The sequence below is a fragment of the Miniopterus schreibersii genome (genome assembly GCF_964146895.1).
Source record: "Miniopterus schreibersii genome assembly, chromosome: 5".
NCBI lineage: Eukaryota > Metazoa > Chordata > Mammalia > Chiroptera > Miniopteridae > Miniopterus > Miniopterus schreibersii.
The window spans coordinates 65,974,988-67,128,420 of NC_138106.1; the positions used below are offsets into that span (position 1 = coordinate 65,974,988).

At 36.9% G+C, this 1,153,433-nt stretch overlaps 4 protein-coding genes and 1 pseudogene across 12 annotated transcripts; 1 reads left to right on the forward strand and 4 right to left on the reverse strand.

The window, feature by feature from the left end:
- The first annotated feature begins 1,853 nt into the window (after window positions 1–1,853).
- On the forward strand, window positions 1,854–27,145 carry RIOX2 (ribosomal oxygenase 2). Its single transcript, XM_081138349.1, has 10 exons — window positions 1,854–1,922; window positions 9,126–9,596; window positions 13,122–13,241; window positions 14,301–14,429; window positions 19,300–19,403; window positions 21,961–22,063; window positions 22,806–22,977; window positions 24,985–25,073; window positions 26,290–26,376; window positions 26,797–27,145. The coding sequence occupies exons 2-10, from the start codon at window positions 9,165–9,167 to the stop codon at window positions 26,953–26,955; spliced, it is 1,395 nt and encodes a 464-aa protein (XP_080994475.1). The 5' UTR covers window positions 1,854–1,922; window positions 9,126–9,164; the 3' UTR covers window positions 26,956–27,145.
- CRYBG3 (crystallin beta-gamma domain containing 3) lies at window positions 27,070–125,502 on the reverse strand. 3 transcript variants are annotated; one of them, XR_013998874.1, is made up of 23 exons: window positions 125,254–125,502; window positions 108,064–108,130; window positions 95,769–96,199; window positions 85,471–91,426; window positions 83,879–83,923; window positions 83,522–83,637; window positions 82,225–82,372; window positions 77,609–77,745; window positions 76,301–76,415; window positions 75,125–75,160; window positions 72,884–73,017; window positions 69,982–70,108; window positions 65,494–65,636; window positions 65,261–65,387; window positions 64,393–64,425; window positions 58,316–58,425; window positions 55,016–55,142; window positions 38,240–38,379; window positions 35,382–35,505; window positions 31,116–31,274; window positions 29,629–29,788; window positions 28,518–28,848; window positions 27,070–27,202 (listed from the first exon to the last, which is right to left on the reverse strand). XR_013998874.1 is itself a non-coding variant. In XM_081138344.1 (22 exons), the coding sequence occupies exons 1-22, from the start codon at window positions 125,400–125,402 to the stop codon at window positions 28,763–28,765; spliced, it is 8,670 nt and encodes a 2,889-aa protein (XP_080994470.1). In that variant the 5' UTR covers window positions 125,403–125,502; the 3' UTR covers window positions 27,070–28,762. The 3 variants fall into 3 exon arrangements, 2 of the variants coding, with proteins under 2 accessions (XP_080994470.1, XP_080994471.1); XM_081138344.1 differs by having other exon boundaries at window positions 27,070–28,848; XM_081138345.1 differs by lacking the exons at window positions 27,070–27,202; window positions 28,518–28,848; window positions 29,629–29,788; window positions 31,116–31,274; window positions 38,240–38,379 and having other exon boundaries at window positions 35,398–35,505.
- Window positions 125,503–145,745: 20,243 nt separating this feature from the next.
- On the reverse strand, window positions 145,746–175,974 carry ARL6 (ARF like GTPase 6). 5 transcript variants are annotated; one of them, XM_081138994.1, is made up of 9 exons: window positions 175,449–175,974; window positions 173,997–174,055; window positions 171,385–171,534; window positions 167,324–167,385; window positions 166,593–166,661; window positions 162,504–162,598; window positions 155,099–155,228; window positions 151,368–151,423; window positions 145,746–146,238 (listed from the first exon to the last, which is right to left on the reverse strand). In XM_081138994.1, exons 3-9 carry the CDS (start codon window positions 171,505–171,507, stop codon window positions 146,213–146,215), a joined length of 561 nt encoding a protein of 186 aa, XP_080995120.1. In that variant the 5' UTR covers window positions 171,508–171,534; window positions 173,997–174,055; window positions 175,449–175,974; the 3' UTR covers window positions 145,746–146,212. The 5 variants fall into 5 exon arrangements, with proteins under 5 accessions (XP_080995120.1, XP_080995118.1, XP_080995119.1 ...); XM_081138992.1 differs by having other exon boundaries at window positions 173,997–174,098; XM_081138993.1 differs by having other exon boundaries at window positions 173,997–174,098; window positions 175,296–175,496.
- A 12,567-nt stretch (window positions 175,975–188,541) lies between these two features.
- EPHA6 (EPH receptor A6) lies at window positions 188,542–951,449 on the reverse strand (the record flags this gene model as incomplete). Of its 2 annotated transcripts, XM_081138997.1 has the most annotated exons (19): window positions 188,542–190,391; window positions 191,442–191,591; window positions 201,150–201,221; window positions 203,439–203,632; window positions 218,011–218,160; window positions 294,781–294,990; window positions 318,260–318,321; window positions 334,332–334,457; window positions 379,957–380,142; window positions 409,229–409,354; window positions 412,655–412,725; window positions 417,895–418,003; window positions 446,385–446,547; window positions 487,130–487,254; window positions 604,881–605,216; window positions 619,164–619,319; window positions 807,825–808,488; window positions 895,937–896,001; window positions 951,068–951,449. In XM_081138997.1, 19 exons carry the CDS (start codon window positions 951,447–951,449, stop codon window positions 190,277–190,279), a joined length of 3,462 nt encoding a protein of 1,153 aa, XP_080995123.1. In that variant the 3' UTR covers window positions 188,542–190,276. The 2 variants fall into 2 exon arrangements, with proteins under 2 accessions (XP_080995123.1, XP_080995124.1); XM_081138998.1 differs by lacking the exons at window positions 188,542–190,391; window positions 191,442–191,591; window positions 201,150–201,221; ... (11 more) ...; window positions 604,881–605,216; window positions 619,164–619,319 and adding an exon at window positions 780,120–780,207.
- Window positions 951,450–994,683: 43,234 nt separating this feature from the next.
- Window positions 994,684–995,869, reverse strand: LOC308557496 (ran-binding protein 3 pseudogene; annotated as a pseudogene). The gene is made up of 2 exons: window positions 995,551–995,869; window positions 994,684–995,392 (listed from the first exon to the last, which is right to left on the reverse strand). The product of its transcript is annotated as a ran-binding protein 3 pseudogene (transcript).
- Window positions 995,870–1,153,433: the final 157,564 nt, after the last annotated feature.

The following is a 1,153,433-nucleotide window of genomic DNA, read 5'->3' on the forward strand; positions in this document are numbered from 1 at the left end:
CTCAGGAAGGTCCCCACCCCTGATCAGGGCACAGTGGTGTGTCCAGTGGCCCGCAGGACTGAGCTATCTACGATACTGTTGTCACGAGGAAGAAATTATAGAAACAAAGTAACTGACTTTTTAACGACTCTTTGGAGAAAATAAATTGGGGACTGGACAGTAGTTTGCTTCTTGTTCTCTGAAATGGAAGACCTTTTAAACTCAATGAACTAAAAGCAAAAGACAAAAAACAAAGTACTGTAAACAGTACATTAGGAATGCCACAGATTCTAGACGCTCCCTGGGCAAAATCATAGACGAGCCTCACTTTCTCTCCCTCTTCCTCTTGCTTACAGACACGACAGGCACTGCCTTTGCCGTTAAAGATGGAATGAACATAACGTCTTGCTTGCCATGCTAAAAAATCTGGATTATGATGAAAATATTGCAGAGAACACACTGAAAGACTATTTTTGCATCAGGGGAACTCCTCTACAAGATGTGTGATTTCCCCTTGCGGAGCTGACTTCAGTGCGTCCTGCTGTCCCGTGAGACACCCTAGGGCCTTTTCTGCATGCTGGCAAATGGTTTTCTGAGCCGACCCTGGAACCTTTCTTTATGACAGACACAGAGCACTGCTTTCCCATGTAAAGGACATGTGTGAGCAGTCACCCTTTTATGAACCCCTGTAACATCAACACGGTTGTATATTATCTTGAGTAGATGTTTTGAGGTGAAAATAAAGAGCAAAGTATATTTCCAATCTATCATGTCAAGTAGATTAGAGGTGGTTTTATTTTTTTCATTTTTATTTTTTGTAGTTTTTTTTTTTTTTCTTAAAGGGCTAATTTAAAAAAATGTATTGATTGTTGACACTCTTACAGATGCCGCCCATTTTAAAAAAGGGGCTAAATTTGATGTGAAGTCTGAGTCTCCCCGACTGGAATCGGACAGGAAGCCTGTGGGCTATAACGGGGGGTAGAAAACAGTGAAAAAGAGCTAACAGTTGCCTGACTCGGTTTGGCTCCAGTTTTGTTTCTGCTGCTTCCTACCTGTGACCTCGTGCAAGTGCCTTAATCTCCGCGGACTCGGTTTCCTCGACGGTAAAAGGGAGGCGCCCACAGGTCGTGGCGAGGAGGCGGCCACCTGCTAGCCCGGCGCCTCGGCGCGGAGCCGGCCCGGGGCTCGCTGTTACTGTTGCTCTGAAACAAGCGCGAGACAAGGGCATAGATACTTTGTTCCCATTTGCACACGTGTCACTGGAGCGCAGGAAACAGCCATAGGTCTCAATGACCTTGACAGTGAAACAGCTTCCCTGGGGGGGGTCCTCGGGTTGTCTAGAGTGAGGAAGGGCACGGGCGGGGCAGGGGTGTCACCGCCCCCCGCCCCCTCCAGCCTCCCCACCCGGAGGAGAGTCGAGGAGAGAGCCTCAGGCCTAAATGACTGGAACGCAGACTGCTTTTGTTCTTTGCTTCTGTAGCCACAGTTAAGGATTTCCGGGGTCCTTCTAAAACCAGGACGCATTGTCTCTCCGGGAGGGAGCGGTGCACACCTCAGCCCACTGAGCATGGACCGAAAGCCCAGAGGAGAGCGGCGGGAGACCCTGGGCCCCCGGCTCCCGAAACTCGGGCGGCTCCCTTCGCTCCGGGCCTCAGTTTCCCCGTCCGTTAAAGGATCAAGGCTGCCCCAGAACACGTTCCCACATTCAGAGCCTCATCCCGCCTCTAACTAAAAAAAAAAAAAAAGCAGCCCATTTATTTCCTTTAACACCCAAGGAAGGACCCGTGGGCGTCAACAGCGAACACCTGAGGGCAGCGGGCGCCGGAAGCACCCACCCGCGGGCCGGGCGTGGCGCGGGAGCCGGAGCCCAGCCGCCCGGAGCCTGCGCGCCGCCCCCGCCCCGCCCCGCCCGCCCCGGGGCCGCGCGCAACAGGCCGCGCCGGGTGAGTGGAGCCGCCGGGCCGCCGCTGGGGGGCCTAGCGCGGGTGAGGGTGCGGGGGGGGTGTGGGGCCCCCTCAGGGCCCCCTCCCCGGGGCTCGGGCCGGGAGCTCCGGGCGGGGGCCGGCGGGCGCGGGCGGCTGCGGGGCCGGGAGCCCGGGGACGCGGCCGCGGGGACCCGCCGGCTGGGCGCGGCGCCGGGAGTCCGCTCGCGGGCGGCGCGGGCGCCACGAGTCGCCCACGTGCTCGCCGGTGGCCCGGAGACGGGGACGAGCGTCGGGAAAGTTTGGGCGGGGAGGGTACGCGGGGCCCTGTCGGGGCGCGGTGCCCGGGAGTCAGGCTCGCGGGCCTTGCCGGCAGGGGACCCGGGGCCGCGGCGCCCCCCTCCCCCCGCGCCCCCCCAGACCTAAAATGACAGCCTCCCCCCTCCTCCCGCCCCCCCGACCTAAAATGACAGCCCCCCCCGCCCCTTCACTTGTCACCGCCTGTTTGCAGAGCAGCCGCCCGGCCGCGGGCCGTCCCACAGGCGAGGGAGCCCGGCGTGCGCTGTTCCGGGCAGCGCCGTCCTGCGAGCCGCAGCGTCTAATTGCTCCCCTAATTAGCTAAAATTCGGCGCCGGGCCTTTGATTGCACTGGGCTCAGGTTTAAGTGGAGGAACCTGATTTACCCGGTTTGTATCACCATCGCTTGGACGGTTTTTGCCTCTCTGGCTTCATCCTTTGGAAACCTCGTGGTTACTAAAGTACATTAATGAGGTACAGTCCATTTTTTCTCTAAGATGGAACCTCTTCCCCCCAAAACAACAACAAACCCCCACTCATCACAGCTCTAGGTCAACAGGAGAAGCAGTTTCCCTCTCTGAGCTGATAGACATTTCTGTGGGCCTTCGCCACCTTGTTACAGGCAGTGTATCGTTTCTGTCAGATAGGGGGGAGGGGTGTGTGTTTAATTGAGCTGTTTGTCATCCTCTCTGTTAGTGGACCTAACATTTATGGAGAGAACAGACTATATTAATGCAGGTTTCTGGGCCCCAGTTACCAGAAGTGCTCACCCAGTAGGCCTGATGTGAGAGGCCCAGAAATGTGCATGTTTACAAGCATTCCGGCGACCCCACTGCCCTGTAAAACACTGCTCTGGAGATTGATTATAAAGACACACCTCCCTCTCCATTGGAAATAGCCACCGATGGCTAAGGTGCCCTTCAGCTCTGATGACACTGTTGGATACCCAAGGGCCAGCTGCCATCAGAAGAATATTCCCCACTGAACAAACCATCTGTTTCCCCCCACCTTTGTTTTCTGTGAGGCTTTTGAGATTTTTCTCTAAAATTATATACAAAAGATGAAAAAGGGAAAAAAAATTCACTTAGCAAACATTTCTTGGGGACCTCCTGTGTGCCACTCCCTCTGCTCGGTTCTGGGTGTGTGCAGATTGCTGTTCCTTCCCCTGAGAAGCTCTGTTACGACTTCTTGTCAGTAGTTTCCCACAGACAAGGTTAGGACACTCAACAATAGGAAGGCTCTGTTTATATTTGTTGGCTGTAGAATGGGTATCAGTATTGGTTTTCCTGTAGAGTTTTAACCCTTGAGAGTTGTTTAGATTAGTTTTCTTTAAAAAGAAAAAAATCTGTGGGTAGTTAGTAAAATATGAACCATGGATCTTTTATTTTGATTTAATCATTTTACATTTTAATGATTATAGTCAACTCACATTGGACAATTGCCTTTTTAAAAAACTTTTCCTAATTGAAATATAATTGACATAGAACATTATATTATTTTCACTGTACAACAGAATGATACAGTTGCTCTTTCAAAGCTTGCTCCCCCGCCCCCTGTAGCTTTATAAAAATATTTCCTCTCATTTCTGCTTGGGTGGTCTGTGAAGTTTCTAGGCAGGCTTGTGTGGGCTGTACTTTTGGACAAAGCATTCTTCTGTTTAATTATCATATTTCTTAGATTCTAAGACTTTTTTTTTTTTTTTTTACTTTTTACTGTTTCTGAAATTGTGATTCATCTTATAATTTTTTGTATGTTCAGTGTGGTATGGAATGTCATCTATTCTCCCCTTCACTTCTCAAAGGCTGTTAAAAAGAATTGTTCTTTTACACTATGAATAGTGTGAGAATCAGAGAAATAGTATATTTTCCCAGTAACTTCTAAGCTAGGTCCCAATGAACTGAGCCTCAAATCATTTCAGTGTGAACATAGAGAAACAATAAATGATGTAACTTTTGGCAGTATAAATAGTGAAATGTATATTCTAACAAAAGCATTTGTTATGCAGTGTTAGGGTTTCTTAGTGATTGTAGATGGAAAAAATGCTTTAAGTGATTATATTTTTGGCTAAAGTATTCTGCACACTTTGTCTAAGCACACTTCCTGAGGAATGTGCTTATACTGTATTCATATATTGTGCTTAAAGAAAAGCCTTTCAATTGCATCTTCCTGCTGCTGACATCCCTTGCAGTTTAAGCTGACTGATTGTGAGGAATGAGAGATGTGTGGCTGAATATGAAACTACTTTTTCATCATAGGGTACTTTTAATGATACAAACCCGTCTGAGCCAATCTAGCTGTTTTCAAAAATTAAATGTGAGCAAAGTGTCGGGGCACCCCCGGGTTCAGTGACTTGCTAAGACGCCCAGCTGATTGATTACAGCAAAAGGAGACCAAGTGCTTAATTGTTACAGCAACTAGTTGTGACAGCTACACAGTTGCCAACCAGGGAAGTTCATTAGACACTCAGTGCTCTGGATTTTTTTTTTTTAAATTGGGGGCTAGTTACCTAAGTACCCTTTTCTTGGAACTACCCAAATCCCAGACTCCTAGAAGGAAAGCAGATGTTGAGTATAAACCACATTGTCTGCACAAACAGTTTAGGCACAGTGAGTCACTCTTAACATTTAAATGATGGTGGGGACACTCCCAAAATCAAAATTCCCTGATGTCAGCCATAATCTGGCCTTTCATACGATGGCAGTACTTTTTGCATATCTGGGTTACTTTGTCTCACTGAAGCATTGATTCTTTGGTTGAGAAATCAAAATAGTTTGGAAAATTTAAAGTGTTTTTTTTCTTCTAAGCTTAAGCCTTTACCCTTACAATGCAAGCTTTTAGTACCTATTTTTAATAGTTTTCCTTCACCATCCTCTATTTCCCCACTGAAAGCACTTGATCTATTTGTGGGTACAAAATTTAGAAGCTAAAATGAGGTCAATAGAGAGTTTTGTATTTTGATAGTTCCACTTCCTACTTTGTTCAGTGTACATTTGGGTTGCATTCTAAAGGATTATTTATAAATCAGTTTTTGCAACATGTAACACATTGTTCCAGGGCTTATTCCTAGGCCAGACCACTAATTGTACTTAGTCCACATTGTAGCTGAAATATAGCTTAGTTATAATGACAAAGGAGCAGAAAACAGTGTTCTTGCAATTCCGATAGCCCAACAAAATAGGAAACCATAACATCTATAAGTTACTGGTCTCTGGGAAAAATTGGTTTTTAGAAGTGCAGGTTTTTATAAACTTTTTTGGGGACAGAGTCTCCTTTAAGAATCTGGTGAAAGCCATGGACCCACCACCTCTTCCCAGAAAAAAAAAAAAAAAAGTTTAAATAGAAGTTTGTAGTTTTAGGAAATTCATATAATTTGAATTACCATTCTTTAACCCCAGGTGAAGGATACCTGCATAATAAGTGTGATTGGGTTGTGGTCTGAGGCAGTTACGAAGTTTGGCAGTGCTTGGGAGTGTTGCTGCTCTTGCTACTCCAGCGTGGTCTGTGGACCAGCAGCAGCACCACTGCCTGGGAGCTTGTTAGACCTGCAGAAGCTCAGCCCTGCCTCAGATCTAATGGCCAGGTGATGTGTGTGCACATTCATGGTGGGAGTGCTGTGTTAGGGGTTAATGCTGTGGATGTTCTTTTTTTTTTTCTTTTTCTTTTTGCTTTTATCAAATGCTTTTTATTATTTTTTTATTTTTAATTTATCTTTATTGCTGAGAGTATTACAGGTGTTCCATTCCCCCCCCCATTGACCCCTCCCACTTCGCTTCCACCCCTTCCCCAGGCCTTCACCCCATTATTGACTGTGTCCATGGGGTATGCACATATGCATATAACTTCTTTGGTTAATCTCTTCCCACCCTCCACCCTCTTTCCCTCTTTCCTCTGAAATATCTCGTCTGTTGCATGCGTCAGTGTCTCTGGATCTATTTATTTCCTCAGATTCTTTTTTCATTAGCTGCTTCTTAAAGAAGACTCTTCAACTTTTCCTGTAGTGCTGGTCTGGTGGTGATGAACTCCTTTAGCTTTTTCTTGTCTGTGAAGCTCTTTATCTGACCTTCAATTCTAAATGATAGCTTTGCTGGGTAGGGCAATCTTGGTTGTAGTTCCATATTTTTCATCACTTTGAATATTTCTTGCCACTCCCTTCTAGCCTGCAAGGTTTCTGTTGAGAAATCAGCTGACAATCATATGGGTGCTCCCTTGTAGGTAACTAATTGCTTTTCTCTTGCCTGCTTTTAAGATTCTCTCTTTGTCTTTAACCATTGGCAGTTTAATTATGATGTGTCTTGCTGTGGGCCTCTTTGGGTTCCTCTTGTTTGAGACCCTCTGTGCTTCCTGGACTTTTAAGTCTCTTTCTTTCCCCAGGTAGGGGAAGTTTTCTGTCATTTTTTCAAATAGATTTTCAATTTCTTGGTCTCTTTCTTCCCCTTCTGGCACCCCAATAATATGAATGTTGGGCCTCTTAAAGTTGTCCCAGAGGCTCCCTATACTATCTTCATATTTCTGGATTCTTTTTTCTTTTTGCTCTTCTGGTTGGGTGTTTTTTGTTTCCTCATGTTCCAAATCGCTGATTTGATTCTCAGCGTGCTCTACTCTACTGTTGTTTCCATGTAAATTATTCTTCATTGCAGTTCATGTAGCCTTCATTTCAAATTGGTACTTTATTATGTTATTGATTTTCTCAGTTATTTCCCTAATAGTCTGCTTAAACATCCTTATAAACAAAATTCTGAACTCAGTGTCTGTTAGCTTGCTTGGATCTATTTCATTTAGTCCCTCTCCTAGAGATTTCTTCTCTTCTTTTTTTGTGACATGTTTCTTTGCCTCCACATTTTGGCTGCTTCCTTCTGTTTGTTTCTATGTATTAGGTAGAGCTGCTATGTCTCCTGGAGTTTGTAGAGTGGCTTTGTGTAGTAGGTGTCCTGTAGGGTCCAGTGGCTCAGCCTCCCCAGTCCCCTGAGCTGGGCCTTCTAGGTGCTCCCCTGGTGGGCTGTGTGCACTGTCCTGCTGTAGTTGAGCCTTGGTTGCTGTTGGGGTCCCTGGGAGGAACTGACCCCCAGGCCAATCAGCTGTGAGGACCAGCTGCAACTACAGCCAAAGAGCTGCTGTGCTGGAGACACCCCTATGGAGCAGGATTTACTTCAGTGGGGCTTTGGTGTTCACCCCTTGAGTGTCACTCGTGGATGTGGCAGGGTTGTAACCCAGTGTGGTGGAGCCTGACCACCAGGTGCACTGTCTCTGGGGCCTCCTGGGAGGTGCAAAGTCAGCCTGTGCCAGTGCCTTGCCCAGGGCCACCCAGCATGAGCTACACAGCAAACTGCAGTTGGCTGCTGCTTGTGCTGGGCTTGGAGGTGCCCAGGAGAGGCCAAGCTATGAGCCAATGCAGGCTGCCGCTAGTGCCAGGCCTGGGGCCGCTTATCAAGCTGTATGGGGCCCGCTGCTGCTTGTTTGGGAGATTTTAGGAAAGTCCTAAGCATGAGGCTGGAGAGGCCACTTGCACAGAAAAGCCCCTGGAAATGGCCTGGATGAGCTGCAGGTGGGAGGGGCGGGGCCTCCGGGAATCACGGGGCGGGGCCAAAGGTGTGAGTCAGGTGCTGGCGACTCAAACATGGCGCCTGCCTGCCGGCTGTGTGCGGGGAGGACTCGCCACAGGAGCCATGGCCTCCGCCAGCCCTTCTGCCCGGGAGGAAGCCGCCCCTCCAGCTCTCGCCTGGATCTCAGGCAGGTTAGTTCCCCCCCGAGTGTCCCAGGTCCTTTCAGGCTGCTGCCCGGCGCTGGGCTCAGAGGGAGCGTCCGAGTGAGTCCGTGCCGGGCCCTTGAGAGGAGCTGCTGGGGCTCCCGCAGCCTCCGCGACCCTCAGGGACAGTCCCCCTGGTTTCACAGCCCAGAGTTGTGGGGACGTCTCTTCCCGGCCCGGAGCCCTGGGCTGGGGGCCTGCTGGGGGCTGGGACCCCTCACTCCTCCGGGAAACCCCCACCGTTGAGATTCCCTCCCGGGTTTCAACCGTGGCACCAGGTGTGGGCCCTCGGCTGCGTCTCTGGGATTCAGCCCCGATCTGCCCGCGTCTGCGCCCCTCCTACGGGTCTCGGTGCTGCTTCAGCTCCCTGCTTGTGGGGCTTCTGTGCCGCCGGGTTTCAGGAGGCCCTGAGGGACGGTGGTTCTGTGTTTTAGTTGTGATTCTGAGGTGGTTGCGGGAGGCGGCGGGTGCAGCTGTGACCAACCTGCCATCTTGTTTCTCTCCAAAAGTTACAGCTTTTTAAAGACTGAGGATATAACCGTCTTTAGCCTTCACTTTTCAGCTTCTAATTAGTTGTTGTTTTTTTAATGGAGGAGAGGTTTCCGATAAAGTGGCACATTTCGGGAATAAGCTGAGATTGGAAATGAGCAGGTTCGAGTGGCTGAGGACGACCTGGAAGCCGGCAGCGTCTTGCTCTGCCACCAGCTGGCACCGCCGGCCGGGCCCTGTTGGCTGCGGGTGGGGCTGGTGCTGTGACGAGGAGCACCTGGCGGTGGGCAGCTGTTAGTGGCTCTTCAGTCAAAGTACATCTCATTAGAGGGGGCCTGGTGCAGACTGAAGCCCAATTAAAAAGGTTTTCAATTTTGCTGTGTCGATGGCCACAGGCTAAAACTGTGACTAGGAACTGCTGAGAGAGTTGAATCGTTTAAGTTGGGATAATTATACTTCCTAATGATGAATTCCACAACGTAGTGCTTGTGCACAAGGAGAACATGCTTTCCTTTAGGTGAGCGTGTGACCTGGCGTTTGAGGCTGAATCATATTTTGGACGAAATGGTGTTGGCGTAGGGCTCTGTCACATCCTGAGGAAAAGGCGCCGACTTAGTCTCCCGAGGGCTCATGGTCACGCGGTTGTGTGAGCGCGATCTGGGAACACCAACACATGTTCTTTGTTCTTTCGGTAGGTTTGCGTTTCCTCACAGCTTTGTCTCGAAGACAGAACCATGCCAAAGAAAGCAAGGCCTGCGGGGACTGGGAAGGAAGAGGGGCCCGCTCCCTGTAAACAGCTGAAGGTGGAGGCAGCTAGGGGGCCCTCCACCTTAAACTTCGACAGCCCCAGTGGTTTCTTTGAAAGCTTCATCTCGCCCATCCAGACGGAGACTTTTTTCAAGGAATTCTGGGAGCAGAAGCCCCTTCTCATTCAGAGAGACGACCCTGCGCTGGCCGCGTATTACCAGTCCCTGTTCAAGCTCTCAGATCTGAAGAGTCTGTGCGGCCGGGGTGTGTACTACGGAAGAGACGTGAACGTCTGCCGCTGTGTCAATGGGAAGAAGAAGGTTTTAAATAAAGATGGCAAAGCACACTTCCTTCAGCTAAGGAAAGATTTTGATCAGAAAAGGGCAACCATTCAGTTCCACCAACCTCAGAGATTTAAGGTAACAGTTTCCCCTCCGTGCAGAACCCTCGAGTGTTTTAAAGTGTTACCATTTGGCCACAAATCAGCTCAGGGATGAACCTGTGGTTTGATGGCGATTTGCCTCCTGCCAGCTTGAGAAGAGGTATCACCTGTTTGGTCTTCAAATCCATCCCAAATTAGACTCTGTTACATTCGGCTACACTGTTACAAAATGTCCAACATTCAGGGTGGACATGGTTAGGTGTCACAGAGCTGCAAAAGCTAAATTATGTTGCTAGTTTATAAAGTTTATTGAAGTAACATTACACCTCCAGGAGCATGTTCTGTGGGCTGGTTTGTGTTTTGGTTCAGGGTAGACATTTCTGTTTGGTTTGTCCCGTCCTTCTCATTTAAGGCATGTAAGGCAGCATCAGGGTGGTCATTTTCTTCTTGAAGTTGCCTCCCTTTACTGCCTGCATCCACCTAGGCGGAGGCTTCAGAGCTATGACCGGATCACATACCAGATGTGTGTTCAAGAAAGAGACTTCACCCGTATGAACAGCAGCCCACCCGTGTGGCAGGAGGGGCTGGGTCCTGCAGCTTCTCCCAGGGTGGAGGATTGCTTCGATTTGCAAGTCTGGCCAGCTTTTTATTTTTTCTTTGCTCACCTACTTAAGCCTTGCATATTCCCCCTTGTTCCAGGTGGCCAAGAAAAAAATTTTTTTATATATGTATATTTATATGTTTATAAATATATATATATATTTTATATATATTTGTATATATAATTTTTTTTTTTGCATTGTGGACTCAGCCCTTTGGCCATGTTTATTAAAACTGGAAGGATGTGCTTTCTCAGTCTAAACTCAGCCCCCAGGCTAGACTAGGACACACCCAGTGTTGAGAGACCTCTAGCTCTAGGAGCTCATCCTGTTCCCCTGGAAGCTGGGTTCTAAGTGTCGTATCGCGAGGAGATGGAATGTGGTGTGTGTGTAAGAACGGGCATGGTACCGTCAGGATGGGAAGAGGCAGGTCGGCCCTGTTTAGTGCGTCTCAGAATGTGCATAGCTTATTCTCGTGAGCCTGGAGGCGAGTTAACCAGGGAGCCATGCTTGTCCCCACCTGCTTTGTGTAATCCATGTGACCATCCTCTGGGGGAGTTTGCCAAATACTCACACGTGTGTTAACTCTTGAACCTTCTAACAGACATCTGAAGTAGGGCAGTCATTGTGGTCTCCGTTTTACCTGTGGAAAAAACCAGTTCACAGGTGTGGCTTTCCCATAGTTACTAAGTAAGGACTTCTGACTCCAAATTTAAGGCATATTCTTACAATACTTTTAAAGATGCTAACTAAAAGGTAGGGCTTTTGTCGTGCTTGTTTAGGCGTAGGCATGGGCTTCCGGTCTGAGCCGCGGCGCTCAGCCTTGATTCTGTGGGTGGGGCGGTGGAGGGAGGAGGTGGCACCCCGCCAGGAGAGCGGCTTCCGCCTCCCCGTGCTCGGTCTGGTGCAGTCCTTGGCATCTCCAGACACAGTTGGGAGTCATGAGTTAAAGGAGAAGACAGATGTGAGGAGCTCCCGTCCCGTCCTAAGTCGGCCTCGGTGAAGCAGTAGCACTCACATACTGCGTTGCGATTTAAATAGGATTAGGGATAAGTTATTTTATGACGTTCCCCACAAGCGTCGGGTGGGAGTCTTCATTTTACAGATCAAGCAGCTGAAGTCACCCAGCTTGTAACTATTACATGGACTGAAATTGACCGACTCCAGGTCGCTCTGTAGTAGGTCACACCTGGCAGATTTAGAAGCTAAAGTTCTAGGAGAGAAGGGAAAATCGTACAGTTGAGAGGGTTTTCGGTAACCGTTAAGGAGAAGAGACATAAAGTCATCAGTGACAGGCCCAGATGCTTCAGGTGGGAGCCGTATGGTCCTGAGGCACCTCTCAGGCCACCGGAGAAGAGAGAAGCCCTGGCTTTCCAGGGTTCCAGTCACCATATAAATGTAATTACAGAGCCAAGGCCCGCTGGCCCCTCCCTGGTGTCCGTGAGACTCTTTGGGAGATCTAACTCTTTGGAGCTGTTCAGATGCCATTAAATTAATCCTCTTGAGTTAGGTAGAAGCTCGAGTCCCGAGAGCCATCAGTACAGTAGCCGGTGGACTTTGTAAAGGCGTCTCCCTCCCGAAGCTCTCTTCACACTGACCCCGTTCTTTCTCACTTGATATTCTTAGTGCTATAGATCCCTTTCCCGTCCCCTGCTAGGACTGACTCCCAAGCTGTGGTCATTGGTTTACTCTGCACATATTTTATATGTTGCAGTGTTTTCTATGTGCCGGTCACTGTACGTTCGTGTGCTTGGAACTGGGCCCTGCAGTGTCCTTCGACTTGTCTTGTGTAAGATAATTCCTAGGGCCGCAGGACAGAGTTGTGGTTAAGGGTACAGGCTCTGGATTTGAATCCTGGCTCCATCATTTACTAGCTGTGTGTTCTCGCCTTGGTTTCTTCATCTGCACCTGGAGATAATGATTATTACCCACCGTGAGAGACAGGGTTGTTGGGACGGTCATGTAATTAATGTAGGTGAGCACTTAGGAACAGTACCCGGCACGCGGGACGCGCTGACGATGTGTGAGTGGCCTAATTCCCACCTCCCCCTTCACACCTGCCTCGGGAAAGTCAGGTTTCTTTCTCTCTCACAGGAAATGTGGCTCCTCTCTGGGCCCCCCGTCTGACTTATACCCTGAAGAGCGGATTAGTGACCGGAGAGGGAGTCTGCTCGGCCCCTTCCCTCCTGCGTCTGTACCCACTTTCCTGTTACGCTTTCTTCTCTCATTGCTTTAAATGTCAGTTTCGTGCAGGGACTTCCCGAACGTCAGTCTCCAGTCGTAACTTCTTGCCAGGGCTTCAGACTGAGACAGCCAGAAGCTCACGTAAAGACACCTCCACGTGGGGTCCTAGCCGCTCAAACTCGCCATTTCTGACGGAGAACTCCTGTTTCCCCTTCAGGAGCTTGTTCTTTAGCCAGTCTTTCCCGGTTTGGTGAGTGGAACTGGGAGCTTACTGACTGTCCCAGTGAAAGACCCGGGAGTACTGCGTCCGTCAGCAGGTGCCGTCGGTGCCCCTCCCCAGTGCACCTCCACTTTCCTGCGCCTCCCTCTCCCCTCCCTCCGCCCTGGTCGTTCCTCGCCTGGGCTGACGCCGTTGTAGCTTCCCGGCTGGTCTCTTGCTTGTCGACAGTCCACTCTGCACACACTAGCCAGAGCGAGCGTTTAATGTAAATCGGACCATGTCATTTCCCCGCTTTCAATCCTGCCCGACTCCAGGTCGCCCGCCGTGCCCGTCCCGGTCAGTGCTCCCGTCTTCTGTGGCCTGGACATTAGAACAGAAGATTCCCGAGGGCAGAGGTGTCGGCTCCCTCACTGCTTATTAGTTCTCAGTGTCGGGACCTTAACAGCTGCAGTAAAGACCTGATGAGCCAACGAGGACACGTGCCACCTCTTACTGCTAATGTATTTTCACCTTCCCTCTTTCTTTCTTTTTCCTTATTATTATTATTATTTTTTTTAAGGATGAACTCTGGAGGATCCAGGAGAAGCTGGAATGCCACTTTGGCTCCTTGGTTGGCTCGAATGTGTACATAACCCCGGCGGGATCGCAGGGCCTGCCGCCCCATTATGATGACGTCGAGGTGAGAGGGGAGGAGTTGGCTGCGAGCCGGGCTCGGGACAGAGGTCAGGGGCCAGTTCAGCTCTCGGGCCAGGTCTCTGTCCACTCTTCCTGTGCGGTCTCTGGAGATCGTGACCTCACCTCAATGCTGGGCCAGAATTACTCCCACCAAACTGGTTTCCTTCCTGCTTCTCGGAGGGGACAGACCGTTTCCAACGGGACTGAGACCAAGAGCCACACGTTCCCGTTGAGTTTATCTACAGAGAAATGTGACTGGCGTTCTCTTTACTTTCACAGTGTATGGTCTTTAATAAGGTGAAGTCACAAAGCAGTCCTTGCATCTGCTTTCGTTTTTCCCTTTCTGTAGCTGCCAGAAATATATAGTTTTTCCGTTTGTGAAAATCTCAGGGCAGCTGGAATGAAGGTCGTGGTTTCCCTGAAGCGCTGGCACCTTGACAGGCGTTGATTTCACTCTCCTGCGGCTGCCAAAAAAGTTAACTCTCTGGCTTAGGTACTTTGTAGTTTTATTTTTGTACCAATACAAGGTGTGAACACACAGTAATTAGTAAAAAAGTCATCACCCCCCCCACCCCCCTTTGAGAGCAATTTGATATCAACACATTTTTTAAAAGTTCTTGGTTCTTTAAAAAAAATATTTTTTAACAGAATATTAAAAAATGTTTGGCTGAATGAAGAATAAAAAACTTGAAGCTTTCCTACCTGCCGAGGATTATATTCAGGATGTTAGACATTCAGTCATACCCGAAGCTCGGCTTTTCCAGAGATTAAGGGCTTTTAGCCGCCTGATAGGAGCTTTAAAGAATGAGAGAGGGTCTGACGTGGGACAGAGAACTCGGCGAGGCTTCGCGACAGTGAAAAGAATGAATCTCCTCCTGGTATCAGGGCTCATGAATGCCTGTTTTTAAAAGTTAAAACCGGTAGTGGAATGAAATGTATCTCTGATCTTTCATTTTATTTTTCATCTGAAACTTGTAATTCGTCTAAGCCCTCGGAGGGCGCATGTTCTGGGAGCACCTGTCTCGTCAGGAAGCGCTCTGACGCTGCTGTGTGGCTCTCGTAGATTTTCATCCTGCAGCTGGAGGGGCAGAAACACTGGCGCCTCTACCACCCCACGGTGCCCCTGGCGCGGGAATACAGCGTGGAGGCGGAGGACAGGATCGGGAGGCCGGCCCACGAGTTCACGCTGAAGGTACGGGACCTCCACTGCGGGCTCCGCTCCGGGGACAGGTTCAGGGTTGAGGTTTAGTGTTCATGTCCTGGTCCCCGTGGGAGTGGGTCCAGGGGCTCGGGGCCGGGTGGCTCACACCAGGCAGCCAGCACCTGCAGCTTCCAAAGGAGACTTGGTAACTTGTAGAAGTGAGCCAAGGAAGCACTAAGTTTATTTTCCAAATAACCTGTCTCCAAATAGAATCCATGTTCAACAGGAATGAATGATGAATTCGGTGTCCTCTGACTTTTCTCGAGTAGAAGTGGAAGGTTTGATCTTGGGCAGCTGTGCGGGATCTCAGCGGTCAGCACGGGGCTGGAGGCTGCTGAGGCAGAGCACAGCCAGGGCCCCCTTAATTGTTTTGTTGGTAAAATTCCAGAATGACCATTTTCCTCCCCATTGTGCATCGACTCTCTCTGCACTCTTCTCTCTCCCCGCTGCATATAGTAACCAGAAGAATAGTAATTATGAAATCCCTTGGGGAATCCTCCTCCTCCAGGAAGCCAGGTGGCTTGATCATGTTCTGGTTCATTGGCATCTTGCTGCTGAGAAAGCCTCTGAGCAGTTAGCCTGGATGGGGTCGTGGACACCAGTCCCCCGTGGGTGAGGTTGTTGAGAAGAAGTCTTAAAGGGATAAAAAAAACCTTCATCATTAAACTTTATACCTTTTCCTACAAAACATAAATTCAGTGTCAATAAGATAATAGTTAATTTGAACCATTTCAAAGATTCTGCCTACCTGATATACTTGCATATAGTTACTGCTTTGTCTTCTCTTGCATCTTGAAGTTATAATTAGTGTCCAGTTCTTGCTCAGTGCCTTGTGGCCCTTTCTTGATTTTAGAATCTTTGCCTGCCTACCAATTACTGGGGGAACGATCTCCCTTTTTAGGGTGGGTGCCTGTAGGAGACTTAAACACAACAATAAAGATGCCTTTCACTCCTTATGCTCTTGGTCAGCAGTCAGCAAACTATGGCCCATAGGTCAAAATATGGCCTGAGGCCTGTTTTCATAAATGAAGTTTATTGGAATACAGCCATACTCATTCCTGAAGTCCAGTCCAGGACTGCGTTCACATTACACCACAGGGTAGACTATATTTACAAATATTTACTATCTGACCCTTTACAGAAAGTTTGGCAAGCCCTGGTCTTGGAGAAGCATGTCTATTGAGGCTCCTTGTTAATTACTTTTAGGCCGAAGACTAAGCCATCCATGGCCTCTGAGGCAGGGCTGAGTTACCCAGACTGATGACCGGCTACTCGCGCTGCCTGAGAGGGCCGGGCCGCACAGTGGTCTTCAAGACAGACGGTGTGGGAATGAGGAGATGGAGCAGTGCCCATTAATCACCCCCGTCCTGGTCACAGTCCATTAGGAGATGCCCTGAATCTCCTGGAAGGAGCAGCACAGCACGTGCTGCAGGGTCGTTCCAGTTGTATGTCTGTTACATGAGAGTCTTTAACCCGTGCAACTCCTCAAATGAGATTTTGCGTAAATGCCCAGTATCTGAAATAGAAAAGCTGACTCGCTCTGGTGGGGGTGGGCATGGGGGCTGCGGGGATCCCTGCTCACCCCTCCCCACTCCAGGGGCCGCCTCTGTGGCACTTCTGCCAGACTCAGGATCTTGGGGTGAACTCGCCCTGTAGTGGGAACTCCAGTGTGGCTTGGGCATCTGATAAACCTGAGTTTGAATCCATCTGCTGACCCTTAGGAGCTGTGTGTCCTTGGGCAGCTTATTTATTTAAATCTGAGTTCCCTTATTAAAACGGAGACCACAGTATTTACATTGTAGGTTGTAGGGATTGAAAAATATTACTTTGATGCCTCCCTTACAGTGAATTCCTTGGAAGAGATGGGTATATGTCAATATATTGCTGCAGATCAGATCACCACAAACCAACACAAACTCAGAGACTTACAACAACGCAAATTTATTACCTTAACGTTCTACAGTTCAGAAGTCAAAAGGGGTTCGCTTGGCTGAAGTCAAGGTACCAGGGGGTGTGCATTCCTTCTGGAGGCCCTAGGGGAGAGTTAGTTCCCGCGCCTTTCCCAGCTCTCGGGGCCGCCTGCTTCCTGGGCTCGGGGCCCCCCCTGCACCTTGGAGGCCAGCAGCTGGCAGCCTTGTCTTTCTCATGCTTCCTGCTCTCTGGTTCTCATTTCCAGCACCTGCTTCCACGGCTAAGAATCCCTGTGATTACATTGGGCCCACCTGTACAATCCAGAATCTCCATCAGCAACCTTGATTCCATTTGCAACCGTCGTTCACATTGCCCATGAAACCTGAATATCCACAGGTGCCAGGATTAGGACACAGACATCTTTGGGGGCCCTTGGTTTCCTCTCCTCTCCTCCTGGGAGCCCCTCCCTGTAGGCTTTCCTTCCCACCATTCCTGCAGAACCCCCCTTCTCAAGGTTACCAGTGACCTGCACGCCGACAAGGACAGTGGTCAGCTCTGAGTCCCCCATCTTAGCCTGCCTGTTGGCAGCATTTGACCCTGGGACACTCGCCTTCTTCACGGTTTCAGGGGTGCACCCTCTCTCTCGGTTCTTTTCCTCCCTTACTGACTGTTGCTAGTCGTTCTGTTTCCTGTTTTTCCCCAGTCAGCCTTCCCACCTCTGCAGGTCAGGGGGCCAGGGCTCATTTCCTGGGCCTCTCTTCTCCATCCACGGCCCCTTTCAAGGATTTAAATACCCTCGACACTCATGTGTCTTAAGCGGTGTGTTAGATCTCTAGTCCGCGTCTCCAAACTCTGGACTTCTGTCCAGCTGCCTACGTACTGTCTCCATCAGAAAGGCAAAAGGTATGGTAAATTTCATGTTCCTCAAATCAAAATCAAGTCCCACCCTGTCCCCCGGCTCCTCCTCTCTGTAAATGTGTCACTACTTTCCCGCCTGTTTAGGACAAAGCCGTTGGACGTGGATTTATACAAAAGCCTCCTATCTGGTGTCCCCTTTGCAGACTTCTCTGACGGAACCACCATAATGATCCTTTTGCGATACAGTATACTTTTTCCCACACCCCCCGTGACTTTGTAATAAACCCAGAGTAAAAGCCAAATCCTTAGAACAGCCTAGAAGGCCCTGTAATCTGGCCCCTTTGCTGCCTGCTCCCCCCCCCCCCCGCCCCCATCATTTCCACCCTCATGTTCTACCTGGAGCCACACTGGCTCCCAGCTGCTCCGCGAACCCGCCAAGCGCGGCCCAGACTCAGGAGCTCGGCCGTTGCTCTTCCCGCCCCAGTCCTTTCTCCGCAGGCGTCAGTGGCTGGCTCACTCATTTCCTACAGTCTCTGCTGAGATGTCCCGCGAGCAGAGCGAGTTCTCACTGACTGTTTGGGATAAAACGGCACCTCTTACCCTAGGCACGCCCGCCCCCGCTTCCATCAGCATCACTCCCTCCCTTCCTCTGCTTATTTGTGTTTGCAGCGTGTTCACCACCACTTGACATTATTTGCTACTTTTTTTTTTTAATCTACCTTCCTCCGCTAGTGCGTCTTCGCTGTGTTTATGATCTCTTCTGATTTCTCAAATGTTTGTCTGCTCTTTGGAATGTACCGCCCGACGGCAGGTCTTTGATTTGCTCAGTGCCTGACACAGGGCCTGGCTGGGGTGGGGGCGGAGGGGAAGTGTTAATCGGATGTTTGTGGATGAATAAATAAATGAACTAATGAAACGTTTGTGTGAGGGCCCCATTCAGAGGGCTGGCCCCGGAACACCCAGCAAGGCTAGCTCTAGGTATGAGGAAAGCATTTATGTACTCGAACTGCCGATTTCCCTGTCAGTTTGGTTCATGGCAAGTAAGCCTCCAAGATAGTTCTTTGAATATGAATAATTGTATATTGTTTCTTGCTTTAAGGCAAATCTTAACATTTAAAAAAACCAGTTTTTTAGATCTGATATTTGAGCTCTTCCTCTAGGGTCCATGCTCTTAACCAGTGAGCCAGACTGCTTCCCGTGGTTGCAGACGGGAGAGAAGCGGCTCTCAGGAGCCCCTCTCCTCTCCTCTGGCAGCTGCTACACGGAGTGTCTTTGGTCTGGGGCATTAGGGAGGAGGCAGCTCGGGGCAGGAGTGACTTGGGGACGGTATTTATGTCCACTGGCGTGAGAGAGAGCCAGGCAGGGTGGAGGCGGCTCACCTTCCCAAGGAAGTGCCTGATCTTTACTTCCGTCTAGTTTTTAGTTTCAGGTGAAGGGTTATATGGTGTTTCATCCTTTGATTGACACATTTCTTGAGGCTGTCCTGTGTGCTGGGTGCTCTGGTAGTCTAGCTTCTGGGAATATAGACGGATATAGACTCTGCCTGGAAGAGCTCACACGTTGTCAGGGCCTGGCGGGTAAAACAGTAGTTATAACACAGCCCCACACCCACCATTCCCCGAGAGCTCTGGATATGGCATCTCTTTTAACCCTCAAGGTAATCCTGTGAGATTTGGAGCTGTTGCCAAATCCGCTTTACAGATAAAGAAACCGGCTTCAGGAGGGTAATTTGCTGTGTGGCTCTAAAGCTCTTACTCTCCAGGCACCACCAAAGGGTGGAGAAGGGAGCAGGGTTTCCAGGCCCCAAGCGTCAATTCCTTGATCCCGAGGTCTGGGCAGCATAGTTTCAGGTAGATCTGGTCTTAGTTTGTGAATAAAGAAAGTGACTTCAGGTACTGAGCACCTCGCCAGGACTGGGGTGACAGTGACAGCCTCACAGACACGGTGAAGCTGAGCCAGCAGGACCCTGCACACTAGCCAGAGGTTTCTAGAAGGGAGACCTGAAACTCAAAGCCACTGTATCTGTCTCCGTAAAACACAGGACTGAGAAGCTATGCTTATTAGCTCTCCCCTTTTGTATGTCTCCCTTCAGCCTGGTGATTTGCTGTACTTTCCCAGAGGGACCATTCACCAAGCGGACACACCGCCCGGGCTGGCCCACTCCACTCACCTGACCATCAGCACCTACCAGAACAGGTGAACACCCTGCCTCCCAGCCTGGCGTCCTGGGACAGCTCCTGGCTGTGGTCACGCAGGAGGACACGAGGGAGTTGGCCTCTACCCTTGCACTTATCCAGGCCTGGGGGGGGGGGGGGGTTCAGGCTCCTTGGCTGACTTCATATTCCCTTAGTGTCCATTGTGCCTTGGCCCACCGGCCCTTCCTCTGGCTCTGTAACCCTGGGAATTTCCCAAGTTCAGGCTCCTGTAGTCCGAAATGGCTTGACACTCAAAGGATGAATCAGAAGGTGGGTCAGAAGGTCAGAGTAGGAGAGGACGGCCCTGGCCCAAGGGACAGCAAGGCTCCTACCTTCAAAGCTGTAACTTGCAAAACAAGTTTGTAAGCATACCTCTGCTTCTGCTTCCTTCTCTGGCATTTCAGTGTGAAATTAACCTGGTGGTTAAGACACTGCAGGAACTAGCTGCAGCCTGGCCCGAGGCGGGGCTTCCTTTAGGAAAAATGCCTGTTTAGTTGCCTTGTAGCGAGGAATGGAAAGTCAACGAGGCCACCTCCTGAGAGGAGCAGAGACCACTGAGGGAGTGGGCTGTAGGAACTGGGAGCAGGGCAGGCCACAGGGAGGCTGGAACCAGAAGTTAATCCTCAATGCAAAGGAGCTCTGGGCCTTGGCAGCCACGTAGTTTGGACGTGAACATCCACGTGTCTTCTGGTGTCCTGAGTACAGCCACTCTCCCGTTCCTGGATTCTCTGGCCTTTTTCACTTCTCTTATTGCCGCCACCAACTGGCTTTCTAGTAATTGGTTTTCTCTCCCTTGTTTTCCTTCCTCAGCTTCTGTTTACTCACAACTTTGGCTCATTATGAGCCAGCATCACTTCTCCACCTCCCTCTGTCCCACTGAACCCATTAGCTTGTGCTTCTGCTAAGTGTCTGACTTGCCATTTCCCAATCCTGAGAATGGGGATCTGGTAGCCTGCCCCTGGGTCCTACCCTCCCCTTCTCTAGTCGGCTGGGGCTGGGGCAGAGCTGTGGATAGCACCATGACCACTGTCTAGGCTGGATGGGTCTGGCAGTGGTGCCCGACTAGAAGGGGGAAAATAACTGAAGGACCACCGCACCCTGGAGGTGGCCCGGTGCTCCTTAGGGCACTGTGGCAGGGTGAGGGCTTGGGGGCCTCTCCCCAACACCCCTTTAGGGTAGCATGTTGGAACATTGGGCCTGTTGGGTGGGACAGCAACAGGTGAGTGGGCTGTTTTACCAAAGTGAGCTCCTTAAGAGGTATTATCCCCAAACTCAGGAAAGGCCCAAGATCCACTCTGACTCTCAGAAAGCACAGAGCTCTGTTTAACTGCAGTTAAACTCCTCCGGGAGCCCAGCCGCATGACTCCCACCTGTGACCCTGCAGAGGAAGAGGTGGTTTTGTGTGGCTGAAAGATCTGCATGTGTCCCCCAGGTTGAAGTTCAATCAAGGATGTGAGGTTGGGGGGCATATTAAGTCGGGGCGGGGGGGGGGGGGCATGGCACCCAGTGGTAGCTGATGTCTTGGGGAAAGTACTCTCATGTGGCTTTTGTTCTTTGCCACTTGCCTGGGAGGGAAGCATAAACATGTTAATTTGCTTACTGAGTGAGAAGCAGAAGTCATACTGTGAATTTCCATTTTGCACATAGATCCGCTGGTGACACAGAAGAAAATTTTAAACAGATAAGAAATGTTTAAAGAGAGCAACCCCTCGGAGTGTGTTTCTCACACTGGCACTTTTAGGGGCGAGCCAATTCTAAATGCCCCTGAGAAAGCAAAGGTCATTGAACACTGACTCGCCTCAGTAAAACCATTGCTAGAGTTTAGCAAGTTGCAAGATCGATTCTTTTGAAATTGGTGTTGATGGGTGTTTTACTGAGGAGTGCCACTCTTGAATGAGGAGAGACGGAAAATGTAACGTGTAACTGCAGATAATTACACAGCCCGGGGATCTTGCTGTTACCTAAATGTATAGCTTTTGGGTTTTGTACATAAAATTTAGTTTTTGGTCCTATAATGATTGTTAAAATTTTCTACAAAGCTCTCCTCGTAGACATTTGTTACAGTTAAAAACATTAAAAAAAATTGGTCCCTTGGCCCGGCTGGGCATGGCTCAGTGGTTGAGCGTCAACTAGGATCCAGGAGATCACAGCTGGATTCCCGGTTGGGGGCTGTTTCTCTCTCTCTCCCCCCCTCTCCCGTCCCCTGAGATCAATAAAGATGTATTTTTTTAAAAAAATCTCTCCCTTAAAGTTTCTACCTTATGACAGTATATGTTTAAATGTCTGCTGTCTTTAAGAGAAATCATGAATAAAGCCTAGCTTCCCACCCCTAACTTCCCTGGGAGAGGCTGGGAGAGGGGAGGGAGGGAACAGCGTGAGTGACCCAGCACTTAGGTTTTTATGCTGAGTCACGTCAAACCGATGAACGCAGGATGCCTGGGCAGAGGGGCTGGAATGCGACGGAAGCTTCTTTTTGTAGCGTTTGGCTTTACTAGAAATCAGTGGTTTCTGTATATTTTGTATGTGTTCACTTTTGTTTTTGGTGGTGTGTGTTCCAGTTCGTGGGGAGATTTCCTTTTGGACACCATCTCGGGGCTTGTGTTTGATGCCGCAAAGGAAGACGTAGCGTTCAGGGCGGGCATCCCCCGGCAGCTACTCCTGGTAAGGGGGAAAGGCAGGCGGGGAAGGAGTGGGACTCGCCGCCGGGCCAGCCACGCCATGGCCGACATCCGAGCGACCCCAGGCTCATTCTTCTCACGCCAGCCATTGTCCCTTCTCCGTGCTGGCCCTGCTGAGCTGGGTGTTTGCAGAACGAACGTAGTGCCGCACGTTCTGTGTGACCCAGAGAACCCACGGAGCTGTGCAGGCAGCCTTCGTGGGAATGTTGGCTGAGGAAATGGCTGCATACATGACGTGGCTGGAACTGTAGGTGCAGCACACGCGAGATTACTCGTTAGGAGGGGCCCAGGGGAGAGCCTGGCTCTGCTGCTTCCCCGGCTTTCTTGTCCATCCCGGTTTTACATTGGAAACAGCACCTCTGTTTGGCTGGATTTGAGAAGATGGGTGAATCAGTGCTGAATTTGGCAAAGGTTGCTCTCACCGTCCTTAGCAGTCACCTTAGGAGAGTGACTTGCTTTCTGAAAGGCAAGAGCCAAGACTTCATTTCCAGGGATCCCCTTCCAGGCAAAATCCTGAAAATGGATCTTTTTTTTCAAATAGTAGGCATCTTAAGATGAACAGTGGTTACAAGGACATAATGAGATACTGTTCTTAGGGGCTCTAGTCTCCCTCAGCTCCTCCCCGGGGGGGCATGGATCTGTGTCTGTACCAGGGACTGCTCTGGGGATGGACCTAGGTGCTGAGTTCTGCTGGAATCTGGGCCAGGACTCCCCTCTGTTTCTAGCAGGTGGAAACCACAACTGCTGCAAGAAGAAGATTGAGTGGCTTTCTGAGGACGCTAGCAGACCGTCTGGAAGGCACCAATAAGCTGCTGTCATCAGACATGAAGAAGGATTTTGTTATGAACAGACTCCCACCTTACTACGTGGGAGACGGAGCAGAGCTTTTGACACCAGGTGGAGCTTGATGTTTTCTTTTGGGTGGTTAGGGGCTAACGTGGGGTATTTGGAGGCTTTCCTGGGTGGACCTCTCTTTGAGCACATGGAAAGTTGAAGCATTTTAGAATGTGGAGCGGGACCCATCTCTAGTGTGTGTGGCTGGGCAGCACATGCTGTACACATGCTTTAGCTTCCTGCATCTCACAAGTCATTTGCAAAGACCTTGCACCCCAGCATAATGGGGAATGAAAGCTCTGTGATTTGGGGTGAGAAATATGTGTATTTATAGGTCCTCTGGTATTCACCATCTTCAGGAGTTTTAAGTCCTTAAACATTGAGATCTCATTGGAATTAACTCAGGGATGGGCAAAATGTTGTCTGTCATCAGCTGGTGAAATATGAATATGCCCAAGGTTGTCACTGACCTTCCCCAAGTCCCAGGTGACTATTTTGTGACAGGTTTAGGCTGCAAATGACCTAACACACATCTGGGTGGCTGGTGATTTTCATGTCCTGTAGCAAAGACCAGCAACACACACTCCTGTGGTCGAAGTCGGGTTTATTGACTGGTTGCAACGTAGAGAACCACACTCTGCTGGGAATTGTGGGCACTCTCAGTAAAGGGGCTTGAGTTGGGCGATGTTCAGGAGGGTATGAAGCAGGGCTTTGCTCTGGGATGAATGCTGTCAGGAAGTAGGGGGATTCTGACTGGGTCTCGTACATCTGACCCAGTAGCAGGACTGAAATGAGGCTGAAGTGACAACTGGTAAAGCAACAGCAGCCTCATTAGCCAGGATAGGGGCCGTCTGGTCACTTGTGCAGTTTGGACGGTGTTCTTTTGCCTGAGTCCTGACATGACCATGCAGTGGTCCTGCTTCTCTCTCCATCTCTCACAGTCAGAGCGGCCTGTGTATTAACTGGTCTCTGTGGAGCCGCCTGCCTGATGTTCTCGAGAGCTGTGGGCCAGGCCGCGCTCAGGCTGTTTTCCTCTGTCTCAGTGGGGTTGAGTGAAAGTATAACTTTTACTTTTAAAAAAGCCTTATTTATCTCCAGTTGAGAACCACTGGAATAAACAATCCCTTCTAACACTGATTCTATTTATATTTTTATTATATCTTTGGGGGAAGTTTAGGAATTTTTATTGTATCTGTTCAAAAGAATAAATGTTTTACCATCACATATATTTTTAAAATCTATTTTTATTGATTTCAGAGAGGAAGAGAGAAGGAGAGAGAAACATCAATGATAAGAGAATCATTGATTGGTTGCCCCCTGCACCCCCCCCTGAAACCCGGGCATGTGTCCCGACTGGGAATTGAACCTCTGTCTCCTGGATCGTACGTTGATGCTCAACCACTGAGCCACATCGGCTGGGCTACCTGCACATATTTTAATTCTAAGTATTAGTTGATGGGTCAGAATATTTTTCTAGTTTTCCTTGTCTTAGCCATTACAGTCAATAAACTATGATCCTGTAAGTCTTTTCTCAAGAAAGATGAGCCTTTAAGGCTGCTTTTTCCAATTTGGAAAAGTATTTTTTTTCCTCCCGTGAGCATTACTATGCGGCTTTTACATGACACTTGCTTGACCTACACACACTGAACAATTTGCCATCGTCACGCAGCTAGTAATAGGTGGGTGGGGTGGTGCAATCTGGATTCAGGTGTCCCTTCTGGAGTCCACGTGTAGACGAAGCAGCAACAGAGGACAGAAACTGGAGACGAGAGCTCTGTGTAGAAGGGCAGGAGCCTGTCTCTATTTCTCTTTAATGTACATATCAACTCCTGTTATCTTACTACATGTCTGTCTTCACTATGAGAGAACGGGCTCCATGAGGATGTAAACTATACGTCAACGTCACTGTAAACGTCAGCGTAAGCAAACACCGGAGTGAGAGGGGCACCCCATGCTTGGATTCACTGCAGATTGTTAGCAAATGTGTTCCTTAAACAGTTGCACCTGCAAACAAGTTGAATCCTGCTGGCTTCCACTTCTGAAAACTGGCTTTGTCTCTGGATTCTCCAGGTGGACAGTTGCCGAGGCTGGACAGCGTCGTGAAGCTGCAGTTTAGAGACCACATCGTCCTCACGGTGATGCCAGATCAGGGGGCATCTGTGAGTATCCAGAGGGGTAGGTTTCCTCCCCTCAGGGCATTTCCACACGGGTCTCAGGTGCCCCTGCCCTTCCCCTGTAGGAATCTCTGTTCTCAAAGCTCAGTGCTGTGGCTTTAGAGCAGCTATTGCCCAGACCTCGCTGTTCCAGATGTCCCTGCCTGGTGGGCACTGAGGGTTCACCCTCATCCCCCAGAGCCCTTTCTCATTCCCTCACGTAGTGGTTAATGCCTGGTCTTTGCACCGTTAGGTTTCAGGCCATGTTGCTCAGCCAACTGTAGACCGTTCACAAGTCTCCCTCCCTCATTCCCTCTCCCATCCTGTACACTGTGCAGATCCATCTTGACATACAGTTTAGTTGATGTTTCTTTAAATCCCTGTTCTGTAGAAAGATATTCTACTTTCCATAACCTGGCCCAGTAGTTCCCCAAACTGGCTGATTGTAGAAGCAGCTGGCCAAGTTTTACATTATAAATTCCTGGGCTGCATTGTCTTGGTCGGAGCCTCTGCATTTGTTAAAGGACCTTTGGAACTGTCCCAGGCCCTATGGCTTCACCCAGTTCTCCCTAATCAGCTTTCTCGGGAGGGCACCCCATGAGTGATTGGAGGTGATGAGAGGAGCATGTCGACGTCTCTATAACTAGACTGCTCCAGCTATTACGGCCAGGCTTGGAGAGGACTGGTTTCTAATATACACAAGACCTCAAAAGTACACACCTTCATTAAAAAAATCGTAGTTACTATGATAACCAATCAGTTTAGAAACATTCTATATGAGGCCCAGGTGTTCGAGCCTCATCTAAGAGGACAGGGAATGACAGGCCCGGGGAGAGAGTGAACTGCACTGTGTAGGAGGGAAGGGAAGTAGAGATCACTTGGGAGGCTACTGTAATTGGAATGAAAGTTTTTATAGATCACATAGCTGGTTTTCATAAATTTAAAATTTTTATATACCTGGAAATGTCAAATTTTGATGCAAGAAAGTACAGGTTTCATTATGTTGCTATATAAATGTTTGTTTTCACTAAATTGTTTCTGAAGATGCTCTAGCAGGTGTACTGTTTTACCTGTTCAATACGATTCTTTAGTCATCAATAAATCTCACTTAAGCACTGAGGCCTTGAGATTTTTCTTGGGGTTGACCTACGTTATTGGAAAACCCTCCTAGTAACGAAGCCCTTGACATTCTGCTGATAACTTACTGCTTTTCTTTTGAAAGGATGAAACTCAGGAAAAGATGGTTTACATCTACCATTCCTTAAAGAACAGGAGAGGCACACACATGATGGGAAACGAGGAAGCTGAGGTTTGTTCCAGACTAAAGCGAGCATTTTCCCCGCGGTTCGGGGGTGGCCGGGAGGAGTCCGTTACCTCTGATTTAGGGGCAATGCGCTCGTCTATGGCTGCCGTGCAGGCGGAGCCCTGCGAGGGGATGACCGGGTCCCACAGTTCTGAGATGGACACTCGCTGGGACATGGAGACTGCAGGGAAGATGGAACGTCCTATGAGGCACTGTTAGGATGCCTTCATGAAGTCTGTGTTTTTGTACGGGAGTGGGTGGTTCTCTAAGTTATGTGAATAGCTGGGCCTTTCTGAAACAAGTTTCGTACTGGTGAGGGTAAGTAGGTATCAAAAATAATGCTTCACGGAGGGGTTGGGAGTTTATATGAAAGTGTCGCTTCAGAGACACCCGTAGTATTCTGTCTGACCAGTCCGTCCTTTTTAGGCTCATGGACTTCGCTTTCCTTTATCTCATGTGGATGCACTGAAGCAAATTTGGGACAGTTCAGCTATTTCTGTCAAGGACCTGAAACTTGCTACAGATGAGGAAAAGGAAAGCCTGGCGTTGTCCCTCTGGACAGAGTGTTTGCTCCAGGTAGTCTAGGCCTTTATACACCCACACAAACATGAGACCTACCTGTTGGCCATATGTACTACTAACAGGTACATGGAAGAAAGAATGACAAATTACTGAGTGTCCTAAAAAGTGACAGAACCATACTTTTGACCAGTTTATTTAATCCAGTGTGGTAGAAAAGGCACAATGACAATAAAGGTATTTAAATTTAAAGTCATTACCTGGCTTTGTCTTTGTTCTTTGGAAGAAACTTCTTTAAAGAGCCTCATTGGCTCTAGAAAAAATTTAAACAATTAACATGAAGAAAAAAAAAATTTAACTTGTTTTTTGTTTTACAATGACAATATACATACCTTTTTGTATACACAAGCCCCCCCCCCCCCCGCTTTAAAATAAAGTTCCCCCTGTAAGTTTCATTAAATAACACGGCCACCTTCATGCGAGGCGCTCGTGTCTGTGGGTGTAGGGAGATTTATAGATGCTGCTTGAGAGATGACAAGAGCCTGAGATTAAAGGAAAAGACCCCCCAATAATATTTACACAGAAAGACTAAGTCTCTATAAAAGTACTCAAAATAGTGGGTCTTTGAGTTTAAACAATTCATTGTTATTTTACATTCTAAAGTGCATATAGGTTGATATTTTTAAAAAATACCATTGGAGAACTTAATCTTTCTATATAAAAATAGAACAGACGTTTTCCTGCTTTTTGGCAAAAGCTGGGGCTTAAAGGGAAGTTGTCTCAGTTGTCAGTTTAAAACCAGCTCAGGAGGAGAAAATGTGGACTGTACAGTTCACGGTGGCAATGATTACTTGGAACCAAGTCCAAGATGGCATCCTACCTGGTTTTGCTTAAAAGAAGCTATTTAAGATGGGAGTAGAAAACTGAGTTTTCTATCATTTCGCAGAAAAATCAATTCCACTTTTACTTAAAGTGGTAAGTACTTAAAGTGGTAAAACTACTACCTGGTTTTAATTTGAACATGTGAAACTTCCCTTTACTTCAGGCAAATAAAAGTCTGACTATATTACATGTAGGTGAAACAATCTTAGTAAACTCTTGAGGGCAGATCAGGCAAAACCCCAGGGTGAGATCTCAGCACTGGGACAGGAAACACTGGTGAGAGTCCTGCGGCCCAGAGGGCGCAAGGATGGTCACAGGGCATGTGCTTTGTTAGTCTGAAGGGCTGAGCAGAGGATGGCCTCAGAAAACGCTCCAGCGTTTGTGCCTTGTTCCAATGAAGCTGAGGCCCCTCCCTGGGGTCAGTGACAAGTATGAATCCTTACGGTGCTTCAGTTCTAAAAGCCTCAATAGAAACTTCGAGGTTTAGCTAATACAGCAGCTTAACAGGTTTATCGGATGTCTTCAAATATTGCTAAAAATTACTAATTTTTGCACAAGTGTGACTGAACTACAGGAATCTATTTTCCTGGGCCTCGCACTCACCCCCATGTCTACGGGGGTTCAAGTAACAACCACAGGAGGACAGCCCCTAAATAATGATGCCAGTGTCCTAAATAATGGCTGTCGGGAACAGGAGTCGTATTTGGCGGACTGGAGAGAACACAGATTTCAGTAAACTTGCTCACCCAAACTGGAGGTCGAGCAGGAAGAGAACCTTCCCCAGAAACCATGCCGTGTTCCTCGCAGGAACACTGAACACCTGGCAACAATATTCTGAGCTGTTCCCGCGGAGAGCGGCGACAGTCTGACCTGGGAGCGTCAGGAAAAAGCGCCTTCTCGGATCCAGGAGCGGGGGCCAGCAGCTGCCTTTCCCAGGGAGGTGAGGGCGCTGCTTCTCCCTTTGCTCTTTCCGGGGATGCTGCCGAGTCCCTCACAGTATTTCAATGTCCCATTTCTGTGTTTCTTCTCCCTCCAGGGGCTGATTTACAACGACATGAGTCTTGTCATAATTTCCTCCTAAAATAGAAGTTCCAAAGAAAAGGTTACTTGTTCTCACGGGTGCTTCAGTGTCCATAAGCCTCTGTTCAGCCTGTCTGGGTGGATCAGTACACGTCATTTACAGAGTGACCCGAAACGGGAAACTGAGTTTAAACAGGCTTAGCTACTGTTCCCCTCCAATGGGACCTGGTCGTGACTCAGGCTGAAAACCTGAGGGGTGATGCACTGCCGGGGTACCCCGCTTACGCAGTCATCGAGTCTGAAGAGCAGGGTGCTCGCTCGAGAGCCCTGGCTGAGTGTCAGGTACTTTGTTTTTGTTTCTACACCACCAGTGGCTGCGACTAACCCAATTAAAGCAACGGCCCTGAACAATATCGGCCCTGACCTTGCTGGATGAAAGAACAAGGTTAAGCACCTACTGCAAGTTTTAACGGCTTTTAAGGACGACAGCAAGTCACGGCAAAAAGTTAGAGGTGCTTCTAAGAAACATGGTATTTTATGGTTTGATGTTCAAATTTAAAATTGATCCCAAACATCATAGGATGAACAAATACAAATTTTACAACTGTACCGATGAACAAAAACCTTAGACGTTGTCCTTAGGCTTTTTCTGTTTGAGCCATACAGCCGGTGGTTTTGTTTTGTTAAAGCAGCATATCTTAACGTTTTTCAAGTATAATTTAAAATGACGTAATACTTCTCTGATACATAAGGGTTTCTTTTACCCAGGAGGAGGAGGAAGTTTAACTTAAAATGGAATCCAGAAACGCGACACACGGGGCTTCATCCGGGGCCCACCTTTCACATCAAGGACAAGCTGGTCGCTGAGATAGGAGCTGATGGTGCCGTCCCGGTTCAGCCTCCACTTCTGCCTGGACTGCCCATGCTCGGTCCACAGGGCCACTCTAGCTCCAGGTGTGTCCCGGCCCCCAATCACGTCGAGACACAAGTCACTGGCCTACAGGGTTAGGAAATACATTGGCAGGACTATGCTGGCTGAAAGCAGTTGAATGGGGTCCCTTTTCTTTTTCAAATTATAAGAGAACATTTATTTGGGAAGCTACAGGGGTAGTAGAAGTGTGCCAGCTGGGCTGTGCAGGCTCAGGGGGCCAGTTACTGAGGCAGACGGAGGGCCCTTGGAGCTTGGGAAAGGCAAAGGCAAAGGCAAGGTGCGGGGGGGGGGGAGTCGAGCGCGTGCTCTGGAGAGGGAGAGCCGAGTCCCGAGTCAGACCCTTTTTCTTTCATGTGAACAAATCAGAATTAGGTGACTATGTCTTATCTAAAAAGAATACTATACAGCATAATTATAATTTTAGTAAGCTTTTAAAAGGTCTTTATGGCTGAGGGGAGGAAATGGTACTGAAATAGAGGTACTTGTTTTTAAGAGGACGCCTACAGCCCTGGCTGAGTTTGCTCAGTGGTTAGAGCACTGGCCTGCGGACCGAAGGGTCCTGGGTTTGAGTCTGGCCAAGGGCATGTACCTCGGCTGCAGGCTCGATGCCTGGCCTCAGTCAGAGCACGTGTAGGAGGCAACCAATCGATGTGTCTCTCTCTCCCCCCCTCCCTCCCTTTCACTCTCTAAAAATAAATGGAAAAAATATTCTTGGGTGAGAATAAATAAAACAACAAAATGTTAAGTAACCCTGTTAGCTTCACTGTATTAGGTTGAGCTCAGTTTTCTTAATGCTTTTCATTTTTGTTGAAACATGAGAAAAAAAGAAGACAATCTATTGGCAACTCAATAAAATACACTTGGGATGTTTTTAAACTTTAATTCTATTCCCCATAGCATAAAACATAATGGAGGGGTCACAGAGAAACAAACCTAAATTTTATTTTCTAGGCTTTCTCCAGTCATGGCTTCTTTCATGGCTTCATTGCACAATTTGAAAATGAAATGATTCCACCCCTAGCAGTCAGGAATCACAGAGACAGCTCATTTCATCTGGGACCTAAAGGAACACCTCACCTTGAAAATCACACTGTCCAATCTGGATTCAGTGACTGTTATCATTGGTTTAAAAAAATAATTGAGACAACCCTTAGTATGTGACCACCTTAGGTTTTACTTTAAAATAGAAGCGGAGTTTTCTAGATCAAAAACTTCTCTAAGTACAGTTCACTTACATGCTTTAGTAACATAAACACCAGTATCCACATAATCATGGAACAGACTGTTTCTAGGAAGTCACATGTTATCAGGCCATTTTATCTGGCAAGATTCTGATTCCTAAAAGAAAAAGCCCCAAACCAAAAAGCAGGGTCTGGAATCAGCAGGCGCTTACCTTGGATTTGAAGAGCCCCCGGCAGTAGTGCCAGACTTGGGTGTTCTTCCCGCTGTAGGGAGAGGTGCACACACAGGTCGCCCGGGTGTCAGCAACACTTCCAGTGACCGTCAGGTACTCGTTCTGGGCCCGGTTCCTGATCCTGATGTACACTGCAGGCTGTGGCGAGGAGAAACCAGCGTTTAGCAAAACCCTGCTGAATCTGGGAATCGGTCCTTCCAGAGGGAAGGCTTGGAGGCAAAGTGAGAGGTGACGGAATTGAGCTTATTTCTATCAGTTTCACTCAGTCCCTTTAGCAAATACGTACAAATTGATATTTTCTATTGACAAGTCCTTAGACCACTGAGCACAAAGCTCCAACTGTAAAATCTCTGCTATACTTTTCTAGAAAATGTCCTTTGGCAGACTGAAGATAATACCTTTGTTCTCGAGAATTCCACGTGGCACAGGGTGGTGAAGAATTAGGGACGTGACAAGTTTAATTCAAGAACTACTGTGCCCTCGCTGTGTTTGGGGAGGCAGGGGAGTAGGCACGAGGGCCGGGTACTCCCCACAAGGATCTAACAGTGGCGTAGTACACTAATGAGACACTCCGTCCTGGTACCACTAAGCTCCAAATGACTGCTAGGGGAGGTCTTAAAGACCAGGCAGCTGAGGCCCTGGAGCTGCGGCGATCCCTCTGTTGACCTTTCCATGCCAAAGGAAGAGACCCTGCATGTTTACTCACTACTTCTTCAAAAACTGAGTAACACAGGACTCCATCCCCTGGACCTGGAATATACGCAGAACGTTTTAAAATAAAATATTCAATCTAGGACTTGCCCTTAAGGATAAGAGCTACTATCAAAAGCTTAGTACATGTCAGGGTGCTAAATGCTTTCGGGACTACTGCACCGTCCGTCAGAATCAATAACCAGAACAGCCCCCTAAGACAGTACAGTTATGACCTGAGTTTTATAAGTAAGGTTATTGACACTGATGTGGAGAAGCAAGGTCTGTGTGCACTGAGCCCTCCGCTGCCACCAGGACGCTCTGAAGCCTGTGCTGAAAAGCACGCAGTGCCCCTAGACACGGAGTGAGACCAGCCCAGAGGCGCCAGAGTGAATTCACTGAGACGATGGAAGGACAGCACACGGCAGAAGCTCCACGCAAGCTGGCCTTTCAGTCCCATGACTTGGCCTCCAGTCTTTATGGGATAAAATACAGGCCACTCAACAGCCCCGGCCTGGGTCGGGTGCTGGCACCCCAGTTAGAACCTCACTAAATACTAACAAATGGTCTGTTATCTACTAAGGGAGGACTTTCGCTGAGACACGTAAGCGCTAGATCAATGCAACAAGGTATCACGGCAAGACCCACAATGGCTGTTCTGCCATTCTGACATTTTCTGATGGAGCAACGTGAGGCCACTGGAACTTTGGTAAACTGCTGCCATGTGTAGCCTTCCTAAGGGAATAAACACTCTGAACACTTAAGCAAACAGACAAATTTTTACCTGGTCATTGAAAGCAGGTGGAAAAGACCCCTCCTTGGCAAAATGTTTTATGTGTTTCAAACTACAACTTCTGCATTCATAATGCAATAGTAATGGATTTAAATTTCTCTAACTCAGCCTGGTCTCTCACTGCAATTACTAATTCTTGAGGCTTCAGTATATCTTTATTACAGTCTCCTTACCTTGTCCATGTAAGAAGACAGGCATGACCTTCACAGAGGACAGAGTCCAATTATGTTAGGAACAAACGTCACTGTTTGTGTCAATTACCTCAAGCAAGGCACTAATTACCCACTTGTACTCGGACTCCTCTGTAATTAGACTGTAAAACACTGATGTGCATTGTAAGTGCCTCAGTGACTTCCCAATTCCCAGCCTTGAAGAGAACTGCATTGTAATTATTCCTACATTTCTAGGTAAGAGCATGAACTAAAGCAGCACCAACAGCCTTACCAACAAGACAGTAAGACCTATGATGCTGCTTAGAAACCCAGAATTCCTTGGCCGGGTTTCAAAGATGTGGCCTAAATAATCCCTGTTAAAATATTTTGAAAATAAATGTTTAACCAGAATAGGAATCAGGTATTTCCAAACACACGATGCAGGAAGAACAACACATATGATGTCAAAAAGCTCCCATGCAGAATCAGAGGCTACTGTTCTAGCTCTAATTCTCAGGACCCTTGAACAATGGGCAGGGACCCTTTTTTCCCAGGAAGGAACCACCTTCAAAAGTGAGGGAAATATTCTCGAGTTTCTAATGACACAGGATTAAACATTACTGTAGAGTCGGTAAAAGCTACATGAAGTCCCACCTCTGCCGTGCCGTTTCCCACGGCTTTCCCATGCGGTTACCCATCACCCCATGTGCCAGGAGGGAGGAATCAGACAGAAGGGAAGGTCGGGAAGCCCTGTACTGCATGCTCTGCCGCGATTCTCTGATTCTCTCTAGGGACACGTGAACACTGCTTTCAAAATAAATGTGTTGCCACAGCAATACGAGCCAGAGGTTGTCTCAAGCTCTTTACATATATTATCTTATTTAATCCTCACAATGATAGTGAGAAGTAAGCAATGTGGTCACTGTCTCACCAGTGAGGAATCTCAGGTGACATAACCAACCCAAAGTCACCGATGACAAGTGGCAGGGCTAGGATCTGAACCACTAGAACAGAGTGGCGAGAGTGAACGTGTGTGTGAGAGAGAAAGAAGGGAGGGGGAAGGGAGGAAAGAGCGAGAGAGGCAGCAAGACCAATGACCCACACGTTTATTTTTTATTCGCTATCATCTACTTAACACTTAACGTTGTCAGACCTGAACATCAGAGCCCCGGCACCGGTATCAACTATGCTAGTGGTGCTCTGTAAACACTGATCTTATTTTGGAGGAAAGGAGGGTGTGGTTACCCAAGAACACAGATTTGGTTCAAATCCTGGTTCTGACACTGGGATGATTCTTGCCAAGTTGCTTTCTCTCTCTGAGCCTTACTTTTCCGTCTAGGAAATGGGAATAACAACTCCTGCCTTAAAGAACTGTTGTTGGAATCAAGTAAGAAAGGATTTGTAAAGGGGTTAAAGAACAAATGGCATATCAGCTGACCACCTGACCCGACAGCCTGGCTCGGTTTCCCACGCTCCCTGAAACCTCCACCTCCCACAAACATCAATACTGCCCTTCCCTAAGCCAGGCACTGCCTGGGACTTTTGATGATCACACACTGTTTTGCATTTTATGTTACTGTTTTGAGTTGTATATTTCACCTCCCAAACGTACGCTCCAATATGGTAGAAATCATGTCCATCCTTAAACCTCCACAGTTCTTTGCATAATGTTGAACATTCATTCATCCATTTTTACTTTCATTCTTTCATTAAATAAGTAGTCCCTGAACTCCTACAATGTACCAGACACTGTTCCAGGCACTAGGGTAGTACAATAAGTGAAATCTGCATAGCCCCTGCCTCCACGGGGCCTGCAACAGAGCGAGAGAGCGCCCACTCTGACCATAACTATATGGTTACAAACCCCATGCAGGGGCTTACAGAAGAACCACGAGGTCTTTAGGATCTGACTTAGGCTGGGAGGGAGGGAGAAAGAGGCATCCTTGAGGACCTGGTGCGCAAGTTGCCTTTAGAGAGATGAGTAAGAAGGAGCCAGGGAACGAGCCAGGGAGAAGCAGACAGAGGCACGGCCTGGGTTAGGAGCTGAGTGGGTCAGTGCTCTGGATGCTGGAGCACGGACGCACCATGGGAGTGAGGAGAACACCGTGGGCGCTGAGACTGGAGAGGCAGCGGGAGCCAGGAGACCCCGCCATGCTGCAGGGTTTGGATCATCCCCTCAGTGCAGTGGAAGCTTCTGAACAGAGGACTGACAAGCAGTACCTGTGCAATAAATACAATTTTAATTGAACTGCCAGGATCCATCCTGAGTAGTATATAAGTGAGGGGAAAATCCAAATACTTGGAGAGTAAAACTAGTGCGGTCTCCGAGTTCATTCTCATTCCTATTGCCACAGATCTTATAATACCTTAATTTCCCACGAAACAGGAACATGGTCACTGAGACTTTGGACTGAAAGCTGAAATCCAACACTGACCGTAGACAGAATTTTATGAATTGCTAAAATCTACACTATTTCTCACCCTAATCCACTCGCCCTGCTACATAAATCGCAGCCTAAATGAAATGGCCATTATTTCAGATGCTGCGGTTTATGACATTTCTACGAGAAAATGGAGCTATTTTGGATAGTATGCTGCCTGTCTCCTTACCTGCTTCATAGGACGGAGGGAACCAATTGTTTTCCATCCACTGAACGCTGTCCAATTTGGGATCTCATTGGGCTCGAGTAGGATTTGTCTTCCCAAGAAATTGGATCCTTCATAAGCTATCCACCTATATGAGAGCAGGAAAGAAAAGAAGGGCTTCAAAACAAAAGGCAGTCCCTAGATTACAACATGTGGGGTTCATTTTTTAACATCTAGCTTTTAAATACTTTTAAGAAAAAAGTACGTAGTTCTATTTTTTAACAGAAAAAGCACGGATGACAAGTAGAAAGCCCACTGGACTGGGGCTCAGAAGATGTGGACTCGTTAGGACTCTGGTTTCTTTACTTCCAAACCAAGGTTCCCTCCAGCTCCAAAATTCCGTCTTCCTTTGAGAATACTATCATTTTTTACATCTTAAATTTCAAAGACAGACCCCTCACTATTACTCAGTTCAAAACACTGGTTTATTCTCCCACTCACAGGCTGATCATCACGTGTCCTTCAGGGCCCCCAAAGTGCCTCTGAGGACAACTTAAAACCATCCACAGAAATCCCACCTCGCTCTCACTTCAGGGCCTGGCTCCTGTGCAAATCCTTCTCAACACCCCGGGGCCTTCAACTCAGGCGAACCTGAGGTGTGTGACTGTGCACAGGGCTTTGAGATGCACGTCAGGAGTCTCGACGTTGCATGAGACAGTCGCGCCCATTCTTCTATGGAGTCACACTGGCTGCTTTTCCACAGCAACGAAAGGTTGAACATTTGTGACAGAGACGACCTACAACCTGAAAAGCCTGCCTGGGCCTTTCCAGAAAAAGTCTGCCATGCCCTGCTTTAGGTGGTTGTCAAGCTGGACAGCTAAGGAAAGGACACAGGGATCACCAAGAGGACTGGAATTATCAACAGGACTTGAAGTCACCTCAAGCAGCACCTTCAGAAAGTACGTGTGGAGGACACGGGTCTGCTTTGCTTGGTTCACACCAAGCACCTGCTCCCCAAACTCAGATCAGCCTCTGCTAAACGATGGATGGAGGACCAGCATGAGACACAGAGGCCCGTCCACTTCTCCTGCTTTGCAGGTGCTTTAAACGGCAGGGAAGTTTCAGTTACATACCTGGGCAAGGTTTTAATAAACTGCTCCTCATTATATATTAACCTAAGCGAGTTGCACAGCTGAAAAGCTGTGAGGGGTGGTGAACTAAAGCACGGCCCTTGTTAGCATCACAGATCATAGATATGGAATAACATGGGGATTAAACAAAACTAAACAAAACCCGCCACCGCGGGTAGCTGGCTGGCTGTGCACTGAGCAGTCTTCTACAAGCCGCCTGCAGCTGAGGAAACCCTTCAGACAGTCTTTACTACTCCCTATTCTCTGCACCAGGCTCTTACAGAAAATCCAGAGCAGTCAGAGCAGTGAGAGCAGGTGGAAAACAAGTAAGAAAGTCAAGGTAAAATGGCACTAGTTTTGTACAGAAGAGTGAAATGAGACGGTGCCAAGTCTTCAGAGATGGGTCAATAAATATCAGTTCTACTTAGGAATGCAAAGAAATAAATGTACAAAAATGCTGTGAAATGTATAAAAATCCAGGGATATGGAATACAGTTCGGAGTTAAGGGTTAAATACACTAGAATATAATATGGGGGTTATTACACTTAGAGCAAATTCATTTACGTTTCATGAACACCAAACTACGTGAAGTGCTTTGCAGAAAAAAACTGAAACTGCTATTACATGTGAGTAATACAAAAACCATTTATTACAACAGTTGACTGAATTTTCAAGTCAATTTATATTCTTGGCTTTCTCTTTCATTATCCGCAGATAGTTAAACATGCAGAGTTGATTATCACACAACTTAAAAGTCATAGGAAATAAAAACAACCCTCTTCATATTAATCACCAAGGGCTGTGTGTGTTCTTTCAGTGGACGTTTGGTTCCCAGCACCAGCCATGCAGGAAGAGGGCAGGCCCCTCATCTGTCAGGCCTTTACCATTCTGTTCCAAATAGAAATGAGGTCCTGGCCAGTTTGGCTCAGTGGTTAGAGCGTCGGCCCGTGGACTGAAGGGTCCCGAGTTTGGCTGGGCCAAAGGCACATACCTCTGTTGCAGGCTCAATCCTCTGCCCTGGTTGGGGTGCATGCGGGTAGCAACCAATTGATGTGTCTCTCACATCAATGTCTCTCTCTCTCTCTCTCTCACCCCCCCCCACTATCTCTGAAAAAGCAATGGAAAAATATCCTTGGGTGAGGGTTAAAAAAATAAATAGATATGCAAAGTTCACACCTAATTCATGCATCCTTAATTTTTTCATTTCTTTTCTTAAGGTGATCTCCCCAGACTGTAAAAGTGCAGGCCCCAGACAGCCTGGGTCCCCCTGACCCGACCCAACCTGAGTGAGCAGCAAGGCTGGCAGACAGGCTCACTCGAACCCAGGTGCTCCCAACACGGAAACAAGCACCTGGAGCAAACAGCCCTAGAGCACATGAGATGTCAAATCAAAACATGGTGAAACACCACTAGTCTCATACATAGTTGCTTGTCTTAAACAGTCAATAGTCTCAACCCAAGTTGCTGATTTGATCAGGTTCCTGTGAGCTCAACTGGTCACAGTCATCTGGTCGACCTGCTCTGCGACACACACTCTGAGCACAGGGTAGCCCTTCTACCCCACAGGGCTCTCTCCCCAGGAGGCATGGGCCACGGTCGTCTCTTAAACAGGAACTACCGGTGTAACACCGAGACAGAGGAGTAAGAGCACTGTCAGATAAAACACCAACAGCAGCGGGGGGATAAAAAGCTACCTTGCAACTCTCCGTTGACAGTGGCGGGACCAGGCCAAGCCCCCCTCCCGTACTTACAGCCCACTTTTCACCCACACGGACTGGGTGTAGAAGTGCAGGTCCTTGTTCAGAACAGAGTTCACAGCCTCTTCTAGGTGTAACTCTCTTCCCTCACAATGCTCCAGAGCAAAAAGGCTGATGGAGGGTTCTTCGAACACCTAGCAGCACAAAAGGGAGGAAGCGTCAGCGTGCGGGGTGACCACGGCCGCCCCCCGACACCCCAGGCAGAGCTCCGGGGACCCTGGCTCCACCGTATTCCCAAATGCATAGTTTTCTGCTCTTCCCTCTAAAGATGTTACAGTCGGGACTGCACTGGAGAGATGAGATTCCACTAATTTTTATTCCTTTAAAAATTAAAATCGGTTTCAGAAAACTAACTTAATTTCATAATAAAAGTGGACACCTGCTTCCAATCACATGTGAGGGCTGGCTATGCTGTGATTCAGACCACATTTTGATCCTGCCAATGCTCTTAGCTGGCAACAGAATGAACACGGATCAGAGTGGCATCCTCGCTTCCCAGGAGCCGCAGGAGCAGCCGCCGAGAACACAGACTTTATGGCTCTGGGCTCTTAGAAACATTCCTAGGGGGAGAAGGAGGCACTTTTAATTTAGCAGTAATAAGCCAGAATGCACAGGAATGGGGGCGAGTTGTGCACTGGAAGCAAGTATTTCCCCAAACCCTTCATGTCAGACAAGAACAGAATCAATATTGCTCTTTTCTGTTCCTCAGTATATGCAAGACACCAGGCCAGGAGGCCAGGAGGCTTTGGGGGGTGAGAAATCAGTGTCTATTTTGTGGTAAATATTTTAAAGTCTCTTGTGAGCCAAAAATGTTTTTCTCTATTTTTTGTGGGTGGAGTCTGTTCAATATTTATTTATTAAGGCAAATTAATTCTTTTGTTTTTCACATTTTTGAGACCTTAGCACAAGTCCTGGCAAGGATGGAGAAAAAGGAGCCCTCGTCCACTGACGGTGAGATTGTAAATTAGTGTATTTCTCAAAAAATTAAAAGCAGACCTGCCATATAATTTAGTAATTCCACTTCTGGGTGTTTATCCAGTGAAAACAAAAACACTAATTGGAAGAGACAATATGTACCCCTTGTTCACTGCAGCATTACTAGTAACAGCCAAGATATGGATGAAGCCTAGATGTCCATCATTAGATGAATGGATAAGGAAGATGTGATCTCTCTCTCTCTCTCACACACACAGGAATATTTGTCAGCAATACAGAGTAATGAAGTCTTGCCATTTCCAACAACATGGATAGACCTGGAGGATATTATGCTAAGTGAAATATATCAGACAGACAACAAATACCATATGTTCCACTTATATGTGGAATATAAAAAACAAAATAAAGCCCGGCTGGGTGTGGCTCAGTTGAGCGTCGACCTAGGATCCAGGAGATCGGGGTTTGATTCCTGGTCAGGGCACATGCCTGGGTTGTGGGCTCGATCCCCAGTCGAGGGTGTGAAGGAGGCAGCTGATCAATGACTCTCTCATCATTGATGTTTCTATCTCTCTCTCTTCCTCTCCTTTCCTCTCTCTGAAATCAATAAAGATACATTAAAAAAATAAAAATAAAGAAACAACAACAAAAAAGAGAAACAGACCCCAGACTGACAGATCTCAGAGGGAAGGCGGGGGTGGGGGAGAGGGTGGGGAGAGATTAACCAAAGAACGTATATGCATAAATGCATAACCCATAGGTACAGACAATGGTGTGGAGAAGGCCTCGGGGTGGGGGTGGATGCCGGGTGGAGGGGATCAATAGGGGAAAAAAGGGGACATCTGTAATATTTTCAACAACAAAGATAAATTAAAAAAAAAGAGAGAAACAGACCCATAGATATAGAGAACTAGCTGATGGTTGCCAAAGGGAAGGGGGAGTGAAGGTGGGACTAAAAAATAAATAGGAAGTTAAGTAAAAAAGAATGAAAAATTGGGTAACAGGCCTGCTCCACATGTGGGCTACGGGCAAACTGGCAGGAAGCCCCCATAGAAAGATGCCAAGGGAGGCTTTATGCCAGCTCTGACGACACTCCCAGTATTCCTTGTTTAAATAGGAAAACCTCTGAGTGGGTAAGGGACCATCCCAGCCAGCTATTTCCCAGTCAGAGATAGGATCCCTTCCTCCTTGGGGGAAAAAAAATAAATTTTGATAAAGAGAAATAAAGGAAATTGACCTGAGGTGTTAACAAAAAATAAAAACAAAGAAGACATCAAGGCACCATCCTTGTGTTCGAGGCATTACTAACTAGTAGCTAAATCAGGACAACTGCACAGGTACTGGAACCTAATTCAGGGTGGGAAAGGGTATGCCCCATGGGAGGACTTGGAGGAAGGCTAGATTATTTTTAGCAGAAAGGAGCAGGAATCAAGGCAGTTTCATGGATGTGGTGGCGTGTGAGCTCCGTCTAGAGGAGGCGATGGATTTGGAGGGGCCAGGAGAAAGTCGAGGGAAGGCGCTCTGTATAAAGGAGGGGAGACAGAAGCTGCCGGGGGGGTGCTGGGGGAACAGCAAGTCGACCCAGTAGCTAGACTACAGAATCCAACAGACACAGTGCCACGTGCTCCCACTGTTGCTCCTGTCCACTGAGCTGCCTGCTTCTCCTCCCACAGCGACAGGGCGGAGACTGTCACTGCAGGGGGGTCCTCGGAGGCTTCAGGACTGGGGACGAGGGCTGGCCTGAGTACCTGCAGCCTGGCACATGAGCAGCACAGCGTGGGCAGCAGCAGGCACTGGGCAAGGTCAGCAAAGGACTGACTCTCACAACGGACCCGCACAAATACCTCCACCGGAGTAAAATGAGTCGCGAAAGCGTTCTTCCTTGCAAAAGTGTAAGGATCAGCAAAGGATCGGGAATGAGTTAAAAGTCCATCCAGAGGGGACCGGCTCTATACAGCTGTAAAAAACGAGGAGATCTTTATGAAAGATCTCTAAGATTTACCCCTCAGAAGCAAATACTAAGTGAGGAATAGCGTACAGCGGAATACTGCCTACGTTACCACGACGAAAGGAAGGGAAATTTAAAGACATGGGCACACACATACAGGGTGGGGCAAGAGTGGGTTTACAGCTGTGACTACACAGCAGTTTATTCCTGTATTATTATTTATTAATCAGTGTTATTTTTCCATGCAAACAACTGTAAACCTACATTTGCCCCACCCTGGATGTGTGTTTGTATATATATTAAAAAGGTTCTTGAAACAACAAATATAAAACTAACCATGACTACCCTTTAGTAGGATAGGATCTGAGAGGGCAAAGGGCACAAGTAGGAGCCAAGTTTCTTACTACATGCCTTTTGGTACTTTTTGAACCAGGAGAATATGTTGTTTATTCAAAAATTTAAATAGGTAATTATGCTTGTGTGTGTGTGTTCCTTCAGGAAGTGTATCTGGCAACAACCTGAGCGAAGGAAAGAGAACGAAGTAAAGGGAGCGGCATAGGGGGGACGCCCCAGGCCAAAGACAGGGAGCCAGGCAGGCGTACCACGGGGCGGGGCGGGGTGGGAGGCTAGGGCCGGTAAGGGTGGCCCGGAAAACCATCACAGGAGCAAAGCGACAGGACAGACAAGGGGAGGGAGGGAGGGAGGGGCGCGGGGAGTGTGAAGGGGGGGCAGGGTGGGACAGCTTCTCATATATGAGGAAACCTGGAGGGCAAATGTGCTTGGGAGCGAGGAACTTGCACTCAGAAGTGGATGTTTTAACACTGAGGTATGGGCTGGATAATCTTAACAGAGCTATTCAGCAAACCCTGGACCTTTTGGCCTGGAGTCCAGGGAAAATTCAGGTGTGGAGACAGTAAGTCTGGGGACTCTCGGGCATGGGTAATAACTGGAGCCAGTTACAGCTGAGAAGATGGAAACGGAAGGACAGGACTGTGCTGATGGACATACGAAGACGGATGCTGATGGAGACAGGCCCGTGGAGCTGACTGAACACAGGACCTAGGCGAGGAAAGTCGAAAGAGAAATCATCGTGGAAGGGGGGAAACTGTAAGTATCAAACACTCCTGCGACACTGAGGAGACTGCGATGAGGCTGTTTGGGTTTGGCAATCAGGAGGCAGCTATACACGGCTGTTTGAGTGGCTTGTCGGAGATGACGGTGGCGTCCAGGTTGCAAGGGCAGAGGAGTGCGGGTGAGACACTGGAGATGGGGTGTGCAGCCTACTTATTAGAAACAGTTTGAGGAGGAGAGGAGTGAGCTAGCGGCCTACAGGCACGCTGGTGAACACTAGGGCGGTGGTCCTGCAACAGAAAGGAGCTGCGTAACGCCAAGGCAGGAGGGATGGATCCGGGGAAGGAGTGAGAGGCCCAATCCATCGTCCAGAACTTCTGATGGGAGTCAGCCCATGAATAAAAGGACAGAGAAAGAGTAGCAAGAAGTTTTCAGGTTTTAAAAGCCAGTAAGGGTCTGAGTCATTTTCTCTTTACATTATTTGGCAGAGGTTACCTGCTGACCAGGGGAGGTCTGAAGTGCTGCCCACAGAACCTTCTGCAGTGATAGAAATGTTGGCAAGCATGCTCTTCCCTACGGAGCTGCTGGCCACACGTGGCCACTGAGCATCTGGCTCCTGTGACCAAGGGACTGAGCTCGTTTTATTAATTCATTCAAATTTAAACAACTACAGGTGGCTAGTGCTAGGGAACTGGATAGTGCAGCGCTAGGGATTAGAGGAGACTGGAAAAGAATGTACTGATCACGGTGAACAGGGAGACAGCAAGCTAAGAGCGAAAAGGTGCCAGGAACACAGATTTCCCTCAATAAATGCCATCAGCCGGGTCAGGGAAGAAATTCAACTCCAGTCACTTAGTGACAGCAGGCAAGATAAGGCACCTCTTCTGCTATCTGCACAATAAAAACTGGAAGCATCCCAACAATTTACAGAATAAATGTACTTCTACGCGCCCAGAACAGCGATGGGTTAGACATGCGGCCAGCAGCAGACTCTCAATCACCCAGAGACTGGTGACTGAAAAGAAACGGACCATCGTTACCAACAGATAAGCTCCAGCTTCACTGCTGAACTCTGTCTACATCTTCAGCCTGCAGCTCTTAAGTAGCCTTCCAGCTACCTCTTCACACGCTTTACTACTTGTTGAGTCGCTAATTTGTGAGGGAGGGCAAGGAGCCTGGACAGGGCTCACAATCAACCATCGGCAACACTGCCTGAGCAGAGTTCGCTGTGGTAAGAGCTACAGACACCTACGTGAAAGGCATTTAATGGCTAATATTTAGTGGTGTAATTGTCTCATTTAAAAAATTTCATTATTGTTATTTTTTTAGCATTTATTTTTAAAATACATTTTTATTGATTTTAGAGAGAGAGGAAGGGAGAGGGAGAGAGACAGAAACATCAATGATGAGAGTCATTAATCAGCTGCCTCTGGCACGCTCCCTACTGGGGATGGAGCCCGAAACCCAGGCTTGTGCCCTGACCATGAATTGAACCGTGACCTTTTGGTGCCTGGGACCATGCTCAATGAACTGAGCCACATGGGCCAGGACTTTGTGTAACTGTTTTAAATCTGAGAGAGGTAAACATGAAATGATGAAGATGTGATTTAAATGCTAAGCATTATTCTAAGAAAAACAGTACCTGTGTGCATTTCCCCTCTTTCCTTTGCAGAATGCCTACACAGACATTTTAAAAAAGGCTGTCATTACCCCTCAAATGCCATCAAATTCATTCCCAACTCAAAGATGGCCTAGCAATTGTACATCTAGAAGTTTATCTTAGGGAAACAATGCAAAGTTTGATGGAGGGGATCACAAAAATGGTTTTAAAATGTCAACGCCGGGAGCTTGAGAAAGAACCACAGAAAATGACTGAGATAATATTTTCATGAGTTTATATAGATCACGAAGGCTGCACGAAGGGACCCAATATATAAAGGAGCAGAGGACATAAACCAATAGCACTGACTGAGGAAAAAACACGACTGACAAAGGCAGACAGATATCAGCAACAACAAATCATCCAGAAGTCCAAGCGCTCAAACCTTTCATCTGAGGACGTCTATTGTTCCCAAGCTTCAGGTCATTCCCTCCCTCCAGGGGTGTGATATATATTGAACTTGACTTAAAATTATTTAAATTGTGTTAAATGGTCTGAATTTATAGGTATACTTAAATTTATAAATACACTTAGTTTATAAATGAACTTAAAGGTTAGGAAGATTATGAGGGTTAATGTAAGTGCTAAAGTGGGCTAGATGGCGGGGGTGGTTAATAGGTAATCATTCAGAAGTAAAGAGTGCTGAAGAACTACTGTAAAATCATATTTTTCTGGCCCTGGGCAGTGTGGCTGAGTTGGGTGGGCATCATCCCATGCAATAAAAGGTCGCAGGTTAGATTCCTGGTCAAGGGCCCATGCCTGGGGTTGCAGGCTCGATCCCCAGTGGGGGGAGTGTGGGAGGCAACCAATCAATGTTCTTTCTCACACTGATGTTTCTCTCTCTCTCTCTCTCCCCCGTCCCTCTCTTTCTAAAAAGCAATAAACTATTCTTTAAAAAAATACCTTACAAGTGTACATCGATAATCTATTAACACTCAATAAAATAATAATCTGCATATTAAAAATATTTTTTAAAAATAGTATTTTTCTGATACATTTTCAAACACCGAAGTAGGAGGAGATATAAACTATTAATAGTCTTTGAAACTGAAGCTGCCACAGTACTCAAAACTATCCAAGGACAATAGACCATCAGAATTTAAGGACAATGTGAGCTCTACAAATCTCTTGGCCTCAGTCTATGCCAACCTAGAAAATAGCCAACCATTCAGAGCCAAAGACCCTTCTCAAGTGTCAGCAGTAACAGGACATTCCTCCTGGGTCAAGTCTAAGTCATGCAAAGAGGATTCAGTTTCTAAAGGGGAGGGTGTGGTTAAGCGAGAAAAATACTTGAGTAAATTTTATAAATGAACTTGCAGTAAGAAAAAAAGGAAAAAACCCATTACTCTACCTCATCTCATAAACTGAACTAAAATTATTTATATATATATATATATCCCCATCCACAATCCCTTACCTATAGCTCTGAAATCCAAAAAACTCCAACACTCCAAATACTTTTCCTAATTCATCTGGCAACAAAACCTGACCTGAGTAAGTAGAAGACTATAATATTTATCCAATTTGTGTAGCTACAAATATATTTTGCTACAGAAGTAGGAATGTGTTTAATTATGGGGTGCTGCCCAGAACCTTTCTGGGAGTGTTTTCTTATATGTCATAATATGAACCATATTATTGTTTAAAATATAAAAAACTCCAACTCCCAAAATACATTCAGACAAGGGACTGCACAACTGTAGTCACTCATTTAATTCACACAGCTTCCCTCAGCATGAGTACCATTATCAGGCCACACAGAGTAAGTGGAAGAGCTGGCATGCGAAACTAGACAGTATGGCCCCAGAGCCTGTGTTCTTAATCCCTATGCTATGGTTCTAACATGTTCTAAGTAACAGTAATTGTGTCATATGGAATATTTCTAATGGGCTGGTGGGCTATTATCTGAAGCACCTGACTTTGTCTTGCTCAGCTGGGCTGTGTGTGTGACCCCTATTGTTACCTACCCCACCAGCTTAACAAGCGTGTCTGCCCCCAAATTTAAAGCTCTGAAACCCTGGGAAAGTACTCTGCTAGAAGGACTACATTTTATCAACACAACTGGATAAAAATTTTAAAATCTAAGTAACTACTAATTTTCGACATTTAAAAACCTACACAGACTTGTATTTTGACACTGTCTAGTTCTCTGAGTTTCAAATCACTGCTTGTATGGAAAAGGTGCTAACAGTAGCTCAGGGTTACATTAATTGGTTAGGTTCTATATATAACATATTATTTTAAAAATATCTAGCAATCAGCCACTAAGAGGAGCCATAACTGTACAGCCGGACAATATCATTTCACCCCTCTTTGCCAAGTGAACTACGGCTGAAAAACGAAGAACAAATGGACTGAGTTCAAGGGAAGTAACCATAATGTATACCTCAAATACCACTCCATTCCAGAGAAATACCAAACTGCGTGCTGGCAAAAAATGTTATTTGGCCTGTTTAAAACGAAATCATATAAACACCTTCAGCCTATCAAATCTTGATGTTGCACAGTAAGTATTAATTGTTGTCTATGAGCTGTTATATTGACTGCTTATCGTGTGCTAAAGGCTTAACATGCAATAGCTCATTTAATCTTCACATTTTATTAGAAGAGCGAGCTGAGGGTTAGAGCTGTCAGAAGAGTGCCCAGGTCACGCGGCTAACAAGTAGTCTGTCACGTTCCCAAACCAAACTCTTGGCGAGCGAACTGTGATCCTCTGCACGGAGCCTCTCTCACTTGCCTTGGAAAACCAGTTTCATTTCGGCTCTGCCTTTCTAACTGGTCATCTTCCTTTCCACCCCTCTTTAGAAAAAAAGTTATAATACACTTCAAAAAGAATGAATAATATATAGACGACCATGTACCCAACACCCAAAAGTAACACATTTAAATTTTACTACAGTTGTATCAAATTGTATAAATAAGTAAAACGTTAACAGTGCAGCTGAATTTTAATTCCCCGCCTCCCTAGAGGTAACCACTATGCTGAAATTGTGAATCCTTCCAGCTCATGTTTTTATACTTTACTAATGGTTACGCATCCTTTGTTTTTAAATTTCACAGAAATGTATCTTACGGTATACATTCATCTTACTGTAACATCCTTTAGCAACACATGTAGCTCACCTGCACTCACTGTAACTGCTGTGGTGCTTTCCTTACAGGGATGCGCTGTGGCTTGCTCCATCCATCACTGCAGTGACAAACATCCTCATCTTTCCTCCCCCCATCACAAGTCACACTCCTCCTACTAGCTGCGAATGAATCATCCCACTTCTCTGCCACTAAATCATACCTTGGTGTTGTCAGATTTTTGAATGTTTGTATCTAAAGTAAGGTAATGCGACCTAATTATCATTTTAATTTGCACTTATATTATCACCAGTGAGGACATTCACCCTCTGAGTGTCCTCAGCCATTTCTTCTCTCTTCTATGAACTGTCTATTCATATCCTCTGTGGAGTTCGGAAATAGGTTTTTCTTTTTTCTCAACTGACTGGGAAAAGCTCTTTTTATATTCTATACACTAAACCTCTGTAGGATGTAAGGGCTGCAAATGTATTCTAGCCTGTAGCTTGCTGTGGTGGCTGAATAATTAATGCGCTCTCTCCTCTACCTGAGCCCCTAAAAATGTCCACATCCTAATCCCTGAAACCTGTGAATGTTACCAGACATGGTCAAAGGGACTTTGCAGAGGTGATTAAAAGTTAAGAATCTTGAGGTAGGGATATTAGTCTGCATTATCCAGATAGGCCTAATATAATCACAAGGGTCCACATAAGAGGCAGGGTCAGAGATAGAAGCCAGAGAGACATTAGAGTGATGCACTTTGAAGATGGAAGGGGGCCATGAGCCAAGGAATGCTGGGGACCTCTAGAAACCAGAAAAGGGCAGGAGAGTCTCCCCCATGGCATCTTCCAGAAGGAATGCAATCCTGCTGACACCTTAATTTTACCCCATTAAGACCCTTTTTAGACTTCTGGCCTCCAGACTGCAAGACAGTTTCTGTTGTTAAACCACTAGGTTTGTGGTAATTTCTTATAGCAGCAATAGGACACTAACACACTTGCCTTTTACTGACTTGTATGTCTGGGGATTAAATCCATCCTACTACAATAGCATTAGGGTAGTTTCCTATGTTTTCTTCTAAGTTTTTGTTTTTCATTTTAGGCTGCCATTAATCCATCTGGAACTTCTTTTTGTGTTTGGAGTAAAGCAAAATTCTAACAACCTTTATCCATGTAAAGGGCCAACTGTCTCAACACCATTTATTTAACAGTCATAACAGCCCCACTGTAATGCTGTTTCTGCCACTTTCCCAATTCTGTTACTTACGTAGGTCGGTTTCTCCTATGCTCTCCCATGCTACTGCTCTGCTTCTCTCTCTGGTATCAGCATCCAGTGTCTTAGTTATTAGGCTGTAGATGAAATATGTTTGGTAGGACACGTGATCTTGCCTGTTGTTCTTCGTATCTCGGCTATTTTGGACCCCTATTTCTTTTCAAATTAATTTTAGGATAAGCTTGTTTTGTTACCCTCTAAAAAAGGAAAAACTTCTGTAAGTGTTTTGCCTGAATTTGTATTACAGTGGTACCTTGGTTTTCAAATGTCTTCGTTGATGAACATTTCGGTTTATGAACACCGTAAACCCGGACATAAATGCTTCAGTTTTTGAACACACCTCGGAAGTCAAACATGCCACATGGCTTCCGCTGAGTGCAAGATCCTGAGGCCTGGCTGTCAGCTGTTGAGTCCTGAGCACCCGCACAACTCAGAGGTGATATTTGGGCTTATTTGGTAACTGTGTGCAATCAATCTGTGCTCATCTCATGAGTACCCTTGCAACCAATTTGTTTTTGTGACTGTGTGCAATCAATCTGTGGTCATGTCATCTCAGGAGCCCTCTGCCAATCACCGCTTGCTGTGAGGAATAGATAAAAGCTTCAAAGCCAAGAGAATCACTAACAGAAAAACAATAGAAGTGAAGAAGGAAATTATTTCTAAACATGAAAGTTGTGTCCGTGTATGTGATCTGGCAACGCAGTCTGGTATGGCCAAGTCTACAATTTGTACCATCTTAAAAAATAAAGAAGCCATTAAAGGAGCCAGTGTTGCAAGAGGTGTTAAAACACAAGACAAAGAACACAGACAACTGAAGAAGTGGAGAAATTGCTTTTCATATGGATAAATGAAAAACAGTTGGCCGGTGACAGCATTTCTGAGAACATGATTTGTGAAAAAGCTTTTCATCTGCATGCTGACCTCATCAAAAATACCCCTGAAACAAGTGCTGAAAAGTGATCTTTTCAAGGCAAGTAGAGGGTGGTTTGAAACGTTTAGGAGAAGTGGCATATGCAGTATAGTGAGACACGGTGAAGCTGCCAGGGCCTACAAAGACACCGCCGACCAATTTGTCTTGGAATTTAAAGATTATGTGGAGGCAGAGGGTTTCCTTCCCCAACAAGTTTTAAGCTGTGATGAGACAGGCCTCTTTTGGAAGAAAATGCCAAAGAGGACCTACATGACAAAGGAGGAGAAATCACGGCCAGGACACAAGCCCATGAAAGACAGGCTGACCCTTTTATTTTGTGGGAATGCAAGTGGGGATTTTAAGTTGAAGCCTTTGCTAGTCTACCATTCCAAGAACCCCAGGGTATTTAAGAAAAACAATGTCATGAAGAGAAAGCTGCATGTGATGTGGAGGGCAAACAGCAAATCTTGGGTAACCAGGCAATTTTTTATTGAGGGGTTTCATGAAGTGTTCGGGCCAAGTGTAAAAAAATACCTCCAAGACAAAAATCTTCCAATGAAGCACCTGCCTGTTATGGATACTGCTCCAGTTCACCCTCCAGCTTGGAGGAGGAGTTGACGGAAGAGCTCAGCTTTATCAATGTAAAGCTTTTGCCCCCCAACACGACTCCACTTATCCGGCCCATAGACCAGCAGGTCATATCTAATTTTAAGAAGCTTGACACCAAAGCACTGTTCCAAAGGTGCTTTGAGATGACCTCGAACACAGAGCTAACCCTCAGAGAGTTCTGGAAGAATCATTTCAACATCCTACTTTGCTTCCATCTCATAGACAAAGCACGGAGGGATGTGCCTCACAGAACAGTGAAGTCAGCATGGAAGAAACTGTGGCCAGAAGCTGTCCCTGCAAGTGTATTAAAGGGTGTTGAACAGGATGCTCCTGCTGCTGAGGATACTGTGTCTCTGGGGCAGTCTATGGGCTTGGAAGTGAGTAGTGATGATGGGGAGGGGTCAGTGGAGGACCACAGGACTGAACTTGCCGCAGGAGACCTTCCAGATGTTCTGACGGAGCAGCAACAGGTGGCAACTGAGGAACTGTCCTCGGAGAAGGAGGGAGGAGAAAGTGTTTGTTTCACTGATCAAAGAAATGTGCGCAAAATGGGTTGAAGTGCAAATTTTTGTTGAAAAATATCACCCTGATAAAGCTGCTGTAAGTCATGCCACTAACACTGCCAATGATAATGCTATGTCTCACTTTAGACCAATTTTAAAATATTGGAAAAAGCAAATGTCAATTGAAAAATTTTTAGTGATGAAAAGATCCAGTGAGTCTGAACCAGGTGTCAGTGCTGTAAAGAACCAAGGGAAGGAATGGCAGGAGAGGGGTCACCTACAGTGATTCTGGGAGAGGACCACAGAACACCTGAGCAACAGCCACCTATTGTGATTCTGGTAGGGGACCCCCCCATCCAAACCATGACTATCATCATTGCAGGTAAGAAAAAATTACATTTTCATTTTTATCATCTATAGTACTGTTTTTGCACTGTGTTTATTTATTATTGCTTTTACAGTACAGTATATTGTGCTTATTGCTTTCACGGTACATCATTTTATGGACCTGTGGTATCATTAGATAGTAAAATTCATGTTAAATTGCTGTTTTACGGGTTGATTTTAAAGGTCTGGGATGGATTAATCCATTTTGCATTACTTTCTATGGGAAATCGCACCTCGGTTTTTGAATGTTTCATAACTCGAACGGTCTTCTGGAACATATTACATTAGAAAACCGAGTTGCCACTGTAATTTGGGGGAAGACTACTTTGAATATTGAATCTTTTCATCTGTAAAAATTTGTATCTCTCCATCTTTTATGTCCTTCAATAATGTTTTTATAATTTTTCCCATATAGGACTTACTTGCCTTGTATTAGATTTAATACTAAGCACCCTATGGTTTAATTGCTATTTATCTTGTACCTTGCAATTTAAAAAAAAATTCATATTAGCCTTAATAAGTTATCTGTAGTAGATACTCGACAGTTTTGTTTCTTTTTACTTTTTTTTGGTACTTTTAATCTTATTAACGTGGCTAGGACTCCAGAATAATGTTCACTAGAAGTGGTAACAGTACAGGCCTTTGTCTTCTGCCTGAATTTAAAGGCTAATGCTTGAAGTGTCTCATTCGGAAGCTGATGTTGGCCTTCATTTTCAAAATATACACAATAGTTAATACTGTTAAGTATATGTGGGCTCGGCGGAAAATTTAATACTAACCAAACCCCTCCAGGCCTGTAAAACCACTGCTTCCTTTCATCCTGTGGCTGACTGGGTCTTCTGTTCACAACCGCGCACCTTGTTCAGTGCTCCTGCACAGAAGGACTGCCAATTCCCACTCTGCTTCTCAACATTTGTGTCATCACTGTCATTATTTCATTTGAAGTTTTTCTACAGCCTCTTGCTACGATGTTTCTTTGGCTGTGCCTGTTTAGAGCTGCCAGGATTGGATTATTACTTCAAAGGAGGCCGGTTTCCATGCCAAGCCACCATGGAGGCACTACAGAAGCAGCGCATGGACTGCTGCTCCCATGGAAACACGACAAAACAGGTTACCCCAAACACTACACCAGGCCAATGCTGAAACATTTTATTTAGGTTTTCCACCCACCTCCAGCTCCTAACCCACGGTTTTAGAGACTATTATATAGCATAACCATTCATTCATTCATTCACTCATTCATTCATTCATTCATTCACTTACTTACTTATTTATTTAATCATCACCCTAAGACATGCTTATTGATTTTTAGAGAGAGGGGAAGGGAGGGAGGTAAGGAGGGAGGGATGGACGGGGAATGGCAGAGGAAGGGGAGGAAGAAAGAGAGAGAAAGAAAAACATCGATGGGTTGCCTCCCATATACACCCTGACCTGGGACCAAACCTGCAACCTGGGCATGTGCCCTGACCGAGAACTGAAATGGTGACCTTTTGGTGCACGGGATGATGTGCCAACCGACTGAGACACCCTGGCCAGGGCTAGCATAACCTTACTGAAAGCTAATCCACCATCTTATTTCCTCAGACGATGTGAGTCCTAAGGCTGGATACATTATTTTTCATTTCCAATAAGAAATTCCCAAATACTTACTTGCAACAAAGCTGGAGGCTGTCAGAGATTTGAAAATACTTGTTCTAACAGTTTATTTACATATAAGTTAACGGAGTCCAAAAAAACTGATTTGCCCAAGGTCACATTAGTAAGAAGCAAAATGATAAACTATGCTCCCAGCTTTTTTCACTGTAAAATGACTGCCAATGGCGCGCCCACGGACCTCGGAATGTCACGTCTGTACAAATGGAAATCAGCCTGGAGCAAAGTGTCACTGCAAACTTACTGATCTTGTACAGAGATAAAATCTTCAGACTCCTTGCTATTATATACCACCATGACACTTAGCATTAAGTCACAGCAAGTCTGGGAATGCTGACTATAGACAGGCAACACCCTCAGAATTCGACGGTTTTAACTTTAATAAAAGCAAAATCAAAGGATCAGCTCATATACGTGTAAAGTCAACTCAACTGGACAGAAACATTCTCTAGAATGAATCCAGAATCCCACTGGACTGTGGCATAGGGAGTGGTGTTAACAAATATAGAGAAACAGGCACATCGATCCCTAACAGAGAACGCGGCAGGAGGAGAGGGGATAGGGAAGGAGTCGGAGCAGCAGGTCAGGCAGAGTGCGCTTAGCATTTTCCAGAGAAAGGTGGCACAGAATCTAGAGAAAGCGAGCAACTGGACCCTGGGGAGTGGGAAAAGTCTCTTTTGCGGAGAATGCTATCCCAGGCAAGCTAATCTCAAGACATCTGCCTCACCCACATCTATGCTCAACAGAAAACCTTCTGATGACTAATTCTGTTTCCACGTTCTTCCAGAGAGGCAGGAAAATGCGCCGGACAGAACCCTCAAGCATTCCAGTCGCCAGAACCCACCTGGTACAAATTACCAGCCGACGTTCTGGTTCACACATCAGTCTCACAGGTGTGATCAGCTCGGGGCTCCAGCGCCTCCAGGGGGGGGCATGGTCCACTCCAAGGAAATGCTACCTGCTGAGGCTGACTCTTAGTCCCCCTGTGGGTCTTTGCTGGGATGCCCAAATTCACCTCATATTCCTTCCATTTCCACACCAGACTTACTGCCCAAACACGTCTTCAACAAGACTTTCCAAAGATTTAAAGCATGCCATGCCAAGGCATTAAGAAAATGAGTGAGCTGTCCTTACACAAACTGAATATACCCTTTAATGAGTTCCTGGAGTGAAAAGGCCGCAGCTCTCGAATCCTTCCCAAGAGGCACCTTCGCCTACCCTGCCTGAGCTCCACTGGGCCAAAACGGGGACGTGCCACCATACAACTTACGCGAAAAACCTCTCTATTTTCACTACTAATTTAAATTATTCATTTTTTGACCTCAGGGATGTAAAAGAATTGCAACTCTTCAGAGAAAAACAGTAATATTCCTCTTTAATTTTGACTCTGTTTCTAAAATTCCCTCCTTGGCAATTTAGTGAGCTTAGCTCACTGAATTAGCAGTCCTATAAAATCCTTTCAAGATGGTACTGTCGTATTAGACCTACATATTTTGCTTTCAGTGTCAATACCAAATAAGTCTCTGTCTGCTGGTTTGACCACTAAAAGTTCCCAAAAAAATTCCTTTCCCAGTGAATGTGGCCTACTTTGCAAAGCCCGTTCAGTTTTGTCAGTAACTGGAAAGAGTGACCAGACCACATTTTTCTCTACAGTTTTCCTCCCACAGACAGGAAGCATCAGGAGCCACTTAGTCTTCCCAAGTTGGTGTCTAAGGGGCCACTGAGAGAGACCAAGGCTTCTATCTTATCCTTGGTAAGACACTATTTTTAGCCTGATACCAAGAATATTCTATCCAGGAATGCCCTGTGAAGTAAGACCACACTGCTTGGTCTGGGATCAATGATCCTGAGTAGGGCCATCATCTCCAAAGCCAGCTCTGGCTGGAAGGTCTGAGGGATTCCTGCTACTATGTACGGCTTTGAGTCACCACACTGGCGATCTCTGCTTTGATCAAATGCTCCCAGGGAATCACCATAACCAGACATTGGGAAAATATCCCAGATCCTCACTACTACTTCCTTTTCATAGGCTCTACCAACTAGGAGCTCAGAATTGACGTCCCAGATGTTTCATGTTTAAAATTCTGAGTAAATATGACAGAAGGGAGAAACCACTTACTCTATAAATGTGGGCCTCCAAGGTGACCTAGATAATTCTGCACAAGCCAGGCAGGAAAGTCCTAGTTTTCCCCCAAACAAGGTTTGAAATCAATACCAGTCATGGGCGAGGCCCTAAAGTAATACTGAGTAGCAGAAAAAGGGTGAGATTTATGTAATAATAAAAAGATCAATTATTTTCATTAAACTATAACAATTATAACCATGATCTAATAGCTAAAACTAATCAAGTGCTCACCATGCACTGGCATTTTACAAGCATCATCTTATTTAATATCCCAGTGTCCTTATAAAGTTATTACCTTCTACAGATGAGGAAACTAAGTAACTTTGTCAATGTCGCCCAAACTGGCTAAAGTACCAAACTGGGTTTAAAAGTCAGGCCTGTATTACCTTAGTTCCTGAGTTTAGCATTCTGCTCAAGAACACAAAAGAACAAAAAACAAAAAAAGAAGGAAAATATTAATGCTACGTTTTGGTTCGACTTCATCAGTAAATCTCAATTTTACAATCCACAATTAAATTGTTCAAATTTTTATACCTGCCCGTGTATCGTTTCTTCCAACTTCACATTCTCATTCATGGTAATTAAACCGGACAAGAAAAGGTCTTATAATTATGCATTCAGCAAAGTACTTACATAGCCAATGGGCTTGAGGGACTTGACTTCAGATGTCGGGCAGCCACAGGAAGTAAGGTCAGCATAGAGGCCTTCTTCTAACACACACTGGTTATTAGAAATGTCCTCTTGGTAATACAGGAGCCAGCTATAAAGACAAGCCGTGGGACATTCCGTCAGACAGAGGCAGCTGGCAGCATCAGCTCATCACTGTGCTGTGGGAACCGGGGCCGGGGTACCACATAGAAGTCGAGATGCTGACCGGCAGCAAATACCCACCACCAGTTTAAAAAACACAGCTACCACTGTCATATATTGAGTGCTCACCATGTGCCAGACATAGGCTAAGTGCTTTACATAGACTTCACTCTGTCCTCAAAACTTCCATGAGATAAAACTATTAAAATATATTTTAATCCTCACCTGGGTATATGATTTTAATGAAAATTACAGAGAGGAAGGGAGAGAGAGAGAAATATCAATGTGAGAGAGAAGCATCGATTGGCTGCCTCCTGTATGCACCCCGACCAGGGATTGAACGTACAACCTAGGTATGTGCCCTCACTGGGAACTGAGCCCTCGACCTTTTGGTGCATGGGAGGATGCTCCAACCAAACCACACTGGCCAGGACATAAAACCATTACTTTTATAGGCAACACAACACAGGCTTGGAAGGTTAGGTGATTTGCCCAAGGTCCCCCCAATTTATCAAATGATAGAGCTGTACTTTGAAAGAAGACATCTGCTTTAAGCTAAAGATATTAACTTCATTTAGTGCCTTCAAGTACAAAACTCTGGGATCAAATTATAGTGATTATTAAGGTCTTAAACACATTAGAAAAGTTTTTATGGGGGGAAAATAAAAACTTGTATCTGTACTTAACGATGAGCTTGCCTTCAGTCTGAGTTAGAAGCTAGACTCCTAAAACCACACAGCAGTATATAAAGTCTGTTACCTGCACATCTGATAGCTAATTAATACTATAAAAAACAAACCCTTTAGAATCTTTGATATTACTTTCAATATAGCGATCATCAAAAATTTGGTTAAGACATGCCCTTTTGAAAAGAAGGAACCCAAGGGATCGATGAATTGGCTGCTACCACTTCAGTTTGGGTGTGTTAAGTCCTAGCTCTATATTTTAAGATCACCAAAACTGTACTTTGGTTAGACCAGGTTAACTTTGGAAAACCACAGAAATGCTCTGTGGCATTATAACTTACTGTCATACCTTCTACGTAATAAGCATTTTATAGCCAACATTTATCAAAGGGTTTCAATGTGTGGGGCATTGAGTTAAGCCCTCCACGTGCATTACGTATTTAGTCTTTATAAGAATCCTTTGAGGTAGGTACTATTACCATCCCTCCTTACAGATAAGGAAACTGAGGTTGAGCGAGATAATCCAATATGTTGCAGGTTACATAGCTGGGAAGTCATGGAACTGGGCTCAAACCCAGATCCTTCAAGCATTCCAGGTACTGAAGCAATCGCCACGGTTCTTATATTGTCTCTTTTAATAAACTGGTTTTTGCATGTTTAAGTGATTTAAAGAAATTAAGAGGAGGATATTTCGTGACAAGTGAGTATTAGATACAATTCAAATTTCAATGTCTATAAACAGAGCTGCACCGGAACACAGCCACGCCCACCCACTGTGCGCTGCCTCTGGCTGCCATGTGCGACAGAGGCAGTGTGGAGAAGCCGGACACAGCCCGCGGGGCTCACAGCTCGAAAAAGTCTGCTGACCCCTGGTAGAGAGGCTAAGGTAGGAAATTCATAGCCGAGTAAATGTTGGCAGAGGGGAGGGTGAGGGGCAGCGTAAGGATAGACTGCAGAATAAATAGGGGAAATGAGACGAGTTGATGGTAAATCCTGGAAGAATCTGAACATCTCACTGGGATTAGAGAATGGCTATGGGATTTTTTTTTCTTCTTTTTAATCTTCACCCGAGGATATCTTTTCCATTGCTTTTCAGAGAGAGTAGAAGGGAGAGAGACAGAAACATCAGTGTGAGAGACACATCGATTGGCTGCCTCCCACACATGCCCGACCCAGGCTGGGGATCGAGCCTGCCACCGAGGTACGTGCCCTTGGCCAGAACTGAACCCGAAATCCTTAAGCCCGCGGGCCCATGCTCTAGCCACTGAGCCAAACCGGCTAGGGCAGCTATGGGACTTAGAGCAGAATAGTAAAAATATTAAGCTGAGTTTTGGGGCAAATAAACAGGCAATAACTGATTTGTGGTAAGCAATGGAAGTAATACAATGCTGGAGTGGGGTTGATTAGGGGATGAAGTTCCACAAATAGAAAATAAGATATCCTAGTCTCTACTGGATCAGGAGAGAAAGGAGAATTGATGAATCCAAGGTATTTTAAAGAATAAAGAGACTTTGATGAGTCATTAGGTAGATATTTGATACACAGAGATGCCACTGAACTGTACACTTAAAATAGTTAAAATAATTTTGTTATGTATATTTTATAAAGTCAATAAACAGAGTATATATGTATACACACATACATGTATAAATACATATATATCAGCAGCCTTGAGACTTATACACCGTTTCACATATTTGTGAAAAAGATCCAGTATGTTGCTGCAGCTGGAAGAACATAGGACTTAATAAAGTATGACCAAGCCATGCTGGGTCTGGTATCTGGTGTGTGATCTTGGGGAAACCCTAACTCTGAACCAGGGATCCTCATCTGTGAAATGGGGATGATAAATACTCTAAACAAAAACAGTTCTTAAAATTGAGGAATGTCTTATCTAAACAAAAACACTAATTTTTTAAAAAGAAACATGTCTTCATTGATTTTGAGAGAGAGAGGAAGTGCGAGGGAGAGAGAGAGAGAAACATGGACGAGAGAGAAACGTCATGGATCGCCTGCCTCCTGCACGCCCCCTACTGGGGACTGAGCCCACAATCTGGGCATGTTCCCCAACCAGGAATCAAACTGGTGACCTCTTGGTTCCTGGGTTGACGCTCAACCGCTGAACCACAGCGGCCAGGCAAAAACCACTAATTTTTTATAGCATTCGATTATGCTACACAATAAACATACAGTAAGAAAAAAAGTCACTCAAATGCATCCAAAGTGGGCTAATCAGCATCCTGTTTCTCTCTGTTACACAATGGCTCATAATATGAGTTGGACAAAGTTAATATAGGCTAATTAGCAGTTAAGCAATGAATAAAAACATTTTTAAAATTTCACTGTGCAAGCAAAAAATAATACAGGTCAAATCTGTAAATTTGAAAGAAATTTAGTTTTAAAACAACAACAGAAAACACTCAATAAGCATACTTACCAGCCCCGAAGAACTTTAAAAGAACATGGAATGAATGAAGTCAAATCAGAAGTTTCTTTTGTAAAATCTACACATTCACCTTGGAACCCTGGTTTACTGAATGCTTTGAGCTAAAAAAACACACCAAAAACACAAAAAGAATATACAAAAATTACACAGAAGACAATTGTTTGACAGCATCACAAAAGCAAACATTTAGTTTCATGTCCTTATAAAAAGTTCAGTGAAATACTAGACTGTTTTGTTATTCAATTAATCCATGTCAAGGGTGACATTTTCCTTAAACTTACATTTCCCCCTCTCATGTTTTCAGAAATGTCATCATTTATTTACCATTTTCATCTATCTCTTGCACAAAATACTGGACGCGGAAGCCCTGAAAACAATTCTACCTATAAGAGTAAATCAGAATCCCTCCTCCACTAAAACATGGTCCTTGTCCATTGTATCAAACAACGATTATCTCCTGCGATGACACTACAGGTATAAAATAATAAGCAATTTAGCGCTAAACACAAAGGAGGCTAGCGTTAGTATGAGGGGTGGTTGGTATGCCTCTTCTCTCTCCAGGTCTTCCTGATCCACTGTTACTAAGAGGGAGGCGGCGAGAAAGTGAGCACGTGCCCAAAGCGAGCGAGAGCTGGCCCTGAGCGCAGAGCAGCAGGTGGTGAAGGTGACGATGGGATTAGTGGAAGGTTTACGGTGAAGGAGGAAAGATGCCTGGGTAATGCACTTCGGTTTACAGGATGCACTTTACTGATAAGAACACCTTAAATGCACATCTTACAATTATATATGACATTTTAATTTTAGTTCTTTTTGCTAAAAAACACTCCCATGAAATCTCAACTATAATTCCCTTTAGACCAGAGATACAGTATCCACAACTCTAGCGACCCTGGATCTATAATAGGTGAGAAAAAAATTAATGAGCCCTGTAAATATTCAATAATCCATCAGAGCCTTGAAATGCCACGGCCCGCAGGTCTACCCTGCATGGACAGGCCTGCGCCGGGCTAAGAACGCATCATAACGAACGATCTGCAGCATGGCCCCCTCTGCTGCTCATGCGGTCATCGTGGAAAACAGGCTTCTTTGAGCAGCGAATATTCACCTCCTTCTTCCCCAGGGCCCTTAGAGGCCGAGGTTCCCTGAGTTCTGAGGAATTCTTTCTTGACTACATCATTCAGCTTTGAGCTTGCTTAGTCTGATATCAAAGATCAGCCAAAACCAGGGAGGTGAGAGGACCAATTTCCCCTGACCAACTGCCGCCTGCACAACACGACTTCCTATTGTGAAACCAGGCTGCATTTGGAGCATTAAAACTCCAAGGGACTCCCTGCCGTAAGGAGGTGACATCCAGCAAGTTTCCCCCATGGTCCTCTTGGTGCACACAGTGGATAGCAATAAAAAGGAAGTCCAAAGTGAGACAGACTCCTGGAAAATTTCCTGTATAAGAACAATTCTACATGTCCAGGGAAACTGCCCCTCAATTTCTTGATAAGAGCATATATTTTGGTTAGTAGTTTTTCAGGCTATATTTTAAAGGCTTAGAAAACATGAGTCTAAAAGTAAATCACATTTAACTTCCAAAAATGTAATTAATTTCTCCTACATGCTGATATTATCTTAATTCACAGTAAGACTTGGAAAAGCCACATGAGAACAGAGATCATGGCTGTTTCACCCACTACTTGTATTTCCAGTTTGTTTTCATATTGTTGAGCTTAAGATTTATACTTCAATATTTCACCATGAAATGTCAAGTCCTGGACAACTGACAAGGCAAGTTGACACGTACAGTAGCCACCTCTACTTTTGTCTGTGTTCATACCCAGAAGCATTAATTAAAATTCACACACACACACACACACACACACACACACACACACTCTGCCATAAAGTATCTTTTTGATTTATGGGTTAAACTATTCTTTACCCAAACTAAAAAAGCAGGGCTGAATGTTCATCTGAGTTTATTTTTACCCCTAAAATGAGATTTAGTTTATTCAAAATTTGAGCAACACCAGAAAAGTAACACTTCACTCCGACTACCTCACAAATGCCTCAGAATAGAATAATTCTCATAATGTTCTGAGGAAGGTCCATACAGAAACCAACACTGCACTTACTAGTTACAACAAACTGTGGTTTCTACTCTTGGTAAAATCAGGTCCTGTGGAATGCTAACTGGATAACTATTTTGGTTTCCTTTCTAGGTTAATGTAGAATAAATGTACAAAAATTAGATAGGTTGCTTAGAACATAAGCAAGTAGATAAATGAAAGATGAGTTTATTTCAAATCACACCCAGCCCTCTGTGCCGTCTGGGCATGGCTCAATTCTTACTGGTCCCCCAAATAGAACTGTATGGAAGCAGAAAAAAAAAAAAAGAGTGCGGGGTAGAAGGGATCTATGGGGGGAAAAAGGGAACATCTGTAATACTCTCAACAATAAAATAAAAAAGATCTACATATAATCCTTCACAAGAACAGGGGGGGAAAAAGAGACTATACCACTGGTTTGCAAGGCAAGGTGCCTTTTCTCATATATTATCTTATTTCTTCTCTAGAACTGTCCTTTGAGGCAGAAATTATCACTGCTTTATGATGAAGATTTGCAGAAATGCTTTTTTACTATATACTTTTCATTTATGATATATATGAATAAATGTAATAGGTCTTTAATTTAATATGAAAAACTAAAAACTCAACAGTTTATTTACCAACCAAACACAGAAGTTATACTCAATTTATCTACAATATCAGAATTTTATTTACTCCAATATTAAGATAATTTCTATGAGAAACATTCTCCCCTGTCTGACTTTCTGCTGCCCTGTGGGCCTCCTTCAAACAAACATGCTGATTGTTAGACAAAGAACAGTCTTGCTTCCAATCTTCCGTTGCATCACACTGCCTCATACTGTAGCATTATCTACTTTTCCCATCACTTACATGTTCTACAATAACTGGACTTCCCTGATTACTCAGGGAATGGTTTTCTTTACTTGGAGAAGTACTTCCTGAGGATTTCTGGCATTTGGATTCTATAAAGATGGTCTGGTCACAGGACCATGAATAAGTGTTTTTCTCTACTGCTCTTGAATCGTAATGACATTTGACTGAAACAGCTGTCTTCCTATCTGCCATCAATGATAACAGTAACCACAAGTATTAAAAGTCTGCAATCACTCTAAAATTCAATGTGGCCGAGTTATGCAATACTAGAAAACATCCAGTTGCTTTTTCTCAGCCAGAATCATGCATAAAATGAAACAGGGGCTCAGTATTTAAAGAAATCCAAACTTCTTATTGTATTTGCAAGTAGGCTTGAAAAAGATTCTAGGAAAGCAAAGTCCTTGATTGGGTCAAAGGGGGAAAGTGGTTAGAATTTCCAGGGAATGGGACCTGAATACAACCTCCTTGAAAACCCAACTCACTGTTATTAGACTTAATTTAATGAAATTTCTGATTTGGACTTGGTGGGGGAGCAGGGTGATGACATTATGAACACAATCCGCATGGTTTGTTTTTTGTTTTGTTTGGGGAAGAAAAAATAAAATGCCACCTGCTGAATATGAAGAACTCTATAATGATCCTTTATATTTTGAGCTGGCAACAGGCTTGGTGATTGAGCTTTAGTCAGAAACAATCTTCTCAATACAAGGAGGTATTGTTCTATGTTCCAAATAAGACACATCTCATCAGGACATGCTTACACATCAGCAATAATATTTTTATTAACATAACTCTCATGATGTATATCAATCTCTATCCACATACATTTTCTGGCTTTTCCTTTCTTAGGATGCTTGAGGTTCCCTGTCAAATCATCAGCATAAAAAACAATTCTCTCTCTGACTTGAACTCCGAGACATAACTTCCTTATTCTGCAGAGAAAACTACTGCTTCACCTGCACACAGCATCTGAATGGTCAGTCTGACTGTCACAGAAACTTATAAAGAGGAAAATGCTTTCTAGCTACTGAACGGAACCAGAGTGCCAGCCAATCCTTTCTGTTTGGGTAAAACAAGCAATGCGCTCTGAAACTTGGGTCCAGTGGAAATAATATGAGCTTTGATACTGGGTAAACTAAGGAGACTTTGTCTGCATGTGACCAAATACCCAGCTACCATCCACCTGTCAGAAATGTTTATTTCACAAGGCAATAGCTGAGCCATAGCCAGGAAAATGAAGGGCTGATTCCACTGGGCGCTCTCCACTGCTTCCTTTTCTCTTCAAGTCAGACTGGAAATACTAAGAAGAAAGCCCTATGAGCAATCTGCCCGAAACAAGGAAGTCCACACAAAGAACAGGGATGTAGGAGGAGGAGACAGAGCTTAAAAGAATGTAACTTCTATCTGCACTTAAAACTCAGAAATGTGCAGTTAGGAATTATCCCTATTTAACTCTTAAGATACGTTGATTCATGTGAAAAGTGCTGTAAGAGTCCACAGCTGGACTTTACAAAGATTCAAAATAAATATCTGGCAGGAAGTGTCTCTAAACACCACAGCTCAATTATATAGGGTGGAGCAAAAGTGGGTTTCTAGCAGTTCGTATGGAAAAAGACATTCAGGTTATGATGATTACAATAGCTTTCTTAACTCTTGTGTTTTCCATACGCACAAATGTAAACCTCCTTTTGCCCCTCCCTGTATTTAGAAAGGAAATGTTCCCAATAGGCCTGAGTTAATCAGAAAATGAAACCTGGAAGCACTGTAAATAGAAACATGGTTAAATTAGGCTGATATGAAATATATAAACACTGACACGAACATGAGAAATATAGAACTCAAAGGAAGAACTCAGCACTATGTAAATTAGCAAATGTCAAATAATTAAAATTAATTAATATATATTTGCTTTTAGACAGAAAACTTTCCAAATTTGTTATTTAAAATGAGAGGAAGCAATTTTTCATTCCCTCTTCCTCCTAAAGTAATACAGCTCCTATCATGAAATATTTTTCTTGATGTAAAATCCTGAAATTGTGGTTCAGTGGCGATACCAGATAATGCCTATTTTGCTACTTGTGTGAAATGACACAAATTCTAAATCTTGCTTTGCTCCTCAATAAATGGGATTAATCCTGACCTCACAGAGTTATCAGAAGCACTAAGCAAGCACTAAATAAGCACAATTTCTTTTCCACCTTTTTCACCCAGCCCTGCAAGCCCCCTCCCCCCTGACAGCTGTCTGTTCTCTGTATCTATGAGTCTATTTCTATTTTGTTTGTTAGTTTATTTTGTTCATTAGATTCCACATGTGAGTGAAATCATGTGGTACTTGTTTTTCCCTCCTGGCTTAAGTCAGTGAAGGTGACTTAAGCAACAAAAACCAAACACTCAAAGACACAGACCACAGTATGGTGACTGCCAGAGGGAAGGGGAGGTGGAGGGAGGTGGAAGAGGGTATGGGGGGGATAAATGGTGATGGAAGGAGACTTGACTTGGGGTGAACACACAATACAATATGCATATGATGTGTTATAGAATTGTACACCTGAAACCTATATAATTTTATGAACCAATGTCACTCCAATAAATTCAACAAAAAGTAAAAAAAAAAAAAAAGGCACAATTTCTAGCCTTCAATGGACAATAAACAAACGTTAGGCTCCAGAGTACTGTCCAAGCCTTCAAACCACTAACACCAGAAATAAAGGAGGCTGCAATTTTACTAGTGCTTTTAAGAAATCTCTGATTTAGGGATTCGGAATACATTTACGTAATAAGCACGCCAAGATGGCCAGTGATTTCTCCATGTGCTGAATAAGAATAAAACATTCAAGAACAGATGGGCAACAGGGAAGAAAGAGTGGCAGAGGTTCAAAATGATCCCAAAGTGGCCAAAGTGGATTCTCTAGCAGAAGAAAACAGGAGGTGGGCCACATCCAGGCCGGAACGACCACTAACGGAGACGGGCTGTCTTCATCTCGTAGGTACCAAGCACAGTGCAGACCGCCCTGACTCGGCCGCAAGTTATCTGAGGGAAAGGATTTGAGAGGAAGGGCATACATGCTATTAGTCAACAATTTAACAATCCCAAGGTAAGGCTATTTTTAAACATACCAAATGTGGAGGCTCATTTATCCCGAGTGGTTCCTGAAAAACAAAACATTTAAAAAAATTGTTAACCATACAATCCTTGTTGTGTTTTTGAAAGTGTTGAAAATATCCTTTGGAAAATGGGGAAAAAAAGTCTAGACAATTTATTAGATTTCTTGAATTGGCCATGACCCTCAAATAACTTACTGAATTATCTTATAATAATTTTGTATTTATTACTAATTCACTTTGAGTAATACTGTAACTGGAAGAAAAATCTGCCCCAATACCTATTATAACAAAAGTGTCTGAACTTCCCACCATCCACTCCCCCGTAACTATCTCACGGGCACCCATACCATCCCGCAGTGTTCATTATTCCACAAGCTTTTGGGGGAATGCCCTTTCTGCTCCACTTCCCTGCCTGGAAAAATTGTTTTTTGTCCCTTCAGATATCACTCAATGTATCCCCGCTGTGGCACAGTCCCCAATTGTCCAGGTTCTGAGGGCTTGCTTTCCCCTGCGCCCCTCCCACTGCCAACACACTTCATTTTTCCCACTAGTCATTCTATAATTAACTGTCCACATGCCTATCTCCTCAAAGACGCCGAGACCCATCAGGGCAGTCTTACTCATGTCTCAGTGAAACAGTACAGTGGCAGAGCAGAGGCACTAAAGAAACGTTGCTCAATGAGCAAACGGACCAGATTACAGAGCCTCTTCATCAGTGTGCTAGTATCACACACAAGCTCTCTATGGAGGCTACAGAACTCCATCTGCTGTTTCATTTTCTCTACATACACGTAGTTCAACAATTCCATTTTGGAGAAGCTGGTTCCACACTCATGCCATTCCGCGCCCCTGGCATTAGTTGCGGTCACACTTAACTCACCAGTTGGACAGGTCGTATTGACATGATTGTGTCATTAGATCCTCCCCAGTCAAAAAAGCATTTGTATTTCCCTTTCTCTAAAACGTACTGCTCTCCACAGAAAAACTTCTGCCCGTAGGCAACCCATCTAGTAGGGGGAAAGGAAAAAGAACAGAAGTGATGTAGAATCGAGCACCCAACAGTTTCAGACACCAAAGAACCTCCCCAGGCTCTGAAGGTAGGAGACAACTTACACTCCACTTTTAACATGAATGGATCTTGTTTCATTGCTGAAGCCCATTTCTTCTAAGTCAGAAATCTCCTGATTTGCAATGTCAATATACTTCCCACTTTCCAGGTCAGACTCAAACAGCGTGATGGAAGATTCTATAAAATTCTAAAAAGAGGAAAGGAAAGTTTAGAAAAATGCATGCGTTTTGTTTTACGGATTGCGAAATCTCTGCACAATTTTCACATACTTGTAGAAACAATTTTAGTAGTTACTATTCCTAACTAGTCTTAGGACAAAAAAAAAAGGCCTCAAGTTGTACTTTAACGAGGAAAACATATAAACAGAACTTAGTCAACTGTTGGTAAATTGCTAGGACTTACAGGCCACCATATGTAATACTACTTGTAAAGGAAACTAAAGTCTCACTTATACCTAAAGAGCAAAAGCTACTTGAAACAAAATGGCCAATGGGCAATGAAGGAGGGGATTTTATGTGTTTAAATGAAATGGAAAAGAATTGTCTGCTTGACAAAAGAAAAAAATATTAAGAATTAAATTGGGAAAAAATGTAAAATATTTTTAGCCAGACGTTTGAAACAAAATTATCAGAAAAACTCTAAGACCCAAAAGGATAAGTCAGCAAAAACACAGATAATTTACAGAAAAATTAAAAATAAGCAAATGTCAAATTTCACTAATAAAAATAATTTCAAAATAACAACGATTGACACAATTTTCATTTTTTAAATTAAGAAGGATTTTAAAATCCAGTTTGGTCAGGGAACACTGTTGGTGGAAATATACACTGGACAGATTTTTTAGATAATAACTTATAAATATATTTAAAAGGCTGAAATTGTCAACATTCTTTGAACCTGTAATTCTTTGTTTCAAGTTGAGTTTCTTAAAGAAACTAAACAGCAGGCAATTTATAAGCAAAGATACATTATTTGTAATAGTAAAGAGCTGTAAACAATGTAAATGTCCAAATGGTGTATCAAGATAAACTTTTAAGCATCTACCACTTGACGGAATAAATATAATTATGATGAGTTAACAAGCTAACAGTGTAAATGTAGAAAATATTCTACATTTACTACTGGTTGGAGCTTTATGTGCATTATTTTCAAAAGAGCAACCACATGAGATTATACTACTATAATTCCCATTTTACAACTAAGAAAACTGAGTAATATATTATACTGAGTAATATACATATATTAATATAACATATATTAATATATGTATATATACACACGTATATAGATATACACACTTATATAAAAACACATCTATATATCTGCCATTTTCCAGATGAAATCAAGACTCTACTAGTGATCTGCCACCTTAAAGTCCCCAGAAATAGACTCCCAACTGAAGTATGATGTTTACAGCCCTGGTGCCACATCAACAAACCTGGTTGTATTGACAATATAAACTTCCATCATCTGAAGTATCTGAAATGCCTTTCTCTCTTGCAACTTGAAAATGCCTAACTAGCTCAAGGCAGTTGGGAACCGGTATCAACAGCCACCAACGAAATCAGGCCCAACCAAAATGGGAAGGACTTTAGCAGCTCTCAATTATACGGACCTCTCCTCTCTCTCTCTCTGGTGACTCTGGAATGTTCCATCTCTGCTTCTACTTCTACCTCCACAACTACCTACTCTCTACTCCTGGTTAGGGTTTTAAAAATGGGGGAGCAAGGGTAAGCTGAAATATACATGGGTCATTCGCTGTTTTATGTTGGAGTCAAATGGGACAAAGACAAAACTAAATAAATACATATATGTGCATGTGTGCTATTTGGGCCCTTTCATTAAAATAACTTGTGCTATGATGTGATGTATTCTACTTGAGCAATGATTTGCACAAATCAATTCTGTGGGTTGTGAGGGAGTGACAGCAGTGAGGAGAGTGAGCTGGGAAGCAGGCTGGAGGGTCAGGCCACAAAGGCGAGCAGAGGAGGAATCCACTGTCACAGGGTCCACAGCCACGTGCAAGTGCTGACAGTGCATGAGTTCACAACTAAATTTACTCACATGGCTTGTATTTGTCCTTCCTGCTCTGTCTCCCATTCCCAGAGACTAGACCAAGGGCCATGGGTTCTCCCAGATGGCATCGCTCTCCTCTTTCCATCTTCTGCTTTTGTTTATTCATGGTTTTTGCCTTACAGCTCTTGCCTTCCATTTTTTTCTAAGTACGCCCTCATTTTTGTTAATGCCGCAAATTTTGTATGCGGCACTAATTAACATGCCAATTTATGCCAATTTTTCCAAATATATTATCATGGACTGTATAGCAAATACTTCCTAATTATTTAACGATAAATATAGTTACAGTATTCATATCTTTTCACGTTTTCTTCTATTGGTAGATTTCAAGCAGTCACATGAGGTTTTGGTTTTTTTGTTTGTTTTAGTCACAGCCATCTTTGGAAGATACCATCACGTTCATTACTAAACACTTCTAGGATCAGCAATGCTTCCGTTTGACTCTCTTTTTTTAAATAAGGAGGGAAAAGAAAACTGGTTGGTATTAGGTGGAAGATGCGTTGAATCATGACCCATAGTTTCCTCAAACAGTGTGGTCAAAATGACCTTTTTTTAAAAAAAGATGAAGGCTCTATCTTGTTTTGTCCTGCTTGCCTTTTAGTGGTCAGGTAAGGACTGGCTAGGAGAGAAAACCTTTGGTCACTGTATATTGTGGACTAAATACCTCAAAGGTTATCTATCCATCGCTCAAGTAACCTCAGGGCCCAGTCTTCAGTGGACTGCCCTGTATATATTTCTCTCAGGTAGAAGTGGTTTCCAGCTTTCTTACTGACAAGGATCATCCATGGGAAAAAACAAAAAAATGCTCCCTGTGCCCTGTGCTTCTTTCCCCATTCTGTCTCTTCCTGTCTGAGCAGGTGAGGGGTTGCAAAAGAGCTGCTGCTCCGACAGACAGAAACCTAAAGGGCCAGAGCATGCAAACCCTGTGCACATTCTAAGTGCACATGGACCCCATAGCCACCCTTCACTTCATTACCATTTCCTTCAAAGAGGGCTTTAACTATCCAGAGAGGTCAGAGGTCATATGGGTAAAGATGATTTTGGAAAGAGACTGCAGCAGTAACTCCTGAATCCGAAGAAAACACGCCCCTCTGAGCATATCAGCATGTACAGAGCTGGTCAGAAATGAGCAACGTCTGAGAAGTCCTGATACCCTACAGAACTCTCCGGCACTTACCTTGTCTTCTCTATGCCTGCACACCTTTCACTGGGGGCCTGTAAAGTCCAGTCCTCTTTTCTCCAGACTTCCTTCCTTCACACCGTGCCATTTCTTCATAGTCACCGAAAAGATCTTTCTAAACCACTAATCTAATCATGCTCACTAGGTCTAAAATCGATCAGTGGTTCATGGTCAAGTCAAGGGAAAAAAAAAATCTGAACTCAATGTGACATGAGGCCCTTCATTATCTGGCTCTGGACACATCTTCCCAAAGTTCTCCCTAACACCCTGACTTAACTGCATTTCCCAAACACACACCCCTTTTACTTAACATGGCAATTTCTCAACCTCAGCGCTATTAACATTTTGGGTTAGATGATTCCTTCTTTGTTGGGGTGGGGGTGGAGACGTTGTCCTGTGAATTGTAGGTGTTTAGCAGGATTCCTGGCTTCTACCCACTCAATGTCAGTAGCATTCCCCACAGCCTCCCAAGTCATGACAATATAAAATCTCTCCAGACACTGCCAATGCCCCCTAGAGGTAAAATCACCCAAGCTGAGAACCACTGGCTTACATCCTTGCCTTGATATATGTTACTCTCTTGCTAAAACAGCACCTACCTTTCCCCTTCACCCTGTCCTAAAGTTCTTCACTGGCTAACCCCTAAACTTGAGATTTTAGCTCAGCTGTCATCTTGACTTCCTCTCACTTCCCATAGGAGTTACTGACCTTTTTCTGAGTACCCTGAGTACTCTGAGCTCAATCCAATCACAGTCAAACAATATCAGACACCGATGTAAGTGTTACTTCCCTACAAGGCTGCCTGCTCTGCGAACGCAGGGGCCGAGTCTCTGGCCACTACATCTCCAGCACCTGGCACAATACGGTTATCAAAGCAGGTGCTCAAAAAACATGGAATCAATAGATGAAAGTAAATGTAAGTGTTCTAGAGTAATCGTGGCAGTTAAGAAAAACAGGTAAGGGTCGGGGGAGGTAAAGAAGGTAAAGGGGGGGATAAACGGTGATGCAAGGAGACTTGACGTGGGGTGGTAGACACACAATATACAGATGATGTATTTTATAGAACTGAACACCTGAAACCTATGTAATCTTATTAACCAATGTCACCCCAATCAATTCAATTTAAAAAACAACAATAGGCAAGTCTCATACGCAGTTCACTTTAGTGCCTTCAGGTTTTAGAAACATTTTATAACCTCATGCTCTATCAGAGGCCATGTTCAGTTTTTACGGAAAGATAAAGAGGGAGAAATTAAGAGTTTGGGAGCTAACTCACAGCTTGTAAGTACCGGAAAGACAAGATGGGGCCACTCAATGCCCCACAGGCACTGCTGTCTTCAAAATCTCCTTCTTCCAGCAGGAATTGCTGGCCTTTAAAATGTTCTTTTGCATAGGCAACCCACCTAGAAATACAGAGGACACCAACTGAGCCATTAATAAAACTGCAGTCAAGAAAGCAAGGGAAAAAATCATGATAAAGCACCTAGTTGCACATCACCATATTTTAAAAAGCAACACATTTTTTTGTTTTGTTACTATTTACAAAGACAAATGGCGCATGCTTTATGGATCAATACTTTTTATAGTTTGGAGGCTTTTCCTGACAAAAGGTTAACTGTTGCAGGATTGCAGCAAAGCAATGCTCATTACATGTCTGTGGTGTGGCCTGATACCACATCGCAAAACGGCTGGAGAACAGTTTGCCAAGTAAAAAATAATGGAAAGCACAAATACGCCACGAGACAAATTACAGACCCACACCGAGATTCAGAGACAGTCATTCTTGTTTTATTGATTGAGCCCTCAGGAATCACAGAATGATTACTATATTAAACATTCACTTAGGGTTTAAGTCAAAGGAGTCTCTCACCAGGTTTCAGATCTAGAACACATTATGGGGGGAGTTAGCAAAGAGAAACCGGGAGATGCGACTGAGCTGGTATGGGCCCTGGTGGCCCCATATATATATAGGGACTTCTGAGGTATTTACGGTGGGAAGTGATGCTCCCACCATCTCACCAGTGGTGATAATGGAAACAGTACGTTTCAGGGACACTGGTTTCCTGACTATAAAACTATCAGTACAGAGCACTGATAAACACCATTAGGCATTAAACTCCTCCATGAAGCTTACATTTTGTGGAGTAACTAGAGTAGCAATGCTACAGTACGCGTCGACCTGCTTAAATCTGCCTTTAGCTGCACTGTGCCGTTAGAGTGGGACCCACTCCCACGTGCACATTCTAAGGACGGCTACTTTGGGCTCCTGGGTTGGGGACTTCTGAGTTCTGGAGTTTGAAAAAATGAAGCCTGGCAAGGCTGCTACCGTTTCTTTCCTTTCTCCACCCCTACTGTAGCTGTGAAGATGTAAAAAGTATTTCCAAGAATTGTTTCCATAGGGTGCAAAATTACAGTCGCCGCTCAGCAATCATGAATCCTCGCTGACTCTGTGTCGTAGGTGTGTGTACAGAAGGGGAAGGGGGCATGTGAGCTGGAATAAACATGTTTTACACATCTCAGTATATTTGTCATGTGTCATGTGTAAAGAAACTAGCATTACTTCATTCTTAAGCTATTATGTGAAAATAAATCTCATAAGAAAACTTTCGAATTCTAAGCTTCCTTTTCTGTAAACGAGGCCACTAGAAACATGCTTTCAAGACATCGGAATGGAAAAAGCACAAAAAGTACAGAGGGCTCAATACTGAAGGACAGGCCAGCCAATCCTTACACCGCGACAGTCTGAAAGTCTTCTGCCCGGTTTTCCTTAATAATCTGATTAAGATTCAATTTATATATCTATCTGGGATAGTAAAAAATAGATGTTATCTCAGGAAAACGAAGAACCATCAATCTCCCTTTCCTGATATTCCTTAAGATGGGAGAGGTGAGGACGAGTCAATGCCACATACAGGTGAACAGCGAACAAAACAGTGAAAACGCAGAACGAACTCAGCCGTTCGTCCTTCCATGGGGACGTCCCATTTTCCTCCTGCAGTTGCCATATAAAAATGAAAGTGTGCATACTGTACTGTAAGCCATAATATTTTCTTGAGAATTTTATAAAACAGTTGTAGAAAAGAACAATGCAAATCACAATCCAGTTAATGGGAAAAACGCTCAGATCCCAGAGGGAAAATATTTAGCAAAGGGTTAACAAGCAGCCTGTGTGTTCACAAATCAGAGGACACTGCAGATGAATACAACACAGTAACTATGTGTTTGCCCAAAACACATGTCCTTCAAGCCCCTAATAAAATTTTAAAATTCAAGAATAAAGAGGTACAAACTAAAATTGAAAGAAAAAACATATTTTAATGAAAATAAGTATAGTTACCAAAACAAAACAAAACATAGAATTCAATGATTACCAAAATGTCAGACCAATTATGGATATGGCCCACCTATCTAGTATATTGCATAATCTCTTATAGTTCCATTTTGGCTGGTATGACCACCACTTGATTTTCTGCCAGACACTGCAAAGTTTAAGTCTCTAAACGAGACTCAAACGATGCTTGAGTGATCTTACAAAAGTCATTTAACTTCTACAAATAAAGATTTTAGTAGCATCTTATGCTAGTGTATCATGAGCAAGTTATATGATGTTAGCACAAGTATCAAGAGGTACCAAGGCCTAAATTAAAAATGAAGTAACATTCCATATAAACCAACATATCAACAGAGAGACTAATGGAATGTTTCTGGAGGGCTTCCAAAAGCAGTTCAGGGCCAGAGAGAGGTTAACCAACATAAAAGATGCTTGACTTTGAAACAGACAACCAGGCTGCTTCTTTAATGAGGGAGGGCTTGCTGTCAGTGTCCTCAGCAGAGAAAGTCAGCTAAGATCAACAGAAGATAGGATTAAAACTAGGGCTCTCATCCATGTTCACAACCTGAGAAGAAATAATTTTGTTTACAATTCTTTTTTCTATACTGTGTTTAGGAATACTAAGTGCTGAAGTTCTGGAAACTGTTTTTGATATTTATTCTACCTCAAAATCCATAATACCAAGAGCTCACAGAAAGCTATTAGTAACTGCTTTTTATTTCCCATATTATCAAAGGAATTTATATCTTCAGACTGAGGCAGGTGGTCTTTGCTCTGCTTAGCACAGTTTTTGTACTGACCTTTAAAAATAGACTACTAAATCAACTACTGAAAATATGACACTCACACTCCACCGATGACACGAATTGATCCGATTCCATGAAAGTCCCCATCATTTTTTAAAAAGTTCGGGACAGAATCGATATGTTCGCTAAACTCTTTGGCCTGTCCATGGAAGTGAGGTTTTTCATAAATAATAACCTGAAAAATATGAAAGAAAATCATTTAACATACTCATATTTCAGGATACACACTGAAGACAATAACATAAATAGGGATTGCTGTTTTTTCATTAAATATATACTTACAACAGAGCACACTGTCTGACAGTCACAAGGCATAAATGAGTCCTTAGCATCATAAAGATATCTTAATTAGTAGCATACTTCTCTCATTTTAATATACTCAGGTCTGATCACACTATTCTGGTTACCCAAATGCTAGGCCATCTCACAGGATAAACTGTCTTATAACTGGTTCTTGAATTATCTTTGTAAGTTTACCCCTGTGGGCAGAATTTAATACAAACCTGCCTTACGTTTACGGAATTTCCCCTAGAAGGAATAAAAAGTCTCTTGAGGTTCTGGGGCATAATAATGAATTATCTATGGATTTGAGAAAACACATGCTATTTCTTATAACATTGCTTCTATGGTTGTTACTATTCAATGAGAGACAAATTCTTGAGTTGAAGTACAAAACTTCCTAAAAATAAAAAGCAATTGAAAAAAATTACAGTATTTTTATTCCACGTTGAGTTAAATTACGGGGGTTGTAAGCGTAGAAGGATATACATTTCCAGCACTTCACTTACTTCAAATTTGGATTGGTACAAGTCTTTCTCTTCTACCACTTGGACGCTCTTCATTCCCAAGGATGAGCTGCCCTTAGTGTGTGGAAGTGGTAACAGAGCTATTCTCTCCATACTCTATTGCCTGGTAACTATTGGTGGCTAATGGCATAATTTGTGTACAACTGGCAACCCATGACCTTGGTGAACAAGGTCCCACGCTTAAACACAATGAACTAGCAAGTAATAGCTCTTTTGTTTTTAAAAACTGATAAAATTATACAGACAAGTAAATATGTAGCACTGCTCCTGCAGTTTCCTGCCTGTTTTCACCAGGTGCTGTACTGGAAGTAATGAAGTTTTATTTGGGTTTAATACAATCTACATATGCTGCACACACACAAACTAAGAAAGAAGCAATAATCCTTTGATGAGTAAGCCATATACTAACCTCTAACAACTTGAAAATTGTGACCATCTATGATAGCCATTCCATTCACACACCTCCAAACCTGTCAAACAGGTTGCAATGTCCGAGGCAGACCCAGCCTGTTGCATCTGAAGTTCTGATTCAGGAAACAAGGAGCCTGAGACAGGAGCAGCTCAGGGTGTGTCACAGCTAATTCTACATTTATTAAGTTCTGGTTTGAAACTCTGGTTACAAGTTAGAATCACCAGGGGAGCTCTGAAAAGTATGACCACACCCCAGACCAAAACAGTATCTGTGTGAGTGGAACCCAGGCATAAGTATTCTTTTAAAAAAAACCCTCAGATATGTGTGATTCTATCACACAGCCAAGATGTATTAGATACACACAGATATTAAGATCCAATTGACTCCATCTATGCAACTGAGAGAACTAATGTTTTGTGATACCACAACTCCATAAATTAGGAAGCCCCAATGTTTTGGAGGAAAGGAGAAAAGTGGCTAATTCACTGCCTCCATCCCTGCCTCCAGAGGTGCTGTCACCTCATTACAGAGGCCTGTTTGTAGCTTTGTTCACTGCACTTTTATTTTCTGATCTCTCTTAGATTTTATAATTCCATTTCTTCCTTTCTTTCCCCAAATGTGCTTAATTGTGGCACCACTACCATTCCCATTTTCATCGTCTCCACCCTTCCCTTCAAATACTCAATATTAAAACCCTGCCTACACCTCCCTCAGCATCACCCCAAAACACCTGCTGGGTGTCTCCACCTGCACGTCCAGCCGCCACCTATACCCCACCCCCCACAAAAATCAAACTTACCACCTTTCACCTGTCAGCACGTGCTCACTGGGTTCGACTGGCTTTTCAGTACGGACCTCGATCTCCGCCTTCTCACCCCACTCCGCATTCACAGCCTGGGCCCCCAGCAACCATTTCGTATAGTCACTTGCCCTCACCCAACACCCATGAGCTGGGCATTGCTAACATATGTTCAGGTAATTGTTTTCTATTTTAACAGTTCAAAATACTTAAAGATTAATACTCAAACTTCTTAGGCTACTACGAAAGTTTGTTCCAAACGTACCTTTAAGTTCATGGGCATTTCCACTTTCAGTCCACCCTTAAGATGACAAGAAATTTTAATGTTAGATATATAAATATTTAAAATATTTGAAAGTAACTACATGACACATATAAGTTATATAAAAATCTGCTTAGTGAAGATTATACACCAATTAAATTTAAGTTGTGGTATATTTAAAATTTTAAGAACAGAACTCTACAATAGTTAAGAGCAAGTCGGACTTCTCTGCATCAATATAGACGGGGCAGGAGATAGTAAAAGATACTTTCCAGATTACAACTACAAGCAAGGAAGCTGAATTTTAGTCCTTAAGCACACGTGAGCAATTGAAGATTTAATCCCACTTCGGAGTACCCAAAAGTAAGAGTGGAGTTGCTAGGTTTAAAAACCTCACTTGGCAGAGCAGATTTCTAAAGCACTTATTACTAAATGTCTTCTCTACAATTACTTGGGCTTTCTACATTAGAGAGGGCACTTCCGCTTCCATGTTCTGTCAATACTTTTGATTACATCTAATGTCTTTGTGAACTCAAAGTTGTAGAGAAAAAAAGTATCTCTCCTCTCACAAAAACCCTAATTCTTTAATCTACTTGTTTCTAATGCTATCCCACATTATGATGTTTCTTAAAATTTCTTAGTTTGTTCTTAATTTTTTAAAAAGGCACAAAACAACCAAGTATGGTTTATCACATAGGTAATATTTAATTAAGTTTTCCCTCAAATAAAATTGTTTGCAAGAAAATAAATGCTGCAGGCACTTATCTTTAAGGAAGCCACCACTGACAGAACTGCCCATTTGTTATTAGTGCTGAGCTTAGCATGCATTATTACAATGGAAGAGTGTAATTTACAAGTGATTTATAATAGGCATCAAAAAAACAAATTCAAAACTTTATTAAATATTCAAAAATTTCACAGACCACCACATACGGAAATTGCATGTAGTGATAAACTTAGCACAAAATAAATTCAGACATTTGTCTTCTGGAAAAAAAGTAAAGTTTTTCACGCAGATATTCTCCACAATATAAACAGAAGAACAATGAATTGGTAGTTGGTTACTTCAGTAGTATTCACAAGCACTTGTCAGGATTGAGGTGCATGAGCAATCATCATAGCTATTCAACTTTGGGTTCATGGTTACCTGGAAAAATGTTTCCTTTTACATTTGCTTACCATCTGAAGTGGGTGCAATGATTTCATTTCTGTTGCAGAAATCTCAAAGAGTCCCTGGTCTTCCTCCAAAACTGTAGCTTGTCCCTTAAAATCAGTATCTGGGTAGGCGAGCCAACTAAATAAGAAAGGAATGGTTGGTTAACATATAATAGGAATACCGTAGTCTGGTTCTGTAAAAGTTAAAGTAAAAAGGGCTACATAAAAACAAAACAAAAACCCACCACAGAATTATGCTAATAAAACACACTCAAAGTGACTTCTCCAAGAAGCACACAATGAGTTGTTATGTCATTAAGTACTTACCTTCAAACACTACCTATCCTATAATAAGTCTATCATGTGTTTTCCAAGTATTAAAATTTTCCAGTGCTTAAAAGGTGCAAGCCCTTTAATTCAAGCAGAATATAAGTGAAGTGCCAACACCATCCCACTATATTTCATTCTTTTTAAAATTGGAGCAATCAGAGGTAGGGATTCTACCAGGCATCTTACAACTTGGACCTACATTTAAAAAATCAGTATCAGTTCTATTGGCTGCCTTCTGAACAGTATATAAGATTTCCAAAAGACTCATCTGGCTTCCACCTAAGCTTGATAATTACAGACACTGCTCATAGATAGGGTTAATTACTGGGTCTGCTCAAGAATTCTAATCTATGGCTGGGGAAGATGAGGAAAGATGTCCTACCATGACCCCCAAATTCTACAGCACCGTTGTCAAAGCAGATGAAAACAGTGAATGAGAAAAGAGGGATCCATTGAACCAGGAATCACAGAATTTGTGATTCTAGCCAATCTGGGACTGACTTAAGACTAAACTCAGACCCATCCCCCTGAAGATACCTTTGGAATCAGAAAGGCCTCGACCGGGACAAGGTCCTCAATTTCCTCATTTATAACAAGTGTTTTTCCATCTGCCTTGCAGGCATAGAGGAGTAATAAACAAAGAGGCACCATGTGCCTGGCACTGCAGAGGTATCCAGTAACTGGTTCAAGCTGCAGAATTTTAGGCCAGGGGCATATTTTTATTTCACAGTCCTAAAACTTAGTGGAGAAAAAGAGATGGGTGCATCTATCAAGAACGATGTGTGAGACTCTGTTTCTGCTCCTGTGAGTCATACATCAAAGACTTAATAGGAGCTAAAGAAAGACAGAATCTGTTTAATCCCTGTGGCAGTCTTTCCTGGGTATCCAAAGTACAAATGAAATTAACACTTCAGAAATACGTGTGTTGCCTATTGAAATGTGAAACACAAAGTTAACTCTGGTGGCCATCAATCACTGTAATAAAGAGAAATGGATACGCACACTCCTGACTTCACAGTAAAAGACATCGATTTGGGGATATTCAGCTCTTCCAAATTAGGAACCGCTCTCTGTATGTAGATGGGACAACATGCTGGGTCAGACTGTGGGCAAAGTTCTATCTCTGGAACACTGCAATCCTGAAAAGAAAAAAAACAAAAAAAAAAGGGGGCTTTGAAATCATCTAAAGAAACACACACAGTCCAGTATTCTCAACACACTGGACATGCAGTTACAATTATTCACATTGTTCAGTTACAGCATAAAGGAAATATTGTTCCTCTATACCAGTTTTTAAAAATAAATTTTTCTTTAAAAAATTTTTTTTTTACATTTTTCAATTACAGTTGGCATTCAATATTATTTTATATTAGTTTCAGGTATAAAGCATAATGGTTAGACATTTTATAAAATTTATGAAATGATCCTCCCAATAAGTCTAGTACCGACCTAGCACCATACACAGTTATTACAGTATTTTCGACTACATTCCGAGCTGTACTTTATATCCCCATGACTATTTTGTAACTACCAGTTTGTACTTCTTTATCCCTTCACTTTTTCTCCCACCGCCCCCAACCCCTCTCCCAGTCTGGAAATCAATACATTTTTCTAAGGATTTATGCTGATAACATGGAAATTATAAATATTATTCACTGAAAAAGTATTACTCCAATATTTTCTGCTTTGTCTTTAAAAGTCTTGTCCCATTAAGCAATGTTCAGAGTTACAAAACTATCTGAGTGCCAAAAGTCTGTAAGCCTTCCTTCTAAGAAGCACAACAGAGGCCACAGGGAGGAAGGGAGTTAAGTAAAAGCTGATCTCATGGGGAACATTAAAAAATAAGTAACACAGAAGCACTATACCCTCAGTGTGTTATCTAACTTACATTTGACAAAAAAGGTAGGCATTAGAGGTGAGGGTAAAGGAAATGTTTTCCTACTCGTGGTATTCCACTTATTTTCTTTAGTACAAGTTGGCTTGAAGAAGAAATGCATGATGAAATTTGACCCTACATTCTATCACACATCTACTGCCACCATGTCCTGACAAACCTTCCTTAAAATTTCACTTGTGTTTCTCTCTTATCTGTTCCCACGGCCAAGGCCCTTCGTCAAGGCCAAGGCTTCGATTATGGGCATATACCACCGGTCAAGTACTGGCCACTCTTTATACAGCTGGGCTCATTAGAACACCACTTTCCTTGTGACCCAAGCACATTAAATTTATATAGGTTTCCCTTTCTACAATATAGCCCCAACCTAGTAATCTGTACTAACTCTCCATGACTCTTGGGTCGTACTGGTCTCCATGCTATCTTCACTCCCCCCACTCGGGCCTCTCTAAGCTTTGTAAATGTTTCCCCCATTGAAGTTAAAGAGATAATTCTCTGTATTCTTACTTATGAAAATCTTCTAGCTAAAAAATGACCTCATCTTTTCTTAGGCAATCAAAACCACAATTATTTTTCCCTTCCTGAAAGTACAGATGTGCCTCTGTCAGAACACACAGTCTACCTCAGTAGTCATGGGTGTTTTGATTCTATGACTTAAGTTTCAGCAGCAGCATCTAGGACACTAGGAAATTCAAATGATTATGGCTTTAATAAAATAGGTATATGTAGTAACAATCAGAGGTGTCATTTATTGGGACTGAACAGTTGTATTTTTTATTACAATCAGTTTTGCAATTTTAAAACTGTTAATTTTCTAATATTTCCCCAAGCTGAGTTCTCTTATTAATCATTTATCAACAATTCTTCCCAATATGTAAAAGCAAGCAAACTGATACAACCTTATTTTCAGAGTTATTTCTAAAATGCGGTAAGAGTAAAAAGCCACTACTTAAAATATTCTTGAAAGTATAAAAATGTATTTTCTTCTAAAGTTTCATTTCAAATGTAGCCAGAGATGTCCAGAATAGCCAGTTACCCGTCAATCTTCAAGGCTCTTTTGTTTGCTGTTAACAATAGGGTTCTAGGAACAGAGCGGCCGCCATACTCACGCTCCCCCAGGGATCGGAGGGGCAGTAAGAGAGCACATAACTAAGTGTCTCACACAAATAAGCTTCCTCTGCATTGTGTTGTACAAACAATGTCTGGGCGGTGTACTTTACAAGGGAAAAAGCTAAGAGGCATTCAAGTCCACCACAACACAGAAGGAAACAGCATAATGGAACAAGTCTGACAATGGCTAGAAAATGGAAAATAAAAATGAGTGCTTAAGCTCTCAACTATCTTTACTAGAGGATCAAATTTTTTTCTCTCCAGTTGACTGAAAAAGATTTCAGTGATAAGTTCCATTTTCTTCATGGTGGCTACTCTCAGAAATAATGTCTTTCGCAAGACTTGTGTAATTCTTGATGGTCCAAGGCAGTAAACACTAGCAACTGAAGGGTGCTTTAGAGTAGCCTAGCAACAACAAACAGTTTACTCTCCGCAAAGGAAAGTTTATATGGCTTCCTCCCAGACTTTTCTAGACGTGATATACTTTACAAGCGTATTCTGGTGAAATCTGCCAGCTTAGATTATTAAAGCAATTAGCTGGAAGGGAGACAAATCTACAGGAGAGAAAAAGGGTGGGAATGAATTACAGTTAAGAAACAAACAAACAGTAAGAAAGTCTACTTGTCTCCACCGCACATAAAATACCTTTGGTCACTGATCTAACAACGGATCTCTCTCTTCTTGGCTCATTAATGAGGGTGCAACCTAAGTAATTTCTGACCATAAGAAAAATGCCATTCCTTAAAAAAAGTTAAATGCATAGTAAACACAGGAATTTGCACGATTTATTTCTTCTGTTTGAGAAAAGAAAGCACCTGACTCAGGATTCACTGCGTTGCTACCCCACCCCCGCTTTTTCTACCGGGGGGCAAAGATGACCCCAGAGTAGAATCTACAGCTGCTGATGGCTGATGGCATCTGCTGTATCTACTCACAGCAAAGTGAAAAACACCCTTGAAAATATTATCTTTCAAGAACATTCAAGTTTTGACTAGTCAGATGAGAACTACTAAAAGATGCTGAAACAAGGTAATTTGGCACAGGCCTCGGGGAATCTGGAATGGCCACCACGAAACTTAAGTAAAGCTACTGACAGCCAGCATTTGACACGGTTGGAGAGAGGAAGCAGTTTGGTGCTTGAGTCTTACTTTGTTAAATATTTAGAACAATGCTAATGCCTTTTCCATTCAACGCTCAATAGTTTTATTTTCCTTCCTCACTGAAAGTTGCTAGCCTGCTCAAGATACATGGGCACTAAGAGGGCAATCTAAACAAGACTCCAAGGACAAACAATGGAAGGGGGAGGGGAATGAAAGCACGCCTTCTTTCCTAGAATATATTTTAAGCAAACGGCAGACGTGCAAATACCCCTTTGCATACCCATTCCCAACAGATTTGTTTTTTGTTTGATTTTATTGTTGTTTAATTATGGGGGTTGGAGGAGGTTGCTGCTTACAACATCTTATTTATCTTTTATCCCTCACCAGGCCTGGCATGGTGCCTGACATTCACAAGGCACGTACAAAACCACGAGTTATTTAAATCTCAGAAGATTCCACCTACAAACTAATTATTCATTTCAAGGATTTCTAGTGATTCAGCCAATGAAGTGAGCACTGTAGAGGAACACTGTCCTCTATGCTGTGCTGCCAATCTCCCTGCAAGTGCCACCAACAGTGCCAGGAACTGCTCCCCCCCCCCCCCCGCCCCGCATTTCCTCTGCTGCCTGACTCCTGCTTATTTTCTCCAGATTCCAATCCCGTGCCACCTCCTCCAGGCAGGTGCCTTTGCTTTGTGTGCCCTTGGGACTTCCAGAGCACTTTTCACATCACATGGTCATGTGACTCAGTTGTCTCTTCCTAGATGTTAAGCAACCTGAAGCCAGAGACCCTATCTCACTTGTATTTCTATTCCCAGTGTCAATCTCAGTACTGGGTCCAAAAGCAGACACCGATATTTGCAGGCATGAGTTTGTTACAGTTTTGCAGGAAGTATTAATTCAAATAAAATACATGCAGACACCCCTTTATGATAAGTTTTTCTGTATGCTATCTACAACTCTTGAGGGTTTAATAACATTGATTCAAATCATTATGATTTTCTGTCTTAAGCATGTAAAAGAAATCCCCATAATTTGAAAAAAATATATGTCCTTGACTGCCATAGGAGTAATTAAACTGACTCGTGCTATGTTACTGCTGAAGGAACTCCTAAGATCCTCTCTCCATCCTTCCGTCTCCTAACACTTCTCTCTCTCTCTCACACACACACAAAGAAACACACAGAATGACACAAAGGAGTAGAAATCTACGCTAGAAAAAGATATATTTAGAAATATCGACTATTTTCCTAAAGATGCCTAATGGTATATTTTTATTACTATCAAATATATATATTACATCATGTACCATTTTATGGTCCAGATTACCAGTAATATTTTAACATTCATTTAATACTTTGTATGTATAATGTGAAAAGATCATTAATATAATAAAGATGAATAAAATTAGCACAAATGACGGCAACCATTTTTAAACATTGCTAGGCCAATGTACAGCTTTACTACATGACAAACAAAACAAAATAAAAAATAGAAGAAAATCAACAGTTCTACCTTTAAGACACGTTTGACAGAACCCAATACAAAGTTTCTTTGTGGATGCTTTCTGTTCTGAAGGGTCCAGTCACGATTTAACACCTTTTCCCCTTCCTCTAACACACATTTTTGACCTTGGAAATGTGGTCTCTCATATAAAATCCAGCTGAGAAAACATAAAAGCATGATCAGTTATAATTAATTTTCTAAGAAATGAGTAATAAAACAAATGATACTTAGTAAGTCATAGACCATCTTATCTATGTGCACTTTAAAATCTGGGTTATTTTCCATTGTCAGCGTATAATCCTATTTTTGAAATATAATATATGCTACTTTAGGTACAAACAGTATTAGAAAAAATAAACTTGGAAATAATGCTTCCTGAATATAATACTCTAATCTAGGCCTATGCCTATATTTATGTATATATGCACTTTACAGATGTCTATACATTTATATTAAAACCAATTGCTTAACAATTCCAAACTCCACTTCTTTAGTTTTCCTGTCACTGGGCAACAGTGAACCTGTATCCCATTTTATTACATGAAGCTAGCACTACACAATGCTTACAGCATGAACACTGACCAGTGGGTAACTGAATTACTGGCCCCAACATATCGATGGGACGTGGTCCATAAGAACAAATGAAGTTCCCCCCATTTTTACACCATACAAAGGATCCTTCATGTTTTGACTATGCCAGCTGCACAAATGACTTTAAGTATGTGGCTTTCACATTCCTGAGCATCCCACAAATTTTGAACTCATTTTCAAAGCCATGCTTCATTCAACTGAAGCCTTCAGTCAAATCTATTCTGCTAATAATGCAGTTATACAATGGTTTTGATTGTTATACTGTATATATTAGGTCCTGCTACTTACTGCTGCTTTAGGCACTAAGAACAGCTATATTTTCTGCCACAGGAAATATAACAATTAAGTTATAAAACACTAATAATGTTTTAAAATATTCTGTCAAAAATGAGAGGAAAGGGAATGCAACTTTAAAAAATACAAAAGCAGCCCGGCCGGTTGTGGCCCAGTGGTTGAGCAACGACCTAGGATCCAGAAGATCAAGGTTCGATTCCTAGTCAGGGCACATGCCTGGGTTGCAGGCTCAATCCCCAGTCTGGGGCGTGCAAGAGGCAGCCGATCGATGACTCATCATTGATGTTTCTCTCTCTCTCTCCCTTCCTCTCTCTGAAATCAATAAAGATATATTTAAAAAAAAAAAATACAAAAGCATTAATGGCAACAAAACATTTAATTTTGGTGGGAAAATGCTATAAAATTTTATGAGATCTCTTACCAGCCCCTTACAACTTTTATCAGTACCCCATTCGGAAAGGGCCATGACGTAGTATCGAGAACACTATGGTAGACCTCTTGTTTATAATTACTTCCATGGAAATCATAGATAACCATCTGCAACATATAGAGAACAGGCACAAAAACTAATTTAAAAAATGCATTTAAAATTGTAAAAAGTCCTAAAATATAGAAAATAAAATATCCTGAATATATAAAAGTAGACATTACTTTAGATGTTAAATCCTTGAGTAAAATAATCCTTTTGTCAGTCAATTCAAAGTACTTACTTAAAACTCCCCAAGCCTAAAAGTAACCGTACTTTTCATATCAGTCTGTGTAAGAAACTTACGCTTACCTTCCCGGGTCTTGGGTTACACCTCAGAGTTTTCCTGTCAACAATCTGAAATAATAAACGTGGGAGAAGTAAGCCTTAAGAAACATCAATGGAAAGATATATCGTTCACTTTCTTGGCCACCATAAACCCAATTTCTCATGTTTACTCAGTGACATTATGTGCGAGGTGTACCTCTAGGTGCTACAAGGAAATAAAGGTAAATGTGAAGGGAAACAACATGCTGTTTCTACCCTCAGGAAGCTTAGAGCTTGGAAGGGGGACACAGCTGAGCGCACTCTTGTGACTCTTCTAAGTGGGGGACTACGTTAAACCCACAGGTAAACATACAAACAAAATGTCGGGTTACGAAAGTTAAGGGAAACGGCACCAGCATGGAGGTGAGGCGATGCCGAGATTCAGAAGAGGCTTGTCTGAGGAAGTGGTATGGAGTCGACCTTGAAAAACAGAACTTCAATGAGTGAAAAAATGTTGCAGCAGAGGAAAGAAGTCCAGGAAGAGAACCATCTTGAGAAAAAGTGCGCTGGTAGGAGACACAGGGTGTGCACCCAGAGCATAAAGGAGGCATCGTTGCACAAACAGAATCTGGGGTCTTGTGATACACGGTGAGGAGGTTCCACTTGATCTGGGAGGCAACAGGGAACCATTAAAGAAACGTTCCTTTAAATCCCATCAATTTTTAAAAATGGCTTTGCCTTGCAAGCTGTTGGTTGGTATATAAGTATTACTATTTGCTCCTAAAGCTGTTCCAGGTAAAGATGCAGGCCTTGGGACCCCTAGAGAATGTTCCATTACCTTGGGAATGCCGCAGAGGAAAGTCCCACATTCAGTGAATATTCTGCATTAGACATTTAAACATTTCTAAGTAGAAGGAAAGTGTAACTGAATTTCAAAACATTTTCCAACTATAATGCTATCAGCTCTTTTTCTTTGAATTGGGCTGTTCACTGCCCTGCTTTGAATGAACAACATGAGTAACTAAAGTGAGAGGAGGTTCTCAAGCAAACATTTAAAATATTTTTAACTATTATGAAATATTTCCACTAGACATGTAAGCTCAACGGTAAGTATCAATTTTCCCAAACAGTCCCTTGAAAAATTTAGAATCTTGTCACTTAATTTAGTTTGAAAACTAAATATAGCCGTGGCCAGTGTGGCTCAGTTGGTTGTAGCATTGTCCCATGCACCAAAGGGTTGTGGGTTCGATTCCTGGTCAGGGCACATGCCTAGGTTGCAGGCTCGATTCCCAGTCAGGGCACACAGGGGAGGTAGCCTATCGATGTTTTTCTCTCTCCTCCCCTAAAAAAATATCGATAATAAAAAAGCATATCCTCTGGTGAGGATTTAAAGAAACACCTAAATATAGTAAAGAACTGGAAAATAACTTGCTTCTCTGCCTTTAAATTTTGAGCAATTTTTTCCTCAATGTAACAATTCAGCTAAAATATATAACTTATGCTACACTTCAACCAAAGAATAAAGTAACCTCTGGAATTTTTAGAAATAATCTTTACACCGCCAAACATTGATTTTCTTAAGTTTCTAGATCATTTTGACCCAAAGCACTACTTCGCTAATCATCAAAATGACTTACCTCTGTGAATGGGCTTAATCTGCCCAAGTTGTCTTGAGCACGGAAGTATTTTGACACTGGGTGCTGCAAAGTCCCACCAAATTGGGCTCCTTTCTCTGAGGGGTGGGTTTTGGAAGTCTGCAAATACTGATGGTAAGCACTCTTTACGGAAGAATGTAGTTTAGAGGTCAGGTCCGACTTTTGTAGAAATGAGGCCTTTTCTGGCCACAGACCAACTTGCAGATGTGGAGTAGCAGGTTCGTTTGCCTTTACAGATGAATTCTTAGAAACTCCAGTCCTTTCCTGGTCATCAGGGTCAAGTGTGACGGGAGGATCTGGAAGCCTGAAGGTAACAGTTTCCCTCCTCCTAGCCCTCAGATTCCCTTTATGCAACACTTCTTCCTCCTCTTCTCCTAACTCCTGCCTATAGTCTTCATCAAAATTCATCTTTAAACGCTCTGACACTGACTGCAGAAGTGATAAGACAGAAGAGGGCTGGTTTGCATTGTCTCTTGATTTGGTGGAGCCATGATGACCAGGTGAGACCTCGTTGGACAGAATGTCCTCCTGAGAGCTGTCATCCTCATAGATGGGTGACAAAGCTAAGGGGTAAATCTTGTACCTTTTGGCCTCCACTGATAAGAACATTTCTGAACTATCGCTATCGAATGTCTCACCTAACTTAGTACTCCTTTCAAAATGATGGACCAGGTCCGTTCTACTCTCAGACCTTTCACAGGAGACAACAGGAATGCCAGGGGGGGTATCAGGAAACAAGAGAGAGTGTGTTGCTCTTACTTTGGCAGTAGCACGCCTGTCGTCACCTTGAAGGGGTTCTTCATATAATATCGTGAAGGATGGATTTTCTCGTTCGTCCTGAGAAACGAAGGCTAGGCTAGAGTCTTCTTTTTCATCGCTATAATCCCCTGGATCTCTTGTTTTGTCAGCTACTGCAGTAACAGATGTCCTTCTGTCTGGCCTTCCTATGGTATCCATGGGTTGAAAATCTGGCATTGCTAAGGCAGGGTAGCCTTCAAAATCCTTACTTAACGTAGGTGATTCATATCCCCTGAAATAGGAAGCAAGTCTATTGTCATGTGCTATCAATCCTTCCTTCATTTCAGTGAGCTCTTCCTCCATTCCTCCAATACTCTCTCCGCCATACTCTTGGGGTGTTTGCTCAGGGTCAAATATGGGAGGGGTAGCCTCTGTCTGTGTAACAAGCAACTCCAGACCTGTCCCACAGGTTTTCCCCACATTTACCACTGCAGGTAACACTTGGTGTTTCCTGACAGCTCCAACAGAACCTTCTGGGGATGTTCTCTCCATTTCTATCAGAGACAGCATGGATACCTTCGCTGCCACGGTCTCTTCAGCATCCCTTCTGCATGCTTTTTCCATTTCTAAAGAGGCAGGGGCTGCCTTCATGGGTGCTTTTCCCACTTCTGACGCAGAAGGTACCATTTCAGTTTTCCTTGTAAGTCCTTCAGCATCCTTTTGGTAAATACCTTCTACTTCTAACGCAGGAGGTGTCACTTCCGCCTTTTCAGGAATTCCCTCCACATCTTTTCGGTAGACAGTTTCCGTTTCTGACACAACTGATGTCACCCCGGTCTTGCCAATATCACCTTCAGCATGCTTTTGGTAACTAGTTTCCATCCCTAACGACACAGACATCCCTTCAGTCTTTCCAGTAATCCCCTCAGGGTCTTTCTGACAGGCATCTTTCAGTTCTGACATAACAGGCATCAAGTCAGTTTTGACAATATCCCTTTCAGTATCCCCCATCGTACACGCCTTTTCCATTCCTAATAGGGCAGGTAATCCCTCCACTTTTTCATGATACCTCTCAGCATCCATTTGGTGTACTTCTTGCATTTTACAACTGTCCGTTGTGGCCTCAGTTTTTGTGACATTCAATTCATCATCCCTTTTCTGCGCTCCTCCCATTTCTGCCATAAGAGGGACTGCCTCATTTTTCATAACATTCAATTCCACATCCTTTGTGTTTGCTTTCCCCAGTTCTAACATGGGAGGGATAAGCTCGATTTTCCCTATGTTTACTTCGGTATCCTTTTTGTGCACTTTCCCTACTTCTGACATTGCAAGGGGTGTGCTTTTATTACTGTGTGCTGCCAAGCCTTTTTCAGACATACACACAAGACTATCAGACCAACTGCTTTTGGATGTCCCGGCTATATGGATGTCATCAATCGCACATGGAGGCCTTTGGACATTTGATACAAGAGTTCGGGTATCCTCTGTCCCAGTTTTGCGATTATCCACACACTCTAGTTCCATTTTCTCTTTAGAGTCCTCTTTGAGAAGTACACGTGTTTCTACCCTATCATCTAACCCTTTATGGGGCAAGTCTTCAGCTACTAAAACAGTATCTGATTCCTGCAAGTTTATACCATCAGACTGTCCAGCTCCACTTCCAGGAAATGGGGTTTTGGGGTAGGAAAAACTTTCTAGTCCTTTAATTGACTCTGTGTCACTAGGCAAGTTACTTACAGAGAAGAGTCTACCTAATACTTTATTTTCACTAATTCCACATGTGCTTTGATTTACTACCTGTTCTGATGCCAAGAACTCCCTTACAGGAGGCTTAACACTATCACTGTTCAGAATTTTTGGAGTATTAGCCTGAAGTTCAGATTCCCAGGTAGTCTCTGTATCTTCAAAAGCATCATTTGTTATATTTTCTTGGGCTGAATTAATAATCTCACTGACTAATTCCCTAACTTGATCTTCTAACAAACAAGATACATTCATTCTATCAGAATCAAAAAGGAGACTCTTCTCACCAGGTGTAGGCGAAACATGGGCCTTTCCTTCCCCTTGGAGTCCTGACATGTTTTCCAAGTCCTGCTCTTCCAAATGCTCTATCAGATGGATCCCTGTCTGTGTCACACCCAATGGGTTTTTCTCAGACGTGTCTTCTTTCAGGGCACCAGGATTCATGATACCGTATCTGGCTAGCTGCTCCTGGCAGGTATCAACTGTGTGTTTGGATTTCAGGTCTTCCCTAACAGAATTAAAAATCTCACCAACCAATGTATCAGCTTTTTTCAGTAAACCACTTCTGAGGGCCCAGAGTTGGTCACATGCTCTCTTCCTTGCTTCTATGTGCTCAGCAGAGGCTTCAGAACTCTGCTGGCTTGAGCTGTTAACTGACGCCGGAGCCCCAGCAACTGCTCCCTTCTCTGCTTCCACAGGCTTGTCAAACTGGGCAGCAGTTGGGGAGTCAAGAGATGCCTCCCCAGTATGATTACCAAAATGTTCCTGAAAAGGGGCCCCTCCTGCACCTATTGAGACAGATGTTTCAAATTCCAAATAGAAGCTAGTAGGGTACAGCGGGTTAGTTAAGGCACCTTCGCGTGTGGCATCTGTAGTAACTTTTAGAGAACCAACACTATTCTGGGGATTTTGTGTACTTGTAACCACGCTGGCTCCTTCAGCCTTACTAGAGGAGGACATGTTATCAATGCCACCATGTAGGAAATGAGTGCTCTCTCTCTCTCTGTGAGGTGAGGCTTTCTTTTCCGATCTCAGTGCACAGGGAACATTATTAAGAAAGCCTGAGTCCTCAGGTGCAAAAGCATTTTCCCCCAAAGTGGTATCAGAACCCAGAAAAGGTGCGTTTACTTTTGTGCTGTCAGTTTCTTGGAATTTGGGGCAAGTATTAGTTAAGCCGAGTTCTGCCACTTCTGAGGAACCTGAAATCTTTTCAGTCCCACAAATATCCGAAGGTTCATAAGTCACACACGTGTTGGCTTTTTCATCATGAACAGGAGGTAGAATCCCAGAAGTGTTGCTTTTGAGGAATGGAGGAGAACCTAACGCTTCTACCTCTGTTTCCTTTTCACCTGCGTATCTGGAGACAGAAGGCAAAACCTCAGCTTGGCCATTCTCTTTAAGCCCAGGATCTGAATATTTCTCTTTAATCTCATTATGATCCCTCAATTGACAACTTGTGTCCTGTTCAGCCTCTGGGCAGGTTAATTCTGATAAAATAGGCTTTGCTGGCACATCTGTACTTTCTAATGGAGAAGAAATCTTATCCTGAGAAATGTCTCCAGACCCCGTTTGGGAAACTGGTATCTTGGAGAAGGCTGTAGCTTTTCCTCCTCCAGAATGTGACCCCACAGGAACGCCGTTCTGACCTTCAACTTCAGCTCTTGATAAAACTTTAGCAATGTTATTAGTTTTAGAGTCCAAGGAAAGAGAACCAGACTTCTCTAGAGTGCTCTTCCTTGCTTTACTGTTTGAAAGCAAGGACTCTGCTTTATTAGGGTCTTGAGATGAAATGGAACTGTGGTCCTCAGGGAGGCTCTCGTACTCGAATCTCAAGTCCACGCCACTCAGGTGCGTGTCACGGGCTTCAAGGTCTAGTGGCACCTGGCATTTTTCACTGTCGGGAAGAACATCCTTGGGTTTGAGAATCACAGATGCATGCTTAAGGTGAAGGCCAGCTGGAGGACCCTTCCCGTCTGCAGCCTCAACGCGATTCACTGCATTTTCCTCATGGCATTTGCTAGGCTCACTGGAAACACCCACAGTGTCCACATCCCCAGGTTGAATGAGCACAGAAGACCCTTCATTCTTCAAAACAGGCATATCCAGCTGGCTCAGCATGCCAATTCCAGAAACAAAGGTAGGAGATGAAGCATTGCAGTTTGATTTTTCACAGTCAAGGGTAAGAGAGGTTTTGGTATCAGGTGAAACTTTGGCTTGTTGAGGACTCTGAGAGTGAGGAAGAGATTCTGAAATGTGATTTCTATGAAGTTCAAAAGTCAGTTCAGGGGTTATTTTGTTTTCTAGGCATGCTACAACTGCTGACTCACTGATACATTTTACAGCAGCAGCAGGGTCCTTCGGATTTGTTCTAAGAATGTGAGGCACTTTGCCATGTGGCCCCAAATCAAGCTTTTTGGCTTCTGTTGCACACAACTGGTGAGTATCTTTGGGTAATGACTCAATTCCATCTTCTGGAGCTTTTGCATGACTTGAAGCTGTGGGTTCACAGACACTTTCTATTTCTTGCCTGATTTCTTTAACAGCCAAATTTTTCTGTGCATCTTGGGCAGACAACCTGTTTCCCTCATTTACAAGTTCTGTGCCTGTCCCAGCATGTCTCTGAAGAGCACCGGTGTGATTGGCAGCCTGCTCTGAGGAGTTATCTATAGTTGGCTTGTCAAAACCCTCACTCTCTGGCGACTGCAAGTCGTCATGCCTAACTGATTTATCTGGTCTTGGCGAATCTGTGCTTTCCTGTTTGGTAGTATCACTTCCATCAGATTTATTAAAAGACAAGTGAGAAACAGCAGGACTCTCAGGCTTGATATGCTCTTCTCTTGGCACCAGGGTCCCATCACTCCTGACAGAGTTGTTTTCTTCTGTTGTGGTCTCTGTAGAAGTCACCCTCTGAGAGTCTGGACTGCAAGGAACTGCGCTGCTGCAGCTTCCTGTAAACACTGAACATACCAGATTTCTGTCAGTCTGAGAAACTGGCACATAACCTAAATGGTGCTGTGAGTCAGAGTCTCCAACAGCAGAGCTGGAGTTAGTCACAGAAGAAGGGGATGACCTATTTCCCTCAGGTCCCCCAAGGCCATTTTCATTTAAGACATCCTCAGAAGAAGCAATATTCAGCACTTCTGGGTTGTTTGTGGGATGGCTTTCTGTGCTGAGACTTATTCTGCTACAAGCAGAGCCTTCTAATGGGTCTCCAAGCATATGTTCTTTCTCAGATATGTCTGTGCTAGATGATGACAAAGATGACAGCATCCCAGCCGCAATCTCACTCCCAGGGCCAATGTGTGTGCTTGTACTAGAGTCAGAGCTTTCATTTCCTCTGTCCAAGAGATTCGCAGTTTCTAACACGGTCTGTTGCTTCAAAAATTTCCTAATTTGTCTGGGGCCTCGATACGTTGCATATGTTACTGAAGGCCTCTCTGGTTTACCATCTGCTGGTCTGTGGGGAAAAATAAAAAACAGAAACAAGCAAAAACAGAGACAGTATGAGGGTATTAGGAAATATAATTAGAAACACTTAACAGTAATCTCAGAAACTGTGGTGAAGAATATCTCATAACCCCGAAGGCTTTTAACTTTTCTATGTAGAGAGAAGCTACAAAGCCAGCAATTTTTTTTCAAATTACAATAAAGCTTTGACAATAGAGATTCTCAACATCGGTATCAACATTTTGAAAATATAAGAATTAAAGGACTTTCTAAAGAATTTCAATCCAACAAAGAAGTAGCTTCCTATATAAATTACACTGGAAGCATGAGTTAATGTATAGAAAACAATCTAAAAAATGTTACCCAACAGGTATACTTCAAGGCTTTATGGATATTATAAAGGGCATCTGCATAGTCAACTATACATAAAAACAATTACAAAGCTGTTTATTATTTTTAATTACGTGAAGATAAAGTCATTTAGCCTGTTCGTAGCTGTGGACCAGCTTTGACAAAAGACTGCTCATTTCGGTACATCTGTTGGAACTTCGGATTCAATTCCAGGTGGCTGTTTCCGCAGATAATTTTAGTCAGGCACCATTGAACCCCAGGGGCCTCTGCTTCTTGCCCACATGGGGGCTTTCCACGCTGATGCCCACCACCAAGCCACAGGAGCGACTGCACCCAGCTCAGAACTGCCCGCTTCACCTCCTCCCACCCTTTTGCCTACAGCTAGTGTAAATACTTTCAGATGGTTCGTATCTTTCCCCTCTTCCCCGTACGTGACATATAGGGTGTCCCCCCAAATGTGTACACCTTTAACAGCTGATAGCTCAGTTGATGTCTCTTTCTTTTCAGATTTAACACACTGGAATTAATCAGTAGTGAAAGGGGCACCCTGTATAAAAATGCTTACAAACTTTGAGAAATGGACATGTCTTTCCTACCTAGCCACGCTGCTGGTGGTTTAGGTTCCATGCCCCAAGACTAGTACCAGTATTCTTTTTTTGTGTGTGCTAGCAATGGCCTAATAAACCTTTCTTTTAAAAAGACTTTCAGCCATGAGAGTTAGTTTCTTTTGTTTTGTTTAACAAATCAAAACCAAAGAAGAAAAAGCACAAACTTTCTACCCAATTCCCATATAACAGCCTCAAAATCGCCACCATTTTAAATTACTTTGGAATCAAAGCCACCTGGAGAGGTGGTTAGAAGACCGCTGAGCCCACTCCCAGACATGCTGAGTCAGCAGGTCTGGATCAGATAATCTGCGTTTCTAATGCGGCTGCTGCTGATCCAGGGACCACATCTTCAATAGCACTGCTTTAGACAATTCTTCATGACTAATGGACCTCAATTCAACCTTTTTTTTTTTTTGCTGTTGGACATTTGTTTCCAATTATACATTCCTATAAATAACGTTTCAGTAAACATCTTTGTACACAACTAGAAATAATCTAATCTACACACTGCCCTAAAACATGTCTTCCACTCCTAACAGTGCATACATACCAGCATCAGCCATCATCAACTTGACTCACACAGAGTATTATCATTTATTATCACTGCTATCAATTTAACGGGAGAAAAGTTATCTATTTAGTTTGCATTTCTTTGATTGCTAGTGAGAATACATTTTTTCCACTTATTTATTAGCAGTTTGTATTTCTTCTATTTGAATGCTTTGTTTATATTGTATGCTCATTTATTCTATTAGTGTCTAAAATGCTTATCAGTTAAAGTGTGATTGGACATTTTTCATATATAATTTTCTCGTTTGCCAATTTAATGTATCATTGGTTATGATACTGCTTGGCATAAGGGAGTTGGAAAATTGGAAGTAACACACTACTGATCTTCCATTTCCTGATACTTTCTGTTGCTATCATGCTTAGAAAATGTTTCCCACCAAAATAAAATAATTCACATTTAGCTACACTTAGTTTTGTGTATTCTTAACACACTATATTCTTAACACACTATTCCATTTTAATTAATTTTAATATAACAATGAGATCAGTAGCTAGCTTTTATTTTTCTCTCCAAATTGTTAACCAATTTCCCCGAGTCCTCCTTCCCACTACAAGAATATGTAATGCCATCACATTCAAGGGTTCAAATCATAAATATACAAAGGACCTATTTCCAGACTGTCTACTCTGTTCTATTTAAATGTATAGCAAATATTACGTCAGTATGACATTGCTTCAACTAATGTAGCCTTATTAGCACATTTAAACATCTGATTGGGCAAGTCCCACTGCATCATCTTTAGGCAGACACAAAGCTATCTGGGTGTCTCAGTTCTCACAACTGTAAGATGGGCCAGTGCCCACCTCTACGCCTGCTACGAGGAATTAACTGAAAGCACGCATATGAAGACACTTTGAAACTACAGAGAACTATACAGTCCTAAGTTGTCACCAAAATCTGACTCTAGTTTTATTGATGACCTCTTAAAATAATAAAAATAATTTTCAGGTAGAGGTTAAATTAAAACCAATAGAACAGATTCTTATTAGCTTTGAATGAGTACTTTGTTACACAAACTGTCTAATGGACTCAACGTTGTTATAAACATTTTTTGGGGTAGAAAATATTCCTTCTGGTGCAAACTGACGCAGCAACTATGGAAAGCAATATGGAGGTTCCTCAAAAATTTAAACTAGAACTACCATATGACCCAGCAATCCCACTTCTGGGTATTTATCCAAAGAAATCCAAAACACTAATTCTAAAAGATATATGCATCCCTATGTTCTTGCCTGCATTATTTATAATAGCCAAGTATGAAAGCAATCTAAGTGTCCACTGACATGACTGGATAAAGAAGAAGTGGTACACATATATACTGGATTTTTTTTTTTTTTTAGAGAGGAAGGAAGAGATCGCGGGGGGAAGAGTGGGAGAGGAGAGGAAAGGGAAAGGGACAAGGACAGGGAGGGGGGAGAGAGAGAGGGTGAGGGGAGAGAGGGACAGGGAGGGATAGGGAGAGGGGGAGAGTGGGGAGAGGAGGGAGAGGGACAGGGAGAAAGGGAGAGGAGGGAGAGGGACAGGGAGAAAGGGAGAGGGGGAGAGGGACAGGGAGAAAGGGGGGGGAGGAGGGGAGAGGGGGAGGGGGGAGGGGGGAGGGGGGAGGGGGAGGGGGGAGGGGGGAGGGGGGGGAGGGGGAGGGAGAAAGAAACATCGATTGTTTGTCTCCCACAGGTGTCCCGACTGGAGATCAAACCTGAAACCTGGGTATGTGCCCTGATCGGGAATCAAACCCACCACCTTTTGGTGCATGGGACGATGCTCCAACCAAGTCACACCAACCAGGGCATATACAGTGGAACATTACTCTTCCATTAAGAAGAATAAGTTCTTACCATTTGCAACAACAGAGATGGACCTAGAGGGTATTATGCTAAGTGAAATAAGACAAATACCATATGATCTTATATGTGGAATCTAAAAAGCAAAACAAACAAAATGGAAACACACTCACAGATACAGAGAATAAACAGATGGTTGCCAGATGGAAGGGGGAGTGGGGGGTTGGGTAAAAGAGATGAAGGAATTAGGGAAGTACAAATTGGCAGGCACAAAATAGTCACAGGCAGGGATGTAAAGTATAGCACAAGGAACATACTCAATAATATTGTGACAACTATGTATGGTGCTAGGTGGGTACTAGACTTACTAGGGGATCACTTTGTAAGTTATACAAATGTCTAACCACTCTGAAGTACACCTGAAACTAATATAATATTGAGTATCAACTGTAATTGAAAAAGAAAGAAAATATTCCTTCTGGCTCATCTCAGTAAAAGAAAAATTAGCGATTGATTGTTAATCAAGCAAAGAACATACGGGTGGTGAAGTGCTCCTAAAATCTGTGCAGATTTCAGTTTATTTAGAGTTGTGGAAAAGGTTCATAAGGTTAGTTTTATGGATAGGGTCAATTTAATTTCTTCTCTTAACCTCTGTAATTATATTCCACAAAGAAAAGATACTGATAGACTATGAATACAAACTATAGGACCATATTTGTTCCTCAAATGAAGGCACTGAACACATTGTGTGTCCTAATACAGGAAAAACTCAGACAACAGAAAATACTCCCCTTCAAGGAAGTCTTAAATTAGAAATAAATCTCGTACCATGACAAAGTCAGCACATAAAAGGTGTTAGTGTCACCCCATAAAATAGCTTAAAAGGCCCTACATTACATGTGGTATATAGAATTATAAAATTTTTAACCTACTAGCAGGAACATCACAGGTTACGTTTTCCAATCCCTTTAACTAACAGAAATAACAATCAAAAGCCAGGTCCAAAACTCAGACTCTGCCGCAAGGAAATCTTAAACTTACTTTATGAAACCACTGGTTTCCTGGTCACTGTCTTGTGCTGTATCCAAAGAAAAGGCACCTGAGAGTTCAGCTGAGTTGGACTCCCGATCTTCTGCCGGAAGCGCCTGGGTTCCCGGGGAGTCCGTGGAAATCTCCCTCTCCTCCCTGACCCCTTCCTCACGATGGCCCCTGGGGCCCTGTAAGTCTTTCTCAGTTTTGTCACGGTCATCTTTGAGAGAAGACTGCTTGGCCTCAGCAAGAGATGATTTCCCGGAGATATTGAATAAGTTACCAAGAAACTGAAAAAAGCTCTCTTTTGGCTGTCGATCGTTTTCTCCTGTTCTGCCATCTGAAGTGGGGCTGGAAAGGTCATTTGACTTTTTGGAATCTTCTGGCGCTGGAAGAGCGATTAGCTTCTCTGCATGGCTCCTTTTGTGCTCACTTTGGGGAGTCTTTGAAAACAAACAGAGAATAACAAGCATCGTCACTAAAAAATAACACAGATTGACTGACAACCTATTGCATGATATACTCTGAGCTAGGCCCTGGGGCATGTTTATGAATAAGACTGATGACTTGTTTCCTTGGGAAGTTCACAATCTACTGAAGGGCAGTGAGCACAACTTTCACAAAGCTACACAGTCAATGCCATGAAGAGAGAGGTACAGCACACCTGGGAAAGCCAGTCCAGATCTGGTGGCGGTGAGAGCAGAGGAGATAGCCTAGGGGGTGCTCCCTGGAGGAAGGGACCCTGGAAGGAGACCTACAAAGTGACTTTGTGATGCGTGTGTGTCTTCTTCCCTCTCCCCTCCTCTTTCTCCCCTCCTTTGTGTTTAGTGAGGTATCAGCTTCTAAGGAGTTTGACATGACTGGAGGTCATGGTACAAAGTGAGAAGAGTGAGGGGTTCAGCATGGGGAGATAAGGAAGGGAGCAGATCCAGGTAAACCTTATGTGAATTTAAATTTAGCCTTTCTTATTACGAAGCGAGTGGACAGTATTTTCAAACACTCGGTACAGCAGACAAGTAACACCTAAATAGACTTTATCATTTCAGTGTTGCGTTAACCCGTGAAGCTGCCCCACTGTGTAAGACTGGTCCTTAGATGAGGAAAGATGGCAACATGGGGCATCGAGGCAGAGGAAAGCTCTTCAGGCTGAAACACAAAGTTCTGCCGTGCACATTAATGCAAACCATGGCAGCACGGGGGATTCCTGCAGATGTCAAATACTTCCCGAGTGCATTTTACCTGCCCGTAACTAGGAACTAGTAAAGCACACGCATTCACGTGTGCTCCGTGTGAGGACAGGTTAAACTGCCGCATCAAAGAGCACGCTGGCGCGGCCCCCTGCTCCCCACAGCTTCATTTGCTTTAGGCCAGCGCGCCAGCTCACCCAGCCTTCCAAACATGCCCGCTCACCCACTTGTAAAAGGAATGCGCGCCTGATGTCTCTGTCAGGTGTCATGCCCACTAGTGCTTATAAAAGGAAAGCTCAAGTGTGACTCAGAAGGAGATCAGGACACCAAGGTAAAAACCACCTTAGGGCACTGCAGGGCTCCACGTGACAAAGTTCTGTAAGAAGCTGATCCTTCAGAAGGCAACAGCATCGTAATTATGTCATTTGTTCACCTCGTTCCATGTTTTAACCCAAATTCAAAACAGTTCAAAGGAGTTTTCCACTAATCACTAATAAAATTTATATGAAAGGCTGAGAAAATGAGAACCCATTAGCCCAGGAAATTAATTTTGAGCAAACTATATTTTAAGTTTGTTCCCACCCTGGGTGTCAGGGTATTTTTGAATAAACAAAAAGCATTTTTCTGTATGTTAGGGCCTTAATATCACTTGTGAGTCTCTACATTTAGAATATCACCAGCCTTCTAGAGTCACTAAAAGTCTTACCTTTTACTGGTTTTGACTGTAACTTGATCCCGCTCCTCTCCATCTCAGCCAGCCAACCTGGTGTCACGATGGGAGCCCACACTATAAATCAGCTGCGCCCTCTCCTCACACAAACTGCACAAATGGACTCTCAGGGTGGCAGCATAAGATACGCTAGGTGACATTGTGAAAATGCTCCTGTGTATGAAAGGTATGCATTTTTTTTGTCCTTTACTCCCTTTACTTGTTATAATTTCCAGTCATAATATTTCTTCCTGTGTCAAATGAACTAATGCTACAACACGAATAGAATCGTGATTTTTTTTTTTCTATAACTAGTATGAATGACTGCTCATCCTGCGTAGCTACTCATCACAACATTGTAAGTACAGGGTAGGGCAAAGGTAGGCTGACACTTGGTCATATAAAAAAATAATACATTAATAAATAACAATACAGGAATAAACTGTGTTTCACGTACTCACAATTGCAAACCTACCTTTGCCGAACTTTGTATTCTTAAAAAGCTTTAGAGACTGACGAAGAGTCACATAAAATTGGGGCAATGGTTTTAAAAGGGAAGAATTATGAGAACAAGGAGATTACATTTTTTGACTATCAAAATCTCAAGATAAATAACTTCTGTTCAAAAATAGTATTTCACTGCCTAAATTACTATTTTTACTTGACAATTCCTTTCAAAGTATAATAGACTATTTTCTAAACTAGTTTTGCTAAACTAATAAAAGCCTTCACATTTAACTTTTTCAGTCATATATATATCTCCCTCCCTCCCTCTCTCTCCCTCTCTCTCTCTCCTTCTCTCTCTCTCACTGGTTTCTCTTTCCCCTCAACTTTTAGCTTGCTTTTCCAGAATTCCTGTATCTTAAGTTTACTGAAGAGCATTTTTTTTCCAATTTCCTTAAATGTCTTAGTTGCTTAGTTTTCCCCCCTAATCATCTTATGAGAAAATTTTATCAATAATTAAAATCCCCTCAACCAGAAAAAAGTATCTAAATTTAGGGGAAAAAAGAAACTAGCAGCAAAAACGCAGCTATTCCAAGTAAACACAATAAATTATTTATGTAATTAAAATTTTGAGTTTAATCTGAAACAGCTGCTCTTTGCCCTCAGCTTAGACAACAATGAAGTTCAGCCTGCCACAAGCCAGGGCCGTGCCGCCTGCCAACAGGGCTGTCTGCCATTGTTCCAACAAGTGAGTGGAATGAAAGCACTAGGGATTCAAGCAAACACTGACAAAACATCGATCCCAGTTGTTCTCAAAGATGTTGGCATCCTGCAAATAAAATATAAAAGCTACTGATGAAGGCATATGTACCTTAGGAACTTAAAATTTCCCCCCTAATTTGATGTGCTGTTAGGGTAGTACCATTTGGTCCAAATTCATCTGTTTTCTTTGCTTATGTCCAATACAGGGAAATACAGGGAAATGTTAGGTACACTGATTAATAAGACAGCTGCAGCTTCACGAGTTTACGGTCTAGTAAGACACTCATCACTGCATCACTGTGTGGGGCTCACGAGAGGCATGTGCACAATGGGAGACACAAGTAACGGGACTGGGGAGAACCACTGCACAGAGGTGGTAACATCTGAGCCTGCTCCTGAGGGGTGAGAAGAGCATTCTAGACACAAAGTTTAGCATGTACAAAGGTAGAGGAGAATGAGGTGTATTTATTATGGCCCGGCGTGGCTGGAGAAGACTGGGGCACAGAGGACAGACTGAGGTTGATAAGATGACTGATGAGAAGTGGAGGGTGAGGGAAAATAGTCACAGATGACTAAGTTTTATAAACTGGGCCACTATTTGAGTAATTAAAAAATGGATATTAGAAATACAACGGGAGGTGAGATTAGGGCCTCTGAGTGTGTGTGTATGTGTGGGGGTTGTTTACAAATTATTTAGATGTCAAATGTTGATTTTTTTTTTTTGGTCCCCTGGTGATGTACAAGCCAGGATATCTAGTAAGCAGTCAGGACACAGTTTAAGAATACAATTGGTGATACACAATGTGTGCAAGGGTAAAAGGGGGACCAGCCAAAGAGCTTTAGGGAAAAAAGATTAAAAGGCAGGCACAAAGAAGAGAAGAAATCCGTGAAGGAGCTGGAGAAGGCCCAAACTGGACCAGCTCACCCTCCAGAATACTAGTCTCCAAAGGCATAAGGTCAACGATTACTTCCAAAAGCAAAGGGGGGTACATGCCAAATGGCACCGTGAGGTCAAGAAAGGTGAGGACTGTCCTGGTCACTGGTCTTCAAAGACATCAGGCACATTCCTGTGGGGGACTGGGCATTCCCTCGCCTCTCTGCTTAGAATGCCCTCCCCCAGAGAGCTGTAGGACTCGCTCCTCCTCACCTCCTCACATCTTTACTTACCTCCTCAGTGGGAGTTTCTCCAGCCACCCTATTTAAAAGGGTAAACCCCTCCACTCTGAAACTGCCTATATCCCTTCTCTGCTTTTTTTCCCCTATTTGTTCTTGCCAGTATCAAACACACACACTCTCTCTCTCACATTATTTAATACCTGTTTCTTCCTCTAGAATGTAAAAGCCACAAGGGTAAAGAATTCTGTCTGCTTCATTCATTGCAGTATCTCTGGCACCTTGAAATGCACCTGACAATAAGAGCCCAAAACGCTCCAAATATTTGTTGGATTAATAAATGAAGGTTTGAAGAGTATAGAGACGCCCCCGGAATGCAGGAGAAACAGTCCTAAGAGCTCAGGAATTTGTGAGCACAGCCCCAAACTCAAGGCGTTCAGCCGTGAGTAAGTAGTAAGGAAACAGAGACAGTCTGCAAATGGAAGGGAACACATTTGAGAGATGTTTTAACTAGAAAAAAAAATGAAAGACGTAAGACGACAGTTTAAGGTCCAAGACAGAAAAAAATGGCTTTTTGTTTCTATTTTGTGGACCAGCGCTACACCTGTTGGAGGGAGTGACTGCTGTGTCAGAGAGAAGGGTGACACGTTCCAGAAAGAAAAGCAGAGATGATGAGATGAAGAGACCAGTGCAATCTCTTAACATCTTTTTTTTTGAATTATGCATATTTTAGTTAAATTTATTGAGGTTGGTTAATAAAATTACAGATTTCAAGCATACAGTTCTGTGACACATCATCTGTATATTGCACTGTGTATCTACTCCTTCTAATAAAGGGAAAGTATTAGCCTGGCAGTTGAAATTTCCTTAATTTTGAGGAAAGTATTTATTACCCATTTATTATTACTAATATTTTGAGTTAGCTATAGTTTAAGTGGTGTTAAACTTTAAAATATAAATCACTATTTACCTTTATCATAATGAATTTGGTTTGTGGTGGGCTAGCTGGTTAACTCCATACAGACTACTGACACATTTGCCTCAACAATATTTTTCAGTAAATGGATTTTACCACTAATGTTAAGGCGCAGAGATGAGCTATTTATCCCCTTAGCATTAAAGTAATTTTGCTTGAAAAATAACATTGTATTTTTATCACAGAATTATTTTTCCACTAATTAATTAGAACGGGCAAGCAGGTTGGCCATCAACTATTTTGCCCCAAGCTGGTCATTGTTTAACATAAGGAAAGTTACCTGCAACTTTTATGTCCTAACACACCAGTGTTGTGATCAGTTCTGAGATGTCACAACTAATTTGTTACTACATTAGTTAAAAAGCTGAAATCTCACTTCTTAAAATATCCTCACTGGAGGATAGTTTTCCATTGCTTTCACATAAAGAGTGGAAGGGTGGGGAGAGGAGAGAGAGAAATGTGAGAGACACATATCAATTGACTGCCTCCCGCACACGCCCCAACTGGGGCTGGGATCAAACCTGCAACACAGGTATGTGCAAACTCACTTTTTAAAAATGCTGTAGAATGGAATCAAGGTTACGTATCTGTGGTGTTACTTTTCATTTTTCATTTCCATGTAACTTCTGATAAAGGGATGGTAGTTATATATAATATGCTAAAGAAGTGCCCTTAACCCCAGGTGACCCAAGACAGTCATCTATCCCATGTGTCAGGGGGGAAAAAAATAGGTAAAAATTGCTGATCTAAACAGGAAAAGTCTGAGCTATACTGTAGCAAAGGGTATGGGCAGGAAAGAAGGGCTGCTGATGAGACTTGGCACAAAGGGGAGGGAAACAAAATTGTAGAATCACTCCCAGATGTGACGATTGGGTAACTTGGGGCACATTTTAGCGGGACAGGGAATTCAGAAAGAAAAGGGAATTAAGGTGAAATACACTGAGTTCAACTTGTTGAGTAAGTCAAATCTCATACCCAGTGACATTCACAGGAAAGGTCAATCAACGAACTGGCTCTATCACCCTAAAGCCCAGGAATGGAAGGACAGATAGGAGCTTTGTCACAGGCGAACATGTCACAGGCAGCAATCAAATCCACCAGGGCAGGTGTGTAAGGTGAGAAGAAAAGGGGACAAAATGACATAATGTAAGGGAAGAGCCACTGCTTCCTGTTGTGGTATAAGGACTTCTCCAATGAAAACACTGGGCGAGAATAAGAAACCCTTTTAATTTGACGAGAGCTCTTTGGAGTCCCCTTTAATGCTCTCAATACCTGTCACTCGTGCAGGCAAATTTACTCATAGAAATCTAGAGTATGTCCGTGACTCCTCACACTGAGTTTCCGTCTGGATAGGGTACACCCATCATACCACAGAGTAGGGCCACTCCAGGCCTGTGATAGGTTGGCGCTGCTGCAAACCAAACAGATACCTTCCAATACATTCAACACCCCAAAATTCCGAGATATCAAGGCACCAGCCACACAACAGGCTGAAGCCCTGGCTGTCCCTTTCATCAATTTTTTAGTAGAATTTCTTTCTGACAAATTTAGTTTATGAATATATCTTATAAATTATGTTAATAAATGGGAAACAGGATGGGATAGAACTGCATCTGAATTCTCCTGCCTCCTAACAGCGGGAGTTTTGTCAAGTGACAATCTGAGATTCACTTTCTTCAACTATAGAGAGAGATAAAAGTTCTGATTAACACTGTAGATACACACACAGATTTCTTTTCTTGTACCAGACACTCTTAAAATGATAGTAAAGGAACTGTTTTAAGTTATAAATACAAAGAGAGGAAGAGAGTAGATATTAGCAGATAAGAGATTTCAGAAAAGATTTAGAGGGCAAAGGCAGACAGAGTCACAGTAATGACCAGAAAAAACTTCCACCCTTGTGTCTACAACAGGGAACTCTGATGATAAGGCAAACAATCCACCTGCAGACAACCTGAAAAAGTGCAGATTTGACGATACTAGAAGTAAAGAGTGTGGTTGAAAACCTCCAAATGAACGTGAGCCTCAGAGATCTTCCCCCATCCCAAGCAGTTAAATGATCCTCCCTACCTTCCACCACCTCTCTCTCCCAACCAAATATATACAGAGAACATCCCTGAAGATACAGAGACTTTTGGGCAGACTGGATTTGAGCTATCAAAGGTCATCTGTATGGAAATGTCTGAAATGCTGACAATCAAGTCTAGAGCTCAAGAGGGATGTCGGTAGAGATTTAAGATCATAAAGATGAAGCAATGAGATTGAAAGCATTACTTTAGAAGATTGACATTGAGGAGGGCTGAGGCTTACAGAAACATCTGCATGAATAGTAATTTAGCCAGAAGAGACTCAGTGAAGGAAATGGAAAGAAACGGCCAGAGGCAGGAGGAGTTGAAACCAGAAAGTACAGTATCATGGAAGCGAAGATAAAAAAAAGAAAATTTCAGAAAAGGAGACAAGACTTAGAAAATCAAGTGTCCCTGCTGATTAAATAAGAATTAAGAAAAGGCCACTGAATATGGTTAGCAAGAAGTCACCAGTTTCCTGGAATGACCTTCACTCATTTAATAACTTACTTGTTGAGTATATATAACATGTGTGCCTGGCACAGTACTAGGCTTCCCATGTCTGAGGGAACTAGGGGAGAGGGAGTAGTCCGATTAGGAAGCGTTAAGAATTAAATAGTGATTAAGACAGACTTTCATAAAAGAAACTTTTGGGTAAAAGGTATGAATAAAGTGAAACAATAGACTGAAAAAAACACACCCAAAAAACCAGAGCAACAAAATGAAAACATAACTGTTTTAAAAATTTTATGAATTGAGAGAAACAGAAACCAGTGAAGATGGAGGGATGGAGTCAAGGCAAGGCCCAAAAGAAGGCAGGAAGTAAGAGCGAATACCACTGGTAGGAGTCTTTAGGGAGCTTAGCCTTGGAAGGGAGAAAGGCATGAATATTCCTCTGCCGTAGGTAGAAGGGAGCAGAGCATTATAACCTGTCCCTCTCTTATGAGTAACAGTAGACACGAATGCGGCAAGAGTCTAAGGTTGCAAGAGAAGATTGTAGACCCCACAGAGAAATAAATGTAGAATGTGAACTACCTGGAAGTTTTGCCAGCTAGATATAAAAAACCTGATTAATATAAAAAATATTCATATTACAGTGGAATAGTAGATGCAAGTGTAAGAAATAGCCCCAGTGTTAGCAAAACAGCAAAATTTGTACAGTCTTGCACTGCTTAACAGTGTTTTGGTCAATAATGGACTGTATATGCGACAGTGGTGCCATAGATCATAATAGAGCTGAAAATTCCTGTCGCCTAGTGACACTGCTGCCCTGCTAACACTGTAGTGCAGCATGTTACTCACGTTTGTGGGGACACTGCTGTTAACAAACCTATTGTGCTGCAGTCATATAAAAGTATAGCACATACAATTATGTACAGTACATAATACTTAAAAATGATAATGACTACATACTGGTTTATGTATTTACTATACTTTTTATTGTTGTTTTAGAGTGTATTCTTTCTTCTTATTTAAAAAAAAGGTTGCTGTAAAAGAGTATGTCATAGCCCTGGCCGAGTAGCTCAGTTGCTTAAAGCATTGTCCTGATATGCCAAGGTTACAGGTTCGATCCCCTGTCAGGGCACATACAAGAAACAGCCAATAATGCATAAATAAGTGGAACAAAAAACTGATCTCTCTCTCTCTCCGCCCCCCTTCCTCTCTCTCGTGAAAATCAATAAATAAAAATTAAAAAAAAAAAGGAGTATGTTGTGTCATGCCAGTAGCAGCCTCATCTGGTGTTTATATCTCCTGACTGCGTCATCTTGGCTTATGCTTATTTAATCTTATGTTTTGTATAGTAACATGCTGTAAAGGTTTGTAGCCTAGGAGCAATAGGCCATGCCACACAGCCTAGGTGTATAGTTGGCTGAACCATCTAGGTCTGTGTAAGTGCACTCTGTGATGTTCACGCCACGACAAAGTTGCCTAAATGACGCATTTCTCACAATGTACCTGTCATTAAGCAGCACATGACTATATAGCATATAAGTGATATTTTAAGAACTAAGAATATAACGATGTCAGAAGATGATATAAAGCTTCTGGTCTCTAGCTGCTTGAAAAATACAATTAATTTCTGCAGCTTAAGCTTATGACCAAACAATCTTCAATATCTTGATTTGGTATCTCAAAGTCAAAAACTCACAAAAAGAAATGTGTAAGAATATTTATTACACATAAGTCTGTTATGTTTCAGACTCAAGGAAAAACGTACACTTTTTTTCTTATCACAGAAGCATTACCACAGAACTCAGGTTAACAAGATGGAAGTATGGCAAGAAACATCTCATTACAGTGGAGTACTACATCTCAGAAAACATTCGATAGAAAGACAACAAATGCATGTTTTATGACACTTGTTAAATGTCAAAACAAATTAAGGGACAGTATGGATAGACCTGGAGAAAATTATGCTAAGCGAAATAAGCCAGGCAGAGAAAGATAAATATCGCATGATCTCACTTACATATGGAATCTAAACACAATAATCTGATGAACAAAACAGATTCAGTGACAAAGAAGCATGGAACAGACTGACGAATCTCAGAGGGAAGGTGGGGGTGGGTGGGTGCGGAGAGATTAAAGAATTTATATGCATATATACATAATCCATGGACACAGACAATAGTGTGGTGGAGGCCTAGGGAGAGGAGTGGGTGCAGGGTGGAAGGGGTCAATGAAGAAAAAAGAAGACCTCTGTAATATTTTGAGTAAAAAAACACACCACACAACAAAAAAATTAAGACTATTTAAAATAAGATCACAAATATCGTTGCTAACATTTTTTACCCCAAAGTATGGGGCTGACTATTGGTATTATTAAAATACATATTTTTGATGCCTGGCAGTAACAGGTCCCTGAAGAAATTCTAACAGTAGTTTCTGGAAGATAAAAAACCAGTTACATGGGCCAAAATGCTCAGGCTACCACAGTGAGAGTTCCATGGTGCCTGTTCTATTATGGGCTAACTAGGCTGCCAGTGTATAAGGAACCTCATAGGCCTCAAATTAGAGAGAAACAGTCTCATCACTGTGAATCATATTTACCTGGGGGCCCAGTTCTCAAACTGAAATTATCCTGGGCACTCAAAGCAAGATATTAAGAATGGATAGACAAGACAGTAATCACGAAGGCCCAGCCACTATATCTGCCTGCCATATATATTTACTGACTCCACAAACATGTGGCTTTTTGGATGAAATCTCTGCAGGTGGAAAGAAGCACCATTGGACATTCAAGTCTGAAGGCCAAGTTTGGAGACTGAAGGTTTTTACAGTGAGATTAGAGCTGAGTAGTACACTATCAGTTACAGGCTGAGGAGAGAAAGAAGCCAAGACCAAGAGGGAAGAACAGGACAAGAACAGGAAGGTTTGGCAAAGGTCAGGGTGGGGATGGAAGCCATGAGGGATTAAGAGATAGAATGGCAAGAGTTGGCAGTCAAAGAAACTCGAAGCCTGAGATCTCGCCAGTAACACTTCCTGTGAAGCAATTCAAGGGCAAGGTCATATGCAGAGCATTAGAAGTGAGAATCTTGAAGTACCACAAATCAAGACATGTAAAATGGAAGGAGAAAGCTACCGTCTGTGCAGTGATAGACCTGCAGGCTGGCTAACAACTGGCTGCAAAAGAGGAGGTGGGAGATGGTATGAAAACTGGGAGTAGGCCCAGCTGGCATGGCTCAGTGGTTGAGCGTTGACCTATGAACCAGGAGGTCATGGTTCGATTCCTGGTCAGGGCATGTGCTGGGTTGTGGGCTTGTTCCCCAGTAGGGGGGTGCAGGAGGGAGCCGATCAATGATTCTCTCATCATTGATATTTCTCTCTCTTTCCCCTCTCCCTTCCTCTCTCTCTAAAATCAATAAAAAACAATTTTAAAAGAACCAAAAAAATTCCCCCAAATCAAAAAAACCCCCAACAAAAACAAACCTGGGAGCAGGATTTTGCAGCCAAATTCACAAAGGAATGAAGAAAGATAAGAGAATCAAGGTAATCCTAATTTTTTCTTTCAGTAAAGTTTTAAAAAAAACCAGATACTGATTTTCTTTCAAAAACTATTTATATTGCCCTGGCCAGGTGGCTCAAAAGGTTGCCGGTTCAATCCCCAGTCAGGGTGCACATGAGAGGCAACCGACCAATGTTTCTCTCTTTCTCTCTCTTCCTCTCTAAAAGCAGTACTAAAGAATGAAAACAGCTTTATCTTGGCCATATTTAATGCATTTGAACCTTACATAGTGTTTAAAAGTGCCCCACGTCAGTAATGAATTCAGATGACTTCCTGGTCCTACTGACCAAGATAAGTTACCCTGAAATATCTGGAAAGTACACACTATGCTTGACTGTCACAAATCAGGTTTAAGGAAAGTAACTGGGACCAAACTCTACAAATGTGGGAGAGCTACCAAAATGTGATCACATACCTGGCTTCACATCACCAAACAACGCAAACACCTCATTTATAGAAAATTCTCATGGGTAAAAAGAAATGTTACAAGGTTTAGTGATTTTCAAGGTTTTTAAACCACACTTGTCAATAACTATCTAGGTAGGCGTATTATAGCTTATACACTTTAGAAGAAAGGGAAGCCAGTTCATATGTGAGCTAACCAAATATATCACATACTAGTGACATGTGAGAACACGTTATTAACTTCTACTCTTAAAAGCACTATTACTTCTCAGCAGCATTTGAGAAAACACAACATAAATCAAAGACCTTCCTACAGAAAGAGGCTCTGGAGGTCATATGATCCAATTTACAGGTTAGAAAACTAAGGCACAAAGAAGTTAACCGCCTCAGCTGAAGGCCACATAGCTGGTTAGTGGCCAAGCGGGGATAAGAACCCCACACTCTTTCAACTCCCTCAGTGCCCTCTCCCCCAATATCTACCCCACCCTAAGATGCAAATGTTTGGTAGAGCTTGGCTGGATTTCCGCATAAGGTGCTCTTTTTAGAACGTAAAATGAGATGAAAGAATCTAAAAAATAAGAATGAGCAGAAATTAAGAAAAATATTTGCTTGATATAAAATATTAATTTAACACTATACCTTTACTGCTTCTGATGAAAGTACATTTTCCTTTTTCTGACTTGTACTCATGGGCTCATTTTCAACACTGAAAGATAAAAACCACAGTTTCTTTTGAAATTAAAAGATAATTACTAAAATCAGACAGCTTTTGTGTTTAAAGCAAACATTGAAAGGTCCTTTATCTGCAATGCTCAAAAGATTCATATACAACGGTTATACTAAGAATATACTGATTAGAATCTTTACACTTGAAAAAAACATTAAAAAATGCTCATCCAGAAAAGGTGAAGGGATAAAGATGTATACATTGCCAATTATAAAAAGTCACGGGAATACAGTCAACAACATTGTAGTAACTATGTATGGTGTCAGTTAGACTTTATTGGGGGATCACTTCGTAAGTTAGAGAAATGTCTAACCAATATCTTGTACACTTGAAAATAATATATTAAATGCCAACTGCAATTGCAAAAATTTTTAAATGCTCATCCAGGCTTCAGAAATTTTTGTGAGTCCATTATGTGTTATCTTTTCTTATGCTGATAACCAGCATCACAGTAATGGGCAACAATGTACAGCTATCACAATCTTGGAAAGTACTAGCACTCTTTGCTTTTATTTATATTAAGGTTATCTAGCCCCAAATGTGTCCCAGATGGCACCCTAAGAATCTGATTTTCCAGATAGTCAATTTTAATTGTCTTGTTTGGAATACTTTCACAGATGCCCTTTCAGATGGCATAATAAACTACTGTGCCTATTAGGCACATAGGCATTTTAGGTCTAAACATTTATATCTCTAAGTTTATATATTATCTTGTTTTCATATTTCCATAACCTGAGAGAAATTAAGTAACACCACTCTCAAGAGTACCATGACTGTCCTGATATGCTGGGAACTGTTTGGCCTTGAGGAATAAGAACAAGTAGGTCAGAGGCTTTGTAAAGCTTGGTCTAGCCCAGCCGGGCGTGGCTCAGCGGCTGAGCGCCCATCCAGGATCCAGGCGGTGGGGGTTCGATTCCCGGTCAGGGCACGTGCCCGGGTTGCGGGCTCGATCCCCGTTTTGGGGCGTGCAGGAGGCAGCCGATCAATGACTTTCTCATCATGGATGTTTCTCTCTCTCTCCCCCCCTCTCCTTTCCTTTCTCTGAAATCAATAAAAGTATATTTAAAAAACAAAACAAAAAACGTGGTCTAGTAGGAAACCTGATACACAAAGTAATAATACAGTTTGGTGCAAGTTACAACTGCTGAGTGAACAAAATGCTACGGAGCACAGAAGAATCAAGGAACAGCTGCCTGCTCAGTAAAGTGCCCAGAGAGGAGGTACAAAGGCAGGGGGTGATACATAATATAGCATTTTTGGGAAATCATATTTTGTTTGTTTTAATATAAAACTGGAGCACAGGGACTTGTGACAGGCTAGAGATGAGGCTGAGACCGAGGTTAGTGGATGCCAGATTATGAAGAACCTGCCTGGCCTGTGACAGAATTTGATCTTTGTCTTACCAGCACTCAGGCAGGGGACAAGCACACAGCTTCAGAGGGGGGTGACAGAATGCGGAAAAACATGCAGAATCACGGGGCCTGGTGGTAGAGGGAATGGAAAGAAGGAGGTGGCAACAGCTCAGATCAGATAAAGGCCACACAAAGCAGATGGGGTGGAAAGGCAGGACACAATTGATGCTACTTAGACTTTCCATCCATAAAATCCAGTTCAATTATGCAGAGTCAGGGAAAAAATGGTAATGATCAAAAAAACAAAGAAAGATAGAAAGATCATGAACACCTGGAAAATACAATGGATTATACTTCATTAAGTCTCATTCTCTATGCAGGGAACAGATGGACTAATAAGATACAGCCCTGCTCTTAAACCTTTTAAACGTGAGAAAAGCAAGCATGTAAACACGATAAATATATGAACTGTGTGTTTAAACACAAGGAAATCCTACAGGAAAAAGCAGAGACCAAAGTAGAAAATAAAATAATATTGCACAATACAGAATTGTAAGCTATATGCGTATCTATAAAATAAGAATGTTTCAAATAGTTCTTTTAAAGTAAGTGGATTCTTATCTTTTTTCCCTATTTTATTTGCCTTACCTTTTGCCACGGTTGTTTGCAATTCAGTTTTTTTTTAAGGTATCTTTACTGATTTCAGGGAGAGAGAGGGAGGGAGAGAGAGAGAGAGATATGAAAGAGTAGTCATCAAGTGATGAGAGAGTCACTGATCGGCTGCCTCCTGCACACCCCTCACTGGGGATCAAGCCCGCAACCTGGGCATGTACCCTGACTGGGAACTGAACCGTGATCTCCTGGATCCTAGGTTGATGCTCAACTGCTGAGCCAAGCCTGGCCAGAACAGCTTTTTTAAAAAAACTAAATGTCAACTGATACTGGTCTACTTAAGCTCAAATAAAAAAGAGATTGGCAAAATACATGCAAAAACAGCATGTTTTAAGAATTCGGGGCATAATTAAGAATAATGCTGACCTTGATATTATAAGTGTATTATCTAACTATGATTGATTTTGAATGACGTACCTAATATCTATTTACACATACAACAAGTGCTTAATTTCACTCTCCTAGTTCCTGCTTCCAGATTCCTGAAATTCTGCTCATCTAGCGTATTTACAGGACTTTTTATAAACTTACCACCTTAGTGAGATTGTAAATGAAATGGTAAAAGTTTCCAATACAAATGCTCTGCAGAAAAGGCAGCTCTGGGACCATAGATGAAGAGAGAACTCAGTCTTCTCAAGTAGCTGTAATTACTTCCATGCTGAGCACACATACCAGTACCAGAAAAAGACTGTTGTAGGTTAGCACATAAGTAACTGTACTGAGCCAACAGTTGAAGAATTTAAAGCCGAAATCACCAAAAGAAATTAATACCTGACACTTCATAAAACTTTCTGAAACTTACATTGTGTTTAAGTTTTGTGAATCTTACTGCTAAACCAAAATTTCAGAATGTGTGGAGTTGTAAAGCAAACAACACATTTGAAAACTCTGGTTTCGCTGTAAAATCACTGTCAATTAGAGCTTTCTTTTCTTTTCCAGATTACACGAGTCCCTTCTAATTCGCCCCTCAGCATGTTTCGGATAGCTCTGCTTCAACCCCACTCTTCCTGTAAATCTGCTCATGACACGGTGCTATTCAAAAGTTCCTTCAGCAAATCTCTATCAGTTGATGAACAAAGTGAAGTCCTTAGCATAGAGATAGTTACTCCTGCCGTGGCTCACAGAAGCCCTTCCCACTCTTAGAATATATCAAGTCACATGCCAGGAAGCCCCTTCCTTCTGCCAGTAGCAACCTGCCCCACCCTGTCCAGCTCTTAACCCTACACAATTCACAATTTAGTTCTACTTCACTTCTTCTGTACTCCCACTACCCTCATACATACGTTTCTGCTCTTTGACACAATGGCTGGTTGTCCATTTTTCTAACTAGAATTTGAACCCGTTAAGTTCAGAAACGATGCTGTTCACATCTCCATCTCAGAGCCTAGCCTTGTCCTGGCATTGTGAAGGCACTCAACTATCACTTATTTAAAAAAAAAAAAAAAAAAAATTGGTATTGAAGAGGTACTCCATTTGTGCCTTGCTTACCTTAATGAGAAAACACTGTTCCATTGGGATACACAGTACTCTTTTTCTTAATTAAGTGTGTGTGTTCTCAACAGGAATAACGTACTTTTCAGTTGAATTAAAAATAAAACACCAGCCCGGCTGGCATGGCTCAGTGGTTGAGCATCGACCCATGAACCAGGAGAACGAGGTTCGATTCCTGGTCAGGGCACATACCCGGTTGCAGGCTCGATCCCCAGTCGGGGGGTGTGCAGGAGGCAGCTGATCAATGATTTTCATCATTGATGTTTCTCCCTCTCCCTCAAATTCTCTGAAATCAATAAAAACATACTTTAAAAAAACACCAAAAAATTAGAATAGAGTAGATAAAGATACTTAAAACAATGCATACTTAATGTCTGCTTGTTAAGAAAATAAGTAACAGAAGAGACTCTAAAGGTTTGGAGTGGTACTCTCAGACTTAAAAATTCGAGGGAAAGAGAAACATATTCAAATCCCAATAATCTCAAAGCATATGAAAGATGACAAGGCATGCCTATTGTTCTCACAATTTAACCCCCTCTGGGGCCTGGGAATATTTCAATAGCAGTATTTTTAGAAAGCAGACATTTTGCTCCACAGCAGGGGGTGAGGGGCAGGACTCGTAACCACACGTAGGCACAAAAAAGTCTATCTTGGGTTTTTAAATAGCTCCATCTTACTTAGCTAACAGAACTTTGGAAGTTAATCTTTTAAAATAACCCAGATAAATATTAAGGTCAAAGTAACACAAAGGCTCCTCATTTTTGAAGCAACCTCATTTAGAACAGAGCTGAAAACCAGGAATCCAACGTACAGCCATTAAGTATCTACCTACTTTATGCCTGACTTAAAATAAACAAACCTCTGGGCCATGAAAAAAGGGGCACATTAGCATTTAGAGTTCAAATAATTTACATAGAGGAGAGCCCCTATCCTGTCACTTAAGATAGCTTATACTATTCGTTTTTATTAAATTCTAACAAGATTCCCAAACCCATAGCAGAGCAGCAGCAGAAAATGGCACTCATTCACTCACTCACTCACCAGGTATGTGCTGCATACTTTTCAGGTGCCAGGCAATGTTCTTGGTGCTAAGGGTGGAGCAGTAAACATACCAGACAAAACCTGTGCCCTCACTTCTTCAGAACCCCTATTTGGGTGCCCCACAGCCACCTGGGCAATTGTTTTTATAAAACAGATTTCTAGGCCCGACTGTCAAGGATGCCAGGAATCTACATTTTCAACCGACTCCCCTTCTCTGGGTTGCTCTGATACAGGTGGCCCTCTGACCACATTTCTGAGAAACAATGGTCCGAGAGCCTTTCTATACTCAGCTAAAACCAACTGGGAGTTGTATAGGGAAGCGAAGGATCTGATCAGAAGGCTCTCCACTAATATCTGAATGTGTTGATGCTTAAAGGGTAGACACCAATTATTTAGAAAACTCACTCCTATGAAACAGTACCCATTTTCCAACACCAACTACTCGTCCCAGCAAAGAGCAACTGCCCTGATGAGCACACTGAGCATCGCAAGTGCAGTGTGGGACCAACAAGAAAAATCCCATCTTTCAGTGCACAACACAGACTGAAGCTCAGGGGTGCTGCTGGGCCTCTCCCAGTCAGTTCCTCATGTGGTAAGAATGTAACTTCCGGGATGGTCAACAGAGACACACAGGAACGGTGCCTAGACTGCGCTCAATGCCGGGTGGGGGCAACGAGGGAGAGTGAAGCTCTTCTTCTCTTCCCTCTCCTGGAACAGCTGCTGGGGACTGCCTCTTACTCTGCCTTTTTCTCTCTCATATTATTACTGTGGCTGCGTCAGAAAAATCTGGAAATGTTAAAGGGCTGAATACAGCTTCTGTAACTGTCTTCCGGAGGTCTGCCTACTTCTCTAGGGACAAGGGAGTCTATGATTCCTGGCCATTTCCAGAAAGGAGGCAATCTCTGGTGCTGCTGACATCACTGGCAGTAATTGTGAGAAGCTCCAAACACAAGGTCACTTAGTAGAAGGTAGTCCTGATTTGGGAAGGCCCTGACACCTGAACAGTCCCCCCAGTCCACTGTCCACAGGGACTGCCCACCACTCCTAGTGGCCTCTGCTGCAAATCTCCCTTCCCTCCTCCCTCTGCATCCCACTCAGCTGCCTGAGATTACCTTCTCACTCTAGACTTTCCCTTCTGCTGCAGAGGTATGGTCTGCAGTAGAGGAACTGGCAGTACTGCTGAAGACAGGCAAAGAGTCAGGGCGAACCTCTCCATCACATCTCCTCCTCCACTGACATAAAACTGCTGGTTCCAGAGGCCGGGCAGGGTCCATGAAGTGGCATATCCCTCTAGGGCACCTTCACCAGGCTTCCCTTCCTGGCATGTTGCTCCTCAACTCAGAGCTCACTCGACACAACTCCTGTGATGAAACCAAGAACCTGTCCTTCCCCTGAAATGCGATCAATTCCTACTTCAGCCCTCCAGGTGACTTTACTTTGAAGGGCCAAATGAAAAAATAATATGGAAGAAGACGGGGTCTTTTACCTACTCACTCCCTTCCCCACTAGTAGTAAATGCTTTGCAAAAACTCAAAACAGACATGTGTCTGTTTTAGGGACAGTCCTTAGGACAGCCCCATAGGAGCACGCATCTTTCTGGATCTGATTTTTCAAAGATATAAATTGAACGGGTCAGACAAGCTCTCTGCCAAATCTAAAATCCCATATGACCTTCAATCATAGGGTAAGTAGAAAAGAAACAGGAAGACTAACCTTGAGGCTTTGTGGTTAGAGACTATGACCAAGAAACCAACTCAGAATCAATATCAATACCAGGGCATTATAACAAAGAGGCAGACATTTTCTTCTGTCCCTTAAAGTTACTGAGGCTACCCCTGGGCCTATCCTCTATTACCTTAGAATCTACCCTCTCAGCCTTCAATTAGGCCTTTAAATACCATATGGACTCTATCTATCCTCACACACTCCCAAAGGGTCTGCTCATGCCTTGAGGTCCAACTATACCACTTTAGGGATTTTTTTCTCAGAAGCACAGCTTTACACAATAGCCTAGCATTCTCCTTGCCCAATGACATACTACAGGTATATCCCGGATGCAAAGGAGTTTTCTGCACTGGCCTGAGCCCCATTCACCATCTCCAACCCTGCTTCTACATGGATAAAGACAGAGTTCCACACTGATGATTTACAAATAGCCATCTGGAAAATTGTCCATTCATAAATGGTGACAGCCAGTGGTAGAGGAGTATGTCTATTTTTTTAAATGACCATTAACAGAATATAAAACAGGTGGTTATAGCACTATTTCTGCGCTTCAAATTAAAAGGTAACTAAAAGCTGCAATCAAACAGCATGTATTTTAGCTCAAACATCTGGCCCTGGAATTTCAGAACTCTTTGGAGGAAAATCCAGAGAAGGGAGGAAAGGTAATAGACCTGATTATGAAGCTCTGCTGCTTTGCAATCTTACACTCTTCTGATAGCCCTTTCACCATAATGTCCGTTGCCCTCCTGTAATTTATGTGTCCTCCTTGAAGCTAATTTACTTCCTGTCCCCCAGCTCACACCCCCAAAACAAGACCCACAATTACAGTTCAATCACAGGCTACAGTGAGAACTGCGGTATGTGTGATGGGTACCTGAGCTGTCTACCTATAGGTGGCATTAGTAACTGCTCTATTCTCCCAAAGTTCTCTACCTCATACCCTTTAGATTCCGAACACTGGTGACCCACCTCACAAGAATCAATACCTTGAATCTCTTGCTGTGATGTAAGTTCAAACAGTATTCCAGCTGCCTTCTAAAATGGGCCCCTTGTCCGGTTGGCGTGGCTCAGCGGTTGAGCACTGACCTACGATCCAGGAGATCGAGGTTCAATTCCCGGTCAGGGCACATGCCTGGACTGGGGGTTTGATCCCCAGTGGGGGGCGTGCAGGAGGCAGCCTATCAATGACTCTCTCATCATTGGTGTTTCTCTCTCTCTCTCTCCCTCTCCCTCTCTGAAATCAATAAAGATATATTTTAAAAAAATAAAATAAGTAAATAAAATAAAATGGGACCCTCATTCACATCCCATTCAACAAACTTTCCTGAGGGAGGGACACTACAGATGAAAGGACAGGAGAGACTGTGCCTTCCCAGAGCTCCCAGAGCCTGACCAAGGCTGACCCCACCTCCAACCTCCAGTTCAAATCCTTTCTTCTCTGTAAATTCTTCCAGACACTGATAAAGCAACAATCTATGTGAGAATGTGCACGCACGTGAGCACCTCCCCCCCCCCCCCCCCCCAAGTGAAACTTTCAAAAAGTAAATACCAGCCCTGGCCTGTGTGGCTCAGTCGTTGGAGTGCCATCCTGTGCACCAAGAGGTCACGGGTTTGATTCCCAGTCAGGGCACATGCCTAGGTTACAGGTTCAATCCCTGGTTGGGGAACATACGGGAGGCAACCAATCAATGTATCTCTCGAATTGATGTCTGTCTCCCTCCCTCCCTCCCTAAATCAGTAATAATAATAAAAAGTAAATACCATCTCCTGTCCTTACCACAGCCTACTTCACCTGGCCCCTGGCTCCCTTCCTCATGTAAACATCCACGCTCCCTTCCATTCTGTTGTCTCTGTCCATTCTTGCATCTGTGCTAACATGATCCTGCCCCAGGACCTTGGAACTGGCTGTTTCTTCTGCCTGGCTCTTTCCTCATATTTGTTCAGGCCCTTGCTCAAACACCATCCAGGTCTTTGCTCAGATGTTACTCAATAGAGGGATCTTCTTCGACCATCTTATCTACTACACATTACTCCAGACACACTATTTCCATCATGTCCCATCCCCTCACCCTGCTTTATTTTACTTCAAAGCACATTACATATTAATTTATATGACTTATTTTCTGCCCTTAGAATACAAACCCTATGTAAGCAGAGACACACTTAACTATTAGAATTAGATTCTGAAAAGTGAGGATGCATCTCAGATTTTTTAAAGGATTCAATTACTATAATTTTTATAATTTGTATGAAAATATATTTTACATATATATATACATATACACACTATATATATATATATACATATACACACTATATATATATATACATATACACACTATTGTAGAAAATTTACAGCATCATTCTTAAATGAAAAAAATTCTAGTTTCAAATCCTGAAGCGACCTTTCACTCCGTAAAAATATGTATACATGTAAACACGCACATAGGAAATGATCTAGAAGAACAGTATTTGTCTATGAGTGGGTAGGATTACCAGTTGTGCTTTTTTTCTTTTTTGATTTTCTTATAATTTCATATCTGTTTTACAAAAGCATATATTACTATAAAAAGACAAAAAATTCAAAGTATTATAGTTGATTTTAAAAAAGCAAATAAAAACAAATTTGTGGGAAAATGCAAGCAATAAATTTAGACCAGACAAATACAAAATACTAACAGAAATATATAATGGCAACTTCTTTTTATCATAATATATATGACACTGCCAGATAAAATCTGTACCTGCCTGCCTAGAATAGAAAAATCAAAAGCGTCACAGTACATTCTCAGCTTTGACCAATATAGCACAGTGCCACCCTCCAGCCAGGGTCCGCTCCCTGGTGCTTTGACAACCAAGACAATAAAAGACTGAGAATTTACATCTCACCTAACCTGTTCCCAGTAATCAAAATGCAAAATTTTCAAATATTTCATTACTTGTTCTAAGAAGTCTGGCAGTTATAAAAAATTATGATCTCCCACTAAGGTAGTGTCTGTGTTTTGTATAAATTTTAATACAAAGAGTAAAGCAGCAATTTCTAACACACATTTGGTAGAAATTCCATGAAACTAGCATTTGTGAGAGCACTCAAATACTGTTTTCATGTCATTTCTGGCACTCCATTTGTGCTACTGGTCACAAAAAACATATAAAAGACACTCTCCTTGCCCTGGCCGGTGTGGCTCAGCAGTTAGAGTGACGACCAGGGCACTGAAGGGTCGAGGGTTTAATTTCCGAGTCAAGAGCACATACCTGGGTTGCAGGCTTGATCCCCGCCTCTGGTCAGGGTGCCTGCCGGAGGCAACCAATTGATGTCTCTCTCTCATCGATGTTTCTCTCTCTCTCCCCACCCCCTTCCACTCTTACACTCTCTCTAAAAACCAATGGAAAACATATCCTCAGGTGAAGATTAACAACGACAAAAAGACACCCTCCTTAAAAGCATGCTGCAACAATGAAACCAAAACTGTATTTTACATAAATCTAAACTTTTGACTTAATCCTGAAATTATAACAATTATTTTGGCTAGATGAGTAAAGGGAAGTGAGAAGAGGTGTAAAATAGCTAAGTCTTCATCTACCATAACCAGAAGTCAATATAAACTGTCTGAAGTTTATAAATCAAGAAAGAATAGTAAAGAACTATTGCCCAGCCAGGCGTGGCTCAGTGGTTAAGCATCGACCTAGGATCTAGGAGATCCGGGTTTGATTCCCGGTCAGGGCACATGCCTGTGTTGCGGGCTGCAGCTGATCAATGACTCTCTCATCATTGATGTTTCTATCGCTCTCTCTCCCTCTCCTTTCCTCTGAAATCAATGAAGATATATTTAAAAAAAAAAAAAAAAAGAATTATTAAGACATACGTACAGCAATACAAGAAACAGCTTTAATGAGATTAAAACAGCTTCTTCTAAGAATAGACTCTCAAGAATAGACCCATGCCTGTTAAATGTTCCACAGCTCCTGCGTGTCACCTTGGAAAGTATTTTAAGAGGGGAAGAAAGATTTGTGAGATGTCGGCCTCCCACAAATCTGAATGAGTGCTTTGGGCCAAAGACCACGCTGCATTGTGGTCACTGCCGGATTTCCAGGGACTAGCAGAGTGCCTGGTACAAGTGGCACTAAATGAATTCTTGGTAAACACTGGTGAGGTTTTCAACCAAATGACCAAAATGAAAAGATTACATAGAAGTAGTAGCCAATGCATTTTCATACTTGACTTTTCTAGTAAAACAAAAGTATTCCTGATCTATAAGGCATATTTCTTTATTTTGTACCCTATGGAGTTTTGGTTGGGATGCTAAAGCTGGAGGAGACCTTAGAAATGAGGGCCACCTCCCTTGCTTTATAACCAAGGAGTCTGAGAGGGCTGATGACCTGCCCACAGCCACACTGCTACTCAAAGCAGATGAAAAGTGATCTCACAAAAAGGAGTGGAGTTGATATTTTTGAGGCTGTCAACTCCACCCAGTTTCATATTATAGACTTATTATAAACCTCACTCATACTTGTAGAAAGTATCAAAATGTCAAATCATTCTGCATTATAAATATTACTTCCACATGTATTTACAGCCTTACTTGTAACTTTTCTCACTTGAATAAATTAATGGAGTTCATTCTTTCTTTGGAGAATTTTTGCCAACTCAGGAACACAAATTCTCCACCCCCCTTTTATACACAAATATTCACTAGGTCTTAAACCATTTTTTTTCTCACATAGGTCATTCATATAATTTTTTAAGTATAAAAAGGTATAAAATAAAGTCTCCCTTATCTTCCTCATTCCTTCACTCATTCTTCCATCTCCTCTAAATAGTTAATGCAACACTAGTAACAGACATTTTTCATACTTTTCTTACATACAAATGGGAGCATATTATACACAATGGTTTGCATCTTGCCTTTTTAAAAACTTTAATGTATCTTGGAGATATTTCCTAATCAGTACATAAAAAGGTTTCTCAGACTTTTTGACAGCTGTGTAATGATATTCCATCACATGGATGTACCAGTTAATCCACTACTGATGGAACTTGACTATTTTTCACCTTTTGATTATTAAAACAACACTGCAATGGCTAAACTTGCATAGGGAACTTTGGGCCTGTGCGAATTGTGTATGTCTGATGGAATTCCTACAGGGGAATTGCTGAGTCAGAGTACATGAATGTGTAGTATTGACAGAACTTATCAAATTTCTCCCCAAAGTGGTATATCAATTTCCACTCCTGCCAGTGGTATATGAGCATCCCCACATCAAACTCTTTGTGCTCATCAAATAGGTGAAATATGGTATCTTGCTATAGTTTCAATTTGTACCTCTACTGAAGGAGACTGACCCTTTCTGTGTTTAAATATAAATTTATAGATTGTATAAATATGTACATTTCATTTTCCTTTCTCTCAATTGCCAGGACTATACATCCAGGCAGATGTCCAGCTGCATGCTATTGTTTTTCATTTTCATTCAAAACCATTTTCTAAGGCCAGCCTTTTTTTATGGGTCTTCCCAAGTTCAGCAGAGGAGGCTGTCACATAATGCTGTAGGCTATGAATTCAGGAAGGAGACTATGACTCCTGACTCTATCACAGGTGCTGTGAGACTTTTGATTAGCTATTGGACTTCTCCAAGATTTAAATTATGTATCTGTAAAATGGAGTAAAGATACTTCTCTCGTAAGGCTGCTCTGAGGATTAAGTGAACATATATACAGGAATGGGCAAAAGTAGGTTTCCAGTTGTTTCTATAGAAAATAATACAATAAATAAATAATAATACAAAAACAAACTCGTGATTCACATACTCACAACTGTAAATCTACTTTTGCCAACCCCTGTATTTAAAGCCCCAAGCATAGAGCTGGGGTCTGATTAGGGCTGAAATAAAGAGTGGTTTAGCTTTTGTCATCACTAATCTGGTCAGAAAAAACCCCCACCTGACTAAAGCAACACTTGTTTCACTGCTTAGGGATACTTCCAATTAAATATGCCCAGGGGTTAGACACTGAGGGATAGTCCTGCTGGAACTGTACCTGGCCATCCACTACTGCCAACTAAATAAATATTGAGTTATTTCTGGTTGCAAAACTTCAATCTGTTTCTCTATCAACATCCAGCTATCTTGTGTAAGGATCTCCACTCCCTTGGAATGCTGATTCCTGAAAGGATGTGCTTTCCTGCCTCCATCTATATGACTTGCTGAGCCTGCAGAGTCCAGGAGGAGCAGGAGGATGGAGGGAAAGCTTCCACTCACCTGCTGGCACAGTTACTATCACATCACCCCCGGAACTGGCTTGGCAAAGGATGCAAATGAAACCATGCTCAGAGAAAAGTTAATAATGTGAGAAGGCATTTTGAAAGCCCAATTAGAGTTCTCATACAATATTTGACAGTCATGAAACAGTAAGTGTGTTCTGAACCAAACAAGTCACCCTCCCCGCCACCCCCCCAAAACATGCCTGGCTTATAATGAGCTCATCTTGAGAAAAGACATGCACATATTTATCTCCATTAACTATGACCTCTTTGAGGACAGTTCTGGTCAGTCATTCCTCTTTGTGTCCCCACTGCTTAGCACCATACTTGACACATAGCAACCACTCAAATTAATGGACCAAAAAGACTCAAAATAAATATGACTTCTTTAACTTTCATTTCATGCTGATCTTCTTTGCAGGAGACAGCTCAGATCATTTTCCTGAGTTTAACTTTACATCAATACAGCTGTGGTGTTTTCTTGCCACCACAGCTGTATTAGCATTTCTGCATATCTGGGCTTCAGTGTAATTCATCAGAATTCTAGTTAGGAAATATTTTATCTTGAGGGAATATTATTTTCCTCTTACTTTACAAAATTTGCTATTACCTTTTTAAATGAAGAAACACCCCCCCCCCCAATGTTATCATTGTTTCAATTCAGTTACAAGTTCTGATTACATAAATTTATTGCAGGCCAATCTGAGGTACATGGGCAACTCTAACACATTTAGTGAACAACTGAGTTAGTTTTCAAGGAATGCCATCAGCGAGAAACAGAATCCTCAAATTAGCCATCTGGCATAAAACCTCCTAAACCCAAAAGAAAGATATTTCACCTGAAAAAAACAAACAAAACACTACAGTTTCAACACTCTAAAACAGTCTATGTTTCTACTCTGCTGCCAAGAGTAGGTTCTGTGCTTTCCATTAACCTGGGAGCTCAAGCTTCCCAGAAAAAACACACCACTGAGGACTTCTAGAATTTTCTAGTCACCTTTAATTACCACAGGCATAAACTGTGGTCCTTCAACACCACACAGGTATCTCCTATTTAACTAAACTAGTTACTGATTATCTTCTATAATGCTTTCAAATAGATGAAAACAGAGTTACCATGAAAATGCAGAGAACAAAGCTCCCTTTCCTCATATACCTGAAGCTGTGGTCGACACTGGTTGGTACCTGAACTTGAGGGCCAACAGATCTCACGCATCGGGGGCACTACTGACCATTTTTATGAGAGTATCTCCTACATAACAAGCCATTAGCCTCCTGGCTTCACCCATTTAACACCCCCAGCTATGGTGACAAGCAAAAATTCTCTGAACTTTAAATTGAGAGGCAAACACTGTATGGAGACACTTTAAGATCCTCCAGGTTTCTAAATGCTCAAGGATGGGGTGTGTACTACCCCTAGCTGAAAACCACTAATAAGTGCTTTAATGCTCCATCATCAAAGAGATTCACTCTTCACCTGACCTAGGTAAAGGAGACACCAGGATAAATATCACACAGCCCCTGTCTTTGAGTCTAGTGATGCTCTTACCTTCTATCAACAGCACTATATTGGTACGCTTAAAGGAACAGCCCAAAGGAATATATCTGAAATGGGCTACATTGTCACCCACCCTTGAGCAAGGCAAAGACAGGTCCAAGTGGCTTAGATATTACTGTGTTTTGAATGCGCTCAGAAGGGTGGTGGGCAGGATGGTGTGAGAAGAGAACCAGAGCCCTGGAGTCCTTTAGAGAAACCTAAGTTCCAGCCACACGCCTGAGCCTTACTCCTCTCAGAATCTGGGGTAAATCACTCTGTTAGAGACCTTTACAATCCAGCTTCAACCCAACTTTCTTACCGCCTCTTTCACTCTGTCCACTAACGTATACAGCCCCCTACAGACTGTAACCACCTGCATGTCCTTGCTCAGCCTAGACCACCTGTTCCCAGTTTATCTTTATCTTCCTGGCCAAATTATCTACCTATAGAAACACCACTAATGCCTTGAAGGTTCCATTAAAAACACCTCCACCATGAAGCCCTCCATGTTCTCCCCTATCACTTCTAATGAGTCTGTTCCTTGTGTGCCATAAACTAGGCTAAACATTACAGCAGTGATTCTCAAACTGGGAGCCACAGAACTCAAATTTCTCAAGTTTCCTATGTAAAACTTCAATTGCAGTTTTCATAGTTATACCGGGGTGGGCAAAAGTAGGTTTATAGTCGTATGCGAAACTGAGCATTCATGCTTGTATTACTATTTACCAATTATTGTATTATTTTCCACATTAACTTTAAACCTACTTTTACAACCTCCGTATAATCTAAAATAAATGAATATAAGCACTTTCTGGATCTGGTCAACCACCCAAGACATAAGTGCTGACAAGCAACTGGACTGCCCACACCTGAATCTGCATATAAAACAGTGTCCATGCCAACAGGCCTCTTTAATTGCTGAAGGTTAATGAGATTATAGCAGCAGCAAGCTCAATACATAAATGATGTGTTCACACCACGTGAAGTGCAAGTAACTTACAGCACACCCTAGAAGCTTTGCATCCCTACCCCGCCAAGCACTGCACTTCTGCTGAATGGGCGGGCCCCTCTGCATCTAAAATCACCCGCACAGAAGGTAAACCTGGCTCCCATTAAGACTAAAAGTTTTTACTGCCTCTTAACGGAAACAGCCAAAATACCCTTTCAGTTTGAAATAAGATCACAGTGACAAATCCCAATTCTGTTTCCAATCTTGTTAACACCAGGGTGTTGTGTTACTAGGACATTTGGTACCTCTAAGCATTTCCATTTGTTTCATTAAACTTTCAATAAAGGCTTTGTTTGTGTTTATATCCTTGAAAAGAAAGATTTAAGTTCATTTAAAAGGTAAAACGCCCACACAAAGGATTATCTGCTATCCCCGTAACATCTGGCAAACTCTAAAAGATGAAGACAGAATTAGTGTTCGTATCAGCAACAATGAAAATTTTCATTGTCAAAAGCCACAGTCCGAGCCTTTCTGGAGCTAATGAGAATAGAGAAGTGGTAAGGAGACCAGAGACTCTTTGGTAGCGTGGTTAGCTCCAGGGACGAGATTAGACTGGAGAAGTGCCCCAAAGCCAAAATTGGGCAGAAGGGCAGGGAGGCCGGGTTTCAGGCCAATTCTGACATGAACCTGAAATCGGCCTGCCTTATCCCTTCCTAACAGGACTCAGGTTTCCCAAGTCCACTTGGGATTCCTTTTACACGCGGCTTCCACATTCCCCAAGATTGTCAGTGGGGTCACAGCCACGGCAGGCACCACAGGCCGGCTGCCCGCACTGGCAGATCTGACATTCTGGCCGAGCCTGGTCAGGCTTCAAAACTATTTTTAACTACTGTGTAACTTTGAATTTTAAGTTCTCCATGAACAGTCAGGGTAACAGGAGCTGAAACTTCCCAGGAGAAACCTACGAATGGAGCAGGCGCTTTCTTGGAAAGATGTGGAATTTTATCAGCAGCTGGTCATAAGGTAAATGTTCCACCAGAAGGGGAACTGGAACCCAGAACCGACCAGAATCGAGTCACCAAACCGCTGCGAATGGAAGCAGCTCAGTCCCAGCTACAGTTCTGTCTCCTCTGAAGCCCTCGAGGGAAGTCTTTAAAACCCGAAGCAAACACAGCTTTCTGGGCCCGTCCTTCTCATCACAGGGGTTAGTCACACACTCTTCCAGCGCAACCTGGGGAGGGAGAAGTGGAAGCCCCTCTCCTCACCGACCCCTGAAACGCGAGGCTGTGTGCGCCTCAGGGCGGAGAAGGGGCTCGCCCGCGGCTAGTTTGTTTTTCCAGGGAGGCGCGTCAAAACCACCGCAACCCCCAAAACAAGCGCGCGCGCGCGCACACACGCGACGACTTTATGGCGGGTGGAGAAAGGAGAAAAGCCAACTGAGGAGGGACCCGGCTTCATTCCCGAAGCCCCGGCAGCTGGAGGCCGGCCTCTGGGATCGGGGGAAGGGACACGTTTCCGAAGAGACACGGGAAGGAAAGGCGGGCGGCAGCGTTGAAAAAGCCCAGGCAGTGGAAACTCAAACGAGCGGCGTTTTTATATTTTCATGGAGTCTTGGGAACTCAGTATCACACTTTTTTTTAAAAATCGTTTTTTGAGAAAACTGAAATAAGCCGGCCAAGTAAGAGCTGCGGGGTGGCGCCCCGAGGCGTCCCCTCGCCTGCCCCGCACGGGCGGCGCTCGGGTCGCGCGCTCCCCGCCCGGCGACCGCTCGGCCGCCTCACAACCGCTCCCGTCCCCGCCGGCGGGACGCGGCTGCCCCGAGCCGGCGAGCGGGGAGCGGGGAGCGGGAGCCGAACCCCGCGGGTGGGGGCGGGAGGAGAGCGGGCTGCGCCCGGCCGCCAGCCGCCAACTTCACAAGCCCAGGAGCGGGGAGAGGTGCGGCCCGGGGGCCGGGAGAGGAGGAAACTTCAGCAGCGGAGAAAGGAGAACAGAAAGCGGCGAGCCCCGGGCAGCCCGGCGCGAGAGGCTGGCAGCGGGCGGTCCGGCGAGGGCCCCGACGTCCCCGAGACTCCCACCTGGCAGCGCCCCGGCCCGGAGCGGGCGGGCGGCTCGTCCCCGGCCTCTCCTCCTCTTCCTCTTCCTTGTCCCGGGAAGGGCTTCGGGGAGCGAAAAACCGGGAGAAGCTGTGCCAGGGGGCGCCGCCCCTCCTCCGGCCGCCGGACATCTCCCCGGCGCGCCTGCCGGTCCCGGGCCGTCGGCGGGGAATGGGCGAGGCGGCGTCGTGCGCCCGGAGCCCGGCCTGGCGCCGCGGGACCCGGCGAGGGCTACACCGACTCGGCGCCGACCGCCGGCGTCGCTCGGTCCATCCCGGGCGGGAGAGGTGCGGGCGCTGCGAGGTCCCGGCGCGCGGCGGCTCCTCGCCCTGCGCCGCGGCTCCGCCCCCCGCCCCGCCGGCCAGCCCCGGGGAGGAGCCAGGGCCGCGGCCCGCCCGGCCCCGCCCCCGCCGCCGTCCCGCCGCCGTCCGCCGGGGCGGGCGGGGTCCGGGCGGCGGGAGACCCGGCCCGGCACGTGCCCCCGCGACGCCGGCCTCCCGGCTTCCGGCCCAGCTGAGTTTCGGCTGCAGCCCGTTGGGCTTCGCGCGCAATTCCGACTTTGTTACAGATCTGTTTTCTGTGCCCCAGTCACTGCACGGAATTTTCAGACTTTTGAAAGAGGTTTATGAACTGAAGTTTGTGAAAGCTCCTGGTAACTGTCCCACCAGAGTGACCCGGGCGGCTCTGCAGCTAAAGCAGCCCCTCCGGGCCTGCAGATGCCGCGACCCCGGGCCGAGCCTCCGAAAAGGAGGTGCCGTCGGGGTCCGCCGGCACCCCGCTGCTCAGCCGGCTGGGCGCGGGGAGCAAGTTCCTCACCCAGACGCGCTCTGAATTTCTCACCGCGTTACGCACCGCCACCACCACGCCAACCCTCTTGCAATAACACGATCTGAAACAAGTGATTCAAACCTGTAAGTGCTGAAACAACACAGTAGTATGGATTTTTTTTTTTTAGGTTTTATTAAAATTTTTATGAGTACCAAAAACTGTACCTAAGTAATATATACAACGTGATGAGTCTGGAGATAAATGTACACCTATGAAACATCACCACAATCCATCCATCACCTCAAAAAGTTTCCTCCTATCCTCTTATTAAAAATTTTTTTATTGGGTTTTTAGAGGAAGGAAGGAAGAAACATCCATGTGAGAGCGAAACATGATCGGCTTCCACCTGCACACCTCGAACCAGGAAAGAGCCCGAAACTGGGCATGTTCCCCGACGGGCAAGCTCGGTGCACAGAAGACATCTGACCAACTGAGCCACACTGGCCAGGGCCCACCCTCTTTCTCTTTCTTATATTTAGTGGTAAGAGCACTTCACATAAGACCTGTGCTCTTGGCATATCTTAAGTATAGGACACAGTGTTGTTAACTCCAGGCACTGTGCTGTGCCTTGGAACTCGGGCTAGGACTTGCACAGCTGAAACTTGGTGCCCTTGAACTAACACCCCCGTTCCCTCTTCCCCCGGCTCTGGCAACCAAGATTCCAACTCTGCTTTTATGAATGTGATTGTTTCAGATTCATCATATAAACGGTATCATGTAGTATGTGTTCTGTGTCGGACTTATTTCACTAATGCAGTTGTATGGATTTTCTTGGTTTTGTATACCCTAGTGGCTAGTAGAGAAAACATTGTGGCCCATTCACCCCAGGTGTTTTGTTTTGGTTTATTTGTTTTAAAGCCAAAGAACCCGTGAAAGGATGTAGAAATCAGAGAAGTGTAATGCCGTGCTTGTTCACTAAAAACCCTATAGAAGTAAATGAGATCAAATGAAATGTCCAAGGCAGTTTTGACTTGGGGAGGGGAAGAAATGTATCTTAGGGTCATCCCACCTCTGGTATTGGAGTGCTGGAGGGGAAGAGTTATGAGTAGATTGACCATCTGCAAGTTCCAGGTCATTTCAGCACCAGCTGGTGGCTGTTGAGCCTCTCTGCCACCCCACAGCTGCCTCCCAGAAGCACTTCAGCGTCTGCTAACTGCAGCAGAGCCCAAAACACTCACCCTAATTTGTTCTGGCTCGATTTGACCCACCAAAGCTAAATCAGCCCAGTTTCCTTCAGGTGGGTTTATCCCAGACTATCCCTCAAGATTATCACTGTGTTCTCTTTTGCAAATCTTTTCTCCTTCTCTGAAAGTCTGAGAAAATAGAGAAAAGCTAGAATAATACACTAGAGTAAGACAAGTTCCCAATTCTCACCTTATTTTTGGGGAGAATATCCATTAAAGGCCCACTTACCAGGAAGCCCAGAGACTAGGAAAGCAAGGAGGGGTATGAAGCCATCTGCTTCTTCCAGCTAGAAGGCCCAGAGAATAATTTATCTCCCCCCCAAAATGTTAAATGACTACCAGATGTGTCTCCCACTTACTGTGACCAAAGCCCTATCCCTACGGCCTATCCAGAAGGGGGATTATTCACAAAGTCTTTCTGGGGATAAAAGTGGGTGGGAGCCAGTAAGATTTATTACTGAATTATGGTTTTACTAATAACATTTCTCTAAGAATAAGAATTTCTCTAAAAAATAGCTCTCAAGGAAAATGCTGTTTAATAGTCACGAGAAGGCATCAGAATCATATATAGAAACGTTCAATAGTGTTGGTGGTGATAATATGAATAGAAATAATGCTAATGGTCATGCTAACGGTTGTCCAGCTAGAATTCCTTGTTTTAAAAATATTTTTATTGATTTTTAGAGAGAGGAAGGGAGAGGGAGAAACATTGATCTGAGAGCACATCATCAACTGGCTGCCTCCTGCACGCCTCCTACCACGGATCAAGCCAGCAATCCCGGCATGTGCCCGACCTGGAATAGAAATGCCACCTTTTGGTGGCCACACGAGGCCCAAATGAACACCAGCCAGGGCTAGAATCCCTTCTATTAATGGACTGTATGCAACCATATGAGATAATGTAAATGTTATTAGAGGCCCCTAAACAGTTGGGCCAAATATAGACCCATGAAATATTTTTTTCCTCAAAAGCAACAAATTCATGAAAGAAACAGTGACTAATCTCCACTCTGTGGTGGAACAAAGTGCTTGAATTGCAATACATAGGAAACTGTCTATGAAAAAATGAGCTTAAAGCCGTAACAGTGACTCCTGAATTTTTGTTTATTTACTTTTCTAATGTTTATCAGTTCCTAGATGTCGTACATCCTTGTATTGTGAACTCATAATAACGCTTCTGAATACTCCGTTCTAAGACTGAATTAGGAAATCTGTAAAGGTGGAGAATGTGAGGATCATAGAGGTGCTAATTTAGCACAGCAGTCTTCATTCACTCTGTTGTTCAGAGATGTTTAGTGAGCACCAACAGAAGCACATCCACTATGAAGCTGATGAAGCTGAAGCTCAAGGCCCCTCACTAGCACAGTCTTTTGCAGTGTGAACTCAAGAATGTGACCACAAGTACATGTTTTTGTGAAATTTACAAAAGTAAATGTAACTGCAGTTGACTAAGACCCCAATCTCTTTCTACCTGGATTTTCCCTCCATCCCACTATCCCTAGAGTCAGTTGGTATTGAAGTTATTGGGGGAATTTTGGGGTAATCTGGGGAATGTGAGTTGGGAATACATTTAGTTTGGATTTGGTGGAATATAGTTATGTGGTTGTAAACTTCTCCAAAGTTATTGCATAAATTCCAACTTATCCATTGTGAAACTCACCAAGCATTCCACCCAAGAGGTAGGACCAGGGGTCCTAGTCAAGGTATAAACATATCCTAAGAGCCCTAACTCTGAAAATATGTGTGTAGTAGAGGTGAAGGGATTTGAAATGTACAATAGCAAAAGGAGACTCGTGGAAAATTATTCCAGGAATCAAAGGACAAAACTGAAAGGGGAAGGACCACTTTTAATTGATGTAACTTCATAATAACAACATGTTCAATAATGCGATGTGTACAATTTTTATAACTGTTAGTGCACCAAACTTTTAAATAAAAATCAGGTAGAACAGAATTTATCAACATTGTTTGTAGGTACAAACCTATGGCAGTACCACAGTGAGTGTGAGTATACAGCGCTACATGTTTACATACCCTTCTATCAATAATACATATGCTCAACAAACTTTAGACTAAATTCTTTCCATTATGTTTAGAAGATATTAAAAACCATTGTCATATGAAAGTCTATCAAAGTGTATACTACCAAAAATATAAGAAAAAAAGTACTATGGAGCTATGCTGAGCAGGTAATGGAAAAAATATTGTTTTTCTAGACTTTGTGATATTTGTAATATTAGTCAACCTTTTAAGATTGGTAATTGCATGATTTATTTTTTCATTCACTTTTGCATCTATTTTTTATTTTATATTTACTTTTCTTCACAGAGGACCCCCATCCCAAATTGTGAAAATATTCAGACCCCACAAAACTTCGATCTATCTCTGAGTGCCAACTGTGTATCAGACACATGCTCATTCTTAGAGATGCAATGATAAGACCAAATGCTTTCTCTCAAGGAGCAGTTTGATTGAGGAAACATGAGCCAAGAGGTTATGACAGGGGAAATCCTTCTAAAGGAATATATAGGCTGGACCCCCAACTTAGTCTAGAAGGTTCCAGGAAGGCTTACTAGAGGAGATAACTGTCAGTAATCTTTCTTTATCTCCATCTTCTGTGAACACCATGACTTCCACAGAAATTCTGCAGTTCTATAGCTTATTCGATCTGTCAGGAAACCTAACCCCATCACACTGTAACTCCCAAAGCACAGGCACTATACACCTCAAAAGTATGAGGAAAGTACTGGAGGTACTGATCCCCGAAGCATTTACACCAGGATTCAAGTGGAGTTTAGAAATGCTAAGCTTTTTGTCCTGAGAAGTCCACCGGAGGGATAAACTTCTGTATATGTCTTAGAGCACAGTATTTACTGTGTGGCAGGTGGCCCAGGAATATTAAGACAGCTGTCAACATCAAGGAAAGCACCAGCCCATGAAAAGCTAGCAGATGGACTGGGACACTTCACTAGCTGCCTCCTAGAATAATAGCTGTTCTCGGCCAATGGCCAATGAGGGGCAATGTCAGGCTGCCCAGGATGCAAAAAGCTATTACTGGATATAAGCGCTCAATTAGGACACTGGGCGGCAGAGTACCCTCCCTTTCCTTTGTATAGCTCAAGTGTTTATTAAGAACCACCGTAGCAAATAAGGGGTGGGGAGGTGGGGAGACGGTCGCATTTCTCAATGTTACATTCTGAATGCTGTGGTTTGTAATGGGAAGATGCCTCAGCCTTGCTGCTTCAATGAGAGCAGATGGTGGGATTTTTGAGTAACTGGTTGGTTATTCAGACCTCTCTGGGATGCATGAAGTTTTATTTTATTTGTCTGGTTTTTACTTCTAGGACATGCGGAGATTGAGATCTTTCAAACACAAATCTTTTAATGCTTAAATGAAGATGTGTTAGTTTGACCTAAATCACTCCTTTCTTCACTTCATATGATGATACTTACAATGAAAAATTAGTTTACGAAAATATATTAACATTAAGAATAATATATTTCTCAAACACTGCAAAATTAGCTAATACCATTATATTCTAAAAACTATAAATAGAAGAAAGATTTCTTTGGCAAACAGATTATAAGATGTATTCCAAAATAGTTATTTGCACCAATTCAAGTTAATGTGTCTTTTGTTTCAGTCAAATGCTATCTAAAATATGAAGTCATGTAGCATATTAACTTTTATTAACGCAGCTTCATAAGCATGACACAGATAATTATGGCTTAGAATAATAATTTAGTATTATATGAGAAACTCAGTTCCCAAAATATTTCATCTAAGTACATAAGCTATGTATTGTGTTGTGTATATCTGACATACAATTTTAAGTAGATCTATTCTTAAATGATCTACTTAATCTATTCTTAATGATCTATTGGAACAATCATTTTATAAATTTCTGAACTGCACTATATCAGTGTTGATTATAAATCTAGGCTTCATGAAACATAAAGCTTTAAGAGTAAAAAGGTAATTGGCTTGTGAATTGACTTTCTTATTTTGAAGTTTTAGAACATTCATGTCCCAGAATGCTGAGTTTCCTTATTATGTACATGTTGTTCCCAGTTCGATTTGTTGCAAACAGTTTAGAAACAAGGCATAGAAGCAGCTGTTCTTGTGAGCAAATGTTTTGATTAGAGAGAGAAAGCAGCTGGAAAAGATACTTGCTGACATATAAGATGAACCGCAGTTTTCACATGGGGCTGCTGCCTAATCTAAAATTGAGATTAGCATTATTTCCCTTACGTGAGTTTTCTTTGTGTAAGAGAAAGTCTACTCACTTTATCATCTGGGCTGAGGTACTGGCTACGGTGCTGAATATAAACTTGACATACTCATCTACAGAAACCTTTCACACTCCAGTACAAAATAATATCACTAAAAACTTTTCAAAAATTTTTATTTTAAAATATTGCTAAATGTAGTAACAAAAAATCCACATGGATCTTATAAAACCAAGTGCTGCTGTGTGTAGGGTAAGTATACAGGACACAATTTTGATTTTTTAGAAATGTAGCAAGTACATTTCTCAGTGACGCCACTTTCATTTGGGAAGCTTTGTAAAAATTCATCAAACTATAATTTAAATGGTTTTGCAAATAATAAAAGCACCCCATATCAAATATTTTCATTAGTCTATACTAGCAACTGAATTCCTTCTTCAACTCTTCAATTTTCATTGGTAAAGATAAAAAGCTACTTAAGAAAAGAGATAAAACAGAAGGCAAGTTAAAATAGGAATATTTTGACTCTAATATCAAAGTAAAAAGAATTCTCATAATTGATTTCATACTGACATCCATTCAGAAGTTTCATTTATTTATATATTCTATCTTCTACTTTTCTTTCTTTCAGTTCTACAAATAAGTACCTCTAGGTAGTCCGTTTCCATTACATGGCATTTGGTCTACTTCTCATTCAGGTAAATGTACTGATATATTACTTTGAATTATCAAGTCTAGAAAACAAACAGTTGTTTTTATGAACCTCACAACTGATATTAACTTTAAGTAAATAAAAAAAAATGATACTTCTGTCTGGTTTGACAGGAACTCCACTTCAAATGATCAGTCATGTACCTCATCAAATGAAGCAGATGGCCACACCACAGTATAGAATTTATCCCTATAAAACCACTGACCACATGCAGCCTGAGGGGAACAAAATGAACTTACTCATTTTGAATTCTGCCATTTTCATTCCAGTTCTTCCTACCACTTAAGGACATTCTGTAGGTATATTTGGTCTTTGTATATTGTGTAAGTAATATACCGGTATAGGTATATTTTGCAAATATAACACAATCTAGCTTAGAAAAAATGTATCTTTAAATAAAATTTAACAAGCAGCTATTGGCAGAACTCTTCCTTCATAGGTCACGAAGGTAGTTAGAGAACTTAAAAATTTACACACTTACTGAAAAGTCTATTAACCCACTACAGTTCAGAAAAACAAAACAAACAAGAAAACCAAACTCATGGAAAATTCTGAAACAAATATCTAGAATCTAAAGATCACTGGCCTAGTGTTTATTCCTCTAAGTGGTAGGTGCTCCAAATTTGATTAGGAATATATATCTGAAAACAAACAAATAATATCCCATTTGCAAGGTTGTTTTACAGCCTCTCTCCCACTTAATATACATTTATTGACTACTTCCACGCCCTGTATTTGGTGATTGGAATACGTTACCATGGGATCATTGACAGATTTCACAAACCACAGCTCCAGAAGCATGGATCAGAAAATTCCACAACCACAACCAGTTAAAACACTGATTGAAACAGGTTTATATTAGGAATATCACACTAGTCAAAAGCAATATCAAGGCCCCGTATGAGTGCATACAACACTGGGCCAACAGTAGATATATAGTATGTTTCTTTCTGATTTGGTGAGGAAATATTGCAGTAAATGGGTGCTATTACATTGTGAATCATCAAATACCACATGTAATACAAAGCTATTCAATGGCTTTGGTATGTTAACGCGAAACTTCAAGTGAACTCTTTGCTACATTCTTTAAAATAATTGCACAAGTAAAAAGTGGATAACAATAATAGTGCATGAAAAATATGCAGGTAGAGAAACTGCTGCTCTGATCCCAAAGCAACCTACATAACCTGTTTAGAGGTGCCAATTACTGACCCAGACAGGTTAGACCAGTAACTCAGGCTGGCAAAGTCTTACTACTCACCAAATGTTTAATTTAGGACCAAAATCAAGTGTATACAAGAATCAAACAGTTTGACAGCTGTGTGACATTCTTATGCAAATTGCCTTTCTCACAGCTAATTACCTTGCATTCACTCTAAAAGCTGTCAGGTTGCTATTATTAGTATTGTAAAATCCAAAAATTCACCTGGTCCATCCTTACCATTAGTGGTTAAGGTGTTTCCTGCCCCCCTAAAAATCGGCAGCAGCACTGTCTTGTCCAATACAGTATTATGTCTACAAAGCTCAAGAATTCCATAATTAAAATTATAAGTATATTCTCACATTTCCCATACTGGGTGCAATTATCAACATATTCAGGCAGTTGACTTTTATAAGAGTGAGACAATTTCAGACTTTCTTTTTGAAAATAAATTGCTCATTTACTGTATTCTATTCTGGTTCTTCTGTAAAATGCCATTTGCTCTACATTATTATTTCATATAAAACTTTTTATCTAAAGAAAATTTTTATTTTGAAGATAAATAAAAATACTTATTGAAAAACTACAATAGTACAAAGAACCTCTTTTATTCCCTGAGCCATTTGAAAGTATGTTGTCAAAATCATGTCCCATCACCCCTAAATACTTTGAAGTATAACTCTTACAAACATGACCAATCTCCTAAAATCCTAAATGACCACAATACAACCCTCAAAATAAAAAATTAATGTTGCTATATCCTACCATCTTATCCTCAGACCCCATTTAGGTTTTGCCAACGGTCTCATTAATGTCCTTTAGAGCAAAGTGATCAGTACAGAATCACCTGTCACACTTTGTCATGTCTCTTTACTCTCCATTCTGGACCAGTTCCTCAGTCTCTTCTTGTCTTTCATGGCTGTTACTTTTTTGTTTTTTTCTTTGTTAATCCTCACCCAAGGATATTTTTTCCATTGATTTTAAGAGAGAGTGGATGGGAGGGAAAGGGGTGTGCGGGGGGGAGAGAAACATGGATGTGAGAGAGAGACACATCAATTGGTTTCCTTCTACACTGAAAGTCTGAGTCTTATTTAAGTTCTATGTAGATTGTTGAAAATTTTGTTTTCGTAGGCATTCAGCCTGGACTCAGGTCAAAAGTTCCAACCAGCCTTGTCGGAGTTGTAGTTTCAATGTAGTTTCTGTTTTCAAAAAACTTTTCAGTTTTATTCACATCTAGCCCACGTGTGTGCCACCCAGTGACCAGTTTTAGATTTGGGTCATAGTTTAAACTGTAATTCAGTTCTCCCCCGGCTGGCATGGCTCAGCGGTTGAGCATGGACCTAGGTTCCAGGAGATCGCAGTTTGATTCCTGGGCAGGGCACATGCCTGGGTTTCGGGCTCGATCCCCAGCAGGGGGCGTGCAGGAGGCAGCGAGCGGATCAACGACTCTCTCGTCATTGATGTTTCTCTCTCTCCCCCTCTCCCTTTCCCTTCTTCTCTCTGAAGTCAATAAAGATATATTTAGAAACAAAACAAAACTGTAATTCAGTTCTCAGTCTGTATGCTATTTACTCTCAGACCCACACTGAGGGTGAAGCTAAGAACCTATAAACGTTAGGGGCTTGCTTCATCGTTCTCCTCCTTCCTCCAATCTTTCCAGTTCTCTCGTTCCCCTTTTTTGATCTTCCATCTAGAAAGCTGCGGCTTTATGTACCCCACTCTGCCACATTACTTCCTGTGAGTATGTCCCCATCTGGGCCAAGCAGTGGGAAGAGAGAGGGAACAAAGGTAAAGAGGATTTCCCACATCCTTTTGGGACCACAGCTCCCCGATTAGAGTGCGGCTCCCCTTCCTCAGAATTCGAGCTGTCTGTGGGCTCACCACTGCTGCTGCTGCGATTGCTGCTGCTGTTGCTGCCCTCAGATTGTCTGGGGGCTGGTGCACAACGAAATGTAGAAAAGAAAATGGAGTCTTTCTTTACCTTTTGCTCATCATTAGGAGACTCTTTGCCCACTCTGAGCTCAAATTAGAGAATTTCTTCTGGAGCTCTTTCTGCACAGATGGCCAATTCTGGGTTTTAAGCAGCCTTAAGCCCAGGTAGAGGGGACACCAAAGGACAAAAAATGGGCAAACTCACTGCTGACCTGGTGGCATGTTAAATTCCTGGTCTTCTTCAATCTGCCTGCTACTTTTTACTTCTCCCAGTCCTCATGTAGCTGGTCCATGCATCCAAATGGCTGGTCTGGGTAGGTTCTGTCGTTGCATTCAGTGGGGGAGACAGGGTGGACTGTGTTTACTCCACTTATCCAGAACCATAACTTCTAAGGTAGCCTTTGATCAACTGGGTACCACTATGCTTACCTGAGGGTGATGTTTATGTGCTTCCTAGGACCTCAGGATGCGCGCAGTGGGGAAGGCTGTGCGCATGCGGGGTTAGGAGTACGTGGGAAATCTTGGTATCTTCTGCCCAGTTTTGCTGTGAACTTAAAGCTGCTCTAAATATAAAGTCTATTTTAAAAGAGAAAAAATAAGTCCTAGGGGATGCTTCTCAAACTTCAGCCTACGCATTTACCGTAAGTGACTCTGATCAAAGTTTGAGAACTGGTGTTGGGATATAGCTCGGTTCCTCAGGAAGCACTGCTGAAGCAGAAGGATTCTGTGCTGTAGCTTTATCGGGGGTAAGGCTGTGGAAAACAATAAAGAAGGTCAAGAGAGAGGTAATATGATGGTATGGAGCTGGCTGCTGCTAAATATGAGTAATTGTTACATTCAGAGGAACCATCCCAGCAGCTATATTCAGTGAGTCTCAAGACTGTCGACGATTGATGGGAAACAGAGAGAGGGAAGAATTTCCTCACTGGCTCTGCCTCCCACTGGCCAGTGGTTCCCTGCTGGGCTATGTGTGAATGGTACTGGTGGGGATGGGGGAGCAGAAATACGAAAGCTCTAAAACAGGAAATGAAAGATGTGGGGCACAATCAAGTCACACCTACATATAGCTGGCCGGCGCCCACAAGGAGTGGCAGCTGAAACAAGAGATGCTGAGCCTGTGATATTCTGAAATGACTCATAAAACATGTCTAAAACAATATTCTGAAAAGTGAAGAAATCTCTCAGATTAGTGGCTAAGTTTGAGGAAACTACAAAGTGCCGTAGCTCTGTTGTTCGCCACGCGTTTCTTTTGGGCACAACTAGGTTCTGGCTGCCTGGTGTTCCCAATGAAATTCTGCAGTCCTCGAGAGCTAAGTCATTCAGAAGTTTCTAGGTGATCTCAACAGAACCATATAAAAGTGCTATCACTCAGCCACTTTGGGCCTACAGAATGGCAACGACATGCGGTTCAACTTAATAGAATATGTTGACTTTCCACAGGGAACCCTAGGAACTAATGATACACCTGTTTAGAAGACTCTTCAGATAGAAATCAGCAGAACAGGATATTAGATGGTGAGTGAATATTCAAGACAAGACTAACTAAGACCACAGTCAAGAAAAGATGAAATGCAGCAGCTTCCTCAATAAAGAATTATAATAAAGACTCAAACATTCTAAACACAACTACTACCCTTGCAAACCAAACTCATGCACACCTCTCTAACATAAACAGTCATGATCTAGAATAATTTTGAGAAAAACTTTTCAGTTTGCAGTTGATTGGAGGACTACTTTAATAGATGCTTATGTACTGATATTAATTTAGGCCTTCTGAAGAACAATTTGAAGGACTAAAGCAAAAAACTTAAAAACGAGTTAGCTGAATAATTTCAAGGTTTTCTTAGAATAAGGCACTTTTAGTATTACAGTTTTTCATTTTGTTCTGAAGTCACCTTAGTATGTAGATACGCTTTCTTAGTTTGCTTCTGGGAGGTAGAATACATAAGTAGATACTTAAATGAACCTAATGAAAATAAGGATGCAATTAAGTTAAGTACAGAGTGCTATATAAACTTTAAAGCTAAATAAGGTTTCTGCAGTGCTAGTAATTCTGATGTTATATATAGTAAAAGGAATTATTATTACAGGCTTTCTAAACACAGTTGCTGCTTTGACGCTACTCCACTGTAGGACAAGCCACATTCACAGAAAGACTAAGACGCTGCCTACTTAGTACAGAGTGGAAGCCTCAGGCTTGTCCTGATTCCTTTTTACAAAGAACTATAGTCTATTCCTTAAGTTTCTTCCCACTTCCTACATAGGCAAGTTCTGTGATGAGTATTGACTATTTCTACTTGTTATATCCAGAGATCTAAGTAGCAGAAAAATACTGCCTCTTGCCTATATAGAGCCAATACCCCATTTTAATCAGCAAACATATCATGAACATTAAAAAAAATAGTCCTGTGTTAGAAATATGTCATATTAGAAAAGACAACTTTTTAAAATCCTCTCCCGAGGATATGTTTTTATTGAGTTTTTTGAGAGAGAAGAAGAGAGAGAGAAAGATTGATGTGAAAGAGAAACATCTATGGGCTGCCTCCTGTATGCACCCTGACCAGAGATCAAACCCACAGCCCAGGGATGTGTCCTGACTGGGAATTGAAACTGCCACCTTTTGGTGAATGGGATGATGCTCCAACCAACTTAGCCATCTAGCCAGGGCAGAAAAGACAACTTTTAACAACAAGATATATGTTGAGGTAAGCTCTCGGAAATCTTTGTTATTCTTGAAAAATCTTGTCTTCCTATGTATAGATGAAATGAAATTATTCACAGTCTGGGGTTTCACAATGTGAAAAGGGATAATTAGTGATATTTTGTGAAACTATAAATTCAACTCACTGAATTAGTGGAAAGTAGTTAAGATACAGTGGTCCCTCAGGTTTCAAATGTCATCCGTTCCGGAAGACCGTTCAGGTTCTGAAACTTTCAAAAACCAAGGGATCCACAGCCGACAGCTGGGCCTCAGGATCTTGCCCTCAGCGGAAGCCGTGTGGCATGTTCAAATTACTTATGGGTTTACGGCGTTCGTAAACCGGAATGTTCGTCAATGGAGACACTCAAAAACTGAGGTACCACTGTACTAAAAATCCAGGATCTCAAAAATGCAGAATAAAGTTCTAAGGAATGGCAAGAGCTGATGAAGAACTGATGCATCACATTTAAGTGACAGACGCCTTTCCTTTCCCTCTCTTTTTCCCCCACAGGCATGCATCTCCTAAGCTCTAAGGGACCCCATGAGACTTGCAACCAAAAGAGCAAGGGGCAGCGGTAGCCTGTCCTGGGCTAATCCCCCTGAACCTGTCTCCAAGGCCCACTTTTCTGGGACTCTCCAGTGGGCTGACAGCAGCCCTGCCTTGGCTCACTTCTTTCCTTACCATAACATTTCTAGGGAGCCAAGGCAGCCCCGCCTAGTCTCTCTCCTGTTGCTTCTTCTACCCTAAGCTCTTCCTTATTGCACTGTCCCCAGCGTTTCTAAATGTACCAGAAAAAAAGTTACAAAAAACCAAACCAAAACAACCAATCCTAAAACATGGTAAGAATAATATACTTGCAAGATATATCTGCTCAAGATGGCCCTGGGAGAAACGTTAGTAATTGCTGGAGTGAAGTGTGAGCTTCTCATTACCTCAGGCTGGTGCATCCTGACACCATCACACACACACTGCGCTGTGCCTGAGTAGACAGAGCGTGAATATGAACTTGGCTTTAACTCCAACTTAATGATTACATTCACCTGGAGTAAGCATAAACCTGTTTTAGTAACATTTTACTATAACATTATGGTATTTCACAAAATATTTGGAAGAACTTCTGAAGTTTTCCGAGAGAGAAAGATTTTTGGGCCTAGTCTTTTATGGGTAGATGCTATTTCTCTAGCTATTGTTTGTTCCTTGTGGTCACCTAACTTAAAATGCATATGAACAAACTGAATGATAAATGTTTTCACATTTTACCATATACATTTCAAGACTATCAACACTAGTCATCATTTACCTCAAAATATTGGTAAAAATCATGAAATCTGAAGCCTTTGCCAGATGCATGGGGATAATCTTTGTGTGATTCATTTAAAAATATTAACACATCTGTTGTTGCAGAACTTGCCCCATCTGTTGCCACCCATTTACAGGAACAGGAGGAAAAAGACTTCAGAAGGCCAAGACAGCAATCCTACTGGGGGGAAAAGAACATGACTTTTAGCCATTTGGATCTTTCATATAATTATTTTTTAAAAAGTGATTTCCACTTGTTATATCCCATTTTAGAGTAGTCTTTAGCTTTTTGAGAAGCCTTTAGAGGTTAAGAATACAGATTCTGGAGCCAGATTGTCTAGACTCAAAATCTGGGGTCCTCTGTTTATATGCAGCATGACTGTAGGGAAGTTATAACTCCTCTTGTCTAACTTTCATCATCTATGATGAGTTGGCAAAATTTTTAGGTAATACACCAGCCAGTAAATAACTTGAGGCTTTGTGGGCTGAATATAGTATCTATTGCTCCTCCCTTTTCTTTTCTTTTTTTAAAAAGAAGGTTTTAGACTTCTGGTCAACATGGAGTAGTAGGTAAATGCGGTACTTGCCTCCTCCTACAATCTCATTAAAATTGCAACTAAACTACAGAACCACCATCATTCAGAATGGCCTGAAGCCTAGCTGAATACAAGTCCTACAACTAGGGAATTAAAGAAGCCACACTGAGACTGGTAGGAGGGGCAGAATGGGTTGGTCCCACACCCACATGGGGGCTAAAAATCAGGAGGGCTATCTCGGCTGTGGAGGTTCCCCGAGGAGCGAGGGGTCTCAGTCCTACACCAGGCCCCGCAGCCCAGGGTTCTAGTTCCAGAAAGAGAAGTCCCATAACTTCTGGTTGTAAAAACTAGTGGGGATTGCAGCTCAGTGAGATGGAGGGCTTCTGGAGTCCCAGGCAGTTCCTCCTAAAGTGTCCACACACAGGCCTACTCTGACTCACTTACTCTGAGATCCAGTGCTAGGGCAGCAGCTTGAAAGGAGCCTGGGACATACGTGGAGGAGCTGAATTGTCTGGTATATGGACAAGAGCTGGGGTGAGGGGGGCAGCTTTTTTCCAGACGAAAGTGCTGGCAGAGGCTATTGTTCCTTTCTGAGCCCCCTGTGCCCCTAAAGCTGGCAAGCAGGCTCCATATCTGAGTCTCCATCAACCTGGCTCCACTACTGGCCCAGCCCTTGTGATTCCCTGAGATCCTGCCCCACCCAACTCCAGGCCCACCCAAGCTGTTTCCAGTGGCTTTTCCATGCAAATAGCCTGTCTTGGCTCACGATTCAGATTTTCCTAAAAATCTCTCAAACAAGCAGCATCTGGCCTCAATGTGCTCTGTACCTCTCGCTAAGTGGCCCCAGGCCTGGCACTACCAGCAGCCGACCTTGGTTCACAGCTTGGCCTCACCTGGGAACCTCCAAGCCTCCAGTGCAAGTAGCAGCCATCTGCAGATTGCTTTATAGGTCATGCCGGGTGCCCCAGGCAGAACACAGGTGGTGGCTGACTTTGGCGTGCACTTCCTGGGAGGCCCCAGAGCCAGTGCACCCAGTGGATAGCTTCAGACCATGTGGAAGCACCACCCAACCATCTCCACAAGTGACACACTCAAGGGGCGGACTTAGCAGGCACCAGAGCCCTGCTAAAGTAAGTCGTGCTCTGTGAGGTGGGCACCTGCACAGTGATTGGTGGTCGCAGCTAGTCCTTGCAGCTGATTGATCTGGGGGTATATACCTCCCATTAACATACCAACAGCAATCAAGGCTCAACTAAAACAAGAGGGTGCACCCAGCCCACATGGGGAGCAGGGTACACCTGTAGTGCTCAGCTTGGGGGATTGGGGAGGCTGTGCCACTGGACCTTACAGAAATTCATCTTGTTTGGGACTCTCTACACTTCCTGGCCCACACCAAGACACATCATAATTAAAATGCAAAAGGTTAAAGACAAAGAGAGAATATTAAAAGCAGCAAGAGAAAAGCCATTAGTTACCTACACGGGAGCTCCTGTAAGACTGTCAGCTGATTTTTTTTTTTTTTTTTTAAATATATGTTTATTGATTTGAGAGAGAGGAGAGGAGAGGGAGAAAGAGAGATAGAAACATCAATGATGAGAGAGTCACTGATCAAGCCCACAACCCGGGCATGTGCCCTGACCGGGAATCGAACCCTGATCGCCTGGATCCTAGGTCGACGCTCAACCGTTGAGCCACGTCCGGCTGGGCTGTCAGCTGATTTCTCAACAGAAACTTTGCAGGCTATAAGGGAATGGCAAGAAATATTCAAAGTGATGAAAAGCAAAGGCCTACAACCAGCAAAACTATCATTTAGAACTGAAGGACATATAAAGAGCTTCCCAGACAAGAAAAAGCTAAAGGAGATCATGACCACCAAATCGGTCTTACACAAAATGTTAAAGGTGTTCTTTAAAAAGATTAAAAATATGAATAATATAATGGCAATACATACAGACCTATCAATGATTGAATCTAAAAAACAAAATAAACAAAAAGCAGAACAGAAACAGACTCATAGATAGAGAACATTTTGGCTTGCCAGATGGGAGGGGTGTTGAGTGAAAAAGGTGAAGGGATTAAGTACAAATTAGCCTGGCTGGGCGTGGCTCAGCAGTTGAGCATCCACCTAGGATCCACGAGATTGAGGTTTGATTCCTGGTCAGGGCATATGCCCGGGTTGCGGGCTCCATCCCCAGCAAGGGGCGTGCAGAAGGCAGCTGATCAATGACAGCTCTCTCATCATTGATGTTTCTCTCTCTCTACCTTTCCCTTCCTCTCTTTCTGAAATCGATATATATATATAAAAAAAAGTAAGTACAAATTATAAGTTACAGAATAGTCATGGTGATGTGAAGCACAGCATAGTAAATATAGTCAATAACATTCTAATAACTATGTATGGTATTAGATGGATACGAGATTTATCGGGATGATCACTTAGTAAGTTATATAATGTCTAACCACTGGGGTGTATACCTGGAACTAATATAATAGTATGTCAGCTGTAACTGAAAAAATGATTTAAATAAAGAAATATTCAAAAGAAAGGCTTTAGAAATGTAAAATAATTATTAGCTCAAGGGATATGTGTTGATATAAGGTCTTGGAAATCTTGCTGACCCTCTATCTGTATAATAGAGATAACAGCATCTACCTCATAAGGTTGTTATGAGGATTAAATAAATTAATACAGACATACCATACCTTGGAGATATTGCGGGTTCAAATCCAGACCATGTAATAAAGTCTCCTGTAATCCTTTCGCTCGTGGAGAGTCTTGCCTTCAATTTGTAAAACATGCAACATCTGTGAAGGGCAATAAAGTGAAGCACAATAAAATGAGGTGTGCCTGTATACAGGGTGGGGCAAAAGGTTTACAGTTGTTTGTATGGAAAGTAATACAATAATTAATAAGTAATACAACAAACTGTTTCGTGTATACTTACAACTACAAGCCCACTCTTGCCCACCCTATGCAGTGCTCATAAAGTGCATGACACAATAGTCAACACTATAAAAATGTTTATTACTCCTGCTATATGTCTAACTAAATTTTATTTTCAAAATACCTGCTATTCCTGTATGACTTCTAGCATTATTCAGCAACTTGAAATATGGAGTATTTAATTTGTCCGTTTTGGTTAATTCTAAATCACCAGAAAACAGTTTAACACTGTATGTTGCCCTGGGCGGTGTGGCTCAGTTGGTGGTTGTCCCGTACACTAGAAGGTGGCGGTTGGATTCCCAGTCAGGGCACATACCGGGTTGGGGACTCCATTCCTGGCTGGGGAATGCGCGGGAGGCAGCTGATCGGTATTTTTCTCTCACATCGATGTTTCTCTTTCTCTCTCTAAAAATCAATTAAAAAACACACCCCAAAATGCTGTATGTTGATGAAGCCTCCAAGAGGGGCATGGAAACGGAGTGATCAGAAGGAAGAGCAATGGTCTTGAGAAAGTCCTTTGCAAACCCTAGCAGAAGCATCCTTAACAAGGAACACTGACTACGAAAATGGAATAAATTGCCCGAAACAGTCAATTAAATACAACCACCATTTTTTACTCATTATAGTATTTCTCTTCAGGCATAGAAATAAACAACTTACTTTAACATCCATTTAATATCACTTTTATCTTTTAAACTAAGAAGGGGGAATAATCAGAAAGCAGAAAATATGCACACAGTTAAAATGCTACAGCATTTTAAATATATCAGAGTTATATGCAGGATGTATTTGTCTTAGCTATGTGCAAGACTAATAATACGATGTGCCAAAAATTCCAAAGGAAAAAAATAACTTGAGCAATGAGGAGACAATTCATAATTTTAGCAGGCAACATATAAATGAAAAAAAATATATATAAGTTAGCCCTTTTGTGATTTACAAAGCACGAGCTGAATATGGCCATATATATTTAAATGCAAAACATACAATAGGGTAAGTTTTGAACACTTTATGAGGTGTTATATTGAAATATAGAGCTTATAAATTAAACTTTGTTACACAGTGATGTCTAAACATGAAAAAACACCTGCTTGAGCTTTATAATGCAATAAATTTTAATTGTATATGTTAAATACAAACACAATAACCTCAGCTTGTACACACTTATATGGCATCCTGTGGCTATTGTTGCCCAACTTGTTTCTACATAATCTTGACATGAAAGTGTAGAGTAAGAATGGATGTTTACAGAATATAAATTAGATTTGGAGATGAAAACAAAAAAAAAGTACTTCTCTTTTGTCTAAACACTTGCATAGGTACGACTTACCGTAGTTTACGGAACACTAATTAACTGAGTATCAACCTAAGAATTATTTTTATCAGTCCTTTATGCCCAGAATTTAAAATCTGAAGTGTTTAAACAGTTAAAACAAGCAAAAGGAAAAAATAATAGTCCCTTATCTCTGACCAACTCCCACCCCATCCTGATCTCCTTCCACAGAGAGAACCTTTGCAATCCTTTTAGCTATTTTTATGGCAGACACCTGTATATTTCTAATATCTGAAATACTCTTGTCTCTCGAATCATCCATTTTAAACAGATAGGTTCTGAATCTCGGCACCACCGTTTATTAGCTGTGACCTTCAGCAAATGACTTAACTTTATAGGTTTTAGTTTTCTTATCTATAAAACATATAATAGAACCTACCACATAAGGCTATTGTGAGGATTAAATGGTACAAAATCACACGTGTGATATAATATCTTGCTCAAAAATAGAGATCATAGAGTGATAACTATTATTATTGTCATTGTTACTGTATGATATGTGAAGACTTCAATTCTCTTAAACACCCCTTTCTGCATCCTCTTGAATCAGTTACAGAGTACTAGTTCTGTTAAGTTACATTGTTTGCCTCGTGCCCTTTTTACATCTGAGTCAACTCAACGAGTCTCGCTTTTTGTCCCTATCAAAAAGCAATTTATGAAGGGCTGGCAAGCTAGCTGAGAGTACTGCAGCACTGGCACATCCTGGGTAACTTCCATTTGCCAAATTCCAAACCACTGGGATTTCAGGACTATGAGAAAGTGGATCACAGAACTTTTACTGTAGTTTTAAAATTATTTTATTCAAGCCTCTGAAACATACCACTACCTATGACACATCTTTATTACTCACCTCTTGCTTCTGTTTCTACTGTTTTCACAGCTAAGGATGTTTAAGATGTTACACATTGAATATTCCAGTTTTTCTTTATATGCAATCTTTTTCGGAATTGACACCATTGCTTTGCACAGGTTTTCCCAGTGATTTGATTTAAAATCAGAGCTTCTATTTAGAGTTCATAATTCTAAGGATCTCTAATTAAGTTGTGAGAATAACACAATCTGCATATGGTGGATACCTGAGATGTCTAAAATTTTAAAGAACATTTATGTAGCAGTTTATGCTCAGAAAAAAAAAGTTTGGTGAGTCAATCTATTTTAACAAAGTACTATAGCAGACTGGAGGGATTTTAAAGGAAGAAACAAGAAGTCAGTTATAATAATTATTGAAGAATCACACATTAATTCATTTTTATAACTCTTAATCTTAAGATAAGGTATTTTCATTCAGCCAGTGAAATAATATTAGATATGATATATTAAAAAATTCTCAAATTCTCCCTCATTAAATTTTAAGTTCTCCAAGGATAAGGAATATGTCTTAATTACTTTTTATTTCACCATTGTGTAGGATGATGCCAGACTAGTACAGGTACAGAGATGCTCAATAAATATTAGCTGGATAAATAACTTCTGCGTAACCTGGTCTCAGATTGGCAAGTGTCTAACAGTAAAACACCAAATACCATATTAACATAGCGTTGTTCTTTCAGCATAAACAAAGCACACTAGTTGGTACATTAGATTTTATGCTTTATTGATGTGACATTTAGTAAAAATCTAATATACATTAATTATCCATGGTCCCTTATATTTAAAGTTCTTTTTCACAAGCACACTGCAGCCATACTATAAACCAACATTTCTGAAGACAATAAAAAATAAAATACATTAAAGATCTAATAATTCATGCTGAGATATTGAGATGGATTTTAAATATTCTCATTACACTCAAGTGTAGATCTTTACCAAGTTGAAAATTCTGGTGAGCCCTTCTGAGGATTTATTTTCATATAATTAATGGCCAGATTAGCATACATGAAGTCCTATATTCTTATAAAGTTTATTCAGTCCATAAATGCAAGCAGATTATAAAGTGTTCTTAAGATGCACTACCATCTTTAAAAATATTTAACATATTCAGTTTGCCTTAAGACATGTTCCTTGAATTGACAATCGTTGAGGTTTCCGAATACTATCTTTTCATGTCTTCACAGCCTGGATCTGATCTGATAAAAAAATAGACAAGAAATTATTGGTCTCTACAGGGAAAAATCTATTTTTTAACATAATCTGAGACAAATCTAGAACAACACAGTAGAAACCTATGCATACACTTTTTATAAAAAAAGCATAATTCATACTATAGTTTTCATTTTTTGTCGAGTCGTATATGCACAGAGTCAGTCAATTAGTTCTATGTGGCTGCATAAAAAATGAGCAGTCCCTGGCCTCATCGCCTTCAGCCTTTGATAGGCAACTACTTCCAACTCCCTTTTAGGCGATTTCCTCTTTATCTCTAAATAGTATACTTTATTACCTGTTGAAATACCAGTTCCTTCCATTTAATATGAGGTTCCAGCTCTCACCTATCCCTATGCTGCTCTCTGCAACCCCATAATGCTTTCAATACTCCCATTGTCGTAACAAAGTAATGTGGTCATCATCAATGACTGTCAGTGCTAGTCACAGCTGAGACAGGTGTATACCCCAGTTACTTCTCCTGTATTCAACTACATTTTGTTTTCCCTGGAGGTAATAATTGTTCCTTACCCCCCAACCCCGCCTCTCTGCTTTTTATGTACTGCTTCAATCCCACTACTCTACACTGGTTAAACCTTTATTATGAAGCACATTACAGAGTCTATCAATTTCATCAGAGCCTTCCAAAACTCTCTAATCTGGACCAGTTATTTTCACAAGAGATCTTTCACTCTCATTCTAGCATCTTCACTGTCATCCAGAGGATTCCTCCCCCACACTCTTGTACTTATTTTCCTGTTTCAGGACCCCTGATTTTTTCTCCTTGGTTTATTTCCTCATTTTCAATGAGTACTCCTCAGTGGCTACCTTAGTAAAAGGTACAGAACATACATTCTTGAGACTTTCTGTGGCTGAAGATGTCTTAATTCTACAGTCACGATACATTGATACAGCCGGAGAACATAATTCCCTAATTTCCTCCTTGGACTGTTCCAGGTACCACCCAATTATGTTACAGCTTCCAAGTGTTGCTGTCGGATGCTATTCTGTATCCTTTACATGAAACCTTTTATTTTCTTCTCATGAAGTTTGTAGACTCTTCCACTGACTTCAGTGTTAACTGTTAATAATGATGTGCTTGCTACGGTTAGAATATTTTTATCCACTGCATTAAGCTCTCAAGAGAACTTTCAACTAAAGACTCATCATTCAGTTCTTGAAAATACTACTTGATGATTTTTCTCCCCTCTATTTTCTGTGCTCTTTCTGAAATTCCTGTTATTTGGATATCAAGCCCCCGAAACATGACCCCTTACTTTCTTTTCTTTCCACTTTTCTAGTCTTTTTTTTGTTCTACTTTCTGAGAGTACCTCTATTTTATCTTCTTTTAATTGGGTTTTTGATTTCTACTATTCTATTTTCCAAGAACTCATCTTTTGGTTCTTTGTTGATACTCTACTAGTTTTTTGAAATGTTTTCCCTAAATAAATTCTACTTCTAACCTACTTTTCCTGTTTATGTTCCATAATTCATAATGTTTTGGTCCTCAAATGCCTGGGGATCCTTTGCAATCTTCTCATATGCATGAGTGAACACTAAAGCTGACTGGAATGTTGATACGCGTGTTAGGCTTGTCAAATGTCGTCCTCATTCTAGTGTCTCTAGCTAAGTCATTCCCTTGGGAATCTCTGGTGTTAATACCACTAGCTCTTTCCTCTTAGGCTGGTATCATTCCTCAAAGATCACTTTCTATCTTGTGCCTACTGCCAGTGTCTTCCGGGAGAAGCAGAAGAGGGTTGTAATATTTGGTATGAAAACTTCCAGTTACTCCTCGTTTACAGTTCAGCACTACCACACACAGTTGTGCCTGCTGTTCTCCAGTCCAGAGAAACTCCCTTTGACTCTCTGCAGAGAATGAACCTTCAATCTTCTTTTGTGTTAAAGATGTAGGGATGCGTCTTCTCTTTTCAGCCCCACCTCTCTTATTTCCAGTTTCCACCAATATGGAGCCTTTGAGGGGCTGTGTAATGTAAATTAGCTTTCCAACTTTCCCCAGTGCTAGCTTAGAATTCAGCTCCCTCTGCTAAGAGAAAAGGCCTTTAAGTCTGTTAGGTCATTCAGCGTTCATCGGATCTGTTAAGTTATTCAACATTCACTGGATGTCCAACTTCTAAAATCTGGTTGCAGTTTTTGTCATTCTCATTCTTTTTGCCCTTAGGGTTAATGTCTTTCAACAGAAGTCCCTCTACTGTTAGTGAGAGTTGAGGGGGATGACAGCGTGTTCAATCCCCTTTCACTGACCACCCATGTGAACAGGTTATGTCTTACATTAAAATCCGAAAGCACTGCCCTTTCCCCTACAGATAAAGTGATAAAATGAGTAAGCTTCCTTAGTCACGTGGGAGGATTTCTTTTTATAAATATCTCACTTCAAAGTTTCAGAGCTAGGAAACAGCTTATACCTTCTCTGCTGGTTTAAAAAAATACTTCAGTCTACTCAAGGATTCTTGTCTTTGGGCTGTGATAAACAGGTAATGACTGGGGATCCTTCCAAAAAAGAATGGAATCATGGCACAAAATGTGTCATTTAACATTTCACCCCAGAAATGTCAGCCTTAAACTTAATAAAATTAAATTGGTCCAAGGACCTTCTTGTTTACCAAGCTAGGCAATTTCAGAATTTTGGAAACAAAATGAAGAGATAAATTCAGAACATCTTTCACCGTTAGATTTACATGAAAACTTCTGGATAGTAAGTTAGTTAAAGGTACAGCAAGTCTCCCATATACTGTTACCTATTTTGTAAAGTAAGTTTTTGCCTCTTTTCAAATCCAGAGAGAGAAGAGTATCACATTGCAAACTGTTTGCTATTGCATAAGAAATAAAAACAAAGGATTTCCTATTCATACTTTTTAATCTATGTACAAAGTTTCATTATTAAATAGAGCAGTTAGATAAAAGGGTGCATTTAATATTTGAGTGTTTTCTTATGCTAGGGATTTTAACACATACACTGTTTCATTTAATCTGTACAACAATTTTGACATTTTATTTTTTAAATTTTACAGATGAAAACAAATATCTTCACAAGAGCTGTTAATTAATAATAAGTAGTGGAATGAATCTGCTAGACTCAAAAGCCCAAGTTCTTTTTAACTACTATTACATGATGCCTACATAAAACTGGGTTACAACTAACTTACCTTGCAGAGAACTGTTGTAACAGTTACATAAAAAAATATGGCAACATAAGGGCACAAAAATATTTTCAATAATGTACTCTCCTTACAAAGACTTGGGAGGTAAGATGCAAAGATAATGAATCAGAAAAGTCAGAGACACAAAAATTAGGTGACAGGACCAGAGCTGGCAAGTGGCATAGTGATGTTGGATTGTTACTGACACCTAGTGGCCTCATTGTTACAAAAGAAAACCAAAAAAAAAAAAAAAAAAAAAAAAAAGGGAAGAGAGAGCTACGCTAGAGCTGTGATGTAAAATTCAGATAACTATATCAACATATTTTTAGTGGTTACTGTGCTCTGAATTACTTTGTTATGAACAATAGTGGGGTTTGATCCATGATATCTTTATTGTGAGCAATAATAAGCACTTGTAAATAAGAATCAAGGCTGAAAATATGCTTTTGGTATCTTCTTTGGAATGTTCCTCTGCAACCAAGGTTTTATGTGGGAATCAGATCCTTAACTTTGCCCACTTCTTTACCACAATCTAAGACACTAAGTTGGTGTATTCACAGCAAATTTCCAGTAGTTATTCTGAGAATCACTAGAGGTTTTCAATTAAGCTTCACTTAATTATAAAATTATAACTAGAATGTTCTTTGTAGTTTATTTTTTAATGTAATTTTTTTTAGCTTATTTCTTTTACTGACTTTTTTAGAGAGAGGGAGAGGGAGGGAAGGCGGGTGGTAGAGGGGGAGGGGGAGGGAGAGAGGGAGAGGGAGAGGGAGAGGGAGGAACATTAATGTGAGAGAGAAACATCGATCCATTGTCTCCCACATGCACCCCAACTAGGGATGGAACCTGCAACTTGGGTATGTGCCCCAACAGGGAATTGATCCCACAACCTTTTGTTGTATGGCACAACACTCCAACCAACTGAGCCACACTGGCCAGGGTGTTCTTTGCAGTTTAATGGTAAATGTTATGATGGCTACAAAAGAGAAAGATTGATAAAAGTCTGTGCAGTTAACTATAATGCCATATTTTACTGATAACACATAAAAAATATGTCAGATGTACATTTGGTACTTTGAACCAAAGAAACATATCATTGTATGGGTAAGCAGGCTACTCTTGCCATACATAAATGTAGTATTTCTTTGGTTCAAAGATCCACCATGACATGCAGAGGAGGAAAAGGAATCACACGCGACTAGAATTAAATGCCAGTGCAGCCCTGGCCAGGAGGCTCTATTTGAGCATCGTCCCACACACCAAAAGGCTGTGGGTTTGATTCCTGGTCAAGGCCCATACCTAGGTTGCGGGCTCAATTCCCAGTATGGTGCACATGGAGGCAGTGGATCGATGTCCTTTTTTTTTCTCTCCCTCCTCTCTAAAAGTCAATAAAGACATATCCTCGGGTGAGGATTAATAACAAAGTAAGCCTGCACCAACCTAGGAGAGCTACGCGGATCAATAACATAGAGCTGCAATATACAAAACACCAACAGAATGCCAGCATTCACAATTCTAAATGAGTGCTAAAGGTTGTGTAAACACGTTATGTGCAAATGAAGATGTATGGAGTAAAGCATTCTTAAAATATGTACCATGCAGACTTATTTTAGTTACTGACAGTAAGGCCTAAAATTTGTCCCAAACTTCAAATGTGCTTCTATTACTAGATTTTGTAGAAATTTACTGCTATAAATTAAAAATATTTCTACAGTTGTCACGTATATTGACTGTAAAAATGCAAATACTTATTTAAATAAATCCTTTAGAAAAATGTAACAGAAGTAAATGGAGTAAGATACTGGATACTTACTGTAGTGTATTTTCTGACAGCAGAAATAAATGGAAACAAGAGGGGGAAAAAGGCAGTGATATAATAAAAATAAAATGTTAAAGAAGGAAAGAAAACGTGAATGAAAAGGAAATACAGGCTGAGGATGGGCTGTGCTCTGATGTACCTTGAAGCCAGTCTACGCCTTCTTGCAGCCCTTCTCCTTTCACGGCATCGCTAGCACTGAAATTAGACCCATGAGAAATGTCCATTTCATTATATCGTAGAACTATAAGGATAAATAACTGCAATTTTCCATATGGCAAATTAATATATTCTAGTAACACATATATGAGCAAAGCTGGTTAAGCACTGAAACTGAATGTACATAAGAAATAAAAGTCTGAGTGTTCCAGAGTAAGACAGGAGAAAATGATCCATAACTTGTATTGACATAATTTGTATTACGTTTGGAAAAGTGTTTCAATAAAACGTTATTTCAGGAATAGTACTCAGACTGACATTACTTTGAGTTATTTTTCCAGTGGTGGAAAAGTTTTATAGAGTCTCCCTTCCTACTTTGCCCAGCCCCACTGACTCAAGAGCAGTTATTTATTAGAAATGCTTGACTTAGGTTGTAATTTAGCCATAGGATGCAGTGACTTTATTTGAAATGGGATTTGATTTCAAATGTTGCGTAAACCTATAGGGTTTAACCTGTAATTATAACTTTGGTAAAACCAGTAGAATAAAAGAAAAATCCCAGAAGATTTCAATAATAGTTATGTACTTTTTGGCTTCAGGAACCTGGATAGATTATTTAACTCTCCTGTCTTCAGTTTTAGCATCTGTAAGAGGGAATGTTACTATTCACCTGACATGGTTATTATGGGAATTAAATATTTGAGATATGTACATAAAACAGGGTGTTTTCATGATCTTACCATTCTCAAGATAGTAACTTAAATCCTTAATGTGATATTTTATAAATAATTATAATTAAGTTATAAACTAAAATAAAATGTAAAGGATTTTTTGAGTACCAATCTTTTCCAAGACACCAACTGATGGTTTCTCATAACATTTTACTGATCTAATAGTCATTGCATAATAGTAATTAGTATACATTATTAGATTTTCTGAATTAGGGTTCCTTTTAGTGCACTGAAGCATGATTTTAAAATGTACTAAATTACCTACAAGAGTTAATTAGATTCTAATCAAACCAGAAATTACTTCTGAGGAATTACTTATTAGATTAAGAATATATTTTAAAATAGGAAGACAAACAAACAGCATGAGGCGAACAATTATTCAAAGCAAACTATAGATTATCCATATCAATAGCAAGACATCAGTTAACTAAAATATTTGTATCAAAAAAGATCAATGTATTGATTTTATCACACACCTACAGTCCCAAACAAGACTACGGTATTGAATAAGCAATAAAATGAGGAAATCCTTTCCCTTTGGTGGAGAAGTCACTGCCCTACTAAAATCCTGCATATTTTCCTACTAATTTCCAACTGTTTGAATTCTACTTTCCTTTCAAATAAATCATAAGACCTGTAACTAAATAAAAGCCAAAGTCTTCACCATGCTCTATGAGGCCCTATGTGACACGGCCCCTGGCTATTCCTCAGGGGTTTCATGTCCTACAAATGCCCCCAGATCACTCTGCTCTGGTCAGCTTGGGTTTCTTGCTCCTCCTGAAATATCCCAGGTCCTTTCTCGCCCAATAGTGTCACTTGCTGGCCTCTTCATCTGGAAGGCTCTTCCTCCAAACCGTGTGTGAACTGCTCTCTGATCTTGATTAGACCTCAGAGAGGGAGTCTCTCTCTCATTGCTTTTTATCTTATTGCCCCACTTTATTTTTCTCCTCCTTCCCAGATGACAGTACATACATCTATTTACCTCTTTTACTATCTGGCTCCCTCACAAGATAGTAAACAAGCAAAAACATATACATATCACGCCAGGGACTGAGTCAGAGGACACACAGGAAGAACAACACTGCAATCAGATCCTGAAAATCAGAGCTAACTATATGTTTAGTACAACAGTAAAAAATAAACCATAAAACTTTTCCTTTAATTTTCCAGACTTTATGTCTCTCTAATCCTTTATCATCCAGTAAGTTTACTTGTGCCTGAGGCAAGAGATGCAACACTTTATCTCTACATTACTGTACGTTACCTTTATCTCTGAAACTGAAAAGGATAAATGTATTTTCAATGTCATACATGCTTTAAAAATAATTGCAAAAAATAAAACAATAAACTTAACAAATGAAGCAGTAATGGAAACTTAGTGAAATGTCCAGTTTGAATTAAGAAGTTTAAAGAAATACTTGGCATTCTTCTATAAGTTATACAGAAAACACAGAAACTGGAAATATAATATTCCACATCTTTATAGCATCAGGATATTACTTTTTCTCTCACTGAAAAATATTTAGATGTCACAACTCAATAATTGTTTTAAATTTCAAGTGCTAGTTATTTCAAGTATAGATTTTTCCATTTGCAAAGTTAACTTCTTCAAAATTAAAAGCAGGACTGCATCTTTTACTAATTAGACCCATTTTTTGAATGTTGTACTTTCTATCAAAGCACTCACAATACTTAATACAATGGAAAAATTTAAAATTATTCTACTTTAGACATTATCAATTTAGGTAGGATTTACCTAAATGATGCAGAGAAAAGCTAAGGTTCCATCTTAAGATATTTCTCTACCCCAAATCCCTCCTCTCTTTACCAACAAAATACCACAGAACCTCAAATTCCAAGTCAAGAATCATTTAGTAAATGCTGACTTTTATTCTGTTCCAAAGTAAGGAGGGTTTTACTTGAGATATGCAGTGTTTCCCTCCTGGGTAGAGGTGCTGGAGGCCTTGAGTACTGAGGAGATTCAAGGGCTTCCTCAGCTCTCTTCCAGGCTATTCCTCTTTCAGCACCAAGGTTAGCTCTCAGAGTTAGTCTCTGAGCTCTATGAACTCCTTGCTTCACACTGTTTCTTCTTCTAGAGGTAGTGGGTTTCTCTGCCTCTGTGTTCAGCCTTTCTCCACAGATACCATCTTATAAAAAGGGAAAATCTAGAGAGAAGGATACCTTGCAGTGGTGGGGAGGTAAGTGGTGGACAGAGGGAGCTTAATGACAGGTAGTGGCAGGCGCTAAAATACTATCTAATAAACAATGTAAAATAATTTCAGACACTACTTATGAGTTCAACTTAATTAGTATGTTCAAGCAAGATTAGTATTTCCATTTATATTTATTCATATAAGCAAATATTTATTGTGAACCTACTAAGTACCATGTACTCCAGGGGTAACAGAGAGAAGAAAGCTGATAAAACCCTAGTTCTCATGGTACTAATGCAATAGTGTAAAAAGACAGACTATAAAACAAAGGGGAAAAAAATGAAGAGGCCTCATGGCAACAGAAAATGCAAAGAAAGGAAAAAAATGAGGCAGGGTAAGGCAGAGTGATACTTTAGAGAATTATCAGGGGAGGTCTCTCTCCTGAGGAAGTGCAACAGCAAGCCAGGAATATTACTTTGCAGAATGATTTAGACAAAGGGAGTAGCAAGTGGAAATGCCCTGAGATGGGATTGTGGTTGGTTGATTCAATGTGTAGAAGGAAATCAATGTGGCTGAAGTTGGGTGAGTGAGTAGGCTGTTTAAATTTATTCTTTTAAAGAGTTGTTTATATTTTTTTATCCCCCCAAATATTTGAAAGGTTTTAATAGTAATAAATTCATGAACACCTGAAATGCCACATTCTATAAAACCAAATCCTTAGCTTACACACCCCCGTGCTAGGTCACTTATAAAATGAGCTTGAAAAAGAAACACTAAAGCTTGGAGATTTTTTCAAAATGATAAAATGAAAAATAAATCTAAAACTTTACCAAATGTGCCATGGCTTATCTTTGATGTTTTCTAAACACAGCAACTGAGACACCTTCACAGATGTCACTGCATCTCTTAAGTCCATTTTGTTTGCAAAGAATAAGATTGGTATTCGGCGGTGCTTAATATCTGAAATAGAAAATAAGGCCATCATCATACTTCCAGCCTTTCAGTCATTTCCCCACAAATCCTTAAAATTGAAATTCACTAAAATTGTTTCCCAATCACTTCTTTCTATACCACAAATGCATAAACTTTTAAAGACACAGACTGTGAGGCATATCTGTGTGATACGAGAATTTAAAAAACACTTCTTCCAAGACTACCTGCCTTCTGGTTGGAGCTTTAACACAAAGGCAGGTGAGGTGGATGTAGGAGTCTCATTAAGCAGTCACTGAGTAGCACCTACAAAGGTGTCAAATATTAGGTTTGTTTCATTTTTATTGTCAACACAAAGGAGGCAAATTTCAAATAGAAGTAGATGAAATGGATCCTGAGTTTAGATTTTAATCACAGTATTATAGGTAACAAGCTAGATATTTTAAGATATTTTTACCTTGTTCCAATGTTGGAAACATTTTCCCCTGTTTTGCATAGATAATTCATTTAAATAGTTCAAAATTCAGAAGACACAGAATGGTATGCAGTAAAAGAATGTCCCTCTCACCTTTGTCCCAGGCCATTCACTTGTCCTCCTTAGAAGAGGCAACCCATAGGCAACCATTATATGAAGTTTTTAGAAATATTTTATGTATTTGTAAATAATTATTATATATGATTCTTTATACAAAGAGTAGAAAACTATTCTCATTTTTTATACCTTGTGCTTTTCACTTAATTTCATATCTTGGAGACTATCCATTATTAGTACATATAGAGTAGTTTCTTCATTATTTTAACTATTGTGGAATATTTTGTCTTTTAGTACTATGTGCCATAATTTATTTAACCAGATGCAAATGACATATATTTATGTTGCTGTCAATATTTACAACTATAAATAACGTTGTGATGAATAAAATGCAGAACTTTTTTAAATGGTCCAGTATGTCTGCTGTATAAATTTGAGAAATGGAATTGCTGGGTCAAAGGATATGTAAATTGCTATTCTGATAGATAGCGATTACCTATCTAACTGCCTTACCTTAAAAACTGTATCAAATCACACTTTAAACAACATTGTATAAGAGTGTTTCCAGTGATACATAAAAAGTACTATGAGAATGTGTTTACTTACCCTGTTCTGAGAAAAGTCAAGAATCTTTCTATACATTCCAAAGATGTTTATAATTCCTTTTGAATGAACAATCTTGGCATATCGTTTTCCCATTTTCTATTAGTTTTTATTTTCTCATTGATTTGTAGAAATGGATTAAGTAGAAAGGAAATAAGACTTGCAGCTATGATATGAAATACAAATAGTTTCCCTTGCCTGCCATTTGCCTTTGACTGCTCATGGTTCATTTTGCAATTCAAAACTTTTTATGGAGTCATAGTCATTGATTTTCTTTCTTTCGTTTTTTTTTTTTTTTTAGGATTCTGGGTTTTGTGTTAATAGTTAGAAAGGCCTCTTCTTGACCCAAAATTATTTTAAAAAATCTCCCACAGTTTCTTCTACTGCTGTAATAGTGTAATTTTTACATTTAAATTAGTCCAGCTGGAATTTATTCTGGAGCAGAGAATGTAAGAATAGATAAAAAAGCAACATAACTAAATGATGTTTATAAGAAACACACTTTGAACACATGAACAAGGTGAAAGTGAAAGGATGGAAATCATGCATGCTGGCATGGCTACACTACTCTATCAGACAAAGTAGCTTTAAAAGATGAAGGGTATTATCAAAGAAAAAGAAAGGCATTAAAAATTATAAAATGGTCAATTAATCTAGAAGACAAAAAACAATTTTAAGTGTGTTTGTATCTAATAAACAAGCTTCTAAACACATAAAGCAAAACTTGACAGTATTAAAGGGGAAATACAAAGAAATCCACAATCATAGATACTTCAACATCCCTCTCTCAGAAACTGTCAGAAGAAACAAAAAATCAGCAAGAATGTGGAAGATAAGAGCAACACTATCAACTGTCATTTATAGAACTTTTCACGCAACAACAGAAAAATACATTCTATTTAATTGTAGGTGGAACACTCACCAAGTTAGACCATATGTGCTGGGCCATGTATTTTGAAGGATGAAATTATACAGGATGTTCTTTGATCAAGTGGAATTAAATTAAAAATCTATAACAAAAAGATACCTATAAAATTCCCCCATAAAAATCTATAACAAAAGATACCTACAATTATTCCCCAATAAATAATATACTACTAAAGATTCCAAGAGTCAAAGGAGAATTCACAAGGTAAGTTAGAAAATACTTTGAACCAGATAATTTAAAAAAAAGTTATCAAAATTTGTGTCATGTAGCTAAATCCTTAGAGAATATATATTGCTTTAAATGCTTATATTAGGAAAGGAAGGTATAAAATGCTTATATTAGAAAAGGTGTAAAATCACTTCCATCTGAAAAAGAGACAATGAAATACAAGGTAAGTAGAGACAGTTCATAATAAATCAAGAGTAGAAAGTAATGACAAAAGAGGAAATTTAAAAAGCCAGTAGTTCTTAGACCAATAAACTTTTTAAAAGACTGAGCAAGAAGAAAGGGAGGAAACATAAATTACCAATATCAGGAAGGAAAGAAGATATATCACATAGATCTTGTAGACATTAAATGGATAATGAGAGGATGTTATAAACAATGTTATGCCAATAAATTTGACAACTTAGATACATTAATAAATTTGGTCATAAATTAGCAAAAGTTACCCAAGAAGAAATATACAACTTTAATGGTCTTACATCATTCAAGGACTGGAATCCATAATTCATGCCCCTCACACCCTCAACACACACATCAAATACTGACACAGATCCCTTCATTGTTATATTCTAACATTTAAGGGAGAAATAACACCAATTCTACACAAATCCAAAAACAAAAAAGAAAAAGAGTATATATACTCTCCAACTCATTTTATGAGGTCTCGATAACACTGATACAAAATCAGATGAGGACATTACAAGGAAGGAAATAAAAAACCCAAACCAGTGACGTCAGCAGCATGTCAACATGAGGGGATCTCCAGATCTCCCCCTGAAGTTATAGGTGGGACAGCTATAACAACAAAGGATTCCCTGCTTAACATACAAATGTGAGACATTGTGCATATACCTAATGGTAACCACACACACACAAAATCTAGGACTGAGATACGTAGCATAAAAAAAGAGGAAACAGAGGGAAAAAAATCATAGAATACTACCAAACTAAAATAACAGACAGACACTAGGGTTAGGGTTAGGGTTAGGAACCAGAAACACATAAAGGTGTAATAGACTATCTTCAATAAATGGTGCCAGGAAAACTGGAAAGCCACATGCAAAAGAATGAAACTGGATTACGGTTTGTCCCTATATACAAAAATTAACTCAAAATGGATCACAGACCTAAATATGACACCCGAAACAATAAGTTACATTGAAGAAAACATAGTTACTAAACTTACAGACCTTGGTCATAGAGAACATTTTATGAACTTGACCCCAAAGGCAAGGGAAGTAAAGGCAAAAATAAATGAATGGGACTATATCAAACTGAAAACCTGCACAGCAAAAGAAACTAACAGAACAAAGAGGCAGCCAACCAGATGGGAGATATTTGCAAACAGTAGCTCCAACAAAGGTTTAATTTCCAAAATATATAAAGAACTCATAAAACTCAATACCAACCAACCAACCCAATCAAAAAGTGGGCAGAGGACCTGAACAGACACCTCTCCCAAGAAGACATATGAATAGCCAACAGATATATGTAAAGATGTTCATCCTCACTAGCAATTAGGGAAATGCAAATCAAAACTATAATGAGATACCACCTCACACCTGTTAGAGTGGCTATTATCAACAAGACAAGCAGTAACAAGTGCTGGAGGGGTTGTGGAGAAAAGGGAACCCTTATTTATTGCTGATGGTAATGTAGACTGGTACAACCACTATGGAAAGCAGTCTGGCAAGTCCTCAAAAAATTAAGAATAGAGCTAACATACGACCCAGTAATCCCTCTCTTGGGCATATACCCGAAAAACTAGAAAACATGTATTCGCAAAGATATATGCACCCCTGTGTTCATTGCCAGCACTATTCACAGTGGCCAAGACATGGGAACAACCAAAGTGTCCTGTGATAGAGGACTGGATACAGAAGATATGGTACAGGTACACGATAGAATACTGCTCAGTCATAAGAAAAGATGAAATACTGCCATTTGTAACAACATGGATGGAACTTGAGAATATTAAGCTAAGTGAAATAAGTCAGTCAGAAAAAGCTAAGGACCATATGATTTCACTCATATGTGGGATATAAAACTGAAACAGCAGTGTGGCGGTTGCCAGAGGAAAGAGGTGGGGGGGTTCTAATATATGGTGACAGGATAAGATATGACTTTGGGGCACACAGTGCTATATACAGATCTTATAACATAGAAACCCACACCTGAAACCTATATGTTCATAGTAACCATTGTCACCTCAATAAATTTAATAAAAAAGAAACAATGGAGGCACAGAGCTTCTAGAAAACAAAAGATAAAATGGCTATAGAAAATCCTATGTCAATGATCACCGTAAATGTAAATGGACTGAACTCACCAATGAAAAGGCACAGAGTAGCTGTTTGAATCAAAAAACAAAACTCAACTACATGCTGCCTTCTGGAGACATGTATCAGCTGCAAGGACACAGACTCAAAGTGAATGGGTGGAAAATGATACTTCAAGCACATGCCATCAAAGGAAAATGGGTGTAGCGGCACTTATATCTGACAAAATAGATTTCAAGATAAAAAAGTAACAAGAGGCAAAGATGGACATTTTATAATGATAAAGAGCACAATACATCAGGAAGACATAACATTTATTAATATATATGCACCCAACCTGAGAGCACCAAAATATATAAAGCAACCACTAACAGAAAGAACTAAAGGGAGAAACCGACAAAAATGAATATATGCACCCCTATGTCCATAGCAGCAAAATTTACAATAGCTAAGATCTGGAAACAGCCCAAGTGCCCATCAGTAGATGAGTGGATAAAAAAGCTGTGGGACATTTACACCATGGAATACTATGCAGCCTCAAAGAAGGATCTTGTATCGTCTGGGACAGTATGGAAGGACCTGGAGAATATTATGCTAAGCGAAATAAGCCAGCCAGAGAAAGACAAACATCACATGATCTCACTTATATGTGGAATCTAAAGAACTTAATAAACTGATGAACAAAACAGATTCAGCAACATGGAAGCATGGATCAGACTGAAGAATCTCAAAGGGAAGGTGGGGGGTGGGTGATGGGGGAGGGGGGTGGGAAGGGAGAGATTAACCAAAGAATTTATATGCACATATGCATAACCCAAGGACATAGACAATGGTGTGGTGAGGGACTGGGGGGGTGGGTGGTGCGGGGTGGAAGGGGTCAATGGGGAGAAGAGGGGACATCTATAACACTGTGAACAATAAAAAAACACAAAAAACCCCACACAAAAAAACACAATTATAGTTGGGGACTTAACACCCCATTGACAGCTATGGCTAGTCATCCAAAAAGAAAACCGGAAGGGAAATATTGACCTTAAATGACACATTAAACCAAATAGGCATAACTGATATTTAGAGAGCTTTTCATCCCAGAACACCAGATTAATCATTCTTCTCTAGTTCACATAGAGCACTCTCAAGGATAGACCATATGCCGGGACACAAGAAATATAAGAAGACTGAAACCATACCAAGCACATTTAAGACCACAGTGCTTTAAAATTGGAAATCAACTGCAAACAGAAAGCGAAAAACACAAGATTAAACAATATGCTACTGAACAGTGAGTAGGTCAATGAACAAATAAAAGATCAAAAGATACAGAGGGCCAAAGAGAATGACAATTCGACATATCAAAATTTTTGGAATACAGCAAAACCAAGGTTCCCATTATGTTTGAAGCTGATTTTGTAGGAACGATTTCATTTCATTGGTGAACATAACAATGCTTTGGAGGAGTGGAAAGAGTAATACAAAAGGAATGCATAATCAAAAATGTATTTCCAACCCAGATAAAAGACCAATAATTTTTTTAAGTGAAAAAGTCATACAAAAAGTAAGGCTGGATAATTTTCTCCAAAAAACATTTAAATAAGCTTGAGGTTGTCTGACAAAAACCACCAAAGATATTGTGGCTAACAGCAAGAATTGTTAGAAAGCCCCAATTATTTGTTTCAATTCTAAACAAATTCAAAAGAAGGATTTTAAAACACTTCTTTTAAAAGACTACCCTTTTCTAGAAGTCCTAGCACAAAGACCACTTAAAATCTTTTTTTCAGGCATGAGTAATGCTAGAAATGCAGAGTTCCACAATACATACTGGAAGATTGTTTGTAGTGTGAAAAAAAATTCCATCAACAGGTAAATAAACTGTGATACACTCACAGAATGGCATATTAGACACCATCAAAAAGGACACTCAAATACATGCATTCTGACTTGAAAGAATTTCCATCATGTAGTACTATTTGAGAATGGAAAGATGCTGAAAAGTGTATAGAATATAATCCTGTTTTAGCAAATAACAATGACAGTCCTCATAGCCACCAACCCTAAACAGGGTGGGACAAAAGTAGGTTTATAGTTGTTCATATGGAAATACAATAATTAGTAATAATATAAGAATAAACTCTTTTTCGAGTACTCACAACTATAAATCTACTTCTGCCTGACCCCAATATATCTTTGATGCCTGTGCGTGTAATATAAATAGTAGATATAGATACATGGTATGGCACATATAAAGGTATGAAAAAAAAAATACCAAATTGTTAATACTGGTATTTTGAAAGAATTTTAAAAGACTTCCCACAATAAATATGTAAGAAATGCTGTGATTACACATACATGCAAAATCATTTTAATGAGTGTTGAGATACATGGATTTTTACTTCTTCTTTCTTTTTTCCTATCCGCATATTTTGCTACTGACACATATTATTTAACTAATCAGGAAAAAGGGCATTTTTATTTTGGGGGAAATAAACATCATAGACCTGAAAAACACTGCAAAAAGCTTTTCAATTTAAAAAATATATGGTGCTATAGGTAAAGATATTATGAGTTATGAATAACATTTAAAATTTTTAACTTAATTTTTTCAGTGTGGCTTCCACTCAATAATAAAAGGTAATTGTATAGTGCAGGCAATATTTTTTGCCAAAACCAAAGAACAAAACATCCTATGTAAACAGACCCCAAAGCACAGATACCACAGACTGACAGGCACACACATATACCTGGATGATTCAGAAGAGTATCAAGTTCTTCTTTGGCCACAACCATTCTTAATCTATCACTACTATCAATGACAAAAATAATGGCTTGTCCATCTCTGCATAATATAAAGAATAACAAAAATTAAAAATAAACTTATACATTTTCCCATCGTTATTATCCATCTGCATGTCCTAACCTTGTATTATCTCTTCATATCCTATGTCCATTTATCATTATAGGCTTTGCTGCTGTTTCTTATTAGTTCATACGAGTGATTAATATATTAACCATTAGTGATAGTTCATGTAAAATAATTTCTTTTCACTTAGATGATAATAGGGTAAATTTAATGACTTGTTATTTTGTAATTTTAAAAAATTACAAAACTACAACCATATTATACAAATATAATCATTATTAATATTTTTGTGTAAATCAATTTTGACATTTTGTGTATTTACAGATGAATATCTACATCTATACAAATGTAACCCTCCTGTTTCATACACTGCCTTTCTGACATGAATGTACATTTCCTTGATCTTTTTCACAGTATAGTTTGAACCACTTTTATATGAAACATTAAAGCTCTACACTAGTGCTTCTCAAATAATTTTTACCATAACCATAGTGAGACATACATTTTACATTAAGATACAATAAACACATAACTACAGTGGTACCTCGGTTTTCGAATGTAATCTGTTCCAGAAGACTGTTCAAGTTCTGAAACATTCGAAAACCGAGGGATGCACAGCTGACAGCTGGGCCTCAGGATCTTGCCCTCAGCGGAAGCCGAGTGGCATGTTCCACTTCCGGGGCGAGTTCGAAAACCGAAGCATTTACTCGCGGGTTTACGGCGTTCATCAACCGAAATGTTCCTCAGTGGAGACATTCAAAAACCGAGGTAGCAGTGTATATGTAAATATATTTGGAATAGGTCCCCTGAAACAATACTTACAAATAGCTTTTATTTTATTCTATTTTATTTTTTTAAGCTGATAGCCACTGAACTAGTTTAAAGATTCACTTACAGATCACAGTGGCACTTCAAAAATCACTGATTCCCTCTGCATCCTTTCTTTGAATAGTTATTAAATATTACACTGCATGGATGTGTTAAGATAAACATCCTCTTAAATACCTTTTTAAAATTTCTTGAAACTTTAAAGATCTGTTCTTAGGAATAAAATTTCTAGGAATATATGTAAAATTTAAAGTTTTAGATCAACATTGATAAATTGTCCTCCAGAAATGCTGTATCAATTTATTCTACTACCAGCATTTTTCCTACCCCTTTGCAGCATGGCTCTTATCATTCTTTTCAATTTTTGCTAATCTAACAGTATATTATTTACTTTGTATTTCATAAATTGCTAATGAAGTTCAATATCTTTTCATATTTTTATTAGACATTTATACTTTTTTGTGAATCACTTATTTCAGTCATAAATTAAGATTTTAAAGTTCAACATCATTAGTAATCACATAAATATAAAAATAAAACTTTTTAATACTACTTTCTCCTATCAATTAAAAAAATAAATGTAGATTGTCACAGTCATATACTACACTAGTGGATATAGAAACTGGTACAACTGGAAATATCTTTCAAGAGCTTTAAATATGCTCAATTACTATGAGATAGTAATTTTATTTCTGTATTTACTCTAAGGAAACATGAAGTGTGACAAAGACTTATGCAGCAAGATGTTAATTGAAGGTTTATAATCTTCAAAAACCAAGAATAGCCTTCCTATCCAAACAGAGAAATGACTGAGCAAATTTTGGCACAGGCATATGAAAAATATTAGGCAGCCATTAGAGTTACAGTCTTCATGTGTTTTTCCTGATTTCCCTTATCATAGAATGTTAACTGAAAAAGTAGGATAATAAACTATGTGTGGTATATAGTTTAGAAGGCTCCTTTCTCAATTATATAAAGTGTACATTATATACTTCTAAAACAATCCTTTAAATCTTTCAGTCTAATAGTTTAAAATGCACTTGTTCTTCAATAATCAGGAAAGTATAGAGATACAAAAAATAAATTTACTATTACTGTAAACTCAATAGTAACCATTTCACCATTTAACCTACAATTTATAATACTTGTGAATTCAGTAACTTCTTCCAAAAAACTTTTGAAGGGAGTTCAAATAAGAAAAAGTCTCCTTGTTTTGGAGTACTATTTTCTATGCATTTTTGCTTTTAGTAAAGTAATTAAAATAAATGTTATTTTTTAAAAAGTAGCTAAATATATTATTATTATTTTAAATATATCTTTATTGACTTCAGACAGAGGAAAGGAGAGGCGGAGAGAGAGAGGTAGAAACATCAATGATGAGAGAGTCATTGATCGAGTCCACAACCTGGGCATGTGCCCTGACCAGGAATCGAACCTTGATCGCATGGATCCTAGGTCGATGCTCAACAGCTGAGCTACGCCTGGCCGGGCTATTTTTATTTTTTAATTTATTCATTTAAAAAATATTTTTACTTATTTTTCAGAGAGAGAGAAAGGGAGATGGAGAGAGAAACATCGATGTGAGAGTGCAACATCAATCAGCTGCCTCCTACATGCCCCTTTCCAGGGATAGAGCCCGCAACCTGGGCCTGTGTCCTGACCGGGAACTGAACTGGCAACTTGTTGGTCCACGGGACAACGCCCAAACAACTGAGCCTCACAGGCCAGGGAAATACATTATTTTTAAAAGGGATTTTTTTTTTTTTTTAAACCACCTAATTGGAGCAGGACTTTAAAAATACTATACTGAAAACTCAGGTTTTCTTTTAAGAAAAACAAAAACCAAAACCCTCACATTTCCTCAGGAAATTTAACATAAGATACCACAACATGTCACTTTCCCTTTTCCAAACTGACACCCAGATCTGAAGCACTCTTTTCTCTCTACCTCAGAGGTGCTCTGGATCAATATATGCTTTAAAAAGGTCTTATATCTAGTAAAATACTCATTGAAAAAAATGTCTGAAAGAAATCTTCTTGGTTCCTATCTGAGAAAGAAAATGTTCATTTCCATATTAACAGGAAAAAATTAGCCTATCAAAACCAAAATCTGATCTGGCAGTCATCATTTCAAGGCAAGAGTTCATAAGGACAAAGGGGCACTTAGTCAAGGTATATCGTTTATAAGTTTCAGATTCTAAAAGTGAGTTACAATGCCTTTAAATGAAGGGGCCCAAGTGAATGAATTCATTTTAACACTGAATGAAAATCTTGAGAGGGTGTAACACATTTAGATCCTAATAACTTGACATGTTAATCTAAAAGTGAGTAGTGAGTGCTTGATTTGCATATGCTGAAAATATCTTTAGAATTGCTTAAAGAACAAATGGATCAACTGTTAAGAGTAGTTATTTTAACAAAGTTTATTCAATAAATATTTACTGACCTTGAAGAAATAATCTGAATGAAAAATAATCGCTACCCTTAATAAGTTCCCAAGACTTTAAGATGTAATACATATGATTACAGAGATGTGAAAGTATTGCGTGAACACTGGGACAGAATAACTTGGCAAAGCAGTGAATTTCACAGAGGAAGTGACTTTTGAGCCAGTCCTTCAAGTATGAATATATTAACCTTAAGCAGCAGAGAAGTAGTGTAGAACAGAGTGTTAAAAACAGAGAGCAGCCTGGCTGGAGTGGCTCAGCTGGTTGGGTGTTGTCCTGTGCACCAAGAGGGTGCTGGTTCGATTCCGGGTCAGGGCACATGCTCAGGTTTCAGGCTCGATCCCTAGTAGAGGGAGTGCAGGAGACAGCCGATGGATGTTACTCTCTCACATCAATGTTTCTCTCTTTTCCCTTCCTCTCTCTCTAAAAAAAAATCAATAAACCATCCTTTAAAAAAAACCACCAAAAACAAAAAAAGAGAACAGCACTTGAAAAGGTCCGAGGTTTAAAAGATTTCATGGATATGAGAAATAATGTGAAATATGACTATAGTTTTTTTAAAATTAGGAAATGTGCTTAAATTATATGAAAAATAAACACTTGCAACCCAGCCCATGTGATCACTTGGATTTCTAATCATTATTTGTTATTACAATATACCCCTCTAGTTAACCAACATTCACAAACATACTTACTTATAATAGTGTTCCCAGAGATTTCTGTACCTTCCTTGACCTGACATGTCAAAAACTGTAAAAGACAAACTGGAAAAAAAACAACACACAAAAAACCATGACTATATTATAAGTTACTAACTTTAAAGTGCAACTTTCACTTAAACTTTTAAATTGCTTTCAATCAAAGAAACCACTCTTGAGCCCTGGGCAGTGTGGTTCTGTTGGCTGGGAGTCACTTTCCATGCTCTGAAAGGTTGCTGATTTGATTCCTGGTCAGGGCACATGCTCGGGTTGTGGGCTTGACCCCCAGTAGGGGGAGTGTGTGTTAGGAGGCAGCCGATTGATGTTAAGCTCCCACATCGATGTTTCTCTCCCCTCCCTCTCTTTTCCTCTCGCTCCAAAAATCAATAAAAAATCTTTTTTAAAAAAGAAACCACTCTTAAATATACAATATTCAACTTGGGTGAATTTTTAAATACAAATGCCGTAAAATAAATTTGTTGAATAGAAATATGATTTTGTAATGAGTAACATAAAAAGAGATGTTTTCTTTGCTAGACTCTAGCATTTGCCTAGAGTCTAAATTCTGAAAAATAACCCAGAGGTAGTGGTACAAATATTTTAACACCTCTGGACTTCTGAAAAAACAAATTACTTTTTCTAAGAGTAGGGGGAATAATTAGGTAGATCTAATACTATCATTTTTTTACCCACAACTTTTTAGTCACAAGTATAATGAATTGAGTTACCTGGATGATTTGAATTTCTCTATGCTGAATCCTATTGTTGGAACTATATCTTGAGATTGAGCCTTTAAGAGAAAAGACAAAGCTTAGAAATTTGCAACGATCAAAGATGAATTTTTTCCTCAGGTTAAAAAAAAACCATCCAGATTTTCCAATTCTAAAATCTGTTACTAAGGAGGTGGCAGGATTAGACAAAATTTTAATTTGTGCAATGGGATCACTGGGGATTTATAGAAGTTTAAGGTTTACTCAACACAGTGTCTGGTCCATAGTAAATACTCAATGAACATTTGCTATCATAATTACTCTCACTAATTTTATTCTTGTCCCCAATTTTCTCCATACTCCCAAGTATAGCTTTTAAAAATCCTCCTTCAGCCCAGCTGGCATGGCTCAGCAACTGAGCATTGACCTATGATCCAGAAGATCTAGGTTCGATTCCCAGTCAGAGCACATGCCAGGGTTGCAGGCTCGACCCTAGTGGGGGGGTGTGCAGGAGAAAACTGATCAATGACTCTCTCTCATTATTGATATTTCTATCTCTTTCTCCCTCTCCTTTCCTCTCTCTGAAATCAATAAAAACATATTAAAAAAATATATATATATAAATTTGTGGAGGAAAATTTAATAAACAAGTTACCAACTGAATATGTAAGATAATTTAAGATTATTTTAAATTCTAAGAATTTAAAATTGGATGATGTGATAGAATGACAGCATTTATGTTGAGAAATGGGAGAAAAAATAGGAATTTTAAAAGAAAGATGTTTATAAAGTGCATCTTTATAAAAAAATCAGCTAAGACCAGATTTTTGAGACGAGTAATCAAGTTAAAATGTACCCTCTCCCCGTATACATCAGTTTAGAAAACAGCAGCAACCTCAATATATAAACAATAAACAAACATTAGGACAGCTTGGTATTAAAAACCAGTTTGCGTCCAGGAAGTATTTACTTATCTAGAAATGGATTTTATACACACACAAAAAATGGGACTACTTTACCATAAAATGAGACTTGCATTTTTTTTGTGTAGATCATTCCTGATAATGTTTCTAATACTAAACTCCGAAGAGGCTCTTCTTCGGTTCAAAGGTAGGGAGGACACAAGTGTTATATTTGTACCTGTGTGACAGAGGTTTTGGGGTCTTTAAGAAGTCCTACTTCAAGTGGCCTCTTGGCTATTATCACCAAGATTTTTTATTTTTTAAAAGTAAAGCAATTTAGTCTGCTCTCAGGACTAGAGGTCAATTGTGCTGTGGAAAAGGATAGTTGCTAGTTCCATAATTCACCAGAGACAACAGAGAGACAGGGATGTTGAAAAGCAATAGAAGATTAAATTAAAAAGCCCCAGTCACTGGCTGTGTACCCAGATTCTCCTGAGGGTTCTCCTTAATATGGTATATGAGGCAGAGTTAGTAGGTCTTCCACAAGACCAGTCCAAAATGGGAATATCAGAATATTTCAAGATGACATATTGAACACACACTGCTTCCTTCCTGTTCTGCCCCAAATCTCTAGAAATGACAGAAGAAATTATGAAAAAAATTGCATAACTAAGTTAAAAAATAAGGTCAGGTGTCTTCAAAGGACCAACATTGTCTAGGGAGAAAGAAGTTCCCATCCATATCAAAGATCATTCCTATGATAATAACCATGTCTTCGGATAGAAATCACTATACTGTTGGGGATGACAGAAGAAGAGATTGTAATTTCTCTTGTGTACTTTGAATGTTATTTCTCCCAATTTGAGTATAGTATGCACTAAAGGGCAGGTGGCTGCGGTGGTGGGGTGGGGAGATGGGGGGTGGAGGGAGGAGTTGGTCCATTTGTGGGCTATTAACTGTGGCGCTGGTTTCAATCATTTTGTACTTATTTGAGACTACTTTAAAAAAATTATTTGAGGCCAGTTGGGTATGGTTCCACTTTTTAACCACACATCCATTGTTCTCTAAATTCAATTCTGGACCTCATCCAGTTAGACAGGATGCTATATCTTCCTCTTAAGGACTGATGAAGAAGTTTCTTGTAATCACCTAGGTCATGAGACAGACTCCCATGTATGTTGGCTCTTTAACCTGTTCTTTTCCTTATTGGGGAAGAATCTATTTTTCCCTGTTTCCATATAGAGAAAACTCCATTAAAATGGCATTCCCAGTTTCTCCATCTTCCCTCTCCCAATTTATTCCTCTCCATGGGAAAAAAATAAAATGACTTATTTGCTCAGTTTGTAAAATGGAACTGAACATCCTTGGTTCTGCCTGCCTGTCTTTCATTTGAGAGCCAGATGCTTATTGCAAGCACGTATTCTCACCTGTTCTTAGCTACTCAGTAAACCTAGAAGAGCTGGATCCTACCCTGAGGAAGAAACCTTGACATTTTGGGAGGCTAAATCTCAATTTAAGAGACTGTTAGCAAGTCCTCTGGCCAGACTTAAACTTTGCTCTCTGAAATCAAGCTTTTCAATAAAGCTAATATATATATTTTTAATCTCTGCCTGAGTTCAGCATGTATATCTCAAATGATTCCCAACTCGGCTGGAGAGCCCCCTTAAAACACCTTTATTACCTTCCAAATCCATTTTCAGTTTCTTATCCCAGCTACCTCAAACTAATTCCCACCTGAAAATACACCACTAGTTAGCTTTTAAATGGCAAACTTATCTATGCAGAAGCAGGGACTGATGACTAGAAGAAAAGTAGTAATGCCATTTTCTTAGTTCCAAAGCAATAGCCAAATAAACAGAAGTAAAACTGAAGTTGTAACAAAACAAAATGGAGAAGTCACTCTGCCCAACCTGAAGCACTGTTTGGAGGCAATGAAGTCTAGCTTTAATTACCATATTTAGGAGCAATATTTCCCACTCTCTAGTCATTAAGTCATTAAGAGTACCAGCTTCCTAATGTTTGCCCTATCTGTGCAGTCCACATTATCTTTTCACTCAACATTTTTCATTAATTGATACTAGTTTGTACCTAAATAAATGTATTTACAATTGTAAATGTTAGTTGTCTACCAAATATCCATTTTCCCTTTCTTCTATACTTACAGGACCCCTATTATTTTTGAAAGCAGTAATATATGCCCTGCTTAAAGGAACCAGCCTTATTTAAGACAGGAGTAGCCAGTGAGAGGAAAGTAAGAGTCACTCGTTGAAGCTTCTGGGTAAGCTCTTCAAAGAAGGCTTATTTAAGACGAAGGCCTACTCTTTTGCCCTGTTTTTCCTCCTCCCTGTGACTTAGAATATAGATATGACAGTTAACCAAACTGACCATGTGGAGACCTTGCGGATGAAAACCAAGCACTAAAAATAGCAGAGCAGAAAGCTGAAGATACTCAGATCCCTCGGGACCATGCTGCTGCCATACCTGCCCTGGAATGCCTCCTCTGGGTTTACTTAGGCAACAGTAAAAACAGCCTCTATTTACTTAGTCCACTGTCATGTGGGTTTTCTTTATATGTAGCAGAACCTAGCTTTAACTATGTGCCTTGTGTTGAATGTGCTAGCTTTATATATTTTTTAGTTATTAAAATAATATACTTTCACTTATTATATGACTTAAAAAGTCATCCTGCTTATTACTACTGATATGCATACCTCACTCTTGGGAAACAGTCTAATTATCCATAGAACCTGTAAAAATGATTTACCTTTCCTTTTGTTTTGCTCCTCTTGTAAAGACAGAGCCAAAAAGAAGACAATGCTACCTAAAAGTAAACTTGGCAATTTTATGAAGTTCTTTTGATGAAAGAAAGACATTTGGAAAAGATTCCAGTTTAAATAATCAAGATTTACCTATATACCTGCCAAAATACAGGGGTTGGCAAAAGTAGGTTTAGAGTTGTGAGTATATAAAACACAGTTTATTATTGTATTACAACTGTAAACCTACTTTTGCCCACTCCTGTATACTGCAAATTATGGCTGACACAACTTTAAGGTACTACAATGTTAACAGGATTTCATAACATGATTACAGGAAGTTATAATGGCAAACAAAATAATTCTGCATATCACATTTCTCTATCAGAAAATACACAAAGCATCTAACAAAGATACTTACATTTGAAGGCTTAAGCTTGTTAATGATTGTTGTTTTGCCACTATTATCCAGCCCAAGGCACAAAACATGAACCTCCTTCTTTTTCAGGCCAAGCAACCCTGAAAGTCTGTCTAGCAATCCCATAGTGTGGTTCAAATATTTACAAACCAGCTGCAAGTCAGAAAAAAAAAAAGAGATATTACTCATAGGCACATTAAGTATGGAAAATATGAGCATGTATATAAAAAAATTTAGTAATATAAAGACACAGTGATGTGAAAACCATGTCTATGTAGCTTGGCATTTAGTAAAGAGAGTATAAGCTGATTACCAGAAAGGAGCCTTAACTGAAATGCAGATTGGCAGCTTATAACCTCTGGCAACACAGAATAATGCCCTTGAAAAACTGTACATTTCTCATTGTAATTGTATATTTAAGAAGAAAACGTGGTTAAATTCAGTATCTAGTGGAGTCTACCATTTGTGATACATGCAAATATCTGCAGCCTTTTCTGGAAATCTGGAACAATGTATGGGCAATGGGGGTCATGTAGAACCTAAGGCTGAAACTTAGAAAGTAGAAGGCAGACCAGAAAAACAGAGGCTGGTGTGGCTCAGTTGTTGGAGCGTCGTCCCGAACACTGAAAGGTGGCATGCTGGATTCCCGGTCATGACACATACCCAGGTTTTGGGTTTGATCCTGGTCAGGGCATGTATGGGAGGCAACTAATCAATGTTTATCTCTCACATCGATGTTCCTCTCTCTCTCTCTCAAAATCAATAAAAAACATATCCTCAAGTGAGGATTTTTAAAAAAAGGAGGAAAAAAAAGAAAAACAGAGAAAAACTGAGATTATGGCTACATCATTTGAGCCACTGGCTAAATCCTTTCCTGAAGCCAGCCCCATTGTTGTATTTTGCAAGAATATGAAGTAATAAACATTAAATTAACTGTTTTTGTTTGTTTGCTTGATTATATCCAGTTTAGGTTGCATTTTCTATCACTAGAAACAAAGAATTCTGATATATTCATCTTAATTTTCCCTTTGTCTTACATACATCTCTGTTAAGTCGCCACAAATTCATTTCGGAAGAAGTTTATGTGTAATATATATACACTTCCACACACACAATTTTTTCAAACCTTAATAAATACCTGTTTTCTTAAACTGTAATGTATCTGAAATAGCCTAAGTATTACTTTTCAAAGAACTTTAACTAGTATACTAGCAAAAAATAAGAATGTAAATACCGATCTGATTTTAATCTAGGTTTTTTTTTAGTTTCTTTATTGTTGAAAATATTACAGATGTCCCCTCTTCATCCCCATTGATCCCCTCCACCCTACATCCATCCTACCCCCAGGCTTTCCCCATACCAATGTCTGTGTCCATGGGTTATGCTTATAAACATATAAGTTCTTCGATTAATCTCTCCCCACCCACTCCTGCCTCCTCAGCTTCCCTCTAGTTTTCTTAAATACTGTAAAAGTTTTTTTAACTCATCCCTGAAGTGTTCATTTGTTTATCAAGTTTTTTTCTTCGGGGAAAAAAATCCTTCCAATGCAAATTAAAAAAAAATCCATCGGAAATCCAAATCAAAGTATTCTGAAGTCAACTAAAACGGCTGATGACATATTGCTCACTATGTGTTAACCTGTTCATATTCTTCTAAGATACTGTCAAATTTAGAAGTTATGCCTCCAAATGAAACTTCCCAAAGGTCCTCCCTTTGGGTCCATCACCTACCAAAACATTATTTCGTGGTAAAATAAGAAGGCTACCCCTTTTGTCAGCTCTCAACGGCTGCTGGAACTGTTACACCAGTAACTACAACACACCTGTGTTCCAAATATTTCCTATTACTCTCTCCACCATCATTTCCTTCCTTCCTTCCTTCCTTCCTTCCTTCCTTCCTTCCTTCCTTCCTTCCTTCCTTCCTTCCTTCCTTCCTTCCTTCCTTCCTTCCTTCTTTCCCTCCCTCCCTCCCTCCCTCCCTCCCTCCCTCCCTCCTCTTTCTTCCCTCCCTCCCTCCCTCCCTCCCTCCCTCCCTCCCTCCCTCCCTCCCTCCCTCCCTCCCTCCCTTTCTTTCTTTTTTAAAATATATCTTTATTGATTTCAGAGAGAGGAAGGGAGAGGGAGAGAGAGAGATAGAAACATCAATGATGAGAGAACCATTGATCGGCTGCAGCCCACAACCCAGGCATGTGCCCTGACTGGGAATCGAACCCTGATTGCCTGTATCCTAGGTCGATGCTCAACCGCTGAGCCACGCCCGGCTGGGCTGCACCATCATTTTCAAAGTTTTCCAAATATTAACCTCGTTTGATTTATTCTCACCTCCATCTAAAGTTCCAGAAGCCTGTCATCTTACAGCTCCTTCAGTATTTTTTATCCCACACCATCCCAGACAAGGCCATACCTTGAAGGACTCGAGGCTGCAGCAACTTAAACAATAAAGGCTTTCTGAAACTACTGCATTTGAAAGGAGCTGCATCATCAGTTTTGCTTAGGACCCTTGGGAGATCATTATGGGTAGAAGTTTCAAAATTGAATTCTAATAATGTGCAGGAAAAAATGGTGCAGTGACCCATCCAAGCATGGTGCCTTAAAACAGAGCCGTAGTTCCCTTACCCAAGGAAAGGGGCTGATGTCAGGTACTTGATTTGTCCCACTTGAACCGATTTTTCCTCCTGTGTTGGAGATTCAAATTTCATTCAATCCATTCCTTTATATCTGTTTAAGGATAAGCATTTGTAGAATCTAATTTAAGCTAGCCTTCTGATATCATAAAACAATTCACACAATTTTAAAAGTAAATTGCTATAAGTCACTTTGTGGTTTATTGTACTAAACATACTGATATAAAGACATATATAGTTTTTCATTTTCCATACAATTTTGAACGGATTTTAAAAAACATGACCACTTCTCACATCATCCCCCTCTGGGCATCTATCTACTATGACGCACCGATTGTCAAAAGCTTGATACTGAATATTCATTTCTCACAGAAACTTGGATTGTGATTTTCCATCCCTTTTTCATGGATTATCAAACACCCAATGTTTGTGACATACAATTTAAAAGAGTAGTCGTTTTACAGATGCAATTACATTTATTGACGTTGCTTTATAAACAACTATCAAATGCTTCTATTTCTTAGTAATTATACATTTCTATAAGTTTACTTTTGCATACATGAAAGAAGAGAGGGAAAAGATAATTCAAGCCACTCAACATTTATTTATCACGTCCTAAGTGGACAGTGGGAGATACAATTAAAGTTTTCTGCAGCTCCCTCCTCCTTCAGCCATCCCTCTCAACCCTGGCTGCACACTGCGATCAACTACTGGGTGAGTATTTCTGAAGATGAGATCAGGGCATCTGTATTTGAAAGAGCTACCAGGTGTTTCTGATGTATGGTCACTACTGGGAACTCTACTGGCTTTCAGAATAAATTCCACACTTTCGCGCACAGCTTTTAAGGCTGTTCACAGTTTGGCTCCAATCTACCTTTCCAGTTTTGTATCTCACTGGTTTCCTCTCTGCACACCAGCTAATCAAATTCTCTTGGCTGTTATCCGAGAAACTGCTTTCTAAAGGGTTACTTGTTGCCAGAAAAGTCCTGAAGAATTAGGATTTTACTCACAGTTAAGAACTTGGAAAGCAAGCCGCAGAGATAGGGGTCGGGCAAAGAAAACACCCCGAGTTGTGCTTTGTAACCTTTAGAAATGTTTCTAGAATGAATTATAGCACACCCTAACTACCCCAAATAGACATTCTCATTCGTCTTTCAGTTTTTGATTGTGAAATTTTAATGACACTTCCCACACACGAAATGAAACCGCCCAAAGTGGTAGGTGCCCCCCACCCCCCGCCACAAATCGCTCCAACCAGTTCAGTGAGTGTCCGGGGGTCCCTGGTACTCACCGCCGAAGTCCGCTTCTTCCTTCCGACCTCTCACACATTAACATTACACAGGGTGGAAAACACGGGAGAGAGCAACCCTAAAACTGACGGGGCGGGAGCGCGGGGAAGGTGGGGGGGCGCCGCCGGCTACAAAAATGGAAGGCGGGGACATACCTGCGCTTTGAGGCTGGGTCTGCGGGCCCAGGCGCCGGCGGGGCGGGCACGGACGCGCTCGCTCGTTTCCGTATCCGGGTGGGAGCTGGCCGGGCGACTCTCGGCCGTTCCCTCTGCCTCCGCGGAAGGCCCGCGGGTCCCGCGCACAGCCGCCCCCACAAGGCGGGCGCCCGGGCGGCCTCGGTCTCCGCCGCGCGTCAGTCAACGGGCTGGCGCCCCGGCGCGTGGCGTTCCCCTGGCAACCGGAGGCCCTTCCGGTCCCGCCGCCACGCTTCCTCCGAGGTGGTGGCGAGTCGGCGCCGAGCTCTTGCTAATCGGATTGAAGAGCTCCCGACAATGCCTCCCGGGGGGTGTTAACGACGGTGGGCGCAGGGCGGCGGGACGAACTGCCCCCTCCCTCCCCCGCGGGGAGCCTCGGTCCCGGCCGAGCGCGATGGGAGTCGTGGGCGCGCGCACAGCCTGTTGGGAAGCGTTCGGCGGGGGCCTTAGCCCCGGGCGCCCCGTTCTCTTTGGACGATCAGCCCCCAGGGGCAGGCTCTCCGGGTGGCGCCCGGAGCTCGGAGGCGGCTCTGCGTCGCTGCCGGGCGCGGGCGCCGCGTGGTGGCCACGGCTGCAGGACACGACTGTGCCCCTGGGGCAAGATGCGCGCGGAGCCGCCCGCTGCCCCGCGCACCGACCCGCTCCTGGGCTCCGAGGTCCCGGCGAAGTCACGCTGCTAATTCGCGTCGATGGGCACAGCGGATGAGCTCTGAGGCGTCGTTCGGTAAAAGCGTCAACACTAAAAAGTAAACGTAAAAAACGCACCAGAAAAGCAGAAGAGTGCCTGTGCCCTGGCTTCCCAGCCGCCTGAGCCGCACGGGCTTCCACGAGGCGCCGCGTCCAGGGCGGGTGCAGCCCCGAGCCCGGCCCGCAGGGCTCGGGAAAGGCGCGGACGGGCCCCGGGCGGACAGCCGGCTTCCTCCCGGGCGTGCAGCTGGGGCCTCCAATTGAAAATACTCTCACACGTTTTCCCCACATTTTTGTTCCGACGCTTTCCAAAGCTGAGACTGCAGATGCAATAAGTTTAAAGAACTAGGATTTATTTTTTTCCTTTTTTTTTGGGGGGGGGGGGGGGACACAACCTTTCAATCTTCCTGCACACGCCAGCCTCCCTCCCAATGCATGGCGTTCATGACTTCGACGTTCTTCAGAGGGTTTCCATTTCTCACTTGCTACCCTAAGTATAGGACTTATTCCCCCTCCCATGACCTAGTGTCGTGTTTACTACCATACCTGCTCCTTGGCTTAGGAATTAATTTGGCCTATTAAATGGAGGGTGAGAAAAGAGACTAGAAGGAATTATACAAAAATAATGACGGGGGGAGGGGAGGGTTATACGTGTATGATTATGGGCTGCGTTTTTTGGTTACTTTTCCAAATTTTCAAATGTGGTTGTTATTTTTACAGTGAAAAAAAGTGGTTCTGGGCTAGTGACTGTTGAAATGCAAAAACTAACACAAAACAAAACCCTGATATAGTTGCATATCCAAAAGAACTGACTTTGAGGAAAGGATAACAAAAGTATATATGTTTGGCACATAGTAGGTGTTCAATAAATAATTTCATCTTCCTTTGTCCTGAAATTTTTATTATATGGATAGGATTTTAAAATGTGGTGGTTCTTTAACTTCTGGCCATGTGTGTCTGGGCATTAGGACTCACTTTGATAAGAGATGGAAGCTAATTTGCTTATAGCCATAATTTGATTTCTTTTTTCCTTAGAGATAGGCAGAAATCTTATGTTTTAGAAAACTTTAGTGGGCAGACTTAATTTTTCCTGCTTGGAGTTGATATATTCTGCCCCTAGGTTGAGTTCTATTTTTGGTTGATACAAAGCATTTGGTGAAAACTAGAAATATAATGGGGAAAATAGATATCTAACTTTTCAGTAAATTTAGGCAGATACATAATTATTTTACCAAAAAATTAGCTAAATAAATAGATGTGTAGTTGATGGGATGGCTTATAATTACTAGAGATGAAACAGTCACAATCTACTCAATAATCTAGAAAATGCCAGTTTTGAAAATGTCAACCTCAATAAATATTTCATATGTTGAATCTGCTGGTTTGGTGCTTTGCAACTGAAACAGCTCTCAAGAGTACACTCAAGGCTCAGCGTAAAAATTGCTCCAACTTGATTTAAGAAGTTAGTTTTCCTCTCTTCATTTTGTTATGAGATTTAGCAGCTACAAAAATGGTATGTGATTTCTGAAGGCTACTTAAGATACCTGTATAAGGGAAGAAAGTTTCAGGTACTTAACTGGAAGTTTAAATCTCATACTGGCTTTTGGAACTGTAGTAGAAGAATTATAAAAGTGGGAGATGATGAATACAGCACTATTCTGATTAATTCATGATACTTTTTATGTATTTTCTTACCAGAAACTTTAAAACTAATATAGGAAATCGTGATTTGTAATTTATTGGAAGGTTTTGGAATGAATGTTGATGGTCTAAAGCTGTTTGAGCAGGTATCTTTTGGTCATCTGCAATTTTTATACAGGTAGTGCCTCTGCACTGAACAATAATTTACTTGAATCTAGCAAAAAACATTTCGCCTATATAAAATCACTACAAAAATTTGTACCAATTATTTATATCAATTTATGTGAATTTGTCTTGACCTTAATGATATTATTTTGAAAAAGTACACCTATGATTTTGTGTCCAGAATTACTAATGTATCTAAAGAGCATCTAGATTTAATAGACATTAAAAAAAATAAATTATATTAAGTATGCATCAATACAGTGAAAAAAGTCACAAATTCAACCACCAGAACTGTAACTTTTATTTGCTAATAGATATTTTAATAAACAGGCTTACTCCATCTGTAAGACCCTGATAATGCCTCTTAGGAAATCATAGAAAAATAAAATACAATAATTAGTAATTTGTACTTTGTACAAAAATCTTATTATGTTGCTCAGCAGGTAGTTTTGCTAAACACCATATTCTTTCAGCAAATAGATGACATATGTAATGCAATACACCACAATCCCTCATTGAGAGCTGAGCATTCTCTAACACTATTAACTTGTAAGCATGCCAGCACATGAAAATTTACATGGAATATCATAATATTACAGTAGATTTTTATAAGATGAAAACAATACCACCTTCAAGTAAGTATGGACTACTTCACTGTTATAGTAAAGTAGATAATAGGTAGGATTGCAGTTCTATTGTTAACACCCTTTTACTGTATTTATCTCTCTACCACATTGTGATACAACCAGAAAAGGGAACATGGGCTGTGTAAGGGACCTGAGTGGAAGGCAAATATAGAAGCTCTAAATAGTGATGTAATACCAAAGAGAAAAAAAATAATACAGTGCTGCACTTTTTTATTCTCACAAACAGATCTTTCCCCCACTTTTTCTAGAGTAGATGGTACAGTGCTAAATCCATAATTAGTAATAAATAACTTTATGACAGGTTACAAAGAGATTTTAAAAATCACATTCATACTTATAGGGAGGAAAAATGTTTTCAGCTGCAGTTTTTTATTAGTCAAATATTGCTCTATGAGGGATTAAATGTCTTAGATGTTACCTAGGTATCTTGTATAAATGTACTATTTAGTATTAATAAACTTTTTAGGATTTGTGCTGTAAAGATTTTTATAACTATTTTGAATACACTGCAGCTGTCGACATCTGCCATTTAATATTTGAAATAGCCATTTAAATATTAAACGTTTAATCAAATACATATTTATATGTACATATATATCTTTATATTTTTGGCTATACTAAAACTGAAAAAAAAAGGAGAGCAGTCTTATTCCATTGTTCACAATCTAATTTTACAATAGATCCAAGGAATAAATATGCACCTATAAATTCCAACACATTGAATTACATATAGCCTATCCAGAAATAAAGCTCCATGCACAATGAGAAGATCACACATCATTCCTATAGATAGGGGGTGCTCATTAACAGGACAGCCATATTGCCCATTTGTTTTTCCTAAATGACAGATGGTATTGGTGTTTTTCATGTCATGTGAAAACAAACAAAAAAGTATTGTTTTAATGAACAATTAGAGCCTGATTGTCTTTTTTTAAAAAAAAATCAGATGGGGGCTCAAACCCTCCAAAATAGTGTTTTAAGAAACTAACAGCTTGAGTATACAATACACATCTTTCAGGATTAAACTAATTTTAATTTTCATAGGCTTTGAATTATAACACAATAGCTACAAAATATTTCTGCCTTTTACTCTGTAATAGACAAAATAAATAACAAAACATGAAAAGGATATATGGCATTGAGAAGTCATCACTTCTCTACATATGAAAAAGAAGACTGTATCAGAGTCCTTGGAAAGCACAGAATTCAGTTTCAGATCTTCCAAATAAGATGTCTCAAACATGTTTAGTAAAAATGGCTTTAAAATACTTTGTACAATAGGTCTTTTTTTTACCATCATGTATAACATACACACAAATATTCATTGATTATGTGTATGTAATACACATGTAAATGTGTGTGCGCGCATATATATATTCATATATATTCATTTTTTCCCTTGCCAAATACACCTTTCTTCTCTAATCTATATTCCCTTCCCATGCCCATATTGAGTTTTATCTCCTTTTGGTAAAATGAAACTACCCACATAGTAACATTCTTACCTTTCTACCACGAATCTATCAAACTACCTGCCTATTACACACACCGCCTTGTAGTTTGATGGGTCTTCTATCAAAAGCTAACTTCCCTACTTATGCAACGAATTCTAAGCCTTCTCCCTGCAAAGGCTTTTTCTAGAATTGTATTCTCTCTTGCATTATCAGTTTTCCCCTTTCTACCAGATCATTCTCATTACTATATAAATATGCTGTAGCCTCCCTTCTCTAAAAACACGTACATGAAACCCAAACCTCTCTCGACTTCACATCTTCCTCCGGCTACTGCCCCATTTCTCTTGCTTTCTTTATGGTAAAACTTTTTGGAAAAGTTGTTCATGATACTGACTCCACCTTCTTTCTGAAAATAATTTTCTTAATCACTTCCACCAGGCTTTGACTTCACCCCTTCACAGAGGTTGCCCTTCTCAAGGTCTTGAATAACATCCATGTTGCCAAATCCAGTGGCCATAGTTTTGTAATAGTCTTGACTTCTTAAAAGCATTTAAGCCAGGTTACCACTTGCGATTGGTTTTTCTCTACTTTACCTCACTTTTCTCAGTGTCCTCTGTCGGTTTCTGATTCTCTGCCTACCTTCTAAACATTGGAATGCCCTAGACCTCAATCAAGGCCTACTTCTCTATCTTACAGCCTCTTCCTAGGTGACTGCAGAACTTTATGTACCACGTTGTACCGATGACTCCTAAACACTGAAGCTAGCCCTGAGTGATCTTGAAACTCATTTAAGACTCTCTACTTGAGAGCTCCATCTGAATGTCTAACAGGCGTCTTGGACTTTATGTGCTACAACCAAACTCTTGATTTTCCCTCCAAACCGGCTTCTCCCGCACTCAGTTTCTTATTCTTGAGATGCAGAATTTATCTTTGATTTTTCTCACGTCTTCATTCTGCATACCCAATCCATTAGCAACCCTGTTTCGAACATGCCCCAAAACCATCCACTTCTCTCCATCTGCTCTACTTGCACTTGAACAAAACCCAGTAGTTGTTTTTTACTTAACTATTGCAGTAGCCTCATAAATGTTCTTTGACCCCAGTTAAATTTTGCCTCTGTCAGTTCATTTACTGTGTACCAAGCACAATGTTCTCTCAAACACTCCAAACTCCTCCCACGCATTAAACTATTCCCTCTGCTTGAAATGCTCTTTCTACATATTTTCTAATGACTGGTTCCTTCATGCTTTTCAGATATCAGTTTAAATGTCACATCCTCAGAGATTTCCTTACCACTTAATATAAAGAAGGCACAGCCATGCTATGTAACATTATTGATCTAACCATCAGCATAACATGTACCACTGTTTCTTTCCAGTATGTCTTTACCACTAGAAGGTCGATTCCATGAGACAAGGGCTTCTGCTTGTCTTGGTCACCCTGCTTTGTCAGTGTTTAGAACAGGACACTGATGTGTGGTTGTGTTCAATAAACATTATTTAACGAATGGACTTATGGATAAATATATATCTAGAATAAAGCAGTATATATGTATGTATACTATTTTTACAATTTAGAAACTATACAATTTTGGACCAGCAAACAGATATGACTTCCTTTAATTTTTTTGTTTGTTATATCTGTTCCACATAGTATAAAGAGCTCTGACGGGACAAATAGTGATTTGTTGTTATTGTTCTTTACAGATACCTATTTCATTTAATAGGAGAGGGATCAAAGTTGTGTGGTGGGAAAGCGAATGTTTTGCTTCCTCAAAGAGGTTTTGGAGAAAATAAGCAGTTTATACAAAAATGGGATGGCTTTTTACTTTTGTTTGAAATATCCCATTTGGTGAAATTTCAAAAATTGATTAAATAGTAAGCAGTGAACACTTACTATAAAAATATATGTTTACTATTTTGAATACTTAAAAACCAATGAAGGATTTCTTTTTGTATTTTCATTCATGAGGAAGTAAAAAGTTTACTTTCTCGAACAGATATTTTGGGATATTTGGCCAATATTCGATAAAAAATAAGTAATTTCAAAAATAATAACTTCTTGCCACTGTGTTATGGTATTTGATGTAAACTTCTTTGAGAATTAGGAAGTTACAAGCATTTTGAGGCTGAATGGAGTTATAAAAAATAAAGCAGCTCTTTTGAAAAGATATTTAAAACAACTGAAAAGTGAAGGCAATCTCTTAGAATATACACATTTAGAGATCATAAGATATAACATAGAGTTAATATACTGGTACCACCTTTTTTAAATATTTAAGACTGTGTAAAACTTATGTAACTGCATAAAGCATAAATCGAGTCTAAAAGACTACCTTTTCAATTCAATTATTTTTATCTGCATATCATATATACTTACTGTTTTACATTTAATAAAGCAGAAGAAAAACCTCTTAATCTTTAATGGGAATGATTTATTAATATGTGGAAAGTGCTTTGACAGTCCAATATTCAATTTATTTTTTTTGGCAAATTCTTTGATTACATATGTCTTAAAATCAAAAGAACTAGTAGTATGGGAATGTTAATAACTGTGCTCATTTGGTCTGTTATTAAAATTAAAAAAAACTTGTATTTTTGATATTTTGCTAATATTCCTTTTTAATTTTATACATCAATATTTTTAAACAAATATTAGTGGACCTATTTGTTTTCGAGAGTCCTATACTTAAAATGCATGTTAGTTGCAAAATTACCAGGAATACGAACATAATTTTCAGTCACTCCTTTCTAATAGTGTTTTTTAAAATGAGGTAATTAATAGTTTTAACACAAACTCCTCTTTGTATTACCTTTTCATTTTTTCCTCAATGTTAATGGAACTTGGTCTGTTTCCATGTTCTGCATTCATGCTCTGAGTCTGATTTTAAAAAATGAGATTGTTCTAGAACGTATGACTAATACTTTAGGAAACATAGACTATTAATTAACAATTATTCCTTCAGAATTCAAAATGAAGTGGTTTAAGTTTGCACTGCATACAAAATGAAGTGTCATTTGTAAAAAATGCCCAAAGAAATTTATATCCTGTAGTTATTCAAATTTTCAGTTACACAATCTAAGATGGGATGTGATTAACAAAATAATTAATAATGTATCTGAAATAAAGCACATATAGTAACATTTAAAATCATTTTCATATTTGTTAGGACTGCTCAGGTATTGTGCCCCCCTCCCTCCCCAAAACCTCCCATTTCCCATTTTGATGTTTTTTTTTCTACTGGAGGCCTAAAAAACTAAAATTATATCAAAACTGCACATTTGTAAAAGGAAAGTTAGATTTTGCATAGTATAGATATTACAATTTTTGTTGCATACATACATATGGCATTGGAAGAAACAATGACAAACATTTATGCACATTAAACCTTATTTTCCAAGCAGTGCAGAAAATTTAAAAAGCCCTAATCATTATTTATTATTATATTGTCCACAAAATTTAGTATTGTGTTAAAGATACTTTTGAAGATATGCAATAATAGCTCTAGATAAAATACCAATGGATTTTCAAACAAGTTAGATTTAACAGTGCTCACATCAATCACATAAACCAAAATGTGGCTCATCCAGCTATAAGTTTGCAAAGGAGAGCCCATTGATTTTGTCATAGAACTTTTAAAGACCAGAATTTTAAGCAAGATTATTTCAAAGACAAAAATGATATGTGACAATAAATAAAGCATGTACAGTCAAAGGAAAACATTATAAATTTAATATTGATACTACTGGGTAAATAATTCTAAAGAGAGCAAAATTACTGCTTTGTATGAAAAATGAGCTAATAGAATTAATTATATTCTGGCTTCTCTCTGACTGAGTGAAGGTGTGTTTAAATGAAAATTTAACAAAAGCAATTTCTGTCTAAATGTGTGCATTTCATTCTACAAATTACTAAATGTGGAAGAGAGACTTTTAATTTATTAAAAAAGCAATAGAAGAGGACATTTTAAATGAGGTAAAAATCTTGAAAGTGTATTGTTTAGTCATTTTTATGATTTAGCACTAGTCACTCCTATCAGGATTTCAGAGTTAAGTGATATTTGGTCTTTCCAGAACAGAGGGAAATTTAGTCTGTTCTCAGGATGCTGATCTATAAATGTGCATGGAGATGCTCATATCAACGTCACTTGTCATGTAAGCTCACATTTAACTCACGAAAACAAGGACGTCTATCTTCAAAGTGAATAATGCCTAAATATAAAATTTGAATTAGATAGATGAAAAATGAAGCTTCTCATGTCCTTGGAGTTTTCTTTATAATGACATATTATTTTGGAATAAAGATAGTGCTCCCTTCAATGAAGGCCAATGAGATGGAGCCTCTGATGCTAACTAAACAGGAATCCTGAAGCAGGGTGTCCTCCTTTTGTTATTTTATAGAACACTTTAAAGCCATAGCTCAGTTGTTCTGATTTGTTATTTGAGTTGATAACTTATTATCTTAACCAAAAGTGAGTTTAAGATGACAAAGACTGTCAGAGGCTACAAATAATGGAGAAACATTGATAAGGACAGAGCTTTACTTGAGAGATTTTTTGCTAATTCTGATACTTTTCTAATTTGCAACTCCCAGGAAATAATCTGTACTTTATTTTCTAATCTAAAGTAGAAATCACGTTTTTACATTACATATAAGAGCTATTTTTCATTCTCATCTGTCAGGTACTTCTTTAAAGGTAGTGGAATTGAAGATTTTTCCTTTTAAGTAAAACAAATAAAAAGTTCTCTTAGAGATTTAATATTCTTGATTAACCAGTGCAGAAATTCAAGCAAGAACCTTCCTTGGTTTTGTTTAGAAAGAACTTTGCTTTCAATGCGAAAGTGCAGAAACATAAGAAAATGCAAGGGACTTGGCATCATCGAGATACACAAAACTTTGTATTTGCCAGATTCTTTTTTTAAAAGATGAAGTGTATTCTTTTATTAGTTCTTTAATACCTATAGTAATTGAAAAGTCTTTTAATATTTTTATTTCATTTTTAAATATAGTAATTTTGAATCAACACTGATGAGCTAAAGGTAGACTTTCAAATCTATTCTAAAATCCTATAAAGGTAAATGCCAATGGAACAAAATCTCTCTCTTTTGAATTAAGAGTAAAGAACCCAAGTCTTTCAATTAAAATGTAAATGTCCTTTTTAATACATGTTATATAAATCCATCATTAATTTGAAATTTGAACTTAATTATTAGTTAGAAATAAGAGAATTCGTTAGAACTACATTTTGATGACCTGTATCTTCTTCTGGATATTTTGACCTTTTTTCCCCAGAAGACATGAATATCATGTCATCTCCTTAAAACAAAAAATAACTTTTTTAATCCTAAGAAATCTTTGAAATACCTAATACTTGTTTTCTTAAGGGAAAAGTAAGAGAAAGATGGGATATTTACTTTTCTGCAATAAAGATTTTTATGTTCCTTTACTTTACCTGGCAATACGTTCAATCTAGTCATGAGTAATCTTCTTTCCCTTGCTAAATGTATCGTGTTGGAAAGAATTTTATGCAACTACTGCAGATTCATACTTACCCTTACATTGACTAAGACCAGTGACTTGGCTTTGGCAAGAGATAACCCCAGAATTGTTTTTGAAAAGTGGCCGATGTTTTCTAATTGGAAGCACCTTTGAGGCAGTGAGTCTACATATGAATTGAAAAGTTTGCCACAGGACTATAAAAATAAATCTGTGACTCCTGAGGAGGCTCCACTGCTAACAGGAGAGACTGTCTTCGAGAACCCAGCAAGCATGCTCCCCTCTGCCAGAGGAAGTGTGGAGTGTTCTGTGAGAATTTAAGGCCCAAATTCTTTCTTTTCATAGGGATTGCTAATCCATTTCACACTGGACAAAGTTTTATTTGTTTACTTAAAATATTTTTCTATGTAAAGAGCTAACCCTAGTGACATGGCAATCGCAGGAAACATAGCAACTCGGCTCTAACCTCTAGGTTTTAAGCTTAAGAATTACTTGAAAGTAAGGACAGTACAGCCAAGCTCATCTTTGCCATAAAATTGTATGCGTTCGGAGACACCTCATTTGCTAAACTGAACTAAATAAAGGTTGCACTGCCTTTACTGAACATGATAAAGTTTAAAAATTTGTTGAAAATGTTGGTTATAAAAATCAAAAGTACAGTGACTTCAGTGTCTGGTGTCCTAATGGGAGAATGCCATCAATTTGACTCAGTAAACTCCTCTACCTTTTGAAGTCTCCATATAACAGGCAATGACATATTTTTTGAATTGAACATGAAGTAATCTCAGTTTCTAACTTAATGGAGTTTGAGGTTGGAAAAGTTAAGGTGATCAAACTAAAAGAAGAGATACATCTAATTCTAATCTTTGTTATATAAAGACCAATGTGAGATGATAATAACAGTTTTTGATTCTTAAAATACTAATTTATTTTAAATTAATAATACATTTTCTTTGCTAAAGCTATAGAAAAGGATTGTCATCATCCATTTGGAAGTTACTCTCCAAAGCACTTAACTTCCAGGTAATGAAAAGCCAGAACTCACACGTTTTGTAACTGCAAATGCTCCCATTTATTGGGTAGGACCCAAAATATTAAAGTATGACATTTGCAACATTCCTCCATCCCTCCACCCTCAGCATCTTTTATGGAGCTCTGTAAGATCTTCTTGGATGTGCTTTGCTACCTTTCTTCTGCTGATAGGGGTAAGGAGTGGCGTGGGAGGAGCTGGGAAACGAAAAGGTGGGATGGAGGAATAGAGAACAGAGGGGACTGAGAAAGGAAGGTTTAGAAAAATAATAAAGGAATAGGAAGAAGATACCAGTATTCCTGAAAAATTTGAGATTTAACTGATTGCTTTACAGAGTAGAAATTTGGTAGGGAAAGAAATAAAAGTGGATTTTTAAGGAAATGAGATTGAGAGATGGATAATGGAATTCGTTCTTCACCACCCTTCAGAAGACTCTCTGTTAAGACTGCTTTTCAAGGATTGGATTTGGATTTGTTTTCCATTCATGGACTGAGACAGGCCTTAAAGCTGTAGCTGGGAGTCTGTTTTATTCATGTGATAGTTGAATAGGTTTTGAAGAGTAGTACAGAGTGAAATAAGAGAAATCATCTTGATTATGGCATGCATAACTTACTTATCAACAGTTATAAGATAACGGCACGAAAGTGCTATAATTCTTGATTCTTGTTAAGCTAAGAGCCTTGCAATTCCTGATTACTTTTTTAATTCGATGATTTACATACCTAGTCTCTCTTCTTGATTGTGCAATATTTAAAATCTTTTTCCAGATATGCCCTATACTATGAGAAAATGAGTTGACGACAGACTGGAAATTGACCACCCAGAAAATAAGATGAAAATGGTTTCTTCAACTGTCTGATTTTCAAAATCCAGAAGGACTCTCAGTAGTATAGATTAGGAAATTTAGAATAATGCATGTACATGAATATATATGCATATTTTAGTTATCAAAGATTATTCCTAAAGGCTTGTGATTTATGGAAGTTACTAATTTTCTTCCTATAATTAAGTTCTATGCTTACGCATATTGAAGTTTTAATTACTGAATATGTGCACTTGTAAGTCTCAAAATATTTCATGTAAAAATTTCAAATGTATTTGATAATTTAACTGTTAATATTCCTGGATATTATATTACCCTTGGGATCATGGAGTCTGTGACTGATAGGCAGTAAAGAAATATATATCTTTATTTTTTAATGTTTCATTTAATATTGCACACATATTTCAACTTTGCTCTGATCATAATGAGGTTCAAAATTACACTCAGGATTATCAAGCTTACAGTTCTGAAAAATGTAAATGTAATTTTAAAGAAATTTTAAAGAGGATTTGGGGTAAGAGACAAAGTGAAAAGACAGTTTATAAAACTAGATAAAGATGTTAGGGAAGAAAAAAGTATAAATTAACTAGATATAGGTCAGAATCAGACTTTTTTAAGAAAAAAATTTCTTAACAGAGAACTTTAATGTGGCAAATACTGAATGCTCATCCCAAAGAAATTTAAAGATTTTATCAAAGTATACAGATGTTGCTGACAGAGTCCTATGGAAGACCATAATTATCCTATCCCTTATTTTTCTAAATACTTTTTATTGTATTATAAAAATAAATATATATGGTTAATAAATTTAATCTGTTTTACATCTGTTATTTATCTGTTATTATTTAATATATATTTGAAGACAGGTAAATATGGATATTTTATATTTCCTCTAAGTGTATTCAGATTTGTGTAAATGTATCAGGCAAACTGCAGACAGTCTGTGAATGATGCGTGACCATGCAGGTGATGGCTGGAAAATGCTGCTAGCTATTTCTGACACACTTACTTAAAAAGTGATGGATTTCCCACTTTTTTCTTTTTCAGCATACTTCAAGGAATTCTTTAAATGCTCTTCCTTTTAGCTCTATACATTTTTTTTTTTTTTTTTAACACGAGAAAAATTAAGCTATGGTAGGCAAAAATCAGGAGCTAAATCAGCAGAAAATAAATATGTGGAAAAGTGTAGTCTAATGGGACAATCTGAAAATAAGAAAAAAAGAAGAAGTGAGTCTCTGTTAATAACAAGAAAGCTACTTTCACCAAAAAATGTGATTTAGGTAGGAATTTGAGAATGTGGGTAGGCACCTTTATGTCTGAGATCAAATAAAAACTGATATATTACATCAGCATCTTTAGACAACCTGGCCTTTTGGTTTTCCTCCCTTAACACATTCTCCCTACTCTTACACCTCGCACAGCAGTCATTTTTTTTAGTTTCACAAGGAACAGCTGATTTTATAATTGAATTTGTTCACTATACAGCACTATTTTGATAAGCTGACTCAGCTTAATTCACTAAAAAATAGATTTGCCTTTTTTGACAGCCTCTGAGAAGATTATGACCACAGCACACCTTAGCTGTGTTCACGTTTTTATATTACTGTACTGTGAAATGAGGTTGACACAAAATTTATATATGTTCCTGTGTTAGATCTGTTTAGGTCCTTTTCGGAGTATACAATGGATACCTGTCTCTTGGAAGGTTTGGGAAACAGCTCAGCATGTTCAGGTAACTTATTTTTTATGAACAAAACAAAAATTCTTAAACTTGCAAAATGCACTAATATCAGTCAGCTAGATGTGTTTATTTCCTTGTGCCACCATTCAACTATTATAAAATTCTGTTTAGATTAAATTAATCTTTTTTACATTAACTCCAACACTATAATCTTAGATCTTTTATTCCAAGCAATTCTACTGAGAATAACTAATTTCATTAGTGCTTTGATAATTACTTCTGAAAACCTGTGAAAAAGAACCGAGGAAATAGTCATGGTTTTATTCTACACTTCACTCTGTGAAGGCCTTTAGAGCAATGGACTCAGCCAAGGCCTTTCTAGGGGCGATCTTTATAAGGTAGTAGAGAGTGTACTATAGTACTATCGTCAGTAAAAAATTAGAGGGGAAAAGCCTCTAAACTACCACCTACTATGAAATATGTAGGACACTATAAAGTTTATTTTAAAAAAATAGACAAACCCAGCCTTAGAAGATTTGAAAGCACAGTATGTTTCTCCCTTTCCCTCCCCGATAACCCCCTTCTCACCATAGTCACACCTGACAAGAATTCACTACATAAAATCATTGCTCATTTCTGTAAATCTAACAACATCAGGCATCAACAGTTAAACCATTATAAAATAAAGTAACAATACGACTCATAGAGTTAAATATAATCATCTAACAAATAAATATGCATGTCAATTTGGAAGCTACTTGATCACAAAGCATGAAAATAAGGTCAACTATTTCTTTCTCATTTACCATCAAACTCTAAATACATCATTAAGGAAGCCACACCTGGGCGAATTCCTCTGTTGAGTCCCTGAACACTTCCCAGATACTGTTATACAAAGTTACACATCCATGCTGAGTGATTTACCGTGTGTAGTGATAATCTGCAGTGGGCCAGGGTTTTATTTGCAGCTTACTCAGAGAGGAGCTATGAAGCATGGTTTTAAAATCCAGGCTGGAAGCATAAACAAGAGGTGTGTGCCCCGTAGTCTGAACAGGAGACTGCAGTTTGTAAAGTGATGTTTGGAGAATCAGAGGAGGGGGTAGTAGAGATAATAGTTTTCATTATAGAAATGCAGAGGCACAAAACACCGGCGCTTGTAGCACTTTCATACATGAAATCCTTTCTCCTGTATGTGCATCATGTGTAAACGTAACGTCTGTATACTGCTGACTATTCGTCTCTGGTGTCCAATGAGTATGACTCCAATTCTTCTAATGTCACTGAGAGAGAGAGGGAGAGAGAGAGAGAGAAAGAGAGAGAAAGAGAGAGAGGGAGAGGGAGAGGGAGAGAGAGGGAATAGAGAGTATGAACATTTAGATCTGCTAAGTATGAGACAGAAGAAATAAACAGATACAGCAAATATGCACCATGTCCGTTTTGCTTTATAAATTTGTCCCCAAATTGCATAACTGGTAAAATGAAAGTTTAAGCAGAGATATAAAGGAACATTAAGAGTTGTTACGTTTTTCTTTTCCCTGGTGCCAGCAAATCCATCAAGTTAACCTCAAATTTAAGGGTACAAGGAAAATTTCAAATTCAGGCACTTATGTAATATTCAGATATGTCATAGGTTTAAAGGTTATATAATTTAGGTAATTATATACATTTTCAACAGTTTTAGCAAAATAGTATGTAGGGTAGAATCTATAATGTCAACTCCATTTGAGTTCTCAGGGTCTTTCAATTATCTGAAAAAGAATGCCATTGTATTATGTCGAACTATATGAAATTGCCATTACTATTTTACAACAATGGCAATTTAACATGGCTCAACCTGCTAGTTTTAGTTTCTAATCTTTTAAGCACATCTTGAGCACTTTTATTGCACCCAGTCAAAGGATAATCTTAGAGACAGTGGGAAAGTGCCTGGTCATAATAATATAGAGAAGGAGCTCTGAGATGTCATGATGATATTGTATTATTACAATTATTACATTTGATGAAGTAATAGGAATTCACTAGGTAAGATTAGCATATGTGATAAATAACTTGCCAAAGGTAAAACTATGTTGATGTAAATCTACGATGTGAACAAAGGTAATATGCATTTTAGAAATCATTATAAAATTTTAAATAGCTACTTGAATTAAATATATTCTTTCAAAGCATAGTAGTTGAAAGTGCTATTTCCAATTGGGAAATGGTGGGGAAAGATGTGGAAATGCCATAGTAGCTTTAGGAAAGGCAGTTTAACTCGTTAATAGAGCATTTGAATTTATAATCCCCTGGGGGGAGCATCTAAACCCAGTGATAGCCCCAGTACCACTTACTCGATGCTCATTCTTGAAATCAGGTCGAAAGATGTAAACCCTGCTGCCATGAAGTTATTCTTATATTGCCCCATTTTTATCGAATCCAGCCAGTCACCCACTGTGACAAACAGAGGATATTCAGGAACTTCCCCAGGGGACTCGGGCATTCTGCAAGGGAAGAAACACCATGGAGGCCACTTAAAGCCAGGTGAAGCAAAGCCAGCCAACCTTCTTTCCCCACTTAGCTCATGTTTCCACGCTCCGCTTAAAAGCAGCCCCGATTTCCTTCAGAGTCATCAGCCACTTTTCCCCGTGGACTCTCACTTGCAATTGTGTGTGTATCTTCTGCTTCTCACCACTCCTGGGTCTTACACTTCATACATCATGAGAAAACTCACATCTTGCTAACTCCTCTTTACCTGTTCTTGCCCATAAAACCGTGTTTTCAAATTTGAGGAACACCCGCAAGGAGAGTAACGAGCCACAGGCTGTTCCCTCTCACCCTTTCCGACCTGCCACCGAATCCAAAGAGCGCTTTTGCCTTTTTCGCATTTGCTATGGTAATTCCTTCTGGTTTTTTAATGGTGAATTCATTGATTGAGCCTCCACTTATTTGTTCTCAAACATTCAACAAGAATTTATTACTTATTAAAAAGTAATTTCTGCTGTCAATTGCACGAAAAAGATGTATATTCATCAAGCATAGGGTAATATAGCCCAAAGCACAGATGTTAGTAAGGCCAACACAAGGCAAAATCAATGCAATGTGGGGTTAACAGGAACAAGGAATCCAGCACTGATGGGTTTTAAAGCAAGTGATACAGAAATCTGTATTTTTCTCAGATCTGACACAAAGGGCATTCCAGTTGGGGATAGTCTTACAGTTTTAATACAAAAAGAATGTAAAGGTATTATTTTGGAAAGGCTAGGAGATGTGTGTGTGTATATACAAAAACACACTATGTATGTAGTGTAGGTATATAAATATACCTATACTATATATGCAAAATAGTTTTATATCAGTTAAAGTGAGAAAAAGAGAATAAAATGGAATTTACTTTAGAAATTATATTAAAAACAACTTGGAATTGTGCATTTAAGCCATTCTGGCAATAAACTATATTCTCTTCCTTACCTAATAACATGAAAATTAATGTTAACTATATTTTGTATGGTTTTAAAAAATACTTGATGGTAGGAGTGCTTTTATAATAATAAGCATGTTATTAGAATTTCAGGGTAATAAATATACGATTTTTAAAATTATTAGGTCTAGAGTCTATGTTACATAATAAAGGAGTAACAGTTTTTTAAATGATTGGTGTTTGAGTCAAATCCGTAATTTCTAAGTAATAAAAAACTTTCCCATTAGAAGCGAGCCACTGAATTATTTTTATTAGAATATTGAAGGCTAACCCAACTTTCATTTACTTTGCTTTTAATTATTTATAAAGTTAAAGAATGAAAGAATCTATAGAGACTTAACCGGAGCCATAGTTTTTAACATTCACATTGGAATATTTCATTATAATGCTTTTACCATTCATATTTGAACTATTTCAGCTTTAACTAGAAACTGATAGTATATGAGCACATACTATTAAACCACGTGAAATAAGAATACTTCCACTGTGAACACAACGGCATTGCCTGCTATGCAACCCTGGTATTGTTCTGTTAAAAATTATAGGAGTGGGAGTTAGGTTCTAAGATCAGTGCATAGGTAAAAATCCAAAGAGAATCTCTAACAATCAAAATTAACCTTACAGATCTTTTAAACTACCCTTAAGTGACCAGGACCTGGGCCTCTGGGAGCACAAAAGTCAAAGATGTTATGCATGGCCGTACAAGTTGCAATGCATGACTCCCGAGGACTCTGAAAGGTGCCTTCGGAATTGTTCAGAACGGAGTCCCTTCTAAAGGCCTAGAATTCATTTATTTGGTTTTTCTTTGATTGCTACATTGACTTATCTTTTCCTAAACTGGGGACTTGTTGAAGGTGGGGATGGGGGTAAAGAGAGAAGATAGGCTAATCCAGGGGCTTTTGCTCTTTATATATAATTGGAATTTACATACACTTGATACACGTATCTTGTGACTAGATTCTAGTCCACATGAGTCTGGTTACGCTTAACCTTTACTTGTGTGCTTTTTACCGCTTCTCAAATCTGTTACCATATTTCCTATTTAGAGGCTAAGCCACATTTCCTTCTCCTGTACTAGAAGCTGCAATGCTATTTGATTGTGGACTGGGTCATTCTAAATATCAGAACAAATCATGTTTTGACCCTAAACAAAGATTTATCATTTCCAAAGATTAAAAAGCTATTATAGCATCTACCACTAAATACTTTAACTGTTGCTATATTTCTTCATTTCCTAGAGGTGTTTATATTAATAAGTATTGTCAAATAAATAAAAATTCATATATAAATACAAAACAGTAAAGGTCTCCATGGAAAACAGAGCGAAACAGGTTTTTAATTGTAGCATTTCTCAGAGTCTTCCCTATTCAAATGTCCATGTGAATACATAAGAGGATTCAGAATAGCTTCTGCATTGTTTTCCTAAATTATCTGACCAGTTTCCATGGAACATACTTTAAGGAACACTGCTGTAGTAATGTCACTGGGTTTAAATATCAAAATGCCTAGGGTACCCTTAGTGCTTACAAACATAAATAAAACACATTTAGAAAATGTATGGCCTGTTTTAAAACAATCTGGCTTTCATGTCTTTTACGTACTTGTCAAAGAAGTTTGTTGAAACTGAACGAAATGAAAAGAATGCATTTCAGCGACTTTCCTTTCATACTCCTGTGCCGTTCCTGAGGCGCAGGCATAGTCAGATGCCTTCCACTCCTCTCTCTCTCGTGCTGCTGCTGGATTAACTCTTGAGTTTTCACAGTTTCATACACTTGGTGAGTGGAAATGTAATTTGCTAATTTTATGTCCTTAGTATAGAAAAGTCATGGAAGGACATTCAGTATACTAAATGACTTAAATGGCCTACTTCTCTGTTGAAAAGCACCCACGATTTGCTCCCAGGATGTTTTAATACCATAATCCCCCTTCTCTCCACACATCTTGAGTAACCTAGTTACGCTCTGGCCTTTATACGGCGGCACTGGCAGTTGATTTAGTAAGGTCAGGGACCCCTCATTGTTCACAGCCACTGTGCAATAACTCTTCTCTCAGCTTCTCTTATAACGAAGTTGAAAAATGCTGCCAGTGTTCTGGCTTTGAGGGCTGGGTACCATCACCCTCACATGAATTCTCGGGAATATTACCTAATAAACAATAAATGCCCTTTCTTATCAACCATGCACAATGATAAATTCAGTCTGCTATTTGCTGAGTACTTAGAAATTTCTGCTCTTTGTGATTAGTGGGAGCTGCCCACCTGAGAAATGTCTTCACAGCAAAATCTGCAGCTCACATTTTAAAAAGCACATATTGTAGGACAAAAGGTCGAGGGTCTACTGCTTTCCTCAGAAAAATGAGGAGGGGGTGGCATTAGGAAATCCCAGGTATACATTACGATCAATTTAGATTAGGGAAAAGGCTGGAGTATAGTTAGAATAGGTGACGATACAGTTTAAGGTGCAATAAATATATACTTTCAATACATCTAAATATGTAAAAAAATATAGTACTGATACAGCCAAAAAGTTTTTATCCTAATGAGCCCTTTGAGTTGACTATAGTACTCATCTTTTCATTTAGAAAGTTCTTAGACAGCTTATCAATAGGTATTGGAACTGCCATTAAAAAGCAAGAAGGTTTCTCAGATAAATGAAACAGGAACAGACCCATAGGTACACTGAACAGACTGATGGTTGTCTGAGGGGAGGGATGTTAGGGGACTGGGTGAAAATGGGGCAGGGATTAAGAAGTACAAATTACTAGTCACAAAATATTCACAGAGATATAAAGTACAGCATAGGGAATATAGTCAGTAATATTGTAATTACTATGTGTGGTGCCAGGTGGGTAGTTGAAATATTGGGGGGAACACCTTGTAAAGCATATGATTGTCTAACCACAATGCTATACACCTGAAACTAATACAAAATAATATTGAATGTAAACTGTAATTGAAAAATAAAGTTTAAAGAAGCAAAGAGGTATTTATTCTCAAAAGTTTTCCATGTTTTATAGCCATCATATAAATGTAATAGTAATAGATCCACTTAAAATGATTTGCAATAGTGCTTGAGAAGCACTATTGCAAGGTAAGATCTTGTTTTAATAGGGAACCATTACATCCATTACATGCTTAAAGGCTTTTCTCCCCTTACTACTCTAATATAACTTCTTTTTTCCTAGCTCTTACATTTATATATGGTTAGCAGAACAGTACAGACAGGGTCCATTCTATCTCATATTTGCTTTATTTCAAATCATAAATATTTTGCCTATTTCAACAGTCTTCATAACTACTATGCAAATGAGTGTATAATGTTCTATATGTTAATGCCTAATAATTATTAATTCCCTGAAATTAGACTTTTAGGTTGCTAACTACATTCTTTTATTATAGATGATTATACAGTTTTAAAGCATGTATCTTTTTTTTCCTTCAATTGAATTACTTTCTTGGGAAAAATCCATAAGAAAGAAAAAAAAGTTGTTTAAGAGTAAGTTAAAAGTCCCTGATGGCAGGAACCATATCTCACATCTTTCTGTTTTCTGTAGGCATTAGCACAATGCTGAAAGTATTACAGGAATTCATTAAATAAATTATGATTTAGACTTGAATGTTCTTTACAAAAAAGTTTGGTCCATGACAGAATGGCTGATTCATATTGAATAATCTATTTTCATTTAATTCCATTAAATGGAAGAGTGCCTATTGATGTAAGGATGAGTCTATTAAAGAATATGCTGTTTACTTAATGTATTCCTTGCATTGTGAAAATGTTTTGCTTATATCTGTCTTTTTAGGTTTCAGAGTGGAGGAAGAGGCAGGTAGTTAAGGTGGAATGAGGTTGCACAGGGTTACGGGACCTAGAACCAGAAAATCAGTATTTACTTTTTTCAATATCAATGCTTTCCACGAGTTTCTCTTCTCATGACTCAGGGACTACACTTCATACTATTTAGTTAATCCATAAAATAATCCCCTAATACACATACTATCTATTTAACTTTTGAAGGAAGAATTTATTTAATCAGATAAAAAACATTGCCCTTTTGGAGGGGGGAGGCTGGGGGACATCTGTAATACTGTCAACAGTAAAATAAAACACACACAACAAAACAAAACAAAACCAAACCACATCGCCTGTCTACAATTAGGCCTAACAGTCAACTTGAACACAAGGTAAATTAATGAAAGAATTTTGACATAAACTTTAAAGGGAATTTTATTCAAAAACGCTGCAAAATGCCATATATCTTGTGACTATTCCATGCTTATGGGCAATATCTTTTCATTCCAAGCAATGTGACTCTCCACAGTGTTAAATGGGAAACATGAATTATTTTTTGTGAGCATTTTCATAAAGTCTTCAGAATTTTTTATTGATATGATTATTTAATTCTTATAAGAAGCCTGATAATTGGCGGAAAGAATGAAGGACTAAAATTCAAAACAAATTTTAAAATTATAGGTGTGTTTGAATATTAGGAGGGGTAGGAAAAGTGCTGTTTAACAAGCTCCCATAACTCTGAGTGTCCAGTGCGTGGTCCCTACAGCTTGAATAATAGATCGCTGAACCTCACGGAGAGCCTACTTGTGTGAGGAAACAGGGGACACAAATAGATTTCGTATTGCATTGCCAACTGCAATTCATTAGCCATGGTTGTCAAAATGTGGTCTTGAGCGGAATACCGAGGCGTCTGGGCTCAGCGGGAAAGTGCTGTGATGATTGGTCATGTCTGCCACAGCAAGGGGAAAAAGCAAAGCACAGATTTGCCAGCACTGGAAAAATTCAATCTACAAGAATGCCTGAGGATGTAATTTTGGAACTATGCTGCTACAGCCATACTTCCCTCATTTCTCTATTTTGTTGTAGTTTCTACTTTCTTTTTTCAAATAATGTTCTTCAAGTGGCTGAGCATCACGAGAGGATCTTGGGGGAATGGACACATGGACTATGAACTTGCTACTTACTCCCACGGACAAGGGCACAGCCTCTCCATCCTTGTACGCATTTGTAGTGGAACATAAAATAATAGCTTGTGCCCCACTACAAATTCTTTTTGGGGTTTTAATACACCTCGTCATGAAGTCTGATTAGTTTGGAGAAAACCTATCTGGAAATATAGAACTGTACCCTCTTTCCTATAATCACATTTTGGAAACAGTGCTGTTTTGTGAAAAATCCTGGCCTTCTGTGTATCCTGTGTAGTGGAAAGAACAAGGGCTGGGCAGTCAGCGCACCTCATTCAAATTCCTGACCTACTCATCCTTTGCTGGGTACCCTGGGGAAAGTCAACCTCTTTGGGTCTTCATTTCCTTGTCGGAGGGACGGAAACAAAATAGTGAGGAATACGTGACCTAACAGATGAAAGTGCCTAGTACAATGATTGGCACATAGTAGGTTCTCAACGAATAATAGTAAAAGTTATTATGGACAATGTATATTAGATTTTGTATCAACATTAGTATTGGTGTTAACGTTAGTATTATTATCTTATGCCAACAGTTCATCTAAATTGAATTTAGAGCTGCGTAGTATTCCATGGTGTAAAAGTCCCACAGCTTTTTTGTCCACTCATCTATTGATGGGCACTTGGGCTGTTTCTCGTACCCTTTGGGACAGTATGGATGGACCTGGAGAATATTATGCTAAGTGAAATAAGTCAGGCAGAGAAAGACAAACATCACATGATCTCACTTATACGTGGAATCTAAAGAACTTAATAAACTGATGCACAGAATAGATTCAATGACATGGAAGCATAGATCAGACTGACGAATGTCAGAGGGATGGAGGAGGACGGGTGGGTGGAGGGGGAGAGAGTAACCAAAGAATTTATGTGCATATATGCACAACCCAAGGACACGGACAATGGTGGGGAGAGGAACTGGGGAGGGGGGTGGGATGGGGTGGAATGCGTCATTGGGGAGAAAAAGGGACATCTGTAATATTTTAAACAAAAACAAAATTAAAAAAAATAAATAAATAAAAAAAATAAAAAATAAAAAAAATAAAAATAAATAAATTAAATTTAGATTTTCTAATGGGTAGAACTTTCACACTTCCTGATTAATACTTAATGTTCTGTCTTCCTTCCACAAAGCTTTGATAATTCCTCAATTCAACATTGGGTTTTGTCTAGCTAGTTACTTCTCTGTCATAAAAAACATGATTAAAAGTGTTTGCTACAGAGGTCAAACAAAACAAGTTCTTCATGAGCTGGAACACAGAGATAACAATTTAGCAAGTGCTGATTATGTATAACCTTGGCAGCACTGAGCAAAGTCTTTTCAAAATGAATGGAAAAAGGTATATCACGTTGTTGAAAGTTATTGCCCTGTGAAGACAGCATTACAGGCACTTTACTAGCTAGATGCAGGGGGGCAGTGCCATTTAGTTTTATAATGTTAACTCTTAGTTCTCGAGAGCAGAAGTTGCGAATTCAGATGCCGGTTTGAATTTTTCTCTACCTTTATGATTCATGTATTTCTGGAAGCCAAGTGCTTAAAAGTTCAACTAGATTTATATACACTAAGAAAAGTGGTGGTTCCAGTTCCAAGAGTTAAAATATTATAAGATCCTTAACTATGGTCCAGTAGGTAGTGAGCATATTCCTAAGGCCTTGGCTTGACTAGAATAGGATTTTTGAGGCAAATGACTCTCAAAGACTGGGTTAACTGCTGTCCATCCCCGGATGTTGTCAAGGAGCCCATAATCTGAAAATTCTCTGACAGTGACAGTCTGGGGATCCGGAGCAGGGGTTGTCAGAAAGTGTTATTTCCTTATTGCACTGCAGCACCGTCCGAAAGGGCACTGGCCAGCTGCCAACACGCACCCAGCAGCCTGCCGTGGGTGGGGAATCAGGGATGGGGTTGACGAGGCTGGAGGATGGATACGTAGGACAATTGGTGGGGCTGGGAAGGCAGGGCTGGGTAAAAAAATACCCATATAGCCATCAATCCACTTCATGCTATTAAACTACTAGACCCCATAACCCTGGACTCTATGGGGTTGAGAGTTGCTACCAAATTGGTCAGGGGAGAGGGCCAGGGGAAAAAATGCCATAGCCAGGCGACTGCTCCTGCTGCCATTCTCCACGTGGCCTTCACCTCGAGCTGGGTGTTTTCTCCAAGGGACCATGTGATAGCTACAACTAATTCTTTGAAAGGAGGTTATAGGGCATTATTGTAGAATAAATTAAAGTGAAAGTAGTTTGAAATTCACACTTAGGAAGGATGACTGCCTATATTATAAAGCTGCTTTTGCAAAATTATTTCTTACAATCAATTTAAGGTTGTATTTATAATAGAGCTACGTTCACTTATATGCCCATATACTTTCTTGAATAGGAGAGAAAGCGCGGAGGGTGGGAACTGCACAGAGCTCTGAACACTCCCCTGGGGGTGTGTCGGGCACAAGAACATCAGCATTGTTTGGAGAGGCTGCTCCAAACAATGAAAGCCTTCTCTGACCCACATTACTTCTACTGGGTGTTCTGTCTTTTGAAAGGAAATATTACAGATATAAAGTCATGAAATTTCCAATACGTTCGTGTAAAATTATTAAGCTGTGGGTCTCCCAGCCTTCTCCATCCCTCCCTGCTGCCTTAATTTCTTCTCTTCTTACTACTCTGTCAAGAGACGGGATAAAAGCTTCTCAGGTGAATTCTTGAGAGAAAGCAATTAAAGTGGAATGAAAACCATGGGGACCTAGAGGATGACAGAGTTATGCCAGGGTAACAGTGTGAGAGAGCCCTGGGAGTTTGGGGATAGCAGAGAAGAGGCGAGTGCAGGAGAGTTTAATAAGAGTCACTGTGGGTTATACACTTACAGGCTCCTTTCCCAGTCTGAGAGCTATATGGGAGGAAATTCTAAACTGTCACATTTCCTTAATCCAGTGTCACTCTGGGACAAACGACTGGGCTTTGGTGCTTGGGGGCTGGAGGGGCAGTGCCACAGTTTTCTAAGCATAAAGCAACCCACTGCTGTCCTTTAATCGACCATGTCGCTTCTCCCTAAACAGCCTCAGTGCTCTGGGATCAGGGACAGGGTGAGTGGGCAGCACTGGAGGTAAGGGGGTGACAGGGGAACCCATTCGGGCTACTGGGAAAACGAGAATGCTGATAAAGGTTCAGGCATAATACCTTTAGAGCTCCGGTTCTTTCCGTTTCTGAAACAAAAGCATGTTAAGGGCGAAGGCAGTGGTGCACATGTTTTTGTCAAGGACAGCCAGTCGGTAAGAAAAACTTCCATTTGGTCTCCCAGAGATCAGACTGGAGGATCGAATCAAACTGCCGACTGTATCGAAAGCACCAGCGTCCTGCCCCGTGTGGCAGTGCCTCGCGGAGCCTGCCACCCACCCGCCTGCACACTGATTCCACACGGCCCACTGAAACCACAGGCCTCTGCCCTCGGGCGTGAGCCCTCGTCTTGACTTTACCTCTTGATCATTTCGACTTTTGGTATTTTCTCATCTTAGATTCTTCATCAGTATTTTTCAAATGTGATGAACATTCATAATCTCGAAAGAGCAGGGAAGAAACGGTTTTATCTGCTTTTCTTCAAAAAGAAGGCTCTTACCTGCCTGCTTGCATAGCCACGGAACAGCTAGAGAGCTCTGCTGGCGGGCACTGGCTGTGGGGTCCGTTGACCCTATACCGTAACAAGAAGCCCAGAGTAAGTGATTTCAGTTGACAGGTGCCAATGTTCTCTTTCATTAATGCAGACTCACTCCACGAGCCCTTTCTGCTAGCTCTTTCTCCTCAATGTTGAAGCATGCCTGACTCTTCCACGAAACATATAAAGACAAAAGCCAAGAAATATTTTCTCTAACTACTTCACTCTCTCTTCAGAGACAGGTTTCTTGAAAAAACAACACCGGACTTGGTGCTTTGTTTTGCTCTTCTCGCTGACCTCAGGTTCACTCCTCCATTGCAATCTGTCTTACAACTTGATTGAAAACTCTCTGGCAAAGGCTGCCCATGGGCACCTGAGCACCTTGCGGGGGTGGGGAGGGGGGGTGGAAGAGGGCATATGGGGGATAAATGGGAAAAAATAAATTCAGTGGCTAGAGTTCACTTTTTATCTTCCTGATGCTTTGTGGGGCCTTGGATATCACACCCCTTGAATCTCCCATTTTGGCTCCTAGGATGCTGCTCCTTCCCTGCTTTCCTCATTACCTGTCTGGCTCTTTCTCAGTGTCCTTTGGGTGCTCTCCTTCAGTTTATTTCTTAAATCTTGGTGTTCTGGAGGGTTGCATTCTTTCCCTCTGCTAATTTGCATTCTTTATATTCTCCATGGTTATATCTTTACCACATTTAAAGCTCCAGCTACAATCTACGTCTCTAGGCCAGATCTTTTCACCTGAGGTTCAACCTACAAATATAACTGCCTATAGGCCATCTCCACCTAGATGCCCCACAGGCATCAAGGCAGCGTGCTCAAAGTGTTCTCATTTCTATTCCAAAAACTTGTCCTTCTTAGTGGTAATAGCATCAACCAGCTTGTCTAAGAAAAGAACTCGACAAATATCCTTGACTCTTTTCTCTCTTCTTCCTGCCATATACTCAATCAATGACGAAGACACATTTGTTTCTCTTGCTTAATAATAAATCCATTTTTTAAAACATCTCCTAATTTTATTCCCACTTCGTAAGTCAGGCCCTGATTTTTTCTAGCTTGTATTGCTGCAATTATATAATTGTCTCTGTTTCCAGGCTCCTTGTTTTTCACTCCCAGGCTACATCACCCCTAGAGTCAGATGCAAATGTGATCGTGCCATTCTCTTGCTGAAAAATCTCCAAAGGTTGCCATGGCTTTTGTGATAAAATCCAGAGGGCCTCCTTCCTCCCACTGCCCCGCTTTACAGCTTCCCGTGCTGGCCTGCCTTAGGGAAGATGGGCTAGAGTGATAGTTTAATCTCTGGCTATTTCATGCTCGGCTTCACTTTAGTAAGGCTGCCAATTAGTGATTTAGAGGTGAACTCTCATGTGCTCTGCTGTGAGCTGAGGCCCCTTTCAAACAGTCCTTGAAGAGCCTCTGGCCTTGCTGTCACTGAAAACCTGCACTGACTTGAACCTGTGACCTAAAGTTAAATATCTGTGTATCCTGTTTGCCATCCCCTGAGCCAGGAAAGTGAGTTTGGGAAAGGCTTTGGTTATTTGTAAGTCCAATTTGGCCTAAAGAGATATATTTTCAACTTAATAATATTTTAAATTTAATAATTTTAGACACAGACGATAGTATTTTTTTCTTCTGCTCTCCCCCTTCTCATAATTGTTTCTCAGAGGTGAGTGGATCTCAGCTCTACTGACTTCTATAAAAATGGGGTATGAGTGCCTTCATTTTCTTGTCATCTGTCTTCCTCTGGTTTTAGGAATGGAAAGTAACAACAGCTGGGTGTGATCATATCAGCAGGAGACATCCTTGCTCCTGGCTGATTCACAAATTGCCCATCTTGCCTGACATTTCAAATAGAGGGACAGAACATACATAAAATGGACAAGAAAATTAAAGGGGCTGCAGGCATGCACATACTCTGCTTATAAAAGTAAGGAAGGATCAGTAAATACAGTAAATACAGAATATGTAAACACCAGAGACCCACACAGGAGAAGTATAAGGGAATTCAGAAAGATTAGATATGGAGGAAAGGGGGATCTGTTTTCTTGTGGGGAAAAAAAAATCAAATTTCTAAAATGTTACTAAGTTCCTTTACAGCTGTTAAGTAAAATATATTTATACACCATTTTCTAAAAGGTTGACAACTAGGTGGCTATCAAGGCAAACTTCCTCCTCTCTGTTCGTCTGTCTACAGCCTGAAAGGAATTACGATTGTCAAGGGGGAAAGATCAACTCTGTGCATCTTACACAAGGATGTCTTCCACCAGGGTGTGAAGGGCACTGGGATTGCGGATCAGTTTGTCAAGGAAGCTGACAATGTCCGTAAATTTCGGTCTGTGATTTCTCTCCTTCTGCCAGCAGTGGAGCATCAGCTGGTGCAGGGACGCTGGACAGCCCATGGGAGCCGGGAGCCTGTAACCTTCTTCGATGGACAGGATGACCTAATGCAAGCACACACAGGTTATTCTCTTACCTTTGGGGACAGGTAAGACACATGCTAAGTTATAACTCCTTTGTATGCAGGAATTATACAAAGGAATTATAACTTGGTGTATAATTCCGAAGCCAAATAAATATTGGTAAGCATGAAAACGACTCGTGAATTCAAACATCCAGACAAGGCTAAATACAAAAGACGTGAACAAAAATTGCAAATATCTCCATAGCATCTTCTGATCCCTCTGAGAGGAAAATATGTCTTTTAAACATGTGGTGTACAGAAGGGAGGTTAAGTTTTAGCACAGTATTGAGAACCAGTTTTTGTGTGGTTTAGCTGGAACTTCTCAAAACCCATTTAATACATCAGAAAGTCAGCCTAAGATTGATGCATTTAGTGCAAACCACGTGTGACAAATGTTTTAAGTGAAATGTGCTTTTGATGAAGCACTGAATTCCTGAATAATTTTTATCCTGTTATAATAAGTCAGTGTGTATTTTTTCTAGTTATCAACAAAAAAGTAAAAAAAAAAAAAGCAAGTGTTAATATTGCTAACAGAACACCCTTTATTATAGCACCACCTGCACGTGTTCCGTAATTAAAAAACACACACATATTATTTTAATTTCTTTAAAAATGGATACTACTTGATATTACTCTAAAATACCTGTAATTTATGCTAGAGGCAGTTTGTAAAAAGGAGTGGTAAAATGCCTTCAGGAGCCGCTTAACTGCTCAGCTTTAGTTTTTTTAGTGATAGGGAATTTCTCATAATCCCATCTGCGTCTCCGTGACCAGAACACTTTAACCTGTCAGGATACCGGCAATTCTCTATTCATTTTATATTCCATTATTGAACAGGATTTTTTCTTACCTGCTTTCTGACTACTTTTGCTACTAACTAGGCTTGGGTTTTAAGACATTTTGCAACACATTTTAGAATAACAGGATGTGTGTAAAAATGCTTGTAACACCTCAAAACTACTGTGGACAGTTTTGAAAAGTATGAAGAAAAATAGGATTTCATTATAGAAAGACTTTAAAAATCCCACTCCAGGAGAGCTCTCTAGTCCATTTACCACAGTTACTTAATTATAAGTGCTTAGAATAAAGTAGATGGCAACTGAGGTTATATTCTGAGAAAAAAATTTAGTTGCCTTTACCGAGTTTCTATCATGTGCTAGATGCTTTGCATAGCTTTCTTCATTTACTGCTTAAATTAACTCAACATGGTGGTTATTATGATCCCCATTCTTAAACAAAAAAGTGCCGATGCAGAGTGGCCATGAAAGCTGCCTGAATTCACACAGTATAGGGGCAGATAGGAATCTGAACTTAGTTCCTTTGAGCTTCCAAACTTTTCCTCTGGCCATTCTGCAGAAATGGTTTTCAGTTTTCGTGATATAACATCTTCCTCCGCAATTTTATATCAACTTACACAATGTTAGGGGTGATTACCATGCTGCCTTTTGTCATAGCATCTGCTAATTAGATTTCAGTGCTTTTATTTGGATCTTAAGTTTAATATTCTGGGCAAATAAAAAAATCATATTTACTTCATAGTTTTCAAACTGTAATATAATCTCTGACTGAGCAGAGTCATTTCTGAATGCTCCCGAGTCTTGCACAAATCTCTATTACTGCATATATTACATTGTATTGTACTTTTTCATCTGCCTTTCCTTTAAGGCTAGATGTACTTGAAAACAGGGATTATTTCTCTACATTTCATTCTCATCACTTATTACAGTGCCTGACACATTAATAAATGTTATTGACTTAACAAAAGTTATAGAAGAAGTTTTTGGATTTTTCTTGAAAGTGGAGCAGATTCTTAGGAAACTTGGAGGCTCAAGGTACCCAAGATGGATTCAAAGCACAAGCATGATAGCAATTAAATTCCTCTCGGAAGGCAATACTAAAATATAGGTGGACCAAGCAGCATTGTCCACGATGACCTCATGATCTCACTCTGTTTTGCCTGGAGAACGAGCCAGGTGAGACTGGGGCCTGCTTTGCTCTAAGGCAGTGAGGCTGGACCCAAACTCAGCTTCCTTTAATTCTAGTGGCTTCTTTCTCCTGTCCAGGGGGGTGACTATCTGCCATTGGCCCTAAGGTCCTTGGCTGCTGGGGAGCTGACTTTCCCAGACAACTGTAAACAGTTGACACCCAAACCCAGACTAGTTGGTGCCAAGCTGGCTGTTGATTCTCTTTTGACAAAGTTGCTCCCGTGCTTGCTTGTCCTGCACGGAGAGAGAATAATGGGAGGGTGTGGTCTCTCTCCAGAAACATTTACCCATAATGTGTTCAGTGTGTGCCTGGTCCCAGGGTGCCTCTCTGTGGGGACAGTGGGAAGATGTGGGGACTCATGGCTTTTCTTCTTGCTGACTATCTGGTTTTTAAGTTCCCTCAGTTTTTTAACTTGTGACCTTGTGAAATTTATCTTGAGCCCTGGTTCATGACAGGTATCAAACATTAAGGGTTCTACCTTATAGGAGAACAGTAATAGCAACGATAACAACAGTGACAATAATAGTAACAGCTAATAATTGAGAGCCCTTGGGGACTTCCAGGTGCCAGTTGTAAATGATTTGCATGTATCAACTCTTAAACGTCACAACAACTCTATGAGTTAGGTACTATTGTTATTCCCATTTTAAAGACAAGGCACTTAAACATCGAGAGGTTTAATTTGCCTGAGATCACACACCTAAAATTTCTGGCTTCCAATGCAGCCAGAGAAGAGACTTAAGCAATATGATTCACAACAATAGTTAAAAGATAAAACATCTTTCTAATGGATTTTTAATTTATTCATCCGAACAGATACATTAGTCACTTAGGTGTGCTATTGAGCATACTATGCATGAAGGTATAACGTAATGAGTAAGAAATATTTCTTACTTTAGGAGCTGTATGATCTAGTGGAGGAGGCTGAGGAGTGTGACTATGTTAAGTACCATGTAGGTCAGGGAGCTATGGGAGCCGGGGGGAGCAGCTGACACAGCCTCGGGAAGGCTGTCAGAGGAGGTGAGCTGAATCTTAAAGGAAATATATAGAAGGCAGCACAGTCAACCAGACGGGAAGAGGCGATGCGAATGAAATGGTCAGGGAATGAAAGCAGATTCGTGCGGCCAGAACAGTCTTCAAAGAAAGAAACGGTGATACTTGAGGCTGGAAGGTTAAGTAAAAATTATATTTCTTGAGATTATTAATGACTCTGCATGCTATAAATAAACTTTCTGCAAAGGGGAAAAGGGCTTTAGCAAGCCAATGACGTTAGCGTTGCCAGTGCACCGCGGCTGCAGTGTGCAGGGTGCCAGAGGGAGGCTTGCACGGATCCCGAGGGAGGCCGGAATGGCCTTGGCGGAGGCTGGCTGTGGTGTACGAGGCCTGGGACCAATATGGCAGGAATACAGGAGTGGCGTGAGATTAGATGCGGCAGTAGAGGGAGGAGACAAGACTGATTTCTAGGCTTTTGGCTTGGTCAACTGGCAAAGACAGAGGACACAGGAGGAGGAGTGATTTGGGAGCTCGAGTGGTGATGAGCTTCCTGATTTCAAGTCAAGTAACATATACTACCTTGGGAGCTTATTGGGTGCTGAGTTCTGGGCTAGGTGTTTTAACATCGCTTAATTTATTAAGGTCTCAAAATCTCTTATTATGTGAGTATGGTTATGCACATGTTATAGGTAAGAAAACTGAAGCTCAAGCTGATGAACAGGTTGGGTTAATATCACATAGCCAGCAAGTCCCTGAAGAACAGACTGGTATTACCATGTTGGTAGCCTCTGAATCATGGCCGTAGTAGAGACCATCTGTTCAAGTCCTGAGCCACGTTCCTGACCCACTCCCCCAGAATCAGATCTTAGGCCCCCTCTTACCCTGCCTGCTCCCACTCTCACCTATCTGCTTGTGACTTCCATCACTGAAGCTCTAGCTCAGCTTCCTCTCCAGATGTCCATATCTATCAGCTATAGGACATACCACTTCAGAAAGTCATCATACGGGTGCCTTAGATTAATTTTGTTCCAAACTAACCCTGTCCCTCCCTTGGGATTTCTGTCCTTTGCAAAAGGTAGCACTCTTCCTCCTAGTAAGCTCAGGGAGTTAATCGGGTCTGCCCTCCTTGATGCTCAAAATTCACTTGTCATGCTGATTCTACCGTATCCATATGTTGTAAATCTGCTCTGTTTTTAAGCTCCACTCTGAATGATTTATTTCTCATTTTGATCACTGCAATAGCCTTGGCCTCCTAACTTGTCTTCCTGTCTCTCCTTTCCCTCCCCCAATCATCTCCCAGGGTACACAAAGCAAGCCCACTGAAGCGAAACTGTGATTGTGTTCTTCTCATGTCTGAAATTCTGCAGTGGCTCACCGTGACCCTGGCTCTGTCTTCACCTCCGACCGTCCCATTTCCCCTTTGGCCTGGCCACCAGAAAACACTGCAGTTCCTCAGCTGGGAGAGCCGAGTGCCCCCCAAAGCAGCCACTGTTCCTTTTATTCATCTCTTCTCATCTTCTAGGACGATGCTTTGTCAAGTGAAAGGATAGAGCTCCAATGGTAATACATATGATTTACAAAAGCCATGTTTTAAGAGGAACTTCAGAAAACCTATATAGTATTTATCTTTGTAAACATTTCTTTCATGAGAAGTTTTACTTTGTAGGTATTTTCTGATTCCTTAATTAAGGACTGACAGGGAGCCGGGAGCATTCGGGTGCTTTGTCTAAAAGACTAATTGAGGTTTGTTGTTTTAGGATACGAAGGGGTGATAATTAACTAGAGAGAATTTTTTAACAGTTTGGTTTTATGACAGTTGTAGGCTGTCATCTTTTGGAGAAGAGTTAAACAAGGTTATACCCTTATTTAAAAATGTAGGAAGAAAATTAAAATGAAGTGAAAAAATGTGAAAATGACTGCAGCGATCATTTCCACGCAGGAATTAGATTAGGTGGAAGGAATTAGATCTGTCAGAAGTTATTATCTAAGACCTGCTGGTTATTCCAAGTAGATCGGACCGGCTCCTTGTCATGGACACTGCAATTTTCAGCAGCTCAGAATCAACATGAGGCTCAGTTGGGGCACAGAGCAGACTGTTCTGCTCTTGCTGAATCTGATGAGTTTTCCAATTGTCTTGGCAGTTTCTGACTCAAAGCAGGCAATGGGCGCTTTTATTAAACCAGGCCAACAAGGAGGAGACAGTCAACAGGAAGACACTGAAACATCCCCGAGCAATACCTTGGACAGGGACTACTTGGGCTGTGCAGGGAATCACTTTTTTAGAAGACTGTTACATATCTCCTCTCTAAATATTTATCATGGGTTTTGGTTAGCTCACCGTGGCCATTGCTCCTCCCTGCCACAGAGTGTTACTTTCAAAGCTGAGCCCTGCTCGGTCCTGGGGATGCCTGCTGACTGTGGAGAACACCAGGTCCAGAAACCTCCACGGCAGGGGGTTTGAAGTCAGGCACACTACTTGGTCATTGCTCTCCAAAGCACATCATCCAGACACAAAGCCTGTGTGGCCAGGCCCTGCAGAGCATCTGCCCCTTGGTACAGAGAGAGCTACAGCCAGCGACCTCTGCTCCACTCCCAATACTCAGACTTTGGGTCCAGGCCATTTGCCTAGAGTCTATCCACTATTCTTCAGGGAATTTTAATCAAAGGAACTCACTGCTCTTCCCTGCCACTGGGTCTTGTTGGAGGCAGCTTATACCTATCTTTCCAGCTCTTCTTAAAACAGAATCTCAAGCAGAAACTTGCCCCTTCAGTCCCAGAAGGAACTCGTGTTTGTTTTTTTTCTCTCAACCAGTTATCCAAAGTAATGGAAGCCCTGGATTCAGTCACCATAGCTCCTGCTCTACTCTAACCCCAGCTCCTGCTTGCCTGCTTGTTGTACCTTGACATGACTAAAACAGGCTGTTCAGGCTCACCCCAGAATAAGAAGTGCTCCTTCAGAGGAGTAAAGTCCTCACTGCACAGGGGAGCCCTCACTTCAAGTACCCTCCCGAATTGGCACCCCATTTAAGTCCTTGTCTTAACCAGTTCCCCGACAGACTTAAAACGAAAAATTGCAGAACTCAGAAGGCTCCAAACTTTACTATAATATACCCTTACCAGTAAAAAGTTCTTGAGCATTCACAGTTGATGCATGTATACTTATTTGCATATTATGTGCAAGAACTACTGTACTAATACAATCACTTATTCGTTTAAATATATTCACTGGGTGCCTGCTGTGCTTCAGGAACTAGAGATACAGCAGAAAACAAATGTTACTCCTGGAGGTGGCCATAAAGATTATCTAGTCCAACCCAGGACAAGTTGATTGTGAAAGTGAGGCATAGAGAAGCGACACGATTTCCCTAGAATTGCATAGTAAGGGATTTAACAGTGATATTGGAAGACAGTGCTAATGAACTCCCAGAAAAAGGAGAAGAGAAGAGAAAATAGCTGCTTCTTTCATGGTGGTTTGGTTTACAGTCCATGTGGCTCCCCATGTAGGACCAGTGACTTCTTGCCCTTGTGGAGCTTACGTTCTAGGGAGAGGGAGACAGACTGTAAACAAAGTAATAAAATGATATAGTATGTAACAGGATAATCAGTGCTTTGGAGGAAAAGGCAAGAAACTAGGATAAGAAATGCTGGGGGTTTGATTTTGAATATATCATATGTATAATAAAACACATTCATTTATAATCATAACAGTCATAATTAGTCATTCTTATTAGACATTCATAAATAGTCATTCTTATAATAGATTGAGACAAATAAACATAAAGAGAAGTTCCATTATTTTCCTGCCCCCGGATTATACTCTTACCACCTGGGGTACATTGTACTACAAATTTAGTGACCACAGCCATCATTATGGAGACTGTAAGTCAACCATGAAAGTCACTGAACTCTTCAAAGTGCCTGAGTTTCATGACCAGTAAGTACAATAGAAGGACTGGGTTAGCTGATCCGTAATATTCCTTTTAACAGGGATATTACACACTATTTATTATTTTATAATCTGCAGAAATAGTTAGCATACTTGTCTCAGCAAAGGAATGATTCAGATTGTTCTTTTCTGAAATAGAGGATGTTCCTGAGTCCCTGTGGAGGCGTCAGGAATGAGATAGGACTTCCATAGAGCAGAGCAGGTGGAGTGAAGATACCAGATAAGACACATTTTTTTTTTTTTTTTAAGGAGAGAAGCCTCTGAGGGAAAAAGTCCAAATGTGTGGTTTTCAACATAGACCACAATCTAAATTGTTGCCTAGAATAGTACAAACCCTGTTGTCTACCCCTTCTTTCCTGGATCTTGCCCAACAGTTTACCCAGCCATTCTGGCCATGTATATTGATGAACTGTAGCCAAGATGACCATTTAGAGAGCAATTCTGTCTACTAACCCTCATTTGGCCACAAAGACTATATCTGGAACCAGAAGAAGCTACTGCAGCCAGGAATAGGCTCCCGACATTAAGCCCATTCTCATTCATTCAGGGTCGCCAATGCCCACAGCACAAGGTTGAACTCTCTCTCCACCCAGAGCTTGGTTGTTGTTTGAGGACCAGGTAGGGGTTAAGCTGGCCACTCATGGTCTTTGAGCGGTTACCAAAATATATTCAAGTGAGACTCTGAAAATCAGAGGATTACAAAAGTTCTAGGGTGGATGGTGGGCGAGGAGCCAAACCCTTGAGGTCTTAAGATCGACAATACAAGACTAAAGGAAAGTAGTAAGTTAAAATCTTTCATGCTGCAGTAAAGAGAGGTGAAATTCTGTTTGGCTTAACATACTGGAAGTCAGCATATCTGTGAAGATCCTGTAATCAGAATTTCTGTTTGGAAGCAGGAACAGCTTAATCAAAACTTTCCCGGCTGCTCCTCTCCAAATACTGGTTATGCCCTAGATGTCCTGTATTTCTTATTTGTTTGGTCAAAGTATAATTTTATGTCTGACTTTCTGCAACCAAGGCGCATTTTGATATAAGGAAAGTAATGTTTTAGACAATAAAAATTCAACTATGTTCTGTTTGAATATTTTATACTTTTACTACAGTTTGGTGAATTTAACTGAGCTATGGGCTTAGTTAAATACGAAATGTTAACATGCTTTATGATTTTAAATGAGGTTAGGAAATTTCAGATAGTTTTGATGAAAGGATCCCTCCATTCTGCAGACTGTGGCATATTTTATTCCTGCGAACAATTCTGAGTCTGCAGAATCTGTTTCAGTGAATAATATGTTTCCAAAGGTCAGTGGTATTGGATGGGACGGAGATGAGAGAAAGGGATGCGCCGGCCTAGGCCACGCCAGGCCTCGCGGGCCGGGCAGCAGGTGCCGGCGACGCAGCCATCCGGCAGTTACTAAGCACAGCCCGCTGCGGGGCCTGGTGCGCATGTGGGTCGGTGGAGAATTAGGAGACCCCGTCCTCACTCTCAAGGGGCCCGGTATGTAGGCGAGGACACGAAGTTCTGGCTTTTATAAGTCTTTCCCCCGCCGCCCAGCAGAGTGTACACTCCTCAAGGGGACACCTCATGCCTTCTACCTTTTTAAAGTAGAGACAAACAACATTGTGTGAATACATCGCTATCTTAAAAAATATATGCCCCCAAAGCATGCATACTATATTATTCGGGGTTCTTTTGATTATAAATGACAGAAACTCAACCCGAGCTAACTTAAGTAAATATAAAAGTTTCCCATGCACGAGGCTAGGAAGGCGGTTTAGCAGTGCTCCATCTCGGGGATCAGGCAGCTTTTCTGTGCTTTTCTGGGCCCGCTGGCCTCATTTTCTCCCGCTGCAAAGGTCTTTGTGCTTGATTCCTCTCTACGCTCCAGAGCTCAGCAGTCGGCTCAACCACCTCAGCAAAGCGAGACCTTCTGTCTGTGAAAATTGATGTACCAATATCAGAGAATTCTGGTTGGCTCTGTTAGGGCCCTGCCCAACCCTGAACCAAATCCATGCCAGGAAATGGATATTATGATTCATCTAGCTGAGTTCATGTACCAGCCTGTGCCCTCAGAGGTGGGGGGAGCTCTGCGATTGGCAATTTCCCCAAAATCAAATGGAGTGAGGGAGGAAGTCCCCAAAGGAAAGCAGTTGTGCTGCTAGAGATATGCTATGCTGTTCTTCTTCAGTATACATCGTTTTCAAGAGCACCTTTATTTACTGCAGTATTACATGGCCCCAGATTATTAGCTTTGTGCATCACTATATTCTAGTGAGGCAGTAGGTATATTGGAAAGATCATGATAGGTTTCGAGGAGGGTTTCTCAACCTCAGAACTATTGATGTGCTGAGTGGAATAATTCTTTGTTGTGAGGGGCTATCCTGTGCATTGCAGGATGTTTAGCAGCACTCTGGCCTCTACCCACTAGATACCAGCTCCCTCCATGTCGTGACAACCAAAGTTATACCCAAGTATTACCCAGTCGGGAATGGGGTACAAAAATCACTCCCAGTTGAGTCACTAGCTTAGAGCTAGAAAGATCTGGGTTCAAATCCCAGCTCTGAAATTTACTGGCGATGTAGTTTAGGCAAGTGGTTTAAGCTTTCTGAGATATTGTCTATAATGGGATTCAAAATCCTCAATTGCAGGATTTGAAAGAATTAGAGATAGTGTATGTAACGCACCTTGTACACAGACGTGTTTAACCGGTGGTAATAATCACAACTTGCTTATTATGAGCCAAGTATTTTAGATTATTAATTCATTTAATCTTCAATATAATTCTCTAAGATAGATACTGTTATTAGCATTATTACTACATGAAAGAACTGAGGCTGTCTAGGAAGTTTAAGGAACTTACCTACAGTTACTAGCTAGTTAATGACAGAACTGAAGTTCACGTCCCCTGCTTACTCCAGAGTACATGCTTTACCCTCTAAGTTACACCATAGAAGCCCAGTTTTCAAAGGCATCTCACACCACATTAGTTCTACATAATGAGATCGAAGCATCTTTAATTCTGTCACAAGAGGAATGTCATTGCTTCCTATTAGCAAAAGAATGTAGATTGACCCACTGTTGTTTGTTGTAGCCCCAAACTATAAATCTTTTCGGCAGTATTTTGGGTCTTGATGTTAAAAATTTATAGAATGTATGGTATTTATTGAATTTCTTAAAAATAGTTAAGCCAGTTGCTTAAAACCAAATTCTAATGATCAAAATATTTAGCCTATTACCAGAAACACGTCACAGGCATATTGAAGGTATTACAACGTCTTGCTGTTTCCTAGCATTCCCCCCCCCCCCTTTTTTTTAAGGTATCGCAGGAGAAAATTTTGTTATTTTCATCCAAGTTCAAAATAATTGCTGTTTACTACGTATGGGGGTACGTTTTAATGCTAGGAGCTACGCGAGCTCCAGAGATGACACCAAGGGCACCGCAGACCTTCCAACACTTATGCTGTGTAATGTGCTTAACAGAAGAAAACGCCAGCGCAGCGGGAGCGGCGCGCAGCATTGAATAACCATCCCGATCCCGCAGAGCTCATCCGCGGGGAGCCAGCGCCCCTAAGGGAGGCGGCCGGGCTCGAACTCGCCATCTCACGCAAGACTGAAGACCTGGGTTTTGCCTTGTTTTTCCCTGACTCGATGATGTTAAAAAAACAAAACCAAACCCACCATTCTCCTCGCGGCGCTTGGAAAGCCCGAAGGCCCGAATGTCACTCAAGCACCTGCTCCTAAGCCGGCTCCCCAAGAAGGGAGCCGCTGGCAGGGGACAGCTCACGGGGGGTCTAGGGAGCATGGCACTGACTCAGCATTTTTGTGCTTTATTTCTCCTTACCTTTCAAAAGCTTTTATATAATAATGAGTTTTGCTTTAATTTGCTTTCAGAACCTTCTCTGAGGAAAACATTTATTAGTTTTTTAGGGTTTTTTTTTTTTTTGGTGATATGGTTGGAAGTAAACTTTTGATCTTATCGGAATGTATTCTCTTTTTCCCCCCAAAATTTAAGAAGGAAGAAAATAACCCTTTGCCACATTTTTTGAATGTCCTCATAATTCTATAACCTTTCTCAATCACAGGTCACTGCTTTGGTCAAGAACGGTGGGGTGTGGAATCCACTTACCTAGAAATGCAGCCTGATTTTGTGACACAGGGTCCAGTCATTTCCAGTTTTTGTCTCTGATTAGATTGTCCTGACTCTAGTATGGAGTGGCCCTTGTGTAATGATCTGTGTAAGACACAGTAAATTGCTAAAGGCCCATCCCCATTATTTCGACTTCCATATTACAGGGGGTGTTTTGCGTTTATTTGAATATGTATTCTACCAAAGCAATTTTCAAAATGGCCTTCTTTTTCTCCGTTTTTCTATAAGCCCGACTACTGGTACACAGGCAATAGCAGCCTTTTAATCAAATCTATACCAGTTACGCTAGCGCAATGCATGCCTGCTACCAAGGCAAGAGTAAGAGGCAATATTGTGAGATGCAATCAGTCCCCATTGTAAATAATTCAAATAGTAAAGTTCCAAGCAGAGGAAACCAATAACCGATATGCTATTACCACAGGGTAATTTTCGAGGAAATTTTTTTATTTATTAAATGACCACAAAGCTGGAAAATGTATACATACCAGCAATGTTTTTATAAAAAATTAATTATACCTTCAGTTTCTGTTTAGGAGAAACACATTCACAGTCCTTTGCTGTTATAATTTTTATTCCATCTTTTGTTCTCCTTGGAACATTTACAAAGAAGGCATTTTAAAGCCCACTTGTCCTTTGTACTCATAAACTGTTTTTGCACAGCTTCTAGGATATTTTTAGTGGGTTTAGGAAATGGATTAGAGGTGCCTAATGTCTTTCTAAAATCAAAATGATGCACCAGTGAAGAAATACTTGGTTTTTTCCCAGTGAGCACTTAAGAAAATGGCCCAGAGTTTTAAGAACATTGTCTTCTTAAAGAGAAAAAAAAAAATGTTTTAAATAAGTAGATTTGGAATGTGTTTTTATATTTCCAAACAGTATAATTTATTGGAGAGGAACTGGCCCAGTAAGGAATATCATGATTCCCCAAATCTTCCCCATCTTGGTTTAACAGGATATACCCTGGCCCTGTCTGGATTTTTTTCTCCCTGCACTTGGAGCTCTCTGGGAAACAGTTCTATCAAAGGAGGCCAAGTTTAGACCTGAAGGTTATAGAACCTTGAGATCCAGAGATGCCACCAAAGGTCCTGCAGATGAAGCCTTCAGTTTAAATGACTCTAGAAACATAGTTTTTTGAGCGGAAATGTACTATCGCAAGCACTGAATCCAGCTCTCTTTTCTTTACTCACAAGGAGACAGAGTTGTTAGTGACAGTTTAGGATTTTGATGCAGTTCAGATGACTCCTTCACCAATGCTCGTCCCACTCCTTATATTCTGAAGCATAGTTAGAGAGAGGGTGTTAGTTATCTCAGTCTCAGGAAGTGTGACTTTAAATGTTAGGAATAAAGATTTTCCAAATGATAAATCATGTCATCAACAACCTTTTAACTTATGAGAGTCCTACACTTCATGATGTTTCCATTTTGTCCACTCATTCAACAAGCTAAAAGGTGGTAACCAATCAGGGACAAACACTCTCCGTTTTATATAGGTCCTTGACATTCTGCTGTGACTTCAAACAATTAGATCTGAGAAGTCTTAAGTGTAGGATTTTTAAGAAAGTCTTTTAGTTCAGTTTTTTTGTTTTAATGTATTGATTGTTGTTTTTTGTTAATCTTCACCTGAGGATATTTTTTCCATTATTATTATTTTTTTTAGAGAGAGAGGGGGAGGGAGGGAGAAACATCGATGTGAGACACATGAATTGGTTGCTTCCCACATGAACCCCATCCAAGGGCCAGGGAACATGCAACCCAGGTATGTGCCCTTGACTGGGAATTGAACCCCTGACCCTTTGGTGCATGGGCCGATGCTCTAACTGCTGAGCACATGAGCCAGGGCTATTTATTGATTTTTACAGACACAGAGAGAAGAAAAAAACAGACATTGATTTGTTGTCCTACCCATTTATGCATTCATTAGTTGCTTGTATGTGCCCTGACCAGGGATTGAACCCACAACCTTGGCACTGGGACAATGCTCTAACTAACTGGGCTTCCTGACCAGGGCCTCAAGAAAGTCTTTCTCTTAAAGTTAAAAAGGAAATCTTAAGTTTCCATGCCATAATTATTTAAAATCACAAATTAGCTTCTGAAAATGTGTTTTCTGTCTGCATATTATATAGAAAGCCACTCTATCCCCTTTTTTCTTTTCTTTTTTAAATGTTTTTATCGATTTCAGAGAGAGGGAGGGAAAGGGAGAGAGAGATAGAAACATTGATGAGAGAGAAGCATTGATCGGTTGCTTCCTGCATGCCCTTTCCTTGGAATTGAGCCCACAACCAGGGCATGTGCCCTGACGGGGACTCAAATGGGCAACCTTTCGGTGCATGGGACGATACCCAACCAACTGAGCCACACGGGCCAGGGCCTGAATAAGTTCTTAACATACTCGGACAACTTGAAGTTGGCATGGAACAATGGGGTCTGAGATGTGGAGGGGTTGCTCAAGCAACTGGCTCGAAAAAAGGAAAGAGATGGGACAGTAGTTGTCCTCTGAGTGTGTTTAGGGATTTTCTATAGTTCCATTATCTTTGTTTTCACCTTTGAACACTTAGAATCTCATTAGAGGTGATTCTCCACTGCCATTGCCTCAGAAACCACTAGATACTTTGAGGAAGGAAGCGAATGGCCTGAGTGTGAGTTCTGAGATAAGGAAGGAGGGGATTAACATATATTTGCAGTTCTGACTCACACCTATTTGCATCGGCAGGGTATTCCTGACTGCTGTCAATCATCCTGGACAGGTCATGAGGTCAAATGTGTTAACCATCCTGTTCTGTAATGGTATTAACCACCACGGTAATTTTCATAGATAAAACAGAATGCACAGAAAGTCATGTACATATCTTAAAAGAATCATAGCTGATGACATATATTGATAATGGAGTGCCTGGAAGCATTCAATCTTTTCCCACTGAGCAATATATAGTCTGAATTACTTTGCTGTTTACAGTGGCACATTAAATTGCCCTAAGGAAGAAATAAAAGGTAAACATTACTCTTTTTCTGTTTCTGTTACTTGCAGGTCTAATGCAGAATAAGCACAGTTATGCTACATTAGAACAATGGGCGTGAAAGTCCCAGATTTAGGATGCGGATCATGTACTCACATGAGAAAGCCCGTCAGCTGGACCCTATGACACCAAGTACAGCTCAGAATGAGAAGTTACTTAGCTTTTTAAACTCAGCCACAGGCCTAACTTGAGTGAGGGCAAAAGGCGTATTTCTCCCTCAATGTTGATGTGTTTACACTAAAAAAATGGCAGTTCAACCATCGGTGGCACTTACATCTTGGTTAGACATCTCCCAATACGGTCTCTCTCCGTAGGACATGACCTCCCACATGACGATGCCGTAGCTCCATGCATCACTCGCCGAGGAGAATTTTCTGTAGGCAATAGCTTCTGGGGCTGTCCACCTTATGGGTATTTTCCCACCCTGGAAAACAAATTGGAGATTTCTCAGCTGGCTTGCAAGCGTATTAAAAATGAAATGGCATTCCAATTAAATATCTTTTGTTAGAAAGACCTAAATACTGCATGATAGTGTTGGCATTTTAAGTAAAAATAAAAAGAAAACCAGAATAATGCTAATATCTCAGAAATATTTTTCCTATAATAGTTATTCAGTGGAAATAGCTTTAATGGGAAATAAGTCACACTTCAGAAATATTTTATTTCATTCATTAGAGAAATTTATTTTCACTTTAGATCCACACAATTAAGCTCACTATCATGCCATTTGAAGAAAGTTCCAGATTATAGGACATTAAAACTAAGTACCATTTGACATTCATTAAACATTATATTGCATGTATTAATAATAATAATAACAATAAGTTCTAACTTAATTGAAGACAAGCGGTTAAATACAGAACTGAGACATTTTCTACCAATTCAATGTTTATCAGAATGTAATTTCCTTTCCCTTTCTTTCATTTTCATCTGCTGTGATTACATTTATTTTAAATTAAAAAAATCCTTTAACATTACACAAGATCACCAGAGAAGGATAATCTTTCCTTATAACACTTTTAGGCCAGTTTATATTTTTGTTCTTCAGCGTTTAAGTTAACATCCGAACATATTAAAGAGATTTAATTGCATGAATTTAGTCTATACTATTCAGGTATTAAAGTCGGCTTTCTGTATTATACTTACTTTTATCAACATTTATTACATTTTATCTCTTGAAACACTCTATAAATCCCCCCCCCTTTTTTTTTTTTTACTATAACGACAAGAATGAAACAATTCATTTGTTTGATTTACAATCTCTGAAATCTTTGCAGCTCTGAACAGCAAGTTGAGCGGCTAGGGCAGCCCTGATGCCACTAGATGGCAGAAGAGAACAGCGAGCGGCTCCCAGGCGGGCCTCAAGCTGCGGAGCCGGCCTCCCCGCCCAGCAAGGGATTTCCAGGCAGAACCCACCGTGAAGAAGCTCCAGCATCACCAGCACTTCCCTCTGATCGCCCTCTGTGCGCATAGTCAGGGTTAGGGGGTGGGAGGAAATAAAGGGGGTATTCTTTGGTCCTTGAGGCATTTAGATCTAACATCTTTAAAGGGAAAGCCATTAATCGGGTCATCTAAACACGACTTATTTAGTAAATCTAAACACTTCTTACTTGAAGAGAAAAAGAGATTCAACCGAAATAGGAACAATTAGGTTTCACCAGGCAAATGAGAGCATTAACAGAACCTCCATTTTAAAGAACTGTAGCAAGGACTTGTTCATAGGAAACTTGGGGAAAATACCTTTAATTCAATCTCTGGATTTTACAGGTCAGTGGACTGAGCCCAGGGTGTAGAGATTTAGAAGTTTAGAGATTCCTTTCCACATTATTAAGCAAATACTCTCTAGTAATGGCATCCTAGTAATATTATGGGACACTGACATAAAGATGTAAATACTCCAGCATGGGAGAAAAGTTGCGCCAAACTTACTTTAATGTTTTAACACTGAGTATCCATAACCATATATCATAGTGTAACAGAAGGGAGTCTGAAACCTGGGGTCTGCTCTCTCTGGGGCAGCACCAAATTAAGACCAAGAAATTAAATTTACCAAGTTGGTGATAGCAGTTTAAGAGGGAGGTGGTGGGGAAGGGATTTGCAAGGGGAGGATTCATTCTTGAACCCAAAGTAGAGTTGCCAGATAAAATATAAGACCCACAGTTAAATTTGAATTTCAGATATATAACAAATACTATTTTTATAAGTATGTCCCATGATGAAATATACCTTTTTTGTGTATGTCCCAAATATTGCATGAAACATATTTGTACTAAATAATATTCACTGTTAATCTGAAATTCAAATTTAACTTGGTGCCCTTTATTTTTATTTACTAAACCTGGCAATCCTAACACAGAGCATTAAAAAAATTCAGGCCCTAGCCGGTTGCCTAGTGGTTAGACTGAAGGGTCCCGGGTTCGATTCCCGGCAAGGGCACGTACCTTGGTTGCAGGCTCGATCCCCAGCTCCAGGCGCATGCAGGAGGCAACCAATTGATGTGTCCCTCTCACATTGATTTTTTTTCTCTCTCTCCCTTCCACTCTCTCTGAAAAGCAATGGAAAAAATATCCTTGGGTGAGGTTTAAAAAAAAATTCAGAAATGGGAACATTGTCAATGATCCAGCAGAACATAGGTAGTGTTCTGAAAAGACTCGTGTGGTCTGTACTTCACGAGGGGACAAGGGCACTCAGGCTTATTTATACACCAGTACTACGGCAGCCTTTGTTTTATTGCATGTTTGTGACTAAAGCGCCTCAGTCCCGTTTGTGGCTTTGCCTTTTGAAGCCACTTAAGTCAGTCTCAGGCTTGTGGAAGCCACACTTCCAGAGAATAAAGGCCAAATCTGTAGATTTGACCTCAGAACAGATGCAAGAGCAGCAGCCTCATCTGGCATTTCTGACTCTGGATCTTTCTTTGTCTGTTCTGGCGAACAATACGTGGGAGTGTGAACTGCTAGTCTGCTGTGCTGATCCTTTGCTAAATCTGTGTGTGCTCCATTAGGACAGGCTAAAAAAACAGAGTTAAAGGTTATTTCATGTGCATTCACTTATAAATGACATCTCATATAAATTATTTACATATAAGTTTATATTTTATATAACTTGATATGACATATAAATGATAACTTCATCACTTTCCTTCTTAAGATTTTATTTTTTTCCTCAAGGGCAAGATACGTTTGATGAATAGCATTGCTACCCTCAAAATCCGTGTGTTGAAGCCCTAATCGCCAACGTGACTGTATTTACAGATAGAGCCCTTGAAGAGGTAATTAAAGTTAAATGAGGGCATAAGCGTGGGCCCTAACCCAGTATGACTGATGAAGACAAAGAGACAACAGAGGTGTGAGGGTTCAGGGAAAGGCCATGTGAGGACACAGCAAGAAGATGGCCAGTTCATCTTTATTCCAAATACTATTCCAGTGTCGCCTTGTAATGGAAAGTGTGAGCTAGAATAAATCTTAAAATGAAGTATGAAAAATTGGCACAGAAGTTTTAATATTGGAGATACAATTCTAATGAACAAAAAAGCATGGTCACGTGGATCTGACAGTTTGCATAAACAGGCATAATTCCGAGTGTATGTGGGATGGAGGTAAGCGTTCAGGTCTTTTTCTAATGGGAAGATACATACTGGATACGGTTTATGTCTAAGTGCAAGATGAGCCAGAAGGGAAGCGGTCACTAAGATTACTGCATGATCTCTATCCACTTCCTCACTTTAGAAGCGCAGAAGCCTTCTTTTTTTAATTGCCTGCGTGGACTTGTGGCCTAATCTCCTCTGCCTATTCTGGCCCATGATCTTGAATCATAGACAGAGGTAATGCACAAAGGTACTTTCTTCTCAAGGCATTAACCGCCAGCTGTTTGTTTCAGGTTTCAGGAATAAACAAACAGTACTTCAGATCTGAAATCACGATCATCGGAACATTACAGCTCGCTTTACCATATGCTTATGAGAAAAATAAAGGTTACCAAAGATGCTGATCAAAAGCCTTCTCGTTTATTAAATACCTCCCTTATACGGTGAGCTTAATTACTTAGGATACGAAGGAGGAACAGGAAGTTAGCAAACTGGATCCCCACTGAAAGAGCTGTTAGCAAACCTTTTTCTGTTTCTCATACTGAGGGCCGTTGTCTAGTAAGTAGGTAATGAGGCTGTAGCAGGAAAAGTGCTGACGAGGGAACCAGGAGCCTTGTACACCTGTAAACCCTGTACCCCCGGAGTGGAGTTATATTATAGGTCTAGGTAACTAACATCTGTGTTTTAGAATCTAATCCTCTAATCTTTAACAGACGACACAATCAACTGAAATATAGTAAGGTTACAGAGGCTTAATGCTGGAACCAGACAGAAAATTCCATGGAGAAACAAGAACACACAAAGGAATCTCTCTTCATTTCTCATTCACTGGAGTTGATGGTTATCTTAAAGGCAATGGGTTTGGATAAACAATGTACCTGCAGACTGTCCTTTTTAAAAAAAATTTCCCCAGTTTATCTCTGTGGTACCCAAATGTCAATGATTATAAGAATTATAGTACAGAAAACACACACACTATGGTTAAAGATTAATTTGAGCAATTTCTAATAATAATTTTGACTAAATAATATTTTTCTTTATGAGCTGTATATTCTGAGAAGAGCTACAACTTGACGATAACTCATTGTGTGAATTTGGGCAAGTCTTAACTCTGAGTCTTATATTTCAGACCTGCAAAATGAGGGGATTTGGATTAATGATCATAAAATGCTAAACTATAATGTTTTAATATTTTCCTACAATATCTCAGCTCCCATGAAACCGTAAGGAGAGAGGCTGTATGAGTTGGTACAAAGACTGTGTGACTAGACAGCCTGATGACAGACAGTAAAGGAGTCAAGCATGCTCTTGTTTTATTTACATCCAGGCCGGTCGTTAATGGTCACAGCGATCATTCTAAGTGGTAAGGAAGAGTGAAAAGCACTCAATTGCCTTTTAAAAAGAAGGCAACAGAATGAACAATATGAAACATATTGGAAAGGTATGGGACAAGGACACTGACTTTTTGTTTTTTAACTCTTAATATGCAACTATTGGTTATTTGGAAAACTCAATTTATGGAGACGTACTGATGCCCTACAAACAAGAGTTAATGTGTTTCATGAAAGGTTACTTTACATTATAATTTATTATCAGTAGGATTATCTGTGGCAGAGGTAGTCCAGTTTTGGAAGCACTGGTAGGGGAATCAGCATTGTGGCATCTTCAGTCTTAATTCAGTATGGTGTCTGGGAAGTCACAGCAAATCACAGAACGATCACAGATAACTCTAAGAGGATATTTTTCACTTTCTTGAGAATTACTGATCTTGAGAAAGAAGACCATCTCTGAGTATTTCTTTTTAGTTTGTATTCCCAATTCAATAAATTATTATATTATAATGCACAACTACATTCTATTGTGTAAGCCTTTTACATCCCCATCAGGTCTCTGAGGGCGTGTACTCTCTTGTTCATTGAGGTTAACTGATCTTGGCCAAGTTTTACCCTTTTCTGAAATATGAGGATAATATTTGTTCTTCTTTGAAGAAAGACTGAGGACCCCGATGGAATAAATTCATTTGTAGTCCAGAAAGCTTCTCACATTTTGGCTTCTAGGTAACATTTATTGAGTGGATTAAATGAGATAGTCCACATGAAGCACCTCTTAGCTGCCAGTATGTGGTAGGTACTAAGAAATGTTTCCTTAAGTTAATGTACTTAAAATTCATCTTTTGGGGGGATCTGCTTGGCTTCCAGCCCAGCCCAATGTCCCAGTTCCCTCATCTGGAGTCACTGAGCCCACCCCTTACAGTGCCCAGGCTCAGCGGTGATCTCAAACAAGGGCTTTTAAGAGCCAGAGGCACCAAATCAACTCTTTTTTTTTAAAAAAAATCCTCACCCAAGGACATGCTTAAAGATGGGAAAGGAGAAAGAGAGAGACACACAGAGAGAGAGAGAGAGAAAGAGAGAGGCAGAGAGGCATCGATGCAAGCGAGAAACATTGATCTGTTGCCTTCTGCATGCACCCCAACTGGGGATTGAACCTGCAGCCCAGATAAGTGCCCTGACCAGTAACTGAACTGGCAAACTTTTGGCGCACAGGACAATGCTCAACCATCGTCTTGTACATGTTTTTTATGTAAGACACTCCGGCTGGCACCAAATCAGTTCTGCTGATGGACAAGCTCTGACTCAGCTCTTATAACTTAGGTCATACCTTGTCCAGTTTGAGGAAATCTGTGTGTCCTGGTCTAGTGGCTTTGGACCCATGCTCCCATTCCTGCCATTGTCCCACCAGTGCCCTTCCAAGACTGAAGGTGTATCTCATTTGTCTTAGTCTTTCATTGGTAGGATTCTGTCATCAGAGAACATTATCTATGGTTGAATGTTGGCAGCCTAATTTCTGCCTACAGCTGGATCTGCCTGATAATGATTCTCTCTGGGTTTCTTGCTGTTTCCCGAGTATTACTCTTTATGGGGTTGTGACACACTAGATAAGTGACAAACCTCCTCCCCTCAAAAGTGCACATGTACACACACACACACACACACACACATAGGCATGCAAGATTTTGCATCAGTATCATGGGATTCACAGATATCACACTGAGGCACTCTTGATGTAAGCATAAGAACCTTTTTTGGCATAGTATTTTAAAAATATGTCATTGGCTCTAATAACCAGTTTTTATAGCATGGTGAGCACTGTATAAATCTATGATAAAAAGCATTGTTTTAGGCCACAAACATATTATTTTCTATAGGACGAAGACTTTCTATCCGTTGTTTCTGTTCCAGTCTTTCATTCCCTATGCCAAGGACCTTCGGGTGCTCGCTAAGGTCTCAGGGTTTTGATTTTATAAATCCAGAGCTTACCAACTGTTTGCCCTTGGGCTGAAATATGCCTGAAATTAGGATTTTTGTGGCTACTTTTTTTTTTTTTTTAGTGGATCTAAATGCCTTTAGACAGGGCGTGGGCTCCCCAGAGTACCAGCACTCCACTCTATCTCACCAAGTCTTTCATTAGACACACTTGACCTACTTCCATTATCCTTCTGGCTCCTTTAGAACGTGGCTATCACCCCCCCACTTTAACCCAACCTCCTGTTCTGATTATGAAACAATTGTCTACTTTTGAAATTTACTTAGATCATATTTTTCATGAAGAGTAGGGACAGAGGAGAAATGACTTCAAACGAACAGGAATTGCTAACTCGCTTTGTCTTCCACTCTCTAAAAAAAAATCTTAACTACGAAAAGACTTTCTCAGTCTCCTCGCCTTACACTATCTACCTAAACTATACTACATTTTTATGCACTCTGTAAACGTATAAACAGCTCTGTGAATGCTAATTTTTTGTTCCTGCAATAAAACAGAGCTTTTAGTGCTATTCAAAGCCTTGAGAATTAGAATCTGAATCCTTTCACCTGCTTCCTCCTAAATTGTCCTGAAAATAATTCATTGTCGTCTGTTTCTCAGCACTCTCTTTCGATGAGAACATAGGTGCTACATCATTAAGTGGATAACACTATTCTGGGGGGACATCTGTTAAATTAGATTTTCTATTCCATCCTATAGAATAGATAAAGCAGGACACAGTGTTGCTGTAATGGGTGAGAATTAAAATGGACATTATTATGAGGATTGCCATTGCATCTGAGTGTAGATACACAAACACCACTGACAGTAAAGGCAGGGCTTTGAAAGTGACCTATCATTTATTATGGTTGTACAACTTTACTGTATGGTAAAGTCTAAAGGGGACAGCTGATGCCAATAGAGTTAAAAATACAATTCCCATTTTTCTCTAGACAGTACCATTCTTCCTTACTTTGTTCCTCCCCAGTTGCTCTTTCTCTTTTTTCCTTTTGATCTTATTCAACAAAAGACTAACTTACCCCTCTATTCCCTCTGCAGTGTACTTTTTTAACTTTATTTTTATTGTTGCCTCCCCAGTGTACTTGAATGAAGTTTTCCTAAGCTTCCCATCTATAGTTGGAAATTAGCACAGAGGTAATAGTTTCATGTACCACATAAATCATAAAAGGGAGTAAAGGATTAATTATTTTGGACCATTAATATTGAGACACTTAATACATTAAATGCTAAATATAATATATAAAATGATAATATAATTCTTCACGTGTATAACCCTTGATTGTTTACACAGCATTTTTATCTGAATGGCCTCAAATTGATGTAAACCACTAAGGAGTGAATATTTTCCTTTCTTATCAGGTTGCCCTGTGATTAAAATACCAATCAAAAGCAGTGATTAATACTTAATACTATTTCTATTCATAGTTGGGTACTATTTATTTTGGGGGGAAACTCAGATCCAGTTATTAGGAAAAGAGACTGCATAAAATGAGGTAGGTTCATATTTACACTAGTATTATTTACAAACCTTGTTTGAAAACAAATATTAGAACAGGACGGAGGAAGTATGTAGGACTCTGGGGCACATTGTGCTGATTCGCACACACCCAGGGGCGCTCACTCTGGAGGGAGAGTGTGCAGTGTGGAGAGAGAAGCTACGTGAGAGCCAAGTGCCTGGCTTGTAATTTCTCTTTGTTCACTAATTTGTTGTGTGATTCTCTGTAAATTGAGGAGTTTGGACAGTGTGATTTTGGGTAAGTCACAGATTCTCTGTAAATGGACAAGTTTGGACTGTGATCTTGCAGTTCATGCAAAGGAATCATATTCTATGATTTGCTACTACACGTAATACCCCAGTAAGTTAAAACAGAGGAAGGAGCCACCGCCCCTTCTGCCTAAGGAAACACACAGAAAGGGTCAGAGCTGGGCTCAGTGGCCTCCCGAGCCATTCTCATGCCCACAGGCACTTTATGTATTAAGTTAGACCCTCCTGCCAGATGCACTCGGCTTTGATTGAATGTGTCTGAGACGCAGGTTGTCTCTTGTGGGTGTCGCATGTGGTGTTGTGATACATCAGTTCAGAGCGGAACTGTGACCTCTAGCTACCCATGGTCAGAAAGGCTAGCTCTGAGTGTAGCCAAGCAGGTGAGACAAGATGACGCAAGGACATCTTTAGAGCGGCCTGCTTGGGACAGCTACTGAGACTGAAGAGCACTCAGCAGAGGAGAGGGGACAGGGTTCCGGCAGAGGGGGGAGGCGCTGCGCTGTAGGAAGGGCAGGGCGCAGGGGCTCATAGCCAAAGGCGGTTAAGAACTTGAGAAAAGTCTGGAAGCACCTGGGGCTGGAAATGCCCAAAGATGTTTAATACAAACAAATCTATTTTAAAGGTGGACTTTGGCTGAGAAAATTATTAAAATGCTAGTATTTCTAAATAGGTTTTAACATTGGGACAAACGGATTAAAGTATGGAGGACAGTTTTCTTATATCCTCCGGGTCTGAGCTAACAAAATTTACAGTCAAACTTCATTCATTCCATTATTCCAACATGGTTGCTGTCTTGTCAACTTTTCCTTTAGCTCCTATTTTGTGCGTGACTCAAGTGATTGCTCCTCCTATGCCTGCCTATGACACCCACTGTCTGCCTCACTCACTGGCACCTGGCATCACATACCTTCTACGTACCACTATTTGTCTTTTTATTTATTTCTCACCTGAGGATATGTTTTCCATTGATTTTTTTTTTTTTTTTTTTTTTTAGAGAGAGTGGAAGGGAGGGGGTAGGGGAAAGAGAGAGAGAGGGAGGGAAGAAGGGAGGGAGAGAGAAACATCTGTGTGAGAGAGACACATCTATGGGTCGCCTCCCACACACGCCCCAAGCAGGGCAGGGGACTGAACGTGCAGCCGACGTACATGCCCTTGACTGGGAATCGAACCCACCATCCTTCAGTGCCCAGGGCGATGCTCTAACCACTGAGCCACACAGCCTGGGGCTATTTGGCTTTTTAAAATGTAGATGAACTGTCTTTCCAGAAAGGAAATAAAACTCTTGGAGGGCTTTCATTCTTTGTGATCCACTTTACAGGATTTAGCATGGTGCTATGATTATAATAGGAATTTGACGGTTATTTGCTGAGGGGATGACTGGATGAGATGAATTAGGCAAATGATGTAAAATGAAAAGCACAGTCTCACTGCGGAAGTGGAATTCAAATGCTGCTTTTAGTTCCTTCTTAGTCATCATTGTGAACTTGGTTAGCGATAAGGAACACAAGAAAGGGCAATTCCCAATCTGAATTTCTGCTGTATAAAGGGCATTTTTGGAGAGGCACCGCAGGTCGCTGGTGGCATTAGATTTTCATTCATTCACTTATTCTCTTTCTGATCAAACATTTTTCTAAACACATCTCATGCCAGGTGCTTGAATCACAAAGACATGCTCCTCATCAGGGAGATCCTGCTACAGTAGAGGGGCTTGGCAGGAAAGAACCAGGGGCAGCCCAGAGGGGAGGGCTTCTGCAGAAGTCTGCGGGGTTCATTCTGTAGGATTCATTCTGCGGGATTCATTCTGCGGGATTCATTGCGGCGAGAAGGAAGGGTCAGCCGCTGGGGTGGTTACGGGCGAGGCCGCGAGGCCTCACAGACAGGTAATGCTGTAGGTGGAGTTTAACAGCAAAGCAGGAGCTTCATGAGTAGTAAGTCAGAGGCCAGGCCATCAGTAAGTCAGAGGCCAGGCCATCCTTTCCGAGAGAACAGAGAGTCCAAAGGCACTGAGGGGTGGGAAAGCATAACATGTCCAGGGAACTGCAAGTTGCCTGAAATTGCTGCCGACTAGAGTCCAAGGAGGACGCCGGTGGCTGCGAAGTGGGCGCCGTCAGCCGTAGCCATGTCACGGGAGGCTTGATTAGTCATTTAGAATGGCAGGCGATAGGATTTCACACTGTCACAGTAAGCTGAAATGTTCCTAGGAAATAGATGTAACGATGTGGGATGCATCAATCACTCTGTCTGTATGCCAAGTTATGCGCAATTGGGTTTGATTTCTTTGTTTGTTTTCACCTTCATTTTGTTGTGGCTTAAAGATCTGCCTCACATGGTAAAAAAAAAAGGGGGTGTAAATTAGCTATTTTTATTTTTTAAGTATAAGAAGATGACAGGGATCCTAAACCTCTCTTTCGACCTTTTGCACTAAATGTCTAATAAAACAAAATTACTTTCTTTCTGGCAGAATCACCTGCAATAAGTGTGTGCAATCATGCATCATACCAAGCAGGTTGAAAGGTCTAATTTTACTTGCATAACATATTCACTGTTTTATAGTAGATTTTCCCAGTGAATAAATTTTGGAAAAGCAATGCTTTTGAAATAGCTCCCAGCTCATTTTGTTCAGGCTTAAGTGTACCGTTTGGGCTCCGAAGCCTTGTTCACTATGGACAGCAGGTGGCTCTGGAGAGTGTCGCTGGAAAGCTGAAAGGCACAACATGACAGAATCCGACATACTTGGCTGCAGGTAGGATGAAGTAAGCACCGATGTCTACCATCTTCAAATGGTATCACAAGCCAATGGCAAAGTTTTAAATAGAAGAGGGCCTATCTTGTCATGAGGCTAGATCTTTTAAGAGATCAACCTGGATGTCTATAAGCCCTTTCCATTTTTATCTTGAAAGCCTTCTGGTTCTTTCTCGTTTCACTCTGTGCTCTTCTCTATCTGTTCTATTTCTGCTGTTTTCCACTATCCTGTTTTCTTTTACTCTGTTCTTGCCAACAACTATTCATTGTGTGTACAGAATACAAGTCCTCTGAGGCAGGAACTTTATTTGCTTGGTTCTTTGCTGTTTTCTCAGAGCTTATAAATGACTCTGGGCGTAAGAGGTACTCAATATTATCTGAAGGAATGTTGGAGATTTAGCATAAGGTCATGAAAGTACTTGTGCTCTAATGGGTGATGGTGACACCTGATAAATGATGAAATGTGACAGGTGCCATGAGAGGGGAGAGTCAGGGAAGGCTCCCAAGAGAAAATGATATCTAGACTTGCACCTTATGGAGGATTGGAGGTTTATGATTAAAGAGATGTGGGAGGGCAGGAGAGCAGGGATGGAGGGAGGAGAGGCTGGCCCAGGCCAGAGAAGAGCAGGTACAAAAGAGAGAGCCTCCGGATTCAGAGGCACTGAGAGAAGCTGAGCGTGGGGGGGAGTGGAGTGTGAGATGGGGAGACATGGAGGCTAGGGAAGTGGGCAGGGAGATGGTGAAGTGCTTCTTAAGGCATTTAGAGAATGTGGATCTTTTCTTGTGGCAATGGAAAGCCACTGAAAGGCTTCAAGCCATGTGGTGATAAAATTAGGGGCTTTGTTTTATTTTTTTAGATCACTTTGGCTGCTTTGTGAATTGCTGATTGGGGGGGGTGTCTAGGGGACTAAGAGAGGGAAGAGGCGAAGCAGGAGAATCTTGCCCTGTCTAGGAATTAGTAACATTATTTAATAGTTCTATCATCGTCACATACGACACCCAATTTTATACATTAAAGCCATCTATTTCAATTCCTCTGATTAGATATTTCCAGATTCCAGAGAAGAATGGAATGACATTTACTCTGCTTAACATATCAAACGGACAGTACAAGTGAATCACGTGAACAAAGTGGAGGGAGGAATATTCAGAAGCCAACTTTGGAAAATTCTCTTCCAAAGGACCACCATGCACTATAGAAGCGTCATCTACATACAGTTTAAATTTATGTATTAGAGAAAAATCCTCTAAGGACCTGCTTATTAGACTAGGGGGATTTCTTATAATATTTAAAATCAATAATGCCATGTTCAAAAAACAATCTACCTTTTACTTTTTCCCATTTAATTCATAATGGTGTTTGTATGCTCTAGTCCATATTAAATTTACAGTTTAAGTAGTTTACATGAAACAGAAGAAGGATGAGTGTCCAACTTTTTGTTCTGTTTTGTTTCACTTTCTCACACATGTGTACTGGGAATAAGAAAGAAAATTCATTCAGAAAGGTGGTTTTTCAGTGTTGTCATTTCTGAAATTCTATAGAACCAAATTTTTTTGTATTTTTTTCCCCATCTGACAACAAATTTTCTCAGGAAAAAGGACTTCACATGGGCTCAATGTTATACCCCAGAGAAATAAACCCAAGGTCAAGGTGCTGAAGCAGTTAGGGTTACCATGAGCTTCGCCTATTATCGAAGCACAAAGAAGACAATTTATTTGATTGTGTTTTTGACATGGTGGTTTTCATCTATCCCCTTGGTCTGATTTTTGTGTTTTGCTTTGTTTTTTAGGTCACTGGTGATTTTAAAGTCGGCATTGGCTAGAAAGCTTTATGTGATGTGTGAGTTGCTATGCTTTCACTTCTGCTTGTCATATTACTGCTCTAAGCAAACATCTTTCACGGCATTAAACTTGTTCTCCTATCTTTCTGGTAAACAAAACTGAACTCAAAACCAGAGCCCTGAGAATTCAGAAAGGAAAAAATAACTACTGTAGAAAAATACTTGAAATGTTAAATCCAATATGTTACTTAAAAAAAAATCCTAATTTGCTGGAAAACTCCTCTCATTTGAGGAAGGCTATGCTCCTATTTTTCATTTGAAACATGAGCTTGGTCATCTCCAATTAGTCTTGGGCAGGCATTTGCTAGCAGTTTACAACCAGAACCATTTAGCCAGGTTTTATATTATTGATGGGCTCGTCCCCAATGGCTTCTTTCTGGAATCTTGAGGAAGTTTCATGTCAGGGTTGTAGTGTATTAGGGGGGCTGTCAGGATGCCTCCCCGGGCTGACTGCTTCCTGCCCAGAGCTGTCCATCTTTCACTTTCATGAGCCCTGAAACGATCCTGCTCTCCCTTCCCCAAGTATCTCTTAAAAAGGAAAGATGAACTTTTATAATTAAGGAAAAAGAGACATCTTCCATTTAGTACAGTGAGTACTCGTGTCATTGATGATAAAATGAGAATGACAGTCCAACTGTATTAAACTTGGGTTTCTTTATTCAGGATAGTTTGAAGAGAAAGTCTTAGATATTTTAATAGTTCACTCTCTTAAATGAAGAATTTTACGATCTAACCTGTGAAAGTACACACTGTGATTCCATCAACCCATGGGATCTGAAGCCAGAATGACTAGCTCACCACGTCCTAAAAGTACAAATGGTGGGGTGACGGTGATAAGGGAAGTAGTACTTAGCTTTCTGTGTCCATAATGACAGAACGATGCTAAAAAAAAATCCAATTACAAAATGGGCAAAAGACCTAAATAGATCCTTCTCCAAAGAGGACATACGGATGGCCAAGAGACATATGAAAAAATTCGCAACATCGCTAATCATCAGAGAGATGCAAATTAAAACCACAATGAGGTATCACTTCACACCTGTCAGAATGGCTCCATCAACAAATCAATAAAGAACAAGTGCTGGCGAGGGTGTGGGGAAAGGGGACCCTAGCACACTGCTGGGGGAATGCAGACTGGGGCAGCCACTGTGGAAAGCAGTATGGGGGTTCCTCAAAAGATTAAAAATAGAGCTGCCTTTTGGCCCAGTGATCCCACTCCTAGGAATGTATCCTAAGAATCCTGAAACACTAATCAGCGCAATTTACAATAGCTAAGATCTGGGAACAGCCCAAGTGCCCATCAGTAGGTGAGTGGATAAAAAAGTTGTGGGTCATTTGCACCATGGAGTACTATGCAGCTGTAAAGAAGAAGGATCTCTTATCCTTTGGGATGATATGGATGGACCTGGAGAGTATTATGCTAAGTGAAATAAGCCAGGCAGCGAAAGACAAATATCACATGATCTCACGTATATGTGGAATCTAATGAACAAAATAAAATGATGAACAAAATAGATCCAGAGACATAGAAGCATGGTACAGCCTGAGGGATCTCAGAGGGCAGGTGGGAGTGGGTGTGTAGGGAGAAGTTAACCAAAGAATTTATATGCACAAATGCATAATCCAAGGACACAGATAATAGTGTGGTGAAGGTCTGGGGCGGGGAGTGGGTGTGGGGTGGAGGGGATCAATGTGGAAAAAAGGGGACATCTGTAATACTTTCAACAATAAAGATAAATTTTAAAAAGGCATTATAATAAGAACTAAAATCTATGTCTAAAAGTTTCTCTCTTTGCTTGATTTATAGGTCAGGGTCCTTATGGTTTAAATTTTGCTGAAACATGCAGCAGCTCCTCCTGGAAACACCATGTTTCTAAAAAAATTCAAAACTCCACACTTTTACCCCCTTTCTAAGCTTTCTAAGTGCTCAACTATTTTGATTAGATTCTTAAGTTTCCAAAAGTATTATGGAATTTAAACATTGTATCCATTCTTGAAAATAAAACTTTCTCATGTTGTCCAATGGGAACTTCCAATAGGTAATAAAAATCCTCATTAGTATTTCCCTTGTACCAAAGCACGTTAGCATTAAAGGAGAAAAAGTTCTTCCTCTACCCTAATACACTGATCTTCACAAAGGTTGAAAGATAATAAAATATCTGATAAAAATGCATAGCTTTGACCCTCAAAATCTGTGTAAGTGAAAGGGGAGTGAATATTTCTGAATGCTAAAATCTGTATTACAGTCATATTTCCAGAGCAGGTTGATTTAAAGAGCTTCACATGACAGTCAAGTTACACTAGCCCTGACAGCACAGCTCGTGGAAAAGACTCAGATGTTTTTATATTTAATTGGAGTGTAAAGGTCGGACTGTCAGAGCAGGATACTCTTGCTGTTGTCAGGAAGGGCTACCTCTGAGAACAACGAATTAGGAATAAAGATACCTGACATTATTTTCAATTTGGCATTCAAGTTATAAATTTGGCAAAATGGCTAGAAGATTTTGCCAAATCTTTTACCTATGATTTAAGGACTTGATTGCATTACACTTGATGGGGGCTGGAAATGAAAAAGGAAAGGAATACAGGTGAATGTGGGTGCCAAATAAATATAAGTTATACTGGGTAACAGTCAAGAGGTAGGTAGTCATTATTGGGCAAATTCAAATAGTAATATTAGATTTACTAAAAACCCCGAAATTATATATACATAAAATCTATAACACACACACACATAAAATGTGTAACTCATGATTGTGAGAAAAATGTTAAAGTAGAAGTATCTTAAAGTAGACTATCAATTATACAACAGATTATAGAATTTTCATATTTGTTGCTAGTCTGAAATATGTATTAAGTATCAGATAAAATAAGTGCTTGATACATTTTGGCTTAAACACTATAGTTAATTGTCAATGTACTTTAATTCAGGAAAGTAAGGAATTAAATGGCTTGTCTGGCTCTTTCATCTGACTCCCTGTCCCACAGTCCTCTGATCTCCCCGGGAAGGGATGCTCAGCCATCACTGGCAAAGTAAGCTCTTTCTCAGGCTCTGGGGCCACTATTACCTCTAGACAGTGGGCCCCTAAAGCTGTAAGACTCAACATTGAATCAGCCTGTGGACATCCCCTTTGTCCATTAGCTCCTGCTTGGTTTTTTGAGAGGAATCTCTGCCCAGTTCTCATACCTGGATGCTCGTCCTATCCCTTACCCAGTACATAGGTCTCATCAGAATAAAGTGACAGATGCTAGAATTCCTGTTCCTACAATCCATGAGCTCTGTCTTGTACTACCATTCATAACCTGCGGCTGGGGGCTCTGGATACCATGCTCTGCTCAGCAACAGGGACACCCTTCTCTTCACCCTCCGACACAACTCACTGCCTCCCGTGATGAGACCTGTGTGGTTTCCTAACATCCCGCAGCTTTCCAGCGCTTTCCCGCTCTTTCCCCGCTGTGCCAGGGCTGCCTTGCCCTGTTCTGCCAATGGGATGCCGTTGCTGAAGACCCGCATCTTTTCAGACTTATATTTCAGGAAATCCACCAGTGTGCTTGGATTATAATATGCAGGACTGAATATTTTATGACATTGAATGAAATGATATATAAAATGTATATTATATATATATGTATTCATATATTATATATGGGTAGTGTGTGTGTAAGTCTGTATTTCTTTTTCCTCTACACGTCTGTAGAACCAAACTAAAACGGAGTCATTTATGCCAGGGACAAAATGGACATGGTCAACTCAGGCACATAAAGGAAACTTAACCTATCCTTCCAGGAATTTACAGCTTTTCTCAGGAATTTGCAGAGCACACCAGTCAGTCACCAAATGCCAAGCCTGTTCACACTGGCTCTGGACTGCCTTGTTCCCCTGACCCAGCTCCCCTGATCTAAATAAGAAAGACCAGCAGGCAATCGGTCAGCTGAAAAGGCCAAAGAAGGTCTGCATTTATCCATAAAAATCCCGAAGTCTCTGAGCAATTTGCAACTCCTTGCTCCTGTAGCCTTGAGTTTCCCGGCTTGCAGGTTGAAAGCCTCATAAAAAAATGCATTTTTTCTACTTCGCTTTACTCAGTGTGTAGAGTTTGGTTTTTGACACCCCTAGATGTTGTCAGACATTAAGGAGATAGTTCTTTCTCAGTGGCCTTGATTTTTGATGCCCTGTTCGGCTGAGATGAAGAAGCTGATTTCTTAACAGTGACACAAATATTAGGGAACATGTTGGCTTCTGTCAGCCTCATGTGCCCCTTGGACCACACTGCCATCCCTGGGGGCTGACCGGGCACTGGCCTTGGGAATGCCAAGCCCACCTCCACTCATTCGGGTCCCTCAGCTGTAGGCTCAGGATTGTGGCTCCCACCTCGTATGGGCGTGAACGATTCATTGAAGAATGTGAAGCTTGGCATCTGATGTGCTCATTGAAGGTGCCAGTTCACTCGGCTTGTGATCACGGGATTCACTCACAATACGGAAGACGCTGGCCAGTGGGAAACGGGAGACAGGGAGGAGTTGCAGAGAGAAATCCTTCCTTCTTTCCATGATTGGCTTCAACGCGTGGTCTCTGTGAGGCCTTCTGGAGGAGTTCTGCATGGCCATGGGCCCGTCTCTCGATCGCTGTGGCTTTTTATGGTCCGTGTGGAGCAGCAGCAGCACCATAATCCACTGTGGTATTTCTAGACATTTCCTTGCCTCCCTTCCACTTTCCCTCATTCTAGCTGCCCTGGTTCTGTACCTCCCAAACAAAGCCTCTTCACTTTAAATTCTTTTCTGAGTCTCTGTTTTCTAGGGAACCTAGGTTAAGACAGTTGCCACAGAATCAACCTTGCTGCCATCCCTTGAAAATTCAGGGTATTTATTCTAGTCTTATGCAAGTTAAGACAAAATGTATCTAGTAAAATGCTTATCTGAACACGTGTTATAGAAAATTGTGGCATAAGGGAAATAGTGGCAGAAAAGAATTAATTTTCACGTTTTTGGGGCATTTCTTTGTGATTTTTGTGAGACAGCTTAGATTCTTCCAGGCCTTGTGTTCTCGCTGAATGAAGCGGTAACTTCTGTGTTGGTCCGCGGAATTGCATATCAGGTTCCTTTCTGTGTGTCCTAGGTTTCTCTGTTTACTATCCCGGGCAGTAAAGTGTGGAGGTTAAGAGCCCAGGCTCTCAGGTCACACTGCTCAGACCTGACTCCTGCCTCTGGTGCTTAGGGGCTTAGTGTCTTTTGGAAAATTTCCTTACTTCTCCGTTACTCAGGTTTCTCATCTATAAAGTGAAGATAATGATAGCACCTATAGCAACATTTTCTGGATTAAAGAAGGGAATGCATCTAAAATGTCTGCAATAGTGCTTTACTCATGTAAGAGTAATTAGTAGTAGTATTTCTTTGCATATTTAGTCTCTGATCTAAACACTCTGCAGAATATACTAATGAGAACAATTTCTGTGATTTCAAAATGGGAAACAACATGCTATACCTGTTATATATACACACTCTGTCTCTACCAAGAGGGATACTTGTGATTTCTCTCTCTTTCTCTTATGTATATATAAATTTTTTATTAATTGATTTGAGACAGAGAGAGAAGCATCAATTTGTTGTTCCACTTATATATTCTTTACCGTCACTAAGAAGGACAGCATTATAGTATTTGTCATTAATTGTGAGTACCTGCAGGGAGCGAGTACACTAGCTCTTCCATGGAGCACCCGGCTCTGTGCTTCTGAAATCAACTCGTCTATATATACCTGGGTGCTCTCTTCTACAGTGACCCATGCTTCCTTTCTGGACTCCACCTTTGCCAGAATTCCCGAGATTTGATCCTATTCTCGCAGCCCGCCGCGGCTCGGCATTTTCCTCCCTGGCCGTGTAACACCAGGTCACTGAAACGTTCTGCGCCCCCTCTGCTCACCTCCAAGCGGAAGACAGAGATTCCTCACAGGCTTATTAACTCATCATGAAGTGCTTATTGCCAGGCACTGAGCTGGTACCTGCGGGCATAAAGGTAAATAACGTGCAGATCCTGTTCTCAGTTTACTTACGGTTAAGGAAAACAGTTGCAGCCATTTTCAGACAACGAAAATGAAGGTCAGAAAAGGCTGGAAAACAGTCCAGGGCAACATGACCGGCGAAAGGGCCAGATCTAAGGTTTTCCATTATGGGGTGCTGCCCTCCGCTTCTCAAAAGTCAATAAAGTGCCAAGAATTGTTTAGAATATATAAAAGTAAAGAGCTTTACACATTAACTTCACTATCTTGCAATCTCATAATTTACTGTTCCCCTTTTTTGAGCACTAGAATTTCCTTTTGCAACTTTTAGAGGCAAAGACAAGTTGAGGTCAGTTTCCCACAAGGAATAGGAGCTTTGTAGGTGACAAAGCAGTTTTACAAACAAACCTTTACGCCAAGAGCTTGTGAGGGGACTTGCTTGTCACTAATATTGCCTCCTTCTTAAGACAATGACTAATTGTCTTTACCAGTAAATAGGTGAATAAAGCAAACACATGCTGGCTATTTGATCTTAAAATTTCATTAATTATTTACTTCACTTGACATGACAATGAAACCGAGACCAGGCCCTCCGGGGCGGGGCGCGGTAGATGGAAGCAGTGAGGGAGAGCTGGCAGGCCTCCCGAGGGGCAGCCAGAGCAATGACTGCCCCGCAGAGCGCCAGTGTCCCCTTGGCTCTTTGAATATGTCACACGCTCTGGAAACTGATCACACGCCTCCAAGCCAAACCGCACACTGACAGGTTGGTGCCAACTTCACTGTGATCTAACCTAAGCGGTGGCCCCCTGGAAGCCCCCTAGAGCAGGCCGCCCTGCCGCAGTTGCACCCGTCAATCAGCTGAAGGGAAAACTCCCCTCATGACCCTGAAATGTTTCTTGGGGTCTGGAACACAGTCATCTTTTAAGGTTTTTACTTCTGAAGAAGAGACTGGTTACCCACTCATTCCTAGAAGCCATACATCTCTGTATCCTTGCCTCTTTGATTGCAGAAAATAATAGCGTTTGTTTTTGTAAAAGAATATTAAAGTAGGGCTCTTTCTGTCTCAATTTTAGCTGAGGCCCAAAAAGGCCAAGGAGAAAAAACCCAATACATAGTAGGTATCCTACGTTCCAGACCTGCCCTACGTTATTCCAAGGCTTGAAAGGGAGATTTAAACACAAAGGAACAAAAACACTGGTTTTGTCACCAGTTGCTCAGTACCCAGATCACTGAGGTAGAAGAGGTTGAGATGGAAATACTTAGTTTTGGAGAGTGTAGTTGTTGGCATCCCTTGTGCCAAATCTAGCGAGGGACCCTGATAGGAACACTGGGAAAATTTTTGTTGGCCATTGGAATTTGGGGGAATACCAGGCACTTGCTTTGAATCCAGGCCAGGAAAAGCTTGAAGGTGAGACATTGGTTGGTTGGTACCTGTTATAATGAGAGAACATGAGTATGTGGTTCTAAACCTGAGTGTAGTATCTGGTGCGAATACTAACCTACAGTTCAGTGCTATAGTTAAAAGCATACACAGTACAGCTATGACCACCAACGCTTGAGTCTTGGCTCTCTCTCATCTCTGGGTCTTGTAACACTGGGTAAATCAATCTCTCTTTGTTTCAGTTTCTTCATCAGTAAAATTAGGATAATAATACCACCCTTCTCTTTTGGGGAAAGTTTAATAAGTCAAAGCATTTAACAATGCTTGGACCATCGTATGCACTCAGTAAAAGTTAGTTATTGTAATAATTATGGTGTTAGTGTCCAGTTGTGCTTTCACTGACAATAGGTAGAGGGTATATTCCCTGTGGATCAGATATGGGCCTTGTGGAATGGGGCCAGTTTAGGTTTTTTTCTTTTCCCAAAGGGACTTTGTTCAAAGTCCCAAAGGTGCCAAAAGAGAGGAGAAAAGATGAAAAACAGAGAGTAACGAAATGATCATAGGCTCTAATAGGCACAGACTCAGTCAGGAAATCTTTAGGAAAAAGACATTTAATGGCTGGGAGTGGGTCCCCAAAGAACCTATGAAAGTATTCTATGAGACAGAGAGTCAGTTTTAACTACCCAGCAAGCTCAGATCATCAATGCCAAATCAAGAGAGTACCAGTCAAGTGAAATCTATCCTGCTGTTTACCTACTTTCTCTCCAGACTCCCTCTGACTATGAATGGGTCAGAGACCTTAGCCAGAAAGCTGTAAGGAAGAAGTACTAGCTTTCGAGATCAAGACAGAACAAGCAGTGCCAGGTAAAACAAAGTTTTTTCTATTTGTAGCCCATGGTGTCTGGCTCTTTTAATCTAACAGTGTGGTGTCAGACATTATTTTGTGGTTTTAAATATAAATAGTTATAAGAAAATCATTCATTCAATTTATCAAGTCTCTTTAGTGCCTAATGTGTGCAAGGTTCGGTTGAAAGGAAGATGCCGTAACAAAAGCGATCAACTTGTGTCCTGAATATATTAGCTGTCACCCAACTACGGTTTCATGATATGTCTGGTTGCTTCAGTGACTTGGAGCATAATGCATACATCATCACAAAGTGTCACCTGTAGACTGTAGATAGATAAGATAACCCATGGTCCTGCAACAGACAGCTTCTTATAAGAAGTTCTCAGGTTTCTTAAAGATAATTAAGTAGAACTAAATCATTGTCAAATGTTTGAATAACGGACAAAGGCCGAATCTTGGTTTAGAGTTAACTATGCACTCTGTCTACAGTAATAGTATTAAAATTGACAGTGCTTTTATAACCTCACCTCGTGGACTCCCCTCCCTTTAACTTGTTTTCACTTTTAAAGGACATTTTAATATACCACTCTACGTGAATGCTGGCACTGGGATATAACCACCCTGATTAATCAACTGAATCTGCTTGTGGTTTTCCATGATGGTGTCATTCTTTGAGTAATATGAAATCAGATACTCTCTCGCTGATGATGTATCTCGCCAAATCACTCTCAGAGTGCTGATAGCATGATGACAATAACATATTAGCATAATTTATCATCACATGTACCTTTGCTCTGGGATGTTTTATTGTAATGTATAATACACTGGCTGTCACTCTGATGATGCATTACAGCAAGACTTCCTCAGGAAAAAACACATTTTGATGGAATACTATTTATATCAGATGGTACTGCCCAGGGATAAACAGTTGAAAAAGTTTAACTTCATTTGCTATAGAATTCCCATGAAGGTCAAAGGCACTACAAATAGTAAAAGATAGTTTGAAGACAAAAGGTATCTGTCTCTCTGATATAGAATAGTTTCTAAAAGTTCAATTTTGGGTTCCGAGTAGGTTAAGGCAGGTTTTTATCCCTAGTAAATATTTAATACCCAAAGCGCTGACACTGTGCGATAGAAGTCTCCGCAGCCTGTGATTGATTCCATCCAATGAAATGACACTCTTACGCAAGATGTGGAGCTTGCTTGGGGCAGAAGTAAGTTGACTTCCAGTGACAGATTATAATACTTTTCCTGAAATTCTGTCCCTTGAGCTACCCCATAGAATATTACATATGAAAAGGACTCATAGATATCATCTATTATAACTAGCCTAGAGAGAACAGGACTTACTCTAGGTCACACAATAGTGAGAGTAGAGTAGGAACATAAACTAGGTTTTTTGGTAACTGTTCCAGGGCTTGATATAAAATAATCAAAGTTAATTGTTGACCATTTGTAAATTAAATAGCTAACATAGGGTACAATGGGGATAATTTGCAGAGTACAAAAGAGTTCTTTATGTTGTCTTTGATGAAGACCTTCATGAAAATCGATGTCTACTCGACTGAGCACAATGACAACCATCCACTAGAAGAAAATGGTGATTATGATAATGATGCTGATGATAACAGCCAACACTTACTGAGCGCATACTGGGCCATTTGAGAGACAGTTTGCTAATATTATTGTATTTTGCCTTTTCAATTTGCCTAAACACTTGCTCTGAGACACAGATTCCAGAAAACAATGGTCTTAAATCCCATACACAATCTTATCAACATCATTTCTCCCTCTATACAAAATCCTTGTTCAACAGTGAAACACACAAAGTTCATATGTCTTTGATGCAATCACTTTCGCTGATAACTGCATCCACGAAATCACCCTAATTATATTCTCTAAATAGTAGAAGCAATTGTTCCTCAGAAGACTAGACATGATTTGTTTTATTTATTCCAGGTTTTTATTAAGAAAATGGTTTCTTTTAAACATGTAGTGGTGCTGCTGATCCAGACATCTGAATTTCTCTGCCAACAATTTATATGCTTCTCCCTGCATGGTTGGTGCTCTTCAGCATTTTCCCTGGCTGCCTGATTTAAATGACGAGGTGCTCACTGGCAGGTCCTCTGAATCTCCTTGTGTCCTGTGCAGGGCAGAGCACTTCCTACGTGCTCAGTCTTCTTTACAAATGTCTGTCTCACTGAACGAGACAGTATTTTCCTCATTTATCTTTATTATCATCAGGCCATCATGAAGCCTTGACAAGGACCACTTACCAACTACACGTCACTCTCTGAGTCAACATCAGAGCTGCAATGTAAGCATTCCAGCTAACCCTAAGGAACGTTAATAAAATTACAGCTTTTAATATCTTAATAGATGCTCATAATGCTCTCCTTGCTTCTAGAGGTCAGGTAACCACTGGTAACGGCAGAGTGCACACAGGCTAATGATCTATTGAGTAATGCTGTTTAATGTGTGACTTTGTGAACAGACTGCCCACATGTATTTTTTTAATTTGAAAAACAACAGGGCAGAAAATTGAGGCCATTGATAACTGAGCCACAGTGATATCAGTATGAATAGAAAAACATAACATTTCAGCAAAGTTTCTCAGCAACTTTCCACTGCTATGAAAAGATGTCACTGTAAATCAAAAGCAAACAGGTCACATGCAGAGACGTTCCAGTGCTTTTTACAAGGCACTGTAAATCACATAAATTATTCAGAATGTGGCAGTGAGGTCCAGTGGATGCCTGAGCTAGCTGAGGACTCAGTACTGAAGGGTCAATTGGTTTAGGAGAATGGCCTTTTTGAGATTTGTGGCATTTCTGGCAACTCTACCATAAAAAGGCTCGAGTCAGGAAAACCTTGTTCTTGAAATGCCCTCCAAACATCCACTTTACAAATTCTGATCAAATACAGATTACTTGCAAAAAGTTTGCTATATATGCCAGAAGTACTTCTTAATAATCTATCACTAAGAGTGTCTTACATAAGGAAAACGGAAGTTAATTATATTCGGTCAGAGAACCTTTGCATAACTGCTAAGAAAAGAAGAGGGAAGACACATGAAAATAATCTATCTTAACAAACTCAGCTGTAGAAAAATAAAAAAGCCCGATGCAATAAGGAAGGTGTTTACTGTGAACTTCAAGTTTTATAGTATAAATTCTCTAACTTTGGAAATAAAGAGGTGAGTCCATTAAAATTGTAGAGGCTGCCAACTATGGAAGCCTCTCTTTATTACTCTTGCTACCAAATAAACTCAGATCCAAGGAAAGGCCATGGTTGCTGGGCAACGCATTGAAACCAGCAACCATTTTTCCAGTTCCATGAATCCTTTCTATGACTGCTCTTCCCTGTTTTTGAGGAAATGATCCCTTCTCTTCACAAAACAAGTTTCTATGGTTAAAAGTTCAAATCAAGAATATCAGAAGGGGCTACAAGTGGATTTCCCCCTTTTTCTGCTCTGAATGTCATGTGGTTTGTGCCCTTCCAAACCTAATCATGTTCATATTGATATTAATGTACAGCTATTGCTTCAGCAGATATTTTTGTGCAAGGGGATAAATAAGTTACTCTATGAATTGGCTCTTAGGGTTACTAAAGTAAGAAATTCAAATACATACTATTTGTTAAACAAGAATTTTATGATTAATATCTAAAGTTCAGAGATATTTTAGTATATGAATATATGTATATTTATAAAATTCAAGAACCTTTCCCTCAATCACAACCATATTATTTACTTTTTGAGGTAATTTACTAGGCTTTCTATGTATAATTCAGGCAAAAAGCAAACAAAGCAACAAAAAGAGAAAGTGGGCTAAGAAGAACTTTCTATTTTGACTTTAAAAACTGAGCCGACTTGCAAGGAATCCCCAATGCCCAAAACATTTTGGAAAAAGAAGAACAAAGTTAGTGGACTCACACTACTGGATTGTAACTAACTACAAAGCTTCAAGAACCAAGACAGTGTGGTACTATCATAAGAATAGACAGAGGACAATGGAATAGCACTGAGTGTCCAAAAATAAATGGTCAAAAATAAATACATATGGTTAATTGATTTTAGACAAAAGGGTCAAAACAATTCAATGAGGGAAAATAGTCTTTCAATAAATGGCATGGAGCAACTGAATATCCACATGTAAAAAATAAAATTAGACATCTATCTTATACCACACACAAATTAACAAAGTCGATGAGAGATCTAAATGTAAGAGCCAAAACTTTAAAACCTTAGAAGAAAACACAGTAGTAAATGGGTAGTAGTAGTGGGTTAGGCAATAACTTCTTAAACATGACTCTAAAAGGACAAGTGATCAAAGAAAAAAATCAACAAAATTGACTTAAAACTTTAAGTTTCAAGTGTCACCATCAAGAAAGTGATAAGACAGCCAAGAGAATGTGAGATAATATTTGTAAATTGCATATCTGATAAGGGACCTGTATCCAGAATATATAAAGGACTTGTAACTCAATAAAAAAAGAACAACTTAATTTTAAAAATAGGCAAAGGATCTGAGTAGACATCATTCCAAAGAAAATAGATAATTGACGAATGAGCACATGAAAAGATGCTTAATATCATTAGTAATTAGGGAAATGCAAGTCAAAGCCATAATGGGATACCACTTCACCCCCACTAGAACAGCTGTAATTAAAAAGACTGACAAATACAATGTTGGCGAGGATGTGTAGAAATTAGAATCTTCATTCACTGATGGTGAAATTGTAAAATGGTGTAGCCACTTCGGAAAACAATTTGGCAGCTTCACAAAAAGTTAAGCACAGAGTTACCATGTCTAAGTCTACCATGACCCAACAATTTCTCTTTTAGGTATATAGCCAAAAGATATGAAAAACTTGTACACAAAAGTTTATAGCAGAATTATCCATAATAGCTCCAATGCAGAAACAACTTGAATGTCCATTCATGATGAATGGATAAACAAAACAGTGGTATATCCATGCAATGGAATATTACTTGGCAATAAAAAGGAGTGAAGAATTGATACATGCTACAACACAGATGAACTTTGAAAACATTATATTTAACAAAAGATGCCAGCCATAAAGACCACAGATTGTATCACTGATACTAAGAATGGAGACAGGATATCATGCCATTTATATAAAATGTCCAAATTGGCAAATATATAGAGATAGAAAGTAGATTCGTGGTTGTCTAAGGTTGTAGAGCAGTGGGAAGGAGCCAAGGAGTAGAGGAGTTTCTTTTATACGTGGTGAAAATGTTCTAAGATTAGATTATAGTGATAGTTGCACAACTCTGTAAATATATGAAAAATTATTGAATTGTACTCCTTAACTGAGCGAGCTTTGTTATTTACAAATTATATATCAATAAAGTTGTTATAAACAAAAGAGCAATACAAAGGCTGGCTCACTCAGCTCCTGGAACAAGGGTCTGAGTTTCCAGCTGCTCAGTTGCAGCCCAGGCTTAGCTGCCAGGAGAGGCCGCACGCTTTCCTGGAGGCTGCACCTTTGCCTGGAGTCTTAGCTATGAAAACTCTGCTCACCTCCTGTGTAGGCCTCATCTCTCAAAGCTGGAATGAAAAAATAAAAGACAATAGCAAGCAAACAAACAAAAATTAGCTCCCAGAAGAAAATGAAATTTTATATATCTAGCCTAGATCAAACATATTTTTCAGCCCATCAACTTAAGGAAGTTGAACATGCATCTTCCTATGACACTGAAAGGACAAATGGTTGGCTGTGCTATATTTCCTGGGACTTGTGACAAGCCGAACAGCACAGATGTTTGAACACACACCATTTGGCCAATCTTTAATACAAATACCAAAGTTTACTATTTATTCTGTGAACTTTCATATGATTTCAGAAGTCCCCATTATCTGCAGATGGTATAATTTGGCAAAAATGCATTTACTTTACATGATAGCGGTTGTTATGAATTTAATGTGTGTAAAACTAAACCAAAGATATTTAAATATTTCAACTATTTCAAGTTATGAAGCATTACAGCAATTAAAAAGGCATGTCAAGGTTCACAGGAAAGGAGGACTTTGAGGAAATAAAGGTAAAACTATATCGAGCATTTAAAACAGTATAATCTATGGTTTACTCAGTGAATAATGATAAATGTAAATATACGGAAAACATTTTAAAATCTTCATTTAGGATAGAAGGTATGGCTCTATTACAGATAAGAGGAGGTTTACTCTTCTACTGAAATAATTATTTCTTTCTTATATTTAGAAGTGGGCTACAGCTCAAGTTAGTTTTTTAAAAAGCTATAATCCAATTTAGAGAAGTGGGTAGAAGTACATGTGACATTTAAAAAGAACTGTATTACTAGGTGGTTTTATATCAATTCCAATGAATTGTGATAGAATCATATGTTTGACCCAAACTGAAGTCATGAAAGATAAATAGAAGTAGAAAACTACATATCAAATAATGGAAGAGCTATACTCCAATAAAGGTAGCTTTTCTTGAAGTACACTGCAATAAATGATTAGAAATCTGCAGTGGCAATTACCACATTCCATTTGGGGAAGCCAGAGAGTGATAACTGATGCTTCTGGTAAACTGTGTCATTTGGTCACGGGTCTCCCTTTCCTCCTGCCCTGGCACTGACCACTGTGAGTGCAGCGCACTTCCCTGCCTCACTGACCTGAGTTTGGCAGAAGACCTGCTTGGCCAGTGTAATGTGAGTGAGGTCACATGTCACATCCAACCAGGGCTTCAATGAGCATGCATTGTTTGGCTGTCACTCCTGCCCTACACCACAAGAAGGACATGCTCCAGAGAGCTGCAGCTCCTGCCACCTGGGTCCCAGAGAACTGTGGAACAGACCTGAACCTCACTGACATTTCAAACAGAGCTGCCACGGCTGACCTGTAGACTCATGAGTGAGAAACAGAGGCTAGGGGAAGACTTGGGGGAGGGCTGCTTATTTTTGCAGCATTACTACAAAAATAGCTCTTTGTTTATTTGTTTGTTTTGTTTCCCCAAGCTTTTTATAATCATACTACAAATATTAATGGTTTCAACAAAATTCTAGCACCTGCTGTAAAAGAAACTATGTGGAAAGGTATATGTACCTCATGCCCAGAAATGAAAATATGGTACAAAATAAATCGGGATCCTTTCTCACAACTTCTCAGTCATATTGAAATAGGGAATATTCTTGTTGTGTTTCATCATATTACAATCTCTGGCAATTTAAAATGAAACAAAACACTTGCTTCCGGTTTGAGCTTCTTGCAAAACACTAGCATTTTTGAATAGACCATTATAGCCACCGCGTCAACAATACAACCACCTGTTCTTCTATACAGAGAACTGAAGATGCAGATTGAGGTAAGACACTTGCCAGTTGTAACACAGCACAGATGTCTTTGTTCTTGAAAAAGATTTAATTGGGAAAGAAAGCAAAATGAGACCTCTGACACTAAGAATGGAGACAGGACATCATGCAAGTAGTTAAAGTTTGGCAAAGTAACTTTCATGAGCAGGGAGGTACTGCAGGGGAAAGGACTTCCATTTGTCCTTCTCATGCACCGTAAGAGACAGAAAGCCTGACACACAAATCATTGCAGGTGAAGTACAAGTCAGGCTTTCTGCCAGATGGCTGTAAACAACTCTCAGAACCCTGAGAGTCAGACACAGAATTTTCCCCACAAAATATGGGAGATATTTTTTTTCTGTGCCACAAGTAAACAATATATCCTAAGCCAGTGAAGGTAGTAAGGTATTTACTAACAGGTGCCAAAGAACACAGAATCCGAGATCGGGGGTTCTCTGATGGTTATGAAGGCTTCTTTTTACCAGAATTCTGAGTGATTTCAGTAAAAACACTTGAAATCTTATCTAGGCATAAAGCTATAGCACCATGTGTCAGTATAAACAAATATGGGCACAAAAGCCCGGAAAGATAGATAGTGCACGTCAGCTGTAAACACATCAGTGAATGAAAGCAAAGGTCTTATGCGTTAGAGAGGATGCTAATAAATTCACAGGTTGAGAGCTGTAATAAACATATCCTGGCAAATTATAGCCTGGTCCTGCCCCTATAAAATCTGGCATATGGGTGGAGTTTGAATTTCAGAAGACTTTCAGTGTATCTCGTTGAATCTTACAGTGCATTTGTGCGTCTCGTTTATGGCTGTGATTGTGACTTCTAATCCCTCCAATTCCTGCCATCTACCAGGAATGCAAGAAATTATTACGAAAGAGAAGATGGTACAAAGGAGAGAAGGAAGGGAAGAAGGAAGGAAAGAAAGAGAAGGACAGGAGGGCAGGCAGGCAATCAATCACTGGCAACGAGTAATTTTAGTTAGATGTTCAATGGATGACCCTTTAATCTCCAGATAATTCCTTCCTCCAGTCAGTGTTGGGTGAGTTCCTCCTCTTAGCTCCCTCGATGAAACTGATGCAACAACACATCATAAACAAATAAATAATAAATAACTATAATCATTTATAATTTCTAAATGTGCTTTAGAAATGTTTGTTGAATGAACAGAATGATTGAGAGCTTAAGCTATATTGCTTATTAAGCTAGAAAATGTGTGGATCTTGTTTGTAGTATTTGTCATAATTTCTCAGCTAGAATGCAATGCTTGGGGGTAGTGCCATTTGCTATTCCAGGGTTTAGGAATTTACCAAATGAATTACATCAAAGGAGGTAACTGTATAGCAGCCAAGCTTGTGGGCTCTGGAGCCTGGCTTTGAATCTTAGCCTCACATTTTATTATTTGTGCAATTTCTGGCTAGTTTATTTTGTGTGTGCTTCAGTTTCCCTATGTGTCAACTAGTGATATTAGTACCTGGAGTAATGATTGGTTGCTTACAAATATCTGTTCTTCTCCTTCCAAGTAAATGAAGAGATGGTTTTTGCCCACTCCTTTGAAGTTAGGCATGGCCATGTGACTTGGTCAATAAAATGTAAGTAGAAATGATGGGTGTCACTTCTAGTCAAAACTTTTAAGAGTCAATGTGCTATTTGTCATTACCTTTCTCCTTGTTACAGTGACTGGAGATATTCCAGATGGAGGAAGCTCTGTCATGCTAAGTATCTAAGTGACAACCATGGAGAGCACAATTTCTAGCTACAGGATATGAAGAGTAAGCCAGAAATAAACCTTTTTTTATTAAGCCCCTACTGTATAACATAGCCCATCCTGCTGATACAGTAGTTTCTTTGATTTGTTGTGAATACATTTAAAGAAGTAAACACGTGCAGCATCCTTAGAAGACATTCAGTGGAAATTTGCTGTCATTCTTATTTTAGGCTGTTGCTGCACTGGAACTGCACACCTATTGGCTATTTTTTGATTGCATAACTTTGCCCACTCCATTTGACAAAAGTTTTATAATACAATTATTTTTATAAAGAGAATACAAAGGGTATTCAGTCTTTCCTCTAGATTGTTGGTCAAAATTTGGTTTTATTAATAGTGGTATAGAAAAGTTGTTTTGAGTTTCATAAGTCTTATGGGTGATGTCATGTAAATTTTTATGATGGTTGCTAAATTTGGGAAAACCTATCAAGTTTCTTTATAGACAAAGTTGCTGTTTGCAGTACTGCTACAGATTTGTGCTCTACAGACCCAGGAATTCTGATAAATTCTGTTTCCTACAATATCCGTTAAAAGTGATAAAAAGGTATGGTGGTTTAAAATAGTATACACTGCACTATTAAATATGTTTTTGACAGGAGAGATGTTTTGATTGAACCTTGATAAAAACTGAATCCTCTACTTATAATTTTACATATTTGATAATTGAAAAAAAATTGAACAGACTAGTTTCTGACTCCCTCCCTTTCAATGCTTGTTTTTCTGTTGCTATTGGCATTCTTTTGGGACTGGGCACAGTAAGGCATGTTCAATCTCGACACTGTCTCTGACCCTGTGCCCTAGTATCATGGGCTCAGCATGGTGAATGAAGGTATATTTCTGGAAACCATTCCTATACCAGGTGGCCTGCAACAAAATCACTATACATGCAAATGACTGAGAAACACATGACTATATCCCACTGAAATAAAATAATGGATCCTCATCTCAACTTTCTGATAGATCAATTCCCCAAATGCTCATGGTCACTCTAACACTGGGAGACATGTCACAGAGGGTCAGTCACTCAGAGTAGAATCAGCAATTTTAACCAATTGCAGTTAAAATTTGCAAATTTTACAATAACAGATGCTCATAGCAACACATTTCTGTAGCTCTCCTTAGGTTCTTACAAGGAACCTCAAAACTTAAGCTTTGTTAACTTCACAGTAAAGTTTTTTTTCCTATTCTTATGGATTAGGTAATAGTTCTCATATTCATTCATTCATTCATTCATCCATCCATTCATTAATTGAAAAGTATTTTCTGAGTACGTAACATGCACTGAAGATATAGATGTGCACATGAGCTAGCACTCATTCTCAGTGAGCACATGTTCTCACAGCGAGGTGGACATGTGTACACACAAGCAATAAACTCAGAGGACAGCAGGTGCTGTTGAACGTCTACCCAATAAACATTCACCCAACGATTTCTTCCTTTTCGGCAGGACTTGAACTCTGTTGGGTGACCCACACCATTCCACATAGTCATGTTCCCTAAACTACCGTCGGTTATTCTCTCCCCTTTGCTGTGACTGATTTAGGAGCTGGCACTGGCCACTGGAATACGAGAAGTCAGCCGAGGGGCTTCTGGAAAGGCTCAGGGAACAATTCCTTTTTCCCTCTGAAAGTGAGCCTGGATGGGACGAGTGGAACTGCTGCAGTTCTCCTGCAGCCAGAAAGGAAGCTCAGCGAAGCACAGCAGGGCAGGGCGGAGACATGGAGAGTTCACAGGCGTTCTGCAGAGCTGGTGAGCAGCGGACTCAATCAGCCTGCCAGTACCCTGTCCCTGGATGACAATGCTTCAGGGAATTTAGAACTCAAAAAGAAAAATTTTAATAAGCTAGAAACCTTCAAATTAAACTGTGACAAGCTATTTTTGCCAGCTCCTCTCCTCTCTGTAAAATTATAAAGTTTCATTTTTCATGACTTTAATTCTGATCCAAATATGAAAAGCAATTGAAAACCTCAGAGGGTGACTTGATTACCCTTTTTATAGTTACTACATCTGCAGTAATGCATTGGGGGTGATGATGCTGTTTATTTTCTATAATTTTCCCCAGTTAAGGCTTATTGCCAGGAGCTATCTTTGTTGAGTGAGTGTTGCTGCATACATCAGAGGACATGTGGGAACGTAAGGCAGACAACTACAGAAAAGGCCTTTTTTTAATACATTGGTCAGGGGAAAAAAATCACCTAATGCAATTAAAGTTGTACATAGTCACAAGAGCACGGCGTCAATAAGGGCTGAGTTATCTAACATTAGGAGACTTTAACTTAATTAAAAATTTTAATTTGAAAGTGTTCAAAGACCTCTTTTTTTACTTAAAGGAGAAACAGGTATTTCTAAAGGTTCCTGACTCAAAAAGGCAGATACATCCAATAAAAATGATATCTTAGAGGAAATGGGAGGGTAGTGGGGGGTAGGAGGGGGAGAGATTAACCAAAGAACTTACATGCGTATATGTGTAACCCATGGACACAGACAATAGTGTGGTGAAGGCCTGGGGCGGGGGGTAGGCCTGGGTGGAAGGGGTCAGTGAGGGGGAAAAAAAGGGGACATTTGTAATACTTTCAACAACAAAGATAAATTAAAAAAAATGATTTTCGGAAAGCACTGTAAAAGGTTTCTATAAATCTTACAAGAATGCACTGAAAATGGAAGGGAAGGTTTTGCTGTTTGTTATTAAAGATGTAGTGAGGTTACAGCCAGCTGCTGACATTTGTTACATTTCAGTTGTAACTAGATGGGTCATCTCTGTGTTTATAAATTCTTACAGTCCAATAGGAGAGAATGCATTTTGTTTTGAACAATTGAGTAGTGACAGATAAGCTGCCCATGGAGTATACAGATGACAGATCAAGAGGAAAATGAGTTCTTAAATAGTTTTTCGGTGTCCTTCACTGGAAAAATAGCCATGGGACACGTGCACTGTGCACAGTGGGCTCCTGAGTTAGAGTTCACGCCGCTGGAAAATGTATTGCTTGAACTAAATGCACCCTCTATTGAGCACAAATGATTCAGCCACAATTTAATAGGCAGATCATTACTTCTGCCAAAGGATTTTCAAGATGAGCAGTGAGGAATCATAGTCTACAATGGAAATTGAGACGTTACTTGCTAAGCATTGTAAAAGTGTATGGCGCACAGGCAGGTACCGTCTGTTCTCTGTGTCAACAAGTACAGGGTCAATAAAAAAGGGCATGCTTCAGGTGGGTTGTAAATACGAACAGTTCCATATACCATATCTTTATTAATCCCTAGGGATGATTTACTTTCCTTGAATGATCTTAATTTTAGCTTTCAATGGTGCTTTGAAAAGTGAACTACTGAGGGATCAGAGTTGAGACATTTCAGCATCATCTCCACTCCTCTGACCTGTTTAAAGTCATGATGGTTTTTATCACATCACTCACCTTCCTCTGACAGACTAGAGTTGTATATGAGGGCTCATTGCCTACCAGGTGATCTGAAAAGTAGTCTACACAAGAAGAAAAGGAATAGACTTAATTAATTTAAATTATTATATTAGATGGGCTGACCATTGATAAGAAACAATTTGGGGGCTTTTCGCTCCTAAGAGTCAGTATGTAATGCTGCTCACATGTCTGTAATCAGTTATTATAAACTTTCAACTGCTTGGCATATAAATACTAAGCCAGGCAGGCTTTAACAAACCTTATTATTACTAGAGGGTAAATGTATTTTTAAAATTACATGTGCAATGCAGTTTTTTTTACAAGTGATTCAAATTATACAGAACTATATAGTATAAAGCATGTTAGCTACTTCCCAACCCTCTCTCAATTAGTAATAACTGTTGAGTTCGGTATCACAGTAACTGTGTTTCAGCACATTTGTCCCCTTCATTTGTAATGTAGCATTTCGTTCAAAACAGATCAGTGTACCAGGTATTTGAGTAGCTGAAAGAACCTTTGCAAGTCACAGATTCATTCATTCAACAACATACACACATTTATATAAATAGCATTATGCTCAAATTTTAAATTTCCAATATGCTTTAAATTTTTCATTTAACAATATGTTTTGGAGGTCTTTCCAAGTCAATGCATGAAAGTCTGCTTCATTACTCCTCATTATTTATTATTCAAATACTGTCTGCATAGTATGTCATAGCATGAGTGTATAATTATTAATTTAAAATTCTTGTATTGGAGGATATTTGTTTTCAGCTTTTTTTCTATCATAAACAATGCTGCTATAAATACCCTGCAATAAGTCTTTGTTTTCATGTGAAAGTAGTTCTTTAGAAGAGAGTCCTAGTTGGCTAAAAGTTGCAAATTGCAATTTTGAGAGACTGCCAAATGCTCTTCAAAACAGGTTTATCAATTTATACTCCCACCAACAGTGTATGAAAGTGCTTATTTCCATTTATCACTGTCAGCTCTGGATATTATAAATCTTTTAAATTCCTGCCAGTCTGATGGTTGAAAATACAGTCTTGTTATTTTAGTTTACATTTTTCTGATTACTAGTGAGGCTGAGCAGCGTTGCCTGTTTACTGTAATTTGTATTTTATCTTGGGTGAATTGATCCTTTGCCCCATATCTTCTATATGGCTATTCACTGTTTCTTATTCATGCATTAACCTAACGTCCTATCATTTTTGTCTTTATCTACTTACCTTTGCCTTTGTTAAGGTAATGATGCTAATTCTGTATATTTTCTTATGCATGTGTGTGGTAGAGCCATTATTTAAAAAGCTTAATGAATTTTCATTACAAAAGTAAAAATATAAAGACCTTTTATTTCACTTTTGTAGAAAGTGCTTTTACAAATAAATAAAATCAGAAATGAAAGAGGCGATATAACAACTGACCCAACAGAAATACAAAGGATTGTAAGAAAATATTATGAGCAACTATATGCCAACAAATTGGACAACACGGGGGAAATGGACAAATTCCTAGAAGCATACAACCTTCCAAAGCTGAATCAAGAAGAGGCAGAAAACCTGAATAGGCCGATAACAACTAATGAAATTGAAGCAGTAATCAAAAAACTCCCAGCAAACGAAAGTCTTGGACCAGATGGATTTACAGGTGAGTTTTACCAAACATTCAAAGAATTAACACCTATTTTATTCAAACTATTCCAGAAAATTCAAGAGGAGGGAAAACGCCCAAACTCTTTTTATGAGGCCAGCATCATCCTAATCCCAAAACCAGATAAAGATACTACAAAGAAAGAAAATTACAGGCCAATATCCCTGATGAACATAGATACTAAAATCCTCACTAAAATACTAGCAAACCAGGTCCAGCAATACATTAAAAAGATCATACATCATGACCAAGTGGGATTTATTCCGGGGATGCAAGGCTGGTACAACATCCGCAAATCAATAAATGTGATACATCACATAAACAAAATGAAGGACAAAAATCACATGATCATATCAATAGATGCAGAAAAAGCATTCGACAAAATCCAGCACCCATTTCTGATAAAAACTCTCAACAAAGTGGGAATAGAGGGATCATACCTCAACATAATAAAGGCCATATATGACAGACCTACAGCCAACATCATACTCAATGGGCAAAAACTAAAACCATTTCCATAAAAAACCGGAACAAGACAGGGATGTCCACTTTCACCACTCTTATTCAACATAGTACTGGAAGTCCTCGCCATAGCCATCAGACAGGAAGAAAACATAAAAGGTATCCAAATTGGAAAGGAGGAAGTAAAACTGTCATTATTTGCAGATGACATGATATTGTACATAGAAAACCCTAAAGACTCCATCAAAGTACTACTAGATTTGATAAACGAATTTAGCAAGGTAGCTGGATATAAAATCAACATCCGGAAATCAATGGCATTCTTATACACCAACAATGAACTTTCAGAGAGAGAAACTAAAAAAGCAATACCATTTACCATTGCAACTAAAAAAATAAGATTCCTAGGAATAAACTTAACCAAGGATGTAAAAGACCTGTACTTGGAAAACTACGTGACACTGAAAAAAGAAAGAGAGGAAGATTTAAACAAGTGGAAGAATATACCATACTCATGGATTGGAAGAATTAATATCATTAAAATGTCCATACTACCCAAAGCAATTTATAAATTTAATGCAATTCCTATTAAAATACCAACAGCATATTTCACAGACTTAGAACAAACATTTTGAAAATTTATATGGAACCAAAAAAGACCCGGAATAGCTTTAGCCATCTTGAGAAAAAAGAACAGAGTGGGAAGGATCACATTACCAGACTTCAAACTGTATTACAAAGCCACTGTAATCAAAACGGCCTGGTATTAGTACAACAACAGGCCTATAGATCAATGGAACAGAACAGAGACCCCAGAAATAGACCCACACCATTATGGTCACTTAATACTTGACAAAGGAGGCAAGAGTATCCAATGGAGTAAAGACAGTCTCTTCAATAAGTGGTGCTGGGAAAATTGGACAGATACATGCAAAAGAATGAAACTAGAGCACTAACTTTCACCATACACAAAAATAAACTCAAAATGGATAAAAGACTTAAATTAAATGTAAGTCACGAAACCATAAAAACCCTGGAAGAAAACATAGGCAGTAAAGTCACAGACATCCCACGTAGTGAACTTTTCACTGATACAACTCCTAGGGCAAGAGAAACAAAAGAAAAAATAAACATATGGGACTACATCAAACTAAAAAGCTTCTGCACAGCAAAAGAAAACAGCCTCAAAATACAAAGGAACCCCACGGTCTGGGAAAACATATTTGCCAAGGATGTATCTGATAAGAGGCTAATTTCCAAAGTGTACAAAGAACTCATAGCACTCAGCAAGAGGAAGACAAACAACCCAATTAAGAAATGGGCAAAGGACTTAAATAGACACTTCTCCAAAGAGGACATACGGATGGCCAAGAGACACATGAGAAAATGCTCGACGTCGCTAATCATCAGAGAGATGCAAATTAAAACCACAATGAGGTATCACTTCACACCTGTCAGAATGGCTGCCATCAACAAATCAACAAACCACAAGTGCTGGCGGGGGTGTGGAGAAAGGGGAACCCTAGTACACTGCTGGTAGGAATGCAGACTGGGGCAGCCACTGTGGAAACAGTATGGAGGTTCCTCAAAAAATCAGAAATGGAGCTACCGTTTGACCCAGTGATTCCACTCCTAGGAATGTATCCTAAGAATCCTGAAACATTCATCAGAAAGAATATATGCACCCCTATGATCATAGCACTGCAATTTACAATAGCTAAGATCTGGAAACAGCCCAAGTGCCCATCAGTAGATGAGTGGATAAAAAAGCTGTGGGACATTCACACCATGGAATACTACGCAGCTGTAAAGAAGAAGAATCTCGTATCCTTTGGGACAGCATGGAGGGGCCTGGAGAATATTATGCTAAGTGAAATAAGCCAGGCAGCGAAAGACAAATATCACATGATCTCGCTTATACGCGGAATCTAAAGAACTTAATAAACTGACGAGCAGAATAGATTCAATCACATGGAAGCATAGATGAGACTGACGAATGTCAGAGGGATGGAGGAGGACGGGTGGGTGGAGGGGGAGACAGTAACCAAAGAATTTATATGCATATATGCACAACCCAAGGACAAGGACAATGGTGGGGAGAGGGACTGGGGAGGGGGATGGGATGGGGTGGAACGGGTCATTGGGGAGAAAAAGGGAAATCTGTAATATTTTAAACAAAAATAAAATTAAAAAAAAGAAAAAAAAGAAAGTGCTTTTAATTTCATGTGTCCTGTGGTGCATTTAAACAACGGAATACTACTCAGCCATAAGAAAAGAAGGAAATCTTACCTTTTGTGACAGCATGGATGGACCTGGAGAGTATTATGCTGAGTGAAATAAACCAGTCAGAGAAAGACAAGTACCATGTGATTTCACTTATATGTGGAGTCTAATAAACAAAGTAGACTAACAGACAAATAGAAATAGACTCGTAGATACAAAGAACAGACTGACAGCTGTCAGAGGGGAGGGGTGTTGGGGAGATGGGTGAGAAAGGTGAAAGGATGAAGCAAAAACTAAATAAACTCATAGCCACAGACAAGAGTATTTCCTTCTGGTGATTACCAAAGGAAAGGGGATGGGGGGAGGTAGGAGAGGGTAAAGGGGGATAAATGGTGATGGAAGGAGACTTGACTTTGGGTGGTGAACACACAATACAATATTCAGATGATGTGTTATAGAATTATACACTTGAAACATATATTATTTTATTAACCAATGTCACCCCAATTAATTCAATAAAAATAAAAACCAAAATAGAATAAAACACTTCAGTGTGCCAAATATTTGGAGACTGATGTATAAACAAACCATGACAATACAGTTAAAGTAATATCTTGGCAACTTTAGGTTGAATGTCTGTATCAGAAATTGAGAAGTTGGGAAACCCAACCACTTTTCACTTTTGTTGTGTGACTCACTAATTTAGCAATACTCAAGTATTTATATTACAAGTAGTACAGATATAAAAATAAATATGCTTTAGACTAGAGAGTCTAACTAGACAGACAGACATGTACACACCTGTAGAGAGATCCCAGGGAATATGGGCTATGGCTGTGTGTATTTACGTGGGACACTTGTGGGCCTGGCCTGCCAGAAGTCTGTTTCCACAAGGGAACTCTCTCAGAAAGGCACACTAAGGGGTTAAGGGAGTGAATATTATGAGCTTGACATGTTACCGAATCCTCGAACATAAAAGAACAGAGGTAAGTCTGAGTATATGTGCCTGTGGCAGTAGTTTCTTGGTCCATTTCCACCACTGGGTTTATAGTTGAGTGTTTTACAGACCTGAGCAGGGAAGGAGAAAGAGGGAGCTGAAAGTCAAAATTGACAGAGATATTTCATTAAAATTCTGGAAGATATCAAAGATACAAGAAATTCCTTAGGAGCTCTGTAATCAGATATAACCCTAAAGAAGTGAAAGTGACTTTTCTAACTATTTCACAACAGAATATCATGTAGTAGAATTTCCCAAATAAGTTCCATTGAAAATAAATTGCCAATGTTAGGCAAGCAAAAGATCGTATGGTCAAATAACTTTGTGTAGGTCACAAAGGGTTAAACAGGTGTCTTAATATTGAGCCTACCAAGAGCTTTTAATAAGTACGTGCTGTGGTGAATCCGTGACAGAGAAACACAGAACTCAAAATAACTTAAAAACACATCCTGTTTGCTGTATTCCAGGGAAGCATTTCTCAAAGAGAGATGCTTTGGCATATTGAGGGGTCCGGTACCTCTATGAACATGCTACAGGATCCCCTCTGTTTATGTTGAAGATAAGATGAAGGTGAAAACCAAAATAGTTGAGGTTATTTACTCCTAGGTGTATTTAAAAGCAAATGATTGACTAGGGACTGATTTAAACATCTAATTATATCCCAGTTAATGAATCTCTCATTAAGCATGTGCCATATTATAGCACATTAATCAGGCATGAGATAGTGTTACTTTTAAATAGCTTCCTACAACCTTGTTTATCATGCTCACCAGTACCACAGGATGTGTTTCACATATTAAGAGCAGTGATTTACTGTTTTATGCACTTTGGGGAACCAATAGACTTTGTCTACTACTACACATAGAGTTCCATGAGTGTGGAACTCTAAGCCCTCCACATTCCAAATTTCCACTGAAATGAGAAAGGGATTGAATAGATTCCAGATTACATGTAATTGCTAACATATTGGAAGTGGTGGGGCAAGAGAAGTAAAAGCCAGGCAAAATTCCTTTTTGAGAGTTGGTAGGTACACAACATATGTTTTAAAAACAATTTAAAGGTAACAACTAGTAGAAAATTTCTAAATCACTAATGAATAATAAATAAGCAGAGTTATTGATTATTATAGGAAAATAAAAAATGATTTGGAAAACTAATATGGCAAAAGTAACACTAAACATATTAGTTACCACAATAAATGGAGATGGTTTAAATTCTTCATTAAAAGATAGAGACTCTTAGATTGTTTCTCATGTATACACATATGTATACATTCACCTACCTGTTATTTATAAGACCTATATCTGAAACAAAATTGACTCACTAAGGATAAATATAAAGAATTTATAAAAAATATTCTGGGTCAACCGAAACAAAAGTGAGATCAAGGTTTGTACTATTCATATAAAAAAGATAAAAAATAATAGTTATAAAATTTTGTATATAAAATAGCCAACACCAAAATATATAAAGCAAAACTATTAGAGTCCTGGACAAAAACACAATCATATGGAAGATTTTACTTCTCTCAGTTTCAATGCTAAGCTTTCAGGGTCAAAGGCTAGTAAAGCAAAAATTAATCACCTTCCTGGGATACTTTACCTACATAGCAGGAGTGAAGGGAGGCCCAAGACAACCCTAGTATTCATAGTTTTACCTCCACAATCTGCTGTGAAAACCACAGGACCAACCTCACTGGCCCTTTACTCCTCCTATGTCATTTACCACAGAAACACCAGTCTCCCTGGCCAACCCTCACTTCATCCATTCTGGTCTTCCACTCTGAAAACCTTCCACTGTGCCCTCTGGGCCTTGTGGTCCATTATCAGTCTCTTCTCTGATGCCTCATCTGTTTCTTGTTAACTAAAAACTGAATTTTGCTTGAGAACACATCATCCTCTGTACAGCTTTCATGTCATGAATGGTTTTTCTAGTCGTAAGTGCCACGTGTCACTGGGCTGGGATAGGTAGTTTCATCACCTTACCTCAAAACGTCCAACTTGCTACCTCAACTCCCAAGACTTTCTACTTACCACCCTCATTTGCTGCAATAATTTATCAATACCCCAAGTCATCCCTCCTCATTTCCTGAAGGTTTTTGCTTCTGGATTACGGTCCCTCACTCAATATTATTCCTTTTTTAATTGTTAATTTTATTTATCCATTGTAATTCAATTCCTGGCCTCTCAGTCCTTTTAATTCCTCTTCTTCACCACCTTGCATCAGTCATTCACTCTTATGATCATATCCTAGACCTCATTGTTATCAAAACTGCACCATAATCTCAATTTCAAGCAGCTCATACTCTAACCACCATACCTTATCTTTCTCATTCCTCTAGTAGCTTATCTTCAATAATCTGTCAAATTCACCAAGTCCAGGAATCCATTGATCCTACTTTTTTCATTTCTCTTAACTCTTTCATGTCCTTATTTTACTACTTAGCTTAAATTTCACAATCATTTTAATAATTCTCTTGAAAGCACTTTGACCCTCTTTTGCTTTGTTACACTTGACAAGAGCCCAACCTTGCTTAAATCCAACCACCTGCCTTGCTCCACACCCACTCCACACATACCATTGACTATGGATGGAGAAAATCATAAAACCCTGTTGACTGGTTTCACTTTAAATTCATGACCACTGAGCCTTTAAGATTGCCCCGCAATCATATTTCATTTTCCTCAGCCCACATTTTCCAATAAAAGTATAATGCAAACCATATGTATAATTTAAAAATTTTCTAGAAGGCATATTAAAAATAGAATAAAAAGATTAAATGAACAGCAATATATTTTACTTAATGTAATATATTTAAATATTATTATTTCAATATATAATCAATATAAAATATAAATGAGTTGTTTTACTTTTTTCATTCTATGAAATCTGGTGTGTATTTGACACATATAGCACCTCTCCATTTGGATGTTAAATGTTCATAGAAAATGCAGGATCTGTATTTAAATTTCAGAAAATTTATGATTGAAACTATAGAGCTAGTTACATACTCAAGCTTTCCCAAATATTCTTAAAAGTTTTCAGAAGAATTGAATAGCATCAATTTTAAAATCAAAATTAAAATAATCAGAATTAAATACAATTAAAAATTAATTTCCTCAGTCACACAAGTCATATGTCAGTGTCCAGTAGATATATGTGGCTAGGGGCTGCCACTTTGGATGGCAAAAACCCTAGAAAATTTAATTTCCTACTCTCCTAGGTGATTATTCCGTACCTTATCCTTTCTTCTTAAACTGCTAACACCTCCTCCCTCACCCTCAATTTCAGCTGATTACGTTTCCAACTTGACTGAGAAAACAACTATCCGAGGAGACCTTCTGCAAACTGGCGAGACCACCTTTAGACTCAAGTAATCTGATTTCTTTCTAGCATTAGAGATAAACAGTTTGCACTCCCATCTAAAGCCAGTCATTCCTCTTGAGCACTACATTCTATTTCCTCTTGTCTACTCAAGGACACAACTTCAGGAAATCCACCCTTTCCCGCAACATCTATTTTTGCTTCTCATAATCATGCAGGCATCTTAAAAAAGGTCTATTGATCTCGATTCCCCTTCTGTGCCCCATTTCTCTGCTTCCCTCTGCAGCAAAACTCCTTGGAAGAGTTATCTGTGCTTCCTGGCTTCAGTGTTTCCACCCTCATTTCCTTTAAACCCACTCCAGTCAAACCTCTGCCCAACCACTTCACTGACACGACTCTTTCAAAGACACCAATGGCCCTCCTTGTTGCTAACCAAATGGCCAGCTCTCAGTGCCCACCTGCCTTGGTAGCTCCCTCCTTGAGCTATTTCTTTCACGTGGTCCCAGGACACCACTTGCTCTTCACTTTTTCTACCCTGTTGAGTATACTCCTCATGCTCTTCTCAACCTCTCAGAGCTGAGCTCTGAGCGCCCCAGGACTCTTATCCTTTCTTGACAATCCCACCCATCCTCACGGTTTTAAATTCCATTTATATGCCAATGACTCCCAAAACTGTATTTCCAGCCTGGACCTCTTTCCTGAACTCCACCCTTATATACGTTTCTGCTCAGCATCTTCACTTGGATATTTAATTGGCACATTAAACTTAACACATCCCAAATCAAGCAATATTCGCCCCCTCTCCAAATGCTCCTCCAGTCATTCTTTCCTTTGAGGTTCCTAGGAAGCCTCAGAACTTTCCTTTATGCCTTTATTTTTTTTCTTATATCCAGTGCAGCAGGAATGCTGTTGGCTTTACCTTAAGAATTTGCCCAGAGCTGGATCCCCTTTAACCACCTCCAATGTTTTTTTTTCACTCTTGCATACATTTTAGAATTTAGAGAAGGCAGTCATTCTTTTGTCTTGTAAGTTAAAAGACTACAGACTGACATCCATTATAACAATAGTCCATTTTTGATGTAAGATTCAATTTATCTATGTAAGCATTCCTGAAGTTCAATTAAAAGATCTGATGGAGAAAATTAGTTTTTGTCCATATAAGGTGTATAAATGCATGTTCAGAGACTACAGAGATTATGTTTCAGATAAGGTCATCATCCTGTCTATCAATCATAAAAGGGATTTCAAGGTTATACTGATGAAGTTAGGTTTTGGTCTTCTAGGGTCTAAAATAAGAGTGATGCTATGTAGAGTCTTTGGATGTCACTTTTTATTGGGTCTTCGTTGCTCTTCCCATCCAACACCTGTGGATTTTGTTTAACAGTGAAACCAGAATTGAAGCAGGTCCCTGATTGCTTTCTGCTGTTCTTATTGTGAATTAAATGAATAGCAGTGCTCTGCTACTTCTTAGTTTGTCTCCTGCAAAGCACAAGCTCCAGCGATGAGATTTTCATCTGATTGGGAGCAAGAATCCCCTGATGACTGTGTATCTTGATACGTCAGAATCTTCCAAGGTTCTAATTGCTCATGTAATCTCACCCTGAATTCCGATGCACACCCTACCTCCGGGCTGAGAATTCCTGATGAAGTGAATAAAAAATGGGTTGTGCCATACCTTTCACATTGACCAGGATGGAACAAGATGAAGGACCACTGGCTTGCCAGCTTGTGGTTTCAGAGATGTGCTTTAGGTGACAGCAGTGAATAACACAGTGCCTGCTTCAGTAAATGGTTTTCCTGTCTCCTTTTAATTGAATCAGTCAGTTATTAGACTCCAATAACCATTTCCTAAAGTGGTTGCAATAAGCCCAAGCCATTGTACTGTACTTTCAAGGACTTGATTCAAACTCAGTAATTAAATTTTCCTGATTCCTCTAAGTCACAAGGGCTACAACACTAGCAGCCACCAGCAGGAGCTGGTCTTGTCTAGAGAAAATTTGTTTTCATTATTTTTTGGGTTGAAATGCAGAATATGGGTCTATTAATTAATAAAATGATTAGTTAACTCATTTTATTGCCTAAAAAAGAAAATTGTTTTGTATAGCAAGAAGTGCCCACATATTCTTAAAAACTGCATGCTCAGTTCAGACAAAACTGAATTGCTGGAAAGAAGTACGTTGCAACTGTTCTTGCCAGAGTGTGTTATGAAGCATTAGTAAATGAGCTGGTGTGAATCAATGTAGCCTTATTAAAATCCTCAGGTGGGTAGTAGAATTGAGACAATATGTGCACTTGGTTGGAAAGGCAGTTCCAGGTACTTAAAAAAGAAACACAGTGCTGCTAATATGCTTCCATTGCCATTCACATAGACGTTATTTCTTGGGCAATGAATCACTACCTAATCATCTAGGTTTTTATTTTCTTGGTATAGTGTTGTGCTTAGCTTTTAGGTTTCTTTCTGCTTTTCTGCATACACATCCTTTTAAGCATAGCTGGCTCTTTCTTAAAAAATGCCATTTTCCTTTAGAATATTTTGAAACAACTTCTGGAAAAGCGTTTATACCCTACTCCTACATAAAGTTATATCACCTAAATCAAGGGTAAAATGCATTCTTGTTAATAGTAGACAAAGCTATAATTTAAAAAATGACTGCAGGAAGCAGGAGGTGCTTTGGTAGAGCAGTCAGACACACATGAGGCTGATGTCAGTTATGATGGCCTAGGCCCGCCCTGCTGGGGTGCGAGTCCTTGGCTTCTCCGTGCAGCCTGAAGTGCTTCAAATCCTGAGCAAAGAGATTCTGAAGAAGATGGACTCGATCAATGGGCCCGGTCTATACATGCCTATGAAACAAGGTTCACTCCGTTCTGGCGTCTTTTCTTGAGAAAGCTTGTTTTGAGGACCCTGAGTTGTAGTAAACCTGTGCTTACATATGGCCTCCAGCCCCAGTCAATAGCCTCAGCCTGGTCCTAACCTGTCTTCCATGAGATCAGGTGGGGCTGCTGGCAAGACATGACAACCCTTGTCTGATAATCACAGAGGAGCTTTCTGCTCTAATAACTGCTAATTTAGCTCATCTGACATCAGTGAAAAGTGAATGGGAATTCGACTCACTCAAAACAATAGTTTTATCTCCTCCCCTGACCTATGTCTGAAATTTGCAGAAATATTCATGCCACTCCCCTTCCTGAGTAACACCAATCATTTCTCTCTTTCTCTTTCTCCCCCTTCTGTCTTTATGTTTTCCTTCTTTCCTTAAGTTTTTTTCACATGAAAATTATTGAAAGGGTATCTCAGAAATGTTTTTTTGCAGACCAAATATATGCAACTCTGACTTTAAAAAAAAGAAACAGAAATTAGTGTTGGGGAAGTGGTGTGAAGATAATTAATCTCCGAAGAGGTTTCTTCATTTAAAAAAAGAATTCTTTTTACGAAGACAGGGTTCTGTTAATAGCCAGTTTCCCTGGGGACTTTGTTTGTGGTTAGATACAGGCATTTGATTTACAGAGACTCTGTACTACACACTCTACTCAGAGGTATGGGGAAGTTTTACCTGGTGAAATTTCCATTTCCTTCTCACTACCCAGATCATTTTCACTTTGGTATATGAATGCATCAAAGCTGAGGTTTCCATAGGAAAAGTCCATTTCAGCAAAATTGGTTTTAAGGAAAAATATATGTAGTTAGGTTTTTTAAAGTAAAGAATGTTCCTGCCTTCACATGACCCTGAGAGTAGGAGCTTATATAAAATGGTAACAATGAGATCAGTCTTACCAGGATTTGAGGAGGTCTTTTTCTACAAGGTCAAAGGTATTTCCCCTCCCTCCCTCCCTCCCTCCCTCCCTCCCTCCCTCCCTCCCTCCCTCCCTCCCTCCCTCCCTCCCATAGAGGACTCCTTCTCCCTTCCTCCTTCCTCCCTCTCCCTTTCTTTTTCTTTCATTCTTTCTCCTTCCTTCTTTTCTGCTTTCTTTTAAAACTAAAGAACAGTAGGCCAGGAACGCAATAGTGTATTTCCACTTTCCTCCAAGCATTTGGCTTTTCCCTCCATGCGACCGTCACTGTTTTCATTGATAGTGCAATTCTTCTTTGCCATCTAAACTTCCCCTAACTACCCCCTAATGTGTAAAAAGAATTACAGTAAATAAATCCCTGTTCCTGAAAGCCAACAAAACCACCTAATTTGCAGGAATAAGAATAGTTTGGAAAAAGGACTGGCCAGACTAAAATACTGTTCAGGGAAGAGATGCGGGGAGAAAAGCATGGGATTTTCATTATAAAGGCAAGAAATATGCAGCAGAAAGTAGCATTCTTTAGAGCTGGAAGTCGGAGTATTATTTGGTAGACCTGCAAAAGCACTTTAGGTGATTTAATAGGTAAGAACCAGAACTTGAAATTGGAATTGAAAAAGACTTATTATATAATTTGGTCCCTTTGGCCAGGAAAGGAACAATACAATTTTGAATCTAAATTTAATTGGGATTTAACTAGATTCTTGGAAGCTTTTCCATTTTTCATGTGGAGAGCACAAAGTGCTCATCCTTTCAGGAACAGTGATGGATGGCACACCCAATAGTGCACAGTGTATCCTAAATCAAGTTCTCAGCAGCCACCATGGGGCGGCCAAAGGTGTTCCAACCGAAATGAGAATCTCAACAGCTTGGTAATGTGCATAGCGAAGGAGGTTAAACCTTTTGGATATAAAATGATCACAATCATAGCTCCTATTTCTACCTTGAAAATTTTTTGGCATTGAAATCTGTGCAAGAATTTCACCTTTTGCCCCAAGTCTCCTGCAACAGTTTCTTAACAATTCCTGCGTGCACAGGGCACTTTCAAACAAAAACACTAAGTGATTTTGGTCCGAGTCTATCCAAAGTCAAAGGCATTTTAAAGTCCTATCTTTCATGCAAACAATACCAAGATTACAGCAAGGAGACTCGATATTAAAGAATAATTAGGCACTGTGTGAATTAAGCATATTATATTTGACTTCCACCAAGGACTCTGCCATGTGCATAATCCATTTATGTTCTCATAAGCCTACACTTTCCAACACATAGTTCTCACATGCGGCTCTGCAATCAAGCAACAACAGACTGAAGCAGGCTTCTTAAGAAGCCATCACAGTGACCAGATAAGAATTCATATCACCTGCTTCTTCCTTGTGACATATAGAGAAGTCCCCATGTTGTCTGTCAATGTTCCCTTTCTTCCCTACCTCACCTGTCCCTTCTGGAATGACAGAATTGAGAGAGGGACAGGCGATGATTGAATCGAATGGCTATTTGTGAACTTGCTCTTAAACCCCATGTCTCCTGGACTCAGCCGGCTTTCTGTTCTCAGGAAGCCATCTGTGATATAGCCAAGGCCAAGTTTAGAATGAATCCCATAAGTGGTATCACTTACACTGTTACAGAGGGAAAAACTGAGACTATGGTGATACACTGAAAAATGTGTGGCCAGTGACTGAGTTGACACCACATAGGGGCCACCCAGGACCCTGAAAGAAACTAATATAGACCTTCTGGAAGATCCTCTATGACAATTTAAACTTAGGTGCCATGCTAGAGGTCCTTTGCCATCCTATAGGGCTTAGAATTGATGAGTGAAACCCTCATTCACGGAAGACCTAGGAATCCCTAGTCAATGAATAGCAACAGTGTAGTGAGAACACTAGAGAATCCTTCACAGTATCTGTTTTGAAGAAAGAAACAGAAGCTTGTGTGTGAGGGAGGTGGTGGTGAGTCATAAGGAGACTCTGGACAGTGAATATATTAGTGTGCGGTGACTATGCCAAATACTAAGAGGTTTTTTTTGTTTTTTTCCCTGTTTAAAGGCATCGTGAATCCCCATGTTGAGTTGTCCTGAAATTACTTGAAAGTGAGTGATACAACCCTGTGTGTTGCATGACCAGACAGTTGCAGGTACGCAAGAACCTGCCCCTGGGTAAGAAAGGTCCTAAAACTTGGTATGCTTATAATCGCATCACATGGCAATAATATCCTAGGAAGTCTGAGAAAACCCCTCGGAAAGAAAGGTGAGGGAAAAGTTGGTGAAGTAGTTAAGTCTTTTTAACCTGGGTACTAGAGATGGCCAAATATTCTACTTTCTACTGTATTTGTGTGGTTGTATCTGAGAAGAAAGAGCTGCCTTTGTCCCCTTTTGTCTAATTTCTTCCCAGTTTTGGCTAAGAATACCAATCAATGGCATTTTCAAAACCTTATGGAAAACAATTTTTTTTACTGCTTAATTACCCAATAATTTAGCTGTCTTTATGGCATTTGACATGGATATTTTTGCAATATGCATTGTAAATTGTAAGGCTAATTATGAAGTATTTTATTTCTCAGTGATTGGGTAAAGTCGGTTGTTTCTGCTTGTTTGATTGGTGGATATTATAGTTAGCTCTTTATTACCTGTAGAAGGGATGATCCTTTTGGGTAGGATATTTATTGCACAGAAAATCCCTCAACCACATTTCAATTTGCCTGGACACTAGGCCTTTCATCAAACTTGCTAACAAGTTGCAACAGATGAGTGATTTGTTCCCCAGAGAAATAGCCAAGAGGCATTAAAGAGAAGGCAGAAGGAACTGAGAGTCTGGATATCCATCAGCTAGTTAATTCACACCTGAATAATTGAGAGTGTGCTTAACATTAAATATTTATGAAGGTTCCACAATGTGCTGAGAAGGAGATGCACCAAGTAAAAATACCAAATAAAACCAACCTGTGCACAGTGTATGCTTACTATGGCTCTTACACTTGACCGGAACACAGAATAGAATGTGTTTTCAAATATAAGTGTGTATGACAATCACGAGGAGGGACGTGTCTGTTAAAATTGCAGATTTCTAGCTGAAGTTTAGAGGTGCTGCTCAGGAATCTCTTTCTAACAGTTTACCCTGGATGATTCTGAATCAGGTGGTCTAGAGACTTCTCTTGAAGAAAATATCCATGTGGGCAGTGGCAGAAAATGTTTATTTCCTAGGAGGCATAAAGAGAAGAAACAGAGATACACCGACATGTGAATGGAAGAAAGAGAAGAAGCCCAAAGGGAAGGCTCATCAGCAGAAAGGAGGGCGTGGGCATAAAGGAAAAAGAAAGAGACAGATAGATAATAAAATAATGGGTCATAAAAGATCTCAGGGTCGAGAGATTTGCTATAACACTATGCCACCTGTAATTTACTAAGTTACTGACAGCTAGTGTATGTTACACTTTGGGTGTGAGCAGGTACTGGGACCTCACAGCTCAGCCACAGCTCACTAGCACTCTAAAAGGAAGTCCGGGCTCCAGGGGGGCTGATGTAACTAATTCAGCTCTATGTACTGCAACAATACCAGAAACTTCAATAATTAGCGTAATGAATGTCAGGAAAAGGAATCCCACTGGTTAAACTGGTGGTGGGTTGTTAGCCAGCATAATGGGTGTTAGACGTAGGGTTTCATTGAAGTTAGTGGCATTCATATGTGGACCGGCTAAAATATTTTAGGGATAACTTCCTCCTCTTGTATAGTCAGGGTAGGGGGATACAGAAAAGCCTATAGCTCCCCTTCACCTGAAGGATGAATTCTGATCTCTCAATAATCCTTAAAATGGTTTGGACAGTGAATCTGAAGATGTCTGATTGCCTGGCCTGTAACGTTACAGAACCTTGGCTTTGGGATGTTATTTAAGTTTCCTTGAATGATATTTTGTCTGGCAATATGTTTAGGCATCTGGAGAGCTGGGACTTCATTGATCTTACAGAACAAATTATAGAAATGTCCTGCACTTGTCTGTTATAAATATTTGCATGGTAACTGTCGATACACAAGGCAGAGTTGTCTTGACTTGCTCTAATTTTAACTTCAAGCAAGTTCCTGAGGGTGTTTGTTCATTCTCAGTCACCTTAAGTGCTTTGCTTCGGAAGCTACCTACTAAAAATACTTTAGAAGTTGTCATGACCCCATAGGCATAGACCAGTTCACAACACAAATGTAAAACGATAACACTTCAGTTGGGAGAGAAATCTGGCGAACCTTCTCTTTGCGATCTTTCTGTTGTGAGAAAATCCAGTTTTTATGCTCTCTCTGTAAGGTTGCTGTATTCACTGTCCTGATCTTTTGGTCCCAAGAAGATATGGGAGGGTGAACAGAGGCTTGAGTGGAAGCGGCTTCCAAAGCCTTTCAGCTTCCGCTGGGTAATTCACTTCTCTAGTCTGCTCCGTGAAAAAGAGCAAATGTGAGAAATGGGACAAGAATTCTGACATTTCAGACACTGGCCACTGAGCTCTCTACTGGCCATGATTTCCATATTATTTCAGATCTTACCCAGGGTGTTCTTTACAAAAGATACATTTATTTGTTCTTGTTTTGATTATCTCAATCCCTCCCTCTCCCTAAGTAATTACTGGTAAAAAAAAGAAAAAAAAGAGAAAAGCTAATCAGAAAGCTCTAGTTGTATGTTCCTAAATTTTCCCTGCTTAAATATTTTGAAGTAATCAGATGCTTTCATCATATCTGCTTAGAAAAGAAGCCATATCAGTTAATACCTTTCACATTTATTTATATATAGGCACTCATATGAAAATGTCTAAAGGTGTTTCATGATAATTTGTTTCTCTACCTGTTACAGTATAAGGGAAACTTTAAATGGGAAAATGGAAATGTACCTACCTATATATATCTATAGCAACATCTTTTCTCAGGTGATATTGTATAAAACAAATTTAGAACATGTAACCCAACACCCTTCTGCGTTGAATAGTAAAAGCACCTATGAATCATTTCAAAATTGCAAAGACTCAAATTCTGGAGCAGCAGATTAATTAAACTATAGACACTGTGAATGTTTAAGAATGCTACTCTAAAATGTCACGCTTTCAATAAAAGTAAGAGATTTAGTTTGGATATTCTCTCACTTTTATAGATCCATGATTTATTAGACAATGTTAACATTCAGAGAAAAGGTAGGAGCTATCTATAAATAACTTTGCATATGTTTGCCACAACTTGCCAGCTAATTATAATTTTGAGATATGATGGTTCTGATTAATAAATAAAAAAGGAAACTTAGTTATGAATGCATGCAATCAAACTTCATATGCAAGCCTAAATAAACTTGGCATTATAAGTCAGAAGAACCCATTAGGGAAACTAATATGATAGTGTCCCAAGGCTACATTGTATGAAAGAAAAAAAAAGTGCTCTCCTGTTTAATGGAAAGAGGTACTTAAGAGAATACTTAAAAGATAAACTAGTTGGAATATTGCATATGACATCAGGGCACACACTGAAGAAACGTGCTCAAGCTGAAAGAGAAAGGGTCATGTTTTCAATTCCTTTCAGTTGAGTTCAAGAAATAATTGTTGGGTAACAAACAAAAACCTCTTCTCCAAGGGCTGTTTCTAGTTCAAGGAAAGATAACCTCTCATTGCTTCTGATCTCAGACATAGGAGACTGTTATGGGTTAAATTGTGTCTGCCTCAAATCCCTATGTTCAAGTTTTAAGCCCCAGGATCTCAGAATAGGAACGTACTTGGAAATAGGGTCATTGCAGGTCTAATTAGTTAAGATGAGATCATACTGGAGTAGGGCGGGCCTCCAACCTAATATAGCTGGTGTCCATATAAAAAGAGGAAATTTGGATACCAAGGCATGTACTCAAGGAGAACACCATGTGAACATTAAGGCAGAAATAGGGATAATGTTTCTACAAGCCAAGGAGCATCAAATATTGCCAGTAAACCACCAGGAGCTAGGAGAGAGGCATGAGACATTTTCCCTCTCTTAGCCCTTCGAAGGACCTACTCTGTCCTTGATCTCGGGCTTCTAGCCTCCAGACCTGTGAGTCAGTAAATTCTGCTGTTTAAGCCACCCAATTTGCGATGCTTTGTTTTGCCAGCCCTATCTAACTAATATAGGGATAGAAATAATAATGAAGACACAGTCTCTATCCTCAAAGTGCCCACAAACAGTTGTTCTAATGTAAAAGTAGAGAATCCTATCAGCAGAGCTTTGTCACTGAAATTGCAACGTTCAGAATCCTGAAAACAGAAACAGATAAAAGGAAAAATGTATGTGACCCAGGGCTGACAAGGTTGAAGATGAAGGGGACAGATGATTCAAGGCATTAAAGCACATTCTTGAAATGGGTGGCCATTGGATCAAGTCTGGGAAGGCAAGTGAGGGGAAACAATGTGGAGAGGGGTGTGTGTGCTGATGAGCTACATCAAGAACAGGAAAACTGGAGAGTGACATTACCAAGGAGGTGACATAAATTGTTCCTGACTTTGCTCCCTCTCACAAGAAGAATAGCTAATAACTATCGAGGAACAAGCACTGCTGAGAGAGTCCTAGAACACAGGGGTGAAGCCGAAGCACTCCCTGTATTGCAGAGATCAAGACAGACTGCATTCAAGGGTAAGAGAAGCAGCTGCATGCTGGCACATTGCTCCTCCCCAAGGCCAGCACAGCACCACTTAGAAAGGTTTCTCCTGAACTTCCTGTGACTCTGGAGGGAAAAAGAACATTGTGGGTCACTCTGTCAGAGCACCATGGAGATTGCAAAGGAATCTGTGGGGCTCAACCACTGGGAATCTGACTGTCACTGAGAAGGGAGGAGGGGCTGGCAAAAACCAGCACACAGAGCTTGGCAGACCAAATTCGTGCTTGTAGTGCCCAGGTAGTAATCCCAACCCATGGATTTGCTCATCTGCACAACCAAGTCAGGCGTTCATTCTGACCAGGGAAATAGACAGGATACAGATCTGCCCAATTCTGATGTTCAAACAAGGAGATCTGCTGGCCCTAAAGCCTGCTTCTCTCAGGCAAGGAGTTGGATCACAGCCCCATCTGCTGTGCAGAGTGTCTTCTGTCCACATCTGACCAGAAGGGCTGGTGACAACTCCTGGAAGCAGTGCGGCCACCAGCACTTGAACTGATAGGGAGGTGGGCAGAGCTGATAGTCCCCAGAGAAAAGCCAGTGGCCCTGTTTGGTCAGGGAACTTGGGTTGTGCTCAGCTTGACTTAAGAAAACAAAGAACATTACTGGCCTTAGAGCTGCTTCTCCTGCTGTGCCGGGCAGGGGATATAATCCATAGCCCTACTCATTGCTGAATACAGTATTCATCTTGTCCAACCAAAGAACCTAACCAGGGAGCATGGAAAGCTGCAATAGCCCTATGCATAGCGGCACTTGCAAAGAGCACAGCCCATGGCTTCTCCTGTCTTTAGAGCAAAACTGGTGGCCTCATCTGACCAGGGAATTCAGTACACACTCTGGCCTGATGTGGGTCACCAAACAATGAGCTGTACAGGCCCTGGGTCCCATCCTGCTGCATTGCCAGGGCAGGGAAGCTAATTCATAGCTCCATCTACTACTGAGTATAATCCAGTCCTGACCAGCTAATAAGCCTGACCAGTGGATCCCGGCAACCCACACAGCCTATCCTATAACCTCACTTGGATAGGTAACCAAGCCAGCAGTCCTATCCAGACTTTCTCAGCAGGTGGCACCCATACCCACACCTGTTTTCAGAGCTCAAATAGTTGCCTAGCCCCCAAAAGACCATAATGGTAGGCCCCACCTGCTCAAGGATATTACCAGCAGTCACACCCAGAAACCCAAACAGAGCTGACTAGTGAAGATGCATCTCTGACAAAGCAAACCTGTAGTTTGGAAGAGGGGCCCAACTACTCAAATGTGGAGATACCAATGTAAGGAATGAAGGATCATGGAAAATCAGGTAAATATGACACCACCAAAGGAAATTAATAAAGTTCCAACAACTGATCCAAAAGAAATGGTGATCTATGAACTGTCAGACAAACAATTTGGAATAATCCTCTTAAGGAATTTTAGTGAACTATAAGAACACAATTATATGACATTATATGACAATTATATGAAATTGTCACAATTATATGACAATTATATGAAATTAGGAAAGGACCGCATGAACAAAACAAGAAGTTTGACAAGGAAATAGAAATCATCAAACAAACATATTCACATTATGTGAATTCCAGAGGAAATGAGAAAGAGAAAGGGACAGAAAGTATATTTAAAGCCATAATGGTTGCAAATTTTATTTAACCATTATTGCTTGAACCTGGGGAGAGAAACCTGGGGAGAGAAATGGACATCCAGATCCATAAAGCCCAAAGGACTCCAAATAGTTTGAACTTGAATAGGGTTACAGTAAGACACATTATAATTAAACTGTCAAAAGTCAAAGACAATATAAACTTTTCAGGCCAGGAGAGAATTGGATGACATATTCAAAATATTGAAAGAAATTAACTGTCAACCAAAAATTCTATACCCAGAGAAGCTCAGAACCAAGAGGAATAAAGACTTTTCTGAACAAACCAAAGCTGATGAGGTTCATACCACCATACCTGCCTTATAAGAAATGCCAAAGGAAACCTTTGAGTGGAAGTAAGAGAATGCGAATTAATATCATAAAAACACCAAAAGGTAGTGTAAATTCCACTGTAAATGGTACATATATAGTTATAATCAGATTATGCAATAGGGTAATAGTGGTGCATAATTCACTTACAATTCTAGTTTAAAAGTGAAAAAATCCAAAAGTAGTAAATATAACCATACTATAATAATCTGTTATTAGTTACACAATATAAAAACATGTAAATTGTAACAGCAATAATCTAAAATGTGAGGGGGAGGAGAAGTAGATTTACAAATTCCATTTCAGTTATCAGTTTAAAATAGGGTGCGTTAAGTTTAAGATATATTATGTAAGTCTCATTGTAATCATAGGGCAAAATCCTGTAGTAATTACACAAAAGAACATGATGGAGAAGTCTAAGCATATTGATACCAAAAGACATCAAAACGCACAAAAAGGTAGCAGGATAAGAAACAATGAACCACTACTCTATAAAACAACTGGAAAACAATGAACAAAATGGCTACAGTAAGTCTTTACCTATCAATAATTACTTTACATGTAAACAGATTAAATTCTCCAGTTGAAAGACATTATTTGGCTGAATAAAAAAAATAAGATCCAACAATATTTCTGCCTGTAAGAGATTCATTTTTGCCTTAAAGACACACTTAAAGACTAAGAGGTGAAGGGATGGAAAAAGACATTTCTAGCAAATGGTAACAAAAAAGACAAAAAAAGTAGAGGTAGCTAGACAGTTCACTCTCCATATCTTCCATGAACAACTGTACACTGATCACCTGGACAACCTAGAAGAAATAAAAAAAAAATCTGAGAAACATACAACTTGTCAAGACTGAATCAAGAAGAAACAGACCAAGTAACTATTAAAGAGATTGAATCAGCAATCAGAAATCTCCCAACAAAATGACCACCAAGGATTGGAAAGGAAGAAGTAAAATTTGTATTTTACTTCTATTTGTATGATTTTATATATAAAAAATTCTAAAGACTCAACATCAAAAATGTTGGATTAAATAAATGAATTCAGTAAAGTTGCAGAATACAAAATTAACATACACTAACAATGAATTTTCTGAAAAAGAAATCCATCAATCCCATTTACAATGGTATCAAAAACAATAAAATGCGTAGAAATAAATTTAACTGAAAAGGTGAAAAATCTCTACTCAAAATTATAAGAAATTGATGAAAGAAATAAAAGATACAAATAAATGGAAAGGTAGCCCATGTTCATGGGTTAGAATTAATATTGTTAAAATGTCAATACTACCAAAAGTCATCTATAGATTCAATGCAATCCCTATCATAATTCCAGTGGAATTTCTTTTTTATAGAAGCAGAAAAAAATATTCTTAAAATTCATATGGAACCATAAAATACCTCAATAGCTAAAGAAAAAGAAAAAAACAAAAAACAGATAGAGAACAAAACAGGGAGCATCACACTTCTTGATTTCAAACTATACTATAAACTTTAGAGTAAAAAGCTTTAGGCATCAAAACAGTATGGTACTGACACACACACAAACAAACAGACCAATGGAACAGAACCAAAAGCCCAGAAATAAACCCAAGCATATATGTTCAACTAATATTTGACAAAAGAGTCAAGCATACTCAATGGAGAAAAGAGAGTTTCTTCAATAAATGGTACTGGGATAACTGGATAGTCACATGTAAAAGAATGAAACTGGACTCCTATCTTACATTAGTCACAAAAATTTAGTCAAAATGGATTAAAAACTTAAATGTAAGACCTGAAACCATGAAGCTCCTAGGAAAAAACATAGGAAGAAAGCTCCTTGACATGGGTCTTGGTAATGATTTTTTTGGATATGACATCTAAAGCACAAGTGACAAAAAATAAATAAGTGGGACTACATCAAAATAAGTATCTTTTGCACAGCAAAATAAACCATCAACAAAGTGAAAAGAAAACCTACAGATTGGGGAAAAATATTTGTAAACCATGCATCTGATAAAAGGTAAATATCCAAAATATAAAAAGAATTCATACAACTCAATAGCAAAAAACCAAATAACCCAATTAAAAAATGGGCAAAGGACTTGAATAGGCATTGCTCCAAAGAAGATACATGAAAGGTCAACAGGTACGTGAAAAGATGCTTAACATCACTAGTCATTAGGGAAATGCCAATTAAAACCAGAATGAGATATCACCTCATACAAGTTAGAATAGCCTTAATAAAAAAGATGAGAGATAACAAATGCCGTCATGGATGTGGAGAAGAGGGAACCCCTGTGCACTGATGGTGGGACTGTAAATTGGTACAGCCACTATAGAAAACAGTATGGAGGATTCTCAAAAAATTAAAACTAGAAATATTATTCAATCTAGCAATTCTACTTCTGGCAATACATACTAAGAAAATGAAAACACTAACTTGAAAAAATATATGCACTCCCATGTTCACAGCAACATTATTTCCAATAGTCAAGACATGAAAACAACCTAAGTGTCCATTAATGGATGAAAGGATAAAAAAGTTGCGATCTATATCATCTCTCTCTCTCTCTCTCTCTCTCTCCTCTATCTCTCTATCTCTAATCTATCTCTATCATCTCTCTATCATCTCTATGTCTATGTCTATTTATCATCTATTATCTATCATCTATCTATCTATCTATCTATCTATCTATCTATCTATCTATCTATCTATCTATCTATCTATCATCTGTCATCTATCTATCTATCATCTATCATCTATCTATCTAATCATCATCCATCTTGGGAGCCTGTGTACTTAAAAATGGTAAAGGGAGCTCGGCCAGGTGTAGCTCAGCGGTAGAGCATTGGTCTAAGATCCAGGAGATCGAGGTTCAATTCACAGTCAAGGCACACAGCCGGGTTGCGGGCTTGATCCCCAGTAGGGGGCCTGCAGGAGGCAGCTGATCAATGACAACTCTCTCATCACTGATGTTTCTATCTCTCTGTCTCCTTTCCTCTCTCTGAAATCAATAAAGACATATTTTTTTAAAAAATGGTAAAGGGAGATGAGAAATTTGGGAAGTACACATGTTTCATCATATGGATACACCACACTTTACCTATTTTCTTGTTGGAGGACATTTAATTCAAGTATATATTTATTCTAGTTTTTAACAGGTGATGCTAAGAGTATGCTATAAAAATAGGCATCTTTAAGCATTCCCTAAAGATTTATTTTATGTTGCACTTTAAGAAATAATATCCCCCATAAAGTTCCCTGAGAAATCAGCTGAAGGGTGAAAGACTGTTTTTTCTGGATTGTTAGAGATGAAGTGAGCTGGGAGATGAGCTAGAACTCCTTTTCACAGAGGGCAGCTTATTTTGATGCCTTAGTTTGGATGCTGTACGTGAGGGCTCTTTGCTGCAGTAGGGGACAGGGCTTGTATCCTGGCCTCCTAAGAGATCCTCATCAAAGAAGAATCCCCTCTCCATTTCCTAAAGTCCTTCCAAACCCTTTTTAACCTTCCATTGCGTACCTCGTTTTATCATTGGTTATTATGTTTTAAAACATGTTTCATCTTTACTGTCTTTTTTTCTCACTTGTTTAATTAATATTTATTTCTTAAACTTTTTTTTTTTTTTTAAAGTGGGCATCAGGAGATATTTGCATAAAAGAACAGGCTGACTATCCAAGCCCAGAGCAAGAGGCCTACTATCTGTTTCTCTCTCCTCATCTCCCTCCCCTCTCTACTCTCTCAGCTCTTAGATTTTGAGATGCTAAAAAGATCTGTTTCCTTTTTGAGTTCCAGATGGTTTCCAGGACCTAAGGAGAAGCTCTGTGGAATGTTTGCTGCCTAAGTCATACATAAACAATGCTTTTGACATTTCGACATACATTATGGGGATAAGTAGTTTTCCATCTGAAGAGCAAGTACTTTTCACAGCTCTGCCAAGGAGCAGTCTCAGAGCAGTGCTGATTTTGTACTGCAGCTCATGCCCTGTGTATACAAAGACTATGAGGACATCAATGAGTGGAAATGGAACTGTGAAAACCTCCAACTTGTTTGTAATTTGTCTAAACCCAAAAGAGAAATTTTAAAGAATGTGATTGGATAGTAGTAATGCTTAAGGAGAATTCCTAAAACGAAAGCAAATCTCAAAACAACTTTAATTGTAGGATTCTTTTACTGAAATGTTAGAATTTACCTTTTAATGGCCTGGTTTAAGAGTAACTAACCAAATTATAACCATCACCACAGAAAACACAACCTAATCTCCTTTCAAGGGAAAATTTTATACTTCCAGTTTTTAGCTCTTAATTAGTTGGTTAATATTATGGCTTAAATATCTGTATCTTCCAAAAACTCATATGTCAGAGCCTTAACCCTCAATGTGATGGTATTCAGAAGTGGGGCCTTTGGGCGGTGACTAGCTGTAGATGAAGTCATGAGGGTGGGGACAATATGATGGGATTCGTGTCCTTATAAGAAAAAAAGAAAAAGGGAGACTAGTCCTTTGTTTCAACCACATAAAGACACAGTGAGAGGGTGGCTGTCTGCAAGCCAGGAAGAGAGCCCTCACCTGGGAACTGAATAATAATAGTCCAACTGATGTTGGACCTCCAGCTTCCAGAACTGTGAGAAATAAACTGCTGTTGTTTAAGCCACAAAGTCTATGGCATTTTGTTATGGCAGCCCAAGCTAAGAATTAGGTTGAAAGAGTTCCCAATAGGGATTTCAGGCTGGATGCCCACAAACCTTATTATACTACTTAAAATTTATAGAATTTGCAGCTTGAAAATCAAAGATTTATGAACTATAAAGTGTCTCAGTAACAGTGCCCCATCCATCATAAGCTCCAATGTTCTATAGAATTTCTTGGGAATTTGAAGCCAGTGGAGGCACACTTGGACTATGTTAATATATTTGTTAAGATGAACATGGGGCTAGAGACACCATCAGGTAAGCTGACCAACATTAGGGAGCACAATCTTAACTATAATTCTTTTCTCTCTGAACTTCCTTTGATAATGTTATACCAAAAAATTTCTTTATCAATATTTTCCATTTACATGAAAAAATGCCGTATGTAGCATGACTCAGAAAGAGGCTGGCAGTGCCATGGCATCACACAAAGAGATCTTATTTCTGGATTTCTAAAGACAGCAGGGAATTTGTATTTTCCACTTTATTATAGGAAGCAACTCATCTTAGAAATACAGTGAAAAAAGCTGCAACTAAGGTGAACTTTGAGCAAATGTACTGATGGAAATGAGAAGATGTAGAAAGGAGTCATAAAAAACTAGACAAAGTCTGATTAAACCAAAACAGATGCTTTGGATACCTTTTTACAAATTTTTACTGAGAAAAAATTGGGATTTAATATTAGGATGCCATTTTCTTGCATGCTGAGTAGACTCATGGTTAATTTAATATATGGTAAAATGTATTTTGTTTTATTTTCATAACATATGTTCATATGTTCAGGCTATTTTAAGTAATCCTTTTGTCATCCCAACAAATCCCAAATTGAAGAATACTCTCCAGATATTGCTGTTACAGATGCCTTTACTGGCAGACACTCTGACAATGACAGCTAAGATTCTGGGCCAGTGCAGGCAAAATCAGGGAGGGAGTACACCTCACAGAATGCTGTGTTAATGGGACATGTTTCTGTCACATTGTGCCACATTCATATTTCATTTTTGTTTATATTCTTGTCTGGTTATCTCTTGTAAACTGTAGCCTACTTAGCTTATCCTCTCTTTTATCTTGCATTGTTCTAGGTAAGTTAAATTCAATCTATGTACAGTGAGGGACAAGGGACTTTATAGTCTGGTCCCAACACCTTTCAAATTCCAAAGTCTAGATCCAGCTGTACTGCATTTCCTGCCAGTGTGAACGGGGACAGTGCTGCAATTTAGGGAGTAGAGGGACAGGAGGAGTTTGTTGTTGTTTTGTTTTTAACTTTCATTAGAAACTGTATTGGCTGAAATGTGACCTAGATTAACCTCAAAAATGCAAAGTTAGAAAAATAGTAAATATTAACAGATAGTAATGTTTTTAAAAATCCAGAAAAACAGTGCAAAATACCAAAGGGAGCATAATGAATGGTATTATATTTTAAGATTGTTATAATCCTCTTTCTGCCAACGTTTTATAACTTTTCAAGGGTAGGAATTTAAAAAAGAGGAATATTTAGAAGAAACAGAATTCAAAAAGTCCTGCTGCGTTCTCGAGACTTCCTTCTATTTCCTCGTTTCAGGGTAAGGAAAATAACCATTTACAAATAGTGTTCCATGTGATCTTACTAGGTGCTAAAACGGCTTATTTTTTATGGGCTATTTCCAGTACTTGAATGAATTGTAATAGTGTTGGTAGGATGGGGAAAATCTCACTTGAACAAATGTGGTCTAAATTCTTTATTTATATAATCTAAAGTATGATCTCTGGCAATGCAGGAAAATAATTCAGAATTATTTTATTAAAAATTAATTCATGTATTACTATCCTCATATCCAAAATAAATTTGGAAAAACATATTCATAAAATAAATACTTTTTTTTTCAAAGTAGTGCCTATAATTGCTATTATTATTTCCGGTAATTTTCCCAATACAACAGAAAACCCACTGGAGTAGTATATTTTCATATTCTTTTCAGATTTAACCATTGACTGCTTCTGTCTTCATTAATTAGGGATTAATCAGGTTGTTGGGTTTTTAATCTTTCCTTTCCCCCCTTATGTATATTAATTAGATATAAGCTACTAAGCCCAAATCTGTAGAATCTCTCATTGTCTTAAATCTTCTCCTAAAATCATGGTTTCCCTCTTGCCCTCTGAGACATCATCATGGTCTCCTAAATATTCTGAAACTCCGAGCTGCACTCATATACAAAAAAACTTAGCACTGGCACTTAAAAATGAAAAATGTCAGTAAAAAGTCTGCATGCTTGATTTTCTTTTTCATTAAGTTTCTCTCTATTTCTATCTTTCACCTGATTTGTTTTAAACACACACTTGCATTCATGTACTTTAACAATTCCTTTTTCTGATTTTCCACTTGATATTTTCACCAAGATTATGTTTCTACTTATACCTTACATCTTAGAGGTAAAAACAATGAGTAAACCTTTTTAAAGTACAATTTTGGAATCCCAATTTAAATGTCAGAAACTTCTCAGTTAAATAATTAGAAAACAGTTTTCTCTGATCCCTCCTCCCTTCTTATGGGAAAACAGTTCAGAGTTACTAAGCTTTAATAAATGACACATAAGTAAAATCCTTGCATGTACATCTTCTATCTCAGTGAACTAAGAAAAACAGTCGCTCTTATTTCCAGAAACCTTTCAAATGTCCTGTCCCATTCATTCACCACAAGGGGGCGAATCTGTACGAACGCATCCTGACCTTTGGTAGCATCATTTGATGATGATTTCATGAAGGTTTTGTTTTGTTTTCTCACGCTTTTATGTCTTTTTTTCTTTTCTTCTCAGCGTCAGTAGTTTTTACAAAGTGATCCTAAGACTACTGTAGTTTCTAATGTTGAATGTGGAGAGTGAATTTCCCTTTAGAACCAGAAGAGATATTCTAGGTCAATACCCTAGAAATGACAATTCTGGCAGTTTCTTCTCTTTCCCATAAAGCAGATTGAAGTTCAAGCAAAATCTAACCATTTCCACGTGTCCTGAAACCCTATCAACTTTAGAGATATTAAATATTCAATGGCATAATCTGTATTTCTACATAATTGTTTTAAGACTGAGATAAAATTCAGCAACTGGGGCAACTAAATGACTTTGTTCTTTGAGACAAGTTGTTTGTATTTTGGCCAGAGGTTATAGTTATATCAGAGTTTAAAGTATTTTCACAAAATTTCACAGGACTTCAATAAGTGCCTGGAGAGGGCATACATTTCTACATCAGTCAATACTGAAGAAAAATTATCATTAGAGATCTCTTTTTTCCTCCAGATATCTTTTTTTAAAAAAAATATGTTTTTATTGATTTCAGAGAGAGGAAGGGAGAGGGAGAGAGAGACATAGAAACATCAATGATGAGAGAGTCATTGATCGGCTGCCTCCTGCACGCCCCCGACTGGGGACTGAGCCCGCACCCCGGGCATGTGCCCTGACCGGGAATCGAACCCTGATCACCTGTATCCCAGGTTGACGCTCAACCGCTGAGCCACGCCAGGCCGGGTGGGATTCTACGTTTTAGATAAATACCTTAGGTGATTCTAAAATGTTCATCTCAATAGCGGCTATAATCCATACCTTAGCTTATCTTAATGGTTGTCACATCATTTTGGTAGAGAGTGAACAGCTTTCATACTAATTCTATTAAAGATATGGAAATTGAGTCACAAGGATTTTAAATTAATGATCCATGTTTATTCACTGAATTATGGCAAAGCTAAGATTAAAATTATAGCTCTAAATTTATAAACCATTGCTTTGTCTACCATATTAATATTATATACAGGGGTGGACAAAAGTAGGTTTACAGTTGTGAGTAAGCGAAACAGAGTTCATTCTTGCTCACTTGGGTAAATAACGTTTTCTCCATTACTTAACAGGTCCATATTCATATTGGGCTGTTGAAATGCCTTGATTACGAAGCTCTGGAGGGTGGGGTGAAAATAAGGACATAGCTGACCCTTTGACTTGTTAGTTATTACTTTATGGAAGAGCACAACTTAGTTGAATTTATGCCTTTCTTTTAGTAGCAATCATTTTAAAAAGCAAATGTATTTGCAACTTAACTAAGAGCCATAGCCAGAAAACTTTTCTAAAAAGGAAGAAATTGTAGCCTTTCTAAAAATATGTGTTATAAACACTTAAATTAAAAATTTTGTCTTCCCTTAAAGAGATTTACTTTTATAGCATACATGAAAAACAAATTTTCAAACTCTGTAAAAGAAGGTAATGATTCAGTTTCTATAAAAAGAAGAGAATTGAGGACCAGAATGTGTTAGGACCTAAATTATGCAATATATAGAAGCAAAAGTAATCTAAAAAACATTATCTTTATGTTTAATTCATTTAGCAGCTGCCTATTTGTGACACTTATTATACACTGATTAAGAGCATGGTTAAACAACTGAGTAATGTGTGTGCTTCATATAATAACGCCCTGTTCTTACTGCACGTCTAAAGAAGCAAAACTAGGTATAGTACAATTTTGTGTGTTCATGTTAATTGGAAGAAGTCATGATTTGAATATATGAATATATCGCTGGGTCATGGACACATTCAGAGCTGTCCTTGCAGAGAGAGAGAGGCCCAAGGGAGGGTTCGGGGAGACCTCTTTGCAGCCGCCTTTCCAGTGCTTTCCTGTAATGAACTATGGCTGCAGTGTTTGCCCTATGAGAACGTGATTGGTAAATCACTAGCATAATCCAACCACAGGAGAACCAGGTGAGAAAATAGAGTAAATGGAGAATGGAGGGAAAAGTATTTTATTTATTTCTTAACAAGGATGCTGGGGAATTTTTATAATGTTTGAAATGCAATTTTATGTCTTTTAAAAGCACAGTTCAAGATTCTGTAGCGCTTTCTCTAGCTTTCCATCTCGGGCTTGGAAAAGTTGATGATGGAAGGGCTTATTAATAGGCCCTGGGGTGGCAACGAGGAATGGGTCCTGAATTTGAAACTCTTTGGGAGACTCTGAGGTTTCTTGGAATATTGCCCAGAATTCCATTTAAAAAATCAGTAATGGTAATGTCCATTTCCTTAATCTCCTTATTTCTCATTTAAAAATAAATGTTGCCCAGTGAAGTGACTCCTAGCCATTTTTTTGATTAGACAAGTCACATTAAGACAATGAAACAAGTTTGTTGTTTAGTCACTGACTAATACCAGGAAGAAGACATTTTAAATCAACTGGTCAGAAAGATATCTCGGAACTTTGACAGGAGCTATTTCTTTCTCTATTTTTGTAACACATAGTGTTTTTATTCTTATCATAAAAGTAAAATATTCATTGCAGAATAACTTAAAAAGTTCGATAAGCAAAAGGAAACAGACATTTTGAGATATGTCTGCATTTGTAATATGTATCACCAAACACTAAGAGATCATTCTCTTTATTTCTGGGTCTTCAAAGACTTTCACCTACTGCTGTCCATAGCCTTCTGCATGGGTGTCAGAGATGAGAGGTAGAAGGAATTTGCGTATGAAAGAAGAAAATTTGCAGGGGGACCTATTGGAAGAGGAGGGGGAGAATTCAATTATGGGACCGACACTTTCCCTTAACATTGTTATTACTGCAATGGTTAATTGACATTGTTTCTGATGTCTTCTCCCAGTTTCTAAGCACTTTTATCTCTATTGTCTAACTGGTTGCTTAATAACATTAAGGAATGCACATTAAATGAATAAATTATAATTACTGCATCCTCAAACTATATAGTTTGCTTATGTAATCTAGTCAGTTTGTATGACTGAGGTGATATTTTACTTAAACTCTTCATTTTGTCATTTTCCTATTTATATTATCTATTAATATGAAGGTTTTTAATTATTTAAAATATATTTTTATTGATTTCAGAGAGAAGGAGAGGGAGAGAGAGAGCTGAAACATCAATGATGAGAGAGTCATTGATCGGCTGCCTCCTGCACGCCCCCAATTGGGGATCGAACCTGCAACCCCGGGCATGTGCCCTGATCAGGAATTGAACCCTGATCTCCTAGATCCTAGGTCGATGTTCAACCGCTAAGCCACGCCCAGCCGAGCTTTGAAGGTTTTTAATATGTTGATTATACATCAAAATGTCTTCAGTTACAAGTCATGGAGTCATACAACACCCAATTATCAAGCAAATAAGACATTTAATTAAATCAAATAACTGGAGTAAATGGTTTCTGTTGACACAGAAGCTCAACAGTTTCATCAGAGAACCAGGCTCTTTGATCTTCCTGCTTGGTGGTCCTCTGCATTGTGTTTGTCGCCTTAGGCTTATTGCCTTAAGATGTCTGTCACAGCTCCAACACTCCGTCCTTCCAAAACTATATCCAAGGAAATAAAGAAAAGAAAGGGCCAGTACTAGGAAGCTCTCCACTCAAGTCTATGTCTAGTAGACCTCAACTAGAAATTTTTCCAGAGTCACCAATCACACCTCCCTTTATATTTAAATGACCAAAGTTTAAAATTTAAGTGGCAAAAGAGAATGGTATAGATGTAACTGGCTTATAGAAGTCATGATTTATTTCTTGGACCTGAGCTCATTACAAATATCTAAATTTAAGGATTTTATTAACAAGGAAGAGGTGACAAGAGAAGTTGGGCAGGCAGCTAACATGGTCTGCAACAAACAGCATAAATAACTAATAACCTTTTCCAATTTACTTGCCATTGATGTAAATCTGTTTACACCAGGAAAACGTTAGTTTTCCATAGAGTTTTCATGCAATTTAGCCTGAATTTATTATCTTTTCCTTTCCAGTTTTTTATTGTCAATGGAAAAAAGCATTCTTTCGACATCAGAGATAAAGCTCACAATTTAGCATTAGTAATGATTTTGTTTCTTCAGGTGATATCTTTGAAATTCTAGGTCCAAAGTCAGTAGCTTTGTGTTCATTGTCTCACTTTGTCTTTTTTCTGTGCAAGTGAGATGGGCCAATGAGCACTGTACTTTCTGCTTGCTGAGCCTCTTCCCAGTACATCCATTTACTCTGGGTTCGTTCTAAAGTCACTGGGGGCAGGAAGAGTAACTGAATTACACAGTGTTGGATGTTGTGAACACAAAACCAAAAGCCCTTGGTGTTTCCAGTGGTTCTTGGTTAATCATCAGGGCGTATGCCAAATGTCCTGAGAATGTGACTGGCATGTGATTATCTATCATCGACTGGCACTTAGGATGTATTTTGGATATTTGTAGGTATTACAATAATATGTACTATGTGATTTTTGTGAACCATTTGTCTTGGATCTTATCTATGCTCTAGGCATCTGTTTTGTGCTCAAAGCATTTGGTAGAATGTGTTCAGAGACTTTAAAACAGAGTTTCCCCCTCTGTGAACATCCGGACTAATTTCCCTGTTTGTTCATACCGGGACTGGTTGTCACAAGTGCTTCAATGTTTGTTTCACTTGCTGCTTTCTATTGCATTTCTTTCATCTCTTTACCAAGCATTAAGGATTATTTTAGACTCACTCATTGGTAGGTTGTGATTAACAGTGATGTCAGAGAAGAAATAAATGTGACTTCAGTGAAAACAATGTTTTTAGTTTCAATCATTCTTTTTCTAACGATTTTATTTTGGTTTAATTATCAGCAATTAAGCTGCCATTAAGTAGTATATTTTTCTAGGTGCTTGGAAGCTTTAAAAAATGTAAAAGATAAATCTCGTGCTCTCCAAAATTTTACACAAATCTAAAGGGATTCATGATTTTTAGAAAAAACAACAAAAAAACAACTACTGGTAAGTCACAAACCAAACCTTCAGTGCTGAATAGAAAGTTAGAGTTTCTCAGTGGTTTCTTGTCTTCAGTGACGCCTCCCCAGGTACAGGCCTTAGGGTCCTTGCTTTAGAACGCATGGCAGAGACACAGGGCTTACATGTACCGACAAAGGGTTTGTTTTTGTACATGCTTTGCATAAATGACAAATGGAGGGGTTCCCAAAGCATGGCTTGTCTTTTTGTTTGTTCACTTTCTTTTTAAAAAGTTATTTATTTATTTTTTATTTAAAAATTATAGTTGATGTACAATATCACATTAATTCAGGTGTACAACCCCGTGATTAGACACTTATATAACTTACGAAATGATCAGATAAATAGAGTACCCACCTGACACCATATACAGTTATTATAATATTATTGACTATAGTCCATAAGCTGTACTCTATAGCCCCACGACTATTCTGTGATTACCAATTTGTACTCCTAAATCCCTTTGCCTTGTCACCCATCCCCTCAGACGCTCTCCCGGCAACTGTCAAAATGTTCCCTGTAGGAGTCTGTTTCCGATTTGCTTGTTTGTTTATTTTGTTTTTTAGATTTCACATATAAGTGAAATCATCTGGCATTTGTCTTTCTCTGACTTTTTTCACTTCGCATAATACCCTCTAGGTCCATCCGTGTTGACGCAGATGGCAAGGCTTCCTTCTTTTTTATGACTGAGTCATATTCCATTGTATACATGCACCACTTCATTATTCACTCATCTATATTCATTCACATAGATAAAGACAAGTAGGTTGCTGTACATTGGCTATTGTAAATAATGCTGCAAAAAATATTTGGATATATATTTCTTTTCGATTTACTGTTTTGGGTTTCTTTTGATAACTACCCAGAAGTGGAGTTGCTGGGTCCTTCTTTGCCTCTTGCTATAGACTCTGTTTTAAAGTCTATTTTGTCCGGTATAAGTATTGCTACCCCAGCTTTTTTCTTTTGCTTTGTTTCCACTTTAATGAAATATCGTTTTCCATTCCGTTGCTTTCAGTCTGTGTGTGTCTTTTGATCTGAAGTGAGCCTCTTGCAGACAGCATATTTGAGGGTCTTGTTTTGTTATCCATTCAATCATCATATGCCTTTTGATTGAACAATTTAATCCACTTGCATTTAAAGTAATTATTGACAGATATGTATTTATTGCCACTTTTTTATCCATATTTTTATTTTTTTATCTTCTTCCCCCCTCCTCCTTCTTACAGAAGACCCTTTAACATTTCATGTTATACTGGTTAGGTGGTGATGAACTCCTTTAGCTTTTTCTTGTCTGGGAAGCTCTTTATCTGACCTTTAATTCTAAATGATAGCTTTGCTGGGTAATCTTAGGTGTAGGTCCTTGCTTTTCATCACTTAGAATATTTTGTGCCACTCCCTTCTGGCCTGCAAGGTTTCTGCTGGGAATTCTGTTGACAGTCTTACGTGAGATCCCTTTTAGGTAACTAACTGCTTTTCTCTGGCTGCTTTTAAGACTCCTCTTTGTCTTTAATCTTTTCCATTTTAATGATGATGTGTCTGGGTGTGGGCCTCTTTGGATTCCTTTTGCTCGGGACTCCCTGTGCCTCCCCAGCGCTGGAGATCAGAGCCAGTGAGTCTGAGTAAGTCTGTGTGTTGGCCCTGTGAGAGGAATGCCTAGGACTCCATGAGCCTCTGTCTCCTAAGCCACAATCCCCGCTGGTTTTACCAGCCAGAAGTTATGGGGACTTGTCCTTACAGCACTGGAACACTGGGCTGGGGGTTTTGATGTGGGGCTGGGACCCCTTGCTCCTTAGCGGAGACCTCTGCCGCTGAGATATCCCTCTCTGTTTTCAACCACCACACATGGGTGAGGGACCAGCCCCGTTCTGTGTCTCTGCCCCTCTAGCAGTCTCGATGTGGCTCCTACTTTATATCCTTTGTTGTAGGATTTCCATTCTGTTAGATTTCAGGTGGTTCAGAATGATGGTTGTTCTGTAGTTTCGTTGTCATTCTGATGTGGTTGTATGGGGTTCCGAGTGCCGTGCTTACTTGGCTTGGCTTCTTCACGGTGTGTATGACTGAGCTCGAGAGTCCTCCCTAGCTTCCAGGTTTCTGATAGAGCTATCCGTTTCTTCAATCCCCTTCTCCTCTGTGCATAGCAGTCTCCATATCTTCTTCATTTGTTTTACTACAGAGAGTTCTGAGGTGATCACAAATCATTGTTTTCTAAGCACTGGAGATGAGTTTTTTTTTCAGGAAATGATTCTTTATATATTAATTTCCTCTGACATTGTGGATTCTCATTTCCCTCTTATGCTCAAGATCTGCCATTGTCAATTCACCCAAGTAGTACATTTCAAAGAAGGTTTGTGCCCGTTTGATACTACCATCCCAAACATCTACCATTAAGATTTTGGGTCCTTTAGCCTGTGATCCAAGCTGGTGTGTATGCTATTTACCTCTTGAACAGTAATTGAAGATGACTCTTGCTTTGCATTTAACACATGCTTTCTCTGGTTTAGTACAAAGCTTTGTTACCCTTTCATCTCTATTGTTGTGAGTTTGTTTTCTGGCCTTTGCACTCAAAGTGTGTAGAGACATTAATTTCTGAGAATATAGCTTTTATACATTAAATCATTAGAATTTCCTTTAAAAAAGTTTATATTGACAGAGATAAATAAAAACTGTCAGTTTTCTTCTCATGAATTAATCCATCAATTACTTGTTGGTTCAAGGGCACTTTTTTCCTTTGAAATTAGGAAACCTAATATTCGCACATCAATCTCTTCCTCTTCAGCTAATTATAATGGTCTATACATTTGACTGACTTTGACTGATAGCTATCATGGTCTCTGTCAAGTGAGAACTGTTTTTTTTTGTTTGTTTTTTTGAGGAATAATTTTGTTGTATTTCCCAAATGGCACAGTCCCTTTCTTAGAGATGAATTTGGTTTGTCTGACCAGTATTTTATTTATTTTTTCATTCTTCCAAAGTTTATATTGAACCTTCCTTTTTATTAAAAAGAAAGTTATTTAAATCTTCACATTACAGTATTCTGATAACATTGCTACTTTTCTCACTTTTTTTTTTTCATTATACTCAGGCTACTGAATTTACATTTGCCAAGAAGAAGCTGTCATTTCCTTTACTTTTTTTAGTGAATTCTGTTTGTGCTATGATATGTAGCTCTTTGGGGGCTAGTAGGTTTCATGGTCCTCTATTTAAGGGTCTGCTCTCCATTTTTAGCTTGGCTAAATCTTAAAAAACAATCGAAGTAAAAATTACTCTTCAGGTTGGGCCTGGTTCACCTAGGGTAGACGTGGTGTAAGCTGCATTTGATGAAATGTTATATGTTAGCACAGTGTCACCTCCACCATCAATGACCCAATGGACAGAGAATCCTATAATATATTCTCTGTTAATAATTTCAAAGAATAAAATTTTATTTTTTAAAATCCAAGAAATTAGAAATATTTCTCAGTATAAGTCCTTTTATTCAGTGAATCTGTTATTATATGATTTTAAATGAAAGCACAATTTTTTCTTACTGTATAACTTTTTACAGTTAATTCTTTTATTTAAAAGAGACAAAAATGAGTGAAACTTCTGAGTATGTTCTATTAGCAGGTTAAGTGTGATCTCTAGGGCAAATCTCAATTATTTATGTTAAGGTACTTAAAGGCAGAATAGTGAATGATCTAAAATAATTTTTTATTGCCTGGCTGGCGTGGCTCAGTAGTTGAGCATCGACCTATGTATGATACAGGAGATCAAGGTTCAATTCCCGGTCAGGGCACATGCCTGGGTTGTGGGCTTGATTCCCCAGTAGGGGTCATGCAGGAGGCAGCTGATCAATGACTCTCATCATTGATGTTTTTTTCTCTCCCCCTCTCACTCCTCTCTCTGAAATCAATAAAGAAATATTTAAATAAAATAAAATAATTTTAATCTCACTTATATTAAAAATATTTATTTTTCAACCTGGGCATGTCTCAAGATTTAAAAATTTATGTCAAAAGTCAAGCCGATTTATAAACACTTGAATTAGGTAAGTGAAGAAGGTTGCTCAGATCTTTCTCCAACTTTAAAATACACATGTAAATATGTTCCCCTCTTGCTGCTCCATTATTTGCTATAATTATCTCCATGTGGAGTATAGGCTGTGCCTTCTTAGACTGATAGGAGATTTGACTTTTCTCATATTTTATGTAGTATAGAGGAGGTTAAGAGTTGGAACTTGGAAGAGGTCTTATGAATGCAAAGTAAAGAGAATTAACATGTTAACAGAATTATGATTACACAGATTATGTGTTGTCAATATGAGGCTCTGTGTTTTAGCTAAGAAAGTACCCGTATGGAATTGTTGTTGTCAAACTAAGAAGCAAAATCTGCCTTTGATAACACAAAATGAACACAATTGAAAGTTAGAGGCAAATCTTGATTTTTAGCAGATATTGTGATAAACTAATTCTTCCATTTTGTTTTGATCTTCAAAATATAAGGAGTTATTCACTACAATTAAAATTCTGAACAGTCGCTGGCATTATGTTTGAAATAAAACTTACCCCTTCAAATGAATAAGTGTGAGCCATACATATCTTTCAGTGTAATTTTTAGGTAAATAAGACCTAATTTTCTTACTTGAGAGCAAAAAAGCTTAACATTTCAACGGAAGTTTAGGACTGGTTACTCAGCAGCAGTCCAATGAGAGAGTCCCTGCTCTGCAGCAGGATATAAAGCAGTTGTCCATGTAAATGTGTAATAAATTCAGAAAAGGAAGAGATTTCTTAGCATCTAAATTATAATCAGATAGGAAACCATGTAATCAAATGAGAACAATCCAAACTCAGCAAATATCATGCAGATTAAGTTGGCCCCGTGCCGCTAATTGTATACGTATCCTTAGCTGTGCTCATCATCAGTCGCCAGCCTCCCCTCACTAGGTGCCCGGTATGCTTTCATCTACATCCTATTTTTGTGAATTTTTTTTTTTTTCTATCTTTAGCCCACAATGCACATTTCTTAGTTTTCATGTTATGGCCAGTTCTTAGGTTCCCTTTGCAAAGGCTCCATGTATTTCAGTACAGGGCTTACCAGGGAAATCTGCTCTTACTGGTGTAGCCACCATGCTGCTTTGGTGTTTGCACATCTGTTGGCTTAACTGTACTTGGTTACTCTTGGTCCTCTCTCTGAATAGTCATTTATCTGCTCTCAAGAATCCCTTTATGACAAAACTCATAGACACAGACAACAGTATGGTGGTTCCCAGAGGGAAGAGGGGTGGGGAGTATATAGGGAAAAGGGGTCAGATATATGGTGATGGAAGACGATTTGATTTTGGGTGGTGGGCACACAATGTAATATACAGATCACGTATCACAGAATTGTCCGCTTCAAACCTAGATAGTCTTATTAACTAATGTCACCCCAATAAATTTAATTAAAAACTTCAAAATAAGGAATCCCTTTATTTTTGGTTATTGGCTTTCCAAGGATTAGGGCCTTAAATACAATTGCTCCATGATAAACTGTGTTATGTCCATGTTGAATGAAGAGGTCTTAGACCTAAAGCAGGGCCTGCAAAACAATCAAGCTGTAGGAAGAAATTCTTTTATGTGTAGTCATAAATCTCACCCTTTTATTTACTTTAGTGTATTTTATAATGTAAATAATACGTTCTTATATATTACATGTATGCATCTTCTAAATAGGGAGCTGATGCACTCATATTAGCAGAGTTTGGCAGGGTAATCTGTTCTGTCACATCTCTTTCTGGTCTGGCCCCTCTGGCTCCAGTGACCATTCTGTTCATCTGACACGTGCTGACTGACCAGTTCAGTACAATAACCAGTGCTGGAATCACACTAGTCACTCCATCTTTCCAGCCTGTCTTTTTTTTTTTTTTAATTTTAGAGGACATTTTTTAAAGCTGGGGACATGAAATAAGAAAGGGCTGGGGAAATGAGCCTAGGCTGGTCTGTTTGGCTCACTAAGAATCAGAGAAAAGGAGGCCTTGGGGACAGGATCAGGGGTTGGCATAGGACGAGCTGCTGCTGCCCCTTGCTCCCTGGTTGCAAGCCTCAGGGGCTCCCTTAGAGTTTAGGAGACACATGCCTGTGGGGAAGAAGTGGGGTGGGGAGAGAGTAAAGGCATGGGCATGTTCCTGGGAGGAAGAGGCACCTCCAGTGTGTCTTTTAGCCAGTTCTTACTGCTCTTTTCTGTGATAAGTGGCTCTCTAAATTGGTGAAGTCATCTTAATGGAAAATGTCCATGTTGCATACTGTTCTAAGGATTACTTTCTTGAAGATTACAAAAAAAATCTTTATCCATGTCTTCCTGATTTTAAAACCCTCCACATTCCTCCCTTTCCTCCTAACCCTTCTTAACACAGATTATAGAACCATTTATAAATAATGAGGAAATAGCAATTATACTTACACAGCAAGAGAAAAAAATCAAAATCATTTAGGATAACAGATATATTCCAAGAAGCATTCTTCAAAAAATGAAGTTATACTTTAAAAAACATGTATCAAGGGAGCTTGCTCTTGAAAGTTATTCCCATATAAATGTTTTTATAAAACAAAGAACCATTTTCAAATAAATGACCTTTCTTCTTCTGTATTTTATTATTCAGGGTTTGCTTGAATTGAGATATATCTTCACTAGGCAGTTTTCTAGCCATCTCATTTTATTTTTAACAGGAAATAAAAGTATTTGGGGCCTAAGTATATTTATATGAAGTCCTGAAAATTTTACACAAAATTTCAGCAGAATGCCAACGCTCAATCTGGCATTATGTTGACTTTGAGACACAGTATTTGTGACCTAAAGCCATATAACCTTTCTGATCTATAGCAGTAATGGTCTAACTGGTCTCCAGGTTACCAGTCCTCCTGTCCGAGTCCCCTCCCTTCCCCTTCCTTTACACTGTTGTCAATAATATCTTCTAAGACATGCATGCACTTTGTTATTTACCTATTTAAATCAATCCATGCCCATTTTTTAGTTGCTATATAAAAACCTCCATATTTCTTGAAGTACCATCCAACTACTCTCACAACCTGGACCCTCCACTGGTCCTCACCCCAATTCCAAACTGTCTACAGTTTCATCAATGGGACCACTCACTTCCTCATATTTCCATATCTCTTTACCTTTCTGTTTCCTCTATCCGGACTTGTCCCCCAACTCTCTGCCTAATGAAATCTTATAATATTTGGTTAAAGTTTTATCTTTTTTGTGAAGTCTTCTCCAGATCTCTGCTTTTTTGGTACTTCGATATTTCTTTTCAGACCTTTAGGACACACTTAATTCAAGGAAGCATCAGTTTGTCCACCTGTCAAAGGGTAAGCTCTTGGAAGCAAGAGCTCTGCCATTTTAAGCAGTGAATGTCCATGTTCATTATAAAGTCAAGTAATCGGCGTATGATATTTTGTACCCCAGGATCCCCTGAGCAGTTAGCTATTTCTGAGATTTTTAAAAATGTGCTTGTTACATTATTTATCATTTAGTTGGTACGTGTTAAATTCAGAGACATTTCTTAATTGAGACATAATTTATAGCTTTTAAGAGGCACTCTTTGGAGTGTTCATATTCTGGTTACTTAATTTGATGTTTAATTCTGTAGTCAGATTTAAATTAAAATAGCACTTGAGGCCTCTCAGCCTTTGGAATCATGTCAGACAGAGAATATGCCTAGAATTTATGTCAAACCTGACCTAATAAAACATACATATACTTGAAGATTTGGGCTACCCTGCTAATTTTATTAGTATCTTAAATTTAGTTATGAGCTTCCTCTTTTAAAAATCAGTTGAAATATTATTTAATAAGGGATTTCAAGTATACCTATAGCAGCACACAGTCAAAGAGTCTAGTAGTTATATCCTATTTATTCTTTATTTCCTATCTTATTCTTTTTGCAGGTAGTATTTGTTGCAGTGTTAGTAAGTATTATGTTTTATATATATATAAATATATATATCTCCAAGGTTGGAGATAATATGCCTAAGAGAAAAATCTTGTATGCATTATTCTATAACTTGAAAAGTTGCTTCAAGTTATACAATTATAAAAATAAAAGAGACAAAAATAAAGTCCTTGAAGAAAAAGAAAATAATCATGACATTTCCAATAAGAAAATGGAGTTGAAAATAATGTTTCTTCTAAAATAAATACTTTATTTTCAGACTTCATAGACTTATTTTTTATGGAGCTTTTTAGGTCAAATTAAAAGATCAATAGATGCTGCTAACTTAGACATCAGACTCTGAGAGATTAATTTATTTTCCTTAGAACTGTATTTCTTTGTTGGAGAAATTAATGAAAATATCATTGATAAATGAATAGAGAGCATTCTACAAAGCAAACACGTAAGGGCATAACCTGTTTCATTCATAATATTAAGCTTGCATCCAATCTGAAGTAATTTTTTACAGTGAAGTTTCAAAAAAAACCTTGGAGAAAATGAAATAAAAGGGAACTAAATAATGGATTTGCCTCTTTTAAAATAACGTGTAAGGTAGAAAAGAGAATAAAACCTCTTGAATAATTTTACTGACTTATTTCTCATTGAAGTTGACTATCAAATGAGTCAACGGTAAGGGTTTTGTTTAAAAGTAACAGAATATGGTATAATTTTACAAATTATTAGCTTTAAAATAGCAGCAGAGAGACTCTGCGACTGAGCTCCTCAAGACAACGGCCACAGCGATCCGCGGCCGACCGGCTGAGGCGCTCAGCGCGCTAACAACGTGTTCTTGAGTTAAGCTTCGATCGCACAACTTACATATGAGAGTCTGGCTCTAAAGTTTTAGTTAATTTTACTCTTGCTCCCATTTCCCCCAAGAATCATTCAAATAAAGGTGTAGAGTGTGCTTATATATCTCTGGAGAAGCCTGGGTTGTTCATTTTTCAGTAGGATCAGATCATTCCACAACATTTGCTGTGAGGACAGAACAGAGCCGTTTCACAGCCACCGGCTCGTCACCGTCTCTGGCTTAACTGATCGCACCATCTTCAGTGTGCACAGCTTCACTGAAAGGAGGTAATTAACGAAGCGTCAAAAATACCTCAGGCAAAGGCAGATTTGCGGGAAGGCATGGGCCTCAAGAACGTGTTAAAATAAAGCTCCAGGACAATGGAAGAAATATAACAGTTAAATATAAGAAGGCTTTGTTTCGTTTTAAATCAGGCACTCACATAGAGTAAATACAGCGGTCCCTCGCGTTTCAAATGTAATCCATTCTGGAGACCATTCGAGTTCTGAAACGTTGGGAAACCGAGGGACCGAAAGCCCACAGCTGGGCCTCAGGGTCTTGCCCTGAGCGGAAGCTGGGCGGCATGTTCCACTTCCGGGGCGAGTTCGAAAACCGAAGCGTTTCCTTCCGGGTTTACCACGTTCCTAACCCGAAATGTTCATCCATGGGGACATTCAAAAACCTGAGGTACCACTGTATTTTTCAACTAAATAATGATGTTAAATTGGGAAAATGACGAACGGGAGCAGAAAATTAGAAAAACAAAACCAGAATTATTCTAATGACATGACAAACAATGAAAGCAAACAAGCTTTACTGGGAAAGAACATGTAAACTTACGGTTGTTGTATACGCGGCTTCTGGATCATCTTCCAGCACCCGGGAGAGACCAAAGTCAGAGACTTTGCACACGAGGTTGCTGTTGACCAGTATGTTCCTAGCTGCGAGGTCCCGATGCACGTAGCCCATGTCAGAGAGGTACTTCATTCCCGACGCGATGCCCCGAAGCATGCCGACCAGCTGGATGACTGTGAAGTGGCCGTCATGTTTCTGAAAGAGAATCACACTGATTTATTTAGTGTAGTGTGTGTGTGTGTGTGTGTGTGTGTGTGTGTGTGTGTGGTAATAGATAAAATCTTTGAACTTATTTTACTGGGTCCGATGAATGTAAGCATCAAGTTGCTGACCACTGACTATGTTTATAACAAAATATAAGTATTTGTTTGACATTAAAGGAAAGAAAAATCTAGCTGGAAGTGATGAAGGATAACAAATAAAAGACAGAAGGGAACCAACCAAATTAAGTTCCGAAAAAATAATTTCAAAAACTTTAAGAGGGAAGTAAAATCAAATAAGGTCATAGCATTGACTATCAAGGAGACAGAATCCACTTTTCACAGCTGTGAGCTCCGAACCAGTCATACAGTTGGGAAGAAGGGCAGCAGAACCGAGGATAGGATGAAAGCTGCGTGATAACTGGAAATATGGTAAAAAAATCACTCAGGAAAAAGAAAAACTGATTGCATAAAGAAGAAACAAGTTTAGGAAAGCTGCAGGAGAAAGAAAAAAACACGCAAAGAGAAAATAACCGGATTTTCCCATCTTTTATTGAATGCAGCAAATTGGAAGTTGTTGGGAATTGACCGAAAACTGGACTCTTTTAGCTCCCAGTTGGAAAGATTAAATGAAATATGAGTAACAAGCCAGGCACAGCACTGCTGTGTAGTAGTCACTCCCTTGGATACTTACTCCTCTCACCTTAATTAAAAAACAACATAGAATTTTTTAAAAAAGAAAAAACATGCAACTGTCATCCATGCAAGATGTGTACACCAATAAGACTAGATACAAATAGTACCCTAGAAATTAGAGAAAATGAAAATAAAAAATATTGTAAGTTTGGAAAATAATGCATATTGTTCTATGTAGTTATTTGGAGATTGTTGTCTTTGATGAAGACATAGAGAAACAAAAAATTCTCAAGTTGGTTTTACACATCAGGTAACATTTATTTATGAATGATATTAAAAATGAATTTCCAGTGAGAAATTATAGGGTCATATTACCTTATACAGTGTGGGAGAAGCATAAATAAGAGTATCTTAAATTTTGCAAAGTTAAGCAGTTTTCATGGATATCTGACTTAAAACTATAGAGCAGCTGAGACATGGCGATGACTTGACCAGACCACAGTGACACAGTCTCCTATGCAACAATGATTCATTGGTCAGTTGAAGAACAGGCTTATACAAATGAAATAAACTTTGTCTTACTATATCAACTTATCTCCCTGACAGCCCTCTGACAGCATCACCCAACTCAAGTGCAGAGTAAGGAAAAGAACCCTCTCTTAAAAGAAATATTCTACGGCGAGAGTACCCATTTGAGCAGGCTCTTCTGTATAATTAATGTATAAAAGATAATCCAGCAAAGAAAATCTTTGGTGTTATTAGCTCTTTATGTTTCCAATCCATCTTCTTAGACAGTGTACTATTAGATGAAATTTGCCTCTTTTATCCTGTGCTCTACATACCTCTCCTCTATTAGGAACCTCAAAGCCTTTGAGTAGAATTGAAAGCATAAATTCTTTTGGCCAAGAAAGGCTTACGCTAAATTTAAAGAGGCCGTTCTTATACCTTTTAGAAAACGAAGCTGCCTGGTGTCACAGTTCTTGTGAATGGAGAATTGCTACATAGTAGGAAACGTTAATGAACCATTTGAAAACTAAGGAATGCCTCAGTTTCCTTATCTGTACAATGAGAATAGAGTAAGTCAGAGCTGTAGTGAGAATCACATACAAACACAGAGCAGCCCCTGACTTAATTTAATAATAGTTACTATTTAATAAAGCCTTGTTGTTATAATTATATGTAGGTTTTGTAATTTTAGTATGAGTCAGACAATTCTCTCACTTTCCTGAAAAACCAATTGGTAACATAAACTCTTATAGCATAAAGAGAAATAGTTATTTAACACCAGGTTGAAATTTAATTTCCTATTTATTCTGAGGGTGGCACACAGCACCAAGTTATTTCTTTTCTTAAACACAACTATTTTAAGAGCAAGTTTAGGTTAACCGCAAAATTAAGAGTGAGGGATTTCTCCCATACTTTCTGCTCACACACATGTATAGCCTCCCCCATTATCAACATCTCTCACTCAGTGGTACATTTATTACAATTGATGAACATACACTGACACATTATAATCACCCAAAGTTGACATTAGGCTTCATTCTTGGTGTTCAACATTCATTCTATGGGTTTGGACAAATGTATGACATGTATCCACAATTATAGCATCATACAGAGTATTTTCACTGCCCTAAAATCTGTTGTGTCCACTCCCAACCCTGGGAACCACTGATGCTTTTTATTGTCTCCATAGTTTTCCCTTTTCTAGAATGTTATATAGTTGGAATTATATAGTATGTAGCCTTTTCAGATTGGCTTCTTTCACCTAGTAATGTGCATTTAAGGTTTTTCTATGTCTCCTCATGGCTTGATTTTTTTTTTTTTTTTTAGTGACGAATCTGAATGATATTCCATTGTCTGAATCTACCACAGATTATCACTCACCTACTGAAGGACATCTTGGTTGCTTCCACATTTGGCAATGATAGATAAAGCTTCTACCAACACCTGTGGTTATAGCATATATATAGCAGTTTATGGCTACAAACTTTTATGTGCATATAAGTTTTCAACTTCTTTGGGTAAACGCCAAAGAGGGCAATAGCTGGATTGTATGGTAAGGGAATGTTTAGGTTTGTGAGAAACTGCCAACCTACCTTCCATTCTGTATTCCCACCAGCAATGAGGGAGAGTTCCTGCTCTTCACATTCTCACCGGCCTTTGGGTCAGAGTTACTGACCTTGGCCATTCTAATAGGTGCATAGTGCTGTCTCATTTTAATTTGCATTTCCCTGATGACACATGATGTGGAGCATCTTTTCATGCACTTATTTGCCATCCATATATCTTATTTTGTGAGGTGTCTGTTAAGGTCTTTGGGGTCCATTTTTTAATCTGGCTGTTTTCTTATTTTGAGTTTTAAGTGTTCTTTGTATAGTTTGGATTACTGTATTTTATCAATGTGTCCTCTGCAAATATTTTCTTCCAGTCTGTGTTCTGTCTCCTCATTTTCTTGACATTGTCTTTTGCAGAGCAGGAGTTTTAAATTTTAATGAAGTCCAGCTTATTAATTCTTCCTTTCTTGGGTTGTGCCTTTGGTGTTTTATCTCAAAAGTCACTGCCATATCCAATGTCATCTAGGTTTTCTCCTACGTTATCTTCTGGAAGTTTTATGATTTTGCCTTTTACATTTAGGCCTGTGATACATTTTGAGTTAATTTTTGTGAAGAGCGTTAAGGCTCTGTGTCTAGACTTTTTTTTTGCATGTGGACGCCTAATTGTTCCAGCACCATTTGTTGAAAAGACAGGTTTTTGCTCCATGGTATTGCATTTGCTCCTTTGCCACAAACCAGTTGACTATGTCTATTACAGGCTCTCTTTTCTGTTCCATCGATCTACTTTCTTTTTCTTGCCAACCTGCTCTGGCTCGGTCTTCCAATACTATGTTGAATAAAAGTGGTGAGAGTAGGTATCCATGCCTTATTCCTAATCTTAGAGGAAAAACTTTCAGCTTGTCACAGTTGAGTATGATATTAGCTGTGGGCTTCTCATCTATGGCCTTTATTATGTTGAATATGTTCCCTCTATACCCACATTGTTGAGAGGTTTTTAAAAATCATAAGTGGATACCGAATTTTGTCAAATGCTTTTTGTGTATCTATTGAGATGATCATATGATTATCATCTCTCGTTTTGTTAATGTGTATCACATGAGTTGATTTGTGGATGTTGAACCACCCTTGCATCCCTAGAATAGCTTCCGCTTGGTCATGCTGTATGATACATTTAATGCACTGTTGAATTTGATTTGCTAATGTCTTGCTGAGGATTTTTGCTTCTATGTTCACCAGGGATATTGGCTTGTGGTTTTCTTTCCTTGTAGGATCCTTGTCTGGCCTTGTTATCTGGCTTTGTAAAATAAGTTTGGGAGTAGTCCCTCTTCTATTTTTTAAGTTATTTTAAAATTGTTTTTACTATTCTCATTACCAATATTTGAAAAGACTTGAATTAACTGCTTTCTTATCAGCAACATAGCAGTCACGGTTCTTATAACAATAAATGGCATCATTATAAAATGAATGTTTAGTGTCTGAAAATAATATAAACCACTTTCTCTATGTTCTTTCATGGGACTATACGATGTAGTATATTTATTTCTAATTCATATCACCACATCTTTTCAGAGGTTCATGAGGTCAAAACTATTTTTATAACAGCACTAAGACATACATCTGCCCTTTTTCACTGTGTTGATATTTTCACTCATATAAAACTCTGTAAGGTAGCCATGGCTGGTGTGGTTCAGTGGTTAGAGCGCCGGCACAGGTATCAAAGGGTCGCAGGCTCTATTCCTGGTCAAGGGCAAGTATCTGGGTTGCAGGTTGTTTCCCTGGCCCTGGTCAGAGAGTGTGTGGGAGGCAACTGATAGATGTTTCTCTCTCTCTCTCTCCCCTCCCCTTCCACTCTCTCTAAAAATCAATGGAAAAATTATCCTCGGTGAGGCTTAACAAAACCAAACCACAAAAACCAAACTCTGTTAGGTGAAACTGCAGAAGCCTAAACATAAATCAAGGCAGTAGCACCAAACCAAACTGTACTAGTATTCCCATATGCTTCTCTGCCACACAAACGAAAAAGGGTAGTTTTATATAAGAATGTAGCTAGTGAAGCAGTAAAACTCATGAGGTTTGCTGAATGTTGGTCCTTGATTACACATGCTCAGGATCAACATCTGTGAGGGATAGAAGAGAACAAGACTGGGCGGCAGGAAGTTCAAGTGCAGAGCATTCGCAACGGCGGCCTGGGCATGGCCCATGAAACGGTCTGGATCTGGGATAACTCTTCAGAGTTGGTCCAAATTGAGGAAAAGGGGCTGGGTCTTACACGCCACATGGATCAATCATTGGAGGCAGGCTGTCTCTGTAAACGTGTCATGGCCTTGGGTGAGGTGGTTTTCTCTAGTCAAGGGCATTTCCCAGAGGGGAGCTGAGCTAAGAACTCAGTTTTAGCTTCTAAAATTCCAGAAGCTAAAGGAATAAGGGAGTTGATCCTGAGACTTGTCCTCAGGAAAGTTCCTTCATGAAAATCTTTAAAGGATCTGCTTCCCGGGGAACACAACCTGTCTTTACACAGATGTAAAAAATCTCTCATCTCTCTATCTATCATCTATCTATCTATCTATCTATCTATCTATCTATCTATCTATCTATCTATCATCTATCTATCTATCTATCTATCATCTATCTATCATCTATCTATCTATCATCTATCATCTATCTATCTATCATCTATCTATCTATCATCTATCTATCTATCATCTATCTATCTATATCTATCTATCTATCTATCTATCTATCTATCTATCTATCTATCTATCTATCTATCATCTATCTATCATCATCATCATCTATCATCTATCTATCATCTATCATCATCTATCTATCATCTATCATCTATCTATCTATCTATCTATCTATCTATCTATCTATCTATCTATCATCTATCTATCTATCTATCTATCTATCTATCTATCATCATCTATCATCTATCATCATCTATCTGTCTATCTATCATCTATATTGTCTATAAAATGTGGCCTTGATGAAAAAGAAGCTCAAAAAATGGTTCTATATATTTTTTGGAAACTCATACCTCAGTTGTTACCACATCATTCTAGGGGAAAATAGCTAACACTCATTAAACACTACAAAGCAGTGAGTTACGAGCTCTTTACAGGTATTGTCTCATTTAATCCTTGCCAACAACTCTGTGATATAAGTGCAGTTATTATCTTCATCTTATAGTCAAACCGAAGGACAACAAGATTTAATAACCTGGTAAAGGGTCAAGTGAGGATTCAGATCCAGGCAATCTAATTCCAGAGCCTCTATTCTTATCAATTGGAGTTGTCTGAAAAAGAGCTGGCCTAAACTTTGCCATAATGACCCAGTCTAGGCTAGCCTGGGAAGTATAATTTGGCTTAATAAAGCACGGAATAAAAGGGCTCTGAGACTACACTATGAAACAAAAAACAAACAGACAAACTGGAACACTCCAGATAAACCGACAAGCGAGGATTTATCTATCTATGCCTGGCTGAGAGGAGCAGCCCCGTTTATTCAAACTTGAGGTATGGCTCGAATCTATTTCTCTACAGAAGATGCAACTCTCTCCTGCAGACAAAATCTATATTCTTTTCACTAGTCCTGTCAGCATAGCCTCCTCAAGTGTGCTTTAGAACACACTGGTTTTCTTGAATATGGTGTGTGGTTAATAAATGGTGACTGAATTAAATAGTCTTTGATACCATCTTGTAGAGCACTGGCTGCTATTGCTGTATTATTCCCATAGTCTTGTACAAAAAAGAGTTGTTTTCTTAAGGCTGGATACGCATTTTCTCCCTTCTAGGCAGCGGTTCTATCACAGCACCCACTGGACTGCCATGCCTTGTGTCAGCACTTGATAAATATTAATTCAAATGGAATTGAATTGTTTATGAGGGGAGGAGAAAAATGTGAGAGCCCCGAGATTTAATATCTTTGGGCTTCCTACTAGAGATTAATCAGAAAGAAACTATGAATATTTTAATGACATAGGGTTATTTTCCCGGGAAGGCAGATTCAAATGAAAGAGAGCGAATGTGGCATATTTACACACTGCATCTCAGAGCTTAGTAGCTAGAATTCGGTTTGTCTTCATTTTTTTTCTTTGCGCTCTCAACCCGACTGCTGAGAAACCTGGAGCTTAACGTCTAAGCGACAGAGAGGGTGAGCCTGACTGGAAGGTGTTTCCTGGAAGCTCTACATTACAACGTCTGCAGAGCGCTCCCAGACCCTGTCTAAGACCCCAGAGCACAACACCCGCCGGATCCGAGCGTGTCACAGTAAGGCAAGCTCCTGACGATGGTTCAAGGCCCTGCCTTCCAGGTTGTCCCCCACGGACACTTCCAGTCTCTCCGCATCCATTCATCTTAGGTTGACCTCAAGTACTTAGCCTGTGCTTTGGGCAGATGTAGGGTTTGAGTGCTATGCTGTTCTCCTGTCATCACACTATTATCTGACAATATTAAAAATACATATATTTTTTCAACATAATAAATATATTTAACAAATGTATTCTACGAAACACAAATATCACCCTGCCCCTCATTTGCTTAAGACCTTTCAATGACAGAATAAAGTACAGTAGTCAATACAAAGTTAAGACCCTTGCTCCTATCACTAGTTTTATAACCTTGTCCTGATTCATTTTTTTGGTGTTTACTTCACCCCTACAACATGTTATTTCATATCTGATGTGCTTTGCTTGTACAGTTCCCTCCTCCAGGAATACTCCTCTAGTCTTTTGTCATCTGAGTTTCCCATGGTAAGTATCATCTCTTCTTGGAGGTCCTTGCTGAATCCCCAAGTCGTTTTTCCCAACAGTACTCTTTGAGCAGCTATACTACAGGCGAGTTATTGCTCTAATTGCTGGAGTCAAAGTGGGAAGCAGAAGAGAAAGGTGCCTGCTCCAGTTGTACTTACATTTAATTGGAGGCAGGGAGACAGAAAACAAAGAGGTAAAAAATAAATGAGATGCTTTTAAATAATGAGGAACTACAAAATATAGAACATGTGTATGAAAGACAGTGACATGTTGGAGCCCGTGACTAGTTTCCAGCATGTACAGATGACTTAAGTCAAAGATGAGTTTGTGCTGAAGAAATGAAAGCCAATGGGGCTGGAGCTTATGGAGAGAGAAGAGGCAGGAGAGGGAGACTGAAGAGTCAGGCAGAGGAAAATCAGGCAGGGTCTTGTAAGCCAAGGTGAAGAGTTTGAAATCTCTAAAAGTAATGAGAAGTTAGACAAGAATTTTAGTTGGAGAATGATATATATACATATACATACAGGGGTGGGCAAAAGTAGGTTTACAGTTCATAGGGAAAAAGACATGTAGGCTATGATTATTACAATAGCTTTAACTCAAAAGAATGTCACAATGGCACAGTGCATTCAGGCATAGTCTCTTAAGTGCTCAAATTGCCTTCATTATTTACACATTCTTGTAGTCTACTTGCTAAATAAATTGTTTCACATACTCACAACTGTAAACCTACTTTTGCTCACATGTGTGTGTGTGTATGACTTGTGTATGGAGAATGGAAGCAGAGAGATCAATTGAAAGCTACTAGACTAACACGGGAGAGAGGAGCTGGTGGCTTAAACCAGGTCTGAGATCTATTTTAGAGGCATAGCCAACAAGACCTGCAATGGATTGGATGGAGGGGGAGATGGGTCAGGAAAGTGGAGAAATAAAGATGGACCAAGTTTCTCTCTTCACTGCTCTCAAAGCATCCTGTCTACACCAACACTGGCTAAAACCATATGTGTGTGCCAGTCTCTCCCACGGTCTTGAACATAATCTCACCTAGGGCAATGAGCGCACCTAGTCTTGTTCGTCTCGGAAATCTCAGGGCCTGGCACCATGCTTGGCACACAGTAGGTACTGGACTGATACTCACTGGATTGAATGGCGCTAAATTTATTTTTCTCTTAGTGCAGGGAAATACTTCAAGCTTTTAGTCAGTAGTAAGATATTCTTGAAGTATTTTCCATGGCAAGTAAGATAAGAGATGCTCTGAGAAAATCATGAGTAAATGAGAAGGATTTGTTACACGTGCAGCCTTCTTCACCTCTAAGGGCAAGACTCTGGTGTGACTGATTTTGACCACCAAATTCTTGTATTTTTGCCGCAGAGTGAGGAAAAGGGGGCTAAGTATGTTACACAGATTTCGGCTGTATTTCTTTCTAGGTCTTCACTGGAGAATCACAGTAATGTTGAGCCCACCAACAGAACAGCCTTACGAAGTATGAAAAGTCTGTGGACCACAATTTAAATCATAGCCTTCAAAGTTTCTGGTTGAAAAATGTGCATTGCTTCTTTGTATCGAGTAAATAATTAGTGTGACTCAGTGTTTTGAAATGTTGAAAATGAGTGATAAACAAAACTATACCTAGTAGATGGTAAGCTGCTATTCTAGAGTAGAATTAATAAAAATCGCACATCATCATTTAACAAACATTTACAGAGAATACAATTCATTATACAGTGTCTTGGTTGCAATAAATAAATGACTTTCCAAAGGTTCCTCACAAATCTGGTGCAATAAACACTAGTGGAAAATGACAATTTATGCTCCAAAATGAAGAATGAAAGTTTGGTTCAGATGTGTGTCAAAAGATTTTTTTAGTTTACTAACCACAAGTTATAAGAAATGGCACCGGCTTTTCAAAACAGAATGACAAAAATAGAAGGGTTATCTGAAGCCTTGTAAAATTACTCCTTCCAAAACGCTGACTTGAGCTATAAAATGGCTATGCAGGAAATGTGACTTACTAAGCGGTTTACAAAAGATCAAGGTATACAAACAGTGGACACTTTTTAAAGCCTCTTGTCTCCTCTAATTTTGTGTTACCAGAGGCCTTTCTGAGAAAACTAGATTTTGTCTGAAATGCAATTGGTTTGTAAGGGACAAAAGATGAGAATCTATGAAAAGCTACAAAAACAGAGAGGAGTTAACTTCTGTGTTCCTTTCGTGCAAAAATATCCTCACCCACACTGTCTGCTTGTTCTCACTTTTTTGTTTTGCCACCTGAAATTCCATTATTAAAATTTTAATTGGGCCAAATTCATAAAATCAAAGGCTATGCGGAGGGGGATATGGTTACTAATAAATGAGGATAGCTTTAGTTTTGCAAGATGAGTAAGCTCTAGAAATCTGTTGTACAACACCTCACCTATATTCAACAATACTGTATTGTACATCTGAAAATTTGTAGAGAGAGTAGATTTTATGTTACATGTTACTACCAGAATAAAATAAAATAAATTACATTTGGGTTTGTAAGTTCATGTAAAAGATGCAAAATAATATGAAGACATTAAAATAGTATTTGTGAATCACACACTAGTATGAATTAGTCTAACCTTATATCCAGCTAAGATCTATGGTAACTAAAGAATGGAAGCTTAGATTAAGGGTGGGTGAGGGTCCAGGTTGCAGGTAATTCTATCAGATGGAGAAAGGCCGAGCCTGGGGATAAGGGATGGGGAGGGTGCCACAAGAGAACACGAAAGGAGTGAATGCCACAGAAAAATGGCCTTTAAAAATTTTGGCTCAAGGAAGTCATGTAGAGCAGAGGAAAACACACCTTTTATTCTCTTTTGAAGATAATTCCTGGCCCCTTTCGTATTGGAAGCTACGTCCTTTACTGTAGTCTGTGTTAAAGAGGCTTTTATAGGTCTGCCTAGGGACTTAAGTAATATTTTTAAAATAAATATTTATAGGAAAATACATTCTGAGTTCTCAACAATTGATTTATAAGTGACTTTGAGGAAAACAGTCCTTGGACGATTACTTGCATAACTTAAGTTTAAAGTTAAAATTCAGTTTTTCTGTTTCTAAATCAGAAAGTTGTCCATGCCATGACTTGAAAATGCTCCTAAATTTGAAAAAGCAATGGCTAAGGTTATTTATGGACTTGAAAAGACCAAATCATTCCTGTTTTAAAATAATCGTGTACAAGTAAGACTCAATCTCTCTCTCTCTCTCTTTTTTTTTTTTTACCAAAGTCTTGGTTCTTGTGGCCTCCCCCATTGAAAATCTTATTATAATTTCCTCTAGAATATTTACTAAGTCCTTCAAGGCTTTTTCTTTTGCAGTGATCATGGATTTGGACTTAAACTTGGCAGAGTTACATTTTCAGTTATAGAAGGGAGATGCCACCAAGAATAAAATCAGAAATTTCAATCATGAGGAAACTAAAAAAATGTCATTACTAATATACTTAAAAAAATCTAGGAAGAAAAGTAGATATGGATTTGTGAATCATGCCAGTTGGATTTCAGAATTGCATTTTAAGAGCTTAAAGTGAATCTGTATACAATATAGCTTTAGCTTGCAAAGCTTACTACTGAATTTTATTTTATTTTGCTTAGATTTGTATGAAGATAATCTACACTAGCTACTATGTGCTGCACTTAAATAAAGCCAGAAAAATATAAATTGTTTCGTGTGGCATTTGGGCCAGGGTGTCACATAGCACCATGGTTATGGTAAATTATAGTTGGAGTGCATCAGTTACCTGCGGAAGTTTTTAAAAAATAGACCTGCTTTGGTCTACATATCTCTTTTCTAAAATCTCTCTAGGATTGTGATTCTGATTGGCAGACATGGCTGAGAACTGTAAGTTTTAAGTCTAATATTTAGTTCTGTAAATTCAAAATCTCTAGTATGGCCATAAGGGGATATAGGACTAACTACAGACGAGTTCAGGAAAATGGAATTTCTCTACATATCACTATAATTACAAATTACACACCAATAAAAATCAATGTAAATCTGTGAAATATGCTGTTGGTATTTTAATAGGGACTGCATTGAATTTATAGATTGCTTTGGGTAGAATGGACATTTTAATGATGTTGATTCTTCCAATCCATGAACACGGTATATTCTTCCACTTGTTTATATCTTCCTCTGCCTCTTTTTGCAACGTTCTGTAGTTTTCCAAGTACAGATCTTTTACCTCCTTGGTTAAGTTTATTCCTAAGTATCTTAAAAAATTTATAGCCATGGCAATCTTGAGAAGGAAGAACAAAGTTGGTGGGATGACAACATCAGATATCAAGTTATACTACAAAGCCACTGTAATCAAAACAGCCTGGTACTAGCACAAGAACAGTCATACAGATCCATGGAATGGAACAGAAATTGACCCAAGCCATTACGCTCAATTAATATTTGACAAAGGAGGGAAGAGCATACAATGGAGTAAAGATAGTCTCTTCAATAAATGGTGTTGGGATAACTGGACAGGTACATGCAAAAAATGAAACTAGACCACCAACTTAGACCATACACAAAAATAAACTCAAAATGGATAAAAGACTTAAATGTAAGACATGAAGCCATAAAAATCCTAGAAGAAAACATAGGCAGCAAAATCTCAGACATCTCTTGTAGCAATATATTTGCTGATACATGTCCTAGGGCAAGAGAAACTAAGGAGAAAATAAACAAATGGGACTACATAAAAATAAAAAGCTTCTGCACAGCAAAAGAGCAAAAGAAACCATTGACAAAACAAAAAGGGATCCCTGAATGGGAGAACATATTTGCCAATTACACATCTGATAAAGGGTTAATATCCAAAATATATAAAGAACTCATATAACTTAACAAAAGGAAGGCAAACAATCCAATAAAAAAATGGGCAAAGGACCTAAATAGGCATGTCTCCAAAGAGGACACACAGATGGCTAACAGACATATGAAAAAATGCTCAACGTCGCTAATCATCAGAGAGATGCAAATTAAAACCACAATGAGGTATCACCTCACCCCTGTCAGAATGGCTCCATCAACGAATCAACAAACGACAAGTGCTGGCGAGGGTGTGGGGAAAGGGGAACCCTAGTGCACTGCTGGTGGGAATGCAGACTGGGGCAGCCACTATGGAAAATAGTATGGAGGTTCCTCAAAAAATTAAAAATTGACCTGCCATTTGACCCAGTGATCCCACTTCTAGGAATATATCCTAAGAATCCTGAAACACTAATCAGAAAGAACTTATGCACCCCTATGTTCATAGCAGCACAATTCACAATAGCTAAGATCTGGAAATAGCCCAAGTGCCCATCAGTGGATAAAAAAGCTGTGGGACATTCACACCATGGAATACTATGCAGCTATAAAGAAGGAGGACCTCTTACCCTTTGGGACAGCATGGATGGAACTGGAGAGTATTATACTAAGCGAAATAAGCCAGGCAGAGAAAGACATGTACCACATGATCTCACTTATATGTGGAATATAATAAACAAAATAAACAGATGAACAAAATAGATCCAGAGACGTAGAAGCATGGACCAGGCTGAGGGATCTCAGAGGGAAGGCAGGGTGGGGGAGTGGGTGGGGAGAGATTAATCAAAGAACTTATATGCTCACATGCATAACCTATGGACACAGACATTGGTATGGGGAAGGCTTGGGTGTGGGGTGGATGTGGGGCGGAGGGGGTCAACAGGGGAAAAAGAGGGACATCTGTAATACTGTCAACAATAAAGATTAAAAAAAAAGAAAAAAAATGAATGTAAAGTCCTGTATACAAAAGGAGAATTAATAAAGAAAATTATAAACTACAATTTCATGGTACCAGGTACTACAAATGATATAATACATTCACAGTACTAAAATGCTTAAAGAGATAAATTCAGGCTATTGAAAGTTGGTGCTATAACTTCTAATTTAAAATGAAAAGTTCAGCCAACCCTATGTTGGGTTCCAAGCACACCTTGCTTTCATATATTTAAATGTGTACTGTCACATTATTTTTAGAATAGTACTTGGCATTAAGCTGGCACAAGCATGATAAATAATAGTCTACATGAAGTTTCACATTTTCTTCTGAAAAATGTGATTAGGGGGAGGTAATTCAACTATAAGTTTTATGTTTTAAAAATAGGTATTGGTGGATAAATGCAACTTCACATTTTTAACTGTTGAATAGAAAGTGAATTTATTGTAGCTTAATTTCACTCTTATGTACCAGCACAAACATAACTCCATACGACACAATTTACAAGAAAAGTGTGCTAATAAAATACAGCTCTCATTATTAATATATAACTAGCATAAGGTAAAATGCCATCTTTACTAGATTTATAATTTGAGTACATAAATATTTAAAAGATCCCTTTAATTTTTTAAATTAATATTTGCTTTTCATTTGTTCAGGGAAACTCTTCAAATGACTCACATTGCTTTTGAAATGATAATATGCAGTTACATGTATTATTTAAATACTCATTCATGAGGTATATCTAGATTTTTTTTAAATTATGAAAATTAAAAGTATTTTTAGCCAGTAGAAAAAAACAGACCAGGAAGTAACAGAAAAACTAATTTAAAACTCTTAGTGACATCTTCTGAAGCATATAATAAAAATGATAACATTATGGAGACCTTCATATATGCCAGACAGTATTCTAGGATTTTTGGGCCTATTAGCCATTTAATACTATAATAATCACAATACCTGTAGGAAGTAGTTATTGCCTATTATTGACCTTATTTTGTGGATAACATTTGCCCTTGAATCTTCTCTTTCACTTATATACTTTATGCAATCCACTGGCAAATCCTATTGGCTCAAATTTCAAAATGCAACGCAGAATCCACCGGTTTCCTTCAAGTCAACTGCAACTATCCTCATCTAAGCCACTGTCATCTTCTTACCTGGATTACTGCAAAAGCCTCCTAATGTCCCTGCACCCAACTGTACCTCACTAAAGTCTATTCTCAACACAGCAACCAGAGCAATCCTTTTAAAATACAGATTATGTTGTGTCTCTTCTCCAAACCCTATAATAGCTTCTTATCTTATCCAGAGAAAACTCAAAGTCACTGCAATAACCTGCAAGGTCCCACTTCAGCAGTTTTACAACATGGTTGCATAATAGACTCAACTGAGAGGGCTTTGAACAAATATTGATGCCCGTATCCCACCCCAAGAGATTCTGATTTAACTCGTCAGGGGTGCAGCCTGGAACTTGGGATTGTTAAACACTCTAAATTAAACGATTATAATGTGCAGCCAAGTGTGAGACCATTTCCCTCCAAGGTCTGAGTCCCTTTCTGCTCCCTTGGACTCTCTGACTTAATCTTCTACCACCCTTCCCCTTAGGTACGCTCCTCTACCCAAAATGACAGGGTGACTACATATTTTATTATGCTAACTGCACAGTGAAAGGATCACTATTAATTATGAAGAGATGATGGGCACGAATCAGCACTGTCCTAGGCAGCAGGCAGACGGTGTTAGAGCATAAGGACTTAGTTTACAGTTCTGTGGGTATCAAATGCTCCCACTCAGGGCCTTGGCCCTTGCTGCTCTAACTCTGGAATCTATCCCCCAGGTGCCCACTCGGCTTGCTCCCTTACCTTTTCCCATCTTAACTCACCTGCTACTTTTCACGAGACCTTCCCTGACCACTAAATTCAATACTGAAACCTACTCTCACGCCCACCTCTATGCCCCTTGGCCTCTACGCCTCTGATGTACCACATATATTTTGCTCAATTCTTTATTTCTACTCCCATTAGATTTTTAATTTTAATTTTGTTCACTTTTGTATTCCAAACTAAAGAACATTGCCTTGTCCACTATATTCTATGAACGTATATTTGTGCAAAAAAAGAAGAATGAATGATTTACCAGTAGTTTGACATCGGGCAAGTTACCTAATTTGCTTTGCTTCAGTTTTCACATTGGTAAAATGGGGATAGTAGTAACACCTACCACGTGCCGCCTTCATAAGCACTGGGTGAGTTAATGCATGGGATTGGAATAATGCCTGACTCATAGAGAACACATAAATGTTATCTCTGTTAGTTAATTAAAGATATTCATCTTCATTTTTACTTTAGTCACAGATTCCTAGGCCCACACCTGGAAACTGTCATCTCTAAAACTGCCTCACTTCAGAAATTTTAAATGTCAGTCTAGTGTGTTAGTAAACTGTTTCTGATTGGTAGCATCTGCCAGTTTCTGTGGTGCAAGTACTCCCATCAAGACCAATTTCAAGCTACTAACAGTTTAACAAACAGCTCCCCAAATTTCCAGCTATTTAATAATCACCTCCTGCAAGCTGGTATGACCTGGCTCTGACAAACCATTGCCAATGTCCCACTTGCTGGCCACAGTCTTCTTTCCCTTCCATCCTCTCACCCTCACACACAACTATCCTTCCTCTTTTACACAATAAAGCCCCCAGCCCCGATTTATCTAGCCTGGATATCGCTAGATAAAGATTCCTTTGCCAGCACCCCAACTCCCCTGTGGGACCCTTGTTTTGCTGTTGTACCTGCTCTATAAACAATACTGTCTACTGTTTCCATTCTGACAGCTGGGGGTTGAGTGTTTCTGCAAAAATCCACAGAGGCATGCCCACCACGACCGGGACACGCTCATGCTCGCCAGCATCAGCTGATGTCAGCACGGCCGGTTAATTAATGTTACTTTCTCCATGACCAAGGGTGAGGTCATATCACTAAAAACCTTGGTAAAGACTTTTAGTTGCCCTTTCTAGGGCCCAGAAAAAAACCTGTTTCCTTGGAGTAGAACCTGCTCGTGATGATCCTGCTTTTTTGTTTCCATTCAGCTACTTTTTTTTTTTTTTTAACTTCAGCAATTACTCTGAACATTCACTTTAAATGAAAGTTTGTCCTCAGACTCCCACACACACACTGTCCTCCTACTTGAGGCAGAAATGAAACATCATCAGCTCTCACTTCTTTCGATTTAATACTTTCTGCTCATACATCTCTCTAGATCCACACAGAGTCCCTTCGGCCTTGGCAGGTGTGTGCAGGCCTCTGCTACTCAAGGTCAATTCTCCACCAGGGTCCTTGGTATGGTACCTTCCATCTCCTGAGATACTTTACCGTACCAATGTATTCTCTTTTGATTCCCTACCCCTCAGGGGATAAATTGTCTGAATTTTTTTCCATCTTAAAAGATTGTTGATTTTTCTTTTATTGTCTACTAGCATCTGATTTCTCTCGCCTTGCTATCTCACCCACTTCTTCCCTAAAAATGGTCTCCACCTACCAGGTCCCATTTATCTTTCACTCTCATTTTGCCTTCTGCAATGTGGCTTCTGTCTGAAATCAACCCATTAAAAGCGCCCTTATTGAGATCACTGAGGTCCCCTTAAGTGCTAAATCCCTTGGATGCTTTTCAGTTTCTGTCTTTCAAAATTTCTACTGCATTTGATACAACTGCTTATTTGCTCCTGCCTGAAATGCTCTATTCTTAGGTGCACTCCTCTCCCTCCTTGCTCCTCTCTGACATCTCATTCTTAGTTACCTTGGGGGATGCCACCCTGCTGCCACCTCAGGTTGACATGCCACAGAGTGAAAACCTTGCTCAACTCCTTTCCTTTTTCCCATTTCTTCCTGGGAAATGTCATGGTTTGGCTTTAATAACTATGTTTATGTTACTGACTCCCAGATCTTTAATTTTAGCAAAGATTTTTCCACTGAATTTCAGAATTATATTTCTAATTGCTGCCTGAACATTTTCGCTGCATGTTCCACAGGCGTCCCAACTGCAACACGACACAGATGAAAGTCATCATCGTCTCCCAGCTCCCAGCCCGTGCTCCCCGTCTGCATCTCCATTTCAGCGCAGCACCAGCTTCCACACGTGCTTTTTGCTCTCAAGCATCCTTTCCCGAGCATGTCCTGAGCTATGGTTTCCTTATGCAATCTGATCTTGTCTGCTTTTGTCTTAATTAATTTCTCCCTTCCTATATTTGTTATTTATGGGTGACACTCATTGTTTGCTCATGTGATTGTGCTTTGTAAATAATGTATGTGTGTCTTTTCTCTCATGTCAAAGGATTTGAGTGGGAGCAGGAGGCTGTAGCATGAACATAATATACCATCTTGAACTAAAAACAGTGGCATTATATTTTTGAATAACTGAATTTTATAATATGATAAACAAATCCACATTCGACGAATGTTATAAAAGGAATACTCTTTTATAGTTGACATATGATATCTCAAAGTTTCAAAATATTTTAGGACTATTTTTATAACTGATTGCTAGTTAACTTTGTTATTAAAATGGAAGTTAAAAGATTTAGGGACAAGCAGTTGTTAGAGAAGTGTCACAAAAGGTGTTTATGAAATACGTATGTATAGAGGAGAAAAACCAACCAGGGATGGTGGTCAACATTATACTTAATTCACACTAGGAATTAAGTGCAATTGGAAAAGTTAGAAAAATCTGCATATCAGTGAGGTCATATTTTCCAGGCAGCCAGCCTGATATTCCACTTAATTTTAAAATGAAAAGCAAACACATGGTGACATCCCCACCCACACCCCTTCACACACATGCACTTGCATGCACGCGCACACACACACAATTGCTCACAAACATGCACATTTATTCATACAATAAATGTCTGCAGGAATGTCCACACGGATCCCAAACAGTGTAAGAATTATGAATCCACTGCAATATCACACACAGACAGTCACCGCCACTGGCCTGGGTTGAAATCTTGTACTTAGTGTTGCTACCACTCCTTTTCAAACAGTGTGGGGGACCAGAGGGAAATCTCTTCTGCCTCCGGCAAGCAGAGGGTGCTACTAGGGAGCCACAGATGCCTTCCCGCTACACAGGGCACTTAGCCAGCTCCTTCTTCTTGTTCACAGAAGCTGCGATGATCACATTCTACAGCAGGAGTTTGAAAAATGACTTCGCTTTTGAGAATGCGTGGGATATATATATTTTATTTCTGCTTGCCATGGGGATTGAGTGTCTGCTATTGACATAAAGTTTATAAAGCACTTTGAGGCTCTGGGATAAAAGAGATGATTACAAAGAAGTATAAGAATATTAAAAAAGGTCAAAAAGAGACTATTTGGCCCTATTTCCCAACTCATTTTTATTTTAATAGAAATTCTATGTGCAGAGAAGACACATAGAAGGGAGATGGCAGTGAACTTATAAGAAGAAGTAGTAAGTAATTTAATAAAAAGGTAGAATTCATGCTGTATGAGAACATGGCATTTTGAGTCAAAGACTTAAGTTTGACTCCTCACAGTCTAACATTTACAACGTGTCAGACATTTTTCTATAAACTTTACAATAATCAACTAATATATCCTTATAACACTTGTATGAGGTAGAGACTGTTAATATTCCTATTTTAGAGATGGGCAAAGAGAGGCACAGAGAAGTTAGTCACTTGCTTAAGTCACAAGGTCACACAGCCAGCAAGTGGCAGAGCCAAGATGAGCTGAGAAATATGTTAAAGTTCTGATAGTGGTAGTAATGGTAGCCACCACCAATTGGAAATATTTACTTTCCCAGACTCTATGATGTCTTACATGGTGCATAAGAGCTGAAAAGTATTAGGTTTTAAATTTTAAATCATGAAATATACCACTCATAAATATGTAGTAGAATGTTTATGAGTAAATATTTCATTTATAACATATTATCTTTTCTTTAGAACATATTCTAATTGATTCATGATTTGGCAGGGTAAAAAGTGTATCTGAAGCTAATATTTCTCTCTTAATTTGCTTGTGGCAGTCATTTGATCCAATTTCCAGTAGCAATTTGAGACTGGGTATGTGCTACATTACTTGCCTTTATATTCAGCTCTAGGATATAGCTGATCCAAACATAAAAACTTCTTCCAAACATCATTATGTAATAATATCTATCTGGTAAAAATGAGTTTTTGAATAAATATAATGAAAGGACATAAGTATATCTGCATTTCAAGTACCACAGACGATCCTGATAAATTATTCTAAAATAATTTGGCCCCTTTATGGGACAAATGAATACAAGATATAAAGTTATTTTATAGCTGAGAATGGCTTCAGAAAAAACAAATAGCTCACGTCCCCACACACCTATGAATTTCATTTTGCGTCATGTGAGGAGTACTGCTCCTTGATAACTTGACGATTTTGCCGAATTCAGCTTCTGGCATTCAATCTGGACATCCAGTCACAGAATAAATGTGTCATCTCTGCTAATACTGAGAGCAGTTGAAAGAATGGGGCATGGAATCAAGAAAGAAATAGATAAAAATGAGATCAAGAGGAAAAGGTGAGGTATACACAGAACGTGTCCAAATAACATGGACAAGTGAAGAAGCCGTGCTTGCGACTGTTTAGTCTCATGAAAATAAAGAAGAAAAATAACAGCGCATTTCAGGTAGCCAAAGCGCAGGAGGTTTACAGGCTAGGAAAGTGGCCATGTCTCTGTACATGGGCGTGCTTTGAAGAACACAGTGACAGTCACATGTAACCTCTGCTGTGGGTGAAAATGTTTCCTCTAGGGATTATATTTTTCATATTCCTTTTTTTTGTTGTTGTTGCTATTAAGGAACATTTTTTGTTGCATATGATGGCGTTTGAAACATTACAGATATTATGAACACACTTTAAAATGTAGCTTCATAGAGCCGTCTCGGCTCCGTTACCCTGTTCCGCTACGGGCACCCCGAACTTGATCAGGCTTCACAGACGCCGCTTTTTACAGATTGAAGTGCGTGGCAACCCTTCGACGAGCGGGTCTATCGGCTCCATTTTCCCAGCAGCATTTGCTCACTTCGTGTCTCTGTGTCACATATTGGTAATTCTTGCAATATTTCAAACATTTTCATTATTATTATATTTCTTATGGTGATCTGTGATCAGTGAGCTTTGATGTCACTACTATAACTGTTTTGGGGTGTCGTGATGAGCAAACTTAACCAATAAATGCTGTGTGTGTTCCCACTGCTCCTTTGACCAGCTGTTCCCCTGTCTCTCTGTCTCTCTCTCTGTCTCTCTCTCTCCTTGGGCCTCCCTATCCCTTTCGACACAAGAATATTAGAATTAGGCCAATCAGTAACCCTCCGATGGCCTCGTCAGTGTTCAAGTGAAAGGAAGAGTCATGCGTCTCTCACTTAAAAGCTAGAAACGATTAGGCTTAGTGAGGAAGGCATGTCAAAGGCAGAGACAGGCGGAAAGCCAGGCCTCTTGTGCCAGTTATACAGGCTGTGAATACAAAGGGAAAGCTCTTGAAGGAAATGAAATGTGCTCCTCCGGTGAACACACCAATAAGGAGAAAGCGAAACGGCCTTACTGCTGACATGGAGACGTGCTAGTGGGCTGGGCGAAAGACCAAAGCAGCCACAGCAGTCCCTTAACCAAAGCCTAACCCCGGGCAAGGCTCTGACTGTCTTCAGTTCTCCGAAGGCTGAGAGAGGCGAGGGAGCCACAGAAGGTAAGTTTGAAGCTAGCAGAGGACGGTTCATGAGGTTTAAGGAAAGAAGCTGTCTCCACAACATGTAAGCGCAGGTGAAGCAGGGAGTACTGAGGCAGCGAGTCTGCAGGTTATGGAGACAATCTAGCCAAGATGCTTAATGAAGGTGCCACACTAGACAACAGATGGCCTTCTACAACTTTCATAGCTAGAGAGAAGCCATGCCTGTCTTCACAGCATCGAAGGACAGGCTGACTCTCTTGTAGGGGCTGATGCGCTGGCCACTTCAAGTTGAAGCCAGCGCTCATTTGCCATGCCACAAACCCTACGGTCCTTAAGACGGTAGATTTAGCATTAATTATGCTAAATCCACCCTGACTGTGCTTTATAAATGGAACAGCAAAGCCTGGAAGAGAGCACATCTGTTTACAACATGGCTTACTGAATATTTTAAGCCCACTGTGGAGACCTGCTGCTCAGAAAAAAAAGATCTCATTTAAAATATTACTGTTCATTGACAATATACAGGATCACCCAAGAGCTCTGATGAAGATGTATAATGAGATTAATGTTGTTTTCATGCCTGCTAACACAACATCCATTCTGTAGTTTGAACCACTCATGGTTCAAAAAGTCATTGTGGGTTTCAAGTCTTATTATTTAAGAAACACATTTCATATGGCTATAGCTGCCATAGCTAGTGATTACTATGATATATATGGGAAAAGTCAATTGAAAACCTTCTGGAAAGGACTCACCATTCCAGGTGCCATTAAGATCACTCATGATTCATGGGAAGACATCGAAATATCAACATTAATAGGGATTCGGAAGAAGTTTATTACAACCCTCGTGGATGACTTTGAGGGGTTCAAGACTTCAGCAGAGACAGTTACTGCAGATGTGGTGGAAACAGCAAGGGAACAGCAAGGGAACTAGAATCAGAAGTGGAGACGGAAGATGTGACTGGATTGCTGGAATCTCATGATAAAACTTTTATAAATGCATGAGGAGTTCCTCTTTATGGATGAGCAAAGAAGGTGGTTTCTTGAGATGGAATCTACTCCAGGTGAAGGTTCTGTGAAGATTGTTGAAATGACAACAAAGGATTTAAAATAGTACATAAACTTAGTTGGTGAAGCAGTGGCAGGGTTTGAGAGGACTGACTCCAGTTTTGAAAGAAGTTCTACTGTGGGTAAAATGCTATCAAACAGCATTGTACGCTACAGAGAAATCATTTGTGAAAGGAAGAGTCAATCGATGTGACAGACTTTATTGCTGTGTTATTTTAAGAAACTGCCACAGTCATCCCAACCTACAGAAACCACCACCCTGACCAGTCAGCAGCCATCAACATCGGGGCAAGTCCTTCTACCAGCAAAAAGATTATGACTCTGAAGGCATGTACATTGTTTTTATAAACATATATTGCCTACTAAATAGACTGCAGTATAGTGTAAACATAACTTTTATATGCACTCAGAAACAAAAAAATTTCGTGTGATTTCCTTTATTGCGATATATGCTTTATTGTGATGATCTGGAACCGAATCCACAATACCTCTGAGGTATGCATATAGATAAAACAAACAATTTTTGTTGTTGTTAATCCTCACATGAGGATATTTTTCCCCCATTGATTTTTAGAGAGAGTAGAAGGGAGGGAGGGAAAGAGAGAAAGAGAGAAACATGAATATGAGAGACACACCGCTTGCTTGCCTCCTGCACACCCCCTGACTGGGGAGGGGATGTACCATGCAGCCCACCTACGTCTCTTTGACCAGGAATGGAACCTGCGATTTTTTTACATACCATACTGTTAAGGAACAGTTACTTTAAAAGAGTACTTAAAATTTTTTTTGTACTAGAACTAATCTCTGCTGTTCTCTTATTTCTTTTCATTTTGCTTTCTGAATAGTTGTCCAAATGAAATTGAGAGGGACAAAGTTGATTAAACCAGTTTTCTGATATCAATTCAATTCATTATTGATCAATATACATCAATTTAAGGGGTTCAGCATTAAGTAGTTAAATGTGATAAAGCAAAATGAATGGCTGTGTGAAGTAACTGAGTTTCATTTAATCTCTTTCTTTATAACATTATTTCAAATATATGTATATTAACATGGCAAGTGAATTTATAAGAGAAATCAATTATATTATTACATGTATATGCCGCCCCCTTAGTAACACTCTAATATATCACAGTATCAGAGAAATGCACCCTAGAGAAAATGCTGCTGTTCTTCACAGAAAAATCCATGAGTCACATGATGCAACAATTAATTGATGATAAATGATTTAAATCTAGAACTCAGAATAGCTTACTTAAATGCCATCAGAAAAAAAATACCTCACCCGCAAAAAGGAGTCTAGGGATCCATTCTCCATATATTCCACCACAATCATAACTGGTCGGCCTGCAAACAGAGCAAGGGAACACACAGGATTAGAGCAATTACAGAAACAGGAGCTGCAGTTAGAGATTTCCAGCTGTGGCAGCTAAATTATTTGTTTTTTATTGATAGGAATTTCACTTTCCAGCGTGCTTCTGTGAAAGTACTCATACTATACATAGATATCTCTCCATTTCTTTATAGCATTATTTCTTTTGAGTTCATAAAAAGAACACAAATTACAAAGGAATTAAGCACTTCCTTTTCTAGAGCCCCGCGATCGCTGGTTTGTTTAGATGATGTTCTTTCTGTCCTGAGCTTTTCCTTAAAAGAAGCTGAAGTCAGGGTTTAAACATTTACTGTAGCTGCTTTGCCAGTAGTGGAACAACTTCCAGACTGGTGCAGTAATTACGGCTGAATCACATCGGACTGAGCATTTCCGAAATATTCCTCAGGCAAAGCAGAAAAGAGAAATTCATAAATTCTCTCTAAGAAATGATACACCATCGGTCATAGTCTGCTTTTAAGGGCTTTTAAGTAGAAAAATGTCAGTAGATTGATGAATGCTACCAAGTTGGTGGGATCTGTAATAATTCTTGATCAACTCTTTATTGGACACAGATTAGATCAACGGAACAATGAAGGCCGCATATGAAACATAAGTAACTCTGATTTCATAGTCTAGTGCAGAAGCTAAAATCAGAAACTGAACATCATTTCTTTTTTATCATATCTATTTGCAATTGTTACAGTTCCTAATACCTCTTTTAGGAAACATATTTGACATAAGTAACTTTGGTTTGTTTCAAAGGAAAGAATCTATTTGTTCTGCTCAATTTCCCAAGTTTAAAAGATAAACTCATTTCAGATGAAGGGAGAATGTTATTTATCTGAAACAAACATGTACGACATATTTCCTTTTTACTTCTATATTTCTTGCTTCTCGTTGGAATTTTTAGCAATTTCATCTGCACTGTGCCCAGAGTCTTTCCTCATGAGTACAAAGATCTGGGAAGAAATTATGTGTACCGATCATGGAAATATTAGGTCTCATGTTGTAATTCATGCCCCTTTTATGAAGTCAAAGGCTTGTGGGTTAGAAAGGGTGACGGTAACAAATTAGTACAATGTCAGCAAATGCTAGATTTTTACAGTTGAATCTATATTTTAAAGAAAGATGTGCTAAAGGTTAAATGTAATAATAAAGTTTCCAATTTATCATGCATAGAATGAGAACCCAAAGAAGACATCCATTTTGTTGGATCTCTATAATGTTCCTTAAAGCCATTAATTTCACCCACATACAGATAAAGAACTTTATCAGAAAATATTGAGGTCAAAGGAACTGTCAGCACTATTGCAGGCAGTGACCCAGAAAATCAGGTTTTAAATCTGAAAGTTTGTTATGAAATCTTTTATTTGGCCATTGGTTTCAAAGAACTCAAGAGATTAGGAGCCTGATGCAAACACTTGGTTAGCAAGGTAGGGAAAAATAAAAGGTCATCTTAATACTTAAATATAAAAATTCTGTGACCAATATTCCAGTTTGATGTATAAAGGAGTATGCATGTTGAGGGAAAATGCTGAGTTACTACAATGACTACCTGGGTTCTTCTGCCCGGAGTCACAACTTTTCAATCTACCTTGACCACTGCTGCTACTGAAACACATTTAATTTTTTAAACATGTTACTTTACAAATATTTATCATCTCCTTAGGAATGTCAGCCTTACTAGAATAGAAAGAGCTTGCCAGCCCTTCACTTACACTGATACATACTATCCATATCCCTGTTACACAGACGAGGAGGTGGAGGGTAGCACGTTGAGCGCCTTGCCCGAGCCGAGCAGCGGGTAAGCGGTGGTGCCAGGCCGCCGCCTCGGAGCCCGCGCCTCCCTCTGGGCCTGGGGCCTCTCGGGCGCTCCTCACAGAGCACAGCTCTGCCCTGAGGCCCTGCTAAGCCCACTCTCCTCGCTCCCAGCCAGCCTTGTCGCTTCCTGAGCCATCACTGTCATTCTCGCCTGCACTTGTTCATTCCTGTCTCTCTCTGCCGTCCCTGTCGGGGGTCCCCTGCCAGGAGAACCCCCAACTCGCTCTCTCCCTACCAAGCTCCCCGGGGGCACAGCTCCCCGAATGGAGAGTGCGCCTGCTCCTTGAGTGTCCCACAGGGACGCCTCCCGCAGTCGCATTCCCATCACACCTTTGTCTGCTTCGTGCCAGGCTGCTGTCCTTCATCCTCCCATAGCTGGCTTGGGGCCCTGGTCCCGGGTCTCAGGGCCGCTCCGTGTGGCCGGGCGGAGCAGGTGCTTCAGGGAAACACGCTGAGTTCCTCAGCAGTTCCATGGGTCCCGAGAGCAGCCTGAGGCCTTTCAGCAAGACCCTGATCTACATGAATACAAAGTACTTTGAAAGTAGTTCTCTCTAATAACTCCTAGGGAGATACTTGATGCAACCCTAAAATTCATCAGTGACCAGTTTAATCTTCTCGTTAAAGATAATAAAGAGTCGGACGGAGACTCCCTAGGTTTCTTACGAATTAGAAGTTTCACACCTGAACTCCCTATCTTTGTATTTTGTCCAATAGCATCAACCAGAGCAGCTGTCATTGAACTAAGGCGCTGTTTTTTAGAACATTGCTGGTGTTTCCCAGTGGTTTTCCATAGGGAAGTTAGATACACTACGAAGGTTGCAAGCAACTTCACAGTTCATGATTACATTTTATAGTCAAGAAAACAGGTAAGTCGAAGGGAAATTAAGGAAGTTACGACAGTACTCTTCAAATTCCTGATTAGGTGAGAGAAGTCATCGGTAGCAGTGCTTCTTGTGTCTTATTTTTTAATATGTAAAAGTTATATATTGCACTATTGCTCTTGGAAAATGTATTTGGAGGTGATTAATCCTCATTTTACATTTTCAAAATATTTCACTTTATTTCCTTTTTTTTTTTTTACAATTTTAACCACTTACTCCAAGTGCCTAGCATCACTGAATTAACTTGATATTTGCATTGTACTGAAATCAATGGACAGACTCCAGATTCTTGAATCAGTCAAGTCTCCAAATCCACAGATCCTTTTTTGAAGCCTCATCAGTTTGATTTAAGAGATTTTCAAAAATATTTCTACAAGTCACACAAAAAGTGAATTTCCTTGGTGTTTCTTCATAAATAGCCCAGAAAAGGTTACAGATATTTTAAACTGCATTGGAACTGAGGTCCTGCAACAAATCACGTATTGATATCTGAACACAGTGGATCGTAAGATCCCATGTCATTTTTTTCTGTTGTGAAGACCAATTGTTTTAATTGGAACTTTTATGAACTATTGACTAATAAATATTTTCAAATTGGCGGCTTCCTAATACTTAAGATGAATTGTAGGTGGTGTTAAGAAACCATGTGATGAAGAGACTATACTTGTGCTATTGTTACAGAAAACAAAAGAAAGGCATTCTTTAAATCTAGGGGAAAATACTTTCCAAGTGAAATATTTTTTTCTTTTTTGCTTCAGTGATGATTTATGAAAGAAGGGGATTATAGAGATTTAACATTTTCATAGAAGTAATGAGTTTGTGCTGAACGTAGTGTTCTGTATCAGTTTGGCAATTTCTAATGTGCAGTCAGTAATGTAAAGAATCAAAACAAAACTCAACAATCCCAAAACTCTATTTCAGATTTAAATCAATTCTAGTTTATTTAACATTATATCATGTCTACATTTTGTCTACCAGATAATAAAATTTGCATTCGTATCTTGGATTGACAGGTTGCCCGTGTTCCCTGCCCCCTGGTTGCAGTTCAGTACTTTTAAAGCCAGTTATTTGATCTATTTCTACCTCCCGTTTCTGCCGTAGAGAGAGAAAATTATAATCTCAGATGGATTTGATAATAAATGAAATGATTTTCTTACTCCTCTAAGGCATTCAAAAGATATATGTGATGTATATTTGAACATTGTAATATATTAGACAATTACTTTTATTCACAAGATAAGTGCTAAAACTGGGAAATTGTTTTCTCTTATACTATTGCCTGGTGATTATCAGATCATGTCCCAAACAAGCCTTATCCTCAGTGAGTTCAGTGCAAACTTTTAATATTTCTCCAGAAGTTTCTTTTCCTCCCATATTCCTGTTTTGATTAAAACATTACCATCCATCTAGTTACCCAAGTTTGAAACCCTATTGTAATATTGAACTTCTCACTTTAGTAAACTCCTGTTAGTCCAGAAGTTAAGTTGTGCTGATTCCATAGAAAATCATCACTGCCCTGATTCTGACATTTTTTGTGTGTGTGCTTAACTTATTGCAAAAATCATTTACTAGTTTTTCTTGCTAATGCTTGTACGACGATTATTTTGAACATTCAGTGATATATCAAATATTATATTTTTGAATGCCTACCTACTATGTATCATTTCTGGTTTCTGGAGAAACATCCTCAATCAATACAAAATCCCTGCTCTCATACAGTGCATGGTGGAAAGAGAGATAAAAATAAGAAAACAGCTTATTTTTAGAGGGTTAATGTCCCACCCTCCTTTAAAGACAGTTTTATTTATTGTATTGTTTGTTGCAGGATCAAAGTCAAGGGCTTGGCAATTAGGTTCCTTCACAATCTCTCCTTTATCTTTGCTTCTAGTGTCATCTTTCATGTCCCCCAGTTCCCCTAACTCCTGTTTTTCCAGTTCTCTAGGTAACTCATGATTCCCTAAGCATGGCTTTATGTGCCGCCTCCTCACCGTCTCCACCTGGTAAGATCACACACTTTAAAAAAAGAGCGCAGCTTCAATACCACCTCCATCACCAATTCTCCCACGAACACTTGCCCATTTGCAAACACTCAACTGTTTACTTTCTCCTTCCTTTACATCTTAACCACACGATTTTATGAAGCTTGTGGCGTGGTGTTAAGGTTAACTAGGTGGGTGTCTGCCTCCCACTCTGAAATGCAGTTGGGGTCGGACTTGGGCCTAATTCTTGGTAAGTTCACTATTGAGCACAAGAACTAGTCCCAAGAGTAGGTACTCAATTATATTCTTTTGAATGAAATGCAGAAGAAACACACACATAAAGGTGTTCTCTAAGGATAATTCTAGACCAAGAAAGAGGTGCTGAAGTAACTGAGTGACAAATGAATATATCCGAAATTATTTGCATTGTAAAATAGGTGGTTTTGGAGAAAAAGCAGAATTAAAATTTCAGCTCTGATACCTATTAGATGCATGATCTGGGCCAGCTCTTTTAGCTCCCTCAGTTTCTGCATCTATAAAATGAAGATACGTATGATTTTCAAAGGCTTAGTGAGAAAGCATGCGGTTAGTGAAGTGTCTGGCAGTAGTTGGCACTCAAAAGTGTTTGTACGTTCACTTTCTTTCCCTTGTGTGCATAATTATCTGCTTCCCTCTTTTTATTATATTTGTTTACTCTGCAGCAAAAGATAGTTTCTAAAAATGGATCATTTCTATGCTGTACCGTAGTATGGTATGGACATGAACTTTCTTTTATATCCTATAGCAAAGTAAAAGTGACTGCTAGTTATATTTTATACGATACAGTAAATCCCAGGTTTTAGCACTGCAATTCTCACGTCCCAGACAAATTGGGGTGGCCGGCCACCTTATTCCTTGTGTGCTCAGCAGAGTGGGGTTAGAAGTTGTGGGATTAGAGTGAGATGGGAAGCTATGGAAGACTTTTTCACTTCGGGCCAGTGAACTTACATAATTATCGTCTCACTGCCTCAGTCTCCCCATTTGTAGGCTATATAGTCCTGCTTTGTATACTGGTAATATTGCATGTTATTACATAATAACATGAGGTGAATTAACACCTCCTTCATTGCCTGAGGTATGAGATGAAATGAAATGGGATGTATTTAAAATACAGGGAATACTTCCTGATACTAAATTGTAAATCACCCAATAGCAGCCTAAAGAATGAATGGATACATGGGAATATTGTTTATATTTCATGACTAGACAGATGTTTATCCTAAACTAGAAAGTTGCTTTCAGAGTTAAAAAGGTTCATTACTAAAAATGACTAAGGTCAATATGTTTAGGAGCTTTCCTGATGCTCTTAAAGGTCATTTTAAATCCCAAAACCTGAAATCAACAGGTTTGAAGTTGCTTTAATGAACAAGATGGTTTCTCCTAGAGTAAAATAATCAAAATGCATATTTTATTACTATAAATAACATAATACATAGTTTTTTAGGAATAGCATTTAGAGGAAGTAGATTCTTATTTCTAACAAGCTATGCTGTACTCCATGTACAGATTTGTTCCTGTAACAACAGGTCTTGTGGTGAATCTGGAATTGATTTAACCTTAGAGCTATTGGAAGCCCCTAAATCTGTATAACTATGTTGACTTGATTCTCTTAATTTATTTTGCTTTTTTAAATTTAGAGGTTATTCCAATGTCCTTGGAGAAATGCTGAAGAATAAATTATTTTATTTGGTGATAAAACAGCTGAGCAGGAATTGAGAGGAGTGATCTGCTTTATGAAAGCGCTAGCGCTTCTTAATCTAGATTTGTTCTAGAGCAAATAGAAGGTGTGAGGGTAAAGAAAAGCAATTTTCCTGCCAGTTCCAGACAGCAGTGGCATACCCTCTGCATCCACTGCTGCAGTAATACTCAGTACTGTCTTTCTTTCTACTGAAAATACCATCTGGGCTAAAGATTTCTTCTTAATTAGAAGTGTCTCACTGACAAAGACAGTCATTGCCAAAGATGACTCCTGTTAGAATGTGTCTTGACTATAAGACACTAACCACACTGCAAAATTCTAAATAACATACGCATTTTAAAAAATGTCTTTCTTGATTTTGTATTACATCTATATTTATAAAAGTAATAAAATGATAATGATAAAATTAAAAACATTTTAAAATTATTTGATTTATGACTTTTTGCTTCCCAATTATTATAGAAGATATAATTGATTTATATGTAATAATCGATAGTTTAATCACCATTAGGTGATAGTGAACAAAACACATCAGAGACTTCTCAGGACTTGAAAAACTATACCATATCTAAGTTCAAAACCAAGTTAAACTTGTGTCAAATAAATAATTTTAGGCTGCCTTTGTTCCTGATTTCTTCCTGTGAAAACCTTTTGTGTAGATAATTTAAAAATAGAAACATTTAAATCAGCATAGGCGTAATAATAACTGACTTTAAAAAACCAAGTTCTTCAATGTGCTAGGCTCGGTTCTAACTCATTTAGTTCTCATACCACCCCGTGGTGAGTATAATTACTAGTTCAATTTAACAGATAAGATTGCCGATGTACTGAGCGTTCAAACAACTTGTCCAGACACACAGTGGGCAGTGGGCAGAGCGGGGGCTTGAACCCAGGCGCTCTGGCTTGAGTCTGAGTGCTTGGCCAACTTGCTATCCCCCAAGTAATGCTTGGGTCTCCATTAGTAATCTGGAGAACATGAAGTATTACCCTACATCTCACTGCCTCAACTTAAAAATGCATCCTGGAAAGGCATTATGGACTGGGCATGGTGCTGCTCCCAGATATGTTTTGTCCTTGGGAAGTTCTAGGATCTTAAAGATCCATAAAACCCTATAGTATTCTCCATAAACAGGAAATATGTGCTAAGGAAATTTGCTTCCCCCATCTCTCAGCATCAGCTTATGATAATGATTTTAAGTTTCCTTTACAAATCAATTTATTTTAAATTTTCTTAATATTTATATATGGATTAAAAGGACAGAATTTACCAGTTGAAATTTCAGTTGTAAAAGGCACACATGAGAACATTCAGAAGTAGTATGTGATATGTTTCTGTAAAACCTCTGGAAAAGACACTAGAAAAACTATTAAAATATCCTAATTTTTAAAAAAAATTAATTTTCAGAGAGAGAGAGAGAAACATCAATCTGTGCATTCATTGGTTGGTTGTTGTATGTGCCCTGATCAGTCTCAAACCCGCAAGCTTGTTGTCCCAGGACACAGCTCTAACCAACTGAGCCACCTGGCCAAGGCCCACATCCTGAATATTTAAGAAGAGTTCTGAAACCTTTGGAGAAAGTAAAAGTATCATCACTTTCCAAAAGTGTTTCAAATGCTCTGTGCTTTTAGCTTCAAAAGTGTCTTATGGCCCTGGCCAGTGCCTCAGTGGTTAGAGCATTGGCCCAGGGACCAAAGGGTCTCGGATTTGATTCCCAGTTAAGGGCACGTACTTTGGTTTCAGGCTGGATCCCTGGCCCCCGTTGGGGTTGGGGCGAGTGTGGGAAGCAACCAACTGATGTGTCTCTCACATCAATGTTTCTCTCTCTCTCTCCCTCTCTCTCTCTCCCTTCCACTCACTCTGAAAAGCAATGGAAAAAATATCTCCCGGTGAGGATTAAAAAAAAAAAGTGTCTTATGGTCCCACGGACACAGACAATAGTGTGGAGAAGGCCTGGGGGTGTGCAGGGGGTGGGGGAGGGGGGTGGTGGTGGAGGGGATCAGTGCAGGAAAAGCAAGGGGGAATTCTGTAATACTTTCAACAATAAAGATAAATTTTTAAAAAAGTGTCTTATAGTTACAGAAATGATAAAATATTCAACTTTTAGGTGTTTTGTATCATTCACTAATCAAAAGAAAATTTAAAAATAAAAAACTCTAGACAGGATATATTGAATGTACATTAACGACAGGGGTTATTTATGGCGAGACTTTAATTATAACGAAGAAAACATTTGTTACATAAATTATATATATGACATAAATTAAACTACTAACCATTTTCCTTTTTTTCCTTCCATGGAAAATGTTATTTTTAAATGTTTTCTGCAACTCTTGAAAGAGGTTTAATTTTTATTTTTTAATTCAATTTTGCTAAATACACTCCCTGTAATACCTCTGTGAACAGAACTATGAAAAGCCAACATTGTGCCACAGGGCAACTTCCACTGTGCTTTGTCCTATAAAGTAAAAGAATGAATGCTGAGATGAGACGCCTTCTGTAGCAGGGCTGGTCTAGCCCCACCTTACGCATGTTCTTAAGTGGCCCAGCGGCTCGCAAGGGCACGAGTGCTGCCCTGTGGGAATCAGTGTGGTTCTCCGAAGGGGAAGAGGCATTGGAGCAGCTGTTTCTTGTCATGTTTCCAATTAAAGTGAAAACCCAATGACACAAAGATTAAACACTGATTCACGTGGAAACCCAGCTAATTTAGCAAGCCGTGTAAAGCTTTTCAGAATATTTTTTTTGTGAGAAAAACATTCTTGGGTGAATCTTTTGAAAGCATTGGTAGTTTCTTTGAATAGGACCAAAATAGATGGCACAATTTATGATAAAGCAAGAAGAACTCTAGGGGATAGGTTATGTTCTCAACTGAGAATTTAAGGAATTATATACATAAGATCCAGATTTTTAAGATTCAAGCTTATTCAAATGATAGTAAGATAAAAGAAGCACTTGTACTAGTAAGAAGGCATAACTAAGGTCAAAGGCTAAAACTATTTAAAGAATCTGAAAATAGAGAAGTAAAAAGAGCTAGAAAACATTGGGAGATCACTCAAAGGCTCTTTTAAGATTTTTCATGTCTTTTTGGCAGTAAAAAAAAAAAAAAAAGAAATTCTCTTTGTAAATGTTCCAGACTTTGATATCAAATGCATCCTGTAGCTCTGTATACTTTTTCTTTTTAATGCACTCTTGGCCTTACATAAAGATGCTGCTTCTCACTATGTCAGTTAAATATAATTTTATATGTAGAACATTGACTTTTTAAGAACTTCAGAGTCTTCAATTATGGATTTCAGGGTTCCAGAAACCTCCTGTTTCTATGCAAACATTTAGAAAAGAGTCATATGACAATAAGAGAAAAGAAGCATTTATGCCAATAAGAAGTCACGGCTGAGGTCAGAGGCCAAACTGCTTAAAGAATCTGGTGATAGAGAACCAAAAAGAACTAGTAAAAATTGGGAGGTTACTCAAAGACTCTTTTAAGATTTTTCATGTCTTTTTTCATATCCATTTTCTCAGGGGAAGAGTCTATGTTATTTTTGGCCAAGAAAGAAAGCATAATCCGTAAGGAATCTGACTTCATGACCTGTACTCCAACATCAGGGCCATCTGTCCAGAGGAGTGCTTAAACTCATAAAACTCTGCAATACAATTTTTATGAACTGAATGTTATTTGAAGGTTCAAATTATACCTTCAATTCTGTAGATGTTCCCATCCTGATTTTTCTTACTCCAAGTGGTATCTTCAAGTTGTCTTAAGTCATTTTCTAACCTTTGTATTTCTCCTCAAGTAAGGCAAAGAACCAAAGGATGCTGTATAATCTTTCTGGACTATAAACTCACTGACTTTAAGCCATAGAGATTGAGTGCAACCTTGACACGACCTGGCTAGCCCCTCTTGTGCTGGTTTTAGAAGCTATCAATATACCCTCCGATGTGTTCTTAAATGACTGTCTAACCTGTAACTAACAGTGTTGCAAATATTTTAAAGGGGTGGCTTATGGGTGTATGACTAAATACACTCCTGTCACCTTCCTTGTGCTTCTGTTGGCTGGTGTGTTCTCTTTGTCAGCATCGGTGGCCCTCTCTTCTCTAGTCTCTGCTGAGTCCTGAAATAGAACAATCTTGGTCTCCTGCCCAGTCCTGCCCCAGGTCCCCAATCTAGTTTCTAGTCATTGCAGTTCTTCAGGGTTTCCTTCTGAAGCCTGTGGCTGCACAAACTTTCGAAAAGGAGAGTTCTCTAGGGGATAAGTGGCCGGTGGGTACTGAAGGACCTATTGGGTCTTGACACCACACAAATGACAAGGAATTAGGAAATCAGGAGTTAGGAATCCAGATGAAGGTATTTCTTTTTACCACAGTTTACATTTTGAGTCACTTACTGAGGATTTTACTTTGCAAGTTTAATCCAGTTTTCCTATTCCTTTTACAGTTAGCTTCTGCTTTAAGTAGGTACATGCAAACACTCACTCATTCACATTCACCTCATTCGGGCAATTGGCAACATTCTCAACTGCAGAAATGTGCAAAACATATACCTTTCAATCAAAGAAGATTGTGTTCCCCCTGAAGATTTCTTACTAAAAAAAGTAAACCACTGTCTCTTATCTTTTATGTATATTTATTGGAACAACATTTTGTCAAAGATAAAATAGGTAAATTGTCATAAATACTACAAAAAATATAAAAAGAATAACCCTCCTCAGCAGAGCTACAGTCACCAGAAATTGTCTTGTCAAAAGTGACTAATTTTGAAATGTCAAATTGTGAACCCAACACAAGGTTACTTTCTCTAGAATGCCTGAACATATGAAGAAATAAAATGGTTTGCCTCGATTTTTCTGTACTTGATTGTATTTAAAAGGTATACACTTTTCCACTGTTGATTTCCCTCGACATACCGAGTCCATGCCAATTTTCCTTAACTCATTGTACATTCCTCCGAAGTCTGCCACCTAGTCTTACATATTCGTGTGACTGCTTTTCTGCATCGAAACCTGATAATACCACAGTCACGAGATCCTAGATTCTCTGCAGCTCCAACCCTATTTGTCATTCCCAGCTTATTTCTAACATCTAAATGATATGCCTTCCGAATAAAAACTTTTCCTTGACTCAAGAAGAACGCATGCAATACTTGCTCTGACTCCACAGAGATGGGATTTCACATGAACTGTAAAAAAGGAAGTATTGCTAATCGTTGTTAATGGACTTTGAAGGCATTTTAGTACTGGCTCAGCACTGGGGACCTTTGCTGTAGAAATGGATTAGGATGGATTAGGATGGATCTGCTACTGGTTTATAGCGAAGTGGACTGCGGACTCCCTTCCTAAGGCTGCCAGGCAGGGCACAGGGATGATGGTATGAGAGGGTCTGGCTATTCGAGTTGACGGCTCATCCAAATCTCTTTCCAAAGGGTAAAGAAAGAAATGATACTAAACTTCGTTATTAATGATGACAATCTCGTTTTTGAGCCCCACGTGTTCACATTCCTGCTGTGATTTGATTCAGAGGCACAGGAGTCAATGAGGGGAAGACAACCACTGGCTCCATCCTGCTGCATCTCAGGTGCTGACAGTCACCTAACACGTCGTGCAACGAGAAGCAGCTCCGGGAAAAACGTCAAAAGGGGAGTCATATGTATCGCCCTGTATTTAGAGCACAGGCAGGCAGACTGACGTGGTGTTTCCTCAGTAACTAGAGTCTCCAAGATTAACCACAAAGGAAGCCTTAGGGAGACCTTCGACATGGACTTTCTTTTTCCAGCATCTATCCATTTCTAAATCCCACATGCGGCGTGTTTTCATCATTTCCTCTTTCATAGGCTTCACTTACAATCGGCAAAGCTTGTTAGTTTAAGGCATACATTTTGGTTTGGCCTAGAATCTAATCTATCTATATATATGTATGAGTTACTTCATTAGTGAAAAACATTATTTTCCAGTCTCCTGCAAGTGACAGACAACTGACAGAAAAATGCAAGCTAGAATTGTGTTGATCCAAATCCTACTCAACCTGGGGTATTATTTTCTAAGTAATCATCAGATAATAAATACTCCTTTACATTTTATAAGTAAGTTTTGTTTTTAAGACACATAGTGATATTTGGATTTTACATAAATTTAAGATACCACTTGATGTCAGACGGTTATTGTGAAGTAACAGAGAAAACCAAATCCGTGAAACCTCCATGTTACTCCATTATTGTCACTGCATAGTTTTATTTCTCTATGACTTCATTACCATGCTTTCATTTATGTATGTTAAGCACGTGAAACCCTCAATAATATAAAAGGCTCTGGTAGAGGCAGTCTGTCATAAGGTGAGCTACTAGTCTAAGACCCTGTGTAAAATGTTCTATCCCACTTCCAAGTACTCTTTGACTACCGAATTAAATTTAAAAAAATAACTAGATATAGCAAAGAGAGCAAGCTTATTATCATTTTAGAGTACATGCCCAATAACATGTTTGGAATAGGCACATCCATTCTTTTCAAGGAGTGGAATTTGAATAGGAAGGAACACAATGGGAAAGGCTTTGATATTAAAGAATATAAATTCGGTTATGTCATTCTAACTCCTTTCTTTCCCCATCTCCTTGTCTTCTCTCCTCTCTTCTCCCCTCTCTTCCTACCTTCGCTCTCCTCTCTTTTTCTCTCCTGTGATTTTCATACTTCATTGGGTGACTACTATATGGAAGACACTGCATTAAATATATGAATATACTTGCTATTCAACTTTCAGCCAGTTACTTCCTGGTGTTTGAAACTAAGATTAATAAACCTTTACTAGACCTTTCTAGAAATGAGAAAGTTTATAAACAGCCATCCCTTGGTATACACACTGGATTAATTCTAGTCCCCCCCCAGCCAGGATACCAAAATCCAAGGATGCTCAAGTCCCTGATATAAAATGGGTTGCATTTGTATCTAACCTATATATACCACATGGGCTACAGCAGGCTAGGCCTGCACATAACTTCATTTGCACGAATTCAGCATAGTGGTTGGTGTGTGACAAATTCAAGTTTTGCTTTTTGGAACTTTCTGAGATTTTTTTTCTTGAATACTTTCCATCTGTGGTTAGTTGAATTCATGGATGGGAAACCCTTGGATATAGAGGGGCAAATGTAAACAACGTAGATAACTGACAATTGTTACATAAATACTAATTTCAGACTTGTCTGCTTTCTGGGTCTCATGATTCAATAATTCTATTATTGAAGTTAATGTAAAAATAAGTTAAGTGCTGTAAAATAGCGCTCCTTGGTAGCACAGTGTGACATGAATGCAAAGAAACGAGTTTATAGAAGACATGTATCTCATTTAAATCTGATTAACATAAGTGACTGAGAAACTTAATTGGCATCATCATCAGGACAGGTTTTGTGATTCTTTGAAGGACACAGCAAGTCTTCACGGACCCTCAAAGTGCTGTCAATTGGTAGAAAGCAAATTAATTACTGCCCAGAGGACATCAACCCTTGGCCAACCTTTTACAGTGCCATGGTTTAGGTCAAGGGAGGAACTGCTCCCTGCCCGCATAGGGACTTCAAGGGTCATCAGTTCAGCTATTGTGTGGCAAAGAGATACTTTAGTTTTTTTTTGTTTTTTTTTTTAAATGAAACAATAAAAACTAATGATAGCAGCTTCATTCTTCTTTACACAAAATTATAATGAAAATTCTTGGGAAATAAGCTATAGTTAAATGGAAGAGGAAGGAAATTACCTTGGAAATCACAGCAGCCACTGCTGGAAAGTAGCAGAGACAGTGTACAAGGATCACTTATCAGAGTTACAGAAGCTAGGAGAAGTGAGTTGAGCAAATTTGTTTGAGGGAACAGAAACAAGTTTAGATCTATAAACTTTTTATGAAGCAATTTTGTTACACCTGATTTATATTTAAGTCATGAAAAACTGAACTGAGTTTTCTCTCCTATGAAAGCTAGAGGCAAATTTGGCTTAAAGCCTAAAAGAACAGAAATGCTAGATCGTTCTCTTAGGCTCCTCTCTGGAAAGTTGGTTCTGTGTATGTGCTACAGAAACCTCGTCTTGCTTCTGTCATCCTCACTGGCTATACAAGGGTTATTTATTTACTTTTCATCAGTGATGTTGGATAATTTAAGTCACTACTGAACTTTGTTATGTCATTTCTGCCAAACATACCTATATCCACCAAGAGCTGTCATTGAGTTAAGAATTAAGCCATTAAAATACAAATTATTACTTCATCTCCTAATTCCAATCACTGAGATACTAAGAATATTTATGAAAGTTACATTTCTATATTTGCAACAACAACAAGAACATTCCTGTGCAACTGATAGCCTTTTTGTTTTTAGGGAGAGAAAAAGGTGGCACGCTCATCAGAACTAAAATGCTAATTTTGAATTCACATAATTTTTTTGGTTCTTACTCTATCAGTATGGCATTTCTGGTCACAAAGTATCCAACCACATCAGTAAATATCCAGTGATAAAACCAAAAGACATCAGAGCATGTTTATAGCTTGTTAGTCTTTGTATGTTTTAATTAAGTAGGCAAGTGTAATTAAAAGGCAAAAGAAAAATGGCAATATAATAATCTTGGGCTTTGTTGGTATAATTTTGCTAAGAAATGCAAGAAATATGCATGTTGGGATTTTGTTTTTGTTGGATTTCCCAGTCTTTTAAAATGTTCCCAGTATATTGCTGGCTGGGCCAGCCTCTTGAATACATATGGTCATCATCATAATTTGTAGCATAATTATTAATTATGATAAAAAGACAAGAATTATGATTAAAAAACTCCAAGAATCAACATCCTAATGCTATTTTGTTAAGACACATATAAAATATAAAGGTGGATTGCATCCTTCAGGAACAAGGGAAGAAGGCAGCTGGATATTTTACAAAATGACAGAGGAAACACAGTTTGCGATTATAATAATGGATAATCCACACTAAACTTTGATTTACTAAACTTTAAAACTGCATTTTAAAATGTTCAATATCCAATAGTTTGTTTCTCTCATTGATAGAATATGGCTTTGATCAGCTTGTTATTTGTAGGCAGAAGTGCACATTAATTTTCTTTCTCAAAAATTTCAATTTTGTTAACTTTCTGGCTTTTCCTCAAATTGTTTTTCTTTAGTGAAATGGAATTTTAGTTAAATCTCTATAAACTCACCAGGTATGGAATTACTTTTTCTGTTAATAACAGTCAGTATTTAATTCTCTTTTCTAGCCTATTCCAAATGGCAAAGCAGAGTAAGTCCATCCTTGTTTTATTCTAGAGTTACACATTTGGGAGCTGAAGCTGTAGTTTTTATTTACGTAAAAATTTCCCCTAAAGAAGAGGCGGCACTCTGCTAACTGGGCGCTCCGGTTACAGCCCTCCCTTCCGCTTCCTTTATACCATTTTCCCAGCATTGGGTATCATAAATGTGGTTCGTGCATTTATGATAGTCACTTGCATTTCTTTCAACAATGTTCTTTAGAAATACTTATTTTTGTATGGTGGACCTATCAAGTGTGACCACAGTCCTACTGTTGCATATGGCGACAGAAAATTTCACCTGAAATACCTACCAGCAGGAATCCTGGGGGGCAGCGATCCTCCCCCTGGCACTGGATTCGGAGCCTGGATGCTACTTAAAAACCCTGCCCTCAGGAAGCTGGGGCAGAACGTCTCCATCCCAATGGCCGGGAAGGATCCTTTTAAGAGATTAAAAAATTGACATTAATCAAAGTCTTCTTTGTGGAAAAGTTGTTGATCATTTAAGTGGAATAAAACCTATAATCAACAAAGACATCAAACCATACGAGGAAGCTATGAAATTCAAAGGAATGGAAAATATTCTTATTCATAAATTTAAAAAATCAACCTAGTTCTTTAAAAAGAAAACTACTTTAACTAGTTACAATTAAGAAGTGTTTAGAAGCATCAGAATGCTAAGATAAAGTCTCCAAACCTACATTTGACAAAGGGGATATAAATGCATGGTATTGACATTGTCTGTTTGCAGAATTCATGTCCACGTGATTTACAGACATGCAGAAATAGTCACAATAGTGTCTGAGGTCTGTGCTGCACCAGAAGGAACAGTGCTTTACTTCAGGTTTGTTAGAATCAGTGTTTCAAATGAGGAAAACTTTTGTACTTTACAGTAATTACACGTTTTTGAAAGAGTGGGAAGAAAAACAACATATACCACTCTTAATATGCTACACTTTTCTATTTCAGACAAGACATCAGAGTTTGCAAAGGTAGAACCCATATGCTTTTCCATTTATAAGAAGGCAATTATGAAGAGAAAAAAAGGTCAACTACTTGGAAATTTACCCATAAAATTATATAATGAATCATAGAATAAAGGAATGTCAGAGCAAAGTAGGACTTTAGAGATCATCTGGTCAAAAAATTCTCATCTTATAGACCAGCAAATTGAGGCCTGTTGTAGAGAGGAAGTGCTATCAGGTCACTGACAGACTCCCAGGACACAAAGTTTCCACTATAGTGGAACTATATTTATTTCCACGATAAATAAGGAGCCACTTCCTGTTTGGGAGATTGCTCTGGTCTGAATATGAATGAGAAACCCTGCACTTTGGAATCGTAGAGGGCTTATTATTTTGGTGTTTCAGTGACCTTAAAGCTGCTAAAGTCATTTGGAATAAAATTTAATATATATGCAGTACCAGTGCATGGGGAGCACTGGTAAGATATGGTATATCTAAGTTTAAATCAAAATAATACCCTAAACACCAGTTACCCTGGTTGTTGTGAGAAATGCATCTCATTTGGGCCTACGAAACACCACCAGGTCCAGCAGTTTTCATATGTAGAGACCTACGATCTCTCCTCCCACACTCAGATTTAGCAAGTCCTTTGTTTTTAAGAGCCTTCACTCTGTTTCTTGACACACATTTTTCACCTAAAATAAGTTAAAATTTGAGGCTTCTTTGAACTTTGACCAATATTAAAGGGACCTAATATACCATGCTCTGTATATCTTGCTTCTATGAAGAAACTTGTTACTAAAAAAAGGCTAGCGTTTCTTAGATATTTTTAGGAAAGAGCAAAGTTACCAAGTATGTTTTAATGGGTGAGTACTATGCACTGTACACTGGGTTAAAGAAACCACTGAAAACCCGGCTGGGCGTGGCTCAGTGCTTGAGCACCGACCTAGGATCCAGGAGATCGCGGTTTGGTTCCCGGTCAGGGCACAGGCCCGGGTTGCGGGCTCGATCCCCAGTCGGGGGTGAGTAGGAGGCAGCTGATCAATGACTCTCTCATCACTGATGTTTCAACTCTTTCTCTCCCTTCCTCTCTCTGAAATCAAGAAAAGATATATTTCTTTAAAAAAAGAAACCACTGAAAGAAAATCATGTGCTGTGAATAAACTGGTTTTGGGGTTGATTTCACTGGGTTTTTAGTAAAATTGTACAGCAGGGCTGGAGCCCCTTGAACGTTAAGAGGTGCGGCCAAGGTGCCAAGCAGCAGGCAAGAAATTGCTCCGGGTTAACTTTCCACCAATAGGGAAACGAATTTCTCCTTTGTTACTGATGGGATATTTATCACTGAGCACAAAGTTAATACGTGTCCATGTGCAACGCTTCGTCACTGTCTGGGAAAATGCTCATAATGAAGGAACTTCACTGAGCACCAGGTGGAGATAATTGTATCACACATTTATACAGCGTCCTTATTTAAAGTCACAAAAGAAATGGTGATTTTACAACAGGGAGAATAATTACAGGAAATCCAGGTTTTATTAGAGGCTGTGAAAAGCAAAAATAATCCAATTTTAGCTGATTATGGATTTATTGAAGCCAAGTAATAGGAAGCCTGGTTAAAAATACTAAATCACAAAGAAAAAGAATAATATAATCATGCACAGGAAACCAAAAGGGATATAAATGTAATTATCTTAAAGGAAATTTGGAGAAAAACAAAAGCATGGAGAGCAGGGACTCTAAATAATGCTAATATGCTTCACATTTAGAGATTTTTTAAATCTGAGTTTTTGCTATTTTTGCCAACATTATTCTAAACTGTTAACTTAGAAAAGATTTCCATTATTTTAACTCCTTGAAAGAAACTAAATACAAATATAATGCTATTGCTATGATTACATTGCTGACTTGTTTTTTTTTAGTTGTGACAGCCTGTCATATTTAATAGCAGCTTTCATTTTCAGAAAAAAACTCGCTGCATCATTCATAATAGTTTTGCTATGTTTCTTTACTATGGGTTAAAAGATCTTTCATTCATTGTGGCCTATCTTCCTTAAGGAACTGTCACTTTTTAAAAAATATCTAAAACAAACAAACAAAGAAACAGAAAGACTAGTGCACATGAGTACATATTCAGTTGAGATATCATGTTATGTGATAATAATGCCTTATCATTTTTCTCAAGGTCAGTCATGTCAATAGAGATTGTATGAAACACTACAGCGCCGAGTTTTCACAATTCAGTCAGGAAAACTGAAATTATTCTTTGTTATAATTCCCTTATCTCTTATTCCACAAGAAATTAAGTTCATGAACCTTTTCAGACTGGATATGAAATAATTTGAGTCTGGTTTGCCCTATTGCTTAAGTTGCTGACTCTCTTTGGTTTTTTTCTTAAGTAATTATACTGTAGCTGAAGAATATACAATGTCTAATATCTATAGCAGGAGAAATGTAAATTTTCATGAGTATTTTGTTTTTAGTTACATTCAGTAGAGTAATTGTTTGCTAATATAAATTAGATTTTTATGTGATGAGAGTATTCCTTTAGCCATTACAAGCTTGAAATATAAGATGTGTCACTTAACAAATTTTTCTAAATCTCAAATACTTGAGTTTCCAGTTTGCTACTGATTCTGAGTTGGTGGGTTAAAGAGAGACCAGAATGTGACATTAATTGCATTGTTTTTAATATAGAGTTCCCAGATAACTGGGTATCCTGAATTTTTATTTGCTAAATCTGGCAATCCTACTATGATAAAATTTCAAAGTTACAGATATCAGATGGACAACAGACACTATTAACTAGTGGTGTAAGGTAAGTTGATGCAAGTCACTGGCTGCATGGGTCAGTGATTTGTCTGTCTTTCATTAGCTCAGTGGCTCTCATGCCCCTTCGGGAGCATTACAGATTGTGAGTGGGGAAAGATATTACTGCTGTTCAGTGGGTAAGGGTCAGGATGGATGCTAAAGGCATTGCAAAAAGTGGTATACCACTTGCACAAAGGAGAATTCTCTCTCAAAATGCTAGTAGCACCTACTGAGAAACATTGTACAAGAGTAAAGAATATATTAAAAAAAATTGCTAGTCAATAGGTCATATCAAGAGACCACCATGTGAAAAAAGCAGAAATTGATATGGGCCGTCCTCTCACATCTGGCTTGACCAATTAGTGGAGGATATTGATTACTTAGATTACCTGAAAATAATCTGGCCTGTAACCAGTTTTCAAAGAATTATAATAAAATATATTTAACACTTAAACTTAATGAAACAAAATTCCATTTTAAATTTGATATTGCAGCAATCTCCCTGAAATAACTTTACACTGGAAATTAGATATTAAGGATTTGTGTAAAGAAGACAAACTGTGACCTTGTGCCTCAATTTCCTCATCTATAAAATGAAAATAACAACTGACCCTACCGCATGGGACTCTTTGTGAGAATTAAATGAAAGTAAAAGATCATAAGTATAAGATAATATTATTAAATAGTGGTAATTTAAAAAACTCCACCTATTTAGGTGAAAAATTGAGATAAAGATTGATCAGATTTTCTAATGCAGAACTATCCCCCTCGTGTAAGCACACAAATCCCTAACAGAAGAAATCCCTTCTTTGAAGATGCCATATCAATAATTTAATTATGATGCAAAAAAGTTTAATAAGAGCAATATCCCTATAATATGAACTTTCAAGATATGACTCTTTCCTGTTGTTCCCATTAGGTTGTATTTTTGCAGATACTCATTTTGATCTACATGAGGACACAGAATACACAGGCTTAATTAAAGACAAACAATTTAGAATTGAAAACTTAAAATACATGCACACATGTATATTAAATAAATTATAATACTCATAATACTTCCGTGGAGGGTGTGCAAAATTTTTACTGTTAGAGGTGTGTGATCAAAGAATATTGTAGACCATGTGCTTAAACAATAAAATGGTGAGAAAGATGCCAAAGTATTCATGAAGTAAATTTATTTCAAGGGCTTGAACATTTAGGACAGAGCCTTGATTTCGTCTGACACAAGGCAGTGATTCTAGAAGACCATGTTGTTCCTTATGTAGTGGATATAATTAGAAAATTTGTAATAAAGGCCCAAGCAAGCACATAAAATATGGAAATTCCATGTCTTCAACTCCTATAATGAGTTCTTTGTCAACTACAATATGAAGTGCGAGGATGATCTAGTCTGATCTAAAAAGAGATCACAAAAAGTAATTGTGAACAGTATTAAAAAATATGGATTTACACTAATATCATAACTAACCAGGCCCTACATATGTAGCATTTCATGCATATTATGCCTGTGTGTGGTGTATATATTATTTGAAGTCAAGTATTGAAACAAACTGAACTTACAATCAGACACTATATTAATACATTTTGCACTAATACATAAAACTAATATTCAAAATATTTTAATTTAATTACTTGTATTTTATATTTGTGTTTTATAATAAGTACAAAAATATAGTACAGTAAGACAGAAGATATATATGACATAAAAAATTAGTATTTATATAGTAGAGAGTTTGGCTCAAAATGTTTACTATGGGGGCATGGCCAAAAATTTGAAAAGCTGAGAATTGAGCACGTATGCATTCAGTGGGGAGATCCTTTCTTCATTCTTAAGTATCCACATTGAGTTCTGTAACTGGTACATAGTAGCCACTCCATAACTGTGTGGTTTAGGTTAATAGTGGTACTTCTGAGCTACAGTATGAGTAACTTCAAAGTTCAATGAAAACAGTCTGTTAAACCAAATGCTATGCCAAGGGCTGTTTCCCCCCAGGAATGTTCATTTCTGAACCTTCAAAGATTTTCTACCTTTCCATCTCTTTCTCTACCAGTTGATCTATCTACCTATTAATTTCACTTGTCCTTTCTTTGTCAGACTGTGTGTTTCCCTCCATTCCTGTGTATCTCATGTTTTCTCTCCTTGGTGTCTCTCTCTTCTATATTTGTTCCTCCACTGAGGGAAGAAAACCATAATCCCATTATATTTGTTTGAGCATATGCTTCCTAGTTTTCTATGCTGGCGGATGAAGCCTCAGACTCTAACAGCTACATCACCAGAGAGGAAGACCAACAACAGTAAGAAGAGCCATTTTCATGTAAGGCATTGGGAGAATGCACGTTTTACTCCATGGAGACCTCCCTTTGGGCCTCTTGACATAATAGCCTGGCAGTCTAGGAGAAACTAAGCCACTCCTGCCCCATTGTGGTAGATGAGGTGGGCCAGCTGGAAGCCTAACATGGTCTCTTCTAACTTGGTCAGAACATGCCCAGAGTAGGGTTTCAATAAATGCAAGTTGAATAAGTGAGTAAATAAATGATTAAATGAAAGGTGCCAAATTGCTCCTTAACCAAGTATTTCAGTAGGATCTAAGGAAGTGCTCTGCGTGTTCAAATGCTTCCTAGACCAATAGCCACTTTCTAATGACTAGAAGACAGCTAATTTTCTATTAGGCTTGGAATGTGAAAGAGACTATTCTACTCATGAATAACTCATTTATCCTTTTAGTCATTCATGGACATTTTCATTTATTCAGTAAATATTTATTAAGCACCTATTTTTTTTAACCTGGTCCCACGATATGCATTTCCAGTACAAAAATAGGAAATCAAACAATTTTTGATACGACACTATCATTTTCAGGAAATGATTCTAACCAGTCTAAGCCAAAGATGCAGTTACATAATTTTGTTCATTTCCTAAATTCTTATAAATTAAAATATGCCTACAATTAAATTAGTATTTTCCTCCTTAACTACCGGCACAGCTAATCTCAAGGCACATTCTTCAAGCACCAAACACAAAGAAAGATCATGGTACCATCACTGTTTTGATTTTGATTTTTTTTTGATCCTTCAGGTCACTGCAATATGAATTTTATAGATTTCTTATCCTGTTGTTGTTCAGTAGGTTGTAATAAAAGTATTGAAGTAAAAAGAACAGTTTCATGGATACATTTTATGAGTTATTTCTCAGTGCTAAAAAGAAATTTTCAGCTTTGCCTGAGTTATTTTTAAACTTGTAGAGGCATAATAAAATTATGGTTGTTCTAAATTATTTTTTAAAACCAGAGCATTAACAAAGAGAATTAAAATATTTTGAAACTGATTAAGAATAAAACATTTATCGAAAAATATATTTGAATTTATATTTAAAATAGAGGCTCTTTGACATTTTTAAAGCAACTATTTCAAATGTCTGAGTTTCCTCACCTGTGAAATGATGAACTTGGACTAGAACTTCCCTAAATTTCCTTTTAGCTCTAGAATTTTTTTTACACATAATTTTTATTTCATTTGCTGCATTGAATTCAACCTCTATTTCTCCCAGTGTGGGCTATGTCCAGTGGTCTTACCTATCTTTAGATTCAGTGGGACTTGGAATCTTAACTACCAAAAAAAGTGTCCTGAGAAAATTGGCAATCTGCTAATACATCCATCAGGGTTAACAGTGAAAATGCCTGGGCTTAAGGCCAGGCAGAACTTTGAATTCAGACTCTACCATCCACTGGCTCATTAATCTTGGATAATTTATTTACCTATTCTGACACTCAGTTTTTTATTTAAAAAATGGAGTTACTACTATACATATCACATATTATTGTGGATCATATAGGAAGCGTGTTATCAGTGGCTGACAGTAGTGTTCAATAAGTGAGGAATAAATATTGCCCCTCCTTCCCCATCTTAACTTTCTAAACTTGACCTACCATTTCATGCCTCCAAGCCTCCATGATATTTCTCCTGCCTGGAAGGCCCTCTGGTCTCTGGCCTCTGTCTAAACATGCCCGGCATACCTGGGAGAACTTGCTATTCCCTCCTCTGTGCTCCTGGATAATCTTAGCAGCTATAATAACGGTAGAACACTATCATAGGTAGTGTATATTTATTTACAATTTTGTGATACCAAACTCAAAAACCTGTAGGGGCCCATCAGGTGCAATAAATAAGTACATCAGATTGGTGACAAAGGCATTAAGTCAAACTAAAGGATAAATGTTCTGACTAAGGACAATGAATTCAAATGTTTTAAAAGAACAGTGTAGAAATAAAATACAACACCTCTTAGCTGACCTCAGCCTGTGGGCTGCCAGCTGGTGACTTCTGGCTCACACGCGTGTCTTCCCCACTAGGTTGTGATCCCTTACAAGCAGAGATGAGCGACGCACGTCTTCTCTACACAGCTATCCCAGTAAATATCAATGTAATATTTACTGAGTTGAATTAAAATTATCTTCATATGAATAGTTAAAAGGCAGTTTGACTTTAGACTGAGTTTTTGCAGAGTTAGAACATAACAACCATGTATATTTTAATAATATAAATACCCTATTCTCAAAACTGTATAATTATAAAGTTCAATGAGATTTACGACTTTCTACTTTAAATGCTTATAAAGAGCCAGTTTAGGAACCAGGGACAGACTAAAATTCTAAAATTTCTGAAATTCTAGACTTTTTTTTTTATGTAAGAAGCGGTACAGGTGTGAACTAAACTTGAAAAGCATGCCATCCCAACTAAGCCACCACACAGCGCCTTGGTCAGTGGATTCCTACCCAGCCTCTTCTTTCTGAGGCCAGACTTTTAAGCCATATGTTCCATAAAAAATGCTTTTACACCTCAGGTGCCAAGGAGTCAGCTAAGGAGCTGTTAAGCGGCATTTATCAATGTGTTTCTGAGCTCGATCTATTCAGCTCCACAGCCAAAGTGTGCTATTTATTTAATATTTATGAACCGTGGGTTTATCCATCACATTATTTAAGGGAGGTTTGTTCCTTCAGCTCACTTGAGGAGGTGGGCATGAGACAGTCTGCCCCTGATCGTTTGTGATCTGGCAAGGCTGCCCATGGACCAGTCCGGCCATTTGTTGCCAGCGTGGCTACTGCTGTCAGGTACATCGCATCGCTGCTGCCTCTTATACAAAGTATGAAAGAGAATGTTCTGGATTTAGTTTCATTTCCAGATACTGACAACAACCTTGGCAGGGCCACAGACAAACAAATGTGTTAATGCATACCAAGCATTTTTCATTTAAGGCTAAGATATTTCAATTGCTTTCCAAGTTCTGTTCGCTTTTTCAGGTCAGAATGGTACTCATTTGGCATCCATGTGGTAGAGACTAGATGGCAGGATAATCTGGTTTAGTAATTACCAGTTTGAAATTTGATTGGTCTTGAAAATAATTTGGGAACATAATTAGTCTTGAAAATAACCGAGAGTAGCAAACAGAGAACAAAACTAATCAAGACCCTAGTGACTTCACCTCAGTTCTGACACCATAAATGTATGACTGGGGTGGCACCATGATGGCAGCGGTGGCAAACACACCCCCATTCTTCCCGGTACCACTTCTTGCTTGAGGGAGGTGTGTGAGATTTCCTTCCATGTCCCCGCCTGTAACCACGCATGCTGGAAACAGTTAAGGGGACACCTCCCTGAGTCCTTCTTGTTCAGATCAGGCCACTCCTCAGTTAAACATTTTCAAAATCTCCCGCACTGCTGAGCACAAACCCAAGGTATAAGAATGATTTCAAAATTTTTCACTTTTACTCCAAACATAATAGAATATTCACTGTTATTCGAATGTGTCGTTCCTCCTTTCCAGCCCAAAGTGAGAATGGCTCGCCTGAGCCCGGCCCACTCTAAGTGCCCGCCAAGTGCCACCCTGCCAGGGGCCTTCCGTCCTGCCGCTCCCGGGATGATCTTGCCTCACCCGCGCTTCCTCAGCGGGCGGCGGGGCTGCCAGCGGCGGCTCACGGGCGCTGGAGTCAGCGGGATCCTGCTTCAAACTCTGCTAAACCCAAGTGTCCTGAATGACTGTGTACAAGTCACTTCACCTCCCTGAGCCTCAGTTTCCATTTGGTAACGTGGCAATAGTCTGTTCTGAGTACAAAGATTCAAGACAGTGTTTAGATAATAAACACTGGCAGAAAGTCACTACCAACCTTACTTGGCTCCTCCTCCTGCACTTATAACACACTTCCCTTGTAGTATAATTCTGTTCTTGACAAGTCGTGTAGTAAGTTCCTTGACAAGTTTCTCATTTTTATATTTCCAACAGACCTTGGCATGGTAGGTTGCTTATGGGGGTCAAATGTGAAGGTAACTTTTAAAAACAGGAACTGTAAAGCCTGTCTGTGCCTTCCTTACTCATGACAACGTTATTGATGGTTCTGATAGCAGCTTCTGAGGTGAAATGACAAGGTTCATGCAACTGGTTTAGCAAGTTAGTCAAAATATCATTAGAGTCATAATACTGGGGCATAAAAAGCTACTCTCACTAGCTCATGTTCTTTAACAGATAGATGAACACTAACAGCCAGACACAAGACCTCCGCACATATCCTCTCCATTTTTTTTCGGTTTTGCATCATTTACATATTTAAGAAGATCTTGAGGGCAGAGCAATCTGAACCATTTAAGTCCAAGGGGAAAGGGAGGCACAGAATAGAGGTGATATTCTGTGAGGGGAGCACTAACTCAGAATTAATTCTCTGTGGGTTCACTCTCCTAGATATGATCCAGCAAATCCAGCCTTGGCCTAAAGCAGCAACTGTCAACTAGTGTGCTGCAAGAATTTTTAAAACATGCAATACCTGACTATTTAGTAAGGGGCACTGACGTCTTTTCCCTTAGATGGTCAGAAAAAAATGACAACAGCCAACACAACAATAGTTGTCTGATGTGAATGAATCAAAATTATACTTATTTTTGGTCAGGTCAGCAAAAAATATATTTTTTGGTGTGCTGCAGAATTTTAGTAATTAGTTTATGTGCTATGAGATGAAAAAGGTTGAAAATTGCTGGCCTAAAGCAAACTAATAACAGTGTGTTGGGCTCTATTTTCAAGTAAAATCGTAAGTGTGTAATGGGCTTGAAAAGAGTCAGGCATTATCCAGTTTACTGTTTCTTTTAATTTTTTATTGAAGCTATTACTTTCTTTTTTAAGCTTGATACCCTTCAGGCCTATATTAGTTTAACTTTCTGGTGTTAATCTGAGGTAACACTCATTCCTGATAATAAGGGAGAAAATGGAAACAGACTCTAAGAAGCCTGATTTTATTGCTCTTGAGCGACATGAACTGGGCCTGTGGAGAATATGTGAAATAATACCTCCATTGACAACCTTCTGGCCCCTTGCTGAGCCACCACTTCACTACTGTTTACCATTAGCTGCCTGGCAGGCCATTAGACGGGGTTCAAAACAGGACCCAAGTACCTCCTGTTCCATGAAAATTGTGGAAGGAAACTCATGGATTTTACAAAGAGAAAAAGGGAGCTAGCAGGTGTTATTCACTGTTGAAAACGCTATTAATGTATTCTTCAGAGCTAGTTCTAAGACAATTTTGGGCTCTTGTATCGTTAGATTACTGGTTCACTTAACATACATGCTTTTTATTACATTTTAAGTATTGGCTTGGATGTAAATTTGGGTAGTTTGCTAAAATGTTCTGCTAGTGGTGGTGAATGATTATAGATTCTTGGATGTAGTGACAGTGTAAGAGAAACAGCAGCTCCTGACATGACATATGTGGAGGGGAAAACATTTGGAAGCAGTCTGAGTGCATTTTATTTCTGCGTGGGCTCTTTGGGCACCCAGCCACTTTCAAAGCATTATTTAACAAATGAATGCACCACAGAAAAGTATTTTATGCTCCGGATGTTAGTTTTCAGAAGAGGAACCCATAAATGTCTGGAGTTAATATCTATGAGAAGAACAGAGTTGCATTAAAATTAAAAGAACATTTATATTTGCACGTGAAAAATAACTTACATTGAAATTTATTGCTATCTAAGCACACTCATCTCTGTAGATGTTTACTAGTTTAAGAGAAAGATGCCTGTTTATTGACATATATATATATATATATTAAAGAATAGTTTTTGATTTTTAGAGAGACAAGAAGGGAGAGGGAGAGAGAAACATCGATGTGAGAGCAGAACATAGAACGGTTGCCTCCTGCATGCCCCGTACCAAGGATAAGCCCACAAGTCGGGCATGTGCCCTGACTGGGAACTGAACTGGCAACCTTTAGGTGCACCAGATGACTCCCAAACAACTGAGCCACACTGGCCAGTGTTGTTTATTGATATTTTTAAGGGGCCAAATAATTTTACTATATGGTGGTGAATTTACCACCAAAATTTTACAGTTTCAGAGTTTAGGGAGCAATAATGCACTTTTGCCTATATTTGATTTATAAAAAATCCAAACAAAATAGTTCTCTCTTTTATCCTTTAAATACTGGCATGTGTGCTCTTAAATGGAGCAGATCATTGTGCAGTCTTCTTGTCTGAGGCTGTGGGTAAGTACTGTGTCATGTGAATCACCCTTTAGCATCAACGAGGTTGGGCCAGTGGAGAACTGAGGTGACGAAACTACTCCCTGGAAGAAAGCTATTCACCCATGTGAGGCACATTTAGTGTGCTGGATGAGGTAATTTACTAAATGGCACCCGGGTGCCCTGGAAAACTTAATTCACTTCAGCTGAATGAGCAGTTGGATCAAACGCAATCACTGAGAGTGACCCATTCATACTCAAAGGCATATGGATCTCAAATTGGATGTTCTTTAATTGTGTGTATATAACTCCAAGGTAGCCTGGGTACAGGGTTGGAAAAATATCAACGAGCATGGCCTAATTAGAAAACCCTATTTAAACTTCAAATCACATTTTCACAGCACTGAATGGCAGGGACCTAAGGAAATGAAGTATCTTCAAGAAAGGAAAAAACAAGTCACAATATCCTTGCTTAACTGTAATCACGAACTATGAGTCTGGAGAGAGTCCCAGAAAGTTTGCGTTCAGGCATAGACGTAGCCATAATCTAGCTAACTTTATTTATAGAAAAGAAGTGCTGGCAAAGATAAATACTGGATAGTGGAATAGCTTGTCAAGAAATAAACAATAAAGATGAGACAAAAGTTTTTTTTTTTATGGTAAATGACATATATAGATCAAAGAAAAGTGGTTGCATAAAGATAAATTTGTGGGTTGATATGTGTATGTGTGGGTGTGTTTATGAAGTATTGATTTACCAAACTTTTAGCACGATTTCATATAATAAATGTATAAATGCATAAGGCTTTTTCAAACATTCAGTCTTGAAGGAAACACATTATTTTCCTGAGATTTTTTTCTTTGACTTATAATGTGTATTTTATGAAAAAACTTAAGCATAATCGCCATTATCTGAAAATATCCCATTTGAAACAGCGTTTGGAGACTAACATGCTTACAGCACATGCTGGGTATCCTAAAGGAACAACCTCAGTTCATACTTGGTGATGTAGGAAGGTCCTAAATCTCTAGTCACGATCTGACCTCATGGTGGCAGAGACTGACAGTGGCCCATAAATATCTCTTCCCTTCTTCCACTTTCAGAAGCCCTGACTTTGAGTGGGCACATGCTGGCCAGAATGAAGACTATATTCTCTGGCTTTCTTATGCTTCCAGATGAAGCTATGGGATTAAGTTCTGACCAATGAGTATAAGGGGAAATGTCCCTAAATGGAGGAAGTATGACCATGTCTACCCTTTCCCCCTTCTGAAGCACGAGGCATTTAGAATTCTTTCTCACAATCACCCTCCTATCCCAAGAGGTGGTGTCCTATGCATTCTACATAGTAATATTTTTCTTAGTCATCTCCTTTCCCTCTTCACTGCAATTGTGCAACCTTATTTAAGTCCACTATTACTTTCTACTCTGGATTATTGCCATATCTTTATTTTTCAGTTACAGTTGGCCCTCAATATTATATTAGTTTCAGGTGCACAGCATAGTGGTTAGACATTCTTATATAACTTACAAAGTGATCCCCCGGTAAGTCTAGTACTCACCTGGCACCCTACATAGTTATTACAATATTATTGACTATATTCTCTATGCTGTACTTTACATCCCAGGGCCTACTTTGTAACTACCAGTTTGTACTTCTCAATCCCTTCGTCTTTCTCACCCAGCCCCTAATCCTCCCCGCCCCCCCCAAATGATAACTTTTTCTCTAAACAGAATGCCATCACTTTAACTGACTTCCTTACCTCCAGTTTAACTTCTCTCCAATACCCTGGTATTCAGCTGGCAGAAGGCTATTACCAAGATGTGAATGCATTTACGTGATTTCCCTTTATAAGCCCTTTCAATGGCTCCCCACGGATTTGAGAATAACGCTTACAATTTAAATTATGCTGTAATATAAAAATATATTCTTATTAAAATTTGAACAATTTAGAACAATGAAAGTTCTCTTTCATCATTCATCGAATCCCAGCCCCTTACTTCTATCGTTTTGACGTGTGTCTTCTCAGATGTTTTTGTATGCCATGTAAGTTTATATATATATATAGATAGTTTTGTTTAGTAAATATTTAAAATAAATGAGATTATACAATATATCTTTTTCTGAACTTACTTTTTCATGTTTAAACTTGAATTGCATCATAATACTCACTCTGCAAATACATCACTTATCTAACCATTTTCTTCCTGTGACAATTTAGGGTACTGTGTATATACCTAGTTACACAGTTATAGAGCTTCACATTTAAACAATACGTTCATTTTGAAATAGGATAGACTTCCACATAGTCCACCAGAAGTCTGCGTCAATTTATGCTCCTACCAATAGTGAAGGACAAGTATGTTCTTATTTCCCTCTCCCCTCCCCAGCACTGATATCAATTGCTTCAATTTTTACTAGTTATATAAGTAAAAAGTAATTTAATTTTTGTTTTAATTTGTATATTACTGGATATTAGTGAAATTGAATATATTTTCTGATTTTTACCTACCATCATATATATATATTTTTTTTTTGCAAACTGGCTGTCCATACTTTTTGCCCCATTTTATATCATGGGATTTAAAAAAAAAAAGATCTGTAGGAATTTATCATATAATTTCCATATTAATCCTTTGTTAATGAATAGTACTGTTTTTCTATTAGTTACTTTTCAACTTGTCAATCTCTCTGGCCACATCTACCAAAATTGGTTTAATACATCTCTTGCTCCCAGAAAAAGAAAAGGCTTGTAGGTTTGTAAACCTGTTAACCTGTTTCACACTTCCGTAGCATCGTTTTACATGCTGTTTGTGCTAATAATATATCCTTTCCTCATCTTTATAACCAAGTTGATTGACTCCTACCTATTCTTCAAGACTCTGCTTAAGTGTTACTTCCTTTAGAGGATTTTCTTTTATTCCCAATCTTGTTTATATAGATCCACCATGCTCACTCGAAACCTCCTTCTCTAGTCTGTCACATATCATTGTGCCCAGGTATTAATCCTCTACTCTTCTGTCACTTCTGCTGGACATACATACTCCTTGGGAGTAGAGACTGAGCCTTATTTGTATTAGCATCCTATTAGCTGCTCAATATATGTTTGTTATTTGAATGACTCTATCAGTTCAACCTTTACTATAGATTATTAAAAGCATTCCTCTATTGGGTAACGAAATATGGATTTCTCCAAGAGGAATGCATAATTCTTTCTCAAAGTAATTAAATAAATGCTTTCTTCTAAGTTGCTTAAATTAAGATGGGTAAAAGTGGCTTGGAACACAATACATGATAGGTTAATAAATAAAATGAAAGAAAAATATCATGGCTATTTTTCAGGCAAGGCATCTTAGAATTGAGAAGAGCCTAAACATCTGGAGATTCTTTTACTATTTTATTTGCATTTCTGTGACTATGCTCTGTGTGTCAGTTATATTTATTGCTAGGCTTTCCTAATTAATACAAAATCAACACAAAATTTGCCTTTATGCCACTTCCATTTATTAGTCTGAACAGCTGCATGTGACAACACAAATGATACCTATAGAGACCTATTATTTTTGCTTCCATTTTTTCCTTATATTTTTGACTGTGGAATATACAGTGTGGGTAGTATCTTGATCTATCAGACACTTTGTTTTAAAATCTCACCATCCTGGTTACCCTACTTTTGGAAGAAAAATCCTTTGTCAATTATCTTCAAAATGTGTCATCTGGAACTGATCACCAGATGTAGACTATAAAAGGAGTCTTTCACCCCTTAAAAAAGGTCCTTTTTTTACATCAGTGGAACCTAAGATGTAGTTGGTTTTTTTATAATAGCGACATCACACTGCTATCTATTATTGAACCTGTGGTCAACTGAAATCCATTAGTGTTTTTCAGATGACCAGTATCGCAGCCTTACTCTACTTAATATAAGAAAAAAGCACACTGTTTTATATTTATTCCTTTAAGTTTCTCTTGCTTGTTTTGGGCCTTGGAAGGCATACTGAATTCCTTGTACGCAAGTAAGAAAAAGATTAAGAATCTCATTGGTACTCTCTACTTTTTAAATAGTGCAACAATTTCCAAAACAAGTCCTTGAGAGGCACAGTTATTCAACATAGACACAGTTGTTACTGAAAAGTTGCAGTAAGAAATGTCAGACAGAGAAAGACAAATACCATATGATTTCACTTATATGTAGAATCTAAAAAACCAACCAACCAACCAACCAACCAACCAACCAACCAACCAACCAACCAAAACAGAAAAAAACTCATAGATACAGAGAACATTTTGATGGTTGCCCAGGGGATGGGGGTTGGAGGGATGGGTGAAAAAGAGGAAGGGATTAAGATGTGCAAATTGCCAATTATAAAAACAGTAACTGGGATGTAGAGTACAGCATAGGGAATACAGTCAATAATATCATAATAACTATGTATGGTGTCAGATGGGTACTAGACTTATGGGGTGATCACTTTGTAAGTTACATAAATGTTTAATAACTATGTTGTACACACCTGAAACAAATATAATATTGTATGTCAACTGTAATTGAAAAATAAAAAAAATATTAAAAAATAGTTATTATTATTTATTAAGAAACTCAACCTTTCTCACCTTATAATTAAGCTGGCAGTATCATACACATAGTGGTGCAATATAACCTATATGGATTTTCTTATGAAGATGGAGACACAAGGTAGATTTCACCTAACATAAAGGAACATGAGCTTTGGAGTCAGACAGCCATGGATCGCATCCTGACTTTGCTGCCTACAAACTGGGTGATATTGAACAGCTTACTTAACATCTTTGCAAGAATCTCCTTATTTGTGAAATAGGAAAAATAATAATTAGTTCTGTAGTGTTTATTAGGATTGGTAAAACTAGATTTGAAAAATGTATTGCATAGTATCTGGCACATAGTAGGCCTACAACAGGCAAATGAGAAAGATATCACATCAGGAAAACTTGTCTCTTCTGAGCCAGCTATACAACATCACATAAGAATCCAAAAATAAAAAATATCTCATACATAAGACTTAAAGCCTGGGAACCAGAAGGCTAAGGACTATGTGAAGTATCCTTTATTATGATTATATTCTGTTACCTGGCTAAGGTCTTCTATTACCATGGCTGCCATATAACCCAATAAGCATGTTAAAATAGCAACATAAAACAAAATCAAAAAACAGAAAAAAGGAGCAACTAAGGAATTAGTGTTTAAGGTGACACAGTCATTAATCAGGACCATATAGATTTCTGGTCCAAGAAAGTTTCTCCTTTAGATAAATTGCCAAGATTAAAAAGGGTAGCTTGCATATAAGTATGCATAAAATGCTGACTGAGGGGAAATGTAAAACTGGGTCAAAATAACCTTACAGTTTTAGGAACAGAAAGTGGCAGTAGGGATACGAGGAAAACTACTAGTGTGCTATACATGGCAATGGTGGTTCTGACTCCAGAGCTTGTTTGCAAGCACGTTGCATTGACCTTCTACATTTTACGTTGACCTTGATGCTTATAAATACTGCCAGGGCTTGGAAATTAGTCTTCTGTGAACTGAGAATTCACTTCTTTGTAGGTTCTTAATGTTCGATCTTAATAAAGAGATATTTGAATATCAAATTCATTAGGGAATCAGAATAACAGAAAATTGGGGTTTAACGTGTGTCTGTTGTGTGGTGTAAAATAGAGAAAAAGGTTTTATCATGAGTTTCAAGGTTGACTTTCTTTAGGTCTTAAGGAAATAAGATTTATGACTTACATGTAACTTTTGTCCTTTGAAGGTTATATCATTAATAAAATAATAAGGAAAAAATGGCATTTGAGATGATAATGCAATAGCCAGGTCACTGAGAGGGTGACTTTTGTAAAAGTACGAGAATTCAGCTTCCAAGTCACCTTCGGAATCTATCAATTAGCACTTATATTTTGGAGAAATTACCCGATATATGCAATGGTTTCAAGGGAAGGTTTTTCTCAGGTTAGAACTTTTTTTAAAAAAGGAGTGTTTTTCTTATAAATTTTCTTTGTGTCAACCCCTAAAATCCCATTTCTACCATCTTACCTCTGGCCCTTACCATCCTTAATTTTGACTACGGCAATAATTGGTCCCTGTGCTGCTACTCTTTCCCTGTTAGGATTTATTGAGTTCCCAGGCCACCCTGGCAGCAATATTTTATAACAAGTGAGGTTGCTGTCCCCAACTGACAACTTTTTACTATGATACGTTTATGTTGGTGACAATCTGTCCTGGGCTCTGCCTGCCCAACTTTGTCCATCCCAGACTCTATCCCTGAGTTTAGGCTTTTGGGTTCAAACTTTTTCCCCCCTGGCTCTATGTCAACTATTTTAGCCTGACTTTCCTCTTGCTGATCCTTCTGCTCTTAACAGAATCTGAAGATGGTTTCTCTGCTGCCATATCCTGGCTTCTAGACTCTACAATCGCTAGTGGAAGGAGATTGTTTCCTTGAGGTGGGGCCTGACTGCAACCTCTAGCTTATTCCAGCAATTTTGTACGCTCTCCCCTTCCGGAAGAACTGCCATCTTTGTATTCTTCAAAACTTCTTAATCTTCACAAACTTTCAGACCTTAAAATCTTTCTATTACATTTTGGGTAGGGTTAAAATATCATGGTTTAGCATTGAAGGCTTTCCGTAGGATGGTCTAATGGTTTATACCCTGATTCCTCCCCATGTAAACCTAACGCGTAAGGCAGGTGAGGCAGGCCCACCTCAAGGAACAGGGATGCTCTTCTCTTGTACTTTTACTGGTGCTGCTTCGCCCACCGGGAGCACTCTCCATGTCACCCCCTTTCCTGGTCCTGTCCCACGTATCCTTTAGCTCCCAATTCATGGCTTTTTTTCTCTATAAAGTTTTCCTAACCAATCACATCTATGGATCCCTCACATTTATATTTGTATCACACATTTATTTTATTATACTTAATTTTTTATTCTACTTATGGACTTAAACCATAAAACTGCTGTTGGCAGCTGGGGTAAGATAAAAATTGGTAGTGCAGTCCAGTAACACTGCCAATAAATTCTGCACATTAAAGGGATTTTTTTTTTCCGTGTCTAATTCCACAGGGCTTTTTGACTCAACAAAAGCCTTGATGACTTATATCATTCCTTTCTGGTCCTGCATCCCAGCACAGAGAAAGAGAAAAGCCATTAGGGAGTAAAGACTGATCACAGCAAACATTTGCTCAACAAGCACCAGGAAAGAAAGAACTTTGTTATTTTCAATGAATGGGTGTATTTATGTGTGTATATTGGGAAGTGCTGAGAGCTACAGAAACCCTGTTTATAATAATTTAAGAGTTTTCAATATACACAGACAGAAAAAAAATAGAATTCTTTCCAATTAAAAGTCTTGCCTCTGATCTTATGTCACTAAAAGATTTTTAAATAAAATTAAGTATAACATTTACTATATTACTATTTAATCTTCATAATACATATATTCAGTTAATATTCCTAACAACCCATTGAAGAGCTATTACATCCCAAGTTTTTCAGAGAAATGAAGTAACTTGCCCCAAGTCAATAAGTGACCAAGGAGAGAATCCAATCAACTTGACTCTAGAGTCTGTGCTTTTAACTATTGCCAATGTCTACAGCATCAAGCATTTATTTACTCAAGTGAAATACTTCATTGGGAAACTGCTGGGCTCATTCAATATTTACTCTTATGTTTGTTCATCCATTTATGGCTTTATTTTCTTATTTTGTTCATTAGTTTAGCAGACATTTACTGATCACTTATTATGTGCTATATGTTGAGATACATCATGGAGAATCCCTGTCCTCATGAAGTACTTGGGGACACAAAGGTGTATAAAATAATATGGGCAACACTGTGTTTCAGGTGCTATGCAAGATATGTGAGTAGGAAATAAAAGGAATAAAAATAAAAATGAATAATATAATATATTTGAGCAGGGACAAAAAGAAAGGCACAATTCTATATGGAGGAGGGAAGCCTTGATTTGAATCTAAAGAGGAAAAGAGTTTGCCACTGGGGAAGGGGAAGGGGAAGGGGAAGGGGAAGGGGAAGGGGAAGGGGAAGGGGAAGGGGAAGAAGGGGAAGGAAGCTTTCCCTGCAGAAGGAGCTGCCCTGGGGAGCCTGCTGCGCTCTGGGGCTTTATTTTACATGGTTGAATAGAAACTGCGGAAGCGCAGCGATGAGCAAAAACGAACCCAGAGAGGAGCCAAGTGCCAGATCAATGGGGGCTTGAACATTCTGCCAAACAATTTAGATTCTCTCCATCAATCTGTGGGAAAACTTGAAGGTTTTTAAACAGCAGAGTGGTTTATTGTTTTGCATTTTATAAAGATCACTCCTGCAGCAGTGGTAGGATGAATTGGAGGAAGGCAAAAATGTTGGCAGGGACACAAGTTATATGATTCTCTTTAATTCAGGAAAAAGTGATGAGAGATTTAAATCAGTCTGTAATGGAGATGAAAGTGGGAGGCAGAAATGAGAATGAAGAAGGCAGACATGAGAGAGCTTGGTTCCTGGTTAGATGCGAAGTGTCGGAAGAGACATGGAGTAATAACTCCTGAGTTTATGCTGGGGGAGAAGCATATTTGGGGGAAATGTCTGGTTTCCATTTTGGACATACTCTGTTTGTGCTGTGCATTTGATATCTAAATGGAGGAGAGCAACCAGCCCCTGCATATTTGGAGCTCCCAAGAGTGATGTTGGGCTGTAACTATGAATTTGGTAATCCATGAGTGGTCATTGATGCCTTCAGTAAATAGAGAAGAGAGTTGAAGGACAAACATTGGGCTCCACCAAAACTGAAGGCCAGAGGAAAAGTAGGACATAAAAAACAGAGAAAATAGCCAGTCAGAGGAACAGGAGGAGAGCTGGGAGAGAAAGGTATGGAGTTCGACAAGAGAGACTTTCTAGACAGGAGCAGGCAAAAGCAGCAAGCATTATAAAGAGATACAATGAGATGACCAATATGAATCCAACAGTTGTTGAATATCCTAATTTTTGAAATATCAGTAGACTTAAAATATGTAATACAGTATTTAAAAAAAAATTAAAATATTTCCAAATTTAACTCTCCATGGCTGATTCCAGTTTGGCTGTTAGTTTCCTAGAGATGCTATAATAAAGTACCACAAACTGGGTGGCTTAAAACAACAGAAATTTACTCTCTGGTAGCTCTGGGTGCTGGAAGCCTGAACTCAGGGTCCTGGCAGTGTTGATTGCTCCTGTGAGCTCTGAGGGAGAATCTGGGTCCATGCCTCTCTCTCAGCCTCTAGAGGCTAAGGTGGTGCTCTGGCAATAGCTGGTGCTCCTTGAATTGCCCCTATCTCACTCTGACCTCTGCTTCCATCTTCATATGGCTGTTTTCTCCCTATGAGTCTCTGTTGTCACATGGCATTCTCCTCCCTGTGTGTCTCTCTTCTTATGACACCAGGCTTATTAAATTAAGGCCCAACCTACTCCATTGTGACTCCATCTTAACTAATTGCATCTGTGACCACTCTATTTCCAAATAAGGTCACATTCTGAGGTACTGGGGGTGGGGGGTGGACATCAATGTATCTTTTTGGGGGATGCAATTTAACCCACACACTGGACACTTACACACGTCATATTAAGTATTCATAGCACTATGTGATAAAAGTATGATTAGTCCCATTTTATAGATAACATTGCTGGGTTTCTGCTATTGTCTTCTGTGTGAAAGAAGTCCTCTGAAGTTGTGTAATAAAGCAGGCCTGGATTTATTTTTCAAACATAAGCCTTCACTTACCAAGTTCCTTTTTTTTAAATCCTCACCTGAGGATATGTTTTTATTGATTTTTAGAGAGAGGGGAAGGGGAAGAGAGAGAGAGAAACATCAATGTGAGAGAAATATTGGTCTGTTGCCATCCCAGCTGGGGACTGAAACCACACCTAGGTATATGCTCTGACCGTGAATCAAACCCACAACCTTTTGGCGCATGGGATGATGCTCCAGCCAACTAAGAACCCAGCCAGGGCCCAAGTTCTTTTTCCTTCATCAAATCATTCATAGAATTACACTGATAAATATACTTTGGTCAAACAATTAGATCTCCCTGCCTCCATTCCCAATGCTCCTTCTACAACACTACAATTAAATGTGCCAGATGTGGTGTCATCTTAAGAAAAAAACATGAACCCAACTGAAAATAGTGGACATCTCCTGCTTTTGCTTATCTGCAATCCATTTTCCTTCAGTCTTAGAAGAGCACATTCATTTTCCTTAAAAACCACCTTTCCCTTCTCTCATTTCATGTGGTTTCTGTTTGGTAGTTGTGGGGACTAAATCTACCCCTATAGCCCTGTCGAGCTCCAGAGGTGAGCCTATGGCATGTAAGGCTAGTGAAGCTCAATTCCAAGCCTCTGTTAAAACTATTAGGGAATAAAGGCTATTACTCATTGGAATTGAAGTAGGTAGTGGGGGCTCATCTCAAGATATATGGGCTGCCATATAGTAAGAGCTCACTCTGAGAGTGAGGCCATTACAGAATAAAGAAAGCATAGCCAAGAGACTTACTCCCCACCTCCCTTTTATAAAATCTTAGATCCACCCATACTGGCAGGTAAATATCCTGGATTTCTAGTTACAAAGGTCAATACATTCTCTTTGGATTAATTAAGATAATGTGATTTGGATATCTATAACTGCTCACCAAAGATGCCCTGACAAATACATTTTGCAAATAAACCTGGATAATCAATGTAATAAATTTACTTCAAGTAATCATGTTCAAAATTGGATTTCAAAACAATGCTCCTAGCTTTAGTGATATTAAGTGTATGATCTTTAGCAGAATCATTTTTTTATAGTCTCCAGTTTCTTATTGAAACTGAGGGCAAGATTAGGACTTCTGGCTAAGATGTCAGCATAAGTAAACATGATACTCCCTCTTCTCACAACCTCATCAAAATGACAACTAAATTACAGAACCACCATCATTCAGAACCACCTGATATCTAGCTGAATGGAAGTCCTATAACTTTGGGGTTAAAGAAGAAGCCACACTGATACTGGTAGGAGGGGTGGAGACTCAGAATGGGCTGGTACCACAGCCTTGTGTGGCAGATAAAAACTCGGGAGGGATTTCTTGGCTGTGGAGGTCCCTCCTGAGGAGCAAGGGGTTCCAGCCCCACCTCAGGTCCTCCAGCCCAGGATTCCAGTGCCAGAAAAAGAAGTCCCCATAACTTCTGGCTGTAAAAACCAGTGGGGATTGTGGCTGAGTGAGATGGAGTCAGAGTCCTAGGCAGTTCCTCTTAAAGGGCCCCAAGTCCTCTTAAAGGACTTGCTGGGACTCACTCCCCACTCTGAGCTCCAGTGCAGGGGCCGCAGCTTGAAAGGCACCAGAGACATAGGGGAGAAACTTGTTTGGCATCAGGGAGAGAATTGGAGGGGCAGCTTTCTCCCAGAGAGAAGTGCTGGCAGAGGCCACTGTTCCTTTGATGAGCCCTCCCCCCACAGAGCTGGCAGGTGGGTGCCATATCTGAGACTCCATTAACCTGGCTCACACGGTTTGCTCTGCCCTGGTGATTCCCTGAGGCCCTGCCTCACCCATTTGGGCCCACTCAAGCTGTTTCCAGTGCCTTTTCCATATAAACAGCTTGTCTTGGCTCATGCTTCAGATTTTCTTAAATTTGCCCAAGCAAGCAGCATCTGGACTCAGCAAGCCCTGTACCTTCACTAAGTGGCCCCAGGCCTGGCACTAGTGGCAGCCAGCCTTGGTTCACAGCTTGGTCCCTCCTAGGCACCTCCAAGCCCAGCACAAGTGGCATTTATCTGCAGATCACTTTGTAGCTTATGCCAGGTGGCCATGGACAGAACAGAGGAGGTGGCTGACGTTGGACTACACCTCCTGGGAGGCCCACAGCCAGCACATCCAGTGGACAGCTTCAGACCACATTGAAGGACCACCACCCAACCACCTCCACACTCTATGGGTGGACTCAGTGGGCACCAGAGCCCCTCTGAAGTAAGTCCTGCTCTGTGGCATGGGCCCTGCACAGCTGATTCTACATGGTAGTCCGTGGTTAGTGGTTACAGTCAGTTCTTGCAGCTGACTGGCCTGAGGGTAAATCTCTCCCACTGAGGTGCCAACAGCAATCAAGGCTCAACTACGAGAGAAGGGTGTACACAGTCCACATGGGCGGGGAGGGGGCACATCTCAAGTACTCAACTTGGGTGATCAGGAGGCTGTGCCACTGGACCCTACAGGACACCTACTACATAAGGCCACTGTACCAAGCCTGGGAGACATATCAGCTCTACCTAATTAGAAACAAACACAGGGAGGCTGCTCCCAAAATGAGGAGGCAAAGAAACATGGTCCAAATAAAAGAACAGAACAAAACTCCATTAAAACAACTAAACAAATTGGAGACAAGCAATCTACTAGATATAGAATTCAAAACACTGGTCATAAGGGTGCTCAATGAACTTAGTAAGACCAACAGCATAAAAAAAGAACCAGTCAGAAATGAAGGATACACTAATTAAAATGAAGAATAATTTACAGGGACTCAACAGTAGAGTAGATGAAGCAGAGAATCAAATTATCGATTTGGACTATAAGGGAGAAAAAAACAGTAAGAACAGCAAAAATAAAAAAGAATCCAAAAAATGAGGAAAGTGTAAGGACCGTCTGTGACAACTTCAAGTGTACCAACATTTGCTCATAGGTATTATGGAAGGAGGAGAGAGAGCAAGACATTGAAAATCTATTTGAGCAAATAATGACAGAAAACTTCCCTAACTTGGTGAATGAAATAGACATATAAGTCCATGAAACACATTCCCAAACAAGATGAACACACCAAGACACATTATAATTAAAATGCAAAAGGTTAAAGGCAAAGAAAAAAATCTTAAAAGCAGCAAGAGAAAAGCAGCGAGTTACCTACAAGGGAGCTCCTGATACAAGACTCAGCTGATATCTCAACAGAAACCTTGCAGGCCAGAAGGGAGTAGCAAGAAATATTCAAAGAGTTGAAAAGCAAGAACGTACAACCAATATTACTCTGCCCAGGAAAGCTATCATGTGGAATCCAAGGATAGATAAAGAGCTCCCCAGACAAGAAAAAGGTAAAGGAGTTCATCACCACCAGACCAATGTTACATGAAATTTAAAGGGTCTTCTGTAAGAAGGAGGAGGGGATCAAAAATATGAGCAATAAAATGGCAATAAATACATATCTATCAATAATGGAATCTAAAAAACAAAATAAACAGAATCATATACACAGAAAACGTTCTGACAGTTGCCAGATGGGAGGGGTGCTGGGGGATGGGTAAAAAAGGTGAAGGGATGAAGAAGTACAAATTGATTGTTTCAGAACAGTCGTGGGGATATAAAGTACAGCATAGGGAATATAGCCAATAATATTCTCCTAACTATGTATGGTGCCAGGTGGGTGTGAGATTTATTGGGATGATCACTTATTAAGGTATGTAATGTCTCATCCCTGGAATGTACAGCTGAAACTAATATAATAATGTATGTCAACTGTACTTGAAAATAAAAAAATGATTATAAAAAAGAAATTGAGGGGGTTTGATAGGTTTAGTATAGGACACTCTTCCAGTATATACTTTGTAAATTCCATAAGGACTCTTCCTTTCTTTATGAGGTCTTCCAGTGGCAAGAACTTGAAAGTTTAAAAATTTTAATAAATATGTGGGGATATATGTACTTGTATTCATAATTTATGAATTATGATATTTTATTTCATCAATATCTAATCTAGTCAAGTATATTCTGATATATAGTTACACAGAGCTTACTGACTGATTTGTTGGAGGCATAATTTAGAAAGAAGAATTTAAAAACTTTCCCTTTAGAATTTGTAAATCATACACATAGTTATTCCAACAGAGAATTCTCTCTCTTCAAAAGCTGTAATTATAGATTATAATGATCATCTGCAATAACAAGACTCATAATATTACTACAAATGCACAATTACTCAATTATTTTCCTTAAGCTCATTCCCTTGAATATTTTTAATGTGCTTTATGGGTTGTGGCATCTGGTTAATACAGAGAGCTTCAAGGGGCTATTCTTGACTGCTGACTCCTTTTGATATTTATTCAATTGATTTTTTTATGTGCATGTGAAATGACGTCTAATTTTTTAAAATGAATTTTGGCAGGAGACCCCTTAGGCTCACTTCTGGTCTTTATTACTCTCTGTAAACGACTGCTCCCTTGGCATATGGACTGGATATTGTAAATATCATCTCTGTGCTGATGAGAGTCACCTCTATCCTCACTTCTACCTTCTTTTCTGACATTGGGAATGATATTTTTCAGGTTTTTTTGTGCCTCTAAGGTGCTGTATATGCCAGACATTTACTTGGAACATGCCTAAGCTTTCATTCTCTTATGACCTCTGATTATGTGCAATTGCTCTTGAAGGGTATAATAGCTGCCGACAACTTTTTCAGATTTGACATTAGCCTCAGAGATCTTTGCACATTTAATAGTAAATCTCTATATTGATCAATCCAACAAAACGTTACTATTCTCTTCTTCCTTTTTTTCCTTGTACACCATCCATTATGTATGAATTATTTACCTTTTGGGAAAAGAAAATGTTGGATGGCGATTTTTGTCATGACCTATGTATCATGGTTTTTAATACTCAATATGATTTGCAATTTTTATCTATTCACTCTTTCTTTAAATGTCAACCATGCAGGGTCCTGGGCCTGGAGGTGCTGAGAACAATTTGAAAAGAACACACAATGCAATATACAGATGATGTATTATAGAATTGTACACTTGAAATCTTTATAATTTTATTAACCAATGTCACCCCATTAAATTTAATAAAATAAAAAAAGTTTGCTTTTATTGTAGCTGAACCAATCCTATGGCCCAAGTTTATGAAATGCTATTTTTAATGTATGTTGTGGTTACAGTAATACATAGTGCACACCATCTAAAGTCAGCAATTTTGCCAATGCATTTTAATTTTTGGTGAGAAAAAATTAAGTATAATATTTTACATTATAATATAGTAATATAATATTATCATTATTTTTAGCACAATGCAGTTAAAATATAAATACTTTAAAATGGTATTAAACAAGTACCAAAACATTTACCAGTTCTTATAACCCTCTTGCTCCTCAGAGGTAACTATGTTTTATATATTTTTTATTTGTTCTTTTAAGGATTACAGTAATTATAAGTAATATGCTTTTACTAGTTTTCTTGATTTATCTTATTTAAACAAAATCAATGACTTCCTAGGAAGATATTGACTTCCTGAGTTTTGTTAGTTACTGCTAGTTGTTTTTAGTTTTTCCCCTAATTAACTCAATGCTTTTAGATATCACTTAAATTTCTATTATTAATTGTTTCATCAATATTTCACTATGTATGTGAGATGAAAAATTTCATGTCCCTACATTAGCCTCCATCTTCTGAATTGTCAGCTATACAATTACTTTTAAGTTTGCATAATCTTGTAACTATAACTATTAATATGATTTTGTTTCATTCTTTGCATATAGATTGATTCTAAACATTTCATACAAATAAATAAGCTTTATAATAGTGTGCTTACATAAATATTATTCTTAGCAAAGTCCACTATTGCGATTCATTTGTAGAGAAGGAAGTACAATTCTATCGCTAAGCGTGTACTTTGAAGGAGATTGTTGCAGACCTCAAGGTTAAATTAAATTAAAGCTTAATTGTTAAACTCTATTTATTGGATAGATCATTCCACGTTTCAGTTTGCTTCATATATGAACCAGGGAACTTTCTTATGAATACATGTACTTTTTCTGATGTTTTTAGATAAATTTTGCTTCTGCACTTGCATTTCTATAATTAATTTGACACCAAAACAGCTAAAGTGATGGTTTTAAAATATAAACTTGTTATCTTGTTATGAATGCTATAGTCTCAGTCTTTTCTCTTCTTCAAAAAGAAGTTTCTCAATGGGTATTTTCTCAAATGATAATGGCTAGCTGCTGAAAAATGAATGATATGCTCATCATATCACCATGATCAAAGCTGTTCAACAGTATTTTCAGTGATGATGAAAATATTCCAAATCTGTGCTGTCCAATCTAGAGCCACTAGCTAAATGTGGCTACTGAGCACTGGAAATGTGGCTTGTGTGACCAAGGGAACAAATTTTACAATTTATTTATAGTTAATTTAAATTTAAATGCTAGAAGGCACGTGACTAGTAGCTAGTCACTTGTGACTAAGATACTCTAATGCCACAATCACACTGTTGCACAAAACCCATACCATTCTTACATTTAAAGATATTTTTTTGGCGATTTAGGACTACTCTTCTAATGTAGTGTAATTGTTCTCAAGGCATTCTGCGTAGCTATCCTCATGGGATTTCTTTCTTTGTGTTCATGTGCCACTATTTTTTGGAATCCAACTCTATTTCATGTGTTGTTGTTTTTTTAAAATTTCAATTATGATTTCAGAACAAGAGAGTCTCTTATTCCTTGCATGTCTAAACAATTCTCTGCTTTGGATCCTCACACCAGATAATTTGCTGGATTATCTTTTTCAGTGGCAGCTTGTCTTTATTTTATAAATGCAACATCTTTTCCACTCTCTCTGAGAACATTAAATAGACTATTTAGAAAAAGGTTCTCTCCTGTTTCCTGAATAATTTTTATGGTCACCATTTGCACTTTCACCTATTGTTGCTTCTCTTTTGAACCCCTGGTTTTTCTCAAATTCTGGCACACCTGGCTGTTCCTCCGAGAAAGCTGACGAAGCTGTCACCCGGCAGGTTTAGGCCCAGGACGCACTAATCAACACTGAGCAGACCAGGCTGCCACGCCTGGCCCCATGCAAACGTCAGGAAGCTTTACTCGGGGTGGCAGCACCCACATTGGGAGCTCTGCTGCTCTTCAGCTACCTTGCTTTCCTTCTTTAGAAAGCCTGTCTCCCGTGGCCCGGGGGTGTATGCTACCACTTCCAGAGGCTCTGAATACGAGGCAATGTGGAAACAGGGTGTGGTAGATAGAGCAACAGAGGTTTGGTAGAATTTCTGCAGTCGCCCTGATTTCTGAGTGCCTTCCCATCTCCACTCTCTTTGCCAACTCAGCACCTCTTTGTTCTTAAAAATGGCTCCTGACATATTTTCCTGGGGATTTTTTGAGCTGTATACCCCACCTTTCTGATTCATGTACCTATTCAAAACTATTCTCTTGTTCCATTTCCACATGTTCATCAAAATCTTTAAAAATCCTTCCCATTAGTCTTGATTCGTTAAGATTTATCCCGCTTTGTGCATTGTTATCATTTCAGTGGAATTTTGAGAGCAATGTAAAAAGTTAACTCCAGTTTTCTTCTTGCTCTTATTAATGGTTATGTGTATTGTGTAATACTGGAGATACTGGTGATACTGGTTATATGTATTGTGAAGTGTTAGTGATATTAATAGTTTGTTTTATTTTACTTGATATGGAATAATCTATTTTGTGAACCTTCTATACTGTTTACTCAGAAGCCCTGAAAGTCTACCATTAGAGGAATAATAGGTTGGGATGTGAGTACTCAATTAAGGAGGTGGGGAATTGGGATTTAGATTGGTTGGTTTGCATATAAAAGACCCACTTGCAGGTGAGTCCTCTACTAGCTCTAGGAATTGGCTAGCCCTGTGGGGGTGGGAGGTAGTGGAAGGTGGGAGAGGTAGTCTTTCCAGACTTAGCAAGGCCCAGGTGTCAAAACATCAGAAAAATACATAATTAATTATGTACTTTAAATAATAATTAATGTCAAATAATAATTTATTATTCTATTCAGTTAACATGATCATCAAGACAAGAACTATAATTCCCAGCCTCTCTTGCAGCTGTTCTCAGCACAACTTTCACTGAGGATTAAATTTCCATCTTAGTTTAGGCCACCATATTCTAGCTTTCAGTTACTCATAGTCAAACCTAATCCTAAATAACATAATTGCTAATTAAGAAACAAATTACAACTAACTTGGATAGCATGATTCCAGTTAACAATATACAGACTGGCACAGATTTAGATGAATTTATATACATTTAATTCAGGGGTTAACTCTAGGGCATGGGACTGGGTGGCAGAATGACAGTCACATTTTACATTTAACAATACTTTTTAAATCATAAATTTTATGATTTATTTTCACTTTATAGTTTTGGTTTTGTTCAAATATAAATATAAAAAGAAAAAAGTCTATCTATTAATTTTCTTAACTCCTTTATAAGTAGCTATTGAAAGAAAACATAAATTGTAGTTAATGAACAGCTCAATCATAGCTACACTAAGTTATTGCTGTTAACAATATATATATCTCTTTTCCTAAAATATCTGACTTTCTTTCCAGTTTGTTCTTTTATTATTCACCCTGAAAATTTTATTGTGTATATTATTGTCATATGTAGATTACACATACAAACATAGTTATGTTTGTAACTATCAAAAACAAAAACTAAAACAAAAACAAAAATCAAACAAATTACTTTCTGAGAAAATTTAAAAAAAAACCTGTTTGGTGGCCATCAACTACTTCTTTGTTGTTTTTCATTTTGGGGAATGCCCCTTGCTGATTCCAAGCTGTCCTTGTCAGTCTTGCCTTCCAGAGTGGATTGGTATGAGGTATAGTCTGGCTAGACCATCCCATTCACTGTGATACAATTACGTCAAAGATGGGCATGTGGCCCTACTAGGGACAACCTAGTCATCACGTCTGCATCAAACCATTTTCCCAACAAGCGGAAAGAATCTGCCTAAAAAGGAAGCTAAAGAGAGCATGCAGAGAAAAGTAGAGGCCTTTTTTTTTTTTTAGCAGGGGGAGGGGATGATTTTACAGTCATTTAAGCCCCTGCATCTTGCTCTTCTTGGATTACTATTGGACATTTCAGGTATGTGACCCAATAAATTACTTTTGTTTTTCCTTAAATTAGAATGACTTGGGTTTATGTCACTAGTTAATTTATTATTTTATTTGGTAAAATGTTTCCCTCAATTGTTTCAAGGGTTCAGTTACAAAAAAAATATGCATACACATAAGATTCTACTTGTTAGTTGGCCAATGCACCTAAAATTGAGTTTATTAGAAATGAAACCTCATAGGTAGAAACATATGAAATTCCTAATATTCAACAAGTTTTGACCTACAAAAGTGGCAATTTAATAAGGATGTTCAAGCTAATATAAAGAAAAGTGTCATTTTAGGGTATAATCAAAATTCCAACACAATGTTTATTTACTATAGGAAACACAGACAACATGCAAAAGTACAAAGATAAAAACAAAGAAAATTATTCCAAAGCTCTAACCCAAAGATAAACACTATTAAAAAATAATATTCTTGGTGTATTCTCTCCCAAATAAAAAACTTGGTTTAGAAAATAATTTTATTGAACTAAAAAACTATTGTTATTTGGAAGAATCCATTTAATTAAAAAATCCACTTTGCTTTCCAATAAACTTGCTTTGTAAAATTTAACTTACTTTAAAAAAATGTCTTGCTTTAAGTTTTCTTTAAGGTTTATTTCATTAACTAATTTGCAAACAGCCTAATTCACCTAAACTCGAAGGACTTCACTATATAATTCTTAACATATGTAGTGTTTGATAATTCCATTATTTAGTACATAATCCCAATTCCCAAGTATTTAGATTAACTATATATTCGACTTATAAATAATTATAATAAGGTAAGAATCCTCTCATACCCAATTTGGGGTGCTGTAACAATATATTACAGAAACACATAGTCCTGTTCCAGTTTACATTTTATTTTAAAATTTAAACTTCAGCCCTGGCTGCTTTGGCTCAGCGGTTGGAGCATCAGCCTGTGGACTGAAGGGTCCTGGGTTGGATTCTGACCAAGGGCAGGTACCTCAGTTGCAGCCTTGATCCCCCCAGCCCTGGTCGGGGTGCGTGCAGGAGGCAACCAATGGACGAGTCTCACATCGATATTTCTCTTTCTCTCTCTCTCTCTGTCTCTCTCTCTTCCCCCACCCCTTCCACTGCTCTGAAAAGCAATGGAAAAAATATCCTCAGGTAAGGGTTAAAAACAAACAAAAAATCAAAAACAAAAATGTAATATTTTAATATTTTATTTTTAATAGTTGGTAATGTGTCAAAATAAAGGCATGAGTAAAACTGGAAATTTCAGAAATGCTAGGATGGTAGTGTTTTTATGATATCACTGTTAAAATGGTTTATTCTTTTATAAAGCAACCTGTTAAGTGCTTACTCCTGAATATGCTGGAACTTTCCTCAGTGCAGAAGAGCCTGAGCCTCCATGATTTCACAGAACTATATATCCAAGGGGAGAAGAAAACAGAACAAAGGTGTACGGAGGGCTGCTTTGGATGTAGGCAGGGTGTTCACTGTTCAGAAGCCAGTCTCACGAGGATGTTTGAGGTCAGGGCAGTAAGTGAGGACACACGGGAGCCCTGGGGCAGCTCCGAGTGTGGTGTGTTGAAGACACATGGTGGTTTGGTCTGGAGCATGGTGGGTCAGGAGGGGAAAGGAGTAGAAGATAACATCTGAGAAGGAAATAGGATCCAGATCATTAACCACCTTGTAGGCCAAAGTAAAGACTGAATTTTTTTCTCTCCCCTAAGTGCAATTTTTACAACAATCACCCTAGCTAAGTGTGAAGAAAGGGTTGTGCGAGTATAAAAGTAGAGAGAGCAGTTTATGAGGCAATTGGATTTGTTTTCAAAGAATTCAAGGTATTAGAGGGTCACAAAGTAGACTTCAACAGGTTCTCTAATGTGTTCTTTTAACTGTATTTAGCATGTCCATTGTGAGCAAAGTTTTGTAGGACAAGGTTCAGTTTGGGGAAGACAAAGGCTATGAGACATTAAGAAAACACACAAAAAGAAGCGACAGCTTTTTAAAATCAGAGCATACTGAATTTATACCTTGATAATCGTTATTTTATTATGTCTACATCAATGAAGAGGTATTTTGGGACAAAATTTAGAAACTACTAAACTAGTATTTATTACACTACCTACCTCTAATGCTACATGCTGAGATTAATGTTTGAAGTGTGTTTATTTTGTCTTTACATGATTGACTTGTCAAGACTCTAAACTGTAGTGTGGCTTTTCTCATAATGTCTCTAAATAATATAGTATCTTTTAAAAAGTGTTTTGTTTTTTTCCTATTGTGACAGAGACATATTTAACAAGCAAAATATACCCCTCATTCTATTAAATTTACAACTAGGTTCTTCATAAACCACTGAAGGGATTCAAGTTTGACTTAGAAAGGGGTTTGTCCATTCATTCCTACCGGCTTCCCTAACAATCCTTTTTCCTTTCAGTCTTCTGGTCCAGCTCTCAATTTCTTAATTAGTAAGAAGGCACGCCCTATAATTAGACTGAAGGGTGGGTCTCCTTAGCAACTAAGAACTTCCCTGTAGCTAAAACTGGGAAATATACCTAAGGACTGGTACCAGTATTTTAGTTATAGGAACAGTTTCCTTTGCTTCATCTTATAAAAAAATAGCAATTTTAAACTTTACATGCTGTACGATGAAAACTTTCCTCATTTGATAACAAGTCTCCCATATTTTCCTCTTGGAGGTAGTTAGTGGGAGTATGTTTTAAGTCCGTCACCAATTGACTCCATGGCCATTCTGGTAGGAAAACGTAAACATGAGAGTTGACATAAGGGAAATCTTTGTTTTAGTTTTAATTTTAATGAATTTATTTAGCTAACATGTAAGAAGTAATTTTATTAATTATAAATTCTTTTTAACAAAGAACTAGTTTCTCCATTTTGGGGAAGAAACTAAGAAATCCCATTAGGCTCACCCCGTTTCTTCCCCATAGCTCCCCTCCCCCCCAAGTTTCAACAGCAGCCTTCAGTGTACTTCCTATCCTGAACTGTTTTCCCCAGGGAATATCCTTGAGCTTCCTAAAATAAAATATAATTTATATGAAAGAAATTAAATCACAGAAAGTAACTAATGGAAGGCCTTTTTTTAATACTTTCGTTTCAATGTAATAAAATACTCTAGGGATTCAGTATATGAAATAGTGACAACGTCACAGAGGTCCCATAGCTTTTTGCATTTGTGGGTTGCTGTACCAGTCCCAATAGCATGTCCCATAGAATATATGGCCATACCAAAGTGAAAACTGAGCTTCTTTCAAGAGAATCATGCCATTAATGTTTAGGGGAAAGGTCAATGCATTATTTTCAGGGCTAAGAATCCTGAAACAACCATTGCATCTGAAAGAAAGAAAATCACTGATGTCTTGGTTGACATTTGTGATGAGTGGAAAAATGAATAAAATCCACTCCCAGTAATTGATGTAACATAATACAAATGTCAGTAAATTCACATCATGCGGCTGCTGTATCTCAATCGCCAGAGGATGAAGGTGTGTGTACTTTTATTTATCAGGCCTACAAAACACAATAATATATTTCTTTATCCGTTTCAAAGCTGGGATTTGGTGCATAACACGAGATACGGATGAGGTAATGTGGGGGTATATATGGAGATGAGTTAGCTGTGGTCCTATTTTCTTTTTCTTTACGTATGTTTTTATTAATTTTAAAGAGAGAAAAAGAGGGAGGGGGAGAGAGAGAGAGAGAAATGTGGATCGGCTGCCTCCTGCACGCCCCCGATTGGGGATCGAGCCTGCAACCCGGGCATGTGCCCTGATAGGGAATCGAACCCGTGACCTCTGAGTGCATGCGACCCACTCAACCGATTGAGTCACCCCAGCCAGGGCCAGTGGTGGTGCTGTTTTCAAGTTGATTCTTATCTATAACAGAAAAAGAGACGTACGTACCTAAATAATTATAATGTGATGTAGACAGTTAAAATTTCAGAGGGAAAAGAACAGCTAACTACGGTTGTTCTTCCGAGGAAGGAGAAACGGCAAAAGTGCAGAGAAACACGATTATGAGAAAGCTGCCAATTTCATATGACTGTCACTGACTTAAGAGAATGTTCATGTTTAGAGCTGAGCTTGAAGTCCTTGAAAATGAGGTCCTTTCTTTACTTCATTCCCTTCCCCTTTTCCTTCCTTTTGTTGCCATTTTCCTTTATACATATGAACATACGCTCAATACATGCTCAGCACCACGCTAGGTACCACAATGAATAAAATAAACAGTTCTCAACAGATGATAACCTCGCCAAACTCCCACAGCAATATAATGCAAGATATCCTTCTCGATTTAAAAGCGAATAGATTTAAATATATTGGGACTGGGGAGATTAAGGGAACAGTGAGGTGAAGCTAGAGCAGAAGAGAAAATTAATCTAAGATTAAGTGGAGAAAATGGGGTGACCAGCCCGCTGAATTTAGCCCTTTATGATCAGAAAATTAAGAACCATCATAAAACAAATGAAACTGTTCCAGAGAGATTCTGGCTGCCCTGAGTCCATGAGCGCAGCTTTGGTAACTAAATGAAAAACCGAGGCACCAAGTGGATAGGGAAAGCCTGTCTCCTTACTTCGCTTAGTGTAGGACTCAGCAAAATTGTCCTCATATAAATGCATAAGTGACAGGATAGTTTTTGTTCTATTGATGGGCAGTGGCTGGGCTGGAGGAGTCTCCACAAGGGCTATGGCAGGCAGTGGGTAGGGGAGAGGGGACCCCAACAGGGGTAGAAGACAGTTTAGATGCTGCATTGCTTCAGCTCACACACTGGTGGGACTGTCCTGGGAAAAAACAGGGGCACTGAAAAGGGGTGCTGAGGTCCTAATGTTATGGGGTAAGGACTACGAAAACAGCGGGCTTTTGCACCATGTACAGTAATCATAGCACAACAGGTTAAGTGCAATATCGGTATCTAACCCAGTAGAGGGATTAAGAAAGACTGTTTCATATAAACTCAGTCACCCCTTATGAGTGGAGTTAAGGGTGATGGGGAAAGGGGAGAGGGAGGGTTTTCCAAGAACAGTGCCACATATGATCCAATATGTGAAGTGAGAAGCAGTCTGGCATGTTTGGGGAAATTACTAATGATTCACAGTTAGTAGAATATAAGCCAGAAGAGGAGGCAGAAGGTATGCTGTGAGCATATGGAACCTCGAGCTTCTCTATTCAGCAGCATGAATTTCGTTCTGTTGGTGAAGGAAAGCCACCGATGGATTTTAAACAAAGATGGGAACTTAAAAATGAGGACACCCCTCCCCAGTTTTATATTAATAAACAATTCAATAAATGGTGGTAAAATGATCTATATGCAAAAAATAAAAATGAACCTTGGACCATACCTCATAATTCATGTAAAAATTAGCTCAAACTGGATCATCGATCTATAGGTAAAGTATAAAACTATAATAGTTCTAGAGGACAGTAGAAGAGAAAATCTTTGTGACCTTGGGTTAAGGAAACAGTTTTTGGATGCCACACCAAGAAGCACCATCCATAAAAGGAAAGTATCTATAGATCACATTTCTGACAAAGAATCGTATCCAGAAAATATATTTTAAAAACTTTTCAAACTTAACATTGAGGAAAAAAACCTAATAAAAGAAAAATGGATGAAAATCTGAAGACACGTTTCACCAAAGAAGAAATATGGATAGTAAATAAGCATATGAAAAGATAGTCAAAATCAACACACATTAGGGAAATGCAAGTTAAAATAATGAGATTCCAGTATAAATTCACTGGAATGGCTGACATATTTTTAAAATGACAATATCAGGTACAGATGACGTAGAGCAAATGCAGCTCTCACAATCACTAGTGGGAACGCAAGACTATACATCCAGTTTAAAAAACAGTTTGGCAGTTTCTTACAGAAACATACATTTACCATATGATCCAGACATCCCACAGCTAGGCAATTACGCAAGATAAATGCAAATGTATGTTCATGCCAAAACCTAACATGAATAGAGGTTTTATTAAAGCAATCACTTTTATTAATCACAGTAATAAAACCTTCATAGAGGTTTTATTAATAATCATCCAAATTGAAAACAACCCTGATGTCCTTCAACGACTGAATGCAGAACCAAACTGTGGGGCATCCCTACAAAGGACTACTACTCAACAATAACAAACATGCACGAATCTCAAGTTGTTCCGTTAAGGGTAACAGGCTACACTCAAAAGGCTGCGCATTGTATAAGTCCATCCATAGAATATTCTGAAATATAGCTCTTCCTTAAAGAAGTACTCTGATTAATAAATATAGAAAAAGGTGAACAGAATGATCGCCGTTAGAATATAATAGTAATAATTGTTACAGGCAAGGTCTGTTATGAATAAAATTAGCAGTTAAAATTTGAGGACAAACAGGATATTTGCATAGTCAACCCCAAAATATATATTAAATACAAAAGGGGAAGAGTAACTTTACAATGGAGTAATCTAGCAGGAATAAGGCGTGTGGCCATCATGTTCCCCCTGATGGAATGCACTGAGGAGAAACACACCTTTTCTGATATTCCTGCCCAAAATGCATGACCACAAATCAAATCGTGGAAAAACAAAAGACACACCTCAAAAGAGGGACATTCTACAAAATAACTGACTAGTATTCTTGAAAAGTGTCAAGGTCATGAAAGACAAGGAAAGAGTGAAGAATTTTCCCAGATTGGAGGATACTAAGGAGATGTGATAACTGAATGGAAGGTGGGACCCTAGACAGGACTGTTGGACACAAAAAAGGTATTAGTGGAAAAGTAGGCATGGCACCGCACTGACGTTTAGTTCTTGGCTTTCATAATAGTCCTTCGGTTATGTAAAATACTGATGTCAAGGAAGAATGAGTGAAATTTACATGGGAACTATATTATTTCCACTACTTTCCTCTAAGTCTGAAATTATATCAAAATGAAAATTTAAGAACAGTCACAGTAACATATTCTAACAGCAATAAAATAAATATTAAAATATTAATCATGGGATAAATAAGGAGCTTGCTGTATTTCCATTCATTAGTTTTACGGGTTCTTTCTATTAGAAATCCATGCACAAGGGCAGCGATGGGGGGGACAGTCATTTTCAGTGATTATGACTTCTGCTGTCTTTATCCAAGCCTAATAAGACCACCAGGAACCAGGATTAAAGTTCCTGATAGTGGCTAAGTGATTGCTTTACCTTGCAGCCTGGCAGGATAGCTCTCATTCTGACCGAATAGATACAGATTCATGTCTATAATATAAGATTCTCTATTGCTCCTCTCAAATTCAGAGCCATCAAACTCTTTACCAGAATGAATTGCACCATGAACGATTTGGAAGGAATTTTTATTTTTGACAATGAGTAAGATTTCACCCTCTAGATGGCTCTATTCAGTTTTAGAGTTATTAAAAGGCAATATTGTGTGTGCATAAAATTGTAACTATATTCCCCTTTCTCTCCTAGTTTTTACAGTTGACAGTGTTATCTTCACACCGAACAGCTTGTTACTAGAATTTTTTAACCTGCTACTTATTACTCTCTACCCAATAATTATCAGGCCTGTTTAAGGAATGGAGAGAATCACAGGAAGAAGATAGTAGGAAGATCTAGGGAGGTGATTAGACTGAATGACCTTGAGAAACCCAGATACCTAAACACTGAGGGGACAAGAATAAATTCTTCCTGACTACAGAGTGTGTTCCCTCTTGTAAAGAGAGAAGCACACTGGCAGAAAGAAAATAAGCTGGTGATCCCAATTAGCCGGTGTTACTTGAACCGAGTGTGATACACGGGGCCAACCAGACTATGTCATCCTGTGACCGTGTGTTAGTCACGCTTTGCTCACTTTTCATTTATCAATATGTATACAATTAAAATGCCCAGTGGCAAATGCTTTGTCATAAATATCCCGAGAATCCACTGAGACTCTAGAAATTGCACAAGAGTAATTCATCACTATTTTCAGTAACAGGAAATTAGTAAATAGCAAGGATGGCAGGAAGAGAGGGAGAATATACAAGATCATGACGCCTTCTCTTTGCACTGCGTCTCATCCTTCCTCTTCCCTTGGGCTGAATCTCTTCTCAATCTCATGCTATTGCTCTTTCCCTCATTTATCAACAGTGCTTTGCGGGGTGGCAACTTCTGCCACGATCTCCAGGTTCTCTTGGGTTCTCAGAGATGCTCACAATCTTTCTAACCTTTCCCCATCAGTTTTCTTTCACACTTTTATCAGGAGCTACCCCAAGCCCCCACCCATCATCTCAGCAAACGCTCTGGTCTCTGACATCACTGGTGAAAGGGAAGCTGGTGCGTCCAGAGGCAGCGAGGCCTTCTAGGTACCAGCAGCCTTTTCGTAGCATAGTTATCTACGGTGCATTTTCTTCCAGCTCTGCAAGGATTTTGAATAGGGAGAGACAAAGGAGAGAAGTGAGTGTAAGTTCCGAGGTGATTTTGATTTAGTATGAATGCAATCTAGAATTCAAGAGAATAAAACCAGAGGAGGTAGACGCAGGCACCCAACTCCTGAGGGCGGACGTTCTAGCTTTCTTACTCGGTGCCAAACGCCTAATGCTTCCAAAGGCGCCTGGCACAGAGCAGTTAGGGACGTAAGAGGTAAGACTTGAACTAATGAATAACTTAAAGAATGCTAAGCATTTGGAACTTAAGTAAGAAGTCAACCCGATCTAATTTGTTTTTTAAACCCATCTGCCTGGCTGCAGTGTGCACACGCCTCACTGGCTCTGCGGTCCACGCAGCCTGGCCTCCGTCCTGCACTGTATGGGCTGCAGGAACCAGGTGCCTCTCAGTCCTTACCCTACTTGGCTTCTCAGGTCATTTTATTCTATTGACCTGTCCCTCGTTCTCAGAAATCTGCTCTCTCTCTCTCAGGTTGTGCCGTCTGTCGTTTTCTGTCTGCCTGCTGCTGCTGAAGTTACTTCTCAACCTTCAGGGTAGCCCGTCCTCCCTACGGCTTCAGCTGCCCAGCGGTTCTCATCTGTGGAGCTTTCCTCAGTTTGTGCCTGCAGCCCAGATGGCCACCCGGGCTCCAGAGGCTTCCTGAAGTCTTAAATGTCCCGGGTGCATCCAACTTATCATGTCCAATTCAGAATTCATCATTTCCCCTCCAAATCTGTTATTTCTCCGGAATTTCCTCTCCATTTCCCTACTTATGTAAACCAGAAACTTGGAAGTCATCTAACTATCCCCATAAACGGTCACTAAAGTCTCTCAGTCTAACCTCAAATATCTCTTAAATATACTCCCTCTTTATATCTTAATCCGTTTCATCATTAATATTTTTCACTTGGGTTACCACACTACCTTCCTTACTGCTTTTTGCTGCCTCTAGTTTTTTCTCTCAGCATGTACTCTGTCCTGTTATCACCTTGCTTCAGCTGTTCTGGGTGCTCCCCTAACACGCCAGCTTCTTTCTCAGCACCAGGGTTTAGACCTTGTTGCCTCTGCCGGGAGCTCTCCCAGCCAAGCTTGGCGCGGCTCACGCCTCCACTTCGCTTAGGTTTTTCTCCTCTCTACCTAAGATAATACATCTACACGGGGTGGGGCAAAAGTAGGTTTACAGTTGTAATAGAAATCCATAATACAATAATTAATAAATAATAATACAAGAATAAACTCTGTTTCACATACTCACAACTATAAACCTACTTTTGCCCACCCCGTATTTACATTTCTTTTTTTCTCTCCAGTAGGTAGCAGCTCTGTCTTTTTTATTACTTAATTACAAGTGACTAGAAGAGTGGGCAGCCAATAAACATTCGCCGAGTGAATAAATGAATAAATTAATGAATAATTGTATCCAAAGTAGCACAAGCCGCACCATACTGGGAAGTACTGGCCTACTAACTTAGGTTCCCAGTGGACTGTCTGCAACAAATGAGCTTCTCGAGAACACTGGGGTCTTCTTTTCTGTGTCTATCTCTAGGTTTTAATCGGCGACAGTATCTAACACCTGGCGGTGCTCAGTAACTGTTACTTGGAAAAGCGAACAAAAGAAAACTCTTAACCTACCTTAACTAGCAGGGTAGCTGAGTTCCACAAGAAAGCAACCATCTAATTTCTCCCATCACAATCTGTTTTGCAGCATATTTTACCCCCTGCAATGTATAGTCTTTATATTCAAACCTTGATAAAGCTTAGAGAAACATTTTATCTAACCTTTTCTACGTTATGAATTGTTAGAATAAAAACTTCACTGAAGACACCTTTTGTTCCTTCCTGAACCTCTCCGTCTTATTCTTAGACCACTGATAGGAACCTGAAGTTAAGTTGGAGGTGGGGTGATGTTATCAATGGCACAAATTTTTCTCACTAACATCTTGATTCTCTTCTTTGGCAAAAGGAATGAAATACAAAAATATTAGAGCTACATTTGGTCTTTATTGTTTTCTAGTCCAATCTGCAATTTTCAATCCTTTGTGCGGAAGGAAAAACTGAGGCCTAAAGGTGCTGAGTGACTTGTCCAGTCCTTGTGGCTGATAGCAGGATGTTACAACCAGGTGGGGAGGCGGGCGTCACATTGGTGGGGGAATGTGTTACTTGACAAATAGAGTGCAATTTTGGGACCAGAGAGGCTGTTCTTGTGCCTTTAATGTACATAGTATTTAACTGGTGTGAACTGACTCCCTGACTTTGATTCCACATGACATCAAAATTGTCTGTAAAGGACCCATGAAGTTTTGGGATATTTTAAAAGGGTTTGAGCAGGCCTAGCACTTTCTGTTACACTTTCTGTATTATCCCACGGAGTCTTTAGGAATGTTCCATGATGAAAAGATGTTATGTTTCGCAATTTGTTTGCTATCCTGATTGGCTTCTGTTCCTTCTTAATGGATTTACAATTTATTTGAGTCAGTATATCTACATTTAGTGGTGACCTACTTAACTGGGATTTAGGAACATCATTACCTCTCCTTTCGGTTCTTCCATCATCATTTCAAACTGCATGGCCCCGTCTCCTGGAGTGAGGTGTCTGAACGGTATTTCTTAATGTAACCACAATTCTTATATTTTTAGAGAAGGTTAGCACTTTCTCTTTTGGCTATGTAGTTCATGAGACCGGTGTATACATTACCTGTTACAAATTGCTGCTATCCATGCTACTAATGACTATAAGTCTGTTCTCTAACTGATGGTTTCTATTTGTTCTTGGAGAAAAAGTATGTGCTAAGCATAAAGTTTAGCTCGATTAATCTCTTTTTAATCTCTTTTTATATCAGTTGTATCTTAACAGGTTAATGAAATTGAGATGTGTATCAAATAAATAGGTTTAACTTTTATCAGATACACTTTTTATATAATACAGTTTTTATTCATTTAACTTTCAGATTTAAAATAAAAGTATTTACATGCACACATGTGAAAGAGTAAAAGTGTTCCTAAGAACTTTGTAACATGTGTCTCTCAGAGATAAAACCTAACAATAAGATGAAACATATGCATATTAAGAACTTATAAAAGGATCTGATGAAGATTTTGATCCATAATTTTGCATTAATTTCAACAGAGAGTCTGTGCACTAATTTCTCAGAACCCCAGGACACTCTACTCACATGACCGTATCAACCTATATTACATGTTTGTCTTTGCCAGTATTACCTTCTATGCAATATGGCAGTGCTTAGGGAGCATTAATTGCTAGCTATCTCTTAGCTACTTATGGGCAATCTTGGAATAATTACCATGTATTTATGGGAATGAGGCATTCATTTATTTATTGCCTTTCTCCTAAAAATCCCATAGCACTGGAGTCAAGAAGATAATAGTATAAATTGCCCACTTCTCTCTACGGGAATTACTCCTTTCGCTATCTCCACCACCCATCGCAGCAGCACCACAACACTCTTACAAGGGGCTCGGCCTTCATATCAAAACTATAATGGTTATTGCCATTGCCACTCAAAGCATATTGAATCTATCCTTTCTCAATGATCCTTTCTTTTATCCCTTCAACCTTCTCTTTTTCTTTTTCTTGAAGTGAAACAAGGACCTTGACTTTGGGACCATATAAATTTGACTGCATTGAAGTTGCTGGTCCCGTTTTTAGACAAGACTGTTAGAGATGTAAAGTAATCACTGTGTTGGCGTTTAGATGTTTATGTGAGATAAACTGAGTATTTTACACTGGCAGACAAGTGCCATAGACTATCTTATTAAACCCATTCAGTTGATTTAGAATAAATAATTCCTACTACTTCATAGGGATAATAAATCTTTTTCCTATTCATATACTTTCATGTTTTTATAACATGTAAATAAAACACACAGGAATATATGAATAAGTCACATAATGTGATTTATCAAAAGGGAGAAAATAAATTTCTGATACTTTTCAGCCTGTGAATTTATTGTTGGACACTTATTTCCAGATATTTCATGCATAAATACACATAAGAGGAATTCAATATCATACTTAAATTGTTATTTTAAATGTTTTGCAAAGATTCATAACCCAACTTTAAATTTATCTTTCTCCTTCCAGAGAGATGTAAAACAAAAGGAATAACTTGAAATGCTCATGTTGTAATAATAACAAGGAAGTCAGAAACTATAAAAGAAGTGATCAACATGTTATTTCTTCTCTTTCAGATTATAATCTTTTCTAAGTATTGTGGCATAGCTAAATTGTCCCAAATTTTACATTTTAGAGGTCATTTATTTTACTCATCTAAATATTTTCCTTATTTAAAAAAGTAATATGTTTAAAAAGTAATACCAGATTATTATTTATTTAATTCAGATAAGATGATTAAAGTGTAAAACTATAATTTATTCACTGTGATACAGCAAAAACAAACAATAAACAAAAAAACCATGGGTTTTAGAGTCTGACAGACCTCAGTTTGAACACTAGTCACGCTACTTACTGGGAGTTAGGGGTCCTTGGGAAGGTTACTTAGACTGTCTGAGATTCAGTGGGTACTGATACTCAGAAGAGTTGCTGTGAGAATGAAATGGCAACCTCTACGTGTCAGGTGCCTGCACAGAGCACCAATAATGGTTACCACTTAATGTGGCTTACTGTGAGCCACACACTGTGCTAAACGTTTTACACATTTACAAATGGAATCGTGAGAAGCATTCCTATGGAGCAGAAGTTACTTTGGCCCTACTTTAGAGATGTGGAAGTAAAAGATAGAGGTGTTAGATAATGTACCCTAATCTGCGCCAGCTGAGTGGTGAGAGCAGCGTTCTAACCAGGGTCCATCTCTTTGGTTAGCTATGGTTGTGTAAAAAACTACTCAGAATTCTGTGGCTTTAAACAATAACCATTTTATTATCTCTCATGATTTTATGGGTAGGCTGAACTGAGTGGGGTGATTCTTTGCTCCCACAAGATGTCAACTGCAGCTGCAGCATGTGGTGGTGGTGGAGGGGAGGGGTGCAATGTCTGAGATGGTTCATCACAGGGTGGCATTCAGTGCTGACCAACTGCTGGGAGCTCAGCTAGAGCTGCCAAATGGAGAGCCTCAGTATCCCCCTCTTTGCAGTACTGTTTGTATCCTCTCCATATGGATTGGCTTTGCTTAGCATTGAACCCTGGGTCATAGGAAGGAGTTCTGAAAGAGGAAAAGCTCCAACGTGCAGACATGCGAGATGCTCTCAATGGTACCATTGCTAGTCATTGGCCAAGGCTAGGCACATGGACAATCCGAGTCAGTCTGGGAGGGAACACCGCAGGGCATGAATACTGGAAGGCCCACTGAGGCTACTAAAGGAGCAGCCCACTGCAACAGCTGTCATCAAAGGCACTCTTCTGAGGCCTCCAAACTATCTCAGCTGTCAGGAATCTTCTGCTCTCCCTAGGGCAGCATGTTGGGCGATGCCTTGTGAGAAGAACTTGACTTTCAGACATAGTCAATTATAGAGTTAGAAACTTTTTACACTTTTCTGCTTCCAAGTATGACATAAAATTAAAATTTTATATAAATGATTTTCAAGGAAATTTCAGTTTTATAAAAGAACAGTGCCTCTCAAAGATTTAAATTGTTTTTATCCATTTTTTAAAATGCCATTCTGTATTGGGTTTTCTATATTATAATTCATTAGTGAATAAAATAAGGAGAAACACACTTAGGCTTTATGCGCTGTCAGCATTCAAATAAAAGTGACTATATACCCATCTACTTCTTAGAAATGTGATTAATTGTGGATTTTTAAGAAACTTCTTTTCAAAGGCATGGCTTTTATCCCAGTATTTCTATTGAAAACAGGATTTTTATTTCAGAAATTGTAACTCTATTTTCATTTTATATAAATTAAAATAATTTAGTCCTAATGGTATTTATGTAGATGGGTTCCACACAGAACTTTCTGTTTAAATGTTTTATTTCAGATAAAGCATTTCCTATTTGTATATGCAATTTATTTCCAAACGGAAGTATTTTACCTCAGTGACCCAAAATATTTAAACTGTTTCTTCTAGTAATACTGAAATTTAGACAGTTTTAGAAAAAGTGAATAGCTTATAGAAATCAGAGAAAAAAATATAACCCTTTCCTCTTGATTCATTACTTCAAGTTAAATTAGCAAATGATTTACAGGTAATAAATGCCATTTCAAAGCTCTTTGGTGACCAGTGCAAACTCTGATACTGTCATAATATCAAGACTCTGCAGGCGATATCAGATGATATTGGAATAAAATTATCCCCTTAATGGCTGCAGTATTACTATTAAGCTTTTTAAAAACATAAATAAAAAGAACTGAGATAAATATATAAAAGCAGTAATGAAGGAAATCAGTACTTACTTTTTGTGACAACTCCTTCTAGTCGAATGATATTTGGGTGGTCAAACTGACCCATGATACTAGCTTCTCTGAGAAAATCTCTTCTTTGCCGATCCATGTGGCCACCTTTCAAAGTTTTGATGGCAACTGGAATCTCTCTCTTCCCTGGTGTCTTCAAACGCCCACTACAGACTTCTCCAAATTCTCCTTAAAATATGAACAAAAGTATTTATTTGTTTAAACAGAATACTTACATTCCAGAAGAACTGAGTCGTCATGTAGTCCCAACTTTCTGTTTTTTAATGTAATGACTCTCAAGTGTGTTGTTTCCACATGGATATTTCTTTCTTAAAATATTAAGTCTGTAATGACAGTGTGCTTGGTCAGCATCATTTATAATGAATAGCAGAATGCATTTTCATATGTTGTGCCACGGGAACTACCATTGATAGATATCCCCTGATCTGCTGAGAAATTATGAATAGCTCAATGGGCGATGCTAATGTAATTCTATGGAAAAGCAATCACTGCATAACATTTCCTGTTCCTGTTCTCAATACTGATATATGGGTCAAATGTTTGCTCTATTCCGGAATTCATCAGGCATACGTAGTTGAATTGATCCCACAGGCCATATGCCTGGGCTTCACTGCCATTAGAAATCAATGCTAGGGTCAATTTGTTCATAGGGTCAATATGAACATATTGAAAAAACCATACTAAACTCAACTATAATAAGTCATTACACAGGGTAAATTATAAGTCACATGTTTGTAATACAAATACAGTAAGTTCAGCAATGGCTCCATTGGACAGGTTAAATAATAGCCAAATACTTATCATGAATTTATTACATATATATCCAGTGCTAGGGTGCTGTGAATTTCAAAGAAGTATAAAACTTGGTCTCTGCTCTCAGGAGTTTATAATCTAGTAGGAGAATCTGATAAACATAAATGAAACAATTTAAGAATATAAGAACTGATCCCTGAAAATGCTATATTATATAAGAATGGTGAGAGCTGGAAGACTTCCCAGGAGAGGTGGAAGTTTTGCTGGACCTTGAATGATGAGGATGATTTGGAATTTCAAGAAAAGCAGCTACACTGCAGACAGGGGTTATGAAGGGAGTGAGGGAAATGACGTCAAAGATTTAAAGATTCGAAGTAGTAAAAAGAAATTATGTGGACATAAAGGATATAAGGCTGACTAGAAGAGTTATTGTGGAAAAGACTGAGGCTTTCTCAGCACAACACAATAAATTCAATAAAGCTTGAAATTTAAGACAATTTATCCTGGGCAGATTACCTGCATTTACTTAAAAGCATGATGCTTGACCCCCAAATTATTCATATATAAAGTGATGATAATAATAAAACCTTCCATAATTCTATAATGTCCCTTCCCTATAAAGATATTGGAAAGATCAATAGTGGTAATACATGTGAAAGTGCTTATCAACTGTAAAGTGCTATACATGTGCTTTATGTTATACAAGTCTTTGGAAGGGTGCAAGGGATGAACATTAACACATCTTCAGTTGACTTGCTAGCAGGCAGATCTGACCAATAGTCTGATGCAATGTAAGCTGAAGTGTAGAAGATCAAATTAAATTTTTGCAGTACTATCAATTCCAATTATCCAAATTTCCCTGGACCATTTCACGGAAGTCAACTAAAGGTTGGCTATACATGAAAATTAACTTTTAGTGTAGTTGTATATATATAATATATATATAATATATATATAATCCTCATCTGAGGATATGTTTATTGATTTTAGGGGGGGGAGAGAGAGAGAGAGAGAGAGACATCAACTGGCTGCCTCCTGAATGTGCCCCAACAGGGATCATTAAGCATAAAAAAAAAAGCTAGGAAGGAAACAGGACAATGCTTTGCTTACCAAATTATGTATAAACACACCCATCAATAAATGGTGTTAGAAAAATTGGACAGATACATGCAAAAAAATGAAACTGGATCACCAACTTACATCATACACAAAAGTAAATTAAAAATGGATAAAAGACTTAAATGTAAGGCATGAAACCATAAAAATCCTAGAGGAAAGCATAGGCAATAAAATCTCAGACATCTGTCATAGCAATATGTTTGCTGATACATCTCCTAGGGCAAGAGAAACTTAGGAGAAAATAAACAAATGGAACTGCATCAAAATAAAAAGCTTCTACACAGCAAAAGAAACCATCAACAAAACGAAAAGGGAGCCCACTGTATGGGAGAACATATTTGCCAATGACACATCGGATAAAGGGTTAATATCCAAAATATATAAGGAACTCATACAACTTAACAAAAGGAAGACAAATAATCCAATTAAAAAATGGGCAAAGGACCTAAATAGACACTTCTCCAAAGAGGACACACAGATGGCTAAGAGACATATGAAAAAATGCTCAATGTTGCTAATCACCAGAGAGATGCAAATTAAAACCACAATGAGGTATCATCTCACCCCTGTCAGAATGGCTCCATCAACAAGTCAACAAACTACAGGTGCTGGCGAGGGTGTGGGGAAAGGGGCTCCCTAGTGCACCGCTGGTGGGAATGCAGACTGGGGCAGCCACTGTGGAAACAGTATGGAGGTTCCTCAAAGATTAAAAATTGACCTGCCATTTGACCCAGTGATCCCACTTCTAGGAATATATCCTAAGGAACCCCAAACACCAATCACAAAGAACTTATGCACCCCTATGTTCATAGCAGCGCAATTCACAATAGCTAAGATCTGGAAACAGCCCAAGTGCCATCAGTAGATGAGTGGATAAAAAGCTGTGGCACATTTACACCATGGAGAACTATGCAGTTGTAAAGAAGAAGGACCTTTTAGCCTTTGGCACAGCATGGAGGGAACTGGAGAGTATTATGCTAAGTGAAATGAGCCAGTCGGAGAAGGACAAGTACCACATGATCTCACTTATATGTGGAATATAATAAACAAAATAAACTGATGAACAAAGTGGATCCATAGACATAGAAGCTTGGAACAAACTGAGGGATCTCAGAGGGAAGGTGGGGAGGGGGGTGTGGGTGGGGAGAGATTAATCAAAGAACTTACATATTTATGGGCATGGCCCATGGACGTGGACATTGGTATGGGGAGAGCCTGGGGGTGGGATGGATGTGGAGTGGAGGGGATCAGTGGGGTTAAAAGGGGGACATCTGTAATGGTCTCAACAATAAAGATAAAGAAACATTGAAAAAATAAAGAAAAAAAGAAATAGCAGTCTAACAAGAGAGTTTATTCTATATATATTAAACAAACAAGCAAACAAAAAACACTGACTAGATAGAATGTGTCCCTAAGTTCAGTGCATATGATATTGGTGTTTTACAAATTTTGCATCATTTAACATCAAAACCAGAATAATCTTTTTTAACTTAATGGTACTTTCAATCTGTTATGGGTTAAATGTTCTTACGTTCAAAGGAAAAGAAGCCTTGGTGTTTCAGTTTTGTTTTGTTTTTAATCTTCACTCAAGGATATTTTTTATAGATTTTATGGGGCGGGGGGAGGGAAACATCGATGTGGGCGAAAAATGTCGATTGGTTGCCTCCTGCACTTGCCCTGACTGGAGATCAAACTCGAAACCTTTTTGGTGTATGAGACTATACTCAACCAACTGAGCCACCTGGCTGGTCTTGCAGCTTTATTTGTAATAATGTTTTCAATTTTTAAAAGATTTTCTCTTGGGCATAAAAAATGGCAATTGATATAAATTTTCAAAATTTTCTATTAAGCCTCTGAACCTTGAGAGAAAAGAAATGTGCATATGTTGAAGTTAATGTCCAATACATCCAGGTTTACTAAGATACTTGAAATTTCTTCTGAGATCACTCTGGTTTGTTGTAATAAATATCTAGAACAAAACAAATATTTTTCTACTCTTTTTCTTTTATATTGCCTTAATAAATCTGTTAGTACATATAAAGATTCAGCAGTATTTTAAAACTCTTCACCTGCTAGGACCCCATAATCCAATTGATTTTCTGATAACATTTCATAGTAATTCAAATAAACTGTTAAGTATAGTGAAATAAATAGAGAGCTCTGTTGGTATTTCATCAAGACAGGCAGAGTGGTAATTTTCTTTGGTTTTCTGTTGTCTGAAATTCATGTATCTTATTAACACCAGGCAGGTGATTTCTTTATGTCAAGCTTTTCATGATCAAGTTGTTATCACATTTATTTCAGTGACGCTAAGTCTGGCTGCCCCAATTAAAGATCTGAGACTTGTAGTGCATTCTTAAGGCAAAGTCCAAAAAATTCAATCATAGAATGCATTAAAAGCCCCTATCCGGTATAGGCCTGGAAGTATCAGACATATCAGGCAGAGAGGAAAAAATATTTTAGATTAAATGTATACTTTCAGATGGTGTCAAAGACTGATCCATTATATGACTGTGCTGTAGCAAGAGGGGAGCCCTGTATATTACCATAAGATAATTCCTCAATAAGGTCAGTTAACATTTACATATACTGGTTAGTTTATCACTGACTATAGGAATGTGGTGTTAACTTTTTTTTTCTTTCTAATACCTTGCCACCATCACTATTAACAAAGGTAAAGCGCTTATAGAGTGCCTATCATGAATGAGGTCTAAAAACTAAATATATATATTTAATCTCAACAACACATCTTTGAGGTAGGTAACATTATTATCCCCACTTCACAGATGAGGAAACTGAGGCATATGAGCTAAGTAACTTGTTCACAGTGCCATGACTAGAAAGTGGTAGAGCTGTAATTTGAACCCCGACAGTCTGGCTCCACAGTTCTGGCTTATAACCACCATTCTCTGCTGTCTGAGATGTTTATCATTGTTCCTATTTTCGTGTTTTAGTATGGTAAATTTCCAACTGGTAACAACGGTGTCTTTAAACCAACTACCCTGTAGCGTTCAAACATGTCAACTGCATATGCACAGGTGGATGGAATGATAAAACCATATATTAAAAACCTTTCACGATAAAATAAAAATGGAGACCTAGCTCGAATATGTTGGATATTAGACAGTCTGGGGGGAAAAATAACTACAGTCTATCTAGTTTCAAGTGAGCAAAGAAAATTATATCTAGGATAATTGACCTTCTGCCACTGACAGCCCATTCACTGGCCGCCAACCCCGTCTATCTCCCTGGATGGTGGTAAAACGTTTCTGGACAAGCAATCCCATCGTATAATATGTAGAGTCATATTAAAATATCAACTAGCATTGGATTTTCCACATAAAGCCTATATAATCAAACTAAAAGTGTGGGAGGCCGGTGGAGGCAGTGAGGGACAGTCGTCTTGGAGGAACTGTCACATCATGGTCCTCTGGAGGCTTTCCACAATATTCCTCCCCGTGTTCCAAAATTCTGCTTTTCCGCCACCTCCAGCCCCTTGAGAGTCCCCGACGCAAAGAGCCTGGCTCTTGATGGCTGTTTTAAACATGCCTGCCAGGCGCCGTGAGGAGTCTCCTTTCTTCAGGCGGTTGCCCTCCTGCACAGGTTCCCTTCTCTCTCCCTCGTCTCCACCCTCCTTAGCGCTCTATGTGGATGGCTTCTTATTAGCAGCAAAGGCTAAGATGTGAGGTCTCACCTTCAGCGAACTTTCTCTGATCAGCCCATCTGATTTCTCTCTCACTACCACCAGGTCCTTCCAAACGAGAAAGAAAAAATAGCAGCTCTACGGTCAGACGCTGGCCGAGCTCTCCCACCAGACATCGGACCAACCTTGGCAAGGTGACTCGGAGACCACGATAAAATGAGACCACTGCCCAAGCACAAAGGCAAGGCCACAGTGCCCCAAATACGAAACGCCCCCTCCTCTCTTGGCTAAAATAAACCACTGCTCCCTCTTACCAATGATAACCTCCCTCACCCTTGGTTTTGTGCCCCCTTCTTCTAGGTATGATTAGTTAAGATACCGTGGTTAAAGTCTAAAATTCAGGGCCAGTATTCTGTGCCGCTTTCATATCTGGGGGAACCGAGAGGGCCTCAAATGGCCTCACCACAGCTTCCCCTCCCCGCTCTGCTCCCACAGGGAAGGTCCTCTGCCAGGCCAGCCTCCTGGCCCAAGGGGTCAGGCACAGCTCCTCCTTTTCCCGAGGAGCACGTTCCACTTTCCTGCCGGCCTGGGCAGTGACTCAAGCAAGCCAATCGCATGCTCCCAGGGGACAAGGGCTGCCTCACCCCTTGGTGAGCTGCCTTCCCCAGCTCCTGGTGCTCACTCGGTTCCCCAGCGCAACCCCTGTGCGCCCTGTGTGGGGGCGTGTGGTGTCCCCCTCGCCCTCGCTGCCAGGATACGCAGTTAACAAATATCTGTCCGTCTCCCCTGTCTAATGTAGGGTGCTGGGCACTCATCCACCCCATAGCCCTAAGGTGAGAATCCCTCCCTTAACCACAGGGTGCGCAGGAGGCACTGAAAACAGATTCGCAGTCGCAGAACTGCCTCCGCTTTCTAACGGCATTTAATGAGGAGCAGACCCCTCCCAAAGCACCCAGCCAAGGCCCAGATCCTGTAACAGCTTTCATCTAGACCCTCTTACTGACACACCATCACTCCCCATTCTGTGGGACTTCCTGGCTGGACCCAACTGTTTTAACTACAGTGTGTTCCCGGGATCTTTGGCTTGAGAGTGTGAGCATAACATACAGGGTGGGGCAAAAGTAGGTTTACAATTGTCTCCACTTTCGAATACCTGCAATAATAATTAATACAACTGTGGTGAGTATGCGAAGCAGAGTTTATTCTTGTCTCGTTACTTTTGCTTTTTAGCACTTGGACCATTTGAAATTATCTTTGAAATTCATTTACTCACTTATTAATTATCGATCCATTTCAACACCTCCTCTGACCCTGTCCTGTTAACCACAATCTAAGTCAGCGATTTTCAATCTGCGTGCAGCAAGAAATTTTAAAACACGCAATACCTGATTGTTTAGTCAGGGGCACTGGCCTCTTTTCCCTTAGATTGTCAAATAAAAAAATGACAACAGACAGCACAACAACAGCCGCCCATCCAGTGTGAATGAATAAAAATTTTTATTTTGTCAGGTTGGCAAAAAGTATATTTTTTGGTGTGCTGCAGAATTTTAGCAATTTACATGTGCCGTGAGATGAGAAAAGTTGAAAATCGTTGATCTAAGCCATTAGGCATGGGCCTTGAGGATCTTTATTTTATGTTGTAGCCACAGTGCCTAATACACAAAAACAACTGTTTAACATCTGTTGTATGAATGAAAGGAATGAGTGAGGGGGAAAACCAACAACCCTAAACCTGAAGTTGGGATATCCGAGAGCAGAGGTACAGGTTGGGGAGTTTTCCAACATGCCAACTTGTTTTTATTTGCAGTCTCACTTGCTTTCCTTTCCTCGTGAGCAGTTAGGAGATGCGTCAACATCTTCCATATTCAGTTTTTTTTTTAAAAAAAGTTAACTATGCACAACCTGCTTTCCTTCCTGGGTGTAAAGGCAACAAGAAAAAAAATTTAAGTATCAAGCAAAGAAAAAGTTAAAAAACAAGAGACAAAGGTGAAAAACTTAAGACTTTTAATTCAGTGCTAGAGGGATGTATTTGTCTTTTGAGGTCTTAAGGTAAATTCCATTACCATTAAGGTGATCAGGAGGGTCACCCACCCCGATTTTATTCTCTGTCTGTCATTCAAGGATGAAATACCAGAATCCTTATGACTAATTCTGTCTGATTTCTTCCTAATACACAGCATACCTTCCACGAATGAAAGAGGACAGTGTTTTTCAGAGCACTTACAATCTCACATCTTTTGAAATGATATTTGAATGCTTCTGATTGAACTTCACAGAAAGATTCAACACGGTGCGAGATTTCTAATGTTTAACAGGGCTTGTCAGGAGGAAAAACAGACTAAGGCCTGAGAGAGGACAGGTTCTTAGAGGTCAGGGCTTCTAATTCTGGCTTCACCACTGTTTAGTTTTGTGGCATTAGAGGAAGTCACAGTACTTTTCCCTGCTTTGGTATCATCATGGGTGGGTTAAATACCTACCACCCATCTATTTCTTAAGAGATAAAGATTAATGTATAAATATTTGCAAAGCTTTTTGAGTCTTAGAGAAGTTTCATGTAACCACTGAGTCATTTAAAAATATCCTGATACCAGAGGATATGTTTAATATGTAATTTATACTTTATTTCTAGTTTCTTAAAGTCTAGGATAGGAAGCAGGATTTCTTTAAGAGCTGACAATGAGTTTTTTAACATCCGTATGAAGAGATGGGTAAGGATTTCTTCAATGAGTGAGTTAAGTAACATATTAGTCACATTTTCCCCATTAAACAGCCATTCCAAACATTAAACAGCCTCTTCTTTTTTGGGGAGCAAGTTTTTACTCTCTTCTGCTAGAACATGTTCCCATATGCAAGACTGTCCTCAAGGAGTTAAATTTCCCTCTATATCTTATATCACAAAGTCCAGTATATTACTTCCTTATTGAATAGTCTTATTTGTAATATTTTGACTTTTCAAAACTCACTGGTACTTCTACCTCTAGAACATTTTTAAAATTCAGAGTATCAGCCTCTACCAGATGGCCTCTCAGACCACCTGCTCTCTTGCCTCAAGGCATATTGAAAGAGCTCCTCTTTAGACTAAAAAATATTTGCATTTCAAAATTCTGCTTGATGCTCTGTCAAAATTGATTTTCTTCTCTGCCATCAGAAGAATCACATTAGAAATAAAATCTAATTAAAAAATCTCTCTGACCCAGGGAAACTTACTCAATGTCTTTGCATCTCAGTTTCCTTGCCTATAAAACATAATTATCAGTTTTGCAGAGATACAGGAAGAAAAGTACCTAGCCCTGCCTCTGACAGCTCCTATTACTGTTACAGGAACTTCTACTTGCTCTTGGTCAATGCCCCTGTGCTCCCCTCACCTTCCACCCCCTATCCCCCAAATGACTCCTAGGACGAGTTCAATCATCTGCCAGTCTCTCCTCCCACAATCAGGCCATTGAGCATTCTGTACCGGATAACAGTGTTACTAGAAATATATGGTTCTTTGCTCAGCTATATTCCCTTTTCAGTATACATACTATCTTGGGGTAATGTCTTTCACTACCACCAACTACTTAACTGTCTTTAGGCTCTTAAGTTCCAAATCTACACACAAAGTTCAAACTTGTCTCTTAAACTCCAGACTTACCACCTTCTGTACTAGTTGGCTTGGATTGCTGTGAAAAAATACCATTGACTGGGTGCCTTAAACAAGGGAAATTTAATTGCTCACAGTTCTGGAGGCTGGGAAGTTCAAGATCAAGGTGCCAGCTGATTCAGTTCCTGGTGAGAGCTCTCCTCCTGGCTTGAAGACAGCCACCTTCTCACTGTGTCCTCACACAGCCTTTCCTTGGTCAGGGAGGGAGAGAGAGGCCTCCCCTCCTCTTCATATAAAGACACTCATCCTATCAGGCTAGGACTCCGTACTTATGACCTCATTTTGCTTTAATTAAAACCCAAAGGCCCTATTTCCAAATATACTCACATTGGGGGTTAAAGTTGTTACATGTGAATTTTGTGGGGAGGGGCACAATTCAGTCCATCGAATCTCTTAAAACCCACTTTCCCATCTCCATTCCTTAATTCATTTAGTAGCTTTGGTTGGTTGAATATTGACTCTCTAAAGATGTCCACATTCTAATGCACAAAATCTGTGAATATTACAACTTATATGGGCATATCTTGGAGATATTGCCAGTTCGGGTCCAAACTACTGTAATAAAGCAAGTATCACAATAAAGCAAGTTGCAATCTTTTTGCTAGTGGGGGCGTCTTGCCTTCAGTTTTTAAAAACACACAACACCTGTGAAGTGCAATAAAGTGAAATGCAATAAAATGAGGTGTGCCTGTACAGCAAAGGGACTTTTTAGATGTATTGAGTTAATGATCTTGACATATGAGTGCCATGGATGATCCAGGTGGGCCCAATGAAATTACAAGGTTCTTATAAAAGGGAGGCAAGACAGCCAGAGAAGGCAATGGGATGATGGCAACGCAGGTAGGAGAGAGAGAGAGATTTGAATATGGTAAAGGGAACATAAGCCAAGGAACGCAGGCAGCCTTTAGAAGCTGGAAAATTCAAAGGAAAGAGAACCTTCCTGGAAGTGCCCAGAATGAATCCGTACTGTCAACACCCTGACTTTAACTCACTGAGACTGAGCTTGGCCTTCTGACTTCCAGAACTGTAAAACAACTCATTTGTTGTGTGTGTGTGTTTTAAAGCCGCTAATTTGTAATAGTACACAACGGCTCTTAACACAGGGCTTGGGACAGGGTGAGTTCTGAAACATTAGTTTCCACTATAGGCTGGGTGATGTTCTCCTTTTAAGTGTAAATTCTTACTACCCTCCAGTGTGCCTCTTCACAGTGTTCTATGAACAGCACTTCTCCTATTAGTTGAGAGTTTCTGTTCATTTATCTCTTCCACTACATTGTGAAAATTTTGAGCACAGGAATTTTGTCTCAGTTTTAATCCTGTGCCTATCACAGTGAACACCACGGGTAACTAACATTTACCGAATGCATGGCTGGGCAGAATTCCTCATGATAGACAGCTTTCATCAGCATTTAACTCTCTATGTGAAAATATCCAGTAAACATTTTCCAAGTGTTATTTGAGAGGGCAACCATGGGAGAATATCATTTACCCAGTATGTGTGAATTCCTGCAGTAGCACAAATAAAACATTTGGGAATTCAGTCAGGCAATAAAAATGATCAGCATTCGAAGAGGAGGGCTTGTGTTTAGACAAGCATGACTAAGAGAAGCTTAGTGGACTGTCAGCTGTAGTGGTCATAATGTTTTCAAAAATGAAAGAAAAAGCATCTTTCTGAAAATACATAGATAGGTACATAATTATTTTGATGAAAAAAGCAAATGAGTGTCAAGAATTACTATTAAAGATGATATTATACAAATCTTTAATAGCAATAAAGACTCTCTATAATTTTAATATACTAAAGGTTTATAAATAAAATTATAATATTAGATCATTTTATCTTAAAGAAAATATGCACAGAAAATCACTACCAACTCTTTAAATTAAACCATAATTCAGAACTGTAGGCGCTTTAATTTGATTTTATATAGTCTCCAAGGATAATAACAGGCAGATGTTCTAATAAAATCAACATTAAACACTTTGCTTTCATGTTAAAGTACTATTTCCATTAACGTAAACATTGTTTTAGGTAAAATTTTATTCAGTTAATTTTGTCTTTCAGAAGACATTCATCATATGTTATCTTTTTAAAAAATTTATGCATTATTTTATTTATCCAAAAATATTGTTTTTCACTGAGTCCTAGATTGCAATATAAACCATTATTATATGTATTCCTAGGAAGAAAATACTGCTGCCAATGAAACTGTGGATGCTGTCAATTATAAAAAGTAACCTAAATTCAGTGATATTAAAATAAGAAAATTTACTACAGCAAAACTTGAAAAAAAGAGAAGAAATCACTCATAGGCTAAATAACTGGAATACAACCTCATTTGGTGTCTATCTTTCTAATCTAGTTCCTAAGCATAAAGTTTATATTTTTTATTCATAAAATTGTAATCATACTACATAGTATTTTTCTGTATGTACTTAAGACCCTTTTATATTCACTTACTATTAAGGCATATGCAGTTTCCATGCTCTTACATATAACATCATTTATTTGAATAAATCCCTTTTTATTTAGTTATATTAATATATTTTTTATTGATTTTTAGAGAGAGAGGAAGGGAGAGGGCAAGAGAGAAACATGAGAGAGAGAAACATCAATCAGCTGCCTCCTGCACACCCTCTACTGGGGATCAAACCCACGACCTGGGCATGTGCCCCGACCCAGAATTGAACTGGTGACCTCATGGTGCTCGGGACTACACTCAACCAACTGAGCCACACCAGCCAGGGATAACAAATCCTTTTTTTAAAGAGCTTTGAAATCAATACCATTTCTTTATTATTTTTTTAAAAAGCTTTTACCATCAAATATCACATGAGTTATTACTCTAAGCATTATAGAGCAACATTTTTACAATTTAAAATTTGTTATGGTTTCACTCCACTGCACTAGCTGAACAATTTGAAACAAAGCTGAAAGAAGTGATCAAACAATTTTTGTTCAATGATACATTGAACCTAAAAAAAAAGCCCAGTGCTTATTTCCTTAATCCAATGTACTATTGTTCAGCAATATATAAGAATGAAATCTTCCCATTTGTGACAACATGGATGGACCTAGAGGGTACTATGTCAAGTAAAATAAGTCAGAAGAAGACAAATATTGAATAATCTCACTTATATGTGGAATCTAAAAACCCCAAAATAAATGAATAAAGTAAACAAAAACAGAAACAGACCCATAGATGTAGAGAACAAGCGGATGGCTGCCAAAGGGAGGGGTGGGGTGAGCAGTAAAAGACTAAAAAACCAGAAACACAAGAAAAGTACTGTTATGTATATGGAGGGGGAGGGAAGAGTAGTGTTTACTCACTGACTAGTAATTTGACTTCTAACATGTCTCTTTCCCTTGTTTTTTTACATTCTACATGTGGTAAAAAAATTTTTAAATATAAATTAAAAAACAACCTTTAATTTTTGTTTTCTATTTTACTGGCTTTAATATTTTATTTACTCTTTCCCTCCTTGTACATTATTTGTGATTATTCTGTTTATTCTATTTCTCTTTTTAAAAAATAAGTTGGATGCTTAACTCACTAATTTTTAGCAGGTCTTTGTTTCTAAAGTAGGGAATTTAAGACCATATATTCACCTATAAAGTACTGCACCAGCTGTACCTCATAAGTTTTAAGATGTAGTTTTATCATTATGATTTAGTTCTAGGGATTTTCTAGTTTACATTAAAAGAACCCATGAGTTATTTATTCACATTAAAAATAATCCATGGGTTAAGCAGTATAAAGGTTCCTCAAAAAATTAAAAATGGAACTGCCTTATGACCCAGTGATTCTAATTCTGAGTATATTTCCAAAGAAACCCAAAACACTAATTTAAAGAACATATGCACCTGTGTGTTCACTGCAGCATTATTTACGGTAGCTAAGATTTGGACGCAACCCAAGCGCCCATCAGTAGATGAGTAGATTAAAAAGCATGGCATTTTTAAAAACTCAGTAGGCCAATGGAAGACAGCAACGAAGAAAAATGCATTTGTAATAATGTGAATATATATCCTATAACTCTGAAATTGAGATTAATAAACAGTAGGATTTTCAGGAACTTTTAAAAAGCATTTTGTGCAGGCATATAAAACTACAAGGAGAGCAGAGAGAGATGCTAAATATTTTTTGTTGTCGTTTTTTTTTTTAAATAATTGGAGGTCAGATGATTGTTTGGGTTTCACTGAAGAGAAAGTTATGAATCAGGGAAAATATGACAGTGTTCATGTTCATGTTAGTGGAAGAAATGAAAGCTGCATGTCAGTTGTCATGGATGCTATGTTTCTTTTTGATTAGAAAAGAATAACAGTAAAAAAAAATCCACAACTGAAGAGTCAAATATATTGCATTTAGTCCAGAAATACAGAGAAATTAGAAAACTGGTATTTCCACACACTAGCTGATATTTTGAGATAAAAACAGATCAGACTATTTCCTGACCCAGCACCCACTTTTGCTTTATTTAATGCAAAGTAAGCAAAGTAAAATATTTTGAATAATATGGATTAGTAATTGATTTAGTTCATCTAGGAAGATACATAGGAAACAATTCTTGTAGTTTTATTTCATATTGTGAAAAATGACATGGAAAGGGTTTGTGGTTAAAAATAAGGGAGAGAGTCAGAAATCAATACATATTAGAAGATATTAGAAGAGTATATTCATTTTTGAGGATCTCCTGGGCTTGTCTCATTTTGTAGACCATTGAAGACATAGTAGCCCTGGCTTTGGTTAAAGGTGGTAGCATAACCTTTTTTCACTCTCTGAGGCCCTCTAATAATAAAAAGGAAAACATTAGGTGTAAACCCTTAAGGACAAAGGACGAGAGATGGGACTTCAGCGGATGACAGTTCAGCACATTTTTTAAAGGTGGTGACTGGGGAGTTTAATGGGTGTAGTTGGGCATAAAAAGGGAGAGAAGAGGTTACTTTTGTTGAAAGGAGAGAAATTCATGAGCTGAAAACATCAATGGACTCCTGGCTTAGATGCACCCATTATAGCAAAGGGCAGAAGTGAGACATGGGCCCCTAAAAGAGCAAGAGTACAGTTTAAAAGTTTCACAAGAAAGAGTTGACTAGTAATTCCTATAAAATATCAGAAGATTCTTATCTAGAAAGAAAATATATGTTCCCAGGGAAAATTCACAACCCATACTGATATTTGACTATCTCCAATAAAACAGACCCTCACCACCCAAAGTGATGCTGATGCAGACATTCCCACATTCTCACTCAGAGCCTCCAGTCAGTGCCTCACGTGTGAATATGAATGAAAAGCCAAGGACCATCAGGCACGTGAGAAGAATCCCCAATAGGAAAGAGGGGCAAAAGAAATAAAACAGAAAGAGGGAAACTAAAATAAACAGCAATGCTGTGTGACAAGATAGTTAATCTATCAAGAAAAATCTGGATGCTAAAAGAAATAAAGAATAAGAAAATTAGAGAGCTATCTGAAAACTAAAATGATAGCAGAAAACAATAATCAATAAAAGTCTTGGAACATATGTAGATATAGTTGAGGAAATCTGCTATGAAATAAAACAAATCTGCATTTACAAAGAACAAACCCAAACAACATATATATGAGTTTAATGTTGAAGATGGTGAAAACTCAATCCAGGGGGTTCCATAAGCAACTAATAGGAATCCCAGAGAGGGTAAAAAGAACTCAGGTGAAGAAAACTACACAGAAATAATACTAAAGATTTTCAAAGAGCAAATATTTCCAGAGTGAGGAAGAGCAAACATTTCCAGATTGAAAAAGCCTCTGTGTGTGCAGCACATTAACATGCAATTCCAGGGTAGAATCCTCCAGGTATTTCACTGGTGAGCAGGAGTGCTGTCTGTTAAAAGACAGTAGAGTACTACCTTTAAAATTCAGAGGCAAAAATATTTTTAACTTACAATTCTAGGCCCTATTTATTTTATTTATTAAAAAGACATTTTCAGATATAAAAGAATCCAGAAAATTACTCTGTGAACTTTCCACTCTTAGTAAGAAAGTCAGTAGAGAATTTGTTCCAACAAAATGAAAATGGTATCGAGAGAGAGGGAGATCATAGGATACAGGAAATAATGGCTTCAAATTAGTTAAGTGACCAGGAGAGAGGATGAGCCCCGTGCACCAGTCCACATGGCAGCAGGGGAGCAGAGCCCAGAAAGCAGCTGCCCACGTGGCCGTCTGGATGTACTGAAGCAGCCAGAGCAGGGCTGGCAAGCTTTTTCTGCCAAGGGCCAGATAATAAATATTTTAGGTTTGTGGAAAATTCCGACTGTGTTGCAACAATTAATCTAGCAGTTTCTGCACAAGAGCAGCTACAGACTATAAGTAGACAAATGGGTATGGACGTGTCCCAATAAAATAGGTAATTTGATCTGTGGGCCATAGTTTGCCAAACGCTGCTCTAGAAAAACTCAGCCATGAATTTCCAGCAATATTACCAATAGGACATCAGAAGAGCAAACTCATTAAGGAGAAGGTGACATCACTGAAAAGGACCTATCCAATTCACCAGTCAGGTCAAGAAAGGCTAAGCCTTTCTCTTTCCCTAGCTTGGCAAAAAATGATGCCTACCCTTCTAGAAGCTCCCGTATTAGAAATCTTAGCAGAAACAGTAGAAATATTTTTACAAACATCAGTATAGCACTTTGAAAATAAGCTGTTTTTACATTTCCAATTTGATTGTAAGTATAAAAAATGTCTATACTTGTTGGAATAATATATAGAGACCTAAGTATAATATTTAAGGATATAAAGGTAACAGCAGTTACAAAGGTAACAGCTATACTGAGAGGAGAGGTGGGTATTATTGGAGAGCTAAATTTTTATCTGTGATAACAGGAAGTCAATAGATAATGTCTAATGTTGAAATGGATATGGAAGTAACCGTTGAAATTTGAAAAGAAAATCAGTTAAAAAGTATTGTCACAAATGAATAGGACTCAGCGTTAGATGAGGAGTCGAGGGGAGAGTGGTAGGCTTGTGCCTTCCATTACAAGCCCTTCTATTTTAAAAATTTTCGCTAGGTGCAAGTCACTCTGATTTTAAAAATTAAAATTTTTAAAAGGCGGAAGAAATAAAGAAGTATTTATAACCGTGGCAGAAATCTGGCATTCTCTTTTTGACCAGTGCTTTTGTGGAACGTGCTATTAAACTAGAGTAAAAGGTGCCTGCCCTGCTCTCCCAGGCTACAGGCATTTGCTCCATCAATCAACAAGTGAACCTTAACAGGCTAATACATCAAATGTAAGACAACACTACATTTATTCTTTCTTTAAATTTACTTTAAAAAAAATAAAATTTAACTCTTTTCCCTTACCTCTTCATTTTTCTGTGCTGAACCAGGTATTGGATTCTGCAGTAACTGGACCACTCCCTACCCAACAAGGAGCTGAGCAAACCTGAACTTCGCTTACATCTTTGTGGAGCAAGGCAAATTCACTTCTCACTTTTCTCTTACTGTCCTGGTCATGCATATGTCGAAAATGAGCACTGTATTTTGTGGATATGCTTCTCTTGGGGCATGACTCTACTCTGCAACTAATCTCTTTATAATGTCTGTTATTTCTTGTCTTCATAGGAAGTATAGATAATGGGGTAAAAAGATATTATGAAACGTATCAAGAACACAGTGATTTTCACCCTTTTGTAGAGGTCATTGCCATAACATCTAAATGTACTTAGGACTGAAAACTCTGTAAAATTGAGGATTCTGATTATATTCACAAGCAAAAGACAAAAACAATGACAAAATAGCCAGATTTCCATTCTTGGCTTGAAAGCTACTGGATTTTCCCACATAGACCGCAACATGTCATTCCCCTAAATATTCCCAAGTTCTTTATCTCAGTCATTCTGGTCAGAAACTGAGACTTGTTTGTATGCCTTGGTCTCATGAATCCCTACATCTTACTGGTTTCTCTACTGCCAGTCATTGCTTATGGCACTCCTTCCTCCACAAGACAGCAGAGTGATCATTTTAATCACAAATCTATGTAATTCTCCTAACATTCTTCAGTTACTCTTCAATCCCTTCAGGATTAAGCCACCTCCTAGGCTGCCCTTCCTCGATCCCTCAATTTAACGCTATTCTCCTAGTGGCCGATGTGTCCTTATGCCTCTATCACGACCCTTAACCTTGGGGATGTACAAGGTGAAATACTAGCTCACTTCCCTCACCTTAATTTTACACTAGGCTATAAGTCTTTTAAAGACAAAAGTCATTTAATGAATGAATATGTAGTCTCATTATTTTTATAAACTATGAATTCTATATCCATTTACATGCTGAGTGTTGTTTAAAGGGCTGAGGGTGCCACAGAGACTGTGAGAAACAAAGAAGACAGATGGTAAGAAAAATGAACAGAACAAATATATTTCCGTTGGTTATAACTGATGCAGAGAAAAAATAGGGTAAGGGGGGCAAGGAGTGTGAGAGGAAGGTTGCTACTCTCCTGATTTTGATAAGGTAACATCATCCTAGAGGTTGGAGGAAGTGGGGGGGTAAGAAAGGAGCCATGGTGCTACTGAAGCTAAGAGCCATGGTGTTACTGAAGCTCTGCATTCAGCTGGAGCATCGGGTACAAACGTCTTGAGATGGGAGCGCATGAGGCATGTTTGAAGAATAACAAGGAAGCCATTGTTTCCAAAGAGCAGTGAGCAAGGGAGAGGTTGTGCGAGATGAAGCTGAAGAGGTAGCTAGGTAGGTGGACAGGCTTTTACTTTGGATGAGTCATGAAGTGATCAGAGGGTTTTGAACATAGAGGGATACACTCTGGTTTACATTTCAGGAAATCTTCTCGTGCTTCGGGTGGAGAGTGTATCACAGAGGCACAAAGGTGGGAGAAAGGAGGCCAGGAGAGATGTTGATGGCTAGGGCAGAGTTGTAGCTGTGAAGTGGTAAAAATTGGTTGGATGCTGGGATGTATTTTGAAGGCAGAGCTGACAGGATTTGCTGCTGGACTGATGTGGCATATAAGAACATGTGAACCATGCTTCCGATGATGGGAATTTAAAATCTCACCCTAAAGAATGACCTCATGACAACAGTCAATGTCCAAATTAATGTTGGTCTGCTAAGGCACTTGGATTTTTTGTGGATCAATACACTTAGAGTTAGGTAGTGACAATCCACTCTATTACAAATCACTGAAACAGATCAGCAACTAGGATGTAGTCTTTACATCATAAAGCTGGGGAATGACTAAAAGATAGACTGACGAATGGCCAGAATGAAAGCAAGAAGAAACGCAGCCAGATTCACCTAAAATAGGTGGAGACCATGGTAAGGAAAGATGGTTTAAGAAATAGCAATTGCACAAGTGCCAGAAGAAGATACTTTTATGTATAAAGAATAAATTCACAAATATAAAAGGTTATTTGTAATAAAGTATTAATTTGTAATAAAGTATACAAATAAAGGTCATTTGTAATAAAGATTATGGCTCTGAACTCAGACTACTCGGGTTGAATTTGGCTTTACAAGCTAATCAGCATTTTAATAAGTGATAATAATAATAATTATTTATTATTATTAGTCACTTTGACCAAGTACTTTAACCTATGTCTTAGTTTCCTTGGCTAGAAAATGAACATATGTGATTCTTTTATTTAATTAAATTTATTTAAATTTTTAATTAATTAATTAATTAATTAATTAATTAATTTAGAGAGAGAGAGATTTGTTGTTCCACTTATTTATGCATTCATTGGTTGATTCTTATATGGGCCCTGACCAGGGATTGAACCCACAACCTTGGCATATGGGGATGATGCTCTAACCAACAGAGCTACCCGGCTAGGGCTGGACATATGTGATTCTTGTGATTCTTAGTGTTCTGAGGACTGAAAGAGACAACACATCTAAAGATTATATCAAGCATGGAAACAATAACTCTTGCCTACTTTTAAAATCAAAGACAGACTGCCTTTCCTGATAGGATGAAGCAAAAGAGGGAATCATAGAAAAGATTCTTGTAGGAACAGAAGTTTCCATTCAACAAGGAACTGCATTAGACCACATGGAAAGTCCATGTGCTTCAAGCTCTACACAATCCTTACATAACACACCTTCCCACCTGTGAGTATATTTACTTCACCATGAAAGCCACAAATGAGAAGCTATAAAAGATCATAAGTACTTGCCTTGCTACTGTTTCCATCTTTCAAAAGAATCAACAGAAACTGTTATTTGGACCTAATTCTGAAAAAAGACCTATGAAGTGTAAGGGGGTGGAAACTTGGGGGAAAAAATGACCATCTTCATTTAATGATACCTAACAGCCTAGGAAAAAAGTCCCGGCCATAATTTATATTAAACTTTAGGGTGCTGGTTTAAAAAAAGGTACATGGGTTGAGTACAATTTCATGATCAGAGATTCTATAGATAAGGGATAGGCGTCTATAAAATACAAATGAACAAACGAGACACACAAACAAAAACTCATAGACACAGACAACAGTGCAGTGGCTACCAGAGGGAAAGGGGGGGGGAGGTAGCAAAGGGTAGAGGGGGTCAAATATATGGTGACAAAAAGAGATTTGACTTTGGCTCATAAAAACAGAATGCAATATTCAGATGATGTATTATTGAATTGTATACTTGAAACCTATATAATTTTATTAACCAATGTCACCCCAATACATTTAATTTAAAAAGTGAGATCATAAAAAAATAGATTTTAAACAATGCAAACATAATTATTCCAATGAAGGAGAAAATGAAAGAGTGTTCTAAATAAATGCCGTACAGAGAGCTCTGAGCTCAGTTATGATAAAGACACATAACTGACTTGCAAGGCAGAATAACTCAGGGATGATTCAGATGATAACTGTACTGGCTGATCTAATTGAGATGGAGAAGGAAATGGAAAGTTTGAGAAAATTCACCTATAGAAACTTGATAAAATTTTTATTAAATGGGAATATGAGAAAATATTTGAATAGCTAGATATAGAATATATATATGGTTTATATAGATATATAGTTTGGGTGTATAAATAAAATATAGCCTTGTACTTAGCAAAATAAAGTCAATTGGACAAGTAAAGAAATAGGCCTGGCTTAATAGCAACTCATCTGAGAAAGACCACGCTAGATAAACTGGTGTATTCTCTATGCCAACAGTGTGTGGCAGCCGTTCAAAAAGCAAATGCAAACCCAGGCTGCATTAATTGAGGCACAGCAGGAAAGGTGCTAGCCTTGTGTTTTCTGCATTGATTAGAACAGATTTGGAATATTGGGTTCAATTCTGAAAAGACTTAGAGAAAACCTCTAGTTTTCCAGAGGAATGTTATCAGAATGATGAAGTATCCAGAAATCATGTCAGATGAAAATGGTTGAAAGGTTTAGCAATTTAGACTTGAAAAGAAAGATTTATGAGGTTCACATGTTGTCTTCAAATATTGAAGGGTCATGGTGTAGTGTAGAAGAAGGATTGGGTTTGCTCTGTATAAGTTCAATTTCGCAGAACAAGCACTAGTGGGTAGTGGTATAAGGTTATATCCAGTGTTACATGGAAGCACATTTTTGCTCGCAAAGATTCTCAATTTACTGGAACTGTTCTCAAGGGAATGGGCTGCCTGGTAAGGTAGTGAACATTTTCACTGGTGGTGTTCTGATAAAGGCTGGATGGTCAGTTACACCTACTTTATCTCATTTGCTTCTCACAACAACCATGAAGTGGGAAAAGTATTTAATTTTAATTTTAATTTTAATTACTTGCCTAGTAAAAGCAAAATTCATTCTTCTTTTCTTTAATTATTTTAAAGTTTGCATGTCATTAAAAACTAAAAATTCCCCAAACTAAAAAGACACTAAACATTACTAATAGCCAAGAAGCAAAGCTAGAGCTATATTCACATAAAGAAAAAGGAAAAGCCTAGACTTTGAAGAAAAATTAGATATAAAAAACAGCCAGTGTCATGGAACTATAAAATCTCCTGAAATTGTCCAAAATTCCTTTCCACAATCTCCACACCTCTTATTTTACCACTTCTCTCTTCCTCTGTCTAAACTGTGTTTTCCTCATCTTGGCATCCCTTAGCTTTCAAATGACATTTCTATGATGCAATCGGATCACCTAGTGTGCAGTGATCTCTAGAGCTCTAGATTCTCTAAATTTCAATAACAATTTATATGTATGCTTTGTTCACTTATAATGCTTCTTCCTTCTACCTGTCTTTCTATCTCCTTTCTACTTCTTTTTTGAACCTTATATATTATACTTTCCTTAGCTTCTGTCTTGAGCCTGAGCCCCTTTACTTGTACACCATGTAGTATGTAACGCAAGGCAGATTACCTAGTAGTTGTTAAATAAGCAAAACATGAATGTTATTCATTAGAAGTGCAAAGCAAAAATGAATTTAGAGACAAAATTGCAAATAAATTAATACTCTGTTATCCAGAGCAGGCTTGAAAAGTAATGATTCAATTTGTTTTTTACAAAAGAAAGTTGTAAAATATGACCACAAATTCCTCCCATCTTTGTATATGTGCTCCTGGGCTTTGTTGCTCCTCTCATCAAGGGGCAGAAGCTATTTCTCCACCTTGTTAGATCTGATTGGCCTTGAGACTTCTTTGAACAAGATAAAATATCAGAATTACATCATAGGAGTTCAGAGCCAAGGCTTAAAGAGGCTATACAACTCTTTCTCCCATCTGCTTAGAACAGTGCCTTGAGACTGCCATGTCTAGCCTGTTGGAGAAGAGGAAAGATGGAGCAGAGATGAGTTATCCTTGATCAGACTCCGCCCCCCACCCCCTGGCCTAGACCAACCACCTCACAGCAACACTGTTCAGTTGAGCCACCATTCACAGGAGTGACCCCAGGTGAGACTGGAAGACAAAACTCAAAGCTCCAGCTGAGCCTAGCCCAAATTGTTGACCCACAGAATTATAAGTAAAGAAAATGATTATTATTTGAAGCCATTTAGTTTTGGGATGATTGGTTATATAGCAATGGATAAGCCAAAATGGCTACAAAGACAAAAGCCATTAGTTAAATAAATAGACAATTAGACTGAGAACACAAGTGCCACCTGGGAGCAATCAACTAATTACCTCATGCTAGACTAACTATAATATGAGATACTCAGATCATATAATCAGATTTATGGACTTAATTCACATCTTACTGTTCACCAGTGTAGAATGCACATGGCCTCTCAGGCACCATTAATGAGTGTGTGGTATTATTAAATAATCATAGAGCATAAACAACCTTTTACTTCTTTACAAAAGAGAAATTCAGAATTGTATACAGTTTTTATCTTATCCCCCAAATTTTGTTTTAAATAAGAGCCTACCATCTTTATTATATTCATATTAACCTTAAAACTCCAAATGAACTCAAATTTAGAAAATTACTATATGTGGTAGGCAGACTTCTAAGATGGCCTGCAATGGTCCCTGCATCTTTGCATTCATGCCATTGTGTGACCGCCTCCTCTTCAGTGCAGTCTGAACTTAATATTCTTACAGCCAATAGAATATGGAAAAGGTGATGTGATGTCACTTTCATGATTAGATTACAACAGATTATGATTTCAATCTTGCTAGCAGACACTCTTGCTGGATTTAATGAAATAAGCTACCATGTTAGAGAGGCCCATGTGACAAGAATCTGAGTGTTCTCCAGCCAACCAGCAGTGAGGAATTAAGACATTCACTACAACAACCTCAATGAACTATATCGTGACAGCAGCCATATAAATGAGCTTGGAAGTAGATTCTTGCCTAATTGAGCCTTCAGATGAGAACTCAGCCCTCCAGCCCTCACTGACACCTTAATTGCAATCTTGTGAGGAACCCTGCAGGAGCTAAACCATGCCTGAATTTCTGACCCACAGAAACTGAGATAGTAAATGTTCTTGCTTTTAAGTTTAAGGCTAATTTGTTATGTAGCAAGAGGTGACTAATATACTATAGTAATGTAAGGAATAAAAATTCCTTACATTGTTGCTGTTGGTATGTGGATCTTTTCCCCCCTCTTTTGACTGTTAGCCTTAAGAGGATGTATCATTATTTTTCTTTCTATATAAGCTATATCCAGTCTTCCCCTAACTCCTTGGAGTACTTTTTTGAAAATAAGTATCCTTTATTACACCAACTATTTTAGCAATACACAAATTAAAGAAAAAGGCCAAAGGAAAATTTTTGAAAAATTAATGTTTTTTGTAAATTGGAAATTTTCTGTAAGAGTTCAAAAAACTCTTCAAGATTATCTTGCCTGCTATAAAAACTCAATACAAAATAAACTCTCAATGTAATCTTTTCTGTAGGATTCTATATTTCACTATGTAAATGTAAGGTATACAATAAGTTCTATAATTTGAGTTTAATTTATCAAGCAAATTATTAATATAAACTACTATAATTCACATCTGTCCTCTATAAATTTATTCTTCTAGCTTAGTTATATTTTGTACATATTATGCATTTGATTTTATATTACTTTAATTTTGTTGTACTTTAACTTACACTCCATATTGTTTTTTTGTTGATAACCATATATTTATTTCTTTCTTAAACAAGTATTATAACTGACAAAATTGAAACTTCATTTTAATCAGTAATTTTAAACTAGCTCTGAAAAACATAGATATCATTCCTAAATTACTCATCAATATGTGCCATTGCCAATTCTTGCATTAATTATGCAAGATAACTATTATTATTATGAATTAATTATAAAATGAGCAAATCAAATTTCTGAAAGATTACAAAATTTGTGAAGGTCAGAGAGTGAATGAGTACCAAGACTGTGATACAAGTTGGGGTCTGTCTGACTTCAGTCTGTGTCTTTTTAATTTGTATCCATGGGGAATGGATAAAGCCCATCTTTCATTACATCATTTAATTTAGAAACCTGTGAAATTCTGCGGTGAAAGGCAGAAAGATCTTGCCAGAATCTGTTGTTGATGTTATTGTTAGTCTATTAATAGGACAAAAGAGTTTCTAAGAATAGAAAATAAAATTAATCTGGCCTCTACCATAAATCCTTTAAGTTGCAAGACAAAGAGAAAACCTGCATCTGATAAAATCATCTCATCTAAATATAGAGGAAATGATCCATAAACACAATTTTCTTCTTGTAAAAAGTAAATTGTGAAACCACATCTGGCATACTGCCTACATTTCTTATTGTCATATTGTATAAAAATACTGCTACAGATGAGGAACACAAATAATAAAGAGAATAAGAGAGTTTTAAAAATAACTTAAAAATAATAGATTCTAGAGCAGAGATAAGAGGCTGGCTGGGGGATGACAGGGGAAGTAGGAGAGGTACACAAAGTAAATAGTTTGCCTTATATACCATAACGGGCAACTATGACCTCAAACAAGATGACAATACCAGAACCAAATATTAGGCTGAATAAATCACTGGTTTGACACTCACTTTTATACCCTTTCTGTTGTCCTTTTGACTTTCTGTTACCTGCAGATGACTGCTGAGAAACGAACAGTTAAAACTTCCAGGGCTATTCTAGGGAGAGAAAAAATACGGTGACACTAAGCTAGGAGGAGATAAGGCTGATAGTGGAGGCAATAATGAGTTTTGTATAGATAAAGGGATAGAATGAATGACGGGGAGATTTTATGCATTTCCACCGAGACTAGGGAAAGAGGGAAGGTCAAAAATAAGAAGGGTGCCCTATGGGCTTAGAGACACAAAAATGATTTTTTCAATGGAATAATGTTTCCAAATTACAGATACTCTGCTGGTAGGTTTTTCTTATAATGGTCTAAGTTCAGGACTGCCCTGAAAAAGGGACAGCCTTTCAATGACCTTTTCCAGCTCAGGATTAAAATTCAGTTTACCAGTTTCCTCATTATCTCAAGATATGTATAAAATAATAATTCTACCCTAATCTGAATTGGCTCTTTTAGCTTGGGAATTTCTGTTTTTTAGTCCTCTGGCCACAGTATTTCATTTTATGATACAAAAAGTCAAAGGAGATAAATGATCTGGTTAGTCTCCTATGCAACAGGGCTGCTCACTTCATTCAAATGGAAATGTGCATTTTCATGGAAATTCAGGCCTGTATTGATGAGCAAAGATAATCTGCCACTATTAAATAGAGTAGCGATATACAAAAAAAGAAAAAAAGTATCCTAGAAAACTCATTTTAAAAAACAATAAAATTTATAGTGAAAGATAAAAAACTTTAAGAATACATATGTATATAGCCTAGATATAGGACAAATTAAATTTTCTAAGGATTTGCCGCATAATATTTGGATAGTTATAAAGTTGAGAATCCCAGGACAGAGACTGTGTGTGGAAGACAGGTTGAGCACACATGTCTTTGATGAGCATAATGACTCAATATGAAAAAAATAATTGGCACAGTGCCTCTTATAAGTAGACATTGGCCAACTAATAAACATTTTCAGTGGACATGGTAATAAGTGTTATGGGTTAGGTGTGCTATAATTTTTCATGCTCTTTCCTTTCTTAAAATTTTAATGTGGTTTCTTTTGGGTTCATTTTTTAATAAGTCGTTTAAGGAATATTTAATAAACACACATTGCATCTCCCAACTAGAAACCTGGAAAACATTCTCACCTATTTCTTTGTTAAAAATCATGCAGGTCTTGCAGATTTTCCCTCAGCAATGAATTGTGAGTCTATTGCTACTCTCATTGCCTTTATCAGACCTGACTATCTTTTACCTAACAGTTATTAAGACCTGGTATCTTGTTTCGTTCTCCCATGTCCCCCACTCTACCCCACCTCTGCCCAGCTCCTATACAGCCACTTAAGTCCCTTAATTTACACTTCCCAGGGGAATACCTAACACCTACAGATGATGATGAAATGGAGTCTAAGAAGACACAATCGAATAGGTGGGGGGAAATAATAAAGGATATGAGACAACTTGAGGAAAGTATTTACAGTAAAAAATTGGGCAAATAACCAGTTGTGCAACTATGTCATAGATGTTACATAACTCTATTAATTTAGTTTGACTGAACAATGCTTTTCCACACTGCTGCTGTAGGAAAAGTTCACACATTCATGAACTTTTTTTCACATGCAATTAGAGTTTTAGAAACGCAACTTAATACATTTAAAAAAAATTGTTTTTAATCCTCATTGAGGATATAATATGTTTTGTTTATTTTTTAGAGAGAGAGGAAGGGGAAGAGAGAGAGAGAGGAACATCAATGTGAGAGGTGAGAGAGAAACATTGATCGGTTGCTTCTGGTATGCTTCCAGAGCAGGGATCGAACCTTCAACCTGGGTATGTGCCCTGCTCAGAAATCAAACCCTCAACCTTTTGGTGTACAGGATGATGCTTCCATCAACTGAGCCACTTGACCAGTATGACCTAATGAATTTAATTAACGGAGTAGTACTGGTCAGGAGCACAAAGAGGAAAGTTATAACAATTTTGTTTCATAAAACATTTTTACTTTTATGATTTTCCTGAAGATGAACAGTAAAAGGGTGCCTATCATATTATCTGAAAGTTGAAATAGTCAAAGATGAATAAATATAAAAAGGAGACACTGATGTAGGATTGACTACATGGTTTAGATGTTGTCTTTGGCAAATGAGAGGAATCCCATTATAATTTACCAGAGTTTAGATGAAGCAGGGGAACTACGATATTAAAACAGTCCCATTAATACTTATTGTTTACTTTGGTAGTGTCTGTTACACATTTTTTTCAGGGGAAAATCTATATTTGATCTGGAAAAACCCTGAATCTGAAGTAAAATTTAATTTCTTTGTTTACACTTTAGATATTTGATTTTATCTTTTAATATGATTTCAGACAGTGGTGTTTAATTTCTGCACAGAGGGCTATGAGAGAAGATGCTCTGCTGTACCTATGAGAGTATGGAACACTGCAGCATAAAAGAACATGTCAGAGAAGAAAGCCAGACACGGTGTGACGGAGTTATTCGACTTCATTTCTTCCTCTCTTCTTCTGCTATCTCAAGAAAACGAACCACCAAACTAAATGAATATAATGCAATTACTCTTTTCAATTATGCCTTTATTGCCTATTGATGTTCTTTATGCTCAGTAGAAATGGACAGAGACTCTGGCTACATTCCAGGCTCTTAATCTTTCTGATTTGACAGCCTCTTTTTGACTGCAAGCACTAGGATTAAATGTACAGGACCCTTGTGTCAGCTTTCGGAGGGAGACCTGGCTATATAAGAGATGAGATGATCCACTGTGCATAGGGAATCAAGTGACACAAGGGACTCTCTACACTTGTCCCTGGAATTCTTGAGACTGTGCTAGTTCTTTGTGTACCTGGGAAACAGAGTCAGTTCAATGGGAGTCGTCATGCAGAGCCTTGAGCTTAGAAGGGCCCTGCCATTTATTTAATGCTCTTGTTGCTATCTTAAGATTCTTAACCACTTTAAAAAAATTTTTTTAAATTCTCACCTGAGGATATTTTTTCCATTGCTTTTCAGAGACAGTGAGAGAGAGAGAAACTTCGAATGTGAGAAGACACATCAATTGGTTGCCTTCCACACGTGGCCATGGGGCCTGAGATTGAGTCTGCCATCGAGGTATGTGTCCTTGCCTAGTATCGAACCCAGGAACCTTTAGTCCTCAGACTGATGCTCTAACCACTGAGCAAAGCTGGCTAGGGCTTAAAATTCTTAATCACTTTTTTTTTTTTTTTTTATTGATTTCAGAGAGAGGAAGAGAGAGATAGAAACCTCAATGATAAGTGTCATTGATTGGTTGCCTCCTGCACTTCCCCTACTGGGGATCCAGCCTGCAACCCGGGCATGTGCCTTGACTGGGATTTGAACTGTGACCTCTGGTTCATGGGTCAGTGATCAACCACTGGGCCACACTGGCCAGGCATTAATCACTTTTTAACAAGGAACTCTACATTTTCATTTTGCACTGGTCCCAGCTAATTATTTAGGTGGTCCTTCAGGTGAAGAAAAGCTTTGAAAGGCATAAGGAATAATTTTGGCCTTTGCATAGCTATGCTACCTGGCTGGAATGACCACGCTTTGCTATATTCTGCTCTGTCCAAAGTATTGCACAGATATCCAGCATCTAGAGGAGACCAATACCCTCCTTCAGGATCCAGTTTCTCCTCCCTCTTTAGTAATTAATTCCTTCTCCCCCCTTTAGCTGCATGCATGGTTGCTGGTCACAGATTATATTTCCAAACTCTCTTGCACTTAAGTGTGTCCACATTACTGTATTTGGACCATTAAGATGTGAACAGACATATTTGCAATTTCCAGGTAATTGCCTTAAAAATAAAGCCAAAGAGACAACTCTTTCCATCTTTTCACAGGCTGGAAGAGAGGTGCTAGTGAGCCAGCTTTGACCATTCAGAGATGATACATACACTAGGGGAAGGCAGAGCAAAGAACAGAAGGAACTCGGGTCCTTTCAAGATCTGAATGAAAGCTCCTGGGCCAGCATGGATTATTCACCTTGTGTCAAGGACTTCAAAGAGGAATGAATAATCTGGGGTCTCTTTATTACATTGACTTAGCCTGTGCTCTAAGTAATGTACAGAATAAATTCTTGAAAGCTGATTCACAATAAATTTGTACTTATCCAGAATAGCTTAATAATATAGTGGTCTGAGTGTTTGAAAATTCTACATAGGGAAAATTACTTACATTAAAATAATGTATAACTATATTGATCCTAATTTTACCCTTAATGATTCTCAGAACGCTTCTGGATCTTGCAGAGCCTCAAGGTCATCAATATTAGTAGTAATTATAGTATATGTCTATAGATGTTGGGGTTTGAGTAAATCTATAATAACCTGTGACAAACTCCTGAAGTTACATTTTTAAAAATAAATTCCCGAATTACTCTAGTTTTATTGTAATTTATCTCCATACTGAAGGAAGAGTACAGATGTTAAAAGTAACTTTTCTGAATTTTCTCATTGTTTGGAAACTGAATTAAGGCGCTTAAAATACTTAAAAAAAAAATAACAACTTTAATTCTCATTTCTTAAAAATTTTCAATGACTAAAACTGCTAAGATTTAAAATATTATATTGATAAACCAGTTAAACTATTAGGGAATTATATCTTCAAAAGTGTAGACTTTATGTTTACCTGCCCCAATGACTCTCTCAATGCGAATTCTTGAGGGATCAATCTCCTTGGCAAATTCATGGACTGCTAGGGATGGATCTTCATATGTATCTGGATCTATGTAAGTTTTAATTCCTGGGAAGCGTACTGAAACAGAATAAAAGAGTGTTTTAGTTTAAAAGATATTTTTAGTAATTACACATCTTGTGAATATTTAAAATGAGGAGTCACTTATTGAAATATTCATTCTTGTTAATTACTTAAATTTCTTTTTCTCTTTCTGCCCCTCCCCCCCATCCTCCCCCACTCCATGAAAGCTTTGAGTACTTAGAATAAAAATTTTATTGGCTGCTAATGTAAAATGACCTGGTGGTTTAATAGAAAGTGAGCTGACAGGTTCCAGAAAGCACATTTTTAATTATATTTCTGTAAAATGTTTAATCAGCTCACTTACCACTGACAACCCATACCTTTCACATCTGATCCAGCTCAGGGCACGGGGGAAATGAGGCATGAGCCTTCTCCCACCCACCTCTTGTCCCCCAAACAAGCAAGCCTGTTGTGTCCATCCTAGACTCTTTGTACTCTAAGGCACTGGATTTTCCTGAACTTATGCCCCAGTCCTGGGGTCTCCCCGCTTCCAGATACTCTTAGGCAGTAAAGAACAGACCCCAAGGCACAGTGTCAGAAGATGACAACCAATAATAGCCCTTTTCTGTGTTCCTGTAGTTGCTTCCATGGCCAGAAAGCACATGATCCTGAAAAGGACCCCCTGTCAATCGGGAGGGAAGGATAGGAATCCCAGGCACAGATCTGGTCACTGGCTACTTTTCTGGTGGGGACGGAGTGCTCACTGCCCACAGGCAGTTAAGACAGGGATGGTTGGGAAAACTTGAATATGTCATTACATATACATCTGCAACTTCTTCAGTGTCAGCAGAGATCACAGACTGCCTGTGGTTACTCCTCCGTTTTGCTCCTTGGGCTGTTTTCCATGTTAGATTTCTAGCTCCTGGAGGAGAGGAGATCCTCTCTTATACATCTCTGTATACTTCCAAATACCTTAGGTATGGTTTTATAGGTAATAAGCACACAGCAAAATGTTTGGCCTTTGCATAGATATAATATTGAATATAAATTATTATTGAATATGAATTAGTAGGGATGAAATGATCTATGGAAATTTGTGGGATAGTGGATGATACTTGGTTTTGTGGCTTAGATTTTGAAAGCCATGCAACACATAAGTGTCGTCTAGGTCTCCTTAGAAACATGCTCTTTCAAGAAAAAATCTCAGAAGTAAGCAAACAGATAATTAAGTGAGTTTAGAAAAGGTAATGAAATGAACGTTGTTAGCAATAATTTGCTTCATGAGTTCTTCCATGCCTGCTGATTTCTTTTATTCCTTTTTTGCCTGCTGTCTTCTAGTACTGGATGTGCACCCATGAGACATTTAGTACTTCTCAAAACAGCAGTAGTGAAGCGTATTTCTAGGTATACTTAGACCTGACAATATTCTGAAATGCTATGCTTTAAAAAAAAAATTATTGATTTTTTTTTTTAGAGAGAGGAAAGGGGGAGAACAAGGGAGGGGGGGAGAGATAGAGAGAGGAGCATTGATCAGTTGCCTTCTGGATGCACCCCTGCCAGGGATCCAACCTGCAACCTGGGTGTGTGACCTGCCCAGGAGTCAAACCCGCTACCGTTTGGGGTACGGAATGATGCTCCAACCAACTGAGCTGTATACCCGCCAGGGCTACTATGCTTTTCTTGATTTCCCAAAGTTCAGGTGGGAGAAAAGGAGAATGGATAATCTGTATTTCTTATATATCCTGAATGACAGTTTTGTAATTTAGTAGGAGCTCTGACTTCAGTTTGAATACTATAAACTCAAGTTCAGTGGCTTCTACTAGATGGCCAGTGGTATCGGACTGATACTGCTTTCGGCACAGAAAGCAGGTATTATTTATTAACAAATACGTGTTTTAACGATTCAACTATTCGATTATTCAAGATGATACATATTTCTAAGGAATAAACTGATTAGTTAATATCACGTTTTTCTCGTACATACAATATATGTCGTATGGGGAAAAAACTCAATTTAGTACTGATTTTAATTGGTTACTCATTTAACTTATCTCTGGTCTTTTAAAACATTGGTTTATCTTTCTTCTGCCTCCTTGGCTAACTCGGGTTATTTTCGCTGTTTCTTGCTGGGCCCATCTGGTTTAGTTTATGCTAAACTGCTAGTTGGAAAACAGATAATAAATACCTCAGGAACATTTCTTTCTTCTGCATTTCAGTTCTAAAGGCCCCCCAGTGAATCTTAAGGTTGCTCAGCATAAGTTATCTGTCCAGGTGTTTGGATCCATGTTTCTGCATCTGTTTAAAGCGTTTCCAGCTCGTTCCATGCCTGGTATCGGCTGTCTCAGCTCTCCCTTCCCTGCCAGGGCAGGGAGCCTCAAACTTATTGTACAAAAGAACAACCTGGGAGAGCTTGCTGAAAATGCATGTCTTGGCCCTACCTTGGACCTTCTGAATCAGAATTTAGGTGAGTGAGAGTGGAATATTGCAATGCACATGGTCCTTAGACCACTCAGAGAAATCATGTGAGCCTTAGAAATAGCCCTAAATCATCCCTCTAGTTTGTAATTTCCTCACTTAAATCCCTTCCCTCCCCTGGATGGTGACATAGTTTTAAAAGTCCCTTATTCATTTGGCTCAATTTGAAGTAGAAGATGAGCTTAAATAGTTAAACAACTCGCCTCACATATTATCTCTACACTGCGGTTAATTAGAGAACATCCCTTTCTTGTTAATTCAGTGTCTCACTACAGAGGAACTGCCTTGACAAAGTAGTTTGCCATTTGGAGATGGAGGTGAAGTAGGCGTTGGGGAGGAGAGGGTGGCAACTATCAAACCAACTATAGTGGTAATTACAGCTTGCTTGGGAAGAGATCCTTCAAATGGATATAACCTTGTAGTCAGCTCAAGGATTTCATACATATTCTCAGAGTAACGGAGCTGATTTTCTTCTTTAGTGTTAATAAACTGTACATTGATTTGTTGTATGTTTAAATGACAGTTCTTACGAGAAGGAATAAGGATTCCATAATATTTCTGTGGCCACTGCTCCACTACATAAAACCAACTCACACATTGGAGACATTTTGAGTGGTAAATAGCTAGATATAATCAGTCTTCTTTTTAGCATATTCGGCCTGTCTTGCTTTTCAGCAAGCAGAATTAGAAAAACAGCAATATCATCTAATGAGAAGCAGGTGCACTTCCAACCAACAAACCTGGAAACCAGATGAAAAGTTTTAATGCTGAAAGGTTGGAAGTAAATTTTTTGGCTTTCTTAACTCACCGATCCAGGTTTACAAGGAACTCTTGAATTGCTGGAACAGCACAAAACAATGGAAGAGAGTCTCCACTACTTACAGTGCCCATTCTGTAGGTGGTTTCTTCTCTTCTCTTCTGACTTCATTTTCGCCTTAATGTACCACTGGCACCTTTAAAAAAAAGTAAACAGAATCTAATTTTTCAAATTATGCTAGATGAGAACCAAAGCCAATTAAAATACACACCACTCATGGGCAAAGTCCTTACCATAAAGACCACTTTTAAGAACATCTTTATAACATGTTAAAATACTCTACAGAAAGTTTTTTGTATGCATCAAAATCAGCCCCAGATAAGAAAATAACACTCTCAAGTGGGCTGATTGATCCAAATGATAGGAATCTTAGAAAAATATTTTATAATCAGCAATAACTATCATGTCCTTCCTTATATGACTTCTAATAGCTAGAGTTAGTGCAACAAATGAAAAGTCAAATGAAAAAATGGTTTTGAGTCAGAATCTCAGAAATGTAGACAACTATCTTCTGCTAAATGGTATGATTTTTTTTTAACGTCAGAAATTTGGTAGCAGCATGTCTGTTCTCTCTCGGGATAATCATGCTCTGAAGAACAGAAGCAGGTGTTTATCTCCCATGACTTCTTCAACATGAATAAATTCATCAACAGCCATATGATCTGACAGTTCATCAAGTTGCTAATTCTAAATGGTTAAACAGAATACATCTGTGGCACACAATTTGTTCTTTAAGTATGAATTTTGCTTCAAATCCCATGGCAAATTCAGTATTTATTCAGAAATGTCTTACAGTTTTCATAGAAGAATCTCCAACGAATGCTTCTCTACCAAAGTGCTTAAGAGAGATTTCAAAATGAGTTATTTCTATCTTATGCAATTGAAATTGTTTTCCCCAGCATGTAGAATGTTAAAGCAATTTCTGATGTCATATAAATTGGCAAGCATGAAAATGGAACGCTAAAAATAATTTAGTACACATTTTTTCTTTATCATTAAATTCTCTTTTTAAGTAGTATTCAAATTCTGCTTCAGGAAAAGATAGCATTTCAGTCCTTCTCGCAAGTTTATTAGGCCAAACATATGTAACCTACAATGACTGTAATGTCTTCTTTTAAGTTTGTCCTATTATGTGTTAAGGTGATACTTTCTTTTCTTTAATTTTTTTTATTTTAAAAAATTTTCAATTACAGTTTACATTCAATATTATTTTGTATTAGTTTCAGTTGTACAGCATAGTGGTTAGCCAACCATATACTTTCCCCGATATTTCCAGTAACCAAAAGGCACGGTAGTTATTACAATATTAATGGCTATATTTCCTATGTGTACTTACATTCCCATGACTGTGTGGTAATTTCCAATCTATACTTCTCAATCCCTTCATCTCTGCACCCAGCCCCCAAGTCCCCCTCCCCTCTGGCAACCATCAGTCTGTTCTCTGTATCCAGGAGTCTGCTTCTGTTTTGTTTGTTGATTTATATTCTTTAGATTCCACATGTAAGAGAAATCATGTGGTATTTATTTTTCTCTGACTGACTTATTTCACTTATCATAACCCCTAGGTTCATCCATGCTTTCTCAAATGGTAAGATTTCTATCTTTTTAATGGTCAAGTAGTATTCTATTACCTAAGTGTATCACAGCTTTTGATGGGCACTTGGCTCGCCTTCATAGCTTGGCTATTGTAAATAACGCGGCAATGAACATAGGGGTGCATGTATCCTTTCAAATCAGTGTTTTGGGTTCCTTTAGATATATCCCCAGAAGTGGAATCACTGGGTCAAACAGAGTTCCATTTTTAATTTTTTGAGGAATCTCCATACTGTTTCCACAGTGGCTGCCCCAGTCTGCATTCCCACCAACAGTGCACAAGGGTTCCCTTTCTCCACACCCTCACCAGCACTTGTTTGTTGATTTACTGATGATAGTCAATCTGACAGGTGTGAGGTGATAATCTCATTGGGGTTTTAATTTGCATTTTTCTGATGATTAGCAACTTCGAGCGTCTTTTCATCTCTTGGCCATCTTTATGTCCTCTTTGGAAAAGTGTCTATTTAGGTCCTTTGCCCATTTTTTAATTGGATTGTTTTTGGTATTGAGTTGCATGAATGCTTTATAAATTTTGGATATTAGCCCTTCATCAGTTGTATCATTGGTGAATGTGTTCTCCCATTCAGTGGGTTGTCTTTTCATTTTGCTTAATGCTTCTTTTGCTGTCCGATTTTTTCATTTTTTCTTTCGTTTCCCTTGCCTGGGGCGATATATCAGAAAAAATATTGCTATGAGAAATGTCTGAGATTTTACTCCTTACGTTTTATTCTAGGATTTTTATGGTATTGAGTCTTGCACTTAAATCTTTAATCCATTTTGAGTTTATTCTTATATATGATTTAAGAAGGTGGTCTTTCATTTTTTTGCATGTATCTGTCCAATTTTCCCAACACCATTTATTCAATAGACTGTCTTTACCCCATCATAGGTTTTTGCCTCCTTTGTCATATAACAATTGACCATATACACATAGGTTTATTTCTGGGCTCTCTATTCTGTCCCACTGTTCTATAAGTCTGCTTTCATGCCAAGGAAATACTTTCTGATATTTTAATGAAATGCTTTTCTACATGGGTATTTGCTGTTTATATCATTGTATATGTGCTATTTATATCATTTGCAGAAATACTGTATTCTATGAGAAAATAAGGACTTAACCTCTGTTCTACAAATACATACGAATTTAACTTAAGAATTACATCCAAGTTTGCCATATATGGAATTACTATTAAAAAGGTCATTTAAATCAATTTCCATTATGAAATTAGAGTCATTTCTTTTTAAATTGGGGAAAAATGACATTGCTGTTTAAATAAAATTATACTTAAGAAAGTACCCCAAGCTTCTCCAAAAAAACTTTCAACTAAAAAAATAGTCTTTCTGAATCAAATGAACCATCACATATAAATTATTATAATCTAGTTAACATAATATAACTTATATAGTTGGAATTAAGATCGCCTTGTAGGACTTCATGGAACTTTAATAGTTAAATAATCTTTCTAGGCTCCAAACTGATTATCTTTAAGTTACGTGCAACTCATGATAGAGTAGTATCAAGATATCAATGCCGCCAAATTCAAATGCATGGGCAGGGCGTATGTTATAAATGGCAATGAAAATATAGCAGTGTTTATTCTTCTACTTAACATTTTTCTAATAAAGTTTACTAAACATGTAGCTACCCCCAAAATGTTGGCATTTTAATTTTTTTAACCCAACCAAATTGTCACAGTGACTTTACATGCACTAAAATGCTTTCATTCTCTTCTTTCCTTCCTTTTTCCAGACTTGCCACATTAACCTCTGGCATCTTTTTTTCCTGTCCTAGGCATTGTTGTCTTCCAATCCCTCTTCTTGCAAAAAAGTACTAGATAGGATCAGGGGGAAAAAAAATCTTACCTTTTTTTTTTTTTTTTTAAAGCAAACAAACTCAGATCTCCACCAGGATGTGGAGGGTTTTGTTTTTTCTTTAAATAGCCAGTTGTCCTCTGCTAGTCATTAAGAATTTTGTAGGTCATGTTTGGTATTTGTAGGCTATAGTATTGAATATTTTGTTTTCTACCTAATAGTTGGTTGGTTTAGAGACACCAAACTTTGTTTTCTGCCCACTATAAAAGACGATTGTATTAAAGCTGATGATGGCGAGAGGTTGTCAGAGGTTAGTTAGCTCTAGTGTTAAGGGAGAGAGAAACAGGAGAGTGATGGCCAACAATATCTGATGGTGGTGCCATGGCATGCCCAAACTAGTACTTTTTATTGGGTGAGTTTATCATTATTTCCTGCTTTCTTTCATATGTATATAATTTTTCTTATTGTTGTTAGCATTCTCCTATCAGCTAATCAGCCCCCAAAGCAGGAGATTACAAGACACTGTTAATTATAAGAGTAATACTATGCCTGTTTATACACATTAAATTTTTAAGTAAACATAGGGTAAATGTGCCCCTTTTACAGTTAATTTCCTAAAGAAGTCACCATTTCAATTTAACCACCTTGGAATATTAATGTGTTTCTTTGTTCCTTGATAAATTCTGTAAAAGTAGGTTTGTGACAATTAAATCAGATACACTCTTAACAGGTAGCAGTTATATTTTGTCAGGAACCTACACTGGATAAGTGCCTTCTAAGTACTGTCAGTTTATAGATCTGAAACTTTCATTTGCTGTCAAAAGTATAGATAACAATTTTTCACATATGCATATCCTCTGTCATTTTCAATAAATTTCCATAAATTATGTATATAAGTAGAGTTTTAAAAATGAGTAACACAGGGGTTGTTTCTAGTTCACTGAAATACTGGCCGTGAAAGGAGTTATTTGTTATTTTGGCTCATTATTAAATATTGGGGTTTTCCAGTAGAGATGGTGTACTTTAGCTGGAGTCAGCATGGACATGTACGATTGGACTGAAATTCTTATTGTAGTTTTAAATCATTGGCAGTTTTCAGGATGAGTGTGTTTCAGACTATTAGGAAATTCTCCAGGTATTCCTAGAAGGAATGAAAATATGATGATCTGAAGATATTCACAATTTCTGACAAAAATCTGGGCTAATATCAAGGGTTCAATAAGGAGTAACACTTATTCTTTTAAATACTTTCATACATATTATCTTCACTCACATTTCTGTATTGTCAGTACCTAGCAGCAGTACAGAGATGTGAATGAAGATCGTATACATGAAATCTAAGGTTTAGATAGGTGAAGTTAGTCAGCTAGTCAGGATTCAGATCTGGGTCTTCTGCTATGTTAAATGTATTGTTACTTTAAATTTTCATCCATATTGCTCTAAAGTTAGGAAATATTGGATTTATAAAACCAATTCATATAATTCCAATATAGATTCCTTCAATATTTAATGGATTAAAAATGACATATTTCTGTAACTAAGTTTATAAAGAACTTTCATATAAATTGTTCAATTTCTCTGATAAATTTTCTCTAAACCCTTTATGGTATAATTTGTAGTGAAGGGAAAACTCAGAATTAACTTATTAAGTAGAACTTCATCATTCACAGCTTTCAAAGTGTTTCTATCACCTCTCTGGCTGCCTCACATTCCGAGGCCTGTGGATACAGAGAACTAGCCATGGTCTCCTCCCACAACGTCCCCTCTCGGAGCAGAATGGACCCGATCCCTTTTTCTCTCGGGTGGGCTTTGTTACGCTTAAAAGCATTTGAATACGCAGTGTAGTGTTAAAAAACCGTTATTCGCAAATCTTGGGAATACCCTGGTAGATGCCAGTTACCTGCCGGTGATTAAGAAGAACAGAGTGAGAATGACCAGGAGAGTGAATCCCCCAACGGCCGCGGTGGCTATCACGAGAATCTGGCCCTGCTCCACCGCCATGTCGGAAGCTGAAACAGACACAAGGCGAACATTTCCTGGGGACATTTCATTACCAAAATTACTTCACAACTGGTGTATGCTAGAAAATGTGCTAATGGATGCCAAACCCCCATCATATTTGCCCTTTATTGGGCACACAGGCTGCAAACCCCAAAGAAGGGCTGAAGATTAAGGTCATAACCCACAGCCTACCCCTTTCTTCTTTTTTACAAAAACACTAATAAAGTAGAGGGATTCTTAATACCACACCTCTTTTTTTTTTTTTTAATGTTTTTATTGAGTTTAGAGAGGGAGGAAGGGAGAGGGAGAGAGAAACGTCCTGGATGGGCTGCCTCCTGCAGCCCCCTACTGGGGACCCGGCCTGGCCCTGAGCAAGCACTGAGCCCGGGGCTTCTCGGTGCCTGGGCGGTGCTCAAGCGACGCGGCCTCTCGGCCAGGGCACTGCACCGCCTAAGATTGAGTATGTGCTGCAAAATCAAATCAGCAGATGGGCTAAAGTGTTTTGTTTCTATAAGCGCTAATTTATTTCCTTAAACACTTTGCCAACAAACCGGGCTTCACACACTGTTTGGTTGTCTTTTTCTACAAGGTGGAAAAACTATTGTATAATTCATTTTAAGAATGACCATCTTATATACATGAAACCTATATAATATTATTAACTAATGTCACCCCAATAAATTTAATTTAAAAAGTGAAGGAGAAATATTTTTCTCAGATTAAAAAAAAAATGACTTTTTATATTTAGTAGTGCTTAATTCAAGTTTAAAGTTATAAATTCACAGCACAAGGGTATAAATAGTTGGTACTCAGATATCTGGCAGTAATTAAGAAAATGATATTTAAAAGCTTCCTTTACTGATGAAAAGACTAGATAACATAAGGCAACAACATATTACCTGTCTCTGACAAAATCATTTCTTAAAACTGCATGGGCTGCCTTTTAGAAACCTTTAAAAATATATTAGTTCAATTAGTTCATTAGCACTTCTCCTTTGTACTACTGAAATTTTAATTGGATATAATTTTTATGGGATAGGATACGGGCAACTGCTTAATAACAGTGATAAGAAAACTGAAGCCCAGAGAAGTTAAAGAACTTGCCCAAGCTCACATATGATTACCACCAGAATTCAGGCTTCTAGATAATTGTTTCATTTTTCCTTCCTATGCTATAACTCACAATAATAATTCAGTTAATTATCAATATTCCAAAATATTAAATCAATCAGTCCTTTTAATATCCTTTAACTTGAATAAAGCTTGATTTTTATTTTGATCACTATAAAAATCCACTAATCTAATCAGTTATAAGTAGCAAATTGAATCGAAGAAAGAATATATTTGACAAGCAAACTACTTAATTCTCTACCATATTAATTTATTAAACTTGAGTACTTTAAGGCTTCAACAGAAAAGCTCTCTGAGAATCAAGTACGCAGTATATCACATGCAAATTTATATCCCAAGAACAATTAACAGAACAACTTCCTCATAAAAATGGCATCTCTACTAGAGAATATCTGAACCTTAAATGTTGTTATTGAGTCAGTAAAAAACCAGTTACAGCACTTAAGATTCCTCTTAAGAAACCTATATGTAAATAAAAACAATAGTCATTTATGTTTAGTTTTCAGTAAGAAATGTATTAAACGTTGGAATTAGATTTTAGTCACTATGATTTAATCAAGATATTTTCAGGCAATTTATTTGAATATTGAGTTTTCAATCTGTACAGAGACAAGTGAAATGGTTGCATCTTATCCAGTATATAATGTATGAAAGATTTTTATTAGGTTCTGACTGAATTTCCTAATCTTCAAACTAGCATTGATATCATGGGAATTAATGTATGCTTTAAAAGGTCACATTTTCTTATTAAAAATTATTGAATAACAATTGTAAGAAACAGATATCATAGAAAACAACATTAACCTTTTGAAGATAAAATGGCATTTAAAAAGAAAACATTATTTACTTATCAACTGCTGTATTTGTAAAATACGTAATATAGTTCAAGAGTTTTAAACCTGGAGCATATATTTTCATGGAGCCAGATAGCAAGTAATTTATTGAGACCATGTATTCAAAGTTCAGATGGAGGAGATTATGTAATTGGGTGCCTTTTGAAAATCATATTGCCTCTTATGAAAAATCGTGTTGTTTTATTTAAATAATAGTTTGGTAAACTGCCCATTTTACTAATATATCTTCTTTTCTACTCTTGTGATTACATATTTATGAACTTTGCTTTAATTAAAATTTTTATTAGGTAACAGAATATAAAGTTGTGACAAGGAAAAGTGCATAGTCCTATCTAATTTCTTAACCCTCTGCACTAGGAATCCTAAATCCTAATCTCCTTTGTAGAGAATAACATATATATGTAAATGTCATTTGAAAATTTGAGTGTATGATGTGATGCACTAATATACTGGGAGTAAAAAGCTATAAATGATAGGCTGAGATGATCATGAAAACATTATCATCATCATCAACAGCCACTATTTATTTAATAGCAAACTATCCTCTAGCACTATGCTTAGTGCTTCAAATCCATTATCCAATTTATCTGCACAATCGTCTTAATGGGTAGGTTCTATTATCGATCCTGGTTTAAGTGGTTATGTATATTACTTGCCTAAGGTCATACTTCCTGTATACAGGAAAGCCGGCATCCCAACCATGCTTCGTCAGGCTCCCAGCCCATACTATTGACAGTATGTTATAGGGGCCATTTTCACTAACACAACAATTGGCTAGATCCAGCTCTTTTGTATGTCCCAGAACAATCATAGCCTTGCTTGACCTTGATTTTATGCCTGTGAAATGAGATTGTTGAATTAAATATCCTTATCACAATCTTTCAGAGCAATTTTACTATGATACTGTGTTACAGATTTGCTACTTGATATTTGGTTCTGTTCAAAATGTCACCTGAGACAGTTGGCCCATGCTAAAAGGTCCTCAATATCTGGTCATGTTTGGTCTTGTCCAAAATGTACATGGAGACATTTGTCCATGATTCATAAAATAATACATTTAACTTGTTAAAATTTTGTTTACGTTATTTTTGTTGTAATTCACATTTTAAGAGTGGTTGTTTTCAACAGGACTAAATATCAAGGACCACTTCGCATGTATCAAATACACTCATGAGCATTTTTGATAGGACCGAATTTCAAGGGCCTTTTGGCATGAACCAAATATCTCTGTGGATGTTTTGGGCAGGACCAAATGTCCTGAAAAAGTGCTGTACATTAAGCTACAATCAAACAGTGAAAAGAATAAGGTTTGCCATGTAGAAATAAGAGGGACACTCAGGACCTGCTGCAGCTCTCGGTCCTGATGGATAATTTCTGCGTTCTTATTGTACTGGTGTTGATCAGTCACAGAGCTCTGTCTTTATCTCATGATAAAGTCCAAAGTCCTTCACTTTGTTAATAAGGCTCTACACAAATGGCTCTAGTATATATCTCCAGGTTCATCTCTTATCATTCTCTAACCATGCTGAATTCTTCCAGTTCCTTGAATGTGCCCAATTTGCTCTCATGGTGAATTCCTATTCAGTCTTCCTACTGAACATTGCATCATTTGTGAAGCTTTTTTTCTGGTTGCTTGGATTTGGTTAGGTCCTCAAGCCATGTATTCCCACAGACCCTTGTACTATTTCTACCAATAAATTTCGATCATGTTTTTAGGAAATTGCTATTTTTGTAATCTATCTTTTTTATTAGGGACTTTATTCCCTATAGTATCTGTAGTAAGTAAAATAATGGCATCTCCATCACCCCTCTCCCAATGTAATTAAGAATATCAATCATCCTGCATTAACTGGGTGGGCCAAAATACAACAACAAGTGTTCTATAAGGGACAGAAGAAGAGAAGAGAAAGAGGAGAAGTCCATGTGAAGACAGAGGCAGAGACTGGAGTTATGCAGCTACAACTCAAGCAATGCCTGGAGCCACCAGCAGCTGGAAGAAACAAGGAAGGATCCTTTCCTAGAGCTTCAGGAGAGAGTGTGCTTCTGGCCTCCAAAACTGTGAGAATAAAGTATTTCTCAAAATGTCCCTCAGTGAATAGATGGTATAAATTTTCTTCATATGCACATGTTTTATTTATGACTCCCAAATTTTGATGAAATGGAAAAAAAAAAAATTGTCATTTTAAGCCATGAAGTGTGTGGTAATTTGTTATAGTAGCCCTAAGAAACTAACATAATATTCAAGCCATAGGGCCTGACACATGAGTAAGTGGATTGAGTAATTGTTTACATTGGATGATTCTGGTAAGAAAGGCTCAGGTTAACCTGTGGGCAATCTGTATCCTTTCTTTCCCCTTGATATGAATAGAAGACTTACCCTGGAGGTAACTATACTATGTATGTGAAGGCAGTTTACCCAACATAATTTTAATCAGAAGAATCCAATTATTCTGTATGCTTGAAGATAATGCTTCCCAGAAGGCAGGGGCTACTAGAAAGTACAGATTTCTACATTTAATCAAATTGAGCAGATTAAGCTTAGAAATGTGAATCTAAGGTTAAGAACTTTTTAGTTCCTTCAACAGCTCTTTACTGAGCACCCACGACATGGCAGGCACCGAGACGGACACTGGGGATACGAGGATGATGAATGAAGACAGCTGCTGCTCTCCTGGTTTACAGTTCCCTGGGGAAGACGGACAGCGAACAAATAATACAAGTGTAAGAACTGTCGCAAAAGGGAAATTTTGGGGTGCTCTGGAAGAGAATACACAGCCCCCGGCAGTGAGTCAGCACACTGGGAATTTGGAAATACAATGTGTTGGAAGGAGGAAGACGAGGGAAGAGTTGTTCCTTGGTTAGAGGCCTCAAAGACTTGATTAATTTAAACAGACATTTAGACAAATAAACCATAAAATTATCTACGAAATGGAAGTACAGTACAAATTCCTCTGTGATGGAAACTTTTCTGTTAGCACCACCTATTCATTTTTTAATCCTGAGGAGATTATTTCTAATTAGTTTTGTAGGAGAAAATGTATACTATAATTTACTCACATTAAGTTACTCCACAGAGAGCAAACCTTTGAAAAAAAGGAACACAATGAAATCCATATTAAGAAATGTATTTGTGCCCGGCCGGGTGTGGCTCAGCGGTTGAGCATTGACCTAGGATCCAGGCGATCGGGGTTTGATTCCTGGTCAGGGCACATGCCCGGGTTGAGGGCTGCCTCTGATCAATGACTCTCTCATCGTTGATGTTTCTATCTCTCTCTCCTTCTCCTTTCCTCTCTCTGAAATCAATAAAGATATTTAAAAAAAAAAAAAGAAAAAAAAAAAGAAAAGAAATGTATTTGTGACTGGTTGATTGAAAATGTCCCCTTCTACCTTGCCAGCATGGCTCAGTGTTTGAGTGTTGACCTACGAACCAGGAGGTCACAGTTCGATTCTTGGTCAGGGCGCATGCTGGGTTGGGGTGGGGTGTGTGTGCGCGCGAGGAGGCAGCCAATCTGACTCTCTCATCATTGATGTTTCTATCTCTCCCTCTCCCTTTCTCTCTCTGAAATCAATAAAAACATATTTAAAAAGAAAATGTCCCTTTGTTTAATGGAATAAAGTTGTAGTATTAGAGAAATATAAATATATTACAATGATATATTTCATTGTATGGATTTGGAAAGAAGCACACTTCTGTAAGAGGAAGCAATTTCCAAAAAGAGTTCAAAACTGTTACTGAACAAAGACTTTGTACCTAGCAAATGCTTGGCATACATTAGCATAACATTATTTTTATTTTTATTTTTATATATCCTTATTGATTTCAGAGAGGAACGGAGAGGGAGAGAGAGAGTTGTCATTGATCTGCTGCCTCCTGCACGCCCCCAACTGGGGATCAGAGCCCACAACCTGGGCATGTGCCCTGGCTGGGAATTGAACCTTGATCTGAATCCTGAATCCTAGGTCGATGCTCAACCGCTGAGCCACGCCCGGCCAGGCCAGGATGACATTAAGTGAGGTTTACTTTAGTTATTTCTATTTAAAAGGAAAAAAAAGTGAAGTTCTTTACTTGGATTCCAAATACTTTAAAAAAAGATAAAAAATAGATTCCATGCCTCCAGGAAAGTATGAGTGAAAACATTGTGGCTATTTTTAACCAAAGAGTTTTCTTCTATGGAAGCATAAGATTTTTGTCTCTCTGTAATCAAGATTATTCTAGTTTATATTTACATTTCAAAGTAAAATCTGTCATTTGTATTCTGTGTCATTTTCTGTGGAATCGTTTTTTAAAGTTAGCTCTTTTCTGTTATGAACATCTTTTTAAAGTAATGGAAGGCAGCAGTTACTTTTTTTTTTTTTTTTGGTGGGGAGTCAGAATAAGGCAGCAGACATTTCTCAAAATGCTGTTCAGTGAATAAATGGCGTATATTTGCTTCATATGCACATGTTTTATTTATGACTCCCAAATTTTGATGAAATGTAAAAAAGTCAAGGGATATTATCTCATCATTTCACCAAAATGATTTTTTAAAGCACAGCAGAAATCTCAACAAAGTAATGGAATGACAGTGCCCAATAAATTAAATTAACCTTAAGGTATTTGACAACCAATACAGGAAATCTTTAGCATGCTTTTTTTTTTTCAGGAAAAGAAATCCCCCTCTTAGGTCATCTATTGTAATCAGGAATGATGTTACCCTATGAAATGAGGCACATATAGAAAGACATAGCAATATATAATGAAGACTAACCAGTCTGTAAAATCTCAACACTAAGTATGGTAATGCAGACAAAAGAGTGTGAGATACGAGTGAAAGCTGAGGAAATACTGCTCCTAGATGAACATAATCTTGCGATTTTGTAGATTATGTTATTCTCTTGGCTACCCAGGCTTGAAAAGTGAGATCTTCACTGGTTTTACCCTTCCCTACAACTTCACCTCCAGAGTCAAATCTTTATCATGTCTTATATTATCTTGTCATTACCATGGGCACAGCTTCATTTTAGGAATCAGCCTCATGCGAATAGGCTAGTTTTATAATTTTCTATTAGATTGCCTTTCCACAGTGTCTCTTCCCAATCCATCCCACATTGTGTGGCCAAATAATTTTTCTTTGAAATAATAAATAGACATATTCAGAGTCTCCCCCATCGTCTAGAGGGTAAAAGTCATCCCACTGCAGCGGGCACACCATTCTTAGGGATGTCCAGGCCTGAATGCTCAGACACAGTCCTCACACAATTCTCGGCTTTGCCTTCAGGTTCATCATCAACCCCGTCATTCTTAAATTTTAAGTATTTCTTAGATTCAACCCCATTTTACCCTATCACCACAGCTATTTTTTTAGTTCAGATGATCATCTTACTACATACATTTCAATTCAGCTAGATGATAACTTCCATTATGTGGAATGCAATGGAGCAATGGCAATATTTGGTAATATTAATGCTTAAAATTGTCCTAGCTACAAAGATGATCCTTACACATTTGTATTTTGGCATTTAATATGTTCAGAAATAAATTAATAGAAAATAGCGTGAGTTAAAATTTTTATTTATATCTCCCTGCCTAAGCTTTGAAGGAGTAGATATTTAAAGGAAGAGAAATTGGCATGGTATTGTATTTAAAAATTTTTTTATAAATATGCATTATTCATAATCATATTAATCAGTAAAAATAAACAAGATTATATCATTTCCAGCTAATAAATATCAAGGAATTTTAAGACAGAAGGCCCCATAAGACTAAACAGCATGGTATTGTATTAACATTTTTCTTTTACTTTTCTTCAACATGTGATGCCATCTATGAACAGGGAAAATGCCTCTAAGATTGGCAAGGGCAGAGGAGGGGGGTATGAAATTCGCTGTTCTACTCAAGTAAGCCAGTTACTGAGTTCTCAGATGGATGAAGACAAACCTCATGGATCATTTCTGCTGAAGTAGGGACCCTAGGCTGGGATTACGCCTTTTCCGAAAGTGATTTTACAGCTGTCCTGCCACTTCTCCAGAAACAATGCAACATGGCACATCACACTGTGGCTACCTTGGGACACACAAGGTTTCAAGATTCATTCTTCTTGATGACCTTAATTTACTTGTCAAATAAAAATGCCAAATGATACAGCTATAATTGGAAAATGTAAGTTTGGTACACCCTGATGGAGAGGCAGAAGCACAGGCAAGTAGAGCAGCGAGATGAAACACTTCCTGCCTTTTTTAAAGTGAGATTCCTGTGTGCCCGAATAAACAGTTAAGATGCCTCGCTACAGGCAGGCTTCCTGTGACACACAACAAAGAACAAGGGAAAGAGGCGGAGGCATTCAAACACCTGGAACTACTGTTAACATTTTAAATGTCAAATATTTGTAATTGTCTGTATTTCATATTGTTACTGGCAGCTGAGATAGAGAGGTCTTCGATAACATTTTTTTTTTTTGCAATTGAACTTATGTTTTCACATATACATACATATCCCATCCTTTTTTTAAAGATCCAGTGTAGAATAATTTTCTTACAAATTTCACAAATTCCCTGGATCATTGATCGGGAACCAATGATGCTCAAATTCAAATACTATTCAACATGTACCATATTAATAGTGGGCATTTGCACATTGGTAGACATATATATGCACTGAGGTGATACAGCTTCTTAATATAACCATTAGAATGATTTGAGGTAAAGAGCTTGTGATTAAATGTATTACCATTAGAGATCACAAATTTCGTAAGGCTTAGAAACTCAAAGATTTATTTAGAATCTATTTTTCATAGAAAAAATGTTTAAAGAAAATAATCCTGATAACAATACACACATTGATTATTTAGAAAAAGTTCTAGAAAAGTTCTTGAGGAAATTCTCATTCATCAACTTATTAGTCATTCAAAAATAACAAAAATATTAATTATTTAGAATATGCTGTATGCTGTTACACAGGGATTGGGGAGACAAAGAAAACTAAAGCTTGGCTTCCTGTCCTCATTGTAGTTTCTCTTTAGTGAGGAGATAGATAAGTAAGCTTTAATTGTACTAGAGTAAAATTGTTTCTAAAATGGAGGTATGTGTAAGGTGATATGGGATAACCTCCATAGGAAGAAATGAAGGAGGTGATTATTAAGCTAAATCTGGAATGATTAGAACTAATCTGCAAGTCACTAAGGTTGTGAGTAGGTATTGGGACATTCTGGTTGGAAGAAACACCACAAATATGGAGACACAAAACAGCACAACATCTTCAGCAGTTGTTTCTATGTACTTTTCGATGTCTGAGACACAGATCAATAGGCAGAATAGGAAGTAGGATTGAGAGGTAAGGGGAGAATCATGAAAATTTAACGTGACATCAGTCAGTCAGCATGCCAGTGGTTTTTCTCAAGTTAGCAGGTTCAGGAGTAGAGTAGATGTGAGTTTACTCAGAATTTCAATTTTTATTGGAGATATAAACTCTTGTAAACATGTGGCAAGAACCTGAGGGTCTGAAGGTCAATTCAACAAAGAAGAAAGCAGAACAGACAGGAGAGTGTTGAGAACATGGTTCAGAGCCTGGATTTGACCTGAATCTCACGCTATTCACGACTTTGCAGTTCACACACAGCAATCAAGTCCCACTTTTCATTAAGCCAGCTGGGGTTCTGGCATTTGATACTGAGAGTATTATTTAGTACGATGAACCAGGGAAGAAAGGATTTGACTGTATTTATCCACATTAATATCCTAGTATGAGGGAAAGAAGGGTAAGTGGGTCTTAATATTTCCAAACTAGGTACTAATAATGTCTCATTGCTTGTTATGTCGCTCAAGCTGGGTGTTTTCTATCTCAAGAGTGTTTTAGGAACAGTATTATCCCACTACTTACCACTATTATTTTCAAGAAAATAAGATTGTTTTGCATGTTGATCTCTCACTAAGTTTTGACTCAAAAGTGAGGCTTAGTATTATGATTCTGAAAATGTTGGAGTAAATGCCCCTCTAAAAATGAACTCAAAGGGAAAAACTTCCTGACATACCCACTCCCTATTTTGTGTAATATAAAACAGCGGTGTTTTATTTATTCATCTTTTAAACTAATATCCTTTACAATATGATGCTGATTATAGACAAACTGGGTATGTGCCATCTTGAGAGAACAATAAGCCTCTCCTTCTATGCTGATGATTGGGTTTAATTTCCAACAACCAGAATTGATTTCTGGGCACAAATAATTCTGCATCCTACTGCAGCCAGAAAGAGCTGTGCGCTATCAGCTTTATCAAAACTAAAATCATTTTCTCAGAGACAAAAGGCAATTGATCAAAACTCTACAAAACAAGACAACCTATTCCATTTTGTGCAAGTATACTTTTCCATAGCTCATCCTGGAAAGCATGTTGTAGAACTCTGCAGCTTAATATAACTTTTTCCATGGGAGCATTACTCCTCGGGCGTCTTTTTGATGATTTGGAACACCTGCTCGGAAATTGTCCAGGCCACAATCACCTTTTTTTTTTCTCCTCACTGTATCCTGTGGTGTGGAACTCAGCACTTTCATCTAGAGTATGCCTAATTGCGGGAGCAGATACAAATCTGCTTCCTAAGGACAATTTTTGCTTTGCCTCCAGCCTATTTCAGCGCAAATATGGGGAGGTTTTATTTTTGTATGGGCAAAAATATTGTTTGGGCGTCTTGGCTTCAATAGTAGATTTCTGTATCTCTTTACCTTATTTTTAAAGCATTTGCATCATCTGCCAATGTGAAAATACAGAATTCACATTCTAAGTCTTATTTAAGACTAAACTCAAAATTCTGAGTAAGCATCTTCTAGGATATCTCATTAGTCCTACCTCTGAAACTGTCTCCGCCCTCAGGGTAGGGCCTTGGAAGACTGTTCTCTCTTCTCTGGGTCCCAGTCCTAAGAGTTGGATCAGGGATGGCGAACTGACTCAAATTAGGCCAACCACAGTCCCTCAGGAATCTGGGATAAAGATTCACAGTCGGTTTGAAGGTTTTGGTACATGGATGAAATGAAGGGGACATGTGAACTTTCAAGCTATGGGGCAGGTAGGTATCTTTTTCTAAATGGACATAGATCCAGGTAAAACTAGTTTTTAGAGAAACAGAAATGAATGGCTGTGTTGATCAAGAAAAAGATTGGCTGCCTTTCATTTTGAGAGCCTTCCAGTTTCTTATTTCAGTCCTTTTTGAAGCCTAGGTTTATTACACATTTCCACTGCAGTCCTGGGAAGTTCTTGTATCTCCTTTTGTTTAACTTAGCTCATGATATATTTGATACCTGCAATTAAAGGGACTTAGAGTATTCTAATTTTCAGTTCCTGACCAAAGGACAAAATATTTAGAGAAGAAATTTGAAGGGTGATTCTTTTTATTCACTTCCTATATTTTTCTCTTCTAAAGTCTTTATGCATGTGATGTACTAAGTAACCTTCCTTTCTCCCTCCCAGCATGGAAAGATCATCTTCAATCAGCGACATTTTACCTTGTGTCTGCTTCTATCAAAAGCTGTGGTCAGAAAATACCATATGAAACAAACAAATTTATGCATTTGTCGAAAAACTCTACCTGTGGCTGTTACCCTCAATGCCCCCTATCTTTCCTACAGCCTTTGTGCTTCATATGATGAGGGCCTGATCACTTCTTCACCCTCTGGCTGCTGACAGAAGGCCCAGAGGCAGGGATGGCGCACATGTGCTGCATCTCTGGTAATAATTATCAAATGACACTCTTCTCCCTCTGATCTTTTTTAAGATTTTTAAAATTGATATTTAGAGAGAGAGGAAGGGAGAGGGAGATAGAGAGAAACATTGATGTGGGAGTGAAACATTGATTGGCTGCCTCCCCCACCATCCCCCCTACTGGGGATGAAGCCCTCTACCCAGGCATGTGTCCTCACTGGAACTGAACCAGCAACCCTTTGGTGTATGAGATGATGCCCAATCAATTGAGCCACACTGGCCAGGGCTCCCTCTTGTTTTTATGGGTCAATTTTCTACTTCTAGTGCTAACTTATTAAACATTTTGTATATGTGTTTTAAGCTGCCTCAAAGAGTTTTTAGGAAAAATAGAAATGCAAGTAAAAGTCAACATCCATCTAGTTAGTCAAGCTTTCTGAGAAAGCATCCCATACAGATAGAAAAAGTCATGCTACTTACTGCTTAAAACATTCAGCTTTCTTCCTAGAACATGAAATTTGACAATACTTGTAATACTTTAATTCTAGTGTGTGACATTAATGACTTAGATTAGTTATATATATGTTTGGTGTGTTTTATTAAACAAAATTTTTGATTAAATAATTTTGGATGATTAACAAAATGTAATAGATGTCTCTTATATTCCTTTTAAAAATACATAAGTTTTTTGCCCTGGCCAGTTTGGCTGAGTGGTTAGAGCGTCGGCCCATGGACCAAGGGGTTGCAGGTTTGATTCCTGGTCAAGCTCACATACCTGAGTTGCAGGATCCCTGCCCCAGCTGGATGGGTGTGGGAGGCAACCGGTCAATGTGTTTCTCTTACACTGATGTTTCTGTCTCTCTCTCTCTCCCCTTCCCTCTGTCCCTCCTTTCCTCCCACTCTCTCTAAAAAAAATCAATGGAAAAAAATTCTTGGGTGAGTATTAACGAAAACAATAACAACAACAAAAACAAAACACATAAATTTCTAAATTCTATATACTTACTAGATTGACTAATTCATGTATTACTTTCTTTTTTTCTGGCAAATGAGGTATATCTATGTAGCTTCAAGTGAGTTTTTCTATATTGCTTTCTTCTGTAGATTGACAAAAAGTATTTTTCTAATTGTTATTTTCCAAATTGAGCTTTGCCATTCTTCACCTGTCCTGATCTCCCAATTTCTCCAGTATAAGCTATGGGAAGGGTGCATATGTGATTTCCTTAGCTATGTTCTCAGTCATGGACCAAGTGAGATGCTCCATCTCTCCATATGTATTCAAGTCCTGGAGCCTTGGAGACCTCTAGAGGCCAGTGATCAATGCAAAGGTAGAATTACCCCATCAATTTCTTTTTTACTCCCTCTACCTTTTTTCCTAGTAAAGTATTTCTCTCTCCATCTTTTTTTAAAAAAATTAATCTTTATTGTTGAAAGTATTACAGATGTCCCCCCTTTTCCTGCCCACTGATCCCCTCCACCCCCCATCTGCCCCATCCTAAGTGTAAAAGCATTGGGGGAAAATGGTGATATAGACAGTCTCATGTACAGAAGTTTTGTTTGTTTGTTTGTTTTTAAATGTCTTCGTTGATTTTCAGAGAGAGAAAGGGAGAGGGAAAGAGAGAGAGAGAGAAACATCAGTGATGAGAGAGTCATTGATCGAGCCCTAAACCCGGGCATGTGCCCTGACCAGGAATCGAACCCCGATCGCCTGGATCCCAGGTCGATGCTCAACCACTGAGCCATGCCCGGCTGGGCCTTTTTTTTTTTTTTTTAAATGTATCTAAAGGTACATAACTTTAAAAAAGTGTGTTAATTGGATATCTTAACTGCATGTTTTTGTTTAATACAATTTCAAATCTATCATCCTAGAGGTAATTTAATCAGGAAGAGAGAGAGAAAAAGACAAAAAGACAGCTAGCTAGTTATGAAAAGGTGCATGAAGCTCCTAAAATGGATAAATACAGTGAGAAATGAGTCTCTAATGAATATGAGTCTCTAAGAATTAGCTCTCAAAGGTTTAGAATGATTCTAAAGGAATTTTGAGCTGCAGTTCAGAACATGAGAGAAAAAAGAATGTACTCCTAAGGCAATTAGATAACCCCAAATCTTTTTGGTATGCTCCCACTTGGTGCTTTTTCCCTCCTCCCCCCTCCCTCCCTCCCTCCCTTTGCTAAGAAACTTGGATTAATTTGTAAAAGAATAGAGTAGCCCTCTTCCAGGCATTATGCATGGTAAAAATGTAATTTTATAAAAGTTTAAATAATCTCAAAACTGTATCTACCCCCTAATTTGAAAAAGTAAAGTCCTTCCTCAAACAAGATAGTCTGGGAATATTACTTATAGAATAGCATAACTAATACCTACTCTGAGCCAAAATAGAATTGTCAATGTACAGCCAAGCTGGGTTTTTCTTTGGACTGCTTATTCCTGTGCAAATCGGTGAGATAGTTATTTACTGAATTTAAAAAAAATTTATAGTGGGGTACGTAAACATAAGTCTTGTCATTTTTACTTGAAAACTGAAGAGGATTCCAAAGAAGGTACCGTAAGGGGGTTTTCTAGCCAGAATTACATCCTTCCTCTGCCTTTTAAATTTTTTTGTCCCTCCTTTACGGAGATGAGAGGCCGCTGATTCACAGCACCGGCTCCGGCAAACAGCATACGGGCTGTGGAGGCGTCTCCCTCAGAAGGGGGTTGCTGTAATCACACTCTTCTCAGAGCGCTTACACGTGCCGTCCGGAATTCTAGACACTTCCCAGGTATTCACTTTGAAATCTTCCCGACAGTCATGTGGGATAGTCGGATTATCTCTACTTCGGAGATGGAGAAACTGAGGCTCAGAGAGGTTAATTAACTTGCCATGGCTATGCGGACAGGAGTGGCAGAACCAGAATTTCAGTACAGACAGTCTAGTTCCAGTGTTTGAGTTTGTAACTGCTCTGCTATATTGTCTGTTGGCACTGAGATCTTTGTCGATTTAAGTATTTAAAAGAAAAGTGGCCCAACCCATAAATAATTTGGTTACCATAGAAACAGGGGGGACAGTGGCTCTGGGTTCACAAAATGATGCTGTAATGGAGCTGATGGAGGTTCCCTGACTTGCCTACTGTGCTGGTTAAGATCTGGTGTCTCAGAAGTTCAAGTGTGGAACTTCCTTGGCTGAATCCAGTTCTCCAGTGCTTAAGCCTCGGGAGGCCAACTCTTTTTGGAGAATCCCACTCATCCTTATATATCACCTATAAAAATTAAACAAAAACTAACACCAAGACTAGCCAACTAGTCTCCAGGGTGAGCTTATGGGCATGAAGGATAAATGTCAAAGTACAGAATCAGGGAATGACTTGACTGCTATAGTAGGGTCTCTACATGCAAGAAGACAATAAGGAATATTATTTTGTGTTGTTGTTTTTTTTTTTTAAATTGAAGTTGTATAATGGAATTTTAGGGTTGAAAATAAATACCAATAATATCAGTATCAATAATCAACATTTCTGAGATCTAACAACATGAGACTTGTCCAAAGTCTGATACCTAGGAAGTGATGGAGTCAAGGTCTAAATCCAGGGTTAAGTCAAAAGCTTCAGTTTTTAACCAAAATTCTTCTTCACTAGTTCTCTTTAGCTGTCTATTTATCTGCGGAGCATCTGCCAAAGTGAATTGCATGAATCAATTGCTATCGTAAAAAATTTTCTTGTTCTCTCTGCTTAGTTATATTCTTCCTTTTCTTCAAAGCCCAGTTTAAGGCCCTCCTCCATGCAGGTTTTGCCAGCTGCCTACCTCACAGTAATAATTAGGATTATAGTACTAGTTAATGTTTAATGGCCACATTAGGAGGTGGGCACTCCCTCTCCTCCTCAGCTTCACACTTCTCCAGAGCACCTCTCATCACCTGTCTTAGATGGGGCTTCAGGGATGCAGATTCTGCAAGGGAGGTTTGCATGCAGCAGGTCTGTCTAGGAGTGACCTCAGCATGGACATGTGGGGGAGTGAGAGAAGCAGAAATGAAAAAGTGGAGCAGTTGAACTATGATATGATAGCTACAAACCCTCAGCAGACATCAGGGAGTTCTGAGCTGAGACTGCCCCTTCGAGGTGCCCTGAATTGAACAATAGGACTAATCTTTGTACCTCACATTGAGCAGTCTTGGATTCTGCCTAGCCCCTGGGGAGAGGGAATGACTCTGAGGCATGCAGCTTTTTTTTTGACCAAGCAATGTCTGGAAAAGAATTAATCTATGAGCCTTCAGCAGGCAGCACTCCCACTAGTGAAGAGAATAAATACCTGGGTCCTGAAGGGAAGATCTAGGTAACATACCATCTGTATCACCTGACATTCTAAATATTTTACTTATTGTTTCTCCCCTCTCTCCTCTCTAGAATGTATTCTCTAGAATATGAAGGGTCTTTGTCTATTTCTGCTATATCCATAGCATGTGGAACAGCACTTAGTACAGAGTAGATTCTCAAACATATTTGTTGAATGAATCAGTGAACACACAAATGAATAAATTTCTAGTTTTCTGATGAGGATACCAAAACCTAGACAGACTAAATTGCTTTCCTTAGGTCTTACTACATAGGGAGTGGCAGAGCTTGGTCTGGCCCAAGTCCTTAATTGCTTCACTAGGAAGTGTCCCATTTTTAGAGCAAGGGAAGATCATTTAGCACATTCCCTTTATTTTATTGAGGACAAATTAATAGAGTGAAGAATCCTCTTAAGCCAACATGCCAATTGAATCACCTAACTGAATGTATCGTTTTGCCTTTGCCAGTTAGAACAGACATCTATCTACAACCTAGCCTGAGATGAGTCTGTGACCTCTTTGTGTGGTATAGTCATCTTGGTGTCTAAGTTTGCTTTGCTAACATATCACCTTTACCTCTATGATACCTAGATTCATGAAGTTTCTCAGATAACTTAATTTCGAGGACTTCTGAAACTGAGCAATTCTTGTTGAGGGTTTGGCATGGGATGGCTCACCTCCAGTTTTCTCAGGAGGCTCTGTGAGCAGGATTTTTTTCACAGTCTTGGAAGGCCAGAGACCAAATATGAACTGTCAAGGAGAAATATGCAGGCTTACATGCTGGCAGAGATCAAGCATGTGTTAGAATTTAATAATTCCCAAGGTTCCAGCACCTTCAGTAGGTGAATCCTTAAGGCCAAAACTGTCTCTAGGGAATTTGGAAGTTATGACAGCAATAGGCGTGACAATGAAAAAGATATTTGGAAGGTTTTATTTTTAGTGTGAATAAAATGAAGGTGAGGAAATAATTAGATGGTTCCAGAGCAGTCAGTTATGGGAAACTCACTGACTGCTTGCCTGTCTCCAAAACTACAGATAACTGAAAGAAGATAAAACAGTAAAAAAACAAAGAGAGAGAGAGGGGGTGGGTGGGTGGGTTTAGCCTCAGTAGCAAGACAAAGGTCAGCACGGCATGGCCCCTGCCTGTGACTCCAGCTCTTTATCTTATATTACCTGTACCAAGATCATCACCCCATCACTCCTTACCCCTACCTGCCCTAGTCCTCTTGGATGAAGCTGCTGGTTCCCTAACCACAGTGGGCATCAGGTCCTTGGAGGGCTTATGCAAACAGAATGCTGGGTTCCACCCCAGATTTAGTAGGTCTGGGGTTGGGCCTGAAAATTTGCATTTCTAATGTGTTGCTGATGGTTCTGGTGCAGGGCCCACATTTTGAGAACCATGGATCTAGCCTTATTGGAATTCCTTCAGTTACTAGAAAGTTCCATACTCTCTTTCATCTCTGCACCTTCACACATGCACACAGGAGGGGACAAAAGCTCTCCAATACTCTTACCCCACTCCCCACCTCACTCTCCGTCCCCATGATTCTCATGGCCAACTTTTATTTAACTTTAAAGTCTCTTTTAATACATCACTTCTTTTTAAAAGCTTTCCTCGATGCTAGTTTGTTTGGGTTTTTCTCCCTGTATTCCCCGAAACATCAAACATAACCCTTTACTGTAATCTTATTTAGTTTTCTGAACCTCTCATTAACTATTGTGAAAGCAGGAAATAAGTGTATCCTTTCCATCTGTGAATCCCCAGTGCCTGCCTCTATATCTGGCCCATCCATTAATATTTTTGATTGAGTTAAGGATTAAGTAAATTAAACACTTAAACATTCTTCTGCTTGCTTTCACTTTTGCTGCTTCCTCCCAAGTGCCCTTCATTTTCTCTCTCGTTATGTCAAATTTCGGAACAAACTTCACATCAAATTTGGAAATAAACCCTGTCAACTCTCAAGGATAACAACTTATGCAACAATATTGAAAACATTGCCATTTTCATTTCGTCATCTCGGAATGAGAATAGGAAGCGTGTATGAATACAGGATATATGTATTATGTATATGTATGGATATATGTAAACAAATGTATTTTAACTTCATTAAGTAATGTTGCAATGTTTACTGTTTACAGAAATGCTAAAATTGATGCTGAAAAAAACATTTAGTCTTCTTTGGTTTTGTATCCAGCAAATATAAGATAAGTACTTATTTTAAAAATAACTGTAGCGCAAGGGTATTTTTTAAAGGATGCTCAGTTTTTCAAAAGCATGAAGGATATAAAATTCAGTTTGTGTGAATCAGCTATTTTATATCTGGTGGTAAGGTTGCCATATTCTGCAACTTTGCCTGTCTTTATAGTACAGTAATGTGCTCACGCATATCATGCTCTGGTTTGTGCACACACAGCTAAATCTTTTAAAGGACTCCTGCTATCTTGCCAAGAATTCTTGTTACTCAACTTAAATTCACTGAACTACTGTTTCTCTTAAAAAAGTAAAGTTTAATGCAACTTAATTCTTCTGCTTCTTAGTTCTCCACACAGGTCTTGGTAGAGCTGGCTGGATATATTTTATAAACATTTGTCCATTCAGTATTGTGACGTCACAATGAGATACAGCAAAATCAGACACCTTGCACTGGGTTAATACCAATTTTAAAGGTGTCATATTAGATAAATTAATTTCTATTTCATACTGTATTGTTGAAATAAAAAATTCAAACTGTATGTTTTACATAAGCAGATAATATTTACTATTTATATGTTTTATATAAAATACTTTTCACCTAACTTGGGAATTTTGACAACTCTTTCATCAAACTCTCAAAATTTTCAGCTCTGAAAAATCATGGATTGCCATGTGGATAGAATTCAATTGAGAAATATGAAATAAAGCTATCAGAGGAACCAAGACCCTTGATGTGTCATCCTGGCAGTCTGTACCTTCTCAAAGGACAATCTCATACCAGCACCATGTGTTTCTACCCTTTTCTTATAAGAATCTATGTATCTCCACCAGCACCACTCTGCAGCTAGCTGGAACTCCCCTAATGCTTTAAGATACTGTTTCAGAAGTAACTACTGACCACACAATACTCCTAATCCTGTCTTGAGCTTAGTACATGATCATGCAACAGATGAAGGTGAGAGGTTAAGCATAGTTAAGAATCAACAGCAGTTACGGAAAGGCTCCATACGATTATATTGAGGTTAGGTTTTCTACCTTGACTTTGATGCTTTTCTGACAATTAAAATATGATATTAAAAAAGCCACTTTAAATTATAAGTCAATTAAGCTGATTTGTGTCATCTTGAGAATGGCTCTCTCTAATCCTCAAGCACTAATATATTTTTCACTAAATTTGGAGCAATTTGAAATGTCTGAGAAACAGTTTTGCTCTCTAGAAGAATTCAAGGTTGTAAAGTCAAACAGCTTGACAGAAAATTTCAGGCAATTTATATGATGCCTGATAGAAAAAAATCCATCTCATCTCAAATCAAGTCAATTTAAAATTAGACTTTGAGAATGACATAAATAAAGGATTATTATGAGAGTCTCTAGTGTGGTTTAGTGGTGAATTTCTTGAAGACAGAGAACATGTATTATTTTTCTTTGCTTTTTTCCTCCAGCCTTATTGAGGTATAATTGACAAATAATAATTATATATATTTATGTTGTACAGCATGATGTTTTGATCAAAGTATACATTGTAAAATGATTACCACAATCAAACTAATTAACATATCCATCACCCCACATAGTTATTGTGTGTGTGTGTGTGTGTGTAAGTGTGTTGAGAACACTGAGGTCTACTCTTAGCAAATTTCAAGCATACAATACAGTGTTAACTATAGTGCCCACGCTGTATATTAGATCTCCAGAATTTATTCATTCTGCATAACTGAATCTTTGTACCCTTTGACCAGCATTCAGCATTCAGTTGTTATTAATATGTGCCCAAAATAAACAAATAAAAGCAAGGTAATGAAAATATATAGGTAGAATAATAAAATACATGTAATTTGTTTGAAACAACAGATGTACATTTATTGAATATTTACTGGAAGACATTAATTCACTGATATTTATTTAATGCCTCCATTTGTCAGGCACATGCAAAGCAATGTAGGAGATTGAAAACGAGTAAGAAATGGTTCCTGATTTCAAAAAATCTTCCAACCAAGGGATAATGGCTTATATCCCAAAGAAATCATATTATTGTATGTGTTGCTGTACACTACTGACATAAAATAAACCTATATTCTGTTTTAAGAAATAGATCCACTGCTGTTTGTTAGTTCCCTTTTAGATATGAGCCAAATTACAACACTGCACATTGATGTTCACATTTTACAAGTCTAAATACCTGTTAATAGTTAATGATTTTTTACCATTGAGCAAAGTTATGGTCTTTAATATTTTTCATATGAAGGCCTTCATTGTGTCTTACAATACATAAACCTGGTTCCCATAATTTAAATCTTTATTTGATTCAGGCAAAACTGAAGTAAAATGTCTTTTATGTCAATGCACAAAAAAAGAGACTTCCATTTTCTATGCAAATAGTTACTCTTCATCAAGTCCCTGCACATGTAAGGTAACCAGACTAACTGCATTATTTTGCCCCTTTAGAGTGTCATAGTTGGTCTTCTGTATGTGCATTAATCCAGAAATCTGAGTTAAAACACACATAGTTTTCTGAACATAATGCATGGTGATTTATAAATAATTATGGTCTTCTGAAAATCTGTTACCCATTATTTTAACACCCATTATTTTAAGAAGAAATATAATTTGTTAAGGGAGAGTAAAAAACTGGAGGTAAGAATAAAAAATAATCATGGAGAAAATTAGAAGTAATGACCAAGCTGAACAACAAAAGTAAAAACAATGAATGAGTAGAAAGGGAACTCAGTCCTGGTTCTGAGCATTAGTATGAAAAGGGCCTGAAGCTATGATATCCCCATTTCAACACTTACAAGCTGTGGGAAACTGGTAAGTTACGAAACTTCTCTGTGCTTCAGTTTTCTGATCCATAGAATGGACATGCTAACAGTACCCACTTCAGAGGTTAAGTGCCCTAGTAGCCATATAAAGAACAGAACAGTGCTTGAATCATAATTAGAACTTAATAAATGTTATCTGTTATTATGAAATCTTGACGTTATTAGTTATATACTTCTACCACAAACTCCTAAACAAAAGCAGAGATTTTCCTTATGACATGCTGAATAAGTATCCACCTCACGTCAGCACAAATTCTTATTATGAGGGTCCTTCATTACCTCACAAGGTAGGCTAATTTATATTCAAACAACCTAACTGCTAGGAAATTCTTCTTTCCTACTGATGTTTGCATTTAGATGGCTATGGCTGCCAACATCGAAAGTGTGCTATTGATTGGAGATTATTTCAGATTAAATTCTTATGTTCTAGAATTCTTCCTCTTCTAGGTAGACTCATAAATATGAAATCTGCCTCCTGCTTGATTAATTAACTTTTTTATTACTCCACCAGGGTCACCTGGTTCTCTTTCTGCTTCATGCTTCACCATTAATAATTATTCCAAAACTTCTGACTGCTGTTAATAATGATGTAGCTAATTTCATCCTAAGTAAGTGAAGCAGTACAGATTGTATTTCAACCAATGGGCTGGATCAAACATAAGAGAGATTTTTTAAAAAGAAGTTTAAGGAGAAAAATATGTTAAACAACAACAAAAATGTAATTAAACTCTACCTAAAATGGCCCCCAATTTTAGAATTAACAATTAATTTGCAATTAAAATTGCATACATCATGTTTCTACATAACTCAAGCCAGTTACAGCTTGTTGCCCAAAACAAAGCAAGCAACAGTACTTATCTGTGGCAAATAAAAATATTTTAATCTTTCTTTTTACACTTGTAGGCAACATGCTATTTCTTTATATTTTAGCCTTTTGAAAAGGTTCAAATAAATGTTCTTCATTTATTTGATTAAATGCATATTGAAAACTATGAATGTGCAAGAAATCTTTTGAGACACAAAGATAAGTAGGCTGTAGCTCCTGACCTCAAAGAGCTAACAATTTAGTAAAGAATAAAGCCCTTGCATAATAAAACACTACAGAAAGTCTGAGGGAAGAGTAATGATCTCTTTTTAAAAAAAATTTTATGTTTTTATTGATTTCAGAGAGAGGAAGGAAGAGAGAGAAGCAGAAACATCCATGGTGAGAGAGAGTCACTGATCAGTGTCCTCGGGCACAGCCTGCAACCTGGCCATGTGCCCTCGAACCGCGGCCTCCTGGTTCACAGGTCAGCGGTCAACCCTTGAGCCACTCGGGCCTGGCAAGAGGAATGATCTCTTGCTGGACTGATCAGGAATACTTCAGGAGGGACAGCGTATAAGCTGGATTAAATGTCTGTGATGTGATGGGTTTCTGAATGTACCAGTTGGAAGCCATAAAAGCAGCTTAGAAGTAAAGATTAGGAAAATTTTTTGCATAAAAGCGTCCACACATTTTCCCAGAGTATATGATAACTAGAGAGAACTAGGACAGGAACGATGCCAATTTGGATTAGACCGAAGGGAGACTTGAATATTTGTTGAGAAATTCACATTTTATTCAGCAGAAAATACCCAATGACTTGGGGTTTTTAAGTGTACAAAGTGGAATATAAATATACCAGTTAAATAGAGACATAAAGAATAGATTAGGAAATAGAAAATGCAGAGACAATTTTGCTCCTTCATCTTCAGGATCATTTCCAAACTATAAATTGTTTAAATAAATCAAATTGCTTAAATATGAAACCATAGTAAAAATAGCTAAATATTATAAATGTTTTCAAAATCATTACATGATTAAATGCATTCATTTGTATCTAAATAAGTTTTTTTGGCATAAATGTGCAAGACATGGCATACGATTCTATTTTGAAATACAGTGGTCCCTCGGGTTTCGAATGCGATCTCTTCTGGAGACCATTTGAGCTCTGAAACGTTGGGAAACCGAGGGATCCACAGCAGACAGCTGGGCCTCAGGATCTTGCCCTCAGCGGAAGCCGGGTGGCAGGTTCCACTTCCCAGGAGGGTTCGAAAGCCGAAGCATTGACTTGAGGGTTTACAGTGTTCGTCAACCGAAATGTTCGTCAGCAGGGACGTTCGAAAACCGAGGCGCCACTGTACTATGATTCAGTAATGTACAGTTTGGTTACTTAATGTTGACCATGATGATTTTTGTGTGGTTATTTATTTTACATGGTATCAATCTAGTCCATAGTTACTACTTTTGGTAAAAAATACATTTTAAAACATTGACAGATGTGGTTTTTGTGCTGACAAATGCTTTATGTAACCTTCAGGTGAAAACCTAAATTTACATGTTGCTAAATTTTAAGGTATAATTAATCTTTTCAGAGAAAAAAATTGCACTGTTTATATGTTGGCAATGTATTTCTCCAGGATCATTTGGATAGGCAATGGAAGAGGTAAATTGTTAATTATGTGTAAAATTTCAGTTTTCTTTTAAAAAATTGGTTTTAAGCCATATATTCAACTCTTTTGAAAGCTTCACAAGCTCTTTTCCAGTATTTAAGTAAAATGTTAAAGTTGGCAGTAATCTAACAGGATATATTTTCTTTTGGTTTTAAAAATACACACATAAAATTATTTTCTTTTATTCTAAAATACACTTGAATATTAGATAAATCTGGTGGTATTTTAAGTAAGAAAAAATGTCTGACTTCCTTATCTTTAAATTGTTTGCATTACATTTTTAAAAATGTGGAGTGCAATTTCAATAGATTATTAAAAATTTAATCACTTTATAAGGATATGGATATAATTGGTTATGTAGGTAACTTTTAAACTTTATTATCTTTTCTCCATTGAAAAGAATCACATTTTCTCCAGAAAATAAGAACAGAAATAACAAATATGAGGCCATTAAAATTTCTTGTTGTTTCATCCATATAGGCCTGTATTTAATATGTATATATGTATGTGTGTGTTTGATGCTTTGTGGCATAATATGAATTTTATTTTAATTTTGAGAAAATTCTTATATTAGACAACTGCTAACTACCACCTATCTTCCATCCATCTTTCAAGAAGAGCCACATAGAATATTTATATATTCTTATTTTCTTATTACTGATTCTGTAGTTTACTGTAATCCTGAAAAATTTATTCTGTGAAAGTGAGGAAATTGATTACAGTACCTAATAAAAAGACCAGTACATAATTAGCATTTAAGGAATGATGTTAGTGGACATAATATTTAGCTATACACTCAATCCACTGAGAGATTAGTGGATATATGAAATATCAGCATTAAAATATAAAAAGAAAGTATTTTGTGAATGTATATGAGTAAATATCTATCATCTATCTATCATCTATCTATCTATCTATCTATCTATCTATCTATCTATCTATCTATCATCATCTATCATCTATCTATCATCTATCTATCATCAACTACCTATCATCATCTATTATCTACCTACCTACCTACCTACCTACCTACCTACCTACCTATGCATCTATCTACCTATGTCTATCTCCATATATACTTATGAAATGAGGCTGTTCTACAGACTTAGGGAGAAAGGAAACCAATAGTGTTAAAGTGGCTCTTTTAATAATGCTCGCAGTCATAATTAGTAACCTTTCCATTTGTTAGCCAGTTTCCACTAGCATATTCTGATTCTGTAAAAAACCCCAACCACTGGTCTGGAAGAGCAAGAGAGGTCACCATGGTTGTTCCTTCAATGTCACTATGTTTGTAGAGCACAAGTGACTAAGAACATTATAAACGTGAAAAGAAATTAATTCATATTTTATATTATTGTCTTACTTGTTATGAGCAAACTAAAAGTTGAAACAAATAAAATAGGTACAGCTAAGAGAATGAAATTGTAAACTACTTCATTTTGCTTAATTTAAAAAATTTGAACCAGGCCATTAAATGAGAGTGTACCTAATCTCTCCTCCCCAACTCACACCCCTCTCTATGCATATATATATAGTTAGTTAAGTAAACAGAATACACACGAGATAATGAAATAATAAAGTTGATGTTACAATAGGCAGGCACTACTTGAGAAACAAAAGCCATAAAAATTTAAAGATGAGCTCCGAGGGTTTGAAGAGAAAAAGACTGATGTTGTAGATTGGGATTCATATCATTATATTCCTGAATTTATAGTAAACCTATCCATATCCTACTATGGCATTATTCATCGAAATTCTCTTCTGGATATAAACAGCATGCTCTGAAAATGCAATTTAAAGCTAACCAGATAAAAAGTGATCCTTTAAATGACTTTGCCTTAGGCTATAAATTGACTTGGGAGCCATTCTATGTTCTCAAACTCCAGGTTTAGACAAACAGTTTTCAGATACTTCTCAGACACTTTGTCTCTTCGAGGGTCTAATAAAAGTCACTTTCCTGGCGTTTACAAATCAGTAATTCAGAACATTGCCTTTGCTGTCCACTGCTCACATTATCAGATGGTTCTAAGGGTCTAATCCGGCACCTCCACTGATTGGTTATCATATTTTGGTAAAGCTACTTAAGTTTCTAAAAATAGATATAATCTTGTGAGAATTAAAATGATCATTTGTGTCAATTGCTCAGCAGAGTCTTACACCTGTTACTGGTCATGTTACTCCCTGATTGACCTCCTGCGGCTCCTCAGTCTTCGGGGGACCCCGTGCCCTTCACACGGCCAGAAGAGCCCCTTCATCCACCTTTAGCTCCCACCGTTTCCCTTCCATGTCTCTCATTGTAACCACACCAAATGATTTGTTCTTCTTTAATTTTTCCTGCTGTCTCAGGACTCAGTGCTTTTGCTATTTCTTTGCTACTCCCCTTTCATGAATGGGCCCCCAATTCTCATCCTCCTGAAATCTCTCATGAACCATTCGTGCTGAACTAGGGCCTCTTCTCTATGCTCTCACAGCACCTTTTACATATCTTTATGATCGTACATGTCATCCAATATTACATTTTTCATTTACATTTTCATTTCCCTCCCGCAAATCTAGACTATAAATCACGCGAAGGCAACAGCTCTTATTATTATTTTTATCCACAGAACCTCAGAGTATGGCGCATATTAAGTGTCCTCTACATTTTTTGCCAAAAGAATAAATATTGCACTGGGTCATTGGTGAGGATGGGACTTTTCTGCTAAGGAATTTCAAGGTGCTTTTCTTTTACATAACATCTGAAAGCATGCGTTGAAGTTTAGAGTTGAAACCAAAATACATTTTTGATATGTAGATCAGAACTTATTGTTTTCTTATTAGATGAGACTGCCATGTCTAGAAGTCCCAGATGAACACAGGTGCCTTATTTAGATGTAGCCCCCTGAGTCTGGGAGTGCGTTTCTTTTCTTTTTTTTAATCATGATCTGAGGGGTGAGGATATTTTTTTCCATTGATTTTAGAAAGAATGGAAGGGATGGGGAAAAGGAGTGAAGAGAGAGAGGGGGAGAGAGGGAAACATCAGCGTAACAGAGACACATCAAATGGTTGCCTCCCACACGCGCCCTGACAGGGGGCAGGGATCGGACCTGCAACCCAGGGACATGCCCTTGACCAGGAATTGAACCTGAGACCCTCCGGTGCACAGGCTGACCCTCTAACCACTGGGCCACCCTGGCCGGGGCTGGGAATGCATTTCTAACTCAATGAAATAATCAAAATGTCATACTTTTAAGCAGTTTGGTGAATTTCTTCATATGTGAAATAAAGTCAGAGAACTGAGTTGCCGGGAGGCAATAAATACAGCTGTGATAGGACCATGATGAAACTTCTCCGGAGCAAACTGGCCTGGAGTTGCATCCTTGCTCTGCACCTAGCCTAAGTCTTGACATGTGGTCAGGGAAAAAAATAGTCAATAGGACACAGCAGGAACACTTCTTTGTGTATTTTTTAATATTGGGTTTGATTATGGAGTTATGCTTGTGATAATTATAATTTCATTCCAATAATTTTATCTCTAGCTTAAAAAAAATTATCTCCAGCAGGATTATAAATAATTATCACTGATATAAAACATCCAGGTTATAAGCATTCTTTTTATTCATTTATTTATTCTCTCTCCCTATGCTGTGTTCCTTCTTAATTAAATATGTCAGTGCCTTTTCACTTTTTCATTAGATATAGTTGTACCAAAGAATTTCTTATGGATCAATATTGTTCATCAGTATAAAAATAAAAAACAAAACACTCGTTCTGTCACAGAATTTGAAACTCAAGTAGCTTCATTTTGAAAGAGTGACAAACTAGAGAAAAACTGTGGCCTATTTAGTGGTCTTATCATGAGCATTATTAATAATTCGAATGAAAGGACTTTACAGGATAATGGAGCAGTTAAGAGTACAGACCACGGCCCTCAAATTTCAGCTTAGCTTCTTGCCAGCTGCATCAATCTAAACAAATGGTTCACCTTCTCTAGGCTTTTGTTTTCTCACAAGTAAACTTAGAAAAATAATATGTGTCTCATTGAATGTTGAAAAGTTTAAATGAGATAATACATGTAAATACTTCACATCATTTCTGGTATTTTCAGAGGCTCAATAAATGATAGCTATTATTGCCATTATTCATAAAGAGTTTTATAATAAATTTTCTATTCTTGAATTCTTATATGAATATAGGTATTTTGTCAATGATGGGAATATAATTTCATTATGATTAGATATTAAGACATTTTTCTAATCAGGAACACTGCAAGAGCCACCTATATTATCCTAACAAAGACGACTTTGAAAGCCAAAAAAGAATTCAGTGGTAGAGCTGGATTCAGAATGACTAAGGCGTTTCGAAGCTTATGTTACATGATGTTGAAATACCTTAGTCCTTTCATCTCCCATTTTGGTTTGCAATGTGTTGAAGCTATGGAGTTAATTTGAGTTTCTAATTAAACCCATGCACCTATATATAAACTTATAATGTGCATTCCAGTGGAGCCTGTCTCCTGACCACTGTTTTTGTTGATGTAACTGAGATAAGAAGCCAAAGTTGCATAATTTTGAACTAACCGCTAAAGTCATTTGCTCATGGCTTTCTTCTCTACCAAGTTTTCTTTCATATCATATTATGGTGCCACACCGGTGAACAATTAGGTTAGCACCACCCACTGAGACTCTGTGTTACAGGGTAAGTGATGAATTCTGCATAAAGAGACACATTTGGGCCACATTACAACTGGCCCAAATGTAAAGGCATTCCTTGCATCATGTATGTAAGTATGTAAGGATAACACTAAAACATTAACCGATATGACCGTATGACCACTGGCATGAACACAATCTTGCTTGATAAGACTATTAAAAATTTAGGACATCAGATTTTTAACCATCAAGACATTAGATTTTCAAGTATTGGAACGATACTAAATTAACATCTTACTTTAATATACTTTGAAACTTACTTTCATCTCCTGTTTCAAATTCGAACTTCTGACTGTAGCCACTGTATCCAGTTGTAGTCCTCACTCGGATGTGAAATATGTACTTGGTGGCTGGCTTGAGACCGGTGATGATGACACTGGGGGCCTTGGACCTCGTGGAGGAATAGGTGAGCTGCTCATGCTCCTGGGGACAGAAAAGAAGAAAACAGAAACGAAGCAGAGTTATTCTACTTTTTCCTAGAGACATTCCAAAGTTAAGCCAGGGAATTATGCCCAGAATATCAAAAGTATCGATTAAAAGGAGGTGTAAGCATGGTTTTCCACAATTTATCATTTAGCTATTTATCACTAGGATGCATATGATATGGTGTTGGCTTGGAGATTTTTTAATAAAGATGACCCGTTGTATATAAACTGCACTGTGTTCTCCGTGATTTGGATTTCTGATCCAACTCTGAGGGGTGGTGGTGCGAGAGCACGTTTACACAGAATGGCAGCTGCGCCCTGCGGGCAAGGGGCACATCCCATCAGACCCAGCAGCAGCGAGCACGGAGCAAGGGTGGAGGAGTCAAGTGCCTGCTCCTCACTTCTACCCGCAGGCAGTGCCAGAATGCCGGCGCTATCCGTGGGTAGGCCTGTGGGTGAAAGGAAACATAAACTAATTGGCTTTTAAAGTTCGAAATCTTTTATCCTGAATCAACTGCTTGGTTCCAAAACTCAGTGATTCCCCAGTGGAAGCAACTCAGGTTAAGTCCACTGAAAACATGAAACGATTAAATGTGAGAGCAACTTGACTCCTGTCCCAGGTACCACAGTTTAGTTTTAAAGATGTACAAGTTACATAGTGACTGTGAGGTCGATTTAAAAATAGTGTGGCCATGAAGGAGCATCGAAGACGCAGAAAGGTGTGAGAGACTTACCAGGCCTTGGGAATCAGAGGCGGGCCTGGAGGCTTGGCTGCCCAACTACCTCTCCCACTAACGGGACTGAGCGACCCAGTCTGTCAGGGGTTTTAAGTGGCCCGACCTCAGAACAGGGTATTTCAGTTTACCTGTGCATGTAAGTGACCGAACAATATGCTGCTGGTGGGGACAAATTCAACTTAATACTGTTTTTGTAGTGTTATTGTTCAGTAACTTTCTGATATATATATTTTTATATTTTAATAGGGTAGCTGAAAAAAACAGTATTTGTATGAACAACTCTTCTAAATTCATAGGTCAAATTAGGCCACAAGGTCCTTAAGTTAATTAGCCACTATTTTTATGATAAATCTAGAGATAGAGACTCTCAGAGATGGAAGTGACTTTTGAGGTCATTGACTGACTCACTCATTTAATGCTTAAATTCTATCTATAATATGCCCATCAAGATTTAGTCTTTGCCTGAAAATCTCTTGTTCAGAAGATCTTCCAAACAAACAAATGAAGTTATAAAAATCTACACATATGTAGAATGTATCAAACTGCATTTATCTGCTTGTGATGCTTTAAGATTTAGAACTATAAAAATTATTTCCCTTAAGCTACTTTTGAGAGAAAAAAATTCTTATCTTAAAGATCATTTAAAAACTTTATGGCCTTATTTGTCAGAATTTTATATGCTACATTGTTATTTTGTGTCTAGCTGAGGAACTGAATTTGCATCTGTTCCCCCAATGATAGGACCGTTTATTAAACATGAAGTACAAAGAAAATATGAGTTAATAACAGCAAATTTTAAATAAAAAAGACAACACAGACAAACTTCAACTTATGTTTACCTCTAGGCAGTTTTGAGATTAGAAAGTAAATGAATATCCACCTATCATAAAATCCAAGGAAATAAAACCTATGAAAACACTGATGGCAATAATCACCTGCTAAGGGCTTACAGAAGGAGCTTTCTAAGATCAAGGCCTTTATAATTAGGGGTTCAACACCCATATTGTAGGGGGAAAATGTGTACTAATAGAAGAGATGATGTTGTTTCTGGTAGAAATTTGCAAACCTTTTGGATTTTTCAGTCTCACATACCAGAAGAGAATATTCCACCTTTCACAGAATTCTCTGCAACATGAGTTCCGGTGTATTCTGAGTGCTGTTTCACAATATGAAGTGATGACTGAGAGAATTTTAAAGCCCTGAAGAAAGAATTTAGTCTTATCCTCAATAAGAGAAGATACAAATTCAAAAATTTGCTCTTGGAATGGCCCCATAATAATGATCTGCTATATCTTTGTGCTTCACCAAAACAGCTGAATAGTAATTTCCTACTCAGTAAAGTTACAGGGAATAAAGGACACCTTTTGCAAACGGCATTTTCACATTTCTACTGTTAGATACAAAAGTGCATCGGTAGCTACTTCCCTGGAATAAAAATCCTCAGGTAGGAAGCGTGCCTACGTGGCTCCCCAGCCTAAATCCCAGTAGCGTGTCTTGCGTCTTGCCACCTCTGAGCGAGCGGAGGAGGGGTCCCAGAAAGCAGCAGGAACGAAGTTCCTCCTCCCATGTGCAGCAGCCCTCTCTCCTGGTGTTTCCAGGCTCTGGGGAAAGCAAACTGGCATTTACCCATGACAAGAACAGGCACTCCTGCCCCAGAACTTTGGCTAATTGCCTTGCTGCTGACACATCAACTCCAGTCCAGTGCAGCTGTCACCAGGTAGAGCCGGTGCTTTGCCAGAGCCGCGAGATCGCCTCATTCATCGGGCTGAACCCAGAACAGGGCGTGAGTCTTTCTGGAGCTTGCGCCGTAATGGAATTGCTAGTTGAATGGCACGGACATTTTCCACTTTGCCACACGAGCCCCGAGTAGGGCCAGGGATGGAGCCTGCAACTTAGGTACGTGCCCTTGGCCAGAATCGAACCCAGGACCCTTCAGTCTGAGGGTCGATGCTCTAACCACTGAGCAAAACAGGCTAGGGCCAGAATGCATTGTTCTATAGCATTTTATATATGGGACCTGAGCAACTGCAGATTTTGGTATCTATGGGGTCCTGGAACCAGTTCCTAGTGGATACCAAGAATTGACTATAATTAAGTTTTGGAGAGTCAAAATACATAGTACATGAATTTTCAAATGTCCAAGAGTCAGCACCTCAAACCCCGACATTGTTCAAGGGTCAACTGTATGCTTTTTCAAATATGTAATTTAAGTCTACAAATTTCAAAGTACTACACAACTTACATTCCATTAAGTTTTTATATGATATATTAGCAGTCATTTCTAAGGATTTATTAATTTCCAAAAGTCTCTGATTTTTAATTTTGTGGCAGATACAGGATTATTATTTGAACAGGTTTAGGGGTCGAGACAGGTGGTCGGGCAGTAAATAAGTGGCATAAGATGAAGCTCCAAAGGCATAACCTCATGAGTTCAAAGCACACTAGATTGGGATAGAACAGTGGGTGCTCACTGCTGAGAGCACTGGTGGCCTTCTGCATTAATGCTTGTTCGCTGAAAGTGAAACAGCTTGTATTGCCTCTCCTTGGATAAACACAGATAATAGCACTGGTTGCGGGGGGGGGGGAAAAACATTTAGTAACAATGCACTTTAATATATTGTTATCTATATTGTTTCCTAACATAAATGCATATACAATTCCTATTTTATATATTTGTATCAAATATATTTTAAAAAATAGTTCCGAAGCAAACATTATGAACACTGGGCATTGCCAAACAGGAGACACATGGCCTACGTATTGCTGTCTAGAGATGTTCACCTTTTCTTACAGTTCTCTTCCTGTGGGCAGATCTTGCGGCTTAATTTCACTGCTCCTTCCCAACTGATAGAAATCAAGGCTTTTCTGGGAGTCTAACCTTACTGTCACATTGAACTTTTCTTTTACCTAAAATTCTGAACCTAGCTTTATCTCTGTAAGTGTCAGCTCGTCCTAGTAACTAAAAGAAATGCTCTGGGCCCTGTAAGCATTCAACCTGAAATTGTAACAATGAAAAGAAAGGCTCAGGTGCCCAGTTCTTACGGCTGTTTCTTTCTGCAACAAGAGGCATGTAACAAAAGAAGGCAGCGTGGAGAGAATTCTGGGTTGGAATTCTATCCTGGTCCTGATCTTGGTTCTAGTTCTATATGTACCTTGCTAAGTCACCTTCAAGGCTTTGATTTACTCATAGAGAAAATTTTTTTATTCCACACATTTATTTATTTATTCACTGAATGTTCACTATGTGTAAGATTCTAGGGCGCTCTAGTAGATTTTGCTTATGCAATCACAAAATTTCTACCTAAGCAATTAAATTCTATGTTTTCATGTGAGAAACACAAGTCCCCCCTCCTCTGCTGTGACTTATTTTCATCATTCCTTATCTCACTCTCTTGGGTTTACTATTCCAAAGTATAGAAGTAGATTCAGTAGGTCTGCATAGCAGTCATCTTTTAGCTGGTTTGCTTTCTCTTAAAGTCTTTGGGTCCAGCTGAATTTCTATAATGTGTTACCACTTTGTTTTATATTTTAAATTTTAAATTAATTGGATTATACATGTGGTTAAAAATTATGTTGTACTCTGTTTTTTTCCTACAGACATATATATCTAAAGATACATTGGCAACCATTCTTTATATAATACTCATAATAATCTTGTGAAGCAAAAAGAACTGGAAATATTTTTATTTTCACTGAGCATGTGATGAAACTGGTCCAGAAAGAATATGTAATTTACCAAAACAAGTCACAAAGCTAATCAGTGGCTTCCACTCAAGTTGTGCTTTTTCATTATTACCTAATTTAGGAAGGTATGTCCAGTGCAAATAGGCAAATACATTAGACTTTGTGTCAATGTTATTTATTTCATACTTTGTGTTGTAATCACTAAGAAATAACTTTACATTTAAGATAGCCTGTGAACCAGAGAGTAATGATTTGATGGCATTAAAATATTTTTATATAAATAGCTCCTCAATGGCAGAAACAATTCTCAACATCAAGGATTTTAACTTGTTGTTACAAAGATAAAATTATTTTCTACTATGGTTAACATATCCAAGGATTCTGCTTTTATTTATTTTTATTCTCTTTTGATATTATGTCATATGGACAGATTCTAGAAAACACAGTGGGCTTATAACTCACCCAGTCTTTCATGGAACATATATTCTTGTTTGGGGCTGGGAATGGAATTTGCCTGATGAGGTCTAGGAATTTCTTCTAGAATTTTTGATGTACAAAGGTACCCTGAATGGCTTTATTCACAGAACAGTACTAAGAGGACAATTAAAGGACTGTTGGATTTTTCTTTATCCTTTTAAGTCATACCAAGTTGAAATGATCAGGAATAGGGAAAAGTACTATTAAAAATTAGCACTCTACTACCACAATCATTTTTTTTAAAGCAATGTCCTATGTAAGCCAATGATAAAGCTCTTGTTTTACTGGCTAGGAGACAGTAAACTATAGATTCCTGTGAAAACAATACAATATTAAAAGTGGACATAAATGACTCTTGTTGGATGCATAGTCAGTGTTGAATAAATGTCTATTGATTGATATCCACAAAGGAATACTTAGATCATTAACATAGGGAATATCTAGTGCAGCTCGGGTGACATGTCATCAGGAGCTGGGCTAATAAACCTGCTTCTCCAATGTAGGAGCACAGATGGGGAAGGCTTCCAGCTCACACAGAGTCCCCTGCGTCCAGATCTAAGTTAACAGCACCATTAGAGGAAAACTTCCCAACAAAGCTGATTGCCCAGGGAGAAAAGCAAGTTTCAGTAATTACAGATTTCTTCTCCAATGAGACCAAATCCACAATGAAGAGATTCAGAAGGAGAAACTGCACTGAGGTTGAAGAACCTAATCTCTTCTGGTTGTTGCTTTCCTGAAGCTGGGACATTCTGCTCTGCCTTGGATTCTATGTTCTGCATCATTTAATAATCCTCAGGGTTGCTTCTATTGCTGGTAACCAAGAGAGTTGCATTCTTTTTTACATTCAAGTACACAAATGGAGTGTCTAATTTGGCGAGAGAAGGGGTTAAGAAGCTGGGTTGTTGTAACCTATTGGGTGAGATGCTCAGAAATATTTTTCTTAGGTAAATATTGACTACTCTTATGAAAAAATGTCAAATTATGCATAAGTGAGAAAAATGTACAAGTACACATTCTAAGTGCAAGACTTTCTGACTGCACTTGTGGAGAAGTGCCATTTAGTATACCATGGCTATAATTTACTACAATCAACCCTTGATTATCCCCAGTAATCCAAAGTAGGAGATAACCCTAAATCACTTGGAAATGCATTCATGATTTTTTCTTACATTCCTTCTGATGTATACCTTGTTTCACCCAAAATGAAAATAAAATGCATTCCTCGAATATTAAATGTTGAGCAAGAATAGGAGATGGCACCAAGGTACACCGGATGGTAGAAGAATATTGATCTGGAATTAAGCATTCATAATTGATTTTCAGAAAACAGTTGCCATAGATGTAGATAATTAACTGCTTGAAATAGTGGGTAAATTTAGTGTTAGGGAAAATGACTAAATTAATACAGTGTGACCTTTAGAAAAGACTGATGCTAGGATAAGATCAATGGAATCCTAATTTTCATCTATGGGAACTGAGAAGGCTACACCATCTCAAAGGGGCAGGCTTGTTGTAAGAAAAAAGCAAAATAATGTGTAAAACACTTTACAGGCTTCAGCAGATGTGTAAGAGCATATTTCTTTGAGGAGCCATTCTCAATAGGTGGTGCATTTAATCCAGGGCAATGATAGGTTTGCACGTTAAGTAATACTGCAGATGCTATGAGAAGTCTTTAAAAAAATGTTGTATGTTGCCTGGCCTATGTGGTTCAGTGGTTGAGCACAGACCCATGAATCAGGAGGTCACGGGTGAATTCCTGGTCAGGGCACATGCCCAGGTATCGGGCTTCATCCCCAGTAGGGGGCGTGCAGGAGGCAGCCCATTGATGATTCTCTCTCTCATCATTGATGTTACTATTTCTCTCTCCCCCTCTCCCTTCCTTTCTCAGAAATCAATAAAAACATATAAAAAATGTATGTCACTTGCTTGCCTGTTAACCTCTATATTCCCACTGCTTAATGCAGGGTGGCACACTGTAGGCTCTCATAATGTACTAGCCAAGTGATTAAATAAAGAAATTAACAAATTAATTGCTCTATAAGTTTAGTTTTTAAATTATATATATTGTTTTAGCAATTTAAAATTAGTTTGCACTATTAATGACAATTCAAATGAGAGGTGAGAAAAACTGTTTTGCTAGCTTTTACTACTTCTGTGATCAAAATGCAATAATATTATGTCTGTATCGCTGGCTTGTTTGCTTAGGAACATTGTGGAGAACAGCCAAGAGTTTACTTGCCAGAAAATATTTTACAAGACAGAATGCTTAAGAAAAGCCTCATATTTGTGCTGAAATATCTTTTAAAGTGTATATCTTAATATTTATTCAGCTTTTACTTTCCCATCTGTTTTTGTGTAACCTACCTTGGTATAGATGGGATATAGATTTTTCTTATGGGTTTTATTGCTCTATATTTATAGTGGTGTTCAAGCAAAAATTAAATGTTTAAAGCCTGATGTCTGTCCCTGAAGAATGTACTTCCATCCCAAAATTTCTTAGAGATTTTCTTAAAAGTATATCATAGAAAACCACTTTAAACTTGTCATTCATTTTTAAAGTTTTTTTAAAAATAATTTATAAGAATTATAAATTTGGTAACAGCAGTAACAACATACAGACTGAAAAGGAGAAAATGTACACAGCAGAGAATGAAACATTTAAGGAATTCCTATTTATCAGAATATTGAGGATGGGTAAATTATTTTATCTAAAAGGGGGAAAATGAAAAAAAGATTATAATCCTTACAAAAATTTCAGGATTACACAAAATTTAAACTTAACGTTTTTAGAAAATTTTGCAAATTCCTGCTGACGTTAGTAGTTTAAGTCAAGTAATATAACTACATAAAGGCTAGTTAGAACAATTTTTATGACAAAAATTAGGATAAGTTAGCCATAAATGCCACTAAGAAATGACACACTATGTCTCTCTGGAAATATCTATACACCTATGTGGATGTCTTCAAATATAAAGAGCATTCCAAATATCAACTAAACATTTTTTTAAAAAAAATATATCTTTATTGATTTCATAGAGAGGAGAGGAGAGGGAGAGAGAGAGAGAAACATCAATGATGAGAGAGTCATTGATCAGCTGCAGCCCGCAACCCAGGCATGTGCCCTGACCAGGAATCGAACCCTGATCGCCTGGATGCTAGGTCGACGCTCAACCGCTGAGCCACGCCCGGCCGGGCTCAACTAAACATTTTCAAAGTTAAATCATCAGAACAAAGGGCTGAACGAAGTGGCATAAACTGGAAAGGCAACAGTGCATGGTGCTTTGATGAACTCTACCTAACTCTGGAATATAGATTAAGAAATTAAATTACACTAAAATGACTAACAAGAAAGGTAAGATGGGTAGAATTTCACTAAAGTGAGAATGCCAGTAGAATATGAGAAAATGTTTTGTAGAAAAGTCTTCACTGAAAAACAGTACAATTTGTGAATATCAAGTAGAGTCTTACATTTGTCCAAATTGGCCACAAAACATGGTGATGTAAGAGCTGCTTCTTGCATTGAAAAGGAAGCAGAAATGTATTTCAGTATACAAGGATGAGAGAATTCCTTAGCTTCATTCAGAACAGAAAAACACACACACTTTCTGAAGATTTATTTTTTATCTTTCCCATTTAAATGTATTTTGTGCCCGGCAGGGCATAGCTCAGCAGTTGACCTAGGATCCAGGAGATCGGTGTTCGATTCCCCGCCAGGGCACATGCCCAGGTTGCGGGCTGCAGCTGATCAATGACTCTCTCATCATTGATGTTTCTATCTCTCTCTCCCTCTCCTTTCCTCTCTCTGAAATCAATAAAGAGATATTTAAAAAAAAACCACACAAAAAACAAATAAATGTATTTTGTTACCATGGTGGAACTTTAATATTTTTAAAATTTGTCTATGAGTCTTAATTGTGACCCACATCTACTTTATGATAGATATATTTGTTTTCTTCAAAATCAAAAGAACTAGATTCATTAAGATTAACATGTAAAGCTACAGTGCACGGTTTAAGTTTCAAGACACATAGACCCACCTCCCCAAAAGAGAGATTTTAAACCTTCGTTATAAGTGATATCATCTTCACTTGAGAAGCATCCTATTATGCTCTGAATAACTAAATATTTTCAGTCAATAATCTAATTCAGTCATTGACTTTGAATGTCCTCAGAGGACTGGTAATATAGTATTTAAATGTACATGAAATGAGTGTTTCAACATTTATAATAAAATATAGGTTTATCAAGATACTGTGACTAGAAACTGAGGAATATCTTCATCATTGAAAGAAAATAAGTAATATAATAAAAATAAAGAGACTGCAGTAACTGACAGTTTTCCACAGACCACGGGTGCGTGTGCGTGCGTGCACAACACACACACGCATGAGGTTCTTCTAGTTCAATGTGGGTATTTGAAACCAAAGAAACTTTTAAATACATAAGTGACAATAAACAGTGTTACATGAAAGTAGAGGAATTCAAGGCAAAGCAAGCTCATTTTCCAGAAATATCACTTTAATCTTTCTCATTTTCATACTGTGGCTATTTATTATTTACTTACTCATAAACATAAGCTAGTTTTGAAATAAAGTTAGAAAGAAATAAATTTATCTGTGATAAAGTACTAATTAAATTTAGGGTAAAAGAAAAGGTAATCCTACCCCAGAGAAGAGGTCTGTTCTCTGAACAGACAATACTAACAAAATAGAATCAGTAATCAAAAACTCCCAACAAACAAATATCCTGGACTACATGGCTTCACAGCTAAATTTTATCAAACATTCAAAGAAAAATTAATACATTCTTCCATAATATTCCAAAAAATTGAAGAGGAGGAATGGCTCCCAGGCTTATTTTACGAGGCTAGCAAAATCCTGATTCCAGAACCAGACAAAGACGCTACCAAAAAAAAAAAAAAAATTATAGGCAAATATCACTGATGAATATAAATGCAAAAATCCTCAACAAAATATTAGCAGACCAAATTCAGCAATACATTAAAAAGATCATACACTATAATCAAATAGGATTTATTCCTGGGATACAAGGTTGGTTCAATACCCACAAATCAATTAATGTGATACACCACATAAACAAAAGTATAAAAATCATTTGATCATATCTATAGATGCAGAAAAAGCACTTGACAAAATCTAGCATCCATTTATGATAAAACTCTCAGCAATATGGGAATAGAGGGAAGGTACCTCAATATAATAAAGGCCATATATGACAAACTCATAGCTAACATCATACTCAACTGGGAAAAGCTAAAAGCATTTTTCTTAAGACTAGGAACAAGGATATCTTTGAGACAAAGATACCTGCTTTCACTGCTTTTAGTCAGCATTGTATTGAAAGTGCTAGCCACAGCAATCAAACAAAAAGTAAATAAAAGGCATCCAAATTGGAAAGGAAGAAGTAAAACTGCTATTTGCAGCATGATGCTATATGTAAACAACCCTTAAGACTTTACTAAAAACTATTAGAACTGACAAATGAATTCAGTAAAATATCAGGATACAAAATTAATATTCATAAAATTGGTTGTATTTTCATATACAAATAATGAACTATCATAAAGAGAAATAAATAAATAATCCCATTTACAATTGCATCAGAAAAGTAAAGTGCCCACAAATAAATTTAACCAAGGAAGTAAAAGACCTGTGTTTGGAAAACTGTAAGATATTGAAGAAATAAATGGAAGAAGATACAAATAAGTGGGAGCATATACAGTGTTCATGGATAGGAAGAATATTGTTAAAATGTCCAAAATACCCACACCAATCTACAGATTCCATGTAATCCCTATCAAAATACCAAAGGCATTTTTTACAGAACTAGAACAAATAATCCTAAAATTTATATGGAACCACAAAAGACCCCAATAGCCAAAGCAATCTTGAGAAAGAACAAAGATGCAGGTATCATGCTACCTGATATCAAACCATACTACAAGGCTATAGTAATCAAAACAGCATAGATCATGGAACAGAATAGAGAGTCCAGAAATAAATCCACATCTATATGGTCAATTAATCTATGACAAAGAAGGCAAGAACATACAATGGGGTAAAGGCAGTCTTTTCAGTAAATGGTGTTTGGAAAACTGGACAGACACATGCAAAAGTATCAAATTGGATCACTTATACCATAAACAAGACCAAACTTAAAACTGATTAAATTTGGGGCTTAAATGTAAAACCCAAACCATAAAACTCCTAGAAGAAGACATAGGCAGTGAACTCTCTGATATTGCTTTTAGTAATATTTCTTTAATTGGTATGTTTTTTCAGGCAAAAGGGACAAGGGAAAAAAATAAACATACGGAACTACATCAAACCAAAGAGTTTTTGTGCAGTGAAGGAAGCCAGCCATCAACAAAATCAAGACAACCTACTGAATAGGAGAAGATGTTCACTAATGATACATCTGATAAAAGGTTAATATCCAAAATATATAGGGAACTCATACAACTTAACACCAAGAAAACAAAAATTCCGATAAAAAATGAGCAGAGGAACTGAATAGACATTTCTCCACATGACCAATAGACGTATGAAAAGATGCCCAACATCACTAATTATCAGGGAAATGCCAATTTAAACCACAATGAGATATCACCTCACACCTGTCAGAAAGGCTATCAAACAAACAAACAAATCAACAAACAAAATGTGTTGGTAAGGATGTGGAGAAAAGGGAACCCTTGTGCACTGTTGGTACAACCACTACGGAAAACAGTATGGAGGTTACTCAAAGAATTAAGAATAGATCTACCAGACCAGCCTGCATGGTTCAGTGGTTGAGCATCAACCTATGATCCAGGAGATCACGGTTTGATTTCCAGTCAGGACACAAGCCCGGGTTGCAGGCTCGATTCCCAGTCGGGGGCGTGCAGGAGGCAGCTGATTAATGACTCTCATCATTGATGTTTCTCTCTCTCCCTCTCCCTTCCTCTCTCTGAATTAATAAAAAAAATATATTAAAAAAAAAGAGCTACCATATGACCTGTCAATCCCTCTTCTGAATGTTTACCTGAAAAATTCTGAAAATATATATGCATAAAGATATATGCACCCCTATGTTCATTCAGCATTGTTTGCAATAGCCAAGACATGGAAACAACCTGAGTGTACTTTTATGGATGATTGAATAAAAAGATGTGATATATATATTGTGAATATTCACAATAGAATACTACTCAGCCACAAAAAAGATGAAATATTGCCATTTGTGACAACAGAAAGTTTACATTTCTCTTTCTTTTCTTTTGCTTTGCTTTTTAGAAATTTACTATTTTTACCTTATTTTCCAGATACAATTATTTAAATAGACTGAAATTTTAGAATTATATACATATTCAAAAATAATAAATTTGCTTTGGCCCAGTACTGAGAAATAGTTATCTTTAATTTAGTAAAAATCAGAAGCAAAGCAAATAATGTAGTATTTTACAGGTCTAAAATGAAGTAGAATGGAAAATTAAACATGGTTGTAAATTCTTTTACACTTCTCATTGAAAAGTTGGGCTCTGCTCCCTCCCCAGAAATTGTGGAACAGAAGTGAGCTGCCCCTGCTGTGTTTGGTTCAAATACCTGACCCATAAACTTATGAGATGTAATACTTATAAATCATTATTTTTAAGCCACTACATTTTGAGGGGTAGTTTGTTATGTAGTCATAGGAAACTGAAATAAATAGGTTGAACATTAATCTGCAATTCATAGTCCCCAGTCTAATATGGGATAGTTAATTGATCCCATTTTTTGTCACTAGATTGGCTGATAGAATTTTGAAGATTCTGTCTTAACATATAAAACTTAATCAACTTAAACATTCTAATTATCTGATATTTCGAAGGATTTTGACTTTTTTTTAGCTTGATGTGGCAGGTTAAATTAGTCAAAACAAGTGATTTGAAAGTATTAATGGAACATAATGGTTAACATTTTTTTACTGTTAACACTTTGATAGTACTTACTATGTTGCAGGCTCTATAAGTGCTCCCAATACCCAGAAAATTCCTCAAGGCTACATTATAAAGTAAGTCTTAAAGGTGACAAAACAGGTATAGAGACGTCAAGTAAGTTGCCCAAGGTCACCCAAAAAGTTAGTGGTAGAGCTGGGATTTGAATCTAAGGAGTTTAGCTCTGGATTCTGAACTGTTATTTATTACAGTATGTAGCTTCTAATACCAAATATGCATGCAATACAGTTACATATCACTTAGAAATTTATGTATTGTTAGATTTTTATACTCCCCTTTTATTACATAAAGACACAAATATAAAAAAGTTAATGTAGATTCTATAGTATATAAATAATCCACAATTTTAATTACAGTATAAGAAACTCTGAAATTCAAAGTACTTAGTCTGACAAAGATTTAAACACATTTATATTTTGCTATATTTCATGGGATTTTGAGTACTTATCAAATACCACTGATATCAAGAAACCTATTCGCCTCCTCTTTTTACAATGTAAGAAAAGAGGCTCATTAAGAAGAATGAAATGGTTATTTCTTCTATAACAGTGATTAAATTATTATCTAAGTTCTTCAATGAAGACAAATTAGAAAGAATGAGATAAACTATTTTCCTTTATTTTAACTTTCATTTCAATTTTTCCATCATTGTGTGTTTAGGATATCTTTGCTGCTGATCCAAAAACTAAGAACTTTTCGAGGTTTTAAATTATGATATAGTTTCAACGGGATCTTCTATATCTACTGATAAACTGAGTGACCTTATTAATTAAAGCACTGGATTGGAATTTGAAGAAACAAGGCTGTCTTCCGTAACTCACAAGACAGGTGAATTTAAGCTTGTCTGAACATTACTGAGCCACAGCCTCCTCAAGTAAAAAATGAACATAAAATCCTCAGCTCCATCCACCTCCCAGTATTATTGTGATGGATCGAATATGAATGCATATGAAAGTGATTTCTAAACTAGAATATTCTCCTCAAATGTGAGATAAAATGATTATTGTTGTGTAGTTTGTGGAGGCATATGTCAGAGTAAGACGTAATATTTTAATAATAAACTATATTCTGAGTCAGTGGATGGGAATTGCATCATTAATTAAATAATTACACTATATAATTTATAATTAAATTGGTTATGTAGTAAATTAATCACCCAGAACCACAGGAACTTTCCTCTTTTAATTCCATGTCAAGAAAATTAAAGGGTAAATCAGCCAAATGCCCAGGCGTCTGAAGCCTTAGATGATTAGCTGTGCAGTTGAGACCTACATATGAGAATAACACCAATATCTAGAGGTTTCTTTAGATGACAGAACCTCCTTTAGGGTCAGTTACTTGTTCTTCAACCAGTTACTTGTACTGTGGGCGTGAACAGTTAACTAGTTGTTAATGTAGCCTTCACAGGTGCAATGGGACCATTCTGGGGTTAAAAATAGTTGTTTTTAATAATCCTCGCATGTGGCATGTTTCTGGAGCTAAGACAGACTGTACTCCTATCAGCTACCTCTGTCTGTCTGCCATATTGCAGATGACATTAATAAAATATCTTTATTGATAGCTGATTGAACTAATCAGCAATTGAATTAAGTGTTCAGAAGAACTATATGGTGGTCTTTTAAATATGCTAAGATAAAAATGTTAGGATGTGTAATTCACTAAATAGGAGGAAAATTACCATGGAGTTGTTGATAACAGCAGCTGTAATAGCTATAAACATTCCAGTACAACTAAGTTAGATAGGACAGAAGTATTTCATCCATCCATCTGCTGTGATTTACACATGAAGTCACAAGAATCAAGGGGCATGTGGAAGTAATGACTGCACTGCTTGCTGTCTTTAAATGTCCTTGTGTGAAACAGAAGGATCAAACACAGGTTCTGGGAGCAATTTTCCTTTGCCAACTGAAACTTAGCCAAAAACAATTAATTTATATTCCACTCAACTATGAAGAACTGCAGAATACTTCCTCACTAGAACTTTACATTTTCTCATTATAGATGTATGATTTTCTATTGTTAAAGGTTTAAAGACAATCTAAATTAATTCTAACAGTTTTACTTTTTCAATTGTTCTGTGGAAGTGCTGAGATTTCTAATATTATTTGTGTCATCAGTTCTAATACACACACACACACACACACACGATTATAAACATGTATTTTTCAACATGTGTAAATTGAGAAAACAGAATTTCAGGAACAAAAATCTAAACACAAATAGTGTAAAAAATTACCAAGAAAGTTAAACTATTAAAGAGAAACAACTTTTGAAATATTAGAACCCTTATAGTAATCAAATTATTTTCTAATTTTCCATAGATATACCCAAGTAAATAGATTCTTGTTTATTTCCTCTAAAAATGTCAGACTGGTATGGATTCTACAAGGTCACTGCAAATACGTGATATTAAAACACAGCCAAATTCTGTAGCAAAATAAATGTTTTTATGAGCAGCAGGTGTATTCTTTGAAAGACTGTAAAGCTATTAACAGCTCAGTAAGGAGTACACAATAATAGGCTGTTAACTCAGCCTCCACTACAAGAGTACCGAGGAAGGACATTTTGAAGCCATTAAGACAAATGCATTTTAAAAACTATCCAATATGAATGCTTTATGAAGAGAGGTTCATTTAAACTTCATCTCATTAAAGTAATGAATTTAGTCATCTTGACTTGAATATGCCCATTTAAAAGAATTATTTAATTACTCTGAATAAAAATCAAATCATAATTTTGAAACCAAATATGTTCTTCTCTTAAGTAGAGAACATTTTCTACCTTGAAAATGAGTTCTAAGGTAGATTATTTTTGCAAGCTCCAAGATTTGAGGCTAATTCCACAAAAATCTATATTACTTAGCATAGGTATCTTAGAGTTTAATAAGCCTATTTCAATGCATGAATGAATGAGTGAATGAATGAATGAATTCCTAAGATATTTTATATGTTGTTGACATTTTATTTGCTCACCTTGGAAAAATTATTTGTGATTTGATACCCATGAGGTTACTTCTTGTTATGTGATTCAAAGTCAGAGAGACCTTGGTTTTATTAGTTTATTGGACTATTTTCTTCCAAAGATGCCACACTCATTAAATTACTTAAAATTTTCTTTAAATTTAAAAAGAATGAGGCTGTTAAAAATGTTTTTGGCTGTATGTTAATTGTGAGGCATAGAATATTTTGTGATGCCCAGTAAGCAATAACTACTTTGTAGATTTTTTCATCAGTTTGCATTAAAATTGTTATAAGGAATTACTTGATTATATATAAAACTATAACATTTAAAACAATAAATTATGTCAAAACATATTTACTTTTTTCCTTCCTTAGAGCCCTTGCTTCAATTCATGCTTCAGTGAAATAAAAAAGTGGTAAACAGAATGGCAAAGTTATTTAAAAAATATTATAGCCATTTACTTTGGCACTGAGGGTTATTTTTCCATAGCCCTCATTCTAAAAGTAAAGAACAAAGGATTCAGAGGAAAAGGGATACATACAGCATTTTATAATATTTTCCCTGTATAAAAGTATGAATGAACTAAAACAAATAAGTAAACATTTATGTTTTTATAATTTCCTCAATTGGTAGCAATAAACTTTGGCTTAAAACAGCATTTCTCAGAGAGTTTTCCAAGGAATATGTTGTTATGGGGGGGAAAACAACTTGATGATTGTGTAAGCTTGGGTCTTCTGGGGAGTAGATTCCAAAATGATGCTGAAGGTGAAGATATTTATGGAGGGAAATATCTGTGCAGATAAAATGGGAAAGAGATGAAGTAGGCAAGGAGAGTGTTTGGACCACAACGCACAATACAGGTCTGACTCTTTGAAAAGAGAAGTGAAGAAAAAGAATTGGGTAGAAAGTACCCTCAGATGACAAGGCAATTCTGAAAGTCTTTGCCAGGCATTTGAGAGAATACTGTCCATTAGAGACAAGACAAGCAACAAGAAGTGCTGGCGAGGTTGTGGAGGAAAGGGAACCCTCATTCACTGCTGGTGGGATGCAACTGGTACAGCCACTGTGGAAACAGTTTGGTTCCTCAGACAACTAAGGATAGAGCTACCATACGACCCAACAATCATCCCTCTCTTGGGTATCTACCCGAAAAACTCGAAAACATGGATTCACAAAGATATATGCATCCCTCTGTTCATTGCAGTATTATTCATAGCGGCCAAGGCATGGAGACAACCAGCATGTCCTCTGATAGAGGACTGGATACAGAAGATGTGGGACATGTACACGATGGAATACTCCTCAGCCATAAGAAAAGATGAAACACTGCCATTTGCGACAATGTGGGTAGACCTTGAGAATATTATGCTAAGCGAAATGAATGAGTCAGAAACAAGCTAAGAATCATACGATTTCCCTCATATGTGGGGTATAAAACTGAAATTTGTGGACACAGACAGCAGCGTGGTGGTTGCCAGAGGGAAGAGGGTTGTCATATCAATTTTAGAATAAGTTTGTCAATTTCTACAAAAAGACCTGCTAGAACTTTTATTAGAATTGCATTGAGTCTACATATAATTTGGGGGAGAAACAATCTCTCTATAATAGTCTCTCTTATTCATGAATGTGAATTCTCCATTTATTTCAGACTTTTAAAATGTCTTTCTATAGAGTTTTAAAATTCTTTTGCATATATTGAAAGATATTTTGATTTATTTCCAAATACTTACAGATTATGTTGCTATTGTAAATGTATTTTCTTTGCAAATTGTATTTTCTGTTTGCTGCGTGTGTGCAGAAATGCAACTGAATTTTTATAGCCAGCCACCTTGCTCTAATCTTATTATTTAAAAAAACTAGCATGTAAATTTGTTGAGAATTTCTATAAATGGACTCAGACCATCTGGGATAATGTATATTTTCTTTTTACAACTCATAAAATTTCATTTTATTATTTTGTTTTAATCCAATTGAAATGACTAGGTTCTACAATATTAGGAGAAGCAATGAAAACAGTCATGTAGTTCCTGTTTTTAGGAGATTTAGTTTTGTATTTCTTCACTAAGAAGGATATTTACTTGATTTTAATTGCTGTAAGGAAGTAATCTTATGTTTCTAGTTTTCTAAAAATTATATTAATCAGTGTTAGATATCAAATGCCTTTTCTACACCTATGAGAGCTTTCTCCTCTAATCTGCTAACATGGTAAATTTCAGTTATAAATTAACTACTGTTAAAACCCCCATGCATTCCTGAAAGAAATCTAATTTAGTCATTTTTTTGTTTGTTTTCTTATAATCTGCTGCAATAGTTAGCTAATGTCTAATTTAGGATTTTGTATCAATGTTTCTGAGTGAGATTTGACTATAGGTATTATTTATTCTGCTGTTCTATTTCAGTTAGGAGGTTATTGTGGCCATATAGAATGCATTTCAGAGAATTTCCTCTTTTTTTCAGTTCTCAGAAAGTGTTTGCATATATTCGAAATAATGTGTTCCTTGAAAGTTTGGTAAAATGACTTCTAAAACTGCATAACCTCTTAATTTTAGGACAATTTTTATTCATTGATTCAAATATCAGTTAAATAACTATTATAACTATTAAACAACTATTTAAAGAACTATTCAAGTTATCTACTTCTGTTATATTTAGTTAATAATATACTATGAAACTTTTACTTAGTTCATGTGAAGTTTCACATTTAAGTGCATAAAATTGACCTTGGCAAACTCACATTTTCGATTTCTACATGTATTCTCATTAATTTTTAGTTTCTTGTTTCTTTTATTTTGATCAGTCTATCTAAAGTTTGATATAATTGATTGACTTTTCAACTTTCAATTTTGTTCATCTTCTCAGTTATATCTTTGTTTTCTATTTTCCAAATTCTGCTCTTGTAATTATTTCCTTTCTTCTACTATCCCTGGGTTAATTCTTTTTTTCTTCTGTTAAATTCATAAGAAGGATATTTAGTTCATTAATTTTTGGAATTTATTATTTTATAATATGGAAACTTATACATTATCATATGAACTGCTCATACTACATGGCATGCTTTTTGCTATATAACATTTTCATTATCATTCAATTAGAAATAATTTAATTTCCTTTATGACTTATTTTTTGAACCATAGATGCTAATTTTTATCCATTGAGTTCACTTTCTGAAATATTTTATAGAGGTAATGTTTATTTAGATTTATGAACAAATTTACTATTTAATTTATTCATTTCTTGCTTCATATACTGTTCTTTTGTAATTATTTTCCTTCTTACTGAAGGCTCTCCTTTTAGGGGTTCATTTATTATGGGTCTTTTGGTGACAAACTCTTTTTTTAAATTTAAAAGTTTTTATCTTACCCTTGCTTGTAGAGGATTTGGGGTTGACAAATGTTTGTTATCAAAAATTTGAACGAAATAGTGTTTAATCCTGCATGCAGAAGGGCACTCTTCTGGGCAATATTTTCAGATACAACTTTTACCTAGCCTACCTGACGCAGCACTTTTTTTTCAATAAAAATACATGAGAAATAAAGTGGAAGTTTAGGAGCACCAAATCATTCATTTATACAATCACTTTTTTCTCAATTTTTACTTAATTATTACACTATGTCCAGCAAAGTGCTAGTTGCTGGAGGTACAAAGATGCAGCAGAAGATGACTCACAATCTGGCATGGGAGACAAGCATGGTCACAGAATGGTCTGCAGGAACTTGTCCCTGCAAATCTTTTTTACTTAGTAATTCTGCTAGTGCCTTCTGTTGTGCTAAGGAGTCCTTTAATTCTAATTGTCATTCCTTTGTCAATGATCTATTCTATGTGTCTAACTATAAAATTGTCCCCTTTCTCTGTCTCTTTTATATTCTGCAATTCTACTATAAATTTCTAGACATAAGTTCTTGTTTTTCCTATTTTGGATATGTTATATTTTGTGAATTCATTGGTGCTAGAAAATTCATCGCCATTTTTCATGTAAGTATTGCATACTCTCCCTTCCTTTTTTTTCCTTTTGTAGAATCCAGCTCAGTTTATGTTAGATTTTGTTATTATATCTTCCACATTTCTTTATTCCTCTTTTATATTTTCCCTTTTCTTGTCTCTTTGTGAGGAAATTCTGGGCAATATTTTCAGATACATTTTCAAGTTTACTAAATGCCTTTTATTATTATTTATCATATGTGTACATATGTGTGTGTGTGTGTGTGTAGAATATATGACTCTTTAATCCATTGGTTTTTTCCTTATAACAATGGCATTGTTTCATTTTAGTTCTAGTCTCCCCACTTTCGTGATTGCATTTGTTATTATTTTAAACATTACATATAACTGTTCTATGTATGATTCTTTAATATATGCAGTCTTTGAGATTCTAAATCTGTTGCTGATTGTTTCTGCTGACTCATTTATGTCCTGCTTTTTCCTGTGCTTGGTGTTCTTTGATTGTGATATTATCGTCTGATCTTAATCTGTGGTGTCTTTGACTCCTAAATTTTGAAAGCTTTTCTCCAGAGAGGATTTACTGGTTCGTCTGTAAATAGCCAGAGATTGCTGTTGAAATGGGGTCACTTTAGTTTTTCTTGAGCACCTCAACTCTGCACTGGAGTCCCAGGATCAGTTCCCCTTACTAGCTGGTTGCCCAATGCTCTGATCTTTACAATGCTGCTTCCAGAGTATTGAGAAATCCACTCTCAGAGAGAGCCCACTGTACTAGACAGGCAGGGGCATCAGAGGTGTTTCTCCTTTACGTACAGATTTGTTGTTGTTGTTATTTACAGGGAAGAGTGGGTTGAATTCTCCCTTAGCTTTTGTGAGGCCAAAATTACCATCAAGAATGTGACTTATCCATACCTATTTATTTCTGCAGAAGAAGAGCCTTTCGGAATACCTACTCTGGCATCATTCTGAAAGCTAATTAGCCAACTTTTACCTAGACTACCTGACGTAGCACTTTTTTTTTCAATAAAAAAATACATGAGAAATAAAGTGGAAGTTTAGGAGCACCAAATCATTCATTTATACAATCACTTATTTCTCAATTTTTAGTTAATTATTATACTATGTCCAGCAAAGCGCTAGTTGCTGGAGGTACAAAGATGAATCACAAGAAGACTCACAATCTGGCATGGGAAACAAGCATGGTCACAGAAACGTCGGCAGAAACTTGTCCCTGGAAAATCTTTTTTACTTAGTAATTACCATGTATGTTTAAAAGAAAAGAAAATTCCAGTGAGAGATGTATGGGGATTATAATTATTTTAAGTATACACTTGATCATGAACATACATTATCTGAAATGTTTCTATTTTGAAGTAATGTAATATTTTGTTTTAGATTCATTTCAAACTAAATATTTTGGGAAATAAATTTAGGAATCAAATGTAGTATTATTATGATTGCAAACATTTTAAAGAAATATATTTGTAAACATCTATCTTGATTTGAGCATTTAAAAAGGAAAATCAGTGAATAGGAGGTATAAAATTGATCAGTTTCCTGAATGATGAATTGGGTAAAAGTAATTCAAATTTAAATAGTATTAATGAAAGTCATGAAAATGTTCTATAATCATGAAGGGCAAAATTTTTTTAAATTAAAGTTAATCATATCCTAAGCATTCTTCACCAAATGTACCAAAATAGTATATTTTTAACCAAATATGCTATTTAAATTTTTAAATATTATCCTCAAAATGAATCTGCAGTACTAAACAGCATACGTGTCAATGCTCATTAGCTATTTGTTGAGTGAGGAGAAAAAAGAAGGGTGGGTGGGTGAGAGGGAAGGAGGGAGGGACGGTAAGCTTGGCTTTCTTCTGCAGACCATTTCAGTCTCGTCTACTCTTTCTCCCTTACTATATATTCAAGCGAAACTGCCTCTTCCTTGAACTTCCTTTCTGTCTTGGGTTTTCACACAAGTATTCGCTTTGCCTGGAATGCTCTTGTCTTCCTATTTTGCCACAGTGGTTAATATTAAATATATCCCCATCATGGGTTAGTACCTAAGCCAAAATGAAAATATTTTATCTCTTTAATTATTTAAAGTCCTTGGATAAAAAAGCTGTGGTACATTTAAACCACAGAATATTATGCAGCTGTAAAAACGGATTGCTTACCCTTTGAGCCAGCATGGAGGAACCTGGAGAGTATTATGCTAAGCAAACTAACTCAGGCAGAGAAAGACAAGTATCCCATGGTCTCACTCGTATGTGGAATCTAAAGAACAAAATAAACTGATGAACAAAGTAGATCCAGAGACACAGAAGCATGGAACAGACTGAAGGATCTCAGAGGGAAGGTGGGGATGGGGGAGTGGGTGGGGAGAGATTAATCAAAGAATTTATATGCTTATATGCATAACCCATGGACATAGACAGTGTGGCGGAGGCCTGGGGCGGGGGGTGGGTGCAGGTAGAAGAGGTCGATAGGGAAAAAATGGGCACATCTGTAATACTTTCAACAATAAAGATACATTTTAAAAAGTCCTATCTATAAAGGATTTTTATTACAGAAATTCATTCAACTCCAAATTCTAATGTAACTTTAAATGGCAAAAAAATCTTGGATTTAATTTTTAGGGAAGAGCATGATGATAAAAAAAGAATTCTAGATTTGCTGTCAGACAGGTAGCAAAACTGCGTAGCTCAGATCCTGGCATATAATGGGTATTTAATATACTTTAGTTTCTTCCCGGACCAGGAATTGAACTGGGGTCTCCTGAATCGTAGGTCCACGCTCAACCGCTGAGCCACACCCGGCTGGGCCTTTTTTTTTTTAACAGCTGACTGGGGTGGGGGAGAAGAAGAGAAGCACTGATTTGAGCATTGCAAATTTTTATGGACTAACTGTTCCATATTATTGAATTTCAATTATTGGAGTAATTTTTTTCAAGGGGTTTAAGAAAATGGTTTGCAGACACCTTGTTTCTAATCATCTTATTTAACAAAGGGATAGAAATCAGAGACTGTACATGAATGTGTTTGAAATGTCCATTTTGTGATGTGCTACAAAGAAATCCTTAAATGGATTTCCTATAAGCCCCAGATGTCATTCATTCAATTCAAAGACCACTTACTTAATAAGTGCCTCCAATAAAACCAAGAAAAATACTTCCTGTCAACAGACTGTCAAAAACTTGGTAGGAGATTTTATATATGTGTATATATATATATATATATATATATATATATATATATACACACACACACATATAAAATATATACAGATCATGTACCATAGAAATGTATACTTAAAATCTATGTAATCTTATTAACCAGTGTCACCCCAACAAATCTAATTTTAAAACATAAATTATACACACACACATTTATAGACAAGTTGGTGACCATTACACAAAACCAGTTTAAGTTTGTTTTGGCCCTTTTACAAATTCATATCCTAACCTCAAAATGTATTGTCGCCTGGGATAATTTATACCCTTTCATACAGTTTGTTTTCCTTTCAAATTTTGCCTTCAGCTGTATTTTCTTCTACAAAATTTTATGAGCTTCAAGGTGTCAAAAGAACAGATTAAGACAGAATTACAAAACACCACTCACATCTGGAGCCTAATTAATATTGGATGATTATAATGGTACACATCCACTAATGTTAAGAGAAGTACCACGGGATAAATTAGAAACAAAGGAGCTGATAAATGCAGATCCTCAAACCCAGTTAGCTTGGCTTAGACAACTACTGCTAATGACAATCTTAACTTTTCCCCCGTAACTTTTCAGAGACAGTGACATCATCACCCATGGTTTGCTCTGTGTTCCGAGCATCAGGGTTTGCATGGCAAACAGTGCTAACTGGAGAGAATTCTGAGTTACCTTTTTAGAGCAAAGCCACCTGGATTATTCTGTTTTTCCCAGAGTGACCCTTCTGTTCTGAGATAAAGACAATAAGGAAATGCTCTTCAGGCCATTTTAATATGACACACAAAAGCTTAGAAATCCCCTCTAAATAAATGAAGGCAACCATTAGCAGGACAGCCAACCAGTCTCTTAATGGAGAGGTCATGAGGGACAATAGGCATAGAACCTATCTGAAAAGTCCAAGGAACATTTGGTGGTTTATAATTGATTTTTCTGGGCAGATTTCCTCTTTTCAAATAGTAATTATATCAGTGTCATTAATAATGGCTGTTGCGAGGAGCCTTGCTTTACTCTCCAAGGCAAAAATTATACTGGTCAGAGAAGCCTCATAATTATTTCTACTTATTTGAAGCAGAGTACAGACTTAGTTTTTCCCCCTCACTTGAGAATCTAAGACACTTAAGCCTCCCCCTGGGGAATCAGGGTAATAATAACAGAGCCGGGAAATGAAGCCGTTTCCTACACTTCGCTTACTATGCGGGAATAAGCGAAGAGAGTTTTGCTGCAACAGTTTAACTCCCAGACCACTTTTGCAGTAATTATATTTTTTTTCTAAATTTGAAAGGTCTGATGCGTTTCTTGAGGATGTTAAGTATCTTTCTAAATTTCCTTCCTCAAAGAAATTTCTTTTTAAAGAGAGGTACTTATGAACAATTAGAAAAGATGAGCCAAATAGCAGAATGCAGAGGATTGGCTGAAGCAGGAAAATGCCTCGGGTTTTAGCCATGCCTTTATTAAGATATTTATTTGAATATATTAGGTAATACAAACCCAGATACATATTTCTTGGAAAATGGCCTCTTTTGATTTAATTTTCTACACACACACACACACACACACACGAGCACGGGCGCAGGAATTCATGCTACATTTTTGGAGAAATTTTCCGTACTATGAGTTGATCTATTAATCTTCCAGTGATTTTTTTATACAGCTGTGTGGCACAGCAGTACTTGTTTTTGATACTGTAACGAATGTCGGTTTGGAAAAAAGTTCAAATATTTTATTTTTAACGATCTTACTTATTTACACAATATTAACTATTATTAACTACTTTCGTGTGTATCTTTACTGTGTAGGAGTGATTATGTAGGGAGAGAAGATTTCTGCCGTTTCCAAAGGTAGCTTTAATCTTTTGTACAGCCAAGGAATCGTGCTCTCATGGGATCTGGTCTACTTTAACTATCAAAATTTTTTAAGGTCTTGCAAGAGTCAGAGCAACATAAATCCTTGGTTATAGCTGAATATAAGGCCAAAGGTGTACATTTTTCTGTTTAACCTTCATAACAAAAAGTATGCATGGGATTGCGTAGTTGCAAATGTGGTGGGGTTGTTTTGTTTTGTTGGGGTCTTTTTTGCTTTTTCCAATTACTTTATTACACAGGACAAAGATCACGGGCCCACCCATCATGCCCCTCCAAAAATTATATTTTTTTGTAAAACACCATGTCTTTAATTTAAGCTAGACCATTTCTTTCTTTCTTTCTTTTTTTTTAAAAATATACCTTTATTGATTTCAGAGAGAGAAAAGGGGAGGGAGAAAGAGAGAGAGAAACATCAATGATGAGAGAGTCATTGATCGGCTGCAGCCCACAACCCGGGCATGTGGCCCGAACGGGAATTGAACCCCAATCTCCTAGATCCTAGGTTGATGCTCAACCGCTGAGCCACACCCAGCTGGGCAAGCCAGACCATTTCAATGTCTTATAATCCTACTTAGGGCATGATAGAGTACACATCTTTTTTTTTTTTTAATTTTTTAAAATTTTTTATATTTAAATTTCCCCCTTTTAACTGTACTGATCCCTCCACCCCACATCCATCCCACCCCCAGGACCTCCCCACACCAATGTCCATGTCCATGGGCTGTGCCCATAAACATACAAGTTCCCTGATTAATCTCTCCCCACCCACACCCCCTCCCCGCCTTCCCTCTGAGATCCCTCAGTTTGTTCCAAGCTTCTATGTCTATGGATCCACTTTGTTCATCAGTTTATTTTATTACATTCCACATATGAGTGAGATCATGTGGTACTTGTCCTTCTCTGACTGGCTCATTTCACTTAGCATAATACTCTCCAGTTCCCTCCATGCTGTGCCAAAGGCATAAAGGTCCTTCCTCTTCACAGCTGCATAGTTCTCCATGGTGTAAATGTGCCACAGCTTTTTTATCCACTCATCTACTGATGGGCATTTAGGCTGTTTCCAGATCTTAGCTATTGTGAATTGTGCTGCTATGAACATAGAGGTGCGTAAGTTCTTTGTGACTGGTGTTTGGGGCTCCTTAGGAAATATTCCTAGAAGTGGGATCACTGGGTCAAATGGCAGGTCAATTTTTAATCTTTGAGGAACCTCCATACTGCTTTCCACAGTGGCTGCCCCAGTCTGCATTCCCACCAGCAGTGCACTAGGGTCCCCTTTCCCCACACCCTCGCCAGCACTTGTCATTTGTTGACTTGTTGATGGAGCCATTCTGACAGGTGTGAGGTGATACCTCATTGTGGTTTTAATTTGCATCTCTCTGATGATTAGCAACATTGAACATTTTTTCATATGTCTCTTGGCCATCTGTGTGTCCTCTTTGGAGAAGTATCTATTTAGGTCCATTGACCATTTTTTTTTTTTTTTTTAATATATCTTTATTGATTTCAGAGAGAGAAAGGGAGAAGGAGAGGGAGGGATAGAAACATCAATGATGAGAGAGTCATTGATCGGCTATGAGCCTGCAATCAGGGCATGTGCCCTGACCGGGAATCGAACCCCGATCTCCTGGATCCTAGGTCGACGCTCAACCGCTGAGCCACGCCCGGCCGGGCAATTGACCATTTTTTAATTGGACTGTTTGTCTTCCTTTTGTTAAGTTGTATGAGTTCCTTATATATTTTGGATATTAACCCTTTATCCGATGTGTCATTGGCAAATATGTTCTCCCATACAGTGGGCTCCCTTTTCGTTTTGTTGATGGTTTCTTTTGCTGTGTAGAAGCTTTTTATTTTGATGCAGTCCCACTTGTTTATTTTCTCCTTAGTTTCTCTTGTCCTAGGAGATGTATCAGCAAACATACTGCTATGACAGATGTTTGAGATTTTACTGCCTATGTTTTCCTCTAAGATTTTTATGGTTTCAGGCCTTACATTTAAGTCTTTTATCCATTTTTAATTTACTTTTGTGTATGGTGTACTTTCATTTTTTTGCATATATCTGTCCAATTTTTTCAACACCATTTATTAAAAAGACTGTCTTTACTCCACTGTATGTTGTTTCCTCTTTTGTCAAATATTAATTGACCATAATGGCATGGATCAATTTCTGGGTTCTCTGCTCTGTTCCACTGATCTCTATGTCTGTTCTTGTGCAAGTACCAGGCTGTTTTGATTACAGTGGCTTTGTAGTATAACTTGATATCTAGTATTGTGATCCCTCCAACTTTGTTCTTCTTTCTCAAGATTACTGGGGCTATTTGTGGTGTTTTTTGGTTCCAGATAAATTTTTGAAGTGTTTTTTCTAGATCTGTGAAATATGCTGGTGTTTTTAAATTTACTTTTATTTTAGAGACATAAAAACAATTCTAAGGGCTATTCAAATGACAGGACTGAGTTATTTGGAAAAAAAGAGATGTTATGTGTATAAAGTTAAGGTTTGCATGTTAAATTTTGGACAACATAGTCCATTTTCCAGAGAAATTCTAAAAAATGAATTGGCTGTGTCACTGAACTATCTAGAGTATTTTTACAAAACCACAGGCATTTTAGAACAGGCATATAGGATTTATTCACAGATAGTTTTTCCGTTGAAGTCAAACTGAAGTACCAAAGATTATTCTAAGAACTGTGATATTGTGGTCACCTTCCGAGATTGACCCTAATGATCCTCACCCCTTCTAGTAATTACACTGTTACACGATCCCCTCCCATAACACACCAGGGTTGGTCTATGTGACCAATAGAACATGACAGAAGGGATAGCAACTTCTAAGATTAGAATATAAAAGACACTGCCTGTGATCAGGAGCAGGTGATGAGTAGCTGAAGCTTCCTGCCAATAGTCATGTGAGTGGGCTTGAAACAAGATTCCCCAATAGCTTGACTGCAACCCCACGGTGACCTTGAGCTAAAACCATGCAGCTGAGCTACCCCTGGATTCCTGATTCTCAGATACTTTGTGAGATAATGCATATTCATTTTTTAAGCTGTCAAATCTTGGGGTAACTCATTATGCAACAATGAAAAACAAATACAGTATATCTATAGATCAGTATCTTTTCCTATAAGGTTAGTCTATTAAATAACATTTTCCAAATGGTAGTGCTTTCTAAGAAGAGGCAACACTGCATATCAGAAGAGAAATGGCCTTGCATTCAGGACACCTATATTGCATGTTAAGGCCAATATCACACAAGCCATAAATAATCTATGTCTAGTTTCCTAAAACATAGCACAGAGATTAAATTGCTCTAATGACCATTTGTATTTTTAAATTCTAGAATTCTAAGAGAGTTCTCATGCTTTCAGTTTGGGAAATTTCTTTGTAAATGATTAGGTTAATTATTTACCACAGCACTGCTATTTTTCCATAGATCTCTATTTTGTGAAAGACCAATAGCTGGAAAAGAGAAGACTGTTATTTGCAAAAATGGTAAATGAGAGAAAGGGAATGTTTGGCTATTATAGATCCTCTGCATAATCTACTCTGGCTTTTAAGAAGTATAAAGAAATTCAAAGAGGAAACAAAAACCATGAAGGAAGACATGGAAAGGTGGGCACATTAGAGTAATTTACTCCAACTAATAAAATAATAAATCTGCCAAAATAAGTAGAACATCATGCTTCATGAACTGTTCTTATATGTAAAAAACTTGTCCTAAATAGAGGAGTGAGAATCCTCTATCAAAGAAAATAGTGCCTGTTTTATCATAAACATATCTAATATGTACTTAGAAAGTCCAATAATAATGAAATAATTTTTGCATGTTTATGACCATACTACTGAACATTTATATATAATTGGTCTCTTAATGTCAAATGTTTTAGTTCATAAACTATGAAATTCGTATTTTAAGAAATCAACTGTGATTTCCAAATTAGAATATTATCACATACTTATATTAAAACTTCTTCAGTGACCATAAAATAAATAATATCATGGGATGGTATCAATTAGTTAATATTGATGTGGATGGTAGTTTTAAAATGTAGGAACTGGTTCTATTCTGTAGTTTACATATTAGTTACTATCTTCACACCTGTTTGACTTATTGTATCATCTATGGAACAGAATAATTCTTCTGGTGATCATGCTTACAGTTTGGATAAAATGCAGTTCTGTTTGGGTAACAAAATTTAGAGGATCTGCACTGTGGGGACATATGAAAACCAAAACTGGTACCAATATTAAAACTAATATCGATTTTAGTAGGTTATATGTATCGAATGATTTACATTTAGAAACCTCACTTAATCTTTTCCTCATAACAGCTTATGCAGTTATTATTTCTCTCCTAACAGATGAGGAAAATAAGAATATAACTAGTTGTCTACGGCCACTCATCTGAATAGTGTTAAAGCCTGAATTCTAACCCAGGTCCATCAAAATCCACTGTGACTAGATAGAGCATTAGTTCCTTGATTCTCAAGGAGCTGAAAAGGAGTTTAAAAACAATATAATAAGGTCATTTTCAATTTGGTTGATGAAAATTGAAGCAAAGAGGTTTAAAGGCTTGTCTATGGTCTACAACGAGTTAGAAACAGAGATGATAGCAGGACTATTAGTTTTATTACAATTGCTTTATGATTTCTAAATTACAGTGCTTTTTTCTTATGTGTAAAATAGTGAACTGATAATGAGCCACAAAAATTAAATAAGAAACAGAAGAAAAATGAAATAAGAATAGTCTAGTCATTTTTAATGTTTAATCAATATCTAAGTATGTTTTTATTACTGTTTCTTGTTAAGTTGCCAGCTGGAAGGTAAAGTTGGTAATCATGAATAGGTAGGTATCTCTCAAGTAGCTATCAGCTAATTAACTTGCCTTAGAATGAGTTAATACAGGCAAAGTGCACTCAGTAAATGTTAGTTTTTAGGTGTTTTTTCATAATCATATTTAGGTATCAGCACCAAGATTTTGTTCCCTACCTTCATTCAAAACTGCAAAAGTAGTGTCAAGAATTAGAAATGTGCAAACATTTTAGCTTCCAACTCATTTTTACTTGTTCAATTTTTTTCAACAAAATCAAATCTTGGCCTTGCAGTAAGTAAGGGTCGTACTGCTCCAAAAAGGCAGGTTTCCTAACTCTGGATAAGTCACACATCCCTCTGCTTGTAAAAGAAACCTGCAAATCAAGTCAGGCAGCAAAGGCACAGAATAGCTCTCATATTTCTTAAGGGGAAATTTTTATTAAAAGATTGAGTTTTCTTTATAATATTATAATATTTTGAGTCTACAGAGTCTAATTAAAATCTGAACCTAATAGAAACCGTTTAAAAACACATACACACCTTTCACAAAAGTATTTATTGGGGTGAACTATTTCCAAAAAGGAAACCCCACCAAATTCCTGATTGGCTGTAGAAAAAAGTTGCTACTCTGCCATACTCTCTATATGGTCCACATTTCCTTTATTAGCATCTCCTAATAAGTCCCTGGAAGAAAATGGAGCCCCCAAAATGCATTCTGTAAACAGCCACCTCATCTTTTATTAGAAATCTCTTAAGATAGCTTCACATGATTTTTCATACAATGACAGGCTTAAAGATCCTCAGAAGAAATAAATGCATCTTCGTTCAATTTATAGCTTGTCCTGTTAAGTGCCAGATGAAAGAGAGTAACAGTACAGTATCAGAAGAGAAAAACTAAATTTATGAATTGCTAATTATGTTTGTATTTCTAGCCCCAAATGGTAATTGTTTAAAACAGGCAAACATGTGGTTGTGTTTTTAACTGCATTTGAAATGAGAAAATCTTATATTTCTCCCTGAGGAGTATGACTCAGTCAACACTTTAATAGGGCCCGTGATCAAGAGAAAACTTGCTCAGGGTTAGAAAACATAATCTAGTTGCAGCGTTTAGCTTGAAATTTATACGAAAAAATCTGGCAAGATTTACCTACAGGCATTACATAGTAAGTATTTACTCTAACATCATTTAAAGATAGCAAGTTAGATGTCTGACTTGTAAATAAAAGTAGCAACATTATATTCACACTTTCCATTAGTGGAAGAATAGTTCTTTGAAGGCCGACAATGCAGTCTGAAGCCACCGCAATGTTATATTTGAATAATTGATGCCTGGGATTTTTGTCTCTCTGATTTTCACCAAATTAGATCAGAAATTTACAGGAAGTTTGAATTTATGTCCTTGGTGCTTCCCAGAAGAAATTTTCTGAAGAAATGGAAATATAACAGAAAAATACTAATTTTGCATACTCCCTGACTACACTGATTCTTGGTGGGCATTATTCCAAATACTTTTCCTAGAATGGTTTCCAGTATTCCTTCCCACCACCTCCCTCTACTTAAAGGAATGCTGTGATCTCCTGGTAACTTGATATCGTGGGTTCTATAGCCTCTACTCTAAGCCATATATTATACCAAATTATGTCTACCTCCAAATGATAATTTTAATAGGAAGTGAAAAATTGATGTAACTAATCACTTCAAAATAACCTTATATTTTTCTCTTTCCTTAGAAATGCACAACTCGGTTGTAGAGTATACAGATTTCAAGATTATTGAAGAAATTAAATTACTCTTTCATCTTGAGGGGTTTTTAGGTATTTTCTGTAATTTTTTTAACATTTCCTATTTTCATTAGAAACATCAAATCTACCATTCCTTCATTTCTCTTACTTGATTGTTTCCTATCACTTTGCATAGCAAGATGAGATATAAGGAAAACATTAAGTTTCTGTAATCATGGAGTTTCAGGATTGGAAAACAACTTAGTTTATTCTAACTGCATCAAAAAAGAGATAAAAACATAGAAGTCAGGGAAGTGGTGAGGAAGCAACTGAAGAAAAGTCTGACCAGGGATATGAAAGCAGCTGATTATGACCTTAGGATGTGAAATGGAATTAAAATGTGGAATTCATGGCTGATTGAAATATAGCAGGTGAAAGTGCGATCCACGTGCAGTATTGCGCAGAACATCAGGGCTGCAAGTGCACTTCTGGGGACTGTGAACCACCAATAGAATCCTAGGCCACTTGCACACGGGGAAGACGATACTGTTTTATTGTTCTCAAAAACCAGAACGTGAACTTTTGATACTCATTATGTTTATAACCTTCCTTTTATTCTATAAATTTGGGTATATTCTAAAGCTTTGAATGAATTAGAGTACTTAGCTCTACCAACTTTATTTTTTTCCTTTTTTAGATGCAGCAAATCTCTGACATCCAGCTTCTATAATTTAAAAAATCCGTTTTAAAATCAAACAAAAGACAGTTTAACTCTTATGAAACAGGACACACACGGTAGCTACTCAATAACTGTAATTTTCATGCAGACTCTATGCTTGATGAGACAAAGGAAATGTCTTCCTAATTTCTTTCCGTTTTGCTACATTCAATCCACACCGCATCCACACAGATGCTGTTGCCAATGCAGTGCCCGCACCGGCCCCAGGCCCCGGGAGGACGCCCCGGGTGCACGAACCGGACAGGCTTCTGCACAGTGGTGTCTGCTGCACAATGTGGGAATCGGCATGAGTATCTGTATCAGTAAATCCCTTTGCTGCCCATTTTCTATCAGATAATATTGTTTTAATTAGTACCAAATGTTCATATTCAATTTCTCTGTGTTTGACACTGCAACAAATAAGAATTATGAAAAGAACAGAAAAGAAAAAAAAGAACACGAAATTTTACCAGCTCAGGAATTTACACTCAATTATGTCTAAAACAGACGTGTTCTTTTATTGACTATATTTTGATTCAGATGAATATATTAATTTCTAATATCATTCAAATGATGTAACATCTACAGATGCAGCTTATTAAGATGGTTAGATAGTAATCGGGGAAGGAGGGTTCTGGGGATGAATGAAGGTGATATATTTCTGTACCTAAATAGTAGATGGGAGTAAGAATAGCATTCCTGGAAGTGAAGAGAAAATTCTCTTCTTCCCTTGGGCTAACATATGAAGGAAATATCTGTGGGTTCTGTATCCTCAGATTCAACCAACCAAAGATCAAAACTATTTGAAAAAAAAGTTACACTGTTGCTGGCATGTACTGTGTCCTTAGGCCTATGAATGTTGTGTCTGAACTGAATATGTACAGAATTATTTTCTTGTCATTACTCCCTAAACAATACAGTATAATAACTATTTGCATAGCATTTACATTATATTAGGTGTTATAGGTAATCTAGAGATAATTGAAAGTATAAGGGAGGTTGTACATAGTTTGGGCAAATACTACACCATCTCATATAAGGGACTTCAGCATCGGAAGGTTTTGTATCTGAGGGTTTTGGTATCTGAGGGGATTCCAGGGAAGACTGAACAACAAAATAAAATGACTGGATCTTGACCATTTTATAAGGAAGTATGTTTTTTCTTTCTTCAGTTGATTATTTTTACAGTAACTGTTTCATATATTTTTAATCAAATAAAGATGCAGATTTATGGGCTATATATCTTTAGAAAAGTGACTGATATCGTTGAATTGTTATCTGGGGAAAATCTACCTTGAGACAGTAGAATAAGACAGGAGCGAAGGAAGAAAGAGACTTATTGTGCGATGCTTGACACTGAGAAGTATGTGGCTTTCACAAAGGACACCACGGATTCAACCTTCCCTCAAAAGAGGCTACTTTAAGTCATTCCTGAGTGATGAGAACACTTCCCATAATGAAAAGCTTCCCATGAATCTCCTCATCATTTTTAACAATACACTGTTCTCATAACATGAAAAATAGTTATATAAAACTCGCGGATACCTTATTCTGTAATTGGTGGACTAGGTGAAACAATAGCAGATTACATTAATTCCGTATTTTACACAGATGATTATCGACCACCTGGATATAAGAAGGCTTCCCTTCTCATGATGAGTTTTGTATAAAATCTAAAAACTGCTGACTGTGATGAGAATTAACAAGAGAACTTTAAGGAAAAAACCTTACCAGTCACGGCGTTTTTAAATACTGGAGACAAGAGTAATGAAGTGTTGTGGGGGATTCATGTCTCAAAATGAGCGACCAGTTGGTAATTAGTGGAGCTGCACAACACCCTAGTGAGATAGGTATGTTTTACTGCTGACATTTTACAGATGTAAAATGGGCATTAGAGAGTAATGAAGTGTTTGGCCTCAGGGAACCTAGAAAATCTGCATCAGCAGAAAGCACTGACTTTTCTGAGAAGTCCGATGGTGATGTAAGTACCAAGGCCGGTGTTAACGAGCACTTACTGGCTGTGTGATTTTGGCAAAGTTTCTTAGCTTCCTTAGTTTCCTCATCTGTTAAATGGAAGAGGGATAATATTTACCTCAAAGGATTATTAGGATGGAATTATTTAATCAATGTGAAACACTTTAAGAAGTACCTGGCATATGATTGGCCACTGTCTGTGAATTCTTAGCTATGCGTCGTTCTGAGCACTGGGGGTGTGAAGGCCACATGAAACTGCTGCCCTCACGACCCTCACGAGTTTCCATTCTAGTTATTATTATTTTTTAAATATATCTTTATTGATTTCAGAGAGAGGAAAGGAGAGGGAGAGAGAGAGAAACATCAATGATGAAAGAGTCATTGATCAGCTGCCTCCTGCACACCCCCGACTGGGGATCGAGCCCACAGCCTGGGCATGTGCCCTGGCCAGGAATCGAACCCCGATTGCCTGGATCCTAGGTTGATGCTCGACTGCTGAGCCACGCCCGGCCGGGCCCCATTCTCGTTATTCTCAGAACATTCTCTCAGCTGGTGGATATCTGTGTCTGCCTTTCTTAGGAACAGGTAGGAAGAGGAAGTCTTGGAGGCTTTCTTTCTTTTTTTTAGTTTCTAGGAGGAGTCACTTCACAGTGGCTGGTGACTCTTCTCAATTTCCTGCGAATGAGCTCTTAACAAAAAGAGGACTTGACTAATTTCTCTCCAATGTGCTCAGAAGCAAACAGCTGTATTAGGCACTGACTGCAGGGTGGGTGACAAAGAGCAAAAAATGATCTCCAGTCTCAGAGCTCATAAAATAGGGAAGGAGTCAGATACACACAACAATGACTCTCATTAAGGCCAATTTCATAAGTATAACAAAAGAGCAGAGAAGCAAGAGACAGGGTGCCATGGGCAGAGAGAGAAAAAATGGAGTGTGAAAATTAAGAATGTGAACACAAAGGGTAAAGAGCACGGAAGGGTAGAGATAAGGGGAGACTGGGACACTCAGTGGGGTTTTTGATATACAGGGTGCCTCGGGTTTCGAATGTCATCTGTCCTGGGGGACCACTCGAGTCCTGAAACGCTGGAAAACTGAGGGCTCCACAGCCCACGGCTGGGCCTCAGGGTCTTGCCCTTGGTGGAAGCCGGGTGGTATGTTCCATTTCCGGGGCGAGTTCGAAAACTGGAGCATTTCCTTCCGGGTTTATGGGGTTAGTCAACCGAAATGTTTGTCAACGGAGACGTTTGAAAACCGAGGCGCCACTGTATTGTAACTGTACTAGGGCTCGCAACATTTTGAAGGTGGAGACGGAGGGTTGAGAGCATGTCTTAGCTCTGCTGAAATAACTTTCAAAGCCCAAGATGGAGCCCTCCTACCTGGGTGCCATGTCAGCACACCGATCCTAGATGACTTTCATGGCCCTGTCATTGCTCCACGTGACCAAAGCCCCAGTATATATCCAGTCCACCAGTCCCGACCGCCACAACGCCTGTGGGCTCTGTGCTCTCCTGCCGCTTCCCACCCCAAACAGGGCTGACTAGGTGGCTCGCCCGCCAGGTGTTTCCTCTTTTCCTCTCCCTTGTTCTTTGTTGTTGATCCTATGAGAGCTTCCTGCCCTCTGCCCCATTTTGCAGTTCTCCACAAGGAGGCTGGCTGCTTCATGAAGAATTAAACGAAGTTTGTTTGTATCACCTAAATTGTTTTCAGTTTTTAAACAGTATCCTCATTACAGGTAGGATCTGTTTACGCAGTTAGCGTGTAAATATGAAATAGAAATTGTTTTGGTAACTTTTACTTGGCTTTCTTTGTTATTTTAGTACCTTTTCATATTCAGACTATATTAATTTGAGTTTTAAAAATATGAAACAATTTTTGAGTATGAAAAAAGTATCTAAATATTGGGGAAGTATAATGAATTGAATGGAGAATATCTAATTAGTTATGACCAAAAGCAGTATGTTTTTTCTCTATACCCACCTTACACACACACACCCTCGACAATGCCAACAGGGTCTTAACTTTTATACATAATTATGATGTGAAGAGCACTGTTCCCTATGGTAAAGTATTTTTTTAAATATGTGTTTATGTATTTAATTTCAGTAGACAAAAGTGAAAAAATATAGTTATTTGAGCCCTAGCCAGTTTCGCTCAGCAGTTAGAGTACTGGCCCATGGACAGAAGAGTCCCTGGTTCGGTTCTGGCCAAGGGCACGTATACCTCGGTTGCGGTCTCGATGCCCAGTCTCAGTTGAGGCACATGTGGGAGGCAACCAATCAACATGTCTCTCTCACATTGACGTTTCTCTCTCTCTCTCTCCCCCTTCCACTTTCCCTGAAAAGCAATGAAAAAATATCCTCTGGTGAGGATTAATATATACATATATATGTGTGTGTATATATATACATATATATAGTTATTTGAGAGATGGGATAACATATGTATGACTGTATAGACACAAACATATTAGCATTTGGAAATACCTAGAAATGTAAGAGTTTATCTTTCTGGACCCTTATTATTATTTTTAATATGTCTTTATTGATTTCAGAGAAAGGAAGGGAGAGGGAGAGAGACAGAAATATCAATGATGAGAGTCATTGATCAGCTGCCTCCTGCATGCCCCCCACTGGGGATTGAGCCCGAAACCTAGGCACGTGCCCTGACTAGGAATCAAACCTCCATCTCCTGGGTCACAGGTTAATGCTCAACTGCTGAGCCACGCTGGCCGGGCACTGGACCCTTATTTTATCGAAGATAAATCAGGACTAAGAAAGTTAAGGTTAGAGTCAAACTCAAATTTTTGAACTCCCAGGTCAGTGTCTTCTTCTAATATTACATATTCTCTGAGCAAAAGTCACTGGTAATAATAGTATGTTTTTTTGACCTCAGATATTTATAGACACTTTACATTCTAAACAAGTGAACTTATTTCCCAATTTACCGAATGTTCTTAACACAATGGGAACTGGATGGAACAGCATAAATTCCTCAGAGAATGGTGTAAATATTGATTGTTCATAGATTACTTATTAGCAATACAGCGTAACTTTGAATAAAAGGAAATGGGAGGTTCAAATAACATAAAGACTGAGGCACCAATACTGAAAACATGATCTCACTCATATGTGGAATATAATGAACAAAACAAAGTGATGAACAAAACGGATCCAGAGACATAGAAGAATGGATCAGACTGAGGGATCTCAGAGGGAAGGTGGGGGTTGGGGGAGTGGGTGGGGAGAGAGTAATCAAAGAATTTATATGCATAAATGCATAACCCATGGACACAGACAATAGTGCGGTGAAGGCCAAGGGGTGGGGTGGATGCGAGGTGGAGGGCATCAAAGGGGAGGAAAAGGGGACATGTGTAATACTTTCAACAACAAAGATAAAGTAAAAAAATAAAAACTTAGTAGAATATTAATATTATAACCAGCTGAGAATTAAGGTTCTCTCATAGCTCTCTGAACACTGAGGTATCTTAGCTGATAGCTGGTGGACCACCAGACTCCCTTAGGTCATCTCTACTTATTCTGGCTCCCATCCCCCAGATTCTATGAGTTTTGCTTTTAAAGGCTTGTAACTGTCACCTCCTTTAGATACCTAAATTTGGACTACATGAGTTATTACAGAGGACCAGAAGTGCCTATGATTTTCTTCTACATACCAAATGTACATCTCCATTAAGGCCTGTCACCAATGATATACTGGAATCAGAGTATGGAAGCTCAGCTTCCTTGTTTCTATAGTAGGGGCTCTGAGGCGTAGTTTAGACAGAGCTCCCCTTAGTCACTCTGACTTTGGCTGGCATCTTTCTTCATAGTCCCTCCTTCCTCCATTCTCTCACCAGTTCTCCTGGGAGTCTTCTTAATCCTTTGTATGCAAATTCCTGTTTCAGGCACTGTTTTTGGGTTACACCATCTAAGACAACTACCGAAGCTATTTAGATTCATTCATTCCCATTTATCTATACTGCTACCTCCCTTTCTCTTCCTTACCTCACCTTCATTCTGCACCCCATTCTACCCCAATAAGCAATACCTGAAAGAGCATGTGGCGTACACCCTATTCCATTCTATAATTCTCTATGCTCATATAATCACATGCAAATATACATGTATAGAGGCATATTTGTGTTCCAAAAATGGGATCATTTGCATATACAGGGTGGGGCAAAAGCAGGTTTACAGTCGTGAGTGTGTGAAACACAGAGTTTATTCTTATATTATAATTTATTAATCATTGTATTATTTTCCATACAAACAACTGTAAATGTACTTTTGGCCCCCCCTGTATACTTGTGCCTTGATTTTCTTACTGAACAATATTTAGGTTCCTAATAAAGGTAATTATCTTTAAGAGTGCTATTATAATTTGCCCTAGTTATAATCTTTATAAAATATTTTCTTGGAAGGAGAAACCATGTTATAAATGCAGATATGTAAAATGTATAGTTAGACTTTGAAGTCATAGCTGGGAAAAGTTGTAATGCTGTCCATTATTTTATGTTCTCTCTGAAAGGTTTATATTCCAACATCTTTGATTGGTTGCCTATACATTATGTATTTATGTATAAAAATATAATATTTTTATTTAGTTTGTACACCATTCCCATACTACTGTGTTCTGATTTTATATTATATTATACACTAATATTTCCCTAATGCTCACTTAAATAGTATTTAATACTGATTTAGAGTGCTTTTCATCTTCAGGTCTGTTTATAATTAACTTTTACAATCTACTAGAAGGGTTGATATCTTCATTTCCATTTTGTAAATATAAAGTCTGAGACATAGGGAGATTAATTGACTTTTTCTTGTCCATAAACATAACAAGAGTCAGAGTCAGGAATAAATTAGAAATCTTTGACTTCCAACTCCATGTTTAATTTTTTAGCATTAGATCATTGCCATGTTCTTACAAAATAAACTCCTTCAGAATATTATTTATTCCATAATGAAAATATGACTATTATGTCAATTGCCATCTTTCAGATCTTGCTGATTTCTAAAATTCTGATTGGATGAATGTGGTTCCTTTTCTATGGAATCTGGAAATATTGTAAGTTATCATCATCTCCAAACATGATGTAGAAAGGATTATAAAATAAGAGTGATTTGCTGTGTATGAGATACAACCTTTATAAAACACAAAGAAATATTTTCATTCTGAAAGTTGCTTATATGTGTGTGTGCATTGCTCTTTAAATGGTCATAATTTATGAATTACATGAAGATCTATTAAATTAGGGAACAGAATACTGTGTGTTCTTGTGACAGCATCCTATAGGTTGCAACATTTTAAAGGATAGCCTAACAAGATTTCTAAACACATGCTGGCCTGGCTAATGTGCAGAATCTATAATCCAATTTAAACTCAGTAAATTCCTCCTGTCTTAGACTATGAATTTATCCATGTGAATTAATGATAGTGACAGTTTTCATTGACTACATAATGCTGAAATCACTAGAGTGTCAAAACGGATACAGCCATGCTACTGAGTTACCTCTCCCTTTTTCAAACTTACATTTGTTCAGAAGCAATAGAATAGAAAACCACGTTTGTTTCTCTTCTTGCCCTGTGTTTCTTCAGAGGGGACCTAAATTCATTTATGATGTTTCTTTGCTTCTAGTAAGTTAAAGAAATGTAAGAAGTTCTTGCTTATTGTAGAATAGCACTGCATATTACATGCAATTAGTACATTTAATTTTTTAATTTAATGTTCCCTTTATCAATATTCCAGAGTAGTATTAGCACAATGAAACTATCAAAAGTGACCATGTGATCTGCTATAGGAACACTATCATAATGGTGAGGAATGGTGGAGGGGGGAGCTAAAGAAAGAGTGTGAAAACAATAAAGTAAATATATAATTCATGAAAATATAGTAATTGAGAAAAATTTTAAATGACAAAAATGGAAATTAAGTTTACCAGTTGATTGACCAGATTTATCTTGAACTAGTTTCTTATAAAATAAAACAGCTGACCAAATGTAAAGAAAAATTTTTAAATAATCAGGTATTACCATTTATCCCTTAAATCATCCTTTCCAAATTATAGTGGACTCCAGAAGTTTAAATTCATTGGCAAAGAATATGACCTACACAAACTCTTTTTAGTTTATAGTAATTCCATTTTACCATTTCTTCCCAAGTGTATTTAGAAAAAATATGTCAATAAAACTGTTAAGTTGCAGGAGTTACTGCTTCTTAGTCTATTGTATAATTCCCTAGAGTAAGTCATGGCGGAGATAAATATCTTGTATCTTCTACTTTAATGACATAAAACAAGACAAATTAATTAAGAATTTATACCCACAATAGTAAATTAGAGAGTATTCAAAGACATAGGAGGTATGTACCAAAGAAGAACAGATTTTAAAGTAAGATAATATAGTATAATAACATGCTCAGTATATACATATATGCATATATATGTATATGAAACTTTTTAGGAAGCTCCAGATAAGACCTACTTTCTCATAGTACTTGATCTCGTAGTCCAGTATGGCTCCATTGGGAAAAGCAGGTGCTTGCCATGATAGGGCAATGCTATTTTGGGATGCCCAGTCCTTCCTTACCATACCTATCAGGGAAGGTGCTGAAATGAAAGAAAATAACTAAGAATTAATTGGCAGGAATTATATTCCATAATCCTTTCTTTAATATTTGTCTTCCAAAAATACATAATTCTTGCAGAGAAGGACATCAAGTACAGGTGTCAGATTAACAAGGTAGCCTTAGGATCTATTTTATCCAGCCTAAATAAATAATTAAAATGTATTTAGAAATACTACTAGGGAATATTGGAAAATTTTATATAGTCCAAGAATAAGAGGCAGAAGTCATCATCTTTGATTTTGTTATAGGAGGACATTTTTCTTTAAACTGGCTTTGGTTTTGACATGAAGTATGTTACACTTGGCTGCTATATTTTATCAAATCTAAATTTTCTATAGAGAAATCCTCTGCAATTACAAGATCATTTATACGCTTTTCTTTCTCTTCAACACTTAGAGCTTTATGAAGTCTTAGTACTTTCTAAAAGTTTGTATCACAAAGTTCTTAACTACAGTAAATTATTGCTTATCATTGTAAGAATTATTTCTTTTGCATGGTTTCTGTTGCATTTGAATAAAATTGAAATATTTGACTTCTGAAGTTTATTTTCAGAATCATGATTTTTCCCCTCTATGTAACATTGTTTTAACAATCTAATTTCAGCCAAAAGCAATCTTGTGTTAAACATTCAAAATTTACCTAAAATATACACATCATAAATTTGTTTCTATAAAAAATGTTTCTCATTTTAAGTTTTAAAAATTTTTAAAATAGTAGTTTTTTTACATAGATATTAAAACTCATAAAAAGAGTAATACAAATTAAATACACTGAGATACCACTCCTCATCTATCAAAATGGCAAAAAGCCAAAAATCTGACACCAGCCTCTGATGAAAGGCTGTGGTGAAAAAAAACCTAAATGCATTGTTGGTGGGAATGCAAAATAATAAAGCTCTTATAAAAGAAAATTCAACAACTTAAGGCCAATTGTATGTTCATTTATATATTGGCTTTTTGGAATTTATTCCACAGATACATCACAAATATAAAGTGAGATCTTTACGAGACTACTCACTGAGAATTGTTTGTGACAACTGGAAACAGTTTAAATGTCCATCAATACAGGACTGGCTGAAAACTATGCTATATTCACCAGAGAATTTATGTTGTTGTAAAAAGGAATTGTGACTGTCTATAAGTACTACAGTGGAGTTATTTCGGGATATATATTTTAAGTGAAAAAACTAAGGCAGAGAAAATGTATAAGATACAATATAAGGAGAAACCTATGAATAAAAAATAATAACAATGGTTACCCCTAGGAGATGAGAGGAAATAGGATGGACACTACAGGGTTAAAAGCTAAACATCTCAAAATATACCTTCCCTTGAAGATTTATTTTGGAATCTTATAAATATTTTAAAACATTAGAAGTCAAATTAACATTTAAAAAAGCAATTTTGAAAAATTAGAAGAAAAATAAAAGAAACCTGTATATTGAGTTGGAGGCATAGACTCCAAGAGGAACTACTTATAATGACTTTAAAACACAGTAACTTTAACATACATCTCAATGGGTTATATTTTAAAGATTTTTTAAAAACCTGCAAAAATTATTAAATTTTTTACTAAGGATATTGTTGATGGTAGTATTGTTATTGTAATTCTGAACCTATGGGTATATATTAGGGAATAAAACAAATGAGTAATTATGTTGGGGTTATTGAGAACTAGGATTTGCCTTTTCCCCTAGAAAGGAAATACAGGTGTCTGTTCAATAAAGTATGTAAAAAACAAAACGAAGGATAAAATCACGATTACATCAATAGACACAGAAAAATAATTTGACAAAATCCAGCACGCATTTTTGATAAAAACTCTCAGCAGAGTAGGAATAGAGGGGTCATATCTCAACATAGTAAAGGCCATATATGACAAACCCACAGCCAACATTACACTCAATGGGCAAAATCTAAAAGTGTTTTCCTTAAGATCAGGAACAAGACAGGGGTGTACACTTTCATCACTCTTATTCAACATAGTACTGGAAGTCCTAGCCACAGCGATCAGGCAAGAAGAAAATATAAAAGGCATCCAAATTGGAAAGGAGGAAGTAAAAATGTCATTATTACCAGATAACATGATATTGTACATAGAAAACCCTAAAGACTCCACCAAGAAACTACTAGATTTAATAAATGAATTTGGCAAAGTGGCAGGATGCAAAATCAATATCCAGAAATCAATGGCATTTTATACACCAATAATGAACTCTCAGAAAGAGAAACTAAAAAATAATCCCATTTACCACTGCAACAACAACAAAATAATATACCAATGAATAAACTTAACCAAGGAGGTAAAAGACCTGTGGAAGCATATATCATGTTCCTGGATTGGAAGAATTAACAGCATTAAAATGTCCATTCTACCCAAAGCAATCTATAGATTCAATGCAATTCCTATTAAAATACCAATGATGTATTTCACAGATCTAGAGCAAATAGTTAAAAAATGTGTATGGAACCAAAAAAAGACCCTGAATAGCTGCAGCAATCTTGAGAAAGAAGAACAAAGTTGGAGGGATCACAATACCAAATATCAAACTATACTACAAAGCCATTGTAATCAGAACAGCCTAGTACTGGCATAAGAACAGGCATATAAACCAATGGAACAGAACAGAGACCCCCAGAAATTGGCCCAAACCGTTATGGTGAATTAATATTTCATGAAGGAGGCAAGAACATACGATGGAGTAAAGACAGTCTCTTTAACAAACGGTGTTGGGAAAACTGGATAAGCACAGGCAAAAAGATGAAACTAGACCACTAACTTACACTATACACAAGAATAAATTCAAAATAGATAAAAGACTTAAATGAAAGTCATGAAACCATAAAAATCTTAGAAGAAAATAGTAAAATCTCAGACATCTCACATAGCAGAATTTTCACTGATACATCTCCTAGGGCAAGAGAAACAAAGGAAAAAAAAAAAATAAACAAATGGTACTACATAAAACTAGAAAGCTTCTGCACAGCAAAAGAAATCATCAACAAAATGAAAAAGGAACACACTGTAGAGGAGAACATACTTGCCAATGATTCATATGATAAGGGGTTAATCTACAAAGTATATAAAGAACGTATACAACTCAACAAAAGACAAACAATTCAATTTAAAAAATGGGCAAAGGACCTCAATAGACACTTCTCCAAAGAGGACATACTGATGGCCAAGAGACATATGAAAAAATTCTCTACAACACTAATCACCAGAGAAGTGCAAATTAAAATGACAATAAGATATCACCTCACACCTGTCAGAATGGCTCCATCAACAAATCAACAAACAAGTGCTGGCGAGGGTGTGGAGAAAAGGGAACTCTCTTGTACACTGTTGCTGGGAATGCAGATTGGTGTAGCCACTATGGAAAACAGTATGGAGATTCCTCAAAAAATTTAAAATGGAACCTCCATTTGACCCAGTGATCCCACTTCTGGGAATATATCCTAAAACCCCCGAATACCAATTAGAAAGAATATACGCACCCCTATATTTTTAGCGGTGTTATTTACAATAGCTAAGATTTGGAAACAGTCTAAGTGCCCATCAGTAGATGAATAGATAAAAAAGCTGTGGTGCATTTACACAATGGAGTACTATGCAGTTTTAAAAAAAGGATCTCTTAAAAAAATAAATTAAATAAATAAATAAAGGATCTCTTACCCTTTGAGACAGCATGGACAGACCTGGAGTTTATTATGCTAAGTGAAATAAGCCAGTCAGAGAAAGACAAATACCACATGATCTCACTTATTTGTGGAATCTAATGAATATAAATTGACTAACAAAATAACTCCCGAGGTATAGAGGCATGGAACAGACTGACATATCTCGGGTGGGGGTGATGAGGGGGCAGGGACAAGAAGAAATAAACCAAAGAACTCATATATTTAGACGCATAGTTTCTGGAAACAGACAATAGTGTGGTGAAGGCCTGGAGGTGGTGGTGGAGGGACTGGGTGGAAGGGAGTGGTAAATGGGGGACATCTGTAATAGTGTCAATAAAATCATATATTTTAAAAAAGTATGTGAAAACCTTACCGTGGTAAACTCAAATCAGAAATATAATTTATGAACTCATGATATTGTTCTAATTCATTTTCAGAAATCTATTTAAATGTACCAATCACAGGTGAGAACAGGATTTGAAAAAAATTTATTCTCTATGATTATGATTAATATACTTTAAATTTCTAAGAAAAACTCAAGTATTAAGTTCAGTGTTTTATGTCTGAATGCTTCCTTTGTATCTGAAGGACAGGTGTTTTTGTAAATGTGAGAATGATGTTTGGCTCTCCTAAGGAAATGAATACTTCAAAAACTATATTTAAAACTCTTTCCAGATGTTCAGTAAAGGCATTATTGTTGGACTAAAACATATTCTTAAACGTGAGCAATAATTATAGAAATTGCTAAGAAACAGAGAAGTTTGCGATATAAGATAAAATAGATATGGATAATCTGGTAAATTTTAAAAAGCGCTCAGATAATTCACTATTTAATTGAGTCACATTCAGTACAAATAAGCTACCATTAATAAATTTATTCCTGTTGGAAACTGCATTAATGATTTTGAATTATAGTGTAATGCTCTATTAAATGGTGCTTTATGAAAAAATTAAAACTCTCACGTGAATTATACAAATTATAAGTTGATTTAAGTACATCAATTCATCATACTTTTTGAAAATGTCCTTTGCATACGTATACAATGTAATTGTTAATTTTCAATTTAATGTACAATAACATAAAGCAATATTACCAGTGTATCACATTTTGCCTCATAATTATTTGGCACTCAATGTCAAATGATTTAATCCTTGCAAAACATATAAGAAATTCCATTATAGCAGCAGCATATTAGGATAATTATTGATTCAAATATAGGTACTATCTTTTCTATTTCCAATTCTCCAGTGGTCAATTAGTTGTATAGCCACATCACCTAAGTTTTCTGAGTGCTCTCCTATATGTCTATAAAATAGAAAAAAGAAAATCTATTATCTAACTAGGAAGGTATACATAGATTTAAGGGTCCAAGAAATACGTAAACTCTAGCCCAGCCGGGCATGGCTCAGTGGTTGAGCGTCGACCTGGGACCCAGGCGATCAGGGTTTGATTCCCAGTCAGGGCACATGCCCAGGTTGCGGGCTCGATCAATGACTCTCTCATCATTGATGTCTCTATATCTCTCTCTCCCTCTCCTTTCCTCTCTCTGAAATCAATAAAGATATATTAAAAAAAAAATATGCAAACTCTAAAAAATATCTTTACTTTTGCACTTTTTTTCATAAGTAAATATCCATATTTGACATAGCTGTAAAACATACATAATTTATATAATTCTATTTTTAACTATATCTTGCAAATCCCAGTTCATATTTTGATAGTCTCCATAATTATTACTTTAATAGCTAAAATATTAAATTGTGTTGATATTTTATCTTTCCTTTAATATTGGATGTTGAAGTTTCCAATATTGTCCTATTAGTGTTTTCACATTTTAGGACAAATTTTTGATGTTGTTAAATATCTTACAGAAAAAAATAGCTTCAATTAATTTGGGTTTTGTGAGCCATACTTTGTATTAGCATATTGCTTTTGAAAAGAGCTGTATCAATACGCACTAGGCATGCATTTTAAATAGTTATTGAGTTAAAGCAGAGGGTGTGGGAAACAACTTATAGGTCAATATATACCCCAAAGGCTGCCTTTTCTATTTTCAAAGAAGGCTAACATTATACAAAATCTCATTTTAAAACAAGGCTTCAATATATAAAACCTCAAGCATTTGTTTTGATTATATTTAATAAATTTGTTTTCTTCATAACCCAAGTTTATGTAACATCTGAATTTGGATATTGTCACAACACTGTAGTACCCAATAAATACAAAGAAGAAAATACATATATTCTTCCACATAAGAAAAAACAAATTTTAGAACACAGAAGGACAACCACTGGTAATTACTTAGGATTCTAAAAAGTGAGAGAAAGAAAGAAATAGGCAAGGAAATAATATCTTCTGGAGTCTATCAGATCAGAGGCTACTGGAAGACGTGAAGACTCGAGCAATGTTTCCTGCACAGATTATGTATTCAGTGTGGTTTTCAGTAGAGTTATATTTCTTATATACATCCTTTCTCAGGCCTTCAAAATCTTAGCTTTGACCTTCAAAATAAATGATTGTTGAATAGATTGCCACATTCTTTAAAAGGGTTTTAAAGCAAACCTTTCTGACTACTACATTTTCTGAATCTCAAATAGTTTACCAAAAACTACATAATAAAAAGTGAAAAGAAAAGCATGTAACAGAATTAGTTAACAAAAGAGATCTTATGCACACCTAGACAATCATTATTTTCTTATGCTTATGTGAAGACACCCAGAGAAATATTAAATTATTCTGTTATTTTGCTCATTAATCCATGAGACTGTCTCCATTTTAAAGGTGAGGAACTAAAGCTTAGAGGAGCCAGCAATAGTTTAGTGATGAGATGTGAAGGCGAATTGTGATATTAACTCAAAATGTCAAGAAAAAAGTGGAAAATTAACATACTTACTGCATTTCCTCTTAAAATTAATTGTATTTAGAGTTGTAATATGTACAAAATTAAAATGTGTTCAAAACTAGAAGCAAAGAATGAGGCAATGTCACAAATGTCCTCTTGCCTTTGAATATTTTTTATGTTCTTAATATCAAACAATAACACATTCAAATCACTTGGGCTTATTACATATATGTCTTATTTTGAGACTGTCATCAAGACTTATCATATGGGTCATGAGGTGTGTATCGTCCTAAAGGTCCATCAAACATTGCTAATACTCCATCCTCTACTGAGCACAAGGGCATGGCACGGATTATACACTGGGTGTATGTACGCGTGTGGGGACGTGTGTGTTTGGGTAAGAAAGAGAGAAACTGAAGGGGCAGAATGAGAGGACACGCGCACAGGTTTCTGTGACAATGCAAACTTGAATCGTGAATGTTAAGCAGTAGAGTCTCAGTATTAAGGTAAACCTTATAAGCCATTTAATAGATTTTTCAGCCACGCAGAACATCCCTGGCCACGTCGCCGGGAGCCGACCACCCCGTCTCCCTTGAGCAGCTGCAGCGGAGAGCCTGCTTCCCAGGGTCGCCCCTCCCTTTTTCAAATCGCTCCTGTTAGGAAGCCCTCCTAGGACATGACCTAGGACATGACCGTCTCCTCCGGCAGCTCCCACCGCATTCCTAGTTCTGCCTCGCGGCGTAAAGGGGACGAGCGCCCCCACTTTGCTCACCCATCCTTTCTTCTCCTTCCTTCCTTTCCTCGGGTCTTCCTGCTCCTTCCTTCCTCTCGTCTGTCTTTTTTAGTGCTTTTCCCTGTCTTTTTTTATTCTTTTCCTTTCTTTTTACTCCATGCCTCTGTCCAGAAAGGGGTGGGGGGTGGGGTGTGTGTGTGTGTGTGTGTGTGTGTGTGTGTGTGTGTGTGGTTTTAGGGGAAATACAATCGACAACGTGATGAAACGTCAAAGAAGAACACTAATGTAATAAATAAATGATATGGACCAGGATGGACAAACCAGAACAGACTTTTAAGACTGCGTGATTTTCCCCTTTTCTTTGATAATGAACCAACAGGTATAACTGAAAAGCAAGAACCTGGAGCAATGTTGCAGTCCACAGATGTTAAAAAGGAGACATGCCATAATCAGTAACATAATTTTACTGTGAAATTTTGTAAATGTGTTATTTATGTGAATTGACATTTTGAAACCCAAGGGTATACTTTAAACTATTTGTGATCTGTGCCTTGTTTTTGGACATGTTTGTTAAATATATTGTGCTTTGGATAGTATAACATATCCTAAAATGTCTGCCGCATGTGCCTTTCCTTTGTTTTTTTTCCCTATAATCAGAGATAATTGTAATATAATTATTATTCCCATGTGGTTGAAACCTGGTTCTGAATTTGAAATATATATGTGTGACACTTAAATACAGAATTGGTGCTTTATTTCTTTGTAATTTCTGCCTCTTTTTATACCTGAGAATAAGACTGTGGTATGTTCAGCCCCGTGATGGCCATGGTAGTGTGGACAATGGCCACCAACATGTACACACTGTAATCCCCAGAGCCTGTGAATGTTCTTCTATGGTAAAAGGGATTTGGCAATTTTTAAATTAAGGATTTTCAGATGGGCAGATTAACCTGGATTCTCCAGGTGGACCCAATGTAATCACAGGTGTACTGAAAAGAGGGAGGCAGGAGGAAACCTGTCTACTGAAGAGAAGGCTGTGAGCCAAGGAGTGCAGAGGCTGGAAAAGGGAAGATTTCCCCCGGAGCTTCTGGAAGGAAGAAGCCCTCCTGTCACCTTTATTTTAGTCCTGTAAGACTGATTTTGGTCTTTTGACATCCAGAACTGCAAGGTAATAAACATGTTGTTTCGAGACAAGTTTGTGGTAATTTGCCATAGTAGCAATAGGAAATTTACAACAGTTCAACTGATTTATCTTTAAATACTTTAATTATGAATACATTTATGGCTCAGCAGGGAAAGTGGGTAAGTTTTAAAAAAATAAGTTTTTAAAGCAGCAATAAAAACACCTATTTAATTACATGATTCATTTAATGTATTTATTACTTTTAAAAAGTATTCATTCCTTTTGTTTAAAAAAATATTTTAAATATCCTGCTCTCACAGATTTTTTTTATTAAATCTACAATCTATCAGATTTTTTCTTTTCTGCCTTTCTTATTAGGGAAAAAAAGGATTTTTCTCTTTCTGATTAAGTTATAGGTGATACAGGATTAATTTTTTTCAGTCTTTCCTTAGAGCTAATGTTATTCTATTTTTTGAAAAGCCTTTAGCTTTGAATTTCCAGTGTCTCTCCCAATGCAATATTAACATCGGGTAACACAAAGCTTGCTCACTCTCCTTTTCTGCCATGCCAATATGAGGCAAGCAGGTAGCTGAACAAGACATTAGTGAAAAATATGTGGAAATATTTGCACAGAAAACTCTACTTGTGGAGGCCAGAGTGAAAAATCGCTTTATTAATGATGAGTGAAAATGACACAGCACTGTCAGCATTTAATTATAGAGTAAGACCTGAAGCATTATCTTTAAAGCTCTTTTCAGCATAATCTGTGCCTTTTTGATTTCTATTTTATTAGTTTTATGACTGGCTGATTTAATGTGCTCACTGTTAAGCTTGTCTCTAGGCTGCTGTTTTCAGTACACCTCTACTGGTGATTAAATCATTCCAGAGGGATTTGAGAAACAGTTTATGTGACAGATGCTATATAGTACAGTTTCTTTCAAATATAAGGGGAGGAAAGTACCCTCAAATTAGACCAGTCTGAGATTCTGCTGACCTTATTATTACCTGTCAAGTTGCAGTTAAAAAATATGTTGTGCCAGTATTTTCTAGGAATTTAACACACTAGTCACCAAAATCTCAGAAACTATTCAAAAAAATTCAAGAGGAGGGTAGACTACAAAGCTCTCTTTATGAGGCAAGCGTTATTCTAATTCCAAAATCAAAAAAAGGCATTACAAAGAAAGAACATTATAGACCAGTATCCCTGACGAACATAGAGCGAAAATCCTGAACAAAATATTAGCAAATCGTATTTAGCAATACATTAAAAAGATCATACCAAGTGGAACTTATTCTGGGGATGCAAGTTGGTACAATATTTGCAAATCAATAAATGTGGTACATCGCATAAACAAAATGATGATACAAATCAAACGATCACATCAAGAGATGCAGAAAAAAACATACTTATTTCTCATATGACCATGAGCTTTAGAATGTGGTACACAGTAATCAAATACAAAATAAATGAATTTAAAATTGAAAAAAATTAGATGCAGAAAAATCATTAGACAAAATCCACCACTCATATATGATAAAAACTTTCAGCAAAGTGGGAATAGAGTTATCATACCTCAACATAATAAAAGCCATATATGAAAAACTTACAGCCAACATCATATTCAATGAGAAAAAACAAAAAGCTTTTCCCTTAAGATCAGGAATAAGACAGGGATGTCCGCTTTCACCACCCTTATTCAACATAATACTTTAAGTCCTAGCTACAGTAATCAGACAAGAAGAGAAAATATAAGGCATCTAAATTGCAAAGGAGGAAGTAAAACTGTCATTATTCACAGATGATGTGACACTGCACATAGAAAACCCTAAAGACTCCACCAAAAAACTACTAGAATCTAGTAAATGAATTTAACAGAGTAGCAGGATACACAATTAATATGCAGAAATCCATGGTATTTTTATATAGCAATAATGAACTATCAGACAGAGAAACTGAAAAAACAATCCTATTTACCATTGCAACAACAAAAAATAAAGTACCTAGTTATAAACTTAACCAAGGAGGTAGTAGACCTATACAGGGAAAACTATAGGACATTGCAAAAATTAAACAGAGGAAGATATAAACAAGTGGAAGCATATATCATGTTCCTGGATTGGAAGAATTAACATCATTAAAATGTCCATACTATCCAAAGCAATCTATACATTCAATGAAATTCCTATTAAAATGCCAATGATGTATTTCACAGATCTAGAACAAATATTCCAAAAATTTATAAAAGACCTGAATAGCCTTAGCAATCTTGAAAAAAAGAACAAAGCTGGAGGAATCACAGTACTGGATATAAAACTATACTACAAAGACACTGTAATCAAAACAGCGTGATACTGGCACAGGAATGGGCATACAGGTCAATGGAACAGAACAGAGAGCCCAGAAATCAACTCGAATCTTTATGGACAATTAATATTTGACAATGGAGTAAATAAAGTCTCTTCAATAAATGGTGTTGGGAAAATTGGACAGATACATGTGAAAAAATGAAACTAGACCACCAACTTACACCATATACAAGAATAAACTCAAAATAGATAAAAGACTTAAATGTAAGTTGTGGAGCCATAAAAATCCTAAAAAAGAACATCTGCAGTAAAATTTCAAACATCTTATGTAGCAGTATTTTTGCCAATACATCTCCTAGGGAAAGGGAAACAAAAGAAAATATAAACAAATGGAACTATATCTATCTAAAAAGCTTCTGCACTGCAAAAGAAATTATCAACAACACAAAAAGGGAACCCACTGTATGGGAGAACATATTTGCCAGTGATACATCTGATAAGGGATTAATATCTAAAATATATAAAGAACTTACACAACTCAACACCAGGAAGACAAACAATCCAATTAAAAAAATGGTACAAGAACCTCAATAGACACTTCCCCAAAGAGCACATACAGATGGCCAATAAACATATGAAAAAAATGCTCAATGTCACTGATCATCAGAGAGATGCAAATTAAAACCACAATGAGGTATCACCTTACACCTGTCAGAATAAATCAACAAATAACAAGTGCTGGCGAGGGTGTGGAGAAAAAGGAACCCTTGTGCACTGTTGGTGGGAATGCAGACTAGTGCACCCACTGTGGAAAACAGTATGGAGTTAACTCAAAAAATTAAAAATGGAACTCTGTTTGACCCAGCAATCCCACTTCTGGGCATATAGTCTAAGAAGCCTGAAACACCAATCAGAATGAATATATGCACCCCTAGGTCCATAGAGGCATTATTTATAATAGCTAAGATCTGGAAACAGCCCAAGTGCCCATCAGTAGATGAGTGGATAAAAAAAGCTGTGGTGCATTTATACAATGGAATACTATGTGGCTGTAAAAAAGAAGGAACTCTTACCCTTTGAGACAGCATGAATGTACCTGGAGAAGATTATGCTAAGCAAAATAAGCCAGTCAGAGAAAGGCAAATATCACATGATCTCACTTATATGTGTAATCTAATGAACAAAATAAAATGACAAACAATATTGGACCACAGGCATGGAGACATGGAACAGAGTGACATATCTCAGAGGGGAGGGAGCTGGGAGGTACTGGAAGAGATTAACCAAAGAATATATATGCATACAGCATAGCCCATAGACTCAGACAATAATGTGGCAAAGGCTGGGTGGAGTGGGGTAAAGGGTGAGAAAATGGGAGACATCTGTAACAGTGTCAACAATTTAAATAAATTTAAAAATATTAGACAAACAGTAGACAAATGTGGCAGCAAATCAATTGTATGAGCAGAATACTGTCCCCTTTGCATGTGTAGTTTGAGTACAGATTCCAAACTTATGGCTAAATTTCTTCTTGTGTCATATTAAGTTTTGATTTTCTTTGCTCTGAATAAAACTAAACTGTGGGTGTGGGTTATCTATCTATCTATCTATCTATCTATCTATCTATCTATCTATCTATCTATCTATCTATCATCTATCTATCTATCTATCTATCTATCATCTATCTATCTATCTATCTCTATCATCTATCTATCTATCATCTATATCTATCTATCTATCATCATCATCATCATCTATCATCTATCTAATTATGTACATTATGCTACCATGCTAGCCTAGTAAAACTAGATCTAACAAAAATAAAACATAAATAAACCTAATAATTGTCCAATAGTTAGTGATTTTAAATTACATTAACAAATGATTATATTATCCATAATTTTTAAAGGAATTCGAGTTTATTTCAAAGAGACGAACTAACTTAGCTCAAGTGATATTTTGAAATTTGTTTCAATTTCAAAACATGTAATTCAAAATGTTAATTAATTCTAACAAGTTAAACCTACATATGAATTTATTTATAAGCTATGACCATAAAGTAATACATATGGCACATGGAAGAATCACTAAATCTTAGTCTTGCCCTGTATTTTTGTCATCCTTGAATTTCTGTGATGATACAAAATTGCAGATAAAGGCAGCTGAAAGACCATTAAATTCAATAGTATTTAAAACCAAGAAGCTTTACAAAAATTAGTCTTTTAAGTATTATGGATTTGCTTATTGGATGTCTCAAGAAGGAAAAAAAATCTTTTTCTGTACTGTTGCGCCCCTAGGGAGGATAAACAGACAAGAAAATTTCAGTCACATTTGGGGCTGTGAAATAACCCATGAATAACCTTGGGGGTTACAGAAGAGAGATTCACATTTAAGTACTTCCATTCATAATATAAGATAAATAGCAGCAATTACCATTTTTCCCCCTTAAGATAGAACCCGAACTAGCTTAAGACTTCTTTGATCACTTCAGATGGAATTTATTTTGATGTCTGAATTCCTAAAACATTCATTGTCTATTTCTCATGACATCTAGCAATTGACTATCTTTGTCTTAAGCTCTTCAAATTATTTTTTAATAGGATAATTAATAAGATATTGTACTTAACTTTTCAACTTCCCACACTCTTTAACATGCATTAAATCACCTAATATACACTGTAACTTTGTAGGTACAGTTATTCTCATTTAAAAAATGGGGCCAGACTGGAAAGGATTTACATTTAAGAGGTGAAAGGCACATTTCAGACTAAGACTAGCACTGACAGGCTGTACCCCAGTGACTGTGGCACATTTTGGGATCTGCACCTCCCATAGAACCTAGTACAGTGCCACACAAATACATTAGGAAACTTTAATGTGAATATCTTTAATTCAAAACTTGTTTAAATCTTATTACAAGGCTTATCAGACAGTTGTCCTGCTCTCCATGATTTTGTTTGGTAAATCATTTATGGCACTATATGAGCACTGTCCAATTGATTCATACACTCCATGTACATGACCATCATTTTATGAGAGTAGAAGTAATGTAAGAAAATAATAATATATAATTTAATGATATAATAATAATAAATCATGAAATAAGGAAAGATGATTGCCAAATGATAAGAGTTTGAGCATATGGTACTGATGAAAATGGACATGATGCTATAACTTAAGTGTATATTATTAAAATCCATCTTGGGTTAGTTTCTTGAATTTTCAATATTTCCATTACTTAACTGTCTCATTTAAAAAGTATTTGGATTGAGAAATAAAAGCAAAACAAAAAATATTCTGAGTTATTTGATTATTGAGTGAGAGTGCTCCCAATTCTCCTTTTCATTAATTCTAAATCCATTTCTTCATTCCCGCATCTGCTCCACCCCATAAGCTGTGCTCTCGCTTTCCCTAGCCACAGTGTAACATCTCTTCATCAGTAAAAGTCTGCTGGATTCAACAGAGTTTGCAGGATATAACCCTAAGATTGTATGTTTTCTATATAATCCAGGTGTAAAATATTTTAAAGGCTGTGTTTTAGGCCTGGCTGATGTGGCTCAGTTGGTTGGGCATAGTCCTGTGTGCTGAAGGGTTTGCTGGTTCAATTCCCGGTGGGGGGCATGCAGGAGGCAGCCGACTGATGTTTCTCTCTCTCTCCCTTCTTCTCTCTAGAAATCAATAAAACTAAAAAAAAAAAAGTTGCATTTTAGGGTTTTTTCTCTATTACTTTTTGGTAGCAAAAGCTGTAGTCACAATTTTGTGTATGTTTCCTGAAAGTACAGCAAGGGAGAGTCCTATTGCTGGCCACTCCAGAGAGTGTTGATCCTGCCACACTGATTCAGGAGGATGCAAGTGTATTCCTGACAATTCACCAGAAATGGAGCTGGAAAACTGCTTGTGTTCATTCTTTAAAGAAATAATGAAATGCAGCAGCAGGTTCATTGGCACTGTTTCTAGTTAAGCCAAGAGGAATGAATCTTGATTCTTCCTCGATGGAGGCTGTCTTTGCAGAGGACAAGTGGCCAGGTGCTCCCACAGCTGCCCTGCACCAGTCACGGCTTCCTGAGGATGTGGGTGATTTTGTTCTCATTATTGATCAAACAGCAGAGTAAATCACCGTCGTAAAATAACACCTGGCTGGGCCCTGTGCTTTCCTCTCATTTCTCTTGTTAGTAATTGTTGTTTACAAATCACTGACTACACGCAGAGAAAGAGCTTGTGTTTCCTCGTATTGGCTGCTAGTTCGTAATTTCTACATGTTCTCACAGTAGCTTCAAAGGCATTCAATGCGTAGGTTATACTTTTTCTCTCTGAGTTTTGGGACTACTTTTAAACAAGCCAAATGGCATTGCTCCATATTTATTGCAGGAGTTAATAGGATTACATAGGTTTTTTAAAACTAAAATAATCTAAGAATTATTATTCATAATGCATAATGCAAATCTTTGCCACACTGTTATACTTCATTTAAAGTGTAAGATGTTGTGCTGAATAATTTTGTGTTTTTTTCCCTTAAATTCTCTTTCTAGGGAAAAAGGTATAAGGATAAAACTCAATAAGTTTAATCTACACATTTGCAAGGTGAGTTTATGTAACCAAGTAGTATTTGTTTTCTTAGCATAAACTTATAATTAATTATACAGTATATGTGAAAAATGCATAAAAGGTAATGTTAATTTTAAAAAAACCCTAAATATTGGAATTCAGGAACATACAATTTCTGAATATTCAAATTACATTAGGAAAGTGTAAGAATAGTGATAGAAAAACAAGGAAATAGAAAGAGCTCATGTTGTAATGCTGACATTTAGCTGACACACTCTCTCTGGACCTATCTATGGTTTACAGCCAGCACTCTTCCATGTGGTTAATTCCTATGCCATAAAATTTTAAATATGTTGAGTGTCATTCTGAATGTATACACTAATGTCCCCAATAATTTTAGAACTATGTGATTTACTGTAATTCTTATCATGGTCTTCTGCTTTGCCTTGAGAGATCTATTTCAATTGACAGATTTTTTTTTTTTTTTTACTATGTATATATTAATTTGTGTATATTTGTCTTGGTAGCCTTTAGTTGCATATCGCTAGCCCAGGAAAAGATCAAAATTCAAAATTTGAAGTATAGTTTCTACTGAACGCATATTGCTTTTGCATTATCATAAAGTTAAAAAATCTTGTCAAACCATTAAGTCAGGGACCACCTGTACTGAAGAAGGTACATAATGTGCACATTTCCATAACTTAATTGGTCAAGGAACCACTTTTTTGAAAATTTGTCATAGGACTCTGTTGAAATCCTTTGAGGACTGCTGATCTAGAAGATAAGTCCAGGAAATTCAAACATTTATTCAAACAAATACACTTTTTTGGATTTCTCCAGATCAGTAAACATACATAAATCTCATGTCACCAACTGGTACTTGATTAATTGAAAACCCTAGGCTAGAAATCATGCCAATATGCTAGATAATTTTAAGGGCATGTGTTTTCAATGAACCATTTCAATACTATAAATCTGGCATTTTACTTGTTTTAATTCTTTAAGAAGTTGTTAACAAATATGGATAATGCCCTTCTTCCAATGTTTCTGGAGTGTCCAGTATATGTCAGAGAGTTTTGGCAGAAGATATCTATATATCTATATATCTATATCTATCTATATCTATCTATCTATCTATCTATCTATCTATCTATCTATCTATCTATCTATCTATATCTATATCTATATCTATATCTATATCTATATCTATATCTATATCTATATCTATATCATCTATATCTATCTATATATATAATTTCCACAACAGAGACACAATTATTCCTTGTCTGGGAACATGTTACGTAAGTGTCTCTATTAAAATTAAATCTTCACATGACTTTACATACAGAGGTGGATATAAGAAATACTAATTACTCCACACTTTATTCCCTACCTCTACATACTGAGGTCCTAATTAATCTTTCAATACCATAGAATACACTACTACCACTGGGTTAGGTCAGTAAGTATATTACTGATTAAATGCATCAATGGTGTCCTATGACTAAAAAATTAATGTGGCACTTTCCTTTGTGTCAGATGATACTTTATTTGCTAAAAGGGTGTGGTGGGACAGAGGGCTGTTTTAGCACATTTTCAGATCTTCAGGATATGAATAGATGGTTTTCTGTTTACCTTAACTGCTATTCTTTTCTGAATACACCTCAGTAGCAATAATACCATCTTTCTTCTCAAGAAATACAAGAACTAAAGGTAGAAGAACAAATAATAAAATTGACCTAGATTGAATCTATAGTATATTTGGTTGAAAATTACCCAATTCATGGTTCCCTGTTTGTTTTGTTGTCATATTAGCAACTGTAGTGTATTTGACTGATTTTGTCTTCATAAAGTTTTTTTTGTGTGTATACATAACTGAACCATTGATCCATCTTTGTACGAACCATCAGGTGGTTGACCATATGACTAGTGCAGATCACTAAAGTTAAAAGTGCTTTAGTTATTCGAAAGAGCACATCAATTGAGCACTACTGTGTTTGCCCAAGTCAGAGTGGATCCTAATTGCTTTGACAAATTTCCTGCTGGGAAATTGATCTTCAAAGATTTCTTAATGCCTTTCATTTTAAACCCATTTACTACATTTAAAACTTCAAAGTCTTTCTTTCTATTAATTATCACATATACTAGAAAACACAAAGAAAAAAATGGTATGTTTTATTCATCTAAGCAGGGCATCTAAACACTAAGTTAGAGCAAAGATGGGAGCTTATTGAAGCAAAGGTCATTCTCTGTCAAACAAGACTATAAAAAGCTTTTCTTTTGGTAGAGAATTCATGAATATTTTATCTGAACATTTCCATGAACCTGCTGGAAAAGCTATGGTTCTTGGCATTTACTAAGGATGTCAGAATCAGTTACTGTAATTTAAATCGTTTGCTAATATGCTTATCAGACTTTCATTTACAATATTCTCATCATCCATATAGTAGATCATGTAAAACATACATTTCTAAATAGTTAACATTGTAGACATTTATATTACGTAAAATCAGAATCTACTTTATTTGTAAGCACATATTTTTTGTTCTAATAGAAATCTGACAGTCTACTGGAAAAATAACAATAAAACAATGAGTGACTTAATTTTCTTTATCTGAGAGATAAACCAAATGTCTTTATAAATGCTTCCAATGTTTAGGCTTAGTGCTAAGCAGTCTCTTGGGTCCCAAATGGTGTAGGGATCTTAAATTGGTCGACCAAAAAATAACCACAGCTCACAACAAACTAAAGTTTAATTTAATAAGGCATGATTATTTGATGTTCCAGAATACGTCTAACATTTCTAAGTCTTAATAAAATATTGAATTTGCATATAAAAATATACACATCAGCAAAACCACTAAATCTACTAATATTCTCAGTTGCTGAACATCAGAAAATGTTTCTGAGTATTCATATGACTGTTCTCATGAGTGAGATACAGGAATCAAGTGAAAGTCAGATGACTGCCTCTTTAACTTTCTCCATTTAACATTCATTTTCCATCAGTGTGATGTGGCCTTATTAATAGGGGTGTATAATGTAGGACTTTAAAAAGTCAAATCTGGAGTTAGATTTCCTGGACATTGAATTCTGGCTCAGCAGCTTAATTAATTCTTGGGAATTCACTTATTTTTTTCTATACCTCATTTTCTCATTGATAAGCTGGGAATACTGATAGCATCTACCTAATAGGGTTGTTGTGGGACTTTAGAGAGTTAATATCTACAAAGTGACTAGCTCAGTATGTAGGATATAATAGGCATCAGTAATAAAGAAATAGCCTATTAATTTCATTATTATGCTAATTAATCTTTCCAGACTCTTTATATAATAGCTATATTTTGAGGGAAAACATTTTTGGTGTTTATTTCATTTACCTCAAACACTTTCAGGTATATTTCCATTAGAAAATTTGTTTTGTTTTATTTATTTTGATTTGGAAAATATAAGCTAACTAAAATATTTGTATTATAGGAGAATTGGAAAGCCTTGAAAATTATTAGAATTCCTGTCATATTAAGCCAACATAGTTTAAAATAATTAGTAAAGGTCAGGAAAAAAATGCCATAGTCTTGAAAGGGCAACTGACTAGACTGAAGAGAAAAAGTATCTTTATGAAGAGGAGGTTGCCTTTATAATCATGAATAAAATAAAATTATGTCAAAATAAAACACACTGTAGGTAGTAATCTCTGAAATTGCAATAAATTATGAAGATGTTGCTTTAATGATGGGAGATTTCAGACAGTTCATTTAAAAAGAAAATTTAAAAATTTTCACTATGACAATATTACTAAGATGGGTATTTTGCTATGTAAATAAATTTGAATTATTTATTTTTAATAAATTCCTAGGCAAGTTACACTTTAAAAAATATTCTGTGACTAGCCCATTTGAGTTTTTATATTTGATTCACTTCATAGCTAAAATGTATCATGAATACTTTTTCCTATAAAAGTACATGGGTAGCCATTGAATATCTTAGGCTCTTCATTTTCTTCATATAAGAAGTACTTCTTATCTGAGCATAAAAGTCTGTGTCACAATATTTCCCCATCAACACCATCAATAGCTAAGAAGGTCCATGTATGTCCTTCAGGTAGACTGTGACTCTCCCTAATTTGTGAGCACAAAATTATTATTTTTTAAATCACATATTGTTTTTCTGATAATTCTAATTAGTGCCTAGCTCTCATTTCATATCCAACTTCTTTCCACTTTATGCATTCTTCCTCTATGAGACCAAAACACATCCTTTTGAAAATCATTATGTTTCTACTTTTTACAGTAAAAAAGATTTTTTCAGAAGTTCAAACTTTCTCCTAATTGTTTATATTATGTTCTCTTCCTTGGTTCTGAAGTGTTTTCAACTGGTCACATGGTGGCTTTTGTTGTTGCTGTTAATTATCTTTCAAATGAAAGAAATCCCTCCAGTCTGCACTTTGGCAACATAGTACAGGGGGATCATTCTTGTTTCTCTACTTTTGTCCATGTGGAGCCAGGTATCATATACTTAGACCCAGAGCTTGACAACAGGCATATGTGCCTGAATTTTCAGATTCTAGATGGTTTTTACCAAATGTAATTCTATTAAATATTCTCCTATCCTCATTACTTGAGTCTGGCAGCCTGATAATATGGAATCTATATCACAAACTGTTACTTATATTCTTATTTCCCCAAACCCACCTCCAGTATAGTTCATCATTTCTTAGCATTGTTCCCCTTACTTCCTGATTTTTTTGATGAGTATAAATCCATCCATGATTGTAGACAGTAATAGTGCTGGAAAGAAGTCTCACTGTCTCAAAAAAAAAGCATCTACTAGTGCAGAAGCAATTATCCAAAGTTCTGGTTCAGAGCTTACATTTCTGAATCAAAATGAAGACAGTGGACCTGGTTCTACATGTAAGGAGCCTGGAAGTCACCACTCCATCCAAATAACAAGTAGAAATCTGAACAGACTAAAAATTCAACACCTCTTCTTGGATCCATGAAAGAGGTGAGGTCACACAGGAATCCTCTGCCTGAGAATTGGAGAAACTTATGAGTGGAAATCACTACTGGAACCAGTTCCAGGAAAGGAAAACATGAACTGTAATTGACAAATTGCTGGAGGCTCATTGCAGACAACTCTGAGAGTTAAAAACTCCAGGGGGGTTTTACCATACTTTGTGAGTTTTACCTCTAGGAGCTTGACCAGGTTCTCATATTAAATAGTGGGGGAAAAATGCCCTCACATTCAGGCAGGAGTAGGAGGAAAACCATTTTGAAATATCCAAGGGCATTCTTTTCTTAACAAAGCCTTCCCTCAGAGGAAACTAACCTGCTAGTGTATTATAGAGCCTAACTGGCCTGGGGAAGGGAAATACATAATTCTAGCCCACTCTACTCCTCATGCTCTACTTGAGTGGGGGGGAAAAAACACCTGAGAAACAATGTCAATGTGAAGTTCACAGTCCAGAAGCATAGCCTCCCTAAAAGACTGAGACCTAATCACAGGACTATAAAATGCTTGCCCTTTTTTCATACCTCATCAACACATTTCTAAAGGCTTATTTACAACAGTTCCATTTACCTAATACAACATGTCTAGCTATTAATAAAAAAATCACAAGACATGCCCAAAGGAAAAAAACACAATTTAAAAAGATAAAGCAAGCATCAGAATCAGACATGGTGGGGATATTGAAATGATCAGACTAGGACTTTAAAACAGCTATGATTAGTATGTTAATGGCTTTACTGGATAGATAGATAGCATGCAAGAACAGATGGGCAATGTAAGCAGAGAACTGGAAATCCTAAGAATCTAAAGTAAATATGAGAGAGAAAAAACATTGTAACAGACATAATGAATGCCTTTGATGGGCTTTAGAAGTAAACTGAACACAGCTGAGAAAAAACAAAAATTCTGAGCTAGAGAATGTGTCAATCGAAACCTTGAAAACCAAAAAGAAAATAGAACGAAGACTAGAAAAAAAATCACTCAAATATCTAAGAAGTGTGGAAAATTACAAAAAGTATAACATATGCTTACTGAGAATACCAGAAGAAGAAAGAGAGAAAGGAACAGAAGAAATATCTGAAACAATAAGGACTGAGAATTTCCCCAAATTAATGTCAGCCACCAAACCACAGATCCAGGAAGCTCAGAGAACACCAAGCAATATAAATGCCTCCAAAATGACACCAAGGTATGTCATTTTCAAACTACGGAAAATCAAAAGCAAACAAAAAAATTTCAAAAGCCAGAAAAAAGAAATGCCTTACCTATAGATGAACAAAGATAAGAATTATGTCTGATTTTTTTTCCTCAGAAACCATGCAAGCAGGAAGGGAGTGGTCTGAAATATTTAAAGTGTTTAGAGAATAAAACCCACCAACCAAGAATTCTGTACCCTGCAAAAGTTTCTCTCAAAAGTGAAGAAGTGATGACTTGATCAGACAAACAAAAATTTTGGAAGTTTGTTGCCAGACCTGTGTTACAACAAATGTTACAAGAAGTTGTTTAGAGAGAAGGGAAATAGCATAGGTCAGAAACTCATAACTACATAAAGGAAGAATATTGAAGAAAAACTAATAGAAGGCTAAATAAAAACTTTTATTTTTCTTATTCTTAATTGATCTAACAGTACAGTTTGTTCAAAATAATAGTAACAAAGTATTCAATTATGTATGCTTAAATAAATTTATGTATACATCTTATGTATATGTATATATATGCTTGTGTAGATATCACATATATGCTTATGTATGCTTATATATAAGAGAAATGAATGATAACAATGATATAAGAGATGAAAGGGAGGAATTAAGATTTTGTTATTCTAAGGTACTGACACTACCCATGAAGTGCTACAACGTTATTTGAAAATGGACTTGGATTAGCTGTAATGTAGAGTGCAAACTCTAGGACAACCACTAAAAAAATAAGTTATAAAAAAGAAGTATAACAAATATGCCAAAAAAAGAAGGAGAATGGAATTATATAAAATGCTAATTGAAACCACAAAAGGCAAAAGCAAACAACAAAAGAATGGAAGATATATGTAACAGTAAATATAAAACAGTAACAAATATGGTAGATATTAATCCAATTGTACTAATAATTGTTTTGAATGAGAATGATCTATGCAGCAAATAAAAGACAGAGATTAAAAAAAGACACAGATTGGCAGAGTGGATTAAAGACAGTGAGTGGAAAAAGCTGAAAGCTCCCTTTCCTTTCAGTAAAGTAAACCAATGATAATTATTCAATCCAGTTCTTTCTGCCTTAGAGACTGAGAGAATCCTTTCAGATTCTGCCGACATGCTATTGTTTCTCACTGTCTAGACACCTGGTATAGTCCTGCTTTTTCATTTTGCTTTTATATGTGCCTCATGGACAGTTAAAAGAGAAACGAACACCAGACCAACTAGTTCTACTAGCCAGATGACCTTCCAATCAGAAGCCTGCAATTTTATTTTGAATATTTCTACTTTTGGTGAATTTACCTTTCTAAAGTAATTCTATACTTTTGTTTTATTAAAATGAGTACTTTGGTAGGGGAAAACTGGATTGCATTTATCTTGGTACCTCCGTTATTCAAATTTTTTCCTCTTACTTTATTGAAGTATACGTTATATTTAATTAACTGTATGTATTTAAATTGCACAATTTGCTGTTTTGGCAGATATATACACCTGTGAAGCCATCACTGCAGTGGAGGCACTGAACATTTTTATTATCAGCAAAAGAGTCCTCTTGCACATTTGGAATCCATTCCTTCTCCACTATTGTCCCCAGACAGCTATTGATCAGCTTTATCTCACTATAGGTTAGTTTGCATTTCTTATAATTTATATAAATGAATCATACGATATGTAATCTTTCCTTGTATGGATTCTTTCTTTCAGCATAGTAAATGGGGATTCATCCACGTTGGTGCATGTATTAGTAGTTCATTCCTTTTAGCTGCTGAGTAGTATTCCATTATTAATTTTTTCAAGCATTAATTTTATATCTGTAGTAAGGGTTCAAATAGTTAAAACAATTCATTTATTAACATTATACTTAAATTTTCTCAGGAAATTAAGCAAAAAAATATTATCTAGAATATGCATCAAATCATCTTTTCTTAAAATAAACAATGTCCTTAATTCTCCATAGTTAAAGTTAGGGAAAACTGATTAATTTGTTTTGTGGCTTACATTAATAAAAGGGAGAAGAAAATGTATATTCAGAAAATTTTACTTAATAGTTTTTGCCACCTCAGTCCCCTCTTCTTTCTCTTCCTTACCCAGGAGTTGATGGGAATAGAATGTGGTAAAGTTACCATTTAGCTACATAGTTTAACACACTAATAATTATGGAATTCACTGCATTCTTCTCCCTGGTATTTTCTGTGATGTGAAAGAGACTAAACTTAAATCAGAAGCAACAAAAGTTGGAGGAGGTAGTTTAATGATTAAAACAAATATTTTTTCAAAAATACCCTCTGTTTATCATGCAATAAGAAAAATAAAGGCCTATAGAACTGCATGACCAGTGTGTCTAGAAAGCATAGTAACTGTTTTCCAAACCTCATGAACAGTCAGGTTTTGTTAGGTGGGGATAAAAGATGCCTTTTAATTTGTGGAGAAAGAGAAAAAATCGACTAAAAAGGGTGGTACGGTAAAAAAATTGTTTTGCCTGATTTACTATTGTGTACCCAGTGCCTGCAAGAGCTTAACACAGTAGATGTTCAATAAATATCTGTCCTATAAAAGAATTAGGTCTTATAAGAAGTGTTGCAAAGTTTCAAAAGCCAGAAAATAAGAAGTTATAAATATCATTAGAGAACAGGGTAAATATTTAAATTCAGTAGTGAAAAGTGTAGGAAAAAAGCAGTGGATCTAGGCATATTGTCAAGGCGAAGGAAGAACAGCATCAAAGAGAACATTTAGAAGACTTACAGTAATCCAGGCTTGAGGCAATGAGGGCGTGGGCAAGAGTGGTAATAAGAGATACCAAAAAACGATGGTTAATTTGGTAACTGATTCCTGATTGCTAGGTAAGAGTGAGGATCTTAAAGATGAAAGAGGCAGGGAGAAACAAGATGGCGGGTAGGTAGCAGCTGCACCCGCCGCCTCCCACAACCACATCAAAATTACAACTAAAATACAGAACCACCGTCACTCAGAGCCTCCTGAGACCTGGCTGCACAGAAGCCCCACAACCAGGGAGCTGAAGGAGCATCGAGACCTGTAGGAGGGGCGGAGACGCGGGCGGATTGGGGCTGAATCAGAGACTCACCGCGGGCCTATACCCGGTGCCGCAGTTTAAACCCGGGGAAAAAACCGAGAGTTTTCCCGGAGGAGTGAGGGGACCAGCCCCACAGCAGGCCCCAGCCCAGGGCTCCAGGGCCGGGAAGAGACGTCCTCACAACTCTGGGCTGTGAAACCAGCTGCGACTGTTGCTGAGGGTCGCGGAGGCTGCGGGAGCCTCAGCAGCTCCTCTAAAGGGCCCCGCACGGACTCACTCGGACGCTCCCTCTGAGCCCAGCGCCGGGCAGCAGCCTGAAAGGACCTGGGACACTCAGGAGGAACTAACCTGCCTGAGATCCGGGCGAGAGGTGGACGGGCGGCTTCCTCCCAGGCAGAAGGGCTGGCAGAGGCCATGGCTCCTTTGGCAAATCCTACCTGCACACAGCCGGCAGGCAGGCGCCATATTTGAATCGCCAGCACATGACTCACACCTTTGGCCCCGCCCCGTGATTCCCGGAGGCCCCGCCCCTCCCCACCTGCAGCTCATCCAGGCCATTTCCAGGGGCTTTTCTGTGCAAGTGGCCTCTCGAGCCTCATGCTTAGGACTTTCCTAAAATCTCTCAAAGCAGCAGCAGCATACGGCTTGATAAGCAGCCCCAGGCCTGGCACTAGCGGCAGCCTGCATTGGTTCATAGCTTGGCCTCTCCTGGACACCTCCAAGCCCAGCACAAGTAGCAGCCAACTACGGTTTGCTGTGGAGCTCATGCTGGGTGGCCCTGGGCAAGGCACAGGCACAGGCTGACTTTGCACCTCCCAGGAGGCCTCAGAGACAGTGCACCTGGTGGTCAGACTCGACCACGCTGGATTACAACCCTACCACATCCATGAGTGACACACTCAAGGGGTGTACTTGGTGAACACCAAAGCCCCTCTGAAGTAAATACTGCTTCATAGGGGTGTCTCCAGCACAGCAGCTCTTTGGCTGTAGTTGCAGCTGGTTATCACAGGTGATTGGCCAGGGGTCAGTTCCTCCCAGTGACGCCAACAGCAACCAAGGCTCAACTACAACAGGACAGTGCACACAGCCCACACAGGGGAGCACCTAGAAGGCCCAGCTCAGGTGACTGGGGAGGCTGAGCCACTGGACCCTACAGGACACCTACTACACAAAGCCACTCTACCAATTCCAGGAGACATAGCAGCTCTACCTAATACATAGAAACAAATACCTGGAATCAGCCAAAATATGGAGGCAAAGAAACATGTCACAAAGGAAAGGACAGAAGAAATCTCTAGAAGAGGAACTAAATGAAATAGATCCAAGCAAGCTAACAGACACTGAGTTCAGAATTTTGTTTATAAGGATGTTTAAGCAGACTATCAGGGAAATAACTGAGAAAATCAATAAGATAATAAAGTACCAATTTGAAATGAAGGCTACATGAACTGAAATGAATAATTTACAGGGAGTCAACAGAGGACACTGAGAATCAAATCAGCAATTTGGAACATGAGGAAACAAAAAACACCCAACTAGAAGAGCAAAAAGAAAAAAGAATCTGGAAATTTGAAGGTAGTATAAGCAGCCTCTGGGACATCTTTAAGAGGCCCAACATTTGTATTATTGGGGTGCCAGAAGGAGAAGAGAGAGAGCAAGAAATTGAAAAACTATTTGAAAAAATAATTACCGAAAATTTCCCCTACCTGGGGAAAGAAAAAGACTTACAAGTCCAGGAAGCACAGAGAGTCCCAAACAAGAGGAACCCAAAGAGGCCCACAGCAAGACACATCATAATTAAACTGCCAAAGGTTAAAGACAAAGAGAGAATCTTAAAAGCGGCAACAGAAAAGCAGTTAGTTACCTACAAGGGAGCCCCCATACAACTGTCAGCTGATTTCTCAGCAGAAACCTTGCAGGCCAGAAGGGAGTGGCAAGAAATATTCAAAGTGATGAAAAACATGGAACTACAACCAAGATTGCTCTACCCAGCAAAGCAATCATTTAGAGCCACCAAGACTGCTCTACCCAGCAAAGCTATCTGACCATGAAGGTCAGATAAAGAGCTTCTCAGACAAGGAAAACTAAAGGAGTTCATCACCACCAGACCATTATTAAGTGAAATGTTGAAGGGTCATCTTTAAGAAGAAGCAAATGAACAAAAGAATCTGACAAACTAAATGGATCCAGAGACATTGACGCATGCAATGGATGATCATATTTCAGAGGGAAGAGGGAAAGGGGTGGAGGGTGGGAGATTAACCAAAGAAGTTATACGCACATATGCATAACCCATGGACATGGGCAATGATGGAGTGAAGGCCTAGGGAGGAGGTGGGAAAGAGGGAGAGGGGGTCAATTGGGGGGGAAAAATGGGATACCTGAGTGCTTTCAACAATAAAGATAAATTTTTAAAAAAAAGGTGAAAGAGGAAAATGCATAGGAGAGAAAAGGTCTTGAGTCTGGATGACTGGGGAAGTAAGACAGCACTTGTGAATCTGGGAAGCTGGAAGTAGGAATTAATTTGGAAATAAGAGTGGGAGGTATACGAAATTTGGAATTTTATCTTAACTTTTACTTTAGTCCTTTAAAGTATAAAATGAGCCTAGAATATAGGAAGTATTGAGAGAAACAGAAGTTTAAATAGCTATTACTTCAGTAAGGAAAATAAAATTGGGGAACATATTTGGGTCTCTTAAAAGGTTTTAAAAAGTTTTATTTCTAGTGAAAATCAAAAGCCAAGGCTCTAACAGTAAAACAACACCCTTAAAAAAAAAGAATTTTCTTTTGTTTTAGAAATTAGGTATCCAACAAATGCTTCATATGAATTTTTTTTTGGATAATTTTACACTGTAGAAACAACTGATTTATTTGGGGATAAAAACAGGCAAAATAATTTTTTTTAGAGAATATAAAGTTTGTTATCCAGAGTATGAAATGACATAGCTGTACGGCTTTTAAAATTGACCACAACATAGGAAGTCTTAGTGATATAAAGCTAGAGAGCAATAAAAGATAAGTTCAGAATCAAGCAGCATTTTCTTTTAAAACTGATCATCTCTGCCTTTCAAATCACATTATAATATCTCAAAAGCAGTGTTTCTTATTACTGATTCTACTTTCTAAAAGGTTGAATACTTACTGACTTTGCAGCTGATGAATTCAAATAACAAGTCATTCTTGGATCAATTTTTTTGCTTCAAAAATAAATGACTTGTGAAATAATATTCTATTTTTACCTTATCTTTTAAAACAACTTACTTTTCTTATTAACAAAAAAATAGATGTGATCACAGTAGCCGGGAACTTAAAAATTTTTCAACCACTTGTCTCATCAGAAAAGAGTAATATCACCAGTTCTGTATAAATTTTCAATGTTAACCCCTTATCGGATGTATCATTGGCAAATATGTTCTCCCATTCAGTGAGCTGCCTTTTCATTTTATTGATGGTTTTCTTTGCTGTGCAAAAACTTGTTAGTTTAGTGTAGCCCCATTGTTTGTTGCTCTTTTTTTTCTCTTGCCCTAGGCAATATATCAGAAAAAATACTGCTATGAGAAATGTCTGAGATTTTATTGCCTATGTGTTCTTCTAGGATTTTTATGGTTCGAATCCAACATTTTAAGTTTTTAATCCATTTTAAGTTTATTTTTGTGTATGGTGTAAGGAAGTAATCTAGCTTCATTTTTTTGTATGTATCCGTCCAATTTTCCCAACACCATTTATTGAATAGACTGTCTTTACCCCATTGTATATTTTTGCCTCCTTTGTCAAATATTAATTGACCATAAAGTTGTGGGTTTATTTCTGGGCTCTCTATTCTGTTCCACTGATCTATATGTCTGTCTTTATGCCAGTACCATGCTGTTTTGATTACTATGGCCTTGTAGTATAGTTTGAATAGACACTTCTCCAAAGACGACATACAGATGGCCAATAGACATATGAAAAGATGCTCACTAATCATCAGAGAAATGGAAATTAAAACCACAATGAGATATCACTTCATGCTTGTCAGAATGGCTATCATCAATAAATCAACAAACGACAAGTGTTGGTGAGGGTGTGGAGAAAAGGAACCCTAGTACACTGCTGCTGGAAATGCAGACTGGTGCAGCCACTGTGGAAAGCAGTATGGAGAGATCTTAAAAAATTAAAAATGGAACTGACTTATAACCCAGCAATTCTACTTCTGGCAATATATCCAAAGAAACCAGAAACACTAATTTGAAAGAATATATGCTCCCCTATGTTCATTGCAGCATTATTTACAATAGCCAAAATTTGGAAGCAGCCCAAGTGTCCATTAGTTAGATGAGTGGATAAAAAAAGCTGTGGAACATTTATATAACAGAGTAATATTACTTGGCCATAAAAAAAGAAGGAAATCTTACCCTCTGTGACAGCATGGATGGACTTGGAGAGTATTATGCTAAGTGAAATAAGCCAGCCAGAGAAAGACAGGTACCATATGAGCAAAATAGAGACAGACTCAGATAGAGAGCAGGCTGACAGCTGTTGGGGCGGGGAGTGTTGGGGAGGGGGTTGCCAGGCTGGGCCATAAAGGTGAAGGTATTGAGAAAAAAAAAAAAAATCTCATAGACACAGACAAAAGTATGGCAATTACCAGAGGAAAAGGGGGGTGGGGGAGATAGAAGAGGGTAAAAGGGGGATAAATGGTAACAGAAGGAGACTTGACTTGGGGTGGTGAACACACAGTACAATATACAGATGATGTATTATAGAACTGTATACCTGATACCTATATAATTTTATTAACCATAGATCCTTCAAATAATTGTGGATCTTCTTGCATGGATTAAACATATTTAACTACAGTAGAATTCAGCTGTTGACAGGAACAGGCTCTTCCTCTCCACCCTTACTCATGATCCCCAGAAAAGAAGGAATTGAATTCTCTAGTACCTAAGAGAAGAAATAAATCAGATGACTGCCTTACATCCCAGCTCCATCTCTCATTAGCTGCATAATCTTCCACAACTTAATCAAACTCTCTGAACTTCAGATTCTTCTCTGAAAAATGGTGACTGGAATTGCTGCCTCACAATATTGCTTCAAAGATATAAATCAGATAACATTTTTTAATACACAAAGCACAGTGCTTAGCACAGAGTAAGTGCTAGAAAATATTCATTTGTCATCCTGTATGGAGTTAGAAAAACTGTCATGTTAAAGGTAATAAAATAATATATATTAAAGGGTTTAACATATAATAGCCCTTTAACATATAATAGCCACTATAGATTTCCTCTTCTCATTTAGATTCCATAGCATTTAAACTAATACCATGATATTAATTAGCATTTAATAAATATTGTCTAACAAGAACCCCAAATATATGCTTTCACTTTATGTGGTATGCAAATTATAAAGTACAGCTAACTTGCTGTATACATCCATAATATAGCAACACTATTTATAAGAGGGTGAGAGAAAAAAGTATCCGATAAATATGTTGGGACTATACTTTTTTCCTGTTATACTATGAACTGTTTGGGGTTAGGAATTTTCTCATTCATATTTACATTCGTAAGACTGGCACATAGCATTCTTATATGATGAATGGATAAATGAATGAATAAAAACAATTAGTAATAGTCTTGTGTTAATGTTCAGGAAATGTGAGAATTTTGAGATGGAAAGTATTCCTTGGCAGAATCAAACCTTCTTCATAATTAGAAGCACTAAAGTCTCTGTTTGTGCACCAGTCAGTTATCATAAGTAGCAAATTATAAGTTCCAAACCTCAAACTGGTTGGAGCTCCCTACCATGCCAGCTGCAAATGCCATATGGATGAAACGGGAGGTGGTGGAGAGGGAAATGGGGTGGGGGAAAGGATCACTCTAATGCTTTGTTGTCAATTCCAAATCAACAGTTATTTGTTTCTTATGGTTAGGCACTGTGGGGACTAAATGTTACATATGGTTCAGTACTTTCATAAATCTACCATCCTTATGGAGAAAACAGAATACTGAAAAATTGGATTTTTTTTTCACCTGGTAGCTTGTTATTTATTAGCAGCCTGAAAATAAAAGTAAATACTCCAAAGATGGTACATAAGTGGAGCTGTAACTCCAGATATTATTTACAACCTATAAAATATAGGAAGGGCACATACTGATTATTAGTATATAAATGATATAAAGACATAGAAATTAAATAACAGCCATAAAAAGTATCACTGTATCAATCAGTAGGACTCATGGATCGTATAAAACAAGGAACACGAAATGGAAGCCAAGATAAGAATCATATCACACTTAAGGCAAGAAGATGATGCCAGCCACCTAGGCCGGTTGGCCTTTATCCAATGGTCCTCAGTCCTTCTCACATCAGTAACTGGAAACATTTAGTCAGTTGCTACAGCTGAAAACCTGAGAGTCAACCATGACTCCACCATTTTCCTTGACCCCACATATGCAAACCATAGTCAGCAAGTCCTGTTACCTCTACTTTCAAAATATATCTAGACTCTATTCACTTCTCTCATCTCCACTGCCACCACACCAGTCCAAGCCACCTTTATGTCTTAGCTAAACTAATGAAAAACTCCTGATATTTTTCCTTTCACATTTCACCCCTTCCAATCTTTGTGTCTAATGGAAAAGAGTGGCAGTTAACCAGAAAAAAGCTAAAGGAAAGAGTTATAAAGGAGCTGCCTAGAAAGGAGCAGTCACCTGCCAGCCAGCCAGGATCACGGCTTGCCAGAAACAGCCCTGCAGGAAGGGAGCCAGGGAAATAAATACCAGGATCTCACCCTCCTTACAGCTCTCCCATATAGTTTCTTAGGGGGACAATTCTGCGCACGTCAGTACTTTAGCTGACTTGGAAGGTAAACTAATTCTATTTACTTTAAAGATGAGTTCACACACACACAAAACAACAAAAAACAGGATATGTATTAATCATTCACACTTTAATAATAATATTTCTATGCTTCAGTGTATGTAACACAGTAGATTACAAAGCTCTTTCATTTTTATTATCTCAGATGTGGCAACATAAAAGCACTCCCAGGTAGAGAGCACGGATCCTGGGTTAATCAGTTATGTGACTTTGGACAAGTTTTTAATTTATGTACCACCATTTTTTCATTTGTGAAAAGGGAATTAGTGCCAATGTCTTCTTCTGGGGTGTTGTGAGAATTCAATGAATCATACATTCAAAGCACCCAGAATACTACATAGTGTGCGGTACTTGGTAAGTGTTTGCTCTTTTCACACCAGCAGGAATGAAGTTCAACGAACTGTAGGGGTTTAAGGTCATTGGTGAGGGGTAGCACATGACACAAGTTTTCTGACTTACAATATAATGCTCTCCGTATTTTGCATAATCACATAATGATGATCTATTATCTACTTTTTCCAACATACACTTTTTGTTGGTTTTGCTCACTATCATGTCCAATAATTGCTTATCACCACAGAGTAGTGAGAAGGGAAACAAAGGTGTTTCTATGACGGCGGGCTATTAATTCCAGTCAGAGATTACTCTACTAACGATAAACCTACTCAGAAATACCATTTTCATACATGTGCATATAACCACAGTGCCCTCTTCATTAGTCAGCTAAGTGATTCAATCTAATGCTTAATTTTAAAAGAGGGCTCTTTAAGTATCCAATAACTGGAAAATTTTAAACTGTTGCCAACAGCATTTATTCAGTGCATTGATGTGAGCACCACAACTACTGCCTGGTACACAGTAGGTGCTGAACAAATATTTTTTGAATTAACTAGTTAATAAAAATGCTCCATCTAATATATTGGCATGTGAGAAAAGAAACTGCCTAGAATACTAAGACCAGGAAAACGGAAATGCCTAGATTTAGATAGAAATGCAGAGAAAATCAATAAACCACAGTGTGGAGGTTCTACTCAATGTGGCCTTTCAGTATTAGCCAAACAGCACCACATGCTGAATCTTCTCAGGCCAGTTTAGAAAGAGCCTGCTGAAATTTCAGTATCTTCCATAACTGTTTTGAGGGAGAAATGTTGATGGTGTAAAGGTAGGTTTTGAATCCAGATTATAGCAAATGAGAGTTTTATTCTATTGAATAAATGAATCTGACTCCTCACAGAGAGTAAGATTCTTTTTTGCATTACAAAGCATAGTTTTTGAAAAACAAAACAAAGTTAAACCCCTCACCTAAGGATGATTAAAACAGAACAGATTGACTGGGAGTAGGGGCACACCAAAACCCAAACCAGACAAACCCCAAACAGCCTTTTATTTCAATTCGGCCATGGATTCTTTCTATGAAAACCACGGAGCTCTAAGGAGGGAGCTTGTGTCCACTCCTAGAAGTAGAGGAGTGAGAAATATAATCTACTGAAATGTCTTCATATTTTCTATCACAATATTTTAAATGTTTGCTAATGGTGGCTACAGTAGTGTTTAGAAGAAATAAAATAGAACACTATAGAACCTGAGGTTCACCTACAGCAAAGACTTCAATTGCTTTGGAATATATTTCAAATAAAGCAGAGATTTTCAACCTTCTTCATCTGATGGCACACAAAAAGTAACTATTAAAATTCTGAGGTACACCAAAAAATATAACTTTTTTCAATCTCACAAAAAACATAGGTATAATTTTGATTCATACACACCAGATGGCTATTGTGTTGGCTGCCGTTATTTTTGTATTTGACCAGCTAAGGGAAAAGAGGTCAGTGCTCCTGACTAAATAGTCAGGTGCTGCATGTTTAAAAAAATTCTTGTGGCACAACAGTTGAAAATTGCTGAAATAAAGAAATGTCTTTCAAATGTCTCTAAGTGCCCAGCCGGCGTGACTCAGTGGTTGAGCATCCGGGAGGTCAGGGTTCGATTCCCGGTCAGGGCACATGCCCGGGTTGCGGGCTCGATCCCCAGTCGGGGGCGTGCAGGAGGCAGCCGATCAGTGACTCTCATCATTGATGCTTCTCTCTCTCTCTCCCCCTCTCCTTTCCTCTCTCTGAAATCAATAAAAACATATTTAAAACAAAATGTCTCTAATAAACTCAATTATCATATTGTAGCGGTTCTAAATAAATACTAAACAAGTTTTGGTTATATACAGGGTGGGGCGAAAGTAGGTTTACAGTTGTTCATATAGAAAATAATACAATAATTAATAAATAGTAATACAGGAGCAAACTGTTTCCTGTATTCACAACTGTAAACCTACTTCCACCCCACCCTGGACATGTGACTTAAATTATGGATTTTAAAGCAGTTATCTCTTTTCTGTTCCTTAATACCTTTATCACCTCCCTACCTTTATTAGTTTTTATGTAAGCCCTCATCTATTCCTTAAAAGGTTTATGTTTTTGATTTCACTCTTCTGAAAAAATTCGTGGACCTTACAAAGATGGATTAGGTTCCCCTTCTGTCTCACAGGCTCTTGTAGTGCCCTGAACATAATACACTGAACGGCCTATGTCCTTCAATGGTATTTAGACAGTGTCTAGCTTGTGCAGATTTGTATCCCTGGAACTAGCTAACTGCTTGGTAAATAATAACTGCTTGACAAATATTTGTTGATATAAAGTGCTGATATTTTATGATTTTTAACACAAAATTTAAGAAAGTTGTTTGCCTTTCAAATTATTGTAAAATGGATATACAGTATCTAAACCTTTTATTTTCCATGAATACATTCTACATATCAAGAATATCTTGGTTTGCTAAGATATAATTTTCTTTTTTTCTGTGTATTTAGTGGAGCCCTTTGAAACCTAACATGTCACCTTCACCTTCTGTTTAAAGCCTACGTCAACCCGAGAGAAGGTGTTTTCTTGGATTAGAAAAGTTGTTCATGATAGTTTAAGATGGACATCCCAAGTTAGTCTTCAATTTGTGCTTCATTAATCTTTTGAAGTGGTTTTCAAAAAAATCAGGCCAATTTATTTCAAAAGTGATCACCAAACAAATTCCAAAATAAATTATACATTATTTAAAAGGGCCTCTCCTTTTTCTTTCTCTTTCTTTTCTTTCTTCTTTCTCTTTTCTTTTCTCTCTCTCTCTCTCTCTTCTTTCTTTTCTTTCTCTCTTCTTTTGAGAAATCAGTGACTTTTGATTTTTGCTAAGGGCAAATAATTAAAATAATTATCATTTGCTGGTATAAATTAATATTCTATAAATTTCAGGCTCCAGAGTTGCATAGTAATAAATTGTTTTTAGTAACTGTTCTGCATATTACTTTAAAACATGATCCTAATCATGAAGATTCGGTTTTTTGAAATTTTGCTACTAATGGCATAAATACAGGGGGCTCAATCACAGGAAAAATAGTCCTGTGTCCTATTCTTTTCCACAGCTCATTCACCGTGCCTTCTTGATACCTCCCCTAAAATATTTATAACAGAATGGGGCGAACACTGTAGTTTAGGCCAACTGTGAAAGAAAACAGACTAAAACTTCAAAAAATTGATTAAGGTAACATTAACCAGGGTCTATCATACTAAAACACAAACCTCCCCGCCCCCTCAAAAGAATAATGCTGGATATTTGATCCCTTCATAATCTTCCTCATAATTTCTCCAAAAATTTCCATTAATTCAGGACTTTGTTTTAACCATTTTTAAATGGGTCACTGTGTAAACCATTTTTAAATGTAAAGTTCAGTGACATTAAGTACATTCACGTGGTGCTGCAGCCATCACCACCATTCATCTCTAGAACCTTTCACCTTCTCAAACTGAAGCTATTTACTCATTAAATAGTAACTTCCCACTTCTTCTCTCCCCAGCCCCTGGCCACCACCATTCTACTACCTTTCTATGAATTTGACAGCCCTAGGTCCCTTATATAAGTGGAATCGTTCAGTATTTGTCCTTTTGTCACTGGCTTATTTCACTTAGCATAATGTCCTCAAGGTTCATTGATGTTGTAGCATGTGTCAGAATTTTTTCCATTTTAGGGCTGAATAATATTCTATTGTAAATATATATATCACATTTTGTTTATCCGTTATCTGTTGGTAGGTACTTTGGTCGCTTCCATCTTTTGGCTATTGTAAATAATGCAGCTATGAACACTGATGTATAAATATCTGTTTGAGTCCCTGCTTTCAATTCTTTTGCCTATATATTTAGAAGTGGAATTGCTGCATCATAAAGTAATTCTAATCTTTAGAAAACTGCCACACTGTTCGCATAGCTAATCCAGAGCTTTTAAAAAAAAAGTAAATTGAAGAAATTTAAAATTAAAAAAAAAAAAAAAAGAAGTTTGTATGCTCACTGTAGATTGTAGAATTTCATGCTAAAAGAGCCTTGAGGTTAAGTTTTAACCTATTTCTGATTTCTAGGCCAATGGTTGTCCCATATACCAATACTTCAATTTGATGCTTAAAATGTTATAATTTTCGGAGAAAACTTAAGTTTGGATACCTAAAGAAATAATTTATTTTTGTCTTTGTAGCATCAGAGACTTTTAAAATATATGGTTCAGGGGCAATATGAGACATTTATTGCTTTTGATATCTTCTACTAAAAAACCTGGCACCAGTTTAAGTACTGTTGTTGTTTGTAGAGGATTAACTTTAGGATTAACGCCTCCAAATTACTTCCTATACTAAATAAATTATACTTGCTCAAAAAGCAAAATCTACAAATTATTACCGCAGTGAATTTTCCTTGAACCCTAGAAGTAAATAATTAAATTACTTCAAATTTAAACATAAGGGTTTTTTTGTTTGTTTTTTTCAGAAAAATTACAGCAATTTTAATGGACTTCCACATGTCCTTCTATCTTATTAACCAGGACCATAAGCACCTTCACAGATTGGACAATCTGATTAAAATAAAAAATGAAATTGACACCTTGACTTGGAAATTTGCATACGTCAATAGACTTCCCTTCAAGTTAATTAATGTGTGAATGCTTGACTGTGGATTCAATTAACCCATAGGGTTCTTGTTGCTGTATTTTTCAGAAAATAGCATGAAACAGGATACACCCACATTGTTTTCAATGCCTAGATACAACTCTTTTAAATGAAATTAACAAAATATATTTAGATTACAAAACTAAAGGAAAAAATCAGAAATAGTAAAAGTGAAATCTTGTCTCATTAGCTCATAAACATAATATACAAATCACATTCTTAAATTACTATTTGGCCTAAAAATATGTAAATAAATATTGAATGTGAAATGATAATTAGATATTATAAAAACCTTAACTTTTTCATTTTCTGAGTTTTAATTACCAATGCTGCACGTAAAGGGTTTTATTTGTAATAACAAAGGCTTTCAAGCTATAATGAATGTATTGTGGTTTATCATAGGTACATGGTTTAAAGAAATTATTTAAAAATACATGTGGGCATGTTCAAAAATAGATATGCTGATTGGCAATACTGAATAATAAAATTGAATGCATCAATCTCTATCAAATTCAATCGTAAGTTATTCAAAACCATTAATTTCTGTGAAAAGAAGACACTCCTAAATCTCCAAGGTGTTTGCTGTCATTGCACATTGAAGTAATCTATTGTATCATTTCCTTTCAAATTGTACTTAAATCATATTTGCATGTATTTATTTCTCTCCTTAACCAAACTGTACATTACATGCAACCAATACCCTGGGGAATCTTAGATGTTTAAGAAGTATTTTATGAATAAAAAAAACATGCTTTTAGATTAACTGCCTGATTTCCTTTAGGCCCACTGCAGCATTTCTTTCAGACACAGTGTAACAACTTAAAAGAAAATCTGTTCGTGGGTACCCAAGTTAAATTACATCACTCATACTAAATTTCTGCTGCTATTCATGGCAACTGTTTCTGCACCTGGCACTCTGCACAGCTCTGAAGTTTACCCCTTACTGTTAAAAAGAATTGATCACTTGATCGCTTTTGCAAAAGACTCAAGCTGTTAGACCAAGATTACTTTGGGGATGCTATTAGAACCTAGCAGGTGAAAAAACAAAGCCATTTATTTAACATCTCTTCTTACTGATAGTTACAGCAACTGTAGGTGTGCACGTTAATGAGGGAGGCTGCCTGGTCTGTGCCAAAAAATGATGCATACCTATGAAATTTTTGTGCTGTTCACACAAAAAAGAATGAGGCTCCCACTTGATACATAACGACGACAAAGCAAGCCTTGCTCCCCATTGGATGGAAGGCTCAGCACGGTGCATCACAATTGCAGCATTGGGAAAACCACCCAAAAGGGCACATCTTATTGACAGACGGGAGCTGGGTAATGTCTCCTACAGAGACTCTTTCCTCAGTGAGTTTTATTGAGCTAATAGAGCCTTACAAATAAGCTTATATAGAAGCATTTTAGTGTGGTCACCAGCTAAGGGTTACAGCTAAGGGGGAGACAGTAAAAATGGACAAGCAAACTAAATGTTTTTGTTTGCTTATTTAATTACTTTTCTCCTATCCTATAAATTATGCCATCTGAGATTATGTCCTCTATTGGGGATTCCCCTGATCTCATTTAGAGGGACACACATTATCTTCTAAATAAATTTTACTTTCTCAAGTTACATAAACCAAATGCAGTTGAGGTAAGGCAGAGCAAAATTCATGTGGTCAGGATCTTATTACATTCACAATGTGAAACAAAGCCACAGGACGTCATCCTGCCTTCCAATCACACACAAATACAAACAATACACACACACACACACACACACAACCACACGCTTTTCTGAATGTGTTGCAAAATGTCTGACCATCTTCACTGACAATATTTGAAAAAATTTAAAAAACCAGTTAATGCAGAACCCTATATATATGATGTGCTTTCCTACAAGAGATTATCAACAACTAATAAAATAAAACAATTAATATGCTGTAATGAAGGTTATGTGAATGTGGTCTCTCTCTCTCAAAATATCTTACTGTACTATACTCGCTACTCTTCTTGTGACCACGTGAGAGGGTAAACACCTTGACGAGATGAAAGCGAGTGACGGGCATTGAGATGCGGTGCCCGGCTACTGCTACCGCCCGTTTTACCCTACCCTGACTCTTTGATGTTTGCATAGCCAGTCCTCTGTTAATTGCCCAATTTCTCACATACTGCTCCGTTTCGATTAAGTTGCTGAATGGTACTGGCATAACACTGTTCATAATATTACCTTGTTATTAACTGTTTAGTGCCTATCAGATCAGTAAGTGACAACACCCCTTCCATTCGTGATCTGGGTAATTTGTGTCTTCTCTCACTCTTGCTCTCTGCCTAGCTAGTCGTGCATCAATTTCGTACGCTTTTTCAAAGAACCAGCTTTGCTTTGTTAACTTTCTGTATCATGTGCCTGTTTTCTGTTTCATACTTGTGCTCTCATGTTTATTGTTCCTTTTTTGTACTTGCATTGGCTTTATTTTGATCTTTTCCTAGCTTCTTAACTTTAAGTTATTGATTTAGACACTTCGTCTTTTATACTATAAGCACTTACTTTTTTAAAAAACCTTTTTATTTATTGATTGATGAGAGAGAGAGAGAGAGAGAGAGAAAAACATCAGTTTGTTGTTCCACTTATTTATACATTCATTGGTTGATTCTTGTATGTGTCCTGATCTGGGCTCAAACCCACAACCTTGCTGGATGGGGATGGAGCTCTAACCAACTGAGCTACCCTGCCAGGGCTATACTATAAGCATTTAAAATTCCATATTTCCCTCTAAGCACTGCTTTAGTTGTATCCCACAAATTTTGGTTTGATCTGTTTAATTATTCAATTCCAAATATTTTTTAATTCTCTTGATAATTTTTCTTTGGATTATTTAAAATGTGTTTTATAATTTCCACATAGTTTTTCCCCCCTAAGTGTTCTATTGTTATCAATTTCTAATTTAGTCTAATTTTAGTCAGAGAATATCTGCTACATTATTTCAATCCACTTATCTGTATTGATCCATGTTTTGTAGCCAGACACATGACCTATTTTCTCCTGTGATTCCAAAATTTTCCTTTTTTTCTTTTTTACATAGTTGGATAAGATTTGAATTTCTTTGTGCTTATTCTGCTTGAGGTTTGTGGACCATCGTGAACCTTTAAATTCGGGTTTTTCATCAAATTTGGGGAATTTTTTGCCTTTGTTTTTTCATTTATTTTTTTTGTCTCACTTTCTTTTTCTTTTATTCCCAAGATGCAAATGTACTTTTGATACTGTCCCATGAATCCTGAGGCACCAGTTCTTTTTTTTTTTTTTTTAAATCTTTTAATTTTATCTTTCTTCTTTAGATTGGAATAACATGTATTAATCTATTTTCAAGTTCACTAACTCTTCTGCCATTTCCAATCTACTAATAAGCCCCATTCAGTAAATTATTCAATTCATACATAATATTTTTCTGCCCTATAATTTCTATTGGGCTTTCTTTACATCCTTGAACATAGTTATAATAATAGCTTTAAAATGATTATCTGTTAATTTCAAAATCTGAGTAATTTGGCATGTATTCATTATTTGCATTTTCCTTTGAGTTTGAGTTACATTGAGCTATTCTTACATTAAGTAATTTTGAATTGTATCCTGGGCATTGTGGATGACACATTGTAAGACTCTGTGTTCTGTTATATTACTTTTCTGGAAGTAGAAAACTTGGTTGAATTCATACTGAAAATGCTCTCCTTTGTGGTGGGTATCATTTGAAATCTCAGCACAGTTCTTTTAGCCTTAGCATGGCTATTTGGTATGTGCTCCAGATATATGCAGTTTGGGGATCAGCCAGAAATTAGGGTGGAGTTTAAACACAGAATTTAGGGTTTCCCCTGCATGGTGTTCTCTTTTCTGGTTATTTCCAGCTGCTATACTTGCTCTGGTTCTGCTAGTACGATGGGGGGTTTCTCTCCCAGTTTAGATACCCAGCATGGCAATAGGCTAGAAATGATCCCAACCAGAAACAGTAAAGATGGAAATTTGTCTTGTGCAGTACTCTTTCCCCTGGTGTCAACCTTCCCTAGTGTCTGCCTCCTTACAGTAGATCTGCAGAGGCTTCAGATAGTGTTTTTAAATATATATATATATTTAAATATATCTTTATTGATTTCAGGGAGAGGAAGGGAGAGGGAGAGAGAGAGAGAAACATCAATGATGAGAGAGTCATTGATCAGCTGCCTCCTGCACACCCCCTGTTGGGGATCGAGCCCAAAACCTGGGCATGTGCCCTGCCGGGGAATCAAACTGCCATCTCCTGGATCCTAGGTCCATGTTCAACCGCTGAGCCTCGCCTGGCTGGGCTTAGAAAAATCTTTTATCTGGAGTTTATAGTTGGTATCTATAGAACGACTGGTTAAATAGAAGCTACTCAGGTATTAAAGAAAGGCAGTGCTCTTATTATTAATTTAAAATCCACATTATTAATGCACATTTTTTTCTCATTCATTCACTGATCCATTCATTCATTCATCTCTTCATTCAATAAACACAGAGTGTTATTTAAAAAAATAACCATTCTCATAAATGTGTAAACTATTGAATAAGATAGGCACTATACAAAATTGTGGTGTATTAAACACTTTAGAGAAATTAAATTGACCTGCTTAGTCCAGTGGGCCAATGGGCTTCTCATCATTGAAAGCTTAAGTCTAGCACAGAATTCCAGACCTTTGTACTGGTTTATATAATTTCTTCTTGTCAATCTTGTTTTCATGACTTATGCTACAAGTTTCAGCAATAATGGGGGACATGTTTATCACTAAATATTTTTTGAAATGTGATGATATGCTTTTAATTATAAATATAAACAAATATCAGAGATAATAGTTACACTATATTGGTAAACATTTACTCCCATATTCCATTGTCCTGCACCCCATAGCTCCAACACACAGACATCATGAACAAAAACAGAGTTTCCTTCTACCACTTACAGGTTAACATTCTTTTCAGCAAAAACTAAGCCAACTTGTATCATATAGAATCATCTTCTAATGATATTGAGTTATTTTCTAATCCCAAAATAGGTATATCAATTATTTCAAATTAAGATCCATTTCTATTTTGAACTTTATACTCTTTAGAGTAGGTTGCTCCTATTAATCATTCAAAACCAAGTCATTTAAGAAATGGGAAAAAATGTTTTTAACAGTTTTGTTTTTATTACTAATTTCCCTCAATGTACATCTTTCCAAAAATTTACATACAATAAAACAAGATTTCAATTTTTCTCTCAAATTGATAAGAGTTATAATATAAACTCTCTGGGATTGCTAATAATTTTCTAACGTAAGAAACAAAAGCATAACAAAGAATAGAATCTTTTAGCTGGAAACCACATGGACATTGGTCGGGATTTAGAATTTGTTTGATGATATGTTTAGTTGCTATTTCATAAGCATTAAATATCCTGATCTAGGTCACCTCTGGCCACAGTCTATTTTTAAAATTAAAATCATTGTATAAGAGCTATGTTGGCATGCCAAATGAGTTTTTCGGCCCATTTCCACTGTATCAACTAACATCCTTCAATCGACAAATTGCACTATGGCATGAACAGAAGGATGGACTTCTGCCACATTTTTTTTTGTCCCCGTTAAATAACTATAAACTATGAAGTGTGTTATTCATTTATAGAGCCTGAGGATGGCAGGTTTAATGGTAATAAAAGGACAATGAATGGATGGTGAGCTGAAGAACAAACAGGCTTAGCAGGAGATGTACAAGGTCACTTAGCAAGGTCTATATGCACCACGTTGGATTTCTCTGACATTGGTTTCATCCCACAGGTTATGACTGCCTTCCTGTTGTTAAGCGTGCCTAATTAGAACCTGTCAGCAAGAATGGAGAGATTAGATGTTTTTCTATAGGGCTTTAAGCATGGAACGAATGTAGGGGAAGCAATAGGGAGCTTGATTTGGAATAGACCGAGGCACATTTTCTAATGACAAGTGTCCAAAAATGAAAGGGGATGGCTTGGAGGTTATTACTATATCATGGAAGTGTTCAGGCTGAAGCTATACTAGTTGAAGAGGCTTTTATAATAAAAAATTAAGCAAATGATGGGTATTGAACTAGATGTATGATGAAGTCTCTTCTAAGGTGCCCTTTTAGGTATAACCACTGTATACAAAGATATTATTTTCATAAAACATTAAAATAAATAGTTTCAATTTACTTCTTTTGATTGTGGTCTTTCTACAATACTTTTCTTAGGGTCACTACATATACCACATTTTATTTATCACACTTTGCTTTACTGAGCTTCGGCAAATATTACGTTTTTACAAATTGAAGGTCTGTGGCAACCCTGAGCTGAGCAAATCTATCCGTGCTATTTTTCTAATTGCATTTTCTCACCTTGTGTCTCTGTGTCATATTGGTAATTCTCACAATATTTAAAAAAATTTCCTTATTCTATTTGTTATGGTTATCTGCAGTCAGTGATCTTTGATGTTACTACTGTATTTGTTTCCGGGTGCAATGAACCATTCCCATATAAAATGGTGAACTTAATCAATAAATGTGTGTTCTGATTACTCCTCCGACTGGCTGCTTCCCCATCTCTCTTCATCTCCTTCGGCCTCACCACTCCCTGAGACACAGCAATATTGAAATTAGACCAATTAGTAACCCTAAAATGACCTTTAAGTGTTGTGAAAGGAGAAGTTGTGAACCTCTCACTTTAACTCAAAAGCTAAATGATGAGGCTTACTGAGGAAGGAGTGTGGAAAGCCAAGATAAGCTGAAAGCTAGGCCTTTTGCAGAAAGTCATCCAAGTTGTGAATACAAAGCAGAAATTCTTGAAGGAAATTAAAAGTGCTCCTCCAGTGAACACACAAACAATAAAGCAAAACAGCCTTATCATGATATGGAGCAAGTTTCAGTGGTCTGGATAGAAGATCAAACCAGCCACAACATTCCCTTAAGCTAAAGTCTAATCCAGAGCAAGGCCCTAACTCTCTTCAGTCCTGTGAAGGCTGAGAGAGGTGAGGAAGCTGCAGAAAAAAAGTCTGAAGCTAGCAGAGGTCGGTTGATGAAGCTTAAGGAAAGAAGCCATGTTTATCACATAGAAGTGCAGGTGAAGCAGCGAGTCCTGATTTAGAAGGTGCAGCAAGTTATCCAGGTCTAGCCAAGATAATTAATAAAAGTGGCTACACTAGACAACAGATGTTCAATGTAGATGAAACAGCCTTCTATTGGAAGAAGATGCCATCTAAGACGTTCATAGCAAGAAAGAAGTCAATGCCTGGCTTCACAGCATCAAAGGACAGGCTGACTTTTCTGGTTAGAGGCTAATGCACTGGTGACTTTAAATTAAAACTAATGCTCATTTACCATTCCCCAAATCCTAAGGACCTTAAGAATTATGCTACATCTGCTCTGCCTGTGCTCTATAAATGGAAGAGCAAATCCTGATAACAGCATGTCTGTTTACAACATGCTTTACTGAATATTTTAAGCCTACTGTTGAGACCAACTGCTCAGAAAAAAGATTCCTTTCAAAATATTACTGCTCATTGACAATGCGCCTGGTGACCCAAGAGCTCTGATGAAGATGTACAATGAGATTAATGTTGTTTTCATACCTGCTAACACAACATCCACTCGATAGCTCGTGAATTGAGTCATTTTAACTTTCAAGTCTAATTATTCAAGAAACATTACAAAAGGCAATCAATGCCATAGGTAGTGATTCTTCTGATGAATCTGAACAAGGCAATTGAAAACCTTCTCTATGAAAATAAAATAAAAACAATTAAATTAATTTTTTAGAAAAAGAAAACCTTCTAAAAGTATTCACCATTACAGATGCCATTAAGAACAGTCATGATTCACGGGAAGAGGCCAACATATCAAGATTAACACGAGTTTGGAAGAAGCTGATTCTAGCCTCATGAATCGCTTTGAGGGGTCCAAGACTTCAGTGGAGGAAGTAACTGAAGGTGTGATAAAAATAGCAAGGGAATCAGAATCAGAAGTGGAGTATGAAGATGTGATTGAATTGCTGGAATCTCATTTTAAAACTAACAGATGAGGAATTGCTTCTTATGAATGAACAAAGGAAGTGGTTTCTAGAGATGGAATCCACGTCTAGTGAAGATGCTGTGAAGATTGTTGAAATGACAACAAAAGATTTAGAATATTACATAAACTTAGTTGATAAAGCAGTGGCACATTTTGAGAGGACTGACTCCAATTTTGAAAGACATTCTAAAGTGGGTAAAGGCTATCAAACAGCACCGCATTGACAGAGAATTTGTATAAAGGAAGAGTCAGTTGATGTGGCAAACTTCATTGTTGTCTTATTTTATGAAATTGCCACAGGCACCCCAAATTTTTAGCAACTGCCACCCTGATCAATCAGAAGCCATAAAAATCGAGGCAAGATCCTCCGCTGGCCTCCACTGACATGCTGAAGGCTCAGATGATGATTGGCATTTTTTGGCAATACAGTATTTTTTAATTAAGGCATGCACATTGTTTTTTTAGACATAGTGCTATTGCACACTTAATAGACTATAGTATAGTGCACCGGGAAACCAAAGATTTTGTGCAACTCAAACACTGCAATCTTTGCTTTATTGCAACGGTCTAGAACTAAAGCTACAACACTTCTGAGCTATGCTTTTATTTGTAAAATAATCTAAAAATCAAGTATGTAAGAAAAAAATTTAATATAACAAATGAATTGGATAGGTCTTTTAAATTGTTCTGCATTTTGCTAATCTGCAGTAACTGATAACTTGCCTAATTTTGCCATAAACAATAAAAGCCTGGACACATCTTCCCAGCTTGTTTCCGTCAATGATGTCTTCGGGGGCCTGGGGCTTTTTATCCTTTTGCTTCCACATTCTCACTGGGAAGACTTTTTTAATCAGCCCTTTTGCTTCAGAGCAACACAACTGCTGCTAACACCCCAGTTATCCCATCTTCTCTTAGTAGCACCCAAAGCTGTAAGAGTGCAATTGACAAGGTAAAGTTCTTTCCTCAATGCTTATATCCTTTGTCAAGAAGTGAAAATTTTCCTAAAAGCAGCCCAAAGAATGACATTGACATGAAGGCAATGAGAACTATGTCACATGGCTGCTCTTAGACAAAAACTGACAAAGGAGGACAGGATTACTGTGATTAATTTAGATTGTTTCTTAGCTAGGAGTGCTACTACTCCCTAAGGGGTATTCATAGACCCTTGAGGGTTTTTTAATTGTCACTGTGTCTGGGACATTAAGCTGAACTTGAGTTGTGAAAGCTGAAAATAGTAAACATAATGCTGTCTGCAGAAAGCTGTGTTCAATGAAGACTTTCCGCTTCAAAAGTCTCATTGAAAGCACTAATTTAGGCAAAAATAACACCTCCCCTTGGGGGTGGGCACATTTCTCCCTTCACAAAACTGCATTGATGATGGTAAGAAGAAAAAGAATGGGCTGTGGTGGGCAAGCAATTGCGTCTGCCATAATTCTGTTTTCTCTCCGTGACTCATTCCTTTAACGAAACTCTGAAGCCACAAGGGAATGCATGTGTAAAAACTGGACACCTGGGGAAGCTATGTATTATATATACTGACTCACCGTTGTTTTGCATAGTGCTCTACCTTTCTGCCTCAAATACTAGTTGATAATGCTGGCAATGGCATTTGTGAGGGGAGGTACACTAACCTGAGGGGAAAAATAAGTATATCTGATGTGAACAAAGAAAGGGGCTCTTAGATAAATCCCACAAACTCAGTGACTGAAAGAAACCTCACAGGGTGATGGGATCATAAATTCCTAACTGGGCAGGTCATGGTGGATTGTTATGCCCCAGGCCTATAAAAGGTTTATTTTTGCCTTAAGAAGCCCTGTGCATTGTTCTGTGCATCTAGGTTAACACACCTTGAACGTGCCAAGAGTAATCCATTCTCTTTTACAAACCCCTGGGAGCTGTAACCACCCTCAAGGGAGCACATAATCTTGTTAACTATCCTGTAATCCAGTCTTAGAGATTTCCCTGACTTATTTTCTCCCACCTTCTTATAATTTTCCTATTTATGTATAAAAGGAACGGCAAAACTGTCATTTTCTGGAGCATCTGGGGTCTTGCTTCCCAGCATATTGTCAGCTTGACTCAATCATATTCTCTAAAGGTTTGCGCCTTTCTTACAGACACTGGAGATTACAACAGTCGAAGCATTACTTACACACTTGAAATTAGCTTCATGCAAAAGCTTTTCTGTGGACCTGAACTTTGATTGTCATTTCATATAATGGACCTTTGAAGCTTTCAAAAATTAAATTCCTGATCAAAGACAACTCTAAGGATAACATTCCTCACTTTTATAAGAGTAAAATGGAAGTTTGATATAAAATAAATTGAAGGGGGATTTTAATAATGCATGAAAACTTATACCAAGATCAATTTTAAGACTCCATGAAGCATTAGTGGAAAATGTTTCAATACTCAGATAAGTACTAAATAAATGCTAGAATATATAAACTTCTTTTATAGGCAGTATAAAAGCACTAGAATTAGGAAAGTACCAGAAAAAGCTACTGAAGCCCGGCTGGTGCACCTCAGTGGTTGAGCTTCCACCCATGAACCAAGAGGTTCCTGGTTCAATTGCTCATTAGAGCACATGCCCAGGTTGCAGGCTCGATCCCCAGTAAGGGGCGTGCAGGGAGCAGCCGATTGATGTTTCTATCTCTCTATCCCTCTCCCTTCCTCCCTCTCTAAACAATCAATAATAATTAAAAAAGCTACTGAAATGTTTAACTCATTTGTTAAGGTATTTTAATTATTTCTGATAATTGTCCAATTAGTAAAATTTTATTACCACTAAAACTAAACCTGAAAAGGACTGCCAGGTCCTCTCTATCATTTCCATAAATACTACTTCCTTATGTATCAAAGAAAAAACACCTGTGTTTACTCATTTGAGTCTCATCTGAATTGTATATGCTCCTAGACTGTCCCTACTTTATGATAAACTTAATGAATATATCTTAGATTGGTACATGGTGAAATACCTTTCTGATATTAATATATTTAATATTTTATCTCAATCTTTTATTTTCCTGTATTTATTTCATTTCATAAATTTCATTTATGTAACTACCTTTGTGCTCACGTACCTCTGTTATGCACAATTAGTTGCTTAATAAATGCTTTTTGAGTATGATAATGATAAATTACCTTCTCAAGTTTAATAACGTTTCTCAAGTGACCTGAAAAAGTTAGTACATAAGAAAAAAGTCCACTCTACTTCACATGTGGAATCAAGCTTGTCTTTAAATGTTGGAAGAAAATAAGATCAAATCTAGAAAGACCTGGTATTTATTTCTGCCAAGTTTTAATACACATGCACATTCACTTGGTCTTAAACTTTGAAGTTAGATAAGAGAAAATAATTTATAAAATCAAATGATTAGACCAGAGTGAGCATGTGGATATCACAGTCAACTGAATTTGCAGTACAACAGCAGGGTAATCTTTATTATCAGAGTTATATTTTTCAAGGATGAATGTAGAATTTTGGAAGCAATACTTGGCCTGTGGCATTCTGTGCATTATAAGGAATCACGTACTATTCTATTCTACATTGCCATTTTACACTGTTTTACTCTTTAATATTAGCACAGGAAGAATGTATATACAGTAATTTTCTTTCATATGTAAACAGAAAAATATCATTGCCCCAAAATTAAGTTTGAAATGTTTATCAGTGTATTAAGCAAAAACCAGCAGTCTTGTTGGTACTATAACATTTTAGAAAATCAGATAAGACCATAGACTAATTACCTGTAGATGTTTGTAAGTTGATTCTTCCCTAATTGAAAATATTTTCCTATGACATATGGCTCCCACAAAGACTTAATTTTTAATTCAATTCTGAAGTGTGAAAAATGTGCTTGACATAGAAATTCATTTCCGAAATACTGAATGTTATGGAAGAGTATTTTCCTCCCTCCCTCCCTCCCTCCCTCCCTCCCTCCCTCCCTCCCTCCCTCCCTCCCTCCCTCCCTCCCTCCTTTCTTTCTTTTTATTTATTTAAATTTATTGGGGTGACATTGGTTAATAGGATCATATAGGTTTGAATTGTATACTTCTATTATATACTTCAAAAAAGCATGTAAAGTTTTAGGAAAGAAGTTGTCACAATGATACCATCGTAATGAACCTAGGTATTAATAACAGGAAAGGAGTAAAGGGTAAGGCCAAATGTTAAAGGCATGTCATTTAGGCAGCTTCACCAGGAAGCTAAAGCATTACACTCCCAGGGAGCCACTGGTCTATTCCCTGCAGATCACTGGGGGAAGGGACTGGACAGGGGGTATGACAGAAGCATGCCCAGTAAAGTTGGGGGGACTCGCAAAGGTGCTTGCTGTCAGTCACACTTGGGAACAGAGGTCATTGGCCAAAATGGGCATGGCCAATGCAAGGGTGTGAAATTTGGGATACTTAAGTCCTTGAACAAAGGAGTTTGCTCTCTTGGTTTCTCTTGCACTCCTTGTGCTCTTGGGACTCTTGTTGCAGGGGGTGTGCTCTCTTGGCTCCCCCGCATTCCCTCCACACACAATGGACTAATAGATGGCAACTAGCCTGATGCTGAACTGGACCCAGCTGCAATATGAAAAGGAAACTCTAGGCACTGGCTTTGCTTCTAGCTCTACTGAAGCCCAGTTATACTTATTCCAGGACTGGATTAAGGGAAACGGGACTTTGGAAACTCAGGGATATAATTCCATGCAGATAAAAATCACTCATCCTCCTGTGAGACTTTTGGAATGTTTTTCCTCTCAAGATATCATAAGCCCCCCATCCCCCCCAGTACTCAGTGGGGAAAGGGATACCCCACTTTCACCAATAACACCACCACTGTCAAAGGCAGTAGCTAACAATTGTACTTTCTCTAAGAATTATTACTCTAGTATCTATAAGCTTGACTTATTTAACAATGGCCATTTTCCCCTCCAAATACCTGCTTCTGGAATGGGAATTTAGTAGAGGCAGCCTCAAATTCATTTCCATTGGTACCTCTGAGTAAGTTTCATATACTGTATTACCCTTGTCAGAATTATTGTGTGAATGGGTACATTGTTTCCTCCTGAACCCAAAATAAAAACTCAAAATGTTCACTGTATGAATTTATTTATCAAATTCATTTATTAAATTTTTTGTACTCTATAATAGGCACTGGAGATGTAATAATGAACAAAACAAACATAGTTCTTACCTGAAATATTTTTATCTTATCTAAGACAATACTTAGTATCAATTGATAACAAACATGTCCATTTCTCCTTTCTTTCCCTAGCTTTTTAACTTCCCTGTAGTAAATAATCCAGAATTTATAACCCTGCTTAGGTTTCAAACATTTACTCCAAATTTACCATTTGGCAGGCAAAATCCAATCCTTTTCTTTCTCCTTCCTCCCTTTCCTCTCCCTCTTCTTCTCTCCTCTCCTTCCCCTTCCAACCTTCCTTTCCTCTCTCCTTCTCTCCCTCTCTCAGAACCCATGATAATCTTTCCAAGGTCTATATAACATTGTTCAAACCATTAAGGAATAAAAACTAAAACCATAAGGAGATATCATTAAACCCCTGTTAGAATATTTAAAATAAAAAAGGTAAACAATGACAAGTGTTGACAATGACATGAAGAAACTGGAACTTCCATAGGCTGCTGATAAGAATGCAAAATGATAAAGCCACTCTGTAAAATAATCTGGAAATTTCTTTTAAAGGTAAAGAAACATTTACCATATGACCCAGGAATTCCACTTATAGGTATTACCCAAGTGAACTGAGAACTTGTGCACAAACACTGTATTTGAGTGTTTTATTATAATACTTTTCATACTATTAATAATATTATTAAAAATAACCCAATATTGGGGGGAAACCCAAGTGTCCAATAACTGGAGAGAAGGCAAATTGTAGAAATTTCATTCAATGGAATACTACTCAACAATAAGAACAAACAAACTACTACTACATGTAACAACATAGATGAATCTCAAAGGCATTATAGCCAGACTTAAGAGGCTACACACTGTATGACTCCACTTGAATGACATTCTGGAAAAGGCAACACCATAGAGACAGAAATCAAAACATTGGTGGCCAGAGTTGGGTTATGGGTGGAATATTGACTGCAAAGGGGCATGAGGAAACTTGTTTAAGTTCATAGCAATGTTTTGTATCTTGGTTGTGGCAGTGGTTATGTCGTAGGTGGTGGGAATGGCACCAGGTGTTAGACCAGTGAGGTCACACCAGACCTGGGGGTTCGGGTTCAGCAACCTTGATACTTTGGTTTTGGCTAGGAAAGAATTCAGAGCGAAGACTCAAACTGTACGAGAACATTTACTTTGAAAATCACAGAGATAGAAAAAGTAATTCCTAGAAGAAATGGGCTTAGGAAACAAGTAAAGGTAAAGGAAGGGCCTTAGGAGCTTGGGACGGAGGAAGGTAAAGGTGACATGCCTGGGGGTGGGGTGGGGAAGAGGAAGGTACGGGCATGCTCCAGGGAGGTAGAGTGCTCTGGGCCTTCTGCCCTAAGGGTTTTAAGGGTGGAGCTTTTAGGGAAGGCCCCAGGGGAAGATCTTAATAGAATATTCATCAGCTTTTCAGATGTTCCCTTTAGGAGTCAGGGTCTCCACTAATTGACTGCTCAGCGCCAGGGCAATACAGCTGTTCCTGAGGGCAGCCTTGGTGTCCCTTGTCTGGTTTTGCTGCTTTTCTGGGCCTGGAGCTGAAATACAACTGAGGCCTAAATGTTATCTCTAGGGAGGAAAGGTCAGGGGGTCCAAAATGAATGATCACAGATATGTTAGGGGAGGAAAGGTTACCCTGGGGATGAGGTCCCACCCTACAATTGTCCTTTGCTAGGCCCCTGGGGCTTTCCGCCCTGGTGACCTTCTGTACCTGGCCCATAGTCCTTGCTCTGCTCATGTCTGTCTAACTGCCTACCACAGTTACACAATTGTATACATTTGTCAAGACTTATCGAACTATAAAATAGGTAAATTATACCTCAGTTTTAAAAATAGGTATCAGATGTAAGATTTATTTTAAAAATCACACATAAACTACATATGCTCTGAGTTCTGATTCTGCGAACACAGGGCTATATGGATTAGGAAGTAGGACAAAGAAAAAGAGACTTCTCTGCTTTTTGCCTAAAGTTAATTATAGCCAATTTTTTGGAAAGAGCCACAGTTACATTTGCAACCATTTTTCTTTTATTTATGTCTTTTATTTCCTGTTGCTCATCCTGTTATAGGATAATAAGAAGCTGGGGAAATCTCCCAGGACAAGCAGAAAAGGGAAACTAAGGCAGTTAAACAGCAGTTTATAGCCACCTAGTAAATCCTATCTTCCCTAAACCAAGGGCACTTGAGAGTAAATGGTTTGCATTTCTCCTCCCCAACCAGAGGGTAAATAGCTTAAAGCACCCTACTCAGGGAGACAGGTAACAGAAATACAATTAGTGCCGTTTGTCGACCACACCTAAGGACAGACAAATTAAGAGAATAAATCTCATTTTGGTACAGGGGCATAAAGCTGATGAATATTCTATTGATCCACCCCTAAGACCTCCCCTAAACGCCCTGAAAATGAAGGTCCCAGCATGCTCTCCCTCCAGGGAGCATGAGCCCCTGCCATTTCCTTCTCCCTCTTCTTCCCCCACAGGTACATATTTCCTAAACTCCAAGGGACCCTAGGAGATCTGCAACCAGGGGAGCAATGGGCAGCGGCAGCTTGTCCCAGGCTAGCCCCTAAAGCTGTCTGCAAGGCCCTCTTTTCCCTGACTTCCCAGTGATCCAGAGCAGACCAGCCTGGGCTCTCCTGTTGCTTTTTCTATATCTTTCCTTGTTTCACCGTCCTAAGTATATTTTTGCTGTGGTTAATAAATTCTTGCTTAATTTTCTACCCTTTGTCTCTTGAACTCTTTCCTTTAAGAAGACAAGAACTGAGGTCTACTTGTCTCACCAGTAACAATCCCTCCAGCTCACAAAACTCTTAGCTCCAACATGTGTCCTCTATGTATGTCTATATTTTTTGTCCTACAGTGTTTCATTCTTTACAATTGCCTACTGTCTCACTCTGTCCTTGAAAGGAAATCTCCAATTCTTAGTGAATTTTTTTCTCAGCAATGTATATAGGGAAATATGAAGGTATGGAACAGTGAGATACTTTGGAGAAAAGAATATATGTCTTAAAAATTAATTTTCAATTGCTGTCATTAATGCAAGTCAAAGCAATAAAAAATATATATAAATTAATTTTACATATATATTAAATTTAATATTTATTAAAATCAGGCAATGAGCCTGGCTGGCGTGGCTCAGTGGTTGAGCATCGACCTATGATCCAGGAGATTGTGGTTCAATTCCCGGCCAGGGCACATGCCTGGGTTGTGGGCTCAATCTCCAGTGGGGGACATGCAGGAGGCAGCCAATCAATGACCTGCCCATCACTGATGTTTCTATCTCTCTCTCCCTCTCCCTTTCTTTCTCTAAAATCAATAAAGATATATTAAAAAATAAAAATCAGGCAATGAGAGAGAAAATAGTAATCTTTTTGTCTGAGAGCACAGTTGTTGATCCAGCTCTTCGAAGCTGTTTTCTCTTTGCTCAGGCCCCTTTTTCTCTTAAATTTTAAATGCACCAAAACCTCTTAAAGTTCCAAATTGCTTTTATAACAGACACTGTACTCAATGCTGTTGGTTACCTCTGCACAGGCATTTTCACCCTCTTCTTTGCTAACAAAGTCAGATTTTATTCACTCCTTGGGTGTTCAGGTACTTAAGGGGAGGCTGGGCCCACTCTGCCTGTCAGGTAAACAGTCTCGGTAATTTTATTTCCCTTACCAGTGGATGTTTAATTGAGGAGAAGTTAACTTAAGGTTTCTGGGAAAGATTTTCCTCACACTTAAAAAAATATATATATATATATTTTTTATATATATATTATATATATATTTTTTTTATTGATTTCAGAGAGAGGAAGGGAGAGAGAGAGAAATAGAAACACTGATGATGAAAGACAGTCATTGATCAGTTGCCTCCTGCACACCCCGACTGGGGATTGAACCCGCAACCCAGATATGGTGCCTTGACCGTGAATCAAACCCCAATCTCTTGGATCCTAGGTCAACGCTCAACTGCTGAACCATGCCTGGCCGGGCTTTCCTCACACTTTAAAAGGAACATGAGTAAGATGTTACGGACTAAATTGTGCACCCCTCCATTTAATATAAAACCATACCCCAATATGATAGTATTTGTAAATAGAGTCTATAATGAGGTCATAAAGGTTAATAAGGTCATAAAGGCAGGGTCTTAATCCAATAGGGCGAGTGTCCTTATAAGAAGACACCAAACTCTTCACACTAGCATAAAGGAAATGCCATGTGAGAAGGCAGTGAGAAGGTGGTTGTCTACAAGCTAGGAACAGCTCTCACCAGAAACCGAATTTACTGGTGCTTTGATCATAGACTTCTAACCTCCAGAACTGTGAGAAAATAAGTATCTGTTGTTGCAGTCATCCTGTCTGTGCTATTTTGTTATGGCAGCCCTAATACATGAGGGAAACGTCCACTTTCTCTTTGCAGGCTTTGGACATGGCTATGTGAAAAGGTGCTGACTGGAGCTTCCATAGTTATCTTGAGTTTATGAAAGAACAAGCCTGAGGGCAAAAGCTGACAGGCTGAGGATATCAGGTGGCGAGAAAGAATCTGAGTCTTTGATGTCACAAACTTCTGCAGAAACCAAACAGACCTCTCCCCACCCATCTAGCTTGTCACTTAGTTGGACTCCTATCTGCTTATATCTCAACTGACAGAGCTCCAATCATGGTGACAGTAATGACTCCAGCTGTGGGTGGGAATGGTCGTACAGGAGCCACAGAGACCATCTATATATGCACCAAGCCTTTTGGTCAGGAACTGCCTGAACAACAATTTTTACCACAGAAAAACACCTCAATATTTAACCTAAAGACTCCATACTACACTGTTTGGAATAAGTCTTATCTTTGGTAGCACTTACCCTTAATAGAGTATAAATATCCATCTCATAACTTTTTAATCTATTTTAAAATTTAATTTGGAAAAAAATATTTAGGTTATCACTATTTCACACAGGTCCTACGCCCTGTGACAAGCCAGCAGGCTCCAGCCCAGCCTGTGCCTTCTTGGCACAGAAGAGGTTTGGTTCTTGAAGAACTCAATGGGAGCTACCAGAGCTCCATGCTGTCGTATGTCCTTCGTGGCATCAGTGAAGGCAGCCTGCCCACCTCACTGTCCTTGCTGTTCAGCTCAGGATGTGAGCCACTTCTGCCGGCCAGGCTCATGAGCCCTGGTGTGCCCGGGGCAAGCTGAGAGCTGCTATTTGCCTCTGCATTATGTATTGGTTCTTTTACTGTTTTGTGGCCTGGGCCCATAGCAATACATGTTTGATTTGGTCCTAGGCCCTATAAAAAGCAGTTCTTATATCTTTTATTTACTTTCTGAATCCTCACCCAAGGACATGTTTGTATTAATTTTTAGAGAGGGAGGAACAGAGAGAGAAACACTGACGTGAGAAACATCAATTGGTTGCCTCCCCTACACACCCCTACTGGGGACCAAACCTGCAACTCAGGTATGTACCCTGACCAAGAATCAAACCCACCACCTTTTGGTGTATGGGATGATGCTCCAACCAACTGAGACACCTGGCCAGAGCCCTTCTAATATCTTTAAAGAAATATGTTTTTACTAATTTCAGAGAGAGGAGGGGAGAGGGAGACAGAGTTAGAAACATAGATGAGAGAGAAACATTGATTGGGCTGCCTCCTGCATGTCCCCTACTGGGGACTGAGCCCACAACCTGGGCATGTGTCCTGACCAGGAATTGAACCAGTGACCTACTGGTGCAAGGGACGGCATTCACCCGACTAAGCCACACTGTCGGGTTCTTTTTTTTTTTTTTTTTTTTAATTCTCACCTGAGGATATATTTTTATTGATTTTAGAGGGAGAGGAAGGGAGAGTGAGCGAGAGCGAGAGAAACATCATTTGGTTGTCTCCTTCATGCACCCTGACCAGTTCGAATCCAAAACCTAGGTATGTGCCCTGACTGGAACCGAACCCACAACCTTTTGGTGTATGAGACAATGGTCCAACCAACTGAGCTACTTGGCCAGAGACCCTTCCTATATCTTTTGATCCTAGCAATTATTCTAAGGTTGGTATTGGGATCCTTTTTAACAGAGATATAAGGTAACTTGTCTGAGGTCATCAAGAGAATAAGTGGCAGAATCAGGATATAAACTCAGATCAGCCCCAAAGCCTGTATTGTTAAATATTTCAACATATTGCCAGGGTGAAATATTACATGACAGAGGCGATGCTCAGATACTATTCTTTTCTCTCCAGGATAAGGTAAAAAGGACCTTAAAGGAGAGAACAGGAAGGAGTGAAGAAGAAACGGAGGCTGAGGGGTCAGGATGAACATCGGGCTAACGCAATCTTTGATGATCTGTGTGTTGGTCCCTGCAGGGGGTTCCAGAGAGGAAGCATGCTGGGACTTAAGAGAGGTTCCCACTGTTTGAATCTGCTCCCATTCCTCCTATGCTAGCACACTCTAGCTTCCTCTATGTGATTCTGGTAAGACTGCCCACCATATTACTCTATTCTCCTGATTATGTGGATGGTTTAGGAGTGGATATGTTACCCAAGTCAGGTCAATCACAGATTGTTAATTCACTGAGGACAGTGAGAGGTAAATCCTCTCCTGTCTCTGAGATTATTAAGCAGAGATGACGAAGGTCTACATTGGCAGACAGCCATGTTTCCAACTTCTCAGAAAGGGCCTGTATGCAATAGTAGAGAATGGGTAGAGAAAGATGAGAGAACCAGAGATCGAGAGTCAATCTTAGTGGCAACTTAGTTCCTGGTTCCACTTCCTAAGATACCCAGAGAAGACTCATTTCTTATGGGAAGGTTTTTGATTATGTGAAATGTTTTAATGCCTTTCCATTAAGTGCCATGTAACCTTTTTTTTTGCATTTCTGTCACTTGCATCAAAATAATATTGACTATAGTGGACTTCAGGGGCTGAGTAATAAAGCTAACACCCTGATCTTAAACTAGTTTCCAAAGTAACATGATAAAGTTACAGCCTGGACAGATGACAAAAATCTCAGGTATTTGCAAGTCTTCTAGAGTTTCTAGGTTGTGATGATACTTGGAGCCAGCTATAATGGGGTTGGCAGCATATTAGTTTCTGAGATTCAGAGAATGATTCACTTGAGTTGGAATGGAAATCTATTGTCCTCAGGGCAAGGCCACAGGTGAACAGGACTGGTGTTCAGGTAAGGGCTATATTGGTACACAATAAGCAAAAATTTAGTCACGTGATCTGGGTAGTTAACTCAGGGAGAGGTTAGGGTAAACATTTCAGAGACACCACAGGTGTTAAGCAGTTCACATCAGGCACAAAAATATCAGATTTGTGACAGAAAAAGAAATAGCGCATGGCTTCATTCATCAAGCTTTAATTACACAGCTACTGTAATCAGAAATTGTACTTATGACCCAGGTTTAGTTCTGACTGGCAATAGATCCAATCTTAGATAAAGATGTAGAATTGTATAATGTGGCAGGGTATGTAGGCAGAGGGTCCTAGGGGATAGACTTTTAAAGACTAATAGACTACTTTGTGGGATAAAAAAATAAAAAAGCCTCAACTATTATCTGAGATTTCCTCACACTACCATGGTTCTGGTGTTTCCATTGAGCTCCAAACTCATACATTCATCCACCTTCACCTGGAAATCTGAGAGGTATTTCAAATGTAGTATTGCCAAAATAAAACCATTCCTCTGTCAGTCTTTCCTTTCTCACAAAATGGCTACATCATCCACCCACTCAGTTGCTTAAGCCAAATATCTGTGAGTGATCCTTGACTCCTCTTTCAGTCTGACCCCGCTATCCTTTATTCAATTCATTGGGTCCTTTTAGTTCTTAGATGGTTGAGCTATCCCAAGCAGAGTAGTATATTCAGACATGAGCAACTAAACCCTCTAAGAGTGACTAGATAAATTCTCATGGTATTAACTGTGATGTGCATATAGGTTTATTAACTAAGCCTATCAATTTTATTTTCTTTTGATAAAACTCACTTTTTTGAATGTTGTGTTTCTCATGCTTTTTTGAGTGAAACTGGTATAGCTTTCAGGGCTGACAGACTCCTTTTCCCAATTGTAGTCCAAGAGTAGCAAATATGGAGCATTCCTGAAAGTTAATTTCACCCCTTTCTACCACAGATGGAAAAAAATTATAGCACAAATGTTGAACAAATGCCAATAATGTGTTTGTGGCGATAAATGCTGTTTTGTTATATCTCCTTTGGGCTGTATTTTTTGGAAATATCTCCTAGATAAACCCTGACGTAGTAAAAGTAGAATTCACTTAATTTCTTTTTATTCTTTTAGCCTTGTGAAATATGTGTAGGGGGGTGGGTAAAAAAATGAGAATGACTGAGAAACAGAATGACTTAATAAATGGGTCAGGCCAATTAAAGTTTAGCACCCTAAAAATAATGAGTGTCTGGGACTAATGGAAAAAAAAATTAAGGTCATGTAGGTCTCTGAACACGTCATTTACTATTTAAAAGTCTTCCTTTGAAACGAGCAGTGGCTTTGAATAAATTGCAAATTTGCTTTATAAGTCAGGGATGAGGCTCGTCACCTGCAGGTAAAAGAAGAGCATCACAATTTGCCTATTTCACCCTCTGCAAGGCCAGTAACAGCCATCAATCTGCAATTTAAAACATCCACAATAAGGGGCTCTCTTTGTGTTTTACAAAAGTTTCTTAAATGTTGAGCTATTCTGGCAGTTTTAAAGTATTACATAAGATAAGGAAAGAATGCTGTCTAATGAGAAATCTTGTTAAATTTCTGTTTTGACTACTTCCATTCTTCCTATGGTGCTGGTATCCTTTTAATAACTGTTGAACTTAGTTGAGTCTTAGATAATCCACGCACAATAAGCACCAGCCTATTTCCTAGACCTGAGCTACACATGTGGGCTTTGCTGCCTGACTACGTGGCAATGGGGAATATGCTTATCCTTTGTGCATTAATTTCCCTGCCTATAAATGGTTATCATTCCATGTAGATCATATGGTAAAAGGTCTCTGAGACACTGAACTCTCTTAGACAAGAAAAATGCAATTGAATTATAATTCCTGGATCTCTTTCTTCTGTAATAAATACTAAAATAAAGCTTTTGTAAGTACTTTGAAAGAATAAACAGAAGAAATAAAAATTCCGCCCCCCCCCCCCAAAGAAAGAATGCAGTAGCCTGTCTGACGTCTGTTAGAATAAAATAATTTATATAGGCATACACAAGTCATATATTAAACATAGGATGTAAGTCCAACAAGGATAAAATGTAAGGCACATTTCTTAGTTCTGCCATTTTCCGTCATATGTATTAATGATTCAAAACAAAACTTGGAGATATACAGAACTGCATCAACAACAGCAGGATACTCCTTATTCAAGCACTTTGCTGTGGCCTGAACTGTGTTCCCCCGACATTTTCATGTGTTGAAGGCCTAACTGTCAATGTGGCGGTATTTGGAGATAAGGTCTTTGGGAGGTAGTTAGGTGTAGATGGGGTCATGAGGATAAGGTCCTCATGATGTGATTATTACCCTTATAAGAAAAGATCAGAGAACTTTCTCTCTCTCTCTCTCTCTCCCTCCCTCCCTTCCTCCTCCTTTCCTCATGTGAAGATACAGCATCGAGAAGGCAGAAAGAGGACCTTGACCAAGAACTGAATCTGTTGGCACCTTGATTTTAAGCTTCCTAGCTTCCAGAACTGTGAGAAATAAATATCTGTTGTTTAAGCCACTCATTTATGGTATTTCGTTTTAGTACTCCAAGCTGACTAATACATTCCATAGATCATTCAAAGAGACAAACTATTACCATTGGCCGTAAAATAGACTCCTACAAATTTAAAAGAACTGAAATCACATAGAGTGTGTTTGATAGCCATATTGAAATCAAACAAGAAATTTATAAAGTAAGGACAACAAAAAAAATCTCAAAATACATGGAAATTAAATAACACGCTGCTAAATAATCTATGGGTCAAAGAGAAAGTCTCAAAGAAAATCAAGATAAATGCACAACTGAATGGAAACAAAAACACATGTCAAAATATTTGGATGCAGCTACAGAAGTGATATAGTTAGAGTATAGCACTAAAATAGTTATAAATGAGTAAAGATTTCAAAAAATATTTTAAGTTTTCACCTTAAGAAACTACGAGAGTAAAATAAACACAAAACAAGAAGGAAATAGAAAGATAAAGCAGAAATCAATTAAAATGAAAACAGAAAAACAATAGAGAAAAACAGTTCAGCAAAAATTTGGTTCTTTGAAGAAAAAAATAAAATTATAAATTTGACAGCTTAGAAAAAGGGGCCAATTTTTCAATGATGACAAATTCCCAAAATCAACCAGGATGAAGCGGACAATCTGAATAGCCCTTTAACCATTAAAATGGTTGAATTCATAAATGAAAATATCCCTAAGAGAACTGTCCAGGCCCAGATGGTTTCACTGAGGAGTTCTATGAAAAATTAAATAACTAACAATAATTTTACACAATCTCTTTCAGAAAAATCTCTCCTTCCAGAAGAGGAGGGAACACATCCCAACTCATTTTTTTAAGACCAGTTACCCTAATACCAAAACTATAAAAACACACACATAAAAACAAAACCCAGTATCTCTCATGAACTTAAATGCAAAAATGTTCAACATATCAGCAAATGTATAAAAGTAATTATAGACCATGACCAAGTGTGATTTATTCTACGTATGTAAGACTGGTTAAACATTTGAAAAACAATGAAAGTAATCCATTACATCAACAGGCTAAAGAATAAAAACCATCTGATCAAACAACTGACAAAAAAGCATTTTCCCAAACCAATACCCACTCATGATAAAAACAGCAAGATAGGAATCGAGTGTATTTACCTCTACATGATAAGGGTCATATATGAAACCATGTAGGTAACATTATGCTTAAAGGTGAAAAAAAATGTTTTCACCTAAGTCAGAGACAAAGCAAGGATGTCTACTCTCACCACCACAGTAGTGGACATTCTTGCCACTGCAGTAAGGTAACAAAAAAGAGACAAAAAGCATACAGAGTGGAAAGGAAGAAATACAACTATTTCTGGTTTCAGATGACATGATTGTCCTCAGAGAAAACCCCCCGAAAAATTACCCAAAAAACCCCTCTATAACTAATTAGTGAGTTCATCGAGATTGCAGGTTACAACATCAACACATAAAAATCAATTACATATCTATATATTAACAATAAGTGTGAAAACCAAATTAAAAACTCAATACCATTTATAATTGTTCCAAATAAAATAGCAACATATGTATTTAACAGTACAAATCTAAGATTTGAATGTTAAAAATCAGAGAGTGTTGAAAAAACAAATCAAATAAGACCAAAATAAATGGTCTTATTTGAGCTATACTGTTCATGGACAGGAAGACCAAGCATGGTAAAAATACCAATTCTCCCTAAATTAATCTATAGGATTCATGCAATTCCTATCAAAACCCCAGAAAACTCTTTTTGTAGACATAGACAAATTTTTTTAAATATTCATATGGAAAGATACTGACTCTAGAAGAGCTAAAATAGTCTTGACAAAGAAGAATAAGGAGAGTAGAAACTCTGATATTAAGGCTTAATCTATAGCTAACGTCATTAAGACTGTGTGTAGTATTGGAGAACATATAGATATATAAATCCATAAAACAGAATAGGGGATCCAGAAATAGAACCATGTAAATATGATCAAGTTATTTTTGATGAGGCTGAAAAGCAATTCAATGGAGGAAGTATATAGCCTTTAGAAAAAATGACACTGGAACAGGTGGACATCCATAGGCAATAATAATAATAATAAATAATAATAATAATAAGTGAAACTCAACATAAACCTAATACCAACTCAAAGTGAATTACAATCTACATGTAAATTTATGTAGATTGTAAATTTTATGTAAAATGTAAAACATAAAAATTTTAGGAAAAAAGCATCGAAGCACACATTTAGGGGAGAGGGCTCAGCAATTAATTCTCAGACTTGACACCAAAGTATGACCCAGAAAAGGAAAACTGATAAATTAGACCTCAAAGAAATTAAAACCATTTACTCTGTGAAAGCCCATGTCACGTAGATAAAAAGACAAGCTACAGATTGGCAGAAAATATTTGCAGACTACATGTCTGCTAAAGGAGTAGTATTTAGAATATATAAAGAACTTTCAAAACTCAACAGTAAAAAAAGCAATCAAAACAGAAAGCGGGAAAAGGACATCAAGAGACATCTCACTAAAGAGGGCATGCAGATGGCAAATAGGCGCATGAAACAACGTGCAACATTATGAACCGCTAGGAAAATAAACATTTAAACTACAGTGATACATAGGTGCACATGTAACATAGTGGCTAAAATAAAAAATAGGGGTGAACTCAGACACAAGGCGCAGAAACACTGGATCCCTCATATTTTGCTTGTGAGAAAGTCAAATGGTACGGGCACTCTAAAAATCAGTTTGGCAGTTTCTGTGCACCTAAATGTGCAGTTACCATAGGGCCCCACAACTTCACTCCGGGCATTTATCCCAGAGAATTGAAAACTCATGTTCACACAGAAACCTATGCATGAATGTACTTGGCAGTTTTATGTGTAATAGCTAAAAAATGGATCACCCAAGATGTTCTTCAACAGGTGAATGGTTAAACAAACTGAGATACATATACCACGTAACCCTTCTCGGTAAGAAAAAGGAATATAGTATTGATACGACTTGGATGAATCTCCAGGGTGAACTACGCTGAGTGGGAGAGCCAGTCTCAGAAGGCTACGTACTGTATGATTCCAGTTATATAATATATATTTAAAATCTTTTTCACTGCTATGTTTTTTTAAACAACACAATTTTAGAAATGGAAGAGAAATTAATGTTTGTCAAAGAAAGGGGATGTGGAGGGCAGCAGTGGGGCCCTCGTGGTGGTAGCCATAGTTGACATCTCGGGGGACAACTGAATACTGCTGTGGCCCATGCACCCCCCGAAGCCCGCTCAGCCACAGCAAAGGCCAAGTGCTGCCCTCGGCAACCACGCGGCTGGATTTTCAGAGCATTGTGCTAAGCGAAGAAGTAGATGGAAAAGAACAGAACCGTACGATTTCACTTAGATTTGGGATGTAAAACAAAAGGCAACACAAACAAAACACACAAAATAAAACCACCTCATAGATAAACAAACCTACACAGGCGATAAAATTTTATATAACTTAACATATACACATACACTCCCCAAAGAGGACAGTTAAAAGTGGGGAAAGCTGAATAAAATTATAAAACTGGTACGTTATTTCAATGCCAGTGTCTTAGTTGTGATATTGTACTATATAGTTTTGCAAAATGTTTCCACTGAGTAAGAAATTGGACAAAGTCTGTAAGAAGTGTACAGGATCTCACTCTGTTATTTCTTACAACAGCATTTGAATCTACAATCGTTTCACTAAAAATATCAATTAAAAATATAAACCAAGACTACTCTTCTCAGGAAATATTGTTTTGTTTTGGAGAATATATTTAGGCTTTCATAAAGATGTTATTTATGTTAGCATGTAATGAACTCACTGTTGTTATTCAATGAACTTATAAATATTTTAAAAATAAACTTGGAAATCCTCTTATTCATCATTTCCTTCCTTCTCTGTTTACACTAAGACATACTGCATGCAGATTTAAAGTAATTCATGTGTATTTTCATGTCCTCAAAACAAAAAAATATCTTTTACTAAAAACAGAACCTTTACTTAAGTGAATATATGCAAAGTGAACCTTAAAGTGCTTTTCTAAAAAGGCAATTGCTGAATTATTTTCCTAGGACGGTATAGAAAAATTGCACTTAAGAAAACTTAATATGCAAACTTACAGTTAGTAAATATATAAAACAGATGAGGACCAGTTGCATTATAAAGTATTCCTATATTTTATAATGTAATTTACTGCTTATTACTTCTAGCAGAAAACTTTGCTGGTTCTTTAAAAATGTAGCTGAATTTAAAAGTGACAACAAGGAGCATCCTAGGCTCAACCTTCCTGATGAAACAAAGTCTGACGTCCTCGATGGCAAGAGCGCTGCTCTCTGTGTTTGGGAGACTGAACTCTCCACCGGCCACCGAGAAGCTGCTCTGTAATAAGGACATTATTGGTATAAGTCCTTGTTTGAATTCATAAAACATTGATACACAACATTGTGCTAAGGAGCACTAGTGGCTTGGTCAGGCCATTTTAATGCAAATTAAGACATTTCTCACGTTTAATTTCAGAAGACCTGCAATGAGGCAAATCATACTTCTTAGAAATCTCATCAGATTTTCAGTACTTCCTACCACAATTACAGCAGTTCAACAGTTTGTTTAAAATTACTTTGTCCTTTGCTGTGGAAAAGGTTTTTCTGTGTCCTGATGTGTGTGCTTCCAAATGCTTGACTAACGACGAAAAAACTGAAACTTCTTTAAAGAGCGTATTACCTGAAGTTATAAAAGTTTATGCTTCTTAAGTTCTAAGTGGTTTCTAAGGGAGTCTCCTTAATTCACTTTTTCTCAGAAATGGGTTGTGGGCAGTTAAATCTCTGCAGATGGAGTAATTTTCACATCTTGGTTACATTATTTTCCTGATTAATTCTTTTTTCCCCTTGATGGTCACTACTGAGCTAGCTAGAAACATTTACTCAGGATAAAAATGAAAGTTATATTGTTTAAAGCGATAGGCTGGAAATAAGAAGAAGGGCGAGCTGATTTACAGTGTCAAAGACAGAGCACTCTAAATATTGCATACAATTCTGTAAAAAGCTACTAGCAGCAGTTGCCTTTTCCTGTCTGTACAGTAAATAAAACTCAGTTATTGGACACAGTTATAGCTGAAGGAAATTTCATGTGAATATTTCTAGATCACAATATGTCCATTGTGCCATCTGGAATTCTCTAAGAGTGATAAATTATTCTGAATATAGTAACTCTCGGGTAAAACAAAGTCTGACATCCTCAATGGCAAGAGCGTTGTTCGCAGTGTTTGGGAGACTGAACTCTCCACCCGCCACTGAGAAGCTGCTCTGTAATAGGGACATTATGGTATGAGTCCTTGTTTGAATTCATAAAACATTGATACACAGCACTAGTGGCTTGGTCAGGCCATTTTAATGCAAATTAAGACATTTTTCATGTTTAATTTCAGAAGACCTGCAATGAGGCAAATCATATTTCTTAGAAATCTCATCAGAGATTTCATATTTCACTTTCAGCTCAAATCGGTAACAGTCTTTCTCATACAGTATAAGGTACATGCAATACATACGTATATTTTATACAACTTAGTTTCACACTGCTTGAATCTCTTATATTTCAGTCATCCCTATCTCTTGAATTTCTGGAGTAATGGAGAATGCTTTGCAACTTAAAACACATACACCAAAAATTTTAATAACCACAGTTGAGAAAATAGGATTTTTCTGAGAGCTTAAAATTTCAGTTAGATGTAATAAAATAAAAAATTTAGCCTGGCAGGGCATGGCTCAGCGGTTGAGCATTGACCTAAGATCCAGGAGACTAGGGTTCAATTCATTGATGTTTCTGTCTCTCTCTCCCTTCCTCTCTCTGAAGCCAATAAAGATATATTTTAAAAAGTTCATAATTCTTAGATTAGCAGATAGCAAATTATTTTTCAGCTGCTACACTTTCTCAGTTCTATTCAGCTTTGAACATTTCAGTTAAAATATTGCTCTCTGTATTTTCTCTTGTGTTTTGAAACTCTATGTCTTTCTCCCTATGATACTGCTGGGGAAAGACAGAATTTTCTTTTCTTTTAGTTTTATTCTGCTCAAAGTCAACAGATACCATTTACATTTTGCAATTTTATCGGACCTCTTCTTAAAGTATTTTTTAATGTGTGGATTTAATATAAAATTAAGTATTTGCTTTGGATGACAGATTTCTAGAGTTTTCTTTTCCACAGAGTACAAAAGATTTTAAGCATAGCACAAGTTCCATGGACATATTTTTAAAATAAAGTCTCATGAGTTAGAAACAGATCTTGGTATTGATGTATATAAAAATGACCATTTGACACATTAAATCAATGCATTTTTTCCTCCTGACTTTCCTCCATCCCTCATTCTCAAGTATATACACTTTATTTTAAACATAACTCACATCAGTTTGTTAATAAGAGTTTTAAACTATAGATTTAATTATTTTTTCATTTCATACATGCATGTACCTTTTCCCTACCTTGCATTTTCTTCTTTTGTCAGAATAAAACTTTTATCAACAAAATTAATGAACTTATTAAAATGTTTTCCTTATAATTTCATAGTCAAAATTACATTTCTGAATTTATGTACAATGTTTTATAAACTCATTTCATTGTTTGAACTCTTTTTATAAGAAGTATATCTTGTCAGAGATATTCATGATCAAATGTTTAGAAAATCTAAATGGCATGTGGAGTAGAGTATTTTGTCCAAATTTATATACCCTTTTCTTGAAAGCTGTTTAAAAAAAAAAACCACAAAGGAAGATGATACCCTGAGGGGTCTAATTTTCTTTGTCATCCACCTGAATAACTTCAATTAACATTAATACACATGCTAGCATAACATCACCTGCTTTGAATATGTAAAAGAAAGTTGTAAATGCTGGGATTGAAAGACAACCTGGTTAAACAATACACTGAGCAATGTCATTATGTAGGCCAGGTCTCATTAGAACTGTTCTTCACTGAATCAAATACCATAATTAAAACATTAAAGATTTAAAAAACTTAGCTTTTACATTCAATTAAAAGAAAAAAAACATGTCACTAAAAATGTAATTGCAGTTTAGTACAGTGAGTTGCTTTTAAATCACTGCAAACACTCATAATTCGAGAATCATATGGAATAAGTCTCCCAATGTATTTTATAGCATAAGATCTCTTCTATTAACATTTCTTTCTGGCCAACAGAAATATGTTTCATTAATAAATAAGATATCGTCATATTGTAATGCTTTCTATCCTTTCAAATCAATTATTACTGCTTTGATAGCAAGTGGCTGAGAACATGAAACCCAGATAATAGTTCCTTATTTGTTGTGGAAAGCAGTGTCATTTTGAGAATAGTGGGTAATTTCTAAAGGTCACCTTGTGTGTACTGCCACTTTCATTAACACTGCATTTCTCTGCAAATCTGCTTACAGATGGAGAGATGCTTGAAGCTCCTGGATTTGCCTCCCACAAACAGGAAATGTTAGCATCAAAATGATTAAGTACAAGGTACTTTTGTTTTATTTTATTTTTAGTTTTGCTAGCAGTACATTTAAAACACTTCTCTCATTCAGAGACCTTAAAAAAATAGTCAAGCAAAAGGAGATTTTGCATACTTTCACTTTTTTCTTAATTTTAGTTAGCTAATGGTATTTTGGTGTGTATATAGATTATCGCAGTTTGAGCTTGCTTTCTTTAGAAAGGAAAAGGGCCGTGTAAAGAGACTGAGTTCTTCATTAGCAAGTGGAATTAGAAAGTTAAATTTTCATGGACAGGCCCTGGAGACAGGGCTGACTTCATGGGCGTGCAACCTGTGCAGTCGGTCCAATACTTACAAGGGGCTCGCACTTAGTTTAATGTTTGCTGTTGTTGAAATTTTTAATAATTTTGAACAAAGGCCTCCACATTTTCATTTTGCACTGAGCCTTGCAAATTATGTAGCTGGTTCTGCCTGGATATTTGATTTTTACGTGATGTTGACTGGTTTGGAACTAGTCTGTAGTAACACAAATAATTTGTTGACTCTTCCTCCTATTTTTATACTAACAAAAGTCAATCTATTTATACATAAATTATTCACTGTTCAATTGAAGTCCTCAGTTTATTTTTTAACACACTGCAAATATGATTTTACAAAAGCTAGCCAAGCAAAAGAGAGACACATATTTTCACATATTATGGTCACAGACCCCAGGCAAGGTCTTTAAAACTCCATTTATATCCCATGGGGTTGAGGGTACACAATATGAAGAATCTAGTTTAAAAATTTGGACAAGACAAAACACTTATATGATAAAATTGCATTAAAATATTGATTTCTTACTGTGTCCTAAGTAATTGGTATTTAGAAATGTATTAGTGTCCCATCGCTTTCCCAACATAAACTGTATTGAATTAACAGTTGTGTTAATCATACCCAAGGAAGTCCTCAAATTAAAAGTATTCATGGGTTTAGTGTTTTAAAGCCCAGTTAAGAAATTATTGACATCTAAAACCCAAAGTGATGACCCAATTCACTTCTCAGAAGGGAAAAAATAGCAATCTGGAAACCTCTGGCAAAATAAGTGTGATAACTTGATGTTGAATCATTTCAACATTGATGAATCCAGCCTACTGCCTCAAACAGATAAGTAGTAAACCATTTCTAAGATTGCTCTCTCCAAACAATAAAAGCACACCCTTAAATCTGACATTTCCACAGTGATGAATCTTAGATGAAATCATATGAAATGTCAAAATAAAGACAGAGAAAAATCAATAGTTGTGCAGATGAAGCTATGTAAGGTCAATAGGTCTGTAATGTTTGTGACAGGCCACCCATGTTTTTTGTGTGGCAATATTTTTTAATGTGCAATAACTCCAAAGCACTGAAAATTAATTTTTTGAGATGGAATTACCTCTTGACAAGGATATAATTAAATTCATACTTTTTTTTTCTTTTCTCCCTGAGAACACACAAGGATGTAGTAAATAAGCTGCCCCTTCAAGGTCAGAAATATGTTAGGTTTCTAAGTCCAGAAAAGGAGAAGCAGCCCTTGGGTCCAAAGGAGTGTCACTTCTCTCCCTTTAGTTCTGGGCTATGTGCCGCCCACAGAATCACAGACTGTGCTGGATCCTCTTGAAACTTCCCACAAGCTTATGTACTTGGGGGGTGGAAGGAAGGGAGGGGAGCTATGCATTTGAAAACAATACAAGTTTTGGGTGAAGAGACCTTTTCTTACTGAGTTTTTGAAAAAGGATGGGAAGTGAGATAACACGTTTCTTTCCAGCTATCATTTTGCTTATTGCCTTTAAGGAAAAAATTCAAGCCTTTACTTCATTCCAGAGAATACAGAATAAATGGGCCAATGGAAGATTAGTAATTTAGTGGATTTCAGATGCCACATTACATTTCTTCATGATTTGCTTTCTATTTTGTAAAAATGTGTTAAGGTTTTACAACAGAGAAAGAAAAAACCCCCTGCAAATCCAAAATCTACCTCTATGTTTTTGCTTTAATGCACCTCTTTGTATCATTGCAGGGTGTGATGGAGTATTGAAATCATTAAAAATGCCCCATTCCTGGATAATCTAGAGATTTAGTTTACTAATGAAACTTACTGTGTCACACTAAATGTTCCTATATCCTATGGCCTAAAACAAGATAACATTTTATTTTCTGAGAGTGTTTAGTGAGATTATAAACCCATGCCTGTTTTGAAATAAAACGTTGATGAGAGAGGAGAAGAAATAGAAAAGGAGACGGGTGGGAGGGACTAAGCAGATCATTTATTCTTGATTTTAGAAAGTTTTTAAACTGAGATTTCATAAAAGTGGATTGATATCCCAGAGTCATCAGAAGTTTTCAAGTAATTCATTACTTGTGCAAACAATCCCTAAAACCATGACATAACTGGTGGAGTCACATTTTGTATTGTCTGTTTAAAAGTTTAATGATATCATTTAAATTTACCTAATAGTTTGTCTTTAAACTGAAACAGGATATAGAAATACTAGGATAATATTAAGAAAAAATTATAGACTTTATATATAAAATAAATTCTTTTCTTGTTTTTAAAAAGGGAAATTTTATATATATATATGTATATATATATTATTCCATATTTGAAAGGAAGAAAAGTATCATGGAAATGCTGAAAGGGTCTAGAATACTCAAATGGTTAAATAATGAAAATTAGAAGTTATTTTTTATAGTTTATAATGTATAATATAGAATTTCATTTAAATTTAAAATTGCCTTTTAACTGGTGTTTTATTTTGAAGAAAGAATTCTCTTTTTTCAAAAAGGATACAACTAGATGAGTGGTTTAAATTGAACCAAAAGTTAGGTAAGTTACACACTAAGAGGTCTCTGTAATGATAAATATGCGACTGACACTGTAAGAGAACTTCTCTGTTAAGAACTCTAATCTAAATATAAAGGAATAGACTAACACCAACGTTCAATCATTTAGTTTTGGATGGATGGGCACCAGAGCTGAGTTCCAACTAGAATTGGGGTGTCAGAGAATATTTTATTTTCAAATGAATTAAGGTTTAGGAGAGCTCAGTTATGTGATTGGATCTCTGACTCTAAATTACTAATTTTAAGTGAGTCCTTCATACAGTCTAAGATTAATTTTCCTCATCAATGAAATGGAATAATAGTTCCTTCTAGTTAGTTAAAGCCCTTTCAATTCCATGTCCCTGTCCTTTTATATTTGTCGTCTCTCCATTTTGAGTTTTAAAACTATTCAGGACTTCAACATTGTAATGCCCCATGATGGTATTATCTTGCTTCAGTTGAAGCCTGTGATTTTGTATAGATTTATGTATTTCCCTTAAACAGATCTTAGCTCCTGATGATTCAAAACTCTCAATTATGTATGCATATACTGATACCTAGAACTCTGGCTCTTGACTCTCTTGCATTTAAAGAGTAAAATTAAATGATACAATTAAAACTTTTAAACCGAAAATACAAAATGTGAAGCTACTAATTATACCATGATTTTAGGGGTTGTTTAGGTATTTGCACAAGCAATGAATCACTTGAAAACTTCTGATGACTCTGGGATACCAATCCATTTTTATGAAATAGGATTTTAAAAACGTTAAATGCAAGAGAGTCAAGATATAAGAGGAGATAATTTTCAGAACTTTTTACAAGTCTTGAATTCAAGTCTCACTGGCAAACCAAATGTGATCCTTCCTATTTACATTATAACCAACAGTTCTTTTCCAGTTTCTACGTGTGTTGCTTCTTGGGGTTCTGTATTGCCTTGTACCTTGTCTCTCCTCTCCTCCTCTTGCAATGGGCAGGACCATCTCCAAGCAGCTCTAGGAATCATCACAGATGAAGTGGTTTCTATGCCTAGTAATCTCATCTCCCACAACCACCACTTGCTGCTGCTTGTCCTGAAGGATTCTTCAGATGAATGTCAGACACTGTACATTAGGAATAGCTAGGATTATTAGGAACTTAGTTTTATCGAGGGCAGAAATTAGTTAATAAAAAAACCCTCCAATATGATAAGTATAAAAAGGAGCCCAAAGTTATGAATTTGTAAAAGAATGTAGTATGAGTTCAATCAAAGGGGTGGCTCTAAGAAAAATAACTATTAACCTTAAAATAACTTGCAGGAAAATTTTATTACTCTATTGTGATTAATATAATTATCATGGAATTAACAGTAAATACATTTTTTGTAGTATATTAAAACATCCATGTGATCGCATTACACAGGAGAGCAAAATATGGGGTATTTCTTATAATCAAAACCGGTCAGCTCCAGGAATTCTAACAAATAGCTTTAGGGATTTTGTTGGTCTTTCATGGAAGACAGACTCTCCCTGTCCTAAGAAGTCACCGCTAAGTACTATTCTCTTTTACAACTTACATATGCATTGATTTTTAAGGTATTACAACTTTGTGTTATGTTAAATTAGTTAAAAATATTAATGAGTCATGTAGTTAAAATCTGGAGGCAAAAAACAGTCTTTTTAGAGTTTATTTAGTATATTTCTTTCATTTTATAAATAAAAACAACTGAGGGCTGGAAAGTGTACTGTAATATCCAGGATCACACAAATAAATAACAACAACATCTGGGCTATTGTCTTTTGGCATCCATTAAGAATCTGTTGGGTTTTTTAAATTGTAAACATTTTCAATCCAATTAGTCTTATTGAAAACCTCCCAAACATTTGAGTAATTCCCACTTTCCTATCTTCTCCAATTCTTAATATAATGCTACTTGTGGAATTAAACTAAGAAAAAAGTTGGTTCCATAGTAGAGTTGATATTCTAGCTGAAAAATGTGAAATGTTCTAATATGGGTAAAGAAATATGAATCTAAAGATAAGTGACATAAATTTACAAGGCTATTCCAATATATATATACCTGAATCTGGATGATAAAATATGTTTTATAGCATCAGGGTTTAGATTATAACACTACACTTTTAAAGGGCCATCAGAATATATAGCACATGGCACTTTAGAAAATGCAACAGTTTCTGGAAAGACACTTTACTTGTAAGTTTTTCCTTCTAGCTACCACACCACTTGTTTATTTCTTCTTGATTCGTGCTCAGGAGGCTGGGGGCATAATGCATACAAGTGCATCTGATCAGAGGGTGTTTTTACTTTAACATGTTTTTAATGTTAGGGAATGAAACTTGTCAATATTAATTTCCTTTTAATTCAGAAAACAAATAATGATTTTGGCTCAATTATTATGTAAGTCTTCATCTGTCTTTTTGGTTTATGTAAAATAGCTAGAAAGACTGCTTAATATTTTTCCGTATCTGTAGGAAAGTGTATTCAATAAAACTTAGTCATTGTAATATTAAATAATTTTACAGCAATTATAGAATATGAACCAGTAACTTAGAATTCTAAAAGATACATGAAAATGATTAATTATATACAACCAATTAGCAATATATTTAAGCAAGGAAATTTCCATAAGGATTCTTAACGTAGAACCAGTTCTAGTAAGTCTAAGTTTAGTGAAATATAGCCTCATGGAATAGCATTATGATTGTAGCTTGCTTTAAAATTTTATACAGACTTACAGAAGATACAAATGATGATGGAAAGAACATAGGATGTGAACTAGAAAGGCCTGGGATCAATACTGGCTCTGGCACTTTTCAGTGTATGAACCTCAAGCTTTCTAATCTGTGAAATGGGAGTGACAAATATTTAATAGGGTTGTTAAAAGGATTAAATGATATAATACCTGCTAAAACTTTTTAATGCTCTAAACCACTGTATGCATATGACATTATACCAATAATAAAATTTCACTGTTACCCCCCTCATTTTCAAAGTCACTTTTAAGAAATATTACATACAAATAAAGTTCATTATATGATATCTAAGTTTTTTATCTCCTATATTGCACCTTTTTTTATTCTACTTCTGCCCTTTGTCTATTATCCTTTTTTTTTATAGACAAGTTTTTGGACACAGTGGACCACACTTCTTTATATGTATTTACGGAGACCAGTGAAGATATATGAAAGTGATTTCATTTGGGAAGGGCAAAAAATTTAAGTATGTAGCTGTTTCTTATGTTATAATGTCATAGCAATTATTAATGCCAAGCAATTAATAAATTCCATAGGCAAGTGGTTGTGCCTATTTTTTTCCTGATCTTTACTTTGTTTACATAAATTTTCCATCCTCTGACTCCTACTTAATGGTCAGCAAAAAATGAAGTGGAAATGGATGTTGTGCTATATCTTGGTGTCAGTTGCTTAGAGGGCAACATATATTATTTAAAAAAAAAATCTAATCTGAATCTATAGGTTTCATTCATAACATCTATAAGAGATCATTGGAATTATAGTCGATCTGTTGTATCTGCAATCTCCTACAGAGAGAATTGTTTCCTCCTTGGAAGAATACAATTAGTTTGATCCACTCGAGTTTATCTATTTCTTTTGTGGTAGGTATGCATCCAAATGTTACAACTTTTTTGTCTTTCAAAATGATTATTTTAGTCATAATAGGATGCTTTGGATATATGAGATAATTTTCTTTAAGCATCCAATGAAATAGCTCTTGATAAAGAGGCAATTAGTGATTGACTTAAAGGTTTGTTGTGTGCAGATGTGATACTGGTTACCAGTGCATGCCAGTAAGTCTGGGCTAGGGTTCCAAGCTTGTCACATCAACCTTTCATCTCCTAGTTTTAACCATCTTCTAAGTTAACTTTTGTTTTCCCTCCTACTTCTAACACTAACCTAATGTCTACTTAATTTCTTTCTTCTACTCAGTTTCTTCCTTCTCTCCAACTTTTAACAAACACTTTAGATTTATTACTATCTTACTTATAAAAAATAAGCAATCTTTAACTCATATTTCAGCTTGTGACTCAGCATGGAGATTTGCAGTGCATGCAGGCGGTCTCAGCTATTCGGCTTTTGTATACTGAAGCAAGCAGCACAACTCAGCATGAATTAAAGATCCACAGGGAAAACATGAGTCATTAGTTCTCATACTCACCATAATTTCTAGAGAATCAAGATTCACTATCTAATTGCTCTCTATTAGTGAATTCTAACATTCTCCTGTTTCTACGTACACTCCTGGTTACATAAAAGTAGAAATGATGCTATAAGACCAGTTACTATATTTTTATTGTTCTTGTACTGCTTAAGTGACTCAGAATTAGAGAAAACAAACTATTAAGTATCAAAAAGGAATGTCATCAGGTACAAATATACATTAAATTGGGAGTTTCCACTGTACATCATACAGTGTATTTGGGATATTATAAAGATGAATATTAAAAGGGTAAAAGAAGAGAAGTTCATGAAACTGTGTGTGCATAAGGTTTTAGATACCCTTTTATTTAACTTTGCATGGGGGAAATTCTAAATAAACAATACCATTCAGCAGGACATGAGAATGGTTAGCAAGGCCTTACATTCAACTAGAGACCTGGAGTTGGTTATTTCAGGTGTTGAAATAGAAGAACTTGAAATCACAATGTAGATGATGACTCGGAAAACAAGAAGGAGCGTTCACGTAAAGTACAAAATGTTTTGAAAATAAAGAGAAACAATGCCACTCTGAATCATATCACATCATGTTTTTGAAAGCATATTATAAGATCTTCCACTACTAGTTAGATATAGAAAGTCATAAAAGGCTATCACTTTCACTGTAATAATGAGAAAACACAAGATAAAATCACAATTTTAATATGTGTACTTAAGGTCATTGAAGTTTGGTAGGGCACAAAATAGTCCAAATAAACTAAATTCCAAAGGGAAACAAGCCCTTTCAAGATGACTAAGAACCAGGGGCCATTTCTATCCCAAGGGTAACTTAGCTAGTTCTCATGATCAGTGGAAAAACAAGCTTGCCACAGACAAAGAAACTTTTTTTTTGACAATCAAAAGACTGTTTTCCAATAGAGAAAACAGGCAAACTTTTGACAACCACATATAGCTGGCATGGCTTATAGTAGAATTTTGGAGAGCCTTATAAACCAAGTTAGACCTTTTTGCTTGTCAATTGTCCCATGGAACTTTTTGCTAAGTAAATGACAATATAAGAAGATGAGAATAGAGCTTGAAAACAAAGACAGGTTTCCTAGTCTTGCAGTGCTCAGATGCCAAAATCCACTTCAAAACTTACGAAACCATAGATGGACTAAAATTAACTAAAAATGTAACTAAGTCCCCATCTAGTTTAATTATTAAAAAGATCAACGAATTAGCCCCTCACACTGGTTGCCAGACACACACAAAAAAAGAGTTCATTCAAGAATAAATTGGAAAGATAATGTTTTGCATGCAATTGAAAATGACAAGACATGGAAAGCAGGGAAAGTAACCAATAAATCAAGAGAAAAAAATTAATATAAGCAAGTCACAGGTGTTTCAGACATTCAAGTTCTCAGACAAATGTTTACAAAGAGCTAATAAAAATATGTAAAAAAATTAGAAAGAAAATGAGTAATACAGGTAAAACTATTTAGATGAAAATGAGAAAGAGAGAGGGAGGGAAGGAGGGAGAGAGCCAAGTGAAAATTCTAGAACTAAAAATATAATATATAAAATGAAGATTTATTGAATCTGTAGGTTGAAGAAAAGAAAGGATTGTGAAATTAAAGACAGATCATAGAAATTACCAAAACCTCAGCACACAGTGAAGATGACAATAATGATTCAGAACACAACACTGAACACAACACATACTGGAACAGTATGATCTACTCTAGCATAACGTGTAACTGAAGCCAAGCAAGAGAAAAGCGAGAGAATTGGGCAGAAGAAATATCAGAGACAATAGTAAAAAATTTTTCAAAATTTATGACAATTTTAATCCACAAATCCAAGAAGTTCATAAATCCTTAGCAGGATCCTATAACTAAGCATAATCTTAGCCAAATTGTTGGAAGCCAATGATAAGCAGAAACTACCTAGAGGAGCCAACATATCACCTACAACAACAGACCCAATAATGACGGTTATATCAGAAAATAGCGAAGGTACGATATGTAAAAAATAGAATAATATATTCAAAGTATTGAAAGGGAAAAAGTCATAGAATTATATAACTAGGAAATTGTCTTTTTCAAATGAAGGTGAAGTGAAACATTTTCAGATGAAATAAGGCTAAGAGAGTTTGTCAGCAACAGACGTGCCCTCTAAGAACTGTTCAAGGAAGCACCTCGAGCTGAAGGGAAATAATCCCACATGAAACCTAGATCTTTAGAAAAGAATCCAGAGCTCTGCAAAATTTAAATACATGGATAAATATAAAACCATTATGTTTTCTTCTTTAAAATACTAATAACTTTAAAATAAAATATAATAATTTATTGCAGTGCCTATAAATATACAGGGGTGGACAAAAGTAGGTTTACCATTGTTCATATGGAAAAAGACATGGAGTTATGATGATTACAATAGTTTGTTAACTCAAAAGAATCACAATGGCATGTATGAGATTGTACCTAAGTGCACTGTGCCACTGTGACAGTTATTAAGAGGTGGAGACTGATGGGTTGTAGGTAGCAAGAATAAATAAAAGGAGTTAAAGATGAATCCTAGGTTTCTGGTTCTGGGGTCTAGTGGTGAAAGCAATGCTGATGGACAGTCAGTGCTCTTAAAACTTTCTTTCAGATAAAAATAAACACTGTGAAAAATACCTACTCTTTACAAAGGGTGGCTTCAGGCATCCTAGGATGCTTTTTAATATGAAAAGATCTTCCAACTTAAAAATTAACTAAGCTTTCTTCATTTATTTCTCTTTTGTGCTGGTTCTAGGCAAAATAATGCTTTTCAACCCTTGGGGCATCTGGCTCCAAAATAGTAGGTGGTGGTGGTGGTTGTTTTTTCATGAGTTTTGAAAGGGACAGCTTACCCAAATAAAAGAATATGCTTGCATATAGCTGCATATTCCTTGAATAGAAAAATATGGGATCTAAAACACAAACACAGGCACTCAGATACACGCACTCTGATTAGGACTGAAAAACAATCCAGTCAAATGACAGTTATGAGGATTTTAAGAGAAAATGAAGTTTGGTGGTATATGTAGTAAGTTTTTTTGTTAATAATAAAACCAAATTCTGTAAACTTTTGTTCCAAAAAACATTCTGTTCTGTAAGCATTGAGAAAATTTTTATAAGATCATCAGTTGGCAGTGTTTTAAAAATGCATGTTAAAGAAATGAACATAACCATTTCAAAATCAGAAAACAGTAGAAAAAAATGCAGTGAGTGATTTCCCCAAGTTAATCAGGAAGCCTGCAATAAAGTGAGAATTTAAAATTCAAATCCCTAGGTTTTATATATTTAGTTGGGGTACATGCATTATTTTTTTCTTTCCTGACATTCAGAAAAAAAATTAATGGTTATACGTGTATTTTTTTGAACTTTGGTGAAGAGAGTGCATTGAAGCAAATCAATCCTAAACTATTTCAATATATATGTGTAGATTGTTGTGAATAATGGTTAGTTACTAGTAAATAATAAACGCTAATTAAATAATCTTTATGTTATCTGTGATTAACAGAATATTTGCTTTTATTTTATGTATTTGGTAACTAGGATTGAATCATGCATTCCTAGTACATTATAGGCAATTCAGATGTGTGTCAAGGTTAAGAAAGTTATTTAAAGAGGGACCTAAGAGTACAATTCATTTTCAAAAGGAATTATCAAGTGAGGGAGGAACCTTCACATTATAATTATTTACTAGTGCTTCCCATATCCTAGAAACAAGCAACTAAGAATGAAACGAAATGCTGTGATTCTTTTGGTATTGTGATAATTGTTATCTAATGCTTATGCTCAAGAAAAAGCGCTGTCATAGCCGCACTAAGATTGATGTGTGGGAGTCTTAACCTTGTTGTGCCTTATGGAAATTAGCCATAAAACTGAAGCAAAGCCTGTCTCTCTGTTTGAAACTCTCATTACTAGGGCAAATTCGGGGGACAGGAATGGAAATAAAATGCTTTGGTACAACCCTGAGCTATCAGATTAGGCAAATCTAGAATTAAGATAAATACAAAATCTGTCCAGTCATTTGAGAAAGGAATAAAAATAGAATACAGTTGTCTTTAAACTCCTTTAAAATAATTGCTTATATATCAACAAGAATGTTGAAATATAAATACACTGAGATGCTGTTGTAGCGCCGCCTTATAGTTAATCCCTCTCAGCATATGGACACAAAAAGCGAACTTTACTACTGTTCGCTACATTCCCGTGGTGACTTCATAGTAGTATTATGTGGACTCTTGCTTTTAAACTCCCTTTATTTTATACAATTACAATTTTAAAAAAGCATTTTCATTTTTAAATTCATAACTAGAAAAAACATTCACTTAAATAATTGATATGAAAAGTAAAACTCAACTTTAGAAGAAGGAAAATTTAGTTTTTACTATTAGTGTTGATTAGAGTGATTACAAATATTAGGCAGAAAAGTTGTTTTTTCAAGTATATTTAACAAAATTAAATGTATATATATATTTGGAATATATTTTATTCCATATATAAGTATATATGTACATCTATTTTTGGAATATTTTTAGAACATGTAACAATTGTAATATATTGTTTAGTGGTTACATTTTAGATCAATGAAACAGGTTCACTTAGTTGAGTAATTTGAGTGATAAACTTGAAAACAAGTTTATCTCTTACTTTTGCAGATTTTTCTTAATAATTCATAATTTATTAATAAGAATTCTATTTTAAAGTAAGATTACAACTTACCTAATGACATTGTTTATTATACTTGCTAGATCCTTCTTAAGGGGTATCCCTAAGAATTTGTTTTTACTTTTTGGAACTATCACTATTAAAGTTTGCTGATTGAAATCTAGTCATACCTAATTTTCACTTTATCTGGTCTTGTAAATGTGTAAGGTATTTTATGTGTATAATGAACGTTTAGTTATATTTATTATTTATTATTGTTATAAATAATGGCACAACCAAGAAAAAACACCACCAACATCCTGAACAAAATATCCTACATATCCAATGTCCTAACTATAGTCGTGTTTTTCTCTAACTAAATATTTGACAAAACAAAGATCTTTAACTATCATTTATGTCTCAGAAGTTTATCTTTAAAAGATGAATTTTGTTTTGTGTTTTAAATTTCAACTGTGTGGCCAGATCAATGCCTACCAGCAGTGGTTTACCAGATGGTAACATCCTAACAGGTCAGACAAGTTTTTAAGAGATACATAGTTAAAAATTCCCCTAGACTTCACCTAATACCATTTAAATGCTAAGCACTTAAACCATAACCATGTCAGAATAAAAGATGGCAATTATATAATTAATGTATACCAAGCACTCTAATTACTGCTCTGGTAAGCAAATTAAGGATTTGGTATATCTGTATTCATGGGGTGGAGAAAGAAATGCCCTTGGGGAACTGCTTCTCCCAATTTCGTAACAACTGTATTGAGTCACTATCATAACAACAGAGTGAAATCTGGGAGAGTCCACTATTTTTCATGTCTTGTCATTTAGTACTTCTGCTCCATAGGGCTGACCCTGCACTTCGGAAATGAGTGCCCCCTTCGAGTACGGAATCCACAGTCACATATTTGGAAGATGTTTTTAGAAAAGCTCATTCAGCAAAGGAACAGAGGGATTAACTGGAGCACATAATTAAAACTTATAAACAAAAGAAAATGGGAGAGGAGATGCAAAATAGAACTTGTGGGTAGAGAAAAGAAAAAATCTGTAAACGTTTAAAGGGAGATGTTTTCAGAAGATTAAAGATTACAAGAGAAAGGAGAGCTCTGACTGTTCTTAAATTAACAGGACTTTCTCCCTGCAAAAGGGGTTAAATTTTTCAAGTAAACTTGCAAAGATTTTTTTATTCAAAAGGAACAAAAGGACACAGATTTTAGAAGCTAGTAAGAAAATAAGGATTAAATATATATTTGGGGACAAAGTATTGACTCTACTTTTATGCAAAGTAGGTGTACAATGTCATGAAGACTAAATATGAAATAGATTTCTTTAAAAATTGTAAGGATCGCCCGGCCGGGCGTGGCTTAGCAGTTGAGCATCGACCTGGGATCCAGGCAATCGGGGTTCAATTCCTGGTCAGGCACATGGCCGGGTTGTGGGCTCAATCAATGACTCTCTTATCATTGATGTTTCTACCTCTCTCTCCCTCTCCTTTCCTTTCTCTGAAATCAATAAAGATATATTTAAAAAAAAAAAATTGTAAGGATCTGCAGTTTTAAGGATTTATTCATTCACTCACACGTCGTCTGTTGAATGCTAGTCACTGAGTTATGCAATGAGCGACAGAAAAGTATAAAACAGCCCTTGAAAGAATATATTGTTTTAAGATTAGAAGAATAGAATTATGAGATACTGGAATTTATTACATTTCTAAGTAAAGATTATAGTTTGGAATATAATCTTAGAGACAACTAAATTTGCTTTATTTTGTGTCTCTAGTTGATTGCTTAGATTGAAACCTGATGCTTTGTCATTTTTAGAAGTTATTCTTAGTCTCGAAAAAAATTATTTATCACAGTGTGTTCAGATGTTATTACTTAATAATTTTAATTACTATTTTTAAATACGTGAAGCTTGGATTGCTAAACCATTCTGAACATATAATAGGCTTTTTGAGAAAACTACATTGTATCATTTCCTTTGGCAATTTATTCACAATTCAGCGTTAATTTTAAAAAGCAAAAGCAAACGTAAAATAAAGATTGGCATAATTATTCAATGAACATTTGTCATAATTTATGAGATATTTTTCCTATTTGTCTTAATGTCCACAAAATAAAAAAAATACAGGCTATTTTAAATCTTATATTTAAATCTTATATTTAAATCTTATATTTAAAATAGTAATGTATAAGATAGGACTAAAATATTTTTAAATTAATTTGATTTGTCAGTTTTTTACAAACCGTAGACTGACCTACAGGTATGCTTTTTTTCTCTTTAATATTATTGGCTATTAACTTGAAAATTCACATTCCAAGTCAATAATAAGGAATAATCTGTCATAGAATTGATTTATACACATCAGTTTCTTCAGTTTTCAAATGTATTATTTGTTTTTTGTCCTATTTAATTCCTTGCTTATGTATATTTCTTGTTCTTTTTTTCTAGCTTTTTGAGTTTAATGCTCTCAATTTTTACTTGATCACTCCCTCAGGTTATGCGTCTAGGTTATGTATTTCTGTTTGAAATAAAACATAAGTGATATTAAAATCTCAACATTAAAAAGCAATTATGAATTCTCACATCCCAAGGCACACAATTTATCCTTGATTGGTGATACAATTTTAATCACTTTGTTGAGGTACAGTTGTTTTATCCACTTTATAGTTTCAATTTTTCCATTTTTAATTAATAACTAATTTGAGGAAATCTTCTTTGTGAATAAGTAAGTACCTTGTTCCCCATCAAATCACTCCTATCCCCCAGATTTTATTCACTGATAATTCAAGCCTGGATATACTTTTGCTATTATAATTGCAAAATAATGATTTTCTAAGTCCTTCGTAGAAGGCATTATGCTGTATGAGTTTCCTGTTCCCCTTATTTTCTTTACTTACTTACTTGCTTGTTTGTTTACTTTATTGTCAGTACAGATTCCACAATTTTTACTGTGTTCAATAGGTAATCATCTATTACTCATCTTATTTATTTTCATGTTCAAATTAATGCCATAATTGGAAGGTACAGCATGTACCTGTGCATATTTCTGTTCTTTGTTCTTCCTAATTATTAGTTGTGTAGTAGTGCTATTCGGAAAAAGCAGTATAAGGTAGTAAACATTGTCAAAGGCAAAAAACTAAGTTGGAGCTACACACAGGCTATTTATTCATAAACTTTCAGCAAGTGAACCTATTTGCTGGATTTCAACGAGGCTCCTAAAGGTGTCAGAAGAGAGAATAAGTGCTGTGGAATAAAGGAGGAACTCCAGAGACAGCCTCGTACTGGCAAGCGTTCTATTACAGAGGGATTTTTGGAAGTAGTCTTTTCTTTGGTAGGTAAGTACATTCAGTAGTCTTTGGCTTCAAGGGTATGAAAGAGCAAGTCTGAGAATATTTCAGATGAGGAAAGACTGTTCTGTGTTAGAGGTGAGGGCTTTCTGTGGCTGGCCATTTACTAGAAAGTGGGAGTTGATGGGATCCTTTTATATGTGAACTGTCATAAGGGTCCTTATGGGAATGCCCTGGCAGACAGTTTCTCAGAACATGAACTTAAGCCCAGCTTCCATGCTCACCAGCTATGTGATCCAGGTCACATAACTAAGATGTGCTTGTTAGGCTGGTTTCCCCGTACCCTTTCTTCACCCATCCATGCCCTGTTCGATGCCCCAGAAAGCTGACCCATGTGAACCACACTAGCTGAGTTACTTCTGGATTTCTGGTGAGTCTGACCTATGGAAAACATAGGTAGGGGGCAAGAGGAGAGTCAGTTAAAGATACCTGTATTTGTTCATCTTTGCTCCATTCTTGGCCCTTCGGTTACTTTCAGTGGCTGCGTCTCCATGGTTACAACTCCCTTGCTATAGTTGCAGTCTGCAGAGCAGAGCTCTTCCCCTTCCTCCTTCAGGCTCCCAAAGGCAATAGTTCCCTGCCATGCGAGTGCCTCAGACCGCCTCATCCCTGCCCCTCCACTAACCTGGACTATCTCTTCATAAACAGTCCCTTCATTAAATTCTTTTTAACCAACTCCCATTGAGTGTACCACCTGGATCTTGCCAGAACCCTTGAGTATGATACATGCCGCTGAGCTGGCTCCGACTCCCGGCAACCCCATGGATGAGTGGTGCCCACAGAGTCCTGTCCTCAACAGCCCTGCTCAGCCCCTGTAGACTCAAGCCTAAGGCTTCTTTCATAGAATCAATCCATCCCACATTTGGTCTTCTGTTCCTGCTGCCTTCTGTTTTACCCAGCGTTACTGTCTTTTCCAAAGAACCCTGCCTTCTCATGATACGCCCAAAGTAGGACATCTACAGTAGTGTGGTTTTTACCTCCAGCTGTGTTTCAGGCTTAATTTGCTCGAGGACACACTTGTTCACCTCTCTGGTGGTCCAGCGGATCTGAAGAGCTCTCCTCCACACCCTATTTCAAAGGAATAGGTTTTCCCCCTATTAGCCTTCTTCACTGTCAACTTTCACGTCCATACATAGTATTTGGGAATATGAGGCTGTGGATGGTCTTAGCCTTGGTCTCTAATGAGTCATTTTGCTCTTGGGGATCTTTCCTAATTCTTCCCTGGCTGCCCTCCTGAGCATCAGCCTTCTCTTGATTTCTTGGCTGCAGTCTCCATTTGCATTTATATGAACCGAGGCAAGCAAAATACTTCACAATTTTAATATTTTCACTGTCTACGTTAAAGCTGTGTATTTCTTCTCTAGTCATGATTGTTGTCTTCGTGATATTCAAATGCAGTCCTGCTTTAGCGCTCTATTTCACTTTTGTAAGGAGCCGTTATCTGTATGCCTTACGTTATTGATATTTTTTCCACCAGTTTTTGCTCCTCCTTCCTCTAAGTCTAGCCCAGTTTTTCATGATTTGCTCTGCATACAGATTAAACAAATGGGGAGATAAAATGCACCCTGTCTGGCACCTTTGTCTATAGGAGACCATTCTGTCTCTCCATGTTCTGACCTTACATTGGCTTCCTGTCCACAATACAAGTTACTTAAGAACTCCTTTGTGCCACAATTTTTTCACCTGTGAAATCACGAGAAATGTTACTACATTCAAGAAGGTTGTAAAGATTCCATGTCTTAATACAGGTTAAGCGTTTAGAACAGTACCTGGCCCACTGATGCACTGAGTAAATCTAACTCATAATAGTGATGTTGATAATGTTGTTATTACAACCTCAATTTACTTCATTTGCCTTAAGCTCTGAGTCCCTTCAGGCTTCTTTTTGGATAGTCTATGTATATTCTATAGTGTGGAGTGAAAACGACTGGAATCAGAGCTAGAGATTGATCGGCGCAATAGGCACACTTGATTAAGGAGACTGATAATATGCTTTTCTTTAGCAATGTGAAAAATCGTCTAAATTTACTCATAGAAATACAAATACAAATACAAATAAAAATAATGTAAATTAAAATCAGACCCATCCTTCTGTTTGGCATACATGCTTCCTTTTCCACAAGAGAAGTTGTAAGTTAATTGTATTTAAATGGATAATTCTAATAAAGCAGTGACCTTAAAACACAAACACACGCACACACACACTTTTTGAATTAATGACTGTGATTTAGATTGCAGCTTTACGAACTGAAAACAAAACTCTTCCTGTTTTTAATGACACCTCCCTAGAGTTACATGATAACACCTGACTTTTGTCACCCATCTCCTTTTTCCTAGGAGACCTTTTCCCTGACTGTGTATGGTATTCATGGAGCAGTTTGCTAAATGCCTTCCCCTCCACTGCCAAAGAGAAGTATGGGGCACATTATAGGAATGGCAGGGCTTAATTTTGTTTATTTGAACTCCGGTAGTATTGACAAAGAACAAAAATGGTTGGGCCTGAGTCATCTCAACAATAAGGCTCTGAAGAACACCAAGTTTCCTAGAGCTGAGGGTGCTTTAACTCACACACTTTCCTAAATCTATAGTTCAATTTTCTTTTAAAATTTCTGTGAGATCCCTTTGGAAACTTAAGTTAATCAAAGTCAATTACTTTTGTTTACAGAAAACCCTGATAAAAAGGTTTACTAAATTTTAAAATAGTACAGAAATTGCCAAGTGCCTGAATTATGTAAAGATATACTGATGAAAGACAACCGTTCTCTAGTATTCAGAGCAGTAATTGCCAGATCTGGACTATATCATCTGTTAAGTTTATTGGTTGAAACAGGGAAACAGAGTCCAATTATTAAGCTTGTAGAACATGTTTAAGGTACTCATAGCTAATTATCAAAGAGTTTTAGAAATGTAACTCAAGATTACACCTTAGAGAGTGATTCCCAGCAATTTTTTAGTATTAGAACTTGCCTTCATGTTTGTACGATGTATGAAATTCACACTTATGAAGAGATACATGAGGAAAATATACATATTACAATTATTTAAGAATATGTATATATGATAGAACTAAACTCTATAAAAATGTTAACATTACTGATGCATAAGATCCTAAAAATCACACATGTGCTAGGAGACACAGTAGGGATGATCTAGTTCAGTGTCTGGATTTTATAAATAAATAAAGGGTAAAGGCTCACTCCACCCCCAATGAAGTGCTTTCAGAAAGGTTCTGCAGATGGCAGAGTAAAGGCTGTGATTAAGAGATCAGTGAGTCTTACGTTTATTGTATTTCAACATTTGTTTACTCGCTAATCCTGTGTGTGTGTGTGTATTTAAGATTCCTTTGGTTTGCTAAATAACAAAAACAATAATGTTATTAGAGCACTTATAACATGCCAGGAACTGCTCTGAAATTTTTTTATGTCATTGCATTTAAACTTCACAACAATTCTTCAAGGAACCCTGTTGTCAACCCTTATTTTACAGATAAAGAAAATCAGCAGTTAAGCTACTTCATCTTTATTTCAAAATGCTCTGGAGTTTTCAATAAATATAATTTGTTTGTGGTTATTTCTATACTTTAACAGGATTAACAGCACCTATAAGCTAGATAGTGTTTCATCTAATATCTCTGACCTTTCTTCTTCTAAAGAAAATTTGGGAGTGAAAATGTCACTCATGTTTTCAGTAAAAACCAACGTTAAACATTTACAGTTTGTTACCTTCCATCCTTGACTCCACCTTGATAGTAGCTAGTTTTCATTTACTCTCTGCTTGGCTTCCTATGATATATTGTGTAACTAGATTTGGACTTTCTTGTAACGTGCTCTTTTGTTTCACTTAAGCCTCACCTGATTGTATGATTGTAATTTGTACTTCCCCTGCTCTGACCCACTCTGCTTTATAGGCCTCCCTACTCTCCACACTTGAGCAATCTGATAGCACTCAAAAGGTGCTTATAATGGTTCTTTGTTTTTTTTCTTAGTCATATTTGTTAGAGTGATATATTCTTTTCATAATTTAGCATACTTTTGGTAGGGGAGTTCTAATAATATTTTTAAAATCGAACTTATTGGGGTAACATAGATTCATAAAACCACACAAGTTTCAAGTGTACGACTCAATAATACTTCATACGTTTTTAAAAAATATTTTTCTAACATTCACAGTAGCAAAACTATTAATAAATTGTAAACAATATCAATAGATTAACAATAACACATATCTCTGTCCAACCAAGTATTTTTAGGCTATATTGAAGGTAATGACAAAACCAGGAATAGACAGACGTTCTGGCCCTTTTCTTACCTGACAATATAAGAAACATTCTAAAATATCCGAAAAAGATCGACTAATAAGTTTGTAGATGCAATATAGATTATAATAGTGTATTAAAATTCAACCATTTTAGAATCACTCAGATTTCCCCATCAAGGAACAAAAATGGCTTATTGATCACATGTTCATGGAAAATGAACAACAAACTATTAAAGTGTGCTTATCTTAATATTTCTGTTCTCAAACCGTTTAATTAGTGATTGGAATATTTCCTAGGATTAGAAAGAAACACAACCTTGTAGTGATTCATAGTTCCCATTTCTTAGAATACCTACTAAGCACTGGAAACAAAGCATGATTGAGCCAAATTTGACTTTCTTTGTATTTTGATACCTAATTCCTAGTGACTCCATGAATGCTGCTGGGGCCAAAGACTGGGGGGTCACCAAGGTAAATGAGAGGAGTATTTTTTGGTCTGATTGTAGGTGTTAGTGGCTGTTAATACTGTATAATAAAACATCATCCATATACTTGCATGCTAAGGATTCTCTGTTGCTTTTCCCCAACTCTCCAACCCACATTTTCTCTCATCAGGAGTCTCTGACAGTAGGCCCTGGCAAATCTATGATTGCAAGACCTCTAGTGGGCGCCCATTCCTCAATCCTTTGCCTTTCTTCCCCAACCATCCATCCTAATTTAGCATTTTTAGACAGTGGCTGAGTGTCCTGGGTGCTGATAGGTAGGTAAGTGAGAATACTCAGAAAATCATGTGGAGGCCCTTCTGGTAGTAAAAATACATAGACCTCTTTCCACCCATACCCCATGAACTTAGTGAGTGCCGGAATCCTCTATTTGAAGATTGGAAACTTGGCTGCCTGACTATCCTTTCGGCAATTTCACCCACCAGTATGGATGGTTGCCTGATATGAGTGGGCTCAAGGAAATCACATCTATAAAAAATAGTTTAATATTTTATAATATGTAGCTCTCGGGAAATCCCTTTATTAACTTTAAAGTTAAATTTGAGTTCAATATAAACTTTAAAACATATTTTCAGGCATCTTCTTTTGTAAAAATTATAGAATTACCTATATACGCTAAATTATCAATTAAAGGGTCACCTTTTGTCTTGGACACAGCTTTATGTCTAATGTTGTAGCATAAAATCACTAGTCCTAAATTCAAAGTAGTGTTATTCTTTCAAACAAAAGAGATAATATTTAATACAATAAAAAACTAGCATCCATTGGGACTAAACTTTGATTTTAATTTTCACTATATTTGCTTTAACGAAATTTATTAGAAATCAAAATAAGACAGGTAAAGCAATTAATGCTTATTGAACACCCTTTAAGAAGAGGCTACTGATTTTCTGTTACTGATGAAAAATTGAAAATGTACATGACATTAATTATGGCTTAAATTGTATAAAAAATTAAATATTGTATAAATTATAAGAGTTACTCCATAGGACTTTTCTATCTTTAAAAAACTTTGAAAAAATTTAAAGACAAAAGGCAGGCAAAAATTCCAATTAAAAATGGGTAGAGGACCTGAATAGACATTTCTCCAAAGAGGACATTCAACTGGCCAACACGCACATGAAAAGATGGTCAGCATCACTCATCATCAGGGAAACACTAGCCAAAACCACAATGAGATATCGCCACACATCTTTCAGAATGGCTAACATCAATAAATCAACAAATAACAAGTGTTGTAGAAGATTTGGAGAAAAAGAACCCTCATGTACTGTTGGTGGGATTGTAAATTGGTGCAGCCACTACAGAAAACAGTGAAGTTCCCACAAAAAAATTAAAAATAGAACTACATATGATCCAGCAATTCAGCTCTGGGTATTTATCCAAAGAAACTGAAAATACTAATTTGAAAAGAGGCATGCACACCTATATTTATTGCAGTATTATTTACAATAGCCAAGATATGGAAGCATTCTCAGTGTCCATCAATAGATGATGAATAAAGAAGAGGTGGAATATGTATATATACAGTGGGACATTACTCAGACATAAAAATGAATACAACCTTGCCATTTGTAACAACATGGATGGACCTAGAGGATATTGTGCTAAGTAAAAAAAGTCACACGGAGAAAGAAATACCATATGATTTCACTTATGTGTGAAATATAAAACACAAAAATAGATGAACAAACAAAACAGAAATGATTTCACTTATGTGTGAAATATAAAACACAAAAATAGATGAACAAACAAAACAGAAAGAAACTCATTGATACAGAGAACAAATTAATGATTGCCAGATGGGGGAGGGATGAAGGTATGGGTGAAAAGAGATGAAAGGGGTTTAGAAGTACAAACTGCAAGTTATAACAATAGTCAATGAGATGTAAAGTACAGCATAGGGGATATAGTCAATAATATTTTAATAACTACATATGGTACTAGATGGGTACTAGACTTATCCTGGTGATCCCTTTGTAAGATAAATGTCTAATCACTATGTTGTATACCTGAAACTCATGTAATATTGTATGTCTACTATAATTGAAAAATAAATTTTAAAAAGGAAAAAAACCTTTGAAGGAATTTAAAACATAAAGCAGATAAAAATTCAGTAAAAATATTTAGTATGAAATAATATTTATGTATTATAATACACACAGGGGAGAAGTCACAGATTTGATGAGAATGGTTGCACATTTAGAAATGTGTCCACACAAAAGCTCATTCATTCTATCAGCATATCAAACTATATACATCTAGCTTTTCCTGAGACAATCTATGTTAATGCCTGGGGTACTGATGTAATTATAAATAGCTTCCTCTTTTATTGCAAAAATGTCCCAGTTTGAATGTAAATTATATTGGTCAATTTAGTTCTTGATCACCCTTCATCTGGCCATTACACTCTGTCACAAGTGAGGAGGGTAATGAGTGGCTGAATTCCCAAATGTGAGATGTGCTCTAGAAGGGCTATATATGTCTTTTGAATCCTCAATGGCCCCTGTACTTAGGCACTGGGAGGCTTGGGGAAATTAAACCATTAGCAATAGACTATTTTTTGACTCTGGGAATTCAGGGAATGACCTATAGGCTCTCTGTGGTGCAATGATAATTACTGTATATGTTTGTAATATTGTGCACTTGTCAATGAGTGAGTTTAAAAAAAGCCATTCTGAGTCTGCACTGGAGACATTCTTTATAGGCTTTGCACTGGAGAGTATTGTGAAGACTGTCAAAACTTGGCAACTCTGCTACTGCATTCAAATAATTAGGAAAACTGAAGAAAGGCAGTCAGTCTTGTTGCATTTCTGCCGTGTTTTGGCTGAAGTAAGATAACCTAATTCAGTTAAGCTATGAAACTTTGAATGCGTATCCGTCATAAAGGCAGAATGGAGTTGCTCAGAAAATTATGTTGTCTAAGGCAAATCTGAATTGCTTAAAAAGAGGAAATACATTTTCTTTTAGCATGAAAAACTACAAATGCAATAATATACCCTATAGCAAGTCAAGAACACACATATTAATTTTTGTGTTAACATGCTTTAAGCACAGAAAGAAGTCTTGGGTGAATAAAAAGATTTCTTAACCTATAAGAGAAAAAAAATGATGAAAGTAAATCCCTGAAGGAGATTTTTTATCAACATATTCTTGGGCTCCTTTTTTATATTCTAGAGCTAGAGAGGTAGAAACAGTATTGGTAGCATTTGTAGGAGTGTCAATAGGAAGAAAGGCTTTTGCAAAATCTTTTCATTATTTTTCAAACTATTTTTAAAGTAGTTTTGCTTTCTCTAAATGTGGAGTCATTTTAATTATTGACACTTCTAAATTCTATCATTATTTTTAGCCTTTTCTAAAAATTATACTCCTATTAACAATGACTTAGGCAATCAAAACAAACTGTCAAAAAATAATAAAGTATATTCTATGTACATGTCATACTAGGTTGTGAAATTAGCAGTGAATTTAAGGATCTATAAGCTGAGTGTTTTAATTATAAAATACATTTACAAAAATAATAAAAAACCAAATTATATTATAAAAATAATTTAATTGCCAGATAACTTGTAAAGTAATATCCTTATTTAGTTTCCACTATCATTTGAACCACATGAATAAATATCTGTCATTTATTTTTTTTAAATTAGCTTTTCAATTACAGTTTACATTCAATATTATTTTATATTAGTTTAAGGTATATAGCATAGTGAGTAGACAATCATATACTTCACAAGTGTTTCCCATGATAATTCCAGTGCCCACCTGGCACCCTACATAATTATTACAATATTATTGACTATATTTCCTATGTTGTACTTTATATCCCTGTGACTACTTTGTAACTACCAATCTGTACTTAATCCTTTCACCTTTCACTCAGTCCCCTAATCCCCTCCCCTCTGGCCACCATCAGTCTGTTCTCTGTATCTATGAGCTGGTTTCAATTTTGTCTGTTTATTTTTTTGTTTAGATTCCACATGTAAGTGAAATCACATGGCATTTGTCTTTCTCTGACTGACTGATTTCACTTAGCATAATATTCTCCAGGTCTATCCATGCTGTCGAAAATGGTAAGATTTCCTTCTTTCTTATGTCATTTCTTTCTTGTATACTTTGCTTCATTTATCTACCAAGATGTGTGAAAAATACAATTATACAAATATATTTGGTTTCTATATTTGGTAAACTTTGACTTTGTTGTGAAAGGAGACAGAATATGCCACACTAAAACATGCCATATTATTATTTGGCATATTATTATTTTGAATTAAAGGTACTTAAGAAACAGACAGTGCAAGAGGACATTCTGACCCTCTTTTGTCACCCCTGAAAGCAGGAGATAAACAGTCCACGTGAAAGTCATCCTCACTGTACCAGGAGGGTAGAAGGCACCCTTATCATCAGAGACAAGAAATTTAGGGCTGAAGGCTGCATAAACAAACCTTGTTACTTCTTTACCAATTTACTATCCCAAGGATAAACCCCTTTGTCTTGTCAATTCTTAACAAATTTATTGTTTCTTTGCATAATAGATATAAAAACTTCCTGCTTTGTTCACTTCTTTGAGTTATATTTTTATGGGGCTCCCATACATACAAAATTAAATTTAAATTGGTTTTTCTCCTGTAGTATTTCAATTTAATCAGTAGACCAGCTGAAGGGAAAAAGGGGAAATTTTTCCTCTTGTATATTACATAACAATTTATTTCAAAAGTGTTCATAATTTATTAAACAATACTGTTTTTATTAGATATTTATTTTTAAATTTATTTTTCTACCTTTTCTGATTTTTATTTATTTTATTTTTTATTTAAAAGTTTTTAAAAAATATGTTTTTATTGATTTCAGAGAGAGGAAGGGAGAGGGAGAGAGAGTTAGAAACTTTGATGATGAGAGAGTCATTGATTGGCTGCCTCCTGCATGCCCCCAACAGTGGTCCGAACCCTCAACCTGCCACTGGGGCATGTGCCCTGACCGGGAATTGAACCGTGACCTTCTGGTTCATAGGCTGGGGGTCAACTACTGAGCCACACTGGATGGGCCCTTCTGTGATTTTTAATTAGTAATAAAATTACTGGGTCAAAGGGTATAAACATTTTTTTAATATATATCTTTTTTTATTGATTTCAGAGAAAGAGAGTGAGAGAGAGAGAAACATCAATGATGAGAGAGTCACTGATCGGCTGCCCCCTGCACGCTCCTGACTGGGGATCAAGCCCGCAACCCGGGCATGTGCCCTGACCGGGAATCGCACCCCGATCTCCTGGATTCTAAGTCGATGCTCAACCGCTGAGCCATGCCTGGCCGGGCAAAGGGTGTAAATATTTAAAGCACCTTAATAAATACTGTTAACATGCCTTTTGAACAGCTTAAATGCATTTAAACTCACCAACAGTATATGAATGTTTTATTTTGCAATACCCTCAACCAGAATCAAATATTATATATTTTTCAATCACTACTAATTTGAAAGGTAAAAGTTCCCACTTCTAATTTTTGCATTCTTTTACTAATATAATTGTTTTAGTAAGTTATAAGTAACTTTGATTTCTTTTTAAAATTGTGATTTTAGTGCTTTTAGTTTGTTATTTTAGATACATTGAGAATTTAAATCATGCGTATGTGTGTATATGTGTGTGTGTGTGTAACACCTGATCTTTGCTTCCAAAATTTTTTCTATTGCTTTTTGGATTACTAAATATTTACTATATTTTGATGAGACAAAACTTGCCTATATGTCCTTCAAAATTATTTAATGTTTTTATGTGAACATTTAAGTATGATATGAGTAACACATTTATGTATAATAGATACACGAGAGAGAGAGAGGGTGCAAGAACACTTTTAATTCCATGGACCCTAGTTTGAAACATGGTTATGAGGAGGAAATAATTAGTCTCACAAGTTTAAAGTACAATAAAAATAACATGGCTTCCCAATGTGACGCAGAGGTAAATTCTACCTAAAGTGAATTTCTATCCAAAAACATACAAAGCAAGTTCAAATAGTTATTCCTTGTCTTTTGTGAATTTGAAAAAGATTTATTATCACCAGGGCACAACAATGTATGGATTAATTCAACTGCGTATTTCAGATTTAAAAACATGTAAAGATCTCCCCAGCCAGAGTAGTTATTTGAGGCAGGCAACCATACTTTATGCTTTTGTTACCTATACTTTACCATTTGATAGTGTTTAGTACTAATCACACAGTACGGTTTAATAAGTTGCAAATATTTTACAAAGTAGAACTATCTACTTAAAAAACATAAAATATAGACAACTTACTGATTTATCATCATTATCCTAGAAAAATCTGTTCTTCATTCTTATAACAAAATAAAAACTTATTGTAAACTATTTTTAAAATACATCCCACAGCCCAAAATAACCACTTCTAAAAGTTTTAGTGTTTAGCCTTCCATCTGCCTTCTACCAACTTAGAAATAGAATTAAGATCTAAATACTGTTTGTAACATTTAAATGTTCATATTGGTGATTTTTCTCAGACTCTATTATATAGTCCAATGAACAAACTTGCTAAAGATTACTGTGCCAGACACTATAGGTTGTCCTAACTCAACACCCATTTTCAAGCGTGGTCTTGGATGCAGTTTTCTCCTATAGGAAATGAAATGCACGAAACTTGACTTTTCCAGCCTGCCTTTCAGTTAGGAGTAGCTATGGGGCCAAGTTCTGACTAATGAAATATAAGGAGAAATTTGTTGGTTATGGTTTGCTAAAAGCCTTTTCTTTCCCAATAAAAAGAGACAGACAGGGCTATTATTGCCATTTTCTTGTACACACTTTTCTCTGCCTTGAACACAGATATCCTGCCCGGATGGACAGCTGTAACCAGGAGGGAAGAAACCAACACTCCGTGTACGACGGAGCAGAAAAACCGACAGATCCTGAAGCTATGAATGATCACTGAGTAGCTTCACCACCTCCAGCAAGACTCTACCTCTGCTCTTGTTATCTGAGAAAAACAGATTCTTTTTTGTTTAAGGAAAACAATCAGATTTTGTGCTTCTTTTAGCCAAATGCATTCCTGATTGGTAGAATTATTCACTCATCTTTCTTCTCTCCACTTTCAGACATAATTCTCCAGGAACCTCTCTGTTGCTAAGAAAACCAGGACAGCTCTGAATGTCTGTCCTGCTTATAAAAGGAAAAAGGAACACTTACACTACTGTTTCTTGGGCCTAGAATTTCCCCACCTTAACCTTACCTCACTGTGATCACGTTTCGCAACTTTTTAGACTTAAATATCTTTATCTTCTTCCACTTGGGTCAAGAGAGGAAAAAAGAAAAAAACTGCCTGAGCCAAAGTAAGAAAACTTCTAATTTAAAACGTGAAATGAGAAGACAAAGTAAATATAAGTGCAAGTTTATTCTTTCGCATCTACTCATTCACCAATTTAGTCCAGTCAACCAATGTTAATCTGAGGGTCTGTTACATGACGCTTACTGTGTTTCAGGAAAGATGTGGTGAGTGATATTTTTGTGTTATTTCCTTCCTTCCTTTCCATTGATCTTAAATTATTATTCTAGTAGGCGCTGGACTCTGTCGGGCAGCACGTGGGCAAATCTAAATTGGACTATGGCTCTCTATTTTAGTGGGCACACGTGTCTCAGATCAGAGGACCACTCATCTGTGTTCAGAAAAGCATAAAGCAACTCCCACCGATACAGAGCCTATAGAAAAAATAATAATAAAAAAAAAAGAGGGCAAACCCTGCATTTGTTTACATCGACCTGTGGAATTGTTTCCTATTTAACACTTTTTCAAGTCAACGGGATGTTCACAGGCACAGAAACTCATATCCACCACTTGAGTAAGCGAACAGATAGGACAACAAAAATGTAGAGATCTAATTTTCACAACAAGCTGAGTAAACTCATCTTTCAGCATTAAAATAGCAAACTGCTGTAGTTTTAATACACGAGCTACAGATCCCTCCATTCTGCCTCTGGGTCTATTTCATGACAACACCTACTCATTCCTACTTATTTCTAACAGAGGGTGAAGTATAAACTGACCTTTCCATGAGTGACTTCATATGTAAATCATCTCATGGAAATCTCTGGTGAAAGACTTATGTACAGGCCTACTTAAAAAAAAAATACCAAATATCAAAATTGTAATCCTTCCTCTTCTTTGTATTATATTTGTATGACATTTTAAGTTCATTCTGACTAGTTTTCTAAGGGTTTGTGTAGTTAGTTCATCAAGACAAGGTTAAGAAAAATGTTATATGGATAAAGGCCAGTCTTTCTATCTTGATGGCTTGAATCAGTTCAATGTTATAGTCCTCTCATATTGTAGCAGTTGACCCAGGCTTTTGCCAGTAGCTCTTGTACTGATTTTAGAAGTTTTAAAGCGAGAAATAAACTGAAGCTAAACAGCTGGAATAAGTTGCATTTGTTAGTGATAGTGAAATCTCCACAAAAGCCCAGTTTTATTTTTAAAAAAACATGGAACTTCTGTAAATAATACTCACGTTGAAGTGATTCCTGTTAACACAAAATTTTAGCATTTTACTTATCTCCATTAAATTATTTTTAGTTTTATTTTGCTCATCTTCAAATGAATCCTGAAATTGGAGGAACTGAAGAAATTTAAAATGCGATCATTTCCTATGCTAGTTGAGAGGATATTTTTGGGTAATACTAAAATTTGTTTTTTTTCCCCTTTCATTTATTTTTCTTTAAAAAATTTTATCTTTACTGTTGAAAGTATTACAGATGTCCCCCCTCCCCCCGATCCCCTCTATCCAGAACCCACCTCCTTCCCCCCTCCAGGCCTTCACCACACTATTGTCTACATCCATGGGTTATGCATTTATTCATATAAGTTCTTTGATTAATCTCCCCCCCCTCCACTCTTGCCTTCCCTCTGAAATTCAGTAAACTGTTCCATGATTCTATGTCTCTGGATCTATTTTGTTCATTAGTTTATTTTGTTCATTAGATTCCATATGTGAGTGAGACCATGTGATACTTGTTGTTCTCTGACTGGCTTCCTTTACTTAGCATAATATTCTCCAATAATTCACATTATTTTAACTATGTGTATGCATTTCCATAAAAACTGATCATGTTTTCATTTTTGCACTAGTTCATATTATCAATGTCTCATACTATTTTATAAAGATGAAAGCCTTAAATACCCTTCTTTATGCCCCTTTAAATTTTTTCTTAAATAAAACTACCAGCTACCTACTTCAAAATGTTTATTTCTACATGAAAAACTGTCCTAGTCCTTTGGGGAATCTTTCCTTTTCCTTTTTTTAGATTTTAAGTTATAGGTATATTAAGCAAAAGCATCTAATTACTTTATCTAAGAACATAAAACTTTATCATTTAGGGCAGGGGTTGATAGCTATGGCACATGGGTAGAATCCACTCTAATACCAGTTTTTATAAATAAAGTTTTATTAGCACACAGCCATGATCTTTCATTTATGTGTTATCTAGGGCTGCTTTCCTGTTACAAGGACAGAGCCGAGTAGTCTGACAGAGAGTATATGGCCCATACAGCTGAAAATATTTACTATCTGGCCCTTTACAGAAAAAATGTTAGATTATAGGGGGATATGTGACTGGATCTGGAATCTATGTATGTAGATTTTTAATTTGGAATATTGAAAACTGTCCTGTTTATATGTCATGGAAAACTTTTGGTACAGAAAACTACAATGATATTGCATCTTACTCAAATTTGTGTCCAGAATCATAATGAGAAGCAGGATTTCTAGACCTTCAGTCTTACGTCTGTCTACCAGATTATATTCTCGCTCTAGCAACACACACGCCATCTTATATTTTCCTTCTTTTAACTTTGTGTGTCACAATTATACCAAAAGTTATAACTTTATAACCAAAAAATGGAAAACAACTTTGATGTAATCATGCAAAAATTCTGTAACTTAAAGATATTTTTGTTCTATATCTTTTATAAACATATTAATAAATAACTTTAGTCAACTTCCTTATTGAAATTACTTCCTAAGTATACAATTGTTTTATATCTTTATATGTTTTAGTTATTAAAAATAAAGAAGTGTAGTTGTACTCTGAATGTGTGCTTTACAAACCTTATTTGCCTTGGTATACATATCCCCTTTAAGTAGAAGACATTTAGTAAAGTATTATGACAGTTTAACTTAAAAGTGCATTCCTTTATTTAATCATGTATTCCTTTATTCAATAAATATTTACTAATATCCCCTAGTTGCTAGGCACTGTACTAGACCTTGAGAATACAGTAATGAATTGGACTTATTTCTACTTACAAAGTAGAAATCCTTTAGATTGGCTGTGACAACACCTTTAAACATTTGTTCTTTAAAATAATTTTGACATGTTTTATATTTCCCCAGAAACAAACCTATAAGCCATGCTCACAGTGGAGGTATGGTCATGATTAAATATAAATTGATTCTGCTCAGCAGTTAAAATTGGCTTTAAAAACAAAATGCTGATTATGCAGAGTATTTTAATAATTGATTAGAGTTAAAATGTCAAAATAAAAGAGATAGCTGAACCGTAAATATTAGTTTTGCTATCGAATTTTATATCAATTCTAATTTATCGATATATGTAGACCAGTTAGAAAGTGGTTAATAAATTATCATGAAATGATAACTTTCAAGCCATCCATCCACTCAGTAAACATGTCCTGGGTGCCTCGTATGAGCCAGGTTCTTTTCTAGGTGTTGGAAATACAGCAAATAAACATGAGAGAAGCTTTTGCTTACATGGAATTCACATTAAAGTTGGTGGGAGACAGAAAACTTTTGAGTAAAATGGGAAATGGTGATAAGTGTTATAACAAAAGGAAGGCAGAGAATGGCGCTAGTTAGGAGTGGTGGACATGAAAAATTAGAGTTTTAAATAAAGTGGCCATGGAAGTTTTTTGTGACAAAGTGCTAGTTCAACAAAGATCTGAAGGAAGTAACAAAAAGGAGAGGCCATAAGGCAGGAATGTGCCTGGGTCTCAGGGCAGCATCCAAAAGACTAGCAAGCATGGCTAGGTGGAGTGGGTGGAGTTTTATTAAATATGTTCCTTTTGGAATTGACAAAATACACATATGTGTAAATGTATATCAGAGAATATATGCATTTTAAATTTGAACCATTTCTTTATAAAACACATCTTTTAATTTTGCTTCTTTCTCTGAACTTTATAAAATATGTCAAATTGGTATTAACAAATAGCAAAAATACTTATTTCAAGAATAAGATCAAGTATCTTGAAAGACATATGGACATTTACTTTTTAAGGGGAGAGGATAATTTTGAGTTTCAAAACTGTCCTTTGATTTACAGTCTTCTATTTAGGCAAGATATTGTGGTGAGAGGCTGGCAAAGCTCGTGAACTTCAAGGATAGCTCAAACGCCACCCCAGAGTCTATAAATTTAGTCTGGTGGCTCACCATATTACTACTAAAAGAGGTATCTTAATCTTTGTGTTTAATCTTTATCTTCCAATAAGGGTATGTTCTCAATTTTCAATACATAGGTAGGGAAGCAAAAAGACCGGTGTGAATAATTTGGGACTAAATAACTAGAGTTTTAGAACTACTGCTGCTCTCTCCAGGCCCAGGTTCCAAAAGGCGGTATGTCCTAATGGTGCCAGACTGCCTTGCACAAATTCTGGTTCGTCCTGTCGTCACTGGCGATACTGACATTTTGCTTAGTCTCTGTGTGTGTCAGTTTCCTCCTCTGGGAAACATTTATAATAATGCCTTATTGGGTTGATTTATTTTATGATTTAATATAAGTGCTAGGAACAGTGTCTGGCACAGTAAGCAATTTGTAACTATCACGTTAAAGGAACTTTGAATTATATCATACTAAAATCCACTTAAACTCCAAAAAACATATTCGTTCTTGAAGCATGTCCTCAAACACTATGAAAAATCATTGTCAAGCAGGAAGTCACTTAAAGAAGCTGCTGTCCAATAAATGTCTAAAGACAACAAGGGCCATGAAGAGCAGGTACAGAAAAATAAAGGGAAGACTAGTTAACAATTGTGTGATTTATAGCATCTTTAAGCTTTTAAGGTCACATTCACTTAAAGTTCCTTTGAGCTATGTGAGGTGTGGGCAGACATTCTAATTTGCGGGCAGCAGGGGTAGAGGTAAACGTACCCCAGCCTGCCCCTCCTGCACCCCCACGTAGGTACCAAGATTCTGCGGCATCTGGGGATTCGCTGCCTGGTTTTAGGCTAGTAAAGCTATGCTCAGAGAAAGACCCCTTCCATGTACCTGGACTCATCTAACCAGAATCATAATACCACTCCCCCCTCCTTTATTTTATTTTTTTTACACCTGAACTAATCATTATTTGTACCTCTTTATTTTCTAATATTTCCTCAGGGTATTCTGTTAAGGTAAAACACAGCTTTGTGATGCCCTTTCCAGTCAACAACAGACTATTTGTTTCCAGATAGTAATTAACTTCCTGCTTAATTTGTCACGCTTAATTTGAAATTAGGCACGCAAAGGCTATTAAAAACGGTGGTCGTGGTGTTTGCATCTGGCTGGGGCAGTAGCCATGGGCAGCCTTGATTTATCGCTCTTCATTTAAATTCCTGTGCCAATGATTTTAGTTCCTAAATGCTGTGACTGGCATTTATGGATTTCAAAATCAAAGTGAAAATAAGCTACAGTTAAGAACTCAACAGCTCAGATCGATGAAAAACCGTTTTAAAAACTGAACACCCTGCAGTTGAATCCTAGAGGCTTGACCAAAAAGTGCTTAGTGCTCAGAGCTGTTGCTGTGGGAAGGCCAGTGCGCCACTCTAATGGCTGTTTATAAATCACTATCAAAACTATGCATCTTGTAACAGTGTCATGTAAATGTGCTACCAGATGGAATTTATTTTCGCTAAGCCTGCTTCCTTAAAAGAAATCCCCCTCCAATAGTAGGCTTCTCTCTCTGGCAAATTTCTTCTTTGATATTCAAATCTCTGTATCCAGTATTGCTCCTATTTGAGGAAGCAGACTGTAATATTCTTACTAAGACCTAGTCCATACTATTGCATGCAAAATTATTTCCTAAACTCAATGAGTATGATTCTGTAAATTTCTTACCAAAGACTGACTGGAGTAAATCTTGATTCGGTGAAGATTTCTTCAGATACATACATGAAGAATTAGGCTTTTCTACAACCCCGCCAGACACAGATTGTGAACATTTGTTCCTGCTGAATGGCTTCATAATCTCAGGGCTCAACACTGCTTGTCTGGCCAATCCAAATGCTCTTCTTCCTTTAGGGTCAAGCTCCTCCAGGAAGGATTCCAGCTCAGTTATAAGCACTTAGCTTAGAAATATGCTTCCTTTTATTCTTTGCTAGTCACTTTAAAGCCTAACTTTGTCGCCCCAATTAGAGTAAGTAAAGCCTTTGAGCAAGCCATGCTAGCTGCTTCTTTTCTTACCTGTACTCTGGTGAAACATAGTACTGATCACACATTATGTCTTAATAAATGCTTGTTCATTCATGTATTAAATAATTATTTACTGAGCAGCTACTTTATACCTAATACTGTTCAAGGCTGTGTAGATAAAGTGAACCAACCAATAAAATATAGTGAAAAAGTCCAGATCTCATAGAGTTTAAATGCTATTGTTGAAAGACCAAATTATATTTGGAATTCATTACAAAATGAAATTAAGTGATGGAATAAATAACGAACCCAAATCACTTTGAAGAAAGTGACTTAGGTACAACCTTGGGAAATAAACATAGAATCAAAACAAGTGATAAACCAAAAAAAAAAAAAAAGAAGTAAGTTTGAAAGCGACAGAGAGCTGAGTGTGAAAAAAAGACATTCTTATTGTTTTGCTCAATGAAAATTTTTTCTATTTTATATCATTAGATTTTTAATGTAATACATTTTTAATTTTTTTCTTTCTGAAAATAAAAAGATATGGACTTCAATATGGGAGGAAATATTACTGAGATTCTTCTGCTTTACCCTCTGAAAACAACTGCACAACTTGAGGTCACCAAGGCAAACTTTCAAAAATACCTCAAAATATTACTATGTATGGCCTAAAGTAGTTTCTGTATGCATGGAAAGTTACAATAAATTTTAGGGGGAGATGTCTTTTTCATTGAATTTATTGGGGTGACATTGGTAATGGAGGTGTCAAAAGACTATCTCATATCTCTAAACTGTTATTTTCTTATTTTTATTAGAGGAAGTCTTTGGAATTCTAAAAAAACTGTTTTAAATATGAAAAGACTGTGTGCATAGAATGTTCATATTAATGCAATTACTGAATATTAGAATGCTCATCATGTTATCCAGTGTAATCTACTCATTTTGCAAATGAAGAACTTGCAGTCCAGCAGAAAGATTAAATAATTTGCCTGAATTTACATAGCTGGATAGCAGCAGTTTAGGGACCAGAACTCAGAGTTGATCAGATTTGGACCAGCTGTTTTCTGTCTGTACATATGACTAAACTACTGGATATTTCAAGAGAAAAAAAAAAAAAAGAATGGCATTATAAGCTATAAATTCATGGCCACGCAGATGGTAAATAGCAGACTAAATTACGTACGCAGGATATGAAATTTGGGCCCTAGAGATCCATAAAACTAAATAGGCAATAATCTCTCCTGTACATTTTCAGGGCATTCCTGCTAAGGTTTATACAACTGAACACTATGCCTTCTGCAGGTCTATTACAGGAGGATGGGTCTATAAATAGAGTGCTCACTGTTGCTGTTCTAAGTGAGCACTTTACTACTAAGAGACAAAAGTATCATGGCTTTAAAGCTTTTTAAAAGGTTCACTTTGAGTTTGGCAGATGTTCGCATATGCATGTGTGTGTGTGTGAGTGTGTGTGAGTGTGTGTGTGTGGAGGGGATATGTATATATGTATGTATAGCCACACACTTAATTCACACATTTATCTAGTAAATATTTAATGCATAAATTTTATGTGAAAGGTGCTATGTTTGGATATTTGGCCTTGGGATATAAACATTTATCAAAAATCCAATAGATGGAACAAGACTTGACTTGGGGTAGTAAACATACAACACAATATACATACTATAGAATTGTCTACCTGAAACCTATATAATTTTATTAACCAAATAAATTTAGGGGGAAAAAATCCAATAGAAAAAACAACTAACATACAATTGAAATGCAGAACATGGTAAGCACGGTGACGGAGAAAAAAAGCTATAAAATGATAATGGGGGCCAGATCATGAAGGACCTGCGAGTCACTTTAGAGAAATAATCCACCATAATCCACCACACATAAATGTGTCAACATTTGAAATTTCTGCTATTCGTTTTCTTATGACTATATGTACACAACAATTGTTTATATAATTGGGTGATTATGTATAAAGAGTTTCCAATCCTACGGCACTTACAATATTGGTAGCATTAATTTCATTCATTAAGCTTAACAGTTTGTCTTACAGACATAATACATATTACTTGCTATTTATTTTTAGGTCATTTAGGACATTTACACATTTCCTTATTATAAATAATGCATGTTTATACACACATATAGTTTTTCTCGATGTCCTACCTTTCTCAGATATTAATATATAGTAGTGAACTCAAAGAGAGTGATGATTTTAGTGTACTAGATACATATTACCATATAACTTACCACTTATTTTCATCTTACTTAGAATAACTTTGATGTATGAAATCTCTATTAAACTCAGCTGTATTTTGCTTTGCAATTTATTTTTTTATGTTTCTCCATTCACTATTTAGTTATGTATTTATATTTACTTCTAATTAAAATTTTACCTTTAACATCTATCTGTTTAATCACTTGGAATTTGTTTTAAGGTATTTTCTTAGTTAAGGATAACTTGAAATATTTTAAATAATGATTTTTTCTCAACAAATTTTATTCAATGATGTATACTTTCCCCATGGATTTTAGATGTATTTTTATCCTATATTAAATCTCTTGGCCTATTAAGAACTTTTTTGAAGGCTATTTCTTCTATTCCTTTGATCAGAAACTATTTTTATCTTTACCTTGGAAAAACAAATTCCTGAAATGTGAGTTAAATATTCATTAGTTGATTTTGATTTAATATACTTTTTATGTTTTAAGGGGATATTCTTGGATGAGAATCCATTTTTAAATGTCGTATCCAAATGGAGCAGCACTACATTTGCATTTATGTAACACCTTCATTATCCTAGCAACAGATGACATTTTAAATATACAAAAACAGATGACATACAAAATGCACTGAATTGTTGGAAAGTATTATGGAAACCTCCTGCCACACTGTCTAAGAAAACTTTTACACAGAAAATTAAGCAAAATTTGAGTGAAGAAATGAAATCATAAGAAAAGCAATTAGTTCTTAAAAAGTGAGAATTTGAAAATAAAGGGCTTTTTATGCAAAATACAGTATAGTGATACCATCTGTTTGCCATGTTTTCAAGTTAACTTTAGGCAGTGCAGAATCTATTGGTTTGGTTGTTTTAAACCCTAAGCATATTTATTCTTCTTAGCTATCTAATAAATAGGCAACAATAATTATAGCCTCCTTTGACTCTAAATTACTGTTTTCCTACAGAATCAAGTCCTTATTGGCCAAATTTTTGTCAAGTAAACGGTGATTCTTCCCATACTCTGCCTATGGGGCTTCTGACACCTTCACAAGCTAGAATAAGATTAAAAACCACAGGTATGTGACTTCATTCCCTTCTCTGGCTGTGAGCCACCAGGGGGTTGGGGCAGGATTTATGGAAGTAGAGAATGAAACTGGAATTAATTAGAGAAATGGAAAAAGATGGAACACTTGTAGAGGGCAATTGAAAGATAATTTAGTTCTAGATCATAGTACAAGAATGAGGATTTCTGCCTTGAAACGCCATTAAAACTTTAATTCTTCATGAATGAAGAGGATATATCAAGGAGGTATCATAAAAGAGTCTATCAAAAAACTAACGCAATTTGGTTACTATCTGTATTTCATCGACCATTATGGGTTCTTTTATATTGAGAAGATTAGAATAAAAAGAAATGTTATAGTAACAATTTATTTTTTATTTCTAAAAGGGAAATTAATTATTTTCCCATAGGTTAGCTATATCTAACATTTACTTTTCAAGTATCAGTAAATTTTGTGCATGATATTTACTAAAGACTATTCTTATAAGTAGTTTTATTAAACCAAAATTTAAGCAAATACTATCTGGCAAGAAAGATCTTTAAGCCTTTTTCCCATTATATTTTGTTTAAATTTGACATAAATAAGTTTAAAGTATGCTACATTTAAAGTGCCAATTATTTGAATATATTGAACTGTTTTATATGCTTTTAGTATGGCTGGTTTCAGTTCGGTTTAATCATATTAAAAAAGCTTAGGGAGGATTCCAAGATGGTGACGGTTTGAGTGGAAGCTACACTGACACTCTCCTAGGACCAAATTGGAATTGCAACTAAACAGAGAAAAACCATCCTGAATAATCAACTGCAACTAGAGAAGTGCTGGACAGCACCCTCATAGCCAAGGAAGAAATGTGGAGACTGCATAGAGACTGGTAGGAAGTGCAGAGGCACAAGAGGGCTGGCTGGGCTCCCACAGGCAGCAGCTGAAGGTCCGGAGGGATAGCCTAGCTGTGGGGGGTTCCACTGAGGACTCTGGGGCCTACAACCCAGCCTGGGCTTCCCAGCCAAGAGCACCAGAACTGAGAAAGGTGCCCACGTGACATCTGGCTCTGAAAAGCAGCTGGGTTTCTGTCTGCCAGGGAAAGACGGCTGGAAAGGCAGGCACCCTCTTCAAGGGCCAATGTACAAAGTTTAGTGTGCAGCTACTCGCCTCGGGCTCCGGCAGAGAGAGGGCAGAGTGGACTAGAGCGGAATGAGAAAAATCTGGGGTTTCAGGCTCTGGAGACAGAGCTCAGAGGGTGGCCAACAGTATTCTTGTGCGGAGTCATTCTTTCATACTGCAGAGGACACCTTTCTCAGGCAGACCTTTGTCAGCCAGGCAACTTTTGCTGGGGGGAAGCAATTGCCCCACCCACTGGAAAACCTCTTGCCTCATCCTGTGGAGTTTAAACCTTGCTGTGGTCTACAGCCTGAGGCTCATTAAGAGACTAAGATCAATCAGCTTGCAGGCAGAAGTAGACCTCTGGGAGCTTTGAGACTTTGCCTGATCTGCTTCTGGACCGGGGCCTTGGAAAAGCAGACTTTGGTGTACATCTTGGTCCTGTCCAAAGGCACCCATTCCCAGCAGAGGAAACAAGCCAGCCCATCAGAGGGAACCACAAGCCTGGGTTGTTGATAGATCCAAACGGGGTACACAAGGCCAGTCACAAACAGCGTCTGACATTGGCCTGCACCAGAGATCCTCCAAAAAGACTGAGAGTCCTAGCAGATCCACCTAATACATAAAGATGACCCTAATAGGAAGTCAAAATGGGGAGATAATAAAACAAGCCGGGAATGAAAGAACAAGAGAAGTTTCCAGAAAAAGAGCTAAATGAAATGGAGATAAGTAATCTATTAGATACAAAGTTCAGAATACTGACTGTAAGGATGGTCAACAGCATGAGAAAAGATATAGAAAGTATGAAAAATGATGAGTCAGAAATGAGGAATGACATAGCAGAAATAAAGAATACATTGGAAGGAATAAACAGCAGATTAGAGAAAGCTGAGGATCAGATCAGTGAATCAGAAAACAGGGCAGAAATAATCACTCAGTCAGAAATCTAAAAAGGAAAAACAATTAAAAAACAGGAGGACAGTTTGAGGGAGCTGTGGGACAACATGAAATGTAACAATATTCACATCATAGGAAGGAATAAGCAAGGAATAGAGAATTTGTTTGAAAAAATAATGGCAGAAAACTTCTTAACCTGGTCAAGGAAAAAGCCAGACAAGTTCAGGAGGCAGAAAAGAGCCCCAAGCAAGAAGAACCCAAAGAGGGCCACACCCAGACACAACATAATTAAAATGCCAAAAATTCAAGACAAAGAGAGAATCTTAAAGACAGCAAGAGAAAAGCAAGCTGTTACCTACAAGCTGTTACCTAAGGCTGTCAGCTGACTTCTCACAAAAACTCCACAGGCCAGAAGGGAATGGCATGAAGTATTCAAGGTAATGCAGAACAAGGATCTGAAACCAAGACTACTCTATCCAGCACGGTTATCATTCAAAATAGATGGTGAAATAAAGGCCTCCCCAGACAAAAAAAGGCTAAAGGAATTTATCACCATCAAACCAGCATTGCAGGAAATGTTAAAGGGACTGGTATAATAATAAGAAGAAATAGTGAGAGAAAAATATAGGCATAAAGAATTAAAATGGCAATAAATAAGGACCTATCAATAATAATAACCTTAAGGACTTTAAGGGAGAGATCAACAGCAATAAGGTCATAGTCGTGGACTTTAACACCCCACTAACTTCACTGGATAGATCTTCCAGACAAAAATTCAACACAGAAACAGTGACTCTAAATGGCATGCTAGATCAGATGGATTTAATTGATAATTACAGAACATTTCACCCCAAAGCGGCAGAATATACATTCCTTTCAAGTGCACATGGGTCATTCAAAGACAGACCATATGTTAGGACACAAAACAAGTCTCTACAAGTTCAAGAAGATTGAAATCATATCAAGCATCTCAGAACACAAGGGCATGAAATTAGAAATCAACTACAGTGAACACTCAAAAACATTCAAACACATGGAGGCTAAATAGCATGTTATTAAACAATGAATGGGTTACCAATAAGATCAAGAAAGAACTCAAAAACTTCCTGGAAACAAATGAAAATGAACACACAACAACCCAAAATCTATGGGACACAGTGAAAGCAGTCCTGAGAGGGAAGTTCATAGCACTACAGGCCTACCTCAAAAAGCAAGAAAAATTTTTAATAAACTATCTAATCCTACAACTTAAAGAATTAGAAAGCTCCCCTGTGAAGCCTTCAGGACTAGGGCTTTTGTTTGCTGGGACTTTTTTTAATCGTTGCTTCGATTTCATCAGTTGTTATTAGTCTATTCAGGTTTTCTGATTCTGCCTGATTCAGTTTTATATGATCTCACTCATATGTGGAATCTAATAAACAAAATAGACTGAGGAACAAAACAGATCCAGAGACACAGAAGCATAGAACAGACTGAGGAATCTCAGGGAGAAGGTGGGGGTGGGGGAGTGGGTGGGGAGATTAATCAAAGAACTTCTATGCATATATGCATAACCCATGGGCACAGATAATAGTGTGGTGAAGGCCTGGGGGGGGGGTGGATGCGGGGTGGAGGGGATCGATGGGGGGAAAAAAGGGTATATCTGTAAACTTCCAACAATAAAGATAAATTTAAAAAAAGAAGCTTCAAGCATTGTGTAATATTTTAACATGGTATTTCATTAAGTGGATTCTACAAAAATTATTTATAAAAATTAATCTTTTTTACAAAACAAACACTTCCTTATTTTGAGGATCTGAGTTGCAAAAGTTAAGAGTTTGAGATGTAAAAGTGAATTTAAAAATGTTTTTTCATCACCAGTAACTGCACAATAGGGTAGTTTTTTTTTCTTTTGTTCTTGCAGGAATGCTCCTTGGAGGCATCATTACTGTACCAGAAGGGATGGTGGAAGCATTCAGATTTTGAAAAACTTTCTTGATTCAATGACTCTCATTCTCCTTTTAAAGAGGAGTCTTCTCTGGAGCCCACTATTGCCATTGCAGCCATTTAAGAGAACTGAGAGGCTCTCAGATTACCCTGAAATGTATTCAAGGGGTACTTCTTGAGAAGAACCTTAATCTGGTATGTCACTCCTATGGCTCTTTTAAGATTTATGACCATGAATGCATAAAACTTCTTCAGACTACTAGAAATATAAAATTGGTGAACAGTTGAAGAAGTTGGGTTGTGGCTGATAAAACTTACAAATTGGAAATGAAATAAATAAGAATAATGTAACTGGAATGTTCTACTGATGGTCTATCCATCCATTAAGAGTGATGATTCAAAGAACGGTGACCTTCCATTTCCTAAACTACAATTTAATTTTTCCATTTTCTTCTTAAATAGGCTAACATTTCCACAGGCAATAGGAGTATTGTAGGTGAAATACATGAAAGGCCATCCTAAAAAGGTCATTTAAAAAGGTGCAAGAGGATGGGAAATCTTTCACATATACCTTTGAATTGGGATAAAAATAACATTTATTTATAACATAAAAATATATTTATTCATTTCATGTTATTTATAACATTTATATGTGCATCCTGCCTAATGTCTCATAGCTAAAGTTTATATTCTTTTGAGATCCTTTAAGGCATCTGAAAATTAACACATTATAAGTGTAAAACTAACACAAGTTGGCAGCAGTTCAGTTAATAACATTCAGATGGTTGAAAATAATTTTTTTTTAGGAAATAATTTTGCATGTCAGTTATAGTTTAAATTTAAGTATAAATTAAGTAGAATTTCAAATAGTGTTTAATTGTTCTGCTTATAGTATCTCACGTTTTCAAAAATAAATTAAAACAGCAGTTGAACATTTTAAATACTCAAAAATATGCAGCACATTAAACATTTATAGGAACCTATTCCCTATTTCTAGAAATCTGAATGTGCAAGTCATATCTACAATTGACCAACACATTTATCTTTATGAAAAGCAATAAAAAACTTTAAAATGGCAAATTATGAGATAGGACATAACTTGCAAATAAACTTATGCAAATATAATTAAATTCATAGACAGAAAACAGCCAACTATCCACTATTTATATAAAGCAGCATTGAAATAGGATGTCAGAAAGAGAGGGAATCCATTCATCCATTCGCACAAGCCTTTAAAATAAAATGTAGCACATATCTTAAGACATTTAGTGATTCAGCAGAAGAGTAAAATAAGTTTTTAAAGACAAAATGAAAGGGAATGAAAAGTACATTTTGACTCATATAGATATATTTATCATCCTTGATAAATTCTTTACATGTTTATGAAAGATTACTTAAGAGATATGTAATATGGACCACAATTTAAAAGAATGGACACAAATTATTTAATGAGTCATGCCATAATTTGAGGAAAAGTCAAATAATTACATTGAAAGTGACTCAGTACAACAATATTTAGCAGAACACAAAGGTATCAATAGCTATGAAATCTACCCAAAGATCTATTGGGATATCAAAATAATTAAGCTAGTATTAGGCAAATTAGGGAACTACAGTTCACTTTTTTGTTTTTAGTCTTTAATTACTAAAAACTTTGCTCACTGCTTAACAGAATAAGTGTGTGGTCAGACAACTAGGGTCTCTTTCATAAAACTAGATAAATTAAATATCAACACTCACTGCCTATCATATCACTATTTAATCATTTATTACTTTATATGTATTTCAAGGACTTGTGTAGTAAGTAACATACCAGGCACTCAGTTCTTGAATGTGAATATTGAATTATATCATATTTAATTTAGTCTTGTTTAATTAGGCAAGCTCTCACTTCTAAGTCTTACAGAATGCATGACTGTTGGCTGCTCCACAGTAAGCACCACGTCTCACTCAACCATGCATTTTATTTTCAATACGTGGCATACAGCACAGTACTTGGCACATCTTGGTCACAGATTATATCTATTTGCTGACTAAGACATAGAAATAAATGGGAAAAACAATGACATTACTATTTCATAAAATGTCTTCATAACTGGCTTGATGAGTGTGTGACTTGGCAATTACACACCTCCCTGACCTTGCTTAGGGTTAAATGCTCACCTACTGCCATCTTGAAATTTGTAATAATTTTATCTTTAAGCTCATGTTTTGTAAGTGAAGTCTGATGGGACAGTGAAGCATACACTAGGAGCTTAAAGCCACAGATCTAAGCAAGGTCCAGCCTCTGGCAGCCTCCCCACATTCCTGGGGTGTGTCTTCCTGGGAGCTTTCCTGCTCTCCACCAAACAGTCTTGCAATCCCTGCTCCACTCCTTGATGGCTGCCACCCTCCACCTGCGGAAGGTGACTGGGCTGACCTCTGAGGACCGAGGATTACATTCCTGGGCTGTCTCTTGTCTCCAGTGGGGCTCTGAACATGTGCACAGGGAGGAGCTAGGTAAGCCCTGAGGAGTGTAGAGGTGTGTGTGGGTGTGTGTGTGTGTGTGCGTGTGTGTGTGTGTGTGTGTGTTTGCTATTTCTGTTCTGCAGAGGCCACATTTAGGAGGACAAGCTTCTTGCCCACCACATGCAAGTAGCCAATAGTTCCTGGTTAGGAGGTTTAAAGACCCTTGGAGTCCTCCCTTCCACTGCGGGTTTGGAAGGCCCTGGAGCCCTGGGATATCTCCATCCTTCCTATAAGCATCCCAGTGCAGAGAGAGTGCTTTCTGGCTGGCTCAGTGCCTGCAGGGCACCCTTTCTTCCTCTTTCCACCCTCCGGGTCTGGCTTACACTTACCTGCTCTGGTTTTCTTGAGACACCCTTGGGGGCTGGGAATGGGGTGGAGGTGGGACTACAGAAAACTAATTGTGTGATTTCCATGACTCCAAGTATGAATTAAATGCTCGTATATTTACATTTAAAAGTAGCATTAAACAATATAAAGATGGATGGTAAAGTTTATGCTAATAATTTGAAATTTAGTTTTTCTTCACTTAGAAGGATGTTAAATGGCAATTAAAAAGCATAATGACAACTTGAGAGAGAAATTGTGGAAGGAAAAAGCTTTAGATTTTAGTACCTTTCATGGCCCTTTTTTCCTGCTTTTTGAACAAAGGTTTCTGCAGTTTCATTGTTCACTGGGCATCACAAATTATGTAGCTGGAACTCACTGTTTAAGAATCCAAACCAAACAGAAAAGTGCTGAGGAATACATGGAAGGAAAAAAGAGCTACTTAATCTAAAGATGCGAAATGGAATCTGTCCAATTAAAAGGTCAGCAATTAGTTTCAATCTATATAAATTACAGTTTTTTCAGTTTGAAGACATTTCACATTTTAATAATGATCAGAATAAGCTGTCAACATTGAAAATCTTTTAGTTTTATTCTTACACATTGTGATTTCAACTCTTACTAGTATTTAATTTAAAGTAAAAGAGGCTTTTAGAGAATATTTTTTAAAACCCTAGTATTTAATAGTAACCACATATGAGTCAGTTATCCCAATCAGTCAAATTGTTTTGTAGGAAGAATTTAGTTAACAAAATTAAAGTGGCTTCCATTTTCAAAACAAAGAACAACAATGAAAATAGGCAAACAATTTGCTAGACATTTGTCTAACTATGAAGTAGAGTCTTACATTCTGTGATATGGATCATACAAAATATGATCATTTATACTTATTTTCACTGCTAACCAGATTTATTTTTACAGGATTTAACATATCTAATAAGTCATCTCTATTACTATTTTTTATTAAAATTGTTGATTTTGAAGTAGAGCCATCAAAAGAACAATAAAATCATATTGTTTTATACTAAAGAAAATAGTCACCTTTCCTGCAAAATGTGCAAATGAGAATTCCTCAGAGAAACAGCTGATGACAAAAGGCCAACTGTTTAAAATCAAGTTTAGGATTAAACAAATTTCTCTCTAACAATGTATGATCAACAAAAAAAGATATGATTGCTATTAAAGAATGGCTTAGTGTTGATTAAAACCTTTGTTGCAAATTCTGTAAGTATAGTATCAGAGGATTTAGTGAGCATGAAACTTAATACATGCTAAAGAATACATATGCAATAATATTTTCCCGTTACTTTCTAGACAAAAATTCCTTGTTAAATTTAAGGCTCTTCTCTTTTTATTCCCACTGCCTGGAGTAGTCTTCTTTTATACATTCACAGAGTTTTCTCTTTCATTTATGATCTGCTCAATTATTATATTATCAAGAGAGGTGTTTTTGGTTTTCCTATGTAAAAATGCCCATCTCCCCATTACTTCCAAGTCTTGTTTATGTATTTATTTTTTTGCTTAATTCTTCTTCATGAGATATATCATTATTCAACATTAAAATATAATGTCCATGAAGGCAGGGACACTGTTAACCATTTATTTGTTTCTTCTTTATTGCTATAACCCTAGCACATAGAAAAATTCCAGATAGTAAATATTCAATAAATATTTTTGAACGAATGAATGAATGAATGAATAAAAATTAACTTAAACCATCTCCAATTTCTGTTAATGCAATCAACAGAGATATATCAAGTTACAGACAATGTAGGCTGAGGATATTCTTAGTCAAATAATACATCATTCTTTTTACAAGAAGCTTACATATTGATTAAGAAAGCAAACTATTACAAAATATGATTACAGTGCAGGGAGGGAGAAACATGTGGACATAGCTGACTGGGAGCAGTTTAATTTCTGTACTTGACCAAGAGCTGAGACACTGAAACCTAAGGGAATTAACTGCTAAGGTCTAGGGAACTCTTCTATGTCATTCATTTCTTCAATAGATGCATGCCACAAACCATACCCGACTTGGAAGTAATTTAATGTTTCTCAGGAGTAAAAACAAAGCTTACTATCATGCAGACTCTATTACAATTTAATATTGGGATGGACCATAGAGTTATTTAGTTATGATTAACTAGATTGACATTTCAATTATCTTCCATAAATGAAACATTCAGTGTACCTTTCAGAAGAGAAACACTTTACCCGAGGAGACAGGAAAATTTTACCCTTCAATGTAAGGTGCCAGTAATTTTAAAATATGTAATTTTCTTATGTTTAAGAGCTATGAAAAATACAAATAGTACAGCATATCTGTTACTTTAAATTATGGTTGTTGCCTTTTTCAACTTATTATGCCACTGGCTTGTATTCAGTGTACTTTGGTAAGCATTTCAAAACTTTTATACTATTTTTTTTGTTTACTCTGAGTAGACGTACAGATTTTAGAAAACAGAATAATTGCTGTCAAAAATTTTGAAAACACAGTGAGAACTGTGAGAGAGATTCAGACATGAAATACATTAAAGTACAGATATAAAGATGAATGAATGTTTAGAGTGTCCCTAATTACCTACTCCAGCAATGTACAAAATGTTGGCAATTGAAATAGACTATATTTCCTAAAGGTAGTGAACTGTAAATTACATACACATCTCAAATTTGTAAATATATGAATAACTTTGTTGATTTAAATCTATTTTCAATGTCAGTTCAATTAATTCATGAGCAAGTATATGAAATGTGTAATCAACAGATGAGCCCAAGGCAAGGCCTATACAGAACAGTCACCCAATGGCACAGGTAAGAGCACTGAACATATATTTTAAGAAGCCAATGAACTGGACAACTTGCTTCTGACAATAATTGCTTTAAAGACCCTTTAGCAAATATCAGCAGAACTGGTTTGTAATTTAGAAAGTCTTTCACTTTGAACATGGTTTCTAAAGGTTTTTGCACATGTCAGAATATCTACAAACACAATTTGTTTCAGGTTGATTCTCCATGATTAACATTTTTCTGTACTGCCTCTGACCAGGGCAATTGCTTTTACTGAAGTACACACCTTAGTTTTCCCATCATGAACTGAAGATTAAAACCAAATATTTTCTATGAGTTGCTTTCTTGTTTTGCTCTCTAAATGAAACACCTTTAAAGATTATTTAAATAAACTATGAAAATAGGTTACAAATATAGCTCTTGGGGTTATAGAAGTCAGTTAATTAAGGTTTATTGCAAAGATTTCTAATTATGAGAGTCATAGTCTTAAATCTCTAATCTTATTTATCCAACTAGAATCAGAATAATCAAGGAATGTTTCCCATAACTACAGCTAAGTGGTTGTAAGTGATTTGGGGGGGAAAATTTTTTTTACATTTGTTTAACTGTAAACAGAGAGCAAACAATTAAGTGAAGGTTGTTTAATGTAGTTGTCCTAATACTTCTTAAATATGAGAAAAGATTACATAAAAGAAAAGGCAATTCAGTACAAACTCCCTCTTTATCCTCATGCTCCACACTGTGCATATGTGAAGCAGTGAAAGCATAATTAATACAACTGTCTACGCCTTTTGGTCTCTAATATTTTATTTCCTTATTCATACAAGTGTCACCTCATGAACAGTATTATTCTGCTGATTTTCTTTTCCCTACTTGTAGCCCTAATATAACAGAATTTTCTGATAGATGCTGATTCTCTAACTTGTCTTGGCTAATTTGAAGACACCCACTCATTTCTCCGAAGTTTAGGTTACATCTCCAGTTTCTTCCTCAAATCCTTCTGTACCTCTGAAAAAGACCAGCTACGTAGGTGCTCTTGATATATTAGTCATCAGTGCCTCATCCCTCAGCTGCTCAACCTTTTCTTGGGTCCTTCTACTCAGAATTCTCTCCCTCCTCCCAGCATCATTTTGCCTAGTCACATTCTAGTCATCTCTCAGAACAGAGCTTCATTTAAACGCTGTTTCCTCAGGAAGAGCAGCCCTTAGCCTGCAGACCTGGGGGATACACGCTGTTAGAGCATCCTGAGCTGCTCTACTTTGTGGGACTTAACCACAGCACTAATTACACAGTTGTCAAGTTACTGTGTATTATCTACCTCCCCACCAGCGGGTAAGGTTTATAAGGGCTCACTCGCCATTGTTCATATGTTGAATAAATTAAAGGTTTGTGAATAGCACATATTGCTTTTATGTTTTAGTATAAAAACAATAATATGTAACCTACACATAATGAAACAAATCATTTACTGTAGTCCCTCCAGTCCAATCAAATTGCAATGTGTTATCAGATAGCTTTGGAAAAGTGCCTCTCAGGCACTTCAAAGAGAATTTCCAAGACTACCAGGTGAAATGGTCAGAAATTCCTCCCTTGCCCTGCAGCAGTAAAAGTACTATCTTTTTAAATATTGGCTACAATGATGGCAGCTGAAGTTTGGTTCTTGGACACTCCAGTTTCTATAAGTTATTCTTTTTACCCAACACTAGAATCTGACCCCTTTTGATATAAAAAGAGTAAATGATACATCCACAGGTGAATTACTTCATAATGCCACCCTTGCCTGAAGTATCTGTACTTTTAAAGATGTGATTCTCTAATATCAGAACTTTAGGCACAAGGAGAGAGGGGCTTCTTGGTGTGTCTAAAAATTATGACATGGAGATAGTCACTCATGTACATAAGGCAGGTCATAATATTTTAAGTATATATGTGGTAATATTTGAGTTCAGTTTAGGACCTTTACATATTTTCCAAATAAAATTTAAATACATGTTAATTTTTTTATTACTAACTGTATCTGAAAAAAGTTAAATTAAATTAGCAATAATTGTTTCTTAACATTCTTCAACAAAGATACACTTATTAGGGAAGACTGCTTAATAATATCATCCTTCCAAAATGTATAGTCTCAATATATGGATACTACATCTTATTCCAGTACCCTTTTACACTTACACCAATACACTTTTAATGAATTTCCTAAATTTTTAAAGTGAGAAACAATTTATATTTCATCCTTCTGCTAACTAAAAAAGTAGATGAAATAATCTTTCTTCTAATCCTAGAATGAAAGGCTGCTGTATGTATGCATGAAATTATGAAGCATATTAATATGTATTTTATTTAAAGAGATGTATTGTTTTTACTCTAACACAATTATTTATACCCTGTAGTTAAGAATGGTTATACTGGGATGTATTTTTTGATTAGGGAGCAGCAAAAAAGCCTTAGAAATAATCTGCTAAAGCAAAGAGAAACAGAAGGCCTTAATCTGTTCTATCCTTAAAGTATATTTGACAAGATTTCATTGATGGGGAAGAAGAAAAAAAAGAAAAATTAAGAATTCCATTCTGAACAAACTTAAAGCAAATATTATGATGTAGAGCTATTTGTTAAATAAAGGGGGGATTGCATAGTAAATACAAAAATGGTGATTGTGTAATACTATTAGTCTTTGCTTTATTTATTAGGTACATTTCTTCTTTTCTTTTTTTTAAGATTTTTTGTTGATTTTGAGAGAGAGAGGAAGGGAGAGAGAAACAGATTTGAGAGCAGCACACTGATCGCCTGCCTCCTGCACACTCCCTACCAGGGAGCGTGCCCGCAACCTGGGAACGTGCTCTGACGGGGAATCGAACAGGCAGACCCTCAGTGCCCGGGATGACGCCCAACCAACTGAGCCACACAGGCTAGGGCAGATGCATGTCTGAAGATATCTGCAAAGTGAACTTATGTATAATATTTTGAATAAAATAGTCACAACCATTTCAAACATGCTTTAGTAGAATATTAAAGTTTTCTTCCTGCACAGTTTACAGGTTTAGCAATGTTTTTAACTTTTTCTTTTCCAATAATTATAGATTCACAGAAATTTGCCAAAAAAGTATAGTGAGGGAGGTGCCATACATCCTTTACCCAATCTTTCCCAATGTCAACTACCTGCGTAACTTTAGTACAACATCTAACCCAGGAAACTGACCTTGGTAAAATCCCCAGGGCTCCTGTATCTGCAGGTAACTGCCACTGCAATTAAGAGTCAACTATATTACTATATCACTACCACAAGGCTCCCTCCTGCTACCTATTCACAACCCATCTCTCTACCCCTAATCCCTAGACCCTGGCCACCACTAATCAGTTCTCCTTACCTTTAATTGTGTTATTTCGAGAATGTTATACAAGTGAATCATGCACTATGACGACTTTTGAGATTGACTTTTACACTCACCACAGTGCCCTCAAAGTTAATCCAAGAGCTTGTATCACTAGTTTGTTCCTTTCTATTGCTTAGTTGTGTTCCGACACTTTCGATATATTTTTATTTAAAAATATCATCATATGCTGCTCTAAGTGTCTGTTAGGGGTTGAATGAACTGCATCCTCCCAAAATTTATATGCTGAAGTCCTAACCTTAGCATCTCAGAATATGACTGTATTTGGGGACAGGGTCTTTAAAGAGGTCATGAAGGTAAAATGAAGTCATATGGGTGGGGTCTTATCCAATATGACAATAACCTTATAAGAAGAAGAGATTAGGATACAGACACACACAGAGCAAAGACCATGGGAAAAAACAGAGGAAACAGCTATCTACAAGCCAAGGAGAGAGGCTTCGGAATAAATTCAACCCTGATGATACCTTGATCTTGGACTTCTAGCCTCCAGAATTGTGAGAAAATAAATTTCTGTGTTCAAGTCACCTAGTCTGTGGCATTTGTTATAGCAGACCCAGCAAACAAATGCAGTGTATAAAAATAGTTTTATCCTTATAAATATGTTATATATATATGTGTGTGTTCATATACAACACTTTCTTCCATAAGACAATCATTTGTGTATCCACATGATTTATGAATGCTTCTCAAAGGGAGTTTTTAAAAGCTCTGAAGCTTTTCCTGTATTGTGCTCTGCAATAAGTCATTAGGGAAGAATTAAAGAGAATATATGCTTATAAAAAAATCATAGGTGTATTTGTGCCTAACTACATTGCAGTAAAAATCTATAGCATTATAAAAGGAACACTTAACTGAAAGCAATTGGATTTTTAAAAAAAGACAGTTTAACTACTTTTTACAAACTGCACCTAAACAATAGCATTTGGACATATTCCTGGATTTTTTTGCTATTTCTTTTCACAGAGGATCATGATTAAGTATGTTGGCTAAAAATATTTTCACAATATAGGTATGAATTATAATTAAAGAATTCTTACAATTTGCTTTGTTTGATATGGAAAAGGGACAGCAGTGTAGTGGGGCAACAATTTCAATTCATTTAACAACGTTTCATTTATGTCTAACATTCATTAGTAAGTAGTATGAACTTACTCATTAAGATATATTGGATTATGTAGAATTATATAAAGAAACATAAATGCTTAGACAACAGAGAGAAGCATTGTATCTAATTCAGCATACTACTAAAAAGTAATAACAAAAATATCTTTCTGAACCTTAGGAAACAATAAGAAACAACAACCAGAATATCACCTCTGTAGTGCACAGAATATAGGATTGCACCTTAGTGAATATCGATCCACCAAGGATATTATGCATCAAAAGGGAATTATGGGTCCTTTTTGAGAGAACGGGGTGGAACTTACCGTCTTGATCTGTGGTCACTGTAATAGCTGTGAATGGCTTGGGAGAAAAACTCAGCTCAGATACTCCGTTCATGGCTTCTATTTCAAAGGTGTAGTTCACGTGAGACACAAAGTCAAGAACTATCACGGAATTGTTGATCAGGCCAGTGTGTCTTGGGACGAAGCGGAGTCCTCCACCACAGTCCTCACACTGGCTGGTGTCTAGGCCACATTTCTTACAGATTACACTGTATGTGAGGTCTTTTCTCCCTCCTGTGTCACTTGGTGGACTCCATTCCAAAATAAGGGCCGTTTCATTGATGTTAAAAACCACATTCCTAGGAGCTGAAGGGGGCCCTAGAGAAAAGCAATTAAAAACAAATATATATGTATAGGACCATGAATTACAGGGCTAACTTGAACACTTCATCAATAAACACTTGTTGGTCTTTCATAATAGTCCAAGCTCTTTCTTTGGATGGGAACATAAAGAACGTATGATTAATAACATTTAAATAAGTCTAGTAAGAAAGCAGTCTTTAGGGGTGAAGATAGTCTATAATCTAATTTTTTGGTATATGAATTTCAATATTTAATATCAAAAGCTGCAGATCTCCAAAAGACATGATAATTATACTGTTTAAATATTTGGTGACTGAAAATATATAATAACCAAACATTATTATAAATTATGTTATGATTTTAATTATATCTTAATACTTACTTCACCATTTTTAAAATTTGAAGAAGAAATAATACACATATATATGTTATAACAATACATATATGTTCACGTATTCAGTCTTCATACTATGCTTGGTGTGTAGATAAAATGACCATTTATTACCTTTGACAATCTCTAAGTATCTGTTTCTCACAGGTTGAAAATAAATGACCATAAATTTAGGGTGAAAAGAGAATTTGGAAGAATAGGAAGAGCAAGGGGAACTGGAGGCAGGAGAAAGGTTTTTATTAGGGCCTTGTCAACGTCATGGGATAAAAGCATTATATGGAAGACATAAAAGGCACATAAGATACGGTGACTAGACTTTTACTGAGACTAACTTTACTAAGCACCGGTAAGTGTCTTCTTATAAGCTCACAAAGAGACCCACATGATCTTCTTATTTGTCATCAAGACTGCAAAAAACAAGTTGGTCTCAAGGAGTGCAAGAGCATGTTCCTTTAGTGTTCTGTTTTTTCCATACTTAAATCCTTCTCTTAAAATTCTGTCAATAATCTTTTACTCTTATCTGAGACCTTCAGACTTCAGTATCATGTAATTTATTGAACAAATATTAACTGAAAGTCTACTAGATGCCAGACACTGCACTGTGTTATATGTGAAATACCAAAGAATTCTTTTTTGTGAGATTACGCTTATAATATATATTTTGAAAAATAACTCACTGAACAAATAAATAATGAAATAACATTTCTGCTCATTTTCAGAAGGCTTATTTTTAAGAAATCTGTACCAATTTTTAAAATTTCTGCTATTACGAAAATTTGCTTAGAAGGTAGGAAGGAATTTTTCTGCAACACTCTCTCCTTGGAAAGAAATTCAAGTTTTGATATATGCTCCTTTTGGATTACAGTCATTCATTCACTAAACACAGGAATGTCTGCCTTCAGAAAGGAAGATATGGCCGGGATTATAAACTAGAGCACAGGGACAAGTGTAGCATTTACCTCCAACCTAGACTTATGCCTGGGGAATAAAGATATACGTTCATTACTATAATGTCTTCCCACAGAATGGCACGTTCATATTGCTCTATTGTCTTATTTATAATGGAAAACATGAATTAATATTCACTTATATTTCCACAAATATGAAAAATGTTATCAATTGTGTTATGGGTGTCTGCAAGTATGTAACTGTCCTCTTGGAGATACTTTAAAAAAAAAGGCAGACACCCTTCTTACTCAAGGGCTCTCATATCAATTTGCATGACGATTAAATAGCTTTTTAATTGCTGTTAAATTATGCCAGTTAAACTGTGATTTCATGCAAATATTAAGCTGTAATGACACACAGTGAATCATTTACTAAGATTTAGAACTTGGAACAAAGAGAGACAATTAATTCTCATTCTCAGATTCAACTAAATTATGTGTCACTGGGCTTTTATGAATGTGGCCTGATTGCTTTGTTATCATTTACAAGTTACACAAAGATTACATGACACTTTGGGAGGAGAAATACCGTCGGCACAATAACCCTTTTGGTGACATCTGTATTGAAAATTCTCAGGGATTTCCTTATGTTGATGTTTCTTCTTTAAAACAAACCAAGTAATCTACATAGAAGAAAAGCAATCTCCACACTTCACCGTCCAGAATGACTTCACAGGAAAAGGGCAATTATTCTGATTTGCAAATAGCTGTTTTCCAAGCTCATCATATAATAAACCTTACATAAAAACTGCAATTTTATTTCTACTAGTAACTAGAAAATATATTTTCAATCTTCTTCCTTTTTAAATTAATTAATTTTTTGCTTCAATCTGGATTTCCCTTTATTCTTTTAAGGAATAGCCTGGCTGGTGTGACTCAGCGGTTGAGCATCGGCTCATGAACCTGGAGGTCAAGGTTCGATTCCCGGTCAGGGCATGTGCCTGGGTTGTGGGCTCGATCCCCAGTAGGGGGTGTGCAGGAGGCAGCTGATTGATGATTTCTCTCATCATTGATGTTTTTATCTCTCTCCCTCTCCCTTCCTTTCTCTGAAATCAATAAAAATGTATATATTTTTAGAAAGGAAAAAAGGAATAGAGCTCTACTAGGAAAGCGATGAGAAGACTGTGGCAGTGCTGTCTCCTCTGTTCCCAGAAAAGCCCTTGGCCTCAGGCCCCACCTTCCTTCTACAGCAGCAGAGGGCAGGTGGACTACGATTCTGTTTTGCTTTCATTTAAAATTTTTCCATGTAAAGTGTTTTTAAATAGAATGGGTATTTCCCAAAATATATCCTGTGCAACGTCTTTAGTCCCATGAGATGTTACACATAAAAATGAGCTCAGGGCTCAAATTAAGATTCTTCTGGCAGATTGATAATGAAACAAATGTAAAACAATTTGCTTCACTTAGAGCCTCATTTTCCAAGAAGCATCTGGAGAAACCTTAGCATTCGGCAGAACACCCTTAAACAAAGGCTGACACAGAGGGATATAAACTTAAGCGTCATATTTCAGTTACTACATCAACTGCTGTAGATACATATTTCACGTTTGTAATTATAGAAATATATTAACTCATAAACAAACAGGGCTTTTTTCACATTGACTGGAGAGTGACTATTTGCCCATTAACTCTATAGCTAACTGTGGTTTTGCAGATGCATTTTTTTAACCTTAAAAACAATAAAAATCTGCCCAGCCGGGCGTGGCTCAGTGGTTGAGCGCCGACCTGGGATCCAGGCGATTGGGGTTCGATTCCCGGTCAGGGCACATGCCCGGGTTGTGGGCTTGATCAATGACTCTCTCATCATTGATGTTTCTCTCTCTCTCTCTCTCTCTCCTTTCCTCTCTCTGAAATCAATAAAGATATATTAAAAAAAAAAAAAATTGATCCAAATGAAAATTTGATCCAAATAACTGAGGACATCAAGTCATGAAAGGCTTTCACCTATTAAGCCGAATTTTACCAGTTCTTAAGTTACCACCTGGCAATAATTTAAATGTGTTTGTTAATTTAATGACTACCAAGAAGGTAGTAGTACAGTTTCCTAATAAAAAGCAAATTTTTTCATATCTATGAGTTTACAAATGAGAGGAAAATAGTTCTATGTTAATATATGTCAGAGAGAACAATAAAAAACATTGAACCATCTAGAAATATTTAGGTAAATGCTTTTGCAAATGAGTAAATTGTAGAATTCACTAAAGAAAAACAAATACATAGGAATAAATGAAAAAGTACATTGCTGGACTGTAATAATGTACTAAAAATATATTGTCAGATTTGCATATAAATGTAATTTAAAACTCTAACAGTCGTCTCATCCTTTGTATTACCCCCATTAATTTAACTTTTATCAATATCCATATTGCTAATCTAATGTCCTTTCCATATAATTTTTGAAGAATATATTTAATAGCAGCATCTGTAAACAGAATTTTATATTCGCCTCCTCTAAACCAATTTGTGCTCTATTGATAAATTTTGTTCATAAAATGTTTGTATATTTGGAAATGGATGACAAGTAATCACAAAACTGGGGCTTCAACCTCACCATGGGGGAGAAAGAAACCAAATCACAATTAATTCAGATAAGGAAATGAGGCCCGGATAAGTGCTATAATTAGGTCAAGGTCAGGCAGTGCAGTAGGGGTAGGATAATAGCTAGGATTTTTATGTTTAGATTCTTTTCTTTTTTAGCTCTACCACACTGCATTCAACCTAGAGACAGAGGAGGTCTAGTAAATACAGAGTGTTTTATAGTGCTTTGTTTAGAAAGCATTGTCCAATACAAATTTTGAAGACATGCAAATTAGCGAGCAATTTATTGCCTTGTTACAAAATATTTCTTTTAACAATATTATTTTAGAGCATTTAAAATAATTTCATATGTAGAAGAGCAAGTGAAAATTAAATCTCTAAGATAAATATGCTCAAAAATATAGCAGCAGTGCGTGTGCTTCGGATTCTTTCTATTCTACTTGTTCTCATTTTCTCAATGTTCTGCACGTTCTTCAGTCACTAAACTGATGTCTAAAATGAAGACTTTGTTTCCCATTAATGTTTTCATAGTACTGTAAATGATGACTGGTAAATCTTTTTAGGGTCTCTGTTCTAAATAAAAGTCATAGTTAAAGAAAAGAAAAATTAAAAAAATAAACCCAATAGACCAAATACCATTTACTTCAGAATAAAACCTAAACTCAACCTTATCTACAAATGTCTTCATAACCAGGCCCATCCCTTAGCCTCGCACTCCCTTTGCTGCACCCTCAATGCCTTTGCACATGCTGTTTCTTTACCTCCTTTTGCTTTCTGGAAAACTCCTACTCCTTCATGGCTCTATTTAGGTGTTACCCCTTTGGGACACCCTCTGTCCTCAGGCAGAACTGACCACTTTTATACCTGATAGATATGCATTCAGAAATACATTCAACATTTTTAAGCACTTTCCTCCCCTAAGAAGTGTACTTAATATTTCACATGATTTATTTCATTCAATTATACAATAAACCCATAAGGTAGTTATTAGTATCCCTATTTTATAGAAGAGGGAACTGATGCTTACCAAATGTACATATTACACTGACATATCTGTATTTGTGTATACAAGTCTACTGTGGTCCAGCTTGATCCAAAGGCAACATGTGCTTTAACGAAGGGGATGAACAAACTGCATGATTTTGTGCAATCTTTCAAGAATTATGTTTTACATAGGGCAACATTTAACAAATATTGGAGATCAGAGTTCAAGGTTATAATCTTTGCAAGAGCCTGATCCACATGACTTGAGAAGTGACAGGAAATATTTATATGGTCACATTTGAGATTAACTAATGACTCATAACCACATGGGTAGTCACCCATCTCTATCCATTGGGAAGGAATAAAAACTTTTTAAAATGCTGTTCTGTGGACACTCGAAAACTTTAAAAGTAAATATTTTGGCCCCAAATGTCTATGCTATTGAGAGAATGGGTATAACTTTACCTTTGGAAAAGTCCAAAAAACAGTTATCAACCATTCTCATCAATGCAGAAAAGAACACCAAACCCATAGAATAACTAATTGTAAGAACAACAGAAATGTATTGTAGCTGTGCAGATCAGGAGTTAAAAGGCAAAACCACAGGTATGATTAAAGCACACTAAAATACAAATGAAATAATGAGAAGGCTGGCCTTGTGTCTTCTCAGTTTAAAATGATCCAATTTCCATAACATCATGAAACAAGAGAAATCATGCACACCTACATACAGCAATTTCTGTTCAAGTTAATAATCATGCATTAGGAAGAGAAAAGAGAAATATGAAGAGTCTAAGCATGGCCATGATTTGGGAGGAAAAAGCAAAACAATAAGTGACTAAATGAAAGCAAATAAATAAACCTTTCTCAAAATGTGTAACATTGTGGGGATAATTGTGAACACTCTCTTTCCAGATATGGGTGCTTATTTGTAAATGGTCTACTGTGTATAAGTCAATGACAGTGAGTGGGACAATGCTCTCTGAGTGCCAACAGGAGAGGGCAGGGAGAGATTCACCCTGGAAGCAAGTGGTAACTCCATTCTCAGAATCAGCAGAAGGACTATTTAATATTCTCTTCCTATAGAGGAACCTCTCCCAGGTGATTTGGTATAAGAACCTCCGCTGAAATAAAAATTAAAGTATTTGTGCTTAGGAAACTTCATGAACCTCAAGTGATATTTTACATGAGTGATCTGTATTGGGGAAACTAGGATTCATTACATACAGGTATCTATTCTGTAATGGAAAGGTCATTTTAATTTTAAAAATATACCATTGCAGTACATGGAGTGAATATTTAGAGTTATTTTCTATAAAAAGACAAGTCAAGAATATAGCACAGCCTGCTAGAAGTAATAAAATCCATCTTTACAACTTCTATTTTGGCCTTTGTAAAATTGTGGTTGCTACACTGGGTTTGCAATGAGCCACCTAACCAATCAGTTGCCCTTTTGTATTTCAGTTGTGAGATGGAAAAACAAAACGCGCTTAGGAGAGATGGGGGAAAAATCACTAAGAGATGGGGGGAAAAGAAGATATAGCAAAGAGAGCAGGGGTACCTGGATGTGAGCATCCTGCACCCACCCAGGAGGGGCATTCCGGAGAAGGGCAGCAGAAATGAAGAGCATCTCTCCTGCTGCATACCAGCACATTATTTGTTCTAACTCAAAATAAGAGTGACAGAATAATGACTTTCTCAGGTGGCCAATTATTCCAGCAATCAGGAAGCCATGTTTTACAATGTTAGCCTTAGAGCAAAAGTAAATCCAACTTTTGCACTTTTATCCCAATCACTGTTATTGTATGTCAAATACAAAGAGACAGAGACATGATATTTGTCTTGTGTTAAGAATAAAGTTTGAAGTTTGAAAATACTGGTTTACGCACAAGGTACTTGACTGCGTATTTAAATGAACAATAAAAAAGAAACTCTGATGTGCATTAGAATTATCTACATATATAACTTACATTTTATGTTTTAAATTTTTCTAAACAGGTAACACAAATGTTTGTTGAATCTATTAATCTTCCAGAATCTGTTGAGTAGCTTTAAAAAAATCCTACTGATTTAAACACATGAGAAACATCAAAGTACAAATGCTATGAGTGTGGAATGATATTTTATCTAACTTTTCACGCATCCATATATATATATGCAGACCCTCATTTCATTTCTCTTGACCTTTCCATGCTTTCTGCCTTTCCTGCTTGACAAGCACTTTCTTAGTAAGTCTTATTTTCCTTTGTTTCTTCAACCTCAGTGATCAATTTCCCTTCTGGCCTGGAAAAGCCTTAGACAGTTATTTTGGTAACAGACTTGGCAGGCAGTAGGGTCTCCTGTACTTAGCCTTAACTGACTCAGACTTGATATTGTGGAGTGTCCCCCACAGCTCATACTTTAAAGCATGGACCATACATTAATGAGTCACCTGAGAAATAAAGTTAAGAGTTGGTAAAGTAGATTAAGAAATACAGAAAACATTTCAGTATTTCATTTTAAAATTTTCATTCATAATTATATATTTTGTAGTTTATGCAAAAAAGACACAATGAATTTTTTAAAAATCAAGAAGACCCAAACTTTGAAGTATCCTGCTGGTACAACTGTGTATTAGGACCGTTTGAGAGACTCTAATATAGTTACAGTTGGAGAGGGAGAGACAGGCCAGAGCTGGACTTTGTATGTCCTTGAATTAACTCTTATAATTTTGGGTTTTGAAAGACTTTAGGTAGAAGAAATGGAAATATGATCAAGGTTTTGTTTTGGTTTAGCAATAATATTTTCTAATAGTTTGGAATATTTTGAGGGATGAAAGAAAAGGAAGGGGGCTTGCTGAGTTATTATTAAATTAATCCAAGGGATAGTTGAAGGGCGGGCCTTCACTAAAAGGATAGGGCCAGGAACTGACAGGAAGGAATGAATTGAAGAAATGCTAAGAGGTAGAATTGATATGATCGTGACCACTTGAACATGCTGAGGTTGGGGAAGATTTATGAATCTAAACTTTCTGGCTTGGATGGCGAGGTAAAGATTCACCTGGATAAGAAAACAAGCTGGGGTATATGAGCACATTGGGGTAGAAAGAAATAAAATTGCCTTTTGCAGGTTGAGCTTGAAATTATTAGTTTACTTTTTCATCAAATATTTATTTAGTGCCTAGTATCTGCAAGGTACTATTATTAGTATAAGAGATACAGTAAAGAAAGAATATCCATGATCCCATGGACCTTTGGATCTAGTATGGGTTGAATGACAATAAACAAGGAAGCAATTATGCAAATAAATCTGATATTTTCAAAGAGTAACTGGGAGGGATCCTATTTTTGAATGGCTGGTGAGGAAATGCCTGTCCTAAGAACTGATATTTGAGCCTGAAAGGCAAAAAGAAGATAGCCCTAGGCAGACCTATAGGGCATTTCAAGTAGAAGAAAGTTCTGGTGCTAAGAATGAGAACACGCTCAACATCTTGGAAGTCCATGAGTTTAATAACCAAGGGGAGTGTGATATGGTAGAAGGCGGGACATACACACAGGTTTCCATAGGACAAATAGGTTGTCAGGTACAGAACATTTTGGGCCTTAGGAGAGAAGACTGGGATAATAATAAAATATAGGCATCATCTATTTACAGGTGCTGTTTGAAACCATGAGGCAGAGAATATGTGAAAAGACAAAAAGGTAAAGAAAGGAATGTGAGAAAAATTAACATTTAATGGGTGAGCAAAAGAAAAGAACCCAGCAATAGTGACAAACACAATGGTGAGAAAACTAAGAGGGTGAATGGGAAGATTGCAATGTCTTAGACTGAAAGGGAACAGATGGCTTCAAGAAAAAGGGAGTAATCAGAAAAATTAAATGTCATAACAGGACAAAAGTGTTTCTAATGCAAAATAGCAAATATGATCATTGGTTAATTTTTCTTATATAGTTTACTTAAAGTAGTGGGAGAAAAATCTGATTGCAGTAGAGTGAAGAGCAAAAATATGAATGCAGTAGAATAAAAACTAAATTAAACGTGAAGAAGTAGCCACAGCCAATGAAGACTCCTTTTCCAAGGTGTTTTCGTGGAGGAGAAAAAATACTGGACTGGGAGCATTTTTTTAATGATAGGAGTTTGAGTATACTTAGAGGCTGTGAGCAGGAAGTTAGTGAAAACAAAATGTCAAAAGAGGAAATTAAAAATAATAGCCAGGCCAGTAGGTTCAAGGATCAGATTACCCCATCACAACAACACAACTGTTCAAGGGAATAGCTCTGAATATGGGACTTTTTTTTTCCTACTATAGCCATCTGAAACACCTAAAAATCTTTATGTAGATACCTCACCAAAAATGATATATAGATGGAAAATAAGCATATGAAAAGACACTCCACGTCGCATATCATCAGGGAAATGCAAATTAAAACAACGATATACCACTATGCACCTATTAGAGATAGACAAAATCCATGACACTGACAACACCAAATGTTGGCAAGGATGTGGGGTCACAGGAACTCTCATTCATTGTTGGCGGGAATGAAAAATAGTAATTTAGTGGTTTCTCACAAAACTAAACATACTCTTACCATATGATCCAGCAGTCATACTTCTTGATATTTACTCAAAGGAGTCGAAAGCTTATGTCCACCCAAAAACCTACACATTCATGTTTAGCAGCTTATTCATAACTGCCAAAGCTGGATAGCAGCCAAGCTGTCCTTCAGTAGGAAAATGGATATATGAACTGTGCTACATCCAGACAATGGAAACTTATTCAGCACTAAAAAACAAATAACCTATCCAGCCATAGCAAAAACATGGAAAAATCTTAAATAAATATTACTAAAAAGGCTACGTACTATATTATTCCAACTATATGGTATTCAGAGAGGCAAAAGTGAGACAGTAAAAAGATAAGTGGTTGCCAAGGGTTGGTGGGACGGAAGGAAGAATAGGCAGGGCACAGATTTTGTGGCAGTGAAAATACTCTGTATGATAATATATGAGGGATACATGTCGTTATACATTAAATCCATAGAATGTACAAACCAAGAGTGACCCCTAATGTAAACCATGGACTTTGAGTGATTGTGGTGTGTAATGTGGGTCCATCAATTGTAGCCAACATATCATTCTGACGGAGGATGTTGACAAGGAGGAAGGCTATGCACCTCTGAGGTAGGAAGGTAGGTGGGAAATCTCTATACTGTCTCCTAATTTTGCTGTCAATCTAAAACTGCTCTGAAAGAATACAATATTAACAAAAAACATCTATTTAAATAAATTATGCATGTTATATGTTTCAAAAGCAAGTGAGAGAGTAAGAAACATTGATGTGAGAGAGAAACATCCGTCTGTTGCCTCTCGCACATGTTCTGACTGTGCCTCAACCAGGGACCTCGTATGTGCCTTGACCGGGAATCAAACCTGCCATCCCTTGGTGTAGGGGACAACGTTCCAACCAATTGAGCTACACTGGCCAGGGCTATAAAACTCTATAAAAATTTATATATATATATATATGTTTATACACACATTTATTTTTTCAATTACAGTTTACATTCAATATTATTCTGTATTAGTTACAAATGTATAGCAAAGTGGTTAGAAAATCATGTACTTTACAGAGTACCAATTTGTATTGCTTAATCCCTTGACCTTTTTCACCCAGCCCCCCAGCCCCATTCCCCTCTGACAAATGTTAGTCTGTTCTCTGTATCTATGAGTCTGTTTTTATTTTGTTTGTTTGTTTATTTTGTTCATTAGAACTATTAACGGTGAAATCACATGCATTGTTGAACCAGAAATTTAAGGGTTATTGATCACACTAAGAGGCAGGAATGACTTCTTGGAGTCCTTAAAATCATATCATTTATATAATCATGCACAATACATATATGAACTCTTTCCTTACTATGCCATTTATCGGCCAAAGTCCTGGTTAGTCCTTTCCAATATTTTACTCCTTTATTTTCTTTTAAAGTCATATATTCAAAATCTCTCTGCCCCTGATTCTAAGAGAAAAAATGCCTCCTTTTTTAAAAAAATATATCTTTACTGATTTCAGAGAGAGGAAAGGAGAGGGAGAGAGAGAAAAACATCAATGATGAGAGAGTCATTGATTGGCTGCCTCCTGCATGCGCCCGACTGGGGATCGAGCCCGCAACCTGGGTATGTGCCCTGACTGGGAATCAAACCACTATCTCCTGGATCCTAGGCCGATGCTCAACCACTGAGCCATGCCTGGCCAGGCAAAATGTCTCCTTTTAAATCCCTGAAAGAGTCTCTGAAAGCAGTTTCAAATGCTTACACTGACAAAAACTCTAGAAAGTGATGGGATCGACTGTTCACCTGACCCAAATTCTGACCTTTAGATAATACACTATTGGAATAAAGTCATTAAAGAATAGCTAATTCATAGATATATGATCTAGAAGTTAAGGGAGCTTGCAGCTATTAAAATTTGACTATTATTTGTGGTTAATGAAAGACAGGAAAGGTTGACTACTTGTTTGATTCACGGCTATAAAAGTTCTATGTCTTGGTAAACTTACCCTGGTAAACTTACCTTAGTAAACTTACCTCTTAAGGAGGGCCAGGGTCTAATTGTCTAATTGTTCAATGACCTCCTGACTTGTCATTTTCCTTTGCCAATAACCTAATGGACTATCGAGCTATGATGCTTTGGAGTTATGGTCCTTGCTTTTCCTGAATATACTGTAATAATTGCAAGGATCTCTCATCTAACTAGAGTGTAATTCAAAAATTTTACTGACATCAGATAGGTAAAGAGGTACAGGACATTACGTATTTTGTAAAAGTGCCTTAAAATTCAGTACACTATTTTTTCAGTTTGTAGGAATGCAGGTGACGGAAGCTGTGAGCCCAGGATAATAGTATCAACATAAAATATTTAAATACTAACTTATCAAAAATTATTTCAAAATGAGTTGTATGAGAACAGCTCTTTGTATTAAACAAACATTTGTGTAGCACCTAGTATGTGCTACATACTAGGTGTTCTTCTTAGCACTTTTCAAATATTAACTTATTTAATCATCATCACAAAAGAATGAGATAAGTACTGTTATTATCTCCACAAATGGTGCAATGAGGCTACCAGAGGTTAAATAATTTGTCCAAGGTTACATACCTAGTAAGCACCAAAACCAAGATTTATGCTCAGATAATTTGACTCTAAAAGATAATAAATTACTGACATACTGTGCTAAGTCTTTGCTAAAACAAGGCAAAGAAGTCCTCAAGGAAGTAGTAGGGAGAAGCCTTGAGAGGGGAGCCTGGGAGACCTGACAAAAGCTTTCAGCTTTCTTTGGGGGTTCTCTCTCTTAATCCCTGATAGCAACATAGAATGCTGTTCCCTGTCTAAAGCACTGTCCAACAATGACCAGAATTAAACTTTTTTTGAATTGTACTTAGTATAACTAAGGCAGGAAAGCATTTTAAAAACACAATTTATAATACCAAGCATAAAAAAAATAAATTTTTTTTAAAAAGAAAGAAAATCTAAGAAACATAAAACATTAACCTGGTAAGTAGACATATCTGATTCAACAATGACTAACTAGTTCACAGAACTTGTTGTATCCCATATTTATTTCCTTAACTAGTGTCTCCTTCCAAACAACTATAAGCCTTGTCAACTACCTATGCTGCTACCTCACTAAAGGGTTATAGTGATAAGACCCAATGTATTCCTTTAACTTGTCAACTGTCTGTTTATGACCTAAGAAAATAAAAGAAAGATATTCTCCTCTATCATTCTCTTAGGAAGCGCCATTCAGTTTCTGATACGGGATTTGAGGGATACTTGCCTGGCAGTACCGTAGCCATATGAAACTCCACCATCTACCTAAGCTGGAGTGTTTTGTCCACAATATGATATACAGCAACTGTGCAAGAAAGATTACCTGTGTGTAGTAATCTCAAGCTCTTCCTGTTCAAAACTATTTCCACATCAGCTGAGAAATTATATTCAGAATTTTCCTTTTCCTATTTATAAACTTAAAATATTTTCTTAGGGAAAAAAAATATCTAGGTAGTAATTTCCCAGGCTACAAATTTCTGAATAAAATAGTGTCCCAGCATTTACAACCCAAAAGCAAAAATTACATCTACTAATGAATGTGTTGCATTTTTACTGAGTGTGTTCAAAAAATATTTTATGTTAAAGTCTGTAGTAATGCAGACAAATTCAAAAACTGCATCCCTTTAAAAAAAATGGGACATCTCCATTGTCCCCAAGGAATATGGGACACTACATAATCTCAATCTATTTTTGCCTCTAAGGAATTATATAAGATAAGCAATATTTGGGCACCAATTCATCAAAAAGATGGGCAAAATTTCACTATAATATCTTATTCATGTATTTAACAAGATTTTTATAACTATCTAAGAGGTGACATTTTACTTTTGCATAGCCTAGCAATGCATTAATATATTCACTTTTATTTTTAAAATGTACAGGTATTTCACAATACTTTAATAATAAGAGAATACAAATACTTTAAAATTCTTTGTGCATGCATTAAAGTGACCTTAACATTTAGATTTAATATTCTATTGGTTCCAACCCCAAAATTGGAGAGAAATGAAATGTAAACAAACTCAAAAATATCTTTCTTTAAAGAAAAATGTCAGAGAAAACCCAAAACTTTTCCACATAACAATAGCACAATGGCTATTGTTTCATAGGGAAGGGGTTTCCTCACATTGTAAACTTGATAGTCTTACTTTAAGTGCCTAAAAAATGGTCAAGGGTTCGAGCAAAGGAGAAAAGCTTTGCTTATAGATTCTTAGGTAGCCTTAAACTACTTTAATTTCCTATAGATTATGGTTAGGGAAAATGTGCAAGTCTTCAAACCAGTGTTTAGTATTTGCATGTCAAAGATCAATGTGAATTTTGAGGAGTAAACACACACTTTACAAACAGTTGAAAACTGCTGAGAACAAAGAGAAATTTTTCCTGGACTATTATCAAAGACAAATAACATTGATGGTATAGGATTTTGTATATCTACATTTAAAGAAAAATTAGAATAAAGAAACCAAAGGGGTCTGAAATAAGATTTCCAAATGCAAAATATATAGACTTACTGGTACATGCCATGGAAGGTGGGTCTTTTTCAGCTCGGAAGTAACCCTTTTCACACTGACAGACAGAAGTTGCTTCCATGTAGGTTAAACTATGTGGAGGGCATTTAGAGCATTTTGTGTTCCCAGCAAATGCTTTATAGAATCCTGGTCTACAAGCTGCAAAAATAGAAAAAAACATTGTTTTGGGTTATTATTGCTAGAGTGCCTTTATTTGCACCTGTATAACATATTTTAATTTAAACACACTTTGCACATCAGAGTTCAGTGTCACACGTACACAGAGAAGTCAATATACGTTAATATTAATGAATTAAATTATTCAAAATTAGTAATACAACAGTGACTTCACATTTTACTCATGGGAGCTACTTTTTAGAAGCATACCTGAAACACACACACACACACACACACACACACAATGGCAATGCTTATCAAAGTGTGGGGATGTCCAAAACCAGCCGAAAAGGCAATCATTTTGTGTAGTCTGAGAGACGGCGTGAAGTAACATTGACTCACACTGTTCAAAATGTCTTTATGTTCCATTTCTTCCTCAGTCCTTCGGAGCACTCAAGGAGAAAGTCCCAGTGTGGTGCTTGGGAATCTTTAATACCTTTCTTAAGGGCTAAAACAATTTTTTTTTTAACAAAATGAGAGCTGGCCTTACACTGACAGACCTTAGCAAGCAAGATTCAGCTACAGTTTGATAACCACATTGCTTTATTTTTAATCATTTTTATTTATTAGGGCAAACAATTGTTGACCCCGAGAAAACATACCTGTCAAGAAGGATGCCTTATGGTTAATCAAGCCCAAATCTATAACCAGAGTCCAGGGGCCACTGTTCAGAGGCCTCTCACGCGCAGTGACGAGCCGCAGGGTAAACCGCACGCCCGCGGCGCTGCGCTCCCGCCCGCCCGCCAAGGACGCTGTTTCCGAGAGCGCGCCTGGGATCAGAATCCTACCAATCAGGTTGCGACTTCCCCCTCCAACTAGAGGGCTGCAGCTACCGCCGCATTTGCACTTCCCCGACCAATCAGGCGGCTTCATTCTGACCAATCAGGATGCTGCAGTTCGGTCCCAGTGAGCTGTGAGGACTTGGAGTCCTTATTTGCATAGAAATGGGCCAATCAGGGGCCAGGTGTGGTGAGGTCTCTCTCAGCCAGTCGTCCCTCCGTCTCTCGCAGCGCGCTGTCCGTTTCCATCGGCAGAAGCCGTAGCACTGGAGCGGAGCTGTCCCGCTGGAGCGGAGCTGTGACGTGGCCGCTGGGGCCCCGGAGCCTCCTTGCCTGGGCCACCTCGCCCAAACTGTTCCACATCCATGCGGTTAAACAGATAACCCGTTTCACAGCCGCACTGTTTCACAACTGATTCGTTCTGATTGATTAAAGTCTCCCCATTCACTGAACCCCAAATCTGGGAATCCTGTCCAGGTTGAATCGGCAGTGATGGTTTTTTGTTCACATAACTTTTCTATTTATTATACTGAAATACATTTACTTTAAAATTTTAAATCAGTTAACAAGTGGGTAGATAAATATTAAGGAAATAAGGTATATGTGCTATATATGTATGGCAGAAATCATGAAAATGGAATGCAAATGACTAAATTTTCACAAAAAAATCATGAACATAAAATGTCAATGAGTGAAGTTATATGATGAAAAGTTTTATGGAACCTCATTTTCTCTTTGCTTAAATCCATATTGTCATTTTCGGTATAAATTTTTACAGGAATGGAAGACCCAGAAAATAGGATCCTATGCTAGGTGTGCATCCAGGGTCAAGAATGGTACAGAGCTTAGTTGTTTCTGATCTTAAAAAACCACTGCTGGCCACTTTCTAAATTAACACTATTATACAAAATTAAAGTAATCTTCCAGTGACATATATTATCTTAACACATGTTTTAACAAACCACTTAAAAATTCAATATATTTTCACAAAATACTCTATTTAAAAATATACAAAAAATCCTAATTTAACAATAATAAATCTATGCATAAGACTTCTGCTTATGCATTTAGGACAGAAAAAATAATTGCCATTTAATGTGTGTGTGTTTTTTAATTTTTTATTTATTGATTGATATTAGAAAGAGAGAGGAAGGGGGGAGAGAAAGAGAGAGACACTGATTTGTTGCTCCACTTATTTATGCATTCACTGATTCCTTTTTGTATGTGCCCTGACCCAGGATCAAACCTGAAACCTTGGCATATCAGGACAATGCTCTAGCCAACTGAACTACCTGGTCAGGGCCCTTGAATGTTTTGAAGTAAATTTAATTCCAACCTAAGTAAGTCCAAATAAATAACTATCTTTGTTTAGGTACATCTGTTGATGAATATTTGTACAAATCTAAATGAATGCAATTCTATTGATACTAGAAGTATACTATGCACCAGGCATGAACACAAACACACACACATGTTATAACTGTGTTCTTTTTGATAGTTTATGTTTGCTTTTATAAAAATGCTCCTTATAAATGATCTAATAATTCAAGAAAATTAATTAGTCAATTCTGTACAGTAAAATTACTATTAAATGGTTGGTTATTCAGAATCTATGGAACTGTGAGTGGTACATAAATAACAGTCTCTTCTATAACTTGATAAGTTAATTAACACTATTACAACTAATCATTAAAAACACTATCATCAAAATATTTCTCTAGGCAGGAGGTTGCCCCTCTGGCTGAGGCCTTGCGAGCCCTGCAGTGCAGGTGTCATCTTTGTGCCTGGCCAGGCCTGCCCCACTGTGGATGCAGTCACCCGGGCAGGAGGTCAGGCTGCAGTCGCTGGTGGGAGCCAGCTGCCCCTAGCCAAGCTCAGGCTGGGCGGGGTCAGCAGGTGGTGGTGTTGGGGTGGGGGAGCAGGGAAGGGAGAGGGGGCGGCAGGGACAGCACAGAACAGGAACAGCAAAATAACCCCGAATATGTAACATTAAACAGAGCAAAGGTGGGGGTAGGGGGAAGGGGAATAAGGGAAGCTTTTTCCAGAGTTTGGGAGCCCCATCCTTTCTTCCCACCCCAGGCTGCTCCCTCTGGAACAGGCACGAAGGACCTAGAGCTCTACTGGCAGTTATTTTTCTTGCGCACTCAGAGGTTTAAAAAATAAAAATACAATAAGCAGCCCTTTCCACGAGAGAAACTGGGCAAAGAGCTTCTATCTGCTTGCTAATCATTTTGGTATTTCAAGGGACTCTTGTCTTGGACAGACCTCAGCACTCAAAGTCCGCTCCCTGGACCAGCAGCAGCAGCACCTCCTGCTCTCCACGCAGCCTCGGGGCCTGCAGGCCGCGGCCTCAGACTCTGCAGCCACTCGGGATTCCCAGCCAGCAGCATGCACACTGGATTTGAGAAGCTCCAGTCTGCAACACTGGATCTTAATTCTGGCTGCACATTAGAATCACCCGAAGCTATGGGTTGACTTAAAAATGTCTTTAAATAAAAGAAAAAGAAAAAAATTCTCTAAACCTGTCAAAATGTAGAGTACATAAATACTATACAGTTACCCCACTAACATTTTCATAAATAAAATATTCTTTAGTAAATATTTAATTTCTTAATGTAATCTTATGTGGTAGTTGTAAGACAATGTATCACTAGCTATTCAATAAATCCAGTTTATATACATATTATCAGTAAAATTATTTTCTACTTAATTATGTAGTTCAAAATAACTATATTTTATAGTATACATTTGTAACACTTTGCTAAATAATTTAAAATGTCGAAGCCAACTATAAATTTAAATAACATATTTATTACAGCATTTATAAATATAATATACCAATTTATAGAGAATATGCAAATTGAAAAGGGGAGCTTGCATCCGTGTGTTCCAATGCTATTTTAAATATAATTTAAATATCATAAAGGTCCTTTAAGTCACTTTTTGAAAAAGACCATTTAAAAAAATAAATTTATTAGGAATATGTATGCTATAGGACTACAGTAAAAGCTCAGTGGAGACAAATACTGTTTGATCTAACTTATATGTAGAATCTAAAAAACAAACAATAAACACTAAATTCACAGAAAAAGAGATCAGATTTGTGGTTACCAGAAGGAAGGGTGGAGTGAAGGAATATTGGAAGATGGAGATCAAAAGGTACAAACTTCCAGTTATAAAATAAATAATTACTAGGGATGACAGCATGATGAATAGCTAACACTGCTAATATGACCTACAGGAAAGTTGTTGAGAGAGTAGATCCTGAGAGTACTTACAAAAGAATTTTTTTAATTGTATCTGTATGAGATGTTGGATGTTAACTAAACCTCTTGAGGTAACCATTTCACAATATATGCAAATAAAACCATCATGCTATACACCTTAAAACTTATACAGTAATGTATGTGAGTTATTTCTCAGTAAAACTAGAAAAATAAAAAAATAAAAGTTTATTATAAGTACAGATATAAAACCTATTAGACACATAGACAAAAGCTATAAACATTTTGTTTTCTTTCTGTTATCAGCCATTCAAGTCTCATCCATAAACACTGTTTAGCATATGAGGTAGCTGCTTACAACTTAATTTTGTGGAGCAAAACATTGTTATCTTTTATTTATTTTCTTTGGTAACTAAAACAAGAAGTTAAATAATTTTTATCTAAAGAGTTTTCAGCTAATTTATCAATTCCTTTCAGAATCCTCTTAAAATGCTTAAGACATCTCTTAAAATACTTTAGAACAGCTCAGTGATAGTCAAACTGTTCTTGAGAACAGCCTGATAATTGATCTCTCAGCATCCATTTTTGCACACTTTAGTATATTCTGAGGACAGAGTAATCTTCTAAACCTGCTCTGTCCAACAGTAATATAAAATGAGCCATATAGATACTGTAGTAGCCACATTAAAAACTAAAAAGAAACAGGTAAAATTAATAATATATTTTAACCCAATAACTCCAAATTATCATTTTAATATATAAACAATATATTAGCCCGGCTGGGCGTGGCTCAGCGGTTGAGCGTGGACCTAGGATCCAGGTGACCGGGGTTCGATTCCCGGTCAGGGCACATGCCCGGGTTGCGGGCTCCATCCCCAGTCGGGGGCGTGCAGGAGGCAGCCGATCAATGACTCTCTCATCATTGATGTTTCTCTCTCTCTCCCCCTCTTCCTTCCTCTCTCTGAAATCAATAAAGATACATTAAAAAAAAAACCCAAAACCCCCAATATATTATACCCATAATGCTTAGCATATTTCAAGTATGTATTTAGTTTTTATAAATGCTTGAAAAAATTGAATGTGTATGAATAAATGATTAATTCACTAACATCTAATATGAGGTTACTAGAGCTGTGAGTGAAATGCTTATTCTATACACCTTACACCTTTTCAGTTAGTGGGTTTATGTTTTCCTTGCATTTTTATTAAAAATGGGATATCAGTACCTATGTCTTGAGAACTTTTAAACTGCTTTCTTGCATATTCCTTCTTCTTTCTCTTCTTCTTCCGTATGTCTCTGTTTCTAGGGTATATAAGTTTCATTTCCAAAAAACAAACCACCCAAGACAAGAATATTTTTCCAACATTTGTCAATACTGCAAAAAATACAATTGGAATGCTAACGATTATCTGATTCGGTGGTTTATACCATTTTCTTTTAGAAAAACCTATACATATATAGGACTTCAAGGGAAATCTTCATTTCTACAATGATTTTTTTAGTGTCTTTTTATTTATACATTAAAGACATTTATGTTTATATAAATGAGACATAACATGTATTATGTTTGTATAAACATTTATTTTAAAATGCCATTTAAAAATTTGACTTATTTTCACCTGTCCTTTCTCTTTTCCTCTTCAAATATCACTTTCCTAAACTGCCAACACACTGCTGCATATATATGTGTGTGTGTATATATATATATATATTCAGAAGGATTTATTATTGTTAATTCTACAATACAAATAATATCAATAAACTTTAGGCTATTTTTCTCAATTACCAATTATATCTTTGTAATATGCGTGTAGTATTTCTAACAACAATCTCCCAGTTGAGAGAAATACTTTCTAAACTATGCTGAAATAAACATCTTTGTAATGACATTTATATTTCAGTTCCCAAGAGTAGGAGCTCTGGGTCAGGGTATGTTTATTATTTGTTTTAACACATATTTCCATGCTGCACTCCTAAATATTTCTAAAAAGTCACAATAATGTAAGAGAGTACCCTAACCTTTCATCCAACTACACTGTAATCAATATTAATCCTTCTTTAATCTTTTAACAATATGTGAAATTAAATACCATTATTAGTTTAATTGAAGTTGCCTGATTGCTACTAATGTTGCATATTTTTTCATATTTTCATTGGCCATTTGGTTACAGTTGTGTATAAACTGCCTTTTACAGCCTTTCATCTTTTTCTATTGATTGCCTGTCTTTTCTATTAATTCATAAGAGCAGTTTATTAGCAATATTAATGTTATATTTGTCATTTTTTATTATACATATTTTTCTATCAGTTTTATATTGATTTTGTTCATAAAAATGTAAAGAAAACAATCTCGGCCCTGGCCAGCATGGCTCATTTGGCTGGAGCGTTGATTCAAACACCAGAAGGTGGCAGGTTCAATTCCCGGTCAGGGCACATACCCAGGTTACAGGTTCAATCCCCGGTTGGGGCACGTGTGGGAGACAGTCTATCGATGTTTCTCTCTCACATTAATGTTTCCCTCCCTCCCTCCCTCCCTCCCTCCCTCCCTCCCTCCCTCCCTCCCTCCCTCCCTCCCTCCCTCCCTCCCTCCCTCCCTCCCTCCCTCTCTTTCACTCTAAGATCAATAAAACAAAACAACAAGAAAACAATCCAATGCCTAGCATCAAAAGCAAGAAAGTAATTAGGGATAAATTTAACCAAGGAAGTGAAAGATCAATACAATGGAAACTGTACGATTTTGATGAAAAAATTGAAAAGGTAACAAACAAATGGAAAGGTATCCTGTGTTCATGGACTTGAAGAATTAATATTGTTAAACTGTTCATATTACCCAAAGCAATCTATAGATTCAATGCAATCCCTAGCAAAATTCCAATGGCATTTTTTACAGAAATAGGGGGGGGGAAATCCTAAAATTTGTATGGAAACACAAGATTTAAAATAGCCAAAACAATCACCAGAAAGAAGAATAAAGCTGGAGGCATCACATTTCTTGATTTTAAGCTATACTACACAAAGTTATAGAAAATAAAAAAGTTAGACATGTCGACTACTAGAGTAGAATGGAGAACCCAGAAATAAACTCTTACATGAATACTCAACTAGTATTTGACAAGGGAGCCAAGAATAACCAGGTGGGAAGGATAATCTCTTCAATAAATGGTACTGGGAAACCTGGATAACTCTGTATAGAAAAATGAAATTGAATCCCCTACCTTACTCCACTCACAAAAATCAACTTGAAATGTAGAGGTTCTCTGTGAGTGCTCACCTGAGTTTTAAGACTTAAACATAAGACCTAAACCTGTGAAACTCCTAAAAGAAAAGATAAGGGGAAAGCTCTTTGACATTCATCTTGGCAATAATTTTTTAAAAATATGACAACAAAAGCACAAGCAACAAGAGTAAAAATAAACAAGTGGGACTACATCAAATTAAAAAGCTTCTGCTCAGCAAAGAAACAACCTCCCTTCCCCCAAAAAGCAAAGGCAACCAATGGAAAGGGAGAATATACTTGCAAACCGTACATCTGATAAGGAGTTAATATCCAAAATGAATAAAGAACTCATGTGACTTAATAATCATAACAACAACAAAACCCCAAATAATTTAATTAAAAATGGCAGAGAAAGTGAACAGAAATTTCTCTAAAAAAGACATACAGGTGAACAACACGTACATGAAAAGATGCTCACCATCCTAATCATCAGGGAAACGTGAATCGAAACCATAACATCACCTCCCACCTGTTGAATGGTGATCATCAAGAAGACAAGAGACAGCAAGTGTTGGTGAGGATGGGAGGAAAAAGGAACCCTCGTGCACAGTCGCTGGGGATGTAAATTGGTGCAGCCGCTATACAAAATATACAGAGGTTCCTCAGAAAATTAAAAATATAACTACATATGATCCAGCAATCCCACTTCTATGTATGTAGCCAAATGAAATGAAAACAGGATATCAACAAGATATTTGCACTCCCATGTTTATTCTCAATAGCCAAGATATGGAAGCAACCTAAGTGTCCATCAACAGATGCATGGATCAAGAAGATCTATAGTGATTCTATTTTTTAGTTTCCATCTATAATTCTACAGCTTTATTATGTAAATCCACACATCTTGTAGTACTGCAATTATCTCAGGTCTGCCAGCTTCGGCTCAAATCTACTCCCCAGTCATGATCTAGGTATATGATATCTTTGATTTTGACTACTGGCTTGCAAAGCCTTAAATATATGCTATCTGGCCCTTTATAGAAAAATGTGCTAATACCTTGTCTCTAGAATAAAGACCAAACTCAGTTTAGCAATTAAAGTCCTTCACAGTGGAGGTCACACCTATTTTTCCAAATTCACCTTCCACTGATAAGTTTTGACATATGTATACAACTGCAAAATCTTTACCACAATTAAGATAGTGAACATAGCCGTTAACCCTAAAAGTTTTTTTGGTGCTCCTTTATTTTTACCTGCTTTAATTTTTTATATTTAAAATATGTTTCCTATATGTACCTAGGTCTTGTCTTTTTTTACTCTAAACTGACAACCCCTGCCTTTAAGTTTGCATGCTTAGACTATTTACATTTAATATGACTACTGATATGGTTAGGTTTAAGTCTTTCTTGCTATTTCTTTTCCATTTTCCCATCTGTTCTTTGTTCTATTTTCTTCCTTCTTTTGGAATAACTGCATGCTTTCAGTAATCTCATTTTATCTCCTTTGTTGGTTTATCTGCTTATTAGCAAAACTCAGGTGAACACTCACAGAGAATCTCTGCAGCTCTCTGGAGTTCTATTTCAGAGAAGCACGCTGCTTTTTCATACTCTGTCTTGACTATGTGAGGGGTGGGGAATGTCCGGCCTGCAGGCCTTATACAGCCCACAAAATCATTTGGTCTGGTCCTGCCAAAGCAAGCGCAGGCGGGACTCGAAATTCAATAAATCTAGGAGGTTTTTTCATAGCTAATTTTTAAGTTGATAATTTTGTATGACCCACAAATGATGTTATAAATATCCAAATGGTCCTTGGCAGAAAAAAGGTTTCCCACCCTGGTCTCGTATCTGTCTTCCCATTCCAGGAAAGGAGTCTATTGGGTTCTGTCAGGGTCCCTCCTCGCTGCAGCATGGCCTGGAATCTCTCAAGACACTAAACTAGGACAACTATAGGGCTCTCCTCCTTTATTTACCATCTCTCTGTGATCTCTGCCCTACATTACTGATGTTTTATGTCTTAAAAAATTATTTTTTCATATATTTTCCACCGATTTTATTTCAGGCAGCAGATGTTACTACATCTTGGTCGCAAGTAAAAACTAGACTGCTTTAGTCACCTTGAATTCTTATTTTTCTAATTATCTTCATGTTTCACTCCCTCTTATAATGTACAGCTCCTATCTACTACATATGGTTTCTTAAAGACAAAGTCTAAAACATTCTAGCCTGGCCAGCATGGTTCAGAGGTTGAGCATTGACCTAGGATCCAGGAAATCTTGGTTGGATTCCCGGGCAGGGCACAGGCCCGGGTTGCGGGCTCGATCCCCAGCAGGGGGCGTGCAGGAGGCAGCCGATCAATGACTCTCTCATCATTGATGTTTCTATCTCTCTCTGAAATCAATAAAACTATATTAAAAAAAAAACCCCAAAAAAACTTATTGCCAAGTACAGTGCAACACTATTACCATCTACCAGAATGCCTGAGGTGAAAAAGACACACAAAACTAACTTTGAGGACATGGGGCAATAGGCAGTCTCATACGTTGCTGGAGAAGTTTAAATTGGTGCTGCCACTTTGGAGAACTGCTTGGCAGTGTCTACTACAGATGAACATAGACAGACATATCTTCTTACCTAGCAATTCCCCTTGGCATATACAAAACTGAAGAGCACAAAAGGAAAGCAGCTTCTCTCCCCAAAGGTGGTCATACCAAGGACCATTGTTAAGTGAGTTATCACTCCTCCATTTGATTTTCATTTTCCACAATTTTGGTGACATGTTGACCTTCCTCACCTGATGTATTTTCTTCTCCCTCCACCTCTTTCTTTGTCCTTGATAGTGTAAACCTTCTATAGCCCCTTACTCCTTTTGGTGAAGTGTTCTGAGGTAATGAAAGTAAATGGATATGTTTAACCAACTACATTTAACACAGAGTTTACATTTTCCTAAATTTCTAATCATATAATTGGACTGAGTATATTCAGTAGGAAAAAAATCAAATTACAAATAAGTATTAAGTTATAAAGTATTTGTAAAACTTCATTTTATGTTGCCATGCACCAATTGATAAAAGTAGCAAGAATGCTAAAAGAATAAATACAATGTAATATGGTAATAGTGGATTTATAAAATGCAATATATATATATATTCTCATAAAATTACATAATAAATAATCTAAGTTAAAACAGTTTTCTATTTCAAAAAGATGTTAATATGATTGCTTAAATAATAATAAAAGGTATATATTATAAAGGTAATTTTTGTAGAAAGGCATGTAATAAAGGTACACGCAATATGAGTATAGTTATTGAAATACCACTAAAACTAATTAAATACATACTTTGCAATACAATTTCCCATATAGATGTTTGAAATTTCATTATCTTCAGATATTGAGTATTGATTGAAATACAGTTGGAAAGTACACACACACACACACACACACACACACACGTCTCTAAGACAAAATCAAGAAATGTATGACCTATTATATATATACTTTATTTTAAAATTTGAATGGTTTGGCTATATATTCCCAGCAATATTTTTAGGTTTATTTTTATTATCAGAAAACTTTAAGACAAAGGATCATGAGAAATCCTAGCTGGCATATCATGCTGTTCTCATCATTTGATAAAATGATGAAATCATTCAATGATGAAATGCTCAAATCATTCTCATTATTTGATGAAATATCGAACTGTGTCTTCTGTGACAAGAAGTGATATTATTATAATTGACTGTCTTTCCTTCATTGATGTTCAATAGTCTGTAAGTTCAGAAAACTTGAATGACTTATCAGTAAAATATGTGGTCTACATCATTTCTCAAAACATTAGAATTCACAAAGTGTAATAAATTAGACTAGGAAGTATCATTATTGTTTTCCTAGTTTCTGTTCTGCAATTATAAAAATTAAATTTTGCTGTCATGTAAGTAGGGAAGGCAGGAAAGATTAGATAATTGAAAAATAAAAATAAAAGAAAAAAACCCCTGAAGGTTAAATAAACATAAATATTTTGTGTCCTCAGAATAACCTATTAATAACCACCCAAAGAAAATCTCAAGAAAAAATATAAGTCTACTGATAATAAATTGTGAGTCATGCTTCAATATATTCATCCTAACCTTCCTTTGGGGGGGGGGGTGTTACTATAAAGTTCTCATGAGATAATGTATATAAAATGACTTGCTACTAATTCTAATTTCTCATGGCCACTAAAGACATGTTTAAAGTGGACTTTCTCTTAAATAAGCAAACAGAAAAACCATCAGACCTACAAAAACATAGTGTTGGCTACATGGCTTTCATCCCAAAGATTCAGAAGAAGGAGCTTTGGTTCTTTAAAGCATGGAATAAGCACACTCTTTCTCTGGCTTATCTATAAACTCTGGGCACAATACTCCCAGCAGATATCTGAAGACTCAGAAAGTAAGTGGAAGCAGGGATACTGGAGAAGAATGAAGGATGAAGTATTACCAGGCTGGTGATAGGTCTACCACCCTCCTCTTCCTCCCCTCCCTGCCCCTCCCCTGCATGCTTGGGCTGTAGCTTGGAACCGACTGAAAGTGGCACCAGGTCAGGGCCCGAGCTCTGGGACAAGCCCGCTCACCTTGGCTCTGGAAGTGGCACATGGCCCCGCTAATAGGAAGACAGTGGACATCCTTCTTCACTGTCTCTCCTGCTTCCCTCTGCTCTCTCACGCCCAGCCTCAGTCCCCCAAGGGTGGTGGCCGCGGTGGCCAACGTGGGAGCCAACAAGAGCCGGAATTCTTTAGGAGGGAAGACTTCCTCTCCCTTCACTGAAAATGTGATTTGTTCTGACTGTCCCCCTGTCCCTTGGCCCTCCCTGCAGAGCCAGCTGCAGGAGTGCAGAGCAGAGCTGAGCCTGTCGTATAGAGCCCCAGCCGACCTTCCCAGCACGGGGCACTGAAGAGTCGCAGGGCCTGGCCGCGCTGCGGGAGCGCGGGGCGGGCAGCCTGGGGAAGAAGCCCGCACGCCGCTGAACCCCGAGCTGACTTCCAGACGGCACACGGGCGGCCTCACCCCATTTAATATGCCAAAGGCGGTGAGAAGACTACCGCCCGGGTCTCAGGTTAACGGCGAAGTTTTAAAGTTTGGGTTAGGTAAAGAAGTTTTGGTTTTTCACTATGTCACACGTTTACTATTATAAACAGATACATACGGGCAAACCAAGCTAAGTTGCCATTAACAAGCACCAAGTGGATATAATAGGCTTATGTTTAACTTCCACCATCTTTTCTCATTTGTAAATTTGAAAATTTATATTTATATTAAAATTTTCAAATTTATAATCTGGAAAGAGCACATTCATTCAAGGGGCAAGGGCAGGGCGTTACTTGGAAGATAAAGTCAGAAATACGCTGGTGGTCGGGTTGGTGGCGCGCAGTGGGAGCTCTAAAGCTGCGCCTCGTGTTAGGGTAGGGCCAGTGCTTCCATTCTGGGGTGAAGAGAAGGTAAGGAGGCAAAAAGGTTTCTATCAGCAGTTTGTAAGATTCGACCCATTTTTATTTTTATTACCACTTTGAATATAGTCTGGTGATAATACTTGCACAACATGAAAAGCTAACCATATTGTTTCTATAAATACAGATCATATTTTAAGTGTTCCAACATTCATCTTTTCATGTGACTTGTGTTTAATTTCACGTATATTTTAGTTAACCGAAATTAGCCTCCATTACTACTACTTCCTTGATATTTAGCACTGATTTTTTAAAAGTGTGGTTGTTGAGCCTGTCATATTTTCAGCTACACTAAATTAAGATGCTATTTAACTTTTATCCTTTAACCAGAGATACTTATTCCCACCCACTATTTCTTCTAGATATACTGTAACGACAGTTTCTAACTTTTTCTTTCAATATTCCTTTTCTGCGTACGCCTTAAGCCAGAGTAAACTTATTTTTATGAGTAAGTAAAACCAGCTCCATAGAGAAAACAGCCAGTAATGTCCTGTAAGATACATTAGTAATAATAGCAAAAGCAAAGCCATTTCTAAACAGGGAGCAACAAGAATGGGCCTGAAACTGCAAAGCACCTTGTATACAATTTTTTTAGTTATTCTTATAAAAATTAGCTACAAAGAATAGTAAAGAATATGGTCTTTGGAACTAGATTACATGACTTTTAGTTCTGTTTCTGTGTTTTACTAACTCACTTGAGGCAACTTATTTTTCTGTGCATCATTTTACTCATCTGTAAAATGGGGATAAATCATAGCACCTAACTGAGAAGTTACTGTGAGGATTTGATGAATTAATTCACATGTGTAAAATGACCAGAAGGGTGCTTAGAATACTGTTTAGATGGAAATTAAAATTAAGCAATATTAAGTGACTTGCTATGTATGGCAGATTGTGTTTTCCAAGAAGGCCTTAAACAATATCTCCCACCCTACATATGATTCTAACAATGCCTCATGGATACTCCTTCCATAAAGAATTCAGGTTTATGTTCCCTCCTCTTGAATCTGGGTGTACTTGTGATTACAGTGAGTCCATATGACTCCCTAGGCTAACTTTCAAAAGCTAGCCACCATGCCCAAAGGAAGGCCAAACAGCCGTGGAGAGGCTCACGTGGAGAATTTAGGCCCGTGGCCCAGGCCTGGCTGAGCTCCCAGCTGATAGCCAGCACCGCCTGCCACCAGGTGAGTAAACTACCTGGAATGTAGAGAGATACTTCAGGCCCCAGTAGAGCCACCCCAGCTGAGGCTAAATGAACCAGATGAGCTGTCCTGGCCAAAACTACAGATTAGTAAGCAAAATAAATTGTTTTTCTAAGTCATTAAATTTGGGGGGCATTTTCTTAGCACTGAGTACCTACAACACTTGCTCGAAGTCACATGTGGGAGGGCCAAAAGTTAAGGCTGTGTTCATTCTAATCCATAATCTGACTTCTCATCACAGAGTCCATTCATTGTTTTTGGAACAGCATGCCTACTTTGTCACCTAGAGCGATGAGGACTGCACCACAATTTTAAAGGACAATTGGTGATGGTATTTAGATTATAAATACCTGTCATAATAAAAAGCACCCTTTTGTTGGATTTAATTGACAGATATGGTTTTAACTAATGCTTTTATGTTCTCTCAGACACTTTTCTTTTTTGTAAAAAAGCAAACCAAATATAGCTTTATTCAGACCATTAGAAATAAAAAAGTATCTCACAACTTTTATTTCATAAAAAATGGTTTATGTGACCACCTCACTTCATGGAAAAAGTAAGCAAGCCATTTTATCTTTCAAACTAGAATTGAAGAACAGACTCATAAAACAATGGTTTACATGCATGATTTTTACATTTTCTCATCACTGTTCAAAGTCTCATGTACTCTGACACCTCAGTAAAGTTTGACAACCATATCTTCTACTGGCTTAGCAACAAATTCACAATCCATTCTTCAATCTGACAGTTGTGAATGTCCTGCTGTCATCTATTTGTGGCATTTCTGTAGCTAAATAGTGCAGAAAACTAATGTAAAATCATTGAATTATATATATAAAATTTTTACTAACAAGAAAGCATATAGTTTCTTTTCACAAAGTTACTAAGCATATTGATAATTGATATAATAACAATTTATTGTCTACTAAAAATCAGTGTTTTTCAAACACTGTTTTGAGTCTTACAAAATCAATCATATAAATATTAATATCCTCATTTCACAAATGAGGAGACAAAAGCTCTAACAGTTGTCCAAGGTCACAGAGATGATATATGAATAAGCCAGGATTTGAAGCCAGGTCTCTCTGATTCTTTAGACCAACACCTTGTCATTATATGAATATATATGTATATATACAAACATGCACACATACATATACATGTATATATATATTCTTTTATATATATGTGTGTGTGTATATATATATATGAATAAAGCTTAGCAAAATAGTTACCATCTGCTTTTCTTAAAAATTATAAGATAAAATACTACACTATGACTTAAATGTTCTAAACTTTTCATTGAATCTATCTTCCCCAGAAGTAAGTATTCCGGTATGTCTCTTCCTCTTTTCCATAGAAGCTTGAAATCATTACTTATATCATTAGTTGAAGTGTGAATGGGTGTTTCCTATGTATTTGTACCATAAAGAGCCCTCTATTTTACAGCTAAACTATAGTGCTTGAATATTATGATATTTTGAGTTTTACTTTGTTTTCAGTATCACAATTAATGTTTGTATGTTGAATAACAAGTAATGATGTTACTAAACAGTAGTTTATTTACTATCTTTCTATGAATATTTTTAAATGATTTTCCAAAACCTTGGTTTACATTTCATTGGGATGTTCTAGAAATACTAACGTAAACTGAAACAACATCTTCTATCCAGTGTAAGTACAATAACTACACTGAGCCAGCATGGCTTAGATTTGGGATTCTCATGGATCACAAGGGCACATTCAGGATGAAATACTGTATGAGCAATAGCAGACACTCAAGATTCAGAACATTCAATGCATTGCTTGTAATAGCTCTATATGGCTGTGTGATCAGCAGAAGGGTTATGCAGGTTTTATAGATGTGATGTGTCCGATCAGAATATAGTTTCTTGATTTGGCTCATATCTAGTTCCACACATAGAGAGCCATTCCATACATTAATGCTGTTGGCCTGAGCCTGAATTTCCCAATGACTATTTTACACTCAGATCACCTGTAAGCTAGTGCTCAGATAATCCAATTTTCATGGCATGTAGGAGTTCTTCTGTAAAACCAGTTACAGCATATCATGGACCCATAATAACTGTTTTTATTGAAAAACCTGGAACCACAGAGGTAGCCATTCTATTATAGGTCTATAAATCCTATTAATCAGAAGCTGTCTACATATAAAATTTTGTGAAATTTTTGTATAGATCTTCTTGTGCAAACATTTTATATGTATTGTGCAAATATTTTAAACACAATGGAGCAATTCTTAGCAGACCTCTATTTATAATCTATTTTAAACATTTGTATATCAGATTTCTTTAATTAGAATATACCCTAGATATTAAAATGAAATGTACTATCAGATCAAAACAATTGTATTATCAACATACACCAAATAGTTTGTCTTCCCTCTCTGTTCCAACTGCCCATTGTACACACCTCCAATACAGCAGGTATTTGATTGTTCTGCAGTGGTCTGATTCCATGACCACAATAGGGTGTGAGCACTTGTGAGAAACAAATATCTCTGTGTTAAAATTCTTACCCTTTAATACAGTACTTAGTACATATCAGGTCCTCAATAAATATATGTTAAGTGAAAAAAAATGAATTAGTGGTCTTTGATATTCTTTGACTTGAAAAACCAAAATTTTTATATTTAGTAAGTATTACTAAGTTATAAATATTCTGATACAGCTTCTAAGGGGGCAAAAACACTTGCAAAAGACACCTGGAATTAACATAACATTTTCCTACATCTTTTACCAAAGAAATATCATATCCAAGCATTGACTATTTAGAAAATTAATCCTACATTGTAATACACACTTTTATTTTGAAGCCAGAAATTTTAGAACTTTTGTCTCAAATTTCCATATTGACGAATACATTCAGCTCTCATGTTTGACTGCATATTGTAATTTGAATACATATGTAATTTTTGTTGCATCTTTACAAAGTGAAGTATTAATATAAAAATAATGGTGCTATTGCAAAAGTTGTAGAGCTGCTACTGTATTTAAAACAACCTTTGAGTATTTTCAAGTAAGAATACACTTACAACTTTGGTAAGTATATAATTGACTACAGTTATTATTCACTCAAAATATAATAGGGAGATCAGGAGTACAGATCATGTAAGACCCAGTCCCTGAAGAGGTAATGAGAATACACCTCAGGTTATATGATATTAGACACTATGTGATTAAATACCTCATGAGTGGCACAGATAATAAATGCTTGGAGTTTCAAGCAGAAATATATTAATATGGGATGGAGTAGCCAAAATAGGCCTAGAGATGGTATTTTAACTTAATTTTTTCTATGGGTAATTAGAAATAATAATAATTAAAAAAAAGATGTTGAAATGAAAACGAGTATCACAAGTTCCTAAACACAGAGAGGAAATCAAGTTGGATAAAATAAAAAGTTGACAGTGTAAAGAAGAGAGATATAAAGTAGTTAAAGGGGGATGGTTATCAAGAGTCTTATAAGACAGCTTAAAAAATTTTATAGTATTTATACTAAAGAATACAGAAATGTTTGAACAAAGAAATGCAAGTTTATTTAAACTGGAGTCTTCTGACAGTGTACCAAATTAACTGAAGAATATGAGATAAAGAAGCCAAAAGATCAGCTAGAAGAGCAAGGCATTGATCCTAAAAAGAAATATTTAATAACTAAATGAGGGCGGTAGTGGTGAAAAGAGGTGAAAGTAACATTGTGAAGATAAATGATTTAAAAACAGTATAGGCAAAGAACAAGGTATAGATTAAGTGTAGTTTAAACATACTTACTAAATATATTTAATATATTTAAGTCAATGCTGTTGGCTGTATTTTTATGAATAGGATTTGGGCTTTTGACACAAATCTTATAATCAAATCCAACTGGTTGAAATACATTGCCTTAGGTAAGTTATTTAAACCCTGCTAGTCTGAATTTAATTATCTGTTAAGTGGAGCTGAGAACAGATCTATCTATTGGGATGATGTACAATATAATTTATGTAATGCTTTCAGCTGGTACCTAGCTCATTATAAGCAAGGGATAAAGGATAAATTCATAAGTTTTAATGTCAGCCTACCCACAAAAATTCACAAGGCCAAGGAAGAAATTCTCCTGTACCCAAACTAGTCAGGCAAACAGCAGTAATGGTTAACCAAATACAGTCATGTTCCACCTAACAAACGACATTTTGGGCAACAAACTGCATACACTATATGACAGTGGTCCCATAAGATTATAACAAAGCTGAAAAATTCCTATCGCTTATATAAGTCTTAGTGGTCCTGCATCACACTGCGATGTATCACTTACGGTTTGTGATGCTGGTGGAAACAAATGTACTGCGCTGCCAATCGCATCGCATAAAAGTACAGCACATACAGTTATGTTCAGTATATAATGGCTGGTAATAATAAATGACTATGGTACCAGTTTATATTTACTATATATACTTTTTTTTTTTAATAAATATATCTTTATTGATTTCAGAGAGAGGAAAGGAGAGGGAGAGAGAGAGAGAAACATCAATGATGAGAGAGTCATTGATCAAGCCTGCAACCCGGGCATGTGCCCTGACCGGGAATTGAACCCCGATCGCCTGGATCCTAGGTCGACGCTCAACCGCTGAGCCACGCCCGGCCGGGCTATACTATACTTTTTATTATTATTTATCTTTCTACTTATAAAAAAAGTTGGCAGTAAAACAGTATGCATGTTACACTGGCAACAGCCTCCTACATCTCATGGTTACTGTGTCCCTTGACCGCCTCATTTTCTCTTGTGCTTGATTTAATGTTGTGTTGTTTTGCACTGTAACATGCTGTACACATCTGTAGCCTAGGAGCGATAGCTTATACCATATAGCCAAGTGTGCAGTAGGCTGGACCATCTAGGATTGTGTAAGTGCACTCTATGACGTTTGAGCATCAACATTGCCTAAGGACACATATCTTGGGAGGTATCCCTGTCATTAAAAGGCACATGACCGTATGTGACATAAATAAATTGCCATTTCACAGTAAATTGAATTTAGAATGCATGGTTTAATGCTGTAACTATAGTTAATAAAAACAGTCTCTCTTACATAACCAAAAAGCACTTTAGAATTTAACAAAATTATGTTTGTTTTGCAATGTCTGATTTTATCCAAATATTCATACTTGATATTTTTAACTTTATGTTCCCTCACAGTAAACAAACCAAATGAAAGCAAATTTTAAAAATAATGCATTAGGTTTGCTTTGTGGCAGAAGATAACCCAGGAGAAAAAAGTCTTTCCACATCTTCCAACTCAGTGCAATAAAAGTTCTTGTTTGAGACAAGTGAATTTAATTTTGTGGTTACCTGATTTGTTGATTGAATTAAGTCTAAGATTTATGACAAAGTTACATATGTATCATTGCCCATTTTTCACATGTGCTTTTAAGAAAATACAAGTCCAGTAGATAGCTCTACAACATATCCAACAAACATTGCTCCCCCTCTTCTGTCATTCTTTGGGAATATCATTTCTTCTAAACCACTCTAATCAACTCACTTTTAAAAAAAATTATTGATAGTATTATAGATGTTCCCTATTTTCCCCCTTCCACTCAGCCCCTACCCGGCCCCCAGGCCTTCACCACATTATTGTCTGTGTTCATGGGCTATGCACACATGCACATAAGTTCTTTGGTTGATCTTTTCTAGTGCCCCCTCCCACCCCCTTCTAATGAACTCATCTTAAAGATTAGTAGGGAAAACCTGCCTGTTGTAAGTGAACCCACTCGAAATCTATTCTAGCACAGATTCACTCAACAAACATACATTGTATACTCAGTTTATTCAATCATCTCTGCTGAATGCATAAGTCTCTGGTTCATAAATTCTCCTTTATTTCTTCACAATTCCTTTCTATGGAATTTGAGTTTCATTTCCTCAGGGTGAGGGGGAACCATTTATCACAGAAATCCAGAAACTGCTTCTCTGTTAAATTCTCAAAGAAAGAATACAGGACTTTCTTTATCCACCTTAGATATAATGTAGTATTTAGGGGCAGAGACCCTAGTGCCAGATACTCTGCATTAAAATCTCGACTTATTCACTTATTAACTTTGTGACCTTAGAAAAGTTAGTTAATTTCTCTGTCTCATTTTCTCATCTATGTGATAGTTATAAAAACAGCACTTATCCTGTAAGGGTATCTTGAGAATTGAGTTTGTATTTCTAAAGCACTTAGAATTTGGCACATGGTAAGTGCTATATAATAATTCCCTTATACATAATTTTATCTGATCATGTAAAAGATCTTTATATTTTTGGAGCCTAACATGTAAAAAATTGAGTATTACTTGGAAAATGGATAAGGCAGATATTTAATAATTTCACTATTTCTTAAATAAAAGTGTTGCCTTTCACATAAATAAAATTTACTCTTTTCAGAGTGCTAGACTCTTTCCGAGGTTTAAAATATCTATAATTTGTGTGGGGTAAACTATTTAGAACACACAGTTGTAGACACTTTTATCATGCATTTGTCACCCATGAGTTTTCCAAAGTAAAAGACTAAAAAGGCTTATGAAATGTGTAAGCTATTAGTGACTCTAAAGATTATCTTCCACAGCACCCGTTTTACAAAGGAGGAGATAGAACTTTAGAAAGATAAAGCTCGTTCCTCAGAATCACGCCTTGGGATGGGAACAGAGCTGGACTTAGAGCTCAAGCCTTCTGACTCCCTGGGCTGGCGTTTTTCCTCCACATCACAATCATTCCACACATCTCTACCCTTAAACATTTCATTAGCTTTCTCTAGGCCTGTCTTTAATCTCTTTCCTTCTCCTTGAAGTATCATAATCAGAGTCACCTATAGTATTTCTGGAGCAGAGACACAATAATTTTGTTCAAAATTGGGTAGGACGCTTTGTTTCGTGGCAACTTCTCTACCATTACAAACAATCTGTATAAACATCGAAAGTCTTACATGGTTTCCTAACTCTGCCTCCAGCAGGCAAATCAGTGTATCAGTTCCTGTTGCTCTAACTCTGAAATAAATGCTAAATTTGTCCTTCTATCTCCCTCTCCACTGCTAACACACCAAGTCCACTTCACCATCGTATTTTTGCCTTAATTATTCCAATGGCTCTTTCTGCTTTGCACCCACCACATTACGCTATAGTCAGAGCGATCTTTGGAAAATGCAAGGCGGCCTTTAGGGGTGGAGACTCTAGAGCAAAGTATCTTTACTTTCCTGCTTAAACCCTCTAATTGCTAGAATTACATTTTGAATAAAATCCAAATTCCTTACATAGCCTAAAGGACAGATCTTGCCCCTGTCTACCTCTTGAATCCCTCTCTTCCACCCCCAATGTGTTTCAGTCAGACAGGCCTTGCTCTGTCTAGAATATACCAAATTTGTGCTTTAGGACTGATCCTCTAACCAGTCTCTCTCTATCACATTGCATGTTCCTATTTTCTACACAATATTACTACAATTTGAATTTAATTTGTTCATTTATTAGTTTACTTTTTATTGCTATTCTTGAGAACAGAAAATATCGTTCTCGTTTATGACTTACCCTTGTGCCTAGAACACAACTTGGCAATAGGAGTTTACTCAGTAAGTATCTGTTGATTGAGTGATTATGACTCTTATGGTCTATAATGGTTCAACTATCTTCCAGCTGAATGATCCATAAATTGTTATCACTCTTCACTAGAGAAGATATATTCCTTAATATTCTTTCTCCAACACACCCTCAGGATACTCCTACCAGAGCTTCACCCTCAAATGTCTTCATAGGTTTCTCAATCAATTTCAGCAGTTCTCTCTTAGTTCTACAATAAATAGGTCTTTCTTCGCAGAAAGAGAGCCTATTTTTTGAGTATCATGAAGAAGTTTCTTGTATAAAGAATATAGGTGAGTCATATCTGATGGGTAATATTCATATACGTCTAGCCTTTCAGTAATTTTCCCTACTTCATAAAATGCAGGTTTCTCCGTGACTCTGCCATCTCCTTGAGATGTAAAAGCAACACTGTCAGCATGCTGGTTATGTGTGCACCTATTAGAGGGCCTCGTTAGAGTACCTCGCCAATAAATAGTGAGCAATCGGAAATTATGAGCTGGCGATGGAGATTCTGATCCTTATGTGTCTGTGTACCGGTATCGATTCAGGCAGTGGGGAATTTATGTCTTCACTGGGAACTGAGTATTGGGAAATGTCAGGGCTATGTGTTGCTGTACGTAACAGTACTTTCTTAATTAAGATTGGAAGCCAAATTTAGCTTTACTCCATATGTATTATTGCCTTCCAGATGAGAACACTGAGGCTGTGCAGTGTGATGAAGGGTGCAAAGAGACTAATTACAAAACTTAGTGTTGTATAAAAAAGATATAATTCTGCTCCTTTAACTAAAAAGAAGAGGTTATGAAATGACTGAAAGGAGCTTCATATTTGCTTCCTAGGGGGTTTCCTTTCAAGTGTATTTCTTGATTAAGTAATAATATTTTTAGATATGTTTACTTTTCTTTAATGATAAATAATACCCCAATGGTTGCATGTTTTATTTTCCCCAGGAGATAAGCTAATGTGAATTAGGTGACTTGCATAAACAGTATGGAAGATAAAACTACCCCAATTAATAATTTAAGTTTCTGTAGCAACTATTCATAGGTTTCAGGCTTCAGGAAACTTTCAATTTTCCAGTATCGACTGTATCTATGAAAAAGAATCTAAATGCTTAATAAAACATTTAAGATGGAAGAAACAAACAGAACCAATGCTAATCAAAAGACTCCCTGGGACAATTTGTCAGTGTTGTCATTTTTATAGATGCGTTTAATAAGTAAACTACTTCAGTGATTTGAGTTGAGACTGTAGAGAACTGACAAGGGTTACTGCTTGATAATTTATGGGAGGAAATAAAAGTTTCATTTACCGAATTCTATAAAATATATCTTGATATTTTTGGACACACTCATGTTGAAATGCAGTATAACTGTCTGATTGATAAATTAGTTTTTGTTTGTTCGGTTATTAAAAAGATAAAAAATCACAAACTGAGCAATTAGACATGTTTCCCTCTACTTCCTAAGATAAATTTGATTATAATTCATGTTTAATTTCTGAACCAGAGTACCTTAGGCTTTTTGCCAAATGTTTCAACTTAAATCAGCCAATATACTTGGGCCTAATTAAAAAACAAACTGTACAGAACTATAAGATTTTAACATCTTCCCTACATATGCCTCCTGCAGGCAATCAAGGCTATGTCCATACTGAACTTGGGATTAGATATTTATGACTATATTTCCACCATTGGATTGCAGACTCGTGGAGTGCAGAGAGCATGCCATATTCATTTTTGTATCCCCTTACACTTAACATAGGGCCTCCTACATGGTCTGCTGAGCACTACCTAAGCTTTCAGTAAATATCTATTGATTTAAATTGGATGAGAGGACTGAGAAATTATATTAAGAATCTGAGTAATGGAGACTGTCAGTCAGTGTGTAACTAAACATTACAGGTAAAAATGCTGAGTGCGCATCCTTGCATTGCTGGAGGGAACACAGGCATAGAGTCTACCAGACTGAAAGCACCATAGGACAGAAATGTATAATTTACCAAGCACTTAGTATGTATCAGGCATGGAGAAACATCGTATGTGCACTATCTCATTCAATCATTCACAGCCAGTGTATAAGATAGGAACGATTTATCTCGTTACAATATACATGAGAAGCCTGAGGCAATATGGTGTGATGTTTAAGACCTCATGAATTCAGCTTTCATATTTGAGTTTGATTCCTGGTTTTGCTAATTAAAACCTCTCTGTAGAATTAACCCAGGTAGGAGCCTAAAGGGCAATTGGAAAACACTGCTCAAAATGTAAAACACAACATTTAAAAAAAATTATCTTTATTATTGAAAGTATTACAGATATCCCCATTTTCCCTATTGATCACTCCCCGCCCCCACCGCACTCCCCACCCCAGGCTTTCCCCACACTATTGTCTGAGTCCAAGGGTTATGCATATGTGCATATAAATTCTTTGGTTAATCTCTCCCCACCCCCCCACTCCCGCCTTCCTTCTGAGATTCGTCAGTCTGTTCCATGCTTCTATGTCACTGAATCTGTTTTGTTCATCAGTTTATCATGTTCGTTAGATTCCACATATAAGCAAGATCATGTGATGTTTGCCTTTCTCTGCCTGGCTTATTTCACTTAGCATAACACTCTCCAGGTCCCTCCATGCTGTCCCAAAGGGTACAAGATTCTTCTTCTTTACAGCTGCATAGTATTCCATGGTGTGAATGTCCCACAGCTTTTTTATCCACTCATCTACTGATGGGCACTTGGGCTGTTTCCAGATCTTAGCTATTGTAAACTGGGCTGCTATGAACATAGGGGTGCATACAACACAACATTTTTGACACTGCTATCATATTTCCATTATTTCTCTTATACCCGAATGAGTGTTTGGTGTTTAAGACCCTTTACAGTCTGGTCCTGGGAAGTTTTCATAACTTCCTGCCGATGGTATCAATCAACATAGCCTCCAAAACAACTTGTTTCCCAAACATGCTCTGCCCTCTCCAGAGTCTCTGCAAATGCTGCTCTTTTACCTAGAATATCCTATTTGAGGCTGAGCTCAAACCAGTTTACCAGTTTCCTGAGATTGAGATTTTTTTTTTTAAATTTAAAAAGCAATTGCTTGATGTCATTATTTTTCATTATTTGTACCAATTAATCTCAAGTTAATTTATGATCATCTCCAGCCCTCCACGTTAGCCAATTAATTCCTGAGGTCAGGGATAATGATTAGATTTATATTTATATTTCTACATTATGAAGTATGTATCAGTATCTGAAATTAAACATTAGTTGTTTAAAGAAGCAATATAATTCCACAGAGGTTAAGACCGCTTATATTGGCAAAGCCAGGGTTAGAACTCAAATTGTCTTGCTCTAAATGTAACCCCAACTAAAGACCTTTGAAAATTACTGATGCCCCAGATATACCCCAGGCTAAGTAAACCAGGATCATTGGGGTGATAGCGGGGGGTGCCCACAATGTTTCCAAGGCTATTCTAACCTCCAACAAGGATTGGCAAGTACCAGGCTGTGACATGTGTGTTTCCCATAAGCCCATTCTTATATTTATGGGGAAAATTAAAAATAATAATACCCAGATAATTTGTCTTGCTTAATTTAACTCTCATTCCCCTCATGTCTATGAAAAGACAGTCAAAGCCTCCAGCCATCGCTCATCAAGGCTTTAAAAATAATCAAAACCAAATTCATTATTCTGTTATTCTGTTAGACAAGATGCCCAGCACTGGCTAAGGCAGAGCAGGAGCTGGGAGAGTTCTCCCCTCTGTCTCTGACTCTGTCCATGTCTGGGAGATCTCTGTCCCGACAGCACTGGAGCCTCAGGGCTCTGGGTGCTCTGCTCGGCCCGGGAGCTCTGGGCAACCGCCTGTGACTAAGCGAAGTCTTTTGTGAAACAAGAGCGATAAACTTGCTGGGTCACCTGGGAAGAGGGGAAGCGGGGAGAGCTGGCTGCACAGATTCCAGACCCTTCTCAATCACAGTCACCATCCAGGTAGAAGAAAATTACATACACATACATATCAGCTTTCAGGCCAGTAAAGACTATTTTGTTTCCCTGATTTTGATTTCACTCTTAAATAAACATGTTCAAACACTGGCACTTTCTTTGTTAAGACTTTGCTTAAATGACCTTTCACTGTAAGTGGCTTTGTTATTTCAATCATTGGGCAAAGGAAAGAAGTAACAGTAAGATAATCTCCTTTCTATTAACTTTCGTTTTTATCCCAACGTAAGCTTTGGCTTTGATTCCTTCAACCAAGGAAACTCTCAGGGATTAAAAGGGCCAAAGCGAAGGGCTCACTCTTTCACCTATCCCCTTAGGTCCTCTATGACGCTGCTGAGCAATCCAGAGGCCTATTTATGTCATCTCCTGGGCAGACTTGGCAGCAGTGGAGCCAGGGGCACAGTGCTCTTTAGTTATTTGGGGGAGAATTCAGAAGCTGAAAGTTAAAATAGCAAGCAGATGAAAACTAACAGCTAAGCTGAATCCAGACTCAGAGGTATGTCACATATAAATGACAGCACCGAGGGAACGGAAAGCCAGAGGAGATATTTTTTTGTATGGGTCCTTAGGGCTCCAGCACTGTTTTCAGACACCAGGTCACCTTCAAGGTGCATTGTAACTGGAGAGTTCCCTCACTGCACTTTGGGCAGCAATCAAGTCCTTTGTAAACTTTTCTAAGCAGCTGAGGAAGAACAAAAAGGCAACAATGTTACCTTAATTTGGGTCGGTTCAGATGCTGACCCTTAAACAAGAATCCAGTGGCAGTTGGCTATTTGGAGAGTGAAGGGAGCCTAATAGGGTCTGTGGGAAAATGAGGTGGTTGTTTTGTTTTTGTTCTCAAGCAGGAGAACATAACTTCAGGGTCACAAGGAGAATTTATGTTTGCTTTACAGAAGAAATAAATGCCTTTGAGACAGTTGTGACCAGCTTCAGATGCCCAGAAGTCTGGTTGCACAATGTTATCTGTGCCTGAAGAAACACAGCATTCTCCCTCGGTTTCCCGAAACTCTCCCTCCCCTACTCTACAGTTTTGTAAAAGCTCTTGGCCCCTTTGGGGAAGATGAATTTGAAAGATCTCGCTCTCCCTCATCTCGCTTTGGCCAAACCAAATAAACCTTTTTGTCTGCAAGTGTCTGAGTTTCTCTGCACATCAGACACCGGGACCTGAATTTTGAGAGTTGGTTCAACAACAAAATGAATCTCACTCTTGTTTTAATTTGCGTTCTATTTATCCAGGGAGACTGAATAAGAGTGTCTGATTTTTTCTAATCATTTACTGCCCTTGCTGTAAGAGGACTGCACCATCCCATTGACATTATGCTTTATCCTGCGTCTTGTCAGTGTAATGGGGACAAAAATCATATATGCCATTTCTAATTAGAAGCTTCAAGAACAATCACATCATTCTATCATTTATCTTTTGTGTGTGCCTCAGAACAACAAATCCCAAAAGCTGATCTTGCAGCATGAGTGAAGAGGAGCCATAGGGCTAAGCCCCACAGCTAAAGTATAATGTAAACAAGAGGTAAAACTTTGTTGTTTTAAGCCACCATTGAGATTTGGGATCACTGGCTATCATAACATAACCTAGTTAAGTTATAACACATTACGTAAATTAGCTATGAGAACAATCACGTGTTGCTATAACAAGAACAAAACCCCTAAAATATGTAGTATTGTCTCTTAGACCAGGCTAGGGAATAGTTATTGAGCTAGAGAGGGAAAACCATATTATACAGTAGTGAAGCACTTGGTAAACTGATAACATACCAAAACAACTTGCAATTTTAGATGAAAACATTGGGAAATTGAATATTACTAGTGTACCTTAAATGCTATTGTCTGTATTTGACAAACACAAACACACACACACACAAAATGGTTGTTTTGCAAAGAGCAATGAAAGTGAATAAAGAGTCCTGAAGATTCTTGTCTTGTAGGATTGAAAGAAACAGCTGTTTCTCACCTTCATCCAAGGGAAATGTTTTGAGTGGCAAAGGCTGATAAAACTAACTCAAGGGCAAGGTTAGCACACACTTTATTAAAACCTGTGAGTTGATTAATTTGGCACACAGTAAGTCATTTTAGTTAGACAAAATGGCTCAAGGAAAATATCAAAGGGCATGGCTTTTCCCAGGAAGCCTGATAATAAGACGTAGGTACTAGAAGTTATGTTGAGAGCTGTACTACCATGAAAGCCACTAGTTTAAATAACAAGAGTTAAAACCTTAAAACGAACCATCGGGCCCAAAATTCTGCACACAGGAAGCAGGCTGACAGGTCTGCTTAGCTCCCAAGGAAGAATATATTGTCAAGTACCTGCTAGCAGATACGGTGAATGGGCATCTTGGGATCAGAAAGACCTAGCAGAGGGTAAAGCTACGGGCCATGGAAATAGCAGAGTGGGAAGTTATTTCCAGAGTGCAGAACCTAAGAAACAAAGATGATTCCCTTATTTTTTAAAACATTCCATGTTGCATTAATTGCTATTGCTTTAAAATAAACCTTGATAAGAGAGTTAAACTTGAGAGTGATCATCACATGAAAAAAAGTTTTTGTAACAATGTATGGTGACAGATGCTAACTAAATTTACTGTGATCATTTTGCAATATACACAAATATCGAATCATTATGTTGTACACCTAAGACTAATATAATGTTATATCAAATACCCAAATTTTAATAAAAATCTTGGTAACCTCTTCTTTTTATGAGAATGATAATCTTAATCTTAAGATGTTTTAAAAAGGGGTTTTAGCAGTAGTTTGTAAAATGAAATACATACCATGGCAAAGACAAACATCTCCTATTCCAAAATAATGATTCAGAACATTATTTCAGGTATATATTTTTATAGTTCTCTATATAAAACTATATTATCTATATAACATATTTTAATGATACTTTTAAAAATCTTTAAATAGTTGTGCCATTATATTATTCTGAGGAAAAGAGTTGATTCAGTCAAAACTGTCACATAGAACTGAGCAAATCCTGCTATTTAGCTGCACTGAAAGCATGTCAGCTGCTGCAGAACCCATCGATCGCCTCAGATATCAATTGGTTAATTTAATGAAAAAGATTTGGAGTACCAATACATTTACAATGCTGGCATGGCAGGATCTTCCCAGAAGTTACGGCCAGGAAATCACACATGTCCTTGCCTGTGTGGGCGCGCGCACACACACACACACACAATCAACACTAACAACTGACATCTTTAAAATCCTCTATATTTTTAATACTTAATATTGTAATGTTATAATACTAGGCATTACTTTCAATTTAATCAAAGAATATAAACATTGAGGAATTAAAATTTTATCTAGAAAAGCCTACCTGCTTTTACATGAATTCATAAAGGATATAAATAACTTTTATGAGATAACCCTTTGCTTTAGACTCAAAATATACAGCTGACAATCTTTAAAATAGGGTTATGATACTATTCTGTTTTAACTCATAAAATATAGTCAGACATAAAATGCAGCTGGGCAATAGTATAGTGTAATCTCATTTTTGACTTATCTATTACAATGCTCTAATTGTAAATGAAGTTGTACTAATTACTGCTGTTAAGACTTTTATTCCAGTTCTAGGAATTCAGAAATGTTCTGTAGTCACTAACTCATCACTTTTCAAAGCATTCAAATAAAAGTGGTAAATAAAACTATCTATTTATACAGAAGTGAAATAATTAAATTTTGTGGTTGTAATAACAAAGGAGATTCATGTTCACTGCAGAAAATGTAATGAGTATAGATAAGAAAAAATTGTACTCAATAAGACTGAAGAAAACATTTTCTGCTAATATTAAGATGTATATCCTTGAAGCATTTTTCTATGCATACACAGTAAATTAATTTTGTTTGTGAACATATATGCATGTATATACTCTATTATAAACCATAATTTTCATTTAATAAAATATGAACATCTTTGTGTGTTAGGTAGATTTCTACATAATCATTTTAATGTATATATAGCACTTTAAATATATGATATACAGTAATTTAATTAGCCTATCCTCTTATTACATTTTAAGTGGTTTCTATTTTCTTTATAGTTTTAATGAAAAGATAATTTTGTTGGAAAACACCTAATGCTCATTCAGAATTATTTTTTTAGGATAAATTTCTAATGGGACTGTTGAGTAATGGTAAGCAATTATCACTGTTTAATATATTGCTAAATTGCTAGCAAAAAGGTATTACAGTTTTATACGAAAGGAATGGTTTTCTTGCCAATTACTATCTTGAGTATTAAAATTTTTATATTAATAATTCTTAATTTAAGTTTGTATAATTGTTTTAATTTGTATTTATTTGATTACTTATGATATTTAACATTTTTCCAAGGTTATGGAATTTTATTTGATTTTTACTTAAACCATAGTTGAAGAGTACAATGATATTTGGAAAACTCCATTGACTCTATTCAGTTATAACTTCTTCTGAAAATGAGGGTAACATACTACTTAGGTCACATAAAAATTAGAGAGATATATGTGAAAGTCCTTTATGAATTTCAAGTGCAAAATGTTATCAAGTGAAGCTAAGCTAAACAATGAAAAGAGATGAACACTCTCTTTCAGCTGAGCCTAAAAAATAAGATAAACATTTTCAAATAATGTTGAAGACAATGTAAAACCAAAGTGAAGAAAAAAAATAAAATAGATTCAACATCTATGTATTCTTCCTTCACAAGAAACTAAGGGAAAAACTAGCTATGTTTAAACATTTTTGTTATAAATGTTTATCTTTATTACCTGTGGCTATAGGGTCCCAGCAGCCACCCATGTTTCAGCAAAATAAAAGTTGTGGCCTTATGTTTATCACTCACATCAAACTTCCTTATTTAAAACATACTGAATTAGATCTACAGTCTTTTTTTATATAAAAATACATGATAAATCATATAGTTTTGAAATACCAATGAAAAAAATGTTAACTCTCTTAAAGCTATTTTCTTCTGCAATGGAGTTCCTGGAGCCACTTTCTTTTGCACAAAATCATCATGACTGGTTGAAGCTAGATTGATTTATTGATATTCCTGTCAAGACTAAGTTACAGTAAGCTCAAATTCATTAATTCCATTACAGCAAATACTGCTCATGTTCCAGTAGAAAAAACCTGATATGCAAACAATGAAAAAAGTATAAATTCTAAATAGCCAATTGGTAATACATTTATTAAAATTATCAATATAAAATTGTTAATTCTGTGTATTTCTTAAATTTATTTTCAATACTGTTCCCTTTTAGATAAGCAAGTCTATAATGTAAACTTATAATGATAACTTTGGGGGGTAAAAGTCAGTATTAGGAGGAAATTTCAGTGGGGAACAATTATTTGTCTCAGAAAAATTTTAAACTATTATTTAATGAGAACGTATGAGAAACATACATTAATATTATTTGGTTGTAGACAATATAAGTCCAAGTAGTAAAATGAAATATAAAAATGTAGAGTGTAATATTTTTGAAATATCAGTGGAACAGCCCAACCAAAAGTACAGAGGCCAGAGCACCTCCTTAGGGATCTTTGTAGCAGAGATTTGTGTACCTTTTCTCTGAGGTATGACTTCCTGCATGACACATCTTCAACAACCCTTGGTTGCCTCAGTCCCATTCAAAGCTTCAATTAAAAGAAGATGAGTTCTGCCCGGCCGGGCGTGGCTCAGCGGTTGAGCATCGACCTGGGATCCAGGTGATCAGGGTTCGATTCCCGGTCAGGGCACATGCCCGGTTGCGGGCTTGACCAACGACTCTCTTATTTTTGATGTTTCTATCTCTCTCTCCCTCTCCTTTCCTCTCTCTGAAATCAATAAAGATATATTTAAAAAAAAAGAAAAAAAAAAAAAGATGAGTTCTAATTGTCTGGCTGTGCCTGTCCCTGGATAGCCACTGTGCAATGAATCCATCCAAATGGAAGTGACACTCAAGAGAGAAAGCTTCGGATTGCTTAAACAGATTTGGTGTCCATGCCCCAAATCTAGCTTTCTTATTTGCCTTTTTAGGAAGAGTCAACCACTGTGTGTCTACTATTGATAGTTCAGAATCACTCTCTGATATCCTTGCATATTTTGAGACTAGACTCCAAATAATATGGTTAAAAGTCTAGCCCTTAATTCACTACAATGTAGTGGCTTCTTTGTTTATTGTTCACAATGAATTTACTAGATACATATTTATTTCATAATATTTTCCACATTTGTTTGAATCGTGGGGAATTTTTTGTATGAACAGAAATTTCTACCAACACTTTAGTTCATTGCTTTCGAACTGTGTTCTCCCAAAATCCATATGTTGAAGCCTTAACTCCTAATATCTCAGAATGTAACTATATTTGGAGATAGGAACTTTAAAGAGGCAATTAAGTTAAAATTAGGCCCTAAGAGTGGGCTCTAATCCAGTCTGATTGCTGTCTTTACAATAGGAGATTGGGACGTATAGAGATGCCAAGGATGAGCACAGAAGAAAGGCCATGTGAGACACAGTGAGGAGGCAGTCATCTGCAAGACACCTTGATTTGGACTTCCAGCCTCCAGAACTGTGATTAAATAAATTTCTGTTTTAAACCACCCAGTCTGTGGTACTTTATTATAGCAGCCTTACCAAACTAATATGCTCATGTTTGTTTGAAAATTAATGTTTTAAAAGACTGAATATAAATTCCAAATTTTTTCCTCAATATACTACCATGCTACTTTTGACATTTAAGTTTTAATACATTGCAGAAGCCGTTTATGACATATTATATGTACATTCATTACCAGTAGTAGGTTATTTAACGTCTCAAAATTTAAGTCTTGATCTAGTCAAAACCTCTTTAAAACATGCTCAATATATTTATACAGTATATGGCATGAAAAGTGATAGAAAATGGCAATATATAGCAAGTTAGACAATATTAAATCATATTCTATGGAAATCTGTCAGCTTATGAAATCATTTTGTTGTTGCTGACCATGAATCACTTTTCAGATCACCAGTTACCCAAGGTCAAAGCCATGAATAGCATGCTATTTTCTCAATAAAAATGTAAATATTCTTGATCTCTAAAACTACGATAGTTTGGTTGTGCTATGTAACTGGTCATTTGAGCAATAGGGCAGTAGATTGATGATGCTATTATTCAGAGGAAGCCAGCTGAGCTATTGCTAGCACAACAGTAAGTGCATCTCTAAGTTTTAGAGCGATTCCTTTATTTTAGGACAAGACACTTTTGGAATGTTATGACCAAAGCAGTTGCACACAGACCTACAGTGATAAATATTCATGGGTCAGAAGCAACACTTAGAAATGAATCTAATTCAGTCCAATAAAAAAAACTATTTGGGATTGTGTCCAACAATATGAATGATTTTTATTAGCTTAGAATTGTGTCTCAGCACTTGGTGTTCCCTCTGTTATAAGCAGCAGTCAGGGGAGTGCAAACAGTGCTGCTTAAGCTCTCTATCCCCGAAATACTTGCAAAGATGAGGGTCTCAGGAATCTGGACAGGAAAGTAAATAGCTTTCCAGTTGGTCATCTTGCTCATTTATTCATTAATTCAATAATTATTTGTTAAGAGACTTCTCTGTGCCCCAAATCGTACAACGCTCTACAGGAGAGAGGAAATAGCTAGCTAAGATACAGTTCCTGCTCCTGCATATTTCACATTTCTTGAAACTTATATCCTATTTAGCGCACTACTCTGTAAGCCACCGTCCTACAGCAGACTCTAAAAGGAGCAGTCTGTGTGTGCCATGCTCATGCCACGACCCGCCACCTCCGTAGCCCATTGTGATCTGGGTTCTGGACCTACCATTTCACTAAAATCACATTCTTAAAGGTTTCCATAAACAAGTTACCAAATGTCTGTCTCAGTTCCCCACTTCAACATTGATTTGGGCAATGCTGATTTCCCTTCCTTCTTAATAGTTCTGCTTTGACTCATATGATAGTACAGACTGCTCCTGTCACCGCTCCTTTGTTTTATTTTAATCTATCGTTCCCCGAGGTTTCTTCTTGTGCCTGTGCTGTTTCTCCTGCAGAGGCACTTCTTGGTGATTTCCATGGTTTCGGCCTCCTGCAGATTGCACGGCCTTATTACAAATGATCTCCTGACCATCTTGCTTTATGGGAGGTAAACTCATTATGCCCTGAATTGAGCTGGTGGTTCTTCCCTCTCCTCACTAGACACATACATGCCTGTCTTGCTAACTCTGATCCTCCCGCGCGGTTCTGGTAATAGAGCGACCATTCTCACAGTCACTAATGCTTGGATCTTGGCATTAGTTTGGCTCCAAACTCACCCACACACCATGTCAAACCAGTTCCAAGACCATCAGCTGTATCTTTGTAATATCTTTTGCATGCTTGTCTTTCACTCCATTCCTACTGTTCCTACTTCCATTAGTTCCTACTCCTTATAAATGGCTGACTGCATTTCTGCCCACTGTTTTCTCTTCCAAATTTGACCCCCTGGTATCACGTTCCTACACATCAATCTTCTACCTATTTCTTCCACAACTGACAAAAAAAATCAGGCTTTAGCTACTTCTCTCACCTTTCATTCATTAGGTTTCTACACCTTTGGAATAAATGCTTGTACTTAACTTTTTAGCATTCATTCATTCATTCATCCATCCAAGAAACACATACTTAACATTTTTGGTCTCCATACCATGTGATATGAATTGCCTTCCATTTCTCATAAACCTGCAGTTGATACTAACCTCCTATTTTCTACTATCTCTTCCTCTAGGTAAGACAGAATTCTCTCCTGATTAGTTTATCGACTAATAGTGATTTATTTATTTATTTATTTATATTTTTGCCGCTTACTGAATTGTTTTCAAGAAGATAAAAGCAAGGGGCTCTCGGGCCCTCCAATCAGCAATATGCAAGAGTGCCTACATGTCATTCCTTGGAATTGCTTTCTCTTACTTTCTCTCTGACCTGGTCCCATCTCTCCTACTCTCTTTTCAGCACAAGCCTTTGTGTTAGCTGCTTTATGCATGATTACAGCTCCAATAAGGGCTCATTCATGCAGATTATACCTGAGGTTTTAAAAGAAGTTTCATAAGGGAGGCCTCACAGTCTAGAACGCGGTTGCATTAACGGTAACAATTTTCACTTGCTCATTGCCTTCAGCTATGAAACTGTTCCCCTTCCCAACCCCCTAACACATAGGACTCTCTGATGTATTACTGAAGTTGCTGAGGGTATTCTGTAAGTGCACATAACACCTGCACTTTTCTTCTGCTTTGGCTCTTTTACAGCCTACTTGTTCATGCCTACATTCTGCACTGCATATAAAAATCTATTTTAGTTAAATACATATAGGGTTAAATTCTCTACAAACTTTGTTTTTAGTATAGGAAGGCCAATTTATTTACTCAAATTAAAGGTCTATGTTGAGGTTAAATGATGGAAGGAGGGAAGAAGAGAATTAATATATACAGGGCTGCAATTTATGAAGCACTAGCATCTTATGTATCTGCGCCCTTACTTTAATGTGACAGTGATTCTATACACGGCAAATGAAATGGGAAGGTGTGTCAGAGAATGAGGGAGGGAGGCCATCGTAAGCATCTAAAGAAGCACACAGTGGAATCACATCATCCATACACGATACTAAGGATATTTACACCAGATAGAGAAAGCGAGTAGAGGGACAGAGGGTAGGCAAAGAGAAAAAGGCATATTATGTCAATACCGACGGTAATTTTACCAGCCATTGCACTGAAAGAATGTGTGTTCTACACTGAACATGCAACAGAAGAGAATCTGCTGGGGCGTCCGCGTGTCTGATTGGATCCACCTAATCTACCACGGCTCTCGCACATCTAGAATCAGCAGATGTCATTCCACACTGAGCGTGAGCAGAGTGCTTGAAGGTGGGCAGCCCACGCTGGCCACGAAACACCAGCAAACAGCTCCATTCTGAGCTAAAATAAAGAAACAATGACCCGTTTCGGTGGTTGAGGAGGACCTGACTGTGTTGGACATACTTCGAGAATCTAAGGCAGCGCTCCATCTGGCACCTAAGTGTTGCTACATATGATCAGCTAGCACCAGTGTAAGATGCCGCTCCATGCGTATGAGAAGGAAGGAGTGCTTTAGAGTAAAGGACAGCAGGGTTCTGATTCGCTAATTCTGTCCCTCTCTTTGATGAGAACAAGGCGGCTGTCAGAATTTACAAACGCATTTTGAGTCACAGTAGAGAGAATATGATAATTACTTTACAATGACTTCATACCAATTGATATTTGCAATCCTGCCAGTAACAATATAAACAGAATTAATTACTTTAAGCTATATGCCATTATGTGAAAAAGATGGAATTTATAGGCTTTATACAGTACATTAAAAAGAAATCTAAAGTGGATTCTCATGACTAAATCCATCTGAAATGGAATTATATTATAACCTTCAACTATTATTTAAATACTGCCATTTCTGAAATCAAGGAGAGGGATAAAGTCTAAAATCTCAATTTGTGTAGTAATATAATAAGTAATTAAAGCTTCATAATATTAAAATTGATGCTATAGAAATAATAATGAAAGTTCCGAGCTATCTCTTTCAGAAGATAGATATTAATTTATGAAGATTTCAAACTTACTAGCCATTAGAATTATTGAAAAATTTTACTGTTTGTTTTATTTTTTATTATTATTGTTATTTTTTAATTCTCACCCAAGGATATGTTTTTCATTGATTCTAGAGAGACAGGAAGGGGAAGGGAGAAAGAGAGAGAGAAACATCGATATAAGAGAGAAACATCGATATGAAAGAGAAACATCGATTGGTCGCATGTGCTCTGACCAGGAATCAAACCCACGACCCTTCAGTGCATGGATGACACTCCAACCAACTGAGCCATACCAGCCAGTTGTTTTTTTAAACAGATTATCTACTAATATGGTGTGGATAAATTAAGCTGTTCTACACTAAAAACACCTCAAGGAACACTATTTATCCTTTAAAATATGATAACATAAAAGATAATAAAAGTAATAATTTATGACACCTTATAACTTAAAGCACAGACAGTCATCAGCTGGCTAGGTTTATTATTAATATTGAGTTTTGAACTTAAAAGTTAATGACCTGTTTAAATCAATTCTCTAGTTAATTTGGAAATGGATTACTTTTAAATAAAATTTAAAAAAAATATGAATATTCATACCTCAACATAGAGTTTTTACAGAAATTAAGAATGTATAGGAAGATTCCAAACATAAAGATTCTGTCTAAGTGAAATAGAAAACATACAAGCCGCATTATTCATTCATCTGAATTGTGCTTCTGGTAGGTTGTATTACTGTTCTCTGGTAGACTGTACTCCCTGTCCTATCTCGTGAGAGGATTATACATCCATACCTTGGTGAATTGTAATCATTTGAATTACTTTGTTCCATAAAATATCAGCAGAAGTTCCTCTTATTTATAGGTGGAAGCTTTAGGAGCATGGACGTGCTTCACTACTCTTCCTCTCCCTGCTTTCACCACTACCAAAGCTTCATAATAGGAGGTCTATCTCCAGCCTAGGACCTGGCTTGAAGGTGACTTGCAGCAGAGGAGCAGGAGATCAGCAGTGGTCATATAGCATGAACAAAGAAAAATATTTTTTTATGACAATCCATTCTGATTTAGGAGCCATTCATTACTGCAAGCTTACAGAGCCTGTTCTAAGGTACAGAGGCCCATGGAATTATCAGTCTGCAGCATGAACAACCATGCACAGCAACCCTAACACTGCATTCTAATTCAATGTTCTTCAAAAATTCTTTAAGACAATTATTTTAAAATATCTGCCAAATTGAAACAAATATGGAATTTTTTATCATCAGAGAACACTTTTAATTTCTATTCTAATTTGACTTTCCAATCCATGTAATAACCTATCTTCTCAAGATATATAAGTTCACAGGTAGGGTTTTCTTTCCACCCACAGAAACCAATCACAAGTTTGTCTCTTAGTTAAAAGAAAAAATTACTTGTTTTCAGCTTTTCTGTTATAACTACAAAGGGTGAAAGCATAGATGTTTTGCTAATTATCAGGCATCTTTAAAACTATAAAGGCATTATATAAAGTAACACATTGTTTAGACTGTGTAAGTACTCGGGACTAAGAGCCACACACCTAGTGTCCTTCACAGCAGCACTTATATATTTGCACATAACAACAACAGATGGTATTACTAAATGCTTATTCCATTAAATTTAAAACTTCCTTTGGGAGAGTAATTGCTTCCTATAATCACCCAAATTCAATATTAAAGAAACATAGAGGTCCCTTAGAAGGCAAGCTTAATCTAAATAGAAGAGATAACTTTTCATATTTTCATAGGTGTGCAGAAAGCTACTCATCTGCTTGTCTTTTAAATTGAAACCAAAGTTATTTGTCAGACTGCAATGCAAACTTGCTTTGTATAGGGAAAGAAACATTGCAATTCTTACCGAATACTTAAAATACACTTTCAAAGAAATCATTAATCAGCAAAAGATAATACCATTTCAACTTCCAATATGAGGCTCTTTACTACTACTTTCTAGATAATTTCTTCCACACAGTTGTGCTCATTGATGCTAGTGAAAGCATCGTTCCCTTCTGCAGAAAACTTAACTGGCAGAATCATCATGATCCCAGGCAGCAGCAATCGCTTCAAGTCTTTCCACTTCAGTCCACACACCCTGACTCTTCTCTGCTCATTACTAGCCTCAAACATTTTTCCATTCCTCCTTAGGGCCAGACATTGTGAATTTGTTTACTCTGATTTCCACTGCCCTGTGATCATTATGCAACCTGCAACCAACCAAACACCTATAATCAATGAATTAAATCTAAGAAATGCTTATTCTAAATGCTTGTAAATTTAAAGCTATATATATATATATATATATATATATATATATATGTCTATGCTGCAGAAGATACACCATTGGGGATAATTTATAAAAATATATGTAACTTGATGTTGGAAATATTATACACTGTAAATCCCTGAAATAGGGATTTAGGCAAACTCTTGTGAGATTTTAGAAAACAGGAAGTTTATGTTTAGCTGGGGAATCAAGAGACATTGAGGATATGCTGGTGTATGGATGCCTTGGTGAAGTCAGGGTATCTACAGGAAAGGCTACTGGTTAGGAATGAGGAGCACAGCCGGTGAAAACAGAACAGGCAAAGACATACAAATGCAAAAGTAAAGGCACCGTTTAATTAAGAATAAAAAGGCCAGTTTTGCTCTAGTTCTGTATATAGGGTGTCCCCCAACATGCATACACACACTTTGAATAATTACAAAGGCAGTGTTTATTAAAATGCATTTCACTTTCAAAACTGAGCTATCAGCTTTTAAAGTGTGTGTGCATTTTGGGGGGGACACCCTGTCTTTAGGTCAGCAGTAACCAATGTGTTTGAGAAGCTGACCTGAGGCCAGAGTGTGCAGGGTCTTACATGCTAAACCGCAGATTTCATATTCCGCTTAGCTGGCAGTGGTGAGAAATAAAGATTATTGCTAAGAGTTCTGCTCTTACAAGATTAAATTGGCCCCAGAGTGGATTGGAGGCAGAAGTGACTAAAGAAAGAAAGATTCATTAAATAAAAGTTCCAGAAAGAGTTAAGCCTTGAATAAGATAGCTGTAATAGGAATAAAGTTTTGTGAGTGGCATCATAAAAGTAGAGCCAACAGGATCTGACAACTAATTGGTTGTGAGAGGAGAGAAAGTAGGATAGAGTTAATTACTTAATCATAAAGAAAAGATGGTCTCCAACAATAGCATCTGACTGCTAGGAACCACATATGCCATATGAATATAATATATCCTGAAATAATGCCAAATGCTCAGTATTTCCAGTTCTCAATTTTAAATAATATTTAAACCAAGCTAGTACTTGTTTTGTAATGTTAAAGGAAATAATAACACTAAAAAGTAGCAGAGGAGAAAAAAATAAAACATAAGAAATGTAGTTTAAACTTAAAGAAATCTGAGTCTGCATAGAACATATAAGAAATAAAATTGCCCAAAACAACAGTCAACAATAATATTTACATATATTTTTTTACATAATTTCTATTAATGTGTGGAGAACGGCCTTACTGCTGTGACAGAATTTGTTTAATAGAGGCAGAATAGTAGTTCATTAAAAAAGTATTGGGTAGCTCACACAATCTTTGGGAATGTTAGAGAACTGGATTCAGATGCTATATCCAAAACGATGGCACAGAACCTCTTCCAACCTTCCAACTAGATACGGTCACTAGATGCCACAGTGTGAAATGAACCAAAATGAATCACCAACACAGGTCATTGGATGCTGCCAATAAAATTGCTGCTTCTGCTCTTTCTGGAAATCAAATGTAGCTGCCATCGTTGCCAGTACTTATCAGCAGAAAGAATACTGATAGTTTTTGCTGGCCCCTCTTATTTGTAAAACTACATCATGCCATGCCCTAGTGAAAGGGAGCCTTGGGAAGCAACAGCCTGGCATTTCAACTATATGGAACTTGGCTCACCATATAAGAGGCCTCAGATGTTGGTTATTATATTACATTCAAAATTTGGATTAAACTGTATGATATGTTGTTTATCAAGAAAACAAAAAAAATAAAATGACCAGCTTGAATTACCATAAAATGTATAGTTCCTAAAATGAGATCTATAAGAAGCACTAGTTATTTGAACCACTACTAATGCCCAAATTTATGTCTAAAATGGCCATCTGTGGGTACAGATAGGCACAAAAGATGATTTTATTAGATGTAAAGATGTCAATTACTCTATTTGCAGCAGTAAAAAGAGCATTGATTGCCTATGGCACTATCTAGCAATGAAGATACAAAATATCTCCGTTAGATACTCTTGATCAACCACTAAGAAACAAGGATCTAGTGGTTTATGATACTTGGAACATTTTGGGCAAACCAACAATATAATGATATTGGTAAGCTGCTCCTATTGTTGCCAAACAAATTGGGGGAAAAAGGGATGACCTCCGGGATTCAAATTCCCAACTCAAGTGCCATGTAAATGACCTGAAAGCTTCTGGGTGTTCCTGTAGAGACTATCTCCTCTGCCTGCAGGGCTGAGGTTGCTGAAAATCAAATGCAGAATCTCATCCTGTGACTGGCTGAATTACAGTGCAAGTGAAACTCCTAGCCTTGATGGGTGTTTACTGTTAAGTAAGGGCATTGCTTGAGAAGATCAGGAGGAAGCTGGGGACATGGAGCCTCTATATTCTGATGAGTCCTATTTGCAGTGAAAAAGGCCTCCCCGCCCCCATTGGGAGTATCCTCTCCACTGCTATTTGAAGGGATTAACCCTGTATTGCCGGAGAAAACTATAATAGCCTCTCCATAGGTAGTTGCTGTACAGGACAAAGCTGGCTCCTCGGGACCCACCTTCACCCCCCCTCTTTGTTTCTAGACCTGTAATTCTACTCAAATCCCAGAAGACCCCTAAATATGAGGTACAAAGTGTGACTGATGAGGAGCTATGCTTCACTCAAAAAGAACTTCTTGAATTTTCTAATTGATACAGACAGAAATCTGGGGAACATGTGTAGGAATGGATATTAAGAGTTTGACTTACCAAGCAGAGATTGTGAATTTAATGTTACAGCTTGGGAAGTTACACAGGGCTCTAAGTTTGTTTGATTGGCTAACTGAAACATGGACCAACAGATGGCCACAGTGAGCATGCTATAAATGCCGGACTTGCCTTGATCTAAGGCAGAGGAAGGGATTCAAGGGCTTAGTATCCAGATACCAGAATGTTGAAGTAGATTTGTCATTTAAGACTTACTGACCCACACCAGGAGAGTCTGGAAGACATACCTCTTCATCATGACTACAAGAAATATATGCCGAGGGGAGCCCAACACCTTTGAAACATTCTATGATCTCTCTGTTCTGTAGGCCAAACCTTACAGTGAGGACTGCAGTCACTGGAGTAGGAAACGTAAATGCAATGGAAGTGATTGGATTGCATGGTGGTATGGGCCAAGCGGTGGCACTCAACCCCCAAGGCAAGGTGGGAGTAGTTACCATAATGCATAGCGGAGTCAAAGCTGTGATTCACACAGGTCTATGGTGTTGGCTAGCTAATCGTGGTGTTTCTAGAAGGGAAACAGATAGGAAGCCTACTAAATTCTTTCTTGATCCATATAAGCAAAAAGTTACTGTCCTTGCTGGTGTGGCTCAGTTGATTAGAATGTCATCAAGTGCACCAAAGGGTCATGGGTTAGATTCCTGGTGAGGGCACATACTCAGGTTGCTGTTGGATCCCTGATTGGGGCGTGTATGGGAGGCAACTGATCAATGTTTCTCACATCGATGCTTCTCTCTCTCTCTCTCTCCCCCTCCCTCCCTCTCCCTTTCTCTCCCTCTGCAATCAATGAAAACAACCTTGGGTGAAGATTTTAAAAAAAAGTTCTCCGTCAAATGAAAAAAAGTCTAGCCTGACCATAATAAAAAACCAGAGTCATAGCCTGTTAATCAATTCTCAACCTTGAGCCACTTACTGACCCAGAAGCCCTTGAATGAAGGGTAGGACAGATGCCCTTGGGAAAGGACCTTGGTTCACTGCCAAAAATTTATATTGTTAATCTTTCTCCCTGACCTTTCCCTTTCCCAAGGGATCTATAACCTTTTATCAGAGTAACTGCACATTGGGGAAATGGAAATAATCAGATCTCTCGATGACTGCTGGACATTGGGGATGAATTGAAATTAATTCTAAGTGATGCAAAACATCACTGTGGGTCACCCATCAGAATAGGTTATGAAGGTCAGGTGATCATTGCTCAGGTTCATCTCTCAGAGGACCCAGTCGGTGCCTAAACCCATTCTGTGATTAATTCTCCAGTTCTGTTCCATAGTTGGAAAAGACATATTTAACAGCTGGCCGAATACCTACCTTGGTTATCTGACCTGTGGAATGAGGACTATTATGGAGAGAAAGGTCAAGTGGAAGCCACTAGAACTGCCTCCACCTAGAAAAATAGTAAATCAAAAGTAATACTGTGTTCCTGAAGGTATTGCAGAGATTAGTACCACAATTAAGGACTTGAAAGACTCAGGGGTCTTGATTCCTACCACATACCCATCCAATTCTCCTATTTAGCCTGCAAAGAAGACAGATGGATCTCAGAGAATGACAGTGAATTAGCATAAGTTTAACCAGGTGATAATTCCACTTGCAGCTGCTATACCAGATGTAGTTTCATTGCCAGAGCAAATTAGTACATCCCCTAGTACCTGGTATGCCAAATGCCCTTTTTGTCCATCTCTGTCAAAAAAGACCATAGAAGCAGCTAGTTATCTTGCAGTTGGAAAGTCCAGTAAAACACCATCATTATTTAGTTTTCAGTAATCCTGATAGTTTTCCTTTCACAAGATATCACGCTGGTTCATTTCATTGATGACATTATGCTGATTGGGCCTAGTGAGCAAGATGTAGCAACTACTCTAGACTTATTGGTAAGGCATCTGGTTATCAGAGGATCGGAAATAAATGTGATGAAGTTCAGGGGACTTCAACCTCAGTGACATTTCTAGGGAGCTGTTGTGGGCCAAGTTGAGAGACTTCTTTCTAAGGTGAAGGGTAAATTCTTGCATCTGATCCTACCTACAACTGAAAAAAAAAAGGGCAGACTATCTAGTGGACTTTTCTGGTTTTAGAGGCAACATATTCCTCATTTGGGTGTGTTACTCCAGCCCATTTACCAAATAACCCCAAAACTGCTAGTTCTGAGTAGAGCTCAGTACAAGAAAAGGCACAGGTCCAGGCTACTGTGCAAATTGCTCTGCCACTTGGGCCACATTTCAATGGTGCTTGAAGAGTTGGTGGCAGAGAAGGATGCTTTTTGAAGCCTCTGACAGGCTTCAATTCGGGCCCTTAGGATTTGGGAGCAAAGTCCTGCCATCCTCTAGAATACTCCCCTTTTGAGAAACAGCTCTTGGACTAGGCCTTATTACAGACTGAATGCTTAACCATGGACCACCGTGCCACTATGTGATCTGAGCTGCCCATCAAGAACTGGGTGTTATCTGACACACCAAGCCATGTATTTGGGCGTGCACAAGAGCATGTGGCCAGGCCCTAAATGTACAATTAAGTTACCTGAATAAGTGATCCAAATGCCAATGTTTTCCACTCCTGGTGCACTACCTTCTCTCTCAGCCTACAGCTATGGCCCAATGGAGAGCTGCCTACAATCAGCTGACAGAGGAAAGGAAGACTCAAGCCTGGTTTTCAGATGTTTTTACACAATATACAGTTACCACCCAAAAGTGGGCAGCTGCAGTTCTACAGACTCTTTCTAGGACACCCCTAAAGGCTACAGTCTTGAAGGACATTGCCATTGGGCAGAACTTCACGCAGTGTACCTGTTTTTTCATTTTGCTTGGAAGGAGAAATGGCCAAATGTGTGATTCACAGGCTCTGGCCAATGCTTTGGCTGGACAGTCAGGAACTTGGAAGGTATATATTGGAAAACTGGTGCTAAGGAAATCTGGGAAGAGGTTATGTCGATAGACCTCTCTAGTCGGGGGTCAGGAGGAGTGAAGATATTTGCATCCCGTGTGAACACATACCAAAAGGTGACCTCAGCAAAGAAGGGTTTAAAAATCAAGGGAATAGGATTATCCATTCTGTGTATACCAGTCAACCTCTTTCCCCAGCCACCCGTGTCATTGTCTTATAAACAAGGCGGTCGTGGTGGCAGAGAGGAAGGTTATGCATGAGCTCAGCAACATAGACTTCCATTCACCAAGGCCATACTGACTAGCATCACTGCTGAGTGCCCAATTTGCAAGGACCAATACTGAGTTATGACATTATTCCCTGAGGTGATCAGCCACTAACCTGGTAGCAGGTTGATTACACTGGACAGCTCCCATTATAGAAGGGGCAGCATTTTGTCCTTACTGGAATAGACACTCTGGATATGGATTAGCCTTCTCTGAACACAATGAGTCTGCCAAAAGTACCATCTGTGAACTTACAGAATGCTTTATCCATCATCATAGCATTCCACAAAGCATTGTTTCTGATCAAAGAACTAATTTCACAGCAAAATAAGTGTGGCAATAATTCATTTCTCATGGAACTTACTGGTCTTACCACATTCCCCACAATTTGAAGCAGCTGGATTGACAGAACAGTGGAATATTCTTTTGGAAATTCAGTTACAGTGCTAGCTAGATGGCAATACCTTGTAGGGCTAAGGCAAGATTCTCCAGTACAGTGTATATGCTATGGTTCAGCATCCAATATATGGTGCTATTTCTCCCATAGCCAGAACTCATAAGTCCAGGATCAAAGAATGGAAATGAGAGTGGTGTCACTCTCTGTTACCCTTAGTGACTCACTAGCAAAATGCTTGTTTTTTGTTCACACAACCTGATGCTCTGCTGGCCTAGAGGTCTTAGTTCCAGGGTGAGGAATGCTTCCACCTGAAGACAAAATAATGATTCCATTGAATTGAAAATTAAGACAACGGCCCAGCCACTTTGGGTTCCTCATGACTCTGAATCAATAGACAAAAAAGGGAATTACTGTTCAGGCTGCGTGACTGATTCTGACTACCAAGGAGAAGTTGGACACTGTTTCACAATGGAGGGAAGAGTGACACAGGAAATCCTTTAGTGTGTCTCTTAGAATTATCGTGCTTTGTGATGAACAGCAATGGAAAACTACAATAACTCAATTCAGGCAGGACTACTAATGGCCCAGAAGGAAGGTTTGGACCATTCTACCAAGTAAAGTACCATGACCAGTTGAGGCACTTGCTGAAGGCAAAGGGAATACAGAATGGGTAGTGGAAGAAAGTAGTTTAAAATAGCAGCTATCACTATGTGGCAGGTTATAGAAATAAGGACTGTAATTGCCATGAGTATTTCTTCATTATTTTGTTACAAATATGTATTTGTGTATAACAAATATCTTTGTTTTCTTCTCTCTTATTCTCTTACCGTGTTTCATAAGATATCTTGACCTTTACATCATCATATTTAAGATATAGGATATCAGGGAGAAGAGTAAATATCACTCAAGACTTTACCTTCTATTCTAGGGAAGGAGAAGTGTGTTTTTGGATGTATGCAAGATGTTAGATGAAACTGTGACCTGGTATTATCTTTATTTGAAGATTAAATACAGTTTAAGGAACTACTTACGTGTGCCAAATTGACAAGGGATGGGATTATGATGGTTAATTTTGTTTCAACTTGCCTGGGCCATGAGGTGCCCTGTCATTTAGCCCAACATTTTTCTGGGTGTGTCTGTGAGGGCCTTTCTGGATAAGTTAAGATTTGAATCAGTAGACTGAGTAAAACAGATGGTCCTCCCTAACATGGATGGGCCTTATCCAATCAATTGAAGACTGAATAGAACAAAAAGGTTAAGTAACTCCTCCTCCCTAGCTACTTGAAATGGGGCATTGGTCTTTTATGGCTTTTGGACTCAGACTGAAACACTGGCTCTTCTTGGGTCTTAAGCCCTTTGGCTTTCAGGCTGGACTTACACCATAATCAGCACTCATGGTTCTCAGGCCTTGGAACTCAGACACTGTATCATTGGCTCTTCTACATCTCAAGCTTGCTGACTACAGATCTTGGGACTTCTCAGGATCCATAAGCACACAAACCAATTCCTATCTATCTATCTATCTATCTATCTATCTATCTATCTATCTATCATCTATCTATCTATCTATCTATCTATCTATCTATCTATCTATCTATCTATCTATCTATCTATCTATCATCTATCTATCTATCATCATCTATCTATCTATCTATCTATCTATCTATCTATCTATCTATCATCTATCTATCTATCTATCTATCTATCTATCTATCTATCTATCATCTATCATCTATCTATTTATCTATCTATCATCATCTATCTATCAATCATCTATCTATCATCATCTGTCTATCTAATCTATAACACCTGAGCCAATGTATCCTATTGGCGCTGTTTGCTTAGAGAACCCTGATTAATACAGAAGGTATTAATAGAAGCATGGACTTAGGAAACTTAGGGATTGAAATACATAGTTGAATATTAGTACATATTGCTCAATAAAATGGTATTTAAAGTATACATGGACAATTTTAGAAAATTATACCAAAAGAAAGCAAAACAACAACCATAGAAACAACCTCTGGAAATTCACTCTATACCTACCCATAGTGATTAAAATATATATTATCTGCAAAAAAAAAATTAAGTTTATAATTTCCCAACATTCACAAACTTTAGTAATTTCCTCATGTTTAGGGTGATATATTTGTGACAATATAAAGTTACACTAAATAAGACTGCAGAACTTACTGAACACTCTAAACCTTAACATTTTCTCTATAAATTGGAAGGGTACATCATGGATGCTGAGTCATTCAGATCCATTGCAACAACATGACATTTTATACATTAAAAATAAACTGTACTTCTCCTCAATATAAAACTGTACTTCTTACACAAGAATAGTGGTAACTCTAGGAGTTGTTACACTAAGTATTAAGCACATGGTTATTAATTTCCTTACAATTTTTCATTTAGATAAGTTCTTCACCTTTAACCCCTGCAAAAATTGCATTTCAAATGTGTGTATGAGAAAAAGACTGTGTTTTAACACTGGAATACCAACATGTCAATGGTCGAACTTAGTTCCTTCATCAAATAGAAAAGTATTAAACTAACATTAAAAACAGGTAAGAGTAAAATAAGCAATGTCTTTAAATTGTAAGAAGGGCAGATGACCTCTTCTCTATCACATAACTTAAAATATCAAAAATAAAGCATTTATGTTAATGCCAGAGTAACTAAAAACTATATAGAAGCAAACTTGCCTATGTCATAAGTGCATATATACAGTTTTACCGTGACATACATTTGCTAATAAATAACTTTTATTAATATTCCATTTCATTATACCTTTGACACTCTGTTCTAAAATCTTTGTTCACACACTAATCAAGGTTGTTTTACATTGGGATAAATAGCTCTGTTCATCAAAGTAAATAATTACCAACAATAGATGATATGTTCACATTCATCTGCTTACTTAACATTGATTTTATCCAGTTACATTTCGGAGGGAACTTCTGTTAAGTACAGCTGACCCTTGAACAATACATGAGTTAGGGGTGCCAACTCCCTATACAGTCAAAAATCCGAATATAAGTTTTGACTCCGCCAAATCTTAATTATAGTCTGTCTCCCTGCACCCACTGATTCCTAGCCAAGCACTGAAAGTATTTTTTAAAAACCTGCATAAAAATGGACCTGGGCAGTTCAAACCCATGTTGGTCAACTGTATATTTATTTGTAGCTAAGATGTTAAGAATTAGTCTTCAGCACAGAGCTGTTTCAGCTGCGGCCATTTACCCCACAAGTCGTCCTTCCTCCAGCATTCTGATCAGAATTTTTATCAAACTCATGTCCAATTAGAAAAAATTTAGTTACTTCAGTCTTAACATTAATACTTCCTTGACTCTGATCTATATTATTTAAATTTCACAAGCTCATTCTCCTATTTTTAGTCACAGAGCTAATAAAATAGCTTCACATTTGTATTATAGTATGGCAGAATAATGGTATCCCAAAGATGACCTAATCCTTGGAACCTGTGACTATGTTACCTTATATGGTATAAGGAACTTTGCAGATATAACTAAGGTTATGGGCCTTAAGACAAGGAAAATGTACTGGATTATCCATCCATCTGGATGGGCCTGATCCAATCACACAAACCCTTAGAAGCAGGAGACTTTCTCCAATTGGAAGCAGAAGAGAAGCTGAAGTAGAAAAGGTAGAAGAGAAAGGTGGCAGAAGGGGTAGTCAGAGAGCACCCCGGAATGGGCAGGATATGACATGGTACTGTTGGCTATGAGATGCAAGGACCCACACACAAGGACCTGAGAGTCCCCTAGGAATTAAGGGTGGCTGCCAGCTGACACTTGGCCACTTAATGGGACCTCAGTCCTGCAACCATAAGGAATTGGACCCTGTCAGTAACATGAATGAATTTCAAAGCTCAGAGTTTTCCAATAAAACTCAAGCCAGACAACACTGTGGTTTCAGCCTCATAAAACCCAGAGCTGAAAAACCAGTAAAATCAACCTGGATATCTGACATGAAAAGACTATGAAATAAAAATTTGTGTTGTTTTAAGCTTCTAAGCTTGTGATACTTTGTTAGGGCAGCAACAGTATTTTTAAATTCAGCATTTTTCATACTTTTTATGAAGTTTATTTATAATCACCCAGTTATTTGGAAAGGGCACTATTATGTGCCCTTTACAGTGAGTAAAATGGGTCTTAAAATAAATGAAATGACTTCTAGAAGATTCTCTACAGCATACTGAGGAGAGAAACAAATCCCACCCAGGTCTTTTAGGTTTTAGTTTAAATTCTTCAACTATAACAAAAAAAAAAAAAAAAGGAGAGTCTGATAGTAGCATTAATGCAGAGCAACATTAGAAGTTGGAGTTTTCTTTCTCAATACCGCCTTTCTTGACATTTTAAGGAAAATTTTTACTTAAATCTTATTCTATTTCTAAGGTTAGAAAAATTTAATCTTCTAATTTTCCTTCAGCTACTGTAAAAAAATTAAGCATAATATTGGAGTCTCAAAGTGCTGAAATTCTCTAGAGAAGATGTAGAACAGTGCAACAAAGTATATTCCCTATTTTAATGATATCCTATATAGTACTAGATTGGTTTCCCCGTATAGCCATCTAATTTACATATTCACATGTGGTCTAATGATGTGAATAAATAATGCATATTTCAGTTCAATTGCTGGACTAATTCAGATGGCTCTGGCATGTTTCCTTGCATGTGGTGTCAACATTATGTCTCTTGGGTTGCCAGCAAAAGGCCCCCCAATAGAAACTGTTCTTAAAGGTGTAGCCAGCCTTTTCAAAAAAATAGAGTGAGTTGATTTTCATAAAATCTGATCAAACAGGTGCATAATAGTAATCAATGCATTACTATAAATGTTATAGGTTTACCTAACAAGGAATAAGTAATTTTAAAGGCACAAATTAATTTACATAGAAGAAGAAAATAAAAAATAAAACTCCATTTTTATTTTTTAGAGAAAAGGGATAAACATATTTTCCCAGTGTGATAATTCAGATGTATCAGTGTCCTGATAGTTTCCATCAAAGCTTAAATAATTTTTTGATATATTGGTATATTTTGTTTTAACTGCACCTTGATCAATTTAATAATATAATGAATATCATAAATTGAAAACTAATCCCTGTTCAAATGTATATTACTCTTCTACAAAGAAACATAGCTTCTGTAAAAGAATACAGCCATTATACTTTTAATATATTCACAATAAAATATTCCAATTATATTTCAGTCTTTTTATGTGTTTGATAATTAAAGTAAATACGTTTAGATTACCGTTTAACATAATTTTCATTCCGTGTTTAGAGTAATTTTATAAATCCTATTAGGAAAAAAAAATAGTGGTATAACTTTCTGAGATACCATACTAAAATTCACTAGGTTAAGTTTGCAAACATTTTTGGGGACTATCAGTGTTTATCAGAATTGATCATATTGGAATTCCTGGTGCAGACAGAAGGAGAAATTTAATCTTGGTCATGAGCAGCATGACTTCTAGGTCCAGAGTTGAGTCTATACAATATTCTACAAGGCAGAAATACTCAAAATTTAGATATAAATAAAAATCACTAGAATTTTATTATATATCAATTCTTCCCAGAAATTTTAAGAAAAAATAAACCAACTCTTTGTAGACAGTTATGTTCCTGCCCCACCCTTTGAACTATATTACTGAGATTTGTATTCAGCAAACGTTCATCAAATACCAATTATTCTTAAAAGTTGGGTGCTATCTAGGTAACTTATTTAAAAATGTACATTTTACAATCTTTTTGAAAGTGATTCATGTTGTGTTCAGAATATTTTTTAAAGGTACCACTTTGCTTTAATATTAATAGTAACCATTTTGAAAATACAAGGTTGAATGATGACAAGGAGTAATTTTATTATATTGAGTGAAATGGAAGAGACAAATTATATTATTTTTGTGGTTAAACTATTCATGCAATCATAATTTTATTGTTCAAAATTATATTTCTGATCAGTTATTTAATACCTGTCAAGTACAATGAAGAAAAACTATAATATATGAAAGCTACATGTTGATTCTGATCTTATCAGAAATTAGATGCATTGACTCTTTATGGGAAAAGGTGTATGTAATGGATATTTAAAATAGCTATCAAACTGGTAGTGTTACAGCTATACACTATATTAATTAAATTAAATCCTTCTCTTTGTATCCTAGAGTTCATTAATTTCAAATTTTCCTATGTATTTAACAGAGGTGACTGATATCTGTGCCTATTTAGACTCTCAGATCATTAGGTGACAATGTACTCCTTTTACTGGTACAGTATCTAAACATCTTGGTAGCATTACATAATACAAGGCAGGTGAAGCATTAATAGAAGAGATTTCATAGGAGACAGTGAAAAAATGCTGTTTTGGATCTCAGTCCCAGTATGCTCTCCCCCTGTCTCACCTGAGGAGAAAAAGACATTGAGTCAGCTTCCCTTCTTATTGCCTTATAATTGTAGAGGGACAGAAATGGGCAATGAAGTAATTATACAGGCGGAAAAGAAATAATCATTAAAACCATTCTGGTCGTTATTAGCTTTGAGAAATCATTAGTGGTGTAGCCAAAGTGAAGTAAAGGAGAACAGGTATTGAGTAAATACTGAATCACTGGTCAAGGTAAAATGAAAAGTCTATTTTATATGTTGTCCAACATAGATTGTCTTTCCTTAGTTAAAACTAGAGACAACAACAATATCTTAATTTTGCTCATCTATACATTTTTAATGTTAGTTCTAGAATATTTTAGACTTTCTGTTCAAGTACTCAAAATTACTTATTAAAATATTTCATATATGTTGTTCTTCAAGAATAAATGAATGAATTAGTTTATTATTTTGGGAGTTGACTTTACTATAACCAACTATTTTACATAATTCATTTTTATTATAAAATGATAAAGACATTTGGAGAGCTGTTGCAATATTAAATTTTATCTCCACCTGCTAATACAAACTCTATTATAGTTTTCCTTCCCTGATTTTAAAAAGCTTGGGAGAAACAACCCTAAACACTATTAGTATAACTCCTCTCGGCCTCTCTTGTCAAGATTACACTTAGTAAAACACAGCCTTTATACAGGAGCATAATCCTCAAGTACAGACTGATTTTGGATATCTTGTTTTTCAATCATTATTGCTCAAGATTACTTTTGTCCCCAGGCAAGTTACTTAATATCTCTAGGCTTTATTTTCTCTTGTCACATTACTGATTGAAATAGTGTAGAATCTATCTGTTGTAGTTACTATATGTAAAGCGCTTAACATAATTCCTGACACTTAGTAAGCATTCAATAATTATTATTAAAAACACTAAATGTGTTCATATAATATTGTTATATAATTATATTATGAAAACTTAATGTTGATTAAAATAATATGAATGTAAATTATAGTAATTTTAATTAAAAAGCCACAGTTATATTGATTAAAATGAAAATTAATTATCTCGTTTTTAGCATAAAACTTTTCATGTAATGATTTTTTGTATTTGTTTCAGGTTATTTATTACTTGTCAGGAGCTCTGAAGCTTCTCAGTAAGGCACAAAACCTAATTACAATATTTATTTCTTAAAAATGAGGCCAATAAGGCCCAGGCAGTGCTAAACTCAGACTAGAAAGCTTTATGCTTTGTGTGTGCTGGTGCTCAAGTGGCCAGGTCCGAAGGAAGAAAGCCAACCTATCAATTGCATTTGACTGGCAGATGATGGTGGTTAAAGAAAATTTTTGGCTTGGCTTGGGAGGCTTTGGGTACTTCCCATATCTATAGTCAATCTTTTACTCATTCCAATTTTATTGAGCACCTACTAAGCATAAGGCACTGTATGACATAAAAGATATACAGGATATTTTACATTTCCATAAGCAGCTGTCATCTGGTACAAGATAAAGGAATGGATCTAATGACTACAGTATAAGTGAATGTTATTTGAAAGGAGACAAGTGAAATAAATCACTTTTAAGTGGACTTCAAAATAAAAAAAATTATAGAGAAATTGTAATTTAAAAAGGGCTATGGAGCATAGACTGGTTGATAACAGGTGGGGATCCAGAAGCACAGTATTTTAGGTATAGAAATGGGTTTGATAACCATAGGACCTATTTTGGGACTCAGTCCAGGTTGCTGGAGCATAGGTTCTTTGAAGATTATAGTGTAAAATAAGAAAGGGAGTACATTAGGCCAATACTGGAGGGTTCCATTTTAAAGAATTGCATGAGTCCTTAAGCTTATGGGGCCAGCTGCATGACTAGCTTGTCCATCAAACTAGCGGTAGTGAATCCTTTAAAATTTAGATAGATGAATGAGTTAGTGAATTAAAGCTTGTACTACTTTAACCAATAAGGAACAGGAAGGCATGAGGTGAACTTTAGAGAGAATGATCCTATGGTGGTATATTATGATGAATTAAAGAGGTCAGAAATTGGAGGAGGGGAGACCAAAAGGAAACACTTTTTATGACATTAGAGGAAATGTCAAAAACTCTGAAGGGGTTGAGTTTTATCCTATTTGCAAGCTTACATATTAGTCTACCACAATTTCATGGACACTGGCAGAAGACAAAAGACTTTTGGATCAGAGAAAAAAGACTGTATTAATTACATCTACATGGGTAACTGGATATCAGCATTTGTGTTGGTTTCCTAAACCCCAGTTCCCACAAAGGTAAGTGACATACGCATCTCAGCGGGCTGCATGCCAGAAGAGTAAGCTGACTCTTTTATATGAGGCAGTAAGGGCACCAAAACTTTGCCCCGGAATAAAACATTAACTTTATTATACTGGACAGTAAACCTGATCTTTGCTAGAGAGAGAGAGAGACTATCTCTTTCATCCAAATGATTAACTATACAAACATCTCTGAAAAGATAGTCCAAACAAAGGCAGCTGACAGGATGTGCAAACACACGAGAAACCCACAGAGAACTGCCATCCAACAGCGAAGGCCAGGTTTAGGAGGCGGTAGTGAAAAGTCTATACAAATCAGAACTGTATTCATGAAGGTTTCTATGCTTTTATTTGACCCACAGATCAAATTTTTAACTAGAGCAGGAGACTATTTCTTGTTATATTACTTTTTCTCAACACTAGTAGAAAAGATAATTTCTTTATTGCTTCTATACCAAAGTTAGTCATAACCTAGGAGGGAAACGTTCACTTCTTACCAGAATAAATTACGTCAGAATTTAACATTTCTGTACTTTTTTTAAAAAGATGGGAGTTAAATTCATAGAACTCTGTAAGGAGAGTTTCTATCATCTTGACAAAATCTAATACATGTCCATGAACTGGAATAACTTATGTAGTAAGAAAAAGGGTGAATCAATTCTGTGAACATACTAATGTATACTAATATACTTTGTTCTGAGCTGTGTATATAGTAATGACTTTTTTTCTTATGTTTATTTTATAAATAATTTTAGATATAACTGACCTTTTTAAAAAGTAAGGCAGAAGCAACATAGCCCCACACTTATTAGGTGCTTTGGTAAAGAATTTAGCATTACCCAAAATGAAATCTAGCCTTTGCCCTCAGTTCCTAAAGGTCATCTCTAAACCCTTATAATGTCAGGCTCCACAAGAGTATCTTTGCTTGGGAGCCTTAGGCCAACCAGAGGGTTACCATGTAATTTAGGGTGGAGGTTCTATGCCACACCAACAATGTGATAATTTAGGATGAGTCCCCTGGTATCAGCTGATGTCCTGTGGGGTGGAGACTGAGATCAATCGCGTGGAAAATCTCTCATGCCTATATGATGGAGCCCCCATTAAAACTGGACATCAGGCTTTGTCTGTGCGTATTGTTAACACATTGATCCAGGGCTTGTAACACTGTCTTGCCCCATGGGAGAGGACAAGTAGAAGCTCCGTGTTTGGAACTCTCCCGGACTCTACCATGCCCTCTCCTTTTGTCGGATTTTAATTTGCATCATTCAGCTGTAATAAACTGTGACTGTGAGTATAGCCGCTTTCAATGAATTCTGTGAATTGTTCTAGCAAATTTTTAAATCTGAGGATGGTTTGGGGAATCTCTAGGCTTGCAACTGATTTTAGAAGTGAGAGTGATCTTGTGTAGACTGTGTTCTCTCCAACTCTAAAAAGATTATATCCAAGAGATACTTTATCATTTTTGTGGAACATACATTTTTGCAATTTCAAAATTTTGTTTTGCATATTTTAGTATCTAAAGGACAACATTTCATTTTATTTTTATCATATACACTTAAATATATACATATATATATATGAACATGTTATGTAATTTTATGAAATTCTAGAATCTGTTTTACAAATACATTTTTAAACTTTCCTAAAAAATTTAACAAGATTGACTACCTTCCATTGACATATATATCATTTTAATGGACTAACCACTTTTGAAATTAGGCATACCGTACCTAAAAGTAGTATGTATTTAAAATTATAACAAATTTTACTATTTTATAACCATCACAAGCTAATTCTTCCCCATTTCTATTTAAAGTAATTTTACTCTTACATATTTCTCAAGATTTATGGTAAAGCTAAGGAATTTCACACTTTTAAGTCTTTACAAAGGCAATTCTTGAGTTTCCTAATTAAAAATATTATTAACTATTGCATAGCCCTAAGGATCCTCATTATTGGAACTGTAATCCCAGCTGCCTAACATAGCACTGGAGACACCTTTCTACAAAAAAATAAGAAGGTCAAATCCATCACACTGATTTCATCTTTCTTTTTAGAGTACACAGCTACAGTAGAGACAGACAGACTGACTGATTATAGATTCTTGCTGGTACAATGGTGTGAAAGGGAAATTTATGTGCCATTATCATTAATAACTGCTTATTACATGGCTACCTGTGAAACCTGTACACACAGGACTGCCAAGCCTCTTTCCTAGTAATGTGGTTTTGGAACCAACCAAATCAATTTTTAGCCTCAGAGTTTCAGACTGACTTGGGTGAGCCACATGCATCAAAGTCCTCCGGGTCGCTGGCGTGAGAAAATATGTTCTCATTACTCCCTCTTAGCACTGTAACCTGGTGACAGTTCTTCTTTCAGTCTTGGGTCAGAGGAAGTATGCCAAAAAAACCCCTGTCATCTTCTAAATTCACAGCATGAGGCTATAATGTTTCTTTCAGGCTTTTTTTTAAAATTTCTGTCTCTGCCAGTCTGGCTGTCAAAGTCACAGCAGGAGATAAAAATAAAAAGAATCATCAAAGAAACCCATGTGCAGAATTTCCCTATATGAGTTTTCATCAAGAGGGGTAAAAAATAAAGAAAAAGAGTGGCTACAGTGACATTTGCCCTACAGCAAAACATTAATAAAAGGGAAAAACAAATGTATGCTCGCCCACCCCTCAAATATGTCCCCTGATGTCAGAAAATGGAATGGCTCATTTTTGTAATAGATGAAAAGACCAATTGCTCAAACATATTTTGCTGTGAGCAATTTTTAAAATATAAAAATTAAAAATCATTCCTAATATTCAGGTATACAAAAGTCAGCGTAAATTGATATTGATTTCAAGATCAGAGTTTTACACAAAAATTTTGACAGAAACATAAAAACTATTCTAAAATTTTTATATAAAACAGGTAATTAACACTGTAGTATGTGATCATGAAAGCATTTAAATCACCTTAATTCAAAATCAATCTTATAGCAAGTAGCATATCATAAAAAAAATTGTATTTGAACATTATAGCTTTCCATTGAATTTTTTAAAAGACTTGCATTTTTAAAATTCAAAGTATGCTTTTTATTGCAAGTGTTTTCTGAGTGTACATACTATATAGAAAAAAACTGTATATTGTGTTATGTTAACAATTAAGTTATTTGTTAAATTGTAATTGCACTTTTTAAAATAATTGCATTTTGGGGGGAATAACTTTAGATTTACAGATAAGTTGCAAAATTAAAACAAAGAATTAATTCTCATATACCCCTCACCTGGTTTCCTACATTGTTAACGTCTTATATTACCATAGTACATTTGTCAAAACTAAGAAACTGACATTAACATCTTACTATTAACTAAATTATAGATTTATTTGGATTCCACCAGTTTTCCAGGACCCAATCTCAGGGACCACATTGCATTTGGTTGTCATGTGCCCTGGTCTCTGACAGTGTGATAGTCTTTCCTTGATTTTCACGACCTTGACAGTATTAGGGTACTGGTCAGATACCCTGTACAATGTTCCCAGTCTGGACTTGCACGCTTACTTTTTAATCCTATCAATTTGATGAATGTTTATATAGTTTTGTCTTTGTGCAATTGTTGCATAACTAATCACTTAATTAAAACCATTTGTTCGTTCTTTCGTTCATTACTAAAAAGGAAGAAGCCGCACTTCCAGAAAGACTTGGTAAAATTTCTCTACTAGTCATAGAACTTTATAACAAAACAAGTAATCAGAATGAGATTCATTCATTAAGTCTATAAGCAGTTACTGAATGTTTACGTTGAGCCTAGCATTGTGCTTTGGGGAAACGTAGAAATAAAAGGTACAACTTCTTTCCTCAGAGAGAACATCGTAAAGAAAGGGGAAAAGTCAAGTAAACAGGAAATTGTCATAGAGAACTTGGTGGGCTGCGTGGGAGGGAGTTAATGTTAGAGTCACTTCTAGACCATATTGCCCCAAAAGGCAGATATCCATGACTGGAAAAAACTGAATGTGTTCAAGTATATCTTGTTATCGTTATAAATATTATCTGCGCTTCACTCTATCAGAAAGGATGTAAAAAAATATCTGCTCAGGCAGAAGAGGTAATATCCAAAGTTCAGTGTTTTAGAATGAGTTGGGTTTCACTAGAGGAAGAAATGAGCAAAAGGAGATTCGGGCAAAGGAAGCCAGTGCTTCCTTAGTGTGGCTGGAGCCTATGATGCTAGCATGCTTTGAAATGACTTTTGGATTTAACTGAAATGAGGAAGAAAAGTTAAGAGAGGACTATTTCCTCTACTGATTTTTAATAAGAGCACAAAAGTCCAGCCAGAGTGGGTCAGTTGGTTGAACACTGTCCTGTGCATGGAAAAGGTGCTGGTTTGATTCAGATCAGGCCACACACCCGTGTTGCAGGCTCGATCTCCAGTAGGGGGCGGGCAGGAGGCAGCCAATCAATGTTTCTCACATCAATATTTTTCTCTCTCTTCCTCTCCCTTCCTCTCTCTCTAAAATCAATAAAAATATATTTTAAATAAATAAATAAATAAGAGCACAAAAATAAGATTTGTATTTTTAAATATACTGAATTATTTTCATTAAAAGAACAATTTAAATCACTCCACATATTACAAATGTTTTTCTTTTTATTTACTTTTTAAATTTCTTTACATTTTAGAAAAAATATTCTGTCAACAGTGTGGAGAATGAACCAGAGGGAAAAGAAATTAGAGGCAGGAAATAAGTAGAAAACTGTTAGTATAATCAAGACAAAATAATGCATTATGAACTAGGGATGGAGGAAGTTTTTAAAGAAAGGTAAAATCTGTAGGACATAAATGAAATTGAATATGGAAAATAAGACATTAAGAGAATAGAAGGTATCACTTTTGAATTTCTACTTAGTTGATACAGTGACTACTGGTGTGAGCTGCCTACGATAGGGAATATAAAAGGCAAGGAGTGAGGGCGTAGGGAGATGTGAAAATATTTCAGTTTTGAACTGATTGGGTTTAAGATGTCTGAGTTTGAGGATATAATGTGGAGATGCCCAGTAGGCTGGTGATTATTGAAAATGAAGCTAAGGAGAGAGATGGGCTGGGGATAGAGTGTGGGAGACATTACCATATAGATAGTATTAGGAATAATAAAACTAGATGATATCCTCCAGCAGCATATAGAATGAGGGGGAAAAAAGAGGCTGTTGTTGGAACTCTCAGAAAACACCCACATTTAATGCACAGGCCAGCCAGGCAAAGGGTACTAAGGAAGAATGGCAAACAAGAGTAGAGTAAAACCAAGAAAATTTTATCACAGAAACCACAATGGAGGTTCAATATTCAAGAACAGAGGGTCAAAAAGCAGAGACTAACCAACATTGCCAAAGTTATAGACAGGTCAGTTAATATAGGTACATTATTCTAAAATAATTTTTCATAGGATGTCTATAATGGTTTAATTTTAAAGGAGCAATCAAAGAATATACTAAACATTATATTTTAAACTAAATGTTTTGGGATCAGTTTGCTGATATATGATAACCAGTGTGGTGACTGCTGGGGTGCGGGGGTGGGGTGTGGAGGTATAAGAGAGCATAGAGGGATAAATCGTGATGGAAAAAATAAAATGAAGTTTGAAAAAAATCTTTAAAAAGCTTGTGGCAAAAATGAAATTTCTCTCTGTGTAGCTCTCTCCTTTCTGGTATTCTATTCTGCAAAATCTAGCTACCATGACATCCCTGGACACATGGCTCTACCCCCTCAACTCAGGGACACCTCAGCAGGTTCTGCCTGGGCTCTTTTCCCTGTGCTTCTAGAAACCTTCTCAGGAAGTAATCAGAGAGAATGGCTGTTGACCTAAATCAAGAATCTTGGTATCTCATTCTCACCATAAGTATATCAGGTAACGTCTTCATTTCTCAAGGACAGACATTACCAGTAATAAATGTGTGGACCACCATCAAAGGCAGTTCAACATGAGGGCACAGAAAGATCCTGAACTCACCTTCTCCCACAGACAAAACCATTTACAGCTACATATAGAATAATTTCCTCCAAAAAAGTCCTGAAAACTAGATGAACAGAACCTCCACAACAAAAGATAAAAGGGCCACATAGAGATGTGAGAGGGCCACATAGAGATGACTAAAGAGGCAGAGACACTGGGGTGCTAAAAATCCCACCCCAGAAAGGGTGACTCCCATAATGAGATATCACCTCACACCTGTCAGAATTGGGATTATCAAAAAGTAAACAAACAAGTGTTAGCAAAGTTATAGAAAAAAAGGGAACATTCATGCACTGCTGTTGAAATATAAATTAGTACAGCCAATATAAAAAACAGGATAAAAATCTCTCAAAAAAATTAAAAAATAGAACTACCATAGGATCCAGCAATTCTGCCCCTGGGTACACATCTGAAGAAAACAAAAACACTAATTTGAAAAGATATACACACCCTATATGTTCACTGCAGCATTATTTACCATAGCTGAGATATAAATGTAATACAAATGTCCATTGATGGGTGAGTGGATAAAGAAGTTATAATACACACACACACACACACACACACACACCCCGGAATACTATTCAGCAAAAATGAAAAAATCTTGCCACTGTGACAACATGGATGGGCCTTGAGGGTGTTATGCTAAGTAAAATAAGTCAGACAGAGAAAGACGAAAATCACATGATTTTACTTAGTTATGAAATCTAAAAATAAAAAATAAAAACAAGCAAAACAAATATGGACAGAGAACACACTGGTGGTTGTCAGAGCAGAGGAGGGTTTGTGGGGTGGAGGGAGAGGGGCAAAATAAATGAAGGGGATCAAGAGGTACAAAAGTCCAGTTATAAAATACATGCATCATAGGGATGTAATATACAGCATGGGGAATAGTCAATAATATTGTATTAACTCTGTATGGTGACAGATAGTAACTAGACTTGTGCTGATTGTTTCACAATATATACAAATGTCAAATAACTATTTTATATGCCTAAAATATTATATAATTGTGGATGTCAATTATACTTTAATTTTAAAAATTGTGGACCTCAATGTTTCCAAGAAGTGATACTGGCTTGAAATAGTTTGTTAATTAATTTTAATAAAAAGTTTTGTTCTTTGAAAATAAAACTTATGTAAAAACTAATACAAGGTAATTTTTTGAGACTTCACCATTTTAACTCTATGTTCTCTTGTGTACTCTATAGCAATGCTTCAATCATACTGGAAATCTTTTCATTTGGTAAAAGCAGATAAAAAGAATTTTACAACCAACACATTCCTGAAATTGCTACAAAGGGCTCAACTCATTATATAATGCATTTTCCTATTCTTTTAAATGACATTGCACCCTTGAGCTGCTTTGTAAAAATATAAAATCACATAGCTGGATTTATTTCAATGACAAAAAACAATCTTCACATTTAAAAAAATCCTTCAGTAAATGCTCTTTGACACAAACCAGACCAATAGTAGAGTTTCATGACCGATTAGGAATTGCCAAATTTTTCCAATTGTAATGAATTTTTAAAAAATTCCCTTTGTAAAAATAAGAACAAGTGGTAATAAAATCACAAAAAAGAACATTAGCATAGTGTAATAAATTTTTTTCTTTACTGTTGTCATTCCCTAAAGCTAAATGTACTATCTTAAGAGTAAAATGAAGAAAATAAAGAGAAATAAAAATAGGTAAGAGAACCCCATATATAAGGAAAACAGGCAACCAAAAAGTCTAAATAACTACGTTATGCAATAAAAACATTCCTGTTTAAACAGTTGAAAAATAAAACCTATCTAAATCAAGGAGAAAATCAAATCTGAAAGTACAAGAGGAAGTAACATTTCCAAGCTCTTTTTATAAGTCCAGAATTATCCTAATTCCAAAACTATATAAAGACACTACAAAGAAAGAAAATTATAGATCAATATCCCTGATGAAAATAGATTCTAAAATCCTCAACAAAATATTAGCAAACTGGATCCAGAAATACATTAAAAAGATCATACACCATGATTTAGAGGGGTTTATTCCAGGGATGCAAGGCTGGTACAATATCCGCAGATCAATAAATGCGATACATCACATAAAAAAAATGAAGGACAAAAATCACATGATCATATCAATAGATGCAGAAAAAGCATTTGATGAAATACAGCACCCATTTATGATAAAAACTCTCAGCAAAGTGGGAACAGAAGGAGCATACCCCAATGTAATAAAGGCCATATAAGACATACCTATAGCCGACATCACACTCAGGCAAAAACTACAAGTATTTTCCTTAAGAATGGGAACAAGACAGGGATGTCCACTTTCACCACTCTTATTCAACACAGTACTGGAAGTCCTAGCCACAGAAACCAGACAAGAAGAAGAAATAAAAGACATCCAGATTGGAAAGGAGGAAGAAAACTGTCATTATTTGCAGATGACATGATACTGTATATAGAGTACCCTAATGATTCAACCAAAAAAGTATTAGACCTGCTAAATTAATTCAATAAGGTAGCAGAAAAAAAAAAGGTAGAATACAAAATAAATATCCAGAAATAAGTTGCATTTTTATACGCCAATAATTAACTACCAGAAAAGGAAACTAAGAAAACAATCCCATTCATAATTGCTTCAAAAAGAATAAAATACCCAGGAATAAATTAGACCAAGGATGTAAAAGATCTGTATTCAGAAAATTATAAGACACTAAAGAAAGAAACTGAAGAAAATACAAGTACGTGGAAGCATATACCGTGTTCATGGATAGGAAGAATTAACATCATTAAAATGTCCATACTAAGAGTTTCCTCAAAAAATTAAAAATGGAGGTTCCATTTGACCCAGTGATGACATTTCTAGGAATATATTCTGAGAACCCTGAAACACGAATCAGAAAGAACTTATGCACCCCTATGTTCATAGCAGCACTATTTATAATAGCTAAGATCTGGAAACAGCCCAAGTGCCCATTAATAGATGAGTGGATAAAAAAGCTGTGGAACATTTACATCATGGAATACTATGCAGCTGTAAAGAAGAAGGATCTTGTACACTTTGGGACAATATGGATGGACCTGGAGAGCATTAAGCTAAGCAAAATAAGCCAGTCAGAGAAAGACAAGTATCACATGATCTCACTCATATGTGGAATATAATAAACAAAATAAACCGGTGAACGAAATAGATCCAGACAGAGAAGCATGAAACAGGCTGAAGGATCACAGAGGGAAGGTGGGGGTGGGGCAATGGGTGGGGAGAGATTAGATTAATCAAAGAACATATGCTTATATGCATAACCCATGGACACAGACTTTGGTATAGGGAAGGCCTGGGGGTGGGATGAGTGTGGTGTGGAAGGGATCAATGGGGATTAAAAGTGGACATCTGGCCTGGCGAGGCGTGGCTCAGCGGTTGAGCATCGACCTAGGATCCAGGCGATCAGGGTTCGATTCCCGGTCAGGGCACATGCCTGGGTTGTGGGCTCAATCAATGACTCTCTCATCATTGATGTTTCTATCTCTCTCTCTCCCTCTCCTTTCCTCTCTCTGAAATCAATAAAGATATATTAAAAAAAAAAAAAAAGACAAAAGTGGACATCTGTAATACTTTCAACAATAAAGATAAATTTAAAAAAATAAAATTAAAAAATAAATGATTTGACTTCCTGGAAAAGAAATTTTAAAATTTAAAATAAATAAAATAAAATAAAATAAAATAAAATAAAATAAAATAAAAATAAAATAAAAATAAAATAAAATAAAATAATAAAATAAAATAAAAAAATAAAATAAAATAATAAAATAAAACAAAATAAAATAAAATAAAATAAAATGTCTATACTACCCAAAGCGACCTACAGAGTCAATGAAATTTCTATCAAGATACCAATGGCGTATTTCACAGAACTAGAACAAATATTCCAAACATTTATATGGAACCACAAAAGACCTTGAATAGCAAGTGATCTTGAGAAAGAAGATCAAAGTTGGAGGAATCATGCTACCTGCTATCAAATTATATTATTAGGCCACAGTAATCAAAATAGCATGGTACTGGAATAAAAACAGGCAGATTGATCACTGGAACAGAACAGAGAGCCCAGAAATAAATCCACACCTTTATAGTCAATTAATTTTTGACAAAGGAGAAAAAAACATACAATGGGGTATAGATAGTCTTTTCAAGAAATGGTGTTGAGAATATTGGACAGATACGTACACAAAAAAATGAAACCAGACCACCTTCTTACACCATACACAAGAATTAACTCACAATGAATTAAAGACTTAAATGTTAGACTTGAAAAGATAAAAATTCTACAAGAAAACATAGGAAGTAAAAATCTCAGACATTTCTTTCACTAATACTTTTTTTGATGTATCTCTTTGGGCAAGAGAAACAAAAGAAAAAGTAAACAAATGAGACTATAACAAACTAAAAAGTTTTTGCACAACATAGGAAACCATCAACAAAATGAAAAGGCCGTCCACTGAATGGGAGAACATATTTGCCAATGATACATCTGAGAAGGGCTTAATCTCCAAAATTTATAAAGAATTATAAAACTCAACACCAAAATAACCGAACAATCCAAGTAAAAAATGGGGAAAGGACCTGAATAGACACTTCTCCAAAGAGGACATAGAGATGGCCAAGAAACATATGAAACGATGCCAACATCTCTAATCATCAGAGAGACGCAAATTAAAATCACAACATGATATCACCTCAAGCCTGTCAGATTGACTATCATCAATAAATCAACAAACAACAAGTGTTGGAGAGGATGTGTAGAAAAGGAAACCCTTTTGCACTATTGGTGGGAATGCAGACTGGTGCAGCCACTGTGGAAAGCAGTATGGAGTTACCTCAGAAAGTTAAAAATGAAACTGCCTTATGACTCAGCAATTCCACTTCTGGGAATTTATCTGAAGAAACATGAAAAACTAATTCAAAAGAATATATATTTATTTCAGTGTTTTTTACAATAGCCAAGTTTCGGAAGCAGCCCGAGTGTCCATCAGTAGATTAGCAGATATAAAAGCTGTAGTATATGTATACAATGGAATACTACTAGGCCATCAAAAAGAAGAAAATCTTACCTATTGGGACAGCATGGATGGACCTGGAAAGCATTATGCTAAAGGAAATAAGCCAGCCAGAGAATAAAAAGTACCATATGCTTTCATTCGTATGTGGAATCTCATGAACAAAATTAACTAACAAGCAAAACAGAGACAGACTCATACTTAGAGAGCAGGCTGACAGTTGGGGGCATACAGGCTGGGGGAGGGGGTGGAGGGATTAAGCAAAAAAGGAAAAAAAGAAAGAAAAAACTCATGAACAAGGACAGCAGTATAGTGATTGCCAGGGGTAGGGGGTAGGCGGGAGGTGGAAGAGAGTAAAGGGGGATAAATGGTGATAAATGGAGACTTGACTTGGGGTGGTGAACACACAATACAGTGTACAGACGCTGTATTATAGAATTGTACACCTGAAACCTATATAATTTTGTTAACCAGTGTCCCTTCAATAAATTCAATAAAAAGGAAAAAAAGGAAGAACTAAAGCAAAAAGAAAATGGGGCCCACCCTGAGAAAAGTAGATGGAAAAAAGACAGAGATGAGCTATTTAACTGTATGAAAATTTTAATCAAGATATAGAGCATAAGATAGCAAGGTAAACTTACTTCACATTTAAAAAAAGTTAAGCACACTAAAAAAGACATGAGGATATTATTAGTTCCAGGATAAAAACTGTAGGTGGAAAGAAATTTTTATTTCCTTGTATGTTATATGGCCTAAAATGATATGGCCTAGCAGTGAACAACACTCATGGCATCGTAACATAAACATGGAATATGGATTTAGCAACATATGTGAAGGAAGAAAGTTGGTTAAAAATGTTAATCTACCATAACAGATAATGTCCAGAACTGAGACTGCAATATATGCATTTTATTTAGATATATGCAGATTCAAATCTGAAAACAAATAGAGAGAAAACTGATTGCAGTTGGTAGCAGGGTAAGAAACAAGGTGGGCGTGCACAGGGACTCGTTTCTTTTCTTATAAGCCTTATCAACCTAGATGACTTTAAACTTTTTCCATATAAATAATTTTAAACCTATAAAGTATGTTAATAAAAGACATAGAAAAAAAACAATTCCAAAAAAGAGAAGATACTTAAACTCATTATTGGTTAGAAAATTTAAAATGAAAGCAAAAATGCGACCCCGAGGCCCACCCTTTTGATAAAAAATAGGAAGTTCTCTAACACCGCTGGTGGGAATACTAGCAAAGGACACCCTGCTGTCACACAGAGTAAAGGAAACAACTTAACCATGGAGAACCGCGATAGTATGTTTATATTATAATGCTGCTTGATCATATCACTTTTGGTGAATACATACTGTTCAAAGATGAGCTTTTTCTCTGCCTGATATTTTGCAGGCTTTGAGGTAGCTGTACGAGCGGGACTCTTTCCAGGAGGTGCGTTAGACTCACACCAAACACAATGCAGACCTGCTCCCTCTGCTCGATCGCACATCACCGTATGAGGACGTGATTATGGTGCAAACCGCAACCTACTTTACTCAGCATTTTAAAGTTGATTTTATAGCTATGTCATATTTTTAAGAAAGTTAGTATCTGATTATCATTAAGTGTTAAAACAGGGATGTAGATAGTTTTTTTATACCATTATTACTTATGGAGATGTAACTGAAAAAAGACAGTAAGTGACATCAATTTCTAGAGCTATTCTACTACTGGCACTTGGCAAATGATTGAATTCCTTTTAGCAATAAATATCAATATAGTTCTATAAATGTTTTACTAAATTGATTTCTACGTATTAAAGGCATCAAAATATTACATGATGTTTTATAAAGAAAACAATACTAAGTACTTGTCATATTCCAGGCGCTGTTCTGAGCATTAGCATCTGTTACCTCAATTCTCAACTTCAATGTTGTAGGCTCCATGACTATCTCCATTCTAGAGATGTGTAAACTGAAATAAAGAAGACTAGGTTGTCTGAGTTCACAAGTTAGAGCCAGATTTGAATCCACGCTATCTGACTCCAGCCTGTAAGTTCTCGGCAAGTAAAAGCTAACTCAATGGTGTAGAATAAGCAATGAGAGGGCAGAAAAGACAAAGAAATGGGAGAATCCAAGGCCCAAAGAGAACTCGGTGCAGGAGCTATCTGACCCTGTTAAAAGGCAATGAGGAACACGTTTTAAGTTGTTGCCTTCCAAATAATTTGAAAAGTGGGGAGTTGCTGTCACCTGTCTCCACATTGAATTTATAATTGTGATTTATGTATTATAATATATAAAATTTTGAATTTCTTTTACGAGTTATTTTTAGGTTTTAAATTTTATTTTTTTAAATATTAAAGATACTTAATATTTATTAATTATAATGTTAATCTTTACATTCCAGAGGTAATTCTATCCATATTACATAGAAATTCTTGCACTGGCCAGGAGGCTCAATTGGTTGGAGTATTGTCTGGTGAACCAAAAGTTTGCGGGTTTGGTTCCTGGTCAGAGCACATATGTAGGTGACAGGTTTGATCCCCAGTCTGGGCATGTATGGGAGGCAGTCGATCAATATTCCTCTCTCACATCAATGTTTCCCTCTGTCTCTCTCTCCCTTCCTCTCTCTCTAAAAAAAAAAAAAAAAAAAATCAATAAACATCCTCAGGTGAGGGTTAAAAAAAATTCTTTTAATGGTATTTTATCACGTATAATCATGAATAAAATTGAGACTTAGATATTCTTATGTTATTTTCTTTTTGGGTATCCTTCTTTCCAATATGATTTATCTTCTTTTGGAAAAACACACCATCATAAATTCTATTAGTGAAAACATATTGGAGTTAAAACCAATATTTTTTTCATATGAAAACATCTTTATTTAACCATGATACTTTAAAGTAGTTTTGCTGGATGATTAATACTGACTTGATGGTTATTTTCTCTTAGCACTTTCAATATAACATTTTATGTATGTCTAGCTTGTGTCAAAGTTTTGGGAAGTTTAGTATCCATCAATAGTCATTCCTTCATAGGTGATATGTCCTGTTCCTCTCTGGATGTTTTTAACATCTTCTCTCTTTGGTATGAAATTTCATCTCAGTGTGTTGGTATGTATACTTATTACACTTACTATATATTGAGCTTCCTGAATCTGTTGATTTGATTCTCTTATCAATTATGGAAAATACTTAGTCCTTTATGCCTTTAAATATTTTTAATTACTCTACTCTCTACTTCTGGAACACTATATATAGTATGACTTCTCATTCTACTTCATATGTTTTTGTATTTTTCAACTACTTATCTGTCTGTGTTGTATTCTGAGAAATTTATTCAAATTTATCTCCCATCTCACTTTGAACTCATCTTTTTTGCTGCTGTTTAACCTGTCAAGTTTTTATTTCACTTAATTTTTATTTTAAAAGTTTTTATATTATCTCATTTTGGCAGTCTCTATCTTGCTTTAAAAATACAGTTATCTTTTAGTTCTTTAGATATTTTAATATGTAAGTCACTGTATATCTAGATTTGATTTTTGTTTCTGCTGAATTATACTTACTTCCATGAATGTTGAGTACCTTTAGTATAGGAGCTCACATTTCATTGGACGTGACTTGTGGGAATCCTAAAGGCATACTAGGAATGCTTTCCTAGAAAGAAATGCACAAAATATTCTTTAGGGAATACTATCAAACTGAGATCACTTTATTCCCCTTTGAGGGTTCCTGTTTTAGTATAAAAATTATATGTGCAGACCTGCTATCTTGTTAGGAATCTAAGGTTTTGCCTACATGATGCATCTTTGACATTAGCTTTGGTCTCAGGACAATACCTCCACCCCCCTTTTTGTAACCCTCACCGGAGGATATTTTTGCCATTGATTTTTTTTGAGAGTATGGAAGGGAGGAGGGAGAGAGAGAGAGAGTAGGGGGAGGGAAAGAGAGAGAAACCTTAATATGAGAGATAACATCAATTGGTTGCCTCCTGCATATACCCTGACCAGGGCCAGGGATCAAACCTGCAACCCAGGTATGTGCCCTTGACTGAGAATGGAACTCGAGACCCCCCAGTGCATGGGTGGATGCTCTAACCTTTGAGCCACACAGGCTGGGCAAAAAACCACAATTTAACGCTTACTGCTCACAGCTTCTTGTTATAGTTTCAGTTTGCTGGTGTGCATGTGCACTTAGGCTTTTTAAGGTGTGTTTTTTTAATCTTTATTGTTGAAAGTAATACAAATGTCCCCTTTTTTCCCATTAATCCCGTGCACCCTGCACCCCGTCCCCCAGGCCTTCACCACACTATTGTCTGTGTCCACGGGTTATGCATATAAATTCTTAGGTTAATCTCTCCCCACCCCCACTCCCTATCTTTACCTTCCCTCTGAGATTGGTCAGTCTGTTCCATGCCTCTGGATCTATTTTGTTCATTAGATTCCACATATGAGTGGAATCATGTGACACTTGTCTTTCTCTGGCTGGCTTATTTCGCTGAGCATAATACTCTCCAGGACCTACCATGCTGTCTCAAAGGGTAAGGGATCCTTCGTTTCTACAGCTGCATAGTATTCCATGGTATAAATTTCCAAGAAGATGCTTGATATGATTTCAATCTTCTTGAATTTGTAGAGACTTGATTTGTGTCCTAACATGTGGTCTACATTTGAGAATGTCCCATGTGCACTTGAGTAGAATGCATACTCTGCAGCTTTGGGGTGAAATGTTCTATAAATGTCAGTGAAATCCACCTGATCTAGTGTGTCATTTAGAATCAGTTTCCTTGTTGATTTTTTGTCTAGAAGATCTATTCAATAAAGTCAGTGGGATGTTAAAGTCCCCTACTGTGACTACATTGCTGTCGATCTCCCCTTTAAAGTCCTCCAGAAGTAGTTGTTCTTTTTTTCTTCAGATTTTGTGAGTCTTTGGTTATGAGGCGGGTCTCCTATAAATGGCATATATTTGAGACTTGTTTTCTTATCCATTCAGCTACCTTATGTCCTTTGATTAGAGTTTTTAATCCATTTATATTTAAGGTTATTCTTGATAGGACTAATCTTTTGCCATTATATTTCTTTATGCCTATGTTTCTCATTCTATTTCTACTTGTAATTACAGCAGTCCCTTTAACATTTCCTGCAATGCTGGTTTGGTGGTGATAAACTCCTTTAGCCTTTTTTTGTCTGGGAAGCTCTTTATTTCACCATCTATTTTGAATGATAGTCTTGCTGGATAGAGTAGTCTTGGTTTCAGATCCTTGTTTTGCATTACCTTGAATACTTCATGGTATTCCCTTCTGGGCTGTAGAGTTTCTGATGCGAAGTCAGCTGACAGCCTTATGGGTGCTCCTTTGTAGGTAACAGATTGGTTTTCTCTTGCTGCCTTTAAGATTCTCTCTTTGTCTTGAATTCTTGGCATTTTAAATATGATATATCTGAGTGTGAGCCTCTTTGGATTCTTCTTGCTTGGAACTCTCTGTGCCTCCTGAACTTGTATGGCTTTTTCCTTCACCAGGTTAGGAAAGTTTTCTGCCATTATTTCTTCAAACAGGTTCTCAAACCCTTGCTTACTTTTGACCTCTTCTGGCACTCCAATGATGGGAATATCGTTACGTTTCATGCTGTCCCACAGCTCCCTTAGACTGTCCTCCTGTTTATTAATTGTTTTTTCTTTTTGGTTCTCGGATTGAGTGATTTTTTTTCTACCCTATCTTCCAATTTGCTGATCCAACCCTCAGCTTCAGCTAATTTGCTGTTAATTCCTTCCAATGCCCTTTTAAATTTTTATTTCTACTATGTCATTCTTAATTTCCTTCATAGTTTCTGTTTTTATTCTTCTGTTGTTGAGCATCTTTATCATCAGTATTCTGAACTTTATATCTGACAGATTGCTTATCTCCATTTCATTTTGCTCTTCTTCTGGAGAATTCTTTTGTTCTCTCATTTGGGGCTTGTTTTTTTGTCTCCCCATTTTGGCCGCCTGTTTGGATTTGTTTCTATGTATTGGGTAGATCTGCTAGGACTCTCAGTTTTTTTGGAGGGTCTCTGGTGCAGGCCAATGTCAGACGCTGTTTGTGACTGGCCTTGAGTATCCTGTTTGAAGTTTTTCACACTCCACAACTTGTGGTTCCCTCTGTGGGGGCTTGGTGTGTTTGGACAGGACCATGATGTGCACCAAGTTCTGCTTTTCGAAGCCCTGGGTCCAGAAGCAAATCAGGCAAAGACTCAAACCACCCAGAAGCTGTTATTCAGTTTCTTAATGAGCCTCAGGCTGTAGAAACTCCACAGGGTGTCCTGAGAGGTTTTCAAGCAGGGTGGGGCAACTGCTTTTCCCCCTAGGCAAAGGCGGCTTGGAAGGTAAATGTCTGCCTGAGAAAGATGTACTCTGCAGTATGGAGGAATGACTCAGCACAGAGATCCTGATGGCTGCCCTCTGAGGTCTATTCCAATGCCAGCACCCCTAGATTCTCTTCACACTGCTCCAGTCCACTCTGCCTTCCCTCTGCTGGAGCCCAAGGTGAGTGCCTATACACAAAACTTTTTGTGTTGGCTCTTTAAGAGGGTGCCCGCATTTTCATCCATCTCTCCCCAGCAGACAGAAACCTGTCTGCTTTTCACAGCCAGATGTTATGTGGGCACCTTTCTCAGTTCTGGTGCTCTTGGCTGGGAAGCCCAGGTTAGGGTTTAGGTCCCAAAGTCCTCAGTGGGAACCCCCCACAGATATCCCTCAGGACCTTCAGCCGCTACCTGTGGGAGCATAATAATCTCCAGGTAGACACAGACAACAGTGTGGTGATAGCCAGAGAGAAGGGGTGGCAGTGGCTGCGTGGAAGTGGGCAAAGGGTAGCGGGGATGGGGACATCTGTAATGATGTTAACAATAAAGTAAATAAATAAATTGAAATTAAAGTTTGGGTTGACTTTCTCCTACATATTTTTAGTAATTAGTATCTATTTTCAACGTCTTATTTGTGTGTCAGTAAAACATTTTATAATAGAAATGGTTTTTCAAATTTTTAGATGGAGACGGTTCAAAGAGAAATGACAGGAGCTAGGTGCTGGGTACAGTCAGCAACATTTAGGTCTGTAGGATTAGAAAGGTCAACTGGATCTGAAATTTATAGGCTTGAATAGATTAAGTAATTTTTCTCAACTACTTACAGCTTACTCCTTTCTAAAAAAGCAGAGTTCTTTTAAAGTCCACATTGTGTGACCATGTCATCTCCCCCTGCATGCTAGACAGAATACCTCAACTGTCCCTTCAAGTGTTCAAGTGTCACCTGGTTATTGTTTTCCTGCTTTCACTCTCTGCTGACTTTGGGGAAATAGCAGAAGTACTGTACTGATTTTACACTCAATTTCTTATGAAATCCACAAAAAAATACAGATTTATTTTTCCCATTTCTTTTCATTTTATTCTGTATACAGTTCAAAAATGTATCTTTGAACAAACCAAGCGTCATCCATATAAGATTAAAATGAATTAGTTATTTGTATTTTGGTAACATAAGTTAAAAGCCGTAAAGACTGACATACTTGTTTTTATCTCAAGTGTTGTAATGCTAAGTTCCATGAAAAGTCAGTAAACATGTCAATAATTTTTTTCCGTTAAATGTGGTTAAACATTTAAAATTGGCATTTTATAAAATAATAAATCTAATATTTAAATTTTTGATATTTGTGCTCAGTTATGATGAAAAGTCTTTAAGATACATATTTCTAAGTTCAAATAAATGGGCCATAATTATTTATTCAATACTAGTATTTGAAATATCTTTCCTCATGTATCCTGGTTGTAGTCTACTACTTGATTTCTTTTTATTTACTTGAATACATGGAAAAATCAGTAAATTTGAAAATTTTATTTGACTTTTGCATGCTATTAATGCATTTTTGTTATAATGCAGCAACTGGTTTCTTAACTTGGGATGCATTTATTAGTTCTTAAATTTTTAACATAAAACGTAAGCATTAAAGTTACTAGGAGAATCATTTTTATGATAGACAATTTCACTTGGTTAAATGCTCTGAAATCCAACCCAATATTAAGATCTTGGAAATACTTTCTCTTATTTCAAAGTGGATGATATCTGATTTCTCTCATTTCTTCACAACTCTGTCTATACTCAAAAGAATCACCACAAATCAATTACCTCAGAATCTCTCAGGTGTGCAACATAGATATCAGTATTTTTTAAACACTCCCTATATGATTCTAACATTTATCTAGAGTTAGGAAACCATTAATTAGTTGCTCATTCAAGTTTCAAAAACAATTCTATCTGGAAAAAAAAAATCAAAGAAATAGTCTAAATATATTTCTTTGGAGATAGTGTACTGAAAAAGCTGCTGTTTCCTCATGTTGATAAAACACCTTATCCAGAGGGAGAACTTCATTTGAGTAATTATATATAATCCACACAAAATATAAATCTTACATCAAATCACCCTTCATTTATTTTTGTTTTCTAATCCTCACCTGAGGATATTTTTTCCATTCCTTTCAGAGAGAGAGAGAGAGAGAGAGAGAAACATCGATGTGAGAGACACATTGGTTGCTTCTCATATGCACCGCAACTGGGGCTGAAGATCAAGCCAGCAACCGAGGTATGTGCCCTTGACTGGGAATCGAACCCTGGACCCTTCAGTCCACAGGCTGATGCTCTAACCACTGGGCAAAACCGGCTAGGGCACTCTTCATTTGTTTCTAACTGGTAACTGATTCTGCATTTTCTTCAGTGTGTTATATTTATGTGGGCTCTTTTTTTTCATTCCATGAAAATAAAGACAAAAGCAATTTTCCTTACTTTAAATGTAAGGGTACTTTTCTAAAATCACCCTCTGAGCCACTAATAGAATTTTACATGCCACACTCAGTATCATTAATCTACTGTGCCATTAACAGGTTGAATTATATTGATATGCTTAAAAGGATAAAATTCAGAATTCCCTCTTGGAAACAAATTAAACTCATTATTAGAGAAGACATTTTGACCTCTTTGGTTTCCTGGGTGGTATAGTCATTCACATGGTATGAATGTGTACTGTTAAAACATCAATTATTAATATTAAAATTTTAATACAAGTTCCATAAAAGGAACACCATTGTGACATTTCAAGAATAGAAAACATCATGAGTTTAGTTTCCGACTTCCTACTCTGGATATTCAGACATATCTTACAAAACACAGGATGACTTATGTTTGAGAATTAGCATTAGACACAGGGATATTTCCTGATAATTTTAACTCTCTCCTAACACTACAGTATAAGCATTTATAGAGCCTTCACAGTCATTCTCAATGTGCTTGTTAATTGCACTTGTTTCTTATAGGTATTTGATGAGGATTCTGGTAATTTTTTTCAAGGAAAGCAGAAGAAAAGCAGATATAAGCAAATAACATTTGAAAAATCTAGTCATAAATAACTGATACCAATTTATTCTTCCAATAAATATTTCCAGCATTTGTTTTTCTAAATATCTGGAAGAAATTTGTCACTTAGGATTTGAACAAGTTTGTCAAATGTTGACTGCACCAAATTTATGTGGCTTAATCCAGCATTCCAGTCCCAACATAAATCACTTTCCTCCTTTACCCACCTCACTATTTCAATCACAGTAGCTGCTCACTTTTACTGGATATCATGCCTCTACAGTCTATGTCCACTATCTTTCAAGAGAAATCTCAACCTTTACCAATCATTGGAAAACCTAAGAACACCAGTTATCTTCTATTACCATCCTATCACTATTTATGGACTTACCTAATATTCTATTTTAATACTGTATATGCATATATAATTTAAAAATGCTGTTATGCTATAACAAGAGGGAAAACTGTTGCATTAAGTGGTCAGAGAGTAATATCCCCACAGGCAAATAACATTTTATCTATTTTATTATTTTATATCTACTGAATTTAGCAAGCTTAGCTCTGGGAGAAAGTATACATTAATCTCTCTCTGTAAATTTACTTTGGGTATTCATTTACCTACTTCTCTACATGACTGTGTTCCACTCAGTCCCACACTCTCCAGGTGATGTCCCATATTTTATAACTGTCCCTTTGCTTAGCTTTGTTTCTTCAACTGGTTAAGAGTAAAGCACCTGATAAACTAACATCTTAGGGATTGTAGTGCTAAGTCCTGCAAGGTATGCTGTGATTTTAGAGGATAATTTTTCCTTATGCCATTTCAGGCAGGAAAATAATCAGGTGAAAAAAAGTAAGTTTTTCTTACTTAATCCTTGAGTAAGAAAAGAGGCCAGTAACTCATTAAATATCACCACGAACAAAACCATCTATCCTGCCAAATATAGGACTTCTTAATACAGGGATAGAATAAGACATTAAGAAAGACAATAGGCTGAGAGAATCATTTAACAGTTTCCCATCTCCCATTACTTGGGATTTCCCTAAAATCCAGTAATCAAAACCTGAAGGGATCTTTAAAGATAGCATCTGATATGCAGCACTTAAATAAATCCTAAGTACCTCCCGTGGAAAGTGCTGTCTGATATATGATGTGTATCTCAAAACCTGGAAACAGTCCCTGAGTCATAAATGGATAAGGAGTGCTCTGTAATACAATGGCTGTGATTATTTAGTGACCTCTAAACCTAATTAAAAATATATATTGCTTTCATTATTATCAAACTAATAATTTGAGGTCTAGCTTCTTTGAGTAGTACAATAGCATTCACACCTGTTTCACACATGGATAATATTACGTTGTCTTGGTGTATTATAACTTATAGCTTTGAATACTTAAATTTGCCTGATCTTTTTTTTTTTTTTAATTTTTGGTGGAAAATATACCCATTTAGTTTGAACATGGCAAGTCATTTAGATTATAGTTGAAACCATCAGAGGCGGATTTGCTGACACACAGTCTGTTTACCAATGTGTAAGCAGACAGCCACAGTCCAGGACAGCACACTAAGAAGAGAATATTCACTACTTCATGCGCCTTGACTGAAGTGAGAGCTTTTCTGATCCACTGCCTGTTTGCTCCAATATCCTAGCAGGTTTCCTAGTTAATACACCAGGCATCTGGTTAGGTCACTGTGAGCTTTCCATTTGCGAATGAGGTTATGTGTACGTAACTGTCTTCTCTTGGAAGAAGGGACTAGATTTCTGTGTTAAATATTACACAAAAAATACATCTAATGAAGATTCACAGATTTTTCCAATACTTCATCTTTATTTATCATTTTACTATGGAATCTGGCACCAGATTATTTCATATTACAATTATTTCATATTTAAGATTGCGCTAGTTCAACTTAATTATTATTACGACTAAGAAATATTCTAAGTAAACTTGATCTATTTCTATTTTTCATCCAGTTCTTTTGGGATATTCACAAATGTGTATTATCTTTCTTCTTTCATTAATCTATCCATCCATTCCTATATAAACCTAGGTTTATGTTACTACTTTCATTTATAGTTTAAAATAACACACACTACTATTACATTCATACAATAGAGACTTCTGTATATTTAACTTTATACATATCTAAAAAGCAAAGCACACATTTGGGAATTAATTTGCATAATATTCCTTTTCTAACTACTAGTTCCTTTGCTCCTCTGCTGTGGTAATTTTAATCTGCCATTGCAGTATCATGGTGTTTGCAGGTGTAAATCAACTGCACTATTGATTTTTCCCATAAAATGATAGAATTAACTACTGAGTGATTAAAGATCACTGTGCAAATTAAGTGGCATATGAATGGTTACAATAAAATCATATGACAAACTTCTGCAGAAATATATCCTCTAAAAATGTTTATCCTGTTTCACTAGGGAAAAAACACACCAAAAAACAGTTTAGCTATAAGCAGAGAAAACCACAGGAAGGATAAATGAAATACTTTTCACTTTAGTAGTCAGAACTAGGAAAGCACACATTGACTAGAATAGACATAGTTTTATTAGAAATATTATGTAGCCATAGCATAATTTATATCTATACTTCTTAATGTTCCCCTAATGTCAGATGAATTAATATACATATTAACGTGAGAATAGCTAAAGAATTTGTCAAACTGAAATGATATATAAAAAGAAAATGATTAATATGTATAAATGAAAATTTTGTAAGTCATATTGTAAAGTCTGTTTAAGGTAATGGGTATATTTGAACTGGTATAGAAAGATGACAAAAATGGCATTCAAGACAGAGTCCGAAAATGTGAGTCTATTAGAAATACCTGTTTAATCAGGTATGCAGATGTCGATAAAACCAAAAAGTTAGGATTTTATAAAAATTGTATCTGAATTATGGCCAAACTAACTTACAATAAAAGAAAGTTCGATATAACTATCCATATGCATAAGAATTGCGAATCTGGTTCGACAGATGGTAAGTACAGAACAAACGAAGAAGAAAAGCAAAGCCTGGAGGGACTGAGAGCATGCAGGAAGGCCGGAACGCTGCAGACACATGCCCGGCCCCACGCACGAAACAAAGGCTGGTTCAGGAGCGAGCCACGGTTTACACGCGTCGCCAGCCACTACCACCACCACCCAAGAAAAGGAGAAATAATTTCATTAATAAAGTCCACTCTGATAACACCAAGTGATATTTACTTTGATCAAACAACAGACTTCGAAATTCCAGTAGAGTTTTGCTGCACATAATCGACACGTCCTTTACCACTGTCCCTTCCCACACAATACACACTTCGGAAGTGATTGCCGAAGGATTGTAGCTAGGTGATTCCAATAGGGACATAAACATAAACATTCTGGTGGCAGAAGAAAGGGAAATGTAAAAATATCTACATAAAAATATTCGTTTTTCAGTGTTTGGGGTTTAGACTTTTTCTACATCCAATAAACTATCAAGTAGTATAACCCAACAAACAGCGGCATAGAGGCAGGTTAATGTACAGAATGTTAGCTCTCTCTTATCAAGATAATTACGGATTGGTACTTTTCCATATTATTATTTTATACTTATTGTTTTAGTTGATTTTTCCTTGTTTTCCAATTAGATCTAAGCATTTTGTTGGTTTTTAGTGTACCTCCTCCCATTGGTCCATTCTATTCTTTATGCGCTTACTGATTTTCAATAAACTAATACTGAAATACTCTAAGTAAGCTTGATCTGTTTATATTTTTCATGCAGTTCTTTGAGGATATTCACAAGTATGTATTATCTTTCTTCTCTCATTCGTCTATCTATCCATTCCTATATAAACCTAGGTTTATGTCACTACTTTCATTTATATTTTAAAAATCACACGCACACTACTATTACATCCATACAATAGAGACTTCTGTATATTTAACTTTATACATATCTGAAAAGCAAAGCACACATTTGTGAATTTAAATGTAAACATCAACTGATTGAATTTATAAACTAGTTTCAGTTCTGATGGATTAAATTTGGTTATCCTATATTGCTTCAAATACTTTTTTACAAAAGTGAGGGCTCTCAATTTCCACTGTTCTTTATTTAGTGCAGAGTACAAAGCAAAGCAGATGTAACACTTGTACAACTTGGTAGCAATCATTTCAGTGTAATTTGAAGAATCTGCCATCTTTTGGTGTGGTATATTGACAAAGACTGTCCACTTTACCAAACTCTATTCAGGCTTCTCCGAACTCTCTTCTCAACTAGGTCCTGACTTTTGGGCTCCCTTGGTCATCTCTGCATTGTTCAATTTTAGCAAGCATCCTGCTAAGTGAGTTTAACCAGAGTCTGCCACCCTCAATATCTGATCATCTTTGGCATCTGGTGTGTTCCTTAGCCGCCACCATCCCCAGGTGAAGTCTGATCCATTTGGCCTGCCTCACAAGAATCTTGGTAGGTTGAAACCAAGGGTCTTTGTGACTTTGACTAAATTTAGTTTTAAATCCTAGCTCTAGAAATCATATCTTTATATATACCCCTCAAAGACCCAGCCTTTCCCCTGGATAATCAGCAGCCCCCAAGTCAGCAGTAGACAGCAGCCCGGACCTGACTAATGGTCACACTGCCTGGACCTCTGGCAGGCTAAACATAACATCTTGACCTTAGTTATGTTTCAGTTCCTGAGCCTTAAGTTGGAATGACCCCCTGGCTACTTTCCCATGAGATGGGACAGAGGGATGGTGGAAAGGACCTCAGAGCTGTCCTCAAGACCTGAAGAGATAATTCATTACCCTTACCTCACTTCTGCCCAATCAGCTCCCAGCACAACCCCAAACCCCTAACCCGCAGTGTCTTGAAACTTTGCCCTATATAATCTGTAACCTATGTGCCATCGAGGAGTTTGGGCTTTTGCGCATTAGCTTCCTGTTCTCCTGGGTAGCACCATCTATAATGTAATAGTCAATCTTTTCCCACTGCAATTCTCAGTGTTTAGTGTTTGGCTCTGCTAGTGCCTGGTGGATGAACTCTTTCTGTTTTGTAACAAGGTCGGTTTAGCCAGAATCCTCCCCTGGTGATTCCTCTTTGTAATGTTCATACACAGAACCCCCAAGCCTACTCCTGGGCTATCAGTTTCTACTTTTCTTTGTTATACTTGTAGTTGAGCCTCAATTGTGATTATCACAATAGTCCCCTTGAATAAAGTCTGACTTACCATCTTGAATCAGTGGCATAAATATTTTTTTCTTTAACAACATCTAAATTCCCAGGAGAAAGCTGTTTAGTTGTGATGTGGTAATAAATTATGTCTTCCTATGTCTCTCTTTTTTTAATCATCACCAGAAGATCTGCTTACTGTTTTGAGAGAGAGGCATTGATCAGTTGCCTCCTGTACGGGCCCCAACTGTGACTCTTCAGTTTTCGGGATGACGCTTCCAGCCAACTGAGCCACAGCAGCCAGGGCCTTACTATGTTTCTTTATGTAATTATTTGAAGGTAGTTTTGTGGAGTTGTGATGTCACTTGTGCTAAATGCCAAAAATAAAGCAATCTTGAATTAATTTGATATTTTTATTTTGTTTGTTTTCAGACTGAAACAGCTGTTCAGAAAACTAGGAAAATTTTTGTTTTCTTCTGTACTTAGGGAATGCTGGCTGAATCCTCATACCTGGAATTAACATTCCTGGGCTGTGCTCTAGGCAGCCAGTGCTGTGATGTAGATTCAGAGACAACAGAACTATAACTACTGGCTATTAGAATCAGGTGGGAGTAATAACTTAGGTGACCACCAGGACTAAATCAATACATCTCAAGCCTGGGTCAAAGGAAAAAAACGGCAGTGCCTTTTCAAAAGTTTAAGAGACCAGACATACTGTGAGAGCTAAAAAAAACTGTCCTCTAAAGTAGTAAGAAATCTCATACCTGCACCAAGATAGGCTTTTGTCACATAATCACAGCCTTAGGATGCAAGCCTGCCTGCCCTCTGATCTCAAATAAATTGCATTTTGTAATCCATTCACTAAACCAAAGCACAGTGGGACATGTAACTCAAAAGCCTTTTTTTAGTCTTCTACAAAGATGAACTACATCAATAGCCTTTTCTTATGTCCTTACTATAAATGAAACGAATACTCTAAAACAATCTGAAAGCACTGATAACTGGGTTTGAAATTCAGTGAAAGAGGGGTGTGTGTGTGTGTGTGTGTGTGCGCGCATGAAAAAGAGAGAGAGAGAGACTACCTCATAGGCTGTTTGATCAGCAATCTGTGATTTCATTAATAACTAAAACTTAACCACTTTAAGTATTTAAATAATACTGTCTGAATTAATTTATTTCACTTTAATCAGTTATTTGTGTTTCTACTGTTAAATATAACAGGCCCCAAGTGGAGTCACTTGTGCCAAACCCATCTCACAATCCTAGTCTTAATACCTAAACTAACTGTAGTCTGGAACTTTCTCAGGAATGTAATCTTCTTTTTACACATTCTATACTTTAGTGAAGTTTCTTTTCTTTTCTTTCTAACTTTATTTTGATTGCTGACACTATTACAGAGGTCCCCATTTTCTCCCCTTTGCCCACCTCCACCCAGCCCCCCCTCCACTCCTATCCCCTCTGACAGCTGTCAGTCTGTTCCATGCATCCACTAGAATGTGGAGAAAGGGGACCCTCCAGCACTGCTGGTGGCAATGCAGCCGGGTGCAGCCACTGTGGAAAACAGTGTGGAGCTTCCTCAAAAAATTAAAAATGGAGCTGCATTTTGACCCAGCGATCCCACTTCTGGGAATATATTCTAAGAGCCCAGAAATATGAATCAGAAAGAATATATGCACCCCGATTTCATAGTAGTGTTATTTACAGTAGCCAAGATCTGGGAACAGGAATGTAATCTCAAACCAATTTTCGATTTCCAGACCAGCACTACCGAGGTGATCCTCTTGACAGAACCCTTTCAATACCGCTCCCTTCCCCCCAAGGAAGATGGCTTTGCCTAAAATAACCCTTTGTTTGGTTTAGGACTTCCTTGTCCCACCCTTCTTCTGCCTTTAAAAACCTCTCCTTTATCTGCAGCTCCTTTATATTTGCTAGATGGGATGCTGCCCAATTCATGAATCATTAAATAAAGCCAATTTGATCTTTAAATTTACTCAGTTGAATTTTGTTTCTTAACACCACATAATTATTAGGGTCATTTAAAAAAATTTCCTCTTGGGGGAAGGAAAGAATAACCTGGTATCTATTTTAAATTTAAAATAATTAAGATACCAAAAAATAACCTATTTAAAATCGTTGCAAGCTGGAAGACAAATTATACAGCTCTCTGTTGCCTTCCAATGAATATCTGCCTATATTCTTGCATTAGTGGGAAAAGTTAACGAATATATATACAGTGATAACAGGTGTAATGTTAAATTTTCTAGAAATATTTCTACTTATTTATATGGTTAGTAGAGCACTTCAATTTCATACTAGTGTAACTGAAAAAACAATAGCCTTGAGTTAGCTTCCTCCATAGGAATCCACATAGGCTCTGTATTTCATGCAGTGAGCCAGAAGCAATCAATAGAAGCATGTTTCAATATATATCCAAACTAAATATTTTCTCAGTTAAAGGTTAACCCTTGCCCTAAAACATCATTAGACATTAAGTCCAAGGAGGAAAATAATGGTCTCTTCTGGTGGCATTTTACTAAATAAATACAAAACAAGCAAGACATTGGTTCTTCCATCTTTAAACCTGATAGCCCAAAGGCCCATCCTTTACCACATCCCGCATTTCTCTAAGTAATACATCTGGACTGCTTCTAATGAGATAAAATCCTTCCTTTGGCACTTAGGGGATCAAGCTGCTCCCAATTAAGATTTGTAAAGTCTTAAAAAGTGGGTCAGTCACTGTATTTCAGTAAAGATGCTTCCAGCAAGTCAAAAGATAGATCTGGAACTGTTCAGGCCCCTTGCTAACTGACATTTGATACCTAACCTTAAAATTTCTGAGGTCAATAAAGACGGGCTGAAGGAGGACCTGCTGTGGTTGCTGGGCTTTAGTGACTCCTAGGATTAAATACATAATGTTCCATATATCTTGCCAAGATCAATAGAATGGCCCCAGTGCCATAGAATTTTGCATTTTATCTATATACAGAAGAAGCTCAGCTGCAACAGAATGAAACAGGGAGAAGGGAGAGTGGGGGCCTCCCCTTAGAATGATATCCAAGAATGAGTCTTTTAAAGGAAATATTTGACAAGCTATTTATTAACCTTGCTCTAAAAGTCATTAGAGGAAGCATTGTGAAAGCAAGGCTAGGGAAAATCCAGAAAGGAAATCCAGGTTAGCATTTTTCTGTTTCTTTCTTTCTCTTTTTCTTTTCTTTTTTAAAATCAGGTTGACTCTCTGACTAATCAAATCCAACTTCTCCTTATGCCTGTGATGGTAAAAACTGGTCACAGCTCTGTATTAAAAAAACACAGAGTTCTTAATAAAAAATCTCTCTTAAGATACTATATTTATTCTCTTTATTCCTCCATCCTCAAATTTCTTCTTGGTGATGATCAGATTAACAATGAAATGCATATGAAAAACATCTCACCATGGTGCCAACAAATTGTCATTCAATGTTAGTTAGGACTGAATCTAAACTATAAGAGATCAATGAAGAAGTATGGAGGCTTCCATATGTACAAATAAAACATTAAGACATTTCTCATGAATATGATGAATTACCATTCTTAGTTTCCTCATCTTCCATTTGTATTGATTAGAATTATGGCTATTAGTTAATTATTTGTGATGCTCCCTTTCTAAGGCTATCTTGGTCAAGATGTATGTGTGGAGATTTGGTGGGGGGTGGTGTGTGCTCATTGAATATAACATAAATGTGGAGTTTATTAGAAGGCTATGGAAGCATTTCACAGAGAAAAAGCCAGAATACAGAGCTAGGAACTTGTCAGCAATCTAGGGAACTACTCTCTTGGTGTCTCTTTCTCTGGCAGTGTATGTGGCTCTTTCAGGGACAGGGAAACTCTGATTTGGGGTGTTTCCCAGGTTCCATGGTATAAATGCACCACCATGGCAGATTTCAAACTATCAATTGAAGTCAACCTGCCTCCAAAAAGTCTCCAAAATTTAGCAATTGGTTCCTGTGAAATGGCATAAACTATCTTCAGTACACTATTGCTTTAGGCCACCAGGGTCTACTGACCCTTTCTCTCCACATGTCCAACTTATCCTTCTGATTCTCTTTGAGGATTACAATTGTGCACATGCCTGAAAGTGGTTGTCCCAGTTCTACATGGGTTAACTTTTTAATGACTATGTTCCTAATTTAAATTTTTCAAGGAGGTATCTTATTGGATTAGCCTACACCTCATGTGTTGCTAAATTTAAGGGAAGGAGAGGCGTTGATGGCAATAAGCCTGAGCATTACATAGTCAACATCCAAATGCTGCTTCTGGCAGATGAGCTCCTTTCTTGCAATACTATTACGCAAGGAAAAAAAAGAAGATGAGAAGCTAGGGTGTTATATACATTACTAATTAGCTATGTATATATTGTGATAGCCCATGTGAATTTTTAAATGTATTACTAAATTTTTAAAGACAAGAGTGTTTCCACTGCAACCCAAATATTAGCACAACTAATGGTACCAGCTACATATGCTATTATTTTACATTTTTAATTTAACAAAAATGTTGTGAATTTGTACCTTAGTATTTTAATTTGCCATTGCATAAATAATAAAATGATAATCATATATATTAGCATACTTTTTGATATCGATCTTAAAAGTAGCGCAGGCAATAGTTATTTCTAAATCAGATAAAAGAAAAATATTCTGGAAAAAAATCTACATATAGATAAGAACAATTGTCTGTATACAAAAAATGTAAATAAAGTGTTTTTTCAAATACAACATCAAATATCATCATCCCTTTTATTTTTACAAATAGCAGAATTTACTTTATCAATATATTGCATATATGTACTTTATATATATATATACTTAATATAAACTTATATTTTAATAATATAATTTTATTATGAACTTTCCACTTTCACAGACTTGTATATGAAGAATTTCATAAAGTTAACACTTTTTATAAATGGCTTTTAAGGCGATTGGTGAAGAAAACATATCTTTGACCTGGATGAAACAATCTTTCAGCTTTTTATTACTGCTAGGTATCTAGTAATGAAATGCTGTATTCAAGCTGATAATGAATCACTCCATTTCTATGTTTCCAGGAGAATTTTGTAAGCCTAAGATATTTGTACTATTTTCTTTCTTCCCACTGAAATATATTTTGTTTTATGAAAGATTCACACATTCAGTAGAAAAATTGAAACACATAAAATCAATAGATTTCCATACTTACTAAACAAACATGATGTATAACAGCAAACAATTCTAAAATCCATTAAAACAATCTGATTTTCTTTAAATGTGTAAATTCAGTTGAAGGCCATGGGCATTTTATTTTATAATTTTGTTTCAGAGAGATGATACTGTTAAGTATAGAGACACAAAATTCAAGCTGATTCTTCCTGCAAGCGCAAAGCTTGGTGACATCAGAGAAGCAATTGGGAATAATTTGAATAAGAGAGAACTAAGGTGAAGTTTCCACTCACTGTTTTTGTTTTTAAATGAGACATCATGACTTCATGTGTATTTTATAATAATTTGTAGTTATAACCTAAGTCTTATATTATGAAACATGCTAATTATTCCACTTGCTATTGAAGACATTTCTGCCAACAAGGCTAGTTTCTGGCCACATGATATTTTCTCATTGAATAAATAATTAATGAGGAAATATAAAGCAATACCTATAAGCATTAAGTGGTTGTAAACTTCATGAAAATGCATAGAAAATATTTAACATATGTGCAGGCCAGACCAGTACACCTAAGCACGCCAGTAAGCATGAAAAGCAGAGTAGGCTGATGATTTGATGTCCTTCAGTGTATCTGTAGGGCATTATTTTAGAGCTGGAACAGATCACTCTGCTCTAGGGAAAGTAAAGAAATGGGGCACTGGCAGCAAAAGTCTCCTTTATCTCCTGTCCTGGACTACCCTAGTATAATCCTTTCAGTAAAAATTAAATCTTGCTGCTAACCGGAGCCAACCTCTTGGGAAGACAGTTGTAGAGCCTCTGTTGCTACCTGAGCCTCTGACTTTGAGCAAGGTTTCTATGGTTAAGAGATTCTGCAGAGGAACGGTGGCAAAACAAGGAATCAACATGGGTTTACAAAAAAACATCATTTAACAGATTAAACAGTCTCCCCTGCTACTTAAAGGTAGGGTCAGTAACTAAAGTAATATAAAAATATGGGAAACTATGCATATAGGTTCACTCAGTTGCTTCCCTTTTCACAAGTTCAAACAACTTCATTCATTAAGGCAAAGCAAAGATACTTCCCTTTCTCCATTCAGAAATGTCACTCAGAATCCTCCTATTTTTCTCCCAGTCTTCTCCCATTTCTTTTCATGTCCTTGCAGCTATTGGATTTCTCTCTGGATTTTAGCTGTGAAGTTGGTACATTGTTTCTGTGGTTTTAATTTTGGGTACTTCATAAAGACTACGATCTGACTCAGCTTTTTATTGCGCCTGCTCCTGCCTGGTCTTCTTGGAGACACTGCCACCTATCACTAGCCCACTAACTGATGGCCCTGACTGACCTGTGCCCAGGCAAATGAACAGGTAAAGTCATTTTATGTATTTTAGCAAGGAATTTGCTAGTTTTTCCCCTCATGATAACTTTGTAGGCAACGTGCAGCTAGAGAAATGTGTTGGGTACAGGTAAGGTAAGAGACTGAAAGTGGGTGCAAGAGTGAAGTGGGTGTAATTATCGAATTCATAAGACAAATTGGGTATCTAGCCGACACACTGAATAGAATTTCAAAAGTTTGCTCAAGAAGTTGGAGCCATAGGAAGATTCTAACATGAAGTATTCTACCACTGATAACGTAAAAAAAGAGAAAAAATGGTACGTATATGATGGTGATATGAAAACTAGAAGTTCATGTACAAAAATGACTTACAATTTTCCTTGACAGCTTCTTGTGAGTAGATAGCCCAATGAGACTGCCCAAAAGCTAATACAATCTTTGTATTACTTAGTAGTGTCTACAATACTTGAGGTGATAGTAATGATCCACCAGTAACCATAGGAAGTAAGGCTAGAAAATGAAAATGTATTAAATTGCTAGAGTGTTATAAGGAAATATTTTAGACATTTAAAAATTTAATTCTTACACAACCTCTATGAGACATTTGTTTCTAATACTATTTTACAGTAGAGAAAACTGAATGTTAGAGACGTTAAGCAATTTTCCTAAGATCATAGGTACTAAAGCTTGGAAATAATGTATTAAGCTATGTTTGTGTGACCTAAAACATATGGGTTTTACACTATACAAACGGAACCAGGTATTCAAACTAAAATGAGTGTGTCGGAGAAAAACTGAAAGCCACTTCCCCCTCAAAAGAGAAGAGGAACTAATGTGTTAAGACTAGGCAAGAGAAGCTTTGGGTTAGACAAGATCATTATATTGAGATGCATCAAAAGACAGGGAATTGCCAGTCTCTGGGAGGTTTAGCCCAGGCGGAATGAATGTTTATTAAATATACTGCACACAATAGGCAGGTGATTGAACTAGGTAGTTTTTAAGGTATTTTTCAACTAAAATAACTTCTGATTCTACAATATTTGTAATTGCAAGGATTCCAGAACTAAAGCAAGAAGCTTAAGTCTGAGAAAGAAGGTAAACGGCACTCCAATGCATGTCTTAGCAACATGCACACTGAGGTGTACAGAATTCCGAATCAGAGGTGGGCGGGGCTCTGAAATAGGTTCAAAAGAACCAGAAGAATTTGAAATAATCTTTGTATATAAAATGGCTCTAAACCAGTAACTTAAAATTAAATCTTAAGCCAGTATAATTATTCAATGGGTTTATACAAATTAATGACTTTGAATTCTAAGCATACTGATTATTTGAAACAGTATTTGAAGATCAAAATGGAGTTTAAAAATATGTAATACTCCTTTTACTGGAAATTAAAAAAAAATATTGATTTTTAGAGAAAGAAGAAGGGAGAGGGAGAGAGAAACATCGATGAGAGAGCAAAACATCAATCGCCTGTCTCCTACACACCCCCTACCAGGGTTCAAACCTGCAAACCGCGCATGTGCCTGACCGGGAATGGAACCGACAACCTTTTGGTGCACAAGACGACGCCCAACCAACTGAGCAACACTGGCCAGGGCGACTGGAAATTTTTAAGGAGACATTCCTATGTTCTAACATTGTGCCAGACACTAAAGGAAATGAATGTAGCATTAAATAATACATAGTTCATTTATATGAAGTAACTACCAAATGTAGGGAATATATTTTGGTATCTTTTTTAACAAAATAATCATGTTATACCGTTCTTCTAACACTTGGTTTCTTCTTGTGATCAAAATAATTTCTAGCATATGAAATCTTGTGAGATTTAGATGTGTAGTTGACTGCAAAAGACCATAGTCAAGCTTGCAACCTTTATTTAAAGAGCATGATCCTCTAATCTAAAATATTTGAAGTTAGCTAGCATTTTAAAATTAAATACATGCACATAATTTGCCTCCTGGTTTTTTCCCTTTCTCTCTATATGATCTCACTTCTTTGGTATGAAAGGAAATGAAGAAGAAAAGTTCCAGGGCTGGCCCACCTTTGGGCCAAAAAACAAACTCTTTATATAACTGATCATCTTTTAAAACTAGACAATTAGGTATGTGGTTCTTTTCTAGGGAGTGAGGTAATAGGGTGATTCTGTTTAAAAGCGCCTTTTACATGCAGTTATTTGATACATTTAGATAAAATATAATGGCAGTGCCCCCAAAATAGAGTTAACTCCCACATCCTAAAACAAAATTAAAGAGTTCTTAGCGCAAAATGTTATATAAACATATACAATAATTTCTACATAAACGGACAGACAGGTGCCCACAAAGAGTGTGGTGAGCCCTCAGCTCCTTTTCTCTCTGTTCATTCTCTCTCATGATCTTCCCCCCTTCGTGTGTCTCTCAGCATTCTCATTGATTTCAATGATTTCACTGCAGCCTACATACTCATGAGGATGAGTTACAGAGGCAGATTTCCAGCTTCTTTTGGTTGTGCCAGTCATAGAAGATGACACCATTTTAAAATTAATATTTCCTGCCACTCTCAGCTCCTTCTCCTGCAAACCTTACAGCTCCTCCTGCAAACCTCACCACTCTTCAGTCATTGAAGCTAGAAACTCCAGTAATTCTGTCTCTCCTCTCCTGCACCCTCTTTATCCATCTGGCAATAAATATCTTTGATAGTTTTCCTTGTCTTCATTTGTCAACGATTTCATCCCTGAATTATATAAATTGCATCCCATTTAGGCTTCTACTGATATTCTGTCCTATACATAAAACCAAAACTTCTGTCCTGAAATGAAGATATGATTGTCATTCCCTTTCACAAAATCAACACACACAGAAATCCATTCACTACAAGGTAAAGCTGTTTTAACGCGCTTTACGATCTGACTTTAATTTTGGTGTCCTTGCCACGTTCCACTACCTGCCATAGAGCCTATTTCCCGGTTGCAGTGGAAGTATTTTCCCTGCACGCTCATGATGCCGAGCAGAACGCAGGCTTATCTGTCAAGGATCGGCTCACATATGACTTACTTCATTCACTTTATTTCCACCAAATCTTCTATAAAGAATTAGATCTGTTTTCAGTGCTCCCAATGGCTTTGTTCACAGTGCCAGAGAGCATTTATGCAACTGTATCAGATCAGCTCATATATAATTATCTTTCACCACACTTGTGAGGATTTTGAGAGAAAAATTCCTTTTCATCTTTGAATCCCCTAGGAGCTCCAAAATGGTTTTTGAATGAATGAATGGAGTCACAGCTAAAAAAGGTTTTTTTTCTTTTCATATGGTTTTAATCAATGAAGGAAATTATAATAAGCTATAGTTATTAGTAAGAATACTAAACATATCTTAAATGGGAAGATATAGGAGCCTAGTGAATATCATTTACTCATATTTACTGAAGAGACAATTTGAAAATAAAATTATACCAAACCTAGAACCATCAAAGGAAAAGTCTGAAATTGTGAAAGAATGAAAGAGTACTGATGATGACCTAAGCAGATGCTCGTATAGGTGATAAGATTTTGTTGTGATATAACAATAAGAAGAGACATTTAAAACTAATCCAGCAGTTCCAATGCATATTGAATTCAGTTGTATTTGCTGGTGGAATTAAAAATCTTTAAAAATAAGAAACTGTCCATACCAAATTATAAAATAGTCATTTGTTATTAAGAGTGGTTGATGTGTCATGTTTTTCTAGATGTGGTTCAGGTTTATACGATGTCTGCTTGGAGGTCTGGAGAAGAAGGGGCCTAGTTCATCACGGAGCTCCTCTGGGATAATGCTGCTTTTGCTACATCTGTTTTACTTTTATATTCTGAATGAACAGCCTAATAGCAGCAAATGCCATGAGTAGTAATCACTTCCTCCTCGCGGTGATCAGGAACTGCCCACCTGTCCCAGCACACCCCAAGCTAAACCAGGAATATTTCTGCAGTCTTTTAGGGCAGAGAATGTCTAGACTTAATCTAGAAATGAAATAAAAAGTGATGAACTCTATTATCTTCTCTCTCGTGACTTTAGACATGCATAGAACACAGTCTTTGTTTTAATTTTCTTTATAGGTGAGCTATGAAAAACAAGTGTATGGGGCATTTTTTTACACTAGCTATTTTTTAAAAGATTTAACTCTTTGTACATGGCAGTAAGAAATACAATTAGAACAACCTTTACCTTTAAAGTACCCATACCTTGTAGTTACAAATCTAACTCATACACATTTAAAAAAGTAAAATAAAAGGTAAATGAAACAAATGTCACAACAGAAATACAGATGAAATACTAAAAGGGTCGGGGGGGAGGGAAGGTAAGGGAGGGAGGGAGAGAAAGGAGAGAGAGAGGGGCTGACTGGTATTACTTCTGTGTGGAAAGGACAAGTGCTAGGACATATGTCCTTTGTAGGTACTACAGGATGCCACCGAGATCCCTTTTGTGGACTGAGGCCTTCATTATGTCAGCTGTCAGCTGCAAAGAGTGTTGGCTGCTATTGGAACACAGCTGAGTGCCTCCCGGGAACCATCCTCAAGAAAAGGGTAGCTGCTCACACTGATGAATTGTTAGTGAGGAGGCCCACGGGGATCCTCTTGCCTCAATTAGGAACAACTCTGAATGGCCATTTAAGTTCCAGGGCAATCTGTGGGGTAGATGAAGCCTCTCTTGCAACTATATCTCGGTTCTACTTCTGCCTCTGCCCAGTCACACCGCCTTCACTCTCTCACAGGTGGCATTCTCTAGAGGAAACCCCAGGGAATGTTCTGAATGCAAATGGTGCTTCAGGTTCTGTCCCAAGGAGTCTGAGCTAACAAAGGATCAATAAAAATAAAAACGATGATCATACAGGTAGTTCTCAGAGTGCAGTAACTTAGAAATATAACCATTCCAGACAATCCCTACCTAAAAAACACTGCTGAGCCTGAGGGAAGCAGAAGCAGTTGAAACAAGGGCCTGACACACAGTGAAGACTCCCAGTGATAGCTGTTTTTGGAATAACTGAAAGCAAGTCAAGTGTGCTAGAATTCTAAGACCCGTGAGCTAGAAAAGTCAGGTGTTGAACTCGGAGGTTCACAAACATGACTGACAAGAGAGAAAAACACTGGTTCTCATGGGAATCATTAAGAAAATATGGATATGGATGCTGTGCTGTCAGTTATCGATAATGATGACTGGGGGGAAAACTGGTATTAACTCTATAATGAAAATGTCAAGACAAGGAAAACAACGGAAAGGGGCATGCACTCAGAAGCCCTTCTTATATAAGAAGATGCAGATCCATACCTGGATCCTCTGAACAAAGACCTATGAAATATTGCTTGGGCAGAAAAAAAAAAGTCCAGTATGCATACTAAAAAGTGTCAGCTGAGGCTAGAAGAAAACCCTCCATGGTATATTTTTTCAGCCAGAAAGATTATGTTTACTAAGGTCCACATACAAAGTTAACTTCATTATGCATTTAGGGGACAGATAGTATTATCACCTTTGAATCAATAAAATTCTCAAACCCTAAATGAACTCTGGAGAAATGGGACTTAGCCTTTCTCCCTCTTTTTAAAGTCCCCAAATCTGACTAGTGTCCCCAAATGTGATTAGACTAATAGGCCTAAATATTGTAGACGTAATCAGCAGAGATAACAGACTTGTTTCTCTAATACTCTTTTAATTGCAAATGACATCATGCAAGTTCAGAGCAGAATCAAATTTACTCAGAGTATCAAAGAACTGAAGAGATGTGCCATTTAAAATTTTTCATTTATTTATTTTTTTAATCCTTGCCCGAGGATATTTTTTCCATTGCTTCTCAGAGGAGTGGAAGGTTGGGGAGAGAGAGACAAACATCCACGTGAGAGAGACACATCAATTGGCTGCCTCCCGAAGGCGCCCTGACTGGGGCCGGGGGGTCGAGCCTGCAACCAAGGTACATGCCCTTGACTGGAATTGAACCCGAGACCCTTCAGTCCAAGGGCCGATGCTCTAACCACTGAGCAAAACCGCCAGGGCTAGTTGTGCCGTTTTAGTAAGCAACAGCTTTCGCATAAATTTTTATCCCAGGCTAACCTTTTGGAAGTTTCAAAATAAAGACATGCCAGTACATAAAATACCAAAATAATCAGTTGTATGCAAGGAACTTGAGAAAAGGAAAACATAGAGATAAAATCTGCACTTGTTTGCTATTTGTGAAAACCATAATGAATATCAGACATTTACAAACCACATATCGTAAAGTGAAATATCGGCGAGAGGATTTCAAGTTTCAGGCAGCAGCACTAAAACATAAATTAGAAATAGAGTTAATGCACTCTTATGCCTTCTTAGACATGGACAATTGTATTACAATTAGTGATAAAACGTAAAATTATAAGACGGTAATAATTAATGATATTTCTTATTTTACTTTGAAAATGAGTCAAAATATAGCACATTTAAAATACTGAACCTGGGCCTAACCTTTCCCAGACTAAGGTGAGCATGAGAACCTTCTTTACGTGGCAGTCTGCTTAGAGCTTCAGTTCCCTTGCTTGTCAATCAGACGCACGCGGAAGAGTCAAGTCTCACTTACAGTGCTATGCACTGAGCAGTTCTGTCCTTCAGAGATATATTTATGCAAATATCATGGAGCTTTACTAAGAAGTAAGTGCATATTGCTTGAATGGAGAAAAGTGACAAAAATGAAAAAAAATCCAAAGGATCTTGGGAAAATTGTAAATTGAGAGAAAATATGTTACAACAATATAAATAAGGCCTTTCAGTGTGCATCTAACCAGAAAGGCAATTACATTTTTGTTTCTAGGGAAAAATATAATTTTAACGATTCATTTAAATGATGGTGACCTGCCCACCCAGAAGCCGTTTTTCCTTCCTTCCAATTTATCTGTAGATGAAAATATGCATTACATATTGCCACACAGCTGTCACTCTTTGCTTGGCAGGAAAATTGAAGCTTTGATAGCACATATTGCTTATTATGTTAAAAGCTGAAAACAAGTACTTAACTAGGTACATGTCAAATACAATTTAAAGAAAATTCACTCACAACAAATGAACACCACAATAATCAATCTTAAAAACTCAATTCAAAGCATATATACCATGCAAAAAAGAAATTCATGAATAAAAATTAAATTTTTCACATGAAAATTCCACATTTGTAAATTAATTATTTTTGCTGCTGAACATAACCTCTAACTCTCTTTACATGATGAAAACCTCTAGGTGTATAATTCATAGCTTTAATGCCTGGCTGAATTTGGGGAATTTTCACAAAAAGTTGCAGAAGCTCACTAGGTGGTATCATTTTCATATGTAAAGCTCTCTCCAAACCTTTTTCTAAGTATCTCCAATAAGAAAATTTCTAGGAAATATATTGCTTTGCACTAGCATATAAATTATTTAAATATAAATATATGTAATAATCATATATTTTGCAGTGCTTCTTGCAAATTAAGACAACTCTGGTCCAATCTTATGACCAAAGTGAATATTCCTATGATAAAAATATGACCAAGTCACAACTCTCTGAATTCCAGTTTCCTCTTCTGTAAAATGAAGGGCTTACATTGGTGATCTAACATTTCTGGGCTTCTAAATTAAATCAACACCAGTGAAAATAATTTGTGAAATCTGGAACAATATTGCTTACTGTGGACAATAGTTTTTTAATAGAAAGTGAATCAGACACAACAATCGAATGGAGCTGAGTTTCATTTCTACCGTTTAGCTGTGTAACCGTGGGTGGTCATCTGACATTTCTCCTGAATGAGCACTGTATAGTGGCAAACGAAACATGGAGGCACTACCATTATCAGGTCTTAGTGATCTGTGCCCATCACCCACACCACCTGCAAATATCTTAGTCACTTTATGAAGATAATTTTATCTTTTTTCACTGGATGATATTAACTTAAAATGCAATGAATATGTCATCTATTTGTCTCCTGTAGGTAAAGATTAAAACAAAAAGTTACTTTAGCCCCTCACTTCCCTTAGAAGAAATATAATAGAGAAAATTTCAGTGTTCCTTAATACCTCCTAGAATTTTATTTTTATCTATTGGTTTAACATATGTTTCTCAACATGATGCCTCCCCTATACTCCAGTCTTTTCAGTGCCAATGATTATTTTGGTTGAAATTGTCAGGCTAGCATATATGATCACTTCAGTGCTTGTCGCGACTATCATTACGTGATTTGAATAATTACAACATTTTGTCTGTCCTCCACTCTGCCAAAAGGTTCACAACGTCAGGAGCATTTGTCCATCCAGTTTTCTGCTGTTAGCATTTGTCACAGTGCCTTGCCCTTACTCAATAAATATTCTGAATAAATGAATGCTATACATCGTCTTGACATACCCATCTCCATGGTCTCTGCATCTCATGAGTTTGTTCCCAGATTCCTTCTTTAGCACACAAAGAAACCCCAAAATTGTACTTTGTAAAGGCTGAAAGAGTAATATCTCAGCATCTCCACTTTTTCACTGCAACTAAAGGAGTTACTGACAACTATTTTTCCAACTCTCTTTAAAATTTTACTTAAAAGTCTTCAGGAAACTGTATGAAGTGTTCAGGAGAGCAGTCCTAACGCTGCTCTCCTTTCCCTGCAAAGGTAGTTTTATTCTGTTTTGCTCCACTGAGCTGAACTAGACACATGGGAGATAGTTTCATTTTATACCAAAACTAACTATAAACCTAGCCCAGATTCTACCTTACGCCTAAACAGCCATTATCCTAAATTTGAGCTATGCAAATCTATAAGGATCCAGACTGCAAGAGGTCCATTTATATGTTTGATCAGGCAGCCTTCCCTGGGAAAAGAACACACTCAAATAAAAGTGATTATTGCATAATTTTGGTTGAAGATGGAATCTTAGAATCACTCTTTCGTTCAACAAATACAATCTAAATAAAATAAATCATACTTCTTGCTCTCAATCATCTTATACTCTCATAGGAAAAGCTTGACAGTAAATCAATAGTTACAAAGGAGTGTACAAAACACAATGAGACAAAAAGGTAGTTATGAGTATAGTCTGTCATCTGCCACTCTAGTTGCCCTATTCTCGGTCCTGGGAATACCGTAATTGCCACTGGAATGGATCCTATATTTGGTGTCTACCAGAGCCTTGGACATCAACACTAGAAGCCAGAGCAAGAAAGGAGAATGATGACTGCAATATTTCAGACACTAAAATAGACTGTCATTCAGGTTAACCCTTGGAAATTTCCAGAAATAAATAGGAGTATTTGTAAAAGTCAAGGTCCCAAATCAGGTACAAATAGCACCAGAAATTCATTAGTTTTTTTAATGTTTACCTGTCCACTCATTCTTGGGATAGCTTGGAGAATACAGATTGCACAGCAAAACTATTCAAAAATAGGATAGCCTACCTTATAGGATGGTCAATTCTCTGCCTGTATCATCTCAAGCAATAACTTCTGCCAGAGGTAAATGGAGTGGGAAGGTAAGCTTATTGAAAATATCCCCTTGCCCGGCCGGGGGTGGCTCAGTGGTTAAGTGTCGACCTAGGATCCAGGCGATCAGGGTTCGATTCCCGGTCAGGGCACATGCCCGGGTTGTGCGCTGCAGCCGATCAATGACTCTCTAATCATTGATGTTTCTATCTCTCTCTTTCCCCCTCTCCTTTCCTGTCTCTGAAATCAATAAAGATGTATTTAAAAAAAAAAAAAAGAAAAAAAAAGAAATATATCCCCTTTAACTCTTAGATCTCATGATTCCATAATGCCATACAATGAAGCATTACATGGGTATTTTGAGCCAAGATTTGTGTTCTTTTCCTACGTATATTGTCTTCCTTTCTTGGCGATGTGGCCATATTTTGAAGAAATAGGCATATAGGGTTTGCAAATGCAACAGAAGTTGTGCCATTTCCTTAAGCCCCTTCGACATCATTTACTATCTAATCCCAAACCAGAATTAGAATGAACAAAATCTGCAAATATCAATGGTTCATGCTGACCAAGCTATTTTAGCATCCATTGATTGATTTTAAATGGGAACACTTGCTATCCAGTTGGTTTAACTATTGATAATAACCAGCATATTGTTTTCATGTGTTCTTTTCCTACTGAGCTCTCCACTGTTCCCAGAACTCCTTCCCCACTACTTCCCGCGGTGGGTAACACCACGGCAGCTTTTACCTAGCATGCAGTTTACTTAGGTTTGCACTGCATGATGTGGAAAGTACCAGCTAGGATTACAAAGGTTCTGGAGACAAGAAAAGGTATCCTGCTATGCTGTAAATGAGGCTAAACATAGTGAGAGAAACTTAGGTCTCTTATGTACAATAACAATTCTGGCGCTTAGAAAAGTATCATGTAGTTTTATTTGAAAATCCGAGAATAAAAGCTTTAAAGTATAATGTTTAAAATATACAATGCATAATTTCCCTTTAAAAGGAATGACCTTCTAGCAACCAAATGAGATACTTTGGCTGAAAAAACTTACAATCTATTTGAGGGGGGAAAATAGAGAAAAGCCATTGAGGAATACCAAAAGATAACATTTGTTAAGTAATAAATAATGTAATATATGCTCTATTTACCTAACCTGTCAGAATCAAGGAAATCCTCATGGAAGGCACAGGCAAAAAATGGACTTATTAAAATCAGAAATGTGCATTCCAGAATAAAAACAGAATGAAAAGAGCATGCAAACAAGAGTTAGAACAATTTGAATAGGAAGCAGACATGGGGTTCAGCCAATTACAAAGAACTATCCTTATGAAAGCAAGGGAGAGAAAATAGGCAAAGCTTATGAAAGGTCTTTTAATAAAAGTAGAGACATATAGATTTGATTCAGAAGGCAACAGGAAAACAACACAGTTTTGAACAAAGGAATCAAATGAGGAAAGCTGTGCAGAGCAAACATATAAAGAGACAGTCATCCAAGATGACTTGATTATGAAAGGGAATGGGTGTCATAAGCAATGCTGCAATTAATAACTTTGTGCATGTGCTATTTCATATCAGCATAAGTATAGACATGGAATAATTTCCTGGGAGTGAAATTGCTGTATATAAAAGTATTTACTTCTTGTTTCAGAATATATTGCAAAATAGGCCTCATTAAAGCTACACTACTTTGAACCCCCACTATCAATACAGGATGGTAGCAGTTTCTCTGCATCTTGCGTACCCAGGATGTTATCAAATGCTTTGTTTCCTCCCAAAATAATAGGTAAAAATATATTTAAATATAGATTTCACTTACAGATTTACCTGATTATGAATAATTTTGTGTATCACTTTCTGTCTTTAATAGCAGATTGTACTTAATTTTCCGAGTTATCTATTCAGATTTTCTGCCTATTTTTCTATTGGGTTCCTAATATTTTTCTTATTGATTTATAGGAACTGTGTGCATTTGGGAAATTGGTCTTTGTTTATGAAATAATCTTTAGATATTCTTCCAGTTTTGTGCTTTTCTTTGCTTATAATGGTTTTACACTTTACAGATTTTTAAAAATTTACATGTCATCAAATTTATCTTTTGTTTATAGCTTCTGGGTATTATGTCAATTTCAGAAAGGCTTCCACAATCTGAGATTACTGAAAAATAAAGTTTTTCCTTGATTTCTTATATTCCTTTTGCAACTTATTTTTAAAAATTTATTTACTTTTATTTTACTATTTATTGCATCTGAAATTTTCCCTAGTGTAAGGTGTGATATGCAAATAGAACTTCATTTTTTAGGTGGCTACCTAGTAATCTCTAGCCATTTACTAAAAATTTTACCTTTTCCTTACTTTATGTAATGCTGCCGTTTTAAATACACTAAATTCATGTGCATGTGTGAAGTTTTGAAGAGAAAAGTAATGTGTTGTTTTAGCAAAATAAATCTACTTACAGATTCCAAAGGTAATCAGACAGGCAAACATGTGCTATTAACTCAGTATCTTACTTAGAAAAAAATGTACTTAGAAGTAGCAGTTATATTTGGAAGCTGACAAAATCATAGAATAAGGAGAGAGAATTTTAGTAATAATTTCTAAAATATATGGATATTTCAATGCAAACAGAAAAGTGGAAAATAATAAGTAATATCTGGCATATCACTTTGAGAATGTTAAGAGTAATTATCCAAAATTTCTTGCAATAAAGGTAAAATATCTGGAATATCTGTCTGTTTATTTCAGTAAACTTCCTGGTTCTTTCTTACTAACTTCATTGAACATTTGCTGTCTCTGGAATGGGTTGTGCTTAGGGTAAATCTCAGCATTATCACTCAAGAGCTATGTGATCTGGGCAAGTTAGCGAGACTCTCTGACCTTGTTTCCTTCCCATCACTAAAATGTGTTTGTGGGCATTTAATAGGATAATGTATATAATAGGGTCCCCTAGTACCTTGGCACCTGGGAAGCACCTAAGGAATGATGTCATTATTATTTCTCTTTGTTATTTGTCTGGGTGATAATCAGAAAGAAATCTAGAGTATCTCATACCAAAAAAAAAAAAAATCTGTTTACTCCTACTTGTATTCACCAAAATTGCTTAGAGAATGCTATGCTCCACTGTGGTACTGATCACTAGATGACTGTCTGTTTGTATATTTTATTCTGTTATGACTAGAGACAGGAGATTAAATTTAGAAGTAAAAAATGCCTTCTATATAATTTTTGTTTTGCCAGTTCTTACTGTATTCATAGTACAGTTGATTTGACCAATATGATAGTGTTCCCATAAACTTTCATCCTATAGTGAATTTTAACTTGCCACCTACAAATATATGCATATACACCGTAAGGGATTCCTTTGTTCTTAATTTTCTCCAATTTCTAATATTTTGCTAATCTCTGATATCTTAGTTAAAGTGGACCAGCAGCTGTACTAGAGATCCTCCAAATTTAAATGGTTTAATCCAGGTTTATTTCTCACTTCACAGTTTAATGTAATCAGTAGAGGGACTCTGCTCAGTAAGTTCACTCAAGGATCTAGGCTATTTCCATCTCTGCTTCTCTATACCCTAGGGGCCTTGGAGTTCTCCACTGGCTTTTCATCATTAGGATGTGAGAAGAAAGATGAGAGCGAGCTTCGCAGATAATACTGCAGGTCATTTAATGGGCCAGGTCTAGAAATGGTATATTTCATTTTAATCTCCTTAGTGTCCAGAACTAAGTCACATGACCCCACACAGCAACAAGGGATGCTAGGAAATTTCATCCAGATGGGCAGCAAAGAAGAAAAAAAAGGGGGGATTAGATGAACACACAGTATTGTTTCTGAAAAAATACACTAATTAGCAAAACATACAAACATATAGCTGGTGCTTTACTAAGCATGCTGATAAAAATTTCTGTGACTATCAAAACACAAATTATATGCAATATTAAACAGAGTTGTGCTAAAAATCAGTTTTTAATGTTAAAGACAAACAAGTGTTTAACATTTTTAAATGATAATAAAAGCATTCCCTAGTTAGAAATTACAAAGTTGATCAGAAAGAATGTTTATATTTTATGGTTGGCAGAGCATGATTGGAAAGCTGTGGATCAGTTTGCTGAAAATAGATACCCTAACTGTGATTAACAATAAGAAAGCTTAAACTAAATTAATGAATATACATGTTGACTTTCAGCTTCAATTCACTGGAATAATTACTTCACATTAACATATCAACAAGCTAGCAATCAACAGTTTAGAGTCTCAGGTCACTGACTACCTCTACAGACTTTTTAAAATATTTTTTTTATTACACAGCCTTCTGCAACATTTCTGTCCATATTGCTACATGCTTAATTGCACAGAATCTCATAAATTCTTAGTGAACGTGTTTTCTTAATGTTAATTTTATCATTATGTTAATGAGAATTTAATAAAACTGCACTCTGACAGTAATGCTGACAGCAGAAGACACCAATTTGTTAGCAATCACCAAACAGAAGAAAACACATTTATCAATGGTGGACAGAACAGCATAACAATTATTTCTCTATTTTCCTGATAGATTATACTGTTATAAATTATGATGTAGCTTCCAAGGTGTTCCAGATAACCCCTTTCATTTGTAGATTTATAACAAAATATGTTACCTTTTCTCACCTTACTGACTTCTTTACCTAAGGATGTATTTCCTTCCTTCAGAATAAAAGTAATGATAATTATGTAACAAAACAAACCATAGCAATGACGCCAATCTTGACGGTTCAGTCATTTACATTATTCTTTATATCACTTTTTAAAAGCTTGTACTTTTCTTTATAACTTTGTTTTTATATATTTTTCTCTTTTATAATTTATTTATGTTATTTTTATAAATTGCCTAATATTATTTATGGAACACATATATAACTTTAAATATTTAATACTTATATTTTTAAAAATTCTTGTAGCTTCTTAAGCTATATTTTATTTTTTCTCATAATATAAAAATATAACTGCTTTAATAAGAAAGATTGAAATGTCTGAAAATTGGATTTTTTCTGTTGGAATTTGAATTTCATTTAAATGATTCCGACAATGAAGAAAAACATTAAGAGATGTGGGAACCTAACCTTGATTTACTTATGATTTTAAAAGTTGGTTAATAAATGATAAAGGCTTTATTTGACTTGTTTGTTTTTCTCAGTAAAGGTCTACATTTATATAGAAAAGCAAAATCTTATTCTATATTCCTTATATAAAATTAAATACTAACCTCCAGTTTTCAATTTTCAGTTAAAATTGACATTTTTATTATTAAAAACCCCTGATTATTCAAACTTTAAAAAAATTAAGAATTGAGTAAAAAAAGCTAGAGTTCACCAATGATTTTAGCTTTCTGTAAAAAGTACCTAAATATACTGAGCATTCTTATGTCCCACTGAGAATTTAAATGCCTTGGTCAGCATATCCCACGGCAGGTTATATTCTTCTTTTCAGTGATATTCAGTGGTTTAGAAAGATCGTAAGGCATGAGGTGAAGGCCAAGCCCTCTCAACACTTAATGAGTCAGTAAATCTCATTATTATTCATTACTCTTGAACATATTTATTTACTGCTATAAAATACTCATAGATTTAAAATATGTATATATGTATATACATTAACACGCTTATATATGTGTGCTAATACAGACACAATAACACTTTTAAATTACTCTGAATATAGTTTTGCTATAAAAACTCAATACTCAATGGGGGAGGAAGATGGTGGCACTCTGACAAGAAGCAGATTGCCCTTGCTTCCAGCCATGAACTGGACTTACAGCTAAAATACTGCTTAGTCAGCTTGGAAAAGCAAGAGGAATATACCTGATTGGACATTTTGAGTAAGGAGCACTGAAGAAACATCATAGAGTCTGGCAAGGGGGGGCATAGAAAGAGGGAGGCCCTTCTGACGCCAGTGCTGGGCTCCAAGGCCTGAGGGTTAGAGGCTGCAAAGCTCCCTCCCCTTGGGAGGGTGGACCGGCCTCCAAAAGCGGGGATCTCACACCCAGAGTGGAGGAGAGGGGAAGGAGAGGCCGTGCAAGAGGGCAGAGGGACCTAGGGGAACAGTGTGCCTGTGAGGAGGGGAACCTCACCTTCCCAGTGAAACAATGCTGCTAATGGTGGCAGCCAGGACAGGAGACTTTCACCCTGGGTGCTGACCACAGGAAAGGCTGTCCCATAGTGTGTGGCTTCCGATTAGAAAGGGGCCAGAGGGCTGCACTGGGCAGCCACATACAGGGACCCTCTGCTTTCCTGTAATGCACTGTGTAGAACCCCAGAAAGCATGTGAACTGTGTGGCACGGGGAAGGGGAAGAGAGTCCCCCCACAGCCAGAGAGGGGAGCTGGAACTGCCGGTGGGGTGAATTGGGGATTTCTGACCTGCTCTAAAGAGAGACAGGATAGTGCACAAGGAACTGCCCCAGCTTTACTGAGACCAGCTGTGCAGGGGACGTGTATGGGGATGACTTTGTGACCCCATCCTACTTGGTTCTGAGGTGTGGGGGTGCCCGGTCCTCACAGGGTGGGTTCTCTGCCTGTTCGTTGCTTTGTGCTTTTTTGAGATTTTGATTGCTGAACGGTGTCCCCCCTCTTGGCTTGCACTGGGGAAGTGAACCAGCAAAAGCAGGGACTTGTGTTGCATTGTGGAGAGTGTGAACTCAGCGCCCTGTGAGATCAGCCAAACAGAACTGGGAAAGAGGGGCACGCCCACCTCTCCCGCAGGCTAGGAGCACCGCTCCCAACAGGCAAAGGTCTGGCACAGCTCACTGAAGCCCCAGATACCCCACAGGGCACAGATCTGAGGGGGAAGGGACAGCAGCTCGCAGGACAAGAATAAGACTCTCAGGGACTACTGTTTGGGAACTGGAGGAAAAGCTTAAAACCCCTGCTGGGGGCTGGGCAGGCAGTGTGCTCACTGGAGTCTCTTTTGATCAAACCCACTGAGCCCAGGCCGCTGACACGGCCCATACAGAAAAGGCAGCAGTCTGAATCCAATCTGAACCTGCAACGGGCCATTGTATGGGGAACTAGAATCAGAGGACAGGGTAGGGACAGAGGAGCTGGCTTTGAAGCAGAGACTAACTTCCCCATAGTGAGTGCCTGACAGCGACACCTCTAAGGGGAGCAATATCCTGAGCTACACTAGCCACCCTGCACCCGAAAGACTCTCTTCAGAAGACTCTGGAGTAAGACCAGGCAACTACAAGGTTGCAAAATAGTTGACAGGTGGAGTTGGTCCACAGAGAGCCTCAGACCAGCCAACTACCTAAGGACACCAGAGCCAAACCTAGACAACGCCTGACATTGGCTCTCACACAACTACCTCCCAGGAGACCCAAAGTCAGCATTCAACAGAGTGAGCCTCAGACAACATAAACTGCCTAGAAGAAACTCACCTGATTGACTTTTTTGTTTTTTAGAAAAAAGGGAAAAGAAAGAAATTTAAAGAATTTTTAATTGTTTTAAATTTTTAATTAATTTTTTTAGGATTTGTTTTGTCCTGCTTTGCTTGTTTTTTTGTTTTGTTTTGTTTTTTGTTCTATCATCAAGATTTTCTTGATATTCTCTGCTTTAATGCTGGGATATTATCATTATAAATAGTAAGTTCATTGCTTTACTCTAATGCTTCTTCCTTCTCTCTCATTACCCTCCTTCCCTGCCCTTACCGCTCTCACTTTTTGTTCCATTGGCAAAACTTTCTTTTTTTCTCTTTTCTTCTTTTTTCTTTCTCTCCTCTTTTATTCTCTGTCTTCCTGTCTTTTTGTTTATGTTTATCTTTTTTTTTTCTCAACTATTTTCCTATTCCTACTCTCTAATCTTGTTTTTTTGCTCACCCTTCTTTCCTTTCAGAATCTTTCCTCTGCTCCTTTTTTCTCCCAGTAGCTTCTCTATTTAATACTTTTATTTTATTTTTATTATTAGCAATATATTATTTTCTTTCTTTATTGCTTTAGTATTTGTGTTCTCGCTTCACTCTCCCAATTCTACCTTCTCTTGGGTTGTTTTCATTGTGATTATCAGGATATTTTGTAAGTTCCTGTTTGTTTCCTGGCAGTTTGGTTGTGTTTTGTTTTGCCCTGTCAGCACCTGTACAACAGCTCACACGATATGGTTGTGGCTGAACCTCACAGTTAGCCAGCCTGAGTGGAGAGTCCTCCCATGAATGGGTCAACAACAATCTAGACCCAATCACAACAGGAGAGACCAAGAACCCATAAAAGGAACACCCACAAAAGGGACATCCCTAGAGAAAACAGCTCAGAAGTATAAGGAAACACACCTCTGGGCTCCACTGGACATACACTACAAAATCCCACCCCACAAGACACGGAGACAGCAAATATATCTAATATACAGATACAAACACTATGAGTCACTAAAATGGGGCAACAAAGAAACAACCCCCAAACTAAAAAAGGGAAAAATCACCTGAAAAAGACCTTGAAGAGATGGAAGTAAGGATGTTATCAGAAATAGAGTTCAGAGTAATGGTTAAAAAGATGCTCAAGGAAATTAATGAGAACCATAAGACACTTAATGGGAAGGCACAGGAACTTGGTGAAAGCATGAAACAAGATATGGATATGATAAATGAGAACCAGGAAAGAATACTGTATCTGATAATAAGAATAAGCTAGAAGGAATTAAAAGCAGGCTCGGTGACGCAAAGGATAGAATAAGTGAATTAGAAGATAAGGTAGAAAAAAACTCTCAATCAGAGCAGCAAAAACTAAAAAAAATTTAAAAAGCATGGGGACAGTTTAAGGGAACTTTGGGACAAGATGAAGTGAAACAACATTCACATCATAGGGGTGCTGGAGGGGGAGGAAAGTCAGCAAGGAATAGAGAACCTGGTCGAATAAATAACAGAAAACTTCCCTATGCTGGCCAGGGAGAAAGTTCAGGAATCACAGAGGGTTCCAAGCAAGCGGAACCCAAAGAGACCTACTCCAAGACACATCATAATTAAAATGGCAAATATTAAGGACAAAGAGAGAATATTAAGGATTGCAAACAGTGACGTACAAGGGAACCCACAAAACACTGATAGCGAATTTCTCAACAGAAACACTTCAGGCCAGAAGGGATTGGCATGAACTTCTCAAAGTAATGAAAAGCAAGAACTTGCAACCAAGACTGCTTTTTCCAGTAAGGCTATCGTTTAAAATTGAAGGTGAAATAAAGAGCTTCCCAGACAAAAGAAGGCTAAAGGAGTTCAGTACCACCAAACCAGCATTGCAAGAAATGCTAAAAGGACTGCTAAATTTAAGGAGAAATATTGAGAGAAAGGTACATCAGCATAAAGGGAAAAAATGACATTAAATAAGTATATATCAATAACAACCTTACATACAAACAGAATAAATACTACAATCAAAAAACATAGGGTAGCTGAATGGATGAAAAAATATGACCTATATATATGCTGTCTACAAGAGACCCACCTGAGAGCAAAAGATTCACACAGGCTGAAAGTGAAGAGATGGGAAAGAATATTCGACACAAACGGAAATGAAAAAAAGCTGGAGTGGCAATACTTATTTCTGACAAAATAGACTTCAAAATAAAGACCATAACAAGAGACAAAGAAGGTCATTACATAATACTAAAGGGATCAATCCAACAGGAGAAAATAACTCCTATAAATATATTTGCACCCAATATAGGAGCACCTAAATATATAAAAATTTTCTTGGTGGACTTTAAGGGGTAAGTCAGTAGCAACACAATCATAGTAGGGGACTTTAACATCCCACTGTCAGCATTGGACAGATCATCAAGACAAAAAATCAACAGAGAAACACAGATCTTAAATGACACACTAGAACTAATGGACTTGATTGACATTACAGAACATTTCATCCCAAAGCAACAGAATACACATTCTTCTCAAGTGCACGTGGAACATTCTCAAAAATAGACCACATGTCAGGGCACAAAACAAGTCTCTTCAAGTTCAAGAAGACTGAAACCATACCAAGCATCTTCTCAGATCACAATGGCATGAAACTAGACATCAAACACTATAAAAAAACTCAAAAATAGAGGAAGATATAAACGGGTGGAGGAATATACCATGTTCATGGGTCAGAAGAATTAATATCATTAAAATGTCCATACTACCCAAAACAATCTATAGATTCAATGCAATTCCTATTAAAACACCAACAGCATATTTTACAGAGCTAGAGCAAATATTCCAAAAATTTATATGGAACCAAAAAAGAAGCCGAACAGTCTCAGCCATCCTGAAAAAGAAGAACAGGGATCACTCTGCTTGATATCAAACTATACTACACAGCCACTGTAATCAAAACAGCCTCGTATTGGTACAACAAAAGGCATATAGATCAATGGAACAGAACAGAGACCCCAGAAATCGACCCACGCCATTATGGTCAGTTAATATTTGACAAAGGAAGCAAGAACATACAATGGAGTAAAGACAGTCTCTTCAATAAATAGTGTTGGGAAAACTCGACAGGTACATGCAAAAAAATGAAACTAGACCGCCAACTTACTCCGTACACAAAAATAAACTCAAAATGGTTAACAGACTTAAATGTAAGTAGTGAAACCATAAAAATCCTGGAAGAAAACATAGGCAGTAAAGTCACAGACATCTCACATAGCAAAATTTTCACCAATACATCTCCTAGGGCAAGAGAAACAAAAGAAAAAATAAATAAATGGGACTACATCAAATTAAAAAAAGTCTGCACAGCAAAAGAAAACAGCCTCAAAATACAAAGGAACCCCGAGGTATGGAAGAACATATTTGCCAAGGATATCTCTGATAAAGGGAGAATTTCCAAAGTGCACAAAGAACTCATACAACTTAACTAGAGGAAGATAAATAATCCAATTAAAAAAAGGCCAAAGGACATGAATAGACGCTTTTCCAAAGAGGACATACAGATGGCCAAGAGACATATGAAAAATGCTCAACATAGCTAATCATCAGAGAGATGCAAATTAAAACCACAATGAGGTATCACTTCACACCTGTAAGAATGTCTACCATCAACAAATCAACAAATGACACATGTTGGTGAGGATTTGGAGAAAGGGAAACCCTGGTACACTGCTGGTAGGAATGCAGACTGGTGCAGCCACTATGGAAAACAGTATGCAGATTCCTCAAACAATTAAAAATGAAACTGCCTTTTGACCCAGTGATACCACTTCTAGGAATATATCCTAAGAATCCTGAAGCACTAATCAGAAAGAATATATGCACCCCTATGTTCATAGCAGCGCAATTCACAATAGCTAAGATTTAGAAACAGCCCAAGTGCCCATCAGTAGATGAGTGGATAAAAAAGCTGTGGCACATTTACACCATGGAATACTATGCAGCTGTAAAGAAGGATCTCGTACCCACTGGGACAGCATGGACGGACCTGAAGAATATTATGCTAAGCGAAATAAGCCAGGCAGAAAAAGACAAATATCACATGATCTCACTTATATGTGGAATCTAAAGAACCTAATAATCTGATGGAACAAAATAGATTTAGTGACACAGAAGCATGGAACAGACTGATGAAGTTCAGAGGGAAGGTGGGGGTGTGTGGGTGGAGAAAGATTAACCAAAGAATTTATTTGCATATATGCATAACCCTTGGATACAGACAATAGTGTGGTATAGGCCTGTAGTGGGGATTGGGTGCAGGGTGGAAGGGGTCAATGGAGAAAAAAGGGGACATCTGTAATATTTACAACAATAAAAATCAAAACAAAAAAACTCCCAAAACCCCTCAATACTCAAGTATAGGATATATTTATATCTCCTGAGGTTAAATATATCCATACAAATATACATTTTGCAAGTACATTTTCCTTCATATCATCAGATACATATAAAATCACTTCATTACGCCAAAGTTAGAAATAACAGAAATTAGAACAATACCCATCACTCCAGCTCAGAAATGTCTTAATCACTATATCATGAATTTCATGTTAGGTCCTCAGTCCTCAGTTGTTGACCAGGTATCAAGCTTAAATTTCCCTCATGTGCACAGGTGTTTGGGTTGTAGACCACTGTCAGAAACTAGGGGTAAGAAAGGGGGGGTGCCTCAATTCTATCTAATATATTTTATTACTAATAATTAGGCTTGGTTTAGTTGGATAGAAAATTAACAGGTCTAACACAATTTTGAAGTTTATTTCTCTCTCACAGAAAAATACAGATGTAGGCAGCTCATAGCTGGTATAGTACCTCTGCAGTTTCCTGCAAGCAGGCTTTCAGCTTTCTTTTCTGAGTTCCTGGATGCAGCTTCCAGCTTACGGCTCAGATGTAGCACTAGCCATCACATTCACATTCCAGGCCAAGGGGCAGAAGGAAAGACAAGCAGGCAGAGTTTCTAACTGTGGCCCTAGGACTAGCAGCATCAGCATCACCTAGGAACTTGTTAGAAATGCAAATTCTCAAGCCCCTCTCTAGACTCACTGAATCTGTAACCCTGGGATGGCACCCAACTGTTTATTTTTTGTTTATTTTATTGATTTTAGAAAGAGAAAGGAGGAGGGAGGGAGAAAGAAAGGGAGGGAAGGAAGGAAAGAGAGAGAAAAACATCCATGTGAGAGAGAAACATCGATTGGTTGATTCCTTTACGAGCTCCGATTAGGGATAGAACCAGAAACTTAGGGTATGCACCCTGCTGGGGAATCGAACCCACCACATCGGTGAATGGGGGGAGGACGCTCCAACCAACTGAGCCACACTGGCCAGGGCCAGCTGTTTGTTTTTAGCAAGCCCTTCAATTGATGCTGATACACTATAAAGTTTGAAGGGCACTGCTCAAAAGCTATATCCCAGGAGCTACAGACAACACTTTCCTACACATTCTCACATGGCCACACAGCTGAAAAGGAGGCTAGGGAATGTACATAGTTACATTTTAAGTTGCAATGAGCTCAGCTAAAAACCAGGCATTTCATTAGTCTACTGGGAGTTGGAATAATGGGAAAGACTATCAGCCTGGCCACATAATTTTATAAAGGAAGGTTGTGGCAGGGAACCACTACTATAGAGAGCAGGATGGATTCCTCCACCCCCACATTAAAAATTCTTCCATTAGGGAAAGAAAATGTTTTTGATTAAAAAGAGAATGCTGCTGGCCAGCGTGCTCAGTGGTTGAGCGTCGACCCATGAACCAGGAGGTGATGGTCTGATTCCCAATCAGGGTGCACGCCTGGGTTTTGGACTTGATCCACAGTGGGGGGCGTGCAGGAGGCAGCTGATCAATGACTCTCATCATTGATGTTTCTCTCTCTCCCCCTCTCTGAAATCAATAAAAACACTTTTAATTTTTTTTTAAAAGAGAGAGTGGTATTTTTTTCTGGGTATTTATTGATTTTAATGGCAGCCCATTCTCTTATTTTATTCAATTTTTAAATCATATACTAATCATAGGGAATGGGAATCATTTTTGTCCCTATTTTAAAGATAAAAAAACTGAGACTCCTAAATTATAGATTTCTTACTCAAGAACTCACACACCTGGTTAGTAGAAAGAGTCAAACCTAGAAATCAGGTTTCTTTACTGAAAGTCATTTATCCCTTATATTATATCACATTTATTTAATGAGGGTCACATTCTTTATTATTATTTTTTAAATATATCTTTATTGATTTCAGAGAGAGGAAGGGAGAGGGAGCGAAATAGAAACATCAATGATGAGTCATCATTGACTGGCTGCCTCCTGCATGCCCCTGACTGGGGTGGGGCCCGCAACCCAGGTATGTGCCCTGACCGGGAATCGAACCTCGATCTCTTGGATGCTCAATTGTTGAGCCACGCCCAGCCGGGCCACATTCTTTATTCTTAATGTTTCAGTACCTTAGATTTACAGTCTTCTTTTCCTGTTTTCCCAAATATTTTTCCTAAAATTCTTTCCCATGAAAATCTTGAAGCCTTTTAAAATGTGCAGGCTAAAAAACAATTTACGTGGTGAGACTAAAAGAATTTTACAATTATACTACTAATCAGAATGAGAAACACTTGACATTTTCCTCTATTTCTTATTTATATTTCAATCATTGAAAGATAAAAGAAGTAACCAGATTTTAATAACTGAAAATGTTAATAACTCAAGATAAATAGCTGCCTGGCACTAATATTTTTAAACTTTGATTTGAAGTTAAACTGTGCAATCTTTGAGAGACTGGGACAATTGACATTAAATTGTTGCTTGCTGTTCTTCCATTTAAAAAACTGAGAAAATAGTTTTTATGACAGGAACTATAATTAAAATGAAAAGCCATTAAAACTTATTTACTTTTTATAACTTGATAAGAATATTCAACTCTATTCAAGTCACTGGCTCTTTTCTCTAATATTTTGGCAATGTTTATTGACTAAATTCTAATAGAAATTATCTGAGAACTTGCTCTAGCATTTTAGAATATGCATACAAAAAATGCTAAGAAGTTTACTAATACAAAGATGAATATAACATAATAATATAGCACACCATTAATAGGAACAATATATTTTAAAACATAGAATGAAAGAAACTTTACTAAAAGGCCAAACCAGTTTGATGCTGCACAGCATTCATATTCTAACTGGGATAGGTTTTCTAACGCAGCAAGAGTCAGCAGCAGGAAGGGTGATCTAACCATGACTTATGCAAGCACAGAGGAAACTCCTCATGCCTTGTCTGAAGCTAATGAAGCCAGTGAACCAAAAAACGGATATTTTCAAACCCAGAAAAGTAGCTGTTTTTTCCTGACAGAGCCCCAGTCATAAAATGAAAGCATTTGATGTTACTACTCCTGTAGGAAAGGATGTTCATAAAATAGGAGCATATACAAGTAGGTGTAATTTGACAGATTACCATTCATAATAAATGGAATAGAAAACATCACCTTACTAAAGAGAGGAAGGAGTGTTCATCTTCTGTATATGGAGTACAAGGCACATGGTTATGATAATTATAGCATGCACCGTATATTGAGAATTCATTTTATGCCTGACCATATGTCAAATACTTTATGTACATTATCTAATTTCATCTTCATTACCTGTATTTCAGGGGTATTATTCCCTTTTTCCAATCAGGCATCAGAATGATAGAAATTCAGTTTTTAAAAGTGACACAGTTAGTTTGGTAAGAGAGCTAGATACCCACCAATAATTTGTACTCTCTTTTTCAACATGTAGAGTTGCAGCTGAGAAGTAACTATTCAACCAGGGGTTATATTTCTCAGCCCCCCTTTTTATGTAGATAGGGCTGCTGGTTGACTCTTGCTGCTGAATAAAGGTGATTTTGTCTCTTACGGGTCAAGATACCTAAGAGTAGTCTTTCTCCATGTTCTCTTACCCCCTCCTCCAAATGGAGAAGGAAGTCTCTGAGGTGCTACAGGAAGACTGGAGTTAGGAGATGGCAGGGCATTAGTTCCCTGAGTCACTCTGTGGAAGACAGCTGCATTACATTTCTATAGTGTTAAGCCACGGACATTTGGGGATATATTTATTTATTTACTTTGCCACAGTATAACTCTAACTAATAGAGCCAGTTAGTGATGTAACAGGCAAAGAACTTAAATTCATTCGATTCCAAGACCCACACTGGCCCTTTTATGTCCTCCTGATGTTCGTAGGCATGTCCGAGTAGAATTGCTAAATACTACAATATGGTTTCTTCCATTGAGGAGTCACGCTTCAAACTGAACAGAGCAGCAACAGCATTAGGAACCAGCTTTTTAGACAGCCAGAGAAGAGAACATTAGCAACTCATCAAAGTAATAATGATGATGATGATGACAATAATAGACATGCTGAATAAATTGACTCAGACAACTCTGTAGACATACTTTCGTCCACCAAATTCAGTGGGTAAAAAAAACAGACCCCAAAATCTGTATTCAAGGAGAGACTCACACACATCATTTTTGCCTAGGTCGAAGCCTTGTCCTCCAAGACAATTTATAGAGGCTGAGTGTTTGGAGGTTAGGGAATACTATCCATACTGATGGAACTGAAACCATGATCTCCACTTGAATATTGATATTTACTCTCTAAACTTAATTGCTGTCACCGCTCCCATTTCAGCAATGACATCCCCATCACTCAGCACAATAAGATCTGGGTTAACACACACACTGCTAAGGTAAACGAAGTAAAGATGGTAAGGATTTGTAAAATCAAAGTTATGTCTTTCCAGGGAAAATGTTCCATTTATTAAAAGAAAAACCTTTTAAACTGAGAATATTCCTGAACACCAAATTCCCTGTTATAGTGGTTCTCAACCCATCAGAATCAACTGAGCCTTTTTGTCTCCCAAGCAAACTACACCATTAACTCAGTAGCTATAGAGATGGAACCTGGCACTTATTTATCTTTTTAAAGGTTTACTTTTTTTCCCCGCTACAGCACCACAAATGATGCTAAGACAACTAGGTTGAGAGCCATCTTGACAAAGCCAGTAATATATCCCATACAATGAAAACATTGATATAATAATAAACAGCTAACATGCAATGAGCGCAGTGGGTCCACACTGAGCAGAATATGGTCATTCCTTTCCTTTAATCTTCACAATAATTCTTTAACATAGATATTAGCCTCATCTTAGAATAAAAAATTGAAGGTTAAAGAGATTGAGTATATTTCCCAAGGACATAAAGTGATTAAATGGTGACTCTTACTCTCAACTTTTCTCTCTTGGATACAGAGCCCACGTTCGTAAAGCTCTGTATGGAGTTCTTCTGCAATAAAACACCAACCGTTGCACTCTTTCTTCACATTGTTTAATTTGCTTAGATTCTTACGGTAACATTGGCTCTGACTGGACCCATCCTAAATACATAATCCAGTGTACATAGGTTTCCATAGATTTGTATCTGATTTTATGGTTACTGATATTCTGATTCATAGTAGAACAGGTCTTAACATTGTTGGTTGCCATGAGTTAGCTCCTTTTGGAAACCACGTACAGAGTGGAAAAAGAAAAAACTTCTGAGACTACTTTCCACCTTTTGTAGGGAACATTAAACGGAAATCTATTTTGCAAATCACTCTACTGTCTGAAAATTAGTCCAAATAGAAAACCACATGGCTCATTTTTGGGGGGAAAGTGTTGTTTGTGTCTATTGTGCCAGTAAAATGGAAGAAAAGTAATATTTTAATCAAAGAGCTGCTGTGAAGATTAAATATAATAATATGCATAAAGTTTTGGCAAATGGCTGCACCTGCCAAATACACTATAAATGTTAGAGATTAGTATAGTTATTAGTGGCTATAGCCAGGTGTTACAAACATCTAACTCTTTTATTCTCTATAACATATAAATTTACATTTTTCTTGATTCTAAAAGTATAATCTTTGTAATTTCTCTGTGTTCTATTACCCATACTTTCTAAGGAAGTGATTTAAAAAATAAATCTCAAGTCTCTTAAGTTTCTAGAAATATTTTTTACCTGTGGTATTTTTGTTTAGTCAATGCATCCATCATACATCCCAATTTCAGGCACAGAATGTCTAAAATTGAGGTAATGACCCCATTATCTAAGCTGAAACACAGTATTTCAGCTTTATATGTAATATATCAAAGAGATGCTTCCCATGTGAAATGTAAACAAATTAAACTCAGGTCATCAGAGATAATAAATTAGAATTTGTCTTTTAGATTGCCTTTTCTCTTCCATTTCTTGATTTTCAAATCGTATATGTGCTGTAATTTACATTCTTACTGACTTGAATATATTGTCACACATTATAAATTGAGAGTAAAAGAAAATTACAATGTCTAACCAGCCCTTTCAATATACTGTAATGCCCGACAGGAGAAAAAAAAGATGTGAATTTATAGTGTGATCTACAAGAAAATATATACAATGTTCAAATCCATAATTCCATGCAAAAAAAATTACACTATTTCTACCTTAAATTTTTTATTTATTTATAAGTGTTTCATGGCATTTAATGTAAAATATCCTGGTAAAAAATTGCAACCAAAAGGCAAAAGAATTAGTAACTTATTTCACTGTCAAATAAATGAAATAGCAAATAGCTTATTTCAAATAAACAAAGATAAATTCCTGATTTTTTTTTAGCACAAGGGAAAAATTTTGTGAAAAAGTCCCTTGATGTCTTTCTATTAGGATGTAAGATATGAATAGCAATTACAATAATTAAATATAATTACATTAAATAATTAGTACTTTAATTATCAATTGCCGTACTCTACTCAGCAATTAAACACGCAAAATTTCAATATAATTTATATTGCTCTGTTTCTCACTCAGGAAGTGGTGAAAATAACCTTCCTGCTTATTTTCAATTAAACCCACATTGCATCGGTTTTAGATCAGGTTTTTCTTTTTTTTTTTTTTTTAATCCTAATCTGAGGTTATTTTTTCCATTGTTTTTTCAGAGAGAGTGGAAGAAAGAGAGACAGTGGGAGAAGGAGAGATGTGAGAGAGACACATAGATTGGTTGCCTCTAGCACACAGCCAGGGCCAGGGACTGAGCCTGAAACCGAGGTATGTGCCCTTGGCCAGAATCGAACCTGGGACCCTTCAGTCTGTGGGCCAACACTCTAACCACTTAACCAAATCAGTTTTTGAAACTAGATAGGACATAAAACTTAGGAATTGCTGAACTTTCTAGGTGGTTCTAGTTTGATGGGTTTACTAAATGCTCTGTAAAGGTCACTTTTCCACTTCTAGGGAGTCCTGAGGTTAAAGCTGGCCCTGCTGTGCAGCCTGTGAATAATGACAGATTTCTATTACCATTTACATATTATAGGGTTCAAAGCTACCAACAGATCCATGGAATAGGTCTGGATAGTTTTGATTTCAATGTTTGGGTAACTGCCTTTGAAAACAATGTACAGAAGTACACTCTAGACTATGTACAGACTTCTGAGACTCTAGAATTCTCCCCATTTTACAGGGAACACCAAAGGGAAAATTTATTTTGCATAAGTTTCAGATTGTTGACATCCCATCATTAGAAACGTCACTGGATAAAAATCATTAGAGAAAAGTAAGCCCATAGACCACTGACTCAGGTACTATTTTAATTTGTAAAACTTAAGTTACTTCATCAACAGTTAGAAAAGTGGACTATGAGAGCATACAAAATTCAGTATCTCATTAACAGGTTTGATATTTATTAACCAATTTTCAGTAATCATTTTAAAATTGCTTCCTTTTCAGACACATAAGAGTCAGAGCTTATATTCAGTTAGTACCCACTAATACAATGTTACAGGTTGTTAAAGTCTCTACCAAATGGTAAATACCTGGTTACCAAACTTCCCGAGTGACCACTCTACCACACTGCTCTCTATCCTGGTTAGGACGGGGGCGTCCTAACCTCTCCAAAATCTGTCAAAGAACCTGCCATAGAAGAGGGTTCTAAGGACTCTGCTCTTATCCTATCTATTCAGTGCCTGAGTGGTTATAAAATACTGAATGTGCCCTTCAGAAGAAGCTGCGCTAAACCACAGAAATCATTTCCCTAAACTTTCTTAGTGTCTGGAGGGAGTATCACAGGTAGGTGCTGCTTTTACCGAGGACCCTTTTCCTAAGCAATGCTGAGCAGGCCGAGCCTGGTGAAATGAGCTGGTGTTTAGCATCTGGGGGAACCCAGGGAAACTGACCCTTGGAGGAGACATTAGGGACTGACAATCAAAGCGAGAAAGGGATGAGGCACACCCAGCGCTCTCCCGGGCAGGCATCCAGGCCTAAGTGGGGGATACCCCACAGAGCAGGAGCGGAGGAAGCTGGAGGTGAAGCGGCGTAGAGAGGACCAAACACGAAATACAAGGTGTGTTCCAGGAAACCTGTGTCACCCAGTGGAGAAACGGGAGAAACACGGAATCACACACCAGTAATGCGGCTGGAGCTCAGGCATGTTTCTCCAGGGACCTGACAGACAGGTCAGGCAGGCCAGCGAAGAACAGAGAGTCCCAGGAGGCCTACTGACCTCACATGGAGCATACTTGCTCAGTATTTGCCACAAAAGCTGGTCAGATCAATTGTCCAGGAAATTCCAGCGACTGGAATTCCAGTATGAACTTCAGAATCTCATAAACTCCAACTCAAATCCCAGGGCTTCCACTTATTAACTCTGTGGCCTTAGCAAGGGACTCAACACCTCTGAATATGTTTCCTCAACTGAAAATGTTTTATGGGAAATTAGGTCACAAACATTTTCAGTTTCTTTGGATTCGTCAGCACTCAATCAATAAAAGCTATGCTGATAGTGATGAGACTGAATAATAGTAAGACTGCGCCAGCACAGTCTCTGATAGCTCCCCAGTTAAAACTCCTCCTCGGTCTGAGGGAATGAACAGAGGTGACTGGCTACTCACTGCTGTGATCTGAGCTGCAGCTTTAACTGAGGAAGTAGCTGACACATTCCACTTTAATAAGCAGACCCTTGCAGTGAGCAGAAATTTCTTCCACATTACTCAGGTGAAGAATAGCTTAAACATTTTAGTTTCCTATTTTTTAAATCAATTAAATTGGCTCTGCATAGCCACCTGCCTCACTGGCAGGGCCTTTTACCCTTTGTTAAGGTCATAATGTGTCTCTGGCTTCTTACACAGTCCAGGAAGCTTGGGAAAAAAGATGTCTTTTCAGTTCAAATGCGATTCTCGCCATCCAAGTCTCTGATCTGATCATCAAGCCCAATTCCCCATCATGCTAAATTTAGTCCATGGAAACTTTGCTGTTATTTCCAAGCTACCAAACTTAAAGCTCAGTCTTTGGAAATACATCCCCATCAGAAATATTTCCTCCAACTTCCTTCTACTAGTAGAGATTAGTCCATTCCTTAGTGCTTGCTGCAGTGTGGGAGAACGGAGGAGACTCCATACACAGGATCTGCTACACCACTGTCCTCAGTCTCCAAGAACCCACCTCACCTAGAACCCGCCTAATTCTTTCTCTTTTAAGCCATCCAGGTCTTTTTCTTCCCACAGGTTAGGCATTCCTAAAAAGAACCAAAATTTTTCTTTGGGAAGGGCAGTGCCTGGTAGAAGACAAGGCTCCTTTGTGACATTCCCACAGGAAAACAAAACGTAAGTCTTTTTCTCTATTGGACAATATTCAACATGTTTTACAGGGCTTCCCAAAGCCATGATTCCTATTTCTCCACTAATAATCCCATAGTATTTAATTTCTCCAAAAATAATTTTAATAATATACAATTTGATAACAGGCTAATACTGAAATATTTTTTAAAAGCCCTAAATTATAGGTGTGTATATTCTTTAGATATAAAAATTAATAATTTCTTAAATTGTATTTATAAGAATAATAAACATTCTTTATAAGAATTTATAAGAAAACATCTTTTGACTTTTTTCCATGGTATAAATTTCTTGAAGAATTAAGTGGATATCTAAAACTTTAGAATATTTGAAATATTAAATAGCAAAATATAACCAATGAATGTTAAGTAACTACCAATGTATATATGTTTATAGATGTATATCTGTATATATAAATGTATGTTTATGTGTATGTGTGTATATTTACATTTGTTTCTTGGTAAGCCCATGACACTTATTATCCTTTCCATATTCTAAATGTATCATTGGAGAAAGCAGGACAATTATAACATTAATTATTGTAAAATGACATTAAATACTTGATATACTACATATAAATATATTTAACAGTTATGTTTCTTTAAAATTAAATATATATTTTTAAAAAATCAATGAATTTTAAAATCAATTTTTAGTAAGTACAATACAGGCAAACTATAATTTGAGGAATGCTTGCTTGGCACATATTTAAATTATAGTTGAATTTAAATACTAAAGGATATGATCCCTTAGTTACACACAAAAGTTGTAAACTTTAGCATGAAGATAATATCACAGCTCAAGATTTTAAGATAGTTACTACAAACTGATTTTGCATTAATCTAATAATCTCCAGAGACTGTTAAAATAATTTTAATTTACAATGTAATATAATTACAATATAAACAAATAGCTCTCAAAAGGAAATTTTATCTCACCAACTTCAAAGAGAGAACAGAACTTCTGCATTTATTTTATTGATATGAGAGAAATATACTCATGTCTAGCTAACTAAAAAAAGTGAAAAGTAATTTAAGAAGTAAAAATCAAAATCAAATCGAAGCTCAGTTTTGTTTCTGAGGCCTACAATAAATAATAAAGTGTAAATGAAGCAGAAACAACTCCAATCATACGGTAACATTTAACTTACATTATTACTCTATCTTATCTGAGTTTGTATAGCAAATTATTTTTGATAACATCCTTATGATCTATAAATGAAATGGAAATCTGTGAAATGTATTATATTAGGCTGTAAACAAGCTACTGTGATGTCTGACTCATAAAAAGCACAGACCACAGAGCACTGGATACTCTTCAGGACACTCAAAGTAATTTGCTTAAGGTCACATACAGCTATTTTATCAGAGCATCACTGTGCATGGACACGCTGGCCATATGCTATGTCACTTTATATTTATAGCAGCATTACTTCAAGTTTGATACAAATTTTATGGCTCAGTTTGTTGAAGTTCTGTAATTCTATACATTTCTGAGAGCAAAAGGGAGAGTTGACAAGTAAAAGACTATATTTCCTAAAGTTGAGTTTGTGGAATGATATTTAAATATAAAATTAAGTTTTCATGTTCTAACAATACATATCACTTGTGTAAATTATTTTTTGGTGAAATAAACATTTCTTTATAATATTGTGATTTATTTGGTCATATTATGCTAAGTTCAGGAGCCAGTTATAAATTGTAATTTAACATCATTTCAAAGTAGAATATTTTGAAACAATCATGTTTCTTTGATCTTAAAATATTTTAATGGTAAACTGATACTATTCATAGAACTTTAAAATGCTGTAAGTATTTCCATGTAATTACTCAAACCATGAAATGTACTGAACATACGATTATTGCAAAATACCTAACATACAAATCAATATGAATATTATCTTTATTTCTTAAATGAGCAAAAAATTCAAATAGACAAAAACAACATAGATAGAAAACATCACATGTATCATACACCACATGTTAAAATTCTCTTTTGCCCTTTTTGATTATATATAATTTAAACCTCTAAGAAGTGCTTTCATTTCCCCCTCTCTTCACTAACATAATTCCCATGTTTTGCCTTAAAGCTGCAGGCTGTGTTAATAAGTAGAGAAAAATACCAGAAAATGAAGAAAAAAATGTTCCTTCTCTCCCTACAGCTACAGAAAAGCAGGCACTGCCCTCCATCATAAAACACGTTCTGATAAAACGGTTTATAGAGAACAATCCCAAAAGTGCTAACTGTGCTCCTCAATCCGTTTGGAGATATGTAGGAGAATGTGCAACCTTATTCTGTAATCAGTCACTAAACAGGGCTTGGGAATTTTATTTGAACTGAGGAGCCTTTTAAGAGAGCCAGATTCAGAGAATAAGGCCTGAGTTGTGAAATGTAAAGAACAATTTCTGTAAGTTTGCAACTCTGCTTTATTTTTTCCCATTACTTGTTGATTCCAGTAAATATATTTATCTCTGTTTCCTTAAGGGTACAAGAAAATATAAAAGTTTGGGGATTTTCTTTTTTTCCCTCTGTGCATAAATATAAAATAAATCCTGTGACTCTATCAGGTTAATTATTCATATAAGGAGTTTGAGAGTCTTTGTTCATTTAAATTAATAACAAAAAAAAAGGAACCAAAAATATCTCAAGAACAATCTTATTCCTACATTTCAAGATGAAAACATTGCTAATTACACTTCCATTTAAAATTAACAAATTATCGCCCAGCCGGGCATGGCTCAGAGGTTGAGCATCGACCCGGGATCCAGGCGATCGGGGTTCGATTCCCAGTCAGAGCACATGCCCGGGTTGCGGGCTGCAGCCAATCAATGACTTTCTCATCATTGATGTTTCTATCTCTCTCTCTCCCTCTCCCTTCCTCTCTCTGAAATCAATATATAAAAATTAACAAATTATCTAAAAATAAAATATTTAGTAGTAAGGGTGGTTTAGGTATGGGAAAACAAGCACTCTCTGATACTGCTGTTGGAAGTGTAAATTGCTGTCAAAATTTTAAGAGCAAACTGAAAATATCTATCAAAATATGAAATGCATGAGCCTATGTGCCCACTGACATGCCTATTTCAATATTATTAACATTCTACACATGTAATCAAATAAGTTCAAAATTCAAGTGTGATTTTTTTTTTATTTGCAGCAGACCAAAATAATTAAATACATAAGTGAATAAATAAATAAAAACAATATAAATATCCACCAAGAGGGCGTCTGGCAAGAAAAATGATGGCACCCTCATAAAATGCAACATGGTGTATATATTGTACATATATGAAAAGGGATCCAAGTTTAAAATTTATATATTTATAGTATACTTCAATTTGCATAAAAATAGCATGTATTTTTTCAAATGTCAATAAAAAACTTTAATCAATAATACATGATAAAGGGCAGGAAGAAGTAACTCGTAAATAAAAATATAAATGGCCAATAAACATGTTGAAAATATACAATTCTGCTAGAATTCAAATAAATGTAAATTAACCCAATAGTGAGACATTGATATTCCTTTTTTTTTTTGAATCTGGCATACATTTTATTTTAAAACAATAATTTACACTACTAACATAGGGAAGACAAATATATTTACCCATAAATGGATTATAAATAGCAATAACCTTTCACATATACACTTATGTGCACAAACTATTTCCCAAAGGATATTAAAAAAAATTTTAGCGATGTTTACCTCTGTGAGAGAGGCTTAGGGTCATAGGAAGATGGGAGAGAAACTTTTTGTTTTACAATATACCCTTCTGAATTGATTAACAATGCTTTTGAAAATTGACTTTTGAAAAGTTTAACTGATTGCTAAGACAGTAACAGAAATTACTAGACGTAGCATCCCCCGTGCAAAGTAAATTTTGTATACAAACTTTCTAACAATTGTATAAATGTTCTTAAAACACAATTGCTTGGGTAGCAAAATCTCTGAAGTTTCTTTTTAGGAATGAGAAGAGGTTACTGTCTTTCTTGGTTCCCTTGCTGTCATAGTTTAGGCTGTTCTCATAGAAGACATCAGACTGAGCAGCTTAAACAACAAATGTTTCTCTCTCGCAGTTCTAGAGGCTGAAAATCTGAAATTAAGAGGCCAGCGTGGTTGGGTTCTTGGTGAGGGCCCTCCTCCTGGTTTACAGAGGGCCAGCCCACATAGTAGAGAGAGACAGAGATCATCTCTCCTAGTAAGAGCACTAATCCCATTCATGAGGGATCCACCCTCATGAACTAATTACTTTCCAAAGGTCCTATCTCAGAATGTCACCACATTTGGGATTAGACCTTTCACATATGAATTTTGAAGAGACACATTCAGTCTATAGCACTTCCCTCACATTATATTTATTCTTGGTTCAGGTCTCAATAACAGGACTGAATAAGTTAATTTTGGGCCTTCCGGACAGTCACTTGTTCTTGGATCTCCAAGTAGTATTTGCCTACAAGTGAAGGAATCATTCTACTGGTTAGAAATTCCAGATTGAGTGGAAGAGAAGTTTGGTATAGGCTCTATCTGAGAAAATAACTGTATATTCTTTTCTTTAAACTTCTTTTATTTAACAGTCATTTTAATGTTCAGGAAAGAAAAAGAAAAGGCGCTATTCAAAAGAAACCAGATTATGGAAATATTAGGGGGAGGTTATAGCATTTTCAATATATAAATTATTTTCATTCATATGGCACTGGTAATAAAGAAACATGGAGTAGAGGGAATAAGTTTGATAAAAAAAATATATACAATTTGGCTGCTAAGGATTCTCTGTCCTGATTGAGAAAAAAAAGAAAAAGCAATCTCATACAGCAGATGTGATATTATAGATCTATAGTTTCTCATTTTGATTGTAAATCTAAGCCACATGTGGTGTGGAGTGCCATATATAAGAGAGAAAGCAGTCTCTCCTCATAAAAGAGATGACAGAAGACAGGCTAAATAGAAGAGGGCACTTTGCTCCACTATGCTGCAAGCAGTTATAGAGCATTTGATGTCAAAGTTAATCTGAAGCCTGGATGGAAGACCCATATGCTGTGAACAAAACATACATTGCAGTTGACTTCTGAACCTAGAAAAAAATTCATGGTTGATTTAAGTGCTGACTGGTTCCATGCCAAACAGGGAAATATAAAGTTAGATTAAGAAGTGCTTGATAACAGCTGACATTCAGGCAATAAGTTGCCACTTGCAGTGGGTAAATTATATTTTCTGAAATTCTTTTCAGCACTGTCTACAGTAATTTATATAAAAATAAAGTATTTGTAAATTACTTTATAATTAATAAAGATATACTTTTCTGTTTGTAGTCTTAATAACTTAATATTTGAATACTTTTAAATTATTCCAATCAGTTATTATTATTAACCCATGATTCTCAATTAGTTTCTGTTCCTTTGTCGGTTTTCTATAACAAAGTACCACAAACTGAATAGCTTAAATAACAGAAATATATTGTCTCACAGTTCCAGAGACCAGAAGTTCAACATATAGGTGTCTGTAGGAATGGTTCCTTCCGAGGGCTCAGAAGGAGAATCTGTTCCATGCCTCCCTTCTCGTTCCTTGGCTTATAGATAGTGTTCTCCCTGTGTCTTCACATTGTCTTCCATCTATGAGTGTCTGTCTCTGTGTCCAAATCTCTTTTTTTACAAGGACATGTGTCATATTACATTAAGGCCCACCCTAATGACCTCAACTTAACTTGATCATTTGCAAAGACACTATTTCCAAATAAGGTCACGTTCACAAGTACTTGGGATTAGGATTTTACAATCTTTATCGTGGACACAATATGACTCATAACAGTTCCTAAAAACCAGAGGAAAGGGACAAACTCCTATAAATAACATTGTTTACTTCCATTATTTTTATCATAGGAGAAGACATGGTAGAGAGCGAAAAGGGTAGCAAGGTGAAGAAGGAATAGTGGTAGACATGTGAAGTTTGGAGAGAATGGCCTAAGGTTGTTAAAAACCACAATATACACTCATGAAATTCTCCCCAGCTTGTTAGAATCAATGACAAAGAGTAAATTTAATCCAATTTTTCTAGTGGAGATACCTAAATTAATGATGGGGTGCTTTGGGGAAAATAATCACCCTTTAAAAACCTAAACCACCGAAGTTAACTCTATCGATTGACACAACATCTCATAGGGTCTTATTATGCTAGTTAAATTGTATCACTTATGTATTTAATTAATCTATCATTTGAAAGACAATTTTAAGATCACACTGAGCGTATGAGGCACTGATAAGGCACATGGATACAAAAGCACTTTGGTCATCTCTCTCCTCAACAAAATGATAGCTACCCAGACACCTCTTTCCCCAAAACAAAGGTTAAATCTGAGCAGTTCTCGAACTATTTTCTACTTTGACACACATGCACGATACTCCTAGAATCCACAAAACACTCCCAGGGATGTATACAAGTTATTTTCAAAATGCCAAAAACATTTAGGGCAAAAACACTACAAAATCATCACCATATTAACATGCCCTGAGAAATAGTTACTGACACTATACCAGTTCTTTATAATGCCTCTTCTCCCTCACAGGAAAACATGAGTGACATTACAGATGTAATGCTATTAGTTCCCCAATATTTTATTAAAAATATTCATGAACCCCAATAATTTATTATTGGCACTATATCACTTTTACTGTGCCTCACGAGTGTTGTGAACAAACCAGTATATCCAGAGGTCAAGGTTGAGTTCCTCTGGTGCAGAGAATACATGTGCTATTGGTAGACCCCACAACCTCCCTTCTCTAATTCTCCCAATTCCAACCCTTCTTCCCTGACACAGCACCTCCGATTTAAAAAAAAAAAAATGCATTAGCCAAATACATTGCCAACTATAAAATACAGAATACATGTCATTTAATTTTTCTCAATCATTAATTGAGCGATATTTATACAGTACTATGTCTAGGCTCTCCTAAAATTATATGATAGTCAAGGAATGTACACAGTAATACACAAGCGAATGAATGGCAAAGATGATCTTGGTTAATGATAAAAAGCAAACAGGCGAAAATCTCTGAAGAAAACCCAGGAATACGATAAAGTACTGGATGGCGGGGAAACTCTTTTAGATCAGACAACCAAGAAGGTTTTCCTGACGTGGTCTGAGACAAGAATGACTGTTTCTCATAGGCCACGCCTGCGGCAGAACATTCCAGGGAGAGAAAAGAGCAAGAGCAAGACCACACCTGAAAGAGCCACAGGGAAGCTGGAGAACAGGAGGTCACACTCCTTAAAGACATCATCATCACTGTTGTCAGACCACAGAGAAAACACATTATTACTGTGCACTTTCTTTTCTCTACTTTTTCCTATTATTTTATTACATGTTGAACTATAATATTTCATAATAACCATAATAACCATATTCGTAACTGCTTTAAAAGCATGTTTTTAAACTCATTTTTGATATTGTCATATATTTAATTCAAAATAGATGCTTAATTTGCCAGAAACACTTTACTGTGTTTACAGATGTTGTAGGCGACATCATTAGAGTGCCGTATATATGCCATTTGAGGAAATCCTTAAATAGATCATTTCCTAATGACTACGTCGAGCTCCTTTCTAAGCAAGGTGGCAAAGTTTCTAGAATTAAATTCTCCTAACTTCAGAAAAGCTCCCACTTTTTCTGACTTGAAACTACATGAAAATACATGCCTTAGAGCTTCAGCAAAGAGTATGTCTGTCTCTCCACATATTATCTATACACACTATATATTATATACACATAATATATACACACATGTGTGTACATGTTCTTATACACATAGGTATATGCATGTGTAAATATACGTGTGCACGCACACACACTCCTGAAGACTCTGATTCCTTTATGTTGAGGCATTTACGTACTGTGGACCGTGACTGCACAGGCCCGCGTCGCAGGTGCTTCTGGGAAAGGCGTTCGCTCGTCTCCAGCTGGTGGAGTGTGCTCTCCTCACAGCTCCCTTTCCCAGCGCCAGCTCCCTTCTGTAAGCCTCTCAGCATCGCCCTGCTTCCCACACACCACAGACCTCTCAGCTTTCCCAGCTTTGGCTCCCAAGTTACCCACAACATCACACCTTTGACGCACCTCCTGTGTGAGGCGCACAACCCTCCTTTCACGCTGAACACCTCCCCTGGCGCTCAGGCCCTGTCCCGACCCTCTTCTGCACCTTGCTGAGTCCTTTCACCTTTGGGGTTTAATTTGCTTTTTTTTCATTGGCTTTTGTCCATCACTCATAAATACTTGAGCACAGTCTTTCCATCATTAAACAAACTTCTTTTTAGCTGTGACTCCCTATTGAGCCAGCTCCACTTTTTTGACACATTTCAGAAAACAAACTTTCCACTCTCACAACCCATTCCCCTCTCTGTGTAAACGGTTGTCTCAAAGGCTAATTTATTTGGCCTAAGTTGCCAATGGCTTAGTCTCAGTGCTCAGTGTACTCTCAGCAAGAATTGGGAATGCTGGATCCTCTCTGCTTCTTAAAACCTCTGCTCTCATAGTGTCCTACTACCTACCATCTGCTCTTGATTTGCTTACGTGCTGGACCTGGGTTTTCTTATATTCTTTCTTTGGCTCTCTTTTCTCTCCCGCCATTGCCTCCCTTCTGTATATATTTCCTGAACAATCTCAAGTCTTCATCATTTCTCCAACAATTACCTAGAACTTACTGACTTCAAACTTTGTACTTTGTTTACACACTTCTCTTTTTAGCATCATGCCCAAATCTCCAGCTATCATTTATTAACTACAATCTTTATATCTCTCACTTTCAAATGAAAACACAATGAAAACATTCCTTTCCCCCTCCTGAATTTGAAGCTGCTTACATCATGGATTGCATCTAATTCATATTTGTATTCTTGACACAACACAACCTAGTATATGCCAAATACTGAATAAATATTTAAACAAATTTAATACTCAAAGATTATATAATATAAATTTATGATATAAAAAGCATGCTCTTCAGATTTTTGCCTAGGTCAGATGGAAACTAAATAACACAGTAGTTTCCCCTTATCTATGAGGCATAGATCCTAAGATCCCCAGTGGATGTTAGAAACTAGTATAACACCAAACTTTTATATACTATGCTTTTTCCTATACATATATACCTATGATAATGTTTAACTTATAAATTAGGAACAGTAGAGATTAACAATGACAAGTAATAATAAATAGATTACAATAATATACTGTAATACAAGTTATATGAATGAGTTCTCTCTGTCTCAGTCTCTCTTTTCTCTCTCTCTGATAACAGATCTGATAACCAAGATAGCTACTAAGGGACAGGTGGTTCATACAGCATGGATATAGTGGCCAAAGGGATGACTCACATACTGGAGAGGGAAAGTGGGAGATTTCATTACTCTAACCAGAAAGGCACACAATTTAAAACTTATGAATTGTTCATTTCTGGAATTTTCCATGTAATATTTTCGAACCATGGTTGACTGACTGCAGAAAGCAAAACTGTGGATAAGGGGTGACGGAATACACATTTAAAATGTACTATTACTTACTGATAGTACTCACGGAAAAAAAAATTTAAAAATCCAAAATGGAAGATGTACTATGAAGATGAAAAAAGTGTTCAGTTTGGAGAACTGCATATTGCTAAACACCATTCTGAGAGATGCTGGTACAGAAAACAAAGGCAAATTTTCCCTCTTGGCCTATTAAATTGCTCACTATCTCTGTTCCATATTGTCTACCCTTTCAGATCAGTTTGCATTATCTGGTGATGGCTTTTTCTTTTTAATTCCTGGCTGACTCCCACCTGCCACTGAACTGATTTGGGTATACTTCGGGAGACATTTAGGGCTCAGACACATAAAAATTTGACTTCTGAATTAGCTTCATTAAAACAAAAAATGAAAACAAATACGTGTATGTAATCTAGATTCTGAAATCTCTATAGTCCCTAAATTGTTGACTGGGTGTTTGATGTGCTAAGAAGGCCCCAAAGAGGCAGTTTACTGAAAAATGTAGATAAAGGTGGTAGCTATAGACATCTGTTTTGATTAGATAAACCTATGTACTTCTCTTGGGTCTTATCAACAGAAATTCACCCCATTTGGAACACTACTATGTCTTCTGTAACACTCTCCTGGAAATATTTTATGAAATCTTTCTGTTCCTTAAGATAACTAAGACCTAGAAATCTCAGTACATATTGTCTGTTTTATAACTGACATATATATTTTATACATATTCAAATATATTAAAAAGAACATTTAATTAATATGTTGAGAAATCCCTCATCTAGTTTTCATTACAGAAATTTGCTCTTTTGAGATTACTCTGTAAATGTTATGTTTTCTAACTCTTTCTTCTGTGTAGGTTATATAAAGAAGATCTCCCAACAGAACAAATGGCGTAGATGTTACTACACTGGACATATGGTAGGTGGAGAAACACTCTATGAAACAAATTACAAAGAGTTAACTGGAAAAATAAATTCATAAGATGTATTCCCTCCTTGATTCTGAGGCAGGATAGCAAGAGGCCAGGAAAATTCCTTAGTAAGTGGAATGGGGAAACTGAGACAGATAACTACTTCAAACTGGCCTTGTCCAGCACCCTGACTCACCTGCCTCCTTCTCTCTTGCACGTCCATTCCCTTAAGCATTAAGCCCTCAGGACAATGAGGTTCTGATCAGTATCAAATAAGCTTAGGAACCAAGACAGTCTGTTGACCAGAGAGAGTTTTGGTCAAACTAGAGATAACATCTAGGCTCAGATGTGTTTCAGCTCCATGCTCAGAAAAGCAGCAAAAGCAAAGTGACACCATGGCTAGCATCAGAACCAGATGCAATGACCAATGATCCCCTACCCTAGCACTGACCAAATAGTAGAGACCATGACCCTTGACCCTATATGCTCATTTTGATGAATCAGCATATTAAAAAACACACCTGGAAAGCTAATGAATATTCTATTGAGAACCTTCCCTAAGACCTCCCTTAAAATTATTGCCTTTAGAAATCAGATAAAAACCCTTGACACAAAGGACCCAGTGTACACAGTCTCTCTAGAGCACATCCAGGCCTTCCATCTTCAGGCATTTATCTTTGCTTTCTCTGTCCCAAGCTCTAAGGGTCCCCAGGAGACTTGCAAACAGGGGAACAGTGAGCAGTGGTAGCTCGTCCCAGGCTAACCCCCTGAACCTGTCTTCAAGGGCCTTGCTTTTGCCTCTGTAACTTGTTTCCTGAGTCCACACAGCCCAGCTGGCTCACTTCTTCTGCCTCTGTGACTTTCTTTCGAAAAGGCCAAGGCAGCTCTCTGACCAGCCCACTTGAATCCTCACTTTCACTTTGCATGCTAAATAAACTTCTTGCACTAGAGTTCTTGGCTCTGAATTCTGATTTTGCCAAACTCAAGAACCGAGAGCCAACAACATCGATAACAAGGCAACAATTCTATTAGAAGTATAAAGTTCTAAAACGACACTTTCCTCATTCACTAATCATCATTCAACAAATATTTATTAAACGTCTATCATGAGAGTTTTTAGAGTTGTTCTTAATCATCAATTATTAGAGAATCATTTTGTGGTTAATATCTGTGTTCCACATGTATTATTATTTACATAATTTTTTTAAAGTTCCTTTAGAAAATTTAGATTTATTTAAAAAGTAAACTTTATACAGTTATCAAAAACTAAACAACTAGTACTATATTCTTTGAATAGACTGGAAGGCAAGCATACAAAATTAAAAATGAAATAAAATATAAAATGTTCATCCATGTAACATGTAAACTCATTTAATAGGACAACAAAAGTACACATACCGCACTGAGAACTTTGGTCTTGGGACATATTACTGATATGTAGCATCACCTTGAAATAGTGTATTTTCCCAATATTCACCATCAGAAGCTAATTAGCTCAACATCAGAAACTGAGTTTTATAAGTTTTTAAATTTACTTACTTACAAACAGCAGATACCTAACAAGTTAACTATAAAATAGACATTGCATAAACCCCTTGAGTTCCACACACTCAAATTTTCTTAGAAGAGTAAGCATATCTTATCTTAAGAGGTTATTTTATTTCTAAATAAAAGGCACCTAACATTTATCATAATAAAAATAAGTATACAGAAGAATCTCCCTTTGCTTTGATTTGGTAACATGCATATTTCATGGGCTCTACTTTGAACATTTAACCAAGGAATTTGATGTGATTATTTCAGTAACAATTCAATTAGAAATGTCAACTATGTTCAGCATTTAAAAATTAACAGCTAGCCCAGCCGGGCATGGCTCAGCGGTTGAGAATCAACCTAGGATCCAGGAGATCAAGGTTCGATTCCTGGTGAGGGCACATGCCCACATTGCAGGCTTGATCCCCAATTGGGGGTGTGCAGGAGGCAGCCAGTCAATGACTCTCTCATCATTGATGTTTCTATCTCTTTCTCTCCCTCTCCCTTCCTCTCTCTGAAATCAATAAAGATTTAAAAAAAAAAAAAAAAATTTAACAGCTAAATCTTTTAAAGATCAGGAAAATTTTGTTCTGGCTTAGAATAATTTTAGAGCTCTAAAAATCACCTTGTGCATTGTTTGCATATTTTAAACTATTCTGTATAATGCACTCCCTGTAAAGGCCCATTAGTTCAAAGAATTTTGACACTCACAGCTCAAAGCAATAATTTTCACACCAGATATATATTTTCGATTGGCAATAAATTTTTCAAACTCAAATATGCTTTACCTAAATTGTGAGTACATACATTTTGAATAGGTTTAGCAGTAAACAGTGAAAAAAAATGGAAGACTTAAGCCTTTTCTCCTTTCCATTTATTTGCTTTCTGGAAAAAGAACAGTCATTAAAGGATGAATCCTGAAGTAACAATCTTGGCAAACAAATGTGGCTGGAGGAAACGGAGCTGTGAAGTGCTTGGAGCTTTCCTGAGAGTAGTGATTATAGCAACTCTGAGAAGAGGGTGGGGGGTATGTGTACAACTGATATGTAATTTTAAAAATAATTAGGAAAACCCTTGGCCAGCATTACTTGCTGTTATAAGAAGCACTCAAGACTTAAATGAGATTAATGAAGATATCATTATCTCTGAATGGCACTGAGAAAAATAGAAACTTTTCTGTCCAATTTTATCAAGACCATCTTAGCAAAATTTTAAGTGATTTGTTCAGTTATCCAGTTGAGAAACATTTATTAATGATGCTTTACTGGCAGTTATTTCCTTTTACCTTCTCATCTTTCCCCAGGTTTCTTTCCCCACCTCCCCTTACCATAAACACATACTGGTGGTATCATTTCCATTTTATACTGACCATATATGGTTCTCTGGTCATGCTTTCCAAATCTATCAGCTTCCAGAAACACAGAACTGACCCTTCCCTGCAGCTTGTTGAGTTGCTTAGGGTTTCTTTGAGATAAAGAACAAGAGGAAGTTACTTCTGAGCGCAAAGTGTTACTAGTAGGTAGCTAGTTAGGTACTAACAAAAGAGAAGGGAGCTAAACTGGCTACACCTGATTAAGTCTGGAAGCTACAGCTTCACAGACACCCCAGGGGACAGCCATATCCTCTGTCAAAGGGGTTCCAAGCAGGCAGGGAAGACTGTCTTTCCAAAGTCCCTAGGGGAACAACCAGCCCATTCACCCAGATTACAAGGGGGGTGGGGGGTGGATAAACAGTAAAGGGGAAATTCCTTTGCTGGGCACATGTGCAGTAGAAGCCAGATAATGAATGAAACAGAACTTTGAGGTATACCTAGTAGGAGACAAATGGCAGCCATAAAGGGAAGAGTCTAGCCTGGGAAAAGGATCTGATTGGATAAGGGTATGAAACTAAGGAAGTCCAGAAAAATGACTGGCTAGGGGGAATACCCAGCACAGCCCTGGGAAACCCCACAAAAGAGGCTGAATAGTTTGAAAGACAGAAGGCTTGTTCCAGAAACCAAGAAAATACATGGAGGATTAGCAAAAACCTCAGGGCAGCTGCTGCTACATCTACCAGCTCTCTACAACCCTAAGGACATATTATTTCTTTTCACTCCAATAAATCTTGCCACTACACTTAAATTTCTCCCACATCAGTCTTTGAAATTATTCTCTCACGACTTTGGAAGAGCCCATTTTCTCTAGCAACAAAATTATGGGACTCTGCTTTTTGAATACTTGAATATGACTATTTACGGTGACAGTGCCACTTTCCTTTGGCTCTCCAGTTCAATGTTGTTCCTTTTCCCCACTCTGCATCTGTTTCTCGACTACATTCTGATTTTAGTCCTATTGCTGAAAGGGGAAATTACATAACTCTCATTCCTGTCCAATTCCTGATCCACATCTACAATATTATGATTTATAATAAATATATATTGGTCTTCATCTTGTTTTTGGCACAGAGCTCCTAAAACCCTTGGAATTTCCTAAGTGATGAGGGCAACACAAGTGTCTTCTGTATGTTAATGAGGTAGCTTTTAGAAAACATCTAAGGATGGGGCTGGTTACCAGTGGGGCAAACCATGTAATTAGAGGGTTGGAACTTTCAGTGACACAATAACCTCCAGAGAGGCGACAGGGACTAGAAATTGAGTTCAATCACCAATGGCCAATGATTTAATCAATCGTGCCTATGTAATGAAGCCTTCATAAAAATCTGAAAAGACTGGGTTCAAAGAGTTTCCAGATTGGTGAACACCTGGAGATTTGGGGAGAGTGACACACCTACAGAAGGCATGGAAGTTCTTTGGCCTTGTCCAGTACCTTGCCCAGTGCATCCTCCATTGAACTGTTTCTGTATCCTTTCATTATAAACCAGTAATCTCGTAAGTAAAATGTTTCTCTGAGTTCTGTGAGATGCTTTTACAAATTGATCAAACCCAAGGAGGGGGTCTTTGGGTTTATAGATTGAAACCTCCAATCTATAGCCTCTCAGTCAGAAGCACAGTTGGACAACCTGTCTGAAGGGGTTGTGGGACAGCAGTCTTGCAGGACTGAGACCTTAACCTGTGAAATCTGACATTATCTCTGGGTAGGCAGTGTCAGAATAGGCTTGAACTGTAGGATGGCAGAAGTGGTGTCCAAGAATTGCTTGGTGGTGTGGAAAACCCCCGCACACACACATTGGAATTGACACTAGAACCATTTAATATCTAACTCCTGTATACCTCCAGGGTACACCTCTACCTGTTATGGAATACGCACTCCACATCCAATTCCTGTCACCTCATTTCTTGGTGTTTGGGTCCTAGAAGAAAGCCTTAGCTGTGACTTCTTCACTGATTTGTGTATTACCAAGATTCTGCAAGTCTTCTTTCCATTGGAATCTCTTATCCACCCAAACCACTGTTATCTGCTTCTCAGTTCCAGGGTTTCTATTCCTGAGTTTACCAGTGTGGTTTTTTTGGGCTGTTAACTGACTTTCTTTAATAATGCAGGATATTAATTAACTAATCATTTTGAATGTGTAATCCTTTGTTAGGAGAAAATTTATGAACAAAAGAAAGAATTCACTGGACTTTTTCTTCTAATGTTTAGGTTATTGAAATCATTCACAAAATGGCTTTACTTAATTCTAAAAGGCCAGCATAAATTTTATTAAATGTAATTCCTTATAATAATATGAATGTTCATTTGATGAAATGATGAAATTACTTTATATTCTGTATATATATATATATACTCCATAATGCATTAGCTTCCTTAAATTATAAGCCAGAGAATGTAACAATGTGCTTAATAAGGATAATTAATTTAGGTATTACTATTGATTCCATATTGATTATTTTATCTCAGCTTTCTTGTCTTTAATAAGAGGATAACATCCAATAGATGATTTGATGATATACTTAAAGTAATAGATTTAATGTTTTGAACACAGGAAGTGTTTAATAAACATTAGCTCTTATTTTTACTACATAGTGAACACATTTGTCTTATGGTGCTTGAGAAATAAATTTCAATTATGAATATTTACCTAATCTATTCTATTAATTATTTTTAGTTACATGTATAATAAATCTGGTGCTAAATTACTTATCAAAAACACAACTCTCAATGACCAAACTGTTAAAGTGAAAATATGTGCCAATTTATGATGACCTAATTTTATAGTTTTCAGGAAGGCATGTAGTTGAACAGGGAGATCTTCCTATGCCCCTACATAAAAACACTCTTGATGAGGAAGTATTTGAAATAACTTATTCATTTTAATGACTAACATCCTATACTAGTAAAACATCTCACAGAAATAGCAATATGTGTTACACTTTTACACTTATGAAACCCTAAAATGATTATCTTCTCCAAAAGAGGCGATTGTCTTACAGTGTCTGAGGTTTGCTTCAATTGAAAGTATATGGAATGCAAAAGAAAGAAATCTGTTTTCCTCTGAGATGGCTGGTTTTACTTCACATAGGCTATCATTATAAAAAGAAGTCATTTGAGAGAAAAAAATGGATTCTCAGGTATAGGGTTCAGTGACTGAAAATCAGATACACAGGAGTGTTTAGTTGCTCGCTTCTCTTCTGGGATCCCTTTTCTTGCTCCTACAGCCATGAAAACAATAGTGCCCTTACTCCCCATTTGCCTCACTTCTGTATATGTACTTCAGGCTTGTTTTTTTCTTTATCTCCTATTCTTAGTGTTTGATCAAAAGACTCCACTGTTTGGGCAGAGACAATTCCTCCTCCTCTCACCCCAGATCGCCCCAGTTTTAGAATGAAAAGTCAAGCTCCTGAGGTTAGATTTCATTTGCTATCAGAAAGACATTTTCTTTCTAGCATTATCCTGAGGCTTCTGTGTTTTTGATAAATCATTTCAAATATGAAAATATAAAAACAATGTTACTGACGTTATTGATGTAGTCACTAAGACAAGCTACCTCTATTAGTTCATTCTTTAAATCAGTAGAATTGATCCACAGATCTTTAAATGATTTTTTAAAAGTCTAGTTGCAGGCTCAAGATGAATAAGGAGAAGTTCACTACATGATTTGTCTATTTTTTTATATAAGAAAAGTTAAGCTATTGATTTAATTAAGGACTTCAAAAATTATTTCTTGATCATTTGAATCCTTATATTTAAAAGAATGACAAAAAGGTCTTGGTAATTAGATTATACTACTTAATTACAATTATACTCTTAATTACTTTATACTACTTTATGTTCCAAATAAAAGGCATATGTGAGTTCATATTCATATGTACTATTTTTAAACATATATACCTTGATACATTCGAAGGTGTTAGTAATGTTGTTAAGAACAGATACAGATTATGAATTTTAAAATAACCATTAAAATCATTACCAATTTTTCTGCTGCAATGCATTTTAATACTCTCAATCATTCTAATTGTCTTACAACTAAAAATGTGATAAAAATATTGTTTAAGTTAAAATAGAAAATCCATAGAAAAGTCAGTATCATTAGGAAAAAATGAGAGTACAACATATAATAATCACAAGAACAGAATAAAACTAGATAATTTATCTTGCATTTTGTACAAAGACAGAAACATTAGTGCTACCAATGATAAAGGATCAGACTCTAAATTAAGACAGCATTACAAGAGTATTCAATTATCCCTTCCATTCTAAGAAATAAGACAAGAAGTTCTTTCATGCCTGAAGCTGAAGAGAAAGTTAATATCTAGTGTAGTTATAAACAGTGGTCAAGGGTATCCTACTCTTATCAACACATTAGGGGTATTTCCCTTTTATCAAAAAGAATTACTATCTGATAATTGAGATATGTGCTTTTATTAGTATTAATGACTTTCCTGGTGCTTGGTCCTGTAATTTGTTTTTTTGTTGGTGGTGTTGTTAATCCTCACCTGAGGATACTTTCCATTGATTTTTAGAGTAGAAGGAAAGCAGGAAGGGTGGGGAGAGAGAGAGGAAGAGAGAGAGAGAAACACTGATGTGAGAGAGACAGACACATCAATTGGTTGCCTCTCACATGAGCCCTGACCAGGGCCAGGGATCGAACCTGCAACCAGGTACATGCCAAGATATGGAAACTATGAAAAATGACCAGTTATAAATGAAGAATGACATAACACAAATAAAGAATACATTGGAAGACATGAAAAGCAGGTTAGAGGAAGCTGAGGATCGGATCAGTGAATTAGAAGACAGGTATAAAAAACCACTCAATCAGAGATCCAAAAACAAAAAACAATTAAAAAACAGGAGGACAGTCTAAGGGAGCTGTGGGACAGCATGAAAAGTAACAATATTCATATTATAGGAGTGCCAGAAGAGGTTGAAAGCAAGCAGGGGTTAGAGAACCTATTTGATGAACTAATGGTAGAAAACTTCCCTAACCTGGTCAAGGAAAAAGTCACACAAGTTCAGGAGGCACAGAGAGTCCCAGGCAAGAAGAACCCAAAGAGGTGCACGCCCAGACACATCAGAATTAAAATGCCAAGAATCTAAGACAAAGAGAGAATCTTAAAGCGAAGCTAGAGAAAAGCAATCTGTTGCCTACAAAGGAGCTCCCATAAGGCTGTCATCTGACTTCTCATCAGAAACTCTACAGGCCAGAAGGGAATGGCATGAAGTATTCAAGATAATGCAAAACAAGGATCTGAAACCAAGACTACTCTATCCAGCAAGGTTATCATTCAAAATAGGTGGTGAAATAAAGAGCTTCCCGGACCGAAAAAAAAGGCTAAAGGAATTTATCACCACCAAACCAGCATTTCACGAAATGTTAAAGGGACTGGTATAATAATAACAAGAAATAGAGAGAGAAACATAGGCATAAAGAATTAAAATGGCAATAAATAAGGACCTATCAATAATAACCTTAAGGACTTTGAGAGATCAACAGCAATACAGTCATAGTTATGGACTTCAACACCTCACTGACTTCACTGGATAGATCTTCCAGACAAAAAGTCAACACAGAAACAATGACTCTAAATGACACACTAGATCAGATGGATTTAATTGATAATTACAGAACATTTCACCCCAAAGCTGCAGAATATACATTCCTCTCAAGTGTACATGGGTCATTCTCAAAGATAGACCACATGTTAGGATACAAAACAAGTCTCTGTAAGTTCAAGAAGACTGAAATCATATTAAGCATCTCAGATCACAAGGACATGAAATTAGAAATCAACTACAGTAAAAATACCCCCAAACATTCAAATACATGGAGGCTAAATAGCATGTTATTAAACAATGAATGGGTTACCAAAGAGATCAAGAAAGAAATCAAAACCTTCCCGGAAACAAATGAAAATGAACACACAACAACTCAAAATCTATGGGACACAGCAAAAGCAGTCCTAAGAGGGAAGTTCCTAGCACTATAGGCTTACCTCAAAAAGCAAGAAACACTTTTAGTAAACTAAGCCTACAACTTAAAGAATTAGAAAGCTCCCCTGTGAAGCCATCTGGACCAGGGCTTTTGTTTGCTGGGAGTTGTTTTATTGCTGCTTAGATTTCATCAGTTGTTATTAGTCTATTCAGGTTTTCTGATTCTTCCTGATTCAGATTTACATGATCTCACTCTAATGTGGAATCTAATAAACAAAACAGACTGAGGAACAAAACAGATCCAGAGACATAGAAGTGTGGAAAAGACTGATGAATCTCAGTGGGAAGGTGGGGGTGGGGGAGTGGGTGGGGAGAGATTAACTAAAGAACTTCTATGCATATATGCATAACCCATGGACACAGACAATAGTGTGGTGAAGGCCTGGGGGGGAATGCAGGGTGGAGGGGATCAATGAGGAAAAAAGGGGAGAATATCTGTAATACTTTCAACAATAAAGATAAATTTAAAAAGTTAAAAATATATAAATAAAAGAAGCAAGAGTATCAATAGCAGTAGTTGTGGTGGTTGTAGCCATCAACATAACAGGCACCACGTGTAATGCCTGGTGAGAAATGTCTTCACTCAATCAAGCCTCACGATACACGAGGAAAGGAAGGAAGGACTTTTCATAACTCCATTTTACAGACAACCTGAAGTTTAGGGAGCTCGAATGAGTTGTCCAAGATCACAGAGCAAGTAAATGAGGATCCCGGGGTCCAAACCCAGGTCTGTTTAACTCCATAGGCTAAGTACTCAACCTCTGTTCTAACATACTTCCACTGCTTTTATACCCGTTTGCACTGTCGATACGGGGCTCCAAGGCGGCTGGGTCCAGGTGCAAGCAATTCTCCTCTTACCAAAATAGCAGCACCACAGATCTGCTTAGACATTTTCCCACTTCTGGGAAGGCGCACAACCCAGGAGGCAGGAACCAACATGAAGTAATGAGACTTGCGAGCACAGACATCTCCAAATTGGGGGAGAAGTTCAAACGGGAGGACCCTTCCTCTCCTCTGTTGTGGCAGTACTTCCACCTGTTATGGGGTAGTGAGGGAAGAGTTGGTCTCGCTCCTACAGTTGTTCGCCTGTGCCTCATCAGGGCCGAGGTTTTAGCCAGTGTGGTGTCAGTGGCTCACCAACGAAATTGAAAGTCACACGTTGCCTCAGCTGTCAAAACCCCCTTCCTCGATGTGCACTTTGTCTTATTAATATGGGAACACCCGTTTCAAGCGTCCTGGAGGATTCAAATCAGATCAAAATGCAGACTTGAGCAAGGACAAAAAATTAGCTCAATTTAACAACCGGTTTACATGGTGTCACAATTGCAGGCACGGTGGGAATGCTGGACATAGGCTTAGTTGGTTCAGGGACCATGCGGAGTGTCCTGTGTCTGCATGCACGTGTAAATGTGTGCAGGTGGATACGACAGGGAATCTGGTGCCTGCAGAGACTGTCCAGCCATAAATGTTACCACCTGCAGAGGAACCTTCAAGTGTGTGGAGTTTTCTAATAGATGTCCTTCATAGCGCAAAAACATACCTCACAAGTCACTCATGACTTTCCTGTAACAGGAAAATAAATCATTCTACCTCCCAAAAAAGTTTGTGAAAACATCAAAAAACGGGTTTGTGAAAATGTTTAAGTGGGAGAAGGGGATTTACCTATTAGTACAAAGGAATGCCTAATTTAAAAGATAACAAATTTAGGATAATTTGATATCTAAATCAGGTTAACTAGTAGTGAAATGGGCACCACTACTATCTAGGCTGGGATAACAGGTGTAAATTGTGACTATTCCAGGCACGTTGGATTATACAGTACCTAAAATAGATTTAAGGTAGTTTTGGGATACTGCATTGTTTACTTCAGGGATGACACCAGTCATCGTGAGATAAATAACATTTCCAGGTATTTGTGTTAAGTACTGATTTGATTTTCTCTAAATAATTGACTTACTGTAAGAGTGGTATTCTAATTACAATAATATTAAATGTCTTTTGTAAAAGTAAGTGTTAATAATACTAGGAAAATTATATTTTAAGAATAGGCTTTACACTGCAGAGGAAATTACATTTTCAAATTAAAGTACCATACTTTATTATGTCATATCAAAACTTTCCCAAAGTTAAAAATGCAGAACTGAGTTTCCTGGGATGCTCTATTTCTAACCTTTACTATACTTTTAAGTGCTACAGTTTTTATTATTGTCAACTCTTAGGAAATATATTATTTTTATTTAAAAATAAAGCAATCAAATGAGCCCTAAAGGAAAAGTAGGAGAATGCTATTTACTATAATTATAGTCTTAAAAAACTGCATATATGATTTGTTATTAGGAAAAAAAAACATTTTCAAGTGTTTTATAAGGAAATAGACGCCTGGAGGACAGTTTTTCCCCAACATTACATTTTATCGAACAACTCATTCTGTTTTCTTAATGTCTCTTACCGCACTCAAGCTCTCAGCTGTTCATTTGAGTGTCAGTTGGCAAACCCTGTGTATTTCCAGATGAATCTAATTCCTGAAAGATTTTAAACCGTTCTAAAAATTAATGATCCAGGCAAAAGTCCTTCTATAAACAAACCATTTCTACTCATGAATCTTAATTAGCAGAGGTTTTAAAGCTAAGATTCCCCAAATTTTCTCTATGGATGAAGAATATCCTTTTATTCTTAGCAACTACGTCATAATACATTTGCAACAGTCCTAAGACTTAAATGAAGTAGGCTATATACTACCTTACTTCTAAAACTTTAATGTGACTAAGAATCACTTGGGGAATTTGTTTAAAATGTATATCCTCAGTCTACATCCTCAGAGGTTCAGGTTCAGTAGGTTTTGGCTAGGACACAGGAACTTGTTTTTTGTTTATTTTGGGTTTTTAAAAAAAATCCTCACCGAGGATATGCTTTTCATTGATTCTAGAGAGAGGGGAGGGTAGAAGGAGAGAGAGAGAGAAACATCAATGTGAGAGAGAAACAGAGATCAGTTGCCTCCAGCACATGCTCCAACCAGGGATCAAACTTGAAACCTGGGGTATGAGCCCTGATGGGGAATCGACCTGCAACCCTTTGGTGCATGAGACATCGCTCTAACCACTGAGGACATGGGCCAGGGCGGGGCTTGTATTTTTTTGTCTGTCAATCCTCACCTAAGGATATTTCTTCCATTGATTTTGAGAAAGAGTGGAAGGGAGGAAGGGGCGGGGGAAGAAACTGGTGTGAGAGAGACACGTGGATTAGTTTCCTCCCGCGCCTGCCCAACCCGGGTGGGGGATCAGATCTGCAACCCAGTTAGAGCCCTGGACAGGGAATCAAACCCAAGGCGCTTTGGTGTGTGGCCAATGCTCTAACCACTGAGCACACCAGCCAGAGTGGAACTTTTATTTTTAATAAGCAATCCAGGTCATTCTGATGAAGGTTACCCTAGATTATATCTCTGGTTTAGTGCTTTTTAAGAGTTAGCTTGCAACATTTTATAGGAGGAAAGTAAATTAAATGTGTTGGCCTATTTCCCATGCAACTACTTAGAAGCATGTAAGTATACATAATTTAGATTTAGTTTTTCAAAATCATAGCTAAACAGAATCGTCCTCATTATTTCCCAAACCGGGGAATTTCTTTTAGAAGGAACGAAAATGGAAAATGGCAGAAGGTCAACAGGAAGAGAAGTCAAAGGTCTCTTATCCTTGGAAAGGTTTATTTAAAAAAAAAGAAAGAAAGAAAGAAAAGGAAAAATGCCCACAATAACTACTCAGTTACAGTGAAAGCTGGAAACTTAAATACACACAAAAGCACACAGACATATACATGCACAGACATGTGAATAGATTTTTATGGAAACTAAAATATCCATCTTGAGCAAATAACAAAGAAACTAAAATGAAAATTTGTCATATAAAATAGGCTAAATAAAATAATAAGAAAAGGATTTTCATTTTTCTGAGAACAATTCCTTTTGGAAGCAAAATAGGATTTTTTCATACTGTTGATAATTGTTACATTCAAGATGTTTTTCAAAATAAGATGCAAATATTTTACTCTCATTTGTATATAATGATATAACTACTTGTACAATGAACATTTTTATTCTTCCCCTTACTTAGGCTTATTTAAGTTACTTTAATCTGTTTAGAGATTATTTTGTCATATTTTATGCCATTCTGTAATGATGCACTTATTAAATTGTTTTAAAGGGAATAGAAATGCTGCTTTTTGTAAGCTAACATTCTTTTCTCTGTACTAATATTTACTTTCAGTAGCCTTAGAGCAATTACGTGTTTTTGAATAACAGAGGGCATTGGGAAGCCTGGTTTTAGCCATTCAATATTAAATTTGTAGGCCTTGAGCAGTGCCTCTTTTCAGGGATTCAGATAGTTTAGTTAATCTGATTTGGGGGCTGTCAAATGGTGCTTTCCTGTCTACATGCTTTTTTTCATCTGCTGGTTGTCTAGAATGTTCTCATCTCATCTGTAGGGTGAGCCCCATAGGAACTGATTATCTCCTAACCATAAAAGTTAGAAAAGGCAGCCAGTGGCCAGCAAGGTGTAACAGGAAGAACACTGGATTTGAAGTTTCAGCCCCAGCCAGTTCCATCTGGGTTAAGTGTAACACAAGGGCAAACCAAGGTTTTATTGGTCCTGAAATCATAACATTTGAGGCATCCTTTATGATAGAGACACCAGGGCTTGGGAAAGGACCCATGAGAATGAAGGACCCTGAAACGTAATCTTTGTTAGGTACATGGTAATTCTAAATGTCCCTCTGGAGAGAAGTTATGATTCTCTATTATGAAAAATGTAAAAAGGAAGGCACAATGTCTGCCTCACTAGCCTACATTGCCGGATTAGTGTAAGGGGTCTTCATGAAATAACATATGGAGATGAACATATGTAAGCTGTCTAGGAAATAACAGCTCAGTATTGAGGCTGACTGCTGCTAGGACCCTGAGCCTCGGCTGCTTGGGACGGGTTCACTCTTGCGCAGCCTTTCTCTGTAGGTCTGTCTCTGGATATTGACGCTGCTTCACTTCCCTATCAGTTTTAGTTTAGTCAATTTAGTAGTCATTTATGAAGTGCCTACTGTGATAAAGAAACTAACCCCTACCCTCTCCTTTAAGTCCAATTCTGACTCACTCATTAGTTCTACCTTAGTACCGGCACAGGTTCCCACTCCAAAACCTCCAGGCTCCCCCCTTGTCTTTACCCCAGCCTCAGCTAAAGCAGACCTTCTTCCTGGACAGTTTTCCCAGCTTTTGTTCTGAATTACTCTTCTTTCTCTTGCAAATTGTGCCCCACCTTCCTGACTGCTGCCCTCGCAACTCCTTTTATACTTGATGGCCCTACCACACCCCTTGAGTAGGGCTTAGCACCATTCCTTCATTCCTCATATTTTACTCACTTCCACCCCCCACCACAAGTCACAGTGAGTCTTTGGTTAGATGGAGGTAGGTATCCTTGGATAGAGATAAAATTGTATCCAGGGTGACTTGAAATGTTAAGACTTGTTTACAGTATTCTCAGGTGGTCCCTCTGGGTTTACTTAAGTCCTCTTAGTGGAAACAAGATGGATCATGTGATTTCCTTACTTAAAATCTTCAATAATCCCCCACTATCTCTAATCAAATGAAATCCAAACTCCATGACTATCCAAACTTCAAGCAGCTTTATAATGGCTTCTGAAACATTTTTGGCTTTGCCTCTTAATAAATTAATTTATATGAAACTAAAATGCACTTTTGCTTTTCTATACATTCACTATGTATTCCTCCATTTAATTATTTACTTAGTCAAGAAGTATTGAGTAGTTATTATATTCCAGACATTGCTAAGGCAACTACAAAAACATTTATAGGACACACTCTGTTCCCTCAGGGATCATTCACAGTAGTGTGGACACAGCAAAAATTAAAAAAAACATTAAAGTCTTTGAGCACTGCTACAACAGGAATATCAGTTCTCAGGGCAGGAAGGTAGGGAAAACGTTTTATAGAAGGTGACATTTGAGCTATGAATCGAACATGGCAAACATTTATCATGTAAGAGGTCGAAGGAAGGTTTTTCAAGGCAGTGTAAATACATAGTACATAGTTCAATGATATGAGAGAGCTTGTGGCTGGGGTACACATGTGTGAGCAAATATTAAAAAAATGGACTACAGAGCCAGGCTCCTTGGGTTCAAAACCCAATTTTGTCATTTACTAGCATTGTGGCCTTAGGCAAGTCACTTTAACTCTGTCTCTCATCTGTAAAATGGGAATAATTAACAGCATTTTACCTCATAGGCTTTTCACGAGGATTAAACAAATTAATACTTGGCACACAATAACAAAATAAATAATAACAAAATAAATGCTGATGGTCACTATTTTCATTATCATCATCATATCATTTTGGAGTCTGCAAGTAGTTCAGTATGGCTAGTGGATGGAGTAGAAAATGTCTGAGATCATGAATGGCTCTATAAATAGGCTGTAACATTTGGAACAGATCATCTATGTTGGCTGGGTAACCCCGAAACCCAGGCTGCAGTCTGGAACATCAGACTCCGGGGGTGAGACCTAAGCATCAGTAAAGCTTTCAATAACTCCACTGTGAGGCCAAGGCTGAGAATCACTACCTGGATCAGGGAACTTCACTGGATTCAGAATAATTGGAAGTGAACTTCCTCCAATATTTGATAAGTATGCTAACACATATAATATTTGGGGGTGCCATATCTAATATTCAGTGAGCTTTAAAAAAATACAGGTTCCTAAATCTCATCCCAGAGTTTTTGGTTTTATGACTTTAGATTGAACAAGGCCAATGGATCTTTATTTTTAAAAGGTATTCTAGGTTATTCTGATGTAGATGACATGCATATCAGACTTCCTATAACACTGTATGTCACTCATATGAAGCATAGCATATGGTGCCTTATATTATAATTATTATGTACATTTTTTACCTTTTCTATAAAATAGTAATTCCTGGAGGGCAGGTGCCAGGCCTGAAGCACCAGAAAACCTGGGCCACACGTAAACATGCATACTGCAGCTCTTTAAAGAACATATTTAATAAGCATTTTTGTTCAATTTATTAGAGAAAAAAAGGCAGCTCTCTAGCGACACTTTTCAAACTCTACATGTCCTAGTGGTCGTTTTTAAGATATTTTGTCAGTAGAAATAAACTTATTCAGGCTATTTAGTAATAAATGAATGAGTGATACATAGCTTATTAATTATTTCCCAGATTGTCTCCAGTAGGGTGTTGTCATTCTCAATTCCCTCAATTCTCTAAGGCTTCTGACAAGCCTGTCTGAAATAGTATCATAGGAAGTGTTTCCTGGATAAACTTATTCTTTTTGACAAGATCCATATTTTCAATCAATAGAAACCTCATTCAAAAGGATTCTTCATACCAGTGCTAAATAAATTCAAGTTCTAGATTAGTACATAAATTTATTGAGTGAATTCCAAGGTTATGCTGTGGATCACATTTTTTAGTCTATCTACTTTACTCCTAAAAGGTCCGGCTGAAATATAGGATTCTGATGCCTTCCTGGTAAAGTTCTCTGCACCTGGAGTGCACAACAAATGAGCAACAATCTTTTGGTTTCTCCCGTCTAAGACTACGAGAATTGTAAATAGACAAATAAATAAAGGAAGAATTATACAAAGCAGCAGCTATCACATACAATCTTTGTGTTCAAAATAACAAGTACCAGTCTCATAGTCACATACTGTTGGAATTAGAGAATAATAGAGATATTGTTAACTCTATTTCCTTATGCCTGCTCGAATTTCCACTTTAAAAAAAAAATCTCTGACACGGGACCTCCATTTTAGTTTAATTTTAATTTTTCTCAAAGCAACACACTCAATTTTTAGGAAACATAGGCTTCCTGGTATACACTGACATTTTGCAATAACCCACATATTTTGGATTTTATACTCTTTAGGCTTACTACTATGTCTTCTAACCTCTGACACACATCCCTGCCCAAGTCACAGATAGCCCAAGAGCAGATAAGTCACTGAGTCCAGCTACCAAATGACAGGTGAATTAGTTCTGGCATGTTTGCATTTCCCCTTTTGCTTCAAACGCTATTGCTAATTACAATCTTTTGGACATGATACTCACTTTTGTATCCAGAGTCTCTCTCTTCCTGATTGCATGTGGATTTAACACTTATTCGAAGGCTTCACATCCAAACCTCTCAGTAGTGCTCTGACTCAAACCTGACCTAGGCTGAGTCTTGAGCCCTAGGTCACTTGTCAGGGAGACAGGGGTTAGCAGAAGAAAATATCTGACTTGTTTTCTGACAGTTTTCAAATGACTTAAAGATACTTATTCTTAGTTACCCCTAATGCTCCTCCTTTAATTTCTCTAAAATTTCGGTTTTTTACTAAGCATATTTTCCAAATAATTTCCATACTAACTAATAAGCTCTGTGCACAGATGACTTCTAAATCTAGATTAATAAATCCACTTGAAAGCACTATCTGCACTTAAATTCAGCCTGACCCAACACCAGAATCATTATCTTTACAACAAATCTGATAATCTTCCTAATTGCTCTATTGGATCCACCTATTAACAGCCATACTTTCTCCAACTTAAATTGCCAGGATAATGTTTCACTGCTCCCAGGTGCTTATTCTAGTAACCTCCTAAATGGTCTCCTGACTTCTAATTTATTCCCTTCAATCTATTTTCAGCACAGTAGCCAGAGTGATCCTGTTAACATACAAGACAGATCATGACACTTCTCTAACCAAAGCGACCCAATGAGTCCTATCTCCCACTGACTAAAAGCCAAAGCTCTCCAGTGCTTCCCTGATTTCCAATCCCATTCACTCAATTCTCCCAGCTCCACCAGCCCCATGTTTCTTTCAACATACTTCTGCCTCAGGGCATTTTTCTGGCCATTCTACCTGGGAAAATTGCCTTCAAGATACCCCTAGAGCTGGGTCCCTCACCTCCTTCATGTCTTCACTCAAATATCGCAAATACAGTGAGGCCTTTCCTGATCACTTTATATTAAATTGTACACTCCCCTGCCCCTGCCACACTTCTATTCCCTGTTCACTGCTTTGTGTCTCCTTAGAGCATTTGTTTTATAACTTACTATAATATTTGCTTTTTTTGTTTCTGTTCATTACCTGTCTTTCCTCACCAGAAACAAGCTCTTTGGGAGTAGGGATTTTTGCCTGATTTCGTACACTGTTTTTCCTTCAGTGCCTGCCAATCAATAAATATTTGTCAGATGAATGAATTCCCCGTGAACAAATATTAGAGTTCTAATGACTTGACCCCTACAGCTTTTCTCCCATCAATCTCATCCATCACTGATGTCACAGCTCGAAATCACATTACATTTTACGGCAATTCTTGTCTTCCTCACAAGGTCTCTCACTAACCCAGTACATCCTACATCCTGCTGCAAGAATAAACTTTATGTTCAATTCACCTTCAGTGCCACTGTTTAACAAATAATGCCCTAACTACACAACACAGCATCAAGATTCTTTGAATTCGATCCCTAGATGTCAGATTCAAGCCATCTGTGAATGTCTCACAAGTTCTCCCCTCTATGCCTTTGCTCACATGCAGTTTCTTCCATCAGCAACAGCCCCACTCCAGCCCCGGCACGAGACCTTACCTTGCAGTCAAGCCGCTGCTCAGGTGCTACATTCTTAGTGCTTTCTTCTCCCAGCCCCAAATAATTCTCTCCTCTCAACAGATTCGGCCGCAGCACAACGAAATCTGCTTGGCTTAACTTTCCTACTAATTTATAACCTCTTTATCTACATCAGCGATTCGTTTCATTTCATGGCACACATACACTGAATACTAAAATCCTGCAGCGCAACAAAAAGTATATTATATATTTTTTTGATCTGCCAAAAAATAGGTATAATTTTGATTCATTCACACCAGACAGCAATTGCTGTGTTCGCTGTTGTCATTTATTTTTATTTGACAATCTAAGGTAACAGAGGTCAGTGGCCCTGACTTAACAGTCAGGTACGGCATGTTTTAAAAATTCTTGGGGCACACAGGTTGACAATCGCTGATCTAGATTGTCAAAATAAATTCTCACCTTTGACAGCATTATGTTTGTTTTATTGAATTATTTATACGTTCCATATTTTTATTCTTTTTGATTTTATGAAAAACACATCTTTATCAACTGTATTGACCAAGCTAAAACATGATATTTCTACGAGGAGTTGTGTAACATACATTAGACAATGCCATTAAAGTAGACATTTATCCGTTAGTCAATAGTCCTGGAGCGTGAATATTTCTTCATTTGTCTGCAAGGCTATTGCGAATGACAGCTAAATGTCTTGCTGATATTGACATCCACTACAGCATTTCTTCACTAATTCCTTCAGAGGGAAAATTCATTTACCTTGATAAGCCTTGCTTCTAGTGAACTTATATTCCCAGTGATCACTACTTCTTTCCTTCTAACTGAAGTTATGCAAGGTAATTATTTAATAACCTATCCTACTATTTTACAAATATTAATTAGATTCTAGCACATTGCACTGCTTATTTATTTTTAAAAATAACTTGTCAAAGTTTTCCAATAGACTTTAGGCACATGATGTGAGCTATAAATTCCTTCAGTCAGAATGTGGATAGTCTTTTCACCTTTTTAATTCTTTCTTATATTCTTAAAGAATTTTATATATTGATTAGATTAACATGTTCAGTACTTTTAGTTACAGTTTATTTTGATGGATCTTGTTTAAGAAATCCTTGTTTAAGATGGATTTTCATATTAAGTTTCCTCCAGATTGATAGAAATTTCATATGAAAATCTATCAAACCTTTAAAAGAACATACAGAGCATCTATGGTGATAGGGCACATATGGATTTCTTAAACAAGATCAAGCAAGTTAAACTTTAAGTAAAAATTTTGAACTGAATTATTCATTCAGATAAATTGTATACCATTTTGTCAACATTCATGGTATACATTTATATATTTTGATAACTGAAGGTTCTCATTAATGAATATAGAACATTTATCTACTTGGGTTTTATTTCTTGACCTTCAATAAAGTTTTATAATTATTTTCTAGAATTTTTGCAGGTCTTGTTTTATCTTTTCCTAGGACCTCTATAGTTTTCGATGACATAGATGGAATCTTCCTTTTAATTATAATTTCTAATTGTTTCCTTTTAGTAGGTAGAAATACTACCAGCTTTGTAAACTGATTGTGTTCAATGATACTGCTGAGCCTCATTGATTTATGTCTTTTATATTTATATCTTCTATATTTATATCTTATATTAAGATCTATTATCTTGGATTTTCATACAGATAACATCTCTGAATAACAGCAATCTTATTTTTTCATTTCCATTCTTATTTTCTATCGTTTTAAAATGCTGAACAAAATGACAGTGAGTATCTTGTCAAGTCCCTCGGTTCATCTAAAGTTTCACAATAAAATTTGTTTTTGATTTTAAAATCTTTTATTGTGTTAAGAACATTCCAACATATTACTTTTATACCAACGGTCTTTATCATGAATAGATACCGAATCTTATCAAAGGCTTTTCCTGAATCTACTGAGATGATCATAATTCTCCTTTAAGCTGCTAAGGCAATGAATTACATTAAAAGATTTTACATTAAAATATCCCAGAATATCTGAGATAAAACCAACTGGGTCATGAGAATTAGCTTTTACACATTGTTGTGTTAAGTCTATTTTCTTTAAGACTGTGATGTCTTTGTTCAAATGTGAAATTTGCTTGATTTTTTTTTTTTATACTACCATTGTGTAGACTTGGTAGTAAGGTTTTATTAGCTTTTTAAGTTAAGAATAATCCTTTTCTAATAATGGAGGAATTTGCGTAAAATAGAAATTTTTATGTTTTTTCAAGAGTTTAATGCTTCCCAGAAATCACACTGTGCTTCCCTAGTCTATTTATTTGCAGACTCCTGGATGTCTGTTTCACACTGTTTCCCTGTGTCTAACATCACTGCCTCCCATCACTCTCAGATAGTTACCTTGCTTCTTAGTATACTGTGCAAATGAAGTCAACCAAAAGAGACTGTCCACAAACTTCCACCACTACAAATACCCACATGTCTGCATCTCTGTCCACCTGGTTTCAAGAAAGGGAGTGCCAAATTTTATTGACAAACATGGCCATTTTGCCATTACAACTATTCAAAAAATATATATGACTGTTGAAAGTATATTATCTTCTGTAATGGGACTATGGGCAATTGTTTTTGGTAATCTTTATTCATAAAATCTCCCCAAATGCTTATGTGTTCCTTTTTAATCAGAAAACAATGAAACTGGCATTTTAGAATTTCAGGCTAAAGATTTACCTATAGCTTTCTGTGTTACTTCTGATAATATTATTTTGAGTGCTTGACTGCCTTTCTTTTTACTGAGAAGAAAAACAACATGGTTAAAGCAGATTAGTGCTTCACACCCTTCATAAAAAGACAATGTCAGATAAGTGTTGACTATGTGATTTTTGCTCTATCCTATTTATAATAATTCATCATTTTCATTCCTACCCTTCTTAATCATATTGTAATTAGCTTTGCATGTAGCCATCTGCCAGGGAAACAATCTTGATTGAATTCTAAAAGGGTATGAAATATCAGTATCAGGTATTTTATTAAAAAATGGGACATTTGAGAAAGAGAATCTACATTTTTAAACTATAAATTACTGAATTTCATCTTCACTACATGATGTTTTAGATATCACTTTAGATACTGTACTAAATCTTAAAAATAGCATAATTTACCGAAACATTTGCATTCAAATTTAGCTATGGGATAAATTAAAAGCCATTCATACAATATTACACATTGATATATATTCATAACTACATATATTTCAGATTGGATAAAAGTCTTCTCAATAAAGTATTCTTTTATAAGCTTATCCACATGGAAAACATCCTTTTGTCAATAATTTATAAAGGCTTACTAATTTATATTTTCATTAGTTCTTGGTGTTTACCTTAACACATACACTTTAATTAAAAAAAAAAAAAAGTTGGGACAAGCAAACTTTCTGTAGTTTATTCAACTTTTTCATTATATTTACTCTATCCCTAAACTCTAAGTTATAGTTCAACAATTATTTGAAAGTCAACAGCCAATTATGTTTGTGTATCAGAAAGAAACCCAGCGATTTCAGTTCAGTGGTTTTGTAGTTTGTTTGACTCCCTCCCTCCCTCCCTCCCTTCCTTCCTTCCTTGAGCATTTTAATAGGTATCTTCATGTTAGGTTGGGTTATATAGAACTGTGCTAGTGAGAAGGACATTGTCAGTGAAGTCTAAGAACATCTAAAGATATTTCACCTTAGGAAAACTGTAAAATGATTGCAAATATCTTTTTTCCCCCCCTCATGCAAAAATGATTTTGAGACAACTAACCTTCATAATTTAGAGGATTAAACTTAATCACGTTTGTAAAAGCACAAAGCACCATACTTGGCATATGAAAGTTGATTAATCAAAAGTTAATTTCATTTTCTTTCTCAGAGTGGTTGATTAAAAAAGTAATAATTATGTTCAATGTGAAATATTTTAAGATTGTAATATGAGAAAAATCCTAAGGAAACACAGAAGGAATAACTAAATCTTTCTATAAAAGATAGGTTATGAATATTTTGCTGAATTCCTAAAGATACTTTGGACTTTGCCAGCTCAAGAAAGACTGGGCAGGCAGTCCATGCATCAAAAGTAACATCTGCAAATGTTTGGGAGCTTAAAACTATATTGAATGTATACAGACTATATGTGGCCTGTAGAGTAGGATGCCTTGGAGAAATAGGGAGAGGTGATGTAAGGGTATGGCCTCTGAAAAATCATAAATGTCATGCTAAGGAACTGAGTATTGTATATAAACCAGGGATTTCCAACCAGTGTGGATACTGATTCCTGCAGCCACCAAGGCTTTGGGTAGGGCCTGGGGCAGCCCTTAGGACAATCACCTCTAGCAACTAACAGGCATGTTGGCTCCAGGGTGCTGAACAGATTTATTTTCTTCATGTTCTAGGATTTTTAAAAAATCTTGGAAACATCTCTAAAAACCTTATAACAAAGATATTAGGTTTTATACTAGCTATATTTTAGATGTTTATCTTAACTGGACATTGGAAAAAGCAATGGACACTGAGGAAATCAAAAGAGTCAAAACTAAAGGTGCAAGGCTGGAAGGAGCCTTGTCACACTGGAGCTCCTGGTACAAGGTCAGCTAGGTCTCTCAGTGTTTGCTGAGAGTGTCTCTGCTCTTGGAAAGGTCTCCCAGGGTTCCCGATACACAGAGTGACCCACTTATGTTTTACAAGCGTATATTCCTGCTCAGAGGATTAGGATACCCCTGAGGGACCTATGGCTGGACAAAGTTCCAAAAGGAGAAAGCAGGCAGCCCTGGTTTAGGTGTACACAGCTGGCTGGCTGTCCCTGCCAAAGGAGAGTGAGCTGGCCCGTCTGTGCAGCTGAAATATTATACCTCTCTCTGGTCCTAACATATGACCAAGGCTGAACTATCTTGTCTTAACCAACGTCACCCCAATAAACTCAATTAAAAAATAAACAAACCAATAAATACATAAAAAAAAAAAATAACAAAGAATAAAAGTCTAGTCTGCTCTACCTAAAAAGAGTTATACGATTAGCCAAAAACGGATGACACACCAGACCACAGCCGTACTCACGCGAGGCAGTGACTGCGGCAGGAAGTTGCTTCCCTCGGCCGCTCTGCTATCACAGCCGCCTTTTGCCTCCGACCCTCTGCTCTGCGGCCTCACCTGCTGAGATCAAGCCGGGAGGGAGCTACACGGATAGGCCAAGTCCTCACAACAGGCCCCAGCTGCTGCTATAGAGGATGTGAGTGGTGAGGGGTTGTCAAGATTTTAGTTTGATCTGATTATACACAAGGCAGTACGTCTGATCTTACTGCATGTATTTGGATGTCGGCAAGCGCATGCTTTTCTAGTCAGAGTTCAGTCCGAGATTTAAAAAATCCACAGTCCCTCCTGCCGAGTAACCTTGCCGGCTTGAAAGCAGGGGAGTTCTCCAATGGCTGGAGCCAAGGATGGATCTATGGGGAGGCAGATACCTAGCACTGGTTTTCCAGCCCAACAGAAAGTTCGGAGACATGGAGAGTCAGATAAGAATGTGCAGATTGAAAACAGGCTGCCGAGGAAAAGGGCATCCTTTCCTAGAGGTTTGCATCTGGGTTACAGACAGTGTGTTACACGCCTGGATGATACAATTCACATCACACCATTACTAATACACCAACAGGAGGGAAGAGCCAGGGCTTCCAGGAGTAATGTCCAATAGATTCAAAATTCTCAGTTCCATTTGCAACCTCCAGACATCAAATCGGAGAGACAAGGATTGGCAAAAACCAGGGAAGGTTTTTGATTTCAAGTAGTTAGTGGCAATTATGACAATAAAAAAAGTGTGGATATAATTCTGTAGGAATGCATGGGAGCAATGAAAAAGTCAGCCCATTTGGGGTCATGCATTTGGGTGCTTTTACCTAAGAATTCTTGGTACAGAGAAAATAATAAAATAAAATAAAATAATAAAATAAAATAAAGATGCATGCTAATTCATCTCAACCTTTTATGAACAAGCAAAACTAGGAACAAGAAGTAATTAGATGGGGAGGGAAAGAAAATGAGAAAGTTATCTGAATACCGGTTATTAGCATTCTTGAGTAAACAGGTCCTTCGGTGTTATATTCATTTCAAAAGTGTCAGCATTAAAGTCTAAACATCGCAGGTACAGAATATTTACCAATGATATATAAGGTTTTGAATCCATAGGCATACATAAAATACAGGTAAGACTCAGAATAAATGGTTAATTTAAGCTTCCCACTCCATGGTAAACAACTGCAAAACTTCTCTGGTGTTACTGATTATAAAATAAATGATCTCTGAATGATTTGACAGAGCCAAAGACTTAAATTATTTTATTTCTGGAATCTCCAGAGAGAAGAAGAATCCCCAATCGTGATAGCTAAGTTAAAATCAATTAGGAATGATCAGAGAAAGAGAGTTGAAATAATAATATTGAAAACACTCCAAAGAGTTCAAGTTCCCAAAACATGAAGAATTCATAATAAGCTTTTCCATCCCTAAGAGCAAAGGCCATGATAAATTGATACTGGCTTGCATGCCTTAATCATGATCTATTATCTTTTGTTTGTTTTTTACTTTAACAACCTATTTTGATATAAAATCTCAGACATAATAAAGTTGTTTTATGTTATGAAATACGATCCATATTTAGAATATTAATTAAAAGTCCTTATCAGGACTTCCACTGTATAATATTAGCTCATCTGTATGATGAACATATTTTAATTAGTATCTCCCTATACTTTTTGAGAATTGAGATCCAAATGGATAGTATCTGAAAAATATTAAAAATAAAGGCAATCAGAGCTGGGAATGCTTAAATCCCCATTTCCAAATGGACATCAAGAATTCAGTGCTCACAGATGCATATATTTGTAATAAATAGCATTATCCTCAGCAGCATCATTATTTGCAGCACATGTGGTTCTCATTTAACTACCTTCCTTCCCACTGGAGTCTGCAGTGTGTCTCAAACAACTGGCTGCTAGATCAAGCCTTGGGTTGTTCTGTTCTTTTTCTCTTCTCTGAGTCATGTTTCCTTTTCATCATCTTCTGCAGTTTTATTGAACTTAGTAGAGTAAAGGTTACAAGGCCTCACTCTGAGGCTGTAATTTGCACAGTCTCCAATTATAGTAAAAGGACTTAACGCCTAACAGCTTACTTCAAAATGTCCCCTGGCTGCAACAAAACAGCCAGGATCAAAAGCTGTAAACTTGGAGCAAGCAGCTGCCACTTTTTCTCTTAACTCTTTACTATCGGCTGCTTGTAACATTTTACATTAACGTCCATTTTAAAACCATCTTGTTTCTTCAGGATATTTGAAACTAAAAACTAAAAATGCTCAAAATTAATAAATTTTTGAAATCAAGCAAAAATATATATATACACTCCCATAATATACTTTTAGTTAAAAAGAAAAAGTTTCCATGGTGCTCCTAACCCATTTCAACTAATTATTTCTCTTTTCCCTAATTTTTCTATTGATGTCATCTTTACTCCTCAACGCCCACTTATTCTTCGATCTACTCCAACCTGAGCCTCTGCCGCTCCCGCATTTTCACTCGAAGGCCATCTCACTGAGCCCTGTAAGTTGCAAATGCCAGTGGACATTCACTCACTGTCTCATTTGATTCGCAGCGTTCGACACAGTCTTTTTCAGTCTTTCTCCGTCGTCTCCCTGACTGAGCACATCCGTTCCAAAGCTCTGAAGACCATCTCCATGTTGCTGACCTTCAGATACGCGCGTCCAGAGCATCTGGACCGTCACGTAAAACTCTATCTCCATTTCAATGCCTCACGCCAGTGTCATGTTTACCACGCCCGCAATTAAGCGGGCATCATAGCCTTGGCTTCTTCCACGTTCTCCTCTTGCCTAACATCCAGCCTACCTGCAGACTCTACTTCCCACCTCCTGAACTGTTACATTCACTCATCTGCAAATACTATTTCAGAAATACATCTTTTTCTGCCACTCCCCTTGTCCTGTCCTGTCCAACAGGGTCTCTCCTCCAGCTTCCCCGGCCTCCCTGCCTCCTGTCTCGCCCTTTATCACCCACTACGCTCTTACCAAGCCCTGTCCCTCCCCAGCCCTCACCACTGAACCCTTCAGTGGCCTCCTGTGACTACATGAAGAGCCAAGTGCGGACTCTGTAGCGCGGCATGTAATCCCTGTGGTCTCACCCGCTCTTCCCTTTCCCCCTGGGCCTCCCCGCCCGGTTGCGTGGCTCAGGGAGCTCAACGCCCTCTGCGAACGCCAGGCGCCCCGTGGAAAGGCTGCTCCCCCCACGCTCTCCCCTCCGCCCTTTGCCCTTTCACCTTCCCCTTTGTCTTCTTCAGGTTTCAGGCAAACTGGCACCAGATCAAAAAAAGTCTTTCCCGACTGCTCTGCGTTTAGATCTGTACTTACTCTCCATTTCACGGTGTGAAACTTCACAGAAAGTTTCATGAGTTACTGCAATTTTCGTGTGTGTGTGTGTGAGAGAGAAAGGTTGTGTGTTTAACTACTTCACGGAAATACAAGGTCTTTGAAGATAAGGACCGTGTCTGTCTTAATTATCATTTTGTTTTCAGTTAACTATCACGGATCTGGCATGTAATAGGTGCTTTAATAAGTGATGTTAAGAAATCCACCATTTAGTCTGTTTAAATACAGTTTTTAATTCTATTTTAGTTTTAATTTTTTTATGAACAAACTTAAATGTTTTGCCCTTTAAATAAATCTCCTTATTGAAGGTATTCTTTAAAACCTCCTGACAGTCTATTATGCTATCTTAACAAAAACAAAACAAAACTGCTTACCATGACATTATTGCAAAGCATTTCACATATATTTGGTTAGGTCTGTTTTACAGAAACAAGGCCCAAGACAAGGATTCAGGCACATGTGACACACTGTGAATTTCTTTTCAAAGGATGTGAAAAAATCAGGATAGGGCAGTGAAAGAAGCTACACAAAGATGCAGGCTCAGAATCTGGGTTTAGCTGGAACCATGGAGCATGAATTCAACCAGAGTTTTTCTCATACTAAGGCAAAAAGCCTGGCCTTTAGAAACTTCATGCCAATCCATCCATGGCTGTGGGCTTCTCCACAGGCTAGCAGGGGACACAGCTCCCCTGACCAGGCAGCTCCCAGCCAAGGGCAATTTTTGGAGAAGGGGGCAGCTGTGAGCCATTAGCAGCCAACGCTTAGTTGAGGGATGGGTGCCCTTGCTCAGTAAATGGAATACGGGCCATTACATACACTGTTACATTTAAATAATCATTTAGTAAGATTATTAACCCTATTTTATGATGATGAAATTACATGTGAAAGTTAAATGATTAATTTAACAGAGTATTTCAGCACAGGTTGCTGCCCAAATTGGAACCCAGGACTAAAACTCTAAAACCAAGTCTTTTCTCCATTAAACCCCGCTTTATATATACAAAGGGATCCTTCAGAAACAAAGAAACTCTAAGCTGGGGGACAGAAACAGTGACTTACTTGCCAATGGCATCTTTTTAAATTAGTCAAGGAAATTATGAGAAAGATTAAAATGTAAAAACATTCATGACTCAGGTTTTAAATAAAGGTATCTATTCTTCTTGTCATGAAGAGAACCATCATATTAATAATAAAGATAATACTATCTAGCATTTGTTTGGTGTTTCCTACGTGTCTATGATCATGCTGAAATCTCTGAAGGCATTTTCATATTTAATATTACCTACAGCCTGATGGGATAGATACTATTATTACTCCTGTAAAATAGATGAAAAGGTAAGCAGCAGGATTTTTGTCTTACTCAAGGTCATAAACCAGGAAGTGGTGTATTTGGACTTCATCAGCCTGGTACTAGAGTCTGTGTTACTAATGAATGTCACTGGCAAAATGAACTGTTTTATCAAATTCTATATGTAACAAAATCATTCTCTTAGTAGGACAAAAATCTTATGAGAGAAATAGAGCAAAAATATCTTAGAAAATAATTAAAATTTAATAATATAATTCACACTTCATTCTTCAAACCACACTAATTACTGAAATACAGTAAGGATTCAATCAAAGCACCATCATATATTTTGTTATAGCAAATGAAGAAAGATTCAGATACAGAACAAGGGACTAAAGAAGATAATGACAGATGCAACTCTAAAACTAGAAATCTCTGACAACAAGGCAGACACATCCATCTTTACAGGAAGGAAGTTAAAAATGTTTAAAGAAATATTTTGGAATATGAAATATGCTACACAATTCCTCTAATTTTGAAGGCTAAATTCCCAAGAGAACTGTAGAGAAGATTTTTTTTTAATCATTAAGACACAATCCATTACTTTAAGTGAATCCATTTCTTTTTTAAATGGAACCTTAAGGGCTGTTATCACAAGATTTCTAGATACATGAATGAAATATTAAGTAAGAGTCAAGGAAGAAGTAATTCTTCGAATACTAGAAGAGGCATAGCACTGTTTCAAAATACTCTTGGGGAGATTACTAAGAAAGAAGGATGGTAAAAGGGCAACATCTAAAAAGTCCTAGTGGCTATACAAGCTATGTACCTCCAGGGCTCACTTCTCAACTGTGTGTTCTACACCAAAGAGAAATTTTATCTGCAAAGCATCCTGCTGAGACACTTGAATTGCTGAAAAGGTAAGGTACTTGCTCTAGCCTAAGAAAAAAGAAAATAAAAGAAAGCTTGGGAAGAAACAACCTAGGGAGGATAAGCCAAAATAACTGAAAATTGCTGGACTGTTTGTGTTCTTGTTCCAGGGAAAACTGGGCTGCTTTAGACCTACAGGGATTATCCTAAAGATTTTATTTCTATTGTTTCTAAAGGGATTCTGTAAACACTCTAAATCTTGTACACCTGAAACATATAATATTAACCAACATTATCCAAGAAATTTAATAATTAAAAAAACCCACAAAAATATTATTTTTCTGGTTTCTAAACAGATTTCGTAGACACTCTAAATCTTAATTGAGAGCAAAACCAGGAACAAGGTACTAAAAAGAGAGAATACTGTTTACATTTACTCTTAATTGATTCTCAGGAGTCTGGCATTATATTCTGAAAATATAAATGCATGTGGAAATATAGCTATAATTTTTTTCTATCAAAATCATTTTTAACATTCACACAGGACAACAATGGTTAAGGGTTTTCAAACTGCATTTTGAGGAACTTTAGTTGCCCTCACGTCCCAGAAAAGTTCAAAGAGAAGAACAAGCAGACCTCTTCATCTAACTGTTTAATTTACTGTAGTTCCATAAACAATTCAATTTGGAACCTAAAATCAATACTATTTGTGTGTGTGCGTGCAGGTTCTATTTAGTAGATTGCTTGTTCTACTTTGAAAATAACTTGTGTAGGTAATCTACTAAAAATAATAGCTAAATCTGGAAGATTTTAAGCAATTAGGTAAAGGAGAAGCCAAAAAAGCCATCTGCTCAGGTACGACTGAATTCTAAATGTTTTGAACAATAATTTATTGCTGGACATGACTTCAAGCAAGGGATAAAGCCTTCGAAAGAACACATTAGCTAAGCAGAAATTAAAAGAGATCCTAACAGAAACTGAAACTTCTATTTAGAAAATTGGATAAGCCATTCACATTACACTAAATGGTGTTTTCATGGATAAAAAATGTTCACATATTAAGCCTATGAAAATCCCTAAGTTGTGATAGTGGCCTGCCATGGCACTGATTATAAAAGACTGTAAAACTCTCCCTAAGGAACAGAGGCAGGGTTTACATCTGTTCACATTAACATTTCATTGGAGGTCAGAAAGTGCAAAACTCATCACTAGGATCAGACGGGTTTTTTTAATGCAAACATAAATTATAATTCAGAAATAGATTATATTTTAATTTTTAACAATTAGAGCAATTTGTTTATGTCAGTTGAGAAAAAAATGTTCAAATTAAAACTTATCAAGGAAGTGTTTTGTTTTTGCCAATATAGAGGGATTAGACTGTAGGCTTAGAATACAATCTTATTGTGTGATACAGAAAGGCAGAATTGTGGTCAATAGTAAGTTTAAAAATGAATTAGACAACAATTAAGGTAAATCACCTGAAATCCAATATAGAGTTTATTTTAATTTTTAGTTCATAATTCTTAGAAAATCATTTGATTTATAAAACCATAATAGATACATGTATTTTTAAAAATTATTTTAGATATCATTATTTTTAAAATATGACTGGGCATAGCAGCATTTTTTTTGAATTCTTGGAACTATGCAGCTTTGATTTGGGGCTCTTTTCTAATGCAGTCTTATTGAACCTCAATGCCATTTTCATAATAATAAACTTGGGTTTTTTTTCATTTGTCTCCCATTTCAGGAATTACGAGTTTTTTGGTTTTTATTTTTGGTCTGAATTGACATTCCACACCATCTTTTAATCTACTTATTAGGTTAAGAGTATGCTCAATTTTCTATAGAATATATTCAGCATTACGATACCTTATTCAGCCAAGCACCATCATATGGCTACTACTTCTTTCAGATAAAATGAGAACTTTTTGTTTGCTTACCAGTGATCTTTAAATAATTTGTTTTCAGCATCACTTCTAGAATTTTCTTAAAGATCCATCATATATGTAGTGATCAATTCAGGGTGTTATTTCATTGCTTATTTGTGGTGACAGACTGACTACTGTTTCATCTGTATGATTAAAATTAAGTGTTGCAGTTTTTCCTGGATTCAATTATGTCCATATAATTATCTGCAAGTTTTCTTTTATTTAGAGTGTTTTGATTAACATCAGTGCGCACTTAGAACACTTCAAATACAATCACTGTGATTAAATATTCAGCTTCAATAAAACAGTGCATATAATAAATATTAAATTGTCACCTCCTAAAGTCAGTTCACAGTACACTTTCTGAAAAGACTGTCTCCAGCTGCCTCCTCACACTTCTTGCTCAGGATTTTCCATGTTCCTTGGTGAAGGCACTGCCATTGCCACATTCCTAAGAATGCCTTAAATTTTCTTCAAAGCTTTTCAGTCCCTTCTTCTACCCTGCATAACTTTCATAACAGGGACAACGAGTAACTACTGTTCATCAGCAGTTTCTAGCTCTTTGGTTTTGAACTGGCCACATCACCATTTTTACGTTAAAAAAGTCACGTGTCCTTTTCTCGATAAATTAATCACACACACACAAACACACATTCACACACACCCCAATTCCATAATTTAAAAAGATAAGAAAACTCTCATAATATCCTCATCATAACAAATACACATAATTCTTATAAAGTCTTACAGTTTATACAATTATAGATTCTTCTTCTAGTCCTTAAATTTTAGCATAAACATGATATTTCATTCAGTGGATACTTTTCTAACTCATTCCTTGACTATTAGATACTTAGTTTGCTTACAAATGCTTCACTAAAATAAATTTATCACAGTAAATCATGAGGTAATAATTAGGCACTACACACATCTCTGCACACAGGTTCTAAGAAGTTGTTAAACTCATGAAGTGATTATATTAAATGCTCTGAACGAGGAAGGGAGGTCAGGAGAACATGAGGGGTAAGGAGAGGCAGGAAAAGTGTCAGAGAATGAAAGGGTTACAGAGGAACTGGGGATATAAGCTCTGTTCCACGGCGCTGAGTGATGACAAGACATCAAAGGGGTGGCTACTTAGGGTGCCGAGCAGAGGGCGCCTCATTCTCTCTCCGAAGGTGGCCCTGCACAGAGTGGTACGGCCTGCGATACAGTCCGGCGCAGACGAGCGGGAGATCATTCGACAGGCACCGGATTCACAGGTACTGAGTCAGGTTCCAGCAGCCAACACGGCACAACCGGGCGAAGGCAGGGACGGCGACTCAGGTCGAATCCCTGCCTCTTTGGTGGAAGGTGGTTTAAGAATATATTTAGATTGATTCAAGGAAAAGAGAACATGAAATACTTATTGCACAGCTGAATATCTGGACTAAGATTCAAAACTACTAAATAACCTACTTTGAAAAGTAGATATTTTTGTATGTTACTTATCTTTCTGGATTATCCCATTGACAGTTTCACGGTAGTGAAATTGATGTGTCCAAAGGTAGGGACATTTTTAATGACCTGGAAGTGTATTAACAAATTGCTTATCCAAAAGTCTTACCATTTAATACTGCCCCAGTCATTAACATTTACTAGATTTAAATGATACATTATGGGATTTTTTGTTGTTTTATCCATTGGTTAAAAAAAAATTGTGCCTCCATATTTTCTTACATTTCTTTACTTTGAGACCAGTAAAGTGAACTACTGTCCTTGTTCTTTCTTTCAAAAATCAATTTTAATGAGATATAATTCCTGTAAAATGAACCACATCCAACTGAAGTGTACAATTTGGCGAATTCTGATGAAACCACCACCATGATAGAGTTACAAAATATTACCATCACCCTAGTGCCTGTGCTTCTTTGGAAACCATCTCTCCCAGACTCAGTTGGTCTGTTAGAATAGTTTAAATTTTCTAAAGATTGATATATCACTCAATGTGCATTCTTCCGTGCTTCAGTGTGTACTCTGTTCCAACTTCTTTCAATCAGCATGATGATTTTTGAGAATTTAGTATCAGTATTTATCTCATATAAATTACTTTGAGCCGTTTTCTCATTTACTTTCAAATCATTTTTAAAAGCCATTATTAAAATAAACTATTATTAAAGATATCACATGAAATTTTAATTTTTAAAAAATAATATATGATTATGTTACTTCTTCCTCTTAATATTACTAAATGCTAAATTATAAGCCATAAGAATGAAATTTTAAAGTTTTATAGAAAATTATTCTAGCATATTTTGCTTAAATATGTATTGTGGTTGCTAATTCTCACCTGAGGATTTTTTCCATAGATATTTTTGATACAGTAGAAGGGAGGGAGGGAGGGAGGGAGGGGGAAACATCGATGTGAGACACATCAATTGGCCGCCTCCCAAAACTCTGGGGATGGAACCTGTAACCCAGGTACGTGCCAATGACCAGGAATCAAACCTGCGACCCTTCAGCGGGCAGGCCAATGCTTTAGCCTCTGAGCCACACCGACCAGGGCTCGGAAATTCAATATTTGAAAGTAAATATTTAGTCATTCTTCCATCCACATTAAGTACAGAAGTGAAGCACCACTCCTACTATGGTTGTGTTGTTATTTTGTAGGAAGTATAACTGCAATTGTGATATAGAAGAACAAAATCAATTTTCTAATCCTTGGTTTTGTTTGCACTTTATAAAACGTCAATATTTTATTTATTTACTTTTTAAAAATATATTCTTATTGATTTCAGAGAGAGGAAGGGAGAGGGAGAGAGAGAAACATCAATGATGAGAGAATCATTGATCGGCTGCCCCCTGCAGGCCCCCGACAGGGGATGGAGCCCGAAACCCGGGCCTGTGCCCTGACGGGAATCGAACCCTGATCGCCTGGATCCTAGGTCAACGCTCAACCGCTGAGCCACGCCCGGCCGGGCTACTTCTTATTTTTAAATATTTTTGAGTCTATACTACGCATTAAAAGGAAAATAAATGACCTATATTGACTCTGAGGTAAATGCTCAGACTGAAGCAAAAAAACTTTTGTCATTTCAATAATTGAACAAAATTATCAAATGACAAAGTTTATATTTAGTTATGATCCATAAGAACATAATTATTTTATTAATTGGTTGTGTTTATTATATAAGAAATTATATTTAACTTACAGCGCTTTCAGTTACAGCCCCTTTTTCACAAACTTAAAATAAGAAATTTTCAGTTTTAATCAAGTGGAAAAATTATCATGACTTTTTAAAGTCTTTTTAAATTAACTTTTAATTGTGAAAACCATTGTAGTTGTTGCAGGAAAAAATCACTTTTCAGTTTTTCTTCTGAGAGAGAGCGAGAGGGCAAGAGAAAGCGCGAGAGAGAATGCCACGGTAAGTACTGCGGCACAGATAACGCCTGAGTGTTACAGGTAATCACAACCACCTTTTCCTGTTTTGATATTCACGGTGACCGCACCATCTATAAAGGACACAAAGAGAGAAATACTTTTTATTGAGCTTCTGTTATTACCAGGCACTATATTCCACATTTAATCTGTATCATCTCCTTTAACCCTCATAAGGGAGGGGATGATTTTCATTTTGCAAACTATGAGAATGTTGTTTAAAATGGTTAGAGAAGGTCCACAAATCCACCCAGGAAATAAAAGCTGCATTTTAGTTCTGTCCTCTATATATAGCTAATTACGAAACCAGTCTTCAGTTTCCTCCTCTCTATACAAAACAAACCAGTTCCTTCACTCATTCCTGGGTGGAGTGATGGAGCATTGTTACCCTTACCCTCTGTACCCTCTCTAAATTCTTTCTTTATTTTCCACTTTTGAAATACAGAAATAAAATGTATCAGAATTCTGAAGTGATGCTAAACAGGTTTAAAATGCTAGGTTATAACAAAGAAACCTTGGCCACTGACAGTAATAGTGGGAATTGTAGATACCTAATTGCACTTTGGGGACCAGGGTGTAGAAATGTCTGTGCTGCATATCATTCTTGATTAAGAACTATTAGAAACATAAATGGGTTATCAGCAAGGTATTTTTACTCAAACCACAGAATAGTAGTTATGGCCACAAAGGGATGTTAATAAAAATACTTTCTTTAAAGGCAGTCTACATCTGGGACAGAAGCGATTTCCTCATAGTTTTAAGAGGAACTGAGATCATTATAAAGCTTTACAAGGTTGGGTTTTGGTACATTAAACAAGCAACTGAGTTCCCTTATTTTCAGTCAGAGGTTTCATTAGCCTGTTAATATTCATTCAAGCCAATTCTTAACAGACTAAAGATAGCTAAAATTCTACCGAGACCAGTACTCTCCAAGCAGCATCAACACCTTCACTTGTAGGAAGCAGATATAAAGTTTCTCTGCCCAGTTTCAAACCACTAGTATCAGTCTCTCTTTTTTTAAATCAACTCTCTCCTTAGTTCCAACTCATTCACTCATTCAGTCTCTCTCTCTCACGCACTTCCCTGCTAGGATTTTATGTTACTTTTTATTAAAAGTATTTCTTGGCATTCTGCATAAGAATAACAGCTAACGTAGTGACTGCTCATAAGGTCAGAGGCGCTGTGCTAAATCTTCTTGTACGTGATCGCATTAAATCCTCACAAACGCCTTATGACACAGGTACTGCTTTTTCCCATTTGGTGATGGTCGAGAGCTTACTCTGTGGGCGACAGAACTGAGCTTTGAACTCAGCCCTGACTCCAGAGCCTGCCTGCCTCATCACTCAACTACATGCCTCCTCTTACACTTATGCCTATGGAGGCGGCATTTCCAATTAAATCAGAACCAACTCCTTACAAAGACTTATTGTTATATATATCTAAAAAAAATCAATTTTCCAGTGATTTCAGAGACCAGAAAGCTTGACATTAAATAGTGGTTTCTTTTCTTTTTTTTAAGATAATTTTTTAAATTAAATCAGAATCAAGAGTCACTTAAAATAATCTAACACTAAAATGGGAAGAATAGATAGAAGCAATTAGTGAGTAGCTTTGCGAATGTTATCTCTTTGCTGGCAGAGACTGTGTCTTATTCAGTGTGGTGATATCTTTGAAAGCAACTCTTGGCTAACTAAGAGGAGAGTTAAATGAGTCCGGTGAATTTCTTGAATTTTGAAAATCTGGGCTAGATTTTCTTATGTGCTTTACATTCTAAGTTTCAGACCCTCAAAAGAAAATGAACAAACATTCATGTGTTCATTTCACGCTTTGTTTACTCTTCACGTTTGGGAATCTAAAATGCTTATTTTTAGAATTTCTTTCAGATCAATTAGGAAAAAAAGTCAGGATATATGTGTTAATTCTAAAGCTCAAAAACTGATTTATGCATAATACTTAGAATTTAGAGTTATAAAAATGACAACATTCTTTATATGACATCAAAGCAAGCTGTAGTAGAGATCTGATAATCACCCCTTCCCACCTCTTCCCACGACTGGAATCAATACTTTATTTTGGCTCTAACAGTTCTGAAACAGTAATAATTTAAACATATGAAAAAAATTTGTGTATTCTGCCATTTGAAAGAAACTGGTATATATTTGAAAAATTAGGCTGTCTTCTCCAATATACTGCATTTTCCTACACTAGGTCTCAGTAGAACAAGAATAGCAGAGTATCATAATACCACAGAGTATGCTTATTTGTATCAGGACTTTGATATGCAAATTTCTGTCTACAAGAATAAGAAATGAACTAAACCACTAGGCATTCTCATAAGAAAATTCCTCTAACAGAGAGAGAGAGAGAGAAGGAGGGAGAAAGTGGTATAATCTTTGACCCACTGTAATATCCTCAAATGCAAAATATTGCCTCCATTAAAAGGCATCAAGAATCAATTTCAGAGTATAAAGTGTAAATGGTGCAACAGATTCATTCTGCTAATCTTACAGATTATTCTTTACTCAGGCTGATATTTGTCTTTATGAATAACTGAATTTTACAAGTCCTTAGCAGGGGAAATGAGATAGTTCTTTATTTGAGGATTTTTATCTAAATAAATAGAAATAGATACTAATTTTAAAATGAACATTATAAAACAGTTAAGAGCCCTAAGATTTTACTTATAAAAATTATACAACACAAGACTGAAAAATGTATTTTTTCTCACAATAGCTTTTAGTCTTGTTTATATTATATCTAATATTTCACCTAGTACATATATACAGTAGTAAAATCAGAACATGAAAAACAAACTTAAAAAAAAATCTTCACCAGAGGATATGGAGATATATATAAAGGGAGACAGAAAGAGAAAACATTGATCTAAGAGAGAAAGATCGATTGATCGTCTAAACTAGGAGCCCTGACAGGGATGGAACCCACAACCTAGGCATGAGCGCTGGCAGGGAACAGAACATCTAACCTCTTTGGTGTATGGGTTGATGCCTCAACCAACTGAGCCACTGGACCAGAGCAAAAAACAGATTCTAAAAGGCAAATCATAAAGATAAAAGTAAGTAATATAAGAAAAAAAGTCCTTGAAATCTTAATAGCATTCTGGTTGGGAGGAATCCCTATGAGAAAGAAATTCAAATTTGAAAAAAATAGATGTAAAGGCAAACCAAAATTATAGTGTATATAAAAACATTTAATATATTATTTACTTATTTATTTATTTTTTATTGGTTTTTAGAGAGAGGGGAAGGGAGAGGGAAAGAGAGAAAGAGAAACATCGATTGGTTGCCTCCCACAAATGCCCTGACCGGGGATCGAACCTGCAACCTGGGTATTAGCCCTGACCTGGAATGAATCCCGCAACCCTTTGGTCCATGAGACAATGCTCCAACCAACTAAGCCACACCAGCCAGGGCCATTTAAAATACTTAATATGTAAGTTATAAATTTAAAATCTGGGAAAAGTATATTAATATTTGTATCAGGACTTTGATATGCAAATTTACATAATGTAGTCTTACAAAAGGAGAGTATGAATGACAAATGACAAGTAAAATAAAAATAAAAACGGAGAAAGTAGAAAATTTTTCATAATCTCTATTTATATAAGAAATATGCTATAAAGCACATTATGCTGTAAATGCTACTGCAACTTAATGTTGAATGGGAATTTTTCCACAACCAAAAATTTCAACAAAGACCCAAGTTGAATTCAATAACTGCTAGGAGTCCATACTCCTGATATATAAACTTTAATGGCTAGTGCCAGCGAACTCAAGGAATGGTTCAGTAGAATTCATCATTTTCAACGCCCTCAGTCATCTCAACAATAATGAGTAATGAGAGAGACTGTTTTTTCAGGGTAATATGAAGTGAGGTGGTCAAAGAACCCCTCCAATTTAAGGTTACCAAAATGTCCCCTCTAATTCATTAAATCAGATATAGTCTCTCTTCTAAAAAATTGGTGAGACATTAGATAAATGAATCATTTAATGCTTCCCAGCCATGAAAATAGTGACCAAAACAGAGGGACGTGGTGCGGAGGTGAGTAGGTCGGGTGAGTAAGATGTCCTGCTCTTTGATGAAGCAAGAATGTGAACTTTCCTTGGGACAGATGCACATGAATAAGACTCCTGGGCTTCAACTAATCTTCTAATACCCACTGAAGCAAGTGACCACAAGCAAAAGGCACCCTAACGGCTATCTTTTTTGAGTTTTAATGAAGAATAAAGGGATGAGAGAAATAAAGGTGAATCTTGATCTGCCTCTTCAGTGACTCAAGAAATGGGATACCAGTGACATAACTCTCAGGGGAGAGCACGCAGATACCACACAGGAGGAGCACAGGCATTGGGAGGCCAGCCAGGCAGTGGACATCTGGAGTGAGTGTCAGCCTGAGTAGCAGCAACAACCAATAAAAAGAAGACTTCAATCTCATTGAGTCCATAGGGAGACATTTGTCCTCTCTTGTCACATCACAGCTGGCACCTAGAAGTGGGAGAGTGGGAGAGACAAGAGTTGTCTGGAAGCCCTCCCACACCCCAGTACTCTTGACGTACAAGAGCTGTTAGCAAGTGTAGAAAAGCTTTGAGTGTAATCTGATATTGACATTTTAAAATCAATAATAGAATAAACTAATAACCCAAGTGGCTAAAAGGTTATGGCATCTGTCCAAGAAAAAAAAGTCATGAAAATTGTTTCCAATTGAGAAAAAGGGGAGAAGTGCCATTATAAAGCAGCTGGGGCAATTATTGGGTGGAAACAATTTTTAAATAACAACAGGTTGTAACTCCTCAATTAGCCAGTTACTCTATTCAGTGGTATACTTAGGATAACATTGTTGTCTATCTTTCTGGATAACGCCATGGATCACGAAGCTCAGGTGTATACATATACCTCTGACAAATGGCGTAAGAGATATGTTGTTAAAGTGTGTGGTACACCCAGAAATAACCATGGCCCATAAACCCGAGCACTGTAAGAATGCATTTATTCATGAAATGTTTTTTCAATGCCTCATATGTGCCAAGCACAATTCTGGTTATAATGATCTTGGTGATAAGTGAACAGAATGAGATACATCTCTAGTCCTTTAGAGTTACATTATACTAGGAATAAACCATAGTTAAGGAAGAATGCTCTGAAGAAGTGATGCTGAAAATAAGACCTGAAAAGTGAAAAGGCATCGGCCAGGTGATGATATAAGTGGTAGGAGAGGGAGGGTGTGTTATAGACTGAATTGTGTCACCCAGAATTCATAGGTGAACCCCAATGTGACTGAGTTTGGAGATAGGGCCTTTAAGGAGGTTACCAAGGTTAAATGAGATCATAAGGATGGGGTCTTATTCAATAGTACTGGTGTCCTTATAAGAAGAGGAAGAGGCACCAGAAGCGTGTGTGCACAGAGGAAAGGCCCTATGAGACACAGCAAGAAGGTGGCCGCCGGAAAGTCAGGAAGGGAGATCTCCAGAAACCAAACACCAACTGCTCACACCTTGATCTTGGACTTTAAGCCTCTAGAACTGTGAGAGAATAAACTTCTGTTGTTTAAGCCACTCAATCTGTGGTATTTTGTTATGGCAGCCCTTGCAGACTAATATGGATGAAAAGGTATTTAAGACAGAGGAAACTACTAATGCAAAGGCCCTAAAGAAGGAAGCAGCTTGGAGAGTTCTAAAAGCTAATGTGATGCGAGTAGGAGTTCAGTCCGTATGAAGTGTGGTAAATGTAGGAGATGAAGTTGCAGAGGCAGGCAAGAGCTAGATCATGGGGCAGGGCAGGCCTATTGGGCCACAACCAGGAATTGAAATTTTATTTTAAAGACAACGTGAAGCCAAGGGAAAAGAAAAGACAAGATCAGCTGCTCTGAGGAAAACGGATTGTTGAAATTCAAATGTGGAAATATTAGGCTACTCCAGTACAGACTTAATCTATGAGGTTGGTCAAGAGGAGGGGACAGATTTTGGGGTAGGGTCTATGGAACTTGCTGATGAATGAATGAAGAAAACAAGTGTCAGTTACTTCACTCTGCCCCTATTGCCTGCAAGTGTCCTCATTCTAACAGCCAAGCAGGGACCATAAGATTTAGATTATACTATAGGTTTTGTTTGTTTTGTTTTGTTTGTTTGTTTTACAACTTGTGATTCATTAAAATGAAGGAAAGCATTGTTGACAAACTCATATAAAGATGATATTCAATTAAATAAAGACAACTTCTTAAAAACAAGCCCTAAAAGAGGTCTTAACACTTTCATTGAATTCTGTACTGCAAGTAACTTTTTACCCACAGGGCTACAGGAAATTACTGTATTGGGCCAGTGTTAATCTCTATTTGTGAAACCTCTCCCGTGTATCCCACAGAGCTTTTAATGCATGAGCCTAGATAACAGAATTTGCATTTCTCACCTTAGGACCCTTATGGATGATCATGATAATATAATTATTAAGTTTCTATCCTTGTTATCATTGATAGTTATTGCTTTGTCTTGCCATCCTGCATTTTCTTGACCCTTTATCCATGTTCCAACAGACTTGGGTGTGTGCAGGCCCATTTCAGGTTCTTGTAAACTGGACTGTCCTAGAAATAATATATTTTTCTAGCTTGGCCAGGGTTACATGGTATATCATCCTGTCATTTTGATATAATGACCAGATCTGTTAGATTTTTGTATGTATTATTCATATCTTACTATTGCAAGCATATTCAGATATATCTATATTTTTCATCTCCTAGTATTTATTTTAGGATTTTGCTGGGGAAATCTGATCTAGCCTCGACTTGGCAAGGTGACCCTGCTTCAACCTGTGGATCTGTCTGGGCTCGGCTCCTCATTATAGTCTGGGCTCAGCTCCTCATTACAGTCTGGGCTCAGTTTGCTCCAGCAAATACTAGTAAAGCTCTTCTGATGCTACTGGCAGAAGTGCAAGAGAACAAACAAAAACCAAGCTAGGCCTCTTGATACACAGGCTCAGAACTGGCAATAGTAATTTAGGCTCTTATTCTAATGGCAAAAATAAAAATCTTATAGCTGAGGCCAGAATCAAGGAGCCTGGAAAAACACGTGCCCTTTAACGGGAAGAACTATAAAGTTAAAAGGAAAGAGCTTGAATACAGCAAAGAGTGAAGAATTGGGGCCAATAATTCAATTTGTCACACCTATATTCAAATATCACACATTTTTCACTCTTCTCTAATTACACAGGTTGAAACAAGTTCATAGTTATGATAAATAAACACGCTTATTAGGAAAAATAAAAATGTACATATACATATACATTCTATATCTATCTACATCTATATCTACCCAAACCCCAAGAGGAGATTGATTAATGGAAAAAACATTGGGGGGTCCCTTGAGTGCTTAGTTGAGTGATGATCAGCACAAACATGTAAGGAAATAATCCAATGTTCAGGAACAAATGGCTTCACTAGTGAATTCAATCAAACATTTAAAAAATAAGTATACCTATTCTGAACAAAACTTCCAAAATACTGAAAAGTGGGACATCAAATCCAATGCATTCTATGAGCTCAGTATTACTATGATACAAAAACCATAAAGAGGTATATCAAGTGAATAAGTTTCATAAATGAAAAAAGTCTTCTAAAATTTTTATGGAAATAAATGCAACTATATTTATAAAGGATATTAAATTATGACAAAGAGGGAGTTTATCCCAGGAATGCAACTAACATCATATTTAAGGGTAAAACACTGAATGCTTCTACTCTAAGATCAGGAACAAGGCACGAATATCTGTTCTCACTACTTCTATTCAACTTTGTGCTGGAGGATCTAGACAATGAAACAAGGAAATTTAAAAAAATGTCCAATTTGGAAAGGAAGAAAACTTTTCTTATTCATAGATGACATTAAAGTAGGAATTAAAAATGTCTAGGGACCATATGAAGACTTTCAAAATGAATGAGTTTAGGAAAGTTGAAAGATGTAAGATATATATACAAAAATTATTAGTATTTCTCTATATTAGGAACAAATAGTTGGAAATCAAAATTAACAAAACAATATTTACTATAGTATCAAAATATAAAATACTTTGGGATAAATCTTCCAAAATATTTGGGATAGTTATATATTAAAAACTGAAGAAATACTGCTGGGAGAAATTAAGAAGATACATGGAGAGATAAAACGTGCTCATGAATCAGAAGACTTAATATTGCTAGGATGTAATTTCTTCCCAAATTATTTTATAGATTTAACCCAATCCCAATCAAAATCCAAGTCAACTTTTTTTTTTTGGTAGGAATTGACAAATTGATCCTAAAATTCTTATGAAAATACAAAAGACCTATGGTAACCAACACGATGTTGAAAAAGAACAACAAAGACGACTTTCACTTCCTGACTTAAGATCTATTATTCCGTTACATTAATCAAGATGTTGTATAAAAATAGACAAATAGATCAAAGGAATAAAATAATCTAAAAATAGACAAAAAAATATAATTCTATACATACTTCCTACCATTTATAAAACTTTTACTTGCAATAAATCCTAGACCTAAATATAAAACCTAAAGTTATAAAACTTCTAGAACAAAGCACAGGAAAAAGCCTTGTGATTTTTGGGTTAAGAAAAGAAGAACTAGTAGACCCATTAAAAAATAACCAGTAAATTGTACTTCATCGTAGGAACTTCTGTTTGAAATATCCTGATAAGAGAATGAAAAGACAAGACACAGAATGAGGGGAAACGTGTTCAAATCACATATTTGATAAAGAATTTGTTTTGAGAATGTATAAAGGACTCTCCAGTCCCAATCATATGTAAACAAACAGCCCAATGGGCAAAAAGATTTAAAGAGACACTTCACCAACGATGACAAGCATATGAAAAGACACTCAGTATCACTAAGCCCTGGGAAAATAAGAATTACAACCACAATGAGACACCACTACACAGCTTCAGAATGTTTAAAATAAAAAAGAATGACCATATAAAGTGTTGGTGGGGATGCGGGGCTGCTGAAACTACCACCAGTGAAAATGTAAAATGGATCAACTTCTTTGGAAAACAATTTGACATTTTCTTTAAAATGTAAGTATACATCCATCATATGACCTAGCAATTCCATTCACAGTACTTACTGAGAAAAAGAAATGCATATGGCCAATTAAAGAATTGTACATAAATGTTCTTAGAAATTTTGTAATAGCCAACAACAGGAAATGATCAAAATGTCTGTTAATGATGAAAATGTCTATTAACAAGTGAATGGATAAACAACTTGAGGTATATCCAAACAATGTTCTAATACTCAGTAAAAAAGTAATGAATGCAAGTGCCTGGATAAATGTCAAAATAATTATGCTGAATTAAAGAAGTCAGGCAAAAGAGTACATACTGTATTATCTATGTAATATAAAATTCTAGAAAATGTCAACTAAAATATAGAGACTAATGTATAGAGCCATCGTGATTGGTTACAGGAAGGACAAGAAGAGAGAAATTACAAAGGTGCATGAGGCAATATTTGATATGATAAATATGTTCATTATCTTGATTAAGCTGATGGCTTCATGGTCATATGTAAAGAGCAAAACTTAGCAAATTGCACCCTTTAAAATACAGTTTATTGTATGTCATTATAACTCATAAAGCTGTTATAAGTGTCTTATTACAGTTATCTCTAGCTTTTTAACAGAACTTTACACATTTTATTTTAAAGTAAACAAAGCCTTTATAATGTAAATAAATAACTCTTCCTTATTAGAACATTTTATATCCAGTTTACTTCTTTTCTGAAATTTGGCTTTTCTTATTAATAAGGTAATAATCTCTATAAAGAGTTTATTTCTGTGAAAACTCAAGTAATTCTTAATGGCAATATATTTTATATGCATCTAAAAAAATGAAAGACTAATTGTTTCAACTGATCAAAACAAAGTAGTTCTAAAATTAATATATTTAACAGCATGGGGAAAAATTTTAAGTATAGATTATGTTAAAAATATTAATTCTCAAAGAAATGGCTTTGGACCCAAATTGCCAAAAATTTATATTTCTCAATTAAAATAAAAAGTGTTGATTTTATTGTTGGAGGATGCATTAACTGTCTGACATCATAATGAGTGGCTTACACAATTTGATTTCTATATAAGTGACAATCTGAATATAAAAACAGTGTATTATATAATCAAATATAAGCAGTAGTGTAGCAAGCAAATAAAATGGCAGAAATAATTATTCGACCAGCAGCAATAATTAAGAACTGTCATTTAAGTGACTTTCTATATACACAAAATGAGAAAATGCTGTCATACAATTTTACAGTACAAACTGAATTGAATCCTAATTCATTACTATCATACTTCCTTTTTCTTGGTGGATCCACATTATCTTCTATCAATTCATTGTCTTTCTTATGTGAACAACCATGGTCAGGAAACTTCTTAGACAACCGATACCTGTAATAAGCTACTTTAATAAGACACTAATCTTCAGTGTTTATTTCATTTAACACTTTGGGATTTTCCTTTTGTATTTTAAGATTAATCAAGGTGTTATTTTGGGGGGAGAGAATAATAGACAAATTGCAAGATATTCAAGGGGTACAAATATTCCGAAGAAAAGACAATTCCCGAGGTCATTCTGAAATTGAATGCTTTTACATTGAATTTCTTTACATTTTTTCCCTTAATTAAAAAATGTCACTTCTGACAGATCTCCTCTCTGAAAAGTTCCAGTTTCTAATTTTAAAAAATCACCTGTTTCCATGAGCCAAACCAACCGGGAATGCTCTCGGTGCCTGCGAGCCACTTGAGCTCCTGGGGCAGCTGCACCTTCTGGATGTGGGGCCATGCTCTCCAGCACTGTCCTTCCAGCGGTGTCCACCCCTCTCCCTGGCCCCTTCCATTCTGAAAGTTCCATATCAACGTATCCCTTTGAGTGTTATGTATGCTCAGTCTTTCACGAACATATCTTATTTTAATTAATTATCTGTATTTTTCCTTTTGATATTATAATTGTTACAACTAGAAACAGCCTTAATGACTTTTCCCCTTACAACAATACTTACACATTGTTGTTTTTTAAAGATTTTTTTTATTGACTTTTCTTTTTTTTCTTTTCTTTTTTTCGTTTTTTTTTTTTAGAGAGAGAGAGACATTGATATGAGAACAAAACATGGATCCGCTGCCTCCTGCATGCCCCCTACCCGGGATCCAGCCCACAACTGGGACACGTGCCCTGACTGGGAGTTGAACCAGCAACATCTCAGTGCGCGGGAGGATGCCTAACCAACACCAGCCAGACCTACGCTTTTTTTTTTAAATCCTTACCAAAGGATATGCTTTCATTGGTTTTTAAAGAGAGAGGAAGGGAGAGAGACAGAGAAACAGCGATGTGAGAGAGAAACATCAATCGGCTGCCTCCCATACATGTCCTGTCCGGGCTCGAACCTGCAACCTTTTTGACATATGGGAAGATGCTCCAACCATATGAGCCACCTGGCCACATCCTTTTACTTGAACACCATCTTTATTTTGGCATTTAAGATGGTCCAGACAAAAACAAACAGAAAAAAAGCAATGGTCCAGAAAGATCTTGAAGGTCGTCCTGTATTAAGAAATGGAATTACTTGCAATTCAAGTCATCTTAGATCTTTTGGAAAAGCATGTAGGGTATACGTTTCACTGTTGTTTTTTAGACCCTGTTTACTCATAGAGCTATAAAAAAATCATTTTAAGTTTTTACCTTTGCACTAATTTTTCCAGTTTAACATGTTATCCTTACTTTTCTTACAATATGTGAGCCTTTCTACAATACTTATTATGTGTAATGTTATTGTCTTTTTTAACTCAACTTTAACTCATAATTTTCTATGAAAAAGGAGTGAAATGTTGACCAAAAAAGTCAATGATGTGGTAGTTACTTTCTTCTTCAATAATAAAACTTTCGTCAACAATCTTCAGTTTAATTTACTTATCCTTGGAGGCTTTATTTTACCTACTAATGAACTGGGCATCATTTTAATTAGAATTAACACTTTCATCCTCCTCATGAATATATAAGACAAATTTGAAAGTGGCCATCTGGGAAAACAGGCAAGCTGTCATAGCAAAATTAAGACATTTCTCATGAAATACTACTACTAGTCCATGGTCATCAGACAGTAAATAAATAAAATTAATTGTTATCACACTGTGAGAAATGCTCTCAAAAAAGTACTGCTATCTCCTTTAGGAATTCTTACATCCTTTGATCATAAGCCCTTTGAAAAGTAATATTCATTTACAGAGACAGTTCACATGCAATGTCAGACTTTCTTCCAAATTTCATTAGTAGGTATAAGAATTAAATGATATCTTTTCCATTGAGCAGTCAAATAATTAAATTGTGTACACATCACCAATACATATGGTTCAAAGATCATTGTCCCTTCCTATAAAGTCTCATCCTTAAATATTTTAGAATTATTTAGTATTTTCCTTCAAAAATATTATTTCATTATAATTATAATTTTCCATGGAAATCTTAATTTGTATCCTACAGGTCAGAAATTTTTTGTTATAACTTTGCTATTAGGCTTCATTTTATTGCAACAGGAAATTCTCTATGGTGCTTTTCTTGGCCCAAAGAGATCCCTAAACTAAACTACCATGAAGGCCCATTACCCACTTTCTAAAGAAAGATACTTTCAATAATGAAGATAATTCCTCTGGGGCTTAGTGATAGGTGGTAGTGCTAGCTCTACACCCAAATCACTATTGCTCCCCCCTCCCCAATCTCAATCACTATTTTACCATAGGTTACACTATTTCATGTAAGTTAGTCTGTTTTTTCCCTTTCTACTTGGTAACACTGATAAAAATTTCTCTTTGGAAGTACATTCTGAATGATTGTTTGTTTTTTTAAATATATCTTTATTGATTTCAGAAAGAGGAAGGAGAGGGAAAGAGAGATTGAAACATCAATGATGAGAGAGTCATTGATCGGCTGCCTCCTGCACACCCCCGACTGGGGACTGAGCCCACAGCCCAGGCATGAGCCCTGACGGGAATCAAACCATGATCTGGATCCCAAGTTGATGCTGAACCACTGAGCCATGCCTGGCTGGGCTATTCTACATGTTTTAAATAATTTCCTTTAAATATATTTTAATATCTTCCAGATTATTGCTCTCCCTTACTGTGTTTTTTTCAAATAATCTTCTATATCTCATTCTATTTATTCATATAAAATTTACTATCGTTTTTGCTAAGTTCAAAGTGGCAAGTACAATAAGAATTCTGAATGTGATTTGTTTACAACATTAAACTAACATTTATATCTCCCAAATATTTAAACTTCTCATCCAAGAACACAGTGAAATATATATAATTATTCCAGTCTTCTTTACATCACCCAAAACAAATTTGTGAATCATTGCATTTTATAGCATTTACTCATTCCATTTTTAACACATTTAACAAAAATATATAATTCAACATTAAAATAATCCATCAAGATCAAATAACTTTATCTCACTGAATAAAATATGGGTCACCTAAGGAAATATATTATTATAACATCTTACCAATAGGTATATATAGGAATTTTATCATCAACTCAATATATGCCAGAGAAATTTTGAAAAAAATTTTTAGCAGTCATCATGAATAAAAACATTTATCTAAGTAATGTTTGCTATTTATTTTATAATTCAGAAAATTACATAAGTATAGTATTTCATATGCATGGCAAATTTGTTCACATTTAGCAATCTATAATTACATGTGAATATACCCATCTATAATTAGGCTTTAAGAAGAATATGCTCTTAGTCATAATGCAATTAGTAAATTAATATAGAGTATTCAGAAAAGCTCTCACATTATTGTCACTTCAAAGTTTTATCAATTAAAATTTTTAGTTAATTTTATTAAAAATATTTAATTGGTCAACACAGAGATAAAGAATATAGGATTTTTCACTGTGGTAGGGTGAAAAATAACCTATCCTGAATAGAGTTAGCTTTAAAACAAGAATAGTAAGAAAACAAAGAAATGAGGATATTTGTCATCTTAAGAAAAAGACCAAAAAAAAAGCAGTGATCCTATATAAAGAATTCTCTCAAAGACAACGGTTGTTTATCTCTGTCCAACAGAACAGGGTTTGCATCTTTCAAGAGATTTTCACGACTTTTTATAGCAGTCACTTTTGATACTGTCAAATAATGGGAATAAATCATGCCTTTTCGTTCTCCACTGTTAAAGATAAAGCAGAGCTTGTTGTTTTTGCTCCCAAAGTTCCCATCAATTTTGGTCCTGATGCTTCTTTATACGGTGATAGTCCCTGTATAGAGCAACTGGCAACTGGAAATCTTCATCTCTGTAAATTTATCACCCCTCTACAGCTCCCTGTATAACCGAGACTACCATTTTCAGTAACACTATATTCCGTATTTATTGGAACTCATTCTAAAAACTGTTCATCCTAAGTTCAGACTGAAAATAGTAACTGGTTATCAAAGTTTATTTTTGATACAGAATCATGATGGGGAACTATTTATGATACTAAATTTTTATTATTTAGTATTATATGCTGAAAGAGAAAAAATTCAAGTACAGAAAAGAAACTACTTCTTTAAAAGGCCATATGCATAATTGAGGACACCAGTAACTTCTTTAATTTTTACGTCATTATCTCAAAGTACTCAAAAACATTAAGAATGTCCCCCAATATCATTGTAATGTGTATTTAAGTTTATCATGACCTCCCAGTAATTGTTATTATAAATAAAATCAAGAATGTCTTTCTCACAAAAAATAAGATATCTTAAACCAAAGTAAACATGTTAACGTGTATTTATATCAGAAATTCTTCTCTCCTGTGTCATCCACTCCTTTCTCTATATCAAGTTTTACCTTTGATGCCTGTTTTCCTAGAACTATGTTGCCCTTTGAAATATACCTCCTTAGAGGTTAAATATGTGAAATACTAAAAATGAAAATTATTTCATTTCTGTTCGTATGGGTGTGCATACTCAGTTACACCTCCGTAGTTTCAATGCTAGCTCTGGATATATAATAAAAGCCTTATAACATGAAATTATCTCAGAATTTTAAGATGTATATAGATTAACCTTACTAATTATAGTTGTTATAACATCTAGAATAAGATTTAATCTGAATTATGTATAGATTTATTAAAACAATCTTTTCTTATTATATTGTATTTATATAAAATAAAAATGAGATTGTTTTCTTCTCTGGTAAAATTTTGCCATTTTATCTTCAATGTACTGCATTCCATCCAAGTGGAAGATTTATCCTGAAAGTTCTCTTTTGCTATTTGTGGATACTACATAGAAATAATCACACCCCCTTCAAAATAGTTTATTCCTGTTTATTTCTATGGAAAAAGAATAGAGTTTGGATTTACAGAAATAACTCTTCTTTGAATGTTTCATTTAGCATTATTAGTTCAGTTTATATTTGGTCTGATGGAACACTGATGCTACTAATCAACTGATCAAAAAAATCCTGATTATTTATACGGGGTACAGCTTAATGTCTTTATATATTAAAGTTTACACTAAAAAGCTTTTACTCTATGGATTAAATAATTTTTACAAGTGTGATGACTGTGGGTAAAACTTGTATTTCACTTCTATGCTAAGACTTTTAAGAAGGAGAGCACTCTCCATGCTCCCCTTCTTCCTCTCCTTGAATACGATGACTACAAGGCCATAGGTGATAGTGGGGCTACAGGTGGAAAATGTGTAATTAATATTCTGTAATTTTTTCTTAATTTTCCTCTGCATAAAGGAAAGTCCTCAACAACCAGGAATGCCTTGGACTATAAGGTAAATGAAAAATGAACTTTGACATGTTAAGGCTCTAGAATTTAAAATTTTGTCTTCTCAGCTTTTAAGTATTACCCTATTTCAAATGTGTGTGTGTGTGTGTGTGTGTGTGTGTGTGTGCATGGATATACCCAAACCAAAAATCTAAAATATGTGGGATTAACCTAACAATCAAGAGGCAGGTGATACATAAAAATTATAACAGGAGACTGGCCTCATTATATTATACAGCAGTATCATTCTTGGTAAAATATTATTCATAAATAACCAAATATCTACAAAAATTTGGGCTCCCTCTTCCAGGATAGAGAATTGTCATTGGAAAGTGACTACTGAGCCATGAACAACATCTAACAACAACCCACCTCTATCTGCAGCTAGATGTGGTCATATAACCAGTTCTTGTTGCTGGTATGTGAGAGAAAATGATGTCTCTTAAGATCTGGGTTGGTTAAAAAGCATCAATGCCTTCTCCAACTCCCTTTACAATCTCTGAGCTGCACACACAAAACTACAAAGTCTCTAAGACATGGTTGGTTCACTAAATGCAAGAAATCTGAATTCCTCAATCCCTGGAAATCCTGTCAACCAGGAATACCAATGTAATCTCCAAATTAAAAAAAAAAAAAAGAATTAGAAAACAAGTTAGCTTGCAAGTACAATTCCAAAGTACACAATCAACACTAATGGCTTCAATATAGCTAAAACACTAACATCAGTAGATTATTTTATTCTGTTTTTATTTTATTTCAGGTATGAAATTATAATTCAAAATCTGTATGCTCACCACCAAAAGTCTAGTTTCCATCTGTCATCATACAATTTACCTATTTTACTCTCACCCTATCCCCTTTCTGTTGGTAACTCCCAATCTGTTGTCTGCCTCTGTGATTTGTTTTTGGTTTTGGTTTTTTGTTTGTTAATTTGTTTTCTCTTACATTTTGTGTTATATTCCACATGTGAATAAAATCATATACTATTTGTCTTTTTACAGCTGACATTTCACTTAGCAGAAAACCCTCAAGTCCCATCCATGTCATCGCAAATGTCACCTTTTTATGTCTGAGTAGTATTCCGCTATGTGAGTGTTCTACATATAGCACATTTTCTTTTATTCATTCATCCATCAATAGACACTTAGGTTGTTTCCATGTCTTGGCTATTGTAAATAATGCTGCAATAAACACAGAAGCGCATATATATTTTTTTGAAGTCGTGTTTTTGTAGTCTTTGGATAAATACCCAGATGTGAAATAGCTGGATCATATGGTAGTTCCATTCTTAATTTTCTGAGAAATCTCCATAATGGTTTCCATAGTGGCTGCACCAATTCGCATTCTCACTAAGAGCGCACAAGATTCCTATATCTCCACATCCTTTCCAACACTTGTCTCTTGTCTTTTTGATAATAGCCATTCTGGGTTGGTTAAAAAGCATATGTGCTGAGAGGTGTAAGGTGGTATCTTATTGTGGTTTTGATTTTCATTTCCCTAACATTTAGTGATGTTGAACATCTTTTAATGTGTCTGTTTTCTCTTACATTAATGTGTATTCAGATTCTCTGCCCATTTTTTAATTGGGTTGTTTCTGGTTGTTGTGTTTAATAATTTCGTTATATATTTTGGATATTAACTCCTCACTGGATATAAGAAATGCAAATAAATATATTTTCCCATTTGGTAGGTTGCCTTTTCATTTTGTTGATGGTTTGCTTTGCTGTGCAAAAATTTTTTAGTTTGATGCAGTCCCATTTGTTTACATTTGCTTTTGTTTTCTTGTCATTGGGGTCAAATACACAAAATTATTTTGCTTTTGTTTCCTTGCCACTGGACTCAAATCCACAAAAATATCTCTATGGCTGATGTCAACGAGCTTACTGCCTATGTTTTCTTCTATGTACTTTATGATTTCAGGTATTACATTCAAGTTTTTAATCCCTTTTGAGTTAATTTTTGTGTGTGATGTAACATAGTGGTCTAGCATTATTCTTTTGCACGTGTCTGTCCATTTTTCCAAACGTGACATACTGAAGAGACTTCCCTTTCTCCTTTGTATATTCTTGGCTCCTCTGTTGTCAATTAGTTGTTCATATGTGTGTGACTTTATATCTGGGATATTGATTCTGTTCCATTGATCCATGTGTCTTTTTTCTAGCTATACCATACTGTTTTGTTTACTATAGCTTTGTAGTATATTTTGAAATAAGGATGTGTGATACCTCTGGCTTTGGTCTTTTTCTTCAAGACTGATTTGGCCATTTGCAGTCCCATAAAAATTTAGAAATTTTTTTTTCTATATCTGTGAAAAATGCCATTGGTATTTTGATAGGGATTGAATTGCCTTGGGTAGTATGGACCTTTTAACAATGTTACGTCTTCCAGTCCATGAGCATGGAATATTTTTCCATTTCTTCGTGTCTTCAATTTCTTTCAACAATGTGTAATGTTTTTTAGAGTACAGATCTTCAGTTAAATATATCCCTAGGTATTTTTAATTTTATTTTATTATTTTATTTTGTTTTATTTTAATTTTATTTATTTTAATCCTCATCGGAGGATACTTTTTCCATTGATTTTCAGAGAGTGGAAGGGAGAGAGAGAGAGAGAAAGAAACATCGATGTGAGAGAGTCACATTGATTGGTTGCCTCCTGCACATGCCACGACCAAGGCTGGGGATTGAGCCTGCAACTGAGGTACGTTTCTTGGTTAGAATTGAACCCGGACTCTTTAGTCCTCAGTCTGATGCTCTAACCACTGAGTCAAACTGGCTAGGGCTATTCCTGGGTGTTTTATTCTTTTTTGTCACAATTGTAAATAGTATTGTTACCTTAATCTCTCTCTTCCTGATTTTTCATTTTAGTGCACACAAAATCAACAGGTTTTTGTATATTGATTTTGTACCCTGCAACTTAACTGTATTTGTTTATTATTCCAAATAATTTTTGTAGGAATCTTTCAAGTTTACTATATATAAAATAACATTATCTGCAAATAGCAACAGTTTTACTTCTTCCTTCCCAATTTGGATGTTTTTTATTTCTATTTCTTGCTTGATTGCTTTAGCGAGGACTTCCCATGCTATGCTAAATAACAGTGGTGAAAGTGGGCATCCTATTTTGTTCCTGATCTTAGAGAAAAGGTTTTCAGTTTTTCACCAGAAAATCTGATACTAGCTGTGGGTTTGTCATATTTGTCCTTTATTATGTTGAGACACTTTCCTTCTACACTCATTGAGATCATAAATGGATACTGAATACTGTCAAATGTTTCTCTGCATCTATTGAGACGATCATGCAAGTTTTATCCTTCATGGTGTTAATACAGAGTATTACACTGATTGATTTGTGGATGTTGAACCATCTTTGCATCCCTGGAATAAATACAGCTTGACCATGGTGTATGATCCTTTTAATACATTATTGTATTCAGTTTGCCAATATTTTGTTGAGAATTTTTGCATTTATGTTCATCAGAGATATTGGCCTGTAATTTTCTTTTTCTGTGTTGTTCTTGTCTTGTGTTGATATCAGGGTAACACTGGCCTCGTAAAATTAATTAGGAAGCATTCCCTCCTTTCAATTTTTTTGGGAAGATTTTAAGAAAGGTAGATATCTTCTTTAAATACTTGGTAGAATTCAGCAGTGAAGCCCTCTGGTCCTGGGTTTTTGGAAGGTTTTTGATTACTCTTTCAACCTCCTTACTAGTGATCGGTCTATTCATATTTTCCATTTCTTCACGATTCAGTCTTGGAAGGTTGTATGATTCTAAGTGTTTATCCATTTCCTTTAAGTTTTCTAATCTGTCGGTGGGTGAACAGCTGTCAGTAGTGATCGTTTTATGATACTTTGTACTTGTGTGGCGTGTGTTGTAATTACATACTACTGTGCTTAGAAAAGTTGCTTGATATGATTTCAATCTTGTTAAATTTATTGAAACTTGTTTTGTGTACCAACACAGAATCTAACCTTGAAAATGTCCCCTATGTACTTGAGAAGAATGTGTATTTTGTTGCCTTTGGATTAAATGTTCTGCGTATATTCATTAGGTTCATATGGTTTAATATGTCATTTAAGGCCGCTGTTTCCTTGTTGACTTCCCACCTGGATGATCTATTCACTGATGTAAGTGGGGTGTTAAAGTCCCCTACTATTATTGTGCTGCTGTCAATTTCTCCCTTTAGAGCTGTTAATAGTTGCTTCATAGATTTTGGTGTTCCTAGTGTTCCTATGTTGGGTACATAATATTGATAAATGTTCTATCGTCTTGACGGACTGTAGCCTTTATCATTATATAGTGTCCATCTGTGTCTTGCCTTTTTGGCTTAAAGTCTGTTTTGTCTCATATAAATATGGCTTCACCTGCTTTCTTTTGGCTACTGTTTGCTTGGAATATAATCATCTACCCCTTACTTTGAGCCTACGTTTGTCTTTAGAGCTGTGATGAATCTCCTGCAGGAAGCATATAGTTGGGTCTTGTTTTTTTTATCCATCCAGCCACTCTGTGCCTTTTGATTCCCGAGTTCATTCCATTTACATTTAGAATAATTACTGATATATGAGAGCTTACTGACATTTCCGCTTTTGTTTCCTGATTGCTCTGTATCTCCATTATTTCCTCCCCCTTCTCTTTCTGCCATTTTAGTTTGATGGTTTTCTATGATATTTTTCTCACTTTTATTCTTTTTTATGTTTCATGTTTCTGTCCTGGACTCTTGCTTTGTGTTTACCATGTGGTTTGTATAAAATGGCTACTCCTTTCCCGGCTGACAGTGTCTTGTCTTCACTTGACTACATAGGTTCATTCTTTTCTTCCTCCCCTTTTATTTTTGTTTTTATTTTCACAAATTGTTCCCTTTTATGTTGTGTGTTTGTTACCAAATTTAAGTAGCCATAGTTAGTTTTATTCCTCCCTCCCCCTTCAACCTTTATACTAAACTTCAGGCTTTAACACCTCAATCTGAAGTAGCTTTATAATTTTCTGATAATGTGTACTTATCACATTTCTTTGCTGGATAGTCTATTCTTGGCTGGTGACTTTTTATCTTTCAATATTTTGAATATGTCATTCTAACTCCTTGCCTATAGAGTTTCTGCTGAGAAATATTCTGATAGTCTGATTGGAGTACTTTTGAAGGTTACTGTCTTTCTTTCTCTGCCTGCCTTTAAAATTCTTTCTTTATCATTGACTTTTGACAATTTTAATACAATACTTGCCTTGGAGAAAGACTTTTTGTGTTGAGATAGACAGGTGCTTTGTTAGCTTTCTGGACTTGGATATCCAGCTCTTTCCCCAGATTTGGGAAGTTATCAGCTATTATTTCTTTAAATAAGTTCTCTGCTCCCATCTCCTGCTCTTCATCTTCGGGGCTACCCATTATCCTTATTTTGTATTTCCTAATGGAGTTAAATAATTCTTATAGAGTTTCTTCACTTTTTTTATATCTTAGTTCTATCTTCATTTCCACCTAAATCATTTCTAATTTTCTATCTTCAAACTCACTAATTCTCTCTTCCATGTGGTCTGCTCTATTTCTAAAGCTTTCTAATGTATTTATTCTTCATCTCATTTACTGAGTTCTTCAGCTCCAGAATTTCTGTTTGGTTCCTTTTTAGAGTTACAATTTCTTTGGTACAGTAATTCTTCTGTTCACTAATTTTATTCCTGAGCTCACTGAACTGTATTTATGAATTTTCTTGTAGCTGGCTGAGTTTCTTCATGACACCTATTTTGAATTCTTTCAGTTAGATCACAACCATCACTGCCTTTACCAGGCACCCCTGTCACAGCTTGTACGTCTGAAGTTGCTGGTGTTTTGCTGCCGTTGATGTCATTGGGTCATGGATGCCACCACTGTTCCTGGAAATCCCAGTATTGTGTATCATTGTAGTTCCTGGAGCCTCCTATCACAGACACAGCTGCTGCTGCTGAGTCTCCAGTGTAGCCATGGTTCCTGAAGCCCCTGCCTGGGACATTGCCCCGGATCCTGAGTTCTCTGGCTCCCAGTGACACCATAGTTCCTAGAGCCTCTGGTCACTGGCTCTACTGCCTCTGCTCTTCTGGTTCCACCACCTCCATGAGGTCTAATCCACCCACCTTCACATGTACAGATGTATGGATCTTTCAGGTGTTCTGATGTGTTATGCAGAAGATCCTATATTGAGCTAGGGATGTCCTCTTGGTTGTAACTTAAAAGGGAGAGATAAAGGGATTGATTCACTCGCCATGATGCTGATGTCACCCAGGAGATTAAGTTAGACCCAATTTCTAAATTAATATGAATGTGACTTTTAAATTCACAAAGAATAAAATAATATCCCTAAAAGAGAAAAAGAAATTCCAAAACAAAGTAGGTAGAAATAAAACACTGACAAGTGAGAAGTGAAAAACCCCCCAAAACTAGTGAAGATAAAATAACTCAGTGGAGGAGGTAAATTGTTACCTAGGTGTACTCAAATTGAAAATTCATAACGTGAAATTTTGTGCTCAGGTTGAAATATTAAAAAATATGAGAGACAAAGAGGATAATATTGAAGTTCTCCAACAAATATCTAATAGGCATTGTAGAAATAGAAAACAGAAAAAAGTCACCACACACACACACACACACACACACACACAGAAACACACTTTCTCAGGTTGAAAACACAGAATGCAAAGCAGGAAAAAAGTAGCCCATGCCAGTTACATCATAATGTAACTGAGTACCCAACATATGGAACCTATAGGTAATCTCCCAAGTAATTACATTAGATTGTCAGCAGAATATTATTAACAAAAGATTTTTATGAATAGAGAAATAATATTTTCAGGGTGTTGAGGAAAATAATAGTTACCTAGTGTACTATATCAAATAAACAACCATTGAAGAGGGAAGGAAAAGTAAAAGTAGTTTTAGATACATGCCAAATAAAGAGCTTAAAACACTTATAGAACCTTGCTGAAGATCTACGAAAGCATATACTTAAGCAAATGAAATATTGAACCCAGAAGAAATGAGACAATGATAAAAACTACCAAATATAAAAACTATTACTATATCTTGGTGTATCTATGTGTTGACTTTATAAGCCTATTAATTTGGGTCCTTTATAAGGTAAAATTAAATTCTAGACAATATTCACAGGAAAGGTAGCAATTTTGCATGGGTGGCATGGTGTGCTGTTTGGAAAGAAAATAGAGATGCTGAATAATTTTATTTCCTCTTATAAATATATGTGTTAAGAAAGGATTTAAAAAATAGGTATAGCCTATATAGAAATATGATTTATAACTTTCAAGTCAGCAGAGAGTAGGAACAAAAATAGAAGTTATAATTCAGTTAAAGTAATTGACTAAAAATAATCATTTCAAACCAGTGTATGTTTTAACCTATTTTTAAAATTCTGACAAAAATAATATAATTATTTAACTTTACTCTGTTTTGCTTGGAAATAATACCTTCCATTTTTAGATTCTCCCTCCAAGCCTCTTGGTTTCATGTTCTTCTCAAGCTGAGTGAAAGTCTAGAATTGCTTCATGAAAAAGCAGCTTTATTTGGAAATGAAAGTTATATTGTAAGGGTTCATATTTAGTTTGTGAAAACCTTCAGAAAGTGAAAATACTATTTGAACCAATAAGTCTGCCCTTTTTGACTGATCCCAGTTTCACCTTTCAGCTTTTCATCATATTCTCAAACCCCTTATTTAACACCATCAAATTGTGGTGTCTCAAAATTTCTTAATGCTCTCTGCTTCCACAATCGTCTCTGATAAATGATTAGACAGAAGATCATAAACACAAAGCATAAAGGCTCCTGAACTGCAACAGAAGACAAAACCATGAAAGCTTAACACCACTCTTCAGGAGATCAAATCAATAGCTATGTCACTAAAGGCCCTGAATACCTCATTCATCTGTCTGAACAATACTGCAGTGGCCCACGAATTGCCACCACCCTTTCCTCCTGAATTTTAAAGTAGCACTAGAAGAAAACATAAATAAATAAAAACTTGTCTAGAAAAAGGAACATTTAAAAAAATTCTCAATGTTTCAGGACTTTAATTTCCATAACCAAATGTTATTTTGTTAAATTATATCATGATACTTAAAGGCTTAAGGAATGTGTCCTTGATATATATATCTCTAGATAGATAGATAGAGCTCAAGTCTAAAATCCCAAATCCTAACTAATATCTCTAAGTACAAATGCCACTACCTTAATGAGATTTATTCTAAATTATGATCCAAGAGGGCTTTATTAGGGATTCATATGTCACTTCAATAATCACAAATGAACAAAACTGCATTCAATATTGCATGTTAATTATTTCCAATTATTTCTCCCATAGTGTTAAAATATGTTTAGATATATGAAGTGAAAGACTATTTGAGGTAAATTAATGCTTTATGAATCAGTGTTATTTTTTAATTCAAACCCTTAGTGAAATAAATTAAGACAATTAAAAATTAAGTCTGTAACATCAATATGCCTAAGCATGATAGTTTTAATTATAAACCTATGAAATAAAATAAAAATAGTTATGAAAAACAAATTGAGATTTGAGCCAAGAATAAAATACTGCTTATTATGTATAATAGAATAATCTAAATTACTGTGCTTGGTTTTAAATTTTACCATATCTGCTTAATATGATGTTTATGTCTAATTAAACCTGATTTATAGCAAAGATAAGAGTGCCTCCCTCTTTGTGCTTCTAAAATTTGGATCTGATATTTTAAACAATAATAAAATTTAAAAAAAAATTTGGATCTGGATATTTCTTAATAACATTACAGAGAAAGGAATCACATGTTCAAACATTCAGTAATACAATATTTTGGGTAAAATATAATAAATTATTTAGATACAAATAAATACTCATCATTAATTTGATATTGATAGTTTGGGTAAATATAGATTTATTATTCTATTTTAAAACAGCTTATTGTGTTTGGGTTACATAGCAGACCAAGATTATCAAATCCATTCAAATAAATTATGAAAATCCCTAAAACCTCATTGTAATTTTATTCTGTTTATCATTTCTAACAGCAAATTTACAGATAAATCTATCTATTTTTCCATCATTCTTAGTAGCCTGCATTTCAGAGTGGATGTGTAGATACTGTTCTGCTAGTGCCCATATCAGGCTCCATAAAATGAAAGTAGGACAAAGGGCCTAATTAATGACCAGAACTTAGGGTTCCTCTGCACTGTTTGGCAGACAGGAAAGCATCAAGGTAAGGGCATGGATGCCTGCAAAGAGGAAATTAAGGGAAAGAGAAAGAAAGGAGGAAGTGAGGAAGGGGAGAAGGAAGGGACGTGTGGAAGGCAAGCAATGAAGGAACACGCCGCACAAAGGCCAGGTTGAGAAAAATCTAGGCTTAGTATTAGTTACTAAGTGGCCCCAGGGAATAACAGTCTGTCCTCAGTAACTTAGCATTCAGATGCATAAAATGAGAGGTAAAAATATCTTCTAAGGCTCTCTAGATCTAAAACACTATACCCCTCCCTGAAGAAAACATTCTTATTTCAAGGAATGAGAAGAAACTGAGCATGCCATAGGTATATCAATATTGTCTTATCTTTACTCAGTAGAGCCTAGTCATCAGAGCCTTATGATCATTCACACCAATAAATTTCTTACCTTTCATTACACACAAGATTTTAAAATACAATTCTTTGATCTGACCGCCCTGGTGAAACAGACACATAAATCAAATTAGTATAGATTATAGTACACGGGAAAGAGGGATTACCTTCGTGAAGACCCACACACATGACATTTGTGCTAGACTTTGAAGGATGAATAAAATTCCATTACAGAGAAAGGAAAAAGAAAGAGACACTATGCAGCCAGAAAAAATATTGAAAAAGCAGGAGAGAAGGCCGTGGGTATTTGTGCGTAAAGTAGAAACATTAACCTTGAGAGACTAGAGAGTGAACTGTGGTATACTATCAGACTGGTAGCTCACTATAAACATTCTACCAGGTATTCACCCCTTGTGTAGTCCCATCACTGCACTGTAAAAAGGCTTGGACTAGATTTAAAAATCTAGAGAGGCCATCTAGAGAAAGACCATAGAGGATGAGAGGTCATCTTGAACATGCCTACTCCAGTCAAGCTCCCAGCTGGAAACAGCTGCATGAGTGACCTCTGTTTAACTGACATTAAGCAGAACCGCCCTGCTGAGTCTTGAGAAGTCATCGATCACTGTGGTGTTATACTAATCAGTGTTGGGCTGTTTTGTGTTAATAGCAATAGATAACTGAAACATATACTTTATATTTATCTCTACCAAATACCAAGGTGATTAACAGATAGCAGATATTCATAGATATTAATAACTTAAATTAATTGTTCTAACAGAGCAAACTAAAAGAAAAGAAAATCATACATATATATAGTGCCACTATACACACACACACACACACACACACATATATATATATGGTGTCACACTACTACTTAAGGTATGGTTTATTTCTATAAATTCCAATTAATCTGCCATTTACATTATATGTAATTCAGAGATTTGGTTGGGAGATAACTTGTTGATAGATGTCAATAGAGTCAATGATAAAAAGTGTTATCAAAAGATACAAGTGCAATATGAAACAAAACATCAAGAACACACACTGTACCCACTCATGTTTCTGCACTCAAATAAATTATAATCCAGGTAACAAGCCATAAAAACTGATGAGTCTAGTAGAAGCTCTAGATAAGCTGATAATAATTATCATTTGTTCAAAATTGACTTTGCCAAACAGTAGAAGGAATTTTAATATATATATGTGTATATATATGAATATAATTTCACAGAACAAACATATTATGTAAAAATGATCTAGCCACCAGTGGTTGTCAGTACCTGTAATTCTGTAGTCAACACCATGAAAAAATACAAATGTTTAATAATAGCTAATCATATAAATCATTAAATTATAAAACTATTCTCTAAGTATTTTAAAAACTATTTTTACCAATTAATGCCTAGCTTCTCCTACTTTAAAACATGGTAAAACTACATGGATCGTATATCTAGTATGTTTATTCCAAGCTCTTACAAGTCTTCTTAATCTCAGTGAATAATTACTCATATATATGAATTTTTCTTTAGAATATTTTTCAATGTGAAATATTTTATAGAGTCCCCCCAAAGGATCATTTGTGAATTATTTTTGTTCCATTCTAAGTCTTTGTTATGAGTGAATAAAAATTTTGAATTCAATCTATATTGATAAGCTTCAGTGAAATATATTTAAATTTTTAAATAATGGAGGAAAGTAGCTCATGCATCTTAAAAATATACTGCAGATTTTTATGCAAATATTAATTTTTTCAAATGACCAACATAATCATCATTGGGGGCTCTAGTGAACTTTTCAAAACCCAAGTGTTTTATAAATATATAAAATCTTTAAATATTCACACATATTACTCCTTATGTATATAAAAGTGTTTTCTTTATTTAGTCTCAATGTTTTAATGAGTATGAATACAGAATCAATGAAAGAAGTCAACAAATTCAATACAGTGCTATGGAAAACAAACCTATAAATAATTTACGACCGAGAGGGAAATATCTCTACTTCGCTACTATTTACCAAGCAATAGTTGTATTTCTATATTTGTGTTCTGATTATGAGTCCTAAATCCAAACACAATTCATATAGATTATCTTTAGCAGGGATATGTAAAATTTTTAAATGTATATATTTATTATATTAACTCCTCATAAAATAATTCACATGAAGAAAAAAATCATTTCATCTTGAAAACTATAGGTATTATATTATCATAGCAATGTGAAAGGTACAGTACTTACCTTTAAAAACTCTCATTTAAATGTATAATAAATTACTTGAATATTTCTTACCATGGCAAGAACCCTCGATTTCTTCATATCCTGTACTGCAGATGCACCTTCCAAGAGGAACCAGCCAATCTCCATCAGCTCCACAGTATAGTTTAGGAGTGTCGCGCTCTTCTGCACTCTTCACACAAGCACCCCTTACTTCAACCAGAGAGGAAGAGTCAACCCTTGGGATGGTGTCAGGAAACATGGCCAGATTACGAACAGTGAAGGGGCACTTTTTGTAGAAAACACGGACGGAGACCAGGGCAATGCAAGCCCCAATGTCTTGAAAAGCCAGATAAAAGCCCTTCCTTTCTATAGGCCCCACCTCACGGATTTCAGTGTTGAGTTTGAGGATACGGTCACCCAAATCCATCTGGGTAAAACTTTCATCAGCAGCAATTGTATCGATCTTTGTATACTGGCTTGGCTTGAATTTAATTCCATGGGACTCATCTGATTCCACATAATACAGATTAAATGTTTCTTTGCAAGTCCCCAAGACCCATGGGATGCTGTTACAATCCCTCAGTGTGAACTTCATTTCCACATAAATCTTCTGAGCTGCATCTCGGGAGATCCAGTTGGTACGAAGCCAATTGTTTTGGTTTGGTTCCATTACATTGCATACCTGGTACGTGTGAATGGGCCTGTTATGTTCATCCATTTCAGTAATGGCATCCCACTGCAAAAAATAATAATAATAATTAAATGTTTGTAAAACTACAGAGGTTAAACAGAAATTACTGCTTCTCAAATTTTCTAATTTTGCAAAAGAAAATAAATAAATAAAAAGGATACAAATAAAACTAGTCAAAGCAACTATGCAGCAGAATTTTACCCATGGTCCTTTGGTAAGGAGTGTGGGTTTTGGACATACCAGCCGTCCTGGTAAATCTTAACTTCCTATATATTAGTTGCATGACCAAGGGCTACTAAATTTAAACTCTGGTTTTCTTAAATGCAAAATGTACCCAGTTGCATAGGGTTTTGTAAAGCATAGATTAGTTAATATATGCAAAGCACTTTAAATAATTCCTAGTACACTATAGGAATGTAAAATGTCATATCTGATCAAATAACTAGACCAATAACAAATGCATTCTGGTTACCCATCTGTCCTCATATCCATTTGCCACAAATTGAGGTATATTTACCATTATTCAATTAAATATTTACATGTTTATTTGGATAGACAATAGACATAGATAAGCCTTAGATTTATTCAAGAAATATTTATCAGGCACTGTTCTGGACACTGGAAACACAGCAATGAACTAGCTAAACAAAAGCTCCCTTCCTTTATGGATCTTACTTAAAGTGAGGAGAGACAATAAAAATAAAAATAGTAAATTAATAATTTGCATAATATTGTAGAAAGTACAATGAGAAAAAATAAGGCAGGGAGGTGGAGACGAAAGTTGCAGTTTTAAATAGGGTGTCCAGAAAAGGCCTTATTGAGGTAGTGACACTTGACCAATGTCTTGGACATGAGATAGTGAGCTTTCAGGAGAGAAAACAGTACAAATACCCTGAGGCAGGAATGTACAGGCATATTTTAGGAATAGAATGAGTGGGCACTGGAAGCACAATAGGTAATAAGAACAGAGAAGCAAAGAAAGAGCAACAAAAAAATAGCCTTTATAAACTTTTAAGCACTGGCTTTTATTCTGAGCTGGATCAGTGGGATATTTTACTTCTGTGGGTTAACATAAAAGCATTCTGCTACTGATTAAAAGAGAAAACGTTATTTATCCTTTTAAAATTTTAATAAAAATCTTTGAGTGCTTTCAAGTTGTTATTGTCAATATTTATACATAGAATATTGACTAATTCTATCATATAAATTTATATTGTAATTGTATTTTATTCATATATAGTTGTAATTTTCAATAAAAAAATCATTCTGGTAACTTTATAGCCAGCTTGGGGAAACAGGCTAATCATCATAGTTTCTCATTTCTATTAAAGTTTAGTGGAAATGATAAACTATTTTTTATAGTGAATAAGTGTTCAATTTCTTGATATTATACTTTAGTGATTTATAATAAAATTATTTAATGCATTCTACTTGTAGTTTCTCATTTTAATTGGCTATATAGAGTCAGTTAATCATGGCTAGTTGAGTTTTAATTAGTATAGTCGCTAATAGAGTGGCTACTTTCTTCAATCTACAAAACCATTATGACACTAAGTACTTTCAATTATTTACCATAAATTTCCACAAATAAAGGATTTACATTATCCACCAAGCAAACTTAAAAATGATCTGTATATAGAATTTTCATTTGCAAGTTACTTGCTTGAAATTCAGAGTATTTTCCAGAAGTAACAGTGAGTTTCTGTGAAAAGAATTCTGAATACATGTCCATTGTTTGTCAGGGTGATCCAATAAACTCATATTCACATAAAATTGCCCATCTAAATACTTTTCATCCTAGCGTATCATGGGCCTTAGTGAGCGTTCAAAGGATAGCAATGCTCATGAACTGGGATTGTTTTGGAGGTCTGGCCAAAGGAGAGGGGCTTGAACCTTAAAGGGTGATAAGATTCAATAAGCCCAGGGAGAAGAGTAAACAGAATTAATGTGTAACACTAACTTATATACATACACTTTGGGGCCCTTTTAGCCCTGTACAACATACATATATTCAGCGAGTTAAAGTTTTTGTCCCTATTTAAAACAAACAACTACATAATTTATTCTCAGCTGGGAAATATTTCTATGTATATAAACCTGGTAATTGTAGAAATCACACGATGGAAATATGTATCAAACCAGTCATTAATTCTGCTATTAAGTCGGTCAACTCAGTCAGCTGCATGCTGTTACATAATAGGCCCTAAACCCCAAATTCTCTACTCCTCAGGCTTATTTACACACACACACACACACACACACACACACACACACACACACTCTCTTTATGTAGGTATTAAAATAGTATACCAACATATAAAAAATTTACCAGTATACCTAATGTAGAAAAGAACACAGTAAATAAAAAATAAATCATATGTGCTCTGCAGAAAAGAATTCCTTGCAAACTATATCTGTTCTTACGGCCGGGATGAGTAGAATAGAAAGCTTTCTTTGTCTCATGGTCATTTTATAAGCCCTTTCTTTGAATCAAGGAGAAGATAGATGAATTACAAACTGAAGGATGGAAAAGTTTTCCTGCTTAATGAGAAGTCTTGGTTAAGTAAACATTAGGTATACAGCAAAGGGTTCTTTCTTTAAGAAACTTCAAGGGCACCTTAGATGTAATGATTCCTGAGGCCAACTATTTATATACTGAATTTATACTTGTCAAAGCTTTTTAACAAATGTTAACTCCTCTGATCCTCATCAGCCCAACTAAAGACAGATAATTTCTGTTTCACATTCCTGATTAAAAAAACACCCTAATACCTAGGAATTAAAGTAATTGCCTGGTGAGGTATGGACCAGGCCTTCTAACTTTATTTTCTGTGTTTTGTATGTTTTCATGGCCTGGGACAGACTGCACCTTCCAGGACTAGCCAGTTCATAGAGACAGCACAGGGCTCTGGGCCTGGAGAATACCTTTCATACGCAAACCAACCAATCCTGAGTCTATAGCCCCAACCACAATCTTCTCTTAACTCATCAAGCCAGTATTTCCCCTGTCCTAAATCATTACAGGGCCAAGTCAGGCAACTAGAGATGACCCCAAGAACCATATCCAGCATTTACATTCTTAGAACAAATACCCCCATATGGGTCATGAGACGTTCTTCCTGGCAATCGTTTGGAAAACAACTGATTCTTGTTTAACCAAAAGCTTTCATTAAGCAACACACCCCAAGTGACGAAGCTTTTCTATTCATCACATGTAATTTATGTATACACTCCTTGAAAAGGACTCAGAAAATAACCATAGGACAGAAGAAGCTCTCTATCCTACTCATTCAAGCCTTAAGAACACATACGGTCTGCAAAATATTCTAGTCTGCAGCAGCATTAAGTAAGGACACCATTAGGCTGAGGTGGCTCTAAGGCCTGGGGAGCCTGTGTAAGCAAACTGAAACCTGCTCTATAGCAAATTCCTGTAAATGTCTCAAGGTTAAGAAATCAAAACCTAAGGACAACTGGTCACAATAGCCAACTAGACTGTCTCAAATTAAGCAACTGCTTAAGCAATAGCCAATGAAATAATTTTGTTGCTGCTCTATAAATCCCTTCCTCAGCGCCTGTCTGCACAGTGACCCTATTGCTTTCGTTTGATGCTGCTTGATTGGAATTGATGTTGGCTCAGTAAACTCCTAAAATTTTTAATATGCCACAGTTTCTTTTTTAATACATATATAATTTGAGTTTTGCTTTACTGGGTTATTTTCTACATTACGTAACAGTGAATTGTTTTATACATGTTAGTATTTAAGTCTTATATGAAAATATAAAAAAGTCAAATAAACAACATGAAATAGAAGAGTTGGAATATTTCAGGTTCAGTTCCTATTACGTAAAAGCAAGTAGCTGATAGAATTGACCAACTATTTTAACAGTAGAATTAGTGACAGATTTGCTTATTTCATCAATTACAAGGTTTACATAAATCTAAATATTTCATGTTTATGTGTGTTCTTGTCTTAAAGAAGGGCAGGAACTTTTACCGGCTGTAAAACACTTGGCACAGGACTGAAGTTGCCAAAGTGTGTGCTTACAGCTTAATGCTTTACAGCACCCAAGAACATTTCTCCGCTAATGGATCTCTTGGGCAGTCCCATTTAATGTAAATGTTTGTTAGAAGTGATAGGAAATATAAAGAGCTCTGAACAGTACTTAATCCATTTATGCCTAAGGGTTCTCTAAAAACCCATCCCCACCCACACACAGTGAGGGTTTTTTCCTTTCCATAGCATAAATTAGGGCAAACAGCTGAATTCCTTTGGGGCATAAAAAGTTAGAACAAGGCAATTAAGTCCTAAAGCAACTGGCAGTCATTGTGGAATCAGATCGCTTTCTTTACTCAAAGAACAAAAAAAAGCAATAGTCTTTCTAGTCAAGAATATTCAGATAATATGCTGGTAAACTGACCCAAACATCCAAGTTTCTACCATATATTTTTCAAAGTTATACCTTCTTTGCTTTGAAAATCTTTAGAATTCAATGCAAATATAAACATTTATTTCAAAAACAAATTTAGAATTTTTAAAATAAAAGACAGGCTATTTCTCAATGTAGAAAGGGCTGATGGAAAGCTAATTGTAATTTCAAATGGTAGTGATACATTTTGATAACTTATGCAAATTTGGGCCATACCTTAAAAAAAACCTGTAGCAAAAAAGAGAGCAATTACCTTCATACTACATACTCATCTCTAGAGAGGAAAGGGAGAGTAAAAAATCACATCTTAGATACCTTAGGACCCTAAGCGGCTCCAAAGCCAGTCTAATTTAAGAAAAAAAAATCATTAAAAATCAATGTTAAATATGCTGATATTAGGGACTAGGGAAGGAAATACTCTAATAACATTGAAGAGTGAAACAGCTATAGAAAAATATTTTGGTTTTTACTTTTCCCTGTGCTTCTTAAATGCGTAAGTACTTATTTATATGTATGTGGAATTGCTTTCCTCTCTTCCCTTTTCTGTCTGCCTTTTAAAATATCATGCACAACACTGCTATGCACTATAATAGTGAAGTTAGTTAAGTCTCAAATTTATTTCTGCCTCTATTTGTAACAGATCCCAGCTATAACTTAAAAGCAAGATAGCCTGGCCGGGCGTGGCTCAGCAGTTGAGCATTGACCTAGGATAGAGAAGATCGAGGTTTGATTCCCAGTCAGGGCACATGCCCGGGTTGCGGGCTCGATCCCCAGTCGGGGGCGTGCAGGAGGCAGCCGATCAATGACTCTCTCATCATTGATGTTTCTAACTCTCCCTCTCCTTTCCTCTCTCTGAAATCAATAAAGGTATATTTAAAATAAAATAAAAAATAAATAAAATAAAATAAAAATAATAAATAAAACATACATAAAAGCAAAATAAATAGGGGGCAAAAATATTTTTCTTGATTCATTTCTTCAAAATGTGGTTATGATAAATAGATAAAGGGGAAATATGCAAAAAAAGTAGACTATAACAAAAGATCATTTAAGTGAAAGAATCCAAAAGACAAAATGCCTTGTTAAATTAGCTAGTGATATATTGGTAGATGCTTAGTTAATAAAGCAATGAGAGCCTATTATTAGGGATTTTTTTCCAAAAGTAAAATATAATCTCAAGATAGATTAAAATAAAACAAAGAAACAACAAAATCATATAAACACATAAGTAATAATCCTCATCAAGTTCCCTGTATAACTTGCTACCAAGTGCTTTGCAGTATGTGGCAGTGTCTAATTATTCCTCACCATAAACTAAATTTAAATTAAGAAAGGGAGGCAGGCAAGGAGGAAAAACCTTCAACTTCATTTTTAGAATGAAAAAAATGGTATAGCTGAGAATGAAAACAAGTCTTCGTTTGGTAAAATGGCACATATCCGATCTGTTCCAAACATTCTACATCTTACCTTCCAGAATCCAAATAAGGTTATTGACCGTACACGATCTCATTATGTGACACTACAGTGGATTAATTTTTAAATCATAAGTTTCTAATATTCTCTACCAAAGGAAAGCTTGTTACAGTGGCCTTCTTATTCTAAAGAGGTATTTTCCTCAGAACCACTTAACTACTCACTTTGAGTCCACATACTGACGTAAACTTAGAAACTCAGCACCCTGAATTCTGCCGCTAGGCATGTAGTTAATAACATCAACCCGTTTTTGCAGAAGAAAAGTGAAGGCTCTACATTTAAATGATAACTAGTTTTGAAGAATAAAACAAGTGAAATGCGTCACGTGCAGATACATTTCTATTTCACTTTGGGCAAACATACTACTTTTTTACTAGCACTACAGAGATTCATTTAAAAAAGTATGAACTCAGTGGCATGTCTGGAAGACACTGCTAAACTAAGTAAATTTTATAAATACATTTATTACTTTAGGTGCATCCATCCTAGTAAAAATATCAAAGTATTATAGAAAAATAATAGTTTCTTTTAAGAAGGAATGAATTTTCTGATTAAAAACTTCTCACAATATATTCATGAGGATTAAAAATTCTTATATAGAGTCTATCCTCTGAATGTCTAAAATCCTTAATTTATATAAAAAGTTGAGATTTTCAGTCAAAAAGATGCTGCAAATATCATCTTTGAGTAGGATCTCTACAATACATACGTGGTAACTACCTTTATCCTGTCGTATGTCTGACAATACATGAATACCATGCTCGGTGCCACAGTACTTCATAAATACTGTGTATAAAAATAACCTCACAACCATATTTAATTTCATTGCTGTTCAGTAGAGAGACTAAAGCACATTAGCCTTGTTTTATGGATGAGGAAACTTACTTAAAGGAGGGAATTAACGTTGATATGGTTGTAATTAACCCAGTTATTAAATAAAGGGAAGGCCAAATATTATGGGCATGCCAATGGTGCAGCTTCGCCAGGCAGCTGCAGTTTGCATGCCCAGTGACGTCTGGGTGGCCTACGGAAGGTACCTGTCAGTCACACCTGGGAACAGGTTATTGGCCAGAGCAGGTGTGGCCACTGCAGCAAGCACCAGAAGATTTAAAATACTTAAGCTCCTTTTGTATTTTTATTTTTATGGTTTCTGTGTTTTTATGCTGTTGAAGTTCTAAGTTTCTTGCTTTTTAAAAATTTTTAAATTTATCTTTATTGTCGAAAGTATTACAAATGTCCCTTTTTTCCTCTCCCATTGACTCCTCTACCCTGAATCCACCCCACCCCCAGGCCTTCCCCAGACCAGTGTCTGTGTCCAGGGGTTATGCATATATGCATATAAATTCTTTGATTAATCTCCCCCCCCCCCCACACACACACTCCTTCTTTCCCTCTGAGATCCCTCAGCCTGTTCCATGCTTCTAAGACTCTGGATCTATTTTGTTCATCTGTTTATTTTCTTTATTACATTCCACATAGGAGTGAGATCATGTGGTACATGTCTTTCTCCGACTGGCTTATTTTGCTTAGCATAATACTCTCCAGTTCCCTCCATGCTGTCCCAAAGGGTAAGAGATCCTTCTTTTTTACAGCTGCGTAGTACTCCATGATGTAAATGTCCCACAGCTTTTTTATCCACTCATCTGATAGGCACTCGGGCTGTTTCTAGATCTTAGCTATTGTGAATTGCTCTACTACGAACATAGGGGTGCGTAAGTTCTTTCTGATCGGTGTTTCTAGTTTCTTAGGATATATCCCTAGAAGTGGGATCACTGGGTCAAATGGCAGTTCCATATTTAATTTTCTGAGGGAAATGAAATAAAATACTTAAGCTCCTAAACAAAGGCATTTGCTCTCTTGCTGGCTTGCTCTCTTGCCTCTTGGACGAGCTTGCTGTCTTGGCTTGCGGGGCTCTCACGCTCCTGCATTCGCCCACAGCTCAGAGCCATGTGGACCCCACATAAAATGGACTATGGACTGCAGCTAGCCTAATGCTAAACCGGACCCAGCTCCGCCATGGAACAGAAACTCTGGACACTGGCTTTGCTTCTAGCTCTATTGAATCCCCAGCTGCACATTTTCCAGGACTGGATTAAGGGAAATGGGACTTTGGAAACCAAGGGACGTAATTCCATGCAAATAAAGCTTTCTACCCCATCTCATCCTCCCGTGGGGGCCTCCAGAAATGCTTATTCCAACAGTACTCCAAGAACCCCACTCCCACTAGCAATAGAGAAGGACATTCAGGCTTTCCACCCATAACAACTTACTTGAGTTTGCAAAGAACATGCAGAGGAACCAGCACCACAATTGGCAGAAAAGTCCTATTGGCTCATATGGAGGCTTTGAACTGAAATACATTTAAGACGCTGGGAATCTCCATGAGGGCAGGGACTTTGTTTTATTCACTATTGTATCAGTAAGTTCTTAATATTTGTTGAATATACAAATGAATAATAGAAGGTTTGAATTCTAACTAAAACAATTCTAAATGCTTCCACTAATGGGAGACTTACCACTTCTTATTAAATAAGGATTCTAAACACCCTGCATTATCGAGAAAGATATAAACTTTGAGCAATGTCCTAAACTAATCATCTTATTTTAGAGGTTTAATAATAACTTAGCTGAACATAGATTTATCAGATGACTTAACTGAAGCCTGCAAATATCAGATGAATCAGTCAGCACTGTGCTAATGAACATTTTAAGTTAGGAGAAAGACTCAGGTTTAGAAATGAGAGGTTCTCTCTCTCTCTCTCCCTCTCTCTCTCTCTCTCTCTCTCTCTCTCTCTCTCTCTCTCTCTCTCTGTGTGTGTGTGTGTGTGTGTGTGTGTGTGTGCGTGCGCGTGCTTTCAGGATGGAGGAAGAAGAAGGAGAGGAAAATGGTATTATGAAATGTGTCTGCATCAGGAGAAAGAGTGAACTGGGCAGTTGATATAATACCCAGAAGGCCTAGAAGGCATCTTTTAATAGAGAACTTTAATATAAAAAAAACCACTTACTGATCCAGTCAGATCATCTGTCTTTGCTTCAATGACTAATAAAGTCTACAGCCTTTTATACTTTAACTGAAAGGTATAATATTTAAGTATATTAAATGATGAATTGTAAGTCTTATAAGCATAAAGTATGAAATAATGAATATTTGAACTGTACATGTTAATGCAAATTGGGAGAAGAAACCCCCAAGAGTGTGATGTTCTACACACATTACAAAAGAGATTATTGAAGAAGAAAGTATTTAAGTATATCAACTGCTACTGAAAGATCCAGTAAAATAAAGGCAGTCCCCATCTAATGGACTTGATAAAGAAGATTTATGGTGCCTACGATAAGAAAAGGTTTGGTGGAGTGCAGATGTGAGCAGAAGCACAATCTTAATGCAGAAATCCAGAGAAGACTGCTTTCTTGTTATAGACATGTAATGTGTAAAATGAATAAAATGAATTTGTAGAGATTCTTTCAAGGTAAGAAGATGATTCTTAGTTTACATCTGGCTCATTAATGTTGATTAGCCCTGGCTGGTTTTGCTCAGTGGTTAGAGCGTCAGCCCGCGGTCCAAAGGATCATGGGTTCAATTCCAGCCAAGGCCACATACCTCTGTTGCAGGCTTGATCCCAGGCCCCAGTTGGTACATGTGAGGGAGGCAACCAATCAGTGTGACTCTCTCACATCAATGTTTCTCTCTCTCTCCCCCTCCTTCCTCTCCTCCACTCTCTAAAAAAATAAAATAAATAAAAATCAATGGAAAAAGTATCCTCAGGTAAGGATTAAAAAAAAATGTTGTTTAACACTTCACAAGGATATCTATTTTGACTTGGTTTTTCAAAATACATTAGACCTTTGCAATTCAATTAAAATTCTAACTCTGCCCAGGACTATAGTTCCATAAAAATGGTTCCTGGTAGGTCAAAGCTTGCTTGCCATCAGAATCCTACATGTGAAAATATATCTAATAATCATCAACTCCAATGGCTAGTAAATTTTGTCTGCATTAATTGACATAGAGGTATAAATTACATGTGATATATACAAATGCCTGACTTGAATAAAATTACTATAGTTTACAATAATTTTGTGTGGCATATTTGTATTTAAAGATTCTAAAACACAGCAGCAGGAAAATTGTAAAAACACAGGCACTATTCTTATCAAATAACTGCGGTACTGATTTCCAATTAATAAAAATTATGCTAGAATATCAGATTAGTAGTAGTTAGAGGGGAAGTTTGATCCTGCTGACAAGTTGAGAACTTTTCCCTATACACGCCCCATTTCTAATTTCACAAACTATTAATCACCTAGAGTATAGTTTAGATCTATTAGATGCTTCCTTCTGTTAGACTTTAAAAGAACAGTATGCCTTTAAATAGAATCTGACACAATTCATACTGTGCCAAAGCCAGACAGTGTAATAAACTTACCTTGTTATTTCTAACAACCTTTAGAAAAAGTTTAATCTTTTCTTATGAAAAAAATAATTGCAAGCTAACTAAATAACAGTGCTTAACAACCATTCTCCTTGCAAATTTCAAGCAACAGATGACAACTATCCCTGAATATTACATATTATATTCCACAGGAAAATAAGCTAAAATTGCTGTTAGCATAGTAATAAAAAACATTATGATGCATCACATAGATTTTTTTAGGTCTTGTTAACAACATAAATCTTTCAGCTCTAAAGGATATTATACAGAACAAATGAACTTAAACTTTTATAGTTAGGTGCTTTGTAACAGACAAAAATGATTAGATATTAATTATCATGTGTACCTCTGATTAATCTGCTATTCTTAAGAGATAGAAGAATATGAGGGTGTTATAAATACATATTTGTGAAATATTTTTATATGAAGATACTATAAAAATAAATGGAAAACATGTTTTTGTATATGTGTTTGCTTATATTTTTTCTATAAAAGTTTACAATTTATAAATCCAATAGGCAAAATATTGCACATCTCCCAAATAGCTAAAAATTAAAAGGACATGGAGTTAAGGTAAGTGCTACATATACATAAATAGATATGGTTCCTACAATTAAGAAGCTTGCACTCAAAGTCAGTATCACCTAACATACTTAAAGGTTCTAACATTTATTAAAAATAGTCAATATTTAGAGAGATAATTTAAGCAAAGTACAATAGTTTGTAAATTAATAGAAACAAGTCAATGAATATATTACATATGTGAGAAAGTAGAAATGTAAAGTAGAATATACAAAACATTTCAAGAAAAATGAGTCATAAGGGGAGAAGAAAAAAAATGTAAGAATATAAATAGAAGGTATATAACAGCTCCTGACAGAAGACAAAATGTACATGTCAGTTACCAAAGAATTATTGTTAAATATCCATTTTTCAAAGATGAAGACTCCCAGATTTTATAATAAACATAAGCCAACTACAACCTACATATTAGATGTGGCTCTACTCTCCTCATTCTAAATTTTCTTCACGCACATAAAATTCATTTTTTCCTATTTAGATTGTTTAGTCCCATTCTGACTTCTATTTCCAAACTTGAATACAAAAATAAAAAAAAATTGCCTAGCCAAAGTATCTTCCAATAATTAAAACATACACACCTGCACAAAAAAAAGCAACTGTTACACATTTGAATGTTGCTTATAAGAGTAACAACTAAAAGAAAATAATAATAAAAGAGTGAAGAGTACAAGGACTTCCTAGAAAAAATATTGGCATATGATGGTCACCAATCATAAAAAGTGTGGCAATACATTTAAGAACTCTAAGTAGCCACCAATCTAGTAATTCCACCTCTAGAATTTTATCATAAGGTTTAAAATTTTGGGAATATAGCAGCGTGATAGAATGCAATCAAGTAATTAAAAATAATTTTAAAATGAACATTTATGGCATAAAAAAACAAAGATCAGTGGGAAAGAATAAAAAGCCAAGAAATAAATCCACACCTACATGGTCAATTATATGTGACAAAGGAGGCAAGAACATACAATGGGGTAAAGACAGTCCTTCCAATAAATGATGTTTGGAAAACTGAATAGATACATGCTAAAAATGAAACTAGACCATTTTCTTACACCATATACAAGAATAAACTCAAAATGGATTAGATACTTAAGTGTAAGACCTGAAACCATAAAAATCCTAGAAGAAAACATAGGCAGTAAACTGTTTGACTTTGCTCTCAGGAATATATTCTTGGATTTGCATCCTCGAGCAAAAGAAACAAATGAAAAAAATAAACAAATGGGGTTACATTAATCTACAAGTTTTGCACAGCAAAGGAAACCATCAACAAAATGAAAAGAAAACCTACTTAATGGGAGAAGATATTCGCCAATGATACAGCTGATATTCACCAAAAATTGATATCCAAAACATAGAAGGAGCTCATACAATTTAACATAAAAAAGGCGAACAATCCGATTAAGAAACAGCAGAGAACCTAAGTAAACATTTCGCCAAAGAGGACATAGGGATGGACAATAGACATATGAAAAAATGTTCAATGTTACTAATTATCAGAGAAGTGCAAATAGAAACAATGCGGCCTCACCGCCTGTCACCTGTCAAATGGCACCATCAGCAAACCCACGAAGAGCAGTGTTGATGAGAATGCGGGGAAAGGGAACCGGTCTGCCACGTGGGCGGACTGCAAACTGGGGCGGCCACGGTGACAGCGCGGTGGGTCCTCTAGTTTAAAAAATTAAACTAGAACTCCCCTATGACCCAACAGTCCCACCTCTGGGCATTTATCCAAAGAAATGCAAAAGACTAATCTGAAAAGATATATGCATCCCTATGTTCATTACAACATTATTTACAATAGCCAAGATGCAGAAGAAATCTAAGCAGAATAAAGAGGCAATACACAGACGCAATGGAATATTACCCAGCCCTAAAGAAGAACGAAGTCTTACCATCTGTAACAACATGGGTGAAGCTAGAGAGTATTATGCTAATAAGTATTCTGAAATAAGTCAGAGGGAAAAAAGAAAAATGACATATAATTTCATTTATATGTGGAATCTAAAGAACAGAATAAACTAACAAAACAGAAAGATACTCATAGAAACAGAAAACATACTGACGGTTGCTAGATGGGAGGGGTTGGGGGGCTGGGTGAAAAAGGTGAAGAGATTAAGAAGTACAAGTTGGTAGTTACAAAATAGTCATGACGAAGTAAAGTACAGCACAGGGAATAGAGTCAATAATAATCTAATAACTATGTATGGTTCAGGATGGTGCTAGAATTATTGGGGGAATCACTTTATAAGTTATTTAAATTTCTAACCACGATACTGTACACCTGAAACTAATATAATATTGAACGTCAACTGTAATCAACAATTTTTAAAATATTAAAGAAAAGCACTTAATGGCTTAGAAAATATCCATAATAGATTAGGTGAAAAAATGGAATTACAAACAATGAGTTAACTATATTTCCCATCTTCAAAAACATGCATATATTATGACCTGTGTCTTACATAATAATAGTAACATATGTATGTATATATATGAACATATATATTCACAGAGAAAGTATAGATGTACACACACAGAGCTGGAGAAAAATATCTTAAGAAACTAAAATAACAGTGGTTATTTCTGAAAGAAGGGCTTATCAGTGAATTTTTCTTCTTCATAATTTATAAATTTTTATAATTTCCATAATTTTACACATATACGGGAATAGAATCTGTATTTCATATGTAAACATAAAATTCTTTTTTTAAAAAAAATGGAATTACCAAGCACAGACTAAAGTCTTCCTAATTAACTCTAGAAAATTCATACACTCTGAAAGTAAAAATAAAACATCTTATTTATTACCTCCCAAAAAACAACAAATCGCTTCCCTATGAAAAGTAATAGCAACAACAACAAACTCATGGCTCAGACTAACTTGGGAGCACAAATGTAAATGCCCCAAATCCTTAGTACAGTGCAATAAAATAGATTCTAAGAAACTTTTTAAAAATAGTTAATGCTCATCTGAGCCATCACTACGTTGTCTCTCAGCTTCAGAGGCATGTTTCTCTACTCTGCTTCATATCCACATATGAGTGTAGGGATGCAGTTTGTGAACCACAGCTTTGCTTTGCCAGCTGGCCTTCCTGTTAGGATCTCAAAAGAAGCTCTGAATAAATGGAAGCATATCTGATGATCTTGCATGTAATATTATCATCAGATATTCACAGAAGTTAGTATTGAAGGGGTAAATATACCCCCAGAAACAAAGACAGGCCTTAAAACACTGGGCTGATGAAAATATAGTGAGGATTAAAGTTAGATCTACGGTACAATATCATTTATGAAAACTAGAACAACGTATTCACAAGGGAATTTACAGTGTCCAAGAGCTTATACAAAGCAAAGGTTTTCACCTGAAATACAACAGAGCAGTTATCTAGGGTGAAAGAAGAGGGAGTAGAAAGTAGGATTAAATAAATAAACAAAGCAAGAGAGTACTCACATAGACTCATGATAATACCGTGGCACTGAAGTAAGTGGCTGGGATTTAGAGGTAGCTACGACTGGCTCTCCCCGCCTGAAGAAGCATCTCTCTTCTGGGAAGTGGTGAGACTAACTAGATCTCACTTCTTATACATGAATAAACTATCCTACAATTTTGGAAATCTGGGAGAGAGCTACATTAAAAGGATGATTCCTTCTGATCCTGGCAAACTGGGGGACAGGGCTGTGACATCTTGGGGATATGACTGTATTTTACCCAATACTAGAGGTTTGTATATATAATTACCACAAAGGTTGTTTTTCACTTTATATAATCATATGTAAAAGAGGTAACAGTTTAAGCCATAATATTTTTTCTCACCACTTCATATATCAGCATATCTTGTCACTTTTATGTAACAAGTAGGAGAAAACCGAAAGAACTCTATTTAATGACAAATGAGATTTTAAAAAAAATCAACTTAAATCGTCTTCACTGGGGACACACAAATACCCAAGCATGTCTGGCAATCTGCTGCACCCTACAGAAGTCTCTTCACTGGATTTGTTGCAATATGCTGTGAATGCTGGTGGAGAATTCCCTGCAAAGATAGAGAAAAGCCAACCTACAGTAGACTCAGTAAGCAAATCCTCAACATTGGGAAGTTGGACAGGAGAGAGTTTTTTAGTATAAATCCCAGAAATAGATGGGGTTCACAGGGGATTAAAGTTAGCGTGAGTGAGCAGAGACCTGAGTTATCCTAATTTGAGTCTGCCTATTGATGTTTATATAGAGAGATAACAAATTAATGCAGCTATTACTAGATTAGCATGAAGGTCTGAAAACATTTTCTCTTGGTTTTTGCTCTTCTATTTCTAAGTGGATTTCGGTTTACTCCTAAAAGTGCTCCTCAGTGCTTCCTCCTTTCTCAATGTTTTTTCTTACATACCCAATTTTTGTTCCTGTCTTTCACAAACCACTACTGGGAATGACAAATTACTAAGTGGAATTCAAAGGGCACATGTAGGTGACGGAACAAGTGCAGCAGACAAGGAAATGCAGGCAGGAACCATGCTGTCCCCCTACATCAAGCTCCTTGTGCCAGAACGAGGCTAATCTGCTTTCGCTAAAGCAAGATATTTAAAGGTGAAGGTAAAAAATATCTGCGAATCTTCAAAATGGAATACAGAAAGTAACCTTGGGAATGCTTGCCTGCATTCGAAGCTCCCAATTCTTTTGAGAATGGAATCTCTTTTAATTTGGCATGTTACTGCTGAAGTAAGCTTAACATGCTATCCTACTTGGTGAAGCCTTCCAAAAGTAGCTTCAGTATTTCGAAGCGGGTATGGGTCCTGATTAGAACTGGAAATAGGAGGAAGGTCATCATGTCACATTCCCCCTTCAATGCACTCCCCGATTCAGTCTCTGTTCCCCAACGTGGCCTATACACCAATGTAGTGTAACTCTCTTGTGCAAAAGGTAATCAAGTCTAAACACTGACTTCCTTGAATGGCATTCAATGCCTTCCATGGTCTGACGGTAATCAACTTTAATTTCACTTCCCCTATCCGTTGTTGTCAGAGCTCTGCCATTTCCTCCCGCCTTTCAGGATGCTCTAAAATCAACACTGTGCGTGGGACCTGGTTTTTTATTCCCCAGACTGCAGAAGGCTTTACTGTCTGTGTAGACACCAGGTCAGCAGTGCTGAGTAATTAACACCCCTGGGGAAAAGCCCTCCACGGAAAAACAACTCATGAATTTAGTGTGTGCAGCCTATGTTTTATGCCATTTCCCTGACTGTTCCAGTGGAATTCGGCTCCAATTACCCACGGTATTAACTAGCCTAATAAAGAAAGCGCCCTTTACTGCGGCCACCCTTTTTCTGTATCACTTCTCTTCTTGGAGCCAAGCTCTCTGCACCTCCCGAACAAACTGCCTGAACTCGAATTCTCATTTCAGCATCAGCTTACGAAGGAACTGCAACTAAGACGCTACAAAAAATGATGCTTGGAAGCAATTATCCCAGTAACTGATTACTCACTGGCCAAATGGCAATGAGGACTCCACCGCTGGCAGTAGGTGGGATAGTGATAACCCCTGGCATTCTTAAGTATCACAATTATTAACCTTTTTACCTATGGTGAACTTGGATATCATAAAGTAAATGGGTTGCATTGGTTTATGTAATATCTCAAGGATTTGAGAGATTTACACTGTAGGAGGAAAGGTAATTATTAGGATAATGGCTTCTGTTAAATGCCATCAATGCACTGAAGAGAGAAAAATGACATGCTCAACTCAGCCAATACCCAACGCAGGGCATGGTGTGAAATGAAAGGTTTTTTAAAGAATAAAGAATAGCATTTATAGAAACATTAGTCTCCTGCAGCCAAAAGGCAGTAGTGATGCAAACCAAGCTCAGGACATGACTATGCAAGGAACCAAACTGCAAAGAAAGATGAATTCACAGACTAATTGTGTCTCTTACGTTAAAGTCAGGCATGGATGGGGAAGGAATTAAGACCTAGAATACAGACAAATGGATATATTTGAGAACTTGAATCCCCAGATTTCCATATACCTCTGGGCCTGCAGAAATGGCTCAGGTGCCCTTGTTAGAGGAAAATAACCTCCCTTTGCTTAAAGGATATGCGGTGTTCTCACCTCAGGTAGATATCTAAGTAAGACGAAGCCTGTTCTCTTCAAGATCTCCCTCTCCACCTCCTTCAAGGCTTATAAGCCAACAACTATAGTTAATTTTCAATACAACCCAAGTGGAGAAATACTCTCTCTTCCTTGGGAGGAAAGAGATTATTGATCAAAAGAACTGTAGGCCCAGACTAATAAAGTACAGGCAGAAGTTGTGAAATCATTTTCTCAAGACTACTGAATACAAGGCCAGATAAAAGAGAGTTGGTTGATAGAGATGAGCATGCTAGGCTGGATTCATTAAATAACACTAAAGAATCCACCTCCCTGGGATGGGCTTGAAAACAAACTCCTCACAAAATCAAAAAGGACTGTGTTAATGAAAACAGCCTCACCCTAAAAACTGGTTGTCCTTCAAAGACCAGATTTGGAAGTAGAGTTGGGGTCTGCTTATGAAAATGGTTCACCAGTTTCAACAGGAATGATGGCATTTTGGCATAGCAGAGGCCAGATGGCAAGGCTCAACTATAAGAGGGAAGGTAGTTGTAATTGTTCTAAATGTCAAAATAGGCAGTCAAGATTGAATGACACACAAGGATGTATGTTATTTCTGGGTACAACAGGTCATGATGTACCCAGAAATGAGATAGGTGAGAAACCAATGAATTTTTAAGACCAGATGACATCAAAGCTAGTCAGCTCTGTCAATGAAGTCATTAACCTAGACCACTTTCTGCACTGCACTGGTTTCATCCCCCAAGCCCATCAACTCTAATGCAGGCCAATCCCTTTGAGGAAGGTAACTGTAAGGCCAGAGGAGGCCACAAACTCTGAGGAATTAACACACAATTCAAAACTGTCCTTAACCAAAGGACTTTAGAGAACTGGTTTACAAATACAAAAGCGCAGCTGCCTTGGGGGGTGAGGGGGTAGGGGGGTAATGATTCTGAGGCCCCTCCCAAGGGCATTTCTTGCACTTGAACCATTTTCTAAATCTCTGTTTATGTTTAGATTCCAGGTGCTCTGCAAACCATGCTATAGTCAAAATGAAATGATTATTTTAACATTCTGCTCCTTTCTCTTTTCTACTTTTCCCTATGACTGCCTTCCCTAGTACTTCTTGACCCATCCAAATTCTTTTCACACTTCAGAAAATTACCAAATGCCACAGATTAAATAAAGCTTCCTTAATCTCCTGAAGTAGAGCCTCCCCCCCCCCCCCACCACCATTTCATGAGCAATACTGAGTAAAACATAATATTCAGGACAACTGTAAACCTACGTACAAAAGAATGAATTTGGATCCCTTTCTTTCACTCTTCGTAGAGTTAAATGTCAGAACTAAAGCTATAAATATCTTTAAAGAAAACATAGGAGTATACCTTTGTGACTTTGAACTAGTCACTGGTTTCCTAGATATGAAACGGAAGGAACAAGCTACAGAAAGAAAAAAAAATAGATTACTTGGACTTCAAAATTAAAAACCACCACCGCCAACTTTTGTGCTGAAAATAATATCATGAAGAAAGTAACAACCCAAAGAATGGGGGAAACTATTTGTAAATCATATATCTGATAAGGGACTTGTATACAGTGTAAAGAACTCTTCCAACTAGAAACAAAAAGACAAATAAACTAATATAAAAAATGGGCAAAGGATTGAATAGAAAATTCTCCAAAGAAAATAGACAAATGGCTAATAAACACACAAAAAGCTCTCAAATCATTAACCATTAGGGAAACACAAATCAAAACCAAAATGAAAAACCACTCTGCACCCACTAGGATGGCTATAAATAAACTGACAGACAACAATCAATGTTGGTGAAAACACATAGAAACTGAAACTTTCATACATTGCTGGTGAAAATGCAAAGTGGCACAGCCACTTCAGAAAATAGTCTAGCGCCCAGCCGGGTGTGGCTCAGCGGTTGAGCGTAGGCCGAGGATCCAGGCGATCGGGGTTCAATTCCCGGTCAGGGCACATACCCGGGTCTCAGGCTTGATCAATGGCTCTCTCATCATTGATGTTTCTATCTCTCTCTCTCTCCCTCTCCTTTCCTCTCTCTGAAATCAATAAAGATATATTTAAAAAAAAAGAAAATAGTCTGGCAGTTTTTCAAAATGTAAAACATAGTCACCTGTGACTCAGAAATTCTATTCCTCAGCACATACTCAAGAAAAATAAAAGTATACTTCCACACAAAAACTTGTAAATGAAAATTCATAGCAGCATTATTACACTAGTCCAAAATGGAAACATCCTAAATATCCACCAGAGGATGATTGGATAGTTAAATGCTGTATATTCGTATAAGTAAATAGCATTTGACAATAAAAAGCAGTAAGTAAATGCTAAATGAATAAAATAAATCCACACTGCAAAATAGATGAAACTGGAAAATCTTATGTTAAGTAAAAGAAGCTAGTCACAAAATACCACACATATTGTGATTCCACTTATATGAAATGTCTGGAATATGCATATCTAGAGAGATAGAGAAGAGATTAATGTTTGCCTAGTGCTGGAAGGGGAGGGGTGAGGTGAGAGGAGGGTGGGGAAGGATTGCTACGTGGGAACAGGGTTTTTAGTATGTCCTAAACTTTGTGGTGAGTGTTGCACGACTCTGTGAATACACCCAAATCACTAAGTTGTACACTTTAAATGTCACTGAATTTTATAATATGTAAATTATATCTTTATTAACTAAATGATATATTAATAAATGTTAAATAATAATATTCATCCTTTGTTGTAGATCATCTTTGTCTGTGTTATTTAAAATGGTCCAGCTTCAAGCTGAACAATCTCAAAGAAAAAGGTTGAACTGTATCTCAGAAAAGTATGTCAGAAAATAAGGGGAAAGAGCTTGTCTCTGGGAAGAATAGATTCTAAAATTTAAATGCTGTTAGAAGTGTCAGTCCTATTCTCTAGTGTTTTAGTAGCTTTTGTCTGCCTTACAGTACGTGAAGTCTTTTCACATATAGGTAAACAGGGCTACAAGGAGCTCAGGGTTTAAGTCCTTATAACTCTTTCTTTGTCAATTTATATTTTGGGGGTACATAGGCTTGTTTTCAAATTCCAACTCCATAATTTAAGAGCTATGTGATCTGAAAGATTTATTTTGATCCTCAATTATTCATCAATGAAATATATTAAAAGTACCAATCTCATAGTTTATTTCAATGATTTAATGATAACACACGTGCAATGTGTAGCATAATATCTAATATGCAGTGATTATTGAAAATATTGGTTCCTAACCTAGAGGAAAGTTATCCAGGTTAGTGAAGGGAGGTTAGCCCCTAACTTAATGGTCAGGAACTATTAGACTGATGTAGGCCAATTAGATATTTCTTTTAAGAAATCTGAATTAAGAAACATGGGGTTTAGGGTGGGGTATAGGTTGGAGAACCAGTTAGCATTTGGTTCTAAATGAACTAAATCTGAAAGTTTATTATGCAGAGTGATGTAAGACCATGAGAGCAATGTGGACTTTCACTTATGAAGGGATTAGATACTGGGAGAAAATAAAATCCTGACTTATTCCAACTACTTTGTTAGATCTACATTCTCCTGCTACATCATCTCAATCAGTCTGATGACTTTAAATATCATTTTCATGCCAACATTTTCCAAATTTACATCTAGGGTCCTGTCCTCTCCACTGAACTCCAAACTCATACATACAGCAGCCTTTTTGATCTATTAGATGTCGAACTGGCATCAATCAGAAAACGTGGTTACACTAGAACTCTTGATTCTATCCTTCCAACCTTCTGCTTCTCTGCCAGTCTTGCCAATGTTAATAAATCTACCAGGTAGTCTAGGCAAAAGGCTAGGAGTAATCAGTTATTGTCCCACTGATATCTGACACACAATTCAACAGCTAGACACATTCATCTTTACTTTCCAAACATATCCAACGTATGTCAATTTTTCTCCATCTCTCTTGCCAACAACTTAGTTCGTCTCTTACTGGTACGGTTGCAATGGCCATCTGACCAGTTTCCCTACTTTCACTCCTGGCCCCTCATGATCCACTTAATAACCACAGTGGAGCAAAAGTGACCCTTTAAAAATGTAAGTAAGACAATTATTGGGAGAGCCTCAGCAATATATGGAGACTATGAATTTTAGCAACAGAAATAACAAATGTGTATTTCATGTTAATGGTCCACTGTCGTCCATCTCTCCCTCCAACAAACATATATAGTAAGAATGCCATGCAAAATGCCAGTACAAGAAGATTTAAATCATTCAATAAATGTCATTACCAATATTATTAAAGTATGGATCAATATTATTACGGTATTTACTGAATGAGTAGAACCATTGTGTTAACCTTTACATGTGATATCACCTTCAGTCCTCACAAAAATCCTACGAGACAGGTAATATTATTATCCACATTTCTAATGTAAGGAGACTGAGTCTTACAAAGTTGAATCACATACTCTAAAGTCAAAGAACTAGCAAATAGCAGAACTGAAAACCAAAATGTTAAAGGAACGTGAGAGCACACCATGGAGAAAGTCCAGTACTCAATGAGTAAGTCACATACTGAAGAACATGAGTTTACAGGTAGAGGCCTGTAAACTCCCGCCGCTGAGCCTTCAGAGACTTGATCTAGACTCTTGCTACGAGGCATAACTTTATTACATTTTTCTCTCCTTGCGGTCTAATAGTTCAGTTTGGGGGTGGGGGGTGGGTCCCATGTATATACATCATTAGAAGTCTCTTTAAGTTAAATAAAAACAAACAGAACTAAATTACTTTTTCCAGCCCCTTTATTTTACTTAACTAATGAGAACTGCGAAGTAACTTGGTTATTTACTCCTAAGTATTCCATTATTTTCCCATCACTCAGTACTATGTTGACAGGAATTAACAAGTGACTTAAATTGAATAACTTCTATTATTCTTCTCAGTTACGAGTTTCTGATATATTCCTAATTGCATATTCTTTGCATTGTGCAATAGGAGAGTTTCATTAGAAGTAAGTAAAGCACGAGTGTGCATGCAGGAAGAGATTTCCAGAGGTCAGAGGCCCCATTTTGTATCTTTATTTGGTTCAAATTTTCAAAATTAAATTGAGAACCTGTGTGTGTAATATGGTAACAGTCTTAGCCATCCAATATTGTCAACACTATTTCCCCTTTTTCTATTCTCCACATACTCCTCTGCTTCCCAGACCTCCCTCTAGTCTGGGCCTTCAGTTTGACCCACCAATGCAACTGCATGACTGTTGCCCACATTCCTTTCCATGGCTCCTTGTGAATAGTCACTTATTTTCCAAATCACTCTGAACATGATTCCTGCTTTGTTCAATATACTTGAAGTCAAATCCATTATTTTTATTTTTATTCTTCTCATCACTATGATTCAAATTTTCTATTTTCTCTCCTGTACTGGGTTTGTGGAATCATCGGAATAACTTTTAATCTTTTTATTAAATTTTATTTTAATGCCTTCCTGATCACAGGGACAATTCTACTGCCACATTTATGCGTTCAAGTCTTTGTAAAATGCATCTTCTATCTTGTCGGAAGCCCTCTTTGTGGAATTCTAAGGTCTGTAACCTGCTTTCACTTCACATACATTCTTTTCATTCCAAAGTCGTAACATTCAAGTGGAGGGAGTGGAAATGTCAACAGAGTCTATTAGATGCCCTCCCAGAACCTCAAAAACCTGACAGTTGTTTTCTAGCTTTGGGGAAAGTGCATTATTTATATGCATTTGATTTATGCTGGGTTAGCAGCAGCCCGGTCAATTCAATGGGTCATAGTTATCTGGATAGGCCTAGACTTTCTGATGAACTCATCAGGGTTGTTACTATCACCCATGTGCCTCTTTATTAGCAGTTTCTCAATAACCTTCTGGGAGAGGGAAGGGTGCAAAGGAAGACATTTCTCCTAATTACCCATCTCTAAGCCACTTCTCTATGTGTATGAATTGTTACTTCCTCGGAAGGCTTAGAAAGACGCTTGTAAAGAGATTCACCTGTATTGAATAATGCTCTAACATTTACTTTTATGCTCTTTTTACAGCATGGAACACTTTTCCATTTAGCAGCCTTTTGACACTGACCTGCAGAAGCATTTGCTCAGGAATGCAGAGGGCATGTGTACTCCATTTACTACTGAGCACTGATTCATGCAACTATGAAAAAGACATATGTTTTACACATTTTATCTCTCAGAGCTACCAGCACATTATTCTTCAGCTGATTTCTTCAAGGCCTTTTTTCATAACACACAAAGCACAGTTTGCATTTGTCCCTACTTGCAACACTTTTCAAGTGACTCCTATTTTTTAACGGAAATGCATTCATCTGAAAAATCATTAGCATAACATGTGAGAAGATGGGTAATACTAGCTTTACTGACATGGATAATAAAATGAGTGTTGTTCATTATAAATTACTGAATTCCTTCTGTAAAGGTTTAAATAAAGATTACTGAACAAAAAGTAATGACCTCAGTCATATTTTTAAAATTTCTGCCTTCTTCTGGATGCATCATCATATCTTTTTTTGGATCATACATTCCGTTTTGACATTAATCTTGAAATTTATCAAATATGAGTTTTAAGAAAGTCTAGGAATGCTGATTCAAGTATTGAACAGAGCCAATCCTAATTCCACAATGTTAGCACAAGTTCTTCATAGGTCAAACCTTGTTTCCTTCTGCCTCCTTGGAAAATACACATTACTAAATATCTTAAATATTTCTTGCATAGATACTGAAAAAAACATGAACAGAATGAAATATCAAGTCTATTCACAAATAAAAATAATACACATCAAAACACGGAAATCTGAATAAATATAAGAGATATAGCATACCCAAGGATAAAAACACTCAATAGAGGAAAGATACGTATGTATGACCCATCTTTTTGAAGGGACCCTTCAAATTAAAAATTTTAAACCTTTGATATGTTCACTACAATCATGTGTCACTTAATGACAGAGAGATGTTCTCAGAAATGCTGTTAGGCAATTTGTCATTGTGCAAACATCAGAGTGCACTTGGACAAACTTAAATGGTATAGCCTACTATACACCTTGCTATATGGGATAGCCTATTGCTCCTAGGCTGCAAACTTGTACAGCCTGTTACTGTACTGAACACTGTGGGCAACTGTAACAAAATAATAAGTATTTGTATATCTAAATACATCTAGCATAGAAAAGATACGGTAAAAATATGGTATAAAAGATAAAAATGGAATACTGTATAGGGCACTTGACCATGAGTGGAGCTTCCAGGCCTGGAAGCTGGTCTGAAAGGGTCAGTGATGAGAGTCCAGTGATTGTAAAGGCCTACACTACTGTAGACTTTATAAATACTGCCCCCCCCTTCTGACAGGGTCAGAAATAGGACGCTGTAGCTGTCAGTATTGCTCCATGAACAGGGATATGGGCTGGGTGACTGGAAATATCGAGGAGACACTGGCTGAGTAAGGCATAGATCACCATAATGACTGTCAGGAGGGAGTGAAAGGTGGTCTGAGGATTAGCAGAAATAAGAAATCAAGATGGAGAGATAAAGGAATATAGATGATTGTCATGGCAATGTGGTTTTGGCTGCTGCATGTTGGAGCAGTGGTCAGATTAGGAGACCTTGTAGTATTCATTAATAAAAAGAGGGTGCAACGTGAAGAGGGTGTAAAACTGAGGACTCACTATTTTGACTTCAGAAAATTGTTTTTGGTTCTATTGACCCATCTGGCACAAAGTGTTCTCTCTGGCATTGCATTGATGAAAGAAATACAACTTATCTATGTTTAATATCATTACAACCTAAAAATATTTCCAAAGTAGAGGGGGAGGCTGGCTTCACATTACCATTGAAAGCTTTTACTAAACTGGCAGTGGTACTTAATACTGGTTAAGGTAGTTCCTGTGGACCTGTGACCTCATACAGGGTCCTAGGTCTTCAATAAAGAAATTATAGCAACGCCCTCTAAAGACCATCAAGCGAGGTCTGGGAGGCTGCAGCACCCTCTGAATACGTAGTGACGGGGGGACAGGCTTTTCTGTGCTGAAACAGGTCCGTGGCTGACTGACTGGGATGTAATCCTGCACTCACAACTGAGCTGCTGTGAGTGAGAGGGAATCTATTGCTAAGTCCCACAGGTATTCTCTCACCAGAGAAAAAAGAAATTCCTACTGAACCACATTTCATTCCATTTCTTGCAGAAAATTCAGCTCCAACACTGTCATCTATGCCGTGTGGTCATTGACTGCAATGTCATTATGTGGCACGTGACTGTGTTAGAAATATGTTCTACGGAAACACATCACAGGAATGTTCACCAAGTAGTATTTCTGATAGTGAATAATTAGAGGCAGATGAAATATTTATAATAGGTCAATAGATTAGTTATGGTTGATCTATATTTAGAATATATTACAGCTATTAATATAGCTCATTAATCATTCAAATCATTCAATAATTCATTCAATAAATATTTATTAAGAAGAACCTGTTATGTGCCAGAAAGTATTTTATATATCAGTGAATACATAACACAAAGTTTCTGTTTTCATGGAATGCTTATTAGGTGATAGCTTATTTAAAAAATAAATTTAAAAGAAACATATAAAAATAAAAACAATATGAATGGTGAAAAGTACGAAGAGGAAAATGAAGTGAGGTGTGGTAAGGGAGCTGTGAGTGAATGAGGGGGCTGTTCTTTCACAGCAGGTTAACAGGGAGCGCTTCTCTGCTGTGGCGATAGTTCAAACACACCTGAAGGAGCAAGCCAAGAAGAAAACGGGAGAGCATTCACGCAAGAGAAGGGAGATCAAAGGGCGGGAGTTGGGAGCAAGCAGGGCTTATTTGGGAAACGGCAAGGGGCCAAGGTGACTCCAGTTCAGTGTGCAAGGGTGGGAGCGGTTAAGAAATGAGTTCAAAGAGGTAGCTGAGAGGCAAGATCGCCAATGTTCCGGCAGGCCAGAGTGAGGATTCTGGATTCTTCTTAGATTTCAAACCACTCTAAGGTTTTATCTGGAGAAATGACAAGCTCTGACTTACATTAAGTGGGTCATCTTGTTTGCTGTGTGCATAATGGGCTTCAGGAGGCAAGTGAGGAAGGGACATCAGTGAAGATGCTATTTAACAGTCCCGGGGAGAGGAGACAGAGCCTGGATTTGTAGAGCAGCAGCAAACGTAATGATTCTCGATGTAGTTTAAGGTTGACCTGCTAGAGCTTGCTAATGATTTGGATGCGGGGGATAAGAGGACAGAGGATATCAGGGAAGGAGGGGACGGCAAATATGAGATCAGCATGTGCTGATATAGAAAGCTGCCCATGTTAGGTCAAGGAAAAAAATAACCATAAAAATGTGTAGAAATAGATCATTTTAATTTTTTTAAAAATCTTGCAACATAGATAGCAAGTTTTAATAGCAGTTAAGTCTATGAAAGAGGGAGCTGCAAACTTTCACATTTTACTTCATGGACTTTTGGCATTGAGATTATATAATTTTGGCACTTCTAAAGCAATTTTAAAATTGCCTCATCACTGGAAGGAAGGAAAAATGATGACATGTATGATTAATCTTTAAATTAGAATTAAATGTAGTTCTGATAATTGACATAATTTTCAATAATATTAACATCAAACGAATTTCCCGATACAACTTCTCAACAGTGAATTAAGAGTTGAAAATATAAATCTTATATTTTGTTTTTCAATTATATAAATATTAAATTGAATTTCCAAATGCAATTTCTTATTTAGAAAACACAATAAAATATTTTATTGGCATACAACAAAGCATGTAAACATAAGTACATGGTGTATGGTGAAAGAATGGGCTATGAGATATCCAGAAAATCCTGAATTCAAATACTGACCCTGACACTAATTAATAGAAAGCAAGTTCAGAAAACATATCTATCACATGCTAGTCAATGTGTTCAGTGCTGCCTTTCAGTCATTCGACAGAAGTCTCAGACCACAACTAGCTCACTCCCTCCTCTGGATGGATGGATGGATGGATGGATGGATGGATGGATGGATGGATGGATGGATGGGGGTTGCTAAGTGATGAGGACAACTCCCTGGTACAGTATGAAGCAACGAAGCAAGTATCCAGTTTGGGTGCTGAGAAAGGATTAAGTTGTCCAAGAACCTTGGCTGTTAGGATCAGGCCTAACCACCTTCTCTGCTCTTAGCTTGAGTCAAGTAAACCAGGCCCCTAGGTTGCTGGGAAACAGTAAGTCATCTTCTCTTATGTTTCTTCCTCCCCAGAGACCGTGCCCCTTTTCATGACCACCCCAGATCATAGAGATCTCTTCTTTTTCTGAAGTACATGGACTATGATATCAAGCTTGCATTTATAATGTACTAAGTGCATTGTTTTCTGTCTTTGTAAAAAAGGAACGAGCTGCATAATATAACCTGGAAATTTTAATTACAGTATGTGATTTTTAACCGGTGGTTTCAGCACTTTAATTTGAACAAATTTACATTAGCTATTTAAACTTATCTAATCTTAGATCTATACCTATATAATAAAGAACATAAGACTTTACAGAACTGATATGAAGATGTTATATCTCCATAAATGAAAATATTTGATAAGCTGTAAAATAAGATATGTTAAAATAAAATTATGATAATGATCTATAGAGTGTATAATCTATTATGTCATAATATTCTTGATGTCAGGGATTATTTCTTAAATACTTTAATACTCTCAGCAAAAAATTTTGTGGCTTTTTACTAGGAGGTATTAATTACTGACTAGTTAGTAAGGAATAGTTTGTAAATACTATTGATTTATCAAATAAGTTAATCTTCATTAAAATAAAAGATGATAAAACTAAAAGGTGCACAATTTGATTCCTTTATGTCCCAAATATGAGATAAAGTATATCAGAACAAGGAGTTAATTCAAGTGATAGGTAAAAAATAATGCAGGATAAATAGTAGGTGTTATAGGAGTATTATCTGGTTGTCAGACAAATATTGACCATGTCGGAAAAAATTCCCCTTCTACTAGAAAATTTCTCAGTTAATTTTATCTTGAAAATGAGATGTGAAACAATAAGCAATTAAAAAATAAAAAATAAATTTGTTTCACTACCATAATATCGCTGCCAACACTAAATATCAGTTCTTAATTAAATAAAAGGAAAGGCCAAGAAGTCAACACTAAAATATGCTTCATAATCAAGGAACACTGAAAGAAGAAAAAATACATTTGGCCTAAATTATAGAAAATTACAATTAGGCATCACCACCTCTCTTAAATCACTAATTTCAATACAAATATTTCAACATTTAACAATAAAACTAGCTAAACATCACAGACGTTGGTAAAAAATAAATATATCACCAAGGAGAGTGGTAATGTGTATAGCAATATAAAGTAATAAAAAGCAAATAAAGTTAAACTTGGGTATATACAAAAGACATTAACGTTCAAAAACGATTTCAGAGAATCAGGAGGTTTTAGAGTTGACAAATAGTTATCAAGGAGTAAGAGTATCTTTGGAAGATGGTCTCCCATGAATAATGATTAGTTGCTTCTGTTCAACTTCTATTGTTGAGTTGTTTCAATTTTAAAAATCCAATTACCACAGTCATTTTTCCATGAATTAATATATTACAACTGAGTAAAAGACACAGTCATTGGCTTCACAGAACTGCACCTTCATGGGGGAGAGAACGACAACTCAGAATAGCAAGGGCAATAAGGGTAACACCAGTACTGAGCACAGGGGATCACACAGGGTGAACAGTAACTGACTATGGCCCAAGAGGTTCTAGGCTTCACAGGTCAGAAATGACATCAAAATCTCAATTACGAAGTTTGGCCAGAGCAAGATATAGAAAAGTTAGAGAATCCCTAGTAGGTAGAGAGAAGCACAGAAGAAATTAGACTTACAGGGCACTAAGATGTCCACCGTGGCTGGAAAACAAGGCTGATGGTAAGAAGTGATATAAAATTGGAAAGGGAGGCACACAATAGGTTTCCAAGAACCCAAAAAGTCTGCTAAACACTGTAACTTTAGATAACTGCAAGTCACTAAAGGTTTTAAAACTGAGGTCTGCCTGAGTAGAACTTCATCAGTTAGAAGACGAATGGAAAGGATATATTTTAGGGGAGGTCAAGAATAAAGAGTTAATGTTAAAACTGTTGAATTTATAGACATAAAGCATTTAATATTAAGACTTGAATTTCCAGTAGTTAACTTGGATTATGGTGCTGGTGCTCAGATAAAATTTCTGCATTGTAGAACATAATTTGATAAGTATGCAGTTCTGTATAATTATGGTAGCAATAGATGAGTTGTCCCAAAAGAGTTAAATTTAAGCAGTAGAGAAAAATGGAAAATAGTGAAAACACTGGCACTTAAAAGCAGAGAGAGAAAGAAAAATTACAATTTAAAATTGTATTTGCATTAAGTCAAATATTTCAGGAATTAAATAAGTTCCCCAATGCCCCTCTCCTCCCCTTTTGATGTTTTTTATCATTAAAAAATTGTTACCTCTTTTAATCCTATATCATTTTCTTGCAATCCCTATTAGTTAAAGATGTTTAATTTCATATACTAACAGCTAACATTATATATCATAAAATATCTTATTTAATTCTCAAAAAAAATCCCATGGAGTCATTAATTATTAACCTAATTTTATAAATAAAGAAAACAAGGCATAGAGTGGTTAGATAACGTGCCCAAAGTTACACAACTAATAAATAATGGAGCAGAGATTTGAACCCACAGTCCATCCACCTTCTCATCAGCTACATCAAACTGCCTTTCTTTGTATTATTATTATTATTATTTTATTTTAATTTATCTTTACCGTTGAAAGTATTACAGATATCTCCCTCCTCCCCATTCCCACCCCCCACCCCCAGGCCTTCAGCACACTACTGTGTGTGTCCATGGGTTATGCATACAGGCAGATAAGTTCTTTGGTTAACCACTCCCTACCCACCCTCTCTGCCCCCTAGAATCCTCAGTCTGTTCCATGCTTCCATGTCTCTGGCTCTATTTTGTTTTTCAGTTTATTTTGTTGATTAGATTCCACATATGTGTGAGACCATGTGCTACTTGTCTTTATCTGACTGGCTTATTTTGCTTAGCACAATACTCTCCAGGTCCCTCCATGCTGTCCCAAAGGGTAAGAGATCCTTCTTTTTTATAGCTGCATAGTATTCCGTGGTGTAAATGTCCCACAGCTTTTTTATCCACTCAGCTACTGATGGGCACTTGGGCTGTTTCCAGATCTTAGGTATTGTAAATAATGCTGCTTGATATTTGCTGCTAAACTGCCTTTCCATATATTTTATACATTTTACTACCAGTAGCTACCTTTGATTTATGCTATCATTTTCAGTTGAATAATTTTAATTAAATTCTGTATTAGAATTAAATTTAAAAGAAGTAAAAAAACCACCTATAACTCATTCTTTATGAATCAGTAAGCTGGTCAGATTTGCATTTTCTTAGATCCGATATGTACCTATAAATAAGCAGCAGTGTTCTTTATTTTGAATTAACAATTAAGTGTAACAGACACAGTAATCTCACCCCAAGGCTTCATCTAATACCACATTTATTTAGTGTTATGAAGGGGTAAGGGCACACACCAAAATGCCATACAGAGGAACAGGCAATAAACAGCTAGCAGAAGACTCCGAGGCATGGCTTCTAAATGTCCCACTCACCCAGAACTTGGAATACAGTCAAAAGAGGCCTGCAGGGTAGGGGAAGACAGTCTCATTTCAGGGAACCCATCAGCTCTGGGGACCCTGAAGCTTTTATACCTAGCTCCAATTCCCTGGTGTATCAACCCTGGTTAATTATTACCCAGTAAGCCATCTCGACATTTAGGTATAGTTGTTTCATTCAATTAAAACCTGGCTAGATTCCCATCTGTCTTGGATCTGGTATACAGCTATAAATCCCTCAAATTTGTGGTATAAGGAGGCATGTGGGAAACTAAAGAAAAGATCACTAACAAGATATTAATACTTTCCTTCTACCATGAATTTATATTATAATATAAAATCTTTAGGTAATTAAATTGTATTAAAATGTAATTACATTTTAAGTACTTGACTTTTTTAAAAAAATTGATTGAGTTTAAAATATCGAATATGTCTTCTAACTTTCAGAAAAACAAAGTAACATCAATAAGATTTGCAACATCTTCCTATAGCATAAAGAATGTACTGATCAATAAGTTTTAAAGTATATCCTAAAATATCGAAAATTACATTAGGGTTAGACATGAACTGTAACAGGATATAGACTGAGTAGTGAAAGAGAATTTGTTTCTTTTATGCTGTAGCTGACGAGCAATAATAATGTTTCCTTGATGAATTACAGGACATACAAAGCACACAAAGTATATACGAAAACAACTAATCTTTAAAATAGTTAAATTTTTAAACGAGTATGTCTATTATAAGAGATGTGGAAAGTACACTTTACCAAAGTGCAAATAAAAATCACAATTTTTACCCTTGTACTTATTTTAAAATGATTAGGAAAAATAATACAAAACATGTACAGATTTCTGTTTTTTAAATCCCATAAAGAATTTTACAGAGAAAAAATATTGATTTATTACAGTTTTTCCGTATTTCCTCTTTTCCACATACATTTTGGTGGCTGATATTATTTCCTGTGTATTAGAACAATAATGGTTTTAATGACTGCAAATTTGCCTTCCTTCACTTAGGCCTTTAATATATATATTTAAAGTTCTCAACTTCAATTTGTCAATTTCATCAGTCATTATAGATCTATATATTATTCACCTTTTAATTATAGAAATAAATCCATAATTACATTTTTATGCTGCACTAAATGCTTTCCACTTATTTTTTCTTAACTCTCAAAACAGTCTAGAAAGATAAGTGATATTATTTCAGTTATTTTACAGATGAGGAAACTGAATATGGAATTGGTAAGTGTTCTGACCAAAGTCATACAGGTCTATATTTTTATTTTTTCAGACTAGGAATATATGCTACTTTTATTAGAATAAGCTTGGAACCTATCATTATTCCAATCAATATATGGCTTAAATAACCTTTATTAGCCTTGGTCCTATATGAGTCAGCCACTCATTCAATTTGCCCTGGTAAACAATTCAGAAAACACAGAATAAGTGAAAACTATTCCTCCTTTTCAGGAAACCCATCACCTCTGTGGCTCTGTACTGAACAGCACAGGTCTATAAAGGCATATAGAATATTTGGGGGACAGTAAGTACAAAATCAGAAAATCTACTTAGAAGTCTATTTTATGAATCCAGGGGAAAATGATGGTATCGTGGACCAGAGTGCTTGCAGTAATGATGTTAAAAGGTGATCAAATTCTGAATATATATTTAAGGTAAAGCCACATAAATTTGCTGTTGAATCAATTATAAAATTTGAGAAAAGCTGAAGTCAAGTATAACTCCAAATTTTTGTCTGGAGTTGCTGGAATGCTAGAATTTTCCTTTTGTAAAACACGATAACTATTAAAGGAATAGGTTGAGGTGAGTAGATGAGTTCAGATTTAGATATCTTATATAAGATGCCTGACAGACATCTATGTTGAACAGGTACAATTCTGGACATACAAATCGGAGTAGAGAAGTCCAAGTTGAAATATCAATTTGAGGTTCATTAACATATTTGAAGCCTTGAGACTGATCAAGACCAAATGGCAATAACTATGAGTCAAAGTATTGATCCCTAGAGGAGAAATCAGCCAAGGAAATAGGAAAAGTTAAGACAAGAAACAAATTAATGTCATGGAAGCCAAGGGATATGACTGTTTCAAAAAAGCGGTAGATATTACATGTGATAAATGCTGCTAATAAATCAAGTAAGGTGAAAGCTGAAAATTGACTTGTGACTTTGACAATGTGTTACACTGACAAGGTGTTATTCTGATAATGCAAGGTGATCTTGACTTTAGTTGTATACATAGAGCAGTTGGCCGAAGCCTAAGGAGAATGGTTTTGTGAGAGAAGATGGAACACAGACAGCTCTTTCGTGAAGACGTGATGGAGACAACATAAATGATTTTTTCAAGAAATTTTATAGAGAAATGTATAGTAGCTAGAAAGGGATAAACATATTGCAGCAATTTATATGCTGATGTATATAATACAACTGATGTTGCATTAGAATAGCACTATTAATATCAAAGAATATATATCATAAATTGCATAATTCATCTTTGTTATATTTCATTGATAATTTCCAAAATTGTAAATTCACTTTATCTCCTTTATTTTTATTTAATAGATATATTTTCTGGAGAAGAAACTAAAAATTAAGTTGCTGGTACATCTTTCACCTATAAATTGTAAAACTGTGTGTGTGTGTGTGTGTGTGTGTATACACATAGACACACATAAACATATATATAAACATCTACTTGTGTGTATATATACATATATTTATATATATATACACGTATATACACACACGTGGATATAAATGTAATCTCTATTATGAGACAAGGTTAGAGGTTTGAACTAAATTATTTCTAGTCCCCGGGCTGCTTCTAAGGGACTATAATCCTTTCTTACAGCCTCTGTTGAGATTTGCTTAATTTACTGGCAGCGGGTATGTGTAGAGTCATTACTTATCTTCACCTGTCTCTACGAACTCATGAAGCTAATCTATTTATGACCCTTTCTTCTTCACTGATAAAAATATGTTTAAACACATTAATTCCTTACTAATTACCAGGTTATGAAGTTTTCCCCTCTCTCTCAACCTGTCAAAGCTTTCGCTCCCTGCTCCGTTTTCTCCTTGGAAGCGGTCGCCTCCCCTCCGGCTCCACTGCACTGTGCCGTCCGGGAAGCAGGGCGGCCGCGCCTGTCTCATAGGAACTGAACACTCCGCTGTTATTTACTGGATCTGTAAACGAGGCTAGACATTTAATCCCATTGAGTACTTACTCAATACAGCACGAAAAGAAAAAGTTTAAGATTTACAGTGCAATTTGGCCCGCCATTCTGGTTCTGCCCAGATCAGCACGGTCCTGACCACGATTTTCAAAGGCCCTGCTGCGGCCCCGGCGCCCGGCCGCGCCTCCGGACTGTGTGAAACACGCGACCCCGGCCGCTTAGGCAGGGCACTGGCCTCCTTCCCCTAGACTGGCAAGGGAAAAAGTGACACAGCCAACACAATAGTGGTCCGGTGTGAATGAATCAAAATTATGTCTATTTTTTTTTGTCAGATGGGCAAACAATATATTTTTTGGTGTGCCACAGAATTTTAGGAATTCGTTTATGTGCGCCATGAGATGAAAAAGGTTGAAAATTGCTGTCTTAGACTAATAAGGAAAGAGAGTAGTCAAAGTTGCTTTACAGTTTCCAGGCCGATAAAATTATAAGTGCTTTTGAATTAATACAAAATGTTGGAACCAACAGCCTATTTTCAATCAAGTCAATAAAACCCATTTCTGGCCAAGTATTTATTTTTATGCTGACTTTGTTCATTTAGTTCTATCAGCAATCTTTCTAAGTAATTACTATTTGAAAATTAATTTATTAATTTTCTGTCTCATAGGAGACAGAAACATAAATGGTATATTGAGATATAATCACTTGTCTCATGTAGTTCACAATTTAGTGCTAAGGAAAGAACAACAACAAAACATACTCCTTGAAACAATAATAAAATGAAAGGCAAATGTATCAAAAGCTATAAATCTAGTATAGATTACTGTGTATTTCTCTTTTGAAAAGTTAGCAAGAGAATTATGAACAGAGAGATGTCCTAATCTGTAGACATACCACACTTTAAGCTGACATGTAGACACATATACTATTTCTACATTAGCTCTTACATACATACAAAGATAAATCCTACTTTTTGTGTACCTATTATTTCAGAATGAAAACTACCTGGGGTATATTACCTATTGCATTTTTTAGAACTTTTCTTTAAAAATAAAATTCATTCATTAGTTCTTAAATTATGTTCCTAAGTAAAAATTAAATTATTTTTTAGTTCTTCATGTTTATATACTTCAATTATTGCTAGGCATTTATATCTTTAAGTCTCAACTGTGTTTTTTAAAAAATACATTACTTATAATTATTATGTGCAACCTCTATTCATAGAATTACTATTACCCTTCTTTATGGCAATGCATTTCAATATTCTGAGTGGAGCTTCATTATGTTTTCAAAATATACAAAACCTGAAATTTAAGTTTTGAGATCAGTTTGAAAGAAAAATATGTCATTTTAAGGTCATTTTGCTAACTCACTGACCTGTATCTCCAGTCTTCCCAGGTATAAAGAATTGACATTATATAAACACTTATTATTTTAAACTTTCACTTAAAATCAAGATCAATTATATGTCTATATTGAGTTTGAAGTATAAAAAAAAGAGCATTATAGAAACTACCTACTGCCACTTCTGTAGTATACACAGAAGTGCTTGGAAAAGTTGATAAAGTTTTTTACAGTAATTTAACTTCACACTGTCATTATAATTATTAATAATAGCTTGATATTTTTAAGTTTGTATAATATAAAACCATGACATTTTAATCAGCTAAATTTGCATGCTTTAAAGCCATTACATTTCAAAAATATTTGAGGGGAAGCCCCAAAATATTTGGAGCTTGTCATTGATATATTTAAAAAAAAAAAAAACAATTAAGAAACAAATGTTAAATTCAAAGTAAAACTATGGATTTTTAAAACTACTTAACTCTGGGGCCTAAAAAAACAACTGCAAAAGAAAAAGAATCTTTCTGCTTAAAAATATATGCTATTAATGAATATGTTGTTTTCCTAGAAACTTTTCCAACCTGGCTCCTATGGAGCTGCAGCATGTACATCCAGAGGAGAAGTAACATCAGGGTCTGGTGAGGCGGTCTCTTCAGTGCCTTCTCGAATTTTCCCCCCTTTTAGCAGTGTTGAAAATAGGTCTGGAAAAGCATAGGAAAGCTATATCAAATTTTCCTTAGGAGGTTTTTTTTTCCATTCTGTTTTAGCAACGTTGCAGGGTGAAGGTGTTATATGATATGACATTACCTACTCATTTTCACTAATGAGGCCTCCCTTGTAAAATTAACAATATCCTCAAAATAAATACAGTTATATGAACTCAGATCAGGCTATGTTTGAAAATATACATGTGTGAGTCAGATCAGAAGCATCCTTAGAACTATACATGTGTGAAAATGATTTCTGAGGAAAACTGCATTATTTTCAATGATGTCTTTTATACAAAATGAAATATGACACTTTGGAACTCTCTAGGACTTTTAATGTGCTTACTTTATAAGCTGAATATGCAAAGTATTTAAATATTATATGCTCTTATACAGTCTATAAAATATGAAATGTGTTGTTTAATAAGGATAAATAAGAATTCTTGCCATGTGTACTACATAGAATTGTTTTACATATACATGTCATATGTAATAGTTATATATAAATGTATGTTTACCAAAAATGAAAATATCACTAATTTCATTTCTAACTTTGAAACTAAAAAGATGATTGTTTATTGGCAAATATTTATCTTCCTTAATTTATTCAAATTATCAGTATAATTAGTTACAATGTAGAAAATATATTTTGACTTGATTTCCTCTCAATATTGACTATATGACATGTAGTAAAACTACTGATAATTTATTGGTAGTTTTCTAAATCCATAAAATGTTGTAATATGAGTATACTTTCAGGTTAATGAAAACAAGCATAGTAACAAATACTTAGAGAGGTTGCTAAAACAGTAACCACTAATCTAAGTGCTCTCAGTGTTACTGAATTATTTAAACTTGCACAGGCCTGGGTAGACATTAGAGAGCCAATATTATTTGAACACTTGTACTACAATTTGAAGTGGATATAAGTTATAAACAGTATCACTACTCCTTATGATGCTAGTACATAAAAACAAGTACTGAAAAGACTAAGTTTTATAATGTTAGGAGCAAAGATAATATTTAGGGCTATTATATGTAAATGACTTTTCTAACACATATTCTCATATTGAGGATTGATGGTCCTTTAGGAAAAAGACAATTGAATTATGTGATTCTTTTAAGTACTTAATTTGTTAATATTCATTTCAATTTATTTGCCTACCTAGTTGTTCATTATTGAACTCGTAATGTTATCTAAACTTCACTAATATTTGAAAACATTTAAAAATAATACTATAAATTTTTATACATATTCCTATACCCAATTACCATATGGCTATGACACAGTTATACATCCAGTAAAATTTTAGTTACTCAATATGTAGTCTGCTTAACAAAACACAAAGTCAGTTGAAATATCTATTTCTGCTTGATATACTTTATCTAATTATTCTAGAAATCTGTGTTTTGTTATTTCAAAGCCACAGTTAAAAAATAATAAGGTATGCTGGAAAAACAGTTCTAAAAAACAAATGATCACTTATGAAAATGATAATTTGCAACTAAAACTAGAAAACCCAAATGTGTTAATGTAATTTCTTTAATGTTAACGGCATAATAAGATGAAATTAAAATTTATCTTTAAAAATAAACTATAACAGCAAAAATGAAGACTAAAGTTGCAAGGAAGGAATATTTGGCAGGAACTATGCTGGCTCCATGAACACTGATAATATTTAAGTTGAAAATCAAAACAGTCTAGTAGGTTTAAGTGAAGTATTATATTTACAAACAACCTTCTTTGTGGCTTAAATATCTGCAAATTTGTTTCCCCTGTGAATAAAACTCATTAAAACAGGATAGTTCACATTTTGAAAGGGAAATTCTATTAATAACTTATTTTAACATGAACAATACACTATTGTGGGGGAAAAGCCTATGATTTAACAAAAGAAAATTCTAAGGTGAAGGTGTTCACTAATATGATGTTGCAGATACTTAAAGAAAATCATTTAAAACTGGACAATCAGAAAACCTACTAAATTGAAAATATGCCCACAGACAACTGGCTGAGACAAAAAGTATACAAGGTATAAGTGGGGGTGTCTTAAAAACCAGGCGTAACTTAAGCAAATAAAACCCTTCCAATTTATCTATGAAAGAGTTCACAAGAGTTCACAATAAAGGATTAATGTTTAAATACATCTTTTAAATTTGAAGGTGTTAAAGTTAAGACATAAAATAACTATAAAATTAGTCTGATTTCCATACATTTCTGGCCAATAGATGGCCCCTTTATGCAACCAAGGAGAATTCAAAGGACTGCAAAGAGCAGATTTTGAAAGAAAAAAAAAGAAAAAAAAAGCAGGGAAAAGATTGTTGCTGAACAAAAGCACAATCCAAGAGAAACCTTTTCAAAGTTATGACAGGTAAACCCAGCATATTATACAGGTGAAATTAGTGACAACTTTCTTGTCCATGATTCAGTAATTAAATATAGAGTTCCCAAGCCACAGTAGCTGTAACTGCAGAACAATGGCAAATTTCTTTCTCTTTTAAAGAGTGTATCAGAAGATTAGATCGACGATACACATGTGCACTTGACATTAGAAACATTTTAAATATCAAATTATTTTAGGCATTTAAAGGCAGTATCTTTTTAAATTTTTTTGTTATTTATTTATTTATTTATTTAGAGGAAACTCCACAGTGTTTTCCATAGTGGTTGTGCCAGTCAAATTTAAAATGGAACTGCCATTTGACCCAGTGATCCCACTTCTAGGAATATATCCTAAGAAGCCAGAAACACCAATAAGAAAGAATATATGCACCCCTATGTTCACAGCAGCACAATTTATAACAGCTAAGATCTCGAAACAGTCCAAGTGCCCATCAGTAGAGGAATGGATTAAAAATTGTGGTGCATTTACACTATGGAATACTATGCAGCTGTGAAAAAGAAGGAACTCTTACCCTTTGAGACAGCATGGAGGGACCTGGAGAATATTATGCTGAGTGAAATAAGTCAGTCAGAGAAAGACAAGTATCACATGATCTCACTTATATGTGGAGTCTAATGAACAAAATGAACTTACAAAAAAGATCCAGAGACACTGAAGCACGCAACAGACTGACGTATTTCAGAGGAGAGGGAGGGAGGAAGAGATTAACCACTGAACTTGTATGCTTACGTGCCTAACTCATGGACAGACAATAGTGCAGGGAAGGCCTGGGGAGGGGGTGGGAGTGGCTGGAGGGCGTTAATGGCGGGGAGGGGATGTCTGTAATACTTTCAACAATAAAAACAAATTTAAAAAGAAAAAAATAAAGGCAGTATCTTATAAGAAATAGAGTATAAACTTAAGTTTAAAGGAAAAAAGATCAAATTTTCTAAGCATATTGGATACTCAAGTATTAAGATGAATACAATGAAGAGAGTGATGGCCGGCTCATGAACACCCTTCCTTACAGACTCCATTACGGAGTAAAATAAAGAGTAATAGGATTAGCCGGTTAGGAGCTGGCTTTAAAGCTCGCGGTGCCCGCTTCGCCAGCTTCCAGGGCAATGGGGAATCAAGGGGACAGCCGGCCAGGCCACCAGGGCACGGAGGGCCTGCGGGCACCCGAGTCACCAGCGGCCTACGGAGTCAGCGGCAGGAAGAAAGGGGGGACACATCTAACCGAAAGGATTCTTCCTTGGGAGAGAGATTGGAAAACCTGAAATAATAAAATTTAAGTGGTGTGGGTACTAGTGTTGCATTACCTATTCTTACAATTGAAAAATACTTCAGTCTTTAAAATTTCGTTCTAACTGAGGAAAGCCTACCAGGAGCGGTAAGCTCTCTGTGGCCCCATTTTTGGTGAAACTCATCGTGGGACACCTCTCTCCCGTGGACACTTTAGATAGCATTGGCCTGCGGTGAAAAACACAGCATGTGGCAATGGGAAAAGATCATGGTAGAAAAATTTTAGTGTTTTCCGCTGAGTTGCCATTGCAAATACTGGGAGTCTCTCAGCAAAATTTCCAAATCCAACTCAGCATACATATTCTAAGTTTAGGAATGGGCAGGGGTCGGAGATGATCCAAGTGATTGCTGGTTTTGAGAGGCTTTCAGGTGTAACCAAAGGTAGGCAGGTCCTTAAATCTGAGATGAAAGGACACTAATCCACCCCCTCCTCTCGTCCCTACTGGGAATCTGCTACTAGGGCGCAGCAATGACCCTGGGACGCTTGGCCTTTCCTGCTCTGGACGTTCTCTCCTAGACTGATACTCCAGTGCACTCCTGGTAAGCTAAATGCTTTTCTGACCTAATAAAGCAAAAAAAATCCTAAGATTAAATTTCATTTGGTTGAATGGCATTATATTAAAGATGTTCAGAATTATGCAGAAAAGAAATTAAAGATCTAAATAATAATATCTACATATAATATTGACAGAAGCTGAAATAACACGTAGCCAGGACATGATGGCAACAGGGGTGGGGAATACCTTGGAAACACAGCCTCACGGGGTCACAAAATAAATCTGAAAAGATAAATAACATTTCACAGCTCTAAGGTTTTAAATATTATTATTAGATTTCCATCTTTTAAAGAGACTGTTGAGAAAAACTAACTGGGATATTTTTAGCTTCTGATAATGGTAGAGTAGCTTATGTTGGACTGAGTCTCCTGCTAATAATAATAAACTCTGGTGGAAGGGGGTGATGAAGACACTGAAAGAGACTTAAGGGAGGCAGAAACTAAAGACGACACTTAAAAGAAAAGTATCACACTGGTAGAGTTTCAGGCACCCCATCTACACTGAGGGCACCCCTTGGATTATAACAGCAGAGCAGGGAGGTGGCTGGAAGGTGGGAAAAAAGAGCTCAAGCAAAACTCTGCTATTTTATTAGTTAATATAGAGGTTGAACTTTTGGGCTTTCAGAGCAGCTAGAAATTGGGGGTGGGCGTGCAGTTGTGGGGAGCCAGAAAAGGGGGAATCCAGAAGTTGCATAAACAAACTCCTCAAACATTAGCTCACTCAAACTGCTCTTGTTCTGGACAAGACAAAAGCAGCCCAGAGGAAAACAGCTGGAAGCCTGAGGGAACTTAGTAGATATTTTAGTAGCTGCCCACTCCAAGAGACAGAAGTTTGCAGTTCAAGTCCCAACAAATAAATAGAGAGGTTTTGTAAACACTCTGGCTTTCCATTGAAACACCAGAAAAGTCATGCCTTAGAAATAAAGAGCTTGTCTCCAGAATAAGGGACTGTCTCTACAACTAAGTACAAAACCACAATAGCCTTAAATAGACCCAACACAGCTAAAACCAAGCCTCCAAAGAAAAAGAAAAAAATCAATGTGATCTGAGAGTAAATTAACTACCCACCAGAAGAAAACTCAAAAAATTTTAGAGGAAAATTAAAATATCCAAAGTCTCTAAAATATATTATCCATAATATCCAGTATACAATAAAAATTTACAAAGCATGTGAAGAAACAGAAAAATGTGACCTAGTATCAAGACAAAAAACTGTCAACTGAAACAAACTTACAAACCAGATGTTGAAATTACTGGAGTAGACTTAAAAACAATTACGATAAATCTGTTAAAAGAATCTGCAAGAAAAGATGACTATAATGAACAAAGATATAAAAATAATCCAGGAGAAATATGAAAACTGCAAAACAAAACAAAGAAACCAAGAAGAAAATGTGGAATTAAACAATGCAATATCTAAAATGAAAAATCCATTGTATGAGATTAATAACATATTGGACAGAACAAAAAAAGGGACCAGTGAACCTGAAACAGAATTTAATAGAAATCATCCACATCAAATTACACAGAGGGGGGAACAAAAAGATTGAAGAAAAAAAAGAAGAGAATCTCCATGACCTGAGGGCCAGTATGAAAATGCTTTGCATACATATTTTCAGAGTCCCAAACAGAGAGGAGAGAGAGATTGGGAAAGAAATCTTATTTTTTAAAATGATGACAAAAAATTTCTAAATTTCATGACAGAAATCCACAGATTGAGGAAGTTCAGCAAATTGAAAGGATAAATAAAAAAAATTAATGCTTCTTTTTAAAGTTCTGAACTTGATTGATTTTAATTACAGATATCATTTGTTTGTTATAGACCAAATTGAAAACTAATAAATGAATTATTTGATAAATGGTTATAAAAGTAGCAAAGTTGTTGCAAAAAGTTGTTTGTGATGAATTTTCAAGAGCATTACAATCTGGAAAATATCAGAGATTTGAAATATTTGAAAGTAAGGCACCAAATTAAAAATGTAGTCCTTAAAGTACTTCTAGTGGTAGATACTGCATTTTTTCCCTGATGTGTCAGGCTAGAATGAAGATATGGAATCTCTTAGAATGAAATATTTAGATAATCACCATTAAAATTGTATGAAGTATTGCAGTTCAAAGATACATATTGGAAACAGTTAAAAAGTAAAGGCCTAAGAGCTCGTAAAAGGCATGATTAGACAGTTTATGAAAAAGAGATACCAATGGTAAATTCCAATGGCTAATTAGCAAGCAGGGTATTGCAAATCAGAACATTTTTAGTCTATTAAATTGGCTAATATAATAAAACCCAATATTAATGCTATATGCTAAATTTCAAAAATAACTGAGTAAAATATGGGTTGCACTGTTGTCAGGTTTTTAAGAAAATGAGGGTGAGCTTGCTGTATAAATGGGAGTTATTTTCAAATGTGTAATATCTGTATTTGCATTATTTCAAGCAATGTTACTGTAAGATTTCACATTAATTTTTAAAAAGATTACTAGCTTTGGTCTAGCATATTGTTATATGGGGCCATAAAAGTGTAATTATTAATTACATCCTCACTATTTGCCAAGTCATTTTTTAAATAGTTGTGAGCAAAGTATGTACAAATCTCTGCCCTTATACAACTCACTTCTAGCCCTGACTGGTACCAAAAGTCTTACAATATTGCAGATTATTTGGATGTAAATAAAATTTATTTTTAAGGTTATCGAAGAAAACACATTGTAGATCCTTATGGAGTTCATGTGGTTGGTCGGCTGTAGACACTTTTTTGGAAAAGCTCCTTTTCTTTGTTGTTTTGTCAATCCTTACCCAAGGATATTTCCCCCATTACTTTTTAAGAAAGAGTTGATGGGTGGGAGAGAGAAACATCAATGCGAGAGAAGCACGTCGCTTGTGCGAGCGGGGCCGTGCCCTTGGCCGGGAATCGAACCTGAGGCTCTTCAGTTCACAGGCTGACGCTCTAACCACTGAGCCAACCCGGCCAGGGCGCGAGGCTTCTTTCTTGAAAATCACTTGTATAAACTGTACTAACTGCTTCACGAAAACCAAACTACCAGTCAAGATTGTGCGTGCGTGTGTGTGTGTGAGTGTGTGTGAGTGCGCGCTGAGGTGGGATGTGTGGAAAAGGAAAATGCCCTAATACACTGAGTCCTAAAAATTTTAGTAAGTACTAGAATTTTGACGTAAGAAAAGTTAAACTTGTTTGTCCTGTACATTAAAATACTACATCACTTCAACTCATCTCAGACCCTTTTTCATCAACTGCTAGAAAATATTTGATCATAAAACACTATAGCAGTAGGCCATTTCTTATAAGGCTACTGCTACCGGGTTGCTTCCTACGGTCCGACAGGGTCGCCCCAGTAGTTCAATGGCAGTGCCAGGTGCCAACAAGTACCTGTGCTCTCTTCCTTGGGTGCTCAACCCACTGGCAGCGGTTTCACATATTGAACTCTCCTTCCATTTCAATTCCAAATTTATAGTCGTAAATTACTCTGTGTCCCTGTAATTTCGTACTAACTTCTTCCCTCCCAAACACCTTTCATGTCACAAACTGCTTCGACTTTTCATAATGATCTGCGGCTTGATCCCGAATCTTTCCCGTTTTCCCACTTCTTGCAAGGCGCCAGTGAAACTAGAATTACAGAACTCTGTTATAACTAATTTCATCTCGAGAAACTTGGAAAGTGAGCAGAGCTAGGGAAAACCTAATAAGCTAGACTATCTGCTATATAGATATTTGTCTGGCAAAGTGTGCAATCGAAAAATACAAAACAATTTAAACTGAAGAAATTTATCAATAGATGAATAACAAAGAAAGGTCTGCAATTTTTAAAACTTACAACTCCAATAATTAAATATTCATTACTAGAAGACATATGTACTAAGGGAATTTAATTTCTTTCTAAATATTGAATATTAATTCTATTGAAGATTCATCAATTTTTCATTATTTCTAATTCAGATGATTTAACTAATATAAAATATGTTAAATACTATAAAAGTAGTTCTCTTATTGGCTTTAGATAAAGTAAAAAAAAAATACAAATGGTAGGCTGAACAATTTATGTGCATTCAATATTTTATTTTGTAATTTTCCCCCCAAAACAGTAAAGGATACAGGAAATAAAGTTCGATGAGTTGCATCATTTCAATTTAATTATGAATATATTATATATTTTATCATTTTAATTATTTGATGTAAATTTCAGATATCATAACATTTTAATTGTAAGTACTTCAGTCAGCATCTTTGAAAAATACTGCTTCCTACTAACTATAATACCATTACCATGCCTAGTAAAAATGCTATCTAAAAATCTAGTCTATTTTCAAATTCCTACATATCTAGTTCAGGTCTCTATCTCGCATTTGGTTATGTCTCTATTTTCTAAATTAAAAAAGTTATTTCCCTCACATATTTCAACTAGTTATTTTAACACCCTTTGACAATATTTTCTGAATTAAACATTCCATTAACTTTTGGAAAATGATGATTTTTTAATTCTATCATTCCTTCTTTCTATAGGAGGCATTTTTCTGAAATGTAAAGCTGACCCTCATGAACTGAGATCATCTCATTACCCAGATACAGAATTCCTATCGGAAAAGGAGCGTAAATGCTTAATTCCTTTATTTCGTTACAAATTTTCAGAGTAAGGATTTGGCAGAGCTCTCATTAAATGCCGCTCCCCCCTCTCCTCCTCTCTCCCCTCCCCGTCCTCTCTTTCTCTCATCAAGGAAGACTGATGATTTTAATGCACTTAATATGTTTCAATCAACTTCAATCAGTCTTTTTGATTAAATTTTCACAATCTTGGTCGGTAGAAACCCCATCCACTTGGCCTCTATGCTATCACAAATATACACATAATGCATTAAAAGTTATCACCTCCTGGTGAACTGCAAAAGCATCGTTGGAAATTACTGATTATTCCTTAGTTATTCTCATTGAAGAGCTCAATGAAGGCCTGGAGAAATTAGCCATTGTTAAGTCATGACAATCATAAATATTTTAACAAGCTATGTTAGGAGAAACACGATCATCATAAAAATGCATGATTTTAAAGATAATAAATTTAATTTTCTGAATATTTGTTTTAAAAAACTAACCAAGCATATATGTATTTTTTAAAAGCAAAATCAGAATAAATATAAAAAGTAAGCATGTAAAATAATTTTGGAATTAACTAATATGTTTCTCCAGCTATTTATGTATGATGTTTTTAAAAAAAGTGCTTACTGATTTCTAATCATCACATGATTTTAATCAATTTTAGAAGGTAACCCGTTCCCATTGTAGTGCTAATCATGAAGAAAAAATCACACAGTGCTGTCACCAGGGAGCTTTTATTATGTATATTTTCCCATTTTTCTAGATAAAGTTATATATGTAATCTTTGTCTTAAAGTAAAACATAATTTGTATAAACAAAGACAATAATATCCTTAAATATCTGTATTAGAATTAACTTCTTTTTCTTATACAGTTAATGACCTTAAAATGTTCTGGGCATAGAATGGCTTAAAGTTAATGTCCTTTTGTAATCCATAAAATTTTGGATTAAATAAAACTTTATTCCTCTTAAAAGGCTATACAAAAAAGTAGTATCTTAAATTCTACTCAAAACTGGAACAAATTATTTTATTTTACAATATCTGTAAGTTTTAATTATATAAGTTTTCATTGTAGAGAATAAAAAATTTTATTTAATTTGAAGCCATTTTATGGCTCTAATTTTACTTTTTTTAAAAATTAGGAGTAGTCTTCCTGAAAACCTACAAATATACACATACATATGTGTACAATGTAAAATTCATATATATTAAAATATATTACAGACACACACTATCATAAAAAATATACAGTAAGTCCTCCTTAAAGAATTCATTGCAAAGGAAATGTCTACATATTAACACAAGGGTAGTTTAAATAAAAATGTTTGTGGGTTTATTTGTTTTTTGTAAATAGAACTTAATTGACCAAGAGAAGTTTGACACTAGCTTTAAGAACTCCTGAAGGGCAGATCTTTGGCACTAAATAGGCATTCACTTAATATAATGTGAATTAAGTAAGTAAAGGCATGATTTTATTTTGTTCAATATTTTCTTCTACTTTCTCTACACTGTAATGTAATGAAGGAGATTTTTCTAATTTATCTGATAGGTAGATGAAAATTATACCCTTAAATTCCTTATAGTTTTCATCACTTAATCACTTTTTCCATCAACTAATTAGGTTTAATTTTACAATTTTAATGTAAACCTCTTTGTTGTTGGAAGACACGTCATTAAAAAAGATAATTCACATATATTTAAACTGTTTTGGTAAATTTTTAAAATATTTTCCTCCACCAACCATTTATCGTGATCAGAAGCAAAAGATAAAATAGGCTTCTTTTGTCTTTTCCTTGTTTCCTTAACTTAATTTGTTATAGAAGTATTTTGAGTAGTCTTTAAGAAATCTTTGCCTACTTGTATGTATTCTCCTATTGTTTTTATTTCCAAGAAGTTTTATGCTCTTAGCTTTCATATATGCTATTACTTAGAAAATTATTTTTAATGATTATATGAATCAAATAACTGGGAAACTGTTATAGAAAAACTTCACAAATTACATACTTACCTACACTCAGAAATGTACTATGATTTTATATACACTCTTTTTCATCTATGATTATACTTGGATAAAACAGTATGAAAAATGAAAAGAAATACCCTACTATTCTTACTCGCACAAAGAGCTTGCGGCAGAGTGATTTGTCAAATAAAGAAATATTAAGAAAAGTCTTATTAGAGATGGACACACATTTTTACTTTGACCAAAGGCATTGACTTTTACATTTATGAACCATTAAGTAGCCCCCGATACCTAAAAGTAGTTACAGCCAATTATAATCCCTGCCTCAGTAGACTGAAAAATGATATTTTCTTATTGAAATAGGCACATATATTAAAAAATTTCCCTAAAGCTAAATTACATGATGTGCCTAAATGAGTCATTTTAAAGTAAGAGACAACATTACTTTGTAGATGATATTAACATATTATTATGGATTTCTATGGCATCTATTACCCTGTCGCAAACTTTAACTGCATTCTTCCTCAGGCTTCTCTTACGCTGTATTTTATGAAAAGATGTGTAAATTTGAGCCTTGCTCTCAAACCTGAACCCATGAGTTTTGTCATTCCCCCCAAAATACTTTAATTTTGAAGTTCATGATATTTCATATTCTCCCTGGTTTGCAGAGTAGTATTCTAATATATTATCTAATTATTTACTGTTGATAGTAATGTTAAAAAAATACAACATATCCTTAAACCATGTAAAGAGTAGGAATTGTTTCAATTACACACTTATTATAAATGGCTATATTCTATTGTGGCCCATATTTTATTTATGAGTAATGTAGTATAATGAAAGAGAGAAAACAGAATTAGCTTTATGTTAACTATAAAATTTGCCTGCTTATATTAAAAATTATAACATGGATACTTTATTAAAGTTATATTTCCTCATTTATTTATTTGATTTACTTTAAAAATTAATTCAGGACACATTAATTTATGATGTAGTATTATAAAAAAGAAACCTCTGCCCCCATAGAAACTTAGTCAGACACTTAAGTATGAAGAATGTGAACTAAAGTAATGAATCAAGACTTATATTACGCTTCAAATCACAGCAGCCTTTTAGTCATCATTTGTTATAAGCTGGAATCAAAAACTTTTTTTAAAGAACAAATAAGAAATATTACTGGCTATGCAATTAGAACAAAGGCTGGTAAAATAAATTGAGGTGAATGATCTCTGAAAAATTATAAATAATTCTGAAAGCACCATTTCATAAAATCAAGACAATTTATGATTAAAATACTCGATAAAAGTCAATTATTTTTTAAGATTTCAAAAGCATTTACTTCTACTTTCCCTACCACAAACTGAATAATATCTCAGTGATACTATAAGCAATTTAAAAGTTTTACATCCATAAACATTTTTTCATAATAGGGGACAAGTATAATCGCATGGTCTGATGACTTGTCACCTGGTTTATTAATTCAAACGTTAATCTTTTTCTTTTTTAAATTTATCTTTACTGCTGAAAGAATTACAGGCACCCTCACCCCCACCCCCCGTAAGCATTAACCTTCTTGACGGAGCCAGTACAAAATGCTCTGTTTCAAAATCTCTTTGAAAAGGGTTGCTGGCACATGTTTTGAGTAAATTATTTCTAGATTGCATAAATATATCTCAAACATCTGATATTTCTGAAAAATGGTGTGATATCTTCCATCATGTTTTATACACATGTCAAAACCATGCTTGAAATATGAAACATATTTATTTTCCTTAATAGAACAGTAAAGTCAACTATAAATTACTTAAAATAGTAAAACCCATTTTCAAAAAGCATTATAAAGTAAAATCCTGAAGTATAAAATTGCATGCAACAGGATTTTAACTTTATTTTGACTCATCTCTCTGCTGCTCTGCACACTGCTCTCCATCACCGAAAGAGCTCCACACTATGAAGGAATTCTAGTCATCAGGCAATTCCTTTGTAAATTAACTATCACTAATAGTACTTCTTGTAAGTTATTATAGCACAACTCTTGAAATCTTAATGTTAATGATTTAAAAGCATACTTCTTCATGTTTTAATAACATCAGACTATAAAAATTTAATCTGTAAATTTAAAATGTAATTTCATCCAGTTGGAGAAGGATAGCATTAGTTACTTTTTTCTTTCAAAACCTATTTTAACCTCTAGCATATGTGTAAATTTATCTACTTATCTATAGATCATATCATGTTGTGCTCCAATCTCTGTTCACTGCCAGTCTCAAGCCTGATGGGGTCATCAAAGTAATTTAGTGGGTAATGACTGGAAATGGGGGGAGGAGGGTAGAAGAAAGGAGAGAGAAAGGGTGAGGGAGGTAGGGAGAGGGGAGAGGAGACTAGAAAAAAGTAAGATAGAAAATTGGGTAAGTATTGTTTTCATGATTTTCTAAAAAGAGCTTTGTCTGTGTACTGGGTTGCAATGTAAAAAATATCGCAGTGGTTCATAAATACCAAACTTCCACACTTTTGAAGATTACTAAGCATAAGACAACACAAGTCAACTAATAAGACACAATGATTTCTCATTTTGCAAATCTCTTTTAAGTTACTCAAACTGGATCTTTACAGTTTGGGGGGCTTCTTGTATTTCTTGATTGCCTGGTATTTTGAAGCAATTGATCCCCTGGAGACATATAACAACAACAGTGGTTTTCTCAGGTAGCAATTCATGTCCTTCAATCTAAAGGACAGCCCTCTGCACACCCTGCTGTATTAAACCCAACTTGGTTCCTCCCATTGGAGGGCAGCTCTTTCAATCTCTGGCTCATCACTCATTCTGCACGGGAGCCATCTCTCTCCCGTCCTTCCAAACATATGCCCTGCTTTCTCCCTGTGGTTCCTTCATGACTCCTACATACTTCTTTTTTCCCTCTGACCTTCAGTAAGTACCTTAAAATCTTTATTACTCTCTCAAGTATTGGCAACAATGCTCCTATGTTACTATTACCAAAGTAGTAAAGATGATATATAAAAAAAGTAAAAGCCTAAAAGAGGATTCCAGTTACTCCCCGCATTTACAATTATGAGATTTATCCATTAGGCTTATATTCCTTTCTCCTTTACAATAATTAACATCACAATTTCTATCTCTGATTAGAAACCTGTCTATAGACAACCAGTGTGGATCAGTTCCCCAAGGCTCTGTTCTCAGGCTTCTAAGTCAAAAGGTAGATTTAGCTATACCTCTTAGGTAACCCTGGAACCAAGAAGTTCAAATCTGTCCACATCAGTTTTTACCCATTCCAAAATACAGAAGGTCTGCTCTCTGCCTTCTCTTTCTTTACGATTTAAATGCTTCATAACCTTTCCAGGACTCAATGAATAGCATTTAAATAATTAATTATTTAAAAAATGACATACATTAAAACCACACTGAAACACAGAGCATCTATACAATTTTAATTTATTAAAGGTCTGCATTTCTCCATTTGCATCTCTAGAATCACACAAACCAGTACACATTCGTACAATTAGTGGTTTCTCCTGTTTTCCAAATTCTTTTTCTCCTCTGTAAAACTAGGACAAAACAATTATTATTTCAGAGGGCTCTTTTCCAGTTAAGTAAAATTAATGTATATAAAGTGCTGAGGAGAGTGCCTGGAACATTTTTTAAAGAGTGTGCTGTCACTATTATTATTACTGTTGCTGCTGCCATGACTACCATTATCATCATGTGAGGGGGCTATGGCGGTAAAAAGGGAAGAACATGTATTGGAGTGAGACATGTCTTTATTTAAATATTGGCTCCCTGAAAGAGAAATGCTGGTATTATGGAAAATATTTTATTATGCTTTATAAGTTTCAGTTTCCTTATCTATAAAATGAGAATAAATGACAAAATTTTTGTGAAAATTAAATTTCAAAATATACGTAGTTAGAAGCACACCACTTTTAGTAGCAGGTGTTTCTAGAATTAATTGCCCTTGTCACTTGCCATTTTAGCCAAACTATCACAATTTAACCATGCCTATGCATTAAGCCAGCAATTCTACATCTCCCACTTAGGGAGCAATGATTTTCTTCAAGTATAGATGAATTGGATTAACCTAAATTACTTTTATGTACCACTTATAAAAAAGACTCCTCATATTGTCATTAAAATATAAACAACACATAAAGAAATGCACAATTTTAAAACAAGATAAAGACACAATTATTTGAATATATGTGACATTTTCCTTACATTAAATTTTAAGCGTTAGCTGCCATAATTTAACTTCCTTTCCCCATATTTCCCTTTAAAGAAGACATATCTTAGTCTTTATAGTGCTTTTAGTTTTTAAAAAGTGCATGCCTTGATATGCCCATGATTTTACAAACTTTTAGATTCAGTCTATAGTTCCCATACTTGATATTTAAATAGTACTGACAAAAAATAATTGATTCAATGATCTATCTTACAGGTTTGTTTTTTCTTGACACCAATGTCGTTTCACTAATTTGTATAAAATTTCTTTTTATCTTACAATCAGACAAAAAAAATTTAGATGACTTTCTTCAACATACTTTTAATTTCTATTTCAATAAAAGAAAAGGTGGGACAAATCAAACTAGGTAACTTTAGGATATGCACAAATCTTCATATGCCCCTTGCAAACAAGGAGATTCTTTCCACTTTCTTTTCTTGCTGAATAATACCTTACGTCCTTTGACAGGAGTTTCTCTACTAAACTCTCTTACGTTGCCATTTAATTCTATCAAAGATAAGGAAGTAATTCCTTCATATGAGGCATCCCTTTAACTGAGTTGAGCTCTCTGGAACTGCTGTTCTTTTAAAACTACAAACTTTAAGAGCTGACTTTAAGAGCTGAAATTAATTTTGTCAGGAACTTTTCAGTGTAATATTTGCTTTGGAATCCAAAATCCTAAACAGATCCCTTCAAATTCAGGTACTTTTATCAGTACATCTGTGGCTGATGTTCATAAGTAAAATGACTTTTTAAAAACATTATTACTAACAGTATCTAAAGTCATATTCACTTTTCCAGCTAAAAAAAAAAAGCCGGCATTGTATTTTTAGATAACACTTTCCTAAGTAGAGAAGCACTCACTTATCACTGATCAAGAAAATTAACTAGATTTTTAAGAAAAACATAAAGATAGCTCTTTTCAATTCATCAGTATCTCCTGATCCTTCAGGCCAGTGTTTTACCTTTAACAAATTACTAACAGCCTGTTTGTAATTATATATATATATAATTATATATGTAATTATATATATATTAATATATCTTCATTGATTTCAAAGAGAGGAAAGGAGAGGGAGAGATAGAAACATCAATGATGAGACAGCCATTGATCGAGCCCGCACCCCGGGCATGTGCCCTGACCGGGAATCGAACCCTGATCGCCTGGATCCTAGGTCGACGCTCAAACACTGAGCCACGCCCAGCCGGGCTGTAATTATATTTTAAAGAAGTTTTATTCAGGCAATTCTTTCTATGCTGGCATAAACAATTATGTGAAAGCTGACGTGCAGCTTCAGGAATACAAAAAAATCCATAAAAGATAAAACTTTTTTGTAATTGTGATACGAGGAAGAAATCTGTATCTTTAGCTGTATATTTAATATCACTGGGTGTACCTTTACAATACCCCTTGCTTGAACTCTAGCCATTCGTTTTTAAAATATTTATTATTCACACACCCTATCACTTACCTTCCTGAGTTTCTATCACAATACTTGGCACAAGAAGGCCTTCAACAATAGTTTGTTAAATGAATTCGAGGAAATAAGAATGACAAAAATAGAGTTAAAATCAATACTTATTTTTAGTTATCTTTAGCTAAATCATTAATCTTGAAAACTATCTCATTCATAGCACTGAGACCCCTACAGATTATCCATTTAATTCCTACTCACAGAGCACCTACTGCTATAGAAGAGGCGCTGACTGGGACAGGCGCTGAGGATACAGCAATAAACCGCAGTTTGGTCCCTCCTAACAGAGATTATGAACCAGGAGCAGAATCAGACACCTAACGAAATCTCACAACTTCTTATTTTATTATAATGATAATGTACTCTGCAGGGAAAGCACCAGGCGCTGACAGAGCACATGCCCGACGAGCGCGCTCCGAGGGTCGGGGTCGGGGGCGTCCCGAGCCCGCGGGCTGCAGCTCTAGTCCTGGCCGGGCGCTGCCCTGGCTTCAGGCTTGACCCTCGGTGGGGCCTGTGGGAGGCAGCTGAGGGATGTCCTGCTCTCACAACGATGTGTTTTTTCCCTCCTCTCCCTTCCTCTCTCTCTCTCTAAATAATCAATTTAAAAAGGGGGCATGTGAGCAAGTTTGGGGAGGTAAGGCTTTCTCCCCTAATAAAACCTTGACTTGAACAATGCATAGTACTATGGAGCAGGGCCTGCAGCCCGAGGATCCTCCTGAAGTGTGAACTGGACTGTTTCCCCCTTAGGGTAAAATCCAGATTCTGTGACGTGTAACGCACAGGGAAATCCAGATTCTGTGACGTGTAACGCACAGGGAAATTCAGATTCTGTGACGTGTAACGCACAGGGAAATTCAGATTCTGTGATGTGTAACACACAGGGCTTTCGAAGCTGCTCCTGGGTCCGCTTCCAGTTCCATCCCACACTGCTTTCCCTCTTGGGAACCATGCTGCTCGCCTGGCCAGCCGTGTTTTCTTTCCAGTCATTCTGCTCTTGTTGCTCCAGGACTTGGGATGATGTCTGGAGAACTTCCACCTTCCCGCTTTTTGTTTGGCTAAATCTCCCCCAACCTTCAGTCTCCCATTCGATGCTGTTTCTGAGCTTTTTCTAACCACTACGATCTGGGTAACTTCTTTCCTCTTTTATAGTCACCAGTATTTTTTTATATCAACACACTTATCTCAAAATATTGAAATTTCCTGTTGACGTGTTTCTCTTTTCTCCGAGGCTACACATTTCATGAGGACACATCTGTTGTTTTCATTATTGATTGGCAATTGGTTCCTGACTTACTCAGAAGGCTCATTAGTGATTCTATGCACTTTGACATGAAGGGATCATCTATTAGGGCAAACGAATTTTAGACTATGCTTACGGCATTATGCATGGTTATGTTATGTATATTTAATGACTGACTGAAGGGGGTCAAAAATGAAAACCTTAAAAAGAGACAGAAGACTGACACCATTGACAGTAATGATCAGCTTAAAAAAATGGAAACTTTGGAACATAAATCATAGTTTTTTAAAGTGTATTTCATTTGCTATGTTCCATTTCTGTCCAAAATTATTTAACTTTATTTAAGATGGCTTCTTTCTGTTTTAAATCTCTTGTGTTCCAGTTCTTAGGCATCTAAACTGAGACATCCTATAGTCAGTAGAGGACAGCTAATAGGAGGTAGAAAACAAATAACTTTTAGAAAATATAATGTCAAAAATGTGAAAAAGGCATTTAAACCTATAAATTGAAACAGGTAGATAAAATTCTTTAAAAAGTATTAGCTTTAACAGCAAACTTACTCAAGTTATACATAGAGCCAACCATCACCAGGCTATAAATTCATTTAAAAGACACTATAATTTTCTTATAGTCGGTTGTTTAGATTTTTATTAAAAATAGTTAAAACATATCAAAAGTAATAAGTAATAATATAAAACAGACAAGATTTCCGCAGCACCGACTTTGAACAAATGTTAAACTTTGATTTTATTAATTCCATATCTTTTACTTCAAAAAGTAATATTTTACAAATAACCACAAAAGGTCATATCCTCTGCCCTATTCCATGGGTATGCTCAGAGATAACTGCGATCTTAAAGGTGGTGTGCATTTTTCATATTTTATTACATATAGCCATGATTTTTCTATTGAAATAAGTGTTCTTAAGAAGTTAAGGCCCCCAACATTTAAAAAATGACCATATTTTTTCATTAAAGTGAGATTAACTTGAATAAGATGGGGTTTTAGTCTTCGAATAAAAAAATTTAACTTGAACGAATACAAATAGCATCCACTTTCTGACCTATAATCCCAAAATATGAGGTTTAAATAAAATATTTAACTCATTCTTGATATTTTAATTTTAAATTTAAATTTTTATTTACTTTTTTTAAACAGCTTTACTGAGGTATAACTGACATACAAAGGACTGCATATATTTAATGTATGCAATATGATGAGTTTGGACATATGCATATACCCACGGAACCATCATCTCAATCAAGGTAATGATATTTAAATTTTTATAATTACAAAAGACACTTATTAAATTTAATAGAAAACTTTTAAAATTGCAGCTAAATAAATAGCATTTCTAACCATGTGTGTGGAATCTGTATAAGGCTAATATTTTAATATAACAGCCATTAGCATTCCTCCTCAAAATACAGCTTGATTTTCAGGAAAAAAGGTTGAAACTGTCATTATTGTGGTTTAAGCAAATATATCAAAGTAAGACAATTCATAAGCCACTCCAAAGCACAGCAAATTATAAGCGCAATGGAAATGAGATATCGTTTAAAAGAAAAATGACGTTTTTTCAATCAAGAATAATTATATGGGCCAGGAATTCTACATAGAGTGGTAAACAAGATAGACTTCAAGACACTTACATTGTTCTGGGGAAATGGACAATAAATAAGTGCTAGGGAGGAAAGAAGAGAGGGTAAAAGGTAAAGAATGATGAATTCAGAAGATTATTTTAGACAGCTTGAGCGACATTTGCGCAAAGGGCTGAATGATGCAGGAAGGAGCCACCTGAAAACCTGAGCAGGGAACATTTAAGGCAGAGAAAAGAATGAATTTAAAGGCAAGCTCAAGGAGATCCAAGAAGATGGCTGGAGTAAAATGAACAAAGGGAGTGGGAGACGATGGGGCTGGAGAGGCAGGCCAGGCCTGGTCATGTGGATGCTTGCAGGGTATATCAAGTCCTTTGAATTTTGCTCTAAGAGTGAAAAGATGCTATTGGAGCTTTTGAGCAAAAACAGTGATACAGTGTAATTTTAAAGGATCACTGTACCTGCTGTGGAGAGAACCAGGCAAGAATTAGAAAGAAGGGACCAATTATCAGGCTACTGCTAGGCCAGGACTAAGATGGTAGTGGTGAAGACTGTTAGTTAAGTGTTTAAACAGAATCTGTATTTTAATGGTTGAGAGGAATCAAAGCTGACTCCTAAGATTGTTGCCTGAGCAGTTAGGGAGATTACGGCTCCAATCCATGGAGACTGGGAAAAGGCGGGAATAGGGTTTCGCTTTGTTTTGTTTTGGCTGTGGTGGGTGAGAGGAATCAATAATTCCTTGTTGGACAGTGCTTTCAGGTTAGAGTTAGGAATCGAAGTGGTGATGTCAGAGAGAGTTAGATACAAAAGCCTGGTGCTCAGAAGGAACATTGGAGAAAGATTAAACACTGCTAAATTAATGTTATTTAAGCCATTGACTAGCTGGGATCACCCATCATCATTGACAGAGAAAAACCCTAATAAAGCAGAAGGAAAATACATGGCATACAAAAACCTGGAAGTCAAGGGAAGATAGTATTTACAAACTAGAGGCATAGGGCAGCCATCAGCTCTGTCAGATCTTCCTGAGATGAGTAAAATGGGAACAGGCCCAAATACTCGGCAACATGAAGTTAATGATTTAAGAGCTGATAAAAGCAGTTTCAGTGGGAAAAGAAGGTGAGCCAAAGTAATGGACACTGGCTGCACACTATCAAGAGGGCGAAGGCATGAGACACGGCCTACTGTCAAGGAAGGATTGTTTTCAACATGACGGCTACAGCACATTTGGTAGAAATGTTTCAGCACATGGAGAAATTCTTACCCACGTAAATGAATTCCTTCCTTCCGTCCTTCCTCCCCTCTTCCCTTCTGCCTTTCCTTCTCTCTCTCCTCCCTCCCCCCTTCCTTTTTCTTCCCTCCCGTCCTAGAAAAGGCAGCCATCAGAACGGATCGGGACTTTGCAAGGGAACTGTCAATTTACTGTGATGTCTTTCTGTGCACAAATGGAGAAATATCGGTTGAACCACAGGAACAATTAATTGATTACTTACTACTAATTGAATGGCTATATCCAAATGGTACTGATTTTGAAATGGATTAATAAAATTTTTTGTTGTTAAAAAATGTAACCCTAACACAATGCCCTGTCCTGTCCTATATGCCACTTTCATCAATAATTTCTATGAATATACTGAGGGCACACTTCGCACATTTATGACCAACGCAAAACTTAGGAAGACAGGTCTGAGCTCAGTATAAGAACAACTTTACAGACATTTAGAATTATCCGGAGGTGAATTGGTCATGCTCAGAAATGAACAAGCTATAGATAGGAGTGTGTAAGCATCAATAGCCTATTCACACACACGAGATGGAAGGAAGGAAGCTTAGATTATATCTAGACCAACCCTCACATTGTAGGAATGAAGAAATATATGCCCAGGGACACACAGGACATTGTTTAAGGTCAAGCACAAATTCAGCAGCAGAATCAACATTCACGACTCCCATCCAGAGTTGCCCATTAGGTAAACTGAGGTTTTAGGCCATGATATTCCAGTTACTCACATCACATAACTGTTGAGTTATGCAGGTCACTGAAATCTGCCATGTCTTTCAACTTCATTTATTCATTTATACAAAAAAACATATACGAGCACCTTCAACATAAAAGGCACTGTGAAGGCTTCTTAAGATGTAATGTTTCAAATATATTAAAGTTATCCCATCTTTAGTTTCAAAGTTCTAAATTAATATACACAGAAATAACAGTGTTATGATCAGTTGTCTCATATCCTTCTGGAAAAAATTAAAGTATAAATAACTTTATTAAGTGAAACCAGAAACACATTGTTACTTTTATTACTACTATACATCTATGATAGTCAGTTTAACATCTCCTATATGGATGGTAGGCATTCTTAAATGCCAGCGAGAGGGCGATAGCAGGGCAGAATAAAAATCGAACAAGTCTTGAACGGTATTTGTGAAACAAAATTCATATTATCTTTTATTTATGCCACAGTTTTCACTGCTATTTAATTTTAAATACCAATTCGAAGATTATGAATCTTGTGGACTAGAAGACATTAAAATAAATTATTGTTTTTTCCTCTTAATTATCTGAGAGGTGTGCCCAAATAATTCTCACCTACAGAAGTTACCTTAATTTAAAAACTTCTTTGGGAAGTTAGTATGTCACTTAGCTCTATCCTGAAAAACCTCTCCAAACTATTTTATTTTTTTAATATAAGGACAAAACAAAACCACCAGCTGAACAAATATAAAAAATATCATGTGTGCCACCAAAAGTCTGTCTATACCTCTGTGTCTATTGCTAAAATCTTAAAGATGAGATTGCTCACTGACTGACTCAATATAAAGCAAACGAAATCTTTGGCGCCGGTTCTTTATCTTTCCCAACTGCTTCGATAACTTTACAAATCTCTGAAACTCCACTTCTGGCTCATAGTGATTAACATCAACAAAGCCATAGCCTTAAAACCAGATTAAGATGATCCTTTCATTTCACAGTGCCTCCAAATAAACTCAAATCGCTTTTGCTTTCAAAGTTATCAACAGTTTACAATAATAATAGGAAAAAAACCTCCTTTTTTTGTAAAATTTTCTAAAGAACTCAACACTTCTTCTCCTTTATAGTAACCCTCTCATAACTAACCAACCCTCCCACCCAGTTGCCCCTAGATCCCATTGCACTTCATTGACTTGCTCCATAAACAATAGATATTATCTCGGGATATAAAATAAAATTGATAAAATCTTAATAGAAAGAATGAAGAAATAGAATTTTACCCTACCAACTGGCCTCAGATAAGAATAATAAGCTATGCAGGTGTAAAAAAATATGAGGAATATGCAATATAAAATTCAATCAAAAAAGCTATACAAGTCAGTATTTCGTTTTGCCATTCCCTATCATTGGTGATAAGATATGGCAATTCTCTAATGAAACAGCCGAAACATTTTGCAAAATTCTGTGGTTATCCAGTTGTATTCCTGTATTGATAGAAAAAAATAGGAATATGGTTAATTAATTAAATAATAAGGCTAACTTGGCTTTTTGAATGGAATTCTACATAAACATGTAATATGGACTCAAAAGAGAAAGAAAAAAAAACATAACCTGTTTGTTTGAATGGTACTGAACTTTGACATTTTCCTAAGGTTGCTTATCTCAAGATACCTTGTAAATTATTTTGTTACATTGCACTAAATGTGTTACTTTGGGGAGAGACTACTGGATATCTTAAAATCAATAATAAAATAATCATTAATTTCAGAAAGTAGAAACATGAAGTATCCCTGTATCTTCTCTGGAACCTGACATCTTTAATGACTATTAAATATACTAAAATTAAGAGTATCAATGAAACAAAAGATGCATACAAAAGAGGCACTATCAATGCAAACAACAGATGAGAAAATAGGCAATTATAAAACAACAGAAAATAAATAATCAAAATAATTTTCCCCTTGTTATCAATAATAGGTAAAGGTCTAGAAATAGTTGTAAGACACTAGAAACTAATAAATTTTACTTTTAACTTTTCCTTCATCATAATGAATAATTGAAAAAACACACAGAAATAAAAGCAAACATTTTTAAAGTAGGGTATATAATAAATAATACCTATAAGATAGTTCTTTGACTATAACAGGTGCATAATAAATATTAATAAGGAAATAAGGTAAAATATCTAAACGGTCAAACTTAAAATATTTGCATTCAAGATATCTATAGTAAAATTTTCCAGGAAGTGCTAAACACATTTTAATGAATAATATATAACAGAAATCAAAGGCAAGCACATTATTTTATAGATTGGATCTTTTAATTTATTTCATCAAGAGAATGAATGACAAGTGGCAAAAAGTCATCTTTTATAAATGCAAAACAGGGGACTACTTTTGTCCATTAATAGCTCTATTTCCCTTCCCCTTCACTACCTACACTTCCACCAGGATTCCAAGGATCATTCATCTGGAACCTCAGTATCTTGCAAACCTAGACCTAATAATCTTCCCCCGCAGAACCTTACGTCCTTTCTTACATCTCCATTCTTCCCCGTGTCCTAGTTTCTCCTACACACTTCCAGCGACCCAAATTTGGCACAATTTCCATACTCGAAACTTTCTAGAAGAAAAGGTATCCTGGAAACTCCTTACCTAACTCAGTAATTGTCCTAGGCCACTTTTGCTGCTGCTATGTATTCTCTGGACCACAAGAAGCAACACAGAAAATTAAGGAAAAGATCAGATAATGTAACTGGAAACTGTAGACAACGGTAGAGACACAAAGATGTGTGAAAGAAAGATATGACAGGGCACAAGGGCCCATGGCATGTCTCGAACAGCTGTGATAAAAGATCCCTTACTGGCTGAGTGTTCAAGATGCTCAGGGGGTAAATAAGTGAGATCAGAGGGTCTTAATGCCTCTGCACCCATGGAGCGGGTGTCAGTGCGTGAGGAAGAGTGTCCAAGAGGAAAGGAACAGAAAACCAGGGAAGACAAGGCCTGGGCTGAAGTGAAACTTACCAAGGTGGTGGCATTTGACCCACTCCACATACAGTGTTGGTGTCAGAATACAGTGGAAATCTGAGACTGCAGGATCTGCGAAAATAAAAGTAAAAACAAAAAGAGAAAGAGAGAAAAAAATAGTAGGGGGAATGGAAGTTATCTGCCTGCCACCTCTCTTGCAGCTATACTTAGCAATTTTTTGGTAAATGAAATCTGGATTATTGGGTGTTTTTAAAAAAGAAAAAAGAAAGAAAAAAATATTCTTGGTAATTCACTGGGTTTCTCGATTTTTTTAATATGATCTGTACTCAGAAGACCTATCATAGTTAGATTTTATAAGATGTAATTTTGAGTTTTGAACTACTAATATACGGGGTATCCCCAAAATAATGTATTCACGCTTTAACAGCTGATAGCTCAATTTTAAAAATGCAATGCATTTTAATAAACATCGCCTTTATGATTATTCAAAGTGTGTATATACATTTTCTTGAGACACCCTATATATATATATTTGTGCATGTGTGTACACACATATGCATGCACATACACATTCCTACATAGGTTAGGTATGTAATAATAAAGGTATTCCAATTTAAAAATCTTAAAATATGAGGTACTGCAGTGTAGGTAAAATTCATTGCTCTTAAGAGCCTAAAAATTTACTATATTTAAATATCCACAGATGGTAAACTAAAACCAATTTCCCTTCTCAGTCATTTGTAGAGATTGTCACCCTTGGCGATTCCTATAATTGTCAGAAAAACCCGATGAGAATAAATAATACTCTACTTTCCCACATGCTACAAGCTTTTTCTACAAGTTTTCCTACAAGTGACAAAACACATGAGATATTTCAATTCAGGTGTATTTACCATTCTAGAATCTAAAATTTACCATTTTAATTGTAAAATACTTAGTTTTGTTTAAACAACATTAATAACTTTTAATTTAATTTTGTATTTATTTTATTTGTAGAAAGATATATTAATATTCCATATGGTTTTGTTTTAATCTGTATTTTCACACTTTACTAGATGAATTCAGGATGCTGGGTAATTAAGTCAAGTGTCATGGATTCACTGATGGGATGCTCAGACTAACACATTAAAATTACAGCAAAAAAGTCAAACACAGAAAGAACATTCTACATCCTATTTAAAATAATTTACAAAGAATTTTAAAATAAAATATTTCTACAAAATTATTCACAAAACAGGAAAGATCTTAAGACCTTGGAGTTTCTTATAAACCCAAGTCACTATAAAACACCTATGATTTAGTGAAACTCTATTTGCAGTATCATGAATATTTTCTTTTCTTTTCTTTTTTTAAAAATATATCTTTATTAATTTCAGATAGAGGAAAGGAGAGGGAGAGAGATAGAAACATCAATGATGAGAGAGTCATTGATCGAGGCCACAACCCGGGCACGTGCCCTGACCAGGAATCGAACCCTGATCGCCTGGATCCTAGGTCGACGCTCAACCGTTGAGCCATGCCCGGCCAGGCAGTATCATGAATATTTTCAATTAATGTACTTTAAATTGTAAAACCATTTTTCTTTGTTCTCTTAGAAATGTTTGAAAACTAGGCAATTAACTGCACATGCCACATGACTTTTGCATCCCCTGGGCAAGATTCTCATAAATGGTAATACTAGGAAACAATGGTGTTGGCTTTGAAGTTGGTGCTATGTACTTGCTTCTCCGTGTGTACAGTGCTATCATCATGAGAACACTAATTTTAATGTCCTTTTGTCAGTGTTATTGTCTGTTTACAATTTTAATTTGACAAGTAAAATATTATAGTTTTCATGTCTTTGAGAGCTAATTTTATTTGGCAGGAGCTCCATGCATATCATCTTGCGCATCAAATTTAGAAGTATTGTCAGTGCCGGAAGACTGACAGGTACCTACAAATTTCCGCTGTGCCTTTTGAACAGAGTATCTCAAAGAGGGTTCCACAGATTAAGTGAAATGAGCTAATTGCTATTAATGCAGGAGGAAGGGAGATGATCTCTCTTTGTACTCAATTCCTACCAGTCTTGTCCCTTTGCACTTATCTATGCTGGCCCCACGTTTTTCCTCATACTCGGCAATCGTCCCAGCTTGAAAGGCTTTGTACTAAGTGATACTTCTCCCAAGAGCACTCTGCCCTCTAATACCCATGAGTCACCATCATTTTACTATTTTATATTTTTGCTCAAATATTACTTTTATCAGTGAAATCTCTCCTAATTCCGTCGCCATTTCCCCATCAGTCTGTCACTCTTCTGTCATTACTTTATTTCTTCTTAGCGCTTACCACCACTTTACATTACAGTAACATACACATGTAATTATTTTTTCCCCTCTCTGCTAAAATGTAACCACCAAAGAGGCAGAAGCTGTGTCTGTTCTGTTCACTTTTGAGTCTTCAGCGCTTAAAATATATCTAGCACATAGCAGATGCTCAACATATACTTGTTGATTGAAAGAATACACTTAGCACATGTAGCAGCAGTGTCCCTGAATCCATTGCCGCCTAACTTCCAGTTGGGTCCTGTAGATGAGAGACGCTGGTGGGAGACTAAGAGCAGGAGGAGAAAAGGCAGTTTTGTTCGCCTGTCCTGCTTGGGGCTCTGGCAGCAGAGGTGGGGCATTGAGCAGCCTCAGCACAGTCTCACTGACTGGCTGCAGGCGATGCAGCAGCAAGGATGTGGGCTCCAGCAATGTCATCAATTAGGCCGCGAGCTTCAGCCCACTGTGGGCTCCGAGACTCCTGCAGCCTCAGCAGGTGGGTGACTCCGGGCTTGCTGAAAAATGGGAGTCAGTAGTTTCAACAGCAGAAGTGGCCTCAGCAGCAGTCCACCTGGGGCTCTGGGTAATCACCTTCCTTTGGCCCCTCCAGCCTAGGGGCAGCAGTAGTTTCCAGCAGGTCTTTATGTATATTTACTCCCACCTTTTACCCCTCCAGTCCTTTTAACACATTGTAAACAATTTCCTATTTTAATTCCTCTGTTTGGATTATGGAGGGAGGTTCTTGTTCTCCTACTAGACACAATGGAACCATTGCTTTTAAAAATAACTTTTTGCTAAATATCTGCTCAATTTAACAGCAAGTGTGCCCATCCTTCCCAATGCAGCAGTCTCACAAAATGCTCAGTGCCCTAGCCCTTTCCATGGTCTTTTCCCATCTTTTCATTGTCTTTCTTATTGCCACTATAATACTCTAATGTATTAAATGAGCAATAACTTTTGTGACACTGGCAGAATCATCTGACTCTCTGTAGTAACCATAGTGATGTCCTTAACTCCGTGTAATTTACTTGTAAGTACAATAGATAAAAAAATACTTTTCATTACAATGTCCAACCTTTTTTTTGGTTCTATGTAACTTGCATATTAATAGATGTTTGGCAGAACTGATACATTAATGCATAATTAGTGTAAATGATTACATATCCTTACATATCCAAATAGTTTATAACACAACTATTTCTATGATTTGTTGGAAGGTGGCCAGTGGTCAGTTGAAAACTCATAAAAATCATAATTATATTTGTAGTCTCTTAGCTATAAAATGAAGCCTGTATCTTCCTTTTGTGCTTGGCAACAGGAATTTTGAAATACACTCCCCTCTACCCTTTTCCCCTAAGGACCAAGACACCATTCCAATCCATTTGGCAACACAGGAAGGCTGTCATTCCTTCAGGGGAAATTTAAGTTATAAATCATGTACTTTTATTTTTATTCTGTTATGACACCCAAAATTTTAATAATTTCATTCCTTTTTAGAAGTCCAGGCATTTTCCTTCATTATTTTAAAAAGATAAAAATGAATATGAATATCATCTATAATTCTACTATTTTTTTAATAAAAGGATATAAAATAAAAATAAATAAATAAAGGTCATCTTCTCCCAGAGTTCTCTCAACCCAATCCTGAATCCAGGAAGATTATTGGGTTACCACAGTATAATCAATTGGAAGTCACACACCAAATATTTTTTCCATTATTTTTCTATAATATACATATGATTGTATGTATATTGTGCATACATATATAGTGCCAATAATTTTTGAAGGTTTTATTTTTAAGTTAAAAAAGGAGACTGTGTTACACATATAGTCAATTAGTTTTTTTTTAAATTTATTTAACCATATATACATCTGCACATATGTTTTTTTCCCTTCATTGACAGCCAGTATATGTACTGTTTCCTTATGAGCATACTCAAATATATATTTTTATATTTTTAAAAATTTTTAATTGATCTTTAGAGAGAGAGAGAAAAACATTAATTTATTGTTGCATTCATTTATTCATTCATTGGATGCTTCTGGTATGCACCCTGACCAGAGATCGAACCCACAACCTTGTCATATTGGGATGATGCTCTAAGAAACTGAGCTACCTGGCCAGAGCACCAAACTCAAATATTTAAGCCTGCTGCAGCTCCCATGAATATACTCAGGTTCATCTAAGGTGCTTATTGCGGAGAACTTCAGAATCTCCTGGCTGATGGAGTTCATGTGCTAATAAAAACTGTCTTGTCTTACAGAAGGCCTCACTCTCTGTAAGTTTTAGCTTCTCCTAACATTCAGGCTCTAGGCATCAAATGTCACAATTGATGCAACAGAAATGACATCAGTTCTTTCCTATTCCCAGCAAAATGTGTAGTTAGAATCACTACTGTTTACCACTTCCGAGTGAGCCAGTCAGCCAGCTGATCTGCAACCTGTGGCCTGTTACATTAATGCCTTTTGGGTAAAATGTTCACAATGTGGTAACCCATGGGTATTCCAGGGTTTTTTCCCCCCCATTTTGTTTACACAAATATTATAGGTTTTGCATAATAGCTACAGGACTCCGTAATGATGCCATCAATCACTTGCTATTTCAAATGCCTCGTGCCGTCATCCCCGTAATAAGCACATCTTTGAAATCGGCCTTTGCGGGGCCATGGCTGACGAAGATGAATAGGACGCTTAGCGGCACTGGCGCGGGCGGGGTCCCCTCCCGCGGTCACACCCTCCTGGAAGGCTGCTCCTTCAGTGGCCTTCTGCACATAACAAGGGAACGTCCCAAGCTGGACATCTCTCTCCGTGCTTGTTACCACAGCCACAGTCTGCTCCTCAAAGCCCCTCTCTTTCCTCCCTCACCCCCATCTTCCTATGCTCACTGTCCTCTTCGTCTGTCCTGTTTTGATTGGTTTTGCATTTTCTTATCATGTTTTTTTGCTTTTTCTTGTGAACACTGAGAATATTATCTCTGAAACATATATCCTTCCACATAGCCTCTATTATAAATGAGACTCGACCAATGAACTTGCACAACTGAATTGGAAGTTATTTTAAATTGAAGAACCTAAAAAGGAAATTCTGGTTCTTTGCCAAAAAAACAAACAAACAAAAAAACCTATCGTCAAGATTAATGTAAGTTTTTTTCTTTAAAAAATTAAGTTTCCTTTCAGAATATTTTCAATGATATTCTGATGGCATTCAATATTTTTATTTCATTTGTAGTAACCCAAGCATCTGGGATGAAAAAAGACATGTGCATAAGAATACTATTTAATTCGTCACGTGAAATTTTAAGCAGACAGTAACTTTTATATTTTCTTTGAAACTGTGTATGTAGTTTCTCTCCTCTGTGGGATTATGCAAAACAGATAACACCAATTTGCACAGTCATCTCACTGAATTAGTACCATCCTCCGTCTTAGTACAATAACTGTGACATATTAAGCATGACTTAGAGGAGCTATGTCTAATCATTACATTTTGCTATGTTGAGAGGCTCAATTATTCCAATTACGAATAAAAAGATCAGTAGAGAGATAATAGCTAGCAGAATTAAATGCCTGTTTATGCCCATTATCCCAGGATAATTATTAATAGTGTTCACTTCATTTTCAAAAAGGAACAAGTTTGGATAATGATTTATTGTAACTGCCATTGATTCATAGTACAAAGCAGACCAAAGCCTGACAGTGGGGGAGGCATCCATAGACCACCAAGAATTAATAAAAAATGATTATATGCTTCTATCATTTTAGAAACATTTCAAGATTTATTTAAGGGTTGTTAGAACCCTTAAATTAAGATTATTTCCTAAAATTAGAATAATATCTGCAAATTTCCCAAATACCTTTGTTTCCATTATTCTGTTATATTTAACACTTTTTTTCTGATTTCACTAAAGACAGCATCATCTATGACAAAAGAATTGTTTATAATGAAAGACCAAAATATATAAGACATGGAGCAATTATTCTACCAGCACATAACCAAATATCTTTTACTAATGCTTATGTGTTTAACTCTCCTTAACTTTCCAACAACTCCTTGATGAGAATGAGTTTACTCAGAATGTCAGATGTTAACCTCAGAGAAAGATACAGACATTGAACAAAAGTAATGACTTCCATTGAATCAGTCTACATATTTAAATGTAACTTGCTCTACTTTAAATCAGGAGTGTACCTTTTATATCACTATGAAAATTAATATGCTGACATATAGTAAGTTGAACAGTTTCCCAAACTTCATGTTCATCTAGAACCAGCAAATGTGACCTCATTTTGAAACAGTCTTTGCAGATATAACCAAGTTAAGATAAAGTCATAATGGATTAGGATAGACCCTAAATGCAATTAATGGAGCCCTTGTAAGAAAGCCCAAGCAAAGAGAGAAACATGCTAAGAAAATATAGTCATGTAAAGATAGAGGCAGAAAGTAGAATGATAAAGCTACAATCCAAGGATTCCAAGGATTGCTGGCAAACACCAGAAGCTTGGGAGAAGCAAGGAAGTATTATTTTCAAGATTCTTCAGAGGAACATGGCATTGCCAATACCTTAATTTCAGACCTCTTGTCTCCAAAACTGTGAGAGAATTCATGTTGTTTTAAGATAAGCAGTTAGTGAAGATTTGCTGCTGCACTGCAGCCCTGGGAATCTAATACATGACATAATGTATAATATTATATATAATAATTCCTGATTAGGTTGTACTTTCAGCAAGTCATAATTGGTTACTGAAATTACGTACAAATTACATTTCTTAGATGTACACATAAAGATTCATTGGTTGTACATATTATTTAAGTAACTGATGAGCAGGAGAACACTGGGAATAGAAGAATCCTTTGCACTGCTGAGTGATTCCCCTGACTACCAAAAGGAGATGTGTGGTTGTGAGAGCAAGAAAATGAAGCCCAGAAAGTACTGCTGAAGTTATTAAACTATCCTTCTCTATTGTTCATGTTATGACAGATTTATTCTATAAGCTATGTTTCCTCCACTTCAATAGAAATCTGTGTCTTATTCTTAGCACGACTCCCAATAACAATATTTAAGTCACATTACAAATATTAAAACACATGTAGGCAGAGATCATTGTTTCAATATTAAAAATAGTTTGGGTAATAAACATAAAATGATAGCATGTAAAGCCATACTTTGTTTTTAGGCAGTGTCCTTGTCGTTAAGAGTTAAATTTCAATTCAGCATCATTAGTTTCAATGGAGGGTTTCCTTCTTTAGCAATATTTATTTCAAAACAGGTAACTGCAACAACACTGATTTCTTAAAACCTAAGTAATGTAAAACATTATAAAATCAATACTTTTCCTTTTTATTCATTTTTAGGTTTGATGTCTTAAATTTTTAGGATTAAAAATTATGTATTGAGGGATAAAACACTTTGCCCAATAACTGTGTAGCACAAATGACGGCATTAGCCAGCGCGCCAATGAGGCCTGCTTCACTCCCCCATGCCACGGCTTCCGTCACGCATACCCAGGCTCCAAAATTTGTTGTGAAGGTCTCCACTGTTATCATTTACACTGTCAATCAACACATTCACAAAATATTTACGAATTTTGGAATCCATTTGGAAAGATTCTTACTCAAAGGACACTTTAATTTTAGTTAGTATCCCTCCCCTTTATTCTGCTGCTCTCTCTATATAAGTGGCCACGTTAGAATTTCTGATTATATTTTTTAACATCTGCTCAGGGACAAAATACACATTTATTTTATAGAAGGGATAGGCTGTAGAGACACATAATTTGAGGACACCGGGCGCAGACTGCATTTGTGAACACAGAGTAAGCCTCTGAACAGAAGAGGCACCCAGGGCTGACAATGAGTAAAGAGGCATTTATGTTCGAGTAACATGCTCTCTGCCTCCTAGGTGTAAACCTGAAGAACCAGAGCGAAGGAGAGCTTGCCCTCTGCCTTTATCCAGGGTGGTCTGGTGCTAGCACCTACCAAGATCTACCTGAAAGCAAATTAGATAATTAATAAATGGCTGCTGTAAGAAGAAAGTTGTTCAATAAACAGGGACAGACAGTGTGTGTGTGTGTGTGTGTGTGTGGTGTGTGTGTGTGGTGTGTGTGTGTGTGTGTGTGTGTGTACTTGAAGCCTAGTATAAAACACATGAAATAAAACAGGTAATTGTCATGGAATGCCAACTGGTTTTTGTTCAAAAACCTTGTTACCAATGTATTGGTATTTGGAGAGAATTTAGCAGGCAATGGCAATAAAATATATTTATAAAAATCATACTTTTTTATTATAATAAAACTGTAACAACTACTTGTATATGACTTTTCCCCTGAAATGTTATGAATGATACTGGGGGAAACAGCTATTTTAATTTTGTGGTAGTTTTTTATTGATTAACACATAAAGGGCAAAAGAATTGTTCATACTTTTAAAAAAATATAATCTTTAATGCTTTTTTAAAAGGGCTGGTTCTAAAATTTTAAATAGGTGGTTTGGACTTAAAAACAATTGAACCTTAATAGATAAATGAAAAAAATTACAAAAACTAACAGGTATATAAAAGGTTCTTTATCCAACAGGCAAGTCAGCAGTGTTAATTTATGTGATGTTGAATTTCTGGCCAAGATGATGTTATAATCCCTTGCTTTGATAGCCCTCCTCTGTTCAACATAGAGAAACGACAAATAAAATGTAAAATTAAAAATAAAATCAAAATCAAAATTACACAGCCAGGATGAAAACAAGACAAGAGCTCCTTGGAAGAAAAAAAGAACATAAACGCAAAGCAATGAAAATGGCCGAAGCCACAGACCTGCTGAGACCTTGGTCTGAAAGCAAGCATAGGTGCCAGCAGTCTTAAATCTTCAGGCGGTGTCAATAACTAAAATCATTGCATGAGACCGAAGCCAGCAGCCAGGCTTTCTGCCTGAAGGCTGACTTCTCACACCAGGTCAGCATCCGCTTCAACACAGGAACGGAAGCTGAGAACCAGCAAAGATGGTTCTGAGCTATCTGCAGGCCTAGTTTAGCAGCAACGAATTGAGCCAAACTAAAGAAATCGAATCCTAGGGAAGTGAGCCAATAAAATCAATAGTGACAAAGTAAATATGGATGAAAATAATTTCACAATACAGCCTGAAAAGATTTATAAATGTATTTAAGATGTCAATTATATAAATGATAGAATGACTTCCATTATAAAATAGTAAAATAAAAATGGGGGAAGGCAAAACAGAATATGAAGTACAAGGAGAGGAGAGCAAAGAGAAGCCACCAGAAATATACACATAAAAAACACACACACACACATATATATATGAATAGACTCACACATGTTTTAATTGGTAGGTAATAAAGACATAGGCAAAACGCAAGACTGGCACAAAAATGACTAATATATGGAAATATACATTGGAATGTATCCCTGATAATTTATCCTGATTTACTCTACAAGGCAGGAAAGAATTTAAAATGATGAAAGAGCTGCTATGAAATACAGGGAACAGATGGAAACATTCCAATACTTGTCTTACGATGGAAGAAACAATACATGAGGAGATAACAGCTGTGGATTTTTCTTCAGGAGGAAAAACATAAGTCCTCAAATCAAGTCAATTCTTGGGGAGCTTGCCAGGAAAATTCCGGTCAACATGGCAGTGTGGGTAGATGCTCTGCTCCCCTCCTCCCACAACTACATCTAAGCTACAAACCATAGAACCACCACCCTTGAGAATCACCCAAAGACTAGCTGAACAGGACCCCTAGAACAGGACCCCTAGAAGCCCCGTGGAGGCAGGTGGGGGGGGCGCAGATGTGAAACGGGCTGGTCCCACACCCACACGTGATGGTTAAGAATCGGAAGGGATATCTGGGCTGCAAGAGTTGTCTCTGCGGAGTGATGGGTCCCAGCCCCACACCAGGCCCCCAGCCCAGGGCACCAGTGCCAGGAAAAGAAGTGCCCCTGACATCTGACTGTGAAAATCAGCAGGGATTCCGTCCAGGTGAGAGGGAGGGCTGCTGAGTCCCAGGCGTTTCTCTCAAAGGGCCCTCGCACAGATTTACTTGCTGATGACTCACTTGCTCTGAGCTGGCGATTCCCTGAGAACCCACCCAACCCAACTCGAGCACAGGCCGGGACCTTTTTCAGCAGCTGTTACTCTCAAGCGGCCAGAGCTACAGACTTCCCCAAAACATCTAAAAGGCCCACAAATCCAAAAGAAGTAGCATCTGGCCTTGGCATGCCTTCCTGTGCTCTTTTCTACCTGACCCCAGCCTGGCACTAGTGGCAGCCGTCCTTACTTTGCAGCGCAGTCTATCTCAGGGTCTCCAAGCCAAGCACCAGCAGCTACCAACTGCAGAGCACTTTGCAGCCCCTCCCAGGTGGCCCCAGCAGGACACGGCGGGCGGCTGCTTAGGCCTCCGCTGAAGCCCCTCCCAAGAACCCCTCAAACCACCAGTGGCTGGTGCAAAGGATAAAGACACACATTTTTTCCATAACCAATTGACCCTAAAACTGTTTATTGCAAACAATACTTATATTACTGCGCTGTCACCTTGTTGTAAACCAGGTGATGTAACACATGGTGGGTGTACTGTTATATTCTCTAGCCTGTCCTATTGGTCACTTTGCCTAACCTTGCACCAATATCATACTGCGTTAATTACTGTAGCTTAGACATACTTTTGTGGTGCAATGCCTCAATATATTGTTTTTCCAGATTTCTTTGTATTCTTTGAATTTGCACAAAATTTTAGAATTGGCTTCTCCATTTCCATATGCACACAGGAAAGAAAACCAAATAGAGAATAAGAAGTGCTGGTGAGGATGTGGAGGGGTCAGAACCCTCATACAGTGCTGGTGCGAATGTAAAAGGCCTCAGCCACTGTGGGAAAGAAAACAGCTGGGCAGTTCTACACAAAGCTAGACACAGAATTACCACATGACCTAGCAACTCCATTATTAAGTATACACCCAAAAGAATGGCAAACAGGTGCTCAAAAAAAATACATGCATATGCACAGTAGCACTATTAACAATGAAGTGAAAAAAGTCTGAATGTCCATCATTGCCTGAATGGTAGGTAAATACAATGGAATATTATTCACCCATAAAAAGGAGTAAAGTAATGGTATATGCTACAACATAGGTAAAAATAGGTAAAACTCTGAAATATGCTAAATGAGAAAAGCCAGACAAAAAAGGTCACACATTGTATGACTTCACTTAAGTGAAATATCCAGAACAGGTAAATCCATGCAGACAGAAAGCAGATTGCTCACTACCAGGAGCTGGTGGGAAGAGAGAAAGAGGAGGAACTGCTTAATGGGTATGGGCTTTCCTTTTGGGGTGATGAAACGTTTTGGAATTAGATAAAAGTGGTGGTTGCCAACATTGTGAATGTACTAAAAGTCTCTGGTTCCCTTTAAAATTATTAATTTTATGTTAATTTCATCACACTTCTTATTTGAGAGACAAAAAACACTAAATGAGGTATTTTTTGTATTGAATTTATTGAATCTATAAGGTATTTTGAGAGAATTCATTATTATATAATAGTAATTTGTCCAATCCACGAATATGTATACTTTCCATTTCTATAAATCTTTATTTTTTCTAAAGACTATTTGTTGTTTCCAATACAAAGTGGTCCTTTACATTTTTCCTTAGTTTTATTTTGTCTCTAAGTATTTGTGATTTTTGATGTCACTAAAAATACTTTTAAGGCCCTGGCCGGATAGGTCAATTGGTCAGAGTGTCGCCCCATCCCAATGGGCCAACGTTGCAGGTTGGATCCCTGGTCAGGGCACATACAAGAATCAACCAATAAGTAAGTGGAAAAAATCTCTGTCTCTGTCTTTGTCTCTCCCTCCCTACCTCTCTTAATAAATTAAAAAAAAACTTTAAAATTTTTTATTTGTTAATAGTATACAGAAATAAAATTGATTTTTGTATATTGACTTTGTATCCAGGATTATGTTCCTTGTTTTTTATCCCTATTCCATTTACAAACAAAGGCAAAATGCTGGAAATGAAACTTTAATGAAATAAGGAAATATACAGAGCATACTTTAAGTGCAATGTTCATAGTTTTCATGTGTAAAATTTATCTGCTTTTTTAGATTTTCAGTGAAATAATAAAAGCATAATTCTATAAGACCTTAGATCAGAAAATAAATAATATGTCAGAATTAAATTAAGCACAATGCTAATGATATATTAAGTGTTATGTAAGTGAAAATTTATGAAGTACATTTTTCTATAACACACTTATTCAAAAAATAATGAATCATTTTAGTGAGTTATTCAATTTCTCACTTAATATTTGTTGACTACTCTGAGCTAGAAATTAAAATTAGATCCTGAGCATAAATTAGCAACAAGGCAGACAATATCTGTGAATGTTTATTTTCATGTTTTTCACCATTTAAATTTTATTCCTACTTTTCATTAAGTGATTATAATTGGGCACGTAGAGATTTCAAATATTAAAGAACCACTGGAAACCATAGTACAATATTTTGTAAAAGAGAAACCACTATTGGAATGATATAATAATGAAATAAATATATATGTATTGCAGAGAATTTTGACAAAATAGAAATATGAACAGAAAACCAAATCACCCATAGTCTCATGACCTAAAGATATTCTTTTTTTAAAAAAACATATCTTTATTGATTTCAGAGAGAGGAAAGGAGAGGGAGAGAGAGAGATAGAAACATCAATGATGTGACAGTCATTGATCGAGCCCGCAACCCAGGCATGTGCCCTGACAGGGAATCAAACCTCGATCTCCTGGATCCTAGGCCGATGCTCAACCGCTGAGCCATGCCCGGCCAGGGGAGAAAGATATTCTTAATAAGTAGTTTTACTTCCTTTCATGTCTGTTTGTTTGTTCCAGCATAAACATTTAAAAAATAAGATCAGAAATGCTTTGCTCTTTATTTCACTCAATATTATATAGTATAATCTTCCAGTGTTATTTAGGTCTATAGTATAAATATAATTTTAATGACTGTGCAGCAGGTATCTCTATCTTCTTAGCATGTGACCTCATCTTCAAATTCACCTTAGGGTTCAATATGGCTCCTGAAGTCCTAGGCAACATATCTGCATTCTAGACAGCAAAAGGGCAGTGTGGCAGCCAAAAGGTTTGACCTCTGGTTGAAAGAGGTCATTTTAAGCAGCATTCCTGGAAATAACACAAAACATCACCATTTTCATCTCATTGGCTAGAACATAGTGTTTTGTCACAACTACCTGCAAAATACACTAGGAACTGTCAGATTTTTTAGATGGACACATTGCTGCCTCCAAGTCACGGTGCCATTAATGAGAGAAAATGAGGAGAATGACTATTGAGTGACAGCTAGTAGTTTAGTCGATTCAGCTAAAATCCATTTCCTCTTCTTCCCAGGCTAACTTACATTTTCTGCCTCCCTTGTAGTTAAGTGTAGTAACGTAGCTGGGTTGTAACAACCAACAAAATATGTGGAGAAGTACTGTGTCCCACTTCTGAAATTTTATTTATTTATTTTGAGAGAGAGATTTGTTGTTCCACTTATTTATGCATTCATTGTTGATTCTTGTATGTGCTCTGACTGGAGATCGAACCTGCAACCTTGGCCTATCCGGATGACACTCTAACCAACTGAGCAACCCAGCCAGGGTTCCACCTTCTGAACTTTTAAAAAGGATTATCTGCTCCCTGGAGAGGAGGAACTCCTAAACGATGGGAATACTCACTTTAGACTATTACAAGAGTGAGAATAATATTCTTTTGTGTTTAAAGTATACATTTGGAGTTTATTTGTAATACAGTTAATATTGCCTGAAATATCAGAGTAACTACACAATTTATCATACAAACAAGGACACTTTTAAAAATGGAAAGGGCACAATTAATAATTATCCTAGGACAACAGAAATAAAACGGGTCTGTTATAGGCAAGCTAGACTTATGATCATCCAAACAACAAATATAGTATTATAAATAGAAAGAATAAAAATAACTGTAAGGTATTTGCTGTATCTATTTCTTAAACTGTAAGATTTATAATGTGGTTATTTCTTAGAACAACCCTCAAAAGAAACCAGGAAGAAATTCCTTCTAAAGGTGCATCAGAAAGCACTGCATCTAAGGCTAGCATATGATTTGATTAAATAAACATTATTAAATGGAGCTATCTAAATCAACAATGCAGATTAAATTCTACCCTCTAAATGTGGTATGCAGGATGCATGATCATTCAAAGGATAAAATACGTGTGTGTGTGTGTGTATTTTTTAAAATCCCAGTTTCATGCTTTTATTTGAAATACTTTTTTTAACTTACATTGAAATATTTTGGTATACATTGCAACTAATTTTAGGGAAGATGAAGACTAAGTTAAGTATTACATTTATTAGCACAACAGGTTTGTTTGCTAAAATAAAACAGTCAAAACCTTTGAAGAACCTATTTTGCTTACTATGGCACATTAGTTCAAAACACTAATTTCATGGACTACAGAGTACAAAAACCTATTTAACATTTAATCTTGACCTATGCTTTTTGAAAGCTTGACTGGTTGGAATAAATTCTCTAAAATTTGCAGTCCATCTATCAACCATTAAAAACCCATATGTTCTATTTTTTATTCTCATCATAACAACATGATGCAGGATTAATAACCATCTGGGGTTAATATTTCCCAGATGTGATTCAGATCATCAACTGTTCTCCCCTGGTCATTAATTCTATGAAAGTGTATTATGTCTTGATTGGTGTTGCTTAAATAGCTTATAAACTCTTTTATAGCCTTTTTATTTCGTAGGTAAATATCTTTCCCAACCACCTTTCAACTTAAATTTTGGTGAGAAAATTGATAATGAGAAAATGAACTGGATTGTCTAAAATGCAATAAGGAGAGTAAATGGATAAACTTTTCTACCTGTACTTAAGACCAATGTTAAATAAGAGCACAGTTCAATTTTCACAACCATTTAGCCTATTTTCCACAGCTGATTCTGCCCAAAGTTAATGCCAAACTATTGCAGCCCCAATGAGAGTTCCAAACTACAGCCTCTAACCAATATCTAAAATAATTTATTTGTACATCTATTTAGCTATTCAGACAGCTTTTATTAAATCTGTGGATAATGTAAAACATAATCTTGGTAATTTGGAGAAGAAATGATGAGGTGCCAAACTGATGCAATGGTGACAGAGACTGATTTGAAAAAGCTTTAGAAAGTAGAATTGATGGGAATTGGTGATTGGTCATGTGACATAAGAGTTAGTGAATCAATTAAAATCCAAACAATTAAATTTATAAAAATATCTGGTCTATGATGTTTCATCTAGTTAAGTGTTTTACTAATATTCCCTTATGGTTTCATAAGATAATTCAGCATTTGTATATACTTGTTTGGGTTTTGATGTAGGCTCTTTCATTATAAGTATATTGAATGATTCTTGTTAAAACAATTAGAACTTTCTGATAAAACCAAAATCTTAGATTATATAATATAGGAGTTATTTAAAGTAAACGAAAAAAAACTGGAAGCTTCTCCTGGAAATAGGAGAATGGAAGTTTAAACCTTCATAAGTAACTAAAAAAATAAAGAGACCAAAGAAAAGACTATATTATGTAAATCAAGAGTAACTGGCTTAAGGAAACCCATACCTTTAAAAAATATGTGCTTGTGAGAAGACACCCTCAAGATTATACAATTAAAGAACAACAGAGATACTGGAAAAATTAACTGCATACACAGTTCTCAGCTGCTCAGAGAATATGAAACTAATTACATATTCACAGATATCAGTTCATTCTTCACCTCTGATTTCCTTAATCATTGTTACCTGCTTTTCTCTTACTTTTCCTCACTATAGAATTAACTTCATTATTATCTAATATGTGTTGTTTCAATTGGTGAAGAATAAGGCGGCAATTTATTTATTTATTTAGCAGAGAATTCTACATGGGAAGGAATGCTCTGAGATAGTGGAGAGAGAATTGCCACAAATCACAGTTGCTCCTGTATTAAATTATTAAATATTTTAAAATGTATGGATTCTAATAAACTATGCAATTCATTCACCTGTTTTCCTACCCTGCCGGCACGCAGGGGAGGTCACTTACCAACGTGTGAATTGATAGAAGGCCTGTAGCTCTGATGGTTCATGTTGCTATGTTTTCCTTAAGAAAATTTTACCTTCCACGGCTTTTTGTATTTCCTGGTGTGCCTCAAAGCTGTACCAGGGTTTCACTGCCTTCTCTTATTTTTTTTCTATCATCATCATCATCATATTCATTATTGGGAGGTTTATGATCTGCCATTATCATCATCACCGTCATCATCATCAGCATCAGGTTTACAATCTGCATCATTGTTATGATGATGATGATGATGATGATAATGTTTACAATCTGCCTTTACAATTTGGCAGCTCAATTAAAGTGAATTCGTTTTAAAAATACCTAAGAACTGGATCTGGAGGTTCAGCTATAGTAAGAGCCTCGTAAGCTCTAGAAGTAAGATGGCTATCCCAATCTTTCCTTTTCTGATAGCTTTTTCTCAGTGTGGGCCAGCCTTTCTTCCTACTACTAACTGGTTGCCCTTTAAAGGCTGTTTTTTTTTTTTTTCCTGCTTAAAACTTTTACTTGCACATGACTTTGGGTTTTCACAGACCCCTCTGCTCTAATCCTTTTATATGTGTCTTTCAGTGTCTCTTTATGGCAAAGGTATCTAATAACTACTTTTCCTCGGCTCTTAATTTAGGAATACTGGATTCCTAAAGAGGAGCCTGACTGGATTAGCCATGTATGGAAATCATACGTGAGAGGCAGCAGGTATCAGTTGAGACAGTGAACTGGATAACGTATCACCAGCTGTCCACCTCTGCCCCAATAAAATACGATTTAGGGAGTAGGGCACTGTGGCACTAACCCTAACAGATATCCTTCAACAAAGCTTCTTGCTCAGTTTACTTAGTAGATGGTGTCAGAATGACAAGCACTCTAACATTTCTAATACACTTATTGCTACAAGGGTATTTTTTGATTGGACTACTCCATATTTTACACTTAATTAGCTTGTAGTCAATAACAGACATGTATAAAGACATAGCTATTAAAATTGAGGCACAAAGAAATAAATCCAGAAGAAATACAGTAAAGGAATATTTATTTTCTAATAGAAAAAAATATCAAAACAATCTAAACATGTACCAAATATTCTTATGCCACTGACTAAACAACAGCGCTTAATAATTAACTGTCCTTGGTGTGGGATATCCTTTAGTCTTCAAAGATGAATTAACATTTTCGGCACTTTTCAATAACTACGTGATTTTTACACAAAATCTGTCATTCTAACAACATTATAACTTACATTAAAACGGCATTTGAACAACCTTATAGGCTACTTTACATTCTCACCACATCAGTCACAATGTTGAAAATCAAGCCATGGTTATAGGTACACGGAATGGCTAAAAAGCTGGCTTTGGGATTGAGATGACCCTGGTTTTAGTACCAATTCCTTTGGGTAAGGTCACCACAAACTTGGGCAGGTTATGTAACTTTTTTCAGGTTTAGTTTTCTTAATCTATAAAATGGTGTTAATAATATTTACATCAAGTAGATATTATTAGGATTAAATGAAAAAGCACTTAAAATGCTTTCGCACGATTCGTTCTGCAGATCCATGACACATTCAGAACTTGAATATTCTGAGGCGGAAATTTACATTAGGGCTCCTGTGAAGCCAAGGCATATATGTGGAACCAAATTTCCAAGGGCACCTGGAGCGTCGTGGTCTACTACTCAACCTGCACACCACAGGGAAGCTCTGAAGTCTCCCTTTATTGATTTGTGAAGAATAATGACAATAATGTCATGTAAAGCACAGCATAAGAGCTTGATTAATTCTTCAGATGAAATGGACTTGAAAATACAGCCAACTGCCACTGACAGCGATTGAAGTGAAGAGAAAGCAAAAAATCCAGAGTTAAGTGCATCAAAACAGGAGAGTAAGGGAAATTAAGTAAAATCATAATTCATGAAACTGTTTAAGCAATGTTTCAGCCCACTATATAATGTCTAGGACAGCTGAAAATATTAAAAAAAAAACACACCACTTTGAAATATGCCAGAGCATTTTGTTCTTAAAAAGGACTGACTTCAGGAGAAACTATTTTATCTGACAGAGCCTATCTTGCTGGGGTTTTATCAGAACCTAATCTACTTGAGGGAGGGAAAATACCCAGCTCCAGCTGGCTCTGGCTCTAGCCTTCCATGTAGGGGGAGAGAAATACCCAACTTCAGCTCTTCAGAAAATCAGTTTTGAAAATAACTACAAATGCATTTTAACAGAAGTTATCACTAAAGTTTGTATTTTCAGAATTCAAGCACATACATATAGTTTTGAATTTCAATGTATTATAAAATGAATTAAATGCAATACAGAAGTCTGCAATTAGGATAAATTATTCTTACTATATTGTTAGTGACTGTAGGGGTTTGCTTGCCTGCACTCATCAAAGCCCAACAAGACACTAACAGGAGTTTGCAGCCAAGAAAGTAAGGATTTAATAGGAGATAGTGCCATGGCCGGAGATGGAGCCATGCCGAGGCACAGGTAGCTCATGCTCGAAGATGTGACTCCCTGATGTAAAAAATGTTATACTAATTACTAAGTTAATGATTTTTATAATAAAAATTTAATAATTATAGAAGAGGCCTGTATTAGATATAAACTGAATAGAAAGATACTTTATTCCATAAATCAGAGATTATCACTTTCTTTATCCATTTCTTTATTCCATTATCAGAGATTATCCAGGGGATGGAATATTTAGGGGGAAAATCATTAATCATAGTGACTGACAGAGTTAGGATTGTGGTCTCTACTGATTGGCTGGTGCTAGGGTATGGAGTAATCGATTATTGCATCTGGTCCTGACGTCCGCCATAGAGTTGTTCTGTCCAATTTCACAAGGATTTCTTCTGTGGGATCATTCCGCTTTCCTGGGTCTGGAGCTAAGCCACAACTGAGGCCAAGATATTATGTTTAGTTTGACTGAAAACTCTGTCTCAATAGTCAATAGAGCCAGGACCCTGTTTCTAAGACTACTGGATGCTGACCAGGACCTCAATGTCCTGAGGGTTAATGATTAAGCAGGGGAGAGGGAGGTGAGTGAGTCAGGGTGCTAGGTGAGGCCAGTTTGAGACAAAAGAAAAAAATAAAAATAAACGTCCAGATTAAAGAAAATAGGGTTCTGCGTGGTCACGATATGAAATGTAGAAATTATAACACAATAATAGAAATTAATATTCCATTGTGTCCATCATAAATACATTCTATTTTGATTTTTCAGCTTCAGAACAATAATACTGGAAAGTGATAATCTCTGATTTATGGAATAAAGTATCTTTCTATTCAGTTTATATCTAATACAGGCCTCTTCTATAATTATTAAATTTTTATTATAAAAATCATTAACTTAGTAATTAGTATAACATTTTTTACATTTTAATATTTAAATAATTAGTACTTATGTATACAAAATACACTTACAGCTTTTATTTATACATGAATGACTTATATCCTTATTTTCCTAAATATCTCAGGGTAAATTTCCTAATTCTAATTCACTATGTTAAACAGATAAAATCACACATCTAGTATGATGTTGCACTATTCAAACCATAACGATCATCTCAGTCACAGTGTGCGGGATGTACATATAACATGCTATTTAAAACCAACACCTGGCATCAGAGGAACACAAAGTTTTCCCAACTCTAATGGTCATGCTTAATAAAAAATGCAATTAATATCCATTAACACTTTTTTGCTACTAACATTGTTTTCTCTTAATTTTTTATTAAAGTGTACTTCACTGTTGAAAAGAAAGTTTGATTTTGAATATTGGCATGCCGACAGCTATGTCCACTATGACTTTATAGCAAAGATCTGATCTACTGTGTATGCATTAAAAATGAGCTTTTAAAACTTAACCACCTATAAGCTGCCAAATGTGAAGAGTGAGAAAAAAATCTGAGACAAGCAAATTTTTCATTTTCTTGCTAAAAATATTGCTATGAATAAAAACAAATGGTGAAAATCTTTCAGGAAAGTTGATGGAGTTCTTAAAAATCATGTTCTTTCTGTCAATTTTAAGTACATGTAATTTTAGGTATAAATCAAATAATATCTTATGGAATTATTATTATGAAATGCTATGTTTTAATGGTCAGGTTTTATTCAGGTTAAGTACCTTTAATCACAAGTATGTGGCTACTCAAGCAGGTCACTTTTCTTTTCAATTACAGTATCAAAATTAAAAAGCTACACTGCTATTACATTGTTAGAAGTATCAAATATAATTACTAACGCTCAAAGGAAACAATATAAATTTTTAATCACGAAATCTTTTTTATATTATAAAATCTTTCATTTTTCTGATTATTAGCAGTTAGCTTTTATTAGTCAGAGTTAATATTCAGCCAAGATGCCCCAATATGACATGCCCGCTGCTATGTGGCATTGAATGGGCCTGATCTATAACGGGTATTAAGAGTTTTTAATATAGCATTTAACTACAGGCCCTCTTATTATAAGTGTATTTTTCTCTTTCATTTACAATGTTATATACTGGCTAAAAATAAATAGAATAAATTAAAATATCAAAAGGAAAAGAGTAAACATGAAAGTTAAAGTTTCAAGAAAATTTATATAATTTTCTTTCATACATTTGCAGACTACAATAATAAACTCAGATATATTTTTAAGTTTCTTCCTTTGTACAAAGTTACTGCATGAGTAGTACATTTCATGTTTCTTTTTTTCTCATTAGCATTAGACTGGCATAACGTCTTAAAAACTAAGCTGTCTATTTCCCAGGAGATTTTCAAAATTGAAATAGGTCCTTCACTTTTCTGCAGAGTAAGATTTAGTATTAACCAGTTATTAGTTATTCATAGCAAATAAAAAATCCAGGGCATATGCCGGTACTTAATGTTTGTGAAAATACTTCTTCAGTATGCACTTATAACTTCCACAGTGCTATGCAAAAATTTTATTCATGCAGCATTCTTTCATTGATTACCAGGGAACTCTCAGCTACTCTGCTAGATCATCATAATTTTATTCTTAATGTAGTATGTTGACAAATAAAGGATGGAAGGGACACTTACAGAATAAAGTTCTTAAGAGCTTTGAATTATGTAGACATATAATTCTTGACATTACAGACAGTAAGAACACAGTTTAAGAATTATGGTCCAAATTCTCAGATGTTCTTTTCTAAAACCGGGCTTCAACCACAATACAAATATAATTATTCAATTCCACTCAGTTCTCAGTATATCAATATAGTCATATACCACATGACAATATTTTGGTCAACAATGGACCACATATATATGACAGTGGTCTCATAAGAATACAATGGAGCTGAATTTTCTGTAAGAAAAAGAAGGATATGTGGTTTAGGAGGAATTTATTTTCTCTGACAAGAGCAATATCTGTGGGTCTTGACAGTAGATTCCCTCTCACTCACAGCAGCTCAGTTGTGAGTGCATGGATTACATCCCAATCAGTCAGTCAACGACCTGTTCCAGCACAGAGGAGCCTTTTCCCCCATCACTACATATTCAGAGGCGCTACAGCCTCCCAGACCTAGCCTGATGGTCTTCAGAGGACATTGCTGGAAATTCTTTGTGAAGGACCTAAGACTGTTTACAAGGACACAGGTTCCTAGGAACTACCTTAACCAGTATTAAGCACCACTTTAGTAAAAGCTTCCTGTGATTGTGTGAAGCCGGCCTGTCCCTGTACTTTGGAAATATTTTCAGGTTGTGAGGATGTAAAGCACAGACAAGTTTTGTGTCTTCTATCAGTTCAATGCCAGAGAGAGCCCTTTGTGCCAGATGCGTCAATAGAATCAAAAACAAATTTCTAAAGTCAAAATATTGGGTCAGTTTTATACCTTCTCGATGTGAAACTTTTTTTTAATGTTTTTATATAACCTCTATTTTAATGAATACCACTAAGGTTTCCTAATCCAACCAATGCTCCAACGCGCAGTAGCCAAAACCACATTGCCATGACAATCACCTATATTCCTTTATCTCTCCATCTTGATTTCTTATTTCTGCTAATCCTCAGACCACCTTTCACTCTCTCCCAACAGTCATTATGGTGATCTATGCCTTACTCAGCCAGTGTCTCCTCGATATTTCCAATCATCCAGCCCATATCCCTGTTCACGGAGCAATACTGACAGCTACAATGTCCTATTTCTGACCCTGTTGAAAGGAAGCAGGGGGAGGGCAGGTGGGACAGTGTTTATAAAGTCTACAGTAGTGTAGGCCTTCACACTCACTGGACTCTCATCACTGACCCTTCCAGACCAGCTTCCAGGCCTGGAAGCTCCACTCATGGTAAGTGCTTTATACAGGTATTCCATTTTTATCTTTTATATTGTATTTTCACTGTATCTTTTCTGTTAGATCTGTTTACATATACAAATACTACTTACCATGGTGCTACAACTACCTACAGTATTCAGTACAGTAACATGGTGTACAGGTTTGTAGCCTAGAAGCAATAGGCTATGCAATATAGCCTAGGTGTGTAGTAGGCTATAATATCTATGTTTGTGTAAGTGTCCTCTGTGATGTTCACACAAGGATGAAACTGCTTAACTATGCATTTTTCAGAACATATCCCCATCATTTAGTGACACATGACTGTAATATTACACCCTCTATATATTCAACATCCTTTCCTTCCAAATTTCCAAGGCATCTTTCATTTCTAAGGGTCTACATTATTGCCTTAAACAAAAAATACTTCAATAATTTTTGTTTGTTTGTTTAAGTGAATCCAGAAAGTGTTTACTTTTACTTACTGGCACTGAGATATACACTATGTAGATCAATTAAGACATGTAAATTCCAAGTCTTCCACAATATGACTTAGCCTATGATCACAGTCCTATTTCACTCCACATCCCTCCACTCCAGCCACACAAATGATTCTCATTACTCCTAAAACTTAATGCACACATTTAAAAATTATGTGCTTTTTCTCAAGCCATTCACTTTGCCAAAAAGCTGATATGTTACATCCTACTACCATTTTTCCCTGATCAGGATTAATCCATTCCTTAATTATTCTTTCACAAAACATTATTCAAAACGACCTGAAGACACTTTCTTTGGACTTAGGACTGTGTAGAATTACCTCTATACTCAAGACTCTTTTAGGGCAGATGAAAACTGTCTTAAGCCCTCTAAAAGTACACCTGGCACAATTAGTATAAAATAGATATTTGTTAAATTGAACTCCAGACATTAATTAAAAGAAAGTATATGTAAAAGTTGACACAAATAAGTTTTCAAGTAAGCATTTCAGAAAATAAATAATTTTCTTCTCCTGTTTGCAAGTCTAAACAGTCATTTGCTCAAGAGTATTCAAGTATGTTCTATATTTGCTCACCTCCTACTCAAGTAACCATTAAGGGTTTTGTTCACAGGCACACAGTGAACGCCTAGTCCTGTAACTATATCAGCATGATACTAATGGTGAAATGGCTATTTTAAGTAAAAAAAAAAAAAAAAAAAAGAACCATGAAGTCATTTATTAAATGACTTAGATTTTATATAGTACATTATATAATTTCAAAACCATCTTTATAAAAAGAAAATTTCATCAATTAAAATGTTACTAGGAAATAATTTATCCAGAGAGATACCAAATATACTTTATACCATGAAATTGACAAATACATCATAAAGTTTTCTTTTCTACCCATGACATATTTGTAAAAGCAACTGAATTAGTGTCTGAAAAAAAGGCAACGTTAGTTAAAATTGGCATTCAAATTAGCATGGCTCAATAAACCTGAGAACCTGGAAAATATACCATTTTAAATAGATATAATTACAACTTTAATATTCAGAAATAAGTGCTGGTTTAGATGTTTGTTCTGATAAAGTTTCCATAGATTCTAAATTATTTAAGCAGTACTGATTAACCAGATGGTTTGCATTATTGCAATACTTAGCAGCATTTTTTTCAAAGTTCTTCATCCTCACTGACTACTTCCACCCTTGTTTTAACCTATAAATAGCATTAAGTAAAACTCCATTGTGGTCAGTAATCTATTTTCATTAAAATAAAATAAAAATTAAGTTGTATATTTTCTTTTTTGTTTGTTTGGTTAATCCTCCCCCAAGGGTATTTTCTTCATTGATTTTTAGAGAGTGGGAGGGAGGGAGGGAGGGGGGGAGAGAGATCAATTGGTTGCCTTCTGCACACACCCCGGCCAGGGCCAGGGATCAAACCTGCAACCCAGACACATGCCCTTGACCAGGAATCAAACCCGAGACCCTTTGGTCCTTGGGCCTATGCTCCAACCACTGGGCCACACTGGTCGGGGATATATATTTTGTTTAAAACTTACTTATGTGATCTATCTATTTGAAAGTATGTTCCAGGGTTCGTATTTTCAAGTATCCCTACTGCTGCCACTTGCCATTTATGTATTATTATTTGGGGGATAATCTAAAAGTAATACAGCCTATGATTCCAAGAGTGACATTCCAAGGTCCCTGAGTATTCCACTTATGCTGAACATCTAAATCTCCGTGTTACTTTTTCCCCTCTGTAGTCTACCTGGTCATTGGCCTTTATCTTTATATGGTACAATTGTAGAAGAAATAAAAAGCACCTAGCTGTGAAATGACCACCCGTAAGTGTCAAGATTAGGATACGTTTGGCTGAGAATTTCTGCTGTACTACATCCTAGCACCGTAACCTTGTAAAAGTCATTTAATGTATCTGAGTCTTAACTCGCACTTCTTTCAATAGGGGAAAAATTGTATTTGATTTATATGACTGATGTGAGTAACACGTTTTGAACAAAGCCTAGCATATGGTAAATGCTCAATAAACTTTAATCATCTTTCCCTCCTCCTTCTATCGTATTTCTTTTCTCCTGCGGTCTCCTTCTGCTCTTCTTTCTCTCTTTCCTCTTGCTAATCTTAGGCTGGTGTTCAAAATGCACACCTCAGTCTAGCAGTTTACATGTCAGGGGGAGAAAAGAAATCTAAATCAGTTATGCAAACATGACACGTAAGTATCTGGCCTTATTTGGAATTTCCAACGTTCCTCTCTGTCAGCAGTGCCATGATAAAGACACAGGCTTCGGAGTAAGAACTAACTTATTTTGAATTAGAGTCCATCATTCACTATAGGGCCACTGTGAAAATAAAATGTAAAATTCCTAGTGCCGTGTCTCGCAAATAGAAAACTATAGAGTCACTTTTAAGACAAGTCTGCCCTCTCTCTCTGTAACTTGTGAACCAGCAGTAGTAACAATTTCTCCATTTCATAATACCTATGTTAAAATCATCACAAGAATGATAGTAAGTTTATTTTTAACTGTAAATCCTCGTGTGTCCCGGTTGCCAGTTTGCTCAGAAATGCAGCCTAATCAAGCCAAACACACTCCCTGAAACAGGGGGCTGACTCCGATTCTCACATGGTTCTCTGGCTATGACTACAGGAGGGCAGTGATAGCAGGATCTCTAATATTTCTTTTGTCTTTATTTCAGAAAATAGAAAAGTTTGCCTTCTACATTAATTATTTGTAAGTTTTTATAAGTTACTCTGTATAAGAACTTATACAGAGATGTATTATTTTAGAAGTTTTCTAGGAAAAAAGTTTCATTTACTTCTTGAAAGTAACTGATAAATGTGACATACTTGATACATGCAACAAATACTTATGTTTAGTCATTTTAATGGAGAGAAGATAATGAAGGTTGAAGCATAATCTTAATTTAAAAGATATATTTCTCATAAATGATTTGATAAAGCTCTCAGATATTTTCAGAAAAAAATAAAACCAGTCTATAAAACAAATAAAAAACATCCTGTTGATCAAAAACAGGAAGATTTAACTCTCTTCACAGAAATTTTTAGATGAAAATACACATATTAATAAATAGCTGTTGATATAAAAGTCAAATTTAAGCAGCAATATTTGAACGATTCTAAAAAATTAAAACCTCTTTGGGTCAATTTCTCCTTTCAGATTTAAATTTGTAGGTGTAATGGAAGTAGCAATGTAAAATTATCAAGAATGTGATAAATGAGAAAAATACAATTGCTAAAAAAAGGAAGAAAAGCTAACCCAACTGTATCTGAAAACAGTTGACTACCTCCATTATTAAAGATGTTTCTTAAACAGACAAAAACAAAGTAAAAAGCTTCACAAACCACCCTTTTATTTTAGCTTGAAATAAAGTAGAAACATATTTCAATGTGAAAATAATGCAAAATATATTGAAACATAAAAAGTCAAGTACAACCATAGCTAAAATAATGTCAGTCCCTGAAAAATTGTACTTTGTAAATTATACATCCTTATATGCCTTTCAAAAGTTACTACTACCAGATAAAAAAACCTAATCATAATGTATATTTTTGCCAACTTCAAAAAACACATACTACTTTAGTGGGCTCATAGTTTCTAATAAAAACCAAATTGTTAATATCTGGAAAATCCACTTATGTTATGGTCAGCTCAAATTTGTTTATGTACAAATACTCACTGAGGTTACCAAATAACATATATACAGAAAAGTATCTTAAACATACACATAGAAATTTGTTTCTGAAGAAAATATTTATGAGATATTCAAATATTACTCTGTATAAACACTGTATTAAAGAGCAGTTATTTAGAAGAAAGCAAAGATGTTTTACATATTATTCCCACTGATCACCACTTCTAGCTGTAATTTAATCTTTTCGATGGGATTTAAGTTATATGCTAAAATGGATATTACAAAGAGCCAAAAATTCACCATTCCTTTTTATTATAACAGATCCCAAACATCTAACAAGAAGATATTCAAACTTACCCCATTTAATGGATATGTTTTCCATCCTAGCTCTCCCAGCACAGTTGTAGTATCAAGCAACACAACTGGAATTAAATAAATAAATACTTGCATAAATATCTCAATTGACGAAAAATACATCAGTTATTTAAATCATTAATGTCAACTACCCTTACTATTATTAATTTCATTAGCTTTAGTAAGTTGCATTACTTACTTTAAATTATTTGTATATATTAAGTATTAATATGTAACAATAATAAGTAATGATAACATGCATGAGGTGGTTATAAGTAAATTTTAAAATATGTAATTTGTGTTTAACAATACTAAATGAAACGTAATTTAATAACAAAGTCATTTTTAATAGCTGTCTTCTAAAATTGATAAAATAACCACCTTTGCTCCCCACCTTTCACATATGGTCTTTTTATACAACATTAAAGAAAAAAATTGTATTAAAGCAGGCTTCTCTACCTTCTTTCTGTGTTATTAAATGCCCTTATATATTATTTGCAAAGTATGAAAACAATTCATTATGAATAAATCCAGAATCTTTAAAGCATAGATTACACTGTTATTGTATGTGCCAGATAATATACTTACTAAGGGAAGCAAAAACAAAAATAAAAACCACCAGTCATTTTCCTGACCAAAAGTAACTCATATCTGGTGGCAAAGGCAGATATGTAAACAAACAATTAGAACATATTCCAATTCCCCCAGACATCAGTAGGCCCTTGAGAAACAATGCTTTGTTATCTTATCATGACTTTAAGTCTTCATCTAGTTAAGAAGTGGTATTGTAGTTTTTATTTTTTTTTTATTTGAAGTTTAAAAGTGCTATTAGGAGTTTGTTATTTGGCTCTGCTGTTTAGTGTCCATTGTAATTATTCTGTAGGTTTTTTTATTCGAATCACTGTGATACATCTGATTGATTTTTAAATATGAAACCATGTTTAAATTTCTGGGATAAACTCTACTCATTGAAGAATATTCTTTCAGTACTGTTAAAATCTATTCACCAAACATTTATAAAACTGAGCTATAATTCCTTAATTTTTATTGTGGAAAATTCTCAAACATATTTTAACATGTAGAGAAAACAGTACATTCGACCCTCATGCAGTCATCACTCAGCTTCAATAATTACCAGGTTATGGTAAATCTTATTTCATGTTCTCCCACTGCAAGATTTCTTTGAAGAAAATTCCAATAATTATATCATTTCATCTGTAAAAATTTCAGTGTGTATTTCTACCGTAAAGATTCCTTTTAATTACAATAACTTATTAATATAAATAGTAATTCCTTGATGTCATCAAATATCTAGTCAGTGTTTAATATTCCTATTGTCTCAACTTCTTTTAACAGAAAATCAATATCTAATAAGTACTATCCATTACAGTGAGTAAACATTTCTTTTTAAGTGTTTTTTTAATCAATAGCTTCCCTATGATCTTTTATTTAGTTAGATTTACTGAGGCATGATGTCCTTACAATAAAATTCACCATTTTAAATGTATATTGCTATGAACTGTGACAAGCCCCTACATCCATATAACCCACTTTACAATCAAGCTATAGAATGTTCCATCACCTCCAAAATTGCCCTTGTGATTTTTAAAAAAAATATATCTTTATTGATTTCAGAGAGTGGAAGGGAGAGGGAGAGAGACAGAAACATCAATGATGAGAGAGTTATTGATCGGCTGCCTCCTGCACGCCCCCGACTGGGGATTGAGCCGGAAACTGGGGCCTGTGCCCTGACCGGGAATCGAACTTCGATCGCCTGGATCCTAGGTTGATGCTCAACCACTGAGCCACGCCCGGCCGGGCTCACCTGTGATTCTTTATAGTGAATCCCTTGCCCACCTAGCCCCTGGCAACCACTCATCTGATTTCTGTCTCAATGGTTCTGCCTTGCCCAAAATGTCAAATGAATGAAATCATACAGCAGGTAACCAGTGGAACTTGTTCTTTCATGTTAGCATAACACATTTGAGATTCATCTATGTTGCTGTATGTATCAATAAGAAGTTCCTTTTTATTGCTGAAAGGTATTCTACTGCATGGAATTACCTAGTTGATGGACATGTGGGCTATTTTCAGTTGGGGCATTATAGATAACACCACCATAACACTTCATTTACAGATTCTTATGGGATGCTTTCAGTTCTCTACGGTAAATATAAATTACTGCATTACACAAGAAATGCTTACTTTTTTTTTTTTTTTTAAAGTGTCATAATCCAAAATGGCTGTGAAGTTTTACATAGGATTTTCCTGCTGCTCAATGTCCTCAGCAGGGCCCGGTGATCGTCGAGTGTTTGAGGCATTCTAACGGGTGTGCGGCAGGATCTCATTGTTTTAATAGGTGCTTTCCTAAGTGACCACCCAATTTTCTTTTTCACTACTTGATATCAAATTTACTAAATAAAACAAGGTTGTTTTGTCACACCTTCCAGATTTTCCTAATCATGAGATATCATTGAAAAGTGCTTCCCCATTTCCTCTACTTTCTTTAAATTACTAGATATATTTAGTGGCTTGATATGATTCAGGTTCCATTTATTTTTATATTTCATGAGATTACTTCATTGGTGGTGTTTCATGGTCCTTATACCAAGGAACAGGAAGGCTATTGTGTAAAAAGGAGTCAGGAACCAACTTGCATAGGCTTCAACTGGCCAAAAAGAACTTGATCATAAACAAGGTTAATGACTCTAAAGGATTAAAATATTTCAAATATGCTTAAATCCATGCATTCATAATGATAAAATATACTTTCTGATAACTTTCGCAGCATCCTAGGAAGCCATTATTTTTAAAAAATGCTGTAAATAACCTGAAAAGAATAAAACACTTATCTTGCTTTTTTCATATGAATTACTTCTGAATAACAAAATTGTTAAAGAAGGGACATTTCTGTTAATGAAATATTTCAGTTAATTAATGAAGAAGAAATAACCAAATCAGTTTACACCGTTTTCTACTCCTAATGAATCAACATGTTTAGCTAATGGTTTTCAACGATTGCTAACCTCCATCACAAAAAGATGATGGCAAACACAAGGGGCTAGAGTTTTTCAAAGGCTTTCTTTATAGTTTCAGCTACTTCATGTCAACAACAATTCTAATAAGTCTGGAAGGAACAGAGTACAGTAAGGGTAATATATAAACATATCATATATGTACACATACAACACGTACGAATACACAAATATACAAAAAAAACCCCACAAATACACAAAGTATTTTATGACATCTGGTTTCCCTTCACTATAACAAAAATAACCGAAATATTAGAGAAAAAAGCTGAAATTATAATAAATATTCAAAACTAAAAGCTTATCTCATTATCAAGTAAAAGTTATTTTTACTTTTGGCATAGTCTATTAAAAAGAATTCAGAAGTATGTCATACCATTATCTACTTTGGGAGACTTAAAAAGTTAATGTTAGTCATCTAGAACATTTATATATTTGAAATAAATCATTATTTCCCTAACAGGCTAGTAAAATAATGATGATACTAATCACAATCAATATAGAAAGGGCTTTCTATATTTTTTTCTTCAGTAATATCCACATTATCCTATATGTTTTGTTTTATTTTTTTAAATACTCAATTTACAGATGAGAGAACTGAGTCTCAGGTGAGGTTAAATAATTTTTCTGGAGATCATTAAGTAATAGATTTGGATTCTTACCATTTAAACCTAAACTTTTTCTTAAGTGTTGTTTTTTTCCTACCTTTTTAAATTTGAATATAAAACTTAGTCATTTGTTTTCTTTTTTTATTTTTGTGGATGCAGAGAACCATCATTATTTCTTTATCTAATTCCGAATTTTCATAAGTTTTTATCCTAGTTTTCACATTAATGGTTTCTATGGAAAATTTATCATTACACTCTACAAATCATACCATTTAAGGGGTTTTATGAAGTAGAGTGTTCAAAAATCCAAAATATGAATTGAAGTCTACCAACAGAGATTTATTTTTTTGTAAACTGCATATAGAATTTATGGCAAATTAATCTGATTAATTGAGATTATTTTTCCTAAAACATATTTAGGCTATTTGGTTCTCAATATTTATAACTTGTAAACTGTAAAGTATATTCATTTCAAAACAAACACAAAGAAAATATGTAAATAACTACAACACTGTAGATCCTTAGGAAGAATTTTTCTGTTTCTTAGTTGCTTCAAGAAACAAAATATACATAATTGCTTTATTTTCCTCATTAAACTGCAATTATACCTTTTAAAAATGTATAAAAACAGTAAAGTTTCAAATTTATATTCCAAACAAGTGAATTATACATTTATATAAAATAAAAAACTGAGGGTTTTTGAAATCTTTAATACCATTACACGTGATAAATGTTTAAATTTTATCTTTTGTCTCATATATAAAACCCCCACAAATACAGGTTTTTCAGGAACACTAATTGCATTAAACCCAGCAAGGTGAGAGCTCCTCCTGCTGGTTTTAAACAAAAGTTATCTAGTCCCTACTCCAGTGCAAAAAGACTATAAACCAAAGGAGGAAAAAAACATTATAATGTAATGACATTCACTTCAGTAAAAGTCAATACTTTTTAATTTTTAATTTAATGGCATGGTTTTAAATGTAGTAAGATTAACACCTGTAATTTATTTAAAGAGAACACATGAAAATGTATTTATTCATGTCATAATAAATAAAGAGTTTGGTAAGTCAAAAAACACATAAAGGCAGTAGTACATGTGTTTGTGTGGGTGTATATATCTACATTTAACAAGAGTCTATTTGAACGCCATCCTGTTTAGATCCTGACATTCAGGTTACTACATTAACTAATCTACTTTTGCTATAATTGCATATTTTTGATCAACAAAAATTAAAGTCTTACTTCTAGATCTGTAGAGCATGATGCAGTATCTACCCAGACATACAGTCAGAATCAATGTTTAATTCCTAAAAAATAAAACATATATTGCTTTAAATAAATGCAGGATTATGTTTATCCATGGTATATCCGTTTGTGTAGTGGTATTATTTTCAAGGCGACATTTTCCAAAAAAGCTCACTTCTTAAAAATAACAAAACTACTTTTATCGAAAAACTGAGATCAGTATTTGTTCATTAGGTGTACTTATGGCACTTTGCTTTGTTGTTGCTTATTTTTAATATAGGCATTGTTCATAACTTATATTTCTACCACACGAGAGATGGGAAATCCTATTTGAAAGATAATGTAATATAAACATATTGATGTTAAATAGCTTTCTCAAAATTAGATAATTAAATCAAGTCTAGAACTTCTGAACTCATGCTCTTCAGCTTTCTACTCTACTAGAAAATACACTTTTCAGAAAGCATGTTCAAACCTCTGCCTCTGTCTCTTCTGGAACACATATCACTCTTTTTTAGTTCCAATGGAAAAATAAGCTATAATAACCAGAAATTATTTACCTTCACTATCACCTCAAATAGGGAAAAAGGGCAAATAATTCAATCAAGTCTGCTATTTAGAAGGTAAGATATACCATTAAGAACTGCCACTGAAAACCTCATCCAGATACTGAATGGTTAATAGCTGATTAAAACTAGTAATGTTCATCCTCAATTCCATACCTTCCTAATTTGCTCTAAGAACTTCTGTATGGGTCTCCTGCTTAACACAGCTTTATTTAATTCAGCCTCAAAATCATTTCTAAAGCCTGCAGTCAGACATAAGGCCTTAAAACAGAGACCTAAGGAGAACCCAGGTGTGGATCACAGGTTCACTATAAATGCTAGTGACCTGAGCAAGGTCATTAAGACTTATCAGTGAGTCACCTCCCAGTCCTGCTTTCCACTCAGAATTGTTGTTACACGGTTTAAAAAAAGAGGAAAGAAAATTTGTCATGTTCCTAAGTAATACCTAATTCTTCTATTGTGACATCTTCAACACTTTGATCTATAAATAAACTACATAGCTCATTTAGGACCTGTATTATTTCCATTTGTTTCAGTTGCACAGAGTTTAAACAGGTGAAAAAGTCTATTTGGCTTTAGTCTTAAATTTGCTAGTCTTATAATCACATTTAATAAATGTGATTTTCTTATGTCTCACAGAAACTCGACAATATTTATTACATATATCCCATTTAATCCTCACCTGAGGTTATGGTTTTATTTATTTTACAGAGAGAGGGAGAGAGAGAAAAACAACAACAACAACTTTGATGTGACAGAGAAACATGGATCAGTTGCCTCTGGATTGAACCCCCAACTGGGTATGTGCCCTGACAGGGAATCAAACCTGAGACCTTTCGATGCATGGGGTGATGCTCCAACCCCTGAGCCCACTGGCCGGGGCATTACATACACCCATTTAACCCAAATGTCCTCTCCATTGCTTCCACAGCATCAGAGACACTTCTTGCTGTTCTAGTTTTTTCCTTTCTTATATTTCTCATTTAATCTCATGGGTTTTGGACACTTTCCCATTTGGGGGCGTACGGGGATATTCTGAAACTCAAGGTTTTAAATTCACTTAAATCATTTTTTATGGCTCTGGTAAAAGATATTATGACTACTTATTTGAAAGTCTTATCTATAATACAATGGCCATCTCAGTGTACGCACATATGCATAGCCCACGGACAAAGGCCACAGACAGGTGAAGGCCTGGGGGTGGGTGGGGGAGATGGGTGGAGGAGGGCAAGGGGGGGATGGGGGGCATCTGCAATACTCTTAGCGATAAAATAAATAAAAAACATTTCTACATAATAGAACAGTCTAAAAATTATTAAAATCCTTACTTTAAAAAGAAAGAATAGTGGATTTGCACTGAGGAGGGAAAAAAAATGACTTTTACTAGAATCTAAAAAAAATCATATAAGTAAGAGTTTTTTACTTGAAAATTGAATGAAAAAATTTTCCCCCTACAATGCTGTTGTTTTCCCATTACACTTACGAGGACATAATGAAAATAGTTTTCACCTTTCATTATGGACATATAGAGTTACAACAATGTTACTTGGTTTTACATTAAGGCCTTTTATGACATATTTTAATAAGCTTTATTGAATCTGATATATTTAAGACTATACTAGCTATTGCAGGGTATAGAAAGCTTATAAAATAAAACGTCTACAATTTCTTCACTCCCACTGTTAGGATTTCTGTGTCAATCCACACACCATAGTTTATTCAAGCATGTAAAAATAGCAAAACATTAAAATGCCCTTGTTTGGAGGCTTCAGATGAAGAAAGGCTGCAGCTCTTTAGTAGACTGTGTGGAATTAAATTGCTGTTCCAAAAGGGCAGGCATCCAACAGCACATCAACATCAGCATGGAAACTGTCAGTAATTGGACCACTTATCTTAGTTTCTATAGAAGTGCCAAGGGATGAATAGATTGTAAGTGCATCCTAGTAGTCAACAGAAAGGGAAACAATAATTTTATACCTGAAGGATCCTCTCCAAAATAACCCCAAATTCAAGAAATTTCTGCTAAATTTATCATGAGAGATAGAGCATTTCACTTAGAGTGGGAGATAAAAATAAAGTTGAGGTAAACATCAGAAGTAAGCACTTTTTCTAATCTAAGTTTTAGTCATCAAAAATAAAAAATTATCAAGTAAAAACCTTAACTGCCTTGTCATAATTTTGAAATAAAACATATTAACTTTGAAAGGACAATTTTCTCCTTTTGTCCATTGAAATTATGGCCAAATCAAGTTACAATCATTATTACTTTAATTTAAAAATTAGTTCTACCAACATAGTATGAGCTAGCTCCTCAAGGTCAAGGAGTATGTGTGTATGTGTGTGTGTGTGTGTGTGTGTTTACTGAATAAAATGAGTAACTGAACGGAGTGAATGGAAAGGAGCCATTGCAAGAAACTCATGCCTTGGCAAAAACACATTCTTAACCAGCTTTTGAAAAAGCAGTGCAGACTTAGTGAGAAGGCAGGCACTGGATGAAATTTAAATAGCCATTGTGCTTGGTTTGTAATGCAGAGGTCAAAAGCCTATTCACATATGACCTCTCATATGTGGTTAAGGAACAAAGTGGTTTTCAGAAAAAATAAAATCAAAGTAGGCATTTGTTTTGAACACGGAACAGACTGTGAGAAGACAAACATTTTCTATACCTTTTGGAGTCCACCCTGGCCCCAACTCTTTCAGCAAGGAACGCCCTCGGCTACCTGCTGTCAACCTAAACTCTGTGCACCTATCCTCACGGCTAACAGTGCAGTGTTCAACTTATCCCGTCTCACCTGCTGCCCCACTGAAAGCACCCGTCAAATCCGGAAAACGCAGCTAAAGTAGCACACAAATGCGCTTATGAATACTCATCTCTCCTTATTCCCTCTGGCATCATTTATGTATTTGTTTATCTTCATTGTTGAAAGTATTACACATGTCCCCTTTGTATCCCCACTGCTCCCTTCCCCCAGGCTTCCACCCCCTCCCAGGCCGTCACCCAACTATGGTCTGTGTCCATGGGTTATGCACAGATGCATATAAATTCTTTGGTTAATCTTTTCCCACCCCCTCCTTCCCTCTGAAATACATCAGTCTGTTGCATGCTTCAATGTCATTATTTATTTATCCAAGTTAAATCTGAATTATAGCACCCTTCAGGTGACAATGACTTGGGATTCTTTCCTAGCATACCTAAAATCACACCACATAAGCAATTCTTCACAGAAATATACTGAAAAATACTTTGTAAAACTCCAACTTTTATTATGTACCAAGAAATTACTCCCTGTTTTAGATTATATCTTCTTCTATTTAATACCTGTTTTTGTTTTTTGCATCGTTCTAATATTATGTGTTTGTATAAACTTGGCTAAGTCATAATTCTTATTCTACCAGTTGTTTGGAGTTACTCTGCCCGAAATCAAGTAATTCTCTAAATCTTTGTAATTACCCCAACCTGGCTCTCCACAGTCTCTGGCCTGATTAACCATTTTTCCACAGAAGCATGCCTTCGTCTGTAATAATAAGAACAACAAATGAAAGTTTGCTTATTGTATGATGGGTGATGATTTTATCTTCTTTGCCCTTTGAGTTGCTCTCATTAATTGATCCACTAAAGAGTATTCAAGAGGGATTGAAGGACAATGCTGTATTTTTCTTACATTCCCACCAACTGACTCCAGAAATATTAACCATACTCTAGCTCCTTTAGTCTCTAAAAGAAGGTAGATTCAAATTGCCAATATTAAAGACTTCTGTAAAGCAATTAAACTGTTCATGAGCACTTAGATTTCACAGTCAGCTGCCTATAAAACATAGTTGTCAGGTCATGAAACTTGATAATCTGTGCATACAATAATATACATTCTGAGGAGGTGCTACAAAAAGAATATTTTAAATAAAAATGTAATTTCCTAACCCTTGTACCATAATTTCAACATCCTTGACTGTCTAAAATATAAAAAATGTGTGTTGTCTTCTGAATCACTCAGTTGAATCGTAGTAAAGATTTTGGTAAGTAGTATTGCCTGTGGAACTACAGTAGTTTTTAAAGACAGAAATGGGAAGAAAAAGTGTGAAGACAAATAAAATATTAAGGCAACCAGTTGTATCATTTACACATTAAATAGCTTTTAGCATAATTATTTGATAAACAGTCATGAGAATTACATAGGACAACTTCCTACTGGAAACTAGAGGTAATGACAGAACAAATACCATGCCAGGTTTAGAGGCGCATGAACTGCAAGACAGCTGATCTTTTGTGGCATATTTCTGAACTGCAGAGGAGTTGGGAGGAAGAATGGTTCATAAATGAAACATTTACAAAGGTGACCCATGCCAAGAGCAGCATGGCTTCAGTATAGAGAAAAGAATGACAGATGGAAGCTTCATTGCTGGCAGAAAAAAAATAAAAGAAAACAAACAAACAAAAAAAAAGGCATTATCATCATCACCCTGTAGGGAAGACAAGTCATTAAGTGCTGTTATCAAAGTGTTTATCACCAGGATCTTGTGCAATAAAGTCAATGCAACAGAAACGATAATGACATTTTGTCATTTAGGCAAATGAAGAATATTTTATCCAACACATGTTTCTCAGGTGTAATTAAGCATAAGAAAGCAAATGCGGGCTTACATTAAGACATTGATCAGTTTTAGTTTATTGATTACCCAAGACATGGATTATGTTAAGAAATGTAAAATGTTGACAAACCCTTTTGATGAAGTCATCAGGCTCCAAAGTCCACCCTGAGCTTTCATGGCTGAGAAGCTCAGTTTTTATCTCTCCAAGGAGAAGGAATCATATTTCAGGACACCAATTTTTGCTTATCAGGAATACAAGAGTCTAATTCATGAACAAAAAGGACAATTTATTCACTGATGATTTGTCTCCCCAGGGAATCTTCCTCCTTGTAGGTAAACACATTCAAGAGACCAAATTATAGATCAAAGATTTCTTGGAAAGTACTGTTACTGGAAAGGAGTAACCCTGTTTTACTTTATTAAACCCTCTAGATCTATTTCTTTTCTTTTTTTAATATAACTTTATTGACTTCAGAGAGAGGAAGGGCGAGGGAGAGAGATAGAAACATCAATGATGAGAGAGTCATTGATCAGCTGCCTCCTGCACGCCCCCGACTGGGGATTGAGCCCACAACCCGGGCCTGTGCCCCGACTGGGAATCGATCTCCTGGATCCTAGGTTGATGTTCAACCGCTGAGCTACGCTGGGCTGGGCTAGATCTATTTCTATTTAAGGAATAAAGAGTTTTATCCACCCATTTTAAAGCTCTTAACTTTGAATAATGCTGAAACAACAAAATGTTTTCTACTTGATGAAATGTATTGCCAGTTCAAATACTATTTACAAGGCATATTATAGGTTCCATAGTTATAACCTGTTATTGGCTAAATTCTGAAAGGCCTAATTTTTTCTTTTAAAGAAAATTGGTTCTATGCATACACTCTTTAATGACAAAATAGAGTATATTTTTTCCAAGAAGGATTCTTACATGTGAGTAAAATAAATCCCAATTACTGAGTTGATTTCATAGTTTCAAATAAGGACACAGAATAACATTTGCTGACCATGCCACATAATTTTGGAAAGAAATCTAAACTTCTGGGCATTTGGTTCACATTTGGTTGGCCAGATTGTCTCTGTCTTAGGTTGTTCTTTATAGAAAAAAACACATGGCAGATCTTATTTTTATTGCCCAAGAATAAGAAGAATTTAAAACACTTAAAACAACTGATTTCTTTTTTGACTTATGATTATTAACTTTATTCATATTTCTTTAGTTTTTACTCAATGGCCTTTTCCTATTCCAGGATATCACATTTAGTCATCATGCAAACAGTTTCTGAGCAACTTATCTTAATGTTAATAGTTTTCTCCTGCCTCAGCCAGTTTGGCTCAGTGGTTAGAGCATTGGGTCTTGGGTTTGATTCCAACCAAGGGCACATACCTCAGTTGCAGGCTCCATTCCCCAGCTCATGCAAGAGGCAAGCAACTGATGCATCTCTCTCCCATCGATTTTTCTCTCTCTCCCCCTTCCACTCTCTCTGAAAAGCAAAAATATATTAAAATAAACATTTTTGAAAACTATTAATAACCACATTGTCATAAAAATATTTAAAATTTCATATTTTAAAAGTTTTATTTGAAACTTTGATTGGCACACTGTATCATGCCCTATAATACTAAATTATTTTTTTTTAATGTTTAAGAATTACTTGAGATGGAGTAAATTGGTCATTTTAGAAATTAGACATCTTTTATGTCAGGCTAAATTGCATTTGTTTTCCTTGTTCTTAGGTCATCTGAATAGATTTATTCTTTTATTTCTTACAAAATTTTCCAAGTTTATTAATCCAATTTAGACACATATGAAAATGTTGGGGTCTAGACATTCATGAGTGACATACTGTAATTTTGCTTTCTGGTCTACAAAACAAATAGTAACAGCTTTTTCCAGAAGAATTTAAAGAAATGGATATTTTCTAGGGGAAAATATATGCTTATCAAAGTTAGAGCTGTCTTCTTGAACAGCCTTCAAAGCTGTAAATAAGACATGAAGTAAATATGACATGAAGTTTAGCTTCCCAGCATGATTAATTCAGAAATTGCAGACCAAATACAAATGTCAATAGCCTTCTGTCATAAGATTTTTTCATTAGCTTGGTCCAGTTGCTTAGATTAGGTATGACGTATTATAAAATTCACAGGTAAATGCTTAAAAAGTGCCAGCTTAAATATTTTGTGCTCAATAGGTATGTGTTTGACTCTGACTGGGTATTTATCCATTTCACACTGTGGGAGATTAGGCAGTGAAGTAGGACTCCTTATAAAATCAATTAAATTTAAAATCAAGTTTCATGATTTTTTATTTCTACAATTCAAAACAAACATTAAGGTAATTGGTTTTTTGTTTTATGTAAGGAAAAGAGCCATATAAAATTGTGTAAACTTTTATGTCTTGCTGCGTTAATTTTTTATAGCTGTTTGTTGAATCCTTTAAATGAAAAAGAAAGAGCAGGATTCCTCTAAAATCTCACGTATTAGAAATAACTTTATCTCTTTCATTCTTCTTGCACTTTAGACTGCTCTATTTTCCTCTCTCTTAAACCCTCCTGTTCTCCTTTGCAAGACCAGAAAAGCCCTGCATAGTGCTTGGGTACTTTGGTTGTAAAGCAGGACAAGCTGATATTAAATTCAAATGATCATGCCTCTTATTATAAGCTTTGCTTTCTGGAGTATGTTTGTTTCTTTACCTCTTCGGGATTTTGCTTCCTTAACTTATAAAGTGTAAGTAGCAATAGGGACTTTTTAAAAAGTTTGAAATAAATAGCAAATAAGGTAATGCATGTAGAACATGCTGGGCTGTGTTTGACACACAGGAGTCATTCAACAAGTGTGAAAATTATTATAATATAGAATTTGAAAATGAGACTTGTAAATTAAGCTGAAGTTTCAAAGCCAAGAACTGTACATATATAGATAGATATAGATATAGATATACATATAGAGATAGAGATAGAGATAGATATATGCCAATATCTACGTATCCTAAAGTGAATTACTATACTATTTCCTCTGCAGCTCATAGTTAAAAGTTTTTTAAAAACCTATCTTTCCACCATAAGAGATGACCAGTTTCAACTAATATAAGTGATTAAATTTGGGGAGATTGGAAAGAATTGCATTTTGGGTTGGAGAAGGGATACTTTAGTGCAGGAGATAGTAAAGGGCCAACTCAAAGGTTAAATGCGCATAAGGATGCATAAGGATGATAGGACAGTCTGTGACTAGGTGGCCTGGCGTTGGAGAGCAGAGGCAGAGAGAGGGCTGTGCCAGGAGGGAACTCCATAAAGCAGTGCCTAGGGGTCAGATGTGTGTATGTCCATATTCTAAATGTGGGCCATCATGAGAGGAGCTGTCCTGGAATCCTTTAGAGAGAGTGCTGCCCAAGCCAGATCAAGACTGAACCAGCCGCGACAAACTGTCCTCCTCTCGGCTTAATCGCTGTGCTTGATGCTGCTGAGTCCGAAACAGCAGTCAGTGAATGGGGGATTATGAAGAGAACCTAAACATATGCCTCTTCCCTACTGTAAGCTTCCAGGCTTTGAGCAAAATCAAGTTGATGGAGAAGTGCAGAGTTGTTTGAATTTTTGAGTTTTGGTTATTTTCTTGAACTAAATATTAAAAATGTTTGCAATGTAAAATGCTGTGACTAAAAAGTCATGGCAAAATAACATTACCTGCCTGAGATTTCATTGGAGGATGTTAAAACTAGCTCACAGAGACTGTTTTGAAGGGAGAATGGCAGAAAATAAAAATCAAATAAAAATATGCATAACATAAACTAAATGAATAAACAAATATAAATAAAATTTCAATACAGTCATCACTTAATGTAATCAGACATGCCCTTAACAACTATGTCACCTAGTTACAGGAGGGGTACATATCTCGGTGCCCTCTGGAAGCATGAATGCTAGCTATGGAAATTAAATTTTATGGTATAATAGGAAAAGCACTATGCCTAGTTAGTGTTAACACTAATTACCTTAGTGATCTTTAGTAAGTCTTCTAATATTCTGGGTCCCATATTTCTTATCTATAATATGAAGTTATCTATAAATAATATGATCAGACATATGGTAAGTATTCAGTAAAAAGCAAAATTTGGCTGGACATATTAAGTATATTTAGAGAAGGGAGAGTTCACTGTGGCCTTAACCAATTGGGAGAATTTTTTATGCCAAGGTTACCATTATTTCTCATTTGGACTCTTACAATAGCCTTCTGATAGGTCATTTTGCTAGGTACTAGAAAAAAGTTGGTAAACAAGCTGACGAAGGTCCCTAAACTCGTGAAACTTAGTGTCCTCTAGGAGATAAATGGTTAGTTACGGTAAAGTTTTGCTTTTTGGCTATGGAACATGCATTAGTCTAAGGAGGCTCATTAAACATGACACTTCCCCACTGTTGTGAAAAAGATATCGGAAGAGACGTCCAACAAGAAATGTCATGTAAACTGAGACCAAGGGTGAGTCAGTAGTCACCAAGATGAGAGAATATTAGTTTGTGAGAAGGCTCAAAGAGTGTGATGTTTTTAAGAATGTGAAATAAATTCAGTGTGTCCTGAAGCTCTGGGCAGGAGTGCTTAGAAAAAAGGCTTGAGAAATGAATGTCAAGATTCTCTAGGGACATGGAAACAAAACGCTGGTCACTTGAGATTTGCTCAGAATGTTTGTTGTATTAGGGAATAGTGGAGAAAACACCCCCTTCAAGAGGAACAAGAATAAAGAGAGGCTTAGCGAATAAATACAGACTTGCAAGTTGTCTTTCTTTTTAAATTGACCAAATGTTTTAGCTTGGTTTCATCATCACTTATCATGGTATGGTAGGAGCATTTCATTATAATATGTGACATTTTGGAGTTGATCTGAAGCAACTGAAGTATTGATCTTCTAGAAAACACACACAGAAATTCCAGTTATCAACAAAGGTGTTGATATGAAGAGGGTGTTCATTGAAGTTTAATCTTCTGGATAGGATGAATTCAAAATTGTTTATGTCATTCAGTTTCACAAGTTTGCATCAGTTTCCTAAATATTCTCAGGCACCCTATTTTTAAAGATTTTACATGATACACTATATCACTTATCATTGCCCTTATTCCAGGTGGTATATGAGATCACTGTCATTGATCCCACACTTAAAGTAACCTACATCTTGCTGATTATTATCAATTTGGCTCCCCTGCTTAGAAAAGAGGGGACCTTTGCCTCAGTAATAATGTGAACTCTCTACTCCATAGCGACTTCCATACTTTTCTATATTCACAATTTACTCCCTTAAGGCACAAAGTCATGTTATCAAAATTTATAACTATGTCCCAGAGCAATACTAGGAATGGAGATTTATTAATATTCTAACTTACTTTTTGAGGTTTCAATATATCTTGTCTCTAATAAAAATAACTATTAAAAATTTGAATTTATAGGAAAACCCAACCAAATAAGGGCTCTATAAAAGGTATCATTCTGGCCACTTCAAGATGAAAGTATCAAACCAGTAGGAACTCTATACTTAACTTCAAAGATGTAGCCTCTTTTATAGCTCCTTTTAAATGCTTTTCAATACCCTCTAATGTCCCTTTTCTTAGCAGTTCTCCAACTACAGTGGCCATAATACATTGACTATTTTCTTTGTTAAGAGCACTGACTTATTTTATTCTGAACAAGAACTTGTTCATAGGTAATTTCTCCCCTACATTTGAGTGTATTCTTTCAGAATATATATCTATATATCTCTATATATATTTATAATTATTTATATAAGTTTATATATAATTATATAGTTGTATGTGTGTATATAAAAATAATCAAAGAATATTCCCAAGACTACTTCAAAAATACTTTATTTTATATATACATAAAATGTCCCCTACTAGGCTCCCATTGACATTTCTGCTTAAGTATGTAAGTACTTATGATTTCATTTCAGTAGTCTTTTTCTCCTTTTTCCTCTTTTTTTCTTCCCCATATGATTGGGATTTCAGGATTATCATTTTGGCTATGCTGGTCTTCAACTCTGCTCTAGTAACTTCTTTTGACACAATCTGATAAAAAGTACTAATTTCTTTTATTATCTATTTCTTTGGAATACTGAATTTATAACAACAGAACCTGAAATCCCTCCCTCTTTAATGTGCTCTTCTCAGTATTTTGCAGCTACCAAAGGTGTACTATGTATGTTTGTGTACTTCATTTTTATTGACATTTTCAACCATTTGCTAACTGGAGAGTTATATGTATTTAGCTATTTTAAATTCCTCACCTGTTGATTTTCATTTTGCAATCCCATTCAATTATTGCTTTTTAAACAATATTTAATCTTTGGGAGGAGTGTATGGATTACAATATAGAGTTCTGACCTTCAAGGAATGTAGAGTCTGTGGAAGGAAACTTACACAAAGAAATACAAAAATACATACACTGTGGTAAAGTAAGAGCATTACTGTTTGTGAAGTATCACAAATTTCAGTGGGGCACTAGAGTAAGAGCATCTGTTTTCAGGCGTAAATTAAGGAAGGGTCTATAAGAAATCATATTTTGGCTCAGCCATAAGTGATGACTAGAAGTCTTCTTGCAGACCAACAGAATGAGAGTATTCCAAGCAGTAGGAATGGCATGAAATGTGGAGAGGTGAGAGGACAAGGTGAGTTTGAGGATTACCAGGACATCAGAGTAATGCAGGGTAGGGATGGCACACTGGCGATGAAGAAGAAACAGGACAGGTAGATGGGACCAAGGATGTGTGAGTGAGATAAATTTAGAAAGAAACTTGGTATATCATATCCAATAAAATGTCCTTTCTCAGTTTTTTCTGACTTCATTTTTTGGTTGAACTAACTGGAAAATCCAGTTGAATTAAATTTAATTACTGAGTTTTGTACCAAATGTACAAAATTATCCAATGATTTAATTATATTTCATTTCCTCTGAAATATTTGGTTTAGTATAACAATTAGAATAGACAGTATCTTCCTTTACTTCCACAGAAGAAAGCTTTAGGCTCATAGTCTCTCTCTTCCATTTTCACAAGAGTATTGATTTTCAAAATGAGACAAAGACCACCTGCATTAGAGTCATCTGGAATGTTTGTTAATATAGAATATTCCTGGGCCTCACCTCAGCTTTACTGGCTCAGAATCTCATATGGTAGAGACAGGCAATAGCATCCTTCCTTTTCTTTCTTTCTTTCCCTGCCTCCCTACCTCTCTCCCTCCCCCTCCTCACAAAATTCTCTAGTCACTGTATTTTGAGAATCACTGCTCTCTCAATAGCTTTCAACTTACAGTTAACATTAGGAACCAGTAAATATAGAAATGAAGTAAAGTTTCATAAAACAAGACTTGCCTCTGATACAATTTTATATTTTTATTCCCTTTTGCTTTATTTTTCAATTTTTAAAAAATTAACCTACTGGAGTCACAATTTGAGAAACACTGTTCAACAGATGTAAGCTCTAGGATTTTGTCTTCAAGTACCCACTGACCTATACCTTTCTGACTATAATTTTACTCTCAAATATTAGGAAATACTAGGATTTTATCACTCACATTTCAAAAAGACATTCAAATACATCATCACTGCCTATGACTAGTTTAGCTAACTGTCCCTGCAATTCACAATATATGCTAGAACTGGCACTGCAAAAGAGAGCCAGTTCAGAACCAGAAGAACAGATAAGATGCTACAGAACTCAGTGTGTAGAATATTACCCCTTACACACACATATTCCTTAACCTATAACCAGTTAAGGATATACAGATATGTGCTAAGTTCCCCATTCCTACTAACTTGAATCAAGTAATGAGATAATTAATACATTATTTTTCATTGTGGGTAAAGATTAGAAATTCACTGATTGCTATTGGGAAGTTAAGACAGGCAAAACAGGGACATAAGAAAGAAAATCTTCAGTAATCTATTGAAACCAATAACCAGACATTTGGACCATGAGTAGAAAGGCATCATCAAAGTTACAGATGTGAGGGTTTTATTTTCATTTCCAGCCAGATAGTAAGTCTCTGTATTATAGCACATGAGCTAGTCTGCTGAATGAAAGTTAACTGGGCACAACATAAGATTAACCCTAACACAACTGCTCACCAAATTAATGCCTTCTTTAAGCTCCCACTTTGAATTCTTGCAGATTGATTATATTTGGAGAAATATAACTTACATTTTTTACATACTGCCATTTAATTATACTATCTAAAGAGGAAAAATCCATTAAAATCTGGAAATTATTTTTTTATCACAAAAGCTATATTCTTAAAATCATCCATTCATCATTTTAAAAATTTTGTTCATTAATTCAAAAATATTTGTCTTGTTTTTGTACTAGTTTCTGTGTCAAGTGCTGGGGAGACAATCGTGGGCATGACAAGTGTACCTCCATGGAACGTACATTATATTTCATTTTATCTATACTTGTTCAACGGTAGCCTTAACTAGTCTATGATTTATATACTCTTAAATTATTTGGTCTCACATTACTGGACGAATTGGGAATCAGCATCCCTTGGAATAGAATTATGCATGCTAGAACGATCTTGGTTGACTTTTTATTTCTGCTGGTATTCCTCCTTTGTTACTGTCTTTTTTTAAAAATTGTAGTATTACAAATGTCCCCCAACATCCCCCTAGCCCCCCTCCTCCAAGACCCTGCCCCACCCAGGCCTTCAGTACACTACTGTCTGGGTCCACGGGCTATGCATATATGCACGTAAGCTCTTTGGTTAATCTCTTCCCTTCCCTCGCCTCCTCTGAGATGTATCAGTCAGCTCCATGTATCTACCTGTCCTGATCTTTCTCACATTTTCTACCTCTCTCCTAAGTACTATCTTATACTTGTCTCTCACTCTTTCATAGGTCAAGTTCTGTTACAATTATCAGATACATCCCACAAATGCTGAGAGAAATTACTCATTTTTATTTATTCTTCAGCGGATAATGTGGCACTTTCACATTTCATAACAATTTGACTGCTCTTTGATAAAAACTGTGCCACAACTCTGAACTGGCTAACACAACTCAGATATTCCAAAAATTTAACCTTAAAAAAAGTGAACCAATAACAGCAAATTGGTTTTTAGTACTGTAAGAATTCAGACTTTATATAACTTAGGATCACTCAAAATCACTATATTCTTTAAAAAAAAGGTTTAACCCTTCAAGTAAAAATTATTTTCCAATTATTCTAAATTTTCTTCTAGATACAGTTTTTATTATACCTATGTAAACTCAATTTGTATAATCTCATAAATGCTTCATTATATTTGAAATCTATAAGATAAAACAGATACAGCAAGACCTTTATCTTTGGGAAGTAAAAACAGTAAAATGTCAGAGCTTGATTATAGAGAGTAGCATATATCCAGATGCTGGTCTCAATTTAAATATGAATAACTGAAAAGGGCAAAGGAGTAATGCATGACATACATTTTTTTATCTAGTCACAGGGTCAGTCAGGGTAAGTTTAACTATAGATATTCAGGGCAGAGTATGAACACTGTTTGAGGATCAAGTTTATAGATACAAGTAAGGACTCAAACACAGAGCTTTCATCACTAGGCCAAATCACAGTTTGGTCTTAGGAAAAAGACAGAGAAGGCTAGAGATTAGGGTGAATATATAAAATTAAACTAATACCAGAATCTGTGGTGCTGTGTTAAAAACTGCTGAAACTTTTCTACTCAGTCATGACTACCTCTGACCCTCTAGCCTAAGTGAAATGTACCTGCCTGTGGAACTCAAATGGGTCTGGGTTTAGTGAAGAAAGATTTACTGGGAAAGAATCATATGGTTCCAATATACTTTGTGCATTTTATATAAATAGAAATATATTCAAAAAAAGCACATCTATTTAGCAATACTGGTTTCTTAAAAAAACAAACACAAAGTATAAATTAGAGAAGTGGAAAATAAAAGAAAGAACATTTCTTATTATTTTTAAGTATTGTTATTGCTAACATCATAAACATCTTCATCAGGGTGTCATGTAAAAAAAGGCTGTTCCAGGGTATTATCAAAGTAATAACTTGTATGCCCTCAATATAGCTCTCAATATAGGCTCAATTTTTGCCTGGCTGTCAATCCAAGTGATAATTATACTCATAAGCATCCCTTATCAATCATTCTAATACAATCCCTATATTCTTAACACTAACATCCAAATTTCCCTTGTTAGGACAAGAAGTTCATGATTCCTACAAGCTAAAATCCAACTTCATTAATACTCTTTCTACCTGTTCACTGCCCCCTCATGCATAGAATTGCCTCACAAAATTGACAAACAGCCTTGTCTTCCTACCTAGCCTAAATCTGATTTTGCTAAAGAGTTCTATATATTTCCTATATATTTAACAGAATCTGAAGACACTTTTGGTTGTCACAACTGGTAAGAGAGTGCCAGGGATAGTGCTAAGCAACCTACAATGCAAAGGACAGTCCTCACAACAAACAACTATGCAGTTCAAAGAGAATCTTCCTCCCAGTGTGGGGGAACATAAGCTCTTTCTGTGCCCATAAAGAGGCCATTCTCACTCTAAAAATATTTCAGTGATATGGTCAGTACCAATTTTTACTCTTCCTGAAGGTTCTAGTGCTCCAGGGGTACTTTGGATAGTAAATGTATATTTCAAATGGTTGATTTAAAAAAGAGTCTTTCAAAAAAAAGAAAGAAAAAAATTCTATAAATATTCCATATCTATAGTTGAAGAGCATTATTTACATGAACATGTTTCAAACAACATACATCATACAGCTATTCATGTCTTCTCATACTTTTTCACCATCAAGTCTCAAAATATTTTCATTAATACTCATTTCTAGCTAAAATAAATAAGCCCTGAATCTTTATTCCTGCAAGATTTAAAACAAACAAACAAAAAAACAAATCTCAGGTAGGTGGAATAATGGTAACAGTTTGATCAAAATATTTTGTCCAATTCAATCTCTCAACACTGCATTTATATATAACAAAATTTTAGGTTAACAAAAATACGAGAGCAGGGACAATCCTGAGTGCTGACAGCTCTACTGACACAAGGTTGAAAATGACAGAGGATGTGTATCGACTTGCACAAAGGAAATCCTACACCTATATGGAGATGCTTAATGGAAACTGAGCATGAACTCTGCTGTGATGAAAGCACATTTATTTGTGTGTGTTTTCAATTGGGGTTCTAATACATATGGTCACCTTAAATTTTCTGACTGCATCAAATTTTAAAGATGCTGAACTGAAAACCTTAGCTGGGAGAAACGCCAAAGTAGATTCTTAAAAAGCATCTATATGTAAAAAATATCTTATAAAATATAAATAAAAAAGCAAAGTTCACAATATATATATGTATATATCAAGAGTAAATAGCCATCCCATGCAAAACAAACCCCCCTTGACTCTTGACTCGAAATATTAAGTAAATAATGTGTTTAAGATAGAACATTGCAACCTGGAGAAAGTGATGCTGTTGGTTTTATTTCCTGGGGAAGTACCTCTGCTTATAGTGAAAGAGCGTAAGACATTAGAAAGGCTATGTCTTAAACAAAATTAAAGATTTTGTAAGACAGAAAGTAAAACCGCTTAAGGTACAATAAACCTGTAAACGTCTTAATACCCATTGCCATATGTAATGAATTAATCACTGAGGGAATGTTAGCATAAAGTTGAAACCTACAGTGTTTAAAAGAATAAGATAAAAATAGAAGCCTGTTTATAAGATTACAGTTAAAATGTAGTGCTAAAGAAATACTCAGAGGTAAGGGAGGGCAGTGATACGTTGCAGGAACTCTAATGTTTCTGATATAATCACCTGTAGAGGAGCTACATTACTTTTTTAGTTTCCTGATCATGAAATACAGCTCTAACCCTTGTGTTCTCCCACACCGATCACCAGAATATAAAAGACCAGGAAAAGGGCACCTAACACCTATGCTCAGTTTAGTGGTCACGATCTTGCTGTTCGCTGGTGTAAACCTAATTCACGCCTGGGCCTGGGATAAAGCTCCTCAGAGACTGACAGCACTTCTGGTTCACTCATGCCGGGATTAAGATGTTCAGATATGACATTTTCGTGCCTCTGACCTCCAACCTGGAGTAGGGCCCTTGCCTGAATCACATCTTTTTGGGAAACCTCAGGGTCGGTGGGAGGCTGCCTCTCAGAAGAGGATCTTAATGGGCAGATAGCTGGCTCCTTGGCAGCTGTATTATAGGCGCCACAACCTACAAGTGCTCAGTGGGAAGTTGCAGCCCGGGACTTCTGATCCTGGGTGAGCGATGGCAAGAAGCACAGGCACAATTAATTGTGGCAGTGGTGGTGGCGAAGGCAGCAGCTTCGGTGTTCTCGTGGCACTGCTGCCAGCATCGAAATTAAACCTTCCTCAAAGAAATGCAGATTAACACAGGATACTTTTACCCCGCATTAGATAAAAAGGTTTGCCAATATATACTGTTAGGTATATCAAAATAGGCTGGGCATGTTATAGAAAATAAACTCTAAAAGTTCAATGGGCTACACTGTGGTCTTGGATGGAAGCTCTACTCCTGGTAATAACTCAGAAACCAAGGCTGAATGAGAAGCCACCAACCAGACTGATGCTGGTCACCATGGGGGAGGGGAAAAAGCCTCTAGAGAGTGTTACTCTAGTACTAAATGTAACATACATATCACTTCTGATCTAAACCCATTAGACAGAACTTGCCACATGGCCTCACCCAACCCAAAGGTGGCTAGGAAATGGACTACTACTCCATGCTTAGAAAACAGCAGGAACTACTTTACAAATGGTATTAATTTACCATACTTTTTGCTTTTTACTTTTATAATTCTCATAGGTTTCCTTAAAACTTTGAAACAAAACAATTTTTTTTCAAATTCAGTATTTGTTAACTCAATTGCTACAATGAGGCCAATTACAACTCCCTTATTTCCTCTAAACAGTCACTCTAATGACCCAATTTTAACAAATTCTGATTTCTATCTCACCCCAAGACATTATCCAGTAATCAGGATTCAGTATCTCCTTTATTTTGAATACTGCCCTTCCCAGAATCCTACCTTCATGCCTAAAGAAGGCTGAAGTTTGAGCTAAGAAGAGAAATCAAAACTGCTATCCCATACACAACCTACAAGTCAACCAGGGAGCAATTCATGTCCCCATTAGTCCCTCTACTCCGCCATCAATTCTACTCTCCTTGTCCTCTGCTCACACAACTGTAGTCCACTCTGCCCTCCCTCTGCCAGAGCCCAAGGTGAGTGGCTGCGGATTTGATTTTGTGAGTCAGTCCTTTAGGAGGTTGATTGTGTCTCTAGCAGACCCCCATCTCTCCCTGGCAGGCAGAATACTTTCTGATTTTCACAGCCAAATGTTATGTGGGCGCCTCTTCCTGGCTCGGGTGCTCTGGGCTGGGGAGCCTGGCTTGGGGTTGAGAGCTCACTCTTCTCAGAGGGAGCCTCTGCAGCTGAGATATCCCTCTGTAACCTCAGCTACCACCTGTGTGAGTGGGGACAGCCCTTTCTGCCTTCCCACCCTTTCTACCAGTCTCAATTTGCTTTCGTCTGTAAATCCTTGATTATAAGTCATCTCTCTAGCTAGTCTTCAGTTGGCTATTCAGACTGATTGCTCTATATTTAGACTACACTGTGGTCTTGGATGGAAGCTCTACTTCAGCAATCCAGTTTGAACTGGAAGCAGTTCAACTGGAAGCAATTCCAGTTTGGGCCTGGCAGGAGGTGGGTGTAGCTTCCATCTACTCTGCCACGTTCTTGGATCCTATACTTCTTTCTTTCTTTTTTAAAATAGTTTTTATTGATTTTTGAGAGAGAGAGGAAGAGAGAGGGAGAGATAGATAGAAACATAGATGAGAGAGTAACACTGACTGGCTGCCTCCTGCATGCCCCCTACTGGGAACTGAGCCGAAAACCCAGGCATGTGTCCTGACTGGGAATCAAACCAGCAACCTCTTGGTGCAAGGAATGATGCTCACCCAACTGAGACACACTGGCCTGGCCCTATACTTATTTCTTAAAATCAATTAAGGGTTTCTCATCTCTTATATTTCCTAACTAGTGTCTTCTAAAACCCTTGGGTCCCTGATACTAAGTTTTAAATGTACAAATGAAAACTTTTAATTTGGGCTTTCCAGAAAATATATTTTTTTAATCAATAGATAAAAATATTCATATTGTTCCCTTTTAGAAGCCATAGGGATACAAACTAATGGTAGTTCATGGAGATAAAGCGAACACTCAATCAGCCTAACAGGCTCCACAAACTACATGAAATTGCTCATTCTAAATCACATAGTACTAAATACCTACCCATAAATGATCACCAATTAAAGTAGAAACAATGAAAAATACTGGTGCAGAATTACATTAAAAAGGTAAAATATGATAAGACTGTATATAATTACTCATTTATTTGGAGGAGGCTTTCAACACACAAAATGTGTTATTTGCAGATAAATGCGTGAAACTGCAGTTTGACGTCCTTTTATTTCATCATTTAGAGCTAGAATGTGAACATTATAAAAATGAACCACTGAGAATTTTAGTGCAAATTTGATAAATTTCAAGTATCAAAATATTAAGAGATTTTTCTGCCATATCAATTAGATTCATTTTAATTGGTATATTAAAATACACTTTTTAATTGTAGAAAAATCATAATTATTTCTTAAATAATTAATTTAAATGTATTATCAAATAAAAAGATGAAATTCTGCCTATTTTCATTTAATTTTAAATTAATTTTATTATACTTTTAATAGTATAACCAAAATAAACTGTCTTTATCCAAAGTTGTCATAGTACATCAAAAATAATTAAATGATCTAATATTTAAAGATATAAAGATGTTATATCATAGTGGAAAGGGTACCAAAGTAAAATATTATTGAAACACGCTGACCTGAAACAGTTTAGGATCACCTCATTTTTTCAATTTCTCCTCTACTGTACTTCCTTCTGCACTGCCCCCTGCCCAAAGGCAGCTACTAATTAGTTGCTCTTTCACAGAAATGTAAAGCTCTTTCTCTGTGTCTTGGAATTGTCTCTTTAATCTTTTGGAAAAGCCCTTCGGTGCTGACTCTCCCACATCATAAATAATGTCAATCAAGACTCTGTGCCTAAAAACAGGTACATAGATCAATGGTCAGAATAGAGAACCTGCAAATAAACCCACGCATATAGAGAAAACTGATTTTTGACAGGAATACACAATGGGGAAAAGACAGTCTCTTCAGTACATGGCACTGGAAAACCTAAATATCCACATGCAAAAGAATAAAATTGGACCCTTATCTTATGCCACACACACACAAAAAAAACATTCAAAGATTAAACACTTCAAGGTAAGACTTAAAACCTTAAAATTCCTAAAAGAGATCATAAGGGAAAAGCTCCTTGATATTGGTCTTAGTGATGATTTTTTGGGTATACACCTAAAGCACATGCAACAAAAGCAAAAATAAACAAGTGAAACCAAAGCAAACCAAAAAGCTTCTGCACAGCAAAGACACCATCAACAAAATGAAAGGCAACCTGTGGAATAGGAGGAATGATTTGCAAACCACTTATCCAATATGGGGTTAATACCGAAAATATAGAAGGAGCTCTTATAACTCAATAGTGAAATAATCAAATAATCCAATTTTAAAAACAGGCAAAATATACAGATGTCCAGTAGGCATATCAAAAGATACCCAATATCACCAATCACCAATAAATGCAAATCAAAATGCCAATATTGCCCTGGCTGGTGTGGCTCAGTTGGTTGGGCATCATCTCACGCACCGAAAGGTTGGTGGTTTGATTCCCAGTCAGGGCACATGCCCAGGTTATGGGCTCCATCCCTGGTAGGGGGTATACAGGAGGCAGCTGATGGATGTTCTGCTCTCACATCAATGATTCTCCTTCTCTCTCTCTCTCCCTTCCTCTCTAAAAAAAAATCAATAAAAGTATGTTTTTTAAAAATGGCCATATCACTTCAGACGTGTTAGAATGGCAATTATAAAAAAGTCAAAACTATTGTTATAACGTGGAGAAAAAGCAATCTTCGGGTGGGAATGTAAGTTGGTACAGTCATTATAGAAAACAGTATGGGGGTTCATAAAAAATTTTAAAACAGTCTAGCTGGTGTGGCTCAGTGGTTGAGTGCCGACCTATGAACCAGGAGGTCATGGTTCTATTCCCAGTCAGGGCACATGCCCAGGTTGCGGGCTCAATCCCCAGTAGGAGGTGTGCAGGATGCAGCCAATCAATGATTCTCTCTCATCATTGATGTTTTAATTTCTCTCCTTCTCCTTTCCTCTCTCTGAAATTAATAAAAAAACATATTTAAAAAAATTTAAAAACAGAATTACCATATGATGCAGTAATCTCAACCTGGATATATACTGCAAGGAAATAAAATTACTACCTCAAAGAGATATTGGTACTCCCTTGGTCATGCAGCATTATTCAAAACGGCCAAGATATGAAAACAATGTAAATGTCCATCAATGGATGAATGGATAAAGAAGATACTGGTTGGTTGGTTTATTTATACCAACCAAATGGAATAATATTCAGCCTTAAAAAAGAAGAAAGCCCTTTCATTTACAACGACATGAACGAACCTAGGAGGCATTATGCTAAGTGAAATAAGCCAGACCAAGAAAGACAAATATTGCACGTTCTCACTTACATGCGTGGGTGGGGAGTGGCGGTGGTTAAATTCCTAGTAAGAAGAGATTAGAACTGCAGTTACCAAAGGATGGGGAAGAGGGAAAAGAGGGGAGACTTAAAAAAAAAGAAGGGAGGAAGGGAAGGAGGGAGGAAGGACAGAAAGCATGGTGATTTTCAAGCCCTGCTGGGAGTAGGTGCGGGGAATTACTGCTTAATAGGTACAGAGTTTCAATTTTGCAAGATTAAGAGTTCCAAATGTAGATGGTGGTGATGGTTGCACAACAATATGAATGTCCTTAATACCACTAACTGTACACTCATAAATGGTTAATATAGTCAGTTTTATGGTATCTATATTTTACCACACACACAAAAAGACAGCACAAGCATTATCTTCTGTGAAAAGCCTTTATTGATTCCGCCGTGCAGAGTAAGTCGCACCACCCTTTCTCATCCCCCAGGAAATCTTGTGCATATTCCTAGTAGATAATTTATCACATGGGATTATAATTACTAGTTTAATATTTCTCCATTCTGTGCTTAAGAAATCTGAGCTTCTTAGAGAAGCTATTGCCATCTGTCTCTGGATTACAGCTTGAGAATGCAGGACACATTTCTATTTGATGGTTAACAACTATTATGAAAAGTCACTGCTGTCTCCGAATTCCTCTTGCCTCCCCATCTTATATTGCCCATTCTAGATGCCCTCGCACATTGCTGTTTTCTTTTTATGGTCTTGAGTGGTCTTGGGTAAATTACTTAACCTCTCTATCTCAGTTTCCTTTTTACGTACACACACACATATATATATATAAAGGCACAGTAATAGTACCTACCTCCCATGGTTGATAAAATTAAGTATGTATCATCTATGCACAACAGTAGACTTCCTTTCCCCTTTGGCCCTGTTTCAATTTGATAACTCAGGACTAGAATATCCACCTTGGCAGCACAGGCCAAGGCACACTGACATACGCTGCAGCCCAGCTGAGGTGAGCACAGGCATGATCACAACAATACCTAAACGCAACTGGACTGCCTGCCCTTCCCTCTCCCACTGTTTTTCTTCTTGACTAGAGAGAAAGGTAGGATGGTTCGCCATTTTAATGGGAGGGGGGATGGTTCATCTTTTTCATGTAAACATGAATCACAGTTTCTGGAATTCAATTAATGTTTGCTCGTTAAATGTGGAAAGAATGATTAAATGACTTGATCAACAATGTTTAAAGGTATTCCAGCATTATTGAGAAACAGCAACGAAATAATGCAATTGTGCGACACTCAGCAATTTTCAAAACATTTTGACAAACAATATTCTGTTGCAACAACCCTGTAAAATAGAAACTTCAAGGATTATCAGCATTTTACCAAGGAGGAAATTGTTGCTCAGAAAGACTGAAATATTTGCCCAATGTCACAAAAAGACCAATGTCAGCCAGCCAAACTAACTAAGTCTGTGCGGTGCCTGGGAAAGGGGTTTTTACTCCCTTAAGCTTTTTTACATGTTTTACCATGATTTCAATAAATTAGCAAAATTTGGGTTAACTATTACTTGCCTAAATGGTTTTGCCTGGTAGTTATTTATGAACCAGAACCAGGATTGAGAAAAGTTTGCAATTTGAGGGAATGAGAAAGGGAATATATGACTGTCCTGTTTATGGAAAAAGAGATTAAAGCTACTTGTTAAGTGCTGCATAGCCTAAATAGTAAAAAAAAAAAAAAATTGTTTTTAAATTATACAGTCTCTAGATATTTCAGAGCTTCTTCCTATAGAATTTACCTTCATCATATAGATCTTGGGAGAGATTTTACACAAGTAATGTGAGAATTGTCATCAACACTTATTTCCCCTTAATACTGTGAAATTCTTGACAATATTTTTTGTACAATTTTCAGTCTTGAAGTTGTTTATTTCCATTTAGAAATGATAAGGTTTATCCCATAACACTTGTTAGGAAAATCAATGAAAATCAATTTTGTATTTTATAGTTTGTGTGTTGTAGAGGTTCTAGTATTCATTTTGCCAATAATTACTAAGTGACTGTGGACAAGTCATTTAATATATTTTGGTCTCATTTCACTAAAAATTAAAGAGTTTTGCTAGTAATAGAAGCCAGAGGGCTTTCTATCTACCTCTAAATTCTTATAACCCAATTACCCAAATAAATAAACAAAAACAAATATAAGTAAAACAAGACAACTATAGAACTCTGTTAAGAAATCAAAACATCAGTTATTGACATCTTTCTATGATTAAAATATATAAAAAGTCCACTTAAAATATTTTTAAAATGTATCACTTGGAAGTAAATATATAAAATGTTATCATATTTTAATATTAAAATGTAAAAATTGAATAAAAACACTTTAATTCATTGAGAAAACATTTGCAATAAAACTATAAGCCTTTCCCGAATTAGTAATTTTATATTATAGAAAAAATACCTAACAGAAATAATATATAAGTAAATCATATATTTGAAAATATAGAGGCAAAAGTGTAATACTTGCATGAAGGTAATTTATCATTGGGTCTATTATAAGGTCAACACATAATTTGTGACATAGGTCAATTACTCTGCCTTCAGTTTCTCTCTTAATTTTAAAATTTTTCTTTCTTTTATGAGCTTTATTGAGGTATGACTAACAAATAAAATTGTAATATATATAAATTGTGATGATATATGTATACACTGTGAAACGATTCCTCTCATCTACTTAATTAGCATACCCATAACCTCCCATATTTATCTTTGTGTGTGAGAGCATCTAAGTTCTACTCTCTTTGTAAAATTCAATAACACAATTCCATGTTATTCACTATAGTCACCACGTTGTCCATTAGCTCCTCAGATCTAATTCACCTTACAGCTAAAAATGTGTACCCTCTTATCAACCTTCCTGTTTACCCCACCCCACCCCAGACCTGGCAAAGCTTTTTCTTCACTCTGCTTCCATAAGTTTGACTTTTTGTTTAGATCCCATATGTAAGTGATACAATGCAGTATTTTCTCTCTCTGTCTGGCTTATTTACTTAGCATGATGCCCTCAAGGTGCATCCATGTTGTTGCAAATGACAGGATTTCCTTCTTTCTCGAGGCTGGGTAATATTCCAGTGTGTGTGTGTCTGTATCTCACATCTTTGTTCATCTGTTGATAAATACGTAGGTTGTTTCCACATCTTGGCTACCGTAAATAATAATGCAGTGAAGGTGGAATACAGATATCTTTTTGATATCATGTACTCATTTCCTTTGTATATTTACTCAGGAGTGGGATTGGTGGATCAATGACTATTCCATTTTTAATTTTTTGAGCAACCTCTGTTTTCCATAGTGGCTGCACCAATGGACTTTCCCACAAACACTGAATAAGGGTTCCCTTTTCTCCACACTCTTGCCAACACTTATCTCTTGTCTTTTTTATTACAGCCATTCTAACAATAAAAAAATGAGGCAATAGCTCATTTTGGTTTCATTTGCATTATCCTGGTGATTAGTAATGCAGAGTATCTATGTATCTGTTGGCCATTTGTATGCCTTCTTTGGAAAAACGTTTATTCAGTTTCTTTGACCATTTTTTAAAATTGGCTTGTTTTTTTGCTATCGAGTTTGTTATATATTCAGAATATTAACCCCTTATCAGATAAATGACTTGCAAATATTTTTCCCTGTTGCATAGGTTGCTTATTTTGCTGATGGTTTTCTTTCTACACAGAAACTTTTTATTTCAATGTAATATTTGTTTATATTTGCTTTTGTTTCCTTTGCTTTTGGTGTCAAATCTAAAAAATCATTGCCAAGGCTGATGTCAAAAAGCTTATCCCCTTTACCTTCTTCTAGTTTTATGGTCACAGGTCTTATACTGTTATGTTTCTTAGAGAACTGATCCCTTCATTATTATGTCAGTCCTTCTTTATCCCTAAGAAATATCCTTGCTGTGTGAAGTCTTCCCTGTCTGAAATTAATCTAGTTACTCACGTACTTTTGCTTCGCATGAGGATGATATATTTTTCTCCATCTTTTAGTTTGCTCATTTAGGTTACTGATATTCAATGTGATTATTGGTATAAATGGATTAACATCTAACATTTTTGTTTTTTGTTTGTTGCCCTTGTTCTTTATTCCTCTTTGCCCTCACTCTTTTTCTGTTTTTGTCATTTGAATTAAGCTTTTATATCAATGTATTTTCTCTCCATTAATAGCATATGTTTGGGTTTGTTTTGTGTGTTTTTTAAACGTATTTTAGTGGTTCCTTTTGAGTCAATATCCATTTACAACTAATGCAAGTCCACTTGCAAATAAATTATACCTCTTTGTAGGTAGACTGCCTCATAATAACAACAACAAAAAAACCCTGCTTCCTCTTCTACCCCTTTTTAACATTGCTGTCATTCATTTTATTTATATGTATTTTGAAAAAAAACTGTTAGCTGTTACATCAATGAAGTATACAAAAAATAAAGTTTTTATTTTACCTTCACTTATTCCTTCTTTGCTTTTCTTTACTTTATACAGATCCAAGTTTATGACAAAGTATTTTCCTTCTCTCCAAAGAAATTCTTTTAAAAGTTCTTGGAAGGCAGGTCTACTGCCAACATTCCCTTATTTTTTGTTTGTGTGAGAATATCTTCACCTCTGTAGAAAAACTTCAACAGGGTACAGGATTCTGGGTTGGTGTTTTTCTCTCAACACTTTATAAATATTTCACTCCGCTCTCGTCTTGCTTACATGGTTCTGAGAAGACAAATATAATTATCTTTGCTCCTCCAGGGATGGTGTTTTTTTTTAATCTGGTTTCTTTAAAGATCTTTTCCTTTGATTTTCTGTAGTTTAAAAATATGCCTAAGTGTTGTTGTTATTTGGCATTCATCCTGTTTGGCGTTCTTTGAACTTCCTAGGTCTGTGGTTTGGTGTCTGACATTTCAGGGAAATTCTCAAATAACATTGTATCAAATATTCCTTCTGCTCCTTTCTCTCTTTTCCTTCTGTTATTCCCATGATGTGCTTGTTGTACCTTCTGAAGATGTTCCACAGTCCTTGAATATTCTTTTATTTTTCTTCTTCTTCCAGTATGTTTTGTTTTTTGAGGATTCTACTGATATATACTCTAGCTCAGAGATTCTTTCTTCATCCATACCCACTCTAATAATAATTCCATCAAAGCTATTCTTTATTTCTGTTACAGTGTTTTTTATCTCTAGAATTTCTTTTGGTTTCATTCTTAGGATTTCCATCTCTCTGCTTACATTGCTCGTCTCTTCTTGCATGCTATCTAACTAATCTATTACAGCACTTGGCATAGTAATCAAAGTTGGTTTAAATTGCTGTTCTGATCATTTCAACATCACTGCCATGTCTGGTTCTAATGCTTGATCTTCAAATTGTGATTTTTGTCTTTTGGTATACCTTGTGATATTCTTGTTGATAGCTGGACATGATTACAAAGCAACTGAATCCCTTTTGAGTCTCTGCTTTGGGAAGCAGTGACTTCTTATATTTGTCTGTCTGTCCCTTCTCTTACAAAAGAATCAATTTTTCATCAGTTCAGCTTTTTACTTGTTCTTAGAACCAAGAAGAGAGTTACGAGATCCTTATATTTGGAACTAAATGGTCTTTCTTTTTTTTTTATTCCCAGGTCAAACTTTATTATTAATTTCATTCTTTTCTGCCTTTGAAGCACTAATGAAAAGCTTTAAATCAGCAAGTAGTATCATTTAAAAAACATAGTTAATATACTTATTCTGTATTAGAAGTTGAAATAGAGAAATAACTAGACTATCAGCTTGAATACTATGAAAAAATGCAGTCAATTTGCCTTATATTAATGTTAACAAAATTGGGTAAGGAAGGGATATGTGAATGTGCTGCTTACAAAATAAGGCTCCCTTTGGCTATTTACCAGTAAATCATCAATAAATAACTAGCATATCAAGTTGATAGCTACTAGGTCATCATTAACTTAATATGTTTTATATTATAAAACATCCTTATATAAGTTTTCAATAATGAAAATAAAATGTTCTGTTCATTTAACTCACAAAAATAACTAAAAATAATTTTGGAGTGGTTGTAATAGCTAAAAAATCCTAACTTCTAACATCAGCCAATATTTATTGAGGGCCTACTACATGCCTAATAGAACCTCAACAAGAATAAGATGTTCTAAATTCTTTTTTTTTCCAGGTTGGCCACCTTTAGATGTTTCAATGTGTGGGCCTCTCAGGCATGCCTCTGTATTGAGTAGATAATTCTTTGTTGAATTATAGTTGGTTAACTTTTTAAAATTTGAGGGGGAGAGGCCAAGGGTATCTCTCACACCGCCATTGCTCTGACATCATACTAAATTCTTCTTTACAAAAAATGCCTTTACTGATTTTAGAGAGAGGAGAAGGAAGAGGGAGAGAGATATAGACATCGATGAAAGAGAAACATCAATCAGCTGCCTCCTGCATGCCCCCTACTGAGGATTGAGCCCACAACCTGGGCGTGAGACCTGACAGGGAATAGAACCAGCATCCCCTTGGTGCATGGTATGACAGACACTCAACCAACTGAGCCAGAATGGCTGGGAAAGATGTTCTAAATTCTTTAAGAATGTGTTTATAAAGGTAGAACTGGGTTGAACCCAAGTATGAATATTTTTTTCAAAACTCTCAATATGATTTTTATGTGCAGCCAGGTTAAGAACCTCTAGATTCTCATGATAAACTACAAACCACTTAGCATGGCATTCAAGGCTCTTCATGTTCTGACCCCTGTCTATTTTTCTTCCTTCATTCCTGCCTCACTCCTCCTGATAGCCTCTACCTCTTAACTATCTACCCTTCTCCAAATGCTATCATATGTGATCTTCATGTCCTTATATTTATTACTCCCTCTGTCTGGAATGATTTGTAATCACCAGTCACCTGATGAATAGCTACAATATTTCAACACTCAGCTCAAGTTTCACTTCCTATATAAAGTCTTTCCTGATGCATGAATGTATATATGACTACCTCTTCCTTTGAAGTCTCTGGTAACTGTACATATTTCTATCACCACACCTACAACAGTTATTGCTGCCCACTTATTAGACAGTAAATTCATAAAGAACTAAGTTTACTCATATTTTTATCCATAATACAGGGCCACTAGTCATATATTCAGTGAATGTTGTTTCTGCTACTCAAAAGTAGAGGTCTAGGTTTGATTCCAAAATCTACATAACCTACAAGATTGTGCTCTTGAACAAATTCCTCAAACTCTCTCTCAGTTTCTTTAGCTGCTGAACTGGAATAAATAATATGACCCACTTCCTAGTTCAGATGTGGGGACTAAATGAAATAATGCATTTAGTCCTTAAATATAATTAATGTTTTTATATTATTGTTGTATGGCCAGGTACCTCTGCATATATTCTATCTCTAAATTCTCAAAACTAAAGAGGTGCTATTTTTGCTATTTTATAGATGATTAAAAAAAGGCCAATATATTAAGTCATTTTCTCAAAAACTCATTGTTAATAGGCATATGGCTGGGATTCAGTCCCAGGCCTATTTGATTATGCAGCTCTGAACAGGGTAAAGATTAAAGAAATATAAGGAGATACAAATCAAGCACCTTACTGACAAAACTTTAATAGTAAGCTATCTCTGCTCTATAAATTATCATTTCCTCTACTGAATCCAAGCGAAAGGCTCCCTTTAATTTATCTTTAATCACTTGCTAGAGTTAGAAGAAAAAAAAGTTAAGGGAAGTTGGCTTTTACCTTTCCATTCTTGGCAGTTCAGAGCAACTGATATTTTGAGCTTTTAATTATTGCTTCTAATATGTCAAAACTGAGGTATCAATATACTTTCTAAGGATTTCCTACTTACTTCTAACTCTCCCTTCTCATTTCATCTTTCATTGCATTTATTTGTGAACAGAAAAAAACCTAGGATATGCATGATTCTTCCTTTATTCCACAGCTGCCTGTTTTAATTAGAAAAAGCCATAGGCAGAAGGCCATGCAGAATTTCTCCATTACGGTCTTTGTGTAATAAAAATCCTATTTTTCTCCTACATTTTTTTTTCTGTTTAATTCACTAGTATTCAAAGCTGGGGTTTATGTAAAAGTTACATTCTATGAAAACTGAGATATTTTTAAGTCATCAAACAGGAGTAGCAGAGATCCTCCATAAGATTTTTTCTTTCTCTAGAGATTTATTAAGAGAGACACATTTTTTATATTTAAATAAACTTAATTTATACAAATTTATAATTTATGGTTAAATTCTCAGATCATGTTTTTATCCAACTATAGTCACAGTTTCCTGTTTCTCTTTTGTTGTCAGTTTTGAAGGAAAGTAGTACTTTAGGCTCCTTTCTCATACAACATCCTTGCAAAGAGGTACTTCAAGCTTCAGAAAAATGTTATTAGCTCTCTTAGCCTGGATTAGCTTTTTTGGCCTAGATCTCTTTCACATCGTAAGGGACGATGTATTTATTCAAAACTCTTACCTTTAGGGAGACACCACAGTGTGCTAAGAATGCTTTGGAGCCATAAAGCCTACATCCTAATCCTTACTCTATGTTTTAGTTTCCTAGGGCTGCCATAACAAGGTACCAAACTAAGTGGCTTAGAACAACAGGTATTTACTGTCTTACAGTTCTGAGGGCTGGAAGTCTGAGACCTAGATGTTCCTTTTGAGATCCGTGAGGGAGAATCCAGTGGTGTGTTGGAAATCTACGGTGTTCCTTGGCTTGTAAATGCATAACTCAAATATCTGCCTTCATCTTCACATAGCATCCTCCCTGTCTGCATGTCTATGTTCAAATTTCCCCTTTTTATCAGGACACCAGATGTACTGAATTAGTAGCCCAATGTACTGCAGTATGACCTCATCTTAACAAATTATGTCAGCAATTACTCTATTTCCAAAAAATGTCATGTTCTGAGGTACTGAGCATTAGGACTCAAACATGAATTTTAGGGGAACATAATCTTACCCATGACACTTTGTAATTAATACCCTTTAACATTGTACTAGGACATTAGCGTAGTTAAGTTACTTAACCTATTTCATGTCCTGATTTCCTCAAGTATAAAATGGAGATGGTAATGGCAATATTTACTTTAGAAGTTGTTGTGGGGATTACATAATTGAATATACCACTGAAGTACTTAGGATGGTGTCCAGCAAAAGTAAGCTCTCAAAAACTCAAGAGTTTATGCCACTGCATTTGGGCAGCAATTTCTGGGAAATGAAACACAGACAAGTAATTATTTTAAGAAGAAACATTGGCAACCTTATAATCCAAGTCCTTAAATGTTACTGAATATTTTAAAAATATAAGGCTTAGAAGCATATCAGTTGTGTTCTATAGTTTAGGAATCACTTTATTTTTAACGGCATAATAATTGTGTATGGAAGTTAGATCAATATTGGGCAGTATTTTGGGTTATAAATGTTCTCATGTTAAACAGACAAATGGGAATGACCAGAATATTTTACATGTACTGAAATTTTGGACATAGAATAAGCCATTTACTGTAAGTCAAATTTCTTATAAAGAAAAGTTTACAGGCCATGTATACTTTTCCTTGTCTTCTACATTGCAAGGTAAGAGTTTTATCATAACAAGGAACGTTCAAAATTGTACTTGGGTAAAAGCCAATATACGCTGTCCTTTTGGGAGACTGGCTTCATGATACTATTATAACATGCCTCCTAAATTGCTAATACTCTATTGAGGGTGGTAGCAAAGTGATGCCTAAATCCCCTGGGCTGGACTGGCAAATGATATAAACTCTAATTAGACAAAGTCATATTCACTTAGTAATTGAGTTTTTAGGGTAAGGGCTAAAATTCTAAAATAAGTCATTTAGATGACTACATTACATGATCGTAATTAGACATTCTGGCTTTTGGCCATCTATTACCACTGCTTTAGTGATAGCATTTTTAAGGAATTACTTGCCCCACATAGTGATGACATAAAGAAAGGCTGTCAATAAAGAGGTCCTACTCTTTCTATGATGCAGGGGTTCATGGCCCAATCTAGGCTAATCAGACTCACTCTTGCATGAATGAGACTTTTAGCTGAGTAATACAATTACAAGAAGAAAAGGGCTGAAATAAATTCAGCCCAATGAGACTCATGGTTAATTCCTGATGCCTAGATTCCAAGTGCTGCCCAGATTCCTATCTCTTATAAATTTATTTTCTGCTTATTTTAGCTAGTTTTAATTCCTACTGCTTATAAAGAAAGAAACAGAATGGATACAGATGGGTATCTCTTTAGTCATCTAAATTAGGTAGAGTGCTACTTTAAAGTGAACAGTTCTAAGGAATATATCCGAAGAAAAGCAAAACACTAAGTCCAAAGAATATATGCACCCCTTTGTTCATTGCAGCATTATATACAATATCCGAGATTTGGAAGCAGCTCAAGTGCCCATCAGTAGATGAGTGGATAAAATAGCTGGGGTACATCTACACAACAGAATACTACTTGTCCATAAAAAAAGAAGGAAATTTTACCTTTTGTGACAGTGTGGATGGACCTGAAATAAGCCAGTCAGAGAAAGACAAATACCATATGATTTCAGTTAACTGTGGACTCATATATACATAAAACAGACTGACAGTTGTCAGAAGGGAAGGGGTTTTGAGGACTGGGTGAAAAAGATAAAGGGATTGAGGAAAAAAACAAAAAACACCTCATAGACACACAAAAATAAAGTGAACAGTTCTGAACACTCTCTCTCAAACACTATATGCAACTCATTGGTAGTAGGACTAACCAAACTATGATTTAAAAAGATCTGCAGAAATTCTTATAGACACTAAGACTTGATAGTTGCTATGCTAGATTGGAATTGAGGGAAAATTAAAAGGAGCCCACATGGAGAAGGGTCAGGGGCTGAAGACTCAAACTGTACAACCTCTCATTAGTTACGTAAATTATCATTATTGCTCATTAATCAAGGCTGCTTTCACAGTGCTTAACAAAGTTGAAACATATTAGGATAAATTCTTCAACAAACAGATGATAAACAGAGAAGCAAAAGCACATAATAAAGAGACTTACAGTCTCAAAAATTATATATAAAAAGAATGTGAGAGTAAAAATGACAATAGTACTTACTATTACAATGGTAATAGTAAAGTCATGAGTATTAACTTCTAATAAAGTACAGTTGTACAGTCCAGGAAACAAATTCTTCTTTATAAAGATTTTTTTCCAAATAATTATTCTATTCTTTTAAAACAGATTATCATTACTTATAAGGAAACACACTGTGTTTCAAGATATTAAATTTAATATCTTTGAACTTTTAATAGTCTAGGTGGTGCTTGAAATTTTCTTTCCCATTTAGAAAATACACTGATTTAACAGGCCTACGACCTGTTTTGTTTTTCCTCTGTGGTGACTAATTTGTCCTATCAGCTTTGCCAAGTAACTTAATGTCTCTATAAACTCCATTAGTAACATAAGGGCAGTAATTTGTGCTTTTTACTCACCTTAGAGATGTGGCATAAAAAAGTTAAAGTAGTAAAATTAAGTTAATATACACAGTTGAAAACCACATTTTTCTTTATTTTTTCCTAGTATGTCAAATCCTCCATCAATAGAGATACATTTTTATATGCATTAATGGGAAAGACTGCTGAATGTAAAACATGTTCAAGTTTTTCCTTTTTAAGCACAAAAATGCGATCCACTTATTTTGAACTACAATTAGAACTGATTTTCCCAACAACTACAGGCTCAAACTGTTATATTTGGAATATTTAAAGCAATATGACCTGAAATACAGTAGAAAAAATTAAAATGTACTCACACTTGAAATTTATAGTTCTTTTAATTATAGCACTGAAATGAGATATTTGAAATTATGTAAATCACTGCACACTAGTAAAAAGAAACTCGAGTTTATACAGCAAATAGCATAGTGTTTCAGATTCTGTGTGTGTGTATGTATGTTATGTATGTGTGTATGTGTATGTGTAGATATATAGTAAGTACTAGATCAGGGTAGAAATGTATTAAGAGCTACAGTAATAGCCAAGTAAGCTATTTTTAAAAGCTTTAAACAAAATTCAATAATGCAAGCTTTACAAAATGTATTTCAAATATATTCCATTTCCTATGTATTACAATCATAAGTATTTAACACAGAACTTTAATCCTTAAATCTGAATGTTGAGAAGGAAAAGAAAACAAGCAGCAGATGCTACCTCTATTTCCCCGTGAGACTGGAAGACAGCTCTTATAGGACCGTGTACTGCCATATACTCAGTTCTCAGAAGAAACACACATTAATTGTTGAATACCAAAATGTTTAAAAATTGTCAGTACTTTCCAAGAACAGGAGAGCAAGCAAATGGCACCACCTCTTTTCCTTTGAGTATTTCTAAAAAATGTAGACTCCTAATTCAGCTATTTCTAGTATAATTTTATCAGGAAGGGAGCATCATACAGTGCTTGAGAGCAGGTTACTGACAGGAAATAAACTGCCTGGACTAAAAGGAGATAATTGTATTTCACTGTATTACTTCCTTTCTGTATTATGTGGGCTTATTTTCCCTTCTTATAAGTTTGCCAAAAGTGAAAGCAATGATCCAATCAAATTTTTTAAAAAGAACTATTAAGACTTTTAAGCAAAAGTATTCTTGATAAACAGATTGCACATATTAGCCTAAGATAAAGTGGTCTGCATGCCACAGTGTGCTTTCTTTTACAGCCATTATGGAGTTGGGCTGGGATGGCTTCCAACCACCAAAACACAACCAATAAATAAAATCTGAGTCTGAGGTTTTGTTTATGACATGGCCTTAGGATCTATTTCTGACCCTGGTGACTCCAACCAGTTTGTAGAGAAAATGTTGTCATTCAAATTATACCCTTACTAGAGATTCATCTGCCAATGATAGCACATGATCAAAATTAAACTTCTGGTTGCTGAAAATCAGGGAGAATGTTAAGTCAGATCTCAAATGATATCAAGCAGCAAAGGGAGTCAAGGACTGGGGGCTGTCACTGCAAAATGTGTTGGAAAGCTCAGTATGACAGAGCTATGTAGAGGCGTTGGGGCATAAGATAGTGTTTATTATCCACAAAAAAAGGGCAGATAAAGGTAGACAGAGCCCTATTCCTTCACTTTTGCTAAGATAATCCCCCATTTATCCCTTTGGCTGGAAATTATGGCCAAACTAATAATTTCTAGGGCTCATTTTCAGAAGCAAAGCTGGCCAAGCCATTTTACGCATTTATGTAAATGAAGGTGGAACAAGCGTGTTTCAAGCACATGTAAGAGTGTTAAAGTTACCACTTTCCTTTTTGCACCTCTAAAATCCCCTGTACATTTGACCTGTGTTTCCTGATATGAAAAAGCACACACATAGGTGACTATGCTGCTTTTTCTTGTCAATTCTTTGCCCTCTGTAAATTATGTGTGGGAATATTGTCATGTTAGGTAGATCCATGTTACCTCCTCTGAAGATTGGGAACTCATTTTAGGACCAGATGACAACAGAATTCCTGACCCAGCTGCTGTTCTGAATGGCCTATGACGCTAAGAGGGGAGTCTCTGCAAAACCCTACTTACCTAATAGCTAAACTGATACCTGCATGAATTTTCTTGTGGGAGGTGGGGGTGGTCTAACTGGTTTTCCTTCCTCAGATAATTTTTACTCCCCTTTTCTATGTTCTTATTCTTTTGGAGTATAACAGAGTTTGATAAATTTTGGAGGTGACAATGGTGGGTGGGGTGGAGGTTAACACTTCAGTAGTACAAACAGCTCAAAACAGAACAGTCACCATCATTTCTAAACCATCCTCTTGGCTACCCTAAAATAATCCCAGAATCTCCATCAGACTCCGCCTCTTGCAAGCCTTCTTTCCTTGTTCTCCTAACACCTCTCTGATTTCTCTCTCAGTAGCAAAACAAGTTTTTCCACTCTCTGGTAACAGAGAAATTTGGGACTCCTGTTGATGCCACATGCATGACCTCATTCAAGAAACATATCTAGCCTGGCCGGGCGTGGCTCAGCGGTTGAGCAGCAACCTATGATCCAAGAGACTGTAGTCAGATCCTGGTCGGGGCACATGCCCAGGTTGCGGGCTCGATCCCCAGTCGGGGGCGTGCAGGAGGCAGCTGATCAATAACGGCTCTCTCATCACTGGTGTTTCTCTCTCTCTCTCCCTCTTCTCTCCTCTCTCTGAAATCAATAAAGATATATCAAAATAGAATAAAAAAAGAGAGAAACTTTTCCAAATAACGGTAGTTATCTTTCTAAAAAGACTTTCTATTTAGGAGCATTTACTTTTATTTCAATCTTCAGTTTTAAAAATAAGGCTCAGATGAAAATTCCTATACATAAATCTTGGCCTGTCTTTATCAATTCATTTCCAGAGTTTAAATTCACAAAAGTGGAATTAATGGATTCAAGTGCATGAGTATTTTTCAACATTCTTCTTAATTGCTTTCTAGAATATTTTACATCTTCAAAAGAAATATTTGCTGTCATAGTGTCCTCTGAGGCATGTTATATTAATCTGAGGCCATAACATATCTAGAAAATACAGTTAAATAGGATGTGCAAAGATTCTCTACACATAAAAAACTAAGAAAATAAGCTGAGGAAAAGATCAACAGACATCATTTCATAAAATTATAATTCCTCCAAAAATATTAAGTGCTGAGAAATGATAGCTGGAGAAGGAATCATCCTTGCTCTCACAGAGATTCAGCCTTACTTCTTACTCAAATTCTTAACCCCCTTTCAACTGCTTTCTAGCTTTTTCCACCCAGGGAGAAGTTTTTCAGAGCCAGACAATTTTGTAAGATTGTGTATGGTGCAAGGATTCAAGAAAACGTCACACTTGCAATAAAGCAACATGCACCTGCTCTCGTGTGGGCTCCTGACCAAATAGTAAACATTCCTATGTTTGAGCCTATCTTTCTCTCCTGCTCTCATCTACCTATAACTAGGTATGCATCGGCCATTCTTATTCATATAAATAATAGGCAAGTGATCGGGATGATATATTTATATTGGAAGATAATAAACCCCACTTCAGAATAAGTTCTATTTATTGCAATTCCACAACTGACCTTTGGTAGGGAGTTTATCATTAGTATAGTAGTATTGGAGTGATTGGGGACATTTTATTTCCCAACTGCCTATTCATCAATGTGTGTATGAGCATGAATCTTCAGAAGTAAATCTCAAGAGGGAGGAGAAATGACAAGTGCAAAAATGTGGAGGCTGAAGTCAATTGTGATATCCAAACAGTAATATATTAAAAGACAACTTGGGGAAAACACTTGAATTAACATGACACATGTAAGCAGTATATAAAGAACTTATGTTATAAGAAAAGCAAAAATCATAATCTTTCCAACTTAAGATATAAATTAAAAATGTCCAATTCACATGACATATTCCCTACTTTTGCACTGGAATAGAATTAAGGGCAAACATTAAAGCCAGAATTTGAAAGCAACTGCACTGAACTAGATACTCTTGGCTTGGACAATAAATATATCATGACAAATATGTTAGTGAGAAAATTAGTGTTTTTTTCCTTTAGTTTTGTAGGTACCATATAAACTTCCTAGATCTGGTGCCAAATCAGAAGCAGAACTTCCAACCAAGCAAGTGGTGCATTTGAAGAACAGGATTCATATCGTAAGTGTCATGTGTCTGCAGTGGGGTGTATATAAAATCATAACCTTTCATAATTCAAATATAAAACCTCAGAAAACATCACCAATCTAGTAAGGTGTGGCAACAACAGATTCTGGCAGCCTAGGTAAATCATCTGCTGTGGAAGAAAATACTTTAAAGACATATATATAAACAGTCTGGCATGGAATTAAAATTATTTTATCACATAGCAATAAATAACCATATTCTAGGTATTACATAGTGATTAAAAGAGAAATATATCAATACATTAATATATCTTATATATATTTTCATAAATTAGAAAGAATACCTGCACTAGGATGTTATAATAATGACAATAACAACAACAAACCTAGAGGCAGGCAAAGAGATGAGCAATCTATTAGGTTAACTGGCAGAGCTGTAATTTTTTTCAATTAATTAACCATTTAAAGTCCAGTTTTTCAAAAGACCTGTAATTATTTCAATTAATTTTTTTAAAAAACATATTTATATCAGAGAAAGAAGGAGGGCCATAAAATGATGGATTTGAAAATGAGAATATTACTGTATTTTAGAAACTAAATTAATAGTTTTCAGTGCTTTGTGACATTCTAAATGTACAAATTTAAATGTCAACAGCTAGTCATGGATAATCTGATTTTTCTGTGTTTAAAAATACCAAATTCTGGCAGCAATTTCTGTCTGTCTGTGCTTCTACAAGCACAATTCTCAAGCATAAAATACAGGATCTATCAAATAGTAATTTACCAAGATAAATATTAAAGAATACCAGCAATTTCAGAGTTATCAAACACTGCTAAGAACAAATATTTAATAGATTTAAGACAGAGAGAATCGCAATAAACAAGAAATTAACATGTTAGAAGATGACAAGGAAACTATAGAAATCTTTTTTTTAATTCTCACCTGAGGATATTTTTTCCATTACTTTTCAGAAAGAGTGAGAGGGAAGGACGGAGAGAGAGAGAGGGAGAGAGAAACCAATGTGAGAGAGGCACATCAATTGGTTGCCTCCTGTACTCTCCCAGACCGGGGCAGGGGATCGAGCCTGCAACTGAGGCATGTACCCTGGGCAGGAATCAAACCCAGAGCCCTTCGGTCTGAGGGCCAACACTAACCACTGAGCCAAACCAGCTAGGGCTATAAAAACATTTTTAACCTTTAAGCTAATGTATAATGTAAACCACACAGATATTGCCAATTTTACCTTCAACTATAGGTAAACATCAGTAGGCAAAACATTTAATCCATTAAATTTTAGACTGTGTGTTGTTATATTTTTAAAAGCAACCATCATCATTAGAAATACTATTTCTTAAAGAATATGATAAAAATTTTAATGAAAAAGCCAAGTAATACCACTTATTTAAAAGTGTTGTGCTCAAGCTAAGATATTTTTCAGTTGGATAATTATTTTTATTTATATGCAGAATAAGTTTTAATCTTTCAGTGCAGAATAACTAAAGTAACTTAAAAATTGAGGCCTCTGCAAGACTCATTCATTTTAATTATTTTATTATTTTGATATATCCATGATGTATCCTGATAAATGTGAGATTCATTTTCATTTCTCATGTGTAACTCATGCTTATTTGTTTGCAAAATTTTATATTATTTCCCTTCATTTTACTTTTTCTATATTGGTAGTGTTTAACTGTCAACTGTATCTCTTCTATTTCATAACATTGTCCTAAGGTCAGGAGTGGGGTGGGGTAGAGGGGAAAATCTTATTTGATTTCTAGCAATCACACCAAATCATATATTGAATATATTGAATGAATATTTATTCTCAGTGTCTCCATATATCAATTCATAGGTCCTTGAGAATAGTACTTTTATATTTTCATCTCTGTAAGCAATAGTTCATAGATATGAATTTATCTATGTAACAGCTAAATCCATATTGCTTCGATATATAAAATAATGCTTAATTATTCACTGACATATAAACAGCCTCATTAGTTAAATCTAAAGCTCTCAGAAATTCCAGGCGGTGGCCTGTCTTTGTATTTCCTGTGCCAAGCACAATGAAAAAAACATAGTAGATATTAATAGATTTCATATAAAAATTGGGTGAATATACATTTACGATTTAAGAAACTTGAGAATTCTAGGAAATTACATGAATAAACCATATAAATTAAGAAATAAAGTGTTTATATCTAAATGATAAAAATAAAAATGAACAAACAAAAAAACCCAAAGGTAACTATAGCTACATTGCAATAAAAATATGAGAACTTTCTAATAAAAAAAGGCTAACAAATTTAATCTGATTTTAACATTCAGTAACATTTTTAAGGAAAAAACAAAGTCACTTAGTTTTAACAAGGATATTAAACCTTCAGAATACTAACCTTTAAAATAAATTCTTAAATTTTAATTATTTTACTGGGTAATAGGGCTCTTGAATAATCTAAAACACAATGCATACATATATAGATTTCTGGCCATAAAATAGTGAATGTTACAAAGGCACTTACACATGTAATTTTTTAAACAAACTACCAAATGGTTGTTTTAATAACCTGGATGATCTATAGCTTTTCTAATCTATAAAATGAAGTTATTATACTATAACACTCCAAGAGAGTAAGTTATTACACAATAGGTATATTCTTGCCCTAATATAGTGTCATGAAAATAACACTGAGTAAAATTGGAGCATCTTAATTTTTACTTTAAACCATGCTAAGCAATATGCTATACCAGTAACATGCACTTCTGAAATTTTGTGTTTCTTTTTCTGATTAAAAACTGAGATCTCTTTCTGATTGCTCCTTCATTAAATTGAGCATATAATAATGAACTTTCCTCATTAAATGTCCTAGTATTCTAAAATTTTCCTGGCTATTACATGCTTTTTTTTTTTTCATTCAGGCATGATACTGTTTACCAGTGGACCAAGTACAGATTTTAATTCTTTTTTTTTAGAAATTGATAAAACTCTTATGATTTTGTTCAATGCACTCTACTTGTTTGCTCAGCTATTTCTCGTTACACTTAATGGCAACTACTAATTATTTTCACTTGTATTCACTAAATCAGATAACTATTATATGAGTATACTCTAAATCCAGAGGGACAATGGAAGGAAATTTTTGGTGTGCCTTTTTTTTTTTAAGTTTGTGCTAAGATTGTTTGTCGTGAGTGGACACTTCTATACCTGCAGAGACTAAGGGATCTACCCACAATACTGCTAGACAAACATAACAAAAGAGATTCCTTAACCAAATAGACTCATTTTTTTTTACACATATAATCTTTACTGATTTCAGAAAGAGAAAGGGAGAAGGAGAGAGAGAGAGAAACATCAGTGATGAGAGCATCCTTGATCAGCTGCCTCCTGCATGCCCCCAGCTGGGGTTCGAGCCCGCAACCCAGGCATGTGCCCGGAACTGAACTGCGATCTCCTGGATCTGAGGTTTATGCTCACCCACTGAGCCATGCTCATCCAGGCACATAGACTCATTTTTAAAATAGTACCATAATTCAGCTTTTGTTTCTATCCCTATTTTTCTTTCATTTTGGTATGTTTATAGTTATCTCATATTTAAAAATAAACTTCAGTTGTCTGAGATAACAATTTTTAGAATAAAGTACATTGACCTCTACCTAAATTCACTTATTATACACTTAATTTCTGGTATCTTTAGGAATATTAAAACAGCATCTTATAGCAACATAAGAAAAAATTTCTGCCACTAAAAATAAAAATTAAGGTGATATTAAGATACAATTCAAATTTGGGGGTAATCACTTCAATTTAGATAATTCTTACTTGGAATACGTATTAATATAATGGCTTTTTATTTCCTAGTATATAAAATATTTCTCTTTATTAAGTTGCTTCAAATATACCTATTATAATCATCACAGGTAGGCAAATGTCCATACATTATTGATTTTTTTTTAAAATAGTGGGTAAGTGCGTTTCCTTATCCTGGAGAGTGCATGCTATGTCTATCTAACAACATGTTTTTCTTTGCAATGCTCTTGTTCCACAAAATATAAGTATCATAATATAGTACAGCCAACCTGAAAGAATAATTATTTATTAGTAAATTAATTAAATAAATGAACAAATTATGTATATATTTACATTAGTGCTTACTTTTTATCTGTTCCAGATACCTACAGAGATAATGAAAATAATTGCTTAACTATTTCTACTTCCTAAACATGGAGTTTCTAAGGATATGTTATTTTGTACCTCCTATGATCAAAAAGCAAGCATGAGAAAGACCAATGGAACAGAACTGAAAGCCCAGAAATAAAACCACATGTACATGGGCAAATAATTTTCAACAAAGGAGCCTAAAACATACAATGGAGAAAATAAAGACTCTCCAATAAATGGTGATGGGAAAACTGGAAAGCCACATGCAAAAGAATTGAAACTAGACTGCTGTTTGTCCCATATACAAAAATTAACACAAAATGGATCAAATACCCAAATATAAGACCTGATACAATGAATTACATGGAAGACAACACAGGTACTAAACTTATGGACCTTAGTCTTAGAGAGGATCTTATGAATTTGACCCCAAAAGCAAGGGAAGTAAACACAAAAATAAATGAATGGAACTATAACAAACTAAAAAGCTTCTGCACAACACAAAAAGGCAACTGACCAAATGGGAGAAGATATTTGCAAACAACAGCTCCAAGAGGGGGTTAATAACCAAAATATACAAAGAACTCATACAACTCAACACCAAACAAACAAACAATCCAATTAAAAAGTGGGCAGAGGACCTGAACAGCCATCTCCCAAGAAGATTTACAAATCGCCAACAGATATATGAAAAGATGCTCAACTTCACTAGCTATTAGGGAAATAGGAATCAAACTAAAATGATATAAGCCATGTCACAACTGTTGGAATGGCTATTATCAACAAGACAAGCAATAACAAATGTTGGAGAGGTTGTACAAAAAAAGGAACCCTCTCATACTGCTGGTGGGAATGTAAACTGGTATACAGCCATTAGGGAAAACAGTAGGAAGGTTCCTCAAAAAATTAAGAATAGAGTTACCATATGATCCAGCAACACCTCTCCTGGGTACCTACCAAAAAATTTTAAAACATTTATTCATAAAGACAGATGCATTTTTATGTTAGCTGCAGCATTATTCATGGTGGCCGGGACATGGAAACAACTGAAGCATCCTTTGACAGATGACTGTATAAAGAAGATGTGGTACATGTACACAACGGAATACTACTCAACTATGAGAAAAGATGAAATACTGCCATTTGCAACAACACGGAGGGACCTTGCGAATATCATACATAATAAATAAGTGAGACAGAAAAAGTTGAAAACCATATTATTTCACTCATATGTTGGCTATAAACCTGAAAGCAACAAATGAACAAACAAGAAAGACAAACAAAACTCATAGACGCAAACAGCAGTATAGTGATCACCAGAGGGAAAGGGGTTGTGGGGGTAGTAAAGGGTCAACTATATGGTGATAGAAATGATCTGACTGGATGGTGGGCACATGATGCAATATACAGATCATGTATCATTGAAATGTACAGTTGAAACCTATATAATCTTATTAACTAATGTCACCTCAATACATTTAATTAAAAGGGAAAAAATAACTCTAAAAATAAAGTGAACATGACTTTAACACCTGAAGGTATGAAATAAAATAGAAGGAAAAGCTATGAGTTTTCAATCATATCCACCAAGTACGGGTCATCAAACAGGCCAATGGCCAGATAACTCAACAGTATCTTAGGAAAGTAGCTGAATGTATTTTTCAGGACATGTACTGAAAATACACACTTTCATCAAAATTCTCACTGCAAAGCTCAATTAAAAGGTATACATTTGCTAGTATTTGAAACTGGAAATTTGCACTTTCAATATGAATTACTCTTTTTAATAATTAACACACCTTAAAAAAACCAAAATAAGCCAATCTAATATTCTTTAAACAAAAGTTCACTCCACATGTCAGTCCACGGAATGCCATTACCTATGTGAAATATTTATTTCTACACATGAATGTTTTTAAAATGCATATTTATGTTTTCTGTTCATGTAATTAAATAGAATGTATGCCCATCTGTAAACATTAGACAAATCAATTTTACAAATAAAACACATAAAAAGGTTGATAATGTTTCTTTACTCCTTCTCTTCCACATAGTCTAATTTACTATAAAATTGATCATCTTATAAAAATCAAGAAATTAAAGAGTAAACATCAACCACTCAAAGATATATAACATCAACAGAGCAGGGTCAATTTCTAAAGAACAGAGACTGTAAGATAATCATTGTTGTAGCCTAAGAACCAAGCAAACACAAGGAAGATGCTTAATATGTGATTGCTGAGGGCCTTATTTTTACTCTGAGATAAAATGTAATGAAATAATAGATATTACCTTCAAAGAAATGGTACCTAAATACTTTATGAGGGCTGATCACCAGTACTGTTATATATTATCATATTTTTAGAATGTGTTTTTTAACTTTTTCTCATTGATTTTAAATCTAATTTTAAGAAAACAAAATTTTCCTGTCAGATCTGGAAGGAGACTGGAAACTCTTCACTGGATCATATATTCTGGGAAGGAAAGTTCTCCTTGAACCCTTACGTATGGTCAATACACTTCCTTTAAAACAGTAGGCCTTCAATAAATATCTATTAAAAGAATGAATGGCTTCATTCAGTTTAAGAATATTTGTTATTGAAAACTAAAATTGTATACCCATAAGAAGTCATAATTTTTATCAAAGGAAATAACAATACAAGTAGTATTTTTCCAGAACATTCTAAGCACCAGACTGTAAGATTTACTATGTTTGAATATATATTTAAGAATATTTGGAAATGTTTAAAGGAAGCATCTCCAGAGTATGAATTTTCTAAATATACACTAAGTATATATGACTGTTGTTCTATATATTTAATAATTGCATTCCTATAGTACTATTAAAGACAACTCAAAGTAATGAATAATTAACTGGTCAGGGAAATTTTTTAAATTACATGCAATTTACTATTACTTAGTGGAAAACCTAATGGTTTCTTCCTTTGTCCTGGTTACCAAAACATCATATATCCCCAAATCTCATTTTCTTGGTCTCTTACATGCTTTCTGAACCTTTGTTTCTTTTCATTTAAACAAATGCAGAGAGGAAAGAAGACTAATGAAAAATATCTGAAAACACACCTATTTTATATCTAGTATCACCTAGATTTTTTGTTTTTAATAACAGTAATCTGACCGTAATAGAGATGAATAAAACTGGTGCATGAGCCAAACTTCCAAATATTACTCCTTGTTAGCTAAAAACTAGGCTCTGTTATATTGCTATATTGCATTGTGAAGATGTCCCCACTCACTTATGCCATTATCCATTCTGAAAAATATCTAACTATAGAGGGAACATTACCAAGTGAGAAATGCATTAAAAAATTGCATTTTTTGATCCAATGAGTGTACATTTTGTACAACAGTTTAAAATAGCAGAACTGTATATGAAGACTATATTTTAAATCAGGGTCTGAGCTACATAAAGTGGAAAATGGACAACTCACCCCACTCCTTTTATGCCCTATTTATTACCAATAATTATATAGCAAGTTCATTTTTGTGGGGAGCACTGAAAAACGTATTTGGGCCCCAAGAGAAAAAAATGATTTAAATGTTAAATATCTACATTTATTTCTCTGTAAGGATAAGGTAGTCCCATAAACCTCCAAAATATATCTCAAATCTATTATCTCTACATCTCCACTAATCCAGGCCAAGCCACCATAACCTCTCTCCTAAACAATCTCAATAGACTCCTAATTCTACTCTTGCCATCTTCCAATCTCTTTACTCACTAGCCATAATGTGCTTAAAATGAAAATTGCTTAAAATTACCATAGGGGTTTGCTTGATAGACAGTGTGAAACAGGACCTAGTCTTTTGCCATTTGGGACAAATGGAGTACACAGTTCGAAGTATTCGTGTGTGTGAAGAGAGAAAGAGCATGACTGAGAGATGATGCCTGTGATAGGGAAAGAGGATTGGTAGATGGAAATACAAGAAATCTATGATGCCTTTTGTACTTCAGTAGTTTATACTTGCAATGATCAGTGAAGAAACAAAAATTTCTACTCTAATATATTTCTTCATGTTTAACTTTTTAACATAAAAGTAACATGAGTTCTTTATAGAAAAGTTTCACAATATAAAAACAGTAAAAATATGTAATTTAAACATTAATTTTGTCTTGTACCATTAGATATATATTTTCCCTCTTAGGAAAATCCAAATAAAAATGCTTTACTCGTGTTACTTCTCCTTTGAAGAAGAGATCCTTAAAGAACAATGTATAACATTTTTGCAAGAAGTTTTTAGATAGAGTCTTATCCCAAACCCAGAGAAAACAACACTTATATGATCAATGCATATTAATGACATTTATCTTTCTACTTCAAATACTAATCAAAACAAAGAATTACACAATTATTTATTTTAATTTGTAAATGTATAATAAAATTACATTCCAGGTTGTTTTTAATCATATGAAGGCATGTGATTAAAATCTTCTGTACCTTTACAACTATGAATAGTTTATCCCGGAAATGAATTTTATCTAAGTGAAATTCTTTTAGAAATATTCTTTGTAAATCATCCAGTTTCCCTTATTAAACATTTTTTAAAATATTTTCAGTAAAGGTCACTCTTGAACTTTCTCAAAAAAAGATTTCAATTCCTCCCTTTCACTTACTATAAGAACAATATCCAGTTTTGTAATTTGTGAACAATACTTATAGCAGTTTAATTTTAGACTACAAATTTTATTAAGCAGGTATTTTTCTGTTCAGGTATGTTCACTTATATTCGCATGCAACTTAGTGAATTTTACACTCAATTCATACAAAGTAATAAATTCAATGAAACTAACAAGTCAGACTACTGTTTTTGCTTGCTTCACTGGTCACCGAATTCCCGGGGGGGGGGGGGGGGGAAATTCACACAATCTTGGTAGTAAAATAAGCTCACTACATTCTTGATCCAAGCCATATTTTGATTTAATGAATTACTGAGTATCTGATTGATGATTTTTGGAAAATAAGCCACACCCTGAGAGATGCATCAACTCTTTCAGGCTATACAGTACTATTTGCTAAGTCAGAGTAATCTTTGAGTAAATGGACCCCTGGTGGCTTCTAACCACTATAACTGATATACGTAGTTACTTACATACGCAACAAGACTGTGATTTAGAGTGACCTAAGTGTCAGTAGCACAGATGAAAGTTTATACATATTAGAAGACAAAATGTGTTATTTTAAAATAAAAATTGCCAACACCTAAATAAACACTGAGACCTTGCCCGGCCGGGATTGGCTCAGCCGTTGAGCATCAACCTAGGATCCAGGAGATCGGGGTTCGATTCCCGGTCAGGGCACATGCCTGGATTTTGGGCTCCATCCCCAGTTGGGGGTGTGCAGGAGGCAGCCGATTAATGACACTCTCATCATTGATGTTTCTGTCTGTCTCTCTCCCTCTCCATTCCTGTCTCTGAAATCAATAAAGATATATTTTAAAAAAACAAACACCAAAAACCTGAGACCTTAAATACAGGGAGAATTATTAGAATAATAGTAGTATGAATACAGATTATGCTTTCACCTTTCACTACTAAACAGAGTGATCTAGGAAGCAACACTAGTTTCTGATCAATTCAAGGAGGTTGGGTAATAGGAAGACAGAGTCAAATTGATTTATTTCATCTTTATAGTGCACGGCTTCACAGCCAAGGCAAGAGGAAAGATTGCTTCCTATAGTCAAGTTACTCTTAGCACCATGTTAAGCACCCAGTTAAAAATAAGATAGTTCACTTTGTTGCCATTATCATTATCTTACCCAGTCTAAGTATGGAAAACTAGGGTGGGGGGAAGAGAGTGAATCCATTCATCTTAATCATGAAGAATTTCATATAATTTGGTAAAAACAGATAACATTAAAAATTTTATTTTGTTAATATCCTTAATCAGAAAGCAAGTAATATAAAAATTAAATTTTACCCTTCATAAAATAACAAATTTTAAACATAAAACATGATTCCATTAGCTCTGAAGATGAAAATTTACTAGGAAAATGAACACCATTTCCTTGAAATTGACTATTAATCATATCACTGATATTTATTATGTGTATTAGAAATCTAACTTATATTTTACATCAATCTTTCTACATTATATACATACTGTAATTCTGTAATGTCCCATTTTTTCAATGTTTAAAAATTGGTAAGCTGTACTTTGATTTATGCTATCTATGAAACCACAAATTAAGAAAATACGCCCAAAGTGTTCATAAGAATAACATTTTGAAGTTTGAGATTTTATTAACTATTAGTATAATCACTTCAGTATTTGAAAGTTATTCCAAGGTATTATAAGGCATACTTTCTAATCACTGTGACTTAGGATGTAAAAGCATTTTATAAGCAACCACTTACGTCTGATGAAAAACTCTGAGCATACGTTCTCTTTAATCTACACTTTTGAGAAACTCCACTAAATTTCACCCAACTTCGCCTTTAGGTACTATTTTATCCAAGTGTAATCTTATGCATAGCCTGCATTTTTAGTATATTAACAGAAATTCAAATTAAGAGTTTTAGTAGACTGTCTTTAATGATCCTGATCATTAAACTGATGGCTAAACTGAGTAATACTCATTTATTAACATGAAGTTGAGCTAATTGATAAAAACACACAAAAATTATATATATTTGGTAAACATTGTAGGTGCAATGTCTTTTAAAAGTATAGGAAAGTCCTTATAATAGATGAACAAATAAAAATGACTGCAAGAGGTTAACAAGTAACTCTTCTATGCCTTTAATTTAACATAATTATCTGAACGGTCATGCTTTAACACCTGACATATTTTGGTAGAATGGCACGTTAGTCATGTGCGGATTCAGATATGTATCTTATTTACGTTAGTATCTTTAAGAGCCTAGGGTGGTTACTGGTGTCTCGCAGGCATTTAATGAATAAATAAATGTTGACTGAGGGAAACCACTGCATGGAAATAACTTTTAAATACTTCTAATAAACTTGACTCTCAAAGTATACATCTTTTTTAGTAGCCCTACATACTAACATAGAGTACAACCGAAATGTCTGATTTTCCAATTATTAAAAGTTATTTTTCTCTCCTTAAAATATAAAAAGACCAGGTAAATAATTACATTATTTTTAACAATCTATATTTGCACAGGTGGATTCAGTTACCATCCCTTCGCTATTGAGTGCCAATAGCCTTTAAAACCACACGAGGGGATGTGCCTGAAGGTACACACCACCACAAGCCACAGGAGAGCATGGCACTACAGGAGGCACTTATCATGTGATACATCTTCAAAGTCACCAACGCTGTGCCTGATTTCCAAATTTACATATGCATTTGTGACTGCAACCCGGCAGGTAAAAAACAGAAAAACAAAAACGGAAATGTTTAGGAAAACATGCCAAAAATATGAACTGTATAAATGAGAACAATCAACTATTGATTCTGGATCTGTCTAAATAAAATTAAATGGTCATCTATGCTTATGAAAAAAAGAAAGCTGTGTTGTTTCACTTGCCTTCTCTCCCAACCTTCTCACCCCCGCAAAAGTGTGCACCCTCTTATATCATCTGACCTCCATTTTTATATCTGCAAATTACTCCGAGGCCTTGTGTGTTAAATAATTCAAGTTTTATAACTGAAGTCTTTAGAAACGTGTGGCCTCACCGGTGACATATCCGTGGGCCTCACACTGCCCATGAGCGCATCCAGCCAGGTACACGCTGGAAAACTTTTATGGCTGTTCGCTGCTGAGCCTAAGAGGGTCTTTAGATTATGCAGGTGATATTTTTATAGCTCTTTAAAAAAAAAAATCATAGCAGATCCAATGAGCTATGTCTCATAAAGACTGTTTGAGCAGACGAAGAGAGAGAATTTTTCAGAAACTCTAAGTGCTTTCCATTCTGTGAGCCTGACTCCCGCTCGCCACACACTGTCCACGTTACCCAGGGAAACAGTCTTCCTCCCGGGCGAGCCGCCGAGGCTGGATGTGGGGACGCGTGTTCACAACTTGGATGTTCACACCTATCGTTTGCTTTATCTCCCTCCATCTCCTGGCTCACGAGAAACGGGAAACCGCAGACACGGATCTGCGGGTGTCTGGTCTGGGCATGGTTTCCACCGAGTCCGTCACACGCGGTCCGCACGGGGCAAGGGGCCGGCCGCGGAGGCGCGAGGGCGGCGGGGCGCCGGGGCAGAGGCGCGGTTACCGGTCACCGGCGGAGCGGCCGCGCTGCGCTTCCCCGAAGCCGCGCGAGCCCCTGCGCGCTACCCAGGGGGGCGGGCGCCAGAGCGCGAGTCTCCGGGAAGCCCGCGCCGGGGAGACCGGCCTCCCGCGGAGACCGCGCCGCCCGGAGCAGCCCGCGGCCGCCAGCGGGGCACCCGGCTGCGCCTGAGGCTCACGCGTCCCTTTAAAGACATTTGGAGGCTGCAGGGACCGCAGCTGGTCAGGTCGCGGGTGCCAGGCAAGGTGGACAGGGAGCTCTGGTGAGGGGCACCTCTTGGAGCCCTCGGGGCGCGAGCCAAGAGCAGCCTATCCCGGGAAGAAGTTACCTGCGCGAGGCGACCCGCGCGCCGGCCGCCAGGGCGCGGGGTCCGCGAGCTCCCGCCCCTCCGCCCCCCGCCCCTCCGCCCCGGCCCCTACCTTGGTTGCTCGAGACGTGACTGCAGTCTCCCGGCCAAACTGTCAGCAGAGGCAAGAAGAAACCTAATTGCAAGAGAAATTCGCGGACTTCGCAGCCCCCCATGGCTGTCCCCCGCTCGCCGCGGCTCCCCCTTAGAGAGAAGCGGCAGCCGCGCGGCCAGGTGCTCCGTGCAGGGCAGAGGGCCGGGTCCACGTCTTCTTCCTCCTCCGCTTCCTCCTCCACCCGGCCCGCAGGGGGTGTCCCGGGGCGCCCCCCGCGCGAGGCCCCGAGCGCAGGGCACGAGGGTCCAGGCTGCCCGGGGGCGGGCGCAGCCGCGTCGGGGGCGGGCGCTGCCCGCGGCGCCAGGGAGCTCCCGGCGGCCGGCGGCGAGCGGAATCGCATCCACCGCCGCGTCCCGCTCGCGCGAGGACTGTTCGCTCGGGCCTGGGAGCGCGCGCGCAGGAGCGAGCTCGGGCTGTGGTTCGGGGGCGGGGAGCGGGGGGCGGGGGCGGGCGCCTCGCGGCGGGGACGGGGGCGGGACCGCCGGGGCAGCGGCCCGCGCGCCTCTCCGGGCCGGGCGTGCGCTCGCGGAGCCGCGGGGGGGAGGCGCGGCGGCCCGCAGCCCGCGCGGGGGCCGCGGGAACTTTCCTCGGGCCTGTGCGGGGCGAGCCGAGCGAGGGACGTGCGGCCGCGGGGGGCCCGAGCCAGCCGGGGAGCTGCGCCCTCAGCCCCTCGCTGCTGTGGCGACGGCAGCGGCTCGCACCCCGGACACTTCCAACTCGGCCGCGTCTGCGCCGCACCTGGGCCTTGGCAGCCGCTTCACCGACGTTTCTGAAGCAGCACCTAGTCCCCCAAGCACTTTGCTCCCCATATCTCGGCAGCTGCGCCCCGCGCTTCAGGCTAGCGGGCTCCCGACGCCGCCTCCCCCAGACTTCACCTCTCCGCCGCCGGAGGGGCTGAGCGCTGTGGGCGGGCTGTCTCTGTCTCTGTCTCTCTCTGTCTCCGTCCCTGTGCAGGGCGAGCTTGGTGGCGGAGGACCAGCCGGACCGATCCCCAGCGCCGGTCGCCCAAACTTGCCCCCCGGCGCGAGCGCCTCGGCTCCGTGGCCTCCTCCGCAGCCCCGAATCCTAGGGAGGCAGAGGGGGGGAGCCAGCGGCGGGGGAGTCACGTCAGGCTGGACGCGGTCGGGTGCCTGGCGCCCGGCTTCGCCGAGGTCTTCGCGTCGCCGCGCGGGGATGACTTCGCGGTGGAGGTCACTAGCATTGTCGCCGCTGTGGGCGCTGGGATTCAGGGGCCCGAGCGCCCACGGCGTGGCAGCTTCGGATCGCGCGCTCGGAGCAGCCCAAGGGCCGAGCGCGCGTGGCCACGTCCACGGCGGCGCCGAGAGCGCGGCGGACTGACCGCTGTCGCGCGTGAGCCTCCCTCTCGGGCCCCCGCTCCGTCCCAGCGCTCGCAGGGGTCGGTCAGGAGCCGCTGCGCTGTCCACTTGGTGGAACCTCAAGGTGCCCGTGCCAGGGCCGCGGCAGCACGCAGGGCTGATAGGAAGGGGGCTTGGCATCCGTGGTCCTCACGCCGTCGCCCCGCGGCCGCGGCGGGCACGAGGGCAGGGCCGGAGCCCCGAGCGCTGGGGAGCTGCGCCCAGCCCGGCTCGGCTGGCCCGGCCGCCGCGGCTCGATGCTGCCAGTTCGGCGCTAGAGGGGGTTAGTCGACAACAAAAACGCCTCCACCGCGCGCAGGTGGAGACCGTTCGTGGCGCCAGGAGCCCGAGCGCAGGGGGAACGCGCTCGCCCTACGCCTCGTGCGTTCTTGCGCGCGGAGGACCCCTGTTGCTAGGGTGGGGAGTTCTCCGGGACTTTATTCGCTCTCATCGCCCTCGTTTTCCTTCTTGAAGGGACTTAGGCCCCCTTCAAAACTCATAAGAATGTTTTGGTGTTTTTTTTTTAAAGTATGGCAGTGGAGAAAAGTGAACCGAGAAGAGAAAGTAGCTGTATTACCAAGGGCAGAGGGGCGAGAGGGAAATGGCCCAGGGGCAGGAGTCGGGGGGATAGTAAATGGAGGGGTCAGGAGCCTTCGGCTCTTAGAGCGTTTTGGAAAAGGACCCTCCCCTTCAAGGTTTTGCGGCCTTGGGCGTGTGCGCGACATACTTCAGTTGAGGGTTTCAGTTACCGCGTTGTAGTCAACTGGCCGCAAAGAGACGCCCAGGAAGCCCGCGTCTCCTGCGGCTGCGCGCGGAGAAACGTGCCGGCCCGGATTCCTGCCCGGGAGGAAGGTTTCTGATTGGCGGACGCCGCCTCCGAAGGTGTCCGCGCCGATTTAAATGTGCGCAAATCACTTCCGAAAAGATAACCAAGTATGGGGTTTATGTGTTGGTACTTAAAGAAGTAAAATCTGCTTTTGCTGCTGATTTTACCATTCTCACTGATATTGACTGACCACAGGGGCATTTGCAAACTGAACTTAAAGTGAACAAACTGTAAAATTAAAGGGCTAAAATGTAATCTAAATTGAATGTCTAAATAAATAATTTTCTTGGAAGTGTTCAATGATTCATTATGCTGATGTTTTGATTCAAAATAATCTTTTTATGTACTTTACTATCAAAGAATATATTTCCATGACCTTTTTATAGTTGTTTCAAAATTTAACTGTTGACTTATAGTGAATAGTTTTATAGACTTAAATGATAACTCACTAAGAGAAAAATTATATCCAAAGAACACTCTCCTTATAAATGCCTAAAGTATACTATATTCTGAGAAACTGAAGGAATGTATAATACTGTTATGTTCAAAATGTAAACCATGTTAATCTATTTCTAAAATTCTGATTTTTCAATTAACTAGACTTGCAAGGAGATTTTTAAATGAAAAAAATTACTAGAGTAAAAATATTTAATATCAAAATGTTAAATTCTGATACTTTGCTTGAGCATAACATTTTAGAGAATGCAATATAAACGGAACACCAGGAAGCTTCTTTTTAAATTAGGCTAGAAGGAAATGGTTATAATACAGGGAGGGAGGGAGGGAAAATACAAGCTACGGTTCATTTCTAGGAATTACACTTAATTACAAATCATGGCACAATACGTGAAATGTAATCTATTATTTACTTCAGAGTAACAAAAACATCTTGATTACATTGGATTCCTATCCTCACCTCGGCCTACAATTCACCTAAATTCACAATTTTTGCTTGTTTAAATAAGTCAGAGTCAACTATGGTATAATATATTACTTTTACCCAGTCAAATAATTGATTGTCACATTCTGGTTTGGATTTTTAAGCAAAAAAAAAAAAAAAAAAAAAAATTACAACATTTTTCTCAATATTAAAATAAACATATTTCATATGTTTAGATATTGTCTGTTGCATTGCCTAGAAGACAATGTCTTCAAGTAAAACTTAGAGGAGATGAATTGAAATATAATTATCATAAACTTTGGCTATAAGGTGATTTCATGGGTTTGACATGATTATCAATTTCAAAACATAATTGTAAAAAGAATTACCATAACCATTTGACTATTTGTGTCATGGGTTATATACATGTAAATATGTATTTATATACACACACATATACAACATGCATATGTGTATTCATTCTAAAATATTTGTTGAGCTCTTTTTATATGCTAGATTCTCTTCATTCAGAGAAGAGCTAATGGTTATATGAGTAAAAAATTTTGTTTTTAAAACTAACTTTTTAAAATATTGTCATGGTTGTCTTATGTGAGCTGAAGCAACTGTATTTAACAGAAATGTACTTTCTTTTTTGTTTTCTAGCAGTGTTGATGTATCTGCTGACCTGTGACAGTTTAAAAATTATAAGCCACTCAGTGAACCAGATGCGATATTCATATAGATTTATCTGCACTTGTCTGTTTAAATCACACCCATATTCAGAAAAGCATTCATGTCTCATTTTTCAATACTATACTGTTGACAGTTCTTTTGTGTTCTTTCAGATCATTGGTCTGGATTCAGGTAAGACTGATCACATTTTTATTAAATAGAACATCTGACACTAAAATTAGTCTGAACTTTCATTTATGGTAGAAATAATAGTATTCACAAATACTATTTGCTTTTTAACATGATGAAAGAAGGAGAGACTTAACCTGCAATTAATTCCTTTGAGGAAAAAAAGGATTAGTATAATGTTTAATAGTCAGCATGTTTTAAAGCTTGAGAAAGTCTTAAGTGTTTTATTCTGATAGAAGAGTAAGTTATTCCATTTATATCTGTAATTTTATTGTCTAACGGTCAAGGTGGAAGCAACATAAATAAAAACAATGTTAATCCTGAAGTGTGTCAGAACATCAGGTCTTAAAATATTAGTTTAGTAATTTGAATAGATAAAGTCATCTGAGTCTTTTTGTTAATATAAAATTTAGAGATATGCTGCAAACAATACTATAGTTGCCATACCATTAACTTTAATATATTAATCAATTGAAAGATTAAGTGGTCTGTGGACAACTAAATAGCATGTGGACAGCTAAAGTTTAAAAAAATCCACAAATTTAAATGAGGTAAATTTGAGGCCCTTTGTTTTAAGAAAATATGTAATCAGGGGAAACACATATTTAATTAGAATGTTTTCTTTGATATTAAGATGTAGTTAATATTTTTGATAAATAGAAAATTCAAAACAGTGCTGGGTATTTTACCTTATTGGTAGCATATTGAATCTTAAAAACCTCAGAAAAAAATCAACTTGAGACTACATAAAATGAACTGTGGTGTTATCTGCGATGATACTTCATTTTGTTCTTGTGTGTATGATATTTTATGGTAAAATAAAAATATATGTATACGTCTCATATACATATCACTTATATAAATAATATATACGTGTTTATGTGTTTGTAATTCAATGACAACATCCTTGCTAGTACTTTTCTAATTCAGTAACCATTTATCAAGTGAGATTTTCATGTGCATTTGTGCTGAGCATTATGGACAAGGTACAAAGATTATCATATTTAGTTTCTAATCATCAAGAGTTTGTATTATATTGAAGGGCAAAGAAGTGAATTATTCCAACACAAATCATTCTATAATTTCCCCTAGTGAAGTTCCAAATTAGTTATGAAAGAGGAAAGGAGTCATACCTCTTCCCTCTTAGACATGGATATCTATAGTTACTACATCTGCTTGAGTTAAACTTACTCTTCGTTTGGATTGATTCATCCTCTGAAAACTAGTGCATGAACTTATACTAACATCAAATACAATATTAAAGGTTATGCACAATCGCCAAATAATTCAACTCAATTAAACTAACTTGAATTTTTTAAATAAAATTTATTTAATAGTCTGTGTGGCATCAATTATCCACAAAAAGTAAATTTAGCTAAATTATGTGGAGAATATTTTAAATGATACATTTAAATTTATTTTAATTTTACTAGTGATATATTATTCAGTTTATCTTTCGTGCCCCAGAATGATCAGCTCTGTTAAAACAATTTTGTTTTCATTCAGTTGTAACAATAATCACGCACATGTTCTAAAATTCAAGCAGTAAACAACTAATTGTAGAGGTAAAACTACCTTTAAAAAAACTCTTTCTATATTAAAGTATGCATGATTATTTCCATCACAACAAATAAGATAACATGGTAACAGGAATACTGCTATTAATTTCTATTCAAGTATCAAATTAGTGTACCAAAATAGACTTAGTATTTTGTCTTGTATTATACCTGCATTCAGACACCTTATGCCCTGCTTCAGTAAAAAATGGGTTTTGTGATAAAAATACTTGGGTATGTCAAATAGTTAAATATTAAATTTATTAATAACATCCATATTAATAACCACTGTCAACATTTTAATTATTTTGATACAAATAATGCAAAATATATTCTTTTACTACAATCAAATTAGAAATAGATTAAGGTGTTAGAAGAAGAGAAGTGATTGATTCCTTAATGTATCTCTTAAGCTGGATTTTGTGGGTCAAGTTTTTTATAAAAATATTTTTTAATATTTGAATTTAGTTCAAAATCAAGAATCATGTTTGCATTTTTTAAGTTCTATATTTTTTTGTGTATATTAAACTTGATAAAAAATAAAAGAACAAATCTTGAGTGACATCTCATTATATTTCCAAGTGACCTATAACAACCCTATAAAAACTTATTATGCCTAATATTTGCCTTTTATGTCAGGGGTTCTATATCATTTTAATCACAATGTATTTCTTAACTAAGGTTGTTAAAATTATTTCATGGAACATAAACATTTCTCAATGTCATCTTATAATTATTGGGTGATTAAAATTCTATATAACTCAGTTAAACCAATCATTTAAAATTAGCATATGGTTTTTAATATTGTTGACTAAGTTTGACTCTCATATCCAACCATCCCAAGGACCTTAAAAAGTTTTTAAAAGTCAGAGAATGTTTCCTTTACACCTCTACAAAAATATGTGCTAAATAATTGTGTTTAAATACTAATTATATTTGTCTTTTTGGTCAAATTTACCACCTTTATTAACTTTTCATAAAGGATAATTTAATACTTATACATTTAAACTGTAAAAATAGTATGTAGTTGTCCCTTTTCTGTTTATTAAAGATCAATAAATACTTGAGTCATTAAAACTATAATTTCTTATATGTGAATAATATATATTTATGTATATGTTGTGCCTATTCTGAGCTGTTATGAAAATGGCTTTTTATTACTCAGGGAACTAAATCCCACTATAGACCCCTTTTGTGAAAGTCCTTTAGTGTTTCACTGATAAATTCCACTTATGGTATTAGAAGTATACTTACATTCACAGTATTTGGAATTCAATTGTAATATCTTTGATATCCTTGATATTTTTTGGTGAAAATAAAATTTTCCAAATAAATGAAAAATGCAAACAAATACTTGATTGACTTAGATTAGTATTAATATAGTCAACTGCTATTCCTGATTTATTGCTTCTGACTTACTTTTCACCAAGGATTAAAATATTTAAGAAATGTAGTGTTTATATGTATACATATAAGTTTCATGCTTGTTTGTGAGTATTTTTATTCAAAGGAAAAAGAAAAATGTCTTGTTTGTTGAAAATACGTGCAACTTTCAAATAAAGTATTAAGGTTATATGTGATTTATCCAAAACAAATGCTATATATTAATGCTAATAAAACTAATGCCTGATAGGACTTACTGCAATGGTATGGATGTTCTATATCTGTGCTGTCCAATACAGTAGCCACTAGCACATCCACATGCAGCTTTTGTGTATTTGAATACTTCTAGTACAACCGAAGGACTGAGTTTTCAGTTTCCATTAAATTTAATAAATTTAAAATTAAATAGCCATATGTGGCAGTGCCTACCACAATGGATAGTACGGTATTTTATATATGTGTATATAGTTTTATTTTCATTACTTCCACATTGATAATTGGGGGAAATAAAAAAGGGACTTGAAAACCATGTAAACATCCAGTGCACACAGTACAACTCTACTAAAAGAGTTTATACTTACTATAGAAATTCAGTTGCACACAGTAATGCTTATCACAAACAAAAAAGCAGCTCTCTTGGAACAATAACTCTGCCACTACATGTGTTTACACTGTCTTCAGAGCTAGTCTGATGTGATGTGTCTTTTGCATATTACATTGAGTCGGTTGGAAGATATTAATAGTAGTCACTGATAGAAACTCATAACATTATTAAAAAATAATTTCCGTTCTGAACAGCATTACTTGCCTAAGGTGCCTAACCTTTGATGCTACAATTCTAAAGATGGTTCGGGGACTGCCGTCAACCCTGCGTGCCCACTGTGTCTGTTCTGCTGCTCCGGGTCCCACAAAATTAGTAAACGGAGGGGCTCAGGAAAGGTAGTGAAGTTCCCTCAACTAACACTCATCCAGCGACTTGCTAAAGAAACAGAGGAGTCTTTCATTTAGATACTAATGTTTGTCTTTGTTGTTTTGTTTTGTTTTCCTTTCTGACTTTCTAAATACACTATCAGGATCCCGTTTTTATGATAGTAGATTTTTAAAATATGAGCATCCCGCCTGGCCGGCGTGGCTCAGCGGTTGAGCATCGACCTAGGATCCAGGCGATCGGGGTTCGATTCCCGGTCAGGGCACAGGCCCGGGTTGCCGGCTCAACCAATGACTCTCTCATCATTGATGTTTCTATCTCTCTCTCCCTCTTCCTTCCTCTCTCTGAAATCAATAAAGATATATTTTTTAAAAATAATAAATAAATAAATATGAGGGTCCCCAGGAAAAACAGAGAATCTGTTCAATACTGTTTCATTTATTTCATCCTAAATTTTGTCTCTTCATGGTTTCCTTCTATAACTTTAATTGTCATAAGTACCAAAGTTAAAAAAAGAAAGAAAAAAAATACAATAAAAATGTCATAATCTCTTAAACAAATCTTGAAATATGATGAAGTAAAAAGTATTAATTTTTATATTATTTAGCAAGCAGTTCTATAGTATTTACTATGTGCCAGACACTGTTCCAAGTACAATATTAATTTCAGATAATAATTACAAGTACTAATTACAAGTAGGAATTCAATTCTCAACATTCTGAAGTAGTTGCAATTATTATTCTGATTTTATAAATTAGAAAGCTGAAGCATAGAACTTGTCAACAGTAACCCAGCCAGCAGGTGATAAAACAGGGACCAAAACCCAGGCAGTCCGGACCAAAAGCTGGCCATTAATTGCTATGCTACCTCTCTTATAATCACTGAAAACTGACCCAAATATACACAAGTGTACACATATATAGTTTGCATATACTATCTGTGTTATCTATTTAGGTAAAATTTATCTAATTCTATGAAATTATGCTCAAGTCCTGGAATATTTTTAGTGAATCTTCTTCCCAGCTGTGATTCAGTTTACAAATGACCTCATGCTTTGTTCTCATGCCCCAACATTTACACATTTGTGACTCCTGCGGGTTACTTTTTCACTTTTTTCTTAAAATCTTCCTCTTGAATAGCACCTGTCTCCTAATGTTACTAACAAGTTAATTCAGCTATTATGTTTTGCACTGTGTGTGGGGCACTGAGTATTAAAACGATGAACAAAACAGACAAAACAGCACTTATGTAATAAGTGCTCATCATGTGTCTCACACTGTTTCTAAATGCATTATACAAGCTAAGTAATTTAATATTCACAATAGATTCCATATATAACTGAGATCATATGATATTTATCTTTCTCTGACTGACTTATTTCACTCAGCATAATAATCTCCAGGTCCATCCCTGCTGTCTCAAAGGGTAAAATATTCCTTTTTTACAGCTGCATAGTATTCCATGGTATAAATGTGCAACAGCTTTTTTATCCACTCATCTACTGATAGACACTTGGGCTGTTTCCAGACCTTAGCTATTGTAAATTGCGCTGCTATGAACATAGAGGTGCATAGATTCTTTCTGACTAGTGTTTCAGGATCCTTAGGATATATTACACAATCTCATTTATATATGGAATCTAATGAACAAAATAAACTGATGGACAAAATAGGACCATAGGCATGGAAGCATGGAACAGACTGACAGATCTCAGAGGGAAGGTGGGAGGGAGGGTAGGAAGAGATTGATCTAAGAACTTATATGCATATATGCATAACCCATGGACACAGATAATAGGCAGGTGAAGATCTGGAGTGGGGAGGCAGCCAGGTGGAGGGTGGCAAAGGGGGGAAGTGGGGGACATCTGTAACACTCTCAACAATAAAATTAATTTTAAAATATATATTCACAGCCCTATGAGGTAGGTACTCTTTTGTACCCATTTTTACAAATGGTGATACTAAAACATATAGGTTGCATGCTACTAAGAGGCAGGGCAATGATTCTTACATTTTGAAAAGGGCTCTGTCTGCTCTTTGTAATGCAGGCAAAATTATAAGCAGACAGAAGAAATATGAGTTTAGGGCAGTAATTCTGGAGTGAGATAATAGTGGTTTTTCTTTGGGTAGGGATAGAGAGGGAGCCATGGATGGACTTTCCATGTATTTTGAAAGTAGATAGTATAGGACTTCCTGATAATTTGGATATTGTTAGTGACTAGAAATGGCTCAAGTGCCTAACTCTTCAGATAAAGAATTTACATTTTTAACAATAAGCCTATTAAACCATGAATTGAGCGATTGAAGAAGACTTTGAAACAATGTTTCTGGCTTCTGAACTACAATACGTATTTTCAGAAGGGAAAGTCATTTTCTGTATTCTTAAAATCATACCTAGACTCTGCCCTCATTCGTCTTCAAGAAAAACAGCTCAGATCATTCTGAATAATTAAAAATTCCTTGTTTATTATTCTATATTCTTAAACTATACATAGAGACATAACAAAGTTGGTAATTTAAGAATTAGAGTATAGCCTCTATTTTTATAAAAGTTAAAAAATTAAATTAGTCATATGCTGTATAAGAGTTAGCAAAACGTTCACTATCTATATTATTATGTTTTTTGTGGCTCAGCACCAAGTTTCTTACTGAAATAACTATTGTTCCCAAAGCCAGATTTGAGTTTATCATGTATTTATCAACTAAGCAGGGACTAAGTAATCTGCATTCAGTGTGCTTAAGACAGTACCAAAAATAAGGGACTCAAGTCCTCGTGGGAAAAGTTCCTAGATCTTCAGCCAGAGAGAAGAGGAGGATTATACGAAATGCTAAAATTCTGTGTGTGAGTATAAAGACTTTTTCACAAATATACTATGCATAACTGAGGAGTATTTTTTTTAAAAAGGGAAAATTCAAGAAGGATGTACCTATGAGTATTTTACTCCCTTGCCATTATGAAAATGGTAACATGTTCATGCCAGAAATCTAAAAGACATTTGGGACAATTGATATGTTTTGCTACAAATTTAGAACATATTTTTATTTTTAAGTTACTCTTTTAAATTTTAAAAGTAATATAACAATATCATGGAATATGTGGAAAATTGAAAAGAAGATAATACCCTTTGATTGTACTCTAACGTAATTACTATATTGTTTTAGTATATTTTATTTCAAGTGTCTTAACCTTCCCTCATTCCATATCATCCATCAATCATGCTCCTTGGTATTTACTCAAAGGAGTTGAAAACGTATGTCTACACAAAAACCTGCACACAGATGTTTATAGCAGCTTTATTCATATTTGCCAAAACTAGGAAGCAACCAAGGTTTCCTCAAGTAGATTAGTGGATAAACTGTGGTACATCCAGACAATGGAATGTTATTCATTAATATTAAAAGGAAATGAAATAAGACATAAGATTTCACTCAGATGTGGGATATAAAACAGAAAGCAGCAAATGAACCAATAGGACAAACAAACAAAAAACTCATAGACACAGACAACTGTATGGCGGTTACCAGGGGAAGGGGAGTGGGATGAGCTAGAACAGTGAAAGGGCTCAATATACGGTGACAGAAGGAGACTTGACTTTGGATGGTAAACACACAATGCAATATACAGATAATGTGTTATAGAATTGTATGCTTAAAACATATAATCTTATTAACCAATGTCGCCCCAATAAGTGTTAATAAAACTTCTTTAAAAGGAGAAAAAAGACATAGGTGAAGCTCAAATGCATATTATTAAGTAAAAGAAGCCAATCTGAAAAGAGTGCATGCTATATGATTCCAAATATATGACCTCCTGGAAAAGGCAAAACAAAGATAATAAAAAGATCAATCGCCTGCCCTAGCTGGTTTGGCTCAGTAGTTAGAGCATCAGCCCTCGGGCTGAAGGGTCCCGGGTTCAGTTCCAGCCAAGGGCACATACCTTGGTTGCAGGCTAGGTTTCTGTCCTGGGGGGGTGGGGAGGGGTGTGGGAGGAACACGTCGATGTTTCTCTCTCTCCCCCTCCCTTCCACTCTCTCTGAAAAACAATGGAAAAAATATCCTCAGGTGAGGGTTAAAAATAAATAAATAAGTAAATAAAAATAAAATAAAAATAACAAGATCAATGTTAGGGATTGGGAAGCAGGAAAGGACGAAAAGGTGGGCACGGTGAAGTTTGGAGCAGTGGAAATACCCTGTATAATACTATAACGATGAACACTCGCCATTACACATTTGTCCAAACTTAGAATGTATAATAACACCAAGGGTGATCCCTAATGTGAACTGTGGACTTTGGAAAATCATGATGCATAAATGTAGGCCCATCAGTTGTAACAGGTACAGGCTGGTGAGGAACTCTGATAATGAGGGAGGCTATGCATGTTTGGGGGCAGGAGTACATGGAAAATCTTTGTACATTCCCATGAACTTTGTTGTGAACCCAATCCTTCTCTAAAAAAAAAAAAAAATTCTTTAAAAAAACAGGAGATAAACACTAGGTTTGTAGGGAATATGGAATGAGCCATTGGAATCCAACTGGAACAGAGATGCATTTTCTCAGTTCAAGGAACTGCATGAGAAAGATCATCAGAGGAGAAAATATCTGAAAAATTTACAGTATCATCTCATGAGAAAGGAACACAAAGTCAGTGTAAAAGAGAAGCTACCCAATCCAAGTAAAAGTTCTCATTTCCCCTTAAATCTTGGCTCTTTCCTTGTAGACCAAACCACAGCTAGAGTGGAAAGCCTTGGCTATGAAGAGAGAGTTGAGATGAACTATATCGTTGTAGCTAAAAGCAGCTATCCTCCTTCAGGGTGGTTTGTTTGTTTGTTTAATATGTCTTTAGTGATTTCAGAAAGAGGAAGGGAGAGGGAGAGAGAGATAGAAACATCAGTGATGAGAGAGTCATTGATCAGCTGCCTCCTGCACGCCCCCGACTGGGGATCTGAGCCCACAACCCGGGCACGTGCCCTGACCGGGAATCGAACCACCGTCTCCCGGATCCTAGGTCGAAGCTCAACCGCTGAGCCATGCCCGGCCGGGCCTCCGCCTTCAGGGTTTAATGTAGGAGTAAGAGTTGGAGGAGGAGGGAAATATTTTAAGAAATCATACTCTTGAATTAATTCATGTTTAATTTGTATTTTGATGGATATTCTGCATTCTAAATTGAGCCTATGATTATGAGGCTCAGTGACTATTCATTGTCTAAAACAGAATACTCATGTGGTACGTCCAAATTTGTCTGGTGCTAAGGAAAATGTCCTTCCTCACTGAAAATAATATAAAGGGACAAGAGGAAATACAAATAGATTTTCATTTAGGTGATAGCCTACAACTCATATGTTTAATAGACCAGTTTTAATCTGGCTTACTTTTTTCCTGCCCTTCTATCTGTCTTCCAGAAATCCCTATTTCTATTAGTTAATGGCCTGCTTCTAATACTGCCGTGAAATTGCTTTTATTCTTTACTAGTAATAAGGGCAGAAAACAAGCATCCCCAGATTAACCTCAATCCCAGACAAAGAAATACCCAGAGTCGGACTAGTAGAGAATATTGAGCACCAGACTTGCCAACCATTTCTGATCCAAGTTGTTGTAACCTCTTTTTCAGAAATGGGATTTCTCCTCTCATCCCGCTGGCTTTCTGTTGAAATCCTTACCTCACCATATCCTTTCAGACTAGGTAATGCCTTGTAGGACAAGAGTAGCATTCCTGGTGATAACTGGTTCACATGTATTCAAGATATCATTTTATACCAGAGTTGATTTAGGAAATATGGAATGAAACTTGATATGTCCCTGACACTTTCGATGGAGAGTTATGGGTACACAGGTGTGGCATTACCCTGTTGAAGAACCGGAACAGTATTTCTCAGGTGATAACTTGGCAACAACAGAAGTATCAGAAGCTTATCCAAAGCAATCTAAAAGTTATCACTTCTGGGGATTCACTTAACTGGGTTGCAAAATGAAACTTCCTGACTGCTGAGGTGAGTAGTTTGGCATTTGTAAGACTGCTTTGGATTTAACAGAAAGAAAAAAAATCTCTATCAATATCATACAAATAAAATAAGACAAAATATTAAATAAATAATCCCATAAATTAATAGTAATTGCAGTGTTAATTTGCATTTTAAGGGTAGATAAATTAGTTGGTAATTAGCAAAGAGCGAAGATATTAACATGAACCAGTGAGAATATTTGTGGATGTGTGAAATGGTAGGCATGTTGCTGAAGGAGAATTCTAATAGGATTGCTTATCAAAAAATATGTTCTTGTAGGGAGACTTACACTGCTCTTAATAATAACTGATAAGGCCCTTGGACCCAAATAATGTAAACCATAAGTTATTGTGATTTTCCACCAATATTTGAAAGATAAATACTTTATGTGAATGGCAGATCTTTAAGATAGCTAAGCTAAGGAAGTATTGATATGACTGAAAATATTACTGCTTGGTGGGGAGCTGTGTAAAATATGATGGAGTTGTTCTTAAAATACTAATATAACAAAAGCTCTATGAGATATACAACACAATTGTACTTTATGTTATTTCTGGCTTTATACCAGAGAAAGCATTCAGATAAAATTAGCAGAATATGATAAATAAAAAACATGTGCAAAACAGAATGTTCATCATTCTGTTTTTAATATCTGTGTGTATAGAATATATGGTTAATTTAGCTTTTTTATTCATAGTTTTAGGTCCACTAATAAGTGTCTTAACAGTCTTGTAATTGAAATAACTGGTCAGTAGTGGTCAATAGTGAAAATGCAAAAGTAGTTAAGAAAAATATAATGACAAAGAAAATGATTGATTTCATTTCCATTGTATAAAGAAAGCAGTGTTGAGGTTCTTTGAAGGAAAAGTAAACAGCACATAATAATTTATTTTTAAAATTTAAAGGGTAAATTCATATTTACAGGTTTTTTACAGCAAAACTTGTGAGTGAGGATGAATCTAAATCACAAACTTATACACTTGAACAGATTCAAAATCACTTATTGAAGAATGTTTTGGTGAGATGTATCCCCTGCGACCCATTCCATGCAATCAGCAGGTGAGTTTTCATTTGTGTGAGGATACTGGTGAGACTTCTTTTGGTACATAATATGCAAAGATGGGTGCTAACAGTTACTTCCTCACATCCAAAGGTAGAGTTAATTCCTCATTCGCATGAATCTAGACTGGGTGTGATAACTTGTTTGAACTATTAGAATCCAGTGCAAGTGGTTACCTGGAACATGTGAGGCTAGGCCATGAGAAGCATTTCAGCTTCTGCATGGGCCTCTTGGAAGGCTTGGGAACCTGCCTCTTGGATCATGGCCTCCCATACTGTAAGAAACCTGAGCACAGGGAGAGACCACGGTAGGTGTGCTGGTTGACAGCCCCAGTTTGGCTCCCAGCTAATAGCATCAACTGCTAGTCATGTGAATGAGCCATCTTGGTTGATCTGTCAGAAGATTCCAGCCCCAGCTGCAAGAAAGACCCTGAGAAAAAACTGCCTGCTTGAGTTCAATCAGCCCATGGGACCACAGGTAATAATGGGCAATAGCCATAATTAAAATTGTTGTTTCACCAAATTCAAAGGTAATAATAAATTGTTCCAAATCATGAGTTTTTGGCAGTTAGTTAGTTATGCAGCAATAGAAAACGGAAACAAATCTCAATAAGCATTTTTTTTTTCCTCCAAGCACTAACAAATATATAAAATTGAGCTCTTTTTTTCTTTTGGTCAAACAAACATTAGATACATGGCAGGTTTAGCCTTATGAATTGTAAGCAGACAAGTGCTCTTTTCCTAATTTTACAAATCACACAGGCACAAACACACAAACGTGTTTTTCAGTTTATAAATATTTTAGAAAGAAACAAAATTATATTCATTAATAAATTATTTCTCCTCATGAATTAAGAGCCCATACTGGGCTGAATGTTAGTAAGGTTGTTAGTATGGAGGCCTGAGCTGTTAGCATTTAGGTCTTAAAACACTAATCGATTTTAGGAAAAATAGCAAGAGTAATTCTCATTATTTTTCAAGTGTCTGGAAAAATAAATTTGTTCACATTTACACCTTAAAATACATTTCCCTGAAGAAAGATACATGTTCTGCTGCATTATAAACATTATATGTGAGTTCAAGGTTGTTTTATCAAAAAAATGGGCAAGAGAATAATATTTCACCTTATGGTGAGGTTTTTAACTGTTGCAATCTTTAAAATTTTATATCTAAATATTGAAAAAACTAAATTTTAAACTCTTCAAATTTCTCTCCTTTTTTTCTCTTTCCTTTGTTTTTTTATCTTTCTTCTCCCATCCCTCACTTTCTGATCTGTCGCCATCGATTTCTAGTTCATCATTTGGAAAGATAACATAACTAAAGCAAAATAGTAGGATTCAGGTCACCTAGTTTCTAATCTAAATTCTGCAAGTAACTAGATATGTAATCTTGGTTAGTTTACTTACAATCTTGAGGCCTAAATTAATCCCTTTGAAACTTTAGGGGATTAAAAAAGATTATCTTTCTAACCCCTGCTGCTGTAAAATTATGCAATTCAAAAAACATGTAAAACAAGGCCCTTACAAGTAAACATCAAAAGCTAATTTGGAAAAGATAAAAAACATTTACCAGGCACTTAGTATATGTTAGTTACTGCATGAACTAAAGTCAAAATGAAAAGGCAAATTACCCCAGGCTATCTAGTTCTCACAATACAATATAAGAAAGCATATAATTTCTCTTTGGAGATAAACATACTTCTCTTCATTGACTTCTAGGAGAAATAAACATGATCCCACCTCTCAGGGATATTGGATAACATAATTGAAACTGTATTCAGTTGCAATGTTAAGTGAGCCATCTCTGTACTTTCATAGCACCACAGATATATGGCAACCCATGCATGTAGCAACTTGTATATTTATACATTTTTATAATTTGTGTGTCCATTTGTATAAGCTAAAATTTCATAGGAGCATCTGACCCTGATTTTTGCCCCCAGCCCCTACACAGTATACAGGGCATTCAATATGCTGATAATAAGGGGGTTTTTTTGTAGAATAAAGAGGTACTGAAGGAATTTTTGAGTGAATATTCCTTGTATTATCAAATAAAAGGCACCCAAACCATATAATTAAGTTATAATTTAGAAAAGGTATGTCTGTATAACACTAATAATATAGTCAGGTAAGCAGCTTTGCCTTGGCCTGAGAATATATTTACAAAGATCCTAGCACAATACAAAGAAAAAACTAGTGCCCCTTAAATAATATTTTCCCAGTTACAAATATTTCATGTTGGTTTATAAGTACCAATTTTCACTCAGTCTAATATTATAATTGACAGTAGTGATTAGGGTGCCATATTTTACATTACTGACTGTAAGTATGACTCACAATAATATTCAGGTGGTAGAGTTAACATCTTACCATGTTAATTTAAGAGTCTGACATATATTATCTGTCAAATGGAGACCTGTCCTGTTATAAGGTTGGATCAAAAGGGTTCTTGAGGCAGAGTGTTTCCCCAGAAAGTAGTTTTAAATATCCCAAACACTTAAACAAGTAGTAGATTAAGATAAATTTGGGTCAGAAGCAGAAAATTAAGAGTACGGGTCAATTGGCCACAGCTTTGTAAACTGACTTCCATAAAAAACTAATTAAAATAAGATCTACAAAAATATAAGCTGCAACCTTTCCTCTCTGGTTCTCCCATCTCTAGTCACCGAAAGGGCTACACATGTGAAATTATTTAATATTTTAAGTTTAAGAATGCTGACAAACTTTAAGCTTAACTATGACATTGATGATGCTATGTGAATATTTCAGATGTGTTTACCCAATTCTCTCAGCTGCTTTTAGGTGAGAAATATCATATAGCAATGTGATCTTCCAATTCTAGATCTCCTATGGATATGGCATTGGTAGAATTCTGACATTTCAGTTTCTATAAATTATTTTTAGCTAATGGATTCTTGGAATACGGATATAAAGCTTAGGAGCTGCCAAATTGGTTCTAGACATCTGCTGGCTTTTTGTGCTCATTAGTGGAGTAAACAGCCCTCTTCTATGTCGTGGGTATAGAATACATAACCAGGCAGGCTTGTCAGCAAGTTTCTTCAGGCTTGGGAAGAATATATTCTTGTTACTTAAAGCAAATATTTCAGAATTTGACTCTTAATAACAGAAATCAGTATAATTGTCTTTACTGTTATTCCTGATTGCCCAAAGGTTGACTACAAATAAGATACTAAATTTTACACATAGAAAAGTTCATATTATAAAACCCTAGTTATTGTAGACAGCGCTTGCAAAAGCATGAATGAAGTTTAAATGGTCAGATATTTTACTCTGGGTTCACCATTGGGTTGCATCCCAGGAAAGGAGTTTGTGTTGGCAAGTAAGGTAAAAAAATAATAAAATAATCCCCTCAGGTTCATAAAATGCAATATTTTTGCTTTTGAATCTTTAGGTTGTGTGGTCCCGTGGTGATTTCTTATTAATATTACAGAGTCATAACTCATAAAGATCATGATTTACAATATTGGCTCCTAGAGTAGAAGAAAATATGGAGTCTTTATGGTGCATTTGAAAAAGGGTTAATTGAAGAAAATGCTGATAATTCACAAATGGTGATGTTTGGATCAGGTAGTGAGCATCGACAGGCTGAGATGCCAGAGGAAGGTTTTTAAATAAGCTCCAGTGAGTTAGGAAAGTGGACACTGCCAATAATATTAGTTCTTCAATTTCCATTGAGAGGTGTAAGCATTTGCCATTGTCTGGATAATCAAATGAAAGTTGAATAGAATGGTCCTATAAATTTTGGAGTCTGGATAGTTAAAATATCATCAATAAAATTAAAAATACTCAAGGATAAAGTTAAGGTCTATCAAATTATTCAGTTAGTTTTTCCCCCTCAACGATCACCTGAGTCAATTCTAGTGCTATCTTGTTTACCTTTATAAAAATATATAAAACAGTCTCCGATATTATGCTCAAATATATCTCAGTACCTCAGATATTTCTTCGTTGGGAAGAAGAAGTGTAAGTTAAGCAGAGTAATTTTCAAAAGGCTTCTAGAATTCTAGTCAGGACCTGGCTATTAAAGGTAGCTATGATATATTATTTTAAGTTAGCAAATATGCATCTTATTACACAAACTTGAGTGCAAAAAAATAGCATTTTCTTATAATTCAACTTAATTTTATTTTTTTATATTTTTATTGATTTTTTTAGAGAGAAAAGGAGGGAGAGGAACAGGGAAACATCGATGTGAGAGCGAGACATTGACTGGCTGCCTCCTGCACACCCCTCACCGGAGATTGAGCCTGCAACCTGGGCATGTGCCCTGGCCAGGAATCGAACCAGCAACCCTTCCATGCACAGGATGATACCCAACCAACTGAGCAACACTAGCCAGGGCAAACTCAACTTAATTTTAATTTCAGGCTTCTATTTCGTAAGAAACATCATCTCATTATTTATTTAAGGGATTCCCCACACTCCTTTTTCAGGGTTATGGCTCTATTTGTAAAAATATTTTGTTGTAGTGGTGTTAGGGACATCGCATTTCAGTGTTGGGGTTAGGGACATCAAGTGTCAGTGTGCCTATTCGCATCAGCCACTGCTGATACCGTTTTCACCTTGTATTTTCCTCAACTATCTCTCCATTCGGGTTTTAGCTAATCCGCTCCTTATTGTCTTCCTGAAGGACCTATGTGTACGGTGGCTCTCTGAACCATGTCCATGTTACTTCTGGGTGCATGGGACTCCTTCTGCTACTTCAGGTCCATTTGGGACATGGAAAGCTCTAGGAAGATGTCTGAGGTGCGTCCCATACCTCCGTTCTCTCAGGGGAGCCCTTCCAGCATTCTAGTTCCCTACCTGGCGACAGACGTGGTCGCTTTGCATAGCTTTTGCACTGCCCCAAACTGCGCGGCCAAAAGCGTGGGTGGAGGCTGACGTCCTGGGCAGCCCACTTGTCCAAGTTTCTGCCTGGTGCAGGAAGGGGTACCTGTTCCTATACAGAAAGGCATCAGGTTTTCCTCAAGCTATGGCTCTTTCAAGTCAATGTGAAGATGACAGGCAGTAGCAGTGCTCCTGGGTGCAGGCTTCCTTTGCCTTTGCAACTGCTAAGCCAATCTGAGGGACTTTACACTTTGCATCCTCTAACCTCTATTACTAAGCCTGGAAAACTGTGCAAAAATTGTCTCTTTTCAAGACCCCACTTGCTTTTTAGGAGCTTGTCATTTTCCTCTGATCTTTTCCACCACATTTTAAAGGAATAATTTTTCTGAAAAAGTGAGAGAAAGAAGAAATATAACACGTCTTACTCCTATTATTCATTACATGGTAGCCCAAGTCTCTAATGCAGGACCTCAGGGAATACATTTTCTCCATGAGATAAAGAAACACAAAGCCAAAAATAGACTCATTTCTATTTTAATGTCATATCTGTTCCCAAAGCAGTGAGCAGAGCAGGACCAGTTTGGATGGATGAGTGGTAAAAAAGGAAATTTGCAAGTTTCTCAAGCATTTAAGATATATTTTTTACTATGAAATAAAATAAAATACATTGTGAAATTCTGGTTATTTCGGAGAGTCAAGGGCTGTCCCTGGGTTAGTTTGTTTATGTAATATTTCTTGTGATTTTTATTTCAAAGATCAGAGTATATTTTAGGGCTTGAATTTTCTTCGTTTAGTATAAGGTGGCCTGTATTCAGGTCAACAAATATTGGTAATTAACACATTTAGTGATTTCTAAGTATTTTAAGGTATGAGTATATAATCATTTCTTTAACCCTTTGCTTTTTAAAAGTATATTTGGATAATTTTTGTTTAAGTTTTATTTAACAATAACATTATGGTGAACATCCATATATCAGATCTTTGTACCCTAAACCTTTATAAGAAAAGTAGTTGAATCGTACAATTCCTAAGTCCTTCCATATTGAAAATATATTCAGGTTGCTGTAAAGAAAGTTATATATATATGTGTGTGTGTGTGTACATATATGTAAATATACATACATATATATATTACATGGTTGGGGTCAAAATTTAAAATTATATACATGTAATTTTCCCCTTTAACTTTAATAAAGACAGTATCTATCTATCCATTTATCTATCATTTATCAAGAGTTGTACTTTTTTAAACTCCATAAATCTAGTTCCTTGGCACTATTTTGAAGAAAATGTTAGGCTGGAGCAATTTTAAGAATCTCATTTTTTAAAAATTACACCATAATACTCTTTAGTTACAAAATTTAAACTATATCAAGAGGTTATAATAGAAAACTAACATATTTCGCCCTCCCCTACTTCCCATCTTTTATCAGACATAGCTGATTTTTGTTTCTCTTCTTGTTCCTCTGTTGCCTAATTCCACATCTCTGAACTATATGTTTTTTGTAACTTGTAACTTTGCTATTCTGTCCTTGCTTTGAAAGATGTCTTATAACTCCTTTCATTTCTACTGTGCATTTATTTCCCCTCTTCTCCCTCCCATCCTTTGTTTTCCTGATCCCCAAACATAATTATATCAGTATTTTGTTTCTCTGTTGAATATATCTCATGATATACTTAACTAATGTACTTAGGTTACTATTTATTATTCCATCAACTAGAAAATAGATCTTGATCTTTTCCCTTTTCTTTCACCTTATATCACTCCCTCTTCGATCCCCCATTCTCTGTTATCTACACAGTTATTTTACATTTTCAAGTATGACAAAATTTACATTCTGTTTTATTGTCAAAATTAAGTCTCCTGTATTTGCCAATAATATGATTTAAAAGTAAAATAATAAAACAATGAAACTGTAATTAAAGACATTATAAATATAAACAATATGCTAAAAAAGCTTACCTGTTGAAATGTAATCTTAATTTTACTTTTTTCTCCCACTGCTCAGATAACTTTTTGCTGTAAATATATTTCTATTTATTTTTCTTAGTTTTATGAAAATGTAATTTGCATACCATACAATTCAACCATTTAAATTGTACAATTCAATAGTTTTTAGTATATACTCCGAGTTCTGCAACTATCACCACAATTTTAGAACATTTTTATCCCCCCCAAATTAAACTCCATACTCATTAGAATTACTTCCCATTTTCTCCCCATTTCCTTCCTTAAGCGCTAGGGAACAGATACTCTACTTTGTCTCTAGAGATTTGCCTATTCTGGACATTTTATATAGATGGAATTGTACAAAATGTAGTCTTCTGTGACTTTCTTTCACTTAACATAATGTTTTCAAGGCTTATCCATGTATATATGAGTACTTCATTCCTTTTTGTTGGCAAATAATCTGTAGTACAGATTTACCACGTTATATATTAATTCATCAGTGGGTGGACATGTGGGATGTTTCCACTTTTAGAACATTAGAAATAGCCCAGCCGGTGTGGCTCGTGGTTGAGTGTCGACCCATGAACCAGGAGGTCACCAGTTCCATTCCCTGTCGGGCACATGCTCGGGTTGCAGGCTCAATCCCTGGTGAGGGGCGTGCAGGAGGCGGCCGATCAATGTTTTCTCTCTCATCAATGTTTCTCTCTCTTTATTCCTCTCCTTTCGTCTCTCTAAAATTCAATAAAAATGTATATTTCAAAAAAGAATATTAGAAATAATGCTACTAAGAACGTGTGTGCATGTTTGTGTGGAAGTATGTTTTCATATGGTAACTCTATGTTTAACCTATTGAGGAACTGCCGATATGTTTTCCAAAGTGGTTGCACCATTTTACTTCCAAAGTGGTTGCAGTGTCTGAGGGTTCCAATTTCCCCACATCCTTGCCAACACCTGCTATTATCTGTCATATATATTACAGCCATCTCAGTGGGTGTGAAGAGATATTTCACTGTGGTTTTGATTTTCATTTTCCTGATAGCTAAAGATGTTAAACATCTTTTTATGTGCTTATTGGCCATTTGTATGTCATCTTTGGAGAAACCTCTGCTTAGATTTTTAGCCCATTTCAAAATTAAGCTACTCATTTTTCATTCTTGTAAGAGTTCTTTATATATTCTGGGTACACGCCCCTTCTCAGATATAATTTGCAAAACTTGTCTTCCATTGGGTAGTTTTTTTTTAACATTTTTATTTTTATTTTATTATTATTTTTTATATCTTTATTGATTTCAGAGAGAGGAAGGGAGAGGGAGAGAGAGCGATAGAAACATCAATGATGAGAGAGTCATTGATCGGCCGCAGCCCGCAACCCGGGCATGTGCCCTGACCGGGAATCAAACCCTGATCGCCTGGATCCTAGGTCAACGCTCAACCGCTGAGCCACGCCCGACTGGGCTGGGTAGTTTTCTTATCACCATCTTAATAATATGCTTTGAAGCAAAAAAAAAAGTTTTTAATTTTGATAAAGTTAAATGTATCTAGTTTCCTTTTGTCATTTGTGATTTTGGTGTGATTTTGATGTTAGGCTTTGCTTAATTCAAGTTTATGAATATTTACTCCTATGTTTTCTTATAAGAGTTTCATAGTGGTAGCTGTTACACTTAGGTCTATGATTCATTTTGAATTAAGTTTTATATACGGTGTGTCCAAAGGATCCAATTTTATTCTTTTGAATATAAATTATACAGTTTTCTAGTGCCATTTGTAGAAGAGATGTTCTTTCCCTCTTTGAATTGTTTTGGCACACTCAGTTGACTGAGACATGAAGATTTATTTCTAGACTCTCGACTTTATTCTATATGCCTATCCTTATGCCAGTACAACATTGTTTTCTTGTACTGTAGTTTTGTTTTAAGTTTTGAAATTGTGAAGTAAGTCTTCCAACTTTATTTTTTTCAAGATTCGTTTTGTCTATTCTGATTTATTTGCATTTTCACTTGAATTTTAGGATTAGCTTCTTGCTCTCTGCATACAAAAACACCAGCTAGAATTTTGATAAGAATTTCCATGAATATATAAATCAACTTGGGGAGTATTTCAGGTTTAATATATTCATACTTCTGATCCATGAACACAAGATACCTTTCAATATAATTAGATATCTTTAATTTCTTTCAACAACATTTTGTATCATTTAGAGTATAAGTTTTTACTTCATTTGTTAAATTTATTCCTACAGATTTTATTTTTTATACTATTGTAAATGAAATTTTTTTCTTAACTGTATTTTAGGATTATCATTGCTAGTGTATAGAAATACAATTGACTCTTGTACATTGATATTGTAGCCTACAATCTCACTGAACTTGTTTATTAATTCTAATAGTTTTGCGTTGGAGTTGGTAGGATTTTTATATATGATATCATGTAATTTGCAAATAGAGATAGTTTGCAAATAGTTTGAAATACTATTATATTTCAAATCTGGATGCTTTTGCTTTCATTTTCTGGCTTGATTGCCCTTGTCAGAACCTATAGTGTAACAGTAAATGGAAGGGGGAAGCTAATGTCCTTGTTTGGCTCCTGATCTCACGGATAAAACATTCAATATTTCAACATTAGTATGACGTAGTAGTGGATTTTTTGGAAATGCCTATATCAAGTCCTATGTCAAGTTGAGGAAGTTCCCTTCCACCCCTGGTTTGCTGAGTGTTCGTATCATGAAACGGTGATGCATTTCTTCAAAAACTTTTCCTGTGTCTATTGCAATGACCATGTGCCCTTTGTCCTCTATTAGAACTGTGGATAGATCAATTGATTTTCAGATTTTAGACCAACCCGGTATTCCTAGTCATGATGTGCAATCCTTCCTCTATTTTGCTAGATTGCATTTGCAAATATTTTGTTGAGGAGTTCTGCATCTATATTCATAAGAGATACTGGCTTATAGTTTTCTTTTCTTGTGATGTCTTTGCCTGACTTAGGGGTCAAGGAAATACTCATAGCACGAGTTGAAAAATGTTCTCACTTCTGTTTTTTTTTTAATTGTTATTAATTCTTTTTTAAAAGTTTGGTAGAATACACCAGTGAAGCCAGAGTGCTTGGGCTTGCCTTGTGGGAGTTTTTAAGTTGCTCATTCAATCTATTTACTTGTTATAGGTCTATTTATTCTTGAGTTAGTTTCCATAATTTGGGTCTTTTTAGGAATATGCCTATTTCATCTGTTATCTAATTGGATGGTATATGGTAACTCATATTACTATCCTTATAATCCTTTGTATTTCTGCATTAATGTCTTCTTTTATTCTTACATTTAATTGAATATTGCCATCTTTTGGAGAGTATTGCAGTTTTGACATGTTAAGACTTCTGATCCATGAACATGAGATATCTGTCCCTCTTATTTCACTTAACATAATACTTTCTAGGTCCATCCATGTGCTTGTAAATGGCAATATTTCATTCTTTTTTTATGGCTAACAGTGAAAGAAGCACCATGATGTTGTCTTATATCATGTCTAAAATGGCTACCTGGATGGTCTGAGAGATGACTGCTGAAAAAGGTTGGAGTTGTAATATTTAAAGTCCAGAGAAGAAGGTAGGAATTATCTGCAAACAGCTAGAAAAGATACACATCACATCAAGGACAATTTAAGGGAAAGGTCCCCAATAATGTAGGATCTCTATGGCCTACATTCTCCATGCCCATGAAAATGCCCTCAAGGGGGAAAGTCAGCTTTAAACATCTGTCACATCCAGAGATAATGTACATCAGATCTCTCCCCGGGATTGAGAATGTGAATAGCAGGGGTTGTTGTTGTTGAGATTTTATCCCCAGGACAGAGAAAGAACTAGTATCATAAAGGTAGACTTAATTGGGTAATAATATGGAAATACTAGAGTTTTTTTTTTTTTTTACCTGAAAGAAGTGCCAGATTTGGGGCATGCTAGAAACAGTTAGCAATGGGCAAATATTAGATTTGCTTTTATAAGCACATCATATTAAAATATTAATCAGATCTATAAACATGAGTACTAAAATAATAGCATGATTATAATTCAGAGATTACACCTTAATTAAAATAAAAATAAAGTAGAATCATCAACATTTTAATATTTAGGTGTGTGTTTTTTTTCCTAGAAAAATGGGGTGAGGATCCCAAAGTGGGCTTTCCCCATCTCCTATACAACTATACTTCTTTGTGATGTCTTTTTGACTAAAAAAAAGATTCCGATAAGAAATGCCCTATTGTTGTGTATCTTATTTTCTCTCCTGACGTGGACTGATATTACTTATCAGCATACTATAGAGTACCCCTTACATAATTTCAACAGAAATCTGAATGTGAATAACCATCAGAAATACAATAAGCTACATGGTCCAATTTAAAACTTTATTTAAAAAGGAAGCGAGACATTTACTAATTTATCTTTCACTAAGACATTATCTATTTAAAAAGAGAAATGTGGAAGAGCATGAGAGCACCAATTTAACTACATTAGAATTCTAGAGATTTAGAAACTTCTGTTTGACCTGTTCACCCCCTTGCAGCTTAGTGTTGCCCTTCTACTTGTCAGCTTAGAATGAGCTGTCACATTTTTCTGGTTACATGTCAGTCTTCCTCTTCATTTTATACAGCTTTATTTTAAGTAGAAGTGTGTAGTAAAAAAAACCACAAAAAACCTTAGATAAGCGTGTTTGAACCCTGTATTTTGTCACGAATTATATACATGATACTATTTTCTGAGTTTTGTTTTATTTTTCTTAAAGCAGAAATGATAAAATATATTGTATAAGCTCATTGTTTATTAAATTAAATGAATTAGTGGATAAAACATCGAGCACAGACTATCTGTCAAGAATTATAGTCTTCCTGCCTCATATCAAACTGCCCCTTTTGAGTTGGAAAATGTGATCTTCTTATTTATCAACTTTAAAATTAATTCAACACAAAGAATAAATATGTATTATATATTAGAATGAATAAATATTGCAACAAGTAAATGACTGATGGTACCATCATTTCTAAATATCAATTTTATTAATAAATGTTTAAATGCCCTAATGTATCTCTAAGCAGTAAAAAGAATGGTAACATTATTTATATTACAAATTTCACATCAGATGCCACTAGAGGGACTTGTATTATCAGAAGTGTCTTTCAGAAGCATCAGTAAGGATTCTAACAGGAAACGGCATTAAAATAAAAATTCCAGGTAATGATGCTTAGATTTAGAATTTCAGCATTTTATGAAGAATAAAAACTATTGTTTTGCATTAATTCATCTCGCTTCTAAAGACTATTTCACAGTAATTGGTATATTGTGTACTATTAAGAATTACTATATTTTGAACTTAATTTTAAGTCATTAAAAGTAATGTATTAAGAAGCAATAGTTCAATAATTTGTATAAGACCTATTGTTTAAGCCCTTTAAATTTTTTTAAGTAGCTCTGCCTTACTTTGTGATTTTGAAAGCACTGTAATGTCAAAATAAACTCTTCAGGGCTCCCCGTTATGCAGCTCATTGATGGGACAGCCTTCAGGGCAGAGCTCAGGGTAGACAAGGTTGAAGAGTGAATCTACAGGGACTAAGGGAATGTATTCAGCAAAGGGGTAGAGACTAAACTGCTGTACAAAACAATACTTTGAATTTCAAGTATGTAGTAAAAAAAACACAAAAAACCTTAGATAAGGTGTAATAACTTTCTCTGGGAATTTATAGAAAAAGTGATTATGTACTTGGAAGGTTCAGGAAAGCTTGAAGGAAGAACATGGCATTGCATGAGAGATAACTGAATGGTAAAGGCTAAGTTGTTAAAAATAAAGCGAAGTGATACAAAGGAGATTGCTTGGCTAAAGGACATTTTAAAATGCAAAAATGTTTGTGCTTACTTACATGCTTTCTGTAAAATCAAAGTTGTGTGTGTGTATGTGTGCTTTACTTTCTCAATGTAGTCAAAAAGGGAAAAATTAAAACAACCTTACTATTGTGTGCCTAATTTTTTCAATAATTTTTTCCTAGTTTATACTTTCGAGAAGATAGTTAAATAGAGAAAGGACATTAAAATCAGATAAAGGAGTGTGGGACAGGAATGGAGAATGGAGATAGAGTAAGTGCAGCGCTAGCCGGTTTGCTCAGTGGCGGGAGCGTGGGCCTGCGGGCTGCAGGGTCTCGGGTTCAGTTCTGGTCAAGGGCACGTACCTCGGTGGCAGGCTCGATCCCTGGACCCCGTTGAGTTGAGTGAGGGTCGCGACCAATCGATGTCTCTCTCACATCCATGTGTTTCTCTCTGATAAGCATGGAAAAAACATCATCAGGTGAAGATAAAACAACAACAAAAAATTAATACAATAGCCTCGGAAGTATGTTTCCTTTACATCCCTATTTTTCCCCCAGGTCGCTTGTCAATCTTTCATACTCACTGTCTCATGAAAACCAATATAGCTATTATTAAGCACAGTATTGCCATTTGATATTAGTAAACAAAATGAAGAAAATTAATTCATAATTCCATAATACAGTAATACAGGCTACTTTACTCACATAATACACATCTGAAATATTATGTAATTATTAAATAAAATGACTTAAATTTCTCTCAATTGATGAGATCAGATTTAAAGTATGAATACACTACAGTTTATCCAACATTACTCTGTACCCCTTTTTAACTACTTAAAATACTACAATAAACTAGTTGTAAAACACTATATTGATGTTATTTTAAAATATTTAACCACTTTTATAATTTCTTCTATTGTATGTTAATGATTTCTACTCTTTGGCCAATTTTATTAAGTTGCACATTGCATGTAAATAATGCATTTCATGTAGATTTTAGTTTATTTTATTGCAAATGACATGTATTAGTCTCTCATATTAGTAATTTTAAAAATCTATACTTCATTATCCTTCTTTTCCCCCATTTCATTATTTGAAGCATTAAAGATTAATGCGTAACCTTTAAGCATTAACATGAGTGTCTATGCCCTCACTCATTTTTTCATTAGCGATTTCCATTAATTTTCCTAATTTTGTCTTCCTACTTTTGGTTTAACTTTTCTTTCTTTTCCATTTATCTTACTGTACTGTCTCAAGGCCTTTAGCCATTAAATTCATGTTCCGAGCATAAATGGGGGAAGAAAGAGGGCCAAGTAGGCACACACTGCATCCCAGCCGGCAGCCGTTCAGCACCCTTCCAGCCATCAGGCCGAAGGCCCCGCCTGTATCTATCACCTGGCCCTGCTCACATGGCTCTTCCACCTGCAAGGCCTGGTGGGAAACGGCATGTTTTTATTTGGATACATGGTTGCTATGAATAAGATTCAATTTCTAGTACTAGGAAGAAAAATAAAATGGGTACTGGGTAGTTACTGTTTCTGCTGTGTATTATTCTAGATTTGAGTACAATTAGAATGCTTTTATTCATTTCCTATGGCTTCAAGGTCCTGGATTTTGCTGAAATCAAGTTTTAGGGTTTACCTCACAGTTTGTCTCATTTCTTTTATGACCCTTATTTTATAGCACTATTACAGTTTCTCAATCATAATGACATTTTCCATTTACAGTAATTATGCAAATTGTAAGTCATTACTTACCACTCTTTTCCCCAATATAATCCTCATTTTTTACAATATCTTAGTTCTGATTTAATTGTCATTTCGTTACTTTATTTTCATAATTTTTTTCCTTGAACACATGGGGGATATATACTCAGAATCCATTTATATCTGAAAATGTCATTCCTTTTCCCTGACAGGTGAATACTATCTTGAATCTAACTCCTTTGGTCTCAGGAGATTATATTTCTTTGATTGCTAAATTTTAATATTATAAGTGAGTATGATCTATAAGTCAGATTATCTTTTCTTTAAAAGTTACTTGCTCTTCAGAAGCTTATAAGATCTTATATTTACTGTTGGAATTGAAAATTTTCACTGGGATAAGTCTAGTAAATGACCTTTTTTATTAATCCTCCCCAGGATCTAGGGAGCCTTGTCAATCTTCAGGCACAAATCTTTCTTCAAATAAAAGAAAATTTCTTGATTTATTTAAATATTACTTCTCCTCTATAACTTCTCATTTTTTTAATTGCAGGACACTTTTTATACACATGAAAATTCTCTTGTCTATGCCCTCACTAACTCTTGTTTTCATTAGTGATTTCCATTATTTATACTCTTTTTTGTTTTATTTTTGCTTAAAATATTACAGATGTCCCTTTTTCTCCCCAATGACCCTTTCCACCCTGTCCCATCCCCCTCCCCAGGCCCTCTCCCCACCATTGTCAGTGTCCTTGGGTTGTGCATATATGCATATAAATTCTTTGGTTACTCTCTCCCCCTCCACCCACCCGCCCTCCTCCATTCCTCTGAGGTTTGTCAGTCTCATCTATGCTTCCATGTCATTGAATCTATTCTGTTCATCAGTTTAAGTTCTTTAGATCCCACATATAAGCGAGATCATGTGATATTTGTCTTTCTCTAACTGGCTTATTTCACTTAGCATAATTTTCTCCAGGTCCATCCATATTGTCCCAAAGGGTACGAGATCCTTCTTCTTTACAGCTGCATAGTATCCCATGGTGTAAATGTCCCACAGCTTTTTTATCTACTCACCTACTGACGGGCGCTTGGGCTGTTTCCAGATCTTAGCTATTGTAAATTGCCCTGCTAAGAACATAGGGATACATATATTCTTTCTGATTAGTGTTTCAGGGTTCTTAGGATATATATATTCCTAGGAGTGAGATCACTGGGTCAAAAGGCAGCTCCATTTTTTAATTTTTTGAGGAACCTCTTTCTACATATTTTGTATTTTTTTCATTAGATCTTTTTAGTCAATTTAACTTTCAACCATAACTTCTTTTTAAACTAAAAACTAAAAAGTTCAACTATTGAGAATTTTAAATTGAAAATCTATTTTTGTTTTTGTTCTTTCATAAAGTGTTTTATATTTGATGTCCTTGACAGATCTCATTACTGTATTTGTCTCATCTGACATTTCAATTAGTTCCACTTCTTGTGAGATGCTGTTCATTTCCACCTCTGTTTTTTTTTTTTATTTTCTTGCTGTTTTCTTTGCTTGCTCATGTTTTCAAATACAGTGACATCATAGGCAATAATCATCCCGGCTAGCATACATCAATGTCCACAGGACTTGGCAACATATCAGTCCTCCAAGCAGCTATATTCATGATCCTCCAGGTTCTTTAAGCACCTCACTCAAGATAAGTTGCAGTGTAGATGAAACCTTCCCCTTAAGACACTCAGAATATTGATGCTTTGATCTAGCTCTCAAAGTCAAACTAAACTGCTCTATGTTGTTTGAGGGTTATCTTGACCTCCAGTGCACATCCATTCATTCTATTTCTAGTAAGAAAGTGTATTTTGTTTGTTCATTTTTTTTTTATAAATAGAAAATCACTTTTTCCCATTTTTTAGTCTAAGTAGTTTGGAAGGAAAAGACCCCACATCACCCTTCATGGGAGGAAGGGTGTGTGACTGAAACCATAGTCATCAGTACTCTCTACTCCTGGTAGCTCTCCTGGTTGGCTCAAAGAATGGTTACACAGCTGAGTACAGTCTGTTTAGGCAAAAGCCATTTATTAAATGAGAAATAGTTTCTCTATTGGGTTTATACTTGAAAGGAAACATCTAGAATGGCTGGAAGTTTTCTTCACACCATACATTGCCTTATAAGTAAATACAGATGAGAAATCAGAGTTGAGAAATGGACTCACTTTGTGTACCTGAGAAATAGGTTGTCTGAGGCCTGTGTTACATCTGAAGTTTTCAATTATGTGAGACAATAAATGTTTCTTTGTTGGGGGAGGTCATGGAGAAAAACCTCTGGTTGACCTCTACGCTGGATCTGTGCAATCAGAGTCTCTTAACTCCCTCCCCTGTCCTTGGAATGTATGATCTGCCCTCCGTTCCCACCAACAAAGCCATTTTCAAGGATGCAGCCCTGAGGGAGTAAGGTGGTGTTGGGACTATCTGGATGGTATACATTACTGAACCCAGTTAAGGGCTTCATATAAACTTTTAAGATTCTGGTGGGTGGTGTAGTGATCTATTTGTCTTCCAGATGCCCAAGACATGCCTCTTATGTTAAGTTCCCTTGTTTATGAAAACTGCCACCTACCAATCTGAAGTGATCTGCCTCTTTCTTTGGTCTCTCCTTGCCCTCCATGTAATGGGTCCAGTTTGTGAATCAACACTCTTTTGCTAAGGAGTTTAAAAAATAATTTTTGAAAAGTCATAATAAATTTTCACAATCTGAACAAACTTCTGTAACTCAAACCTAAGTCAAGAAATAAAACATTACCATTATCCTAGAAGCTCCTTTCATGCTTCCTTTCAGTCAGTCAGTAACATCCAAGGGTAACCACTGTTCTACAGTCTAACAGTGTAGATTAGTTTTGCCATTTTAAAATTTTATATAAATGGAATGTATATGATCTTTTTAATCTGGATTTTTTAGCTCAATAATTTATTTGTGAAATATATTAATATCATCATGTGTACTTACGGTTTATTTACTTGTATTGATATTCTGGATTCTGATGTGGGACTACACAATTTACTTACTGGTTTTGCTGCTGATAAGCCTTTGGGTAGTTTCTGTTGGAAGCTATTATTTATAGCAATGCTCTGAGCATACTGGAGCTTGTTTTTCAGTGATCATACGTATGCATTTCTGTTGGGTGCAAACATAGGCATGTAATTACTAAGTCAAAGAATAGACTTCTTTTAGTAGATGCTGACAATTTTTCATAATGGTTATAACAATTCACATTCCTATCAGGAATACATGAGAGTTCTATTTCTTCCACAGTTTTGCTAACACCAATATTTTCATTAAAGATTTTTTTAAATGTTGAATTTTCTGACACTTGCATATATTTATATGTGTATGTGTGTATGCAGTTATTAAAACTCTTCCTGTTTTATTAGCTTTCTTGCTCTGACTCTTGTTTTATGTTACAGAAGAAATTATGAGGAAAGATTGTTTATTCATGTCAATCTCAAGCCTCCATCTTTCTGGGAAATTTCGAGTACTCCATTCCTTTCAATATAAGAATAAATATTCTGTTTTATATACCCTCCTGTCATTTCCAAGTAACAATAAACACCTATGTATAAAGTCAGCATTCTTATTTTTGCTTTAACTCTTTCTAAACTCAAAGGAATTAATCTAGTTTTGGAGCCACATGTCTGTTGATGAAAGAAAAGTTGTTTCTAAAGTCAAATATCGGTCCTGTTCTAGAGATAAACTGAGACCATGCATTAATTCTATTTTTAAAAACAAATTAAAAAATTGTGTTATAGTTGTCTATTCCAGAAAATTCCAATAGTAAAAATATGTTTTTCTTTGAGTGTGGATGTTGAAAATTAAAAATATTTTTCTAGAAAAATTTTTATTCTCTTAATTTAAATAACATCATAGATATTGTAACTGTTACAAAATAATGTGTAGTTTAATAATTGTTGAATATGTAAATTCACAAGTAGATTTTAAATGTGTTGCCTGTAATTGAATGTGATCTCTCTCCCCTCTCTCTTTCTCACCTATTGTACTGTAATCACTTAAAGGAAGCACTTTACACCCTTTCTTTGGCACATTTGGATTGTCAGAATTGCTACTCTTGCATTTGGGGGATTAAAGTAAAATAAAAGTTCCTTGAAAACAAATGCTGTGATACTGTGACAGTTAATCTGATAACTGAGACAGTTACCAAGAGACTAAACAGGAATGGGGCCCGTAGTATACATAGCAGGGTTGCTCTGGACAAAGGAATGATTCACCTCTCAAAAGGGAGGCATGAGATTTCATCATGCTACTCAGAATGAAGAGCAATTTAAAACTTATGAATTGTTTATTTCTGGAATTTTTCATTTAATATTTTAAGACCACAGTTGACCACAGTTAACTGAAACTGTGGATAGGGGGCACTACTGTAAGTCATTCCTTGTTTTATCAGTTATTATGCTTTATGTGACAAGCTGCAGAATACAAGACTCAGATTTACAGGCTCAGATAACTTAAAAGTCCAGAGAGGCCTCTGACCTCAGGTAAGCCTGGATTCAGGCTCAAAAGATGTGACGAAGGTTCAGTGTCTCTTTAGTTCTTGGCTTTGTTTTCTCTGGTTAGTTCCATTTTCAGATAGACTTTTTCTTTTCCTGGCATCAAAAAGGGACACTCCAGGGCTATATCCCCTTTTCCATGTAGTGAGAGTCTATTTCCTCATAAGAAGGAGTTTTTCTCTTCTAGAAGCACCCGTTAAGGGTCTCCTTGGTGCATTAGAAGCATGATCTGCTGAGGCTGAAGCCACTCAGGGACCTTACGTCCACTCCTCGCTGGGCAATCTTTCAAACCTGGTGGCTGAGAACCTAAGAGTGAACTTGTCAGTAGGAAATGAGAATATCAGTAGTAGGAGAGGAGAGAAGCAGATATCAGGGAAAAACAGCAACTATCTATCCCTGCATTTTCCTTGTATTTTAAGTTTATTTTAAACACCTAAAAAAGTGAAATTAATGTATAACCACTTTTTAAAATGTGTTTTTAGATTCCTGGGTAAAGTTTCCATCTCAATTTTATACCCATTGTTTACTAAAAATATATTTTAAAACACTCAAGATGAATATTTCACAGACTAAAGTACCAGAAAACTAAAACTCAGAACTTCGATATATATATTCTATGTGTATTTCTAGAATGACTGTCCTGTTGGCATTATGGTTTCCTTATAAGTTTCCTAAGAATCTTGATTTCCCATATTTTTAATACATATAAGACAAGCCAGCATAATTATACCAAAATTATATCTGGACAAGTTGAACAAAAATTAAGCTAGGTATCAAAATGATTAGGTATTTTCTCCCTCTTCTCATTGAAAAAAATTTGTAGAGATAGTCATAATACAGATATTACTGTTCAGGGTTATTCTTTTTAAAAATATAGTGATAGGAGGAATAGAAAAAGGGGAAAAAACATTGACTGAGTGACTATTGTCTTCCAGATCCTACAATATATAATGTGATATGCAAATTCACATATAACTCATATTTTTACACCAGCTCTTTGGAAGTCCATTTGATTATTCCTGTTTTACAGTTGGAAAATTATATCTCAGTAACTTACATAGTCTGCTAAAATGAACAAAACTAGGTAGCTTTAGAATAAACATTTAAACATAAGTCTGTAGAAAATTGAAGTTCACTTAAATTCTATTCAATTGTTCATTCATTCTTTTATTTACTTATTAATGTTTGATTGGTTAGTTAATTGGTTAGAATCCAAAACAAGTTAGGAAAAATGGTTATTGAACTCTCTCTCCTTTGTAATATATGCTAGATGAAAATTAATTTTTATGTTACAAGAATGTAACAATGAATATGGTTGCTGTTTTCAAGATTTAAAGACACGTTAGTTGATAAAACATTAAATAAGATCATCAGACTCCTGGGAGAAAATATGAAATGGTATATGTTAATTTAATGGCACAGTTTTTGAAGTGAATATTATTCTGTAACAGGCAACTCATAATAATATTGGTGCCTGGCAAAGCCATTCCCAAACTCAGGGGATATGAATAATCATCATTTCATTTTACATACATTGGTTTGTGATTTGTTTGCAACTCATCTGATCTAGGCTTGTCTAGCTCAGCTCTAAGTCGTGAATTGGGTTCAGGTCTGTTTCATGTGTGTCTAATTCCTGTGGGACCAATAGTACCTGGGGCATAAACAAGAGAGGTGAGTTGAAGTACTGAATGCGTCTTAAGGCACAGGACCACAAGCCTGGCTATTAGAGAATATCTGCTACTCCTTGATTGGAGATAAAGCAAAGGCTTCGCATGAAGAAAATACCCTACATGATGATGCTTGTGATCCCTGTGTTGCTTTCCAACTATCTTCATTTCTTCCAGTATGATGACTAAGTTAAATCTTTGTAAAGCCTACAGAGAGAGGTACTATCCTTGCTGCTGAAAGACATTGTTCAATGAAAGAGCTACTGCAGCTGGCTAATATATACATAACATATTTGGGAATATAACTTATAGATATTGGACCAGAGAGGGAAGAACATACAGCTGGATAAGTGAGAGATTTTTTAAATGAAAGTGCTCTCCCATAACTTGGGCAAAAAAAGATGTTATCTGTTTATATGCTGTTGAAAATGGACAACTGGAAATTTAAATTGGAAAAAAAAAGGCAGCTTATAGTTGAGTAGGAGGAATTACTAGAATTTCCTTGGTAGTATATTGAGGAGAAACTCAAAATGTTCAAAAAGGTAGACTTGTTAGAAGTGATTTATTATATAAGACCAAAGAATATGCCATTTGACTACATTTCCTGAGCAGGCCCAGAGAACATTCCCCTGACTAAAATGATACAGAAAATGTGAATGGCGGGGGGTTACTTGAATCATTTAGTAGTGCAGTGATGTATTTCCTTTGTAGTCCCAGGTTGGTAACAGAAAATGCTGCTATAGAGCCAAGAGCCAATCACTCCATAGTCATTGTGGGTTATAGGCTTATAGAATATAGCAGAGGTGGGGGGTAGCATTTAACACGGTGTCAAGGTGAACATAATTGCAAAATGGGCTGTAAGGCCTTGACAATAGCTAAGAGACCTATGGCAATATCTAATAGACGATAGTGTTCCTAAGGACAAGAAAGATGAACACTCAAGAAGTATATTGCTTACCCATGCTGGTGTGACTCAGTTGGTTGGGAGCCTTCTGGTGCACCAAAAGGTTGCCAGTTTGATTCCCTGTCAGGGCACACACCTGAGTTGTGGAGTTCAATCCCCAGTCAGGGCATGTGCAGAAGGCAACCAATCAATGTTTTTCTTCCACATTGATGTTTCTCTCTCTCACCTCCTCTCTCTAAGCGTGTCCTCAGGTGAGGATTAAAAAAAAAAAAAAGACCTTGCCATGACATTTAAAGCTTGTCTAATTAGAAATACAGAACATGTATTCTGTACCTAATTAATAAAGATAAGTGTTCCACAACCCTGTGCTATGATGAACCCAGAACAAACTCACAGAGCAATAATTCCATCAGGACAGGTGAGGCGCAAAGCTGCTGATTGGGCCCGCAGCTATCACATATGGTTGTGTAATTTGTTAATAGCTCAGAGGCACCTGGCTGAGGTAACTAACAAAGGCTAACATCCTACCGCTTGCCCCTCTGATGAACATTCATCTGCTCCAAGGCAGGAGGTATTGAAGTCATCCAGGGTGCTATATGTACCAGCGGTGAATTCATAACTTGGGTCCCTTCCTAAGATGTGAAATAATTTCACGTGGGTTGTGGCTGGACAAATCGACGACGGGATTTCTTCTCTTTTTGCATAACTTTGAGGTGTGATAGAAAATCCAAGGTAAAAATGTCATCCTAAGTGATTCTTTGGATATTTAGCAAAAGAGTTATCCTCAAATTGATCCTTGCCAAATGAGTTGATAGAATGATGCTGATTTATGTAAATGAAAACATTTGTGTGAACCCTAGAGAGGTTTTTCACTTGATTATCTCCTTTGTTCCAGGACACTGGGACTAATTTTCCCCCTTTTATGGATTTCTTAAAAGCAAAGTAACAATTCCAAGCCTGTCAAACAATAGAGAAATGCTGTTTTTCAATCAAAAGGACTTTGTTTGAGCAGTAATAACTTTACTTATCAGTAAATATATAGTCTCAGTTTCTGTTGGCCTTTGCAGACCTGAAGCATAGAGATATTTCTTCTTTTAGCATTACTTCATGGCTTTCTGTGATCTGATATCTGGCTTCCATAGTAGAATCAAGAGATGAATGGTGCTCTAACTGTAAATTGAAACACAAATTCAGAATCTCAGATCCCAGTGACTCCAATACTCTTGAAAACAGGAAGGCTGCCACCCAGATGATTTTCAAAATGAGTTATATTTCCTCCTCCAAATGTTAGTAGGGGCATATTCATCCGTTGCCTGACTTTCATGAAGGGGGGAAATATTGATGTGACACACAATTCCGGGAGATAAGTAAATATTATGAGGAAAAAGTACTTAAACAATTATGAATTATATTTTCTGCTGAGACATCTGACAAATGTAAATTTGTTATTTTTGTCACCTGTGAACCAGGCTTTTTTTTTTCTTATTAGGGTAAAGAGCAGGGTAAAATGTCATGCAATGACCCGGAGGGGGGGGGGAGGACGGGGGAGGTTAAGCATTTGGAATATGACTTACAGAACACTTCTATAAGAAACCAACTTGTGAAAAAACGCTTTGTCCTCTTATATTGGACTGGAAATCATGCTAATAAGTGTTAATTTTAGCAGTAACAAGAGGTAAAGAAGTAACTTTGGAATTCAAAATGTCTAACTCAGAGTGAAGCATACATGGAAGTTTTATAAATAAAAATATGTGGATTTGGGGGAATAGCCTTCTGTAAGAGCAAATTGTGGAATGAGTATCTCTTAAGTGAAAATGAGTATCTTAGCTCAGGCAATTGTCACAGATTTTCATAATTCTAGTTTACATATTAAACTGACGGAGAATTCAAAGAACTCGAGACCAAAGATCCTGACCTCTGAGAATTTACGATCTAAAACAGACTATCAAGACAGACAGAAGCAGACGTAGGACTAATTCAAGCTGCAGAAAAAATATTATCGTAGCAGCAGAAATATCTTTTCTATTTATATCACAGTTGGTGTTTCACATTGCCCGTTTTTACTATATAATATTAGCATATTTATATAAAGGTATAGACACTTAATGCATGCCTAACTCATTTTTTTATTTTTCTGAAAAAATCTAGAAAAATTATTTCTCTCTATAATTTTTTTCTTTTTTCTTTTTTGTTATGCAGACTTGTTTATTTTGGTTTGGTTTATTTTGGAATTTTTAATACCAAAAGTTTCTTTAAACAAAGATTACATTTCTTTTTTCAAGAAAGGTGAAAAGTAAATGGTTAAATCATAAAGATTTAACCTTGTAGAAGATTCCGGATGTATTTCTTGACCTGGCCTGTGGTTCTTCACATCCCTCATTTTCATCTAACAGATTTATCCACACCCTTTATCTTTATTTTCTTTCTATCTCTAGCAATATATTATGTCCAATCTCGAAAGCAAATTATGAGCTATTATCAAGCTTATTACTGTCACAGGCATCACAGTATCCCTACTTATAGACTATGGGTCCTTGATTTTTATTCCTCTTTCTTATTTCCTCATGTCAGTATCACACATATTGTTACAAAAATGAAATTGGTTTAAATGAACATCAGGATCAATAGGAATGGAAAGAGAAAGAAGCAGGATAGTGGAGCTGCAAAAATGAAAACGGCGAAGGGTTTCTCCTTTGTCTCTGAGGCAATGAAAATGAGTGAATATTTTCAAATAGTCAGTAATTATTTTTGTCATGTTGTCATGCTGTCTCCTCTTTCTTTTATGCAGACTTGAGCCCTTGCCCCTCCTGTTTTTTTGTTCCAATTTTGCAGATATAGAAAATAAGAGGGAATCACATATATTTAGAAACTAAATTGAATAAATTGAAAATGGGGACCAGAACATTCTTTACTTGACCTTATATTTCCCCTATCTCTGAAATTAAAACTTGGTGGTTTAAGACTCTTACTTGAAATCAAATGAAAGAAAAAGAATTCTTACATATAAAACATTTAATCAATTCCAAAAATTCACTCTGCTCCATTTGTTTCCTATAAAAAACCAGATGTTACTTTTTAAAGCTTTGACTTTTACAATTTTACATATTTTTACATAAATATTTACATACTTTTAGAAGAAATTGAAAAATTATAGAAAAATCAGATTGTTTAAATGTTAAAATTCTGATTTATATCCAACATCCATCCAAAGGATGTTGAAAAATTAATAAAGGTAACTATGGATATCACCAGGCTGTACTTATCTGTTCATCTTTTAGCAAATTAAATACTCTTAACTATTCGGTTTGGTCATAATTTAGAAATGTTTACAGTCAAAATCATTCTCTTCAGGTAGATAAATAAAGGGGCTTGTAAACTGTTGTGTGCTGTATCCCCAAATATCACCAACACAATCTATTCCTAAGACGGATCTGAGTTATTGCTTACCATGGTAAGGGAGAAGACCATCTCAACAGGAGTTTTGCAAATGTCTCATGGGGGGGAGTGGTTAGCAACATTAAATTTTATTGATGACTTGCAGCTTGATTTAATGCAGGTATTTTAATGTGGAGGTGAAGAGGGATTGGTTAGAACTGAGTAAGAATCAGGATTTAACACTCTAAGATTGGTAGAAATAGCAGAGCAAAGATTTGGGGGCTAAGGATTCAGTCATAGGACATGCACTGTTAATGCTTTATATTGAAAAGTTGATGGGTCTTTCATGAAGTTCCTCTAATAAACAATATATTTATATGCCTGGGTAAAGGTCTTCTGGAATAGTAATGTTATGCTAATGAAGGGACTAGAATAATAAAATCACGTTATTTTAGAAAATAGAAAATAAGCTGTGAGAGTAGGTGGCTTCATTCTGTCCCAGCTATAATTGTATCCATCGTTTCTTTACTAATGTTTCACTATTTTCCTAATATGCCTGAATTATTCTTATTGCTGTAGTTGAAGCTGACATCAACCCACATTTTATGGGACCTAAAGCTTATATAATTTTGCCAGCTCTCTTATGGAAAAAGAACACAAAATAATGGAAAGTAATTAGGCACATGGCTTTGAAAGGTGCCTTTTCCAGTGATACTTATACTTGGAGTGATACTTATACTCCATTATTGTCAGGGTAAATCCATTTCTATGTAGAATTATATAACAAAACAGTATGTATCTCCGTGAGTTGCAACTTCATAGAAGTAGGGTCAAACACTCCACTGGGGAGAATGAAGTACTGGGAAACAGGACCTGTATCAGCCTTGGAGAAAATTAATTCAAGATAGTACAAAGCTGTAGAAAAATTATGGTATTAGTCACAGGGTCAGATTGAAAAAGGATGTAAACCAGGTGACAATCAAACGGCCAGACTTATAAGTCAGACTGGGCAGGCGCAATCGGGATGAACCAATCTTAAGAAAGGCGAAGGTACTAAGTGTGTTACTTGGGCAAGCACTGTGAGCTGCAGAGGCTGAGAAAGAGGAATTAGAAATTCCTTCTAAGACAATCTCTTTGCGGTCTTTGTATACCATTATGAAGATCTTGATCCTAATGTTAGGCCACCTCTAGTACTGATACCCCAATTATGCTTCATGACAAATAATGAACCAATTTTATATCCTTGGACTTTAACTGGTATTTTCAAAATTTCAGTCTTTTTAATATCACCTTTACAATTTTAACCATGTCCAAGTATTTCATGTCAGACTGTTTAGTTGTGACTAAATCAACTGACTTTTTAAGACATAAACATAGTTTTTAAAACTTTGTATTATTTTAAAAAACATTATCATATTATTATATATGATATATATATCATAAACTTATAATAGAATATTATATTATAGAATATATTATATTATATATCATAAACTTATTATAATAGAATATATTTATGCAAAATAAATTTAAATTAAACAAAGGTTGTAATAACAAAACTTGCTTTTTCTTCCGTAAAAGTGTAAGTAAGGTGTGGAAGACATAATAAGAGCATACTGACATTACCTTTGATTTAATCAGAAGATTGATAGATATTTGAATAATGTGTCTTTGTGTTTTAGTGTTATTAAATGCATCACAATATTATGCACATGTCCTTCCTTGCAGAAGACACATCTGTAATGGGTAACCCTCATTATCAAGCAATACTGACATGGCAAAATTTTAATCTCTCCACAAAATAGTGTATTTCCTTTCATGTTTGTAACCCACATGGCTACTAGAGACATGATAATTACCTATAGGCTAATAAAATAAACAGCATCAAATTAAAGACATTAATTCTAATTTTACCCTTCATTAATGCATTTCTCTGACTATATCATTGTGAGGTAGAGGGTAAGAAAAATCTGATAATATAGTCCTACTCCTGCTGTTACATGACATGATAGTCAATAAATACTATTGAGCATCTATTATGTTGCAAGCATTGCTCTGGCATTAGAAATATAGCAAAGAATAAAACAAAAAATTTCTGCTCTCTATACAACATTGGAAAAATTGCATTCACTACATAAGTTGACCACAAAATATATAAATCAAATACATTATGTAATATAACACATATAAATGTACATATAAATATAATTATATAAATATATATAGTAAATAAAAACTAAACTTAAATATAAATACAATGATGGATGCCACCCCTGATATTATATAATATCATTATCATATACTGCTATCACGAACATTAAATCTACCCCAGACTATTTTGTAGAATCAACATTTTGAACACTATCTCTTATTAGCCCCACATCTAATAATGTTATGTCCCAATTGACATCATTTGCAAAATTTTTTTGCTGGTGTGGGGCTAGGAATATTTGCCAACTTCTGTAATTACTTATCTGGAAAGGCAAAAAGTGATCAAGTCCATATTTTATTTTATTTTTTTAGTTAAAAGTCTTAATTGTAGTTCCCCAAATACATTTCATTACACAATCTTACATAAATGCTCCAAAACACATGGGCATTATCTGGTTTTACTTGTCACTAATAACTAAAATGTAAATTGGAGAAGTGTGACTAGATCTGCTGGGGTGGGGAGGGTAGAGGGGGCGTGTTTCTATGGCTCAGGCTCGGCTGCCTATAGTCCACCCAAGGTGTGGGCTGCACAGTTTCGGAGACCACACTATCTCCCTGCCTATGAGGGTGGGAAATTTCTTCTGAAATCCCTCAGAGGCCTGTGTACAGGGACCTTTCTGGAAGGCATGCAGTGCCCATATGGGCTTTTGATCCTCATTAGGGGGTAGGGGTGGGGGCATGGGGCCTGCTCCAGTGCCTGCTGCCAGTATTGGTGTGGTGGCCTATTATCTGGAACCAGTCCCCTGCCCTCCTCAAAGGCCCTGCTAGGGACCCCCTCTGCCTGTCATGGAGACCCCTGGCCCTGGATGGCCTTGAGGGTGGTGATGTCCAGGGCTGGGCAAGGAATGGCCAACAGCAGGAAGTAGGTGTGTGCCCGGGGTGCCTGATGATGTGTGCCCCATGTGACAAGGACAAGCAGGAGGGGAGTGGGATGGGAACCCTCCAAGATCCAGTGACCCTTTTCTAGATAAGCTCTCACCAGGCATCAGGCCTACCCCTCAACACCTGTGATAGCCTGGAGGAACCCGGGGTGGATAACAACTGGGGGGCCTGCCCTCCAACAGCCCTCCTAGCACCCCACCTCCCCAGTAAGGCCCCAACACACAAGCCATTACCATAGCGAGACCCAGGACTCAGGAGACGCCCCTGCTCAACACACAGCAGCGACTTAATATGTGAAACCAAAAACAAATTTTGGGGGTAGGGGGAATCTAAAACTATACCCCCCAAATCAGAAGGTGGGAAACAGGAGATAAAGATAGTAGTTAGCAGAACATCCAGCAGGGCAAGTGCTTACACTCAAAGGGACACACCTGGTAGCCTGGAAAGGTGGCAGGAACTCACGGGCATGGCGGTGGCATGAGAAGGGTGCAGAAACCAGGCGTCCCAGTCCCAGTGAGAAGCTGTGACAAGTCTTAAGGTGCCATTTTAATTCAAAGCGGGGAGGGAAGAAATGTTCTTTTTGTTTTACTCATCAATATGATGAGGTCTTGTGTCCCAAACCACTTTTGGGCAGTTCCTGAGTCGGCTTCTTAACAGGCAGTGAGAACCAGGACTGCAGCCAACCCAGCGGGGAGTGTGGTTCCCCAACTCCTCCACTCCAGGCTGCCGGTGAGGGGCGGGCGGATGGGTGGACAGAGGACAAAGCAGCAGGCTCCCGGGGGGCCAGCTCCTGCTGCTATGTCCCCTTCGCCGTCAGTGCTGCCTCCTCGTTGTCATCGTGACTGTCATCCTCATTCAATGGGGCTGCACCTGGCTTGGGGCAGGTGTTCTGGCCTCCTGTTCCTGCTCCACGCGGCTGCACAGGGCCAGGATGCGGTGGGGCAGGGCCGCACATATAGCACATATCAGAAAGACCTTCATGTCCTGGTCCTCGGTATCCACGGCTGCGATGCAAATGCCCTTCTCACTGGTCTTGCGAATCTGCATCTGGGCCCACGGCTTGGTGTTGAGGATCAGCCGCAGGCTACGCCGGGTTTGCATCACCAGTTGGGGCTGTAACGCCCACTGGTCAGTTGATGCCTTATTGTTGGGCGTGAGCAGCCCCTGGCCTCTCTCCACCCTGACTGCGAGGTCTTGTCAAAGACGAACAGCCGACACTGGATCTGAAACACGTTGCTCTCTGCCTCCTCGCGGGTGACGACCTCCACTTTTTCCAGCAAACGCTTTGTGAGGTTGCCGGGGTGCAGGCGGCAGCTGATTGGACCCGGGACTCTCTCTGGGAGGTAGCCTCGCGGGACTAGGACTCAGGCCCGGGCGTGACAGCCGAGTTTTCCCTGTTGGCATCTGAAGTGACCTCCTTTAATGCAGGGGGCCCAATACGCGCTCGCTCCGGTTCTGGCCAAATACAAAAATGTTGCAAGCGGCCCCGGCAGCCTGGGCACTACCTTACCGGTCGAGTTGTCTAAATCGAAGGAAACGGCTGATCCAACCGAAGGAAACGGCTGGCCTCCACTGGCGCTGTCTGGCATCCTCCACGTCAGCTGCTTCGGGATTCCCGTTTAGTACCTTAATTCTGTCCTTAGAGTTCTGCCCAAACACAAACGCTTGCTGTGCCACTTGCACTTTTTCCTCACATCGGTCCTCCTCAGAAGTATCGCTAGACTCATTTTGTCTGGGGCTCTTCCTCCTCGGACTTCTCCGTTTGGCGTTGCTGGGAGATGTCGCGGTTCCCCTGCAACCCGCTGGGACACTGATCCTGCTGGTGCTGCCGCCCCTTGGGCTTCTGGCGTGGCAGACCTGCGCTGGGTGCCCGGCCGTGGGCCCGGGTCGGCGGCCTCACCGGAACGCACCGCTCCCTTCCTCTGGTTCTGCGTCAGACCTGCCTGCAGACGGCTCGCAGACGGCTGACGGCATAAACACATGGCTTTTTGATACTGACTGTGAACGTGGGAATTGCGTTAAAGAGGACATCCTTTCTCTCTTGACAGGACGGCAGTCATTTCCATCTTCTCGGTAAGAACCTTCACCTTGGGGGCTGGAGCCGCCGGCTGACCTCTTCCCTCGCCGGGTCCGCCATTTTTCTCCCTCAGTTCCTCCCACAAGGCCCCGCGCCGGCCCCGCTCTCCTGCTTGGCGGAAAATCTGCGCATGCGCACTTCCCTGGCCAGCTTGGAGCCTTTTAAGTTCGCGTTTTTAATATGCTCAGAGCTGATCGTGGAATTTTCTACTTGCGTCTCCCTTTATCACTCCCGATCCCCTGGAATAGAAGCTCTTAAAGGTAGGGACTCTGCTTTATATTTTTATTCCTAATCAATAGAAAATAAAGCTCTTGCCACATTTTAGGTCAGTAATAAATGCCTTTTGAGTAGAAGAGTGAAGGAAGAATAAAGATCCATACCACCCGAGTGAAATGAAAACTTCGCTGTCGCCAAATACACTGTTTTGGCCGTATTAAACTCCTAAAACCTAGGACTGTTAGGAAGCAGTCGTTTTCAGATTCAGCGTCCCCCTCAGAGCCTCCGAGTTCACAGAGGCTTTGCCTTTGAAAACCAAAAACCTCCCTGCTCAAGGTCAGAGTGTTAATAAAGCATTTGGTAAGCACAGCGTGCTTGTATGTGTAGGTTATGTTTTGCTTTTAATTTGAGAGAAGAGAAGATAAAGAGTGTGAATCGCAGGCCTCTGCACATGGAAAAGTACATGCTCGGGGACTAACACTCGCTGTCTTGTTGCTGAATGTTCAAGCTTTGGTGAGAAGTTTTGCTTCTTTATGGCGTGTTTCTGTGGCTCAGCGTATTCCCTGGGAATTCTTCCCTCCAGGTGACTCACTTGGTTCTAAAATGTGCTTGTGCCCATCTGACTGTTACTGAGATAGGACTGCTCAGTGTGCTCTGAGCCTGGAAGTGATGCACTTGCTGATTCTCGCCTCTTGGGTCAGCCCTGGTTGCTTCTTTCCCAACTCCACGTCGTAATGCCTGTCTTTGCTAATCTTTTGCACTTTCATGTGGATCCTCCTCAGCCACACAAAGTGAAGCAGTGTCTCCTAAGGGTCTGTAGCTGAAGATTGCTGCACAGGCAGAGAATAAGTTCTTCTGGGTATTCATAGAAGGTCTAAATTACTATTTGTGGCGGACCTTTGTTAGGAAGGACCAATTAGTGTGTGTTTTTTCCTTGATTCTAATCTCCTTGATGTTTTGCTGGAGTATAGAATGATATTTGAGGTTAACAGTTGACTTCAGGATGTGTTTGCTGCCTAATCCCATCCTCAGAGACATCCTTTGTAGATTTGATTGCTGACATTTACAACAATCTTTGAACTCTGGTAATGTCAGTTTAAAGAATTTAACATTAGCTCCTGACTACTGAGAATAAGTTTTTTAGGGTGTGTTTTTTTTTCCTCCTGAGGATCATACCCACAAAGTTTTAGTATCTGTCTCAAAACAAACAAAAATTTTCTTGTTTTATAGAAAAATAAAAAACATGTAAAGGACGTGTAGTTTGGGTGAATGATGTCTTTTATCTCTCTTCTATTAAAACTTTTCTTTGCTAAAAATTTTCTTTCAGCCTTTCTAAAGCTTTGTTAATTCTCAGCACATACACAATTTTATATATGTTTATAAATAAAATATATCATATTTATACTTAATATACATTAGATACACTACATATATGAAAATATTTATATATTTATAAATTAACTTATATACATATATATGTATATTTAGTATATATAATTTTTCATTTTCTCAAGTTGTTTATTCTTTTCTCCATGGAAGGAAAATGAATAGAAGAAATTTACATAACTATGGTTGTATATAAAGTGAACCTAATATTTACGTACAATTTGGGGGAATTCCTTGGTATTTAGAAGAGAGAACCCATGTGGCAGATAATGAAGTGATTAGATAAGGAAGGATTCTGAGTTAAAGGAATAGATGTGAGCTCTATGGACCAAAAGTCCAATATGGTGTGATGGGATTAGATAATGTCCCAAGTTCTATATTTATAGATAATCACAAAAATAATAGATATAAACTGACAGAATCATAGACCAAGTTTTGTGGAGATAAGGCAGAAGCACTGTTCATAGCTATTATTTATTGGGAGACTAATGAGCTCAAAGTTTCAGTTGAATGCTGGTCTCTATAAAATTATTTGTTCTGTACTGAGCTCTCTCACTGGTGGAGGCATATGATATAGAGGCTAAGAAGTAGTGAGAACTCCAGAATTTGTATGTAAGATTGGATTATGTGTGTCCATATGGTTGGGGCAACTAGGGCACTGGTCTTGAAGCTATATGGATTTACATGATAAGCATGATATTTTTACTTATATTCTACATTTGTTTGGGTACTGGTACATGTTTGCAGGTTCTTTTGAGGCTTATGGCACAAGCTAAGTGCTCTGTAAATTAGCCTTCTTTTTGTATTAATTGCAGGTATACGGCATAGTGGTTCTACAATCATATTTTACAAAGTAATTCTCCTGATAAATCTAGTACCCATCTGCACCGTGCATGGTTATTACAATATCCTTGACTATATTCCCTATGTTGTACTTTATATCTCCATGACTATTTTGTAACTACCAGTTTGTACATCTTAATCCCTTCACCTTTTTTACTCAGTCCTCCAACCCCTCCTCTCTGACAACCATCAGTCTGTTCAGCCCGTGTCTATGAGTCTGTTCCAATTTTGTTTGCTCATTTATTTATAAGTTAGCCTTTTGTTGTTAACCCTGCTGAGTCACCTGGTCGGTCAATGAGGGAAGCTTTCTGCTGATTAAATTTAACATCCAGCCTAGTTCTGGTTGCAGTAAATACAAACAGTTCTAGCTTTGCAATTTCGACATGAACAAATTTCATTCACCACGGTTTAGTTAACTAACCCCAGCCCCCTAAAAACACAGTTCAAATTTCAGTTACTACGGTATATTAACTGAGTAATCACATAAAGCATAAACTTGGCTGCTACCTCATCAGTCCACAGAGCTCTGTAAATAATAGATGCACATGATGATCAGTGACCAATCATGTCATTTCTTCCAAGGTCTGTCAGTGATTGGTCGCTGTGTGTTTGTTATCCAGTTCATATACAGAAAGCAAAGCTAAGCAATGTTGCTTCTTTGTTTCCCCTGATAAACTCAGGTGACATTTTATAAAGATGGATAATCAAAACAGGGAATTGTCCAACAAAGATGAAAATGAAGCAAGGAAACAAAAAGTGATAATGCTGGAAATAAAATTGAAATCTTGGGTAAACAGAATTCTAGAATAGCTTTAGAGACTGTAGAGGCACTTAGTAAAGGCACATTTATCCATGTAAATGAGAAAAGTAGTTGTGATAAAATGGAGGAAGATATCAGGCATTGATGTTGGCAACAAACTTCACATTAAAGAAACTTTGGAGATAGTTCATGACTTTATAAATAGAAAGGATATAAGGTTGGAAGCTGATCAAAACTTGCGAGTGTTGAGGCAGGAAAGCTAGCATAGGGAACAGAGGCCCTGGGCTCTACCTCTTCTCTCCCCTTCTAGGCTAGAACACTATACATGTAACTTGTGGCTAGACACCTGTCCCCCCAATTTTCTGGGGTAAGAAACAGTTGAGACAAACAAAATCTGGTCTCAGCCAAAGTTGGCAACCATGTTGCCCTACACCAAGGCTTTGAAGCCATTCTGCCCTCCATATCACTATGACAGTTTCAAGAAAACCAAAAAAGAGCCACCATCCAGGGAGGAAGGACTGGGACGGTCTGCACTCACCACCATCACAACCAAAGACTAGGAACCACCCCCGTTCCCTCCCCTTACCCATAGCTGATAAGAACCTCCGCCCAGACCCCGTAGGGGCGACTTGCTCTCTGAGTTTGTCCTCACTTCCTTCTTGTGTGATTACTTAAATAAACCTGCTATGCTTTGCTCAGTCTTTCTGTTTTGAACCTGAATTCTTTCTTGTGTGGTGACAAGAACCTGGACTACTGGGTTGAGGCCTCCCTTGGCATCCCCATGGGCCACCTGACGTCAGTATGACAAGGCATAGGAAAGACACTTACTCCATATAGTACGATAAGAAAGCAAGCACTAGTCAAACTATTGACATGTTTTATACAAAGAAATAAGTCACTTTAGTTCTTAATGTTTCTAAATGTTAAGAATTGTTTTAATGTATAATGTATAAATGTCTAAAGAAGAAAGTACAGTGTACAAAATATTAGCTATATATATATTTTTTTTTTCTTTAAACATACTTGAGAGTTAGTTTTTAATGTTTTGACAAATATTTTTAAAGGTCATGGAAATTATAATTTCTTTCATTTTAGTAAGATTACTTTGTACAGTTTAGCTAGTAAAGTCATTTTTATGTCACTGTACAATTATGTACAGTGAGACTGCCTATATTTTAAAAAATGTATAGATACTAATATCAAGTTTACAGTATATTACAAATTAAGATTTTTGCTTCCAAATAAAATATTAATAAGTAGTGTTAATGAGTTGGAGATTGACAGATAAATATCTGGAAGAAAAGCTATTAGAAATACCCCTATGTATTACAAGTAGTGAAACAAATTACTATGCTTACCTTGGAGAATATATTAAATAAAGCATAATTATGCTTTTATTTTTCTCCCTATTTCCTGACATAATTTGGCTAAATAATTTACTTTTACTTTTATGCACAATTTGAAAACACTGATGATCTTTCATAAACTAGGGCGGCAAATGCATGCACTTAATAATAGTTTTCCATTTGTACTGTAATACAGTCTCTACTGGCAAAATATAACTGACGGATAAATACAAAAGATAGCAAATTTTTGTTGTCCTCTAAGAAGTACCCAATTCTAGAACTTTTACTACTTACTACCAGTATTCTCTATGCCATTTTAGCTGTTCTCTCTCTTTCTGAAACGGTACATAATTCTATTTTTGTCTCTCTCTTTATATGATTCTAGTAGGAATTCAAAAACAATTCACACATGCACAAATTAAGAACATGAACCTGATTTTGTTCATTCTTTTCCTAAATTTCAGTTTGGATAGCCAATGAAAAAGGGCTTTCTAATTCTGAAACTCTTCCTACTGTGAAACCCTGAGTCCCTCTGTGTACAGAAGACAGGGACAGAGAGTAGGATAATGATTCTGTATGCAACTGAAACAGCCTTCCATAATTGTTCCTGACCACAGCACCAGTACTACAAAGCATATCAGCAGGAATAGCAGCTTTTCAGGGAGGCTTCCCCATGCTTCTTGGGTCATAGTAAGCTTTGTTGGAAGCCATGTTGAAATTTTAATGTACTTATGAGTTCACATCACTAAAAGATAAGTGAATATCCATGTATGTATTCATTAGAATTTGATTAAGTCCCATGGTTGTGTAGGACCTTGGACTCTTACTCCATGCTTAGGTGTGCATGAAGTGTCACCGTATTTTCTTAATAACTTACTAAGTCTGATTCAGTCCTGTCCTACTAGGATAGGGCTATTACATAAAATACAGAACACCTCCTTAAATTTGAATTTCATATAAACAACAAATCTTTAGTATAAATATGTCTTAGGAATTATTTGGAGCATATTTATATTAAGGTTTCAGGTATCTTTTCACCCAGCCCTAGACCATTGGAGTAAAACAGATTCATACATTTTGTTATGAACTTATTCTGATTAGCTTGCTCATTTGAAAACACAAACATACAAACTGTAGTGATTTGAGATGAATTAAATATATGGTATTTCTCTCTCATGCTTCCACTCTGTGTGTCTGTGTGTGTATTACATATTATGTTGTATAATAAGAGATAAAAATATAATTTTTTAAAGCAATGAACATTTTAGGATATTTTTAATCTTATTAACATTTTATAGAATATTCCAATATATTTAATGACTATTTATAAAACTATAAATCATGTTACTTCAAAAAATTAAAATTGTTGAAATCTTTTCATTTTTAAGTGCACTATAATTAAATTTAAATACATTATTTAACCATACCTACTTTCAAAAAGGTTTGAAATAGATTTTTATCAGACCATGTCCACAAATGGGAGTTATTACAGACCACCAAAATCATAATAAAAGAGTGTAAAGCAAAATTGTGCCTTTGTGCTTTCTCTTTATCTCTGCCTCTACATTTTTCCAAATTTTGTTCCACCTGAAGTAAAGGTTCCACTTAGTTCTCAAAACAGTCTAAGTGAGATTGAGGAAAACTCAAGATTCACTTATTTATGTCGCACCATCTTGAAGAACATTTGGGTATTGAAAAAGAAGACAGGTATATTTAATAAATGCACCCAGAGCTTGGTTTTAAACAACATTCTTTAATAAAAGGAGCCACAAATTCTTTAAGGACTAATTAATTCCAAGGCTGGGGCAAGAAAAATATAATAGGCACTTGGACTTTCTAGGCCAGAAAGTATGGAAATGCTTGACAGAAGTTGAATGACTATATCTGTGCTTAAATCAAAATAAGTCATTCTTTTCAGATTATGAAAATATTTCTTATATTGTTAAGTATTTTATAATATTTTCAGAATAGTATCTGTTAAACCCACTTATCTTATGTTTAAGATATTCCTACTACAGAAACTGTAATAAGATTTGCCAGACTCACTATAAAACTAATATTTGTGATCCAGATTCTGAGCGCTAATAAAAATGCAAAATATTCAACATTTCTATGTGAATTCTATTGGATGTAAAATGTAAACATGGGTTATGATTGTTAAATTTCTTTCAATTACACAGAATGAAAAACATAAACTCAATGCAGGGATCAATTCAAGATTATTTCATGGTGTTGGTACAGATATGATGCTTGTTCTCATAAAATAAGATACATTCCCAGTTACTGTAACAAGAGAAGGTAAACAAGTAGTGTGAAGACTATTTTATATTTAGGATAACCATACTCTCTTGTAAAATGTTCAGATGATTTAGATAAGCAGTCTACATTTATGAAGTTGTACATCTTTTTAATGATTAAAAGCATTTCTTAGAAAAACTGTCTTTCTTAAATTGATCTTACCGGCTGCCAAGCTTCTCAACTGCCTAATTGTATTTATAAATTGTATTTATAAATTGTACCAGGTAAGTATTGTAAGCTTTGTATTTTAGCTGTATGAGTGCCATGAAATGTCACTAAAATGTCCATTACTGGAATACTTTAGTAAATACTTAGTGGATGTGTCCACAGCCACCAGCCCTAGAGAATTATTCTAGAGATGGTTATAGGCATGTTCTGCCTCTTATCTTTTATGTTGCTGCTATCAACACTGGTGCTCTGAGTTTGACCAAACTCATACCACACTACTTCAAGATGAAAAGTCTCACTCCATGGGTTCAGCCCTGCTCATTGTCAATTTTTCCATTATCTTTTAAAAGTTTTTTTCTTTATCTACATTTTCAGTCTTCTATAACCATTGCTTTTCCCCCTACTGGCCCCAAAGACAATGCTACATATTTGAAAATTTTGGTGTGACAGTACTGTACCAATTTTGTCACTGTCATCTATATTCTTAACAATGCTTTGTAAAAATACACTCCTTAACTCAGTGGTATACAATACAAAAGGCTTTATTTCTCACTCACATCCCTGTAGATGTAAACTAGGCCCAGCTGGGTTATCTCCAAACCATTGGTTTCTGTTGTGGCTATACCTCTGTGGACAGTGGACCTCTGGGATATGACCTCATGATGGTGGCAGAAGCACCAGAAAGCAAGCTCAAATAGACATGCACATTTCAGTCCCCTGTCTGAATCATGTCCATTGGCCAAATGAGTCAAATGACTGTACCAAACTAGTAAGGCAAAGGATATATGCTGCTTCATGCGGGAGGGCCAGAGTCATATGACAAAGGGCATGGATAAAGGAAGGATTAAGAGAGGGGAAAGTGATTTGGTCTACTACAGCAGACTGCATTGTGAAAGTATCTTCAAGCTGGTTGCTTATTTAATCCTTTGGGTTACAGAACTCTTCTAATAAGAGTACTGTGAAATTGATCCAGTTCCCAGAAAGACATCGTGGCTATGCCTGTTCCAGGTATGGACATGTAGGACAGTGAACAAGAGCTATTCTTCCAGACAGCAAAACTAGAAGCTGCCAGGGTTACTGACCAAATAATTCATTACACTGCCAGGGAAGAGTCTAGTTATGATATGTGCTATGACCAATGAATCCTATATATATCCTAGTCAATCCTTCTCGTTTCCAAAGGTGAGTCATTAGTCATGTAATTATTACCATGGAATAGTTAAAATGTTATAGGAAGAGAAGTCTTGGTTTAACCATATATCACTAGGCCATAAAAGAGGCTCCTGAAGAAGGCCTGGCAAAGAAAATGGAATATCCCTGGGGAATTTGGGCTTGCGCATACAGACACAGGTATTGGAAACTTTGTGTTGTCTCTTTTTGGGGGAGAAAATGGACTGGTTTTATAATAGCTCAGACATTTCTAAAGGCCAGTGTATTTTCCTAGAATTCTGAATAGCTTAACACCTTCATAGGTTTCTGAGGTATGTACAGATGCTATGTAGACCCCAACATTCTACCTGACCCTAATAAATTAGCTAAATAAATGGGCAGAGTCATCCCCATCTTCAGCTTCAGAGTTGGGTCCTTATTGGTCTAAGTCAGTTAGACTAATACCTCTCATCTTGCCATAATACTAAATTCCGATTAGGAATTATCACAGAGAATTTAAGGTAGATCTCAGGTCAAACTGTGCCTAAACCTGTTTTTTTTTTGTTAGAAAAAACAGTGAACACCCTTTATTGTTTAAAGCATTTGCTTTTTTCAAAACAACTAAAAGCCTCTAAAAATTAATAAAATTAAGTACTTATGTTTTTATGAATTATAAAATTATGTCTATTTGTGAATTGAATAGTTTAGGGTAATGTGGGAACAGTACCAAGAACAGAAAAAATTAACCTATATTGAGTAATCACACAAAATATAGAAAGTCCAACTCTGTTTTAAAATCATGGAGTGGCTAAAATCGCAAGTGAAAAGTGACTGAATAGATATGGTCCTTTGTGTTCTGAGAGGTGTAGCCTCTGAGTGATGTTAGTAATTCTGATGAGATTTTGATATGAAATGAGGAAATGAATAGCAAATTCAGTCAGCACAGCAGGGAACCAGGAATTGAGAGACATAAGGAAATGTCAGGGAAGGTTTGGAAAACTTCATATTCCCATTACACATGGGCCAGACTCCCTACTGGGTCACAAATCAAGGCCAAATGGAAGCTGGCTATAGACATACATTGTTGAGGGTAATTTGTTGTTAGAAAAGATTGTCTAGACTGTACGGGGTGACGAGGAAATAGTCTTTGTGATATTGTTTGATGTGATACTAGTTATTCTGTCCTTGAATCAGCATATTATTTCCCTCACTATTAGTTAGTGGGGTTCAAGTCTGAGCAGTGAACTTTTTAAATGCATTATCACTATATATTCTCTAGAAGACATTTCTGCTTCAAACTTCTCTACTGATAATATATTTGTCTTAGTTCACAAATCATTAACACAGAAATCAGATATAGTACTTATAGCTTATATAATATCCTTAGCCAGATGAGATAATTAAAGGTAGAATTTATTTAAATAGTTTATGTATTATCTTAGATTTTTTTCATTTTATTAGATTTTTCTAGTTATTGAATGATTTACATGAAGGGAAATATGAAATAATTTAAATAAATGAACTCTAACCACAGAACTTTTCAAGTTAACTAATTTTAGCATATCAGAAGCTGTGGCTATTTTGTGGTATAAGCCTTCTTAGGTTAGCAAGGCCGTGATCTAAAGTGCAGTTTTTCAGTCTTGACACTTAATCTATGGGTGTATGTTACTCCAGGGACCAATCAGTGCTATTACTTAATCACAGTGCTAAATGTGATGTTAAATTGTTTTCATGATACACAGTCCTTTTCACTGCTTTTCCATAGTCTTCTATCATGTCAGAATTCATAGGAAGCTGACAGATTAATGAGATGATTAATTTTTCAATGTGAAGGAAAATTTCTTAATAACCATGTTGTTGTATCTAAATAAGATCATTCTACAAATCTGTGCTTTTCCTCCTGTAAGAAAAGCTTTGTTGAATCTCTGACATGACAATTAATAAGAATAGTAACTATTTAGTGTCCTAGATTCAAAATCACAGGCTGCAAATTTCAAGTACGTAAAAATGTGACCATTTTTTTATAGAAAATATCTAATTTTGTTCAGTTCCAGGTAAATTTGGTCATTTTAGATTTATACTGTGTCAGTTCTGCATGTTTTCCTTTGGTACCTTTTGTATTTTTTATTGGTTAGATTAGCTAAAGATTTGTTAATTTTATTTGTCTTTTCAATGATTTTATTGATTTTTCTCTATTTTTTTCTTGATTTCAATTTTATTGATCTCTGCTTTTGTTTTTATTTTTTGTGTGATTTCTTTAGGCTTTTCTTTACCTAGTTTCCTAAGGCAGATATTATGGTTATTTACTTTATATTTTTCTTCATTTCTAATATATACATTTAATGCTATAAATTTCCCTATAACCACTGCACTCACCACATTTCATAAATTATGATAAATTTTCATTTTCAACTTATTAAAAATACATTTTAAATTTCCCATGAGATTTCTTTAATCAGTATGTTATTTAGCAGTGTTTTATTTATCTCCAAATATTTGGGGGAATTCCAGCAATCTTTCTGTTATTGATTTCTAGTTTAATTCCACTAGGATCTAAGAAAACACTTCGTAAGATTTCATTTTTTTTCATTTGTGAGAGAAGTTGTATGGTCCCAAATGTGCTCTTTAGGAGTGAATGCTCCACATAAACTTGAGAGTAACATTTAATCAGCTTTTTTGGATGAAACAGTCTACAAAATTTAATTAGGTCTAGTTGGTACATGGTACAGTTCTACCAAGTGTATGCTTAGTCATTTTCTGCCTAATCGATCTATCAATTACTGGAAGAGGAAAGTTTACATTTTTAACTGTAACGATGGATTTGTCTATTCCTCTTCATGGTTTTAGCCTGACATATTTTGACACTCCTTGTGAGGTGGTTGTTTTTTCTTTTCTTTTCTTTATTTAGCATTTCTTACACAGAGATCTACTGGTGATAATTGCCTGTTTTTATTTGTCTGAGAAAGTATTGCTTTTCCTCTTTTCTGTTTTTTTGTGTTTTTTTTTAAATGTATTTATTGATTTTAGAGAGATAGGGAGAGGGAGAAAGAGAGAGAAACATAGATTCGAGAGAGAAACATCTGTTGGCTGCCTCCTGCACCCCCCCTCCCTCCACTGGGAATAGAGCCCACAATCTGTACACATGCCCTGACCAGGAATTGAACCCTTGACTTTTCCGTACATGGGATGACGCTCAACCAACTGAGTCACATGGGCCCTCTTTTCTTTGGAACGATACTATGACTGCATAAAGAATTCCAGGTTGGTGGTTTTTTATCTTTCAACGCTTTAAATATTTCACGTCAGAATCTCTTTGCTTGTGTGGTTTCTAATAAGAAGTGGATGTCATTCTTACTCCTCTATAGGTCAGATGTTTTATTTCTCTGGTTGCTTAAAAGATTTTTTCTTGTCTTTGGTTTTGTACAATTCCAATACAAAACACCTATGTTTAGATTTTTGGTATGTATCCTGTTTGGTGTTCTCTGAACTATTTTCTTGTTTTGTGGTTTGGTGATTAAAAATAACTTCGGAAAATTTTCCTTCATTAGTTTTTCAAATATTTCTTCAGCTCTGTTGTCTCTTTTCCTTCTAGTATTACAATAACATGTAATTACACATTCAAAATTGTTCCACAATTAGTGAATTTACATTTCATTTTGTGAGGTTTCTATGCACCCATCTTAAAGCTCACTGATGCTTCCCTGGTGAGTTCATCAAAAGAATTCTTCATTTTTATCACAAGGTTTTTGATTTCTGGTATGTCTTTTAATTCTTTGGGCTTCCATTTCTCAGCTTCCATTCCCTATCTGTTCTTGCGAGTTGTCTACTTTTTCTACTACAGCCTTTAGCCTGTGAGTCATAGTTATTTAAACTCCTGGTTTTATAGATCCAATATTTTCATTTTACCTAAATTTGATTTAGATCTTTTTTTCTTTGTTTAGACTGTACCTTTTCCCCCCCGAGGCGTACTAGTAGGTTTTTTTGATGAAAGCCAAGCATAATATATCAGGTAATAGGAACTGAGGTAAAAGACATTTAGTGTAAGGTTTTATGTTAATCTTTCTAGATGTGGGGCTGTGTTTAATCTTTGCTTTAGCTTTAAGCTTCAGAGGCTTTAAGCTTCCATTTCCTCTAGTGCCCTTGTTTTTTGTTTTGCTTTGTTTTTTAAGTTGTCTCTGTGGGTTTTGAGTTTCCCTAAACACTCCTTCTTTGACAGTCTTTGTGGCCCTTTAAGCCATATAACAGTGTTGCTATACTACAACCCTGTAGTGGTGAGATGTAAGAGGAGGAGGCGCATTCTGGACTCCTGTGTTTGTCTCCTTCTTTTAGTGGGTCTGGGTCCCTGGTTTGTGATCTCACAAGTGTTTCTCAGCTTTTTCCTTTTCTCCCTTAGGTGAAAAGTTAGAAGGGCTGTAGTTGGGTAATTTCCCTTCACCCATGTGATATCAGTCTCTGGTAAAGTTTTTCTTTTGCTGGGTAGTCCTTTGTTAGGGAGAATACTAGGCATATATAAAAATGTTTTTCTTTCCCCATCCTTGCCAGAAACACAAGAGTATTTTTTGTCTCTTCATCATGAGAACCTGGTTGGTATCCTGGGCATTACAACTATGAAAATGTGGGGGAATCCTAAGACTATGAAACCCAGAAATTTCTCATTCTCACACTAGTGTACACTTCGCCTGTAGCAATTTGTCAATATTATCTAAGTGTTTCTACCAATTTATATCTCTAGTGGCTTCTGATTCTGGTAAGCTAATGTAGGCTGAGTCTGTTTTTGCCTTTCTTTACAGATTTCGGGTTGGGCTTTATCTTGTGACGTGAATTGTCAGAGATAAGTCTAATTAAAGTCATTGATTTTCAGTTTGTTCAGCTTTTGCTTGTTTTGAGAGAGGAGTGACAAATTCCAAGGTCTTTACTTGTCAGAGCCAAAACCAGAAGTCAGTGCTTTTTTTTTTTTTTTTTTTTTTAATTTATATTCTGCTGAGGCATGTAGCCTGGTATTATAATTTAATATTACTCTAAAATAGAATTCTTCCTTCAAAGGGACCAAAGAACAAAAGTGCAGCTGGGTCTATGTAAATCTAATGCCTAGTCTGCAGAAACATTTGGACATCGGTGTTTCAAAAGCAGTTATGACAAAATACCTATACAGTGAGTCATCCAAAGTTTACATATACTTTTAGATTGAATTTGAAATGGCATTTAGTATCTTTTAAAAATTGTAGCAATGCCTACATGTAACTGAATCATTCATTGATCAAGTTACATTATTGTTTTTATTAATAAACATATCAAAATGCCAGCCTCATTCATTTTTATTTTTTAAATGAAAATAGTGATTAAGGCATAGTTTAAACTGAATGTTATATTCAAGATTGAATTTTTGTTAATAGTATAAAATAATTTTATTTGTTATTAATATTATACAAATGCGTGTGTATAATCATATTTTACGCTTACTCATTCAATTAGTTAAAATGCTTAAACAAAGCATCCTTTCAGAGTTCATTTTTTTCTTTTTCAATTACAAGTATCAATTTATTAATTTATTAATTTTCACATGGTTATCTCTAAAAATCATTATGCTTATATATTTCACAGCATTATAGATAAGGTGTTTTTTAACATAAGGCATCTGAAAAAGTAGACTTGGTAAAGTTGGTAGGAAAATAGCTAAAATAAGATCATTTCAAATTATACTTCTTAAAGATTTGACATTTAAGATCTATAATTAGATAACACTTCCAAATTATAAAAGGTCCCATTGTTTTATCAGAGAAAGTATTCAGTTGATGTATTTTTCATTGTGTAACTAATATGTCCAGGTTACCTAGTTGCCCAGTTAATTACTGTTGTGAGGTAGATGTGTCCATACAATGTTTTCCTAGCCTACATTGCCTTATGGAGCAGATCAGGTACAGCACAGTGTTTGTTTTTATGCTTGTGATTTGCTATACATTGGCATTCTCCTGATGCTTTTATGTAAGCCCTCTTGAAATAGTTTCTTTTATTATTGTTGCACAAATATAATCAGTGATATTCACTGCAGTATTGTCTGCATTAAGGTTTGAAAGTTTCTTTTCAAAGTTAAGATAGATCATAACAGTGAGCATAGCGTAAGGGAATATCATATTTTGCTTATGACATTCATTTGAATGAAATCTAAAGTAAGAGAATGACTATTGTAACAAAGATTTTAAAAGTAAGGCATAGAAGTCTACTTTATTAAAACATGAAAGGAATCTAGGTTGATTGAAGAGAAAATTCCTTTGCAGGAGATTTGCTATATCTCCCTGTTCTGATTAGGTCAAAAGCAAAAGGAGATGCTAGGAGAGTGACTCACTAGGAGAGAGTATGGGAACTCTGAGCTCTTTTCCCATTACTTGGCTCTCTGCATTTCTTACATCTGACTGTCCCTGAGTTACATCCTTTGATACACTGGTAATCTAGTAAGTAAAATGTTTCTCTGAGTTCCCGGAGTCACTCTAGCAAATTAATTGAACCTCCAGTCTGCATGCGGTAGGTCAGAAGTACAGGTAGTCACCTGAACTTGTGATTGGCATTTGAAGAGAGAGAGGGAGAGTGTGTGTGTGTGTGTGGGGGGGGGGGGGGCGGTATGGTTGGGGATGGATAGCAGTCTTGCAGGATTGAGGCTTTAACCAGTGGGATCTGATGTTATCTCCAGGTAGTGTCTGAATTTGGGTTGAATTGTCAGACATTCGGTTGGTATCTGAGAACTGTTTGGTGTGAGGAGAAAAAACCCTCTGCACATGGGAATTGAATGCAGAATCCTTAATACCCTAAGTATATTTAATTCTCAAAATATTTTAGCAAGAGAAAACACACACAAATGCACACACAAAGACCTCTATAATTTGAACACAGAATCTAGAACTTTAAAACAGGAAAATACTTTAAAATTTATTTGTTTGATTCCTCTCACTCTAATTTTAAAATTGTGAAAAGTGAGTCTTCAAGAGATTAACCAGAAAGGATTACCCAGAGCTGGTTTCCTGATCCTCAGCCCACTACTCTTTTCAACAGAATAGGTGCTTATTGTATTAGATTTTTTTCCTTCTCAGTCTCTATGTGGACCACTTGTGTGGCTTATATCTTGTTTTCTCCATTTCCCCTTTATCCACAGTACTTTCTTTTATCCACAATTTATTATTACGTTCTTCAGACAGAAAAACCAGGATAGTCTAGCAGTTTTTGGGCCACTGCACTCAGGCTAATTAGATGTATGGAAAAAGAAAATCATTTCTGTAATCATCTCTAGAGAGTAGACATGATGTTGGTTAAAACTGTGAATAACAGCTACAATTATACTGCATCTTTTCAGTGACTTACTGCTATAAAACTGTGATGGACATGTTAGTAAGTCTACCTCTTTTAAGTAAGAATGTTAATGTAAAAGCCCAGCTCTAGGTAACAGTTATTTATATTTAAAAAAAATTATAAATGAAAGAATACCAAAGAATTCTGTTGTTATTTTTAACTTCATTCATAATTCTATTCATAATACTAAAATTCATTATATTACACTGACTTATCATAAATCATTAGATATTCCCTTTCCTACTATTTCCATAACTGTGTTTTTTCTTTTTCTTGCTTCATTTATCTGAACGACTATACCAATATTTAAAGTTAGTTCTCAAAACCGATAGCATTGTTTCATTGCAAGAGCTCTTTCACTCCAGGGTAATTTTAAACAATGCTACACTCTAGCTCAGCTCATCTCATCTAAATGAGATATGCTGCTATGATGGAGGTAGTCAATTATCTTTCCAGAAACTTAAACACATTTTTCAAAAATTATGTAAAAGCCTCCTGAATCTGTTATGAAGACCTAAGCATTTCTTATACTTATGCAACTTCAGAATGAATGATTTAGTCATGTTTGATATCCTTCTGTGTGACAGTAAAATAGCTATGTCTAGGATTTGAATACATTTAAAGCAACATAAAGCCTATGGCTATGTAAGTTTTATGTTATTACTATAGTGCAAAAACTGAAGTAAGTTTTTGTAGAAACATTCAAGCTGATAAAAGACTTAACAATCATCTGGTTTAATGGCTTCCAATCATTTCCTGACTTAGAGACCTATTAGGAAAGTGGATATCCAATTTTTTTTATGACCTCTTGTCACCTATGGATACCAAAAGATTGAATGTACTCTGGGGGTTGCCTAATGAAAGAATATTCTTTATATATTTTAGAAAGAACCATTCACCTGCTGTTTGAAAAAGGTCTGGGGACAGATAATTCTTTTTTAATGTGCCCTATTCCCTTGTTCTAGTTGGTGGAAAGTTCTTCATACCTTATCTTATTTCTCTGTAAATTCCAATTAAACTTAGGCCAGAGAAATAATGGCAATATTTCAGTTGGTTGAAAGAGATAATGTTTTATTTCTTTAAAATATGTTAGACTGAGTGAAAGCTGTTGTTTTTAGATTTTGTGAAAGCTGAAATACAACATTTTACATAAATATCAAAATGGCTATAAAGGTCAATTACTTTATAATTTCTTAAATTTTTAGAATTTTGGCATGTCTATGCATGTCTATGCCCATTTACAAGCAAGCTTTGTTAAGACAAAATTCAGATAATAGGGAGTTAATAAAAATAAAGTTTCCATTATCAAATGAGTTTGGAAAGCACAGATACTTTTGATAATGTATACTCTACCCAATAATTCATAAGGCATATTAGCATATAAAAGGCTTTGAGAATTCATAATGGACATGAAGCCTTTCTAAATTTATTTAACCCAAGTTTCTTAAATGTGTGTGATCAAAACTTTTTTGAAAATTTGAATAATTAGTACCAGCTGGAGTGGCACTCATTACTATTTGGAAAATGCTGCTTTAAGCATCAACACGTACTTGGTTACTTGGTCTGCCCACTGTAGGCACCAGTATCATAACTTCAGTTGTCAGTTATAATTTATTAGTTAAGATCTGTTCTAACTATAATATAGGGATAGATTGCTTAAATTAAAAATTTGTAAAGATTTTTAAAAAATGAGTTGAGAATGATTGGTTCTTCATAGTAGGTAGAGAAGAGTGTATAATTTTCTGTTTGTATGGGTATGTGAAGAACAGCGTAGGGAATATAGTTAATAATATTGTAATAACTTTGTATAGTGCCAGATGGGTACTAGACTTACCAGGAGGACCACTTTGTAAGTTATATAAATGTTTAACCACTATGCTGTCAACCTGAAATTACCATAATATTAAATGTAAACTGTAATTGAAAAATTCAAAAAATACTTATAATTTTTTTTTATTTGGTAACATAACATTGAGACAAGGTACTAAGGATGTAATCAAATTAAAAAGAACTTTCACTGAGGAATTGATGAAATCCATATCTAGCTCTAACTAAAGCAATTATTTATGTTCCATTCAGTTTATTTTAATTTTTTTCATAGTGTCTGCATTTTTTGACCAGTAATGTATAAGTAAGTTTCCAACACAGGCTTTTGCTGTCACTTTTGATTTCCTTAATCCATCCAGTTAGATAAAAATAGCCCTCAATTTGAAACTGTAATAATCTGTACTCTGTCATATATTCTGTATTTCTTTACTTTTGTGAATTCCTCAGTGGATTATAAACTCCTTTATTGTTTTAAACTACACAAGTATAGGATTTTGTTTTCCATACAATTTATAATTTAATAGAAACTATCATAGTGTCTGCCATTCAACAATTGTGCCCCCTCACAGAAAAAGTTTTTATTCTTTTAGTTTATGGTAATTACTTTTTAAGTTTAAGTATAGATTATTTATAATCCAGAAAAATGTGCCCATTACTTTTCTTAGTAATACAATTTTCAAACATGTTTTAGCCCCTATTACTCTTTCTGAACACATTTCCTTTTCTCCTACCCAGAGATGGCTAAGATCACAGATTTGGTGTTTGGAATTCATATGCATATCTTTGTATTTATCTACATATGTTCAGATCCCTAAGCAGACTGTAAAATTGCTTATTTTTATATAAATAAGATATAATGACTGCATTTTTTTCTTCAACTTGCTGTTAGCATAATATGTTTGTGAGATTTATTCATGTTTATACATATAACTCCAATTCATTTGCTTTGTCTATGATATAGTATTAAGTTGTATTATATGTAAATATATATTTACTATAGTCCTTTTGATAAACAATTTTTATTAAGCTTTTACTTGTCTTATTTATATATATAATTTTGATATTTACAAACAATGAGGATGTAATACTCTTGTGCGTATCTCCTTGTCTACATGTATTTCTAGAGCGAAAGTGGGGCTTATAAGGTGTGTATTTAAATTTACAACATATGGTCAAACTGGCAACCTTACTGTTCAATTATTCTCTGTGATTGTATTTTATATTCCAAGACTAAAATCCATATTTGCCTTAGAAGGAAAGAAAGGGTTCATGGTAGTCCTCTAACTCACTCCTCCACTTGGGCACATCTAGGAAAATGAATGGCCTCAACCAGGCTACAAAACTGAAATAATTCATCATGGTCAGATCTGCCCTTCAAGAACTGTTAGGGAAAGTTCTTTAGACAGAAGGAAAATGACACAGATGGAAAAATAGCTTTTATTCCTAGGGATATAGGGATATGGACTAAAATGAAGCATGAGATGAGTTCCTGTGGTTGTTCTGGGATTCACCAACCACCTAAAGGATTTTTAAAAATATTAGGTTTACTCCCTGTGCCATGAAGTCCTATGGGTTTTGACAAATGCATAGTGTCATGTCTCCAAAATTACAGTATCATACAGAATACTTTCACCACCCTAAGAGACACTGTGCTTTAACCCCCTCACCACTACCACCTCACAGCCCTCACAGTGATCATTTTATTGTCTCCATAATTTTGGTTTTTCCCCCAGAATGTTATATAAATGGAATCAAACAGCATGTAGCCTTTTAAGACTGGTATCTTTCCCTTAGCAATATGAATTTAAGAATCATTAATGATGTTGCAGGAATTGATAGCTAATTCTTTTTTACTGATGAATAGTAGTCCGCTCTTTGAATGTACCAACTTTGTTTATCAGTTGACCCATTGAAAGACATCTTGGTGGCTTACAGATTTTGGTGATTATGAGTAAAGCTGCATTCACATGCAGGTCTTATTGTATACATAAGTTTTCAATCAGTTATGTCATTACCTAGGAGTGCCATTGTGGGGTCATCTGATAAGATTGTTTAGGTTTATAAACTCCGACAGACTGTCTTCCAAAGTGGCTGAGGACCATTTGCATGTTCACCAACAATGAATGATACTTTCTGTTGCTTAGAATTCTCATCCACAATGGTTATTGTCAGTTTCTGGGTTTTAGCTGTTCTAATAGGTTTATGGTGGTATGCCATTGTTGTTTTAATTTCCCTAATGACAAATGATGTTGAGCATCTTTTCATATGTTTATTTGCCACCTGTACAGTTTCTTTGATGGATATCTATTCATATCTTTTTCCCAAATTTTAATAGATTGTATTTATTGTTGCTTTTAAAGGGTTCCTTGTATATTCTAGATACAATTTTTTTCAGATATATGGTTTTCAAACATTTCTCCTAGTCTGTAGCTTGTCTTTTTATTCTCTTTCTTTCACAAAGTGTTTTTAATTTTAATAAATTTCAACTTACCAATTTTTTCTTTCATAGATTGTGTATTTTGTACTCTATCTAAAAACTCATAACCAAACAGGTTACACCTATTTTTCTCCTATATATTCTTGAAGTCTTATAGTTTTGCATTTTACATTTAGGTAAATAATCCACTTTAATTTAACTTTTGTGTAAGATATGAGGTTCATATTTTTCCATATGGAGTTCCATTTTTCTTAATATCATTTATTGAAAAGACTATTGATTTTCATATATATATTATACAGTAAATTTCTAAAAAACAATTGAAACCATAAGCCAAAATTAATTAATTAAAAATTTCCAAATTTTTATTTAATAAAGTTATGTTATGAAAATCATGGAAAAGTTAATAGATAGATGATGGAAAGAGGATATTTATATTGTCTAAAATGACAATGTTATATATAACATTGAGGTATATTTGTTATAATTAACGAAGAAATATTGGTATATTAATATTGCTGGCTAAAATCTGTGGATGAAAAGGAGCGACATGTTAACCTAACTAGCTCAGGGAAGGCCTGTGTGGCAGCCTTACAAACTCAGAGTCTTAAAGTAACCTCAAAGGATGGTCTGAAATTAAAACTTTTTTTTAACAAAAGAGCAGTCTGTGGTGGGTAGTCTTGTCCTCGGCCAGTATCTTCCCTGAGAGAGGTCAACCTTTACCTTAACTGAGTCTGTCTGTTGTCTTTTTGCATCTACAGTAACATTGCATTGAAATGTCAAAGTAATTTTCCTTTTTCCGGATCCCTCAGAGCACAGGCAACACTCTGCAGAGACCACAAATCCCCTCATTGTTAGTTAATTGTTGACTTAAGTATCCTACACCCACCTAAGTAAAAGAAGTGTGAGTCTATCATTTTACTTTTTATCCAGTCCCACAGGTGTCCTTGCTTTGCTTTCTCCCAATGAATTTCATGTAACCCACTTAAGTCTTCTCTTTTAATTGTAATGTATAAAACAAGGTGCAAAACTGCCATTCTCCAGAGCATTATCTCAATCAGCTGAGGTTCTGCTTCCCCACATCTGTCCACAGTTTGCCTCAAACTCACAAAATTTCTTCACAGGCTTGAATATTTCTTACATTAACAAATCCATAGTTTATTCAGATTTTCTTCATTGTTATCTAATATTCTTTTTGTTCCAGGATTTCATTCTGGTTACCAGACTGCATTGAGTTGTCATGTCTCCTCAGACTCCTCTTGGCTGTGATAATTTCTCTGACTTTCCTGTTTTTTGACAACTTTTAAGTTTTGGGGAGTATCAGGCAGGTATATTGTAAGATGCCCTTCATTGGAATTTGCCTGATGTTCCCATGATTAGACTGGAGTTATGAATTTTAGAAGGACGAGCACAGAGATAAAGTGTCATTTTTATTACATTATATCAATGATATATATTATTAACATGATTTATCACTGTTCATTTTGATCTTGATCACCCAGTTGAAGTGGTGTTTGTCAGGTTTCTCCACGGTGAAGTTACTCTATTTTTCTTCTTTCTATACTGTATTTTTGAATGTTTTTTCAAAATTGATTTGAGAGAGAGTGGAAGGGTGAGGGAGAGAGAGAGAAATATCAATCAGCTGCTTCCTGCATGCCCCCTATTGGGGATGGACTCTGCCACTTGGGCATGTACCCTGACCAGGAATCAAACCAAAGCCTTCTCAGTGCATGGGAGAATCCTCAACCAACTGAGCCACACAGGCCAGGGCTACACTATATTTTTTTGGAATGAAGCCCACACTTATGGAGTGAGGAGTTATGTACATTCTCCTTCAGGATGAAAACATTATTCTTTTTAAAGTATTTATTAAAAACTTAAAACACATAGGCTTTCATGTGCATCAGAGGTTTTCATGTGCTTCAGAAAACCATATAAATTAGAATTTAAAGTGAGACAAACAAGGGCCAAAAAGAACAACAGCTTTTTGAAGCTTTAATTCCATTCTCTTTTTGCTTTAGTCTCTCATATCACTTCTTGTCCTGATTTTCATCCACAGCTCCAGACTAATTTCCACATTAGGGTTTCTCATTTTAAACAGTATTGCGCTTTTGGGACAGATAATTCTTTGTGGTGGGGGAATGCCCTGTACATTGTTTAATGTTTACCAGCATCCTGGCCTCTACTCACTACTTGCCAGTAGCATGTCCCCTATACTTTGCCCCCAGCTGTGACAAACAAAAATGCCTCCAGACATTGCCAGATGTCCCATGGATGGCCAAATCAACCTGGTTGAGAACCACTGCTATAGACTATCATCCATCTTCTCAATTAGTGTCTCATTCTTTCACTTAAACCTTTAATAAATATATTAAGTTGTCAAAAAGTATCTCAACACACTTAAACTTTTCCTAGGTTATTATGCTCTCTACCTTTTTATCTTATTTGAAGCTCTCACTACCCTGTAGAAATGGAGGATTCTTCCCTATGTTCTCATGTCTTGAAGAAAATATATTTAAAAGATTCTTCTGGCCCCTTATAACACATTCCAATCAATTTTACTTCTTTATTTAAAAATCCCTCCACTTGAGGATCAGATGATCTAATTATACTACTATCTTTCTACCTTCTAATAGCTACTGATTTTCTAAATACTTCTTTGATTTAGTAAAAGGTTTGGTACCTGGCTGTCTACCTAACCCCCGATTGCTTTAGAACATCAACCAAAACCAAAAATGCAGCAACCGTATTACTGAATGGGCAGCTGTTTCCTCTTCTCACCACACCCATTAATTTACTTTTTCCTGTGAAATCTCCATATATTTCTTTAAACTTGTCTCTCCTTATGCTTCATTCAGTTCATCATCTCAAACTCTCTTACTGAGTACTTTCAACAGCATCACTTCCAAAATTTGTCCCTAGCCTCTATCCTCTTTAATTAGGTACTAGTACTTTGTTAGTATAATCTTTTAAGATTAGATTAGTTACATTGCTTTAAAAATCTTCCATTGCCTGAAAAATGAGGCATAAACACCTTGTTATGGCCATTCAAAGGCCCTTCTGTAAGTGTTTTTTTTTTTTCCTGAACTGTTTTCCAATGTTACCTGTGCTGTAATATGGTTTTGTTGCATAAAATAAAACCTGACACTTTAGTAATCTATAAACTATAAATATTTATTTCTCACATATGAATTTGTGTGTTAACCTACTCTAGGATGCAAAATTTTCAGCTCTGGGTCTGTTCCACATGTCTCCATCTTTTTTCAACCAATAGGCAGCCAAGTGATACTGCTCTCACGGAGAGATCGAAAGTGTGGGGGTTCATAATAGGCTACCACAAGATGTTCCTCAGTAGTATACAGATTACTTTGAACTAAAGTCAATTTTAGCCTCAGGCTCAAGAGATACTTCTTCCCTTTTCTTTACCTAGAAGAACTTGAATTAGAAGCCTCTCCTACAATAAGACATTATCAAAGATAACTTCTTCTGACCTATCTACAGGGGAAGGTCTATTTCCTAAATGTCTGTTCTGCTTGTTAGCCTGCAGTGACCCTTTGAAGCCCCCAGGGTGCATCACCTCATCCCTAGCTTAGGATGTCTTATGTTCCCTTTGTGTCTCTGAACCTCTCATGCCTGTGGGGTCTCTGACTCTCCCATGTATGTGGGGTTTCCATACATATGTATGTATTAAATTTGGTTATTTTCTCTTGCTAATCTGTCTCATATCTATTTGATTATTAGACCAACCAGAAGAACCTTGAGGGTAGAGAAAATAGAGGTTAAAAATATACGATGCCTGCTAACCCCTCAACACTGTTGTTTCAGCCCATATATCATTAGTCAAAGCAAGTTAAATAGGTCCCATAATCAAGGAATGGAGAGTATCTACTGCTAAGACGAGGCCATAGCCGTTGTATTCATGAGGAAGGGGTGAAGAGTCAGGCCAAGAAAGTGCCATACACTTTCAAACCTCTGTTCCTTTGCATATGAAAACAAAATCAGAGAAAAGCTCTGAAATAAATAACAGTTAGCAATTTTATTTCACTTTGTTAAAATAGAGAACTGCATCTAGGTTGGTGTCCTTTGGCAAGAGGATTACATTTTTGATACCAGAGGTAAGGGATGAAACAGATGTGTGGTGCAATTGCATCTATCGCTGAAATCATCAGCCTGCCTGTAACTAAGGCAAATACCTTAGTTTCATGAGGAAAAACAAAACAAAATGAAAAACACTACTAACTTAGTATACTGTATAGATACACAAGTTGGCTTTTAGTTTTGTTTTAGACATAATTCAGTCTCATGCCTTAAGAACTACACTCAAATGAAAGTGATTTGAAAAAAATAACCAAGCTTCCGGACACCCTTTAAGCGATAATAACATTGAAGAGTATATGAGGTATTCTAAGTGCATTCATTATTTTTACATCATTTTGTTCTGTTACTTTTCCTAATAAGGCAACAATTTTATTTTATTTTATATTTTCAAGTTTTAAGTAATAAAACCTTTGCATCACATAAAGTTTTTTTACTTGACTAGTGAATCGGTGACTAACTAGATAACAGTCAGACTACAAACCTATCAGTAAGTAAAATCAATCAGCACCTCTGAGTTACTGGATTTATGGTTCTAACTGATTTACAATATGCACAGGTGATCAGTTGCTATTGTAAAGTATTAAATTTACTCATTAGAAGATGAATATATTATAATTAGTTTTTTATTTAGTCAAACTTTCATACATTATACAAATGAGTCCTGTTATGATCTTTCTCTCTTCCCCAAACTCATGTTATATTCTTAATCTTAACATACTATTCTCTACACAAGTTTTAGAATAAATGGGAGCAAAGAATTTTTCAGAATAAAATTTACAACCCATCATAACTCCCCCAAAATCCCATTTCCTAAGGCAAATAAAGGATTGAAACAAACCAGAAGCATCTCATTAAACATAATTCTAAGGTTAGACATTTGCTATAATAGTTACTTTTATGACCATCATCATGCTTCCAATGGCAAAATTATCTAATTCAGCAAGAATTCAGGGATGAGTGTAAGATGTTGCACATTTAAATGTAAATGAAAAACAAAGCAGGCAAGTGGTAAATAAGACCATTACATTGATCAACATTCTTGAAGTTTTACTGAACCTCACAGACAACTACTTTCTTATGAAATAAAAGGCATCACTTTAAAGGAACTATGTAGCTTTATATATATTCAAATTTATTGTGACTGAACAGCTTGAGAAGAAAATGTCCTTGTAATAGAAAAACAATACTGGCTATTTCTTCCTCATACATATGATTTCCGTAATGATGTAGATCACTTTTATTTTACTTTTATATAAGTATACTTGTTATACAAACTTAGTTTTAGTTAGCCAAGATTTTACACAGCATATCTTGGTCAAATAAACATAGTTGAATTGAGCGTTTTACATGCATCATTAATTCATAAACAAAAGGTTCTGTTGTTATTGCTGCTTTAGGTCTTTTGGTTGTCCTTTTTCCTTTCAGTGTTCTTATAAATATTTAGATTTATTTTTTAAATGTTCACAACTATTTTTAATATCATAGTATATATAGATTAATCTTAGTATTTGTCAACATAATAAAACTGCCTAAGAAAAATTTAAATATATTTTACTGAGAAGTATATAAATGTATTCTCAAGTAATAAAGTAATACTTTATAATAATTTAGAAGCCCATCATTCTGAATATTCTTAAATTACATAGAATTAAGCATTGAAAATGTGAGCTAATTTGAAGGTATAGACTTTATTAAACCAAAATATTTCAAAATATTTAGTTATTTATGAAATCATCTGATAAAGGCCCCTGCCTCTAATTAGCCTGCTTTTAAAGACCACTGGGTAATTCATTGTAAAGCATCTTTGAGCTTAGGATTTCTGTCAGTGCCTCAATTAGGATCATGATGCTTTTGAATTTAATAAAATTTACTACATTCTAGAATTACTCAGCTCACTGTCTTCTTCATGGCCCTGGTGAAGTGGAGCTACCAGTTGGAGCAAGATTTAATTTAGGCCCATGAGAATGGGCTGCAGAAATAGTCTATAACACTACCCCAAAATTACCATCTTAAACATTGCAGCCTCTGAGCTCAATGATTTACCATCACTTCTCCCCACAGAACTTAAAGAGTCTCTGCCCAAGTTGAGCAAATGCATCAGAAAAGGAGCTGGAGGGGATGGCTTTGCTGTCTTGTTCGCAAGTGATCTTGTGTTTTCTGTCTGTACAAAACACCTAGATATATTTCCCCAGAGTTCAACTGGATGGGGCTGCCTTCCCACAGAGCACAGTGTAGTCAGGTGATAGAGACTGTTTATAAAAATCGCATATATTTTTAAGTATTTGCTTATTTGCTTATTTAGAAAGTTAACGTAAAAGTTTTCTGCTGGTATAAATATTAAGTATATAAACTAATTTGGCTTTCATATATTTATCCAGAGAAATGAAAATAGAAATAAGCAAGATTATTCAGTGACTCTTAGAACTTCTGATCAGGTGTGGAATCCATCACTTCCACTCACTTTCCATTGGTAAAAACTAACATGGGCAAGCCCCACTTCACTGGGCCTGGGAAGAATTCTCCTTCCCTTATTATGCTTGAGTTCAAAAAGGTGGAAAAGTCCAAATATTCTTGGAATAAGAAAATCGGACTTATGTGAACAGACCAAAATTTAATTATAGTCTTTGAGTTGGTAGCGGAAACTTTTTGTTAAGGATAGTAATTGGAATTATTTTTTGGAAACAATCTTATAATAGAAAAGAATTTAAGTCACATTTTTTTTGTAGACTAGCACCAGATTCAGATTTTACTTCTTTTGTAGCAACAAAATTATTTAAATAATTGGAAAAAATGATAACTCAAAAGGAAGTTTCATACATAAATTAGTTGTGGGAAGATTGTACCCAAAGACTATCTCATATGCTGGAATATTTAAAATTTACTCCATACACACACACACACGCACACACATATGTGTCTCAATAGTTTCTTGTTTCATAGTACTTTTGCTAGATATTATTGGTTAGATTATCCAAGAGCTAGCTATTCCTAACATCTTTCTCAGTTGCTAATCTTGAAATATTAAGGAAAAAACATAAAACTGAATATATTCCCATCAAAGTTGCAGCTAAGGTTGTCCATGGTTCCATTTCTGGCAAATTAGATGAAAATGTAAGGGGAAGTCAGCTTGAGAGTGTTACAAATATTTTCCTTACTCCCTTTGGTAAATTAAGTAAAAGTCTCAATTGTTTCTGACTCCACCCCATTCCTGCTTCTGAATGTCTCCATCAGTTATCTTACTAGGATCTGAAGTCTTCTTGCAACCATGGTGGGGAAAAAGATACTGGAGAAGAAAGAAAAACACAGAGTCTTGATAATATTGTTAAGAGGCTGCAGGAATGCTTGTAACAACCTACCTTCAAATTTCTTTTTTTTTTTTTTTTTTTTTAATTCTTTGTTGATTTCTGAGAGGGAGAGGAAGAGAGAGAGACAGAAACATCAGTGATGAGAGAGTCATCATTGATCGACTGCCTCCTGCATGCCCCCTGCTGGGGATCGAGCCTTCAACCTGGGCATGTGCCCTGACTGGGAATCGAACCCCTATCTCCTGGATGCTAGGTCGATGCTCAACTGCTGAGCCACGCCCGGCCAGGCTTAAATTTCTTTTTATGTGAGAAAAGTGTCCCACCCCACCTTATTTAAATCCCTGTTACTTTTATTTACAAGCATTGCTATCTGGTACACCGTTCTCAGGAACTATCAAATATTAAAACTATCTTTGGTTCTACCAAAATTAAAACGATTTCTATAAGCATTTGGTATTTCATAGAAACAGAATTACGATTCCACCAATTTCTATGAAACTAAGCTCTAGTTCACTTCCATGAGGATTCCAAAGAAGAGGAAATCCTCTTCCTTGAGGATTTCACTTTTTTCACAAATTTTCATATATATGCAATATAAATAATATATATTTTCATATATATCTTAGAGGTAATAGCAAGACATTATTATATAGATAATAACAAAATAATATCAGCATTATCAATATAAAGTATATTCATTCAAAGTAGTTTCTTTTTATTTTTTAAATATGGAACTCTTCTTGAATTTGGGTCAGGGGCCATGCTAATGTTCTCTTTGTCATTCCAACTTCAGTATATGTGCTGCCAAAGTGAGCACAAAAATACTGTTTCTTTTTCTTAATAGTTTTATATACAAAATAATTAGATATATGCTTCTCTTCTAGAGAAACTGATCAACATGAATATAAGCACAACTTCTTAGAAGCCCCTGGCATATTTTATAATTGCTTTGGTGATAATAAAATACTCAAAAGAAATCCTAAAATGCTTCATTTAGAGCATATTGATCTAGTGCTTATTCAAATATCACTAATGTATTTTCTTTGCCTGCAGTGATGTACAAATTGTATCTTTTAAAAATGAATAATAGCTTTTACAATACAAAAAGTGGCCTCCTGCATTTCTGCCAGTTGTTTGGATTAGGCTACGTTTATGGAGTGAAGCGAAGAGTGAATTAGCACAATCTAGATGTTTAATTCAAGCTCCCAAAATGTCTTCACTTAAAATTTTTTAAAAACCATTTTATATTTTTTAAGACATTTCTTCTTTTTTTAACTTTAAATATTTTTTTAAATTTTTCATTTACAGTTAATACACAATATTATATTAGTTTCAAGTGTACAACCAGTGATTAGGCTTTATATAACTTATATAACTTATATAACTTAGTAAACTTATGTAACTTAGTAAAGTGATCATCCTGATAAATCTAGTACCCATCTGATACTCAGTATAGTTACTACAATCTTACTGACTATATTCCCTATGTTGTCCTTTACATCCCTGTGACTATTCTGTAACTCTCCTAGGTAGTTAGATAGGCATGAGCAGAACAGGAACGATATTCCAGGTACAGAGGGTCACAAGTGGGGAGAGCCCGGGTGCCTAGCAATGGGCAAGACTATAAGCCCTTGCACAACCACTCCCTTAAGTATTAACCCCTGGAGGTGATGTCTAGGCCTCAGTTCCAGGTCCTGAGAAGCAGCAAAGTCAGATGGAGCGATGCCAAGTCTAGCATCAGGACCCGCTGTATTGACTAATGACCCCACTGTTCTTAAGAGTACCTTTATGCTTGAACTTCTTCACTCTTTTACAAATGAAGTCAGTTTCTTTGGGAAGAGATTAGGAGTTTTTATGTTTTTTGGTCTGCTTCTCCGCTCAAGAGTAAATCTTGAGCCAGAGCTCAGTAGCTAGAATGGGAACAATGGCAGGCTTCTTGTCTGAGTGACACCCCTGCTCTAGTAGCTGAGCAATGGGCTTGGAGGGAGCAGAGCCCTGAGTCCTCTCTTGACTTAAAACAACAATTTTAGAAGCTAGAACAAGGGTGATTAGGACTCCAGTATTCTCAGCAGCTCCACACACAAAGCAGAACCTCTGTTCCACAAGTGTCCTACCTTGCATCTGTATTACCAAACTAAAGGGGTGCGTTTGTCTGCACCCATCAAAGCCCAATAAGACATGAACAGGAGTTTGCAACAAAGAATATAAGGGTTTATTTTTAGCAAGTGGCCCGCCTCAGAGACAGGAGAGCTAATACTCAAAGACATGGCTCCCTGATGGCTTCCAGGGGATGGGTTATATATTGGGGAAATTATTAATCATGATGACTAAGAAAGTTAGGATTGTGGTTGTGGTCTCTACTGATTGGTCAGTGCTAGGGTCTGGGGTAGCTGATCAATGCCTCTTATCCCTATGCCAGCCATGGCATCGCTTCATCTGGTTTTACCTCTTTTCTGGGCCAGGAGCTGAAACACAACTGAGGCCTAAATGTTATCTGTAGTTTGACAGAAACTGTCTGGTGAGTCAACAGACCCGAGGGTTTGTTCCTAAAATGCTGACCAAATCTCATTGTCCTCAGGGCTTCACAATGAAGGCAGTGGATGTGCAAAGGAGGAGGCAGATGAGTCAGGGTGCTGGCTGAGGCCAGTTTGAATGAAAAGGAAAGAAAGGAGAAAAGGTCATTGTAAAGAAATGAAGTTTCTATGTGGTTAAAACTGCACTCCCCCAGGACTTAGCTGCAGTAACAGATAGATGAGAGCAGATGAGAAATGCTAATATTCTGCTTCTCTGTGGAAGAAAGCTGTCCATCTAGGTGCCAGGGATAGAGGACCTCTCCCTGTGTTCTTGGCTGCAGCAGTCTAGAGTGTAGTCTTCACCTCACTGGGTTGGGAGAAGGGTGAAAGGGAGGGCTCTTGGTTCAAATACCACAAAGTCATTTCTTTTTTAACAGATTGTTATAGCTCTTTTATATAGATATTTCTTAATTTTTGATCACCCTTAGGACCAGAGGCTTCAAGTGGTTGTATCTTTTTTAGTTTTCACCAGTTTCACTCATACTGTCAAGCCTGAAGTTATTTTCTTTACAATTATTTTGATGTTTATTTGTAGATAGATCTAAACTGAGGGAAGAATTACTAATTTGATTAAAGGTTATAAAACAGCACTGTAATGAGTCAGAGTTTTTCTTATAGTTCTGGTGTGAATGATGTAATTTGTTAACTTAGATATGTTTCTATGCTTTCAGTGCAATTCAAAATATAGAGTTTGAATCTCTGTTTATAAATATAAGCATGCAAATTTAAAACTATTTGTGGAAACTTAAATATCCTGTAATTTTTTTTTGACAGAGTGATGATTAAGTTAGGACAATCCAATTTAGAGAAAATGAATTATTCTAAATGACATTAGATGTGAAAAACAGTTTTCTTATGTATGAAGTTGATATATTTACTTTTTTCTCTAAACTTCTGCCAGTTTTTAATCTTTAATTATGATAACTACAATGCTGAACAGCAATCATCAGAATAAATTATTTTAAGATCAGATCAAGATTTTGGGAAAAACATATTTTTGTATAGCTATTAAATCTATTCCGTTAAATGTTCAAAAGAAGCTCCTTTTTTTACTAAATAAAGGTAACAAAAACTCAGTAATTTTTTTAAAAATTATTCAAGAGAACAATAGGATCTGATTTTCTTACAGTTTTCAAAAAGGCACCACCTATATGCTTAATACAGGAGAGGGAAGTGGAATAAATAAAGCAAAACAGAAGAGTGAGGAAAGAAAGGAATTAAGATAAGGTTAAAAAATTATGATACATGAAAATCTTAAAATGAAAGAAAAAAAATTAGGGAGTTTGAGACCAAGAATCAAAGGAATAGAGTTTGACATAAGGAAAAAGTGTGACAGTGGTTTGTTTCTGGAGGAATTATTTTAAAAAGATCCCTGTCCATATTTCTTTTATTTAAAAGCAAAAATTAAAGTAGAGTTGATTACATTTTCTTTCTTACATAATTCTTGGCTTTGCATAAAAGCAAAAGTTTTTAAATATTACTTTGTATTTTTGAGAATAAAAAAATTACAATTTTGATTATTTTATCCACAAAGTAAGAAAAGCACTGTTCTTTCAAAGACTAAGCTTTTTTTAATACCATGCTTTATTTAAACAATATTCATAACATTAATGTGTAAAACTCAACCTTTTCCAGTGGGTATTACATTTATTACAGAAATTCTTAGAGTGTAGAGGAAGTTTTTCATTGTGTAGCTTTTCAATTACATCAATTCATAGGAATGTCAGAACTATAATTTTATATAAAATCTTTGAGCAAAGATAAATGCAAGTTTAGATATGCTTCGCAAAAATGTTTTAAGCAATTAATCAAGAGTTCCTTCCTACTCCTATCATCTTTCTGTTCAACACATTACTAAACAGAACCTTTAATTCACTTTTATGATAAAAATATAAGAATCTTTATTAGGAATATAAGGTGTTTTTTTAATTAAACAAACACCTTTTATATACAGAAGAATTCAGGTTGAGATGGGTAGGAGGGGGGAGATGCTGAATGGACCGACCGGTCCCACATGTGGTGGTTAAAAATCAGGAGCAATATCTGGGCTGTGGAAGTGCTCCCTGAGAAACAAGTGGTCCCAGCCCCACTTCAGGACCTCCAACACAGGGTTTCAGTGCTAGGGAGAGAAGTTCCCATAAATTCTGGCTCTGAAGACCGTCAGAGATTGTGGCTTAGTGCGATGGAGGGCTGCTGGAGTGTCAGGCGTTCCCCTTTAAAGGCCTGCGTGTGGACTTATTAGGACTCACTTGCTCTGAGCTCCAGGGCTGGGTCAAAATGGGTTCGATTCCCAGTCAGCGTACATACTGAGGTTGTGGGTTTGATTCCTGGTCATGCAGGAAGCAACCGATCAATGTTTCACCCTCACATCCATGTTTCTCTCTCTCTCTCTTCTCCTCTCTCTAAAATCAATAAAAACACGTCCTTGGGTGAGGGTGTAAAAAGAGAGAGAAATACAAATTAGTAATTGCAGAATAGTCATGGAGATGTAAATTAAGCATAAAGAATATAGTCAATAATATTGTAATAATTATGTATGGGGTCAGATGGGTACTAGATGTATTAGGGCTATCACTTTGTAAGTTATATAAATGTCTAATCACTGAGGTGTACACCTGAAACTAATATTATATATCAACTGTAATAGAAAATTAATATTATTTCAAAAAAGACCCACAAAACTAAAGGATGGGGGAGGGGGAGGAAGAGCAGCTGAGACAGTGTTGCATTGTCCCAAATGCTGTTCTTATCTGCAGAGGTACCTGACCACACTTTTAGGTAAAGTGTGTGTGTCTAGAAATGATAGATATTAACATGAACAATATTTTCATTATGGCTAAAATACTAAGATTTACAATAAAATCATGTTTGCATTGGATTGCCATGTTTTATCATTAACTATTGCAGAACCAATTTAAAATACAGTAATTTTTCCCCATTATCCTTGGTTTTACTTTCCCAGTTTCAGTTACTCTCAGTTAACCACAGTGCAAAAATATTAAATAGAAAATTCCAGAAATAATTCATAAGTTTTAAATCGTGAAAAAAATTTGCAATATAACCTGGTATGTATAAAACTGTGGTAAAGCTCTTATTATTTCAGGGGAGCATAAAGGTAATCCCATATAAGTAAGATGTACAGAACTTTAGAGAGGAAGTAATGTCTCAGTTGTTCCTTAGTAATATTAGTTATTTTTCTGTTATTTAGTGGCAGGGAGAAAGGGAAGGTTCTACACAAAGAACTGTTCCAAACTACTGGGTAAGAAAGAATAAATTTGGAAACTGATGCAGGTATAGTGTGGCTGAATCTGAGGTATGGGGGAAGTTGTAGAGGGAAAAGATGCCCTGAAAATACATTGGAGCAAACTTTGACAAGTTCTGACAAGGCTTCATATGTCTGGAGCTCCGTTGAGGTAGGAGCCAGAGAGCTGAGCTGTCATCTGTCTGAGTAGCTGGTTAAAGAATTAAAACAACATGCAAAAAATGGTATAAGCAAGAAGCTAAACCCAGAGAAAGCGTGGACTCTGTTTCATTTTTTCCCATGGAAAGGTGCACTGGTCAAAAGTCATGAGGATCAGAGCAGACATGGATGAGATCCTCTCACTGTTGACAAGCCCCAACTTAAGACTGGCAGTTTTATGAACCTAAAGCTAGGGGAAGAGTGAGTGGGGAAGTACTGGGAGTGGAAAAGTACTGGGTATTGAGTCAGAGTGGGGGAAGTGTCTTCAAGGTTTCTCTCTCCGCATGAGAAGGCTTTCTCAGAGGTGCCAGAAATGGGACCTTGGCCTAAGGCCTTAGATAAAGAGATCTAGGAATGAAAGCACCTCAAATTAGCAGAAGACATGACCAGCCAGGGGTATGGGAGTCCTTGACAACAACTCAGTGCCCTTTAGAAACTGCAATGCTTTGGCTGTGTACCAAGTCTGCTGTGTGTATGTGTGTATGAGACTGTGAGTGTGTGAGTGAGTGCGTGTGTCTGTGGCTGAGGGGGAACAGGATGCTTTTTTCTTGAAGCATTTGTAATTGCCTATGTTTGGGACTGAAAACTCACAGTTTTATAACAAGAGCTGACTCCTCACCATGGTAAGGGCAGTGTTCTCATCATGATGTGGATAGTGGGGAAATAGGGGTGATTTTGAAGCATGAGAGTTGCTTGATTAGACAAATGTTTCAGGAAAACAACCCTTAAGACAATGGACTAGATGGAGGGTATTGTAGACAAGAAGAATGATTAAGAGACAAGTGTGTACTTTGAAACCATGGATGATGCTTTTTCCAACTAAAAAGAGCCCCTAAGAAAATTTTGAAGGCACTTTTCTGTCACTAAGCCTAGATCTGAGGATCCTAAGCCACCACTCTTTCAACTCCTTTGTATTAAGTGACAGTATACTTAGAGTTACAGAACTGGATTTGCTTCTTTGCCCACTCCATACTTGTTGCCGCCTCTTCTTTACTGTTAATTAATGGTTGAGAAGTTGGAATTGGGGTCCAGAGTTCTCATGTATTTATTAAGCTTCCTATTTGATATTCCTTCTTGGATCTCCCAGCACTTCTTTCCATATCTGACATGAAGATAGTGGGATCTGTGGAGTTTTTGTATACTATTAGGGCTCTGAGATTCATTGCACAGCTGGCTTTATAAATATTTGCTTCTGCAGTTGAAATGATTGAAAGTATTTGGATCAGGAAATCACTTTTATTTTAAAAAGCAGCAAAGTTACAAATGCTACAATCTAATTTATTATGAATTGACGTGTTTAATCATGAGTTGAAATACTTATACATGTATTCATATATGAAGAAATATTAGTGACTAGTAATAGTTCAAAATCATATCATGATTCTGGAGTTGATATGGTTATTTTCTTTTTCTTTTATTTTAAATATATCTTTATTGATTTCAGAGAGAGGAAAGGAGAGGGAGAGAGAGAGACAGAAACATCAATGATGAGAGAGTCATTGATCGAGCCCACGACCTGGGCATGTGCCCTGACTGGGAATCGAACCCCGATCGCCTGGATCCTAGGTCGACGCTCAACCACTGAGTCACGCCTGGCCGTGCAATATGGTTGTTTTCTTGAAAAACCTAATAGATGTGTGGAAGCCAGAAGTGGTTGCTTATTAGCTACTGGAGAAATAACACTGGCATTGACTTCATGGTAAACCGTCATACATTTTCTCAGTATGTTTTTTCAATTAACATTAACTGAAAGGAAAATGCAAAGCATTGATAATTAATGTGAGTAAAAAGTAATATTAGAAAATATGTATTCCCCACTTATCTATAAAATATTTATTATTAAAATAGTTTTACATGAATAAGTCTGAAAAAATAGAGACTATGCTGTATGCAGATCCCCGCCTCACCCCCCCCCCCCCAAAAGATAGAAACCTATTCTCTGATTGCAGTTATTGTTCAGGTCACAATGTGGATTAGCCAAGGTGGAGTATAGGGTTTGAGTTAAATCAGTTAGCCTTTGTTATGTAACAGAATATCCTAAAATTTAATGGCCTAACCAATACTCATTTATCAGCTCCTGATTCTTTGGTTTGGGAATTTGGCCTCAGCTTAGATGCATTATGCCTCTGCTGGCCTTGCCTAGTTTAATCATTCAGATATAGTTAGCCGCTGGGTAGACTAAGGGTTTGTTAATCCTGGGTGACACTCACTCATGTGCCTTATGATTGCTTTAACTTACTCCATGTGGTGATTCCATTTCAAAGAAGAAAAGCTGGAACAACAAACACTTTTCAAGTTTCTCCTTGTACTGTATTTCATATGCTGCCTTGGCCAAAGCAAGTCACAGCCAAAGCAAGTCATAGCCAATCCGAGTCTGAGAGGAAAAGCCCAAGGACATAGATGCAAGATGGGGGATTATTATGGCCATCTGGCAAAAAATTTGTGTCATTTAACTCTCTAGCTGCTAGACTAATTTATACTCTTTTGCTTGGAAGATATACTCGCCCTCCTTCAAAAGTTGAATCTCATGATTTCATCATTTAAATCAAGTCCAGATACAGAAGAGATTTCTTGGATGTGGCTCCTCAGTGAACTTTTTTGGTGTGTCTGCATTTCACATGGTAGCTACGTTCAAACAACTTTAAGACAGAGCGAGTCCCAATGGATAAGAACTTTTAAGTTTCTACTTATATTAAGTTTGCTAAAGTTTCGTTGCCCAAAGCAATCATATTCCCAAACTCAGAGTTAGTATAGGAGATGACTACTCAAAAATGAGGATGAGGGGTGAGCTATGGTGACAACTTTACAAAGAATTTGCCAAGGCAAAGAAGGAGAAACTTGGAAAAATCAACTGAGTAAAACCACGATTTGGGGAGATTGTATTGTGAAGATCTTATACATATCATTTTAATGCGCTTAAGATATTTTTGTACATTTTAGATTTCTACGATTAACTTTAAAAAAAGAAAGAACTAAAATTTTTGTTTTGTAGGAGAAGTTTATAGATGGGGGGGGGGAAAGCCCATTTTTGGTATTATGTGATAAGAGAGATTTACCTTCTTTTTTTTTTTTCTTTATATTTTTATTGATTTCAGAGAGAGGAAGGGAGAGGGAGAGGGACAACCCCTACTGGAGTTTGAGCCCACAGCCTGGGCATGTATGTGCCCTGACCTAGAATCGAACCTTGATCTCCTGGATCCTAGATTGATGCTCAACCGCTGAGCCATGCCGGCTGGGCGAGAGATTTACTTTCTTTGAATATTCTTCTCTTGGTTGCTGACTACTTGCGTCATTTCATAGCATCATGATACTGTGTGTTCCAAATTTCACACATATTAAAATTTTCCCAAATTGCTTTATCTGGAGTGCCCATCTGGTTATAGCCCCAGCACAAACCCTGAACTTTGTACTAACATTCTAGCTGAGAAAGCAAAATCAGTGCGTTTGCCTAAATAAAATGAAAAGACAACCTGTGAAATGGGAAAAAGTACTCCAAAACCATGTATCAGATAAGGGGTTAATAGCCAAAATACATACGGAACTCTTACAACTCAAGGGCAAAATAAATAAATAAAATAATCCAATTAAAAACGGGCAGAGGTTCCAAATAGACATTTTCTATTTTCTAAAAGAAGACATTCAGATGGCCATCAAGTCCAACATCACTAATCATCATAGGAATGTAAATCAAAACCACAATGAGATGTCACATCACACCTCACAGGGTGGCTATTATAAAAAAGACAGGCAATAACAAATGTCCGTGAGGGAGGATGTAGATAATAGGGAAACCTAGTGCACTGTTGGTGGCAGGATCAAGGGCACTGCCACTATGGGCCACAGTATGGAGGTCCCTCAAAAAATTAAAAATAGGTCTACCATAGGACCCACTAATCTCACTTCTGAAGGAAAGTAAATCGCTATCTCAAAGAGATATCTGTATCCTTGAGGCATTATGCACAATAGTTGATACGTGGAAATAACCAGTGTGTCTGTCAATGGGAGATGCATAAAGCTTAAACTTGTCCCAGCTATCAAAACTTTTTTTTAAAGTATAGCAATGAGAAATAATATAATATTGGAACTGAAGGACAAATTAAGCAGTGCAACATTATGGAAAATCAAGAAATAAACACGTTGAGTGGTTGAGCATGGAGTGCATGGTGAAGGTGGCTTTCAAACGGAGGGGAATACCGGAACACTTACTTAGTGAAGTTAGTGAAATTCATTCCCATTTAGATAAAAATGAAAATGAGATCTCAACTTCAATAACTACTAAAACCTAGATTGTAAAAGTTCTAAAGTATGGAAGAAAAACTTAGAATATATTTAGGACCCTTACTTTCCTTGTATAAGTTTACAGATTGAAGAATAAATTCTTCCCTCTGTGATAGAAAAGGCCTTGTTACACAGGACAAAAGCTTTATGGGGGGAAGAACTGAAAAGGCAGTACAACCTGGAGAATAATTCATTTTGGGGCCCGGATCAGTCATCACTTCAGACGCGAAACAACATTTGAATTAAGTTTAATTTGCATTTTAGACAGAAGATATCCTGGAATAACTTAAATAAAAGAATAAAGACATAAAATTTTAAGTCAGGTTTTAAAAATTATTCAGCATGCCTGGGGTTCAAAATACACAGTGAACGTCTACATGCTAGGACTTGAGCAGTGGAAGAAATTCATTCAATTCACCATCTAATTTTTCTACTAAAATTTTACAACTATATATATTCAATTTATCTTAATTCTACTCAGGTATACAGTGTTATTTGTTCTAAAATGGATCCATTCATTTCAATTGTAGGTTTAAATAGTTAACTTGTGCATAAAAATGAAAAGAAAACCAAACAAAATCAGATCGTATTTGATTTTATGTGGCTTTGTAGAATATGCCTTTGATCTCAGTTTCCAGAACTGATGAGCTTATCTTCAGCTATTGCTAGACAGAGTTGTAGCCAGTGTTGAATGTAAAGGGCTCTGATTTACCTTGATTTCAGAAATGGCAAACAAGAACATGCTTCAACTTGATTTCATTTATCCTTGCTCTCTTCCTGGTGACCTCAACCCCACTCAATTTCAGGTTCTAGTATGAAAGTGACAAGATAATGTTTATTTCAGCTGTATTAATTTCATAGTGTGTAAACTCAAAGTTCTGAAACATATATCTTAAAGCGGTATATTCTGCGGTGGAAATGAGTACATATATGAGTATTATATAGACTGGATCAATGCTTGATTATGATAGCTCAAAATTTTTTGTAGTGAGCATAATTAGGTGAAAAAATTAGTGGTAAGTCAAGATTGGTCTGGTTTATATTTTATGTCATTATGTGCAATGTGTGTGAACCTTATGACTCGTGGCTTGGCTAACTTCCTAGAGGCATTTTTGTCATTCTGATTCTCTTACACATTTTTAGGTAATTTATTTGAACTCGAATTTACCTTTTTATGGTCTACCAAAGCATAGTTAATTCACCTATGTTGCATCCTAAATTGTACATTTAGACAGTAGCTAAAATTTTACAGAACACTTTTTAATGCCATAAGTTTATAAATATAAAATTTTGTCATCATTAGAAACAGTATCTGGATACTATTTTCTTGTAGGCTTTCCAGTTTTTGGAGTCATTTCTATTCCCTGATTTGTGATTTTAAATTTAGGCATTATAAATAGTATTAATAACTTAGGTATATTAATCTCAAATTTTATATACCCAAATACACCTAGCCATTATTATATACCTGTAATTGCTCTAAGTAGTTCACAAATGTTAACTTAGGAAATAATTATAACATACCTCTGATAGTCATTTCTAGTGCCCTCATATTCTGAGGAAGCTCAGGCAGAAAATCAAGTACTTTGCTTAGTTCATACTGCACTGTAAGTGGGAGGGCTTGGATTACAACCCAGACAGGTGGGTTGTCTAGAATCTGCTCTTACACCCTCTCACTCTATGCTATCTTTTATGCTGTTATAGAAATTGAATATTAAAATTATGTGCCCCAAAATTCATACATTCTGAGAAGATATCAATTGTACTATTTTGCTTTACACACCAGTATATTTTTCTACTTTTTGAATTATAAAAGATTATAAAAGTTTATTTCACTATGTCTTTAGAGATAACACTACATTTTTAGATTTAATAGAAATTAAATATAAAATTTAATATGAATTTATATTTATATAAATTGAATATCAGTTTGTTAAGATTAAATTTTAATTTAATATAACTGAGAAACATAGAATATACTAATTTTATTTCTTGGATAATAAATTATGTTGTAGGATGCTTTGAGAAGATTTTACTTTTTCATATTTTATTTTTTCATTTTATATATGCATAATATTTAACATGTTTAAGTTTTAAGCAGATGTTTCAAAGGTCTTCTAATATAAATGCAAATACAGATAACCTGCAGATAGCAGATAATATATCTTCAAAAAACTTTCAAAAGATCTACCAACTGTCATGTCAACTGCTGAAACTAAAATGGAGAAAAGTGGGGCAAATTAATTTTATTTTGAAAGTTGTATTCCAAGGACAAGACTTAAATTGTGCGGCCCTTCCCAGGACCAGAAAGGTGAAGTCGAGGACACCACATAAGAAGTTCATTCTAGAGCCTAATTTTTACCATACCCCTGAAGGTAGCCGTAAGGTTATTCATATAGCTAGAGGAAAATGTAGCAATAAACACTTGGGGGAGAAACAGCAGAAAAGCATATATTAGGGTACTTTTTACTTTTGGGTACTTTTTACTTTATCCCACTGAGTATAGGAAGGGTACAGAGAGTGAGCATGGCCTGTGTATAACAACAGTGATTCCACTCCTTGATAAACAATATGCTTGTCTTCTTGTGCTCTCTCAGGATGAGGCACTAAATGAAGAAAAATAGCAGAATAGAAGCATTAATGTGTTTAAGACCCTGGGGGACAGAGTCTGCTATAGAAAATGTTGTTAGAAAGGTGAGACATCTCATTGATCAAGAAGAAACACTGCTAAGTTTTATATAGTGCTTTACTGGAGAGGAGGGGAGGAGATAAAAAAAGAGAAGAGAGGGTAGAAACCACAAGTATATTTTTGTCAACCATGGACATCCCTAGAGAAGAAATGAGGTAAATTTACTCTTCTAATCAATACGTTGTGACCACTAAAAGTCCAGGAAGATTAATTAGCTACAGGCTGAATAGTGCATTCAAATTCGTTATGAAGGATGAGGGCCAGCCACGTAACTGAGAGATCCATGCCAGTTTTTAATGCAAGTATAGAGCATTGAACTCATTAAGTTACTGAAATTACACAGTTTGTATTTTTTACCTTGTATATGCCTCTGCATTGTATCCTTATCAGAATAGAGGGAATGCTGCACAAAACTAGCTGAATTGTTTTTATTTCACTTTTGATATACACAGATTATACTAAAAAAAAAAGTCTACCTTTAGCTTCTGGTAACTAAAGAAGGACTGAAAGGAAAAGAAACTACAGAGTTGCCATATCTTTCCCTTTCTTTCTGTGCGATCATTTTCATCATAAGTGGTTGTCTAATACAGAGAAATAACACAAGAAACAAAGTACATGAAAGGATTCCTTTGGTATTTGTGTTCCTTAACATGCCATTGCTTTTCTATATTTAAGCAAATTCTGGTACTAATGAAAAGGGTGGCCTCTCTGGGTTGGCATTGCCTCTGCTTTCTCATTAATAGGGCAAAGCAAGGTTGTCTTGTACTTGCTTGGAGTCTGACTGATTCCCCATGCGTCACAGGTCCAGTGGAATTCTGTGCTATGAGGACCTCAAATACTGTATGGGACCAGGGTGACAAAGAACAATGAACATGCAGACTGCAGGGAACTTCTCCACTCATGTGCATGCTGCATTGTCTCATTGGATTCATGTCAAGCCCAGCCTGGTGTGGCTCAGTGGTTGAGCGTCAACCCAGGAACCAAGCAGTCACAGTTCAATTGCCAGTCCCAGCACATACCTGGGCTTTGGGCTCAATCCCCCGTAGGGGCGTGCAGGAGGCAGCCGATTGATGATGTTTTTCTCTCTCTATCCCTCTCCCTTCCTCTCTAAAAACCAATAAAAACATGTTAAAACAAACAAACAAAAACCCACACAAGTTCAAACATGAAATTATTAAGAATTTCAATATGATGACAGTAGTTCATTAAACCAAGCAAAGAATACTCTCTCATCGTGGGGCGTTATGTGACTTCCCTGATTCCATGTCCATGAATCTAGCTGTGTTAAAGAGGGTTACCTTTTACATTAGTGTGTGAGATTGGGTTACATTAGTTTTTTAGAATAGATATTTTATTGTTAGTGTATGCTCTTCAGGAAAATAATTAAAAATATTAAGTAAAGGCTTAATCACAATATATGTGCAAATCAAAATAAAATGCAAATGTAAATTACAAATCAGATAGAATTTTTCTTGAAGCTAAAGCAAAAGAAGGTGGCACAGCTATGGTGAGTCATCAGAAGCAATAGTTAAGAGAGAAGAGAAAATCCTGTAGCAGTAGGACAGACATAAGGAGATGAGATTGACAGCCTAAGATACAGAGAAGAAAGAGCTGTCTCTGGAGTTGGGATGAACAACCTGAGGTAGCGCACAGCAGACTCAAGTCTAGTTGATCATCACTGGGAGCAACATGTGGAGAGACAGTGCCCGGCCGGGCGTGGCTCAGCGGTTGAGCATCGACCTAGGATCCAGGTGATCAGGGTTCGATTCCTGGTCAGGTCATATGCCCAGGTTGCAGGCTCGATCAATGACTCTCTCATCATTGATGTTTCTATCTCTCTCTCTCTCCCTCTCCTTTCCTCTCTCTGAAATCAATGGAGATATATTAAAAAAGAAAAAAGAAAAAAACAAAACAAAAAACATGTGGAGAGAAAGTGAGTTCTGATGGATCCATTTGATAAAAACAGATTTAGAGGCAAAAGTGGTGAAACCAAGACAAAACTGAGGAATTGAGAGAGCAAGTGTAGTGGGAACTAATTGGCAAACATTAGCCTAATATTTGGAGGGTGATTGAAATACTGGGCAGAATAAACAGGTTGACAAGAGGGTGGGGGAGCAATATATAATTATAATTCACAAGAATGAGTGATGTGATAAAGGGAGTGTGGAATTCAGCAATTAGGATGCTGAACTAGAGACTAGCACTCACTGAATGAGCACATATGGATGTGGCTGGACCCAAATCCACAGGGTGCTGTGAGGTAAATTGTAGCCACTCAGCAGCTTTGGAGTCACAGCTAACTTGCTGGCTTAGTTTTAGGGAGGACACTTAAGTTACAAACTGCAAGGTTGGTGTGTATGAGGCTGCCTTTTGAAACCTGTTTAAAGAGTTATTTTAAGAGTGGCTATTGCTGTAGTCACAGGGTTATGTTATATGTAGACACTTCTAAGTGAATTAGGGAGGACAGAGATGATGGAGAAAAGATAGGACACACTATCATATATGCAGTCAAATTCTTCTGGGACTAAATTATCCAGAAAAATTCCTTCATGTTTCTCTTCTCTTTCAGTAGTAGACCTTGATTTAAGTACACTAGATCTGCAATTGAATAATTGGAAAGAAGGAACTATCGGTTCAATTACTGACTCTACCAAACATTAATGTTTTAGAAAATGCATATAAAGGTGTTAGAAGTTTTACAATGTATTTAAAATTTTCTGCCTAAAAATAATTAAGTAAAAATAAGTAGGGGACTTTGATAAAGGAAAATGTCTTAATATACACAGACACATGTATTTTCTAGCCATCTGCTTAGCTCCAAATTAAAGTTACAGCAAATTAAGTTACAGTACAGGATTAACTCCTTACCTTCTTAAAGGTTCTTGTCATTCAAATAGAGACATTTGCATATTGTTATAAATTAAAAAATGTTTTTCATCAAATTAAGCAATTTGACTATATAAAATTGGATAATATGTAAACCTTGTTGTAATAGCTGTGACTAACATATTGTATCAACTTAAACATTCATTTATATCTTATTTTATTTGAATGTTGCAATTTACTAGTAAGGAAACTGAAGATAGTTATATAATTATAAAAAAAACAAACAGGATGTATGTCTGCTGATTCTGGAACCTAGTAACTGTTCATAATATGATACTTTGCCTATTTTATGATAATATATAAGGTTTTTAAGGTTACATTTACATGATTTTTAAATGGATATAAAATGTGCTCACATGGCAGAAAATAGTCTTAGTGATATAAGATTGTAAGGAAGTGTTCTTATCTGTCTTGTCTTTACTAAACAGGAGAATAGTGTAGACATATTGAAGCAGAGTTCTGGGCTGCACCATTAAAAATCCCTAGTTTCCTGCCCTAGTCTCCTGCCATATCAGCTGAGAAGATATTTCTGTTCAAATGCTTAGGCTATATCCCACTAGTCTTTTCATTATTTAAGACAGAGAGAGGGCAACTATTTTTATAACAATTAATAGAATATTGTGGGACTTTGCTTGGAATGTTTGTTTAGGACAACTGCTGAGGCGTTTTTCTCAGTCAACTTCTGATATGAATTCACTTTTTCTTTTCAAGCCTCTGTGCCATTCAAGTGAGCAAAAACGTAGACCATTCTGATTGTTTAGATTAGAGAAAGCCAATATTTTGGTGAGGAAACCTCTACTCCATATAGTCAAAGAGAACAGTTTGGAAGAAGCATGTTCCTGACATATTTCTCTAGCGGAACACATTCCATTTCTGAGATACTGCTGCTCAGATACATATACATTCTCAAAATGTGTTTCCTTTAAAACATTTTCCAGTAGCAGCCATAGCAAGAGAAATATCCTGATACCCAAAAGGCTTAGCCGTCGTATTAAAGGAACTGGGACTTTAATTCAACATCTTCACAACTTTATTTTCAGAATAATAGGTTATATGCCTCAGAGATAACCAAGGGGAAATTTGCAATTTTCCTGGAAGTTAGACAAAACTAACTGCAAAGGATTCCTAATTTCTTAGTTCTCAAATAAGAATATGTGATAAAAAGTAATCTATTTGACCAATTCTATATGCTGTTCTATATACATAGCTTACACTATACTGACGTAATGGATTTTCTAGATTAAGAGGTTAGGAAAGTCAGTAAATATTCTAGAACAGATTTATTGGATAATTATAGAATATTTTATTATGGGCACAGACAACGAATAATGCTATGACATATAGGTTATGTATAAAAAATCCCATTTGCAAAACAATATGAGAAAGGACATGATAGGCAGGAAACTCATGTTGTGAGTTTATAAGCATTAGGATGAAATTATTTGCCTTTAGGCTGTATTACAAGTATCGGATCTAATTCTTGAAAACAACCCACTCATTTTTACTCTCTAGGTGAATCACTCTGAATCTCAAAAACATGAACAATTTAAACTTGGAATTTGCAAGTACATTTCCCAGAGTATGTCTACAATTATAAAATCCTTGAGGCAATTCTGAATTCCTCAAGCTTGTTCTGAAAATAATTGACATTTCGTAGACTATTGAATCAGACGAGTTATGCATTTTAATGCACAGTAAACTCTTGTTCACATGAATAGTAAATTGGAATTAGTTTGGTTATTCAGAATTAAAACATAATTCATACATACATTATAAATTTTCAAAGAATTAGAGTATAGTGAAACATATTTGACATAATATCTATGCTAATATAATCTGCCATTTTTGACTTAGTTTGCTTCTGTGATGATACAGTGTATATGGTATTTGGCAGAAGACTAATATACACGAGTATAAAGTTATTTTAAAAAGCAAATCTGATGAAGCTTATTAGCTACATTTTTTTAACTAAAAAATGTTTATCAAAAAGTTATGTTTTGCAATTTTGTTTAGGCCATCAATTATGCTGGCACTTCCTATCCTGCTCTTCAAGCCTCATATATCTCCAAGAATCTGACTCTCAGCCATATATTCACTTCCTGCATTAAATGTAGGTGTGTATATGTGTACATATATTTATATGTATGTATGTGCAGATTTCTCCTCATCTTTACTTCCTTTCTTTGTATTTTCCACATCCAGCACTTCTCTCGTTGTTGCAAAGGTACGACATCTGTGCCGTCCACTTACCCCTTCATCACCTTCTTTCTCATAAACCATTACTTTCCCCTCCTCTATATTTCAACTACCCTCATTTTAAAAATAAGAGTAAATCAAACTTTCATTATTCTTGGCTTCCTGCCTGGTTAAATTCTTAGTTGCCTTTCTCTGCTACAGAACATTTTGAAGGAGAGCCTCCCTGCTCGCAATACCAGTCTTCAATTCCTGGACTGTCTTTTATGATTCGTTCTTACTTCTTTTGAAAAACTGCTTCCTTGCAGTTCACCTAATGGTCAACTCCAATAGCCTATTTTCAGAGAAGGAGAGGACTGCGTAAAACCAGGTGAAGCATGGCACTTCCATAAACAACTCTAAGTGATGTTCTCATGTTACCTGGTTTGGTAAACGGTGGGGCAGGGATGTGAGTTTATTCTTCTGACACCACAAAGAGCTTCACCATGTGCACAGTGCCTGCCCTGAGAGACTCACTACATCTAATTGTTGTGTTTATGCAGTATTTAGTAATGCTCTGAAGAATTTGACCATTAATGGCATTAAATTTGAAAATTTTCTTGTTTATTTTTTCTTTTTAAAGAAAAATATCTTTTCCTTAAAAAAAGATATGTGAGCTATGGAGTAGATGTAACTTGACCAGTTTTGAGTCAACCCTTAAGTAAATTTTTTAAATCCTCTTTTGAATATCAGTGTTTTTTAAATCTGAAAATCATGTACTTTTCATTTCTGGAAAATACTATTATTATTTCTTCAAACATTTACTTTCCTTCATTCTCCCCCCCCCTGTTTTTTTTTTTTTCTTTTGAAAGTTCTATTAGTTAATTATATGTCTGCCTTCCAGAGTTTCTCATCTGTTTTTCATTTCTTCATATCTCTGTACTTCTTTCTTTATGGTTAGTTACTATTTTGTAATTCTGTCACTGTGTCTCTTTTTTAGTGTGTAACCTATACATTTTATTATATATATATTTTGTTTTCTGTAATAACGTTCAATTTTTTTTTTTTTAATGTATCCTGTTCTTTCTTTGAACTCTGTGAACCATTATTGGCTCAGGTTTTTAAATGTGTGCTTTGGCCTGAATTCCCTGACTACCTGAGGTGCTGCCTTTGGTACTAAGATGTTAGGCTGATGCCTGAAGATATTCAGAGATGTAATAGAATTACTCAGGTTCGTCTCTTTTTTTTAAATTCTCACCTGAGGATATTTTTTCCATTACTTTTCAGAGAGAGTGAAAGGAGAGAGTGAGAGAGAGAGAGAAACATCAATGTGAGAGAGTCACACTGGTTGCCTCCCTCAGGAGCCCCAACTACCCAGCCTGAAACCAAGGTATGTGCCCTTGACTGGAATCAAACCTGAGACCCTTCAGTCTGCAGGCTGATGCTCTAACTACTGAGCCAAACCAGCTAGGGCAACCATGTATTTTTAAAAAGTTTTTAAACTAATTTATATGATTTACGTAATTGGAATGTGTATATGTAGGGTATATGAATGTGTGGTGTGACTGATTGATGTATGTGTGAGTGATAGTATTACTCATGTCTGCTCCATCTGCCATTGTACCTGGAAGTGCCAAGAATTTAACTTGGGTAATTTGAGTTTAAATGTAAGGTATTTAGGTTGATAAGCCTAGTAAGTTATTGCAATGATCATCGATCAGTTCAAGGTTAAGTTTAATATTGGGACTTAGATTAGTGACCGTAATAGTCAAAGTAAGTAAATGAAGCTCAGTTGTTGAAGAGATTGTCAATGAAAGACACAGTTTAGCAGAACATTTACAACTTGATGTCAAGCAGAGGAAAAGAAGCTATTAAAAGTTGTGAAGAAGAGAGTCAAAAAATTAAGGGAGAAGAGAGGGAGAGGAGTAGGGGGTGGGAGAGTGATCGTGTAACAGAAGCAAAGGGATGAGAGATTTAGCAAAGAAAGACGTGGTTGGTTTTATGAAAAAAATGATACAGGCTGAGAACTGAGAGGTAGTTTTTCTTGTTTTGTTTTGTTTTTAATAGTTGATTATCTGTTGTTTTATAAAGAAGTTTGTTATTTTTCTTTGAGAATACAGTTGAATGACTTGGAATCCAATGACAAAAAAACCCCAACAACTAATAAACAAATTAAAAACAGACTCATAGATACAGAGAAGGGACTGACAGCTGTCAGAGGGGAGGGAAGTTGCGCCTGGGTAAAAGAGGTGAAGAGATTACACAAAAAACAAACAAACAAAAAACCTCATATTCACAGACAGTATGGTGATTACCAGAGGAAAGGGGGCTGGGGAGAGGTAGAAGAAGGTATAGGGGGGATAAATGATGATGGAAGGAGATTTGATTTGGGGTGGTGAACACACAATACAATATACAGATTATGTATTATAGGATTGTATACCTGAAACCTATGTAATTTTATTAACCAATGTCACCTCAATAAGTTCAGTAAATAAGTAAATAAATATATGTACAAGGCGTCCCCCAAATATATATACACTTTAGCAACCTATGGCTCAATTTTGAAAATGAAATGTATTTTAAACACTTTATAATTATTCAAAGTGTTGGGACACTATATAATAGTGTCAAGGGGCCTGCCTTGAAACTTACAGCTAGCTTCAAACTTTCGGGGTTTGGTGATTAAGCAATATTTTAGAGACATTAAGACAGGGTAAAGTTAACTTTTTTTTGGACTTTTGATAAGATCAATGAAGTACATCAGTTCAGGAGTGGTGAGTTTACATCAGGCACATGGAGTAAAATAGGAACCAAGAGTGAAGAATATTATAAATAGGGGTCATAAATTTAAAGGTTAGGCAAACATTAGTGGAAAGATGATTTTTTAAGTCATAAGAGTTTCCCTAATTCCAGAAAATACTGCAGTTTGTGGGGTGTGATAAAAAAAAAAAACTTCTTTGTTAATCATGGAGATGTAAGATCTAGGATCTTCGTGAAAATCAAATTCTCTTTGGGAGGCAACCAATAGATGTGTCTCTCTCACATTAATGTTTCTCTCTCTCTCTCTCTCTCCCTCCCTCCCTTCCTCCCTTCCACTCTCTCTAAAAATCAACGGAAAAAATATCCTTGGGTGAGGGTTAACAAAAATAAATAAGTAAATAAATAAATAATAAATAAGGTGGTCTCTTAGATTGCTGTCTTTGAAATGACCATTATAATGAAGTCAGTATCTCACTTGCGGGTGATTGACATATGGTGTTACCTTTTATCTTCATTTCTCTATCAGAAGTCAGTCAATTCCATTTCATCTTTGACCTACAGTAGTGCTATAAATTATTACAATTCACTGGTTTACTCTCATAATATAATACTAAGGGCTTGGGAAACTTTTATTCTCTTACCTCTTTAACAGTATTTTCTGACGGAAGGAAAGAAGGCTATAATTAAATTCTTGAGTGGTACACACTTGCTCAGCTATATTCTTGTTAAAATATTGAAGTGTTTCAGTGTTAACTCCAAGCCATGTGACCCCTGTCAAAGAACTGCCCCCGTATCCAACAATGAAAGAATTAATTCCAGGCAGCTCTAGAGCCCTCCTCTATATCTAAAGCTTGTCTCCCTTTTCTGTGGTCAGTACCTACATTGGTTTAAAAATACCTTTAATATCTCAAGATTTCAATGTCTCTGGCAATCTGTGGAGATAATTCTAGCAAACTCCTCTAAACAATCCTAATATGGAATAATGAAAGTTGGAATTTATGAGCTATGGAGTAGATGTAACTTGACCAATTTTGAACCAATTTCTTAGTCAAAGAAAAGCATCATTTGAGTTCATAAGTGATGGCAAGGTTGGTAGTAAAAATGTAATAAATTTGGTTTTTATCTTAGGATGAAATAATTTGCATGTTGCTTACTTCTTTTAATTTTAATGTGATTATTGACATGTTTTACTTTTATGATTAGTCACATTAAATGTCAATTCAAATAAGTAGAGATGGAAACATAATTACTGTATTTAGCCTCACTTTATTCTGTCATCTTGAGTGCTGTAATTTGAATTAGAGCAAAAATGTATTGAATACATAAACTTTAACCTTTATTGGATTAATAGTTGCTGGATTGACTTATGCTGGATTCTGATTGAAAAGTTATCAATAATAACAAGCAAAATGTGTGCTTAAATTATGCTTACACTTATTGTAAAATATCTGGTTTAAGAGACTCATTATAACTTTATAGCAAGAGCGATTCTTATTTAGATATATTCATTTGATTGAAACTAATGACAAAAACATTAATTCATAAAGTTAGGTTTATTCCAAGGTAAAAATACCTAAAAATTTTTTGATCTAAATGGTAGGACATCCACAAATAATACATATAAGGAAAAATAATTTTAAAAATACTGATTTCTTAAAGGGAGAAAAAATATACTAGTATCTCTGTAGATAATTTTTAATAAAAATTTACTTTCCTAGGAGATGAATACACCTATTTTGTTTTTGATGTATTTTTATATTTAGTTCACATCAACGTTCACATCTCATATTTTCAATTATGTTCATAATGCTGACCTTAAGTGACTGATGTGTTGTAACCACAGGAGAGGGTTAGAAAGTTATGATATTCTGAACTGAGAATATATTAGGTTTTTCTTCAAAATTTCAGACAGGGAAAGATGTCAAAAGAGCAAACACTAGAGAGATCTTGCAGTGAAAATCACTATAAAACTAATCTTTAATAAAATTCACTCAAGAACTATTCTTCAGGGACCATTTATTCAAATGCCACAGGAAAAAAAGTGATGATCTGACTTGTTTGACTATAATAATAACCTTTGCTCAATATAGATTCAACCATAGAATGCACCATTGATAGTGCTTAGATTTTGTCTATTTTCCAGTATGGGCTAATAAAAATTTAAGTATACATTAGAAGGGAAATAAAAAGAATAATCACTCTTCCAAAATTTGTTATATCTAGGAAAATGCTGCTAACTTTTTAACAAATCACCCTAAATTAGTTAGTACTGCAGTGAAAATCATAGCCATTGAAAACACTACATATGTTCCTATTATGAGGTAACTACATTGTGTAGTCCTCACATTTCACTCTTGTATTTTTTTATTTTATAATATCTTCCTATCTTATATATTTTAGAGGAATTTTGCCTCTCCATTTCTGTCTCTCTTCCCCCTAATAAAGATGTGGGTTCTCTAACTTCAGGTATGTCTTTTTTATCATTTGAAACTGCTTTCTGCAAACAATCACTCTGTTTATCACTAATCTTTTTGAACTGTGTTATCTACCTATTGAGATCTGGCAATATTAAATACCTCTGCATATATTAATAAATCCTTGTGTTTTCCTCTTGATAACTGAAAACACAATTTAATATTTATATGACTTTTCTTTTTTCTTGTCAACTATATTGATTAGGTATGTAACACTAGAATACAGAATAATTTTCACACTTTGATACCAATTCAGAAATAAGTGATATCATTTTCTGTGTTAGGCTATTTTTACATAAGAGTTAATAACTTAAGGTAAATGTGCATCTATGATATATTTGTATTCTTAAAGGAAAATAAGCCCTTTGTAAGGTAAAACAGTCAAAACAATAAATTTCTCAGTAGAAAAAAATAAATCATAATAATTTCAAAACTTCTGCGACCAATGTAAAATTGATTACATCTGCACCATTCAAATGCAATAGCTATCTATATGTGACAATTTACTTTCATGTTAATAAAAATTAAACATAATTAAAAATTAATTTTGTCAGTCATATTGGCCATCTTTCAAATGCTTACTAGTCACATCTGGCTACTGGCTACCAAATTAGATAGTACAGAGTTAGGACATTTACCTCATTTCAGGAAGTTCTATTGGAAAGCATATTCTAAGTCATTGTTATTTGAACTCTGGATACTGTACCAAGTTTGGAGTAGACGATCCTTAAAAGAATGACAATGTTAATAGGTACATAATTTAATTGAAAATAATTTATTATACTTTTAATTTTACAGTAGTTACAGCTTTATAGAAAATTTGCAAAGATAGTACAGAGAGCTCCCATGTACCCCATATTGAGTTTCTCATATTATTAACATTTTGTATTAGCCTGGTACATCTGTCACAGTTAATGAACTAGTATATATTATTTTTAATAATATTTAAATAATGGAGTGAAGTTCATCCTTGACTCAGATTTTCCTGGTTTTACCTAATACCTTTTTTCCATTCTAGGATCCCATCCCAGATCTTACAGTATATTCAGTCATCACATCTCCTTAGGTTCTTGAGAAGAATTTGTCTACTAGGCCCTGGGCATTTATAAGGGATACATCTTACCTCATGTATATCAAACACATTGAATAGGAAATATTTGCATTAATCTTTTCCTTTTTTCTTGAATCAAATTTGTACTGAGACTCATTTTTTTATTATTTAACAAAAATTTATTGAGTCTCTAATATTCACCAGGCACTCTTCTAGGTTTTTGAGATGTATTATTTTTTTATAAAAGACAGTGATATTCTTGGAAGAGTTCTAGAGAATTGGGTGGGTCATCTATGTATATATTTTTATATCACTAAATATTAGGACTGAATTAAGCATTTTGACAAGTAATTTGAAATTTGAATTATGGGAAGGAGGGAGGGAAATTATTTGGACACAGTAATGAGGTACAAATATGACCATTCTTTCAAGATAATTTGACTTGATAGGGTCCCCGGGGTTCATATGACAGAGCCAGTTCTTGGTTAAGAGCAAGTAGAATAAAGGTATCAAAGAAGATGGGACTGGAAGTGATTCTGGTGATGAAAGATTGTGAGTTACAGAAGGATGAGTGAAAGGGGAGAAGTTTGAAAGAAGTGAGATTGATAGTCAAAGCTGTATGGACCCTTTAAGGCCACTGACTATAATGGGCATAAAGAGAAAAGTCCCCATGAGCACAAAATGAGTGGTGGATATGAGGCCCAAACAGTGATTGTTCGTTCAGGGGAGGAAAGGAAAGAGGTTGACAGGTAAAAGCAGACCTCTCATGCCCCTGTTCACTTCTGCTGCTGTGGGAAAGGAGCCAGGTGATAGCTGTCCTACTCAGAGTAAATGGAGTCCTGGGGCTATGCTTCAGCTTGCTTAGTAGGATTTAGAAGCCAGAGTACAGTGAGTGCATCAAAACAGGTTTCTTCTTCACCTAGGAATACATAGAATTGTGGAGTTGACTATTAATAAATAAGCAGAGGCCAATCATAAACATAGGAGGCTACAGGATCTCATGTTTGCTGTATAGAGCATATTAGCATTCAGCATGCTAACTGCCCCATCCAGGGTCACCAAATAAATGTTTATTATTCAGATAATTTTATTTCCCAGCCCTTGTGGTTAATGTGAATATTATGATGGTAGTAGAGATGTTTTATTCTAGAGTAGAGTAGAGTAGAGTAGAGTAGAGTAGAGTAGAGTAGAGTAGAATGAAATCTGTATTTCCCCGAGAGCTGTACACAGCAGGTAATATTTGTAATGTTTGTCAGGTTTTGAATGTACATACCAGGAAGGAAGAGGAAGGAGGGCTGGATCTGTAACTATGTGGCAGTTACTGAACTGTACTGGTATAAGAGAAATACCAATTTCTGTAGTTTCTCTAAGTTGCTATAAGAAACATTGGAAAGAGAAAGATTAAAAAAAATATTTTTAGGAACATTTGATAGGTAATGAACCTTGTAAAATCTACTCTTTCAGTGAAAACTGTAGTAAAGATCTATATTCAAAGCTTTCAAAGTATTGAAATTATTCAAGAATTTGGTTTTTAATGATGGCACCCAGCTCCTTGTAAGTGATACTGAGAAACTTAGATATATGCAATATATTACCTGCTTCAAGGAAGAAATTCCTGAATGGTTTATTTTTTTTTTTTCATTTCTCCATGGAACCCATGTGCCTATCAGAGTGTGCTAGCACACAGAATTCTGTTAATATTTTTGAATGAATAGATAGCTCCCTTCTGCCCTCTAGCCTCCTTTACAAATGGATGCTCCCTGAACAGAACTCACTATTTATAATAGAACTTTAGGGTTTTTGCACAGAGTTAAAATAGGAAACTACACATTCACAAAAAATGTGGACCACAGATAAAATTTGGGATCCATTAGTAGTATCAGTATTTCACTGAGAAAAGAATATTTAAAATTCTTTAATGTGCTAATGATTCTATTTTTCTTTTTGTGCTTTGCATATTTAAAATAATTTATTATACATTAATAATAAGATATTTCATCCAAAGACATCTTAGAAATAGCATTTTATAGGAAAAAGAAAGCCAGGTTCTAAAGTTCGACGGCATTTATTGCATCCTTAGATTTGGGGATATTATTTATGAAGCTGAGAATCATCACAGGACTGTGTTGTAATTGTGGTTTTTCTTGAGGGATTCCGGATGATCTGTATTCGCTGTGTTAAGTGTAGATCTGTAATGGGCTTCTTGCTCATCTTAAACCAGATGACTTAAAAATTTTTGTATCATAACTTGATTTGAAATACTCAGCAGTCATAACTTTTGAAAAGACACACTAAATTCTAATGCAATGCTTTGTGGTTTTTCTTTTTCAAAAAACTTTTGGAAATAGAACATAAAACCAGAAGCATCAGTCGATTTTTGACTTTGATAATGTTTATTAGTCACTCTCAATCAAAATGTGTGCACAATGGTTCAGAAATGTCCTTGACAAAAGAAAGCCCTTGTGAAGTGTTAATTTCCAGCAGTGCATTCAATTAGTATTAATATGTGAAAGTTAATAAGGAAGTGTAAATTACATTTACCATTCTTTTTTGTTTTTTTAAATACATCTTTATTGATTCCAGAGAGAGGAAGGGAGAGGGAGATAGAAAGATAAACGTCAATGATGGGAGTCCTCTTTGATCACTTGCCTCCTGCGCCCCCGACTGGGGACGGAGCCCCCAACCTGGGCATGTGCCCTGACCTGGGAATGGAACTGCGATCTCCTAGATCCTAGGTTGATGCTCAACTGCTCAGCCACCCCTGGCCGGGCACATTCACCATTCTTAATTGGTGCTACTGGCAAGAGAAATAGAAGCTTAAGATATCTAATAATATGGCTAAGAAGGCATTGAAAGCACACAGCCCATTCATAGTTCTGTCTTCGTGTGTAGCTGTTAATTCCAGCTCCATCATTCACCCAGACCCAAGTACATGTCTTCTGTCTTCACGTGGTGGTCAGAACCAAAGTCCTTGCAGCCCACTGGTTCTATATAAGACTGAAACTCTTCAGTGTCTCTGTGGCATTTTGTTTACTGCTTTGTCTTTGAATGTCCACTTCATTTCTGGCATAAAAGAAATTTATTTTCTTCCTTTGATATTGGAGTTGTTGCCAGAGAATTGGATAGGTGGAATTTCTCTGTCGCTAGCAGGAGTGGGGTACTTGTGATATCTTGAGAAAAAGAATTTTATAAGACTAGCATGGAAGAATGAGCAGTTTTTATTTGCATAGCGTTATATCCCTCAGTTTTAAAAGTCCCATTTCCCTTAAATCAGTCCTAGAAAAGGTGCAACTGGGGATTCAGCAGGGCCAGAAGCAGAGCTAGTGTTCAAAGTTTCTATTCCTTGGTGCAGTTGAGTCAGATGTATCATCAGGCTAGATTTAGTCTATTAGTCTATTGTGTGGGACCCACGTGGCCATGAGCCATGTGGGTGAATGCAGGGGACCATACCCACTGTAACAGGAGTCCCAAGAGAGCAAGAGGGCCAAGAGAACAAGAAAGCAAGAGCCAAGAGAGCGAACTTTCTTTGTTCAGGAGTTAAGTATCTCAGATTTCGTGTCCTTGCAGTGGCCACACCTATTCTGGCCACTGACTCACTCCTAGGTGTGACTGACTCCCCACATCAACCAGACCTTGCTGGGTGTGTGTCTGTTTCCCCCAGCAATCTTCAAGGAACAGACTTGGAGAATGTTAACCGCAGCTTCCTGGCAAAGCTGTATAAATGGCATCCCATATTATCTAGTCTCCCCTTTGCTCCTTTCCTCTTATTAATAACCAGGTTATTATAATGGTATCAGAGTTAGCCATTGTAAACTACTTATTAATAACAGGAGAAGACAGACATTATAGGCATGTTCCCTGCAAAACACTGGGGGAGGGGTCCAACAAAGGGAAGCTAGAAGACTGTCCAGTAAAGTTGGGACAACATAGTGAAGGTACTTGCTTGTCAGTCACACCTGGGAACAGAGGTCATTTCCCAGAACGGGCATGACCACTGCAAGGGCATGAAGATTTGTGATACTTAATCCCCTGAACAAAGAAGTTAGCTCTCTTGGTTCTTCTTAGCACACTCGGCTCATGGCTCGCGACTGGTTTCCTGGCATTCTCCCCTGTGGCCCATGGCCATGCGGACCCCCACTCACAATGGGCTAAAGGACTGCAGCTAGCCTGGTGCTGTGCTGGACCCGGCTGCCATATGGAATGGAAATTCTGGACACTGGCTCTGATTTTAGACCTACTGAAATTCCAGCTATACTTCTTCTATGACTGGACTAAGGGAAATGGGACGTTGAGAAACCAGGGATATAATTCCATGGAACCAAAGCTTTCTACCGTATCAAATCCTCCCATGAGAATCTCAGAAAATTCCTTTTCTTGGGATATCACATGGACCCCACTCCCACTAGCAGCCAGGGAGACAAGACACATTTTTCTCCGGTAACACTGATGTATGGTGGTTTAAAAAATAATTTTCTCCCACATTCTGAGTTCTTCTAGCTGGGTTAATAGTTAACAGAGACAAGTTAAGTAGAGAAAATGTCCAAGATTTATTTTGGATGTACATGTGAGGGGGCAGAGCTTATTAGATATGAGACCCACAACACATTGGTGCAGTTGAGGCTTATATGCCATTCTAAACAAAGGGGCAGTGGGGCAGTGGGGCAGGGGTGTGGGGTTTCAGAAGGAAAGTAAGCAATTTACAGGTAGCTGAAAGAGCAGACATGTGGTTAACAAATTATTGCTGGGTCCATCTAGAAACAGTGGGACACAGAAGGAGACAGGTTTTGCTAGATATGTGCTAAGGTGAATATGCCAGGCTTCCTTTCCTGAAGCAGGTTTTGAAATCTGAGCTCCTTTAGGCTGGAAGGGGGAGAGTCAAAAGTTCTTTCACAGTTTTTTGTTTCTTATTAACCAGAGTAAAATAAATATCCTAAAAGGCACATGTTGGGGTGGCAAATCATTCGTCCACTTCAGTTGTAAGCATTTCATTCTTGAATCTACTTGATGCAACCTCAGCCTTTTAATCAAGTCACTTACTCTAATGGTTCTAAAATTATTGAAACATTAGAGGCATCCTCCCCCCCTTCTGCTCCCTATTCTCATTTAATTGTCTAGCATGGAATGTGGAAACTGGTGTTTTTAAAGCTCCTTGTGAGTTTCTAATATGAAACTGGTTTTAGAATTAGTGATTTTACCATTTTCAATCTTATATTGCTTGTGTATTTTTTTTTAAATGGGGATAATATCTAATTCTCAGTGTTATCATCATGAAGAAATAAAATTATGTAGCAAAATTTGTTTGAAGACTATAACAGGCCACATTCCAGTTTATTACATATCATACACAGTAGGAGATAAAAAATTTTACTCCGAGGAGGGAGAAAACACAAATTATTTGTCACCATGGATTCTTTCTGTTGGATATTTCGCCAATTTGTGTTCCTCTAAACTTTGTATTCTTCAGTGCTCTATTTTTAGTCAAATATTTTCCAATATTTTCTCTTGTAACCAGTGGCATAATAAATATCATTTTACTTGTATTCCTCAGTACTTGTGTATTTATTTTTATAGACGAGTCATAAAGATGTGACTGCTTTCAATGAATATTTGCTTTTTGAAATTTGAACAGATATTGCTGATCAATTTTTAACAATAGGAGAGTTTATTTTACTTCAACTGTTACCATCGTAATTAGCTAATTAATATTAAAAAAGGAAGAAAGCAAATGGGAGGCCAGACACTGTAAGCATGGTCATCTGGGCAGCTTCACCACGAAACTACAGCTCCATGCTCCCCAGGGAACCACCAGTCCATTCCCTGCAGATCACTAGGGAAAGCGATCGAACAAAGGGGGAGATGGGTGCATGTGCAGTGAAGTGTGGATGTTGTAGGGAGGCACTTGCCTCTCAGTCTAGCCTAGGGAATAATGGATTGGCTAGGAGGTGGACCCCATCAGAAGCGCACAAAATCTTGGAAAGTTAAAACCCCAGACAAAGAGTTCCCACTCTCCTTTTCCCCTTCTCCTTGATCTTGCTTGTTCTGTGACCTGTACTCACCTGTGCACTTGTGTACTCTCTCCATACTCATGTGGCCTTAAGCAGCTGCATGGACCATGACCATGCAGACCCCACATGCAATGGACTGTAGCTGGAAACATAAGTTTAACTAGCCAGGTGCTTGACTGGATTTTAATATGGAACAGAAATTCTGGGCAGTGGCTTTAATTCTGGCTGAAGACAAGGTTGGACTTCTTCCATGGCAAGATGGACAGAAATGGGGCCTTGGAGGAGACTGCCCTTAATGTTACATCATCAATAAAGCTTTCCAGAAACCCCATCCTCCCATGGGGACCTCAGGAAATTCTTTTCCTGATGGCACCCCAAGAACTCTACTCCACTGATAACATAACCTCTACAGCACTGGTTGTAATGAGATTTCAGAGTTTAGAAATTCTGGAAGATGAGTTTCAATTGTTGAATTTTGTGTTTCAGATTAGTGTTTTTAAGAGAAGACAGAAAAATTTTGGGTAATAAATATTTCTTCTTTATTATTTACTCTGACAAACTGTCTTGCAGGAAAAATGTTATTTGCCCTCTGCCTTCATCTCTGCTCTAATTTTCCCCTCCTTTTCTGTTTTGCTCAATTTATTTCAGTTACAAAGATGTCTCGTTGTACTGTCTTAAAGCCATTAAATTTTGCTATTTTCTGCTAAAATTAACTTCCCAGAGAGCTCTTCCCAGATCATCTGTATTAGTTTTCTAGCGCTGCTATAACAAAGAATCACAGGTTAAGAGGTTTAAACAACAGAAATTTATGTTCTCACAGTTCTGGAGGCTAGAAGTGTGAGAGCAAGATGTTGGCAGTATCGTTTTTCTGAGGCCTTCCTCCGTGACTTTCAGATGGCCATCTTCCCCTGTGCGTTCACATCATCTTCCCTCTGCATGTGTCTGTCTGAATTTACTCTTCTTATAAGGATACCAGTCCTATTGGATTAGAGCCTACCCTCACTTCCTCTTTCCAAATTAACTGTCTCTGTAAAGACCCCATATCCTAATACAATTACATTCTGAGGCAATGGGGAGCAAGACTCCAGCATGTGCATTTTGGGAGGAGATATTTCAGCACGTAAAGCTGCCCTTTAAAGATCTAGCGCACCTGTTACACCCTCACCCTCCGCTCTTCATTATGCTCAATCACTTAGTAACAAGCATCGGCTTGGTTAGGAGCCATCACTCCCACCAGACTATGGGATGTGTTAGGGCACCAGGTTTTCCTGTTTTAGTCACTGCTCTATTGCCCAAGGCCTAGAAATATGCTTTGCACACAGTATGTCCTCAGTAATTATGTGTCAAATTATGAATACATAAATTATAGAGGGTATGAGGATATCCAAAACACAATGTTGTTAGGAGTCAACACTGTTATCCAGCTGAGTTTTCCAACTCTGCTTGGAGATTAGCTCAAAGTATGTTGCTAGGTGATCATCTAGCTTTACTTTTGTATAGTGTACAAATTTTTAAAATTAACTATGTATGGTGTGAGAAGGGTACTAGACTTATCAGGGTGACTACTTTTATAAGGTATATAAATGTCTAACCACTATGTTGTACCCCTGAAACTAATACAATATTATATATCAACTGTAATTGAAAAATAAAATATTATCAAATATTTATAACCAGTTTAATTATTTTTTTCATTTTTTATTTATTTTATTTTATTTATTTATTTTTTTAAATATATCTTCACTGACCTCAGAGAGAGGAAAGGAGAGAGAGAGAGAGAGAGACAGAAACATCAATGATGAGAGAGTCACTGATCGAGCCCGCAACCCGGGCCTGTGCCCCGACCAGCAATCGAACCCCGATCGCCTGGATCCCAGGTCTGCGCTCAACCGCTGAGCCACGCCCGGCTGGGCTTTTATTTATTTTAAATCCTTTCTAAATTTGACCTATGACAATGAATTTATGTTGATCCATTTCATAAATCCTACCTCAGAATACTGAAAATTAGAGATTCAGGTTTCGTCCTGCAGTTGACTTGAACACCTTGGATGTGGAAGGTGCTATTTGCTTTTCTCAGTACGCAGGTATTCCTGTTGTCTCTCCGTGTGTTCAAATTGCCTCTTCTATAAGGATACCAATTGGATTGGGTTAAGGCCAACCCTAAAGGCTTCCTTTTAAATTAATCACCTTTTTAAAGGCCCTGTCTTGGTAACATTCTGAGGTACTGGGGGTTAGGGTTAAAGCTTCAGCATATGAATTTTGAGGGAGACATAATGCCATCTAAAACAATATCTAAATATTTATACCTCAGAGGCTACATTTTTATGTAAAATAAGGATGACACTTTTAATACCTTTTGTTAGGTTTCATTGCTCAATATTTTGTAACTGTGAGTGACTGTATCTTTTTTTTAATACGTGTATGTGCCTGTCATATTTATTTGGATTCTGAATAATGACCATCATATTAAATATATTCACCACTTTTATAATAAAGAAAAATTCACTCAATTTGACATGAATTTACATGTTGTATGAAAAAGGTGTGCAAGTAATAATTTTATATCAGTGGTTTAAAAAATTCAAGCTTATACAATCATGCCCTGGCTAGAAAGATGAGGTTCCTTATCAATGTAGTTCATAAACAGGCTTGTTAAACATTTGTTGGAGATATTCTGGAGTGGATGACAACTTTGAATGGTGAATAATATTAGAAGTTTCAGAGTTTCTATGTTTCAGAAATGATGATTTTAATTATGCTTCTATTCCTATATTTCTAAACTGATATGTACATAAAGTTGCTGTTTTCCATTTTATAAAAAAGAGATAAATTTCAGGATAAAGTCTGTAATGTGCATCCATCAACAAAATTATTCATAGAACTTAACTTTTCAAAACATTTTGAAAATATTGATCAGCACTCTCACACATATCACACACACACACACACACACACACACACACACACACACACAATTATTTAGGTAAGTTTGCTTGATACTTAAAATGCAGTCGACCTCCTTATCATATCATAGGTCACATATTATTCTTAGATTTGAAACAGTTTTGTTTTAAATTTTAGTACATTTCAATATGCTGCATGGTTTGCTATACTAACTGAAATATGAAGTGACATGTTACTAACTTTAAACTTGTGAGGAAAACACCTAGTGTATATGTGAATGGAATTCTAATTGAACAGATGGCTGAATGCTAAATAATGAAGACTAAATAATGAAAAACTTTGTTTCATGTTGTTTAAGTGGTTTATGATATAATATTTGATTAAACTCCTTCCAGGAAGCAGCAAGTACTTGGAAGTATATACACTTAGAATTTTGTAGAAGCAGCTTTATACATAAAAACATATGTACTACACTCTTTATCACTCATTTATTCAGTTGGTTACTGAAAAATTCTGTAGTCAATTAACATGGCCTAAATTAAGTACTCCTTTCTCAGTAATCATTACATTACAAATTAAATTTTAGCACAATTCAATTTGTGTAAGTGTCATTGAAGACTGAAGTCTTGGTTAAAGTATCATTGTCATCTCAATTACTTGTTTTTCCTTTGGTGATGTGATTATCCAGTTTTTATGATATTGCTAAAAGGAAAGATTGTGGAATGGTTCATTTTACTGTATTTTTTAATAGTTCACTTTTAACAAATTTGGTCTCAAATATAATCGTACATTGATGTCTGGATGGTCACAAATATGTAATACACATAGAATCATTTTATGATGAAGCTGATTTTGAAATAAAGAGAATATATTTCATAATTTACATCATAAACCTGGGAAAGTCTTATAAAGCCATGTTGCATTGAACAAAGATCATACTGATACATTTAAGTCATAATATTATTCTTTTATGGTCTAATTCAGAGTTATGATTAATTTGAAGTTATAATTTATGAGTAAAACAGATGTGTAAGGCTTAGTTGGAAATGAAATGACCATAAAAGTAATCTGTTGTCAAATGACTGTTCAGCTACTAAAGGAGCAGTGAATTTAAAATCAAGTCAAAATACTTGAAGAAGCACTTCAGAACATGGCCTTAAAGAATGCATTTAAAGTAAGATGACTTACTAAGAATGGATATATTCTTTCAAAGTAGCATTCATTGTTGACCTGAGAATGAAATTATTTATGAAATAAATATGTATGCAAACTCTTATCTTCTACAATTGAATCTTCTTTCACAAAAAAATGATTTTAAAAAATTTGACTAAATAGAAAATCAAATTTAAACATCTTTGAAAGTTATCTTTAATAAACATTCAGTCCTATGCTCTTTTAAAAACTGTATTAAATACAGTTAATGTTGGCTTTAATATCTAAGAATTTTCTTAATTGCCATGTTTTCAATTAAATTATTTTTTGGGGCCAAAATAACTATAGATTTTTTAAAAACTATATATTTTATAAATATATATGTAAAGATATATGTATATATTAAGAATCAGATAATCTAGACAGACAGATTACAACTAGTTAAATTGAGACAGTAATAAAAAAACAAAAATCTCCTAACAAACTAATGTCCTGGATTGGATGGCTTTGCAGATGAATTTTACCAAATATTCAAAAACTAACATCTACCCTTCTCAAATTATTTCAAAAATTTAAGAGGAAGGATGACTCCTAAGATCGTTACAAGACCAGCATTATCCTTATTTCAAAATTAGATAAGGACACTACAAAGAAAGAAAATTATAGGCCAATGTCCTTGAACAAAGATGCTAAAATCCTCAACAAAATATTGGCAAACTGGATCTAGAAATACATTAAAAAGATCATACACCACCTGGCCAGTGTAGTTCAGTAGTTGAGCATCGACCTATGATCCAGGAGGTCTCATTTCAATTCCTGGTCAGGACACATGCCGGGTTTCATGCTCTATCCCCAGCAGGGGGTATGCAGGAGGCAGCCGATCAATGAATCTCTCTCATCATTGATGTTTCTCTCTCTCCTTCTCCCTTCCTCTCTCTGAAATCAATACAGACATTAAAAAAAAATCATACACCATGATCAAATGGGATTTATTCTGGGTTTGCAATATTGGTGCAATACCCACAAACCAATAATTGTGCTATATCACATAAGCGAAATGAAAATAGAAAACATATGATCAAATCAATAGATGCAGAAAAAGACACTTGGAATATCCCAGCACCTGTTAATGATAAAATCTCTCAGCAGAGTTGGAATAGAGGGGACATACTTCTACATAATAAAGAACACATATGACAAACCCACAACCAACATCATACTCGATGGGCAAAACTGTGTTTCCCTTAAGATCAGGAAGAAGACAGGGATGTCCATTTTCATCCCTTTTACTTAACCTAGTACCTGAAGTCCTAGCTACAGCAATCAGATAAGAAGAAGAAATAAAAGGCATCCAAATTGGAAAGGAAGAAATAAAACTCATTATTTACAGGTGACATGATACTGTATATAAAGAACCCTAAGGATTCCACCAAAAGCCACTAGAGGTGATAAATGAATTCAGTAAAGCAGCAGGATATAAAATTTCAGAAATCAGTTGCATTTTTATATACCAGTAATGAACTATCAGAAAGGGAAACTAAGAAAACACTTCCATTTACAATGGAATAAAAAAATAGCTAGGAATAAATCTAACCAAGGATGATGTAAAAGAGCTGTACTTGGAAAATTATAAGACACTGAAGAAAGAAATTGAAGAAGATACAAATAAATGGAAGCATATACCATGTTCATGGATAGGAAGAAATAACATCATTAAAATGTCCATACTACCCTAAGCAATCTATAGATTCAACACAATTACTATAAATTACGATCAAATTTTTTCACAGAAGTAGTAAAAATATTCCAAACATTTATCTGGAATCACAAAAGACCCTCAATAGCCATTGCAATCTTGAGAAAGAATAGAAAAGGTGGAGGAATCATGCTACCTGGTATCAAACTATACTACAATATTATAGTAATCAAAACAGCATCATCTAGAATAAAAAAAGACATAGATTAATGGAACAAAACAGAGAGCCCAGAAATAAACCAACACCTTAATGGTCAATTAATATTTGACAAAGGAAGCAAAAACGTACAATGGGATAATAAGTGATGTTGGGAAAATTGGACAGATGTGTGCAAAAAAATGAAACTAGACTACCTTCTTCCACCATACACAAGAATAAACTCAAGATGGGTTAAAGACTTAAATTTTATACTTGAAACGATAAAAATTCTAGAAGAAAAAATAGGAAGTAAGATCTTAAACATTTCTCATAGCATATGTTTTCTATGTCTCCTCTGGCAAGAGAAACAAAATTGCATACCTGAAACCTATATAATTTTATTAACCAATGTCACAATAAATTCAATTAAAAAAATAAATGAAATTATTTTTTCTGAAGTGCCTTAGTAATGTCCAATGGACATAAAAGGATTTATGTAAGGTAGAGAAGATAAATAATGAACAATTTTACAGAGTTTGGAATATGTGATCATATTAACATGAATAGAGAAAGCACTTTTCGTTAATAGTTTGGTTTTATCTTTTGTATAGAAAAGTATGATTATTAATTACTTCTGCTTAAGTCAGGAAAAGATAACCCAATTCCATTTGCATTCTCCAATTTTTCTACCCAATTTCCACTCACACCCCAGGTAATCAGTTTGATTAATTTCTTCTTCTTCATTTTTTTTCCTTCTTTTTTTTGAGCAGATACAAATGCATTTTTAATTTCTCCCTTCTTTCTTACCTGAAAGCTAGACTATTATACACAGGAATGTACACTTTGCTTTTTTATTTAACAATATACCCTGGATATCACTGCATATTTGCACATAGAGATCCTCAATATTTTTACAGATGCATAATGCTTCACCTAGTTAGGTTTTACAGCTTATTCAGCCTTTCTTCAAGGTTTGGACATTTTTATTTCTTCTAAAATTTTGCAATTATAAATAATCTTGCAATGAATGGCCTTGTGCATAAGTGTTTTTTTTCTTTCTTGTTGGAGGTGCGTATAATTATAGTAAATCTTTAGAGGAGGGAATTCTGGATCAAAAGGTAAGCGTACGTGTAATGGTGTTAATTTACTGGAAACTTCTCTCCAGAAGGGTTCTAGCACTTGCCTTCCCCACAGCAGTGTGTGAGTGTGTCAGGTGTCCCACAGCCTTGCCTTCAGAATGTGGTGTCATTCTTTTTCATTTTCACCAACCTGATAAATGAGAAATGTTATCTTAATGAGGTTTTAATTCATATTTCTGTAATAATAATGATAAATATATTTACACATAATTAAAGGGTTACTTTATACTTTTAATTTGAATTGTTTTTGTGTCTTTTTAAAAATTTTATATTGAGTTTTTGGTCCTGCATCTCTAATTTATGAGTTGTTTACATAATAGGAATATTAACGCTTCATTTTTAGTATATTATGTTTGGAATATATACTTTCTAGTTCATCAGTAGTCTTTTGACTTTGTGGAAATTTTTTGGCCGTAATATCTGTTCCCATTTCTAAGTAATCAATAGTTGATTGTCTCTGGCTTTTGAAATACAATTAAAGTTTTTTTCTGACACCAAAATTAAGAAAGAATTCATATATGTTTTCTTCTAGTATTTGTATGGTTCCTCTCTCTCTTCATTTTTTTTGCATTTAAATTGATGATCCATTTGGAATTAAATTCCTGAGTATGGTGGTGAAGTATGGATTTAATTTTATCTTTTTCCAAATGACTAACCAGTTGTCCCTGCACCATTTATTAAAATGTCTTTCTTTGCCTTATTAATTTGAAATGCCACCTTTATCATATAATACTTGATAAATTTCTATATGTGCTTGCATCTATTTCTGGACCTTTATTCTAGTCCATTGATCTGCTTGTCTATTCATGTGCAAGTACAGTTTTTGTAAAGTATTTGGCATAATATTTTTTGATATTTATCTTGTTTGTTGCATGTACCAGTGCTTATTTGTTCTTTTGTATTCCTGATAATATTCCATCGTATGAATATATTACAGTTGTTTAGCTATTTTCCTGCTGATGAACACCTGAAGTGTTTAGTTTTGCTTTAATTATCATTTAAAAGAAAGGTTTAAGAGAACCTGTCAGGCTTTTTTCAATCATGGTTTGACAATTTATAATTCCACCAATGATGTATGAGAATTCTGATTGCTCCACACCCTTGCCAATATTTGGTGATATTAGTCTGTTTTTATCTTTTGCCTTTTTTATGGGGAGTGCAGGAGACACACAATAGATAGAAATATCTAATTAGGTCCTCATTATGGTGGACCAACTGAAGGACAGTGTGTTGGGGCATATATTAGTAAGGTGGTGGTGGAAAAGATTATGGGATGAGTTTCAGAGACATTTAAGAAAAACTTAACTAAATTTTAGTGAGATATTTGATATGGGGTCAGGGGATTAAGTTTTCAAGAACAATTTGATTTCTGTCTTACATAGCTGAATTTTTGATGATGTAAGCTGAAATAGAGAGCACTGAAAGAAGCAAATTTGTGTGAGTGGATGTGTATGTTTGCGTGCATGCACACACATACACAGAGAGAGGAGAAAAAGGAATGATATGTTTGTATTTTAGAACTGTGTCAGTGAGGGTCTGGTTAGAAGACCAAACTAATGTGTTATTTTTAACTCGGAGACTAAACTATGAAAAAATTGTTAAGTAGATATTAAAGAACTGAGCAAAAGGAAAAAAGGGACAATGGAAGTAGTTATTTCAGAAAGTAGCTACCCCTCCTAAGGCTTGTGGAACTAAAGAAAAGGTTGAAATTATTAAAAACCAAAAGTTTGGTGATGAAAGATGATTTGACTTTGGGTGGTGGGCACACCATGCAATATACAGATCTTGTAACCCACATCTGAAACCTATATGATCATATTAAAACAATGCCACCCCCATAAATTAAATTTAAAAAGTTTGGAGGAGGACATCATGAAGCTGGAATTCAGACTTATAAAGAGAGGACATTACTTGGCTGGTCCTAGTGTTCTGAAGTTAGGGGAGGGCATATGGGGATCAGACTGTGTAGAATATGCTGGCTGTTGGTACTGTCGTCTCTAAGGGGACCCAATGAGACTCTTTCTTGACTGTTGGAAAGACATCAGCCTGGGATCAACTGCTGCTGCTGGTCTCAGCTGTTACCGCCAGGATGAAAAGCCATTGCTAAGCCCCCACTATTAGGAACAGGAAGCAACCAACCTGCTTTCTCTTCTAGTCTTCCATCTCCTCCAGCATTCCCGATTCATAGACCTGGCTCTGTTAGGTATTCCCTTAGCCAATTCTGTTCCTTTATAAGATTATTATTGCCAGATATTATATATTTATATTTGTTTGCATTCTGTTCACTTGCCATGTAAGCTCTATAATAAAATATTTTTGTTTTATTTACTATTCTTTTCCTACTACCTTGAGAAGTGAAGTGCACCTAGTAGTTAATAAATATTTGTATACATATTAAAGAATGAATGGGTCCCATGTAGATCTCCTTGATGCCAGTTTTTATTTTGGGGTCATGTCCATTGCTTCTGATAAGAGTACCTGACAGTGTAGATTTCTACCTGTGGCTGACTTTCAGCTTCATATGCTATCTTCCATAATCTCATCTCGCTTTCAGGTACCAGTTATTTCCTATTTGGTCTATCTCATCATTTTACCTAAAATGGCTATTGTAAGACTGACTAAATAGTGAATTTTTATGTATATTTAAACTATCAGTGATAACATTCTTTAATTGTAGTGTCTTAAAGTATTTAAGATCATGGTCCCAGACAAAAGGCATTTTTCCCAGATTTTGTATTTTTATAAACTAAAAGCCTTGGTTATTTAGGTTTTAATGTTTTATATTATAATAATCTCATAACATTTTAAATATGTTGAGAGAATGAAGTCTCTTTCTTTAATGAATGAACCTATTTTCTGCCAAAAAAAGCAATATATAACATCATACAATCATAATTTTATCATTTCTAGTATTAGACATTTTCCCTTGATATATGATCTGTACTCTGAATGATAAACCAATTACTCCTCCATGAAATACTCAAAATATACTTCTCTACTAATCATAAACTGTTGTGACAGATGCAGGCTCCAGGAGTGAACTGAAGCCACAGTGCACCAAGAAAGGAAGGCATTCTCTGTGGGCAGTGGTGGCATAATTTATTCTTTTTTATTGTGAAAAGATTTCCTGGCACAACTACTAACCAATGTATAAAACACTGAAACAGACGAGTTGACATTTTTACTAGAGTTCTATGATCTCATAAATTTTTCCTTGGCAGTACTTCCACTCGAGATCTTTAAAAGGTCTATTTTTTTTTCTTAAATATAGCTTCCCCTTAATCTATTACTAATACTGGAGCATAAAATAATGTATAAATAAATTGACCTTTTTTTTGCAACATCTAGCGGGACTTGGCAAGCTGTCCTAGAGTTAATAATATTACAACATTTCTTTTTTACAAAGTGGTAAATAGGAACACCGTCTTTCTAAAACTTCTATATGTGGTGTGGCTGGAAGAAGCTATTGGACCTAAGTAGAAAAATTTCTCTTTTTGTCTGGAAACCAAGACTATTATCATTCTAGCAAATTACATGATTGCAGAGTATTATCAATGAGAAATACTTAAAAATTGGAAATATACAGCTGATACCATTAATTCTCTAATTATTGTTTGAATTATATACTATAGAATATTGAAGAGACTATTTAAAATGTATTTTGGTATCTCTTGCTGGAGGCATCACATTTCCTCTTTCAGTTTTAAGTTGTGTAGTTTAGATAATTCATTTCAGCTCAAAATGTGTATTAAGTACCTAACAAGTGCAGGGTATTATTGTTTCCTGCCTTCAAGCAGATAAATATCTGGTGAGGATAATAATAAAACAAGCAAGTAAAAACAGTATACTGGATAGTATAATACTGGATAGGATAAAGAGTTATAAACCAAATAGATTCTGAATCATTTAACATTCCGTTTGGGTAAGACAGGACAGAGCATTGAAAGGCTGAGCTGGTGGCTGAATGCGGTGTTGTAAGATGCATCAAGAGAAGGACATTAAGAGGGGAACTATAGTGCACAGAAAGTAATAATTTTACAATAAGCTATAGCAGGGGGATAATTCCCAACTCTGATGACATACATTGTTAACAGGGAAAGTGAATTTCAACTGATGGACTATAGAAAATGATACATAACAAAAAATTAACAATAACAGATTGATTCTAAGCCAGTTTGACTGAAAAAAAACAGTGGTGCCGAGCAGTTAGGAGGAGGGAGAAAGGTAATATTAGATGTGTTCAACAGGCAGTTGGAAATTATAATCTGGGGTTTGAGAGAGATCAGTAATTGGTTTGTTAATTCCTACAAAGTATATGTTTAAATTCATGAAAATTATTGAGATGGATATTTAAAGAGAAGTTATATGTGTGTATATTTTTAGGTTCCAAACTGAAGTGTTCCCTTTTGTTCATTTCCCATGTCATTTTATACCACAGCTATTGCACCTATCGATATTTTGTTCCATAATTATTTGTAAACTTACCATTCTGTTTGTCTGAATACTCCTTGGGTGAAGAAACATTTATTTAACTTTCTGTTTCCTTCATTGCCTTTAGTAATGTTTTGCACATAAAAAGAAGCAACAAATATTTACAGAACACAATAGGGTAGAATAAAACAAAAGCATTTCAAGCTAGAAACTCAAAGATGAAATGCTTAAATCTGATTCACCTTAAGTTCACCAATAAAAACTTCAGGATGCCAATAATTTTATTTTGATTGGACCAAACTGAAAGTTAAAAGTAGGGCCACTTAAAAATTGAATTAAGGTAGAAATTGAGGGAAACCTAAAACATGTGTAACCTTAGTTTTCTCCATTCCTCACCAACATATTTTCATTAATAAGTCTACATGTGCTGGTTAGCAGTCCACAGTCCAGGCATGTTTTTCTCTGATGGGCCGCTCAGCTTCTATTGAGTAGGCCGGTCTGCCTTCCTCCTGTCCCTACTGTTCCAGAAGAACTCAGCTGTTACTCCAGTGGTGCTCAGCTTTGTACTTTAAGCTCTCCCACTGCCCCAGAAATACTTGCTAACCTAGTGCCCAACACCCGCTGGGAAAACACTGCTCACACCCTGAACAACTAATGCTGAAAATAGACATTAATCTGCATCAGTGACAGGTTCGTGTGAGCCTAGGTTTCACCAAATCCTATTTTATTTTATTTTATTTTATTTTTTATTTTATTTTCTTCCCCCCCCCCCCCCCGCCATTGCTCATAGAAACTCTTGATTTCCCAGTTTCCCCTGCAGTTAGGTGAGACGTGGTGACTGAGTTGTGGGATTGAATTATGAGTGGAGGGGACATAGACTGCTTTTGCGCCAAGACAGTCAAGAGCTAGTGGGCCATCCTCAGGCTTTTCTTCTCTAACATTGTGACCTAGGAGAGCATGTGATCCAAATGTTCTAGCTGTAAATTGGAGAAAGATATCCCCAAATCACATCAGACTGATTTCTGTGTTTATCTGTTGCATAGTATAGCCTAGCTTATCTTGAAAGATATATAGGTAACTTATTTTTTCTTTTTTTTAAATGTGGTATTAAAAAGACCTCAAAAAAGTTCTGTGTATAACCAAAGGTTAAAGAGTTCAGTACGTAATATTTTTCACCTCTTCATTTCTGTTGTCTGCCTGCCACAGGTTTGAGAGAGAAATCCATTGAGGGCTAAGCCAAATATTACATCTGTATGATAGTTATTGTATTATACACAACATTTCTCTCTAACGCAGAAGACTAAGGCTTGATATTAAGTCAAGTCTGTTGTGTCTGTCTCCTCCTACCCTATGCCCTCTGTATAAATAGAACTTTCCTAGAAGTTAATAAGAACACATGCAGAAATGCCTAGATCTTAGCAGCAAACAGAGTGGGCACAATTCGTTATCCTAGTGTCATAAAGAGATACTGATTTACAGACATGAACCCTGGTAAATGCAAAGTATGAATAAATTGAATACTAGTTGATTTTAAAGTCTTAATACATGTGAAGTTAGAAATTGAATATTAAAGTATTCATGATTTCTTGACTGGGATAACTTGAAAAATATTTTTCTATCCTGTGAATAACATATTAGATGGAAAGTATTGCAAATAAAGAGTATACATATATGCCCTTGAATTATATGGATTATTATGCTAGTTTTATAGCATATAAGAGCATTTAAGTTTGAGTTAAATTTATGTTCCTAGATTTAATCTCATAATTTTCCTTATTTGTTAGACTATGAGAATACATTCAATTTAATATTTAAAATGTTTATAGTAGTGCGCCACATTTCTCCTTGTTAATAATCATTTGAACATGATATTAATCAAAAACAGTTCCAGTAATTTTCCTGATTGAGATAGCTTCAGATAGTCAAACTATTTTTTTTTTTTTATTAAGAGGATTATGGGTTTAATTTAGTTTTAAAACCCATCTTTAAAAGATTCCTCTGGAATAAAAAAAATAATAATTTTCCCTCTCTTTGTCTCCATTTACTTTAGAGAAAGGGGGTCTCCTCTGTGATCCCTTTCCTAGGTTCAAGCCTTCCATCTCTATCTGTCTGTTTCTCCTGTCTTCCGTAATAATACATGTAATAATACACTTTGTTATTTAAAACAGAGACCACATCGTATTGCTGTTATATCCCTCCTGTATATAACAGTGGCTGACAAAGAGAGGTCCTTAATGCAATTTAAAAAATGAGTGGGTGAGTTTTATTACACACCTGAATGAGACTTGAAACACTGGTTGGGGATCCTGTGTCATCAACAATTACTTCTACATTTCCTGATCACACAGAGTGTGAGGAATCTAGGGCTAGATCAAATTGTCTGACCATCAGTCATAGAACCATTTTATTACAACATTGGTTAAACTTGGACTAGCCTAGAAAAGACATAAGAAAACTTTCATGAATTCCAGTTAAATTCGAATGATCTTTATTCAGATGTCATTCTAGCAACCTCATTCCCATGGTCACAGTCCAGATTTTATTTCCTGAAATTTTCTCAGCTCTGAAACCTGTCTTTCATTCTTTGAAAAATAGCCTCCTATTTTTGCTATTCTATTACTCTCTCAATATCAATAGCCATTTTCAGTTTCATCAAGATCTCCAGTTCCTTTTCTGTGTGTTATTTCACTTCAGACTTCTTTTTCTTTTCTATCCAGCCTAGATTACATCATCTCTGACATCAGTTAATCTCTTGCCATTTTACTCAATTCCATTTTTTCAGCTGTTTATTAAACCTCAATCATAGAGGTATACTGTATGTCCAGTCCAAGTAGTAACATTAAATTACTTTAGATAAAACAATGTAACTGTGTGCCTAGGTGCAACTAAAATTTTTGTTCTCTAGTTTCAAGAGGACTGTCAATTCCATCTTCTGTTGACCTAGTTTCTCACTACCTTTCACTCTTTCTTCAAGCTTTTTCTCATTATTTTCTCTTTACTTCCATTATGTAATCTTTCTTTCTGAGTAGGCCATTAGGCAAATACTTGTTCTGCTTCCAACCACCAACTCTTCTTTATATTTATCCATTGTTTTATTGTTAATAGAAAGAAAAGTCCCTTTCCTTTAGTTCAAACAAATATATTTACCTTCATTTTGTATCCCATTTCTTCCTGCATTACATCACATAGTTCTACATTTTCTCTGTAAAAGAAATGCAGCCTTTTTATTATTTAATAGTTAAATAATAAAATTAAACTTGAAAATTAGAATGTGTGAATTTTAAAGCTAGACATGTATTATTTGTAGAGATAAAAATTATTTTAGGCAATAATCTGCCTTCAAACTGTATCTATAGAGCAAATGAACCAGGCTTCAGTCATTTAGTACATTGATTGGTTTCAGTATTGCCATTCGATTAAAAAAAGCAATATTTTGCTAAATTTTTTTTGCTAAATATCCTGGGAAAGAAATCCTTGTGATTTTCCAACTGACTTTATGTAAGGAAGAATAAAGGATATTATACTACAGCATCTATCTTGAAAGTATGAATTGAAAACTGGCTGAATACGGAGACTTTGGGAAGAGAGAGAGGGAGAGCAAGAGTGAGAGAGAGAATGAATCGATTCCTGATGGCATAAGATATAGTTTGAGCACCTTTAAAACCCTGCCTCAAGTCATTCTTAACCTTTTGCTTAATTATTGTAATTTTATAATACTTTTAGTATCTAATATAGTATACCCCTTTTAAACATTTAAAAAAGCATTTTCTTGGATATTTACAAATGTTTATTTTACTAGATAAAATTTATACTAATTCATTATTTTCAAAATTTAGAAAAACAATAACAAAAGTGAAAGTAAGCTAAACAAAACAAGAAAATAAACAAAGTGAATTTTGATAAGGATCACAATGTATTCCACCCATGTTAATTTGTTGGAAATGTATGTTTCCACCTTTGAAATATCTTACTGAATGATTTTTAATTACTTTTTAGCCTTTCTGCCTCCCAGTGGATTTTTATGATATCTCTCCAGATAGGTATTCATATTTCTAGTTTATTTTGTTGTCCTTTTTATGTTACTATAAAATAAATGTCATGTATCTGTTCATTAAGTCATTGAATTTAGGGAAACCAGGGTTGATAGGGGGAATAAATGAAAATCTGAGAGTAGGTGGATGGGAGGCTGCAGTGTGTTTATACAGTTGAGAGTTCATGGGTGAGAAGACTTAAGAATATAGTTGCAGTTTGTAATGTGAAATGTTAGGTTCAACCAAAGCAGAGTCTTTCATGAGTTTCCTCCTCATGTTAATGGCATTCTATTAAGCAAGACTGCTCATAATGCAAAGAAATGAAATAGGAGTCAGTGGTGGCTGGCTGACTTTGGGTAGGATTGGGATGGGTGAGGTGGATCATTGCTTTTTCACTGGAAAATGATGGGAGGAAATGGGAATGGACATGAATTGTAGATAATCTGGGTCAGACCAGTTCTGTGAGCTTGAAGATTAAGGGGTACAGTAGGACTCCTGTTCCTCTCATTTATGCTTTTTACGTTTATGCAAATAAATTAGGCTCTTATAATTTCATGTTTACTTTCCTGCTTGAAGATGGACGAAGTAGGGCTGGACATTGAGTTTCTTATAAATTTTCAATTTGTTTTTAAAGATATTTTATGTACGTCATTTTTAAGTAGCCAGTGTTTCCATAGTTATAGGTAGCAGAAATTTTTAAAAACCTCAAAAATGTGAATATGATATATTTCTAAAACTGTGAGCAACATACATTTTATACGTCAGACTAATTCTTATCCCCACGTATGTTGCTAGCTGCTTTTATCCTAATTTCCTAAATATTAAGGGGAATAAACTAAAAGTTAATGTAAAAAGGATGTGTATTTAAGGAAACTGAGTTTTACATTGATCAAGTATTAATGATTCATGATACCTAATATTTTGAATGAAATGAATGCACAGTTTGTGTTGATTTAAATTTGGCCATATTGATACTGATTTTTTAAAACATATTTTCCTTATTGATGGAAATAAGGGTGGGGCAAAAGTAGGTTTACAGTTGTTCACATGGAAAATTACAAAATAACTAATAATTAATACAAGAATATATAATGTTGCGCATACTCATAACTGTAAACCTCGTTTTGCCTAACCCTGTATTAAATCTAGCAAATTATTCAGAAGTTATTTTATTTCTACTTATTGAAGTAGAAATATGATATAATTTTTTATGGAATAAAGACCTTTTAAAAAATTAGACAAAATAAAATTAAAATATTTTCTAGTAATTTATAAAAGGAAATGTATAATAAAGTTACAATATCATGATGATTGGAATTAGCTCTTGTCTTGTTGTAGAAATAACCTTTACACAGTAATATTTAATGTGAGAAGTATGGTAATTTTGTATTAATAGGCTAAAAGGGTTTTTTCTTTTAAATTTTGTTTTTATCATTTTCCATGGCTTCTACATTCAGATAATTCCTTTTTTCTTCAGTTTTGAGTACAAGAAATATCTTGTTGCAGATGGAGACTTATTTTTTACTTTCACATGTAATAACCGATTTTGCTCCAAATTCTCGATATTTCACCTTTTCTCTGAATGAGTGAGCCTCAGGCATTTTTCTTAGCAAATTTACAAGAATATAAAAGAAAGAATACATGGGGAAAAGAACATTTCATCTTGGAGTCTAACCTTTAGAATTTCAACATAATGTAGCAACATGTTATAGAGGTAATTTGTTGATTTCAAGATTTTATATATAAAAGAAATTCTAGTGAATAGTGTGAAACTAAAATTGCAGTGTCCTTATGTTTATAATTTCTTGAGTTTTATTCACAACTGTAGCTGTCCAAAATAAATTCAATTTATGCTTTATGTGATAATATAACCATCCCTGCTTTTAAAAAATTAACGTTTGCATGGTATCTTTTTCCATCATTTTCTTTATTTTAAACAGACACATTTGAGGACAGTTTTAGATTTACAGAAAAATTCAGAAGACAGTACAGAGTTCTCATATATCTCACACATAGTTTTCCCTATTAACTTTTTTGCATTAATATAGTATATTTGTTACAATTAATGAACCAATTTTGGGATAATATCATTAATCATATTTGATACTTTATTCAGATTACTTTAGTTTTTACCTAATTCTTCTCTTTCTGTTCTATGACACCATTCAGTATACTGTATTACATTTAGTTTTCATAAATTATTTGGAATTATTCTGCATGGGAAATTTATCTTTTCTATCCCATTTATTTTTTATTCAGTTATTTATATATATCAGTTCATTATGGAATTATGGATATTTGTTTTATACTTTGGGGTATAGTTAAATATTACTTTATTTTGTTTCTTAACTTGTTCCACCTTTGGCCATTATTTCTGTTGACTTCTGTGTCTTTTTCACACCCCATCAATACAGGTTATGTATGTTTATCTTTTGACTACTTTCTTATTCTCTGACTCAACAAGATGCTTTAATCTCATCATGTATATTTCCTGCTCATCTTAGATCTGCCATTTTTCCAAGGACTGTAGTATCTTCTACAGAAGAACATTAGAAACAAAGATAGTGGTACTTGGTGTACTCTGCTACTGGTATGTTGTTGCTTTAGCTGAACTGACAGAATAAGGAAATGTATATATATACTAACGTGCATATACACCTACCTATAAATATTTCTGTAGCCATCTGCATCTATAATAAGCTAGAAATGAGTTCGTACTGATGGCTACATCTATAATTTACTACCATGTGGATTGTTCCAGCTTCCTCTTGCTTATTTATGTACTTCCACTTCTACAGTAAGAACCTGGCTCCCTCCACCCACCATTCATTTACTTATTTGTTCAGTTCCAATCTGCATCTGTAGTACTGTAAGAATTGCTTCCCTGTGGGAAAAACTTTATCAACTTACAAACGCTCCTTGACTTACAATGGGGTTGTGTCCTGATAAATCCATTGTAAATTGAAAGTGTGTAAGTCGAAAATGCATTTAATACAGCTAACCTACTAAACATCATAGCTTAGCCTAGTTTACCTTAAGAGTGCTCAGGACACTTACATTATTGAGATGTAACTCCATCTTAAGTCAAGGATAATTTGTAATTGCCTTCCTCTGCTACTTCTCACCAGGAGCAGGAGACACAGATGGACATTTGGAAGACATGATGGGATGCAAAAATACAAAGCACAGTGTCTAAAAATTCCTGGCAGCACAATACACTGTAGAGTATCAGTTGTTGACTCTTGTTCTAACTGTTGAGACTAACTGGGAGCTCTGGCTCACTGTTGCTGCTCAGTATCACAAGAGAGTATGGTATCGCTTGTCGATAGCCCAGGGAAAGATCAAAATTCAAATTCGAAGTGCAGTTTCTACTGAATTCGTATATCTTTCACACCATCATAAAATAGGAGAATTGTAAGTAGAACCATAGTTAGTTGGGACCATCTGTTGAGTACAGTTCTTATTTACAGTTCCTTTTTCTTTTACTCTTCCACTCTCCACTAGTTTCTAAAGTTACTTAGGTCAGCAAATGCCCTGCCTCCCCCAACAACCACCCCAGTGAGGTTTTACATACATATGTAATACACTTAGATCATTGTGTCACATTCTGCATCCCATTCGTGGATCCCTAGACTTTTCACATAATTCCATATATTAAGGTTCGTTGTTTATACTGTAAAGCTCCATGGGCTTTGGCAATTGCGTAATGACATGCATTCCCCATTACAGTATTTCACCTCTTCAACTTCCCCTTCTCCCGTTCCCAGTCCTGGGAACCACTGATTTATTTTTAACTCTATCTATAGTTTTGTCTTTTCCATAAATTAACATAATTTGAATCATAATCAGTGTCTTTTATGGCTGGCTTTTTTCAGTTAGCAAATTGCATTTAAGATTCATACATGGTCTTCATGACTTGATAGCTCATTTTTTGTGTGTGTGTTTGTTTATTATTTTTTAAATTGTTAAATCATTTTTTATTTTTCAATTACAGTTGACATACAATATTATATTAATTTAAGGTGTATATTCCAGTGATTAGACATTATATAACTTGCTAAGTGATCATCCAGATAAATCTCATACCCATTTGACACTGTACAGACACCGTTATTAGAATAATAATTGACTATATTCTCTATTCTGTACTTTACATCCCCATGACTATTCTGTTACTATCAATTAGTAGTTGTTAATTCCTTCACCTTTTTCACACAACCCCCAACACCTTCCCATCTGGCAGCCATCAAAATGTTCTCTATATCTGTGAATCTGTTTCTGTTCTACATGTTTATTTTGTTCTTTAGTTTAAATTATTGATAGATATGTATTATTACCATTTTATTGTTCATACTTTTTATCTTTTTTTTTTCTTTTCTTCTTCTTACAGAAGAGCCTTTAAACATTTCATGTAATACTGTTTTGGTGGTGATGAACTCCTTTAGCATTTTCTTGTTTGTGAAGTTCTTTATATGTCCTTCAATTCTAAATGACAGCTTTGCTGGGTAGAGTAATCTTGATTGTAGGCCCTTGCTTTTCATCGCTTTGAATATTTCTTGCTAATCCCTCTGGCCTACAAAGTTCTGTTGAGAAATCAGCTGACGGTCTTATGGGAGCTCCCTTGTAAGTCACTAACTACTTTTCTCTGATGATTTTAAGATTCTCTCTTTGTCTTTAACCTTCTGCATTTTAATTATGATGTATCTTGGTGTGAGTGCTTTAGGTTCATCTTGTTGGGGACTCTACACTTTCTGCACTTGTATGTCTATTTCCTTCACTAGGTTAGGGAAGTTTTCCATCATTATTTTTTAAAATAGGTTTTTAATTCCTTGTTCTCTCTCTTCTCCTATTGGTACTCCCATGATGCAAATGTTGGTAAGCTTGAAGTTGCCCCAGAGTCTCCTTATATTGTTCTAATTATTTTGGATTCTTTTTTCTTATTGCTGCTCTGATTGGATGCTTTATGTTTCCTTATATTCCAAATTGCTGTTTTGATTTTCTGCTTCGTCTACTCTAGTTTATTCTTCATTTCAGTTAGTATATGGCTAATTATTTTTTGTGGTCTCCATTTTTTTTTTATGCTGTTGAAGTTCTCTCTAAGTTCATTCATCTACTCTTCCTCTAAGTTCATTGAGCGTCCTTATAACCAATGTTTTGAACTCATCTAATAGATTTCTTTTCTCCACTTTGTTTAGTTATTTTGCTGGAGTTATGTCAGTTCTTTTCATTTGGGACATGTTTCTTTGTCTCCTCATTTTGGCAGCCTCCCTGCATTTGTTTCTGTGTATTAGTTAGAGCTGCTATGTCTCTCAGGCTTAGTAGAGTGACTTAATGTAGTAGGTGTCCTGTAGGGTCGAGTGTCACAGCCTCTCTGTTCACCAAAGCTGGGCACTCCCGGTAGAACCCCCACCCCATGTGGGCTGTGTACAACCTCCTGTTGTAGTTGAACCTTGATTGCTGTTGGCATGTCAATTGGAGGGATTTATCCCAAAGCCTACTGATTTGCTCCAACCACTATGGAGGATCAGCTGTGCAGGGGCCTACCTCATGGGCAAGAATTACTTCAGCAAGGTTGCTGAATCTGTGGAGGTGGTTCAACAGTGCTTCATTGTGGTCTGAAGCTGTCCACCTGGTGTGCTGGCTCTAGGGCAACTCTGTAGGTGGAGGCCAAGGTCAGCCACTTGCTGTGTTCTCCCTGGGGTCACCTGGCATGAGCTACAAAGTGATCTGCAGATAGCTGCTACTTGTGCTGGGCTTGGAAGTGCCCAGGTGAGGCGAGGCTGCAAACCAAGGCTGACTTCCACTAGTACTGGGCCTGGGGCCACTTAGTGAGAGGTATGGGGCATACAGAGGCCAGATGCTGCTTGTTTAAAAAATTTTAGGAAGTTGAAGCATGAGCCAAGATAGGCCATTCATGTGGAAAAGCCTCTGAAGCTGCTTGGATTGGCCCTCAAGTTGGTGGGGCAGTGTTTCAGGGAGTCACCAAGGCAGGGCTATCAGTGTGAGCCAGGTTAATGGAGACTCAAATATGGCACTCACTTGCAGGCTCTGGCGGGGGGGGGGGGGAAGGCTCAGAAAAGGAACCATAGGCTCTGCCAGCACTTTTGTCTGGGAGAAAGCTGTCCCTCCAGCTGCCATCCTGATGCCAGACACTTCAGTTCTTCCTTGTATGTCCCTGGTGCCATAAAGCTACTGGCCCAGTGCTGGAACTCAGAGTGACTGAGTTGAAGTAAGTCCATGTGTGAACTTTTTAAGAGGTACTGCTGGGGACTCCAGCAGCCCTTTGTCTCACTCAGCCACAATTCCTGCAGGTTTTCACAGCCAGAATTTATGGGGACTTTTCCTCCTAGCACTTGAACCTTGGGATAGGGAGCCTGGTGTGGGGGTGGGACCCCTGGCTACTCAGAGGGGACCTCTGCATCCTTGATGTCCCTCCAGATTTTTTTTTTTTTTTTTAATTTCAGAAAGAGGAGGGGAGAGGGAAAGAGAGATAGAAACATCAGTGATGAGAGAGTCATTGATTGGCTGCCTCCTGCACGCCCAGAGCTGGGGATCAAGCCTGCAACCCAGGCAAGTGCCCTGACTGGGAACTGAACCTCAATCTCCTGGATCTTAGGTCGATGCTCAACCTCTGAGCCACACCAGCCGGACCCCTCCTGATTTTTTTCTGCCCTGTGGGACCAACTCATTCTGTGTCTCTACCCCTCCGACCAGTCTCAATATGGCTTCTTTATATCCTTAGTTGTGGGATGTATGTTCAGCTAGAATTTAGGTGGTTCTGAATGATGATTGTTCTGTAGTTCAGTTGTATTTTTGATGTGGTTATGGGAGGATGTGAGAAGCACATTTACCTACTCTGCCATCTTGACCAGAAGCCTGAGGCCTTGAGCAATATCTCATTTCTTTTCGTCGCTGAATAAAATTCCATGATTCCAGATTTATACCTCAAATTAAATTATGGATATATAATACTTTATTTATCCATTAACTTATTAAAGAACAACTTGGTTGTGTTTTGACAGTTATTAATAATGTTGTTATAAATATTCACATTCAGGTTTGTGTGAAATAGGTTTTCAACTCAATTGGTTAGATACCTAGAAGGCTTATTGCTTGATTGTATGGTAAGATTTTGCTTAACTTTTTGAGAAACTGTAAAATTGTTTTTCAAACTGACTGTGCCATTTTGTATTTTAACCAGCAATGAATGAGAGTTACTGTGGTGCCATATCCTCACAAATTTGATATTATCACTTTTTTTTGGTTTGTTTTTGAATTTTAGACATTATAATAGATATGTAGTAGAATCACATTGTTTTTATTTGCTGTTTCTCATTGACAAATAATGTTGAATGTTTTTTTAAATACTTATTTTTCATTAGGTATATATTGCTCTTTGAGGCATCTGTTCAGCTATTTTGCCCATTTAAGTAATTGAATTGTTTGTTTTCTTACCATTGAGTTTTAAGAGTACTTTTCATGGGAGATGAGTTTTACAAACATTTATGGGAGATATATTTTACAAACATTTCCTCCCACTGTTTGGCTTGTCTTTTTATTCTCTTAACAGTGACTTGGCAAAGCAGAAGTTTTTACTTTTAATTCAGTTCAACTTATCAATTTTTAAAAATGAATTATGCTTTTGATATTGCATCTAAAAACTGATTGCCAAAAACAAGGCCACTTACTTTTCTCTTATGTTACTTCAAGAAAAATATATTTTGCATCTTATATTTAATGTCTTTGGTCCATTTTGAGTTAATTTCGTGATAGATGTAAGAACTGTGTTTGGTTTCCTTTTTTGCCCTTCACGTTCCAGCATCATTTGTTGAAAGGTGTATCTTTTCTCCATTGAATTGCCTGTTTATTTTGTCAAAGAGCAGTTGACTATATTTATATGGTTCTATTTCTGGGTTATCTGTTCTGTCAACCTGTGTGTTTAGCCTTTCACCAATACTAAACTGTGTGGATTACCATAACCTTATCATAGGTCTAGAAGTCATATAATCTCAGTTTTTCAACATTATTTTTTAGTAGTACATTGGGTATTCTGGGTCTTTTGCCTTCCCATATATATTTTAGAATAACTTTTTCAATATTTATAAAATGCTTTGCTTGGATTTGGATTGGGATTGTATTGAATATACTAAATTGACAAGAATTATAGCCTTAAACAATATTGTGTCCTACAATCCATGGTCATGGAAGTTTTCTCCATTTACTTAGATCTACTTTGAATCCTTTCATCAAAGTTTTGTAATTCCCTCCATATAGATACTGTGTATGTTTTATTTATCTTTAAAAATTTTATTTTAGGGTTTCTTGTAAATCAGTTTTTCTTTTTAATTTCAAAATCCAGTTTTTACTGGTGATATATAGGAATGCAGTTGACATTTGTACATTGTCCTTGTATACTGTGACTTTGCTCTAGTCACTTGTACGTTTCAGGAGTTTTGTCACTGATTCTTTGGGGTTTTCTACATAGACAATTTTGTCATGTGAAAACAAAATAGTTTTATTTCTTCCTTTCAAATCTATATATTTTATATTCTTCTCTTGCCTTACTACAATAGCGAGGACTTCCGATACAATGGTGAATAGGATGGTAAAAAGGGAAATTCTTGCCATGTTTCAGATCTTAAAGGGAAAGTGCCTAGTTTCTCATCATTAAATATGATGTTACCCTAGATTTATTGCAGATGTTCTTTATCAAGTTGTGGAAGTTCCCCTCTAGTCCTCTGAGTTTTTAACATGAATGGGCACTAGATATTTTCAAGTATTTTTTCCTGCATTAGTTGCTGTGCACTTATGATTTTTCTTCTTTAGTTTTTGGTGTAGTGGGTTATAGTAATTTACTTTTGAATGTTGAATCAGCCATCCCTATGTTGAATAAATTTTATATTTTGTGGTATACAATCCTTTTTATACATTGCTGAATGTGATTTGTTAATATTTTTTCTGTAGAGTTTTGCATCTGGGTTCATGAGAGATATTGGCTTTAGTTTTTCTTTCTTTTTTAAAAAATATATCTTTATTGATTTCAGAGAGAGGAAGGGAGAGGGAGATAGAGAGATAGGAACATCAATGATGAGACAGTCGTCATTGATCGACTGCCTCCTGCATGCCCCTGACTTGGGATTGAACTGCGATCTCCTGGATCATAGGTCGATGCTCAACTGCTGAGCCACGCCAGCCGGACTACTTTTTCTTTCTTATAATGTCTTTATCTGGCTTGGTGTTAGAGTTATGCTGCCCTCTGAGAATGTGTTGGAAATGTTGTCTCTGCTACTATTTTCTGGAGGGATTGTGAGAATTGGTATCATTACTTTTCAAAATATTTGGTAGAATTCATCACTGAAACCATCTGAGCCCAGTGTTATCTTATATGGAAGTTTATCAATATCAATTCAATTTCTTTAATATATTTAGACCTATACAGTTAAAGTGTAGTCTGAAAATCCATTCCAATTCATTTTTGCACTTTGCTCATTTCTGTTTCTCTCTTTTTTTATGCACATACAACAAATCAATGCACATATGCATGTATCCATGAACAAACACACAAACAAAACACAACTTCCTTTCTGCCCTGGTCCGGTGGTTCAGTTCGTTGGAGTGTTGTCCCGTGCACCAAAAGGTTGCTGGTGCAATTCCCAGTCAGGGCACATACCTAGGTTGTGGGTTTGATCTCCTCCCTCTTTCTCTGAAAACCAATAAAAACATATCTTTGGGTAAGGATTAAAAAAAACAACCAACTTACTTTCTGTACATTGAAAGAAGCTTCTACAGAACAATGCATCTGCCCCATGTATCTCAAATATATTCATCCCATTCCAAATATGCGTCAGACTATTACTCAAAGTTGTTGGGCCAAAGTTTTCTGAACCTAGAATTTCAACCTTTTTTCTAATTTGGCTTTAGTTTTTTGTGATTGTCTCTGTGTTGTAAATTTTGATGATTATGCTTTGCAAATCCAAAATTTCCTTTTGGTCTTCTCTTTCTATATATTTTCTATCTCTTTATTGATAGTCTCTCTTTGATAAGGCATTGTCATTAAACTTTCCTTTAATTCTTTAAACATGGCTTCTTTTACTTCTCTGAAAGTACTTATAATAGATGTTTTAAAGTTTTTGTCCTCTAAGTCCAATAGCTGGGTGTTTTAAGGCCTTTTATATTGCCTGTTTGTTTTTTTCTGTGACTACAAAATAAAATAAAATTTAATAAAAGCCTCATTAAAATTACTAAAATATAAAAATGTAATTGCTTTCCTTCATGAAAAAGAACTGCAGAGATGAAGATTTTATACTGAGAATTAATATTTTAACACCATATAACTTATTTCAGTGACATTGTCTTTGACCTTTGTTATGTAATGTTCCAAAAATATTATAATTTTACTTTGTATGGATCAAAATTCCTCCCCTCCCCCCTGGAGGTCTAGTGGTTATGATTCGGCTCTCTCAAAATTATTCCTCATTAGTTAACACCATTGTTCAAATGCACATTATGCATCATATTAAAATTATACTAAATAATAAGTTGATAAATGAAAGACCTTAGTCAATTAACACTTGAATAAAAGATGGAAATGAGTTATTACCATAGACTGAAGCATCTCACATTTTAAAATTAATATTAAAACAGTCTAATTTTGGATGAATATTAACAATATAAAATTAAATTCTTGTTACTGCAGATATATTTATATAAAATATAATGAAATTATATAAAGAAAAGCACATAAGAAAATGGTCCCATGAGAGGCAATGTATTATAATATTGAAAAGCAAAAAAATGTAACCAAACTCTCTGTCCGGTCCCAACACTCCTCAGCTATGTGATATATACTTAACATAAATATGCCTTAGTATTAGCTAATACTTGTGCTTTTAAAGTATCTACCAGGGCATACTAAACACTGTGTTTGTGTTTGTTAAATTAAAAAAAAAAGTAATGAGGAGAGGAAGAGAATGAAAGACAACTGGATTCAGGTTTGGAGTCAGGTTTACTGCTCTTTTGTAACTCAGTCAAAAGGTGAGAAGGAAGTAGGGAAGTAGAAGGATGTTCTCTCCCATATATTCACTCCAGGCCTTTAACCTGGAGGTTTCACCATCTCCTAGGGTTTTGGAGTCTCAGATAAATTATCTGAATCTGGCTGATGATCATGAGAGGGAAGAAAGAAAGGACGAACCCAAAGAATTTTAAAAGCCAAACCAGAAGGTCGTATTGATTATTTCCACCCACATTCATAGGTCAAACTGTTTTGGCAAAATTTAGACAATAAGAATCAAAATATTTTATAAATATATTATAAGAAAATAATTCAAAACAGAGGAAAACTGTCACAATTTTGAAATCTGAATTAAATATCCTTAAGATTTAAACTTTAAAAAAGAAAAACAAAACCTCAAATTAAAAAAAAAGCAGAAATAAATAAAAAAGACAAAATCATTTAAAATTGAACACAGTACTAAATTTCAATGTATCCAAATCCAATAGGAGAATTTAGGAGATGAATAAATACAGTCAAGCCCAGAGGGCATGGCTCAGCGGTTGACCATGGACCTAGTAGATCCAGGAGATCATGGTTCTATTCCCCATCAGGGCACATGTCTGGGTTTCGGGCTTGGTCCCCAGCAGAGGGTGTGCAGGAGGCAGCTGATCAATGACTCTCCCTCATCATTGATGTTTCTAGCTTTCCCTCTCCCTTCCTCTCTCTGTAATCAATAAAAATTTATTTAAAAAGATAAAAAATATATAGTTAACAGAGTGATGACATAAGAAGATGGTGATGATGTAAGAAAACCCAACATAGATATCTTAGAGTCTGGGAAACAGTAAACCAAAAAATGGGAAAAAGCTAATTTTCAAGATAAAATATAAGAAACATTTCTAGAAACAGTATCTGAATCTGTTTTTGAAATGGTCCTCCTCGTACCTGGAAATTTATCTTGGGATGGTCTGCCTCAAGATATATAGGCAACATTTTTGAGAATTAAAGGTAAAGGCTTAATTCTAGGGTTGTCAAGGTGAAAAGTTTTATTAATTTGCAAAGGAGAGAAAATCAGGTTGGTATCAGAATTTTGACAGCAAAATCTACAAGGCAAAAATAGAGATGCATTTTCAGGAAACTCAAGGACTCAAAAATGTAATCCAATAATTTAATAACCATCTAAGGTGTCCTCATTTTAACCAGTCACCAGAAATTTTTTTGTTTTTTGAGAGTAAGAACAAGAATTACTGTGCTCTGTAATTTTAAAGCGGGTGAGCTTTATTCAATTGATAAATAACTGGAAAAGAATAGCTGAGAAATAGCTATAGTATGATCCTCAATTTTTATCTTGGTACTTGGCCATCTAAAATAAAGACTATATCTCTTATCTTCCTTTATACATAGTTGTGGTTCTGTTCAGTCCATTTGGATATAAACAGAGGTGGTGTGTGCCAACTCTGTAATATGTCTTTAAAGTGATGGGTTCTATCCTGTCTCCTTAATTTATTCTTCCTTTTGTCTGGAATGCTAATGTAAAAGCTAGAACTGGAAAAGCCTTTTTGAACTAGGTGGGCAAAGAGGCCATGCATTAGAGGCAAGTCAGAAGGAGCCTAGATACCTGACAATACAAATTTTACATGAAGACTCTAGAGTGCCACATAAATATAAGAGTTAAATACATTTCTAAGTTTTTTAAAGACACTGTTATTCTGGGTTTTTGAAACTAGAAGTCAAATCTAATTCTAATTTTGATAGAGCTAGTCCATACAATCAAGATTATACTAAATGTCAGCAGAAATTTGCATGGTTTTGATGGAGGGAAGAGCCATTTACTAAGGGAACAGTGGAAGTGGATCAGATTAATAGTAGTTCAATTCACATTGTTGCTTTGGGGATGAATGCCTGAGGGCTCCACCTATACTAAGCTTGTTTTCAAAGAGGAAGGGCCATAGATTCGCCTAGGTTGCTACAGCTGACATTTGGGCATGGTGCTTGGTCAGAAAGGCAATATTGTTCTGTCAAATAATTATAGTAGTATTGTTGCTGTAGGAAATAGGGTTCTTCAGTGGTATCACAGGAAGCCCATTTCAAGGATACATGCATAGGGGAATTTGAGGTGTCGTGGCAAGATTTATTGGAACAAAAACAAAGGACTACCCCTAATTACATTATGCTTGATGTCTCATCCATGACCAGGTGGCTCAGTTCCGTCTCACTCTGGAAGAAGTCTAGCCTCTGGGGCCACAGGCCCACACTTGTCCCCACCAAGCCCAGGAAGAGCACTAAGACCCACACCTGCTGTGCCATTAGCGGGGCATCTGAGGCTCCAGTAGTCTAGCTTAGTCTCTGTTCCTGCCCACCCCATGCACCTGATGAAAGGACAGAGCACATGCCCGCCTTGGACATTTGTTAAGCTTTGATTATATTTCCTTGGGTTTGGGGGAAAACAGGCTTTCTTTCAAACTATCCAGTCATTTTCCAGAATCTTCCCAAGACTGTGCTGGTGCCTCCGCGTATCCAGTCCCCTTCCTGGATCGTTCGAGGTTTTGTGCCCTTATCCTACCTGATCCTTTCCCCAGATTATTCCAGGCTAGACACCTTCCACTGTGGTTGCCATTTTAGCTCATACTGCACATGCCGTGAAGGTCTGCACCATCATCTGGCTTCTACTTAGTGGATCTGCTGCGTGCCCTTAGTAGAAACATGCTCTCCCCCCCAGCCACCCCTTGCCACCTTGGTTTCTACTGCACATGCACCTGGCAAAGTAAATTTCCTCTACTGTTTACCCCCTCCCCCAGTAATGGGCTGATTGTTCCCCTGGGGAAATGGAAAAGATGGTCTTTCCTGCCTGCTCAGGGATTAATGTCCCTTTGGCAGAGGATATGGCTATTTCCTTGGGTGGGGGGAAGTAGGGGGTGTTGGCGAAGCCGTAGCTTTCTGATTTAATCAGGCTTAGCCAGTTTTGCTCCCTTCTCTTTTGTTAATACCCTACTGGTTGCCTACTGTAACAGTATTGTCTTTTTCTACTTGAAGTTTTAACATTCATTTTTGAAATATAAATCTTTTAGGGTTCTATACCTATATGTATGATTACAATACAAAAAAGTAAGAAAAAGAGGAGAGTTCTTTCAGTTTTGATTTTTGCAAGCCTTTTTAATGTAAATGGAGGGTGATGAAAATGAAGAGCCAGTATACTGTTTCAGGGAATGAGTATTAGCAATTCAACTTTAAAATAGTTAATTTTTAAATAGCAAATTTCATATTAATGTAACCAAATTTTTATGTGTTCTTTTTATAAATTTAATTCAATTTGTTCTCTATAAGTTTTGAAGTTGTCTTGTTTACACTTTTTGTTTGAATGTTGTCTTCTGTGGTTCTCCAAGTGTGGTATTAAAATATCCTAAACTACCACTAACATGTTTTAATGAAAGAATAAAAATTTCAATGAGTTTAGATAAATTGATATATATTTTTTCTAATCTTAAAGAAGGCAGCAAAATAATTTCAGTCAAATTGAGGCTGTAAGTAAAGCCAGCCAGGAAGCAGTTTTATTTTTCTGCCATCCTGGTTTGGAAAAGCATACATGGGGAAGCTCTAGAACAGAGGCGATAAACATAACCATGTGTCGTACAGTAGACAGATGGTTGTTGGAGAGTTTCTAAACAAAGACTAACATTTTTATTTATTGATTTTTTTACTGTTTTGTGTCATTCTAGAAACAAATATTTATATCAAATATTAAGATATTTTAAACCAACAAGGTGGCATAATTTGCTACTGTATAATCTTTATGCCGTCATAGAATGTATGGCATGTTTTTCGATTGGTACCCTTTTGAAAATCAGGCTTTGCAATTATAATTGTAGGCCTTTGTTCAAATAGGTTAGGCAAGTCATAAATTGAATTATTAATTCTCAACAAAATCCTGTATTCTGTCCTACTCCCTCCCCCTCTCCAAATTTTCTGTGTTATGAATGCCTTTCTAAGAGTCTTTATCAAGAAAGGAGCAAAATGCAGTACTTATTCTATAAAGCCTATATGTTAAATACTTTGGAGAGAATCTTGCTTTGTTGTTGTTTCCTGTTATTGTGCATGGCTGAACTCTATAAGCGGGAGTGCCAGATCTTAATGCCATTTTGGCAATAAAATAAAGAACACTTTTTCTTTTAAAACATAATTTAACCCTGGAAAATGACTCTGCATTTATGGAAATAAAACATTGATGCATGTTCAAAATAATTTATTAAATTATACATTCACAAGAATTTTTATTTTCCTCATATTTTCATAATGTCTGGAGTACGCACAACTGATTATACATCTTCTTTGATTTTTTAAATATGTATATGTAGAGTACCTGTATACAGATATTCCATATACATACTACAATATATAGCATTGAATATTTTCCAGAATGCATGTGTTATCTCTAAAATAAAAGACCTCATTTGAAAATAGAAATTTCTTTTACACGGTAAGATGAATCTTTCTTAAAAAGCCCATACTCATAAAACAGCTCATTTTTTTAAAAATCCTCACCCAAGGATACTTTTTCCATTGCTTTTTCAGAGAGAGTAGGAGGAGGAGGAGGAGGAGAGAGAGAGAGAGAAAACATTAATGTGAGAGAGACATGTCAACTGGTTGCCTCCTGCACATGCCCTGACTGGACAGAGCCTACAATCGGGGCACATGGCCTTGGCCAGAATCGAACTGGGGACTCTTCAGTCTGCTGGCCCATGCTCTAACCACTGAGAAAAAACAGCTAGGGACTAAAACAGCTAATTTTGTGGCATGTGCAAAGTGTACTTATAGCAAGTCCATAATTTTAAAATACAAGAAATACACTAAAATATTTGTAGAAAGGAAACTGTGCTATTCTTCTTCCATATTGGCACTTATAGAATGCTAACCTTAGGGCTTACTTAAAATCCCCTGTAGTTTTGGAACACAAAATAAAACAGGTAGTGCTATTTTATAAACATTATGTGTTCAGAGGAAGAAAGACTTACTCTATGATTTTTTTCTAAAAGGTTATTTTAATGTACTTTGAATGTATTTGAATTCCAAAGCCATTAGGGGTAAAGAGAAAATAAAAACCAGAAATCCTAAACATTTCTTCTTTATGCTTTTAAGTAATTCCATTGTTTATTACAATAAAGCATTTGAAGTGATGATTCACTGAAGACATATTTGGGAGAAAACCATTTTGTTTAAATTGCACAAGATTAACAGAGAAAAACATAAAAATTTGAAGAATGTATACTAAAATTGTATCTAAAATGTACAGGAAGCTTATGAAATTATTTTCTCCCCTTTGCACATACTGGAAGTTGACTGTCTTAAAACATGTACGAGACTCTTGTTTATGCTCCTCGGCTATACAAAGAAAAAGAACTTATATTTTGTTTATTAGCGTAAACAGTAAACATTCACCTCCCCCTGCCACAGCCATGAGGGGCTCTTTCTCCTGGGAGGTACTTGGAGGTAAAACCCATGAAAATCTAGATTCCCTGACTGGTCTCCATGATTTTCTCAGTCTCATGCCTCTGGTAGGTAATTCATCAAAATTACCATTTAACTGCTCCTATCAGTTTATAGCTCTAGAGGCTTCTGTTTCTGATCTCGGTTGTGATTCTCTGCATTTTCCTGTCTCTTCTGATTTCAGAGCGGTGATATCTCTTGCAAATCCAGTTCTTTAATGAATTCAAGTAATGTTTATTTTCACTTTGTTCATTGTTTTCTTCTTGTAAGGATGGCGGTAACAACTTCCAAGTTGTTTTTCTCAAAGGTGAAGCCAAAGTTCTCTCATTTTCTTATAATCAAAAAAAATGTTTTTAACTTACTGTAATTCAACATCTACCTTTGATGAATTCTCTAAGCTTTCGTTTTTCTGAAATAATCTTTTTTTCCTTTTCAATTTTGAAAGGTGTTTTTGCTGGATATTGCATTTTAGTTTCACCTTATCATTTGTCCTTTGGTAATTTAATGGTGGTTTATATTTTTCATGTCTCTTTCATTTCTGATACAGATTCTGGGGTTTGTTTAATTTTTTGCTCTCTGTACAGAATATGTCTCTTACTGGGGTTGCTTTTCAGATTTTTTGTTATCACTGGTGCTCAGCAATAGAATTTTGATGTGCTCTAGTGCAGTTCTTGTTTGTTTATTTGTCCTGCTTGGGTTTTGTTGACATTCTTGGATGTGTTTATCTAAGATTTTTCTCAAATATGGAAAACTTGTGAGAGTTTTTCAAAATATATATATTTTTAATCAACATATCCTTCCCAATTATATGCATGCTAGGTAGCTTAATATTGTCCCACAGGTCATACTGATTTTTGTGTGTCTTTTTCTCTCTGTTTCCATATAGTTTCTAGTGGTGTCTTCATGGTTACTGATCTTTTATTCTGTAATATGTAGTCTGCACTTAAGTCACCCAATAATCTTATTTTTTTAATTTGAAAGTTTATATTTTTCAGATGTAAAACTATATGATTCCATTTCTATCTTTTATTTCTCCCACATTAAGTCCTTTTTTTCTTTAAAATTTTGTGGTATAATAGCTGCTTAAAAGTCCTTGTCTACAAATTCTATCAGCTCTGCCATTATTGAATTTGTTTCTAATGGTTGATATTCTCCTGGTTATGGGCCATGTTTTCTCATTTCTCTACACATCTAGTAATTATTACTCAATTGCATCCTGACATTGTAAATGTTAGTTTTCTGGTATCTGGATTTTTTAAAAATCCCACTGTAAAGAGTGTTGAAGTTCATTTTAGAAAGTATGCATGTTACTTGCATATTCAGTTGACTCTTTTGGGACTATTAACCCAAATTTTGTAAAGCAGAATTAGAGTAGCATTTAATCCAGGGTTTCTATTATGCTTGATCTTTTAGGCATCTCTACTGAATGTTCTGAGTTGTCAATGGAGTTTATTTACTTTAGTTGGTGGGATCACAAATGTTTCACAGGTGTGAGCTGTAAAATAAACTCAGTTTACAGTTTGGGGTAGTTCTTTGACTGGTCTTGAGGACTTTTAACCAATGAATTAGCACTTCAGATTCAATGATGAGTAAACTCAAAGGAATCATAGGCAATTTTCTGAAACTCTTTTTCTGCATTATTCCCTTCTCTCTGTTATTCTATACCACAAATACCAGCTGCCTTGATTATGGTGGCTCTGTATCATGTCTTAAAGTCAGGCATGTAAGAGATCAAAACTTATTCTTTTTCAAGAATACTATTTATATTCTATGTTCTTTGCATTTCTATACATTTTTTATTAAAATATGAATTTCCCCCAAGAAAAGGCTGTACTGAGATTATTTTGGAAGTGCTTTTAATAGATACAGAAATTTACAGAGAACTGATGGCTTAACAATATTGAATTTTCTAGTTGATGAACATGTACATACCTCCGTCTTCTAGTTCTTTAATTTTCTTCAGTAATATTTTGTAGTTCAGTTCAGATCTTGTACATCTTAAAAAAGCAATTCATAATTACTTTGGCTTTGATGCTATAGTAAGTGGATTTTTAAAAATATTCATTATTCAGTTTTTTGTTGTTGGTATGAAGAAACGCAATAGATTTATGTATTTTAACTTTGTATGTTGTTTTTTCCCCCCGAAATTCTCTGTACTTCCATGTATATCCATGAGAATAATGCCTACTAAAATCATGTACAAGAATGTTCATAGTAGTACACTTTTGTAATAGCCAAAATGAAACCATCCATATGTTTATCTACAGAAGAATGGATAAATGTATTGTTTTATAATAAATAGGATATGATACAGCAATAAACATGAACAAACTACTACGTACAAAATATGGCTCAGCCTCCCAAATTTTTGAGTGAAAGTACCCAGACACAAATAATTTTATTTATATAAAATTCAAAAGCATATAAAACACATCTCTGATGTTAGAAGTCAGAATATGATTAAACTCTGAAGAGGGAGGAGGGAGGTAATTGGAGTAATTATAGGAGAAGCTTCTGAGATATATGTAAAGGTCTATTTTCTATCGTGTTTGAGAGTTAACTGGCTGTCTTAATTTTGTCATAATTTATGTGTATGTACTTTTACTATTTGTGTACTTTTTATGTGTTATTTTTCATATAAAAGTTTTCCCTTTAAAAAAACTTTCCCTACTTATTCCTACATAGATTTTGTAAACCAAAGTATTAGAATTCAGTACTGTTTTAGAGAAACTATATTCAGTCACTTATTGATGAAGACTAAACTTGTAGTGATGAAATGATGAATGAGTCTAATATAAAAACTGCTGAACCAAAAGATTTAACAATACCATATTCCCAAAATAAGGAGGCGAAATTCACCTTACAATTGCTTAATCAAGTTCTTACTTAATATATTTTCCCGCATATGAAATAAAAGTCATTGTGTTTACTGGATCACTAATAATTTTCTCAGTAATTTATAATTTTTAAGTAAGTCATATTTGTCTAATAAAAAATTCAACAGTTGGAAACATCTATAAAAATAATTGGGCTGGACACATGAACAATGTAGAGTAAAAAAGTGTTGCCTTTATGGTTTCTCATCTTCTTTTACATCTTTTTAAGCCATTTAATCCAGAGCCTACTGATTGGGTAGAACAGACAGATAACTGCCTAAAGTGACCAATAGTAAAGGTTTCTAAAACATCAGGGAATAGGTTAAAATATAGTGCCATTTAACTGTAGTTTTTAGAAGCAACTCTTGATTTAACTAGCAAAAAAGAAAACTGAAAATGGTTCGGCTTCAGTGAAAACATAGACATCTACACATGTACAAAAAGGAATAATTAGGTATTACAGAAAATTGTGAAGTGTTTACTCACCTTTTCATATTTTATATGAACCAATCATGAGTTAATAATTGAATCTGTTTCTAAATATAATTTTTATCTATAGATATTGAGTTATTTCCATTATATAATATTGAATATATTCAATAAAACATTGAAAAATAGAGAATAATTAGTTTATATTTCATAATAAGCCCTATTATCAGTCTGTCCATGGCACAGACCCATAGGTTTTCATATCACAGTTTTAATACCCTTTCTTTTTTAAAAAAAATATATCTTTATTGATTTCAGAGAGAGGAAAGGAGAGGGGGAGAGAGAGATAGAAACATCAATGGTGAGAGAGTCATTGATCGGCTGCCTCCTGCACACCCCCTACTGGGGATGGAGCCCGCAACCCGGGCATGTGCCCTGATCAGGAATCGAACCCCAATTGCCTGGATCCTAAGTCGATGCTCAACCGCTGAGCCACGCCTGACCGGGCTAATACCATTTCTTATGTATTCGCTTCAGGTACTTGTTCTGGGCATACCATGCAGAGGGATGAAATGGAGTATTAACTAGATTAAAAACCATGAGTAACTCTTCAAGCTCCTGATATTTGCTGAGCCTTTATTTAGAGAGCTTTTGTTATCGCCTGAACAAAATGAAATTTCTCCTAACAATATTGTTTATAATTAATATCCAAATGATTTAGAGAAGGCACAGTCTCAGTAGAACAATGAGGGATGGTAATTCTCCAGTAAAGGGGAATGAAAAGATCACATGGGAGAAATAACGTCAGCAGTGGTCCCTGTTCTCATGGGATCTGTTAAACAGGTTCAAAAGCAAACTGGGGAACCTTATAGAAACTGTGGACATCAGACCACTGGCAGCCTACATGGGATGATATTAGAATGCCCGGCTCATAAATATAAACAATGCATTCATTTTACCACATTAAAACCAGCATTCTTGCTAATAGAAGAGAGGTGTACAGACCAGAACACTGCTGATTTAGGAATGTAGCAGGTGTGCATAAGGCAAAACAAGTCACAGAGACGGCATATTAAACTTGAGGATCAAAGCAGAGACCTAATTCTAAAGTGTATAGGGTTTTATGGATTAAAATTGTAGGTAATGAAGTGTGGGTGACTTTCTCAGAAACCAAAGCATGGTATTCTAGGAATTTGAATTTGGGGGATCTTGCCAGTTTGTTAAATCCTCTGGCACAGAAGAAGGTTAATAAACTCTCACATATCCAGTTTTATATTATTCCACCCTTGTTCCAGATGCCTCATAATCCACTCAGGCATATGCTCCTGGCTCCTGTTGGTACTTATTAGCCAGAACCTGTAGCTCGTAGCGTTTATAATATCTCTCCTTGTATACAGCACCAGCTCTTCCCCAGTCAAGCCATACTAGTGACTGGTTTGTTGGCCAGGAGAACAGGTGAGAGCAGATCCTGAGTGGGTATTTGGCAAGACACTTGTCCATTTAAAGCCTTACAATAATCTTCAAGAAGGGTAGAGTGCTTTTTTGTTTGTTTGTTTGTTTTTAATGATAAAGATTTAGCCATTTCTATACCCTAAAAAGATCAGGAAAATCTCAAGAGCATCTACCCAGAAATTCTAATCCCAAGAAAGCCCCGATTTCAGCATTTTCTGAATTCCCTCTACTCTTAGGATTGGGTCCTGACCTTGACCTATGGTCTGGCAGCCTTCAGGCTACACTCTATCAAAGTTATTTCATATGCGTTCACAGAGGCCCTTTGGCTCTTATACTTTTCTTTAAATTGATATCTGATTTCTTAAACTGGTCATTTTCTCTCTTCGAAACATCACTAGTACTCAATAATAGGCACCTAATTAACCAGTCCTTATAATTATTATTTACCCTCTACCTCTCATGTCAGAGATAAGGGGGTCCATTTCACTCCATTCCCTCATTTCAGTGCAGGTTAAAATATTAGCAATTACGTTCTATAGGATGTTAAGAAGCATCAATACTATACTATGGAGATGTGACACTCTCATTGTTTGCTAGCTGGTGGGTGATCAAACTCCAGAATCCTTAAAATCTGCTTCTTAGAGCCATTCTTGGGCCCAACTGTCTTATATTGACTTACCTAGAAGCTGAGACTGTTACAAAGATTTGGGAGCAAGATTTACCAAGGTTATGCTCTTAGGAAAAAAGGTTTACATAAAGAAAGGAGAATAAAGCATTGGAGACCTAGGCGACCTGCACAAAAATGTGGTCTCAGCTGGAGTCTAAATTTTATGAGTTGCAACACAAAGTTGATCCCATCTTAAGGCGAGTGGACCAGAATTTTGTGACCCTGTTTTAGTCAGTCCTTGGCTGTGGGCTTCCTCTGAGTGTGCTGACCTCTCAGGTGAAGCAGCTACTATTTGCTAAGGGCAGTTTTCCTAAAGGGGAAATCTATGAGCCATTAGACATCAGTACTCACAAGAGCTGGGAAATGGGTACACTGGCTCAGAAAAGGGGACTTGTAACTCTGCTACAAGTGAGTTATGGCAAGAGTGAATGGTTACATTTTAAAATTGATATATAATTTCATGACTTGCAACTTATCTGGTAATTGATATTTTAATATTTCATTTTATCAAAAAGGGATACAAATATTTATATTGGATATGTTCTATTATCTTTCAATTAAAATACTTTAAATAGTATTACATAATAAAATTTTCTAATTTTTATAATCCAAGGTTATTTATTACCTGTATTATAATTAGCAATAAGAATATTTAATTAATTCTAGTAAGTGGCTAAATCATTGATGATAACACTTGAAATCATCTCTCTTGGGTACAAAACCAAAATTGCTGCATAATGAAATAAAGTAACCTGGATGCAAGAGAAGAATATTCTTATTATAAAATCATATAGGTATAACTTTTGTTAATGATCTTATTTGAAAATGACATTCCATATATCTGAGGTTTATGCTAAGATAAACCACCTATAGAATATAAGAATCTTTGGCAAATGTTCTGGAATAACTCATAAAGAAGCAGCATAGAGGCTGGACTTTTATAAACTCATCAATCAGGCTCAGCTGTCTATAGGCAGGAGTTCCTAATAACAGCTCTGTCAGTATCCTGATGGATTTCACTGGATTTTACTTGTAAGGGGAGACTGACAGGATGCTCTATTGTGAATGAAGGTGCTTCTTTTCCACTAGATTTATCAAGTTGGCACTCATTCCCAAAATCACACCACTCATTATTTTATTCAACACTGTTCGCTGATTTGTGTTCCCAGAAGAGAACAAGCGATTTGTAACAATAAAAGAAATCCCCTGAAATGGTGATAAAAATGTACATTTTTATAGCACTGTGCAGTGTTTCAGCCACTGTCACATTTTCACTGTCATTTGGTTTTTTCAACTATACTATGAAGTTGGCAGGGCATTACTAAGTCTGGATTTTTTATTTGTTTGTTTTATGGGTTTTTTTATTTCTTTTTGATGAAAAACAGACAGTCAACCATATCCAAGGTAATATAAAAAGAAAGTGTTAGATCCAAAACAAGACTTAGTCCATTTTCTGATACTTCCAGAGCATTTTAACATTTATAATATCCTAGTGTTTCCTCTTCGTAGACAATAAACATTTTATAAATAACTGTCTATAAAAAATTCATGGCATTATTTTCATATTATAAATGGAATATATCAATCACATAATTCTAGAGATTTAATAACGCAAAGTTAAGTAGGCCCATTTGATACTCCCTCATATTTGGAGAATGACAATTTTACTAATTACTTTCTTTTTATTTATTTATTTTTGTTAAATATATCTGTATTGCTTTCAGAGAGAGGAAGGGAGAGGGAGAGAGAGAGATAGAAACATCAATGATGAGAGTCGTCATTGACTGACTGCCTCCTACACATCCCCAACTGGGGATCAAGCCTGCAACCCGGGCATGTTCCCTGACCGGGAATCGAACCGTGATCTACTGGATCTACTAGGTCGCTGCTCAACTGCTGAGCCACACCTGGCTGGGCTCTTTTTTTTTTTTTTTTTAATGATTGATAGAACTGTATTAAGAGTAAATATTTCTGAGTAGTAAAAACACAGAATTATCAAGTTAAAAGGCAAACATCATTTAGGTAAATATTTTCTATATTCAGCAAATTATTATGATTTTTCAATGTGTAGAGTTTTTATAAATCAATAAAAAAACACAAGAAGCAAATTCTTAGTTTAAAAAGAGCAAATTTAAATGTGCAATGGAAAACAACACAGTTGTTAGCTGCGGTACTTAGACGTGGCTGAGGATTTTAACAATGGAATAATACCCAGTAGAGTGCCCCAAATTCGGGAAACAAGCTAAAAGAGCATGGCACTACAATTCAAAATACCTTCCCAACAGGAAACAGTTTAACATGGTTGCTCTGTTCAATTTACTGTGCAGTGCTGTTGTGTCAGCTGCTTAAGTCAAAGATCTCCAAGAGCTTCTCCCCTCCCCTCTAACAAGGAGGCAGCAGGTGCAAAGATCAAGTTCCTTTCCTGATGTGGAAACAGGGCATTGAGCAGAGTAGGCAGGGACTCAAATCAAACAATAGTTGTCAAGAGCATCAGCCCAACAGAATAACTGCCAACCTCCAGCACTCCGAGGAGTCTAACCTCTTCACCTCCAGCTTGCTCCAACTTCATGTTCAATTTGATCCTTAGGAATGATTCCCACAGTGAACAATAAACAACAGTGTTCAAGAAAAAAAAGAGAACAAGATAAATATTTTTACTGCCCACTTAGAAATCTGTATGGTCCTAAAAGTATCATATTTGGGTAGCGTACCATAAGGCAAAAAGGGAAAATCACAAGGAGTTAACACCAGCTTCATTATGTGGCAGCTGGTTTATATCTGAGGCTTTGTGCTCACGCCAGTCTCAGGCCTCGGTAATTTAGAATAGCCTAAAGTTCCAGTATAAAAAGCACATAGCTGCAGGGAGACATGTCAGCTTCCCTTACACAGCCTGTCATTTCCTTTCCTGGGAAACATAATAATTAAGATGTCTGGTAAATCTGCTTCTGCAGAAATATTTTTAGATTTCAGCCCATTTCAAGAAAACTCTAAATTCAAGAAGAGAATTATTAAAACTGCATGACAAACTAAAGAAAGCACTCTTGCTGGTTTGTTCTGTCAAAAGGAACAGATACTTCTAAATCTAAATATCTTGACAGTAAGTAGAGAAATACCTAGACTTGAATTAAAAACAAAAGGATTGGCATCACTTTGATTAGAATAAAAGCAGATGAAGTGGGAGAGAAATACGCACTCTTGATCAATAGCAGGTTTTCAATCCAAAAGACTGACATAGTTTTTAGGGCAGAATGACATCATCCCCAGCTTCAGATTAATGCAGCGCCTATTCTGTTTACCCATATTATTCATAAACTACTTATCAGCATGGGGGCACTAGCAAGGGTGCTATTCAATATCCATTTTCTTGAAACTTATCAGAGGAGATAACACGTGACATTTGTATGGTGGATTAATTTCCTGGAAGTATGACAAAACTATGTCTACTGCATTAAAATAATTTACCTTGCAATATGTTTAATTTGAAGGGGAATACTATTAGATAGTTAAAGGGAAGATTTGATTTCAATAGGTTAAAGTAATTAAAAAGGGGGGGACTGAAAAGTACCCTTTAACAATAATCCTGTATTTCTTATTTTTTTTCAGTTTTTCTTAATAAAAACTTTTATTGCAGACTGAAGTATGGCCATAAATTCAACTCAATTACAATCAAACTGTCTATAGTTATATGATGATAGCAAAGATTATACCACCTTTTTATTATGGATATTAGTAGGAACAGTAATTAAAGAATCAATTAATATTTGTTTCAAGCCTAGTATGTTCCAGATAATTTGCTAGGTTACCACCTCACATGTACTATCTTGTTTAATTGTCACAACTATCTATTGAAGGATGATTTCTGTCCTCATTTTTAAGTGAGGAAACAATCTCAACATCATGTAGTTATTAAAAGACAAATCTGTGATTCTCGTCTAGTATACTTAGTCAGTGACTCTTTTCTTTTTGAATTATATTTCTCTTTTTAATTTATCCGGATGACATTGGTTAATAAAATTCAGGTTTCAAGTGTACAGCTCTGTAACACATTTCCTGCATACTGCGTTGTGTGTTCATCACCCCAAATCAAGCCCCTTCTTCCGCCGTTTACCCCTGCGTTGCCTTCTTCACCTCAACCCCCTTCCTCTTGGCAATCACCATACTCTTGTCTGCCTCTTTTGTTTGTTTTTTGCTTAATTCCTTCACCTTTTTCACGCAGCCCCCCAATCCTCCTCCCCTCTGACAGCTGTCAATCTGTTCCATGTATCCGTGCCTCTGTTTCTATTTTATTCATCAGTTTAATTTGTTCACTAGATTCCACATATAAGTGAATTCATATGGCATTTGTCTTTCTCTGACTTGCTTATTTCACTTAGCGTAATGCTCTCCAGGTCCATCCACTCTGTCACAAAAGATGAGTTTTCCTCCTTTTTGAGGGCCGAGTAGTATTTCATTGTGTATAAATGTACCACAGCTTTTTTTTAATTAAATTTTTTCTTTTAAAATTTTGTATCTATCTGTTTTCATGGAGGAGAGTAAAAATAGCATGGTGATATCTTTCCTTTTTCAAAAATAAATATTAAAAATTATAACTCTATACAGTATCTACCATAACTTGTACAAAAGTGTCCTCTGAGAATGAGAAGGATTCAATTTGAGGAGCATTTAAATTAGAATGCTACTAGGTTAAATAGACACATATTCAAAATATGACTTAACAGTTTAAATAGACTTTGCTAATATAAGTCATAGAAGTAGAACCTTAATGATGTAACAACTTTCACTCTCTTCTTGCCCTATTTTTCTTTATTATACTCCTTACCTCTCTGTCTCTAGCTCCACTTCTATTTGTATATAGTCATATTTATGTATCCATTCTTGTATCTGTCTTCTATCTATTCATTTATCTATATCTATCTATCATCTATCTATCTATCATCTATCATCTATCTATCTATCTATCTATCTATCTATCTATCTATCTATCATCTATCTATCTATCTATCTATCTATCTATCTATCTATCATCTATCTATCTATCATCTATCTATCATCTAATTTGCAATGTTTCCTCCACACCCCAATAAAAAGTAAACAGTACCTTGTCTATTTGGTTCACTGGTATTTTCCTTCACTTGATTCATAGTAAGCTCAGTAAATATTTGTTGGATGGAGAAAGAATGCACTCATTGACTTTCTTATAGGAATGTCCAATTTATAGGTAATGGTTTGAATTGTGTCCACCTGAAACTTCAGAGTGTGACCTTATTTGGAAATAGAGACTTTATAGATATAACTGCTTAAGGATCTGAAAATTAAATCATCTGAATTTAGAGAGACTTTAAATTCAGTGACTGGTGTGCTTACCAGAAGAGGAGAGGACACAGACGCAGGCATAAGGCCACGTGAAGATGGAGGCAGAGATTGGAGTTACGCTGCCGCAAACCAAGGAAAGCCTGGGGCCACCAGAAGCTGGATGAGGCAAAGACAGATTCTTTCTTAGGCCCTTCAGAGGGAGCATGGCCCTGCTGACATCCTGATTTTAGACTTCTAGCCTCCAGAGATAATAAAATTCTGTGTTTTAACTCAATTAGTTTATTTTTACTTTGTTACACTCAGCCCTAGGAAGCTAATGCTACAGGGAAGTCCTTTTCGTATTCTGCATTTTGACCAAGTTTAGCAACAATAAAAATTTGCCAGAACTCACTCTTCCTAAAGAAATAAGCAAGGTGCTTGGGAAGCGGAGGTGATTAAGATTATGTGATACCCAAGGAACTAACAGTTTTCTAACCGAGAGAGAAAAGGCACATAGACAATTGCAAATCACAATAATACGTTTACTGAATGACAAACAGTGAAGCCAGGAGATGTGAAAAAAATCAGTATTTTCTTGGTTGTGAGAAGCTTGGCCATGTGTGTTTGCAAGTGTATGTGTGTGTATATGTCACAAAATTATTGCACTTATCAGTTTTCTTCTATATTTGTATTAATGGTATATATATGCATATACACATGGCCACACATGTGTAATAAATAAATGAATATAAAAATAGAGGCAGATTACTAGAATGCCTGGCTTAATGGAGAGGTTAAGGTGGAGATTTGTTTCTTTGTCCTGACTCAATTTTTAATTGTCCTGATTTTTAATTACTCTGTTTTTGGATGAAATATTCACTTCCAGGTCCGCAACTGAATTAATCACTTGCTGACATGTGTACCAGACAGTGTTTTGTCCCTCTATCTCTAACTTGTAATGATCAGTCCTAAAACTATGACATAAGCACATAATAATTCTCTTCTTTTTTATTCACTATTTTATTTTCTGAGTTTTGCTGAATAAATCTGCGCAGGGCACCAAACACTTGCCAATTTTACCTTTCTGAAGTCGTTGATAGGTCCCCCTGCCCTGGTTGGAACTAGAGGGTGCTTTCTTGACTTTTATGGCCTCCATCAAGAAGGTTATCATATTCTGGCTTACCTGCTATTTTGAAGACTATTTTCTGCAACAGCTGTCCTTTCTGGTGTTTTATCTCTCCTGACCAACTGCAGTAAACGTCCTGTCTTTGGGCTTGAGTTTAGATTCTTATGGTCTTATGAGGCTTCTCTTGCCAAATATATATCACCCTTTTCATACAGGCACAGAACAGGGCATGCTCAATTTGAACAGGTAAAAGCAGGTATTATCCTCAAGGAAATCCATTCATTTTTTCATCAAAGATTATTTCAAAAATACACTTAACATGGAAGGCACTATATGAAGATGAAGAAATACATACAATAATTAGAATCAGAATGCTTGCCTTCCTGGCCTTGAGAATGTAATTCTGATGAGCATAACTTGGCTCTTCCCATCCAATTCACATTTTTCCATCCAAAGAAAAAATCGGTGCCTCTGAGACCATACACCAGAGCACCACGATAGTTGGGATAATGCTCTATCAGTATTTCTAAAAAGGTAAAACTTGAAAATATTTTTAATCAATATTGCTGCACTAGCACCAATGTTTCTATGTTCTATCATTTTCTCCACATCAGACTAAAGCCTTTCACCATGTTAATTATTTACATTTAAATTTGTTATTGGAGCTGGTGATGCTGGAAAGAATATACTTATAACACTTGTTAGAAACTATTGAAACAAGAAAGCCTTAAAATACAGTATTTGATTTATGTTTATATATTTCTGTTTTTAGTTCAGGGGTGGGGAATGTCCAGCCCGCAGGCCATATGCAGCCCTCGAAATCATTTGGTCTGGCCCTTCCAAGGCAACCACAGGCTGGACTCAAAATTCAATAAATCAAGAAGCTTTTTTCATAGCTAATTTTTAAGTTGATAATTTTGCATGGCCCGTGAATGATGTTATAAATATACAAATGGCCCTTGGCAGAAAATAGGTTCCCCACCCGTTTTATTAAAAACTAAAATTGCAGCTATAATACATACTCTGGTTTAATTACAATTTATTAAATTATTCCAATGAGGCATCATGTCTAGGCTTCAGAGATTCAGTTATATAGTTCCTTGACTGCCACTGGCTCAGTACAAAATCAGAGCTTTGTATATTCAGCAACACTTCAGCTGTAACTCACAATGCCCTTTTGGATCACGTTTCACTTCCTTTCTACAAGTTCAAGTCATGCCCACCATTTAAGAGCTCATTTAACTGTCATTGTTTTTTGATAGCTTTTTTATTGTAAAGTACAAGCTTTCAAAATTGGAAATCCTCTTCCGGTTTGCTTTCACAACTCTGCTTATCTTTTTCAGCTTAGACCACACCCTGGGCTGCAACTGTTAGTTACATCTCTGCCTTTCCCCAGTGTATGAACAGCATCAGGAGAAAATCTGATTTATATTTGAATCTTTAGCAACAGGCACAGCTGTACAGTTCAACTGGACAACCCTTGCAATTTATAAAGAAGAATTTTTGACTGTAAAGAGGTTAAGTGATTTGCCCAGAAAACAAAATGACCTCTTGACAACAAGCTAGACCTTTGCCTTTTTTCCTAAACTAAACATTGATAACAAAGACATTGACAGAAAACTATGAATGATTTTTCACTTACTGAAGTTGATTGTTTGCCTAAGGTAGCCAATATCACACAACAGTATTCAATAAAATTTGTACCTGCTACTATAATATCCATACTCTAAAGTAGTCTCCTGAAAACCACTGCGTTCTAATTAGAGCTCATCTGCCATCAATTGCTGTTAGAAGAAAAAATGATTAATTTTAATTACAGAACATACTAAATATAATTATGAAGCTAAATTCCTCTCCTTAAATTCCATGCATAGGTAGGGATGAATGTCGAAGGAAGCTGCACTCTAGTTCCGAATAGGTGGGTTATTATATAATATTTTTCATTGAAACGTCTATGAGAGGTAATAGTATTCTGCTGCCTGTTTGAAATGTTTAAATCTGATTAATCCATGGTTATTTCCTACAAAATTTTCAGCAAAGGCAATTCTAAAAAGACCTGAATATTCCTTTTTTTCCAACTGGCAGCATCCAGTTCGGAAAGTATTCCTATGCCATTTATCTATAAAAACTTTGATACTATGCATTAGTTTTACTTAGTTATACTTTCCTAGTCCCCATCAAGCAGGGAAATATAGAAAATAAATTTCATTTTGCAAAGTGTAGGTATGACTGTCCACCCAAGTGTTCTGTACCAGTTCTTATAAGTCTTCCAGGACTGGTGAGGAAATTATGGAGTATACAAGACATCTCAGAACTCATTTTACTTTATAACCCACCTCTTGTCTACTTATATCTGTACGGAGGGTGTTGTGTGCCGTTAAGGGAAAGACTTTATTTCTCATTTTGACACTAGAACTGGAAGCTGCACTATCTTCTATGGGCTGTCTCTTGTTCTGCCCTTCCCCTCGGACTTTCACAAACTGAGAAGATATGCTGATTAACTTCCTTCAAACTTGGTCATTAAAAACCCATCAATGAAATCATTTACAAAATTTTATTTGTCTTCCATGATTTGCCTGTGGGGCTTTTCAATAAAAATGAAGTAATCCCATTTTCAAAGATTGTAAAATTCTCTCAAGCTTCAATGCCCTGACAAGTTTAATCTAAATAAAGGTCACTGCTTCACTATTACAATAAGATTGCTGAGAAAGGACCAAGAGAAAACAAAATTTAAAGTAGAATTTCTGATCATAAATATATTCATAAAGCCTATTCTTTCAATCGAAAACCCAGGATATTACTGTTTCAGCTGAGCCAATAACAATAGAAATCTGAATTGGTTTAGATCTAGCTTTACATTGTCAGAACTTATTTCACAAGACACGAGCTTTGTAGCTTTTCCAAGAACTTCCAAAGAGCAATAATAAGAAAAAGAAATATATATATATATATTTCTGAAAAACCAAGACTGTAGGAAAGTTACCAGGAAATTTCAATAGGGCCAAACATCCTTCTAATGATTATATTCCTTAGAAAGAGCCGTATTTTGACATTACTTTGCAATGTTGCAAAATAAAATATGCTTTAATCATGAATACTCTCAAGGATAAGACAAGTTCTCAAATAAAACTAATATAATTTTATTAGAAGGAAAACAAATGTTAATGCATCTTTCCTTGTCTTAGATTTCTTTGAAATTTTGAAGCTAGGTTTATAGAAAGTAAACCAGTTTTATCAATATGGTTCTGGCTACAAATTTGAAAGATCCTCAGTGTGGTTAAAATTGCATACTATGGATTAAGTTCTGACTCTAGGAACTCAACAGCATAAGGTGTGAAAGTAAAGTCTTGAGGTAAGCTCTTTCCTCATTAACAGAGAATATGTCCTTCATTATGTTTCTTACACACTGGCGTTAATTAGTGTTTTAAAATTCTATGTCTATATTAACGATAATTAGTTATCTACCCTTATTATATACTGCCAGACAAATTGCTGTATTGATGTGTATTCTTTTATAAACAATAAATAGAATCAAATGTTAATTACATATTTATGACTTGAAAAAAATGTGCTTTACTTTCAATTACAGGGTAGAATATGGATCTGGATTTTCTCTTCCTGACATTCATATTTTCACTAAATGCTGTCATCTGAGATAGGCCACTTGACTGATTTACTTTAGAGGGAAATGCAGTTAAGAAAGCAAGTTTGATGGTAAACTGACAAAATCAAGGAATGGAGTAACTATCAAATATCTAAAACATTTTCCTTTAAGCACCAAGTTTAGCATTTATTTTAACATAGGCAGTTTTCTAAAATTGATTGTACTTTTTTATGTCTTCATAGAAAGAATTACCCTTATCCTGATGCTTGAGGATTATAATTATGGATGTTATTCCATTCTTTTAAATAGACTACTTTAAAATTACTGAAGTATATAAAACTGTCTACTCCTACACTACCAGATTTTCAGGATCTCTAGAATCTTCTTTATTGAGTCAATGCCAAAGTAACTTCCTTCTTGTAAGTGGAAGCGAATATCCAGCAGTCATTATTAATACAATATTAGCTTTGCTTCAGAAAAAACTGGGTTTGAGTACAGGGTATATACCATAGAACTTGGTTAAATTAATAGTCTAATGAAACCTCAGTTTCATCATTGGTAAAATGGAGACAATAAAAGAATTGAATGTATAGTGTTGTACTGAATTTAAAAAAAGCACGTAAAGCTACTAGAGTGACAATAAGGGTGAATAAGTGTCGTCTATTGCTAATACTATGACTCTAAGAACAGTGTTTATTAGATTGCACGTTTGAGCTGAAATATGATTCGAAAAGTCTATCATGCAGAGACTGGAGTAAAAATATTGTGAACAAAGTTGCAACTGAGAAATCCTTGTATTAACAAGAGCATTTTTTAGTCACAGGTTAATTAGCTGTTCTTTTATTTTGTTTTATTTTATTATTTATTTATTTATTTATTTAACTTATCTTTACTGTTGAAAGTATTATAAATGTCCCCCTTTTTCCCCCATTGACCCCCTCCACCTTGTGCACCTCCCCCTCCATCCCTCCCCCAGGCCTTCACCCCACTATTGTCTGTGTCCATGGGTTATGCATATATGCATATAAATTCTTATGTTAATCTCTCTGCACCCACCCACAGTCTTTCCTCTGAGATTCCTCAGTCTGTTCCAGAGACACAGAAGCATGGAACAGTCTGAGGAATCTGCTGTTCATTCCTTCCAATGATTTTTATTTCTACTATGTCATTCTTAATTTCCTTCATAGTTTCTATATCTATTTTCATGCTGTTGAGGATCCTTATGATCAGTATTCTGAACTCTGTGTCTGATAGGTTGCTTATCTCCGTTTCATTTTTCTCTTCTTCTGGAGAATTCTTTTGTTCTTTCATTTGGGGCTTATTTTTTTTGTCTTCCCATTTTGGCTGCCTGTTTGGATTTTTCCATGTAATAGGTAGATCTGCTAGGACTCCCAGTCTTTTGGATGGTCTCTGGTGCAGGCCAATGTCAGACGCTGTTTGTGCCTGGCCTTGAGTACCGTTTGAAGTTTTCCACACTCCACAGCTCCTGGTTTCCTCTGCTGGGGCTGGGTGCCTGTGGACAGGACCAAGATGTGCACCAAGGTCTGCTATTCCAAGACCTGGGTCCAGAAGCAAATCAGGCAAAGACTCAAAGCACTCAGAAACTTATTCAGTCTCTTAAGGAGCCTCAGGCTGTAGAAACTCCACAGGGTGGAGTCAGAGGTTTCCTAGCAGGGTAGGGCAATTGCTTCCCCTCAGGCAAAAGCTGCTGGGAAGGTAAATGTCGGCCTGAGAAAGATGTCCTCTGCCATATAGGAAAATGACTCAGCACTGGGTCCAAATTGGTGCCCTCTGAGATCTATTCCCCCAGCCAGCCCCCCTGGATTCCCCTCACACAGCTCCAGTCCACTCTGCTTTCCCTCTGCTGGAGCCCAAGGCGAGTGGCTGCACACAAAACTTTGTGTGTTGGCTCTTTAAGAGGGTGCCCGCATTTCCAGCCCTCTCCTTGGCAGACAGAAACCTGGCTGTTTTTCACAGGCAGATATTATGTTGGTATTTTTCTCAGTTCTGGTGCTCTTGGCTGGGAAGCCCAGCCTGGGGGTTAGGCCCCAGAGTCCTCAGTGGGAACCCCCCGCAGCTGAGATATCCCTCCGGACTTTCAGCTGCTGCCTGTGGGAGCCCAGCCAGCCCTCTTGCACCTCCGCACTTCCTACCAGTCTCTATGTGGTCTCCACTTTTCCTCCTTGGATATGAGGGTGCTCTCCAGCTCATCTTCAGTTGCAGTTGATTATTCAGAATGGTTTTTCTATAGTTTAGTTGTAATTCCAGTTTGGTCCTGGAAGTGTCAGTGTAGCTTCCATTCAGTCCACAAACATCTTGGAATCCTTCACTATGCTTTCAGTAAAAATCTGAGATGAACTTGGTGCAATGTAAGGATCATTCATGAAGGGCCCGTAGAACATGACAGAAAACCTGATTTTTTTCCTTAGTGTGAAAGGAAACTATTACATGAGTTTAAGTAGTGGAATGGTAATGATATGACTTAGGTTTTTAAAAAATTACTCTCAGTGCGCTTTTTGTATAAGAAACTCCCTATAGATGAGAGTAAAGGCAGGAAGACAGCAAGAGGTGTACTGTAGGTAAAAGAAATAGCAGGGATACATTTTAGGATGATTTTCATAGAGATTAAGGGAAATGTGCTTTTCTCTTACAACTTATTGCTTGGATGCCGTAACCTTTGATTCTGATTCGCTGTGGGACATAGAGACCTGTGTGCATTTTCGTGTTTGGGAGCTTTCCATGGGCCATTGTTCTCCTGTGTAACTATATGGATTTACGTATCACTATTTTATGATTACAATATCTCCATGTGTTTGTTTTGGGTTGAATTGTGCCTCCTTCAGATTTATAGGTTGAAGTCCTAACCCTCCATACTTCAGAGTATGACCTTATTTGGAAAAAGGTTGCTAATATAATTAGACAAGTTTCGATGAGGTCATTCTGGAGTAGGATTGGCTCTTCGTTCAGTATGAGTGGTGTCCTCATAAAAATGAAAGAAAATAGGCATGTGAAGAGACATACACACACACAGGGTGAAAGCCATGTGATGATTGGAGTTGTCTGCCACAACACAAGTGACCGCAAGAAGCTACCAGAGAGGCCTGTGACAGATCCTTCCCTAGTACATTCAGAGGGAGGCCCTGTTGACTCCTCCTCGATTTTGATTTCTAGTCTCCAAAATGGTGAGATGATAAGTTTCTGTTGTTCTAAACCACCTGATATGTGGTACTTTATTTGGAGGAAACTAAGGCAGAGAGATTATATAATTAACCTAAGATCATGTACAGTGGTTCTAAATAGTAGAGCTGAGGCTTAACTCAGCAATCTGATGCCAGAGACTGAACTCTTAAAAATGATGCAAAACTGTCTCATATGTAATGTTAAGGTATCCTTCAAGTGTAATGAGTTAGCTTCTGCTTCTACTAAAAAAAAAATTACACACACACACACACACACACACACACACATATATGCATAGAAATTAAGAATCTTCAGATAACATTGGAAATATTTGCAAGAAACTTGTATTTGAATTGACTAATTGGGCTTTAAATGTAACAGTAAAACGTCATTAGTTGGAATATATAATAATCTTTACACCTGTGATAATTTTTACATTTTATGAAAAAGCATATGATAAGTAAGTTTGTTTAGAAAATATTTTGGAGTAGACTATCATTAATTAAATGTGTTAGATACTCTTAAAAGCGTGGTTACTCTTCAATAATCTATTGGTTATTAGAAGTTGGTTACTCTTTAATCTATTTTTAAAGGTTTTTGATAAACTATGAAATTTAGAAGAAAGCTTCTATGTCCTGATACAATTGTCCAACTCTTTTTTAATATGACATATAGATATGTGACGTACCAAGTACACATAGATTGTGACCTATTTTTTAGTCATACTCTTCCATTTTTATGATTATGAAAAATTTAAACACAAAATATACAACTTACTATCTATATTACTTGGAAGAGGTAGGATCTGAAAAAAATTTAAAAGTTTAGAGAGATATTACAGTAGCCTTGGGCAAAATATGCTTGTTTTCAGGGCTATATTGATCTTTAATTTTCTTCTTATGCTGTAACTTTATTCAACAAAACTTAAAGATTATACTATATTAACACTGAGTTGTATTTTATAACTACTCAACTTGAAAAGTACTGTTATCTAAAGAATTCAAAAGTGATCTTAATAGTAGCTTAATTAGAGAAAAAAGTGTCCTTATTTTAATGACAAAAACAGGCATCCATAAAGAAAATAATCTCAGAGGTGATGAAGTTACCTATTCCCACCACCCTATGGTGTAGAGGAGGAATTTGAGACTCAGAAAGATAAAATTCTGGGCTAAATATCCAGAATAAGTTAGTGGCACAGCCTAGAATAATGGTATACTTATTTCTTAACATTCAGATTTTGCACTTTCCTCTACAGTATATTGCCTGTCATGACTTCACTGTTAGGAAATGGTTTTTTAAAATCTTTTTTTATATCCAGTCTACTTGTACCATGTATTCCTTACTATTTGAAAATGTTCCAATGGTTAGCATTGCTATTTAAAAGGACTCAATCTCTTAAAACATTGTTTTTGCATCTACACTGGATTTTATAGTCTTATTTTTCTTGAGAATGTATTTTTATGTGATAAATTTACCTTAAAATAAAAAAAATCACCTTTCCTTTATTCCCATTTCTATATCCCTTGCCCTCGAGATATGCTCCCTAATTAGTCTAATGGTTGTCACCTAATTAGCTGAATTCTAATTCTGACCTGTCTGCTCACTACTTCCTCCCTGAGTGAGACAAGCCCTCAGGATATGAAAGCCTGTCATCATAGTTTCAGACTGTGAAGGGTTATAGTTCACATAATCATGAACATTTTATTTGTCATTCCACCTTTTTCTTGCCGCTTGCTAGGAAAAGACTACTTGCTGCAAAAATATATTTATCTGTCTTAACCTTTCTGACTCAAGCCAGCTCATAATTGCCCAAACTAGATCACAGTCGTCACAGGTGCACAGCTTCTAAACTGAAAGCAAAAGCAGATATTGTAATTTTAAACACTCCACACTGACTGTGTTTTTTAAAGAAATAAATGACAAAGGAGAGTTTTTAGGGTTTCTCCTCTTCCCACTTACATTTTTCAAAATGATTCCAGCCCTATTGAAAAAAAATATATGTAAGGGGTTGGATAATTGTATTGGGATACCCAGAGTTGGATGGTTGGATGTAAATATAGTGATGGGGCCATCTCAGTTTCAATCGTGCTGTCCATTGTCCGAACATACTTCTCATTTGGTTTGAGAACTATAATCCCTTTCAGCATAGTATCTCAGCAGCAACATGGTTCCCCATTCCTTGACAGGCTGTGCAAATTCATAACCAGAAGTATATCAATTAAACTTTCAGTTATGTGTCTAAATCACATGTCATCTGAGTGTGCGTAGTGGCCCTGAAAAAGCAAACTGCATTTAACTAGATAATTATATACTTTTGTAAATCTTGTATTTTTTCTTTATAGTTATTTATATGGTTGACTGAATGGATGCCTTATCTCTGTTTTCAGAACATAGCTGATATCATCTAAGGAAAAGGAGACAATATATCAGGATAAATGTCGCTTTAACATTATGGTTATTCTGCAGAGTAATGTATTTTCCTAAACTACACCTAATGTCATATAGATTATTTTAAAAATTGAAAGAAATTATGTAATGCATGCTAATGTGCAACTTGGGGAAAATAATCATTGTAGGTCATAATACCTCTAAAACAGAATGCTTATCAGGGAGAAATAGTAGTTTGACATCTTTTCATATTGTATTCTGCCAAACCCTTAGCAACAAAAGTAATTTTTAGCAACCTTAGGGAGTGCCTCCTCTCAGATTTCAGAAAAAATAGTGTTTTCATGGCAAAGTAATGAATACCTACTAAGCATTCAGAAAACTCTTCCTAGTTGATGTCTTGATGAGTGCCATTCCTTTATTCACTAATATATTTGGTGACAATTTTCCTAGAAAATGAAGATTTTTTTTTTGCCAATTAAGGCATTAGCTAATCATCTGATTGAAATGAATCCCAATGAGCAGAGTCAAATTAAGGCTTTCAATGAGTACATCAAGATCTACCAAAAAAATCTCCAAAATTTGTGTTGCCGCATCCTCTCTTTAGCTGGCTAAGATTAATAAGATTGAGGAGACAAGTGTCTGAAATTGTTTGAGTATTTACTCATCTGTTCAACTTAAATAATTATTAGCCAAGATATATTCATTACATTGAAAATAAATCAGGCCGGGCTTGATCCGCAGTCGGGGGCGTGCAGGAGGCAGCCGATCAGTGACTGTCTCATCATTGATGTTTCTATCTCTCTCTCCCTCTCCTTTCCTCTCTCTGAAATCAATAAAGATATATTTTTAAAAATAAATAAATAAAATAAAATTCTTAAAAATAAATAAATAAATCAGGAAATACAGATAAGAAAAACACAAAGGCCTGGGGAAGGCCTGGGGGTGGGATGGATGTCGGGTGGAAGGGATCAATGGGAGTAAAAAGGGGACATTGTAATATTTTCAACAATAAAGATAAAGAAACTTACAAAAAACACAAAGAAAAAGAGAATGAAAAAACATCATCTTAAATCTAAACATACAAGGTTGGACTCCAATCATTTTGTGTAATTCTTTCAGATATTTTTCCATTATTTTATCTAGATATACTCTTGGAATCACAACACACTCTGTTCCATAATCTGCATTTGTAAAGAAATATTTATATGATTTTTTTCTCTACCAAGGAGCATATAAATACATATTCATTCTGCAAGGATATATATTTTTTAATTGTCTTAATATTCCATAATTTTCAGAAGCAGACTCCTATTGTGGATATTAAATTGTTTCCAAATTTATACTTCTACAAATATATTTACAAATAGCCTTCAAAATGATTTACCTAAAATTTCATCTTTAGCATACACCATATTATTTTTTATTATTTTTTGACACATTTCAGTGTTGTCATAATTTAATATACTATTTCCCAAAATATGCAAATTCAAATAGGCAGTTTGTCAGTCATTTCAAGAACAATAGTATTACAAGAAAAGTTTATGTATTTTATGCATGCTTCCAAATTCACCATAGAGAATCTTTTAAAAGATGTACTTGGTATCTAAATTAATAAAATTAATGATGTTACTGTTTCATCAAGGACATCTGAAAAGTGAAACTCACGTTTATTTTCCTGTGACTACATGACTGTGAGGAATACAGTGATTATGAGTACAGTTTGGTGACATTGCCATAACTTTCACCCACCATTGCTTTTGAACCATCAGTGCACAAGTTAGCACAGTAAAAAAGCAAATACCTTATTATGAAAATAATTTCCACTTTGGGTCTCTGCAAAAGAAACTTAGAGTCATCCATCAGTCACCAAACCACACTTTGTGTACCACTGTCAATGAGAATAGCTTAGTCGTACAGTCCATGTAGTCTGAAAAATCATCACCTCATTAAATATTCATTGAGCACATTTCTGTTCTGTGGGGATACATCAGTAAACAAAACAGTGAGTCAAACTCATTGCTGCCTTTCAAAATTTATGAATAATGTTTTTTTTCAGAGGAGGTAGGTGACAAGGCTGACTCCCTACCCTACCTCTGCTGCCCCTAGACCTCGTCTCTGCCACGGGCCCAGGCAGCCACCCTTTACCCAGAGGAAGAGAGAGAGTTGCCCAGGGCCTGGCAGGGACAGTGACTTACACTGGCTTGCACCAAGGACCTCCTGGGAGGCCCGGGGCCAGATTCAACAACATTGGAGCAAAACCTGCCAACTCCATGTATAGCAGATCCAAAGACAATTTTTTCTTTCTTTTTTTTTCTTTCATATCTCTATTTCTCTTTCCTTTTATTCTATTATCTTTTCTCTTTTCTTATTATTTTTATTTTTAAGTTATTTTATTTTTGTTTCTTTTCCCATTTTTCTTTTTCTATTCTGTTTTGTTTTATTCATTATTATTACTTTTTAAAATTATTATTTCATTTATGTTTCTTTTCTTTTTTATTCTTATTCTATTGTTTCTCTTCCTTCTTCTCTTTCATATTCTCTTTATTGTATATGTGATTCCCAATATATTTTTTTTTACATGGAAACTTAGGTGTAGCTTTTTAAAGAAACTTTGTAGTTGGCTCATTACTTATGCATTTTTTTCCTAGGGAAATAAATATCTCTGGTATAAGCTTTGCTGAAGTAGAGCTTTTAAATTTTGAGCCTTCCTTAAATGTTTTTTACTAAATTAACTATTTAAAAATATATAATAGCCCAGTGGGAGTGGCTCAGTTGGTTGAGCATTGACTTGTGCACCAAAAGGTTGCCAGTCTAATTCCCGGTCAGGGCACTTACCTGGTTGCTGGTTTGATCCCCAGTCAGGGAGCATATGGAAGGCAACTGATTGGTGTTTCTCTCTCACATCAATGTTTCTCTCTCTCCCTTTCTCTCCTTTCCTCCCTCTAAGCATGTCCTCAGGTGAAGATTAAAAATTAAAAAATAAAAATATATAATAATCAGTCTATATTATGGTCCTGCCTAATTTTTAGAAAGTTAATACCAGTAAAATTTTCTCCATTGACATAAGTTAAAGAAATTGGCTTAATCAAATAACACAAAAGATATAGTCAGTGAAATTTTCAGAAAATGAAGCTTAGTAGATTGCAACTATTTTTATGATTCCTTTATGTTCTTTTTAATATTCCAATAAAATTTTTAGTTGGGAGAGAAAATAAAACACAACTGAAAATCATACGACTATTAAAAAATAAGATTTATAACCAAACTATTTCTAAAATCAGATATTTTTTATTAGGGAAAAACAATTGTGGAGGTATATCAAGAAACATAATTGGCTATTTGTGGATGTTACACTGCATTTATTAGGGAAGCATTGTTTGCCTGGTAGTAGTTTAAAAGGCTCAAGCCGCCCAACAGCTTACTGCTTTCTGATTTAGAGATGCTTTATTTTACCAACTATAAACCCTGAGCAACTAGAAACAAATTATACTTTTCATTTTTATCAGTTTTTATCTTTCCAAAATATTTCTGAGACTTCCTCACTCAGATTCCATCTGTCAGACTGCTGAGTAGGGACTGTAGGCCATGGTTTTCACCTGTAAGTTATATCTCTAACACATGAAAAGCAAAATCAGAATGAACCATAAGGCTATGATATATTTTCAAATTGAAATATCTAAAAGGCAGGCCATAGTGAAGCAATAGCATCCAAATCTAGGGAGTTGTCCTATGTAAAAGTGTTAAGGAGTCAGACTTTATATTAAGGCTATAGAGTAATGGCTGTATTAATGGCTGTAGATTTCAGAGCACCGAGGTGAGTGGTGGCAATAGCAAATAAGTAGTCCCATATTTCCTTTCTTGGCAAACAATGGGACTTTTTGGACATATGTTTTATCAAAGATAAGTAAGCAGAGAAAATATAAAAGTCCAAAATCTGGTATATATTTTGAAAAATAGAGAAAAAAAGTACTATATTAATAACTTGTACAAAAAGCTGCCCAAATTAATCAAATAAAGGAAAAATATTTAGAGAGATTAGATTTATGTTCTTAATAAGCGACAAGAAAATATCAACTTTATGAAATGAATGTGAGAGATCATAAAGCAACATCCAGAAGAATGACAGCAGACCAAAGATTCATAGCATCCTATCGAGATATAAACACTCAAATGAAAGTGCATAAACTAAAATTGAAAATATAATAGCAAAATGATGATCCATTCATTGAGGAAAATTGCAACAGTGATTCTCAGGGCATTTTAAGAAGGTCCCCTAGAATAACAAGTGTAAGGCCAGTAACACAGCCATCTAAGAATGAGATGGCTGGCATTGAAGATAAAAACAGTGATACAAACTTATAATATTAGCTTATTGGCATAAAGAAAAAAAAGCAATAATCAAACTTATAATAAAAAAGACAACATACTGATTTGATAAATTACCTGGGTAGCTATTGCCATAAGTGCTTTCTGAACCTAGACAAAATTAGTGACAAGAGAATTATGCATTATATTTTGAGTGTCAGTAAGAGAAAGGGTAACCAACATACACCCGTGCAAAAGCTACCATATTACACACACACACACACACACACACACACACACATATGCACACACACAAAATATCAAAGTATATCCAGGCTTCATCTCTGAAAGATTGTCAGGAAAATATTGATCAATATTTAGAGATTTAAAAATTAAATTATATTAGTTGTTTGTCTCCCAATAATTCTGATTCTAGATACAACAGCATTGGCTACACAAGATGATTTCAACTTTGTGGTCAATGATCACAAAAAAATGGAAGGTCAAATTTATAAATACAAAATGTATGCCAAGAATTTTGTGCCCTGGACCAAGAACTTGAATTTTTTACTTGCTGTGGCAAATGTATTCTGATTTTCCAGATCGATGCCTCAGAATTTGTAAACCAGATTATATTAAAATTTCAGATTATTTTACTCTCTCCATTGATTCAGATTATGTTCTCCCTAAACACATTTTTTGTTTGCAAATTAGCTGCCAATGTAAGATAACTACAAAGAGAAAAATTTCTAGCTGGAAGACTTCTGTCCAGATTTCCTTTAAACTTGTAACTTGGTAATTCTTGAATGTGGATAATTTGGCACATGATTTATAAATCAATCTAGAATATATTTTAAAAAGGAACTCCATGCCTAAAGAAAAGAAATATTCTTAGTTTGTGAGAAAAGCCTGTGTCTAAAAGATGTAGGACAAAACTTTGAGCTGTGAAATATTTACTAATGGAAACAAGGCCTCTGTAGACCCAACTAACTGGTTTTACCTTTCATATTTTAAATTCTACTATAGACATTAGACTATAAACATTGGTTTCTTTAACTTTCATAGTAACTACAGGAGAAAATTCTACTTTTTCTTCATTTTATGTGAGAGAATTGAACCTCCATAAAGATAGGATAATTGACATTATTCGTAGTTTGTTGTCTTGCAAGTCTCCTTAATTAGCATATTTTATAGACATTTGTGCAATATGCAAGCAATAGAAATTCATTTTCATGTAAATTCCACCACTGCCTTTAAAATCCTGCTTTGGAAAATTGAAATTCATTGTACTCATTCTAATTCCAGGCATTTGCCTACAAAGCAAATAATATAAACATGTTATGAATGTTTAAAAAATGTTATATCTTGGAGCAAATAATAGGAATGTTTCTGAAATCTGATGTCTAATGAAATCTCATGAATCCCAGATCATTCCAGCAACACTTTTGTTGCCTCAATTTCTCCTTGACATACTCAATGAATAAAATTGAAAATAATGGAAGTTGTAGTTTTCTAACTAATATCATCAGCGAAGCATCTATTAGGTATAAAAAAATACGATAAGCTCAGGTTTCTTATGTAGGAAAGTATAGTTCATTTTAGGCATACTTCAGCAATGAAAAGGATAAGAGAGGAAAGTTTTCTGAAAACAGAATTTTGAAAATGCCAGCTCCTTGTTTAGGGCTGAAAGTCTGGGATTGATACACTATGGTACTTGTATCTGGCCTCTGAGTAATTTTTCCTTTTTCCAGAATTACAGCCCATGTTTGCAACTGAGTGGCTTTCTTATTTCTGTTTTTTTCCTTCTTTTTTCTTTTCATAGATACCTGATGAATTCATGCACAGTTAACTACAGAATTAGTGGAGACTAATTTTCCCTTGGCTAAAGGGAACATTCATTGAGTCACATGTTGGATAATATGGTTATTAGACTTGTTATATTTTATTTGGATAGAGAAAATAGAACTAAAGTTGGGTACATATCAGAAATGAATGTTTTCTGAAATTGAAGCTTTGTGTAAAGCAAGCAATTGAAACTTGCCATCACATCTCCTTATATGTTTGAAATAGGGGGCTTTTTGAGGTGGGACTGCTGAAGTCAGAAAATTGTTCTGTCATATATAATAGTTTTTTGTATGAGTTATATTTCTTTTTTGTAGGGAATAGGACAGAATTGCTTACTTGTGTTCATGTCCAGGAACAACTTGGTGAAACCATAATGAAAAATAAAATTATATTTTTTCATCTTTGTACATATACAAAACTGCATGTATCAGTTATTTATAGCTGTATAACAAATTATCCCAAAACCAGTGACTTAAGATAATGATAAAAATTATTATCCCTCATACTTTCTGAGGGTTTGAAGCATTTTGGCTTGGTATTTCTTCAATTGGGTTGGGTCTGTTGTTAACAAACATTAACCAGAGTTGAAGTCTTCTGAAGAGTTGACTGGGGCTGGAAGGTCTACTTCAGTGTTTATGCATATACTGCGCTGGTAAATTGGTGTTGATTGTTGGTGAGAGGTCCTACTTTCTCTACAAGTGGTTTCTGTACAGGATTGTTTCGATTCCCATATAGCATGTTGGATGGCTTCTCCCAGAGCATATAACACAGTTCATGAAGGCAGAAATTTTAATGTCTGTTTGGACCTTGCCTCAGAAGTCACATAGCGTCATGTTCATGAACTCTAATAGGTCTACAAATTAGCCCTGTTCAGTATGGGAGAAAACTACAAAAGCTTGTAAATATAGGATGAGAATCACTGGAGGTGATCTTGAAGAATGGTCAGCCCAATCCATTTTTCAATAATTCATGCCTTCATGCCTACCCCCTTATGGAAAATCTTCCTCTTCTCTCTAAAGGCTCTGCAAATTCTCATCAATTTTCAATGTCAGTCCCAATACAGGATTTTATCTTTGAAATCAGGGTTAAGTGTGGCTACAACATCTCAGGTATGGTGCCTAGAATGCAGGTCCTCTTCATTGGAGAACCTGTGACGTAAAGCCACAGTTATTTGCTCCATTTCCATTCTCAAATTTGCAAACCCAATATACAGTAATGGAATAGGCATAGAATTATTAATATGGACCTTCTTATTCATAAAGGGAGAAAATAAAAAAATGCACAGTAGTCACTGTTCCATAATGTAATTCTGAAATTTATAGTTTCTGAAATCCAGAGTGGCATATATCACCAGTTCATGGATTAGGGCTTAAAGTCTGAGAATGATATACTGTGGCCTTTGGACCTTAATTTCTTTTTCATGAAATATAGCCCATGTTTGCCAAGTGGCTTTCTTTAGCCTAATTAGTTCCTACAGAATTTTTGGTGTCTAATGGACTTTTTTTATTTCCTCTTTTCTTTTTAAAAATTGAGATAGAATTGGCATATAACATTGTTTAAAGTGTATAGTGTGTTGATTTGTTAAATTTATATATTGCAATATGATCATCATAGTATTAGCTAACACATCCGTCACGTCAAATAATTATCATACTTAGCATAATGCCCTCAAGGTCCATCCATGTTGTTGCAAATGGCAGGATTTCTTTCTTTCTCACTGCTAACAATATTCCATTTTGGTTGTGTGTGTGTATGTGTGTGTGTATGTGTGTAACACATCTTCTTTATCCACTCATCCATTGACAGGTACTTAGTTTGATATAGCCATTTGGCTATAGTGAATATGCTACAGTAAGCATGAGAGTGGAGATATCTTTTTGATATTCCATTTTCATATAGCCAATGGAAATGTTTTGGGATACCATATGTGTCCCAGAAAATGTATACACACACTTTTAGTAATTATAAAGGCAGTGTTTATTAAAATACATTTTCTTTTCAAAGTTGAGCTATCAGCTGTTAAAATGTGTATATAGATTTTTGGGACACCTTGTATATATACACACAGAAGTGGCATCACTGGGTAATATCGTAGTTCTATTTTAATTTTTTTGAGAAATTTCCATGTTGTTTGTAAACCTCCTAGAGGAAAACATAGAGAAGAGTCTTCTTGACATTGGTCTTGATAATAATTTGTTGGGTATGACACACACACACATACACACACACACACACACACACAATACACCACAAATACAAGCAACAAAAGCAAAAGTCAACAAGTGGGACTACATCAAACTAAAAAGCTTTTGCATAGCAAAAGAAACAATCAACAAAATGAAAAGGCAACCAACAAAATGGGAAAAATATTTGCTAAGTATATATTGGATAAGTGGTTAATATAAAAAATATATGAATAACTCATATAACTCAATTAAAAAAAACACCTTCCAATAATTGGATTAAAAAATGGGCAGAGGAAGTGAATATACATTTTTCGAAAGAAGACACCCAAATGGTCAACAGGTACATAAAAAGATGCTCAGCATCAGTAAGCATCAGAGAAATGCAAACCAAAACCACAATGAGATATCACTTCAGACCTGTTAGAATGATTGTTATGAAGAAAAAAGATATATTCAATGTTGACAAGGACGTAGAGAAAAGGAATCCTTTGTGTATTGTTGATACAGCTTTTTTCATCTTGCTCTCTTATTGTCACTGTCAGTTCAAGCAGGCAGTTTATTGCAATTCTCTTAAAACTTTTTGGATCTCCTATGAATGAATGTTACTGTGTTAAATTCACTAGACAAAAAACCACACCTACAAACTGCTTTGAGATAAATATTTTTCCACATGTGTTTTTCCTTAGGCTTCTTAATAATACTGTATTGTATTCTTAGAAGCTATTATTTGGCATATCAGTTCTCTGAGGCACTGTTCTACATATGTCTGAGGTTTTAGCAAGGAATTTTATTGTCACATCCTTGGTTCCATTATGAGACTGTTTTGGTTTGATAATAGACCACAAAATAATAACCTGAAAAAATGTTCTTGCCTTATTCCCTAATATCTGTAAATATGTTACTTTACATGGCAAAGGGACTTTGCAGATGTGACTAAGTAAAAGCTCTTGAGATGGAAAGTTTATTCTGGGTTATCTGGGTGGGCCAAATGTAATTACAAGGGTCCTTATACATGCCCAGGAGAGACAGAGTCACAGAAGGGAATGTGATAACATAAGCAGAGGTCAGAATGATATAGTCATGAGCCAAAGACTGTGGACAGCTCTAGATCCTCTAAAAGGCAAAGAACAGGTTCTCCCTTAACTCCTTCAGAAGAAATGTGCTGTGGTGACATCTTAGTTTTAGACCTATAAGACCCAGGACTTCTGGCCCAGCTGACATGGCTCAGTGATTGAGCATCGACCTATGAACCAGGAGGTCACAGTTAGGTTCCGTGTCAGGGCACATGCCCGGGTTTCAGGCTCGATCCCCAGTAGGGGGCATACAGGTATCATCGTTGATGTTTCTGTCTCTCCCTCTCCCTTCCCCTCTCTGAAATCAATAAAAGCATATTTTAAAAAATAAAGAATGGACTTCTGACCTCCAAACTGTAAGAAACTACATTTGTATTGTTTAAGTCTCTATGTTTATGGTAATATGTTATAGCATCAATAGGAAACAAATACAATTGTGTTTTCCTGGCTATGCTTTGGAATTGTTTTATTCCATAAGACACTACTTAACTCTAAACTGTCTTGCCACCTGGAGAGGCTGGTAATTTTCAACTCCAGAAGATTGTTGCTTTCTTAAGTTCAACAATTCTTTTTTAAAATTTTTATTTTTTGAATTTTCTTGCATTTTACTGTAAGTATCAAGAAGAAACTAGGCGACACCTTTAACTCTATGCTTGGAAATATCCTTATTTGGATCACACAGTACATTAAGTATTTTATCTTCTTTCCAAATTATAAAAGACACACTTGAATAAATCACCAAGACCTATGTAAATGCTTTTATGAATAAGTTAAATTTGGTAAGAAATAGTTTCCAAAACAGTGGGACAAAGTATGTGCTATAGCTTTATATTTTGTAAAATTGGTGAAATAATAAGGAATTCAAGGAATTGGGAAATTCAATTTCAAAACTAAATTATTAGAATTTAAAAATAAGAATTCTACTGATAAGTACATGACTTATTCATATAATGCCTATGTTGAGTTTTTCATTATGGTTTATCAAATATTTTATTTATATTTATTTTATTTTGCCGTGGTTAATGAAAATTTTAGTTATTTAAATAACATTTCTTTCTTTAATACTATATTGGATTACATATACAGTGCATTTTTAAAGATATGGTTAAATCATCTTTTGATTTATGCATTAATAGGATTTGCAGTATTTGTTAGCAAGTGTTATTCTGTAAAGCATCAACATTCAATTTTAATTTATTCATTCAATTATATGCATGCATCTCAGAGCTGGTTTATTATGATACAGATGTAATTGTTTGAAAAAAACAAATTTGGAATTTTGCTTGCTTGGTATATTTACCATGTCATTAAATGAACAGTTTCAGTGTGAAATGATTTTTTTACTAAAATGATACATTTGAATTAGTATAAGTGAACCTTTTCTTAAAATTGCTACACATACTTGTATTATTTTTCTAAGAAAATTTCTACTAAAACTTTTTCTTACTATGTTTCTCATATAATTCACCTCACCACTGACAGACTATCTATCCAAAAAGTAGAAGTTATAAATTACACTCTTTCCTCAACTATTCTTAGCTGGGCAGGCACACAGTGGAGTATGATGATATTTTACTGGCCACTATTATGTTTATGTATACTCAGCAAACATCTGCCTGATGTAATTTCTACATTCTCAAAAACCCAAACTGCTACAGTTAATTTCACCTGCTAGATTGACATTCTGTCCCCATTTCCTGCTCTAATCATCATTTTGTAAGACTAGTTATTTTGTCACTGGATACGTGAAGAGATACAAATATGACACTGAGGTTTTTAACACATTTAGCCATTAGCAACAAATGTGTGTACATTCCTAAATGAGTTGATTATGAAGGGGTCAGGGCCTGAATGAATGTAATACAGGCTAGGGAAATTTACTTTAGTAGTTAGGTAGGGCTGACCAAAAATTGCTGAGTTGCATGAACACCAGGGCAGGAAAAGCATAGACAGACATCAAGAGGTCAGGGTAAGGACACTGAGTTCTCCAAGTTGGATCCAGGGATGCTGGAAGGGAGGTGAGAGGGCACTGAAAACAAACTTGGCCTACTTCAAAATTTTGCCTACAGCTGTAATATACCACTGTAAGTGTCTCCATTACTGTTTTGTGCCTGTCACACCTGTCATTTCAGCTCATCATCATTACAGTCGACACCTTTTCGTGTGTGAGAGAAATCTGGTTGCTGCTAACTGCCCATTCCTATGGTCTTTAAAAATCTCCTTGCATTTCCTTTCTCATCTCTGATTTTGGCCTTTAATTTTCCCTCTGTGTCCCCTCTGCTTAAATGCGTTAACACTTTATAATTGACTTCTACCCCTTTTCCAACTAGTTGCTCTCATTTCTCCCTTGTGATTTCTCACTTAAAATTAAATACCTGTTGGCACCTGTATTTATCCCTAATTGGAAAAAATAAAAAAATAATAACCTAATGGTAAATGTAAATTTTTAAGTGATTGCTGGATGCCAAGTGTAAAATAATTGAACATGTAACCAAAACAACAGACTTACAAAATTTTATATAGATATGTTTGTTTTCTAACTAACTCAGATGTGCTAATTCTGATATGAAAATTCCATTGGAATGAACCAGCCACAGATAGCAATCAGAATCTGAGTATCATCGTATCGGATCACGTTGTTCTAGTTCTGATCATTTTAGAATACGGAGAAATAAAATAAATTATCTGTTCACCAAAACTTATATTCCCTCTGTTCTATTTTTAAAGAAATAGTTAGAAAAAACTCTTTTTTCTAACACTGAGTTAATTTTAAGAAGGACTTGTAATGTATGGAAAGAACTCCTCGTAAGTGTGACCACAAAACAAAAGACTGCCCTCAACAAAGTCTACAAGTCATACCTGATTTTCTCATCTCAGCATCCAACCCACTAGCAGGTCCTTTGGCATTAATTCTCCTTTATTTAATTTAATTAAATAATTAATTGTTTTTTGTTAACCCTCACCCAAGGATATTTTTTTCCATTGATATTTTTAGAGGGAGTGGAAGGGAGGGAGGGGAGAGACAGAGAGAAACATCCACGTGAGAGAGACAGACTGATTGGTTTCCTCCCTCGTGCACCCCGACCAGGGCAAGATTGGGCCTGTAGCCGAAGTACTTGCCCCTTGACTGGAATGGGACCTGTGACCCTTCAGTCCACAGGCTGATGCTCTAACCACTGAATCAAACCAGCCAGGGCTCTCCTTTCTATTTTAAATATATCCATTTATATCTAAGTCTAGTGCCACCATCATAGACCACACTATTATCTCAGTTCTGATGTACTATAGTAATTTTTTAGTTTAGTTTTGTTTTGCTCTTTCCATGTTTGCTCTTTCTCCAAATTCCCAATTCACCTAGGCAGTCTTAACGTTTCTCGAAGTTTTGTGAAGCCTATGGGTCATTTCCCAGAATAATTGTTTCTAAAAATAAAGTATTTTGAATTAGAGGGAAAATGTTTACATTTAAATATCCCTAAATTATTAGTAAAATGTAAGTCAGTTCATGTCAATGTCTAGTTTAATGAATTCTCATTGAATTAACAGAAAAAACTAAAGTACTTATCGCAACCAAGATTCACCTCTCCTGTCTCTCTAGTACCTACCATTTCGGCCCTTGCCTACCAGGCTCTAGCTAAATATATTTTATTGTCCATCAGTATTCAAACTATTCTTGTCATTATGGTATTCCAACTTGATATTCCCTACTTATGTCTTACGTGCCTTCTGAAATCTGTTGCCAGTCAGTACTCTTTTTTATTATATACTCAGTTTCCATAAAATAAAAGTACTTAAAGTTTTGGTTATAATCTTATTGATCAAATTAGTAACAGTAAATTTTAAATGGTCATTGCTTTCAAAAATTCAAAGCTTCATTCCAAGGACCTTTAGATTTTTTAAAGAATATCTGCATTGTGTGAAAATTTTCACATTTTTTCTAAACACCATGTGTCATACATTGAATTTAGACATGATAAAAAAAGCAGTATATTTTCTTAATAAGAGTTACTGATAAATTGAAAGAGATGAGAATGAAGTTCTTTATTAATCATAGAAATTGCTTTGTCTATACTCCTTAAAATATAAAATCATAAACATACTAATAGTTATCTTTTTACTATATAAGGGAAACCTCAAAACTTAAAAAATTAACAGATTAATTTGTGGTATAATGAAGTATATAATAAACAAGGTTATCCTTTAGTGTATGCTCTGGTTGAAATGAGTGATTCATGAAGATATATCATTGCTTAACTGGCTAAACTCAACAGTATGTACTAATCATCAATGACAGAAAAAGGAGTTAAAGTCACTAACTACCTGCAAAATTTTGAAGGGTAGTTCAAGAAGGGGGATTAAGCTGGGCAAGAGTTATTTATGAAAAGAGTCAATGGAGACAGTGTGCTGTAGCACTCATTAAACTAATGAGGGGAAGCTCCAAAAATCACATTTTAAGGGCATTTCCTTAGGGTCACAATTCAAACTAATGCCATTTTGTTTTGATGTGGTTCATTTAAACTTAGTTTGGCATTTAAAACATTAGGCATAATATGATCAAGAATAAAAAGTTGTTTTGTTAGAGAATAAAGGAAAAACAACTACCACCACAACATAATTCAAATTTCTAATGAATTTTATCCAGATATATTTACCTAAAATGATAAAGTTTTTGCCAATGCTGCACAAGTTTCTTTGTGATTTTACTGCATTTGATCTTGGAGATTAAAGAGCAAAATTTCTCATCTTGCAAATTGTGATATGAGTAAGAAGATCAACATTTTGTACATGAAATAGTCTACAATCTATAAAGTTGTTCCAGAAGTACTTGCTAATTTATTTCTTCCCAATGTGCATATTTATGCCAGTAAAACTAATACATGTGTTTTCATCACATAAATTCTATATGTAAATGAAGAACAATTCTTTTCATATAACTTTAAAACTCTGTGAATTTATTTTGGAAGAAAATGAATTAATGCTTTGATTGTCACAGCTATTTTGTTATTTCAACAACATAATATAAAGGAAATAAGTATGACTTAACACAAACAAAAATGTGAGTAATATAAAGGAAATAAGTATGAATTAATACAAACAACAATGTGAGTGGCAGAGACCTTAAAACTTTTATGTTAAAACTTACATGTTCAATAATTTAGTTAAGGTAAAATGACATGAATATGTGCAGTTCAACATTTTCTTGTCTTTATCTGTCCAGCATTAGTCATTTAGAAAGCTATTTAAGAAAATACCTATAATTGCTAAATAGACACTGAGTGGGTTATTTAACTAAAAGTAAACTGTGCTGTTTGTACACGCTAAATTGGGGGTAAGCAGGACAGATGCCAGTTTTATTCTTAAAAGGTCAGGGTCACAACACATGGTCATTTCTTGTGTTAACAAAACAGAGATGATAATCATAATTTAAAGATTTTGAAAATCAATGAAACATTTCAGGGTTTATATCTGTGCACTACTAAACAGATTTTGAAATTTCTTAGCACAGGTGTTTAAAATGAGGAGATTATTGGAAATGCTCCTGTATATGCTCTGTTATAAGCTCTGTTTTATTTTGTGATTATATCCCCAGGATTCTAAAACTTGGCTGGCCTCGCACAATTTGTTGTCATCCTCAAAAAAAATACAAATAAATAAATAAATAAATAAATAAATAAATAAATAAATAAATAAATAATAAAATAAAATAAAAATAAGAGCACTTCTTGACTGGGTAGCCTAAACTATGAAAATATCATTATGATAGACTCATTTAGATGTGATTTTGTTTGTGCTAAGGCCCCTCTGTGGTTAGCTTGACCACTGTATGATTTCTGTTATTTTCTGATATTTGAGTACATTTAGGGTAGCATAGACATGCTTTTTGTTGGCTGCTGAAGAAGAAAACATTATTTTTTCAAAGCAAAGTTCTTAATTGATTGCTCCCATTAAATGAACCAGGTAACATATCTTGAGAATACCTCTCTAGTGGAAAGAGTAGTAAGTCATGACAGTGGGGTCTAGGCCTCTCAAACTTCTCACCACCCTACGCCTCTGTTAAGACAGTGACACCCTTGTTTCCAGGACATATCAGTTAGTAGATAATACAAATTGTCCCTAGGAACTTGTGGCTGTGCCTCCCCTGTGCTTCATGATGTAGTTTTCCTACCTGCCATATTTTATCTGTCACTTTTTTTCTGTCTTGTGTTTCAAGCCATTGGGGGCATAATAATTTATTCATGCTGTAATGTGATAACATGGCAGCAGGGCCACAAATATAATTTTAAGGTAGTAATGCAGCTGTTTCCACTTGATGTGGAAGATGGCAATGTCTGAGTTTAGAAGATGCCTTTCACAGGCAGGTGGATACTTTAACACCAATAGTACTGATGCCTCAACACTAATGTGCTAAGTCTTTGTTATTCCTCTCCTTTTATTTCCTTTTATATGAATATTTTACATAGTCACTGAAGTATAAGCCCAGGAGAATTTATCGAGAGGACAGTCTTGGGGACAGTGAACACTTTCTATTTAGAATCACCATTCTCTCCAACTTTTACATAATGACTGTGAATCAGATTTGTGAGACTCTACTTACTTTTTTTGTCCAGGTGAATTCCTTCATAGGAAGGCCTTAGATCCTCTTGCCCAGGCAAGCTTGATTTGTAGGCTGTGCAGTGTGGTTTCAAACTTAAATCTCTCCTGCCCTCAGCTATACCAATCTCCTTGACCATGACATGGAAAAATACATAAAAAAAACTTTGAAACAAGAAAGCATGGGGTATATTCTTTTGCATATTGCAGGAGTGGCATAATAAGTGCGTTACAACTCCCTTTTTCTTTTACAACCAGAATCAATATTTCCAGGTCACTCCATTTTAAACATACGCTACTATTTATTTTTTAATCATTAAATACTGATTTCTTTTAGTACTGTTTGCTCCACTGAAAAAAAAAAAAAAGAGGAAATGGAATGAAAATGTAGCAATTACACTGTTCAATAAATTAATCTATTGTGTGTGTGTGTGTGTGTGTGTGTGTGTGTGTTGAAGCAATACCAGGTATTCTTTTTTTTTTAATTAACTTTTTTTTGTTTGTTTTGTTTTGTTTGTTAATCCTGACCAGAGGATATTTTTTCCATTGATTTTTAGAGAGTGGAAGGGAGGGAGTGGGGTATGTGTGTGAGAGAGAGAAACATCTATGTGAGAGAGGAGATACACATTGATAGGTTATCTCCTACATGTGCCCCGACCAGGGCCGGGGATTTAACCTGCAACGCAGATACAGTGCCCTTGACTGGGAATCAAACCTTCGAACCTTCTGTGTGTGGGCCAACTCTCTAACCACTGGGCAACACTGGCCAGGGCAACACCAGGTATTCTTGAATGGAAAAAATCAGCAAAAAGAATAGAAAAATAGATAATAGCATAGTAAGGAAATTCTCTATTAATTTTGCTATGTTATTTAAACAATTTTAAATAAAAGTTATGTTCAGAGCTATTCTCTCATTAAATGTATGCATTATTTTTCTGCAAAATTAATGTACTGTATCCAATAATCTCATTGTGAAAGCAAATGTAAAATAGAGAAATGTTAATGTACTGCCATGTTATTTACACCTACACATCTAGTCTATGCTTCTTGGCTGAGGTTTGTTGTGTTAATCATCAACTACCTTTAGTTCCTCTCACACTAAGCATTCGTTTTGGGCTTCAGTGTAGTCTTAAATTTTCTCCATTAATTTTGGCTCTGTGATGAATTACAAAGTCAGAACAAACTAAATTCAACCATCATACTTTTTTTGTTTTCTTGGGACATAACATTTAACTCCAGCTGGTAATTTCTGTTTTTTTTCTAATAACTGTGTAACAATTGATTCTCCATCTAATTTTAATAACATTTAATTCTTTTATTTGCCAAAGATAAATGTTATAGTAATTTTTACCATACTTATCTCCTTTTTAATATTCAAATTTACACTATTTCTGACAAATAAGCAAACACCCAATTGTTTACAGAGTACAAGATAACATTGCTTATTTGCAATACTTTTCATATTTATAAAGAAATTATAAAATATTTACACTCAATTATATTTTAGGTTAATGGTCTTTACAAATTGCAATTTTAAGTGGGCTAATTTCAGAGTGAGTTTATTATTCCTATGTGGTTAAACTTAATTTTTTGTTTATTACAAAACATTTAATAAAGCACAACTGCTTTTTTTTAGACACAGATGCTGAAAATAGGTGTTGAAACTCCATACCCTTCTAATGTCTAATTATTAAAAAAAAGCTTTTCTCTTTTTTGTGTGTGTGGAAGAATTATTCTGAGCTACTCAGAGCTTTTAAAATTTCATATATTTCCTTTTACACTGTAAACTTTCTCTATTATTTATTTGAAAAACTATCTCCTAGTCTTTGTTCTCCCTTTCTGCAACATCCATTAGTGGGTTTTTCTCTTTCAGCACTTGAAAGATGTTGTGCTGTTTACTTTTTCTGTCTTTCATAATACCTTACTCATGTTTCTGACGAGGAATCTGCTGTTGTTTGAGTTGCTAGCATTCTATAGGGTTGTATTTTGCGGCGTCCTAATTTTGTATTTTAGTTTCTGGAAGTTTAACTGTCATGTGTCTTGAGCTATTGTGGATTTCTTTTGTTTAACCTGTTTAAGGTTTGCTCACTTCTTGAATCTGTAGGTTTATATTTCTTTCCAAAGTTAGGAAGTTTTCAGCCATGATTTATTCAGGAATTTTCGAACCCTGCCCTCTTCCTGCTCTCTTTCTGTCATTCCAATGAAGCGAATGTTAGCTCTCTTGTTACAGTTCCTCAGATCCCTGTCTCTCTGTGCATTTGTTCCTGTATTTTATCTTCATTGTTCAGATTGGGTAATTTCCTTTGTTGTAGTTTACAATTTACTTATTATTTATTCTGTCCTTTCCATTCTGCCATTGAATCCATCTTTTAAGGTTTTTTAGTTTATTCTATTGTTCAGTTCTTTTCTTTTTATTTGGTTCTTTTTTTATATCATCTCTTTCCTTGCTGAGACTTTCTGTTTTCTCACTTATTTCAAGCAGGTTCAGAATTGCTTATTGAATCATTTTTATGATAGCTGCTTTAAAAACTTGGTCAGATAGTTCTAATCTTGTTGTTATCTTAGTGTTTATACATAATTGATTGTATTTTTTTATATAGTTTGAGATCTTTCTGATTCTTGGTATGAAAATTAATTTTTAATTGAAATCTGGACATTGGGTATTATGAGACTCTGGATCATATTTAAGCTTTCTGATTTAGTTGGCTTCCTCTGACACCTCTTTGTCAGGGGCCACCACCTCATTACTGCCAAGTGGGGGTAGGTATTAAGTTTGCCTACTTGGCCTCCCTTGGTACCTTGGGAGGGGGACTTCTCATGATTCCTCAGTGGGATTCTGGGTCACAGCTAGACCTCTGACAGCTCCTGCCTGGGAAGGGTAGGAGTGCCTCATTACAGCTCCCCACATAACCTCCTTCCACTGGTGGAAATTGTGGAGGAGGGAGTGTCCTTACTCCTAGATAATGGTGACGAGGCCTTCTACAGGCCCCTGTGACATGATGCCAGGGGGAGAGGAAAGTACTCCTCCTTACTGCCTAATGTAGGTGGAAATCCAAGTTCCCCACATGATCTCTACTGGTACCTCAGGGGCTTGTTAGAACCCATTGGGGATGAAAGTCCCAGATCTCTACCCACATTGACTGACACCCCACCTAGAGGTGGGGGGATGGGGGCTCCTTGTTATAGTCTGGCAAACCAGCAAGTCTCGTGTGCCTCCTTGTTCTTTGGTGGCACAGATAAGAGTTGAGGGACAGAGTCTCCCTTCTATGGTGTTCAGCTAGTTAAAATAGTTATTCCTGAAAGTTTTCTGTCTTCCTAAGCTGTGCTGCCTCTTCTCAGGTCCATTGGCTTTTTTTTAAGTTTGTGCTCAATTCTGTGTTTCTACTTTCTTTTTTCACTTTGTTTCTTGAGTCATAAGAGTCCTAGCTGGCTGCTGCATTCTTCCCATCTGTCAGTGTCTTATATATTTGTCTTACATGTAATATCCAGAATTGTTATTTGTACTTAGAGGGCAGAACAGGCATAAGCATGGCAGCTCCTTCTTTTTGGAAATGAAAGTCCTAATTCTATTAATTTTAACTTTTGCTGCCTGTTTTTAATTTCTAAGAACTCTTTTTGAGTCTCTGTATGTTGCTTTATTAGAACATCACTGATCTTATGTGTACTTATATATTTACTTATGTTATTTTCCTTTCTCTTAGCTCTATTTAGTTAGATTACCATTACTTCTACTTGGTTGTTTTGTTCTTTCTTTTATATTAGAACTGTTCTGCAAACAGTTAATTATCCTTGTCTTCATACTTTTGTTTATGTTTCCATGAAAAGCTAATAGAGTGCACAGGGCTTGTTAACCGATTGGATTAACACAGCGTGATTGGGCAGGGACCCATCTGTTTCACTAGAGTCCTCTAAATACAATGCTTTGTAATTTTCCTGTTTGGTCAGAAGACACAGAAGTACTTAGGCCATTACCATAGGAAACTGACAGTTAAAAATAAAGAAAGAAGAAAAGGGAGAGAGAGAGCAAAAGAGCAGGAGAGAGAGAGGAGGGAGAGAGAGAGAGCAAAAAATAGCTTTGGAGAACAACGTGAATATGTTTACTTGTTTATTCAGATTAAAGGAAAACTAAAATTATAAAAATAATGGAGAGGAGGAAATGATAGAAAGTAAAAATCATTCATGGAAAAGAAAGGCAAAATAAGTTATACTTTATGTTGTCTTAATTGGCCAATAACAATAAATACAGATATAGTAGAAGTGTATGGGTAATAAATGGTAACCATATTCCAGGGGAAAATTATGAAAATAGACCTACTCCACACAAAATAGGAATAGATGTCTTAATATAGAAAAAAACACAACACAATCTCCCATCAATCCATGAAAACGGAGCCAATCAATAAATAACATGTTCCTATGTTCCTCTTTATCAAAATTAAAATGTTTGACTCATGGTATTATTTTTAATAGTTATTTTGGACAATAATTCTCTCATGGAGTGGGGTAAAAGGCATTTATATTTTATCAACATATAAACCATTTGGTTCAGCAGAAATCACATATTGAATACTTTAGTGATTGTGACTTTTTAACAAGAGTCCATGTATTTGAAGGAAAATCACATTAGAAATTAGGTATCTGGTAAAAGTAATTTACTTAGTTTGGATCTAATCTTTAGTAGACTTTTATTTTTACAACAGTTTTAGGCTCACAGCAAAATTAAGCAGAAATTACAGAGTTGTCATATAACCTTCTGACCTCACATATTCAGAGTTTCTCCCACTAGCAACATTCCACACAGGAGTGGTACATTTGTCACACTGATGACCTACACTGACAAATCATTGTCACCCAAAGTCTACACTGGGGTGACACTGGGGTTTACACTGGGGTTCATTCACTCTTTGTGTTGTACATTCTGTGGGTTCTGCCATGCTTATAACAACCTGTATCTACCTTTATACTATTCTGGAATATCACACAGAGTATTTTCACTGCCCTGAAAGTCCTCTGGGTCCCACCTATTTATGCCTACCTCTTTCTCAGCCCTGGAAACCCCTGGCCTTTTTACTGTCTCCATAGTTTTGCCTTTTCCAGAAAGTCATATAGTTGGAATCATATGGTTTCCTTCCCTTGATAATATTTAAGGTGACTCCATATCTTTTCACGTGTTGATATTTCATTTTTTTAACACTGAATAATATTTCATTCTCTGTATATACTACAGTTTGTTTATGCATTCACTTATTGAAGGATATATTGGTCACTTTCAAGTTTTTGGCAATTATGAATAAAGCTACTGTAAACATCCCTGTGCAGGTTTTTGTGTCTACATGTTTCTGACTCACTTGAATAAATACCAAGGAGCCAGCCTGATTGCTAGGTCATATGGTAAAATATGCTTTATTTTGTAAGAAACTGCTTAACTGTCTTCCATAGTGGCTTTCCCACCAGCAATGCATGTGAGTTCCTGTTGTTCCATATTCTTCTTATCACTTGGGGTTGTGATGTTTCAGCTTCTGGCCTTTCTATTGGTGTGTAGTAGTATCTTAAGTGTTGTTTTATCTTGCCATTCCCTAATGACATATGATGTTGAGCATCTTTTTATTTGCTTACTTGCCATCTGTCTATCTTTGGTCAGGTGTGTCTGTTCAGATCTTTTGCCCATTTTTTTTTTTTAAGATCAGGGTTTTCATTTAATTATTGTTGATTTTAATAGTTTATATTTTGGGTAAACCTTTTTTTTATCAGATATGTCTTTTGAAAATTCTCTCCCATTCTGTGTTTTGTCTTCTTACTCTCTTGACAATGTCTTTCACAAAGTAGAAGCTATTGACTTTAATGAAGCCCAACTTAATTATTTCTTTCATGGTTTGGGCTTTTGATGTAGTATCTAAAAAGTCATCACCAAACCCAAAATCATCTCTACATTTTAAAACACATTTGAAAGGCAAATTGATAACATGTATCAACAGTGAATTTTTAAATTGGCTTCCAGCACCCCAATCAATGGTTGACTCATAATAGTGATATTTTAAAGAAAGTGAATGGTTACATAACAATTTTTAGATTATGTACAAAAATGAAATAATTCCCGGTTAAATGCCACTTAGTTATTTTGGTGCTGGGAGAAGGGTATATACTTATGTATCTGGTTGTCAGTTATACCTTAACTCTATGTATTTGAACGTACATCGTCCCCCGCCCAATACATACACAACTTTCTTCCTTATTTAGAACTCAGTTTATCCCTTTGGTCCATATGAACCTTGATTTTCTTTGGGAGTGCAAGAAGACTCTCTTTTACTAATTTTCACTTTTTATTGCAGCAATTCCGGTTAACATTTGAGCATGGTGTAGTCAGCAGGTGTTAGGTGTCCTGCAGGAAAGGGTGCGGGGGGGGGGAGCCTGCTTACTGCATGTCTCACCAAGACCTCTTACCCTAAACTGGGTAAGGAGATAAAGGCTTTGCAAAAGTTGACAAGGAAACAGATTGCATAGAATGGGAAGAATTATTTCCTAAGGTAGAGATCACTGGAAGTGAGTACTCGTTATGTGGGAATTGTGGAGTAACGCATGCTCTTTGCTAAGATTTGATTTTAAGAAGAATAGCATGAATCTGGAGAGGAAGGCAAGATGGCAAATATTCAAATAAACCTTAGGTGATGTGCTTGGGAAAATGGCCCTCAAAACAATAAGAAAGTAAAAGCTTAATAAAAACTTCTCATTAATCAAGAAATGAAAAGATCTGATTCATATTAATACATTTAGTTAATCATCAGATTTCCAAATATCAAATAATTGCATTCATTTGTCAGAAAAATAGATGTTTCAATTACATGTTAGTCTTTCATAAGCTATTTTATAAAAAGTTTTCCTGGAGTTTCTAAAATTACCTAAATAACCAAAATATAATAAATGTATTTTCAATAACCTTGTAATTGAGCAAGGAGCAAATAATTTCTTTTCAGATATTGATAGATTTGGTCTTAGATTTAATTCTGGATTTCTAGCATAAGACTTTCATACCTGAGGAGTGTTTAAACCTTTCATATAAGGAGAAGGTAGTTATGGAACTGCAACTGTTTTGCTGTCCATCTGGACTTAAATACATGGACAATGGTGGGGAGAGGGACTGGGGAGGGGGAAGGAACGGGGTGGAACAGGTCATTGGGGAGAAAAAGGGACATCTGTAATATTTTAAACAATAATAAAATTTAAAAGAAAGAAATTAATCTGGAAACTTAAGCCTGGAAGGTGATATTTCCAAGTAAATTTATTTTGTGTGATCATTATGAATTACCAGGTTTTACTATACAATTTTATATACAAAGAGCCTTCTTATCAGAGTCCTGGATGAGTCTTCTAATCACTGTCATAAGGCTTCCAGATATCCTTATGTATATATATCATTAGATATGTATTTATGCATCCTGTTGGTTTTGTTACTCTGGAGAACTTGACTTACACAATTGGTTAGGAATCTATCTTCATCCCTATGGCTAGAGGAGCAAAGGGAACATGCAGTGTTAGCGGAGATCAGGAGCTGCGGCCACACAACTGAAGCTGGAAACCTGGCTGGCAGAAGCTAGGACTGTGATGGAGGTGCCGAACATCAGAAACTAGAGCCATGGAGGAGGCTCAGTCTCTGCCAAATACGCTATCCAAATGCAGGGAGTGAGAAGAATACCCCAGCTTCTTCCTTCCTCAGGCCCTCTAATCATCCACCAGAACCTCCCATTGGCTGAATAGAGATGGAAGGTAGATGGCAAAGGAATCAGGAGAATTAATTCCTAGCACCATATAAGACAGAAAGTGAGGGGTGGTGCAGATGAACTGCTCATCTATTAAGGCAGAGGACAAAGTACTGTTCTAGAAGGTTTATATTTGCATTGAAATTCATGAACATAAAGAAGAAATATTGAAAACACTTGGGGCTCTTTTCAAAGTACTACATAGTTCGAGTTTTATTTATACATAAATCCCTTGAATAACATAGACCTTGCAATTTTATATTATTTTATAATATAGACCATCTGCTACCATATTACATTATAAAGAACTAGGGAAAAGTATTGCAGAGAAAAAGCATCTGCAAAGATATATATCAGGTTTGGCTAAATGGGAAAGCAAGTAGCTGTTGAGTAGTGATTAAGTGAGCAGGAGCATTACATGAAGCGTGAGATTTTATGCAGGAGTCAGATTATGCAAGACCACATTAAAGATGACGAAATTTATCCTAAATGCAATTGCAAGCTGTTAAAATGTTTTAAGCAGGGAATATGATCATATTTTTCTTTAATGAGATCAATTGTGGTCACCATGTGGGAAATGGATCGGAAGAGTGTGTAATGGTAATCAGAAATCAGTTAGGAGGTCATTGAAGAAAGTGGGGATGGTATCTTGGAAAGAGTAAGAAAGAAGGAAAGAATAGGAGAGATTAAAGGAATGTTTTGGATGGGCACAGTGGTAGCTCAAATAATGGCCCTATAAGATGTCTGCATCCTAATTCCTGAAACCTGTTAACGTCATAGTTTACACAGTAAATGAGACTTTGTGGATGTGATTAAATTGAGGATCTTGAGATGGGGAAATTATCTAGGATTCTGAGTGGCCCAACATAATCATGAGGGTCCTTGTAAGGAAAAGAGAGAGGCAGGTGAATCAGAGAAAGAGGGGATGTGATAATAAGAGCAGAAAGAGAGTGAGTGAGGGGGAGAGAGAGAGAGAGAGAGAGAGAGAGAGAGAGAGAGAGAGAGAGAGAGAAGAGAGAGATTTTAAATGTTACACTGCTGCCCTTGAAGATGCAAGGAGGGGCCACACGCCAAAGAAGGGGGGCAGCCTCTCAAAGCTGGAAGAGGCAGGGAAAGGAAGTCTCCTATGAAAAACACAGCCCTGTGAACACCTTGATTTCAGACTAGGTGGCCTCCAAGACCTTGATTTTAGACTCTGGCCTTCAGAACTGTAATGGAATGAATTGTTTTGTTTAAGCCATTAAGTTCTGGGTAATTTGTTATTGTCCCAATAGGGAGCTGATATAGGAACTTGGAAGAGTTGGTGTTGCTTTCATTGTGGATGATGAAGGAGAGGAGAGGAGAAGAGGCACCTCGGAAATGCCTCAGGGACCGGTGTATGGAGCACCTGTATGAGCAGTGGGAGGCTGGAGGGGAAGCCTTTTTAAAATTGCACATGCTAAGTGTGAGGTGTTCATGAGACCGCCGAGTGGTGACGTCGAGTATGTCCTAGTCTTTGTAGGTATGAAGCACAGATGCAAAGATAACTCTGGCTCTACACATGTTAGAATTACCCTGTAGATGAAATTTAAAATCATGGCAATAAATGAGATTCCTTATGAAGGAAGTGGTGCGTGAGAAGAGGAGGCCCATGGTTGACCTCTGAGGCACTTCAGCCTTTAGAAATTAGAGGGAAGGGGAGAGGAGGAGGGAAGAAGTTACCCAAAGAACTTAGATGCATAACCCATGGACACAGATGATAGTGTGGTGAAGGCCTGGGGGGGGGGGCTGTGCGGGGTGCAGGGAATCATGGGGGAGAAAGGACATCTGTAATGCTTTCAACAATAAAGATAAATTAAAATAAAGTGATGAACAAAATAGATACAGAGATATAGAGCCACTGAGCAACCGAATTTCAGAGGGAAGTCAGGGGTGGGGAGTGGGAGTGGAGAGATGAATCAAAGAATTTAGATGCCTGTATGCATAACCCATGGACACAAACAATAGTGTAGAGAAGGCCTGGGGGGCACAAGGGTGGATGCTGGGTGGAGGGGATCAATGGGGGGTAAAACGGGCAATTGTAATACTTTCAACAATAAAGATGAGTTAAAAATAAATAAATATATAAATAATAACTAAGAGAAGACAGGACTTGCTCATAATATTTTGCTAAGGAAAATATGAGTTTAAGGGGAAAAATAATGCATTATGGAAAGAATATTAAGATGTAGAGAAAACAAAATAAATACCTAACTCTTTAAGAAATTTGAGTATAAATGGAGGCACATTGCTTTATCTTCCCAACCCATCCTACAGACTAGAGTGAAGACAAATGGAAGTCAGTGTGTGACCCACAGAAAAATAAAATGTCCAGGATTGTCCTGAGTAACTTCCCTTCCTGTTGTGTATATAGGACTGCAAATATTGGGGCATCACTTTTAATTTTCTACTTTTACATGCTTGGGGGCTTGACATAAAATACATTTCCTTAGAAGAGTAACTCTTAATTATATCCTAAACCTGCTAAATAATAGATCAAACTCTCATGTGCATATAAGTAGCTATGATTCTGAAAGTTAAGGGTGAGTAAGATAAGTGTGATGGTTAATTTTACCTGTTAACTTGGCTGGGACACTTTGCCTAGATATTTAATTAAACATTATTCTGGATGTTTCTGTAAGGTGTTTTTTGGATGAGATTAACATTTAAACCTGTGGACTTTGAGTAAAGCAGGTTACCCTTCGTAATGTGTGTAAATCTCAACCAAGCCATTGAAAACCTTTATAGAACAAAACCAAGTATCCCCCCGAAAAGGACTTCTGCCAGCATATGGCCTTCAGTCTTGAAATGCAGCATTGGAAGTGGGTAAATGAGCTGGGTGTGGGGGACATCTGTAATAGTGTCAACAATAAATAATAATAATAATAATAATAATAATAATAATAAATGCAGCACTGGCTTTCTTTTTTGTCTCCAGCTTAATAACCATCCTGTACATTGTGATTTCACAGTCTCCATAAATGCATGAGCCACCTTAAAATAAATATTTTTCTCATTCTCATTCTCTCTCTCCTCTCTCTCCCCCCCTTTCCCTCTTTATCCCCTACACCTGCGTGCGGAAACACACACACACACACACACACACACACACACACACACACACACACACACACACACACACACCCCCGATCAGATCCCTGGAGAGGGCAGAGCACAGTCCTCTGTTCAGGGAAAATTGCTCTCCTTCAATGAGTGATTTTTTTCCCAATCTAATAATTTCTTTACACACACACACACACACACACACACACACACACACACACCCGATCAGATCCCTGGAGAGGGCAGAGCACAGTCCTCTGTTCAGGGAAAATTGCTCTCCTTCAATGAGTGATTTTTTTCCCAATCTAATAATTTCTTTACACACACACACACACACACACACACACACACACACACACCCCCGATCAGATCCCTGGAGAGGGCAGAGCACAGTCCTCTGTTCAGGGAAAATTGCTCTCCTTCAATGAGTGATTTTTTTCCCAATCTAATAATTTCTTTAAGGTAAAATATAACTTTTTAATTTTCTTCTTTTAAAGGGAAAAAATGAACAAGGTATATACTTCAGATTCAAAATCCAGCTTGGTTCTACTTTTCTTAATTCTGATTTCAAGTTAAATTGTATTCCTCAGTGTCATAGTATGGTAACATGTATAAATGCATTGATCTGATTAGTTAAGGTAAACCTAGCTCTTCCATAGCATGTATCCCCTGAATTTCTACCAGACTTGCTTAACTCCTGGGGCTTCTTGATCTTTTAAAATCAAAATGTATCATTCATTTCTACAGACATCGAAACTCTACACATTTGGATTGTGTGTGAAGAAATCTCCATAGCTTACATTTACTGATAAAATAACTGGTTTATCGGCTTTATTACTTAGTGGAAGAAGTTTAATCCTGGTGTTTCAAATTGCCATTAAAAAAGACTAAAGAAGTCACTATTTAACAAGAAAACTGCTTTGGTAAAAATGAACCATGCCTTGGACTAGTTGCCAGTGTAGTGATGACTGAACCTTGAGGTCCCAGTGGGTTTGCTGAGTTTCCACATCTACATCTGTTTATTCTTAATTAAATGTTTTTCTCTAACAGTCAGCATAATAAATAGGCTTATACTCAATTCTATAATTAGTTTGCTTTCCTTATTTACAGTTGTTATTTTGAATGTTTATTAGGCTTGACAACTTTATTCAAGATAGTCAATTTAAGTCATTTTTCTTTAATTTATATCTTAATCAAAATTTATTTAATATATTAGTCCAAATCGATTAGTGAAAATTAATGTGCTCCTTAGGTAATGTATTTCTTATCATTGTCATTTGTGATAACCACTAATAAATCTAAATACTGCTCAGCATCCCTAAAGGAAAGGTACTTATTCAGTGACCTAGATTTTTCCCAATAATTGTAGGCTACCTGACTGACTGTTATTTGTATACCTGTTTGGTTGTTTTTTTCTTTTACCCACTTCTGTCACATCTTTCAGGGGTTATTCAGCTTCTGAATTTAAGAGAAGTTGACATCTGAATGGCTCTTTCTGAATGTCAATATAACGAATTATTGCAATGGGAAATGCAATTCAGATTGATGACTTGCATAAGTGGATGCACTATACTTGCCCCATTTCTAAGCCTGTAACTATATATTATTATATATGTTCTCCAGTATTTATGTATTGATTTTGAAAAGTTCATTTACACATAAATTGGAAAATAATTTATAAAACAAAAATAAAGCTGTTCAATATAGGTTTTCCAATATAAATAATAAACTAGCAAATATGTATTATATGGGGAACAAGAAACCGAGTTCTGTGAATGAGTCATATAATTTTTTTGTCAAACATTAGAATTTAGCTAGTTAGTGAAGAGGTGATGATAATTAGACATAAAATGATGTGTTGGGATTACAATTAATAAATAGAAGCTTATTCTTTTACAAATATGTCATACCCATGAAGGTAGACTTAAATTTCAAATTACATATGCATTTTTAATTACAACTTAATATATAATATTAACATCCACGTGAACTATCATTAAAGATACAGTATCTCCATGTTAAAAATATATTATACAACTGTGAAGACTGAAGTATATCCTATGATGTTTTCTGTTTATTATGTATGCAATTTTAGATACTATGGACACCTTTCAATGCTTTTTGATCAGGTTAGCTGTACTGTACATGTGGGTCCCCTAGATTTATTTAGACAAAGTGACATCTTGATAAAATAATTGTTCTTCATCTGAATTCCAAACCCTCGCTCTCCCATTTAAGCTAGCCCATTGTGTTTTTTGAGATCTTTTACTGAATTTCATTTTTTGTCATTTTAAAATGTGAATGATAATGCCTACTCTCTTCACTTTATCATTTTATGAAAACCAAGTAAGATGATATATGAATATCAAATAAATACAAGTTATACAAGTAAAAGAGGTGTTATTAAATCTTAAACATTCTCATTAGAAGATAAAAAATTTGTAACCATGTATGTGATGAATATTAATTAGACTTATTTTAGTGGCCACTTTGCGATATATACAAATATTGAATCATATTGTACTTATGAAACTGATATAATGTTATATATCCATTATACCTAAATAATAAATGAATAAAATAATTACATATAATTTTATTTGTTACATTTCTATGAGGAACAAATGAAGCACCAAGAGTTTTTTCAAGAACATTATGCCTTGTTAGAAAACCTTAACTTTATGAAAAGAAAACTTTCAATCTCTTTTATGCATTGTAATATCCAGAGAAAAATCTAGCTGACATTCATAAAATAACTGCTTTCTCTGTTAACATTACCCTTTTGATTTTACTTATAGTTAATGCTGATTTCATTAATGTGTTTAGATAATGTCTTTTCCTAGTTTGTTTAAAGCCTGAGCTAAGACAAATTCTGAAGGACTTTCCCTACCCCCACTGCTCTCTATTATAGGAAAATGTTGTCATAAGAATACTTCCTTTTTTGAGATTCAAAGTAAATATTCAGGTATTATAAAATCTGTAACAGTGAATAAATATTTCAATGGAGTACATTTTTACAAAACTTATTTGTCTAATTTTTTATAAATAATGTGACATTTCGTGAAATTATAGAATGCCCAGAATGAAATAAAATATAAAGCTGTAGGGATTATTTGACTTCTGATTTATAATAGCCTACATTTTTATCCTCAGTGTCTAAGATCTTAATTTGCAATATCAGAAGGTCACCAAGGAGAAAGTGTATACTATAATCATGAAATATTTAATGAAAGTCATCTTAATCCTAAATGCATTTCCTTAAATCTAACTTTTGTTGAAATTAATATTAAAAAGCTTAGAAAAATGTTAGATGATCTAACTCTAGCTTTAATTATTATTGTTAATCATTAAAAATTTAGCATTATTAGAAAGGACATTTTAAATTATGTTAGTGTGTTATTATGGCTAAATTGTATCCCCCAAAATACATATGTTGAAGCCCTCCCCGCAATACTTGAAAATATGATGTGTTGAGAAATAGAGCCTTTGAAATAGGTAATTAAGCTAAAATGAGATCTCTAGGGTAAATCCAAATTGAAGCTGATTGATATCCTTGTAGGAAGTGGAAATTAGAGTTCATGGAGAGATGCTGGAGGTATATGTGCCCAGAGGATGGCTATGTGAAGACTCAGCAAGAAGGTGGTTCTCTGTAAGCCCAGGAGAGAGGCCTCAGGGGAAACCAACTCTCCTGGCACCTTGATCTTGGACTTTTAGCCTCCAGAAATAAATTTTTGTTGTTTAAGCCACACCCAGTGTATGGTATTTTACTATGGCAGTCATAGAAAAATAACATGTTTGTAATCCTTGAAAGTGTCTTGGAAAGAATGGAAGAAAAGAAAGAAGGAGCCAGCCTTCTACATAGAAGCAACCCTTGACCTCTTTAATCACTTTACTTTTATGATAATAAGGACATCTTTAAAAGACAGAATGAGAATAGAAGTTGAATAAAAAGTTACTCATCTCTTCTTTGAGAGAGACATAATGAAACAGTGGCCCTTCTGTGGGTAGGAGTAATGATGAAGCTACAACAATGTGCAGCTTAGAGATTCTGCTGGTTACCAGTGTCTTTGGGGCAAAATCCTCATACTACTCAGGAAACTGTCAATGTCATCTGCTCATTTTGGTCTTTTTGGAAAGTTTTTAAAAAAATAAAGCTCCTGTGAGAGCAAGGACCTAAATCAAATTATTCTTAAGCATCTGTGGAACAGATTCCCAATTTCCTTCTTTTTAAAAATATTAAGACTGCTAAGTTTCAGCTGGGCACATGACCACCCCACTAGAGAATGCACTTCCAAGCCTCCCTTGGCTGTTTTCTAGTCCATGAAATCAAATCATAAATTTTGTGTACAAATTCCAGCTCATTTTGTTAAAGACAAAGCTACCAAACTAGAACTTTCAATTAGGATATAGAAACTTACAAGAGATTTCTTCTCCCACTCTGCACACTACACAAAAATGGATAGATAAGAAACAGCATACATTTTTAATCCTATCAGATCACTGTACAGGCAAAGAAACTTAAATAAACTAAATTCCAGAATGTAAGTTGTCATTTCTAAGAGAAAAGTGATCCACCTCTGCCTTCATTCTTGATGGAGTAGTGGGGAAAGGAGGAACATACTGTAGATGGGATTAAGGAGAACCTAGCCATAATTTAATCATATTTAACTAGCCTCCACTGGCCTGCATGAAAGGTTAAAATCTGTAGGAACCTCAGCCACAGAATGCTTCACTAGCCACCAGCCAACACTTTGTATGGACCTTTAACAAGTGCACAAAGATAGTGGACCAGAGACTGGAAGTAGGAAAGCTGAGAGAGGGCCCCTCAACCTGGACACATCCTCTGCATGTGAAAGGCAGTGGCCTGCTACATGTTACAGTCAGGAAAAGAGATTCACAGGCAACTCTATAAGAGATTTTGGGCCCTCACTATGTAAGGCAGCTTATGGAAGGGGCAGTGCCTCTATTCTTCTGAAGAATAAAAAGCTTTTGGTGGGATGGTAGAACAAAGAGAATTAGAGCAACCCTCTCAAACTGGAATCCACATTGCAAAGCAGAGGGCTCTCCCATCGTTAGGGAAGTTGGTGTTTATTAACTTTTTGTATCCATGGTGTCTTGGATGAAGAACATGTACAGATGCTCCTTGACTTATAATGAGGTTAAGATCACTCTTGTTTTATACTGAAATAAATACTTCAAAATATATTTTAGTCACATATATATTTTGTACTATTTGTTAAACATATTTTGTGGGTTTTTAAAAAATTATAACCATATGGAAATATATTTTAAGCTATAAACTATTTCAAGAACTAAGTTTAGAGGTTAGAGAGCTGTGATAAACTCAAATACTGATTTCAAAGAAATTCTACATATTCTTATTTGAAAATTTAATTAAAAAAATATAACCGAAAAAAGAAAACAAAACAAAACTTGTATTACAATAAACACATATTAAATAGAATGACTATTGTGAATAATAAATGAAAGAATGGCATAAAAGGACATGCTGTAAATACACTAGTGTACCCCATTATTTGAGAAGCCATCAGTTATGGTTTTCATAAAATGCACAACACCAAAAATTGAAAGAGAACCATTCAAAAGTTAAGTAAAGGAATGTCGCTTTATCTGAATTCTTCTTACATTCCCATCTTTCTCTGTATTCACAACTAGCATACGGTGTTTTGAAAAGAAAGCAAGTTTTTAGAGATCACAAACAACCAATTTCACACTACAAGCAGTCATAAACAGAGCTAAATTCCCTTTAGTAATACACTATTTATCTTTGTGCTTCATTGAGTTCAAAGAAAAGCATTTTTCAGGGTTTAAGCAATTAGCTTCTCATGTTTTTTCTATTCTAGAAAGGAAGTTATCAGAAAAGCATGGGATTACGAAGCTATAGAGCTATCAGAGTTATTCTTAGTGTATAAAATTTCAATTTAGCAAAACATGTAAAACCCTAAAGGCAGTTAAGAGCCATTTTGTTTTCACAGTATATTTATTTTGCATTGTTACCGACTCAACTGATTTTCTGAATTGAAATGTGTAGGTATTAGTTTCAGAAATTATCCTGGGCTATATATTCATTACCAAATCAATGTTATGGTTTACCTAGAAAACGCCCTGAAAATCCTATCAAGCTCACAATGTAGACATTTTCTACAGCTGACATATAAATTTTACTTTCCAAAGAAGCTGAAATGTAATTAGTTTATTAAATATGTGCCTTAGATCCTAGGGAAGATTAAAAACTGATCTCTTATAAAGTGACTACCCATTAGAATAATTATATTTTGCCCTATGCTTATTAAAATACACATCTATTTAAATATCCATAGATTATAACATAATTTATAAAATAATTCATAGATGTATAAAAGTTATTTATGTAAAATGGGGGTAAAAATAGTTTCAAGAAGAGAGAGTTTTGAGAAGATAGTGATCACATGGCCATAGTTATGGCTCCCTTTTATCTCCCCAAATCCTCCCATCACAGAGTCACTAGGATAGTAAAACTAAAGGCCCTTAGCCAATATCTTTAGCAAAACTTGGTGCCAGAACTTCCCTACATACCCATAAATACAAGTGAGTGGGGACAAAACACTGGCAGCTACACTTCTATTGTTTCAGCACAAGGAACTAAACTTGGCTTCTGCTGAAATTTCTAGTTACTGGAAAACATGTTGGGCCAGCCTGAAAGAGCAGTGAAAAGTAGACAAAGTTATTTTCATGAATAAAAGTGCTGGAGCAGTTTGAACCTTATAAACGCTCTAACACAACTCAATATCTTGGCAAGACAAAACTCCACACTATGGAGACACTGTAGAAAATAGAATCCAAATTGAGCAAGACAGGGTCAATCAGGCAAAAGAACAATAAGTTTCCTATGAAAGGCGGGAAGGGAAGCAGACGTGACAGATTTCATAAAATACAAAGTTATATATATATAATTTCATTGTGAAACTATAAAAGAAGGATCTGATATGAGAGTGTAATTATAGGAAAATACGTTAGGATGCAGCTAAAACAGGGCTTAGAGAAAATTAGAGTTAGGACATAAGATTCCATTTTGAGATATAATAAAAGAAAAAAACTAATACAAAAACAGAAGAAAATAATAAAGATAATACCAGAAACCAATGAATAAATAAAAGACTGAAAATAAAAAACAACACCTGGTTCTTCGAAAATATCAACAAACTTGACAATCTCTCCCCTTAACCTTGTGAAAAAAGAGAACATGAACCAACAATAGCAGGAATAAAATAAAGAGATTGTCAGCAAAGATCCCACGAACGTTAAAGTAATGATCAGAGAATACTGTAAGCAACTTTATGCCAACAATTTAACAACTTAGGCAATATGTTTAAATTTGTTAAAAATATAATTTACAAAAAGTTACGTAAGCCAATAAAACCTGCATAGATTTATATCTGTTAAATAAATTTAATTTATTGTTAAAAAATCTTTCCAAAAGAAAAATTCAGGCCCAGAGGCTTTCACTAATTAATTCCATCAAACATTCAAGTAAGAAATGGCATTAATCTTACTTCATTTTTTTTTTGTACAAGTAGAAAACGAGGAAATATTTTCCTACTCTATTATAAAGCTAGCATAACCTTAACAGAAAAATCTGACAATTACAAAATAAAATTGCAGACCAGTAATTGCCTGATTATCACCATAATAGTCTTTTAAAATATTAACAAATCAAACAATTTAGAAAAAGGATATGCCATGACCAAGTAGACTTGCTGTTTCAGTCCCTTCCTGCCTCTCAAACTCTTGGAAGCAACCACAACATGCCTTTGCTCTGTACTACAATGACCAATACAACTGAGAATTCTGGACATTAAAACATTACTTTTCCTAGAATCACCAAAAGACCAATAAAAGTTACTGAACACTTCTTATGTTTTCAGCAATAAGTTCTTTACACGTATTAAGTGTCACAATAAATTTTGAGAAAATTGAGACATAATTAGTAAGCAGCAGAGAGTAATATAAATGGAGAGACACTATCTCCAGAATTCATACTCTTAACCACTGTGTCACGTTATAACCAAATGGGACAAAATGTATCAGATTTTAAAATTCAGATGTATAAAGTTCTTCCTTAGTTCAATATTGAATTTTTTAAATTCATTAATTCATTCATTCATTTTTAATTTATTTACTTTAAATTTATTAGGCTGACATTGGTTAATAACATATAGGTTTCAAGTGTACAATTTTAAAATATACTATCTGTATATTGCACTGTGTTTATCACCCAATGTCAATTCTCATTCCGTCGCCATATATTTGACTCCCTTTACCCCTTTCCACCCCTACTTTCCTTTGGTAACAACCATATTGTTGTCTGTGTTTATAAGTTTTTGACAAGACAAACAAAAACTCAACATTCAGTATTATACAACTACTGTAGATATCGGGCTCACAGTTCATATATGTATGTGATACACAGAGCATTTGGTTTGTTTTCTAGACATAAGAGCAGTAATGTAAGTGTTGTGAAGTGAGAATAAAATTGAAGTAAAAACTCTAATCAGAAAAGTACAGCAACTCTACTTTCTTCTGTTTTCTCCTTTCAAAATTTTTGCTTAATATAGTACATTGATTTTATACATGTACTGCCTCTTATCACTTGATAATGGATTTTTACAAGCCGTGTCAAGAAGGATTCTGAGACTGTGACTGAGCTACTCAGGAAAGATTACCTTGATGAATTCGGAATGTTTCCATTCCTGTCCGTGCTGCTAAATATGGCCTACAAACTGAATATACTGCATCTTCTCTAATTCCACATATGTAACCCGCAGAAACCTGAATAATATCACTGCCACTTAGGATATTTTAGTTAAAAGAAAAGTAACATTTTTTGTCTTATAAATTTTATTATCATGTTGAATTATCAGTGGTATATTTATTACTGTATCTTATGTTTCTCTATCAAAGATATATTTTAAGTGGAATGTTTCCTGTAACCTGACATGGTAATAATTGTAATAGTGTGTTAGTCTCCTATGACTGCCATAACCAATTACTACAAAATTGGTTTAAAACAAAATAAATTTATTGTCTCACAGTTCTGGAGGCCAGAAGTATGAAATCAGTATTACTGGGCCCGAATCAAGCATTATAGTTTACAAAGTCGATCATATATATCACTCAAAATTGTATAGCATAAAACGGATCCCTGGGAAGAAAAAGTTTATTTCTAAATTGAATTTAAAAAGGAGAAAACAATAATGAGAGAATAATAGTGTATTATTTCAGATTACAAGGTTCATAGATATCCAATGCTGTATTATTTTCTAAATCACACACAAAAAAAGAAAAAGCTCCTAAGTATATTTTAGAAATACAGGATTTCTCTGGTGCTAGAAAACATCAGATGTAGAAAATATTTGGTTCGTGTTTATTATATAAAAACCCTAACTGAAATAGAAAGCTGTAGTAAACTGCATTAAAAATTATTTTTTTACTATAAATAGAGTATTTTAGGAATTCAAAAAGTATAAAATTAACCAATGTATTGATATACTATTTCACATCTTTAAGACAGATTTAAGAAATTCAGATGACCTTCTTAATAGATGTCTAAAATAACCTTGATATAATCTATTACAATTTATGAAAAAACATTTGGAAAAATTTGAAGGAAAACACTATGATAAACTAAGAGCCAATATATTGCTCTAATGTATTAAATGCATTTTAGAAATATTTGTGATACACAAATGTGCAAAAATAACATAATGAGTATCCATCTAAGTGTTCACAACTCAGTTCATTGAATAATACCAATTCAGATAACATGTCATTAATCGGGATTTGTGCATGGTGAGTATACTCTGTCATTTGGTGTCTTTATGTTTCACTTCAGTACTGGCTAGAAGAATAGGTGTTTTAAATTCATGAAATTATACACATTAATCTTTCTCTTAAGAATTTGTACTTTTATATGTTATTAAAAATGCATTCCTATGCACTTACCAGATGTTTTCTTTCAAACATTTTAGAGTTTTGCTCGTACACATGAACTTTAATATATTTGGTCATAATTTTAGGGCATGATTCACAGTAGAAGTCCAATTTAATTTTTCCATATAGGTTAATAACTGATACAGAATCAACCACACGTCTGCAAGGCAACATCATACACCATTGAACTATCAAGGCCCAGTTATAGTTTTGTAGTCTCTGTCCTGTTCTAATCTTCACGATAACATATTATATTCATTACTATAGGTATACATTAATCTTGATATCTAGTAGTGCAAGTCCTACAAACAGGGAAATATCTTCAAAATTATACTATTTTTTCTTAGTTTTAAATTTTTTCACTTAAATTAGAGACCAGTGTTGCCACGTTCAATGTACAAAACAAACAAAACTCTATAGTACTTAATGTTAGATTTGCATTGTATTTTTAGATTGCTGTGAGGTAATCGTCATCTTTAAAACTTAGTCTGCCTTTCCATGTTCAATATATATCATTTCCTTTATTCAGGTCTTAATATTGTTCAGTACGGTGTTATATTTTCAATCAAGCATATTACATATTTAGCACAATAACTTTTACTGATACTGAAATTCTATCTTTCTAAAAGTATATGGTCAAAGGCCACCATGAGGAATTCTTGCTGTGAGGTAACTTTTCTGAATCTTGAGTAGATGCTTGATTTTGGATGCCCATCTTAACATGCAATCTAAGATGTCCATCATGAACTGCATTTTGTCTAATACACCAAACCACAGTGTTCAGTAGGCCCTTAGCACTGCATCATCAAATGGGTGTTACATATATGTGTTTGGTTCAAGCAAGGGTTGAAGGCACAAGATGTCTGAGCATGTCGACCAGTAGCCAATGATTTATATTCCTGCCACATTACCTATTATCTCTCAACTGCCTCTGTAGATTCATGAGAAGGAATGGTTCTGAATGATTGATCAGTAACATATGAGAGTGGACAGCTAAAGCACTATAGAAGGCACTGAGGTGGCCCTGCTAGAGCAAAATCCTTTCAGTGGGTAGAATATCAACTAGTATAAGTTGTTGTCTATTTTCCATGGAAGGTAAGATGAGCAAAAGTATAGATTTACACTTGACTGATATATAGTGGCTATGGCTTGGCTGAACGATCAGGTATGCAGAAGGGACATAATTAGAAAATTGGGGAAAAGGGTATGTGGATGGAATTTTTCAAAGGGCACAGAGTATGCAGATATTTGTGTCTTATGTGGATATTCATCAAAGACAAATCTCAATAGATGAGGATCTTAATCTCATGTGTAGGATGACTCATTCTGTAGATATCAGTATGCTTTCTTCCCCAGCCAACCATGTCTGTGCTCAATAAGCTGATGAATGATATTGTCACTGCAATAGAAAAAGAGGATGAACATGGGTTCAACAGCATGGACTTCTAATCGTTCAGGCTTATCTTCTTAGAACGACTACTGACTGTCCAACCTGTCAACAGTAGAGACCAACAATTCTCAATATGGCACAACTGTGGTATAATCTGGTGGCAAACTAATTACATATGAACACTTCCATCCTAGTGGAATAGGTCCTTATGTGATATGGATTTTCCTTCTTTACATTCAGTGCTCCTGTCCAAACCACAACCGATGGATCTCTAGATGTCTTACAATCATAATATTCCACACAGTGTTACTTCTCACCAGAGAATTCATGTTACTGAGAAAAACTGTGGCAATGGGCTCCTGCTTATGGGTTTCGCTGGTTTTACCATGCTTCCTATCACTGTGAATTAGCTGCCTACTAGAACCACACAATGGCTACTTTTTAAAATTAGCTTTTTATTGGGAACATATTAGATTTATAGAAAAGTTGCAAAAGTAGTACAGAGAATTTGCATATATCCCTCACCCAGTTTTGGTTTAGTAAATATAACACTCAGGTAATGTTATGATGTTACCTTACTATGGTACATTTTTCAAAACTAAAACACTAATTTTGGTACATTACAATGAACTGAACTCCTGACTTTATCATTAGTTTTTCCTTTCTTTTTTTCTTTTTCTTTTCCAGTATCCAACACAAGATACCACACTGCACTTAGTTGTCATGTCTCCTTAACCTTCTCTAATCTATGACAGTTTCTCAGTTTTCCTAAGTTTCATGACCTTGGCACTCATAAAGAGTGGTCGTCACTTAATTTGTAGAATTTCTCTCAATTTGTGTTTGTCTGGTGTTCTTAACGTGATTAGACTGGAGTTATGGGTTTTAGTAAAGAATGCCTTTGTTACAGGGACACATGATATCCAAATGACATCACTGGTAATGTTAAATATGATCGTATGATTAAGGGAGTGCTTGCCAGATTTCCCTACTGTAAAGTTACTATTTTTCCTTTCGTAGACTCTAGCTTGTATCTAGCCCACCCTAAAGGGGTTCATGGAGATAAGATTTACCTTCTGGAGGAGAGAATATTTACATATTTTTTTGTAATTCTTCTGTAAACAAGAATTGCTGTTCTCCACCTATATTTATTTATTTACTCATTTAACCATTTATTTATAACAGTATGAACTCATTCATATTTATGTTATACTCTGGGTTATAATCTAGAACTGCATTCTTCATTTTGTTGTTTAAATGATTATAGCTCTGGCCCTCGGGAGCCCTTCTGTGCTAGCTCCTGGGTCCCTTTGACATGCCCTCACCCTTTTGCATTGTTAGCACTTTCTCTCTTTTTCATACTGCAAGACGCTCCAAGCGCATCTTGTATTTTTGCTGACCCAGCTTCATTTTCAGCCATGAAATGACTTCTTAAAAACTCAGTTGCAACACCAGCCTGTGTGGCAAACCCTTGAGAGACTGGGTTAATAAGCATCACTGAGGATGTATAAAGGAGTTTTGGAAGTTCTTTTGGGGGTAAAGTTACCTTATATTTTGGTATGTTACAGATAGCTGTATCGATGTTATCTGGGAGTGTGATTTCATTGTTGTCTTTATTTAGAAGTTAAGTATGTTTTAGACTGATAGATACAGAGACTGGACAGGTGATTGCCAGAGGGGAAGGGGGTTCTGGGTGAAAGAGGTGAAGGGATTAAGTAAAAATTGGTAGTTACAGAATAGTCATGGGCATGTAAAGTACAGCATAGGGAATATAGTCAATAATATTGCAATGACTATGCATGGTGCCAGGTGAGTACTGGAAATGTCGGGTGGAGGGTGCACTCTGTAAAGTATATGATTGTCTAACCACTATGCTGTACACCTGAAACCAATATAAAATCATACTGAAAGGAAACTGTACTTGAAAAATTTTTAAATAAATAAATTTAAAAATAATAGTGCCTTAAAAGAGTATGTGCTACAAATAATCAGGCAGAAGTAAAGCATGATTCCTGTTGTTGGTATGCAAATAAAAGCATTATAATCATGCTTAAAGTACAAATAAAAATGTATGTGTCTCCATAGTTACCTTTCTTGTAATCAACCCTGAATGAACTGATCACAGTGCCACAAAACCAACAGGATTAAGAAATTGACCGATGTTTCCCAAAGCGACCCTTTGTCGGGTGTTATATAACAATTACTTCTCAATGACTCGTTTGCATTTTATTTAAACAACAGATTGCTCAAAATTATTTGTAAAATTGTTATTTCTCAAGTAATAATAACAGTGTAAAGTGAAATGCTACAATATCACCCTTTGTATAGCTAAGACTTTTCTGGAATAATAGTAAATTGGATTGGAACATAAATTTGATTGGAATAATAGTAAATTTGTTTGATATATGTGTTTTCCTGGTGCATGGGGAGAGGCCCACTGCTTTCATTAGATCCTCAAGGTGTCTGATAAAATTTTTTTAGGAATGACCACATTTATTTAATAAATGTAGTGTATTCTCGCAGAAACTAAGAAGAAAATGGATTGTTAGAGGTTGAACTGTGTGCCCCTTCCCAATTCCTATGTTGAAACCCCAAGACTTCAGAACGTTACCTTTAAGTTTGGAGATAGGGTCTTTACAAAGGTAATCAAGTTAAAAGGAGGCCATTAATCCAATATGATTGGTGTTCTTAAAAGAAGAATAAATTTAGACGCAGACATGTGGATGAAAAAGAGGCTCTATAATAAATCTGACTGTAAGTAACCTCACAGGTGATCGGATCATAAACTCCTAGCCGGGCAGGTCATGGTGAATAATCTCACTTCAAGCCTATAAAAACGGTTATCTCTGCCTTAAGCAGGCCCTGTCCGTCGTTCCTGTGCACCAGGTTAACACACATTTGAAATGCCAGAGTAAACCTCATTTTTAGATACTTTGGAGGAGTAACCACCCTGGAGGATGCCATAATATTGTTAATGATCCTGTACTTTGCTTTCTGCCGTCGTCATGCATTTGTTCTTGCATTCCCTCCTTAATTTCAAATGTATAAAAGAAACTGCAGAACTGTCATTCTCTGAGACATTTGAGATCTTGCTTCCTGGCATGTCGTCAGTTTGGTTCAAATAAACTCATAACATTTTTTAAAAAATAGTTAAGTATGCTTTTAAAAATGAGTATATAGATGACATGTTGATATAGGGCGGGCTGTAGTGGATTTGAAATGTGTTAGTTAACTAGAGCTACATTTTCCAGAAATAACCTTAGCTGCATAGCTCCAGGGTAAGATGGGCCACAGTAGATATTTTGTGCATCAGTTGTAGTGTGGAGGATGGCCATACTCTTATGCTCGCAAGTGTGGTGCAGGGTGCTGTGTGCTGTTATAGCTCATGCACCTTGTCACCGATCTGCTTATCCACTTGGTTGTGGGTTTCAGCGCCTCATGTTACAGCTCTCCCAGGTCCCAGTGGATTTATTCCTATAGCTTTTCCAAGTCCTAAGCCAAAGTCTGCAACTCTGGGGCAGCAGTAGCAAGGATCTGAGCTTCTCCTTGTCATGCTGCATCTCTTCCTTCATTTTCTTTGATCCTGGTACAGGTGCATATCTCTGTGATGAAAGCAGGTTGCCTGAAACCTGAGGATTGGGGCTGGTAGGCAAGGAGGGACTGACACAGGTTCCAGCTCCTCCTTGCATGTTCCATTTGCCCTTTCTCTTCTCCACTTTGCAGTCACCTTTCCTTCATCGTCTTTTGCTCTGCTGACCTCAGTTCCAGCACCCGATGAAGAACAATGACTGTGTGTAATCTGTGTATGTAAGGCCAGCTCTGGCCGGTGTGGCTCATTTGCTTGGAGCGTCCTCCCATACACCAAAAGGTGGTGATTTGATTCCTGGTCAGGGCACACCCAGCTTGCAGGTTCAATTCAGGTTGCAGGTTCAATCCCTGATTGGCACACGTGCAGGAGGCAATCCATCTATGCTTCTCTCTCACACTGATGTTTTAGTTTCTCTCTCTCCCTCTCTCTCTCCTTCCCTTCTCTCAAATCAGTTAAAAAATATGTAAATGCAAGGCCAGACATTTGTAAGGTCAAACCTCTGTAGTCAACTCTCTATGTTATATCATTTCTCATAATTCATAATTCTATTTCTGTAATCAAATGCTCACTGATAAGCTATACATATGGGACATGCAGTTATCTAGTTATACATGTGTTTCCAGTAGCAATACAAGCCTTCCCCTACTCTGCTCCCACTGTGTCATGGAAACTGAACCAGAATAGTAAGTGGGAGAAAAATAAATCTATGCTATCTCAATGCAAAGCTTATATACTTAACCATTGTGTTAGAATCAACAAATATTTTTTGATAAATGAGGTAATAATTTAACAAACAAATTAAGAAAATATTATAATTTATCTATTTAGTTACCATAATTCCTTAGTATTCCTACGAGAAAAGAGACATCTAAAACATCAACCTGTACTCTTAAAATTAAACAGGTAGCTATATTTTTAATAATGACTCTATTTTATGAATCAAGACTTGAATGAATAGAGAGAAATACTAAGTTTTTGTATAATTGTTGGAATCCTTAACACTAATCCATAGACATCTAGTTGCAGTACATAACAGTATCTGATATCTCAACAGTAGAGGCTTCATTGGGTTATGCACTTATTAAGACTCATTCATCTGTACACAAAAAATGGATGCATTTCATTATATGAAATGCTTCAATCAAGCTGGTTATAATTCATTTATAAAAACATTTATCTTCATTATAGTTTAAACTGTAATATTTCTGAGGCATCCATGAGTGTCTGCACAAGTGTGTGTGTGTGTGTGTGTGTGTGTGTGTGTGTGTGTATGTGAAGTTATCCTGCTGAAAAATAAAAAATAAAGAAATGTAGCTACAGATCAGCCTGGTGGAAAGAGTCCAAAGGAAATAAATCTTGGAATTTCCCTTACCATATGCCCACTGTGGACCATATGGCACAGTTGGAACTCTTCTGCTAAATATGCAATACCAAAGTCCCCTTCATTCCCCCTCACTCTCCCAACAGTTTTTAGCTATATCTGTTTCAGAGACCACATTTTTTCCCCCTCTGGAAACTTTGGATCAATGTTTTAGAGAATAATTACTTTCCATGTTTCCAGGTGATGGATTCAAGATCATGAACAACTCTCATAGGTATTGAAACTCACACTGAGGTTAAAGAAAAATGTGCTTCTTCAGATACTTGTAGACCTTAGGGTCAGTATACAAGGTTAGGATCCACAGAGTGGCCTAATATGACAGCTTTTTGAGGTTTTATTTTTTGGGAGTGTTTACTTAAATTATGAGGGTGGGGTGGACACTTAACTTTTTTTCCAATGATATCTCACATTTTATACATAATGTTAATTCTTTTTTATCTGTGAGCTAAGTGTTATATATGAAGTCTGAACACCTGAATAAGTTTATATGCTCATGGAAGTAAGAAGTGTAGTCATAAAAGGAGGTATGGGCTGTTCTAAGTATCTTCTCCAACCTTAGTGGGCTCTTGCCTGAGTAGTGACATGGAGCCTTATAGGCCTCTAGTTCCTGTGTCTACGCCATAATCAACATCAGAGTCATCAGTGACCTCTTGTAGAGGACAGGAAGTTTCAAAAACTGACTAGTAGATGGAGACATTTGGGACCTCCTCCCTTTCTAGACATATTAAGTGGAGGTGGCCTTTGACAGGTATTTAGGTTGCATATAAAACAGGAAAATAATAAAACCAAATTCAGGTAGAACTCTGTAGGAAAATTTATAATTGTAGTATATGACAGTTATTTGCTATGAATGTAAGTATTTGAAATAAGAACTATGATGAAAGTTACAGTCTCAGATATATAGTTGATTATGTACTTTTTTTTTTTTTTTTTTTTTAGAATGATGAAAGCAGAAAAGGCAGGATACTCACTTGCCAAGTAGAGATAGGAATGATTGTTTCCTATCAACAGTGCACAAGTGTGTGGATCATTAGAGATTGATTTCACTTGAGGGATAAAGCCTGTAAAGTCCTCGGCATCTCTGAGGTGTTCTGGATGACCTTTAAGTCACTTTCTTACTTTCTGATTCTATTGCCATTATTTTATCCTGGAGATTAGCTACATTCTATAAAAGCTTTGCATAGAAAAATCATCTGCTTTTGAAATAATCAAGTTTTATGTTGAGTAAGGAAGACATAAAAATTGTATCTTATTAAAAACTGTCAGTTATATTGGGACATGATTCTAAAAAATAATAAACTTGGGGAGAAATGTCTGAAATATCAATTATATTTTATAAAAATTAATTAAAGTAGTAAAATTATATAAAGTCTTAGGGATGTTTTGCATAAGGTTTATGTCAAAATCTTTCAGCTTTCATATTAAAACAACTGTGACATGTAATTTTTGGTAACACTGTACAAATGGTGAAACAGGCCATGTTGCATTTAACTAATGTTCACAGTTTTACTTTGCATGCTTTTTATAATGCAGTATGGAAATAAAAGCAAATTAATTTAAAATGTTTTTGAGTATGGGAAAAGTGCTAATTATAGATTCATTCCAAAATTAGAATCAAAACAAGATATCTAAAATTCTCCCCCAAATTAATTTTTCTTTTGTTAATAGTCATTTTGGTCAAAGTTTATATTTAGGGATATGTAACCTTAAAGAAATTAATTTATTGCCTTTGGGACTTTTTATTATTCAAGCAAGTATATAAGAGGCAATTAACATATAATACTAATGATACACATTTAAAAGACGGAAAACTGTTTCTACTTCTTTGCACACTACAGTCTTGAATATTTTATACAAATTGTTGCTGTGCAAGATGTCATCAGTTTATTAATGAGCTAAATTAATCTAATTTTAGTTTGAAAAGAATAGGTTTGACATTTAGAGAGACCTTTCCACATTTGTTTCATATCAACTTCCAACATTCAGCTAGTAGTCTGTTTCTGAAATTCAAATTTCATATGAACAAACAGATTTCCTTTCAGCTTGTTTTAATAGCATGTTATGATCTGTATATCATATTTACAACAAAACAAAATAATGTTGAAAAACAAAGTATTTTCGTTTCTGTACTCACTTTCAAGGCTTCAAATTGCAATTATAGCTTAAGGACTACAAGATCTTTTTTATTTATTTGTTTTCTATTACTCCTAAAATAGTTTGAGGTGGTCTGTAATTAAACTTCACCATAAGAGTGACCAAGTAACATGGATAAGTAAGAAGGTAATTTAATGAAGAAAAACATTGAAAAATGATTTTGAGATTTACTTACTGTTTAAAATATAAAAGAATGCCTTTTAGAGCATTCTGATAATTAAAATCTATTGTATAAGAAATATAAATAACACTATATATGTTTCTTGTAAAGCTTTCACACACAAAAAGACACACAGTGCATATTAAACATCTGCACATGGAGGAACATTTGCAACTCAAGTTGAAGCAGTCTTTAACAACATATCCTTATGTTTTATTTCAAACTTTATACCAGAAAAGACAAAAATGACAATGAGAAGCTATATAACTTTAGTTGTATGCTTTAAAAAAAAAAGGAAGCCAAATAGAGGCAACACATTGACTTAGATAGGCAAGTTTTTTATCCAGGTCAACTCAGAAAACAATTAGCAATGAAGGACATTTTACATAAGGTTCATTGAAAGATAATGTAAAGTATATACCTGATAAAAACTTGTTGCTCCACAAACCAAAAACACCTTAATTTATATGTTTCCTGTATAGATTCATTGTGAATGCTATGTCAAAATATCAAAGTAAAACATAAGAACATTGGTTTAGTGTTACATCAAACTGGATTCATCCTAGTGTTGCCCACTGCCAACTTAAGTAATAATGATCGAATTATCGGCTTCTGTTTTAATTTCGTTTTGCTCTCTTTTACTTTAAATGCAAAACACCAAAAATTGAACTTGTTCTTGAATTTTGCTTGTTCAATAAAATTTTATTCTAATGTTAAATAAAATATTTTCAACTATCATGATAGCACAATTTTCTAATGATATAGTGACAAATCATAGTATTAATATTTATACATATTATATATTAAGAGTGTAGTATGATAAATACTATGTTCAACATATATCTTCTACATTATATATTGTATACATTTTGCATATCAGTATATAACATCTTATTTTAATATTGCTATATTATAATTATATATTATATTAATTATATATGCTTATTTTTAAGATGGAATGAGATTTAGGAAAAATGTTATTGCTAAATTTCATTTTTATATTGTAAGCACTAGGAAATGCTCAAATAAGTAAATAGATGGAAATGAAAGGGATTTCATTATAGTAACATTAAAAATCTTTTTAATTCTTTCCAAAACTTTTGCCAAAATTGCATATTAGTTTATCAACGAATGTTATTATTTTACATTTTTGATTGAGGTATAATGTACAAATTATAAAATTTCACTGGTTTTAGTGTACCATTCTTTGTTTCAAAAAACATATACTGTCATGTAACCAGCATTGCAAGATATAGAACATGCACTGACCTGTTTCTTTATGTGAAGTTTTGCCCATTTCTAAATGTCATACAAATAGATCATACCATATACAGCCATTTTTAGTCTGTTCTCTGTCATCTAGCATAATAAATTTGAGATTCAATTATGTTGTATGTATCGGAAGTTTGTTGTT

Excerpts from the sequence above, each read along its gene's own strand:
- CRYBG3 (XM_081138344.1), bottom strand. The coding sequence starts at position 125,402 with ATGTCCGGCGGCCGGAGGAGGGGCGGCGCCCCCTGGCACAGCTTCTCC. Across the intron at positions 83,924-85,470 it reads GATTAAGCCCATTCACAGAG|ATTGTTGACAGGAAAACTCT; the intron begins GTAAGTCATTTT and ends TTATTATTTCAG. Across the intron at positions 73,018-75,124 it reads AAATGCCCATGAACTTAAAG|GTTATTATTTATGAAAAACC; the intron begins GTACGTTTGGAA and ends CATATTTTTCAG.
- ARL6 (XM_081138994.1), bottom strand. The coding sequence starts at position 171,507 with ATGGGATTGCTAGACAGACTTTCAGGGTTGCTTGGCCTGAAAAAGAAG. Across the intron at positions 166,662-167,323 it reads GAGAAATTCAAATCATCCAG|TTTGTCTTTTACAGTTTTTG; the intron begins GTAACTCAATTC and ends TTTTTTTTCCAG. Across the intron at positions 162,599-166,592 it reads CTCTGGGAACACTATTATAA|AGATGGACAAGCCATTATTT; the intron begins GTAAGTATGTTT and ends TATATTATGCAG.
- RIOX2 (XM_081138349.1), top strand. The coding sequence starts at position 9,165 with ATGCCAAAGAAAGCAAGGCCTGCGGGGACTGGGAAGGAAGAGGGGCCC. Across the intron at positions 9,597-13,121 it reads ACCAACCTCAGAGATTTAAG|GATGAACTCTGGAGGATCCA; the intron begins GTAACAGTTTCC and ends ATTTTTTTTAAG. Across the intron at positions 25,074-26,289 it reads TGCCAGATCAGGGGGCATCT|GATGAAACTCAGGAAAAGAT; the intron begins GTGAGTATCCAG and ends TTCTTTTGAAAG.